General features: G+C 40.5%; 7 protein-coding genes across 19 annotated transcripts; 3 read left to right on the forward strand and 4 right to left on the reverse strand.

Moving 5' to 3' along the window:
* Window positions 1-26,178: 26,178 nt before the first annotated feature.
* Window positions 26,179-49,085, forward strand: AK3 (adenylate kinase 3). 2 transcript variants are annotated; one of them, XM_081238466.1, is made up of 5 exons: window positions 26,179-26,483; window positions 34,339-34,458; window positions 35,414-35,586; window positions 36,220-36,338; window positions 43,779-46,071. In XM_081238466.1, the coding sequence occupies exons 1-5, from the start codon at window positions 26,333-26,335 to the stop codon at window positions 43,843-43,845; spliced, it is 630 nt and encodes a 209-aa protein (XP_081094592.1). In that variant the 5' UTR covers window positions 26,179-26,332; the 3' UTR covers window positions 43,846-46,071. The 2 variants fall into 2 exon arrangements, with proteins under 2 accessions (XP_081094592.1, XP_081094591.1); XM_081238465.1 differs by lacking the exon at window positions 43,779-46,071 and adding an exon at window positions 46,099-49,085 and having other exon boundaries at window positions 26,182-26,483.
* LOC308619552 (serine/threonine-protein kinase pim-1-like) lies at window positions 38,146-42,720 on the reverse strand. The gene is given in 2 exon segments (XM_081238464.1): window positions 38,146-38,920; window positions 38,924-42,720. Coding segments are annotated over 2 exon segments (939 nt in total). The 5' UTR covers window positions 39,713-42,720; the 3' UTR covers window positions 38,146-38,770.
* Window positions 49,086-52,062: 2,977 nt separating the features above from the next.
* Window positions 52,063-78,242, reverse strand: CDC37L1 (cell division cycle 37 like 1, HSP90 cochaperone). Of its 3 annotated transcripts, XM_081238462.1 has the most exons (7): window positions 77,977-78,238; window positions 72,401-72,682; window positions 69,201-69,294; window positions 61,673-61,788; window positions 61,191-61,313; window positions 56,581-56,727; window positions 52,063-52,664 (listed from the first exon to the last, which is right to left on the reverse strand). In XM_081238462.1, exons 1-7 carry the CDS (start codon window positions 78,106-78,108, stop codon window positions 52,563-52,565), a joined length of 996 nt encoding a protein of 331 aa, XP_081094588.1. In that variant the 5' UTR covers window positions 78,109-78,238; the 3' UTR covers window positions 52,063-52,562. The 3 variants fall into 3 exon arrangements, with proteins under 3 accessions (XP_081094588.1, XP_081094589.1, XP_081094587.1); XM_081238463.1 differs by lacking the exon at window positions 72,401-72,682; XM_081238461.1 differs by lacking the exon at window positions 52,063-52,664 and having other exon boundaries at window positions 55,972-56,727; window positions 77,977-78,242.
* Window positions 78,243-78,688: 446 nt separating this feature from the next.
* SPATA6L (spermatogenesis associated 6 like) lies at window positions 78,689-132,951 on the forward strand. 6 transcript variants are annotated; one of them, XM_081236671.1, is made up of 14 exons: window positions 78,689-78,884; window positions 79,666-79,720; window positions 88,909-88,953; window positions 93,140-93,277; window positions 96,937-96,985; window positions 100,781-100,822; window positions 109,597-109,721; window positions 117,286-117,363; window positions 119,792-120,031; window positions 122,124-122,226; window positions 124,961-124,995; window positions 125,740-125,936; window positions 131,701-131,794; window positions 132,848-132,951. In XM_081236671.1, exons 3-14 carry the CDS (start codon window positions 88,915-88,917, stop codon window positions 132,935-132,937), a joined length of 1,230 nt encoding a protein of 409 aa, XP_081092797.1. In that variant the 5' UTR covers window positions 78,689-78,884; window positions 79,666-79,720; window positions 88,909-88,914; the 3' UTR covers window positions 132,938-132,951. The 6 variants fall into 6 exon arrangements, with proteins under 6 accessions (XP_081092797.1, XP_081092800.1, XP_081092801.1 ...); XM_081236674.1 differs by having other exon boundaries at window positions 119,792-120,022; XM_081236675.1 differs by lacking the exon at window positions 100,781-100,822.
* On the reverse strand, window positions 89,884-92,879 carry PLPP6 (phospholipid phosphatase 6). Its single transcript, XM_081236681.1, has 2 exons — window positions 91,606-92,879; window positions 89,884-91,234 (listed from the first exon to the last, which is right to left on the reverse strand). Exon 1 carries the CDS (start codon window positions 92,813-92,815, stop codon window positions 91,943-91,945), a length of 873 nt encoding a protein of 290 aa, XP_081092807.1. The 5' UTR covers window positions 92,816-92,879; the 3' UTR covers window positions 89,884-91,234; window positions 91,606-91,942.
* Window positions 132,952-145,311: 12,360 nt separating the features above from the next.
* On the reverse strand, window positions 145,312-217,244 carry SLC1A1 (solute carrier family 1 member 1). Its single transcript, XM_081238460.1, has 12 exons — window positions 216,576-217,244; window positions 183,865-184,005; window positions 167,151-167,243; window positions 165,373-165,487; window positions 163,889-163,931; window positions 162,368-162,463; window positions 159,331-159,515; window positions 158,102-158,209; window positions 156,121-156,243; window positions 155,540-155,734; window positions 149,708-149,842; window positions 145,312-147,595 (listed from the first exon to the last, which is right to left on the reverse strand). Exons 1-12 carry the CDS (start codon window positions 216,664-216,666, stop codon window positions 147,349-147,351), a joined length of 1,572 nt encoding a protein of 523 aa, XP_081094586.1. The 5' UTR covers window positions 216,667-217,244; the 3' UTR covers window positions 145,312-147,348.
* Window positions 217,245-404,167: 186,923 nt separating this feature from the next.
* GLIS3 (GLIS family zinc finger 3) lies at window positions 404,168-930,770 on the forward strand. Of its 5 annotated transcripts, XM_081236438.1 has the most exons (11): window positions 404,168-404,774; window positions 418,296-418,782; window positions 585,950-586,157; window positions 592,181-593,300; window positions 812,566-812,727; window positions 816,776-816,886; window positions 853,666-853,807; window positions 873,722-873,890; window positions 891,985-892,160; window positions 919,677-919,859; window positions 920,757-924,989. In XM_081236438.1, the coding sequence occupies exons 2-11, from the start codon at window positions 418,395-418,397 to the stop codon at window positions 920,891-920,893; spliced, it is 2,796 nt and encodes a 931-aa protein (XP_081092564.1). In that variant the 5' UTR covers window positions 404,168-404,774; window positions 418,296-418,394; the 3' UTR covers window positions 920,894-924,989. The 5 variants fall into 5 exon arrangements, with proteins under 5 accessions (XP_081092564.1, XP_081092566.1, XP_081092565.1 ...); XM_081236440.1 differs by lacking the exons at window positions 919,677-919,859; window positions 920,757-924,989 and adding an exon at window positions 930,637-930,770; XM_081236439.1 differs by lacking the exon at window positions 919,677-919,859.
* The last annotated feature ends 88,912 nt before the right edge of the window (window positions 930,771-1,019,682 follow it).

Genomic DNA, 1,019,682 nt, shown 5'->3' on the forward strand with positions numbered 1-1,019,682 from the left:
ACTTTGGGCTCTATCACCCGGCACAAAGACGACAGCCTCATACAGACTGTGAAACCAGCCCTCCCAATAGCATAAGGTCAGATCCCTACAATAAACCTCTAGTGAGTGGTTCTGCTTTTTTGATTGAACCCTGACTGGTGCACAAGCCATTACTGAAAGCCTACTGAGATTAAGGCTCTATGCTAAAGGCTTTACACACATGATCTCATTTGGTCCTCACACCAACTACCTCAAAAGTTGGGTTGTAAGTACATAGGGGTTTATAATACAGTTCTCTCTACTTTTGTTTATTTTCAAAATTGTCCATTACAATTTTTTAAATCTGCTCATAGATTTTTCTTTCACACTAAATGATAAATGACATATACCTTGCTTTGTAATCACTTCCACAAATACTTCCACTTTAATAATGATAAAAGTGTACTTGGCTCAGTAGTGGATTTGGGGGCCAGAGTAGAAACAGATTCTTCCCAGTCCATAAAGAAAGTTACTCAACACCACACTTCTACCCATCTGCTATCTCATCATCTCCTTTATTCAAATCATAATGGTTCAATGGGCTTTTTCTCACCTCAGCCTGGAACTAATGCTTACACCACTCCAATTTTAGAATGAATGTTTGTGTCCAGTGCTCCTCCTTTGGGCTCCCACAATAACTATTCACAAGTACATTTCTGCATATATATTGTCTTTTTTTAATTATTTATTTATTTATGGCTGCATTGGGTCTTTGTTGCTGCACGTGGACTTTCTCTGGTTGCGGCGAGCAGGGGCTACTCTTTGTTGCATTGTGCAGGCTTCTCATTGTGCTGGCTTCTCTTGTTGAAGAGCACGGGCTCGACGCACAGGCTTCAGTAGTTGTGGCATGCAGGCTTCAATAGCTGTGGCTTGCGGGCTCCAGAGCGCAGGCTCGATAGTTGTGGCGCACGGGCTTAGTTGCTCCGCGGCATGTGGGATCTTCCCAGACCAGGGCTCGAACCCGTGTCACCTGCATTAGCAGGCAGATTCTTAACCACTGTGCCACCAGGGAAGCCCCCATATATATCCTCTTATAACCTCTTGAAACCTGTTTATGTGGCAGCCTACCTAATAATACTTTGTGATCCAGTGAGTGTGAGGACTGTGTCCTATCACTTAAAGCAGAAATCGTCTTATCATTGTATGCCCAGTGCTTAGCATCTAGTAGGTGTTAATAAGTGTGACTATAATTAATTCTAGTTTAATAAGTGTGACTATAATTAATTAAAACACACATGGCTAGCCTAAATCAATAAACTCAAACTGTCTAAAACAATGGTTCTCAAACTTTATAATGCATCAAAACTGCCTGGAGGGCTTGTTAAAACACATATTGCTGGGCCTCATCCCCAGAGTTTCTTCAGTACATCTGGGGTAGGGCCTGAGACTTTACATTTCTAACAACTTCCCAGGTGATGTTGATGCTTCTGGCCTAAGGATCACACTTTGAGAAGATTTAAAAAAAGGGGGGGGGGTGGAATTCCCTGGTGGTCCAGTGGTTAGGACTCCATGCTTACACTGCAGGGGGTACAAGTTCAATTCCCTGGTTGGGAACTAAGATCCCACAAGCCATGCAGCACGGCCAAAAAAAAAAAAAAAAAAAAGACATACGCTTACATACACAGAATGGGAGTCCCAGAAGGAGAGGAGAGACAGGGACAGAAAGAATATGTGGGCAAAACTTCTGAAGTTTGATGAAATACATAAATCTACACATCCAAATAGTTAAAGTCACTATGTTAGAAGTTGAAGTTTTATTAGAAGTGGAGCCTCCAGACGAGAACCCAGTCCTGGCTGACATCTTGATGAGAACCTTGTGAGGCTGTGAAGCACAGAACCCAACTAAATCATGCCTGAACTCCTGACCCACAGGAACTGTGAGATAATTAGTATGTGTTCAAGCCACTGAGTTTGTGGTAATTTGTTACACAGCTATGTAAAATTACTACACTGGTTTTCAAATCCAGGTCTGTCTGGCTTCCAAAGTCTGTGTTCTCTCTCCTACACCTGATTAAACGTCTCGTGAAAGGTGTTAACCGAGGAGTTGATGGAGGTGATAGACTTTCCAAGTTTCAAGAAACACAAGTCATATGGTCCAGCCTCTCTATGATAAACAGATGCCCCTCTCCCAAGGGAACATCAAAGAACAGCGGTCCCAAACCTTTTCAGCACCAGGGACTGGTTTCGTGGAAGACAATTTTTCCACGGACCGGGGGTGGGGGGTGGTTTTAGAATGATTCGAGTGCATTACATCTATTGTGCACTTTATTTCTATTATTATTACATTGTAATATATAATGAGATAATTATACAACTCACCATAATGCAGAATCAGTGGGAGCCCTGAGCTTGTTTTCACTTGCCACTCACTGATAGGGTTTTGATATGAGTCTGCAAGCAAATGATTTATTATACTCTCTGTGCAGTCAAACCTCTCTGCTAATGATAATCTGTATTTGCAGCCGTTCCCCAGCGCTAGCATCACAGCCTCAGCTCCACCTCAGATCATCAGGCGTTAGATTCTCATAAGGAGCGAGCAACCTAGATCCCTCGCTTGCGCAGTTCACAGTAGGGTTCGCGCTCCTATGAGAATCTATTGCGGCCGCTGATCTGACAGGAGGCGGAGCTCAGGTGGTAATGCGAGCCACGGGGCGTGGCTGTAAATACAGGTGAAGCTGCGCTTGCTCAGCCGCCGCTCACCTCCTGCTGTGCGGCCCGGTTCCTAACAGGCCACAGACCAGACCAGTCCGTGGCCCAGGGGTTGGGGACGCCTGTCTAAGAAGGTTGGGACATTGAACTATAAGACAACACCCTGAGTCCCATTTATATTTAAATGATGACTAGGGACAACCATAACTAACACTTTTAAAGATGCTTATGATTCTCAGAGACACCCTGATTGTGATATTTAACCTCTGTTTTTCTATAATTGTTAACAGTGAAAACACTGATAAAATTTGAAAAACTTTCTGTGCTTGTTTCAGAGCCTTTGGGAGAGGAGCAGGGTGGGGGACCTCAGTCTTGTTTCACAATCATAAACTCTCTTCATTGACTGTGAGAGTGAAAGAGAAGTGGATGATCAGCAGGTGATAAACAATCAGAGCGGAATTTTTAAGGCACCAGTTGCCAATCCTTTTTTTGTGTGTTTTTGTTTTTTTGGCCACATCACGTGGCATGTGGGATCTTAGTTCCCCAACTAGGGATCAAACTCGTGCCCCCTGCAGTGGAAGCACGGAGTCTTAACCACTGGACTGCCAGAGAAGTCCCGCAAGTTGCCAATCTTGAAGCCATCATATCATAATTATTATTATTTTGGGGGGCGGGGGTACGCGGGCCTCTCACTGTTGTGGCCTCTCCCGTTGTGGAGCACAGGCTCCAGACGCGCAGGCCCAGCGGCCATGGCTCACGGGCCCAGCCGCTCCGCGGCATGTGGGATCTTCCCGGACCAGGGCACGAACTAGTGTCCCCTGCATCAGCAGGCGGACTCTCAACCACTGCGCCACCAGGGAAGCCCCATATCATAATTATTAAATATTAGGATTTATAACTATGAAACTTCAAATGGTAATTGATGCCTAATACACAAATGTGGCATTGTTACATAAATGATACATTCCTAATTTTCTAGGACTGTCTTAAGTCCCTATATTTTATTCACTATCTCCATCAAATCACACTCATCACTCAACAAATCACATGTTCCAATATTTAATTCAGAACCATCTATATAACAACTCTTCCACTGTCTTAAAAAGGCTTAACGGGCTTCCCTGGTGGCGCAGTGGTTGAGAGTCCGCCTGCCGATGCAGGGGACACGGGTTCGTGCCCCGGTCCAGGAGGATCCCGCATGCCATGGAGCGGCTGGGCCTGTGAGCCATGGCTGCTGAGCCTGCACGTCCGGAGCCTGTGCTCCGCAACGGGAGAGGCCACAACAGTGAGAGGCCTGCGTACCGCAAAAAAAAAAAAAAAAAAAAAAAAGTTTAACCATAAAAAGGAGTGTATTGATTCATTAAAAGTTAAAGGGTATCCAAATGTCCATTAACTGATGAATGAATAAACAAAATACAGTATATCCATAGTGGAATATTATTCAGCCATAAAAAGGAATGAAGCACTAATACATGCTACATCATGGATGAACCTTGAAAACATTATGCCAAGTGGAAGAAGCTATACACATACGCGCACACACACACACACATTTTGTATAATTCCATTTAAATTAAGTGTCCAAAACAGGCAAATCTATAGAGACAGAAAGTACATTAGATGGAGGCAAACATGGTCATTAGAAAATCCAGACTCATGTTCTACCAGTTTGGCAAACCCACTATGAATAAGCCACCTCTTTCCCAGCAGCATCAGCAAATGTGGGGTAGAGCATTCACTGGCCCTGCTTGGATCACATACTCATTTCTGAACTGACCACGGTTGTCTGGAGGAGTATGGTGCTCTGACTGGCCAAATCTAAGTCACATTCTCCTCTCCTTTGTAGAAAAAGTAGTATCAGTGTCTCTCAAACTACAAGAATGGAGCAAGAGAGAGGAGTGGCTCCCTTAAGGAAAATTAAAGTTCTGTTATCACAAGAGGTAACAGATGCTAGATAGGCAAAAACAATACATGACAACTTCACCAAACCCACACAAAGCCCAAGAGTCTCATAATCTAGAATCTCTTCATGACTTTGTGGAATTAAAACTTCAAAATATGTGGATATTTTCCCAACTCAATTCAATTCCATAAAAATTTATCTAACACCTACTAGAGTGCCAGGGTTGGCCATGCTAAGAAATGTACAAGGATACAGGATAAAGGACTAAGAATGTAGAGATGAGAAAGACTCAGACCCTGTTTCCAGGATATTCACAGCCTAATCTAGTGATTCTGGACTTTATTGTACAAAAAATTCACCTGGGGCTCTTATTAAAAATGCATACTCCTGGGCCACAATCTAAGATTTTCTGATTTGTTAGGTGTGGGATTGGCTCTAGAAATACATCTTTAAAAATTCCCAGGTGCTCATGCTGCACGGGGTCCAGGAACTACTCTTTGAGATTCTCTGATATGATGGAGAAGAAAGACAAGCAAAAGGAAAATACAAGGCATCTGAGAGTAGCTATACGACCAATATGAATGTCTGGGAGGTACAGAGGAAGCAGTGCCCTTGTTTAGCTTATATCACACATTTTGCACAAGACAGGGTTTTCAATAAAGGAAACTATAGGATTATATCCAGCCTACTGTGAATGTTTCTGATAATGACGAGCCTGGGGATATCTGAGAGATGAGAAGCTAAGAGCTGGCTTCATTCACTACTTGTAATAATCCTGTATATTTGTTCTCCTTTAATCCCACTGAGCATTTTTAGTGATATTACAAATGAATTTACCCTTCAGAATTTATCCTACCCTTCAGTAGTTTCTTAACTGAAAATCTTCATCCTTATATGTTCCTTTCAAATTGTTTCAACATATAATTTTCACCTTTAAGAATAATTTACCATTATCTACTACTAGGCTTCCATTTAGATTGACTCTTCTGATCATAAGTAAGAAGGCACCTTAACCTCATGAGTAAAAGGTAGGTACCGTCCTTCAATATATTGAAAACCAACTCTGTAGTCTTTTTTATATTAGGAGAGTTTCTGAAACTATAGCTTTATCACTTTAGGATGTTACAGACCTATAAAATTAAAAGGAAAAAGGAGACCAATTGTGGTGGTTTAAAAATGTCCACAAATTCTCTGATACTCCCTTCAATAGGTAGATCCTAATTAACCTTCCTTTTAGAGTGGTTGGACTCAGTGACTCACTGACTCACTTCTAATGAGTAAACTATGGTAGAAGTGACAGTTTGACTTCTAAGACTAGGTCATAAAATGCACTGCAGGCTTCTGCCTGTTCTTTCTCTTGGATTTCCCGCTGTGAGTGAAGCTAGTTGCCATGCCATTAGGTCACTCCAGCAACCCTGTAGAGAGACCATGTGACAAGGAACTGAGGCCTCCAGTCAACAACCATGTGAGTGAACCATCCTGAAAGAGGAACATCCAGGCTCAGTCAAGCCTTCAGATGACTGCAGCCCCAGCCAATATCTTGACCACTGCCTTGTGACAGATACTGACCCAGAATCACCCAGCTACACGGCTCTCAGATTCCTAACACTCAGAAACCATATGAGATAATACAGTTTGAACCTGCAAAGTTTTGGAATAATTTGTTATGCAGTAATAGATAGCTAATACACTGACGAAAAAAGATGCTACCCTTTTATTTTAAAGTAAAGGACATTAAAAAAAAACTACCAGGGCTTCCCCGGTGGCGCAGTGGTTGAGAGTTCGCCTGCCAATGCAGGGGACGCAGGTTCGTGCCCCGGTCCGGGAAGATCCCACATGCCACGGAGCGGCTCGGCCTGTGAGCCATGGCCACTGAGCCTGCGCGTCCGGAGCCTGTGCTCCACAATGGGAGAGGCCGCAACAGTGAGGGGCCCGTGTACCGTAAAAAAAAAAAAAAACAAAAACTACCATCTATTATAACCATCATTTTATAAAATACATGATTAAAATCTTTTAACATTTTAATGTGTACAATTTTAACATACCAGAGAAAGAACCCTCATGTACTTATCTACCTAATTCAACAATTATTAATTCACAACCAATCTTTATTTCATCTAGACCCACATCTATCCATCCATATCCATCTTAATTATTTCAAAGGAAATTCCAGACAACATAATGTTTCATCTGTAAATATTTCTAAAAGATCCATATCTCTGAAAGATAAATACCCTCTTTTAAACATAACCAGAGCTTCCCTGGTGGCACGGTGGTTAAGAATCTGCCTGCCAAAGCAGGGGACATGGGTTTGAGCCCTGGTCTGGGAAGATCCCACATGCCATGGAGCAACTAAGCCCGTGTGCCACAACTACTGAACCTGTGCTCTAGAGCCCGTGAACCACAACTACGGAAGCCCGCGTGCCTAGAGCCCATGCTCCGCAACAAGAGAAGCCATTGCAATGAGAAGCCCGCACATTGCAACGAAGAATAGCCCCCGTTCGCCACAACTAGAGAAAGCCTGCACACAGCAACAAAGACCCAATGCAGGCAAAAATAAAATAAATAAATAAATCTATTTTAAAAAAACATAAACAAATACCTTTACAACACCTAAAAGGATAATTTCTTAATATTGTCAAATATCCAGTCACTATTCAAAGGTTTGAAAATTTGTTTAGTTTGTTTGAATCAGGATCAATTGCTTGATTTGTTTCATAGGTCTCTTTTAATTTAATGGCCCCTCATTTCTCTCTCTCTCTCTCTCTCCCCTCTTCCTTGCAATTCCTTTGCTGAAGGAACTACTTTGATTGTCTTTTATGTAGAGTTTCCCACAATCTGGATTTTGTCGATTGAGGCCCTAAGATGTCATTTGACATGTTCCTCTGTTCACAGTATATATAATTGTATATAAATTGATTTTTTTGATCTCAAGTGGGTTTCCTCAGGCTCAGTTTTCTCACTATTGACATTTTGGGCCAAATATTTCTTCACTGTGGGTAGCTGTCTTATGTGGTGTAGAATGTTTAGCAGCAATCCTGGCCTCTAACCACTGGACACCAATAGCACTCCCTCTCCCAATTGTGACAACCAAAAACAATCTCCAGATGTTGCTAAATATCTCCTAGGAGTAACTGATATTGGACGACTCAGAAGATTCAGGTTCAAATTTGGAGGGGGCTACGGAACAGGAGGCATACTTTACAGGTAGGATGTGCACTTCTGTCATAAGGCGTGTAATGTCTAGATTTCTCTTCTTTTTGCCTGTTGGCAGCCATTGATGAGCACTGCCTACTTCCATTAATTCATTAGAGGTTGCAAAATGGTAATATTCAAATTCAATTATTTATTTTCCATTTATTATCTCAAATATTTCCATAAAGAGAAACTTACTCTCATCCACTATTTGGTTATCTGAGGTGCAGTCCATAGAGGAAAGGTAAGATGTGTGTTTGTTCCTTTTCATTTATCTACCAATATTCAAAATAATGAGTTCTTCAAAGGAGTCCACTGGGGATTTGGGGGTGTGTGAGCCTTTATGAGCTCATTAATTTAAACATATTTGATGTGTTTCAATCCATTGCAGTTAATATTCTTAATAATGTTCAAATTATCCCCTCTCTCCAAGATGTGACTCTTCAACTTGGTTGTTGAGGATTTTTGCATTATTCAAGTGTATCCTGATAAATTCCTTGCTTTCTTGGATGAGAAGATGTTCCAGCCTCAACTTGCATATTTTCTGTCTCTAATCTGGAATCAACCATTTCCCCAAGAAACTCTGACTTCTTTTAGTGGGAATCAGAGGCCATAATCTGGGCACTCTTTGCTACTTTGTCCTTGTTTCTAGGCTTTTTCAGTAGGCAAAGCAGAGAAACACCTTTTCTTTTTTAGGACAAAATATACTGTGAATTCACAGTGGCACTTCCCATTCAAATTCAGGATTCAAGGTATTGAAGTTAACTTCATTGTTCTTACATTTGTATCTCTTTGCTCCCATTGCAAAAAAAACTTGGTTCCCAAGGACCCCAACATAATTATTCATTTGCTTTATCCCACAAAACGCAAATCTAGTCTCAGAACAACAATACTAACACCAACAATACAGTTACAGAAAAGAGTTTACAATATTTTTTTGTCCCCAGAGTATACTCCAGGAGGGATGTATAGTGAATTTACTGTGTTTTAAAAGTCTTGAATAGTTCTGCTCTGTGTAGTTGTGCCATCTACTCAATATAGACTTAGGCTTATTTGTTTCATTTTGCTTCCAATTTTTAGGGATTTAAAAACAAATTTTAACTTTGTTTCACAATTATATAAAATTTACAAAACATTGTATATATAGAAAAATGTAGCTACTATCTCCATCCTTTCTACCCTGTCCCTTCCCACCCCCCCATAAAAGACTTATTTTTAAAAAGTTTTTAGTTTATCCTTATTTTGTAAAATATAATTTTATTCCCTCTCCCTTCAGCTTTCTTAGATAAGCAGTACCGTATCACATGGAATTTTCTTCATGTCGGTTTTCAACTGATTAATATATGTTAGAAATCACTCCACAGCAATACATAGAGTTATTTCTCATTTCTCTTTACAACTTCCTTTGTGTGGATGGGCCATTTTATTAAACAATCCACAACAATTTCCAGGGTTTTCTATTGCAACTCTGCAGCAATTAATAGCTCATTTGCACTGTTCCTCAATGTCATTATTTCCAGACCATTCTCTTTCCCAGTCCCTCAGCTCTGGACCATTCTTCAGTCTAATAATCAGGAGGACTCTGAATTTGACATGCACTAGTCTCTACTCACTTCCACTGCCTGCTCCTCCCCACTGCCACCTTGCCAAGCTGGTAGCTGCAGGATTGGAAGCCCTCTCATAGTAAAACCTGTAAAAGACACTTTTGCTGTCACAATCCCCTAAGAGATCAAAACCACACAGAGTAGAAGAGCTAGTAGTTAGGTCTGGGACTAGAATAATAATAAAAAAGGGACAAATCCCTGAATTTTGCCTTCAGGGAGAAGTACTGGAACAACGGGCTTATTGCATAATTCCAGCCCATTGATTTTGGGGACCAAAGCTGTCTAAAACCAGAGAAGGGAAACCAGCTGTAGGGAATTCCAAGAAACATCAACATGTGTGTACTTCTTGGAGGGAGATCTCCAGTGAGTTCTGGGTACATTTAGTAACTTCTGTATTTACGTATGTTTGGTGTGTAAAGGCAAGTGCTCACCCCAAAGATATTCATTCAGAAGTAGATATAGTGAGTCTTTATTTTTTAGTTAAAAAAATGTTTCTGGGCTTCCCTGGTGGCGCAGTGGTTGAGAGTCCGCCTGCCGATGCAGGGGACACGGGTTCGTGCCCCGGTCCGGGAGGATCCCGCATGCCGCGGAGCGGCTGGGCCCGTGAGCCATGGCCTCTGAGCCTGCGCGTCTGGAGCCTGTGCTCCGCAGCGGGAGAGGCCATGGCAGTGAGAGGCCCGCGTACCGCAAAATAAAAAAATTAAAAAAAAAAAAAAAGTTTCTTACTTTTTTCCTGATTTATAAAGTACTATACATTATCAAAAAAACTGGAAAACACAAAAAAATATACATAAGTAGAGATTAAATCATATGTGACAGGTACTCATACAATAAAATCTTTCCACATTCAAGAGACAACAGCATACCTATTAATGGTCATGTTCTATGTAACAAAATTATGGCACAAAATTATTTGTGTCCTTAAACACAGGATTCATAATTTTCAAGTTTTAACTCTCTCCTTTCTGCTAGAATTAAATAATTTATTGTAATTCCTTAATTTAATAAACCTGATGACTACTTCATGGCTGACTAAACTGTCAAAGAAGTTTCCCAGTTTGGTTGTTTTCAATGGCCCATAAGAAATACTTATAGTCATTTCAAACTCAACATATCTAAAAACTGAACTCTTCCACTCAAATCTGAGGTTTTATTCCAGTCATGGAAAAAAACTTCTTTTTTTTCCCCTTTTATTTATTTATTTATTTATTTTTGGCTGCATTGGGTCTTCGTTGCTACACGCAGGCTTTCTCTAGTTGTGGTGAGCGGGGGCTACTCTTCGTTGCCGTGCGTGGGCTTCTCATTGCGATAGCTTCTCTTGTTGCGGAGCATGGGCTCTAGGTGCACAGGCTTCAGTAGTTGTGGCACGTGGCCTCCGTAGTTGTGGCTCACAGGCTCTAGAGCGCAGGCTCAGTAGTTGTGGTGCACGGGCTTAGCTGCTCCTCGGCGTGTGGGATCTTCCCAGATCAGAGCTTGAACCCGTGTTCCCTGCATTGGCAGGCGGATTCTTAACCACTGCACCACCAGGGAAGTCCCATCCTTTTTCTTTTTAAGAGATGAAGTAATGTTATTTTTCTGGTTCACCAGACTTACAGCATCAATGCCTTTCTCTTTTCTTCCCAACATATTCACAAAGATAGAAATTCTCCCTTTATCTCATCACAAGAAGAAAAAGGTTTTCCTTTATTCTTTTCTTCTTTTTTAAATTGTATCTTTATTAGAAGATGGGTGTTAGCCAAACCTATTTTAGTTATCATTTCACAACATATGTAAATAAAACTATCATGCTGTACACCTTAAACTTGTACAGTGATGTATGTCAATTATTTCTCAATAAAACTGAGGGAAAAAAAGAACTTTCCTTTAAACTGTCTAGAATTCTATCTTGACACCACACTAGGCCTCATCAATGGGAAACATGTTAGTAAGAGGGTTCAAGTTAATGTTCATCCAGCTGCCTCCATTATTCCCCCAATAATGTTTTATCGGTACTTTTTCTGAACTGTGTGATAGCTCCTCATTGTTTGTTGACTAAAATCTAAACTATTTGACCTAATGTCATTCATTTTAAAACTATTCACTCTGCGCCAGGCATTGTGCTAGGCAGAAAGGATACAAGGATGCATTTAACAGACAAGGTTGTTCCCTGCCCCCTGGTGCTGCATCTAGTCGGGGAGACAGACAATAAAGTACATGACAAGATAAGTGTGCAACTTGTGACTGATGCTCTGAAGGAAATGACCAGGGCGCCCAAGAATCACAGGGAGAGTCTACTGATTGGGGGCAGGGGGTTGCTGAAAGAGGAAGTGGGGAGACCAACAAAGAGGCTCCTCCCATGGTCTGGGCAGCAGATGACAATGGTTTGGATTATTGTGGTGGCAGTGGAGAGAGAGGGAAGTGGTCATAGTAGAGATTAAGAGGTAGAAATGATAGGACTTGCTAACAGATTTGATATGAAAGGGAAGGTCTGAATCAAAGATCATGTCTAGCTCTCTGGTTTAAACAATTTGGCAGATGGTGGTACCAGTTCTGAGATGAGGAATATGAAAGAAGAGTGGATTTGGGGATTAAAATAAGGAGTTCCATGTTGCAGCTACTCAACCATCTAAGAAGATGGAGGAACCAGCCCTAGGATCACAATAGTAACAGCCACTGGGGAGCAGGCTCCTGTGACCCCATCCCTTAAACCCAGCTCTCCCAGACAGAACCCAATCCTCTGGGCAGCCAGTGGCTGATCCTTATCCCAGCTGGGGACCCAGCCCAGGGCAGCTTTGACAGAGTGGTGAGTTTCTCTTCTACAGCCTCCAGGGCAGGACGAATCTGGTCAAAGTTCTTCCCCTGCAGCACCTGCTCCTAACCCTCCCCTGGCTTAAGGGAAGGAGATTTCTCCAAAGGCTCCCACATCCAGCAGGGCCACCCTCTCTAGACTGCTGTGCAATAGAAGGGGAGCTCCTCCCTCCCAGCCTTCCAAGGGTAGGATCCCTTCCAGGAGGAAGCATTGTTCTCCACAGTTCCCTGTTGATCAGGAGGAAGGTTATCTTCCTCTCTCTGATCTGGAGGATGTGCTCTCCCTGCTATGAGCAGAGAGAGTCAACGTCAGCCCCTCACTGGTCCACGGCCGTCCTGAGGCTGAGTTCTGGCATCGTTGGCCAGTGTGGATAGGGCCTCTGGCTGGCTGGCCTCCTGCCCTCCTCCAGGCAGCCCTCCCTGGACAACATGAGCCAGATCTGCCTCCCTTGATGCATCACGTGTTGTGTTGTGCGGGCCCCTGGAACCTGCCCCCAGCTGTTTACTCTCAACTCAGCCACCAGGGCAAGGCCCTGGACTTCCTGGAGAGAAAGATTACTGGTAGTGCTGCCGCGTTTACCACTCAGGCTGCCCAGAATCTGTAAAACATGTTCCCTGAGGCCCAGGGCTCACTCTGACCAGAAACCATCGGTGCTGTCCACAGCTGAGGCAGACTTGGCTCTCCTGCTTCCAGGGGACAGCTCCCTTGGGCCCAGACATGCCCTTCCTCCCGGTTTGGGGGAGGGGAAACTGGACAAAGACAAGAACATCTGCCACCTGACACTCTCCTTTGTGGTGCTCTCCAACCTCCCGGCCACTGGCCCCATCCAAAGGTGGCTGTGGGCCTACCCCTCATCATGACAACCAAACCCACGTGGGAGGATGCTCCCGCCTGCTGCTGTGACCAGGAGCCGGCCAGGAAGTCCCAACTTGCTTAGCTCCCCACCTAATGAGTTTTGAACTTGACAGTTCAAGGAGTAAAAAGAAAGAGAAAGGGAAACTGTATCTTCTCTCATTCCTTTTAAGCACTTCCATCTAGTTTATGCTGGGTCACTCAGAACTTGAAAGTTCTTTCCACCGTGTCGAAATTACTGTGATGCCTTTAAATTGTGCCTTCCCAGTAAGACTGAGACTGCGCTGAGGGCAGGGGTTTTGCTTCTCCGTCTTTGCGTCTATCACTGTGTCTACTGCTCCCCTCCCTTTGCAGAGCACTGGGAAGCCCCTCCCCAGCCACCCTCCCAGCGGAGGGCCTCGGGCAGAAGCCCCTACCCCGCCCCCCTCCCTGCCGAGGGCTTCCGGCAGAAAGCTCCGTGCTGGGAGGAAAACAGCTCAGCCTCTAGCTCTGGCCCTGCCTGATAGTCTTCCCAGGGCCCCACACCAGCCCTATCAGTTCTGTACACGTGGATGCCCCTGGGGGTCGAGAGGGGAGGCTGGAAGGGGGAGCAAGAGTGGGCTATGGGGCCCCTGGCTTCTAGACTGTGAGGCTCACTTCCAACACCTCGGGAGAATCAAGTATTCAGCCCAGGAGGAAGACTCAGGCTTTCAGACGTTGCATTGCAAGGGAAACGATTTTAAAAGGTTAGTCACATAGGCATTTGACAGTCTGTAAAGGAAACGTGGATGACTAACAGAATTACAGGATGGCTCCACCCTCTTACTGAAATGGCTTATTCTTTTGAATGCTTTGGGTAATTTCACAACACTTAGCGCTCGCAGGGAGCAGCTTTCCATCAGGAGGATGGAATAGGGGTAATTAGAATATCCTTCCCTTCTCTTTCATTACCTGCTCAGCTTTCTGTGACCAGCCTCTTTCCACTTGTTTTTCTTGTCTAAGTCTTTATGCCTTCAGAAAGCAATTTATTCATGCAAGTGGGACAATGGTAGACAAACTGGGTAGGAAAAAATAAATTCAATTACTCAGCAGTCTAGTCTTGAATTCCTGTAAAACAAAATTTCCCATCTTCCTCCTCCCCCCCACCACGGCGTAAAAGCATATATGTCGTCACAGCGCCATCTGCTGGTATCTGGAATCGCAGTAGCCGAATATTCGCTTTTTATTTGTGTTGCCTTGACCAGTGCTGCCCATTTCACTCATTCATTCGGAACACATTCATTGTGTGCCTACTTTGTGCCAGGCACTATGTTAGATGTTAGAAGTACAAGAAAGCATGGCCACTGTTTTGTCTAGTGTGGTCAGGATCCTGGCACAAGTCAGAATCTTCTCAGGAAATTTCTACATGTAGACTCCTGGGCTTCTACCCTGTGAAGATTTTGAGTTGGTGGGACCAAGATAGGTCCCAGGAACCTGAATTTTCAACAAACTTCCCAGGTAATTCTGAAGCAGGGGATCCACGGATTATATTCTGAGAGAAACTAATGATGGAGAAGCAGACAGTGGAATCCAATATTGAAATTAGCCTGGTAAATGCCACATACTATGGCAGGGTCTACTGGAGGCACAGAGAAAAGATGTCTAATCAGCATAGGGAAGAGACTGGAGAAGGCTTCCCAAAAGGTAAGACTCTAGATACATAGGAGTTGATGAGGTGAAGAAGGGGAGCAGAGGATCCAGGCAGAGGGTGCAGCATATGCAAAGGCAAAAGGTCATGGAACTTCACGGGACTGCAGGTAGTGCGGGAAGCTGGTTGGAAGTGTGGCAGAGTGTCAGAAAATGAAAGACCTGGAATACGAGGCTAACTTTATCCTAAAAGCTCCAGGGAATACAGAAATTTTTTAAGCAGGAGAATGACCTGGCCAGATCTGCATTTTGCAAAAATCCCTCTGGCAGCAAACTCAGGGGGCAGGACTAGAAGCAGGGCATCCCTTGGGAAAGAAGCGGCAGGGCTGTGAGTGGAAGCAATGGCAGAGGATGAAGCAGATCGGGAGGAGTTAAGAAGGTACAGACAGTAGAACCTAATGGCTGACACATGGGGCAGGGAGCAGGTGAGAGGGGTCCAAGGATGACACTAAGGGTTCTGGTCTGGGTGACTAGATGTCATTTCCCAAGACAAGGCACACAAAGGGAGGGACAGGGTTGGGGAGGGGCAGGGAAGAGTAGGAGAGACACAAAAGGGAGAGAGGAAATGGACAGTGTCCCTTTCTAATATAATTGTCACTGCCCTCCTCCGCCGTTTACTGTGTGATCTTAATTCTTCCTTAACCCCACTATGCCTTGGTTGTTTCGTCTGTAAAATACAGATCGTATTAGTATCCACCTCATAGGGTTGTTGTGAGGATTAAATGAGTTAGTACATGCAAGGTACTTAACAAAAGTGCCCAACACTTGATAAGACTCAGTAGATGTTAGCTATCGTTTTATTACTTTTTATATATTATTCATAATGATGTTTATTGCCAGATTACTAATTGTGGTAACATTGGGTCATTGCTCCCAATGCTTCAGTCCCTCCATGTTTTAGAATTTTACATCCACGTCCTTTGCTAAAGGACTTTGCACTAGGCTAGAGTACATCCCCGTTTGGCATCCATGACTTGCTCTGGCCAGTGCAGTACTAGTGACACTGTGACACAAGCAGAGGCTTTAAAGGTGCTTGTGAGGTTTGGCTTGCTCTTTTGTGCTTATGCCATTCACCAACCATGACCTTGTTAGCCACTGGGCCTGGAATGATGAAGACCAGGGAGCAGCCTCAACCCAGAGGGGGCCAAGCCAACCTGTAGACTTGTGAGCAAGAAAACAAATGTTTCTGGCTGTGTGTCACTAATATGAGTGTTGTTGTTACAGAGCATTATGGTAACAAGTGCGAACTAATACACTGATGCGCGAAAACATTCTCTGGCCAAACTTTTACACTGTTTCAGAGACTCTTGTGTCTCTACACTAGGTTCCTCGCAAGCAGAGGCTGCCTAGGCATCCTAGATCTCTGACAATATACCAGGCCTTTTCAGCCTTTGTCAAGAGTAATCGTTTTAGAGGCTTCCCAAGTGGTAGCCACCGAGGGGTTACTTTGGGTGTCTTCATGTCCACAGAAGAGAGGCACTGAGCCGGAAAAGTGGCAGGTGCCCAACCCACTTCTGCTTATACCCTTCCTTCCCCTTGACCAAGCTCAACTCATGACCCTGACCACAGAATGACCCAACAAAGCTAAATTTAACTGTATGTTTGAAACCTGGGGGTGAGCTCAACTTGACCTCCACCTCTCCTAAGAGCAGCACTGTTCCCAAAGCCATTCTCTGCACAGGTTGGCTACTAGAGTGGGTCTTCTTTCCTTGTCAGGAGCTCTTGTATTTGACAAGCCATTTGCCCACATGCCATGCAGCAACTAAGCCCGTGCGCCACAACTACTGAGCCTGCGCTCTAGAGCCCGTGAGCCACAACTACTGGGCCCACGTGCCACAACTACTGAAGCCTGTGTGCCTAGAGCCTGTGCTCCACAATAAGAGAAGCCACCACAATGAGAAGCCCTCACACCACAACGAAGAGTAGCCCCTGCTCGCCACGACTAGACAAAGCCCGCACAGAGCAACAAAGACCCGACACAGCCAAAAATAAAAAAATAAATGAAATAAATTAATTTTTTAAAAAAGAATAAAAAAAATACAACTCCATTTCTCAGCTGTATTTGACAATCCTCCTTTACTCTACACAGAAGAGTGGGAAGGGCACTGGGTCAGGAGTTGAAAGACTAGCTCTGCCTCCTAATTGTCTGACATTGAATATTCACTTAAAATGGCTGACTCTCAGTTTTCCATCTGTAAAATGGGGATAATAGAACCAGCCTCTAATTATCAACTAGTTATAAGGACCAAATGAGAAAGTGCTCACAAAACTGTAAGATGAAATATAAGTGATAAGTCCTATCACTAGGAACTTCATTACTCGGGGGTTGGAGCAGGAGGAATAATTCGGGAATGGCGCCTCCTTCTGTGCGTCTCAGGAACTGCAACACACGACTGAGGGGCAGCCTTCATCCAGAGTGGGGATTTGGAGCCTCAGGCATTACAGGTTTCCCCTATCTCAGGTTCCCATCATCAGTTGCTTTGCAACTTTCCTCCTGGTTTCTTTCGTCACCACTCTCCCATCCCTCAATTTGGCTTAGTCTGTCTGGGCACAGGATCTTCAGAGCAGCTTAGAATTCTCCGCCACCATATCCAAACCCCAATCTCACTGTGCCCTGAGGCATCACAGTTCTGCTGCTTACACTAACTTGAATAACTAACATTTAAAAAGTTATTTTTTAATAAATCTGTTTTATAATAAATATATTTTAGGTGATAGTATCTTAATGTGCTATCTTAAAAGACGTTTGTCTTTTAATAGCAATCTTTAAAACCTTGAGTCGAAAATGGGGGTGGTAGGGAATAAAGAGAAAGAGACTTACAATTTCAAATTACAAGCTTTGCCTAAAGAGATAACTTGGAGACAGAGCCTTTGTTTACATAATGATAAAACGTGCCCACATCACTAAGATCCTAAGTAAGAGCCTCACCACCACTCTGGGACAGGTGTGATCTCCATTTTACTGTTGAGAGTGAGGCGCAGAAAGGTCAAGTACTTGCGGAAGTTTACAGAGCTAATGAGTGACTGAGGCAGGACTAGGACCCAGCTCTTCTACTGTGCACTTCATTCTTAGTCACTTCATTCTGTTGTAGAGAGTATTTGATGAGGCAGATATTGCAAATGTTCACTGAAGAGATAGTGATATTTAAAAGAATTGCCTGCAGATTTAAATTTTCCTTTGCTTTATTATTATTATTATTATTCATTTTTTTCACAGTACTCATTACCAGCCTCTTTCCCTTCCACATACGGGAAGGAAAACTTGAGTATAGAGGTTTTGCTGTGTTCACTGTTGCTACATTCCTAGAACATCAGTAAATGCTAATTGGATTAAAATGAATCTAATTCATGAATAATAAAAGCATGATGTCATCAATTATACTTCAATAAAGTTTTAAAAAGCTGAAGAAAATCCACTGTCTTTTTTTTTTAATTTATTTATTTATTTATTTATTTTTGGTTGTGTTGGGTTTTTGTTGCTGTGAGCAGGCTTTCTCTGTTTCTCTAGCTGTGGCAAGTGGGGGCTACTCTTGGTTGCGGCGTGCAGGCTTCTCATTGCGGTGGCTTCTCTTGTTGCTGAACATGGGCTCTAGGCGCGCGGGCTTCAGTAGTTGTGGTTCATGAGCTCTAGAGCACAGGCTCAGTAGTCATGGCTCACGGGCTTAGTAGCTTCGTGGCATGTGGGATCTTCCTGGACCAGGGCTTGAACCCGTGTCCCCTGCATTGGCAGGAGGATTCTTAACCACTGTGCCACCAGGGAAGCCCTGTCCCTTTTTTTTTTTTTTTTTTTTTTTTAAGGTGATGTATTAGATGGGATTTGTTGGGGTTTTTAAGGTGATTTTGGGGGGGTAAAAATTATATATGCTCATTAAAATTTTTTTCAAATGAAACAGAAAAGTAAAAAAAAATCAACATGTCACATCTGTTATGATGGCATGCACACACAGAAAAGAGGCCATGTGAGGATGCAGTGAGAAAGTGGTCATCTGCAGCTCAGGAAGAGAGCTCTCACCAGACACCAATCCTAATGACACCTAGATCTTGGAATTCCAGCCTTCAGAGCTGTAAGAAAATAAATATTTAAGCCGCTCAGTCCATGGTATTTTGTTACGGCACCCCGGCAGATTAATGCTGGAAATATGTTTACATTTCTCTTGAGTAAATGCCTAGGAGAGAGACTGCTTGGGTTTTTTGGTAAGTGTGCATTTAACTTTACAAGAAACTGCCAAACTTTTCCTGAGTGGTTGTACCATTTTGTATTCACATCAGCAATGTATGAGAGTTGTAGTTATCCCAAATCCTCTTCAATATTTGGTGTGACCTGGTTTTTAAAATTTTAGCTGTTCTGGTGGTATACACTGGTATCTCATTATGGTTTTATTTTACATTTTCCTGATGACCAGTGATATTAAACATCTTTTCATATGCCTGTTTTTCAATCATATAGCTTCTTTGATGAAGTATTTGTTCAAATTTTTTGCCCATTTTGTTATCAGGTTGTGTGTTTTGTTATTATTGAGTTGTAAGAGGTCTTTACATATCTTAGATACAAGCCTTTTATTAGATATATATTTGGCAAAGATTTTCTCCTAGTGTATGTTTTGCCTTTACATTCTCTAAACATTGTTTTTCAAAGAGCATACGTTTTTAATTTTGGTTAAACTCCAGTTTATAATGTTTTTCTTTTATGGTTCATTCTTTTTGTGTCCTATCTAAGAAATCTTTGCCTAAACAAAAGTCACAGAGATATTCTCTTAGGTTTCTTGTAGAAGTTTTATCATTTTAAACTTTTACATGGAGGTCTATGATCCATTCTGAGTTAATTATGGCATGTGGCATGAGGTAAGAATTGAGTTTATGTTTTTCCACATGGATATCCTATTATTCCAGCAACATTGTTAAAAAGACTATCTTTTTCTCCTTTGTCAAAAATGAATTGACCCTATGTATGAGTCCATTTCTGGACTCTATTCTGTTTCATTGATCCATATACCTATCTTTACATCAACACCACACTGTCTTAAATACTGCAGCCTTATAGTAAGTCTTGAAATCAGGTAAAGTTCTCCATTTTTGTTCTTTCTCAAAATTGTATTGGCTAATCTAGGTTCCTTTTATTTCTACAAATTTTAAAATCAGCTTGTTAATTTTTATTTTAAAAAAACCTGCTGAGACTGTGATTGAGGCTATGTTGTATCTATAGATGATTTGGAGACAACTGAGATTGTAACCAAACTGAGTGTTTTGATGCATAAACACTAGTATGTCTTTCCATTTATTTAGATCTTCTATAATTTTTCTCTGAAATAAGTAGTTTTCAATATTCAGTTCTTGTATTCAATTTGTTAGATTTACCCCCAAATATTTTTTGATGTTATTACAAATGGCATCTTAAAGACTTTTTATTTGCAATTGTCTGTTTCTAGTGTGTAGAGATACCAATGTTGCTTTGTATTTGACTTTGAATCCAGAACACATTAGTTCTAGTAGCTTTTTTGTAGATTCCTTATGACTTTTTATATACATGCTCATTTGTGAATAAGACAGTTTTGTTTCTTCTTTTTCAATCTTCCTTGCTTTACTGCACTGTCTAGGAGCTCCAGAACACTGTTAAAGAGACACGATGAGAGCAGATATCTTGGTCTTGTTCCCCACATTTGGGAGAATACATTCACCATTAACTGTGATGTTAGCTTAGGTTTTTTATAAATGCCCTTTACCAGACTGAGAGGGTTCCCATCTATTCCTAGTTTTCTGAGTTTTTAATCATAAATGGGTGTTGAACTTTATAAAGTGATTTTTTGCCTCTATTGAGATAATCATATGGTTTTTCTTTTTAATTTGATAATATGGTGAATTATATTGATTGATTTTTTAAATGGCTATTGAGATATATTTCACACATCATACAATTCATTTAAAGTGTACACTTTAAAAGTGTACACTTCAGTGGTTTTTAATATATTCACAAAGGTGTACAACCATCATTACAGTCCATTTTAGAACATTTTCATACCTCAAAAAGAAACTCTGTACCCTTTAGCTATTACCACCCTATCCCCCTTGTTCCCCATATTCCTCAGCCCCAAACACTACTAATCTACTTTCTGTCTCTATAGATTTCCCTACTCCGGACTTACATATAAATGGAACTATATAATATGTGGCTTCTTTCACTTAGCATAGTGTTTTCAAGATTCATCCATGTTATAGCATGTATCAGTACTTTATTCCTTTTTATGGTCAAATAAAGTTTCATTGTATGAATATATTACATTTCATTTATCCATTCATTCATTGATGGACATTTGAAATGTTTCCACCTTTTGGCTATTATGAACAATGCTGCTATGAATATTCATGTACAAGTTTTTGTGTGGACATATGTTTTCCATTTTCTTGAGTGTATACCTAGGAGTGAAATTGGGTTATATGATAACTCTATGTTTAATTGTTTGAGAATTATCAGGCTGTTTTCCAAAGTGACTGAATCATTTTACATTTCCAACAGCAGTGCATGAAAACTCAGATTTCTCCATATTTTCACCCACACTTGTTGTTATGTGACTTTTAAATTTTAACCTCCTCCTTTCTTTCCAGTTTTTCTCTTTCCTTCTGTCCTTCCCTTATTTCCCTACTTCCTCTCTTCCCTTGGACAAATCTGCACAATTTATAATATTATTGGGACTAAAGTATTTCCACCAAGAAATCCATTCCTCTGTGCTTTTAACTCCTAAATGCCTCTTCACTTAAAATCACCATTGACCTCTACACCCACATTTCTACTACATTTATCTTTGAATTTCTAATTCTAGTGGTCAAGCCTCCACCTGAATGCATTGCACTTCATCAATACTTCTAAGGACCTCAGAGTTTGAGAAGAACCTTAAAAGTTTCCTAGTCTAATTTATTTTGTTTAATGAAGAAAAGGGTGGAGGGAAGATTGAATGAAAAGAAGGTGGGAAAGAAGAGGAGGGAAGCAGAGCAAGGAGAGGAGAAGCAGCACCTAGCATATGCCTGGCATTTTACCTACACGATCCCATTTAAATCTCACAACGACCCCATAGGATTAATATTACCCTCCCCCTATTTCATAAATGAGGCAACTGAAGCTAAGAGAGGTTAATTATTTTGCTCAAGGTCCCTCAGCTTGTGAGAGTCAAATTTAGCTGTGTGCAACTCCAAATCCTGTGACCCAGAAAACTCTTGAATTTCAAGGAGGAGGACTACCCTCAGGGGCATATGATTACCCTATCCCTGGGTCCTGGGACAGAAATACCCTGGGTGGACCACAACTTCAGAACCGATGAGGCGTTATTAGGGGAGTAACACAGTGTCTCCTCTCTGGAGGGAAGTCAGTGCTCTGATAAGAGTAGTTTTGTCCCAAGGGACAAACAATGCCTCAGGCTAGGACAAAATGGTGAGGAAGTATGTTCTATGGCCAAGTTACAGTATTTGTCACCCGGCAGGAATGACAAAGTGAGCTATGTGAGATGGTATGGGAAATTCCAAGATGAAACTTCAGAACATGTGTTACCTCAGTAGCAAAGGAAGCAACTCAGATTTCTGCAAGCTATTCAAAGAGGAGTAGCAATTTATAAAAATAGACAGAACCAAGTCATTACACAGCCATGTTCATTTGTTTCATTTTGCCTTTAACTTTTAAGGCTTGCTTTTGGAAACATTAAAAAAATTAAGTCTTGCTACATACTTAACAAAGTCACTCATATAAACCAAAGTACAGTCGGAGAAGTCTAACCTCCATCTGCCCCATTCCTTCCTTCCCCTAGAGGTAATCAGTTTTTGTTTGTTTAAATAAAACAAAATTTTTGTTTTATTTTTTTAAATTTTGTTTCCATTTTCCTAAAACATAAAGATATATTCATATCTTCCTCCCCCCTCTGGTTAAGTGGTAGTATATAACCTTCAGCTTTGCCTCCTTGCCTTTTATTCACTGGCAATCATGCCATAGCACTCTATAGACATATTTCTCATTTGCTTTTACAGCTGCGTAGTATTCCAATATGTGAGTGGATCCTCATTTATTTGACCATTCTGATGGACTTTGGGATTGTTTCCACTCTTATGCTATTACAAATAGTGTTCATTGAACAACCCTATGTATATATCTTTTTGTATTTTTGCTAGTGTATCTTTAGGTTAGATTCTTAGACATGGAATTTCTGGATTGACAAGTGCACGTATATGAAATTTTGCTAGATATTGCCAAATTTCTCTCTCCATGGATTGTACCAGTTTTGTATTCCCACTAGCAAAATGTGAATGCCTGTTTCCTCACTACCTTGTCAACACATTACGTTGTCAAACTTAGATTTTTGCCAACCTAATAGTTGAGAAATAGTATCTCACTATAGTTTTAATTTGCATTTCCTTTGTCATAACTATGATTTAACATCTTTTCATATGGCTCTTTCAAGGGCTGTTAAATAGAGCCCTTTATTTTCGTTTCTTTGTGCCTCCTCTGTTCTCTTCCCCTACTTTTGTCTAGATCTTCTCTTTCTTTTTTCTCTAATATCCTTGTCTGGACAGTTTGAATTCTACTCCCAGAATTCCCTCTCAGAGAAAGCATTTTCTATATTTCACCTAACATTTTTTGAAATTACTAATTCAGTTGTTGAATAGCTATGGGATTCTTGGCAAAACTATCCTCTGATATTTTCATCTATGCGTTGTAAATGAAAAATAATCTTTTTTTTTTTACACTTAGAAATAATTTCAGTCAGTTCTCAGTCCTATCAGCAGAATCTGACTAATTTAATCACTCCCTCCTTCTTGAAACACACTCCATCGACTTCCAAGATACTGCACTCACCTGTTTTCTTCCTAATTAACTTGCCTCTCCTCTCAGGCTCCTTCAGTGTTTCTTCCTCATCCCAAAATTTTGGCGAACCCCAGAACTCAGATTTCAGACCTCTTCTCCTCTTGTCTAAACTCACTCCCTAAGTGACTTTGTACTAGCTCATGAATTTAAATATATCAACAACTCCCAGATTTTATATCTCCAGCCTGGACCTCTACTATGTAGTCAAAATCTGTACATCTAACTGCTTCCTTATCAATTCCTGTGGATGTCCCAAAGGCATCTCCAACTTAACTTACCCAAAACAACACTGATATTCTCCCCAAACCTGCTTCTCCTACAGTTTTTCCAATCTCAGGTAATGACAGTTCTATTTTTCTAGTAGCTCAGGGAGAAATTCTTTCTCCACTCTCTAATCCACCTACCCCTGGGTTCAGCCCTGTGGCTACAACTGGCAGCTCAGCTGGAATGGCTGGACCGACTCAGATCGCTGGCCCTCTCTCCACATGGTCTTCTCTCAGACTTCTTTGGATCTGGCCTCCTCAGGAGTCCTAGAGGGCAAGCCCCAACATACAAGCATTTTAAAATCTCTTTTTGACTCACACTTTCTGTCGTATTAATGTATTATTCGAGCTCAGTGTCTTTACCACTGGGGCAAGTTCAAGGGTGAAGAACCAGCCCATACAAATGTGTGTGTGCATGGCCAAATGACTGTGCTAAGCCCAGCTGCCAGGAGATTTCTGTTTGGCAGTTACTTATTCATTCCTCATTCACAATCCACAAACTTTAGCAAAGCTGCAGTTAGTTGGCATTTTGTGGGGCCTGGTGATGTGACCACAACACTCAGCTTTTCCTTCCCAGTGATGGGATGATTTCTCTGCTATTTTGTTTGTTTTCTTTCTAAGCCAAATATCCCCAGGATTTTCTTTCAGGTTTCTTTTGCAGCTAAACCCTCAAATGCTCCCAGCTTTGGAGATTAGAAGGACTCTCTATGCACCTAGTTCTCTAGTGTTTTGTAACTTGTACTTGTCCAGATCTTTTCATTCTTTTGTTAGTTCTGTTTCTTAAGTTCTCTGATCCTTTCATTTATGTTCTTTTTCTTTACTTAATCCCTTCCTCTGCTTTCCATGAGTTATTTTGATGTCTTTTTTCTAACTATATGAGTTGAATGCTTAATTCATTTATTTTCATTCTTTCTTTCTTAGTAATAAATATGTACGAGCTACTAAATTTCTTTCCAAGTACAGCACTGTCTACCTATTAAATCCCCCATCCACTCACCCAGCTCAGATTCACTGGGGAGCAAGATTTCCCTTACCACCTCACTCTGAAATAATTTCTATCTTTTAAATTGAAAGCAGTTTTGGGCCACTCATTAGGCAACTTCTGAGGAGGATGGAACTGTGTTTATTTTCACAGAGCCTTCCCTCTGCCTTAGCATAGTGACCTTCCACAAAGAAACGATAATAATAGTGGATGACTTTAATGTAATATTGAACACCTACCCTGTAGCTGGCATTACACACATTATTTTAACAACTCCATACTAATCTTCCATGCCCATTTTACAGAGGAAATAGGTAGGAAATTTTTTGTCTTGTGTTTCTATTCCTGGAACATGACAAACATTCCACGTTAGGGCCTTTTCCCCTTGAATTTGTCCCTCTCCCTCCACCTTCCCATTCAGTGCTAAGGGCAAATGGCATTTCTTCAAAGCTTTACTGACCACCCAATCTAAGACAGCCTCCCTCTACACATTGTATTTTATTTTGTTCATAGTACTATCTCAAATTACCTTGCTAATTTATCTGTTTCCTTGTTATGACCTGCTTCCACCACTAGACTTTCAAATCCAAGGAGCAGGAATTTTACTGAATAAATATTTATGGCATCAGTGCAAACAGTGGAGCCTGAGGAGGAGCCAGTACTTTTAGGCTCGGCTGCGTAAAAGCAACAGTTCCTTTTGAATCCGAAAGTGTGCTCCTGGGAAGTAAGAGACACCCCTCAACAGACCTGTGACTTAGAGCACCTCACTTATTTTCAACTGGGATTCCTCTTCTGTGAAATGAGGAGGAAGGCCCTTTTGGTTCATTGCCACCCACTGGGACTCTACCTAGATAAACGTACCTTAACGGCCTGCGTGAGAAAGCAAGGGAGCAGGAAAAGTCGCTCAGCAGCAGAGGAGGAGAGGGAAAGGGAGGGGAGGGAACTGCGGGCTTGGGAGGAGGAGATGGGGACCTCTGACGACCCAGGGAGCCGAGGGGCACGGGTGGTGGCGAGGGGGCAGCAAGTGGGAGCCGCGCGGAGGATGGCGCTGGGGTTGGTAGAGGCCCCGGGAGGGCGCGGTCGATCCGCTGGGACTGGGCAGGACGGGGCGGGGCACTGACAGGTGCGAGGTGTGGATCTGAGGGAAGTGGGGGGCATTCAGGGGTCACGGAGGTGGGCCCCGAGAGGCAGAGGAAAGCAAAGGGGATGCGGGGGAGCTGGCGGGTGGGGAGGAGGCGCGGAGGGCCGCGGGCTGTGTGGGGCGGCCGAGGCGCTCACAAGGGTCGCTGCTGGAGTGCCGCGGGGGCGCGGCTTGCGCGGGCCGGGCGGGGCCAGGCGTGGGGGAGGTGGGGTTCCCGGGTTGCCAGGGGCAGGGGCGGGCGCGGCAGCCCGGCGGGGCGTGGGTGGGGCTGGCCGGGAGGCTGTCGCCTCACTTCCGGGAGCGCCTGGGCGCGGAGGCCGTAGCTTTCTCGCAGCGCTGCCAGCCGGCCGGCCCCGGCCTGCGGAGCGGGTGGGCGCGCAGCCAGGCCGAAGCCCCACTGTCCGCGCGGCCCCGGCCTCTCTCGGTGGCCATGGGGGCGTCTGCGCGGCTAGTGCGCGCAGCTATCATGGGGGCGCCGGGCTCCGGCAAGGGCACCGTGTCCTCGCGCATCACCAAACACTTCGAGCTGAAGCACCTCTCCAGCGGGGACCTGCTCCGAGACAATATGCTTCGGGGCACAGGTGGGAGCCCGGGCGGGAGGGGTGGCTGTGCGCAGTCGTCCCGGTGGGGATTTGTGGGCGGAGGGACCGGGGCTCGGGAAGTGGGTCCCAGGAATGCGGGAGGGGTGCGGGCGCAGCATCTCCCAATTGCCGCCCGGGGCGTTGGGGAAGTCCTCTAGCTGCTGAGCTACTGTTCCCCGAAACCTCTGGCCTCTGTGGATAGCTTCAGGTGGGTTATTGAGGGAAGGCACTAGGAAGTTAGGACACATTCGAAGCTCAAAGGTTAAAGAAAACCACATGGCTTTGAGAGGTATGGCCAGCCCCAGTCGCAGTTGCTCCTAAGGGTCCATGATCTGTGTGTGGCTTATTCTCTGCCTGCCCTTGCGCTTGGAGAACTGTTAGAGCTCGCTTTCTTTTTCTTTTCTTTTTTGTTTTATAACTTTATTTATTTATTTTTGGCTCTGTTGGGTTTTCGTTGCTGCGCACTGGTTCTCTCTAGTTGTGGAGAGCGGGACTACTCTTTGTTGTGCTCGGGCTTCTCATTGCAGTGGCTTCTCTTGTGGAGCACCGGCTCTAGGTGCGCGGGCTTCAGTAGTTGCAGCGTGTGGGCTCAGTAGTTGTGGCTCGCGGGCTCTAGAGCGCAGGCTCAGTAGTTGTGGCGCACAGGCTTAGTTGCTCTGCGGAATGTGGGATATTCCCGGACCAGGGCTTGAACCCCTGTCCCCTGCATTGGCAGGTGGATTCTTAACCACTGCGCCACCAGGGAAGCCCAGCGCTTTCTTTTTTAACTTTTTGTTTGTTTGTTAAACGCTATGGAATTTTCTGGTTTTGACCTTTCCCCCATAATCTGAAGGCCAAGTATTATTTACCCTCGTTGCTGTCACAAAATTGGCTTAGATCTTTATACCAGAAAGCTGTTCTTGTGCATGGTTATCTGAATGATTGTTTTGTTTCTCATGCCAAAAAAATTCTTGCAACTCAGCACGAAATCTAGTCAACAAACTGTATACTTTACAATGGGTGGATTTTATCTTAATGTAAATTATATCTCAAGAAAGCTGTTTTCCAAAAGTAACAGCAAGGTGAGTTTTTTTTTTTTTCTCTCTCTCAAAAGTATTGACCTTTACTTTCCAAAACAAAGTCATTTTGAAGCTCCTTTTAAAAATTAGGACTAACCCCTTGCACAAGGTAAAAAGGGACTGGAAACAGGATGGAAGTACATAATATTAAAAGTAAAACTCTCTCTTATTCCCTGTCTCAGTCTCATTCTTCAGAGGGGAGCAGTGTCATGTGCTTGCTTTTAGAAATCTGTATTTGTGTATAAGCACATACAGGGTATATGTATATCCCTTGTTTTTATGCAATATGTAATCCTACTAAATATGTGTTCTGCACCAGTGTGTTTTCAGTATATCTAGGATATTTTTCCACACGAAAACACAGAAATCCATTTCATTATTTAACATTTGTATAGGTATCTATTTGCTGGATCTGCCATGGTTTATTTAACCGATCCCCTATTGATGGGTTATATAGGTTATTTCTAGGTGGGTTTTTTTTTGTTTGTTTCAGAATACTGATATTCAAATGAAAAAACTTGTTTTTAGCTTGTCTTGTGGAGTTCTTTGGTTTATCACCTCATCTGGTGAATTACTACTTTTATTTTTCTCTTCTAACATCGATCTTTAAAAAAATCGTAAAGTATTAAACTTCAGAAGGTTAAATTGTTTGGCTCACTTCGTAGTGTTCTTTTTTTTTTTTTTTTTTTTTTTGCAGTACGCGGGCCTCTCACTGTTGTGGCCTCTCCCGTTGCGGAGCACAGGCTCGGGACGCGCAGGCCCAGCGGCCATGGCTCACGGGCCCAGCCGCTCCGCGGCATGTGGGATCCCCTCAGACCGGGGCACGAACCCACGCCCCCTGCATCAGCAGGCGGACTCCCAACCACCGCGCCACCAGGGAAGCCCTAAAAGCACTTTTGTCAGGAACTAGATTAATTCTCTGTAGCCCTTTCTCTTGGCATGTATAAAAGAGAACTGTATTTACAGGTTGGTCAGGCCCTCTTTTTGTACTTCATAGCTGCTCAAACAATAAGTTGTTTCCAGTTAGTTCGGATATGAGGTGTGGTTGGTTTGAGTAGTCTTATAATGACCAGATGTTAAAAGGAGATATAGAATTAAAAATGGTTTTTTGTATAATACAAGCACCATCTCTCAGATTAATGTTTCTGTGTTTTAGAATTTCTGATTATTATCCTTAAAATCAAAAGCTGGTTTTAACCCTTCCTATTCCCTTTTAACCTTCCTTTTCTGTTTTTATTTGTGAATAACTTTATAGAAAATCAGTTTATTTTGAATGATTTACTTTTAAACTAGCTTTTTATGTTTTGTAGGTGTGGAAGCTCCCAAATTTGTTAATTTTTTGAATAAAAAAGGAAATGGTTTTTTAAATGAGGAGTCTATTTAGATACAATATTAAATTATAGGCAATCAAGGGAATAAAAATTTACTAAATGTCCAAAGAATATGCTAGACAAAAGTCCTTGCGTAATTTTAAGAGGGAGTAAAACTTGAAATGTAATAAACCAACTGCTTAGACTATGACGTAGAGAGTTGAATCATTTTTATTTTTCTTTTAAATGGAAGCATTACAGGCTTCAGATTTTAATAACTATTGTAAGTGTTTAATGATATAGAAAGTTGTTAGTGATATGAAAATGATTATTAGACTATGCATGGGACTATCTACTCATAAAACAAAATATTTGGAGGTTTTTATATTATCAGTTTTGATGATAATTATTCCTGAGTAGTGTTGGTTTTATGAGTGGCTTTTTTTTCTTTTGTTTTGCTTACGAGGTATTTTTCATCTTTAATTGTTTTTTTTTTTTTTGGCTGTGTTGGGTCTTCGTTGCTGTGTGCGGGCTTTCTCTAGTTGCGGCGAGTGGGGGCTACTCTTTGTTGCGGTGCGTGGGCTTCTCATTGCAGTGGCTTGTCCATTTGCGGAGCATGGGCTCTAGGTGTGCGGGCTTCAGTAGTTGCAGCATGCAAGCTCAGTAGCTGTGGCATGCGGGCCCTAGAGCATGCAGGCTTCAGTAGTTGTGGTGCGCGAGCTTAGTTGCTCCACGGCATGTGGGATCTTTCCGGGCCAGGGTTTGAACTTGTGTCCCTTGCATTGGCAGGCGGATTCTTAACCACTGTGCCACCAGGGAAGTCCTTTTTTTAAAAAAACATCTTTATTGAGATATAATTCACATTACATAAAATTAACCCTCTTAAACTATGAATCAGTGTTTTTTTTTAAATTACATTCAGAGTTGTGCAACCATCACCACAATCAATTTTAAAACATTTTTATCACCCCAAAAAGACACCCTATTCCCATTAGTAGTCACTCTCCATTTTCCCCCAAAGCTCCCAGCCCTGGACAACCACTGATCTTCCTTCTGTCTCTCTAGATTTGCCTACTCTGAGCATTTCGTATAAATGGTGTGATGTAATACTTGGTTTTTTGGGTCTGGCTTTTTCCACTTAGCATGTTTTCAAAGTTCATACACTTTGGGACTTCCCTGGTGGCGCAGTGGTTAAGAATCCACCTGCCAATGCAGGGGACACGGGTTCGAGCCCTGGTCCGGGAAGATCCCACATGCTGTGGAGCAACTAAGCCCATGTGCCACAACTACTGAGCCTGCGTGCCACAACTACTGAGACCGCGTGCCACAACTACTTGAGCCTGCGTGCCTAGAGCCTGTGCTCCACAACAAAGAGAAGCCACAGCAATGAGAAGCCCACGCACCGCAATGAAGAGTAGTCCCTGCTCGCCGCTACTGGAGAAAGCCCGCGCACAGCAACAAAGACCCAACACAGCCAAAAAAAAAAAAAAAAAAGTTCATACACTTTGCAACATGTATCAGTACTTCACTTCTTTTTATGGCTAAACAATATAATTTTGTATGGATATTCCACATTTTATTTACCCACTTGTCATTTGATGAAGATTTGGGTTGTTTTCGCTTTTTGGCTATTGTGAATAATGTTGCTGTGAACATTCACATATAAGTTTTCGTGTGAACTTACGTTTTTATTTCTCTTGGAAAAATATACCTGAGTTGAATTGCTGCGTCATGTAGTAACTCTGTTTAAACCTTTGAAAAACTGCCACACTGTTTTCCAAATTGCCTATACCATTTATAATCCTACAAGCAATATATGAGGGTTTCAATTTCTCAACATTCTTGCCAACACTTATGTCTTTTTTTTTTGTTATGTCTTTTTGATTACAGCCATCCTGGTGAGTATGAAGTGATATCTCATTGTGGTTTCCATTTGTTATTTCCCTAATGACTAACGATGTTGAGCATCTTTCCATATGCTTCTTGGCCATTCGTATATCTGTTTTTTTGTATTCAGATCCTTTGCCCGTTTAAAAAAATGGATTTCCTTTTTAAATGCTGAGTCGTAAGAATTCTTTAGATAGTCTAGATAAAAGTTCCTTATTAGGTATATGATTTACAGGAATGTTCTCACATTCAGTGGATTGGATTATCACTTTGGTGATGGTGTTCTTTGAAGCATAAAAGTTTTAAATTTTAATGAAGTCCAGTTAAGAGTTTTGTAGTTTTAGCTCTTACATTTAGGTCTGTGATATACATATTGAGTTAATTTTTTAATATGGTGTTAGGTAGAGGCCCACCTAACCTAACCTGTTCTTTTGTGTATGGATATTCAGTTGTCCCAGCACCACTTGTTGAGAAGACTATTTCTTCCCCCATTGAATTGGCTTGGTATCCTTGTTGAAAATCAGTTGACGGTAAATGTGAGGGGTTATTTCTCGGCTCTCATTTCTGTTCCATGTGTTCACACAAAAACTTATATATGAATATTCATAGCAACATTATGTCTATCCTTACGTCAGTACAAACAGTCTTTTGAAATCCGAAGTGTGTGTCCTCCAACTTGGTTCTTCTTTTTCAAGATTGTTTTCAGCTATTCTGGATACCTTGCATTTCCATATGAATTTTACAGTCATTTTGTCAGTTTCTACAAAGACACCAGCTGGGATTTTGATAGGATTGCATTGAATCTGTAGATCATTTTCAAGGAGTCTTGCCATCTTAATATTAACTTTTCTAATCCACGAATATAAGCTATCTTTCCATTTAGTTAGGTCTTCTTTAATCTCTTTCAACAATGTTGTGGTTTTCAGATTACCAGTTTTGTGCTTTTTTAAAAAAGTATATTGCTAAGTTTTTTTATTCTTTTTGATACAGTTGTAAATGGAATTTTCTTAATTTCATTTTCATATTCATTTTTGTATACTTTTTATCTTGTACCTTGCAACTTTGCTGAACTCATTTATTAGTTCTAATAGTTTTTTAGTAGATTCCTTAGGATTTTCTAAATACAAGATCATGTCACCTGGAAATAGAGATAATTTTACTTCTTCCTTTCTGGATGCCTTTTGTTCTTTTTCTGGACTCATTGCTCTGGCTACAGTCTCTGGTACAGTGTTGAAATGACAAGAACAGATCATCTTTTCTTTTTTTTTTTTTTTTCTTTTTGCGGTATGCGGGCCTCTCACTCTTGTGGCCTCTCCCGTTGCGGAGCACAGGCTCCGGACGCGCAGGCCCAGCGGCCATGGCTCACGGGCCCAGCCGCTCCGCGGCATATGGGATCCTCCCAGACCGGGGCACGAACCCGCATCCCCTGCATCGGCAGGCGGACTCTCAACCACTGCGCCACCAGGGAGGCCCCATCTTTTCTTAAGGCTAGTCTTATACTTAATATAAAATTAAATACTTTATTAGTTAATCCCATCATCTCAATCCATTTGTTGCCATTAGTTGAGGGCTTGGCCTGAAGAGTGAGAGGGGAGGGGAGGGACCAATACTAGTTTTAGGGACTCAGCCCTGGAGAATTACGATTTTCCTCAGTACTGAGTTTGAGCTCTATGTCCCCCAGAGCAGTGGTCAAAACCCTGATAACAGAGAGGTGCACACATATTAAGTATGTGGACCTTTCCAAGAGGGTATTTTAGAGGGTCCTGGGCGCTCTCAGAACCCAGGACCTCTTCCAGATGCTGTTTATAAACCCAAGCAGTACACCTGTCAAATGGCAGCCAATTTCCATGTAGTTAATGTGCTTAGTTAGAAATCTAAAGTTTCATCAATTTGACAATTTAGGATATGTTCTGAAGTCAGTATGTCAATCCATACCAAGAATTATGAAAACAGTCATAAACTTTAAAAAAAAAATTTTATTGGAGTATGGTTGCTTTACAATGTTGTGTAAGTTTCTGCTATACAGCAAAGTGAATCAGTTATATGTATACATATATCTCCTCTTTTTTAGATTTCCTTCCCATTTAGGTCACCACAGAGCACTGAGTAGAGTTCCCTGTGCTATACAGTAGGCTCTCATTAGTTATCTGTTTTATACATAGTAGTGTATATATGTCAATCCCAATCTCCCAATTCATCCCACCCCCTCTCCCCCCTTGGTATCCATGAAAACAGTCATAAACTTTGACTGTTTAATCTCTGAATCCTGAGAATTTATCCACCAGAAATAACTCAGAAGCACCCCCCCCAAAAAAAAGAAAGAAAAAAAGAGTGCTAAGATCTTTAAAAGCAGAAGTGGTAGGGAAAAATCAAGACTAATTTAAAAATTTAAATGTCTAACAGTATATATTGCCATGATAGAGTATATATTTTTTAATTTTTTTTTAGAGTTTTTTTTTTTGATGTAGACTTTTTTTTTTTTGGCTGCGTTGGGTCTTCATTGCTGCACGTGGGCTTTCTCTAGTTGTGGCGAACAGGGGCTACTCTTCGTTGCTGTGCTCAGGCTTCTCATTGTGGTGGCTTCTCTTGTTGCGGAGCACGGGCTGTAGGGCGTGCAGGTTTCAGTAGTTGAGGCACGCAGGCTTCAGTAGTTGTGGCGTGCGGGCTCTAGTGCACAGGCTCAGTAGTTGTGGCGCATGAGCTTAGTTGCTCCGCGGCATGTGGGATCTTCCCGGACCAGGGCTCGAACCCGTGTCCCCTGCATTGGCAGGCGGATTCTTAACCACTGTGCCAACAGGGAAGTCCAAAAGAGTATATTTTTATCAAACATAGATATATACTGATGGAGTATTAGTTACCAAAAGTGACTAAATGACTGTATAAAATCTGTGAAAAATATTTACAAAATGATGCTAAGTGAAAAAAGAACACGAAACTATAAGTACACAGGTTTTTACAGTGGCATTAAAAATTCTGAATGTGTGTAAATAGTTTGGTAAGAGATGATGAGGGAATGAAAATACTGTTGTGTAAGAATGACATACAATTATAGGTAATATATAAAAGTTGTTCATAAATTCTTTTCAGGTATTTCATTAATAAAAATATAATATGATCACAGTGCTAATCTGGTCAAAAACTGAACTGTGACAGCAGCATCTCTTTTAAAGGATTAGAAAACTCTCTATAGTAACATGATGGCCGGCACTTAAATTGAGCCACTTAAAAATAATGACTATTTCGGTTTCTTATTTAAAAAGAAAATAGTTGGTTAGTCTATATATTTTTTCCCATAGAAAATTTAGAAAAACACAGAAAAGTGAAAATGTTAAAAAAAAAAGAAAAGATAACAATTCTGTCACAGAGATGACTACTGCTAACATATTGGTTTATAGCTTTCCATTATTTTTATGTAATGGAGATTTTGAAATAGGCTTAGATTATTTTGTAATCTGTTTTTATCACAAAAGTTGATGATGCACAGTTTCAAATGACTGTGTTATCCAGGGGGCTTCTTTAGGTAACCAATTTCCTAGAGAACTAGAATGAGGTAGAATAGATGCACTGGCTGACTTGCCTTTTTTCCCGCTTCTGCTATAGAAATTGGTGTGTTAGCCAAGACGTTCATTGACCAAGGGAAGCTCATCCCAGACGATGTCATGACTCGGTTGGCCCTTCATGAGCTGAAAAATCTCACCCAATATAACTGGCTACTGGATGGTAAGTGGAAACTGAGAATATTTCAGCTGCCCAAAAGGATGCGTGCAGACAGGAGAGTGAGGATTTCATGCGCTACAAACATGGATGGTGGGCAGGGGGCCTGAATGCTGCCACTCCCCACCCTGGGGCCTTGGGGGCCAGTCATCTTCTCTGGCCTGCTTCTTTTTTTAAATGCAAAGAGGGAAGTGGACTGCATGATTTCTAAGCTCCTTCAGATATGACTTTTTGTTCCTTCCCCGCTTTTTGAGAATATTTAGGATAAGGGAGGATCACAAAAGGAAGGAAGGCTGGAGAGTAACTTACAGTCAGCTGTAAACATTCCCCAGCCAGAGGTGTGGCGGGATCCTTGAGGATATGTTGATTTTTAGTTTCTAGAGAGAGGTGTTTATTATAAGGAATTCGCTTACACAGTTATGGAGGTGGACAAGTCCTAAGATCTTCAAAGCGAGTCAGGTACCTGGAGACCCAGGAGAGCCGGGGGTGTGATGGTGTAGTTCCAGTCTGAAGGCAGATGAGACCCAGGAAGAGGTGATGTTTGAGTTTGAGTTCAAAGGCAGGAAAAAGCCATGTCCCAGTTGCAAGGCAGTCAGGCAGGAGGAATTCCCCTTTATCTTCTGGGTAGGCCAGCAACTTTATTCTATCCAGGCCTATCATCATTAGGGATAGCAATCTTCTTTACTCAGTCAACTGATTTAAGTGTTAATCTCACACCAAAAGACACCCTCACAGACACACCCAAAATACTGTTTGACCAAATATCTGAGCAACCTGTGGTCTGGACAAGTTGACACATAAAATTAACTATCACGGCTGCCCTACAACTACAACAAGGTTGTCATCAGCCTTCCTGGTGTTATTGCTTTTGTTCAGATTGCTCAATATTAACTTTCTTCCTTCTCCCCTTTCTCCCCATGGCTCTTTCTTCCTTTGTTCATTTTTAATTTACTTTGTAAAGGTTTTCCAAGAACACTTCCACAGGCAGAAGCCCTGGGTAGATTTTATCAGATAGACACAGTGATTAATCTGAATGTGCCCTTTGAGGTCATCAAGCAACGCCTCACTGCTCGCTGGATCCATCCAGGCAGCGGCCGTGTCTACAACATCGAATTCAACCCTCCCAAAACCATGGTGAGTATTTAGGGGGGGAACTGACTTGGCCTTCCACGTAGCCAACTGTCTCCAGTCCTCTTGCACTCACGGATGACCTTGGATACCCTTGGATGACTAGAACTACTGAGGGCATGTTCTCAGGTTACTTGGTATAGTCAACTGGTCTAGTCCAGTCAGCTTTGTAGTAAAGGCATCCCCAGGAGCAACGGGGGTTTGTTACTCCTTCAAAAGCATGTATTGATTTCCTACTCTGTGCCAGGGAGTGTGTTAGAGATTGGGGCAGTAGGGATTAACGACACCTTGGGTTATTTAGGGCTTGCAGTTGAGATTGCCAGTCTGTAGCTGAATCTTTTTTAATATAATATATATTATAATATATAACATAAATATAATATATAATGTAAAATTATCTAGAGGCTGCTTAGAAAACCTTTTGCTCTAAAGAGAAGGTGATTGACACTGTGGAAATGATCGTGGGGTCTCATGGCTCTGTGTTGCAACAACCTGGATTTGGATTTGATTCTGTTTATTTAAAAACACATTTTTGTTTGGTGCTTACATAGATGTCTGTTTAAAAATCAGTTAACTACCTATAAAAATATCCTTCAAAAATATGATATTTGATGCCAGCATCTTCTAACTCCCATTTAGGGCATTGATGATCTGACTGGGGAGCCTCTCATTCAGCGTGAGGATGATAGACCAGAGACGGTTGTCAAGAGACTGAAGGCTTACGAAGCCCAAACAGAGCCCGTCCTGGAATACTACCGGTGAGTTGGTCACTCTTCACAACTTCTCTTGTATGATGGATCACTAAATCATTTTCTGATTATCCATGCTTTATAGCCAAAATGCTAAAATACCAGAAGATCCAACTCAAATTGGTTTAAATAATAAAGGAAATTTATTTGCTTGTGTAACAGAGAAGTCCAGAAGGTAGTTTGGGCTTCATTTGCCCCTAGGTTTGATCAGAATTTTGCTCTTCTCTCTGTTTTGTATTGGCTCTGTCTTTAGGCTTCCTGCATAGTTATACAGGAACAGCCACAGCATTCTCTTTATGAAAGGCTGAGGGGTCGCCTTCCCCGCAGTGAACAAAAGCCTTATATTGAACCAACTTGAACAGCCACTGTGGTCAGGCAATGCTTTGTATTCTAGGCCTAGGTTACTGCCCATTCCTGAACCAGTCACTGGGATGGGAGAGATTACACTCATTGGTCCATACCCAGAGCAGGGAGTGGGTCAGTCTCACCCAAACTCTGTTGTCTAGTGGAGGGAGGGGCTGGAATGAATGCCGGGGAGGCAAACCTAATGGTGCCCACTCCCTGTGACAATAGAGGACACTACGGCACAGAAGACTCGCAAAGGATATAATCCTCAGATCATTTATTTGCCAAACAGTCTTTAGAAGTTTATATTCAAACAGTTTTGTTAACTCTTAAGGGAAGTCATATCCCACCACAAATATGGGAACTCTACTGAATTAATAATTGACTCAGGCTAAGAAACAATTCCGTTTCTTTACTCAGCCTTCCCCTCTCCTAACAGAGGATTGATTACATTCACTTTCCTTTCATTCATTCACTTACTGAAAAATGACTCAGCATTAGGACAGGACAGTGCTGTGGTTAGAGCACAGACTCTGGAGCCAGAGTGCCTAAGTTCAAATCCCAGCTCACCATTTATTAACTTGACCTTAACCTCTTGCTTAACCTCTGTTTTCTCCACTGTAAAAGGGGGATGAGACAAGAGGGTTGAAAGATGGAGTTAATATGTGTAACTCTTAGAATTGTGTCTGACACACATTAAGCACTATATGATTATTAGCTATTATTTTTTTAAGACAAAAGGTATTTTATTCAAAAAACGCCAAGTATAAAAAAAAAATTAAGATCTCTTTTATTCCCCTGTACAGTATTTCACTCAGATAAAACCAGCAGGCTACATGCTGCTCAAAACACAGCCCCAGAGAGGATCCGGAAGGCACACCATCCAGAACTGCTTTTCATAAATCTATCCTATATACACAAGTCAGCAATGCCCCTCCCCCATCACCCACGGACCCCATGCCCACTTGGGTAAGCAGGCGAGGGGGCCTGCAGCAGTCAGGGAGCTGCAGCAGCTGTCTTGCCTGAGTCCCGTCACCCTATGAACAAACAGAGCAAGCATTGCAGCCTTCCCCAAAAGGTCCCCAAGTCAGAGGAGGAAAGGAGAAAAGAAAACTATGGCGGCAGCTGTGGAAGCTTGGAGCAGGAAGGGAACCAAATAAATAAATAAATAAATAACATTGACCTCCAGGTTAGAATGCGCATCTTTCCAAGAAAAAAAAAAAAAAAAACCCCAAAACAAAACAAAACAAAAAAAACAGGTAAAATAATTTAAAGGCAAAATTAAAAAAGAATTAAATCAACTACAACCCTTTTGTACACTACCATGCCAACTGTACACACATTTACAGTTTTTCTGTTGATTTGCATTGTTTGTGCATTTGTGTGTGTGTGAGGTCTTGGCTTAGAAACAGTTAAGTAAAAACCGAAAAGGAAGACCAGTTCACTGGGAGTTTTACTAAAGGAGGTGGAAAAAGGGCAGGTGGCTCAGCATTTGGCCCTGTAGCCTCTTCAATGGCACCTTTCATATGAAGGATGGGGGGAAGGGGTGGGGGAGAAACAGAGGGAACCAAACCCAGGCAGATTTTTGGAGAAGCAGCAGGTAAAAGAGGCAAGTTCAAGTATTTCTCCCAGCACAGCCGGAGTCCCCACAGAAGGCACTCAGAAGAGTCGGAAGAGGTGACAGGGACTTAAAATGGTGCTAGTCCTATCCCACCCCAACCCGATTTCCCCCTACCCGACCCATCATGGCATTCAGCAGAACTCTTGATGAAGGGAACAGTTCCATGGCTGGGTTCTGATCCACTCCCACCCCACCCGCCACCCCTGGGATTTTGCAAAGTCCAGCAATGCTGGACACCGATGAGAAGGAGAGCTTCTATGGGAGGAGTTGAGGCCTAGGACGGCTGGAGTGGAGTCTCTTCCTCCCTTTGGGAGGCAGCCTCCAGGGCCTGGGGTCTGGAATGAGTTGTAAATGTTGTTCCTGTATCAAGCACTGTCCTGCTTGGAGAGAAGTGTCACTGGTACTTGGGAAGCTGGAAACAGACACTTCCCCTCCCTTGAGCATCTGACAGAGAGCGGAGAACCTGCCCAAGAAGCTATTTGCTGGGCCCTGGCAACAGGCTGTGGAGATGGATCTCAGCAGTTTCCTGGGGTAGGAGGACATCTTGCATCCATGGATGGTTCTGGATTTCTTCGAAGGATGGCCGATCTGATGGTCTCAGGGCCAAGCACCATCTAATGAGATGTTAACACTCTGAAGAGACCCTCTGCCTGAAGAAAACTTGGCCCCTGATGATCTCCTCATCGTGCTCAAAGGGAATATCTCCACAGACCATATCGTACAGCAGGATCCCCAGAGACCAGACGGCTACCGACCTGTCATGGTAGCGATGGTAGCGGATCCACTCTGGAGGACTATACACTCGGGTCCCATCGAAGTCCGTGTAGACGGTGTCCTTGAGCAGCGCCCCCGACCCGAAGTCGATGAGCTTGAGCTCGCCACGATTGAGGTCGATAAGGATGTTCTCGTCCTTGATGTCGCGGTGAAGCACCCCGCAGTTGTGGCAGTGCCGCACGGCCTCCAGCACCTGCCAGAAGAAGCTGCGGGCCAGCTCCTCCTGCAGGGCCCCCCTTTCCGTGATAAAGTCGAAGAGGTCTTGCACCGGCTCGGGCCTCTCCAGGATCAGGACGAAACTGTCGGGCCTCTCGAACCAGTCCAGGAGCCTAATGACGCCAGAGAAGCCCGAGCTCACCTTCTTCAGCAGAACCACTTCCATGGGCACTCGGGTGCCATTAGGCAGCTCTCCCCAGTCTGAAATGTGGTCCTTCTCTACGTGTTTGATGGCCACCGGCAAGTTGTCGGCGACACGGATGCCTGAGTAGACCGAGCCGAAGCCGCCACTGCCCAGGAGTGGGCCCACCTGGTACTGTGACTCCAGGGGCTCCTTCTCCTTGCCGGGCGCCAGCTTGGTGGCGTGCAGGTCGTTGCAGGGCGCGGCGCGCAGGTGGGCAAGAGAGTTGATTTTAGACAAGAGCATCCCAACCTCCAGGATGTCGGCGTAGGGACCGTGTCTGGAGGAGCTGCAGCAGGAGCTGGGGCTGGAGTTGTGCCGGTGGCTGTGCCTACGGCTGGGGCTGAGGCTGCGGGTGGCCTTGCGGCTGCGGCTGGCGCAGAAGGCCAAGGGCGAGTCAGAGGACGACTGGGGGCGCTGCCGGGGCTGGCGGCTGACGGACACGCCAGCGGGGTCAGGCAGCACAGAGGGCGGAGGGGTGGGCGGCTCGTGGGGATTGTGCCACAGCGCCGCGGCACAGGGAGCTTGTAGCTGCTGCTGCTGCTGCTGCCGGTCCCGCCGCCGCCACCGCCGCTGCCGCCAAGTCCTCTCGGGCCTCCTCCGCCACCGCGGCCGCTCAGCTATTATTGTTGTTGTAATGGGGTAACTATGCAGTGAATTCTGAAGCAGTAGTCTCCAAATTATTTTAGTAGTTATTTCTGGAGGGTGAAATTACAAGGGAGTAGCTGTTACTATAATTTTGTGATTGATTATATAAAGAGCCTGGCTCTGCAGATTACCAGCTGTGTGGCCCTGGGCAAGGTGTTTCAACTTCTGTGCCACAAATTCTTCATTTGTAAAATCAGAGCAGTATTAAATAGTACCCACTTTATAGGGTTGTTAAGGGAGTGAAGTGAGAGAGCCCCTGTAAAGACTTATAGTAGTCCTGGCACTGTTAAATCACTCAGTGGTAACGATTATAATTTACTCGGTTGACACTGTGCTAGCTAGTTCCCTGGTCCACCCAGATAATTAGACCCAGTCCCTGCCAGCCCCAAAGAAACTCACCTTCTTTATGAGGCAAAGTGCTGGGTAAACAATATTCATCATACAATGTGATATGTGCTTATGTGAATCAGAGACCTAATTCACCCTAGCTTAAGCAAAAGGGAAATTTATTGGTCATGTAACTAAAGGGTCCAGAGGTAGATGGTTTGGGTCCAGGTGTTCAAACAGTGTCATCAGGCCTCAGTCACTCCATTTCCTTATGTTGGCTTCAGTCTCAGGTGGGCTCTCCCTGTGTGAGCCCCTCAACATTCCAGCTCACCTCCTACCAGTTTATCTACCCCAGCAGAAAAGAGAGCCTCTTTGCCTGCAAAAGTCCTGGAGTTGGCACTAACTAGCTCTGATTATGTCCATACTTGAGCCTGGGAAGTAGGGACAGTACCATCTGAATCTCACAGACTGAGTTTGGTGAAAAATTGTTTCCCTAAAAGGCGTTTGTTATTCATTCAAAGGTAACCAGAAGAAGGGAGAACACATTGTTGCTGAGCAGGTAACAACACTGTGAGGCTATTAACAGAGGTAGTAACAGAAAGCAGTGGAAATACAGTGGCTGTAAGGATTAGTTCTGTAAAATGTGGGAAGGGAATTTGGGGAAGACTGTAGAGATGAAGTGTATGGCCCGGGTCCCCATCTAGTAGGTACCCTAGTCTTTCTCAGCTTCTGGCTTTTGCTACCTCTTGCCATCAATCAAAGCATTTCCGTCTAAGCTCCTGCACATAGAACTAGGACTAGACTTAACCAACAATTAAGAGTGGTATTTGCAGCAGCCTTAGTGAGAGTCTGCATTGTTATTTTAAAACACCGACAGTTGTATTGTTGCTCTTAAAACTCTTCTCAGCTGTGGGACATCTGATAGTGTAATTAAGTCTGTGTTTACAAGCAACATGATGCTCTTGCTTTTTAGAGGACCAATAGCTGAAGCTGGCTCCATTTTATTACGTAGAAATTAAGGTGACACATGTTCATCCAAGGTATACAGCTTTAGGACTGAATAGGTGCCTATAGTTGTTCTTCAGTAATTAACCCACTTCTGACATTGGCTTGACTTTAAGGTGGCTCTTCAAGAGGCTTACAACAGTTAAGAAGCTTGTTCTCTTGAAAGTTTTACAAGATGTCTGTGAATTTAGAAGCAGGAGGGCTTTAGCAGATATTTCTTACCAAGAAAACAGTGGGAATTATTTAACTTAGTCTTAACTGGCAAATCTTATGAGGTATCCAGAAAGGAATGCTTTTGTTCCCAGTGAAGCATCTTAAAATCTAGCGAAAAGGTTGCAGAAGTATGACAGATCCTGTTTTTAGAAAGTAATAAAACAGAGTTCTTCATTTGCTCTTCTGCAGCCTTTAAGCCAGTGTATATATGAGTACCTGGAAGAGGAGGGTAAATAGGAGGAATGCCAGAATCTCTGGGCAGGAATCTGTTTTGAAAAGCAGCCCCTGGATTCTGATGCTTCTCACCCCTGAACCCCTAGGAAACTGGAGTGAATAGACTTTGGCCACTGGCCTGGTAACAAGCCAGACAAATCTGCCTGGGGAGAAATGGAGAAACCCAATAGGAAACACAATAAAAACAACTTTTTAAAATTCCCTTTTCCCTAAAATGCCGAAGGAGAGCATACAGAAAAAATAAACCAAGTGAAAGAAGGAAGGATAATCAAGTATTAGAAAGCTGTCTTGCAAAGGGGTAAGTAGACAAAGAAAGCCAAGGATGTTCTGGTGTTTGGCAGGACCTACTACCATTTTGGTGATTTAGGTTATTGCTTTACATCCCTAACACATAGTTTTATCAGTAAAATAAGGAAACTTGAGCTTTAAAGAGGATTAAATGAATTATTAGCACTTAGCACATGCTCAAAAAATGATAGATCCATCTTAAAAGTGACCATTTGTGTTAGCCAGAGCGCACAACTGAAACCAAAATCTAGGTTTTCCAACACCCATCCAAGTGCCTTTCTCTTTTGATCACACAGACCTATACTTACTGACACCCTTAAATCTACACTATCATCTTTTAAGAATAATTTTGAAAAGCTCATTAGGAGAACTCAGACCTGTGGGGTTTTTTTCTTTCATTTTTTAAAAATTGAAGTATAATTGACTTACAATATTATATTAGTTTCAGATGTACAACATAGTGATTCAATATTTTTTATTAGAAAATGATCACAATAAGTCTAGTTACTGTCACCAGTTATTACAATATTATTGACTATATTCCCTATGATGTATATTACATCCCCATGACATTTATTTTATAACCAGAAGTTTCTACCTCTTAATATCCCACACCTATTTCCCTTATTCCCCTGTATCCCTCCCCTCTGGCAACCAGCAATTTATTCTCTGTATCTGAGTCTGTTTTTGTTTCGTTATGTTTGTTCATTTGTTTTGTTTTTTAGATTCCACAAGTGAAATCATACAGTATTTATATTTCTCTGACTTACTTCACTTAGCTTAATACCCTCTAGGTGCATCTATGTTTTTGCAAATGGCAAGATTTCGTTCTTTTTTATGGCTGAATAATATTCCATTTTATATACATACTACATCTTCTTTATGCATTCATCCAACACTTAGGTTGTTTCCATATCTTGGGTATTATAAATAATGCTACAATGAACATGGAGGTGCATATAGCTTTTTGAGTTAGTGTTTTTGTTTTCTTTGGATAAATGCCCAAAAGTAGAATTGCTGGATCATATTGTAGTTCTTTATTTAATTTTTTGAGGAACCTCCATACTGTTTTTCATAGTGGCTGCACCAATTTCCATTTCCACAACAGTGCATGATGGTTCCCTTTTATCCACATCCTCACCAACACTTGTTGTTTTTTTGATAAAAGCCATTTTGATAGGTGTGAGATGATATCTCATTTTGCTTTTGATTTGCATTTCCCTGATGATTAGTGATGGTGAAACATCCTTTCATGTGTCTGTTGGCCATCTATATGTCTTTGGAAAAATGTCTGTTCAGGTCCTCTGCCCATTTTTTAATCAGATTGTTTATTTTTTTGATGTTGAGTTGTATAAGTTCTTTGTATATTTTGGAATTAACCCCTTATCAGATAAATCATTTCCAAATATCTTATCCCATTCAGTAGGCTGCCTTTTCGTTTTGTCGATAGTTTCCTTGGCTGTGCAAAACCTTTTTAGTTTGATGTAGCCCCATTTGTTTATTTTTGTTTTTGCTTCCCTTGCCTGAGGAGACAGATCCAAAAAAATATATTGCTAAAACTGATTTCAAAGAGCATACTCCTTCTGTTTTCTTCTAGGAGTCTTATGGCTTCAGGTCTTACATTTAAGTCTTTAATCCTTCAACACTGCAACAAAAAAGAATAAAATACCTAGGAATAAACCTACCTAAGGAGGTAAAAGACCTGTACTCAGAAAACTATAAGACACTGATGAAAGAAATCAAAGATGACACAAACAGATGGAGAAATATACCATGTTCTTGGATTGGAAGAATCAATATTGTGAAAATGACTCTACTACCCAAAGTAATCTACAGATTCAATGCAATCCCTATCAAATTGCCAGTGGCATTTTTTACAAAACTAGAACAAAAAATCTTAAAATTTGTATGGAAACACAAAAGATCCTGAATAGCCAAAGCAGTCTTGAGGGAAAAAAACAGAGCTGGAGGAATCAGACTCCCTGACTTCAGACTATACTACAAAGCTACAGTAATCAAGACAATATGGTACTGGCACAAAAACAGAAATATAGATCAATGGAACAGGATAGAAAGCCCAGAGAAAAACCCATGCACCTATGGTCAACTAATGTATGACAAAGGAGGCAAAGATGTACAATGGAGCTGCACAGCTACATATAAAAGAATGAAATTAGAACACTCCCTAACACCATACACAAAAATAAACTCAAAATGGATTAGGGACCTAAATGTAAGACCAGACACTATAAAACTCTTAGAGGAAAACATAGGAAGAACACTCTTTGACATAAATCACAGCAAGATCTTTTTTAATTCACCTCTGAGAGTAATGGAAATAAAAACAAAAATAAACAAGTGAGACCTAATGAAACTTAAAAGCTTTTGCAAAGCAAAGGAAACTACAAACAAGACGAAAAGACACCCCTCAGAATGGGAGAAAATATTTGCAAAGGAATCAGCGGACAAAGGATTAATCTCCAAAATATATAAACAGCTCATGCAGCTCAATATTAAAAAAACAAACAACCCAATCCAAAAATGGGCAGAGACCTAAATAGACATTTCTCCAAAGAAGAGATACAGATAGCCAAGAAGCACATGAAAAGCTGCTCAACATCACTAATTATTAGAGAAATGCAAATCTAAACTACAGTGAGGTTATCACCTCACACCAGTTAGAATGGGCATCATCAGAAAATCTACAAACAACTAATGCTGGAGAGGGTGTGGAGAAAAGGGAACCCTCTTGCACTGTTGTTGGTAGGAATGTAAATTGATACAGCCACTATGGAGAACAGTATGGAGGTTCTTTAAAAAACTAAAAACAATTACCATATGACCCAGCAATCCCACTACTGGGCATATACCCAGAGAAAACCATAATTCAAAAAGACACATGCACCCCAGTGTTCATTGCAGCACTGTTTACAACAGCCAGGTCATAGAAGCAACCTCAATGCTCATCAACAGACGAATGGATAAAGATGTGGTACATATATACAATGGAATATTACTCAGCCATAAAAAGGAATGAAATTGCATCATTTGTAGAGACGTGGATGGATCTAGAGACTGTCATACAGAGTGAAGTAAGTCAGAAAAACAAATATCGTATATTAATGCATATATGTGGAACCTAGAAAAATGGTACAGATGAACTGGTTTGCAGGGCAGAAATAGAGACACAGATGTAGAGAACAAACGTATGGACACCAAGGGGGGAAAGTGGTGGGGGTGGTGATGGTGGTGGGATAAGTTGGGAGATTGGGATTGACGTGTATACATTAATATGTATAAAATAGATAATAAGAACCTGCTGTATAAAAAAATAAAATTTATATATTAAAAAAATGTAACAATTCTATATATTAATTTTGTATTCTACTTTACTGAATTCATTTATTAGCTCTAACAGTGTTTTGGTGGTATCTTTAGGATTTTCTATATATAGAATCACGTCATCTGCAAAATGAGTTTTAGTTCTTCCTTTCCAGTTTGGATTCCTTCCCCCCACCCCTTGTTTGATTGCTGTGGCTAGGACTTCCAATACTATGTTAAATAAAAACGGTGAGAGTGGGCATCCTTGTTTCTGATCTTAGAGGAAATGCTTTCAGCTTTTTACCATTGAATATGATGTTGACTGTAGGTTTGTCATATATGGCCTTAATTACATTGAGGTATGTTCCCTCCATACCCATTTTGTTGAGAGTTCTTAGTGTATCACATTGATTTGTAGGTATTGAACCAAACTTGCATCCCTGGGATAAATCCCACTTCATCATGGCATATAATCCTTACTGTTGAATTTGGTTTGTTAATATTTCGTTGAGGATTTTTGCATCTGTGTTCATCGGTGATATTGGCCTGTGATTTTTTTTATGCTGTCAGACCTGTCTTTTGTTTTTCATCCTTAGGAAAAAAGGGGTGTTGGAAACATTCTCCGGAACAGAAACCAACAAGATCTGGCCATATGTATATGCTTTCCTACAAACAAAAGTTCCACAAATAAACCAGAAAGCATCAGTTACTCCTTGAGGAAAAGTGCATATAACTAGTAAGATGAGCAGAAGCTCCTTGTCTGTGCATTTAGAAGTTCATTGTCCTAAGACTCTTGCATGTATAAATTCTTTAAAAATTGTGTTTTATTTCTGCTGTTTTTATTCTGGAAATTAAGGATGTGCCAAATGAGTCAGATGTGAAGGTTCATCTTTTGAAATGTCTATTGTGTTTTATCCAGTTATCTTCTATGGATGCACAATTAAAAAACATCAGAGATGTCTAAACTTTTGAAAATTACTGAGCATAATTAAAAGAGCAGTTGGTAATCTAAGTTTTGTTCAGAAGAGGAGTGGTTGATAAAGCTTCCTTATTTTTCTTGAAAAGTAAAAAAAGAAAAAAATTCCATGTCACTTGTGCAAAGTGTCTTATCAGAGGCTTTTGTGTAGACTGACGCTAAAAAAGAGATCTCTAGCACTGTGGTACAGTTTGTGGGACACTGTGTCTAGAGAATTCCAGAAAAAAAGCAACGGGATTTACAGATTAGTTGCAGAATGCAAATTCACTGCTGCCTTTTATTGACCTAAAACAAATAGACTGCCAGATATTTCTCCAGCAACATGGTTTATTCGAGATCAGCAGATAATTGCAATTTGGGGTCTGCAACCATGGTGAGCCATGTGCAAGTCCTCCTCACAGCAAGGGAAGGAGAATGCTTTTATAGAGGGAAAAGGAAGTTGGGAGGGCTATAGTAAACAAAGAGTCCGTGGCTTTTCATTGGCTGAGTCCTTGCCAGGAAACGAGAGTCTCTTCTTCTGTTGGGCTCTACTATCTTCACAAGTCATGAGAGCTCCCCCTTCTGGTCTCCTGACTCTAACTGAGGTGTCTATTATTTTTTTACACTTTACACTAGCAAACTTATAGTAGTCATATATGCTATATTTTGTTGTTAAACATACTTTCAGTTTACTCCAGATTTTCAATTTGCTATAAAAATGTATCAATTAGCATATAGGAAAATATATTTTTCTATGACTTATTTTCTTTTGAAAATAGTTGTGTACTGAGGGATATGATTTGTTAGAAATTGACATCATAAGTTCTTGCAAAAGCACCAAAGTTGAATTTTCAATAGAATATGTAATTAAACTCTTATGTTTTCAGGTGTTACTCAGGTTAAGAAATGTGTGCTTTAGGATCTACTTGCCAGTTTCTCTTTTTGATCCAAATGTATGATCTGCCTTGATGAGTAACAAATTAAAGAAAAAGAAAGAGAAAGTGAGACAGACAGAAAGAAAGAAAGAAAGAAAGAAGCATAAGAGAAAACCCATGGCACTACGTAAAATAAGCATACTTTTTCATTAGGAAATTAATCGTGTTTGCCTGGGGAAAATTCCCTTGACATAAATAACAATCATGATTAGTAAAGGTGTAGCAGTTAAAAGGATTTACATGACATGTTAAAAAAAAAATAGGAAACTGATTGATTTTGCTTGGAAGAGTTCTTTATTCCTAATCAAAGAAGTTGACACCTGCTAGTGTTAACTGCTATCCTACCTTAATGGGGAAGAATTCTGCCAGTGAATGTAATCTGAGCAGCCATTTTAAAATGAAAATGATTTGATTCCTTAGTGGGGCAACGGGATGCGTGTTTACACGGTGGCCTGTTAGGAAGAGCAGGGCAATGAGAGGTGAAGGAGAAATCCGACAATATCTTCAGTCTCTTACTTGGTGCTAGATGAAACAAGTCATCGTATAACCAGTTATTAACTGCCTTTGAAAATTTGGCCCATTTTATTCTAGGCACTGAAAATACAAATGCCAGCAAGCGATTCTTACATATCTTGTGGGGGAAAAAAACTTACTTTTCTTAGATTTTTAAAAATTCAATATTGATCTTTCAAAAATGTACCAAGGCTTTAAAAAAGTATTATGGTAAACATTTCATCCTTCACAAAACTTCCTTTAATGCCTTATTTGAATGTTAATATTATGTGCATTCTAAAAATGTTGGGAACTACTAAACTTATGAATTATCAAACATACATTAATATCAGTGTATTAGAATTAAATGAAAATTTAGAACTGTGGATATTACTTTGTCTTTGGTAATTCACGGGGCCCACTCTATCTCACCTTCCCTTCTGCTACCCTGATGTCTCATTTGCTTCTGAATTAGTGTCTGCTTTCTAAATAATAATTGTCTTAAAACAGTACTGTTTTAGGTACATAGGCTGGTTTCATTTTACACTTTATCTCCTGCCATAGTACTGCAGCCATACTGGCCTTCTTGACACCTTCAGGAGATTTGGAAATCAAAAAGAGGGACAGAAGAACATAGCTATGAAAATTAAGACCCTTCTGGCTGTGATCATTCCCTCCCCACTCCCAAAACAACCCAAAGTTTTGCACATACATCCATTACTTTGGGAAACGCCTGCACTATTACAAAAATAATTTGTTTTCTGCTATAATAACTATCATTATGATTTATGTGTCACATGAAAATATGTCTGGAGTTGAATGCCATGGCCAGAAGCTACTATGCCTTAGTTAAAAGCTAATAAGACTTCAACCCATTACCTTATTTTCTAGAGTACCACAAGTTATTTTGGTACACATTTCATAAGCAGAATGTGCTGTGGGAAATGCAAAGTGGCAGTTAGTACCATCCAGAAATCTTATTTAATTCCATTTGAAATAGTTCAGATTTCTAAACCCTACCCCACAGCTGCTTCCCCTCCAGCTATTTACAGTGGTATTTGAGCAAAATATTTTGGACATTCATACTTTGTGACAAAACTTACCTATGTTAACAACAAATCATGGTAATTACAGACCTCAGATTATATTAAATTGCTGTAATACTGTAACCAACAGCAATAAATTTGTATTTTAAAACATGTTTATGTTGTCTTTTCATTAACAGGAGAAAATATTCCAAGACACTGGTAAACTGCAGAAACAGCCTTCCTATCTTTGCACTTCAAGATTCTGATTTTAGAAGTTATAAAAATTTTAAACACAGAATAGTCTAGCTGTGTTTAAAGCTTCTGGTGAAAGCCCATATGCTTTGTAGAGTCCACACCCAGCTCTAGCTTTTTTTTTTTTTCTTTAGCTCACTAATGATCACGTTTTTCCATACAGCATTGAGTAAAAAGTTAAACTGTTGTGCATGTCAAATTGCACGACAAAGTGTAAATCAGTCTGGTGATGTCATATTTTACCAAAGGACTCTAAGTGTTTGAAGAGTAAATAGCATGACAAATCATGCCTTTTAAAGAAACAAGTGAAATATGTGAGAATTTTAAAAAATCATTTTCATACTTAGAAAAGGTCAAACCTTAAATCTAATTCTTCAAGCCTTATGAGAATGGTTTCAACTTCATTATTAGATGGTAAGCAATTCATAATCAACTTTTATTCATCTTTGTACCCCCCCATTAGCTTACATAGTAAGCAAGCAAATAAATACTTATTAGATGAGTCAGCTTCTTAGAAGACCTGTGAAATAGTACGTACATGTCCATTACAGATGGGAAATGAATGCATAGACTTTTTAAATGCATATGATATAGTAGCAATGAAATGAAAAGCCTGGCCCTCAACTGAGACAAGTACATTTCTGTCCCACATCAATTTAAGAACTGAAATACATGACTGACTTTGAGAACAGTAAACTGACATCTTTTCATTTTTCTCTGAAAATATGCCAAGATTAACTTCAGGATCACTTTGCCTAAACCCACAATGTTTTCATCCTGTAAGAGAATCTACTTACTAAACTATATTCATGTTCTTTGGGCACCATCTAATTAGTTCACTTTTAAAAGGGTAATAGGAATGCCAGGCAGACAGAAGTCCCAACTTTCCTAGAGAGAAGTTACAGGAGGTTGTGAGGTTTTAGGCAATATTTGAAAGAGCCCACTAATGGTACAATTGGATGAGAATTACTCGTCTATCTCTCCTAGAGAATAATCTTAAATCAGTATTATTTCCACCACCATTAATAAAATGACACTGAGTTAACAGGGAATAGTGAAAACTATTTTAAAAAAATCTTTTATTGGAAGATTAATTTTATCAAATGAAATAATCTCTGATGGACACTTTGATGTCAAAGATGTTTCACTTATTTGTTTGGACTTTCCATGGTTTGTATAGTTTGGAGAAAATTGTCCAACATGAAATATAAATTATTCTTTTCTTTAGTATACTCTTATTATTTAAGAAACAGAAGACATTTCTCCTAATAGGAGTTAGTTCTTAGTAGTAAAGCAAAATAAAGAAAAATAAAAAGGATGTCAATTTATTGTTCTGAGTACTATAGTACTGCTAAATTGTAAGTTATAGTCTTTAAATGCAAATTATGGCATCAGTCAGTAGTTCCCAAAATCAATCCAATCACTTTCACACTGAAAATCTACAACACTTCCCTTTGAAAGTAAAAGAATACACATACCCAAATTTTAAATAGTTCTTCTGTTTTAGAAAACAAAAGCCAAAAAATCCTTCCGGAATAGTTTACTCAGTTTGTTGATAATTTCTCTCCTTCCAGTCTTCAGTTTTTAATACCTCTAACCTAAGGCAAAATGAAATTCAAAACAATTTTAAAGTTTACAGGCAAATCCTGGGGAAAAGTGAGAAGAATGGAAAGTAATGGTTCAAGTTACATTTCTGTGAAACTGGGGATCTTATTCCTACGTTCATTCTCCATTTGATAGGAAGGAAAAAGCAAGAGCTTGCTCCAAAACAGAAAAAAACAAACAACAACAAAAAAACTTCTGTAACTAGGTCATTGGTTAAAAAAAAAAATTTAGGCTGATGAATACTACCATATAAATTAGTCAAACATTTTATTATATAGTATGTATTTATATCAAAAGCACAAAAACAGCTTTATTCTTAAAACCAGGAAGATTGTGATGTTACATACGTAGATTCAATAATTCCAGTCCATTTCTATGGGTACTAAGTGCCTCATCACCTCAGATTAGTTAAAACAAGGTGCAAATGAGGCCAAGATAACAGGTCGGATCACGATGTGGGACCCTTGGCATTATCTGGCTTCTCAAATTGAGACCTGTAGTCCAAATCCCATTTAGTCATCTTCTAAATGTTTGCTACTAGTCTCAATGGGACTAAGCCAAAGACTACATTGGTTTCAAATCAAAGCTCATGTTCCTGTAAGTCAGAAGGTTAATCCTCAAATAATAAGGACAGAATAATTAACATTGTCATCTCATTCCAAATAAAATGAATTATCAAATATCCTGGCATATTTCAAGTGAATTATATAGGAAGTAGTAAAGCTCAGAAGCATTCCATGGTAACTGAGCTAAAGAGAGGAATGACAAATGTAGTAAAAGCCATCATTACCAGTAAGGATCACCAAATTCTTAGAAATAAGTAGTTTGCTCCAAAAGATTTCTCTTGCCTTTTTAAAAAAGTCTTTGGGCCACATCAGAGTAAAACAAACAATAACCACAATTTTAGAAATCAGATTATTTTTCCCTATTTGTTCTTACAGGCCATTAGTATTCTTTTAAAACTTGCTCCCTGAGAGATCCCAGACTATGTCAAATAAAGAAATTAAGAGTGAGATTGAAGTTCCTCTCAGTAAAAAAAAAATCTGTATTAGCTTTATCACTTTTTATATCACTATATAACCCTAATATTAAAATGTCAACAGGGTAAAATCAACTACTAAGGAATATAGTTCTGGGAATACTTGGGGGTAAATTTAGTATCTATATAAAATTGATATTATAGTCAAGGATTTAACTGATGGTGCCGAAAAAACAAATGTAATATTATTTTAAGGGGAAATATTTTGTTTTAATTTGTATCACCCCACTTATTTAGTAAAGCAGATTATCAACTACTGATTTATTGCTTTTAATATGATGAAACACCAGATTTGACAGCTAAATTAGCAATAGGATACAAGTACATTTTTATCTTTAATCATTTTTGTAGAGTAGGACATGTACACATCCATATAAAAAGACTGTAGCAGATGCCTCCTAGAATCAACCAGTTCTTGTAAACATTGCATTTGTGCAGATTTTCATACTTTGATTCCAAAGTTGAGAACAATAAGACTAAAGGCAAATTTAGTAGCTAAAAAAACCAAAAAAATGTCCAGTTTGACTTCTTGCAACATATGGTACCACTCCTCTCTTCAGAAAAAAAAAACAAAAAAACAAAACCTAGCAGCACATGAAAAAAATTTTACAAAACGTTTCAGTACTCTTTGTTTTCCCTCCCATCAAAAACCGAACAAAAATAAAGTGCAGCACCCATAAAAGTGTCAAGAAAATAGCCAAGTTCTTCCTTTCTTGTAACAAAATAGCACTTGGCTTCAGCAGTCTTAACCAAATTATACAGTGTCCATCATTTTGGGTTCATCATCATCTTTATGTACCACTGAGTTTAAACTGCAGAGAGCTGTATTGATAGAATACTGAAGATAATCTGGATTCTGAAAAGAAAAAAGAATGAATGAATGATAATAAGTTTTATGCCAGTATATGCAGTTGCATATTCAGTTTTGCATTCTCTATTTCTCTGCAGTATAGCAGAACAGGAAAAAAGACGGACTTTGAAGTCAGACTTGGGTTGAAACCCAAGAAGATAAAGAAAAAAATTAAATAGATTATTACCACTTAATCCAAAGAGATGTGATAGAGAGAATGATGTATGTGAAAAATAGAAATGTAATAAACACTACCTTCTTCCTCTGTTTAACAAAACTGTATAATTTTAATTATTTAATCATATAAGACTATATCTTCCATATGATTATATATACATAGTTATTGATAATTTAAAAGATAAACATGGCTTTAAGCCAGCAATGTATTATATGTATTATGAAGATTACTAATTATAACAGTAAATACTAAAATTACAAAAACACCTGAATAAGGAAAAAATATATTTACTAAGTAAATATTATAGCTATCTTCAGAGTCTATTTTGGTTTCTCAAAGGTTAAAACAAACCCAAGTGAGAAATTGTTAATCTTTTGAAAGGTACTTAGACTTGTATTTAAAAAGTTGAAAACAAAAGAACAGTTTAATTTAGGTTTTGTTTATTTTTTAAACAGAAGAACTCAAAAATATTCTAATTTGTTCATTTCTAAAACTAGGAACAGAAAACCTTATTCAATAAATGCAAAAATAAACCCATTATTATTAAAGCATCATGAATAGAGACATAAGCCCTTAAGACCTAGGACTTTAGGAAATTCTTCCCCAAGAATTCAGTTTTATCAGTTGTTCTGAATATCTGCTCATACTTAGAGTTTTATTATGGGTCACCTACTTTCATCTGTTTATTTTATTTAATAAACATCAATGAGGAAAATAGTCCACACAGGGCATAGATATCTTAAACCTGCCCATACCAAAGGGAGGCAGGGTTTTCAAAAGGTCTCAGGGTTTTCAAAAGGTCTCCTTAGTAAAGTACAATACTTTGTGATTCTTTTATTGTAGAAGTCGAAAAGTAAGCCAGAAGTTAGTTGGATTATTCTCAATCAGGTTTTTATGAAGGAAGTGGCACAAATAACTGACTGAGTGAGGTCTAGAACACTAAAATAACTTTGGACCTCAGTTCTAACCCTGCCTTTTCCACTTAGTATAATGCCATCCTCAAAGAGAAAATAATTCATCAAAATTTAATAACATTAAAAGCTAGTATACAGGATAAGCCTAAGATAACTGTTACTTATATCTCTGTCCAAGAGGCCTTGGTTTAGTTCTCTCAAAGCTAAGGATAATGGTATTTGGCTTATTTCATGAGACTGTTGTCAATTTAAAAAAGAGATTAAAAGCTAAAGTGTTATCCAAATTTAAGTTTTATAAAAAATTATTAATAATCTTGTTACATTATCCCATTTTCCAAAGAAACAGAGTGCTAAGATCTTTTCTGACCATCCAGGCCCAATTCCAAAGGCCTTCAGAACAGAGCTTACAATTACTCTCTATTGAGACTAGGCTCCAGATTTTCATGGAGAATTTTGAGTATTAGAACTGGCTAAAGAGATTCTCTAGAATTCATCTACCCACCTCCTCAAGGACTGAAGACATCATCATGAGGAGACTTAAAAAAACAAAAAGCAATCAATATACCTAACCTAATGTACACTTAAATTCCACTGATTACCCTATATTCTCATCTAATAACATACTCAACACATTTCTTGTCCCAGAGACCAGTTCTTCCCAAGAGCACACACAACTGAGTGTCTTGTCCTATTTCTAGCATATGATTCAACAATAGTCTATGATGTAGGTCAGTGGTCCCCAACCTTTTTGGCACGAGGGACCGGTTTTGTGAAAGACCATTTTTCCACTGGCCCGGGGTGGGGGTGGGGGGATGGTTCAGGTGGTAATACAAGCCAACGGGGAGCAGCAGATGAAGCCTCGCTTGCCCGCCGCTCACCTCCTGCTGTGTGGCCCGGTTCCTAACAGGCCACGGACCGGTCAATGGCCTGGGAGTTGAGGACCCCTGATGTAGGAGAATGAATGAGCAATGGAGTAGAACAGAAATCCAGGATTAGCATATTAGCTCCATCACTTAATGTACTGACTTCAGGTAAATTACTTAACCTCCAGGAGCTTCAGTTTATTCATCCATAAAATGAATGAAAACGTGTCACAGGGTTTTTGAGAATATTAAGTGAGACACCATGTAAAAGTATTTTGCAATTTATAGACTGATATAATAAAAATGGGATGTTATTGTTATGGTAAGCTCTTCTTCCAAATCTCTCAGTTGACAACTTAGTCCCTCAGGTTGTCTCTCATCTTATCCTATCTATTATCTTATCCTTCTCTCAAATAACAGTGCTTCTGTGGATCTAGTTGAAATCTTTTCCCTCTTACGTTTAGAATCAACAACATCCTTCAAAAGTCTTTTTTCCTCTGCATTCATTATGTAACACCTTAGTTTTAGGAGGTTTATATGTTGAACTTACAGAGACTTAGTCATAAAATTCCTTTGGAAAGACTGCATCCCTATGGGCTATTTCTCACAGAACTGAAGAGAAAATTATCATTTTATTTAAACAGCATTAAGAGGTAATGTGTAGGACAAATTGAGAGGGAATATTGCTTACATGTCTAACTAAGGGTTAACATTACTAATTATTTAAAAATCGGACCTTAATTATTTCTATCCTTGAAAATAATATCTTTGGCTGAGTTGAATATGATCAATTGCTTTCCTTAAATTGTCCCTTTGGCCTACAATACATATAACCAGAATAGTGAAATTATAGATACATAAGGTCAAGATACTGAAAATCTCAATTTCTACCACTCTGAGATTTAAAAATAAATACAGGGCTCTCGTCACATTGCCTTTTTTTTTTTTTTTTTTTTTTTGCGGTACGCGGGCCTCTCACTGTTGTGGCCTCTCCCTTTGCGGAGCACAGGCTCCGGATGCACAGGCTCAGCGGCCATGGCTCACGGGCCCAGCCGCTCCGTGGCATGTGGGATCTTCCCGGACCGGGGCACGAACCCGTGTCCCCTGCATCGGCAGGCGGACTCCCAACCACTGTGCCACCAGGGGAGCCCTCACATTGCCTTTTGAGTGAGACTTCCCTTTCACTGTGTAGGCAACAGGCTAAACTGGCTAAAGCTGTTCCTAAAATCTTAGGGCCTGAAAATGAGAAAATGAGAAATGACTGGTTCAATTTAAATGCTACTAGAACCAAAATGGGCAGTAACTTTTAATAACTTAAAACTGTAATCCTAAGTAGAATCAGGCAGACCAGTGGTCCAACCTCCTCTTTGACATAAATTCTTTCACACTAGTGACATGGTTTTATCTTATTCTAATAGCAGATTTCCAAGGGGCTCAAAGAGTTGGCCAATATTACCATAAAGAACAGCTTAGCATAAGTTACATTAATTTGTAGTAAAATGTTACATCTGGTAGGCAACACCAACATTCAAAAAGATAATACTACTAAACTCATGCACCAGATCACCTTGGTTGCTACTTGGACATACGCTTTGAAGCTAATTCATCTCAATAAATTCTTAACAGTATATAGTTCTACTTAGAATGAGATGTTCCTCAGGAGCTATCTTGAGAAGTTTATGATTGAGATGATCAATAGGTAACACTTGCCCTTAAGAATGCTTAGGTGGTCCTCATTCCTTCTGTATTTAAAGGAGTGGAATTTGGTATCTCTCTAAATACCTAAGAGATGAACAAGATTTAATGCCAAAACATGGCATGAGATGAAACTCAGAGTTATCTTTTGAGGCAAGAACATTTAAAATGACCACACATATATAATGTATAAGAAGAAAGAGAAGTCCAAAAGAACAAAAATTATGTAAACTAATACATTTATAAAATAAATATTTACTTTTCCAACTTACCTGTGGTAAGGATCCAACACCAGAATGGGGAACATTATTCTGAACTGTCATAGGTTGGAAACTTGGTGATTGAGAATAAAGTCTTACTCTTGACTTGAAAGCTTCAAGTTCATTTTTGAATGCTTCAAAATAACCTTCTTTCTCTGCCTAGAAAACACAAAAAATAAAGACTGTGTTTTTCAAGACTTCCAGACCACACAGTAAACTCTAGCAAGCATATATTAGGCCTGAAGTGGAAGAAGTAAAGATGAGGTGAATAGTTTAAATGTAGAAACTACCAAGATCTCTGTCAGATTTCTGAAAACTGCCTGTTTTATATGAATATTAAAGATTGGTTTGTTCCATTTCCCTCTGCTTCAGCAAAATAAAACAAACTAATAAGAAACAACCCCTCTTTACAAATACACACTAATAAAATGAAAGAAGGTAGGCTTCCTCTGTATTTCTCTTGATTTATCTATATTCTTGACAGGATCCAAAATACTCCTCATTTAACCCCTCACGTTCTCCTCTCCTCTTCCCACTGCCAAGCAACAGCCAAGGGATATTCTTTAAACCTTCTAATTCTCCACCAATTAATAAGAGAACACTATTACCTGTTATTAGTAATTCCCTGACCCTAAAATCCCTATTTGTAAAAGCCATGAAAACCAATTAAACTCAACATTCAACTTCATTGTGAAAATACCTTAGTGTTTTAAGTTAAGGAGGTACCTTCTTTTCAAGATTATGGAAAGAAAAAAGTACAATGAGTTATGTTGAGGGAAGGAAATTCTCTCCCAAGATGTATATAATATAAGCAAAATTCTTAATGCAAAATATCCTTTTGGCAGTAGCCTCCAATTATAAACGTTTCCTTTGCAGATTAAAAAATGACACAGAGCACATCCTACACAATAGATCATAGAATTTAAGTTCAAGTGGTAGAAGAGATTTTGTCGAAGTCTCATTCCTGAATATCAATGGGCCCATTCGTCTGCCGTGCAATTTTTTTCTTTAATGTAGTTTACATTGTGTAACTGGATTAAAACCTATGGATTAGTTACTAGCATCACTATATATACAAATAATGCAGACAATGTTCTGTGCTGCCATTCTATCTTTTTAAGAATTTAGGAATCATTTCCTTAATTCTATTATAGCATTTCACTTTAGTCAATATACGGTACTCGTATACACACATGCAATGTTAGCCTTCATATCCAAAAGTAATCCTTCTGAAATGGTTATGTAGCAAACCGTTAGGAATCAAGTGACACAACTGCTGACCTTACTTCATGCCTAAGGCCTAGGGATTTAGATCTAGAGAGGCTTGATTGATTTTTGTTTTATTAAGCAACCTATGGGTCACTTGCTCAGTTTCTCTATGCTAATTTCCTCATTTGTAAAAAAGGAATAAAAATCCTTATAAAATGTTATGAGGATTTAATGAGTTAATCCATGTAAAGTGCCTAGAATAATACCTGGCACAAAGCAAGCACCTCATGAAAGTTATTCCTTAATTTAAAAAAAATTATTAAGAACACAATGTTGGGCTTCCCTGGTGGCGCAGTGGTAGAGAGTTCGCCTGCCAATGCAGGGGACACAGGTTCGTGCCCTGGTCCGGGAAGATCCCACATGCCGCAGAGCGGCTGGGCCCGAGAGCCATGGCCACTGAGCCTGCACGTCTGGAGCCTGTGCTCCGCAACGGGAGAGGCCACAACAGTGAGAGGCCCGCATACCACCAAAAAAAAAAAAGAACACAATGTTAAGATCTAAGACTGCAGAGCTGTTCAGTTCTATTTTGTCAAAGTAAATTTCAAAGGATGCATATAGTTTGACTATGTTCCATTATCTTACTAAGCACTAGTTCAAACATGTCCATTAACGTAAGATGGAAAAGAAAGTATGTTTTTTTTTTTAATGCCTATGTGTCAAGTGAAAATTTAGAATAGTCATCAGAAGCCTAACTAAAATACCAACTCAATCGTTTACTCATTAAGGGCTTCCCTGGTGGTGTAGTGGTTAAGAATCTGCCGGCCAATGCAAGGGACACGGGTTCGAGCCCTGGTCTGGGAAGATCCCACATGCCGCGGAGCAACTAAGCCCGGGTGCCACAACTACTGAGCCTGCGCTCTAGAGCTCGCGAGCCACAACTACTGAGCCTGCATGCTGCAACTACTGAAGCCTGTGCACCTAGAGCCTGTACTCTGCAACAAGAGAAGCCACCGCAACGAGAAGCCCGTGCACCACAACGAAGAGTAGCCCCCGCTCACTGCGACTAGAGAAAGCCCACGCACAGTGACGAAGACCCAACGCAGCCAAAAATAAATAAATAAATAAATCAGTTTATTTTTGTAAACAATTGTTTACTCATTAAAACTACTGTTTTAGGGGCCTCCCTGGTGGCGCAGTGGTTGAGAGTCCACCTGCCGATGCAGGGGATACGGGTTCGTGCCCCGGTCTGGGAGGATCCCACATGCCGTGGAGCGGCTGGGCCCGTGAGCCATGGCCGCTGAACCTGCGCGTCCGGAGCCTGTACTCCGCAACGGGAGAGGCCACAACAGTGAGAGGCCCGCATACTGCAAAAAAAAAAAAAAAAAAAACAGAACTACTGTTTTAGGAAAATTTCCTATTTTAACAGTAGAAGTAGAAGGTAGGACTACTGCCACACTAATTTTTTTTATTTTAAAAATACAATGTTTTTCTCTGTTTATAAAAGGAAATATTTCACTGTAGTATACGAAAAAGAAAATGGAAATCACTTATAATTCTATGACCCAAGTATAATCAAAATTAAACTTTTGGTATATTTCCTTCTAACTTCTAATTGTGTATGCTAAAGTGTATCATATATGCAAAAAAGAGCATGTAAAATATTTATGTACAATTTATTGGGCAAAAATCCCACTATGTACCCACAAAAATTAGGAAATAGATCATTACTAGTATCTTAGAGATGAGTTTCAAAGAGCATTCCATCTCTCTGAGGTTACTATTGTAACTTGTCCTAATCACTCCTTTGCCTCTTCAGTTTTACTGCTTAAAATTTATGTATCCGTCAACAATATATTTAGTTCTGCTTGTTTTTGAACTTTATAAAAAATATAAAATTTTAAAAATGATACCAGATATCGGGCTTCCCTGGTGGCGCAGTGGTTGAGAGTCCGTCTGCCGATGCAGGGGACACGGGTTCGTGCCCCGGTCCGGGAAGATCCCACATGCCACGGAGCGGCTGGGCCAGTGAGCCATGGCCGCTGAGCCTGCGCGTCCGGAGCCTGTGCTCCGCAATGGGAGAGGCCACAGCAGTGAGAGGCCCGTGTATCGCAAAAAAAAAAAATGATACCAGATATCATTCTAAGACTTGTTTTTTTTTTTTGCTTTCTTGTCTTTTTATCCATGCCAATGCATGTCTTTTTATCCATGCCAATGCTGATTAGTATATTACCAAATGAATATACCACAATTTATTCATTCTACTGTTGACAGACATTTGGGCTGTTCCCAGACTTTTTGCTATTATGAACAATTCTATTAAGCACATACATGAGTGTCTCTAGGGCAGCAGTTCTCAAACTTTATAGTCTCAAGACTCCCTCATACTCTTGAAAATTATTGAGGAACCTAAAGAGTTCCTATTTACGTGGGCTATATCTATCAATACTTATGTGTTAGAAATTAAAACTGAGGAATTAAATAAATATTAACTGAAATATAATAACAAACTCATTACATGTTAACATTTATAACATATTTTTTTTAAAAAACTATATTTCCAAAACAAACAATTCAGTGAGAAGGCTTAACAGAAGATAGCTGTATTCACACATCTGCTTCTGTATCAATCTATGCTGTACACTGATGAGAGAATGAGAGTGAAAATGGCAAATAACATCTTAGTATTATTATGAAAATAGTTTTGACTCAGGACTAATGGAAAGGGTCTTGAAAACCCTCAAGTGTCCCTGAACCACATGTTGAGATGTTTTTCTCTAGGGTATATACCTAGGAGAATTTCTGGCTGTAAGCACTTGTCTTGTTCAACTTTACAAGGAAATTTTCCAAAGTGGTTATACCAATTTATACTCCTACAGTCAGTGCATGTGAATTCTTATTGCTCTACTTCTTATAAAATTTTTAAATTATAGTAATAATTTAAATTAGTAAATTTAGTGAGTGTGAAATGTTATTTAATCTTTCTAGACATACCTATTTTTCTTTAATATAGCTGACATCATCCTGTATATATAAAGATGTATCACTTCTTTTGACTTTATAGCAAAGCATTTTCTCAGATTAAAAATTTTTCATAAATAAAATTTTGATGGCTGCATAATATTCTGTGTACTACAGGTTTTTTTTTAAACCATTCCTCTAATTTTCCTGAATACATACATTCATGTGAATGGCTCTCAATTTCACATACATGCTGTATAGTATAGCTTCTTATATAGCTCCTTTAAATCTATATTAGCATGAAAACAGCAATATAATTTTTCTTTTCCTTATAAAATCTACAGAATTTAGCCTGTGGCATCCTGGTTGGATGGCTTCCATTGATGTGTATGGACAAAAGAGGTCTCAGCTAAAAACCTAACCTTCCCATTTAACAATACCAAATAGCTACTTACTTTGGCTTTCTGGAAAAATAAGCGAAAACATCCTCTTGGATCCACATTACAGTTTTTGGCCATTTCCATAATAAACTGCATTACAACTGCTTGATGTGCTATTTGTTCCATCAGAGCCCCTTTCTGAAAGTAACAGATTAAAATTATAAGAAATATATTTAATATTGTGATTACTATTTGGATTTTTAAAATATGATTTTAAATAGGTTAAAAAAGAAAAAGGTTTATAGTATCAATACATGGGAACGAGAGGTGAGGGGGCAGGCAGGCAGGGAAAGCACATTGGAAACAAGTTTCCCTATGCTAACTGAAATAACTAAAAGAAATTCCAACAGTAAGCTCAAGTATATGTGAAAACAAAACAAAATTATAATTTCATTTAATGACCTTCCTACTTTCATTTAAAGTAACGGAAAAAGCAAAACAAAAAAGTAAATCAGAATTCCACTAAGGTTCCCAGAAATTCAAGTTTCACTTGATACCTGTTCAGCTTCTAGATGAAAACACCATAAAATAAGATATTTAGCAGTTTCTTCACATACAAGGTATGGATGGTCAGACAAAAATCTCTGACTATCATCCCATCGACTTAACATACCTGTAAAAAAAAAAAAGAATTAAACCATGAATGTCAAATACTTTCCTCTTGTAAGCAAAGAAATGGTATTTTAAAATCATTCTCTTTAAAGACAACTCACATTACCATAGCAGTATGTTATGGTAAAAGAGCAAATAAAGAGCAATAATAAAGCAATACCCAGCATATTGGAAATAGCTTTCAAAATTCATAGAAAACTTTATTTCAAATAATGTCAGGCTAAAGTAGGGTGATTCGTTTAAAGCCGTAAGTTCTACATCTGGGGAATGCCCGAAGTCCCAGGCAAATAGAGACCGCTGGTCATTCTAGGCTAAAGTAAGTACAGATAATTTCAGGAGATTCAATATTATTTATTCAGAGAATACAAATTTTTCTGTTAGATGCATAAGAAAGCAAAACCTCAAGAAACTACACTGAGCAAAGACTTAATAAAAGATTCAGAAAAACTACATTTCTTCTAATTTATTAAAATATGTCTAAGATAATATGGTAAAATGTCAACAGCATGGGAAACCAATCCAGTAAGTGTTATAACAGTAACTATACTTTAACCATTTTAGTCATGTTAACCATTTAGTCATGATGACTGTTTATACATAGAAAACAAAATCTTTTTAAAATTAGTTAAGCATATTTGAAAACAGCTGGGGTTTCCCTGGTGGCGCAGTGGTTGAGAGTCTGCCTGCCGATGCAGGGGACACGGGTTCGTGCCCCGGTCTGGGAAAATCCCACATGCCGTGGAGCGGCTGGGCCCGTGAGCCATGGCCGCTGGGCCTGCGCGTCCGGAGCCTGTGCTCCGCAACGGGAGAGGCCACAACAGTGAGAGGCCCGCGTACTGCAAAAAAAAAAAAAAAAAAAAAGAAAGAAAACAGCTGCCATTTTGCTTCAAAATACCAAACCAGTCCAAATACTACTAAAGGTGTACTGTCATCTTTACCCAAATTAGTTAAGAAATTTGGTCAAAAAGTTGATACCACCCAAGTAATTAACAGAACCAGCAAAGTGTTGAGCTTTATTTAGACTCATCCAACCAAGAAAGTTATTGAGTCATCATGGAAATTTTATAAGGCTATCTCAATAGTTTGGCAATAAATCTTTCCTCTAGACACAAAATGAACTTCTGAAGTTCCATATCAGAACACAAGTGAAAACAAAACTGAGGACAAATGTCTTACTGAGAAATACACAGCAACACATGGAAATTAATTAAAAATAATGATTTTTTTCCTCATTAAAAAAATTGGAAAAAAGCATTTTAGCATTTTCTCATAAAGAGTTTTACAAGCTTTATAGAGTTATTTCCCCAACACTTTGGATACAGTGACTAGGTCATTTTAAATTCTGAGAAACTATGATTATTTAAGTTACTTTAAACTACTTCTCAAATTATATAGTTAAAGAATCTAATTAATAATTTCTGTGGGTCAGATCTAAAGAAAGCATAATTCTATTTCTCATACCTGAAGCCATAAAATAAATCCTATAAAGCAATTTTGCCTTAGCTTTGTTACACTTCTGAAGAGGGAATATTTTCAACTCTATCAACCATTCAGAAAGATCACTGCTTCTCCGTTACTTCTCCATGGGCAGCATTGTGACTTACTCAGGCACCAAATTCCTACCCATTCTGGTTTCTTTTGCAGGAAAGATAATTTACGAAAGGGTTAGTGACACTTGTAGGGGCCATGAAGAAGGGTGTCACTAAACGTTAAAGGTTTTAAACTATCTACTTAATAACTGAGACAAAATTAACACTTGAGGATGACCATAGCTTTTCTTTACCTGAAAAATAACTGTCAATACTTGATTTCAAAAATGCATACTAAATTATTATGAAATTGAGAAGTTACATTACAGGTAGTCCATTAAGACCTCTGTGGGAAGAGTGTGGAATTTTATGAACAAAATATATCAAGAGAATCAATGGCTTAGTGGAACAGAACATACCAGAAAGTACACATATTACTTTGGAATTTATAAAGAAACTTAAAATCAAATGGAGAGTAACACAATCTAACATGATGACTCGAGGACTAAACTGCCTAGGTTCAAGTATTGGCCTTACCACACCTTGGGCAAGTTCTATTATACCTCTATGCCTACATTTTCCCATGTGTAAAAGAGGGCTAAAAATAGCATCTAACTCATAGGATTTTTGTGAGGACTAAAGGAGTTAATACATGTAAAGCACTTAAAACAGTACCTGAGGGGCTTCCCTGGTGGCGCAGTGGTTGAGAATCTGCCTGCTAATGCAGGGGACACGGGTTCGAGCCCTGGGCTGGTAGGATCCCACATGCCGCGGAGCAACTAGGCCCGTGAGCCACAACTACTGAGCCTGTGCGTCTGGAGCCTGTGCTCCGCAATGAGAGGCCGCGGTAGTGAGAGGCCCGCGCACTGCGATGAAGAGTGGCCCCCGCTTGCCACAGCTAGAGAGAGCCCTCGCACAGAAATGAAGACCCAACACAGCAAAAATAAATAAATAAATAAACTCCTACCCCCAACATCTTCTTAAAAAACAAACAAACAAAAAAACAGTACCTGACAGAAAGTAAACACCTGATAAATACTAGGTATTATTAACACAATATGAACAATTCATTCATTCATTCATCCATCAAATATTAAGCTAATCTTTTTTTTTTTTTTTTTTGCAGTACGTGGGCCTCTCACGTTGCAGAGCACAGGCTCCAGATGCGCAGGCTCAGTGGCCATGGCTCACGGGCCTAGCCGCTCCGCGCCATGTGGGATCTTCCCGGACCAGGGCACGAACCCGTGTCCCCTGCATCGACAGGCAGACTCTCAACCACTGCGCCACCAGGGAAGCCCTAAGCTAATCTTTTGGTTAAGGATAATCTAGTCATTTAAACTAGCCAACCAACTTCTCTGAATGCTTGAAAAACCTTACTTTGACAAATTAAAATATTTTAATTATGTATCTTCACCCATATATTTTTTTCTGGTGAACGTCTAAATCCCAATCCACCCTTTAGCTCTCAATATTCCACCTGATTCCTAAAATGGTCCCCAAATACACTTCATTATTTATTTCCCTTTCCTTTTTGCATTATACTGATAGAATGATAGATTTTAATCCTTTGAATTATACTAAGTATTTTAATTTCTCAGTGTACCAAGAACCTCCCAACTAGGTTGTGAATTTCTTAATGAATGATATATGACCTATTTTTCAATATATCCTGAGCTCCAGATCTCCTGTATTCCCAATCACCTACCACCAGACAGCTATTTCTACCTACATGCCTGCACATAAACTCATCTTACTTGAAACTGAACCCATTCTTCTCTCCCTGCCCATCTACATTGCTTCCTAGGTTCCATGTCACCCAATCAGGCATTTCAGAGATTCTTCTGATATTTCCATTCCTCCCATATCAAACTTATCACTAAGTCCTGTGTTTATGCTATTGCAATCTGTTAATATGGTGAATCACATTAATGAGTCTTCTAATGTTAAGCCATCTTTGAATTCTTAGGATAAACTCTAAAAATATTTCTTTTTCAGATTATAAAAATAAAGTATATTCATTGTGAAGAATTTGAAAAATCCAGAAAATAAAAACCACCTACAATGCTTACAAGAGATAATCAATGTTAACATTCTGATGTATTTCCCTCTGGCTTACTTTTTAATGACTTTTAGAGAAACAAAATTAGAATCATATCATACATATTAATTTCCTACTAATTTCACTTCACATTCTGTTCTAAGAGTACTTTTATTAAATGTTTTTCAAAAACAGGATACTGATGTGTTTTTGAAAAGCAATATGTAAGTGATTACATTGAAGAGACTGAATATCCACCTACAGCACAACTGATTGTAACATAGTATCTATGCAAATATTTACAGCTTTTAACAAAATCTCCAGTGGCAACATCCCACACAGATTCAAAAAAATGCTGAATCACAGCTGTTGGAAGTGAACAGATGATGTGCCATGAAAAACTGTGATAGATCATCAAAAATAAGCTCTGATCATCATAAAGACAGTGATGTCAAAGATGCATATGACTTTGAAGAAAACTGTTCTGTGAAGTTTAAAAGAAAACAGACTATTTCTAAATTGGTATTTTATATTTATAAAACATTTAACTCAATTAATAAGTAAACATAAATATGGGGAAAAAATCAATACTTCACAATATTCCATGACATGGTTGTACCATTAATCATTAGATGGTAAATTCCATCTAGTTACAAGGGGTAATAAAAGCAATATAAGAAAGACAGTCAAAAAATATCAAAAAATACCATAAGGGAAAGTTAGGAGGAAGTCTGAAGAATATACGTACGCATGAGACCACAAAGTACAGTGTCAAGCCTTTGCAGCCCTTCACAACCTCCCATGTTCTAGGCCCATGTCTTCCAAGAGTCTGGAATGCAAACCAAGTTTGGAAAGCCTCCAGCTAGAAGCTCTAATTCACAGCTGCTATTCCAAATGTGTTTACTTCAAAGGATTATATCAATGTAGTCATTATTCTGACAAATGCCTTTTTTCCCTTTATTACAACAAGCACACAACTCCAGAAACATTTGCTTCCACCCAGGTGGGACAATATTAAACTTTCACTGTCTTGCCTCAGGTCTCTCCATCAACTCTGTGCCATAATTTAGTCCCCAGAGACTTTGACTATCTCATCATCCCACCTGACTGCAAACTGGTCTACTGCACTCTGATGGAACTTGGTGAGCAAGAAGGAGCAGGTATCCCATTTGTCTCGGTATGATACAAACAAACATGCCAGAAAATGGGAAATAAAAACACAGGAAAATTTTGGGAGCCTACTACTTTAGTAACATTTCTGGGGATCCAATGGGCTGCGGCAAGTAGGATATCTTGCCCAAAGTGAAAAGTCAAGTGTATTTCAACTAAGAAACAGGCACAATGTGAATCTGGGAACGGCTATTAGGTCTGGTTGGCTTTGAAGACAGTAAGGCTCTGGGTAGCATTACAGGATGAGACACGGAAGCCCACTCATGCAATGGCAAAACAACTGTTTATTAGTCACATATTTCCTCAGCCATCTGATTGTTTGTACAGTATTTTATAAACTAAGGAGTCATGGTAGTAGATTTGAGATTATGCAGAGATTCAACAGCATGGGATCTCTTCATCAAGGGTATTCCAGGTTAGCCACTGAATACCTAATTTACCAGTAGCAGAAACCAGTGCTGAAACCTCAATATTGGAGAGGCCAGCCAACTATCAAGCTGGAAGGACCAGCCAACCATCAAGTAATAGGTTGATAATCTTGGTCCCGTTTCATTTTGGAGGGACCAGTGGTTCCTCACTTGAACAAGACCATTTGAGATCTGGTATTGCCCTCCCTCTTTGCCATGCTTCTACCAGTAATGCATCTGTGGTCTTACTAAATGAGATGTTTCCCATACCACATTATTTCTTGACCCCAAAACTCAATTTACAGCAAAAGAAATGAAGACAACAGGCTCATGAAATTCACTGGTCTTATGAACATTACTACACAGAAGCAGTAGGTTTTATAGAATAGTGAAATGTTTTATTGAAGACCCACATAATTATAGTGCCAGGTGGGTTACTACACCTAGTGAGGTAGGGATATTTTCCCAAATAAAATTCCTTCTGACCACAGCACTCAGTTTATAGCAAAAGTGAGGGAACTATTTTACATGCACTAGGCTTCCCATGGCTCCAAAGCAACTAGCCTACAGAATGCGAGCTGTGTGAAAGCACCTTGAGGGATGCTATTCTACCAGATGCATCATGCTCTGAAAAAGTAATCAGTACATGGTACTCCTTTTCCTACAGAACACGCAGGCCTGGGAAGTAAGGACTGTAGGTGGGAGCTGCAACTCAAATTATCACAACTAAGGTTCATTTACAAAATTTTTGCTTTTTATTCTTATAATTCAGGGCTCTGCTTATTTAAAGATTTTAATATCTACCCAAGGGATGACTGTATATCCATTTTTTCTATTATAAATAATACTAGAATGATAATATTTGCAAAAATAAACTTCGCTTACTTCTTTAGACACTATTCTTGAATTAAACAGAATACATAACTTATTTCACTTTTTAAAAATAAAAAGTATGAGGGCTTCCCTGGTGGCGCAGTGGTTAAGAATCTGCCTGCCAATGCAGGGGACACAGGTTCAAGCCCTAGTCTGGGAAGATCCCACATGCCATGGAGCAACTAAGCCCGTGCGCCACAACTATTGAGCCTGTGCTCTAGAGCCCGCAAGCCACAATTACTGAAGACCATGTGCCTTGAGCCCATGCTCCTCAACAAGAGAAGCCACTATAATGAGAAGCCCACACACTGCAACGAAGAGTAGCCCCCCGTCGCCACAACTAGAGAAAGCCTACGCGAGGAAACAAAGACCCAACATAGCCAAAAATAAATAAAACAAATAAATTTATTTAAAAATAAATTAAAAGTATGAGAAAAATTAATAAATTTTATGAATAAACTTTATGAAATAATTCTATGAATAAACTGCAAAAAAAGGAAAAATGTCTAAAGTAGTATTTGTTGTACTGACATAAGGATGAATGAAATTCTAAATACTTTGGGAGAGAAATACCAATAAGAAAAAGGTCTCAAAATGCCATTTAAAAAGCTTATTAACACACTCCAAATAAAAACTATGTTTATTAAATTGACACATATATACTTCCCAGTAGCATTTTCACTCCAGCAATATTGTCACTGCTTATAATTCTTAGAACACAGCATACTGTTTCCCGACTCTGCCTTTGGACATGCTGTTGCCTTGCCTCCCTTATCTACATGGAGAACTCTAACATGTTCCTTATAATCTAACTCAGATGTTATCTCCTCTGGGAAGCCTTCACTTAAATCAAGTCCCATCCCACTGCTTTTCCCCAATAGAGAAAACTATTTTTCAGTTCTTTGTATATGTATTTCTATTACTTATTATTTATTATAAATTATATTCTATTACTTATTATTTATCTGAATAACAGTTGAAGGATCTGCATAAATTGTATAGCATCATATCCAAAACCTGAAAAAAATGAATGCTAATCTTACAACCATAAAATAATCAGATACAAAGGAAGCAAAGATGAAAAAAGACAAAAGCAAAGACTAGTTGGGAAATGGAAAGAGTCTAGGTAGTAAAAAAGACCATGTTTTAGATGGTAGGATTATATAATAATAGATTGAATTTTGCTTTTCTTCACAATTCAGTTTACTCTCACTCTATTTTTTTACGACCAAAAAAAAGTCTAAAACAAGAGCTATACAACTGTGCCAGAAGCAGCTATGCAACTGGAGTTTGTCACTTGTCTTCTTTTTGGTCCCCATTTTATAAATCCACCTTTTGTAGACATATTTATGATACCAAACATTAAAAAAGAAGGAAACTCAAGTGGTAGACTTACCAAAATGTCTGATTTTCTGCTCATGTTTCTGCATAAAAGATTTTGATTTATCTTCATCTTCTGTTTCTTTTCTTTTATCTTGATTAATAAAACTCTAAGAAAAAAATTTTGAAGTTAAAATCAGATTTTATATTTGAATTGGATTTTCTTTCTCACTATTGAATGCCTAGCAATCCTTCTTATAAACACTATAAAAAGGTGATGTAGTAAACTCATGTCATTAAATTCATCTGTAAAACTCTATTAAAAATTAAAATTTTCTTGTAATGAAGTTTCATTAGTCTTATTTAAAGTGATATATATGTAGAAAATTATACAATTATTTAAAAAATCTACAGAGAAAAACAAATGAATTAACCTTTCTGTAAAACTGAATTTCCCTATCAAAGGCAGGTATAGAAAGATCCTTTACATGCATAATTTATGTTTTGCATTATTCATTTCCATTAAATATTTGCAACTCTACAGTAATCTTTGGAGTTCTTGCTGGAAACAAATTCAGAAATTCAAAGCATATAGAGTATATTTACAACAAAATTTTTGATAAGACATAAACCTAAAACAGACCTTTGCTGTAAAATGTTCTTAGGAGAGGCTAAACAGTTTGATTCTGAAATCAAGTACAAATTTCTATTAAGGAAGTGCTTCTTTTCAGTTAAATAAGTCATAAAACAGACGAAGATTAAGTTTTTATCTGGCCAAAAAAACTGGCAGAACAATTTCTCAGAACATTATGTGATCACGTTTAAACCTTGAGATCATCACTGCCAAAACTGAAAACTGAAAACTAGCTCTCTGACAGTTTACAATCAGGAAACACACAAGTTTATATATTTCAAAATAAAAGCATTTTTTTCCCTTATATATTCTCCATCTAGACCGGCACTGCCCAATAGAAATATAATCCAAGCCACAAATGTAATTTAAAGTTTCCTATCAGCCACATTAAAAAGCAAAAGAAACAGATGAAATTAACAACATATCTATTTAACCCAACATATCCAACATATTATCATTTCAACATGTAAGCAACACAAAAAAATTATTAATGGAATATTTTACTTTTTTTGGTACTAAGCCATCGGAATCTGGCGTGTATTTTACACTTACAGCACATCTCAATTCGGACTAGCCACGTTTCAAGTGCTCAATAGCACATGTGGCTAGTGGCTATCAAGTTGGACAGCGCAGACCTAGACCAGTCCTCTCAAGCCTCAAGCTCCCACACAAAATCAATGTACAATTTTGAGCAAATGACTGGAACATAAAGAGAGTCCTAATTAATTTGTGGTATAAATGTAGGCTATGTTAGAATCCAACTTTAAAAAATAACAAATAAAAGAAGAGACAGGGGCTTCCCTGGTGGCGCAGTGGTTGAGGGTCCGCCTGCCAATGCAGGGGACACAGGTTCGTGCCCCGGTCCGGGAAGAACCCACATGCCGCGGAGCAGCTGGGCCCGTGAGCCGTGGCCGCTGAGCCTGCGCGTCCGGAGCCTGTGCTCCGCAACGGGAGAGGCCACAACAGTGAGAGGCCCGCATACCGCCAAAAAAAAAAAAAAGAAAAATATTTTCTTTGTGACCACTGTGTTAACAGAAGAGACATTAACTTTATAAACAAAGAAACATTGTTTTGACAATTCCCTCTGGAATAAAAAAATTATTTTAAATAGTTTTGGAGTATAAATGCAAACCAGAAATAAAGTAATACTTAAGATGACACATCCCTTAGAACAATATATACAGAGATAGCAAATCATTCAGTTAAAGAATTATTCTGTTGAGGGGGAAGAAAAATATATAAATATAAATTAGTACAATCACAGAAAAAGTCTAGAAAGATATGGCTCATTGTTAACAGTGGTCATCTCTGGGAAATGGAAATGAAGGAAGCCTTTCAATTCTACTTTACAGGTTTATGTTTTTGTTTTTTACAAGAAGCATGTTGTACTCTTACAATTTATCTCCATTAAAGAAAGAAGTACTGATAGGGCTAGTGGTACTAGACATTTACCTGTGTGTATTACTTATTGCTGTAGCAGGACTAGAGCTAGTCCAGGGAAAGGAAATTAAAGGTGCTTGGGGGGGAGTGTTGAGAGTGGATGCCAGAGCAGAAACAAGTAGTGTTACACACTGTGTCTAGAGAATAATGACGGTTAAAGATAAACTGAATGCGGACCTAGACAAGAATGAGCAGTCCATACCTGAGTCTTGAGAGTTAAGTTTAGTAGAAATAGAAAGAGTACTACTTTAGACATTAGATGAAAATGACTTTATTTCACTGCCCACTTCTTTTTCAGATACAAAAGTCAAAGAATAAGGCCTATATATGTAATCCAGTGAGAAACAGAAGACTGCTCTTAATAAACTACTAACTTGGCAAAAGTATTTTACTACTCCTTTCAGCAATAATGCTTGTAACACTAAGACCAGATTACTATCTGAGGTTTACTAAATACATACTGGTAAATACCAGTGAGAGACTTTGTTTTATTTGATAAAACCAGTAACTGTACATTAGTATTACAAAATTGAAAGCAAGCTGATAAGCATAGCAACATCAGACAGCACTGGTAACATCTGAGCTTTACCACATACCAGGCCCCATGCTGCCTGCTTTTTTTTTTTTTTTTTTTTGCGGTACATGGGCCTCTCACTGCTGTGGCCTCTCCTGTTGTGGAGCACAGGCTCTGGACACGCAGGCTCAGCAACCATGGCTCATGGGCCCAGCCGCTCTGCGGCATGTGGGATCTTCCCGGACCAGGGCACGAACCCATGTCCCCTGCATCGGCAGGCGGACTCTCAACCACTGCGCCACCAGGGAAGCCCCTGCCTGCTTTTAAGATGTTACCTTATTTAGTTTTCATACCCACTCTTTATAGTTGATGAAACTGAGCCTTAGAGAAGTGATTTGCCCAAGGTCACAAAGCCAGCCTGTGACAAAGTTGAGATTTGAGGCAGTCTGACTCCAGAACCCATGCTTATATTCAGTGTGCTATGCTGTAGCCATATAATTGGATTAAGGACTACCCACATTAGACACTACTGGGGATAACACATTTCTGTAACAATCACTTTTCCTAAACTGTCAACACTGAATACTGTTTACAGGATTCTGTTGCTTTGTTAACAGATATGCACAACTGGTTTGTACGAACACTTCAGTCTTTCCTTCTTTCATTATGGTCCAATAAAAGAGAGTACCTTATTAAAAACATCCTTGCTAATGGCATCCATGTTCCACAGACACATTCTCTCTCTTTGTACTAAAGCCTCTTCTTTCTGCCGCCATTCTTCTTCCCGTTGCCTCAGTTCTGATACTGCTGTTTGTGCTTTGGCATGTTCCTGATCCAAGGACTCAGAGTTATGCAGTGCTAAGCTACCAAGTTTCTGCTGAGCTTCAGCGAGATTCCATTTGCATGCCACAGAGCTCTTCACAAACTCTTTCTGCTTTTGGCAAGCCATTTCAATTCCATGACTATACATCTGGATTAAAAAACAAAACAGTATTTTTAAGAAACGAAGAAGGCAACAGAACAGGTACGTTTATGTAGCACAGTTCAAATTTCTATCAGTCAAGGATTTCTGTACAATGTTTTTGGTACATAGGTATCCAGCCTTCTGTGTTTGCAGTTAAGAGTTTTATATTATAGACCTTGTTTCATCAACTAGATGCTAAGCTTCTTTGTTAATTTGTGCCTCTCCCCTGACAACTAACAGCAACAAAAAGCCTGGCAACTAGCACAGTGTCCTGCATACAGCTGGGCCTCAACAAACATTTGATTTATAGTCTTCATAATCCTGAAACAGAATAATGAGAACAAAAGCTTAAATCTAGTTCATCATCTTATCACTCAACATGCCGAAAAGCAGACCTTTATAGAGTTTTGCTTTGCAAATTCTTCACTCAAAGAAGCTTTTATTTAGAAGTAATCATTTCTTGGTTTCTATTTTCTTTCTGTGTTATCCCAATCCTTGGTAATCTGAGTTGTTATTATTGGAAATTTCTATTTAAAACTGACTACATCAGATAGATAACCTTTAACTTAATCCTAATCAAAACAGACAAAGTTGTTTAAAAAAAAGTCACTGGTCCACCCTGGTGACTCTGTTTTTTTTTTTTTAACATCTTTACTGGAGTATAATTGCTTTACAATGGTGTGTTAGTTTCTGCTTTATAACAAAGTGAATCAGTTATACATATACATATGTCCCCGTATCTCTTCCCTCTTGCGTCTCCCTCCCTCCCACCCCTCTAGGTGGCCACAAAGCACTGAGCTGATTTCCCTGTGCTATGCAGATGCTTCCCACTAGCTATCTATTTTACGTTTGGTAGTGTATATATGTCCATGCCACTCTCACTTTGTCCCAGCTTACCCTTCCCCCTCCCTGTACCCTCAAGTCCATTCTCTAGTAGGTCTGTGTCTTTATTCCCGTCTTGCCCCTAGGTTCTTCATGACCATTTTTTTTTTAAGATTCCATATATATGTGTTAGCATACGGTATTTGTTTTTCTCTTTCTGACTTACTTCACTCTGTATGACAGACTCTAGGTCCATCTACCTCGCTACAAATAACTCAATTTCATTTCTTTTTATGGCTGAGTAATATTCCATTGTATATATGTGCCACATCTTCTTTATCCATTCATCTGTCAATGGGCACTTAGGTTGCTTCCATGTCCTGGCTATTGTAAATAGAGCTGCAATGAACATTTTGGTACATGACCCTTTATGAATTATGGTTTTCTAAGGGTATATGCTCAGTAGTGGGATTGCTGGGTCGTATGGTACTTCTATTTTTAGTTTTTTAAGGAACCTCCATACTGTTCTCCATAGTGGCTGTATCAATTTACACTCCCACCAACAGTGCAAGAGGGTTCCCTTTTCTCCACACCCTCTCCAGCATTTATGGTTTGTAGATTTTTTGATGATGGCCATTCTGACCGGTGTGAGATGATATCTCATTGTAGTTTTGATTTGCATTTCTCTAATGATTAATGATGTTGAGCATTCTTTCATGTGTTTGTTGGCAATCTGTGTATCTTCTTTGGAGAAATGTCTATTTAGGTCTTCTGCCCATTTTTGGATTGGGTTGTTTGTTTTTTTGATATTGAGCTGCATGAGTTGCTTGTAAATTTTGGAGATTAATCCTTTGTCAGTTGCTTCATTTGCAAATATTTTCTCCCATTCTGAGGGCTGTCTTTTCGTCTTGTTTATGGTTTCCTTTGCTGTGCAAAAGCGTCTAAGTTTCATTAGGTGGTGACTCTGTTCTACTAAGAATCAACAGTAATTAGTTTTAACATTTATTTAAAAAAATTTTTTAAATAAACTTATTTTATTTATTTATTTTTGGCTGCATTGGGTCTTCATTGCTGCACACAGGCTTTCTCTAGTTGCGGCAAGCGGGGGCTACTCTTCGTTGCAGTGCGTGGGCTTCTCATCGCGGTGGCTTCTCTTATTGCAGAGCATGGGCTCTGGGTACACAGGCTTCAGTAATTGTGGCACATGGGCTTAGTTGCTCCGCGGCATGTGGGATATTCCCAGACCAGGGATCGAACCTGTGTCCCCTGCACTGGCAGGTGGATTCTTAACCACTGTGCCACCAGGGAAGCCCCCTTTTAATGTTTATTGAACCACCACGTGTAAAGCATCGTGATGGATGTTTAATTCCTTACATTCCTCAGTTCTATCAAACAAAAGCTAAAGGCACATTCTTTATGATTTCTTAGCCAAAATGTAGATCAATTTCAAACTAGGTATTCAGAATAATTTTACTCCAATCTATTCCCTTATCTGCATCACTATTCAAGCCCTTGTAATTTCACACTTTAGTTATATAAATACAGTCTTTCTCATTTCAAGCCATTCTCTACTCTTCTAGACTTGGAGTGATTTCTCCAAGAAACAAAAATATGATAATTTTACTCATTCTTAGAGTCTTGGGATAAAGCACAAACTCTGTGGCATGGCATGGTCCCTCATGATCTCACTTCCTATTATCTCTCTAGACTCAGTCCTAGTCAGTCTTCTACTTGTTTGCTTATTCTTTACATCCCCTTCCCCCCCACCCCATTCAATGTGGCAACTCCCCCATCCCTAAACCTCCTATCTCCATCCCAGATTCCAGCATCATGTCCCTTCCCTCTTACCCTGTCCCTCTCCACCCAAGTTATGCATATTTCTACAGTGGTGTTTTCACACAATACTGTGCTTATTTGTTTAACTATCAGCTTCTTGAGGGGCTAGAATGCAATAAATCTTAGATGAATAAACGACTCAACTTCTTGGAACAGACTAGTGGTGGTAAGGAATTCTAAGGCAGGTAGCATGCAAGGCTCCTTTTTTAGCTAAGTCTTCAGGCAAACTTAGATTTCTATTGGAGGGAATGTGGACACTTGCTATTCAGATGTTTTACTTGTTTAGCAGGTTTGGAGCCCAGATACCACTTGGTCCTAACCAACCAAGCAAGGTATTTATTTTTACTTTTTGCTACCTTAGAATAGGGTTAAGAATAACTGCAGACTAGCTATGCATAAGAAGGGACTAGGAAGGGGAGAAAAATGAAGATATAAAATTTATTTTGTAAGAAAAGACAAAGAAATACTAAGAAAGGTAAGGACAAATGGAAATATCTTGCCTTGTCAAATTATGCGGGAACAAATTCTCAAATCACCTCTCAAATCAAACACAGAAATCTTATTTCTAAATTCTAAAAATGATTTATGTTTATATTCTTCTGCACAGACTACACAGACTATGTTTGGCATTTGAGTAAACTATCCAACATGTATTGAGATGATTGATTATATTTTAATAAACAAAGATTTGAAAAAGGAACTGTTAGCATTAAGGTCTACTAATGTAACTTTACATTAAAAAAATTCCCAAACAGGATCTCTAAGTTCCAAACTGTATTTAACTGGATCTCAGAACTATACATCACATATGACATTAATATAGTTAGGTTCCCTGTATTTGGTAAAATTACACCAAGGCTGTTTTTATAAAGATTATAAAATGTTTATAAACTGAATTAAATATTTTATTCTTTCCAAATATTCCAAAAGAAAAACTTAAGTTCTAAAACTTAAATCCAGCAAGACAAGTAGCTTTGTTATAAACACATGAACTAACTTAGGATTAGAAATCATTTTGCAAATCTTAGAACCATTCAAAGTTAGTTTCAGCCAAATAAAATTTTACATTACATCACAGGATGGGCAGTACAGTAGGTGGGAAAAAACACTGTACTAGGTGTCAGAAGTGGATTCTAGTTTTAATTCTGCCACTGCCTAGCTACATGGCCTCAGGGAAATCACTTTTAATGTAGGATTTAAGCCTAATCATTTCTAAAATTCCTTTCAGCTAAATAAGCTTATAAATTAATATACAGCTATTTTTAAAATTCAGTTTCTCTTAGGTTACTCTTTAGATTCAACCACAATGCAGTGAATTCTTGAGACCTTTCTATCCTCTTTATACTCCTTCAAAACTGACAATGGCAGCTGCTATTCATTCTTTTTCTATCTCTGTAACACATTCATTATGTGCTTATATAACACATTTTGTATATAAAGATGACACCAGTGATCCATAATTAGTGGGTGACTACCAACCTATCAACTCTCATTCTGTCCTCCTAAAAAAATGCCTTGTACTTTCCCAGTGACTGGCTGGCCGAAGTACAGTCTGTGGTTATGAAACAGCATTTTCTCTGTGCAGCCAACCAACCCTGTGAGCTGGGCATAGGATCGATGACCCTACACTTATTGGCAAACAATTTAAATCACTCACTTTCATTAACAGCTAGCAAGATGAGTCTAGAGAAAAACTGTTTTAATTCAGTTAAGCCCTGGGGGACCCCATTTTGCAAGAAGCCTAGAAGGCAAATACCTATAATTCATTTCATTGAACATATTAGTGTTTAGTCCGTGATCCTGAAATATACTTCGAAAACACTCAGGTTAGGAGAAGAACCGGGACAAAGTGATATGAGTACCTAAGCACTCCCTAAGATAGGACCAGGAAAATCCTAAGTGGCAGTATATCACATTTGGATAAGTTTCAGAGGAAAGAAGGCTGGGCTGAAAACCACAAGTAGCAGCAGGAATCTGAGGAAGAAGTCTGAAGGAAAAGGCAAACGTGTGCCTATATATTTTTACTGAAGAATGGTGTGAAGCAAAACTAAAATCAGAAACGTAAGGGGAAAATGGTCACGCGAATGGGCGAGATTTACGCCAGCATCAATAGCAAGGTTTACAGAATTTGCTCAGATGTCAAAAGTCAGTGAAATAAACTGGATCTGAAATCTTTATGTCAAGAGCTCAGTGAATTACTGAAATATAACCATTCACTGTTCCCATCAACTGTGCACAAATATTACTGCCTTCAAAAGAATAAAGTGCTCGGATAAGAGCAGGCACAAGAGGACAAAGGGTCAATGTTATAGAGTGAGCTGTCCCAAATCTGGGTACCGTCAGAAGAGGGGTAGAGGGGAGAAACTTCTTCCAAGGGTGAGGAATTAGCCAAGGTGAAAAGGTGTGCGTGGAGGTGAAGGTTGGGGCTATATGGCCAGACCCTCTCCGAAAACCTCAGTAGATGCTACAAAGTGATGGGATGGCTTCAGGCTCCGGACGTCCGAGGTTGGGGGTCGGGGGCGGGGGAAGGGGGAGGTGGGGGCTCAGAACAGGGCACAGAAGAGGGTCGCAGAGACAGAGGGCTCTGGGGGCCTGGTGACAGCTCCTCCCCATCCCCCCGCAGAACACGGGCCCCTTCTCACCTGGGTGCCGCCTCCCGGCAGCTGCGGGTATCGAGGAGAACCGAGGGACACGTCCAAGTCACTCTCTTCCTCAGGCTCACCTTCTGCCCGAGGGAGGCTCCAAGGTCCTGGCGGCGGCCACGGCTGCTCCATGTCCGGCTGCCCCCGGCCCTACAATCCCCACTGCTAACAGACTTCGCGTGACCGTAAGCTACTGCGCGGAGCCTACCGCCCCAGCCGGCTGGGGCCGTTACCCAGAATCCCTCTGCCGGCCGCGACGCCGACGCACACCCGGCGCCAGCCTGTGCCGCGCCACCGGCGGACGGCGGAAAAAGACGTACTCCACTTGTTACGTCATTTCCGGATTGGAAGGCGTGGCCGCGGGAGGTGCGTCCTGGGGCCTGGGAGGAGGGTATGGGTCTGGAATGGTTTCTCGTTTAAAACTTATTTTTCTGAAGCCTTTCAGTGCTGCCAGTTTACCCTCAACGGCACTGAGGGTCATGTAGTATTAAATACTTGTTGTCTGGAGTTTCCTACGCAGTAAACGGTGGTTCCTAGGGGCCAGGAGGTGTTCGGACCAAGTGTTGTACTCCACTTTGCGTATTGTTTAAAAACTGCAGCTCATTCCTGTACTCGTTACTGATATGTAAACCAGTTTCTGAAGCGGGGGTGAGGGTGGGGGCAGTTGAAGTGGAGAGAAATTTTAAAAACAGAGCCAACTTTTGTCTCATTCTGTGTTACAAGCAACGAGGATTCTGCGAAACTTGGCTGGGAAGAAGAGTATGCCAAAGATAAAGTACTGGAAGAAGCAGGACTTTAAAAAATACAGTACCATATATACAATGGAATATTACTCAGCCATTAAAAGGAACGAAATTGGGTTATTTGTTGAGACGTGGATGGATCTAGAGACTGTCATACAGAGTGAAGTAAGTCAGAAAGAGAAAAACAAATATCGTATATTAACGCGTATATGTGGAACCTAGGAAAATGATACAGATGAACCGGTTTGCAGGTCAGAAATTGAGACACAGATGTAGAGAACAAACGTATGAACACCAAGGGGGGAAAATGGTGGGGGTGGGTGGGGGTGTGATGAATTGGGCGATTGGGATTGACATGTATACACTGATGTGTATAAAATGGATGACTAATAAGAACCTGCTGTGTAAAATAAATAAAGATCAAAAATTATAAAAAAATAAAAAATACAGTACCACTAATAGCGGATGTGTAGGAAGGGCTTCAGTATATTTCTACGTATCTCCTTTAATTGTAAAGATTTGTGCTCTCATTATCCCCTTTTTTGAGAAGAAGAAATAGACCCCAGCATGCCTAAGGTTACACATTTTAAGGGGAAGAGGTAGGATCAACCCAGGGCGTATGACTTCAAAACGTGCACGTTTAACAATCAGGCATTGCTGCCCTACTCATAATTAGAGACCCAAATAAAAATAACGAGACGCCATTTTTTCAATCTTTTGAAGTTTGTCGATACCGAGTGTAGGCAAGGTGTGAGGAGATGCTGTTAGAATGTCATTTGTGTAACCTTTTGGGAGGGGTAACCTGACAGTATCAGAGGTTTAAGTGCTTTGATTCGGCAATTTAACTACCAGGAAATTATCCAACAGTTATTTTTGCACCAATAACTAGTGATTTATCCACAAAGGTGTTTATTGCAGCTTTTTTCTTTTTTTTTTTTGTGGCAAGGAACAAAAAGCAGAAAGTATATATAACTGTGCTGATATAGAAATATCTCCAAAATGTGAGTAAAAAAAGGCAACTTACTTTCTTATATGTATATTTATATAGCTATACGTATCTATCGAGAGACAGTAATCCAATTTGTGTAAAAACAATTCTGTGTGTGTGTATGTGTGTGTACATGTGACAGAAAATTCCTGGAAAGTAAACAAGAATTATTAATGATTACTCCTGGTGGGTAAGGCTGGGGAGGAAAGTTTCTGAGCATCTTTACTTTCTTTTTTAAAAAATTTTTTTGCCATACCCCGCAGCATGTGGGATCTTAGTTCCCAGACCAGGGATCGAACACACGCCCTTTGCATTGGAAGTGGGGAATCATAACCACCGGACTGCCAAGGAAGTCACTGAGCATCTTTACTTTCTACTCTTAGTTTTCCTGTATTATGCTGTTCCAGTATTTTCCAGTGACTATATGTTATACCTTAGTAACTAATTACAAATAAAAGTTGAGGAGCACTGTGCCTGAACCTTTTGAGTTTAAGAGTGAAAGCCATAGGAGAAAACATGACAGCAGCTAAAGCAGGAAGGGGGAGGAGACAAAAACAGCTTTATTCACTTGTGGCTTTTTACTACTTGAAGAACATTTCTCAGAAACTTCCAGTGACTTCCCCTTATATATTATTGGCCAGAACTGGCTTAAATAAATTGATTCATTCCCTGGACTCAAATGCATTGCCACCCGCACAAAACTGGGATTCCGTTGGCAAGGAAGAAGAGCTTATGGCTCTTAGGGAGACAATCACATTGTCTTCTATAACTGTTTAAGTTCTTGCATAACTGTGCCATCTAGTGCCAGCCTAACTCCTGAGTGTCATTTCTTAACTTCCTCTACCCCCTGCCCAATTTTCTCTTAGTATGCTCAATTGGCCTCCTTTCAGTTCCTCAAACATATCAATTTCTTTCCTGCCTCATGGCCCTTTACATTTGTTGCTCCTTTTGCCTGGTTATCTTTTCTCTTTGTTCTTTAAAAGTCTTGTTAGTGGTCATGCTTTTCTTTTTAGATCTTAGATCAACTGTCATACCCTTAAAGAGGCTGACCTGTCCACTGGGTCTAAATTAGGTTCTTCTTCCCTCTAACCTGTAACTTTCTATCTCACCCCCCTGGATATTTCCTCCCTAGCATTTACCATACTGTTATTATCTATGTTCACATATTTATTTTATTTCTTACTCCACTAGAATGTAAGGTCCACAAGGGCATAAATTGTTTCTTTTTCACTCTTGTGCCTCCATGGTCCAGAACGGTACCTAGCACATAGTAGGTGCTCAATAATATGTGTCGAATTGATGAATAGGGAACGAATGAATGGAAACAAGGATAAAAGGAAAGGTGTAGGATTACACACAGAAGAGGGTAAAACGGGAATGGGAAGAGTTATATTTTGGTAGCAGAAGAAAGGGTGGATATAATGACATCAGAAGTAGCCTCATCTTAGCCATGGCTGACTTTGGGGCCTGAATCCTGTGCCCAAGTACAGTGGACGCTTTTTACAAGTCTTGGAACTAAATCATACTCTTTTCTGTTTTCTTATATTGGATAATATAATTCCTTGGAAATTTGCTTTGGGTCGTAGTTATCCTACTACTCCCATGGACATAGAACTAGCCAGCTGAAATGCAAAGGAGCAAATTAATTTCTCCTGAAGAGAAATTACTTTAAAATGGAAGGTTATGCACTGTGTATGTAGTCCAGAATGCCCAAGGGCAGTCCTTGTGGAAGGTTTTGTGTGGTATCATTAAGTAAGTATTGAGCCTACAAATGCCAGTCAGTCAAAGCAGAAGCCAAAGAGTAACATGAGTTTGACTTATGAACTCTAATAAAGTTTTTGAAATAGATTTCATGTGTGGGTCCAGATCCCAAATGACTTCAAGATTGTTAAAAGCTGTTCAACTGCAAGTTAATTCCTTCCCTGGAAGCATTCCTGATACTTGGGGAAAATTCTCAAGAAGTATGTATGCTTAAAGAAATAAGCAAATTGCCAGCTCCTGTTTTGGATATTCATGCAGAGACCACAGTTCTTATAATACACTGCTGCTTTTTTGAATTACTTGTAAAGTATTACACACCACAATAATTTTTTGTGTTATCTGAGTTTGAGTTGAATAGATCCACCATATTTTTTCTTTAAATGTACGTAAGACCTTTTTTTTTTCTTTTTTTTGGCTGTGTTGGGTCTTTGTTGCTGTGCGCAGGCTTTCTCTAGTTGCAGCGAGCAGGGTCTACTCTTCGTTGCAGTGCACAGGCTTCTCATTGTGGTGGCTTCTCTTGTTGTGGAGCACGGCACACTGGCCTCAGTAGTTGTGGCTTGCGGGCTCTAGAGCGCAGGCTCAGTAGTTGTGGTACACGGGCTTAGTTTCCCCGTGGCATGTGGGATCTTCCCAGACCAGGGATCGAACCCACATCCCCTGCACTGGCAGGTGGATTCTTAACCACTGCGCCACCAGGGAAGTCCCAAATATATGTAAGACTTCTGTCAAAGGAATTCATAGTGATGCCACCAAGAATCCTCTTGATGGGCTATCTTAAGACAGAATGAGGTTTACATAAGGATATGATTACTTTTCTTATTTAAGTATGTGTTAAATATTTTAAAATTGTTATTATAAATATTTTTAAATACACAAAAGTATATTATTATAGTAAACTCCATATGTCCATCACCCAGATCAACAATTATCAAGATTTTGCTACATTTCCTTTATCCATTTCTTTTATTAATTTGCTGGAGTATTTGGAAACAAAATCTTAGGCACTAAATCATTTCTGCTATATAGTTCAATATGCGTCTCTAAACAATGTTGATATTTGTCTTCCATAAACACGGACATTATCATACCTATCAAAATTAATTAATTTTGATTGATTAATTAATTGCTTGGTATTATCTAATACCCAAACCATAATCAAATTTCCCCAAGAGTGTTAAATATTCTGTTTAAGTTGGTTTGTCTGAATCAGGGTTCGAACAAAGTCCACATATTATGTTTGGTTGTCAGGGCTTGTATCTTTTAATCTAGAGCATTTCTCCTCCCCCCCTTCCTTTTTTTTTTTTTTAATTTGCAGGGTTTGACTTGTTGCAGGCTAACTGGGTTAGTTGTCCTATAGAATGTTTCACATTCTAGATATGTCTGTTTGCTGTCTTGTGTCATTAACATGTTTCTCTATCCTCTATGAAGTGAAATTAGCTCTAGAACAACACTGTTCAATAGATGTTTCTGTGATGATGGAAGTATTCTACTTGCACTATCCAGTACAGTAGCCACTAGCCATTGTGGCTATTGAGCACTTTACAGGTGACTAGTGTGAGTGAGGAACTGAATTTTAAATTTTATTTAGTTTTAGTTAATTTAAATTTAAATAGCCATATATGGCTACCTTACTAGATCGTGCAGCTCTAGTGGCTCAGATTCAACTTCAACTTTCTTGGCAAAAGTGCCTCATAGTTGCTTCCTATGAATCACATATGAAGAAGACGTGATGTCACCTTTAGTGATGTTAAGATTGATCAGTGGGTTCATATGGTGACACCCTGATCCCTCTAATATGAAGTTCCCCCAAAGGATATGATTTTAACATTAAGATTTTTAAAAATATAAACTTCATCTTTATGCAGTTTTTTTTTTTTTTTTTTTTTTTTTGCGGTACGCGGGCCTCTCACTGTTGTGGCCTCTCCCGTTGCGGAGCACAGGCTCCGGACACGCAGGCTCAGCGGCCATGGCTCACGGGCCCAGCCGCTCCGCGGCATGTGTCCCCTGCGTCAGCAGGCGGACTCTCAACCACTGTGCCACCAGGGAAGCCCTATGTAGATTTTGAGAACCAAGGAAAGCCCAAAATAGCTCATTGAGCTCTTTTATACATTTATAGTAAAAGTCAGAAAGTTAAACTTTTCTCCTCCATATATCAGACTCTAAGGAAACTATACTGTTAAAGAACATTTCAGAGAAAGACTTTGAAGAAGGCCAAACATAAAACACAATTAGTTCCTGAGTCTTGAGGCTGAGTCTACACTTAAAAAAAAACAACAGTAATCTGCCATTGCTTTAGTGCTGAAATAATCCAGATTGTTTCAGGTACTTGAGGTTCCCCCACCTCCAGGCATTTCTCCCAAATCCTAATGAACAACTCGCTTTGGAAACACAGTTTGCTGGTGTTATTCACATTTGCTAATGAATAATTCACTGGCACAAAAGATTGTAGGGCCTAACAAATGAGTCTGAGTCCAGACATAAAACAATGGCCTAGAACAGGACTTTGAAGATCTTTCTCACTTATTATTGAATCCAGCTGCCGTTGGAGAGACAGCTGGCTCTAATAAGTGGGCATGAATGTGATGGAGAGAAGAGCCCCTCTCTCCTTATCTGCCTCATTGTCAGATAACATGGGTGGCCCTTCTTTTTGCTATATCAGGGAACTGATGGCAGGACAGTGGTTCCAAAACCTGATTTGACTAACTACCCCTTCCAGACTCCAGTGAAAACTACAGGCTCTCTTCCCAGAAAAATACACATATGCACATATGTGAAAGGTTTCCTATCATCTCAGGGCCTTTAGGATCCCTGACACATCCAGGGGTCACAGGATAAGACACCCTGCACTGGAAGCAAAAGTAGCAGACACACTTGCATGGATATTCTCACAGTATGCAGTATACAGGATGGAGCCCCAGTGCTGAAGAAGCCAGTTCCTGGTCCTTCCTATCCTCCCAGATTTATCCTTTCTATTATTTTATATTTTCTACTTGTTTTAATTCGTTTTCCTTGTTAGACCAAATAATGCAAATATTTTGCAAAAATATTTTTAAAGTATCTAAGGCTATTCAGTGAAAAGTAAGTTTTCTCTCTGTGTCTCTACTCTAGGTCCTTTCCCCAGAGGCATCCACCATTAGCAGTTTCTAGTTTTTTCTTTCAGATATATTCTAAGCATATATGTCAATATCATAGTCTCTGTCTCTTCCAACTGGCAGCACAGTTTACACATTTTTGTTCCATGCTTTTTTTTTTTCTTAGCTCTATGTTTTAGAGAGTTTTTACTGCTGGGACTTAGAGCTCTGCTTTATTCTTTTCCCATACTGCATACTATTCCATCTTGAGGCTTAACCATAATTGATTTAATCTGACCATACTTAATGAACATTTAGATGGTTTCCAGTATTTTTTTAAACTACACATATTGCTGCAGCATATGTTTTTGTGTACTTGTGAAAGTATACCCATATATACCTATTCCTAGCAGTGGAATTCCTGAGTAAAATGAAAAATTTTGATAGATATTAACAAATTGCTTTCCAGAGAAGTTATATGTGGTAGACAGAATAATGGCCCCCAAAGATATCCATGCCCTAATACCTGGAACCTGGGAACATGTTACCTTTCATGGCAAAGAGAAATTAACTTGAAGATGGAATTAAGGTTTCTGATCAGCTGACCTTAAAATAGGGAAATTATCCTGGATTATCTGGTGGACTCTATATGGTTACAAAGGTCCTTAAAAGAACCAGAGAGATGGTAGCATGAAAAAGAGTTGGTTCAATGATGCTGGCTTTGAAGATGAAGGAAGGGAGCTATGAGTCACGGAATGAAGGCAGCCCCCTAGAAGCTGGAAAAGCAAGGAAATGGAAAAGACAAGGAATGCAGCCCTCACATTTTGCTTTTAAAGATCTCTGTTGGATTTCTGATCCACAAAATCAAAAATTACACATTTGTCTTGTTTTAAGCCATTAAGTTTGTGGTAATTTGTTATAGTAGCCATAGAAAATTAATATACTTTATGTATTTACACTCCTGCCAACAATGTATGAATGTATTTTCCCACATCCCTGCCATTAGTGATTCCTTTTTTTAAATATATTGTCCTCCCCTCATATGAATACTCCTTCCAATGTTATTTGAAAAGAAATGTTTACAATTTAGTGTCCTATATTTTTTTAGATAAAAGGAAAATCTCAGCTATAATTATCTGTAATATTTTGTTCTTTGCTCATTATAATTAACTCTTTGGAAAATCCCCATCTGGGACATGTACCATTTTCTTGGCAGTGGCCAGGATGTGAGCAGGATGCATGACGGACGTGTCATTTCTGCAGTGCTGTTGTCACTGCTGATCAGCCTGCACTGCAGAAATACTCTGGGACTAAGAGTTGTTTAATGAGATTTGTTTTCTGCCACGTACACAGGTACCTACACAGGTAATAAAGCCAGTCTCTGTACGTGGTGACAGTCCAATGGCTTTACTTGGCCTCCAGTGGAGGTGGCAGCCTCAATCTTTGCAAATGGGCCAGAGGCATTGTATATGTAGCAACTTCCACATCTCCCTGGCAGCTGAGTGCCTCAGGTGACTGGGGTGGGGGAAATTAACAGAGTGTAAATATTTCCTATCAACTCAGTTAATACCCCCATGCCCGACTAGCAGAAGTAGCTCTGCCTGGTCCTTTCTCATTTTGCATATTTAGTTTGCACTGTAGTGGTGGGACCTCCCCTTACCCATGTACATACATTAAACCCTATAGCCTGGCTTGACCATCTCCGAAATTAACATCTATTCAGGATAATTATTGAGCATCTACTCTGCTAGGTATTTAGGATACAAACTCTTAACCATGCAGAGCTTACAGTTTATAGAGACAAATAGTAATCAACAATCACAGGAGCAAATGTAAAACTGCTATTGTCACAGTTTCCAAAAAGAGGATATGTATGTATATGTGTGTGTGTGTGTGTGTAAATAAATAGTAGTGAGATTCTACCTTGTCTAGGAAAGTATAAGAGAGGCTTGGGTGGGATATGTAAATCTGTATACATTTGCTAATCCATACCTACATCCTAGGTAAAGGATATAGAGGGAGGAAAAGAAAGAACTAGAAACACTGCTTAGCCAGGGAGAGGAGGATGAATAGAGATAGAGGAAGAATGGCCAGAGAGTTGAAGGGAAACCAGAAAAGGGCTGTGCCCTAGGAGCCAAGCAAGGAGATTCCAGTTATATCAAGGAGAGTTCTGTTAAGCAAGGAGATTCCAGTTAAGGCTAGGAAGAGCATAGAATGGGACACTGTGTCTCAGGATCAATAGGTTGTCTATGTTGCAATGGCAGAGACATGGTAGGGCACACCTGGATTCAAGTGTGGCTCCTTCCCTTTAGATGTGTGGCATTGGACAAAAGACTGTCTGGCTTCAGATTCTGCACCTGTAAATAAGAATAATAATATCTCCCTGAAAGAGTTACTGTGGGGATGAAGTTAATTAGCATATGCAACATCCCTACCATTTTGTAGGTTCTCAATAAAGATTGATTCCTCCCTTCCATTATGTCTGACCAATTATTTATTTATGTTTTGCTTGTCACTATCCTTGATGTCTTAGCATTGGTGTTGATGACATACTTGTAAGGGTCAAGGCAGGTCCTGTCCCTGTATATAAATGCATTAGTAAAGGTGCCAGCAAGTTGTTGTGAGCTGACAAATCAGTGCTCTGGATACTGTAGGGAGCTAAGCACCCACTGGTGTGCCTCTTGCTATGCTGACAGACAGATCATCGAGGATTTTTTAAGGACATAGTACATCTTCCTTCCTCACACTGAGTTTTTCCCTTTCAGGGAAAGGCACTCCAGTTACCAAAATTAATACCTAATTCTTGTCTCAGGACATCTTTCTGCACTCACATTTCTGCAACTGCATAAATCTCCAATGCAAAATATTAGTAATAAATGACTAATTCCAATAAAATTTGTTTTGTTTAGAGACAGCATTGGCCCTCCCAGATTTTTCTGATTGGCTAGAAGCAGCCACTCCCTCCTCTATTCCTTCATTTTTGTCTATTAAATACAGTGAATGGGAAAAAAATGCAATTTCTTCTATTGGTTAAGAACTCTTGCCCTGCCTGCTACCTCTGACGGTTTTTACAGTGCAACCCTGGCTTTGGCAACTATGGTAACTACCCATTGGGAGACAATGTAATTCATTGCTTCCCTTAAGTTAACTAAACCCCAGTAAAGAGACTGAAAAATATTTCTATTGGGGCTAAAACAGGATACGTAACTTTTAAACCTCTTTAGGAATTGTCCTTGTTTGTTTTTTTTTGCGGTATGCAGGCCTCTCACTGTTGTGGCCTCTTCCGCTGCGGAGCACAGGCTCCGGACGCGCAGGCTCAGCGGCCATGGCTCACGGGCCCAGCCGCTTCGCGGCATGTGGTGTCTTTCCGGACCGGGGCACGAACCCGTGTCCCCTGCATTGGCAGGCGGACTCTCAACCACTGCGCCACCAGGGAAGCCGTGTTCTTGTATTTTTAATTAGCACCCGTTTCATTTCTTATTGACAGTGGGCATGTTTTCTGAAACAAACAAGAGGATGTAACATTTCTTTTTTTTTTTTCGGTATGCGGGCCTCTCACTGCTGTGGCCTCTCCCGCTGCAGACCACAGGCTCCGGACGCTTAGGCTCAGCGGCCATGGCTCACGGGCCCAGCCGCTGCGCGGCATGTGGGGTCCTCCCAGACCGGGGCACGAACCCGTGTCCCCTGCATCGGCAGGCGGACTCTCAACCACTGGGACGTAACATTTCTTAAGCATGATTTTTATAAGCATGAGAGTACCTTTAGGGACATACTACTATTTTAATTGTAATTGTTACAGAATTTCCAGGAATTGGGGGTCGTGTAAATACGAAAAATGGGCAGGGCTTAAATCGTAACGGAGCTATGATCACATTCAACTTTTAGAATTGACACTGTACACATTTTAACATAGTGATTGGGGCCCTAAAGAGGGTGGATGGAAATGGTGGAAAGGAAGCTAGGGCTCTTAGCATCTCGTGATCCGGCCACTAGGGCATATACACTAGGACATTTTCTCCCGCTAGCGCACAGTCTGGAAGCCAGTGTTGTTCCAAGTGGAGCACAGGAGGCTCACACTCCGGCGGCGCCGGGGGCCTCGCAAGCGTTCCAGGGTGGAAGGTTGCGTGTTTGAGTGTCCATAGCAACGCGACGCTTCAGCCTTCTGGAGTCCTTGGCTCCAGCTCGCGCTGTGAGACCCGTCCCGGTGGGAGGGACCTGGGCTGGTGGGAGGATTGATGGTGGTACGGGGTGTGGGGGGCTGGGGAAACTACTGGGAACATTTGCTCCAAGGGTTGAGTTAAACTAAGAAAAATCGGTCCAAGGCTCAGCGCAAAAGGATCTTTTCATTGCAGTCCTTTCGCCCATGTAGGGAATTATGCCTTTGGAGGTGGTGGTGGAACTGCATATCCGGGCGGTAAGAGAGATCGACGAACTTCTCCTCTTTGACCCAAATCAGACTCTTTCCCCAGGGTTCTTAAATGGTTCTGGGTCGTTTTCACCACCCCCTCGCCCCACACACATCATTAATCCTACCTCTGTCCCTAAGATTCTCTACATTGGTCTTTTCTTACTTTCTAAACTTAAGTTCAACTCAACCTCTAACCCCCACTCCCGCCCCCCCCGCCCCGCCCCCAAGCCTAGCTGTTTCTTGGCTTTATCCGGAATTTTTCTGTTCTTTTAAAATAACCTTGCATTAAGTCCAAGAAGGATTTTATTTTCTTTTCCGGGATACAGATTTGTGAAGATTAAAAAGCCCCTTCTTTAAATAACCCGGGAAGATTTTAATTTCAAAAAGCCAGATCACTTCCCTGATAATTTGCCACCTCTATAAACCAATCAAGTATTTTCTAAGATACTTCCCCTACAGATGGCTCTGGCTTGCTAATTCCAAAAGGGATCAATCAACAGCTGTTTAATAATTATCCACTGAATCCTGCTTAAGTGAGGTGCTGTGGCAGAGTGACTCCACTGTTCCTGTTTGGGGTCAGTCATTCCTTATTTCAGCTTCCATTTTCCAACCCTTCCATGTGTGGTTAGTGACAGACTGTCACGCAGCTTTGCCTGAAAGCTATAAGGAGCTTCTCTACTGGCCAGGATTATAAGCAGAACACCAACAGGTTACGGCCATGGAAAATCTGGTTAGCCTCCATACAAGTGACAAATGCTGTGATTTCATCCTAAGTGCAGCTCTGAAACAAAGATGGAAATTTCCTGGATTTGACCGATTTTGCTGACAGCAAATAGAACCAGACTGTATCAATTGTGCTATATCAACTGTGACCTCTCACAATTGTGCAGTAAGATAAAGGAATTCTTGAGACGTTGAGTGATAAATCTGTCTTCCTACTCATTAAGGCAAAAATTAAACAAGTTTTCATCTCACTTCATTCAACATTACTGGTTAATTTTATTTTGATTTTTAAAAGGCATCCTTCAGTGTACAATTAATTAACAATGGAATCAGTTTTTTTTTTTTTTACTCTACAGTGCTTAGGATGCTTTAAAAAAATCAGGTGAATTGATCTGTGCTTTAAAAGCCAGCAAACTCAGGCCCCAGCAACCAAGACAGGGAATTCCAGAAAAATAACCAGAAAGGAGGTGAGCCTAATTTTGATCTCCCAGTATTCAGACTTGTAGATGCTGCAAGAGGAAAAACTGCTTCCAAATATCTGGCCTGAATATTGCTGCAATTAAAATAAAGGACCTCTCTAAGGCTAAACAATAAAGGAAACCACTTAGAGTGTCACAGTTTGGCTGATTCAGGAAGTGAAGATGTAGTCTGTGTTCAGGATGTTGTGGAAATGCAAATAATTTTGCTTCATTTTGAAAAGTAGCTATTCTTTTTTCAGTGTTCCTCTCACACTCAGCAAGTTCACACTTCCACCCAATCAAAGCCTACCTGTCACAGCCATTCTCCGGATTCCTATGTACATCTCTATATGACAGATCAAATGCCATAATCCTTTCTATTTATAAATGTCAAAATAATTGGTTGTTAAGATTATCTAAAGACACCAGTTCCATAGGTAATTTAAAGGTTCATATTTTCAGGCAGAGCAGCATTTAAAGCACACACCCTCTTCCATCTTTCCTGGTCAAAGAATAATGAGCAGAGTCCACCCTGCACTTGGAGGTTTTTGGTCTTGTGATTTGGGGAGGCACCATCGATAAACTGCTTTAATTGTGAGGGTCAATATAAGTGGAAGTTTAGGAGTTATACTTTGTGCCTGGTATAGCAGTAGGCTCCACTTGATGAATTTCAAGTTAAATACTGTTACCTAAAGTGTGGTGTATACAGAGAAATGGAATTCCATATGGAAAACTATAACATACAGGGTCATCCTTGTGGTATATATTTGAAAGCTTATGCTCTTGCATTGCAAAGAATCAAGTTATTTTTCCATTTTATTACCTCATTAAAGAAGCATTATTCTTTATTCAGTAGAGATGGTACGCAGCAGGGCCCATCTTCTTCCATGTTGGTCCACTGACAAAGTATGTAGTGAGCCTACCCCCAGACTCTCAGTTCCTTTATCTCCTCAGCAGCTTCGCTTTTCTGTCCTCTGTCATGCCATGCTATTCGCTGTCAACAGAATTAAGCATGAGGCCATAGTCCCATCTTTCCTTTTCTATGGTCACTGTTGATATGCCCGCCTTTAAGTGTTTCTTCTTCAGGAAAGTTCTTGGTTTGTTCTCTGAATGCAGAAAGACAATATTAGTGGGAAATAAATAACTTTTTAAAGATCTTTTGAGGAGGTGGAGGAAAAGGAGAGAAAGATATGTACTATAATCTCTCTTCTCACTACCTGATCTGCAAAGATGGACGAGACAAAACTAAAAAAGCGTACCAAGAAAATTAGGATTAAGAATAAATCTTCCCAACTGTGGTAACAGATCTTCAGAGGATAAATTAGAAAAACCTATGTCTTAGACTCTTAAAGTACTGTTTAAAATCTACCTCAGGAAAAGAACTAGGATTAGTATGTGGCTCATCTGCCTGTATATTTACAGAATGAAGGTGATTTGTTTTTTCAAAGTTCAGTTTACAAGTGATATGTTGACTTACAGGATTACACAAAACAATATTTTCTGATGTCAACTTTTAAAAAGCAGCAATATTATCATCACCTCAACTTGGTTTCTTTGCAGTTGTCCTGGAGATATAAAAAGTCGTTGAATAGGTATATAATAGAGGGGTTTTTTTTGCTTTCTGTAATATGGCTGTCATCAGTAATGGTCAGCACTGTGCTCTAGCCTAGTAACCCATCAAGATTGTAGGACACCTGAAATCCCAAAAGGAAGCCTAAAATCCTTAGGGGGGCAAGCAGGATGGCTGCTGGTTTATGTCAGCATCATCACGTGTAGAAACTTTCAGATCTGGTGCCATAACGAATGAGATGGTGTCATTGTTGGTTCCACAGTACAAAGAGGACTGGAGCATTGTGCGGTGAAAGCCAGCAATAGTCCACGATGCTGTACTGCATGTAGCCCAGAAAAAAGCCAAAAGCCACGTCGGAGACATTGTGCCGCCCCAGCATGACCCTGGAGAGGCCCAAGATGAAGGCCCACAGTACCACCAGCACTCTCAGTGGAATGGCCAGCACTAGGTGGTTCAGGATGAACCGTGACACCAGGGCGGCCCTGGTGGCATGGCCCGAAGGGAAGGAGTACTTGTCCACCGAAAGGGTGAAAAACATGTCCATCTGGTTGTGGGCCGGGCGGCGCCTGCGGACCAGCCCCTTGATCAGGGCCACCAGCAGCAGGTCCAACAGCAGGGAGAAGAGCAGGTTCATCAGCACCTCTCGCCCGGCCCAGCTGTCGCTCCTGGACAGGCAGTAGAGGGTGCCCAGCAGCCAGGGGATGCCGTGTCCCGAGATCTCCAGCAATTTCATAAGGGGCCGCACGCTGCCCCAGGATGAGCTCTCCCCCGCACACACCCCCAGCTTCTTAGACAGCCACAGGTCGATGGCCAGCAGGGAGCGCAGGGCGATGCCCAGGAAGGACGGGTTCAGGTCCATGCGGTCCTCCTCGGGCAGCGGGGACGGGAGCGCCAGCGAGGAGCCCGCCCCGGCCAGGGGGAACGAGCCGCGGCGGTGCACTGGGCTCTCGGACGCGCGGAGCCGGGCGCAGGTGGGGTCGGCGCCCGGCGCGCGGCTGCTGAGCAGGGACTGGAACTCGAACCTGCCGCCGCCGCCGCCATGGGCCGGGCTGCCGCTGCTGCTCGGGGCGCAGGCGGCCAGCGGGCGTCCCTCGGCGTTCCTCCGGGGGCTCGGCATCGCGGCGGGCGGCCCGGACCGCAGGACCCGGCCAGCCTAAGGAGAAGCTTCCCGGCCCTGCAGCCTCTTCCGCTTCCGCACTGCCATCCTGGAGGGGCGGGGAGAGGAGCCAGCGAGAGGACGATTGTGACACCTGGCGGAGACTTGGGAGGAAATTGGAATTTCCAGTTTGAGCAAGGAGAGGAGAGGGGAGGGTAGTGCTGTGGGAGAGAGGTGAGGGTTACGGTGGTGGGGGAAATTTGACATTGTGGGAGGTTAGGGGAAATAGATCCTTTACAAAGCAAAACGCAAACCCTGTTCTCTATTTTTGTCTTTGTTTTTAAGATTTCTTGCCCAGGGGTGTGCCTTCCTGGCAAGCAAGATGTGTTCCTTGGGGTTTACCTCCTGAATCAGTACCTGGAGACACACTGCTTTCCTTCCGTGTTCCCTATTAAGATTCAGCGGAGCATGACGTTTGAAAAGGTGATCTTGACTTTCTCATTGCTAAATGGAGAAATTCAAATTCTGTTGTCTGAGGATCATTTAGTGGTTCTTATAAAGAACACAGCTTTCATAAAGTTATTTTGTAAATTTTCTTTAAAAAAAAATTACATGAAGGCACCTCAGCACAGTGCAGAATCATAGTTGGAGGACTTGCTTTTGCATCCCATATCTGAGCCAAGTTCTGTCAAACTAGTGCTAAGTACCCTGGTAGATGTTTTCTATTTTTGGAACTCCCATGGCATTTTTTAACTGGAACAGAGAGCATTTTCTGAATGTTCTTGGAAGTGTTAGAGGCAGCTTGTGACAGAGATTATCAATAAACTAGCAGACCTTAAAAACAAACTTTTTTAGACTCAGAAAAATACCTCAGACTAACCAAATTAGTTAAATCCTGTATCTGAAATTCTGTAACAAAACAAGAAGGCTTTTTAGATTTACTGAGTTTCCTTAGGTCATATCTGGTTTATTTAGCTACAGTGATAAAAGCTAGATTCCATTCCAGTGAATGTGATCATAATATAAGTAGCCAAAACGTTACCAACCCGCTTCCCACTTTCATATTTAATGGAACATTAATTTCATTATTATCCAATCACTGACAATCTCTTGAAGTTTTTGTTTTGGAATTTAGAGATTGAATCACTTTTAACCTTGATAAGCCTATGATTTTGTCCCAAAAAATATCACTGAGGTGGTTCTTTTGGGGAGGGGATGAGAATGGGAAGGCTTCAGGGTAGGGCCTGTCACTTTTAAAGGTCTGGATGGTGGTGCCCAGAAAATGACCTGTCTATTTCAAACAGTAGCAGAGGAGATGAGGATTGATTTTTGAAAGGGTTAGGGCTGTGTGTAATATTTTTATAAATCACAGCCCATTAGTTAATTTTTTACATCTTTATTGGAGTATAATTGCTTTACAGTGTTGTGTTAGTTTCTGCTGTATAACAAAGTGAATCAGCTATATGTATACATATATCCCCATACCCCCTCCCTCCTGAGCCTCCCTCCCACCCTCCCTATCCTACCCATCTAGGTGGTCACAAAGCACCTGATCTCCCTGTGCTTTGCAGGTGCTTCCCACTAGCTATCTATTTTACATTTGGTAGTATATATATGTCCATGCCACTCTCTTACTTCGTCCCAGCTTCCCCTTCCCCAGCCCCCACCATGTCCTTAAGTCCATTCTCTATGTCTGTGTCTTTATTCCTGTCCTACCACTAGGTTCATCAGTACCATTTTTTTTTGTTTCTCTTGTTTTATTTTTACCTCAATTAATGCACTTTATAAATGTGATAAAATATAAGTATTATGTAAGGAGTGGGGAGAGAACAAACTATAGCCACACAATTCTTAAAACATAGAAACACACATACAATAGGGCAAAAACACCAAAAAATTCTCATCTGTTAATTCAGTTATAATGTGCCTTATTACTTAATATTGATCATTACTTCCTTTGTGTACCATCAAATACACATTTATGGCATCATTTCCAAAGGCTTTGGTCCCTTTCCAACATACATTTTAATCCATCCTCCATTGCTGCCTTTGGTTTCTTTTTTTTTTTTTTAACATCTTTATTGGAATATAATTGTTTTACAATGTTGTGTTAGTTTCTGCTGTATAACAAAGTGAATCAGCTATATGTATACATATATCCCCATATCCCCTCCCTCTTGCGTCTCCCTCCCACCCTCCCTATCCCACCCCTCTAGGTGGTCACAAAGCACCGAGCTGATCTCCCTGTGCTATGCAGCTGCTTCCCACTAGCTATCTATTTTACATTTGGTAGTGTATATATGTCCATGCTACTCTCTCACTTCGTCCCAGCTTACCCTTCCCCCTCCCCTTGTCCTCAAGTCCATTCTCTACATCTGTGCCTTTATTCCTGTCCTGCCCCTAGGTTCATCAGAACCATTTTTTTTTTTTTAGATTCCATATATATGCATTAGCATACAGTATTTGTTTTTCTCTTTCTGAGTCAGCCTGTTAATTTAAATAGTCTTCCAAACTGGTTGGATAAGAGAGGAATAAATGGATATTACCTTGGAACATATAGTCTGAATCCAAAGGAACCTAGTTGTAACCATTTTATTGTTGGTCGTGGTTAAAAAGTGGGTGGTGAAAATCCAGTCTATTTTTTCCCCCAAGGATTTCCTTACTAGTTTTATCAGTTGTAAATTTGCTTCTCTAGAAGACTTTAAAAATCTTTTTATAAGAAGCCCAAGGACGTAAAATTGTAGAAGCTGTAAATCAATCTGTAAATGACCTTGGAGGTCATCTAGTCCAAGCTCCCTGACTTGCAGAAGAGGAGAATGAGTCTCAGAGTCATACTCTAGATGTCACAAAGCTGTGTATTTGAGATTACTAGATATCACAGACCATTTTTCATTTTATAAAGTGCAATTAAATAAATGCTTTATTTTTAATTTTGAAAAATTGCCTTCTTGTGTGAGCTGTTTGAATTCATACTCAAGCTTTCTACCAGTTGGCTCTAGCTTTCTTGTATCTGTTCCATTCTCTAGCTGCAAATACTTGCAGGGAGTAGCGAAAACACTTTCTCCTCCTTGGACCTTCTGTATAATTCAGAATTCAATGTTCTAAAGCATTCAGATAAACAAGAAATTACTCATAAAGAATGTATGAGCCATTGTGTTTGAGCAGTTCACGTTGATCATTTATTCCCCACGATCATCCTTGAAAAAATTCTTAGACATGGATGAAGAGAAGGAATGAACTAATATTACTGGAATAATTTTGGAAAATAACCCAGCTCACTCACATTTGCTTGTTAAATCCAAGTCAGTAAGACAGAAATGGATTACAGGGGACAGCCTCCACTTTTGTAGTTAAAGCAGACCTGGTTTTGGATCAAGAGCAGATTTTAATCATGCTTAAAGTTAAACACCATTTAAATCAGAAATTTAATGCCTGAAATCAAACTCTGCTGAAAACTTGTGTTTCTTACAGGGTTCTAGAGTTCAGGGAGAGGGTCATGTTATGCCTTTACTTCAGTCCCCTAGGCCCTTTTATCTCAGGACAAAATAAACATACTTGGCTGTGGGTAGACAGGTATCACAGTGTTTTTCTTGTGCTTCATGATACACCTAAAACTTATGAGACTCTCTCTCTTGTTATTTTTTGATTCTGTGGGAGTCTAGCTATGAGTACTTAGCTTTTCTTTTGTGTTGTACATAGAATTTTTATTTATGTTCCTTTTTAGCACAACCAATTGCTTGGGAAGAGAAGTCATTTATTCAGTTAACATGTAATGAGTATCTGTTGTATTCAGGATGTTTTTCTAGGTACTCAAGCAAGACTCTTTCAGGTAGATGCTAGATGTGCTTTTAGCAACAAACTGTGGGGCTAGGTCAAATAGATGATGTTTTGAACATGTGGTAGATTCAGCTAACTTAAATTTTCCTTGTACTTGGTGTTGTGTTAATTCTCTTTCATTTATTCTATAGTCATTTGTTGAACTTTTAACCACATACCTGTTAAAGGTACTCCTGTTGAATCCTAAAATATTATATGGCTGGATTTGACATGTGTTAATTATTTGGAAGAATATAATCTAGATTTTCTATGAGTATATATTAATAAAACTTTGAAGATTTATTTTCCCCATTTTTTTCCTGCAGGTATTTGAAAATGCAATAGATCCTGGAGCTGTAGCAGACATTTTAGAAAGTAGGTACTTCCCCCTTCACCCCCAACAAAAGAGAGAGAGACTATTGTATATATGTAATTCACAGATATAAAATTCTATTTTCTAAGTTGTGATACTTCCATATTTACCCCATATTTATGTTCAAGATAGTCTGTGTAAAATTTCAATCATGTCATTGATTCAATTACAAGCCCTTTTCTAGATATGTATGGCATTTACTGGATGGTATGATTCTGTTTGTTTAATCACAATTAAATGGTTTTTGTATCTTAACAGAGTTGTTTAACCATCACCAAAATCAATTTTAGAACATTTTCATCACCATGGAAAGAAACCCTATACCCATTCTTCCTCATCCCTTCCAGCCCTAGGCAACTACTGACTAATCTTTCTGCCTCTATAGATTTGTGTATTCTGGATATTTCATATATATGGAATTATATAATATGTGGTCATTTGTAACTGGATTCTTTCATTCAGCATAATGTTTTCAAGATTCTTCCTTGCTATAGAATGTGTCAAGATTTCACTTCTTTTTATGTCCAAATAATGTCCCATTTTATGGATAAACCACATTTTGTTTATCCATTCATCAGATGATGAACATCTGGCTTATTTTTGCTTTGGTGCTATGATGAATAATGCTGCTATAAATATTTGTGTACAAGTTTTTTTTGTAAACATGTTTTTATTTCTCTTGCGTGTATGCCTAGGAGTGGACTTGCTGGGTCATATGGTAACTCAGTTTAATTTTTTGAGGAATTTCCAGACTATACCAAAGGAGTTGTATCATTTTACATTCCACCAGCAATATATGAGATTTGATTTCTCCACATCCTGGCCAACACTTGTTATTATTTATCCTTTTGATTGGTAGCCATCCTTGTGGATATGAAGTGGTACCTCGTGGGTTTGATTTGCATTTCCCTGATAGCTAATGATGTTGAACATTTTTTCATGTGCTTATTGGCCATTTGTATATCTTATTTGGAGAAGTGTCTATTCGGATCCTCTTCCTATATTTTAATTGGGTTTTTATTATTGAGTTGTAAGTTCTTTATATATTATAGATACAACTTTCATATCAGATGTATGATTGACAAATACTTTCTCCCATTCTTTGGATTATCTTTTTGCTTTCTTAATGGTGTTCTCTGAAACACAAAAGTTTTTAATTTTGATGAATTATATTTTATCTATTTTTCTTTTGTTACTTCTGCCTTTGATGTCATAACTAAGAAACCATTGTGTAATTCAAGTCAAAGATTTATGTCTATATTTTCTTCTAAGAGTTTTATCGTTTTAGCTCTTACATTTAAGTCTATAATACATATTGAGTTGAATTTTGTAAATGGCATGAGCTAAGGGTCCAATTTCATTCTTTTGCATCTGGATATCCAGTTGTCTCAGCACCATTGTTACTAAGAGTAGTTTTCCCCCATTGAATGGTTATGGCACTCTTGTTGAAAATCAATTGACTGTAAATGTGAGGTATTTTTTTTGGGTGGAGGGGGTGTCTCAATTCTATTCCATTGATTCATAAATCTATCATTATTCCAGTGCCACACTATTTTGATTATTGTAGCTTTATAGAAAGTTTTAAAATCAGGAAGTGTGAGTCCTCCAACTTAGTTCTTCTTTTTCAAGCCTTGTTTCTGCTATTTGGGTTCCTTTAGTTTGCCATACGAATTTTAGGATCAGCTTGTCCGTTTTTGCAAAGAAGCCAGCTAGGATGTTGATAGGCAATGATAGATTGCATTGAACCTGTAGATCAGTTTGGAGAATATTGCCATCTAAACAATATTGTCTTCCAATTCATGACATGACACGTGGTGAGAATTAATTGAGTGTAAGGAATTTAGAGACTGAGATAGACTAAGTGCTTTACATTACCATTGGGGTGATGGTTGGAAAGGATATAGTCCTTCCTGTTTGGAAAACCCAAAATTATGGGGTGTCTTGGCTTTTAAGTTTCTTGGCATTTAAAATTCTGTCCTCATGTATTCATGTTTTTCATAAATCTACAAAGGGAGAATTTTACATTTATTGTATATATTTTTTTCAGCTTTATTTGAGGATATAATTGACATACAACATTGTGTAAGTTTAAGGTAACAACATGTTGATTTGATACTCAGATATTTTGCAAAATGATTATTACAGTAGTGTTAGCTTACACCTCTAGCACATCACATAATTACCATTTCTTTTTTGTGGTGAGAACATTTAAGATCTACTCTCTTAGTAACTTTCAAGTACAGTATTAACTATAATCACCATTATTGTCTATATTAAAATGTTTTTACTTCTAATATTTTGTGGGAATTATCTTTACTGATTTTTTATTGTTATACCATTTGTATTTTAAATTACTTTTAATATTTAAATTTTATTCTTGGCCTTATAGACATTGAACATGGGCTCACTATTTTTTTAACATCTTTATTGGAGTATAATTGCTTTACAATGGTGTGTTAGTTTCTGCTTTATAACAAAATGAATCAGCTATACCTATAAATATATCTCCATATGCCCTCCCTCTTGCGTCTCCCTCCCACCCTCCCTATCCCACCCCTCTAGGTGGTCACAAAGCACCGAGCTGATCTCCCTGTGCTATGTGGCTGCTTCCCACTAGCTATCTATTTTACATTTGGTAGTGTATATAAGTCCATGCCACTCTCTCACTTCGTCTCAGCTTACTCTTCCCCCTCCCCATGTCCTCAAGTCTGTCCTCTACATCTGCATCTTTATTCCTGTCCTGCCTCTAGGTTCTTCAGAACATTTTTATTTTTTTTTTAGATTCCATATATATGTGTTAGCATGAGGTATTTGTTTTTCTCTTTCTGACTTACTTCACCCTGTATGACAGACTCTAGGTCCATCTACCTCACTACAAATACCTCAATTTTATTTCTTTCTATGGCTGAGTAATATTCCATTGTATATATGTGCCACATCTTCTTTATCCATTCATCTGTTGATGGACACTTAGGTTGCTTCCATGTCCTGGCTATTGTAAATAGTGCTGCAATGAACACTGGGGTACATGACTCTTGTTGAATTATGGTTTTCCCAGGGTATATGCCCAGTAGTGGGATTGCTGGGTCGTATGGTAGTTCTATTTGTAGTTTTTTGGGGAACCTCCATACTGTTCTCCATAGTGGCTGTATCAATTTACATTCCCACCAACAGTGCAAAAGGGTTCCCTTTTCTCTACACCCTATCCGGCATTTATTGTTTGTAGATTTTTTGATGATGGCCATTCTGACTGGTGTGAGGTGATACCTCATTGTAGTTTTGATTTGCATTTCTCTAATGATTAGTGATGTTGAGCATTCTTTCATGTGTTTGTTGGCAATTTATATATCTTCTTTGGGCTCACTATTTCTAAATATACTTTGAACTCAGGAACTATAAAAAAAAGTTGTTTTATGTCTAATTTATATAGTCATATAACATACTGTTTTAAGCAAGATAAGCTTTTATAGGTTAATGGATAACAGTTGTATTTTGAATTTTTAAAATGAAAAGTAGTATATTGTTATTTCCGTGATTTATGAATACATCTTTAAGAGAGAAAATATCATATTTTGTCAATATTTTTCAGGAGACAAAATGGTATGTTTATAACTCAGTTATTCTCACCCCATGCCCCCAATTTACTGGGTCTAGAAATACCTGAATCATTGTTGGTATGCCACTTACTATCAGTAGTAGTAACGTAAATGGGGTGTTTATGGCAGTTTTAAACTTAGTAATTAATGAAACACTCTGACAGTATTCTAAAGTATTAATATCTCATTTTTCCTTTTTAGGCTTTCTAACCAGGTTTGAGTTAATACAGCTAGTGCCTCCAGGTAATGTGCCAATAAATGAATTTCTAAATTAGTTTAATTTAATTTTAAAAGGATTTGGCATGACAAAATGGGGACTGGCATTTAAAAGCTGTGCTTTGTATAACACATGCTTTTTACCCCCACCAGTCTGTTGAATTTTGCCCACTTTCAAAAGAGTAACTTTATGGGTTTGAAAAAGCAGTAAGCATAGCTTAAACAGGTTCTTTGACTTTCCATTTTTTCATAATTTTATCTAATAATCATCAAATAATTTTTTTAGTCCTGGCTCAGCTTCTTTCAAATGTTTGCTTTTGGCTGTGTCGTCATTTGTAGAGTGAGTGAGTGAGAGTGTGTGTTTGTGTGTGTGTGAAACCCAAAGCCATCTTCTGTGTTGATGCTAGAACAGGGTTGGCAAACGACAGCCCCCAGGCCAAATCCAATCTGCAGTCTGTTTTTGTATGGCCTGTGAGTTAAGAATGGCTTCTACATTTTTAAGAATTAAGATTTACTTCATATACTGTAAAATTCACCATTTTCAAGTGTACAATTCAATTGTTTTTAGTATGTTCACAAGATTGTGTGACCATCACCCTATCTGATTTTAGAATTTTTATTACCCCCAAAAGAAACCCTGTACTCATTAGCAGTCACTCCTCATTCCCTCCTCCTCCCAACCCCTGGCCACCACTAATCTACTTACTACCTCTAATTGATTTGCTCATTCTGGACATTTCATGTAAATGGAATCACAATTTGTGCCCTTTTTATGTCTGGCTTCTTTCACTTAGCAAAATGTTTTCAAAGTTCATCCTTGTTGAAGCATATATCAGTACTTCCTTCCTTTTTATGACTAAATAATGTTCTTTTATATGAATATGCCAAATTTGTTTATCCATTCATCAGTTGATGGACATTAGAGTTGTTTCCCCTTCTGGATATTATGAGTAACACTTCTGTGAACATTCATGTACAAGTTGTGTGAATACGTGTTTTCTGTTCTTTTTTTTTTTTTTTTTTTTTCGCGGTACACGGGCCTCTCAACTGTTGTGGCCTCTCCCGTTGCGGAGCACAGGCTCTGGACGCGCAGGCTCAGCGGCCATGGTTCACAGGCCCAGCCGCTCTGCGGCATGTGGTTTCCTCCCGGACCGGGGCACAAACCCGTGTCCCCTGCATCGTCAGGCGGACTCTCAACCACTGCGCCACCAGAGAAGCCCTCCATGCTTAACTTTTTAAGGAACTGCCAAACTGTCTTTGGTTTTTACATTTTTAAATGGTTGGAAAGAAATTTTCTTAAAGAAGAATATTTACTGATACATGAAAATTATATGAAATTCAAATTTCATCATCTGTGATGTTTTATCCATGCTCATTCATAGAAGTATTGTTTACGGCTGCTTTTGTGCTGGAATGAGAGTTCAGTAGTTGGGACTATATGGCTTGCAAAGCCTAAAATATTTATTCTCTGGCCCTTTGCAGAAAAAGTTTGAGACCTCTGTGCTGGAATCATGGGACTTTAGGAGGAAACTGTTCTGTGAGGACTTTGTTTTGTGTTATTCAAGAGACCTGAGCTAGTGAGAGCAAGTAGGAACTGCCACCTGGTGACACCACTTCTCAGAGTTTCTCAATGTGGCTGATTATCTGGTGATTTTAGAGTCTGTGTGTATGTGTGTGTGTGTGTGTGTGTGTGTGTGTGTGTGTGTGTGAGAGAGAGAGAGAGAGAGAGAGAGAGGGAGAGAGAGAGGGTACCTAAAACTCAGAAACATTTCTAATACTCTTCTGATCTTTGCTACCATATGCTTTGCCCTTTCCCTTCCCAGCTTCACAGTTTTAACTTGTAGAAAGCATCCCCAAATGATGAGGAAACCTCTATTTATATTTTGGTGAACATGTTTCTTGCTATTTCTCTGTGGTTAGAAGAACACATGGATATGGAATTTTTACATAAATAATGTCACATACATTTTCTTCTCTTACTAACTTCCCCAATTATATGTTACTGTTATATTGTAATTTTTAAAAACAGATCGAAAAGCATTATTTTTGGTATCATGAAGAATTTCATGAATTTACTTATGTGTTTTTATAGGTCTATAAAATGTCTGTAAATAATATTTGGGGTTTTACTTTTTCACTCTACATCGTTACCTGTAGGTAACTTATTTGTCATTTTCAATAGCTATGTATTTTCCAGTGTTATTACCAATTTTAAATTGATATTGTTGCACATTAGGATTTGTCTTTCATATATTTATAACAATTATTTTTTCTCTTGATATATTTGTAAAGAATAGAATTGCTAGATTGAACCATATCTTATAACCTGAGAGTAAACTGATCCCCAGCAAGTTTCCATTATTTCTGCTGCATGCAGCACTGTATAGAGTGCCTGTTCACCATATCCTAGCTAATGCTGGATGCTATCATTTGGATTTTTTGTGTTTATAAGGTGTGTAATAATTCTTTAAAATACATTTCACCATATTTTCCGGTCCCTTCTTTTTAGATATGATTTGTGACAACCTTAACATTTTAAATTTACTTCAGAAATTTTCCATTTTCCCATATTATAATTTATTTTCTTTCTTTCCTTCTGTATAGTATGACTGTCAGTGTCCTTTGATTACTTGTGGAGTGACGTCTGCATATTAACATTGCATTTTGGTATAAATTCCTGATATTTTTACCAAAGTTTTAAATCAGTTATGCTTGACGCATGTATTTCCCCTGTTTTGTTGCATTATTTTGATATTTTATTGTGTGAAACTTTCTTTTTCTTAAGAAAGCATGGGAGAAGGAAGGTGAGTCTGGCAGATGCCTCAGCTAAAGCAGAGGTGGCTGTGGAGGCTTTTATGAGGATCATGGCCCTGCCTACTGTGGCTGTTCTGGAGCAGGTCAAGGGCCCCAGTGGAGTGGAGTGGACCCAGGAGTCTGTAGTTCTTTCTTCTGCTGCTTGGTTTGTTGGTAGAGGCATGTCCTGAAAACAGATAAGAACCCCACTCTTAGTGGGTCTAGGGATGGACACACTTGTATAGGTCAGTGCTTTCTTAGGTAGGCAGAACAGAGGGAAGATCAGAGATGCCTCCTACCTGCTTTTCAGAAATTCTCATGGAATGTGTTTTAGCCTAAAAGTAACAGGCTAAAATCAGGGCACTGAGTTTTCTTCCATAAGTTTTTTATTTGACCCAATTTTATGTTCAAACGTATGTCACTGTTAACTGGCAAGTTATATTTTAGTATGCTAACAAAATAGAAGCAGGACCATTTTGATCTTATTTAATTTTTCGTGAGTTAAAAAGATTACCCAATATCTATAATAAATATTCTCACTGTAAAAATTGTAAATAGCAAAATAATATAAAATAAAAAGTAAAAAGCCACATTCGTCAACTACCTCTGACAATAATTACAGTTAACAATTTGTTGTATATCTTTCTTAGGCCTTTAATAATGCATTTAATATGTATAATGCATTTAGTATATTCAACCAATTCTAAAATATATAGACATACACACAAACACACACTCACATATATATACATAAATATTAAATATGTCTAATATTTAGTATATGTATATTTAATGTATATATGTATATATATAGGTTGAATGTATATTTCCTGCAACTTTTTAAAATTTGGTATATTTTTGACTGCCAATTTTTTTTTTACTTGACGGGAAATCCATCTGTGAGAAGGTTGCAAGAATAGTTCAAAATTGTGATGACTGGAGAATATTGAAGCTGGGTGGATGCTTACAGGTTATAACTCAGAAGTTAATCAGATACAAAGTGGGGGCTTTATTGTACTTGTCTTCCTTTTGTCTACAATCCTTCAGTTTCAGATTGTAATTTTAGTGGAATTAAACTTGAATTGCTTGATGTAATTAATTTTGTTTAGCTTCAGATGCACTACAGATTGATCCATTAATTTGTCCAACATGTTTATTGAAGGTGTACTTAGAAAATGCCCTACACTGTGCCACTTCCTGGTGGTATGCCAGTGGCACCAGGTACAGAGTGGTGACGGTAAGCCGCCTTGATCTGCTGGTTCTTGATACTAGCTAATTAAGTAAAAATGATTTGCTTAAAGTCTCAAGTGGACTGTGCTGTGGGGTCACATGGACCACATTTAGGTTATCAGGGAACAATTCTTCATTGGCCAAATTGTTACCTTTTCATTTTGTTGTAGATATTACTGTATTTGATATTTTTTCATAGCACTTTCAAACACACTTACTATAATCAAAAGACATATTATGACCATTAAGTTTTTGATACAAGTACCTCAGATTTGCATACGAATTTACTTCTAAAGAATGAAGAGATCCAATGATTTGGCTTAGAAGTAATAAAGACTCCTCTGGGTCTTCAGTTTACAAAGATGGGAAAAAGCAAATAGACACAGGGGGGCAGCATAATTCTGTTTGACAGTGAGCTTGGTGCTTTTTTTTTTTATTGACCTCTTACACAGAAACTTCTGCTTTGGGATAAGTCATGTATATTCAGTCCAGCTGTAAAATGCTCAGTCCAGCTGTAAAATGCTCTTTTTTAGTGGGCACCCATTCCGTGAATCAGAGCTTGATTTTGTTTAAATTAATTAATTTATTTTTGGCTGCGTTGGGTCTTCGTTGCTGCTCGCAGGCGTTCTTTAGTTGCGGTGAGTGGGGGCTACTCTTTGTTGTGGTGTGCGGGCTTCTCATTGCGGTGGCTTCTCTTGTTGCAGAGCGCGGGCTCTAGGCACGCGGGCTCAGTAGTTGTGGCTCATGGGCTCTAGAGTGCGGGCTCAGTAGTTGTGGCACATGGGCTTAGTTGCTCCGCAGCATATGGGATCTTCCCAGACCAGGGCTCGAACCCGTGTCCCCTGCATTGGCAGGTGGATTCTTAATGACTGCGCCACCAGGGAAGCCCCAGAGCTTGATTTTATACTTCGTAGTGATGTTTACTAGGCATCAGCAAGGAAAGAACTCCTGCCTCAGATGATCTGGTTTTGAATTCCTGCTTTGCCATTTGGCATCATGACACGTGTCTTCAACTCTCAGAGCCTCATTTATCTGTAAAGAAGGAATCAAGTGAGACTCCATATGGGGAAGCAAGCTGTCAATTCTGATATGCTCTCTAAATGTTAGATATTTCTAGAAGCAGTATCGTTATTAAAATTATTATTTCTCTTAGTCTCATTTGTTTCCTTTTTCCGGGAGAAGTTTTTCACTAATGGCATTGACGATGTCCCTGTCTGTGCCGCTAGCCTATTAAGAACACCAAGCTCTTTCAGGCATTTTACTTGGCTTATGAGACTTGCTCAGCCTGTGCACATGTTTATTTATTATTTATAACTTAGGCTCTTGCTGTAACATCCCCTTGGTGTGCTGACATTTTCACCCTGGGTGGTAGTTTGGATCTTTAGGAAATGACCAAACCAGAGAGACAGAATTGAGAAGCTTCACAGCCTTCTGTTTCTCTAACCCTATTTCAGTTTCTTTTTTATTCCAGTGATTCCAAAGATAATAGATAACTCACTTCCAATTCTCGGACCTCTCATTTTTATCTTAATTCTTGCTAAATGTAGGAATAGTAAGTAATAGGTATCATTTTGGATGCAGTGACAAGAACTAGCCAAAAACATATGAAAGGAAAAAGGAAAAGCCCACTGTGTAGAGCATCATACCAGGTGTTTGTTCCCAATAGGAACATACGATTGAAAACACACGATGTTTGTGCAGACCAGCGTAGTGTGGCGAGCACTGCTGGGCTGGTATCACAGATCATTGAATGTATGATGCTAATTAAGTTAAGAATCTCAAGGTGAGATTATCCTGGATTTAGAGTGAGCCCTAAATCCAGTACCTTTTTAAAAATATATGTATAAATTTATTTATTTAATTTTTTGTTGCGTTGGTTCTTTGTTGCTGCACGCGGGCTTTCTTTAGTTGCGGCAAGCTAGGGCTACTGTTCGTTGCGGTGCGCGTGTTTCTCATTGAGGTGTTTTCTCTTGTGGAGCACGGGTTCTAGGCGGGCTTCAGTAGTTGCAGCATGCGGGCTCAGTAGTTGTGGCTTGCAGGCTCTAGAGCGCAGGCTCAGTAGTTGTGGCACACGGGCTTAGTTGCTCTGTGGCATGTGGGATCTTCCCGGACCAGGGATTGAACCTATGTCCCCTCCATCGGCAGGCAGATTCTTAAGCACTGCGCCACCAGGGAAGTCCAAAGACGGACAAATCTTTAAGGTAGAGATGACCTCGGTGTGTTTGAGGGACAGCAAGAAGGGCAGGAGGGATGCTATGGAATGACCAAGGAGGAGAGTGATAATAAAGGAAGTAGGAGAGGTGATTAGAGGCCTGATTATACAGAGTCTTAAAGGCTAAGATAAGATGCTTAGATTTTATTCTAATATGGCAAGCCTATTGGAAGGTTTAACCACGTGAAAGTCACAATCTGATGTAACCTCACAGTGTGCGGGGAATAGATTTGAGTTCAGGAAGAATGGAAGCAGGGAGACCAGCTAGGAGGTCATGGTGGGGGCTTGGACCATGGTGGTAGCTGTAATAATAGAGAGAAGGGAACAAAATTTAGATTTATTTTGGAGATATAGTCAACAGAACTTGCTAATGGATTGATGTAAGGAGTGAGAGTGGAATCAAGGATAAATCCTAGATTTTTGGCTTGAGTAACTAGTACTGGTTCCTCTGATGGGAAGGTAGGGGAGAGCTGATTTGTGGGAAAAAGTCAAGAGTTCTATTTTGGACCTGTTATGTTGAAGATACTATAAGACACTTAAGGTAAAACTTGAAATATGAATAGAATCTCAGCAGGATGGGAAGGAAGAAAGGATGTTTTGTAAGAAATAGCATAACTGAGGAAGTGCAGAGCAGAGCAGGGAAAGACACATCATCAGTGCTTTGTGGCTGGAGCATGTCTGAGAAGGGAAGAAGAGAAAGAAATATGATGAAAAATGTAGAACACATTCTTTTTGCACTTTGATCCTTGTTGGAATCCAAACATTCATATTAAATGGAATAAGTAGGAAGAAATTAATCCATCATATTATTTGATGTAAGGTCAGTTATTTTCTACAGTTGATGCACCAAAATATACCCTCATCAGAATTCTTCAGACAAATAAAATAGGAGTCACAAAACAGTAAAGTTGAGACAGGCTGGGACCTGGGACCCTTTGCTACAATTCCTGCACCTGGACACACCTATCCTCCAGCAATGAAATACAAAGAAACTATATGGGACTAAAAATAACTGCGTGCATGGGCACTTGGGGCAAATTCTGGACAAAAGATACAGAGACCAAAAAACCCACCTGCCACTTCTGAAGAGCCTGGAGCAAAAACAAGGTGTCGGGGAGCAAATGCAGGGTCCTGAGCATGCCGCCTGCACTCAATACACCCCACTGGAGGGGTGGACAAAACACCTAAGCCACCCTCTAGCCTGATCCCTGGACACACCCCTACCCTCACCCCCTTATAAGGAACCAGCTCCGCCTCCGGGACCGAGCAAGCAAGGGAAACATTATTTGTTTTTGCTCCCTCCTGAGGTCGCAGGGGCCCCAATAAAGCCTTGCCTGAGTTTCTTATCTGGCCTCTAGTCAATTGCTATTGGTTGGGGAAGGCCAGGAACCCTGGTCAGTATCAAAGCTACCTCACTCACTACAGTTAATTTTTTGGTGGTGCTCTGTACAGGGGCCACTCTTGGTCCAAACAACTTGTGTAGTGCCTGTTTTGTAGAAGGCACCTTCTCCATCCTTTAGCTCAGTGATTCTTAATCATATTACACCCAAGATTATCTTTTGGTAATGAGTATTTCATACTATCGCTTTTACCATATTGAAATAATATTCACAGTTAATATAACCAATTATATAGGTCACTGCAAAAAATATATAGTATTCCAGCCATAATATAAAGGAGAAATACAAAGGAAAATGATTTAAAATAAAATGACATGTATACTAATACGTAAATGTTGAGCAAAATGTAATATTTGGATATGATATGATTTTCACAATGCCAAAAGGGTCTTGGTAAATATCCAAACAAAGCAAAGTACAATTGTTCCTTAATTTACATGGTACCTGCATTCCTGAAAATTCAGTGTATTTTTAAGTTGTACAAAAAAATGCTTTGTGTTTATAATGTAACAGTTAGATTCCAGACTCAGATAACTATAAAAAGTTTTCTTGCCTGAAAGAATGTCTGGTAGGATGTTAAAAAGTCGTGCAGGAGTGTCTTGAGCATTGCAGGATACATTGAACTTTGGTTCCTGCCTGTGAAATTTCTCCACAAATTTCCAAAATGTCCCTGGGTTTGTTACCAGTACTGCTGAGAACCACAGCTCTGGCTGTCCTCTGAGCCATTGGGATGCTGACATTCCTACATCACAGAACACATGGAAGCCTAGTCTACACTGTAACCTTTGAGTGAACAGGGCATTGTCTGCCTGTTCTATCCCTAGGACCTTGCCCACGGTATGTCCTTAGAAAACATTTGTCGATGTTGGATGGAAAGAGATGGATGGAAAGAGATTCTCCCTTTTGTTCTATTTTGTGGAGCAACCCTTTAGATAGTCTTTTTCTCTGCAGTGACTTGGGAAGGCTTTTAAAGATTATGCATGAGACAAAAAGTAGTAGAAGTCGTTGCCTCTTGAAGAACAGGTGCTGTGATCAAAATGTCTATTTTTATCTGAGTGCCATCTCTGACATCACTTGTCTAAGCTTTTATTTCGTTGAACTCAGGGATGTAGATACATCATTTTCAGAACATAAATCTACTTATGCCTTTTTTCCTTTGTTTCTAGCGTGGGAAGAGTTGGCCTACTATGAAGAAAACACACGGGACTTTCTCTTCCCTGAACCCAGGCTGACACCTTTGCACCCTGGGATGTGTAGGGAGGTGCTCATGAAGACAGTTGAAGGTTTTCCGGTAAGTGATCTGTGCCCAGCTGGGCTTCTGTTGGGAGAAGAATTCTTGGGACCTGAACATTTTACTCCTGACAGGACCAGTTTGTGGGCAGATCACTTCATCTTGGTTAGTGCTCCTCATGTTCTCTTCAGCAGCCCTGATTAGATGCCCCACTCAAAATAATAAATGATACTGATTCCCACTATTGATCTGAGATGTGGGAGTCTTTTTTTTTCATTAAATACATTCATTTTGGCTTTCTTCCCACATCGAAATACTCGAAGTAACCAACATTACTGTGGATTGCCCTGGTTCCTGTAGGAGTACCATATTTTAGCACCATTTATAAGAATACAGATCAAGGCATTTTTCATTATATAAAAGGTCTAAAGTACAAAAAAATTATTTTAAAGTTCAGAATTAAGCTCAACCACCCCTGGTTACTGGGAAAAAGATTGCCGAGGCTGTGGTTATCTCCAGCCCCGTATCCTTTCCTTGGATTACCCATGTTTTGGCGAGTTCACCCCTGTGCCACAACTACACCCAAGAAATCAACAAGAATGAGATAAAGCTCTGGTCAGTGTTCTCCCTCACTGTTAATGAGCATTCAAAATATGGAAATATACAGATGGCCATAAAGGCCTGGGAACAGAGATATACATAATAAATGGCTTGTTGATATGACTTTTCACTACAATTGTCTATTATCTCCAGGCTTAATGACTACTCTGTATAGTTCAATTATACTTACTAACCCATTCCACCATTCCCAGTAATAAATTTCAATTTACCATGAAAAAAAAAAAGCAAACGGCACAGCTCACCTTCACCCTCCCAAATGTGGCCAGGTCTCAGGCTGTGGGACCTCGCATACTTAAGGATATCACTTTGTGACTGCAGGCCAGTGAGCAGATACATTCATACACACGCATACATCCCTTCTGGTCATGGCCGAGCCTACCTTGCTCCTACTACTACTGCTACCAAGGGTGGGAGCAGCCAAACCAGTTTAGTTTTGTGCTTCTCATGGCTCCAAGTTATTAATTGGATCACACAGGTATTAATCATCAGCTGCCCATGTCTTAATTCACTGCATAACTCAGCACTGGCTCCCTGATCTCTCCAGCCACTCAGAAGAGATCACCAAGGTTTTCCAAAAGAGTTAAGCATTACATAGTCTTCTTCTGTTAAATAGGGAACTTAAACTTTAGAAAAAGGAATTTGCAGAATCCACGCACAGAAGTCTTCCACTAGTTCAGATTTTTATCCTTGTATAACGTAAGCCATGGAGGTCTGTCAGGCATGAGATGTGGGAGTCTTATCTAACCATTCCAAGTCACTGCCATATTCACACCATCACATAGTTATAAAAAGGTTGCTTCTTTCACCTTTTTTTTAATTTTAAAGTTTTTTATTGAAATATAGTTGATTTACAATGTTGTGTTAGTTTCTGGTGTATAGCAAAGTGATTCAGTTTTATATATATAATATATATATAATTATTCAGTTTTATATATATTATATATAATAATATGTTATTTATATGTATTATATATAATAATGTGTTATTATTTATATATATTCTTTTTCAGATTCTTTTCCATTATGGTTTATTACAGGATTTTTTTTGAATTAATTAATTTTATTTATTATCTGCTGGGTTGGGTCTTCATTCCTGCGCATAGGCTTTCTCTGCTTGCCGCGAGCGGGGGCTACTCTTCACGGCGGTGTGTGTGCTTCTCATTGCGGTGGCTTCTCTTGTTGCAGAGCACGGGCTCTAGGCATACAGGCTTCGGTAGTTGTGGCTCGCGGGCTCTAGAACACAGGCTCAGTAGTTGTGGCGCACGGGCTTAGTTGCTCTGCGGCATGTGGGATCATCCTGGACCAGGGCTCAAACCCGTGTCCCCTGAATTGGCAGGCGGTCTTAACCACTGTGCCACCAGGGAAGTCCCTGTTACAGGATATTGAATATAGTTCCCTGTGCTATATATAGTAGGACCTTGTTGTTTATCTATTCTATATGTAGCAGTTTGTATCTGCTAATCCCAAACTCCTAATTTATCCCTCCCCCACCGCCTTTCCCCTCTGGTAACCATAAATTTGTTTTCTGTGTCTGTTTTTTCATCTCCTCTTAATGCAGACTAACTGAAAGATTTAATATCAGTTTATTTAATCATAGCTATTGTTTTAGTAATAATAATAGTAAAATAGAGCAGTGATAGTAATAATGCTACCTCTCATTTATTTTGTGCTTGGGTTTTTTCATGTGATATCTTATTTTCCTCATAACAGTTCTTAAGTCAGCCAAGGCAGATATTATGGTCTCTGCTTAATGGAGGGGAAACTGTCAGAGGTTCACAGACTGATATTACTGAAGGATCTTAAAAGATACAGCAGTTATTTAGTTGATTATCTAACTGTTTGGGGGCATTATCTGAACCCAAATTCAAAATATTAATTTTGATGTTATCTGGGATGATTTTTAACACTGCAGAAACTCTGACAATTTTCTTTACTTTTATGTCACTTGGATGACCTCTGTTCTAAGGGCCACATCCTTGTGAATTATAAAAAGCATACTTAATACTCAACTTTTCTGTTACTGCCCCATGAATCACCATTATTATAATTTAATAAAGTGTTATTGTCTCCATTTTGTTGAGAGTACTGTGCAGAATACATAACATGCAGGACCCCTGTTTCTAGGATGTTTATGATGACAGGACTTCTAGTTCTAATACTTCAAACAGCAAGCATTCATCAAAAGTTCTCCTAATCTGAATTCCTAATGAGCATAACTTTAAGTCCTCCAGTAATCTTTGAAGGTTTGGTGAATATCACTGACATCATTTTTTTTTTCTCAGAGATGTTCTTTGTGTATCACTTATACCCATGGTACTTGTGAGATGCTCGTCTTTATTATGTTGAGTTATTGGGATTTTGCTCTTCAGAAGCAAAAAGGGATAAAAACTGGTGAGAATTAGGTGGGAGATACTCTTTATATTAACTTTGGTTTGCCCAAGTTTTCTATTAAATAAATTCTATCTACAAACACTGGGCTGGTATCCAGCTAAGTATCAAGACAAGAAGAAACACATTTTCTCATATTTTCCCAAATGTTATCTTTGTTTAACTTTATGGGCATAAGTAGGGAGAAGAACCTACAGAAGTTGTGTTTGTAGTTATTCATAAATGCAGGTAATCATAAGTGAAAGAGCTTTAAAACTGCAGGGAAACATCTTCATGCATTAGAGGTAAAGTATCAATTCTTACAATGAAGTTAATGAAAGTATATTTTAAACAATTTGTAAAAAGATAGAGGAGCTCAATTTCTCTATGTTCTATAAAGCAAAATAAAACCAATTGCTGAAGCTTTACTAATAGCTGACATTCATTGCATGCTCGCTAGATGCCAGGCACTGTGCTGAGCTCCTTACATGGATTATCTTGTTCAATCCTCCTTAACCCTGCATGGTGGGTACTATTATTTTCCTCATCTTAGGCATGGGGAAGCTGGCATGGAGAATTTATCAAAGGTACTCAGAGTCACAGACCTGGTGAGCAATGGAGCAGGGATTCTCATGCTGGCCTGTCGGGCTTCAAAGTTTGCACTCAAGTCGCTGCATGATGCTAATTCTCTCATGTTTATTTCAGCCCAGGGTCCAATTTCTTTTCATTAATGTTGTAGGATATGAGAATAAATGACATGTGCGGGTCAGGCAAATCATTCACTTCATTTATTTTCTCTTCTTAGTTCATTAAGAATTAGATTTATTTCCTCCAATAAAATGTGACTTTTTCTTTGTGCTTCCATATTTTATTTCATTTCACTTGTTATGCTAACAGCCTTTTTTTCCTCCTTTTCCTGCTGAGGTCAAGAATTCTGAGGAGGGGAATGTAATCTGTTTTTTTGTTAGGTAAAGGCTGAATTTGTAAATTAAGTGGAAACAATATTATTTTTTAATTATTAATTTTTAGATAATAATTTCCATTTTTCTTTAGTGCAGTGATTCTAGGAAAATCCTACTGTTAAATACATTTATTGACCTAACCATCATCACCACCATCCCATTGCTGAGGGGATTGCACAAGATAGAGCCTGTAAATTTCAACTATAAACTGTTACGCTAAAATCAGTACTTCTATGAAAAATACCTTCCTCTGTATTGTCTGGAAGTCACTGCCAGGAGTGGAGGTCAAATAGGTGAACAAGATGGTGTTACAGGCTGTGGATTCCTTACTGGTAGGGGACCCTCCTCCTCTTCCCCAGGCAAAGTGGAGCTGCATGTACAGCAGTTAAGTGTGGACTCAGGTGGTCTGGGTTCAAGCCCAGTTTTGTCACTGAATGACTGTGTGATTTGGGGTAAATTACTTAATCTCCATGTGCCTTAGTTTCTTCATCTGTAAAATGGGACTGGTAATAGTTCTTGCCTTATAGGGTTATTAGGAGGGTTAAATGAGGTAATATATGTATAGTCTTTAGCATAATATCTGGTGTATAGTTAAGTGCACAATAAATGTGAGCTGTTATATTTTATTAAACTGTCATTCAAGGGTTAGTACTACTTCTCCATGAGGCATTAAGAAGACTACACCAGTCTGTGGCTTAAGAGATAACTTGTTCAGGTTCAGGCAGCTGGGCTGCTGGGGACCTGGGGCTTCACGCACCCATGAGGTTTTGGATCTCCACCAGTGGTGCTGTGGACCCCAGAACTCCCCTTCCCCCACCCTCTTCTTCATGTGGGCAGTCTTGATAGCTGGAGGTGAGGCTGTGCCGGCCATGTTATTGTGCATTCTTTATGAAACACCACCCCTCCGCCCCAGTTATTCAACTCTGTGCAGCAACTGGGCTCTTGTGTTTGTAAGCCCAGAAATCTTGAGTCACCAGTCCGGGCCTAACACTCTTATGGGCGTACTGTGCATCCTAGAGGCCAAAAAAAAAAAAAAAAAAAAAAAAGAGAAGGGGGAGCTGAGGAGGTAGGTTGTACCTGTGAGGACCTGTTCTGTAGACAAGATGAATGTACAGGACTGAATGTGCATCAGAATGAATGAATGCACAGGAATCGAGCTGACTAGTTCATCCATGAAGCCCCCTGAGAGGTAGGATGAGGTAATGGAAAGAGGATGGGTTTTGCTGTCCAACAGAGTTTCAACTCTTGGCTCTACTGATCCCCAGCTGTGTGACATTGGACAGACTAACCTCTTCGAGCCTGTTCCCTCACATTTAAAGTGGGATATAATTGTCTACTACACAGGTTGTATGAGGATTAAATGAGATCGCACATGTGAAAGCCTCTAGGAGCACCTGGTACCTGTCTAAACATGCAGTGCACGTTGGTTTCTTTTCCCTCTAGGGCTTCGGCTGATGCAAATTCTTCTTGCAAGTACCTGGAGTATGTTATATAAGTGAAATGAGCTGTTAGCAACTGGAGGGAGAAGTCACTATGGGTGTGCCTGGAGGGGAGAGGGTGAGGCCAGGCTTCAAGAGACAGGTGGGATTTGGATGGGCAACAAGAAGAAAGGGAAAGTGCCCCCAGAACAAAGGGGTACGTGGCCAGGCGGTGTTCTCTGGGGGAGAGGAGAGCAAAGGGTCATGTTCAGAGGGGCTGCAGGTGACTGGATGGGGTCAGTTGGAGACAGTGTAATTCAGCTCCAAGTCCTATCCCTGTTTTGACATTTACAAGACATGTGACCTTGGGAAAATTGCTTAATATCTCTTTCTGCCTCAGTTTTTTTTAAGAAAAATAATTGTATTTTTTAAATGTACAGTAAAATTGACTTTTTTTGATACACAGTTCTATGAATTTAACACATGTATAGATTTGTGAAACCACCATCATAATCAGGATACAGAACAGTTCCATCACTCCCCAAATCTCCCTCATGTTATCTCTTTATAGACACATCCTCCGCCATAATCCACTAATCTGTTCTCCATCATTAAAACTTTGTTTTCTCTTGAGAATGTCACATAAATGGAATCATATAGTCTGTAACCACTCAAGACTGGCTTCTTTCACTTAGAACAATGTTTTTAAGATTCATCCATGTAGTTGTGTATATCAGTAACTTGTTCCTTGTTATTACTGAGTAGATTCCTTTATATAGATATACCACAGTTTATTCACCTATGAAGAACATTAGAGTTGTTTCAAGTTTTTGTCCAGTTCTCAGTTTTATCATTTATAAAACGGGTTGATGTTAATAGTTGTACTTTCCTTACAGCACTATGAGAATTAAGTAGGATGTAGGATAGGGTATATGTATGTGTATGTATATATATATGTATGTATGTATATATATATATGTATGTATCACAATGTTTTAGATAGGATGGTACCGAGCAGAAAAAGAAGTATTGATCAGTGAAACAAAATGAAGAGTTTGGAAATGGATATAAATATTTTGTATGAGGTATAAAGCATGTTTTCAAAGCAGGTAGGTAGGGAAAGAGAACTTGTATCCATCCCTCCCCCTAGGTAATCTCATTCAGTTCCATGGTCCAGTGTTTTAAATAGAGTATCTAATGGTGGGGACACAAGTTGCAATGCCTGGATTCAATTACCAGCTCTGCCAGTACTAGCTGGACAAGTTGCTTAAATTCTCTGTGCCTTAGCTCACTCATCTACAAAGTGGAGATACTACTGGGACCAACCTCACAGGGTTGTTGTGAGGGTTAGATGAGTTAATATATGCAAATCCCTTTGGTTGGGCTCTGGCACATAATATGTAGTATTATATGTGTTTAGCTATTCTTATTATGTATGTATTTTATTTTATTTTCAGCTTGGTTGGTGTATAATTGACAAACCTATATATATTTAAGGTATACAACTTTATTTTTGTATATACATTGTAAAATAATTGCCACAATCAAGCTAATTTATTTATTTATTTTTTTGGTCATGCTGTGTGGCTTGTGGGATCTTAGTTCCCTGACCAGGGATGGAACCTGGGCCCCGACAGTGAAAGGGCCAAGTCCTAACCACTGGACTGCCAGGGAATTCCCACAATCAAGCTAATTAACATATCCATCATTTAACATTGTAAACTGTTGTTTCTTTTCTTTTTTGTGGTGAAAACACTTAACATCCACCCTTTTAGAAGATTTCAAATATAAAATATGGTATTGTTAACTATTGTCACATTGCTGTACATTCCACTTCTAGAATATGTTCATCTTGCCTAACTGAAACTTTGTACCCTTTGACTAACATCTCCCCATTTCCCCCATTCTCCAGCTCCTGGCAACCAGCTTTCTATTAGCTGTTTCTATGAGTTTGTTTCAGATTCCACATATAAGTGAGACATGCAGTATTTGCCTTTCTGTGTCTGGTTTATTTCACTTGGTATAGGGTCCTCTGGTTTCTTCTATGTTGTCACAAATGGCAGGATCTTCTTTTTAAAGGCTGAATAATATTTCACTGTATATATATTCGTTATGTATGTATTTTAGATAATGTGTGTAGATTATGCCAACTGCACAAAAGAGCATTTAGGTTCTCGGATGATTTCAAGTTAGGATAGGATGAGCAAAGACGCCCTTTCCATTTTATTTGTTTCTTTTATGCTGTTTTATTTTCAGGGCATTGCTCCCAAAATAGAGTTTTCTGCAAGGACAGCCATCAGAGAACGTGTGTTTCTGCATAGAAACAGATTTCTTGTAAGTATAATCGAGAATCCAGTGATAGAAATGTTAGAAATTTTCTCCACAAATTTGAAGAATTTCAGCCTAAACTCGCTTTACCAAGTTTAGATGCAACTGAACAAACAGAAACCTGGAGACTTACTGCTACGTTTGAATTTCCATAGTCAAACTGTTTGTTCAGCCTGTCACATCAGAGTGAGTATGTTTGGCGTGTATTCATCATGGCATAATTGGTGGAACAGAATGATCCAGAAGCTACGATCACAAGCTTGATGTGTCATTTAGTTAGATTTTGTTGTTGTTGTTCCATGACTTTTACTCTTGATTTTATCAACAGTAGTGTTTCCTTCTTTCCTGGGCTGAGGCTGAAGCTCAGAGTTGTATTTGTGGGCCACCTTTGGTAACAGCGAGGGTCTTGGGGCATCCATGAGCACTACCTTCATTTTACTCCCTTGTTCAGCCCTAATTTCCCCTTCACCCTGATTTCTTTCTGTTTTTGTTTTACCTTATTGTCCATAATTTTGCAACCATGTAAAATCATTTCTAAAATGATATAGAGAATTAATGAATATACTTTGTAGTCCTCACCTGGAGTCCTAGAAAATACCTTGAAAATGTGGGCTTTGGGTTAAGAGGTACTGAATGAGAAGGGTCACTAATCTGTGCAAGTCCATCAATCCCCTGGGCACCATAACTCATAAATGGGAAACCAGTGGTTAATTTTCAGGAAGGCAATAGCTGCTTTTTAGTCTCTCCTTATTTACCCACTGTTTTCTCCAATCTGTTTAAGTGTACACAGTGATTTTTCAGTTAATTATTCTTTTTCTTCCACTCCACCATTTTAATCTTGTTTTAATCTCCTAATATAGGTCTTCCTATATTAACTTTTTTAAGTGTTAACTTTTAAAAATAATAGCTTTCATTGTTTTCCTATAACAAAAGTATCCCATTTATTTTATACAATTAGAAAATACAGATAAGAAAAAAGGACAAAAATAAAAATTACCTGTTATTCTTACTATCTAGAGATGAGCATGACTACTTTTTTGAATATATTCTTCTGTACACACACACACATACACATATTGTTTTAATTTTAGAAGATTAGGATCATACTACACTGCATATTATTTCATATCATATTTTCACTTTGAATGTCATGAACGTGTTCTCACATCCTTAAGTATGCTTAAGCCAGGCAATTTTTCATGGCTTCATACTATGCCATTGTACAGAAGTACCATAATTTTTGGCAATTCATTTTTCTGTTGTTGGGTACTAAGCTGATAAATCAGTCAGGGTCCAGTCTGGAAAACAAACCATACCTGTTACTTTAACAGAAAGATTTAATGTAAAAAAAAAAAAAAAAAAGGGCTAAACAAGGACTGGAGGACTGAAAGGAAAAGGGGAACACTGAAGTGATGGAGATAGTAACTACAGGAAACAGCTTCCACCTCTAGAGTTGGGGGAAAAAAGGGAAGAGGTTGGGTCATCAAGAACATAGAAAGTGGAGGAAGAAACCCCATAGAAAGGGCACCCAGACATGTGGGGAGGGGCTGCTCTCCCGGGTGTTTCCTCATGATTTCAGAGGGGAGACTCTGATGAGCTGGGACTCAGACCTCTAAGGAGGGACACTGCTCATTGCTGGTGTCCCAGGAGCTTGGAGGAAGGATCCTGTGGGGCTAGACTCAAATCTCTGAGCAAGGGGCTCTGGCCACCTGGTGCTGTGAGGCTACTTTTGGATTATGGTTGGAAAAAACTATAAACTGGAGCCATTTGCTGCTGTCAAGGTGAAGAATGGTTGCTGGGGTGATGCTGACAGGAACAGAATGCAAAACTGGAAGTCCCGGTCCCTTCCTCCTCCTCTAGTCTTATGGTCTCCCTCTAGCGCCCTCTAGTGGTGAAGCCTAACAGAACAGCTGGAAAAGCCGAAGGGGGTTTGCAGAGTGCCAGGTCCAGTATCATAAAGCTGAGTGTAGAAAGGTGGGTTTGGAGCTGAAAGGAAAGTGCTTACTCACCAATATAGTTGGTTTCTAATTTTTGAAGTGTTCTAAGAATTTCTGTAGCTATACGTATAGCCATAATTATTTCCTTATAATAAATTCCTTGAAGTGAAATTGCTGGACCCAAGTTTATGCCAAATTCTCTCTCTCTCTCTCACTATATTTCTACATCTATCAATCATCTGTCTATGATGGGGTGGGGGGGTATCTAATACTTTCCAACTTTCTCATAATACAAATAAATGTCACTGCTAATAGTTGAAATATACTAGTGATACTAACCTGACCTGAAGAAAATTTTTAAAATGCCCTTCCTTAAGTTCATGTTTTATAAATCTGAGATGTTCAATCTTCTACCTTAGTTAAAGTTCAATTAAACACAGTTATATTCTGATTGAGTTTTCTTCTTTAAAAATATTGTTTCTTTTTTGGGTTTTCAGGAAGAAAGATGTAAGTCACGAAGGCCTTTATCCACATCAAATGGACCAAAATTCCCCTTAAGTAGTATAAAGATGAAACCAAGGGAGAGTAATCTCAACAGACTGCCCCAAGGCATGCAGTCCCGGCCGCCCTCTCCATATTTCACCAGGCGTTTCTTTCAGGACCAGCCAGCTCAACTGAATCTTGGAGATAGTTTCAAAATACCTGGAGAAAGCAAACCTCCATTTGTAGTAAGACATGTGAGCCTAAAATTATTTTTCACAGTCCTTTGGAATGGTGAGGGTGTGAATGAGGGTGGAATAAAGGAAGGTTGGACCATGAAAACAAATGGGTAAGTAAATAAATAGAGGAAATTCAAAATGAATGACAGCTATGATTAAATTATGTTCACTTCCTAGAGTCATTGTCAGGAAAGATGTCTTATGCAGAAGACTTGCTTAGTAAATGTCTGCCATCCCTATTTTTAATTTCTGAAAATTATTAATAGAGAGTGTTATATACATATGATAACCTGCCACTGTCCAGAAAAATGAATGAACTCTCAGTGGTAGAGGATGCATATCAAAGGCTGGCATATACTCTGTACCAATCTGAAACCAAAGCCTCATTTGTTTTAAGAAAACTGGTTTGAGTTTTATTAGTGAGGTTGTTGCTTAATGGCCACACTTTTAAGAGCAGGAAACATATGTCTGCAGGAAGATGCAATGATGTGCCACAGTCAAAGCCCTTAATTAAAGTTATCTTAGATTCAGCCCTCAGGAAATAGTAGGCAAATTTAATCACACTTGTTCTCATAGTCTCAAGATTTTTTTACTACTATAAAAGTAAAGGAAAATGTAGAAGAGTTCAAGACAAAAATTACCCACAGGTTCACCAGAATAATAAAATCATTGTTTAATTTGATACATTTTCTTTTGCCTTTTTTTGGTATTCATAATGTCTTATTTTTTCCCACAGTTGTAATTATACTGTATATACAGATTTGTTTCTTGATATTTACAGTTAATATTACATTAAAAACACTTCCAGTATTAGTTCATATTTTTCATGAACACCATTCCACATTCTAGTTCATGACTTATTCTTCAGAATGTTAACTATTGCTGTTATTGTCAAGTTGATAATTTGACTTAAAGTTACCCGTGATGATGTTTGTGCATTAGACACAAGAAATGAAGCATGGTAAATCTCAAAGGCAAGGTGCTTTTGAGATGACTGGATATAGAGTTGGTTTGTAGGTAGAACAGAGATGTTGTTTGGCTAGAAAGTACAGGATAGCTGTTTTGTTCATGGTGACCTGGGTAAAAATGTCTGGCAAGATCTAGCAACCACTCTTTAAACGTGGCTTCATACAAATATTGTTGAATTGAGTTTACTGAGTCTGATTTATATCATTTGACATAAATTTTTATAAAATACAACTTTAGTGTATGCCATTATGGGCTAAATAACCTTAAAATCTTGGAAATTTTCTTAGGGAATTAAAACTTGCTTGATACTTTTATTTAACAAATTCTTATACAGTCTTTACTAATGTGCTAAGCTCTTTCCTAAGTGCTCTTTTATTTAGCCAGATTTCCTGATGATATCTGAAGTTTAAGTGGCAGCATTAAAATGTAGAGGACCTGATGTTGTCAAGATTGTAAATTATAATCAAAGTATTTCTTGAAGTAGATTGAAGAGTAATATTATAACATGCTTTCTTAAAATTAAAAAAAAACAGAAATAAACAATGTTACAAAGAAACTCCAGCAACTTTATGTCATACATATTCTGGAAGAGTCTCTATTTCAAGTATTTTGACATGTTGGCAAATCATGTTGTCCAGTGTAGGAAAATACGGTTACCTTAAGTAAAATAATACAGTCACCACTATTCTTTTTTTCAAGGATATAGACACTCAGACTGGAAGGGGATGTGGAAGGCTGAAATGTCACCTTGTGAAAATCCCTTGTCTTCAGGGAGGACCACACCTAGGCCAGTACTACTCAGACTGTTTAGGAACATGAAACTCTGTCTGGTTCTAAAAGAATGTGAAATAAATGTCACTTGCTGTTTTCTGGGCTGGAGCCTTACCAGTGGTTAGAATATGATTTGTGCCTAGTGTTAGCCCATGTCTTCGTGTTCTAACCTCAGTGAAGGTAGGGACAGACAGGTTTCCCTATTGGGTATAACATTTTATATACTTGGAGACTGTGATTTAATCTGTTCCCAACCTCTTTTCTCACCTGCATGACTGTGACTGAGGGGGAGAAAGGCATTACAGGTAATGAGGAGCGGGTAATACAAGCTACAGTGGGTTCAAGTCTCATTCCTTTCCTTTCCTTTCAGGTGGACAGTGCAAAGCCCTTTGGTGAGAACAGTTCAGAGCATCATTCCCAGAAGTCTAGAAGAAAATCTGACTTTTCAGACTTTCCATTTCCAGTGATAAGAGGTACTTGAGTTTCTTGTTATTCCTATACAGTTTCCCCGTGGGAACGAATGCGTCCTACCTACCTCTAAGTGTTCTTTCATTCTGAGGAATCACATGTTTCTTTGGAAATTCAGGGCCTAATTCTCAGGTGCCCTCCCGCTGTGGAGTTTCCAGGGAGGGAGTTCCCATGAGCAGAGTCAGCTGAGAAGCTGTTTCAGAGTTCCCCTAGCTGTTGAAGGAGACTGCCCTGAGTAGTGTGACCACTGAGTGTGCTCTGATTGTGGTTGTTCCCTGGCTGGGCTGGAAAAGCAGGGAGCATCTTGTCCTGGTGGAATCTTCTTGCTAAGGCACCACTGATAGCTAACATATAGGACTCTCCATTTCTCTGGATAGGAAGTAGCAGGGGATTGTCAGAGATCAGGAGATGCAACACTTACTTTACAAGATTCCATGTCAGCAAGGAGGAGAGGCAGTTTGTCTGAAGCAGTGAGGTTAAGGCAGGGGATCTCAAATGTTTAGATTTCAGTACCCTTTTGCGTTAAGTATTATTGAAGACCCCAATGAACTTTGTGTATGCAGATGATATCTATCAATATTTAGTGTTAGAAATTAAAACTGAGAAATTTGTAAAATTCAAGAATATACAAGCCCACATTCCATTAGCCATCAGAGTGGTGACATCATGACAAATCATGTAGCTTTTGGAAAACTCCATTATACAGTCGTGAGAGAAAGAGAGTGAAAAAGAGATTAATATTATTAGGAGAACAGTTTTGATCTTGCAGAGCTCCTGAAAGGTCTTAGGGACCCATGGGGAGGCCCCTGGATCACACACTGAGAGGAACTGGGTTAAGGCCTCCCTGGGAGGCCTTTACTTTATGATTGAAATACATGAACCATGTCAATACTGAAGGTCAAGGCAGTGAATTTCAACCATTCCTGAATTAATAAAAATTCTTAGGCTAGAAAGGGATGGTGGTGGCCCATTCTCTTGACTCTTGGTGAGACTGTACCTGTACCATCCCTGACAACAGGGTTTCCTATCTTAGGCTGAAAGATTTATACTTTTAAGGGGCTGTACATTCTCTTGTGGTAACTCAAGACGGTGTCCTTGAATCACTGTGACTGTTCTACAGCAGCAAACCAGGGACAGAAGACAGGGTTTGAAGCAGAAAGCGCTTCATCACCTCTGACATTTAAGTCTTTTGGATTGAAAATCACCCATGTAGCCCATAAAAGCAGCACTGTCTTCCCCATTACTGTGAAATCAAGCAACAGGAAATGTCCTTTCCCAGGGAGGACAGTTGGGCTTAATGCTAGCTCAATTACAACGGGACTCATATATCACACTGGTCTCAGCCTTTGTCTTTCTTAATCCTGGCAGGTGGAGAACTAAGGTTCCAGAGAGGTTACAGAGTGGGTACAGGTCACACACCAAGTTTTTGGCATACTTACATTTAGAGAAGACGTTCAGACCTCTGGGCTCAGATCCTTGGAATCCCTGTAGCTTCCAAGCCAGACTTTTCCTTAGGTCACCTGTCAGCTCATTCATTCAGGCCTAAGGTAGAATAAAGCAGTGCTTCTCAAACTTCAGCGTGCATTTGAATCACCTGGGGATCTTGTTAAAGTGCAGATTCTGATTCCATAAGGCTGGGGTGGGCCTGGAATCCTTATTTTCTAACAAGCTTCCAGGTGATACCGATGCAGCTGGTCCATGGACTACACTTTGAGAAGCTAGGGAACAAGGGCAAACTCCCCGTGAAAGGGAGTGTTCAAAAATCAGTAGCAAGGGGGTTCCTAGGCAACAGGGCAGGTTTATGGTTATAGCTGAAAAGGGGCTTAGCATTACCAATTCCCTACTCAGCTGGGAGTTGGGTAGAAGAGAGCTTCTGGGACAAGATGCCCACACACATATGTGCATGCCCAGAGGATATGACAATTAGCGTGCTTTAAAAAATCCCTTTTTATATCTTCCTTCTTATTGCCAGTGGCATTGGGGAATCAGCAGTCCCTTGTCACTGCCTAAGCCCCAGTCATGCTGGGGGAAGCCACGGTGGCCTTAGCATATAGCCTTGTAAATACTCATTTCAAAAGCATTTTTTTTTCAACCTGGAAAAATCCCATTTATTCTTGGTTTTATCTGTGTGTATTTATTCTAGTAATTCTTACCATTCTCTGGCATTAGGTCTATTTACTTATTATGATTACTTGGGTAATCATAATGATTTACAGTTTTACTGTGTTTTTTTTCCAAGCTCTTATGTATTCATTTTTATATCTACCTTGGACAAATACACTCAAGAGTTTCTGCATAGGTAGGATTTTATGTAAACCAAATATAAAGGGAATGCCAGAAGAGGCAGAGGGTATGAATTTTACATTGAGCCAAATGGCTTTCTTTTAGGCCCTGGGCACCTGGGCAAATAAGAGTTTTCCAGGCTGCCCAAGGGCTACTGAACTTATTGCTTCACTTTAGACTTTAGACTCCCGTTTACTCTTCCTGTATCCATACGTGCTGTCATTAATATAACCTCATTGTTGAGCTCAAGGGGACAGTAAAACTAATAGATAAATTGCTGTGACTTCAGGAAGACTTAAAGAAGGTGATGGTATAATTTACAAGGGAGCATTTAAGTTCTCTGATAATTCATTCATTGTGTAATATTTTTGTACTGCTGTGGAATAAATGTAACAGCAGCTTTAGGGGTAACTGGCAATAATGAGTCATTGAAACACCTGTTCCTCTTTCTTCTAGCTTCTTCTCTTGACAGCCTTGCAGCTAACGTAAAGGTAATTTTAGAAGTAGCATTTGTAAACTGATTTATTTCCAGTTATCTAATGTCAATTATTGTACTTTCTCCCATGAGTGGTGGAAAGTATATTTCTAGCTAATGCTGCTTATGGAATTGCTGTAGTTTAACTTGAGTTGCTTTGCTTTAGTTGGTTTATTCCCCTGACATAAACTCCTTTCATTTGTAGGATCAATCACCAGTGAGGGTGTATGTAGGCCCAGTATCTACTTTATCAGTAGGGATTTTCATTACTTTTTCTCTAATCGAGTACCTTTGTATATAGAGGTGGTAAACCACTTGTTCTTAAAGTTTGATTGATTTATTCAGGTGAAGTTGCAAACTTCCATGTTACAACATGAGAATGGATATATGCAAAGAAAATGGAGTACACTGAGCTTCCTTTGCCATAGCGTTAAATATTTTGTCTAAAAAATTATGTCTTTCCCAAACCCAATAATCTCCAATCCTCACAAACCAAAGCTCAGAACATGAGTTTATTTTGGCTTGTGAATATATGCCAAATGTACAGAATTTTGGTTATCTTTCCTTGCCCTTGACTCCTGAGCATTTTGTCTCTAGTCTTCTCTACTCCCACCCCTCTTTTATTTGCAGGAGGTCCCCGGGGCAGGTATTCTATCATCTTGCCCCCAGTTCTCTTCCCTGTCCCACCCGGGCCCCAGCTCTAAATTAAGCAAACCAAAGCAAAAACTACAACTAAAGATTAATGCACATTGTCACTCAGGTTATCAAAGAGCCAGATGAACGGATTGTTTTAAGAAATGAATCACCATCATCGTTAGATTCAATTAAGTTTGGAAAGCCCTCGGCCAGTTACAGTCATCAAGGGGATGCCGATTTCCACCGGGAAACTTCATTTGCCATCTCCCAGCACTCCAGATCTCCCAGCCCTCTTCTGGATCAGCCCCTTCTCCGAGAAAGGTCAGCAGCAAGCTCCCATCTCTTTGCTAGAAGAGTGCCTTGTGGTCTGGGAGGAGTAAAGTCAGGTCACTTCATCAGTTTGCTTCCTTAGGAATATTCAGCTGGGGACACCTTGATATGAAAAATTATTATTCCTTGAAAAATAATCCCAAAAGTAAGAATTGAGACTTTTCTCTTACCCTGGAAAGCATATCTCAGAATGCCTGTTGAAAATGGGACAGACAGCTAACTTGGCATAGGTACTATTTATCTATCCATTATTATCTGTCATAAATTTTAGAACTCAAGCTTTTGATTTCACCAGTATAAAAGAACTCACTATCGAAAGTTTAGAAATTGTAGAAAAATGAAAAGGAGTGAAAAAAAAATCACCTATAGTCCTGCCACCCAAAGACAAGCATGATTAATATGTGGGTGTATTTTCTTTCTCTTTTTCTAGACATGGTTTGTTGGCTTGTTTATATTATTGTCACACACACACACACACACACACACACACAATTGCATATGTCTGGAGGGCAGGCCAGAGATTGAGAGCAGGAACCTTTATTTTCCAAACTGCACTCCCAGCTGATGTGACTAACCTTCCGGTTTGCCCCAGACTGTCCTGATTTTAACCCTGACAATCCTGCATTCTGGAAAACTTCTTGGTCCCAGGCAAACCAGGACAGTTGGTCACAACTCCAGTGAAGTAGCACAAATGATAATATTTTTAAGATAGTTGTTTTGAATGAAAGATAGGTCAGTCTGCTTTTCTCTGCATTGTTAGTGATGAGAATAAGAAATCTCCACATAAAAATAATACAATTGCTAACAAAGAGACTTGTAGTAAATATCCCAGAACAAAAGTGGCACTGAAATTTTAGTAGGAGTTATAAGAAAGTGACAATGCATTCTTAGACTTTTTTCAGAAATGATAGAATACCTTTATATTAAAATGGACTTGAGGAAACCAAGTAAAATATTTTGATAAAATCTACTAAGTAATGGTGAGTCCTTGATTAGTTACTATATTGGAAGAAAATAACACAACATAGATTTTTTTAAATTGGCCTTGGCTCCCAGAGACAGGTGGTGAGAGACACATTTACACCCATCTCTGGGCCTGGTCTCCCTTCTCTTCTGGCTTCTTCTCTTTCTACCAGCCTGCAGCTTAACAGGTGGACAGAGAAGGTGGGGGGTTACCCCAGATGTAAAGACTTAGAATTTATTTTAAACAGAGAAGGGGATGAACCTTCAACTGGTGGTAGTCAGGACACTTTGAGCTCTGCTCACCTGTCTCCAAGTGCTATGTGATCTCACACAAGTACTCAGCCTTTTAGACCTTACTTTCCTCATCTGTAAAAGGGGTTTAGTGATCAAAGATTCATCCTCTTGCAGCTCAAAGTGCTTCTTTGCTGCCAGAACTGGAAGAAGCTAGTGGATTTTGCCCATGTGCCTTGTTTTCGTACATCACCCAAACTCCTTATAATCAGCATAGCAAGCTTTTCTGAGGGACTGAATTGAGCATCCATTTATTGAGAACCTATTATGTGCAGTGTATGTGATCGTGACACTTCCTGGCTTCCCAGTGGCTCACACACTAGACGGGGTGGCAGGCATACTCCCATGTCACTAAATGTGAGATGGATTATGATGTACACTTAACAGAAGTATAATCGAAATGTAGGGGAAAGGCAGAGCAAGAGGAGGTTAATTCCATTAGGAAGGAGATCTAGGAAGGCCTCGTTTCTTTTTAAATAAATTTGTTAGATGGTTTATGCATTCATTCAGCCAGTCTTTCCTGAGTATCTTTATGCAGCAGGACAGTAATTCTCAACTCTGGCTCACTGAAGAATTGCCTCATATTGAGTCAGAGTCCTTGAGATTAGTACTGGGTGTGTGGAGGGGAATGTAGAATCTCTGTGATTAAAAGTGTGCCTCACCAATTATACCTCAATTTAAAAAAAAGACACATGAAGAATCAGTTACCAGTTCATGGCACTTAGTAGACATTCAATAAATACTTGCTGACACAAGGGAAAAAAACAGTGCCTCAGAAGGAAAACAGGATTGATAGTCAACGTGCTAGTCCTGGAATAGAAATGCTAACATTTAAGACATTTCTTCTGATCTCTGAGAACTTGCAGAGGATGTTAAAAAAAAATGGACACAGAGAGTTTCCTACAAGGCAGAACTTTGAGAACAGTACAGACCAAATGCTATCAGAGTATATATAAAGGAGAAGGAAAGTACTCTGGAATGTTTTATGGAGGAGGTGGCATTTTCATGGGGGCCCAGAGGGGAGGGGATTGGATTGTGATAGTTAATGGAGGGAGGGATGGGAGGTGAGAAGGCAGGGGGTGCTGTCAGGTTCTAGAAGTTAGAGCAGCCTTGGGGAGTAGTGGGTTCCAAGGCTGAGAGTCTGAGGGGGACTGTGGAAACCAAGCTAAGGAATTTGGGCTCAGCTGGAAGGCAGTGGGGAGCTTTTGCAAGTCATTCACAGGAATTAGCACAGTTGACTGTAGAATGATGACTTTGGCTGCAGACCAGAGTTTTAATCATTTATCTCTGAAAAGTCAGCAAATTCTGTGTCCAAAAACTCTAAACTGATAAGTTTGGAACTAATCAATCTATGAATTTGCAAATAAGGTGACAAAGTATAACATGGTCACACAAAGGCTATCTGGTTTGCCCACGACTGTCGTGGTTATAGCGCTGAAAGTCCTGCACTGTGGGAGACCTCTTAATTCCAGGCATCCAGGAAAGCTTATCACCTTAACCTCCAGGGAAGTGGCACTGAAGATAATATTTTTAAGGCAGCTGTTTTGAGTAAAGGATATCCCTTTGTATCCTTGGGGAAGAATCCATTCCCCATTGACCTCAGTGTAGCCCCTGTGGAAGAATCCATTCCCCGTTGACCTCACAGAGGTAGCCCTTGGAACACTAGGTGTCACTGTTATCGAACCAGGTTCGTTTGCCCTATGCACAGCAAGCCAAATGCTGAGGTGCAGAGAAAGTTTATTCACAACGCAGCCAAGTAAGGAGATGGGAGAACAAGTCTCAGATCCATCTCCCCAAAGGCAAGGGGCTTGAGATATTGAAGGGATAAAGAAGCAGGGTGGTCTTAGGCATGAGGAAATGTGATTGGAGGTAGAGAAAAGGTGAAGTAATCGGTACTTTGCCCAGGCATATCTGGGTTACATGCTTCTTCATGGGATGCATGTTCAAAAATGGAGGTACTTAGCATGATCTGAGGGTGGAGTTTTTGGCCCTCTGGTGTCAAAAAATTGTTCATCAGATAACTGTGCAGACACAGTTTTAGGGTCAGTTATCCCAACCAGTCTTAGCCAGCTTGAACTAGACAGGATCCAACTCCACGTTCTTGTAAAACAACTTAAGCCCACCATTACTATAGTGACCTGTGATGTCAGAGGCTTTATCTATAGGGGCGGTTAAGAAGTCTTGTGATATATTACCCTAGGCTATATGAAGCTTGGAGGGTATGCAAATAAAGAAGGGAAAAAAGAATAAAAACAACTAAAGCAAGCTTAATCAGTAAAGGCAGTTTGTAAGAAGAGGGGTTTTTAACAAGCTGCTTCCCTATCTTCTGTACGTCAAGCTCAAGAATTTCTGGGAGTCAACCATAGGAGGCATAGTTTCACTACCCGTGCTTAGGCTCTGCCTCACTCACCGTTCTTTTCACACGAGCCACGGGGACCAGTCTCCCTCTGCTCAGATCACAGAAGTGCATGAGAAATACCTTTTGAGTCTCTGCTGACTTAATACTGAAATCAGCAAGGGTCAAGTTTGCAAGGATGAGATGGGAGGCAAGTTTTGGAGTGAGAATCAGCCCAAGGTTTTAATGGAGGAAGTGGAAAACCCTTTTAACTAGCAGCATGGGAAATGGTAGTCCCAAACATGGGAGAAACACTCTCAAGTCGGTTCCCTAGCTCCAGTGTCCGGATAGAGTCACATCCCTTCAGCATCCATCCTCAGTTCAGCATCCATCCGCAGTCATCCCACTGCACAAGGAGAAGGCCACAGTCAAGGCAGAGCACTGCTCTTGCCTGTTGACTTATTCTCAGAGGTCTTCAAATATAGTGTTGATTGTATATAGTAATAAGGGTAACAAGTGTACGGATAATTCTGGCATTGGTTACTCAAGGCCAATGAGAAAGCATTTGCAGTGTCCATTTGGTGGCTATTTTTAAATGCCAATTTTATTTATAGCTTCAAAATATTTCTATTCCTTCATCTTAAAAATTCTTAGAGGAGTGTAGAAATGATGTGCCTGGGCAGTGCTTTAAACATGGGCAGTGCTTTAGGTGGTTCGTTCATTTGCTGTGAGTCATTTTCCTGGGTTGGTAATGGATTTGTGTAGATCCAGTCATTCTCTTGGTCTTGTCTCCCTGGAAACCAGAGGGTACATGCTCGTTACAGGGAGCCAGGATGGGTAGCCTGGATGTGGGTCCCAAACCGAGCAGAGGGGCAACTGCACAGGGACTCACTAGTGTGGTGGCCATAACAACAACTGGATTGATTCTCACATATTTCTGTCATTTCCAGTGTTTACTGTATATTAGTTAAAGAGAACAATTTTATCCAAATTGCTAAAATTTTTTGGCATTTTAAGAAAACAATATCTGTGCTTTTCATAATCAAACTGCAAATTCTGCCTCAACTTAAGAATTGGTACTCACTTCCCTCCCCAAAATGAATGAATGAATGGATGAATTCAATCACTCAAGAAGTATGTATTAAATTCCTCCTGTGGTATTCAAAACCCTGAGATGAGCTATTAGCCCAAGAGGCTCAGTCCCAATTTCAGTCTAGGAGGAGAGACAGACATTAACCAAATAATGACGAAATGTCCACTGGGGGAAGTGCTATGAATGAGGGGTGAATGGATTCCAAGTGCATGAAATAGGGAAGCCGACTTCCTCTACCTCAGGGGTCCCCAACCGCCCTGGGCCGCGGACCGGTACCAGTCCGTGGCCTGTTAGGAACCGGGCCGCTCAGCAGGAGGTGAGCGGCGGGCGAGCAAGCGAAGCTTCATCTGCCGCTCCCCGTCGCTCGCATTACCGCCTGAACTCCCCCCTGCCCCACCCCGGTGCCAAAAAGTGTCTTCTACAAAACCGGTCCCTGGTGCCAAAAAGGTTGGGGACCACTGCTCTACAGGAAGGGGCTCAGGAAGGATCTTCCTGAGAAATCAATAACTGAATTGAGCTCTGAAGGTGGGTGGGACTCAACATGAGCAGGGATGGGGGTTGGGGGTGGCAGCATTCTACCCGAGGGAGCAGTGCTGGCAAGTGCCTATGGAAGGGAGAAAATGCAGCCTGTTTGAGGAACTGAAAGACACTGTAAGATCTGTGGTTAAGTTTGGGTCTGGGTGGCCTAAAGTAAATGACACATAAAATATCCTGTAGTGGAAAACAGTTGGGATTAAATTTTGTATTAAAAATTTTGGGGTTACATGTTTTAAAAGTAGAAGCAGGATTTGTTCTTTAGAGAAATATCTAAAATACACAGTAAATTACAAAGAAGAAAAGAGTCACACACCCTGACACACACCATTTTTAACATCTTGGTTGTTTTTATTCCCAGTGCTTTTCCTATACCTAGGTTTAATAAAGACATTGAAACCACGCTATGCACACTGTTTTGCATGTTGCTGCTTTTTTTCTCACCTTTAAGTTATAAATATCGACCCTTATTGTTAGGCACTCTAAGTGTCCTTTTTATCAGCTGCATAATACTCCACCCTGTTTACTCTGTTGAGCAGGTTCCACCCTGGGTCCCAGTCCATGTGGAAGAAGATCCACGAAAGGGTCTGCAGTCGTCTGACGTCCCACAGATCTCAGCAACACCTAAACAAGGTCAGGGCTTCCGATGGAATTAGATCTTGGCTGACAAAATAATATGGGAACTGGGTCTCACAGTCTAGCAGGGGAGACAGACATTAATCAAGTAACCACAGAAATAAATGTAAAATTGTGATGCTCACCAAGGAGGTTACATGGTATCCTGAGAGTGTATGAAAAGGAGTATTGGGCTTGGTTGGCAGTCAGGGCAGGCTTCCCTGAGGAAGAGACAGTGGTGCTTCAATCTTAGTGATGAGTAGTAGCTACTTTGGAGAACAGCACGCATCAAGCAGAGGTCCTACAGTGAGAGGGAGCGTGGTCCTGTCAAAGAACTTAGAGAAGACAGTGTAACTGGCCCGAAGCACATTTCCTTCCGCTCTGGACAGGAATCCCTGTCCAGGGAAGAATCTAGGGACGTGTGTGGTCTGCATGAGCTCATAACATGGAAAAAAGTTTTCCTCAAAGTTAATAAGGTGTTTTTCACTGTTTGACTTTTATGGAGGTGAGGGGAGTGTTTCTGATCCGTAGGTAGGTAAACCCAGCACTTTGTCTACTGCAGATGTACAGCCGTTAGCTGTGACCTGTCACCAAATGGAAGGTTGACAGTGCCCACTCTGGTTGGATTTAACTATACCATGTAGTTGAATTGGTCATCTTGACTTATTTAAATGCTGGCATTTAAATGAATTATTTAAATGAATATTGATTCCCCTAATCACCAGGGTCGTGGATTACTTTACAGCCTGTCTGCAAAGTCATTTGCTTTGCTTTGTTAATTCGTAGTTTTTTCAAGTAAGGGAATCCCTTTAAAATGTAAAAAGAAAAAAAGGAAGAAAGGGAAGAGGGAGGGGGCGTGGGAGAGAAGAAGGAAGAGGAAAGAAAAAGAGCGATAAAGGGAGGGAGGGGGAAAAAGGAAATAGTATCTGTATACACACGTATCACGAACACAATATATACGGCGTATATGGGATTCATAGACCTCTTAAATGCAAAACTACACATCCAGGTATCCTTGATCTGTATTACATTATGAGTAATGCAATTGCTGGATTTGTTTTTGTTATATAGGAAGACTCCATCTCTGAAGTAAGGAATATTCTTGAAAGACCAAGCTACCCTCTGAAGAAATATCCGGTGCATGAACAGAGATATTTTTAAACTGCTGTCCTATGCAAGTAAGCAGCTTAATTGCTTCTTGTTGATTTGCTAAAATAAATTCAGTTTCCTGCTACAATATAAAGTACCTAGAAAATGTGGTGGACAGGAGTCAAGGAGGAGATAAGAGCCACATTCTTCCTTCAGACAGCACATATGCGGGTCTGCCAGCAGTCTTGCCTCTTGTATTCTCCCCCCACCCCCTTACCTAGTGGTCCCTCTTTCAGCTCCTCAGACACAAGTTCCTTCCGGCTGTGGGGCCTTTGCATGTGCTCTTTGACTGGAATACTTCTTCCTGACCCTGTATGGGTCACTTCTCTTTACCTTTCGGGTCTCATGACTTTCCATGACACCCCCTCCCGCTCTGAGGTACACCTTTTTAGCCCTCTGCAGTTTTCTTTCATAAAGTATGACACAGTTTGTTGTTATATTTTTATGTGGGTTGATTGCTTAAAAGTCTGCTCCTTCTACTTGAAGGACATCTTCCCGAGGTCAGGGACTCTGCCATCCTGCTCACTATTTTACAGCCAGAATTACAGTGGGATCCCATTTAACCACACAAGCCAGGTGTGTGCCCTGAACAAGAGCCTTCCTTCCCCCCACCACCCTGTTGCCACCCTTGCGTCAGATGACCTTCCACTGTGGTTGGTGCTCAGTAAATATTTTTTGTGGGAAGCTGTTGAATGAGGTGATGAGGCAACTCTTGAATTCAGATGTGTGGTAAGAAGTTCGTCATTTTGAGGGCTGTCGTCATTTCTCAGGTTTTCTCTTCTTTCCCTTCCTACCCAGGCCCATCATAAGAATAGCTCTTCCTTATTAAGTACTTCCTGAGTGCCAGTAACTGGCCCAAATACTTCACTTGTATTAATGAATTAATGTTTAATTATCACAACAACTCTGTGAAGTAGGTACTATGACCAGTTCCATTTCACAGATAGGGAAACTGAGGCAAGGAGAGGTTAAGTGCCTTGCTCAAGGTAACATGGCTAGTGAATGGCCCAGCAACAGTCTGAAGCCAGGTGATCTGGCTTCAGTGACCATGCTTTTAACCATTACATTCCATTGTTCTCCAAAACTGGAGTATGTGATAGGAGAACCCTGGGGAGAAAGAGCAGAGCCCCTTGGAACCTAAGCAGAGTTGGTGGACATTGCCCTTGAACATCCCCCAGAGGGTCCTATGGTGTTGTATCATGTAGTCCCTCATTCTAGCAACATCAAGATAATTAACGAATCTTTTTAAACAATAAAGGAGTGTGGGATAACGTGCTAGGTTTTCACTGTCATCAGGCTCCTGAAATTCTGGTTTGAGGGTCATTCATGCTTTAGGGCACACATCGCCTTGCCCAGGGCTGGCCAGGATTTCCTGCCTTCAGCACAGAGGAATGTGGAGGACAGCTCAGTAATTTCCCATTTTGCAGGCTTCTACCTTAGAACGTTCTGCTTGGTAGATTAAAGGATGGCTTCTGGGCCACATAATCTCCGGTTGCCAAAATAGTCATCTAGGCATTTATTAGGTGGTTATACGGAACACAGCCCACTTAATTACCACTTAGGGAACGTGGCCCACGTAATTACCAAATGCCAAATTGTGTTGAATTTCAACATGGCTAACATCAAGTTACATAAAGCCCTGAACCGGCAGATATGTGGACCCTGACGTGAGGAGATAGAGAGAAGGTAAGAAAAAAGAATTCTGTCTTAGTAAATAGGTTTCCTTTGTAACATGAGTTCCCACTCAGTGGTTTGGAATATGCTCATAGGCCTTCTCTGAAAGCTCTCCATACCATTCTCTTCCTGTCCCAATTTGGGTCATGGATTCCTGGTGAGGCAGGGGTCCTGGAGGACTGTCAGTGAAAGTTTTCATGGTTGTAAAGAACCCAGGTGACTTTGACCCGTCTTAAGCAAACAGGGCATTTAGTAGAATGATGCTCTGTCAGTGAATCCAGGGAAGATCCAAACAAGCAAGGTCAAGCAGCTAAAACAGGACAGTCACGCCTATGGGCTGGGTAGACAGCAACAGAGAGGAGCATTCGGCAGAAGACCCAGTGGGTTTCCACTCCATGTCCCCTGCCCTGCTTTTCTCAAGGACTCTCCTGCTTACAGCACCAGCGCTTGTCCTTCCCTTCTGCACTTCTGCTCTTTCACTGTTCATCATCTTTCCCTCTCCTGGTTTCCTGGTGATCTCAAGATTCAGGGGAAGTGAAAAAGTAGATTCTTAGCACTTAGGGATTAAGATAGGGATGCTTGGACCAGAAACAATGAGTCCAATTGTCTGACCAGGGAATGTGTGGAAGAGATGGGTCGAAGGGGTTGGAATACACCTGTTTCTCCTTACTCAGGATGGTTTGGGCCTTGATACTTTTGGTGTAAAACAGGTGATCTTTTGTATACTTTAAGATGGTGAATTTTAGGTTATATGAATTTTACCATTAAAAAAGTTCCATAAGCGTGCGTGCGTGCACACACACACACACACACACACACGCCCCACCCCACCCCCCACCCCCACCCCCGTTATCCCTAGTTCTCCTGTGAGGTGTGATTGCCTCGGTGTCACAGTCCTTATCAAGAGCTGATTGCCCACGTCTGGTGTGTGCTCACTGAGATTCCACTTTCAAGGTTGGGCTTACAAGGCGGCCTCTGTGAAACCTGCTGGTCCCTCAGGCAGACTCAGGCCCTCTGCCTTCTGCCCCTCCACATGCCTCCACTAAGGACTTCATTCCTCCAGCCTTGTATTGTAGTTGGTTTTCCTTATGAAAACTCTCCCAAGAAGAGGGCAGAGGACTGGAGGGAGGTCTCTGCAAAGGGATGGGAGACTGAGCAGATGGCACCAGCTCTGGCCCACCGACCCTCCCATCCCTGTGAGCAGCTCCCGTGATCCCAGCTGCCGCTGCCATGGCCAGCCTGCAGTGGGAGCTGGTCCACTTGTAATGCTCCCAACTCGAGGGAGAGCAAAGAACCCAGGCCCAGACATCCTCAGACACAGACAAGAACTGTAGCACAAAAACTTTTCTAAAATTAAAGAATAGCAAAAAGGAAATAAACCAAGAAAAGGAAAGAAAAAGGACAACAGTGAATTAAAATGCCGGTTTCTGATTCTGTCATAGCTCCTTAGGCCTCCAGCTCCAAAGGGAGGGGCTGCTATGGCTTCCAACCTTACCGTCTCTGCTGGGCAGGCAGGAACCATTTTACTTCCTCCCACGGGGCCCCTTCACCTCCCTTACAACCAAAGCAAAAAGCAAACCAGCCTACAGATGCCAAGCTCCAACCTCGAGGCCCTCCCTCTCTGATTTGCTCACCAGCTTCAGAGGGATTTGTCATTTGATGGCTTGTGGTGATTGACACATGGATAATGACACACCACCCTTCATCTCAGGGGCTCCTGGTCCTGTCAGAGTCTAACAGACAGACCACACAGGCAGTGGCCATACACCCAAATCACATGGCAAATTCCTGGGTCAGCAATCCTCAGTGAGCATTAGAATCACCTGGGGGTGCTGAAAAATACTGATGCCCAGGCCCCACTCTGGACCAACTTAATTGGAATCTCTGTGGGTGGTGCCTGGCATCGGTATTTCTATAAAGGTTCTTCAGGAGATTCTAATGCACATTTAGCACCAAGAATCTCTGCAGTAGGCTGCAAATGCCTTGAGAATGGGGGACTCAGAACACCCCCAAATCCTATACTGACCCCCTCCACTCTCAAAAATAATTGTTCCATGGAATAGAATTGATTTGGGCATGTTTAACAGTTCGGCTCAATAACACCTAGCAGTTTCTGCACATTTACTATGTGCCAAGGACTGTACTAACTCCTCAGCGTAACACTAAGAGGTAGATACTCTGCTTGTCATCATCCTGATAGTATACAAAGAGGCCAGGTAACTTGCCCAAGGTCACACAAGTGTTTGTCTTGCTAACCTAACATTGCCTCATTCCTACACGTAGAGCTACGTGCCAAGATTTGGATAGAGGGAAATCATCTTCTTCTCCTTGGTTGTGTTTATTGATTGCCTTTTTCTCAGTACCACATGTAGTGTATGAAGTGTCTTCACATTTCACAGGGGAGACTGAATGAAAGCTGGAGGAGCATCATGAAGAGCTCACTCATCAAGCCAACTGAACAACAGTTTTTGTTCTATGTATCAAATCACCAGTGTCTAACCCCCGTTAAATCAAACCTGTACCCACCCAGTCTTTTGTACCCAGGTAAGAGTCATTGATTAAAGTGTTTGCTGTTTGGGGCTCAAGTTTTCTTGTCAAGCTGGAAAATTTGTGTTTTAGTTTGTTTGTATGCTTGTTTTGAGCTTGAAAACGAAAATAATAGTTGGGTGGCTGGTGCTTTTTCATTTGGAAAGCACTTCTTAAAATTCTGATGAAAATGTCAAGATGCCTTTTCAGGTGTTCCTCATTTTTGGCAGTGGATGTGTTCTTGAAAAGTTCTTTTCTTTCCCTCCTTCCTCATTTTTTCCTCCTTCCCGCTTGTCCTCACCCCTCCCCCACCTCTACCTATTTCCCTTCCCTTCCCTTCCTTTTCCTTCCCGTCCCTTCCTGTCCCTTCCCGTTCCTTCCCTTTTCTCTTACATTTTCCATGAGCTCGAGGAAGCTGCTATCTAGAGGAATAAACTGATATATCCTCTAGAAAAAGACTGTCACCCTGATTTTCCATTTTTGGTGAATCTGGTTTTTTGTGGTTGTTTGTTTGCTTTTTAGTGTTAGGCTTGATTTACATGATATCAACTGAAAACCTAGGAAGAGGAAGCATTACTTCTGGAGAATTCAGGTCTTGCTTTAAAGGTTTAATTTCTATGATACATTTGTAAGAGGAGGCTAATTTCTTTTGATTGTTGTTTAAACCACTCCTTCTGTCACCTACCCCTCCTTTATTCCAGCAATTCTTAAATAAATTTATATGAGGAACAATACCTTCAAATATTTCTCTGAAATAACTACACTAAGTTTGGCAGAAATGACTGCCAAAACCAGATTTAAAATTAGTAGAAGGGTGCCTTTATGAAATGCTTACCCAGTTTGAGGAGCAAGAAGAGGATGGGGGTGGATTGAAGTGGACATTTGTCTTCATGGGTCTACAGACCCAGAGAAGAGAGGGCTTGAAAATGGAAACCTTTGTCTTTCCTTCATGCTATAACCTGAGCACTTTCCTCTACCATGCCCTAAAACCCTTTCAGTTTTTACAAGATTCAGTGAGAGTCAAGTATTCTTTTCTCATTATTACCACAGGAATTGGTTCATTAGGTAAATTAAGAAAATGAAATTAAAAATTAAAGGAGAAAAAAAGTCCAAAAGCCAAAATAAAACAAAATTCATTTATTCCCTTCTCAGAATTTCAGCCTAATAAAGGTATATATCACAACAAGCATTCCACCTTTGAAAGACAGACGATATGCTTAAATTACACCTGCTCGTATGTTCTCAGTGTGTCTGAAACTATAGTTGTCAGTTTGTTATTTTGAGGTCTAAGTAGTCATCAATAATAAAAAAATACTGTATTACATTAAGACTATGGTACAGTTCTCAGAAAAGGGCCACTTAGGAAGGATATAAGCAGCTGAAGGAAATCAGTTCTAATGAATTGGTATCCCGTGGCAGTTATTGTTCAGATACACACTGTGACACTCATTGTCCTTTTTTTCTTTTTTTATGGTTTGAGCATAACTCCTTAATTCAATTTAGGGATAAGATCTTAAATGCCCATTCTTATTTAAAGTCTTTTTTTTTCTTTCACAAATCAATCTGCCTTTTGCTCACTTTCTGATCTGCTAACTCTATTGTTTAAGTTATTCCTATTTTATCTTTGTATTTCTCAAGGAGTTATTTCAGTCTTGAGGAGTTACATTGGGGCCAGGATTGCAGCAGCATTTTGCTTTTGGAATATATAAAAATGTGAATAATTTTGTGACGTATTGGGGTTTAGATTACTTTGGGAAGATCTGTGTCATTAAAGGTAATAAAAATCCCCACCTGTTTTGCTTCAGTTTATTACTGTTTTCTTGACTTTCACAGCTGCAGATCTATCAAAGCCTGGACTGTATTTTACAAACGTGTTTCACAGGGTCTGGGTTTACAGAGGCTCCTGGGAAAATCTCCTTGGTGGAGCCTGGGCCCTCCAAGCAAAAGCCACCATACAGTAAGGCCATTTCCCTATTGTCACCTGACTGACCCAAAGTTAGCTGAAGCCTATAGACCCTGAATTATAAATAAGATTTTAAAAATGAGAGTGTATGTGATATGTTTAACATAAGAGAAGTTGGTCAGTTTTAAATGCATAATTGGGGAGGACTGATGGATTATGTATGCAAGCTCACCTAGCCCCTGAATGCCTGGCCGCTCTTACAAATAGTCATGGCTGTTCTTGATTAGTTCCATTAAAGGAGCCCTCTGGCCTCTCTGAGGACAGCCCGAGGAAAGGACGTGCTCTCTAGTCCACGTGTGACCAGTGAACCTGCTAGTACCGCCTGACGAGACTGCTGTCCTTCCCTGAATGGGGGGCCCATCCCAGCACTCCTTGGGGACGTGCAGGTCTTGGAGAGAACTCTGTCCCCTCTTCCCATGGAGTGGGAGCCCTGCTGACAGTGAGCGGAGCTGCAATCTTCTTGCTCCTTGGTCTGCTCCCCCGGCCCCTCCACATGGGGCCTAGGCGAAGCAGTAGTTACTTTGATCATCAGAGGAAAGAGCCTGTGCTTGGTTTCACCTTCAAAACTAGGAAATTTGGCAAAAGCAGGGTCATGCCTAGGACAGGCGCTTTACCCTGGTGCAAATGGACGGCTGGCTTGTCGGAGCTTCTCCAGCAGACCGAAATTTCCCCCTTGGGCTTCTGTATTCTTCGAGTGATCCTGCAGCACCCCCGTAAGTACATATTTTTATATTCATAAATGTATATTTATGTACTTTTCTTTCTCTTGTCTTATCTTTACTTTAAAAGTACCCTGTAGCCCGTAGTATAATATCAACCCTCCTCATCATTCACCATGAGAATCACCTGCCAGGGCTCATTTATTTGCTCTCTGTGGGGATCACAGCTTTGCCTCTCCAAGACCCTGTGGGCAGAAGGAATACAGCATATTCTGAGGCAGGGTTTGCTTTGTGTGTCATCTCAATTCCAGGAGCTCTGAGATGGCAGCACTGAGGGCCACCCTGCCTGCCCAGAGACGGTGTGGGGAACTGGGGGCTGCTAGGCGGCTCAGGTACCAGGATTAGGATTTTCAAATGAAGAGGAAGAAGGGAGACCTCTGGCAGCGCGGAGTTCGCTCTGAGGTAGGAGAGCTGAAACATATGTGATAGGTCTTTGGTTTATGACTGACTTGTGTTGCTTTTGGCTCAGCCAAGGTATGTCACTGCACGTCTTGCTCAGCCTGGGTGGGGGTGTGGAGTGGTTTATTATAGGTCCTTCCACAGAGGAGGCCAGGACAAGGGCAACATCGAGGGACTTGGGAGAGCTACAGTCTTTTTTTTTTTTTTTTGCGGTACGAGGGGCTCTCGCTGTTGTGGCCTCTCCCGCTGCGGAGCACAGGCTCCGGACGCGCAGGCTCAGCGGCCATGGCTCACGGGCCCAGCCGCTCCGCGGCATGTGGGATCTTCCCAGACCGGGGCACGAACCCGTGTGCCCTGTATTGGCAGGCGGACTCTCAACCACTGCGCCACCAGGGAAGCCCCAAGCTACAGTCTTTTAAAGACCTTACCAACCTACTCTGGGAGACCTGGAATCCCAGGAGAGAAATGGAGTAAAGGTTTTTTTCCTTCTTCCTTCCCCCTCTTTTTCTCTCTTTTCTTCCTGTATTTACTGCCTCAGTTTGCCAGGTGCTGAATCAAGTGCTTCCCAAGGGCATTAGTAGGTGGTGTTAAGGTTGAGGGCCCTGGAGTGAGAGCACCTGGATTTGAATCCTGGCTTTACCATTTACTGGCTGAGTGACTTGGGCAGATAACGCAACCTTTTTTTGTGCCTCAGTGTCCGTCTATGTGAGATGGAGTCAGTGGTACCATCTATTTCATAATGTTGTTGTCATAAGTAAATGAGTTAACACATTTAAAGCCCTTCAATCAGTGCCTGGCACAAAACAATCACTCAGTAAGTGTTACCTGTTATTATTCTCATCTCATTTAATTATTGAGGAAAGCATTCCCCTCCCCCATCACTCCCCCTTTTTTTTTTGCTGAGGACACTGAGGCTCAGAAAAGCTGAGTGTTCGAGCCTATTTCCAAAGCCTGGTCTGTCCTGTCTCCAAACCTCATGACCTTTCTGCTACTTTCTGCCACCCCTTGGTTGTCACTTGATTGTCCCTGAGGCTGGTGCATGCTGGATAATTCAACCTCAAGAGTTTAAAAAAAAATGAATTCAGAGTCCTTCAGTAAAGTGACAGGGCAACTAAGGTCTCTTGACAGGAGTTGGGACGAGGTTAACCACTTCTTGTTTAGGCCAACAAGAGATGCTTTCTGCTCTCACTTCCTGTCATTGGAATATTATGTTTGTAAACAGCGTTTTTAGGAAACCCCCACCCCACCCCAAAATCAATATCCCTGTTCCTTTTCCTCCAGGAACTGGCACTTATTTAGACTGATATCTTGAACTGAGGTAAATATCACACCTATTTTAGTGGGACGACTTCCAGGAAAGACTGTGTGTAATAGGTGTCATTGCTGGAAGTGCTGGATTCATGGTGAGAACTCCTTGTCGTGAAAGCTCGTTTGTCCATGCATGAGGGGAGTTCAACATGGCGAATGATGACATCCTTTGTTCATTGGGTCATATGGTCCCAGCCCTGACGATTAACTGAACTGATTCTGTAGCCTTGCGTGCAATCACTGTTGTTGTTTTTTTTAACATCTTTATTGGAGTATAACTGCTTTACAATGGTGTGTTAGTTTCTGCTTTATTACAAAGTGAATCAGTCATACATATACATATGTCCCCATATGTCTTCCCTCTTGCATCTTCCTCCCTCCCACCCTCCCTATCCCACCCCTCTAGGTGGTCACAAAGCACCGAGCTGATCTCGCGGTGCTATGCAGCTGCTTCCCACTAGCTATCTATTTTACGTTTGGTAGTGTATATATGTCCATGCCACTCTCTCACTTTGTCCCAGCTTACCCTTCCCCCTCCCCGTATCCTCAAGTCCATCGTCTGGTTCGTCTGCGTCTTTATTCACGTCTTGCCCCTAGGTTCTTCATGACATTTTTTTTTCTTAAATTCCATATATATGTGTTAGCATATGGTATTTGTTTTTCTCTTTCTGACCTACTTCACTCTGTATGACAGACTCTAGGTCCATCCACCTCACTACAAATAACTCAATTTCATTTCTTTTTATAGCTGGGTAATATTCCATTGTATCTATGTGCCACATCTTCTTTATCCATTCATCTGTTGATGGACACTTAGGTTGCTTCCATGTCCTGGCTATTGTAAATAGAGCTGAACTGAACATTTTGGTACATGACTCTTGTTGAATTATGGTTTTCTCAGGGTATATGCCCAGTAGTGGGATTGCTGGGTCATATGGTAGTTCTATTTTTATTTATTTATTTTTAAACCATTTTTAATTGAAGTATAGTTAATTTACAATGTTGTGTTAGTTTCAAGTGTACAGCAAAGTAATCCGGATATATATATATATATATATATATATATATATATATATATATATATATATATATTCTTTTTCAGATTCTTTTCCTTTATAGGTTATTACCCAATACTATATTCTAGATATTGAATATAGTTCTCTGTGCTGTACAGTAGGTCCCCCTTTGGTAACCGTAAGTTTGTTTTCTATGTCTGAGTCTATTTCTATTTTGTAAATAATTTCATTTGTATCATTTTTTAAGATTCCACATGTAATTGATATCATATATTTGTCTTTGTTGGACTTACTTCACTTGATATGATAATCTCTAGGTCCATCCATGTTGCTGCAAATGGTATTATTTCAGTTTTTTTATGGCAGAGTGATATTCCATTTTATATATATACCACACTTTCTTTATCCATTCCTCTGTTGATGGACGTTTAGGTTGCTTCCATGTCTTGGCTATTGTAAATAGTGCTGCTATGAACATTGGGGTGCACGTATCTTTTTGAATTAGAGTTTCCTCTGGATATATGCCCAGGAGTGGGATTGCAGGATCATATGGCAACTCTATTTTTCGTTTTTCAAGGAACCTCCAGACTGTTTTCTGTAGTGGTTGCACCAATTTATATTCCCACCAAGAGTGTAGGAGAGTTCCTTTTTCTCCACACCCTTTACAGCATTTATTATTTGTAGACATTTTAATGATGGCCATTCTGACTGGTGTGAGGTGATACCTCAATGTAGTTTTGGTTTGCATTCCTCTAATAATTAGTGACATTGAGCAACTTTTCATGTGCCTATTGGCCATCTGTATGTCTTTTTTGGAGAAATGTCTATTTAGGTCTTATCCCCATTTTTCAAATTAGGTGTTTGGTTTTTGCTTTTCTTTTTTTTTTTTTATAGTAAGCTGTATGAGCTGTTTGCATATTTTGGAAATTAATCCCTTGTTGGTAGCATTGTTTGCAAATATTTTCTTCCAGTCTGTAGGATCACCTTTTTTTTTTTTTACAACTTTATTGGAGTATAATTGCTTCACAATGGTGTATTAGTTTCTGCTTTATAACAAAGTCAATCAGTTATACATATACATATGTTCCCATATCCCTTCCCTCTTGCTTCTCCCTCCCTCCCACCCTCCCTATCCCACCCCTCTAGGTGGTCACAAAGCACCGAGCTGATCTCCCTGTGCTATGCAGCTGCTTCCCACTAGCTACCTACCTTATGTTTGGTAGTGTATATATGTCCATGCCTCTCTTTTGCTTTGTCACAGCTTACCCTTCCCCCTCCCCATATCCTCAAGTCCATTCTCATGTAGGTCTGTGTCTTTATTCCTGTTTTACCCCTAGGTTCTTCATGACATTTTTTTTTCTTAAATTCCATATATATGTGTTAGCATACGGTATTTGTCTTTCTCTTTCTGACTTACTTCACTCTGTATGACAGACTCTAGGTCTATCCACCTCATTACAAATAGCTCAATTTTGTTTCTTTTTATGGCTGAGTAATATTCCATTGTATATATGTGCCACATCTTCTTTATCCATTCATCCGATGATGGACACTTAGGTTGTTTCCATCTCCAGGCTATTGTAAGTAGAGCTGCAATGAACATTTTGGTACATGTCTCTTTTTGAATTATGGTTTTCTCAGGGTATATGCCCAGTAGTGGGGTTGCTGGGTCATATGGTAGTTCTATTTGTAGTTTTTTAAGGAACCTCCATACTGTTCTCCATAGTGGCTGTATCAATTTACATTCCCACCAACAGTGCAAGAGGGTTCCCTTTTCTCCACACCCTCTCCAGCATTTATTGTTTGTAGATTTTTTGATGATGGTCATTCTGACTTGTGTGAGAAAGAAAAACAGAGCTGGAGGAATCAGGCTCCTGGACTTCAGACTATATTACAAAGCTACAGTCATCAAGACAGTATGGTACTGGCACAAAAGCAGAAATATAGATCAATGGAACAGGATAGAAAGCCCAGAGAGAAACCCACACACATATGCTCACCTTATCTTTGATAAAGGAGGCAAGAATATACAGTGGAGAAAAGACAGCCTCTTCAATAAGTGGTGCTGGGAAAACTGGACAGCTACATGTAAAAGAATGAAATTAGAACACTCCCTAACACCATACACAAAAATAAACTCAAAATGGATTAAAGACCTAAATGTAAGGCCAGACACTATAAAACTCTTAGAGGGAAACATAGGCAGAACACTCTATGACATAAATCACAACAAGATCCTTTTTGACCTACCTCCTAGAGAAATGGAAATAAAAACAAAAATAAACAAATGGGACCTAATGAAACTTCAAAGCTTTTGTACAGCAAAGGAAACCATAAACAAGACCAAAAGACAACCCTCAGAATGGGAGAAAATATTTTCAAATGAAGCAACTGACAAAGGATTAACCTCCAAAATTTACAAGCAGCTCATGCAGCTCAATATCAAAGAAACAACCCAATCCAAAAATGGTCAGAAGACCTAAATAGACATTTCTCCAAAGAAGATATACAGATTGCCAACAAACACATGAAAGAATGCTCAACATCATTAATCATTAGAGAAATGCAAATCAAAACTACAGTGAGATATCAGTTTGTTTTTAGTAATACTACGTGCTCAGTATTGTACTGTGCCCTGGGGTTATGGGACGAGATATGCTAAGGAGTGTAAGATACAACCTGTGCCTTCCTGCAGTCTCTGGAATTACTAGGGCAATGAGATGTTTCACGTGTGACTATCAACTGACCAGGTCTCTCCCTTCCCACACCCATCGGAGTGCAGGGTGCTGCGTGAGATAAAAGAACAGATTAGTGAAGGAAAAGGCAGAGAAGAAAGAATGATGGAAATGTTTATTGAGACTGAAATGGAATTTTGTTCTCTTTTATGAGTTAACAGCACAGTGTGTTAAAAGGCTGGTTACAAACTCACTCCAAAATAAGGATGACCTGCAGTTCACGAATGGCTCTGCCAACTCCAGTGCCTCAAATCAGAGCAGCCTGCCAAGGGGGTAGAACCATTCAGCCCAAGATAAATTACTGATTCAACTGTATTTATATTTACTTCCTAAACAACAACACAATATTTGCATGTTAAAATTCACATTGAATCATGGGTCCATAATTTATGTGTACATGACCATTTGGTATCATCCTCTTGTAGATTTCAGGTGCAGGTAGTCAATACTGAGCATTTTGTTTCACTATTCCATGATCTTTGGCACAGTTTCTGGTTTCTTAACATATAAAAGCACAGGCTTAAATTGGCTACGCAATACTGCAGAAACAGGACTATTTTGGATCTCGGTGTAAACACAAGTATATGTTAAGCATTATTTACAAGATGAGAGCCAAGCACAGACTTCAATACGCTGTCTTCACAAATGAGCAGAAGAATGACAGGCAACGGATTTTAATGAGCAGGGGCCAAGATTACTAGACTACTAGTTAGTTAGAACAAACTTCCCTGGAGGAGGACTCAAGTTTCATACAATGGAAGAATTTCCCTGAACCACTGATACCAATGTCTCATGTTGTGGGATTTACTCTGAAAGAATCTAGGGTAGGGACAGTGCTTTTCTGGCCAATGTGGCTTGTTCAGTCCATCAAACTCATATTAAAATACAACTTAGCTGGTAGCTTGCCATTGTTTTTTGGGCCTGGTGGGTAGGAAAGGGCAAAGTACTGTCATTTTAAGTAGGTATAATTGACTTTGGAAGAATTATAGTTGGATAATATAATTATTATACTAAACACATCCAGTTGGATAAAAACACATCCAGCCTTTATAAGTGACAACTTTGTCTACAGTCTTATATAGAGCTGATATGGATTCCCTCCCAGCAGTAGAATCTGGAAGTTGTAAATGAGTGGGCCGTGCCACCTCAGAGTATCACCAGAATAACTTCTCTGCTTTGGGGCTGATACACAGATGTGAAACGATCAAACAACATGATTTCTCATTCTTGTGCTTATGAGAGAGGGGTTCTGATTAAGCCCCGAAGCAGATCTGGATTGAAATCGTAGTTATTATTCAAGTACAAGGAGAGCTCTGTATTTCACATTGACAGTTCAGTTGTGATCTCTGTCTGGCAAACTATATGAAAATAATAAATATATACATATTTATATATATATATAGATCTAGCTCTATACTGAACACTGGGTTAATAGTTACCAGCGTCCCAATACAGTACATTGAAAAAAAGAACCCATCTCTCTTCTCCCCAGACCTCACATACATCTTAAAACTGTTACTGCAGAACCGTGCTGGTCTGTTTTCTTTCAGAGTAGTTTCCTTGAAATTGGCTGGAGATGAGTCCAAAATGGACAACTTGGCACATTAACTTGTGTGGGGGGGTGTTTAGATGCATTATAATCTATAAAAATGTGAGAGGTCAAAGGAAATCCATGGCAATAGAAAGCCTGAGTAATGACAGAATATTTTTTTTTAAAACCCAAAACACTGGTCTGTGCATGAGAAATCAGCTTCTCTTTCACATCTATTGATAGTACCTAATTAAAACAGTTACTACTTTAAATACTTCCTAACTCTGTCTCCCATAGATTTAAAAATTCCATATAATACAGCTTTCCTTTCAATCAATTTTCTCTCATCTTACCCCACCCCCAAATCTCAGAACTCGGGAGAGCAAAAGCTGTGAATCCAAATATAGAAAATAATCCAGAGGTCTGTATATCAAATCCAACGTACAGTTGGCCGTTAGTGTTTTTCTTTTCCTTACTTAATGTTTGAATTTGCCAAGAGATGACTCTCCTGGAGAGGTCCTTCACCACTCCCCGTTTTCCAAAGCCAGGGCCCTAGAACTGTGAGGTCTGGGTGAATGAGATGGTGTCGGACTTGTCGACAGCAAAGCCTCCGTTGACATAGGACTTCTTGGTGTCCAAGTCTTCATTGTCGAGTGTTGTGGATTCCAAGGCAAAGGGGTTCACGATGTTGACCTCAGATGAAACATCCATCTGCTCCAGCTCCTTCTTAGAGAGCTTCTCCACGATGCCAGTCCCGAATGCATCGCCGAGGACATTCACCATGGTTCTGAACCGATCCCTGGGGAGGACAGACGGAGAGTCAGACAGAAGGCCCGGATTTTGTTTTCCTTCAAGTTGGAGACGGGAAAGGACCCAAGGAATTCAGTTACAAATTAAATAAAGCACAAAGTACTGTCCCCAGGGCTGGCTGGCCAGAGGCTCTCCACTTCACAGGCCTGGGCCAGAGGTGGTTTGTAAAGGCACAGAATGAGCATACAGGCTGCCCTGGGTCCCCGTCAGTCACAGTGAATCTTCTGAATTCAGCACTGAGCTCCCTAAATTCCCTCCTCTCCTCCCAAAGAAATGTGAACACCGTCTTCACAGATACTTTGGGGGAGCTGAGGGAGGGTCAGGATTCATTAGTCTTTCACCCAACCTCTTTCTTATGGGCATTTCTGAGCTTTCTTTTGGCCAAGATGAGAGAACTTGGATGTTTTGTGGGTGGTGTGTGTGTCCCCGGTATGCTCCTTTCTTTCCCACACAAGGTCACTCCATGAGCAAGCCAGCAGGGACACCACTGAGCACAAGATCAGATACCCCAGCCAGCCTGGGAACAGCTTACTCCTTGTGGCACTCTCAGCCACTGTAAACCCCCAGACAGCCCAGAGAGGCTGGTGGCAGGAAGCTGAGTAGGTGGAGGAGGCATCCTGGATGCTGGAGCACTGTTGCTAGGAAATGTGTACATGAATAATGTGAGAGCTACACCTGCAGGACAGAAAAGGCTTACGCACGTGCTTACACACGTCCATTCTGGGTGCCCTCCTGCTATTTAGAACATGGACTGAACTAGACCCTGGTGTGGACCAGCTAGTGTCTTCTTGTCCGTGGATCGGGTCAGGCCTTTGACTTCTCTGGATGTCTTGGAAGTGAAGGTCACTGGTGTTTCAGGAAGAACCAGGGAAAGAAGAGAAGTGCAAATCCACCATCACCACTAGAAAGAAAAATTGAAGCACTTGCCTCAGTGGTAGGGTATCTTGGCAAGAAAGGTACCACCTCAGTTGGGCCTTGAAGAACCAGCTAGCTGCTGAGGGGGCCCCATAGCAGCTTCCCAAGTGCAGAAGCTTCTGCCTTCTGGGATATGATGGTATCTTCAAAGCCACATGGAATGTTTCTGCTTCCCTTTGTACTATTTCAGCTGCTACTTGCAAACTACATAGCTCTGTACTCCCCAGTAAAGCTGGCTGGTTCTGAGTGAAGGCTCAATATGGAGCAAACTCTCCCCTGATGGCCAGGGGACAGAGCCACACCCAGATGCTGGAAGACCACTGCACAGAGTGGGTATCAAGTTTAAAGCTGGGAACCAGGCTCATTCTAACTTTAACCTTGGGGGTCACAAAAGGCATGTTCTTACCCAGATGTTCTGCTGTGTTCCTTAGGTAGGTGTGTGCATGTGTGTGTCTGTTGTTTTGTGAGAGAGGGAGAGAATGAATTGTTGGTTCAGGCCTGAATGGTCCAACTCATTCTAATCATAACAATTAAACTTGCTGTTAATTGAGCACATACTGCCGGCCAGACACTGTTCTGGACATTCCTCTGATTTTAGCTCACTCAGTCCTTATACCAACCCCATGAACTAGACAGAATCTTTCCCATCTCATAGATAATGCAGCTGGCCCCCAGAGAGGTTAAGGAACTTGCTCAAGGTCAAAGAGCCAGTAAGACACTGAACCAGGATTCAAATCCAAATTAGTCTTATCCCAAAGCCTTTGCTTGTCCTACTGCCCTGATGGTGCTGACGATCTTGGGAAGGTGGGCTGACATTGAACCAGGGGGTTCTGAATCTATGATGCTGACTCAGGGCTGGGATAGGCTAGGGTGGCCTATTGGGTTTGGAGTGTCTGGGGCCTTGCCCAGCTTCTTCACCTTATTATTTTATCTCATCCCACACCCAGCTCCTAACCTTGAGCATTACCAGGTATAATGAGTTAATGGAGATCACTAGCTTTATAAAATCACTGCTTGAAGTTATGAGGAGTTAGTTTTTAAGCATGTTATCAGATAGCCTGGTCAGAGGGAAATTAAGGCAGCAACAGATGGCTCATTAGGCAATCTGATGACAGACTGCAGATTATGCGTGGCTGGGAAGCCTGCCTTCCCATCCGGCAGAGGCAATGCATTTATTCCAACTCACAGGAACCAGTCGACAGCGATGATGAGAGTGACATCCTCAGTGGGCAGGCCCACGGCACTCAGCACGATCACCATGGTCACCAGGCCGGCCTGGGGCACACCGGCAGCTCCGATGCTGGCGGCTGTGGCCGTGACACTGTAGACAAAACACACCAACACAAAAGGAGTCAGACACCCATTTCTCCCTTCAAGGGCCCTGGTCCAAAACGGTTAGTCCTGTTGGCTGTTACTGCTCTGTCCCTAGACTGGCCGGTCAGAATCTGTTCTCTGCTGAGCACAAGCTCTGCCTCATTAGAGAGCTGTGGAAGACTGAGAAGAGCATCATCTTTTTCCAGGGGGTAGATATGGCAAGTCATTCTAACGTGAGGAAGTGGAGAGGAACGGCGTGAGGGACACACAGAGAGTGAGCTAGAGAGACACTTAACAGGAAGGCAAGAGTTTACCAGCCGAGGTGTTCATGGAGGGCATTATCCACCCATCCATGAATCCATCCATCCTAAACAAGTGCCAAGTACCTCTCCACCTGTTTTCTTCCTCCCTTCCTCCATCTACTCACCCAGGCAATCATTTATTGAGCATCTAAGTGTGCCAGGAATTTACACTGCCTTGAAGGATGGTGAAGGGGCGGGGATGGGGGTGGATGGGCAAGGGTATTCCAGGTGAAGGCAAAGGAATGAGGCACTGGCCAAACAGGTTTCATGCACTTTTTCTTTTTTTTTTTTTTTTGCTGTACGCGGGCCTCTCACTGTTGTGGCCCCTCCCGTTGCGGAGCACAGGCTCCGGACGCGCAGGCCCAGCGGCCATGGCTCACGGGCCCAGCCGCTCCGCGGCACGTGGGATCCTCCCGGACCGGGGCACGAACCCGTGTCCCCTGCATCGGCAGGCGGACTCTCAACCACTGCGCCACCAGGGAAGCCCCATGCACTTTCTTTGACATCACAAGTCTCTTGACCTCTCTGGGAGCTGCCCTTTAGGGCACTGAGTTGAGAAATAGCTGTGACTCCTGTCCAAGGTACAAGTGTTTATTCCCAACTGCTCCTTTTTGCCAGTAGATGCACTTTGTGCAAAAGGAAGAAAGATCTGGAATCCAGGAGAGGCAGCCAAATTAACTTCATTACCTTGTATTTAAAAAGATCCCTCTTGCCCAGATCAAATGTGGCACTAGGGATTTTTCTCTTTGGAATGTGCAGTTTTTCCTCAGCAACATCTTCCTGATTTAAATCTGGTCATTTTGGAGAAAACAAGGGTTTGCCCTGCCCTGAAATGTCCCTGGATTTGAATGAGCTTGAGGGGACCCCTATATTTTCTGGATACACGTTCTCATCCTTGGGCCAAGGATGCCATTGGATTTAAAGCCGAAGATGGAGACACTGTCAATTTAAACTAGAAGAATCCCTGATTCTATCCACAAATCCATACTCTGTGGGCTAAAAAAAGCCTCAGAGTTCTCACCAAGCTGATTCTACTGTTCATTCATCTGCCTAGTGATGTGTCACAGGTGGTCTCTGAGGGCACGGTCAGACACAGGCCAGAGTTCTTTGACAAGTGTGGTTTCCTTCCGTCGCTGTGACCACCAACTTATAGTAAATTAGAGATTTCTGGGGCTGTCCCCATTCCTCTAAAAGTTTCAGGCTTGCATAATCCTTTAGATCTGTTCTGACTTAAGCAGTCTTTGGAAAACTTAAGTTTATGTCAGTGGTGGTCGAAAACATTTAAAGTGAATGCATCAGTGGGTTTTCTTTGTCAAAGTGATTTGTGTCCATACCCACTGTTCCCTCTTGGAAGACCCAACACATCACGGTTAACCACGTCCCTATGGATTGAGGCTGGGCTTGAAACTCAAAATCCATTTGGTCAAAGAAAACTCTGCCCTTGAGCCTTGACCTCGCTGATTAAACTTCAGCCATTTGCCTGGCTTAGGTCTGAAACTTGGAACTATAAATCTTCAGATGGGGGTAAAAATATTAAAAAACTACTTCTTCTTGAACATACCCCACTTTGACTTAGAGGGTTTCACAGAAGAAAACACAACAATCATTGGTAGAAAGTTCTTTCCTAGCACTGAGATCAAGTTTTAGGTCAGGCCATTTAAAACTAAGCTCTCCATACAGGTTGGGGACTGAGTCGTGAGCTAAAGTGAGCACAGGTTTTAGAGGCAGACAGATCCAGCTCTGCCGTTTTACTAACGGTGTGTCCTTAGGCAAGTTACTTCTCTGAGTCTCAATTTCTTGCCTGTAAAATGGGGAGAATATGTCTACTTTGCAGGGCTGCTGTTAAGATTAGATGAGGTAATATATGTAAGGCATCAAGTAAAGCACCTGGATGTAGTAGATGCTTAAAACTGATGCCATTTTGCTACGTCAGCAGCTGTTACAACTACTACTGCTGCTAGTATTACTATTAAAATTATCATAAAAACAACTACTATTACTACTGCTGCTACTTTTTTCCTCTAAGCTCTTTCTAGGCCCCAAATCCCATAATTTTCTTTTGTTATAAGAAACTTTATCCCATTTTCAATCAGTTGTAACCTTTGATAAGTGAATATTTTGACAAAACCACAAAAGGGAATGTTTTAGGTGGATGGTTTCTTTGATGTTTCTTTGATGTCCAGTCCAACAGGACCATAGAAAGAGATAAACTATGGGTCCAAAAATCTCTGTAACCATCAACCACATAAACCACAACTGTAACTTGTAAAATTAAAAAAAATATAACACTTATTATTTCATTCTCTCCCAGGTAGAGCCGGAGGATTTTTTAAGTCAATGATTACTCTGGGCCAGTAGTTATCAGCAAGTGTGATTTAAGAACACACCAGAGGGGCTTCCTTGGTGGCACAGTGGTTAAGAATCCGCCTGCCAATGTGGGGGACATGGGTTTGAGCCCTGGTCCAGGAAGATCCCACATGCCACGGAGCGACTAAGCCCGTGTGCCACAACTACTGAGCCTGCATTCTAGAGCCCATGCTCTGAAACAAGAGAAGCCACCGCAATGGGAAGCCTGTGCACCCCAACGAAGAGTAGCCCCTGCTCGCCGCAACTAGAGAAAGCCCGTGTGTGGCAACGAAGACCCAACACAGCCAAAATAAATAAATAAAATTAATTTTTTAAAAAGGGGTTAGAAAGATCTAGGAAACTTATGACTGAAGCAGAGGAAGGGAATTCATCCCCCGAATGGCAAATACCCAAAAGAACTGGCACCTCATACAACCACTCCTTGGAAATAAGTTCAGCACAGACTGGGTTCCACAGGCTGTGGTGAGGGAGGTGGGAAAAGGCACTTGGAGAAGTAAAAGTAACAACTGCTGGAACCACGGTGGTTGTGGAACTTTTTCAGGCATGGTTCAGGGTTTCACTTTTAACATACTCGCTGCTACTCAAATTACAGAATTTTACCCATGCTCCTTGAGGTCTAGCTTCCTTAGCCACTTAATACATTTTACAGATCGGGAGGCACTGGTATAGCTTCCCAGCTGATGTGCCAAAGGGTCTAGTTTGTACTTGTCTTCGGTTAATTTCAAGCAAACTGCAGTACATACTTTATGATTTAGGGTTGGGAAGATTTAAAAATTTACTGCATTAGAACACTGCAAGAACTTACTTTATGCCTGGGATTTATGCCTATGTCAAGTGCTGCAGATGCAAGAGTGAATTAGCTCTGAAAGGTTCGGATTCAACTGTGGGTAGGCCTAGGGACCCGGTTTAGTCTTAAACTTCTACTCTAAACTGAAGTCTCAGGATTAACTCTAATCCCAACCCACTACTTCAAAGCAGCACTGTCCAGTAGAGTTTTCCACTATGATGGCACCTATTTCTACAGTGATAGAACCTTCGCTGTCTGCTCTGTCCAATTTGTGTGTGTGGCTAATGGCTACGATATTGAACAGTGCTGTTCCAGAGAAACATCTCTGGCAGAACTCACTAATGAGGACTTCCCTGGTGGTGCAGTGGTTAAGAATCCGCCTGCCAATGCAGGGGACACGGGTTAGAGCCCTGGTCCAGGAAGATCCCACATGCCATGGAGCAACTAAGCCTGTGCGCCACAACTACGGAAGCCCACGCACCTAGAGCCCATGCTCTGCAACAAGAAGCCACTGCAATGAGAAGCCCATGCACCACAATAAAGAGTAGCCTCCACTCGCCACAACTAGAGAAACCCCGTGTGCAGCAATGAAGACCCAATGCAGTGAGAAATAAATAGATTAATTTTTAAAAATTCGCTATGACATTTTCACCATCTACTTGAGCAGACAATTTCAGTCTTCGTTTGACTACAATTCTCTGCAAGATTTTACTGTTGACCATTTCATCCTTGAAAATCTCTCTTCTCTGGGTTTCCATGACACCATGGTTTCATGGCTCTCTTACCACCTTTCTATTCCTCCTCATTCTCCTATTGCGTTTTCCCCTTTCTGCCTGCCTCTAATATTAGGCTTTTCTAAGGCTCAGTCCTTTGTCTTTTTCTCTTCTCTACAAACTCTCCCTAAGTAATGTCATCCATTCCCAACATTTACTGAGTGCTCAGGATGTAGGCACTGTTCTAAGCATTTTATGTGCATCATGTGACTTAATTATCACTACTTGCATAAAATGTAGGTACTATTATCCTCATTTTACAGGTGAGAAACGGAAGCTTAGAGAATTCGAGTAACTTGGTCAAGGTCACAGCCAATCATGGTCAAACATACATAACTGACTCACGACCCACATGCTTGATGAGCACCATCAAGCTGATGACTCTGACTTCTGTATCTGCAGTTGTGACCACATGTCTCACTGCATATTTCCACCTGCATGTCTTAAAGGCATTTCAAATTCAGTGTGTCAAAAAGTGTAATCTCTTTACCTTCCCACCTATACTTGCTTCTCTTATACTAGTCCCTGTGCTGGTAAGCACCATCCATCAATCCAGAACCATCCACTAATCCTGGGGGTCATCCTAGCTTTCCTCTGTCCCTCACTCTGAATCCAGTAAATGCCTCTTGAATTCATTAGCTCTTCTCCATCCCCCGTGTCAGTACCTTAATGTAGGCCTTTTCATACCTTACTTGCAATAGTCTTCTAACTGGTCTTCTAGCTTATGGTTCCTGCCCCCACTGGGGCCATCCACCATATTACCAGTTACCTCTCTAAAATGCAAATCTGTCCATAATATGAAAGACTGTCTAAGACCCTTCCATGAGCTCCTCACACAAAGCCCTCCACGATATGATCCCTGCCTTCACATTGTACTCTTTATGTCCACCATACCAAATAATCTGTACTCTGTATAGGCCATAATTACATCAAGACCCCTGTTAATGCTATTCCTTTTTCCAAAATGCTTTTAGCTTCCTTCCTTCTACTACTAAATTCTTATTCCTCTTCTAAGACTTAGCTAAACGTTCCCTTCTTCCAGGAAGCCTATCCTTGCCTTCCCAGGTAGAGCCAACCCTTTCTTCTTCAGTTCCCCCAAACCTCTATCATAGCCTTTACCATACCACTGAGCACTTATTTAGATATCTTCATACCTTACCTTTCTCCAGGAACCCCTTGAAAGCAGGAACTGGTCCTTATTCCACCTTGAGTCCTTGGTGCCTACTCTGCCTAGCACCTAGTGGGTGCACTGGACTGAGAATACAGGGATGCCTTTGGCTATCCAGACCTGAAGCAGTTTTATGTAGCACAATCCCACTACTTGTAATATAGTTGTGCTTAATCTTGGGAAGGGACCTTGTAGACCAAGAAAGTCAACCTATCACTGGACCATCCTTGATCTCCCTTCACAGATGATTTTCACTTGAGGCAATTCCAGTAACAGAGATGAAAATGAGTGTGACTTCATGCCCCACCTGATAGTGACAATCTGCCCAGTGCTCAAGTCCAAGTCATTCAACTGTGCAATAAACACAGCTGCCACTGCTTCATAGAGTGCAGTCCCATCCATGTTGATTGTAGCACCAATGGGTAACACAAATCTAGTGATCCTCTTGTCCACCCGGTTCTTCTCTTCAGCACAGCGGAAAGTGACTGGCAGTGTTGCTGAACTGTGTGATAAAAAAGAAAGGAACTGATGGTCTAGGAATGCTGGTCCTCGATCCCTGCCTGAAGAGATACCTCTGTTCCAAAAACTAAACCGAGATCTCAAAGCATGATGGCACTTTTGGCAGGTCCAGGAGTCAGAAGGTGCTGTGCTTGCCACTGCCCCCAGCTACACTGTAACCCCTTCCGGGCTGCAGGCTCTGCCAAGAGGGCAGGAAATATCCAATAGGTGAGGGAATATGTTTAAGGACATGGGCAGAGACTATGGAGGTCATTTCTCAAATGCAGCTACAAAACCCGCCAGCTGCGGCGGCCAGTGCTTCATCTGGTGAGGTGAGAGTTGCTAAGGCTTGGTTCACAGACTTCTTCCAGACACCCCTCTTCTATTTACCTGGAGGAGATCATGAGAGCTGTCAGAAGAGCCTGGGCCATTCCCAGGGCAAATCGGAAAGGGTTCTTTCGTACAATTACAAAATACATCAGTGGGAGAATTACAATGGAGTGGATTGCAAGCCTGTAAACAGGAGAGAAACAGGTTCATAGATGTTATCATCTCTTCATGCTACTTTTTTTCAAACAGCATTTTTACTCATGATGTAGCATTCAACTTTCATAATGACCCAACGAGAATATGAAAAAGAGTACAGGAATATATGTCTCCAGTGCACATATGAGGAGGAAAAGACTCAGCAAATCAAATATCTTGTCAAAGTTAATGGCTAAGCCAGTAGCTGAGCCCATGTTCAGGAGCTCACAGAACGAACTGTGTCAGGCTGCTGAGCCCTGTACCTGCGCTTCCTGCTACACGTGCTAACATGCTTTCACTTCCTTCTCCTGTTGAATTCTTATTCCTCATCTAAGACTCAGCAAAACTTGCCCCTCCTCTGGGAAGCCTTCCTTCACCTTCCCAGGTCAAGCTGACCTTTCCCTCCTTGGTGACTCTGTGGCCGATAGTATTATAGCCCTCATCACAGCACTCAGCCTGGGCCACGCCATTGTCTGGCTGGACGGCACCCACCACCTAAGAGGAGAATCAGGGTGCAATAAGGAGGAAGTAATCCCTGCTTTTCCACAGTCATACTTCAGGACTGACCCTCTTTTCTTTGTCATTCCTACCTTCCGAACTATTCCTTGCCAGGGGGCTTAAGAAATGAGACTGATTTAGCAGATGCCATGTAAGTGGGAACTTAAGAGTTTACAGATCAGTTATGTGAAGCTGAAATAATAAGAAATGGTCATGGAAAATACAGATCCTGGAGGTCAGGAAAGAGGATCTTATAGACAGAAAGCCTGTGGCTTAGAACTATGAGAAACTGACTTTTAGTTTTCTGTTAGAAACCTAGATAGGTCGATAGAGCAGAAACCAGCAGAACCCCATTATGAAATAGCTCAGCATAATAAACCTCAGCCACCCCATGACCTGGACACAGCCCCTGGCCTCCAGTAAGGTGGATGGTCCCACCTCCATTACTACTGGGGCCCTGGGATTTGATTCTGGCTTTCTTCTCCATTGACCAGCAGGGCTATGCTTTTGGTACACACAGATTAAGAACCAAATGCTGTGCAGTGGAAAGTCCCCAGTGCATCTGAGTTCCAATAGGTGAGCTGATGGCTCCAGTTGGGTGTTTGGGGGCAAGGACCCATGGGAGTCAAGTTGATGATGTTTAGTCATTCCCTTGGTCCATATTTCTTAGCACACGTGATGTATCCTGCCCCCGGCTAGATATCTGGGCACACCACTCATAACCTCTCCCACCACATCTCCCCTCAAGAACCAGTAAGTGGGCTACAATAAATATGCACACAACCTGTCTCCTACTGCCCTCCTGCTTTGCACAGTTCTTACCAATCTGAAGATTCTCCTAGCACCCTCTCCAATGATGCAGGCTGTGACTGTGCCTACCAGCCCCACCAACAGGAGTGGAACCAACCAGCCATCCCACTCCTACTTGCTCCAGTCTGACTTAATTTAGGCCCTGCTTAATTTCTTTCAGACTCGGGGTACGTGGGGCCTGTTCTTACTGGTTTGGTTGGTTTACATCCTTGAAGAAGTTAAGGCCAGGAGTGGGCCAAGAGAGGCCACCAGTGGGTTTTTCTCTTGTTTTAAGATATGATTTTTACACAACTAATAAAGGCAGTGACAAAGCATGGTCCAGGCTGTTCTGCCAAGATCTGGAAATTAGCACAGTGTGATCCACCTCCAGTTCAGCCGTTAAAGGGCAGCCCTCCTCCCCGCTGCTCTCTTATCTCTGAACCCCATCTTTCCCTGCACGTGGGAGAGAAGCCAATTTTAACCAACTGAAACCCAGGCTCTCAGCAGCAATCCATTGGCTCAAATGAGGTTTCTCTTTCTTCCCTTGAGTCTGACATACCCACTCAGGACAGTGGCCATGTAAAGGCCCAGCTTGCGGAATATTTGCCAGTCTTCGACTTCCATGATCTTTCCGGCAATCAGGAACAAAATACCAACCGGCATGTAGCTAGAAAGTAAACATAAGAAAGACTCACTTCTGTCATCAAGTATTTTCTCAGGGTGGGAATGCCGGGGAAGAAACAAGCCAGGGCATGCACCTGGGCTTGGCACGTGCCCTCAGCTGGGAGTACACAATGAAGCTAAGGTCTCACTTTCAGCCCTGCTGGACCACACTGGCACAAGGTTTCAGCACCCCTGTGCACCTTAACTTCTACCCACCTAAGCTACTGTAAGGGGTACACTTGGCTAGAAGGTGTGGTTAAACTGGTACATACCCCATGCCTTGCTTCTGGTACACAAACTCCCTGCCTCCTGTCACATCTGCAGATCTCTCCTTAGCTTGACCCTCCAAATATGGCCACTAGGCTCTTTCTAGACATGGTTGTCTTGTTTCCCAGGTAGTGGTATCAGCAATAGAATAGGATTAGTTGTGCAAGTGGTCGTAATAGCTCTCTTTGTGGAGCTGTCATTACGTGCTTTGCGTTGGGTTGAGAATTTTACATGCACCATTTCACTTAATGTACTTCTCCCAGCTCTAGGGGTAGAGGTTATTAGCCTTTTTTTTACATATGATGAAGCTGAGGTTCAGCAGGATTAAGTGACTGAAATGTCACTGTCAGTGTGTCTATACTTTGAACCAACTTGCTATGAGATAAGCGGGGCAGAGGTCTCCTAGGAAAGGTGGACTTTTTGGCATCTCTAGGGACAGGGCAGATACTCAGGTGGTGCCACTGCTATGCTCACCAACGGCAGCTTTTATTTGGATGCATTAGGGCCCATGTCGTACCAACTGTAATATCTGAATATCCCTTCTGCCTGGGGCCTGGGAAGGAAAGCACCTTGTGTTCTGATGTGCAGGAAACTCTTTCAAATCACTCCTTTAAGAGTTATTTCTTACATAAATGCTGCTTGGTTGCAAGATGATCAAGGGCTTTGGTAGAAAAGACAATGGCTGATATCTAGACTTTTGTTAGTGACCTAAGTCCTAAGTAATACATGGAATTATTTAATACTCCAGTGTCTGGATACCCTCCTCTAAGGTGAGGTCAACTGAGAAACATAAATCTCTTCATGCTGGTTTTGAAGGGTCAGGGGGAAGCAAGATGGCATTAACCGGCGTGTGCTCACCACATAATGATTTGAACGATTTTCATGGTTGCATCACTCAGAGCACTGAAGAAATCCACCAGAATCTGTCCCCTTTCTCCCATTTTTCCAATGACAATTCCAAAGACGAGGCAAAAGACAATCAAGCCCAGGACATTTATGCCGTCTGAATACATGCCTATGATCTTGTATTCCTTTGTTTTGTTCTGTGGATCAAAACCAAGAAAATATATTGATGCATGATTACAATCTTGTTAGAATCCATAGACCCTGAAACAGAAAGATATGAGAGCCATACCAACCAGTGGCTCTAGCAAGAACTTTGGATCAACAACTTTGGGAAACATAATTAAAAACACAAACACCTACGCGTGGGTCAAATTTTACTGCCCCCCACCCTCTGCCACTGAAGTTTAAAGTGTGTTTTTTTTTCCTTTCTTTCAACAAATCCATATTTGAGTATTTCTTTTGAATTTTTTTTTTGCGGTACGCGGGCCTCTCACTGTTGTGGCCACTCCCGTTGCAGAGCACAGGCTCCGGACGCGCAGGCTCAGCGGCCATGGCTCACGGGCCCAGCCGCTCCGCGGCATGTGGGATCTTCCCAGACCGGGGCACGAACCCGTATCCCCTGCATCGGCAGGCGGACTCTCAACCACTGCGCCACCAGGGAAGCCCTCTCTTGAAGATTTCTTATTCTGGGGTGTTTTAAATTTTTAATAAGAACTTTAGAATCAAGGTACTTTTCAGGGTTATTTTAACAACTAGTTACATTTGGAGTCTGCATAAAAAAGATACAGATTAATAATGCAGAAAGCTCAAAATATTTACCAGTGTGGACATTTTTAGGACACTTTACTATCTGTTTTATCCTGATAATGAACACAGGAATATTCTTTTCTGCCTCTAATCCTGGATGACCAATAGGATTTTAGACACATAAAAATTAACCAGACATATACTACTATGAACCATGTCTTTGTTTTCTGCTGGGTAAGAAGAGCATGAGATATACCAAGAGATAACTCAATCTGCGTTGTGCAGCATGAGATTTACAGAGAGATTTCACAGGGAGATAAAGTATTCTGAGCGGTGCAAACCAGGTTTACAAAGAATTATGTGGACGAGCCACTGGGGTACCAATTATTTCTTACTTATGATCTGACATGATCAAACATATTTACTGAGCAGTTAGTGTGCTACCTGCATTGGCTACAGCATAAGGTCTTAAAATGCAGCTGGACAGACGAGACTAACTGTGAGAAACATGAGCCAATGATAGCAAGATGGTGTGTAATTAGCTGCACAGCCAAGCTGTGAGTTACAGGCATCATATGGAGACTGGGGACATGAATGAGGGCTGTGAGGTTAGGGAAAGCTAGGCCTGAGCAGTAGGCAGCCAGGAGATGAAAGCACAGTCCAGAACAATGTAAGGAAGGCAAAAGCCATCATCACCAGGTCCCTGGACCCTGCTTGAATAATTCCTACTCATCCTTTATGGACCCCAGACTAATTTAAACCTCCCTGCTGAATGCCCCAGAGTACCCTATTCTTCCCTGTTTTAATATTCATCACTCTTCACATGAGGGCATATGTCACATCTGTCTTTTCTCTAGTGTAATCCCAATGCCCAGCAGGGCTTGGCTCATGGAGGGTGCTCAGAAAATCTTTATGGAACCATATCAAAAAGCAGGAATAGAAACTAATTGAGGAGGTGGATCTGGATAGAATAGATTGGGCTCACCAAGAAATAAGCTGGGAAACCAGGGAGGAGCTAGGTCATGGAGGGCTTTCTGTAGGAAGAAAGAGGGAGCTAACTGTGGCCTACTTAACCTGAACTCTTAAGTCTACTGAGTATTTCTTTTTTCCTTAAATCTTTCCTTTCTGTGTGAAGGCAGAGTACCTTCAGGAGCGATCTACAGGACTACAAATATACTACTTTAGGCCCACATGATCTAATCTCCAGTGCTGAAATCCCCAAAGTTCTCAAAGCCTGTTGATTTCATTGATAAATTTATGGCAAACTTTTGGTGGCAAAACCTATCCCGAACTGAGATGAGGCTACATATAGCCTATTTTTCTTACTTGGTAGAACATTCATAAGTTAGTTGCAGAAATACTGATGTGCTTGATTCTAGAATGTTATTGTCAATTCCACTTAAGGATGTTGTGTAACATATAGTACATACACCACCTGGACCTTCTAAAGTGAAAAGCTCTGGACTCGGTATCAAATATGGGCAAAGAGTTTCAGGTAAGGAACTGTAGGCCTGCAGTTTAAGTAGTCTTGCAAATCTAACATAGTTCCCAGAGGTGCCCAACTCAACTCTGGGTGGCAGAGATACAGAAGTGAGAGGGCTCATTCTTTTCTCTGCGTGGTTCAGTTGCTTCTCATTATTCTCAGAAGTTACACTCTATAAAGTGGCTGCGAACACTGAATTAGTGAATATTGAATCAATGTTCCTAGGGGAAATATAGGATTAGGTTCCTGGGAATCAACAGTCACAACATTTTTGCCAAATAATCAACATAAAACCTTGTTTTCTCTGTGTTTCAGTTCAAAGACACCTTATTTAATATATATTATTTAGTTGTTAACATTGAACTCACAGCCAACACACCTTAACCCATGTCTGAATGAAACTTATCTAACACATGTATTTTCTCATATGGCACCTCAGCCTGCCTGCCTTTGGGAAAACTAACTAGACAGCACTGCAGCACGATGCTTGGGGGACATTTCAAACAGCAAGATCACCAAGACAAAGTACAAAAACGTGAAAAATGTGGCATAAACACACTGCACAAAGGACACTTATTTACCGTCTAAGAGCTGAACCAAGAAGGCTGAGTGTAACCTCGTTCAGCCTCAGCGGGGAACATGTGCATTGGGCAACTTAAAATTTTCACCACTCTTTGTGCGTCTGTGAATGTGAGTAGGTGAATTCACAAACGTGGAATCTGCGAACAATGAGGATCTACTTATTTCCATCTCCTGCTCACTCATGGCTCAGCCCCTGCCTACCAGGGAAGGGAGCAAACAACAGGATGGAAATGGTACCTTGGAAACAGTTGTCATGAGGGCTGTGACAGACGCCTCCATCGTGTTTGTCCCTGGCTCATCGGGATGTTTCACTTCTTCACGTGTGGTTTTGTACTGCACGTTGGAGGGGGAAGAAAGTCAAACAAACAAAAAAAGAATTTTTTTAAGCTTCTGAGGCTAAACTATAGGAGTATTACTTTGGCCAGACAAGTGTCACTGAAAGGGTCCACCTCCGAGGCCTCTGTTGGCTTCAGTTTTGGACGGTACCTCCCATGAGGCTTTGCAAGCAAAAATGGGATTGAGAAATCCAACCTCCTGACCTCCACAGCCACCATTCAATGGTGTCAAAATGCTCTCTCACTTCTGTAATAAGGGACCAATTAATGGAGCAATAATGTGAAAGAAAGCATGGGTTTTATTTGTAGTTGCTTTACCAGACAATACTATAGGATTCTATAGGAATCATGAATCATTTTTCTGTTTATTTATTTATCCATTTATTATTTTTAAGCTGGAAAAAAAACCCTCATCACTTGGATAAATGTAGTCACCATGACTTTAACAAACATCAAGAACTATACAGGTGTTCCGAAGTCAATAGTCCCTTTAGGGCTATTACGTGAGTGAGATTTCTGTTGGATTTCTTCAGCCCTGTTTGATTCTGCTGGACTTCAGCAGAGATGTTTAAGAAAGAGCTAGTATAACATCATGCCAGGCATAAATGTCACTCCTACGAGGCTCTGCCAACACCAGGAACCTTACAAATGACCACTGTGGCTGAATTGCAAAGGCACTCCCTAAATAGAGGTGGTTCTGTACCTCTTGGAGGTCGGCAGGGAGCAATTTAATTGCTATTTTTGTTGGTCTACACAGAGGTCTCTGTTCCTGTAATTATGTAAATGAATTCAGCAGCTTGTGATAGACTCAGCTGTCTTAAAGTGCATAGATAAACAAGAGGAAAAACCTTAAAGGAAATGGAGTGAAGAGATTCTTAAACTTCCTAAAGGAAGAAAACCTTGGCTTTGTTATATTGCTCTGTAGAGTGCCAGCAATGGGCATGTAAAGATGAAACAAAAGACCAAATGCCAGGAACACTAACCACCCATGTGGGTCAGATACTGATTTCCCAACATGGGAAGGAAAGGAAAGAAGAGGTGGAGGGCTACTTTTCTAACTGCATTGTATCTATAGACAGTCTAAGTTTCTTCACAAATATAATGTGGTTCTCCAAAAATAGGCACTAGAAGCCACATTTTAAAACACTCATTATTTGACAGGTTCCTGACTTGCTCCAGTTGAGCCCTTTTGGAGGAAAGAAATAAAGGCCTAAGGGAAAATGGAGGAGCTACAACAGGCATGTCACTGTGCCTGGAAATACTAGGGTTACAAAATAGGTCACCTGATATTCCTCCATTCACAGGTGAATTTCCTGTCATTTTTGACGGGCTCATTCCATTTCTTGGGTCATAGCAGGAAAAAAATCTTAATTGGCAAGGGGGAAGAGGGGAGCAACTTGAGGGCAAAAGTCATTATTCTTACCAGCTGAAAACAGGCTTGGACAAGGTTCTCAGGGAACATATTCCTGTTGGAGACAGGACAAGCAGTATTACATTAAGGCAAAAGTGTTTTGGTTTTTTTTTGGGGGGGGGGGTACGAGGGCCTTTCACTGTTGTGGCCTCTCCCGTTGCGGAGCACAGGCTCCAGATGCGCAGGCTCAGCGGCCGTGGCTCATGGGCCCAGCTGCTCGGCAGCACGTGGGATCCTCCCGGACCGGGGCATGAACCCGTGTCCCCTGCATCGGCAGGCGGACTCTCGACCACTGCACCAGGGAAGCCCAAGGCAAAAGTGTTTTGTTTTGTTTTTTGGGGTTTTTTTGGGTCATACCCAGTACTTTGATGGAAATGATTATGTGATAGAATTAGTACTCTGGTTTCTCTTCTGGCCTCTCCTTTACATAATACTTCCTTGTATTAAGACTTATTTTTCCCTGCTGAGCTTCAACCAGGGATAGATAGAAAGCTCTCCTAACCACCTGTCACGCCTAACTGATTCACCGAGTAGCTGACATGCTCGCTGTCCTTGGTGAAATTCACGCTGGCAGGTAGACATGCACAGTTAAGAGACTTCTTTAATATTTTCCACATTTGTTTTCATTGATAATGAGAGTCCACTGCACTTGTTCCCAAATTCTTTACGCCAGTTGCAAATAATCGTTATTATTGAATTAAAAATTATGTAAATCAATGCATTATAAGTGTGAAAAGGAAGGAGTTCTATAAAAACTAAGCTGGAATGCCTGGAAACTCAATCGAGGCAAGTGAGTAAAACTTCTGTGGTTACATTAGGTAAGGGAAGACAATTGAAATAAAAAACAACCGGAAGAACTTGGCAATCAGCTTTCTTTGCTATTTCTAAGGGTTTTGTTTCTCCACTTCATGGAAACTGAATCTGGAAATTGTAGATGATGCGTTTATAAAGGCAGCCTAGGCAACAGGAGTATGAAAAATCAACTGACACGCTCTAAGAAAAGACCTTGGCCCGACATGAAAAAATTGGCAAATAAACGCATTTAAGTTTTAAGTGTAAACAAAATATGTAATGCATATTTATGATTCTCTGCTTTAAATGCTGTTTTTTTTTTTTTAATTAACTGACCAATCTCCAGCCCTGATTGCTTCAGATAAGGGGGTTTCTCCTGTACAATTAAAAAATGTATTTCTTCAAGTATGCTTCAGAACTGACCACCCAACACAGCCTGGCATCTTAATGCAACAAGTATACTTTAGGCATCTCTGTCCATCCTAAACCCTGACAGAGAACGCTGTTCCTTCCATTCCCTCTTGGAACCATGACCTGGTAAGCATGACTGGCTGTGTAATTTGCAGGGTCCAGGGCAAAATGAACATGTATGATAATTTAAAAATTTCAAGACAGCAACAGCAGAGCATTAAACCAAGTATGGGGCCCTGTGCGACCACATAGGTCGCATGCCTATGAAGCCACCCTGCTGGCCAGACACTCACCTGATCAGGTCTAACATGGCATCCACTGAACTGACTTCAGGGCTGCTGCCTGTCCTGTCAATTTCATTCACTTTCTGGGAGATACCAGGCTTGATGCTCACCACCAGCACGATACCTATGACCAAAGATAGCACCCACAGAGCATTAAGAACCTCCCAGGGCACCTGACACCCCTCGTGGATCCATTTTAGAAGCAATAGGCCTGGTGGTACCTGGGATGGGGACCCTGAGGTCCAGCCAAAATGACAAGCCTCAGTGGGGACCTCAGCAGCTGCCTTTATTACTTTTCCATCTAAATGAAGCAGAAAGAACTCTTCATGTGTGTTTTTAAAAAAGGAAGGGGCTGCATTCCAAAACTGCTTCTGGAAACACCTGCTGATGAGAATCCTCTTTTTTTCTTTTCTTTAGCTTATGAGATCAGCCTAGGCAGGGGTTAGGGTGAGAATAATTCATTTTCCAACTCAGGGCACTCACTCAACATCTTTCTGTAACTTTTACCCACAGTTGCTGGTTATTTTTCTGAGGGTCATACAGAATAAGCCTTATTTTCCTTTCATATCACAAGCCTTCAAATATCTGGAAAGCTGTTGTGTAACCCACAAAAGGATTTGGGTTAGGAAGTGTTGTTCCGTGTGACTCTTAGGGGGTGGAATGAAGACAGGAGTTCCAAGGAGAGAGAGTTCTTCTCATTGTAAAGAAGAAATGTCTAAACAGAGAGCATCTGAAAGCCCCATCCTGGCCTCTGGAGGTAATGGGTTCCTCTTGAGATGTTCAAGCAGAGGTGGGAGGTTTTAGGAAAGACCAGGTTGTTTGACTGGAGGGGAGTGAAGAAGAAAAGGCCCCATGCCCTTTATCACTCTTCCCAAGGAGAAATGCTAGTCCAAGGGGGTAGGACTTAAGGATGCTGAATGGGTCAGTTTTGCTAATGGGAGGAGTCACTGGGCAATAGAGGGGCAATGAATGGGTGTGGTCCACTCTTCTGTCTCAGGGTTGCAGAAAATAGATAAGCCCAGCTTTGTTCTTTGCTGTTGGCCTCCCTCAGGAATCTCATGAGGAGATGTAGCTTTGATTTAAGGCAGGGTTCAGGCCCTCCTAAGTCCCCTGGCCTAATACCACTAAAATGTCACATCTTCATCACCTTTTATCAGTTCATTAAAGCAGAGCTGCAAGGGTCAAACTGGCTGTAACATCTGAGTACACTCCTCTCCTCTCTTCCCACTCCGGGCATCCTTCTTAAGATGTTACGCTAGGTCCCAAAGGATGGACCATACTTTTTTCACAAAAGAGTGCCAAAGGTATAAGAGCAACCATATTCCCTTATTAGAACATTCTCCCTCTTTCAAGTGGAATTTATACTTGGCAAGACTCTGTTAGCTCTGGCTACTACATGAAATTTGAAATGTAATGAAACGCTATCTTTCTGGAAATACTTTATAATCATACTCAAAGCCACTATTATAGACTAATTATCAAGTTTAAAGATTATATTAGCTCTTGGCTTCATTTCTTTCTACCCAATAAGGTAGATATGGCACAGAACTGTCACCCTCTTTCTGTTTCTTACTAGAGACACTAATAAGCAGTACCACAGCTGAAATTCAGTCAGTATTATATTGTTCATATAAAATGTGCTGTGCTGACTTCAAGCCAAAAAGCTTCATAGTAGTTTGACAATTGTACTTTCTGATTTTAAAAAGTGTGCATTTTTAAAAGCCAACTACTTTTAAATGGAAAGTCACAATTATATAGAAAAATAAGGATTCAGAAATAAATTTTACCTAAAATTACAGCAATGACAGTGGTACAGAAATAATATAAGACAGCACGTAGACCAATTTTTCCAGATATGTTGGAATCCAGTGCAGCAACACCTGAAAAGGGGGGAGAAATCAAATTATATTACTCAAAAAAATTTCCAGGACTGGTGGTGATTCAATCCTCAAGGTGTGAAAAAAAGAGCTGAGAGCTGTGTCTGCATCTGCTAGGCCTATCTCACACATTTTGTTTGAATAAATGCAATGGGCAAAAGAACCACTTCAACATTCCAAACGCAGGTGGGAGCCTAGTGGGAGGCGAGTTCCCCTCTGGCTAATCCCCACTACTTTAGCCCATAGTGAGTGCTGTGTCTTTGGCTGCTCTTGGGGGTGGTCATGAGACAGTAAAAGGAGTCCCCCCTTCTGCATCCGCTCTAAGAACTTTATCAAGATTTGTACATTATATCACTCAACATTCTTTTGGGATTCAGTATCAAGGAAAAGTTTACCTTGAAGAACTGAGGAAGTTCTTTCATCACATAATAAAAACCATGTAACTCATGATTGTCTCCCTTTCTGCCTTTTTTGTCAGGAATCTCAGAGTCAACTAAAAAAATAAATTTTACATGTGATTATAATATATATGTTCATTGTAATTATCTGAAGAAAAGAAAAAAACATAAAGATGAAAACAAAAAAAAAATCACTTCATGTCATCAGCTGTAGTCAATATTCTGGTGAATTTTATCCCCATATTTTTTTCTCAATGTTTTGTAAACATGGCTGAGATAATTTGATAGTTTTTAATCCTTTCTCTTCTAAATACTGTATTATAAGCATCTTTTCTTATTGTTACAAATTCACCCTGCAGATAATTTTAAAGGCTACATAATCTTCTGTCGTGTGGCTGTACCATAGGTATTTAATCATCTACTTAATGATGGATCTTTAGACAATCTCAGGGCCAGATTCAATAATAAATGACAGTAATTTCATTATCCATCCTGGCTAGCAAATTTCCTTCTTTTCATGATTTTTAAATTGCTTTTATGTTTACAACCTTATTCTGTATGGCTTTGATTGTGAGACTCCTTAAAATCCCAGTTGGAGTTGGGATATAAATAAAAATTTCCGAGGGCACAGGTAATCAAAGAGACTTAGGACCACATTGTTAGATCTAGTTTCAGATGGTCTTTGGCTGCCAGTAAAATGACTGAATGTTACCTGACTTGAAATGGTTGTGTAGAATGCCAAGGATAGCTGTAGAGGTAGAAGGCACACATCCCTCCTTGCTAGAAACCTCTGCATTTCATCAAAGATGCTTATATAAATGGAATCAAATGATGCATCTCTCTAACTGGACTGCTTCTACATGGGACACGAGGCAGGTTCAGAAGTGACCAAGTCATCTTTCAGCACTGTCATTTGAAGGTTTCAGACTACCCTGTCCGATTTCCAAAATGAGAATCACATTTTGAATCAAACAATCACCATAGAAAGTGATTTTTGAGTCTTCAACACACATGAGTTGTTCCATAACTGTTTGCAAAACCTGAAGTACAGGGTAGCAGGAAAAATGAAGAGGTTGTCATGAGGCAACCCCGAGGAAAAGGTCATAAACCTGCAGGCTATCAGCAAGCACTAGTAGCTTTTATATTCACTCCTCATGCTATAAAAGGCCTATCCATTTTTTTTAAGTGACTAGGGGATTATGCTCCTCAAATATAATCGTACATAGTTGACGTACAGGAAAAATCTGTAAGGAAGCTATGATGATGATGATGACAGAAAAAGTCATCTCTCACTCTAAACACACCATTCCTCTGGCTGTTGATTGCTCCTTATGAAGTTAATATTTTGAGAGAAGGGGCTCTGGCCTCTAGCAGTCACCCCAGGATGTTGTTAAGGGCTCATTCACCAACCTCCAGAGCAAGATTGTGCAATTACCATATGATGGGTATACTGCAGCAGTCACATACTAGAATAACCTGGATGATAGATCCTATTCTCTTTCTTTGGGAAAAAGAATGTGGTATGCTGAGCAGACTTTCTTTTCCTAATGTTAAGACAATTAAAAACAATAATTCTGCAAGAAACAATAACAACAAAAAAATTAAGAGACACTGAAGGCTACAACTCAGAAACCAATGAACTATCTCATATTTAGCTTTGGTCTCTTAAAAAAGAGCAAACAATAATGCAAATATATAAGCTTGCTATGTGTATTATTTGATTATAAAATGTTCCTGTTCCATTTTTGAGCTCCATACATTTTGATAAACAATTATAATTATTCGTAACAATAATGGTAGGTTAAAAAAAAGAAAATCACCAACTTAACAGCACTCCAAGTAACCTGTACAAACACCTGTATCCCTGATCTAACAGAAGATGTATTTTCAGATATATTGTCCTTTGTTAGACATCCAATTTAAGCATCTCCCAGTCCCTAAGGCGCTGACAAGTGACAGGCTCACAGGGTGACTGCAGAACTGTTCTCAGGTATGTGTTTCATGCCCGCTCAGGATTTTCTTCCAGCAGTGAAACAAATTAAATCTATGTGGGTAATTGTTTCCAGCATATATGGATATGTCTTAATTTGTCTTAATGATTTGGTCATGGGCTGGTGCCTCTGCTTTTATTCCAGGTTCCAGCTGGCAATAAAAGGCTTCATAATAATGAGATTCTTGGTGGAAATATTTTAAACAAATACAGCCCCCAAAGCAGTCCCCTCTGCTGAAGTACAGCAACTCTCTTGTAGTTACTTTCAGAAAGAGCTTTGTTCCCCACTTCTCAAATCGACCTAGGTCCTACAGTTCTCTTGGATATATCAGAAGTCTATTCAAATCAACAGTCACACTTCTCCACCTCTCTAGAGTTACCACTGTAACTTTCTAGCCACCACTGATTGGGGGCAGAATTCGCACTCAAATCCAGGTTCTCAACAATTTTTAACACAATGTTGAGGATGAGGGGTGGGTGACTGCCATAAAGGGAGGGAACATATGCAGGGAAACAGCCTAATATTTGAAAACCTTTATAACAGGAACATTACTGAACCTAACATGAATATAAAATGTCTGAATGGTCTAAACACCCCACCTGCCAGTAATAATGATAATTATAATAAAAATGAAAATGATAATAGAAACTGTGTATTGAGCAATGACTGCATGTTAAGTGCATCATCTCCTTTTATGCTTACTATATAACCCCATGCGGTAGGCCTTATTACTCCCATTTAACAGAGAAGGCTGTGGCTCAGAAAGGCTAAGTGACATGCCAAGGTCCTACAGCTGTTGAGTGGTGGAGCTGGATCCCAACCCAGGTTTGACCCCAAGGGCCAGATCTTAACCACTATGTCGTACTGGGTCTATCCACGTGCTACAAAATTCTAGACCAGCACTGCCCGTAGAACTTCCTGTGATGATAGAAATGTTCTTGGTTTGTGCTGTCCATTGCAGTAGCCCCAGCTACACATGGTTAGTGAGCAATTGCAATGTGGCTAGTGTGACTGAGGAACTGATTTTAAATTCTGCTTAATTTTAATCTCAATATAAATAGCCACATGTGGCTAATGGCTACCATACTGGACATCAGCATAATCTCTAGACCTTACCAGAATGTCCAGCATTTAGTGGGTGCTCAGCAATGTTGAATGAATAAAGTCAAGCTTAAATATATTACAAAACTCAGTGTAGGGCTTCCCTGGTGGCACAGTGGTTAAGAATCCGCCTGCCAATGCAGGGGACACAGGCTCGAGCCCTGGTCCGGAAAGACCCCCATGTGCTACGGAGCAACTAAGCCTGTGCGCCACAACTACTGAGCCTGTGCTCTAGAGCCTGCAAGCCACAACTACTGAGCCCGTGTGCCACAACTACTGAGCCTGCGCTCTAGAGCCTGCAAGCCACAACTGCTGAGCCCGTGTGCCACAACTAGTGAAGCCCGTGCACCTAGAGCCCGTGCTCCACAAGAGAAGCCACCACAATGAGAAGCCTGTGCACCGCAACGAAGAGTAGCCCCCACTCGCCGCAACTAGAGAAAGTCTGTGCACAGAAACGAAGACCCAACGGAGCCAAAAATAAATAAATAAATAAATTTATTTAAAAAAGAAATTCAGTGCAACCTGTACCTTGATAGCACAGGGGCGGTGGAGAGGATGACGGTAAGCCTGATCAGCCATCATCTCTTGGTGTGCTTTTCCATCACCATGCTGACCATAGTGCTCTAAGGCCGGAGGCTTTTTCTTTTCTGGATCCTCCGTGTATTAAATAAGATGCTTTATGAATTTTGTACTCGATGCTTTCCATGTGACAGAAAAAACTGCACTTCTTATTGGTATTCCTCTCCTTACAAAGTGAGCCCATTTCAAAGATCCACTCCTGTGTCAGAGATTAGGAACTTGGCAGGTAATCTTAAAAACCACTCATACAGGGCAGTTTGGTATGGTTCCCAGAGCGGCCAACAAAAATACTTTTCACCCATAACAGACCTCCATGTGAGAACATATTTAGCATCTTAGTGTTTCTTTTTTTTTTTCATTATTGTGTGCTCCACCCCACTCACCCCTCCCCCAGTCTTTTAGATATTTTTTCCTCATTGCCATCCCATGAAATTTTAATAGCACAAACTGTTCATCTGGTCATGTACTAAATGTATATAAGTGCTCTTTACATGAGAAGAGTAAGTCCCCCCTCCATCCTAGGAACCAGCTTTTGCTGCCTCGAGGCCATATTGCTCCTGTTGAGAATGTGTGGTCTAGCTCAATGGATGTTGTCCTGCAAATGGTAACTTAATCCAGACTTTGCTCTCTGAAGACAGCGCTTTTCAAGTGCTCTCTTGTCACATGTAGCTGGTGGCTACTGCAATGGACAGCACAAATAGAGAAAAATTCCATCATCACAGGAAGGTCTACTGGGAAGCACTGGACTAGATTTTGTAGCACATGCATGGGGCTAGTATGACATAGTGGTTGAGAATATGGCCCCCTTGATAAAGGAGAATGGGGAGCTATTTATGAGTACAGAGTTTCAGTTTGCAAGATGAAAAGAGTTCTGGAGATGAGTGGTGGTGATGGTTATGCAACAATGTGAATGTACTTAATGCCACTGAATTGTACACTAAAAAATGGTTAAGATGGTAAATTTTAGGACTTTGCTAGCGGTCCAGTGGTTAAGATTCTGCGTTTCCAAAGCAGGGGGCGCAGGTTCGATCCCTGGTCGAGGAACTAAGATGCCATATGCCACAGGACATGGTCAAAAAAAAAAAAAAAAAAAAGGTATATTTTATGTTATGTGTTAAAAATAATTTAAAAAATTTAGAACTCTTACAGGTGAAACATCACCATGCTTTATCCTTGGGTTTTACTCTGAAGAGCCTCCTGGATTCCTGGTTTTCAGGCCACGCCTCATGCCTGGCGAAGTCTAGAGGACCGCCTCTCCTTACAGTCCACTGCCAAACTCAATTCTTCTGGAAGCTAACACCTGCCCTTTAGCAACTGACAAATAAATGAGAGGGAACTGTGCACTAATACACTGCAAAGCAGGTACGACAGGATCTGCACAGAAATCAAAGGTAAGTGTTTGAAAGTGTTTATAGCAATTGAACAGAATTTTGTGTGTGTTGACTGTAATAATAAAAAATTGGGCAAGTGTTTTGTGTGTCTTTGTTTTTTATATCTTCTTCCTAGTAATTCATTTCTATTATAGTTTACAAAGATTATTGATCCATGCAGATGGAAATTTTAAAAACTGGATCTTTCCCACCCCACTTTAAAAACTGGATGCTCTGTAAAGCACTGGTGCAGAGACCTGGTATCACGGGCTTTCAGAGGAGCCAGAGGTGTCACCAGGCTGAGGTGACCAGAAGCAACTCGCAGCAGGCAGCATCAAGATGTGCCGGATTCGGACAAAGATTCTTTGCTTGGCCACACTTTAGTCAGGCTTCTGAACCTTCTCTTAGGCCCATCTGTGTACTTCCTTGCAAAATACACTTTTAGCAAGAACCCTGCTAAGTCAGTTTAGCCAGAACCCCCTACCCTTGATATCTGATCATCCTAGATATCTGATCAGGTCTCTTAATCCTCTACCATCTCCCAGATGATGTCTGATTACTCTGGCCTGTCTTCAACATCAATCTTATTGGGTTGATTTAGCCAGAATCCCCCTTACCCTTGATGTTTTCTCTTAATAATTATCCATCCAGTGCCCCCCACCCCCGTTGCTCCTTGGCTATAAATTCCCATTTGTCCATGCTCTATTCAGAGTTGAGCCCAATCTGTCTCCTCCACTGCAAAATCTCATTGTAGTGGCCCCTACACTTGTCTTTACGGTTCTAGGTAAAGTCTGCCTTACCATCTTTAACAAGTATCACTGAATTTCTTTTCTTTAACAAGTCCAGTTACCAGTGAGTCCAGGATTGTCCTTTAAAAACAGGGATAGTTTTGAGGCTGAGCTGTGGCCTAGAAACAGAGGTAGTCCTTGAAATAGGGGCACCTGCTAGCAGTTTAAGAAACCACACTTGTTTTTTCACCTCCGGAGGAGGCTTGGATGAGCTGGGGTGCTGGCTCTTGACCAAAGCAGTAACAATCTACTAGAATTTTTTAATGAAAACACTGCAAAGGAAGACGTTACCATGGGCTAAACAATAGTAATGTTTTAAAGATAAACAACTGAGGGCAAAAGACTCCTCTGAGAGCTCTCTGATTAAGCTACCACCCACCTGAGAACAAAATTTCGTGATGATCTTTCCCCACCTTGCCATTAAGGTATCAGAATTAACTGTAACTGGAAGTTTTTTGGGTCTGGCATCTGATGGTGCTTCACAATGGTGAATGGACACATCATTCAAGAAACTCGTTGCACTGGGGCATCCTCTTATCCACAGGACTCCTGTCTCTCCATCACCAGCAGAGGCCACCGGCACATGGAGAAACAAGTATGGGCTTCGGTGGGACCCCCTGGGATCAAATCTATAAAATGGAGGGGTTTTTTAAAAAATAAATTTATTTATTTATTTTTGGCTGTGTTGGGTCTTCGTTGCTGTGCGCAGGCTTTCTCCAGTTGCGGCGAGCGGGGGCTACTCTTTGTTGCGGTGCGCAGGCTCCTTGTGGTGGCTTCTCTTGTTGTGGAGCACGGGCTCTAGGCACGCAGGCTCAGTAGTTGTGGCTCGCGGGCTCTAGAGCACAGGCTCAGTAGTTGTGGCGCATGGGCTTAGTTGCTCCACGGCATGTGGGATCTTCCTGGACCAGGGCTCGAACCTGTGTCCCCTGCATTGTCAGGCGGATTCTTAACCGCTGCACCACCAGGGAAATCCCTAAAATGGAGGTTTTAAATGCCTCTACCTCATAAAGTGAAATTGTGAAGAGCAAAGTGAACAACCCCATCTTGTACAGCTGTTGTGAGGGTCAGAAACAGTACCTATAGCATGCCTAGAACTTAAATTTTACTCGGTCAATAGCCTCCGTTATCACTGAATGAAATGATCAATATGAAGTGTGTCACTGAGCACATGGAAGGCACTACACAAGTGTTAACTTGTTCGTTCCCTCACTCCTACCATAATCCTCTGTATTCCTTCATCACATGGCCACTAAAGAGATCTTTTTAAAACACAGATCAGGCCATTTCACATGCAGGTATAAGCCTCTCGTGGCACTTAAGGTAAAATAGAAAATCTATGTATGGCTGCCTGCCCCCAGGCACCTCTTCCCAGGCTTTGGTCCCCAGGCAGCAGAAGGTTCCAGAATGGAGCTCGAGACTCTGTGTCAGTCCTAGGTGCTGCCCTTATGATCTGTGTAATCTTGGAAAATTGGCTGAATCTCTCTTCAATCTCCTGTTGCCTCATCTCTGAAGATAGAGAGGTATGGTCCTACTTACTTTCATTGGGTTGCTATGAGGATAAAGAAATAAGTTCATTCCCCAGTGAAAACAAGGCTGGCTATGTTCTCATTTTGTTGATTCAGGGCAGCATGGATTAATACTCCTGGGATGTTAAAAGGGGGAAAGAGAGAAGGCAGAGGGGAGCATGCAAAATATATTTCTGTTTACGCTTCACCTATGACATCTATTTTCCTTAGAGACATTAATACAAAGAACTGCCTTGAAATAGGTTCTATCACCTCCCAGACTATTCTGTGAAGTTTAAAAAAAAAAAAAGGTCCCCAGCAAATGAACTAAAGGCTCTCACTTGCAGCCTTTGTCAGCAGGTCCACATTTGATGTTCAAAACATCTGTCAAGAAGCAATGGGCTGGTCTCCTGGTTCTTCAGCAATCCAGGTGCTGTTTTAACTTTTTTTTTTTTTAATATCATAGAGGACAGTGGTATTTGTAGTTGGGCCAATTTTTCAGAAGATTCAATGAGCTTTTATAGGAGGCTTCTTGTTCAATAAGCATTAAACACACCTCAGAGGATCTAAGGAGCTCAGCCGCTCTCTTCAAAGTCCATGCTTTGACATCAGGATAACTAACAGCTCAGTGAGACTTTTTTGGCTTTCTACCGCAAGCTAATTATTACCGAGCTCTCTCTTTGCTTCTCCTTCCCTTACAAAGCTGGTAGCTCAGGCATCTGGGTAGAGGCTGCTTGTATGCTGAGGAACTTAACACTGCTGGCAGAGCAAGCCTTTTCCTATTATTTTCATTTCCAGAATGAACTCATTGTGAGAACTCACCTGTGTGGGCTTGATTCTAATATTGGCCCTGTAGCTTCTGAATGCCAACGTTGGGACTGTCTAGAAACCTCTGATGGTATCAGACAAAAAAGAGTAAGTTAAAAAATTATATAGCTCTTTCAGGGCACTATGACATAGTATTATCATTATCCCTATTTTACAGTTGAGGACACGTTAAGTAACTTGTTCAAGGTTTCACAGCTAGTAAATGGCAGAGCCAGGATGCAAACCCAGGTAGTCTGGCTCTTAACCAGTAGACTCTCCTGTTCCTCTGTGATTGATACTGACAAAGATTCTTTGCTTGACCACACTTTAGTCAGGCTCCTGAACCTCCTCCTAGGCCTAACTGTGGACTTCACTGTAAAATCTAGTTTTAGCAAGAACCCTGCTAAATCAGTTTAACCAGAACCCCAAACCTCAATATCTGATCACTCTCCATATCTAATCAGGTTCCTCATTCTCCACCACCCCTCAGGTGATATCTGATTAACCTGGCCTGTCTTCAGCAAGAATCCTGTTAGAGGTCAGTTTAGCCAGAATCCTGCTTACCTCCGACGTTTCCTCACAGCAATTTTCCATCCACTGATCTCACTACTCAGTTTCTTGGCTATCAACTCCCAGGGGCTCATGTTGTATTCATTTGGAGTTGAACCCACTCTTTCCTCCACTGCAAAATCCCATTGCAGTGGTACCTCTACCTACCATGATGGTCTGGAATAAAGTCTGCCTTACCATCTTGGAGTGTCACTGAATTTTCTTTTAAACAATACTTCCTCACTTGAAGCTTGTTCAGGGTGCTCCTTTGGAGATGACACAGGTAGGAGTCACTGCTCTAACTTGCTTCACATGCCTACAGGCTCACGTTGACCTCCCAGGAAGGTGCACAAATCACATGAAGCCATGCCCTCACCCTTCCATTCCCATGCCTCCTCCCCAGGTTTGCAGCATTCCAGTCAAAGTCTCACTGTCCTCCCAAGATGCCATGCCTTCTGCTATTTTCTTCTGCCTGGAATGCCTGCCTCACTTCATCTGATTCCGATCTCTTCTTCAAAACTCCACCCAATGTCCCCTCTCCTGTCCTCATTCCCACAAAGCACTTATCACACAGCATCGCAATGTAGTTTCCCTTTCTTGAGGGACAGGACTTCTCTTTATATCTTGTATGCCCAGCACAGAGCCTGGGACACTGAAGATGAAATGAATGTAGTTTCCCAGATCCATGTATTCCACAAAGGAGGTTCCTTAGAATCCTTGCATGATTTCTCACTCAGTTTTTCTATTTTTTTAACAGGAGAAAAGCATACACATTTATTTAACACAAGTTTTACAGGACATGGAAGCCCTCATAAAGAATGAAGTCCCAAAGAAATGGCAAAACCTACTTGCTTTCACATTAGGTTGACAAAGAGAGGCAATTGTGGAAAAGTGACTAAAGTATATGAGGCTCACTCCTTTTTTTTTTTTTTTTTAAGAAACAAAACCAGGTTAACTCAGTTGAACAGAGCTGTGAACCAGTCTAACAGCACTGGTTTAGGCAAAAGGAAAGCTCATTCAGGGTGGATTCTCTGGGTTTCACTATGTCAGAGACTGAAGCAGGGAATATTTACCTCTTGCCGCTTTTCTCTTTATTACCGTGGCCAGTGGCACATTCATTATGGGAACTCCATTCCTTATGTATACAATGTACCCCTTCCTTTTTTGGAGAAAACACGTTGTAGAAACCCAGTTAATATAATAAGTCCTCTGGCTTCAATAACTGTGTTCTGACACAACAAAAGTTTCTTGTGGGTCTTAGGGAAATGTTTAATTCATGTGTGCAAAGCTGTTTAGGCCATCTTATTTTCTTGGTTCCCAAACAAGTCTGGGAAAAGAGAGAGGAGGCACTTCTTGAAATGCAGGCAGAGTCCAGTGGTTCCAGATGGTGCAAATGAGGTAAGATGTTCATTCTCAGCCTGTGTGATTTTAAGCTCCAGCAATAAGTTTTAAATTTATAATCCATCTTGAAGTGGCAATTTTCATAGAGACTAAACTATATAAAAAAGCCACCAATGTTTCAAGAAAAGCATGCATACTTTCCCCCATAGATGAAGTTGACACTGGATGCTCTTAGTTACCTAATAGCAAGCTGTACAGCCAAGTGATATGTGAGTCTTCAACTCTTATACCTTCTGGACAACAAGGGGACTCATGGACTTGCGTGGCTAGCAGAAGACCTGGGATCCATGACCAGGTGGATGGTAGGAACTTCAGCCTCTCGCAGGGTTAGTTTGTTTTCACACAGTTAACCAGTGTTTTCTGAATTAAACTGAACCTGTTTCAGGGAGGCACATGGCATGATTCTTTCCACTGGAGGGTGTGGGACACCTTCCCAGTACACAGCCTATTATGAGTAAATGAATATGTATCCTTAAAAAAAATGCCCTTCCCAGCCTAGACGATCCCAGTATGTCATCACCTGCAAAGTCTGAATTTAAAAATAGGGGTCTCGGGCTTCCCTGGTGGCGCAGTGGTTAAGAATCCGCCTGCCAGTGCAGGGGACACTGGTTCAAGCCCTAGTCTGGGAAGATCCCACATGCTGCAGAGCAGCTAAGCCTGTGTGCCACAATTACTGAGCCTGCGCTCTAGAGCCCGCAAGCCACAACTACTGAGCCCACGCGCCTAGAGCCCGTGCTCCGCAACAAGAGAAGCCACCGCGATAAGCCTGCGCACCGCAACGAAGAGTAGCCCTCGCTCACTGCAACTAGAGAAAGCCCTTGCGCAGCAACAAAGACCCAACGCAGACAAAAATAAAATAAATTTTTAAAAATATTAAACAAAAATAAAAATAGGGGTCTCCAAATACCTTGAGACTTCACTTTATCTGCTCCATCCTTCATTCTTGTGTCTCTTCACTTCTTATGAGTAGTATTTGCTTGGTGTGTTGGTTTGTCACTCAGATTCCATCTCAATTAGACTGTATCCTGAGAGTTAGAATCTAGTCTTAAATTTATCTCGCCAGAGGTCAGCTGCCAGCTGGTCTCCTATTATTTTGTAAATAAACATTTTGTTGGCAACGCAGCCAGGCCCAATCTTTTACATATTACTGATTGCTGCCCTTCTGTGATAACCAGTTGGATAGTTGGGTAGGGACTGTATGGCTCAAAAGCCTAAAATATTCACTATCTGGCCCTTTACAATAAAAGCTTCCAGATCCCTGCTTGAAAGGAAATCTACTCACACATATATTCTAATAAATACTGTTTATATCTAAGCCTTAATAAGTACTGGCTGTTGCTTAATAAATACTGTTTATATCAAAGCTTTCGTTAAACCAGTAATGGAAAACCTTTGCCCCTGGAGGTGAGATCAAATGGTTGTCATTCCAGCTTCTGCATCAGGGGAGCAAGACAGCATTCTGGAAAGATGCTCAGGGAATTTCTTGGAGCAGGAGCCAAGGAGCTGTTCCATTCCTGTGCTGGAGGCTCCAGTCATTATAATTTGTATATTAAAGAAAATGTGACCCGAATTTAAACTCATTGGCTGATAAGAATGGGCCAGGGGCTTCCCTGGTGGCGCAGTGGTTGAGAGTCCGCCTGCCGATGCAGGGGACACGGGTTCGTGCCCCGGTCCGGGAAGATCCCACATGCCGCGGAGCGGCTGGGCCCGTGAGCCATGGCCACTGAGCCTTCGTGTCCGGGGCCTGTGCTCCGCAACGGGAGAGGCCACAACAGTGAGAGGCCCGCGTACCGCAAAAAAAAAAAAAAAGAATGGGCCAGGATTTTCCAGAGCCACAATTCTCAGGCACGGCCATAGCCATTTCCCCTGCTATTTCCCTGGTGGTGTGATATAAATACAGCTTACAGACCCTAACGTTAACAGGGCCTTAAGCACTGATATTCTGCACATGGCATGAGTGTGTCCCTCAGGATGTAAATTAAGGGTAGGATTCTGTTAGTGCCTACACTATCCGCCTCTGAAAATGCCTTGAGATTATGTCTACTGTGCCTTCTCTCTCTCTTTTTTTAAATTAATTTATTTTATTTTTTATTTTTGGCTGCATTGCGTCTTCGTTGCTGTGCGCGGGCTTTCTCTAGTTGCAGTAAGCAGGGGGCTACTCTTCTTTGCAGTGTGCAGGCTTCTCATTGCGGTGGTTTCTCTTGTTGCGGAGCACAGGCTCTAGGTGCATGGGCTTCAGTAGTTGTGGCACATGGGCTCAGTAGTTGTAGTTTGCGGGCTCTAGAGCACAGGCTCAGTAGTTGTGGCGCACTGGCTTAGTTGCTCTGTGGCATGTGGGATCTTCCTGGACCAGGGCTCAAACCCATGTTCCCTACATTGGCAGGTGGATTCTTAACCACTGTGCCACCAGAGAAGTCCTTCTTTTTTCTGTTTTAAAGCAAATTCCAGACATTATGTCATTTCATCCCTACATAATTCCACACACTTTTGATAAAAGAACATTTTCTTACGTAACTAAATGCCATTGTTACTGCTAACAAAATTATCAACAATTTCTTTTTTTTTTTTTGCGGTGTGTGGGCCTCTCACTGTTGTGGCCTCTCCCGTTGTAGAGCACAGGCTCCGGACGCGCAGGCTCAGTGGCCATGGCTCATGGGCCCAGCCACGCCGCGGTATGTGGGATCTTCCCGGACCGGGGCACGAACCCGTGTCCCCTGCATCGGCAGGAGGACTCTCAACCACTGCGCCACCAGGGAAGCCCTCAACAATTTCTTGATACCATCTCACAACCATTATATATTCAAATTTCCCTGATTAATGTGACATCTGATCCTCATCATCACATAAAGAGATATTCTTCCTGTTAAAATAGCTATAAAGTAGTTTTACATCAGCAGAGGCTTTGATGGCAGAGGTTTTTTTCCTAATTGTTATGCAAGATTATGCATAAGCACAGATATTAGTCTTAGGTCGCAGTTTTGCTGTGTCTCTACCACTAATTTATGTATCCTTAGGGCACTCACTCAACTCTCCCCCACTTCCAACATGTATTCTCCTTTGTCCTAATAAATGTATAAAATAAGCTCTTGACCTGCTGGATTTATAAAGGCTTTCAAAACTTGAAAACTGTTCTTCCTGTGTATTTTCCATAGTCATCTTCTGCTTTACTCTCCTGGTTCTGTGCTGGGTGGGGAGGCTGAGGACCACTGCAGGGTTTGGGGGAAGGACCACACACCAGGTAAAGGTGGTGCTGAGCTGCAGGAACAGGGAGCAGAGCTGGGGAGGAGAGGGGGAGGGAAACTACCAGAGGGAAGGCTGGAGGAGCACAGAGCAGAATCCATCCTACTTCCTTCTTCTGGAAGGAAGGAAGGAAGGAAGGAAGGAAGGAAAGAAGGAAGGGAGGGAGGGAGGGAGGGAGAGAAGGAGGGAAGGGAGAGAGAGAGAGGAAGGAAGGGAAGGAAGAAAGAAAATACAAAACAAAACAAAAATAACATGTGTTTGCCTTGAAAATGTAAAGAAAGCTCAGTGAATCACTTTTTCTTAGTATCAGGATCTAATCATTGTTAGCCATTTGGTTTTGATCCCAACTCTTAAAATGTATATACATTTTAATAAAATTTGGATTGTACACAATATCTTGTTGTTTAATTTGTTTTATCCTTCTACTTTATATTGTATTAGGAACATTTCCACCTTCGTTAACTATGTTTCCAAAACAAAGTGTATAATAATTGCATAGAATCCTAACTTACAGGTATAACATACATTTAGACAGCTTATAATTTATCACCATTATTTAAAAAAATGTTACCATGAACATCCTTGTACCTAAATCTTTGAACATATCTCTGGTTATTTCTTTGCAGTAAATTCATCAAAGTAGAAATACTAAGTGGAAAGTTCAGAACATGCTCCAAACTGCCCCCAGAAAGTTTGTTCCAATTATACAGTAACTGAAAGTGAATGAATGAGCCCATTTCCCCATACCTTGCCTTTATATTGTTATTATTTTTTCCTTTTAATCTGACAACTTAAAACACAAATATAGCATCATCGTTTCCATTCTGTTTTGTTCATGTCCCTTGAATCTTTGATCATTTTATCACTTTATGTCAAAAGAATGGGTAGTTGTTCTGCTTTCTAACTCCTGTTTAACTGCTGGGGATTTGGTGAAGGAAAATTGTAGAAATTTCCAGACCTGTGCTACACCTTCAAAAAGCAGCTAGGCTATGTGAATGGAATGCTGAGGGTTGCAAATTATTTTCCTAGATTATTTGCAAGGCTGAGCTAGCACCCAAAACAGCCAGACTGCAAAAATCTCACTAGTTATTGAATACCAAGAGCAGTATATATTTTCAAACATCCTACAACTAGTATATGCATACATGTATTGTTACCTTTTCGTCTAAAACCTGGTTTACGGCATGAGTTTTGGATTTGCTGTCTAATCTGGATCAACTTTCCATACCTTCCTCCATAGACGTAAGTATCAATCACTAAGTAGTTTATGAACTTCGTGCAATTGCATGTAAAATACAGTATATATGTACAACTGTGAACACTTTTCTTGGGAGAGAGTCCAAAGCTTTCATCATGTTCTCAAAGGAGCCTAAGAAGAGATTAAGACTCTTCAATATGGAGAAAATTCTAAGGGGTTGTAATGGCAGTGTCTACAGGGGAAGGCAGGTAATGCAAATGAGTGAAGTAGATGAGGTATTAGGCAATAGGGAGTGGTGGGGACTGTGGCATCCTCAAATGCATTTGCTCCAAGTAAACAGAGTAGCTGTTTCTCAGCTCCAAACCACTGTTGGTGTGTGGGAACATGGCTCCAATGTTTCCTGACCTTATTTTTTTTTTCAGAGGAAGCCAGAAATCTGGATGCTTACATGAAGTCTTCCAAATTTTAAATGCTTACAATCACTTCTACAAATAAACAAACATTATATGGTACAAATGACTGGTCTGCTGATTTGGCCCTCTGGCTGCAGGGCCTAAAAGGAGCCAGTCATTTCAAAACATAATTATACTCTCTTTAGGTTTGTAATAGGCCAAGAACACCAACACCCAAGGGACTCTAGTCTGACTGGAGTTTGGCACTTCAAAAGGTCAATGGCCAAATCCACAGCTCAAGCAATGCATTGCTGAATGCAGAAGATCCTGACACCCACCCTCCCTTAACCCAGCCAATGTCCAGTACTCTACATAGATCAATCCTAGGTCTCTTTAGTGGCAGTAGAGAAAAATGTTCTAGAAGAGGCCATGTTGAGAACCCTAATTGCCTGGTTGTATAAAACCATGATTTTCAAGCTGGCAACACTAGTGATTGCCACATTTTACCTACTGCCAGAATGAAGATAAGGACAAGAAACTATGGAATGCAGAGAGAAGCTTACCATACCCAGACAAATGACATTTTTGTAAGCCAAATTAATCTCTATCTACATAAAGGCGCTTGTTCTTTAAAGAGACCCTGCAATATAATGATCTATAAGGAAACAATCATTTCCAAATTCAACGGCATCACAAGTTCAGATTTAAGAAAACCAGGTTTTTAAAATATGGTGCCAAGCCATCATTAAACCTTTCCCACAGCATGTGACTGCTGGTCCCCTGGGCAGATTTCCAAGGCAAGTATGTAGCAAGTTCTGAGTTCTGTGGAGGAGTGGCTGTGAGTGAGAAGAGGGGACAGAGGACTCTGCAGGCTGCCGCCGGCAGGGTTGGGGGCAGGACGGATGCAGCTGAGAAACAAATGAGTCAACTACTGAAAACACGATCAAGACTGACAACTACGTTTTCCCTGAGGACACTGGCTGACATCTCATTGACCAAATATGCCTTTTTTGTTTCCTTCCTCATAAGACATTATATGGCTGGTCAAATGAAGATCTGAGCTGCGGTGGACAGTGCTACAGGCAGAGCAATGCCACAAAGCAATGCGACTTTGTGAATAATGAAATATTTCACTCAAGCAAATATACACTTTCCAAGTGAGGGGTGTTTTGTGTGTGTGTGTTTGTGTGTGTGTGTGAGATGCATCAAATGCATTTTGACTTTTTCCATAATAAGAAAAGAACAACTCAGGTGATGGGATGGCTCCTTAAATAATCATGGAGAATGTCAGTTTTCTCAAGGTACCTGTAATCATGCTGGATACAATTAATGGTAAAATGATGAGTTTCAGCATTCTCATTAGAATTTCTCCAGGAAAGGAAAAGTAGAATTTCTCCAGGTTAGAGAGCTTGCTGTGTTCTCGAACCAAAACGCCTATGGCAATCCCTAAGAAAAACAAGAATTGGAAAGAAGAAAGGAACAACATTGAGTTCTCCTGTATAAATTTCTATGGAAAAATACCACCCCCAGTGCAAATTTTAGTGGCAGGAAAAACAATTTTGATGATCTCCCATGAGTCTGTAAATGTTAGACTTAAAAAACAAATCACATTTTAAAAGGTAAAGAGTACAAGTACACGTTATTCAGCAAATCTGGAAAAAGTATAGTTCGTGTGAAAGCTTTTGTTTTCATTTATTTTCTTCCCCTTCAATTATATTTATTATCATGACAAAACATCTAAGAATACTGTGAGAAGGAAAAAAAAAGTTCATCTTAGTCAACCCAATATAACTATTGTTTTTACACACCACTTTTATTCTACCTATAGATATTTTATATTTTATAGTTTACATATCAGTTTATATTTTTCTCATATTCTTTTAATAATAATTGTAGTAATACTCTTCTCTTTTTTAATTGAAGTATAGTTGATTTACAATGTTGTGTTAGTTTCAGGTGTACAGCACAGTGATTCAGTTATACATATATATATATATATATATATATATATACATATTCTTTTTCAGATTCTTTTCCCTTATAGATTATTACAAGACATTGAGTATAGTTCCCTGTGCTATACCGTAGGTCATTGTTGGTTATCTATTTTATATATAGCAAGGAAATGTTCCATATCAAGAAACATACATTCTCTGAAAGCTTGCCTTAATGTTAATATGAACTTCTTCACTTGTTATGACTTTGACAACTAAAAATCACAAATTCTATCAATAAATATTTCTTCTTTATCCTCTTCCAAATGGTTCTAATAACGTCTAATTGGCTTACTCCCCCCCATCCCCAGGAACCCTCACTCCCTACTACCTTTTATTAACCAAGAAAGAAAATGGGTTGGGATGACTCACACATCTCTTTTTTCTTCATCAACCTCTGATGGATGACATGCTAATTGGGAGTAAAATGACTAGAGGGCAGAAAGATTCAAGGAGGATATCACTGGATATGTTAATTCACAAATTCAAATAATTAGTATGTGAAAATTTAGTTATTTGGGTCCAGTTAAGAATGCTAGGGCAAATGAAAAGAGATGTGAATTATAATCAATACTAGAGTTTTCATTTAAATTCTGGTATACTTCTCATGCTCACTAGTAGACCAAATAGATGAACCACATAAGATACATTTGTGTAGTAACCTTACCTTTAGCTTACTTTTATTTTCCTGCATTAGCAGGTGGATTCTTAACCACTGCACCACCAGGGAAGCCTTGGATATGGGTTTTTATGGGAGACATAAAAGAGTCACCACGAGGAATCATTTAAAAGCAATCAAAGGTGACAAGCACAATGAATAGGTTACTATATTTAGTAATGAAAGCTTTCTATCAAGCTTGTTCTTGAAGTTAAGTATCACAAATTATATTCTGATATTTGGTTTTTTTTTACTGAAAAGGAGAATATAAGTGCCAACCAAAACCTGGAAAAGCAGTTGGGAGATTCATCCTGGGCCAGAGATGTCATCCTGGGACTCTCAAGAGCAAGTAGCTGGTGAATGACCTCAGCCAGGAGTTATGCTTGTGAATGGGTATGCTTTATCTTGGTCTCAAACACATTTGGGAAAATGAGATGCAAGATAAGAAAAAAAAAATCACTGGAAGATTTGCCAGGTTCCAAGATGAGGTCAGGATTTCACAGGGCACAGTCCTTCCCTACCCTTTTCCAGAGTCAGAACCTTGGAGTGGATTAAGAGGCATGGAGAGGGCTCCATAGCCAAAGGCTGCTGGGAATAAGTGCCTGCCTGGAGGTGCACAGATCAGACGCACATGGTAGGGCCACTCCCAGAACTAGGGAAGATGAAGATCAAGAACCTCCCTGAATGGTATAGCTCTACGGAGGTCTTCAGCAGGGCCAACAAGTAAGCCCAAAGGTAAAATTGTTACGTAGACCTCTGTAGCCCCCTTAATTACCAGGAATTCATTCTTGGCTGCCTTACCCCACACAGGCAGGAAGATCCCAAGCAGGTACTGACACAGCTTGGGAAGAATGTGGTGTTAGAAGAGTAGGCTCTGAGTTCTGCTTCCACCACTTACAAGGTGCATTACTTGGGCCATGACTTTAACTTCTCCCGTTGTCAAGTGGTGGGATTAGAGGTAGGGCAGAAAGGTTGAATTAGATGTCTTCAAAGGTTCCTTCTGTGGCTCAAGATGCTGTGAGCATCACTGAGCCTTGGTGTCCTCGACTTTAAAATGGGATCATAAAACAAGCTCATTAGTGCCTGGAGAGCTCGCCGTGCTTTCTCCAGTTTTTATGCGAAAAGTAAGTACATTGGTAAAATGGAAGGGAGAAACTAGGGAGGAAAACAATTAAGAGCACAGCTACAGATTTCTTCTTCAAGTTCAAAAACTTAAGCTTAAGATAGAAGATACACAGAATGTCATCTCTTTGTGCTCATGTTGTCTCAAACAACAATTGCCAGTCCAGTAGCCCTATTTTGGAGGTAATGGGGTGATTTTTTTTCCTGTAAAGTTTATAAAAAATTATTGTTCATGAAATAATTCTGAAGATCAAAATAAAAGACGAAAGTCATAAATAATTAATTACACCAACCTATCCACTCCTTTCCCCTCACCAATTTCCAGGTCCTACCCAGTCTTTGTTCTGATGCACGCGTGTTTTTAATAGTTATAAAAATTAAACCTGGGGATAGTAGCTGAACTGCATTTGATTCAGATTTATGAAAACAGCAGTGTTCCTGTTTTAGGGTATTTGCAGAAAAGAGATTAAAATCTTCTGTGGTTTTTTTTCAATCGTTTTCAATTTATTAAGGCTTGTTTTACCACCTCACATATGATCTATCTTGGAGACTGTCCCATATATTCTTTTTTTTTTTGACATCTTTATTGGAGTATAATTGCTTTACAATAGTGTGTTAGTTTCTGCTTTATAAAGAAGTGAATCAGCTATACATATACATATATACCCATATCTCCTCCCTCTTGCTTCTCCCTCCCACCCTCCCTATCCCACCCCTCTAGGTGGACACAAAGCACCTAGCTGATCTCCCTGTGCTATGCGGCTTCTTCCCACTAGCTATCTATTTTACATTTGGTAGTGTACATACGTCAATGCCACTCTCTCACTTCGTCCCAGCTTACCCTTCCCCTTCCCCGTGTCCTCAAGTCCACTCTCTACATCTGCGTCTATATTCCTGTCCTGCCCCTAGGTTCTTCAGAACCTTTTTTTTAATACATTCTATATATATATATATATATGTTAGCATACGGTATCTGTTTTTCTCTTTCTGACTTACATCACTCTGTATGACAGACTCTAGGTCCATCCACCTCACTACAAATAACTCAATTCCGTTTCTTTTTATGGCTGAGTAATATTCTATTGTATATAGGTGCCACATCTTCTTTATCCATTCATCTGTCGATGGACACTTAGGTGGCTTCCATGTCCTGGCTATTGTAAATAGAACTGCAATGAACATTGTAGTACATGACTCTTTTTGAATTATGGTTTTCTCAGGGTATATGCCCAGTAGTGGGATTGCTGGGTCGTATGGTAGTTCAATTTTTAGTTTTTTAAGGAACCTCCATACTGTTCTCCATAGTGGCTGTATCAGTTTACATTCCCACCAACAGTGCAAGAGGGTTCCCTTTTCTCCACACCCTCTCCAGCATTTATTGTTTGTAGATTTTTTTGATGATGGCCATTCTGACTGGTGTGAGGTGACACCTCATTGTAGTTTTGATTTGCATTTCTTTAATGATTAGTGATGTTGAGCATTCTTTCATGTGTTTGTTGGCAATCTGTATATCTTCTTTGGAGAAGAAGATCTTCTGCCCATTTTTGGATTGGGTTGTTTGTTTTTCTGATATTGAGCTGCATGAGCTCCTTGTAAATTTGGAAATTAATCCTTCGTCAGTCGCTTCATTTGAAAATATTTTCTCCCCTTCTGAGGGTTGTCTTTTGGTCTTGTTTATGGTTTCCTTTGCTGTACAAAAGCTTTGAAGTTTCATTAGGTCCCATTTGTTTATTTTTGTTTTTATTTCCATTTCTCTAGGAGGTGGGTCAAAAAGGATCTTGCTGTGATTTATGTCATAGAGTGTTCTGCCTGTGTTTTCCTCTAAGAGTTTTATAGTGTCTGGCCTTACATTTAGGCCTTTAATCCATTTTGAGTTTATTTTTGTGTATGGTGTTAGGGAGTGTTCTAATTTCATTCTTTTACATGTAGCTGTCCAGTTTTCCCAGCACCACTTATTGAAGAGGCTGTCTTTTCTCCATTGTATATTCTTGCCTCCTTTACCAAAAATAAGGTGACCATATGTGCGTGGGTTTATCTCTGGGCTTTCTATCCTGTTGCATTGATCTATATTTCTGTTTTTGTGCCAGTACCATACTGTCTTGATTACTGTAGCTTTGTAGTAAAGTCTGAAGTCCGGGAGCCTGATTCCTCCAGCTCCCTTTTTCTTTCTCAAGATTGCTTTGTCTAGAGAAATTAAGGAAACACTCCCATTTACCATTGCAACAAAAATAATAAAATACCTAGGAATAAACCTACCTAAGGAGACAAAAGACTTGTACACAGAAAACTATAAGACACTGATGAAAGAAATTAAAGATGACACAAACAGATAGAGAGATATACCATGTTGTTGGATTGGAAGAATCAACATTGTGAAAATGACTACACTACCCAAAGCAATCTATAGATTCAATGCAATCCCTATCAAACTACCAATGGCATTTTTCACAGAACTAGAACAAAAAATTTCACAATTTGTATGGAAACACAAAAGACACCAAATAGGCAAAGAAATCTTCTGTGGTTTTTAATCAAAGCCCCAGAACAGCTCTCTGGTACACAGATTGAATTTGTCTTGATTAAATAAGAATTACTGGCAAAGGAAAACGTATTTTTTATTATCACTGAAATAGTTATCTAGCCATGCCATCATGCTATGCACTATTTTAAGCACTGGATTAAGCCCCTCAGGAGCTAACCTAAGATGAACGTTGATAAACAGAAAATAAAAAGTATGGAATGAATAATGTTATTAACAAATGACTATGTGCATACACTCAATAGATGGGAGGATGGTTTCCCTATCTTATCCTTCCACGGAAATATACCTGTCCCTTTTTCTCATCTTTTTCTTTGGAACTGAGTAGCTTCACCAGTGCTTATAATTTAAGCAATGTTATAACAGCTCTACTGGAAATCAAAAGTCATAAAATTCACCCACAATCTCATCAACTCAAATATATGTAAAGTGAAATTGTTTTCATTTTTCATATAGTATTATGGTTAATCATAATACAAAGATTAACAATCAGTGAGTACATACTATATGTCAGACTGTGCTAAACACTTAAAGTAAATGATCTCTTGCATATCTCTTGCAATTCTGAACGGCTATATAATTACAGGGTTTTGAAATCAATAAAACACCAATCTGGGTATTGCTGTGCAGGTGTCTTGTAGATGTGGTTAACACCCATAATTAGTTGACTTTAAGTAAAGGAGATTATCCCTGATCATCTAGGTGGCTCATCCAATCCGTTTAAGGCCTTAAGAGCAAAAACTGAGGTTTCTTGGAGAAGAAGGAATTCTGCCTCAAGACTGCAGCATCAACTCCTGCTTAGTTTCCAGCCTGCTCTTTGGATTTCAGACTTGACTCATCACATGAGCCAATTCTTTAAAATAAATCTCATGTAAGTGTACATAAAGAGATTCTATTTCTCTAGAAAATCCTGATTGATCAATAGTGGCATCTGTGTCTGGATTCTTTCACCTAGCATAAAGTTTTCAAAGTGCATCCATGCTATAGCATGTACAGGTTTTTGTTTTGTTTTGGGTATTTCTCCTTTGACATTATATCACAGGCATTTCCTCATGTTACACATCTCCATCTTTTTAAAATGCTGGATAATACTACTTTGGATGGACATATTTCTTGACCATCACCCAACTGTTAGACATGTCCTTTCTTGACAATTTTGCTGAATGTTATTGACTTTACCTAACCACCAAAGGGTACAAGCATAAAATACGATGAAAGGCTTGAGTTACTGTCCGTTTTCAGGTTCAAGGGAAGGAAATCACATTAAACACATTTTTGTAGTATATGAATTCAAGAAAAAGCAAAAACAAAGAACTTTTATTGACATCCAACTATATGCCCAGTACTGCACTGAGTGCTAGAAAATCTGAGGGAGAGGAGTTAAAAAAAGAAAACAATTTTTTGTTATTTGCAATAATAAATATTTTCCATCCATCATGGATGGATTTGTCCACTATCAACAGGAAATGTGGTTTGCACTGTTTTGTCAATAGCCATGATTGTTTATATTGAGTCTTTTATCCCTTTTTGTCTACTACCTACAATTAAGAATTTAGCCTGACTCAGGAAGAAAGTTGATTCTGGTGAGGATCTAATAGGTTTCTGTGTATGTCTCTCTCCATTAAAATGTATAATGCTGTTTGTATGTGTTTGAAAATTTGACTTAACATGGTATCAGTCTGGATGTATTTGTAATCTGCCTTTTCTTTTTGAAATTTTTTCATTACATCTTTGAGATTTATTCATATTAATGCAGGTGATCCATTTTAAGTGCCGTTCAGTATTCCATAACACACTCCCTATTGTGTTTCTGTTTTCTATATCATTAAATTCTGCTCTTATCTAATGATTTATTTCCTTCTTTTTTTATGTTTACCCTATTCTTTTTCTACCTTTTTGAGTTGACTGCTTAGCACATTCACTTGTTTTTTTCAATATATGCATTTCCTTCTAAATTCTGTGTGTGAGTCCTATAAATTATTATATAGTATTGTCATTGTTGTTTAGTTCTAAATGTCTTATAATTTCTATTATGATTTCTTCTTTGAACTGTAAATTCTTTACAAATATGTTTCCCAGTATCCAAATACATGGGGATTTGGGGGCTTTTTACATTCCTTCTTGTTACCTCTCTGTGATGAATTTGACTGAGTTTCTCACACTACCTTCCAGTTTACTAATCTTTACTTCAGGCATATTTACTGGATGTTTAATCTTGGGCAAAATACTGGTCTGGCTGCCTGTGCCTCTATTTTCCCATCTGTAACAATGGGCATAATAAAATATCAACCTCAGAGTCACTGGGAGATTTAAAAATGAGACTATACATAAAGTGCGCAGAGTAAACAGTACCTGGCTCATATAGTACATACTCAATAAATGTTAACTGTTATTATAGGTAATACACTCTTCATAGGGTTTCTCATGAAATCCTCAAAGCAGTTGTGGCTCTCACAGGTGAGTCATGGTCACAGAGCTCAAAGCATGGTCAGGAGTTGAGAGAGATTCATGTAAAATATTTTCAGTGTGACTAAATTTACAAACTTACTCCCTTAGTCTACTGTGTTTACTTTGGTAAAGAAATATTTCCTTTTATCCTATAAATGAAAAAAATTTCAGGGTTAAAATAATGACACCTAAAGCACCCATTAAATGCACCGAATGGAATGTTTGTTCATTTTGATACCACTTGACATCACTCAAATAAAAGTCTCAGGATCTTGGTAGCACCAGAAGAAAACGCGTTTCGATTTTTTTTTTTTTTTGGTGTCTTCTACAATCATTTTCATTGCGATTCAATAACCTAATTAAATTCTGCAAATATTTACTGTCCAAAGGACGTTAAGTGCAGCAGTGGGAGTAAAGATATAAAAATGGATGGCATAAGACCCCCTTCCTTCAAGAAGCTCCCAGGGTAAAGAGGGCCAGTCACAGATGTAACTGAGCAGAACCAGAGTCCAGGTGGGGAAAGGACTAATGCAAGGAGGGAGAAGGAGCTCTGGAAAGACAGGGAGGCAGGGGAGAAGGAAGAGGAGAGGAATGAGGAAGGCTCAAGAGTAAACACAAAGAGAGAACTATTTCAGGATTTCTATGGAAATGTTTGCAAGTCTGAGAGCACATCAGGGAAATGCCACGTATTTTTCTTCATCCAGCAAGGAAAGGAAGCTGCAGTCAGTACAGCTGGCATTAACATCACATAGGCCAACCCATGGAAGCAGGAAAGAAGGAGGAAGACTGTTCAGACACAGAGATTGAGTAACCACGTGAGGTGAACAGCAACAGGGAGACTGGGAACTGAATACCTGCTTCTTCAACTTCGATGTGCACACACTCACCTAGGGATTTTGTTAAAAGGCAGATTCAGTCAGTGGGACCATGCTTTGAGTAACAAAGAGGTAAATGAGCCTGGCAAGGGCATCCGTAGGACTTTGCAGTAATGGTGGCATCAACAGAGCAGAAGGACCCTGCCGCCAGCCTCAAGCCCAGCACAGTGAGGACGAGCTCCAACAACACACGAGCAAGTGGAGCTGCTCCCGTAAAGGCCCTGGACACACAACTGTTCCTGCTGACTCCTGGTCTCTCACTTAGCCACCCTCTTCAACCTCAGAGGAAAAGCTTCCTATGAAGCCGCCTCAAACTGGCAAACTCATCTTGACTACAAGAAATGTGCCCTAATGATGGCTGATGAGGGGATGGGAGCTCATCTGCCCCAGAATTTTTCTTTAAGAGCAAAAGACAACCCAATTCTTAAAGATGCAGATGTAAAGAATGGACTTGAGGGGCTTCCCTGGTGGCGCAGTGGTTCAGAGTCCGCCTGCCGATGCAGGGGACGTGAGTTCATGCCCTGGTCCGGGAAGATCCCACATGCTGTGGAGCGGCTGGGCCCGTGAGCCATGGCCGCTGAGCCTGCGCGTCCGGAGCCTGTGCTCCGCAGCGGGAGAGGCCACAACAGTGAGGGACCCACGTACCGCAAAAAAAAAAAAAAAAACCAGAAAATAACTTATGTTGGTGAACAGGCTTCCCTGGTGGTGCAGTGGTTAAGAATCCGCCTGCCAATGCAGGGGACACGGGTTCGAGCCCTGGTCCGGGAAGATCCCACATGCCACGGAGCAACTAAGCCCGCGAGCCACAACTACTGAGCCCACATGCTGCAACTACTGAAGCCCGCACACCTAGAACCTGTGCTCCACAACAAGAGAGCCACTGCAATGAGAAGCCCATGCATCGCAACGAAGAGTAGCCCCCGCTTGCTGCAGCTAGAGAAAGTCCATGCGCAGCAACAAAGACCCAACACAGCCCAAAATAAAAACTTAATTAATAAAAAAAATAACATATGTTGGTGAAGATGTGCATGTATGTAAAATAATACAGCCCCTGTGGAAAACTATTTGACAGTTCCTCAAAAAGTTAAACATAGTGTTACCATATGACCCAGGTAGTGTTACAATTGATGTAGGCAATTCTTCTCCTAGGTATATACTGAAGGGAATTGAAAACATATCTTCACCAACAACTTGTACACAAAATGCTCATAGCAACATTATTCATAATAGACAAAAAGTGAAAAACAATAACTGTCTATTAACTTATTATTGGATAACAAAATGTGGTGTATTCATACACTGGAACATTATTCAGCTACAAAAAAAGAATGAAGTACTAATACATGCCACAGCATGGACGAACCTTGAAAACTTTATGCTCAGTGAAAGAATCCAAACACAAAAGGCCACATATTATATGATTCCATTCACATGAAACATCCAGAATAAGCAAACCCAGAGAAACAGAAAGTAGATTAGTGGCTGCCATAGGATAGGGGTGAGGGATAGGGACTGACTGCTAATAGGTATGAGGTTCCTTTTGGGGGCATGACTGAAAATTTTCTGAAATTAGACAGTGATGATGGCTGCACAACACAGTGAATATAATAAAAACCACTAAATTGTACACCTTAAAATGGTAAATTTTATTTATGTTATATGAATTTTACCTCAATTAGAAAAAGCAAACACATACTCTCAAACTAAATTGACTTAAAAAACTGAAAAAGAGAAAGGCAGGTAACACTAAATGTGATTCATTTCCTTTTTGATCGGTTGACAATTTGATGACTTTTCCATGGGGTGGGAGAGAAGACAAAACCATAGGGAGACTTCTCTTTTTCCTTTTAGTTATCATACTAATAGCACAAAGACTGCCAAAGATGCGGCATTTTGTTCAAGTTTTCACTTAGTATGATATGTATAAGCTTATCAGATCTGAAGGCCTTACCATCTGGAAATTCCAATTTGAAAACCCAAATGATGCCAGACATGTTTATTAACAGCTCAGAAAGAAGATGATCAATTTAAAGAAAAGTTGTGATTACAGATTGTAGTTCATAGCCCACAAAGGAGATGTTTGAGAGCTTAATTTTTAATTACAGGTTATAAAAATCAATCAAAACCAATAGAAAACCAGGATTAATCTGAGAACAATATGACCTGAAAATCCCTGCAGGAGAAGAAAAATCTAACTAATGACCTAGAAAAAAGTCAACTGTCATTAATTAATGACTAGAGTCCCTGCTGCATACAAGCAGTTTGCTAAGCTCTATGGAGGATACACTTGTGGTCCTGGTCCTCATCTGGCTTACAGTCGAGGAGAAGATACCAATACAAGTCATATCAGAAATGTCCAGGGGTCATCCAGATCTGGAGTTGAGTCTGCTCTAACAGGTACTAGCTGTATGACCTTAGATAACTTACTTAACCCTGTTAAGATGCAGTATCTTCATCAAAGAGACATAACAGCAGTAGCTGTATCATGTGGTTTGCAATGTTAAGTGGAATAATGAATGCAGATGATTTAGCCCCACCCCTGGCAGGAAGGCTCAGTAAGTGTTAGCGGTGATTGAGTAACAACAGAGATAATAGCAGCAGCAAGTGAGAAAAGAGCTTTCAAAATTAACTTAGACTCTCTATGGTATAAGTAAAAACCAAACAGGAGCATATAATGCAAAGAGGAGTCATGAATCCAGATTTTAATTCCATTTCTACCACATACTTAGCCGTCACTGAATGCCTTTGATTTTGGTTGCTTCACTGAAGTGCTTGAAGTATTTACTTCAACAAAGGTACCTCAAAAATGTTGTGAGAACCAAATGAGAAAATGTATGTAGGAAGCACTTTGATCTCAACCAAAGTCATGTATTATTCTTATTTCACAACGTATTTAATCTTATTATTCTTTTTTTCCCTATTTCCTTGAAGACCATTCAAATTATAGAGCTATTAATGGTGGAAAGTCGGGAGGCCTAAAGACACACTCCCAGTGGAGGGCTGAACAGAAACTTCTTATTTAGAGCAGGGGCAGAAGCTCAAGTTTTGTTTATTTCAGCTCAGCTCCTGATTGTCTTCCAACTAATAAACACTTATACAAATACCAGCCTTAGAAACATGGTGGGAAAGGCTGAAGATCCTAAGGCAGACAGAATAGGAAGAATGTGACATAAGTTAGCTACAACTGGGCCCAAACTCTGCTCACCATTTATTTCCTTGCTCTGGGACAGAGGGTAAACAATTGCTTCTTTGTGCCTTAGTTTCGTCATCAGTCAAGGAATCATACTTGACTCAGAAACGTGGGGTGCTTTGGCTGGTGCTCGAGGCGTGGTTTAGAGAGACAGAAACCTAAGTTGGGGCACCCCATGAAAGGCCTAGAATGCCAGGGAGGAGAATTTATACTTCCCTAAGCGTAGGTCCCTTCCGATAACTGGGTCATTGTGCAGATTAAACAAGAGAAACCATGTGTTACACTATAACGTAATACACCAAGATTAGCTATTAGTAGAGATAATGAGCAGCCACTGAACATGTTTGCACAGGGGTGGGCCTGGATTGGAGATAAAGCTGGCTGAGGTATGTAGGGGCTGAGATATGTAGGATGGATTAGAACAGGGAGCTAAGTAGTTAGGAGGCTGTTCTTGGAAAGGAAAGTGAAGCCACACGGGGCTGGGAGATGGAAAAGGAGCTTCATCAGGAGTGGGAAAGAGAGAAGGCTGCAGAAGAATGAGAATCCCAGATCCACAACTGGGTCAGGGAAAGGTTTGATGGGATGATGAGGGTGGTTCATTTCAGAGCTTAGGTGAGAGGGAGTACGAATCAGCTTGTTAATTCATCTGTTTCCCAGAGAAAGGAGGAGGTCAAGAGAAGCCATTCTGACTCTGCCATGTCCCCACTGCAAGCCCTGGCTTATTTCACTTTCTTGCTCAAACTAAACCTACCAGACCCAAGCTCGATCTATCAGGAACTGGTTGATGTGTATTGTATTCAACTGTCCAAATGTTCAGGCCATTCAGGGTAGGTGTACAGTGGTGTCTTTAGAAGGATGCCTGGGGTGAAGGGCTCAGCTCTGAAGTCAGACACATCTGATTTGGAACCTGGCTCTTTTGAGGAATCGCAAGTGACTTCCTTTTTCCTTGTGGCAACTCAAAGGAGGAACCAGGCTAGCCCTAGTACCAAAGCGGTTCTCTAAAAGGATCGGGAACTGAAGGCCAGTCACAGGGACGTGGCTTGAATTCAGAAAAAACATTTTTAGGTGGCTGAAGAGAAGTGACTTTCCTAACAACTTGCTCAAGTAATCTTTCAGTTCAGGGAAAACACCTCACTGGAAGGAGGGAGGAGGATCTAATTCCTTGCCCCATACTGAAAATGTACAGGACAGAAGCAATCAGAATGCTGTGCTTCCTGCACGCACTGCCTGGCCTTCCAGGAAGGGCAGGAGATTCTGACAGTAGCAGCCTGGTGGGAGAGGGGGAGAGGATGCTCAACGTGGGTCCAAGAGTCCATTCTGGCTGAAAAGATAACTCTTTGCCAAGAGGATGCTAGGACTCGGAGAAAGAATTCTCAGACTGCAACATCCTACAAGTAAAACCAGATGGAGGTCTGGAGGAACCCAGCCAGGCTGAGTAAGCTCTCCATCTCCCCACCTCTGGACATTCCCCTCCACACTGATACTGCTGTTGCCCAAGGAGTTTGTATTCTGACCTCTTCATGGGCTGTCCACTCTCCCAGGGTGATCCTATCTGCTCTTATAGATTCAGTTTCCACTTCTATCTCCTGCCTCATTCTGTCTCCCAAGTCTGTCTCTTCAGGCAATCTCTACCTAGATATATATAACTCAACATGGGACCCAACATACTAAAAACAAACCTATCTTTCCTTCTCCCAGAAGACTTCTGACTTTTCCTCCTGGGTTAGCTGGTGGTTTTAAAATAGGTCCACACATTATTTGACACTCTTCCCATCAGGAGATGGAGTCTCTGTTCCCTTCCCTTAAACCTGGATAGGTCTTTGTAATGGCCTTAATAAAGAAAACACAGAAGAAATGAGCCTGCATGGAGTCTGAGGCTAGCTTAGAAAAGGGGTGGCTTTTGATGGTTTCTCTTCTTGGGACACTCACTTTGAAGCCCTGAGGTACCATGTAAAAAGTCCAGCTACCCTGAAGCTGCCCTGCTGGAGAGACCACATGGGAGAGCGAGTGAGTGAGTGAGTGAGTGAGTGACAGAGAGAGAGAACAGCTGTCTGAGTCTTCCAGGCAGTAAACACATGAGTGATGGTCCTTCAGTTGACTCCAGCCCAGTCACCATATCCCTGCAATCACAAAAGTGACCTCAAGTAAGAATTGTTTAGCTGATCCCAAATAATTCTCAGAACGGCGAGGGATAATAATATGATTGCTATTTTAATCCACTAACTTTGGAAGTAATTAGTTACACAGAAATAGATACCTGGGAGTTCCCTGGTGGTGCAGTGGATAAGACCCCGAGCTCCCAATGCAGGGGGTTTGATCCCTAGTCAGGGAACTAGATCCCACATGCATGCTGCAACTAAGAGTTCGCATTCCACAACCAAGGAGGCTCCCTGCCGCAACTAAGATCCAGCGTAACCAAATTAATTGGCTTCTTAATTAAAAAAAAGAAATAGATACCTGGAAGAGTTCCCTATCTTCCTAAATTGTGTTGTCACTGCAGACATTTTTTGAGGGCTGTGTAGACTATGGTCAGGTACTGTTCTAAGCATAATTAACTCTGACTGATCTTCACAACTCTGTGAGGTGACTTCATTTTCAGGTGAGAGACTGAGGCACACGGAAGTAAAGTAGCTTGCCCAAGGTCCACAGGAAATAAGTGACACAGCTGAGATACCGAAGCAGTCTGAGTCTCAAGTGGTACACTTTGGGGACATTCTAGACAACTCTGCATCCCATCCCAGGCCCACATCGAACAGCCACCAAGTTCTGCTGATTCTACTGTCTAAACAACTCTCCAATCTGTCTCTCTCCCTTCCATCCTCACTGGCACCACCTTGGCTCAAGTCGGCCTCATTTCTCACCAAGACTATTTCATCAACTTCCTAGCACTCTCTCTGCTTCTGGTCTTGTCTCTTCCAATGCATCCTCCAAATCAAAGCCAGAACGATCTTTTGGAGATGCAAATCTGGCTGAGTCACTTTCCTGCTTAAAGCCCTTTCAATGGTTTCCCATCACGGGGTGGCATGCAAGCTCCTTGGTCTGCCCTACCCCCAGCCCCGCCCAGTGCCCAGGTCTCTGAGCCTGTGCACAAAGGCCCCTCTGCTTTCCGACTTTACTTGTTTACCATTTCAGCAACTTCAAAACTCAGCTCAAGGGACTTCCCTGATGGCGCAGTGGTTAAAAATCCACCTGCCAATGCAGGGGACACAGGTTCGAGCCCTGTGAAGATCCCACATGCTGCGGAGCAACTAAGCCCGTGCACCACAACTACTGAGCCTGTGCTCTAGAGCCTGCGAGCCACAACTACTGAGCCTATGTGCCACAACTACTGAGCCCGTGTGCCAAAACTACTGAAGCTGGCACGGATAGAGCTCGTGCTCCACAACAAAAGAAGCCACTGCAGAGAAGCCCACACACCGCAACGAAGAGCGGCCCCCACTTGCAGTAACTAGAGAAAGCCCTCACGCAACAAAGACCTAACACAGCCAAAAATAAATAAATAAATTTATTTAAAAATACAAAAACAAAAACACCTCAGCTCAAGGGTGTTTGGAAAGCCTTCCCAACCTCCTCCATGTGACGTGTGTCCAGGTAACAAGGCAGGCCCTGGCTGGCCCTGCAGATGTGGAGTTAAGAAGATCCCTTATCTTCCACGCCCCAAAATACCAAAAACAATTAGATCAGATATCCTCCATAGGAGGGCAGCATCAGTCCACTGGAGGCTTCGCCCTTCACAGGAATGAAAAGACACCAGAAAGAAGGAATTCCTCACACCATTTAAACATAGAACACCTCCTGGAACACTGGGCCTGTCTGTACCAGCCAGACTAGAGTCTGTGTATGTATGTTTGTGTGTGTGTGTGTTTAAGTGTATTTATCATACAGTAAGACTGAACTTTAGTGCACAGTCTTATGATTTTTAACAGGTGTTAAAATTCTTACAACCACCGTCAAAATTAGGATATGGACAGAGAATAGTTCTATCACCCCAAAGAACTCCCTCATGCTATACCATTACAATGATACACACACACACACCCTGTCCCTAACCTCTGGCAACCTCTGATTTGTTCTCCACCACTATGTTTTTTTCTTTTTGAGAATGTCTTGTACATAGAGTCATACTCTACGTAGCCTTTTAATACTGGTTACTTTCACTGAGTATAATGCCCTTGAGATTCATCCATGTTTTCTGCATATCAATAATATGTTCCTTCTTCTTGATGAATGGATCACATCTTATAGGTGGACAGTATTTATTTTTTCATTCACTGAAGGACATCTGGGTTGCTTCCTGTTTGGGGTGATTATGACTAGAGCTGCTATAAACATTTGTGTGTAAGTTTTTGTGTGAACATAAGTTTTTCTCTTTCTAGGGTATATACCCAGGAGTAGGATTGCTGGGTCATACGGTAAGTGTATATTTAACTTCTAAGAAACTGCCAAACTGTTTTTTAGAGTGGTTGTACCATTTTACATCCCCACCAGCAAGGTTTAAGAGGATCAGTTGCTCCACATCTTCATCAGCACTCAGTACTGTATTTTTTTTTTTTTTTTTTTTGTGGTATGCGGGCCTCTCACTGTTGTGGCCTCTCCCGTTGCAGAGCACAGGCTCCGGACGCGCAGGCCCCGAACACGCAGGCCCAGCGGCCATGGCTCACGGGCCCAGCTGCTCTGCGGCATGTGGGATCTTCCCGGACCGGGGCACGAACCCGTGTCCCCTGCATCGGCAGGCGGACTCTCAACCACTGCGCCACCAGGGAAGCCCTGTATTTTTTATTTTAGTCATTCTAATAAGCATGTAGTGGCATCTTGTGTTTTTTTTTCATAATTTATCCTTGTTTTATTGAGATTTAATTGACATACAGCACTATATAAGTTTAAGGTGCACAGCACAGCGATTTGACTTACATACATTGAGATGATGACCACAAGAAGTTTACTGAACATCCATCATCTCACATAGATACAAAATTAAATAAACAGAAAAAAATTTTTTTCCTTGTCTCATTGTGGTTTTAATTTACATTTCCCTAATGGCTAATAATGCTCAACAACTTTTTGTGTATTTACTTGACAGCCTCTTTGGTGAAGTGACTTTTTAAAGTTGGATTTTTTGTTTTCTCACTATTGAGTTTTGAAAGTTCTTATTATGTTCTGGATACAAGTTCAGATATGTTGGATATGTGATCTGCAATTATTTTTTCCGAGTATGTAAGATTCTTCAGTCTCTTTCCCCCCACCCAGCTTTACTGAAATATAACTGACAATTAAAAACTGCATACAGGGCTTCCCTGGTGGCACAGTGGTTGAGAGTCTGCCTGCCGATGCAGGGGACATGGGTTCGTGCCCCAGTCCGGGAAGATCCCACATGCCGCAGAGCGGCTGGGCCCATGAGCCATGGCCGTTGAGCCTGTGTGTCCGGAGCCTGTGCTCCGCAACAGGAGAGGCCACAGCAGTGAGAGGCCCGGGTACTGCAAAAAAAAAAAAAAAAAAAAAAAAAAAAACTGCATACAATTAAGGTGTACAACTTTATGATTTGTTGTGTTCATTCTCTTAACAGTGTCTTTCATAGAACAAAGGTTCTTTTTTTTTTTATAAAGTCCAATGTATCAATTTTTTCTTTTATGAATTCTATTTGGTCATAATATCTAAGAACTCTTTGCCTAACTCTAGGTCACAAAGACTCTGAAAATTTTCTTTTTTACTCTTCTTCTAGATCTATGATCCATTTTGAGTTAATTTTGTATAAAATATGATGTTTAGGTAGAGGTTCTTTTTTTTTTTTTTTTTTTTTGCATATGAATGTTTAGCTGTTCCAATACCATTTGCTGAAAAGACTCTACTTTCTTCTTTGAACGGCTTTTGCATCTTTGTCAAAAATCAATTGGGCACATTCATATAGATCTACTTCTGGAATCTCTATTCTATTTTATTGACTTATGTGCCTATCACTTCACCAGTACTACAAAGTCTTGATTACTGTCATCTGTGATTCTTCCAACTTTCTTCTTCTTTTTCCAAATTGTTTGTTATTCCTTTGCCTTTCCATATAAAGTTTAGAATCAGTTTGTCTGATACATCTACAAAACATACTTCCAGGATTTTGACTAGAATTGCATTAAAACTATAAGCCAATTTGAGAAGAACTGACATCATCATTATGATGTATCTTCCAATCTATGAACAGGTATGACTGTTTATTTAGGTCTGGAATTTCTTTCATCAGTGTTCTGTAATTTTCAACTATAGATCCTATTCATACATCTTGTTAGATATATACCTGATCTTTACTGTTTGGAGCTATTTTAAATAATATTTAAAAATTTCCATTTCCAATCATACATTGTTAGTATATAGAAATAACAAATGCTTTTTGGGGAATTAATCTTAATTTTGTCTTCATTCCTTCCCTGTCCTGCCATGGTTCTGGTAGTGGCTATGTTCCTCTGTGGCCATACAGGTCCTATCAAGCAGCTACTCTGTTGCAGCCCAGCCCCCAGTGGACTGTGATAACACTGTCCCCCCTTCCCTTGACCATTCCGGCATAGGGGAGTTAACAGCTTCCCACAGTTACTAGCCCTGGGTGCCTCACCATCCCTTAACCCCACCTAACACTGTAAGTAGTCCCTTGATTACAGTCTGTTCAGTTAAATACTTTTGAGTGAGTGGATCATCTGTTTTCTGCCAGGTCCCTAGCTGATACAGGCCCTCACATCTTCATCATCATTGATCTTATCATGTCCGTTCACAATAAACTCCTTGCTGTTTCTTAAAGATGCTCCTTGCTTTTGTGCGCTTATTCAAAGATCCCCCTCCAAGGAAAACCCTTTGTCACTATCTTTGCCTAGTGAAGTGCTAATCACCCCTCAAAACAGAGTCACCTCCTCCAGAAAGCCTTTCCCAGGGTCTCTCCCCAGGTGGGATGAGTCTCTTCTCAGGGTCCTTCAGAGCTCCATCTGCATCTGTTGTCCCCTCTAAAAGACCTCTATCTCAGCCCCTCCCTTCATCGCAAGTTCCCAAAGCATAAGCATTGTATGCTCACTTTTGTACCCCCCAATGTCCCAGGCACCAGTGCGTGACACTCCATGGATGTTTGGCTAATACCTGCTGTACTGAAGTGAACCAGGAATGTATTATAATTGCTATTTAATGCATATGCCCAGGAAACCACTGCATTTTCTATTCGTTACTCATCAAATCTGATTACAAAAGGCAGGAGAAAACAGCTGAGATAGGGTACCATTAGCAGAGTGTGAAAACTGGGCTATACGAATGTGGGTACAAATTCTGCCACGTTGTCCCAGGGCCATCAAACCCAGAGAGGCATCATAAATATGGCCTCTCCAGTAATGGACAATGGCTATAGTAATGTACCCATGAGAAGTTAGGTGCCTGGTTCCTACACCTTGGGACTTCTCCCAGGCTTCTGGAGCCCCTGGAATCCAAAGAGTCCCTTGCGTTCAAGTGAGGATAAGGTTGGTTATAGGACCAAGCCACAGGAATCCAGTCTCTACGGCAAGCATTCAACTGGCTTAGAGGCCCAGCTTGTTCTAAACTAGGAACAACCAGACTGTCCCTCCCCACTAAAGATGGGTCAGTCCCACATATGTGTGTTTGGGTTATTTCCTGAGATACCTATCTATGACTTGACTTGTGGATTCTAAAATCTCCCGTTTCCTACCTGTGGTTGACTTTCTTTATTCTACTTTTTTTTTCCCCCCTCTTAAAATGGTTCACATCTGCTAAACTGATGGGTCATTCTACCTATCAGGTTATTTTATACATTCTTGTGAAAGATCTTCATCTACTTGTGGTCATACTCCACTCTTTCCCCTCCTTGGTACCCAGGCAAATATTTGGTCTCCTAGTCCCTGAAGGAATGACAAGTCTCCTCCCTCAGACGTACACAGTTTGGAGAGGCCCTGGAATCCTTTGCTTGAAGGACACACCTTTTCCTCGGGTTTAACACCAGATTATCCGGGAACCCTACCTCTTTACCGTAACCAGTTTTACAACTCCCATAAACACCTTCTTGGTTCATTACACAATCTTAGGAAGGCTTCTTTCCATGTGTAAAAGAAATCTGACCATCTACCCCCCAGTGAGGTTTAGTCAGGGGCAATTTGAGAGCAGGAAAGAGATGGACCTCTGCGAGAAAGAAGGGAGCCAGTCATCCTGGATTTTCTAGACCTGTCACAAGCCTGGAATTCCCATCTTGATGAACCCTGCATCCAGAGTGCTAAGTCTAAGTAACTGGGACTCCCCAACTTTCTCAGCCCATTCCTCACCTCTGCCTCAAAACTGTGTCACCTGCTTATTCTTACCATGTTCCTGCCTGCCAACTGTTTATCCCTCTCTTCTCCTAACTTCTATGGAGTCTTAACTCTGACCTCTCCTTCCCCACTCCCAGAAGGACTGCAGAAATATTTACTTTCATCTTCAAATGAGTTAAGGTGTATTTGAAGAACTGTATATTTCCTAAATTAAAATGAAAGTGGTACCCAGTGTTGAAAGTTTGGGTCAGGGATTTCTGTCTCTAAATATCTCAGATGCTTCTCTTAATCCTAACTGAAAGAAAAAAGGGCCCAGATGTCTTTTCACAGGGATGAGAGTTGGGCCCTAGAAAACACACAAAGATAACATTGTAGATTAGTGTCTTCAAGGAATAACATTGTAACCAGGAATCAAGTTTTACAATTTGCATGGCTCCCTTTTTTGTTTGTTTCTGGGAAACAGTAACAAACATTTATAAGACACTTTATAGTTTTATAAAGTACCTCCACATGTATTAGCTCATTTGATAAAAACAATGGATTAGATTTAAGGTCTAGAGATAAGTATAAATGCATTTAAGATGACTGGCAGAGACCAAAAAAAGAAAAAAAAATCAAACATGGTGAGTATAATCTTTTCAGAGTAATACTAGAGGATTTTGTTTATTCTTGCAATCTTGGAATGTTTTACGTTTGTGAGGATCTTCAGCCTCCTTTCTCAGTATTGCCCTCATGAACAGATGTTCCAGGGCATGGGGAGAGGCTGTAAAAGGGGAGAAAGAGAGAGATCTAAGCAAACAGTGACAGCTGCAAACCTCATCCACTGTGATCTACCAACACTTTCCCCTAGAACACAGAGCCCTGAGCAGGATTCATAAAGCCTTTAAAAACTCAGTGATGAGCACTGCCTCAGGAACTTCAGGATCTTGATCTTGGATTCAATAAATCCAGTCTTCTATGGTTACTTACTTGCAATTTAAAAAGCAGCCAAGGGGGCTTCCCTGGTGGCGCAGTGGTTGAGAATCCACATGCCAATGCAGGGGACATGGGTTCAAGCCCTGGTCCAGGAAGATCCCGCACGCCACAGAGCAATTAAGCCCGTGTACCACAACTACTGAGCCTGCACACCTCGAGCCCGTGCTCCGCAACAAGAGAAGCCACCGCAATGAGAAGCTCATGCACCACAACAAAGACTAGCCCCCGCTTGCCGCAACTAGAAAAATCCCACGCACAGCAACGAAGACCCAACGCAGCCAAACCTTACCCAATCATTTCCACTTAAACAACAGTAGACGTAAACTTCTAATTTTTTTTCAAAATAAACAAGCTAGTTAGAGATTACTGGCAAATACTTATATTCAATGCAAATGGCAAACCAGTTACAGAGGAGACCTGGGCATGTTTCTCGGGGTCTGTGGGTTCTGCACTGGCAACAAGAGCTCACCCTCTGTTGCTCTGTGGAGCTCAGAATCTCTCCCACGTGATGAAACCTCAGGAAGTTCTCTAGGTGTGAGAAAGAAATCAATGAAGCAAAGCAGAAATGGAGCAAACCTGTTATGTCTCCTGGTTGACAATTAACTTTTGCTGATAAAAAAAGTAAAAACTCATCTTCAGAATCTTTAACAACCAAGTCTAGTATTTGTCCAAGGTGTTTAAGCTCAAGGTCTACTGGAACAAGCAGCACAGACAGGCTAATTAATCTCTTATCATAGAAATAATCTCCAGACAGAGACAGAAATGGGCAGAATTTGGGCAGGGATGTGAAACGATGAGTGGAGGGGGAAAACCTAGAAAAAAATTCACTGGAAGACAGAGGAGTTGCTAAATACCACATTCAAAAAGACTACCATCCAAGGGTGATTCAGCTCCACGCCATGGCCCAACTTTGGGAAGCCAGATGGATCTTCTAATCTCTCTAATTCTGTCCAGTTTCAGTATTGTATGGAACTATTAGTTAGTCTAATTAGTCCAAAGAACTCTCTGGAGATCAGGCTCATTCCTGTGCTGGTTTCCTGAGGTCAGATCTTCCTCAGGGTAGAAAGATGCTCTCCATTCTGAAAGCTCCAGGGTCATGCTGAGCTCACACTAAAATGGCTTCAGAACTGTTAGTGACTAGGCTTGCTCTTCTTCTGGGGCCCCCAAACTAGGAGTAAAGTATATTTCAGATGACTCCAGCTTGGATAAGAGTTCCTCAGGGTCTTCAAAAACCCATGCAACTTACTGGGTAACTAGGGGATCAATGGGATAGGCTCATCAAGGACTGACCTCTTCTTCAGTGAAGAAGGTTCTATAATCAGTCAAAAATATTTGTGAGCATCTCTTATGAAGCAGGTACCAGGTTAGATGCTATGAGTGTGACAGACCCATATAAGACAGCATTTTTTTCTAACCCTCAGGACACTGAAATAAGAAAGAGAAGTTGTAAAAACATAACAATACATATATTAAATAGTTTCATACCATACTGAAATTGGACACAAGATAAAGACCCCTGTACTCGTATCATTATCTCTACCTGGGTTTGTCATCTTTCCAATCTTCAAGCCCAGAAATCCTACCACACCTGCTCAAGGCCATTCCTGGCCTCCTCCAATTCCCAATTCCACCTGTTTCTCAATTGCCCCTCTTCTTTGAAGGCGCAAGGCGTGTTGTAGCTTTCCTGCAGCATTTACAACACTTACACTCATATTAGTGATTTCTGTGCACATATTGCCTCTGACAGACTAAGACAAAACACAGACTTCAGCTCTGCATCTCTTGCCAGTTAACATCAATACTTGTTCAATTTAAATTAATTGCAAAATGAATAGATTTTCCCAGAAATGGACAATACTTTTCATCTTACATGCCAGTTCCCTTTGATTAACAGTAGTTGCCTAGAGAAGAGTTTTGAGGATTCTGAGGTCATAGCAAAGCTCCAAGGTAAAGAATGCTATAATCAATAAGTGATGTCTGCCACAGGGCAGGATTAGGAGTAGTGGTTCAAAGGCAGTACAATTTGGGAAAATAAATTAAGGGTTATACGAGCACAGAGAAGGGAAATCATCTCTGGCAGTCAGAGAAGTCTATATGATAAAAGTGAAAATTAGATCCACCATCAAGGATGGTTAGGATAACAGTGGGTGAAACACATGAGCAAAAGCAGTAGGGCAGGAGAGTATGACACATCCTGGGAAAGCAACTCTTAGACAAGCTCAACTAGAATAAGTTCAAATAGAAGGTTTATATGGGAGATGAATAGGGGAAGGACTAAATACTGTAGAATGCCTCAGGTTGAAGGACATGATAAAGAAAAGCCAAGAGACAGACAAGGGGTGGAGTAAGAAGGTTACTAGGCTTTATTTAGCTACTGTACAAGAGTGAAGTCTGTAAGAATGCTCTGAACTATCAATTAGGTGTATCAAGGTTCATTAGGAAGTAGCCTTGCTTAATAGTTAAGAACTGCAGTTTTTTTGTTTTGTTTTGTTTTGTTTGCAGTACGCGGGCCTCTCACTGCTGTGGCCTCTCCCGTTGCGGAGCACAGGCTCCGGATGCGCAGGCTCAGCGGCCATGGCCCATGGACCCAGCCGCTCCACGGCATGTGGGATCCTCCCGGCCGGGGCACGAACCCGTGTCCCCTGCATCGGCAGGTGGACTCCCAACCACTGCGCCACCAGGGAAGCCCCAAGAACTGCAGTTTTGGAGTCAGACAGTCCTGGGTGCAAATCCCAGCTCTGACTGTGACCTCACGTGACTTAAACCTTGTAAGTTTCAGTCTCCTTTTCTGTAAAAAAAGTACACTTCTTACCTCATTGTGCTGAGGCTCAAATGGGAAATAATGTGCATAAAAGTCATAATAAGCCCTCAATAAATATTACCTATTAGGCTTGGTTACCCACAGAAAAAGAAATTTTCAAAGGAGAAAATGTCTCCCTCATTGTTTCATAATTTGGGAAATCTTATATGAAACTTGTAAAGTGGTTACGTGGCTCAGAAAATAATTAAGTATATGAAATAGCCACAGAACTAGAATAGAATCAGTTTATTTTCCAGTAATGCTCGGAGATTAGGCTTTTTGTGGTTAGGCATTTCTGGTGATGGTGCATTTTTTTGTTGACTTAATTCTTTACTGAGTTATAAGTAACCAGATAATTCTCAAGCGGTAGAAAAATAATTTAATTTTATAATCTCATTTAAGCATTCTCCTCTAAGGGTTTCCTCCTTAGTCAAGAAAGTAAGTACAGTTTTAACCCCCTGAGAGCATAGTTGTCTCAATGCAGCTGTAAAAATTAACACACAGGGCTTCCCTGGTGGCGCAGTGGTTGAGAGTCTGCCTGCTGATGCAGGGGACACGGGTTCCTGCTCCGGTCCGGGAAGATCCCACATGCCGCGGAGTGGCCGGGCCCATGAGCCACGGCTGCTGAGCCTGCGTGTCCGGAGCCTGTGCTCCGCAACGGGAGAGGCCACAACAGTGAGAGGCCTGCGTACCGCAAAAAAAAAAAAAAAAAATTAACACACAGTGCAGACCCCCACTGAGGTCACTTCTGAATAGTTCCAGTCCCAAAGGCCACCACTCTGCTTCAATATGCAGACCTAGCAGAGTCACATGATGCTGGTATCAGGACCCTTCCTGGACACAGGAAAATCTGCTGTGACAACTGTCCTGCTTGTGGACCCTGTTATGGACTCTGACCAACAAGGGCTCTGGGAACAAAGACCTTAGCCTGAGTGTGGAGGGATTGGTGGGAGGGTCTTTTTTCCTCAGTGCTGGTTCTGGGTCTCATGGTGGAGAACAAGGCACAGAGTTCCCACTCTCCTGGCAGAGCGGGGACCACTGCCCAGAGCTCACACAACTGGGGCTGGGCCCGGGAGAGGAACCACCCAGGACACACAGCATGAAGTGTCTGTGAGCTGGGACAAGGTCTGCCCATCCCAGAAAATGCAGGAGTATTTGCTGGAAAGGAAATATTCTACCTCTGGTAATGCAACAGGCAGTGGGCAGATATTTTTCAAAGGTAGGGTAGTAACATTTCTGGCAATGAGTGAGTCACTGAAACACTTCCTTTCCATTAACAGAGGTGTTACTGTGGAGCGTTCTAATTACAACAGAGCACTCTTTGTCGCAGTTTGGGGCTGTTTCCTCAGCAAGTATAATGAATCAGCTCCTTCTAAATCTATCTGCCGTGCTAAACTACAGCTCCGAAGTGAATTATTGGCTTAATGGTAACTGTCTTCAATGTTGTCTTCTATTAGATGTATGTTTAACATTCAAAATAGGAAAGGCCATTGAAAAGACTTGCTACTTTAACAGACAGTGCTGCGGGGGAGTTTAAGTGGGCCACTCAGTGCCGTCTAGGATGAGTTCATTTTCTTGGAGAGTGTTCGAGTCCCCACAGTACTCGTGACCCCAGATCTCCAGAGACATCAACATGGGGGAGATCTGCAGTTCCTCAGGTGAACAGAGCTGCCTGGCACCAGGCCAGCGTGTCACTGACTCCCTATATAGGACAGCTATTTTCATTCTCAGCTCTGCTAAAGGTAATCACAATTTCTCCCAAGTAATTAACATGGAAAGCTTTCTCTCTTTATAAGCAAGTGTTCGTATGAGCACGCATATGCTCTCCAACAGCTAATTCCTAATCCCATTTATTTACACTGTGTCTGAGCAACCCAAGATTTTTACTCATCTGAGCTACTATATGAGCTCCACCAAATCCAAATTTGGCATGTGATAATTTTCTACATCTTATGTCATCATTTGAAGTTTCCTTTATTTCTTATGCTCACTGCTCAAATTTTTGACAGATGGGTTAAGTTTGATCAGCCAAAAATCAGAATCTTTTCAGTGATTCCCCAACTCTGGTGGGTTCTGATTTCAAAACTGAAAGCACCAGGCATAGGCATTCAAAGCCCAAAATTGTTTCCCTAATCCTTCAATATGTGGAACTAGGGACAAGTCAGCTAAAGGATCGCTTCTCAAAGGTACTTAATTAAGCAGATACATGCAAGATATATATACATGTATAGAAACAACGTAAGTTTATTAGATCTCACATTACTGTTGTGATGAATAATTTAAGGCTGACATAGAACATTACCCTGGTAACAGTCCCACACACAATTTACATTTTTACACCCCAAGTCACAGATATAGAACAAATGACTCAACATCAAGGTCCTTTTACCCTCCAGTAATGACCTTTAACCCTTCCTTGGTTCCCTAAGGAATACTTCCTCTAACTCCCAGCAATGAACTGAGGAATGACTATACAAGCATAGAGCTAAAGGATTTTAAACCTAGAAGGAACTTCAGAGACTTTCAGACCCAGGGTCAACAAGTATGAAGCACACAGGCCACTATTTCCTGTCCTTAAGCCCTTGGCAGACATCAGTCATCAATTTCAGAACTTTTCTTTCTCAACAAACATATCACGCCAGACAGTCCATTACCTATAAACTGGAGTTGGCACATGAATGAAATCTCTTTGATCTTCCAGCTAATCCAAACCTCTCTTCCTTCTGACAAGAAACAAAGATTCACTTTTTTATATAGCATTTTAGAGTCAGTCTCATTACTTTAAGGCCTCCTTTCATTTTCTAGTGCCTGCTAAGGGTAATCGAATGCTTTTGCCCGCTAGGGGTCTATAATCTAGTTTTGAAGAAGAAAAGTTTAACATGCTTGATAAGTATATGTAAACTAAGTGTTAATCTGTCTTACTGATGCAGATCAGAGGAGGCTGAAGTAGGCAGAGAAGAATGTATGGTGGAATTCAAGCTTAGCTTTGAGCTCATTTACTCATTCAATAAACAAGGATAATGTCTAACTATCTCTCTGGGTCATAAACGACACAACAATTTAACAAATGTATTGAGCCCACCAGGCATTGTGACAGGTGCTGTGGGTATAGAGAGGGGCAACACAGAATTCCTTCCCTCAAGGGCTCATGGGTCAGTGGGGAAGGCAGGAAATTAGAATACACCCTAACTATACAATAACAAAAAGCAAGTAGACATTGGTTCTGTACAGTGGGAGAGCATGGTAGCTCTTTTCCAAGCTGCTGCCCCCTCCGGGACTTCCTCTCCTGCTAGAGATCACCCCCTCCTCTCCTGAGGACTAAACCTAGCCAAGCCGCATCAGGTTAACCTCCTTTCCACTCTCACTGCTGCTGCTCTGCTGAGGCCCCCATCTCTCTCTCTCTCTGCCTGGACGTTAACGGTAATCCCCTAGGGTGATCTGCCCACTTGCAAGATCACCCTTCTTGAATCCATTTTCCACATCCATCTGCCTCAAGGATCTTTTCTAAGCACAGTCCTGCCCATGTCATTGTCCAGTTTTGTCCTCAGGAGCATGTCTGAACTTATCAGCATAGCATTCCAGTCTCTCTAGGATCTGGCTGCTGACCTCCGTGGCAGCCTTGCTTTTTCTCCCCCCATGTCCCTCAATCACACCCTTTGTGCCAGTCACACCAAGCCACTTAGTTAGAAGGTAGAAAGGGCAGGCTTTGAAGGTGAAAAGAATAGCAGGGCAGCCTCATGGACAGAAGTGTAAGGGTGGCTCTGAGCCTAGAGTGGAGACCAGTCTGGCTGATCAGTCTGGCAAATCCCACAGGAGCAGTGTTCCTCCAGGGCACACACTGCAATTCCGAAAGTCCTGTGGAGGCATGTTGCTGCCCCTTCTCAGTCTCAGGGGAGAAAGGCGCAACTACAGCCCAAAGTGCACGCTACAGAATCCTCATACCCTATCCCGATGTGGCATACAGCCAGACCACCATGGTCCCCAGGAGGGTCTGCAAGGACCAAATATGACAGGGAGATGGGGAGCAAGACAGAGGACAGCTCCAAAGGGGGGGAAGGAAACGTATAGGAAGACTGGGCATTGCCAGTTGTTATCTGAGTGATCCTGAGCGAGTCCTGCACTGTTCCAAGTCTGCTTCCTCGTCCATATAACGGTGAACAATAAGGCCTACTTTATAGTTGCAATATTTTTTCATTGATTTTTCTTAAGTATTTCCTAAAGTTTCACTAGCCATGATGGAAATGAGATTAGAAAAGTGTAAAAGTAAAATACATAGCAGAACAAGATCCTAACTTTCTATACAGAACAATTATAAAATAAATCATTTTTTCAATTAAAAAAAATACATAGCAGGTTAATTGTACTAGCCTCCTAAACTGGTCTCTCTGCTTCCACGCTTGTCTCTGCTGTCTGTGGTCAAAAGAGCAGCAAGCTAGGGAAAGCTGATTAAAAGATAATCAGACCATGTCACTGCTCTGCTCAACACCTTTTAATGGTTTCCCAACTCCCAGTAAAAGTCAAAGTCCTTATAAGAACTCGCACCATCCTACTGCCTCTTCCTCCCACCTCCTCACTCCACCCCCATGCTCTTCCTTAAACACATCAGGATCTCCCCAGATATCTGTGTTCCTTCACCTCTTTCCAGTGTCACTTCAATTCTCGCCTTCCCAGCAGGGCCTTCCCATTCTCCCTATTTCAACCTGCAATCCCCCAGTGCCCTCTCTGCTTTATACTACTCTAGAGCACTCTCACCAGCTAACATACTTTACATTGTAGTTTACCTATTTTTCCGGTTTACTGTCAGCTTGTCTCCACTTGAACATAAGTCCCATGAGGACAGGGGTTTTTATTTTGTTCACTGTTATGTGCCCCGGTTCTAGAACAGTCCCTGGCACACAGTAGGTGCCCAATATATATTTGTTGAATGAGCGAATGATTTAAGCATCGGTTACTCTACAGGTATATTCCAAGGCTGAGCTGATTAGACGCCCAGCAGCACCAGGCCTGAGACCTGCCAGAGCACATGATTTTCATGATAACAAAATACATTCTGAACATTGAGCTGCAGTCGTCTCCCCGCCCGACCCCCGATCTTCAGGAGCTTCACAGCCACGTAGAAACTGAGCAAGAGAGCTTATACCATGACTCAAATTAGCACTGCCAGATACAAGAGCTCCGGCGTAGGAGATGTAAGGCTGGGTAGGGCAGGGGTTATTACTAAGAACATGAAGGAATTGTTCTCGATTTTGGACAATGGAATCTGAATCTGTAAATGACTGCTTCCTTTAGTGCTCCAAAGAAAATTATTCCGGATGAATAAGCTTGCCAGCTCTGTCCTGTAAATAACAACAGCTATTTCCTTTCCTGAAAATCCACAACCTGGAAATCAGATTTTTCAAACGACTGAAATAAAGCACAACCTGTCTGGACACAAAGATCAGGCTTTATGTTGTGAACGGGGTGAGGGTTCCATGAGTGCTTTACCAACATTATACACGCTATGATCAGTACTGGCTGACTTGAATCACAACGCTTGGACACAGAATTCTCACACACAGATTCTGCTTGCACAGAATTCCCACTTAAAGCACTAAAATTCTTCCCTCATAATTTCTGCCCTGTTAAGTGAAATGAGAATCAGGCTATGGGGCACAAAACAAAATGATTAATCCTTTCCATATCCTTTTAAAACAGTAAATAATGCTCTGGAGGCTGGTGTTCACCTAGACAGAACATGTCATCAAAACACTTGAATCACCTTGGACTCAGAATTCTAGGCTGGACACCAAGCAGAACAGCGGAAGACCACGAGAGTCCTTATTTTATAAGAAAATATTAATTTCCTCAGAATGAAATTATTCAAATCATCTTAAAATGACATTTATTGAGTACCTGTTATATGCCAGTCACACAACTAGATATTTTCACATTATCTTAAACAACTCTAATAGCAAATGAGGTAATGACCTATATCCCTATTTTCCAGATGAGGAAATTGAGGATTCCAGAGAATAAGAGATTTTGTCTAAATGGTAGAGCATGACAGTATCAGAATTCAAATCCAGAACTCTTGACTCCAGGCTCTGTGCTCATACTACTACACTATGGAAGGAGGGAAAAAGCCTGAAAGAATTGTAATGGATGCAATGAAAATTGTTCCTAATCAGATTTTAGTAAAGGCCTCTCACCTGAAAATCCAAGATATTATTTCCAGGACCTTGTAGGGTTTCACAGAAATTAACGAAGATGGTCACGTAACTATTCAATCCCTTTATCTCACAAATAAGAATATGAGGAAGCATCTCCTTGTCCATGAAAGAAATTAACTTTTACACCTAATAAAGATGACTTTTAATTTCATTTCCCTTCAAATGCTGTCTTCAAAAATCAGAGGCTTTAAGATGGCTGGGAAACACCTTTGCCCCTCACTTCAAAAATCAAAATATTTTAAAGTGTCAGGGCTGCTGAATTATAGCAGGGACAAAACATTTCAATTTTAATCAGAAGATGATATTCTGTCAGGGTAATAAATAAATTTAACTGTTTTTTCTCTTTAAGATCCACATACTGAAAGGTTCAGAAAGGAGGCTACATGAGGGTGCTTGTGATTTCTGTATCAATTAAGACTGTTATAAAAATAAACTTACTATCATGGCCTAAAGGACTTATGGATGGACTTAGCATCCCTGTTATAAGTTGGCTGCAATTTCACTTCCGGGTTTAAACCAGAAAGAGTTAGCACAGACTACACAGACAGAGGTATGATTTTTGCACTCAAGCCCAGTGCTCCAAAGAATGAGGAAAAGAGGAGGACTCTGGGAAGTGCCTTGTGATGGACACATTGAGGGTGGTGTAGGCTTGACTTCTCAGACCAGGAGCTGAAATGCTCAGGGACTGCCCGATGTTGCTCCTTTTGCAAATGTGCTGAAAGACTTCAGTTGAGCACTTACAATTTTTATATGGTGTTTTTCCTTTCTGGAGCAAAGTATCTAAATCAAGCTCCTGGGGCTTACCCACATTAAAACTGGAGGAAATTGCCCATCTGACAACAAAGGCCACGTCTGCAAAACAGACGTCATCTCCCGTGACCCTGAAGACGTATTTATGCAACAAGTTCCAAAGGCCAGGGTACAATTTTCAAAATCTTTGCCAAACCAGCCACCAGTGAATCAATAAATTCACACTGGTGTGCCACACTTGGTTAATAGGTGAGTATCTCTGGAAAACCCCACAGGTGAAAAGGCAGGATCATTTCGTGTCCACGGGGGATTGGGAGGGAAATGCCACGCTACCCCAAACCATCCTTAAAAAGGGATTTAACAATTAATTCTGGAATCTTGTCACTAGGAAAACAAACAAGGCCAACTCATCTATTTGGCTGCAGGGAAAACAAATCACTCTCTCTGAGGCATCTGTTATTTAAAATGTGATGGGGCAGGATAACTCTTCCCTTAAAAACACCCTAACCAGGGACTTCCCTGGTGGCACAGTGGTTAAGACTCCGCCTGCCAATGCAGGTGACACAGGTTCGAGCCCTGGTCCGGGAAGAACCCACATGCCACGGAGCAACTAAGCCTGTGCGCCACAACTACTGAGCCCGCGCGCCACAACTACTGAAGCTCACGCGCCTAGAGCCCGTGCTCTGCAACAAGAGAAGCCACCGCAATGAGAAGCCCACACACCACAATGAAGAGTAGCCCCCGCTCGCCGCAACTAGAGAAAGCCTGCGTGCAGCAACGAAGACCCAACGTAACCAACCAACCAACCAACCAACCAACCAACCAACACAAAATAAATGCCCTAAACCATGTGGCTCTTCTTGGGGAAAAGAGTTAAGCCGTCAAGACTTGCTCCTCTACTTCTCTCTTTTCCTCCCACACGTGGCCTCTGCTAAGGTAATTCCAGAATGTTATTTATTTACTAGAAACCTGACTTGACTTTGCATAAGGATCTGGAGGAACAAATCCAGCCCTGAGGAATCCATTAATCTCCACAGACTTTTTTTTTGGGGGGGGCGGGGGGTTGGGCACCAAGAGCGGGGAGCAGGCAACACCAAATATTCTGAGATTCAGAAGCAGCAGCTGGAGAGAAAGGTGCATGAGGCTGGAAGAGGTACAGGCTAACCCTCTCCCCAGCTCCAGTTTCCAAATGGAAGGTGGGGTTTTCAAAGGAGCCTCACCTGCTGGGTGTCCCCACCTGTGCGAGCTCTTAGAGGAAAGGAGGCAGTCTTGGCGCCAACCCCAAAGAGAAGCATCCCAGGGCTCAAGGTGTAAAACAGAGAACCTGGCAGAAATTCATAGTCTAAACAGGAACAACTCATACCTCTGAGCAATGGATCTGACATTCACCTAGTCCAGTGATTTCTCAGGAATGAATCACTTAAATACACCTTGTTTAAAAACAAGCACATATGACTTCAAAATTACTTTCAATAGAGAACCAATGTGGAGAGCAAGGAAGCTCAGGGAGGCTACCTCGGTAGATTTGCACGGGGGAAAGGGAGAAATCTGATAGCTCTCTTCCCCTTGACATCCTGCGGGCCACAACTGCATACTCCTGAGTTCAAGCACGAATCTGGCAGGTTTTCCGTGCGGGCAGCGGCTCGCCGCGTGGGAAGGCACCTTTCCAGGCACTGCCCAGGGTGACCGACCGAAGGTAACATCCACCTCCTCCCTCCCGCCGGGGACCGGACCATCCCTGAGGTTAAGGTGCCTCTTCCAGTCCAACCGCGAACCATCATCCACACTCAATCCTCGTCCGGACAACGTATGGTTCAGGAAAAAAAGGGGGGAGCAGATAGGATTTAAAAAATTAAACCACATTTGCTTCCAAACGGGAAGAACCGAGAGCTCTTGCTTCCCTTTCTCCCTTGCAAGCCCCTTTGATCATTTTGGGTAAAGCAGGAACCCGCAGCTCGCGGAACACCCAAACGCGAGTCCCGTAGGAGCTTTGTTCTTTGCACGCAGAAATCAACACCCTCGAGGGTAAGCCCCCGCGTGGTGGCCGAGGGAGAGCCGAGGGACCGGAGCATTGGGTGCGCCAGCGCCATGCCCACCCTCGCACCCGCCCGCCCCACACGCGGCCTGGGCGCTGGAAGCGCGTGAGGGTGCGCGCGTCTCCCACCCGCCAGGCAGCTCACCTAGCACCACCGCAGCCACGGTGGAGAGTAGCAGCCAATTATTCCTCAGGAAGCGCTTCCAGTCGCATCCCTTCTTCGCCGGCTTCCCCATGGCTGGCGCCCGGGCTCCGAACCACAAGAGAGGCGGCCGCTCTTGTGCGTGGGGGCTCGGCCGTGCGCGCGGGGGCCGGGGGAGCCCGGGGACCGCCGGTGGCTCCGCGGCTCAGTGCAGGAAAGATGCGGGCGCGCTGGGAAGAGGGTGTGCGTTGGCCGCTGCCGCCACCGTCGCCGCCTCCGCCGCCACCTGAGCTCGCGCGCCGCGCCTGCAGCCCGTGCTAGCTCGGTGGCCGTGCGTGTCGGGCGCGCCTGGCCCCTCCCGCCGCCGCCGCGCTCTGCGGCGCCGCGGCCAACCAGCGAGGAAAGAGGGAGGAGCGGCCGGCCCCCGGAGGAGGGCGGGTGGGAGCGTGCGGGGAGCGTGCGTGGTGCGCCCGGGGGTCCCGGCGGAGCAGGCGTAGGAGGGTGCCCATGCTGTGGCTGCAGCGGGGACGGCTACTCAGAGACCGCTGCGCTCCTCCCCAGGCTTAGGCTGGAGCCTCTCGCTTTTTTTTTTTTTTTTTTTTTTTTTTTTTTAATTTAACTGGTCAGGCTAGGTTTTCGGATTTATGGTTTCCTCCTCTCCCTAATCCAGAGGGGCGGAGCCGCTGGCCCCTTTGGTTTGGACTTCACTCGGCACACCAGCACGCCTCCTCTTTCTCCATACCAGCCACTGCCAGTGCAGCACCGCAGTGGGGAGAGTCGGGGGGAACTGAGTTCGGTCTTGGGTCCCATTTGCTTCTCCACTGCAGCCTCGGATTGGCCAGCAGCCTGGAAAGCCTCCTAGAAGCGTCTAGGAAGAGGGGGAAAAAAAGAGTGCTGGTGGGGTGGGGGGGCGGTGAGCAGGACAGGACTTTGTGAACTTTCACACGAGGCCTCTAACTCCCCTGCCGGCACAGGTATTATTAACTCTCCTCCTTAAGCCGAGGGAGGTGACGCTCCCCTAGGATGGTCTGTGGACGCAGGGCTTGGAATGGGCCCTCTTAGAACTTCACTGCCGCTCCTTGCGACCGGCTCTGTGGCCGCCCAAGGCCCCAAAGCTGTGAGACTAGGCAGAACGATTGGGACTGAGAACCCGACCTAGCCGTTCTGAGGAGAAAGTGGGCGGGTCCATCCCTAAGGCCAGATGCTTTGGAAAGGCAAACACAGGAGAGGTGGAGAAACTAGGTAAGTGCAGCTAAGTGAATTTTCTAATTCTCTTCCATTCTTCTACCCAGTTTTTTCACCCTCGCTTATAGAAAACTTTTTCCTTCCCTTTTACCACGCCACCACCTCTGCAGCTCCAGTCTGCCTTCTCATTAGCTTTCCTAACGTTAAGTCAGCCCTGCACCTTTTTGCTATTGTAGAGTCTCCTCTGATTGGGGAGGGTGGGGGAATCTCCCAGCTAGATTTTCTGGTGACTAACCCCTCACAATTAGAGCTCCATTCCTTTGGCTTAAATTGACAGAAGTGTCCTTGAAGAGAAAATAAGTTTTATGAACCATGTACACTTTAGTATGAATGAGTTTATCAGCTCCTTTCCAAAAAATAAATTTTGAGAGAAGGAAAGCTAGAGGGGCACCAATGTCACTGTGTGCTTGGGAAAGATCTGAAGAAATGTCAGAAGAAGGGAAACTATTGAGAAAGAGGAGACAAAGACATCCATCCCACAGTAAAAAAGCTGGAAATACTCAGATGTTCAAGGTGAAGAGTGGTAAATATATTATGGAACTGCCACGTAACTGTACATTATGCAGCGTCTATAAAAGAAGTTTATGAAATTTCTAATAGCATAGGATAGCACGTCATAATATGAGGGAAAACCGGAAGATGAAAATTGTATGTATCACATGATCACAACTATGGAAAACAAACATAGAACAAAACCATGTACTTAGAAAAAAGTCTAGAAGGAAACACAAAATTTTAACAGTGGTCATTTTTGGGTGATATTATTACTTGAATCTTTTTGCTTTCTATTTTTTCTGTATTTTCTATAGTGTTTACCATAAGCATACCTGTGCCCATTACAGGTGGATAGGGCTGTATTTAAGAAATGAAGAGGTTCTAAAGAGAAAAATGTGGAAGAATCTAAGCAGACTTTGTACATCACAATTTTTTGAGGTGTATGTAGTGAGATAATTACACCTGGGTTTTGGGAGTAGGATATTTAGGTTTAAATCCCAGCACTACCATTTACCAGCTGGGTTACCTTGGGCAAGTTGCTTAAATTTTTTGTGTCTCAGTTTCTACATCTGTAAACGGGGGCATTAATAGTATTTATCTCATGAGGGTATTGTAAGAACTGAATACTAGAATGTATGTAAAAGACTTAGAACAGTGTCTGGCATACAAGAGTCATCATGAGTTTTACTTGGGGGTCAACCTGGACAGGCATCTTTTTACTTCTTCTTGTTGCCTGCCTGTCATGAACACACCCTGAGCCACTTCACACCCACAAGAACCCTTGTATACATATTTTTTATTATTAATTTTTATTGGAGTATAGTTGCTTTACAATGTTGTGTTAGTTTCTGCTGTACAGCAAAGTGAATCAGCTATACATATACATACATGCCCTCTTTTTTGGATTTCCTTCCCATTTAGGTCACCACAGAGCACTGAGTAGAGTTCCCTGTGCTATACAGTAGGTTCTCATTAGTTATCTATTTTATACATAGTAGTGTATATATGTCAATGCCAACCTCCCAATTCATCCCACCCTCCTTTTCCCCCCGGTATCCATATGTCTGTTCCCTACGTCTGTGTCTATTTCTGCTTTACAAATAAGTTCATCAGTTCATTTTTCTAGATTCCACATATAAGCAATATTATACGATACTTGTTTTTCTGACTTAACTCTGTATGACAGTCTCTAGGTCCATCCACGTCTCTGCAAATTGCACAATTATTAGAACCCTTGTATATTGGTCAATAGTAATTGCCTTTAGAATTACAATCAGTGGACCCTGAATCTATTGTACTTTCACACCTAAAGCCTATATAGTACATATTCATTTTACACTTATTTAAATTATTCAATTTTAGGATAGTGCAATATAAAAAAGAAAAATAGAGTCTAAACATATACACTCATTTTGAAATAATTAAAATCTCCTAAATAAAAAATAAAAGTCAAGAATCGAAGAAGTTCAAAGCACGTGGGCCAAGTGAATTATAAACTATGTTTATGCTATTGCTACATGGCAGGTCCACTTTAGCTGGTAATAAAAGGTAATTAATAAGCAAACACTTATAATACACTTAACATTTGCCAGACACCCTTCTAACCACTTTATACATAGTAACTACTTTGGTCCTCACAACAACTTAATGAAGTAGGGACTATTGTTACCTCATGGGGCTGCTGGAAGAATCAAGTGAGATATTGTGTATTGTTATTATCTTCATTTTACAGCTGAGGAATCTGAGGCAAAAAGAGGTTAAGTAACTTGCTTAAGTTCCCTCCATTAGTAAGAGAAGGATCAAGGATTGAACTAGGTGGTCTTGCTCAAGCTAAATGCACAAACTCTGCATTAAACCAGGGGTCCCCAACCCTCCGCCACGGACTGGTACCAGTTCATGATAGCGGTTCATGGTCTGTTAGGAACTGGGCCGCACAGCAGGAGGTGAGCAGCAGGCAAGCAAGCGAAGCTTCATTTGCATTTACAGCCTCTCCCCATTGCTCGCATTACCACCTGAGCTCCGCCTCCTGTCAGATCAGCGGTGGCATTAGGTTCTCAAAGGAGCAGGAACCCTACTGTGAACTGTGCATTCGAGGGATCTAGGTTGCGCGCTCCTTTTGAAAATCTAATGCCTGATGATCTAAGGTGGGGCTGAGGCGGTGCTGGGGAGCGGCTGCAAATGCAGATTATCATTAGCAGAGAGGTTTGACTGCACAGAGACCATAATAAATCAATTGCTTGCAGACTCATATCAAAACCCTATCAGTGGGCTTCCCTGGTGGCACAGTGGTTGAGAGTCCGCCTGCCGATGCAGGGGATGTGGGTTCGTGTCCCGGTCCGGGAAGATCCTGCCTCCCGCGGAGCGGCTGGGCCCGTGAGCCATGGCCGCTGAGCCTGCGCGTCTGGAGCCTGTGTTCCACAACGGGAGAGGCCACAACAGTGAGAGGTCCGCGTACCACAAAAAAAAAAAAAAAAAAAAACCCTATCAGTGAGGGGCGAGTGACAAGCTGCATCTGGTGGCAGGCTTTATAGTGGCAAGTGAGTTGATGTACTTCAGTTGTACAGCTGCATCTGGTGGCAGGCTTTAAGTCAGAATCCGACACTTATTTTAGTCCACATGTGGCCCACCCATTATTTTATTTACCACTTCCGTCCGTGCCTCTTTCCCACACTGCACACTTGTCTCAATGACAGTTTTGGTAAGCTCACAAGCTAACCCTAGCCAAAATGAGTAAAAAACAAACATCACTGGAGAGCTTCTTTGAAGAGGGGTAAAGACCCAATGATGAGACAGCAGAAGACTCTAAGACTGCCAGCAAAAAGAAAGCTGCATTTAAAAGAGAATACCGAGAGTCCTACTTAAATTACGGGTTCACTGCAACAGGTGATTCACATTCTCCAAGCCCGCTTTGTATAATATGTGGTGACCGGCTCTCCAACGAAGCCAAGAAACCTTCAAAACTGCTTTGTCACATGGAGACCAAGCACCCTGCATTAAAAGACAAGCCTTTGGAGTTTTTCAAAAGAAAGACGAAGAACAGAAGTGATTATTGAAGGCCACCACTTCATCAAATGTGTCTGCACCGAGAGCATGGTCCTTAGTGGCTTACTGCATTGCTAAAGCTAAGAAGCCCTTTACTATTGATGAAGAGTTGATCCTGCCTGCTGCTAAGGACATTTGTCTTGAACTTTTAGCAGAGGCTGCAGTTCAAAAGGTGACACGTGTTCCTCTTTCGGCTAGCACCATAACTAGATGAATTGATGAAATAGCAGAGGATACTGTGGCACAGTTGTTAGAGAGGATTAATGGGTCACTGTGGTATGCAGTCCAGGTTGACGAGTCTACCGATGTTGACAACAAGGCAACAATGCTTATTTTGTGCAATATATTTTTCAGGAGGATGTGCATGAGGACATGCTGTGTGCACTTTTGTTGCCAACCAACACCACAGCTGCAGAACTATTCAGTTCTTTGAATGATTACATATCAGGAAAACTGAATTGGTCATTTTCTGTTGGTATATGCACAGACGAAGTGGCTGCCATGATTGGATGGCTTTTTGATTTCACTACTCGGGTCAAAGAAGTCACTTCTGAATGTGAGGCTACGCACTGTGTCATCCATAGAGAAATGCTTGCTAGCCAAAAAATGTCACCTGAACTTAACAGTGTTTTGCAGGATGTGATTAAAATTATCAACGACATTAAAGTACATGCCCTTAACTCACGTCTGTTCGTGCAGCTCTGTGAGGAGATGGACACAGGGCACACATGTCTTCTCTTATATACAGAAGTGAGATGGCTTTCTAAAGGTAGATCACTGGCCAGAGTTTTTGAGTTATGAGGGCTGCTCCAGAGATTTCTTTTAGATAAACAGTCACCCCTGGCAGCACATTTCAGTGACACAGAATGTGTCACAAAACTTGCTTACTTGTGTGACATATTCAACCTGCTCAACGAACTCAATCTGTCACTTCAGGGGAGAATGACAACTGTGTTCAAGTCGGCAGACAAAGTGGCTGCATTCAAAGCCAAACTGGAATTATGGGGGCGACGAGTGAACATTAGGATTTTTGACATGTTTCAAACATTAGCAGAGATTTTGAAAGAGACTGAGCCAGGGCCTTCTTTCTCCCAGCTGGTGCACGATCACCTATCTCAGCTTTCAAAAGAGTTTGAGCATTACTTCCCAACCACAAAAGGCCCCCGAACTAGGAAGGAATGGATCCACGACCGGTTTGTGAATAAGCCAGGTGAATCGACTTTGTCTGTGCTAGAAGAGGATCAACTGCTTGAGATCTCAAATGATGGTGGCCTTAAAAGTATGTTTGAGACAACTTCAAATCTCCATACGTTCTGGATTAAAGTCAAGGTGGAATATCCTGAGATTGCCACAAAAGCACTGAAAAGCCTGCTTCCATTTCCAACATCCTATCTTTGTGAAGCAGGGTTTTCTGGAGTAACAGCAACCAAAACGAGATTACAGAGTAGACTGGACTTAAGCAACACAGTTCATGTGTCACTGTCTCCCATCACCTCCAGATGGGACCATCTAGTTGCAGGAAAACAAGCTCAGGGCTCCCACTGATTCTGCATTATGGTGAGTTGTATAATTATTTCATTATATATTACAATGTAATAATAATAGAAATAAAATGCACAATAAATGTAATGAGCTTGAATCATCCCAAAGCCATCCCCCCCCGCCCCATCCCCACCCCGGTCCATGAAAAAATTGTCTTCCACGAAACTGGTCCCTGGTGCCAAAAAGGTTGGGGACTGCTGCATTAAACCACCATCTCTTATATGAGGAACAAAAACAGAATTGTTATGGGAAAATTACTCTTGAGTTACATGAATTTTACTTTATGCAAAATCTTCAAGAATCCCTCTGTTTGGGCTTCCCTGGTGGCGCAGTGGTTGAGAGTCTGCCTGCCGATGCAGGGGACACAGGTTCGTGCCCCGGTCTGGGAAGATCCCACATGCCGCGGAGCGGCTGGGCCCGTGAGCCATGGCTGCTGAGCCTGCGCGTCCGGAGCCTGTGCTCCGCAACGGGAGAGGCCACAACAGTGAGAGGCCCGCGTACTGCAAAAAAAAAATAATAAATAAAAAAAAGAATCCCTCCGTTCACATCCAAGAGACACTATGGTGTCCTACAGTGCTGTGCTGAAGTGGAAACTGCATACATTTTATGGGGCAGTGGTTGAACTCTCGAATCCTCTCTCCATTGCTGCTACTGGAACTTAATAATTCTATGTTATTTCTCTGCCTAAGACAAGAAATGGTGTAGGAAGCATCACTTTGGGAATGGGGGAAATTGGAGACCCCTAGTGCTCAAGTTCCATTCTTTCTTACTTTCTTAGCCTGGGATAGTCATGGACACAAATGATCACAAATTTGACGAGAGTGAAGAGGCATCTCCCTTGTAAACTCTACCTGAGGGGATCTTGACCACTCAGCTCCTGGAACAAAAACTTCACTCTCCTGGGATAAAATCTTAAAGCCAAGTAGAAAGAAGTGTTAGAATTTTACCCCCTCCAGTAGATGTTAACATCTCCCTTTCTGCAGGTCCCTCACATTCCTCATCCTGCTGAAATACACCTTTGGCCAGTTCTTACTAGATTACATTTTGCCAGTACGCTTGCTTGCTCTTTTCCTCCCTCCCTCCCTTCCTTCCTTTCTTTCTACCGTTTAAGTAACTATGCCATTTCCTTTATTGTTATTGTTCCCCACCCCCCTTTTAAATTGTTAACTCATGGACTCTCTTGTTAGTTATTAAAGAAAGGAGACTTCGACTTTGCCACACAAGGTTAGATGAGCAGGTGACAACCTGGCCTTATATGTTAATTGGGATAGAAATGGAAAGGGGCATTCAGAAACAAAAAGTAAGGCATCAGCTTCTGAGCATCTCTCAAAATAGTATGCTGGTTGCATTCTACCACCATAAAACATATGCAGTGGGATGCTTTGTCCTCAGGCTGTGGTAATGGGGAGAAGGAGGTCATGGGTATCAGTCTCCTTCAGCATCTACAGCTGTGCAGCCATTCATGACTGATAGATGGTAAGAAGGATGCTGTCAGCATATTCAGATGCCCTTTTTAGCAATCTCTTTTTTATCTTCCAATCTTGATTTGGATTTCTCTTGGAATTAAAAATTAAGGAGTAAAAGAACTGTAATTCATTAAGTCTTCACAATAGTTCTCCAAGCAATATTTTATAAAGATGATTTGGCCTGAAGAGACTTACATGTTAGTTAGATATCCTTGAACTCTTGGATTCAACAGAACTTTGCCCCATAGGCTTTATTGCTTACTCTGACAAACTGAAGAGCAATTCCATTTCATTTTAAAATATGAAAAAAATAAGTTAACTGCTTCGTAGAAGCTGTGTGTCCTTGAACAAGTCATTTAATCTCTCTGAACCTCAGTTTTCTCATCTGAAGATATCATTTAAAGTAATACAAATGGTCAATACGTATTTGAAACATATGAAAAAATGTTCAATCTCACTAGTACTCAAAGAACTGAACATTTAAACCAATATTTGTTTACCAGCTGAACAAAGATATTTTAACATAAAATATTTTATTTTTTCACATCTTTATTGGAGTATAAATGCTTTACAATGTTGTGTTAGTTTCTGCTGTACAACAAAGTGAATCAGCTACATGTATACATATATCCCCATATCCCCTCTCTCTTGAGCCTCCCTCTCACCCTCTCTATCCCACCCCTCTAGGTCATCACAAAGCACCAAGCTGATCTCCCTGTGCTATGCAGCTGCTTCCCACTAGCCATCCATTTTACATTTGGTAGTGTATATATGTCAATGCTACTCTCTCACTTCATCCCAGCTTCCCCTTCCCCCCCATGCCCTCAAGTCTGTTCTCTACGTCTGTGTCTTTATTCCTGCCCTGCCACTAAGTTCACCAGTACCACTTTTTTAAATTCCATATATATGCATTAGCATATGGTATTTGATTTTCACTTTCTGACTTACTTCACTCTGTATAACAGATTCTAGGTCCATCCACCTCACTACAAATAGCTCAATTTCGTTCCTTTTTATGGCTGAGTAATATTCCATTGTATATAATAGCATAAAATATTTTTAAATTCACAATTATAAAATTTATAGTTTTAACATTTTAATTATAAACTTAGAGAAGGTATGGAAAAATGGGCAGTGTCACACACTGCTGGTGGACCTGGAAAAATGCTATGATTTTTCTAAGGATAATTAGGCAATTTGTAATCTTTCCATCAAAAGTGTTTGTATTCTTTAATTCAACCAGTCTACTTCTAGAAATTTATACCAAAAAAATACTACAGTGCTGTTCATCCCAACTCAGTTGGAAACAACTTAACTGTCTAGTATAGTAGATTGGCTAAAGATTGATTAAGTGTGTAAAAATACACTGGACAATGGAACACCATTCAGGGATTGAAAAGCATATTTTAGCAGAATATTAAATTACTTGGGAAAATGGTAAACACACACAACTATATTTTGAGATGGCAAAAGTAATAAACAGTGGGTGGGTTTCTTTTTACAGTGAAGATGTAGTCATTTATTATTTTTAAACCTAAAAAGATAAAACTTAAAATATGCATATTATAATTCCAAGTAAGTCTCTGTGTGTGTGTGCGCATGTGTATAAGAGTTGTGATACGAAAGTTATTAATGTGCTTTTTTTTTTTTTTTTTTGCGGTACGCGGGCCTCTCACTGTTGTGGCCTCTCCCGTTGCGGAGCACAGGCTCCGCAGCCATGGCTCACGGGCCCAGCCGCTCCGCGGCATGTGGGATCTTCCCGGACCGGGGCACGAACCCGTGTCCCCCTGCATCAGCAGGTGGACTCTCAACCACTGCGCCACCAGGGAAGCCCATTAATGTGCTTTTTTTGTTTTCCTTTCTGAGCGTATGTTCTTTGCCCTGCTAGGCCAAGGTGTTCATATGCTTAGGAGATTAGGATTTGTTATAGAAGGAATTTAAAGGAAATAAAAATGTACTAACATTACACTTCTGCGTTATATAATAATAATAAATAATAATAATGGTGAGACAGAATGTTCCATATTCCTTCATCTCCCCACTAGAATATCAAAAATATCCAGTTCACAGAATTTTCCTGTAGTGTAGGAACGATACCCTTCTATCTATAGCAGCTGTCACTCTGCTGGAGCAGGAGGTTAAGACATAGGGGAATTAGAAGAAAAACTTACCACTTTCTAGTCAAGGGAATGGTGGGAGGAAGAAACGGAGAGAAGGAGAGATGTTGGTCCTGTTTTCTTTCTCCAGGCAGACTTCATCCAGGAAGGGGGTGTATGTTAGAGAAAAGGGGATAGCAGCTGTCCCCTACTCCCTATTACGATGCTGCTTCCCAGGCTCTCCTTTACCAACCTGGGGTGCAACTACATCAGCGCAAATGTGGCAGGACAGTGTGATCAGGCAGCAAGAGGCTCTGAGATTTCACTTCTCAACCACTCTCTGTTCCTGGTGACAGGGATGCTGAGCTGAGAGTCACAGAATGGTCATGGCAGGATGAGGGGACTCTTCTTAGAGTCTGGGGGGAAACCATGTGAACTGGCCTCATGCAGAGAGACTCACTTATTTGTTACTTAGCGATAGCTGAGGTGAGACGGAGGCTGTGGGTAGATGCCCATTGGCTCTGGCTCTAACAAAGTAAAGGAAAGGACAGAAATACATCTTCACAGAAGCAGATTTCAACCAAGAAGGCCCACAGGGCAAGTTCCAACCAGAAACACAGGACAGTGCTCTGGAAACCAAGATCCAAATGAGTCCACACATTACACTAGGTTGTTAATTTTGCATAGTCTCTTTTATTCTACAACAGATGCTCCTCATCTCATTTGTTCAGGGGTCATTTGTCCTGCAAAATTCCCCATATTCTGGATTTGGCTGGTTGTTTCTTTCTTTTTTTCCTTTCTTTTTTAAAATATGGAACGCTTCATGAATTTGTATGTTATCCTTGCAAAGGGGCCATGCTAATCTTCTCTGTATCATTCCAATTTTAGTATATGTGTTTCTTCATGGTGGCAATTAATTTGTTTCTCTACCTCCACTCTTTCCTCTAAGCTAGTGATTAGATCTGGAGGTTTGATGTTTAGCAATGCTAAGATTGAACAGTGGATTCTGATGTTGCCAGCCTGATTCATCCATGATAAATTCACTCATCAACCCTTTTGAATATTGTTTTGGCATCTGTTGGTGACGGTTGCTTAATACCATTTTGTTTAATTCATCCTAATTCTATCATTCCTTCTGAACACATTTGCAGAGATTCTTCCATAAAAAGAATTTCTACCTCATCAACTGTTTGGTTAACCTGAAATAGAGTTTGTATGGAAAAGGCAGGATTCATGCTTAATTTCCTCCCTTTATTGGTTTTCTCAGTAATGAATTGGTACACTAGAAACATCCAGTGGTGATTGATGAGGTTTTGTGGGTTTATTTTTTGTTAGTATTATTATGAACACATGGATTTATGTGTTGTGGATGGTTTTATGTGTTTCAGTCAGTTATAATCATGATTCTTTTCCTTGCTCAAATTGTCCCATCTTTGGTCAATGGGAGCCCCTTCATTTTGACTCCTGTGTCCTTTTGACAGAAGTATTTGTCTTCAATAGTGTCCTTATTTTCTGGGCCAGCAAGATGTCCCAAGGCCATCTTTTACATTTCTTGCCCTGGAGCTGGAATCAGCCATTTCTCAAAAGAGTCCGGGTTCCTCTTCGTGGAGAATAGTATTTAGAAGTTATGATCTTGGTGATGGGGGGGCTCATTGCTACTAGGTTGTCAATGCTTCTAGACCTTTTTAGTGGACAGCCCTCAGAAATACATATTTCATGGTAAGAGACAAATATATAATGAGTTCATACTGATGTTTCCTGTACAGTTGTTTTATTATTGTAAAATATTCATAATTAATTTTACCATGTAAACAATTTTTAAATGTATGAGTTTGTGACATTAAGTACATTCACATTGTTTGGCAAGCATCACCACCATCTGTCTCCAGGGCTTTCTCATCTTCCTAAACTGAAACTTTGTACCCATTAGACACTAACTCCCCACTCCCTTCTCCTCCAGCTCCTGGAAACCACCATTCTACTAACTATATTTATGAGTATTTTCCCTTTTGTGGCTGGTTTATTTCACTTAGCATAATGTCCTCAAGGGTTATCCATGTTGTGGCATATAATTTCTTACTTTTTAAGGGTGAATTATGTATACATTGATGTATATACCACATATTGTTTATCCATTCATTCGTTGATGAACACTTGGGTTGTTTCCAAATTTTGGCCATTGTGAATAATGCTGCTATGATAATGGGTGTATAAATACCTGTTCGAGTCCCTGTTTTCAATTCTTCTGTGTATATATCTGGAAGTGGAATTGCTGGATCATATGGTAATTCTATGTTTAATATTTTGAGGAACTGCCATACCATTTTTTACATTGGCTGCACCATTTTACATTCCAACAAGCAAAGCACAGGGGTTCCAGTTTCTCCACATCCTCATCAATACTTGTTATCTTAATAGTAGGTATCCTAATGGGTGTGAATTAATTCAAATTTAAGATTACAGAGTTTTGATTAAACTTCTTTGATTTTACTCATATCAATTTTCTCTTTACTTCAAAAATCGTGGTTCCCAGAGACATTAATTGAAGTATTTATTTCCTAATCCTATAATGTATATATAATAGTTTTTAAAAAGTATCAATATTACTTCTATAAGACCACTGAATGCAGCTTAAGAATTCTTTGGTTCTTTTGTCACCCAGATATATACCACAAGGGATATATAGTTATATTTCTGTGTTTGAAAGTCACTCAACAAACATAACTAAAGAGAAACAGAGTCATAGATACAGAGAATAAACAGGTGTTTCCTCGGGTTGGGGGGATGGGATGAGAGAACTAGATGAGGGAGATTAAGAGGTACAATCTTTAAGTTACAAAGTAAATGGCACAGGTATGAAATGTATAGTGTGAGGAATATAGTCAATAATTATGTAATATCTTTAGTGACAGATGATAACTATTCTTATCATGGTGATCATTTTGAAATGTATAGAAATATCGATTTATTATGTTGGGTACCAGGAACTAATGTAGTGTTGTAGGTCAATCATAATACTTCAAAAACAAACAGACAAACTCATACAAAAAGAGATCAGATTTGTGGTCATTGGGGGTGGGGGAAAAGGAATTGGATGAAGGTGGTCAAAAGGTACAAACTTCCAGTTATAAGATAAATAAGTACAACATGATAAATATAATGAACACAGCTGTGCGTTATATATGAAAGTTGTTAAGAGAGTAAACCCTAAGAGTTCTCATCATAAGGAAAAAATCTTTTTCTATTTCTTTAATGTTGTATCTCTATGAGATGATGGATGTTAACTAAACTTATCGTAGTCATCATTTCATGATGTATGTAAGTCAAATCATGATGCTGTACACCTTAAACTTATACAGTGCTGTATGTCAATTATACCTCAGCAAAACTATAAGGAAAAAAACCCATGGGTAGAATTCCAAGGAAAACTACCTAAGAGTCAAAAATAATAAAACAGCACAACACTGTGAATGCACTAAATGCCACTGAACTGTACACTTTAAAATGGTTAACTGTATGTTATGTGAATTTTACCTGAATAAAAAAATTGAATTAGGGCTTCCCTGGTGGCACAGTGGTTGCGAGTCCGCCTGCCGATGCAGGGGACACGGGTTCGTGCCCCGGTCTGGGAAGATCCCACATGCTGCGGAGCGGCTGGGCCCGTGAGCCATGGCCGCTGAGCCTGCGCGTCCGGAGCCTGTGCTCCGCAGTGGGAGAGGCCACAACAGTGAGAGGCCCGCGTACCGCAAAAAAAAAAAAAAAAAGTCACTTGAAATAATTATTTGCCCTGTGTATTTATGCCATCAATTTGATACACAGTTAGAATCATAGGTTTCCATTTGGTGTCAATTTTTCTTTTCTTTTTATTTTTTGGCCACACTGCGTGGCATGCGGGATCTTAGTTCCCCCACCAGGGATCGAACCCATGCCCCCTGCAGTGGAAGCTCAGGGTCTTAACCACTGGACCGCCAGGGAAGAGGTTTTCAAATTTTAGAAACTGGTTTTTAAAAATTCAATAATTTTAAAAATAAGTAAAACTTTTACATAGTTCAGTCAAAACTGTAAAACAGCACAGTCAGAGAATTCTCCATCTCCTTTCTTCCTTTACTCCCCTACCTCCCACCATATGTAACAATTAGCAGATATCTCTTACTGTTTGGTTTATCCTTTAGTTGCTTCTTTTTGGAAATAGAAAGAAATATTTATATTTACATTCTCCTTCCCTTTATTACACAAAGGTGACATTTTACAAGCCCTGTTCTAGGCCTCGCTTTTTTTCATTTATCCTGGTGCTCACTCAGTGTTACGTACAGAGATCTTCCTCATTCCTTTTTCTGTTCAATACTCCTTTGTGTAGGTCTTATTGTAAAGAAATCTTCCTCATTCCTTTGGACTGCTATGGAATATTATACTGTGTGAATAAACCCATAGTTAATTTAACAACCTCCCTACAGCTGCTATGGAGGACAGTATGGAGGTTCCTCAAAAAACTAAAAATAGAGCTATGATACGATCCTGCAATCCCACTCCTGGGCATATATCTGGAGAAAACCATAATTTGAAACGATAATGCACCCCAGTGTTCATTGCAGCACTAGTTACAATAGCCAAGACATGGAAGCAACCTAAATGTCCATTGACAGATGAGTGGATAAAGAAGAGGTGGTATACACACACAATGGAATATTACTCAGCCATAAAAAAAGAATGAAATAGTGCCATTTGCAGCAACTAGATGGACCTAGAGATTATCATACTAAGTGAAGTAAGCCAAACAGAGAAAGACAAATATGATATCGCTTATATGTGGAATTTTAAAAAATGATACAAATGATGGGAATTCCCTGGTGGTCCAGTGGTTAGGACTCCATGCTTTCACTGCTGAGGACCTGGGTTCCATCCCTGGTCAGGGAACTGAGATCCAACAAGGTGCACGGCACAGCCAAAAAAAAAAAGATACAAATGAACGTGTATACAAAACAGAAATAGACCCACAGACATAGAAAACAAACTTATGGTTACCAAAGGGGAAAGGGCAGGGAGAGGGATAAATTAGGAGTTTGGAATTAACATATACACACCACTATATATAAAATAGATAACCAACAAGGATTTACTGTATTAGCACAGTGAACTATATTCAGCATCTTCTAATAAACTATAATGGAAAAGAATCTGAAAAAGAATAGATATATACATATATATATATGTATAATCAAGTATTTTTTATCATTCCAATCAACTTGTTGGTATACAATCTTTATTCCTTTAATGGTTATACTGGAGATTACTACATCCATTCTTGAGTTATTAGTGTGTAATATAAATTAGCACTTCCCACATAATGATAAGACCTTAGAACATATTAACTCTGTTTACATTTGATGTTTATGTTGTCATGCATTTTTAATTTTACATAAAACCCCACAAGACAGAATTAATAGTAGTAATACTAGTATTTTTTTCATATAGTCAATATTCATTTAGGTTTACTCATGTATTTACCTTTTTGGGTGCTCTTAATTCCTTTCTGCGTTCTGTATTTTGGCTTGGGATCATTTTTCATTTTCCTGAAGAATTCCCTTTAATAGTTCTTGTGGTGTTGGTCTCATGGCAATGAACTGTCTTTGTCTGGAAGTAGCTTTATTTTATGTTCTCTTTCAAAGAACATGCTTATTTTTGTCTTAGATCCTACTCTGGCCCAGGGCAGACACTTCATGGTCCAGGCCTCGTGCTGCCCTTTTAGTGACTGGGCTCCTAATGCCAAACTCCCTCCTCATGCCCACATACCAGCTTTGGCCCATCTGAACCTTGGGAGGGTGTTTCTTGCTTGCCTGGTAACTGTGGACCAGTTCTTGCCTGGGCAGCCCAGAGAACTTTTTCACTGTCGAGTAGGCTATAACTATATCTTCTCCAACCTGGGTCTGCGTCCCAGCCTTGGGGAAAGGATCTTCTAAATTTGTCCATCCTTGGGTACTTTTGTCAGGGCTAGTTTATTCTTTAGCATTCTCTTTATATATTTATAGTTGCTCCTCTGTTGAATTAGTGATTTTTTTTAAATCAAACTTTCCCCATTTAAATTACTGTGTGATTTCTCTCTACTGGTTAGACCCTGAATGATACACCAACACATATCCCCAGGATAACCCCTTGTGTCATGACGTATTATCCCTATTGGATATATATTATCCAATATAATAAATATATATTGTTAGATTAAATTTGATAATATTTTGTTAAGAAGTTATACATCTGTTATGAGGGATAATCTGTAATTCTATTTTCTTTTAATGTCTTTGTCAGTTTTTGGAATCAGGGTAATACTGGCCTCATAAAATGATTTAGTGTTTCTATCTTTTCTATTTTCTCAAAAATATGTGTTTGGATTGGTATTACATTTTCCTTAAATGTTGGATGGAATTCACCAGTGAAGTCTTCTAGGCCTGGAGTTTCTTCGTGGAAGCTGTTAACTATGAATTCAATTTCTTTAGCTGAAATTGGGCTGTTCAAGTTTTCTATTTCTTCTTGGGTCAATTTTTTTTTTTTTTTTTTTTTTTTTTTTGCGGTACGCGGGCCTCTCAACTGTTGTGGCCTCTCCCGTTGTGGAGCACAGGCTCCGGATGTGCAGGCTCAGCGGCCATGGCTCATGGGCCCAGCCGCTCCACGGCATGTGGGATCTTCCCCGACCAGGGCACGAACCCGTGTCCCCTGCATCGGCAGGCGGACCCTCAACCACTGCGCCACCAGGGAAGCCCCTTGGGTCAATTTTTGAGAATATGTGTCTTTCAATGAATGTGTCCATTTCATCTATGTTATCACAATAATAGTTGTTCATAATATATCCTTATATCCTTAATATCTTTTAGGTGTGTTGTGACGTCCTCTCTTTCACTCCTCATGTTGGTAATTTGTGTCTTCTCTTCATATTTTTCTTGATCAGTCTGGGTAGGAACTTGTGAATTTATCAATCCCCCCCCAAGTAGAACTAGCTTTTGGGTTCACTGTTTTTCTACACCGTTTTTCTGGCTGGTAGACCACATTTTTGGGGTTCCCTCATCTCTCTGATCTTGTACTCTAAAATTGTGGCTGCTAAGCCAATTTTCTAATGATGTCTAATAGACTTACTGCCTTTAAATAGATTTCATTTTTGTATTTTTTTCTGGCTTTTCAAGTTGTTCTCAACAGGAGCACATGTTGCTTCATTACAGCCAGAAGCAGAAACGTGAGAGAAATAATTTCAGGTGGCTGGTACTGCTGGAAAAGTGCTGATTTAGAAGCAGGATTCTTGGGTTCAAGACTTTTCTCTGTTGCTTACTGATACTGCTGTTAACAACCTTGGGCAAGTCAACTTGACTAAGTTTTAGTTTCCTTGTTTGTAAAGTGGGGATAACAGTAATATCTTACATTACAGTGCTTCTGTAAGTATTAAGTAATCCAAAGTGCAACTGTTTTATGAACTATGAAAAATTTCATGAATATAGCATGGCTCATATTTAATTTGTACAACTATGGATGCTTTGGAGGCAGGGACTGAGTCTTTTTGATCATGATTCCTCAACACCTAGCACAATTCCTGGAACATATTTTGGCTTTTAATAAACCTTTGTTGAGCTCAACCAAAGCTATTTTACATGAATGGTTAAAACTCTTACACACTGACTCAGTATGAATTCATACTGTATGCCCATAGTTATTGGCAACACCTGAATTAAGCCAGATCATGCTGAATTGTTGTTTATTATTGTTATTTAGACTAAAAATATATACAATATCATGTGTAAACTTCCTGTATTATTCTTATAGGATTATCCTTTTCCTGGCCACAAATAGAAACATGTGCTGAAAATCTATAAATAGTGGGAAATCCGTAAGGGTTGTCTCATAGGAGGAAGAGGTAAAAAGAGGCCTTGATTCTGGTAATGCTGTAGGGTGAGTGTGCAAATATAACAGAGGTTCCTAAGTGATCTGTCACTGCAGCTTATAAGCTCTAACATTCCTTTATAGTTTCTGCACATGGGGCTGTTTGGAGGAATTTAACTACACCACCTACAGAAGACAGGTTTGTGTGTTATCTTAATACCATTTCTGGGTCACCCCTGCCCCTTTCCCCCCCATATGCATGCATATCTCTCGCCTCAGTTTTAAATTCAAGTGTGAAGTTCATTCAGGCTAGATCACTGTTTCCCCAGCTTCAAGATTCTGCATACCACCTTCATAATTCTTTTCCACATCTATGAACCACTTATACTATTTACCTAAGATTTTCCTTGAACTAATTTTATTTTTCCTAAATTAATGTATTTTAAAAGAAAATTATCACTGTCACAAATTGAAAATCAACACCACCTTCCAAGATTGTGGTAAAAATAAAAAATAGTGAAAACAAAACAATTTGTTTTAATTCAAATGCTACAAAGAGATCATTGCCTTTTGAAGACTCTGAGCCCAGGGCCTGCTGTCTTTCAGGGATATACTGGGTCAGATAATCTCTAAGGTCTCTGATTTCAGCTTTCAACATCTGTGGTGTTCCAAATATTTTCTCTTCCAACTATTTGTGTATTTCCTCCCTCAGTTCTCACTCATGCAAACTGTCCTTGCCTTATATCTCATGTACAAATGATTCCTTTTTACCAATGACCGCCACCATTTTTAGTGTTGAGAGTCAGTATGGAAAAAACTTGGGGATTCTATGTAAGAAATAGAAAAAGGGGGGAAATTGTGAAAAGCAGGAAGTGATTGGGAGGACGTAACTTGGACAAGAGTCATCCTGCCTCCTTGACCTAGAATAGTTTCCTCTGTTTTCCCAAACATATTCTTTTCATTTCCTTTTACTTCCCCTTTGAGGTTTGAGTTAAAATAAGCATATTCTCTAAAAAAGATAGATACCTCTAGAAGGATTAAGAGGCCATTAGTCATCTACACCTAAGTGTAAAATAATCCAATCTACTTATTTCCTTAATATTGAAATTGCCTACACTGAAGGAAAGGGAATGAAATAATTCTGATGAGTGGTATGTTTTGGAAGACTAGGGGAACATAAGAGGAGAGAGGGTTGGCTGAGAAGGCATGGAGAGATAGAAGATAATAAAAGAAAGTGAGAGAGTCTAAAAGAAAAGTTTAGCATAGTTTAACAATTTCTCTCTTTCCCCTCCTTCTTACCCTATCACCTTAATTTCTGTTCTAGAGACCCACAAGTTAAATTAGTATAAAAAATTATAGAGTTCAGCTACTTCTTAGATCAAGTCAACTTTTTTTTTTAACATCTTTATTGGAGTGTAATTGCTTTACAACGTGTGTTAGTTTCTGCTTTATAGCAATGTGAATCAGCTGGCTAGGATTCTCCCCACCATTAGTAAAATTGCTTCTAAGAGAAAATGTATTCTGCATTCTGTGACACAGTATTTCATAACCTGAGAATTGTACAGTGTTCCACACACAGTGGGTAATTAAGAATGTTATTACTACTGTCTGCCTTTATAAATCTCCAGTGGAACAGAAAATGTCAGGAAGATTGTTAGTATGGACATGGATTTTCCCAAGAGAACAGTTCAACTTTGCTTATAGTGTTTCTGTGTGGTTTAGGTCCTGTATTAGGTTTCTTATCATGCTAAGTGCAATGATTGTTCTGATGACTTCCAGGCAGCTTTTGGGCCAATGCTTTTCAAATTGTCTGTGGTGAAGAGCCAGGATTTGTGTGTGTGTGTGTGTGTGTGTGTGTGTGTGTCTGATCTGTGGAAGACCAATCTTAGTATGCACCTTGTGCCACATGTGACTCACCACATCATTCTGACAATGCACACACTGTTCTGTTACCTCACTCAAGAAGACAATTTGAGGGCTTCCCTGGTGGCGCAGTGGTTGAGAGTCCGCCTGCCGATGCAGGGGACACGGGTTCATGCCCCGGTCTGGGAAGATCCCACATGCTGCGGAGCGGCTGGGCCTGTGAGCCATGGCTGCTGAGCCTGCGCGTCCGGAGCCTGTGCTCCGCAACGGGAGAGGCCACAACAGTGAGAGGCCCACATACCGCAAAAAAAAAAAAAAAAACAAGAAGACAATTTGAATAACCTTGAGTTTGGATGTTCGGGTAATGTCAAATTGCTATAACAGCTTCTAAACACACACTCCTAATTTCTGGGCTTATCTCATTGAAGAATGATGAAGAAAAGATCACAGACTACACTTGAGTAGTCTGGTCTAGTAGGTGTATTCTGAGAGTTCCTCTTATAAAATGACAAGACCCCTCCAGCCCTGGGGAGTCCTTTTATTGACCTAAAATAAATGTAATATTAACAGTGTGGTTCATGGACAAAAATAATCTAAGAATTATTGGTTTGTAACAAATTTTCCAACTCACTTGGCATACTCTTGTTGCTATTCTCATTTTTAAAAACTCTACCAGAAAATTAGGAGCCCAGAAAGTTTGGAGATCTTATCATTTTTGCCTATTATTGTAATACTTATATTACATAAACATAATGTGTAAAATAATTTATAAAGCACTTTCTGTCAGGTTAAGTTATGCTGCAGTAACAAATGGTCCCTGAAATCTCAGAGCTTTATAGCAACATTTATTTCTTGTGCATGCTGTGTATCCATCAGGTGTCCATTTAAGCTCAGCTCCAATTTGTCTTCATTTTAGGACTCACAGTAAGAGAGCAGTCTAGGTGGAACATTGCTGGTCTTGTGGTCAGGGAAAAGAGAAGATGGCAGCCATGTGATGGCTCTTAAAGCTCTACCCAAATTGTACACATTACTTTCTCTCATATTTCAATGGCCAAAGAAAGTCATATGACCAACCCTGAAGTCAAGGGGTCAGGGATGTATAACCTTCCAGAGGGAGAGGCCTGGAAGGAGGGGCAGCAAAGAATTCAAACTAATAACACCTATGACACACACTGTTAGAATCTGAGTGAGAGTTGGGAAAAAGAATAGAGAGGCATTTCAAAGTGTAGGGAATCTAGTCTGTAACTAAGAGAGAGAAAATTACTTTTACTAATTTTAATACCAGTTTGAGAACATTTAAGTCTTTTTTTCCAGCTTTATTGAGATATAATTGACAAACAACATTGTGTATGTTTAAGGTGTCCAGTGTTATGATTTGATACATGTATATATTGTGAAATGATTACCACAATAAGATTAGATTACATATCCATTACCTCACATAGTTACAATTCTTTCTGTGTGGGCTGAGAACTTTTAAGATCTACTCTCTGAGCAACTTTCAAATATACAATAGAGTACTGTTAGCTGTAGTCACCATGCTGTACATCACATCCGCAGAATTTATTAATCCTAAAACTGGAAGTTTGTACCTACCTTCACCCATTTCCCCTACCCCACCACCCCCGGCAACCACCAATCTGCTGTTTCTATTTCAGTTTGTTTTTTGTATTTTTAGATTCCATATGTTTGTGAGATCATACATTATTTGTATTTCTCTGACTTATTTTGCTTAACATAATGCCCTCAAGGTTCATTCGTGTTTTTGCAAGTGGCAGGATTTTCTTCTTTCTCATTGCTGAATAATATTCCATTGTATATATACATATACACACCACATTTTCTTTATCTATTCATCCATTGGTGGACACTTAGTTTGTTTTCATGTTTTGGCTATTGTAAATAATGCTGCAGTAAATCTGGGGTACACATATCCCTTTTAGAGAGTGATTTCATTTCTGTTGGATCCATACCCAAAAGTGGTATTGCTGGATCACATGGTAGTTATATTTTTAATTTCTTGAGGAACCTCCATATTGTCTTCCATAGTGGCTGCACCAGTTTACATCACCTTTTTTTTGTATCTTCCTCAGCATTTGTTATCTCTTGTCTTTTTGATAATAGTTATCCTAACAGGTAGGAAGTGATATTTCATTGTGGTTTTTATTTGTATTTCCCTGATGATTAGTGATGTTGATTGAGCACCTTTTCATGTACCTGTTGGTCATTTGAATATCTTCTTTGGAAAAATGTCTATTCAGGGTCTCTGCCCATTTAAAATTGGATTATTTGGGTTTTTTTGCCATTGAGTTGTATGAGTTCCTTATATATTTTGGATATTAACCCCTTATCAGATACATTGTCTGCAGATATTTTCTCCCATACTGTAGGTTGCTCTTTCATTTGTTGATTGTTTCTTTTGCTGTGCAGGAGCTTTTTAGTTTGATGTAGTCCCACTTGTTTATTTTTGTTTTCATTACTTGTGCTTTGGTGTCATATCCATAAAATCATTGCCAAGACCGATGTCAAGGAGGTTTTTCCCTGTTTTCTTCTAGGAGTTTTATGGTTTCAGGTCTTACAAGTCTTTAATCCATTTAGAGTTAATTTTTGTGAGTGGTGTAAGATAGGAGTCCACTTTCATTCTTTTACATGTGAATATTCAGCTTTCCCAACACCATCTATTAAAAAGACTATCTTTTCTCCATTGAGTATTCTTGGCTTCCATGTCAAATATGAGATGCCTGTACATGCATAGGTTTAATTTTGGGCTTTCAATTCTGTTTCATGTGTCTGTTTTATGCCAATACCATAATGTTTTGAGTACTATAGTTTTGTAATATAGTTTGAAATCAGGGTGTGTGATGCCTGCAGCTTTGTTCTTTTTTCTGAGAATTGTTTTGACTATTCAGGGTTTTTTATGGTTCCATATGAATTTTAAGATTTTTTTCTATTTCTGTAAAAATTGCCATTGGAATCTTTCTTTTTTAAAAATTTAATTTAATTTTTTATTTTTGGCTTCTCTGGGTCTTCGTTGCTGCGCGTGGGCCTTCTCTAGTTGCGGCGAGCGGGGGCTACTCTTTGTTGCAGTGCGCAGGCTTCTCATTGCAGTGGCTTCTCTTGTTGGGAGCATGGGCTCTAGGTGCACAGGCTTCAGTAGTTGTGGCACGCAGGCTCAGTAGTTGTGGCTCACAGGCTCTAGAGCGTAGGCTCAGTAGGCTCAGTAGTTGTGGTGCACGGGCTTAGTTGTTCCGCGGCATGTGGGATCTTCCTGGACCAGGGATCAAATTGGTGTCCCCTGCTTTGGCAGGTGGATTCTTAACAACTGCACCACCAGGGAAGTCCTGCCATTGGAATCTTGATAGGGGTTGCATAGAATCTATAAATGATTTTGGCTAGTATGGACATTTTAACAATTTAATTCTTTATTTTACTCTGTCTTAAAGGCTCTTATGAGATTAGTTCTTTAGGTGTCTTAAGTGGAAAATGTATCCCCTATGGAAGAAATATAGATAATTTATATTAAAAAAGAGAAACATCATGGGAATTTATCTCTCTCAGGTATATAGGGATGACATAGTAATAAGCATGATTATAAAGGAAACACAGAAGATAATAAAGTCTAATCTGATGCTAACTCACTTTATGTCTGAGGTTTCAAAACTTCAACGTCCTTTATCTTGATTTGTGTGGTTCATTTTTTAAATTTATTTATTTTTGGCTGTGTTTGGTCTTCATTGCTGCACGTGGGCTTTCTCTAGTTACAGCAAGTGGGGGCTACTCTTTGTTGTGGTGCGCAGGCTTCTCATTGCGGTGGCTTCTCTTTGTTGTGGAACACGTTCTCTAGGCGTGCAGGCTTCAGTAGTTGGGGCACGTGGGCTCAGTAGTTGTGGCTCGTGGGCTCTAGAATGCAGACTCAGTAGTTGTGGCGCACAGGCTTAGTTTCCCTGCGGCATGTGGGATCTTCCTGGACCAGGGCTTGAACCTGTGTCCCCTGCATTGGCAGGCGGATTCTTAACCACTGTGCCACCAGGGAAGTCCCCGTGTGGTTCATTTTAGAAGATGAGAATATCACAGAAAAAGAGTAACATATTCATGTTCTGAACTTGTCAGAGAATTCCTGATTTGGTAAAATACAATTCCCAGAGAAGAAGTCGGACAGGTCTTAGCAGTTCTTAAAAATTATTAATTCTCTGAGGATAGGAAAGAAGTTTCCTTAAACCTTTCTTAAAATAGGGCTCATTTCATATCAAAGAATTAATAAGTCCCCTTAAGCAAGTAACATACAGTCATGGAGTAATTGGGCTCATTTGGAGCTAGCGCTCTTCAAGATCTCTTTTATCTTTAAACGACTTCAGATTTGAAATGCCTTGTCAGAATAGAAAGAATAAGGACAAATCCCCAGTACATATAGGGGATTCTTCTTCTTTTTTAGTTTTAATTTTTTTTAGTTTTAATTTTTTTTACTTTTCATTGTCTTTCATTCTTATTGATTTATGTTACTAGTAAACACAGTATTTTGTAGTATAACAAGCAGTTTACTGTTCAGTTATATGATTTAGGAGGAGGACATAAAATTTAATCTTTTTTCTTCATAGTCCAGTGTGGGACAGATTACATATTACCCCTCTACCTATGCACATATTTATGAATATATACATATATCTATTCATATACACATGTACATATATAAATGTATATATACACATGTATTTATATATAAGAATAATATATAAATAAAATAATATATATAAGTGAAATCAACTTTTTTTCCCTCTTTTATCTGTCTCTTCCCTTTCCCTCCTTGCCCATGATTTCTCTTTTTTTTTTCTTTTCCCATATCTTTTGTTTTTCTTCAGTCTTCTTTCCTCTCTTCCTTCCTTTCTGTCTTTCTGTCTTTTTTGACTTATGCTACTCTTGGGATGGCTTTTTCAATTTTCTGCTTTGAGAGCTAGTAGGAGTACATTTTCCTAAGAGCTCCCAGTGTTTAAACTTGGGGAAAAGAATTGTGTTCTTCTAGCCAGAACATCCAGCTATAGTTGTTTAAAACATATATGCTTCTTTATGGGGCACAATGTGGCCAGGGAGTGATGCCTGAAGACGTGCCACATGGGTCTGCACTTCCATTTTGTCATCATGATGGTAACCAATTATGCTTGTTGTGGTAACCTATCATGCTTGTATAGAAGTTACAGTATGTACAGAGTTCATTCATCACATTCTCTTTTTTGATCTGATTTTGACACCAGTTCTGTAAAACTGGGACTTTTAACCCCACTTTATAATTAAAGTTTAAGTTACAGACCCAATGTTGGGGAGAGCCTTGGTGACCTCCCCTTCCTCCTTCCTTCCCCCTTTCTCCATCTGCACATATATCTTAGGTGCCCATGTTCCTACATTACAGCCTGAGAACCCCCACTGTTGATCAGTCTACCACTAACCCATCAAATTACCCTTCCCCTTGGTCACAGTTTATTGGTCTAAAGGTGAGTGCTTGATCTGAGCCACATTAATCAGGGTCCATCTTTAGGATTTTAAAAACTAGAACTGAGAATTCAGCACCTCTTCAGTGGTACAGCTTTTAGAGCATTTGTCTCCATTATTTCACTGAAAACAGCTCTTATCAAGGTCACCTATGAGCCCCTGTGGTCCTATCCAGTAGTCAGTTCTCAGGCCTCATTTCTCCCCACCATTCAGCAGCATTTAGCATGGTTCATCAATTCCTCCTCCTGAATTTTCTCCAGATGGCTTGTGGGATATCACTGTCTCTTGCTTCTCCTCCTACCTTGCTGACTATTCCTTCTGAGCCTTCTTTGCAGATTTGTTCCCAGCTCCCAATCTCCAAGACATCCCAATCTGAGGCTCAGTCCAGGCTTCTTCTACTCTCTATCTTGGGCTACCTTTGGTTCTCTCCTCTTTTACCTCCACATCCAATACTTCAGCATATCATGTTGACTACCTTCAGAATATATTCAGCCTCTGACCATTTCTCACCCACTCTACCACGTTATCTCTTATCTAGATTATTGAAATAGCCTCCTAAATAGGCCCCAGGCCTCCACTTTGCCCCCCTACAGTTTCATCTCCATGCAGCAGCCAGAGTGGTTCTACTAAAACATGAATCAGATCCTTTCACTTCTCAGCTCAATATTTTCCAGTGACTTTCCATCCCAGAGTAAACACCCAGATCCTTACATGATCTTGGATTTATATGGTCTGGGCATTGTTACCTTTCTGATCGTGTCTCTTAGCACTCTTCTTTTCTCCCACTTCTACTCTAGCACACTGGCCCCTTGCTTGTCCTTGAACATGTCAAGAGTATGTTTCCACTTAGGAGTCTTTGTGTTTGTTCCACCAAATATTCTTACTACTTTCTCCCTCACTTCATGGTTTGTTCATATATAACCAAATATTAGAACACTTTCCCTGACCACTTTTATAAAATAACACACACCACCACTACCACCACAACTACTCAGCACTCCCTAACTCCTTATACTGGTTATTTTTCTCCATAGCAGTTAACACTACCTTATATATTATTTGTACATTCGTTTGTTCTGTGACTTTCTCCACTCCACAAGAACATGAGCTCCCTGAGGGCAGACATTTTCCTTGTCACTACTATTTCCCTAGTGCCTAGAGCAGTGCCTGCCATGCAGTCAGGCTCAAAGGCAACAACTGTTGAGTGAATAAGTAAATGTAACAATATAGAGCTGAGAAAGGCAGAGAAAACCAGTCTGAAAAAAGGAGAACAAAGCCAGCATTCTGGGAGGAGCAGAGACCAGGTGAAAGGTGAGTCCTGACTGAGCCTGAGTCCCTGATTGTTCCAGGTGCTCAGGTGCATTTCTGATCTCCTGCAGCTTGGTGATTCAGTTCTCCCATAGAATCTATGGACCTTGGTGTTTAAGTGGCCTTGAGTTGGGTTTCTGTATCCACCAGAGTCGTAACAAGTACTGTACACCATAGTCATATATACAGAAGGAGCTACAGGTCCAGAATCCAGGTCTTGGATTTTTTTTTTTTCCATGGCACGCGGGCCCCTCACCGCTGTGGCCTCTCCCATTGCGGAGCACAGGCTCCGGACACGCAGGCTTAGCGGCCATGGCTCACGGGCCCAGCCGCTCCAGGGCATGTGGGATCTTCCCAGACCGGGGCACGAACCCGCGTCCCCTGCATCGGCAGGCGGACTCTCCACCACTGCGCCACCAAGGAAGCCCCAGGTCTTGGATTTTTAATCCAGCATCATACCAGGCATTTCTGCAGTTCAAATCCCTCATATGATTACAGGGCCAAAGATGTAAGTGCCAAAATCCACTTGAAACAAGGACACAGAGGGTGTCAAATGTGAATGATTTCCTGCCAAACTTGCTAAATATCTGCAGAGGGTGCAATCACTTTCCTTATAAATACACATTTTCAAGATCTGAAAAGGTACAAGCAACACATAGTCTTTGCGCACCCCATTATTGATCAATTTATGATGATAAAGAGTAGACTTTAGGGCTTCCCTGGTGGCACAGTGGTTAAGAATCCGCCTGCCAATGCAAGGGACACAGGTTTGAGCCCTGGTCTGGGAAGATCCCACATGCCATGGAGCAACTAAGCCCGCGCGCCACAACTACTGAAGCCTGCGCACCTAGAGTCCGTGCTCCACAACAAGAGAAGCCCCCGCAATGAGAAGCCCGCACACCGCAATGAAGAGTAGCCCCCGCTCGCCACAACTAGAGGAAGCCCACGCGCAGCAACAAAGACCCAACACAGCCAAAAATAAATAAGTAAAATAAATAAATTTTAAAAAAAAGAATTTATGGTGCAAACTTGGGTGCTGTCCATGGTCCTGCCGATTTAAAGTGAATTATTTCCAACTGTACATCAAAGGCTTTATTATGATAAACAACCCAAATCAGAGTTGTTTCTGACGAAACATCAAGAATCTGAAGGTAGACAATCAAGTAGCCGCTCAGATTGGGATAATAGGGAGCTGTGGAAGAAATCTTGGACTGGGCATTAAGAGGATCTAGTGCAGTGATTATCTGTGTTTTTGTCTGTCTGGCATTCATTTACCTTTCTTCAGTTAACAGCACCACGATTTTCCTTTGATCAATCTATCATCCCCCATAGCTCCATACAATTCAGGTAGAGTTGACCTCACCCTCCACTTCCCCCCTCCATTGACCTGTCATTGTTACAGTGAAGGATCATAGTTCTGTGTGAGATCCCAAACTGCAGTGAATCAGATGAGAGCTCCAAGAGTTAGCTTTAGTGACCAGTACCAGTTAGGGAAAGCTTCACTACTTTGGAGGACAAATAGGACAGGAAGAAAAGTGAAAACAACAGAAAAGGGCAGGACCTGAACATGGAATACGCTGGCCTCAGGTGCTGAATGGAGGACTGTGCTCAGGAGGTGGACTGCTTTACACAACCTCCCATCAAAAGTAGAGATAAAGTTACCTGGGTCCTTGGGGAGGGTGTCCTTCATGAAGTCATCCACGGAGAGAAGATTTCAGCATCTCTTTCAGCAGATCAGCAGTACTTGGAGTCAAAGACCAGTCAAGAAGCAGAGTGAGGTTCAGGAAGGGTGATCAATGGTCACACTGGAATAAGAATGAAGAGTTTAATTTCTCAACATTAGTTGAGATTTTGATTGGAACAACAGACATAAAATAAGTACTTGCCATACTATGAGGTAAATGCAAGAATACATGCAGGACATTGTAAGAATATAATGGATGAACACATTGTGTAGTGTTGTGGTGAGGAGACTGTTCAGAGATTAGTTCCTGGTAGGAAGATAAGATATAATATGTGAGAAAGGTTCATTGCAGGCATAAGGTACAACGTGAGCAAGTGACAGTCAGTGGGCATGTTCGTTAGAATCAGCAGGTGTGTTTGTACAACTATAAGCTGTTCAGCGCTGCTGGCGCCTAAGCACAGGCAAGGACAGTTAGCAAGTGAGCTAAGAAGGAAGCAGGGGCTGGATCACGAAAGGCCTCTGATACCATGAGAAAGAATTAGGACATTTCCACAGGTTGCAAATGGGTAAATCATGGGCTAATTTTGACCCTCGGATATTGTTTGACCTACACAACATTATTTAGAAAATTGAAATATCATTTAAAGGGCTTCCCTGGTGGCGCGGTGGTTGAGAGTCCGCCTGCCAATGCAGGGGACACGGGTTCGTGCCCCGGTCTGGGAAGATCCCACATGCCGCGGAGCGGCTGGGCCCGTGAGCCATGGCCGCTGAGCCTGCGCGTCCGGAGCCTGTGCTCCGCAACAGGAGAGGCCATAGTAGTGAGAGGCCCGCGTACCACAAAAAAAAGAAAAAGAAATATCATTTAAAAATTAGGAGGTTTTACATATCAAAAAGATCTAGATTTCTGATGTTTCTAGAAAGAATTAGAAGATCTGGCAATCTTGGACCTACATGATGATATGGTAAAAAATTACCCAGAAACAAATATTATCTGTCTTCTCTGAATGGGGCATATGCATTTCCAGTTCCCAACACTCCAGTTCCAGTACACTCCACTGATTTCTCAACTGGCAGCCAGCCTCTCTCTCTCTCTTTTTATCTGCATGGCCCTTGTAGTAGTGAGAGTATCTGAGAAGGATTCAAAGTCTGAGTTGCCCCCAACATGCTGTATGTCTACAAGTAGGTCATTTAATCCCTCTGGTCCCCAGTTTCCCCATCACTTAAATCCTAACTAGTTTATTTCCAAGGTCCCTTCCTGCACCATCATTGTATAATTTTATTATAATTAAAACAGTGATGAAAAATGCTCTAGCACTTTACAGTTTTCAAAGATTTTGTATACATTTGTCACAGCTCCTGTGAGAAAAGTACTACATTCCTGATTGAATAGATAGTAAACTGAGATCCATAGTGGCTAAGAAACAAATCCTGCGCCCTTTCTCTTACACTGCACTATACTGTAAGGCTGTGCTTGAATTTCCTTCTTTCCAATATTCCCCAGGGTTGATGCATACTGATTAAAATAATGAAATGCAACCAGCTAGCATGAGATAAAACGTATGAGATGTAACTCCAAGGCAATGGGATAGATTCCATATGACAAACAAAAAATATATACTTAACTCTCATGTTTCTTCTAAGATGTTTTGGCATCTTGGGAAAGAAGGAGCTAAAACTGTGCCCATTAAGAAGGTTTTCAGTCAGTTCTTTTCAGACAATTTATTCAAGCATAACATCTTTGAAACAATTTTGTAATCAAGTCTGAAAACAAGTTTTCAATCCTCAGATGCAATAAAGCCAGGGCTAGTGAGGGTAAGAGGGTGTGCCTGCAGGGAATGAAAATGTCACTGGTTTCATATACACTAGAGGCTTTGGCTCTTCCTATGTGTTCATCTAAAAGGAGAGGTAGGGGAGGGGAGGAAAAAATAAATAAATAAAAGGAGAGGAAGCCAGACTTCTAATGATGGGATGGCTTGCTGTCTTCATGATAACTGACAAGGTTAATCAGAATACCAGACTTGTGAAGTCATGTCAGCAACCAGATGTTTTGCTTCATACAGGTGAATTTGAGGTTGCTGGAAAGAAGAGACATCAGATACACAATAGAATTACAGGAGTCTGGCTTAATGATTCACATATGAAAGAGAGACCAGAGCCAAAAGCTCATCACTCCAGTTCATTCAAGAAAAGTATGTGAACTGGAAGATACCTGAGAAAATGTTGCTAACTCAGACAGAAAGGTGAGAGGACAGACAGCTTAGCATGTGATTATGTATCACTTCTGTTGGGAAAACAGAAAGGCATTACGTAGCTGTCTTTAAATTGTGTACATGAGGCAGAGTAGTTATTATGATGCTCTTGTGAATTAACGTAAGTCGTATACATTATTTTGCAGAAGAGATTTTGCATGTTTGAGATGCTGATTGTTGGAAGGGCATCCCAAGCTGAATGGTTTGACCAGCAACCGAACCAAACCTCCTGCTGACTCAGTGACTTTATTGGAAATATCCCAAGTATCACCCCAGGGCATTTCTTTTTTCTTTTTTTTAAAATAAATTTATTTATTTTATTTTTGGCTGCATTGGGTCTTCATTGCTGCACGAGGGCTTTCTCTAGTTGCGGCGAGTGGGGGCTACTCTTCGTTGCAGTGCACGGGCTTCTCATTGCGGTGGCTTCTCTTGTGGAGTATGGGCTCTAGGCGCACGGGCTTCAGTAGTTGTGGCTCGCGGGCTCAGTAGTTGTGGCTCGTGGGCTCTAGAACACAGGCTCAGTAGTTGTGGCACACGGGCTTAGTTGCTCCGCAGCATGTGGGATCTTCCCGGACCAGGGCACAAACCCGTGTCCCCTGCATTGGCAGGCAGATTCTTAACCACTGTGCTACCAGGGAAACCCCCCAGGGCATTTCTAAACTATTCTTATGAGGTTGCGTTCTGGATTGGGGTCTGGAGCACTATGTGGACGCAGCTTCAAAACTCAGAATGAGGGAAAGCAAAGTGGGAGAAAGAGAAAATGAAAACAAAATCCATTTGATTTAAACTAAACCTGCAAATTAATAACTGTAAACATATAAAGGAATCTAATGGTAAGAAAGACATGAATTCATTATAGATGAGATTAACTTATTAAATTTATTAATTTTATTTTATTAATTTATCTGGCAAAGACTTTGAACTAACTATATATGTTTAAGGTATTCAAGGAGAAAACTGGAGAAATAAAATTCACTGAAAATAAGACATTGTAGAACAAAAGTAACAGAAATGAAATCTGAAATGAAAAAGGATGAATTAGAAATCTTGGAAAATAGAAAAAAACTGTAGTCTTTGAAATACAAAATTTCATACATATAGGGAGAATTAATGAATTGGAAAGTAGTACTGAAGAATTCACTCAGAATGCAGCATGGAGAGACAAAGGGACAAAAAAATTAAAGCATGTTGAAGAGGCAATAGACTGAGATTGAAAGGGAGGGACCAACACTGACCATTGTGTACATTTTGATTGCACATTATGACTCTATGTATATAATTCCTAAAGGCAGGCCAGACAATGCTATATTTAATGAAAATCTACATGTGTGGTAGGATTATACAAAATATGCAAGGAAATGATAAACACCAGATTCAAGATAAGCTGTTGCTTCGTTCGAAGTGGGGCCGAATTTAGGGTAAAAAATACTTCCCATTGCCACCATGTCACATTCTCTTTGGCTCATTCCACCCCCCTTAGGAAAATGAGAGTCAGTCACCATATCCTCAGAGTTTCCTGTTGTTGATTACGGGGTGGGCAGACTTCAGTGGGATATGGATAAATACAGTCTACTAGTTATCTGGCCTTTCATTGCTTTTAGTTAATATGGTCTTCACTACTAAAACAAACATTTTAGTTGTATCTATAATTTTTTTTTCTTTAAACGTGTATCTAAAGAAAATATGGCAAAACATTAGGATTTATTAGGGTGGCACGATGAGTACCTGAATATTGGTTATTTGAGTCTCATTATTATACTTTGTTGTAGAATGGAAATATTTCATTTGAAAATAAATTTATAAAATAAAAAAGAATAAGAAGCTATGTAGTTGGTGTCAGTGTTTGGGGCACTGGTTCTGGAGTCAGATTGGTTGGGGTCATTTCCTAACTCTTTAACTACCGGCTGTGTGACTTTGGGCAAGTTGCCAAACCTCTCTCTCCATGCCTTAGTTTCCTAATCTGTGAAATAGTTGTCATAATGGTGTCTACTTCAAAGAGGTACTTGAAGAGTAAATGAAAAAAATTCTATATATATGCACACAAAGCTAGAGAATTTAGAAAATATAGATATGTAAAAAGAATAAAACCACGTCATTCACATCATATTAATATCTTAGTGGATAAACCTGCATCTCTTTTTCCTTGTGGATGTGCATATAAATATAATCCTAATAAATGTAAGCCCCTCATGCAGTTTTGGGTCCAGCAAGCAAAATTAATATATAAGAAATCGAATTCTTTATTGCCACTTCTACAAAACCATGAAGGGGTTCAAATACATTTCCATACTAAGTTTTCACAACTTTCCTCTTCTGGCCCATTTCCTCACACCCTGATGCTGTTCTACATCCCCTAGGAAACTCTTACTCTTCCCCAGCTCAAGATACCTTTTCTCTACATTAGCACTTTATTATGTAGATTCAGTTGCCTTTTAGATGTAAGTCCTCCTTCTTCTTCTTCTTTAGTTCTGTCTCTCTCTCCATTACCCAAATTACACATCACAAAACTCAAAGAATTTGTCTGAGAAAAACAGAACTCTTTTCTTTCTTTTTTTTTTTTGCGGTACACGGGCCTCTCACTGTTGTGGCCTCTCCCGTTGCGGAGCACAGGCTCCGGACGCGCAGGCTCAGCGGCCATGGCTCACGGGCCCAGCAGCTCTGCGGCATGCGGGGTCTTCCCGGACCGGGGCATGAACCCGTGTCCCCTGCATCGGCAGGTGGACTCTCAACCACTGCGCCACCAGGGAAGCCCCAGAACTCTTTTCTTAAGGTAAGATGTCATTGATGGGGATGGTATAGGTAGCCTGGGGGTCATGGAGGCAGCAGTACTGGTAACCTGGGCAGGCAAAGGCTGGATTCAGTTTGGAGGTAGAGGGAGGAAGAAGGTGAATATTACAATGTTACAATTTTTATCGTATTTCCTATTAACATGAGATCATAGTTTATATTAATTTGAAACCAACTTTTTACTGTATTACAAATATTTCTTTGATATTTTTCTATAACACCGTTTTCTTTGCATAGTATCCCATAGTATAGATTAAACATTTCTCTATAGTTGTTTCCAAGTTCTTATTACTAAAAACAAAGCTTTGATGAGCCCCCTCATAGCTATATCTATGTTTATATCTAATTTTTTTTTTTTTTTTTTTTTTGCTGTACGCGGGCCTCTCACTGTTGCAGCCTCTCCCGTTGCGGAGCACAGGCTCCGGACGCACAGGCTCAGCGGCCATGGCTCACGGGCCCAGCCGCTCCGCGGCATGTGGGATCCTCCTGGACCGGGGCACAAACCTGTGTCCCCTACATTGGCAGGCGGGCTCTCAACAACTGCGCCACCAGGGAAGCCCCTATATCTAAATTTTTAGAAGAGGCATTATTGGGTTCAAGGATATATCAAATATCTAACGCTTTTTTTTATAGTAAAAAAAAATCAGCACCAGTGTTGTGAGTCACAAATGAGTTTTCTTCAAGTATTCATGTTTATACCGAATATACTTAGGATAGCTACAATCCACAGAAAATTTGGGGGGAGATTTTTGTTGTAGGCTATTGTCTTATCCTTTTTGGCAGAGATTTAAACTGAAGAGGCTTTTCAGTGATACAGCAAATCTGTCATTAAATACTAGGCAGACCCAGGATCAGATAAAATTAATATGGAAGGACCTTTGTAAGAGGATGCCTTTTGAGGGTCCTGTGACAATGGTCAGGAGACCCAGAGAAGGAAAGAGACACGTTTCTGGCAGTCTGAGGCATACTCCCCACTCTCCAATGAAGAAATGAGAGAATCTGCTCAGCTCCTGGAAACTCTACCTTTTGATTTGTCTTTCTGGGATTTTATCCAGCCTTCCTTGCGCCTACCTCCTGCCACTGAGTTTCATAATCTCATTCAGTTTGCACTATCAGTAGTAATTCTGAGTATGAAACAGACAGTGGGGAGAGGGGAAAATGAAGGGGGTGGAGAAAGGAGAAGGAAAGAAGCAAGAAAAGAAAGCGTTTGCCAGGCTAGGCATACTGTCATGGAAGGGAGAAAACTCGAGAAATTCTTTAGGCTGGCCATATTCAAACCCTCTCAACAGGCTCAAAGACGTTTATCTCCACAAATTGTTTCAGATAATTGTGAGAGACAGAAATGTCAACTTCAGCTGTATTAATGATTGTGAACTTCCCAAATTCTTGTATAACTTTGAGTACAAATTATACAATTTGGTACTTGCTGGCTTTGTTCTGATTTATTTCTTGAATACAAATCTTGATTCTCTAGTGACATTATAATTTATTGGTGGACTGGATCAAATGTCCTTTGGCATCTCACTGGGCTCACAGTGAGTATGAGATTGTATTCAGTATCCCATTTGCTTACATGTGCATTAGGATGAAAATCTCTCATTCTCAAGATTTAAAATTTTTAATTTAACAGAAAGAGAAAAACTAGAATCTTCTCTAGGGCTGGAGGTGGAATTGGAATTAAACCTCAAGGCACACTGGAGGTCTGTATGGAAGAAAGACTGACTGACTCTGGGTAGACGACAATATAGGGTTTCCAAAGGTTTCTTCACATCCATCCTTCCTTCCATTCATCCATCCATCCACCCATCCATCCATCCATCCACCCATCCATCCATTCCCTTAGCAAATATTCATTGAATATACACAATGCTCTGTAATCAAATGCTTTCTCTACTTGAGATGCTGTCTTCCCATTCTCTCTAAAGCTTCTATTTAACATCTCAGCTCAGATATTATCTTTTCAGAAAAGCTTTTTCTGATCCTATAGACAATTTTAGATGCCTCTTTTCCTATGTACCACTTTGACCTGGACATACCCCCACAAAATAAATTATAATACTGTAAACACTTGTTTGCAGTGTGACTCTCACAGGCTATCTCTACTACCTCTGGCACCAGTGCAGTATCTGGCACACAGCAGATACTCATAAATATTTATGGAATAAATGAGTGAATAAATGACTATTAACATTAAATGTCAGAATGAGGCACTGGCACTGGGTGCTTCCAATTTTGAGGCTTCCATTCAGTTGCAGTCTAGGTAGACCTTACATGAATGTCAGAACAGATTTCTCCAGCAGCAGGTGGAAGCAGGGAGTCCTGCACAGAAGGCAGCTGAAATCAATGCTTTCAACACAGATGGGTTCTGAAAAACAAGCCCAACAGGTTTGTGTCAATTAGGGGTAAGTAGTTCTTCTTAGGGATCTAGAAATGAAGGCCCAGCTAAATAAGCTTCTGACTTCATGGTTCCACCTCTATGCAAATTACTTCTCAGTATCCAAATGAGTTGGCAAAAAACTTGAGTCTATATTTTATCATGGCATACCCTTCCAGGAATTTCAATAGTTGGCTATAAATCTCTGTACATGTTAACTGAGGAACTTTTCCTTCCTGCTTATTTTAGATTAAGACAATGAGATTCAGAGCAACATTTATAAAGCTCTATAGCTGAATAACTTTCTGTATATGTTGGTTGAGTAAAACAATTCTTCTTTGCAGATACTTAAAAATTATAAACACCTGAGAAACAAGCTTCTGTAGACCAATCTGGGCCTCTAACTCCCATTGCTTATAGTGTGTTAGAAAACAGTCTGTGTTTCAAACAACAAATTTACAAACAGATTTTTGGCACCCAAGATTTGTGTGTATACTTCTCAACAACTTACAATGGCTCTCTATTGCCACTATATGTCTAAACCTTAAACCTGATGTTCAAACCTTTTTATCTTTCCAGACTTATGTCCCTTGATTCCTCCAAATAACCCTGTGTTACAGCCAAACTCAACTACATGTGCTTACTAAACCTACGATGCTTCCAGCTGCTACACATTTGCTCAAGCTGTTCCCCACTTCTCTTTGTTAAAATCCTATCTTACCTTTGAGAATCAACTGTAACCTTTCCTAATCTCCCTCAATTAAGTATGACCACTTTCTCCTATAAATACCAAAGGTACTTTATTCCTGTATTAAAAACAAAAGATGATGTTGCCATTTATTGAGCAAATCCTACATACTGACCTTTGCACTAAGCACTTTACAAACATTGTTTAGTATAATCCTCAGGACAGTTATATGGGGATAGGCATTAATTTTACATGTGCCTCTTCCATGGTGCTCACTCTTTATCCACTGTCTGAATGCAGAGAGGGACAAGGTCCTAGAGCAGGCGTCAACAAACTACAGCCCACTGCCTGTTTTTGTAAATAAAGTTTTATTGGAACACAGCCATACTTATCTATTTACATTTTTAATATAAATTTATTTATTTATTTTTGGCTGCATTGGGTCTTTGTTGCTGCGTGTGGGCTTTCTCTAGTTGCGAGTGGGGGCTACTCTTCATTGTGGTACATGGGCTTCCCATTGCAGTGGCTTCTCGTTGCAGAGCACGGGCTCTAGGCATGCGGGCTTCAGTAGTTGTGGCACATGGGCTTCAGTAGTTGTGGCTCACGGGCTCAGTAGTTGTGGCTCATGGGCTCTAGAGCACAGGCTCAGTAGTTGTGGCGCACGGGCTTAGTTGCTCCGCGGCATGTGGGATCTTCGTGGACCAGGGCTCGAACCCGTGTCCCCTGCATTGGCAGGCAGATTCTTAACTGCTGCGCCACCAGGGAAGTCCTCGAGTTACATATTGTCTCTGGCTCCTTTTGTGCTTCAGTGGCAGAGCTGATAGTTGTGACAGAGACCATATGGCACACAAAGCCTAAAATGTTTTCTATATGGCTCTTTACAGAAAAAGTTTGCCAACCCCTGGACTAAGAGATGGTGAAAGCACATGATGGAAGAATCCTGAGTCCCCGATTAACCACATGGAGTGGAACTCTTCATTCCCCTGCCTCGCTAACCCGCGTTGAACTGCGATGGAAGTAAGAAACAAATTTTTATTCTGTTAGTATGTTAAAAGTTCTGGGTTACTTGATCTAGTAGTTAGCCTAGCCTCACTAAAGTGATCTAAATATGCTGTCTCTCCAGGACAGCAATCAAATGATTCCTCTTTCCATGACCCAGGAATATGTGAAGTTTGTTGCTGATTTCTTCTATTGACTTCTGATGCCTTTTAAAAATTACAAATGAATATAAGAAAAATTCTAGGACTTCAAATTAGGATATGCTTCACAAAATAACTTCCACAAACACCATGGCAACTGAGTTACTAGTGATTTAACTAAGTAAATAAACGCCATAGGAAAAAAGATCCCAACAATTTCTGAGGCATGTACTTAGCTGGTGTTTCAGTGGGGAAGGTCAAATTGAGAAAATCTGTGAAGCTCTTCTACATGCCAGGTCCCTCCAGAGTTAGAGGAACTGAAACTAAAAAGCAGATATTTATTTGATCATAGCTTCTTTCTTGGAAGAGCAGTTTGTTACATCTTTTTATCCCTTCAATGAAAAATGCTAAGGAAAGGAACCCGGAATGATGAACTTTCCCATGATCTCTGGCATATATTGAAAGTGACTGCAGTTCCTATTGGGAATTTGAATTAAGTTAAGGGCCATTATCAGCTTATTTTGGACTATATTTTTTTTTGGAAGGAGAGTAGCCTAGTCGGTAATCTACACATTCTTCAGCAGTGGCCACTTGAGTTCCTTGCCCATTGCCTTCCTTAGGATCATGGGAGGAAGACGTTTACCCTCCTGTGGTTGTTGTTTCTTTGCTTTAACGGAACAGAGTGATCTTGGAACAATAAAGCTGGTTATAGATTAACTGATCCTAACTTTTCAGTTTTGCAGAGCCACCAAAGTTCAAGTTGGATAACTATTGCTAAGATTATTTATGAGGGCCCTACCCAATTATTTTCCATGCAAGGTACAAGCATAAGTGTGTACTGACAATAGTGCGTCTTTCATGCTACTCTCCCATGCATCTAGACTGGGTATTGCAAGTTGATATCCACAGTCCACATTCCTCCTGCAGACATGCTCTCTTTGGTCTGCATAGTGTTTTAAAATCGGAATGACTGCACACAAAAGTCAAGGTTTGAGCTTCTCTTAAAAATTAGGACAGCCTAAAAATACTGGGCCTGCATTCCTGTGTACCAATAATAATGTAGAGTTCGAATTATATGCACGTTCCAGCTGGACGTGGTTCCCAACACTCTGTCTTATCTTGGTTCTGACCTGCCTCAGCCTTTACATTACCTGCCCAGCTCCTGTCGGCACTGGAGTTCCTGGCTCTCACTCCTGGGTTCCTTGCTGTCTCCTCTGCTTATCTCAATTGTTTTAAATAGAAAGACGGCTGGATTTGGAGTCAGATAACCTTGATAGGCATCTTAGATCTACCATTTTGTGACTCTGGGCAAGTCATTTGATATCTCTAGTCTCCTTGTTTATAAAATGCCTGAAGCAAAAGATGGAATGTTTTTCAGATTAACCAAGGTAATGCATGAAAAAAATGGCCTTGGTTTCAGTCACTCACCTTCTCCTACAAGACCATTGCCTCAGTCTCCAACTTGGTAACCCTGCATCCAGTCTCTTCACTTTTCTATTCCATGGTTTTTAATGTTTCATTTACTCAAAAGCATGTTGAGCACCTACTCTGGCACTGGGCTGGGGATTCAACGGTCAGTGAGAACAGACTCAGTCACTATCTTTATGAAACTTACAGCTTTAATGGGGGAGGCAGACATAAATCAAATAATCATACAGATAAATGTAAAATTATAATTGGGGCAACTCTATGAAGGAGATGAACTTGGCATTAAGAGAACATATGATGGGGCCCTTGATGAGGCCAGGGAAGTCAGAAAAGGCTCCCGAGATCTAAAGGATAAGGAGTTGTACAATTGAAGAGGGTTTAGAAGAATATTCTAGGCAGTGGGAACAGCATGTATAAAAGCTGTGTCGGGGAGGAACGTGGAAGGGATGAGGCACTAGAAGAGATCCAGTGGGTCAGGTTTAGAGGGAACGAAGAAGAGTGGAAAACAGACAACTCGGGGGAGATAGGGATAAAATGGCACTGTAGGCCATGCTTAGTAGCTTAATCTTTATCTTAAGAGCAGTAGGAAAGCCGTGGACAGTTTAAGCAGGGGGCAGGTACAACAGGATCAAATTTGCTTTATGAAAAGGTAACTCTATTTGTAGGGTGGAAATCAGATGGAAGGAATATCAGGTTGAATCATATGAAGTTGCCACATGCAGACTATTTGTCCTATAAGATGGCAATTTCATATGATTTCACCTGATAAAGTGGATGCAGGGTAAACCAGATAGGAGGCTAGCAAGAGATGATTAGTGGCTTGGACTAGGATGGGGCATTGGAAATGGAGAAAAATGGACAGATCTGATAGATATTTAGAAGGTAAAAATCAGTGAGCCTTAGTGACGGTTGGTGCAGGGTATCAAGGACAACTCCCAGACTTGTGTGCCTTAATGGGAAGTGGTGCCATTCATGAGCAGGCTGCTTTGGCAGATGACCAGGTTTGGTAAGCAGGGGCGATTCCACATTGAGTTCAAAGTGCCTTTGCAACAACCCCAAGGAGATGAACTTTGAAAATGTCTCTACAGAAATATCTTGCCTTGGCTTTAGCTGGATTCCTGGGGGGATGAATGACCCTAGGCTATGTTAAATCATCAGCTAGAGGTTCCACATTATGAATGTTTTATAAATTAAGGCCCCAAACCTGTGTGATGTGGGCTCAGAGTTTTGATTTTCAAGGTAATTATTTTTACCCCTCTCAAAACACCAGGCAGATAATGTGTTTATGCAGGGAGTTCAGTTCTATTCTTTCCCTCCTTTGGGCCTGAACTCACTTTTTTTTTTTTTTTTTTTTTTTCTGTAGGTGTTAGAAAACTAGCTCCCTTGCCCCAGGGGGTCCATAACTCCACCTGAAACTCCTGTGGCCTCCTCCTGATATCAGCTCATATTTGTTCCTCTGACTTGATTTCATGCTATTCTTGGCACTTGAAAATTCCTTTTTTTAAAAATCAAACTTGGTTACATGGAAGGTATTTTTTGTCACATTGTATCTAGTATTTCTATGTGGTTATGTGGCAAGGGGTCTATTTGGGTCAGCTCAGTGGGCTGGGTGGTCACAAGTGGTCCAGGTAATTTTATATTTTTAGAATTATTTTATAATGAAGTATGACATGCTATTCTGCCATTTGACATAAGTATACATATCTTGTCACAAGAGAGGAAAATCTTGCAGAGTGGTTGCCATCTGGCATTGGGCTTCAAGCTTATAGAATATGAAAATTTGTATATGGCCTGCGTCCTGAGCTTGAATTCCAATGCTAAAGAGCAGCTAGTTTGCAGGAGCCCAAGAAGGACATTTCTGATCCCTTACCACAGTGTATGGCACCCAGGAGTTGCTGAAGAGATATCTGTATAATTGAAACGGAATTGAAAAAATTTTAATTGGAGAAGATGGGAATTCTTGGCCTATCCTTCATGGTGTAATAAAAATCCTGGGATTAGGACAGAGAGATGTAATCAGGATGTTTTTTCAAGACCCAGAATGATTTGTAGTCTCAATATAGCATCCATCTTACTGTTCCCTGGCGTCTAATCTATTCATAAAATGTAGATGACAACAGTGCTATCTCTGGTTCTTAGGTTACATGTTTATGGATGATTCATTTAAATTCAAATATCATATACTAGTTATTAGCTATGTGCAAAGGTTTGTTTGTTTGTTTTTCTTTCTAGGTTCTATGAGGTATAAAGTGATGACTTAAGACCCAGGGTCCACCCTCAACTATTTTATAGCCTAATGGTAGGGGGTGGGGACAAAAGCATACAATTAAAATAAAAATAACTAGCCCTTATCAAATGCTTTCAGTGTGCCAGGCACTGGCTAAGAATTTTACACGGATTAGCTCACTTAACACTATGAAGTAGGCTGTTATTGTCTTTATTTTGTCAGTGAGGGAACTGAAGCACAGATAGGTTAAGAAATGTATACAAGGTCACATAGCAAGAAAGACACTGAGGTGGGATTGGAACCCAGTCATTCTGATTTCAAATGTCAAGAGTTCAAATATTCTGCTGTATGGCAGCCCAAATAATCCATGTTAGAAGATGTTCATACCTTAACAGATGTTCAAGCTCAGGCTGAGAGCACAAAGGAAGTGTTTGGGAAAAGCTTTATAAAGAAGTTTATTTTTCCATCGTCTTGAAGAATGAGTGGCATTTTGACAGACAGTGATGAACGAAGAGGGTCTAGGGGTAGGAATTTGTTGAGCAAAGGCAGAGGGCACAAGAAGGCACCTTGGCATGTTTGGGAAACAGTAAATAAACAGTCCAACAAGGCCAAGTATGGGCTGTTTTTGTGAGATAATGCAGGAAAGGAGAGGTAGATGGAACTTGAATTTCAGATAAAGGACTTCAGAGCAGGAAGTGGGGAGGGGTGTGCAGCATTCTTCTCATTGTTGGTCATAAATAACATAAAGCCCATGAACAACTGAAGCTCCCAGAATTGACTTGGTCTACTTTCATTTGAGAGCAGAAGTGGAGAAAAAAAAAATTGGATGACTTCAGAGGTTTTAAAATCTGCTCTGAGGTTCAAAGGCATGACATATACACACTACTATATATAAAATAGATAACTAATAAGGACCTCCTGTAGAGCACAGGGAACTCCACTCAATACTCTGTAATGATCTATATGGGAAAAGAATCTTAAAAAGATTGGATATATGTATAACTGATTCACTTTGCTGTACAGCAGAAACTAACACAACATTGTAAATCAACTATACTCCAATTAAAAAAAAAAAAAGACTTCTTAGCCTGGGGGCTCTGGACTCATGAATAGGCTTCAGGGGGCCTGGCACCTCAGGAAATTGTGGGCAGTTTTGTGTTGCATGAACATATATGCTTTATGTCTAGGGAGGTGGTCCATAAGATGCATCACTTTCTCTAAGCATTCATAAGGTCCTTAGACCTTATGATGGTCTAAGGAGAGAAAGTCAGCAACGATCTCAGTGGGGCCTTCCTCGGAGTCAGGAACTAGAACCAATGTCCTATTGTGTATCCTGAAACTTTGAGATTCTGCAGAAGTCAAAACTGAGAGTTTGAATTCCCCACTGATAAGCAAAACTTTCCACAGAAATATCATCACCATTAATCAGTAGAGGCTTGCCTTGTGTCAGCCTCTGCCTCAGGATTGCAGGTTATCTTGGTTAGCAGTCCTAACCAGGAAGGTATTAGGTAAAGCAAACCTCACTGTAAAAGTGTCAGTAGGAACTGGGTCACTTTTGAGCTTCTGCCCCTGGATGTTTACAAGGGTAATAGGAAGCTATAATTTCCAGGCAGATGACAGCTGTCTGGAAGGATTTCTACCATTGCACTTTTAACCCAACCCACCGGAGTCACTCAACAGTAAAACAGCCTTGACACTTGGCAACTTGTGGGCCAGGCCTATGAGAAAACCCTTCATTTCCTCCTGTTTGCAAAGCTTGCCCAGCAGGCCCTGGCATCAGTGACACCAGCTGAGGCGACTGAGGGTGGGAAGCCAGAAATGCCAGTGATGAAAACAAGGTTTCCAGGTAAATCCTTTGGTTTGCAGAAATAGCTGTGGTGGAGGCCGCTTTGGTCATTAGTGTTGTGTTTTATATAATGATATGCTTTGATAAAGAGAAACAGAGTCCTGTGTGTATTAGTCATGATTAGGACTATCTGCAGGTGACAGAAAACTGAAGACAACAGTGGCTTAAACATGATAGATATTGATATCTCTCTCATGCAAACCAAATCTAGAGTTGGGCAATCTGGAACTGGTTTGGCAACTCCATGATCAGCAGGAAACCAGGCTCCCTCTAGTTTATTCCTTCCTCAAACCTAGGGAGCTACTGGCTCCTCAACCTCCAGCCTGGAGGAAGGAGAAAGAGGGGAAGAAAGGAGCCCACTCTTTTAAGGACACTTCCTCAGAAGTCTCAATTCCATATACATCCCATTGTCCAGAACACAATGGCTGAAACTAGTGGTGAAGATGGTTGGAATGTAGTCTTCAATATGGGCATCCAAGTGTCCAGTGAAATATTGGGGTCCCTATTCCATACATACATATATGGACAATTAGATGTCTCTTACAGTGTCCTCAGAAAAGATGGAATGTTTTGATGCTGTTTTGATAACTCTAGAGACCTTAGCAAGCCTGGATACTCCTCTATTTATTTAGGTTATTTAGTTAGTTCTCCTCCTGCCATGAAAGGCACCTTTAAATAGATAGCATCCTTTATTTTTGTTAGCATGAGTGTGAGAAGCAAGATTTCTCCATTCACTCACTCATTCATTCAGGTATCAGTACTGTCATGGCAGAGATGGTCAGCTATTCACCACATTTATGCCTCCTATTCAAAGCATAGAGTTGCTCCTGGGAAGTGGTTGTCCAGCCAGGGACTAGACTTAGCCTGTACGATAGAGGTGGGCCCATATGACCAGCTTTTTTTTTTTTTTTCCTTTTTTGTGGTACGCGGGCCTCTCACTGTTGTGGCCTCTCCCGTTGCGGAGCACAGGCTCCAGATGCGCAGGCTCAGCGGCCATGGCTCACGGGCCCAGCCGCTCCGCGGCATGTGGGATCTTCCCAGACCGGGGCACAAACCCATGTCCCCTGCATCAGCAGGCAGACTCTCAACCACTGTGCCACCAGGGAAGCACCATATGACCAGCTTTTGCCAATGGAATGTGAGCAGAGGAGATGCATCCCTTCTCGGAGGAGGTGGTTAAAAAACAAGCATGCTTTCTTCATCTCCTATTTTCCTACCTGCCTCTGGAAGCAAGGGATCCTGAGGCCTATCAGACGGCAGAGCCACAGGTGGAAGGAGCCTGGGCTCCAGAATCACCCCAGGAAAGCTGCCCACCAAATATGCACACTGGACTGTTACATGAACAAGAAATAAACTTCTATCATCTTAAGCTTCTAGTATGAGGGTGTTCAGTAAGTAGCCTGCTCTGATACAACACTAGGTTGAGGGCTCAGCTCTCACATCAGATAGAACTAGATTCCAATGCCACGTGCAGTACTTACTAGCTGTGAGATTTCAGGTGATTTCTACTAATCTCTCTGACATTTATAAAATGTGGCTTAATAATAGTACATACCACATACAATATTTTTTTGGTGAGAGGCTAGTACCTATTAAATGCATCATCCATGTTGGTTTTTATTCTTATAATCACATCTTGTTGAGTTCCTCCTTTTCTATTCTATTAGGGTAGCTTTTGCTAATTTAGGGAGCAATCAAAAAGTTTGGGCTCTCTCACTTAGTTCTTCTCTTGTGCCCTCCAGGTTGTGGGTCTCTCTGCTGATGGTCATCAGTGATTCTGCACAGCAGGTGTCTCATTCCACAGCTACTCTGTAGTAGGCAGAATAGTGGCCCAAAGATGTCCATGTCCTAATCCCCGGAACCTGTGAATGTGTTGCTTTACGTGGCAAAAGGAATTTTGCTGATGTGATTAAGTTAAGGACTGATAGATGGGGAGATAATCATGGATTACCAAAGTGGGCCCAATGTAATCACAAGGGTCCTTAAAATATGGGAGAGGGAGAGAGAGAGTCAGAGAAGGAGATATGATGATGGAACAGATGTTGGAGTGATGAGGTTGCTAGCTTGGAAGATGGAAGAAGACCATGAGCCGAGGAATGCAGGCAGCCTCTAGAAGTTGGAAAAGGCCGGGAATGGACTCTCCCCTAGAGCCTTAGAAGGAACACAGCCCTGCCAAACCCTTCATTTTAGCCCAGCAAGACCCATGTCAGACCTCTGTCCTACAGAACTGTAAATAATAAACGTATATTATTTGTCCTTAAGTTTGTAGTAATTTGTTACAGCAGCAATAGGAAGCTAATGCATACCCTACCCCTAACATGCTTTGTTGCAACGTTCATGTGAATTTTTCTTTTTCATCTTGGAATATAATTGCTTTACAATGTTGTGTTAGTTTCTGCTGTACAACAAAGTGAATTAGCTATATGTATACATATATCCCCATATCCCCTCCCTCTTGAGCCTCCCTCCCACCCTCCCTATCCCACCCCTCTAGGTCATCATAAAGCAGAGCTGATCTCCCTGTGCTATGCGGCTGCTTCCCACTAGCTATCTATTTTACATTTGGTAGTGTATATAGCTACTCTCTCACTTCATCCCAGCTTCCCCTTCCCCCACTGTGTCCTCAAGTCCATTCTCTACATCTGCATCTTTATTCCTGCCCTGCCACTAGGTTCCTCAGTACCATTTTTTTAGATTCCATATATATGTGTTGGCATACGGTATTTGTTTTTCTCTTTCTGACTTACTTTACTCTGTATGACAGACTCTAGGTCCATCCACCTCATTACAAATAACTCAATTTTGTTCCTTTTTATGCTTTATTGAAGCAGGAGGGAAAATCTCAGAAAGGAGTCACAGTGCAAAGTCAAAGGCCAGGGTGGGGTGGCTAACATGAACTTTCCTTTGTATCATACAACGAAAGGTACTTCAAGACTTGGGCTTTCCCAAGGGGGCTGTCCCCAACCCTCCAAGGATGCTCCTCAATTTCTGGCCAGGCTCTCCATCTTTGTTTTGTGTCATGGACACTTCATGGCACCCCTGCCCCAGCCCTCCCACTGCAAGCTGTGAGCCTGCCAAATCCCATACTAAGTGCCCTTTAAGTAAGAACATGTCTCCTATTTCCCTATTGGCAGGGCTCTGGCTTTGAACTTGAGCAATAGTGGATCCCATACTTGTAGTGAGAGCTTTGGGATGTTTCTGCCCCTCCCACCCCTAGACCAGGGAGCAACATGAAAGGAACACACTGACTCTGTGTGTGTGTGTTGAAATTCACACAAGCCATTTTAAATTGTACAATTTAATGGTATTTAGTACATTCATAATGTTGTGCAACCATCACCTCTATCCAGTTCCAAAACATTTTCTTCACCCCAATTAAGTAGTTCCGATTAAGTAGTCACTCCCCAAGTGCCCCTTCCTCCCAGGCCCTGGCAGCCACCATCTGCTTTCTGTCTCTATGGATTTATTTTGGAAATTTCAAATAAATTGAATAAAACAATAATACAATATATGGCCTTTTGTGTTTGGCTTTTTCCACTTAGCTTAATGTTTTTGAGGTCCATCCACATTGTAAAATGTATCAGTACTTCAATTCCTTTTCATGACCAAATAATATTCCACTGTGTGGCTATACCACTTTTTGTTTATCCATTCATCCATTGATGGATACTTGGGTTGTTTCCCCCTTTTGGCTATTGTGAATAATGCTGCTATGAGAATCTGTGTATGAGTTTTTCTTTGAATACCTCTTTTCAATCCTGCATGGACCTGTGTTTTCATATCTCTTGGGTATATTCGAAGGAATGGAATTACTGGGTCACCCTGGCCTTTGATACCTGCTTATTTTGTTGTCAAAGATAAATGTCTCCAGCACCACTAAATTACTTATTTTCAGGATCTTCTCTAGGTGGAAAGTGTGTACGGGGGCAGAGGGGGATGCTAATTTCTCTACCACATTGCTATTATCAAGCATGTTATCCCATACATCTTTGTAGCCAAAGTGCTACCATGTGCTAAATTAATGGTGATCTGGAAGTGAGGGCTACAGGCTGCATCAGAACCCAAGACACCTTCCGTCACACTCTGACACATTAAGCGGGTTACTTATACATTCACTGTCTAATTCCTTTACTGACTATATGAGTTCCACAAGGGCAGGGATTTGGTATGTTTTGTTCATTTCTGTATCCCGAGTGCCTATGACAGTGCCTGGAACAATGAACACATGAACATTTGGGAGGTCTGACCAGCAATGTTCTCTGATTCAATGTCCTGTCTCTCCTTGAGGTCCCAATCCTAGTAGCTGGGTCTGATACCCAGATGGAGGGTAAGACTCATATCCAGGAACTCTTTAAATGGCACCTTTGTGTCCATTTTTCCTTTCAAGACTCAAAACTACCCTGGAGGTGTACAGAGTAGGTATTCTTTCATCATTTTGAAGATGAAGAAAATGATGATCAAAGGCATTAATTTGTGTCAAATAACTCAACTAGTGGGTGGTGTCAAAGGAAGGTAAGGGTGGTGTAGTAGTTTCCTAGGACTGCGGTAACAAATTACCACAAAATGGGTGAGTTGAAACAACAGAAATTTATTCTCTAACCATCCTGGAGGCCAGAATTCTGAAATTAAGCTGTCAGCAGGACCATGCCCACTCTCAAGACTCTAGAGGAGGACCTTGCTTCCAGCTTCTGGTGGCTCCAGGCTTCCTTGGCTATGGCAGCCCAGCTCCAATCTCTGCCTCTGTCTTCACATGGCCTTCTCCCGTGTCTCTGTGTGTCCTTTCTGTCTCTTATAAGGACATTCATCATTGGATTTAGGGCTCACACTAAGCCAGGATGATTAATCTCAGGATCCTAAACTTAATTCACCTGCAAAAGTCCTTCTTCCAAAGAAGGTCACATTTTGAGATTCAGGTAGACACATCCTTTGGAGGCCACCACTGAACTCACTGCCGGTGGGTATCCCAATGAGAATGTCTCCTGATTGAGCTCTTTCTCAGTGGGAGCCTGATCTGCACTCCAGCCTTCCCAAACGATGTCCATGTAACACTGGTTCCTTGAGACAGTAGGTCTTGTGAAAAAGAGGGCTGCAGGCAAATGAGTTTGGGAAACTCTGAGTTAAAGCTAGGCAGGAACTTTTACTGCAGGATCTCTCAGACTCTTTAATGTGCTAGTATTCACTGTAAATCTTCACGAGAGGAAAACATATGGAGCACTCCTCAAATTCCTTTGATCTGGAAATCCTTTGAAAAAAGTGTAATGGAGAACAATGGAGCTCTCATGGGGTGAGGCTGCCTGGAATATATGTGGGAAGAGATGCTCCTCTGTTTCTCTCCCTTTTCTCTTGGGGGGACTCCATTCCTAGGAGAGGTCCCATCAGAAATGGTATAAATCACCTCAGAGAGGCTAAAGTGGCATGGAAACGATCAAAAGTATAATGCCAGATGTATTCTTTCCATCAGTAAATGTCTAATTAAAAAAAGAAAAATCCACCAGCTGCCTAAAAATCCCATATGATTGTCATAGTGATCATGCATCCCTTGGTGGACCATATTGGAAGTTTGAAGATATTTGCTAGGATTATGTTCCTGTTAGGAATCTATTGCCTAGTGCCACGTGTGCCTATTCTAATTAGAAAGGCAGAGTTTTAGAGCTGCAAGAGGTCTTAGAAATAATCTCTTCTAACCCAGTAATTTTACACATTAGGAAACAGAGGCCCAGAGAGACAAAACAGTACAGTGGGGCTTCCCTGGTGGCACAGTGGTTGAGAGTCCGCCGGCCGATGCAGGGGACACGGGTTCGTGCCCCGGTCCGGGAAGATCCCACATGCTGCGGAGCGGCTGGGCCCATGAGCCATGGCCGCTGAGCCTGCATGTCCGGAGCCTGTGCTCTACAACGGGAAAGGCCACAACAGTGAGAGGCCCGCGTACTGCAAAACAGAACAAAACAAAACAAAAAATAGGACAGTGTAGAACCTGCTCAAGTTCACCCAGAGAACCAGGTGCAGAGCTAGTTCTGGAACTTACGTCAACTGATTTCAATTCCAAGGCTCTTTCTGCTACCCCGGGCTTCTTTTAAAATATTGCAGAAGGAAAAAATTTTACACTGATGTTTCACTGGAAATTTAAGGATTTGGGGATATTCTTATAACTGAACTTTCTGCCGAAAGTCCTTTTACCTCAACTCTTGATTTAAGGAAATACTTCTAACATTTATTGTCTTTATTCAAGATGCAATTTATTTTTTAAGTATGCATGATTTTACAGTGGGTTAGGTCTATTGTCTGACCACAGACTTAAGTGGAGATATAGACTGTATAGGAAAGTGGAGATATAGACTGTATAGGAAAGAGATTAGCAACAATTTATAAGAGATGTCAAACTTTCACTGATTTTCTTGTGACATTTTAAGTATGTGTGTGGGGGACGCTATGAAAAGGAATAAAGCAACTGAAGGTTTAGAAGTATCTGGAAAGGTAGTCTGATAGGAGCAATTGGTCCACTTTTCAATAAAAATGGTTCCATGTGCCCTTTATAGCATTTGTGCAGTAATTTAGCCCACATTTATTATAGGGCATAGGGCTGAATGTTCAATGACCTTGTGATATCCCCTGAAATTATTGGTTTTTTAAAAATAAATCCTTTATATGAGCTTGTTTCATAGCAACTGGGTAGGATTTTTGTAGATTTTAATAAGCTATAAGTGATGTCGTAGAGGCTGCTCACAGACAGGAGCTTTGATGTCGTTTTTTCATTAGGAAAGTGATTCTCCTGAAGGTCAACGCAATAGGGGCAAACGAGTAGCTTTCCCTGGATCCAGCTGGGAAAAGATGTGAAGATGTGTGGAATAGAATTCTTGTACCCACTGGCAGGCCTTGGAAGGTAAAAGTGAGATGCATTTTAGAGGCAAATAGTTGCCGCTCCCCGATCCCTATAATAGAGAGCTTATTTCACTGCTGCAGGCCTCTCAAAATCAGGGGTGTGGGCTCCATGATATCAGGGGTGTGGGCTCCATGATATCAGGTGAAACATAGTTGTGGATCCTCTCCAGGAATGAGGTGGGACCTCTGATTATAGCAACTTTTTGTCTGAAAGGCAGACTTATGAATTGGTCTAGGAAGCCTCAGGGTTGTTCAGAGGTAAAAAGGCGCCGCCCCCTGCCTTCAGTACTCCACATGTGGAGAATCTGGACATGGCATATATGAGGGCCCTCGATATACATCCCCACTGCTGTTTCTGCCCGCTCTGTCCATTTCATGCCCTTGGCCACCCCAAATTTCCTCTTCTGATTCCTGTGATTTGTTTCTTTCTCCAAAAAGCAGGGCATGGCAGGGAAACAATTACTACTAACTCAAGGGAACTGAGAATTTACTTGTTTCTGTCGCAGGTCCTTTGTCCTATCTGTCAGTAAAATTCCTCCCCCAGATATCCTCCTCCAGGTCTCAGCATGACTTGCGTCCTCCGAGAGACCTTCCCTGTCCCCTTAGATGTCCCATAGCACCTCTTGGAATTTGCTCTTTATCTCATTACCCTGGTTCATTTTCTTCAGGGCTCTGCTCTCTAACAGAAATCATCTCGGTTATGTATTTCCTTATGTGTGGTTGGCTCTGACTTCTTCCACTAGACTGGCAGGCACAGATGCTGTATCCCCAGGACCCACACAGGGCCTGGCACAGGAGAGATGGAAGCAGAATCTAGGTGGGTCCCACTAGACTAGAAAACTGAGGGGTTGGGGGGCATATCTGCTACTATAAGGCATCTCTCACACCTAGACTTTTTAAAAGAGCTCTTAGCACTGTTTTCAATTATATATTGGTGTGATTATTTCTCTAAGGCCTATCTCTCTTACTAGGGCAAGGATTCATAACCATTTTGTGCCAAGATACATTTTGGTATCTGGTGAAGCTTATAGACCCCTTCTCAGAATACTGTTTTAAAATGCATAAAGTAAATATATAGGATTATAAAGGAAACCAAATATTGAAGTAAAATCATCAAAATATTAAAATATAAATTTGCAATATAGTTAGTTACATGTGCTTCGTCATTAAGTGACACATTAAATAACAAAACTGACCATAATTTTTAAGTGGTGATGAGCATATCAATTTTTTGAGATGTCTACAAAAACTAATGTGAGATAAAATTGCCTGTGATTTCTACTGGTGACAAAAGCATAGGTACTTTTAATACTGCTGTGTTTTGTTGCCTACATGCATGATTAAATCAAATGCTAAATTTCAGTTAGAGATTAGTGAAAATAAAGATGTAATTCTTCCCATTCAAGCTCACCAATTCCCTGAAGTCTTTCCACAGATTTGGGGGGGTAGGCGTGGGTGGGGAAGGGTCCATGGAGCCCAAGTTAAGAATTTCTGCACTAAAAAATATCAGTTAAGTTTGTTTCGCCATTTTAACCCTAGTCCCTAAGGCACAGTAGTAGATACTCCTTACATATTTGTGGAAGGAAAGAAAGAAGGAGAAAAGGAAAGAAGGAGGGAAGGGCATTCTTCTTTGCGTCTGACACTTTTTGGTGCTTGCTTGCTGAATTAATGAATGAATGGATCCTGCAGGCAGGGCACTACCCTTAATAAGCTAGTCCTTAATAAATGAGAGTACCCCTTTGTGATTCCTTGAATCATAAAGCCCTATGAGGGACTTCCCTGGTGGTCCAGTGATAAAGAATCTGCCTTTATTAAATAAGCTAGTCCTTAATAAAAGAGAGTACCCCTTTCCCCACCTGTTCCAAATAACAATTGTATTTTGGGTAAGGTCCTTTGTATACTACTGAAACCCACTGAGTGCCTCATCCATAGCTGACAAAAAATGCATACTTGAATAATAAAATGCCTCTTTGACTGAGATAACCCCTACACTGTGAATTATCAGGTATGACGCATCAGTGCTTTGAGACTTCTATCAGAACAATCAGCTTTCCCCTTGGGCTACCTTGGGCTTCATTTCCTGTCAGCAAGTTCAGAGCTTCTGAGGCCATGGCCCTTTTATCATGACAGCACCCGTGAGTTGACACTAGCCACCACCACCAGCCCCCCACGCTTGGTAAGTCATCTTGGAGGGACCTTTTTCCTGCTTCATGAGAAGAGAAGGCCCATGGAGATAGCAGGCTCACTAGGAATCTGGCTGTATCATCTGACAGAGATCACTTCAGGCTCTCATGAATATCAGCTGGAAAGATCAGTGCTGTGCATTACTGCTCTCACTGACAGGATTTAATGAAAACTCAGGGCTAGTGGAGATGAAATCTAATTCTTTATTCAATGCTTCAAAAACAAATCCTAATATATCAGCATCACAGATGCCAACATGCATCTCTTGGTAGCAGACACTTTTTGAAAAGTTTGGAATGCTTTCTAATACAGTTAAGGACAAATGAATATTTATGAAAGTGCTACAAAAATGAAGGGTCTATTTCTTTTTTTTTTTTTTTTTTTTGCGGTACATGGGCCTCTCACTGCTGTGGCCTCTCCCATTGCAGAGCACAGGCTCTGGACGCACAGGCTTACCAGATATGGCTCACGGGCCCAGCCGCTCTGCGGCACGTGGGATCTTCCCGGACCGCGGCATGAACCTGTGTCCCCTGCATCGGCAGGCGGACTCTCAACCACTGCGCCACCAGGAAAGACCTCTTTTTTTTAACATCTTTATTGGAGTATAATTGCTTTACAATGGCGTGTTAGTTTCTGCTGTATAACAAAGTGAATCAGCTATACATATACATATATCCCCATATCTCCTCCCTCTTGCGTCTCCCTCCCACTCTTCCTATCCCACCCCTCTAGGTGGTCACAAAGCACCAAGCTGATCTCCCTGTGCTATGTGCCTGCTTCCCACTAGCTATCTATTTTACATTTGTTAGTGTATATATGTCCATGCCACGTGAAGGGTCTATTTCTTAATAGGGGAAAGATAAACAGCTTGGGAAATAAACAGCAATAAAAGCGGCTATAAAAACTAGACCTTATGCATGGACCTGTTTTATTGTAACTGCACAGTATAATCTTTCTATGTTATCACACAGATCAAATAGTAAATGTGCTCCGTGTTCCCTCACCCATCCTACCTGCAAATCGATTGACTTGCTCAACATAATACTAGGCAGTGACTAACTATAACTTCCTTGAATCACAAAGCCCTATGAGGGACTTCCCTGGTGGTTCAGTGGTAAAGAATCCGCCTTCCAATGCAGGGGACGCAGGTTCGATCCCTGGTCGGGGAACTAAGATCCCACATGCTGCGGGGCAACTAAGCCCGCATGCCACAACTACTGAGCTTGCACGCCTCAACTAGACCCTGCGTACTGCAAAACTACAGAGCCCCCGTGCTCTGAAGCCCATGCACCACAACTAGAGAGAGAAAACCTGCATGCCACAGCTAGAGGGAAGCCCACGCGCCACAATTAAAGATCCCGCATATCGCAACTAAGACCCGATGCGGCCAAAAAAAAAAAGATTGATAAAAAACCCCAACACCCTACGAGTAATGATTTGGGGCTAGAGATGCTTGTCCAGCTATATAATCATCAAATTATCTTTCTTTAAGTTTGTGGGGTATGTGCTTTCTCAGATAACATGGTCAAGATAATGGAATATGGATTAAGCAATGGAAGAAAGTGAACTTCTTGAACTCCATAAAATGCCTGGTCTATCTGCAAATGTGGCAGTGGACTTGTGGATTCATGATCCCAAAACTGCTTCTTCCTCTCCATGTGGGGTCAGTGGTCTCCTGTTTGATGATTCCTCAAATCTGTGGTTTTCCATCCTGGAAAAACCACTGACCATTAGAATCACCTGGGAGTGATTTTTCAAAAATAACCACACGTGCCTGGGCCCTACTCCAGGCATTTTAAAAGCTCCCCAGGTGACTGCACTGAGCAGCCAGGGTTCAGAACCACTGCTCTAAAATCTCCACCAACTACTCTTTTTTTTTTTTGCAGTATGCGGGCCTCTCACTGTTGTGGCCTCTCCCGTTGTGGAGCACAGGCTCCGGACGCGCAGGCTCAGCAGCCATGGCTCACGGGCCCAGCCGCTCCGCAGCATGTGGGACCCTCCCGGACCAGGGCACGAACCCGCGTCCCCTGCATTGGCAGGCAGACTCTCAACCACTGCGCCACCAGGGAAGCCCATCCACCAACTACTCTTGATGACTTCTGTTCAGATCCCTGTACATGGCCCTCAGCCCACTCTCCTGTTTGAAAGAGATTAGCAGCTGTTCAAACCAGATGAGCATCAAAATAGAGTCTTTTTCTCTGATGTAATCAGGAAATTGAACTTTTGGGAGAGAAAGTGACAAAGAGACTCCCATATTTGAGGTCAGAAAGCAATACTCCTGGACTTCATCAATTGGGTCTCCATCTCCCTTTCTAGCTTTGCCTTGAGTTGACTGTGCACCATACTCTACCTTTCATTCCACCACACAGGGCGGCAACCTGTTCCCTGAAGAAGTCTGGAATGTTTCCACCTCTTGCCCTGGCTCATACTTCTCCTACATACAATGCCTTCCTCCTCATCTCCACCATTTGAAATCCTACTCATCCTTAAAGATCCAACTCAAATACTACCCATGAAGGCCATTCTCTCTTCAAGGCCTGAATCAGCATCTTTTGCCAATATGTTTTTATAATACCATTTTGTATTTGTATTTTAGCCTTTTCAAAAATTTTATATATTCCTTTCTAATTATTAGTTCAGAAAGTTTTACTAGAGCAAATCCTACAACATCCTCTTTTTAACCTTCTCATTTGGGCAGCATTGTGATTTGCGTAAAGTTATAGTCTACATGTTTGTCTCTCCCATCTGAGTACAGTGACCTCAATAGTTAAAGCTAAGTTTCTTTCCTACAATAAACATTTGTGGAACTTAAAAAACTGCTTCAGTATTCTCTAGCATAGTTTAAGGTTCAGGGTGGCTTATTCAAAGGACATCTGGCTATACCCAGTCCATTTGTTCAGGATGGCTCATGAGTGACTGTTAAGTCTTGGTAAGAAGACTGAGATGTCCACCTAGTGGTTCTCAGCCAGGTGGTCCAATCCTAAGAGGGCTTTAGAAATATGTGGCTTTCATAAAGCCTGGAGGTGTTATAGGCATTTAGTGGGCATGAGCCAAGAATGCTAAATGCTTTGCAATGTGTAGAAAAGCTTGTACAAAATGAGTTGTTTCATTAAAAATACCAATGGTTTCCCAAACCTACACCCATCCTAGCAGATTCTAACCAATCCACATTATAAAATACTTAAAAAACAGAAACAAAACCCAACGTGGTTTGGAGAAATGAAAGAGGCTCATAAAACTCACTCTGAAATCACATGAAAAGTGTCCTGGGCATATTATCAGACAGGCAAAGAAAGCTTGATGATATCTGGTTGGTGAAATAGGAATTCTCACATTCTGTAGGTGAGAGTATAACATGATGTAACCTTTCTGAGGACAATACTTATCAATATTTAAAACACACATTCCTTTAGATCTAGCAATTTCACTGCTAGGAATTTATCCTGTAGATATATAAAGGCTCAAAGGTGAATGAACAGGGATGTTCATTACAATGCTGGTTGCCATCACAAAAAAGTGAGAACAATCTATATGTCCATCAATAGGAGAATGGTTAAATAAGCATTGGCACATCCATATGATGGTATGTGAGCACATGGAATGAATGCCAAGTTATATTAAGTAGGAAAAAGTGAAGCCAAGGGATGCATGATATGATCTCTATTTTTCTTCAAAGTATATGTATGTACTTACATACATATATACAAACACAGAATATATATATATTCACTTTGCATGGTTCTGGTATAAACAAATTTTGTTACCATGGGTGAGTTAAATAACACCAGTCCCACAACAACATGATTTCAGTTTTAGTTACACTGAATATATATATATTCACTTTGCATGGTTCTGATATAAACAAATTTTGTTACCATGGGTGAGTTAAATAACACCAGTCCCACAACAACATGATTTCAGTTTTAGTTACCAAGGTATATTAACTGTGAGTCATTGGATAAAGTACAAACTTTGTTGCTACCTCTTCAATCCACAAATCACTACATAAATAACAGATGCACACCATGATCTGTGACTAAGACTTCCTTCAATGTCTGTTGGTGATAAGTCACTGAACATTTGTTATCAGTTCACAAACAGACGGCAAAACAAGTAGTTTGTCCCTTTGTCTCCCAGTAATAAACCCACGTGACACTTTAGAAAAATTAGGTGCAGCAAAGAAAAGAATAGTGATAACACTAGAAGGTAAATTTTGAATTGCACAAAATGGAGGTGTAGAAGAAACAGATGACCGTGGAAACAATGACGCTGCTGCCACTTTGAGAGACTCAAGATACGCATCAGGAGAAACTCAGTGAAGACCCACTTACCAGGAGCAATTAAAATTGTTGTGAGAAAAGAGATGAAGGTGCCTCAGAGGAAGTGACACCAGCAAAAAATTTCACATGAAAGGAACTCTTGGAATTATTTCCTGACATTGAAAGCATAAAGGATAAAATGTTGGAAATTGATCCAGATTCAAAACGGAGTATGACAATTCGCCAAGGCACAGAAAAGACACTCTCTCCATATCATCGAGTTATATGACAAAAAGAAGGCAAGGATTCCTGCTAAATTTTTTACAAAGAAATACAGCATTCTAATTCTCAGTGTTTCTAATGTTTCTAAATAAATAGTAGGTTTACTATTTTTTTCCTCTATATTTGTAACCAACAGTAAGAGAGTTTTAATGTTTTGATGAAAAATTGTAAAGATAATGAAACAGTTATAATTTTCCCCATTGATCATTAAGATCGCTTTGCATGGTTTCAGTTTGCAGTTATTTTCACGGTCCAGCACTACTGTGCAAAGCCAGGCCTGCCTGTATATATAAAAATGTACATATATCTACATGTACATATATGTGTAATTTAAAATGGAAGTATATACAAGGAATCATTAATAGCAGTTACTTCTGAGGAGTGGGGCTCAGGCAGAGATGGTAGCAAATGGAAATTTTATTTTCATTTTATACCCTTCTGAAATGTTTGACTTTTTTCCCTTTAGTATGTATTAATTTTTGATATAAAACCGAACCTATAAAAATAAATATAACGAGAGAGATAAGTTAATAAAACATTAAAAAATGTTCTGTGAATGTGATTTGTGCTGTTGTCAGTCCCTCCACCCCCACCCCAGGGAGATAATCCAAAGTTTTCGTTAATTAAGAATCTCAAAAGAATTCATGACACCAAAATGGTTAAAAATCCATTGCTGTAAGGTCATATTTACCCTGTTCCCAAGCAGAAAGATTACAAAATGTGCAGGTTCTTCAGATAAATACGATCTTAGTTATTGATTTAATTTGCCTGTAGGGAGAACTGGCCTGAAAACAAGTCCAAGTGATGGTGATGTTCAGGTGCAATTTGCAAACAGATGCCCTAGACAAAATGCTTCCGCTGTGTCTGATGATTAAACATGCATCTGTTTAGAAGGCAGCAGGATTGAGGCCAAGTATGACCTTGTGCACAACCTTGAAAGTTTAATTGCTGGCAAACAAAAAGGCAAATACATAGCAAGGACCATTTAGAGATATAATGTTGAGATTACCGGTGTATTTACCCTGCCAAGACTTGGTATACTCAGAAAATGAAGGTCCCATCAGGATTAGGCTGAAAACTTAACCACTGATGCAGAATGAGCAACCAGGATTCAGTCTGAGAGAGTTCATAGGGTGAAAAGATCCTGAGATGCCTAAATTGACCTAAACAATAGGTTTTGACCTTCTATCACATTCCCTGAGGCCTTCTGGATAGATGAGGAAAATCAAACTTATTATAACCAGGAAAGACTCTTGAAGGTCTAGGGAGTGAGCAGGAATGACTAGGTAATCCTGAAGCATGCAGGATACAAGGCATCAATCAGTGTTTTATATGCATTATCTTATGTGACCATTAAAACCATCCTATGATTATTTTTACCACCCTAATATCACTGATGAGACAACCAAGTTTCAACCAAGTTCAAGGAGATTAAATAATTTTCCATAGTGGGTAACTGGTAGAGCTACGACTCCAAAGTGCTTGGAAACGCCTCTGGGCTATACAGGTTTTGCTGCATCTTCCATTTACCAGAAATCTTACTACTGCTAGATTATCTAAACTAAAATCTGCCCAGCCCTGCTATACTGTGGTGCTTGCCATTATGGGCACTCAAGCCTTTGGATCTTGGATTCTGCCCTTTTGTGTTTCTCTTACATGATGTCTGTGGCTGGGAATCTCCTTGCTTTTGCCCACTTCACATTCCAATCAGTTCAGAGGAAATGTACACAAGCCTTAGTGTTTCCCCTTAAAGGACAGTATGGTTCTGGCTTTCACTGACTTGGCAAAGGCTTCTATGTCTACAAATAAGAAACATCTGACCGCGGGTCTGTAAATGAAAATGATGACAAACTGGGCAGGGTGGAATTCTATAATCTGGCAAAGTTGAGCCATATTTGGATAGTCAGAACTTCATTCAGCAAAATCCAAGTTTTCATTTGGATTAAATCTTATTGGGTCTAAGTTAGTAATTTGAAAAATGAAATTGTGTTCTTTTGGGGGCATTATAAGTAATGGTTAAAATGGGCAGTGGAAAATATTCCCTACTTGGTATAAGACTCAGGGACATGGAGTACCCTCCCCCATTTAAAGTCATGCTAGGTCTCGGTGGCACTGTTCAGGATGCTATTGGGGTTCCTTCCTAAATAACAGAGTCAAATCTGAGCTCTTTACAGAACTTTGTTAGCACACTGCAATTGTCCACAAGCAGGACTTATTGAAAAGTATGTTTCTTGAGAGGTGGAAACTGGAACTTGCATACTATCCTTGAGATAATACATAGCTGAAAAATTATCACAGTTCAAAATGTGCAGTGTCAGAAGGCAAGCCCAGGTCTGATGGAAACTCCTTTTTTTTTTTAATTAGAAAAGGGATTAAGCATGAGACCATGAAACTGGAAGAGACCAAGAAGTCAATCAGAGAGGACTGCACTTCCCACAGTCATGTGGTCATAATAATGGTGTGATTCAATGTACTAGGCATTATGCTAAGTTGGCTGTGGCTGATGTGTTTTAAGCCAGTTGCCTACAGGTTATTTCTTTGGGAGCATTATTCTGCTTCAGAAGAGGAGTTTAGGTAGTTGAGCATAGAGCATCTAGCATGAGGGATCTCATTTAATCTTCTCAACAACCCTGATTTGGGATCAGGGTGCTAAACGTATACCCAACGTCTCTGAGTTGGTGGGTGTCAAATGCAGAACTCAAGCCCAGGACTGACTCTAAATAGCACACTTAGCATTATGATACCTTTCCTTCAGTAATGTCAGTAAAGCATCATCGGGCTTCCCTGGTGGCACAGTGGTTGAGAGTCTGCCTGCCGATGCAGGGGACGTGGGTGCGTGTCCCAGTCTGGGAAGATCCCACATGCCGCGGAGTGGCTGGGCCTGTGAGCCATGGCCACTGAGCCTGCGCGTCCGGAGCCTGTGCTCCACAACGGGAGAGGCCACAACAGTGAGAGGCCCGCGTACCACATAAATAAATAAGTAAATAAATAAATAAATAAAGCATCATCTATTTAATGGGTTGTATTAGTTAGGATAGTACCAGCTACTGAAACAAACAGACCCTAAATATCAGTGGCTTAACAAAAGAGAATTTTATTTCTTACTCATGTTACGTCTAATTGGCAGCAAGGAGGTGGCAAAAGAGGCTCATTCAGGGATCCAAGCTGACACAGGCTCTGCCATCTTTGACACTGGCTCAAGGTCACTCTGGGTACCAACATCCAGAGGCTAATGGGAGAAGAAAGATAGTGGGTTATCATATGTTAAGTTGTTATGGGCTGGGCCTGCAAGTGACATATCCATTTTTGCCCTATTTACTGGTCAAATTCAGTCGTATGGCTAGACTTACCTCCCAGGGAGCCTTGGAAATGTAAACTAGTTGTGGGCCCAGGAGGAAAGGAAAAAGGGTTTGGTGAATAGCCAGCCAGTTCCTACCACACTTGTATTTTTCTATAGTTACCAGAATGTAAGTATTATAAATAAATATTGCCACCTACTAAATACCAAATTCCATGCCAGGTTCTGAGGATTTAAAAGTGAATAAAACCTGAATTCATGTCCCCAAGTCTAGTGGGGGACTAGACAGATACAAACACACAGACTGATATGGATTGTATCCTTTACGTAGATAACTAGGCCATTTGGCTCTTAGGTTGCATTTATGGATGCGAGGATCCTTTCTAGTTCAGAATCACTGATTTGGCTCCTTTTGAGGCTCTAGAATTGTCTGCTGCAGGGTCTGAACTTAGGTGCCAGTCTAGGGTAGGTTTTTCCCCCTTAAAAAAAACTTTGATTATAAAAGAATCCATCTGTAGGCTCCCAACACAACCCAAAAGCCACACTGTCTACAGCTCACAACTCATTTTCACATTATCAAGCTGTCATAGCAGTATAAGCATTCCATCTTGCTAGGCCTAAATAGGTGTGCTTCTTAGAAGAGCACCACCTAACCTTTAGGCTAGCTAGCTACTGGGCTGTATAGATGGGAGGATAAGCAAGATATTCTCAGAAAGTCAATGAAGACAGGGGTGCTATTAGAGACTTAGACAATTTTGTCAGAGTGACAAATCCATTATATTTTGGCCTACAACCGTAACTAAAAAAATAAGATTACCTTTCCTTCCTGTCTCTATGCTAAGGAGAAAAAGGAACTGTTTCTCTGTTGTTCTAGCTTCCTCTTAATAAATGAAAAAGTAAATATTTAACTTATATGCAACCTAGTCCTTCAGATTTAAAATACATGGGGTTTTCAAGAAATTACTCCTGTTTTTGCATGTACTGTCAAAAAAGATACTGAGAATCATTTATAGGCACTTGGGGATTGAGGAAATTCCCGTAGTCATGCCTGAAATCAGAACTAGCCAATAACAATGCTCTTATGTAGGCTCCCAGGTTTGCTTTCCCTGTGGCCAATATTATTTTTCTTTGACCATCTTTATATTTTATGATCAGTTCCCTTTTTCACATCTATAGTTTGTGGCTTATTATTTCTTCCTCTCTTGTTTTAACTCATGTTTAATAACTCACCAAGAAAATGACTGTTTGCAGTTAGAAGCATAATTTTATTGAAATTACTAGAATCTTCAGTGTGTCTCCTAATGGTTTTCATTTATGACATCATGCTGTGACAATAATTCTGTGTATACTCTATAATGATCCAATTATACAAGTAAGCATGTTCACCTGTAGTAAATGACTGAGACTTCCTGTAACCATAACAAGGGCAAATTCGGCCATAAGTACTAGCAAATAAAGTGATATTCACATATTAATTAGGAGATAATTTGTAGGAATATTTTTGATAACATACTCAAATATGTGGTACTAATATCTACACCACTGCTTAAGTCAAAAATGGAGGACAGGGCTTCCCTGGTGGCGCAGTGGTTGAGAGTCCGCCTGCCGATGCAGGGGACGCGGGTTTGTGCCCCGGTCCGGGAAGATCCCACATGCCGCGGAGCAGCTGGGCCCGTGAGCCATGGCCGCTGAGCCTGTGCGTCCGGAGCCTGTGCTCCACAATGGGAGAGGCCACAGCAGTGAGAGGCCTGCGTACCGCAAAAAAAAAAAAAAAAAAAAAAATGGAGGACAACACCCTGATGTCCTCATCTCTGTCACACTCACAGTTCATCGATCAAGCCCTACTGAGGTTTACCTCCTAAATAGCTCTACCCTTTGCATTTCTATCCTTCCTGCTATTGTCCTAATTCAGGCCACCATCATCTCTCGTCCATATTATTTTAACTGCCTTCTAACTCAACTCCATCATTTTTCTCATGCCCTCTCTTGGATCTATAGCCACACAGAAGAGCCATCCTTTCTATAACGCAAAAGTGATTGTGTCCCTCCCATGCTTAAAATCTTCAATGATGGGGGCTTCCCTGGTGGCGCAATGGTTGAGAGTCCACCTGCCGATGCAGGGGACACGGGTTCGTGCCCTGGTCCGGGAAGATCCCACATGCCGCGGAGTGGCTGGGCCCGTGAGCCATGGCCGCTGAGCCTGCGCGTCCGGAGCCTGTACTCCGCAACGGGAGAGGCCACAACAGTGAGAGGCCCGCGTACCACACACACAAAAAAAACTTCAATGATGCTCCTTTTCTTCAAACCCCTTATGTGGGGTTTTACTACAAGTGACCTGCCACTAATTCGACTGCTTCTAGGGTCAAATGCCTTTCTCAATAGGAAGGATAATCATATTTCACCAACTTGAAATTGTAAAGAAATTTAAATAGGAAGGCCATCACCTGATCTGGAATTTAGACAGACTGGTGGCAAGAGCCTGCTGGGAAGTAGTAGCAATCCCTGGTAAAGTATCCATATAAGCTTCTCAAAGGACCAGTTTGGCATGGGCTCAGCCCCTTTCAGAGGAGAGGTGTCACCAGTACCAAAGTGACCCATGAGTTGTGTGGGGATCCTTTCCCTTTGGATAGAGCATCAAAGCTGGCTGAATAGCAGGCACCACCACATACCTCAGGCTGCCTTTTGAGCCTGAGGCATAAGATGAAAAGCAGATTGAAATCTCTGTAACAGTTATATGTTCACACCAAAACATTATAGTGAGTGAGTTGGGGGAAATAGAAAATCATGTCGGCACCTCAACAAAATTATCAGACTACATGTGCAAATCACCTTATTTTGGAACTCATGTACGTAATCACTGGTCAATGAATACATTTATATTCTGCTTGTAAAATACTGCCTTTTAAGGGAGAAGATGTGATTGGAGTTTAATAAGCTGAATTATTAGGATTTAAATTCATGGGCACAATTTGTAAATTTATGAACATGGTCTGCATAAAACCCTCAACATTAACATTTCGTAGGTTGGAGACATGCAATAGAAGCCCATTTTATTCTTAATGAATAATTGGAAAGCATTTTACACCGTTATAGACTTTCTACAGAGTCATGGTTCTGAATTTTTAAGTTAGCAATTAGTCATCTACTGGATATTCAATGCAATAATAGTACTCAGTGTGTTTTCCCAAGCCAGTCTGATTAAACAGCTAATTATAGTGCTAGCTATTGCAGCTATGGTCTCCAAGCTTAAAGATATTCATAATAGCTAGACATGGCTATATTTGGCAGTGTTTTGCTATTACTGTAATACAGAGAGAGCTATATGAGTTATAATCTTTTCTCATTGTTAGTGAATGGAATGAAGAGTGCGCTTGGATTAGTCTGTACTCTGTAAAAACAAATGTAGAGTCAGATGTGCAAAATCAGGAAAATCAAATGAATGTAGTGGGCTACCTTTTCTGAAAAACTTTGGCATGAGATACAAAGCTGACCTTTTGAATGGATATGAATTATTTCTCACATATATTTCATCTGAATTAAAGGTTGAGTCTTCTTTCTTCCACCCACTCGATGGTACACAGCACCACTAAATTAAAGCTTGAAGGTTATGGTTTTCCTTTGCTTGTTGTTCAAGAATTATGACCTTAAAGAATTCTTCAATATTTGAAGCACAGATGCCAGAGCCTAACTCCATGTCCCTTGAGAGACTGAAGGCTCAAAACAGCCCCAGATCACTCCTTTAGTCCTTGAGTTGGGGCTCTGAAATAACAACGACTGAATTGAGCGCTCCTAAGAGAAAGATATAAAAGTCCCAAACCTCATCTCAAACCATTCTGTGCTTTATGCATTCCCTGAGAAGAATCCTGAATTGTCAGGGGGAGCAGACCAAGGCAATCACAATAAATTCAGAAATAAATTCAGTCAAAAGTAAACGTAGAATATGAAAGGGAGTTTTTAAAAAATGTAGACCAGTTATCCTGGAATTGGGCCTTAAATGGAACCAGGTTCAGCAAGTCCCAGTTCTATGTCCTTCTGGTTCACCCAGAAGTACCATTTTCTGTTCCAGTTTTGGTTACTCTGTGAGTAGGGTAAAAAGTCCAAATTCAGGTGTACTGATCCATGAAGGTCACAGGAAAGATAATGCTTTGATTGGCAGTAAAAAGAGAATCTATTAAAACATAGCCCCTTTTATATTTTTAACAACAATGATAAGATAAAAAGACTGTCTCCCATTAATTAAGTGATCAAAGTTAATCACTAAAACAGACAAACTAACATCATGTGCCTCCTGATATGATGTACCAAGAAGGACACAACATTACTTCTTTGGTTTTCCTGACAAAAATGAATAACCTGAATCTAATCATGAGGGAACATCAGGCAAATTCAACCTATGGGACATTCTACACAATAACTGGCTTGTGCTTTTCATAAAAATAAAGGCCAAATAGCACAAAGAAAGGCTAAGAAACGGTTCCAGATTAAAGAGGAATAAAGAAACATGAAAACTAATGCAATGTGTGATACAGGATTAGACCTTGGTCTGGGAAAAACCAAATAGTTATAAAAGACATTATTAGACAATTGATGAAAACTTAATATGGACGGTACTCCACATTATATATCATCAGGGAAATGCAAATTAAGATGACAGTGAGGTGTTACCACATACCTATTGGAATGGCCAAAATCCAGAACACTGACAACACCAATGCTGGCGAGGGATGTGGAATAACAGGAACTCTCCTACGTTGTTGGGAATACAAAATGGTACAGCCACTGTGGAAGGCAGATTAGTGGTTTCTTATAAACCATACAATCCAGTAGTCATGCTCCTTTGTCTTTACCCAAAAAAGCTGAAAGCTTATGTCTACACAAAAACCTACAAAATGATGTTTATAGCAGCTTTATTCATAATCGTCAAAACTTGGAAGCAACCAAGATGTCCTTCAGTAGCTGGATGGATAAACTGTGGTACCTCCAGAAGATGGAATATTATTCAGTGCTAAAAATTAATGAGCTATCAAGTCATGAAAGACATGGAAGAACCTTAAATGGATATTACCAAAGTGAAAGAAGATAATCTAGAAAGGCTACATACTGTATGATTCCAACTATATGACATTCTGGAAAAGGTAAAACCATGGAGCCAATAAAAAAATCAGTGGTTTCCAGGAGTGGAGGTGAGGAAAGATGAATAGGCAGAACACAGAGGATTTTTAAGGCAGTGAAAATATTCTGTATGATATTATAATGATGGATATATATCATTGTACATTTGCCAAGTCCACAGAATGTACAATATTACCCCTAAGGTAAACTATGGACTTTGGGTGATTATGATGTGTCAATGTGGATTAATTCTTAGTAAAAATAATGTACCATTCTGGCAAGTGATGTTGATAATGGGGGAGGTTATGCATGTGTGGAAACTGGGGGTATATAAGAAATCTCTGTACCTTCCTCTCAATTTTGCTGTAAACCTAAAACTGCTCTAAAGAAATAAAGTCTTAAAGAAAGAATACATATTGTTGATAATTAGTATTGTATCAGGTTAAATTTCCTTTTTTTAAAAAAAATTTTTGGCTGCATTGGGTGTTCGTTGCTGCGTGTGGGCTTTCTCTAGTTGCCACGACTGGGGGCTACTCTTTCTTGCAGTATGTGGGCTTCTCATTGCGGTGGCTTCTCTTGCTGTGGAGCATGGGCTCTAGGTATGCGGGCTTCAGTAGTTGTAGCACGCGGGCTCAGCAGTTGTGGCTCGTGGGTTCTAGAGCACAGGCTCAGTAGTTGTGGCACATGGGCTTAGTTGCTCCATGGCATATGGGATCTTCCCGGACCAGGGATCGAACCCATGTCCCCTGCACTGGCAGGCAGATTCTTAACTACTGTGCCACCATGGAAGTCCCCAATTTCCTGGTTTTGATAATCACAGTGTGGTTATAAGAGGACACCCTTGTGCTTGTGAAATACACACTGAATTATTGACTAAAGGGGCACAGTGTCTCCAAAATTCTCTCAAAAGATTTAGGAAAGGAAAATTACAGAGAGAGATATAAGTAGAAATGGAAATAGAGATATAAATAGAAATGTGTGTATACAGAGAGACATGCATGTGTAACAAATGGAGAAAAAAAGGAAAATGTAAGCAGTTGGTGAATTTGTATAAAAGGTATATACAAGAATTCCTTGTACAATTATTGTAAAAATAAAAAGTTATCTTATAATATAAAAATGGCTGCCATTTATTTGAGCATTTTCTATGTGTGAAGCCATGCTCTAGATGTTATATACACATTAGCTCAGGTAATTCCCACAATTGATTTAGGAGATAGGATGGCCCCATTTTACAGAGGTGGACACTGAGGCCCAGAGAAGTTAAGTGATTGTTAAGTGACAGAGAGGCCTGGTCTCATCCTGGGTTGTCCAATGCCAAACCTGGAGTTTTGGCCACTATGGTCTCCTCTCCATGAGAGGCGTATTTTTATACTTATGCATGCCAGTTACTACCCAGACTTTTCTAAAGCAAGATCCTCTGGCAACTCTAAGCTGGCTCTAATACACTCTTCCTCCTTCAGTGCAAAAGCCTCCACACAGCCATGTGCACATATGAGGACTGGAGTTACTTCTGGGGCCAGAGGACAGCCAATCCCTAAGCAGATCTCTGGCCTCCTCAGCCATTACCCCATCAGTAGAGCCCCCTGACCAGGCATCTCCTTTAATGTTCTTATTCTCTTCCTTCTTGGTGCTCTCCTGGGCCCCACACTTCTCCCTGATGCTCACTGGAACCCCCACTGATTTCCCTCTGTCATATATATATATTTAATTTTATTATTTGGCTGTGTCAGGTCTTATTTGTGGCATGCAGGATCTTCATTGTGGCACACAGGCTTCCTAGTTGTGGTGTACAGGCTCTCTAGTTTTGGTGCATGGGCTCAGTAGTTGTGGCACGTGGGCTTAGTTGCCCCTCAGCACGTGGGATCTTAGCTCCCTGACCAGGGGTCGAACCCACATCCCCTCCATTGCAAGGCGGATTCTTAACCACTGGACCACCAGGGAAGTCTCCACTCTTTCTCATTTTTTTAAGTGAAAGTTGGCTCCAACCTCAGGATGCTGCTGCCTGCTATGTCCCCCTCCAACAAAGATGTGTATTGTTCTGTTTCTCCTGTGATTCATGTTATTGTGATAGGATTGGCTTTTCCAATTATCCAAGTATTGAATTGTGTCCCCCTAAAAGATATGTTGAAGTCCCAACCCCCAGTACCTCAGAATGCCACCTCATTTGGAAATCGGGTTATTGCATTAGTTAAGATTAGATAAGGTCATACTGGAGTAGGATGGGCCCTGAATCCAATCGGTCTGATGTCCTTATAAGATGTGAAGACACAAGAGTAGAGAACACCATGGATGATGGAGGCATCTATCAGCCAAGAAATGCCAAGGATTACCAGTGGCAACCAGAAGCTAGAAGAGCAGTATGAAAGACATTCATTTCAGAGCCTCCAGAAGGAACCAACCCCACTGACACCTGGATTTTGGACTTCTGGCCTCTAGAACAGTGTGAGAATAAATTCCTGTTGTTTTAAACTACCCAGTTCGTGGTACTTTGTTATGGCAGCTCTAGAAAAACTAATACACCAAGGCTGCTTCAAACTCCTTCTCCTACATCAATTGGTAAAAATCTCAGCTCTTTTAAGGGTCCTGCCACTAGGTTGTACCTCTTCTACTCCTGATCACTGAAAACTACCAGCCTCCTGGCCACTCTTTTTTTTTTCCTAATACATTTATTTTATTTATTTATTTTTGGCTCCGTTGGGTCTTCGTTGCAGCACGCGGGCTTTCTCTAGTTGCGGTGAGCGGGGGCTACTCTTCATTGCGGTGTGCAGGCTTCTCATTGTGGTGGCTTCTCTTGTTGTGGAGCACAGGCTCTAGGTGTGCGTGCTGCAGCAGTTGTGGCTTGTGGGCTCAGTAGTTGTGGCTCGTAGGCCCTAGAGCGCAGGCTCAGTAGTTGTGGTGCACGGGCTTAGTTGCTCTGCAGCATGTGGGATCTTCCCGGACCAGGGCTCGAACCCGTGTGCCCTGCATTGGCAGGCAGATTCTTAACCACTGCGCCACCAGGGAAGTCCCTCTTGGCCACTCTTAACAGGTTCTTGACCCTTTGGCTCCTTTCTTCTCCAACCCCTCCCGTTACCTGCTGATATTCCATGTGTTCAAATGACCCTGTAGATGAGCCATCCAACACCTGAGCCTCAGTTTCTTAGCCCCAACTCCAGTAAACCCGACTTTACTGGAGCTACCTCCATCTTTGGCTTGGAACCATTCCATATTAGAAATCCTAGGTAACCACTCTCTGACAAAACCCCAAGTCCTCCATAATATAATGTACCTCCTTTCTTAAAACTCTTGTTCTCTAGCTTCCTAGTGTCCTCTGTACCCTAAATCTCAGCCTATTATTCCAGTCATCCCCCTTCTAGCCTCACTTGTTTCCTTCCTTGACTTGGCCCACATGGTTGATGACCTAAGCTACAATTCCACTCAATCTCTCAATTCTTCTGCAGCCTGGCTTTTATGCCACAGCCACCAGGCAAAACTCAATCTTGAAATTTGCAATGTGACTTTCCTTCTGTACCCAGATTGTTAAGTGATAGGTTAGAGAAAATCCCATCTCTAGGTGGGTTGGCTCCACTACAAAGCCAGGGTTAGCATAGCAGCTCAACTCTTTTTCTTGTCCCCTGTCATCTTCTTTCCCTTTCCCCTCAGCAACTACTGTGACCCTCACTCTCCTCAGGTCCCTCATTCTCAGCAGAGAAGCTATCTCCTTCATGCACTACAATAGTGAGGTCTTTGGTGATGAACTATTCAACATTCTAGGTCTCCCTCTATAAACACAACCACATCCATATGCACCTTTACCTCCTCCTGCCAGTCTAAAAGGATAGAGTGCTTTCCTCCAAACCAAAACCATTCCTTCTGCTTGTTCTTGTGATCCCAGCCTTCTCATTTCCCTCTGGGACCCTAATTCTTCTTTCTTATCATTTCAACCCACTGTTAAAGTTTCTCTGATCCTAAAATCAATCAGTTCTTTGATTCATCCCACTCTAACCACTGTGCTATCTTCCCCTTAACAGTTTCTTACCTCTCATTCACTCCTCAACTCACAAAAATCTGGCTTCTAATTCTATTGTACAATGAACTGCTTGTCAGGATCACCAATGACCTCCATCCTTGTAATCAATGGGTCTTTTTAGCCCTATGTTACTTGTCTTCTGTGCTAAATTTAACACTGTTGGAACATTCTCTCTTGAAATTTTCTCCTTCCTTGTCTTCCATGACAATAGTTCTATTTTTTCACCTATATTTCTGCCTTTTTCTTCCTTTTCAGTTCTCCTTTCCCAGTCTGTACATTTGGTGTTACCTGGGGTTCCATCCTTGGTCTACTACTTTTCCATGGGTCATGATTTTACCCCCATATGTTATTTCCTTAGAGAGAACTTCCATGACCCCAGCTGCAAATCAGGTCCTTCTCTTGTAGTAGCTTCACCTTTCCATTACTGCACTAAGCAAAAGCACAATTTTCAATGATATGTTTATGTGACTTTTTTTTTTTTTTTTGCAGTACGCAGGCCTCTCACTGTTGTGGCCTCTCCCGTTGCAGAGCACAGGCTCCGGACACGCAGGCTCAGCGGCCATGGCTCACGGGCCCAGCCGCTCCGTGGCATGTGGGATCTTCCTGGACCGGGAACGAACCCGTGTCCCCTGCATCGGCAGGCAGACTCTCAACCACTGCGCCACCAGGGAAGCCCTATGTGACTTTTTTGATTAATGTCTGTCTCCCCCACTAAATGGTTAACTCTTTGAGGACAAGAACCAAGAATTATTTTGTGCATCTGTTGTGTACCCAGAGTTAAGTGCAGTGCCTGGCCCATAAGGTCCAGATCCAACCAGGCAAGTATATTCTATGATTTCCAAGTTCATAGCTCCAGCCCTGACTTCTCTCCTGAGTCCCAGATTTACATGGCCAACTGCTTACAAGACACCTCTATTTGTATACCTCATAGTCATTCTAGACTTTTCTAAAACTAAACTTATCTTCCTCCTCCTGATGCACTTGTCTTCTATTATTTATCTTCAACCACCCAGACATCCAAACCAAAACCCTAGGAGTTATCTTACGTTCTCATTCACCCCCACATCTAATCAATTACTTAATCTTACCTAATTCAGTCTAAATCTCTCTCAAAGTCATCCTTCCTCTCCATCTCTGTATCACTGCCCACATGCCGGCCCCACCATCTCTCATTGAGATTATTCCTCTATCACCTGCCTGGACTCTCTGCCTTTGCACATATGCGTGTCTGAGACTGGAGTGATCTAACTGAAATGCAAATCTGACCATATCACTCTCCTTTGGAAAGACTTTTCATGGCTCCTCATTGCCTGCAGGAAAAAAAAAAACCCTCCAGATACCTCCAAATTCCACAAAACCATGTAAGGTCTTCTGCTATCTGGGCACAACTAGTTTTCCCAGTTGCATCGACTGTGTCTCATTATCTGACGCTTCCTACATTGATAATACCAAATGTTCACAGGCTCATCCGTACATCCCCACGCCTTTATTTCTGCAGGTCCAGTGACCAATGATGCTCTTCTCTCCATAAAAGTACATCGCACCAAAAGTCATCATCACCAGCATTATCCTCCTCATTTATGTGTCTGCCACCCTCCCTATCTCCAGCCAATTAGACTGAGTACCTTGACAGTTTAGCCATGTGTAGTTCATTTTCATTGCCCCATATCTTACTAGCACCTTCCTGACACATAATAGTTGCTCAATAAATCTGTGACAGCCTGACCTGAACATACTTGGAACATAAATGTGCTGGGAGCTGGTAGTATGATGGTTTGGTTTTGAAACTGTTTTCCTGAGGTTCTGAATTACTGACCAAAGAAACTTCTTCCTTATCCAAAGAAAAACAAAGACTTGCATGGTATCAGATATTTCCTAATGCTGCCAGTTCTGGTACATATTAGCCTGTTATAAATGGCCAAGTTAGACAATAAACAATAACTAGTCCACTGGGTCATAATGTCATCTTGAAGTGCTTTTTTACCCCCCTGATCACCCCTGCTCTCCTCACAATTAAAACACATCAAGTTCTATTCTACATTCTTCCTTTCCAAATCTAAAAGGATAAATATGCACCCATACTAACCAGCAAAATAATGGGAAAGAAAAATTTACTTTTAAAATTTGACCCTATAAATACTGTAACATTAAACAATTTTTACACGTACCATTATTTTATTTCTGTCAAATCCCCCAAAGTGGGATTGCTGGATTAAAGGAAATTCCTTCACTTCAAAAAACAAATTAAGCTCCACTGTTTAGGGAATAAAACAAGCAGTGATTCAGGAAGAACAGTGACCTAAAGAAGCAGTTCTGGATTTTTTCCAGTTATTTCACTCTGGCAAGTGACATCTCTGTGTAGTCTTGTGTTTCCACTTGTTACTATAAGCACCAGTAGTCCTGACTCAGAGAATGGGGCTGCTTTGAGGTGCTCCCACCAATGACAGCAGAAATAAATGATTAATACATCTAGAAACAAAAGGCTATAAACTGTGTGTCCTTCCTGCCTTAGCTTCAATACTTTGAAAAGAATGTTGCATCTGCGGGGGGGCGGGTGATCTAGGTCGTAAAAGAAAACATTAAAATCCTGGATTGGATAAAAAAAGAAAAAGCTGCAACTGTGTCCCCCGTTAGAATTTAAGGTTCAGGGCTGCACTGAGAGGTAATTGGCTTCAATCCCCTTTCCCAGGAGGAACCGCAAACGCCAGCTAAGCCAGGTGGAGGCAGGTTCTACCTAGAGATCCTAAGGCAATGCACCTTTTGTAAGAATAATGATAGCCTCCAGGTATTGCATGTGTGTTTCCTGGTGCTAAGTGCTTTACTGAATCTCTTTTGACAATGCAAGCCTCTTTCTGGTTTTTCTGTCCTCAATGGAGATAGAGAAATGTGATTATTTTTCAAATTTCAAATAAACATTTACATATCAGCTGGAAAAAAAGTGAACACCCCATCCTACCCTACTCAACAAACACACACACACACACCCCTCCTAGACTTTTATCAGTAAGAAACCTGACAATGAGGAAGAAACTATTTGAGTACAGTTCCATTGTCTCAGGTGACCCAAGTAGAGTGATTTTTCAGTTAATGTAGAGAGCCTTAATGAAAACCAGGCCCGGAGAGAGGTCTAGTGTTACTAATTCAAAAGGAGCAGAGCAGGGTTAAAGCTATAATAACAAGAGAACATGGTCCCTATATAGACTAGACAAGGTAATCTTTGTAAGTAACTACTTCTTTCACAGACGAAGTTTGTTTGCCTTTAAGGAGCGTCAGAAGGCAATCTGAAGGCAGGCCCTTTGGAGGTGAAGCACCCTCAGCGTAACTCCTTTCACAGGAGAATGTACCCTATAGAACAATTTTACAGAAGGGGGATCAGAGAAAGCCTCCACTGGCATCCAGCTGAAACCAGAGGTTGCAGAATATTCCAGACTCAACAACTGGTGGGCACTAGGACTCTACATCCTGGCAGGAATCATAGGGAGTGACAGAAAGGGGAAGGGGAGATAGGGAAGGGTGGGGTCCAGATAGAAGAGGGGAAGACTCAAAGATAAGGAGACAGAGGAAGGTTAGGAAGGTAAGACGCCTTCGTGGAGATTCTTTCTAGAAGCCCCCAAACATGGATGGCTTATTCCCCTTCTGAGAAATAAATAGAATGTTAGCTTTTTTTTTTTTTTTTAAGCTACAATTTCTGTTTCTCCCCTTAACCCTCTGCTTCTTTGGGTCATACGTGAATCTTTCAGGAAAAAAGTGATTGAAATCTCCCAGTGGAATCTAGGGAAGGTGAGAAAGTATCAGGAGAGGTAGGCATGCTACATCTGATGACACCTGTTCTGTCCCACGATGGACTGCTGGGTGGGGAAGAGCCACAACCAGGTGAGGGTCCTACAGCCTGAGGGAGAGTAAGGTGATTCCCTGTGTCCTCTGGCTGCCGCCCCACCTTCTCAAGAGGGTCACAGGCTACTAGCAGTTTCAGACTTTACCTAATATACACAAACACTGTTTGGGGTTTGTACCTCCGCAAAATTTACTTATGCTGTTTACTTATGCATATTATGAAGTGTTGCACTTAATGCATAGTATGAGTTATTGCATACTTCATCCTCATCTGCTGCTTTTTTCCTGCAAATTTTATTCTCCCCAATTTGGAATGCCGCACAGTTCTTCAAACCCACCATGATCTCTTAGGCATCTATACATACATATGATCTCCTCATCCTGAAATGTCTGTTTTTCTCTTTGCTGGAAAATGTACTTCTCCAGGATTTTGCTCATTGCAGCACATAGTATGTATTCAGGAAATGTTTATGGAATGAAGGAATGAATGACTCCTTTATCCCCAAAGAGTTAATCACTCCCTTCTCTGTGCTATCTTAGAACCTTCTGTACATGTCAGTAGTTTCACTTATCATGCCATGTTGCCTATTTACTTATTTTTCAACCATAGACAGATTTTTTTTTTGTCACCACCATATCGAATTTTATTCCAACGACACTAATACAGCTGAAGATGCTCACGGTGACATGGCACAAGATTTCCTGCCTTCTAGTTTCTGTCCAAAGAGAATGTCTACCCACTTGTTCCTTCCCCCCTTTCTGGGAGAAAATCCACAATAGGCCACTTACCCAAATAAACCTCTTCATGTGTCTATTTTAAATTTTGGGGGGGGACATTTGAGTTCCCCTCTGAAGAAATGAACAAAAAAAAGTGTTGGGTGTCCCCTCCCCTCCCCCACCTCCACCGGCCAAATAAGTACCTGCTGCTAAGGCTTTCCTGTTGCTCCGAAACCTTTAAATAGATATGAAAAGAAACGTCATCGAACGTCCATGATGAGCGATGGCACCAAGTGGGCCCCGGAAAGCTGGCAGGCGGAGCGTCTCGGGTCTGGACAGTCTCGCGAGGCGTCGTGAGGAGAACGAGAGGCTAGAGGTTTTGTGGGAAGCCGGCTGGACGCGGGCGCTGCGCAAGCAGACGTTCGCCGGCAGAGGCGCAGTGCAATATTCCGCTTCCAATCTGTTGTGGAAATTGTCTGGGGCTGGGATGCCTTCCTTCAGGCCTGTGTGCTTCCACGTGTCCCCCACAGCCTGGCTGGGGAGGCTGGTGTGGGCGAAGGGGTCTGCGAGCAGGTTCTGGAGGTGCCGGGAAGGGGAAGGCCTGGCCGCTCGTGTGAGCCCTCAAGTCGGCCGTGAAGCCAAAGGGCCTTCACGACAAGCAAGGGGATGCCAGCCACCTGGGACTCCTCTAAGACGTGGCCCCGCTTCCCGTGCAGGACCCCCTCAATGCCACCAAGCCCTGTGGCGGACATTGGATCTCCACAGGTGGAGGGGCTCCACGGGCCGGGGCGGGAGGTCAGCACGGCGTAGAGGCAGCGCCGGGCGTGGGGAAGCTCTGAATGGATCCATGTGCAGCGTCAAGTAGCGAATGTCGAAGCGCCCCCTGTAGGCCAGCCGCCACGCTGTCCCCATCTCGTTGAGGTACTGCGCGTCCTTGGTGATGTCGGGGAGGTGATGGGGCGGGTGCTTGAGGGCCCAAAGCACCGCGCACCGCAGGTTTCGGACCTCGGCCACGTCTCACTCATACTTCTTGACCAGTTTGAGGCCTGTTACTTGAGCTCCTGGCGGGCGGACACCTCTGGTCGGTGTCCTTGACCAAGGAGTCGAGGAAGGGCCGTGTTTTCGTGTACAGCCGATTGTGCTCACTGGGGGCCTCAGACAGGCACCGCAAGTTAGACTCCTTGCTGACGGTCTCGCGATACTGCACGACCGGCTAGGATTTCTTGGTGGGAATGCAGGTGTGGTTCTTCTCCTGGTCCTTCGGGCAGACCCACAGGTGCGGCTCACCACCCTGCTCATAATGTGCTCCCCCGATTCCTCAGTGGTGCGTTGTACCACGTGGACCGACTTGGCCGGCCTCTTCAGCCCCTCCACCGGCTTGGGCAGGTCAGCCAGTTGTTGGCCTCCGTGGTGACCCTAACAGTCGGGCTCATGCTGAACTTCATCACCCGCATGTTGTGAGCATGCTCAGAGATGGTGATGGTGCCTGTCTTCACCAGGAACTGGCCCATGCCCAACAGGCCAACAGTGTTCCCCCAAGGCACGTCCTCCATGGACTTTACATAATGGTAGATAGATTCTTTTGTTTTGGTTTGGTTTGGTTTTTTTTTGCGGTATGTGGGCCTCTCACTGTTGTGGCCTCTCCCGTTGCGGAGCACAGGCTCCGGACGTGCAGGCTCAGCGGCCATGGCTCACAGGCCCAGCCGCTCCGTGGCATGCGGGATCTTCCCGGACCAGGGCACGAACCCGTGTCCCCTGCATCGGCAGGCGGACTCTCAACCACTGCGCCACCAGGGAAGCCCATAGACAGATTCTTGGTGGCCGACACTTGATGGCACTTATGGTGTCTCAGCTGGTGCCCAGTCTTGTTCAAAAAATACACGGCCTGGATCATAGTCAGTGGAAGTTTTCCCAGTGGTGAGGACGCTCAGTGGTCTAAGGAAGAAAAGTTAAAGAAATCCTGGGCTTGAAAAAGACCTGAGTAGGACATGGGGATTGAATGACACTTGCAAAGGGCTGTCACATCACAGGGAGGAGGGATAATGTCTTTGTGGCCTTGTGGTCTAGACCTAGACTGGTGGTTGGTGGCTGAAAGGAAATAATTTTCAGTTCAGAATAAAAATGAGTTTTCTAATTGTTAGAGTAGTCCAAAGGTGAAATATTTAGAAAGAGAGTTTACTGTCTTTAAACGTAGATAAATAAAGTGATCCTTGTAGACAGTGTTGAGGGGATGACTCACATATCAGACGAGGATTGAATTTAAGGACTTTCTGGCTTTTCCCAATATGGCATCCTTTGGTTCACTGAACTTGAGTTGTTTTAGTAAAAACACTAGTCATTTACTCATTGTAGCACAGTGAGGGAATCCTCCTTTATTTTGTGTAATGGAAAGAGCATGGTTTGTAGAAATAGACCTGGGTTTGAATCCCTCATCTGTCATTTTTCTGGTACACCTTTTGAGAGAACGCAAGTAAGCTTCCAAGCCTCAATTTCATCGTTTTAAAAGTGAGGGTGCTACAATATTTACCATCTAAGATTGTTGTGAATGTGAAGCATGTGACAGAGTACCTGACAGCCAGTATGCTCTAGGAATATTTGTCATTAATAGTAATGGTATTATTGTGATTACTCTTATTAGACATCTTGAAATTTTGATTGAGTAATTCTATTTCTAAGACTCTATCTCAAAAAATATTCATGGCCACCACAAAGATTTAGTCATAAAAATGTTATTACAGCCCACTAATAAGTATTTATATATGTAATTTATTATTATAATGGAATAACACTCTAATACTGTTTGGTGGCCAAATTTTTTTCTGAGTGTGGTGATTATGGAGAGAGTTTATTTTTAGTATCTCTCTCTTTTTTCCCCCCTTAATTTTCTACTGTGTATATATGTTTTTATAATAAAGAGATTAATCATAATAAAACATTAAGGAAGGAGTCAATTCCTCATGCCTAGGGGTCGTTGGTCCCTGAATGGGGAACCAGGAAAGATACCAGCATCAGATGGGAATAGAGGTGGATAATCTTAAGGTTTCTCTGTATCCTGAAGTATTTTATGCATCAATGAGTGGTACAGATGCTAAGTGCTATAGGAGATTAAAAGCTTGTGGGGCTCTCTGGACAGGCTTGGACTTTTAGAAATCCCTGAAGTTTTTATTTGCAGAGGGAAGCTGAGGAGAAACAGTATGGGAAATGCAAGAGGTTGCAGAAACAGTCCTGCTATCAAATTGCAACAGATGGTACTCTGGCTGCTATTAGTTCACCGGGACAATAAGCTGTCCCTGATGTGTGTCAGGAGATTTTCCTTTATTTAGAAATTTGAAACACACTTTAAAATCTCTCATTCTCTCGTCATTTTACAAACATTTTCTAAGAGGCTGAGCCATCTGCCCTTGGTTTCTGGCCCTCTGCAGGGCAACATCATGAAATTGGAGCAGCTGAATTTTGACAGGTGACTTGAAATTGTGACAGTGATGGTTATAACCCAGCACTGTGCAACAGCATCTCAACTGAGGCTCATGTTCCCAATTTGGATATCAAGGAATAGAAAGTCTTTTATCTGATATGCTTTAGATACCAGGGTTGTGTCAGGGGGTGGGGGCAGGACACAGAAGCCTGTAGATATTAACCAGCTGATGTTAGAAATTTCTCAAAAAGAAAGGCAGTTCATTACCTAGCTTTTGGATGTACAGGAAGCTGGTAGATGGAGAGTTAGGTCCTGAAATAAAGCAATGAGTGGCATCTTGCTGTCCAGGGAAGAAAGAAGAGAGTGGCTGTAATTTTGTTTTGTGTGTTTTTTTTAAAGACCAGGAAAACAAGAAAGAACAAGAGAGAGTGAGAGGGGAATGAATTTCAGTGCCATTGGCCATGGGTAATAGTCCTTTTTAAAGAACAAAAAGCTTAGATTGACAACTTAGAAAATTAACTTTTACCTTCATGTGGAGTCTCTAGAAAGTTCTTTTCCAGTGAGGGTGAGTCCTGACTAAATGAAGAGTATTGCCTAAAAAGCTGCTCCTGCCTTTTTTTTTTTTTGGCAGTGTTGCTGTTATTTCAAAAGAGGCCCCCATAACTGAAACCCAAAGGTCATCAAGGTCCAGCAACCTGGGTTCATTGCAAGTGTGGGTCCCACAAAGTAGGTGGGAGGAAAACTTGTAAACACCATTGACACAGTCTCCGAACAGAGTGCTGGGAAGTTAACCCCAAAAAGCCACAGCTTCTTCAGTACTAAGTGGGGAACAGATGGGACTAGCTTGATGCCCTATAAGTGAAATGACTGATGGGCAGCCAAGGACACAGAAATTCCTCCAGAGGATCATTGTAAAATGTAAGTAGAGTCTGGCTGTTCACTGGGAAAATGGGGGTAGTTCAGTGGGTATTTAGGGGAGTAAGTCTTGAAGGAAAGGAATCCAGGGGTATTTAAGGATTCAGGGTCTCTCTAGGACCACCCAGCTAACACAGGATAAGGAGGGGGCCCATTTCTACAACTGGAGAGCCATTTACCATTCAGTACTTCCCTCTTCATTGAAATTTAAGCCTCTGAATACAACAATTTTGTGGTCATTCAATATGAAGAAAGGACAGATTATCCAGGATATTTACTTTTGGAGGTAGATGCTCAAATGGAGAAGATCAAGGCATGGTGTTACCTAAGAAGGGTTATAAGGGACCTTTGAAGGCCCCTTTTGGATCCATAAATCTAGAATTCAGTTCCTTTCAACCATCTTAATGGATTTTTAATGCAGTCGGAGAACTGGAATTCAGAAATGTTAAAATATAGCCAGGTCTCAGCTTTTGTGGAAACTGCTTTTGGAAAACATGCAGTACTCAACCTGTTAGTAATTAAAATTAATTACTGAATAGCTTCTGTCATAGGTGAGGGTTCTATATCACCTTAAAAATAACATAATAAATAGCTCATGGTAAACCTAGATTGGTTTGCTCATCCAGGAGTCAGGAATAATTTGTCAATAATGTGGGAATAGTAGACCTAAAAGGAAAATTAAATTTTCAAATAACAACTCCAAATGTTATTAAACAAAAGGTGAATAAAAATGCAGTCTGTTTGGAGTTTAGTTTTTCTTGCAAGCTCATTAAGCTTATTTCTTAAGCTTGTTCTTCAGAATGCTAATGCCAAGAACCTAATGCAATGAAATCTCAGGCCTCAGGCCATGGAGAGGCTTATTTCCGCTCTTTTTAGTTCTTGCTTCCTCACTTGAAGCCTGGCAGCCTCAGGACATGCCATCATTTACTTTCAGAGAACTCAGGTTATTTGCACTGTTTAGGTTTTGCTGTCTATTTTCTTGGCTAGGTTTCTGCATTTCTCTCTTAGGAAAGAAAACTGATAGAAAGACGGATGAAAGTATGGAATCAATGAGTTCAGGGAAGGTCAAAGTTTACTACTTGAGATGCTTTTCATTGGGCCAGAAATATTAATTGGGCAGTAGTGACACCACCTGGTCTTCTTGGGAATCTTCACTTAGTCAGTTCATTGAAAAATGGACAAATTTTATTGCCTCTGCGTAAACTGTGTTAGGTACAGTAAAAGCTACATAAGAAATGGGAGGGCCCTGACCTTGAGGGGTTTATTATCTGAAGAATATTTTATATGCCTTTTCTACCCCATCTCGCCCACCCCTTACTCCAGAAATTCTGATTCAGGAGGTTAGGAGTGGCAGTGGGGTCCTGGCATCTGGATATATTTTTCTGAGGATTCTGATGATCACTCTGGCTTAGGAAGTGATTCAGGGGAAGACTCTGACTGATTATTTACATGGAGAAATACTCTAGAAATGAGAGAACTGAAGAACCAAAAGAATTCAGAGTAAGTAGATCAAGACTAGCTGGGGTAATCAGAGAGGCTTCAGTGAAGAGGAAATTCTTGTAGATCTGTGTGAAAAAGCAGAACGGATAAAAACAAAACAATATAATAAGGTAGTATGAGCTAGGAGATATTCTAGGATGAGAGGAAGGTATTTTATCCCCTACATATGCTATTAAATAATAACCTAATTCTCCAATTTAATTTCAGTTTCTATTCTGGATTCTTATGGAACACATGAAATTTTCTCTAACTTCTGCTTTTAATATCTAATGTAATCATGTTTCCCCTGATTTTACCAAGTGTGTCAGTCAGAGTATTGTCAAAAAAAACAGAAACCACTTCTGTTTCAAATAGAAGTTTCAAACAGAGAGAATTTAATACAAATCTTGGTCTTACAGGTGTTGGAAGGGATTTAAGAAAAAAAGAAAAAGCAAGGGAGCTTGAGAAGCAAAAAAGATAAAGAGTGATACCCAGAGATTAGTATTTATAGGAAGCAGCTATAAACTCTAGGACTGGATCCCAAGATCAGGCTTCTAGGGGTTCCACCTAGCCAATGGTAGGGCTGTGGAGGATGGTCTCCCTGGCCACAGCTGGGACCACCAAAGAATAGCAGTTACAGCAGAAGCTTGGATCACTGACAGGATGCAACTACTTCCAGAAACACCAGCAGAAGCAAAAGAGTATGAGAAAGAAATAATGGTTCTTTCTTTTGCCAGCTAATGAATGAATCTGGGAAATGTAGTTTGTAGATACCAAGCCCCAGCAATACAGAATAGTTGGAAGAAGGTGGATGTGGAGCTGAGGGGAAACAGGTAGATAACTGGTACATCAGGTAAAATGAATCAAGATGTACTTCCTTCAGGAAGACAAATAAACATGTCCCAGTCAGAGGTTCATGCATGACTGCCAGCAGGTATTAGTACTAAAATATGCCAAATCTCATAACAACCACTTAGCAGCTCAGTCCAAGAAAAGTAGAAAATGAAGCTTATGAAGTTTGGTGAATACTATGTGAATGTGCAACTCTTCCCTTGGCTTTTCTCATTTTAACCTTCATCCATCCAGTTAGTGCCTACCATATGCCAGACATTGTGGTGCACACTGGGGATACAAAGATAATGTCATACAGGCCCCCTTAACTAGCTTCCAAGCCAGGCAGGCAGTGGACAGATTTGATAGTCACAGAAAATGCTTCAAGAAATAACCATATTATTTACTCCTTATGCTTTTCAAAGTAATTTCTCATCTCCTATTCTAAAATTTTTGTAGGATATTTTTAAAAGATAATTTCACATTGAACATATTTTATTTCTTGCCAAAAACTTTCCATGAACATAGTATATCATTTTCTTATAAATATAAGGACACTCACATTTTTACTATTTTTCACTCGCCTGCCTCTTACTCTCCTTTTTGATGAATAGGCTTTTTCCTCTGACCAGTGACCTTCCTGAATCTCTTCCTTCTTTGTAGGCCTCAACAGTGGTACCATGCAAAAGATTGCCACTGTTTATCCTGTGGCCATTTCTGTCCCTCTTCCCATGTTTTTCTTCCAATTTTATATGGCCTCTTAGACTCTTGGATTTGTCCTTTTCCTCCATTATCTTCGCCAGCTGGCTCTTGTAGATCAACTTGAAAGACTTTTTGAGAGATCAGACATTGCTATGAATCCTTCTCTCCTTGCCCTACTCTCAGGAGGGTCTTGTCTCTCCTGTCCCAGAATTTATATTTAAACAAGTGTACTTTCTGCTTTCTACCATTTTCTTTTTAACTCATTGCCTTTAAAAATCTTAACTATATATTTGTAGTGACCAATGTTTCCCAAAGTGTTCAAAATGGACCACCTGCCTCTGAATCACCCAGGGAGCTTATTAAATATCCAAATTTCCCTGGCCAACTCCAGTCCAACTGACTTATAATCAGTGGTGTGTGGTCCAGAAATTTACATATTTAACAAGTTCCCCAGATAATTCTAATCACATGAAAGTATGAAATGCACTGATAGAGATCTTTGTCTTAAAGCTCTGAAGCTCTGAAATTCTCACCTCCTTTGGTGCTTTTGAAAACACTGGTGTCTTTAACCGAATACTTGCTTATCATCAGACTTCCCCGGTGGGCAGTAATGATTGGAAGTTGGCCCCCTTATTTCTGAAATCATTTCACTTTGAATCAGTTATAATTTCTTCTCATAGTAGCATACAGCCAAGATGCCTTCTACATTTGAAACCTTGTACCAAAATACTCCTGTGGAGTAGAGCAATATTGATGTCAGGCTACAGTTGGTGAATATGAGGCTCAGAAGGAGTACGGGACTAGTGGAAGGTCACATAGCCAGATCATTGCAGAGCTGAGATTGAAGCCTAGGCCGCCTGGGACACTTTCACTGTCTTCCCCCAGTTAAGACCTCCTCTTTTTGGATTGGTATCTGTATTAAAAGATAAAACACATACACACACAAACACACATTTCCATCCTTTGCAACGTACCATGAAATGTATTGAATACTGGCCTTTTTTGGTACCTACCTTTCACAGAAGTAAAGTGGCATCTTTTCCCCAACAGCAAAAAGTTGCTTGAAAATGCCTCTGTCATCACTAGTGTCACTGTGAATTAACACAGTGATGCTGATTGTAAATGGGGAGGGATGGTGCACACTGAAGTGAAGCAAACAGTCGTGATCATTTCAAGCTCCACTGAAATAGCAGAAGACAAGTCAGCTGCCACTATCCAATGGAGATGAAGCAACTTGAGGTTTAGCTCCCAGATCTTGAAATCTCATCAATTCCAAAACAACTTATAAGCATTTACATGTTTACTCTCCCATCTCTAGATAATTTGCACTAAAAGAAGGGACTGATATTGTCAGTCTTCCAAAATGGCTGATAATTCCAAAGTCATTTATATTTGACTTTGCAACTTTTTTTTATGTTTAGTATTTGAATTTGGGCTTAATGTATTCTGAAAAATTATAACATTTTAAACAACAATAACACGGTAGTGAGAACCAGGTAGTAATATCTGCCCTTCTTGTTCTGCCTCTTGATTTAACACTTCTCCTCTTTATGGTCCATAGTAGGAATGCTGGTGATCTCCTACGGCACCAACCAAAACTGAATCTCTGTTTCTGACTCTCTCTGTCTCTGCCTCTGTTTTTTTTTCTCTGTCTCTCTCTTTCTCACATATATTACTATTATATCTATTTCAAAGGACTGATTTAGGGTTGCTAGATGAAATACAAGGTGCCAAGTTAAATTTTAATTTCAGGTAAACAACATAAATTTTTCGTATAAGTACATTCCTGTATCTCAGATAAACAATGAATAATTTTTAGTATGAGTATGTGCAAATATTTCAGATAAACAATGGAGTAATTGCATTTGGACATACTAAAAATTGTTTATCTGAAATTAAAATTTAACTGGCATTGTGTATTTTTTATTTCCTAAACTTTGCAGCTTAAAGTGGAAATTAGATGAGATAATGTGTGTACAGTATCTGGCTCATAGTAAATGTTCATTAAAATTATTTTCATAATTGAGCTTCTATAGACCCTAACAAATAATAATAATTAGCACTATTTACAAAGCCGCCTAATATTCATGACCCTTCTGATCCTCCTAGTGACTCTGTGGTATCCCCATCTACCTCATGAAGAAGTTAAGCCTCATAAACATGTTTTACTGACTGTACAGCAATCCACAGTATGCTGTACAATCTTTTATTTCATAGACATGTATTTTTGAATATTGGCCTCATTTCTAATCATTGCTACTATAAATATTATTGAAATGAACATCTAAAAACATAATTTTTTTATAAGTACTTTATGAGCTCCTTAGGTCAGAGACCATGACTATTTTGTTTTCCATTGCCCAACCAAAGATACTGCTCAATACATATTTCCTAAATGAATGCAATTTCCAGATTTACTGCTAGACTCTTCTAATGAAAATAACAACAATAATATTAATACTATTTCATGATGTACCAGGCATATTCTAGATTGCTTTCATTTACTGATAATAATCTTCACAGTACTTTGTGAAATAGGTAGCATTATTACCCGACTTTATGGATGTGGAATCTGAGGCACGAAGAGATTAGGCGATTTCCTGCCCAATTGTTTGGCTAGTAAGCAGTGGAGCTGGGAGACAATTTCAGGTGACCTGGCTCAGAGCCTGCATTCTTATCCATTTCACTCTTCAGCCTCCAGCAATGGAATTAATGGCTCAAAGAACATGCATATTTGTAAGCATCTTAATGCACATTGCCAAATTGCTTTTCAGAAACATTGCACCTATATATTCTTCTACCAGGAATTAATGAGTGTCTCAACACAGCTTTTCTAGCATTGAGTATTCTCATTAAAACTTCTTTTCACATCAGTTAGGTGAAAAATAATATCTAGTAGTTACTACATTGTATTTATTTGATTACGAAAGGTTGAACTTTCTTTTTCATATAGTTAAAAAATATATTTCTTCTCTTATAAGGTGTATATTTATATCCATACCCTTTGGCATATTAGGACTAAGCAAGTCAATCACATGAGTCTTATTGTCATATGTTGCAAAGGATTTACGAAAATCAAGTTTGCTTGTCTTTCAGTTTTGCCTTTGGACCTTTGGCTTATGAAGTTTAATTATAAAGAGAGAGAAATATGTCAGTCTTTTGTGATTTCTTCTGTTGCTCTTGTGCTTTGAGAGCATATAGGTCCAACATTTTAAACTGGACATTGTAATCCATTGCTTTTTCAAAGTCTTTACCTAGAAAACTTCAGCCTTTGAAAGCTCTCCTTGTTATCCTCCTAATTTTTTAGATACTTGACACCTAAAAAGGTGGATTAATTTGTCTTTCTTAACCTTTCCCTACTCACCCCTTTTCCTCCTAACAACTTCTTCTGAGACAAAACCTTTGCCCCTCCTTCAGGGAATTCTTTCCTCCACTAGGATCATGTCTGAAAATATTTAAGGAGCAAGGCTAAACTATTTCTTTAAAAAAATCCGCATTGCTAATCCAGCTGTTTTGAACAATAATAAGGCTTTATATTCTGTCTGGTGTTTTAGCATATTTCAGCACCCTTCCTATATGTTATGTGACCTCAGCATCCCTGTGAAGCCCATAGCACAGGTACTTTTTCCCTTTTACAGGTGAAGAATCAGAGACAGAAGTTAAGTGACCCAAGGTCACTGAAACTCATGTAGCTAGGACTGGAGTCTGGTTATTTTTCTGGTTATTTTAACTCCTGCTCTTGTGATCTTTTCACTACTCCAAAGTTTCTTATAAATGACTTACTGTCACAACAAGAGACCTAAATACTCACATAGTCATTTTTCCTCTCTCAGGTGTTTTAAGGTTCTGATACTTTCCCACTCATGCCAGAATGTTATCAGTTGGGGACAGTGAATTCTCTGAGCATTTGCTTTACATGCACACATTTTAAAAAAGTCAACAAACACTGATGTGTATATTCTATTACTGCAGAAGCAAATATTCCCTGAAAGAGGGGCTTCCAGTCATACTTAGCTGGTATTTCTCATAACTTCACACACTAGAAAGCCATGTGTCTTCTGATTATCTTCTGTGTCAGCCACAAGATGGTACCCTTGCACATGGGAAAGTGTTCAAGATGTATTATAAAGTGAAAAAAATGGAGTTCAAAACAGTATATTCAATTGTATGCACGTGTGTGTGCATGTGTGTATGTGTGTGTGGAATTGGATGCACAATAAATGGCTAACAGTGGTTCTCTCTGAAAAATGTAGCCGTTTATTTTTTGACCTTTGAGTATAATTTACATTTTCTATAGTAAGCCTGCTTTGTGTATGTGATCACTCATCCAGGAGATGGGAAGGCTCTGCTGTCAACAGAGATTGCATTCCTATCCTATGGTGGGGGAGATGTGATGCTTGAGTTGACAGTCTCATCAGAATCACACAGAGTTGGGAGTGGGCATAGTTTCCCAAGAAAGGGATGCCAGGGAGACAGGTGCCACGTGTGAGCCTAGCTGTCTTGAGGGCCTTGGGCTGGGCCTGTACGAAATGTTCTTTAGGGATTGGTCAGTAATTGGCTGAAAGTCCTGTCTGGGTTAACCCCAATATTGGTTCTTCTAAAATATGCTATGAGGTGGAAATTTCAGGATAGTTAAAGTTGACCAACAGCACCTTCTGTCTTTTTGTTTTGGAGGGGTGAGTAGAACAGGAAGTAGGGCATAGAGGTTTTTGCCTACAACAGCCATTGATTCAGAGGAGGCAGTTGTTCTGACTCATCTTGTAACTGTTCTTGGAGCAGAAATACTTGGCAGTGATGGCAAATAATCAGAAAGCAATATCATTGAGGCAGTTTCAATAGGGAATTCTTTCTCTGTATTTCAGTAGGAAAATTAAATAGCAGAGGTATGCATTTGGACAAAGATTTCTTGTATTACCTGAGAGCCTCATACTACCTGTTCCATTCATTGTAAGATATGAAATGTAACTGTCAAAAAGGTGCACACATATGGTATAAATTGTTCAATAGTCACAGTCTGAAAATTTCGTGTTTTTCCCCCAGATAAGGAAAAATAATTAATTTCACCCTGAGTGTTGAGAAGTCTTTTTAGACCCGGGAAAGAGTTTGGCCAGGGGTTTTGCATAACATTTATGTAATTCAAATGGATTCTTGGTATAAATTGAGTTGGGTCTCAGAAACATATGCAGCTTCAACAGTTTGTCATCCTAGGGCAATGGTTCCCAAATGCTGGTTTGTGTATTAGTTACATGAGAATCACATGGAAGAGGTTTAAAAATCCCCCACACCACTCCCAAATTCTGATTCAGTAGGTCTTCAGTGGATCCTGAGAACCCCCAACCTTCCCCAGGTAACTCTCATGCAGTTGGGGTGGGAAACCATTGATCCAGACCACAGGACGTGGAAGCTAACAGCTCATCTTCCACATTTAATGCAGTGGGTGATTGGTGATGTCTGAGAAAGGTGTTCTGTGTTCCCTAGGTCCCAAGTACATGGAAACATTGGGTTCTGTGATTTATGAGTTCTGAAACGTTGCTTTCTTACGTAAAACTGGACTTTTTCTGGTGCCATGATGGGACCTGGGGGCAATGCCTGGTTTTGAAATGTGGCATTTAATAATCCAACATGTGTTTTTCTTTCTAGTGTATTTTTGCCTTCTGCAAACATTTATGCAATGCTACTAGTACTAGTTAGTGCATGAGGCATTGAGGTGGATAGAAATATCAGCCATCATCCCTGGCTCAGAGAACTCTTTGTCTATCAGAGGCTGGGGAAGGACTTTGGAGTCCTACCATCATTACATGGAGTGACATCTGCCACGGTGGTGGCAGGTGGGAAGAATATGGGTGAAATAAGGACAATAGCACAAGATTCCTTCAAGGGTTAGATGAACTATTATAACTTTAGCATCTTTCCCAATTCTTTTTTTTTTAAGATTTACTTACTATTTATTTATTTAATTTATTTTTGGCTGCGTCAGGTCTTAGTTGCGGCACACGGGATCTTCGTTGAGGCATGCGAGATCTTTTATTGTGGCATGCGGGCTTCTCTCTAGTTGTGGCATGCAGGTTTTCTCTTCTCTAGTTAGGGGGCATGGGCTCTGTAGTTAGCTGCATGCAGGCTCTCTAGTTGAGGCGCATGAGCTCAGTAGTTGTTGTGCGCAGGCTTAGTTGCCCCGAGGCATGTGGGATCTTAATTCCCTGACCAGGGATAGAACCACATGCCCTGCATTGTAAGGCGGAGTCTTTACCACTGGACCACCAGGGAAGCCCCCTTTCCCAATTCTTGACTCTATTTTTAGGGTTCTTAGGAAAATCACCTATTTTAGCAGGTCTGGGCCCCTTCAAGCAAATACCACTTACAATAGGATTTTCATCTTTTGATCATCAGACAGTCTCCTAAATTAGATGAAACTAGGAGGCTTTCTTGAAGCAACTTCCTAAAGTCTAAGTAGTATGTGCAGTTGCTGTATAATTTTTTATTGGAGGGCAACTGTCCTTGGGTGGCCCAGCCCCTGAATGCCTGGCTACTTACCATTAACATCCTGACTACACCCTCTGGCCCTCTCTCGGGCAGCCTGCAACAACAGGGTATGTCCAGTGGTTCTTGCAGTTGGTGATACACCTGCTAGAAGCCACTGTGGATTTCCCACTTCTTTCCTAACTAGAGATGGCGGACTCATCCCCAAAAAAGTGCTCATCCTCCGCCCCTCCATCAGCATGCACTGCCTGGAGTGATGAGGTCTGTAGTCCTTATTTCTCCTGGGCTGGGACATCTCCCTTTTTCCCCACAAGGTCTGTGTGCTGTTGGTTCATTTCTGTCAATGCTGTGTTCCTTGTGTAAGAGACTTTGGATTAGAGGGAAAAGATTCTGTTCTTAATTTCCATTGGAACAGACAATTTAGTCTTTAATCAGACCAAAGCACAACACATAGTAGGCACTCAATAAGCCTTTCCCTCCATCTTTATAAGTGTAATTTGGGGTTTGCTGGTAGTCAGGATAGAAAGTGGTTCCTTTTTGCCTGTGAAGGGCCAGCTACCTAATTTGCAGGGTCCAGTGCAAAATGAAAGTGCAGGGTCCCTAGTTAGGGGGCACGGGCTCTGTAGTTAGCTGCACGCAGGCTCTCTAGTTGAGGCGCATGAGCTCAGTAGTTGTTGTGCGCAGGCTTAGTTGCCCCGAGGCATGTGGGATCTTAATTCCCTGACATGAAAAAAAGCATGAAAAAAGTGCCATGAAAGGTACTAAAAAATACTTTCTCCTTTCTTCTGTAGACTCTCTCATGATTTGTCATGGTGTTTAAAATTTGCTATTTAATATCATTCTAAGTAATTAAAAATTTAAATTATTACCATGAATTTTACCATTCATAATTACATTGTGCAAATGTCAGTCTAAAAGCAAATATAAGAGCATTTAAATTGTATGCAGAATCAACGTAGTTGCACATTTGTATTTCATAGATCATACATGCATATGTATTTCATTCTTATCAGAACAGTAGAAATGCTACACAAAACTAACTCAGCTTTTAAATTTCACTTCTTGATATATGCACATTCTATCAACATTCTCTACCTGAGAAGTAATGAATAACTTAAAGGAAAAGGAACCAAGGTTACCCTACCTTTCCCTTTCTTTCTATGTCGTCTTTTCCACCATAAGTGATTGGCCAATTCAGGGAAGTAATGTGAATAAGGAAGGATATGATAGGGTCCTTGGGCATTCATATTTCTGTCTTCTTTCTGCACTCAAAGTAAATTCTGGTTCAAATGGAAAGAGTGGTCTCCCTAAGGTGTCAGTTTACTCAATTGCAAATGTAACATGCTCACCTTGTACCCACTTTTGAGTCTTTCTGAACTCCCATGTATGTAGATTTACCAGAATTCTGTACTCATGGGGTATCACAAATGCTATATGTGATCATGGTGGCAAGAAACAGAAGCAGACACTCAAACACTCATGTTGCATGTATCTCTTACACTCAAACTTTTGCTCCACTGTTCCATCGTATTTCACTTACATGGCAGAAGTTCAAAGATAAAATTATTAAAAATTTCAAGATGGCAACAGTAGAGTATTAACCCAAGCACAGGGCTCTTCTGAGCAAAGGCCCTATGCAGCTGCACCAGTGGTATGCCCAAGAAGTTTGTGCTACATGAATTCTTTCTAGACTAATTCCTCTTGCCTCAGGACACTTCAGCCACCCTTCATGGCATAAACAGAGCAGGCTGAATAGAAGTTATGCTGCCACATCTTCAAAATATCAGGGATCCTAGAGGAGGGGAGGGGACAGCACACAGTACCTGAAACTACCCATGGAGGCTGGACTAGAAGGGGACTGAAACAGACCCAGGTGCAGTTATGGCTAGAAAAGGTGCAACAGACAGGCAGAGCTGAGGATCCAAGGAAACACTGTTCTGTCCACATTTATTGTGAAACAGAAGGACTAAGAGGTGGCCTATACCCTTGAAGGAAAGAGTCAGGTCCTCGGGGGAGACTTGAGCCAGGCACCAGATTTGAATTTCACTTTGTAGGAAATGCGGAACCACTGAAAACATTAGGAGAGTTATGGGATGATTTCTATGTTTTATAAAGATGACTTTGGCCACAGTGCAGTAGTGGGTGGTGGGAGAGACAAGCCAAGGGGGCAAGGACCAGTTGGAAAGCTGTAGCAGTAGTCCAATATCTTGTAGATCACAATGAGAGGTCAGCAAGGAGGGCCACACACTGGGGGTGTTGGGTGTCCCAATGGCAAGTCCAGGCAGGGAGAAGCACTGGAACTGCCCTCACTGGGCTGGGATTTGTGGGCAGGGCTCCAGCCATCAGGTGGGTGAGTGGTCAGAACAACACAGGCCACATACAGAAGCTTGAAGGAGAGAATTAACTCATCTACGGAGGAGGAGTCTGGGGCTTAGGACTGAGGTGGTATCTAGTAGAAGAAGTGGAGTGAAACTGAGGGGACAGCTTATGAGAGGCAGTGTACTAGGGCTACTTACATGCCTTCTGTCCCCTGTCAGTCAGGATTTGTCATGGGCATGCACCGAATCAACAGGGAGAAATACTGTTCTTCTTTTTGTGAGGAACAGAGGAGATGTCAAGCCTGGGAGCCAGACCTGACCACACAGTTTATATATGAATCTTTTTAAGAACCAAAAAAATTATATCTTTTTCTATTACAAAAATCAGGATATTAGACAATACAGATGAGTAAAATGAAAAAATCAAAGCAAAGTATAATTTCAACCATCCTGGGTCACTATTAACATTTGGGGGCATACACATTCAATATTTTATCTTTGCAAGTTCCCCCCTTCATTTACAAAAATGTTAGTCTTTTAAGCTGAATCTAGGTTGGAGGAGGGTTATCTTTTACCTTTTGAAGTTTCACTCATTTGTGGTTCCTGTATAATTAATATATGTTTATCTCAAGTGCCTCTCTTTAGAAGCAGGACTAGGTCTGCTGTTTTGTTTTGAATTCCCCAGAGGATTCTAATTCTTTCTCCAGAGTCTTCATGAAATAATGTCTTGTTGACTAGAGGACTAGTTACCTCAGGAAATGTACATTGAATATGGTGTGGATCTCTTACTCCTTAGTTGAAAGAAAGAGAAAATATAATTAATTAAATATAAAATATTTTATATATAGTTTTATAAAATACTTAAATATATTTGTTATATATAAAATACATACATGTTAAATATAGTATATTTAGTATCTAGAAAACCTGACATTGTGCAGCTCCCATTCCTTCAGTCCTTCCACATGACCCATAGTTTGAGATCCCATTGCCATCCAGAGGAAAAAAGACTGTGAGCAGATCTAAATCCCTGAAGATTTGGAAGATCTGGAATAATGAACCAAATGAACCAAATTTAAAGAGCTTTATTTAAAAGAGATGAAGACCTATATTTGCAACGAAAAATCTAACAAGACCCGTAGAAGAAACACACAACTCTGAGATGGTGAGGAGGCAGCAAACTATGGCTCAGGAGGAAGGATTGGAAGAACAGTACTGTTCATCATGGAGAAGTCTGAGAAAGTGATGCTGCTTACTTGTCTGAAGATTGTCATGCAGAAGAGGAAGCTCCTTACTGATACAGAAACCCATGCAAATATTACTTTGGATAGCCACAAAGTGCTATTTATTTGTATTTCGCTTCCAGTCTCCAATTCTTTTCACTGTCTCTTCATTCATGTACTCCTGCAATTTCATGTTTCCTTTTTAGTTGCTTGCTTTTTGGCCATGAACATAGGGCTTTATTAGATAAACTCTCTTTAGATCTGGTGCATGGTTCCAACTTGTCAAAATCCTTTGGGATTCTGATTTGTTCAGTGAGCATCTAAACCAGCTCTTGCAGTTGTATGCACATTTGATCAGCATGCCATTATTATGTTATAATCCTCCATGTATTGATGAGAAATAGATCCTTAAGAAGGATAACTACTCGCCCAAGGCCTTACAGCTAGGATGTGTCAGAGCCCAGACTACACCTGTGTCTTCTATTCTCAGGCCAGTGTTCCTTCCATGGAACGGTACTCTCTCAACACAATTTTGAATTTTTGGTAGAACTTGAAGATAGATGCCCCAGACACAATGTAACAGAGACGTGCCCTTTGAGTAGTGCTTTCACAAACATTTTGCAATAAATTATTTTAATAACTTTAGAGTTGGTATTGTTGCTCTCATTTTATAAATAAGAGGCCCAAGAAGGTTAAGTATTTTTATTCAAGGTCAGAATGCAAACTACATATCAGTTGCTGCAGAGAACAGTTAGGTTGGGAAGATGTCTTCCCTTCCTGGGATTCTTAAAACATCTTAGGGAACACCTCTTTAGAAGACCTAGAATAGTAGCTGAACAGTTCATCAGGAATTATTAAAATGGGAGGACCTCAAGGTCTGATCGGTCAAGATACTAGAGAATCTTTTTATGGTGTACAAAAATTCTAAGATGAAGCAAATTTCCAAAAATATGCATAACAAGAAAGCATGTAAGCACCATTTGGGATCTGATTAGAATTCTGAGACTAGTCCTTTACATTTAGAAGTATAGTAGTTGGAGAGAATTTTCAGGAAAAAAGAAAACATTCTTTTGGGCATTATTTGCTCTGTTTAATTAAGACTTAGTTAACATAAACAAGATTTTTATTTTTCTGACTGAAGAGTTTGAAGAGGTCTTTTAACACCAAGCAAAATCACCACCTTATTTCAAGTATAAATCAACAAGTTTGTAGAGACCAGCTCCACTTTGAATTAGAACAATAGATTCCATCCTCTTCTTTTCAAAAATGAGGAACCACGTTTCAGAGACATGAAATAGCTTAGTCAAAGTCATCCTTCAGGCTTGGGCTAGTGCTTACCTCCTAACTTTGTCCTCTTCCTGTTTTCTGCTTCATGATGCTTTTTTGCCTTTTGGTTGGGAAAGCTCACCAGGGTGACTTAGTTATTTTCTTTGTAGATATTCAGAAATTGAATATCTCATTTTAAAATATCTCTTTTTAAATGGAAGAACAAGAACACCACCTAAAGTAAACACCACCTGATAGAGATGATTTTAGCATTATTCACTATTTGAGAATAGTCAAGCCATGTGATGGCTTTCATTGACAGGAATAAGCAAGAATTGACTATGGTCAACTTGGGCTGCGTAAGAGGAGGCATCATGCAGTAGAAAGTCCATGGGCTTTGGAATTATACTTGGGTATGAATTCTGGATTTGACATATTCTCCCTTACAGCTTTGGCCAAGCTACATAAAACCTCTCTGAGCTCCACTCACTTTCCTCACTATAAATTGAAGATGATAATACTTTCCTTAATTGTATTAAATGAAGATTAAATGAAATAATAGATGTACAAATATCTAACCTAATGCATTGTCCATATTTGACACACAGTAATATGTCGGTCCTCCTTTTCCATTCTAGAATTTGCTTCTTCAAACACATTATTTCAATAAATATAATAAGGATAAAGAGATGACAAGCCACAAGCACATTATCTGTCCTCATAGAGGACAGACTGGGGAAGATACACATTAAATAAGCAATTACAATTGAGTGTTATGAGTGATTAGGTAAGGAAATGCAGGGTGCTAAATTTGGACTGAACAGGGAGATCTACTTTAGGGGATCAAGAAGGGCTTCCCTGAGGAGGTGATATTTAAGTTAAATTCTAGCACATGCATAAGATTTAACCAGGTGAGATGGGTTGAGGTTGGGGAAGGGAAGTCCCAACTATTCCTAACAGAGGCAGCAGTCAAGTGTGAAAATATTGAAGAGAGAAAGTTCAAGAAATGTAAAGTGATGGGGAGAGTGACAATTGATGTAGCTGGGGAGGTGAATAGGGGATATATCCTCAGGGTTTTACAAACCATGGTAATGATTTTAGAGATTAATTTTAAGGGAAATGGGGAATCATTGGACAGTTTATGAATTCAAGTGAAATGATTTTTGTCATTGAAATTAAAAGACTGTAGATATTAGCTCTCTGGAAGTGTGTAGATAAAGGCCATTACTCAAATGGGCTGATAGGATTGCTTCAGGAATTGCCTTCATCCTTCGTTCATAGAATTCAGGGATGTCTTTCTAATGGGAAAGTGGCAGGATTTAGCCATTGTGCTCTGCCACAAGAGGGAGCTAGTGGTCTTCCATGGTCAAGTAATTTTCTGTTGGTCCATTGTCTAATGACAACATGGTAGCACTGGCAGTTGGCTTAATAGCTGGCAATTTTCCAGGGACAAGGCCGTTATGGCAGTTGGTGGTTGGTAAATTCAGTCCCTACTCTCTGTGCCCAACCATATGTCCAGACCTTCCTAGTCCTGAAGCCTCCAGCCAGCTCAGAACAAAAACTTAGTCTGAAAAGGCCTCTCTCTGTCACCATCGCAATCACTTGATCATTTATGCTCAAAACAGCTCTCTGACAGGAAAACGTTTGTGTTCCTCCGGAATGTGAAGGAAGGTTCATGGTTTTTAAAATTCATGAATTGCGTGGAATGGAACGTTCCTTTTCTGAGTACAGGATAGAAACAGAGAGGCTGTGTCTTCATGACATCCAAGCTATGGGTCATCTCAGGCAGGAAAAATTTAGTCAAGCCAATTATTTGGCATGGTAAAGATCCCTTTCCCTTCCATTCCAAGAAAAGGTCGTAAAATTTTTTCACTTTCCAGCTCGTTGCATTGGGTTCACTTGAGAATATTCAGGCTTAGGCAACCAGCTGAAGAAATTCAGTATTTCTTTCTTCTATTTAAAATTATATAAAGGCAGTGATTCAGGCTGGGTATATGCTCAAGTGAAATCCAATTAAAAGATTCAAGTGGCCTGATTTTCTTTGGTTGGTTAAATACAGCTATGAGGATAGGATAGAGCCTTGGGAAATTGTGGAGTTTATCTTTAACCATTCTTATCACTCTTTCTACGTTCTCTCCTGCCTTCTTGGGTCTATTTCTTCCTTCTGGATGCCAGATCCCCTCATACCCAAATCAGACTTCATTTCCCCACCAAAGCATATCCAAGGACCTCTCCCACCCTGTTTGTTCTCTCATCTGCACTTTTGAATGAAATCTTAGAACCTCTGAGTTTGAAACAAAGACATTTGATTAAATTGATTTACTGTAAGTTTTTAATAAACTCTAATGTGTGAATGTAGGAACACGCAGCACACACTCTAGCTTCTTGACCCTTAGGAAAAGATTTTGATAGCCCAAATGAATACTTGATGGTGGCATTTTAGGAACACAGTATTTTGGCAGCTGGTGGAATGGGGTGAGTTGGAGCAGGCCTTCTCAGCACTGTGAGTGGGTAGTAATCTACGTTGCTGCTTTTGGAGTCTTAACTTTTGTCCTTCCATGTGAGCAAGTCAGGGTGATAAGATGCAGCTCAGGTTTTCATTATGTTTCACTTGATCTTTCTCATTTTCATATAATCTTTTTCATATAGTTAAGCCATCTCTATTTCAACTGCCTTCCCTTCCCCATACATAATACTTAATAGCATGTTTGTGGAAACTAGAATTACTGTTTGATGATAGTGTCTGAGAAAGACCTACGACAGACAGAATTTTCTGAAGAGGGAAATACCTCTTTTATAAAGAAATCATATTGAAAGGACGTGGAATTTTTTTATTAGTTAAGAATATCCCATGTCTTCACTTTATAGTTTTATTTTAAAAGCAATACATGGGCTTCCCTGGTGGCACAGTGGTTAAGAAGCCGCCTGCCAATGCAAGGGACACGGGTTCGAGCCCTGGTCCGGGAAGATCCCACATGCCACGGAGCAGCTAAGCCCGTGTGCCACAACTACTGAAGCCCATGTGCCTAGAGCCCGTGCTCCACAGCAAGAGACGCCACCTTAATGAGAGGCCTGCGCACCACAGCGAAGAGTAGCCCTCTCACTGCAACTAAAAAAAAAAGCCCGTGTGCAGCAACGAAGACCCAACGCGGCCAAAAATAAATAAATTAATTTTAAAAAATAAAAATAAAAGCAATACATGATGACAGCATAAAGATATAGAATACATATAAAGTGTAATAGAAAATATAAAGAAGAAAGTAAAAAAGATAAGTGATCACAGTTTTAGAGAATAATCACTGTTAAACTATTAACATTTTGAAACATTTGGAACTTTTCAGATATTTTTCTATGCATACATAGTCATTTTTCAAACATAAATAAGCAATATTATATTGTGGTTATTATTTTGTAACCTGATTTTATTCACTTCATTACACATTGTGAGCATTGTTCATATCATCATTTTAAATGGGAGCACACAATTCCTTTGCTTGAAGGTATTATCATTTACTTAAGCAGTGTAACTGATCTCCTGTTAATCGAACTGTTCACAGTTAAAAATGGCCAAATATTGCATCCTGAGATTTACCCTTGCTGGGGATATAGCACACACTATTTTTTTTTTTTTTTTTTGGCTGTGCCGGGTATTAGTTGTGCCACGCAGAATCTTCCTTGTGGCGTGTTTTTAGTTGCGGTATGCAGGATCTGTAGTCACAGCATGCAGGCTCTTAGTTGCAGCATGTGGGATCTTTAGTTGAGGCATGCAGACTCTTAGTTGTGGCATGAGAACTCTTAGTTGTGGCATGTTAATTCTTAGTTGTGGCATGCATACAGGGTCTAGTTCCCTGACCAGGGATCGAACCCGGGCCCCCTGCATTGGGAGCACAGAGTCTTACCCACTGGACCACCAGGGAAGTCCCACCACACACTATTTTTGAAGAGGGAGTTTTCTAATGTTCACTAAAAATACTGTGGTCCTAGGTTCTATCTCGTATTTCAGAATGAGCTTCAGAGAGAGACCAAAGGCATACAGAGATTTAGAGAGGGATTAGCTGTCCTTTTTGGTAATAGTTCTTCAGTAGACTCAAGGATATCTTAAGATCAAATGAGAATAATCAAGTGTTTCCACTCTTACAAAGAGAGCCTTGAGTTTTCCATTCAGTTTTCAGCTGAGGTTTAACCCAGAAGGGCAGATTTTTAACTTGACTATGCATTTTGTGTCACCTGTATGTGTTTCAACATTTAGTATACAAGTCTCTATAGGAATTCTATCCAGACTACTGTTGAACCAGAGTTACTAAAGGGGAATTTAAGCAAAGGATCGAGGACTATAGAAACCTCTTTTGTAATATTGGACTGGGGGTCCTGCTCTGTGTCCTCATTCCTGGGAACGCTGTTGGAGCCTGGCATGAAGAATTGCCACAAGAGGTTGTAACCAGTTTATTAACTTCAACAGCCATCTAGCCCTTATGAGATTATCTTAGCTGGTACAAAGTGTTGATCGATGACAGTTCTATGTGTATGTGTGTGTATTTTCAGAGCAGAAGAATTATATGAATTTACTATGGGTAGAGCAAAGATACAAATTAAAAACCAGTATACTTAGAAATGTTGCTGAGTACCTATTTGTTGAGGATGTGATAGAGGTGGAAAGAATCCAGTCTGGATTAAATAGTGCTGGAGAAGCTGACCATTAAGGGGCCTTTTAATATTAATAGCTCAGACACTAGGAAACATCTCTTGGACAGGACCGTTGCTACTGCAGTATATAGAATTTCTGCTCCAAAATTTGTGTTTGACTTCTAAATGCCTTAAATATTCTTTTTTAATTAATGAATTGATTTATTTACTTTTGGCTGTGTTGGGTCTTCGTTGCTGCATGCGGGTTTTCCTCTTTAGTTGTAGGGAGCAGGGTCTACTCTTCATTATGGTGCGTGGGCTTCTCATTGCGGTGGCTTCTCTTTGTAGCAGAGCACGGGCTCTAGTCGCACAGGCTTCAGTAGCTGTGGCATGCAGGCTCAGTAGTTGTGGCACACAGGCTTAGTTGCTCTGCGGCATGTGGGATCTTCCTGGACCAGGGATCAAACCTGTGTCCCCTGTATTGGCAGGCAGATTCTTTTTTTTTTTTTTTTTTTTTTGCGGTACGCAGGCCTCTCTCTGTTGTGGCCTCTCCCGTTGTGGAGCACAGGCTCCAGACGCGCAGGCTCAGCAGCTCACGGGCCCAGCCGCTCCGCGGCATGTGGGACCTTCCCGGACCGGGGCACGAACCTGTGTCCCCTGCATTGGCAGGCAGACTCTCAACCACTGCGCCACCAGGGAAGCCCTGGCAGGCAGATTCTTAACCAGTGCGCCACCAGGGAAGTCCCGCCTTAAATATTCTTAAAGAAATTTAAACACTCTATTTTTTAAAGGCAATTTAATTTTCATCATTTATGCCCTAAAATTCTCTGGTTACTTGGTGTTAATTCAATCAAGTGTTTTATTTTTATTTTTTTTATATTTATTTATTTGGCTGCTCTGTGTCTTAGTTGCGGCACGCGGGATCTTCATTGCCGCGTGTGGGATCTTCGTTGCAGCATGCGGGATCTAGTTCCCTGACCAGGGATTGAACCCAGGCTCCCTGCACTGGGAGTGTGGAGTCTTACCCACTGGACCACCAGGGAAGTCTCTCAGTCAAGTGTTTTAAAACTATCTTCAGCTTATTTATTACTTCTGTTCTTGGTGGTTTTCTAGATCAAGGCTGTCTCTTGGGATTAATGGGACTCATTTCCAATTTACTGAGTGAATAATAGACCAGTGTCCACCTCTCTCCTTTCTTTTCTTTTCTCCTCTCTTTTTCTTTTTATTCTGCCATCATCTTCTTTTTGTATTACCAGTATTTCCCCTTCACTACCCTCTTTACCTCTCTCTTCCTTCCTTTAACTCTTCAAATTCTACTTCTTTGTAAGCCAATTTTCTCAAAATTAGGCATCTTTTATGTTTTCCCATCATTCTCCTGCATAATAGCTGGTTTTTCTGGCAAGCTCTGTAGGTCCTGCAGAGTTTACTCTTTGTTTAGGGAAGTGGTGTACTAAGAGTGTGATACTCAGTTTTTCTGTGCTTTGCTGCCCGTCTACCTCTTTGCTTGAGCATTACCTGAGGGCCCAACAAATGTTTTTTTTGTTTGTTTTTTTTGCGGTACGCGGGCCTCTCACTGTTGTGGCCTCTCCCGTTGCAGAGCACAGGCTCTGGACGTGCAAGCTCAGTGGCCGTGGCTCATGGGCCCAGCCGTTCCACGGCATGTGCGATCTTCCCGGGCCGGGGCACGAACCCGTGTCCCCTGCATTGGCAGGCGGACTCTCAACCACTGTGCCACCAGGGGATCCCCCAACAAATGTTTTTGATCATAAGAATAATGTTCAGACTTTCCCCCTATGAGGTAAGATCCCTTTCCCATTGGAGTCACTGAAGGTGGCAAACATATGACCATGAGCAACTTTAAGGGAAATTCATCATAAAGTGCCTTTTTTAGTGTTGTTTGAAAAATAAGCTGTTGCTATAGGATTTTAATAAAACTGGCCCCATGCCGAGATGGAAAGCATGTGGTCATCAACTACAAAGGGAGCTTCAGCTGAGAGGGCTCATTTGGGGATGAAAATTGTCTTCCTGTTTTCTTACTGCATCAGTGATACAGCAGTTTCTTTTATAATTTCCAGTTGTGCACAAGCCAGTCAGAAGAAAAATGAGTTTCCTTTCCTCCCTAGCTGAGAGAATATTCTTTTAAAACAGGGAAAGAAAGATAAACAGAAGAAGGAAAGAAAGAAGCAAGGAAAAAAATCCATGGTAAAAAGTATATTTTAAAAATCCTTCCCCTCCACTGGTTTCAGGGAAGAGAGATTAGTTTGATATACAGCTTGTTTTAGATCTTATCTTAACCAGATAAGTTGCTTCACCAGGCACATGAGGTTGTTGGGGGGAACTGATGAGCACTTTTTAGTGATTCAGTATTGTGTAAGTAAATATATCCTCATTCACTGACCATTTATCTCGTTTATTTCTGCTTGCAAGCTAGAAAAAGAATATCAGTTGATCGTTGGAATTTCACTTGGATTTTCTCATAAAACTGTTCACACATTTTATTTCTTTTGGATGGGGAGAAGAGAAATAACATTCCAAACTTGCAAAAACAAAATAAAAACTTCAAAGATTACAAAGTCCTTCTCTTCATCATCAGGGAAGGAGCTTCATATTAGGCTGTAGATTTTCTACTGATGTGCAACCAAATTCAGGGTTTTAAGGTGTAGTAAAATCATCGTGTTACAAGGTCAGGAAATGTGGTTAGGAGCTTTCACTGACTTTTGATGACAAGTCTTCCCAGATATATTTGCAAGGTTGGAGCAAGCTGAAGTGAGGACTGCTTATAGAGTGACTAGGGTAGGAATGTGGGGATCTGGAAGCTTGAGCTTCCACCCAGGATTTATCCGAAGATTGATCTTGGCCCCTTGGGTGAATTACCCAAGAAGGAACAGTTCATACACCACAGCTTTGTAAATCTAAATCTCTGTGCATGTAGAACCTTGTTGACACTCGGTATGGAAGGGAAAGAGACCAACCATCAAATAATTTTTTTACAAGAACTGTTGTCTCAGATTGAGTTCCCTAGGAAAATGGGACATTACTGTCAAGGGAGTTAGGGAAACAGGATTGGGCAGAAATAGAAATTGAACTGCCCTGCAATTGCAAGAGAGATTTCACCCAATCCTTGGGATCATCAGAGGGATCTGTTCTTGAAGCTAGAGGGCCCCCTTCTTGACTTTAGAGGGCCAGACCTTGGTACTCCTCTCCATCCACCAGCGATTACATAAAGACTGCCCACAGGGAGGGGTATAACCTTGAGTGAAGCCACTCCCTTCTGCAGAGAGCAATTCCCCAAGAGGGGCAGCTGGGAGCTGTCAACGGCCACCATTGCCAGCAGCAACACTCTCAGGAATGAGGTTTTTTTGTTTGTTTGTTTTTTTCCATTTATAAAATAGGGCCAATACTATCAACTTTATGGGGTTAATATAAAGAGTAAATGAGATAATCCTTGTAAAGGGCCAAAGGTGGCATGGTAAATGCCAAGAGCTTAATGCATATTAGCAGTTATTATTTAAATGATAGCAATTTAATATTAATAACATTTGTAAAAGTGTTATTAGCCATCAGCCACATCTGTCTGAGAGTGTGTATTTTCCGGGTGCAAGATGCAGGCGGACTTCGGGAGAGTGACAGTGTCTCTGAGATGGATCATGTTTCTCTTAAAACAACCAAATGTAGCCAGTCATGTGCTCTTCTGTTGTTGCATTCCTTCACTCTTGGAAGACTTGTTGAGACACAGAGCCCTTTGCTGTCAAACAATCTAAAAGCCAGGGGTAGGTCAGATGCTTAGATGATGCCTCCAGTGTTTCTAAGCCTGCTGCCTCCTTGGGAACAAACAGTGCTGTCTGTACAAGGCAAGTGCCCTTGTTGAATAAGGATGGCAGAGGGAAATGATGACTTCGTTAGGAGATGGAGAATAGCATAGGTAGGCTTTAATTTCTGTAATTTAAGTTTTTGCAAATTCTGGTATTCGATTAAAATTCTATCTATCTGACATTTGTGTCAGCATGAAAAAAAGAATACATATATTGGTACTTGCTTTTTTTAACATGAAGCTTAATTAGTTTTCAATGTAATTATTGACTGAGGTGGAGACCAGGGTAGCCTACTTCTCAGTTCAGTAACTCTTTTTTTAAATTATAAATTTTTAAATTATAAATACTTTTATTTATTTATTTGAAATTGATTGTTTTTATTTTTTTTCTCTAGTTGCGGCGAGCAGGGGATACTCTATGTTGCAGTGCGTGGGCTTCTCATTGTGGTGGCTTTTCTTGTTGTGGAGCATGGGCTCTAGGCACGTGGGCTTCAGTAGTTGTGGCTCGTGGGCTCAGTAGTTGTGGCTCATGGGCTCAGTAGTTGTGGCTCGTGGGCTCTAGAGCACGGGCTCAGTAGTTGTGACACACGGGCTTAGTTGCTCTGCGGCATGTAGGATCTTCCCGGACCAGGGCTCAAACCCGTGTCCCCTGCATTGGCAGGCAGATTCTTAACCACTGCGCCACCAGGGAATACCCTCAGTTCAATAATTCTTGATGTTAACTTCAGCAGAAATCAGTGTCTGCTTATTGTACTCCCAAGAGCCATTGCAGGCAACTCTACCTTTTAAAATAAATGTTAGTTCTAAAATTAAATTAAAAGTTGGGTCTTGGCATCTCATAAGTACTGTGTACTCCCAAGTTATTTCTACGAAATGTTAAATAAAACATTTATTGGCTATGTTGCCCCTGTCACCAGGCAGAAACTGTTATTCCTCTGCATATGGGAGGGAATCATTATAAGGTGATGAAAGGTGAGCAGTAGCTCCTCAGAGGAGTCAGCCAGAAAGACTGTAGGCCTTAGTCTCATTATAGTAGAAATAGCAATCAGAAATCTGTCCTGATCTTTGCCCTGAAGGAATGTAAGCAGCTGTTCCTGACTTCCTGAGGCTAGTGGTTCCAAAAGCAGTTCAGGTGAATCTACAAGGTCAGAGTGGAAGAGGAAACAGAAGAGGTCTGATGAGCCACATGCCAGTTCCAGGCACTCCAGCAGTGGAGCCAGTAACAGGTTGGGAAAAAGCAGGTGCAGGGCTTCCCTGGTGATGCAGTCGTTAAGAATCCACCTGCCAATGCAGGGGACATGGGTTCAATCCCTGACCCAGGAAGATCCCACATGCCACGGAGCAACTAAGCCCGTGCGCCACAACTGCTGAGCCCATGTGCTACAACTACTGAAGCCCGTGCGCCTAGAACCCGTGCTCCACAACAAGAGAAGCCACCACAATGAGAAGCCCGTGCACCACAACTAAGAGTAGCCCCCACTCGCCACAACCAGAGAAAAGCCCGTGTGCAGTGAAGACCCAACGCAACCAAAAATAAAATAAATTTAAAAAAAAGAAGTAAGTGCATGAGGAGATTCACATGTATGTGTCTCTGGGTGTGCACAGCTGTGAGCATTTCTGACATTTGGGGTTTAGTACATGTTGGAACAACTGTTACAATTGACTTGGTTGGAAGGAGCTACTTTCAATCCCCAGAGACTGGTAGCTAGGATGACAACCCAGATGAGGTATTTGAAATCTCCCTTTGGTGAATGCAAACCTCTGTCTCTATAAGCTGGCATAGTCTCACCAGATGGAAATGCCAAGGATGGGACTAGTGACAAGTTTTAAGGATTTAGGGACCCAGCCATCTCCTAAACTACAGCCAGCCTGGGATTTAGGGACCTGGCTGTCTCCTGAACTGCAGCCAGAGTGGAAGGTTTTGGAGTGGAGGAGTGCAGGCAGCAGTAGCAGAGGGAGCCCCCCGTGAATTCTGTAAGATGACTCTGGTTGTTAATAAGATTTTGCATGTTATGGGGACATTTTTCACACCCATCTAATCTAATCTGCTCTGAATAGAGACTTCACTGTATAGGGTTGTCTATATGAATGCCAGACAGACTGTAACCCAGACACATATGTTAAAACACACATCTGCACACACATGTAATGTGCACACATACACACCTGTGTGCTCATCCCTCTGGGAGCATTTGTAGAGATTCTCACTGTATGAGGTGTATCAGGACCACATGAATGTGATGCACAGACTGAAAAATTTCTGATGTAAATAGGACTTTAAGAATGATGAAGGCAAAGGTTTTTGTCTCTTTTGGTCAATGATATATCCCCAGTACATAGAAGAGTGCCAGCACATATTAGGTGCACAATAAATATTTGTTGAATGAGATAGGTAATATTTCACCACCAATAACAGCAGCACCACCTATACTACCAAGAACAATTACACCAGCGAACTAGATAATTTCACGGGACGAGGAGTACTTCAACTTGGGAAGGTACTTAGCATGTTGCTTGGTATGTGATCCTTAATTACTGAATGAATGGGGGAACTTTTGTATTACTCTAGTTTTTTTTAAATATAAAAGTAATACCTGGCCATGGTAAAAAAAAAAAAAAAAAAACCCAAACATTAAAAAAGAGTATATAACAAAAAGTAGAATTCCTCATCGCTCTGGCCACTAGTCTCACTTTCCAGAAGCAACTAGTATTTACAGTTCATGTGTGTATAGGGGAACGTACTCTACACTGTTCTGTCCTTGCCTTTCTTGTGTTGGATGTCTTTCCTTATCAGATTATATAGATCTACCTCATTGTTTTTCAGCAAAGGCATAAAATATCCATAGAATTGTGTCATGTAGATGTAACATAACTTATTTAACTGGCCTCCAGTAGTTGAAAGTTGCACCCTTCTGAAATGTCACTTGACATTTCAAACAATGTAACAGTGAACATTTTGTCATGCTTCAGGGGCCCATTGCCAAAGCCTCAATGGGAATGGTGCCACCCAGCCCAACACTGTGTAATGCAGTGGTCCTGAGCCTTATACTTGGTCTTTGTACACATGTCCAAGTGTTTCTGTAGGATAAATTTCTAGAAGGACAATTGCTTGCTCAAAGCCTATGCTCAGTGTGAAGTTTGATAGCTAATCTCCATAATGTTGAATGATGTTAACATGAATCAACTGATTAGTCATTTGTGGGAGTCTGTATTAGCCAGAGAAATAGAATATCTACCTATCTATATATCGATATCTATTTATCTGTCTCCTATTGGTTCTCTCCCTCTATATGTGTGTGTGTGTGTATGTATATAAAGAGATTTATTATAAGGATTTGGCTCATATGATTATGAATGGTGAAAAGTCCCAAGATTTGCAGTTGGCAAAGAGGAGACCCAGGTGAACTGATGCTATAAGTTCCAGTCCAAGTCTGACTCTGAAGGCAGGAGCTGGATGTCCCAGCTAGAAGAGAGTCAGGCAGAGGGAGCAAATTCTTCTCTTACTTACCTTATGTTCTGTTGAGGCCTTCAGATTGGATGAGGCCCACCCACATTGGGGGAGCAATCTGCTTTACTCAATCTACCAATTCAAATGTTAATTTCATCCAGAAACACCCTCACAGACACACCCAGAATAATGTTTAATCAAACATCTGAGCACCCTGTGACTGACCCAGTCAAGTTGACAGATAAAATTAACCATCGCAGTGTATTCACTTTTATTATTTTTTTAATAAATTTATTTACTTATTTATTTATTTTTATTTTTGGCTGTGTTGGGTCTTCGTTGCCACGCGTGGGCTTTCTCTAGTTGCGGTGAGCGGGGGCTACTCTTTGTTGCGGTACGCAGGCCTCCCATTGCAGTGGCTTCTCTTGTTATGGAGCATGGGCTCTAGGTGTGCAGGCTTCAGTAGTTGTGGCACTCGGGTTCAGTAGTTGTGGAGCACAGGCTTAGTTGCTCTGTGGCATGTGGGCTCTTCCCGGACCAGGGCTTGAATCCGTGTCCCCTGAATTGGCAGGTGGATTCTTAACCACTGCGCCACCAGGGAAGACCGCTACTCACTTTTAAAATGAAACTTGAGGCTAAAATATGACTTTTATTTCTATCCTATTTGCATAAGTAAATGCACTAATATTCAATGATTTGTATGTGTTAAATTTTGTTTTCAGATTCTTGGTCTTTGGACACTATAAGATTTAGTGCTAGTGAGTATATTCCACCTTTTAAAACACTTGTTAATGTATTACGATAAAGCCAACCCTAGCTCCTGGCATAATGCTCTCCCATGAAAGTCTAACTTAACCTTCCTTTTACATACGTAATATTGCAAATATCAGTGGGCATTTTACATCCAAAGGGCTTTGGGTTCAAACCTTTAGAGATTTCCTTACTGATGTTTCTCAGCTGTTACTTCAGCAAATTCCAAATTCAGTCTTGGTGATTTTTATAGCTATAATAGCCATTGAATTTCATTTATAAATGAAATAAGTGGCCTTTGATCATATACTCTTTGCAAAGCCTGATGCACTCTGTTGAATGTGTTTTGTTCCCTCTGTATTTTTAAAAGCAGTAGCTGCACTAGAGACAGCTTGACCTTACCGTGAGAAATAGCATTTTATCATGAAACTTGGCAGAGCCTTCAATTTCCTCCCGTTTAATATCTGTCAGTCATTCCCATTGTCCAGGAAATATTCTCTCTGCTCTCCATGTGAAAGTTGTTATCTCTGGTGGCAGATACAACTTCTCTGAGGCCAGATCATCCTCATCCCACAGCTCAATCATGTAACATTGCCGGATCCCTGTGGAAAACCAATCATGTTCTTTAAAGTGTGGCTGGAAAGTTAATGATGCAAAAGAAGGACACTGGATCCCCTAAACATACCATTGAGTTCCTGCCCACTTCCCCTAAATTGTGTGCCAATCTCTTTGACCCTGCTTATGAACCCAGCAGGCATAAAATAGAGGCTGAAATGAAAGGAAGAGGTCTTATTTACCATATCAAAGTATTGAGCTAGAAGGGACCTTAGACTTTGTCTAATCATAAACCTTCATTATAAAGACAAGAAAGCTGAGGCCCAGAGAGGGGAACTGACTTGACCAAGACCACTCAGCTAATTGGTGTTGGAGCTGGGGCTGGAAAGCATATATTTTTATTGACTAATTTAACAGGTATGTAATTTGCATACCATAAAATGCACAGAACTGAGATGTCCAGTTGATGCATTTTGACAAATGGATATGTCTATGTAATCATAGCTAACACACCCACGTCCAATCAAGATATAGAATATTTCTGAGGAGTTTTCCATATATTCCTTTCTAGTTAAAAAGTAGGTTTTTCACTCCTGATGTAGTATTTTTGCTATCACTGACCTTTTCACCATCATATAGGTACGCTTACCATTTGACGAAAAGAGCCCAGGGCCAGAAACAAGGTATATGGGTTCTCCTTCCAGTTCTTGTTCAATTAACTGTATGATATTAGGCAAGCAGTTTCACTGAGTCAGTGTTTCTAGCTATTATAGGATGGCGTACGGTGGGGAGCCAGATTGTAAAGGTGATAAAGCTTGCCTTTGGTTCTTCCTGCCCTTCTTTTCTGAAATCTTTCTTATCTGGGCTGTGAAGTGTTGCTAGTTCTATCTAATTCCAACTACATTCTGTACGTTGTTTTGATCTAGCTAAGTACCATTACAAAGTAAGCTGAGTAGGGCTTCCCTGGTGGCGCAGTGGTTGAGAGTCCGCCTGCCGATGCAGGGGACACGGGTTCGTGCCCCTATCCCGGAAGATCCCACATGCCGCATAGCGGCTGGGCCCGCGAGCCATGGCCGCGGAACCTGTGTGTCCGGAGCCTGTGCTCCGCAACGGGAGAGGCCACAGCGGTGAGAGGCCCGCGTACAGCAAAAAAAAAAAAAAAAGTAAGCTGAGTAGTCTGTTTTATGTCAAGGTATCAATAACTTTGTTCCTGGAAATGCTTGTATTTAATAATCATAGTGACATCTACAGTTTATTGGAACCTACACTGTATATCAGGCATGTGTTTAGTACTCTATATATGTTGCCTAAATGGATGTTGCCTTATAGGAGCTCTATAAAGTTGTTGGGTCTATAACGTTGTTGTTTAGGAGCTCTATAAAGTTGTTGGTTGTAAGGCCAGTCTGAGGCTCAAGTAGGTTAAGTCATTGGCCCATAGTTGCAAAGCTAGTAAGTAGCAGAGTTTGCACTGGGACCCAGATCTGCCCAACTCCACAATCAGGACACTTTCCATTCCCCTTCCTGCCTCAGGGAACTCTTGAAGGTGACAATGGCTTCACCCAAAGGAATAACTCTTTGAAGTTAGAATTTGAGGTAGTATATCTTTCTGGAGGGAGAATGACATCTGACCGGGAGCTCATAGACAACATATGCATCACCCCAGGGCTGTCAGTGTGGTTGTTCTCCTGGTCTCAGGACCACAGTGAGAAAGGCCTGAGAAAGCCCTGTGAACAGTGCACTGCTTTGCATGAGTTCTGTGTTTAACTGTGTCTGGACAATTCTGTGCACTGGGGTTTTGGACTCAGTAAGATGGAGCAAATGGATTTTGGAGGGCAAGTAATTATTACAGCCAATATCGCCTATAAAAATTGAGATCGCAGGGCTTCCCTGGTGGCGCAGCGGTTGAGAATCTGCCTGCTAACGCAGGGGACTCGGGTTCGAGCCCTGGTCTGGGAAGATCCCACATGCCGCAGAGCAACTAGGTCCGTGAGCCACAACTACTGAGCCTGCGCGTCTGGAGCCTGTGCTCCGCAACAAGAGAGGCCGCGATAGTGAGAGGCCCGCGCACCGCGATGAAGAGTGGCCCCCGCTTGCCGCAACTAGAGAAAGCCCTCACACAGAAACGAAGACCCAACCCAGCAAAAATAAAATAAAATTAATAAACTCCTACCCCCCAACATCTTCTTTAAAAAAATTGAGATTGCAGGCCAGAGTATATAACTATGTTAATTACAGGAAAAGAGAAAGGAATCATCATGCACTCACTCAAGGAAGTAACTCTGGCTAAGGACCTCATGCCTACTAAAGAGGTGCTCTGTCCTCTTCCCCACAACATAAAGAGAGGTTTGCTGGTTTAAGGGTATGAACTGAATCTTATTCACAAAGAAAATGATTAGGAAGTTTTGCCTGAGGGAATACTCAAGAGTTTCTGTTGGGGTATCTAATTTCGTTCATATACCTTTGCTTCTAGTTGTCTGACTTGCAAGTTTAGCATAGTATTCTTTTTTAAAAGCCCTACTGGGGGCTTCCCCGGTGGCCAGTGGTTAAGAATCCGCCTGCAGATGCAGGTGACGCAGGTTCAAGCCCTGGTTCGGGAAGATCCCACATGCCGCGGAGCAACTAAACCCGTGAGCCACAACTACTGAGCCTGCGCTCTAGAGTCCGCGTGCCGCAACTACTGAAGCCCACACACCTGGAGCCCATGCTCCACAACAAGAGAGGCCACTGCAGTGAGAAGACCACGTGCCACAGTGAAGAGTTAACCCCGCTCGCCGCAACTAGAGAAAAGCCCATGCGTAGCAACAAAGACCCAAGGCAGCCAAAAATAAAATAAATAAATTTATTTTAAAAAAAGGATATTCTAAAAAAAAAAGCCCTCTTGGGTACTAAGAGTTTTCCTGAAGTGGTACAGAGGAGACATGAGAAATAAAGCAACTCAACAGATAGAGGTGCCAAATTAAGTACAGCACATGTAATTCAGAGCATACTATCCCCTTGCAGGGGATATGCAGGCCCCAGGAGAAACAGCTGAGAACAATTCTGTTGTGTGGTTTACGGGAGGAATCTAGATCTATCTCAAGAGCGTCCCAGACTCTAGCCTACTACTGATTAAGACCCCCTTTTGGGTAACTTCTTGACCTTTGACCTGTTGAGAGACACTCTCAGGCAAGGAATCAGAGTGTAATCCTTAGTTTTGTTAGTAATGCACAGATACACATGCCACCCTTTGGCCAATGCCCAGAAGCAGTTCTGGAAATGCCTTAGTCATTTTTGAGCTGGGCTGAATCCAGAGACAAACCCTGGCCCCTGAACTTTGGAAATGCTGAGGCTCAGTAGACTTGATTAGTTTTGGTGCTGGTGATCTTCAACACCTCCTTCTCATCTTTTAAAAAAAGCTGCCTGAGGTCAGAGGCCTGAGACTTCAGAAAAGCAGATCATATAACAAGACAGTGGAGGCTTTGAGGGTTGCTTGCCTATAAAAGTTTGCCCCCAACTGTGGTTTTGCCTGGTCAGTGGGGCACAGAAGTCTGATCGCCTTTGCATCAACAGTTTTAGCCTTTAGTGGCACAGAGGTATCAAGACAGGACAGTTCTCAGAGTCTGAGAGAAAAAGAGGTTGGGTCAAGTTGTGTTTGTTTGCTCAGGGATAAAAGATGAAACCGAGTCTTGGGAGGTGGCTGCCCTACTCCAGGCTGGCATAACTTTCCAGAGAGCTAACTGACCTCCTGGCCAAACCAGTAAACCAACAAACCACTAAGGACTAGAGCTCTGAAGGAGGACCCCATATCTTAGCCTGAAGAGTCGCCACTTACACCTGCTAAATGTATAGACAGTAGGGCTTGTTTTGTGCAAAGGGATGTTTTTCTTTCACAGTTCACATAATCTTTCAATGGTTCACCAGCAAAAAATATTTATTTTTGGCAATGTCTGAGAATATGCATTTATGACCAATTCATTCTTTTGACCACTCCATCAAAGTGTTGTTTCCTGGAGTCTGTGGCACAAAGGTACAAGGGCAAGCTGAACTGCCCAATACCACACCTAGCCCTTCAGGCCTGCCTTGGTCCTGATTATCTCTGTGCCCATGAAAGCCTATGGGTGGCCAATGGAAGAAATCTCTCTACATAGAGACAGCCTAACCCAAGACAGAGTTCATTTAATGACCATCTGTAAGAGGCATGGCTATTTGGTTACCATTCTGTGCTCTCTGATACTGGAGATCAGGAAAGTCTCTTGGTTTTACCCAGAAGATGCCCCACTGTGCCTCAGCCAACTGTGTTCTCGTGCCCTCACAGGCCAACGACCCAAGCTGAACTGTGAACTGCTTTAACATTGGAGATCAATGATGGAGACCTTACATAAAAAGCCTAATGTAATTTTAGTAGCCACAGGCCAGCCTCAGGTTTTCCCCTTGTTCGTGAGCCATATGCCTTCATGACCTTGAGAAAATCAGGTAGCCACCCAAAAGAGGGTGTTACTGGGTGTTGCCTGAGCTTTACTGATGTTAGCAAGGCTCAAGACAATGGCTGCATTTTTTATTTAAAGGAGGAATACTGTGAACCAAGACAAGCTTCTTCTATAATGACAAAAATACTCCTTTCCACATCAGTTGTGAATCTAACTTCATAAACATGATAGTTCAAGTTTACACTGAACACTTCATGAATTGGAGGATATTTTACAAAATGATCTAGCTTACTTATTTCTTAACCAAGAACAGCTGTTAACCCTCTAGAGATTAAATTAAATCTCTTAGATCCAAACACAACTCAAATAGAAGCACTGTTAGTTTAATTTTTTCTCCAGATTCAGAATCTAGAAATTTTTTAAAAAAGAAAACTGTGCATTCATTTTCTCTGAACATGACTTCTTTGTGGTCCAGATTTCTAGCTCAGATATAAAATTGGATTCTTTGAAGAGATTCAGAAACTAATTTTAAAAACCTAAGGCTCATCAATAAGTGACAGACAGTACTTTGGGTACTATTTTATGCTCCCTAGTTCTAGGGACCACAATATTTTGTTCAAAACAAAATCTTTCATTGTCATTTAATGTCCATCATTAGGCAATATAGACTATAAACTTTTTGTTCTTTTTGCCCATGAAAACTACTAATTCTTGTCAGTTAAATGAAAAGTTTATTTTCAGTGTAAAATCTGAATAATAAAGAATTCTTAGAGAAAGGTATTTTTGTGTTTTAAAATATATATTTGAATACTTTGTAATAAGCTCAAGCACTAAACAGTATTTTCTGAACTATGTAAAAGATTTTTCCTCACCCCTCCCTTCTTGATTTATATTTTGTTTGTTTTTAATTTTGGAAATTTAAAAAATACAGAACAGGGCTTCCCTGGTGGCGCAGTGGTTGAGAGTCCGCCTGCCGATGCAGGGGACACGGGTTCGTGCCCCGGTCTGGGAGGATCCCACATGCCGCGGAGCGGCTTGGCCCATGAGCCATGGCCGTTGAGCCTGCGTGTCCGGAGCCTGTGCTCCGCAACGGGAGAGGCCACAACAGTGAGAGGCCCACATACCGCAAAAAAAAAAAAAAAAAAAAAAAAAAAATACAGAACAAGGCTTCCCTGGTGGCGCAGTGGTTGAGAGTCCGCCTGCTGATGCAGGGGACACGGGTTCATGCCCCGGTCCGGGAAGATCCCACATGCTGCGGAGCGGCTGGGTCCGTGAGCCATGGCCATTGAGCCTGCACGTCCAGAGCCTGTGCTCCGCAACAGGAGAGGCCACAACAGTGAGAGGCCCACGTACCGCAAAAAAATAAATAAATAAAATAAAAATAAAAAATACAGAACAGTGTGAAAAATAATAAACTATTATCCAATACCCACTAACATTTTATTATATTTACTTTTAGTATTTTTTAAATTAAAAAATAAGACATTTTAGATCAAATTGAAGTCCCCTTTGTTCTATATTCTCTATCTTATCCCATTCCCAAGGACAGTTGCTGTTATGAATTTAAGATATATTCTTTAAATATTTTTAATACTTTTTAGATGCATACTTATATATCAAAGGACAATATGTACTAGTGTATGTGTGTGTTTTTTAAAATTAATTTTTATTAGAGTATAGTTGCTTTACAATGTTGTGTTCGTTTCTGCTGTGTGTGTTTTAAATGTGCAAGAGGGACAGTTTACCCTACATATATTATTTTGTATATATCATCTTACAAGTTGCTTTTGTCATTCAATATTGATTTAACCATGAATATCTTGATTAGTGGATGAGTCTTCTTTGCTTATATTATTTATAGTATATGACATATTTGGAATTACTTACACCATTTTACCATTTTAGTTTTTTTTGTTTGCTTTTGTTTTTCCATTTTGCTTGCTTTTCCCCTCTCTTCTCATCTTCTATTAGATGGTCACATTTCTTTATTTTCCCTTTTTTTTTTTTTTTTTTTTTTGCGGTACACGGGCCTCTCACTGTTGTGGCCTCTCCTGTTGCAGAGCACAGGCTCCGGACGCGCAGGCTCTGGATGCGCAGGCTCTGGACACGCAGGCTCAACGGCCATGGCTCACGGGCCCAGCTGCTCTGCAGCATGTGGGATCTTCCCAGACCGGGGCACGAACCCGTGTCCCCTGCATTGGCAGGCGGACTCTCAACCACTGCACCACCAGGGAAGCCCTCCCTGACCTCTAAAATGGAGATAATAAAGCACTCTGAAAGAGGCTTTAAAATAAAAATGTTTTTCAAAATTTCAAAGAGATACAAAGCAGTAGGATTGTAAATTTACTCATGTGGTACTCAGGTGAACAGAGAAAATGTAGTTTAAAGAAATTTTCTATTAATTATCCAAATTTCATTAATAGGTCTCATCATCATAGAAGTGGGAAGAAAAATCTAAATTTTATGTCAAATCCAGTAAGCCTGGTCCAGTGCAATAATTGAAACAATCCTTCTAAGCTTGATTTTTGTTCATGATTTAAACATGCCTAATTGCTCAGAAATCCACCTAGTCTCCCTTTGCTCTCCCAGGTGCTGAGTGATGTCTAGAGGATGTAGCAAACATGGTCGTGCCATGGACCTTGAAGGATGGAAACGATTTCCTGAAGATGGTGAACTGGCAAGATAGGAACCTTGGTTTCTGATGACACTGAAGATTCCATATCAGCCCTGGATTGCCTACCTGCTCTGAACCTCTTTTAGGTGAGAGAGGAATATATTTCTATTTTGTTTGAATGATAATTATTTCAAATGTTCTCTTATATGCAGACAAACTTAATTCCAATACAGATACTTAGGCTGATTCTAATTTTTTGCTGCTATAGACTATGCTGCAGTTAGCATACTCATCCAAACATTTCTGCACATTTGTCTGAGAAATTTTAGAATATATTCCTAGAAGTTGAATTATCAATTAAAAGATTTATGGGGCTTCCCTGGTGGCGCAGTGGTTGAGAGTCTGCCTGCCGATGCAGGGGACACGGGTTCATGCCCCGGTCCAGGAGGATCCCACGTGCCGCAGAGCGGCTGGGCCTGTGAGCCATGGCCGCTGAGCCTGCGCGTCCGGAGCCTGTGCTCCGCAACGGGAGAGGCCACAACAGTGACAGGCCCGCGTACCACAAAAAACAAAAAAAGATTTATGAACATTTTTTATTGTTTTGTGAAATATCTTGCCTAACTTGGGAAGGCATTCTGAATGGGGATCCTCTTGGGCAGTGAACAAATGGGGTGGGAATATGTGGGACACTGATACTGGGAAGTGGTTGACATAACATGGGAAATGCAGATGAGAACCAGATGTCCCCATGTCAAGCTAAAACTCCATTCTACAATTCCCTTTACTAGAATGGCTGAATCAAAGTCAAAATTATAAAAAATAACCCAATATAATAGTTGCATTTCAAGCCTGTCAGGTGTTCTTAAGACATTCATTTGATATAATTGTAAAGCAATAGAGACACACACACACACGCACAAGCTACTATGCTGGGTCCACTTCCGTCTATGATTTTTAAGTCACTCTGGATTATCGGGAGAGTATTATTGTTAGATTATTATTGGATTATGTAAATAATTAGTTCTCAAACTTCAGCACATTTAAAGATCTATCTAAAAGCCTATTCGAAAAGTACATTTCTGAGCTTCACATATTCTGATTCAGTTGGTCAGGGGTGGGGCCCAGGAATATGTGTTTTAACTGGTGTATCACTTTGAGAAGCACTTATCCAGATACTTTAAAGATTAAACTATTGGTTGAAATCCCATCCATCAGTAAATCTTACTGTCTCACTGTTAATTAATTCTTTGGTCAGAGAAGCTGACCAAAGATGGGCATAGAGGTGCAACTGAAATTGGCAGTTGTGGTCCTTCCTCTCAGTTGATTGACACTTTATGATTGTGGATTTAAAGTAATAGCCACACTTATGAATAATGAATATGATATTTTAGGAATTATTTAATGTATTTTTTATTCCTCTTAAATCAAGATGCCATATGGCTTCCCATCCTTTTAATCAATGAGTTTCAGTGCTTCAGAGGCAAGGTAGTTACTGGCTAGAACACCAAAGTCATCCCTCAGCTTTGATTGTCAAATGAAGCTTTTTAATGTATTGTGTCCCCAGGGAGAAAGTGCTGTTGAAAGCTGGGCTGTATCAAGAGAGGAAAGGAATTTCTAATTTTCTAAGCTCCCTTTATATATCATTTATTTCTAATGGTATTGGATTCTTATTAGAGAATGAAGTCTGTAAAATTTTTACTTTCATACTTTCTTGAGGTTTTTTTGCATCCATGTTCATGATCAATTTTTATAATATGTCTTTCCTTTAAAGGATGTCAAGTTCTTTAGCAATTAAAACAAGTGAGTTGATTGTAATATTCAGTTCCTCTGTATCTGTATTTATTTTTTGTCTCATAGATCTCACTGATTTGAAAAAAGTATATTAAAATCTCCTATATAACTATATTTTATCTGTTTCTTTTTAACTTTTGCAGTCAAATTGTACTCTAATGCTTAAAGAACAAAAATTAACAACAAACAAACTGAGCAACATAATCCCTTCCTTACTCCTTCCTATTCCCATATCCTCACTCCTCAGAGGCAACCACTTTCAACTCTGCTTATCTTCTGGTGGTTACTACCATATTTCAAAATTACATGTAACTTTGATTTTAAATTAAAAAAATTATCTATTGACTTTCTACTTTGGACAGTAAGTTTGGGGAGAAATGGAGATAAATACCTACATTCAATCTGCCACGCTTAAAGTCTTTAAGGAGGGGGAAAATGAGGAACAAAGGCAAGTGGTGAGATATGTGGATCCTGGTTCCTCTTTTGCAGGTCAAAACGTCAGCTTGGGGGTAATGAATATTAGAAATAATAAGACATTAAAAATATTTATTGAGCGCTTACTGGTCTAGTAAAATGCCCTCATGAGCCTGTATTCTACTGAGAGAGCCAGACAATAAATAAATATGTAAAACACATATGTCAATCGGTAAAAAGAAAAAAAAAAAGCTATGGAGAAAACAAAGCAAGGAGGTAGATAGCATAAAGATGTGGGGTTGGGGGTAGGCTTGTGATTTTTAACTAGGATCATTATAGAAGGCCTGACTGAGATGGCAGCATCTGTGCAAATGCCTGAAGTAGGTGAGGGTACTGGCTAAGGGTATTTCAGGAAGAGCAGAATGAAAGAAAGGCAAAAGTAGGAAATGAGATCAGTGAGGTAATGGTGGGGCCCAGTGGCAGGAAAGGGTGAGAATAGATTGTGTCTGACCTTGTAAACACTTTGACATTTACTCTGAGATGGAAACTTCTGGAGACTTTTGAAAAGAGGAGTGACCTAATTTGATTGTTGTTTTGAGGACAGACTGAAGGGAGACAAGGTGGAAGCAGGAGATCAGTCAGGTGAGTAATGCCATAGTCCAAGTGAGAGATAAGTACAAGTTGGACCACAGTTACAGTGGTGAAGACACTGAGAAGTGTGAATTCTGGATATGTTTTGAAGGTAGAGCCAATAGGATTGCTAATGGATGAGCTTTGGCAATCTGAGAGGAAGGAAATTTTGCCTGAGAAACTGGAAGGAGAGAATTGCTACTTCCTGCATTGAGGAAGATTGTAGACGGAGCTAGTTTTAGGGGGAAACATCAGAATCTAGCTGTGGACAGGTAAGGTCTGAGATGCCTGTTGGTCATCCAAGTGAAACTGTGGACTAGACAGTTGGATATTGGAATCTAGAATTCATGGGAGATGTTTAGATTGAAAATGAAATTTGGGAATCATTAACATAGATGATTTTTAAAGCCAGGAGACTAGATGAGAACACCAAAGAGTGAGTGAGTATAAAAGAGGAGATAGGAGAGAAGAGGCCTAAGGACTGAGCCCTGGGTCACTCTACATTTGGAGGTCAGAATAGGAGTGGGAGAAGAGTTGATAATGAAGTCAGAAGAAAACCAGGATTTCTAGGAAGCCAAGTAAAGACAGTATTTCAAGGAGAAATGTCAATCAACCTTGTCAAATGCTGCTGGCATGTTAAGTAGGATGAGGACTGGGAGTTGACCACTAGACTGAGCAATAGGAAGTCATTAGTGGCCTTAAAAAGAGTAGCTTCAGTGGAATGGTGGCAGGGGAGAAAAAGGGGAACCATGGAGGAATCAAAATAAGTATAGCCAACTCCTAAGAGGAGCTTTGCTGTAAAGGGGAGCAGAGAAGTGGGCTGATAGAAGGGGATGGATGAGGATGTAGGTTCAAGGTGGAAAAGAAATTTCAGTATGTTTAAATGGGATTAAATTAGCAGAGAGAAAAAAGGTGATAATGCAGGAGACAGGGGAGAATTGCTGGCAATGGGATCTAATGTTGAAGTGGAGTTGTCTTTAATTAGAATGGATTGCTTGTCCTCAGTAACAACAGGGAAGGCAGAATATATGGTCACAGCTCCAAGAGCTGGGTAGAAGTGATGGTGTAAGCCTGTGTATGCTTTTCTATCCGTTTTCATATTCTCAGTGAATTGAATGCCCCTTCATCAGCTGGAAATGAGTATTGATGAGGAAGCGCTAGGAGTTTGGGGAGATGAGAGAAAGTATGAAATAAGTCATGGAGGAGAATGGGAGAGAAAATGATCTAGGGCAGCATTAAGGCCTCTGTGAGATGAGTGACTTCAGATTTAAAATGAGACCAGTCTTCATAATCATGAGTTTTTCTCCAGCCACACTGGAGCTGTGCACATGTTAGCCTGGGACAGAAAGAGAGTTAGACTGAACCAGGGTGAAATGTTGCCAAACATTTATGAGTTTGGAATCCAGAGTAATGGAACTTATCCCTCACTTCCTTGGGTGCATGCTGGGAAAACTCTAAGCTCCAATTTTGCCAGAGTGCTAGTTTTGAAATGGCTGAAGAAGGGTGGACGTGGTTGGGCAGAGAGCGCTCTTGGTTCACAGAATGTAGCACGTGCCTGTGGGGTCAGAGAATGCAACTAGGAAAATCTGTCCCCCAAAAGAGAACACAGAAATGCTAAGAGGAGCTATGGACCAGAAGAGATAAGAGATCATTTGGATTAGAGGTAGGCAAGATTTGCAGCCAAGGGGGTACCTCAAGGATAATGGACTCTAGGCATGGGTGTTTGCAGAGTTTCCAAAAGAATCAGGTGGGATCAGGCCCCCACAATGGTCAGCAGGTTCAGGTATCCAGGGAAGAGATGCCCAGTCTCCATGTCCCCATGGTGGGCAACAGCAAGGACATGGGAGCCATCCCTCCTACTCCCACCCTCCTGCCACCATAAATACCCCCAGGTCCAGGAGCCATCTTGGTAAAGAAAATGGGGAAGAAGTATACACCCTGAAAGATGGAGCATTTCTTCCAAAGACCCTGGGTGAGATAGAATTTTAAAATGTTTCATACTGGAATTAAATGAGTTATATTTAGTTAGTTCGTTGAGTCTTCCCCCACCCTTCTCACTTCTACCCCTTGGCACACCAGGAGCTCAAAAGTCAGATGATAGCAGTTGTGGGAAATAGAGGAAAGCAACATAATTTTTTCTCATTTGATTTGTAGTTCATAAACTTCTACTTGGGTGTAGACATTTTGGATTATTTAGGGATTTAAATCATACATATTATTCCATGTAACAAAATATTAAAAGTATGAAGAAGTCTGGAGAAAAAAGGAATAGATCCAGACATTCTAGGGGAATACTAACCTCACACTAGACCATGAAGCCCTGAAGATCTTGTGAATTTTCCAATGAGCAAGAAGCAAAGCCACTTGTAACCAGGTGGTATTAGATCTTGACTTCTCACCAATCCATGTATATTGGTTAATATCAACATGAGAATGTCTGCTCTGAGAAGTCCACTCTACCACCAAAAACATCCTGGTTTTTTCTTTTTTCTTTTTTTTTTTTTTTTTTTGCGGTATGCGGGCCTCTCACTGTTGTGGCCTCTCCCGTTGCAGAGCACAGACTCCGGACACGCAGGCTCAGCGGCCATGGCTCACTGGCCTAGCCGCTCTGCAGCATGTGGGATCTTCCCGGACCGGGGCACGAACCCATGTCCCCTGCATCGGTAGGCGGACTCTCAACCACTGCACCACCAGGGAAGCCCTCTTTTTTTTTTTTGAACAAAAATTGCTGTGGAGCTTTCACACCCATTAGGGAGATTTCCAGTTTTGCACTTTGACCCTGAGGTGCGTTAATGATCCCTCCGCCCCATTAGCTCTTGGACTGTATCTTAGACGTCATCAGCATCCTAATGGGCAGTGTCCTGTGATTTGACAGTGCTACAGCTGTTTGAGGATTTTGCCTTTTTAAAATCCAAGCCAAAGGCCACTGCAGCTCAGGAGAATCATGTGTGCTCTAAGAGTAGAGGTAAAATGAGGGCAAAGTAGGTTTTCCAGTGGCCTTGTGCAGTGCTCAAAGTTGTTATGTTCATCAGTGACCCAGTGGGCAGACAAGGGCAATGAGGAAGCTTCCCCGTGGAATCAAAGGCACTAGCACCTGAGAGAATGGGCCATTCAGAACCATCTTGGGCCACATCTCTATCTTTACCAAGAGCTCAGCATGACAGAATGTCCTGTCTTAGAATGGAAGCTGTTAGATGGCATCTGGATTTGGGCAAAGCTACTATTATCCCTACTTTCCTTTCAGAATTCAGTCCTGCCAAGTTGCTATAAGGATTAGTGATAACATATTTAAAGCAGAAGACATATACTAGGTGCTCAAGAAATGCTTGCTGTTATTGCAGAAACAATGTGAGTAGTATTAGTATAAAGAAGTAGTTTTCAAAGATCTTCTCAGAAGTCCATGGTTAAAAAAGGGAAATTTAATTTAGACCAATGTTTTTCAAATCTGGCTGTGGTCAGAATATTTTCTGAGGCTTGTTAAAAACACATACCCTGGTGTCAGTCCTAGACATTCTGATTCACTTTGGGGTAGGGAGTGGGCATCTATATTCTGATAGTTTAACAAGTTCCACAGGTGATACTGATGCACAAACCAGTGGTTCTCAGCCCTGGCTGTACATTAAAATATTAAAATAACTAGGGAGCTATGAAAATTACAGATGCCAGGGCTGTACCTGGGCCAACTGAATCAGAATCTTTGGGCAATCAGACACTCATGTTTAAAAAGCTCCCCATGAGATTCTGATGTGCCACTAAAGGGTCTCTGGTTTACATCATCATCACCTGAGGTGCCTGTCAAAAATCCCAATGCACAGGCCCCACCAATGCTATTCTGTACTAGATTTATTTGAGTGGAGGCCCAGGGATCTGCATTCTAGCAAACTCCACAGGTTTTTATGCATAACCAGTATTAAGAACCACAGTTATAGACAATAATTCTCAAACTTAGCACATTGGAATCTCCTGGAATATTTTTAAAAGTACTGATAGTTTGGTCTCACCCCCGCATATTCTGAGTGAATTGGAATGGGCTGTGGCCTGGTCATAAAGATTTTTTAAAGCTCTTTGGGTGACTCTAATATCCAGCAAAGCCTGAGAACCAGTAGTCCCTGGGTCAGTAGCATCAACATTATCTTCTGGGAATCTGTTAGAAATGCAGATTCCCAGGCTTCACCCCAGACCTACTGAATCAGAAATACTGGGGGTGGAGCCCAGTTATCTGTTTTTTGTTTTTTTTTCTTAATTTTTATTGGAGTGTAGTTGATTTACAATGTTGTGTTAGTTTCAGGTGTACAGCAAAGTGAATCCGTTATACATATACATATATTCACACCTGTTTTAAGATTCGTTTCCCATATAGGCCATTACAAGAGTATTGGGTAGAGTTCCCTGTGCTATACAGTAGGTTCTCATTAGTTATCTATTTTATATATAGTAGTGTGCATATGTCAATCCCAGTCTCCCAGTTTATCCCTCCCACCCTTATCCCCTGGTAACCATAAGTTTGTTTTCTACATCTGTGACTCTACTTCTGTTTTGTAAATAAGTTCATTTGTACCCTTTTTTTAGGTTCCACATGTAAGTGTTATCACATAATATTTGCCTTTCTGTGTCTGACTGACTTCACTCATGTGACAATATCTAGGTCCATCCACGTTGCTGCAAATGGCATTATTTTGTTCTTTTTTATGGCTGAGTAATATTCCACTGTATATATGTACCACATCTTCTTTACCCATTCCTCTGTTGATGAACATTTAGGTTGCTTCCATGTCCTAGCTATTGTAAATAGTGCTGCAATGAACATTGGGGTGTATGTATTTTTTTGAATTATGGTTTTCTCTGGGTATATGCCTAGGAGTGGGATTGCTGGGTCATATGGTAGCTCTATTTTTAGTTTTTTAGGAACTTCCATACTGCTCTTCATAATGGCTGTACCAATTTACAGTAATCTGTGTTTTAACAAATGCTTCTGGTGATTCTATTGCACACTAAGGTTTGAGAACCAGGGACTAGATCTTGCTAATTAGCATGAATCAATTAGTAAGAATTCATGGATCAGATTAGCTGGTTGACACTTTGATTCAAGGGGCTTGACCCAGTCAGTTTCTACTGAAACAGTGGGAAAGGCTGGCGGTGTGCAACCCTGGTTGAGGGGTGCCTAGCTCAAGGCTACCCAGAAAGGTTAGCCTCTGGGTGTGTGTGTGAAATGAAGAGCTCCGATCAGCCCTGAACACATGGGTTCTCTCTCATTTGAAAAGCCATGTTCGGGGCTTCCCTGGTGGTGCAGTGGTTAAGAATCTGGCTGCCAATGCAAGGGACATGCGTTCCAGCCCTGGTCCAGGAAGATCCCACATGCCACGGAGCAACTAAGCCCGTGCGCCACAGCTACTGAGCCTGCGCTCAAGAGCCTGCAAGCCACAACTACTGAGCCCATGTGCTGCAACTAGTGAAGCCTGTGCGCCTAGAGCCCATGCTTTGCAACAAAGAGAAGCCACCGCAATGAGAAGCCCACACACGGCAACGAAGAGTAGCCCCTGCTCACCGCAACTAAAGAAAGCCCGTGCACAGCAATGAAGACCAACACGGCCAAAAAATAAAAACAAACAAATAAATAAATACATTTATAAAAAAGAAAAGAAAAGAAAAGCCATGTTCTACCAAAGGAGAGCCCATCCCTCCCAAGGGCTTTCAACAGCTGTTCCCGGCTTTGGTGAGAACTAAACCCTAGACACCATGTTAAAATTCAGCTTCCTGAGCCCCATGCCAACAGATTTTTGTTCTCTGGGTGTGGGGTAGGCACCAGGAAATAACATTTTAAACAGGCACCCACGGTGATGCTGATGTAAGTGGTGTGTTAAACCAAGCTCTGAAAAACATTGGTTTTATGGGCTGCTCTCTCGAGGCCTTGTGAGACCAACTTCTGAGACCTTCAGATTTTAGCCCTGGTTCAGCTTCAGAAGGTCTGGGCTCCTCCATCGGCGTATGGGTAGCAAACCCAGGTCACTATGTGCAAAGTCACTGGCCGAGCTCTTCTTCCAGCACCTGGTTCCAAAGTGAGGCTTTTGATGTCAGCGAGAAGCTTCTTTTGTTCCAGGCCTTCCCAGCTCCATTGTTGCACTGCAGTCTGGCTTTGAAATGTCACTCTAGGGTCCCCACCCTTGCTTAGGAAACTTTGCTATATGCAAAATCCAATGTGCTTCACCTGACCCTAACTCCTTGTGACTGAGGCCAGAAGCAACAGGTCGAAGAGGCTCCTTCTGAAAAGAAATCCAAAACGCTGCACATATTTGGCCTCCAGGCGGCGCCAGCCTTTTGGAAAAGGAGGTTGTTTATGTAACAGATTGGCAGTTTCAGCGGCTGTGTAAATGTCATTCTTTAAAAATAAAGATGAAACTCTCAGTTAACTCAAACAGGAGCAAATTAAAAAGTAGAGTGAAACATCTATTTCATGAACACAGTTCATCTGCTGTCTCTGGTACTTCAAAATGATACCTTTTCTCCAAATGATAACTGGCACCCTCCCACTGGCTTTAGCTAGGCAGTGACAAAACAACAGATCAATTCACTCACTTCAGTGAAGAAGAAAAATCCAGTCAGTTAGGATGGGCTTCATGTAACTCACACACATGGAGACTGAATCTTTTCTATGCAACCAAACATATAAGCAGAGCCACTGAAACATGACTGAGATGTTAAGTTTGTCCCCCAAAATGCAATAAAGAAGTTTGTAATGAATCTCAATTGTTTTTAAACCCAAAGGATGATTATTCTTTGTGAACTCACCAGGAGGTTCCTTGAAATAATCAGTTTTCGGCCATTGTAAGGGTATGTCTATAACATGTAAAGCCATCTCATTTAGAGGGCTTTCTGTCTCGTGTGCTAATGCAAAATCTCAACCTTAGCTTCAAAATGGAATCGCTTGGGAAGCTTTTAAAAATTCCAACATTCAGATACATATCCCAAGCCAATTAAGTAAGGATCTGGAGGTGGGACCCAGGCAACAGTCCTTTTTTAAGCTCCTTAGGCGACATAATGTGAAACCACCCCTTTCTGTTTGCAGCTATTTTCTCTGGAGTTTAGACCCTAGTCCTTGGGGCTGGGTGCAGGGACCAATCTCTAATACTCACACTGCTTTCTCCCAATTTCTCTTCTCCTAGGGTCTGCTCCAAACCTCGTGCAGACCAGTCCCTAGAGGGCCCATCTCCAGTATCTTATGCCTACCATCCCAGGCGTGTCTGAAATCCAGTGGTGGCTACACCTTGACCTCAAGCTTGGGGCCCCACCACATAGTAATTGACTGGTCGATATGAAAGATAGCTCATTGTCTAGTATGATGGTTCCCAAATACCAGTCCAGAGTTAATTCTTATCCTGAATAAGGATAGCTCAAGGAGCTTGTTAAAATATGTATTTCTGGTCTCAACCTCAGAAAACCCTGTTCAGTTGGTCTGGAGAAAGACCTGGAAAGTTGTGTTTTAACAAGCTAAGCTTATGGGGGAAACTGATTTAGTCCAGTGCCTCCAATACATAGAGGTAACAGAATCTCAGAGGAGATGTGACTTGTTCAGGGTCACTTGTCTAGTTAGGAGAAGAGGCAAGATTAGAAGCAGGTGCCCTGACTACCATGAAAAGAAGACATGCTATGGAGAAATACAATTTTTGCATTTCAAAAATATTTTAAAAATCAATGAATTTTCTTTCCAACCTTACCAATTAGATATTCCAGAAAGAGCAAAGCCTTCTGAAGTCAGATCTGTGTTCTACTCCCTGCTTAGCAATACATTAGCTGTGTGGTTTGAGGCAAGTATTTTAATCTCTCTGAGTTCCAATTTCTCTATCTTTCAAATGGGGTGCTACTTGTCTCATAGGGTTTTATGAGGATTATATGACATAATGTTGGGCTTCCCTGGTGGTGCAGTTGTTGAGAGTCTGCCTGCCGATGCAGGGGACACGAGTTCATGCCCCGGTCCGGGAAGATCCCACATGCCGCGGAGCGGCTAGGCCCGTGAGCCATGACCGCTGAGCCTGCGCGTCCGGAGCCTGTGCTCCGCAACGGGAGAGGCCACAACAGTGAGAGGCCCGCGTACCGCAAAAAAAAAAAAAAAAAAGACATAATGTTGCAATGGAGAGGACTTATTTTGAACCCACATGAGGTACTGTTTGGAGACTCCCAAAATTAGGGCAGGGAGAGGATTTTGCAATGGGTGGGAGCCAGTAAAATATTGTTTCTCCTGCTTTTGTGATCCCACTTTAACATCATGCTATGTGGCCTACAGGTAATAAACAGATTGGGAATGGAGGCCTACCAAGGTGCAGTGACTTGCTCAAGATCACATAGCACATTGCTTTCAGACACAGGTCTTCTGACTTATCAATCATTGCCCCTCCTTCTACATCTCCTACGTGTCACCGAGGAAATTGCTTCAAGTCAGTAAGTTTTTACATTAGATGATCATAGTACTATATTACCTACCTGAATTTCTTGGAACTAGATACAGACACCAAGGATAGGATGAGGGAAGGATCACTCAAACCTTAACCTTATCTTCCTAAATCTGATTCAGTGGGGGAAGGGAACTTAGGACACTTCAGCAAAGAACAAGGGACCCAGGGGAGGGCCTCTTGGATCCTTCTAGGATACGTATAAACGGATCCTGATGTTTCAGGTTTAAATCTTACCTTAAGCAATGTTGAAAATGCTCCCTGTTTAGCCCTGGGCTATCTGGGACCCTGCAGAAGAGATGCTAGACAGAAGTTGGGTCAGTGCCTTCCTCAGGCTAGTGGGGTGGGGATGGACCCTGGAATCATCACATTCTCCCCGTTTTCCACCTGAAAGCTTTGTCAACACAGGAAGAACATGGAGTTGAGATGACACTTCAGTTTGAGCAAAAACCCTTTGCTGAGTAGTGTTGCTGGATATTTCCATCTGGTAAATCTGGAAACCTTATGAGCGATTGAGGATTTTTTTTTTTGAATTTTTGAATTTTATATAATTTATTTTTTTATACAGCAGGTTCTTATTAATTATCCATTTTATACATATTAGTGTCTATATGTCAACCCCAGTCTCCTAATTCATGACCTCTCCCCCCTGCCACTTTCCCCCCTTGGTGTCCATACATTTGTTCTCTACATCTGTGTCTCAATGTCTGCCTTGCAAACGGGTTCATCTGTACTATTTTTCTAGGTTCCACATATCATTAATATACGATATTTGTTTTTTTTTTCTGACTTACTTCACTCTGTATGACAGTCTGTAGATTCATCCACGTCTCTACAAATGACCCAATTTCGTTCCTTTTTATGGCTGAGTAGTATTCCATTATATATATGTACCAAATCTTCTTTATCCATTCATCTGTTAATGGACACTTAGGTTGCTTCCATGTCCTGGCTATTGTAAATAGTGCTACTGTGAACATTGGGGTGCATGTGTCTTTTTGAATTATGGTTTTCTCTGGGTATATGCCCAGTAGTGGGATTGCTGGGTCATATCATAGTTCTATTTTTAGTTTTTTAAGGAACCTCCATACTGTTCTCCACAGTGGCTGTATCAATTTACACTCCCACCAACAGGGCAAGAGGGTTCCCTTTTCTCCACACCCTCTCCAGCATTTGTTGTTTGTAGATTTTCTGATGATGCCCATTCTAACTGGTGTGAGGTGATACCACATTGTAGTTTTGATTTACATTTCTCTAATAATTAGTGATGTTGAGCAGCTTTTCATGTGCTTCTTGGCCAATTATATGACTTCTTTGCAGAAATGTCTATTTAGGTCTTCTGGCCATTTTTGGATTGGGTTGTTTGTTTTTTTAATATTGAGCTGCCTGAGCTGTTTATATATTTTGGAGATTAATCCTTTGTTCATTGATTCGATTGCAAAGATTTTCTCCCATTCTGAGGGTTGTCTTTTCGTCTTGTTTGTAATTTGCTTTGCAAAAGCTTTGAAGTTTCAATAGGTGCCATTTGTTTATTTTTGTTTTTATTTCCATTACTCTAGGAGGTGGATCAAAAAAGATCTTGCTGTGATTTATGTCAAAGAGTGCTCTTGCTATGTTTTCCTCTAAGAGTTTTAGAGTGTCTGGTCTTACATTTAGGTCTCTAATCCATTTTGAGTTTATTTTTGTGTATGGTGTTAGGGAGTGTTCTAATTTCATTCTTTTACATGTAGCTGTCCAGTTTTCCCAGCACCACTTATTGAAGAGGCTGTCTTTTCTCCATTGTATATCCTTGCCTCCTTTGTCATAGATTAGTTGACCATAGGTGTGTGGGTTTATCTCTGGGCTTTCTATGCTGTTCCATTGATCTATATTTCTGTTTTTGTGTCAGTACCATATTGGCTTGATTACTATAGCTTTGTAGTATAGTCTGAAGTCAGGGAATCTCATTCCTCCAGCTCTGTTTTTTTCCCTCAAGACTGCTTTGGCTATTCGTGGTCTTTTGTGTCTCCATACAAATTTTAAGATTTTTTTTGTTCTAGTTCTGTAAAAAATGCCATTGGTAATTTGATAGGGATTGCATTGAATCTGTAGATTGCTTTGGGTAGTAGAGTCATTTTCAAAATATTGATTCTTCCAACCCAAGAACATGGTATATATCTCCATCTGTTGGTATCATCTTTAATTTCTTTCATCAGTGTCTTACAGTTTTCTGCATATAGGTCTTTTGTCTCCCTAGGTAGGTTTATTCCTAGGTATTTTATTATTTTTATTGCAGTGATAAATGGGAGTGTTTTATTGATTTCTCTTTCAGATTTTTCATCATTAGTGTATAGGAATGCAAGAGATTTCTGTGCATTAATTTTGTATCCTGCAACTTTACCAAATTCATTGATTAGCTCTAGTAGATTTCTGGTGGCATCTTTAGGATTCTCTATGTATAGTATCATGTCATCTGCAAACAGTGTAAGTTTTACTTCTTCTTTTCCAATTTGGATTCCTTTTGTTTCTTTTTCTTCTCTGATTGCCGTGGCTAGGACTTCCCAAACTATGTTGAATAATAGTGGTGAGAATGCACATCCTTGTCTTGTTCCTGATCTTAGAAGAAATTATTTCAGTTTTTCACCATTGAGAATGATGTTTGCTGTGGGTTTGTTGTATAGGGCCTTTATTATGTTGAGGTAATTTCCCTCTATACCCACTTTCTGGAGAGTTTTTATCATAAATGGGTGTTGAATTTTGTCAAAAGCTTCTTCTGCATCTATTGAGATGATCATAGGGTTTTTATTCTTCAGTTTCTTAATATGGTGTATCACATTGATTGATTTGTATATATTGAAGAATCCTTGCATCCCTGGGATAAATCCCACTTGATCATGGTGTATGATCCTTTTAATGTGTTGTTGGATTCTGTTTGCTAGTATTTTGTTGAGGATTTTTTTTTTTTTTTTTTTTGTGGTATGCAGGCCTCTCACTGTTGTGGCCTCTCCCGTTGCGGAGCACAGGCTCCGGACGCGCAGGCCCAACGGCCATGGCTCACGGGCCCAGCCGCTCCGCGGCATGTGGGATCTTCCTGGACCGGGGCATGAACCCGTGTCCCCTGCATCGGCAGGTGGACTCTCAACCACTGCACCACCAGGGAAGCCCTTTGTTGAGGATTTTTGCATCTATATTCAGCAGTGATTTTGGTTTGTAATTTTCTTTTTTTTTGTAGTATCTTTGTCTGGTTTTAGTATCAGGGTGATGGTGGCCTCATAGAATGAGTTTGGGAGTATTCTTTCCTCTGCAGTTTTTTGGAACAGTTTGAGAAGGATGGGTGTTAGCTCTTCTCTAAGTGTTTGATAGAATTCACCTGTGAAGCCATCTGGTCCTGGACTTTTGTTTGTTGGAAGATATTTAATCACAGTTTCAATTTCATTACTTGTGATTGGTCTGTTCATATTTTCTATTTCTTCCTGGTTCAGTCTTGGAAAGTTATACCTTTCTAAGAATTTGTCCATTTCTTCCAGGTTGTCCATTTTGTTGGCATAGAGTTGCTTGTAGTCGTCTCTTAGGATGCTTTGTATTTCTGTGGTGTCTGTTGTAACTTCTCCTTTTTCATTTCTGATTTTATTGATTTGAGTCCTCTCACAATATTTCTTGATCATTCTGGTTAATGGTTTATCAATTTTGTTTATCTTCTCAAAGAACCAGCTTTTAGTTTTATTGATCTTTGCTATTGTTTTCTTTGTTTCTATTTCATTCATTTCTGCTCTGATCTTTATGATTTCTTTCCTTCTGCTAACTTTGCGTTTTGTTTGTTCTTCTTTCTCTAGTTCCTTTAAGTGTAAGGTTAGATTGTTTATTTGAGATATTTCTTGTTTCTTGAGGGAGGCTTGTATTGCTATAAACTTCCCTCTTAGAACTGCTTTTGCTGCATCCCATAGTTTTGGATCATCATGTTTTCATTGTCATTTGTCTGTAGGTGTTTTTTGATTTCCTCTTTGATTTCTTCAGTGATCTCTTGGTTATTTAGTAATGTATTGTTTAGCCTCCATGTGTTTGTGTTTTTTACATTTTTTTTCCCTGTAATTGATTTCTAATCTCACAGTGTTGTGGTCAGAAAAGATGCTTGATATGATTTAAATTTTCCTAAATTTACTGAGGCTTGATTTGTGACACGGGATGTGATCTATCCTGGAGAAGGTTCCATGCGCACTTGAGAAGAAAGTTTAATCTGCTGGTTTTGGATGGAATGTCCCATAAATATCAATTAAATCTGTCTGGTCTATTGTGTCATTTAAAGCTGTGTTTCCTTCTTAATTTTCTGTTTGGATGATCTGTCCATTGGTGTAAGTAAGGTGTTAAAGTCCCCCACTATTATTGTGTTACTGTCGATTTCCTCTTTTATAGCTGGTAGCAGTTGCCTTATTTATTGAGGTGCTCCTATGTTGGGTGCATATATATTTATAATTGTTATATCTTATTCTTGGATTGATCCCTTGATCATTATGTAGTGTCCTTCCTTGTCTCTTATAACATTCTTTATTTTAAAGTCTATTTTATCTGATAGGAGTATTGCTACTCCAGCTTTCTTTTGATTTCCATTTGCATGGAATATCTTTTTCTATCCCTCACTTTCAGTCTGTATGTGTCCCTAGGTCTGAAGTGGGTCTCTTGTAAACAGCATATATATGGGTCTTGTTTTTGTATCCATTCAACAAGCCTGTGTCTTTTGGTTGGAGCATTTAATCCATTCACATTTAAGGTCATTATCAATATGTATGTTCCTCTTACGATTTTCTTAATTGTTTTGGGTTTGTTTTTGTAGGTCCTTTTCTTCTCTTGTGTTTCCCACTTAGAGAGTTTCCTTTAGCATTTGTTGTAGGGCTGCTTTGGTGGTGCTGAATTCTCTTAGCTTTTGCTTGTCTGTAAAGCTTTTGATTTCTCCATCAAATCTGAATGAGATACTTGCTAGGTAGAGTAATCCTGGTTGTAGGTACTTCCCTTTCATCACTTTAAGTATGTCATGCCACTCCCTTCTGGCTTGTAGAGTTTCTGCTGAGAAATCAGCTGTTAACCTTTTTTTTTTTTTTTTTTAATTTTTTAATTAGTTTCTGCTTTATAACAAAGTGAATCAGTCATACATATACATCTGTTCCCACATCCCTTCCCTCATGCATCTCCCTCCCTCCCACCCTCCCCATCCCACCCCTCCAGGCGGTCACAAAGCACCGAGCTGATCTCCCTGTGCTCTGTGGCTGCTTCCCACTATCTATCTACCTTACGTTTGGTAGTGTATATATGTCCATGCCTCTCTTTCGCTTTGTCACAGCTTACCCTTCCCCCTCCCCATATCCTCAAGTCCATTCTCAAGTAGGTCTGTGTCTTTATTCCCGTTTTGCTCCTAGGTCCTTAATGACTTTTTTTTTTTTTTTAAATTCCGTATATATGTGTTAGCATACAGTATTTGTCTTTCTCTTTCTGACTTACTTCACTCTGTATGACAGACTCTAGGTCTATCCACCTCATTATAAATAGCTCAGTTTCGTTTCTTTTTATGGCTGAGTAATATTCCATTGTATATATGTGCCACATCTTCTTTATCCATTCATCCGATGATGGACACTTAGGTTGTTTCCAGCTCCGGGCTATTGTGAATAGAGCTGCAATGAACATTTTGGTACATGTCTCTTTTGGAATTATGGTTTTCTCAGGGTATATGCCTAGTAGTGGGATTGCTGGGTCATATGGTAGTTCTATTTTTAGTTTTTTAAGGAACCTCCATACTGTTCTCCATAGTGGCTGTACCAATTCACATTCCCACCAGCAGTGCAAGAGTGTTCCCTTTTTTCCACACCCTCTCCAGCATTTATTGTTTCTAGATTTCTTGATGATGGCCATTCTGACTGGTGTGAGATGATATCTCATTGTAGTTTTGATTTGCATTTCTTTAATGATTAATGATGTTGAGCATTCTTTCATGTGTTTGTTGGCAGTCTGTATATCTTCTTTGGAGAAATGCCTATTTAAGTCTTCTGCCCATTTTTGGATTGGGTTGTTTGTTTTTTTGCTGTTGAGCTGCATGAGCTGCTTATAAATTTTGGAGATTAATCCTTTGTCAGTTGCTTCATTTGCAAATATTTTCTCCCATTCTGAGGGTTGTCTTTTGGTCTTCTTTATCGTTTCCTTTGCTGTGCAAAAGCTTTGAAGTTTCATTAGGTCCCATTTGTTTATCTTTGTTTTTATTTCCATTTCTCTAGGAGGTGGGTCCAAAAGGATCTTGCTGTGATTTATGTCATAGAGTGTTCTACCTATGTTTTCCTCTAAGAGTTTGATAGTTTCTGGCCTTACATTTAAGTCTTTAATCCATTTTGAGCTTATTTTTGTGTATGGTGTTAGGGAATGATCTAATCTCAAACTTTTACATGTCCCTGTCCAGTTTTCCCAGCACCACTTATTGAAGAGGCTGTCCTTTCTCCACTGTACATTCCTGCCTCCTTTATCAAAGATAAGTTGGCCATATGTGCGTGGGTTTATCTCTGGGCTTTCTATCCTGATCCACTGATCTATCTTTCTGTTTTTATGCCAGTACCACACTGTCTTGATTACTGTAGCTTTGTAGTATAGTCTGAAGTCAGGGAGCCTGATTCCTCCAGCTCCGTTTTTCGTTCTCAAGATCGCTTTGGCTATTCGGGGTCTTTTGTTTTTCCAAACAAATTTTGAAATTTTTTGTTCTAGTTCTGTGAAAAATGCCAGTGGTAGTTTGATAGGGATTGCATTGAATCTGTAGATTGCTTTGGGTAGTAGAGTCATTTTCACAATATTGATTCTTCCAATCCAGGAGCATGGTATATCTCTCCATCTATTTGTATCATCTTTAATTTCTTTCATCAGTGTCTTATAATTTTCTGCATACAGGTCTTTGGTCTCCTTAGGTAGGTTTATTCCTAGATATTTTATTCTTTTTGTTGCAATGGTAAATGGGAGTGTTTTCTTGATTTCATTTTCAGATTTTTCATCATTAGTGTACAGGAATGCCAGAGATTTCTGTACATTAATTTTGTATCCTGCTACTTTACCAAATTCATTGATTAGTTCTAGTAGTTTTTCGGTAGCATCTTTAGGATTCTCTATGTATAGTATCATGTCATCTGCAAACAGTGACAGCTTTACTTCTTCTTTTCCAATTTGGATTCCTTTTATTTCCTTTTCTTCTCTGATTGCTGTGGCTAAAACTTCCAAAACTATGTTGAATAAGAGTGGTGAGAGTGGGCAGCCTTGTCTTGTTCCTGATCTTAGTGGAAATGGTTTCAGTTTTTCACCATTGAGGACAATGTTGGCTGTGGGTTTGTCATATATGGCCTTTATGATGTTGAGGAAAGTTCCCTCTATGCCTACTTTCTGCAGGGTTTTTATCATAAATGGGTGTTGAATTTTGTCGAAAGCTTTCTCTGCATCTATTGAGATGATCATATGGTTTTTCTCCTTCAACTTGTTAATATGGTGTATCACATTGATTGATTTGCGTATATTGAAGAATCCTTGCATTCCTGGAATAAACCCCACTTGATCATGGTGTATGATCCTTTTAATGTGCTGTTGGATTCTGTTTGCTAGTATTTTGTTGAGGATTTTTGCATCTATGTTCATCAGTGATATTGGCCTGTAGTTTTCTTTCTTTGTGACATCCTTGCCTGGTTTTGGTATCAAGGTGATGGTGGCCTCGTAGAATGAGTTTGGGAGTGTTCCTTCCTCTGATATTGTTTGGAAGAGTTTGAGAAGGATGGGTGTTAGCTCTTCTCTAAATGTTTGATAGAATTCGCCTGTGAAGCCATCTGGTCCTGGACTTTTGTTTGATGGAAGATTTTTAATCACAGTTTCAATTTCAGTGCTTGTGATTGGTCTATTCATATTTTCTATTTCTTCCTGAGTCAGTCTTGGCAGGTTGTGCATTTCTAAGAATTTGTCCATCTCTTCCAGGTTGTCCATTTTATGGGCATAGAGTTGCTTGTAGTAATCTCTCATGATCTTTTGTATTTCTGCAGTGTCAGTTGTTACTTCTCCTTTTTCATTTCTAATTCTATTGATTTGAGTCTTCTCCCTTCTTTTCTTGATGAGTCTGGCTAATGGTTTATCAATTTTGTTTATCTTCTCAAAGAACCAGCTTTTAGTTTTATTGATCTTTGCTATCGTTTCCTTCATTTCTTTTTCATTTATTTCTGATCTGATTTTTATGATTTCTTTCCTTCTGCTAACTTTGGGGTGTTTTTGTTCTTCTTTCTCTAATTGCTTTAGGTGCAAGGTTAGGTTGTTTATTCGAGATGTTTCCTGTTTCTTAAGGTGGGATTGTATTGCTATAAACTTCCCTCTTAGAACTGCTTTTGCTGCATCCCATAGGTTTTGGGTCGTCGTGTCTCCATTGTCATTTGTTTCTAGGTATTTTTTAATTTCCTCTTTGATTTCTTCAGTGATCACTTCGTTATTAAGTAGTGTATTGTTTAGCCTCCATGTGTTTGTATTTTTTACAGCTCTTTTCCTGTAATTGATATCTAGTCTCATAGCATTGTGGTCAGAAAAGACACTTGATACAATTTCAATTTTCTTAAATTTACCAAGGCTTGATTTGTGACCCAAGATATGATCTATCCTGGAGAATGTTCCATGAGCACTTGAGAAAAATGTGTATTCTGTTGTTTTTGGATGGAATGTCCTATAAATATCAATTAAGTCCATCTTGTTTAATGTATCATTTAAAGCTTGTGTTTCCTTATTTATTTTCATTTTGGAAGATCTGTCCATGGGTGAAAGTGGGGTGTTAAAGTCCCCTACTATGATTGTGTTACTGTCGATTTCTCCTTTTATGGCTGTTAGTATTTGCCTTATGTATTGAGGTGCTCCTATGTTGGGTGCATAAATATTTACAATTGTTATATCTTCTTCTTGGATCGATCCCTTGATCATTATGTAGTGTCCTTCTTTGTCTCTTCTAGTAGTCTTTATTTTAAAGTCTATTTTGTCTGATATGAGAATTGCTACTCCAGCTTTCTTTTGGTTTCCATTTGCATGGAATATCTTTTTCCATCCCCTTACTTTCAGTCTGTATGTGTCTCTAGGTCTGAAGTGGGTCTCTTGTAGACAGCATATATATGGGTCTTGTTTTTGTATCCATTCAGCCAATCTGTGTCTTTTGGTGGGAGCATTTAGTCCATTTACATTTAAGGTAATTATCGATATGTATGTTCCTATTCCCATTTTCTTAATTGTTTTGGGTTCGTTATTGTAGGTCTTTTCCTTCTGTTGTGTTTCTTGCCTAGAGAAGTTCCTTTAGCATTTGTTGTAAAGCTGGTTTGGTGGTGCTGAACTCTCTCAGCTTTTGCTTGTCTGTAAACGTTTTAATTTCTCCATCAAATCTGAATGAGATCCTTGCTGGGTAGAGTAATCTTGGTTGCAGGTTTCTCTCCTTCATCACTTTAATTATGTCCTGCCACTCCCTTCTGGCTTGTAGAGTTTCTGCTGATAGATCAGCTGTTATCCTGATGGGGATTCCCTTGTGTGTTATTTGTTGTTTTTGCCTTGCTGCTTTTAATATGATTTCTTTGTGTTTAATTTTTGACAGTTTGATTAATATGTGTCTTGGCGTATTTCTCCTTGGATTTATTCTGTATGGGACTCTCTGTGCTTCCTGGACTTGATTAACTATTTCCTTTCCCATATTAGGGAAGTTTTCAACTATAATCTCTTCAAATATTTTCTCAGTCCCTTTCTTTTTCTCTTCTTCTTCTGGAACCCCTATAATTCGAATGTTGGTGCGTTTAATGTTGTCCCAGAGGTCTCTGAGACTGTCCTCTGTTCTTTTCATTCTTTTTTCTTTATTTTGCTCTGCAGCAGTTATTTCCACTATTTTATCTTCCACCTCACTTATCTGTTCTTCTGCCTCAGTTATCCTGCTATTGATCCCATCCAGAGTATTTTTTATTTCATGTATTGTGTTTTTAATCGATGCTTGATTCATCTTTAGTTCTTCTAGGTCCTTGTTAACTGTTTCTTGCATTTTGTCTATTCTATTTCCAAGATTTTGGATCTGGGAAATAGAATCTTGGATCATCTTTACCATCATTATTCTGAATTCTTTTTCAGGTAGACTGCCTATTACGTCTTCATTTGTTAGGTCTGGTGGGTTTTTATCTTGTTCCTTCTCCTGCTGTGTGTTTTTCTGTCTTCTCATTTTGCTTATGTTACTGTGTTTGGGGTCTCCTTTTTGCAGGCTGCAGGTTCGTAGTTCCCGTTGTTTTTGGTGTCTGTCCCCAGTGGCTAAGGTTGGTTTAGTGGGTTGTGTAGGCTTCCTGGTGGAAGGGACTTGTGCCTGTGTTCTGGTGAATGAGGCTGGATCTTGTCTTTCTGGTGGGCAGGTCCACGTCTGGTGGTGTGTTTTGGGGTGTCTGCGGACTTTTTATGATTTTAGGCCACCTCTCTGCTAATGGGTGGCGTTGTGTTTCTGTCTTGCTAGTTGTTTGGCATAGGGTGTCCAGCACTGTAGCTTGCTGGTCGTTGAGTGAAGCTGGGTGCTGGTGTTGAGATGGAGATCTCTGGAAGATTTTCGCCGTTTGATATTATGTGGAGCTGGGAGGTCTCTTGTGGACCAGTGTCCTGAAGTTGGCTCTCCCACCTCAGAGGCACCGCACTGACTCCTGGCTCCTCAATTTGGGATGATTTGTTGTCTATTCATGTATTCCACAGATGCAGGGTACATCAAGTTGATTGTGGAGCTTTAATCCGCTGCTTCTGAGGCTGCTGGGAGAGGTTTCCCTTTCTCTTCTTTGTTCTCACAGCTCCTGGGTCTCAGCTTTGGATTTGGCCCCGCCTCTGCGTGTAGGTCGCCGGAGGGCGTCTGTTCTTCGCTCAGACAGGACAGGGTTAAAGGAGCAGCCTCTTCGGGGACTCTGGCTCACTCAGGCCGGGCGGGATGGAGGGGCACGGAGTGCGGGGCGAGCCTGCAGCGGCAGAGGTCGGCGTGACGTTGCACCAGCCCGAGGCGCGCCGTGCGTTCTCCCAGGGAAGCCGCCCCTGGATCCCGGGACCCCGGCAGTGGCGGGCTGCACAGGCTCCCGGAAGGGCGGTGTGGACAGTGACCTGCGCTCGCACACAGGCTTCTTGGCGGCGGCAGCAGCAGCCCCAGCGTCCCACGCCCGTCACTGGGCTCCGCGCTTTCAGTCGTGACTCGCGCCCGTCTGTGGAGCCCCTTTAAGCAGCGCTCTTAATCCCCTCTCCTCGCGCACCAGGAAACCAAGAGGGAAGAAAAAGTCTCTTGCCTCTTCGGCAGCTCCAGAGTTTTCCTGGACTCCCTGCCGGCTAGCTGTGGCACATTAGCCCCCTTCAGGCTGAGTTCTCGCCGCCAGCCCCAGTCCTTTCCCTGCGCTCTGACCGAAGCCCGAGCCTCAGCTTCCAGCGCCGCCCGCCCTGGCGGGCGAGCAGACAAGCCTCTCGGGCGGGTGAGTGCCGCTCGGCACCGATCCTCTGTGCGGGAATCTCTCCGCTTTGCCCTACCCAGGTATGTGGGGAGTTTCTTGCCTTTTGGGAGGTCTGGGGTCTTCTGCCAGCATTCAGTAGGTGTTCTGTAGGGGTTGTTCCACGTGTAGCTGTATTTCTGGTGTATCCGTGGGGAGGAAGGTGATCTCCGCGTCTTACTCTTCCGCCATCTTACCCGGAAGTCAGCTGTTAACCTTATGGAAGTTCTCTTGTACGTTATTTGTCATTTTTCCCTTGCTGCTTTCAATAATTTTTCTTTGTCTTTAATTTTTGCCAGCTTGATTAGTATGTGTCTCTGCATGTTTCTCCTTGAGTTTATCCTGCCTGGGACTCTCTGTGCTTCTTGGACTTGGGTGACTATTTCCTTTCACACGTTAGGGAAGTTTTCGACTATAATCTCTTCAAATATTTTCTCGGGTCCTTTCTCTCTCTCTTCTCCTTCTGGGACCCCTATAGTATGAATGTTGGTGCATTTAATGCTGTCCCAGAGGTGTCTTAGGCTGTCTTTTCATTCTTTTTTGTGGCAGTGAATTCCATCATTCTGTCTTCCTGGTCACTTATCTGTTCTTCTGCCTCAGTTATTCTGCTATTGATTCCTTCTAGTGTAGTTTTCGTTTCAGTTATTGTATTGTTCATCTCTGTTTGTTTGCTCTTTAATTCTTCTCGGTCTTTGTTAAAGATTTCTTGCATCTTCTTGATCTTTGCCTCCATTCTTTTTCGGAGGTCCTGGATCATCTTCACTATCATTATTCTGAATTATTTTTCTGGAAGGTTGCCTAGCTCCACTTCATTTAGTTGTTTTTCTGGGGTTTTATCTTGTTCCTTCATCTGGTACATAGTCCTCTGCCTTTTCATCTTGTGTATCTTTCTGTGAATGAGGTTCTTTTTCCACAGGCTGCAGAATTGTAGTTCTTCTTGCTTCTGCTGTCTGCTCTCTGGTGGATGAAGCTATCTAAGAGGCTTGTGCAAGTTTCCTGATGGGAGGGACTGGTGGTGGGTAGAGCTGGCTGTTGCTCTGGTGGGCAGAGCTCAGTAAAACGTTAATCCACTTGTCTGCTGATGTGTGGGGCTGGGTTCCCTCCCTGTTGTTTGTTTGGCCTGAGCGACGCAACACTGGAGCCTACCTGGGCTCTTTGATGGGGCTAGTGGAGGACTCTGGGACGGCTCACGCCAAGGAGTACTTCTGAGAACCTCTGCTGCCAGTGTCCTTGTCCTCATGGTGAAACACAGCCACCCCCCGCCTCTGCAGGAGAGCCTCCAACACAAGAAGTTAGGTCTGGTTCAGTCTCCTATGGGGTCACTGCTCCTTCCCCTGGGTCCCAATGCGCACACTACTTTGTGTGTGCCCTCCAAGAGTGAAGCCTCTTTTTCCCGCAGTCCTGTCAAAGTCCTACAATCAAATCCCGCTAGACTTCAAAGTCTGATTCTCTAGGAATTTCTCCTCTCATTGCCGGACCCCCAGGTTGGGAAGCCTGACATGGGTCTCAGAATCTTCACTCCAGTGGGTGGACTTCTGTGGTATAAGTGTTCTCCAGTTTGTGAGTCACCCACCCAGCAGTTATGGGATTTGATTTTATTGTGATTACACCCCTCCGACCATCTCATTGTGTCTTCTCCTTTGTCTTTGGATGTGGGGTATCTTTTTTGGTGAGTTCCATTGTCTTCCTGTCGATGATTGTTCAGCAGTTAGTTGTGATACCGGTGCTCTTGCAAGAGGGAGTGAGAGCACGTCCTTCTGCTCTGCCATCTTGAACCAGTCTTGCGATTGAGGATTGGCTTTAACTGAATCGTTTCATTTGGCTATCTACAATTAATTGATCAAATTCACAAGTTAATTGGCTTAGGGCTTCATTTCACTGTGTGGTATAGACGTTGATGATCTCTGGAGATATTTTTTATGCTTATAATTTTTTTTTAAAGGTCAGATTTTTTTTTTTAATAAAATTTATTTATTTATTTATTTTTGACTGCGTTGGGTCTTCGTTGCTGCATGCGGGCTTTCTCTAGTTGTGGCGAGCGGGGGCTACTCTTCATTGTGGTGCGCTGGCTTCTCATTGAGGTGGCTTCTCTTGTTGCGGAGCAGGGGCTCTAGGCGGGCTCAGTAGTTGTGGCTCACAGGCTCAGTAGTTGTGGCACGCGGGCTCTAGAGCGCAGGCTCAGTAGTTATGGCGCACGGGCTTAGTTGCTCCACGGCACGTGGGATCTTCCTGGACCAGGGCTTGAACCCGTGACCCGTGCATTGGCAGGCGGATTCTTACCCACTGCACCACCAGGGAAGCCCCTGTAATTTGTTTTAATTATGGCACTGGGGCGTTCAGTAAAAATAGGTGGAAAGGCCTGTTTCTTCCGAGAGCTGTTCTGATTTTAGTTGTAGGTTTATGGGAGTGGGCATGACTGTCCATGGCTGGCCACACTTTGAAACTTTGAAGGTCAGAAGTAGAACAGAACCATGGGACACCTCCCAACCCGCGCCCCCCCCGCCACTACAGAAAGCCTTCTATAGTGTCTTTGTGTGCAAGAATGAATGCTGCTTCTCTTAAAGGCAGTGGTATGGCTGAGGGAGTGAGGAAGTGAAAGGAGAGGGCAGGCTAGGCAGCCTGGGGACAGTGTATAGCACTAGGCTGACTGCTTACTGGGCCTGGTCAGGCTGTTTGGTCTTCACCTAGGTAACCTGTTGCTAGGAGGATGACAATAACTTCCCCATGACAACACTGGAGCAAGGTCCCTGGCATTGCAAACAGGGCCAGAAAAGTCTGCCCTTCATTAGGCCTGTTAATGAGCATGCATTTGTGCTGCAGTCATTTCCGGAGGAGTGGAGGGGGCAGAGGGCACTCGCCAGCTTCCCAGTCTCTCCAGCCATAAGCTCCTTGACAACCCCACTTTTTCTGCCCATCTGCATACCCTGGAGCTGCCTGTTTTTACAGTTGCTTGTTTTGATCTGGTTCTGTGCTTTCTTTTTTTTCTTTCTTTTTTTTTTTTTTTTTTGCGGTACACGGGCCTCTCACTGTTGTGGCCTCTCCCGTTGAGGGGCACAGGCTCCGGACGCACAGGCTCAGCGGCCATGGCTCACGGGCCCAGCTGCTCTGCGGCATGTGGGATCTTCCCGGACCAGGGCATGAACCCGTGTCCCCTGCATCGGCAGGCGGACTCTCAACCATTGTGCCACCAGGGAAGCCCTAGTATATTTTTATTGATAAATGCTTTATAGCCTTTGACTTCTTAGTGAGGTTGGTGGGGTTACAGTGACGCTGTTACCAGCTGCTGGACACCACCTAGTTCTAGGATAAATCCTGAGGTGTTAGAAATACCCATTGGGAAGTATTTTACCATTCAGAGGTATCTTTTTTTTTTTCCTCTGTCACATTTGTAAATTTGGAGGATTATTCTGACTTCAGTATCGAAATGTTGATTATCAGAAATGAGCTGCAAAAGAAAAGAGTAAGAGCCTCAGTGGGGAAAAAAAAGAAACTTCACACACAAGTGCAAAGGTGCCTCCCCTGGTTTTATGCAGGCCTGGGGTCACAGACTCAGAATGTTATTGCTGGAAGGGACCTCAGAGAATTGTTTACATTCAAGTAAGCTGAGGCCCACAGAGGTGGAGAACTTCTTGAGCCCACACAGCTGTCCAAGTAGACAATATATTGGGAGGATGAAAAAGTTTCAGTGTTAAAACTATAGCCTGGCAATAAGGCAGGATTTGAGAGTCTTATTCCTCACCATAAATAAGCCTTTTGTGACAAATGCTGTTGGTATCTTGCCCATGTTCCTTTGGAACTCACCTCACAAACTGTGGTCACTGGAGCTTAAAGGAAGCAGTCAGGGAACTGCAACCTGTCAGCTTGCCGTTGAAGGCCTGAGAGCAGTAAGTGTCAGACTCCTGTTCTAACAGAGTAATAATATTGAACATTTATTAGATGCTTGCCATGCCAGGCACTGACCTGAGTTAAGTGCTCCATGTGTCTAATGCTTTACATCCTCACATTGCTCTCTATGATAAAAGCAAGTAATATCATCCTCATCTTACAGATGAGAACACTGAGGCACAGAAAGCTTAAGAATCTCATCCAAGGTCACATAGCTAAAGACAGGCATAACAGGATTCCAACCCAGGCTGTTCCAACCAGACTTCAGGATGACTCCCTTATAAACTGCTCCTTAACATACATGATCATGCTGGGTTCAGGAGTCGGAAGACTTCATCTTTATCAACACAGGTTTTGGCTCCTCTAGGTTCCCCTGCTTCTTGTAGGCTGATCTGCCAGTGAATCATGCTTTGGGCTGGAGCTACAGTTTACCTGTCCACAGAATGGCAAGTGAGGGTCCCTAGATTCCACCCAGTGCGGCCTGTTTTACTGTGACTTTCTGAGGTGTGAACACCTCTACCTGCTTCCATTTAGTGGGTGGAATGGGTCCCTGTCTGGCTTTAGTTAACTGGAACCCCAGGAGGAGCTGTGTCCAAATCATTCTTTAGGGGCCACAGCATCATGTGGGCTACCTAGGAGTCCCTAGAGGAGGCCTGGAGGGGTCTTTGTTCTCTTGCTCCAGCCTTCTTAAGCTGCAAAGGGTGAGTCAGTCTCGGGCCTCTGGTCAGACTCTATGGAACATGACTTACTGACACTGAAGCCCTGGAGTAGCAGCATGCAAGGCTCTTCCCATCAGCAGACCATGTGACCAGAAGACGTATGTGCTGGGCTACACGAGCATTGCATTGATAACAGTGATAAGTGGGGAGAGAGTGAACAACCCTCCAACGTGCCTCCAACATACCTCCAGTCATGTGTACATGGGGGCTTTCTTCTTCCTACTTTCTTTTTGCCCAGAATTTTTCTAAAGGCCGAGGTTCATGATGTGATTTCAGTGGAATTTGACTTGAACAGCTAAACACAAAACATTTGATTGCATTGGGCTTCAGGCACGTTGGTCACTGATCACGACCCGCAGGTATACCAAGGGGAAGTGGTAGATAGGAAGAAGTTAGGCCCAGGTTAGGTAGCCGAATTGTCTCCCTAAGGGTCACATGTCATATGGGGCTGTTGCTTGTGCACAAGGTCAGGAGCATCACTGCCACTGACTGAAAAGTGGACAGTAGCCACTGTAGTTGTCCAGTGTGATGACAGTGATCGAGCCTTTATTCAGTGAGTTTGAAGGCAGTATCCATCCAGCTTCACAAAGCAGAAAGTTCAGATTTGTTTGTGACCTCTCCTTGTCTTTCATCCTTCGTACTGCCTGATTCTGCATCCAGTTCCAATGTGGGTTTTTTTCCCCACCAACACGCAATTCTCAGGTACCAGCTGTGTGTCCTACAATTCAACTCAATTCTGACACTATCTACCTGGAGATAGAGCCAGATCCCACGGGTTGTCCTCCCACACACATTTCAGATGCCAGTCACGAGTCCAGGTTGTTGACTTGTGTGTCTGACCGACCAGCTATAGATCAGAGGTTCCGATGACCCATTCCTTGGGTTCTGTTAATTTGCTAAAGCAGCTCACAGAACTCAGAGAAACTTTTTGCTTTCTAGATTCTTGTTTTACTATAAAAGGATATAACTCAGGAACAGCCACATGGAAGAGATACATAGGGCAAGGTATGGGGAAAGAGCAAGAAGCTTCTATTGACCCTTTGAGCATGCCACTTTCCCCAAATCTCCACATGTTCACCAACCTACAAGCTCTCTGAATCCTGTCCTTTTGGGTTTTTGTGGAAGCTTCATTACATAGGCATGATTGCTTATATCATTGGCCATTGGCGATTGATTCAGGCTTCAGCCCTTCTTTCCTCCTCAGAGGCCTGGGGTGGGGCTGAAAGTTCCAACCCTCCAATCATATGGTTGGTTCTCCAGGCAACTAGCCCCCATCCTTAGGTGTAGTCCAAAAGTCACTTCATTAACATAACAAAAATCACTGTTATTGCTCTCATCACTTAGGAAATTCCAAGGGTTTTAGGAGCTATGTACCAGGAAAGGGGTTGAAGGCCAAGTATATATTTTGTTAAAAGATAAACTGAGCATATTAAAATTTTTAAGAGTTTATTTGAGCAAAAATTGATTTGGGTAGTGCCAAACCAAAAGTGTTTAGGAATGCTCCACTAGCAGGAGCTTGCGGAGAGGCTTTTATAGTCAACATGGCATTAGGGCCACATCAGGTTAATGGCCTCTCTGTGTAATTAATTTCCCCCTTTTTGTCATCCTCTCATACATGAGAGATTGATCCCAAAAATTGGTATTAGCACCACTCTCAGTCACTATCAGAGTTAAGTTGCTCTTGTCTCTTTGTGAAACTCAGGTTATGATGTCATATCTGTGGAAGAATGGTTTTTGCTGTTCATCTCATTACCCATCCTGTTTCTCTTCTCCCAAGTGCAGTGAGACCATCTGATAGTGGTATTGCTGATCGTTACAAACATGCATTTAAGACCTTTGAGAGAACATAGTGTACCAGGGACACTACAGTGATAACTATTGGGAGAATACCAAGAGACTGAAGTATACTTCTTAGCCAGGGCCCCATGAACCAAATCAGTTGTTATCAAATAAATCAAAGAATGTACCTGAAGGGTCATCAACCTGTTTTAACTAAGTGGCTTGTGTGTTAATTTCTTGTACTTGCTACAGTACCAGAGGTGTTGATCCAGGTACAGCAGGAGACATTTGCTATGGCACAGACTTCTCCTTGTTCAGCCAAAAAGTAATCTAAAGCATTTTTATTATCTAAAACCACCTTAGCAAGAAAGGCTAGGGACCTTAGTGGTAGATTCAGCAGTAGTTGCCAGAGTTAAGGAGCATTGTCTTCCTGTACATTAACAGAGAGAAAAAGGAAGTAGGGAAAAGGCAAAAGGAAAAAGACTTCATATTGGAGATGAAGATCTTGATCTGTGATCTTGGGAGAGGTTGTCTGCCTCAAGATGCTGTCTGCTTCAGTGGAGGAACCTCCCTAGTCAATTTTAATTTAATATCTCCAGCTAGTGTGCAGTTCCAAGAGTCAGGAGGAGCCCTTTTTAATTGGGGGATGTGGACCCAAGGTTCAAGTCCCTGAAGTTTGACTGCCATCTGGGTAGTGAGGAGAACCTGGTATGGTTCCTTCTAAGGAGGTTCAGGGGCTGTCTTTGTTTTTAGTGATTCCAAACCAGAAGAGTGGAATAAAGTTGGAAACATTAGTTTGGAGAGTTGTAGCCAGATATTTGAGAAAACTAGAAGAATTCAGGATCCAGTTCGGTTTATAGATATATAACAAAATCTCAAAGGCAATAAACAGGACTAGAATATGATATCCACAAGGTTGTTTTAATTTTTTACTGAAATACAATTTTTTCCTCTATAATCACCTTCATTTCTATCAAAGATAACCATAGTAAGATTAATTTGTTTGCAGAATAAGTCTAGTCTCATTAAACTTGGCCTGATTATTTACATAAGAGCAGTAGGAATAGTCACTGACCATATACACTCTGCTGGAACTTTTCACAAGGAATGTTAGATTGGACTTTTAAAAGCCTCTCCAGGCTAAGAAGCCAAGCCAAGAATTTACCATCAGACTTTGCTTGCATTACCTATGGATTTCAGTGAATTCCTCTCTTCTTGAGGTACCCAAAATATCTTGAGGTTCCTGGGTGTGCCAGGAAGTGACCTTCCATACTCATCTGCTAAGGCTGCTGGGAATCCTGTAAGCAAAGTACCAGGCCAGTTTTCCCAGGAGACTTTTATTGGCTCCATAAAGCCAACTTTAGTTCCTTAAAACTGTCTGGGCATATCTGATTTTATGCATATTCTTCTTTTTTTTTTTTAAAGACTGGTTTTATTTGTTTATTTATTTATTTTTGGCTGTGTTGGGTGTTGGTTGCTGCACGCAGGCTTCTCATTGTGGTGGCTTCTCGTTGCAGAGCACAGGCTCTAGGAACACGGGCTTCAGTAGTTGTAGCACACGGGCTCAATAGTTGTGGCTCACGGGCTCTAGAGTGCAGGCTCTATAGTTGTGGCGCACAGGCTTAGTTGCTCTGTGGCATGCGGGATCTTCCCAGACCAGGGATAGAACCCGTGTCCCCTGCACTGGCAGGCGGATTTTTAACCAATGCGCCACCAGGGAAGTCCCTATGCATATTCTTTTTTTTTTTTTTTTTTTTTTTGCGGTACACGGGCCTCTCACTGTTGTGGTCTCTCCCACTGCGGAGCACAGGCTCCGGACGCGCAGGCTCTGAGGCCATGGCTCATGGGCCCAGCCGCTCCGCGGCACGCGGGATCCTCCTGGGCCGGGACATGAACCCATGTCCCCTGCATCGGCAGGCGGACTCCCAACCACTGCGCCACAAGGGAAGCCCCCTATGCATATTCTTAAATATGACATTCTAGTCAAAGGCTTTGTGATATAACCAGTGTTTCCAATTGTGTCCAGTTACAAGGAGAACAGATTCTTTTTGAATGTATGCATATAACTGTATTGCCATGAACATAAGAATAGAGTTTCTGAATTATAGAGGGATCAGATAGGGAGAAAAAAATAAATGTTTCATCGTTGTTCACAGAAAATGTATTTTACCAAATTGCTGAATAGCTTAAGAGGAAAGAGAAAAAGTTTCCTAAAATTTGGGAAAACAAACACTGAAGGACCACAGTGTTTCAAACAAAGGTCTTAAAGAATATAATCATCCTCATCAGTTCATCCAGTCCCATGTAATTAATTCTTGTTGATCTTGATCTTTTGTTAGCAGTTGTATGAAGCCATCAGTTTCTCCATTAGCGTTCTGCAAAATCTTATTCAGTTCAGTGGTATGATCTGAAAGTTAACAGACCCCTGTATCTGTTAGAGTCCCTTCCATGAGTCTCCTTAAAGATGAAGTACTTTTGCAGGAACATTTTTGCAAAAGCATCAGAGTAAAACAATAACTGTCTGTAAGTGATAAGAGACATAAAAGTGGCCGTGGTTAAATATCTAATGAGAGCTCCTCATAATGCTGTTGACAAGAAAACTTGGTTATTTCTGTGACATACAACATTTTAAGATAATAACTAGAACTACAAGTGATAACATTATACTAGGACATACCAAATTTCTAGGACACTTATTACTGATATCATATATCCATATAAATCTAATGTAAACATTACTTCTTATTTGACAATGCTTCCCATGTAATATAACATACAAAATAAGCCTAATTAGTTCAGTATCTCTTTTTATAAGGAGAGAGAACAACTCTTTTGAGATTTTCCAGGGACCCTCTGTAAAATCCCAAAGTTACTTCCAGGTCAAAAAGACTTCATTTAGAATTTGAAGTTTGCAAAAATACCAGAAGGATTTAGACACATGGCCAAATAGGATCACAGATCATTATGAAACAATATACTTAATTATCTATTTAACCAAAGTGACAAAGGATTTTAAAGGCAAATACAGAAGGTTACATAGTTGTGAGCAAAAATTAGCTCTTTTAATATTGAGAAGACTCAGTTTTCTTAAGTATTTAAAGACCTGATAAAGACAATACAAAACACAGGAAATTATTTTAGTAAAACACAAAATCTTTGCTTTCTAGGCGGATTACTTAAAAGGTAAAGAAAAAATCATTCAGAATCTCGTATTATCAAGAGCAGAACAACATTGTCCAGGAAAACATCTTTTTAGCAGATGAAAAAAGAATTAAGTTTTAGTTTTACATAAGCATGCCACTATATTAAAGCTTATTTTAAAAATCCATATAATAACAATTCAATGTTAGCCAGCTTCACTACACAAGGTAAACTTTTCTCTCTTTCTCTCTCTTCCCAGCTTTCTATATCCATTTAGTTTGTCTTCATTCTCTTCTTTCCCATTCTGAAGAAACCAGCTTTACTTTAGAACAAAATTACTTTCATTTCTCTTAACAAAAGTGCATCTCCATACCTCATAAACTTTTCTTAGCCAAAAACACATCTTACTTTCCTTGCATAGAGTTGTTTTCCTTATTATTTTTAGTAGTTTTAATTACACATTAATTAGAATTCTTAATCCTTAGGAACCTTAATTTATAGTGAAAAGTAAGAAGTAAGCAATTGTGAACTGTTACCCCAGCATTCTTTAGATTGGCAAATTTATGAATACATTTCATAATTTCTAGAAGCATATGCTTCCTCATAGCATCATTTTTTCAGTGAAACACAGGCATGTTTACTAATAGACCCAAGTATGTTTAGTTCCTCTCTAATAACCCAAAAGTAGATAAACCTGTGTTCAGTAATTAATGTTTCAGTATTTTACCTTATTTGGAAGTGGTCTAGATATTCAGTGAATATCCATCATTTAACTTATTTCAGTATAATTTTAAGGTTTCAAGTTACCAAAAAGATTTTGGGAACTATTTTTAAGTAAATATACCATAAAGCATACTTATTCTTTAAAAGTTCATTTATAAACTTTTATCTTACCTACATCTATTTAATTTACTTGTTCTTAACAATTATGTTTAGATTATTCATGAAAATTTTATAAAATATTAAAGGGCTCACCATTATCTTAAGATATATTTCTTGTTGACAAATTCTGTAAGAGAGAACATGAGTTTTTTTTTAATTTTAGTAACCTAAAATAAAAGTATTATATTTAATGCTGATAACTCTAAAGATATGCCTATTTAAATTAAACTAACAAGCTTAAATGAGCTTTTATTTACCAAAGATTATCCTAGATCATGTGAAGTTGAAAAACATTTAGGTTAGTGTTTACATTTCTGAGAGCATACTTAATTTCTTAATTTACATAGTGCTTGTTTGTCTTTCTTTTTTTTTTTTTAGGCTGTGCTGCACAACTTGTGGGATCTTAGTTCCCTGACCAGGGCCCTCAGCAGTGAAAGTGCCAAATTCTAACCATTGGACTGCCAGGGAATTCCCCATCCTTGTTTTTCTTTAAGCCAGTTAAATAGAGCTCTTTATAAACTAATTTTGGCAGTACTATCCAGAGGTAGAAAAATGTTATACATCTATAATATACATGCACAGATGTACATAAACATACAGACAGATACAAATCTTACAACTTTCACTTAAAAATTTTAGCCGGAGACAGGTATGATAATGCAAAAATCATAGGTTTATAAAGGAATAGTTGGCTCCAAATTGTGTTTCTGGCAGGTGATATAAGTTTACTTTCTCAGTTGACTTAAACTTTTTACTAATGTTGTGGAGAAGGTTTTTAAGATTTTTCGTTTGCCTAGTTTCCAAATAGCCTTTCCCCCATTTTTCTTTTTTTAATTTTTATCTTCTGATTTAGAATTACCTCCCTGAAGTTTGCTATTCAGAGATAGCCCTCAGTTTCCAGAGAAGACTGGGTAGAACATTTACATCTCAAAGGCACAGGCAAAGAATGCAGGTTCCTTCAAGAAGGACTTTTGATCCTAAATGTAGAATTTTACAACACCTACAAGCCTTTTGAGATGAATAGGGGAGGCTTGCGGTTGGTAAAAAGGATAGATGGGCTTTGAATTGTTTCTAGAGCAGCATTTCAGTTCTTACAAAGATTTGTAAGACAAGTACAGTTTTTAATTCCTTAAAGAATTGGGTTGCTGCTTGAATGATATCAAGGCTGACCCATCCAACTACTTTATCTTCAGTTTGCTTCTTATGTCAGGGAGAAGATCATTTCAACTAATAACGGAAGTCAAAGATTCCTATGTTCTAGATTTAGAGCTGTTTGCCTTTGAATGTTTTTCTTCCCCTCTGGGTACAGAGCTTCTTTTAGCTTAGGGGAGCCTAAATAAAAAAGAACAAAAACAAAACAAAAAAACCCCTTCCTATCAGGCTCTGAAAACCAGCTTCCAATTTAGCCAACTTTTGACCTTAGAAGTACTTTTTAAAAATCCTTTCAAATATCTTATAGGTTTTCTTGGCAGTATTGAACAACTCCATGGACTTAAGAGGCATCCCCAAAGAGGTACAAAAGATACTGTCCTCCTAAAATCCAAAGCCACTCCCCAAGATTGCTAAAGGAAAGAAAGACTTAAGACAATTTCCCTGAGAGCTGGCAGCAGTAAGACCCTAGCCACAAATAGAGTGCAGCCCACATTTCTGCCCCCAACCTGGTGATTGCCCAAATAGTTCTCACGACACAAAATTAGGCAGACAAGAAGGCAACAGCTGTCCCTGGGAGAGAAAGAGTTGACAACCAGTGACTACCGGAAGGCAAATTTACGAGTCATAATTCAAAGACCTTATTCTCACAAATGGTTTTTATTTTTATTTATTTATTTATTTTTGCCTGCCAATCTGAATTTGGAAAGGAGGGGACAGTGTGAAATTTTACCTTACTCTCTTGTCCAGGCACCAAAGATAGAGATCTAGGAGGGCTGACTTTGGTAAGAATTCTCACCCTTTGCCAGCTTCTGCCAGGTTTTCCAGGATCCCGTCTGCAGGCTCTGAAGCAAGTGGGGTGTTCCAGTGGGTCTCATCATGGTCACCAGAAACAGTAGAGGAGGAAAATAAATTTCCCTCTACCTTCTATGGTGAATGCTTGGCTGAGACCCCGTTTTCTCTAGGTACCTCCTAAATGGAAAAGCTTATCTAGGTTAAAAGTTCCCTACTGTGGTCACTGTAATTCAAGATTATCTTTGGTAAAGTTAACCTGCTTGTTCAGCCTTAAAACAAAATTGTATTCACCTGAGGCTTCACACTGGTCTGCGTCCAGTTTAAGTAAACCCAGCCCAACCTCAGACCCAGCCTGTTTTCCAAGTCGGACCCTGGCCAAGTCTGTCTCTGGCCAGTTTCTGGACCCAGTCTGGAAAAATAAATGCTAAAATGAAGTCTGAAAGTTCATAATGCAAAAACTGGTGAACTAGGATCTGAGAGGTACTTAACCACCACCTCCAAAGGTGCAGCAAATTTAAGGGGCTCAGCAGGTCGCTCCCCCTTTTTGTTCATTGCTCCTGGGGGCAGTGGTGGGGGGATCTCCTTCAGTTCACTCTTCTGACATCAAAACTGTCAAAAGATAGACTGAGACACATTAACATTTTAAAGAGTTTATTTGAGCAAAAATAGATTTGAATCAGGCAGCACCAAACCAGAAATGGTTAGGAGCACTAAACTAGTAGAAGCTTGGGGAGAGCATTTTATAGAGAAAAGGCAGAAGAAAAGTTGATTGGCTATAGCTTAAAGCCTAGTTGGTTGTTCGTGGTTGACTGTCCTTAGTGGTTTTGATTTTGTAACCTTGGGACATTTATAAGCTTAGATTTTGATTTGCATATGTAGGCCACCATGGCCTTAGTAGAGCCACATCAGTCTAATGGCCTCCTTGTTTAATTAATTTAACAATTTCTTATTATAAATCACAATATCATAATAACTGATTCATCTCAAAATCTAAATGCCACTTGAATATGCCTCGTCTCCTCATCTCCAGCACTTCCCTATCCTCTCACATCTATTGTCCCTCATATGGATTACTGAAGTAGCCTCCTAACTGGTCTCCCCATATCTCTCTTGACCCTTCTTTCCAAAATGCAAACCTGATTATGACATCTCAACCTCCTTTTCTCCCCTACTCCCACCCCCAACACAACTCCAGTGATTCCTCTTTGCTCTTAGGACAAAGAACACAGGTTTGAACATGGTCCCAGGCTCTGATATCTGCCCTCTGCCACCTCCCCAGAAACATCCTGCTCCCTTTGCTCTCTCAGCTTCACTGCTGTGTTCAGGTCCTAGAAACCTGTGGTTCTTTCTGCCTAGGACACACTCCTTTCTCACCTCCACCCCCCTGCATCATTAAATCTCACTCATTCCTCACTCTTGGCTCATGCCTCACTTCCTCATCAGACCTTCTTGACATGGATCAGATGTGTAACCTCCATATGTGATTATTTGTTTTATGTCTTTCTCCCCCATGTGACTCTAAGCTATATATCTTGTTTAGTGCCGTACCCCCAGTGACAACACAGTGTATTCAATACCTATTTGTTGTTGTTGAAGGAATCACTTTGCCTTAGGTGGAAGGAGAGAAAACTGTGTCACTGTGAGAGGACAGGCAAACCCACAGCCATGGATCCTTCACACCAATGCCAGCCCCTCTGTCCTCCCAACCAAGCCCCATACCTCCCTCTTCTGCGGGTGCTTCCAGCCTGAGTACATTTACAAATCGCTCTTGTTCTTTGTCCCCACTGTTGTTACAGACTCCATTATAACAAAAGTGTGGTAAAATACATATAACATAAAATTTACCATTTTTACCATTTTAAGTGTACAGTTCAGTGATATTAAGTACATTCACATTGTTATGCAACCATCACCACCACCGACCTCTAGAACTTTTTCATCATTCCAAATTGAAATTCTGTCCGCATTAAACAATAACTCCCCCTCCCCCTTCCCCCTGGTAATTGCTATTCTACTTTCTGTCTCTATGATTTTGACTATTCCAGGTAGCTCATATAAGTAGAATCATACAGTGTTTGTCTTTTTATGACTGGCTTATTTCACTTAGCATAATGTATTCAAGGTTAATCCATGTTGTAGCATATATCAGAATTACCTTCCTTGTTAAGGCTGAATAATATTCCATTGTAAAAAAATCTCTCTGTATCTATATCTGTATCACATTTTGTTTATTCATTCATCCATTGATGGACATTTAGGTTGTTTCCACCTTTTGACTATTGTGAATGATGCTGCTATGAATGTAGGTGTACAAAAATCTGTTCAACAGACTCTTTCTTTTTTTTTTAATATTTTTTTATTGAAGTATAGTTGATTTACAGTGTTTCTGGCATACAGCAAAGTGATTGGTATACATAAATATATCCATTATTTTTCAGATTCTTTTCCCTTATAGGTTATTACAAGATATTGAATATAGTTCCCTGTGCTATACAATAGGTCCTTGTTGTTTATCTCTTTTATATACAGTAGTCTGTATCTGTTAATCCCAAATTTATCCCTCCCCCCTTTCCCCTTTGGTAACCATAAGTTTGTTTTCTATGTCTCTTAGTCTATTTCTATTTTGTGAATAAGTTCATTTTTACCATTTTTTTAATATTCTACATATAAGTGATATCATGTGATATTTGTCTTTGTCTGACATACTTCACTTAGTATGATAATCTCTAGGTCCATCCATGTTGCTGTAAATGGCATTATTTCATTATTTTTTATGGCTGAATAATATTCCATTGCATATATATTAAACACATCTTCTTTATCCATTGATTTGAACAAAATCCATTTTCAATGACATGCTATAATTGTAAGTTCAAAGGATGATATCTCCCTCACATTGATATAATAGAGTCTTTTTTTTTTTTGCCCAGAGAGGTTTTATTGAAGAATGAGCTATTATTTTCACTTTTTTTTTTTACATCTTTATTGGAGTATAATTGCTTCACAATGGTGTATTAGTTTCTGCTTTATAACAAAGTGAATCAGTTATACATATATATATGTTCCCATATCTCTTCCCTCTTGCATCTCCCTCCCTCCCACCATCCCTATCCCACCCCTCTAGGTGGTCACAAAGCACCGAGCTGATCTCCCTGTGCTATGCGGCTGCTTCCCCCTAGCTATCTATTTTACGTTTGGTAGTGTATATATGTCCATGCCACTCTCTCACTTTGTCACAGCTTACCATTCCCCCTCCCCATATCCTCAAGTCCATTCTCTAGTAGGTCTTTATTCCCATCGTACCCCTAGGTTCTTCATGACATTTTAATTTTTTTCTTAGATTCCTTATATATGTGTTAGCATACAGTATTTGTCTTTCTCTTTCTAGACTTACTTCACTCTGTATGACAGACTCTAGGTTCATCCACCTCATTACAAATAACTCAATTTTGTTTCTTTTTATGGCTCAGTAATATTCCATTGTATATATGTGCCACATCTTCTTTATCCATTCATCCGATGATGGACATTTAGGTTGTCTCCATCTCTGGGCTATTGTAAATAGAGCTGCAATGAACATTTTGGTACATGACTCTTTTTGAATTATGGTTTTCTCAGGGTATATGCCCAGTAGTGGGTTTGTTGGGTCGTATGGTAGTTTTACTTTTAGTTTTTTAAGGAACCTCCATACTGTTCTCCATAGTGGCTGTACCAATTCACATTCCCACCAGCAGTGCAAGAGTGTTCTCTTTTCTCCACACCCTCTCCAGCATTTATTGTTCTAGATTTTTTGATGATGGCCATTCTGACCGGTGTGAGATGATATCTCATTGTAGTTTTGATTTGCATTTCTCTAATGATTAATGATGTTGAGCATTCTCTCATGTGTTTGTTGGCAATCTATATATCTTCTTTGGAGAAATGTCTATTTAGGTCTTCTGCCCATTTTTGGATTGGGTTGTTTGTTTATTTGTTATTGAGCTGCATGAGCTGCTTGTAAATTTTGGAGATTAATCCTTTGTCAGTTGCTTCATTTGCAAATATTCTCTCCCATTCTGAGGGTTGTCTTTTGGTCTTGTTTATGGTTTCCTTTGCTGTGCAAAAGCTTTTAAGTTTCCTTAAGTCCCATTTGTTTATTTTTGTTTTTATTTCCATTTCTCTAGGAGGTGGGTCAAAAAGGATCTAGCTGTGATTTATGTCATAGAGTGTTCTGTTTTCCTCTAAGGGTTTGATAGTTTCTGGCCTTAAATGTAGGTCTTTAATCCATTTTGAGCTTATTTTTGTGTATGGTGTTAGGGAGTGTTCTAATCTAATACTTCTACATGTACCTGTCCAGTTTTCCCAGCACCACTTATTGAAGAGGCTGTCTTTTCTCCACTGTACATTCCTGCCTCCTTTATCAAAGATAAGGTAACCATATGTGTGTGGGTTTATCTCTGGGCTTTCTATCCTGTTCCATTGATCTATATTTCTGTTTTTGTGCCAGTACCATACTGTCTTGATTACTGTAGCTTTGTAGTATAGTCTGAAGTAAGGGAGCCTGATTCCTCAAGCTCCGTTTTTCGTTCTCAAGATTGCATTGGCTGGGGCTTCCCTGGTGGCGCAGTGGTTGAGAGTCCGCCTGCCGATGCAGGGGACACGGGTTCGTGCCCCGGTCTGGGAGGATCCCACGTGCCGCAGAGCGGCTAGGCTTGTGAGCCAGGGCCGCTGAGCCTGCGCGTCTGGAGCCTGTGCACCTCAACGGGAGAGGCCACAACAGTGAGAGGCCTGCGTACTGCAAAAAAAAAAAGATTGTGTTGGCTATTCGGGGTCTTTAGTGTTTCCATTACAAATTGTGAAATTTTTTGTTCTAGTTCTGTGAAAAATGCCAGTGGTAGTTTGATAGGGATTGCATTGAATCTGTAGATTGCTTTGGGTAGTAGAGTCATTTTCACAATGTTGATTCTTCCAATCCAAGAACATGATATATCTCTCCATCTATTTGTATCATCTTTAATTTCTTTCATCAGTGTCTTATAATTTTCTGCATACAGGTCTTTTGTCTCCTTAGGTAGGTTTATTCCTAGATATTTAATTCTTTTTGTTGCAATGGTAAATGGGAGTGTTTTCATAATTTCAATGTCAGATTTTTCATCATTAGTGCATCGCAATGCCAGAGACTTCTGTGCATTAATTTTGTATCCTGCTACTTTACCAAATTCATTGATTAGCTCTAGTAGTTTTCTGGTAGCATCTTTAGGATTCTCTATGTATAGTATCATGTCATCTGCAAACAGTGACAGCTTTACTTCTTCTTTTCCAATTTGGATTCCTTTTATTTCCTTTTCTTCTCTGATTGCTGTGGCTAAAACTTCCAAAACTATGTTGAATAAGAGTGGTGAGAATGGGCAGCCTTGTCTTGTTCCTGATCTTAGTGGAAATGCTTTCAGTTTTTCACCATTGAGGATGACGTTGGCTGTGGGTTTGTCATATATGGCCTTTATTATGTTGAGGAAAGTTCCCTCTATGCCTACTTTCTGCAGGGTTTTTATCATAAATGGGTGTTGAATTTTGTCGAAAGCTCTCCCTGCATCTATTGAAATGATCATATGGTTTTTCTCCTTCAATTTGTTAATATGGTGTATCATGTTGATTGATTTGCATATATTGGAGAATCCTTGCATTCCTGGAATAAACCCCACTTGATCATGGTGTATGATCCTTTTAATGTGCTGTTGGATTCTGTTTGCTAGTATTTTGTTGAGGATTTTTGCATCTATGTTCATCAGTGATATTGGCCTGTAGTTTTCTTTGTGACATCCTTGTCTGGTTTTGGTATCAGGGTGATGGTGGCCTTGTAGAATGAGTTTGGGAGTGTTCCACCCTCTGCTATATTTTGGAAGAGTTTGAGAAGGATAGGTGTTAGCTCTTCTCTAAACGTTTGATAGAATTGGCCTGTGAAGCCATCTGGTCCTGGGCTTTTGTTTGTTGGAAGATTTTTAATCACAGTTTCAATTTCAGTGCTTGTGATTGGTCTGTACATATTTTCTATTTCTTCCTGATTCAGTCCTGGCAGGTTGTACATTTCTAAGAATTTGTCCATTTCTTCCAGGTTGTCCATTTTATTGGCATAGAGTTGCTTGTAGTAGTCTCTCATGTCAGTTGTTACTTCTCCTTTTTCATTTCTAATTCTATTGATTTGAGTCTTCTCCCTTTTTTTTTTTTTTTTGCGGTCCATGGGCCTCTCACCCATGTGGCCTCTCCTGTTGCAGGGCACAGGCTCCGGACGTGCAGGCTCAGCAGCCATGGCTCACGGGCCCAGCTGCTCCGCGGCATGTGGGATCCGCCTGGACCAGGGCACGAACCCGTGTCCCCTGCATCGACAGGTGGACTCTCAACCACTGTGCCACCAGGGAAGCACTCCCTTTTTTTCTTGATGAGTCTGGCTAATGGTTTATCAATTTTATCTTCTCAAAGAACCAGCTTTTAGTTTTATTGATCTTTGCTATCGTTTCCTTCATTTCTTTTTCATTTATTTCTGATCTGATCTTTATGATTTCTTTCCTTCTGCTAACTTTGGGGGTTTTTGTTCTTTTTTCTCTAATTGCTTTAGGTGCAAGATTAGGTTGTTTATTCAAGATGTTTCCTATTTCTTAAGGTAGGGTTGTATTGCTGTAAACTTCCCTCTTAGAACTGCTTTTGCTGCATCCCATAGGTTTTGGGTCGTCGTGTCTCCATTGCCATTTGTTTTTAGGTATTTTTTGATTTCCTCTTTGATTTGTTCAGTGATCACTTCATTATTAAGTAGTGTGTTGTTTAGCCTCCATGTGTTTGTATTTGTTACAGATCTTTTCCTGTAATTGATATGTAGTCTCATAGCATTGTGGTCGGAAAAGATACTTGATACAATTTCAATTTTCTTAAATTTACCAAGGCTTGATTTGTGACCCAAGATATGATCTATCGTGGAGAATCTTCCTTGAGCACTTGAGAAAAATGTGTATTATGTTGTTTTTGGATGGAATGTCCTATAAATATCTATTAAGTCTATCTTGTTTAATGTATCATTTAAAGTTTGTGTTTCCTTATTTATTTTCATTTTGGATGATCTGTCCGTTGGTGAAAGTGGGGTGTTAAAGTCCCCTGCTATGAATGTGTTACTGTCGATTTCCCCTTTTATGGCTGTTAGTATTTGCCTTATGTATTGAGGTGCTCCTATGTTGGGTGCATAAATATTTACAATTGTTATATCTTCTTCTTGGATCGGTCCCTTGAACATTATGTAGTGTCCTTCTTTGTCTCTTGTAATAGTCTTTATTTTAAAGTCTATTTTGTCTGATATGAGAATTGCTACTCCAGGTTTCTTTTGGTTTCCATTTGCATGGAATATCTTTTTCCATCCCCTCACTTTCAGTCTGTATGTGTCCCTAGGTCTGAAGTGGGTCTCTTGTAGACAGCATATATATGGGTCTTGTTTTTGTATCCATTCAGCCAGTCTGTGTCTTTTGGTGGGAGCATTTAATCCATTTACATTTAAGGTAATTATCGATATGTATGTCCCTATTACCATTTTCTTAATTGTTTTGGGTTTGTTATTATAGGTCTTTTCCTTCTCTTGTGTTTCTTGCCTAGAGAAGTTCCTTTAACATTTGTTGTAAAGCTGGTTTGGTGGTGCTGAACTCTCTCAGCTTTTGCTTGTCTGTAAAGGTTTTAATTTCTCCATCAAATCTGAATGAGATCCTTGCTGGGTAGAGTAATCTTGGTTGTAGGTTTTTCTCCTTCATCACTTTAAATATGTCCTGCCACTCCCTTCTGGCTTGCAGAGCTTCTGCTGAAAGATCAGCTGTTAGCCTTATGGGGATTCCCTTATGTGTTATTTGTTGTTTTTCCCTTGCTGCTTTTAATATGTTTTCTTTGTATTTAATTTTTGACAGTTTGATTAATATGTGTCTTGGTGTGTTTCTCCTTGGATTTATCCTGTATGGGACTCTCTGTGCTTCCTGGACTTGATTAACTATTTCCTTTCCCATATTAGGGAAGTTTTCAACTATAATCTCTTCAAATATTTTCTCAGTCCCTTTCTTTTCCTCTTCTTCTTCTGGGACCCCTATAATTCGAATGTTGGTGCGTTTAATGTTGTCCCAGACGTCTCTGAGACTGTCCTCAGTTCTTTTCATTCTTTTTTCTTTATTCTACTCTGCAGTAGTTATTTCCACTATTTTATCTTCCAGGTCACTTATCCGTTCTTCTGCCTCAGTTATTCTGCTATTGATCCCATCTAGAGTATTTTTGATTTCATTTATTGTGTTGTTCATCATTGCTTGTTTCCTCTTTAGTTCTTCTAAGTCCTTGTTAAATGTTTCTTGCATTTTCTCTATTCTATTTCCAAGATTTGGGATCATCTTTACTCTCATTACTCTGAATTCTTTTTCAGGTAGAGTGCCTATTTCCTCTTCATTTGTTAGGTCTGGTTGTTTTTACCTTGCTCCTTCATCTGCTGTGTGTTTCTTTGTCTGCTCATTTTGCTTATCTTACTGTGCTTGGGGTCTCCTTTTTGCAGGCTCCAGGTTCGTAGTTCCCGTTGTTTTTGGTGTCTGTCCCCAGTGGCTAAAGTTGGTTCAGTGGGTTTTGTAGGCTTCTTGGTGGAGGGGACTAGTGCCCTTGTTCTGGTGGATGAGGCTGGATCTTGTCTTTCTCGTGGGCAGGTCCACATCTGGTGGTGTGTTTTGGAGTGTCTGTGGCCTTATTATGATTTTAGGCAGCCTCTGTGCTAATGCATGGGGTTGTGTTCCTATCTTGCTAGTTGTTTGGCATAGGGTGTTCAGCACTGTAGCTTGCTGGTCGTTGAGTGAAGCTGGGTGTTGGTGTTGAGATGGAGATGTCTGGGAGATTTTCGCCATTTGATATTACATGGAGCTGGGAGGTCTCTTGTGGACCAGTGTCCTGAAGTTGGCTCTCCCACCTCAGAGGCACAGCACTGACTCCTGGCTGCAGCACCAAGAGCCTTTCATCCACATGGCTCAGAATAAAAGGGAGAAAAAGAAGGAAGGAAGGAAGGAAGAAAGAAAGATAAAAGAAAATAAAATAAAGTAAGATAAAAGAAAATAAAGTTATTCAAATCAAAAATAATTATTAAGAAAAAAAAATTTTTTAAGTAAAAAAAAAAAAAAGACAGAACCCTAGGACAAATGGTGAAAGCAAAGCTATACAGACAAAATCTCACACAGAAGCATACATATACACACTCACAAAAAGAGGAAAAGGGGAAAAAGTAATAAATTTTGCTCTCAAAGTCCACCTCCTCAATTTGGGATGATTCATTTTCTCTTCAGGTATTCCACCGATGCAGGATATATCAAGTTGATTGTGGAGCTTTAATCCGCCGCTCCTGAGTCTGCTGGGAGAGATTTCCCTTTCTCTTCTTTGTTCGCACAGCTCCCGGGGTTCAGCTTTGGATTTGGCCCCGCCTCTGAGTGTAGGTCGCAGGAGGGCGTCTGTTCTTCGCTCAGACAGGACGGGGTTAAAGGAGCAGCTGATTCGGGGGCTCTGGCTCACTCAGGTCGGGGGGAAGGAGGGGTACGGATGCAGGCCGAGCCTGCAGCGGTAGAAGCCAGCGGGACGTCGCACCATCCTGAGGCGCGCTGTGCGTTCTCCTGGGGAAGTTGTCCCTGGATCCCGGGACCCTGGCAGTGGCGGGCTGCACAGGCTCCCAGGGAGGGGAGGTGTGGATAGTGACCTGTGCTTGCACACAGGCTTCTTGGTGGCGGCAGCAGCAGCCTTAGTGTCTCATGACCGTCTCTGGGGTCCGCGCTGATAGCCGCGGCTCGCGCCCGTCTCTGGAGCTCCTTTAAGCAGCGCTCTTAATCCCCTCTCCTCACGCACACCAGGAAACAAAGAGGCAAGAAAAAGTCTCCTGCGCACACCAGGAAACAAAGAGGCAAGAAAAAGTCTCTTGCCTCTTAGGCAGGTCCAGACTTTTTCTCGGATTCCCTCCCGGCTAGCCGTGGTGCACTAACCCCTTCAGGCTGTGTTCACGCAGGCAACCCCAGTCCTCTCCCTGGGATCCAACCGAAGCCGGATCCTCAGCTCCGAGCCCCGCCCTCCTCGGCGGGTGAGCAGACAAGCCTCTCGGGCTGGTGAGTGCTGGTCGGCACCGATCCTTTGTGCGGGAATCTCTCTGCTTTGCCCTCCGCACCCCTGTTGCTGCGCTCTCCTCCGCGGCTCCGAAGCTTCTCCCCCCACCCCGCCCACCTCCCGTCTCCGCCCGCGAAGGGGCTTCTAGTGTGTGGAAACCTTTCCTCCTTCACAGCTCCCTCCCACTGGTGCAGGTCCCGTCCCTATTCTTTTGTCTCTGTTTATTCTTTTTTCTTTTGCCCTACCCAGGTACGTGGGGAGTTTCTTGCCTTTTGGGACGTCTGAGGTCTTCTGCCAGCGTTCAGTGGGTGTTCTGTAGGAGTTGTTCCACGTGTAGATGTATTTCTGATGTATCTGTGGGGAGAAAGGTGATCTCTGCCTCTTACTCTTCGCCATCTTCCCCGTCTCCCCTATTATTTTGACTTTGGTTTAAGGAAAACTACAGCTGTTGTACAGCTACAATGTATAACAACACAAATCTAATATCAGAAATAGAGAAGACTGAATGTGGATTATACAGTTAAAATAATATGACAAAATTATTTGGCATGATTCCATGGCTTCTTTTGTTCGATAAACATTTATTACTACAGGAATGAAATTAACTATCACTTTTTTAAAATTGGGGTATAGTTGTTTTACAATGTTGTGTTAGTTTCTAATATACAGCAAAGTGGAGTTCCCTGTGCTATACAGCAGGTTCTTATTAGTTATCTATTTTATATGTATTACTGTATATATGTCAATCCCAATCTCCCAATTCATCTCACCCCCCCTTTCCCCCCTTGGTGTCCATACGTTTGTCTTCTACGTCTGTGTCTCTATTTCTGCCTTGCAAACAGGTTCATCTGTACCATATAATGGACTCTTAAACTGAGTATTTACTTCTTCCCAAAAAAGTACCTGCTAAGTCTTTCACCAAGCTGGCTCCAAGTTCGACATTGTCCCCTCTGAGAAATTAACAAGTATAGGGAAAGCCTGTGTCCCAAATGGCAGTTACACCTGGAAGAGGAAACAAGTTCTGTGGAGTTTTGAATGCTATATTATGTATTCAGACAATCAGAATTCAGAGAAGGGAGAGATCAAAGTGGACCTGAGTGTTAGAGAGGTATATTAGTTTCCTATTGCTGCTGGAACATACTACCAAAAACTTAGTGACTTAACACAAATTTATTCTCTTATTGTTTTGGAGGCCAGAGGTCTAAAATTATTTTCACAGCGCTAAAGTCAAGGTGTGAGTAGGGCTGGTTCCTTCTACAAGCTCTGAGGGGGAATCGTTTCCTTGCCTTTTTCATCTTCTAGTGACCTTCTGTATTCCTTGGCTTGTGTCCCTTTCCTCCATCTTCAGAGCACATCACTTCAGTCTCTGCTTCCACCATTGCATTGCCTTCTCCTCTTGCCTTCTAAGAACTGTTTTGATTACATCAGGCACACATGGATAGGCTCCCCACCTCAAGATCCTTACCGTAATCATATCTACAAATTCCCTTTTGCCATATAAGGTAACACATTCACGGGTCCGGGTATTAGGATGTGGGCATATTGTTTGTGGGTGGGTATTATTCAGCCTACTACAGAAGACTTCCTATAGAAGCATGTGGGCTGGCCTTAACAACTGGCAGGCCCTGTAGGAGAAGCAGGTGGAGACGACATTCCATTGAGGAGGTAGATGTGTGCTGTGTAGTCTGCCCCCCACTAGGCAGTAGGCTTTGCAGGACCTTCTTTTTCCTGTGTATGATTCAACATACATGTACCCAGTGCCAACTGTGAGCCTGGACCCTCCTCATTGTACCTGTTTGAGTATTCTGTATTTTGCAAGTACCCACTATGTGTTTCTGACCAGTGAGCAATGCCCTGATCCCTGGACTTATAGTAGCAGTGGAGACCATTGGCATTGAATGCTCATGGATCTTTAAAAGATTCACTTATCACCTACGTTTTTGGGGCACCTCCAAGTGCCAGGACTATGTTAGGCTTTTGGACACAGATAACTGACATGTAGTCCTCTCACCCAGGGCATCTTTTTCTGTTTTATTTCTCAAGTTTCATACCATGAACAGGACTACTTTTATAATTGACAAAAAAAAACCCATAGTATTTATCTAAAAATATAAAGGAGTTGCTTTCAATGCCAACTTTAGGTGAAAGTGAATCTAAAGTACGCTTTTTCTTGTTTTAGTGCAGATGAGAGTTTGAGAAGGTAAAAAAGACATCCTCCATTTTGGAGGTGGTTGCAGAAACATAGATGTTTTCCAGGAAAGTTATGGATATCAGAGGATGGAGAGTAACCAGAATGCTAAGTGGGGACAGGCTTTGGGACCTGGGCTTAGTAAAGATTCCTAGTCGGCCCTGAAAGTCCATTGCAAATGCTGATTTAAAGATGAACTGGTCTATGGCCATACCACCCTGAACGTGCCTGATCTCATCTAAAGATGAACTGTATATTCTTCCTTAAACCTTTCTTTCTTTCATGCTTGCCCAAATGTTAGGCCCTAGCACATTTCTCAGAGTTCTAGTCGTCACATTAGGGGGTCCTCTACTCTTTAAAGTGGTTTCAAGGGGGACTTGTCACTCATCAAGAACGCATGAACAGCCCCAGAATAGGTCCTATGGTAGCCTCAAAAGTAAAACATAAAGGAGGAAAAAAATGTGATAGGGTTTGCAATTTGGAAAACCCAGATTTATGCATTTAAAGGTCAAGAGTGTGCTGAAAAATATGGGCTTTGCAGTCACACCATATGTGTTCACATCCCAGCTTAAGGATTTACCCACTGGGTGGCATGGGCAATTTATTTAATTTCTCAGCGATTCCGTGGCCTCGTCTATAAAATGGGGACAAAAATAGTACCTACAGTATCAGGCTGTTGTTAAGGATTAAAGTATTTAACATATTACTCAGTATGTAGTAAGTTTTCAGTAAATGTTAATTGCCATTCAGCGGGTCAAGATGCTATTTAAACTTATAGGAGAACATCTTTTAGTTTTTAAAGCAAGGTAAGAGAAAGTGACCAAAGTTAATGGCTTTTTTAGAAACTTGAAGGAAATCACCCAAAGCCAAAACAAATCAAGTGACTTACAGAAAATGGGTCAAAACAAATCAAATGATTTACAGAAAGTGGCGCTTACTGAGTCATTGGCAGGTTTCCTGCTTCCTTGCATTTTCCTTAGCAATTTATTTGAATCCTGGAATATGTGTTCAGATTGACCTCAGTGTCTTTATGAGGAGATATTTCAGAATCCAGACCTGCTGCCAAACTTATGTCAAAGGAGGGAAAAAGTTTGAAACGATCAAGGAAGAATAGTTATCATAATATTAGCTACCATAACAACTAACATTTGTATTGCGCCTATGGTTGACAAAGAGCTTTTTCACCTGTTTTAGCTCATATGGTTCTCAAAATAATCCTGTGAGGTATCTGTGGTGGGTGTTATTAATTTGGTTTTACTGATGAAAATACTAAAGTTGAAAGAAGTTAGATAACTTGTCTAAGATGACACAGAAAATAAGTGGCAAGGTTCATGGCTCTACATTTTGTGCCTTTAGAAAAAGTCAGCATCCTATGCTATCAGCATCACTATGAAGAGATTTAAATAATAATAAACACACCCTGTTCTACGTAGTAGCCAGAGAGTGTTGTTTTTCACAGTGGGCACTGTTGGGTGCTGTGAGCTATTTTGACAATGTGGCTGTTGTGCAAGCATTTTTAGGATGCTTTTCCAATTATGACACACACATACACACGCATGTTTCATTATTTTTTAATTCCTTCCCATTGTTGATCCAAAATGCTCAGTGATTCATTAGCCTTGGTTTCAAGTGACTTTTTGCTGTTTCAAAACTCAAATCCGCCCTTTTCAGATGTGACTTGAGATCAGTAAAGATACTCAAATAAAATCCACAGGCCCTATTGATACATCCAAAAGATTTTAAACCAGAGTAGCCTTATTGGAATGTACTGGAATAATGTGTCCCTTCCTCAGGGGACTATTTTGAAGGGCATCTGTCATATGGGTGTGAAAGTTCTGGTATGTTTGTTTAAACACAAGGGTCATATTACTTTATCATTGTGGTTTTAGGAAGTCAATAAATAACTTAATTTCTTCCCCACCCAAATTAACTACCAGTTGAGAAATGAGACAGGGAAAGCAGACAGATGAAGATCAAAGTGCGAACTCTATTACTGATAAGCTGATGGGAGAACTGACTTGATAACTGTGGCCAAAAGCGTTGCCAACAACCTAGGCCAAAGTTAGAGAGGTTTTCTCACCAATCACCCGCACCCCCATGGTGGAGCCTGTTTCATTAAGGTACCACGCTGTAGAGGGGCAGAGCCGTATGTCTGAATTCTACAGCTGGACTGATGAGAGCTGTTGAAGGGTTGAGAGGGCAGAGGAGAGTTGGGTGCAGGGGAGCAGGGATTAGAGGAGGTGGGAGAGAGAGAGAGAGAAAGATGGAGTAGGAGATGGAGGAGGAGGTGACTGCAGCTAAGCCTGGATGTTCACTTCTCCTAAGTTCACTGATCTGTTACCCCTCCCCCTTCCTAAAAGAAAAGTGAGTAAGAGGTGGGGGGTGAGGCCAAAAGTGTTACAACAGGAAAACATGGGGTAAGTGGAAAGGGGATTCCTATCTAGCATTTTCCAGGTATTTATCTACTTTAATGTGACCAACATTTCCAAGAGTTAGAGTGGTTGGCTGAATCTGCAGATGAAGAACCTGTGGAAACAGAGAACCAACTTACTATGCCATTTTATATAAGGGACTTGAGCATTCCCTGATTTGTTATCTGAGCCAGGGGTCTTGAAACCAATCCCTCTGCGGATAGTGAGGGGAGACCATATAGATAATTTCCAAAGGTCACACTGTAGGTAATAGTAGAAAGGATTTGAACTCAAGTGTGAATACAAAGCCCATGTTTGTTCCAGTACATCAAAAAGAACTTTGGATCATGCACAAATAAGCGCTGTGTAAGGTAGTGTGTGATAATAGCCTAGAGACTGAAGATCATTCCATCTGGGAAATAGGGAAGTATTTTGGGGGATGTGGCATTTGAAGCAGGCATTGTGTAGGATTTAAATACTCACAAACGAAGAAAGGACTCTGGGAAGAGGGAACAGCATAACCAGAGATAAGGTGATGAGAAATTGTCAGGAATTGAAAGGTAAAGGAATTGAAAATAGTACATGTGGAAGTCATACCGGCTTGGGATGGTATGTTGGGGTAAGCACCATTTGCAATGTAGAAAGAACAGAAGTGAGCAAACAATTAAATGTGAGGGGTCAGGGAAAGATCAGAATCAATCAGACCTAATGTCAAAAATTTTAAGCCTAGTTAACTGTTAAAGAATGATGATGGCATTAAAAATATATGAAAGTCAGGAATAGAGACTGGTTTTACAGTTATTTATCTTTGAACATGTTTAGTTTGATGTACTGTTTAGTACAGATACTTATTTTCATGATTTATCCATTCATTTAAGTAACAGCTTTTTTTTTTTCTTTTTTTTTTTTTTTTTGCGGTATGCGGGCCTCTCACTGTTGTGGCCCCTCCCATTGTGGAGCACAGGCTCCGGACGCGCAGGCTCAGCGGCCATGGCTCACGGGCCTACCACTCCGCAGCATGTGGGATATTCCCAGACCGGGGCACGAACCCGTGTCCCCTGCATCGGCAGGCAGACTCTCAACCACTGCTCCACCAAGGAAGCCCTAAGTAACAGCTTTTATTGAGTCTTTATGATGTGCTAGGAGCTAGGGATTTAATAGCAATCAAACATAGGCATGGTGCCTGCTCTTGGGAAGCTCATAGCCAAGTGGATGGGGGAACAGATCACAATCAAACAATCACATGATGTGAAATTGCTACTGTGGTAATGGCTACAATGGAGATATTCAAGGTGCTTTGAAGGTCTGTAATAAATAAGGGGGTCTTACCTGGTTATGAATGTCAGAAAACATCTAATGAGGTAACACCTGAGCTGAGATCTGAGAGATAAGTAAGAGTTAACTGGGCCAAGAAGAAAAATTGCTTTGCAGGCATGGGGTCATTTGCATAATGGAATATTATACAGAAATAAAGATGAATGAATCTCTGCTACTCACAACTACCTGCAACTCACGACTTTGGATGAATATTGGTAACATAATGTTGGGTGGAAAAAAAGCAAGTTCTGGGCTTCCCTGGTGGCGCAGTGGTTGGGAGTCCGCCTGCCGATGCAGGGGACGCGGGTTCGTGCCCCGGTCTGGGAGGATTCCACGTGCCATGGAGCGGCTGGCCCCGTGGACCATGGGCGCTGAGCCTGTGTGTCCGGAGTCTGTGCTCCGTGACGGGAGAGGCCACGGTGGTGAGTGGCCCGCGTACCACCAAAAAAAAAAAAAAAAGCAAGTTCTAAAGATTATATACTTCATGATACCTTTTAATAAAGTTTAAAAACAAGAAAAATTAAACAACACATTGCTTAGATATATATGTGATTTTTAAAAAAGGCAATGAAAAATAAACACAAAATTTAGAAAGTGAAAATTCGGAGTAGGAGTGGCAGGGAAAGGGATGGAGAGGTTCATAAGGACATGTAAGTTTTTGTAAAACATGATGTTCTAGATACTGGGGTGGATGGGGAGCTCTGAAAAGTTCATCGTATTATTTAAAATAAATAAAGAGGGCCACGTACCAGCCAATTTTAGTGGCATGATAAACTAAGGATTATGATTAATCCAATTTTGGGCACCTGAGATTTTTTTTTAAAGCGGTTATGCTGAGTATTGGGGACTTAAAGAATATCAGGATGGCTGGAATAGAAAAGCAGAGGGGAAAAGATAGGAAATGAGGCTGCGAAGATGGCTGAGCTCTGGACCATGTGTTGCAGGCCTTTTCAGGCAGTTTTCCCATTATCCCAAGAACTGTGGGAGACATTGAAAAGTTTTTAAGCAGGAGACAGGCTTCAAAATTTGCATTTTGAAAAAAGTCACTTTGCCTTCAGTGTAGTGACCAGATTGAAGAGAGGCCAGAAGTAATGTGGATGAATCACTTAGAAAGCTTTGTCTAGAAATAAGATAGTGGGAGCTTAGGATAGGGTGGATGTTGCTGTGGTGGTGGTGTTGGTGGTGGTGATGTTGGTACTGCTGATGGTGATGGTGATGTTGGTTGTGGTAGTCCTAGATGGGATGGTGGTTTTAGTGTTGGAAATAGAGCTAAATGGACAGATTTGAGAATATTTAGGAAGTAGAATCTTTAGAATTTAGGGATAGGTGTGACATATGTGTTGATGGAGAGGAAGGCAGACATCAAGGATAATTCTAGGCTTTTGGCTTGTCAGTAAAGTGGGGATGGTGCAGGAAGGAGAAATCAGTGATTCCGTTTGGGGCATGCTGAGTTTGAGATGCTTTTTCAGGTTCTACTTTTTTTGTAACCCCTTTCCAGAGATAGTGATTCACTTTCCTCTTTATTGCCTAAATGAGAGCTCACAAACTCCAGTTCTTTTGGGGGTCAGGTGGGTGAGTAAAGCAGGCTGAGTCAGGGAGAGATTCAGAATGGTGAGGACTTCAGTGACCTGTGGAAAACATGACCCATCAAAGAGGGGGTGGTGGTGGCTGCAACTCAGCCCAAGTGTCGTTTTGACTCTTGAGTTTTCAAGCGGAGCAAAAAAAAGTCATGGTTTTAATGTTTATTAGTTAACAACTAATCCGACACACAAAAAGACCTACTATAAGGGCTAATCCTGTGGGTGGGCCAAATGAAATTAATCTGTGACCCATAAGTAGCTAGATTAGAATTTTGGTTCTAAATCATTTATTAATATTAATTTATTCATCATATTATTCCTTGATTTTTTTTTTTTTTTTTTTTTTTTGTGGTACGCGGGCCTCTCACTGTTGTGGCCTCTCCTGTTGCGGAGCACAGGCTCCGGACGCGCAGGCCCAGGGGCCATGGCTCGCGGGCCCAGCTGCTCCACGGCATGTGGGATCTTCCCGGACCGGGGCATGAACCCGTATCCCCTGCATCGGCAGGCGGACTCTCAACCACTGCGCCACCAGGGAAGCCCTGGTTATCTATTTTAAATACAGCAGTGTGTGCATGTCAATCCCAAACTCCCAATCGATCCCTCCCCCACACCCTTCCCCCTGGTAACCATAAGTTCATTCTCTATATACTCAATTTTAGAACATTTTTTAATATTTAAAATTTTCATTTTGAAAAATATTAAATCCTCAGAAGAGTTGCAAGAACAGAATAATGATTCCTTCACCCAGATCCACCATTTGTAAGCATTTCTTCACATTTGCGTTCTCTCCCCTCCACCTTCTCACCCCTGCCCCCTCACATCTGAACCATTCCAGAGTTAGTTGCAGACATCATGACCTCTGATACTTTAGCATGTATTCCCTGTACAATGACATTCTCTTACATCACCACAACACAATGATTAAATTCAGGATTGATACAATACTATTATCTAATATACAGTTAATATTCAATTTTGCAATTTTGCAATTTTTTTCTGATCTAGAATCCAGGGTAAATCATCCATTGTATTTGGTTGTCATGTATACTAGTCTCCTTTAACTTGGAACAGTTCCTCGTGTCTTTTATGACAGTGACTTTTTTGAAGAGTACAGGCAAGCTGTTTTATAGAATGACCCTCAGTTTGAGTTTGCTTGATTGTTTCCTCATGATTAGGTTCAGGTTATGCATTTTTGGCAGGAATACTATGTAAGTATTGCTGTGTCCTCAGCGCATCACATCAGGAGGCACATGATGTCACTTTGATGATTTAGGGTGGCTTGTGTCTGCCAGATTTCCCCACTTACAGGAACTTATCTTCTTTGTAATCAGCAAGTAATCTGTGGGGAGATAGTTTGAGACTCTGCAAATATCCTGTTCACCAACAAACTTTCACCCAGTAGTTTTAGCATCCATTGAAAATTCCCATCTGAATCTGTTCCTACTATGGAGGTTGCAAATTTGTGATTTAAAAAACCCCTAACATTTCTTCTACATGTATTAGCATTCTACTGTAAAGAGGCGCTTTGTGTTGCCCATTTATTTGTTTATTTACTTTGTCTTTTTTGTATCTGTATAGACACCTAGATTCTTTTCTATCCAACGTTTTCTAACCTATTGTTGTTTTTATGCTAAAATTGCCCACAGTTTTATGCTAAATTTCCAGCACCTTCAAGCTGGCTCCTGTGTTCTTTGACATCTTCCCATCAGTTCTTGAGGATTTACTTTCTGCCACAAGATGCTATGGCTCGCTTTGTACTTTCCCTGTCCTAGCCCTGGAAGCTGCCATTTACCCAAGGAGCCCTGCGTCCTTTTAATGGGGAATGTGTTTAGAAACAAAAATCGGAGACTACTTGTGCTAATCACTATTGAAATGTCATTGATCCTAGATGCTTTCAGTGGACAGAACTAGGTGGCATGCATTAAAAAAAAAATCCATGGGTTCATTCCGATACTCCTAATTCCAGTCAAACACTAGAGGGCTCTTCCTTGCTTTCCCCTCAGTCCATAGGTGTATTTCTCTTCTCCCACAATGACTACCTGGCTCCTAACAACATCAGTATATTTGCTCATTTAAAGAATGTGTTTTATACCAAATGTAAAATAGCTAGCTAGTGGGAAGCAGCCTCAGCACAGGGAGATCAGCTCCGTTCTTTGTGTCCACCTAGAGAGGGTGGGAGGGAGACGCAAGAGGGAGGGGATATGGGGATATATGTATACATATAGCTGATTCACTTTGTTACACAGCAGAAACTAACACACCATTGTAAAGCAATTATACTCCAATAAAGATGTTAATAAATAAATAATGTGTTTTAAAGCAAGGGAGATTTCCTCCTTTCCCAGCTGCTGAGATAATTTATTTTGACATTCCTCAGTTCCCATAGTTTTTCCTAGTTAATTTTTTTTCATATTTTAGGCATGTTCAGATTTCTCTAAGCATATCTTTGCAAAGATTTCACCATGTAGAAGTACTATATTAATATTATTTATCATAAATCATATGGAGAGAGAACAATTCCCTTCTTTTGAGTGAGGCTAAAATGAGGGTTGTTGATAATAACTTCCATCTGCTTGGCAGTTTACAGTTTGCAAAGTACTTCTTTACATGTACTACTTCATTTACTCTTAATGGTTTGAATTCTTTAGGTCCCATACAAAATGAAGAATATATATGTAAACCCAGAGCTTCGTGAATGTTTCACATGGTAGGACTCAAATAATACCTGCTGATTTTTAAAATGATGCATTTAGAATCTATGGCAGATGAAAACAGGTATTATATAAAACTGTTACCGAGTTCAAGCTCACTCTGCTTGCCACACGACAGACGAATAAATTGAGAGACGAGGTGTCGAGGCAAGGAATAGCGACTTTGTTCAGAAAGCCAGCAGGCCAAGAAGATGGTGGACTAGGGTCCCCAAAAAACCATCTTATCGGAGTCTGGATGCCAGTTTCTTTTATAGAACAGAGTTGGGGAGGAGGTTAGGAAGTAAAACGGCCATTTATCTTGCAAAATAGGAGGGGATGTGTTAATTTCTTCTTTTCTGCATCCATTCGCAGGTGGGCAGGGTCAGAATGTCTCTCTGTGAGCTGAACAAAGGCCCTTTAGTTTAACAGTCAGGCAGAGGGGCAGGGTTCCCTGTGGCAGGCCATCATGTATGCTTACAGCTATAGATAGTGATTATAATAACAAAAGTGACAAAAGCAAAGGTTAAAGTAAAGGAAACAGATCCAACATGGAGTCAGGATTGGCTCTTCCCTGTTACAAAAGCATGAATAATCCTCAGCAATAGATGATCTAAAACAATCGTTTTTAAACATCCAAACTTTATTTTTTTGGCCGTGCAGCGTGGCTTGTGGGATCTTAGCTCCCCAACCAGGGATTGAACCCGGGCCCTCGACAGTGAGAGTGCAGAGTCCTAACCACTGGAACTCCAGATTCCTTAGATGATCTAAAAATTTTTATACTCACATTGGCACTTTTTGCCATTGCTATTTTGTAGGAATTCTGTGTCTTTCTTAGAGTGATATTTTGAAAATATGTCTGCTTCTTAAACATACACCAAATTACAAATGCCTTTAAAGCAATGGTTCTAGGGACTTCCCTGGTGGCGCAGTGGTTAAGAATCTACCTGCCAATGCAGGGGACACAGGTTCGATCCCTGGTCCGGGAAGATCCCACATGCCGTGGAGCAACCAAGCCCGTGCGCCACAACAAAGAGTAGCCCTGGCTTACCGCAACTACAGAAAGCCCGCACGCAGCAGCAAAGACCCAATGCAGCCAACGATAAAAATTAAAAATTAAAAAAAAAGCAGTGGTTCTTAAATGTGGCTGTACATAGAAATGCTTGGGGAGATGTGGGTGAGGGCCGCATCTCTTGCCAATCAAATCAGAATCTTTAAGGTAGGCATCAATACGTTTTAAAGCTGTCCAGATAATTCCAATGAGCAGCCACTGCACTGGTGAGAGAAGGCTTTGCTAAGTTTTGGTGAGAGTGTCTTGGGTCACAGATAAACACAAGGTAGCTTGATCTGGGCCTGATTTCTGATTTAAAGACTGATGCTTAGAGTATGCAAGAATATATTTTGAGCTTGACTTGGCAGTTGAAAGGCACCAAACATATTCTTTTATTTTTTCATTAGCCGCCATATTCTCTTTATTCTAAGGTTTACATGATTTTCACATTTCAGTGTTTCTGAAATCATGTCATGACCTAAAATTAAGTGTGTGTGTGTATGTGTGTACACACATGCATTATAACATTATAAAGCCATATATAGAACAGGGTTCTTAAACCTCAGTGTGAATCGGAAATATTTGATTAGTTATTATAAATGCAGAATCTTAGGCTGGTTTTGGGCCTTTTGAAAGGGCCAAGGTTAACCAGCACCCTGGGTGATTCTGATTCATCAGGTCCTTGGACTCTGTGTTATTACCGAGTCCAAGCTCACTCTGCTCGCCGCACAACTGGCCAGTAAATCGGGAGACGAGGTGTTGAGGCAAGGAATATGACTTCATTTGGAAAGCCGGCAGACTGAGAAGATGGCAGACTACTGTCTCCAAAAAACCATCTTATGGGGGTCTGGATGCCAGTTTCTTTTATAGAATCAGGGAGGGAGAGGCGGTGAGGAAGTAAAGTAAAAAGGCAGAGTAGAGAGGAAGAAGCAGTGAGGAATTAAAAGGCCGTAAGTCTTACAAATATCTCCTGGAATGGCAGCCTCAGGAGGGGATGTGTTAATTTCTTCTTTTCTGCAGCCATTCACAGGTGGGCAGAGTCAGATTGTCTCTCTGTGAGCTGAACAAAGGCCCTTTAGTTTAACATTCGGGCAGAGGGGCAGGGTTCCCTGAGGCAGGCCATTATGTTTGATTATAACAACAAAAGCAAGAAAAGCAAAGGTTAAAATTCAAAGAAACAGATCCAACATGGAGTCAAAATTGGCTCTTCCCTGTTACATTTGCTTGCTTTGAACAGTGGTTTTCAGAGTGGTTTTACCTCCTTCCCCCCAAGCAGTTTCCATGTCACCTAGGAACTTGTTAGAAATGCACATTCTCAGGCCCTATCCCAACCTACTGAATCAGAAACTCTGGAAGTGGGGACCCACAGTCTGTATTTTCACGGGCCCCTAGGAATTCTGATGTAGGATAAAGTTTGAGAACCACTATTTTGAGGAACACTGCCAGTGTTTCCCATACTTCTTTGATGATAAGAATCACCTAGCATACTTTAAAAAACCCCAAATCTCGGCTCCATCCTGGATCTATTGAATTAAAAATCCAAGGGGGGAAAATATTCCAAGGGAACAGGTGGGTAATCTGTATATTAACAAGCTTCCCAGATGATTCTTATCCTCAGACAAATGTGGGAAATACTGAGATGGAAAAGCCAAGGATTTGTCAATTCACAGCCTTACATTCCCTATTTAGGCTTATCTTGGGTTTTGTGTTTATCATCGCATTTAAGTTTTATAACAGCCTTATGAAGTAGATACTATTATCAAACCTGTTTTATAGATGACAAAACTGAGGTTTGAAGATCTCAAAAAACACACCGGGGGGCTTCCCTGGTGGCGCAGTGGTTGAGAGTCCACCTGCCGATGCAGGGGACATGGGTTCGTGCCCTGGTCCGGGAAGATCCCACATGCTGCGGAGCGGCTGGACCCGTGAGCCATGGCCGCTGAGCCTGTGCATCTGGAGCCTGTGCTCCACAAAGGGAGAGGCCACAACAGTGAGAGGCCCGCATACTGCAAAAAAAAAAAAAAAAAAACCAAAACCACACCAGGTCATTTAGATAGTAAACCAGAGAGCTGGGACTCAAACCAAGAACTTTCTGACTCTAAAGCCTTGGTTCTTAAACTGTTCTAGGGTAACTTTTTGCAAATCGTTGATGTTGTTGTTGTTATAATGTAGGGTAGCTTTGCAGACAGATACTTGCCCAGAGACATTCCTTGGGTCAGTATTTAAGAACTGCCATCTGTAATCCCAACCCAGATTTGCAGACTTTGTTCCCTACTGTTTCTCAACATGAATTGTTCCCTCCAACAAGGCCATATTACTCCTCATCTTTGACCTCCCTTTGCTCACTCCTTCCTTTACTGTTGTATTCACTGTACCTTTACTGATGAGAAGTATCCATCCTCTTGTCTTCTAGGCCTCTTAATTACTCATCCCTTATTTCTTCCCACAAAAGGATTTTCCTTCCTCTTCTCAGTCCAAAATCTGGCCATGCCTCAAGACTCTATTTCAGTTTCATTTCCTCTGTGAAGAACCCCTGACCACACTGGGCATCGGTGACCTCTCCCTTCTAGGACTTACAGTGACACTCTTGGCCTGCACCCTCTATTTGGTCCCTATCATGGAGTGCCCTGCTTATGCATCTTAATCTTTAATCTAGATTTGAAGGTGCTACTCTGTTTCTGACCAAGTAGTAAGAGTGCTAAAATATCTATTGACCTGCAATAAAGGCAATCCAGTTAAAGAATCACAGAAAATGAAGATGGATTTTAAAAGCAAAAAAGACAAGTTGTGGGACCTTCTGGGAGAATCTGTGATGGGGTTACACTGACTGTCACGTGAGCCATCAGTGGATTTGCAAGGGTAGTTAGGTGAATTTAATGATTGTTCCTTCAAATTTAGTTTGCAGGAATCTTACCCTTTCTTCCAAACTCAGAAAAAGGTGGGGGCATCTCTTTTGGTGAGGATGGAATGACAGTGGAATTGGGAGAGGGGGTGGAGGTGTGGTGTAGGCTTGGTAAGCGGGAATGGCCTTAATTAAAAAAAAAAAAATTCCATTGTGATCTCATTCCAGACTAGAATGTATTTTCTTTTAAAAATACAATGGGTAATGCCTATTTTGGCTCCCTTCCAGACGTTAAGGTAGCATCATGTTTTGGAACAGCAGCATCCTACGAGGTAACATGAGACTCCAGATCTGAAAGTCCTACATTCTGGAAACCCCGACCTGGAAGAACATGTCCAGGTACCTCTGAGCTAGGGTCAGGGCCAATGCTGGGGAAAGGGTGCCACCTACTGACCAGCCATAGTCACACTGTTTCCTGCCAGAAGCCTTTCATTTGGTTTGGCTCAGAGCTCTTGCCTCAAAGAGGCTGGCCCCAGAGGCCCAGGGAGGTTCTCTGCCAACACCCATTGTGTTTCATGGGGAAGTTCATGAGGACATAGCTACACAAAGTGAGGTGTTCCAAGGGTATGTCTTCTATGAGAATATCTTTCAGGAAAAGAGTTTTCCTTTGAGGAAAAATATCAGCAGCCTCTGTGTAGAAAATGACAGAGCAAATATTTGGCTGTATGCTGTTACATAAAGTTATGGTTCCATCACATGGATTTCAAAGACAGTTGCGTTCTTAAGGGGTGGACAGAACAGAGGGTGATGTTTAGGACTTAACTCTGTTTTAGAAGAGTTTGAATCCATTAATGGTTTAAATAATTTTAATTTCATTTAAAAATAAAATTATATTTTCTACCATATTATTAAATGGGGAATATATATATAGAAAAGTTTTATTCTTTTATTTAGTGTAGGTTGATGGAAGACACTGACAGAAAGGGAACCAGTGTCTCCTGATATACCATTCAGTGTCAAGCTCCTCGACTAGGAGATAGTCATAATTGTTTGTCTTCTCAAGACCCTGTTGGGTCAATTTGAAAAGTGCATTAGAGGTTGACAAGATGGATGGATGGGATTTGTTTCCTCCACCAGGAAAATGCATCCAGGACACATGATTGCAGGTGTGAGAAAGGCTACTTCCTAACTCAACTGAGATCCAAAATTAGACTCTTGCTTCTTTGGTGGGAGTGGCATCTTAAAGAAGAGACGCTTTCATTGAGTCAATACACAGGGGAATGAGAGAGAGTGGGAGGACCATGAGAGAGGAGAAGGAGATGTTTCTATGGCAGCTGGAGAAGGACTTCACAATCTGCATCTTGGCAAATTGGCTTTTGGGGGAATCCCACTGTCACCCTCTGCAGCACTTAATCCCTGGGGAATTCCAGCCCTCTGGATCCTGATAAACAAAGTCACATTAAACTAAACCCTCCATTGAGATGTGCTATCAAGAGGGTTTTACCTAAACTAGAATGAGAGGAAGGGAGTGCTGCTTAGCCCAAAGGAGTAGTACTGACAGGCAACAGTTACTGGTACCAGGCACTGTGCTAAATGCTTTCCACAGATCAGTTCATGGGTGCTCCCTACAGTTCAGTGAAGTAGGAATAGCATAGGCTCAGGGATGGGGATTAAGGAACTTGCCGAATGTCCCAAAGCTGATGAGTGAGAGGGCTAAGATCTGAACCCAGTTCTGCCTGGCTCCAGAATCAGTACTCTTACCCATGTGACATTCTGAACCTCTAATGGTGGCATTTCAGAAATTGCTAGTGGAATTATCTTGGAGTTCGGGAAGCTATGAAAGACACCATGGCTCACCTCTTTTTTTGATATAAGGGGTTACCCTGTGCCATGGTTGACGGACATCCCCCTAATTTCTTTTCTTTTTTTCTTTTGACTGAAGACCACGTAGCTTCCTCAAGCTTGTGTGTGTGTTGTGTGTGTGTGTGCATGCATGTGTGTTTGTGCATGCATATGTACACACACATATACATGTGTAAGCATCTTTTTTGCATGGAGTGGGTTTGTTGAACCAAGAGTAGTGACACTGAAGGAATGGAGAGCAGTCAGCTACACAGTGCCGGGAGAGAATTGAAATACAGTGAGCAGTGAGCAGTCAGCTACACAGGGCCAATGAGAAAACTGAGTCATACAGAGGTTGTTACTTGCCCCAGGTCACACCAGCTAATAAATGGTAGAAAGTTGGCTTAAACTCAGGCAGCCTGACTTACTACACTAACTATTATGTAATACTGTTTCTCAGCTAACTGATTTGTGTCAGTTAACCTTTCTGGGCTTTAGTTTTTCCTATTTATAAATTCATATTTTTAGCAAATATTGAGTTCCTAGCTTGTGCCAGAACTTATAGATCAGGTAGAGATGGAAAAGACCGTGCACACAGAGTGCAAAATGCAAAGGAGAAGGAGTCCACATGCAACTGGCAGCACAAGGAAAGGCTGCAGGTGGAGCTGGTATTGGAACTTGATCTTAAGGCTGGACACTGGTCCAGAAAGGGCATCCTAGGCAGAGGTAAAGTTCAAAGTGACTTTGGGGACTTTCTGACTGACCAACAGGGTATTGGGCAGGGGACACTGCCAGAGAGAAAGAGGTTAAGCAGTCACATTCAGGGCCATTACAATCTTATAGTAGCGTGTAAGTCAAATTAATGTGGGGAGAGACTGGAGGCAGGGAGACCAATGAGGAGGCCAGAGAACTGAAGACCTCAAGCTGGGTGGAGGAGGCAGGGGTTTAACAATGGGAACAGATGCCAGAAATATCAGGAAAGCAGGATGGTGAGGGCGAGACAGGGTGGGGGGAGGTAGTACAGTGAGCAGAATGGCTAAGTGAGAGGTTGACAGTGGCTTGCAAAGGAGGTCAGTTCAACTGCTGACTTCTTCAAACTAAGATTCCTGTGGACTCCGTATGCAGATACGCTATTGGATTTATATGGCTGAAGCTCAGAGTAATGATCTTTGGAGGAATATGATAATGACAGGTATGTGCCAGGCATTCCCCCCACTCACAGTATCTCTAGTCAGCAGAAGAATATTGCTCTACGGGTGCATGGCTTTCATTTTGGAGGGATTTTCCTTTCCCAAAGAGGCAGCGTAGCATAGTGCTAGCAGGGCAGACTCTGAAGCCAGAAGACTAGAATAAGTAGAGGACCTACTGACTAGTTGTGTATCCTGGGCAAGAACTTTAGTCTTTCTGTGCCTCAGTGTATGCATGTGTAAAATGGGGATAACACCACCCGCTTCATAGGGTTGTTGTGAGGATTAAACAAGTTAATATATGCAAAGTGCCTGGCCTGAGTTAGCACACAGGAAATATTAATTATTCCTGTTGATGAGTAAACTGAGGAGCAGAGAGATGAAATGATTGGTTGAGGGCTCATAGCTCAGGATTCAAACCCAGGCCTCCCTAGCTCCAAGCCCTCCTTAATTTACACTGTGCCATGCTGGACTGAGATGCGAAAGAAGTGAAGAGGATTGTGGAAATAGCACATCAGATGGCAGAGGATGAAGAGCAATATGAGAAATAACAAGGAAAGATTATGAGGAAGAACAGGAATAAAGAACTTTAAAAAACCTTTCCTGTTTTTCTGATTGTTAAATTGAAACAGCCTCACTGTAAAAATTAAAACATCGTAGAACTAAATTCCTGTCATCTAACTACCTCCCCTGCTCCCCTATGAGACTTTGAAAAAACAAAAACAGACCAGGACTTCATAGTATCATAGAAAGCAGGGGAGACTCGAAAGAGCAGAAGTGGTTGACAAGGCTGGATGCAGGACGGTCAGGGCCACAGGCTTGGTGTTGGGAAGAGCAGAGAAGGGACGTCAGTCATGGTAGGCGTTTGAGTGGCAGATGATGCAGATCTGGTTGTTAGATTTGGAATGAATCTGGTGTGGGAGGGAGGGAGCAGTGGGCATAGACAGCACCGAAATAAAGGGGCTGGAGCAGAGAGTTGTGGGGCAGGAGACTTTTGTGCTATAAATCCGTTTGGGAGCCTCATGAAGCTTAGGGACCTCTTTTCAAAAAATGTTTTAACACCTAAAATAAAAGACGTGAGGTTACAAAAGGTTAACACTTCTCTCCACACACCTCTTGGAATTCAGAACTCCTGTAAAGACACTACCAGTTTTAAGATTTGGTACTTCAGTAAAGTCTCCATCCTTAGAAGCTACTTGCTGCCCTTAGAATCCTCTATACCCTGTCTGTATAGAAACCCAAAGATACCTCAAGAATGCAGAATGAGTCCAGATATCTGGCTCCAGACTGATTTTAGATGAAGACCTATCTTCAGGTGATTTGGATACCCTAAAATGTAGAGAAGTTGTATAAAACATCAACATCACCACCCCCATTTGCTTATTTCAGAAGGATGTTGCCAGAGTGGAAAATGCTTTGGAGACTGTGCTGATCAAATCCTCATAATGTTTCAAAAAAAAATTTCACTGAAAACCAGAGAAGGGTAATCCTGGGTTATTGACTCATTGTAGGAGGTTCTCGGTATGCTTCACATGCTTGAAAGATGGCTGATGTGCTTTTCTATGGGGTTGGATCTATTCTCTCACCCCCATATGGGCATATTTGGGATTTAAGTTTGCAAATGAAACTCAGAAAATCACCAGTGACTCTTCTTGGACTAGGTGGAGGGCAAGGGGAAGCCTGGCAGCAGGCATGACCCAGGGTGGACTTGTTGGGGCATATACACTAGAAAAGTGAGTTTCTGAGATTCTCCTCTTCACCCATTCAATCAGAAACTGGCTGAGCCTGCCTATGAAGTCATTATTAATACAGTAGAGGAGTGGTTTACATAAAATCATCCCATTTACTGTTCAATTATGTTTTTATATTTTTTACCAGGTCACAAGAATGTGTCTATAGGAAAAGGGTTTTTCTACTCCTTGCCTGTAACTTGAAATTAAAATCATCATCCCAACAACATCCACTGTTGGAAGTACTATTTTGGGTTGGCCCTATGTAATGTGAAATGAGGAGAAAAAGTGTGTAGCTGAATCCCGATATGGAAATCCAGACTTAAAAACATTCTCTGATGGTTTGGCATCCGTGGGATAAATTGGTCATAGTTTTCAACAACTCAGATCAAAGCCAAATGCTGTTTGCATTCAGACAGTGATTCAGGGACCATGTCTTATTTGGTTTCTTTGAAAATAGAGCACAGACATTTTTTTCATACCTTTGAGAGAAATCTTTCGGCCGCCAAATTTGTGCCTTGTAAATGTTATTGTACCCTAATACAAAATTTTACATCTTGTCTCAAATATCTTTTTCGCAGTTATTCCACCATCCCCAAGTGCGTGGCTTGTTGCAATGAGGGTCTCCTGATGTAATATAAAGAGAAAAAATAGGCCAACTGGTAAAGATAAAAAAGAAATGAGAGTAAATAAAACACATATGGAATGTCTGCTTTCAGAGTTATAATGTATATGAGCATGTATGCAAATCAGCCATCCAAATAGAAATCTAGACTGGGCCAACCAGTTATGAAGGAGAAAAGGCCTTTCACTCCCCTTACCTAGATATTCCTCCATCACCTCTACCTCTCTCCTTTCTCAGCCTACTATTTTTTTTTTTTTTTTTTTTTGGCGGTACGCGGGCCTCTCACTGTTGTGGCCTCTCCCGTTGCGGAGCACAGGCTCCAGACGTGCAGGCTCAGCAGCCATGGCTCACGGGCCCAGCCGCTCCACCACATGCAGGATCCTCCCGGACCGGGGCACGAACCCGTGTCCCCTGCATCAGCAGGCAGACGGTCAACCACTGCGCCACCAGGGAAGCCCTCAGGCTACTTTTGAGCCTTCTCAGTGAGAGAATCAGAATTGCTTGGTTTCAGTATTCGCTTTGGGACTCCTACCTCTGCCATGCATGCACTTCCTTTCACTTCTACTGCCCTTCAAATGCATGTGTCCTTTGCCTCCTTTCTGTGGGCCTTGCTTGTTAGGGAGGAGCTGCAGTGGTAAGTGAGAATTATTTAAATGACAGTTCTTAAAAAAATTAACTCATAGCCAGTTCTTGATTTTAATGAACAGATTATATGTTTTTTAAATAATTAAATTATTAATTTATTAATTAATTTATTTTTGGCTGCATTGGGTCTTCGTTGCATGCAGGCTTTCTCTAGTTGCAGTGCACGGGCTTCTCACTGCGGTGGCTTCTCTTGTTGTGGAGCACTGGCTCTAGGTGCTTAGGCTGCAATAGTTGTGACAACGCAGGCTTTAGCAGTTGTGGCGCCCAGGCTCTAGAGCACAGGCTAAGTAGTTGTGGCGCACGGGCTTAGTTGCTCCATGGCCTGTGGGATCTTCCCAGACCAGGGCTCGAACCCATGTCCCCTGCATTGGCAGATGGGTTCCTAACCACTGTGCCACCAGGGAAGCCCTATATGTTTTTTGAATTGTTTTCTGATTTTGTTTTGTTCACTTAACAGACTTTATTGAGTGTATATTATACAGAACACAATGGCTCTGGTGTAGTGGGAATTATAGGAGAGCCCAGTTGTTAATTGGGGGCGGGGTCATATACACAAAATGTTAAATAGCATGGCAAGATAGAGTAACAACTTGGAGATGACACAACTGATTTTATCTAGTGAATTCTTATATTGTACATTCAGTGTGGCAGACACTTTTCTAAGTGCTTCACAAATATTAACTCATTTAGTCTTCAAAACAAATATTTAACCCATTTAGTCTTCAAAACAGTGCTTGATATTATTACTATATTCATTCCCATTCTGCAGATGGAGAGATAGGCAGAGAGAGGTTAAGTGACTTCCACAGTGTCACTCAGCTATTAAGTTTGGAACCAGAACTAAATCCCATCTGTTTGGCTCCAGGGTCTGGGTCCTTAAATCATCTTGATGCAGCCTCTCCAGCTTTAGGCAATTAGTGCCAAGTGCGAGAAACAGACAAGGGCTCTGAGTTTGACAGCAGGACCCACTCTAGGTGAGCTGAAGAGGTCAGAGAGGGCTTTGTGACAGTGGTTTTTACCCTGGCTGCCCATTACAGTGATCTGGGAAGTTTAAAAAAAAGTCTCCATGCTTTCATTACACCGAGGCTGATTAAATCAGAATCTCTAGAGGTGAGGTCTGGTCAGTTATATGAAGAGCTTCTCCACATATTCTAAAGGTCAGACAGCATGGAAACCACTGCAGGGAGAAGGCACTAAAACTGGATCCTGGAAAGTGGGCTGGAGCTCATGAAGTTGGGAGGAGAGAGGGTGGTCAGGTGGGAGATGGGGAAGCAGAGAAAAAGGTCCCTCCTCTGTTTTCTTTCCCTCTTCTCTCCTACCACCATGCTTTTGGATCTTCTTCCAGCCACCCTTCCTTTTTTCTCTTTTCTGACTTCATCGTCCCCTTCTTTCCTTTGCTTCTCTCCCCCTCTCTCGTCAACCCTTTATCCCTTTCCTTCTTGTGTCCTCCTGCTGCCCAATCCCTTCCTTCTAGTTCATGACCTTTTGGTCATCTCACTTGCCGTTGCCCCTCCTCCCAGCAAAAAGTGAGCAGAGGTTGAGGCTTTTGGGTCAGTCGCAAGGCCCATTCATAGTGCTCCTGAAAGGAATTAAAGGAAAGCCTGGGAGTACAGACCCAACTCCCAAGTAGTATAATTAGTGTTAAATACTGATAAGGACTGTACTGTATTCTTTGGGGAGCTAGAGCATGTGGTATGCCTGGCTCTGGGGTGAGAGGAGAGAAGAGAGCTTGGAAGATGTATTAGTTTTCTACTGCTGTTACAACAAATTACCTTCAATATAGTGGCTTAAATAACTCAAATTCAATCTTACAGTTCTATAAGATAGAAGTCTGACCTGAGTCTCACTGGCAGGGCTGCATTTCTTTCTGACTGCTCTAGGAAAGACTCCTTTTTATTGCCTTTTCCAGCTTCTAGAGGCTGCCCACATTCCTTGGTTCATGGTTCCTTCCCCCGTCTTCAGAGCCAGCAGCATAGTACCTCTCTGGCCCTGCTTCCATGGTCGTCACATTACTTTCTCTCTCTCTCTTCTTCTGTCTCCCTTTTCTACTTGTATTTGACCCACCTGGATAATCCAGGATAATCTCCCTATATTAAGGTTATTTTATTAGCAACCTTAATTGCATTTGCACCTTAATTCCCTTTGCCATGTAGCCTAACATATTCACAGGTTCCAGGGATTAGGATATGGACATTTTGGGTGGGATATTAGTCTTTCTACAACAGAAGGCCTCACAGAATAGGAGGAGAAATGGACAGTAAAGGTCATTCCATGTAGACAACAGCAGATACAAAGGATTGGGGGCTTTGGAGAGTGTTCAGGGTAGGTTTTGAGGAACTATAGTTTAGTACCACTTCGTAGTATCATACAACAGGCCATTACATGTGCCACTTATCCAGTATATTTTGTTCTTAAAGTTTATTTATAATTATGTTTACCACATATCTCAGCAAAATATCTTACAATAAGCAGTACTCTTTGGGGGCAGTACAGTGTTACAGCTAAGAACATGTGCCATGGAGCCATAGGCAGTGGGTTCTAGTCCCACCTCTACCATTTATTAGACTGATACTGGTAAGGATTCAGTGAGATCAAGAATCTCAAGTACTTTGCTCTGCCCCTGGCATGTAATAAGCCCCTAATAAATGTGAGCTGTTATTATTGTCATACTTAAACTATGCCTTAAGCTAATGGCTTATAACTTGCCTCTCTCACTTTCTCCTTTTTTATTTGGCCTCGCTGTGAGGCTTGTGGGATCTTAGTTCCCCAACCAGGGATTGAACCCGGGCCCTAGGCAGTGAAAGCACGGAGTCCTAACCACTGGACTGACGGGGAATTCCCTTACTTTCCCCTTAATGTCCGCTTCTTCCTGGAAAAAAAAGAAAGCAGTGATAGAAAGAATATTTCTGACCTATGCAACCTGCTGAGATAACATCGTTACTATCAAGCTCAAACTGTCTAACTGCTGGGCCCTTAATTCAATCTAGAATCTAAGGACTCTCTGCTCCTGCTGCTTATGCCAACAACCCCAAATGGTATCTATAACGGAGTTTTAATTTGGTTACGAAGCAGAAGACAGAAAAACATGGGGGGTGGGGAAGGGGGTGTTCCAGGCTGAATTGAAACTTTCGAAGGCAGGATTAATAACAACAGCAACAACAGCAAAAGTGAGTGGGACTCAGAGATGCCTGGATACAAATCTTTTTTTATTTCTGAATGTAATTCCAGGAAAATCTTGGCTTTATTTTATCTGGGACTGAGATAAAGTCACATTTCAATAGGAATTTGGGAATACATATATTTTCTATTAGGTGCTGAGTTCTGGGACTACATTTGTTAACCAGTAACTGAGAACATGTAGAAATGACCTGGCTTTTCAGGTCAGTTATCTGACAACCAAATGGATACACTACTCTATCTGACCCCCAAAAGTTTACCAGCTGTTCTGAAAGGGGGCACTGTGCAATTATTGGGGAAGTGGAATGTTTCTTGCTTAATATTATACTGACAAAATGGTAGGAGGATCTTGAAAAGAGGATGAGTTATAACGTTTTAAAAATAATCAGGCTAAAATGATATCACAAAAACTATTTAAGTAATTATTAGGTAGTGAGCACCTTTAAGTTTGTCTCGCTTATCTTTGTACCCTCCATGGTGCCCTTATAGAACACTGTAGGTACTTCTGTGACTTGTTGTTAGCTATTTGATTAAAAAATAAAAGGGATCTACTGGCTCCCACAAATGAAAAAGTCCAGCGGTCAGATAGAGATCAGGTGTGGCTCCATCAGGGGTCTGGCCCCTGCTTTTTGCAACCTTCTCCACAGAGACACTCCACAGAGTGTCAGCTCTCTCTGTAGGCTGAGAGGAAGACAGCTTCACTTCTGTCTCTTCACAACACATAGAAGAGGGAGGGTCACCTTTCCAGTGGCTTCCTAAAGCCACTTTCCTTAGAAGCTACCGAAGAAACTTCTCATGAGAACATCTCAATAGCCTAAATTGGGTCACATGTCTATCACTGAGTCAATCCCTATGATCAGGGCTTTCCTCTTCACATCTTATTGGCCCAGATTGGGTCACATGCTCATCAATGAACCAATCTGTATGGCCAGATGAATGTCATGCATTGGTTGGCTTAGGTATGGATTTATGAACAATTCACTTTGACCCGGGGAGGGAGATTTCTCTCAGAGTCATCAAGCCCATTCCTGGAGCTGGGGCTGGGGTTTATTTCCCCTGAAGGTGTTAGACTGTGTCCCTTATCAATAGAGAAAGCCCCTGGTTGCACATGTGTGCTGGTCAGTGTTGCAGTTCCCATTCAATCTTTGCAATAACTCATGTAGCTGAACTGAGGTCCCCCCCAGTGGCTCAGGAACCACCTCAAGGTCTCCCAGTAATGGTGGAGTTAGGATTTCTAGGTTTTCTGATTCCCAAGTCCATCCTCCTTCTAACACACCACCCTTCCCAAGTGAATGAATAAATAATAACACACCACCCTTCCCGAGTGAATGAACAAATAAATGTATGGTGGAAGCAGGGCTTCCTGCTCCGAAAGGGTAAGAGAGTAATGGTTAATGTGGGAGAATGTTTTTCTTTGAAGCCTGGCCATTCCCCCAGGAGCTAGGTGACACTGAGAAGACCTCACCCCTCTCTCTGCTTGTTTCCTCATTTATAAAATAGTAGTTGTGCTAGATCTTACCTCATTGGGATGTTGTGAGAATTAAGTGAGGTAATGCAGATAATGAACTTGGAACAGTGTTCCTGGCCTGAAGGTGGTCAACACCCTTACCGAGGGTAGGTCTACTTTGGGGGTAATTGGATATTTATCCAATGGACAATAAAATTACACTTCTCCCTTCTCTACAGGATTAAAAGGGGATAGAAGTATTTATACATGTGAAAACCTCCTGAGTGTTTAGCATCATAGGGATTTAGAATTTGTAGAAAATTTCCAAATGTATTCAAACTCCCTTGCAAGGGTATTGGAAACTTGAGATGAGTTGGGGAGAAGTCTGGAAATCCATGGAATCACTTTTTTTTAGAGCTTAATCATACCCAAAACTTATTCACTGTTCTCAGTTATCCCGATGACGTCCTGATGCTGTCCTGCCTTCTTCATTTCCTCTCAAAAAACTCATCTTCCTCTCTGCACCCTCACTCCATCTTTTCTCCCCATAATTTAGTACATATGTATATATTTTTTCCTACAAATTTGAGATAAGCCATTCTTTTTCTGTTTTAATAAATTTATTTTTATTTATTTATTTTTGGCTGCATTGGGCCTTCGTTGCTGTGCACAGGCTTTCTCTAGTTGTGGTGAGCGGGGGCTACTCTTCATTGCGGTGCACGGGCTTCTCATTGTGGTGGCTTCTCTTGTTGCCAGCACGGGCTCTAGGCGTGTGGGCTTCAGTAGTTGTGGCTCATGGGCTCAGTAGTTGTGGCGCCCGGGCTCTAGAGCACAGGCTCAGTAGTTGTGGTGCACTGGCTTAGTTGTTCCGCAGCATGTGGGATCTTCCTGGACCAGGGCTCAAACCCGTGTCCCCTGCATTGGCAGGTGGATTCTTAACCACTGTGCCACAAGGGAAGTCCCAGTACATATGCTTTTGGGGAGAAGAATTCATGGTGTGTTGCAAATGACCGGGTTTGGAGTGGTGTGAAGGAGGTAGTGGGGTGTCAGATAGGGAGGGATCATCTGGTCATTGGAGGGAGAGGCTCACCCTCCTGGTTCTAAGCATTGCACAGAGACTGAATTTTCTTCCCCAAGAAATAGGAAATAGTATTTTAATCTTCAGTTTACAATGAGGAGCATGGGGGCACAGAAAGAGAAAGACAGGTGTTTAGACTCTTTTGGAGTATTGAAATGATTGCACATATTCACAAAGACAATAGTTAGTGCTATTCACCATCTCTGCAAGTAGGGAAACCATTCTTTGGCTTCCTCATTAATTCATACATTCAGTTAGCGTTAATTACTTACTAGTGCCCAGCACTGTTGTTAGGCCATGAAGGGCTTATGAAGAAATGTAAATTCTGTCCATTGTAAGGCATTTACAGAAGGCAGTTCTGGATAAGATAGCATCATGATCAGGTAATGAATTTTATAAATACTATATATAAGTGGCCAGTTTGGATAGCAAACGCAACTGGAAACTGCCACAGGAAACTGGCTCCCTGTGGAACATTGTGTATGTCTATGAATTTATCTTTATTTAGGTAAACTCTTTGTAGATATACCTTAGTAATATGTCAAGAAATGTCCTATAAACCTTTGTAGAATATTAGATGCATCTCAATTGGGTTTGTATAAAATAGGCGGAAAAATTTTACCAGTAATACAAGGCGGAGAGGGACATTGTATAGAGTAAAATATTTCCATTTTGGTCAGTTGTTTGTGGAGTGATACATTTTAGACTCTGACTTACGGTTTTGGCCTTAGAAAGGAAAAGAGGCATGATGCTATGAACATAATGGGTATAAATAATAATTTTTAAAAATTGCATCACTGATGTGTAAGCAGGAGAGTCTGGACTGACTGCACTTGTGGCAAAATTGGTAGAAAGATCAATTTAAAAGTTTTATTAGGGTATAACACACTGATAACATTCCACTATCTGTATTACTAACTTACAAAGGTGAAATGGAAATTTTTCATCTTACACATTTAGCTCCCCTCTTTAAGTTGGCAAACACTGACTTTTTCCACTGTATTTCTACATAACTGGACTCTTGCTAGCTCCTGGGTGTGTATGTGTATGTGTGTATGTGTGTTGATAGTTAGGCATACTATCACTGGTGCTGTTAGCTCAACTTATCTGCATTTTTGAGGTAAAGCTCCCTCTATAGACACTTTACAGGAGTAGGAATCTGATCAAGGTTCTTTGCAGGTTTGTAAATGTTGTCAGGTCACTCAGACTGACACAAGTAACAGTTCTCCTGAAGGTTTGCAGTTAGGATGTTCCCTCCAGGGTCTACTGTGTTCCACTGCTATAGCTCTGAGATTGTGAATTATCCTATTTTGTATTCTAGCTTTGTGTGAACAGATACACTGGAGTTAACGCTTTTTGTGCCCTTTGTGATGCTGATTCCTCCTCTTGAAATGTTCTTCTTTGTTTATCAATTCTCTACCCACTCTTTGAAGCCCAGCTGAAAGAGCCAAGCTACTTACTCCATGTTCTGTAGTAGGAAACTATTCCTTCGTCCTCCACACTCAGCTGTGCTTGTCTGACATTGATTAGAAGACGCCTTTTACTTTATACACTTGCAATGTATTTTACACACATTCAAAGAGCATGCATGGTTATTTTGTAGAATAGCAATGTTGAAAGGACTTGAGGCTTCTAGACTGGCAAACCTAGATATGTCTCCTACTCTCCTTAACTGTTTACTGAGTTTCAAGCTTCCTTACTCCTAAATAGGAGACTGCCAGTGGCCATCTCATATGATTGTTTTGATGAGATAATATATGTAAAACGCCACCATTTCTTGAGTGTTTGCTATATCCCAGGCCCTGGGCAAATGCTTTATGTAACATCCTCCCATGTACAATGCCTACATGTGTTGATTCCTTTGCCCCCAGTCCTGGGACAGAGTAGGTACTCGCTGAATATTTCTCAAATGAATGAGAACTGGAGTTGAGCTGGCAGCAGGGCCCTGTCTGCTGAGTCAGCTGCCCTGAGTCAGCCGTGGAGATGCATGCAACTAATGACTGCAGAGAGGAAAGATACAATTGGGTTGCAGTTCCCACCTATCTGGCTGAAAGGCTACCATGGCATTCCTAAGCACAATGGAAAGCTCATGGAGAAAGGAGAGTGTCATTTCTGAACTGCACTATTTCCTTTTCCACCATCTCATTCTTCTCCCCATCCCAACTCATGCTGACCAGTTCAGTCCAGAAAAGGTACAGATCTCATTCTGAGTCATTCCATGGTTGTATTGGGAACACAGCATTTTAACTATATCCCATGGAATACAAGGACATTGCAGATCTACCTTCCTAGCAAAAAAAAAGAAAGAAAGAAAGAAAAAAGTCAACCAAAGCATTGTACCTGTTAAGTGGTAGGTAAATGTCTTAGGAATGTTAGAAGCTTGTGAAAATCCCACCTAAATAAAAAAATGGCATTCCCACCCTTGGGCTCTTATAAGTGAAGAGAATTTTGGGAATCCAGGTTGATGACTCATAACTTTCCCAGTGTTTTATTTCCATGAGCCATTGATTAAAGTAGGGTGTAACACTATATATTTCTCTTCCAGCTATTCCCATCAAGTGGGAAGTTTTGGAAGCTTCTGTAAGCCCCTAGGATATAATTTCATGCATCAAAACCATTGTATTTGAAATGATATTTAAGGTACGTTGGAAAGGTTTTTTGCAACCTCCATTGAGGCTTGTCTTGTTCCTGGGGAGCAGTATGTACAACAAAAGAATCTGGATGAAGAGAATTTCCCGTGATGCATTGAAGGGTCAGTGTTCCCATCTTGCTCTGCTCCGGAAGGCTGGAGTTAATGAGGAAGAGTTTTTATGTGAATGTCAGGCATGTTGCCATAACTAGCCACAGTGGAATAGTCATGGCAACTTCCATCACTTGGTTTCTTTGTTTTTGTGATGCTGCTGCATGCTTTATTTTATGAGTATTTTCTTTTCTTATGTGTGGTTGAACCCCCTTCTATTGCCATCTTGGGCTTGGATACTTGTGTTTAAAAAGAGAGGAAGAACAGAGGGAGAAACTGGAAAACTGACAGAATTACATATCTTAAGAACTTATTACTTTATTTCCCTCCCTCCACTTCTGCTGACAGATATTCTGGTGATTAATATTCTGATGAGTTTGTGTCTTTGGGAAAGGAAAAAAATGCCTTCCCTGAAGGGAATCTTGAAAAGCGGATCATGACGAGACAGAGGAAGTATTGTGAAAACTGGACTTTTTTGGTGATGGCATACCTTGGATACAGACCAACTCTAGTAATATTATTTCTGAAGTAAGATAAATGAAAATTGTCAACAATCTTTGGTGAGTCATTTGTGTACTTGAGGGCTTTTATCTTGATCACAGCATCTGCTACCTGAATGGTAATTTATAGTTCAGTGAGAGCCCTGGAATAGAATACAAGGACTGGTGAGAATCTAAGTGTCTTGAGATATCCTCATTCATTTCATTCATGAGGGTGAATAATATTCTCACTGTAGAAAGGTCTAACTGGAGAATACTGTGTGCTTTACTTACATTGACTCCCAAGGTGGAAGTCCACACATCTGTGGCAGTACATGTAGGGAACCATTAACAGTTGGCTTTCTGGGGACAGCCTCTTGAGGGCTCTGACCAAACCAAGCAGAAGGGCTGGGGTCACAGCTTAGGTGAGGTATGAAGTTGAGGATGTTGGATTCTTAAGAATGGTCCACTATATAGGTGCAACATATGCAGGGGATGTGCCTCCATTCCTAGAAGCCCGTGTTTAGAATTTTACATCTTGTAACACTTCCATCACCTTCCTCTCTTTTCTGCTTATTCTTTACTTTAAAAAGTTGCCAAAGGCATCTTCACCTATCCATTTTCCAAGTTATGTGCATTCAATCCTGTATATTAGAAAGACCCTTTTGCCATTTTCCACTTTTTAATTTTTCTCTCCATTTTACTACTGCGTGTTTTTGTTAAACTTGTTTATGCTTTGACATTAACTCTTATCGAAATGCTGACGCTTTTGCATGTTAAAAAAAAAAAAAAACACCGTTCAATAAATAAGGCCCAAGAAGAAGGTGAAGTGTCTTCCGGCTGTTACCCGGTTCTGGAGTTCTTTGACTCCTGGCGCACGGGAAGGACTATGTGCTTGATCGCGTCGAGAGGGAGACACAAGCTCGGCCTTCGAATTGGCCAGCCTGGTGACCAGCGAGCCCGTCCCCCCTTCCCCCTCCCTCGCTCACACTCAGGAAGCAGCTGCCTACAGGCCGGCCCTCAGCGGCCGCACACACATCCACTCTCCTCCCAGGCCGCCTCCCTCCCTCCCTCTTCCCCCTTCCCCCTTCCCCTCTCCCTGCAGCCGCGTCCACACTGCGCCGCCAGGGCAGCCCAGAGCGTGGCGCGCACGGGCACCGGCGCTGGGGCCGCTACCACTGCCCCTCCCCGCAGCCCCGTTCGCTGCCCGCAGCCGTCTAGGTTCGCACCAGCGTCCTCCCGACGGAACCCGCCGAAAGCAGTTAGCCAGCATCCCGCTCCGGCCCCCAGGCGCACCCCCAGGCCCAGGGCGAGGATGAACAGGACGCGCGAGTCACAAAGTGGAAACTCAACTTTTTAAAGATATTATTTGCTCCGTGTGTGTGTGTGTGTGTGTGTGTGTATGCGCGCGCGCGGGGGGAGCGGCAGAATGAGCTGATGCCGAGGGTACAGCCACCCCACTTCTGCCCCCTCCTCCCCCTGCCGCCGCTGCCCTAGCACACGCGCGCGCACACACGGCGCTTGGGCCGGGTTTCCGCGCCTGTCCCCCTGCTTGGATGGGAGTTTTCATTTCCGAAGGAGGCAGAGCCGGGGGAGCGCGCTGAAGGGCTGGAGCCCCAAGTTTCTCCTCGCCAGCGCTGGCCGCCCGCTGTCACTCGCTCAGGCTGGCCGGGGGAAGGGACCCGCACGCCAGGCTTTGTTGTGGAAATCCCGGTTACCTGGTAAGTGGATGCCATAGGAACTTTGCTCGCAGGCGAGAGATGGGAGAAGCCGGGCGCTTGAGAATGTGGGGGAGTTGCAACGCTCAGAGATACAAACTAGGTATTAGAACTGTTACCATGCTGAGCGGGTGGCGTTCGCTCAGGTTTAAGAATACGTGCACTCCAACACCCAGATTCTCTAAAAGATCTGTTTACTGAGATAGATAGCAATTCTCAATTAGGAGTCAAGCTGTGTTCTTGTCAGTTGCCTAAAAGCGTCGACTGAAGAAGACGGAGAGGAAATCAACAAGGTTTTAAAGTTTTTCTAATGAGGAAGACTTTTTTTGTTTTTGGCTTTTCTTCTAAACTACAGGGTCCAGAAGGCTACAAAATCAGGGCAAGTTACGGAACGCAAGGGCATGGTTGTGCACGCCACCCATGAGTCCCCACTGAAGGGAAACTTTGGAGAAGTGGGAATTGATGGGTTGACATGAGGTCTCTCTCCCGCTCATCAGGCTTTAGTTGCCTTTGCCAGTTCCACGTGTTTGTGGAGCTCTAACGAAGGCTGTTTTCCATGCTGTGCCTCACCCAAGCCCATGTCCCTCCCCACTGCTCTGGAGGTCCTCCTGTAGGGGGTACATTAACTCCTCGTGGGGACGGGTCCAGCGACTCGCAGCCACCAGGTCTTGTAACTATAACGATAAACCCACGCCGCAAAATGCACAGATTCAGACGCGCACACTCCCCACTAGGTTTGTCACCTCGCGTTTACATTTTTATAGGGCCCGACAAAATGTCAGCACTGTTTGGAAAATGTCTCAGTCTCGGGGACTTTGTCCTGCGCACAACTCCAGTCCCTATAAATGACCCTGTGTGTATTTTGAAGTCGCCCGAGGCCGCTTTCTGGAAAGCGTGAGTGAGCAGCCGGCTTTCTCCTAAACACACACCTTGCCCAGAGCGACACTTGCAAGTTACTCACTGGAGCTGACAAGTCACTTCGGTGATGAGGAAGTCACCCAAATGTCTGGAAAACTTGGCCCTGACGGATTTGTCATCCTGTGGATGATTCAATTAGGTACCTGTAGGGAGAAACTTTCTGAAAGGTCATTTCTGGCTTCCCGAGTCGCACCCTCGACTTGGGGGTGTCTAAGAGGCAAGAAATGAGAGAACAAGGATTAGGACGATAGCTGGGTGGGGGCTCCGGGCGGGCGGGAGCGTGCGCTCCCGGGAGCGGCGAGCAGGCTGCGACTTCCTCGGGATCCGGGGTTGGGCCGGGCAGCGCGCTGCTGCTCCCTGCCTCTTGGACTTCTCAGCCGCGGGCCAGCCGCAGCGCTCATTCGGCCCCGACTTACTCAGGACTGGGTTGCACAACAGGAAGCCTGCACGAGTTTGTTTTGTTTTGCTGCGCTTGGACAAGGCCGAGGGTTAGGGGCAGAGGCGGCCAGGGAGTAACGGGGTCGCAGCAGCGCGTCCCCAGCAGGGCTTTGTCGCCTCTGCCTCCCCGGACCCGCCCCTCACTCCGCGCCAGAGAGCCCAGGGGCGCGGGCCTCGGATCCCCGGTGGCCAAGATAGGGGGGTCATGAGCAGATAAGGGCTGCCCTTCTCCTGTCCTGCCCCACACGCTTCTCCTTCGCCCGGCGGGTCCCCGGCACCTCTCCCGACTTCTCCAGCCCTCCTCCTGGCTGAAGAGCCGCCCCCCTCGGTATTCCTCACCCCCTTACTAGGCTTTCCTGGACATCAGCTGGGCCCTCATCCCTGCAGCATCTAAACCCAGGGCAGGGGGGTGGAGGTGGAGGGTACTTCCGGAAACGCAGGGACTTGATAGCTGGAATTGCGGCCCCTTCTTGCAGAGAAGAGGGCTTTGCACCCTCTCCCCACCTACTTGCAGGACATAGCGTCGCCCCAGAGTTTGGGCCTGGGGCTCTGGAGTTTGAGAAGAGGAATGTTCTGCAGCTCCCCCCAGTGGACCAGTTCCCTTTAGGTTGTGGAAAGAGGGAATCTCAAGTATGATGGGATCTTGGTGATCACCTACGGATGAAGAAACTGAGACCCAGAGAGTTTTAGGAGTTTTGCCCAGGGCCTCAGAGCCAGTTGTCACAGTCGCAGGGCAGACAATCAAGTTTCCCAGTTCCCAGTTCAGAGAGCATTCCTTGGCCTGAAGGTGAACTCAAGACAAATGCAGAGTCTCATTCTGTCCCTTCTGAAAGCTTTGATGAGTCATGATTTCTGCCTTGGGAGTTAGCCAGACGTCTGTTTCCCTCTCTGTAGCATTTCTGACTGGACCTCCCTTTTTACATAAATGGGGAAACTTTTTTTTTTGTATGAAATTGATTTGTATTGGTTTAAATTTTTCCATTCCTTCTTTTCTCCCTCCTTCAAGTTTGCTTACAGTGAAGTGTGAAACAGGTGCAACCAGCAAAAGTTTGTAGAAAAAGGATCTGCCACAATGAATGTTTGAAGCCACTTAGAGACAGGAGAGTGTGATGTTATTTTTGCAGTTGGGAACTGTTGAAGTTTAATGATCGCCTTTGAATGCTTTACAGTTTTCATATGTTTTCACTAGTTGTCTATGCAGCCAGATTAGCCCTAACACTACCTTGGAAAGGAAGAGTGGGGGATTTCTTTTCCAGTTACTTTCAAACACCTTTCCTTGTTGGTAGTTGAAGTCCTTTCCTTTGTTACCCAGAGGACTCAGTAATCCTGCAGTGTGAATAGTTAAATCTAATTGCTGCTGTAACTCCATCTCTCCTTGGTTCACATTAGGCTAGTTTGAGAGAGCATCTTTTCTCTGGTTCCCCATACCATACAAGTTCCTTAATAGTAAAGGGTTTGTCAGAAATTGAATACTTGGGGGGTTGGTTGGTTTGCTTGGGAGGAACTGATCATGTACCAGCCCTGCCTTCATTTATATGGCAGGAAGTGGTCTTTCCATCATTTCAGAAGAGAGCTCAGTGTTCTCAGTCTTTTTTCTCTGAGTGTTCTTTCCTGCTAGTAAATTAATTTGAGGACATTCTTTCCGGTGTTGTCTCTTTCATATTGTAGTTATTGATCTCTGTAGTTGTAATGTTAATTTGTAGTTCTTCCAGAGTATAGAAGGAGTACTTCTTGAAGGAGATAATTCAGGAAGTGGCATCCTGTGGACATTCTCTTCCTTGGAGAAGTCATTTTCTGTGTAATTATTTTCTGTAGAGGATATTATAAGGAAGATTGAATGAAATACAAGACTTAACATTTAACTTTTCTCAAAGTTTGGTTGGCTCATAGACTCAGGACTGAAAATAAATTTAAAACATAAATAAATGGCACATAGGAAATCTGTGCAATATAATCATGCCTTACTCTTTCCAGGAGGATGAAACTTACAATAAAGTCTTTGAAATGACATTAACATGTAGTTTGATTAAAAGATGCTCAAATTCCAAGTTTTCCTAGTTTTCCACTTACTTGAGGCAGAGTTGACACAAAGTCCAAAATTTGTATTGAGATAAAATATTTTTATTGAGATAAAATAAAATATTGATAAAGTACATACATACATCTTAAACTTGATGAATTTTCACAAACTGAACACAACTGAATAACTAGCATCTGGATTAAGAAGTGGAACATTACCAACACCCTAGAAACATCACTCTTACTCTCTTCTCATCACTATCTTCCCCCAGCCCTTCCAGTCACTGTATTCTCCTCAAGAGTAATGACTGCCTTAACTTCTAAGAGATGTAATAATGTTGCCCGTCTTTTTAATACCTTATGTAAATGGGATAATTCAATATGCACCCTTAGCTCTGGCTTCTTTCGCTGATATAACAACCTTTTAGTAGGTCAAATAATTTGGACTCCCCTTTAAAGTTTAGGGGAACATTTTGGCTTGCAGAAATTGGTTGGTCAGGCGTTACTTAATATGACAGAATTAAGGAAAAACGCTGACAGAAGCAGAACCCTATTCTCCATCCTAATGACTGTCTGATTAGGGAGACTGAACATGAGTGAAGCTGTAGAGTGAAGCCAGTTTAGGGTGAGCAAGGAGAATGCTGAGGAGCAGCTACCACTGTGACAGCCCAGAATGCATTCGGCAGTCTGTCTGTTAGGGACAGCAACCCCGCCCCCCCCTCCGGCAAAGAAGCACCTGGGTGAAAGTACTGAAATGACTGTATTTGTTTTGTGACTTTTAGTTAGGATTTCTCATTGTTCACGAGTATGCCAAGGTAAAGACAAGAATAATATGCCGGCTCAGAAGAGTGAGATGGAGTTTTTATGCTGCTTTGTTCTAATAAAGAAAGGAATAGACTAGGAGGAATAGACCAGGAAGCACACAACTGTAATTAAACTGGTTCCACAAGGCACAGAGCGTAAGGTTCATGATTTTATGGTCACACCTTACTTAGACTATATTTATTCAGGCAATAAATGATAAATATAGGATATTAATGTATAAATATATAATTATATATTTCATTTATACCATGCTTTTCAGTATAAATAAGCAGTACAGTGTGATAAATATAAATATAATAAATATATGTGCATAAATGTATATGAAAAGTCAATATGTATGACACAGGTACTGTGAAAAATATAAATATATAGGTATAATATAAAATAATCTGTGTACCTATAAGGGCTGGGGAGAGTTCAAAGGTAATTTAGACACAGTCCTAAAACTTAATGAAATTAGAATTTAGACAGGAAGATGAAACATAGGCATATAACTATAAGGCAATGCAGAAAGTTATGAATATTAAAGGAGGTGTACATAAAGTGAAATAGTCAACATTTATTGGATCCTTCTATGTACCAGACAGTGTGCTAAACAAGTAACATGCATTATCTCATTTAATATTCTGTAATGCTGTGAACTAGGTACAACAGTGTAATTCTCACCATTTTACAGATCAGAGACAGAGGGATTAAGAGAGGATCAGAGAAGGCCTAAGGTGGGGTGGGCCTGGAGGTTGAATAGAATCTGGATTTGGGGAAACGGAGGGCAAAAGAAGGGAGGAGGGGAAACACCACTCAGGTGGACTCAAAGGCAATATGTAGGATGAACAGAAACAAGGATCTAATCATTTTCTACTTTGGGAACAAAATCAGGGGATTTATTTGTAAAACTCGAATCATGAAGGCTCTAAGTAGTTGAGAGCAGACTTGAAGTAAAGAAAGCTGGTGGGGGCCATTCTTGTCTGACATGATCTCTTCAGGCCAAGAATGGGAACAACTACACATTCCTTCAGCTGCAGCAAGCCTTGCTGAACTGCAGATGGGCAGATAGGATTACAGTGCAAGATCAGACACTGTCCCAGGCTCCTTGATAAAAAGGTCAGGCTCTCTCAATGTCAGTTATTTCGGAAGTTCTGAGCCAGATCTATGAAGTTTCATTTCTAGGCCTGCTGAATACTGTACACACAAAACTAACCAGATGCCAGGCCTATGTATGAATTCTTGTTATTCCTGTGTGTGAAGAAATGGATTAATGTTTTCTCAACCTTTGCAGCATGACCAATAGATTCCACTTCTGTCTGTAACTTGACTGAGTCATTCATGTAGGGTTTTTTTTTTTTTTTAAATAAATATGTTGTCATGTTGGTTAAGGGCCTAGTCATTGTTGTGGACATTCATACTTCTGCAGTGATGTCAGTGAACATAATTTAACTTGTATAAAACTTCTGTCTACCAACGGCTAAAAATAGTTACATTGGTTACTTTTAAGCAATAACTAACTACACTGAAGGAAAGAAATCACTCAGTTACACAAGTGATAGGGATAATTTAATATATTTGAATATTTGGTTTAATGATTGCTAAATTCAGTTTATTTCTAGAATCTTCCATAGGTAGATGTTTATTATCCTTTTGAACGTATAGTGAGTTTTAGCTTTGCAAATAGCTATTCACATGGGCTGAGTAGTTATTTATACATACTAGGTGACAAAGAATGCACTTTCATTTGCCATATTTTAAAACCTGTGTATCTCCTTGTGTGAGGATGGATTTTTTTTTTTTAAAGAAAAATCTCCAGCCAGTTACTTTTCTTTTATATTTCTGAAGAAGCCTTTGTGTCTCAAACCATGGCCATGTGGTGTTTGTTCACTCTTTGCAATTCAGGTAATTAATTCAGTGGTGACATCACTGGGAATGTGTTCATTTTTCCATTTCAAATTCCTCTTCATAAGATCTGATGGTTAACTCGTATTAAGAACAGATTTCAAAAAAACTCAGTTCTCAAAGGCAGTTATGTGTTAATTTATACTTGCCCTCTTTATCACTGTAAAAGTGAAGTTTTATTCCAGGGAAGGTCATGTACCCTTTACAACAAGAAAGATATAAAATTGTCAGTCATTTTGATCCTGATTCTGGTAGTCAGTTGATTAACTTATATTTGTAGAGCACAGTTGATCAGTTGATACTAAATAAAAGATAAAGTGAAAGGTAACAGTGGTAGGAGTGTAGCTTTGTGTGATTTAAGCCTTATTTTTCATAAAGCTAAAAATGTCAAACATTTAGACCTTTTCTTTATAATGGCTATATTATGGTATTTGTTTTACTTTGGTTGTTTAATTCTGTCTATGTCTACAGATATTCCTGGTAAGTACCTGGGCAGGCAGATAGTCCAAATGCTTCCATAACAGTAGCTTTTATGCTTTTTTGTCTGTAACCCACCAGAAAATATATTTTTCATCTTACCCAGAATACGCTATATGCATATAGCTATGCAGACATATACACCCACAAATCATTAAAAGGAAACAATTCTTAGCCATTAATATATTTGATACACATTGATAGCTTCTATTTTATTCTAGTTGGTTCTATTTCATTAAAAAAATGTTTTGCCATTGAATAATTGATTTCAGGGCTCACCAGTGGATTGCCATCAATTTGAAAAACAGTGCTTAGAAACATTACTTTGTTAAACATAGATCTAGGAAGTTATGGCCCATATTCACCTTGGGCCAATGCATGGGCCAAGGCATGGTTACCTTTCTGAACTTACCTATGTTTGTCTCAAAAATCTTTTTGGTTTCAAGTTCGTTCTCATTGTGTGTGATTTCTTGCAGCTGACTAAGGGAATCCCTAACTATCCCCCTCTCTGTTGCCGTTTTTTGGTAGGGCCATATTTTTCTAGAACTTTCTGTACTCATTGATGAGTTCATGACTGAGGCAAAGTTGATGAAACACTTGTAGGTAATTGCTACTAAAAATAGTGACATTTAGTAAGTTAGGGGGATATGAGAGTTGCATAGATGCATTGAAGTGTGGAAAGTAGATTCTAAGAGAGGTTATTGAACTTCTAATAATGCCCTCCAGCAGTATTTTCCTGAAGGTTCTGAATTTCTTCCAGAAATCCATAATCACTAGCATCGTGTGGAATGTTCTCAATGCTGCTTCTGATTTTTAAGTTAGGATTAACTAACTACAGAATAAATTCCTGCATTAGATTTGGTCATTTTTTAGCACTCCCTTCCCCTCCCCTTCCCTCTCCTTCTTTCTGTCCTCTTCTCCCTTTCCCTTTCCTTCCTTTCCTCAGTGTCCTGTCCATATTTACTACCCACATTTTTAGTATCGTAGCCACTAATTTGATTAAAAAGGCACTGCCAGATATTTTACTCCATAAATTTAGGGAAGATTATTTTTGAGAAAATTTTATATAAAAAAGTTAAAATGTGTACATCTCTAATTTGATAGCAAAGAGTTGTAATCACAGATTAAAACAGAGTCAGGAATTCTATCAGATGGGATCCATAAGTTCATTATATTACCTTTTCTGAGTGGTCTTTGGTAGAATGGTCTTGAATTTCTGAAGGGAACACTGATTTGTCTTCATACTTTTAAGTGAAGTATGGTATAACTCAAAGCTAAACTTCTTTGATTTCATTTTATTGGTGATTATATTGCTTGAGTAATAGCTATAAACATCTTAGTATTCAAAATAAATATGTTAATATTCTCAAATTACCTATATTAGACCTTGGGAGTGCCCAAGTGACTATATGGTCTATATGTACTAGTTACAAGGTGTAACCTCCCTAAGTTTCCACTCTACATCCCAAATGTGGAATTATTCCATCCCTGTTTCTGTGTAACTTCTGTTGTAAAGTCTGTGAGTCTGTCAGTCTCACTGTATAAAGTTATGAAAACACAGACATGATCAAGTAAGCTTTGTTGCTGGTTACTTAATATACTTTCAATTTAGAGGAATGATATTGTACACATCCAATGCATTTCTTCTATAGTATCTTCCAGCTTCACAGGCACATGTTTGCACTTTCCTCTTGTTAAAATTGCAGACAAGAATAATTTTGATTTATTGGTGACATCTAATATAGCTGTGTTTATATTGTTGCCAATAAAATGACTTACACGATTGGTTTTTGTTTATACAATCTTTTCTGAGGAGTCAGTCACCTCTGTTAGGACAAGGTACATTCTGCTTATTAAAATGAACTCTTAGGATCTAAGAACATTCAGCTCTATCTGTCCTTGATTGAATTGCAAAATGTGCTTCACACTGCAGCCATGCATGAGAATACCTTATATTATCTATCAATAGGCTTTTCATTTCTATATTCTTCTGGCTACAAAGCTGTAACTAGAGAAACCCATGGGAATAGCAGGGGCCTATTAGCGATCAAGGCAGTGATGTTGAAAAGGCAATGTTAATGAAATTATACAATCATTAACCCGAAGCGGGAAAAATAAAAAGAATCAATAAAAGCTCTATTTTAGATGGTTTAGACGTATATATAAGAAGCCAGCCCAGGAGCAGTTTGTTTGCTGACCAGCATTTTGTGTCTCATTATCAGGTTTTCTATGCAGGGTAAGAAATGCTTGTGGCATAAGGAATGGAAAATGTAACAAAGGCTAAATGTAGCCTAAGGAAATGAAATGATGTATGAAAATTAATAATTAACTGGCTCATCAGATGAATTATGACTCTAGATGAGTCTGTTAATAATATTAACTAAGAAAGGGCTTTTGGCTGTAAATAGACATTATGGAACTCGTGTTTTTGGAATTTTCTTGAAGGGATGAGTTAACATTGTTCTGTGTAATCTTTTAATCCACAAGGCACAGTGCCTCGAGTTTTGGGTAGAAGGTAGAGTCATGATCTTGTATTTTGATTAAAGTCATAGCTTTTCCAGAAATCTAATGAAATTATCATTAAGTGATTTTGTGCCTTGGTTTTCTTAGGAGTTAAGTAACTTCCTCTCTGACTTGACTTACAGGAATGTGTTTTACGAGTTTTCAAGTGGCCGAAAGGAAAGATTTATTAACTTATGTTGACTCATATAGCAGAATGGATGAAGATTTTCATTGTTTGAACCAAAGAAGTATTACAAATCTAAGTGTATTGCTATGTCAGATCCAAAGTACCCTAAATTTATACTTCCAGGGGTTCCATGCTTTTTCTTTTTCTTCTTTTTTTCTGTTGATGCCTGGGTTTAGAGTAGTTGGATGGAGGACAGAGGAGAAAGTAATGGTGGAGAACTTAATTAAGTTTTTAAATAGAAAGATGCTCTTCCAGTGGAATCCTACCAGTCAGGTTTTCATAGTGATTAGTTGTGATTTTACTTTCCGGCAAAGTGTAGGAAAATTTAATCCCAATGCTCATTTTACAAGGTGGGTGTTGTCTTTCAGCACATCTCTGATGTGATGGAGACAGTAGAGATTACTGTTATTTTTGCTTTCATATCCACCCAATCCCTTTGATTTAAGTGCCATAGGTATAAAAATCTACATATTTATCCTTCATCATAGTTGATGAGTATTTTCCATAATCTTCCTTTTCTTAATTATCTGGAAGAACAAAATTTCAAGTGATTATCACCAAATTCTTCATTTTGTGGCTGAAAAACTGTCCAGAGATGTTATAAATGATTTGCCACAATTAGAACTCAGGTGTCCTAACTTCTAGTTGAGTACTCTATTCACTCCGACTCAGTGAGGATGGTTATTTCTTAAAAGTTAGCTGTTTATTCCTTTTTTGTTACCAAGTGGGCTTAGAATTATGATCATATGACCTGGCCAAAAAACACGTAAAATATTATATAATATGAATAAACAAATTGATTTTTAAATTCTGGTGTCAAATGCTTAAAAAATTTGTTGGTGTAATTAATGTGAAAACTGGATTATTTGGCATATTTTCTCATACAGTTTATTTTATTTTTGTCTTGAGGCTGGTTTTTCTCAGCTCACACACAATTGACCTATTGGTTTTTCTTTATGGTATCAATCACTTTACTGTCTGGCTATTGCTTTTTTAGTAATAAAATTTAAGTACATTTTTGTTGTTGTTTTTACTTTCACCCTAAAGCTATTTAAAACAGGAATGTGGTTTATAAAAAATAAAAATAAAATAAATATCTGGGCAGGTATGAGTTCTGATAATTAAGTTCTCAGTTCTTTAATTATTTTTCCTTCTTACAAACTCACCTTCTTAATGATCTAACCTAATGCTGAGTACTTACTTATATGTTTTTACCCAGATTTTTTATGAGAATTCCTGCTTATATATGATCTTGCTGCCAAAATCGACTCCCTTATTTTAAAAAAAACCTGGAAATGGGCATAGTCTGCAAATCTGCAGAAACTTGTCACTTGGCCCATGGTCTTAGTGACTCATATTTCCAGTCATGTTGGATGATTCCTCATTTTCAACAAATTGCCAATACAACATATTTATTTTGCCTTTTTTTTTTTTGGTTGGTACTGAATAAGTGCTTTCTTCTGCAGGGTTCAAAGTGCCTCAGAAAACACTGTTTTATCAATGAATGGAGAATAGATGGCCAATATCATCTGGCAAAGCACAGAGACATTAAATGACTCTTGCCCACAATCAACAGACCAGCTGGTAGTATACTTGAGTTCTTCTAAATGGATGCAGCAGAAAAGGCATTGGAATTTTTCCAGCATTAAAAAAAAAAACTTACAACCAGTCTGATACCAGGGTTCATTTCTTATTGTTCATAAAGAAACTTAAATGATGCAGTTTTAGATAATCTTCATTAGATTTATTTGTCCCTTCTTGGCCACTGTAGTGGAGGGAAGGGCAGGAGTGAGACCTAGGATTGTTTCCGAGGAGGCATGTCAGTATTAAATGTGGCAGACTGATAGAATTCTTAATAAAATGAAGACTTGATAAAGGTGAAGAAAACATTCCAGATTTATATTGTTGGTAATTTTGGAAGTTCCTCAACATATGGGCATACACAGTCAACTTTGCAGGAGGCACAGTGAGTGCTTGGTTTGAAAATTAAATACTACAGGTTTCCCCTGCTATCTGAAAGTAGAGTGTTCCTATGAAATCTTTCATCAGCTGAAATGGCATAAAACGAAGAAGCAATTACCTTAGGACACATGTTGCTAAGGAATGCACAAAATAAAATGAGATAAAGCACAGATGCTCACAGACACATTTCAACGCTCTGGAGGCTTGAAGTTGAGATGCTGAGTGTAGTTCCCAGCGAAGGAGCACTGTCACTGCTTGGGGTGAGTACTGCCTCTATAATGGCCCCCTGCAGAACAAATGCTAAAGCTGTTTTTGCTTTTCACCTTTTTTCATAAAAGTGAAAATCCTCCTCAAATTTCTTTTGGTTAGTGAAAACAGGTACTTAGGTAAGTTTTATAAAAGCAAAGTGGTGTAAGGTGAAATTTTGAAAAGCAAGGGACACCTGTATTTTTGATTTTCTAAAACGATAAAAAAAATTCTTCACAAAAGGTTTGCTGTCCTTGATATCGTGTACTTGATGATTTATGGAACATTCATTTGGGAGTTGAGTTGGAAATATTCATCTAAGACATTGAGTGGATCATAGAGAAAAAGTAGGAATCATCCAGTTGAGGATATCTGGCCATTACTACTTTGCACTCAGTCTGTATTTCTTGTGTTTGTTCAGCTTTGGCTTCTTTCCATGACTATTATGTCTGTATAAAAGAATACAGATTGTGACTATGTTGGTCATTTATTTGGAGTAGTGGCACTTAGTCACGTTATTACACACATTTTGGGGAACTCTTGATCAAGGGAGGAAAAGGCCTTTCCTAATGATTTATAACCAGGGAGTACTGGCATTATTATATATGGATGGATGATGATGTCCTGTGGCCACGTCACTACTTTTGGTTCTCCCTCTGCCACTTGAGGAAGGGAGTGGTAGGATGGCAGATGGAAGCTTCATGGAACTACTGTCAGTTTACTGTGTGTGGTGCATGATGAACATACTCACCTTTAGAAGGGTTGTTTTGTCCTTATGCTTTCCATAAAGCATTTCACACGGCCTTTTCCTTTTCTAGGATCTTACTGGAGGATGAGAGTATTGTGATGTTGATTCTATTTCCATCCCCATAACTCAGGATCAATATAGAACCAAGACTCTAACGCTGCTGTGAATATTTGGATATATGGATATATGAAGGCTTTGTGAGATTCCCATGCCTATTTTTTTATCCTTTGTAAATCTAGGGACTGCGAAAAAGATTGCTCGTAGAGTAAAAATCTGAGATGGTTTAATGTCTCATAATCTCTTTTAGAGGTTATATCAGCTTTTTGTGTTTTTTTTTTTTTTTTTTTTTGCTGTACGCGGGCCTCTCACTGTTGTGGCCTCTCCCGTTGCGGAGAACAGGCTCCGGACGCGCAGGCTCAGCAGCCATGGCTCACGGGCCCAGCCACTCCGTGTCATGTGGGATCTTCCCAGACCGGGGCACGAACCCGTGTCCCCTGCATCGGCAGGCGGACTCTCAACCACTGCGCCACCAGGGAAGCCCCTATATCAGCTTTTAAAAAATTTTTTTAAAGTTTATTTTTGGCTGCACTGGGTCTTTGTTGCTGTGCAGCTTTCTCTAGTTGCGGTGAGCGGGGGCTACTCTTCGTTGCGGTGTGCAGACCTCTCATTGCGGTGGTTTCTCCTCTTGCGAAGCACGGGCTCTAGGCGTGCGGGCTCTAGTAGTTGTGGCTCGTGGGCTCTAGAGCGCAGGCTCAGTAGTTGTGGCACACAGGCTTAGTTGCTCCACGGCACGTGGGATCTTCCCGGACCAGGACTCGAACCCATGTCCCCTGCATTGGCAGGCGGATTCTTAACCACTGTGCCACCAGGGAAGCCCTGTATTGGCTTTTTGTTTGTTTACTGGAATCTTTGAAGCACTAGTCTCACAGCTCATGAAGGTGATGCTTTTGGGTTTCCCAGGACGCACTGTAGCAAATGTGAACTAGTACAGACAAATCCTCTACGGAGCAAAATAAGTTTCATTTTGCAAGCTGGCACCAGTAGATTTGTTATAGTTGCCAAGAGCACTGTATTGAGAAGGGTTCAGTGGCAAAAAAAAGAATGCAGTGATCCATAATCCATGTCTACAACGAGTGCAGGAGGGGAGAGTGCCTGACAATGAACCATGTATTTGATAACCCTGTTCTACATAAAAGACCGTTTTGCTGAGAGTGCTTCTTTTCTTCCTGATATGAATGCTACACAGGTTGAAAACTCGTTGTAATTTATTTTCCTTTTTACTTTTAAAAATGCCTGCATTTATTTTTTTAAACAGGCTAATAAACCACACCATGGATAACTTATTGGACTTTGCCTGAAAGGAATCATTAGTGTCATTGGATATTTGACCAACCTGGCTACAGGTTTTGTCAGAATGAATGGAAGGTCATGCAGCATGAATCTCCACCGGACATCAGGAACCCCACAGGGGCCTGGGATGGTCAGTGGCCAACACATTCCTCCCATTCGAGCCCACTCGGGGACTCCTGGCCCCTCGTCCTGTGGCAGCACACCAAGCCCTGCCATTGGAAGCCTTGCTAACAGCCTCCATCTCAAGATGCCCTCAGGAGGAGGGATGGCTCCTCAGAGCAACATGAATGAGAGCCCCATCCATCTGCCTGCCTTGAGCCCCAGGAGACAAGTGCTCACCAGTGGGAAGCCACGTTTCCAGGTCACCCAGGCTGGAGGCATGTCAGGGCCACACACTTTAAAGACAAAGCAACAGGAGTTTGGAAGCCCCTTTCCTCCAAAATCTGGGAAAGGTAGGATTGTCTTTTTGGGATCTTTTAAAAGTGGACACTATTTTTTTTTCTCCTCCTTGTCTCTTCTCTGCCAGCAAATCCAATGGAAAAATACATGATTCAGTGTCAGGGTCAAAGTTGATAGTCTCATAATGATATGTAGCTTTCTAGGAAAGGATGTGGACGTGTATACGTGTACGTACGTGTGAGGGTGAGGGCACCACAGTGGTAAATGTGTCATCTCATGGGACTGTGAAATAGAGTGGAAGATGAGATAGAAAGATTGGAAACAGGGAGGTAGGGTGGGTGGTGGCAGAGGAAGGGCAAGAGCAAGTTTAGTATGATCCTGCCCTCTGGATACACAAAGCTCTGCCTTGGCTTACCAGGGGCTGGATTCTGCAGGCCATGGAGGAGATGGGTGGCTGGAACTGTCATTATGTTAGTTGGATGCTAGAAGAAAGTTGGTGTTTGGAAGGAAAAGGATTAAAAAGGGAGAAATTTTAATAGCCAATAAAATGAGGAACTAGTACATAAAATGATAAAAAATTATTCTAAGAGCAAAGCCTATAATTTAAAAAAAGTTTTATTTATTTTTATTTATTCATTTTTGGCTGCATTGGGTCTTTGTTGCTGTGCACAGGCTTTCTCTAGTTGCGGTGAGCGGGGGTGCTACTCTTCATTGCGGTATGCATGCTTCTCCTTGTGGTGGCTTCTTTTGTTGCAGAGCACGGGCTCTAGGCCTGTGGGCTTCAGTAGTTGTGGCACGAGGGCTCACTAGTTGTGGCTCGCGGGCTCTAGAGCACAGGCTCAGTAGTGGTGGCGCACGGGCTTAGTTGCTCCGTGGCATATGGGATCTTCCTGGACCAGGGATCGAACCTGTGTCCCCTGCATTGGCAGGCGGATTCTTAACCACTGCGCCACCAGGAAAGTCCCTAAACCTATAATTTTTATAATACAGCTAGTGACATGAGAGAAGGCAGCTAGAAGAGTATAATGAAAAGATGTATTTTTGTGCTTGTTGAGAACTAGAAAAAACTTGTTAGTTTGAAATGCAGAGAGAATGCTTTTAATTCAGCAGTGTTTGAATTACCATATGTTTTAAATTAAGAATAATTTTTGGAGAATAACAAATTATTTGAGTGACATGCTCTCTCTAGAAACTGTTGTTGACTTAATGAGGTTATATTGCTAATGATATGTGTATTGGGGCTAGAAAAAGAAGGAGTATGTATCCCATGTAAAATATAGCCTTGTTATATAAAATAGCATGATTATATATTCCTTTTGGTATTTTTAGCATTTAGTTTTAAATGTTTATACTAAGTGTTTATACCACCAAATAAAATTACTAGCAGCCTTGTGAGTAGCCATTCACCCAGTTAACTCATAACTTGTCCAATTATGATGAATAATGATTTATATCAGGCAAGTAACCCAAAAGTTGTTTGTCTTAGTGTCTGTGTATTTCTGTATATGGAGAAGTTGGTATAAATGGGTAGCTTAAAAAAAAAAGTAAACATATATGTAACTTTTTTCTTTTCTTTTTTTACTTACTTTGGTGTAGGCTTGGTTTTGAGGTGTTTTATTTCTCAGAGCTACTGATATTTAGTGTAAGTATAGGAAAAATTTTCCCTGGGGGCTGCATCTAAAATAGCTCTGTCATTGTCAGGTTGCTATGTTCATGACATGGCAAGCTAAGGTTCTTAATGTCAAGCTCATGTGTTTGTATTTTTAGGGACTGAGGCCCAGTAAAGTCTTTCAGCTCATGCTTGACTAGTGAACTGTAGCTTGCTTTTATATATACTTGTGTTTGAAATCCTGACTGGCAATAATAATGGTGATAATATTAATAACTTGCACTTATTATATCATAACTTAGCATGTGTCAGGCACCATGTTAAGTGCTTTCCAGTACATAGTTTCAGTTATTCCTAACGACAGCCCTGAGTTGTATGCTATTGTTGATTAACTGATAAGGGAACTAAGGTCTAGAAAGAATAAGTAACATAAGCCCTGCCAGGCAATAAGGAGTTTGGGAATATTACTTTAATAGTGATTAGAAGTGGTTATAATTATAATTGTAGTTTATAAAAAATGCTTCAGGTACTTAAGGAATAACGAACTCTCAGGGTTAATACATCTTGGAACTCATGTAAAAATTAGCACTGCTTCCTGATTCTCTTCTTTTCTGTTTTCTGGCTCCTTGCTCAGCTTACAAGTTTGCAGTGCCTGTTCTGGATCTGCATGATTGGGGCATGCATGGACATGGGTAAGGGGTTGAGGACAACTGTATTATTATTCCCCCTTGCCTTGCAGCTTGGATACCACTAGTGGTCTGGATGGTGCCAGGAGTGGCTGAATGTGTCCCTTTCAGATCTTGGATAACAATTCCTAAACTAAGCCAGTAACTGCTTGAGAATGGTGATCTGGGACTGTTTGAGCTTCATCCAATCATTTGCTCTACAAATAATTATTGAGCATATGTTATGGGTGAGCCACTGTTTTGGGGATATAATAGCCAATAAAACATAGTCCTGGCCCTCAAGGAGTTGAGAACTCAGAAAAAATAAATGGGCAGTTAGAATAAAGCATAATTAAGGCTCTGGTAGAGATACACTCAGGGTGATATGGCAACATTTGGAGGGGTTCCCAGCCGGTGCTTGAACAGTGGATCTGGGAGGAGAGTAGGGTATCTAGGCAGACACCTGAAGGATGAGGAGCTAGCCTTACAATCATGGAAGAGTATGTCCTCTGTGTGTGTGTGAAGGGGCAGGGGCTGTCTGGGACTTACTCTGGGTAGGGAGAAAAGCACGCTCAAAACCTGGAGGGGAGAGATCATGGTGCATTTCATGGACTTCTATCTGGTTTCACATTGAGGGGAGGTGTGGAGACTCTGGTAAGAGATGAGGCTGGAAAAGAATAAGCAGTAGCCAGATGAAGGGTCATGAATGCCATACCAAGGAGTTTAGATCCATCTTGAGGACACTGGCAAACTGTGGAAGGATTTTAACCTTAGGGATGATGTGATAAACTTGAGGTTGATATCTTTCCCTGATTTTGCCACTGCTTTCCCATGCACTATTGACAGTGTCATGATCCAAAAGGATAAGTGCCAAAGAACCTGTGACTCTGGGGGTGTATTAGGGTTCTCCAGAGAAACAGAACCAATAGGAGGTGTATCTATTGATATATATATCTATTTATCTTTCTGTATATCTCCAGTAGAATAAGTTACCTGGGGATTGTCATACAGACAGACATCTGATTTTTTGAAGACTTGAAAATTTCCAGCGGGAGCCTCATGAGAAATATAAACTTGATTGTAATTTTTATGTTACTTAAGGATTGAGTTCTGCTCATATGAAAACTCAGATAACCATGGCTTTAACACTGTAGGGTGTGGTTCCCAAATAGTGTGCCGAGGGCACTGGGGTATCACAGGAGACTCAGAGGGAGCCACGAGATATTTTAAAGTTTGCAGGAAACATGGGATATGTGACATCCCTGAACACCAGGCAGACCACTAGTTTGAGGAGGCTCACAGTTTCACCATGAGATTGCAGTATGTTCTTTTTGATGATGTTGTATCTTTGAGAAACTGCCTATTTGGTAGTTGTGATTAAAAAAAGCAAGTAGTTTGTACATTCATGTTCAGAGCAACATTTTTCACAATAGCTAAAGGTAGAAATAACCCAAGTATACATCAATGTATGGATGGGTAAACAAAATGTGTCATATCTATACAATGGAATATTATTCAGCCTTCAAACGGAAGGAAATTCTGTTATATGCTACAACATGAATGAACCTTTAAGACATTATGCTAGTGAAATATGCCAGACACAAAAGGACAAATATTGTATGATTCCTCTTATATGAGGTTCCTAGAATAGTCATAGAGACAGGAAGTAGAATAGTGGTTACTGTGGACTAGGGGAGGAGAGAATGGGGAGCTATTGTTTAATGGGTACAGAGTTTCAGTTTGGGAAGGTGAAAAGTGGTGATGATTGTACAACAATGTGAATATATTTAATGCCAGTAAACTGTACACTTAAGAAATGGTTAAGATGGTAAATTTTATGTATATTTTACCACAATAAAAAAAGCACATACTAAGTGAAAATCAGTGTGGACTAGGAGATGAAGGTGGTGATGTCCAATCTGATTCCAAGGTTTGAGAAGTAGTAGAAGGCATAATTGAAATGCACATCCCATTAGTAATTGTGGTTATTTAAAAATGAAATAAAAATGCTTTAAAAAAATTTATGTGTTATTTTTTCAAACAGCTAATAAGTTATTAGTACATAATTACTATTCAGTTATTGAGACCTAACTACTTAATAAACAGAACTGTTAGGTGTTTCTTTTGGCCTGGGGCGCCATGAAAAAATTACCGAGACGCTAAGAATGCCATGAACTGAGAACATCTGGGACCCTATGTCTTAAGGAGTTCATTTTTCTCACAGAAAGAGCAAAGGTAGGTGATTGCTGCTAATGGTTAGAAGCTCAAGGAAGACAGGCCCAAGATCATGGAGCTTCCCTTAGTCTTTCCCTCTCAGTTGCACAGGGGCTACCTCACTGCAGCATCTTTATGGGTTCTGTCTTCTGAGGAGGCTGAAGGAGGAAGAAGGACAAAAGGCAGAAAGTCAACGGGGACTATTCCCCTTCAATCTACCTCCTTGAATTGGCTTTTTCAGGAGCCACACTCAACTACTTCCACTTAATTAGCCAATCGTACATGACTGATCTCTTAAATAAAACTTATTCTTGGTTCCTGAGTATATCTTTTTTAAAAAGTTAGATTTTGTCTTATATCATTTTGTATTATGTTCTATTGTATTTTACTTTTTAGCATTTGCTAGCTTTATCTCTCTCTCAAGTAAGTTGAAACACTTGGGAGTAGGTTGCAGACATTATGACCCTTTACCCCAAAATTCCTAAGCAGGTATCTTTCATGCCATATAACTAACATACCTTAATTGTAACCAAGAAATATAGCTTTGATATAGCAGTATTATTTATAAACAATTGTATCTTGAAATATAGTTCATATTCAGATTCATTATATATTTTATTTTACTTATTATTTATAATATAAAGTATTATTTTCTTCCCCCTCTTATAATCTAGTATTCTTTGTAGCCATTTTTTCCCCTAGCCATCTAGGATCTAATCAAAGATCATGCATTACATCTGGTTGTCATGTCTCTCTGGTGTACTTTAATCTAGCATGGCCCTCTCCCCCTGCCTTTTTTTGTGTTTCATGGCAGAATGTGTTGATACTTTTAAAGAGTTCAAGTCAGCTGTCTTGTCTCACAATCTGATTTGTCTGTTCATCTCTTCATGATTGGGTTCAGGTTAAACATTTTTGGCAGGAATACCACATAGGTGATTTGTGCACCACCCGTTGTGTATACCAAGAAGCACTAAATCTTCATTTGTCCTAGTATTTGTGATGCTGCTTTTGGTTGTCTGTCTAAGGTGGTGTCACCAGATCTCTACATTGCAAAGGACTCTTCAAAATTAACAAATAATCGTATGTGAATATCTTATTCTGTAACAGCCTTTCATAGCATTTATTGATTATCCTTGTCTGAATCAGTTATGCTGCTGATTGCATAATGGTTGTTTTCTGATTTTATCATTCCTTCTAGGTTTATTATCTGGTATTCTTCTGGAAGGGAGAGCTTCTCTCCCTTTTCTTTTAGAGTCATTGCAGATTCATGTATTCTTTTAAAAAATTCACTGTGCTGTAATTCACTACCATCACTGTTTTTTCTGCTGCTCAAACTGTCCCAGATTTGGCCAACAGGAGCCCCTTCAAGTCAGTTCTTATGTCCTTTTGACATGTTCCCATTAAGTACTTCCTTGGTTTGAGACATAGCAAGATGTTCTAGGCTCATTTGTACTTCCCTGCTTCAGGCCTGGAATCAGCCATTTTCCCAAAAAGTTCAGGTTCCTTTTAGTGGGAATTGATACTTGGGAAACTGGATGAAAGGGTGTTCTTATTGGCTCTGGGGTGTCATTGCTTCTAGGTCCTTTCTGTGGACAGAGTGAGGAAATACACCAGACCAAGATAATGAGTTCCAGTTAAAATACATCACAGAGTTTTTCCTCACACTTCCTCATTGCGAATTTGTCAGTGAGAACCCTGGTTCTCAAGAACATGAGTGTATTCGTTTATTTGCTTTGTACTACAACAGAGAAAAAAGTTACTTTTAGCTTTATATTTATAAGATATAGAAATTTGTTTTAAAAATGATTGCTTACTACATGTCAATTTTTAATATGCTGAGATAAGAATGTTCATATTTATCTTTGCTGGTGAGTGACTGAGTTTGGAGGACTTTCTGCAGTTGGCAACTTTCTGGCCCTCCTAGAATTGGTGAGTACAGAATCTAAGTTAAATTGTACCACTAATGGCATTTCTCCCTACTTCCTGCTCAACAGTTACAGACTGTAATTAGACTGGGAGAAATGCATTTTTCAAAACATCTGGGAAATAAGTTTTATGATCCTCACTATAAGCATGTTTGACATAGCTATTTAAATATTTAAGACAATTCCACATTGGCAGTACCCCTAGAAATATATAATTGGGAAGATTTTCATTGTAAAGGTTTTTTATTTTTCTTCGGGGCCTATGACATTTCTTGTTGGGCTCTGCTGTCCTTGGAGACAAAGGGAGTTAGTTATTCATTAGTGCCTTGTGGGTTATTCATTATTGTTAGTCAGAAAAAGCAGAATAATATCAACAAAGGACATTAAACTAATTGCGATTTAAAAACTCTTTTGTGTCACTTAAGGCTGGTGTCTCTTATAAAGACCTGGTCTAAGAAAATGTGTCATGTGAGCCTGGGAGGTCTAAAAACTAGTGTACTTTAAATAATACATCAAGTTTTATTTTTATTCTTTATTGTTTGTGGTTTACTAATTTAATTGGTTATAACCTGGAGCTTAGGTTAGAGCTTGATTCCTTAGTGGGTCAACTAGCTTCATAGTTTTCCCCCACTGCTACATCAGAAAATTTTAAAATACTGCCACTGATTTAAAAAGTTACTTTTCTATATCATTCCTTTACTTATGTTGATCCCTGGTAAAACAACAGACAATAAAAAAAAATCTGCTAACACCAGTGAGTGAACCATGTTGAGTGTAGTCATGTTAGAAGTCGGGCAAGAATAGCAATTGGGGAATCTCACATTTTTGAAGAGATACAGTTGATATATTAGCTTAAGAAAGTTGGGACAAAATTTGTGGTTACTTTTTTCCCCCCTACTTCTGCTTTTTAATCATTTATATTTCCTTGCACTTCCAATGTGGCTTCCTGCAGAATTAGAGCAAATAAAGTTAATATTCCATAAAAGGTTCCAAAAATAACCAAACCAGTGAGAGACTAAAGGCTTTATTCCAGTTGAGGTAGCCAGAGTTTTCATTTCATCTTGCCAAACAAGACAGGTGAAACACAATGTTTACTTTTGTTTACTCTTTGGTCTGCACAGGGTTCACTTTGTGAGATTTATTGATGCTGAGTATAAGTCATATTGGTGATGGATTTCCAAGTATTACTGAATGACAGGCACAATTTGTTCCAGTTATGAAAGTGGTTTGTCAGTCTCATAACATTCCACCTTTAAAAGAATATATTCTTTTAACTCCCCTACCTTCTACACACACCTCAAATGTTATGGGGCATGACCTTGAAATGTTACATCTGTTAGTAACCTATAGCATTTTCTAAGGCTGTTAAACAGCAGCAACTTTGGATTTGTAAAGTACTTTGTAGTTCATAACCTTTCATAGTGACTGTTTCATATGATTTTATCAAAGGCATAATCCCATGAGCTAAGGCAAGTGTAATTGGCCCCATTTTAGGGATGAAGAGACTGAGGCTCAGTTTTCTAGAGATCTCATTTTTCATGTGCTGCCTGGGTTGCCATTGAATAGGACTTCATAATCTGAGAGTTCCTGCTACAGGAATTCTGAGAAATCTTGCCCCCTCTCTTCAGTAGAGTCTAAGGTTGCTGCCATTCCTGAAAAAGTGTATCTTTAAAAACTCAAATCAGTTCAGCCATCATTTCTATCCATGAGCTGAGGATATGGGCCCTTGCTCCTGTTTTAGAAAATTGTACTTGACACTTTTCAATAATAGGTCCTTCTGAGCAGGGAGGGCATTGTCTACCTGAGCAGGAATCAGGAAGCCTTTGTGTGATGGCCACCTGAGTGATATTGGTATATGTACAAGTATGAAGTCTTTAAACCCAGGCCAGAGGATATCATATATATATGAATAGATTTGCTACTTCCGACACATCAGATTTTAAGGATACAATGGATGGTGACATATTTAATACCTATTTTCATGGCTGCATTATTTGAATAATGAAAGAAATAGAAGGTGTATAATTGGCTCTGACATAATAAACTGGTTAAAAAATGAGACTTGTGGTGTAGGATCTTGATACTCAAGGATAGTCTGAGGCCAACAGTGTTAGCATCCTCTGGGAGCTGGTTAGAAATGCACAGTCCCAGGGCCACCCCAGATCTGCTGAGTCGGATCTTGCATTTTAAAAGATCCCAGGTGATTCTTGTGCTCAGGGCTGGCTTAAGGGTGACTGCACAGTGCCCTGTCTCAGAAGGGGTGTGCTGTGCTTCGGGTATAATGCTCTGTGGTCACCTGACATTATTACTAATTTTATCTCTGAAATTGTGTTTTGTAAGTGAAGTCTGGTGGGGCACTGGAGCTTGCGGGGGGAGGGGAGCTTCGAGTCTCAGTTCATAAGTAGTTCCACATCTGGCCAGGATGGCCACTGGCTCCCTCGCCCCACCCAGTGTCCACTACTGCCCTCTGCCCTCAGCAGGGACCTGAGCATTGGTGTGGGGAAGTCAGGGTCAGATGTGTGTGCCCCACATGCCCAATCATGGGTGAGGATCTGGGCACCTGCATTCACTCTGTGAGTATCCCTGTTTGGAAGTAGCCCAGTGTTAAATAGCAAATAAAAAAATACCATGGCAAGTCAAGAGATGGGAGAAGAAAGGAAAATGCTATTTTCCTCCCTTTTGAACAGGGATCCAGCATTTTCATTTTGGCCCCTGTAAATTATGCAGCTGGCCTTGCAAGTGCACACTGAAATTTGAGAAGCATTAGTATAAGAGAAAGAGCATGGACACTAGAGTCAGAAGACCCACATCTGGTTCACACTTTGCTGGTATATGACATTGGGCAAGCCACTTGACCTTCCTGACTCAGTTTTCTCATCTGTAAAATGGGGGTGATGTCTTATGCTCCTTTCCAAATGGGCAGGGTCTAGGTAAAGGGCAGACCTGGCGACATGTCTTTGGTAGGAGTGTGTCCAGATCACCTTTCATCTTTGGCTTCAGTTTCATGAGGCTGGTAAACAAACCTGGACATCATGGCCTGAGGGTGGGATGGAGGTGGAGGGCAGGGTTCAGTATGGGAGAAGAAGGTCAAAAACCTGGGTTTCAAATCCTTGGGAGTGGATGGAAAGCAAGAGTCAAGGAACTGAGGAAGACAGGGACTGAAGATTGTGGGTAAGGGAGAAGTGAGCATCAGAGAACTTGTGAGCTGCACTCATAGGTTTCCCAAGTGGTTACCCACTTGTGTGGAAATCTCAGACACGCGTGAAATTGTGGAACAGAAAACGCGTTTGCTCTTGAGAGTTAAATTTGATGATACATGTGAGAATGCATTTTACACTGTAAACCGCCAGACGCATGTAAAGTATTGTTCTTCCTAATTACAGGGGCAGTATGACTCTCCATAATCCACAGCACCTGCTGCTGAATGGAATGGCCTCATCCCGATACCCTATTCATTCACGGATTTGTCCTTTTAAGTAAAGGCCAGCTTAGTCATAACTCTCAAGTCTGGAAAGTTTGAAAAGCTATATGTTGTGTGGATGTAGAACCCTAAATTCTGTTTTCACGGTTTGCCTCAAAAGCTAGAGAGAAAAAAATTAAAACACAATAAAAAGCCTTGAGATGAAATAACATCTTTTAAGTTTGTCTTCCACCTAAAGATTTTACTATAGATAGGGTGATCATATAATTTATTATCCAAACAAGGACACTTTCAAAAGTGAAATGGGGCCCTATTAATAATTATGCCCAGGACTACCCAGGATGAACTGGAATGAAGGCAGGGTTGCCCTACCTTTAGGGGAAAGTTTAATTGCGTTTAAACTCGGCATCTTACTCAACTTCTTTTTTTTTTTTTTTTTTTGCGGTACGCGGGCCTCTCACTGCTGTGGCCTCTCCCGTTGCGGAGCACAGGCTCCGGATGCGCAGGCTCAGTGGCTATGGCTCACGGGCCCAGCCGCTCTGCGGCATGTGGGATCTTCCCGGACCGGGGCACGAACCAGTGTCCCCTGCATTGGCAGGCGGACTCTCAACCACTGTGCCACCAGGGAAGCCCCTCAACTTCTTTAAGGTAAAGTAGCAACCTACTTGACAGGATTAGCCCCATGTAAGTTATTTCTTCCAAAATTATTTCTTGGGGCCATTGAGTGATTATTAGTATATTATTAGGTAGAATATATCAGTTTCTGGTTGTTCTATGGTTGGATATAAGTGAGCTAGCAATTATTTAGCACTTTGTATTTTGTATAACTGTGCTTAGCTTTACATACTTTAATTTAATCCTTCCCAGCTCTATGAAGTATCCCCATTGAAAACATGAGGAGAGAGAGGCTTAGAAAGATTAAGTAACTTGACCAAGAACACATGGGTATTTTAGCCCATGCCTCACTGACTTCGGAACCCTAAGTACTTTTATAGGATGTTGTTTTGGTTTTCTGGCACAGGGTTTGCCTCAGCAGGCTAGGTTCTTGGTAGTTGAGTACGATTTCCTGAAAGACATAATTATGTCTACCATAATTTCTACTATATAGTATTGTAGTGTCTGGTATGTATTTATTTTGAAGAGAACAGTGAGCTGAAGCAGAAAATCAATGTCAAGTAAATTGTTGCAGGTGTTTGTGTCAATTTGTGTTAAAAGTGTTCCTCCTTACTTGATTAAGATAGTGGTTTTGGTGGCAATCAGGTAGGCAATGTGATATAAAAAAAATACAGCTAATTTTTTTAAACCCTTACTCTTGGCTGGCTGCTGCACTGAGCAGAGCTGCTGGGCCATGCAACTGGAGAACAATTCAGAAGCGTAACATGATGGCCTTGGAGCTCAGTTCCTTTTAATCCTTGTAACAACCCTATGTGACATTAGATTAAGAAAACTAAGGTTTGAAGAGGTGAGTAATTTAGCAGCAGTCATGTGGCTAGTATGTGGCAAAGCTGGGAATTGAATCCAGGTACTGTCTGAACCGAGTGCCTTGGGTCTTAACCATCCTACTGTCTTCTATTGGGATGAGTCAGGTTACGGGGGCTGAGCTGGAGACCAGGGCCTTCTGTTGCATGTGTACTGATTCACCAAGTACCTTATTCAAGCCTCTTTTGATTTCAGGTAACTTGAAATCCACTGGGCTAGCTTACGTAAAAGGGGATTTATTATAAGGAAGCAAGGGTGTTTCATGGCACCCCAGAAGAGGGTGGACCACAAGATCTTTTGAAGGACTATAAGAACAAGATACTTCTCCACACTGCTTCCCTCTAGGCAATGTGATTTTTTATCTCTGCTGCTTCTGTTTGCACATTACTTCATTCTTCTCCCTGCAGATTGATTTTCTGTTGTATGTGTGTGTGTGTGTGTGTGTCTATATTAGTCAAGGTTCTCCAGAGAAATAGAACCAATAGGATATATTTATTTTTTCATTTATTTATTTATTATAAGATACTGGCTTATGCAAGTATGTACGCAGAGAAGTACCAGAATCTGCAGTCGGCAAGCTGGGTACCCAGGAGGGCTGATGGTTTAGTTGTAGTCCAAGTATGAAGGCCTGAGAACGAGGAGAGCCTGTGGTGTAAGTGCCAGTCCAAAAGCAGGCAGCCTCGAGATTCAAGCAGAGTCAATATTTCAGTTTGAGTCCAAAGGCTGGAAAAGACTGAGGTCCCAGCTCAAAGCTGTCAGGCAGGAAATGTTCCTCCTTGCTAGTGGGAGGATCCACCTTTTCTTCTATGTACACCTTCAACTGATCGGACTAGGCCCATCCACATTGGGGAGGGCAGTCTCCTTGACTCAGTCTACTATTTCAAATGTTAATCTCATCTAGAAACACTTCACAGACATACCCAGAATAATGTTTGACCAAATATCTGTTCACCCCATGGCCCAATTAAGTTGACCCATAAAATTAACCATCACAATATCTATGGCCTCAACACGGCTTTCTTCCCCAGCCCTAAACAGGTAATGTACTCAGAACTTCTGTGCTATGAGTCAACTGGGTACTGTCCCTCTATCCCATTTTTAGGTTCCTTGGAAAGGAAGAAAGAGAGTCTGGTTGGTCCAGCTTGGGTCAGGTCTGGTTCATCCAGCTGGGTAGGGAGAGCCTCATGGAATAAACATGGGTCCCTCCTGCTCAGAAAAGGAGCATGTAGGTTGAGTGATACCTAGGACTTAGTCTCCTAAGTAAACGTAGTTTGGGGATATGCTTCAAATAATGGTGATGTTTCCAAAGGTATCACAGAAATGGTGTTCTTCAGCTGGCAGGATTCCAAAGTAAGGGAGGAGATTGTGGAATAATGACCACCGGAAAAGGTTAATTCTAAGAGAAGTTATTTTTTTTAATTTATTTTTCTACTTAAAAGATAAACTACTAAACTGTGATTGTGATTGTGATACTTTGCATTACTTTTCAGTAGTGGCCACTACAGTTTATAAGGTAAATGATTTTTTTAGTGTTACCAGGTTTTCAGTCCTGGATGTGGGAATTAAGAAAGAGCATATAATAGTTGATCCATTAAGCATTTAGGTTTATGTTGTATTGAGAGTGTAGTGAAGGTGAGGGTTGCCAGGGTTCAGATACGCAGACCAATGATTTCTATTTGAAATCACCTTGAACAGCACAGCAATTTGAAGTAGTTTGGCTGTCAGTTTTGAAAATTTTCAGCATAGCTATTTCTTGTTGTCTTGGGTTATATAATCAGAGAGTATCTATTCATGATTTAAATACTCTCGGCTTTTATGCCAGTTTTAATAGGAATCTATCAAGCATAAAACACATGCAATTAATCAGTGAGTCAAATTTTTAAAAGTTGGAGTATATGGATTGGGTGTTGAAGGCATATTTTCTTACATATTTGGCCCAGGTAATTTTCCCACATACATAGAAGCAAATTCTGTATAATTACCTATACATTATTGTGACAGGCAGACTCTAAGATGGCCCTCAATCTTTCGGCATTCATGCCCTTGTGTAATAGCCACCCCTTGAGTATAGGCTAGATGTAGGGACTTGCTTCTAACCATGACAAAGGTGATAAAATGTTACTTCCATCATTAGGTTACAGAAGGTTTCACTGTTGTCCTGCTTGCAGACTCTCTTTATTGTCTTCTTGGTTTGTATCTTTGATGAAGAATGCTGTGATTTTGGAAAGGCCCATGTGGCAAGAAACAGAGAGGGGACTCTGGCCAAAAAACAGTGAGGAACTGAGTCCTCAGTCCATCAACTGTCCTGAAACTGAATTCTGCAAACAACCATGTAAGATTTGAAGTAGAGTCTTCCACAGCTGAGCCTTGAGATGCGACTCTAGCTCTAGCTGATACTATGATTGCAGGCTTGTGAGAGACCCTGAAGCAAAGGGCCCATCCCAGCCATACTCAGATTTCTGACCCAGAGAAACTGAGATAATAATACACATGTATTGTTTTAAGCCACTAAGATGGTGGTAATTTACTATGTAGATAGATACCTAATACAGTTGTTGTCTGGACTTCTCTGTCTTTCAGGAGGCCCGAAAAATTAGGCAACATCTAGGAGCAGGTGGGTAGGAATTAACCTCTGGTTTTTTTTTTTTTTTTTTAGGTTTTGATTTTATTTTATTTTTTAAAATTATTTTTTATTTAATTTTTTTCTTCACTGTTATGTTTGCCTTCAACACTTTTTTTAAACATCTTTATTGGAGTATAATTGCTTTACAGTGGTGTGTTAGTTTCTGCTTTATAACAAAGTGAATCAATTATACATCTACATATGTCCCCATATCTCTTCCCTCTTGCATCTCCCTCCCTCCCATCCTTCCTATCCCACCCCTCTAGATGGTCACAAAGCACCGAGCTGATCTCCCTGTGCTATGTGGCTGCTTCCCACTAGCTATCTATTTTACGTTTGGTAGTGTATATATGTCCATGCCACTCTCTCACTTTGTCCCAGCTTACGCTTCCCCCTCCCCGTATCCTCAAGTCCATTCTCTAGTAGGTCTGCATCTTTATTCCCGTCTTGCCCCTAGGTTCTTCTGACCAATTATTTTTTCTTCATTTTTTTTAGATTCCATATATATGTGTTAGCATGCAGTATTTTTTTTTTCTCTTTCTGACTTACTTCACTCTGTATGAGTCTCTAGGTCCCTCCACCTCACTACAAATAACTCAGTTTCGTTCCTTTTTATGGCTGAGTAATATTCCATTGTATATATGTGCCACACTTTCTTTATCCATTCATCTGTTGATGGACACTTAGGTTGCTTCCATGTCCTGGCTATTGTAAATAGAGCTGCAATGAACATTTTGGTACATGACTCTTTTTGAATTATGGTTTTCTCAGGGTATATGCCCAGTAATGGGTTTGCTGGGTCGTATGGTAGTTCAATTTTTAGTTTTTTAAGGAACCTCCATACTGTTCTCCATAGTGGCTGTATCAATTTACATTCCCACCAGCAGTGCAAGTGTTCCCTTTTCTCCACACCCTCTCCAGCACTTATTGTTTCTACATTTTTTGATGATGGCCATTCTGACCGGTGTGAGATGATATCTCATTGTAGTTTTGATTTGCATTTCTCTAACGATTAATGATGTTGAGCATTCTTTCATGTGTTTGTTGGCAATCTGTATATCTTATTTGGAGAAATGTCTATTTAGGTCTTCCGCCCATTTTTGGATTGGGTTGTTTGTTTTTTTAATATTGAGTTGCATGAGTTGCTTGTATGTTTTGGAGATGAATCCTTTGTCAGTTGCTTCATTTGCAAATATGTTCTCCCATTCTGCGTGTTGTCTTTTCGTCTTGTTTATGGTTTCCTTTGCTGTGCAAAAGCTTTGAAGTTTCATTAGGTCCCATTTGTTTATTTTTGTTTTTATTTCCATTTCTCTAGGAGGTGGGTCAAAAAGGATCTTGCTGTGATTTATGTCATATAGTGTTCTGCCTATGTTTTCCTGTAAGAGTTTGATGGTGTCTGGCCTTACATTTAGGTGTTTAATCCATTGTGAATTTATTTTTGTGTATGGTGTTAGGGAGTGTTCTAATTTCATTCTTTTACATGTAGCTGTCCAGTTTTCCCAGCACCACTTATTGAAGAGGCTGTCTTTTCTCCACTGTATATTCTTGCCTCCTTTATCAAAGATAAGGTGACCATATGTGTGTGGGTTTATCTCTGGGCTTTCTATGCTGTTCCATTGATCTATATTTCTGTTTCTGTGCCAGTACCATACTGTCTTGATGACTGTAGCTTTGTAGTACAGTCTGAAGTCAGGGAGCCTGATTCCTCCAACTCTGTTTTTCTTTCTCAAGATTGCTTTGGCTATTGGGGGTCTTTTGTGTTTCCATACAAATTGTGAAATTTTTGGTTCTAGTTCTGTGAAAAATGCCAGTGGTAGTTTGATAGAGATTGCATTGAATCTGTAGATTGCTTTGGGTAGTAGAGTCATTTTCACATTGTTGATTCTTCCAATCCAAGAACATGGTATATCTCTCCATCTATTTGTATCATCTTTAATTTCTTTCATCAGTGTCATAATTTTCTGCATACAAGTCTTTTGTCTCCTTAGGTAGGTTTATCCTAGATATTTTATTCTTTTTGTTGCAGTGGTAAATGGGAGTGTTTTCTTAATTTCACTTTCAGATTTTTCATCATTAATGTATAGGAATGCAAGAGATTTCTGTGCATTAATTTTGTATCCTGCTACTTTACCAAATTCATTGATTAGCTCTAGTAGTTTTCTGGTAGCATCTTTAGGATTCTCTATGTATAGTATCATGTCATCTGCAAACAGAGACAGCTTTACTTTTTTCCAGTTTGGATTCCTTTTATTTCCTTTTCTTCTCTGATTGCTGTGGCTAAAACTTCCAAAGCTATGTTGAATAATAGTGGTGAGAGTGGGCAACCTTGTCTTGTTCCTGATCTTAGTGGAAATGGTTTCAGTTTTTCACCATTGAGGACGATGTTGCCTGTGTGATTGTCATATATGGCCTTTAGTATGTTGAGGAAAGTTCCCTCTATGCCTACTTTCTGGAGGGTTTTTATGATAAATGGGTGTTGAATTTTGTCAAATCTTTCTCTGCATCTATTGAGATGATCATATGGTTTTTCTCCTTCAATTTGTTAATATGGTGTATCATGTTGATTGATTTGTGTATATTGAAGAATCCTTGCAATCCTGGGATAAACCCCACTTGATCATAGTGTATGATCCTTTTATTGGATTCTGTTTGCTAGTGCTGTTGGATTCTGTTCGCTAGTATTTTGTTGTGGATTTTTGCATCTATGTTCATCAGTGATATTGGCCTGTAGTTTACTTACTTTGTGACATCTTTGTCTGGGTATGGTATCAGAGTGATGGTGGCCTCATAGAATGAGTTTGGGAGTGTTCCTCCCTCTGCTATATTTTGGAAGAGTTTGAGAAGGATAGGTGTTAGCTCTTCTCTAAATGTTTGATAGAATTCGCCTGTGAAGCCATCTGGTCCTGGGCTTTTGTCTGTTGGAAGATTTTTAGTCACAGTTTCAATTTCAGTGCCTGTGATTTGTGTGTTCATATTTTCTATTTCTTCCTGGTTCAGTCTCAGAAGGCTGTGCATTTCTAAGAATTTGTCCATTTCTTCCAGGTTGTCCATTTTATTGGCATATAGTTGCTTTATTGGCATTTTATTGGCATATAATCTCTCATGATCCTTTGTATTCCTGCAGTGTCAGTTGTTACTTCTTTTTCATTTCTAATTCTATTGATTTGAGTCTTCTCCCTTTTTTTCTTGATCATTCTGGCTAATGGTTTATCAATTTTGTTTATCTTCTCAAAGAACCAGCTTTTAGTTTCATTGATCTTTACTATCGTTTCCTTCATTTCTTTTTCATTTATTTGTGATCTGATCTTTATGATTCCTTTCCTTCTGCGAACTTTGGGGTTTTTAAATTATTTTTTCTCTTATTGCTTTAGGTGTAAGGTTAGGTTGTTTATTTGAGATGTTTCTTGTTTCTTAAGGTAGGATTGTATTGCTGTAAACTTACCTCTTAGAACTGCTTTTGCTACATCCCATCGGTTTTGGGTCGTTGTGTTTTCATTGTCATTTGTTTCTGGGTAGTTTTTGATTTCCTCTTTGATTTCTTCAGTGATCTCTTGGTTATTAAGTAGTATGTTGTTTAGCCTCCTTGTGTTTGTATTTCTTACAGATTTTTTCCTGTAATTGATACCTAGTCTCATAGCGTTGTGGTTGGAAAAGATATTTGATACAATTTCAATTTTCATAAATTTACCAAGGCTTGATTTGTGACCCAAGATATGATCTATCCTGGAGACTGTTCCATGAGCACTTGAGAAGAATGTGTATTCTGTTGTTTTTGGATGGAATGTCCTATAAATATCTATTAAGTCCATCTTGTTTAATGTATCATTTAAAGCTGTGTTTTCTTATTTATTTTCATTTTGGATGATCTGTCCATAGGTGAAAGTGGGGTGTTAAAGTCACCTACTATGATTGTGTTACTGTTGATTTCCCCTTTTATGGCTGTTAGTATTTGCCTTATGTATTGAGGTGCTCCTATATTGGGTGCATAAATATCTACAATTGTTATATCTTCTTCTTGGATTGATCCGTTGATCATTATGTAGTGTCCTTCTTTGTCTCTTGTAATAGTCTTTGTTTTAAAGTCTCTTTTGTCTGATATGAGAATTGCTACTCCATCTTTCTTTTGGTTTCCATTTGCATGGAATATTTTTTCCATCCCCTCACTTTCAGTCTGTATGTGTCCCTAGGTCTCAAGTGGGTCTCTTGTAGACAGCATATATACGGGTCTTGTTTTTGTATCCATTCAGCCAGTCTATGTCTGTTGGTTGGAGCTTTTAATCCATTTACATTTAAGGTAATTATCAATATGTATGTTCTTATTACCATTTTCTTAATTGTTTTGGGTTTATTATTGTAGGTCTTTTCCTTCTCTTGTGTTTCCTGCCTAGACAAGTTGCTTTAGCATTTGTTGTAAAGCTGGTTTGGTGGTGCTGAATTCTCTTAGCTTTTGCTTGTCTGTGAAGCTTTTGATTTCTCCATCATACCTGAATGAGATCCTTGCTGGGTAGAGTAATCTTGGTTGTAGGTTTTTCTCCTTCATCACTTTAAATATGTCCTGCCACTCCCTTCTGGCTTGCAGAGTTTCTGCTGAAAGATCAGCTGTTAACCTTATGGGGATTCCCTTATGTGTTATTTGTTGTTTTTCCCTTGCTGCTTTTAATATTTGTTCTTTGTATTTAATTTTTGATAGTTTGAATAATATGGGTCTTGGTGTGTTTCTCCTCGGATTTATCTTATATGGGACTCTCTGTGCTTCCTGGACTTGATTAACTATTTCCTTTCCCATATTAGGGAAGTTATCAACTATAATCTCTTCAAATATTTTCTCAGTCCCTTTATTTTTCTCTTCTTCTTCTGGGACCCCTATAATTCGAACATTGGTGCATTTAATGTTGTCCCAGAGATCTCTGAGACTGTCCTCAATTCTTTTCATTCTTTTTTCTTTATTCTGCTCTGCAGTAGTTATTTCCACTATTTTATCTTCCAGGTCACTTATCCATTTTTCTGCCTCAGTTATTCTGCTATTGATCCCTTCTAGAGAATTCTTAATTTCATTTATTGTGTTGTTCATCACTGTTTGTTTGCTCTTTCGTTCTTCTAGGTCCTTGTTAAACGTTTCTTGTTATTTCTCCATTCCATTTTCAAGATTTTGGATCATCTTTACTATCATTATTCTGAATTCTTTTTCAGGTAGACTGCCTATTTCCTCTTCATTTGTTAGGTCTGGTGGATTTTTGCCTTACTCCTTCATCTGCTCTGTGTTTCTCTGTCTTCTCATTTTGCTTAACTTACTGTGTTTGGGGTCTCCTGTTCGCAGGCTGCAGGTTTGTAGTTCCTGTTGTTTTTGGTGTCTGTCCCCAGTGGCTAAGGTTGGTTCAGTGGGTTGTGTAGGCTTCCTGGTGGAGGGGACTAGTGCCTGTGTTCTGGTGGATGAGGCTGGATCTTGTCTTTGTTGGGCAGGTCCATGTCTGGTCATGTGTTTTGGGGTGTCTGTGGCCTTATTGTGATTTTAGGCATCCTCTGTGCTAATGGATGGGGTTGGGTTCCTGTCTTTTTTGTTGTTTGGCGTAGGGTGTCCTGCACTGTAGCCTGCTGGTCGTTGAGTGGAGCTGGGTCTTGGCATTGAGATGGAGATCTCTGAGAGATTTTTGCCGTTTGATATTACGGGGAGTTGGGAGGTTTCCTGTGGACCAGCGTCCTGAACTTGGCTTTCCCACCTCAGTGGCACAGCCGTGATGCCTGGCTGGAGCACCGAGAGCCTGTCCTGCACACAGCTCAGAATAAAAGGGAGAAAAAAAAGAGAGAAAGAAAGAAGAAGATATAATAAAATAAAGTAAAATAAAATAAAAGAGTTATTTAAATAAAAAATAATTAATAAGAAAAAATTTTTAAGTAATCAAAAAAAAAAAGAAAAAAAGCAAAGAAATGGACATACAGAACCCTAGGACAAATGGTAAAAGCAAAGCTATACAGACAAAATCACATACAGAAGCATACACATACACACTCACAAAAAGAGAAACAGGCAAAAAAAATATATATATCGTTGCTCCCAAAGTCCACCTCAATTTGGGATGATTCGTTGTCTATTCAGGTATTCCACAGATGCAGGGTACATGAAGTTGATTGTGGAGATTTAATCCATTGCTCCTGAGGCTGCTGGGAGAGATTTCCCTTTCTCTTCTTTGTTCGCACAGCTCCTGGGGCTCAGCTTTGGATTTGGACCCGCCTCTGAGTGTAGGTCGCAGGAGGGCGTCTGTTCTTCGCTCAGACAGGACGGGGTTAAAGGAGCCGCTGATTCGGGGGCTCTGGCTCACTCAGGCTGGGGGGAGGGAGGGGTACGGATGTGGGCAGAGCCTGCGGCGGCAGAGGCCAGCATGACGTTGCACCAGCCTAAGGCACAGTGTGCGTTCCCCTGGGGAAGTTGTCCCTGGATCACGGGACCCTGGCAGTGGCGGGCTGCACAGGCTCCCGGGAGAGGAGGTGTGGACAGTGACCTGTGCTTGCTCACAGGCTTCTTGGTGGCGGCAGCAGCAGCCTTAGCGTCCCATGCCCGTCTCTGGGGTTCGTGCTGATAGCCATGGCTCACGCCTGTCTCTGGAGCTCCTTTACGTGGCACTCTTAATCCCCTCTCCTCGGGTACCAGGAAACAAAGAGGCAAGAAAAAGTCTCTTGCCTCTTCGGCAGGTCCAGTCTTTTTCCTGGACTCCCTCCCGGCTAGCTGTGGCACACTAGCCCCCTTCAGTCTGTGTTCACACAGCCAACCCCAGTCCTCTCCCTGGGATCCGACCTCCAAAGCTGGAGCCTCACCTACCAGCCCCGCCCGCCCCGGCGGGTGAGCAGACAAGCCTCTCGGGCTGGTGAGTGCTGGTTGGCACCGATCCTCTGCACGGTAATCTCTCGGCTTTGCCCTCCGCACCCCTGTTGCTGCGCTCTCCTGCTTGGCTCTGAAGCTTCCCCCCTCCGCCCCCCGCAGTCTCCGCCCGCGAAGGGGCTTCCTAGTGTGTGGAAACCTTTCCTCCTTCACAGCTCCCTCCCACTGGTGCAGGTCCCGTCCCTATTCTTTTGTCTCTGTTTTTTCTTTCTTTTTTTTTTGCCCTACCCAGGTTCATGGGGGAGTTTCTTGCCTTTTTGGAGGTCTGAGGTCTTCTGCCAGCGTTCAGTAGGTGTTCTGTAGGAGTTATTCCACATGTAGATGTATTTCTGATGTATTTGTGGGGAGGAAGGTGATCTCTGCATCTTACTCTTCCGCCATGTTGAAGCGCCTTCCTTATTGAAGTATTGAATTACAGTGTTGTGTTAATTACTGCTGTACAGCAAAGTGACTCAGTTATACATATATACATTCTTTTGCATATTCTTTTCCATTATGGTTTACCACAGGATATTGAATATAGTTCAGTGTGCTATACAGTAGGACCTTTTTGTTTATCCATTCTATATATACCAGTTTGCATCTGCTAATCCCAAACTCCCAATCCACCTCTCCCCCACCCCCTCCCCCTTGGCAACCACCAGTCTATTATGTCACTGATTCTGTTTCTGTTTCATAGACAGGTTCATTTGTGTCATATTTTAGATTCTACATATAATTGATATCATATGGTATTTGTCTTTCTCTTTCTCACTTACTTTACTCAGTATGATAATCTCTGGTTGTATCCATGTTGCTGCAAATGGCATTATTTCATTCTTTTTAATGGCTGATTGGTGGAATTAACCTCTGTTGAGGGCCCATGATATGCCAGACATGGTGACAGGCTCTAAGATTCAGCAGAGCCAAATTGTAAGGCCTTTTTTATTACCTCCATTTTACAAATGTGGAAATAGACATTCAGAGAAGTGAAATTATTTGCCCAAGTTTACATGACTTATAAGAAGCAGAACCAGTGTTTGAATGCAGATCTGTCTTACTCCAGTGTCTCTGTTCCTTCCATGTATCTGGCTAACTCCTGCAAGGTATGACAAACACTGGTGTGGCATTATTACCTAGAAAAAAAGGATTAAACAAAGACAGTTAAGATTTAAGCATTCACCAAGTAGCCAAGTACCTTCTGTGGCTTGTTGTCAGGACTCGCCTCCACCCCTCCATCTTTCTTCTCAGTGTCATGTTCCCACCAGCTATTCTTTTGCTTCTCTCTTCCTGCCCTCCATCTCCATCTAAACCTGTGTTTCATAGCCCTACTTTTATTGCCCCATTTATTATTCTCAAACAAAATTCATGGACAGTATTGTCTACCTACACATTTAATTTTTTAAAATGGATATAATTTCATAATTGAAATACAAGGAAAATAATTTATAATAAAATAAAATGCATTTAAATATGAAAATGTTCCAGCACAACTATACTAGAAGACATAATGAAGTAGATAAGCTTGCACGTAAAAGTGGAATTAGCTAAAATTCTGATGATTTAGAATTGTATTTGTTGTATTGGTGGCTCAGATATCTAGTTGTTTGCTTTCAGTGATAGGATTTCATGAAATGGTGGACAATACTTCATAATATTACTGTCAAAACAATAATGCACTTGATTTGCACTATAACTTCATTTTAGATAATTTAGTATAAATAAGAATTATGAAAATAAAATTGACTTCAGTTCTAAACTCAGATGATTATAAACAGGTTTTTACCTATGTGAATGTCTGGTGAGATACTTGAAAATCATGTGGGATAAGTTTTTATTGTGTGGGACTGTGTGGCATCCCTGCCTTCACCACTGAATGCTGATAATGATAACAACCCAGAATGCCCCCAGAATTTCCAGATGTCTCCTAGCGGGCAGTGTCCCCCAAACCCACTGATATAAATCTAAATTTGCTTTTAGCAAAAGAGATGATCAACTGAATTAAAGTATCACAATTGTCAGAGGTGTTTATGTTTTAACTGGGTCAATATCTTAAGACAAAGAAAGGCATCATTCATGGTGGAATTTGTTTGTGGGGGGTAGAGAAATGGCAGTGTGAGGGATGAAGAGGATCTCCTTTTTGCAACCCTTAAACTATATGGCATATGTGTAATCTTTATATTTTTGATTCTAGCCTTTCTTCTTATATCCCTTTTCTTTAGGCTCCGTATACACTTTACATGACAAATTAGATGTCTTTTTTTTTTTGGCCAAGCTTTGCGGCATGTGGGATCCTCATTGCCCAATCAGGGATCGAGTCCGCGCCCCCGGCGTTTAAGTGTGGAGTCTTAACCACTGGACCACCAAGGAAGTTCCGAGATGTCTTTCTAAGTCAAATTCTTTTTTAATTTTCTGATTGTATTTTAAGAGCTTCTCTATGTGTCTAGTGCTGTCAAAAAATCAACTGATATTTTCTGAGCATTGACTTTAACTAAGATGATGTTGTGCTAGCTACTGTGGGGTCAAAGGTGAACAAGATGCAGCCTGAAATCTCAGTATATTTGTGATTGTAACTCAATCCAGCACACATTTACAGGGCAAGGCACAATGCTAGGCATTCTGCAGATACACACACACACACACGCACACATACATATGTGTACATACATTTGTGTTTATACCTTCAGGGAGCTGATACATATCAATACATATACGTATGAAGAAGATCAATATGAACACAATCAAATATGAAGAGAGAAGGAGAAGCTTTAAAAAAGAAGAGATTGTATGAATAATAGTTCATTAACAAGAATAAATGAATTTCACAGGCTTTATGTACTTACATGTAACTCACAACATGTAAGTATGTAAAGCCTTTGAAATGACATATATTATATGAACTGTATAATATACTATTTATATTACATGTGCTATATATAACTATATTATTTATATTACAATTTTTATAGAGAGTCTTTTATTAAATTAATAAGTAAAAGTTCCCAGAGGCAACTTTTTCCTCCATTGTTTTTTTTTTTTTTATAAATTATTTTCTTTTTTCTTTAAACCCCACATTTGTTTATTTTTTTATTTTTGGCTGTGTTGGGTCTTCGTTTCTGTGCAAGGGCTTTCTCTAGTTGTGGCAAGCGGGGGCCACTCTTCATCGCAGTGCACAGGCCTCTCACTATCGTGGCCTCTCTTGTTGCAGAGCACAGGCTCCAGATGCACAGGCTCAGTAGTTGTGGCTCATGGGCCTAGTTGCTCCGCGGCATGTGGGATCTTCCCAGACTAGGGCTCGAACCCGCGTCGCCTGCATTAGCAGGCAGATTCTCAACCACTGCGCCACCAGGGAAACCCTCCTCCATTGTTTTATACATTGGAAATATATCTTCATACATAGATACCTTTATATCCCGTGGAGTATGTCTTTAGTTTACATTGACAAGAGAAGAAGATAAGCTAAGAGGATATCTCATATCTCAAGTGGATAAGTTGAAATTAGACGTTAAGAAGAGCTCCCTTTGAGGGACACAAGGGTGTTTTAACATGTTCAGGTAAAGGATTGGTGTTGCATTCCCTGTCGATTTTTTGTTTGTTTGTTTTTTGGTACGCGGGCCTCTCACTGTTGTGGCCTCTCCCGTTGCGGAGCACAGGCTCCGGACGCGCAGGCCCAGCGGCCATGGCTCATGGGCCCAGACGCTCCGCAGCATGTGGGATCCTCCCGGACAAGGCATGAACCCGTGTCCCTTGCATCGGCAGATGGACTCTCAACCACTGTGCCACCAGGGAAGCCCTCCTCTGTCGATTTTAATGATAAGGGGTGATTTGTGTAGTGTGAGGAAGCTGGGCCTAAATGTCCATCCAATGATGTATCAGCCATGGCCCAGTCAGGAAAAGAGAAACCACTTCAGCTATTTTAACAGAGATAATCTAATATCAGAAATTAACAGGTTAAACATATATTGAAGGACTGAAAAGGGGAAACAAACAGAACTCTGAGGAAACACATAGATAATAATTGTAGGAAGCAACTACCATCTTAGGGCTGGAAGATCAAAAGGAAGAAATTCAAAGTTACCAGAACCTAGAAATTCAGAGGAAGAGCCCACAGGGCTGGGACCCAGACCTCTGAGGAGGTGCTGCCCAGCTGGTGCCGGTACTTTGGAGAGCTGGGACACACTTCCCTTCCAGTAGCTCTTACAGAATCAAACCTACAAGTATGCACTCCTACTCTCTGTGAAGCATCACTACAGACCCTACTCTACACAGATGTCAAATCAATAATGATTCTCAAAACAAAAGTCATGGATTAGATCTAAACACTGGTGGGACATTTCCTCCTTTTATTCTTGTCCTTAAATTAGCTAGAATAATTACACTGGTTAGGTCTAGGCATAAGCCGCTAAGCCATACTATTGCATTCCTTTCAAACTGTTTGTATCAAGTGAAGCTTGCATGTTTAAAAAGTGTTCAGAAAAAGCCCAGAGAAATAAAGCAAAGTGAGACCTTAACCTCCTTTTCGTGATTTCTTTACAGTCTTATTAACAAGATTGGAAAGAATAATGATATCTAATACTTACATAACACTTATGATGTGGTAGATATTATAAGTGCTTGATATCTGATTTTTTTAAAATGTATTATTGGGACATATTTAAGTTGCCCCCAAACCCAGTGAGGAGGGGGCCATCATGCTAGTTGTTGTTATTATTATTTTTCCTCCTATTTTATAGGTGAGGAAACTGAGGTATGGTTGAATAACTTGTCCAAGGTCACACAACTAGTAAGTGCAAAGTTAAGATGTAAACCAGCCAGTTTGACTGTAGAGTACATGATGTTAACTACTAAGCCATATTGGCAATTTATATCTATAAAACCTGTGTTCTTATTTATCTATGGATGGATAGCAAATCAATTCATTTCTTCAGCAATGATGTAATTTAGTAGGAATGCTGGCTTGGGGATTGGGAAAATGAGGTTCAAAACCTAAGTCTTCCAATAATTTTCTGTGAGATTTTATGAGAGTCATCCTAGCAATTTGGGCTCTTTGTAAAATGAAGAAGTTGAATGAAATTATTTTGGAGATTTTTTCTACCTATCATTGTTTTATGGTTTGTAAGGAGCTTCGTTACTTTTTAGGAATTGGGAGCTAGAGGTGAAGCCTGACTTGCAGGGTGAGTTAGCCGTCAGTTTCCTAATATGTGTCAGACATAAACTTGGTAGTGGTAGTGTGATTGATAGCTAAGTAGACAGAGATTGTCAAGGACAAATAGAGTAAGGACTCATTTTATTCAGACATTTGGGCACTATGGGTTGACTGTTGTTTTATTTCCCATTTTTTGCTGAATTTCTATTTTTCTGCACTAGAAGTCAGTCTTGCCGGGAACTTTCAAAACACTGCTTAGAAGTAATTTCATCTCTGGAGCTTTAGCCAAGAGAAGATGGTCTCTTCTGCTAGCTTCCCTTGCTCCTAAGGGACTGTCTACTTTCCCAGTTTCCCTGGTGGTGCAGTGGTTAAGAATCCGCAGAGGTTAAGCTATCTATCTATTTATAGATAGCTCATCTACAGACTTATCTTTGATCCAAACACTGGAGAGCTAGAGTCCAGAGACTGAAAAATGCCCACAAACTAGAAAAATCTAGCAAAAGTGTTCTCAGATTAGAAGATGGGCGATGAGGGGCTTCCCTGGTGGCGCAGTGGTTGAGAATCTGCCTACCAATGCAGGGGACACGGGTTCGAGCCCTGGTCTGGGAAGATTCCACATGCTGCGGAGCAACTGGGCCCGTGAGCCACAATTACTGAGCCTGCACGTCTGGAGCCTGTGCTCCGCAACAAGAGAGGTCGCGATAGTGAGAGGCCCATGCACTGTGATGAAGAGTGGCCCCTGCTTGCCACAACTAGAGAAAGCCCTTGCACAGAAACGAAGATCCAACACAGCCATAAATAATAAATAAATTAATTAAAAAATAGCTCCAACTCATGGTGACCTGTGAAAACCCGATGCTAAGTAAAGGAAGCCAGACATAGAAGTTCACATGTGATGCATGATTCCATTTATTAAAAAAAAAAAAGAGACAAAAGAAGATGGGTGATGAGTTGTGTTGGCTTAATAAACCTTATCCTAAGGTTATGGAGGGAACATGGGTGTGTGTGGAGTGGGTGTATGTGTGTGCGGAAAGCTTTTCTCTTATTCTCTAAGCAGTGACATTCCCTTTTCCCTTAAGCACTCTCTTTTTTTTCCATTTCCTTCTCTCCCACCCACATTTTCCAAAGCCTTGATTTTTATGAAAGAGCTGAGTCTTCGAAGCCTTTACATAAATGGGTTGTATTGTAGCATGTAGCACTTATCAGCAGTTCTATAAAATTTATGGGTTTATTTAGAGTCAAAAGTGATTTCAAATTAGGTTCTAAGTGTTGCCAAGTGTCACAGTTGATGTTGTTTTGGTAAATTTAGAACAGAATAATTTTGGCTCATGTTTAGTAATAAAGTTTTATACAGATACGTAGTTTGTTTTCCAAATAATTCTTTGTAATCTTTGAATTGTGTCAGGATATTTTTTTTACTATTTATAATATTGCAGTGAAATATATTTTTTTACTATTTATAATGCAGTGAAATAAATGCATCATTATCATAATGGATGATGTCCATCCCATATACAATCAAGAACCACAAGGCTGATAAGGAGGGGATATGTGTGTGTGTGTGTGTGTATAAAATGTATGCCTATATTTGTAGATATGCTAGATAGCATGGGCAGTGAGAATGAGTGGCATCTTGATAGGGTACACATATGGGCTATTCATAATTTATATTGTAGTAGAAGAAAGAAGCGAAGTCACTTTACTGCATCTCGAACTTGTGGTACCTGTTTTTAGGTCTTGTGCTCTTCTAGAATTGAGCTAGAGGATCCCAGAGAATTTTCCTGGAGCTCTGTCAAGCTGTAGGAGGGATCCATCTGAGGCACTCCATCCTGCACAGTCAGGAGTTAATGCAAGTTTTAGGCAAGAAGTTGGTTTGGTTCTTTCTGCATAAGCCAGGCAGCTGATTCTCCTGGTGACAGATGAAGAGCCAGGATGAATGTGTTTTACTGACGTATTTGCCTTTGGGTTACTCCAGGCTGTGAACTTGTCACCTCTAGTTCTTATTTAAATTTATAATCTTTAGAGGGGAAGAATTCATAATGTGGGTAATATGGGTGATGAAGTAGTATGACAAATGTCTTATTTGATGCCTCATCACCATAACATGGCATGTCATCTCTGTATGTGCATGTCTCTGCATTTGCCTATGGTCAGTTGTCTTCAGTTAATTGTATTTGGGTAAATGAGTTCTTGTGATTTAATGTAGAAATTAAATTTCAAGCAGTACAAGTGACAGCATTTTCTTTCCTGTGATAGGAGGTAGAATTGAAACATTAGAGGTCATTCTAGCTCAATCCCTCCATTTTACAGGTAATGACATATAGAAGCAGTACATAGCATAGCATATTGGTTAAGGGTGTAGACCAGGAGTATGATAGAACTGAGATTGAATCTAAACTCTCCCTAGGATCACCTCTGGGACTTTGAGCAAATGACTAAGAGACAACATTTTTTTTTTTTTTTTTTGCTGTACGTGGGCCTCTCACTGCCGTGGCCTCTCCCGTTGCGGAGCACAGGCTCCGGACGCGCAGGCTCAGCAGCCATGGCTCACGGGCCCAGCTGCTCTGCGGCATGTGGGATCTTCCCGGACCAGGACACGAACTCGTGTCCCCTGCATCGGCAGGCGGACTCTCAACCACTGCGCCACCAGGGAAGCCCAAGAGACAACATTTGTATGTACCTCATAGAAACTTAAAAGATTAAGATAATATATGTTCAGAATTTCACATAATTATTGATACGTAAGACATGCTAATATGTTAAGTAGCATAGTGTGAAATTAGCACAGTAAACAACAGACTTTAGACCAAATAACCAGGTCTTTTGAGCTGAAGGTCTTTGCCTTGTCATCTTTCACCAGATGTAAACTCTGTGAGGACAGAAGATTGTTTTTTTCACTAAGAATTTGAGAGCCCATTGTATGCCCATGTGAACAAGAAAAAGTCTCACCTTATATTCTAATGGGAATAGCAATCAACAAGTAAATACCTAAGATATATTTTCATAGGTTGATAAGTACAACAGAGAGAAGCAAAGCAGAATAATGGGGCTCAGAGGGATGGGGATAATGTTTTAGAATGGATGTCCAGAGAGAGCTTCTGATTTAAGTGAGGAGTAAGCCATCTGAAGATCTAAGGAAGAGTGTTCCTGGAAGAGATAAAAGCAAGTGTATTGGACTTGATGTGATTCTGGTTTAGCCAGATCATTTAGGTCCTTAGAGACTGAAATAGGGAGTTCAGAGATTTTAAGTGTGATGGGAACTCCTTTGAAGGGCTTTAAGTAGAGAACTGATATTATCTAACATATAAAGAGGAGGTTCTGGTTACTGTGTTGAGAATAGACTGGGTGGGAGGGAAAGAGTGGAAACAGGAAAACCAGTTAGGTTATTGCAGCAGCCCCAGTGAGATGGATGGAGGGTTCAGATCTGAGATGGGTTTTGATGACAGGACTTGCTGAAGGATTGGATGTGATGGTAAGAAAAGGCAAAATCAAGGAAGAATTCTAGGTGTTTTTCCTGAGCGTGTAGTGAATGGCAGTACCATTACCCTACATGGAAAAAAATTGAGTTTGAGGGTAGGAGATCAGGATTTTATTTTGAACATACTATATTTGTGATGCCTGTTTAGTCCTTCAAGTGAGAATGTCAAGTACATAGTTGGATATATAAGTCTGGCACTCTGGAGTGAAGTGGGAGCTAGAGATAGAAATGTGGGAGTTAACAGTATAGAGAAGATATTTGATGTCATGGGACTACAAGGGACTTCGCAGGAAGAGAGTGAGGATGGAGAAAACAGCCAAGAACTGAGCCTTGGGGCAACCAACATTGGAGGCTGAGAAGAGGGAGAAACTGATAAGCTACAATCAGTGGGGTAAGAGGAACACAAAGATAGAAGATGTCCTGGAAACCAAATGAATAAAATGTGTGAAGAAAGGAGTGATTAACTTGGTCAAATGTTGCTAAGAGGTTGGGAAAGATGAAACCTGAAAATTCTCTATTGAATTGGAGAAGATGGAGGCCACTGTTGGCCTTGACAAGAGGACAAATGCCACGTTGTTGTGTCTGGCTTTTTCACTGCTATGTTTCCTGTGAAATACATTGTGTCTGGAACATGGTAGAAACTTAAAAACATCTGTAGAATGCTGGATGAATGAATGAATGAATGAATGAATTGACAAGCCAGACTTTCCTCCTTTTTGTAGTCTCAGTGCAGTCTTTGCTTATTTTAGACTTTAGTTTTTTTTTTTTAACATCTTTAATGGAGTATAATTGCTTTACAATGGTGTGTTAGTTTCTGCTGTATAACAGAGTGAATCAGCTATACATATACATACATCCCCATATCTCCTCCCTCTTGCGTCTTCCTCCCACCCTCCCTATCCCACTCCTCTAGCGGCTGCTTCCCACTAGCTATCTATTTTACATTTGGTAGTGTATATTGTCCATGCCACTCTCTCACTTTGTCCCAGCTTACCCTTCCCCCTCCCCGGGTCCTCAAGTCCATTCTCTATGTCTGCGTCTTTATTCCTGTCCTGCCCCTAGGTTCTTCAGAACCTTTTTTTTTTTTTTTTAAGATTCCATATATATGTGTTAGCATACGGTATTTGTTTTTCTCTTTCTGACTTACTTTACTCTGTATGACAGACTCTAGGTCCATCCACCTCACTACAAATAACTCAGTTTTGTTTCCTTTTATGGCTGAGTAATATTCCATTGTATATATGTGCCACACCTTCTTTATCCATTCATCTGTTGAAGGACACTTAGGTTGCTTCCATTAGACTTTAGTTTTTAGTTTTATCAGGGACAGAATCATACGATTATAATAAAACATGTACATGGCTTTCTCTCAGCTAACAGTCTGTAATATTGACTGAACATTTACCTCACATGTTAATTAATGAAAAGTTTATAAACCACCATAGTTCTAGACAATGTCCTACATTATACAGTAGAATGAAGTAGTTAAAGAAGTGATCGATCCATTAATACTGCACACCTTGTCCTCCCTGTTCCTGAGTCTGCAGAGTCTCTCTGAGTCACCCTGGGGTTTATCAGTTACCCAAAGGCTGCTGTGGCTTGAATGTAGAACACTTTCAATAGAACAGACCAGAGGTTATTTCAGGCCATTTCAGTCTCGGCCATACAGATCTTTTTCCCTTTCTTTGAGATGTAAACCAGCGAGGATACTCTCAGTTGGTTGCAGTAGGAAAAGCCCAGCCTTTTCAAGCAGTTTCTCAAACAATTCTCTGAGGTACCCTGGGGTGACACAGGGAATTCACAGGGAGGCTGTGGGATTAATTTTTTTTTTAAGGAAGACAGAAATAAACATCTGTGAGTTACTCTGTGAACTACTGGTTCAAGGTAGTTCATAGTTTCAATATTAGATCACTGCATTACTTTTTAATGATGTCATATCTTTGCAAAGCTGGGCTCCTGGGGTTCACTGCCCTTAAAAAAATAGTTCTGTATAAAAATGTGGAGCAGGAAATGGGGTGGAGGGGTTCAAACTCATTTCAAAGTTTGAGAAGCTGCGCAGTGCCAGCAGCATACACATCTTATTTAAAATCGTGGTTATTTAAGAATGAAATAAAAACATTACTTTCATATCGATTTATTTCTAGTTTGTGAATGACTACCAAGTTGTTAGAACATAAGTACTTATTAAGTTGTTTGGATCTACCTATTTAACAGATGGAACTGCTAGGTATCTCTCTTGGCTCAGGGGAGCCATGAAAAAATTACCAAGACACCAGGAACTGATAGAGTTTGAGAACCTCTGGTTTAGCCTTTTAGGCTTCTAGCAAGAAGAAAAGGAGAGAGGGAACCATTCTGCTGCCATCTCCAGCTTGGCCTGTTTGATGCCCAGCATCTCACCTAAGTCCACGCCGCTTAGTATTCTGTGAGGCATTCCTGTGAATGATTGGGTGAATTTGCAAAATTAACAGGTATTGATGAACATTCTTATATTACAGCTGTGCCAACAACCCTACTTATGGGTGGCCAGTGTTACCTCTCACCCAGGAAAGAGTGACAGCATTTTCTGTCCCCTTTTCCTCTTTCTCCCCCTTGAGCACTGTGCCACAGCTCCTAGAACCAGGTTCAGATTTATTGGTTAGAGAGACTTTTCGGACTAGCCTGGGTCTCTCCCCTAACCATTCATTTCTGTCTTATTTTCCTCTCCATGGCAATGTATTTTGAGCACTAGACAACTACCTTACATGTGAACTTTCAGAGCACAGCCCTTTATAACATGGGGATCAGCTGAATTGGTGGAGAGCCCTTTCTGGAGATAATATTAGAGGATACACTTAGTTATGATGTATTATATTTGGCCCTAAAACCTTAAGAAATTCATATCTGTTCATAGGAGGAGCATGGTGCTTTTTTTGTGTGTGTGTGAGATTCAAGAGAAGAAAGTGAAAAAGATCCGTTTCACCGGTTCATGAGCAGTGCCATGTGATTTAAGACTTTCTGAAATGGGAATTGCACTTAGTGAAATTGTGGGTTTATGGTCATTGACAAAGATGAAAGGCAGAGAAATGAGGGAATTACATGATGTGTCTTTGTCCGTTTTCCTCAGGGGTATTCTAAGAGCTCAGAATGCCAGAGACGTATCCTTTACCTTCACTTTTGTGCCTTTTTTTGCTGAGTGGGTTGACCCTCTTGAATTATCTCCTTGGTTACTTGTCACTTTATTCATGATACCAGCCTTCTCAGTTTTAGTCTTCAGAATTACTCTGAGTAGTGGGAAGGGTGTTTGGTTTTTTCCCACCATAGAGATATTCTTCCCTATCTCTATCTATTTCTTCTTAATCTCCATCTTTCCATTTGTACGTTCACCATCTCCTCTGTTCTCTTTCCATCTCAATCTACCCCTCCTCCTTCTCTCTTCTTCCCCCTCCCCCTTCTCTCTTTCATCCCTTCTCCTCCATCCCCGTATCTCCTCTTCATTGCTTCCATCACAGCAGAGTCCTCAAGCCCCATGTCTCACTCTCACGTATCCACAAGGAAAGAGGTGCTCACACTGAATTGTGGGTATCTACACTAGACCTGAATTGAGCATCAAAGCTTTTTGATATTTTCTGTGTTGAACTTGTGGATGGGACACAGATCATCTCTATAAATGAGTTTTACCCTGGGATGAGTTAACCAGGACTCAGTTCCCTCATCAGTTTTCTAGAATTCCATAAAATTCAGAAAAATTAGCCTGTGTTCACTGCTTGGGTTTAAATGTCTCTAATACTAGGACCACATTATCTCCAGAGCAGCACTGCTGTGTAGAAATAATGTGGTAGCCACAAACATGAGCCACAGAAGTAATTTTAAAATGTTTTAGTAGGCACATGAAAAAGTAAAAAATCAAATAGTGAAGTTAATTTTAATAATATATTTCAGTTAACCAAATATATTCAAAACATTATCATCCCAGTATGTAATCAAAATAAAAAGAGATTAATGAGATATTTTACATTCTTTTTTTCTTACTAAGTCTTTGAAATCTGGTGTATATTTTATACTTAGAGCACATCTCAATTTGGACGAGCTCCATTTCATTGCTCAAGAACCACATGTTCTCGTGGCTACTGTATTGGACATTGAAGCTCCACATAGAAGGACATGGAGAAAGAAGATTGATTTTAGGCAATTAATGAACTGAAAGTATTTCTTGAGCTTCATGCTTCCAGAATGCTGAGTAAATGGAGCAGGTCCTCGACTAATAAGATGGGCTTGGAAAGCACCTTCAAGTTCAATGTCAGTCTTTTAATGACCTTAATCAAATAGCTGGTTGGCTGTGGGGTCTGGGGACTTGACCTGAGGGATAGAAGGCTAGGGATCACTGCCATTTTCTGTACAACCTCCCAATTCCCCCTCTTCTATATTTCCACCCCCCATGGAACTTTCCCACTTCTTGTAAGTCTAGGACTTAAACAAATAAGGATTAGTCCTTCTGGTGAAAATAACTTAGCAGTTAAGAGCTCAAGTAGGTCCTTTAAGTTCTGATACACATTCTCTTCCTTTTTACACCTTGGTTTGCATGGCAAAGGAGATTGACCTTTTTCCTTGAAATTACCAAATGACTTCTTATCCCAGAAAGGCTCAAAAGTCAACAAATTTAAGTAATATATTTTCGTAGTTTGCATGTCACAGTGACAGGAAGGTGCTGCTTACCTCCACCCCCCATTTTGAACAGAGACAAGTTTGAACAGGCCCTGCCCCCTTCACCTTGGTTAAGCATTATCTTGTGTTCTTTGGGTTACTCTTGCATAACACTATCACAGCATAAACTGAAAGTGCCCCCATTTAACTTTGGTCTGAATCTGCCCTAAGGATGAAGGGATAGGGTTGTGGGGGTGAGGAGTTGGTGAGTTGTCAATAACTAGGTAAATAAAATGGGAATATGGTTAACTTTAACCCCTCCCACCTAAGTCTCCCCACACTTAACTTCCATTTATTTTCTTCCACATGAAATGAGGAGTTTGATTAGATGAGAGACTCCCAGTGTTTCTTCTGAAGAAGGTCTGTTTTCCATTCCTTATGTGCGAAGGGGAAGGTACAGGGTGCTGCCTGTACTAGCGGGGATTGGGAACTCCCGATTCTGCAACCAGTTATCTGGCTTTTCTTAGAAATGAGCAACTGGAGACCCGTGGATCTCATGTAACCTAAGGTTCTTTTGTAGTTTCAGTTTCTAGGTTTCTGACTTTTGTAGAATCCTTGAAGTGTTGCTTACCTATGCTTTTGCAACAAAGAGGTATTGATAGGATCTGAGTGGCGGGGTCTCCATTTATGAAGTACCTGGAATGTTTGGTTGCGGGGAGGTGTTATGCAGGCAAGTAGGGGACAGGTAGGAGATGGCAAACCCATAAGGGCCCATTGGTGTTTACCAGAGTAAATTTGTTTGCTGGATGACATCTGGGGCTTTGTGATAGTAAGCTGAAGAGCTATGTTTAGAAATAGCATTGGAGATATACAGAGGTTGAATGATTTCCACATGTTAGGAATGTGGAGGGTTGCTTGGATAAAAGAGAAAAGAATCCAAGTAATGTCATACTAGGGTAGTCCAGTATTCTGTTTTCAAGGGACTTCAAAAATTTAAATACATTTACATTTACTATTGTAGCAATAAAAAAAGAAACCAACGCATGAAAACATAAAATCACCCCCAATTCTGCCACAGAAAACCAACTGGTCTAGTTTTCTCTTGTTTCTGAGAGTTCCAAGGGCTGATTTATAAGTGAACATGGCTCCCCTTGGTGATGATATCCTCAGAAGCAAAAGCCCACCTTCCAAATATGCTTCCTTTCTCCCTCCCTTCCTTCCTTTCTTTCTGTTGCGCCGGGTCTTAGTTGCGGCAGGCGGGCTCCTTAGTTGCAGCCGGTAGGCTCCTTAATTATGGCACGCGAGCTCTTAGTTGCAGCATGCATGTGGCATCTAGTTCCCTGACCAGGGATCGAACCTGCATCCCCTGCATTGGAAGGTGGATTCATAACCCCTGCGCCACCAGGGAAGTCCCCAGATATGCTCCTCCTTTACCCATTATGAGTCTGCCTTTTTTTTTTCTTAAAGTAAACTTTTTATTTTGGAACAATTTTAGATTTACAGAAATGTTGCAAAAATAATACAGAGATAAAGCCCCAAAGACAAGCGCCTGATACTTCCCTGCAGGCCAACAATCTGACTAAGGTTATTTGAGGACTGACAATGAACTTTAAGGTTCATGAACTTTCCCAATCGCATCTTACTGGCCAATATTACCTAAATTACTTTATATTACATTTGGCAAACCTAAGAAACCAATACTGGTACACAGCTATTCACTAAACTCAAGCCTATATATTCAGATTTCATGAATCCATTGTGGATCTTTATTAGTTCATTTAAGTTATTTTTTGAAGTTTGGAATTGTCTGTGATACTACTTTAAATAATGCTTTTTTCTCTCTGTAAACAATATATATATATATATTTTCATTGTAGAAATTAGGAAAATACTGAAAAATATAAAGAATAAAATAAATTGTAACTCCATTCCTGCCCTAATTTTGTGTTGAATGTAAGTATGTATGCATTAGCAAATTAAGTTCATTATGTTTACAGCATAGTTTTGAATTGCATATTTTTCATGTAGTATTACTTTAGGAGAAATTTAATTAAAAATCTTCAAATCAAATGTGTAATTTTAAAAAGTCATATTCCATTGTATAATTACTCATTTATTGATGAACAACCCTTAGGCTCATTCTAACTTTGACTACTATAATTTTTTTTTACCACTTCCCTGATGATGTTCTCAGTGTAAATTTCTAGGAGTGGAATTACTGGATCAGTGGACTTGCCTTGGTGTTTGTTGACAAGTTACCATCCAGAAACATGGTACCAATTTATATTCCCAAGGTATCCTTTGAGATACCTTACTTCACCTTTACCAGCACTGAACATCATAATTTTTAATCTTTCACAATTTGATAGGTGAAAAGTTGTATATCTTTATTTTTTTAATTTGCATTTCTCTGTCACTAAAGTTGTCCTATATTTTCTTAGCTTATATAAATGACCATATTATGCTTAATGTTTTAAACCATCACTGATTAAATATACATTTACTGAATGGTATGATATTAATATAAAGGTCTAAAAGGCCTTTTTCTACATAGTTAATGTACCCCCGAACTATAATTGAATATTGCTTATCCTGTTCTCACTGAATTGTTATGTTCTTTTTTATAGGAGTGTCTCTATCTGAGATCACTCATCTGTTCCAGTGATTTCTCTGTATCTTTGGCCAGTACCAATATTATTTTACCATTAGAACCATTTTTATTTAGGGCTTGGGCAAATTACTTATCTTTTTATTCCAGAAATATTTTAGTTCTTCCAACCCTTCCCGATGAACTTTGGAACATTTTGCCAATTTTAAAAAAGGATTCTATACTGTCCAATTTCATTGGAATTGCTTTATAATTGCTAGTTTCCTCAATCAGTAATGTGGCATGATTCTCTATTCAGTCTTTTAAAAAATTCTGTTTCTCAAAGTGATTTGTAATTTTCCTCAAATAGATCTGATGCATTTCTTGTTAACATTACTTTGTTTTGTTGTGGTTGATGTTATTGTTATTGTGAATGGAATCCTCATTTACACATATCTTCTAATTATTTTTTATTGGTAGAGGTAATTACATAGGGCTTGATTGAACCGTACTGATTTTTTTACCCCTATGCCTAGTGCATTACCTGACATGTAATAAGTGTCAATTAGTTTTCAGTTCTTAATTTTATATTTTCTCACTATACTGTCATATTCTATAAGTAATGATAGCTCTGTTTTAATATTTAAATGTTTTGTTTCATGTCTTACTGAATTGTCTATATCTTCCCAAGAAATGATAAATTATAATGGTGGTAGTAAGTATTCTTGTCCATGATTTAATAGGGATGCTTCTGGTGCAGGAATTCTTAACATCCTTAGAGGTCTATGGATGGGCTTTGGGAGAGTCTATTAACCACCCAAATATATGTGCAAATTTGATTTAATGAGAGAGATTGTGTGTGGGAGAGAGTATTTATATTTATATAGCTATTCTTATATAATTATATATTTTATATTAAATTTATAATTTTAAATCATATAAACAATATATCTCTTTATTTCTGTACTTCTTTTTACCATGAGATTATTTTCCTTTGTTTGAGTTCTTCTTTTCTTTTATTTAATTTAAAACAACTGTGCTTTGAGCTTTTTTTTTTTATAATTTTTTCAGGGCTACTGATTTTTTAAAATTTAATTAATTAATTAATTAATTAATTTTTGGCTGCATTGGGTCTTCATTGCTGCGTGAGGGCTCTTCTCTAGTTGCGGCGATCAGGGGCTACTCTTCGTTGCGGTGCGCGGTTCTCTCATTGCGGTGGCTTCTCTTGTTGCAGAGCGCAGACTCTAGGCACATGGGCTTCAGTAGTTGTGGCACGCAGGCTCAGTAGTTGTGGCTCACGGGCTCTAGAGCACAGGCTCAGTAGTTGTGGCACACAGGCTTAGTTGCTCAGCAGCATGTGGGATCTTCCCAGACCAGGGCTCGAACCCGTGTCCCCTGCATTGGCAGGCAGATTCTTAACCACTGCGTCACCAGAGAAGCCCCTCCTTTGATCTTTAAGGATATGTCCCCTTAAAATAGCTGGTTTTGACTGATGATACTGTTAGCAGAGAGGAGAACAGCTATTGAGAAAATCCAGGCAATTGTGAGATTTAAGCTTTGTAGGAGGCTGGAGATACAAATGGCAGTGAGAGGCTATTTTAATGGCCTTTTTTGTACACATTGAACTCATGAAGACCAAGGCAAGGATGACTGACAAGGTGTTTTTAAAATCCAGTGTTTGAAACACTCAGATGTTTGAACGACAAAACATATTGAATAGAGACTATAACCCATCACAAATGTATTATCTTACACTTAAACCCAACTAAATATGATCTAGTTTATTTAGGGTAAAGCTTTTGCTCCCTTTGGTGTCAGAGTTTGGTTAAAGGATGTGAAAGAGCCTCAGGAAAATGACAGAGACTATCTCATTGGACAGTAGTCATTAAAACAAATTAAATACAATTTACAGTTTCTGTCAGGAGTTAAAAGGAACAGAACTTGAAAAGCCCCTTTAAGAGCTCCAAATAAGTTCTACAATGGGCAAAATGCAGTTTTGTTTTAGGAAATGACAAGAGGAAAAGGATGAGACCAGTACTTTCCTTTAACCTTAACAAATTTCATATCAGGTGGATGCCTTTAGTCAGTAGCAGTTAGTGGGGATCCTGAAATCCAGTGTTAGTTTGGAAAATACATTACTACAGTGATGGCTGTAGGTTCCTCAGCGATTACTCATTACTTAAATTTTAGTGGGAGTCATTAGAAATCCTAAAGCAACCAAAAGAGGCACTTAGAAAAAATGCATGTAAATTGTAGTCACACGGAATCCCCTATGGAGTTGTAGAAATATTTTACCTTAAACAAGATCTTGAGAAGCCCATTTCCTATCTGTGTACCTGGGAACACAATGTGGTCTATTTCTTCCTGTAGGCAGTGACTGACTTCATCATCTACATTGTTTTCTGTGTGCAAAAGCACTCCAAATGCTGATCAGCAAAAGCATTACTAACCATTTAAAATAAAAGAAGTATTTTAAGAGGAATTTATTGCTTCTTAGACTCATAAATGATATGGGCCCTCCTTGAAATAGGTGTTTCCTTTTCTAGCAGATAGGGGAGGTGGAAACACAGGCAAGAATTACTTTTCCCTGATTATTCTTTATGTAGTTTGCTAAGTCAAACTGGAAAAGTAAAAATAATTGCCAGAGTAAGGAACAGAAGATATGAGAGTGAACAAAACCCATGAGCTTTAATGACTTTGATAGTCAGTTGGAATTCTGCATTCAGACCTACTCTGCTTGGCACAGGGCACTTTGACATACTCTGTGCTGACTTAGAGCTGAAAAGAGAGGTTTCCGTCCTGGACGCATTTAACAAGAAGGGAAAACTTAATTATAACATAAGGCAGATACCGGGTTATAATAAAAATATGTAGTGTTGTGGGTGCCTAGAGGAACTGGAAGAACAGAAAAGGTGGAGAGTTTTTGAGCTTTTCAACCCAGAGGTGGATTTCCTTAAGAAGTCCATTACAAGCCAGAGTTAAGAGTGGGGCAAAGCCTGGGGCATGGAAGTGTTAAGGAAGAGTCTGCAGTCTGTTGTGATTCATGGTGAGAGTGACAAGACTGTGGAGCTGTATAATATGAAGTCCTTCAATGCAGAGTCCTTCAGTGTGTTGGCAGAGGTAAGTTACTGAAGGATGTTGAGGAAAGAAATGACATGATTTGAACTGTGTTTTAAGAAGACACCTTTGGGGGTGTGGAGTCAAGATGGTGGTGTGGGAAGACGTGGAGTTTATGTCTCGCCACAACTAGGGTGCCTGCAGGATGCTGGTGGGGGACCTTGACGCCCAAGGTGATGGGAGGAACACACAAGTGAACTGCCGGGGGTGAGGCCAAAGCTCCTGCAGTGGGAGCTCTGTGTCCGAACCACTGGACTAACAGAGAACCTCAGAGAACCCTAGGGAATATTCATCAGAGTGAGGTCTCCCAGAGGTCCTCATCTCAGCACCAAGACCCAGCTCTACCCAACAGCCTACAAACTCCACTGTTGGAAGCCTCAGGCCAAACAACCAGCAAGACAGGAACACAATCCCACTCATCCAAAAAAAAAAAAGAAAAAATGAGACTGCAAAAAAATATGTCACAGATGAAGGAGCGAGGTAAAAACCTGCAAGACCAAATAAATGAAGAGGAAATAGACAATCTACCTGAAAACGAATTCAGAGTAATGATAGTAAAGATGATCCAGAATCTCAGAAATAGAATGGAGGCACTGATTGAGAAAATACAGGAAATCTTTAACAAAGATCTAGAAGAACTAAAGAATAAACAAACAGATGAACAGCACAATAACTGAAATGAAAAATACACTAGAAGGAATCAATAGCAATATAACTGAGGCAGAAGAAAGAATAAGTGAGCTGGAAGACAAAATGGTGGAAATAACTGCTGAGGAGCAGAATAAAGAAAAAAGGATAAAAAGAATTGAAGACAATCTCAGAGGCCTCTGGAACAACACTAAATGCACCAACATTCGAATTATAGGGTCCCAGAAGAAAAGGAGAAAAAGAAAGGGTCCGAGAAAATATTTGAAGAGATTATAGTGGAATACTTCCCTAACATGGGAAAGGAAATAGTCACCCAAGTCCAGGAAGCACAGAGAGACCCATACAGAATAAACCCTAGGAGAAACGCACCTAGGGTTAGACACATATTAATCAAACTAACAAAAATTAAATTCAGAGAAAAAATATTAAAAGCAGCAAGGGAAAAACAAAAAATAACATACAAAGGACACCCCATAACGTTATCAGCTGACTTTTCAGCAGAAACACTGCAGACCAGAATGTAGTGGCAGGATATACTTAAAGTGATGAAAGAAAAAAAACCTACAACCAAGATTACTCTACCCAGCAAGGATCTCATTCAGATTTGACGAAGAAATCAAAAACTTTTCACACAAGCAAAAGCTAAGAGAATTCAGCACCACTAAACCAGCTTTACAACAAATGCCAGAGAAACTTCTCTAGGCGGGAAACACAAGAGAAGAAAAAGACCCACAAAAACAAACGCAAAATAATTAAGAAAATGGTAATAGGAACATACATATTGATAATTACCTTAAATGTAAATGGAGGGTTTCCCTGGTGGCACAGTGGTTGAGAGTCTGCCTACCAATGCAGGGGACATGGGTTTGTGCCCCAGTCCGGGAAGATCCCACATGCCGCGGAGCGGCTGGGCCTGTGAGCCATGGCCGCTGAGCCTGCGCGTCCGGAGCCTGTGCTCCGCAACGGGAGAGGCCACAACAGTGAGAGGCCCGTGTACCACACACACACAAAAAATGTAAATGGATTAAATGCTCCAACCAAAAGACATAGACTGACTGAATAGATACAAAAACAAGACCCATATATATGCTATCTACAAGAGACCCACTTCAACCTAGGTTCACATACAGACTGAAAGTGAAGGGATGGAAAAAGATATTCCATGCAAATGGAAATCAAAAGACAGCTGGAGTAGCAATACTCATATCAGATAAAATAGTCTTTAAAATAAGACTGTTACAAGAGATAAGGAAGGACACTACATAATGAGCAAGGGATCAATCCAAGAAGAAGATATAACAATTATAGATGTTTATACACCCAACATAGGAGCACGTTAATACATAAGTCAGATGCTAACAACTATGAAAGGAGAAATTGACAGTAACACAATAATAGTAGGGGACTTTAACACCCCACTTACACCAATGGACAGATCATCCAAACAGAAAATAAATAAGGACACACAGCTTTAAATGACACAATAGACCAGATAGATTTAATTAATATTTATAGAACATTCCACCCAAAAGTGACAGAATACACTTTCTTCTCAAGTGCGCATGAAACATTCTCCAGGATAGATCACATCTTGGGTCACATCTCAAGCCTTGGTAAATTTAAGAATATTGAAATCATGTCAAGCATCTTTACTGACCACAATGCTATGAGACTGGAAATCAATTACAGGAAAAAAAACGGTAAAAAACACAAATACATGGAGGCTAAACAGTGCGCTACTAAGTAACCAAGAGATCACTGAAGAAATAAAAAAATACATAGAAACAAATGACAACAAAAACACGACAACCCCAAACCTATGGGACACAGCAAAGGCAGTTCTAAGAGGGAAGTTTATAGCAATTCAGTCTCACCTCAAGAAACAAGAAAAATCTCAAATAAACAAGCTAACCCTACACTTAAAACAACTAAGGAAAGAACAAAGAGGACACAAAGTCAGTAGAAGGAAAGAAATCATAAAGATCAGAGCAGAAATAAATGAAATAGAGACAATGAAAATAGCAAAGATCAATAAAACTAAAAGCTGGTTCTTTGAGAAGATAAACAAAATTGATAAACCCTTAGCCAGACTCATCAAGAAAAAAAGGGAGAGGATGCAAATCAATAAAATTAGAAATGAAAAATAAATCACAACTGACACTGCAGAAATACAAAGGATTATAAGAGACTACTACAAACAACTATATGCCAATAAAATGGACAACCACATAAAAATGGACAAGTTCTTGGAAAGGTACAATTTTCCAAGACTGAACCAGGAAGAATTAGAAAATGTAAACAGACCTATCAGAAGTAATGAAATTGAAACCATAATTAAAAATCTTCCAACAAACAAAATCCGGGACTAGATTGCTTCACCGGCAAATTCTATCAAACATTTAGAGAAGAAGTAACACTGATCCTTCTCAAAGTCTTCCAAGAAATTGCAGAGGGAGAAACACTCCCAAATTCATTCTACAAAGCCACCATCACCCTGATACCAAAATCAGAAAAAGTTATCTCAAAAAAGAAAATTATACACCAATATCACTGATGAACATAGATGCAAAAATCCTGAGCAAAATACTAGCAAACAGAGTCCAACAGCTCATTAAAAGGATCATACACCATGATCAAGTGGGGTTTATCCCAGGAATGCAAGGATTCTTCAATATATGCAAATCAGTCAATGTGATACACCACATTAACAAGTTAAGGAATAAAAACCATATGATCATCTCAATAGATGCAGAAAAAAGCTTTTGACAAAATTCAAGTCCGATTTATGATAAAAACTCTCCAGAATATGGGCATACAGGGAACCTACCTCAACATAATAAAGGCCATATATGACAAACCTACAGCAAACACCATAGTCAGTAGTGAAAAACTGAAAGCATTTACACTAAGATCAGGAACAAGACAAGGATGTCCACTTTTGCCACTCTTATTCAACATAGTTTTGGAAATCCTAGCCATGGCAATCAGAGAACAATAAGAAATAAAAGGAATACAAATTGGAAAAAAAGAAATAAAACTGTCACTGTTTGCAGATGACTTGATACTATACATAGAAAATCCTAAAGATGCCACCAGAAAACTACTAGAACTAATCAATGAATTGGGTAAGGTTGGGGCTTCCCTGGTGGCGCAGTGGTTGAGAGTCCGCCTGCCGATGCAGGGGACACGGGTTCGTGCCCTGGTCCGGGAAGATCCCACATGCCGCAGAGCGGCTGGGCCTGTGAGCCATGGCCGCTGAGCCTGCGTGTCCGGAGCCTGTGCTCCGCAACGGGAAAGGCCACAACAGTGAGAGGCCCGCATAACGCAAAAATAAATAAATAAAGAATTGGGTAAGGTTGCAAGATACAAAATTGATGCACAGAAATCTCTGGCATTCCTATACACAACAATAAAAAATCAGAAAGAAAAATAAGGAAACGGTCCTATTTACCATTGCAACAAAAAGAATAAAATACCTAGGAATAAACCTGTCTAAGGAAGCAAAAGATTTGTATTCAGTAAACTATAAAACACTGATGAAAGAAATCAAAGATGATGTAAACACATAGAGAAATGTACCATATTCTTGGATTGGAAGAATCAGTATTGTGAAAATGACTATACTACCTAAAGCAATCTACAGATTCAATGCAATCCCTATCAAATTACCAATGGCATTCTTCACAGAATTAGAACAAAAAATTTTACAATTCTTACGGAATCACAAAAGACTCCGAAGAGCCAAAGCAGTCTTGAGAAAGAAAACCGGAGCTGGAGGAATCAGGCTCCCTGACTTCAGACTATACCACAAAGCTACAGTAATCAAGACAGCATGGTACTGGCACAAAAACAGAAATATAGATCAATGGAACAGGATAGAAAGCCCAGAGATAAACCCATGCACATATGTCACCTAATTTATGACAAAGGAGGCAAGAACATACAATGGAGGAAAGACAGCCTCTTCAATAAGTGGTGCTGGGAAAACTGGACAACTACACGTAAAAGAATGAAATTAGAACACTCCCTAACACCATACACAAAAATATACTCAAAATGGATTAAAGGCTTAAATGTAAAACCAGACACTATAAAACTCTTAGAGGAAAACATAGGAAAAACACCCTTTGACATAAACCACAGCAAGATCTTTTTTCACCCACCTCCTAGAGTAATGAAAATAAAACCAAAAATAAACAAATGGAACCTAATGAAACTTAAAAGCTTTTGCACAGAAAAGGGAACCATAAACAAGACAGAAAGGTAACCCTTACAATGGGAGAAAATATTTGACAATGGAACAACGGACAAAGGATTAATCTCCAAAATATACAAACAGCTCATGGAGCTCAATATCAAATAAACAAACAGTCCAATACAAAAATGCGCAGAAGACCTAAATGGACATTTCACCAAAGAAGACATACAGATGTCCAAGAGGCACATGAAAATATGCTCAATATCATTAATTTTTAGAGAAGTGCAAATCAAAACTACAATGAGGTATCATCTCACACCAGTCAGAATGGCCATTATCAAAAAATCTAGAAACAATAAATGCTGGAAAGAGTGTGGTGAAAAAGGAGCCCTCCTGCACTGTTGGTGAGAATGTAAATTGATACACCCACTATGGAGAACAGTATGGAGGTTCCTTAAAAAACTAAAAATTGAACTACCATACGACCCAGCAATCCCACTACTGGGCATATACCCTGAGAAAACTGTAATTCAAAGAGTCATGTACCACAATGTTCACTGCGGCACTATTTACAATAGCCAGGACATGGAACCAACCTAAATGTCCATCGACAGATGAATGGATAAAGAACATGTGGCACATACATACAATGGAATATTACTCAGCCATAAAAAGAAACAAAGTTGAGTTGTTTGTAGTGAGGTGGATGGACCTGGAGTCTGTCATACAGAGTGAAGTAAGTCAGAAAGAGAAAAACAAATACCATATGCTAATGCATATATATGGAATCTAAAAAAAATTGGTACTGATGAACTTAGAGGCAGGACAGGAATAAAGATGTAGACATAGAGAATGGACTTGAGGACACATGGGGGAGGGGGAAGCTGGGGTGAAGTCAGAGTAGCATCGACATATATACACTACCAAATGTAAAATCATTAGGTAGTGGGAAGCAGCAGCATAGCACAGGAGATAAGCTCGGTGCTTTGCGATGACCTAGAGGAATGGGATAAGGAGGATGGGAGGGAGGCTCAAGAGGGAGGGTATATGGGGATGTATATGTGCATGTGGCTGATCCACTTTGTTGTGTGACAGAGGCTAGTGCAGTATTGTGAAGCAGTTATACTCCAATAAAGATCTAGTAAAAAAAAAGAAAGATAACTTTGGTAGAAAACAACCATACATTTGGGGGAAAGAATAACAACGTGTTTGGGTTGTGTTTAATCGTTGCAGCGATTTTTTAAACAACCCTTTCTCAGGATCTCCCTGGTGCTCCAGTGGTTAAGACTCCATGCTCCCAATGCAGGGGGCCCAGGTTCGATCCCTGGTTGGGGAACTAAGATCCTATATACCGCAACTAAGCCCTTGTGCCACAACTCCTGAGCCTATGTGTGCTGCAACTACTGAGTCCGTGTGCTGTAGAGCCTGCACACCACAACTAGAGAAGCCTGCATGCCTCAACTGGAGAGAGCCTGTGCACCGCAAGGAAGACCCAGCGCAGCCAAAATAAATTAATTAATTAAGAAAACAAAAACAACCCTTTCTCCAGGTCATCAGGGTCTTAAGGAGTTGTTCGTTTATTTCCATCCTTCTTCCTCTGTATATTCATCTCTTTATTCATTCATGTAGGAAAAAAATACTGAGCATTCATCATTACATCCTTTCATGTATATAGTTCCTTGTACTTTTCAAAGTGCCTTTATAATATTGTCTGTCTTGCTTCCTGTAAATACCCTGTGAGGTAAGTAGGGATGATGTTATGGTTCGTATTTTATAGATAGAGCACCTGAAGATTGCTCCAAGTCAGGAGCCAGGAAGTAGTGAATTTGTATCAGAATTTGGGTCTTCTGATTCCTTAAACAAATATGACTTCTTCCTTTTGTACAATACTTAATTCTATGTGGAATGCTGAGGACTCTGGGCCACGATAATCTTTTCTTTGAGAGAGGGACAATTTTTGTGGGGTCTGAGGTCACATACCTCCCAAGCAGTATAATCCCTCTTAGCCAGCATGATCTGGACTAGTTATTGTTCAGATAATTAAAAAAAATTGTTCATGTGGGAAATCCAAAAGCTGCTATACATTCATACCTTAAACATGTTACAGCAACTTAAAGCATCTAAATGCATATTTATTTACCAGTCTTTTGATTTGGGACCGAGGTCCTTTTTTTTTTTCATTAAATGTCTTCTTCTTGGAGTCCACTTCAATCATCTGTCTTGTATATCTCTTTTATAATTTGAAAGTATTGATTTATTTAATGTGGAGTGAGAACTTAAAACATTTGTGAAGCAATCTTGAGTATGGAATCATGTTAGATTTTAAAATTTCCCCGTAAGATCTTTTACAAATATCTACCCCACACCTAATTTAGCAATAGTTTTTTTTTTTAAGTTGTTGACCTTTTTTTTTTGACTCTTTGCAATGTAGTTTTTATAGAAAAACAACCTGCCTTTTTCTATTCACTTTATGTAATCTTTAATTAAAGTATGTAAATATAACAGCATACAACTGTCAGAAACATGTCTATCATAAATGGGTTTGGGAACAAACACAACGACTCTTTGTGAATACCCTACTCAGTTGGTGGGGGCTGAAGTACACTGGCATATTTGAAAGTAGCTTCCTAGCCAAGAGCATTCACTGTGCCATGGACAACAGTCAGTATATTTCACAGAGGGAATGGTGGACATTAGCCCTTTCAGTGAGTTGGTTAAGAGAGATTCAACTGCAATGTAATCTACAGCAGCATATACCACTAAAGAAGTTCAGAGTGTGGGTGGGTTGAGGTGGTCCAGAATGATTTGTGGATGGCTTGGAACATTAGTTGGGGTGGGAAAGATGGGTAGGATTTAGGAAGGGAAGTTCTGGTTGTGTGGGTGCATGGGTTTGTGTGTGTGTACTCAGAAACAGAGAGATAAGGAGCAAACAGGGAATGGTCAGGTATTCTCAGAAAAGGAAGGAAGTCCATTTCCTTGGAATATAAAAAAGTGGACAGTCAGACCAACTTCATCTATTCAAAATCCTGTTCTAAATTCTACCTCATGAAGGAAATCTTCTCATAATAGGTGGTTTTGTGAGGATTTTGGACTTACTTCCTAATGTAAACAAAATAATTGTGGTTCCCATACAAATTAAAACGCTTTTGTTCTAGTTCTGTGAAAAAAATGCCATTGGTAATTTAATAGGGATTGCATTGAATGTGTAGGTTTCCTTGGGTAGTATGGTCATTTTAACCATATTGATTCTTCCAGTCCAAGAACACAGTATATCTTTCCATCTGTTTCTGTTGTCTTCAGTTTCTTTCATCAGCATCTTATAGTTTTTGGAGTACAGACCTTTTGCCTCCTTAGGTAGGTTTATTCCTAGGTATTTTATTCTTTTTATTTATTTATTTATTTATTTATTTATTTATTTATTTATTTATTTATTTATTTATTATTTTTTGTGGTACGTGGGCCTCTCACTGTTGTGGCCTCTCCCGTTGTGGAGCGCAGGCTGTGGACGCGCAGGCTCAGCGGCCATGGCTCACGGGCCCAGCCGCTCCGCGGCATGTGGGATCCTCCCGGACCGGGGCACGAACCCACGTCCCCTTCATCAGTAGTCAGACTCTCAACCACTGCACCACCAGGGAAGCCCGGTATTTTATTCTTTTTGATGCAATGGTAAGTGGGGTTGTTTCCTTAATTTCTCTTTCTGATATCTAGTTGTTAGTGTATAGAAATGCAACAGATTTCTGTATGTTAATTTTGTATCCTGCAACTTTGCTGAATTCATTGATGAGCTCTAGTAGTTCTCTGGTGGCATTTTTAGGATTTTCTATGTATAGCATCATGTCATCTACAAACAGTGACAGTTTTACTTCTTCCTTTCCAATTTGGTTTCCTTTTATTTGTTTTTCTTCCCTGATTGCTATGGCTAGGACTTCCAAAACTATGTTGAATAAAAGTGGCTAGAGTGGCATCTTTGTCTTGTGTCTGATCTTAGAGGAAATGCTTTCAGCCTTTCACCATTGAGTATGATGTTAGTTGTGAGTTTGTGAAAAGTGGCCTTTATTATGTTGAGGTAAGTTCCCTCTATGCCCACTTCCTGGAGAGATTTTTTTTTTTTTTATCATAAATGGTTGTTGAATTTTGTCAAAAGCTTTTTCTGCATCTATTGAGATGATCGTATGGTTTTCATTCTATAATTTGTTAATGTGGTGTATCACATTGATTTGCAGATATTGAGAAATGCTTGCATCCCTGGGATAAATATCACTTGAAAGTGGTGTACTAACCCTTTTAATGTATTGTTGGATTCAGTTTGCTAGTATTTTGTTGAGGAATTTTGCATTTATGTTCATCAGTGATATTGGCCTATAATTTTCTTTTTTTGTCTGGTTTTGGTATCAGGGTAATGGTGGCCTCATAGAATGAGTTTGGAAGTGTTCCTTTCTCTGCAAATTTTTGGAATAGTTTCAGAAGGATGGGTGTTAACTTTTCTCTAAATGTTTGGTAGAATTCACCTGTGAAACCATCTGGTCCTGGACTTTTATTTGTTGAGAGTTTTTAAATTACTGTTTCAATTTCAGTACTGGTAATTGGTCTGTTCATATTTCCTATTTCTTCCTGGTTCAGTCTTGGGAGATTGTACCTATCTAAGAATAAATAATGCCATTTGTAGCAACATGGATGGACCTAGACATTATCATAGTAAGGGAAGTAAGTCAGACAGAGAAAGACAAATATCGTATGATATCACTTATATGTGGAATCTAAAAAAATGATACAAGTGAACTTATTTACAAAACAAAAGATTCACAGACATAGAAAATAAATTTATGGTTACTAAAGGGGAAAGGAGGGGAGGGATAAGTTAGGAGTTTGGGATTAACAGATACACACTACTATATATAAAATAGATAAGCAACTAGGACCTACTGTATCACACAGGGAACTATATTCAATATCTTGTAATAACCTATAACAGAAAAGAATCTGCAAACAGTATATGTGTGAATAACTCAATCACTTTGCTGTACATCTGAAACTAACACAACATAGTAAATCAACTATACTTCAATTAAAAAAATCATTGTGATAGCTATTTAGTCTCCCATCTCCATTGTGGACTACACCTGACCCATCCCAGACAGTTTAAGGGCTACCCGATTTTAAGAAAGCTGCCAAAGATGAATTTATGGTTTCCCTTAGTAATCCATTCTGATGTTCTGGCCCTCTGTAATAACCCTTCACATATTTAAAAATGATTATTAAATCTTTTTTCCAATGCCTAGTCTGGATCATCCCAAAGTGATAGAACCATCATTTCATATATTCTTTATTCTAAATTTACTGAGTAGAAAGAGAAATCACAAAGCATAGATTTCCCATTCACAATTTCAAATCAGCCATGAAGGATGTTGGTACTATATGTATATATCTATGTTAGTACTATGTGTGTATGTGTGTGTCTGTATAGTTGTGTTTATATATATATATGAATGTATGAACATACATATGTGTCTAAAACAGTGTGTAAATATAATATATATACACAAATGCATACATATGCATACACACACACCATAGCTTTTAGAAACCAAAAGATAAAGGTGCCAAAGGCAGTCTTACAGGCGTAACTTGAAAGTCAGAATGTTGAGGTTCTGTCTGAGATCACCTGACAGGGAAAGTTGATTGTTTGATACCCTTTTACCTCGATCATTTCTGGCTGTTCCTTTCTGGCCACTTCCTCCTCCTTTCTGTCTTCTGTACTCTGTCACAGGTTAAATAAGAGTTGACCCTCATATCAGTTTGCTGAGCTCCTCCTGATTATTAAGTGGGTTTGCTACTAAAAATGGATTAAGGTATCATTCTCCTTAAGGTTATTTGTTTCTTAAGGGAGGACTTTTAGAGACAGAAGTCTTTTTTTTTTTTTTTTTTTTTTGCAGTACGCAGGCCTCTCACTGTTGTGGCCTCTCCCGTTGTGGAGCACAGGTTCCGGACACACAGGCTCAGCGGCCATGGCTCACGGGCCCAGCCACTCCGCGGCATGTGGCATCTTCCCGGACCGGGGCACGAACCCGTGTCCCCTGCATCGGCAGGTGGACTCTCAACCACTGCGCCACCAGGGAAGCCCCGAGACAGAAGTCTCTGAAGACATAGGTCTTGAAGACCCAAGGCCTGGAATCTCTAATGTGGGATCAAATGGTTGAAGGGTTAATCCCACTAGTTTGCCAGGCATACACTGAAATTTCACTGATGTACATACAAAGGTGGGCTTTTCTGTATGCATAGCTTATCTAGACCAGTGCTATACAATAAAATACAATGTAAGCCACACATGAGCCATGTATGTAATTTAAAATTTTTTGTAGCCACAGCAAAAAAAGTAAAAAGAAACAAGTGAAATTAATTTTGTTAATTAATTTATTTTTTTGTGGCTTAATCAGTCTCTTCTTTTTTTAAAAAATTCCTTTCTATTATGGGTTTATTATAGGATATTGAATATAGTTCCCTGTGCTATACAATAGGACCTGTTGTTTGTTGTTTATCCATTCTATATATAATAGTTTGCATGTGCTAGTTCAAAACTCCCAATCCATCCCTTCCCCACCCCCTTCCCCCTTGGCGACCACAAGTCTGTTTTCTATGTCTCTGAGTCTGTTTCTGTTTTGTAGATAAGTTCATTTGTGTCATACTTTAGATTCCATATATAAGTGATATCATATGGTATCTGTCTTTCTCTTTCTGACTTACTTCACTTAGTATGATAATCCCTAGGTCCATCCATGTAGCTGCAAACATTATTTCATTCTTTTTTATGGTTGAGTAGTATTCCATTGTGTGTGTGTGTGTGTGTGTGTGTGTGTGTGTGTACACCATGTCTTCTTTATCCATTCATCTGTCGATGGACATTTAGGTTGTTTCCATGTCGGCTATTGTAAATAGTGCTGCTATGAACATAGGGGTGCATATATCTTTTCGAATTAGGGTTTTGTCCGGACATATGCCCAGGAGTGGGATTGCTGGATCATATGGCAACTCCAATTTTAGTTTTTTGAGGAACCTCCATACTGTCCTCCATGGTGGCTATACCAATTTACATTCCCACCAACAGTATAGGAGGGTTCCCCTTTTCTCCACACCCTCTCCAGCATTTGTTATTTGTAGACTTTTTAATGATGGCCATTCTGACCAGTGTGAGGTGGAACCTAATTGTAGTTTTGATTTGCATTTCTCTAATAATTAGGAGTGCTGAGCATTGTTTCATGTGCCTGTTGGCCATCTGTATCTCTTCTTTGGAGAAATGTCTATTTAGGTTTTTGAAACTAATTTTAATAATAGGTTTTATTTAACATACATATATAATCAATGAAAAATTTCATCAATGAGATATTTTAGTGTTTTTGTATTAAGTCTCCTGAATCTGCTGTGTATTTTGTATAATGCATCTCTACTTGGATTAGCCACATTTTAAGCACTCAATAGCCACATCTGGCTGGTGGTTACTCATTTGAATAGTGCAGGTCTAGAGACCTGAGAGTGCCACAGTGAGGACAGGGAGCCTGTCATTTCTAAGTGTTGGATCTCACTTAGTACAGGGAGTCTGTTGTTAGACAACCTCCATCTGCCAGGGCAGTTCCATGGTATGCGTTGGTCATGCCCAGTAAGTAGAGGGAGTCAGAGTGTTTTGTTGAGCATGGGACTTTAGAATAGCACTTTGTGTTTGATTTCACCTCAGAAGGAACAGATTGATTCCTATACAGCTCTGAATAAAGTGAATTGTTCCTCAGAAAGAAAGTTGTTGAGCAACAAGTATAGGATTTCCTGGATAATAGCCAAGCGTGAGCAGGTTTTCTATAGATTAGCTGGCACACATTTTTTTCCACTTCCTGGAGATGCTGGAGAGTTAAGAGATGAAAAACAGCCAAGTGTTACAGTGAGGGACTATACAAGACACAGTGTACCTGAAACTGACCAGGTTAGAAGTTGTTTCCGGGGGTCTGGGATGGATCAGGAAGGGTCCATAGCAGCAAACTGGCTTTGTTCTACTACTCAGACTCCTGAGGCACCCCTGTGAGTTTCTTTTCATTGCTAAGGGCCTCAAAGCCACAAGATAAATATGGTATAATTTTACTCCAAGACTTAGAGAACAGCAGTGTTATTTTTGTATTAAAACAAATGTGGCTATTTTATGAGTGTAATGCAAAATTCCCTTGCACCTTAAAACATAAAACACAAGTCTTGTAAAAACAATGGACAGTGAATTACTTTGGGACACACCATCTTTTTCCTTGAGCTTGGAGCTCATTTTCCTTTGCTTGTTGGGAACACTTGTAGAAGTGCTGCCTTTCCTATGTACCCCACCACACTTCTTCCAGTCTTGAGTTTAATGCACCTTCAGGTTCCAGAGCATGCACAAAAAGGCAAGGAAACTCGGGTAAGGTCATAATTATAAAGGGAGATTGTCCAGTGATGGGAGTAAAGTTATTTTGAAATCAATATTTTGAAAAAAAAGGATAACAAATTGCCTGTAAAGGTTAATTTCAGTAGAAATTAGTCTAAAAAATACACACACATACACACATATACACATACATATTTTCTTCCTCAGAGTAGCCATAGTTCTCTTTCCTTACCCTATGTCATTTATTTTCATTTGAATATTTCTTTTAGTGAAACTCAGTGAATAAGGATATGTTGTTTAGATAGTTGACTTATTCCATTTAGCATTGTAACTTGTATTTTATTTAACTAGTTAATTAATTTTATTGAGATATAGTTGACACATAATATATTAGTTTGAGGTATGCAACATAATAATTCAATATTTGTATATATCCAACTTACATTTTAAATCTTTTCTAACATTTTTGCTTTACTCAAATTATAAGACTAATGCATTCTGACTATATGAATAAGATAAAGTTATCTATTAGTTTTGTGATGTAGTGCTATCTTATACTCTTGTTTATGATTGTTGCTGGTTTTTTAAAAATTTTTATTTATTTATTTATTTTTGGCTGTGTCGGGTCTTCATTGCTCTGTGTGGGCTCTCTCTAGTTGTGGTGAGAGGTGGCTACTCTTCAGTGCTCAGACTTCTCAGTGTGGTGGCTTCTCTTGTTGTGGAGCATGGACTCTAGGTGCACGGGCTTCAGTAGTTGTGGCATGTGGGCTCAGAAGTTGTGGCTCACAGGCTCTAGAGCACAGGCTCAGTAGTTGTGGCACACGGGCTTAGTTGCTCTGCAGTATGTGGGATCTTCCTGGACTAGGGCTCTAACCTGTGTCCCCTGCATTGGCAGACGGATTCTTAACCACTGCGCCACCAGGGAAGTCCCTGATTGTTGCTGTTTTAAAAAAAATTTCTGAAGGGAAAACCTTAGGAACAGAGGGTCGAAGTTAGGCTTTAGGTGATGAAATAATCATGAGAAAGATAAGATATATGTCCATCAATTACATATTATAATTTTATCTATCAATTGCAATTGCAGTTGTAAAAAGATCAAGTTAAATGGTTGCAGAAATAATTCAGCATGAAAAAACTAAAGTTAAAAAAGTAATTTAGTGTATAACATAATGCAGATGGGTGAGACAGGGTCTCTCACCCTTTATTCTGATAAAGGTCTTATGATTCAGAGTGAGGAAATAGACACCATTTGCTGACACTCCTGAAATCTAGTGATTGTGGTAGATAGTGCTCATTGTCCGTGGTCATCTTTTCTATTGCAACTAGGCATAGCCTCACAATACTTTTTAATCAGCTGTTGGTATAGTCAAGTAGAAACTATTTAATGTTTATATTTATTTAATATTCTAGGTGTAATGTAGTCAGAGAAGGGAAATAAGTGGTGGAAAACCATAAAAAAATTTAGGTCACTTTTTTAGTGAAAAAAAGGGGACCTAATGATGATGAGATCCCCTACAGCTCCCAGTGTCCAAGCCTTCTTTATATTGAATTTAAGGAAAGATAGAGAGCACTAGTGTAGTAGTTCTCAACCTTGTTTTCTCATTAATGACGAAAGTACTAGAGTTGGCATCCAGGTCTCTAGAAACGGTGCAGAGTCTGCAGCCCACAATGTAGGTCTGCTCATGGGAATACAAAAGTATGAGAAGATCATCGTTCCCAGTCACAGAGGAAAAGAAACTGTGACTGCTGTGGCTAGAGAGAACAGCTCTTTCATAATTTTAAACTGGTTTCCTCACGGTGAAGAATTTACAGCAGCAGCAGCAGCTGCAGCTGAGTAGTTACAGTGGTTATAGCACATCTCTGCTGGCCATTTCAGAAGTCTGAACTCCAGGGAAAGCCTGACTTACAGCATGCTTTAGCACATGAGGGCTTCAGGGTTTAATTAAAGAAAGCCAACTCTGGAAGAAAGATATCAGGTAGGCACACGATACAGTGATAGAAGGTGTCTGACCCACAAGGAATGACACACAGGGAGAACACTTGTTCAGAAAATTGTGCATTTTCCTGTTATCAGTAACTGAAAGAACATTGGTAGCACTTGTGTTATGCTGCCCATAAATGGTGAAAGTTTCCTTGGTTGCTAAATAGAGGCCTTCTGAGTTCAAGTAGCCACAGTGGTTTTAGTTTTAGCACTGCAGGGTGGGGGGATATTTGGCACTTGATTTTTTTTTAAATTGTAAACTGGTAGGGTCTAGGTATATTTCAGGAAGGAAGTTAGAATGTTGGGGGATGATTAATATCTTCTCTCATGAAGGAAGGCTCTCTCATTCTCCAACAAATAGGAGTATATTCATATTTTATTCCTCTTCATAGTGAAGTAACAATTCTGTCTTCTGTATCACTTCTATTTTGGGCAGAGGTTAGGGATGGAGAGGGATAAATAATGATAAATACTGTCTACTAAGATATCATCTCTCTCCCTTCCCTCCCTTTTGGTCTCTCTTTTAGCTACATTGTTTTACACTGTCTCTTAGGAAGCTCTGTAGAGGAATCAACTTCACATGAAACAGGCTGAGAAGTCCTTTCTCGGGGTGGACCTAAAGGCCCTGACATTGTGCTCAGTGGTATGGAAACAAGACATACCAGTGACAACAGGAAATTGGCAATAGGAAATTTGGGAGAAATTTTTTGCTTTAGAGCACTCCTAGGTAGAAATTCTGAGAAAGGAGATCTGGACAGTCACTGGTCAAAGGTAGAATAAAGAGAGCATGTGGGGACTCATCCTGTCCATGTGAAACCTGCTGGTTAGTGAATTAACTGAGGAAGGGAAAGTTATTTAAAGCCACATCAACTGGGTAAAGCACTGAAGTAGCAGAGGACTAGAAGAGAGAAAATATGCTTCCAGTGTTTCCAAAAACAGGAAGACAGAAATGAAACTGTCAGTCGTTATGCTCTCAGTATAAAATTAATCTCAAGTGAAACAGTGGAAAAAACATTGCAAAACAAAAGGCATATCTTATGAGAGAGTTAATCAGGTCGTGAGAATCAACAGTTTGATAAGCCATGTTAAAAAGTTTGAATTTATGAAATTGGGGGTAAAAAAGGTAATATAAATTGATAATGAAAATGCTACACCAAAAACCTGGACCTGTGGTTTAAAAAAGTAATTATTCTGGAATGATAAAGATCCCACTTCTAGGTTTTCAGTCATGCCTCAAGGCTCACTGTTGACCCTGAAGTAGAGATTCCTTCTTGCTTTCACTGGAAACTACTATTTTTGCTTTTTTGCATATTTAAAAATATTTTGTAGTCATAGTATAGACTTAATTTAATAATATGATTTTTTTCCTAGTTGATGTAAAGTTGCCATGAGTGGTTAGTTCATGTTGTCATAATTTTTACGGCTGCATAATATTCTACTTAGAGACAGTGCTTAACCATGTCTTGTGTTAGATATTTAGGTTATTTCAAAGGGCATTTTCATTATTACAAATAACCCACTATGAACATATTTGCTTAGTAAACCCTTTCCCGTTATTTTTGGATTATTTCCTTAAAATTATTTTTAAATAGGATGGTTGAAGGAAATGAGCATCTTTATGACTATACTTATTGTCAAATTGCTTTCTGAAACATTTCTGTGATTTTCACATGGTGGAGTTAGGAGTGGATGTGGCCACTTGTGCCTAATGAGATTATACTGCGTGAAGGATTCCCTAGATTTAATGCAGCTGGAAATGATTCTCACTTGAGGTGATGTTGAGTCATCTCCCAAGGGAATCCTTGTCTCAAAAAATATTTCTAATGAATTACTATGGACAAAAGAAAGAAAAGCATCTGCCAATGAGAAGTTTTAGATAGCCTTCAAAGGAGGGATTTTTATTTTTACTTTTATTTTTTTTGGTTTACATTGTCTTATATAAGTGTTTTTGGCCTAGAATCTGGGAGTAAATACAACTTTAATAAATTGAATTTTGTTTTTTATAAGATAGCACCTAAAAATGCCTCATGCATAGTGGAGCTCAGTAATATTTGCGAGTAAATGAAATGCTGTGGGAAACTTGTCATTGAAAGTAACCCTGAAATGAATTTTTTTTTTGATCAACAGAACAGAAATTAGACTATTCTGCTTGAAACTTCAGATATTTTTCCATCTAGGTTTTCTTAAAATGAGGTATGCTTCTACAGTTCACTGCTACAGCCAATATTTGCAAGTACTGTAACAAAAAACTGTTTAAACATAAAAACAAATATTCAGTTTGTCACATCCCAACCCATGTGGAAAAGGGAAATACTTTTTTAAAGTGGGAATTCTTAATATTATAAATTGTTTGGTTGGAGCAGCAACTATTTAAAAACTCACAACTTTAATAAGTGAAGGAGACATACTGATGTAAACCACAAACATGTTTAGTGCGTGAGATAGTTCAGACTCCTTCTCACCTTCAGCACAAAAGGTTTTCCTTCTCTGGATTTTTCTTTTTCCTTTCTTTCTTTTTTTTTCTTTTCTTTTTTTTTTTTTTTTTTTTGACAACCACGTCAAGTTTTCCTGGCTGTGGCCAGGGAGCAGCACTCCAACTATTAAGCTGTGTGAGAACAGTGAACTTGGTCAGCAAGGATCATTTGTCTCCAGTTGTCAACAAAGGCTTGTTTTACTAGGAACAATGACTACGCAGGTTTGTGCAGAGTGTTGTGTGCAGAAACGTTAATCAGTAAGCAGCTTGAGCCATACTCAAAATCTCTTTTACATAGTTATTTTGCTTTTTCGGGGTGATTATTGTCTCTGTCAATTAGCACCATCTGAAAAAGAAGTTCATCAGTATGCCGAGATGCTCTCTACCGAGAAAGCTTGACTCAGTCCTCTGTTTCTTTTGGTTCTCTTTAATCAGTTTTCACCAGTGCGCAGCCCCGTTACTATTGATGTTTAAGTACAGCGAAGTGATTAAATGATAATGATCTTGGTTTCCATCCAAGATGACAGATTTTTCTAGCTTTGGGAATTCTTCAGTGCCCTGATGGAATGCATTTTTTACACACTCACCCACTCGTGCATTCATATGCACACATACACTCACATGCTTCACACTCACAGAGGACCTTGATTCCAAGAAGTACAGAAAGGATGACTGTTGGCTATTAGAAAGGGTGAAGTCTAAAGCCAGTAGGAGTAACTGGGGGTGAATGAATTCTTCTGCTCTGTTTGGCACTTACCAAAAGGACTGAATCACTCCAAGAAACATTCTGAGCTTAATTCCAGCATGGCTGAATCACTGAGATCAAGTTGTTAGAAATTTGAAGCTGATAGAAGTTTCACTTTGAATCCGAAGGAGTGGTACGTATGTGAGCCTTCTCTCTGTGTACATATTTCAGGAGACTCTTCCCAACATTTCCCACTCAGTGATCACCTCCCAGCCCATCACATTTTTATTAAGTTCAGTGGGGTGCAGCTTTCCATGACTGACTGAGGCAAGTGAGACTGGTGTCAGGGAGTACATGGAGTGGCATATTTTCAAGTCCTTCCACCTTCAGAGAGTGTTTATGAGGAGGCAAAGAGTATAGTGTCTAAGAGCTTGGACTCTGGGGTCTAATGCAGATAGACCTATGTTATAATCTTGACACTGTCTCTCTTTTTTTTTAAATTAATTAATTTTTGGCTGCGTTGGGTCTTCGTTGCTGTGCACGGGCTTTCTCTAGTTGCGGCGAGTGGGGGGCTACTCTTGGTTGCGGTGTGCAGGCTTCTTATTGCGGTGGCTTCTCTTGTTACGGAGCACGGCCTCTAAGCGTGCAGACTTCAGTAGTGGTGGTGCGTGGGCTCAGTAGTTGTTGACACTGTCTCTTAATAGCTGTGCGACCTTCAGCAAGTCACTTAACCTCTCAGTATTAAGAATCAACATACAAATAATGGATTAACATAATAATAGTTTAACACTAATTGAGATTTCACTATATACTGGGTACTATGCTTAAGCATGTTACATATGCTGTCTCATTTAATCCTATGACAGTGCATCCAGGTACATCCTGTTAAATCTGTGAGGAAATTCAGACCCAGAGAGGTTAAAAATGAGTAGTCAACTGCATCTCTTGAGCCATATTCATTCCACCATACCATCCTGCCTCTCCCTAAATGCCCTGGTGTGATTTCTTGTATACCAGGATTCCTGTTTCTGAAATATTGAATAGATGAGATAGGGAGAAATGTTTGACCAAGGATCTCCCCAGATTCTAAACTGTGCTTGCTTTTAACCGCTAATGGTTGGGAAGCAGGCTATGGGGGGATAGACCTATAAGAACTAATATTCTAACTAATTGCTGGTCAAAGTGGTTTGCAGCAAGCAGCTTAGGGGTAGTGAGACATGGAAAGGGATACAGAAGGTTGAGGCATCCCATAGACACATGGTCCTGGGAGGGACCATGAAGTAGCAACATCAGTGACAATGGAGGAAAACCCATGTGAGGGTCCAGTGAGTCACTTTAGTCAAAGGTCTTTCACCCCTAAGGCTGAAGGTATGAGGATTTGTGTAACTAGACCACAGTAGTTATACCAAGTACTGGAGTGTGAGTCTTTAGAAATGCTCCTTGGTGCATCCCATAAGCCCTGTAGACTTCATTGTTGTTGAACAGAGTTTCCCCTAGCCAAAGGTGGATGGAGTTGAAGGAAGTTCTGGATTCCTCAAGATTAGCAAACCTGGGATAGTACCTGAGCAGGAGGGGTCAATACTGCTATAAAGTACAAGCCTTTCTGGAGGGACCTGGCTAGTCCCTAGATCAGGGGTTTCTGTGGTAATGGTGGCCAGCTCTAACTTCTGAGTGTTTGAATGGAGAGTGTCACAAGAGAAGCAGTAGTTAACCAAGAGCATCAAGAAATCACCTCGTCTGCCAGTCTTAAGGACTGAAGATAATGTGGGAATACTCTCTCTTTGAAAAAGGGGTCACCAGTGTATTTGTATCATTGGTACCAAAATTATGTGATTGGTCATTGGAACTCATCCTCTTTGTTAATTTAGATATTACTGTCATGTGGTAGTCTTGGGAGCAGAGTTGTTGGTAATATTCTAGAGTAGAAAAGAAACGGGCCCAAACACAAAAACACTTTGTCTGCATACTGATTCCACTGGAGGTATTAGGATTAACATTCTACTCTTTGGAATGGCCAGTGTTTCCTGGGTAATTTTTTTTTTTTTTTTTTGCGGTACGCGGGCCTCTCACTGTTGTGGCCTCTCCCGTTGCGGAGCACAGGCTCCGGATGCGCAGGCTCAGCGGCCATGGCTCACGGGCCCAGCTGCTCCGCAGCATGTGGGATCTTCCCAGACCGGGGCACGAACCCGCGTCCCCTGCATCGGCAGGCGGACTCTCAACCACTGCGCCACCAGGGAAGCCCCCTGGGTAATTTTATCTATCACTTACTTATATCTTTGATTTTGTTTTTCAGAAGTTTGCTAACCACATCTAACTGTAGTTCCTTTAAGAGTTTTGCTTTCTTCTGATGTTTTTCTGTTTTACCTCAGTGTATTAGATGTAGATTTATTTTTACTTATCTTGTTTATGCTTTCAATATAAGGACTTGTTTCTTTCTCCAGTTATGGGAGATCTTTGTAATTCTCTCCATTCTTTTCTTCTGGAATTGTTATTAGACATGTAATGGAGCCTCTCAGTCTGTTTTCTGAATCTCTTAATTGAACTTTAATATTTAAGAAAAACCTTTTTTCCCCTTGTCTTCCTTTTGGATGAATAAAATAATACCTTCTTAGTATTATCTTCTAATTCACTGTTCCTTTTTGGACATGTAAAATACAGGTTTTACCTCATCTATTGAATTTTTCTGGTTCAGTTAGTATACTTCCCAAAATTTTAAAGTGTTTCTTTTTTGTGTCTACCTGTTTTTATTTTGCTTTTTTATTTTTATAAATCCATTCTTATTTTTAATGGCTATTGCTTCTTTATTTATTAACCATCCTAAACCTGTGTACTTTAAACTCTTTGTCTGTCTGTTCTGTGAAATTAATTTCATTTGGGCTGAATTCATAACTTGATGGTTGATTTGAGTTTCTTAGAATTAGATCCTTTTATATGTTTGGAATTTTAGTTCGTGGTTTCATTTTGAATGGGAGGGATTTTTGCTTTCTTCTGTTGTTTCTTTCTCTCATTCTTCCTTCTTGACTAATGCTTTTGTGGTTTTGCATTTGCCTTTACCTGGTGCCTCAGGCACAGTCCATAACTGAGTATTATAACAGTGTTTATTATATCCTTGCTCTGTGATGATTTGGGGAACATCACAGATTCATGGAGCAAGCAGGCAATCTGACCCAATTCCTCTCTTAAGTCTTCTTTCCTCTTTCCCTATGCCCATAGCTGCTGGTAAAGCTTAGGAGTCTTAAGAAGTAGGTCCTCTGTTACTTCATCCAGGTTCCTTTCACAAATGTGTGGGTACTTGGACATTTGCAGAGGAGAGAGGGAGCCTCACTTCAGTCTCTGGCTTCAAGCTTGTAAGTCAGTCTCCATCTCCACCTAGCATGTGACAGTTTAGGCTCTCATACCCCTCAGAAGTATACTTCTCTGCTGCTGCTGCCTGCTCCTGATTTGGGAGTCCTGCATTTCTTTAATCTCAGCCCTACTTTATTTCTGTTTCTTTTCTAGTTGATGGAGATTTATCTTGCCTTTGAGACTGATGATATCTTATTGATTTTCTCTTTTTTAAATTAAATTTTAAAATGTAAAATATGTCTTTGGATCAGAGAAACTGTTCTGGAGTTTGGACTTACAGGGCTGACTTGACCTGAATTGTACCATTTTCACTTTGCCAGCCTGCCTGTTTTAAAAGTCATTTCCCCAGGAATGCCAAGGTACTATTGTATTGCTGTCTGCCTGGCCTTTTTTCCTCTCTTGTCGAGTTGCTTCTGAAATTAAGGGACTTACTTTCTACCTGGTGTTATCTTGATTAGGTAATATTGAGAATAAATTTCAAGACTTCATCTTCACTGTAAATATCAGTATTATATCGAGTTAAGGAGGATAATATTAAAGAATAAGTAAGCCTACAGAAATTATTCTCCAGACCAAATTTCAGGAGATGTGACATTTGATATGATGTGTACTCAAGTATAAACTTCCACTTGGCTTTCATGTATGGTTATGAAATAGCTGAAAAAGCTTCATGGAGTTGTTAGGGTTTTCTTTTTCTTTTAAATAAGAAATAATATGGTAGTAAAGACTTTATATCAACGCTTTTAAGAAGGCAAATGTTAATAAAACTGCAAATATTTTCTTTATTTTTTTCACATCTTATTAAATTCAAAGAACCAAAAAATATCCATGTTTCAGGGCACTTTTAAACGTACCTTGAGTACTTCAAGTTTAAAGGTAACATGGTGCTATAGAGAACTTCTCTAGTCCTCCTTTAAAGTCTGTTGAAGACCTATTGTAACTTTCCTGTCATTCCAGTAGCTTGTGCTCTTATGCTCAGATCCTGAGCTCTGGGAACTGGTCATGGTAACCAACCTAAGTTAGATCTCTTGAAATCCTTTCTGTATGTACAATAATTTAATATCAGCTATTGTTTTCAAAATTGTTATTTATTTTAAATGATTCTTAAAAATCTTTCAAAAAGATAATATGTATGCATGGTAAAGTTTTCACACGAAGCATATTCAGTAAACACAAGTCTCTAATTCTGTCCCATTCCTTTAGGCCTCCTCCTAAGAGATGGCAAATGTTGGTGCTCTGTACTTCCTTCTTCAGATCTTCTATGCACGTATGTGCATATTCCATTTTATCATAAATTGTAGCATATCGTACATAACGTTCTGAACCTTGTTTTTTATATCTAACAACTTACTTTGGAGCTCATCCTCTAATGGTGTATATAAGGCTACCTCATGATTTTTTTAAATTAAAACCGTTAATTATTGCTAGAATCTTCTTGTATTCCATAAAGCATTATGTAAGAGCTGTTAATATCCATCACAGGTTTATTTTAGAGTAGAGTGGACTCCCTCTATTCAGCTGTCCTGGACACTAGATTTTGAACTTCATATGTGAGTAGATAATAGAGCAGAGTTTCACTGTATGGAAGTCAGCTCCTAAGCTAGCCTTTCAGTTCTGTGTTTTCAACAATAGGTGGCACCAGCAATTTCTGTATTTGGGCTGTATGTAGATGGGAAGCATCATCATTTTGATAATTTTTCATTTCATATCGTTGTGTTCACAGATTATAAATAGCAAAGATGTGTTTACCTGAAAGCCTAGAGGCTTGCAAAACATGCGTACATATGTGGGGGATTAAGAAGCACTTTGTAGAAAGGTACCTGGAGTACTATGCTGCTTTCCTTCCCTTGCCCTGGATTTGTAGCAGTCATCTAATGAGACCAGACATTTATTTAATTATGAATATTATTTTATATATACAAACAGATCTTTGCAGGTGAAACTTTTGAGATTGATTTTGGTGGAAATTTGTTCCTTGGCCACATACATGAGAATTTATCACTGCAGTGAGGAGTCATGCATTCTCAAGCTTAACCTGTCACATCTGTGCTGACAGTTCTTGTCTCTGTCTCAACCCCTCCTGCTACCCCATGATCCTTGTCAGCTGTGCCTAGAATGTCCCCTCAGCATTTAAAACACAGCATTTAAAAAACAAAATGCTTGGCTGCACAAGGGCTTGAAGGTGCACCTGCAGGCCTGTTCCCTAGCAGTGCGTGTTTACTTTTGAGCGAAGATCCACTACCCTGTGATGCTGGGAGCTTCCTGTCACATCACATCAGGAGGAACGTCCTGTGTTCTTAGGTCGTTGGGAAACAGACTGAGCCTGCGTACTTTTTTCTCAGCTGTTACCCATAATGTATTTGGAATCATTTAGCCTGCCATTGTTTCCAGAAATAATTACAGGTCTGTCCTGAGTGGGAAAGAAGTGGCCTGTGCAGCAGGACATCTAGAGCAAAGTCCCAGCTCTGCTGCTGTGTGGCTGTGTGACCTCGGGCATGAGTGTCACCTCTCTCTGGGTGAATAACAGCACCTGTGTTGGAGTCTATCTCTTGGCCACCTCCTCATCCATCACTACGTCCCATCTCCTCTAGTCCACTTGGAGATGAACCCAACAGACTCTGCCCTGGAGTCCTTCAGAGACAAGAGTGGAGACGTGTGTGTGTATGTTTCCTTGTGTGATTTTTGTCTGTTTAGTTTCGCTTTTACCATTTGGTTTGGAGTTCTATCTGTTTCTTTTTTTTCTTCCTTTTTTCCTTTTCTTCTGAGCCGTGTGGCTGGCAGGGTCTTGGTGCTCCGGCCAGGTATCAGGCCTGAGCCTCCAAGGTGGGAGAGCTGAGACCAGGACATTGGACCACCAGAGACCTCCTGGCCCCACGAGAGCCCTCCCAGAGATCTCCAATACCAGCTCCACCCAACGACCAGCAGGCTCCGGTCCTGGCCACCCCATGCCAAACAACTAGCAAGACAGGAACACAACCCCACCCATTAGCAGAGAAGCTGCCTAAAGACATACCATGTTCACAGACACCCCAAAACACACCACCGGACATGGCCCTGCCAACCAGAAGAACAAGATCCAGCCCTACCCACTGGAATACAGGCATCAGTCCCCTCCACAAGGAAGCCTACACAAGCCACTGAACCAACCTCACCCACTGGGGCAGACACCAAAAACAATGGGAACTATGAACCTGCAGCCTGCGAAAAGGAGACCCCAAACAGAGTAAGTTAAACAAAATGAGGAGACAAAGAAATATGCAGCAGATGAAGGAGCAAGGTAAAAACCCACCAGACCAAACAAATGAAGAGGAAATAGGCAGTCTATCTGAAAAAGAATTCAGAGTAATGATAGTAAAGGTGATCCAAAATCTTGGAAATAGAATGGAGAAAATATAAGAAACGTTTAACAAGGACCTACAAGAAGTAAAGGGCAAACAAACAATGATGAACAGCACAATAAATGAAATTAAAAATTCTCTAGAAGGAATTAGCAGAATAACTGAGGCAGAAGAATGGATTAGTGACCTGGAAGATAAAATAGTGGAAATAACTGCCACAGAGCAGAATAAAGAAAAAAGAATGAAAAGAATTGAGGAGAGTCCCAGAGACCTCTAGGAGAACATTAAACACACCAACATTCGAATGATAGAGGTCCCAGAAGAAGAAGAGAAAAAGAAAGGGTCTGAGAAAATCTTTGAAGAGATTATAGTTGAAAACTTCCCTATCATGGGAAAGGAAATAGTCAGTCAAGTCCAGAAAGCGCAGAGAGTCCCATACAGGATAAATCCAAGGAGAAACATGCCAAGACACATATTAATCAAACTATCAAAAATTAAATAAAAATAAAAAATATTAAAAGCAACAAGGGAAAAGGAAAAAATAACATACAACACATCTCCATAAGGTTAACAGCTGATCTTTCAGCAGAAACTCTGCAAGCCAGAAGGGAGTAGTAGAAGATATTTAAAGTGATGGAAGGGAAAAACCTACAACCAAGATTACTCTACACAGCAAGGATCTCATTAACATTCGACGGAGAAATTTAAACCTTTACAGACAAGCAAAAATTAACAGAATTCAGCACCACCAAACCAGCTCTACAAGAAATGCTACAGGAACTTCTCTAGGCAGGACATACAAGAGAAGGAAAAGACCTACAAAAACAAACCCAAAACAATTAAGAAAACGGTAATAGGAACATACATATCAATAATTACTTTAAATGTAAAAGGATTAAATAAATGCTCCAACCAAAAGACATAGACTGGCTGAATGGATACAAAAACAAGACCCATATATATGCTGTCTACAAGAGACCCACTTCAGACCTAGGGACGCATACAGACTGAAAGTGAGGAGATGGAAAAAGATATTCCATGCAAATGGAAATCAAAAGAAACCTGGAGTAGCAATACTCATACCAGACAAAATAGACTTTAAAATGAACACTATTACAGGAGACAAAGAAAGATGTTACATGATGATCAAGGGATCAATGCAAGAAGATATAACAATTGTAAATGATGATGCACCCAACATAGGAGCACCTCAATACATAAGGCAAATGCTAACAGCCACAGAGGGGAAATTGACAGTAACACAATCATAGTAGGGGACTTTAATACCCCAGTTTCACCAATGGACAGATCATCTAAAATGAAAATAAATAAGAAAACAGAAGCTTTAAATGACACATTAGACAAGATGGATTTAATATTTAGAGGACAACATTCCATCCAGAAACAACAGAATACACTTTCTTCTCAAGTGCTCATGGAACATTCTCCAGGATAGATCATATCTTGGGTCACAAATCAAGCCTTGGTAAATTTAAGCAAATTGAAATCGTATCAAGTATCTTTTCCAGCCACAATGCTGTGAGACTAGATATCAGTTACAGAAAAAAAAATATAAAAAATACAGACACATGGAGGCTAAACAATACACTACTAAATAACCAAGAGATCACTGAGTAAATCAAAGAGGAATTAAAAAAGACCTAGAAACAAATGACAGTGAAAACACGAAGACCCAAAACCTATGAGATGCAGCAAAAGCAGTTCTAAGAGGGAAGTTTATAGCAATACAGTCCTACTTCAAGAAACAAGAAAAATCTCAAAAAAACAACCTACCCTTACACCTAAATTAATTAAAGCAAGAAGAGCAAAAAAAAAAAACCCCAAAGTTAGCAGAAGGAAAGAAATCATAAAGATCAGATCAGAAATAAATGAAAAAGAAATGAAGGAAATGATAGCAAAGATCAATAAAACTAAAAGCAGGTTCTTTGAGAAGTTAAGCAAAATTGATACACCATTAGCCAGACTCATCAAGATAAAAAGGGAGAAGGCTCAAATCAACAGAATTAGAAATGAAAAAGAAGTAACAACTGACACTGCAGAAATACAAAGGATCACGAGAGATTACTACAAGCAACTGTATGCCAATGAAATGGACAACCTGGAAGAAATGGGCAAATTCTTAGAAAAGTACAACCTTCCAAGACTGAACCAAGAAGAAACAGAAGATTTGAACAGACCAATCACAAGCACTGAAAATGTGAAGAGAAAATCTTCTAACAGTCAAAAGCCCAGGTACCAGATGGCTTCACAGGTGAATTCTATCAAACATTTAGAGAAGAGCTAACACCTATCTTTCTCAAACTCTTCCAAACTTTAGCAGAGGGAGGAACACTCCCAAGCTCATTCTACGAGGCCACTATCACCCTGATACCCAAACCAGACAAAGATGTCACAAAAAAAGAAAACTACAGGCCAATATCACTGATGAACATAGATGCAAAAATTCTCAACAAAATACTAGCAAACAGAATCCAACAGCACATCAAAAGGATCATACAGGGCTTCCCTGGTGGCGCAGTGGTTGAGAGTCTGCCTGCCGATGCAGGGGACACGGGTTCGTGCCCCGGTCCAGGAAGATTCCACGTGCCGCGGAGTGGCTGGGGCCATGAGCCGTGGCCCCTGAGCCTGCGCGTTCGGAGCCTGTGCTCCGCAATGGGAGAGGCCACAACAGTGAGAGGCCCGCATACTGCAAAAAAAAAAAAAAAAAAAAAAGGATCATACACCATAATCAAGTGGGGTTTATCCTAGGAGTGCAAAGATTCTTCAATATATGCAAATCAATCAGTGTGATACACCTTATTAACAAATTGAAGGATGAAAACCATATGATAATTTCAGTAGATGCAGGAAAAGCTTTCAACCAAATTCAACACCATTTATGATAAAAACTCTCCAGAAGGTAGGCAAAGAGGGAATCTACCTCAACGTAATAAAAGCCATATATGATAAACCCACAGCCAACATTGTCCTCAGTGGTGAAAAAGTGAAACCATTTCCTCTAAAATCAGGAAGATGACAAGGTTGCCCACTTTCACTACTATTGTTCAACATAGTTTTGGAAGTTTTAGTCATGCAATCAGAGAAGAAAAAGAAATTACAGGAATCCAAATCGGAAAAGAAGAAGCAGAACTGTCACTGTTTGCAGGTGACATGATACTATACATAGAGTATCCTAAAGATGCTACCAGAAAACTACTAAAGGTAATCGATGAATTTGGTAAAGTAGCAGGATACAAAATTAATGCACAGAAATCTCTGGCATTCCTACACAGTAATGACAAAAAAATCTGAAAGAGAATTAAGGTAATACTCCCATTTACCACTGCAATAAAAAGAATAAAATATCTAGGAATAAACCAAACTAAGGAGACAAAAGACCTGTATGCAGAAAACTATAAGACACTGATGAAAGAAATTAAAGATGATATAAACACATGGAAAGATATACCATGTTCTTGTATTGGAAGAATCAACATTGTGAAAATTACTATGCTACTGAAAGCAATCTACAGATTCAGTGCAATCCCGATCAAACTACCAATGGCATTTTTCACAGAACTAGCACAAAAAATTTCACAATTTGTATGGAAACACAAAAGACCCCGAATAACCAAAGCAATCTTGAGAAAGAAAAATGGAGCTGGAGGAATCAGGCTCCCTGACCTCAGACTATACTACAATAAATAAAGTAATCAAGTATTTATTATACTACAATAAATACAGTAATCAAGACAGTATGGTACTGGCACAAAAACAGAAATATAAATCAATGGAATAGGATAGAAAGCCCAGATATAAACCCATGCACATATGGTCACCTTACCTTTGATAATGGAGGCCAGAATATACAGTGGAGTAAAGACAGCCTCTTCAATTATTGGTGCTGGGAAAACTGGACAGCTACAGGTAAAAGAATGAAATTAGAACACTTCCTAACACCATACACAAAAATAAACTCAAAATGGATGAAAGACCTAAATGTAAGGCCAGACACTATAAAACTCTTAGAGGAAAACATAGGCAGAACACTCTATGACATAAATCAGAGCAAGATCCTTTTTGACCCACCTCCTAGAGAAATGGAAATAAAAACAAAAATAAACAAATGAAACTTAAAAGCTTTTGCACAGGAAAGGAAACCATAAACGAGACAAAAAGACAGCCCTCAGAATGGGAGAAAATATTTGCAAATGAAGCAACTGACAAAGGATTATCTCCTAAATATACAAGCAGCTCATGCAGCTCAATATCAAAAAAACAACCCAATCCAAAAATGGACAGAAGACCTAAATAGACATTCCTCCAAAGAACATATACAGATTTCCAACAAACACATGAAAGGATGCTCCACATCACTAATCATTAGAGAAATGCAAATCAAAACCACAATGAGGTATCACCTCACAGCGGTCAGAATGGCCATCATCAAAAAATCTACAAACCATAAATGCTGGAGAGGGTGTAGAGAAAAGGGAACCCTCTTGCACTGTTGTGGGAATGTAAATTGATACAGCCACTATGGAGAACAGTATGGAGGTTCCTTAAAAAGTAAAAATAGAACTACCATACCACCCAGCAATCCCACTACTCGGCATGTACCCTGAGAAAACCATAATTCAAAAAGAGTCATGTACCACAGTGTTACTTGCAGCACTATTTATAATAGCCAGGACATGGAAGCAACCTAAGTGTCCATTGACAGGTGAATGGATAAAGAGGATGTGGCATATATATACAATGGAATATTACTCAGCCATAAAAGGAAACAAAATTGAGTTATTTGTAGTGAGGTGGATAGACCTAGAGTCTGTTATACAGAGTGAAGTATGTCAGAAAGAGAAAAACAAATACTGTATGCTAACACATATATATGGAATCTAAGAAAAAAGGAAAAAATGGTTCTGATGAACCTAGGGGCAGGACAGGAATAAAGATTCAGGTGTAGAGAATGGATTTGAGGACATGGGGGAGGAGGAAGGGTAAGCTGGGACCAAGTGAGAGAGTAGTATTTACATATATATACTACCAAATGTAAAATAGATAGCTAATGGGAAGCAGCTGCATAGCACAGGGAGAGTAGCTCCGTGCTTTGTGACCACCTAGCGGGGGTGGGATGGAGGCGCAAGAGGAAGGGGATATGGGGATATATGTACACGTATAGCTGCTTCACTTTGTTATACAGCAGAAACTAACACACTATTGTAAAGCAATTATACTCCAATAAAGATGTTAAATAAAATAAAATGAAAGCACACACACACACAGAAACTAAATTCATCATTATTCCCTTTTCTTTCTATTGCCACCTTAGAGTTCTTTCCACTAGTTTCTAATTTGCCCTTTTGTATTTCAAAAGATTGCCTTTATTTCTGTTTTCTGGCAGTCCAAGGCTTTGGTCAGTTTATAACTCTGGGAGAAAAATCCTCCTGACTTGAGGATGGAACATCAATAGAGGGGTCCTCAACAAGGTTTTCGAAGTTAAACATGCACTGATTCCAACAAACTGTGTGATTCAATACAGGTGTGAACACACACATTTTGATGTCATCACCTTTTTGCCCACATCCCTTGGGTCCATGGGCAACCTTTGGAAAGGAGCAAATGAAGGGAGATTCTACGACCCTCAACAGTGTTGGCTTTCAGTTGAGTCAGCCTTGCTTCTCTTTTCCTTTCTGAAGGGAGTTCAGAACTCCTTGGCCTTCACCTGCTATCATGCTTTGGTTTCATCCCATGATGATATTTGTGGGTTTCTGTCTTTATAGAAACTTTTTGATCTTGTAGAAGTCCCACATAGGTCTGCTGTGGATCTTTAAGTCAAGACCTTATATTTTCCAGAGTTCCTAAATCTTCCTTTGTGTTTTGTAATTCAGTACTTTACTCTTAGGCTTTTTCAGGTACTTCATTGACTTATTCAAGTCACTCTGTCAGTAAATAGTCAGTTACACAGAAATACCAGAGCACACATTCAGAATTATGACTATTCTTTGTGCTCAAAGCTTCTGATTTATCAGCTCCGTATTTTGCCATTTTATTAGGAGAAGGGTCTGTACCAAAGAGGCCAATATAGTCCTGGAGTCACTGCCTTTTCTACATTTTTTGCTTGAAAACCTTCAGTAGCTCTTCCCAACTTTCCATTCCAGACAGACCATCATTATATGTGGACTTAACCTACTTTTTTTTGTGTGTGTAACATAACATGACCCAGAGCCATCTTTGGGAGTCTGCAAGCTCAGACCTGTCTTTCTGGGACCATGAAAGATCACCTGCCTTAGAGAGGAATACCCGAGAGAGAGAAAGAGAAAAACAGGGGTGCTTGGTGAGGTTCCAACTGCTGCAGAGCTGTCTCCTTCTGCACATTCTCTGTCAGCAAAGCAAAGGGACGGAACTGCCTATTATCTTTCTGCAGACCTCTCCCAAAAGTAGGCTTCTTCCTTGTGTGCTAGGACTTCTGCTTTTTTTTCCAAGGATGCTCCTAATGATTATTCTGACTAGATTTTATATATATATATATATATATATATATATATACACACACACACACACACACATATGAATATGTATATATGATTAACTGGGCCCCTCTCAGAGATTAATTATTCTTATTCTTTTAAAAACCTGGTGGAGTGATAGTCTAGAAATTTACTTCAAACTAATTAATTAATAATACTAGCCACTGCTTATTGAGGTCATACTATATAAGCTAGACATTTTACACCCATTGTCTTTTTAGTCCTCATCAACAACTCTATGCCATAAATACTGTTACTCCTGCCTCATTTTGCAGTGGAGGAAATCAAGGTTCAGGAAAGTTAAGTAACTTGCCTAAGGTCACATAGATAAGGAGTAGCCAGAAGGAGACTTGGTTCTTTCGCTTCATACCTTGTTATCTCCATACTTTGAGGCAATGCTATAAAGTTCTACTTCAGTAAGAAGCAGGAAGCCATACAGTTTTCTTATCCTTGCTTGGCTCTGTCTTACCATTCATTCTCCCTTAGGCATAGACGGGTCGTGATACAGAGTTTAAGCCTAGGCATAGCACCCTTTAACCTTCTCTAGGGAAGAGCCAGTATTTCTCTGTTTCAGTTTTGTAACTTGTCTTTGTTGGTAATTTTTTTTCATTTTTTTCCCCATATATATGTATTCTAATGACTGTGTGTCAAGCACTGAGCATACAGTTGTTCAACAGACATATATGGTCCTATCTTCATAGAGTTTTATAGATTAGTTGGGGAGAATACAGGCTATATGTATATAAAAAGTTAATTAGCTCAATAAGAGACCAACTTACTTCTGTTCATCCTTACTGTCAAGATATTGGAAAGCAGAATTAACTTGAGCATCCAGTGCACAGTCTGCTGAGAGAAGATACATACGAATACATTGTCTCATGGGCAGGAATTAGTAATTCAAACCAGTAATGTTTGAAGTTGATTAAAGAAAAATAGTCAAATTCCTGAATAATGATTTAAATGTGCTGGAACATTACCCATTACCCACACATTATATAAATATATTTTAAAATTCTGGCCAGTTGTTGAAATGATAATATTTCAAGTAGGTGGCACTAATAAGTATTCACGCAATCATAGAACGTTGTTAGAAAGTGTTGTTTGACCTTCCTGTTCCTCATTTTATCTGAAGAAATTAAAACTCAGAAAAATTGCCTGTGCAGTGTTCCCTTGCTTTCCAAATTCATGACTTGTAGAATGAATAGACTCTGGTTTATTCAGGGTCTCAGGAGTTCAAGTTGTCAACATTTCATTCTCTCACACATTAGCAATGTCAATGACTTGGAAATGAATATGATTTGAACTTCATGATTCTTTCTCTTAGATGTGGTTGAAGTAGTGTGAGCTCATCATCAAGAAACAGTTAGTTAGATCTTCTCTTCAGCCTGCCTTGTCTAAATTTCATCTTCTACTACTAAATGGTTTTTACTAGTTCTAGTGACTCAAGAGGCAGTTTTACTCTGTGTGACTACTAGCAGACCACATTAAAGCATTTATGTTCCTTGTTAAGTTGCAGGAATGAGTTTTCTTAATGCCATCACTGAATTCCAATGGAGGAAATAAATTACTCATGCATTTTCTAATGGTTACAAAATTTTCCAGTGTCTTGGCTGTCTAGTTCTCATCATGCTGAGGTTCCATTACCAAAGAGTAGTTGACATGATTTTGACTAGCAGGCTGATACTACTTAGAAAACCAACTAAATAAAACATCTGAGTCATGGATCCTAGGACAAAATTTCAAAGAGTAAACTATATAAGAGACAAAATTTTGTAGTTACGGGGAAAAATACTAGACTTGGGAAAAAAGCGTGTGGTCTTGTCTTATTAACTTTGTCAGTGTGGGCAAGCTGTTTAACCTCTCCAAGCCTGTTTTCCTCATCTGTAAGCATGAAGATAATCATATTAATAACTGCTGCAACTCTTTCATATGATTGTTGAGAAAATCACATGAGATAACAAATGTGAAGGCTCACTAGAAAAATACTATGAAGATCTTTGTAAATGTAAGGGCTGAAAAGTATTGTAGTAATGATAATGGTACTCAAAGTGACAATTGTGATCTAAATCTTGGCATAGAATTATGTATAAGAGAACATTAAATGGGTGCTTGGATGCTCTTATGTGTTGGTACAGTGACAGTGTTTGAAAAATGCAAGTCACTAAAAGAACGATTTTGCTGTTTAGCATTGATGTCAGTAAATGAAAATAGCTTGAAATATCTCCTTTGTGTCAAAAAAGGTTAAAAGTAGTTTTCAAAGATATAAACAATAGAAGAAGATGAAAAAAAGGTAAGTGAGGAAATGGGGAGAAGGGAAAGTGGGATGAAACAAAGGGTTAAGTTAGGACCCCCCAATGCATCTCATAGGGCCCTACACCATTTGTTAGAGGTGAGTCAAAGATTGGGTTCTCAGTTTTCCTGCAGCCAGTGCAAGGAGAGAAACATAATCAACTATGTGAATCATAGTGCCCTTAAGGTTCTATAGTGAAGGAGGGCTGGCTATTCCTAATAATGAGACACAAGACAAAAGATTTTCCCAGGGAGTCATAAAAGAGGACAGTGTATGATGAGCAACATCCCACAGGACATCTTGATGATAAGCATTCATACATTTTTTGACGTTGTTATCGGTATGATTGCCAGATGAAAAACTGACAAATTCACTGTTGGTTAGCAAGTTTTTTAGTTGCTTGGTTTTGATCATGATTGAATGTATGTTAGGACTAGAAATAATCTCTGAGGTCACCTTGGTCCCTCCTTAGGTCTTGTGGATTAGGGAATTGAGGCCTACAGGAGTTGAGTGAAGGCTCAGGGTTAGGTGGTGGGTTTATATCAGAGCGCAAGGGGCTTCAGTGAAGACAGTTTCCTCTAAGCCCAACCTGTGTGATTGCGGGAGCTTCCTTGTCTCGATATAAATACCATTTGGTGCTTTCAACATGTTTCTAATTGTGAGTTTAGCAGTTTACTGTGGTGGGTTTTTTCTGGCTGTTCGTTGTAGATTATAGAAGCTGTTGACTTTGATGGCATCTTCGTATCTTGTTTGTTTTGTTTTCATTGTAGAAGTTACTAATAAGCCTGCAAAACTGGATCCGAAATTTATAGAGAACAGGTCTCAAAATGCAAAATTTCCAAAATCTGTAATTATACTGTCTGCAATGCCCTCCTCATAAACCTAACAGTATCACTAAAGACATAACTAGAAAATGTAGACATCAATATTTTAAGCCAATTAAAAAAAAAACCCAAACCGTAATTTTGAAACATAGATGGAGTTTTAAAATATTGGCTAAAAGCCTAAGGGAATTTTAGGTTGGCTTCTGTAGTGAACTTATTTGCTCACATTCATGGAAGGTGGCTTCTAATGTAAGCAGCAGTTGTTCAAGAGGTTCCTGCGGTGTTTTAGAGGCTGAGTAAAAACAAACTTCTTTTATCAAGGAACCATGAGATCAGCTGTGAGAATAAACGAGGGGGCCTAGGTTCTAGAGAAAATGAGAATGGGTTTCCAAAAGGATCAGTCAGTGGGTTTGAGGGATTTTAGGGAAATTTGACTGTTTATGGTCAATTTGTGAGGCAATGTGTGTCTTTGAGAGAGGCACACTTAATGAACTTTTAACCTAGGAGTAGTGAATCATAGAATGTAAACCTTGGAAGCGGTAGTCGTGAGAAGACATCATGTCTGTCTCACCCACGAGGTTAAATGACTTGACCAAAGTCACAAAGTACAAAGGATTGAGACTTGAATATTCTCAGTCCAACTCTAAGATATGTGGGGATATGCTGGAGTGGAGGGGAAGAAGAGGCAGTGCAGATGTTAACATCCTTTCCCATCTGTCCTTTTCTTTCCTAATTTGTAAAATTAAAAATCGGGGCCAGATTATCTCAAAGCAATTTCATAAATCTAAAAAGAATTCCTCTTGTGGAGTGTAGGTGTGGGAGATGTAAGTACTATAAAAGTAATCTTTCTCTTTCCTTAAAAAACCCCAGCCTACCTAAAGAGTATTTTTTTCTCTCATTCTGTAAGGAAGAGCAGTTAAAGGAGTTAACCTGAAGGCTACTGAGATGAACAGAGCAGAGACATAATCTGTTATTCCCCTTCTGCTTGGTATAACCCTGTGAATGAGCACGTTGGCTCAAGAAATGTCATGCTGCATCTTTTTCATCTTACAGCAAAATGAGTTTGACACCTTTTATCTCAAACATAAGCACTTTAGGGGCTTCCCTGGTGGCGCAGTGGTTGAGAATCTGCCTGCTAGTGCAGGGGACACCGGTTCGAGCCCTGGTCTGGGAGGATCCCACATGCCACGGAGCAACTGGGCCCGTGAGCCGCAATTACTGAGCCTGCACGTCTGGAGCCTGTGCTCCCCAGCAAGCGAGGCCACGATAGTGAGAGGCCCGTGCACCACGATGAAGAGTGGCCCCCGCTTGCCACAACTAGAGAAAGCCCTTGCACAGAAACGAAGACCCAACACAGCCATAAAAAAAACAGAAAAAAACAAAACAAAACAAAACATAAGCACTTTGTTAAGCCAATGTGTTAAGATGCAAAACATATACCACTTTTTTTACTCAAATTGCTTAGCGTGTAGTTAAAGTATAACACATTCCCCTGGACTTGGTACTGCCCAGACTTGGTTCAGGTGATGCCTTTATTCTTTCTTTTAAAGTACCACTGTTCTTTGACCCTTACATCCAAAAACTTGCCTACTGTATTAGTGATCTGTGCAAGCACTTGACACTAAATAGTGACATTGTGACTTGAAACATCGGGTGAGCTACAATGCTGTGGGGTTAAGTAAAGTCTTGGCTGGGTCTGTTTATGTTTGTTGGTGGTGATGAGTGTTAAGTGATTCACGGATGAAAAGGTTAAACACAAGGCTGGGCCCATTCTAAGCATCTCATTTCTGCATGTCCATTTTCTAGGTTGTAAGGTGAGTCAGTGTAAGGCTTTCTGGAAGAATTTAGTCATGCAGAATCCAATGCAGAGAGGCTGTCTTTTAGATAAGTGGATAGTGAGAGAAGCTGGGTAGATAGAATAATATTTTGCTTGGGAGTTGCAACAGGAGAAGAGAAAGAGGAAGGTGCACTTTGCTACAGTGTCTAGAGAAGTTGTGCTCCATGATGGTTTATGTTTATACAAAGCTTAGAGCTTGCAAAGCAGTGTCACATACCTGGTCTCACTGACTCTGGGTGGAGAGAAGGGAAGACGGGAGAGGAGTCTGGAGGTGGCACCAGTGGCATGAATGTTAAAATACAGACATCTTGAGGGTCCTTTGGGTCTGTAGCAAAGCTCCAACTCCATCATCCCAAGAGCCTAAGTAGCTTCTTCCTCCTTCCCTTTCTGGTCTGTCCAAGGGCAGCTGATCTGGACATCTTCCCAGACCTGTATGGGTCCTCTTTACATTGGGGAATTTGCCCAGGTGGCCTCTGGGGTCCCTTTCAAGAGCTCTTAGAGACGATTCCTAGCGCTGGGACTTCTTGCTTAAAGACAGGGATACTGCCTTTTCAGACTGTCTGATTCCTATCATCAGGTTTGCCTTGGCCTCTTCTTTCTTGCATTGTCAGTACATGCAGTGCTTTTCTCAACTGTTTCTGCCTCTTGGTATTTCCGTATGTTATCTTTGCCCCTTTCTCTCATGGTATAATCACATGTTAGCCAAAGTCAAGTATTAGATTTTCCATTCTGTGTGTCAGTAGTTCTTTCTTTAGACATTCTTTTTTTTTTTTTTTTTTTTTTGCGGTACGCGGGCCTCACTGTTGTGGCCTCTCCCGCCGCGGAGCACAGGCTCTGGACACGCAGGCTCAGCGGCCATGGCTCACGGGCCCAGCCGCTCCGCAGCATGTGGGATCTTCCCAGACCGGGGCACGAACCCGTGTCCCCTGCATCGGCAGGCGGACTCTCAACCACTGCGCCACCAGGGAAGCCCTAGACATTCTTTGATATCAAAAGAGGGTTTTGGAAAAAAATTAGGTCAGTTGCCTGAATTAAATCTAGATAATTTTCAAAACCTCTTAGCTCACTAATTGATCTTTATGTTCTCATTCATCTAAGGAAAATGTGAGAAAAAATTTTTTCCAGCTAATTCATGGCCCCTGTATCACACATGTATTTTGTGCATGCTTGAGGGTTCCAAGAAAATGCCAAATAAAAAATTATTTATTTTCTTTATTTTTTACCTGTATATTTTTGGTTAACTTAAAAATTTTTAAACAATGTCAAACTTCAAGAAAAAGTTGTAAGCCTGGTACAAAGATTCCCATATGCCCTTTACCCAGATTCCCCAAATTTGAACATTTTACCTCATTTTTGCCTTATTATTCTTTCTCAGCTCTTCAAAAATGTCAAGCTTTGACATATATCCATATATCTCTCTATATGTATTTTTTTCTGACTCATTTGAGAGTAAGTTGTAGACATGTTCCAATATCTTGAAATATTTCAGTGTATATTTCCTAGAAGAGAAAAAAAGAAAAAAAAATCTTTCTTTTATTTTTCCCTTTCCTTTTTGCTCTGGGATCCAACTTAGAGGGTTACACATTGTTTTCATCATGTCTCTTGGTCTCTTTTAGTTAGGAATAGTTCCTTAGTCTTTTGTCTTTTTCAGTCTTTTTTTTTTTTTTTCTTTTTTACTTTGATGAGCTGACGTTTTTGAAAAGCACCTGCCTCTTACATTGTCCATGTTGCTCACGATGAGGTGTTGTGCTTTGGGTCTGAAGACCTCAGTTACAATGCTGTGTTCCTCTTGAGGAATCATATTGGGGCATCAATGTGTTCAGTGCTGGTGATGATAACTTCTGTCTCTTGGTCAAGATAGTTGTGCCAGGTTTCTCCTCTCTAAAGTTAATTAATATTTTGTTTTCAGGAATTTATAAGTGACTTATAAGTTTGTGATATGGAAATACTTTGAGATTATCTACCTATCCAGTTCTTCATCAAACTTTTACCCTCTGCTTTTAGTTACACAGATTATTTTCTAACCTCATCATTACTTCTAAATTTATTAATTTAATTCCACAGTAAAAAATTATTTATTTATACAGTATGTCATGGATTTTAATTTTCTCAGCATGTTTTAAACCATTGCTATCAGTATTTATTTTGATGCCCAATATGTCCCAGATTTGTCCAGTGGGAGCCCTTTCAAACTGTCTCCCGAGTCCTTTTGAAATGTCTCTATCATTCCTTGAGCAATTTTTTACTTTCTGCTATAATTAGATGTTCTAGGCTTATCTAGTACTTTCTTGCCCCTGCCCTGGAATCAGTCACTTCTCTAAAGAGCCCTGGTTCTTTTTGGTGGAGAGTGGTATTTTTAGAAACCAAGGTTCTGGGTGGTAGATGTGCTTATTCCTACTGAGGTATCATAGCTTCTAGGCCCTCTCAGTAGGAAGAACTGGGAAATATATAGGTATGTACACACATACTATATACACAAGAACATCTATATGTCTTTCTATATCTATCTAACTATAGATATTAAAAAGCTTGAGTTCGTACCAATACCTCTAATTTCCAGTTTAACACCACAAGGCTTATCCTAGTTGTATCCCTTTCCACATTTGTATCTCCTTCTGCAACAGTGAGAACCCTGCTCCTGTTATTCTTGTTTACTTATTTCCTCAATTTCCTGGCCACATGGGCTATCTCCTGAGTCCAGCCTCTTCAACCTAACAGTCATCTGGGACAAGCCCCTATCCCTGCTCTGCCCATTATGGGTCTACTGCACATGCTGACTGTACCAGCCAAGGCCTCTCCCTTCCCTTAGCTCAGCTGCGTATTTGTGAGTTTTAAAAAAATATTACTGTTTTTCATTGAAAGATGCTTAGAATAGTGATTGCCATAACTAAAGTCAAATTTGTAACTGGTATATTTTCATCTTTCTCCCTGTTCACTATGGGTATGAGAGAAGTGACTGATTTCTAAATATTTGAATGATATTTTGAGGTTTGTGGTTCACATTTATTAAAGGGTGGGTTCAGTGGGTTAGCAGTGCTTCTCAACAAGTTTTGTATCTTGAGGCACGTAGAAAATGGTGATATTTGTTCAGCACACAGAGTTAAATGGATGAGATTTGTAGAGGGTGCAGTCAACAGGCCTGGGGGCTGTGGGTATTCAGGTTCCCTCATCTTGTTATACCCGTCATCCAGTAAGGACATACTACTGTTTTAGAAGCTCTGGTCTACACCTTGGTACTCCTAAGCTGCTCAGATAGTTCAAGGACCTAATTCTAGTGTCTGTAGCCTGTGTGCCTGATGTTGGTCAGTTCTCTGTCAGACTTGTGCCAGTGGTCACAAGGGGACTATGTAAGAGGGCATGGATATACAATGACAGCCCCCTGGCATGTTAGGTGCAAAAGCTCAAAGCACTTGTTATATTAATAGATGGACTCACTAATCACCTCCATTAGTGGAGGATTGCTGTAAAGCAAAACATAGAAGATAAAATTAAAATTTAAAAAGTGTCTATTCCAAATTCATTGATTTATTACTTTAGCAATTACTTATTGAGCTCTACTTATGTGCCAGGCACTGCTTGAGTTAATAAGGATACAATACGGACCAATTTTGGCTCTCATAGGCCTTATATTTTAGAGGAAGAAACAGATAATAAAAAAGCAATTAATAAGGATTATTTCAGATATCTATGAGTGCCATGAAAAAAATAAACCCAGGGGAGTGTTTTAAGGTGATGATGGGGCATGGGCTGATTTGGTACATTGTGATTTGTATTTTTAAAAGATCAGTTTGACTGATATGTAGGGAATAAATTTTAGGGAGCAAAGAGTGAGTGTGGGAGACTAGGAGAAAGATGATGATGATTTACACTTGGCTGTCCAGTATGGTAGCCACTAGCCATATATGGCACTTTAAATTTAATTCAAAATTAATTAACATACCTGACACATGCTACAATATGGATGAGCCTGGAGGACATTATGCTAACTGAAACATGCCAGTCACAAAAAGATAAATACTGTATGATTCCATTTACATGAGGTACGTAGAGTAGTCAAATTCATAGAGACAGAAAGTAGAATTGTGGTTACCGGGGGCTGGGAGAGGGGAGTAGTAGTTTAATGGGTGTAGTTTCAGTTTTGCAAGATGAAGATTTCTGGAGGATGGTTGTACAACAATGTGAGTGTACTTACCTTTTCTGAACTGTACACTTAAAATGATTAAAATGGTAGATTTTATGTGTATATTTTACTACAATTTTTAAAAAAACAGTTAAAAGAACTAGCTAAAATTTTTCTGCATGAGAACACCAGAGATAAGCAGAAGTTTGTGGAGTAAGAGAAGGATGAGAGGAGAAAGAGGGAAGAAAAGAGGAGCAAGATGGCATGAGGCTAGGGTCAAGAGAGGGGGAGAGAGCCAATCTAACATATCTCAAGAAATAGGATATGGAAAGACAATTAAAAACATTAATGTATCTCCTCCCCCACCCAAAATTTATTAACCTAAAGTCATTTTTTTCCAGTTACACTAGCCACATTTCAAGTTCTCAATAGAAACATGTGGCTGGTGTCTGCCATATTAGACAGTACACATATAGAACATCTCCATCACTGCAGAAAATTCTATCATACAGCTCTGGTTTAGACCATGGTGGTTGTAATGGAGGTGGGGAGAAAGAAGTAGATGGATTGGGGATGGATTTGGGAAATATCATCAACAGGACTTGCTGATTGATAGGATATTGTAGTAAAAGGGAAGCAACAAATAAGGGATGATGTGTGGCTTTTCTGCTTGAGCAACTGGGGTAGATTGATAAGACTGAGTAGGAACGGGCTCGAGCTTACAAATCAAGAGAGTTCTGCTTTAGGCACATTATGCCATCTCTTCTAGAGCAGAATCTAAATAACTCTTAATGGAAGTAGAGGGAGAAGGAAAAGTCCATTTTGATGAGTTTTTCAATCTCATAACAGATGCTAAATAAGTCCCATATGTTTGTAAGTCCTCATCTTGCTTTAATTTTAGAGAGGCCATTATTGTCTGTTGGTTGTTTTATTAAAATACTATTTCATGCTGCTGCAAAATTTAATTCCACAGAAATCCTTTTGTTTATTTTAATTTTGTTTGAATTGTGATTTGGGATGCCAACTGAAAGTGACCAGAAAATGGGGGGTTTGCTCTTGATTCTTTGCTGAAGAGTTACTTATTAAGAGACCACAGATGGAGGACCCTGACTCAGGCTGACAGGTAAATTAAATTATACTAGCTTTACCTTTTTGGAGCTTAACACTTTAAAATATATAAGCAAGGCATGTCTTCTAAAGAAGGAACTGTACGGGATGAGGATACTGCAAGCGGCCTGCCTTAGAACCAAATGACATTTCTTAGTCTCTTTAGAGAAGGGTGCTACTTTCAGACACAAGGACAGTCCATGCTGAGCACTGTTACGTGGGTGCATACCCTTGAAGTTTTCCCCTCTTAGAAATTTCTGCCAATGTTGCCCCCTTTTTGGAAGGAGTCACTCGCCTGTCCATGTTTAGGGTGAGAGGCCCTATACTGACAGTTGTCATGGGGGAGAAGGCTAAATAATTTCTTTTAATATCACAATGCTTTTATGGCTAATGGCTTACAAACAGGTATCAGGTCTGAGCCAAGTGAATGAGTCACATCTATGCTCTGTGTGTTTCCCTGCACAATTTTTCTGAAGTATGAAAGTTCTCTTTGGCTTCTTGGGTTGACCACTTTTGTGCTCATGAACGAGTCACTCTAGTGCCCTTCTACCCATTTCCAGACCCTCTTTATTGTTCTGTGGGAGTGGTAAAGATCACCTGACAAAAGCAAACTGGGGGACACTTGGGAAACATCACCCTCTCCTTTGTTTGCTTTAGTAGCACATTTTCCAGCGCCTCGCCTCCTGGCAGCAGCAGTCCCCTTAGTGTGGCTCTGTTCCCCTTTGAATGTTCGTTGTTTAATGTACTGAGGTCTCCATTCTCTTATGCTGTTGTGCGGATCAGATCGATTCCAATTTGCCATTCAAGAGAGGAGTTTTGATTTTTAATACAATGCATCTGACATTCTTTGTCTGCTTCATCTCTTCTTGTTGTGACAGCCCCCTCCCCCACATCCTGCTCATCAGATAGAAAATGGATATTTACAGATCCATAGCTTTAATAAGAATAAACTTAGCAGGAACATATAAAGAGTTTTGAAACCTAAGTCCTCGACCACATTGGACTGAGGGTATACTAGAAATCATAGAAATACTGAGATAGGACTAAAAACAAAGAACAACCAGGTATGCATCACAGTGAACTTATATGTCACAGCTGAACTTGGCTCTCTCTAGCCTTCCTTCAGAACCCTGGTGGGGCTCTCTAAGTCCAATGCGTTTGCCAATTCAACCCACATTTTCTCCTTGCATGGAATTAATTTAGAACTAGGGAAGAAAAACTGCCCTGGCATCTGTCTATTTAAATAGAAGGAAAAGTCAAAAGCTTTTTTTTAAAAAAACAGTCTTCTCTGAGCATATGTAATGAATTTATGTGGACCTGATTTTCTCAAACATTAGGAAGGCTGCAGTGGGACCATCACACCAAACAGCATGGAGTCCAGCATCAAAATGAGAATTATATTTGAATTTAGAATTGCATTAGAACCGTATTTTTGATTTTTTAATTCTCCTGTGTCTATCCCTATATTGCAGAACAGTTTTAAGAAAAGGATTTTGAAAACAACTAAGTTCATCTTTCTTTTAAAGGCAGGCAAATACAAACTAAGTATTGTCATACTATTGAAGAAAACAAACATTGAGAGCTGGAACATGACTTTGTAGTAACACAGTGTCATGAGGAAACTTTGAAGTAGTAACACAGACCTGTTTTCAGAGTCTAGAGCTTTCAATAGGTATTGGAAATGGATGCTGATGACAGGAACATTCAGTGCATCAAAACTGAATCGTAGAAAGATGATTCCATGGTATACACCCAGGCAATGGCATTATAGTGAAGTTCAGGGTTTTTGATGCTTGGAAGATGAAAGTAGAGCATTGGAAAATCCAGGAATCTTTTCTTAATAGAGTGGTAATAAGACCAAACATACTTTTTCTTTTCTTTTTTTAATTAATTTTTTTAATTAATTAATTTATTTATTTTGTCTGCATTGGGTCTTCACTGTTGCGCACAGGCTTTCTCTAGTTGCGGTGCACAGGCTTTCTCTAGCTGCAGCAAGCGGGGGCTACTCTTTGTTGCGGTGCACGGGCTTCTCATTGCAGTGGCTTCTTTTGTTGCAGAGCATGGGCTCTAAGTGCGTGGGCTTCAGTAGTCGTGGCACGCGGGCTCAGTAGTTGTGGCTTGTGGGTTCTAGAGGGCAGGCTCAGTAGTTGTGGCACATGGGCTTAGTTGCTCAGCAGCATGTGGGATCTTCCTGGACCAGGGATCGAACCCGTGTCCCCTGCATTGGCAGGCAGATTCCTAACCACTGTGCCACCAGAGAAGTCCAAACATACTTTTTCTTCATCATAAATGTGTCAACCTTCACAAAAGGGTGCCATCATAATTAACAAAAGAAGTGAACTCCCTTCCCACCTGAAAGTGAGTGTATATATAATATATGCGCACATATTTATTTATATGTGCACACGCACACATGCATGTCTCTCCTGTCACTTCACTGGCAAGCGTATGACCAGTGATTGTGCATGCAGAAGTTTAGCTCAGTTCTAATTGGAGAATTTCAGAGGTGTGGTGGGAGGGTTTGCACATAGATTTATTTGCTTGCATATTAATCCTCTCTTCCAACAAGGAGGCTGGAGGTCATCTCAGTGAAGTTTTGCCTCTATCTGCATGAGGCCAAGTTTTTAATCTGTCTTCTCCGTGTTTGAATATTGGCTTACCTATGTACCAGTCAACTAGTGCTATGAGAGCAAAAATCATCATTTTTTCCTAATGACCATTTATACAGGGCTTTTAAAACTACAGAGTGCTGTCCTGCCCTGTTTCACCTAGCTCTCACAACCAGGAGAGGTGGGCAGATATTTTTAAAGTCCAGATGATCCTGTTGGGGAATCTCCTCTTGGGTAAGTGATTAACATAAATTACATGCTGTTGACCAGCCTTACAATTTTTTTCCCAGCATACGAAATGAACTTTATATTCTGACATGTTTCCCAGCTACATGATTTGTAATCCCAATGGTGTTAGATGCTGCAGTAGCTAAGGGAAATTTCATTTTATGCAAGATGCTGAATTATGAAATAATCTTGGTTTTAGGAAAGGATACAGCATTCTTGGAGATTTTATGACCAAGGATAAAGAACATTCAGAAGCTAAATGAAAACCAAAAGAAAGAAAATGGTGTAACATGCTCTGCTCAAGTTGTCTTTTTTTTTTTTTTTTTTTTTTTTTAATGTGTGGCTTCTCTTGTTCTTCCTGGTGTGGGAGCTCTTGGAGCACAGGCACTATTAGGTTCCTGTCCCTCACACTTAGGGAGATGCTCAGTAAATGTGGAGTAAATTAAATTACAAAACAGAAGATACATGCTGCAGGTGGAAATTTTGATTGGCTGCTGGTTCTGACACATGTTGTGACACTGGGTAATTCAGAAGATGTTTCCCCCAGAGTTTGCAGAAATTCTCTGCCTGCTGGGGCTAACCATTTGACACATTAATAGCTCTGAAACAGAATATGGGTCAATTTTGCCACTGCCTTCTTTCCACAAAAATGCATACTTGAAAGCTTTTATGACAAGATGATCAGAGAGCAGAATTTATTTCTGAGCAATTATCTTACTTTCTGTTAAAGTTTGTTCCATTAACTTTCATCATGAGTTTTGTTTGATATGTGCTAGAATGCTGGGGCAGCAGAGGCTCTGGCAAATACTATTAGTGAGATAAAGTATCATTAAAACCATCACATACTCTCTCCATTACTCTCTATCCGTTTACTTTGCTTTATTTATTTATTTTTCATAACACCTCTCTCCGAAATTGTTTATTTTTGTTTTGCTTAATGTTTATTTTCTGTCTTCCCATTAAAGTGTAAGTGCCACAAAAGCAGGGTATTTGATCTGTAACCCTGGTATCTAGAACGGTACTGGGAACTTTCTAGGTGCTTGATAAGTGTTTGTTGAATGAATGAATGCATGTAATTATGGCAGTCTGAGCCTGTCTGTATTACTTATTCATTATATAAATATTTGTATATTTATCAAGTTCCTATTATGTACCCCATGCTTTTATATATGCCAGAGTTTCAGCAGTGAAAAGATACAGTGCCTGTGTTTACAGATTATAATGTGTCGTGCTGTGCTTTCCAATATGATAGCCACATGTGGCTATGTAAATCTAAATGTAAATTAATAAAGTTAAATAAAATTAAACGTTCTGTTCCTTAGTCACACTAGCTTACATGTAGCTGATGGCTACTATAAGTGCTTACATGTAGCTGATGGCTACCATATTGGACAGCACGGATATAAAATACTGCCATTATCATAGAAAGTTCTATTGGATAACACACATTTAGCGATAAAACAGATCAATATTTGGGCATTTGCACTGCAGAGGGATATAATACATGCTGTGTAGAGAATAAGCACGTTTCAAAGGGAAGCGTATAGGAGAGGCTTCTAGCCTAGAATGTGGCTGTCAGGGGTTGTCAGAGATGGCTTTCTGGAGGAATGGCTTCTAAACTGAGAAATCAAGAATGCATAGGGATTAGGCAGGCTAAGGGGAGTGTCTGAATCAAAGGAAACAGCTGGAGGAGAAGGGGCTAGAATATGTACCTTAATATGGTTAGCTGCAGGAGGACCTTGTACCTTATTCTGAAGCCTACCCGTGAGTGGACAGATCGCATGTCCATTCATAAGCCACCTCCCATGCAGGCAGATATTTTTGTCATGGCAGCTGCTGTCTCTTTTCAGGCCCAGCCCAGCATCAATCTATAGCAGCCTCCTAAAGGAACTTCCTGCTTCTAGTTTTGACTCCTCAACGTTTTATCTCCAGCGAACTCCAAATTTTGTCATGTTATTCACTTGCTGAAAACATTTTATTGCCTCCCCGTACCACTTAGGATAAAGCTCAGACTCCTTAAAGTACCTGTGAGGGTCTTTATGATCTGACCCCTGTTTACTTTCCCCAAATTTATTTTCCTACTCTTCACTTTTCACACTATAACTGAGTAGCATCACTTTTCCAAATGTTCCATTTCTCTGGCCTCTAGGCCTTTGCACCTGCTGTTCCCTCTGCATGGAAAACTGTTCCTCTTCCCTGGCTCATCTTTGTTTCCATACTTGCTTTTCAGACCTCACTTGAGAGTTTCTTCAGGATCCTCTGATATCGAAATCAAGGTGAGGTGCCCCACCGTATGCCCTGTCACACCTTTGTGTTCCCCTATTGTAGAATATATCACACTGTCTTATTTTGCCCGCTTTTGTGTCTGTAACTCTCAGCCCTGGGACTGCAAGGAATCACATCTGCCTTGTTCCCTTTTTTGCCCCAAGTACCCAGCATAGTGCCTCAGTAAATATTTGCTTATGGAATGAATGGATAGATTTGATGATCCATCCTCCTTTCCAAGGTGTGATCAATAACAAGTATGGTTCTGAAATGAAGGGGCCCATTAGAAGAAGCTCCTAAAATTCAACCACTGGGGGAGAAAAGAGATGGAAGTCCGTTCGTGAAGAAAGCAGATCAGTGACCCTTATTATTTGTTTTTATGCTTAATTTTTTTATTGAGGTCTGTTTTCTTTTTCAACTCAACACCATGCATAGAAGCATGCAGTCCAATGACTTAAGGTAAATTTGTAGAATTGTGCAACTATGACCATAATCCAGCTTTAGAACTTGTTCGTCACCCCAATAAAATTGCTCCTGTATGTTTACAGTTAATCCTTGTTCCTACTCCCAGTCTCAGGCAACCATTAATCTATTCTTTGTCTCTGTGGGTTTGTCTCTTCTGGGCATTTCATGCAAATGGAATCATATAATATGTGGTCTTCTGTGACTGACTTCTTTCTCTTAGCAAAATGTTTTTAATATTCATCCTGTTGTAGCGAGTATCAGTATTTAATTCTTTCTATATTCAATAATATTCCATTGTATGGATATACCACATTTTATTTATCCATTTATCAATTGGTGGATATTTGGGTTGTTTTCAGTTTTTGGCTGTTATGAATAACGTTGCTATGGACATTCACATGTGGATCTTTCTGTGGATGTATGCTTTCATTTCTCCTGGGTAGATATCTAGGAGTGGGATTGCTGAGTAAATTTATATTTAAGTGTAAAAAATTTTTCTTAAAATTTTAATTATGGTAAAATGCACAGAACACAAAATTTACCATAATAGCCATTAAGTGTACAGTTCAGTACTGTTTTAAATACATCCACATTGTTGTGCAACCAATACCCGGAACTCTTTTCTTCTTGCAAAACTAAAACTCTGTACTCATTGAGTAACGACTCCCCATTCTCCCTCCCCCTCAGCCCCCAACAACCACCATTCTACTTTCTGTATCTACGAATTTGACTACTCTAGGTACCCATGTAAGTGGAAACATACAGTATTTGTCTTTTTGTGACTGACTTACTACACTTAGCATAATGTCCTCAAGGTTCACCCATGTTGTACTATGTGCCAGAATTTCCTTTTTTTTTTAAGGTTGAGTCGTATTCCGTTGTATGTATATGACTCATTTTGTTTATCCATTCATCCATGGATGGATACTTAGGTTGCTTCCAACTTTTGACTGTTGTGGATAATGCTGCTATGAACATGGGTGTACAGATGTCTCTTTGAGACCCTGCCTTCAATTGTTTTGTGTAAATACCCAGAAATGGTTTTGCTGGATCATATGGTATTTCTATGTTTAATTTTTTGAGGAACCTCCATACTATTTTCCATAGTGCTGCACCAAGGTTTTAATTTCTCCACATCCTCCCCAAAGGTTGTTATTTTCTGTTAAAAAGTCTTTTTTTAAAATTAGAGCCATCCTAATGGGTGTGATGTTTAACTTTTTAATAAATTGCCAAATTGTTTTCCAAAGTTACTACACCATTTTACATTCCTACCAGAAGTGTATCTGGTGTGACCTTTGTTCTTAAGGGCTAACTTTAACCAAGGCAGCATACCCTTTTATCCCTCCACCTGGTGTTGTGAGCTGACAGTTAAGTGACACAATGTCTCTTTCCTCGCAGAATAAGGAATTGGCAGGATTGTGGCAAAGCTTGGTAGGTCTCTTTCTGCACCGAGTGTGAATGAAACCTCCTCAGGGAAACTCTGTCTTAGGAGTCTGCTGGAAAGCTCACTGCCCAAAGCCATCTCAATGAGAATTCATTTTGTGGGTTTTGTTAGAGTTGGGCCCAGTGGACCTTAAATTTACATAATTACATAGAATCCAGAAGAAATGTACATAAAGAACAGGGCACAGGTTCATACATTTAGCACAATCTGGAATAGCTCTGTAAACAAGTTTTTATTGAGCAGTCACCATGTGGCCAGGATTGAGCTAGATGCTGGTGGGATGTGGGTTTCGTAGATGCCCAGGGAATTTAGTCTTGTTGGGGAGACCAGTTTAATCCAAAAGAAGCCACAGCTGAACCCTCTAAAATAGCATTTACTTAAGTGGGGAAATGTGTGGTACAGATTACAAGTATGGTAGCAACTCCAAGTAGAGGACTATCTATGAGAGCTGGAGGTGTTGGAGTTGACTTCCTGGATGAGGGAAGGTAAGGGTATATGGAGTTTACCTTGAGAGAGGGAAATGGGGGACATTCCAGGTGGGGGCCAACATGAGAAAAGGCCCGTAACTGAGATGGCTCATGGCTTATTGGTGAGACCATGAGGAGACTGCTTGACCAGAGCTCTGGAAAATAGGACTGGGCAATGAAGCTGCATCAAGACCTGGAGCCTGGTGTGGGCCTCTAGGAGCCCCTTCCTCCCCGGACTAGCAGGATAAGTGTTGTATTTCTTTCTGTATTTTGAGGCTTCCATTTTCTAGGGGGCCTTGCTTATTTTTAAACTGAAGACTAAGGTTTTCTGGATTGTAGAATCCCAAGATAAGGAAAAAAAATTCCCCAGGGGAGCTTACTAAAGTTTGCTCTTAAAAAAAATATTCCTGCCTAGCAGTCATAAATAGCTTGCTAGATATGAATTTAAGTAGGCCAACTTTGAAATTCTATTCTAATTCAAAGCATGTTGCAAAGCCCTGTTTTCAGATTGGCAATTCAAATGCTTTCCCAGATAATACAGAGGGATGTTAAGATAAACTAAGGCTACCACAAAATAGGAAAGGCAATTGGATGCCAAACTTCACTGATAACGACTGGCATGACAATCTGATGGTTACTTTCTCGTTGGGCTGCTCAAAGATGGAATGATTAACCACACCACAGATCTTTTATATATTACAAAGCTATCGTAATAGGTGCTTTCTGATGTTTTCTCAAGAAGGTCTTTGGGACTTCTGTTACTGGGATTAGGCTCATTTATTAAGGCTTGAGTTAACTAAGGTACGGATTGTTCTGAAGAAGGCTTCTTTCATTCAGTAAATACTTATGGTGCACCTGCTATGTGCCAGGCATTGTACTGGAGATACCAAGCTGAACAAAACATCATCCTTACATTCTGTGAACAGTGTACCCTAACTTCACACCAAGCCGTAGACTGATATCGACAGAAAAAATTAGGGATGAGGTGATGGGATGTCTCATCTCCTTACGCCTGTGTAGATTTCTTATTTGCAGTTTTGGTCTAGAGCAGTGGTTCTTAACTGTGGGTGGTTTTGGCAATGCCTGCAGATATTTTGGTTGTCATACTGGGGAGATGTTACTGGATTCTGGTGGATAGGGGTCAGGGATGCTGCTAAACATCCGAAATGCACAGGAGAACTCCCTACACAAAGAATTATCCAGCCCCAAATGTCAGTAGTACCAAGGTTAAGGAACCCTTGCAGAGGGACTTCCCTGGTGGCGCAGTGGTTGAGAGTCTGCCTGCCAATGCAGGGGACACGGATTCGAGCCCTGGTCCAGGAGGATCCCACATGCCACGGAACAACTAAGGCCATGCGCCACAACTACTGAGCCTGCGTTCTAGAGCCCACGAGCCACAACTGTTGAGCCCGTGTGCCACAACTACTGAAGCCTGCACGCCTAGAGCCCGTGCTCCTCAACAAGAGAAGCCAGTGTAATGAGAAGCCCACGCACCACAGCTAGAGAAAGCCCTCACACAGCAATGAAGACCTAACACAGCCAAAAATAAATAAATTAATTTAAAAAAACAACAAAAAAACCCTACAGAGAGGTAGGAATTCTACAAAGGCTCTAGCAATGAGTCTTTCTGACAACTATTATGATGAAGGTTGTAGAGAAAAGTGAAATGGAATGAATGTGACTTATAAGAATCCAAGAGCTGGTGCATTGAGAATAACAGAGACTCGTCACTGATGACGTTTCTATTGGGAAAAGGAAGCCCATCTTGTGAGGGTTGCTCCCAACAAGGGCCCTATTGCCATTTGGACTAGAGGATTCTTTGTGTGGAGGACTGTTCTCTGGATTGTAGGTGTTTAGCATCCCTGACCCACACTCATGTGTGCCAGTGCCACACCCAGGCATTATGACAAACCCAGAGACCTTATGTTCTTCCAAATGTCCTGAGGTGAGGTAGCACAGACCAATGTTGAGAACCTTCAAGGATTACTGATCTAGGGTCAAGATGTGTGGGTTCTAGGTGAACTTGGTGACTCCCAGTAGAAGTAATTTTACCTCTTTGAGCTGAGTGTCTTCATCTATAAAATGAGAGGATTGGGTTAGATCAGGGGACTCCAAAGTGGAGGATGGATATCCATTTTAGTGCAGGAAGAAAATCTATAATTTTGTCTGTTTTTCTTGTATTCTTTTTTTTTTTTTTTTTTTTTTTTTTGCAGTATGTGGGCCTCTCACTGTTGTGGCCTCTCCCATTGCGGAGCTCAGGCTCCGGACGCGCAGGCTCAGCAGCCATGGCTCATGGGCCTAGTTGCTCCGTGGCATGTGGGATCTTCCCGGACCGGGGCACGAACCCGTGTCCCCTGCATTGGCAGGCGGACTCTCAACCACTGCGCCACCAGGGAAGCCCTCTTGTGTTCTTTTAAACTGGCACTTTAATGTATGTTTTATAATGTACCTGGCATGGACAGTAGCATGGGTACATAAGTTATATAAAAATGAATGTGCATTTATGGTGGGCATGCTGAGTAGTGTTCTACTGAAGGGGTGCACCATCAGAGAAGTTGGGCACCGTATTCCTCTTCTGACAGCCTAAGTTTGGGGAAGGAATGTCACAGGAGCTGGAGACTTTCTAGCCATGGATTCATCTCTGCTGAAGGGCATACAAGGTGATGGATATCAGTTTTACCAAGAAGCAACCACCCACAGAGCTTCGTCTCCTGGTATGTGGAGATTGGCATAGGACTTTAGGCAAAAAAACTACATGTTCCCTCGTCATACAGAGCCAGAATTTGTAAAAACTGGCAAGCCACTGGGGTTTTAAAAATTATTCTCTACATGGGTGTGGAAAATACTATTCCCTGACAGAAAATTTGATTCACACTTTACAAAGAGTATGGATGGGGACACGGTTAAATTGTGTAATCGCCACTCACAAAAGGACCCTGAGTAGAACAGCCTCTTCCAACCCTGCCCACTTCAGCTGGAGCAGAATAGCACACTTGTTTTCAAACACTTATGCTACACCATGTTGAGCAACTTAGTAGACTTTATATTCTTAAGACCACTCCTTTGGAAGCTGCTCAGAGGCACAGTTCTCACTCAGTCCCCTTTCCATTGACGTCAGGCTGAGCTGCAGAGAGATCAGAAGTTGTCCACAGCCATTGTAGTCTCAAGATCTAAAATAGAAATCTTTTCCGTCCCCCATTCCCAAGCATGTTAATTATCACTTCTCCTTTTGTCATTTATCTTGGGGGAATGTGTACTTGGTAGTCATGTAAAGAAGCCATATTTTAGAAATCAGCTAGTTTCTTAGATTACTTATGTGTGGGAGGAATCTGCTTTGACAAATAAAAATTTCTCCCCAGGGAGTGAACTAAAATGAAAACTGCAGGCCTAACTTGGCAGAAAAGGAGGTTAATGTGACATTAGTAGAGTAGAAGTAACTTTGCTGTTGGTGAACAGAATGGTTATTGAGTCACACACACTGACCGTGCTGTTTTTAGCACTCTGTCATTGCCCCCAGCTTTGCTCAAGGGACGTATAGTATTTCTGTGGCTGCTAAGGTGGAAGTACTTTACTTTAGCTAGGTAAAGCAAAGTTAGAATTGTAGAATCACTGACCTAAAAGTGATCTTAACAAATCATTCCATTTGCTTCCCCGTCTCCTACCCTGCTCAGAGGCAGTATAGTACAATGGTTAAGGGCACGGACCCTGGGCCAGGCTGCTGGCTCTGAATGCCCCTTCTTTCACTCATGAGTTGTATGGCCTTAGGCAACCTATTTATGCCCCCTGTGCTGCTGCTTCCTCATCTGCAATGCAGGCACAATGAGAAAAATGATGCTTATGTCATAGCATTGCTGTGAAGATGAAATAATATCCATAAAGATCTTACTATGTGTAAAGCACATAGTAGTATGTTAGCTATTATTATTGGCTATTCTTAACTTTAAGGAGGAATAATCATTAATCCCAGATTTGTAACCCATCTCTAAATTACTCGGTAAGCATCATTTTGATGTAAAAGCATAATGGGAAAAATGCACATTTTAATTCTGCAAATGTTTCTTTTTCATTCTGAGTTTAGGTAAGGCTGGCAGAGGCAGCTTCCCCTCCCTATAGTGGAGGAACTTGGGGGGCAGCTATGGTAGGGGGCTGCTTTGTGTGAGGAGAGGATTTGGGGTTAGATCATAAAGTTGAACTGGGTTACAGAAAGAGGTTTTTGATTATTCTTCACAAATCATTAGGGATTGGGAAGAGTGACCTGGAGGTAGGGAATGAATGTGATGACTTTCTAGGTGCCCTCTGGTCTAAGATTCTATAATGTCAAAGGGCAAGTTGTCTTCATCGGCTTCTAGCCCCTCTGGCTGCACGCAATAAATGTATTTGGTTTCTGTGGACATGAGTGTCCAAATAAGAATGTTAAAGTTTTTGTTTGTCAGTATCAAGGATTTAGTCCCTCCCTGCTTCCTCCCAGTGCAATATGCCAAGTATCTACTTTAAAATGTGAAAGCTATGTTAATCTCTCAATTGTACCCAGATTTGACAGGTCAAATTTCAATAGACTATTAAAACAGTTCAGCTTTGGTGTAAATTGACCCAATTTACGTTCATATCTATCAAAGATGTTCATTCATGCAGTTACCACAATTCTGCATTTTTCACAGATATATCATTTCATTTATGGATGGTTCACACTCCTCATTAGACCTGAGAATTTGAGGTGTGAGACCCATGGTTCTTCCAGCCCAGCAACATGCTATGGGAGAGATTATAAGTATTTTGTTATTTCAGTGAGCTCAAAGGTTAGGGAATATGGAGGTTTCTTTAAATGTCTAAAGTGCATATACTATTTGAGGTTTTCCTAAGCAGTTCATAAAGCTATGCCTGCATTTTCGACTGGTAGGCATTCTGAGTTTTACATTATCATAGCTTTCCGCTGGAAATAGTAATTTTCATATGTAGAAAATAAACCTCTTTCAGGGTTAGGGGATACCAGCTAGTCTTGTGTACTGAAATTTCGTGAGTGATATCTTTATTTAATTTGTTTTTTTGTTTGTTTGTTTGGTTGGTTGGTTAATAATGCTTTATTTGAAAGTATCCAAAAATGCAAATGTACTCCTCTAGGTGGACATCTTATTTCCATTTTCATATGCATAATTTTTTCTCTTTAAATATCCTGCTTAAAAACACCAACTGGTGAATGAGACCTTAAGTCAGTCTTTTTGTAAATTTTTGGAAGACTCTCATTATGTCCTCCCTAAACTTTCTTCTTAGAATAAAAACTTTGATTTTTTTTTTAATGCCTTTGGTGAAAGTATAGGAAATAAAACTAATTTGCAAATCCCCTTGAACACTTTTAAGATCTTCTTTCCAGACAGTTCTGTTATAGATTTCCTTAGGTTTAGTGACAAGAAAGCAGATAGACTTTCCCTTCATAATTTTAGAGTGGAAGCATCTTGTACCAGTTATTCACTTTCTCTTCTATACCTTCAACTCTCCTTTGTTCTAAATCCTAACTATCAGTTTTCAAGTTAGATTCAGGTATCTTGCATATTGAAACAAATAAGCAAGCAAGCAATCACACAAACAATGAGCATTAAAACAAAGCAAAACAAAACAAAACCAACCAAACAAAAAACTAAAAAAAAAAAAATCCTCTTTTGACCACAGCTGATCCTTCTTTGGGTGCTGCCTAAATTTTTTTCCTTTCATTCAAATTTCTTTAAGGAGAAATCAACCACATTTAATGTATCTACCAATCAATTGAAACTGCTTTGCTTCAGGTCACTGGTGACCCCTTGTATCAGCTGGGATTCTTTGTCTTGCTTTGTTGAACCAACTCCAACTGGCTTAAACATAATGGAGAATTCTTGGCTCATGTAAATTAAAATCCTGAAGTGAGTGGTGGCCTTAGGTGAGGCTTAATCCGGTGCCTGAAATGATTCACCAAGGACCTGGGTACTCTTCATGTCTTTGCTTTGCCTTCCACGTTTCGTCTTCATTCTTTGGCTCTTCAGTGTCACTTACTTATCTTTCCACATCCCAGCTCTAGCCTTTCCCCTCTTATAGCGACATAAGTTGCAAGCAATTCCAGATATTATATCCTCACATTAAAAACCTTACAGGAAAAAGACATAGGAAATGTCTTTTTTTCTCAGAAGCCCCAGCAAATAATCTCCTTGCACCCCATTATCTCTGCTTGGATTCCTGCCCATCCCTGAACCAATCAGTCACTCTGGCCAGGGGTTTTGAAATGGGGATTGACCGAAGCCAGTCATGGCTCATCTTTGGAGCTAAGCATGGCACCAGTAAATCCAGATCACATGACTAAAAGTGGGGAAAGAGTGATTCCCAAGGCAAAATTGGGGTGCTTTTAACAAAATGAGAGAAGAGGGTTTTGGGCAGTGACAACAGGGGGTGCTATCTCTGAAATGTCATAACCTTCCTTCTTGAAACTCGACTCCCTTGGTATCAATTCCCTTCTATCATGATCTCTCTACTTTCTTGGTTCTCTTCACATTTCTTAGGCTTTCTTACTTAAGTTCTCTTTGATGGCTCCTCTTACTCTGCTCATCAGTAAACATTGGTTTCTTCAGGATTCAAACCTTTCTTTTTGCTCCTTTTGCTTTCATATTCTGTATCTTCTCAGCTTCTGCTCCCAGATTAATGCAAGGAGTCTCCTACTCTCAGATATAATGAGTTCCTGAAAATGTGTCAGATGGTTACACATACAAAAGTCAAATATATTCTAGAAGGCATTGGAATGTGTGTTGAAAAAATGGTAATAAAACACCTAATTATACTTCTCCTTTTAAACAGTATCATCAACCAGAAGATATTTCCAAAAATGTGTACCTATATTCTTGAATTTAGTGCTTTTGCTTCATAATGGATCATGCTTTCATCAACTTAGATCCAATGACTATCTGTACGCAATAATTTCTGACTTTTCTATCAGTAGTGTCAGACTTCAATTTTCTTTTTCTTTTTACCTCTTTTTTTTGGATTAATAAAACAGTAAGCCCAAAGTGTAATAAACCCCAGTAGCCAAAAAATTACACAAACATTGTTGAGTGAAAACATTGTTGCTACTACCAGGCTGATAAGTATTGTCACCACATGATTGCTCAGAATATTTATTCTTCAGCTGAGGAAACAAAATCCATATTTGGCATATGAAAAGTGATTTACGGATTTTAGAGTACAATGTGCAGAGGTGAAATGGATGAGAGTTCATTGTAGCTTACATTTCTAGTTCATGTGTATCCAAATGCCTCCAAGACAACTCCACAGAAATGTTTTCAAGGGCACCTCATCCTTCCAGCATCCCTCCTGCATTCTCTAGCTCAGTTGGAGACACCACCACCCTCCCTAGTTGTTCAAAACAGAAACCTGAGATTATCCCTGATGTGACCTTTTGTTGTTAGTGTATAGGAATGCAAGAGATTTCTGTGCGTTAATTTTGTATCCTGCTACTTTACCAAATTCGTTGATTAGCTCTAGTAGTTTTCTGGTAGCATCTTTAGGATTCTCTATGTATAGTATCATGTCATCTGCAAACAGTGACAGTTTTACTTCTTCTTTTCCAATTTGGATTCCTTTTATTTCTTTTTCTTCTCTGATTGCTGTGGCTAAAACTTCCAAAACTATGTTGAATAATAGTGGTGAGAGGGCTCCCCTGGTGGCGCAGTGGTTGAGAGTCCGCCTGCCGATGCCGGGGACGCGGGTTCGTGCCCCAGTCCGGGAGGACCCCACATGCCGCAGAGCGGCTGGGCCCGTGAGCCAAGGCCACTGGGCCTGCGCGTCTGGAGCCTGTGCTTCGCAACAGGAGAGGCCACAGCAGTGAGAGGCCCGCGTACCGCAAAAAAAAAAAAAAAAAAATAGTGGTGAGAGTGGGCAACCTTGTCTTGTTCCTGATCTTAGTAGAAATGGTTTCAGTTTTTCACCATTGAGGACAATGTTGGCTGTGAGTTTGTCATATATGGCCTTTATTATGTTGAGATAAATTCCCTCTGTGCCTACGTTCTGGATAGTTTTTATCATAAATGGGTGTTGAATTTTGTGAAAAGCTTTTTCTGCATCTATTGAGATGATCATATGGTTTTTATCCTTCAATTTGTTAATATGGTATATCACATTGATTTGTGTATATTGAAGAATCCTTGCATTCCTGGGATAAACCCCACTTGATCATGGTATATGATCCTTTTAATGTGCTGTTGGATTCTGTTTGTTAGTAGTTTGTTGAGGATTTTTGCATCTGTGTTCATCAGTGATACCTGACATGACCTTTTATTTCATTCACACACTTTGCTGATTTGATACTATATGTCGTGAAATTGCCCTACCCTCTTTATCCCTCTTACCGCTTACCCTAATTCAACCCCATGTCATTTTTCAACTGGTCTTCCTTCTTTTACCCACGTTCTATACCAAGGGTCAGCAAACTTCTCTGTAAAGGGCCAGATAGTAAATATTATAGGCTTTTCAGGCCGTATGGTCTCTTCCAACTACTTAACTCATCTTTGCAATAGCAGTCATTGATACAATGTAAATGGATGATTGTGGCTGTGTTCCAATAAAACTTTATTTATAGACAGGGAAATTTGAATTTCATATAATTTTCATGTGTTACAAGATATTTTTCTTCTTTTGACTTTTTAAAAACCTTAAAAATGTAAAAACGCTTCTTAGCACACAGATCATACAAAAGTCTTGCAGGCTGCTGTTTGCTGACCCAAGTTTTACAGGGTTACCAGAATGAGATAACCAAAATATAAATCTGAACATTTCATTTGCACCCTTAAATCCATCATCAAAGCTCTGCCACCATGAGATAACAGAATAAGGTCTATCTTCCTTGAAATGGTCTGTTAATTCCTTCATGATCAGAGCTTCAGCCTTATATCTTGCCAGTTCTAGTCGTGGACTGCACAATTCAGAATGCTGACTTCCTTGCAGTTCCCTGCCCACACGGAACGTTTTTTTTTCTTAGGCCTTGACTGCTGTTCTTGGAAGGTCTTCCCTTCTTCCTTTCTCCCTTCCTTCTTTCCTTCCTTTCTTTTTTCTTCACAATGTATTAGAATTGTTGCATTGTTTGCCCCGCTAACAGGTTTCCTGCTGGCAGGACCATTTATTACTCTACTTTGTGTCCCCATTATCTCACTTCTAGCCCAGTGCCCTGCTAAAGTAGGTACTCAGTAAATATTTGTTGAATGCATGCATGCATGAATGAATGGACAAATGAATAAGTGGAATGGAATAGTTAAATGAGGCAAATTTTCTATTTTGCTAACAACCCTGACCAAAGTGTTGGTGAGTTCATAGGTTGAGACCAGTACAGGCAGTTCTTAACATAGGAATGGGTTGGGTTCCAAAAGTTTGTTTGTGAGTTGGTTGTTCAGAACTTGGAATGCATTTTCCCATTTAAATGATTTTGTAAATTATACCTAACTGTTAGCCCTACTCCACAGAGGATTATTTGATGCATCATGCCACTGAACTGTGGAGTTGAAATTTTAAAAACTTAGAATATAATAACTGAGATGCCATGGTTTAAATTCTATTAAAATATTATAAGCCCACATTTCATCTCAAGAAATGTTAAAAGGTGGCATTTTGTAATACTATAAATAAAACAAAACTGAATGCTGGTAAAGGCTTAGTGTAGAAAAGATGGTAGGAAAATTCTACCTCCTACCTTTTTCCCATAGAAAAATTCTATGGGAAACAACGTTTTCAAGAACATCAGTTTTTTTACTCTTCTTATTATCACTTCAAAACTTACAGTTTTCTTTGCTATGATAAATGTTAATCATTGGAACTTCTTTTGGGCTCATCAGAAAAGGTTATGTTCAATTTTTGACTCAAATGTAAATGATACATAGACACATTTTAGAGGCCAAAAAAAAAGTCTTCTTAACCATTTACTTCTAACCTCGTTCAGCAAAATTTCATGTTATTTTATCCTTGCTTTTTTTCTTGCTTTAGAATTATTGTTTCTCTTTTGTTCTCTTTTTCTTCTTGTTTTTCTCTCTGGCTTATCAGTATTTTACTTGTGGTGTTTGATTTCCTTGTATCTTGGCTAAGAGATCAGGTAGGCACTTGTGGGATCAATGATAAGATCATTAGCTTCAAGTCACTTTCATTTATTAATTGAGTTGTTTACTGAATCTTTCCTCTATTTGATATGTATTTATCAAAATGCTTTCTAAATCTAAGGCAGAAGGCCAGCTCTGAATCAGTTAGGGGAAAGGGTTTGGAAGGACAAAGAGGAGTTAGTAGGAATGAAAGGAAGTTTGAAGAGCAAGAGCAAGGCTTGGTATTCAGAAACCATGATGATCTAAGTCTTGGTAATGGAATACACTCATTGTAAAAAAATCCTGACATTACAGAAATTCTTAATTTAGACAAGTAAATTTACTCTTAAACTCCCCCATTGCAGATGAGGTATATACATCCAGATATTTCATGTGTATATGAACATATAGTATTAATAACGATTTTTACAAAATTGGGATCATATCTTATTTCATCAAATCTAAAATTCTCAATTAAAGATGTACCATTACTTTGTGTATCACTAAAAAAAGAAAACTTTGCCAATTTAAACAATGCCAGATATATATATGCTAATTGCTCTTCCATATCCATTCTCCACCCTTCTCCACACTGTTCTCTGTTCTGGAAGACTGACTGATCTGTATGGATCATGTCAATGGCTTCCAGTTGGGTCTGGCCAATTGGGAACCTCTGCAGGAGATGAGAGGGAAGGAGAAGAGTGAGGAAAGAGGATTTATTCCTAAAACTGTTCCAGGGGACCTTGTGCCAAGTGTGCTCCTTGATAGAAGGACACTTTCTTTTCAAGGCGGCACTTTCTTCTCTTGTCTACTCCCCTGCCTCAGCCCTACCTTTACCTTTATATTTAATCCCTTTATTATACCTTCCTCAAATTATCCTAATTTGAGCATGCCATCTGTTTCCTCTTGAGACTTTGACTGATATATAAATGATTGATCCTAATTATTGAGATGTTAAAACGTGAAGCTCTTGGAAGTGATGCTATTCTACATCTCCCCCACTGCCCCCCACATAAAAGTCTATGTTGTTGTGTCAATGCACAGATTTGCATGTGAACATTCATAGAAGCATTATTCATAATGGCTGAAAAGTAGAAGCAACCCAAATGTCTATCAGCTGGAGACTGGATAAGCAATATGTGGTATATCCATAGAATGGAATATTATTAAGCAGTAAAAATGAGTGAATTCTGAAATGTGCTATGATATAGATAAACCTCAAAGACATTATTTGAAGTGTAGGAAGTCAGGCACAAATGACCACACATTGTGATTCCAATTGAATTAAATGGTCAAAAAGTCAAGTCAGTAGAGACAAAAAGTTGATTAGTGGTTGGCTAGGATTGGGGGTGGGAACAGGGATTAACTATATACAGGCACCATGGATATTATTGGGATGCTGGCAATGTTCTAATTCTAGATTATGATGATCATTATACAACTTGGTAAATTTACTAAAATTCATTGAGTTGTACACTTAAAATGAGTACATTTTTTGGTATGTAAACAATAAAGTTGTTTTGGAAAAAGTACACCTTGGATATCTTTTTATGTCAGTAGTTGTGGCTATAACTGTAACCCATATGTTTAATGCTTTTGTATATAATTCTATTTTTCTGCTGTGCAATATTGATGTACAACTTCAGTCCCTCCCACATTCCCTGCCACACCCCCAAATAATCCATTTTCTTAAAAGCATTGAAAGTGCTGTAGTCCCTATCAGAGACTCTACAGGGGAGTTAGTATCCACAACAGAGAGGTCTGCTGTCGCAGGTCTCTCCAGGCTTCTCCTCCAACCAGGGGCTTGCCCGTCCATGGAAATTTTCCCCTGCATGCAATGCCAACCTGGGTTGTTCTTCTCCCCTCTTCTTTCCCCGCCCCTTCCCTTCCCCTTCTCCCCTCTCCTTCGTCCTCCCCTCTTCTCTCTAGCAAATATATTATTGATCATACTTACTGGAGAACTGTTCTATCTGTGTCTCTCAGTCCTAGATTCTAGTGGCCCCTCAGTTTCAGATACCCACCAAGGAGGCTTATCCACCCAACAAAAAAGCAAGTCTCTGTCTTTGGGGTGGAGGTATTCTAATACAGCTGATAAGAAAAATAAGTTTATCTTTATATTATTACATCTGTTATTCTGTTCGATTGCTGCGTAGTATTTCATTTTATGAATGAAATAAACTTTTTATCAAGTTTTCTCCTGAACAACATGCTTGTGCTATCGCATATCTTCAGACAAGAATATAAGGACTCCCTGTTGTTGAATTTAGATTAGATTTAGATTAGACAGTGTTTATCCACAAATTTGCTTTTAATCCATGCCCTCCTACATTGCCAAAGATAATCAAGCGTTGGCTGTAATCACTCATACTTTGATTTGGAATACGTGATTAATTACATGTAAATATTATATCCTGTTAATTGGTGTTTTCAATATAAATGGCCTGAGTTAAATTTTTTTCCAAGGCTTTTTTTTTTTAATAACCAGAAAGTCAATTTTTTTGTGTTCCCCATTCATTTCCTGTGGCAATAAAAATAAAAGGTATTGAATTTTTTAATATGAATTTAAATTTCACTGTATTTAACTATGTAGTTTAATTAAAGTGCCTACTATGCTAGGCAGCAGAAGTATGTTAGAAGAATTATCGGCAGTTCTCTGCTGTCAAGGACCTGAAGGGCTAATGGAAAGTAGGACGTGTAAACGACTAGCCTATAAAAGATCTGAAATAATTGTCAGGATCCTGACAAGATAGGAAGAAATAGAAGGAATTCCTTTATCAGTTGGCATGTAAAGCTAGTCTAATTGAAAGTGATTTAGAAAGTGTTATTATTTAAACATTTTTTAAAAAGATAACACAATAAGAAAAAGTTGGATCTGAAAGAGACCTTAGAAATAAATCTAATTAGTGCTCTTATTGTACAAACAAAGAAACTGCCATCTAACCTGGTAGAGGGGCTTTATAAAGTCACACAGCTTGGAGTAAAGGAGTCAGGAAGATGAAGATTCATAGACTTTTCTCCAGTACACTGTGCTAGACCATGTAATGAAGCTAGATTAAGTTAATGAAAATGAGGCTAATTAAGTTAATAAAAAAGACATGGAATCTTTGCTTAGGAAATCTATCAAATCAACAGTGAGTGGCATGGTAACCTCTGGATGTAGAAATGTGGGCTCTTTGCAGAACTCCTGAGCTATATGGTTGGTGTTGCTTTCCCAGAACCCTGGACTCTCCTGGTTGAAGTGACCCCCAACACTCATTGAATTATTCCTTAAAGTTCTATGTTGAATTTAAATTTTTGTGCCTAAGACATCTACCACCTGGTTTCAGCTTCATATCTCAGAAGTAACATGGAAGTCACGTACTATTCTTTCACTTGGCAGTGGTCTTAACAACCAAAAGATAGTCAGCTGTCTCTCCAAGCCTCTCCAGGCCAAATAGCACAATGGGAAATGCCTTCCAGACAGCACACTGGCCTGACCACTATCTTTGTCAGCCACACATAACTGTCCCTCACTGGGATTGAGAAAGGGCATTAGAGTGAGAGAGACTGAGTGCCATTTACTAGCTCTTGTGTGGCGCTTGGTGAATTACATTCATCTCTGCTGCTCATTTCCCTTATTTGTAAACTAGGAGTTGGGAGAGTCTGATGAGATGACAGTTTTAAAACTTTTAGAATGATGCTTTTATATATAGTATGTGTTCAATAAATGGTGGCAATTTATTGAACACCCTTGAGTGATCCTATTCCTCATTACTATTGCTTTTTCAAGACACTTGTGGTGATCAGTCTTTGAGATAACATCCAGTGATCCACTTTCCAGCTGGTTATACCCTGTATAGTCCCCTCCCATATTGAATCAGGGCTGGCCTATGTGACGAATAAAATATTGCAGAAGGTATGTGACTTTTGAAGCGAGGTCATAAAAAAAGACCAAGAACCTTCTGTCTTGGTCTTTTGAATCACTCGCTCTGAGGGAAGCCATCATGTTGTAAGGACACTGAAGCAGCGCTGTGGAGAAGCTCATGTGGGGAACTGTGACCTCAGGACTTCCCTGGTGGCACAGTGGTTAAGAATCTGCCTGCCAATGCAGGGGACACGGGTTCAAGCCCTGGTCCAGGAAGATCCCACATGCCACGGAACAGTTAAGCCCGTGCACCACAACTACTGAGCCTGCGCCTAGAGCCCGCGAGCCACAACTACTGAGCCTGCGTGCCACAGCTACTGAAGCCCGCAGGCCTAGAGCCCATGTTCCTCAGCAAGAGAAGCCACCGCAATGAGAAGCCCACTCACCGCAATGAAGAGTAGCCCCTGCTCACCACAACTAGGGAAAGCCCACATGCAGCAGCGAAGATGCAGCCAAAAATAAATAAATAAAGACAAACAAAAACTGTGCCCTCTTCCTAACAGCCAGTGCCAGCTTGCCAGCCATGTGAATGAGTCACCCTAGAAGCATATACAGGTCAGATGAGTCTTTCAGTAATTGCAGCCCCAGTGACATATGACTGCAGCCTCATGAGAGACCTCAAATCAGAACTGCTTAGCTGAGATACTTCCAAATTTCTGACCCACACAAATTGAAAAATAATGAATGTTTATTGTGGTCTTAAGCTATTAAGTTTTGGAGTAATTTGTTATGCAGGAATAGATAAATGATTCAACATATTTTCTTGTTTTTTATTTCTTCACTGGGGGAACCATGACTCATGCAAAATTTGCCCACATAAAAGATGAAGATGAAGAGTGAGGTCTTATATGTTGTGAACATTCTCCAAGATGTTGTTGGTTCTACTCACAAGTCTTTATGCCTTCTCATCACCTCCCCCAGTTTTAATCCACTTTTCAGTTCATATCTCTGCTTTGTCCTATCACTGATAATGAAATATTCCTATCAGTAGAGGAGGTTCAAGTTTTGTGTACCTGGTGCCTTGTAACTTAAAACTGCAAATGGTCAAAACTGGGGGGAAATCAGATGTCTCTAGAGCCAGTCAGGTGAGTTAAATGGTTCTAGGAGGTGTGGACTTTATAAAGTGGTGAGAAATGTGGCTGAACTGAAGAGTACATGCCCCATGTAAAGGGACTCACATTTCAAAAAAATTTTCAACATTCTGTGCTCTTTGTCTACAGAATTCAGCCAGATGGTACCAATTTGATAAATCTGATCAAAATGAACAACCATATTAATAAACCTAAAGGGACAAAAGTTTCATCCCTGGAAAATGTTTATTCCCTTTCTATCTTCCCACTGGCACATAAAAGCTCACCATATATGTACTTAAAGAATGGATACATATGTATCTTGGAAGAGCTATACTTGCTTTCTCACTTACCTATTGCAACGTAACAAACCACTCTAAAATTTAGTTGCTTAAAACAATACATGTTTATTATGTCTCACAAGTCTGTGGATTGGCAGAGTGATTCTTCTAGTCTGGACTGGCTCAGCTGGGGCTTGATGACCTAGGATTCCTCACTCACTTATATGGGCCCTTAGCTGAGAATATTGGGACAGACTGTCTCTCCATGTGGCCTCTTGATCTCAAGGATGCTAGCCCAGACTTCTTCACACAGTGATCACAGGGTTCCCAGCAACAATAAGCTTCAACGCTCAAGTACTTTTCAAGTCTCTGCTTGTGTCACATTTGTGAACGCATCATTGGCCAAAGCAAGTCTCATAGCCAAGGACAGATTCAAGGAGTACATAGACTTCACCTCTTGGTGGGGGAAATGGCAAAGTTACCTCCATGTGCCTGGAAAACTGTATGGCACTTTTTGTTTCCATAGGTAGGGAAGGCTCTGCTTGCTGGGAAATTTTCCAAATATAGGAAGGAGAGTTGTATGGTGGTTAGGCAAAAAGGACAAATGTCCACTACAGTTCTTCAGGCACAGCCTGGCAGTAGCAGCCTAGATGTCATGGAGCACAGACATGCTGGAGCACCTAGCTGTCATCCATCAGCGATCAGAGAGATAGGGAGGAACAGGCGGAATAACCAAATGGCTGGAGTGGGCCTGAGGATGGTGCCTGCAGGCCTCATGGATCAGGAAGACAAAGGAAAAAAGGGAGTCTGCGTGGAGTAAGTGCTGTCTATGGTTAGCCCCAGTGTCCAAGAGATAGACAGGGCCTGATCAATACCCACAGATCCACAAGGGAACATTTCTGAATGATGCCTGTGGAGAGGAGCTATGCCTAAAGCCCTTCTCGTTCAATCAGGCAAAATTATGCCCAGAATGGGTGAATGCCAGGCATCTGCTCACCTTTCAGGACTGACCCCCACCTGTGCCTGGAGACTTTGCTCAGCTCATCTTTACCTACATGCGGTGAACACCTGCTTCAACATTCAAGGGTACTTGTCATTCCCTTTACCCGCTACCTCCAAAACAGAGAGTAGCATTCTGGACAGCCAGGCAGATGGTGGCAGACATGGAGTAGAAGAGATGCCACCACTCCCCGCCTCCCCCAGCACCTGTGCTTGGGTAAATCTGAACAAAACCAGTTTGAGATTTTGTTCACTAGCTCTTTACCTCCAGGCACCTGCTACCCCTAGGCTTTGTGTGAGAGACGGGGAATTTATGGCCTTTTTTTTTTTTTTTTTTTTTTTACTGGTCTACTAACTTGCCTTAGGGAAAGGAGAGTAGGAAAAAGTTATGTAAGGTGGGGAGGGGACGTGTTCTCTGATGAAGCTGAAAAGAAAGTACCCCTGATGAAAATTGGAAACAGAAAGTTTCCAGAAAAACACAAAAAGATTTCTGATGACAGGCCTGACATTTGATGAGCACCAGCTATGTACGATACTGGGCAGTAAGTCACAAAGAATGTTTTCATTTGGTCCCAAAATAACCCTAAAAATTTATGTGAGGGTTTCCTCATTGTTGACGAGGAAACTGAGGCCAAGAGCAGGTGAAAATCCTGTGTGCCCACTGAGCTAGGAAGAGGCTGAACCTCATGTTGTTTCCTTGTGTCATACTGCTTCCTGTGACTATATGGGGGAGCAGGGTGGAGACATCTGGGTGGGGTGGGGTTATCACTGACCTAGGACTGAAGTAGCTTTGGGAATCATGATGATAGGAGACTCTGCCCCATAACTCTTTGCCCCTAATTCTCCCCAGACTCCATCCTCTCCTAGGTATGCCCCCTGCCCCTGATCCCCATCCTGTTCCCTGCTCCAGGATCTCTGTCTGTGCCCCTCACTGACCCTTTCAACCTCAGCCTTGACATAGGTAATCATTGGTAACTTGGAGCTGGAGAAAACTCTAAGTCAGGTACCTGTCAAGTGGCAAAGAGAATGTTGTTGCAGGTGCAAGTAGATGACACAGGCTCATGCAGAAATTCAAGTTGGAATTTCAAGCCTACTTTCTTATAAAAATTCTATTACACGGGTAGTTCATTTCTTTTGCTAGAAATTTATTTTATTTTTTAAATTATTTAGTTAGTTTTGGCTGCGTTGGGTCTTCATTGCTGTGTGTGGGCTTTCTCTAGTTGTGGCGAGTGGGGGCTCCTTGTCATTGCTGTGCACGGGCTTCTCATTGTAGTGGCTTCTCGTTGCAGAGCATGGCCTCTAGGTGCACTGAGCTTCAGTAGTTATGACAGCCGGGCTCAGTAGTTGTGGCACGCGGGCTCAGTAGTTGTGGCTTGAGGGCTCTACAGTGCAGGCTCAGTAGTTGTGGCACAGGGGCTTAGTTGCTCTGCGGCATGTGGGATCTTCCCGGACCGGGGCTCGAACCCGTGTCCCCTGCATTGGCAGGCGGATTCTTAACCACCGCGCCACCAGGGAAGTCCCCTAGAAGTTAATTTTAAACGAAGGATTTTAAAAGTGCTTATATTTCTTCTCTTTTCTATAGGAGGTTACATCCTGGGTTAAAAACTAGAGAGACAATAACTAGGGTTTTCAAATAATTTATCATCCAAACTGAGCATTTTTGAGAGCAGAAGGGGACACTGTTAATAATACCCCAGGACTATCCCAGATAAACAGGGATGTATAGCTAAGGGAATTTTAGGATAGAACACCCTTGAAAGTTTGGAACTACCTGCACATATTTTATGATTTGATGATATGTTGTTTTAGGTAGTGTCTTAATAACTTTAAAGAAAATACATGCACATCTCTGGGGCAGACTTCTAAGCAGTGAAAGGAAGAGTAACTTTTTGGCTTGCTCGTTATTAATATCCCAGTGCTTTCAAATTGCCGTTAAGTTTCTCTTGTCTGGTTCACACATTTGGGTTCTGTCTTTCAATACTGAACATTTGCAAACTATCCAAATATAAACATCTTTAATGAAGCAGTAAGATACTGAGGCGAAACAATGTCCAAGGTGTGAATTATTGCACCATCCATAACTCAGATTGAAGTGTGACTTTTTGTGATTACAGAATAGCTGTTTGCCAAGTTGTATAACAAAAAGCATGGTAATTACAGCCCTAAATAATTCATATTATCTTTAAACATCTTTTTTTTTTTTTTTTTTTTTTTGCGGTACACAGGCCTCTCACTGTTGTGGCCTCTCCCACTGCAGAGCACAGGCTCCGGACATGCAGGCTCAGCGGCCATGGCTCATGGGCCCAGCCGCTCCGCGGCATGTGGGATCTTCCCGGACCGGGGCACGAACCTGTGTCCCTTGCATCAGCAGGCGGACTCTCAACCACTGTGCCACCAGGGAAGCCCCTCTTAGTAACTTTTGAGAAGTATTATTAATTTATAATTGACGGGGGTTAGATAAGGGTAAAATGTCTTTGGTGAAAGACTTCCTATAAATCAATATACATCAGGCATAATTCTGTACACTAGAAAATGGTGTATCAGACCTTCTGAATTTCTTTAGGAAGTTTAGATTTTTATTTTCCTAATTTTATCATGGTTAAACTGTGATTCCCTTGACATAAATTATATGCACGTACAAGTTTGGAATACGTAAGATATATGTAGGAGAGACCCTAGGCAAAACCACATAACAGGCAAAATTCAACAACACTCAATAGCTTTTTGTTTGTTTTCAGTCATCTTGACACTGGATGTTCCTAGCTCGAGATTTTTTTATGTATTCCTCTCTGATCCCCAACTCTTCCTTATCCTGTCTCTTTGCCTTAAGATTCTCATCTCTACTCAACCTAAAGACTGTTTTTAAGTGATGATGATTCCTATTATCTCCTATGCCACCATTTTGTTGTTGTTGTTGTTGTTAGGATATCTTTTAGAAAAGTGACTTAGAAGAGTGCGTAGGTACTCAGGCACTGTGGCAAGTCAGTTGTGAGGACTGGAATTTGGGGGGTAGGGGTATATTTCTCAGCACCCCTTAGTGTTCAGTCCACCTACCCTTCTTTCATTATGCAACGAGACTATAGTCATTCTCGTTCACTTGGAAATAAGAATGTATCTTTAAGAATAAGAAAGACCCATGGGAAGATGTACTGAAATGTGAGGCTTTTGAGAAAGGATGCAGTAATTGCTAGCTTTGCTCCATAAATCACTGTATTTCCCTGAAGATAGAGATAATCAATGTTCTTTGACTCTCAGCTTCAGCTGGAAGAATCGAGGAAGAAATATTTCACATTGATTTGTCTCATCCAGGACCCAAGCTGTGATGGGAATTAGTGAATTCTGAAGAATGGCTGATACATCTGCTGGAAACATTCAGCATTTGGAATACTCCTGTTTTCCTGTCATATAGTTTATTCAGTATTGCTTTTTTTCCTCTGCACCAACTGCATTTTCAGAGAGAGAGAAAAAAAACTCTTCAGATTCACCAGGAATACTTTCTATATGAAGGCTTGTTCCTATGCCTCTGGGATGCTGGCTTTCTGAACTCACCAAATCTTAGTGTGTTTTTTAAAGCTTTCTTTTGCATCCTAGGAATGATTGGTTTTATAGAAGCTCAAAGAGATCTTAGAAATGAACATGCTCAGTAGTGTTTTATTTTATTCTTCAGAGCCCTAGGGTTCCTCCAAGGTGTTTCAGAAGCTATGAGGGGCCCATGAATAAGAAGGTAAGGTCCCTCGCTTCAGTCTCAGCACCTTCATTTTTATCTGTTTTATACAATGGGCTCTGTGTAAAATTCTCTTGACCATGTCAACCAAACTTTGAAAGAGTTTGGTCTCTGTGAAGTGATTAGTCCCAAGTGTTCCAACTAGTTAATGGCAATGTCTAGGTCTAGACTATGCCTTCTGGTCTGTAGACCTCTTGTTTTGTTATATTGCTGTACCTCATGGAAAGGGAACCAAGGCCATAAACTGCCAACCAGTAGACAGAGTCATGAAAAGACCACTCATAAAGAGGAAATAAGCCTTTTTAGAAAATGCTCAACCTCACTGAATTTGGGAGTATAGATTAAAGCAGTGTTTGTTTTTTGTGTGTTTTTTTTGCCCTTATAAAATTGGCGAAGATGATACTTAGTGGATAAGCAGAACACATTGAGGTTGGTGTTATCGATATGTGTTTTGGGGGTATAAATTCGGCGGGAGGCATATTTATGTAGAGAGCTTGAAAAATATTTAAGATACATTCACATTATCACCTGGTGAACACTGTTGCAGCCCAGCAGATGTTCACAAGCCACATCCTTTCTGACTGGTCCGTGTATGTATTCTGACTGGGGGATAACCATGCTATACAGGGATTAAAGGTGTTGACTGTTGTTCCCCCATATAGCCCAATAAACTTACACTTTTAGAAATTGATGCTAACAAAATAATTTGAATTATAGTAGAAGAAGTGTGCATAGAAATGTTCTTTGCAACATTTTCACTAATTTTTAATAGTGAAAAATGATCGCCCACCTAAATGCACACAGTAAAGGAACAGTTAAGCAAACTCTTAATGTCTGGTTGGTGAAATATTAAAACTAAGTTTACAAATAGTTTCTTGAGAAGTGTTAAGATAATTTTAGTATACAGTTAAGTGAATAGAACTTCATATAGAGTATAGACTGGAATGATTATCTCTGGGCAGTGAGATTACGAGTGATTATTCATTTCTTTATTGGCTTTTAAAATATTTACCCAGTTTTCCACGGTGTGTATGTGATCCTTTTATAAAAGGAGAAGGAATTAGTTTTTTCTCTTCCTGATAATTCCACTGAAAGTGCCACCAAAGTCTTGGTTTGGGCTATTTTCTGATATAACCCAGGAGTGAGGAGAAGGCCAGAGCCTGCCTTCCACTGTGCTGTTTTGGTTTTGTGAACAGAAGAGATTTTCACGTGTCATTTGTCATTTGGCACACTCATAGTTCTCTGCTGGCAGCAGTTGCTCCCTGAGTCTTTTGAGTTAGCATCAAGGAATTCTGGGTTTATGTTTGGGAAAGTATAACGGCAATGTGGGGCTTCAGTTAGGGTTTAGCAACTTAAAGGCACTTTCTTCTAGCTCACAAAAATGAGAAGCCCTGCGTTTCAGTTCTGGCTATGTCACTTCCTATCCATGTGACTTTGACTGAATGTGGAAAGTCTCCGAGCCTCAGTTTTTTCATTCGTCAAATTAGAGTGATGCTACCTCTTTGATGGTGCTATTAAAACAAGAAAAGACAGGTAATGTGCCTAATGTAGGGCATGGCATTAATGTAAAAGAAACCTTCAATCTGTGTTTATTCCATTGCTTTATTTACTCTGGGCCTCCTTCCTTTATTATGCGAGTTATGTAAGGGGAAAAGTACTTGTACTTTGAAAATTTATTCCTTATCCAATACTGTGGAGACTTGGGTAGATATAATCCTAAGAATCGGAAGGATAGTCCTAGATGGGTAGATAATTCTGGCAACTCCAAGAGAACAACAAATGGCAGTTTCTGTTTTTCAGGACCTGTGGACTGACATGGTTAAGAACTTTTGTTTATGTGAGTGTCTCAGAGGATATATAAAAATTACAGTTCTTTGTCTTCAGTAGCCAGAGGTCCAGCTTTTTATTATTTGTGACTAGAGAAGGTGCCTAGCACAGAATGTGTTCTAAAACTCTGGAGGAGACATTTCTTTTCAGTCTCCCTAGTCCATCTACATCTACCCAGTACCCAGTACCTTAAATCTTTCTATCTGCCTTTTCACCCTTTCAGAACACTGCAGTCAGATCCTTCATACTGGGAAAAAATATCACTATTAACAGATTTTGCTGCTCCCTTTTTCTTTTTAATTTAATTTTATTTATTTTTTTTACACTGCAGGTTCTTATTAGCCATCCATTATATACACATCAGTGTATACATGTCAATCCCAATTGCCCAATTCAGCACACCACCATCCCCACGCCACCGCTGTTTTCCCCCCTTGGTGTCCATATGTTTCTTCTCTACTTTTCTGTCTCAATTTCTGCCCTGCAAACCGGTTCATCTGTACCATTTTTCTAGGTTCCACATATATGTGTTAATATACGGTATTTGTTTTTCTCTTTCTGACTTACTTCACTCTGTATGACAGTCTTTAGATCCATCCACGGCTCTACAAATGACCCAATTTCGTTCCTTTTTATGGCTGAGTAATATTCCATTGTATGTACGCACCACGTCTTCTTTATCCATTCGTCTGTCGATGGGCATTGCAGTTGCTTCCATGACCTGGCTATTGTAAATAGTGGTGCAATGAACATTGGGGTGCATGTGTCTTTTTGAATTATGGTTTTCTCTGGGTATATGCCCAGTAGTGGGATTGCTGGATCATATGGTAATTTTCTTCTTAGATTTTTAAGGAAACTCCATACTGTTCTCCATAGTGGCTGTATCAGTTTACATTCCCACCAACAGTGAAAGAGGGTTCCCTTTCCTCCACACCCTCTCCAGCATTTGTTGTTTGTAGATTTTCTGATGATGCCCATTCTAACTGGTGTGAGGTGTTACCTCCTTGTATTTTGATTTGCATTTCTCTAATAATTAGTGATGTTGAGCAGCTTTTCATGTGCTTCTTGGCCATCTGTATGTCCTCTTTGGAAAAATGTCTATTTAGGTCTTCTGCCACTTTTTGGATTGGGTTGTTTGTTTTTTCAGTATTGAGCTGCATGAGCTGTTTATATATTTTGGAGATTAATCCTTTGTCCATTGAATCATTTACAAATATTTTTTCCCATTCTGAGGGTTGTCTTTTCATCTTGTTTATGGTTTCCTGTGCTGTGCAAAAGCTTTGAAGTTTCATTAGGTCCGTTTTGTTTATTTTTGTTTTTATTTCCATTACTCTAGGAGGTGGATCAAAAAAGATCTTGCTGTGATTTATGTAAAAGAGTGTTCTTCCTATGTTTTCCTCTAAGAGTTTTATAGTATCCGATCTTACATTTAGGTCTCTAATCCATTTTGGGTTTATTTTTGTGTATGGTGTTAGGGAGTGTTCTAATTTCATTCTTTTACATGTAGCTGTCCAGTTTTCCCAGCATCATTTATTGAAGAGACTGTCTTTTCTCCATTTTATACCCTTGCCTCCTTTGTCATAGATTACTTGACCATAAGTGCGTGGGTTTATCTCTGGGCATTCTATCTTGTTCCATTGACCTGTGTTTCTGTTTTTTGTGTCAGTACCATATTGTCTTGATAACTGTAGCTTTGTAGTATAGCCTGAAGTCAGGGAGTCTGATTCCTCCTGCTCCATTTTTTTTTTTCCCTCAAGACTGCTTTGGCTATTCGGGGTCTTTTGTGTCTCCATACAGATTTTTAAGATTTTTTGTTCTATTTCCATAAAAAATGCCATTGGTAATTTGGTAGGGATTGCATTGAATCTGTAGATTGCTTTGGGTAGTATAGTCATTTTCACAATATTGATTCTTCCAATCCAAGAACACGGTATATCTCTCCATCTGTTGGTATCATCTTTAATTTCTTTCATCAGTGTCTTACCGTTTTCTGCATACAGGTCTTTTGTCTCCCTAGGTAAGTTTATTCCCAGGTATTTTATTCTTTTGGTTGCAGTGGTAAATGGGAGTGTTTCCTTAATTTCTCTTTCAGATTTTTTCATCATTAGTGTATAGGAATGGAGGAGATTTCTGTGCATTACTTTTGTATCCTGCAACGTTACCCTGTTCATTGATTAGCTCTAGTAGTTTTCTGGTGACATCTTTAGGATTCTCTATATATAGTGTCACGTCATCTGCAAACAGTGACAGTTTTACTTCTTTTCCCATTTGGATTCCTTTTATTTCTTTTCCTTCTCTGACTGCTGTGGCTAGGACTTCCAAAACTATGTTGAATAATAGTGGCTAGAGTGGACATCCTTGGCTTGTTCCTCATCTTAGAGGAAATGCTTTCAGTTTTTTACCATTGAGAATGATGTTTACTTTGGGTTTGTTGTATATTGCCTTTATTATGTTGAGGTAGGTTCCCTCTATACCCACTTTCTGGAGAGTTTTTATCATAAATGGGTGTTGACATTTGTCAGAAGCTTTTTCTGCATCTATTGAGATGATCATATGGTTTTTATTCTTTAATTTGTTAATATGGTGTATCACATTGATTGATTTGTGTATATTGAAGAAACCTTGCATCCCTGGGATAAATCCCACTTGATCATGGTGTATAATCTGTTTCACGTGTTGTTGGATTCTGTTTGCTAGTATTTTGTTGAGGATTTTTGCATCTATATTCATCAGTGATATTGGTCTGTAATTTTCTTTTTTTGTAGTATCTTTGTCTGGTTTTGGTATCAGGGTGATGGTGGCCTCATAGAATGAGTTTGGGAGTGTTCCTTCCTCTGCAGTTTTTTGGAATAGTTTGAGAAGGATGGGTGTTAGCTCTTCTCTAAATGTTTGGTAGAATTCACCTGTGAAGCCATCTGGTCCTGGACTTTTGTTTGTTGGAAGATTTTTTATCACAGTTTGAATTTCATTACTTGTGATTGGTCTGTTCATATTTTCTATTTCTTCCTGGTTCAGCCTTGGAAGGTTATACCTTTCTAAGAATTTGTCCATTTCTTCCAGGTTGTCCCTTTTTTGGCATAGAGTTGCTTGTAGTCATCTCTTAGGATGCTTTGTATTTCTGTGGTGTCTGTTGTAACTTCTCCTTTTTCATTTCTAATGTTATTGATATGAGTCCTCTCCCTCTTTTTCTTGATGAGTCTGGCTAATGGTTTATCAATTTTGTTTATCTTCTCAAAGGACAGCTTTTCATTTTATTGATCTTTGCTATTGTTTTCTTTGTTTCTATTTCATTCATTTCTGCTCTGATCTTTTTGTTTTCTTTCCTCCTGCTAACTTTGGGTTTTGTTTGTTCTTCTTTCTCTAGTTCCTTTAGGTGTAAGGTTAGATTGTTTATTTGAGATTTTTCTTGTTTCTTGAGGTAGGCTTGTATTTCTATAAACTTCCCTCTTAGAACTGCTTTTGCTGCATCCCATAGGTTTTGGATCGTTGTGTTTTCATTGTCATTTATCTCTAGGTATTTTTTGATTTCCTCTTTGATTTCTTCAGTGATCTCTTGGTTATTTAGTAATGTATTGTTTAGCCTCCATGTGTTTGTGTTTTTTATGTTTTTTTCCCCTGTAATTGATTTCTAATCTCACAGTGTTGTGGTCAGAAAAGATGCTTCATATGATTTCAATTTTCTTCAATTTACTGAGGCTTGATTTGTGACCCAAGATGTGATCTATCCTGGAGAATGTTCCATGCGCACTTGAGAAGAAAGTTTAATCTGCTGGTTTTGGATGGAATGTTCTTTAAATATCAATTAAATCTATCTGGCCTATTGTGTCATTTAAAGCTTCTGTTTCCTTATTTATTTTCATTTTGGATGATCCGTCCATTGGTGTAAGTGAGGTGTTAAAGTCCCCCACTATTATTGTGTTACTGTCGATTTACTCTTTTATAGCTGTTTGCAGTTGCCTTATGTATTGAGGTGCTCCTATGTTGGGTACATATATATTTATAATTGTTATATCTTCTTCTTGGATTGTTCCATTGATCATTATGTAGTGTCCTTCCTTGTCTCTTGTAACATTCTTTATTTTAAAGTCTATTTTATCTGATAGGAGTATTGCTACTCCAGCTTTCTTTTGATTTCCATTTGCATGGAATATCTTTTTCCATCTCCTCACTTTCAGTTTGTATGTGTCCCTAGGTCTGATGTGGGTCTCTTGTAGACAGCATATATATGGGTCTAGTTTTTGTATCCATTCAACAAGCCTGTGTCTTTTGGTTGGAGCATTTAATCCATTCACGTTTAAGGTAATTGTCGATATGTATGTTCCTATGACCATTTTCTTAATTGTTTTGGGTTTGTTTTTGTAGGTCCTTTTCTTCCCTTGTGTTTCCCACTTAGAGAAGTTCCTTTAGCATTTGTTGTAGAGATGGTTTGGTGGTGCTGAATTCTCTTAGCTTTTGCTTCTGTAAAGCTTTTGATTTTTCCATCAAATCTGAATGAGATCCTTGCCGGGTAGAGTAAATCTTGGTTGTAGTTTCTTCCCTTCCATCACTTTAAGTATATCATGCTACTCCCTTCTGGCTTGTAGAGTTTCTGCTGAGAAATAAGCTGTTAACCTTATGGGAGTTTTCTTTTATGTTATTTGTCGTTTTTCCCTTGCTGCTTTCAATAATTTTTCTTTGTCTTTAATTTTTGCCAATTTGATTACTCTGTGTCTCGGCGTGTTTCTCCTGGTGTTTATCCTGTATGGGACTCTCTGCACTTCCTGGACTTGGGTGGCTATTTCCTTTCCCATGTTAGGGAAGTTTTCGACTATAGTCCCTTCAAATATTTTTTCGTGTCCTTTCTCTCTCTCTTCTCCTTCTGGGACCCCTATAATGCGAATGTTGTTGCATTTAATGTTGTCCCAAAGGTCTCTTAGGCTGTCTTCATTTCTTTTCATTCTTTTTTGTTTATTCTGTTCCACAGCCGTGAATTCCACCATTCTGTCTTCCAGGTCACTTATCTGTTTTTCTGCCTCAGTTATTCTGCTATTCATTCCTTCTAGTGTAGTTTTCATTTCAGTTGTTGTATTGTTCATCTCTGTTTGTTTGTTCTTTAATTCTTCTAGGTCTTCGTTAAATATTTCTTGCATCTTCTCGATCTTTGCCTCCATTCTTTTTCTGAGGTCCTGAATCATCTGCACTATCATTATTCTGAGTTCTCTTTCTGGAAGTTTGCCTATCTCCACTTCATTTAGTTGTTTTTCTGGGGTTTTATCTTATTTCTTCATCTGGTACATAGCTCTCTGCCTTTTCATCTTGTCCATCTTTTTGTGAATGTGGTTTTTGTTCCACAGGCTGCGGGATTGTAGTTCTTCTTGCTTCTGCTGTCTGCCTTCTGGTGGATGTGGCTATCTAAGAGGCTTGTGCAGTTTTCCTGATGGGAGGGACTGGTGGTGGATAGAGCTGAGTGTTGCTCTGGTGGGTAGAGCTGAGTGTTGCTCTGGTGGGCAGAGCTCAGTAAAACTTTAATCCGTTTGACTGCTGATGGGTGGGGCTGGGTTCCCTCCCTGTTGGTTGTTTGGCCTGAGGCGACTGAACACTGGAGCCTACCTGGGCTCTTTTGTGGGACTGCTGTGCTGGCGGACTCTGGGAGGTCTCACGCCAAGGAGTACTTCCCAGAACTTATGCTGCCGGTGTCCTTGTCCCCACAGTGAGCCACAGCCACACCCCGCCTCTGCAGGAGACCCTCCAACACTACCAGGTAGGTCTGGTTCAGTCTCCCCTGGGGTCACTGCTCCTTCCCCAGCGTCCCAGTGTGTACACTACTTTGTGTGTGCCCTCCAAGAGTGGAGTCTCTGTTTCCCCCAGTCCTGTCGAAGTCCTGCAGTCAAATCCCGCTAGCCTTCAAAGACTGATTCTCTAGGAATTCCTCCTTCCGTTGCCAGACCCCCTGGTTGGGAAGCCTGACGTGGGGCTCAGAACCTTCACTCCAGTGGGTGGACTTCTGTGGTATAAGTGTTCTCCAGTCTGTGAGTCACCCACTCAGCAGTTTATGGGATTTGATTTTACTGTGATTGCGCCCCTCCTACCATCTCATTTTGGCTTCTCCTTTGTCTTTGGATATGGGGTATCTTTTTTGGTGAGTTCCAGTGTCCTCCTGTCGATGAGTGTCCAGCAGCTAGTTGTGATTATGGTGTTCTCGCAAGAGGGAGTGAGAGCACGTCCTTCTACTCCGCCATCTTGGTTCAGGGACTGCTCTTCCCTTTCTTAGGTGCACTTGCTTTTAATGAGAAGCCTTGGAGCTAAGAGCATGGGTTTCTAAATGGAGGAATTCTAAGGTTCAGTTAGCAAGAGAGAATTTTGGATCTTAAGAGACCATCCAGAAAGGCCTTAAAGTAATTCCTGAAGAAACCTCCTGTTTGGACTATTTGATCTTTAAAGGAAGGAGGGCTGAGTTCAGAAGACCAGATGTTTAGGGAGGGTCACCACTATTGGTGCACTGTTCACTTGTTCCTTTTCCTTTGTGTCCTTGGCCTGTTTCTGAGTCATCTCACTACTCCAAATGTCAGCAGCCATATTTGCTGTGAAGATGGTTAGATCTAGATTGTTGCAGGTCTGAGGGATCATGTTGGAAGAACCTAAAATTAAACCAAGTCAGATGCCAATATATAAGGAAAATGAAAATGAATCATTAAACAATTAGAAACTCAACTGATGTTTACTGCTGCCTGGAACATAGCCCGGGAACCTGGATGCAAGATAGGCACACATCTCGAAAATAAAGCAACTGCACCATGGGATTTAAAAGCCAGTAATTCCAAAGGGACAATTAATTAAAAAAGGAGGTTAATTCACAGTTTACAGACTTAGCAGCTGCTTGTTTAGCATATGCAATAAAGAGCAAACCAGTGGTAGATTTATAAAAATGTCAGTTAAATGATTTATGATATATGCATGCTAATTGTTTTTGCATAATCCAGTTCTCTTTTCCCTCTCATGACCCTCACTGAGATACTGTTTTAGAACAGAATGTAGTGCTTATACCCTATGTCTTTTTATGATTTAAATATTCTAAGTTGAAAGAATTTATATATTTTTTGGTAAGCTGCTTGTCTTTCGAATTTTGGAACTTGTTTTTGTTTATTTTTTTCTTTAAATCAGTGAATTGAAAATTATCTATTTGTGTATATTTTTTTCTTGGCATGTCCAAGTTATCTTCTTTAGCTGAAGTTCACAGGTTATCTAAGTATATGTAATAATAGGAGTCCTGTTTAATTTGCCGATAACAGGAACTTAAATGCATCTTATTATAATATGAAGAAATTCACGTGTTATTGCTTTATCCTGGCATATTTGTATTTACCTTTATTCTGTAGGAGCAAACTATTACTTTAATTGTTTCTTCTTCTAGAGAGAGGTCCCTACTGCAAAAGGTTTTTATGGTCTCAACTACTTATGTAGAATTTCCTACAGAGGCCTAAATATACTGAAACATGAGGGTCAAAACTGAGATAGAGATGTGGAAATCTAAGGTTTTGGGTTTTTTTAATTTATATTTTTCTATATGGAAATGCTTGAGAGTGTGTGTGTGTGTGTGTGTGTGTGTGTGTGTATTTTAACTCAGACTAGGATTCCTGTCTTACTTTGCTAAAGGCTGAAGAACATAAATCATTTGAAATAAGGATCTTCCAGTTTATTCGCGTGAAAATTTTGGATATAGAATTTTCCAATAACATTTTTTGCTTCAGAAAAATCTCACCCCTCAGGGATCACTTCTTGTGTTAAAAATATATTGCTCCTCAATATAGTAATACAGTTGCCTGTAATTAGAATATCATGAACATCTGAAAGATTATTTTTATTTAACATCTTTATTAGAGTATAATTGCTTTACAATGGTGTGTTGTTTTCTGCTGTATAACAAAGTGAATCAGCTGTACTTATACATATATACCCATATCCCCTCCATCTTGCGTCTCCCTCCCACCCTCCCTATCCCACCCCTTTAGGTGGTCACAAAGCACCAGGCTGATCTCCCTGTGCAATACAGCTGCTTTCCACTAGCCATCTGTTTTACGTTTGGTGGTGTATGTATGTCCATGCCACTCTTTTACTTCGTCCCAGCTTACCCTTCCCCCACCCCGTGTCCATAAGTCCATTCTGTATGTCTGTGTCTTTATACCTGTCCTAGGTTCTTCAGAACCTGTTTTTTTTTTTTTTTTTTAGATTCCATATATATGTGTTAGCATGAGGTATTTGTTTTTCTCTTTCTGACTTACTTCACTCTGTATGACAGACCCTAGGTCCATCCACCTCACTACAAATAACTCAGTTTCGCTTCTTTTTATGGCTGAGTAATATTCCACTGTATATATGTGCCACATCTTCTTTATCCATTCATCTGTCCATGGACACTTAGGTTGCTTCCATGTCCTGGCTATTGTAAATCGAGCTGCAGTGAACATTGTGGTACATGACTCTTTTTGAATTATGGTTTTCTCAGGGTATATGCCCAGTAGTGGGATTGCTGGGTCATATAGTAGTTCTATCTTCAGTTTTTTGAGGAACCTTCGTACCATTCTCCATAGTGGCTGTATCAATTTACATTCCCACCAACAGTGCAAGAGGGTTCCCTTTTCTCCACACCCTCTCCAACATTTATTGTTTGTAGATTTTTTGATGATGGCCAATCTGACTGGTGTGAGGTGATATACCTCACTGGAATTTTGATTTGCATTTCTCTAATGATTAGTGATGTTGAGCATCCTTTCATGTGTTTGTTGGCAATCTGTATATCTTCTTTGGAGAAATATCTATTTAGGTCTTCTGCCCATTTTTGGACTGTGTTGTTTGTTTTTTTGATATTGAGCTGCATGAGCTGCTTGTATATTTTGGATATTAATCCTTTGTCAGTTGCTTTGTTTGCAAATATTTTCTCCCATTCTGAGGGTTGCCTTTTCATCTTCCTTATGGTTTCCTTTGCTGTGCAAAAGCTTTTAAGTTTCATTAGGTCCTATTTGTTTCTTTTTGTTTTTATTTCCATTTCTCTAGGAGGTGGGTCAAAAAGGATCTTGCCGTGATTTATGTCGCCGAGTGTCCTGCCTATGTTTTCCTCTAAGAGTTTTATAGTGTCTGGCATTACATTTATGTCTTCAATCCATTTTGAGTTTATTTTTGTGTATGGTGTTAGGGAGTGTTCTAATTTCATTGTTTTACATGGAGCTGTTCAGTTTTCCCAGCACCACTTATTGGAAAAGGCTGTCTTTTCTCCATTGTATATTCTTCCCTCCTTTATCAAAGATAGGGTGACCATATGTGCGTGGGTTTATTTCTGGGCTTTCTATCCTGTTCCATTGATCTATATTTCTGTTTTTGTGCCAGTACCATACTGTCTTGATTACTGTAGCTTTGTAGTAGAGTTTGAAGTCAGGGAGCCTGATTTCTCCAGCTCTGTTTTTCTTTCTCAAGATTGCTTTAGCTGTTCAGGGTCTTTTGTGTTTCCATATAAATTGTGAAATTTTTTGTTCCAGTTCTGTGAAAAATGCCATTGTAGTTTAATAGGGAGTACATTGAATCTGCAGATTGCTTTGGGTAGTAGAGTCATTTTCACATTGTTGATTCTTCATTTCCAAGAACATGGTATATCTCTCCATCTGTTTGTATCATCTTTAATTTCTTTCATCAGTGTCTCATAGTTTTCTGCATACAGGTCTTTTGTCTGCCTAGGTAGGTTTATTCCTACATATTTTATTCTTTTTGTTGCGGTGATAAATGGGAGTGTTTCCTTAATTTCTCTTTCAGATTTTTTATCATTAGTATATAGGAATGCAAGAGATTTCTGTGCATTAATTTTGTATCCTGCTACTTTACCAGATTCATTAATTAGCTCTAGTAGTTTTCTGGTAGCATCTTTAGGATTCTCTATGTATAGTATCATGTCATCTGCAAACAGTGACAGCTTTACTTCTTCTTTTCCAATTTGCATTCGTTTTATTTCTTTTTCTTCTCTGACTGCTGTGGCTAAAACTTCCACCACTATGTTGAATACTAGTGGTGAGAGTGGGCAACCTTGTCTTGTTCCTGATTTTAGAGGAAATGGTTTCAGGTTTTCACCATTGAGAACGATGTTGGCTGTGGGTTTGTCATATATTGCCTTTATTATGTTGAGGTACGTTCCCTCTATGCCTACTTTCTGCAGGGTTTTTATCATAAATGGGTGTTGAATTTTGCAAAAAGCTTTTTCTGCATCTATTGAGATTGTCATATTGTTTTTTCCTTCAGTCTGTTACTATGGTTTATCACGTTGATTGATTTGCATATATTGAAGAATCCTTGCATCCTGGGATAAACCCCACTTGATCATGGTATATAATCCTTTTAATGTGCTGTTGGATTCTGTTTGCTAGTATTTTGTTGAGGATTTTTGCATCTATGTTCATCAGTGATATTGGCCTGGAGTTTTCTTTTTTTGTCGCATATTTGGTTTTGGTATCAGGGTGATGGTGGCCTTGTAGAATGAGTTTGGGAGTGTTCCTCCTTCTGCTATATTTTGGAAGAGTTTGAGAAGGATAGGTGTTAGCTCTTCTCTAAATGTTTGATAGAATTTGCCTGTGAAGCCATCTGGTCCTGGGCTTTTGTTTGTTGTAAGATTTTTAATCACAGTCTCAATTTCAGTGCTTGTGATTGGTCTGTTTATATTTTCTGTTTCTTCCTGGTTCAGTGTCAGAAGGTTGTGCTTTTCTAAGAATTTGTCCATTTCTTCCAGGTTGTCCATTTTATTGGCATATCGTTGCTTGTAGTAATCTCTCATGATCCTTTGTATTTCTTTTTTCTTTTTTTTTTTTGCGGTACGCGGGCCTCTCACTGTTATGGCCTCTCCCGTTGCAGAGCACAGGCTCCGGATGCACAGGCTCAGTGGCCATGGCTCACGGGCCCAGCCACTCCACGACATGTGGGATCCTCCTGGACCGGGGCACGAACCCGTGTCCCCTGCATCAGCAGGCGGACTCTCAACCACTGCGCCACCAGGGAAGCCCAGATCCTTTGTATTTCTGCAGTGTCAGTTACTTCTCCTTTTTCATTTCTAATATTATTGATTTGAGTCTTCTCCTTTTTTTTTCTTGATGAGTCTGGCTAATGGTGTATCTAGTTTGTTTATCTTCTCAAAGAACCAGCTTTTAGTCTTATTGATCTTTGCTATTGTTTCCTTCATTTCTTTTTCATTTATTTCTGATCTGATCTTTATGATTTCTTTCCTTCTGCTAACTTTGGGGGTTTTTGTTCTTCTTTTTCTAGTTGCTTTAGGTGTAAGGTTAAGTTGTTTATTTGAGATCTTTCTCATTTCTTGAGGTAGGATTGTATTGCTATAAACTTCCTTCTTAAAACTGTTTTTGCTGCATATCATAGGTTTGGGTCGTCATGTTTTCATTGTCATTTGTCTCTAGATATTTTTTGATTTCCTGTTTGATTTCTTCAGTGATCTCTTGGTTATTTAGTAGTGTATTGTTTAGCCTCCATGTGTTTTTATTTTTTACAGATTTTTTCCTGTAATTGTTATCTACTCTCATAGCGTTGTGGTCAGAAAAGATACCTGATACAATTTCAGTTTTCTTAAATTTACCAAGGCTTGATTTGTGACCCAAGAGATGATCTATCCTGGAGAATGTTCCAATGAGCAGTTGAGAAGAAAGTGTAATCTGCTGTTTTTGTATAGAATGTCCTATAAATATCAATTACGTCCATGTTGTTTAATGTATCATTTAAAGCTTGTGTTTCCTTATTCTTTTTCATTTGGATGATCTGTCCATTGGTGAAAGTGGGCTGTTAAAGTCCCCTACTATGATTGTGTTACTGTTGATTTCCCCTTTTGTGGCTGTTAGCATTTGCCTTATGTATTGAGGTGCTCCTATGTTGGGTGCATAAATATTTACAATTGTTATATCTTCTTCATGGATTGATCCCTTGATCATTATGTAGTGTCCTTCTTTGTCTCTTGTAATAGTCTTTATTTTAAAATCTATTTTTTCTGATATGAGAATTGCTACTCTAGCTTTCTTTTGATTTCCATTTTCATGGAATATCTTTTTCCATCTCCTCACTTTCAGTCTGTATGTGTCCCTAGGTCTGAAGTGGGTCTCTTGTAGATAGCATATGTATGGGTCTTGTTTTGTATCCATTCAGCCAGTCTGTGTCTTTTGGTTGGAGCATTTAATGCATTTACATTTAAGGTAGTTATCTACATGTATGTTTGTATTACCATTTTCCTAATTGTTTTGGGTTTGTTATTGTAAGTCTTTTCCTTCCCTTGTGTTTCCTGCCTAGAGAAGTTCCTTTAGCATTTGTTGTAGAGCTGCTTAGGTGGTGCTGAATTCTCTTAGTTTTTGCTTGTCTGTAAAGATTTAATTTTTCTGTCAAATATTAATGAGATCCTTGCTGGGAAGAGTAATTTTGGTTGTAGGTTTTTGCCTTTCATCACTTTAAATATGTCCTGCCACTCCCTTCTGGCTTGCAGAGTTTCTGCTGAAAGATCAGCTGTTAACCTTATGGGGATTCCCTTGTATGTTGATTGTTGGCTTTTAATATTTTTTCTTTGTGTTTAATTTTTGATGGTTTGATTAATATGTGTCTTTGTGTGTTTCTCCTTGGATTTATCCTGTATGGGACTTTCTGCGCTTTCTGGACTTGACTATTTCCTTTCCCATGATAGGGAAGTTTTCAACTATAATCTCTTGAAATATTTTCTCAGTCCCTTTTTTTTAATCTTCTTCTTCTTCTGGGACCCCTATAATTCGAATGTTGGTGTGTTTAATGTTGTCCCAGAGGTCTCTGAGATTGTCCTCAATTCTTTTCATTCTTTTTTCTTTATTCTGCTCTGCAGTAGTCATTTCCACTATTTTATCTTCCAGGTCACTTAACTGTCTTCTGCCTCAGTTATTCTGCTCTTGTTTCCTTCTAGAGAATTTTAAATTTTATTTATTGTGTTGTTCATCATTGTTTGTTTGCTCTTTAGTTCTTCTAGATCTTTGTTAGATGTTTCTTGTATTTTCTCCATTCTTTTCCAAGATTTTGGATCATCTTTACTATCATTACTCTCAATTCTTTTTCAGGTAGGCTGCCTATTTCCTCTTCATTTGTTTGGTCTGGTGCATTTTTACCTTGCTCCTTCATCTGCTGTGTATTTCTCTGTCTTCTCATTTTGCTTAACTTACTGTGTTTGGGGTCTCCTTTTCACAGGCTGCAGGTTCGTAGTTCCCATTGTTTTTGGTGTCTGCCCCCAGTGGGTAAGGTTGGTTCAGTGGGTTGTGTAGGCTTCCTGGTTGAGGAGTCTGGTGCTTGTGTTCTGGTGGATGAGGCTGGATCTTGTCTTTCTGGTGGGCAGTACCACGTCCAGTGGTGTGTTTTGGGGTGTCTGTGAACTTATTATGATTTTAGGCAACCTCTCTGCTGATGGGTGGGTTTGTGTTTCTGTGTTTCTAGTTTTGTGGCTTAGGGTGTCCAGCACTGAAGCTTGCTGATCGTTGAGTGGAGCTGGGTCTTAGCGTTGTTATGGAGATCTCTGGGAGAGCTTTTGCCGTTTGATATTACGTGGGACCGGGAGGTCTCTGGTGGACCAATGTCCTGAACTCGGCTCTCCCACCTCAGAGGCTGAGGCCTGACACCTGGCCAGCACACCAAGACCCTGTCAGCCACATGGCCGTCCAAATTATCCTCCATATAGATCTCTTCCAACTGCACTCAGAGTTGGCGAACTCTAAGAGTACGCTCTCCCCGGGGCTCACTATACATCAGAAACCCTGGTCTTCTCTCCATCTCTCAAACAAAAAATTATTCCTCTTTTGGCTGATTTCTTCAGTGGTATTGGTATGCTACTCCCACCTCCCATCCTTTGCCAGGCTGGAAGATAAGGGAAAAATAAGCAGTGCGTTCTTATTGATATGTAGAAAGACTTAGATAGGAGATTACTAATGGATAGTCAGTTTTCACTGGGGGAAACTACTTGCAGTGTATCAGTTATTCAGTTTGGGCACTGAATGACCTTGGTGGGCCAGGCAGTCCTACACCCCTGTCAGTGTCCAGCTTACTCTTAGCTTAATATATACAGCTAAGAGGCTGTATATATTAAGGGTTGGAGCTGAGCCATTACTCCAGAAAAGAAAGCTCACTGATAGTAAGAAAGACAGATGCAAATATAAGACTTTCCAAGTAAATAAGAAAATATATATTCATGTGGATTTATTCCAAGCCTGAATGTGATTCATTTTGGGTTCACATATATTTTTTTTTCGCAGATCCAACATTTGGAGGCAGAGCTAAAACTTCAGTTTTCAGAAACCCTTAAATACAAGGTACTTGATATAAAAGAAGCATTTTATGAAAAATAAATATTTAGCAAATCTGTTAATTTTTAGAATTAAACAACAAAAACTCTTTAGTCATTATTTCCTCAAATACAAGCAAAATACAAAGATTTCTTAACCTTTGTTTGTTGACTTCTCTTTAAATGACTTATAAAATTTTATTCCTTAGAAGCCAGCCCTCTCCAGTCATTTAATCTTTCAGCCAATTGACATTTGGGTATTTGTTCTATGTGTGGTACTGTAGTTCCAAATTACACTTGTTGAAAACCTGCAGAGTCTAAACACTGTAGACCCAGTTTTAAGCTTAATCTATGTTAAAAGAAAAAGATTTCAAACCATCTTAGTCAGATTCCTTCCATATGACTGCTTTTGTCATAAATTTTTATGTCATGTGATAACTTATCAATACATTAAAGGCCACACTGGATGATGTAAGCAGTTCTTGTCTCAGATAGCTAAAGATAAATTCTTTAAAGCAATCAACCAGCAAGAATCTTTCCTTATTCCAAATTTTGAAGTCTACATATGATTTTCAAATTAAGTGGATGAGGTTTATTCCATCTGTGTTTCTTTCCTTTTCCTTTTTTTTAACACTAAAAATGGAAGCCTGAAGACAGCTTTTAAGGTGAAGAACAGAATGCAATAGGTTAAATTTTAACCTAATTTCTCTCTAAGCAGCTTCTATGGAATCTTTATTACTAGGCTTGGGTACAACACATTTCATTTTTGAAGGCTTAACTTAAGCTATTCCCAAAACTCTTTTAGTGAATAAAAAGAACTCTTCTATCTCCATACTGTTTTGGTGAATATTGAACATATATATATATATATATATATATATATATATATATATATATATGTATATGTGTGTGTGTGTGTGTATATATATATATATATATATATATATATATATATATATAATCATGTTCATCCCTACAGAACTGAATTATAATGAATACCCCTTCAATGATGGAAAGTCATAGCATTTCAGGAGTGAATGTCTGATATGCTAAATATGACTTACAGGTGATGCTAATAAAAGTGTGTTCACCATGTATGTGGTGGTGATGAATCTTATCCTTAGATAAAAGCTTGATCACTCTCATATGACTCCGTATGTGTGATCTGTATGTGCTAAGTATCATGAACACACTTCTAGGTATGTGATTTCTTAAGTAATTATTAATTGATCAGTTCATTTTTCTACCTTATTGTGTTCCCTGCCTGACTCTGTGTGTGATCCCCAGTTATAAGAGGTTCATGGTTTTTACTTAGTGTTTATAGTGGAAGCCTTTGGAATGTTCCTGCTTATATGAATTTAGGTAGTTACTAGTAAAACACACACCCTGAACATACAGATGTTGGATAGAACATGGGGACTTTTCTGAAGACTTTGCAGAGTGGGGAAGGGATTTCCACTATATGTTTTAGTCCTGAATGAGATTTTCCTGCCTTGTGGTTAGAGCATTGTGTTGACTGTATCCAGTGCTTGATCTTTGGGATGTTGTATTGGGTATGTACTTGGAGAACAAGACATGCATGCCCCTAGGTGATTATCTCAAAGACTTTAATACATTGTACATGGCATATTGAGTCAGAGGTTTCTTATCAGGCTGGGAGGATACTCTAACCCTGGCTCCCCTGCCTTGGTTGCATCCTCACAGGTGGTGTTGAAAAACTGATCTGTTGACTAGTCCAGTTTCCCTCAACCTAGCCAGACAAACGTGCTTGGTCTTCCTGGCAGGAGACTCCCTCAGGCCTGCTGCCACCCCTCTGTTCAAAAGAGTGGCCCTTATATAATTTCACTGTTGATCATCTTTACTACTTTTAGGGTTCTACTTGAAACTCATACCTTCTAGAAAGTTTCTCCAGTTAGGTTTAACTCATCCTGAGCACTTATCCTTATTTTATCATTTCAGCCTTTTTGAAGGCTAGAATCATATCTACTACTATTATTATTTTCTCCATGTGTTACAGGAAAATTACTATATCAATGATTCACTGCTTTTCGTAGAATCAGAGCCACTTGGGGATAGCTGGATTTTAAAAAATCCTCTGGTTGTACATGTGAAGTTCTCTTTTGTCGTACATACGAAGATACTGTTAAATTAGCATTCTGTGAATATTCACCAATTGCTGATTATATACCTAGGATTTACTTTATTTTAAGTTTTTATTTTGAAATAATTTCAGACTTAACAGAAAAGTTGCAAGAACAGTACAAAGAATTTCCTAATATTCTTTACTCAGATTTCTCAAATGTTAACTTTTTACAGTATTTGCTCCATTATTCCCTCTCTCTGGTTTTTTTTTCTGAACCATTTAGAATAAGTTGCAGACATGGTGCCCCTTTGCTCCTAAATTCTTTAATGTGTGCTTCCTAAAAACAAGAAAATTCTTTTATGTAATTGCAGTACAGTTATCAAAATCAGGAAATTAATATTGATCCATACTATTACCTAGTATATAGACCTTAGTGATTTTGCCAATTAACCCAGTGTCCTTTATAGTAAAGGAAAATCCTGGATCACACGTAAGTGGCATCCGTGAGACTAGCACCCAGATCTTTCAGCTCATTCTCCCATGTTCCTTTTGTCTCTCTACACCAAAACAACATTTCTGAGGCCACCATGGAGTTATCTGAAAGCCTTGGTAAACTGCTTAGGGCTTTCAAAGCTGTTTAGTAACTTCCAGAATCTGGGGATAGTAATGATGTTATTTTTTAAAGGTCAGTGAATGACAAGAAATCTTGTCATTCTTCAGGCTTTCCTTGCATATGCCAAGCTGTAGAGGTCTCATTTATGAGATTGAAACTCAGAGAACTACCAGTAGGCAATGTTTGACAGCAGCAGAACCTTGACCAACAATTAACTAAGGTTGGAGATGCCTGAAATGTACAGACAGAACAATCAGCTTTCTCCTCCTTCCTCATTGAAGATGGTGGTGAAGATCTTTGACCCCATAGGAAAAAATATCAGAATACCATGAGCTTAAGTTTAAATAGCTCATCACTTATAAATTAAATAACATATATCTTCCTACGTTGCTACCGTGATTTTCATCTTCTAAATAAATTAAAATAAATAAATCCAATTAATCCAAATCTTATAAACCAGTTAGAGAATCTGTATTAAACAGAATGATGTTTCAGTGATTAGGCCTAACTAGGGACCAAGGCTTATGTCTATTTCCATAGAGTTTCTTGCTTAATTTACCATAAGGCATCCCAACATGGCCTTCAGCATTAAAGAGAACACAGTAAAGCAGCATATGAGCTGGAAAGGAATTTGACACTGTTCAGAGGTTTGGAGGATAATTACAACACACATAAAACCAGAAAATGATGCATAAATCTTTTATAAAGTAAGAATGTTGGCTTATTTCTCAAAATGTTTCTATTACTTAATACTTTGAATATCAGATCCTTTGTTCAGTACATAATGTTCAGAATAAATTGGTAGACATGAACTAAAGATCCTTTAAACAACTCGCTTTTTTCACAATTCAATTTTATTTCTCTATTCAGGCATGATGACATTCATTTAGTGACTTTGTTGTGGGAACATTTCTTTGCATATAATATACAGAAGTGTTCAAATGTAGTCTGTTTTGGGTCATTATCCATTTCTTCGGGTTTCTTGGATGGAACAAATAGAGTCCAGTTAACAACCTCAAGTAAAAAATATCTGAAAGACATGACTTCTCTTATATATATATAATTAGGAAAGAAACCCTTCATTTTCGGATATACTTTAGACAGTCATTTACAACAGAGAGCTGGTCTGAAGCTTTGGCAAGGAAGAGAAGGGAGAGAGGAGAAAGAGAACAATTAGTCTGACTTGCTTGCTGTGTTTAACCTTTGCTATCAAGGAGGGAGGGAAAGATTACATTTAACCAGGCCAGTTATGTTATCTCTACACAGTAGGAACAGACTTCAAACTGGAGCCCAAGACCAACGTGCTCTTCCTGTTGTTCTGCGCCTCCTCGCTGCTGACGCTTGAGAGTGTGTCTCATCAGCACTCTTAGAGATACTGACCATGCTTGGCCATTGCAGAGGAGTAACCAGACCGAAAGTGGCATCTTGAAAAAAAACACTTTGAAAACAACCTAGGACTTAAAGAAAAGGATGAAATAGCCATATGCGTGATAAAAATCAGCCACTGTATCTGTTAGAAAATAAGTGTTTTTCTTGGGGTTGGAGAAAAGTATACAAAAGGTGGTCCAAGCAGTGAAAGGAGCACAAATGTACTATGGGCTCAGACAATCCCAACTTCAACTACAGATTCCAGTGCTGCTACTTTTACTAGCAACATGACCCACCTTGAATACATAACCTCTCTGATCTTCAATTTATGCACCAGGAAAATCTTAACATTCACTCAGCAAACATATATTGGGCACCTACTGTGTACCAGCACTTTGTCAAGCACTGAGGTTCATGGATGAATAAGATGGTGCTCCTCTCCTCAGGAAGCTCAGAACCTACGAGACTCACAGAGTCATGAGGTATATGAGAACATACATGAAATCACTTAGCAGAATGTCCAGCACATAGTTAGGGCTTAACGTATTTTTTTTCCTTTCCAGTTTGTCCTCTCAGCTTTCCATGAAAATGGGGAAATCCAAAGATCTCCCAAGGATTTAGCGATTGTAGTCAATTATTCCCATTACCTCCCACGTAAAACCTCTTATTAGGAGATGTCATAATTTGGAATTTGATGCATACCAGTTAGATGCATATTTGCACGGAATGCATACTTTTGTGGTACTGAACTGAACCAGCAAACAAGAGCTCCTATTCTAGCTTTGCATCACTGTTTGCTCTTGGGTGATTCACTTCACCTTGGGAGTCATTTGGTTCAGTGGTAAAATGAGTATTGTGAGTTAGTTAAGCCTGGTCTTTTATTGATTGATTGATTGATTGCCGCATTGGGTTTTCATTGCTGCGCATGGGCTTTCTCTAGTTGCGGTGAGCGGGGGCTATTCTTCGCTGTGGTGCACCTGCTTCTTATTGTGGTGGCTTCTCTTGTTGTGGAGCACAGGCTTCAGTAGTTGTGGCATGCGGGCTCAGTAGTTGTGGCTTGCGGGCTTAGTTGCTCTGTGGCATGTGGGATCTTCCAAGACCAGGAATCAAACCCATGTCCCCTGCATTGGCAGGCAGATTCTTAACCACTGCACCACCAGGGAAGTCCTAGGCCTGGTCTTTATCCTTTCAGATCCAACGTTAATAGGTTTACTTCTGATTTTCCACCTGAATCAATGTTACCTGCATTTTTGCCTTTCTTATATCCACCTTCCCCTTCCCGCACCCTCAAAGCCTTGTTGGAGTTGCTATGAACAGGAATGCTGCTTGGTTTCAATCTTTTTTTTTTTTGTAAATAAGAAACCACAGTTTTTAAATTCATTTTTCTTTTTTAAAAATATTCATTGGCTGCATTGGGTCTTAGTTGTGGCACGCAGGGTCTTTTGTTGCGGTGTGCAGGCTCTTTGTTGCGGTGCACGGGCTTCTCTCTAGTTGTGGCACGCGGGCTCCAGAGTACACGGGCTCTCTAGTTGTGGCGCCCAGGCTTAGTTGCCCTGTGGTATGTGGGATCTTAGTTCCCCGACCAGGGATCAAACCAGCATCCCCTGCATTGCAAGACAGATTCTCAACCACTGGACCACCAGGGAAGTCCCTGGTTTCAACCTTGATTCAGTTGATTTTATCCTTTCTTTCCTCTCATATCTGGTTTTGGGACAAATTGAGGAGGAAAAAGAAGAGGAGAGAAGACATGGCTGTCTCCACTTCTTAAACCACAGGTAACTCTTGGATTCTCTGTTTCATGCTGAGAACACAAGAGGCTAAAGTCCCTCTGACCCCTAGTGTCTTCACCAGTGTTACTGCTTTCACTTGTAGCCATTGAAACCCTTAGGCTAACTTGTAGAATACCAAAAATCATAAATGGTCAGAACTGGAAGAGGTTTTAGTTGGCTGTTTTGCATGTATAAAACTGAAGTTCTGGAAGGAGAAGGAAGCTTTTCAAGGATGTGCTGTTGGTTAGCACTCAGGTCAGAACTTGACCTCACATCTCTAGTGCAGCTCTCTTTCACTCTGCCGTTGCTGTAAGAATAGTTATTTTTATGGTTTATTCTCCACGTCACCTCTTAGGCAACCAAACATCATAAGCCTCTTTTTTGGTAAAGATTTTCTTGGGCCCCATCTTCATTCTACTGTGGTCTCTCTTTGCCTTATGGGGTTCTTCCCACTGTCTCCTTGGCTGAAGCTTTCCCTTCTACTCTTTGATATATTCAGAGCAGTTCTAGAAATAGATCTGAGATGCTTCTAGTTACCCATAACCTCCTGTATCTATTCCTATAAACATATTAATCATGGCTAACGGTTTTTGAATGCTTAATATGAGCAAGACACTGTGTCAAGTACTTTCCATTAGAACAACTTTGTGAGGTGCTATTGTTTTCTCCATTTTCCAGAGGGGAAATGGAAGTATAGAGAAATTCTGTATTTTGTTTGGGGTTCCGAGTCTGTAAGCATTAGTTTCAGGATTTGAAGCCAAGTGGTTTCACTCCAGAGTCTGTGTCTTTAAATATTGTGACTTCCCACCTTGCTTCTTCCTGCTCACCCCATCCCACCCCAAAGATACTTTCTCTTCCACTTTTGCAGATTCCTTTTTGCCTACAGCCCTAAACATTGGAGATTCTCAGAGTTCTATTCTTTTTCCTATTCTCCATCCCCTATATATGTGATCCTTGGGCAATCTCACCTGTATTGAAGACTCTATACTTATTCATAGCCCCAGGACCTGATTCTGCCCCATTTCCAGGTTCTCCCTTACAAATGCCTATGTAGTTCTATCTGGATTTCTACACAGGCACCTCATACTCAACTTGTTCAAAACTGTGTGGCATCTTAGGTGACTTGAGTGATTGCCCTTCAGGCATCCGCCTGGAGGGGGAGATATTTTGAAAGCCTCCCAGGTTCTGCTGCAATGAAACTCTAGGTGTAGCTCTATGTCATAATGTGTAGGTCTGGGTGTTAGAAAATATTTTTAATAAACATTTACCTATAAAAAAATAAATTAGAAAACCTTTTTTTTCCCCTATGGAAAAGAATGTAGTTTTATAAAGCATAGGATGATTTTTTTTCTTTTTTGCCTTGGATATTCAAGTAGGTGTTTATATAAAAAGGAACTCTGCAGAGATGATGTTGGAAATGGCCTCCTCACCATGTTTGAGGACCCCTCCAACCTCCACTGTCCTGTATCCATGGAGCCTCAAAGGCAGAGGTGCTCTAGAGCCTCTCACAGTGTGGATGAGACACAGCCCATGAGGGTTTCCACAAGTTACAGTAACCCAGTGTATCAAACCATAGTATGATACCTTGAAAGGGAAACCAAGAGCAAAATTCAGAATTAATCTGTCTTCACTCCCCTTCCCTACTTCTAGTCTCCAGCTGCTCTGCTATCTTTGGTTTAAGTGTCACTATTTTTTGCCAAGATTAAGCATCTTTTTATTTCTTTTAAGTCTGGTTTGTGCCTTGCTTGGGAGTGTTCATCTGGATTTTACTCTCTTCCTCCCTGATCCATAAATTTTTGTTCTTAAATAGCCCTCTCACCTAATACAGTATTATTTGCCTCCCAATATTGTTTATTCCATGCTTATAGGATGTTCTTTGCCATCTAATTTTAGGTCCTACATAATGCCCTCTAAGCAGCCTCTTCTTTGGATAAAAGCCATAGTTAAGATGTCACTTTCTATAAATCAGTTTTGGTGAAGATGAAGGCAGCTGTGGACAGGGAAGGAGGGCACAGGAACTCATGAAGTCTGACCCTTTCAAAGTCGACTTAATCCTCCCTCTTATCCCAGCTGTCTTTGTGCTGCTCTTTGGAGGGTGGATGGACCTCTTTAACAAGAAGGAATGAGATTTTGCATTGTTCGACTTTGTCACAACAACAAAAGCTCTGGAAAATTCCAATTAATTAGCACACCATGGGCTAATGAAAGAATAAAACTGAAAGAGAAATGCTCTAAGCTTTTGAGAGGCGTGCGCATGTGAGGACAATGCTGATTTCAAATATTTGGGGCTGTTTGTATAATTTTCCCAAGGTTTGCCTTCCTCAAATTCAAAGAGATAAGATGAGAGACAAGAGCAAGGATTTGTCAGAGTCAGGGTGTAATAACACTGTTTGCTTTTCAGGACACTAAATGACCGGCCATCATTTGAAGAAGTCAGTTAAATGTGGACTCACACAATCAGGGAAATTAAAACCAGGATATAGACCCTTTGTACGTTTGGGTTTAGAGGAAAACATGGCAACTGGCCTGGCATAAAGTAAATTTATGAAATAAGGTTGAAGTTAATTACTATGAAGGACCAGAAAATCACTGTATCATTGTGTCCTTGAATGAGGGAGTGCTTGCAACCAGTGTGGCTGCTAGAAATGTATAGTGATGGAAAACACTGAAGTTATTCATGTGTAGCTTTTTATTGAGTGATAATAATAATGATGATGATGATGATGCAGTAGTAGTAATAAAACTACAACAAAACTGCTACCACAACTAACATATACTAAGCATTTAATGTGCACTAGGCACTATTCTAAGCATATTTAATCTCAGCAAGCTTACTAGACAGTAGATATTATGTGACTCATGTCTTTATTACCTCCATTTTATACTTAAGAATATTGAGACTAAAATATTAAGTGGCTGACCCACATATATAAGTGACAAGCCAAGATCTGAATCTATGCAGTCTAATAATTTTAGTGTCCATATTCTAAACCACCACTTCCACCTACCTGTGATATGGTTTTACTACATAGACCTACTAGAGAGGCTAGACGTTGCCAGGCTGGACGAGGAGGCAGAACCTCTGGGGCTCTATTCCCAGTTTGGTCACTAGTTTTTCCCAGGGACCAAATAATTCAGTTATCATTTCTATTCTCCAGTGTGTCCATCTATAAAATGAAATTGTTGTAGTAGATGATAGCTGAGGTGTTTTCCACTTCTAAAATTCTGAGGATTAAGAAAATGATGTGTTTTAGATACAGGGTAAATGAAATGGTCATTTCTGAAGTTGTGTGTGTGTGTGTATGTGTGTACGTGCTCAGACATAAAAAATGAGGTATCAGCTTTGGATTCAGGTAGATCTCTCTACTTGTGTGACTCTCATATATGACTTGGGGCTGATTGCTTTATCTCTGTGAACTTTAGTTTCTTTTCTACTGTTGGAGATGATGATACTAAGTGTCCAGAGTGCCTAGAATAATGCCCAGGCATTGTTGGTACTTCTCCTGTCTGTCCTCATGTAGATGGTCTGAGGGTTGAGTAGAAGATACCCCACTTAGGGAGCTGGGTCCAGAGAAGTTGGTTCAGCCAAAAGGGTCATTTTCCTGAATAGGTGTCTGGGTAGGTATTTTTACATGGTGGATCTGTTGGTAATTGACCTCATAGGTGAGAATAATTCAGACCTGGAATCACCAAGCTGTTGGCAGTTTTACTGTTAGACTTTTTTTTGTGAATTATATCACTTTCCTTTCACTGTTCTTCCATGGGCAGTTATTTCATCTGCACATATTCTTCAGAGCGCAGTGTTCTTCAAACTCCTTGAAAGGATGTTGCTTAGCAGTCATACTGGGTTGAATAGTGTCCCTCTTAAATTCATGCCTGCCTGGAATCTCAGAATGTGACCTCATTTAGAAATTGGGTTTTGTAGTTGTAATCAAGTTAAAAGATGATTTCGTACTGGATTAGGGTGGAGCCTAATCCAATAACTGGATCTTTATAAAAAGAGGGAAATTTGGACATGGATACCAAGATGAGAATGCCATGTGAAAACAGAAGACACAGGGAGAACACCATGCGATGACAAAGGTAGAGATTGGAGTGGTGTGTCTACAAGGCAAGGAATGTCAAGGTTTGATTATTGGTAACCACCAGAATCTAGAAAGAAGAAAGATCGTCCATTAGAGCCTTCAGAGAGAACATGACCCCATCAACACCTTGATTTAGGACTTTTAGTCTCCAGAGCTTTGAGAGAATACATTTCTGTCATTTAAAGCCACTCAGTTTGTGGTACATTTGTTACGGCAGCCCTAGGAAACTATTACAGCAAGTAAGGTACCTGTTACTACTAATATTCAGGGCTGCTTGAGAGGGAGAAAGACACATAGACACTGACTAAGTGGGGAAAGAAAATACAATGCATCCACAAAGGTGTGATTTGGAAGCCATTTATTGTCATCCTGGCTTCTCTGCACAGTGTAAGTAAAAGCTCTTTTTACTCGTATTGTCCAGAGTCAGAACAAGTGTCATGGAAATGACAAAACAAAACACTTGACAAAGATTGGATTTTTAGTAGGCTAACATTTTAAAAAATTGACTTTCATAAAACCAATATACTATAAACTACAGTGATTACCAATGAGATACTGAAGTGTTGGCCACTCGGTGAATATTAAGAGAAGTGCTACTACATGGTTTGTCAATTAATTTGGATATTTTTTGAAGTTACCTGCATGCTTCCAGAGGTTGAAAAATGTTTAGTATTTCAGAAACATTTACTTGGCTATAGAATAGATTGGAAAGTGCAGTGTTCCTTAGAATCAGGTTATCAGTTGTAATTTGGGAATCAATCTTGAAATTGTAATAAGAAAAATAAATCTTAGTTACCTAAAAGGCAAGGACTTTGCAGAAAACAACACGATAATAAGACAAAACTGTCAAATAGGCTGGGGCTATGTGGATTCAGTTTGTTTCCAAAAAGCTCGTGAATTCTGTCATCAGGCAGTGAGGCCCGTATCACATGTCACTTTACTTTGTTTTCAACATGTGGCTAAAGCTATGCCAGACCTGCTGCTGTGTGGGAGATGTACTTTCTGACAAAATAAGGCATTTTCCTGGCATCAGGCCCCTTTGGAATTTTTACTGGTATGCATAAATCCAGCAAGTTTGCATTTCCCACACATATCCAATGTAGTCACACTTGGCTTTCTGGATTTGTGGTGGTCTCAAAGCCTGTCAGTGCCAACCTGGTCATTTCCTCATCACTATTGGGACTTATTCTGAAGAAATGAAACCAGGTGTTCATTCATCCATTATTCAAAAGTTATCTCCCATCTTCCGTGCCTGATGTGACGAAGAAACCGAGGAGGCAAAATAATCCAATTTTGAACTGAAAATGTTTTGTAGAGTAGAAATGAAAGTATTTCTAATAGGTTATCTCCTTTTCCTCTTTCTCCTTATCCATCCTGATAATAAAGTCCACTGGGAAAGTTCATTTATATTATTTTGTGTTCAAAGTGATGATGATGATGATGACAGTGATGATGTTAATATTAATTCTTGGTTGTTCATTATCAGCTGAATTTAAGTACTATATAAATAAACAAATTTCAGGACATGAGTCTGAGCTTTTCTAAGCTACTTTTTTTTAAATTAATTAATTTGTGGCTTCATTGGGTCTTCGTTGCTGCACGCGGGCTTTCTCTAGTTGCAGTGTGCAGACTTTTCATTGTGGTGGCTTCTCTTGTTGTGTAGCACGGGCTGTAGGCGCATGGGCTCAGCATTTGTGGCTCGTGGGCTTAGTTGCTCCACGGCATGTGGAATCTTCCCGGACCGGGACTTCAACCTGTGTACCCTGCGTTGGCAGGCAGATTCTTAACTACTGCACCACCAGGGAAGCCCTAAGCTAGTTTTTGAAATCTTATTAGGTTGCCCTTTTAATTCCTGGTTCTCTTCTCCTGAATGTTTTGATATTTCATTCTCAGTCACAAGAGCCATCCGCAAAACGATATGGACCTCCAAGCACAAATTCATTATCTCTGATGGAAAAGTAACTAAAAGAACCTTCTCCAGCATTAAGAGTCCATGATATGTTATCTTTGCATAGATAAGATAGAACATGATCATTCATGTTGAAAGAAGGGGCTGAGGAAGGCAGATTGTACAAAGCAACAGAAAAATCCCCAGTGTTTCACATACAATCTTGGGAAATGCCTCATTTACTTTATTCATTCAACACACATTTGTTGACCATGTGTCATACATGAAACTAAGGACTAGAGCTGCCAACTCAAGTGAGACACAGGCCCTGTTTTCTAGGAGCTATAGTCTAAAGTCAAAAGATTGGCAAGTCATCGCCAAATTTGTCTGGTACCATGCTCCCCTTTGCAGAGTACAGTTCAGTCAGCCTGGTTTTCTTTTCCTTTCTCCAGCATGCCAAGCTGGATCTGCCTTTAGGTCTTTGTACTTGCAGCTTCCTCTGCCTAGGACTCTGCCCGTGTTGTTGTATGGCTAGTTTCACCATTTGTGTCTCAGCTTATGAGCCATCTCTTTCACAGGCCTTCCTGCCATTCAATCCAAAGTAGCACCCTCACCCCCTGCCCATGCTTCTTAAGTCCATCTACCTGTTTTCTGTGTTTCATGGCACTTATCCTTGTCTGAAATTACCTTGTTCATTTATTCATTCACTTGTTCTACTGTGTACCTCCTCACCAGTAGAATGTACACTTTATGAAAAAGCAGATCTTACTTGTCTCATTTTCCATTTTGTTGAATGAGTGGATGAATGAATGAATGGATAACTGTAATACATTATAATACAGTTTGTAATGGAAGCATTAACAAAGTGCTATAGGAAAGTAAGGAAAAGAGTGACAACTTCCATGTCTGAGCAGATTGGGGATGTCTCCACAGAGAAGATGTGTGAGCTGGACCAGGAAGGCAGGAGAGAGTGTATCAGAAGGCACTATTTCTCTTAGGTAGATGAAGCCCTTCCTTCCTCATCCTGACCCTCCTCAATTGATGATTCGCTGATAGAGCCGACTTAATACCTGACAGGATAAGCCCAGTAGTTGTGACCCTTGCCCTCTCTGGATGCATGTATGAGGGAAGTAAAGAACACATTTCCTGAAAACTTCTCTTTCATGCTATGAGAAGTTGCTAAAAGCTTGTCTGTCCAATAAAGAGAACTTGGGATGTAATGGATAAAAGGAGCTTATGAAACATAAGTAGGCATTCTTGACAAAATAAAAATAGAAGCTTAAAAGATGCATCATTTTTGGAAAGTTAAAAAAGATTTTTTCCCCTACTGTAAGAAAATATGTGTGGATGAGGCATGTGTTTTAAACTATAGAATAAAATTTGCATATTACTTCAGGGTACTGCAACCATGGCAATTCAGAGTTTTGTCGTTCCTGATAGACTGCTTGCAATATATACATCCATTAACAGGATTATCACTTGAAGAGACAATCGTATTTTTACTGAAAAGGTTTTTTGAGGATAAAATTTATTGATATTTAATGAAGCATGAAGCTTCTAAATGAACCATGAAAGCAATAGCTAAACTAATTAACTGCACACAAAGGCTCCCAGAATACATATGTGATGTGGGCTGTGTGCTTATCAATTGTGCCTGGTTACACTGACATCCTGGATAACATGCTCCTCATATGTGCTTTGTGGAGCAATAGTAAATCCTTCTGTAATGCATGCAATAAAAGAGGAAATAACTGTTTAGATTTCCTGCAAATGTGGATGGGATATTTAAGTCAAGCGTTGCAGGGTTTATAGGTTATAATTTAGCAGAGTTAAGACTAGTAATAACAACATATTATTTCCACACAGTTGATTTAAGCCTCTATCTATGCTGTTTCATTGAATGATAAATTGTTCCCTGGTTCTAAAAATACGCATCTTCCTCCCTCCCCTTTCCCCTCCAAAGAAAGACCAAGGATGCTAAATTAACATGAGGTGAACATTTCATTGTGCAACAGGGATTCTTGTGGGCTTTTTTCAACTGCATGTGAAAACACGCCCTGTTGAGGGCTCTAATTTTAAAAAGAGAGCAAACCACTCTGGCTTTGGCGGTCATTGCAAGTTGCACCAATTTGGGAGGCAAATGACTTACCCTAACGGAGCTGTTCACATTGACCTTTATCAGTGACCATCTTCCTGTGTAATCCAGTGGCTACCTACTCAGCCATAGACACCTACTCTCTGCCTCATTATCACAGAGTTTAGCTCTCAATGAGTACCTTATAATTTCCTCATGCACCTTTCTGAAAATGATATTCGTATACTAATAAAGGAGTCTGACAAATCATTAAGACCCGTAATAATTGTGCATACTAATGGTATAGAACAGGCACTCTAATAGACATTGGAGCATTGAACTTGAGTGTGCATCAGAATCCCCCAGAAGGCCTGTGAAAATGCCAGTAGGTAGACCCTACTGATTCAGTAGGTACGGGGTGGGGCGTAGAATTTGCATTTCTAACAAGTCCTCAGGTGATGCTGATGCTACTGGTTCAGGCACGACACTTTGAGAACCATTGCAGTACTACACGCAGACTAGGGTGGAAAAGGCCATTTCAGGGACACCTTTCAGGGAAGTCACAACCAGGGATGGATATGGTTTGTCTCAAATAGCACCTAGACTCCCATCTAATATTCTTTTCTTTCTTAAAAAGTATTTCCATTTTTTCTCTAAGACATCCTGGGCCCTCTTCACCAGACAAGGCTTCGAAATTTATTCAAACTTAGGTGTAAGTGACCCTTGGCAGTTTAAAAGGCTGTCCTTAACAAGGATATGTACATTTTAATGGGGGTGAAATGAAAAGAATGAAGCTCTGAAGAAGATATTTCATATATCTGCTCTGCAAAGAAAACAAATGGGCTGAATATTGAAAGGGTAAAAAGAAAGTTTATAATGCAGTCACACTGAACAATTACATGAGAATCTGTGTCATGGCTGGGTCATGACCCTGGGAAAATGACTCGGTTGCAGATCAAATGGGCCGTGTAATGGGTCAGTGGTTCCAGGTGTAATCGTCCCTGTTGTCACTGGCTGCACAATCACGTTTATTCTCCCGCTTTTTACTGGCTTTTCAGTCTTTCGGCAGTAATTTAGTAATGTGTGACCTTTTCAGTTTTTCACCCATTAGTACTAGTATTTTTTCTTTAAATAGCTTTTTTTTTCTGAGTATAAAAATAATACATGTTTACTGTAGAAAAAATCTTAAATACTGAAAAAAATATAAAAATAAAAGAATAATGTAAAATCACCTACCAGTATCAGTATTCCCCAAACACAGAGGTATCCAGTGTTAATATTTAGGAGATAAATATGTGTGAATATCCTGTGATATATGATAGTGGTAATAAATATCTTAATAAAGTTTTGTGTTTTCTTGTCTTTTCTTTCACTACCTTGTGTTATGAACTTTCCCCCATGTATTTCAGTATTCTTTGAAAGTACAGCAGACATTTTTTTAAGTGTGTGAGAAGTATACTATATTTATTTAATTAAGTTTGGTTTCTTTTTTGTTAAAACTATATTATCACAAATATCTTTTTAAATGATGGTAGATTATTGGGTCAAATGAACATTTTTTTTAAATACCCTTGACTGTATTACCAAGTTGCCTCCCAGATGGGTTATGTCACATTTTATACTTTCTACTCGATCTACTAGCAGAAAATTGAGAGTGTCTAATTTATGTCTTGTCTACTGGATTCTTTTTTTTGTGAACTGTGGAACATAGGAATGTTTGTCTTTATTATTGATTTGTAAGGCCTCTTTACATATTAAGCCCATAACCCTTTGTTATGTAGAATGCTGGTATTTTCCTGGTCTTTTTTTTTTTTTTTTTTTTTTGCTTGTTTGTTTTTGGGTTTTTTTTTTTTTGCGTTACGCGGGCCTCTCACTGTTGTGGCCTCTCCCGTTGCGGAGCACAGGCTCCGGACGCGCAGGCTCAGCGGCCATGGCTCACAGGCCCAGCTGCTCCGCGGCATGTGGGATCTTCCCGGACCGGGGCACGAACCCGTGTCCTCTGCATCGGCAGTCAGACTCTCAACCACTGCGCCACCAGGGAAGCCCTTTCCTGGTCTTTTGATTGCTTTTCAATTTTGTTTATGGTACTTTCTGAGCTAAAATATTTTTGCAGTTCTATCTATTTATCTTTGCCTTCTGCATCCTAAAATTTTAAAAACATAGATATATTTTCTTTTAGTTGTTTTATATTTTATTTTTAATAAATATTTATTAATAATATTTAGCTCTTAATTTCCCTGGAATTTATTTTGGTATGTTATGGCTGATTGTATTTTCGAATGATGACTGAAACCATCTCTCCCATTCCATGTGCTTTTCTGTAGTGTGACTTTGCTGGTTCCTTCTTTATTTTTCCACTCCTTTGAATTTGAGGGAGTCCTGAGATTTCTTTGGCCAGCAATATATGGCAGAAGTAGTGCTGTGCCTGTGGTAGGCATGGCCCTTAACTGGCCTGAAAGTCAGCCGCTGTGCTGTGAGAAACCCAAGCCATATGCAGAGGCCATGTTTAGATGTTCCCATTGACAGCCAGGATATGAGGGAACCACCTTAGAAGTCTACACAGTTTACCCTTCAGGTAACTGCAGCTCTAGTTGACATCTGACTGCTGTGCATGAGAGACCCCAAGTGAGAAGTACCTTGCTGACCCAGTTAACTCCCAGAACCACAACAGATAATAATAAATTGTTTTAAAGACTCTAAGTTTTGGGGTGGTTTGTTATGTAGCAATAGATAATTGGAACATATCTAATGTGAATAAGGATTTAGCTTTGATTTTTCCCCAAACAGTAAACAGTTGCCCCACTACCATTTAATGAAGGATCTCCTTTCTCCTACTCATTTGTAATGCCACCATATGCTAGTTGTTATTATATATCTGAGTTATCTGAGGTCATGATCTTTTGCTTCTGTTCTGCTTCTTTGTTCAGTTTAACTACTCTTCCTTCTTTATTTCACAATTTTTACTTTCATAGCTCAATAATATATTTATTTTCTTTTTCAAAGTCTTCTTGACTATTAGTATAGTTTATTCTTCCATATGAACTTTAGAATCCATTGTCAAGGTAGAGAGTGAATGAGGAAGGGCCTGTTAGGACTTTGCACTAAATCAATGGTTCCCCACCTGAGCGTTGTTGTCCCCTGGGGATATTTGGCAATGTCTGGGCAGCATTTAGTTTTTTTTATCAACAACTTGGGGGAGTGCTCCTGGCATCTAGTGGGTAGAAGCTAGAGATGCTGCTCAACATCCTACAATGCACAGGGTCCCCCCTCCGACCACCACCAAATAAAAGCCCAAAGAGTTATTTGGCACAAACTGTCATTAATGCAGAGGCTGAGAAACCCTACATTAAGTCTATGAAAAAGTTTGGAAGAGTCAACACACTTACTATATTTAGTTTTCTCACCTGAAAATATGTATATATTTTTTCATGTCTTCAGAACAAAAAATAGTTTTTTTCATATTACATGCTATTCCTAGGTTTTTTGTTTGTTTGTTTTTTGTGGTACACAGGCCTCTCACTGTTGTGGCCTCTCCCGTTGCGGAGCACAGGCTCCAGACGCGCAGGCTCAGCGGCCATGGCTCACGGGCCCAGCCGCTCCGTGGCATGTGGGATCTACCCGGACTGGGGCACGAACCCGTGTCCCCTGCATCAGCAGGCGGACTCTCAAGCACTGTGCCACCAGGGAAGCCCCCTAGGTATTTTTAATTACAATTTTTTCCATTAAATTTTGAAACTCATAATTGATAGTATATAAGAAATCTATTGTTTTTGCCATATTTATGTTGTGTGTCACCTTAATGAATTTTCTTTTCCTGTATAGTGATTTTTAGGGGATTCTGTTGAATTTTATGGGTAGGTAGAATTCCTAAATTTTATTTGGTAAAGAGGAGAGAGAGTAAACTCAGTGTTCACTCAGAAAATGTTTGAGCTGGAAGGGATTTGAGAGATTACTTAATCCCTGGCCTTCATTTAAGTGATGATAAATCTGAGACCTAGAGAAGTTAATTTACCTGCCTTGCATCACATAGTAGAAGCCTAGAGTAGAAAGAAGCACACACACACACATATACACACACAAAAGCCTTTGAATGAGGGCATTGAAATTTCTCATAATTTACATAAAAATATGAAACTTGACACTGTTTTAAGCCTTTTGACGTGTTACATAGAGGGGGGAATGACCTTAGAAATGTTCTCTTCTAGTTCCTTCTCCCTCTACATTCTCTGCAATATCCTGGCAGCCCTTCCGTGTATTCTTTCAGGGACAAGAACTCTGCCTCACCAAGAGTTCCCAAGTCACTTCTGCTTGCTAGAAGGTTCTTCCTTTGATTAAGCTGTATTCTGCCTTCTTGAGGCTCACACAGCCATTATAGTTGAATGGTACTGGAGGAAGCAGAGCTTTTACCTGCTGCAGAAGTGGCAAGTAATAGACGTTTGAAGGGCAGTGGGAAAAATTGTGTTACTGGTCGGTTGACTAGGTGAGATATGGGGTTGGGAGGGTTTAAAGTTCTGGTTTCCAACTATACAAGACCCGTGTCAACTGGACATCCCATAAATACTTGTTGAATAGAACTTAATTTTATATGATGATTTCACTTTCTACTTCTTCCTCTTCTTTTTTTTTTTTTTTTTGAGAAGCCTGGAGATAAAAGTTTGGCCAAGGAGGACTAAGGGTCTTAACCCCAAATGCCCCTCGTTCTGTCACCTTCCAAAGGCTCTTGTTTTGTTGGGGCCTCAGCCAGGGTTCCCCCCGCTGTGGAGGGTGTGAGCAGGTTTAACTAGGAACAGACAATTCTTTTTTTTTTTTGGAACAGACAATTCTTATGCTTCATTAGCAGGCTTCGTTACCAGGCAAGGTCCCTGTGCCACGGGGACTCCCTCCAAACTCTCATTGACATAATGAAGAACTCTTTCATTATTTTAGACTCCTGAAGGCAGAATTCTTCTTCAGAACAAAGACAAAGACAGTAAGGCCACAATGCAAAGGAATTCCCTCAGTGCTTAACAGCTAATTGGACAATTTTCTGCAATTATTATTATGCCTGGAAATAATCTCCTTACAGCCTCACTCATTGCTTATAAACTTTCTTTGAGATGGGAATCTTTTAAATTATGCTGTCAAGTTTGATATGCTGGAATTAGATTTTTTCCTTTTCCTTAACAAGGTGCTTGCTGTCCCCAAGCAGCCTGAACATTGGTTCCATGGCAAATTTATATTTGGCAGGTAAATAAGCAGGCACTGGTTCCAGTAAAACCTGTAGTTCAGCAGTGATTCTACTGAAACCTAAGGTTTAAGAAGAGTTGAGCAAACTCAAACTGAACCTCTTTTTTAAACTATTGAAAAAGATGGTAAACCATCTCATTTCTCTTTTCTCCTGAAAATTCATGCATTTTCTCTGAGCCAGGAGAGTGGTAGATTTTGTATTCTCTAGGCTCGCAGATAAAAGGGAGGAAGAGGACTTCCCTGGTGGCGCAGTGGTTGAGAGTCCGCCTGCCGATGCAGGGGACACGGGTTCGTGCCCCGGTCCGGGAAGATCCCATATGCCGCGGAGCGGCTGGGCCCGTGAGCCATGGCCGCTGAGCCTGCGCGTCCGGAGCCGGTGCTCCTCAACCGGAGAGGCCACAACAGTGAGAGGCCCGCGTACCACCCCCCCCCCAAAAAAAAGAGGGAGAATCTGTCTGGGGGCACTTCCAGATTCAATTGGTGGACTGAAATGGAATTGATTTTTGGGCACAGTTGTAAAGTAGGGGGTCTCTGTGTCCCTTTTCACTCCTTATCCCCTCCTCTGTGCTTACCCCTTTTCTCCTCCAGCTTATCATCTCTTCATGAACATTCCTGTCCCAAACCCAACACTCATTGTGTAGAAGGAGTCTACCATCTGCCATTTTCATTCTATTTTGAAAGCCAAAGACAGTTTTTTTAACGTCTTTATTGGAGTATAATTGCTTTACAATAGTGTGTTAGTTTCTGCTTTATAACAAAGTGAACCAGCTATACATATATATATCCCCATATCCCCTCCCTCTTGCATCTCCCTCCCACCCTCCCTACCCCACCCCCTCTAGGTGGTCACAAAGCACCGAGCTGATCTCCCTGTGCTATGCGGCTGCTTCCCACTAGCTATCTGTTTTACATTTGGTAGTATATATAAGTCCATGCCACTCTCTCAGTTCGTCCCAGTTTACCCTTCCCCCTCCCCTTGTCCTCAAGTCCATTCTCTATGTCTGTGTCTTTATTCCTGTCCTGCCCCTAGGTTCTTCAGAACCATTTTTTTTGGTGTTTTTTTTTTTTTAGATTCCATATATATGTGTTAGCATACGGTATCTGTTTTTCTCTTTCTGACTTACTTCACTCTGTATGACAGACTCTAGGTCCATCCACCTCACTACAAATAACTCAATTTTGTTTCTTTTTATGGCTGAGTAATATTCCATGGTATATATGTGCCACATCTTCTTTATCCAGTCATCTGTCGATGGACACTTAGGTTGCTTCCATGTCCTGGCTATTGTAAATAGAGCTGCAATGAATATTGTGGTACATGACTTTTTTTGAATTATGGTTTTCTCAGGGTGTATGACCAGTAGTGGGATTGCTGGGTCATATGGTAGTTCTATTTTTAGTTTTTTAAGGAACCTCCATACTGTTTTCCATAGTGGCTGTATCAACTTACATTCCCACCAACAGTGCAAGAGGGTTCCCTTTTCTCCACACCCTCTCCAGCATTTATTGTTTGTAGATTTTTTGTTGATGGCCACTCTGACTGGTGTGAGGTGATACCTCATTGTGGTTTTGATTTGCATTTCTCTAATGATTAGTGATGTTGAGCATTCTTTCATGTGTTTATTGGAGATCTGTATATCTTCTTTGGAGGAATGCAGAAGACATTTTTGACTCCCTCAGAGGTATTTGCACTATTAAGCAAGTCCAATGAATGTAGTAGAATACAGTAGAAAGTGGGATTGGTTGGGTGCTGATTACCTGGATTTTTATCCTGACATTGCAATTAAATAGCTGTGTGACCTGGGATAAGTCACTTTACCTCTCTGGACTTGAGTTTTACCATCTGTAAGGAAATTGGAACCATGATCTCTATTATTCCTTCTCGACATATAAATCTGTGAATGCAAAGCATGGTGGGAGCATGGATCCATCATTTTCTCATGGGGGAAACTCTTGAAATGATTTCATCCTCTATTCTGGTTTGAAGGTAGTCTTTTATATTATGAGAGGTGAAAGGTTTTCAGATTTGATCTGTGGGTAGGAAGGGGAATTAACGCTTACTGAGTATTTGGTTTGTGCCAGCCAGGTGCTAGATAGTTCATTATATGTTCTCACTAAGCTAAGCTTGGCAGGGACGTTTAGTCTAAGAGATTTGGTCAAGTTCACACAGCTACAAAGCCACAGACCAAACTTAGCCTCCTGGCCTTATGACTTGGCTCCAGCAGGCATAGATCCTTTTCATCTCCATACTGCTGACCCCACCCACCGTACATCCACATTTTTCTCCTCCTTATGTCAATATTTTTATTTCATAGCGAAAGCAGAGAGCAGCCGCATGCCTGGGGACAGTTGGTGGCTGGTTAGACTCTGCTTTTAGGTCAGTGCAGTTTTGAAAGATGAAATTTTAAGGCAGAATTTTAGAAAAGATTCCTTTAAAGGCTTCATTTATATTGTTTTTAAGGTTGAGATTTCTAGTAGAAAGGGGCCCTATCGAACTGCATGGGAGGGTTACCCTTCAAGCACCTCATATTTACTTCTTGTTGAACCTGACACACTGTGTAACTGTTTTTGTGCTCCTCTGTATGTGTGTGTGTGTGTGCACGCGTGTGCGCATGCAAGCGCCTATCATGTTCTTACATCTCTAATATATATCCTGATGAATTGTGCACACTTAAGACTATTAATCAATAGAAAAATCAATAAATACCTTCTATAGTAAGATTCATGGAGATGCTTATTTTCGTATTGTGTTCCTAAATATTGTCATCATTATCATCATCATTGTCTCCTCAATGTTCCAACAGCTTTTTGATCGCCCCTTTTTTTAACAGACATCATTTTGTGTTGTAATTCTCTTGATCTCTGTTTTACCTTCTCTTTCTATGCAATTTAACCCCTGACTGAGTGAATGAAGAAATGAAGTTGATGTTATGTATCAAAAATTCCTGAAAGTGAGAGTGGTTATATAATGGACATTTATCTGCTACCATAAAGGTTAAAATAATGTCATCTATTTATACTTGCATGCATGACACCTTTTATGGCACCTACAAGAACAAATTAAGGTATTGTTCCTCACTTTTGCTTATATATGGAAACCAAGATGTTGGAGGCTGTGGGTGGTATTTGTTCTAGCTTTGGGAGGGAAGAATCAGTTTCCAATTGTCGTCTCTTCTCCCCATTTTGTACTATCTGTCTAGTCGTGTGGAGGGTGGTGGTCAAGGATGTATGAGCTCATGGACATCTGTGCATGTTTTTGGAGTGGGGCTACCTGAGTTTGAATCCTCACTCTCATTGAATTACTGTGTTTTCTGAATCTCAGGTTGTCTCCTCTGTGAAATGGGATGGTAATAATCAGGGTTATTGTGTGAGTTGACTGGTTAATCCAAGTATAGAGCCAGGCATCCTCCCCTGGTACCAAGTAAATCTTCCACTAATGTCAGCTCTCATTTTTTTTTGGCTGCGTGTTGCTGCGTGCGGGCTTTCTCTAGTTGTGGCTAGTGGGGGCTACTTTTCATTGCGGTGTGCGGGCTTCTCATTGTGGTGACTTCTCTTGTTGTGGACCATGAGCTGTAGGTGTGCAGGCTTCAGTAGTTGTGTCACACGGGCTCAGTAGTTGTGGCTTGCAGGCTCTAGAACGCAGTCTCAGTAGTTGTGGCGCACAGGCTTAGTTGCTCCGTGGCATGTGGGATCTTCCTGGACCAGGGGTTGAATCCGTGTCCCCTGCATTGGCAGGTGGATTCTTAACCACTGCACCACCAGGGAAGTCCCTCTCATTTTGTTTTTAATGTATAGATGTATTAGTAGTAGTAGTAGTAGTAGCAGCGGTAGTAGTAAAGTATAAGTTCTTGATGAGGAAGTATGATCACCATGTTGATATCTATGTAACCTCTACGTCTCCTTTGTGATATTTATGAATAGCTAAGAAGAGGGAGAGGAGAGGAGTTTGTTATACTCCTGTTTCCATGGAGGGCTTCACAGAAAAGGTGACAAGTCACACAGTTTGGAAAGGGCTGTGTCCATGGGGAGGAACTGTGTGTGTAATGAGGTGTAGAGTCAGCCTGTGGGGAGTGAGAGAGGAGGACAGGTTAGGAATGGCAGGGGCAACAGAAAAGAGGCCCTCTCCCCCCCACACACACTGGGCCTCCCAGCAATCTCCCTATTTTGAATAATAAAACACTTTTTTCCTTTTAGCCTTCCTGCCACCTACCTGTGGAAAGTGGCTCAGTGTTAACAATAAAAGGTATGGGCATTACCTGTCCATAGACATTTAGTGAGTGTCTGCCCTGAGCACAACATCGTTGTAGCCTGGTACTCTGGGGGTGAGGGGTTGGGGATGAAGGTAGATAAGGTAAGTTCTCTATCCTCATGTTCCTGCCAGTTACAAAGCGGAAAGGTAAGATATAGGTACAGGTAATATATAATGTAGAAGTGATCAGTAACACAAAAGATTCAAAAATAACATTACCTGGGATTTTAGAGGAGGAATAAAAGCACCTTAAACTTGGGATAGGAGGCAGGAATCTGGAAGGTTTGTTTCAAGGAGGGGGTAGCATGTTAGCTGGTCTTTAACGGTGGGAGTTGGGAGTTGTGGGCCCTGAGGGGCAGTGGGCAGGGATTCCCAGCTGCCTGGAATGGAGTATGTATGAAGGAACTGGGGCCTCCTGTGAGTGCAGCAAGGAAACTGATATAGCCATATCTCATCTAGGGTCTGCGATAATTAGTAAGAGTTTTCCTGAACCTATTTTTGCTATAATAAAAGGGGGGAGGGTTGAGAGCTAAAGCATTCTCAGTATTCAAAGTTAAATGTTAACTCCTTTGTGTAGTTAACGACTAACTTATTCTTTCCTATGCAAAAGAAAAAAAAAGAGAGAGGGAGAAAACAATGCATTAACCACCTAATTTTTTAAAAAATTGCGGTTTACTTGTGTGGTTGCTTATTTTCAAGGTAATACATGTGTAGCGATTATAAAGATGTGTGCAAACTTGAACAACAGCAGACACACCTTCGTGAGTTCCCTGTGTGGCTTCTGCAGGGTTCTCAGAGAGTTAGTTATTTTCGAACACATTCCTAGTTTAGCCATTAGAAAATTATGGGTTTTATTTGTATAAACTCAGCAGCTAAAATAGCACTTCCAGAAAGGTGGGTGAGCTCATCGCTGTCTGAACCAGGCAGGTTAATGACCTGCCCAGTATTGTTCACGCTGGCCAGTGCTGGCTGACTTCACCAACGGTTCCACTTGAAGGGAGACATTGTTTCTTAGGCTGCATTTGTTACATGCTTTCCTCTCTGCACACCAGCCCTTGCTGAACGTGCTAGCAGTCCCTGAATGTACAAGGCCTGCGCATACTTTATGAAAGCAAAGAGCAGGTAGACCTGGAAATGTATGCAAAGTACTCTCTGCACAGCTGTCTGAGGCCCCCAGCCAAGGAAAAGATGTAAACACCTTTATCCCCACACTTTTACACAAACTGCCTATGGAAGCTCCCCAGTGAGAGAACTTCTTACTTGTAACACTTTTAAATGTCAGTGACCAAACAGCCTGGGAACATGAATAACTTAAGCATGAGGTGCTTTTGCTGGTGATTCTGATGACTTTTCAAGAAGAATAATGGTAAAGTATGGAATGGAGGTATGCGGGGGAAGGGGATTAGGGATTGTAGAATTTGTATTTGCTGTGAGAAATGAAAATATACCATGGTGTTGAACTTTAAGAACTTAGGATATTACCTGCATAACGTTCAGTTTGGTGAAGGAATAAATGGCTGGATGAGATGTCGAGTGCTAGGGCAGGGTGGCTAGAAAAGTAAGAGGCAGATGGTGGGTGAAACACCTTTGATTATACCAATAACGGTGAATGTGTTTGACTCTGAAGATGCTATTCTGCATACAGTCAATGGAGAAAGAAGAGCAATGTAGTTTTAAAAGTCAAATTGAATGCTCTTCAGAATGAGTGCCACATAGAATCCTGGTACGTTGGTTCTGGCCTCTTTTAAATGAGTGGTGTTTGCATTATCCTCTTCTTCCACTATGGTTATCTAGAGTACTGTTTAATTTTTATTACTAGGCTAATCCCTGTATTAAAGACATAAGACCTTTCATCTCTAGGTAGGAGAATAGGTGTTTGAGGTGAACTTTCTTCAGGGTTCTGTCCTTACTGCAGAAAAACCTAATTCACTGTTGAGTGGATTGAAACTGCAGATGCTAATTTAGAAATCCGTTTGCCAGATTCAGGTGACTCTGATAAGACTTTTGTTCTTTACAATCTTATGTGTTTGTGCGTGCATTCTTGGGAAGATTGCTGCTGGGTAGTGTTGCATGTCAGAGATGAGGGAAGTTTAGTTATTAACCCCACGTAGAGGGTAAAGGGGGTGCAATAGGCAGACTGTGGAATGAGGAAAGGGCCAGGTTGAAACATTTCCAAAAGGTATTTTTGTTGTTTATACTTGTTAATTATTAATATTAATTATTGATGAAAAGCAGTTTTGAGTTACATGCCACACATTGTTTAGGAATAAATTATCACATTTCTTATCTGGAACTATAGTAGATATTAAACTGTTTCAAATAATCAATATGTATTAATTTAGCAAGATTTTCCCCCTCCTGCAGCATTAAAGACAAAAATTTATTAATTTCTGACTCATAAAGAGTTTTTGTGAAAGTGTGCTCTTACCTCAGCTTTGGGTGGCTTTTAACACTAAATGAGTATGTTAAGAACTTTAACCAAATTAGGTCAATAATTAAAAAGTATCTTTAGAACAAAGTACATATTTTATGAAAGACACATAGATAATATATGAGGCTTTGTAGGTTAAAATTGCCAAATTAGTTGTGAGTATCGTGCTTTGTCTCAAATATCTGAGCCCTTTCAGATACGCACTCTATGATCATCTTAGTTTCTTGGAAATGAGCTTTTTAGGCATTTCCATATTTTGTAGTTCATCATATAGGTTTAAGTGAAGTATATTTTGTTCAATTTCCAGTGGGCAGAGATGTACAGGATTGAAGATAGCTCTGGGAGTCAGAACTGGCTGATGATCATAATCTGTGTATGTGTGTGTGTGGGGGGGGAATTGGGGGTAGAAGGAGAAGAGGGGAGGAGAGAGAGGAGAGAAAGAAAGGTTGAGATTGAAGGTCTCTCTGACAGAAAAGGAATTGATACGACTTGGAGGCCTTGCTCTCACAGTCAGGCTATAAAAGTCAATGTTTAATTCTTAGGTATTACGGGCTTTTTGAATGTTATTAAGATTCATTTTAGCCACAGTCTTAAGGACTGTGTATTGGGCTTCCTGTGGCCTTTACTCATTCTGATCATTTGGTTCTACTATGTAATAGCACATCAGTCACAGCATTGGCAACCCAAAGAGTTGTTTGATTGAGAAAATAGCACACACAGTTGAACCATCTCTGGAGTTTTCTGGCAGTGTATTTTCCCAGTAAGGAGAAGTTGTAATAGTGACTTGAAAACCTTACCTAAGGTGGAGTAAGTAGTCTGATCCTGGATCAGTTCATTCTCTCTGTCATCTGAAAGACTTGCCCACTGACCTCATCCATAGCTTGGTGTTTGATCTCTGTGAGAAATTGGTTCACCACTTTTCACAGCCCCAATCTAAGATTCTCTGGGGGATCTGGAAAAGTCTGTCTTACCTTTATGAAGGTTATGGCCATTTAAACCTTGCTTTTGATGGGCTCACTTCATTTTGGGAAGAAAAATTCTGCATTTGTGAAAAATGAGAGACACTTGGCTTTTTCAAGGGAGCTGACAGCTATTGGTTTCTCCGGAGAGGATTACTGGTGAAGACAGTTATGAAGAGAACAAGTAACTCTTTTAAATGAACAACATATTCTTGCTTAAATATTTCCCAGAACAATTCTAAAGAAATATAATACAGGTAAGTTTTGTTATATTCTCATTGTGAATTATGTTTACAAGAAATAAAAATAGGATTAGAATCATAGAGGAGGAAAAGCTTTTTTGTACCGGTGGCTTATGTTTTACATGTCATGAATTCTAACCATTTATAAAATTATCTGGTTTCTTGCCCCTACTCACGGTTGATTTTTTTCTTCCTCTTTTTCCATCTAGAGAACTTTGAATTATTTTTATTCATAAGTGAAAAATGTATTACAGCTTTATTTCCTTTTATTAATAATTCCTTCTTGCCCTTAACCACATCTCTGACTTTTTGGCATGTAAAGTCCAATGAGCTCATGCTTAATCATGTATAAACAACCATCTAATTATATGGTTTTGAATTTTCATTTGACCAACTAAACAAAAATGACACAGAAAAGAGAAACCTGACAACCTCCCTGTCTTTGGATACCTGGCCTTTCTCTCCCTCACTCTCTATTCTTGCATTTAGTAAAATGCGTGTTAAAACTTATCAAAAAATCAGTTTGCATTTGCCAAGTTTCTGAGGTAAAATTGTTCTTTTCAAGGCTACGTGTCAAAAAGCAAGTCAGTTAAGCTGAATTATATGTCTTTTTTACAAATTTTTTTCGGACTCCATTCTTTCCTCCTCTAGAGGGAGGTGTTACTAGAATTCCTTGTGCTACTGGTGTCAGATGACAGAGCATCCAGTATTCATGAGGCAAGATTTCTCAGTCTTCATCCCCTTACTTTCTCTACTGAAGTACAATAACAAGATACCAGTTGCCACATCTTCCCACCCTCCCCCAGACCACTCTGACTAACACATTTTTGAAAGAAGATAGTGGGAGAGTCTTTCCAAACAAAGGTGCTTACTGTGTTTAAAGAGGAAGGAAGTTGTCCATTCCCTTTTTTTCTCATTGGCTTGGTCCTAGAATTCGAACATGGAGCAAAATCTCTTCTGAAATTTGTGATGGTTTCACCATAGCTAGCTTGCTGTGATTGAAAGCAGAAGACCAAAGAAAAGATAACTCCCTTTATAATTTTTTTTTTCTGGATTCTTCACAAGATCAGTACCTAGGAGAGTAGGTTTGGTTAACTAGTACCTAACAGCTATAAAAGAGAAGAAAGGAAAGGGATACCTTTGAAATTTGGTGAAAGTGATTTATTTTCTCACTTTCTTCAGCCTTAAGATATAACTTGATTTCTCAAAGTACTATGACTCTGAAGCATGCATATCTCTAAGTGCTAAAATTTATGTAGTTTTATTAAACTTACTATCTAAGTAGGTTTATTTAGAAGCAAATTATATTGACTCCATTTTGAAAATTTAGACTTAGAATGACCTCACTAAGGTGATTGCCTAAACAGTTTTCTTTATTGAAAATATTTTAGCAATACCTTTATAATTTTTCTGCTCATTGTAAGTAGCTAATATTACCCAGTGATTCACAGGTATTTATGTAATATTTTATTTCAAACTGTAGATTTGTATCAAGGTTCATGTTCCTCTCATTGTGCAAGAAGATCATAGTGAGACTTCTGCCTTTCCTTGTTATTTTTGTTTTGTTACGGGTGTTTAGAACAAAGAGAAGAACAAATTCCGGCAGACTTTATACTTTGATTCAGCTGGAGCAGTCAAAAGAGGAGGTATCTAACCACCAAATGAAGGCCTTTACTTAATTGACCTTTGGAGAATTGGGGAGGAATTTTATTTCTCTCCTTCCCATTTACATTTAAAGCCATAGGAATCTTTTATGTTGCTTATGATTTCTTATTAATTCTCTTCTAAGAATTTGTAAATTATTTAGGAAATGTTTTTGATTCAATTAGCATTCAACTTTTTATTCACATTTATTTTCAGCTTTCATATTCAAATTCAGATAAATAATAATACTCCTTAAAAGTATTACTTTAGGGAGAACATAAGCACCACTTTTTTGTTTTGTTTTCTTTTTTTTTTTTTGCGGTACGCGGGCCTCTCACTGTTGTGGCCTCTCCCGTTGCAGAGCACAGGCTCCGGACGCTCAGGCTCAGCGGCCATGGCTCACAGGCCCAGCCGCTCCGCGGCATGTGGGATCTTCCCAGACCGGGGCACGAACCCGTGTCCCCTGCATCGGCAGGCGGACTCTCAACCACTGCGCCACCAGGGAAGCCCAGCACCACTTTTTTTTTTAATTGAATGAAAGATTCTTTGAAGTCTATAGTGCTTTACAATTTTCAAAAGTTGTTACATGATTTCATATAATCCCATAGTAACCTATTTTCCCCTACCCCTATGTTGCTCCTCCCCTCTTCCCAGTTCCCACTGGTAACCACTAGTTTGTTCTCAATGTCTGTGAGTCTGCTTCTTTTTTGTTTTATTCACTAGTTTGTTGCATTTTTAGATTACACATGTAAGTAATATCATATAATATTTGTCTTTCTCTGTCTGACTTACTTCACTTAGCATAATGCCTTCCAAGTCCATCCATGTTGCTGCAAATGGTAAAATTTCATTCTTTTTTATGGCTAAGTAGTATTCCATTGTGTGTGTGTGTGTGTGTGTGTGTGTGTGTGTGTACCATATCTTCTTTATCCATTCACCTGATGATAGACACTTAGATTGCTTCCATACCTTGGTAGTTGTAAATAGTGCTGCTGTGAACATTGGGGTGCATGTATCTTTTCGAATTAGTGTTTTTTGTGGGGTTTTTTTGGGGATATATACCCAGGAGTGGAATTGCTGGGTCATATGGTAGTTCTATTTTTAGTTTTTTGGGCAAACTCCATACTGTTTTCCACAGTGGCTGCCCCAGTTTACATTCCCACCAACAGTGTAGGAGGGTTCCCTTTTCTCCATATCCTCGCTAACATTTGTTATTTGTGTTCTTTTTGATGACAGTCATCCTAACAGGTGTGAGGTGACAGCTCATTGTGGCCTTGATTTGCATTTCCCTGATGATTAGTGATGTTGAGGGTCTTTTCATGTGCCTGTTGGCCATCTGTATTTCCTCTTTGGAAACATGTCTATTCAATTCTTCTGCCCATTTTTTGATCAGGTTGTTCGTTTTTTTGATGTTGGGTTGTATGAGCTGTTTATATATGTTGAATATTAATCCCTTATCAGTCATATCATTTGCAAATATTTTCTCCCATTCAGTATATTGTCTTTTCATTTTGGCGATGGTTTCCTTTTCTGTGCAAAAGCTTTTAAATTTAATTAGGTCCCATTTGTTTATTTTTGCTTTTGTTACCTTTGCTTTAGGAGATGGATCCAAAAAGAATTATAAGCACTACTTTTTTTTTTTTTTTTTTTTTTTTTTTTTTTTGCGGTAAGCACTACTTTTAATTTAGATTGTTTTCATACTGGCATCAATCTGTATTATGATTGCTTTTTTGTTTTGATGAGAAAGAATTTGGGTTGGAATTGGTGTTCTTTTTTGTTTGACCTAAATTCATTATTATTAATTCAGTTATTGTTGATATAGTGTCTGAATTAGCACCTGTAGGATATAGAGATAAAACAGTCACAATTACTTTAATGCTAACTCATGCCCCAATTATATTTACAGAAGTGCTTATATTACTCTAGTTCTCTTGTAAGTTCAAAAATGCCATTAAATAAAAGAAACACAGGGAACTTGTACTATGTAGGCCTTAGTCAGATTGCCTGTGTGTTGAGACTTGTGATGTTAAAATTTTTAAAAATATTTTGGTAGTTGGGGTAATGTTATGTAATTTTACACAATGACAAGTTTCAAGTTGCTTGAGCCAAAGGGTAGATATTTCAGCCTTCCAATCTCTCCAGTTTTAATTGAATCTGTAGTGGATGTGACTTACTCTACCAACTCACGTATAACTGAAAGCGTTCTTTAAATTAGTTCCTTTAATTGAAATCAAATCAGACTCCAGTACCCTGAAATTTAATCTCAGTCATTGTTGGTTGGAGTACCTAATACCTTGCCAGAGAGACGAGATCCCAGGGTCTTTGTGCAGAGCAGAATATACCAAGAGCTTTTCTGGTTCTTGGTCCAGGTTGATGCTGAGGTGCCTGCTGACCAAGCCTACATGGCCTCTAGAAGTCTGCTCCTTGTGCATTGCTTGGGCACAGAAAGCTTTGCCAGAGCTGAAGAGCTGGGAGCCCCTAGACCTAGAGCCTGGCCTTTGTACATTTGCCATTGCAGACATTCTCTTCACCCTCACTGCCTTCTCTGAGATCTGCCTCACTACATGGGGGACTGTCAAACTGATATTCTTCCCAGACTTTGGGCAATCTCCCTTCTCCTGGCTTTCTCTTCATGGGTACTCAGAGCACTTGGGTAATCTCAGTGGATTTAGGCCTCCCCACAGGACTAGAAGAAAGGGCGAAATCAAGCAGTGTCTACTTTTAGCCCTTTTATAATAACTACCCTGAGACAAAGGAGCACAAAATACAAGTAGCAGCTCAACAAATTTTCTTGCATATACCTGGGCTGCTGAATGGACTTTGGAGCCCAGAGTCAAGAATCTAAAGCCTAGAAGCAAAAGATATCTGGTTGATGAGACAGTTGAACAACCTGTGTGACTTCTGGATGCAGGAAGCCGGGCATTTTCTGGTTCTTAGAAATATGGGTGACTTAATTTTTAGTATAAGAGAATGTAATCTCCATAACTGCCATTTCTTTGGGTTGGATGCTTCTGGGCATCTCATCTGAACTTGCAAGCCTATGTAGAATGTGTAACAGAAAAAAATTATGATATGTATGTATCTCTTTGGACAGTTCTGCAGAATTACTGTTTGGTGGAAAAGAAGTTAGTCTAGTAGCTTTTAGTGATGGCTGTGTAAGTTGTGACTTTTAGATACTAAGAAGTTATCTCTGTTATGAAGGATCGAATGGGATTTTCCCTTGGAACCAGCTCTTAGGTCCTAAAAAAAGTTCCATTGATTTGCATTGACTGCCTTAGACTACTCTCCCTTCATGTCAAGTCATGTGTGTGTGTAGGGAGTAAGCAGAGATGCAGCAAACTAGTAATATTTCCAGCTGTTCAGGAACTTAGAGATAAGGACGTATGAACAGTTGTGTTCACCAGGGATCTCCGTCTTTCTTTCTTCTGTATCACAACTCACACTTAAGAGGGAACTTCTCAATTTTATTTGTGTCCTTGAACTATATTTGCCTTAGAAGTCATATTCTTTATTCATTCACCCAACAAGTATTTGTTGAGCACCTCTTCTCTGGCAGGGGTCCCAGTCATTGTTCCATACAATGAGAGGTCTTACTAGTGGGCAGCTTTGCCATTTCTCTTCCAGTCTCTGTTTTTGGTTGGCCTAGAGGGGAAAAGCAGCCTAGGGAAAACACGATGTTAATTTATGGAGAAGGGTCTGGAATCTAGTACTTCTTACAGTCCCTTCAACACCCCTCTTATTTGTTTTCTTCATAAGATAATTTGGGGTTACTCTGTCCCTTTTATTCACCTCTGCTCAACCTGGTCCAGGCCTTGTCACTGCATCCTGAGCTCAAAGCAACATCTTCCTACCTTTCTTATGTCCTGAAAAGAGTGAAATTGTCTTCTTCATAGTCCCTCATCACATCACACTCATGCTTAAAAGCCTACTATAGTTCTTGGAGGGCCTAGCCTTAGAGGGCCTGTGTAATCTAAGAATGCTTTAATAAGAGCATGAATACTTAAGGCTTATAGAGTACTTATTGTGTGCTGGACACTATTCTAAGTGCTTACATATTTTGACCTATTAGTTCTCCAAACAGCCTTATGAAGGTAGGTACAATGATCATCCCCATTTTCTAGGTGAGGAAACAGAGACACAGAGAGGTTAAGGAACTTGCCCAAGGTCACAGAGCTGGTAAGTGAAGCCATTTTGGCTTTAGTAGCTCCATCCTTTACCACTTCCCCATGCTGCCTCCGTATGCCTTCATAGTACATTTCCTCACTTCACTTTGGCAAACCCCCTTTTTGTACCGCCCTCTGGCCATTAAAAGGCTCAGATCAAGTTTCACCTCCTCCACCAAGCCTCCTCCAGTTTAACAGATCTTTTTCTTGTTTGATCTATCTCTTTGCTCAGCATATGGCAACTCAGTTTAAGATTGGGTGTTTCCTCCTGTCAGAATGGCCATCATCAAAAAGAACACAAATAACAAATGTTGGCGAGGATATGGAGAAAAGGGAACCCTCCTATACTGCTGGTGGGAATGCAAATTGGGGCAGCCACTGTGGAAAACAGTATGGAGTTTGCCCAAAAAGCTAAAAATAGAACTACCATATGACCCAGCAATTCCACTTCCGGGTATATATCCAAAAAACCCCCCAAAACACTAATTTGAAAAGATACATGCACCGCAGTGTTCAAAGCAGCACTGTTTACAACTGCCAAGGTATGGAAGCAATCTAAGTGTCTATCATCAGGTGAATGGATAAAGAAGATATGGTACACACACACACACACACCCACACACACACAATGGAATATTAGCCATAAAAAAGAATGAAATTTTGCCATTTGTGACAATGTGAATGGACTTGGGGGGCATTATGCTAAATGAAATAAGTGAGACAGAGAAAGACAAATATTGTATGATATCACTTATATGTGGAATATAAAAATACAACAAACTAGTGAATAAAACAAAAAAGAAGCAGGCTCACAGATATAGAGAACAAACTAGTGGTTACCAGTGGGAAGAGGGAAGTGGGGGCAATATAGGGATAGGGGAAATAAGGTTATTATGGGATTATATGAAATTATGTGTGTGAAACTTTTGAAAATTGTAAAACACTATAAATTTTAAAGAATCTTTCATTCAATTAAGAAAAAGATTGGGTGTTTCCTAATTGTTTCATTTGTTGATTAAAACTCTTTCCAACTGTTCAGAAGCTCTTTAGGGGAAAACCCAATGGCCTGGGACTCCATTAGTACAGCACAGCACCAAGCCCACAGGTGGTGCTTAATAAATGTGACCTGTTCATGGGCTTTGGGAAACTGAGGCAGTTTTCTCCCATTAAGTATGCTTCCTTCCTCCTTTTTTTTCTCATCCTTTCTTATATTTGTGGAAGTCCTATTTTTATAGAGTAAGTATAATTTCACCTTGAATTCATATATTTTCACAGATTAATCCCATGTGTAAGCCTTGATGTAAGCCTACTAAATTAGATGGTAAGCAAGAATTGTTTAGCCCCTCTGTATATCCACACTCCCTAGAGTATATACTGTAGCACAGAGCAGGGGCACAATAAAAGAATACCTGATCAGTGAGAGATGAATTACTGAACTATGCCAGTACTGGTATTTCAGTTTTTCAGAGTAATGGTTTGCTTGTTTAACAAATATATCCACTCTCTTCTCATGGGATTGTTAGAAAATTTGTTGAGGGAAAAGCAGTAAAATGTGCTTACATTTCCTCTTTGGTTTTCTAGGCTAATTGTTGGTGAACTTTATTTAACACTCTTGCTATACTAAGAGTCTCTATGGAGCAAAGCAGCTTTCAGTTAACTTGGCAAATCATTACAAGAGAGAACAGAAGGGTCAGCATAAGCACTCTGTACTAATTAGTTGATAATTGATGTACAATAGCTGACTGATGGGACTTTAGAATATAAACTTTGGGAATGCTGTTTAATATATCTTTACATCTTTATGAGGTGGTTTGGAGCTATGTGTTCTTAATAACATGTTATCAGGAGTGCCCAGTGGTGGGGAGCAAGACTGAGACTTCATGTCCAGGAATCCAGGGCACTGAGTGGTTCAGAAAGGAATATGATATTTTTTAATCTCTCGGAGTATAAATACGATTGCATTTAATGCAGGGATAAAATAAAAATGAGTAATGCTGGTGATTCCATACTTTGTGGCCAACATTCCTGAATACTGACTAAGGTTAGAAGAGTGTTAGTGTGAAAGTTATATTCTTTCTGGGATAAACTTGGTAGGTTTCCTGAGGGCAGAGTGGTGGGAGATTGCCCAATTCGTGGGAATCTTCATTAATCTGGGTTAGGATTTAATCTATTTATTATCTGGGATCAAGTAATTAATTTCAGATTGGAGTTACAAAAATAGCCTTTATATGACCTCCTCCTCCTTTTTAAACTTGATCTTCTAAATCTTTATCAACCAATTATATAATCCACAATCTTACTCTTAACTTGCTTCCCTAACCGTTGCCTTCTTACGCTGTCATTTACTACCACATGGGCTTCTCCTCATTGTTTGTCCAGCTTCTGGTTCATGTACTCCTCCATCCTTTCTCCCCATCTCCACCAGATTAATCTTGGGTGAACTTGGCTTCTAGTGGGATGCACCGCTATCTATAGCACAGGGTCCCAGGTGCATGTCAGCAGGCCAGTTACACCAGCATCATCTGGCTTAGTTGGTTTGAAGTGAAGCCTATGAATTTGCATTTTTGAAAAGCTTTCCTGGTGACCCTAATGTGCAGCCAGGTTTGGGGCCATTGGTGAATACATAATGTCCAGTTGTTAAATCAGGCCCACCAGGCTGATTAAACAAGTCCTCTAAGTCTGTCTTCTCCCTTTTTTCTGGTCAAGCCCCCTCATGCAGGCAACCCTGACTTCTCTTCATTTCCCTAGCACATACCATGCCTCCTCCCTTCTGTTTCCATGTCTACACCTTACTATTTCCTTCCCATTCATGTGCTCGTTTTTCCTTCATGTTTTACCTCATTGTTTTCTAAAGAGTGTTCTTTAGTATGCCAGTCTTGGTTGAGTCATAGGGGAAAACAAGTACCCTAAACAAATATATTTTGCATATTATTTGCTCCTCTGGGAGATTTATTATCAGCATTTGCAATTTTTAAAGGCTCTGAGAAGACCTGTAGTAAAGAGATATGTTTAACTTTGTTGTATTAGAGTTTCCCAAAGCTATTTGACTATGGATCTCTCCATGACCCCACCTTATTTGTTATCACTGAAAACCTTTGGACTTCCTGAAGACCTTTGGGAAATGCCTTTTTGGTTAAAATTGTTCTTCTTCAGTGAATTATCTGGTAAACAGTGATTTCCACCTTTTCTGAACTCCTGTCTCTATGATTCAGTCTCATGCTTTATTCTGTACAGTCTAGTACCATTATCTGATTGTTCCTAGATGAGTGCGTCTTATCTCTACAGAGCTGTAAGCTCCATGGAGGCAGGATGCTCTACTCAGTAGTCCTTACCTCTCATAAGTTTTGTGCAGTTTCGAGCATTTGTAACATACACTAAATTTAAATGCTTTGCCCCTGAATAAAGAAGCCAGCTATTTCATTCTGATTCTCATCCTTTGGTGTTCTTAGTCATTTACCCTTGCCTTAACTGTATTTCAGTTACACACGTTACACACATTACACAGTCACATGTATTCATGAAGTTGTCACTACTGTATTTCAGCCGTAAAACATTACAAATTTGACAAAACACTATATAGCAAAACTAGTATGTCTAGTATGCAAGAATATCTTATTTCTAGTTCTAAGGGGGAATATGAATGAAAGCTGGGGAGAGTCTAAGAGTAAGATAAGATGGGAGTGAGGAAAGGCCTGAAGTCTGGAGTCCATAGATGGGAGGATAAGTCTACTGTGTGTTGAGTGGAAGGCCTTGGGTGGGGAGGTATCAGCATGCCATCCTTGGTCACTCAGGAAAAGAGGTGCTAGAAATATCAGAAAGGTACCAGAAATGAGTTCTTTAATAAAATATAACTAACATTTATAATGTATTTATTAAGTGCCAGGCCCTAAATATATTACACATATTAGATCATTTAATCCTCAGAACAACTCAGTGATGTAAGTACTAGTATTAACCCTATTTTAGATATCAGAACACTGAGGCACAGAAAGCTTGAGTAATTTGCCCAAGGACACGTGGCCATTCAGTGGTGGAGCTAGGGTACAAATCCATGTTTTTAACTATTGTGCTGTGCGCTGTTACCTCTCACTTCTTTTCTTTCTCTGATTTTCTACTTTTCCATCAACCTTCAGTGCCCGGGTGTCCATTGATCTACTCTTCCATTCTTGAAGTTCCATCTCAGCAAAACCTTTCCTTGAAATGCATGATCCTGGATTCGAAAACAGTTGCTCTAAAGTGTGTTATTGGGATAATTAGTAATATTTGACTATAAATTGTGTATCATGTACTAGTACTATATCATTGCTAAATGTCTTGAATTTGATGATTGTGTTATGATTATGTATTTAGGGGTGAAGGGCATAAAATCTATGGCTTATTATTAAATAGTTCAACAAATTAATGATAATTAAAACAATCTTATATATACAGAGATGGATAGATGAATAGATAGATCGACAGATGGAATTTATCAATTGATAAATTAGATAAAGAGGATTCATGTACTACTTACAACTATTCTGTAGGTTTGAAATGTTTTAAAGTGAAAGATTGGGAAGAAAACCCTGATCCTTAGAGATGGTAAAGCATATAATAATATATACTAACCCTTTCAATCCTCATAACAACCCTGTATTAGGTACTATTACTGTCCTAATTTTAGGGACAGGATACTGAGGCACAGAGACTTTTAAGGACCTTGCTCAGTGTTGCACAGCCTGTGGGTGGGTGAGACAGAACTCATATACTGATATGCATTATTTCTGTTTCCAAAACACTCTGCATATGTGTTAGGTTGAACTATATAGAAACTGCTCTTATTTGATCATGTTTGACCTGTAAAGAAAGACATTTCATATGACTCAACCTAGGAGCAGGGATCTCTTTTATATAATGGTTGCTTTGGTATTCCTCTTCATGGGCAGACTGTGGGCTCTGTGGGGAGATGGGACTCTGTCTATCTTGCTCACCATTGTCTCCAGGGACTGCCCAGCTCATGGTTGGCATTTGATTAGTGTCAGTTGATGAACCATTACAATAAAAAAAAACTTTGATTACTTCTCCCTACCCACCTCCCATATATATATATATATATATATATATATATATATATATATATACACATATATATATATATATACGTATATATATATATATATATATATATATATATATATATATATATATGCTATTTCTGTTCCCCCAATATCTCTGTCATTTTTAGAGGAACCAGTGGATAAACATAAATCATTCTGAAAGTTGCAGCCTCAGCAGGGGTAATTGCAACATAGTCAACTATTTGACTTCAAGAGAACTCTTTCAACTAATGAAGATGTTAATTAAAAACATGCCCCTGCTAAGATGACCTCTCAGTTCAGGAAATGCAAAACGTTTGCGCTCCCCACCAGCATGCAGTGCTTTTGGCTAGAATATATGTAGTACTCAGAATGCCATCCACTCGAATCCTTATTTGAGCAGTAAACACATTTTTAAGAAACACTGTACAGTCTCTAAAAATAAGCAGTATTTCAAAATGAAAACCAGCATACAAGTAGTTGGCACATCTGGTAGTCAGAAAAGTTGTACGGTTTGTTTTCAGGGAATGACAAGCCAAGGAATGTTCAAACTTGGCCGGCTGAAAACTTTTCTTCTGTCTGTGATGACACCTGGTTTTAAAAAAGTTGGCTCCAGGCTCAAAGCAGAAAGAAATGGGTAGAGAATTAAATAGTATCATTTACTTGTATCTTGTTTTGTGCAAGGAATTATAAAGAACTGTTTTCTTCTTACTTCAAGAAAGAGAACGTAGCAAAAAAAAAAAAGCGATGATAGGCATGAACAATAATGACAACAGCAACTACAACAAAAAATGCAGCTAACATCCATCAAGTACCTACTATGCCCTAGGCAATGTATGAAGTCTTTTGTGTGTGTAATTAATACTAGATGCACAATAACACCTTATAAAGTGGTGTTATTTTTATTCCCATTTTACAGATGAGAACACATAGAGTAAACACAAATGTTTAAGTAATTTGCCCAAGTCACACAACCAACCTGGGTTGGGGGTTCCCAAGCAGGTTGTCTCCAGAGCCTACTACAATGCACTACACAATTCTGAGCCGTCTGGAGGTGTTCATTCTGTCCGGCATTATGAAAAAAAATTGGAGTTAGATGGTTGCATTAAGCACAGTGGTTCTTGGTCAAACTGTTATTTGCCTCCCTGTGTGAGAGTGATGATGCCACTTTACAGAACATTCTTATAGCTGCTCCACAAACATAACGTGTTCCCAAGAAATTTACCATATAGCTTCGTGCTAAACGTATGTGATAGTCAGAAGCTGTCACTCCTCTATGGTTAGATGAGGCTCAAGTTGACCAGTGAATTTGGGAGTAGGAGGTGTTATAGTGAAAATGATGGAGACAGTGGGGAGGGGAGGATTAATGTTTCTTTATTACAGACGGAGAAAATACTGTGAATGTGAGGATCCAGGGTATAGGGTTACAAGGGCAGCCTTGACCAGTGTAAAATTCTAGTCCAGGGAGATGGATTTATAGTTACTACTCCCACAGCTTCATCTTCCATTCAGACCTAGTTAGCCACACTGTGGAGAAACATCAAAGGATTGACTTAGTTTGAGTCTGTTTTTGAAAAATGGCACTGTTTTAGACAAGACGACCAGGGGGGCTTCAGTGGAAATAATGTGTCAGTATTTAATATCATGTATAACTATCTTTTATTTTCATTCATTCCTTCATTCATTCATTCTTAGCTTCATTGACAGACTTTATTGTGTACTGTATAGGCCCTGGGCTAGGTGCTGAGGAAGCAGCGATATCTCAGACAAGAGCTTTGTCTTTAAAAAGCAATAAAGTATAAACGGATGACAGGCATGTAAACATTTCCGTTCCCTGAAGGTGCTGAGGCAAATGTGTTACGAAAGACTGTGGGGGAACGAAAAGAAGAATTGGTCAGATTTGCCCAGTTGGCAGTGGGGGAGAGGGAGTCACAGAGAAGATGACCTTTGAATCAAGACCTTGAAGACAGAGATGCTCCTAGGTAGACAAGTTAGAGTAAGGCTGTGCCAAGCAGAGAGAAAAGCAGGAACAAGAAAAGGGTTAAAATAATTTTTTCAGCAATCTTATTGGTATTTATCTATGCTAAGGTGTGCATTATTTTCACATCAGATTATCTCTAAACTATTAACACCATGTACTAGTTTATTCTTACTGGTATATAAAATAATGGTATGACTTATAATATATGGCATCTAAGATTTGATGAAATAATGTATTAATGTGCTTTGACACCAAGTAGTATTTGTTGGGTGTGCTCTTCCAGCTGCTAATATGTCTTTGTTTTAGAGGTAGATATTAATACCATTTTATGGTGAAGGAAACAGGCATGAAACGAATGAGTTCCTTAGATGAATATGTGACACTGAATTTGACAGAATACCTGACATCTAATGTTGCTTTTAATAGCAGTGGCTGGTAGGGATAGAACCTGGGGATAGAATTCAGGTGTCTTATATACTGGGCTAGGATATGAACCATTACACTGCCTTTATCCAAGGTAAAAAGGGGGGTTGAAAAGCAAATCACATGTAGCTTGTTGGAATTTATAAAGATATTAAGTTTATGATCATTGCACAAAAATGTACCCACTACTCTTGGTGTCAAGATGAAGCCCTGATGGTACAGTGTTATATGAGTTATGAAAACAGAGAGACTATCATCTATAACTGATCTTGCAAGGCACAAGAAAATGCATCAAATGGAAGCTGCAGGGAGAGGGGAAGGTTCCGGTTTGTGTATCTGAAAAAAAAAAATCAGACAGAAATTTCTTTTGGACCTTTCTTGGATCTTGGAAAGTATCCAAGGAAGAAACTAAGCATCCAGCACCTAAACTTAAGGACACAGGTGCCATGAAAATACACTCTTGTAGACTCCGTTTCTGCTCTGTCAGTAAATCTCAGTGTGGTTTACTGACACAAGTCAGTTACCACTTGGATTTTAGTTTCCCAGAGGGCTGGACTACAGAAGGCTTCCTGCTAGCTAAAGATGCTGTGACTCTCCTAGCACTTTGGAGATGTGGTTTCGTAGATGAGAGCATTGGTGATTACTCTAAGGTCTTGTTTATCCTCAGTTTGTGGGCTCTTGGAAGAGAATGTTACAAAAGATGAAGAAGTCATTTTTTTGGCTATTAACCTAATTTTTGAGAAGACAAAATAAAAAATTATACTCCTTAGGGCTAAGGAAAGTTACCGTGATGCTTTTCTACTACTTTGATCCCAGATATATCAACGAGCAAGATGGGGAATTTGGTGAGAAAATTTTAGAGCCAATTTGCCAGAAAAACCTGAGATCATATTTATTTTGATTTATTTGAAATGGGAACTGAGACTGGACCAGGTAGTTTGCAAAAAATGTTTGAAAAAGTATATCCATGTAAAAAGACTGTCTAGAATGATTCAACCACTATTATTATTTTTTATAAATGAGTCATGGCAGTGTTTACCTTTCTCCTCTTTGCTCTTCATGTTTCTGTAATGGCACAGATTCTTGAGGGTTTCTTTTTTTTCCTTTCCCCTCTGGGATACGTACCAAATTTTACTATGTTCGAAGATTGTTACTAATGAAATGAAAAATTTATGTCAAATTTGGTTAACATGCTACTTTTAGAATGAATGTTTTGTTTAGGGTTCTCTCATCTTGATTTTTTTAAAAATTGGGTGTATGTCCAATGAAAATATATTAGGATGAAGAGGAAAAATAAAGATTGGAGAGTCACAGCCAGTCTATATCCTTTTAAAGAGGCTTTTTGGAAGACCAGACTTGGAATGAAATGAACCAGTTAAACAAGTTTTTTTCAGGAGTGTCAACTTTCCTTGCTGGGTCATTCAAGATATTAGCTATTCTAGAAAAAACATGGTTTGATACAAGTAATCCCATCTACTTACCACCTTAACCCTTTAGGTAAAGAGATGATAAAATATGATTCTTAATATAACTGGACACTTCTAGATAGAAGAAGCAAAATGTAAGCATATTTTGTATGAGTGGTGATTATAGAGGGGTTTCTGTTTGTAACATTATGGATTTTTCATTGGAATTAGAGAAAGCTTTTTTCTGTCACTAATACTGAAAAAAAAAAAAAGATGATCCAAGGACTGTCTCTATAGATGAGTCCTGATATGTGTGCACATATGTGTATTTACTGATTTCTGATATAAGGGACATGAAAGCTAACCTGATTCATTTGTTTTTAGGGGCTCTTGGCTTTGGGCCTCAGTGCAAGTCCATTGGAAAAGGCAGCTGCAACAATCTAGTGGTCACCAGCAGTCCCATGATGGTTCAGCGACTGGGACCCATTTCACCACCAGCAAGCCAGGTCTCTACAGCATGCAACCAGATCAGTCCTAGCTTACAGAGGGCAATGAATGCAGCCAACCTGAATATACCTCCTTCAGATACCAGGTCTCAAGTTACTTTTTTTTTTCCCCTTCTTATGGTATAATCACACTCATGACTGTTTTTCCTTTCCTTACTGAATGCATGCCCACACAACACACACACACACATACACACACACACACACACACACTCAAGCAGCTCTTTTAATTTGAGCTTTGTAGGGGAATGTGTATAAAAACTGTGTGTGCCATAATATCATCTTAATTGGGAAGAATGGTTTAATACCTGCTGTATTAACAGTGTGAGTGAAATTAAGGCACACTTTGAGATTCTGGGGCCTCTGTGACTAAATACCAGTGTGTTAATCTGTTGATTCCTGGTGAAGCAGGTCATATCATGGCCTAGAAAGATAAGATGTTCCATGCGCATCCATCTTAGCTGCTCGTTTTTCAGTGTATGTGTTGCAGCATCCTAAGGCTGCTTTACAGTTGTTTTGTCTGTCCATCCATACATTCACCCATCTAACCAAGTATCTTAAATATTTATGGTCCTGCATAATACAATAGTTGAAGTTTAGGGAGAGAGTTGAAAAAGTAAAGATAGAAATCATGAATTTTAAGACTTTATGATGCATCTAGGAAGACATACTTTCATGTGTGAGTTACATAACATTTCAACACAATGTCTGATTAGGTGCTGGAATAAGTAGGTCCAATAAATGCTATACATCTATCTCCATGGGAGATAATTAAATAGGGAAATTACCTTCTCAAACAAATTTTTGTATCTCTTAAGGTTGATATTACAGGGGACATAAAACCAAAATACTGTGCAATGTATAAGGTCTATTTCTATGTTTGAAATGAATTATTTCATCTTCTGTAAGTAGTCTTCTTGGAGAAATACAATCCAAAGTTTTTGCCTTATCCCAGATCTGTTGTAACTGTGATTTTGCAAAGGAATTTGACCTCTCTTCTGTGGACCTCTGTTCCTCTTCTTGGGGGACTGGAATCTGCTGAGATGCCTTGTAGTTCTGGGTTCTGTTTCTTCCTCTTCTTCCTCCCCTTCATTTTTCTTTTCCTCTTATCCCCCTTTCCCCCTCTTGTGTCTCTGCACTGTCCTCCTAGCTGCTATTCGAGACTCTGAAATCACAGTTCCTGGATCATTTTTTATGCCAATTTTTTCATGAGATGGAAACTTGTTTTTCACCTGAGATTTTTTTTTGTGATGGGAAGCTGCTCCTGTCATTTTCCTATTGATGATTATGCCTTGAGGGACTCTTCAGACTTGCTGAGTATTGCATGTAAAATTAACTGTACTCGTGGGGTAGATGTCATTGGGAAGCCTTCAGCTTCCTGTCTGTGGCAAGTCCAGCCCATGCCTTGAAGGCAGAGAGTCATAATTAATGGAGAAACTGAAGGTAGGCAGGGCACAGGCTGCCCCAGCCATGCATGTATCTAGTGCAGTCCCTTTCATGGGTCGGGCAGGGAAGGGTCATTATCTCAGTGTTTTCTGGCATATTTGATTCCTTGGCATAAATTTTTATCCTTAAAAGATAACATCTTAGAGATGCACTGATATATATGTTTTGACTATGTATTCTGTGAGTCCTTCTATGGAAATAATTTTTTGCAGGATGAGCAAAGAAACAGGAGTTGGGAAGTGGCTTAGTGAAATATCGAATTTACTTTTAACACTTTGGAAAGGTCACATTCATTTGTGATACTTAAATTGGTTTGTGTGTTCCATAAGAGGAGAGATAGGACAGGAGGCAACAGTTCAACCTGAAGGCATTTTGCTATCTAGAGATGAAGAGAAGATGGAGAGAGAATCAGCTTTGTGTATTGGGGTCATGCCCGGGGGAGGGGGACAGGGGGTGGGGAGCTGGATGGGGACATAACTGTTCAGTCTGAGTGATGGCCACCCTATAAAAAGCTGTAAAATTTATTGTTTTTTCCTGATTATCTATGTAATTCTTACTCATTGTAGAAAATGTGGAAAATATTGACAAGCACAAGACAGTATATGATAGTCATCCCGAATCCTACCACTCACAGGCAACCATGGGTGGAATTTTGATATATATCCTTCTAGCTGTAGGCAAACATATACATCATAAGCATAGGTTTCCCTTTCCATCAAATTGATCTATAATGATCTATAATAATAGTATTATATTTACTTTTTTCATTAATATAAACACTTTCCTTTGTAATAATCTTTTGTGGTAAAAATATATTTAGCATCATATAATGACTTCTTCTTGCCCAAGATTCCATTTTATTAAAAAGTATAGAAATATGGGGCTTCCCTGGTGGGACAGTGGTTGAGAATCTGCCTGCCAATGCAGGGGACACAGGTTCGAGCCCTGGTCTGGGAAGATCCCACATGCCACGGAGCAACTGGGCCCGTGAGCCACAACTACAAAGCCTGTGCGTCTGGAGCCTGTGCTCCACAACAAGAGAGGCCGCGATAGTGAGAGGCCCGCGTACCGCAATGAAGAATGGCCCCCGCTTGCCGCAACTAGAGAAAGCCCTCTTACAGAAACGAAGACCCAACACAACTAAAAATAAATAAATAAATATATATATTTTTAAAAAGTATATAAATAAAACTATAATTTTTATCAGTATCTTATTACTGGGCATTTATGTCCCTTTATTTCATTATTATAAGTAATACTTTATTGGATCACTTCTGTAACTCTTTTGTTGCACATCTCTTTTTCATGACATATATGCATATATATGTATACATATATATGTAGTCATTCTCTTAAGCATCATTTTGAGGAATTCCTTGTCATATATACGTTAGTATTTCTTTTGAGCTTGGCGTTGAACCAAGCAATTCAGCTTGGTCATTACACCTCTTACGGCCCCATGAGAATTACTGAGCTCTTGCTTCACCAGCTACCCTAACCTATTTCACTGTTGGTTTCTGAGTTTTTCATATTACTTTTATTTTGTTTGAGTTATCTTTCTTTCACATATAGCTTCAAATTAACCAGTCACCAGAAATAATATGTTTAGGATTAGATGAACATTGGAAATGGAGATTTCTCTAAGTATGGTGATAGAACCACAGCTCTTTGTCCCTTTCTTTCCCATAGGCTTGGTGTGGGTAGCAGCAGGGATTATAGGCAAGAGTTCTTTGCAATCTTTCACAGTCATTCAGCATATTGTTTCAGAAGGAGAACAGAAAATGTGTGTTCCAGTTGTAGCTCGTGTGACTTTAAGCCTCGTACACCAGGTCTTTTAATCAAGCAGAGCAGCATGGACCACATGTGGGGTATGTTGTGGGGAAAACAGTGGAGGATGTATGTGATCCAGCTAGGTGACTGCCTATCAAATGCTGCTTTATTTGTACTTCTTTAAGGAGTTTTGGTCCTTTTTTTGGTGTCACTGGGAGGAATTTCACAGAACCTTGGTTTTATTCTCTGTAAAACAGAGGTTATTTAAACAATCCAATTTACTTACTTCACAGGCTGTATTAAATGAAATAATACAAAGGGAAAATACTTCATAAGTTAAAAATGATGGTTATCATTATATTGATTGATTACTCACCTTAATCAACATTTTTTTGGAAAACTTAACACTCTGGTGGGTACTGGCGGAGATAAAAATGACCCCTTTTTTTGGAGGACGTTGAATTTTATTGAGGAAGATAACACCCACAGATGCTTGAAGTTAGCTGTTTAAGGCTCAGTACAGACAGTATATAATTTTTCTGGAAAGAGGACTTTTACTGACAGCTACTATCTTTGGGGCAGGTTTCATGGATTAGAACTTTGAAATATTAAAAGATCTGGGTAATTGCTCAGAAGGGAGGTGGGCTGCTAGGCAAAGGCCATTTGTTGGAAATTTTGTTCTTATTAGGTGTTCAAGATAGAAGAGAGAGTTCTCCATTCATATAACTACCTTAGTGAATAGAGCATAGAATTTGCTTTCTGAAAAATATATGATAACTGTCTTAGAAAACTGAGATGTCCAAGGAGTTAAGGAATGTGCCTGCATGGGGTTATGCTCAAATTTAAATCGAACTATACTTTAGGTGTATTTTGAGAAAAATAAGAAACATCTCTTGACAATGGAACAAATGAACATGTCTCACTATAGGCAGCCCTCAAACCAAATAATATAATTTCAAATGCAAAGTATATACAGATGGGTAAAATACTTTCTGCCTGCCATTCACTGCTTGAAAATCTGAAATCCTCCAGTATGACAGTGACCAGGCAAATGCACCATTTGAGAATGTTATATAAACCATCTCAACCTTAGGGTGTAAAGCAAAGTCAGTTGTTTTTGCCTCATATATGACACAACTACTGATCTGACTTGGGTCAGAAAGCAATTCTGTATCTCCCTGGGGAAGGGACCAAAAGGCCCTTGACATCCTATCACCAGGAGCCTTCAGCTGAGCTCTGCAGGGAGAGCTACAAGCTGCAGGTATGCTGGGAAAATAATTGAAAGTGTCCATGGGGAATTAAAAAACAGATGGTTCAGAAACCACTCTGGGGCTTGCAGAAGGACTTCAGTCCAAATATAAGGATCTGGGCAGAGGAAAAGAAATCTGTGTCAAGGGCAACTGGACGTAAATTCCTGCTGTGTTTGTCATCGGTAAACATTACTTCACCACATCGACAATGGTGTTATCTACCACCTTATACTGGGCATTTCAGAGCCGAGATGTTTTCTTGCTAATTTCTCATGCTTGTAGGAAACAGTGTTCCTGGCTTCCATTTTGTGAAAAGAAGTAAGAGGAAGAGATGGGATGAGAATGCTTCTATTTTTCCCTCAGTTCTTTTGCAACAGGTTGCTGTATAACAGCTGGAAGTAGTAGATGGGTTCATTCTGGGAAGATAGACATTCTATACAATATTTTATTTTAAATTTTTTGTCAGAAAAAAGATCTCTGTAGAAAGCCAGTGCAAGTACATATAAAGAAGTCAGGTTTTTCTGATATACACTATTCTGAGTTGGAAGTACAGTGAATTATGAATTATGTCCAGCCTCTTTGTGACAAATTTTCCATCCAAAGGGCATAGCTTTTCTCTTCAATGATTTTTAAGGCAATGATGTCATAGTAAAACAAAATGAATTTTAAAGTGGCCAGACTACATTACAAAGCATTCTGTTATTCAGCTAATTGTTGTGACATGTGAGGCATGTTTTGTAAAGGGTAAGAAGGACAGGAGAGGAATTGTTGCAAAAGTGAAGTACTTAAAGCAGATGCTTTGCTCTCAGTCCAAATCTGCTCTGATTCAAGGACAACAGTTCATGGAAGATCCAAAACTAGCAGGTGTGATTAAACCCTGCACGGCCCAAATATGCATAATTCCAAATATGACTTGATTTCAGGCTGTCACTCCCATATATATTACAGCTGTATTTTATATATATTTTATTTCTGGGGCAATTTGATGTTGTGACTGAGTACTTATAGTGTGAATTGCTGTCTTTTATAGAAACATTTAAAATTCCTTAATATCAGTGAAATAAACTTGTGAAATTATTATTAGGTCCCCTGGATGACTTTGAGGATTTACTTTTTTTTTTTCTTTTCAAATTTAGCATAGGTTTATGTTTTACCTCACAAAACAGATTTCATTCAAAGGCTGGGACTCTCTTTAGACTTGTGTTCTGCAATGCCTATTTGTAGTGTGCTGCACACAGTAGATGCTTAATAAATACTTGTTTATTTGGTTTGCCATAACAAGCTTCAATAATTATTCCTAGGTCTCTGATGTTTTCCCTGTATTACAAAAAGATATTTAAAAATAAAGCAAGGACTATTTATTATCATTTAAAGTATTAAGATTATTTATAACAGTAGATCTTTTTGTTTTATTATTCCAGTGAGCATTAGCTTTTATGGTTCTTCTTGGTAAAATGTTATTTACCTGGAACTAAAAGCCTTGGGTTTTATCTTAGCCAAAGAATGTGTGTTTAGCCGAGAATGTAATTAGGGGAAATACTTAAGGGATTGTCAATGCAATGTTCTTTTCGCTCTTAGGCAATCCATATCCTGCTAAAATGTTTGTCTTTTTTTTTCCCCCTGCCTTCTGGCTGCTGTTCCAGGTCCCTTATTTCGCGTGAGTCTTTGGCATCCTCAACTTTGAGTCTGACAGAAAGTCAGTCAGCCTTGAGCGTGAAACAAGAGTGGTCTCACGGCTACAGGGCTCTCCCTTCGCTCTCCTCCAACCACAGCTCTCAGAATGGCATTGATCTAGGGGACCTCCTCAGCCTTCCTTCTGGGACAGCCATGCCCAGCAACAGTGTCTCTAACTCATTGCCATCCTACCTGTTCGGGATGGAAAATAGCCACTCTCCTTACCCTAGTCCCCGGCACTCTTCGGCCAGGTCCCACTCGGCCCGCTCCAAGAAGAGAGCACTGTCCTTGTCCCCATTGTCCGATGGCATTGGGATAGACTTCAATACCATCATCCGCACCTCGCCCACGTCCTTGGTCGCCTACATCAACGGGTCGAGGTCTTCCCCGGCCAACATGTCCCCACAGCCAGAGGTCTATGGGCATTTCCTGGGGGTGCGCGGCAGTTGTATTCCCCAGCCATGCTCGGTGCCAAGCAGCCAGAAGGGCATGCGGGTGGCCAGTGGCGGCCTGGCTCTTCCAGCCTACGACGAGGACAGCGTGCCGGAGTATGAGCGCATGCAACAGCTGGAGCACGGCGGCCTGCAGCCCAGCCTGGTCAACAACATGGTGGTGCAGCATGGCCTGCTGGACTCTGACGGCCAGCCGGTGGGCCTGCTAAAGACAGAGCGCCTGGATGACTTCCCGGGCGGTGCCCTGGACTTGCCCCCGGCACCCCCTCTGCCTCCTCTGCCACCTCCGCCCCAAGGCCCCCCTCCCCCCTACCACGCCCACCCGCACCTGCATCACCCAGAGCTCGTCCACCACACCCAACCGCTGGCCCTGCCTCAGGCCGCCCTGGAGGAGGATGGGGAGATGGAAGACGTTGGGGGCAAGCACTGCTGTCGCTGGATCGACTGCAGCGCCTTGTATGACCAGCAGGAGGAACTTGTGCGGCACATCGAGAAGGTTCACATAGATCAGCGCAAAGGGGAAGACTTCACTTGTTTCTGGGCCGGTTGTCCTCGAAGGTACAAGCCATTCAATGCCCGCTATAAACTGCTGATTCACATGAGAGTCCACTCGGGGGAGAAGCCCAACAAGTGTTCGGTGAGTTGCCTAAAGCCCACGGGAGTTCATTGAAGGTGTATGTGGTTTAACAAATGCCGCCACAAGTTAGGTGGCATTTCTTTTATGGAGTTCGGATGCTAGGGGTCTAGGTATCCATGAGATTTGACTCCTCTTCAGCCTGAGAAAGGGGAAGTTTTCTTTAATTATTAGTGGCTGGGGTATATCTCCACTTCTAGATTCTCTTCTGCAGATGTACATGATCAGGGGAGGTTCACACTGCCACACTGTCCAAAGTCTTGGAAAATTGATTTCCACCAGGCACCAACTTGAAGTTGCTGAAATGTGCAGGGCAGAGGAACACACACTGCACCACCAGCAAGCTTTAGCTATTTTCCAAAGTAAATATTCAGTGATTTTCCCTTCCCTCCAATAACTGGGTGAGTGTTAGGGTTAGAGGGGTGGTTCTGATATTTGGAAAGGAACTCACACTTAGCAACTTGGCTAGTAAAAATGTTGCTGCATACACCCACACGCCTGCACACTGCACCCTCCAAGGTTGTAAGACTAGTTAATGATTTATAGCCAGCATGAAAACACTCAGGGTTACCACAGGAGCAGAGTCTTACTGGATCTCACTGAACTTTAAGGAGAGGGAGTTTGGTGGAAAATGTATAAGGAGAAAGAACCCAGAGGGAACTGTGTCTTTGGTGTTGAAGGAAGTGGGCATGGTGTCTCTTTCTCCCCACTTCCCCCTTTCACAACGTCAATCCTGGAACTATCTCTGTTTCTTGGCAGAATTTACTGTTTTTGAATAACATGACTCTTAGATGGTTGCACAAACATTTCACACCTAACAGAAACCCTCAGGGTTTACAAGCAGGACATCACCCTTGGGATCCCAGGGTGGCTTTGCACAATCTCAGACAGCTCGCTTAACTCTTGGAAAAAGAAGAGCATATGTTTTATATTAGTTTAGATGGACAGGAATATTTCTTTTAGAGTTAAGAATCTGAGAATTTTAGGTATTCCCTGGATATTGAATATGCTACAGGTCACTAAATGTGTAAAAATATATATCATTTGGAAAAGGAACTTATTTAGATGGTGGTTCCCCCAGCCAGAGTCCCTTCTTTCTGTAGTATGTCTTGATAATAAAGAACCTGGGCCATGTTTACCATGTTTATGCTTGATTATAGATTGGCCAAGTTGTCGGATTCATGTAAAAGCAAACCAAACAGGTGATAGTTGTAAGGCAAGTATTAGAAGCGCTTTTTCACCATCCCGTAGGTATTTTTGAAAGAGTTTTAAGAATTTCTGGAGGAATGAAATTGCATTTCTTGTCCTTACATTATGCCCCATGTTATGATTCTTCTTAAGGAAAACTTGAAGCTCATACATTGTAAGAATGCCAGGTTATATGACTGAAAAGAATAATTACATTCCAGCCAACAAAACCTTACTCTGTCTGTAAGGTTCTGCATTAAAAATGCCAGAAAGAGACAAGCAATTGAAGGCAATTCCATTTACTCTGTTTGGAACACACTGGCCTATTGCAGGCAAGAAAGACATTCAGTCTCTGAAGGAAAACAGTCCAGCCTTTTAGTTCTGACTAATCCTGGCTGAAAATAGTTTGCTGGATTTGGCTTTACTGAAATAAACATATAAGCTTGAATTATCCAAAAAAAAATTTTTTTTTGCATTGCAAAACTAATTTTTGTACAAAAGGATTTCCCTATTTTCCCACTATCCCCAGATTTTGAAAAGGCGTATAACTTTATAAAGTTGACTTTTGCTTATGTGCATGATGACTATTAGAAATAGAAATACTTCAGTGAAAGAATAAGCTGAGAGGTGAATGTTTGCAGGCGTCTGCATAGCTTTTCATGGTATTATTCAAGATGGGTATGGGAGGTGATTTTTCTCTCTCCCCTAGTCTGCCTACTCCCCATTTCTAGATGGAATCTTTGCAAAATTTAGATTGCTAGATTTAATAGCATATCAAATCTAGACCCACAGAGCATCAAATCACATGTTATAGTGCAAATGTATTGTACAAAACAGGGTTTCTTAGGGGCTGACTAATGCTGCAGTTCTTGCCTTGGGACTGTATATTTTTAGCAGGGATATAAAACGTACATATCATGAGCATCGTGTCTTGTGAAAACTGTTATGTTGCTGCCTGTCATCTGCTTGATTTGTAGGGTTGTAGCTAACTGGCAGCAAATAATTTTGCTCTGAAAGCTTAGCAGTCCTCTCAAGTTGTAGCCCATGGAGGGAAGGCATTGTGCTTAATGTGGATGCGCATCTGAAAAAGATGCATTTTTCTTCCTCTTGCAAAACCAGTCTTTACACTCTTGGAATCCAGACACAAAGAACTCTTAAAACTGAACAGTTTCATCTCTCACTTTTTTAGAAACTGATGGTAGTTGATTCAAAGCTCAAGATCCTTGCCAAGTAAAATGACCACATTCTTCTTTTGGAGACATGAAGTGATCTTTGGGTTTTTGTGGCTGTGTCACATGCTGCAAAGGCTAGGAGCAGTTTAAATTATAAGACCCTGTCCACTTCTGTTTTACGTATGTTTAACTGCTATTAATTTTCTGTGGACCATAGTTAGAGTTAGTCATCATTTTCACTCACTTAGCTTACTGACCCAAGAAAGATGTGATGACCCAATTGTGTTTGGTGACCATGACTACAGGCAGCACAATGAGCTTCTGGAAGTCATGTGAAAAGGAGGATGTGTGAAAGGGCTCTTCAGTGACAGCCTGCTTACAGTAAGAGGCTGCCACTGGTGTCCTCCCTTGATGCCAAATTCCATCTCATGCATGGGGGAACACATCCTCAGCGTCTCTGACTGTAACTCCTCAGTCTTACCCAGAACTCTGAGATTCAGATCTCTCAGGACTTTAGGTGACAGAACTGGGGGAGGATTGTTAATTTATTATTTGGTTAACTTACTGGAAGGAGAGAATGGTTTCTTTTCCCTTTCCCACCCAAGCAACTCCACCCTTCTGTAGATCTCATTCTTAACTGTTTCTGTGGAGAGCCAAACCAGCTGCTCTCTTTCCGCTCTTGGCCTTGATTACAGAGATATTCCCAGCCGTCGGCAAAGGCCTTGAGAAGTAAAGGCCTCAGCAGGCAGACAGACGGACCTCAGTTAAATCAGAAACTGGAATATGGCAATATTATATTAAAAACACCTGAGTCCATTCACTTCTGTCTACTAATAAAGCAATTAGTAGGTGCCAGATCATTCTATTGAGACCTTCCTGAGCTTAGACCAACCTCAACATTGATGAATCTCAGAATTATCAGAACGTTTGAGCATTCCCAGGTATAACTTTGCTGAATTCTTTTATGTTTTTCTGAGATGGTAAGGTTTCAAATTCTCAAGTCAGAGCAAGTAATGGAGCCTTATAATTAGTTTCTTTCCCAAACCCCTGTTTCATGGACAATGTAAAGAATAACCCCAAACTATAGATGTACACTAACCATCCCTAACAGTAGCCATAGTAAGTGTTCCAACTGAGTGCACACTGAGAATGTTTTTACCATAGTAGGTCTTTTTGCCATTAAGTTGAAGAGTGTGCAACACCTCGGTAGCGTTCCCAGGAACGTGTGCTCTGAATGAGATCAGACACACTCTGTCTGCCAGTACTTCTCATGAGAAAGCCTATCTGATCAGGGCAGAGTGAGCAGAGGGACAGGGTTCTGTTGCCAGGATCAGAAACACTGATCCTGGCCTTTGTGCACAAAAGAAAGCAGTTGGGCTGGAAGGTTAGGGAGTGTTAATAAGGGAATTAGGGGGAATGTGGATTGCCACTTAAATTTTGCTTATTTTTCCTGGATGAATTTTATCCAATAGCAAAAAGGAATTTTGTAAAACTTTTACCCACCCACAGATTTTCACAAAAATGTCACTGACCAAAGACAGCTTTGAATCTTGTATGAATTGACTCATTTCTCCACAGACATTTTGCCTGGCAAAATGCATAGTATTTGCTTTGGCTTGACTATTGGGCCGTTTGCTTTTTAAGTAACATTGGATTATGGAATACAAGAAAATAAATACAGAGCTGGGGCCATGTCCCCATTCCTCTTTTACGGCCTGATTTATGGGTTATGGGCCAGCTTTAGCCATGTAAGACATTTCTTGAGGAAAAGTAAATTCATTGTAAAATACGGAAGAAGGCTTTTTTTCCCCACATCCTTTATTTTATTATTTTGATAAGACTTGGCATTAATGTGGTGACCACAATTACCTGACTAGAAGGGACTTCAGGAAAATATCATCTAAGCATAATTATTAGTTATCACTCCACAATCTTCATATTGGCAACAATTAATAAATTCTCATAATGTCAAGTATTGGAGGGTATGGAGAAGGGAATGTTTTAACATTGTTAGTGAGAGTAAATTAGTGTAACCACTTTGGAAAAAATTTTGAGAATATCTAGCAAACATGAAGATGAGCATATCCAACAAAACCATGTCTAAATATCTATCCTAGAGCAACTCTTGGTGGCAGGAAGACATGCCTTTGTTTTTTTTTTTTTAATAAATTTATTTATTTTATTTTTGGCTGCGTTGGGTCTTCGGTTGCTGCAAGCGGGGGCTACTCTTTGTTGCGGCGCGCGGGCTTCTCATTGTGGTGGCTTCTCTTGTCGCGGAGCACGGGCTCTAGGTATGCGGGCTTCAGTAGTTGTGGCACCTGGGCTCAGTAGTTGTGGCTCGTGGGCTCTAGAGCCCAGGCTCAGTAGTTGTGGTGCATGGGCTTAGTTGCTCCGCAGCATGTGGGATCTTCCCGGACCAGGGCTCAAACCCATGTCCCTTGCATTGGCAGGTGGATTCTTAACCACTGCGCCACCAGGGAAGTCCCCATGCCTCTGTTTTTTTAAAAAAATACAAATAACCTATCTGTCTATAGATAAGGTAAGTCAACAAACTGTGGTTTATTCCTAATGAAATAATATAAAGGAATTTAAAATTAAGAAGCTATATATAAATCGATATATTTATAGATTGATAGATAACAACATGGATAAATAGATAACAATGTTGAATGAAACAATTACATGCAAAAGGGTATATACAGTATAATATAATTTATGTATATTTAAACACATGCTAAGCAGTATTATACAGTTGTTGTAGATACATAAATACTTGATTAAACAATAAAATCATGTAGGCAGGATAACCTTCGGATAGTGGATACTTCTAGAGATGAAAGAAATAGGAAGATACGGGATGTAGGGATTTTGCTTTATCTTTTTTCCAAAGAGGGAGAGAAATGAAACAAATATGGCAGAATATTAAAATGTTTGGTGGTGGCAATACAGCTGTCATAGGTATCTTATAATATTTTCTATGTTTTGCTGCCTGTTTGAAATATTTTATAACTATAAATATATATTTTTATCTAAAAAGAAAAGAAAAGAAAATCAATGAGTATAATACTCTTAACTCCCTTCCACACATACCAGTTTTTCAGATAGGAGAAAAAAGCCTAGGGAAATTAAGCGATTTTTCTAAGACTAGAAAGTTGTTTGGCCATTGCCTACTTACTCCAAGGAGGTGGTTTTCCACCTTGGCTGACATTGGAATTGCCTGAAAAGATTTATAAAATACCTACAAACTGGGTCCTACCCCCAGAGTCTGTGATGTAATTGGTGGGGTGTGTAGCTTTCCAGATGATTCTAAAGTGCAGAAGGGTGAGAACTAGGGCTCTAAAAGCTTCCACATTCTGACACTGAACTCTAGATAGATGAAAGCCTACCTTGTCATTTCAGTTAAGGCGTAGGGAGGCACTGTTTAGTAGCAAGTACATTTTCATTATCATAGGTGTCCTGACAATGATTAGGGTAATTACGTGTTCCCTTGGAATGAAATTCAAGACAAGGGATAAGAAGATAACAGAGCAGCACTGGTAGTGGCAGAAGGCTTTCAACTGAGTGTCCATTTCATATGCAGAGTATTCTCTCTCTACAATTAATAGTCAGTTAAAGGTTGGGATGAGACTGCTGAGTAATGCATGTCATTGCCACCTCCTTGCCTCTAGAGTTAAAAGTGGAACTGACAAATCTGTCACATTGCTCCCATTTTTAAAGGTAAAATAGAGTGTTTCCCCTAACAACTACAATGCAGCCTTTCTGCTTTTAATATAAAATGATCTTCAAAACATTTTTGCTACTATGGATGTTTCTGAAGAGTTGGTAAATTACTAAAATATTGAATTTTCCCTTTTATCAAATCTGCCTGATGTGATTAAATAAATAAAATTAACATTAATATCCTCTTTGTCTCTTGAGGCTGAAACACCACCAGTGAAACATCTGGTAAAGATCAGAGAGAGCGTAGCTTCCAAATCGTATCCCACAAGGCATCAGTCTGTCAAGTATTTAATGCAAACTCAGTGATTTAAAAAAGATACAACTAAATCACAAGATTTATTTCCCATCGATTTTACATAAGAAAGAGATGCCACCATATTTATCTATGTATAGACATATCCAACATAGTGTAGACATATATATGTCACTATAAATTACAAACCCGTTAGTATAGGTAAAAACAAAACCACAGAAATTCTCATCAGATGGGGCATTGGCCACAGTTTATAAGGCGTCTGTCAAATTGGATTTTACATCCCAAAACACAGTTTAGAAACCTTACATTTGGTAGTGGTTTAATTTTATTTCCCTTTAGAAGGCATTTACTCCACTTTACCTGAGGAACTGGCCTTTCATGAACTTTGTCTTGAAAATAAATTCATAGCAGATTTGGGCAAACGTTTCATAGCAAATTGTGGTTTGTGTTTCTTTGCCCGGCACTTCTAGGATTAATGAAAAACAATAGATAATGAGAGAAACTTTAAGAGGCTGAATACTTGAGGCTTTACCCTCATTAAGCAAAATCATTAACTACATGACAGTTAATGTTCCTTTTAGTTCATATTTGTTTTGTGGTTTTTCTCTAATTTCATGCCCTGAAATAATGTTTTTAAAATTACAAAAAATTATGGTAATCTTTTCCTAAGTGATCTGATTAAGGGAATATATTTCAGATCTCCTGAGGTTTGTTCATATGTAGATTTTATTTGATTGATTTTTATTTTTATTTTTTTATCTTTATTGGAATATAATTGCTTTACAATGGTGTGTTAGTTTCTACTGTATAACAAAGTGAATCAGCTATATGTATACATATATCCCCATATCCCCTCCCTCTTGCATCTCCCTCCCACCCTCCCTACCCCACCCCTTTAGGTGGACACAAAGCATCGAGGTGATCTCCCTGTGCTATGCGGCTGCTTCCCACTAGTTTTCTGTTTTACATGTGGTAGTGTATATATGTCCATGCCATTCTCTCACTTCGTCCCAGCTTACCCTTCCCCCTCCCCATGTCCTCAAGTCCATTCTCTACGTCTTCGTCTACGTCTTTGTTCCTGTCCTGCCCCTAGTAGGTTCATCAGAACCTTTTTTTTCTTTTATAGATTCCATATATATATGTTAGCATACAGTATTTGTTTTTCTCTCTCTGACTTACTTCCCTCTGTATGACAATCTCTAGGTCCATCCACCTCACTACAAATAACTCAATTTCGTTTCTTTTTATGGCCGAGTAATATTCCATTGTATATATATATACCACATCTTCTTTATCCATTCATCTGTTGATGGACACTTAGGTTGCTTCCATGTCCTGGCTACTGTAAATAGTGCTGTAAGGAACATTGTAGTACATGACTCTTTTTGAATTATGGTTTTCTCAGTGTATATGCCCAGTAGTGGGATTGCTGGGTCATATGGTAGTTCTATCTTTAGTTTTTTAAGGAATCTCCATACTGTTCTCCATAGTGGCTGTATCAATTTACATTCCCACCAACAGTGCAAGAGGGTTCCCTTTTCTCCACACCCTCTCCAGCATTTATTGTTTGTAGATATTTTGATGATGGCCATTCTAACTGGTGTGAGGTGATGCCTCATTGTAGTTTTGATTTGCATTTCTCTAATAATTAGTGATGTTGAGCATCCTTCATATGTAGATTTTAAAACATACTTTTCTTAGTTGATTCTCCATCAGTGTGGAAAATTAGTTTGGTGATTTATTAGAAATGTCTTTTGTGACCTTTGGAATATTTCTTGATTACGTTTGCTCTGAGTGTTCGTGTTGACATCTTTGAGTCCAAATGGAATTCAAGTATGTAGAGTGAAAGACCACATTTATTTTTCCATAAAAGAGGTAGTCTGATTCTCTTTGATCTTTCAGAAGTGTTTTCTTCAAGCTCTGGGTAGAAAGATGTGGAAAAGAGATGTTTTTTTTTTTTTTTTTTTCTGGGCAGATTTATTAGTTTCTACTGTAATTACTGAGTCAGGGCCTCTGGACTATCAATAAGACAATGAATGTTGTAACCCTGGGTGGTGGATGTGTGGCTGGCAAACACACAGCCTGGGTGGGCAGACTCGATTTCCCCTTGGCTTGAACTGTGGGCAGCCTCAACCAGAGGGGAGATTGGTTGGTTTAGTGGGTGTCATCGCTCATATGGGAGGTTGGTGTAGATAGGAATTTGATGAGAAAATGGAATGAAACCTGTCTGTTCTTATTTTGCAGCACAGTGTTTATTTTTATTTTTATTTTCTTGGTCTATGGTTGCTGGATTTGAGTACAGAGAATAACTATTAATTTTGAATTTTGAAGACTTTAAAAAATGGTTAATTTGAAAAGTAACTGAGAAACTGGAAAATGAGATGACCTAGTTCTGGGCAGGCAGGGGCAATGTGCATGAGTAATTACACTGTGCTCCAAACTTAGGGTGAGCATATAGTTTATTGTTCAAATTGGGACAATTTTGAGAGTGAAAGGGGTTCTCTTTCCCTGGAATATCTGTGTAAACCAGGCTTGTCCTAGGAAAACCAGGATGTATAGTTGTCCTGCCCAAATAGTATATGCAGGGACTTCCCTGGCGGTCCAGCGGTTAAGACACCATGCTTCCACTGCAGGGGCCATGGGTTTGATCCCTGGTCGGAGAATTAAGGTCCCTCATGCCGCGTGGTGTGGCCAAAAAAATAGAAAAAAACACAAAAAACCAAACAGTATTTGTACTGATGTGTCCAACCAATCAATGCATGCTCATTCATTCATTTGATCACTGAGTACAAGCCATGTGCCATGCCCTGTCCTGGAAGCTGGGGGTGAGTAGGTATGGAAATAAATGGGACATTCTTTTGAGGAGATCACAGTCTTCTAGCAGTGACAGCTGTGAAAATAGTTATTTACACAGTAATGAAACAAGGGCTATGATATAGGTCTATGCAGATTGTTTTAATGGGAAAACAGGGGAAGAAGCTTCCAGTTCTGTAGAGTCTTAGAGGAGGTGACTGAATCTTGAAAGAAGACAGTGATTCTTGCAGAGAAAAGGAAGGAAGCCACTCAAATGGAGCACCACAATATGTGATAACACAGGGGTGTGAAAGAGTCCAGGAAAGAAACAGTTCCTAGGTAGTTCGATGGTCCAAGACTAGGTAGGAGTGTGAAGGGAGGCTGGAAATTCACCTTGGGCCAATAACAAAGGACTTTTACTATCAAACAGGGATAATATTTTGAAAATTAGAAAGAATTACACACCTAGTTAATACAAATGCAAATTCAGTTAAAACAAAAAAAGTCTTAGGAGGCAGCATCACTGAGGAAGTAAGCACAGTGCTTCAGTGCATGTGAAATGAAACTCTGACGTCCCCCAAACCATCTCATTGTCTCTTAAAGTTTATAGTTTCATTCTTCATTGAAATGTATCTCTTGACAGCTATAATATGAAACAAAGTTTTCTTATGCCAAATGATAAGAAACACATAAATGGAGTGTTTGTCTCCACATAAATGGAGACAAACGTAAAAGTATTTTCTGTGGTGGGCTTTAAAGAAAATTAAAAACCCGAGGAAGACTAGGGACCAAAGGCTATTTGAGCAGTTATGTAGAATGACTAAGATGTGGACAGAGGCTGCATACATTATCCTGTGTATGAGTAGCCTTCTATTCGTTAAATATTTCCTTTTATAATCTGTAAAGTAGTGAAGTACTGTTAAGCAAAGGTTGGACTGGTACTCATCATGTTGAGCTTGTCAGCCCTTTCCAGACTTCCCCCCACCCTCTGACTGCTAAGATTTACTGTGGAATTTTTTTCTTCTCAGACTGAATTAATACAGAGCAGAGTTAAATGTTTGAGATGGTTAGAGGAGTGCACATTAAGTAAATTCTCATCAAAATGGCACCCATTCCTGGTGATTCAATCTGGAACACCTTAGGGCCTAATGCCTCTTTAGACGGGGGAAGGCAGAGTGAAAGCAGAGACTGGCCTTTTGTTACTTGAGCTTCCTGCTCTAGAAGCACTCACCTCACCTGGGGCTTGAGCCTCCCAATGTTGGGCCATTTGCCTGTGTGACCAGAGAGCACAGCCTGGAGCCAACATCAGTAGACTTAAGTGTTCAGAGTGCTCCAGATAAGGCATCTGACTGGTCTTGTCCTTAAAATTTACGAGGCAGCATCTCAGGCTTGTATTTATAGAACAATTTCTTTTTTGTGTTTTAGCATGCTTATTTGAAAATGCTTTAAGTTTTAAGCTGGGAAAGCTCATCCTTTGATGAGAGATATTGCTACAACTAAACTCTTTCTCTTCTGCCACTCTGTCTCCCATTCCCAGTCAGTTTCTAGCGTGAAACCACCAACTGGTGCTTTGTTAGCCAAGAGAATGGATTTGGAGGTGGAAGAGCAGTTGTAATGAAGAGAAAATGGGGGACCCCACCTTAAAAAAATTCTGAAATGGAAATTTGTCTTCCATTACATTTGTGGTGACTCTTACTGTCTCCTTCCCTCAGAATTTCCATGCTGCCTTAGGGCCCATGCTTTTGCTCCTTATTTTTTCCCTCCATCTATTCAAGGCTTGCTTTTGGGAAAAAAGTTCAGCAAAGATAAAATTCATACATATAAATAGTGAATGACTGAGAAAAGATTCAGTGCACTGGCCTTCTCAGGGATAGTTGCTATTTTCACTAGGAAGAAAGTGTTAAACCTCTCCCTTAGAGAGAAACTCATTTAAGGAAATGAAAAGGGAAAGAAAATAATGGTGTCATAAATTCTGAGCTACTAGATTACTTTAATCTTCACCATAGCCCTCAGAGTGAAGTAATTTGTGGAGCTTGAGACTCATATTCTCTTCTTTTTAACTACATATTCCAACATCATTATTCATCTTTGAGTCCTACCCATGGCACCCGGCTCAATGATTAGAATAACATGTAGTATCTCTCAAATATATATACATACATCTCTATCTTTTTACTAACCAATCAACTGATCTATCTATATCTGTGTATATGTATATGTGTGTGTGTGTGTGTGTGTATATATATACACACACATATATGTGTGTATACATATATTCTTGGAGTCAGGATGGGTACATGGAGGTTATTATTATTCTATTGTTTCTACTTGTGAGAAGATTTGAAATTTTTCATAATAAAATGTTAAAAATAAGCAAATAAAGTTTTTGAGTTAACTTTTAGGAAGCAAAAGGACAGTTTGTTCGTTCCCTCCAACACCTCAGAAAATGTTGCCAGCCATTTTTTTCCTTGGGTATCCTGTGTTCTGATCTGAAAGCAAATTAATTTTTTCCATTGCTCTTAAAGGTCTCTGAAATAATTTTGCTTAAAAATGAGATGAGAGATACTCTTAAGCAATAACATGATATTTGAAAAGGCAAACGATAACAAGGAAGCGTTATTGGAGTGTGTTAAGGTAATCTAACTTCTGTAATAGACAGCCCCAAATCTCAGTGGCTTGGTACAATAAAGGTTTGTTTCTTATTCATGTTGTAATACAGCTTGCTCCTTGTGATTGTACAGTGGCTCAGGAGCCTTCAATCTAATAGCTCTGCAATCTGAGTCTAGGGTGAAAGAGCATGTTGAGGATTGTGCAGAAGGTTTGGAAGCTGGATCTGCAAATGACACGCTTCACTTCTTCCTGCATCCCATTGGCCCGAACTTAATCACATGACCCCAGCTAACTGCAAGAGGGGTTGGGAAATGTGGTCTTTATGTGTGCACAGGAGGACCTTAAACACAGAATATTGTATCTTCACCAAGCAACTAGAGGTCCCTCTCCTGCTTCACCCCTTACTTATCCTGGTTCTCTGTATCCCCTTGAAAAGAAGAAACATTCAAATCTTGATCTTTGAGTTTTTCTTGAGTGGGCCACCCTATCTCATCAAAGTGGTTTTGTAAGAGACCATTTCTTTTTTCTTATCAGTGCTGGCTTCTATAACTTGCTTTTCAACTTACTAAATCTTTCCCAGCCCAACCATTTTTTTCTTATTTACTCTCCAAGGATTCCATTGCCATACAGTCACCACTGCTGGGAAAACTCTTGTTATCTCAAGTGAATTACTCAGTTTTTCCCACCTTGTCCAAATTACATGTTCTTGGTGCATAATTCCCCACTGCTCATCATCCTTCTAAGTCATGAGGATGTGTGATGTCTTCATGTCCCACAGGCACTCACCCTTGAGGGAGATCTGCTTATTATCAAGGGCAAGGTCATAAATGAATCACAGAGAGATACACCATCGTGAACAGAAATGTGGTGTGAAGGGCTATTTTACTAAGACCCTGAAACACAATATTCCCCATCTGTTCATAAAGTAACTTATTTGATACACACAGTGTGGTCATAAGTGCTCTTCTATTCTCTGAATGCTTGCTTTTGGTCATGAACTGGCACACACAAAAGGAAAAAATGACAGTGTGCCTCTATGGACACTTTTGGTCTGTTTCCATAAATATATTCAAACAAAATGAAATTGCCTGGCTCTATATAATATGTCCTTTAGTGTGTTTAAGCTTGCAAAATTACCCCCAAGGATGACAAATTGTAAACATCATGCAATACCACAGCCGTGGTTCAAGGCCTGTCTCAGTGTTCTGCCGACATTCACCCTTCCTAGAAACGTTTAAAGTGTTTTAGGAAAACGAAGCTAGGCAAACAAGCTTATCAGGAACGACAATAAAAAAATCATTGATTCTAATTAGGAGGCGTCACATATACAGAAACAAAGCTGCTTTTGTGTAGTGGAAAGTCTATCTGTTCTCTGAAACACATGGAGTGTTTTCCAGTCGCTTTAGATAATCAAGCTGACAAAGTTTCAGGGCCCTGACCTTTTGGCCCATCTCAAGCAATGCAGCTGCACTTGTCGAAACTTGTTGAAGGTGTTGGTGGGAGGTGTGCTGGGATACAAGTTGTTATAAAGGTGACAATGAGACAGGTGCTATTTTTTTCTGAAAGCCCCAAACTACATCATAAATTGAGGTGGGGAGTATTTAGGTTCTTGAGGCAAGGACTTAGTTTATAGCAATTACCTCTAGTTGTTCCTGTAGCAAGTACTTCCACCAGCAGCCCAGTGCATTGACCCACCACTGGTGAGGACTCCAGCGACTCCGGCTGTCTGGGTCAGCCTGATCCTGCTCCATCATGTGTCCTGGGGAGATCAGCTTTAGATTGTAACCCTGGTTTTGTCATGGAATGGGGTCTTTATGATGGAACCAGGCAAAAAGGAGCTGTATAATCTGAGCAAATAATGGAGAAATCACTCTAATTGCTTAGTCCATTGAGGTAGTAAATCAGAATCAACAGCTGTGTCACTGTCACTTCCCTTGAATTCAGAACTTCAGAAAAATGAATTTCACTAGACCACAGGGTTAGGAACATAGATCATAGTAAATCAATGGACAGTTTAGTTCAATATTAAGAGTACATATTGACCATTTGCAGTGTCAATGATTTATTCTCAAGGAGGAGTTTCATAGAAGACGTTTCTAATTGCTTGATTGTACATTTCCTCCAGAGATTGGCTTGCTGATTACCATCAGTGAGTAATAGGTGTTGCCCCACCCTGAAAAATAAAGCCCATTGTGTTCTGAAGGAATGATATTGCCAAGTGTCTTGACAGGCTCCTGCTGCACTTGTCAAACAGCTGTGCCTGGGTGTGAAATTTTGAAGTTGGATTCTCACTTAGCCAAGATTAGAATAGGTTTAATTGAAGGTGTCTGAAACAGGGGACAATTTAAAATTCTTAAATACAGAATCCACGCCTTTCTAAAAAACATTGTGCTGATCATTTCTAAATTATTTGGTTTCCGCCTTCATTTTTACTAACATAGATATTATATAAAATTCAAATGATCATAATATAAAAGAAAATTATCTTAATATGGAAAATGTTGTAAAGTTATTTGTATAATTTTTTTTCACTTTAAGATCTTTAAATATTTGGTTTATGTTTACATTTTAATACTGAGTCATTCCTCTGTTTGCAGGTGTGTGTGCTCTCTGTGGTCTCTAAAAGTGATCCCCGGGTGTAAGACAGAAGGGTCTCTGATGACTATCTCTATTTCACTCATTCAACTATTGAGCAATTGAGCAACTATTTCATAACAACCACTCTTCTAGGCCCTGGGGATATAGCAGTGAAGAGATCAGACCCCAACCTCCCTGTCCTCTTGGAGCTCTAGAGGGAAGGATAGTAAATAATGCAGATACTTGGGGGAAGAAGGTTTCAGACAGAGAGAACAGCAAGTGTAAAGGCCTTGAGGCAGTAGTGTTGGCCTGGTTTGTTCTAGAAACATCAAGGAGTCCAGGGTGGCTGGAGTAGAGTGAACAAGGATGAAAGAGAAGAGGAATTCAGGGAAAAAATGGAGTCTAGATTGTTTAGGGCCAGTAGTCCATGAAAGGATAGTTTTGAGTAGAGGGATGATATGATTTATATTATGTTTTTATATAATTGTTGAATGCTGTATGGAGTGTACATTGAAGAGGAACTAGGAATAGAAGCAGGAAGACCAAGCCTCTGTAACTGGGATCATTGCAGTAACCTCTCTGGTCTTCCTGCTCATGTCCAGAGGTAGAAGTTAGGATAATCAATTGAGTTCTGGCTGTATAAACATAGCCAGAACTCAGTTGACAGAATTTCTCAATGGATTGGCTATGAGATGTGGGAGACAGAAGTGTCAGCTGTGACCCCAGGGTTTGGAGTCTGGGAGGATGGGAGTTACCTTTAACTGACTGTGGGAGGTTTGGGGGAAAAACAGAGAGTTTGGTTTTATTTTTTTTAATTTATTTATTTTATTTATTTATTTTTGGCTGCACTGGGTCTTCGTTGCTGTGTGCAGGCTTTCTCTAGCTGCGGAGAGCAGGGCCCACTCCTCGCCGTGGTGCGTGGGCCTCCCACTGTAGTGTCCTTCCCCGCTGCAGAGCACGGGCTCCAGAGCACAGGCTCAGTAGCTGTGGCACATGGGCTCAGCAGTTGTGGCTCACAGGCTCTAGAGCGCAGGCTCAGCAATTGTGGCACATGGGACCAGTTGCTCTGCGGCATGTGGGATCTTCTTGGACTAGGGCTCGAACCTGTGTCCCCTGCATTGGCAGGTGGACTCCCAACCACTGTGCCACCAGGGAAGCCCGGAGTTTGGTTTTAGACTTGTTAAGTTTGAGGAGCCTGTGGTGTGAGTCCCAGGGTGAGTCTGGAGATCAGGGAAGTCTAGACTGATACTATTTTGGGGTTACCTATGTATAGACAGTATTCAAGGTTATGAGATTGGCTGACCTGATTGAAAGTGAAATAAGTAGAGTCATGAAAAAATTGGTGTCTGTACTCCTGAATTCCATGAGGGGTGGGTGAAAGGAGAGATGAGTTGTAGTAGTCAAGTTCTCTTTCCCAAACAGCTTGTATCTCCTTTGCCCTGCTTTGTTGTGTTGCCCTGACCCTACCTTCCATATATCTAGGAGAATTTCAAGGTGCCATTGAAGAGAAAAAGATAGGGTTGAAGAGGTTGGTTCAAGTTGGACCGCCATTGACATACCTGTATTTCTGTTTCCAGATCAGAAGATAAGCAGACAGAAAACAAGGAGTACATGATTCAAGAGAATAAATAGGTTTCTACCGTCATAGTCTTATGCTCTTGAAATTGGGGGGTTGTTAATAATAGGATCCATATATCTTAGTTTATACAGAACTTAACAGTGTGTAAACTCCAAGAAATAGTCTTAAGTCAGTTCTATCATTGAGGTGACATGGAGGTGACAAGGAATCCAGGAACAGATTTGGATGACTTCTTGGTCAGTTTGTTGAGGGGATTCAAAAAATAATGGGTAATTATTTTCTCCTTTTCCAACAGTGGGATTCTGAGACTCTGTCTTTTAATAAATTAATCTCTCAGTGAATTTGATGGTAGCTTGTGTTCCAGAGTTCATGTTCTCAATAGCCTGGCTGATTTCTGCTTAGAGAGCCAGCTCCATGAATGTCTCCATAATGTTGATAGGGAGCAATATGAAAGAGCTATGGGTTTGGGGTTTTCAGGGGTTGTACTTCGGTTCATGTTCTAAATGTGTACATTGTGTGAAAGGCTCAGGGATTCTGTTCTTGGCCATTGAAGCCCAGTGAGTCTGTGGAAGTAATTTTAATTTTAAGATCCCACAGTTATATTTCTTCCTACTCTAGAAACAGCTTAATGAAAAACCTTTTGTGTACCATGTATTGGGTTTGTTTACTGTAGATTGTGATAGCCAGGGAACAAAACCTTACATTATAGCTTTTGGAAAATTTTATGATGTTCGTGTCTATGGCAATAAAACTTCGTTGGCTCCAACAAGATGCCTCTTTTGTTTGCCTGAAGTGTTATGTCAGGTCTATATTCAGAGAAGGAATAGGGATTTTTTTACATTTATTTTTCCCTTCTGTTTCCTCTCTTCTCCCCCCATTTTCTAGCACCTACTCATTCACTTTATGTTTTCTTTCTATGCAGAGCTATTGAAGGTGAGTACAAAGAGAAAATTGACATTTTTAACAGTGCTTAAAATCTGTGTGTGTGTGTGTGTTTCCATCCAGTGACTACGAAAGTATATTCAGTGCTTAAAAACAGTGATATTTAATATATAAGTCTATATCTTATAGAGTTTATATCTGTTGTAGGGACTGTCTTATATTTTCTAGCAGGGTTTACTGTTCTACTAGTTAGGGCAGGGCTTTGCAACCTTACGCTATTGACATTTTGGACCAGATAACTCTTTGTTGATGAGGGCCTCTCTTGAGCATTGTAGGATGTTTTAGCTGCATCCCTGGCCTCTACACATTAGATGCTAGTAGCAGCCCCTTTATCCCTGGTAGCGACAAAAATATCTCTAGGCATTCTGTATGTCTCCTGGGGGCCAAAGTTGCTGCAGGTTGAGAACCGCTGACCTAGGGGAGTCTGAATTTATCTGCCTTATTCATGTGGAGACAGGGCAGTTATTTTGAGATTGCAGTCAGTGCCTGAAATGCAAATATTTGGCTTAAAAAATCTTCACTTGACATTTCCAAGTGAGAGCTTATGAGAATCTTTTCTCCTCTGGCCTCACCAAGGACCCTGGCCATGGCCTCTGCAACTTCTGATGACCAGTTGATGAAGAAGTAGTCCTTGATGCATTCATGATTGTAGTAGGGAGGGATGTAAATTGTTCCAAGAACCTACTTGACCCAGAATTGCCTTTTCTTATAGAAATACTGATGTAAATGGAGGGTTGGTTCCCTGTTCCAGAAGAATGGCTGTATCTAGAATGTATCCTCTTCTGTTGGGGAAGTGGGGATTTATCTAGAGCAGAACTACTGTGATATTTTAAGCCAGAATCCCAGTCTTAGGTGAGAATAATCCCTATCAATATTCAACTTCTCAATTTCAGTATTCATAATGAAAGCATAGTACTGAAAATATACAGAAATTTAAAGGTCCAAATTTGCAGTTTCACAGTGTTTGTCTTTGCAATGCTCTGCCTTTTGATTCTAGAAGTGAAGCCCATTTCACTCTCCCATTTAGAACAAGTCATTGAGAGGGTGCACTGTTGGTGCCCACAATGGCACTAGATATAAATGACTCATTAACAGGAAAGGGCTCTTTCCATCACTACTTGACTTCAATAAGGAAAGCCAAAGAACCTTTAGGTCTACAACTGTATCAAGCCAGCAGTGCTTACAAGATTAAACTTTTTTGAAATCAGCTAATTAGAAGCAATTTTAAAACAAACAGCTTTCTGGAGCTTCATCAGGAAAATCATAGGTATAATTGTCAGTAGTTACATGTATTATCCTAGAAGAATAATTTTCAAAATATAAGACACTGATTGCTTAACTAACCTGTTCCACCCAGGAGACTTTTTGAGTCAAGACTGGGTTTGGAAATATTTTACACAGAATGACTAGTGGCAGTAATAATAGACATTGACAAATGAAAGTGGCCTTGTATGGTTTATACAGAATAATAAAAATCCCCCTATGCTTATGACAGAAGAAAATTAAGTAGAACAGCTGTATATGGACATTTACTTTTAGACCCCGAGGGGGAAAAAAAGTTTTCATGGTTCGAGACAGACTGTTGGGAAGCTGAACTCTACCCAAGATAATAACATCTTCCATTTGTTAAGCCAGGTTTACAAAGCACTGTTTCATGCATAATTTCATTGGATTCTCACAATAATCCTTAGAGGTAGAAAAGGTAGTTGCATTTTAGAATAAGGGAGCAGCTCATGTGACTTTATTAAAGTTTTACAGCCAGTAAGTACTAGATTGTAAACCAAGACCCAGGTCTGTTGGACTCCCGGACCAGCACTTTTTTCCATTCCACCACAGCCTTCCATGAAGCTATTGTGAGTCATGTTTATTCCATTTCATACTCTGCTTTTTTCTGGGATCCCAATCCTAGTTCCTGCCCCTACTCCACTAGGACAGCTGCATTGCACAGCCCAGGGCACCATTCATTTTGCACATCCCCTGGTGTATTGCAACTAGAGGATCCTTGGAGAAGCACTGTGTACATAGGCCACACGAAATTCCCTCCATCAGGAGAGTTTCTACCTGTGTTCGTTACAACTGCACAGCAATACAGTGGGTGAGTAAAGTGGCTCTCTATGCCTGGAAACTTTAAAAGAACCATTTTTTCCCCTTCTTTTCTTCCCTCAGTGTTATACCACTTAAAACATCATATAACTCTATGGTACAACTTGTGGAAATGGCTACTTGGGTTCTGAAAAAAAAAAACCCAAAAAAGCCACCACTGTTTCTTTTCACTTGGTTAAAGAAACACCCTGGTATCTGACACAAAATCATTTCATCTTGTTTAAGATGATGTAATTTTGTTCTTTTGAATTTGGTTATTCTGGAAAAGGCACATTTTTACTTGTTTCAAAAGTATGTATCTCAGAACAAACGAATGGACACCAAGTGGGGGAAGTGGTGGGGAGGTGGTGGTGGTGTGATGAATTGGGAGATTGGGATTGACATGTACACACTGATGTGTATAAAATAGATAACTAATAAGAACCTTCTGTATAAAAAAAATTATGTCCAGCCACCAAAAAAAAAAGTATGTATCTCTGAACCATATATTATCAAGGAGTATTAGAAGTGGGTTTTTATTTATTTATTTATTTATTTATTTTTGACTGTGTTGGGTCTTTGTTGCTGTGTGTGGGCTTTCTCTAGTTGTGGCAAGCGGGGGCTACTCTTCGTTGCGGCAAGCGGGGGCTACTCTTCATTGCGGTGCACGGGCTTCTCATTTTGGTGGCTTCTCTTGTCACAGAGCATGGGCTCTAGGCGCATGGGCTTCAGTAGTTGTGGCATGTGGGCTCAGTAGTTGTGGCTCCTAGGCTCTAGAGTGCAGGCTCAGTAGTTGTGGCGCACGGGCTTAGTTGCTCCGCGGCATGTGGGATCTTCCTGGACCAGGGCTTGAACCCCTGTCCCCTGCATTTGCAGGTGGATTCTTAACCACTGTGCCACCAGGGAAGTCCTTAGAAGTGGGCTTTTAAAAATCATGTTTTTCCTTAAGTAGTCAGGTGTCTTTTATACTATTTTGTTGTACCTTCCCCCCATTAAAAATATACTAATACACTCCCTCATGTTTTCCAAAAGTTATTTGTCCTCTTTTCATGAGCGATCAATTTTGTGGGAACAAAATGCATGTAAGAAGTTTAGTGACTAGGATAGTGTGTAGTTTAACAGGTCAGCCCTGGTGGGCAGTAAGGCCAATTAAGATGGAAGGAAAACAACCTGCCAGTATAAACCTCATTCTTTTATACTACCCCATCTGTTCTGGTTTCTGTTGTAAGAACTCTGATTTCTATTACCAGTGTAAAACAGACAGCTAAGTAAGAGTAAGAATACCATGACTTTTCATTATTATACCATTTTACACCTTTTCAAAACATCCTCATATAGTATGTGTCATTTTATTGTTGCAAAGTCCAGTATGGAAGGCAGAATGGGCAGTCTTATTATTTCCATTTTACAGGCTAGGAAACTGAGGCTCAGAGAAGTTATGTGAGAGGATTGCCCAAGTTAATAAATTATAGGATAGAGTCTTCTTTATATTTTTTGTTGTAAATCTTATCATTTTCACCCAAAAATAATGTTAGGAATTCAAAGGTAAAAACACATTTCAAGCAATTTAAATTCTTGGAATGAGGTGAGATAAATTTGCCATCAACATCTTAGAACACAAAGTCACATATTTCAGTTCATTCTTAAAATATAACTTATTGTGTCCTGCAAATCAGAAACCAATAGAAATGGTGTTTGGAAGGGGCTTAGAGAGTCAAACCTCATCTTGGAACAGGGTTTTGTTATGGGTTGAATTGTGTCCCTCCTAAAAGATATGCTGAAGTCATCGCCCCCCAGTACCTCAGGATGTGACCTTATTTGGAGATAGGGTCTATAATTGTAGAGGTAATCTAGTTAATTAGGGTCATTAGGGTGGATCCTAATCCATTATGATTAGTGTCCTTATAAAAAGGGAAAAGTTGGACACAAAAACAGACATACACAAAAGGAAGATTATGTGAAGAGAGGAGCATGGAGAATGCCATGTGAAGATGAAAGCAGATACTGGAGGGATGCATCTACAAGCCAAAGATTGCCAGCAAACCACCAGAAGCTAGGAGAGAGGTCGGAACTAATCCTCACTCATAGCCCTCAGAAAAAACCAACCCTGCCAACACCCTGATTTTGGCTTTACAGCCTCCAGAACTGTGAGACAAAAAATTTCTGTTATTTTAAGCCACCCTGTTTGTGGTACTTTGTTACAACAGCCCTAGGAAACTAATACAGACTTTCCTCTGTGCCTGCCTTTGACAAACTGCTGCAGGTGCCACTGCCACTGCTGCTTTTCCTCCTTTTCTTTTCTTTTCTTTCTTTCTTTTTTTTTTTTTTTTGGCTGTGTTGGGTCTTCGCTGCTGCGCGTGGACTTTCTCTAGTTGTGGTGAGCAGGGACTACTCTTCGTTGCAGTGCACGGGCTTTTCATTGCGGTGGCTTCTGTTGTTGCAGAGCATGGGTTCTAGGCACGAGGGCTTCAGCCGTTGTGGCTCGTGGGCTCTAGAAAGTGTAGGCTTCAGCAGTTGTGGCACATGGGCTTAGTTGCCCTGTGGCATGTGCGATCTTCCAGGACCAGGGATAGAACCCGTGCCCCCTGCATTGGCAGGCAGATTCTTAACCACTGGGCCACAAGGGAAGTCCTGCTTTTCCTTCTTGGTGTCATAACTATAGAAAACCATGCAGCAGAATGCTGGACTTCATCTTGAAGGCAGTGGGGAGCCACTGGAATGTTTTCAGAGGAGAAGGAAATGATCAAATCTGTGTTTTAAATGTTCACATTGGCTGCAGTGTGGAGAAATACATTTGAGAAGCATGATGCAAGCAAGACCATAGACCTGTAAGGAGGTGTTTATGCTAGTCCAGTTGACAGATGAAGAAGGCATAAATTATAGTGAGGACCCACTGAAGTATATCCATTCCTTAGGTTTCAGTACAGCCTCATCTGCACACATACTCTCTTAGCTTGTGGGCGAGAGCAGGATGCACCAGCTGTCTTGTGGTACACGTTCTAGTCTACCATGCATCAGGGCTCCAAGCACACTTGTAGTTCATGTTTTCTGAAAACCAACTCATGGGAATTTGGGGATTATCATACCCTGCCCTGGACATAGGTATCCTTACTTTGAGCTCTGCATACAGGTTTGTTTAATGTGCTTTGGAAGTGTGTGAGAGCTAACTTGGAGAGACAAATGAACAAGCTTCTAGGAGAAATTAAATCATGAGTCTGTCTATATTTGAATTAAGATCCCTGGAATTTTATGTCTCAACTTTGATCATGTTTTTTTTTTTTTTTCACTGTAAAGAAAAAGCAAAAAGGTGAAGAAGAATGACACTATAGCAAGGGATCAGAAGAATTTTTCAACACCTGAGAAATTAAGTTTAGAGCCATCCCGATACTTTTTTTTTTTTTTTTTTTTTGGTGATACGTGGGCCTCTCACTGCCGTGGCCTCTCCCGTTGCGGAGCACAGGCTCCAGATGCGCAGGCTCAGTGGCCATGGCTCACGGGCCCAGCCACTCCACGGCATGTGGAATCATCCCGGACCCGGGCACGAACCCGTGTCCCCTGCATCGGCAGGCAGACTCTCAACCACTGCGTCACCAGGGAAGCCCCCAATACTTTTAAGGCACATTTGTGCTGTATACAGTTGGAAGAAGGAAATGTTACAGAGAGAGGCTTTAGTTCACATCCAGTTAATCTCTCAGGATAATTTGTTTACTGGATTCTGCTGCCAAACCTATGAGTTGCTTTCTTCAGGGGTGAGAGTTCATCGATGAAGTGATTTATTATGTTTCTATTACACAGCATATTAATCATGCTCATGGAAAATGTTAACAGTGTCCCTTCTACATCATTCATCTTCCACTCTCTCCTTCATTATTCCCATCCCCCATCAGTAGTTCTTGTATCACAGAGGGACATCTCATTAGGAATATACTAAGGTCGGTGAATGACATGGCTCTGTGTGTTGCTGCAGGATTTTTAAAAGGCATTCATTACTTAGAATTGAAAGAGGGAATTAGCATTTAAGTAAGAAAGTGTTACAAAGTCTTGAAAGTGGGTCCTTCCGTAGCTTCGGTGAGAAATTAAATTCTGAGAGACAGAAATTTGTTTTTATTTTCATATCTCTCAACTGTACCAGCTCTTCCTTCTTTAATCATCCAGTGTCCTGCTGTGTAGAAGAATCTGTGGGCCTCTCTGTGGGATACTGAGACCCTGACTTTAAAAAGTTATGAACTACTTCTGTATACGTAAGGCTGTAAGAATATTACAGTGAACACTCAAATAGACTGATGGAATAGAGTAGATCCCAGAAATGACCCACAAATAAATGGAAGCTTAATTTTTCAGAATTCTGTGTTGTTTTGTTTTGTTGCTTTAACTGAACAGTGGGTCTTCCCGCTGCTTTTGGGGGTGATGCAGCCCCAGGACAATTGGGTTCTTGAGACATCATCTCCCAGTAAACTCCCCATATTGATCATAGGATATAATAAGGATATATTACTGACAATGTGCAAAGTGCTTCACATTCTACAACAGCACAGCACACTCCCATGATTATATTTTTAAAAAATATTTTATCCTGATGAAATATTTTGGTCACTGTGTGATGCTGTAAGAGTGGCGTCCTGCATTGAAATACCCACTATGATATCTTCAGTTAAAAGCCCCAGAACAGGGAGGAAACTAGTGGAAGTGGTCATAGGTGATGCCGCCTCCCTCCATCTGCCTTCTTACTGAAGACTGCATGGGTGTACCTGTAAGAGGAAGTGACAAGAGCATCAGGTGAGCCCACTCTTCTGCCCTGAGATGAGCCTTGAAGCCCAGGATTTCAGGTAGGCCCCTGATTCTCCCTATTCCTTCTCATAGGGTAGACATCCTATTTGTGCTATAGGTCTTCACTCAGCAGAGACTCACTCAAACCGTCTTACTCTCAAACCTAGAAGAAACTTTTCCTTTTGTCTCAATTTACAGTAGAGACAATCTTGGTTCCAAGTGGCTTTGGATGGCAGTAAATCCTAGAAAGGATGCTCCTACACTAACGAATTAGAGGTATGCTGCTCTCCAAACCTGTAGGTCCTTCTTGGGAGAAAGATTTCTGCAAGCAGAACCCTCCCTGTGGAGTGAGGAGTGACTTTTTTTCTAGTTTACTCCACCCTTTGTTTCCTTTATTCCACTAATTTATAAGGTGTCTTCCCCTGATGCCACCTCTGCCGCTCCCCTCCCCTCTCTCCCGAACCTTGTTTTGAAAAATAGATTACATTTCAAATAGATTACATCTCAAATAACTTCTAAATTCAGAGAAGGAATAGTCTCCGCTACAAATAACCTCAGATTAAAGATTCTCCACTATAATTTTTCGTTTAGTCCTTCAGCCACTAGATTTAAGTAAGTTGAGTAACAACTATACTCCCTCATCCTCCAACCCCAATTTTTAAAAATTATAACTGGTCACCATATTAAAGAAAGGGCCATTGAGAGCTTAGAGTTCTGGAGTTATTCATAGGATGAATGCATTACTTTTGTTTTGGGTGTGAGTTAACAATACAAATGACCTTTCAGTTGAAACTGTTCCTGGACTGGGTGTAGGAGTGATTCAGTCTATGTCTTTATAATGCAACTGGTAGAAAAAAAAGAACCATACACTCATATTAGCATTATTCTAAATACAGTCAATTAGCAACAAATCATCTTGTTATTTTAATACTATGTACAAACAAATTTTAAGTCACTTTTGGTGATTCAGAATTTTTTTTTTAATTATCTATTTAATTCTTTGGTGAACAAACTTATCTTTTTTCTTTTTCATTATTTTCCTTTAAAATATTTTCTCTTTTTGCTTTTGCATTCAGAGGTATTCCTATTATGACAAAATCCATGATAGAGAAATTTTTCTTTAAGTCTGGATTACTGGATATAGAAAAAATACAGCAAAAAGCAAAGAACCCACATTTGGGGTTAACTACTTAACTCCTCTGAGCTTCAACTTCCTAGCCTGTAGAAGGAAGATGATAATACTTACCTTGTAAGGTTGTTGGCAGGGTTAAGAAGTGGAGAACTACAATGGCAAGCAATTAGTAGGAACTCACTTCTTGTTTTTGTTTGTTAAAATTTTTTTTATTGAGGTGTAATTGATACATAACATTATATTTGTTTCAGATGTACAGTATAATAATTCAGTATTTGTATACATCTTGAAATGATCACCACAGTAAGTCTAGTTACCATCCATCCGTCAGCATACAAAGTTAACTTTTAGGATTTATTATCTTGACAACTTTCAAGTATGCTCTACAGTATTACTGACTATAGTCATCATGCTTTATATGGCGTATCCCCATGACTTAGTTACTTTATAACTAGAAGTTTGTACCTCTTGACCCTTTTCACCTGTTTTGAATACTCCCCAACCTCACTCCCTTCTGGCAACCACCATTCTCTTCTCTGTATCTATGATTTTTACTTTGTTTAGATTGTTTTGTTTTTTTAGACTTCACATATAAGTGAAATCATACGGTGTTTGTCTTTTTCTACCTGACTTATTTAGGTTAGCATAATGCTCTCAGTGTCTATCCATGTTATCACAAATGGCAAGATTTCATTCTTTTATTTATGGTTGAGTAGTCATCTGTTGTATATATGTACCACATCTTTATCCATTCATTCATTGATGGACACTTAGGTTGTTTCCATATCTTGGCTATTGTAAATATGCTGCAGTGAACAAGGGGGAACTTATATCTTTTCAAATTATTATTTTTGTTTTCTTTAGATAAATACCCAGAAGTAGAATTGCTGGATCACATGATAGTTCTCTTTTTAAGAGGAGCCTCCATACAACAGTAGTAGTCTATAGTAGCTGTACCAATTAACATTCCCACCAACAGTGCATGACGTCCCCCTTTTCTACACATCCTCACCAACGCTTGTTATTTCTTGTCTTTTTGATAATAGCCTATCTAACAGGTATGAGGTAATATCTTGTTGTGCCTTTTTGTTTTTGTTTTTTTTGTTTTTTTTGCGGTACGCGGGCCTCTCACCATTGTGGCCTCTCCCGTTGCGGAGCAGAGGCTTCAGATGCACAGGGTCAGCGGCCGTGGCTCACGGGCCTAGCCGCTCTGCGGCATGTGGGATCTTCCTGGACTGGGGCACGAACCCACGTCCCCTGCATCGGCAGGTGGACTCTCAACCACTGCACCAGCAGGGAAGCCCTCATTGTGGTTTTGATGTGCATTTTCCTGATGATTAATGATGTTGAGCATCTTTTCGTGTGCCTATTGGCCATCTGTATGTCTTCTTTGGAAAAATATCTATTCAGCTCCTCTGTTCAGTGTTTCATTGGATTGTTTTTAGTTAGGTTTTTTTGTTTTTGTTTTGCTATTGAGTTGTATGAGTTCTTTATTATTTTGGATATTAACCCTTTATCAGATATGATTTGCCAATATTTTCTCCCATTCGTTGGTCACCTTTTCATTTTGTTGTTGGTTTCCTTTGCTGTGCAGAAGCTTTTTCATTTGATGCAGTCCCACTTGTTTATTTTTGCTTTTAGAGTCAGATCCAAAAATTCCTCACTGAGACTAGTATCAGGTAGCTTACTGCATATATCTTCTTCTAGGAGTTTTATGGTTTCAGGTCTTATATTCAAGTCTTTAATCCATTTTGAATTAATTTTTGTGTATGGTGTAAGATAGTGGTCTAGTTTCATACTTGTGTGTGTGGCTGTCAGTTTTCCCAACATCATTTATTGAAGCGACTATCTTTTCCCCATTGTATATTCTTGCCTCCTTTGTCATAAATTAATTGACTGTATACATGTGGGTTTATTTTGGGGTTCTCTATTTGTTCCATTAATCTATATGACTTGATATGATTCAAGTCTTCTTAAATTTATTGAGACTTGTTTTGTGCCTAACATGTGATCTGTCCTGTTTTTATGCCAATACCATACTGTTTTGATTACTGTAGTTTTGTAATATAGTTTGAAATCAGGGACCACGATGCCTCTAGCTTTGTTTTTCTTTCTCAGGTTTACTTTGGCTAATTGGGTTATTTTGTGGTTCTACATAAATTTTAGGATTGTTTGTTATATTCTTGTGAGAAATGTCATTGGAATTTTAATTGCATTGAATCTGTATATTGCTCTAGGTAATGTGGACATTTTAACAATATTAACTCTTCCAATCCATGAGTGTGGAATATCTTTCCACTTCTTTTGTGTGTGTCTTCTTCAGTTTCTTTCATTAGTAACTTATAGTTTTCAGCATACAGTTCTGTCACCTCTTTGGTTAAGTTTATTCCTAGGTATTTTATTCTTTTTGATGCAGTTATAAGGGATTGTTTTCTTAATTTCTCTTTCTGATAGTTCATTGTTAGTGTCTAGAAACACAGCAGATTTTTATGTGCTAATTTTGTATCTTACCACTTTACTGAATTTGTTTATTAGTTCTGACAGGTTTTTGTGGAGTCTTTAGGGTTTTCTATATATAAAATATGTCATCCACAAATAGTGACAGTTTTACTTCTTCCTTTCCAATTTGGATGCCTTTTATTTATTTTTCTTGCCTAATTGCTCTGGCAAGGATTTTCAATACTATGTAGAATAAAAGTGGGGAGAAGGGGACATGCTTGTTTTGTTTCTGATCTTAGAGAAAATGCTTTAAGCTTTTCACCATTTGAGTATGATGTCAGCTGTTGGCTTGTCAAATATGGCCTTTATTATGTTGAGGTACATTCCTTCTATACCCACTTGGTTGAGAGTTTTTATCATAAATGGATGTTGAATTCTCTCAGATGCTTTTACTGCATCTATTGAGATGATATTTACTTGTGATTTTTCCAGTTTTGTTCTTTTTTTTTTTCCAGTTTTGTTCTTATAATTGATTCTAATTTCATACCATTGTGTTCAGAAAAGATGCTCGATATGATTCAAGTCTTAAATATATTGAGACTTCTTTTGTGGCCTAACATGTGATCTATCCTGAAGAATGTTTCTTGTGCACTTGAGAAGAATATGTATTCTGCTGCTTCGGGATGGAATGTTCTATATATGTCTATTAAGTTCATCTGATCTAATGTGTCATTTAAGGCTGATGTTTCTTTTTTGGTTTTCTGTCAGGATAATCTCTCCACTGATGTAAGTGGGGTGTTAAAGTCCCCTACTATTATCGTATTACTGTCAGTTTCTCCCTTTAGGTCCCCCTTTAGTATTTCCTTTATGCATTTGGTGCTCTTATGTTGGGTGCATATTTATTTACAAATATTATACCTTCTTATTGGATTGACCCCTTTATTGTTATGTAATACCCTTCTTTTTCTTTTATTACAGTCTTTGTTTTGAAGTCTGTTTTGTCTTATATGAGTATAGCTACAGCAACTTTCTTTTCATTACCATTTGCATGGACTCCCTTTCTCCTTCCCTTTACTTTTAGTATATATGTGTCCTTATTTCTGAAATAAGTCTCTTATAAGCAGCATATAGATTAATCTTTTTTTTAATCCATTCACCCTCTCTATGTCTTTTGATTGGAGAATTTAGTTCATTTACATTTAAAATAATTATTGATAGATATATACTTATTGCCATTTTTTAATTGTTTTCTGGCTGTTTTTATAGTTCTTTTCTGTTCCTTTCTTCTCTTGCTCTCTTCCCTTGTGCTTTGATGACTTTCTTTAGTGTTATGTTTAGATGCCTCTCTCAATTTTGTGGGGGGGTATCTGCTCTAGGTTTTTGCTTTGTGGTTACTGTAAGGTTCGCATGTAACATCTTATGTACATAGCAGTTTATTTTAAGTTGAAAGTAACTTAAATTTGAACTCACTCCAAAACCTTATATTTTTACTTTCCCCTCCACCATATTTTATGTTTTTGATATCACATTTTACATCTTTGAAAGTTTATGTATCCCTTAACTAATTATTATAGTTTTAGTTAATTTTACTGCTTTTGTCTTTTAGTCTTCATATAGCTTTACAAGTGATTAATTTACTACCATTACCTTATAACTACCTTTGCTACTGAGATTTTTACTTTCATATGCTTTCTTGTTATTAATTAGTGCCATTGCTCAAAGAAGCACCTTTAAACATTTCTTGTAAGGATGTCTTAGTAGTGATGAACTTCTTTAGTTTTTGGTTGTCTGGAAAACTCTTTATCTCTCCTTCCGTTCTGAATGATAACCTTGCCAGGTAGAGTAATATTGGTTGGAAGTTTTTTCCTTTGCACACTTTGAATATATTATGCCACTACCTTGTGGTCTGAAAAATTTCTGTGGAAAATTTGCTGATAGTTTATGGATGTAACAAGTTGTTTTTCTCTTGCTGCTTTCAAGACTTTAACTTTTGCCATTTTAATTATAGTGCGTCTTGGTGTGAATCTCTTTGGGTTCATCTTATTTGGAGATTATTGGGCTTCCTGGACCTGGCTGCCTGTGTCCTACCTCAGGTTAGGGAAATTTTCAGCCATTATTTATTCAAATAAGTTTTCTGCCCATTTCTCTCTCTTTTCTCCTTCTGGGACCCCTATGGTGTGAATGTTATTCTGCTTGATGTTGTTGCATATGTCCCTTAAGCTGTCTTCTTTTTTTTTTAATTCTTTTTTCTTTTTACTGCCCTTTTTGGTTGAGTTCCATTGCCCAGTCTTCCAGATTACTGGTCCATTCTTCTGCTTCATCTAGTGTGCTGTTGAATCCCCTAGTATATTTTTTCAGTTTAGTTATCATGTTCTTCATCTTTGTGACTTCTTTTTGGTACTTTCTTATATTTTCTATCTCTTTGTTGAAGTTCTCACTGTGTTCATTCATTTTTCTCCTTAGTTCAGTGAGCATATTTATGATCATTACTTTAAATTTTTTATCATTACTTAAAATTTTTTATCTCTGTTTCATTAAGATCTTTCGCTGAGGTTTTACCTTGTTATTTTGTTTGGAACATATTTCTCTGTTTTCTCATTTTGCTTGACTCTGTTTCTCTGTATTAGGCAAGATAGCTTCTTCTCTCAGTCTTGAAGGAGTGGCCTTGTGTAGGTGGTGAACCTTATCACTCAACCTTGCCCTAGCTCTTGGTTGTCTCTTGAACCTCCATGATTGTCTAAGCAGCCTGATTTATTCTTGATATGTCCCTGTTGTTGAGGGTATGCCAAGACCTGTCAGTGTTCCAAGGGGAGGGATCTCATTTAGCACCTAGTTTCAGGCTGATTAGAAGCAGCAGCTTTTAAAGTATGTAAGTAAGTACAGCTCCATGGGACTGAAATCATAAACCCTGCTGATCTCCAGATCACCCCTGGGTGACAGTTGCAAAAATAAAGCTCCAGATGAGTATATAAACTCTTTTCTGGAAGGTATCAGTGAGCTGGAGTGAGACCAGGGGAGTGCTCAAGGATAGTGTCTCCCCGCTTATGTTACCTGGGAGTGCCTCTGTAGCCTCTAGACGTATGGCAAACCTGAAGCTTGTCCCTTATGCGGATCCAGGACAAGTAAATAGGCCTTTTTAGCAGGAAGACTGGGGATGTGTTTTAGTCTGCTGTCTGTGTGGTACCCTGAGAGTGGTAGCCTGCCAAGAACTGTCTTCCTGATTGTTACAATCACATGGAGCCCAGGCATACAAGCCTCCTCGACCACCAGGTCCAGGTGATCTAGAGGTGTCCCCTGTGTTGACTGTGCATGCCTGCTGGCTTTAACAAGGCAACTAAAGAGAAAAGGGGGCAGAGCATGCTCTCTGACTTAAGCAATGCAGCAGGAGAGTGCCTTGTCTGCCTATACACTTGGCTTTAGTAAAGGAGCCAGAGAATGACATGACTGCTTATGCTTGCTAGCCACAGCCTGGGAGCAGGAGAGTGCGGCAACTGCCTGCCCTTGTTGGCTTCAGCAAGACAGCAGGATGGTGTTGCAACTTCTCAGCCCCACAGGCCTTAGCAAGGCAGCGGGAGGGTGTCATGTCCTCACACACCAACTGTGCTAGCACGGTAGAGTGAGAGTGCAAAAATGGTATTTGCCAGTGCCTCCATCTCTGGAGAAAGTCCCAGCTGTCCCCCCTGCCCCTCCAGCAGATGCTGGAGTAGCAAATGAATCTCCTTCACATATAGTCCAGGCATTTTGCAAATTGCTGCTTTGGTGCGGGGCCCTGGGGCAAATGAGACTGCCTGTGAGCCCTTTAAAAGGAGAATCTCAGTTCCCTATAGCCCTTAGGTCCATTGGACATAAGCCCCGTTGGTTTTCTAAGCCAGATGTTTTGAGGGCTCATCTCTCTGGTTGAGGTACCTGATAAGGGGCACAAACCCTTCATTCCTCTGAGAGAAGCTCCAGGCTTGTGAGATCCCTTCCTGTTGTGAGTCACCACACCAGGGATGGAGTTTTTGGTAAGACCAAATTTCTCCCTGTCTTACCCGACTACCTATGGTCTTTTTACCTTTTGTTGTGGAGGAGCAGTTCAGCTAGTTTTCAGTTCTTTTTCAGAGGGAATTATTCCATAGGTAACTGTAGATTTGATCCATCCAAGGGAAGAGGTGAGTTCAGGATCTTTCCACACTGACATCTTGGTCTGCCAGGAACTCAGTTTTTAAGTGTTAGTTCCTTCCTCCTTTTGTGTCAGCACATTGAGATTCAGCTTAATTTAGCTGTTGTACAGTTGGATCATTAAAAGTGAAGCAAATTTGTAACTAATTCACATTTGTCATTCACGGATGAGGGAAATCAGAGGAGTGAAGTATCTTATTCAAGAAGGCAAAATTATTGGCAGAGGAGAGATTAGAACCTGCCTGTCCCCCTTTCTCAAACCCAGACCTTTCTCCTTACAGTAAAGCTTGTCCGTTGATCCAATAAGCCTTACCATTGAACACTATAAAACATAGCATCCACCTAAACAAATCTCCCAATCTAATCACCAAAGGAATACGAGTGAAATATGATCTCTATCTGCTTGGACATCATATTTGTTATAATTTGTTAATTAAGATGAAGTTAGGGACTTCCCTGGTGGTGCAGTGGTTAAGAATCTGCCTGCCAGTGCAGGGGACACAGGTTCGAGCCCTGGTCCGGGAAGATACCACATGCCACGGAGCAACTAAACCCGTGTGCCACAACTACTGAGCCTTGCGCTCTAGAGCCCTCGAGCTGCAACTATTGAGCCCACGTGCCACAACTACTGAAGCCCGCACGCCTAGAGCCTGTGCTCCACAACAAGAGAAGCCACTGCAATGAGAAGCCCATGCACTGCAATGACGAGTAGCCCCCTCTTGCCGCAACTAGAGAAAGCCCATGCGCAGCAACAAAGACCCAATGCGGCTATAAATAAATAAATAAATAAATAAATAAATAAATATTGAAAAAGAGAAGATGAAGTTATACTATTAATTAAGATGAAGTTATACTATGAATAACTTTATGTCTGTGGTTATCATGAACCCCGTTCATTAAAATCTCTCCTGAAATTCAGCAGTACTCAGAATTTGGATCTCTTTTTGGTATAGCATGAGATGGCACCCAGGTATAAGGTTAATATTCAGGGAATGGCTTATTCAAAGTGTGTGTGCATTTAAAACTGGACAAATCTTGGCAGATTTTATCTCCATAGTCAGTTGTACTGATTTATACTCACTAGCCATATATGAGAGTGCCAGTTTCTCCTACTCCTAACTGGTATAGTGTGTCAGCAAACTTTGATATTTGCTAATCTTGTAGATGAAAAAGGTTCATCTTTTTAAGAATTCAGTGATCCATTTTGACTGTCTTTCTTGTTCCTCAGTCCCTCTGTCCTCCCTGCCATGTTCCTTTCTTGTCTCTTTCTGTTCATCATCTGGTGGCTTCGGTTGAGATTTTAGATTACTTGAAGTCTTTTATTGGGAAGCATGCATGGAAAAGGTGATCTAGAAAGAATCCAAAGTTAAGACATTTGCAGGAAGCTGAATTCAAAGAGGATGAAAAAAGCAACAAATTATTCCCAAGAATTAGTCAATAGCAAAATATTGATTCAACACACGGTTGACCTAAAATTCCTCGGTTTTTGGAGTGGGATTTTATGAGATGAGGCCTCAGGGATATTGAAGAATTGATAAGGCCTTCTGGTGAACTTGTCCTATTGTGACCAAATGAATATGTCTTTGGTCTCAAATGACCTAAAATTCAAACGGGTGTGCAGTAACAGGTCCAGTATATCCACTGCAATCTAGGGAAGTTGTAAATGGACAAGTCAACCTCACTTCTGGGTTTGGAGGGAAGCTGAAGATACCTTGGCCTCCTATAAACTTCTTCAAGACTAATATCTAGTCTTCCAGTTATATGTAATCCCTCATGGTACCACAGAAGGCCAAGCTCATAATAAACATTTGTTCCTTGTTAGTTTAAAACATGCTATAAACTAAATGACTTTGGATTCAGGGCCAAAACCCTAAGTTCCTTTTTGTGTCTTTAGGCTACCCTCCTGTTCTGACTTTGGCTGGAAAGCCCCTGCCAAGCAACACTGAGTTGACCTTTCTCTGCCCTCCAAGTGCCTTTGTCTTCCCTTCCTGTGCACTTTGCAAGAACTGTCCACGCTTATTGAAAACAGTAGAGTCAAAGTGATTGACTCTTTTCAGTATTTTTCTAGCAGGAACATTCATTCATTGTTTTAACGTTTTTTCAGGCAACATAGTATAGTGATAAAGAGCATGGGCTCTGAAGCCAGACAGCCTGGGTTTAAATCATGACTCTTTTGACTCTGCCACCCAACCTGTCACTTACACTGTGCCTCAGTTTTCTCATCTGTAAATGAGGATAATTAAATATACATACATACATATGTACATATGTGGGTGTGTGTGTATGTGTGTGTAGCTTAACAAAGTGCCTACCTTATAAGTGATCTTGTAATGCTTATTGTTATTAATAATAATATTATTATTTTTACTTCAGACACTGTAAGGATAAGTAGAAAAAATGCTTACTATATACAACTCCTGCAAACATTTTATACAAATAACTTCACGCACAATAACTCCATGGATGTTATCATCCTCTTTTTATATAAGGAAACTGAGGCACAGAGAGATTAAATGAATTGTTCAAGGAACCTACCTAAGTCCGAAAATGGCCCAGCTGTGATTTGAAGTCAGACTCTAGAGCCTGCAGTTGTAAACACTGTGCTGTGCATGAAACTCCTCTTCACAGAGCACACAATCTAGTGACTCTAGCATGCTGGCAGTAGTAATACAACAGTCCCAGCAATAGCAGTAGAAGTACCGATACCAGCCTAGTGGTAAGAGGGTGTATTACCCTCTGCTTCACATGCCTTATGAGGGAAGTACTATTAGAATGCCTGCCGATGAAATAGAGGAACACAGCTACCATGGTGGCTACATATATCTGAGCCATAGTTTGAGCCTAAACCTGTCTGATTCTAGTGTCCTGGGCCTTAATACCACCCTGAATGTCTCCAGTTCAGATTCTGTGTCATGGGCCAGGTGGCCTGAGTATGTCAGGCAGGATATCAGTGTGGGTTCAGTGGACTTGGAAGCTTTCCTTTTTCCTTCCACCTTTAACTCTCTCTTACCTGATCCTTCCTGGGGAGCCTCATTTTTTTTTTTTTTGAAGTCCCAAAGAAGATTATAATACAAATTCTCTTGTGACACACCAACAGGAGCTGTAATCAAGTCTTTTTTTGGTTTGGTTTGGTTTGGTTTTCATTGAGTGTCAGTTTAAGATCCTCAGTGAATTTAAGAGGTTTTCTTAAACTTGAATCAAATATTGATTAAGCTAAGACCACAGTTTTGGATCTGTTGGAGTAAGAAGCTAGTACTAAGAAATCTAGTGTTCTCTAGAAGTTGATGAGGGCACTGGGCCTCTGTAGAAGTGAAGAGGCAGTGCAGATCATCTGTATCACAGCTCTGTCTAATACTATCTCTGGGACAAGTAAGCTGACCTAGATGGGATGAAAATGTGAGATACATACCCTGAAGTCCCTGGGAGCCCAGACAGGACAGCTCTCACTGACACAGGGCAGAAGGGATCCAACAAGGAGCAGAGTTCTTGGACATAACACCTCTTATGCCAGGAACATGGTACATAGGGGGAGGTACCACTTCTTCTGAATAAAAAGAAATGTTCCTCTTTTTGATCACATGGATATGTGGATTTCCCCTCTTCACTACCTGATTAATGAAGACACCTGAGAATTTAATTTTTTATGTTTTTAATATTTTTATATTTTGGCAATGTTCCTTCTCAGTAATTCCCCAATAATTTTGAAATAGTAATATATTTGCATTTCCCCTTTATTTCATATATTTGAATTTTAAAGCCATGTATATAAATACACAATTTTGCATTATCTTCAATATTTTATATGTATATATAAATATATGTATATATTCATACAAACAAACACATATACTTACATTTGTTTTCTCTTAAAACTTTTGTAAAGGGGAAAAAGATATTATCCACTGCATCCACTATTCAAGATTGGACTTTTCAGGAACTTTTATTTTTCATTTTTGCGATAAATTCATTAAACCGAGCTATTTTATAGGTGATCAATGTCTCCTTTATATAATGGAGTGATGTATCCTCATAGAACCTGAGCTTAAATTGCCACACTGCAGTTGTGACAAGCATTAATATTTGGGTTATTAAGAGGCATGAAAAACTAGCCTGGATAGGAATATTTGTGACTAGTCCATAAAAATAAAAATAAAGCCAACATTTACATTTTGTTTGAAGAAAGTTGTGAGGGAGAGCCTTTCTACCAGCTTTGTTTTAACATAGACGCATTGATATAGATGTTTCTGTCAAAATTAAGTCATTGGTAACTCCATTTGAAGAGCTATTTCATTTTCTTTCTGAGGAATGAATACAAGCCTTTTGGGGTGAGGCCCTTCTGACTGGCAGGCTGCCATGTAGGATTTGGCTGTGAAGTACGTGGGCTTTTTGAAAAGGAGTATTAGTATATCTTTTTTGATCATGGTTTTAAAACATAGGACTTCATAAATACTGTGAAATGTCATCGTGTTTTTTGCATCATAGTAAAAGGCACTGCAGTTTACAAGGAACATGACACTAGATTGTAAGATCCTTGAGGGGAAGGACAAGGTCTTATTTATCTCTTTGCTCCCTAATATCAGAAACATACCCCATATATAGTTGGTGCTCAATAAATACTTATTGAAGTGAATTCAGTTTAAAATAGTGAGTAGCCAGTTTTAAGAAGATAATTGCCATATGAACTTTTACTTAAAATATCCTTTCAAATTTGGCTTAAGGGACAGACATCTTATTGAATCACTTTGGGACACCTTAGGACGGGGAAAATAAGGGAGGATTGTATTTCTCTTCTGTTGACCAACATTCATTTCTCATTTCAGTAGGTACTAATTAAGTGAGAACATTTCTTTTTCTTACCCTTCTCTCCCCTTTGATTAACTAATTGATATACCAAATATTTATTAGGCATATGTTTTATATCAAGGATTGGGCTAGGCTATGGGACTGCAAAGGTAAATAAAATGTAATACTTGCTTGCAAAAGGAGGCAGGTCAATAAATTAAATTAATGGTTGCAAGTTGCCTTGATAAGAAGCATTTATCTACATGGTACTAACCTCTGTTCTATCACATTTTCTTTCCCATTGTCTCTATTCTTTCTCCCTTTGAGAAGTAGAATTCTTGTAGGTTTTGTGGGGGTAGAGGAGAAATCCAGATCTACCATGCTGTGATCAAACATTGTCTGGCCAGTCAGCTGTGTTCCACTGTGGCAAATGCATTGAGAGTTTATTATTTAATGAGATGTGAAGTCTGTCTGCAAGTGATCTGAAGTTCATTGGTCGATCACATGGCTGTAACTAACTGTAATACAAAATAGATAATGGTAAATGGGATAATCAGGGATAGATAATCTCTGGATGTGTTTAGGGGCCAGAGAGAACACTTCTGTGTGTGCGGAGGCAGAGGGGGGAAGGGAGGATTGAAGGAAGAAAAGTGAAGACTTCATGGAGAAGATGGTCAGGTTTGGGCTGGGTAATAAAATGGGTACCTTAGGGCTATCAAGCCACATAGGAATATGGGTACTGCATATTTCCATATTAGGTGCTCAATGAATATTTATCTCACATATATGAATCTTATGTTGTTGCTTTTTTTTTTTGCGGTACGCGGGCCTATCACTGTTGTGGCCTCTTCTGTTGCGGAGCAAAGGCTCCGGACACGCAGGCTCAGCGGCCATGGCTCACGGGCTTAGCCGCTCCGCGGCATGTGGGATCTTCCCGGACCGGGGCACGAACCTGTGTCCCCTGCATCGACAGGCGGACTCTCAACCACTGCGCCACCAGGGAAGCCCTCTTGTTGCACTTTTTTCCTTAAATCTCCTATTGTTTTCTAACTTTTAATGTGGTTGTCAATATAAGTGTATTTTCAGCTCTGTGAGGACAGAGTTCACATTCTGTACTTTTTGTTCTTTATAGCAAGGAGCTTTCAAACTGTTTGAAAGGCACTGAAGGATTTAGTTGGAGTATTTTCACCAGAGGAGTTAGGTTTTAGATCTATCTGGAAACTGCTGATTGTTTTCCTGTTTTGTTTGTAAGGATGTCATTTTGGAATCCATTTGCCTTTTCTTCTTTTATCTCAAAACTTTTTATCACCTTCACTCGGTAGTGGTTCTGTACAGTTTTGGCTGTGCATACATTCAAGGCTCTCACTTGAAAGTAAAATATGTGTTTTATCCACGACCTAAATAATGGATGACAAAACAAACAGTTGATACATTTTTACAGCTGTTCTACCTCTGCACTCAGTCTGACCATAATAAACCTAAAATTTATTGCTATATTACCTATTAGCAGTATTTTAGATTTTTCTCTTCCTTGCCTCCACTTAGCATGAATTATTAGCTGCAAACTAGTATAATTATTGCTTTTTAAAATTTGAAACTTAGACATATTTTCTTGGTCAATCCAAGTCTATTAAACAATAGCAAGTTGACTGCCAAGGGTATGCAAAGCACTATACTAGAAGCTTGTAGATGCTATGAAGGTGAGGAGTGGAGAGTCCCTGCCTTCTAGGAGCTGATTACCCAGCATGAAGGACATGTCTATAAATCATTCCATTATCAGTTAGACTGTGTAGAATGCCACAACTAAAGAACAACACGACTTTGTAGGAATTGAGGGGGGAAAAAGAATAATCTACACAGAGGTTATCCAAGATCTTAGGTTTCTTTGGTTAATGAAGTTCCATGATGCCTAAAATCCCAGCTGTGCACAGTGCCAGGTACATACTATAGTGCCTCCTCGGGCTATGTTGAAAGGTAGTACGCATGGGTGGTAAAGAAATCTAAAACTCTATAAAAGGGTATACAGTGGAAAGTAAGTCTGTCTCTTAACATATTCCATCATCTTTCCTCACTAGAGACACCCGCTTTTCACAATTTCCTGTTTCTGATTAATTGTTAAAGATTTATTGCTGGAAGACCCTTTTAAAAATGTCATTGAATTCAATCCAACATAATAAACATTCTGCAAATGTGCCAGGTGCTGTATTAGGTACTGCCAATACAAGACTGGGATTCTGATTCCCGAGAGTTCACAGTATGATACAATAAAGATATGACTTGAAATATAACATGTTCAATGATTTGATAAAGTTATGGGATAAGTGTTCTGATAACTCCAAGGAAGAAATGAATGATTCATTGCCCTAGAGTGGGGCTGGTACAGTTTTAAAGAGGTCATTATCTTTCATCTGGGACTTGTAGATAAGCATTTCACTAGACTGAGGTAGAAAGAACCATAGGTTCAAAGAAGTAGAAGACAAAATACATGTTGAGTATATCAGTAAGGCTAGAGTATAGGATGTGTGCAGCAGTAAACATCTGGAGGTTGAGGCCAAATTGTTGCGGACATTGAATTTCTCATCTCATGAAGTGTGGATGTCATCCTGTTTGAGGGTGAAAGGAAGTGGTTGAAGGTTTGTGAGAATGGTAGGGACATAAGGTATATCTGTCTTTTGGAAGGATAATTTTGGTGGTCCTCTGAAGGCTGTAATGGGCAGGGGAGAACGTGTCAATTTGGGGATCAGTTAGGATTATAACTCTGGCTACTACCTGGACAGGATGACTTGAGATGGTGTCAGTGGAAATGAAGAGAAAAAAGATCTGAGAGATATCACAGAAATAGAAATGACAGGCTCTGATGATAATAGGAACGTATTGGCCATGTTCCTATCTCAGGATTTGTACTCTTGCTAAGGGGCACTCATGGATGAATTAGACATAGTTTTGTCTAACAGTCCAGTGAGAAACAGAGCATTTTCAGGATTCAGAGCAAGAAATGAGAAGGGAATCCCTAGAAACCATCAACATTTAAATGGCAGGTGAATAAAGTCATCAGTGATACAAGCAAATTGATTGATTATAAAGCAGAATGAGACAGTCTAGAATAGCACAGTGGTGAGAGTTTGAGCAAGGAGAAAGTGTTCCATAGTGTCTGACCACTGATACTGAGAAGTCAGGTAGAGTGAAGACTGTGAGAGAGCTTAGGCAGTTAGAAAGTCAGTGTTGGCTTCTGAGGGAGAATATGACTTATTTGGCAAGGAAAGAAAGGTCAAGGCAGAGGGCCTTGAGGGGAGAGGAGATGAATTATGAGCCGCTGGCTATGAAGTGGGCATCATGAAAAGATGTAGGACTGGGCATACCATCTCTCCTTGTGCCATCTACTCAGTGAATTTTGCCCAGGGTGGTTGGTAAATGTGAAACCAAATGTGGGAGCTGGAGGAGACAGAGTTGATTGTCTGTGGTGTGAAGGATGGCAGTTGTAAAAGATGGCGACCAAGGCAGGGAGAGGGTGAATGTTCTGCAGAGCCTCCATGGGGCATCCGTTCTTGGCAGTGAGTCTGGGATGTGTCTGTCCACTGCCTTCACTGGCAAGCTGTTTTGTTGTTTCTGTTGAGTATCTAATTTTACATATAAACTCAAACGAGATCATTTTCTCTGGGCTTTTTTTTTTTTTGCCCAGAAAAGTTTCACATTCTTTTGCTTGTAAAACTTGATAGTTGCTTTTCATCACAGATGGGACCAACTCTGTCTGCATCTTTCTGACCTGCATCAATGTGAATGCAGGAGGGTTCTTGGAAAAAAGCAGCGCGGTGCCAGATATTATAGAAGGTCCCTGTGTGTAGCTTGAGATGTACAGATTAATGGCCACAGTCCTGACGTGGTGTTCTGGAAACAGCGTCAATCTACACAAGGGGGAAGCTGAGGAGTTTGTTAGGTCACCAGAGCCTGGAGCTTGAAGCGCAGCTTTAGTGTACGGCATGCTTCTGTTGTTTATAACTTTCTGTAATGTGTGATAACAAAGAGCAGTGTGTGGTAACAAAGAACACTCTGTTACCACAAGTTATTTTAACCACCAGCCTTCGGCTGCTCATCCTTTCTTCCCCTTCTTCCTCACAGCTCTGTTTCTGGCTCCTTGTCTCTGTCACCCACTTCCACCTCCTCCCCAGCTGCTCCTCCTTGTCTACTTGTGTGAAGTCCTTCCTCATGGCTGTTTCTCCTCCACCACAGCAAACCTGCTAGAGGCTTTTGGCTTCACAACATTAGCGGTTTGCCATGATTTTCCCCTCCCCTTGCACTAACATTTCTCTCAAGGGTTCTTCAAATTTAGAGAACCACAAGATGAAGGATATTTTATGGGTTCTCTCAGTTTAATGGAAGTCTGGGAATTTGTGTGTGTGTGTGTGTGTGTGTGTGTGTGTGTGTGTGTGAGAGAGAGAGAGAGAGAGAGAGAGATCAGAGGTTTTGAGGACTTCATAGTCATTTTCTCTCTTCCCAGAGGACTCCATGCCTTTTTAATGCTACTAAGCTAAAAATATAAAATAAGCTTTATTAAATGGACCTGGAGAAGTCAATGTGTTTTGTTCTTAAAAACCTGGCCTCAGACTCTGAATGGTATCCAAGCCCTGGAACAACATGTGACCCTGCGAAGAGAGGTGGGCAATCAGATGTGACCATGGTATAATTGGTGATGAACCCAGAATGGTCAAACAGAGGCAGTTTCTTTCTCTAGAGATAATTTCTACATGTACTGCCTTTTTCTTTTTCTGGCATAAAATAGCAAGTGAAATCAGAATTGTTGATGTAAGCAAATGATACATGAGGTAAGCTTTACTGATCATCTTGCATGAATTTAAAGGTAGAGAGTGATTTTTTATATTTTCCTTGTGCTTTCTGTGGTGGATTTTTTTTTTTGGCTTAGTTTATTGAACACACCTGAAATGTTTTTCTCAAACCCCTTTACTCTTAAATCTTGCTGTTCATGTTTTCAGTAGTATAAATCATACCTGGAAAGAACATAAAAAGCAATTCAAAGATTTCAATTTAAAAATCCCTGTGTATTGACTTTTTGACCTTTGAAAAGTCAATTAACACCTCCATTTCTTAGTTTCCTTATCTGTGGAATGGGGGAGTTGAACAATGTAAACTCTATTAAAGTCTTGTCCATTTCAAACATTCATTAATAATAGGACAAACTCAGGGCTGGATATACTGGATTTCATCTAGTATTTCAATTCCATGTGTCTGGTTGCAGCTACCTAGAGGGCTATGTAAGGATTATAGACTGCCAGGCTCAGCTGGAAAGAGGAAGGTATTGATTAGTGATGTCTGCCTTGAATGTACTATTTAGGAGTGGTTGTATGTGTTTTGAGTTTTTACCTTTACCATTTTTTCCCTAACCCTACTAAGAGGTACCACAGGGCAATTATGTTTTCATATTACACAAATACACATCTCACTTGAACCAAAGCATTGATGGGACCACAGGCATGGGTTCTATTCCTTTTTCTAATGATATAGCCTCAATTAAGTCAAATTTATGCTCCCTGATTCATGTCTTAAAACCAAGAGGAATAGAGAAAAGGGTGTGTAAGTGACTTATTTTAAACACATCACTGCTTCAGACCCAGATGTTCTAAAAACTTGTTCACTTGCAGAGCACAAAGTGCTAAATTATAGCCAGTTACCACCTAATGTAGTATATCATTGAGCCCTAAAATGTTACTTTTTTTTAGTAGCCATGGGCTAGGAACGAAATAGTATAGAGAGGGGCTTCCCTGGTGGCGCAGTGGTTGAGAGTCCGCCTGCTGGTGCAGGGGACATGGGTTCGTGCCCCGGTCTGGAAAGATCCCACATGCCGCAGAGCAGCTGGGCCCGTGAGCCATGGCCGCTGAGCCTGTGCGTCCAGAGCCTGTGCTCCGCAATGGGAGAGGCCACAACAGTGAGAGGCCCGCGTACCGCAAAAAAAAAAAAAAAAAAATGGTGTAGAGAAATATGTATGGGAAATTATGTAAACTAAATCTTAAGTCAGTTTCAAAGTGAAATTTTTATAATTATAATTAGTTATAATTTTATAACTAATATTTTTTATAACTGCTGTAGGAAGTTTGACAAAATTATGCTTTCAAAATATCCAAGTTGGGGCTTCCCTGGTGGCACAGTGGTTGAGAGTTCACCTGCCGATGCAGGGGACACGGGTTCGTGCCCTGGTCCGGGAAGATCCCACATGCCGTGGAGTGGCTGGGCCCGTGAGCCATGGCCACTGAGCCTGCGCGTCCGGAGCCCATGCTCCACAATGGGAGAGGCCACAGCAGTGAGGGGCCTGCGTACCGCAAAAAAAAAAAAAAAAAATCCAAGTGAAGAGTGGAAGAGCTACAAAACAGTATTTTTAGAATGCTAGATAAAGATGGGTGATGTTCATCAGATTTCAAGGTTCATCTTGACCTGCTGCCTCTCGGGACACTGATCAAAGTTTCGTGAATCCTTCTGATGCGGAGTTATTCATTAGGGTTCTCAGCACATAATTATGGACTGTCAGAAGATCTCAGTTTTGTGTAATAAATGAGTAGCATGCCTGCAGCTTGCTGAGGTGTTAGCTTAATAACCTCATAAGATAGGTTGTTTTTCTTCTCCCTCAAGCCCTGAGCAAACTGGCTTATATCTTGCCCACCCCATCTCAAATGGAGATGAAAAGTTGAAGACTTCGATTTCTTTAAAAGTTTCTTTTTTTTTTTTAAAACATCTTTACTGGAGTATAATTGCTTTACAATGTTGTGTTAGTTTCTCCTGTCTAAGAAAGTGAATCAGCTATATGTATACAAATATCCCCATTTCCCCTTCCTCTTGCATTTCCCTCCTACCCTCCCTATCCCACCCCTCTAGGTGGTCACAAAGCACCGAGCTGATCTCCCTGTGTGATGCAGCTGCTTCCCACTAGCTATCTGTTTTACATTTGGTAGTATATATAAGTCCATGCCACTCTCTCAGTTCGTCCCAGTTTACCCTTCCCCCTCCCCGTGTCCTCAAGTCCATTCTCTATGTCTGCGTCTTTATTCCTGTCCTGCCCGTAGGTTCATCAGAACCATTTTTTTTTTTTAGATTCCATATATATGTCATCATACGGTATTTGTTTTTCTCTTTCTGACTTACTTCACTCTGTATGGCAGACTCTAGGTCCATCCACCTCACTACAAATAACTCAATTTCATTTCTTATTATGGCTGAGTAATATTCCATTGTATATATGGGCCACATCTTCTTTATCCATTCATCTGTCGATGGACACTTAGGTCGCTTCTACGTCCTGGCTATTGTAAATAGAGCTGCAGTGAACATTGTGGTACATGACTCTTTGAATTATGGTTTTCTCAGGGTGTATGCCCAGTAGTGGGATTGCTGGGTCATATTGTAGTTCTATCTTCAGTTTTTTGAGGAACCTCCATACTGTTCTCCATAGTGGCTGTATCAATTTACATTCCCACCAACAGTGCAAGAGGGTTCCCTTTTCTCCACACCCTCTCCAGCATTTATTGTTTGTAGATTTTTTGATGATGGACGTTCTGACTGGTGTGAGGTGATACCTCATTGTAGTTTTGATTTGCATTTCTCTAATAATGAGTGACGTTGAGCATCCTTTCATGTGTTTGTTGGCAATCCGTATATCTTCTTTGGAGGAATGTCTATTAAGATCTTCTGCCCAGTTTTGGATTGGGTTGTTTGTTTTTTGATATTGAGCTGCATGAGCTACTGTTATATTTTGGAGATTAATCCTTGGTCAGTTGCTTCGTTTGCAAATCTTTTCTCCCATTCTGAGGGTTGTCTTTTTGTCTTGTTTATGGTTTCCTGTGCTGTGCAAAAGCTTTTAAGTTTCAGTAGGTCCCATTTGTTTATTTTTGTTTCTATTTCCATTTCTCGAGGAGGTGGGTCAGAAAGGATCTTGCTGTGGTTTATGTCAAAGAATGTTCTTCCTCTAAGAGTTTGATAGTGTCTGGCCTTACATTTAGGTCTTTAAGCCATTTGAGTTTGTTTTTGTGCATGGTGTTAGGGAGTGTTCTAATTTCATTCTTTTACATGTAGCTGTCCAGTTTTCCCAGCACCACTTATTGAAGAGGCTGTCTTTTCTCCACGGTACATTCCTCCCTCCTTTATCAAAGATAAGGTGATCATATGTGCATGGGTTTGTCTCTGGGCTTTCTATCCTGTTCCATTGATCTATATTTCTGTTTTTGTGCCAGTACCATACTGTCTTGATTACTGTGGCTTTGTAGTATAGTCTGAAGTCAGGGAGCCTGATTCCTCCAGCTCCATTTTTCTTTCTCAAGATTGCTCTGGCTATTTGGGGTCATTTGTGTTTTCATACAAATTGTGAAATTTTTTGTTCTAGTTCTGTGAAAAATGCCAGTGGTAGTTTGATAGGGATTGCATTGAATCTGTAGATTTCTTTGGGAAGTATAGTCATTTTCACAATGTTGATTCTTCCAATCTAAGAATGTGGTATAGCTCTCCATCTGTTTGTATCATCTTTAATTTCTTTCATCAATGTCTTATATTTTTCTGCATACAGGTCTTTTGTCTCCTTAGGTAGGTTTATTCCTCGGTATTTTATTTTTTTCATTGCAGTGTTAAATAGGAGTGTTTCCTTAATTTCTCTTTCAGATTTTTCATCATTAGTATATAGGAATGCCAGAGATTTCTGTGCATTAATTTTGTATCCTGCTACTTTACCAAATTCATTGATTAGCTCTAGTAGTTTTCTGGTAGCATCTTTAGGATTTTCTATGTATACTACCATGTCATCTGCAAACAGTGACAGCTTTACTTCTTCTTTTCCGATTTGGATTCCTTTTATTTCTTTTTCTTCTCTGAGTGCTGTGGCTAAAACTTCCACAACTATGTTGAATACTAGTGGTGAGAGTGGCAACCTTGTCTTGTTCCTGATTTTATAGGAAATGGTTTCAGTTTCTCACCAGTGAGAACAATGTTGGCTGTGGGTTTGTCATATATGGCCTTTATTATGTTGAGGTAAATTCCCTCTATGCCTATATTCTGGAGAGTTTTTATCATAAATGCGTGTTGAATTTTCTCAAAACCTTTTCCTGCATCTATTGAGATGATCATATGGTTTTTATCCTTCAGTTTGTTGATATGGTGTATTACATTTATTGATTTTCATATATTGAAGAATCCTTGCATTCTTGGGATAAACCCCACTTGATCATGGTGTATGACCCTTTTAATGTGCTGTTGGTTTCTGTTTGCTAGTATTTTGTTGAGATTTTTGCATCTATGTTCATCAGTGATATCAGCCTGTAGTTTTCTTTTTTTGTAACTTCTTTGTCTGGTTTTGGTATCAGGGTGATGGTGGCCTCGTAGAATGAGTTTGGGAGTGTTCCTCCCTCTGCTGTATTTTGGAAGAGTTTGAGAAGGGTAGGTGTTAGCTCTTCTCTAAATGTTTGATAGAATTCTCCTGTGAAGCCATCTGGTCCTGGGCTTTTGTTTGTTGGAAGATTTTTAATCACATTTTCAATTTCAGTGTTTATGATTGGTCTGTTTATATTTTCTATTTCTTCCTGTTTCAGTCTTGGAACGTTGTACTTATCTAAGAATTTGTCCATTTCTTCCTGGTTGTCCATTTTATTGGCATAGAGTTGCTTGTAGTAATCTCATGATCCTTTGTATTTCTTCACTGTTAGTTGTTACTTCTCCTTTTTCATTTCTAATTCTGTTGATTTGAGTCTTCTCCCTTTTTTTCTTGATGAGCCTGGCTAATGGTTTATCAATTTTGTTTATCTTCTCAAAGAACCAGCTTTTAGTTTTACTGACCTTTGCTATCATTTCCTTCATTTCTTTTTCATTTATTTCTGATCTGATCTTCATGATTTCTTTCTGTCTACTAACTTTGGGTTTTTCTTTTTGTTCTTCTTTCTCTTATTGCTTTAGGTGTAAGGTTAGGTTGTTTGAGATTTTTCATGTTTCTTGATGTAGGATTATATTGCTATAAACTTTTCTCTTAGAACTGCTTTTGCTGCATCCCATAGGTTTTGGGTTGTCATGTTTTCATTGTCATTTGTTTCTAGGTATTTTTTAATTTCCTCTTTGATTTCTTCAGTGATCTCTTGGTTATTTAGTAGCGTATTGTTTAGCCTCCATGTGTTTGTATTTTTTACAGATTTTTTCCTGTAATTGATATCTAGCCTCATAGTGTTTTGGTCGGAAAAGACACTTGATAAGATTTCAATTTTCTTAAATTTACCAAGGCTTGATTTTTGACCCAATATATGGTCTATCCGGGAGCATATTCCATGACCACTTGAGAAGAAAGTGTATTCTGTTGTTTTAGGGTGGAATGTCCTATTAATATCAGTTAAGTCTGTCTTGTCTAATGTGTTGTTTAAAGCTTGTGTGTTCTTATTTATTTTCATTTTGGATGATATGTCCTTTGGTAGAAGTTGGGTGTTAAAGTCCCCTACTATGTGTTACTGTCAATTTTCCCTTCTGTGGCTGTTAGCATTTACCTTATGTATTGAGGTACTCCTGTGTTGGGTGCATAAATATTTACAATTTTTATATCTTCTTCTTGGATTGATCCCTTGATCATTGTATAATGTCCTTCTTTTTCTCTTGTAATAGTCTTTATTTTAAAGTCTCTTTTGTCTGATATGAGAATTGCTACCCCAGCTTTCTTTTGGTTTCCATTTGCATGGAATATTTTTTCCATCCCCTCACTTTCAGTTTGTATGTGTCCCTAGGTCTGAAGTGGTTCTCTTGTGAACAGCATATATATGGGTCTTGTTTTTGTATCCATTCAGCCAGTCTTTTTGTTGGAGCACTTAATCCATTTACATTGAAGGTAATTATCGCTATGTATGTTCTATTACTATTTTCTTAATTGTTTTGGGTTTGTTTATGTAGGTCTTTTCTTTCTCTTCCTGCCTAGAGAAGTTCCTTTAGCATTTATTGTAAAGCTGGTTTGGTAGTGCTGACTTCTCTTAGCTTTTGCTTGTCTGTAAAGGTTTTAATTTCTCCGTCAAATCTGAATGAGGTCCTTGCTGGGTAGAGTAATGTTGGTTGTAGGTTTTTACCTTTCATCACTTTAAGTAGGTCCTGCCACTCCCTTCTGGCTTATAGAGTTTCTGCTGAAAGATCTGCTGTTAACCTTATGGTGATTCCCTTGTATGTTGATTGTTGCTTTTCCCTTGCTGCTTTTAATATTTTTTCTTTGTATTTAATTTTTGATAGTTTGATTAATATGTGCCTTGCCGTGTTTCTCCTTGGATTTATCCTGTGTGGGACTCTCTGCACTTCCTGGACTTGATTCACTATTTTCTTTCCCATGTTTGGAAGTTTTCAACTATAATATCTTCAAATAATTTCTCAGACCCTTTCTTTTTCTCTTCTTCTGGGACCCCTATAATTCGAATGTTGGTGTGTTTAATGTTATCCAGAGGTCTCTGAGACTGTCCTCAATTCTTTTCATTCTGTTTTCTTTATTCTGCTCCGTGGTAGTTATTTCCACTATTTTATCTTCCAGGTCACTTATCTGTTCTTCTGCCTCAGTTATTCTGCTATTGATTACTTCTAGAGAATTTTTAATTTCATTTATTGTGTTGTTCATCATTGTTTGCTCTTTAGTTCTTCTAGATCCTTGTTAAATGTTTCTTGTATTTTCTCCATTCTATTTCAGGATTTTGTATCATCTTTACTATCATTACTCTGAATTGTTTTTCAGGTAGACTGCCTATTTCCTCTTCACTTGTTAGGTCTGGTGGGTTTTTACCTTGCTCCTTTATGTGCTGCGTATTTCTCTGTCTTCTCATTTTGCTTAACTTTCTGTGTTTGGGGTCTCCTTTTCACAGGCTGCAGGTTCGTAGTTCCCGTTGTTTTTGGTGTCTGCCCCCAGTGGGTAAGGTTGGTTCAGTGGCTTGTGTAGGCTTCCTGGTTGAGGGGACTGGTGCCTGTGTTCTGGTGGGTGGTGCTGGATCTTGCCTTTCTGGTGGGCAGGGCTGTGTCTGATGGTGTGTTTTGGGCTATCTGTGAACCTACTATGATTTTAGGCAGCCTGTCTGCTGATGGGTGGGGATGTGTTCCTGTCTTGCTAGTTGTTTGGCATGGGGTGTTTAGCACTGGAGCTTGCTGGCCGTTGGGTGGAGCTGGGTCTTAGCGTTGAGATGGAGATCTCTTGGAGAGCTCTCACCGATTGATATTACATGGGCCAGGAGGTCTCTGGTGGTCCAATGTCCTGAACTCAGCTCTCCCACTTCAGAGGCTCAGGACTGACACCAGGCCAGAGCACCAAGACCCTGTCAGCCACATGGCTCAGAAGAAAAGGGAGAAAAAAAGAAAGAAAAAATAATAATAAAAATAAATAAATAAATAAATTAATTAATTAAAATAATTAAAATAAAAAAGAATTATTAAAATAAAAAATCTTTAAAGTAATAATAATAATTTTAAAAAGATAGCAACAAAACCAAGAAACAAATCCACCAATGATAATAAGCGCTAAATTCTATACTAAGATAAACATAAAAATCAGACACTAGTCAGTCGCATACAGCAAACCCCAAGTCTACAGTTGCTCCCAAAGTCCACCGCCTCAATTTTGGGATGATTCATTGTCAATTCGGGTATTCCACAGATGCAGCGTACATCAATTTGATTATGGAGATTTAATCCGTTGCTCCTGAGGCTGCACAGAGAAATATTCCTGTCTCTTCTTTGTTTGCACTGCTCCTGGGGTTCAGCTTTGGTTTTGGCCCTGCCTCTGCATGTAGGTCACCCTCAGGCATCTGTTCCCGCCCAGACAGGATAGGGTTAAAGCAGTGGCTGATTAGGGGGCTCTGACTCACTCAGGCTGAGGGGAGGGTGGGGTATGGTAGTTATAATTGGAATGCGGGGCTAGCCTGGCAATGGCAGAGGCCAGTGTGTTGTTGCAACAGCCTGAGGAACGCCATGTGTTCTTCTGGGGAAGTTGTCCCTGGATCTTGGGACCCTGGCAGTGGTGTGTTGCTCCCAGGGTGGGTGTGGATAGTGCCCTGCGCTTGCACACAGGCTTCTTGGTGGCTGCAGCAGCAGTGTTAGCGTTTCATGCCCGTCTCTGGTGTCTGAGCTGATAGCTGTGGCCCGCACCCATCTCTGGAGCTCGTTTAGGTGGTGCTCTGAATCCCCTCTCCTCGCGCACCCCGAATGAATGGTCTGTTGCCTCTTAGGCAGGTCCAGACTTTTTCCTGGACTCCCTCCCGGCTAGCTGTGGCTCACTAGTCCCCTTCAGGCTGTGTTCACACAGCCAACCCCAGTCCTCTCCCTGGGATCCAACCTCCGAAGCCTGAGCCTCAGCTCCTAGCCCCCACCTGCCCCGGCGGGTGAGCAGACAAGCCTCTCCGGCTGGTGAGTGCTGGTTGGCACTGATCCTCTGTGGGAATCTCTTTGCTTTGCCCTCTGCCCTCCTGTTGCTGCACTCTCCTCCATGGCTCCAAAGCTTCCCCCCCGCCCACCCCCTGTCCCCGCTAGTGAAGGGGCTTCCTAATGTGTGGAAGCTTTTCCTCCTTCACAGGTCCCTCCTAGAGGTGCAGGTCCCATCCCTATTCTTTTGTCTCTGTTTTTTCTTTTTTCTTTTGCCCTACTCAGGTATGTGGGGATTTTCTTGCCTTTTGGGAAATCTGAGGTCTTCTGCCAGTGTTCAGTAGGTGTTCTGTAGGAGTTGTTCCACATGTAGGTATAGTTTTGATGTGTTTGTGGGGAGGAAGGTGATCTCCATGTCTTACTCCTCCACCACCTTGAATTTCCCCCCCTAAAAGTTTATTGCTAAGAGAAAGAAACACAGCTTCTCATTTTATCCCCCCTTCCTTTGTTCCATCTTCTTTTGAATTGGAAGCATAACAAATTTTGTTTTTATACTGAAATCTTGATTAGGACGTATACATTTTTCTCCTATCACGCATAGTTATATACAGTAAGATGTTAGTAAATCAGTGTTGATAAGCACTGCCATGTTTAAATTGCTGCCTGCATGATACTCTTACTCAGGGATGCAATTATTTCCCTTGGTTTTGACAAAGATGTCAACTGTGATATTCACAGAGCACAAACATATCCTAAGACACTGTAGTGCATTAGAAATCTTTCCAGAGGAGGACTCAAGCTTCTGCCTGGGGCTCCCATTCTGACTCTCTCCTCTGTTTTTGGATGTTTGTTTATATTTAGATATTAGCTGATTATGCACATGAAGTGGCATTTAAGAAGCATGAATCATTCTATCTAGTGATCATAATTAACAGGGATTTCTAGGAATATTTTTGCCTTCATTTTCAAGTTTGAGAATATAAAGTAATGGAGGGCAATTCATCATTAGTCATTTTATTGGTAATGGTGGTGGAGGCACTTGTTTATAATAGCTTCAAGAGGGAAATAGAGGTGGTTAATTTACTATAGAATGTTATTGCACACCTACTATGTTCAGCTCACTGTTGAGAATACAGAGATGCATCAGATACAGAGCCTGCCAGTGAGGAGTTTATAGTCTAGTTTAGGAAGTAGATCAGTCAGGATAGACTGGCTGCTATACCAGACCCCTAAATATCAGTGGCTTATACACTGAGCTTATTTTATTGATATTTATTTCTAGTCAAAGTATATTTCCAAGTTTGGGGCTTTCCTTGTTTCATCCAGAGACACTTGCTCTGTCTACCTTTGACTCCATTGTCTGGCAGATCTACAGTATTCTCTCCATTTAACTAGATAAGGAGCAAAGGAAAGGTAGATTATACATGGGAGGTCTGAAAATGGGTAAGTCCCTTCTATTCACGTCCCACTGGCTAGAAGTGAGGCACATGGCCAAATGTTGGTGCAAGGGAGGCTGAAAAATGTAGCCCAATTTACTGAACAGCTGACAGCCTCTGCCACCAGAGATAAGAATGTGCAACAGAGGAGAAAGTGTTGGATGTGGTAAGGACAGAGTAGGAAAGCCTGGGAGAGAGGAACTAGATGCTTAAGAATATTTTGAAAAGAAATCAAGTGGGTCATTTTGTACCAGTTGTGTCTGGCAGTCACATTCCCACATAGCATGGTAATCCTCAGTGCCATGTTGGATATTGAGTGCCTGGCCTGCATTGAATATGAAGCTTGTTGTATAACCCAAGAACAGCTAAGGGATCCATGGTGGCTAGTCAGTTCTGAAGCAGACTCTACTGTCCTGACCAAGAGCCAGCCAGGCAAGTCTGGAAAAACGCCCTGTGGGGTGGAAACCCTGCATATGGAAATACAGTTGCCCTATGGAGCTGCGTGTGTAAACAAACTGTGAAAGACAAACAGAGCCACCTCAAACAGCCTTTGTTCCAAAGGCTGTTTCTTCAGAAGTGAAAGGAGTATGAAGGTTGTATGATGTAGCATAGGAAGATCCAACAGAAGGACTTGTTTTAGGTATTGCTGCTGACCAGCCTTGTGTCATTTGCCCCTTACTTTTTCTCAGCCTCGATATTTGCAGCATATCCTTAACATCCCTAGATTCCCCCCATTGGCGACTATGGAATTTCAGGTTTCAGCCAACTATGAGATATGTCTTATTCAGGGCCAGGATTAGAGTCAGAAATCTAAGGCGGTGCCAAAAGCTCATCAATCAAGATCAATAAAATTTTACTGTAAGATTTGAAGTAATCAATATTAATACAGAAAAACCCATAGTGGACAAAACATCAAAATTTTAAATAGAACAAGAACATTATTACTAATTTTTCTTTCTGCCTCAGCTCCTGTATGACTCAGCACTGTACTCTTCGTGATCTTGTCTTTATTTAAAATCTTAATATTTTATTCATAGTGGATTTTTTGGTAATGTTATTGGTTACTGAAAATATTGCATCAAAGTATTACTTATCTTGATTACTGAGTTTTTGGAGCCCTGTTAAATTGTGTATCTAAGGCAGATGCCTCCCAGCTAACCTTAGTCTGAGCCCTGGCCTACTTACTTCTGTATCCCCAGTGTATAGCACAATGCCTGAGATATAGTAGATACTCAAGAAATGCTTAGAAATGCGGGAATGCTGGAAAAAATAATGGATAAACTAACAGATGAGGTGTCTTGAAATTGGAATAAAGGATAGTTTTGGAATTATAGTGCACCGTTTCCAGGCGAATCATAAGGGCAGTTTTCATAGATACCCAGTACGCTCAGAGTCCTTAGGTCTTACTAGTAGGCAGATTCCTGCATGGACATTTATTTATTTATTTATTTATTTATTTATTTATTTATTTATTTATCTATCTATCTATCTATCTATCTATCTATCTATCTATCAACTTTATTGGAGTATAATTGCCTCACAATGGTGTCTTAGTTTCTGCTTTATAACAAAGTTAATCAGTTATACATATACATCTGTTCCCATATCCCTTCCCTCTTGCGTCTCCCTCCCTCCCACCCTCCCTATCCCGCCCCTCCAGGCAGTCACAAAGCTTGGATCTGATCTCCCTGTGCTATGCGGCTGCTTCCCACTATGCATGGACATTTTTACAACAGCATTTTCCAAATGCATCCTTGTTTGTAATCTTAAATGATTGTGCATATTTTTCATCTTTTAGGATGAGAGTATTCATAGTGTTCTGTATTTTATCAACAAATATCTGTGGAATACCTAGTTTTTCTTTTTTTCTTCTCTTTCATTATCAGGTTTTTTTTTTTTTTTTGGTAGGGCAGTGTTTATGTTTATGAGCAGCTATGAGTCACTGAATTTTCCTTGTGTGTTTGTTGCTTCTAATGATCCCAGCAATCTTTTGAGGTAGTGTCTTTTGTTTGTTTTTATTTTTTAAAATCCTCTTTCAAAGGTGGAAATAGAGGCTGATCTTGGTTTTGTGTGGTAAAGCTAGGGTTTCAGTTTAGGTTTCTTTGGCTCCATAACCCATGCTCTTCCCTGCACTGAGGACATGCCTGGGGATAAAGGCACTTCCTTGGTTGTGACTTGAACTGTGTCCCAAAGGCAGAGGAACAGGGTGAGGACTTTGAAACTGCCCTGACCTCTGCTGATTGGAGAAATTTTCCTGGAGAGGGAGATAAGAAAATCCCATCAATAGAACAAGTTGCTCCAGGTTTGCAGAAGTTTCAGGATTGGTTGGTCTCCCTTTTTTGCTTTCTTCACTTTGGTTTGCAGATACTGCAGTTTAGGAAAGCAGCATACCTTTCAGAGCAAGCACCGGGCAAGCATCCAGCGAGTCTTTCTCCTAGTCAGGCTTTGACAAGGATTTTAAGCAAGTCAAACTCTCTGGGCTTCAATCTTTTCTTCTGTGAAGAGGGAATAATTCTAATACCTGCCACTTTATTGACAATTGTTGAAAAGATATAAAGAAAAAAGTATTTGCAAGTTATATATGTTACCTATACAAAATTTAAATGTTTGGAATTTGTTCCTAAAGCAATATGACCCTATTTTGGGGGATCAAAGAAGGTAAAGACATAAGCTTAAACAAACTGCAGGGGGACATGGGTGCAGGAAAACCACCTTTAATATGAAATATATTGTTTGCATTAAACTGCTTTACATTTGAAGAGTCTGAGTATCACAAAGACTTGGTTCAATTTAACAATTTCCTAAAGAAACAAGACTACATTTTTAGCAAATGGCCTGGAATTTTTTTTTTTTTTTTTTTTTTTTTTAAGAAAAGAAAGCTTAATAGTTTTCTAGGGGGAAATGGAGGGTATTTCAAAGCACAGATTTCTCTTATTCAGGACTTTCAATGCCCTCTCTGAGCTCTAAAGTAGCTAAACACATTTTTAGTAGCTTCACTGAAAGAAAGTACAGCCTGGAGCCAAGAGCTTTCATGCCAAACTTTAAGCTAGAGCAGATTTTTTAAGTCATGTTAGAAACCTCCAAAAGAGGAGGGATTATAATGAAAAATGTTGACCTGTCCTTAACTTAACAGCAGGAATGGCAGCAGTACAATAATAATGATTTCTCTACTGTATTACTCCCAGCCTGGCTGAAAAGGATCTCTTGGTTTCCTTTTGTGGTCAAAAGATTGGGCTATAAATGGGACAGCTAGATGTATATCAGGCGCCCTGTGGCAGGAGTCTTATGCACTGCTGGAGCTATTATTGGGGCTACATAGATCTCCAGAGAGTCCTGGGGCCATGCAAGAAGAATTACATGGTTACAGAATCATAAGATTTGGAAGGGAACTCAAGTTGTCTGGATCAATGGTTGCTAGACTGGGTTCTACTGAACCCAAGAGTTCCACAGAAGGATGGGGCAGGGCAGAGCAGGTGGGAGCAGGGCTCTGTAGAAGCTTCTGATGGAGTGGAACCATGCAAGTAGGGGCAGGATGCTCCATACCCCTATCTTAGCCAAAGCAAATTTGCTTTTATATGCTTTATATATTGTTTGGCATGAAATTATATTTGCAAAAAGGGTTGCATTGATAAAAATAATTTTAAGACTACTGATCTGGTGTAACTTTCTCTTAGTACAGGAATTTCCTTTACAATAACCTAGAACAGAAGTAATTCCTTCTCAATTTACCTAACTCTAGTGATGGGGAACTGTATCAGTCAGTCAGGGCCCACTGAAAAGACCACAATCACACCAGTCATTTTAACAGAGAGAATTCAGTGTAAAGAATTGTGATTCTTAATAATTCCAAACAGTTTTTTTTTTTTTGGCGGTACACGGGCCTCTCACTGTTGCGGCCTCTCCAGTTGCGGAGCACAGGCTCCGGACACGCAGGCCCAGCAGCCATGGCTCACGGGCCCAGCCGCTCCGCGACATGTGAGATCTTCCCGGACCGGGGCACAAACCCGTGTCCCCTGCATCGGCAGGCGGCCTCTCAACCACTGCACCACCAGGGAAGCCCCTCCAAACAATTTTTAACAATTCCAAAATAGGTATGGGAAAAATGAAAAAGTTAAAAGAAGGGGAGGAAGTAACTGTGGGAAGTAGCTGTCACCCCTTGAAACAGGAACAAAGAGAAGAGGTCAGAATTGTTAAAATTTAGGAGCTTGGAGAAGGCTCCCAGGGAGCTGGGAACCAGGCCTCTGAGGAGGAAACTCTGAGCTGATGAGGCTGATTCTGGGCTTGTTGGAAAAACTACAAATTGGGATTAATTACTGTGGCCAAGGTGAAGGCCTTCTCCTAGGTTAATCCTGACAAGAACAGAAGAACCTGGAAGGAGCCAGCCCTTTCTCCCTCCTCCAGTTTTCCTCTAGCACTCCCTATTGGTAGAGGCTAACAGGGAACCACCTGGCAAAGGAGAAATGAATTGCAGCTTCCCAGTTTTAGCAGCACAAAGCATAGCACAGAAGCGAAGTTTTGAAGCTGAGATGCAATACCTTAATAACCAGCATAGGAATATACCCTTTCTCAACGTATCCTAGTGTATTGTTTTTTTGTTTGTTTGTTTTTGTTTTTAACATCTTTATTGGAGTATAATTGCTTTACAATGGTGTGTTAGTTTCTGCTTTATAAAAAGTGAATCAGCTACACATATACACATATCCCCATATCCCCTCCCTCTTGCGTCTCCCTCCCACCCTCCCTATCCCACCCCTCCAGGTGGTCACAAAGCACTGAGCTGATCTCCCTGTGCTATGCAGCCTAGTGTATTGTTGAATCAGCTTTAAGTGAGAAACAAAGAAGCAGACTAGTAAACAAAAACCCTTTCCATTTTGGAGGGAATTTATCCTTCCTTCCCAGGTTTTCTTTTCTCCAGGCCAAATACACCCAGTCCCTTCAGCCAGCCTCAAGGACATGTGTAGACATTTTGGACACCTCCCAGTTTGTCAGCATCTCTTTTAAATATGGTTCCCAATTTGTTGGTACCTACTGAAAGCCTTAAGAATGTGTGTACTTTTTTTCTTAGCAGTTCCACTTCTAGGAATTTATCCTTATGAAGTTTTCATAGTCTGCATAAAAATTTAGCTATAAGGGTATTAATTTCAATGTTGATCATGTTTTAAAACTTTGAAAAACCATAAATGTTCAAGAATAGGGGATTGGTTGTACTGTACAGTACTCGGCAGGTATTATAAATGATGATGAAGAAGAAAATTTAACAATATGAAAACAAAGTCACATTGTCTTTTTAGGTAAAGACAGGTAAAGACGTCAGGTTATGAAATGGCATACACATACATACATACATCCACATTAAAAAAAAGATTGGGAGGATATATACTAAGTATCCAACATATGATTGATGGGTGATTATTTTGAGATGGAGATATAATAGACAGTTTTAATTTTCTTCTTTCTAGTTATTTGTATTTTAAACTTATTTTCCAATTAAAATATATTTCCTTTTGTAATAAACCGAGAAGTAATCCGGTGCAGAGATTGGAGCTTAAGACTTTATAGGTATCTTTTGACTAACACATAATGGAATTACAGTTTCCCTTCATCTGAAAAATATAGTTCTATTAAGACAACCTAAGATTGCACTCTTCTTCTTTCTTTCTTTCTTTTTTTTTTTTTTGCAATTATGTCACTTTGTTTCTCCATTGTAAGGTTTTAATCATTTAAAATTCAATATTTTTTTAATATGAGGATCATGGTTCTCATGGGATAGTAGGTAGAACCTATTAATCAAGGTTTCCTCACCCTCTACCGATCTAAAATGTATTTTTAATCAACTTTATTGGGTTTTAATTTACATTCAGTAAAATGTACTCATTTTTAAGTGTAAAGTTCCATGAAATTTGACTAATGCATTCACCTGTGAAACCGCCACTCCAGTCAATATGTAGAATATTTCCATCACTCTGCTAAGTACCCTTGTGTCAGTTTGCAGCGAACACCTCTGTCAACTCTGGACTGAGATAACCACTACTTTGCTTTCTGTTACTGTAGATTAGATTTGCCATTTTAATCATTTGACAGAAATGGAATCATCCAGTATGTACAATTTGCTCCTAGCTTCTTTTGTGCAGTATAATGTCCTTGAGATTCATTTATTATCATATATTGAAGTAGTTCATTCCTTTTTATTGCTGAGTAGTATTGCATTTATATGAATATATCATAGTTTGTCTGTCCATACACTTGATGGGCATTTCAGTTGGGGCTATTGTGAATAAAGCTTCTGTGAACATCCTAAAATCTTTTAAAAACCTATCTAAGACTATGTTAGCTCCTATTTAATATCTTTTATTTGGTTTATTTCCATCATGTCAGCTCATGTCAGCCTTTTAAAAGCTAGTTCTATCATCTAATGTATTTGTCATTCTTCTCATCATGTGCCAACTACTTATTTGATGAATATGGCTTTTATATCTTCATTGTGAAATTGCATCAGTAGAAAGATTGCTGGAGCAGTCAGGAAACTATAAACCTCCTCCTGTGTGTCTTTGAGAAAGTCTCTTAAACAAAAACTTAAGTGTCTGTATCTGGAGAATCAAGAAGATTGCTGTAGATGATCCTCTTAGATTGGCTTTAGCTCCAGAATTCTGTGGTTTGGTGAAAATGCTTGATTACCAAATAGAGGCAAAATCACATTTACCAAGATCATGTTTACTTTGTAGATGACACAGATGACTGAGACCAGGTGACTGAAATGTAACTAGATACTATGTGTGATCCTATGTTGATGATTTTAACTAATGCTATCTAAGAAAAGGTCTTGGTACAGGGATAGGGCCCTAAACATGGCTCTTCATGGTGATGGCATTTCCAAATCATTGGAATATGGAAAACAAATCTCCTATGATGTAATAAGGGATCAAGATATAGAATATAGACCATAAGAGAATATAATCCAATTGGGTAACCTCCATATCTGACAAAGGAGGAAAGGAGTTTAGAGATTGACAGCTGATAAGAAATGGAGAACTGGGACTGAAATGTGGCTGAATCTCTCAAGGTTATGGGGTTTGGTAACACCAATCATCAAGAAAGAATTATCAGGAGGAGTAGTTGAGTGTATTTAGAGGTATATAAGCCACAAAAGGCTTAGAAAATAAGTGTTTAGAAAAGGAAACTAAATTCCTGGAATTTCTGTGACAAATCCTGGGTGATGAGGATGCCCAGTCATGGCTTAGGTGGAGCAGTTTCAACCTGAAACCAAAGCATTTGGGGAGACCTATATTGAAATGGCCCTGCTCCTCTGGAGGCTCCTGATTCATGACATTGATTGTCCCCAGTCTGGGGCTAGCTCAATGGTAAATTATCAAGAAGACTCTATTCCCTTGGATTGGGGAGGAAGGAGGAACCAGCCAGCTGGAAGGGAGATGGAGAGATAGAAATGCCAGAGAATGGGGCAAAATGGTTGTAGCATGCTCCTTATGCAAATTTGAGTGAATAAAACTGTAAACCTGCCCCTTGGCTCTCAGTTTGAATAATGGTATTCTGCAAGTTACTTCTTCAATGACTATTTTGTATTCTGCATTTTAAGCAGGGGTTTATGTACTTACACACATCAGACGCACACAGTTCAACCACTGAGCACCTCCTATATGTCAGGTGCTGCTTCATATACCTTGCATGTTTTGGTTTACTTAAACTTCCCATTAATTCTGTAAAGTAGATGCTCATTATTATTCCCATATCATGAATTAAGAAACTGAGGCAGAGAGAAGTTAATTCCTTTGAGGAGTAAAGATTTGAACCTTGGCAGTCTGACTCTAGGATTTACATTCTGAACCACCATGTTATGTTGCTCTATACCTCGTATGCCCTGGTCAGGACTGGGGAAGAGTGCTGTGTTACCCAGTAGAGGCCATCCTGAGTTTCTACTTTGTGGCTGTGAATTGTGAGTATTTCTCAGCCAGCTTTGCTCATGTTGTCATACCCTGAGAGTCTGTCTATGAGCTTTTTCAGCCTGGGAGTAGAGACGCAGGCTCCTCTTATGAGTGAGTCCCAAAGTGTGGTAGTTCATGATTTTTTTGAATGACCTGGGTGCTTATTCTTAGGCCCCACCTAAGATCTTCTGAATCTGAAACTTTCAAGGTGAAACCTGACAATTAGAAGGTGTAACACATTCTTGGGTGATTTGGGTGTACACAGAAGTTTGAGAACAGCTGTTTAAGCATCCTGTATTTAGATGATTTTTACATCAATTCTCTTTTGCATGATCATTCTTGTAAATCAATCCAGATGAATGTATCTCTATCTCCACTGTACTATAGAAATCTGGTGGTGAGGGCTTCCCTGGTGGCGCAGTGGTTGAGAGTCCGCCTGCCGATGCAGGGGACACGGGTTCGTGCCCCGGTCCAGGAAGATCCCACATGCCGCTGAGCGGCTAGGCCCGTGAGCCATGGCCGCTGAGCCTGCCCGTCTGGAGCCTGTGCTCCACAACGGGAGAGGCCACAACAGTGAGGCCCGTGTACCACAAAAAAAAAAAAAAAAAAAGAAATCTGGTGGTGGGTGTTAGAGGAACAGGTGTGCAACACAAGTGTAGTGGTTGCAAGGTTATAAAGCTGGTTTCCAATTTGAGATTGGTAGCCATTTGAAAAAGAAAGAAAGATACTTAAGGGGCCAATATTTAAAAAAGAAAGCAATAAACCCAAGTGGGAAACGATCATAAATACATGCATCATGCTTTATGGCTAAAGCATATGATTTAATTTGAGTTATTTTACTACTAATTTGGCCTTTCAGTTCTATTTGGGGCTATATGTGAACTTTACACTGGTGAGCATGGCTTTGTTAGGCTGCTCATGTATATCACAAGGTTCTCTTTTTTAATTCACTCTACTCTTAGAGAAGAAACAAACTAAACAGTCACAACATCAGCACAATAATATAACAACAGAAAAGCACAGTCCTTTTTAGAAAGTCAGTTCTCTTGTTATGTGCAGAAATCTCTGTCATAGGCAGGATGTCATAAAAAAAAAGGTTCATGCTTGGCTAGACTTTTCAGTAAATTGTAAAGAGGAAGAAATGTCATGTTTTATTTACAATGAATGTATTTCATACATAGGAACTAAATTTTGATAACTCAATAATGGCTATTTAAAATGTCCCTGGAAGTTTTACAGAAAACTCTTCTCCTCCCCTTCTGAAAATTAACTCAGTAATGCCCAAAGGTTACTGATGGACTGGAGACACTCTGACTCCATTGTCATGGAAGAGTGGACCCACCATGAAACTACCCACTCACGATGTTGGGAACATTGTACGATTTTCCTTGTGCCCTTGTCAACTAAGGGCTTTACAGCCTGGCCCTTTTCACAATAGTCCAAACTTTGCAATGGTTGTGAATAACACAGAAGGCCCATCTTTGAAGGATTTGAGTTGTGTGTGAGCACATGTTCTGAAATGGTCAAAACTAAATATTATTATCAAGATGAACTCTTCTCAAGAGAGAAGATGAGTAGCTTGAAAGCACTCTTTGGAGGAAAGAACCACTGAGAGAGGCACAGAACTGGAAATAAAGGATGAGGGGACTATTTCCATGATTAGAGAAAGCATCCCTCTACAGCTTTGCCTGGCCTTCTCTGGCATCTGAGACAATAGGATGACCCAGCAGGTGGGTATATATAGAGCTCCATCCTTTATGTTGTACAGAGCTGTGGGCTTCGTTCTCTGTCCAGAGGGGTGTTATCAAGGCAAGTAAATGCAACCTGTTGCTTTTCTTCTTTGGGTGTGTTTCTTGATGTTGTGTTATCTCTTGCTTTGTGATGGATGAGTTTTTGTGGCTTTTATGAAACTCTCAGGGTGACTTTTTAAAAGATATATTAAGAAAGTACTTTAAAATTATAAAGCCACCTTAGTAATTCTCCTCCCAAAGAATAAAAATGCCAAATTAGGAATTGTGGACTCCAGGGAGTATGACAAAGGGAAACTGAATTTTATCCTTTTCCCTCTGGATGGTTCTAGCAGTCCTGGGAGCAGATACTAGTAGTAAGATCTCCTAAACGGTAACAGTGTTGGCAGCTATCACTTAAGCTTTTGCATAGTTCTTTGTTCCTTAACACGTGCAGATATCCATGTACTCCTTTTAAAAGTCAAAATCTGAGATCCAGGAAAGAAAAGGAAACATTGGTGGAGACTTCAAGGTCATGGATGATTTAGAAATAGCTTATTTCGTGCCCTGATTCTAATCCAACCCCAGCACACTCTGTTGGCAAAGCTAGTATCAAGTTTATTTTCAGGATAGTTATAACTGAGATCACTTTCAATTTCCATAGAATCATGTCTGGATTGTTTAAGGAGTTCCTCTGTACTTTGAAAAAAGAAAGAAAAACAGCAAGGTTTAGATTAAGGACATCTACTTGTGATTTTATTTTCCTTATTCATATTGGCTCAGTGGTTACATAACAGATTGCTGCTATGAATATTTCCTGTCACATTGTATCTTTGAAATGTACCTATAGGCATTTGAAGCCCATGCCTCCCAATGATGCATTGTCTCCTTATTTAAATTCAAGGAATGTTTTGTGACCATTGCTGATTCCTGAGTGGGAGCTTTTGGTGTATTAGCATGCTTTTCAGTTGAAAGGCCTTATAGATCTCTTTGCATAATATTGGTCAAATCATCATAAACCAATTTTAAAGGAAGAAAAAAGATCCCAGTGGTGAAAGGAAAAAATAATGACAAAGAAAGCTGCTTCCTGTGAGTGTACATGTGCATATCTCTGAGTGCTAAAGTACAGATATATAAAGCAGGGGGTTTAACCTTGCCACCATGTTGTGAAGCTCTTTTCTATCTTAGCAGGGCTTTTCTAGCTGGCCCATAAAAGAACTCTAAAAAGTGTTCTCATAAATAATTGGAGGCTTACTGGCACCAGATTAATTAATTACTTAATTATTTGAATATTTGAGTGCTGATTACTTGCTTTGGTAGATAAGAATTTGAATATGTGGGGCAGAGAAATAATTTTACTGATTCTCTTTCACCTAGGTGTGTGAGAGAGAATTACATAGAGCTTACACATAAACACACATACACAAACACGAGTTACCGCCACCTATCACCTTCTTTGGCATCTTTTTTGATACCAGAGGGTTTAGAGAGTCAGTAGTCATGTCTGGGGACATAGTCTTAGATATCTGAGAGATCTTACTTAACAAACAAAATTTCCCAGAAAATAGTCCTTATTTGTCAGTTTTCTCATTATTCTTACTTGGTGCAAATCTGAACTTATGCTAAGTCATTATCCATTAAATCTTTATATTCAAGAGAGAGGAACTCAGTACAGAATGGATCTATATGGAACCATCTTATAAGGAAGGGATTTGAATGAAGAATCTGAAGAACTTTTCTATAAAGCTATCTCAACTATGAAGTATCAACTTTAGCAGAGATAGTGAGGGCAGAATTAAGATCCAAAATGTAAATTACCTTGAATGTAAATAGATTAAATGCTCCAACCAAAAGACACAGACTGGCTAAATGGATACAAAAACAAAACCCGTATATATGCTGTCTACAAGAGACCCACTTTGGGGAAACATACAGACTGAAAGTGAGGGGATGGAAAAAGATATTCCATGCAAATAGAAATCAAAAGAAAGCTGGAGTAGCAATACTCATATCAGATAAAATAGACTTTAAAATAAAGACTATTACAAGAGATAAGGAAGGACACTACATACTGATCAAGGGATCAATCCAAGAAGAATATATAACAATTATAAATATTTATGCACCCAACATAGGAGCACCTCAATACATAAGGCAACTGCTAATAGCCATAAAACAGGAAATCGACAGCAGCACAATAATAGTGGGGGACTTTAACACCCCACTTACACCAATGGACAGATCATCCAGACAGAAAATAAATAAGGAAACACAAGCTTTAAGTGACACAATAGACCAGATAGATTAAATTGACATTATAGGACATTCCATCTGAAGGCAGCAGAATACACTTTCTTCTCAATGCACATAGAACATTTTCCAGGATAGATCACATCTTGGGGCACAAATCAAGCCTTGGAAAATTTAAGAAAATTGAAATTGAATCAAGCATCTTTCCTGACCACAACACTATGAGATTAAAAATCAATTACAGGAAAAAAACTAGAAAACACAAACACATGGAGGCTAAACAATATGCTACTGAATAACCAAGAGATCACTGAAGAAATAAAAGAGGAAATCAAAAAATACCTAGAAACAAATGACAGTGAGAACATGACAGCCCAAAACCTACGGGATGCAACAAAAGCAATTCTAAGAGGGAAGTTTATAGCAATTCAGTCTCACCTCAAGAAACAAGAAAAATTTCAAATAAACAATCTAACCTTACACCTAAAGCAACTATAGAAAGAAGAACAAAAAAACCCCACAAAGTTAGTAGAAGGAAAGAAATCATAAAGATCAGAGCAGAAATAAATGAAATAGAAGTGAAGAAAACAATAGCAAAGGTCAATGAAACAAAAAGGTGGTTCTTTGAGAAGATAAACAAAATTGATAAACCTTTAGCCCAACTCATCAAGAAAAAAGGGGACTTCCCTGATGGCGCAGTGGTTAGGAATCTACCTGCCAATGCAGGGGACACGGGTTCAAGCCCTGGTCCGGGAAGATCCCACATGCCGCAGAGCAATTAAGCCTGTGCACAACTACTGAGCCTGTGCTCTAGAGCCTGCAATGAACACCCAACGCAGCCAAAAAAAAAGAAAAAAAGAAAAAAGGGAGAGGACTCAAATCAATAAAATTAGAAATGAAAAAGGAGAAATTACAGTGGACACCGCAGAAATGCAAAGGATCATTAAGAGACTACTACAAGCAACTAAATGCCAATAAAATGGACAACTTGAAAGAAATGGATAAATTCTTAGAAGGGTACAGTCTCCCAAGGCTGTACCAGGAAGAATTAGAAAATATAAACCGACCAATCACAAGTAATGAAATTGAAAATGTAAGTAAAAATCTTCCAACAAATAAAAGTCCAGGACCAGATGGCTTCACAGGTGAATTCTGTCAAACATTTAGAGAGCTAACACCTATCCTTCTCAAACTCTTGCAAAAAATTGCACAGGTCACCATCACCCTGATACCAAAACCAGATAAAGATGTCACACACACAAAAACAACTACAGACCAATATCACTGATGAACATAGATGAAAAAATTCTCAGCAAAATCAAGCAAACAGAATCCAACAACACATTAAAAGGATCATACACCATGATAAAGTGGGATTTATCCCAGGGATGCAAGGATTCTTCAATATATGCAAATCAATCAGTGTGATACACCATATTAACAAATTAAAGAATAAAAACCATATGATCATCTCAATAGATGCAGAAAAAGCTTTTGACAAAATTCAACACCGATTTATGATAAAAACTCTCCAGAAACTGGGCATAGAGGGAACCTACCTCAGCATAATAAAGGCCATATAAAACAAACCCATAGCAAACATCATTCCATCATTCTCAATGGTGAAAAACTGAAACAGTTTCCTCTAAGACGAGGAACAAGAAAAGGATGTCCATTCTCGCCACTATTATTCAACATAGTTTTGGAAATCCTAGCCACGGCAGTCAGAGAGGGAAAAGAAATAAAAGGAATACAAATTGGAAAAGAAGAAGGAAAACTGTCACTGTTTGCAGATGACATGACATTATACATAGACAATCCTAAAGATGCCACTAGAGCTAATCAATGAATTTGGTAAAGTTGCAGGATACAAAATTAATGCACAGAAATCTTTTCATTCCTATACACTAACAATGAAAGATCAGAAACAGAAATTAAGAAAATAATCCCATTTAGTGTCACAACGAAAAGAATAAAATACCTAGGAATAAACCTACTTAGGGAGTCTAAAGACCTGTACTCAGAAAACTATAAAACACTGATGAAAGAAATCAAAGATGACACAAACAGATGGATATATATACCATGTTCTTGGATTGGAAGAATCAACCTTGTGAAAATGACTATACTACCCAAAGCAATCTACAGATTCAGTGCAATCGCTATTAAACTACCAATGGCATTTTTCACAGAATTAGAACAAAAAATTTTACAATTTGTGTGGAAACACAAAAGACCCTTGAATAGCCAAAGCAATCTTGAGAAAGAAAAATGGAGCTGGAGGAATAAGGCTCCCCAACTTCAGACTATGGTGCAGAGCTACAGTAATCCAGACAGTATGGTACTGGTACAAAAAGAGAAATATAGATCAGTGGTACAGGATAGAAAGCCCAGAGATAAACCCACACACCTATGGCCACCTAATCTATGACAAAGTAGGTAAGAATATACAATGGAGAAAAGACAGCCTCTTTAATAAGTTGTGCTGAGAAAACTGGACAACTACATGTGAAAGAATGAAATTAGAACACTACCTAACACCATACACAAAAATAAAGTCAAAATGGATTAAAGACCTAAGGGTAAGACTGGACACTATAAAACTCTCAGAGGAAAACATAGGTAGAATACTCTCTGACATAAATCGCAGCAAGATCTTTTTCGATCCACCTCCTGGAGTAAAGAAAATAAAACAAAAATAAACAAGTGGGACCTAATTAAAAGCTTTTGCACAGTAAGCAAAGGAAACCATAAAGAAAGTAAAAAGACAACCCTCAGAATGGGAGAAAATATTTGCAAATGAAATAACTGACAAGGGATTAATCTCCAAAATATACAAACAGCTCATGCAGCTCAATATCAAAAAAACAAATAACCCAATCAAAAAATGGGCAGAAGATCTAAATAGACATTTCTCCAAAGAAGACATACAGGTGGTTAAAAAGCACATGAAAAGATGCTCAACGTCACTAATTATTAGAGAAATGCAAATCAAAACTACAGTGAGGTATTACCTCACACCAATCAGAATGGCCATCATCAAAAATTTTACAAACAGTAAATGCTGGAGAGGGTGTGGAGAAAAGGGAACACTCTTGCACTGTTGGTGGGAATGTAAATTGATACAGCCACTATGGAGAACAGTATGAAGGTTCCTTTAAAAACTAAAAATAGAACTACCATATGACCCAGCAATCCCACTACTGGGCACATACCTTGAGAAAACCATAATTCAAAAAGACACCTGTACCCCTGTGTTCACTGCAGCACTATTTACAATAGCCAGGACACAGAAACAACCTAAATGTCCATCAACAGATGAATGGATAAAGAAGATGTGGCACATGTATACAATGGAATATTACTCAGCCATAAAAAGGAATGAAATTGGGTCATTTGTAGAGATATGGATGGACATAGAGTCTGTCATACAGAGTGAAGTAAGTCAGAAAGAGAAAAACAAATACTGTATGCTAACACATATATGGAATCTAAGAAAAAAAAAAAAGGTCATGAAGAACCTAGGGGCAAGATGGGAATAAAGACACAGACCTACTAGAGCATGGACTTGAGGATATGGGGAGGGGGAAGGGTAAGCTGTGACAAAGTGAGAGAGTGGCATGGACATATATACACTACCAAATGTAAAATAGATAGCTAGTGGGAAGCAGCCGCGTAGCACAGGGAGATCAGCTCAGTGGTTTGTGACCACCTAGAGGGGTGGGATAGGGAGGGTGGGAGGGAGGGAGACTCAAGAGGGAAGAGATATGGGAACATATGTATATGTATAACTGCTTCACTTTGTTATAACACACCATTGTAAAGCAATTATACTCCAATAAAGATGTTAAAAAAAAGAAAGAGAAAAACAAATATTGTATATTAATACATATATGTGGAATCTAGAAAAATGGTATAGATGAACCTATTTGCAGGGCAGGAATAGAGACACAGACATAGAGAATGGACCTGTGGACACAGTGGGGGAAGGGGATGGTGGGATGAATTGGGAAATTAGGATTGACATGTGTACACTACCATGTGTAAAATAGATAGCTAGTGGGAACCTGCTGTTACCACTAGCACAGGGAGCTCAGCTCAGTGCTCTGTGATGACCTAGATGGGTGGGTTGGGGGGTGGGGTGGGAGTGAGGTCCAAGAGGGAGGGGATATATATGTATATATCTATATATGTATACATATAGCTGATTCACTTCATTGTACAACAGAAACTAATACAACATTGTAAAGTAACTATACTCCAATAAAAAAAGCCAATACCTAAATTATATATGTATATGATACAATACAATGTGTATTATATCTATGTATATACATATATATAACGTTTTGAGTCAGAATCACTTGACTGTCTTATTACAGATACATGCAAATGTAAGCTGGACCAAGTAGAATGTGCATGAAATGGCTGCCTATGCACCGTGGTACCATGTTCTGTGGGTCTCTGCCTGGGTCCGACAGTGATGACACAGATGGCTGGAGCATATTCAGAGCTTCTCTTCCTGTCACCCATAGGCTTCTCTTCCCAAATGGAAAATTTCAGTTACACTTCAAACTGGAGAAGGCAGAGTGTCCTTAGGGTTGGTTTTCTTTTAAAATCTACTGTGGTATTTTAGAATGATTCCCAAATCTTTCATAAAAGAGCTTTGGCAAAATAGCAAAACAGCTGTAAAAGGCTCTTGACTAAATTTAATGGCTTAATTTCCCTGCAAGTATGCACTGTAGAGCAAAAAGCACCTCTCCACACACACTTTCATTTCAAGGTACTTTCTGCTTCAATCTAGAGGTAGGCATGCAGTTGGCAAAAAACCTTTTGATGTTCTGGGGGGAAAATAGCCTAGTATTTGACAGAAAAAGAAACTTTAGGTTTTTTAGATCGTAAGTATCTGTGAGAGCCACTGTGGGCTGTTACAGACCCGGACTGGGCCTTTAGTAGGCTTGTAGGCCCATGCGCATTTACATCTATTAATGATTTTTATTTGTAAATATCTTATCTTTAATCCTGCTTTCTCCTGGGGATAGCAACTGGAATATTTATGAGCCTGAGGTTTGGAATGGCTGAGGCGCTATTCCAAGTTTAGCTACCAGCTGGGCAGCCTCTCCAGTGGTTTTAGGCGCAGAGGCTGAAGAGGACCCAAAGGAGCAACCTCCAAGTCTTGAAATCTGGAAGACAAGGTAGCCAATTAATTTCCCAACCCTAAAGTTTTAGAGCTGGCTCGTATCTTAGGAATCTACTCTGCTCAATAAGTTCCTATATATTCAACAGGGCATTTTTATTGAGCCTTATCCGAGGCCCTAAAGGCTTTGTAAAACTATGAGTTTTATAGTATTCTGCTAATCCCATGCATTTATTGGAAGTAATGCTATTGGCTGAATGTGTACAAGTTACTTACTTTTGTGGACCTTATTTCTCAATGAGTGAGACAAGGGGGTTGGATTATAGCTGATTTCTAAAAATCCTTTATTTTTCTGATATTCTTTAATTAATGATTAGACCTGGATTTATTGGTCAAGTCTCCATTGAGAAGTCAAATAGACCTGTTAAACACACACATACTCACACACACAGAGCAAAAACCCCCAAAAACCTATAGTCAAGAAAGAAAAGACTCCCTTGACAGCACTCTCTTTCAACGTTTCATATTATGACTAGTCTTGTCTCCTTCTGCTGGTCTTATGGAGGCAGATATAGGACCATGTAGACTGATGTACTTTGCAGTTAATGACAGGAGGAATGTCTTCTCTGAAATTTTAGCTTTGAGTCCCAGGGTTTTGTCTAATATTTATTATTTTGTTTCTGATTATACAGATTATACTTCATCATTGTAAACAAATTAGAAAGTACAGAAAAATATAAAGGAAGAAAAATAGTAAATTCATCACTCAAATACTTAACATGTTTTGGGGTATAATGTTGGCCTTTTTACTTTGCATACATATAATATTTCTTTGTCCCTTTCACCATTTGTGATTTGGAAGTTGTTACTTTTAGGTTAAAATTAATTTTATAATTAAATAGTGTACAACTTTTTCTCTAGTTGTCAAAATCAAGAATGAAATACTCTTTTGATTTTCCACTTGGGCAACATAAGAAATATAGCATCTTTCGCCAACTTCCCTGAACTTTAGAATGAGATTATTATAATGATTTAAAATTTTTTGGGTTTTTTTTACATTTTGCTTTTAAACTTTTAATTCAAAAAATTTTTAGAATTTGCCTTTTTTATTATCTTATAAAATGTCATTTAATTTTAATTAGAAAATTTAGCTTCTGAACTCATGCTTACTACCAGCCTTTTCCTACTAATACTTCTCCATTTTTGAGCTCTTAATTTTGAGTCCTTTCTCTACCAGTTGGAAGTTGTTTGAGAACCCTTTTCAGGAAGGATATATAGTGTAATGCTTTCTGACTTTATACACCCTGAGAAATTTTTCTGTTATCTTTACGTAAGAATGATGACTACAGGATATTGAACAATTGTATCATAAGCTTTTTCTTTCAAAGCTCAGTGGTTATTGCTTCATTTTATTTCTAATTATTGTGGAGAAGTCTGGAATCCATCTATTCTTTGCTAGTGATCTTTTTTCCTTGATTTGATGCTTAATTTTTTCTTGAAATGAGGCATTATTAATTTTTTTTCTCTCCTAGAATCCAGTCTGCTATACCCTATCTTAATTGTGGTTTTAAATTTGGCAAATCTGTTTTATCTCTATACTGTCCTTACTCTAGTTTTGTATATAAAATACCAACTTGAATCTAGTTGAAAAGACAAACTGGAAATTCTCAGAAATATTCTGTTTCTTTAAGCAAAACTATTTCACAGGAATGCTTTTACTTTGATCCTTTGTGGCTGCTTGCTTCTTTTGGCAACATCTTTTTACAGCACTTTCTAAACAGCATCTTTTCCTGTGTTCTTTGCTCTTACTCTCTCCTTTGTTCACTCCTATAAAGAAGCTTCTTTGCTTATGCATTGTTAGAGTGTTGAGACAGTGCATCAGGCAGGGTCCAGTCAGGAGACAAACCTTGCCAGTGTTTTGAAGAAGAACAATTTAATGTAAAGTATTATTAACCAATCAAAGGTGTTAAGTGCTGAAAAGGATAAGAGGATTCTGAGGAATACTTGAGTGGCAAATTCAGGGAACAGTTGCTTCCTCTAGGGCTGAAGGGGACTAAGCAAGCAAGAAACTAAGAATTTAGAAGCGAGATTCCCCTCTTGTCCAATCAAGGTTGAGAATTAGACCTCATTGGAAAGGGTGTATTTGCAGCTGTGTGGTGGACAAGTTCACTGGGTGTTAGCTGACCAGAGCTGTTCCACATGAAGCCCCTGCCGGAGTGCCAGCTGACCACAGCTGTTGAACAGGAAGTCACCCACCATGGTGCCAGTGGGCTGGGGCTGGTCCCTGGGAAGATGTGCACTGGGGTACTAGAGAAACTCCCTAGAAAGTAAGTACCACTGGGCCTCATACACACTGCTGCAGGAATGCAATAGAAGCAAGAAGAAAAGCACACCAGAACTAGAAAGACAAGCCCCTTCTTCCACTATGCCTTGCAGTGGCCTTCCAGTTTCTTCTGTTGACAAAACCTAATATTTTACCAACTGGCAAAGAAGAAATGCTTACAGGGTTCAGCTTTAGTTTTACTAAGCAGAGCAAAGAAGGGTGAACTGGAGTTGACAGTCAATAAACTGCTAACTGACACAGATGGTCTCTCTGAGACACAGATAGAGGAAAGAAGGAAGAGTTTTTAGTATTGTTTATATTACCTGGTAAGAAATCAAGCAGCCTGGAGTAGCAGGGAGAGAGCTGAAGCCATAGCATTGGCGACGAGGAGCATCAGCTTTGTGCTGTTGAGTTTCTTTTTCATTCTTTCTTGACCACCAAGAGGAAGCTGGGACCGTGCTCTTGTTCTGCAGATGGTACAGGTATCAGCATCAAGGGAAAACTGGGAAACCAGAGGATTTCCCACCCAGGGGGCCTCCCTGCCTGGATGCTTCTATAAACCCTGCTGGGGTTCAGATAAGTTCCCAACTGCCCCACAATAGTGAATGTTAATGAGTTTCTGCTGGAGCCTCTCCGACTTCTGGGCCAGAGAGTTGTATATAAGGTCAGCCTTCCCTACAGACAAATACCATTTGCTCTTTTATTAAATAGAAATACCTTGAAATTTCTGGTGTGTGAATGTAACCCTTTCTAAATTCCTTAAAGGATGTAAATTTTCCCAGTTTTTTATATTCTTTGCATTTTAATGAGATTATGGAAGGAGGCAGAGTTATATGTATACTTATACACCTGGAAGTCTTATATTTTTAATGTGCCGCAAACCTGTTTTCCTATACTTGTTTTAACCATATATTAAAAAGTCCAGGGCTTCTCTGGTGGCGCAGTAGTTGAGAGTCCGCCTGCCGATGCAGGGGACATGGGTTCGTGCCCCGGTCCGGGAAGATCCCACATGCCGCGGAGCGCTGGGCCCGTGAGCCATGGCTGCTGAGCCTGCGTGTCCGGAGCCTGTGCTCCGCAACGGGAGAGGCCACACAATAGTGAGAGGCCCGTGTACCGCAAAAAAAAAAAAAAAAAAAAAAAAAAAAAAGTCCAGTCTTAGTCTGTATTTCTTATGCCCTTTCTAATTGAATTTAGAACTATGTGACATTATTTCAGGGCTAAAAATATATTGCATGCTTTAACCTTTAATTTTTATGAGTGTCACCTATACATACAGTGTAGCCAAATTCTAGCATCTTAAACAGACCTCTTCACCTGGAATATTCTATGCTTGTCAGTTTAGTTAATTAGCATCACAGTGATTTATGGGTTGAGAAACATTTGGGTTTTGCTACTTTGTTTTTTTTTGCTGGCTGGTAAGAAATTTATAAGGTTAATACAGAGAGTTCTATTTTAGTAAACCTGTTTACTAATTGGTAGAACATGACATTTGTGTTACTTAATACATTAAGGCAGAGAGGTGGGAATTTGTATAAAACAAACAAATTTGATATTAAAGTTTGAAAATGACAGAGGACTTCTCACCTGGGCTGTTGTGCAGTATTAGTATGAAAAGATTCAAAAAGGGTAAAATAAAAAGTGAAGGGCTTTATGTACCATGTGGGAAAAATCCCAAATGTTGTACTACTTAAAAAATAAGCCATTCCACTTGTCCTTGACTCATTCTTTGTTCAGTATCCCCTGATGCTCCTCTTTCTATCTGGTTTGTGTTGCTGGTGGCTCTTTAGAAGAATGGCTCTGAGTCAGGGAAAACCTGAGAAGGGACCCAGAGGAGCCTTTGTCCCAAGGAAGGATCTGGTTTACAAACACCACAGCCTGAGGGAGTTCTGGGAAAAAACAGAAATTCAGACCTACGGAAGAAAAATTAGCCAGTTCTATATTCTTGATGGGACATGGGATTAAATGTATTGTTTAAAAATTAATTAATAATTTTAATTTGAAAATATTTTATTAATAAAAAAATAAATTATTTTATAATTTCCAGAATCAAACTTTTTTCCTTTTCTAAAAAATTAGGAACAGTGGCAGTTTTAATCTTCAGGTGTCTCTGCTCTACTCTTAGACAAATTGATAGTGGAGCACTAGTCATGTCTACTAACAGTACCCTGGGGGATTAGGACCCATCAGCACCAGGACACTGGGACCCAGTTAACATGACTACATGTTCTCTTGCTAATTTTTTTTCATCTAATTAGTCTTAAATTTCAGTTTGAAGCCCATTTCCCTATATGAGAAAATGGAAATGAAATGGGAATTAAGTAGCTTCCTCTCTGACATTGGTTAATTTTATACATCTTCTCTGAGCAGAGGGTGTGGAATTGAGTGTGGTAGGAAGGGGATGAACTAAATGGGGATATGGATCTTGCATAACCAATGTTATAAATCCAATATTTATATTTTATGGAATAAAAATTAGAAATGCAGAAAATATGACAGTCAAGGAAAACCTTGAACTAATGTATAAATTTTATGTAAGTAATATCTCTGTGCTTTGTTGTGTAAAAGCTTTACATTTTTGTCAGTCACATCCTTCAATAGCTTCTATTATTTGTGGATTTTTATCTTATTTAAGAAGGCCCTTTTCTCCTAATATTAGAAAAAAAATTCTCTGGTATTTACTTCTAATACTTAAAATTTTTCTACTCACTTTTGTCTCTTTATTCCTTGTAGAATTCATTTCTGTGTATGGTACAAGGTACACATTTAGGTTATTTTTTCCCCTCAATAAATGTAAGTTCTCCCGGCATCACTAAGGTCCATCTTTATCTTTATCTACTATCTCAGTAGATAAATATTATCTACTGAGATAATATGCTACCTTTAGCATAAACTATTCTAATTTTTGCCTTATTCTGTTACTTGGTTCTCTCATCTGTTTCAGTGGTCTAGTTGTCAGTTACTGTAGAGACATTTTAGAGTTTCCAAAAATGTCTTATAGCTTTAAAATATGTTTTGACATCCGGATAAGATGTTTCCTCTCATTATTAGACTTTTTCAAAATTTTCTTGACCTTACAGATTTTCCTTTCAATTTTAATGGGCCTCAGAATCAGGAATTTGATAAGTTCCATTAAAAATCTTGTGATTTTGATTGAAATTGCATTCAATTAACAGATAAATATTTAATCTCACTGTTCAGATTCTGATATTTTCCCTGTTTCTTCATGTCTTCCTTTATGTCCTGTAGTAATGTCTTATGATTTTCTTCGCATACATATTTTACTTCTATCAGTAGGTTTACTATTGGATATTGGACACGCACACTGTCACATATACACACACACACTCTGAATACCTTCACCTTTCAGTTGGTTGGTTGTGTGTAGAAAAGTTATTTTTTTCTCTGATGACCTTGTGTATGACCAACCTATTAAACTCTTTTATTTGCCTTAATATTTCTTTTCAATTGATTTTCCTAGATCTTCTAGGTATTCCTTTCTAATATTTACATCTCATTTGTTTTCTTGTTTAATTGCCTAATTTAGGACCTTTGATACATAGTTGAGTTCTTAGTGGTGAGATGATAGCAAAACTGCTTGTCCTTCTTCGGATTTTAGTGAATGTGCTTCTAATACAGTATCATTTTTAGAATTCTTCTTTTTTTGTTTTTAAATCATGAATTGGGATTGAATCTTATCAAGAGCTTTTTAAAAATCTATTGAGACAATCATCTGGTTGGATTTCTGATTCTGTTAGTGTACTGAATTACATGAATAGATTTCCAGATGTTTAATCATTGTTCATTCCTGGAGTAAACAATTTGTTGTGGTAGGATTTGGTTTTCAATAATATTATTCTTTCCTGCACCAACATGCCAAATATATCACCCCACCTTCCAGGATAATTTGTTACATACCTCTAAAAGTCTCTTCCACACCATATGAGTTATCCTTGTATTATATGTTTTATAAGAGAATTTTACTAAGTGGGGAATAAAAAAGAAGAATAAGTAAGAAGAAAGGATAAGTCTCATACATTTTGCTCCTGGGAATATTGTAAAATGTACAAATCACATCCCTAGACAGACCTAAGATGGTGTTGGCTCAGAAATACTTTTTTCTTTTGTGCTTTGTTTTTTGCAGAAATGGAACTTAATTTATTAATCATCAATATATTAATCTGATGAGGGTAAAGATTCAAGTGATGTAAATGACTTGAATCTGATGAGGATAAATCTGATGCGGGTAAAGATTCAAGTAATGTAAATGAGTTTATTCCAAGTGCTTAGTCAACATAACAACAGTAAGAATTTGTGTCGCTTGTACACTGTACTTACTGTATGCATAGCATTCTTAACATACACCATCTAAATTAATCTTCACAGCAATGATGGGGGCAGGCAGAAGAGTTATTGTCACCCCGTTTTATAGGTACGAAACTGAGGTTTGGAGAAGATTAGTGACTCAACTGAGGTCACATAGCAAAGGAGTGATTCGGTTAAGACTAGACCCCCAAGTTTTCTTAATCCTAAATCAGTATTCATTCCATCTCTGTCTCAGACCTTTTGTATGATGAAAACTCTATGTGGCAGAAACTGGCACAGAAGTAAAGAAAGTTGAGAACCCATTCTTTCCCTTCCACCTCATTCCCACTCCCTCCAGTAATTTCAACATGAGGAAATTAGCAAGGAATCTTCAAGGAACATTTCTACAACATCATGAAGATTTTCATTTTGAACTGCCTTTTCTTTGTCTCCTAAATTAAGGAAGTCACTAAGCCACAGGGGCAGTGTATCATTTTAATATGACTCTGCATTTGTTGAGCTCCTTTGGGTCAAAGAACGCACAGTCCTGTACAGACATTAACTTTCACAACCTGGGTACTTAGTGTGGGTAGGCAAGGAAGTAATTCAGTCTCCATGTTGTGGGTAATGAAGTCATGTCAGGGAGAGGTGTTGGGACAGCCCAAAACCTCAGAGCAAATGAAGTGAGAATGGAGAGGACCAACACACCTGCAGCCCCTCTCCACCTCCCATGCCCCCTTTTTACCACCTGACTTAAAGAAGCTCAGCTGTCCCAAAGAGAAGAAGCTGTCTCAGGATACCCTGATCACTGAAAAATCAAAGGAACAGAGTAGTAAAATGTGCAGAGAGTCCTTATAAGTCACATGTGGCAGTCTAGCATAATTCCCCATAGAATATGTAAATACAAGCTTACAGAAAGAATAGCATGTTGCTTTTTTCCTCTAGAAACACTTCAGAATATCATGATGTTGGACTTCATGATGCTTTTGATAATTCAGATATTTTACTGGACTGTCATGCAAACATGAGACTAGAAAAAATTGTTGGCATCTCATTTTTATACTAAACTGTGATAATATATACTCTGTGTAGTTCAGTCTTTACAAGTATCCAATTAAACCATTCTGTGCCTAGTTACATGAGGTTCCAAGTCTAGAATAGAAAGCCCTCCCCCAGCACCCCCCCCATGTAGCATTGTAATGTTAACAATTCAGCAGCAACCATCACAAAGCAGGCAAATAGTCGTGTGCAAGTCTGTCTGAAAACCAGAGGATTGGGGTAGAAACTGTATCTGGAGCATAAAATGGATAGGCCAGAAAGTAAGGACTGGAGGGCAGGCTCTGAGTGTAGAAAATCTATAGGTGGGGGTGGAGGGCGGTAGGGCATAAGAATGGTACCAGTGAGCAGAGCTGAGACTTGCTTCTGGGGCAGAGCCTGGTTGAGTTAGGGAGAAGAAAAGAGAATACCACTCCGAATGCAACTCATTGGTGAGCTGGCAGGGAGGACCTCCAGGTGAAAGAGACCAAGGATTATATTCAGTTGAGAGGAACCATTACCCAAGGTGATAAACAGATTGGCTGAGAGGAGAATCTGGTACCAGATTCGTGTTTAAAAAGACAATACTTGTTAAATTGGAAAGTTGAAGAGAACACATAAATGGGAGACTCAGTAAAGGCAGTTTAGTTAGTCCTGGAGAACTGAAAACAGAATGAAGTGAGGGGTAAAAATTCCATTAAGTGAGAAGTTCAGGGTAGGCTGGAATTCCGAACTGGGAGCTTGGCTGAGACATCTTTGAGTAAAGTGTCTGGTGTGTGCTACGAGGCCTGGAAAATGGGCTCAAAGAAGCTGCCTGGGCTGGCCAGGAGCCTTAGATTCCAGAAGGAAGGCTGCATGTAGAATTCAACATGACCTTAAAAGTAGGAGTTGAGGACTTCCCTGGTGCCACAGTGGTTAAGAATCCGCCTGCCAGTGCAGGGGATACAGGTTCGAGCCCTTCTCCGGGCTTTCCCACATGCCACGGAGCAACTAAGCCCATGTACCACAACTACTGAGCCTGCGTTCTAGAGCCTGCGAGCCACAACTACTGAGCCCATGTACCACAACTACTGAAGCCCACGTGCCTGTGCTCCGCAACAAGAGAAACCACTGCAATGAGAAGCCCGCACACTGCAACAAACAGTAGCCCCCTACCCCGCTCACTGCAACTAGAGATAGCCCACGCAGCAATGAAGACCCAACACAGCCATAAATTAATAAACAAATAAATAAATAAAAGTAGGAGTTGAGTTCGAGTTCAGATGTAGAAAATTGCAAGAGACCTTCACATCTACTCTAACAATGAGAATAAGCAATAGAATTACAGATGTTTTTAAACCAATGAGAGAGCTAAGGACACAAAGAAGTAGACATAACTTCTTTCTCTTCCTAGGAGAGAAGAAACCCAGGGCTGCTTTCAGTCCTGGAAGAGTGGTAGGAATAGGAGGAATATGTTATAGGCAGAGTAAGAAGAAACTAGCCCAATTTTAACTAACTTTAAGTGAATGCATGTTGGCTGGCATGACTGTTTAGAAAACCAAGGATCCCTAGCCACAGAGCAAGCCTGCATCACCCTCTAACTTCTCTGTGGGCTTTTACCAAGTGCATAGGGGTGACAGGCAAAAGTCTGAGAGTAGGACAGAAAAGCTGATAGTTTCCTTTTAAGACACATGTGGGCTTTCCCGAGAGTAAGACAGTGACTTGGTGAAGACTGACACAGGAGAGGAGAGGAGAGCTGAGAGAAATTCTGTCACAGCACTCTAGAGTGTTCTGTAGTCACCATCCAAAGGTTGAGGGCACCCAAAAGTAGGGCAGAGAGAGCTTTGCAGAGATACAGAAAGCCAGGAGCTGTAATGGAGAATGAAGAGAATTTCTTAATGACCCCAGAATATGCCTGCTGGACTTTAAAGTTGAGAGAGATAACCACCAGTTTTGAACGTTGATGGTTTACCTGTAAACCATAGGGAGATCTTCTGGAATCTTATTAGTACTCAGATCTCAAGCCCTGCTAAAAAAGAGTCCTGATCCCATCCTCTAAATATTAAAGCCAGTGGTGAATTGAATTTAACTACAGCCTTAGTAAATCCAGACACAGATCAACTATAGATTAAATGACACAGTGCTCCTTTCCCCCCACCAAAGAAGGATGAGGCCTTTTCTGTGGATAAATATTAACTAAGTCTCCATTGTTCTTCTACACAAAATGTCTGCAAAAAATAAGTTATAGACCTATGAAAAAATAAGTGAATGTGACTCTTGCCCAAGAGAGGAAATAGTCATAGACATAAAGATGGTCCAGTTTTTTAATTATTAGGCAGGATTTTAAATGATTATGCTAGGTATCTTCAAGGATCTAGTGGAAAAAATGGATAACATGCAAGAACAGATGTGGAATTTCAGCGGAGAGACAGCAATTTCTTTTTTAAAGTTGGGGCAGGAGAATCTAGAGAGCCAAAGAGCTCAATAGGGAGAGAAAGGCCCTATTCAATAGGGATGTGATTCTGTACCCAGGGCAGTGACAACTTATCCTCTGCCATGCTCTTGTGCTCCCTATTATACATGTGTGTTCATAGTTGCTAATTATGGAAAAACAAAAAATAAATTAAAACAAAAAAAAAAGCAAAGCAAGGAAAAGAGAGCAAAGGCCTACAAGCATTTCTTGGTCTGGAGAAATTAGTGGCACAAGAAGCCAGGCTCATAGCTAAATCCTGGATTCACTTCCTTTTCCCTAGGAATAAGGTACATTTGTGATTCTGTACAATCCACACAATGAGTGATATTCTTTGTCTTTTTCCTTAGCTTTATTTGGAGAAATCACTCATGCAAAGGGGCAGATGCACTAGAAGAAAATGTCTGAGTTCCAAAGCCCAGAATAGCAACAAATATCTATAGATAATTTTAGAACGTATTTTCTTTACAGTTAATTTTGTTTAACCTGTAAAGTAGATCAAAGTTCATAGCAATGGGCCTGGGCTTTCTGCATAAGCCCATCATCAAGGCCTGTTTTCTGAGGTTTTTCTCAGTGAAGACCACTGTTTCTTACAGCATTAAAAGTACTGTCCTGTCTTTGCTGAGAATTGTCAAAGACTCCTTTTGATATCATGGAAAAAGTTGAGTAAACTGTTTTTGTTTTATGCTGCATTTTTCTGTTCCCTAGGAAGTTGGTTGACCTTTCCTTCTTTTTTATTTCTTTTTCAATTTTCTTTCATTTGAAGAAGAGTGCACTGGTTCACACAAAATGTGATTTTATGTTGTGCTTTTTAATCGAGAACAAATAATGAGTCTGAAACAGACCCCAAGTGCCTGCCTTTTCCAGGAAATGAAAAAGTTCTTCTCTTTATTTATATGTGATTATCCATTTAAAAATTGTTCTTTGTCACCTGTCTCTCTGCTTTCCTGCTCAGCTTTTTAGAATAAAATTTGTATCTTCATTAGATATTTTTCTTGGGTACAGACCCAAGCAGAGAAAATTCAGTTTGAAATCAGTCAGGACCAGCTTCATAATTTGCAGGGCCCAGTGCAAAATGAAAATATGGGACCCCTTGTTCAAAAATCGTTAAGAATTTTAGGCTGTCACCATCCTAGGTGAAAGGCTCCCAGTGTGGAGCCTTTGTAAGGGTGAAGCCCTGTGCAACTACACAGCTTATATGCCCATAAAGCCAGCTCTGGAATTTGGATTATCTCAGCTTCTGGTTCCTTAGGACATTGCTGATCTCTCAAGAAGCTGTTCATCCAGATATTCTAGAGTCATGGTCTTGAATGAGGTGAAATTTGGGAGCCTAGTTGTTATGAAGTTTGCATGGCCAGGATGTAAGGCTGTGCAGGTTGTGCACTGAACAATCCTAGGGAGCACCATTCACATTCTTAGTCATCATAGATTTAGATAATTAGTGGCATTTCTTCCTGGCATGTGGCAAAAAAGTGTCTTGGGGAAGAAGAGCAGCCTTTTCTAATACACAAAGATATTATTTGGGCAAGTAGTAGCTGCTTTTGCCAACTCCCTTTTCCCTATTCATCAACATTTTCTCTTTCCCTGTCTCTTGACCTCACAGTTTGTGTGTGCTTGTCTATGTCTGTCTCTGTTTTCTTCTTTCTCTCCTCTCTCTCCTCTTCTCTGTTTTCTTCTCTTTGTTTTTTTTGTTTGTTTGTTTGTTTTTCCTCCTCTCTCCAGCCTTTACTTTGCTCCCAAAGCCTGGCTCCATAGAAAGTCTCCTGAGAAACTGGCATTCAATCTTAGGTTGAATTTCATTCAGTTTGTCCCATCTTTAAGGGAGTATTCCATTTAAAATCCTCAGTTGTAAATCCTCATTTTAAAGCACACATTCTCTATCTCATATTTATGTATTCTAAACTTTCATGTGTCTCAAGATTATAAGCCCTGAGAGGTAGCTACTCATCTACCTCACCTTAGAACCCCCATTTTCTTTGCATACGGAAGGTGCTCAAGTATAGGAGCTTTTTGGTGATGCTGACGTTAAAAAATAGGATCAGGAACCGGGATACACAGAGGAACCCTTGATTTCATCTTACCTAGAATTTAGAGTAATCTGAGGCCAGCCACACTATTTCTAGTCAAACTCTACATCTGCAGCTACATGTCTCAGAATAGTCCAAAAAAGAGAAAACAGGGGGCTCTTGCCAAGTCTATTGATGTCAAGGATGACAGCTCCATATGCTAAGAAGAAGGAAACCCCAGTTGCCCTGTTCATGCTTGGTCCAGGATGAAAAAGTAATGGAAAGGAGAAAGATGAAGCATATCTGGCATCATCTTTTCTTTTTTTCCCTTACCCACAGATCCAGAAGAGAGGAGAATAGAATTTAAAAAATCAGGGTAGCATCATAATGATTTTTTAAAAGCCCTAGATATCAATGTTAGGGCAAACCTTGTTAAATCCCAGAAAAGTAAATTAGTAGCTCTTGTGGGAAAAGCCATGAGAGCACATTAATTGGACCAATATCTTCATTTTTAAAAATAGAATCTTCTAAGCACTGAAAGCCCATAGCAGTCAAGTGTGCCAAGGAGCAAGATGTTGAAAACTGCTGGTTTCTCAGCTGATTTGGTCAAGAACACCACCACCACCACCACCCTCCCACGGCAGCACACACCAAAATTTTTTAAAATTTACTCTGCTTTCAAAATGTTCTAGTTTGGCTATCCATGATGTGCTGCCATTATTATTATTATTATTATTATTATTATTATTATTATTATTATTTTAGCTAAAATATTATTATTTTCCAAGGCCCAGGAAAAGTGATAATCATGTCTTCAAACTCTGAATTGCCATGGAGGCAGCTTTGTCACCAGTGTTCCCTGTGATCTGATTCTACCTGAAGCCCTGATCAGGCCTGCATTTACCTCCTTCTCCCATGGAAGGCCATTTCTGTACCTGCAGAACCCACAGGCTCTGACTGTTGAATTTACTCCAGAGCACATCCTCATGTGACTCTAACCAAGGTGTTTAATGTCAATCCTTAAATTCAGGTAGTTCTTCAGAGCTTGGGAACACACATTTATTTGTTTTGTGCCTTTGAAAGCTTGGAAACGTGGAGTTGCTGTGGAGCTGAGGGAACATCTATTGAGTACACTGCAGGCATTGCTCTATTCTGAAATCAAGCAGTGACCACGAGAGGCAAGGTCTCTGCCCTCATGGAGCTGATGTTCTGCTGGCGAGTGTAGATGGGCAGTCTGCCCTGCCACCAGGGAGGTCTGTCTTTGAATAAGCAGTTTACTGCATGAAGCCATGGGGTCTTCATCTCCTAAAAGAAAGAGTGAGACCTTTAGAAGGCTTTGTGCTCAACTCAAACATTTTCTTTTTGTTCCTCTTTCTCTCTTATTCAAACAGCAGGAATCTGATTGTTGTGAAAAAGACCCAAGTTGGGTAAAAGCAAATGTGTACACATTGAGGGATCCTGCAAAGTAACTTGACTTTTTGCTTTGACCTTAAAGTGAGTTCTTGGAGGCTTCTATTTGATAAGCAGAACAGAACAAAATAAAATCAAAGCTTGAAGCAAACTTACCTTAAGGGCTAAGCTCTTTTGTCTTAACCTCAGGAACAAAACCAACCAATTGCAGTGACAACTGGTCTGTGAAAGAAAGGCCAAGACTTAAATGCACAATTGAAACTAAGCAGTCTACAGTTAGTTGGTCAATGGTGTCACTAATTGGGTGGCCTTTGAGGCCACATTTGTTTCCTTTCTTTGGGCTTTAGAGCCTGTTGCCATCCAGAATTATTTTGTTTTGTTTTGTTTTTGAGAAGAAAGAAAATTAATAGGCACAGAGTCTGGCTCTTCCTCTGTCTTGTAGGAATTCTTTTTAGCCTTAAGCACTCTTCAGATATTTATTCACTAAAGAAATGCCTACTGTGCCTGGTACTGTTTTATGCACTGGGGATATAGTGGTGAACAAGACAAAAGAGTGCTGCTCTCATGGAGCTTACATTCTAGCAGAGAAAGGTAGGCAATTAACAAGCAAATGAATAAATAAATAATTTCAGAGAATCTGAAAGTGCTGTGAAAAGAGTACAATAGGATAATAGCCTGGAAGTACCTGGGGATGGGGAGGAGGAGCTGTTTCAGTTTGAGTGACCAAAAGGTTCTGTGTGAGGAGGTGCCCAGTTAGCTGAATTTGGGCAAAATGGAGAAGCCAGCATAACTGCTTGTTCCTGCACTGACTGTTCATGTTATTTAATAATAGTTATCAAATTAAACACAAATGGGGTAGCCTGGAGAAACATAGTTTGGTGGTTCCTCAATAAGTTAAATGTAGAATTACCATATGACCCAGCAATTCTACTTCTAGGTATATACCTAAAAGAATTGAAAACAGATGTTCAAACAGGAACTTGTACATGAATATTCATAGCAGCACTACTCACAGTAGCCAAAAGATGTAAAAAAACCAAATGTCCATCAATGGTTGAAGGGATAAACAAAATGTGTTATGTCCATACAGTGGCCTATTATTCAGCCATAAAAAGGAATGAAGTACTGATAGACGCTACAACATGGATGAACCTTGAAAACACTGTGCTAAGTGAAAGAAGCTAGACGAAAAGGCCACATATTATGTGATTCAACTTATATGACATAGGTAGGTAAATCCACAGAGATAGATAGTAGGTTAGTAGTTGATTAGTTTATGGGAAGCAGGGAACGGGAAGCAACTGCTAATGGCTATGAGGTTTCCTTTCAGGGTAATGAAAAGGTTCTGGAACTAGATAGGGGTAATGGTTGCACAACACTGTGAATGTACTTAATACCAATGAATTGCACACTTTAAAGTGGTTAAAATAGTATGTATATTTTACCACAATTGAAAAAAATTAAACCCAACTGTGATTTTGACACTAGTCCATACCAAGAGACATTTACACACAGTTGGAAAAAATCCTGAAAAGTAATTGTAGGTTGTCAGGCTTAGCCCTTTATTTTAGGGAAGACGTTTAATTTTGTATTTATTTAGGCCCATACCATCTGGATTGATCCCTTGATCATTATATAGTGTCCTTCTTTGTCTCTTGTAACGGTTCTTATTTTAAAGCCTATTTTGTCTGATATGAGTATTGCTTTCAGGGACTTATCAAGGTAAAATTGAACACAAATACAATTGTACAAATATGCAGATGCACACATCTCTCCAATGAATCTATTCTTTAATGTCTTAAACCCTTTAGAAGTGAATAGGATGTGTTTTATACACGGGCCTCCCCCTGATGTACTTTAATGTCTAACTTTTTTATATGTGAGGAACATTCTCACCTGCGAGCTTGCTGACTGTTCCTGAGGTCTTAGTGAAAAGAGAAGGCTCTGCAGTTGAGGAGTGGGTGTGGGGGGAGGTGATATTCATTATTAAGAACACCAGACTTGGAAATAAAACAGGTGGAGGAGGTTTGGACAGGTCTCCCAAGACCAAGTTGAAGACATGGCCATAGATAGAGGTAGCGTGGGGGAAGGAGGAAGGGCAGAACAGTGGCCTGGCATTCCAGAGGCCTGATTTTTGTCCTGGCCTCACCTGTCCCTAACCTGCCTTGTGCATCTAGGATGTTATTTCAATACATGTATATATGTATTATCTATAAAGATTCATACCTTTCACAAGCCTAGCACCTAAAGCAAACACAAATGGGGAAAAATAAGCACCTTTGATCAAACTTCAGAATATTAGCCATAGCAGTAGTCCCATATTTCTTCATTGAGTTTGGTGTGTCATCGATCTGACATTTCTTAGAATGAGAAACTGGTGAAAATTCTGTAGTCCCCCCAGATTATTGATGAAACATCTAAAGAGTTTTCAAACCTCTGGTAAGAATGATGACTATGCTCTTTAAAAAAAATTATATCTCAAGTAGTATTCATTTAGTGTCTCAAGTTGTTATGACCTTTTTCTTTCTTCAACTTACATAAATAAAATGCTACCGAGGCCTCCTTGTTTTTTCTACCACTTCCTCTGATCTGCATAGTTATTGGGAGGTGGAGGTATATTTAGATATATTATTGAAGAGGTGGTTTTGATATATTGAGGCTCAGGTATAAGGCATTCCACCAGACTGTCTTAAGAAAATGTTAGGATTGTTATAATTTCCAACAATCCAGAATGTTCTGTCTACTTGTCAGTGGCAGCCACTCACCCCCACATACACCTTTCCTTTTTTTTCGTTTGCTCTTCCTACTACACTCACCATTGGAAATAAGCAATGCTATGTGTTGCTTAGGCAGTGTTTGAATTCCCTCATAAACACGTGAGAGAAGAGAAGTGCATTCTGTTCTGTTTGTCTGAGGCCCATTGTCTGCTTTCAATTTTGACCCAGTTTCTTATGGGACTGGGAGTACAGGGAAAATTTAGGCCTCACAGGAGATTATCAATGGATGCTTTCAGGCAGTCCTCTGAGACGTGTGTCTGAGTGGTAATTACTTGCCTAGGATCCTACATTTATCAGAAGGAGTATATTGTTCTCAAACAGGAGGAAAAACAAATCTTTGTAGTTTATTGTGAAACTTTCTACTTCCCCCAACTACAAGGACCCCGAAGGCAGGTTTAGGGTTTCACCTGCAGGTGTAAAGGCTTACTATCTTTTTTTTTAAAATAAATTTATTTGTTTATTTATTTTTGGCTGCATTGGGTCTTTGTTGCTGTGCATAGACTTTCTCTAGTTGCAGTGAGCGGGGGCTACTCTTTGTTGCGGTGCACGGGCTTCTCATTGCAGTGGCTTCTCTTGTTGCGGAGCATGGGCTCTAGGAATGCAGGCTTCAATAGTTGTGGCACATAGGCTCAGTAGTTGTGGCTTGCGGGCTCTAGGCACGGGCTCAGTAGTTGTGGCGCACAGGCTTAGTTGCTCTGCGGCATGTGGGATCTTCCCAGACCAGGGCTTGAACCTGTGTTCCCTTCACTGGGAGGCGGATTCTTAACCACTGTGCCACCAGGGGAGTCCTAGGCTTACTCTTTTTATCCCCTCTTACTCTTTTTATCCCCTCTTACATGAAGGCTTATCTCTGATGGGGGGGTTAGAGCCTAGCCAGGCTAATAAAAAGTGATGCAAGTGACTTTCGGGGGAAACCTAGTATTAGAATATGGAAAAAAGTCACAACTAAAAGATTTGAATCCTGATAAAAAAAGTATGAGAACAATAAAGACTCCTAACCTAGCATAGCTTCTTCTATATGAGATATATACTCTGTGATCTTAAGACATTCTCAGAGGATTCTTATGCAGAGAGAGAGCTTAATCCTATGTGTCCATATGTGTGTTGGAAGCAGGGAGATGTGTATAAAAGAGGATGAGGGAGAGAATCAGAATATTAATAGGCTCACAGGACACTCTCACTAGCATCCCTGGGCTGTGGGCTTTGATGATAGTCACCGTCTTTACTAGCTGGCCTGGCATGGCACTGACCAGTTGGAATGGATGCCAACTATATTGCTGACACAGAGTCCTGGACAGCCCATTTTGTGCAGGCTTTCATCCTTTAGCTATCATGTTGTGGGGAAGGGATCCTATAGGAGGAGTCCAGGTGGCCATGCTAGTGGCAGGGGGAACTTAGGTATCACGGCAGTGGTTATTTACCAACCAGTATGAATGCATTTGAATATTTCAACAACCAGTACACAAGTTGCAGGTCTGTGAATCTCTCTGTATCCTAGGCTGGTAAAAAGCAGTTCTTATCAAGATGTAGCCTACTTGGTGTCTAGGACAGCTGGTTGTTGTTGTTGTTGTTGTTGTTATTGTTGTTAGGTGTTTGTTTCTTGGCTTGTATGATTATGTGATAATTTGCTCATACATCCTTGGTGTTCATCTGAATTGCTACCTGGTTAAAACCCAGCGTTTTGTCCTCAGCAGTCTCTATGCCTATGACATTCAGTACAATAGAGGCCTGCTGACTACATCAGGAACCCAAAACTATTTTAAATACTGGCTTGCTGTGAGTACTTGAGTACTCATCTTACTGCTTTTTGGTGACTATTTCAAAGTGATAGGATGCAGTAAAGTCACTGAGTCTCCAGAGATGGTTTTTTAGGAGAAATATATTGCCTATTTTCAGAAAAGGGCTAAAATATTGGAAGTCACAAAGTTGTTGGTAAGATGTTTGTGTAGGGGTCCTAATAGGTGTACATGCTAGGCCTGGTTACATGATGGGTGGCTGGAAGGACAGTATCTGAGAGGGGTGAACTTATTAAGAAAGTTTGCAGCTGGGACATCTGATTTCCATAGAGAGGACTTCAGTGTTGGAAGAGATGCTGCCACCTTTCAATCCTGGTCTTAAATGGTGCTTTCATGTGCTCCATGAGGAGGTACTTCTCTCTTCATTAGGTCATTGCCTTCCAAGTGATTTAATGTGATGTAAAAATAAGCACACAGTTGAATACTATAATGTGGTTAAGCAAGTTGTTTCTGACTGTGCAAGCTAACTTTTTTTCTATTTATGAGAGTGGCTTATATTATATTATGCATATACTGAGCCATGGTGTGACTATATGATAGCCCTGTGTAACATCAGCATTTAAGGTGGACTGTTTAAATAGATCCACAGGGAAATAAGTTTCTAGCAGGATCCCTTACAGTGCATGAACCATCTCACAGCTTGATTTGTACCTTTACATCTTCTGCTCAATATGTTTTCTTCTCTTGATCCTCATGAACGTCATTCAGTATTAAAAAATACTGTTTGCTTTCCATGGTTCAGCTTAAATGTTGCATTATGTTTAACTCTAACATGCCCTGTATGATAGAATCTGCTAGAGAGTCAGAGTAGGGTTCGATGCTCAAATGTTACCACTCACCCCTCTTCTTCAGGGTTTGGCTAAATTCGGTATGAACACACAGAACTGCAGTAAATAGGACAAAGTATGTTTTATTTAGGGTTCTCCGATCATGGGTTAGAGTGCAGCACACAGTGGTGCCCCTTACCTCACTGCCTGAATCTTGAGTCTTACCCAGACTTCCCATCTGGAAAAATTGGAAAAATTCTGGAAAAATTAGAATTAGAGAACAAAGACCTTCCTGGGTCTACCAGATAGCAGCTGGTTGTGGAGGGTATAACTAACTCCATGGTTAACTGGGTCCAGTGGATGTCAGAGTCTCCTTAGTATTAGTCACACTCTCCTTCCCTAGGGAATGGCTAGGAGGACCAGAAGCCTTATACAGAAAATCTCTCTCCTAAGGAGGGCCTTGGAAATCCATTCTTGGATGCATGAGTTTGGTGAAGTAGGATTGTGCTTGCACCCCTTCTATCCCAACAGAGTTTATCTCACAATAGTTCATTGGCCTTGTCTAAACTACTTTGAGTTACTTTTCTGTGTAACCGAGAGAGTATACAGAAAGGTCCAGGATGTGGCTCTAGAGCCATAATGCCAGCTTAAGTCTTTCATAAGGTCTTCCCTGACTTAGCTAGGGGGCCCCTCTTCTGTGCTATAATAATGTAACACACTGAGCCCACTCCGTCTCTTTTCACTCTGACAGCATTATGTTAAAATTCTTTCTCCCCTTAGATTGTGAGCTCCTTGAGGCCAGGGACCATGCATTGGTGATATAAAATTAGCTCTTAGCATAGTGCCCAGATTATAGTAGGTACTCAATAAATATTTGTGAAACTAAAATGAAAGGCAAATGAAGCCATCTGGTAGAGGTCTTTAAATGGTAGGTCTAAGGGTGTGGATTTAAGCCTTTTTGTAATTGGGAGCAATAGCATATTTTGTGAAAATACATGATTGGAACTGGAATATAAGACTAAAAAAGTAATATTTTTTTAAAAGCATAGACCCTTAAGATTAAAAAGGACCTTAAAGATTACCCAGTCCAGCTACACATTTTAAGGTAGCTATAACTTAGTGGTTATTGGGCCTTTGAACACCTGCCAAGGCAGCCTATTCTATTTTCAAATGAGCTAAAATATCTTCTATAGCTTCATCCCTAATTTTTCCTTTGGAGATACCTAGACAGTGTATTGCCTCTCTTCCATATGACAACCTTTCATTTATTTCAAGAAAAATTGTCATGTCCCCCTGCCCACACTTGCTAAGTGAACACACCCAGTTTACTATTCCTCATATGATACAATTTAGGGTTCCCTCCTTATCCTAGTAGCTATCCTCTAAGTATTTTCCAGTGAATGAACATTCCTCAAAAATTGCATCACTAGAACTAAAGGGGATATTTCACGTATGGTCCAGAGTAGAAAGGATTTATTGCTTCTCTAATCCTAGAAGCCATATGCACATTAAACACAACTTACCTTATTAGCTTTATTGATGACCTGGTCCCATCGCTGAATCCCGTTTGGCTTTCTGTTGATGAAAACATAGTCTTTTCCTATGCTGCTGCTTAAACTGGGTATCTCAGCCTGTACTTATGTAATTGCTTATTTGGACCCAAGTAGAGAACGTTACATCCTGCTAGGTCTCTCACACCTGCCAACCCTCTCTGGCTCCGTACTGTGCCATTTGATGTATCTGCTACCTTTCTCAGCACTGTGACCTCTCAGGATTTTATGGGCATCCCTGTATTATTACTATCTTCATTCAGCTTCATATGAAAATGTTCAGCTGGATGGGCCAAGGATAGGGTTCTGTGTCAAGCTGCTGGAAATCTCTCTGTGGTGGGTGTCAAATTTGGGAATGGTTTATGTTTATAAGTTTTACATCCTCCCCCCCCATAATTTATAATATCATAAGAGACCTTGTAAAATGCATTGTTGAAGTCCACATTTTGGTATAATCGAAAGGAAAAATGTTTAGGCAGATATGGCCAATTGTGGGTAAAATTTTGCTGCCTTCTGGTGATGGTAGTTTCTCTTTCTGGCTTCTCGTGAACAATCCCTTTAATAAACCATTTTGGATTTTTACCAAAGTGACCTGTATACAATTTTTTGAATCTACCTTCTTCTTCAGACTGAAAACATGAATGACATTTGCCAGTTCCCCAGTTTTTGGCACATCTTCCATTTTCCACAATTACTCAAGGATTTCTGACAGGACTGGAGCATTAGCAATCTCTTTTGTGAGGATTCATAATATCTAGGCTGTGATTCCAAGGCTATCTTTAATTTCACCTGAAGCCTGTTGTCTGATTTTTTCCAGGCCTTGACTGTTGAGAACACAACTTTTCTTTTTGCGGAGTTGTTACATTGTATGTAAGAAAGAAAAAAATTCATTTTTATAGCAAAAAATGTCCAGAACACTTGACCTTCGTGCAGCTTTCTAGTTATGTTAAATGCACAAGTCCCAGTGTGTGTGTAGGCTTCTTTCATAAGTGGGCTTCTTCAAGTAATAGAGCTTGTTGTAAGGCTGCAGGTGGCAATAATAGCAAAAATGGCTCTTTGGAAATGCAAAGTTGAATCAAGAAATGGCCAGGACCTGGAATTGGAAAATCAACATCAATTCTAGGGACTGTGCTATCTGGACCCTGCAGTAGCAGCAGTAGTTCACTGACTCCCCACCCCAGCACTATGCCAAGGACAGGCTCAACTCCCTTCTGCCCTCCTCCCTCCCACCTCCCCCCACCTGCCTGCCTTCCTCCTTCCTTCCTTCCTTTCTTCCTCCCTCTCTCCCTCCCTTCCTTTCCTAGAGCTGACCTCAGGCATAGTTTATTTATTTCCTCAGCTCTTTTCTTTGCTTTATCTTTTACTTCTCTGCTACAATTTATTGACTCTTTACCTCAGAATTTACATTTACCCATATTTTTGGCTTGGTCAAAACTTTGCCTCCCCCATGGCATTTTGTGGGCTATTTCTTACCAATTCTTTTGTCCAGGGAGACTTTTAAGATGGTGTCTGGAATAATTTAGGAACAGATGTGCCCAAAGACTTCAAGACATTAAATAATCTATATTTGTCCTAGTAGAACTGAATATTCCTCAGGTTTTTGCTTTTCTTTTCAAACAGGTATGCGAAAACTTGCTAATTGTCTAACTCTATGACAATATCGTGAGCAGTTAACTTGTCAGTCATGCCCACAGTCTCTTTCTGAGGATAACTGCTCACCTTCTGGACCACCATGTTTTACTCCACTTGACCCTCGCTCAAATATGGCTGACTGTATTATGGGTACGCAACTGACCCGAAGACAGCAGTCCATGGGCTGGCCAGCAAAAAGCTCTTCCCACACAAGGGTGAAATGGGCCAGTCAGATTCCTTCTATCTGAAAAGGAATTCCTTTTCTAACTGAAAAATGGGAATAGGAGCAGGCAAACAGGAGCTCAGAAGACGGAAACCCACAGAGAGACCGTGAAAGACAAGAGAAAGACTAGGTGCTGTTTTCCTAAGGGAAAGGGGCAAAGATTATTTAATGTCTCTCCCAGTCTTTGGGCTGATCCATATAATCATATGCATACATAAATATTTTATGGCCGTTTTATAGAACTTGGCATGAGTGGATGGAGAGTGGGAGGTTGTAGGTAGAGTTAGGAGCCACACACTATTTCAAAGACTTTACTCTTCTTTCTGTTGTAGGAGCTCCATTCTCCTCTGCATTCTCCTCTTGAGTAGATCAGATTCTTCTCTCATCTTCTTTCTGCTGGGCATCCCCAGGCAGTCTCCCAGCTTCTCTGGGATACTGAAGCATACCTGCCAGTTTCCTCTTCTGTGCCAGCCCCTATTGGTGATGTTTGTCTTCTTTGCCTCTTGACCCTCACCTGTGCTCTTAACAGTGCCCAGCGTGCTGCCTTCCAGTATGGGTGACACCACCTTGCTGCGCCGCTGGCTGGTGCTCCATGTGCTAGGTTCTGCTGCTCCTGCAGCTGCTATACCTGGGAGCCGTGTCAGAGGGTACTAGATCCTGACATTAATTAAAGTGGTGAAGACGGATTTTACTCAGGAACTATTGTAATAGAGGAAAAGAGACTCCAATATAGAACTGGGCACAATTTGAAATACAAAGACACATGGGACTTCATGTACAAGGAGAAGGATGAGCAGGTCAGTGGATGGAAATTACTAAAAGGAGACATCAAGCGTGGGGGGTTTCTTGCTTAAATGACCTAGCAGGATTCTTGCTACAACTGGACTATACAATCCAAAGACAGGACCCAAGGATGAAGCCTAGTTGAAGGAGGGCTCAGAGGAACCTTTGTGAGGTTTGTTAAGGAGAGAGTCTTTGCCAGCCCTCAACCCACCACATTTTTATTGGATTTCTGGAACCACGGATGAACTGAAGCTGCATCTTGTTTTTGTCTTAAATGAGATTCCCTTCTCCCTTTTGTGTTACTTGGTTTACATTCTCCTAAAGAGGTACTGTGTCAGTTCCCAGCTCCAACATGGTGGGAAAACAGGTCTTTGCATTTATTTCTTCAGGCTTCATTCACAAGCCCATGGCTGCCAGGACTTGCTGGGTGAGAAGTTTTTCCTGGGAGAAGTCTGAGTAATAGACAAAATACTGTACTCAAAACCATGTCTTCTCAGCCCTGTAATAGCTGAGGCATTGTTTGGGACTAAACTGGTCTCTACCCTTGAGATCTTATGTGAGAGCCCCTCTCTAGCCCTTCCTGCAGACTGACCCTAGTGGAGTTGTCAGCCTGACAGTCACCTCAGATCAGCCACACCCGAATACCACCTGGGAGTCCAACCAAGGCTAAGCCAGAACTGCTCCCCACCCTCTTTAGTACTTGGAAAAGAAGAAAATACATCGAAACCTAATGCACTTCACCCTGACACCTGCAAAACTAAGAAAACTGCATTTATTTCTTAACACTCTCCAGTTTATACTTTTAAAAAATTAATTCTGACAGAACCACCTCAGGCCTGTTTCCAAAAGAAGTGAAGTTTTACTGAAAATGATTGGAAAGAAAGGCACAAATGAATGTTTAAAAGGATTAAAATGCAGGCGTTAAAGTAGGACCTTGAGTGGGGCTGTGGGGAGTGGAGAGGGCTGAAGAGAACCATAGCTGAGTGTATTGTGACGCTGAAACTAGGGGAGAAAAACCATTTTTGGTTCTCAGTAGAAGAATGGCCATTTCTTTGGATATTTCCAAGATTGCTGCTCTTGAGGTTTGCACTGCTTTTTCACTGCACCTTTTTTTAAGAAACTGCTAATGATTTGTCATCCCGCACATAACTGCATTCTCCTTATAACTATGTGTACTTTCAAGTCTTTACTCAAATTCAGTATAATTTATTTTAGAAAATCATTTTTCAGGAACATCGTATTAATTCAAGAAAGCTCTTGCTGCTTTTATTGTCACTAAAATCATATATTGTTTTTCACAGAATACCGTCATTTGTTTGTATTTCCCCACAGTTTTTATTTTTGGGAGTTTTGTTCTGTTCTAGTGGTACCTGAAGTGATTTTGAGTGTTTGCAGCATGATGTTAATTAACCAAATGTTTCAACTTGGAACTTTAAACACCTGGGCTGACATAAACTGCTCTGAATCAGTGTGGAAATCTTTGAAATGGTGGATGTTGAAGATTTGGGGTAAAACACAGTAGATGGTAAGAGATTTTATGCTCTACTCATTTTTTAAGGCAGAATAAAAGCAGATGAATAAGTGTCGGGCTCAGTAGCAGAGTTTGTTCTCAACAGCAGGCATGTCTTATATACTAATGGGTCAACCATCAGCAGCTCCCAGCATCTGTCTGGATGCAGAGAGCATAGGTCTAGTTTATGTTTGGCTGAAATATGACCCTGTTCCCATTTCACTCCTCTATTCTGCCTACCCTTCAGCTTGATAAGTTAAAAAACTTGGATAGTTGCACATGAAGAGTCAAGGCTAGTCGTGGGAATTGCTAGGGCAAAGGATTTGGGTACCCAAATGCTTCCACTCATCCTTTCTTCCCTCTGAGGAATTCTGACCAACAGAACATATGCAATAGGAACCATATTTGAATGGAAAATGAAGCACCGTTTTATTAGTAACTGAGCAGGCACCTCATAAGCTCACACAGACACCTGCACAAGAAAGGGGGCTCTGGTAAGGCTGAAGTGAACCAAAATGGCTGTGCCTGTGGGGCAAACCCACCCTTTCTTCCATCCAGTCTAAGGTACAAGAGCTAAAATGGATTGAGAATAGTTGATTTGTCTATTGCAGGGTTTCTCAGAAGCAGCACTAATGGCATGTGGGACAGATAGTTCTTTGCTGTGGGAGCCGTCCTGTGCATTGTAGGAGGTTTGGCAGCATCCCTGGCCTCTCTCCTCAGTACATTTCAGTAGCAAGCTTTCTCCACCCTTGTTGTGACAGCCAAAAAAGTCTCCAGACACTGCCAGACATCCCCTGGGGGCAAAATTGCCCCTAGTTGAGAGCTACTGGCCTATGGGAAGCAGACCCCCAACTGGTCTGGGTTTCCCAGTGATACGTAGGTTATAAAACACAAGCTTAACCATGGACCCATGAGGATAGGGTCTAGAATAAGATTTTTTAAATTGAGTACATAATATGATTGAAGTGCTTTCAAACAGTGGTTTCCAAATGTTACATATTAGAATCACCTGGGGAGCTTGTAAAAATCCTGACGCCCTGGCCACACTGCAGTGTCAATTAAGTCAGAATCTCTGGGGTGGAACCAGGCCCTCGGGGTTTTTTAAAGCTTCCAATGTGCAGCCAAATTTGAGAACCAGTGCTTTAAAGTACAGTCACTAGCAGGACATGGCCAAATTGCCTGACTTGCAAATATCCTGTGTAATGAACAGCTTCTTGCTGTTATTCATTCTACATAACTGGTGAGTAGTTCTCAAACTTTAGCTTGCATCACAATCAGCTGGAGGGCTAGATGTTGAGAAAGAAATCTTTCTGATTCATTAGGTCTGGGGTGGAGCCTGATGTTTTGCATTTCTGAAAAATTCCGAAGTGGTCTTGATGCTGCTGACCAGGAACCACCTTTGAGAACCACTGCTGATCACCATCACTACAGCCCTTTTACCTGAGGAGCAGTGGTCCAACTGTCCCAAGTCAACAGCACCACCCAATGACAGACATGGAACTATCTACCAGACTTCACTAGTCTTCATCTCTCTTCATCTTCTCATAGTTTTCTCCTTTTTTCCATCTCTCCTAACTCACAGCCCACATCGTTCCACTGAAGGCACTCCGTGATTGTAGTCAACCTTAATAGTCCTCAGAAGTACTCAGAATTTCTACTCAGAAATTTCACATGCCTTCCATACCCTTATTCGTTGAATCCGTTTTTCTTCCTTTGCTAGCATTTGAAAAGTTTAGGAAAATACCTCTTATTTAGTTTTATTGTTTTCAGATTGCCCTTATCTGGTGATATACTGTCAGTGGGGATTTCTTCCATTTTCATTGTAGCATGTTGTAATACTTTGTTATTGAAATAGACTTTGAGGATTAATTTAGAAATCTAACCGTGATTTTAAAATGATGAATTAATTTTGACAAAATATCTTTGGAATTAGGAGACTATATATTCAGTGTAGCAGGTTGTTTTTTTTTTAACCTGTTAGATGCAAGGCTCCATAGTTTAAACATATTATTTAAAACACGATTGTCTTGCTTTAGAAGTATCAAACTCTTTGAAGACCAAGGCCATGACTAACATGTCCCTATTTATGTCTCCCATTAAAATGACTACCCATTCAGAAATAGAGATGGTGTTAATGGGTAGATATTTGGTCAGTTAAGTACCAGGGCTATGCAGGGGGCTTTTCTGCAGGATGACCAGAGGATGTCATTTTATTAAGGAGGAGGTCTCAATTACCAGCTGCTTAGAATCCTTTGAAGCAGGGCTGCCTGCCCTTGTCTTGCCTCTTGACCCGCAGATCTTCCCAAACAGTTTGAGATGGACTGGCCCTGTGATTAGTATTTGCCCATTGGCTTTGCAGAGTCAATTTCTCATAGGCATTTCTACAACCCTAGCAGAAGCCATTTGGATGGATTTCGAAAAGAAAACAAATATGTCTTAGGAAATATAGTAAGAATTAACATTGGACTGGGAAGCCAGAACTGGGCTCTCTCTAGTCCAGGCTCTGGCACTAACTAGTAGTGTGACCTTGGACAAATCACTTCACTTACCCTGCTTTCATCTTTCCGGTGGGGAAAATCGAGGGAATTAAAGCAGGCAGTCTGTAAGTTCTTCTCTAGTGCTGCTACCCTGTGATGATGTGAAGTTAGATATTCTGTAGGCTAGAGACCTATGGGAGCCTAACTGCTTCTGTGAAGTGTGGGCTTCTTTCCACAGTCAGTAACTCGGGGTAATACATTGTGTGGAGGAGGGAAAGACATGAACAGAGAGTGTTTGGCAGCTTCTCTTTGTTGCCTTTTAGTGCCTGAATAATACTACATTGAACAGCTAGGAAAAAGAAACTTTGTTTTTCAATCAAGCCCTTGAGTTTCAGTCCTCACAACCAAATTTAATATATGCAAAAATACCTTACTGAATGACAGTGCTGGACCCTCTCCAAAGGATAGCTAAGTGGCCTATTAAATTCCATGTTAAGCAGGTAGAGTGTGGAAGCACCCTAGGTGTGAAAAGGGTCCTTTAAAATGTTCCTTCTTAACTTCTCATCCCTTCTTAACTCCCCAGAAGTTAAGAAGGGATGAGCGTAAGGTCTGGTGCCCAAGCTTGTTACATTGGTTTTCTTTTTTCCCTGAGTTTGTAAGAGATGAATGGTTCCCAGTGTTGTGGCAGGCTCTCCAGCTATGCTCTGGCTCACAGTGAAAGAAGACGTGGGGTTATCAGGCAGTTCCTCAATTGTGTAAATTAGTCTGCCTTGGAGATCAGTGGAGGAGAAAAGCAGGTGATCAGAGTTATGAGGGAGTCCAGTGTGTCCTCTTCCTGATTTTTCCCACAGATAAGAACACTTGTATGCATGGTATTTAATACATATAAAGGCTGGGTCCATTCCTTTAAGAAATCAGGTTTAAGGAAGCTGTACAAATGTAAACTTTGAAGAAAAAGAATGAACAAAAGAGTACTGGAAAGTTGAATACGTATGGCCAAACTGTGTCACAAGTCAAAGGGCCAGTCATCTTTATACCATGCTAGCACAGTGGCTTACAGAGTGGATTCTCATGCATACTCCTAGGACAGAAACACTAAAGGGACATACCCAGGAAATTCCTTTTCCTTAAATCAGGTTGAAGCAGCATATTGAGACCTGGGGAATCGTATTAGATTTCATCTTTAATCTCCCAGACGTCAATCTCTTTACAAGTGGTCATTCTCAGAAAGGTACAAGTCGGGAGTGCTTTGGCATTGAGTTCCAAAATGGCCTTTATCATCTTGATGACAATTTTTCCAATTTAGTTAACAGTTTATTCAGTTGTAAAACTATAGTGACTCACGTAGAGGTTTCCCTCTGTGTCAACAGCGAGGATTTTCAGAGCTTGGTAATGAGTTGGACAACTTTTCTGCCACACTTCAAAAGAAATAGTCAATCATGGGATAATATTTGTAGAATGTCAGAACTGGAATATGGCCAGATGCTAATCATCCTCAAATAAAACCCTTGATTAATTACAAAATGAATTTTCCAAAAGTGACAAAATTTACTTGGGCCTTATTGAAGTTTTACCAGGTTACCCACTCCATGCCAGGTGAACAGGAAGCGGGAAAAGATGTTCTTCTCCTTCATTAATGTTCAACTTAAAACAAACATACAAACAAAAACAAAAAAGCTACAGAGCTCACAAAAGATGGATGAGAGACCTTGTAAAAGTTTCATCCAATGAAGTGATTTTTTCTTGTACTTCCTGCATTTCATATCTTCCCTGAATGTGGGCAGCTGAAAGGTGTTTATAAAATATTTCTCAACACCAAAGTGAAATTTCTCCACAGCAGTCATAATAATAGTTCATTAAATAAATGGTATAAAAAACTGCTTGAACATTTCACAAGCATAAATGAATCACAGCAAGTCTTGGAGAGATACTACAAATTAATTAAGTGACCACAAGGACAGGATGGAAATCTGAAATTTGAAATTCAGGAGAATTCCAGCTATGAACCCCTTGTCAAGGTTGTCATCTGATTTTCTGCCCCTGAGAGGTTTATTGTTTATCTCCTATTGCTTGGGTCTTAGGTTAAGTTACGTCTGGGCATGTGAAAGTTCTGACAGGATCCACTGTTATTGTGTGTGTGTGTGTGGGTGCAACCTGCAGCACATAGCATAGTACCTGGCTTATGGGATAGTCACAATCCATATATTTATGAAACATGTATAACATTACTTCTTTAGATAAAAAAATTTACTCATTTATTCCTCATGATAACCCTATCAGATAGTCACTCTTATCCCATTTTACAAATGAGAAAACTGAGCCTTGGAGAGGTTAGTAACATGCCTAAGGCCATAAAACTAGGAAAGGACAAAACTGGAATTTAAATCCTGGGCCATGTGGTTTTAGAGTCTGTGATCTGTGCTCCTATGCTGTGTTGCCTCTCTCAATAAATCTTTGTTGAAATAAAAATAAGTCTTGTCTGTGAAGAGTTTACAAAGCAAATTCACATATCATTTGATTTGATTGCCAAAGTACCAAGTAAGGAAGGCATAGCTATTCCCATTTTAGGATGGAGAAAACTGAGGCTTGGACAGGTGGATGATTTTTCCAAACTCACCTGGCTAGTAAGTTATGGGGACAAAAGGTTGGAACTTGGATGGCCCATGGCTTCAGCTCTGGCTTTCTTTCTGCCTTAGCTGCAGTGGAGTAGTAACTGTTATGAACCAGAGTCCACTGCACTCTGCCCGTTTTATTTCTAGCCCCCTCCACTGGTTTTCATTTCTCCTTGAGGTTAGTAGTTACACTCAAATGAAATGAGTGGGGAGGGATTTTTGCATCAAAGCAGGTTCCTCCAAATACCAGCTTTTCTGCACTTTCTCTTGGTATGTCACCAATCTCTAGTATAGTTTTCTCCAACTCCTGCCCCATGCACAACTAGCAATCACTTATGGTGGGAATGGATTTGGGAAGTCAAAGTTAAGTAAACAATTCTTAGGTAGTGCTCTGTTTACTGGATACCTGGTTCATATCTGGACCTCAGTGCTTAAGGCTATAGCTTCAGAGTACTATAGCCCCCACCCCCATTTTTTACTGTGTCACCCTTTGAGTCTCAGGGAGCAAACTGCTTTCTTGTTTCAGTCCTGTATCCTTCCCTTTAGACTATGGACAGAAACTGTAACAAATTTTGGCTGAGTTCTCCACTTTTTTCCCCCATAGGAATCTTACTTTCAATGCAAGTTGTCAATCATTTCTCAAAAAACCTAACCTTTATTTATATGTCTATTTATTTATATGCTATCTTGTTCCATAGGAGTTGAGATAAATTAAAGGAAACAGAAAATAATAAAATACAAGGAGAAAGTAGAAAATAAAGATTGGAGAAGATAGAAATTAGAATAGGGCAGGAGTTGAGGATAAAGAGAGATTTGACCTCTAGCTTTTTAGCCAGAAAAAAACAAATAAGAACAAAAACAAAACGTGAAATGCAGTGAATTTCAGGATTCTTGTTGATGAATAGGAGGATAAAAACCTTTAACGCTAAAGGAAAATTCTCACTTGAGGCTGCTTCCAGATGGTAATTCTCTATGAAAAGCATTGTAGGTACTGTGGTTATAAAGATGATCTTGAATCTTTCAGTCTAACGGGTGAGTCAGGCAAATTGAAACCTATGGAATAAAATAAATGCAGCTCAAGGGCAAGTCAGTGGGAGTGCCTAGGAAAGGAAGATCCATTTTGACAGGAGATTCCTGGTTGAGCTTTGAAGGAAGGATTTGATTTTGATTGAAGAGAATGAAAAGATGGGCATTCCAGCCCTAGGGAATGGAATGAGCCAAGATCAAGGTTATGGGCTTGTGTTTGGGGTAGAACAGCGAGACAGTCATTTGGGTCAAGTATAAGAAGACCGGTGTGGAAGGCGAGACAGGAAGAGAGCTTAGTATGAACCTGTGCCTTTTAGGAAGCTGGATGATTTTTGTGGAAGGGCTGTGTTCTGACCTTGCTTGAGGACGTTCATCCTGGCATCAAGGTGAAGATTGTGTCACAAAAGTGAGGGGCTGAATGAAGGGAGATCAGTTAGAGCATTGCTGCAGTAACAGAGAAGTGACCAGGTCCCAAGTAGGCCAGTGGCAATGGAAATGAAAAGTAGAAAATGGAGAATCTATGGGAGCTAAAATTTAAAAGATTTGGCCAAATGTGGAGGTTAACTAGGAGACAGATAGGAAGGGCAACAGGAGAAAGTTAGGAGGTAGGTTTGGGGTATGCTGAGATAATCCAGCATGCAGAGATCTGACTGAATCTTCTGGAGTCTTTTCTACTTTCGTTACAGTATGATACACTGGTCAAGAACTTTGAGTTTGGTTGACTAAACCTGGTTTTGAATCATGGCTCACTAGCTATGTAATCTTCCATAAACAATCCAAGCCTTCATTTTGCCATTCATAAAATGGGAATAACATCTACCATAAAATGGTGTGGTAAAGATTGAGGGAGAATGTGCACATTTGGAAAACACTTAGCACACCATGCAGCTGTAGTAAGCAGTCTTATTGGGATCATTTCTACTCCTGGTACTTTCAGGCTGGTCTTGGTCCTTCTCTTTGTACTTCTGCTCTGTTGTCTCATCTGCCATTCTATTGGAAACATACATTTCTCAAAACATATTCAGAGCCTCAGTGTCCTGGCTCACCTAGCAGTAATAGTACACACAGCAGCATGGTGAAGTCAAGCACAGTCTTGCTGCTGCTAGAGTATCTGAAGTGATGAAGACCCTCAAAATTTGTGTTTTGGCCCTACTCGCCACTAGGTGAAGAGGAGAGACACTCTAGGATACCAAGTGACATTCAGGTTCTGAAGGCAAGACTTTGCACTCTGCGATGTGAGTGTCTGCACTACTAAAATCTTCAACCAAGAAGTGCTCTGGGTGAAGTTAAAGTGCCCCTAAGGACAGAGAAGCAGACACTATTGAAAAAGGGAGTGCCAGGATTTCAGTGTCACTTGGTTTCCGAGACTACTTCTTGAAGACATGTAAATGTGACAGCCTGCAAAAGCAGCAGCAAAAGTGACAAGTGGTAGAAATTGTGATGCGGTCTTCTATGAATCCCTGAGGGCAGCTTATGCTAGGAGAGTGTCTCTAATGGGTCAGTGATTTGTTATAACATTCCTAATTATCAGGCTTTGTGAGCTGAGCTTCTTATTGGGAAATTCTCTTTCTAATTAACATATCCCTGCTCTGAACATGCTCACAGGTCACTGCTAATTCAAGGAACAGTGAGAAAATGTACCAGGAGCTCAGCTTTAATTGAAAATATAATAATTAGATTGTAGAATCCTACTTTTAATTGATAGAGCCAGATTATCCTTGGTGTCTAACTTATTTTCTGATGATATTTTGCCCTGACAGAAGTAATAAAGTTTCTGGGAATCTGTTACAATTTTTAAAAAGTCTGTGACTCAGTCTCAGTCCAGAAGTGTAGATAGGACCCATGTCATTCCACTTGTCTTGGATCCTTTGCTTGAGTTGTTGGAGAACTATAAACAAGTCCCTGTGTTGTCGTGCACATGAATGGAATGTTATTTCATCTGAAATAGCCTACCTTCACTTTCAAAGTTGGTTAAGTAGTATATTAAAGGCCTGACAACTGCCAGACACAACATCATCTTTCAATTTGGACAAAAGGGGCCCTGTGTCAGTCCCATACTTGAACTTCAATGTGCATATGAATCACCTAGAGATTTTGATTGAGTGGGTCCAAGTGGGGCCTGGGATTCTCCATTTCTAGTAGGCTCCCAGGTGGTGTTCACTCTCGTGTTGATGGAGCACACTTTTGAGGAACATAGCTCTGAAGGACCCCACTCTGGCCCTTCTCCATCTTCTCCCTTCCCTGTGGGATAAGGAACCCACAGATCCAAGGAGATGTGCCTACCGACAGCCTGTGCCCCCTCCTTCTAGACCTTGCTTTAGGTACTTGGAGTGCTAGAATTCTCTGCCCAAATGGCCTAGCACCTTCTTCTAGAGTCTTCTCTGACCTCCTTCTCAGGTTCATTCACCTGAAGTAGGTGAACCCCAGGTCTGAGGGGTTGCTAAGGGGCAGCTGTTGTGGATGTGTGTTCAGTGCCCCTTGTGGTATAAGACAGAACTGAGGTGGAAAGAAGGGGAAAAGTCAGGGTATGGGTGGCTCTCCTGGCACGGCTCTATTCTAGTGCAGAACCCTGAGAAGTTGAAGAAGTCTATGTTCAACCTGGATTCCAGCCTCAGGTTCTTTGAGGAACTTAAAAGGAGAATGCCATTATCAGTAGAGACTGGGGGCGTCTTGTGGACAGGAGTTGCCTATCTTGAATTGGATGGGGTGAGCAGATACTTCATGGTGTATGATATATGGGCCTCCATTTGTACTCTTGCTCCTGTCCTACAAATGTTGGGGTAGGTCTAACTGGAAGATGCCTTATGATCCCAACAGAGAGAGATCTTCATCCCTTCATCATTTGATATTTTGCATACATTTATTTTCCTTGATACACATTAGAAATATGCATATTTGTTATGCTGCTCTATGGTATACAGTCCTACACCTTTGTTTTATGGGCCATTCTTCCATCCTTAAATATATTTATCAGCAGACAAATTCTTTTAAAGGTAAGATTTTTTTTTAAGTTATAAAAGTTAATACAACATTTTTTAAAATTATTCTCTGAGGAAGAAAATAAGATGATATGCTTTTACATTTTATGATTTTGGTAGATTTCAGTAAAAGTTGGTTCTTTATGGTTAGACTAGTGAGGACCAAAGTTCCCAGCTACAGATACAGCTTATAGGAGCGATGCGGAGTGAAAGAAGTGAAGGGCCTTCTGCTGAACCCAGCACCTTGTGTTCTGCTTTAAGTTTTCATCTGCACTTTTGAAACCCTTCTGTATGCAGCGAACATCTGTGTTTAAGGACCCTCAGGCCAAGCACAGCAGGCACTCTTAGCAGGACTCAAGGCTAGGATCTAGCACTTCGGATGGGGATCTCCCTAGGTATACCTTGCTGCTCAGTGCTCCTGTGCTGCCTCTGTCTGAGCTTCTGAACACCCCACCCTTCCTGCCAAGGTTGAGAGGGCCTCCTGGGTTCTTTGGGTTTTGCTGAACTTAACCTTCTATCTGTCTAGATTCGGTATCTGCCAGGCTTTTTAGGCTAGTTGAGTCTAGGCTTCTTGCCTCCTATATATTGGCATGAAAAATGAGGGTTTAAAAGGAATGATTTCAAACATTTATTGTGTCACTGAAGAGAAAGAGACTGGAACCGCTGGAGCAATTTCTAATTGATTTCTCAGTTGAATTGATTATTTGTTTTCTTTTCACCTTTATATCTCTGAGGGTGGTTCTTTCTTTGGCACCCATGAGCAGTTTCTTTTTCCTTTTTTGCCCCCTCTTTGTTTTCCTTTTTTCTTTCTTTAATCTCTTTTTTTTTTTTTGACATTTAAAAATATTGAAGAGGGGCTTCCCTGGTGGCGTAGTGGTTGAGAGTCCGCCTGCCGATGCAAGGGATACGGGTTCGTGCCCCGGCCCGGGAAGATCCCATGTGCCGCAGAGCGGCTGGGCCTGTGAGCCATGGCCGCTGAACCTGCACGTCCGGAGCCTGTGCTCCATAACGGGAGAGGCCACAGCAGTGAGAGGCCCGCGTACTGCAAAAAAAAAAAAAAAAAAAAAAAAAATATATATTGAAGTGAGAGCTAACACCTATCCTTCTCAAACTCTTCCAAAATATAGCACAGGGAGGAACACTCCCAAACTCATTCTGCGAGGCCACCATCACCCTGATACCAAAACCAGACAAAGATGTCACAAAGAAAGAAAACTACAGGCCAATATCACTGATGAACATAGATGCAAAAATCCTCAACAAAATACTAGCAAACAGAATCCAACTGCATATTAAAAGGATCATACACCATGATCAAGTGGGGTTTATTCCAGGAATGCAAGGATTCTTCAATATACGCAAATCAATCAACGTGATAAACCATATTAACAAATTGAAGAATAAAAACCATATGATCATCTCAATAGATGCAGAGAAAGCTCTTGACAAAATTCAACACCCATCTATGATAAAAACCCTGCAGAAAGTAGGCATAGAGGGAACTTTCCTCAGCATAATAAAGGCCATATATGACAAACCCACAGCCAACATCGTCCTCAATGGTGAAAAACTGAAACCATTTCCACTAAGATCAGGAACAAGACAAGGTTGCCCACTCTCACTACTATTATTCAACATAGTTTTGGAAGTTTTAGCCACAGCAATCAGAGAAGAAAAAGAAATAAAAGGAATCCAAATTGGAAAAGAAGAAGTAAAGCTGCCACTGTTTGCAGATGACGTGATACTATACACAGAGAATCCTAAAGATGCCACCAGAAAACTACTAGAGCTAATCAGTGAATTTGGTAAAGTAGCAGGATCAAAATTAACGCACAGAAATCGCTGACATTTGTATACACTAATGATAAAAAATCTGAAAGTGAAATTAAGAAAACACTCCCATTTACCATTGCGACAAAAAGAATAAAATATCTAGGAATAAACCTACCTAAGGAGACAAAAGACCTGTATGCAGAAAATTATAAGACACTGATGAAAGAAATTAAAGATGATACAAATAGATGGAGAGATATACCATGTTCTTGGATTGAAAGAATCAACAATGTGAAAATGACTCTACTACCCAAAGCAATCAACAGATTCAATGCAATCCCTATCAAACTACCACTGGCATTTTTCACAGAACTAGAACAAAAAATTTTACAATTTGTATGGAAACACAAAAGACCCTGAATAGCCAAAGCAATCTTGAGAAAGAAAAATGGAGCTGGAGGAATCAGGCTCCCTGACTTCAGACTGTACTACAAAGCTAGAGTAATGAAGACAGTATGGTACTGGCACAAAAACAGAAAGATAGATCAATGGAACAGGATAGAAAGCCCAGAGATAAACTCACGCACATGTGGTCACCTTACCTTTGATAAAGGAGGCAAGAATATACAGTGGAGAAAAGAGCCTCTTCGATAAGTGGTGCTGGGAAAACTGGACAGCTACATGTAAAAGTATGAATTTGGAACACTCCCTAACACCATACACAAAAATAAGCTCAAAATGGATGAAAGACCTAAATGTAAGGCCAGAAACTATCAAACTTAGAGGAAAACATAGGCAGAACACTCTATGACATAAATCACAGCAAGATCCTTTTTGACCCACCTCCTAGAGAAATGGAAATAAAAACAAAAATAAACAAATGGGACCTAATGAAACTTAAAAACTTTTGCACAGCAAAGGAAACCATAAACAAGACCAAAAGACAACCCTCAGAATGGGAGAAAATATTTTCAAATGAAGCAACTGACAAAGGATTAATCTCCAAAACTTACAAGCAGCTCATGCAGCTCAATAACAAAAAAACAAAGAACCCAATCCAAAAATGGGCAGAAGACCTAAATAGACATTTCTCCAAAGAAGATATACAGATTGCCAACAAACATATGAAAAGATGCTCAACATCACTAACCATTAGAGAAATGCAAATCAAAACTACAATGAGGTATCACCTCACACCAGTCAGAATGGCCACCATCAAAAAATCTAGAAACAATAAATGCTGGAGAGGGTTTGGAGAAAAGGGAACCCTCTTGCACTGTTGGTAGGAATGTTAATTGATACAGCCACTATGGAGAACAGTATGGAGGTTCCTCAAAAAACTACAGATAGAACTACCATACGACCCAGCAATCCCACTACTGGGCATATACCCTGAGAAAACCACAATTCAAAAAGAGACATGTACCAAAATGTTCATTGCAGCTCTATTTACAATAGCCAGGACATGGAAGCAACCTAAGTGTCCATCAACAGATGAATGGATAAAGAAGATGTGGCACATATATACAATGGAATATTACTCAGCCATAAAAAGACACTAAACTGAGTTATTTGTAGTGAGGTGGATGGACCTAGAGTCTGTCATACAGAGTGAAGTAGGTCAGAAAGAGAAAAACAAATACCGTATGCTAACACATATATATGGAATCTAAGGGGGAAAAAAATGTCATGAAGAACCTAGGGGTAAGACGGGAATAAAGACACAGACCTAGTAGAGAATGGATTTGAGGATATGGGGAGGGGGAAGGGTAAGCTGTGACAAAGTGAGAGAGTGGCATGGACATATATACACTACCAAACGTAAAATAGATAGCTAGTGGGAACAGCCGCATAGCACAGGGAGATCAGCTCGGTGCTTTGTGACCACCTAGAGGGCTGGGATAGGGAGGGCTGGAGGGAGGGAGACACAAGAGGGAAGAGATATGGGGATATATGTATACGTATAGCTGATTCACTTTGTTATGAAGCAGAAACTAACACACCATTGTAAAGCAACTATACTCCAATAAAGATGTTAAAAGAATATTGAAGTGAAATTCACATAACATATAATTAACCATGCAGTGTTCAGTACATTAACCTATTCTGGACATTTAATATAAGTGGAATCATATAGTATGTGATCTTTGGCCTCTTTTACTAACATGTTTTTGAGGGCATGTGTCAGTACTTCATTTCTTTTTATGGCTGAATAATAGTCCATTGTATGTATGTACTACATTTTGTTTATCCATTGATGGACTTTTGGATTGTTTCCACCTTTTGGCTGTTGAGTAGTGAGTAGTGCTGCTATGAATGTATGTGTAAAAGTATTTGTTTGAATACCTGTTTTCACTTCTTTTGAGTGTATACCTGGGAGTGGAATTGCTGGGTCATATAGTAATTCTATGTTTAACTTTTTTGAGGAACTGTCTTCCACAGGGGCTGCACCATTTTACATTCCTATCAGTAATGCATGAGTGTTCCAGTTTCTCCGTACCATTCCCAGCACTTATTTTCCATTTTTATCATAACCATCCTGGTGGGTGTTTGAAGTGGTATCTCATTGTGGTTTTGACCTGCATTTCCTTAATGATGAATTATGTGGAACAACTTTATGAGCAGTTTCTTGATGTCGGTACATGATGTTATGATGTCAGTGAGTAAGATACAGTTCATAGTGGAATATCTGAACGAAACAGATAGCTCAGCATTTCTTGCCTCATCCTAGCTTTCTGTATGGGCTGTTAACCTCTTGGTGAGTGCGAGTTACGTGAACTCTTACTGCCATGCCATCAAGAATGATAGGGAGCCACCCATGTTGGTCCAGTGGGAAGAAAAGACCTGTTGGTCATTTCTAATTTCTAATCCTGAGGAGCAAATAGCATTAGAGTTGGCTAGATGAGAATTTTTAAAATTTATTTTCTGAGGATCCTAAGGGTTTCTGTGATCGTTTTTAAGGTCCTGAGGAGGATATCAGTGCAGTTTAAGTTTTAGATATATTTTGGGGAAATTACTGGTTTGTATTTTAAGTGTGAGTGATGGCAGTTACTTTCAGAGTTAAATAATTTTTCTTCTTACTACAAAATACACTTCTTCTTGATGTCCTCACAATCTAGTACCACACTAGAAAGCAGACACGATGAGTTTCATCCAGATACGAATGTGTAAATTTTCCCCTTTTTGTTCTAAAGTGTTTGGATAAAGAGTAAGAAGAAAAGAGAGCCCAACACTGTCCTAGCAACATATTGACATTGCTGTCAATGTATTTATTTTTATAACTTACTGTCCCTTTGGCTTAGCTGACTAGCTGCAGTATCCTGCATTCCCATTTGCCTTTTGGATGTGTCAACATTATTAAAAAGTTACTTGATTCAAAAGCAGGCAGATGTGATCTGTGGTGTTGGGATTCAGGAAACAGTTTATTGTTGCAGGAGAAATGGCTGGAATTGGGCCACGAGGGGGCTCCTGGAGGACTGGTTATAATCCTTTCTGATCTAGGTTACATGGGTGTATCACTTTGTGTAAATTTAGGGAGTTGTACCCTTATGATTTATGCTCTTTTCTGTATGTATGTTATACTTCAGTAAACGTTTTATTAAAAAATAAAAAGAGGGAAAGAGCCCTGCTTCTTCCTCAACGTGCTGTATGTTCTGGACCTTAATATAAAGGCTGCATGATTTGAGAAAATGGGGAAATCTTTGGTCCTGATAAAGGGAGAAGAAAGGAAGGAAATTGATTTTTGGGAGTCATGCATTATATTACATAATGCATTATCTCATTTGGTCTTCACAGCAATCCTGTGGCATTGTATGTTATCCCCATCTTGCAGATGGAGAAACTGAGACTTAGAAAATTTAAGAAATTTAGGGAGGCTCATATAGCTTTCTGTAATGGAGTCAGGAATTGGCCCTAGAGCTGGTGTTGCAAAGTTCTCTACAGTACATGGTGTCTTTGTAATCTAGTCAGTGTTCAATTACTACCTCCTTAATGGGTGAGGGAGTTAATGAGGAGAAGGAAAGTGCTATGCTGCTCCTCTAGTGTGGATCTGGTTTGTGCTGGTTTGGTCTGGTACAGTTTGCAGATGGGTCCTTAGGAATGGAATTGACAGGGCCCCCACCTACTAGGTTTCCCTTTCTCTCAACTCTGAGTTGGTCTTCACTTGGACAGAGCTGAGCAATCTTGAGAGATACTGACAGATTGATGGCCTGTTAGCCAGAGTGTACCTGTCCTGTGAGGGTTCCACCAGGGCTCTTCTCATTTAGAGCTGGGTGTCTGAATGCCTCGACCTTCTGGAAACTGGCAGGAATAATGGACTGGTTGGGACACTGAATTGAACAGAATCCTAGTGAGCTGTCAAATGTGATTGCTGAAATGGTTTCAGTATGAGCTTATCAGACTGTTTAGGGACAGAGAACAAGCACAGTACATGTTATTTATGGCATTCACACTCTTGCAGCTAGAAACAAAATATAGCATGTCCCAGGCTCAGATTTAAATTAGAATATTCCGGCGTGCACAGATTAACTGAACAATAGATTTGAAGGATAAGAAAGAGCCTCAAATTTAGAGGAGGAGAGAGGGAGAGACAAGCAAGAGCCAGAGTGAGAAAGAGAGATTGAGGAAATGTGTCTAATTTTACAGTGCAATTTGAAAATGTTTCAGTCCTCAAATGAACTGGTTGTCCTTTACCAACTGTGGGAATGGGAAAGGCATTCTAGTATATCCAATTGTGAACTATTTTAGTAAAACTCCTGCTGTGAACTACTGCTGAGTTACATTGTTTTCTTGTGGCTTACAGACCTGTTTAGATAAATCTTTCAGTATCTTCTGTAGTTGTTTTAGTGACTTTGAAAGGACTACGTTTTGTTCAATTAAATAGATGTGTCCTGTTAGCCAGGTTACTAAAATTGTATCCTGGTGGATTGTTAACTACCGTATCAGTGAAACTGATTATAGTGTAGCAGATGAGTGTGTGTTTGTGTCCTGAAGATTGGTTGACTTGTATTTATTGTTGAGAGAAAGATGGGGCAGGTTTGAGATTTGAAGTAGCCTCACTGCTGACCACCCCCCACCTACCCTGCAGGCATCTGGCTGGTGTGACCCACCAACGTATGTCCTCAAAGCCTGGGAATCCAAGGCATTTGGAGTCAGGTAGACAGACCCAGCTTTGAATCCAGCCCCACCTTTTACCAGCTGTGTGATTTTTCTCTCTCTGATTCCCTCTTCTCATTTATAAAGGAGTGATAAAACCTAAGTTGAAGAGATAGTGTGAGAATGAAATTAGATAATATTTACAATGCCTGATCAATATGTTAATTTTTTCACTCATCTCCTTTCACCCCTGGTAATTTGAATGGATGAAATAATACTGGTAAAAGTGTAACACATATTTTAAAAATAGTCTAGTAAGTATGCTTAAAGAAAATATCTTAAAATATCTTCTTCTTGTTGAGAGGCTCTTAGGTTTGGAAGTTCATTACAAAATGATTAATATTTTACTGCATTATTTTATGTAAACTGCATTGTATATACGATGATTTTTTTCTTATTTGCATGTTTGTCTCTGTGTGTATACATATATTTTATAGATACAAAATATATAATATACATTATAATTATATATTTTATATATATAAATAATATGTGTGTATCCTTTTTTGGGCCACCTCAAATGTTTTTTAGAAAATGGAAGACAATAAAGAAATTTAAAATACATAGATTTTTATACTTTTGATGAGCTTTCACACTTAAATGCATATTAATAAAACTGACTGCAGTCATTGTTGCTTTAGGATTACAGAAAAGCATTTATTCACATACACAATGATAAAAGTAATTGTGTATTTGCTAGGAAAAAATTAATGGACCTCTGTTTATGGGGCTTAATAATTGAGACTGTTTGATAGCAAATCTACGGGCTTATTGTTTCTCAGTAAATACTAAATGGGTAAACCCTCTCTTTCCAACTAAAATAGTGATGTCCTAGCTATCCAGGGATGTTGTGGGCCTGCTTGGTGAAGTACTTGTGCATTTCTAACCTTGATGTTGGAAGAAAGCCTTTTTGGCTTCGTTAGGCAGTTGGGCTACTGTGGTTATATACCAGAGACTGGGTAGTGTATAAACAATATAAATTTATTTCTCATAGTTCTGGAGGCTGGGAAATCCAAGATCAAGATTCAGTGTCTGGTGAGGGCCTGATTCCTTGTTCATTGATGGCCATCTTCTTGCTGTGTCCTCACATTGTGGAAAGGGCACAGGAATTCTCTGGGCTCTCTTTTAAAGGGGCACTAATCCCATCCATGAAGGCTCCACCCTCATGACCTAATAAGATCCCAAGGGCCCCACCTCCAAATACTATGATAATTGGGGATTAGGTTTCAACATATGAATTTTGAGACGGACACACAATATTCAGTCTATAGCATAGGCTAACCATATTCTCCTCGGTTTTTACTATCTGCAGTTGATAATGTTCTTGGGAGTTGTGATTTGACCCAAAACATAAACAAGGGTATATTATATTAAAATTTATTCCTCTCTACCATGACTTTTATTTTTAAAAATTATTTGCAACATTTTATCCTAATTGCAATACAGGATAACAGAAGTCTTTTTCTCTATTGATTATTTCAAAAAAGAAAACTGTTTCATTTACAAAACTCCCCATGGGCAAGAATCATGAATCATGTATTCACAGTATATTTCCTACCCCTGAATTCTTAGAAATTTTTATTTCCTTTTGAGCTGATAATAAGACCTCCACGGGCTATTGAATCTTCTTTAAATTTTTAATTATGTGAGACTCATGATTAATTTTATCTTTCTATCTAAAAACGTGGACCAAAGCATTGTATAGATGGTCTGATATCTGGAGACTTCATTTGTTCAGCCATTCATTCACTTATTCATTCATTTTTTCTTTCAGCAAACATTTGTTGAGTATGTTCTGTTGCTCATTGCTGTGTTTAAGTGCTAGGAATCAAGTGCTGAACAGGACAGGCATGGCTGCTGCCCTGTGGAGCTTACCAAACTGTAGGGGACGTGAACACCAGTCAGAAAATCACTGGACTAAATTTATCCTCTCTGTGATAAGCAGAAGGAAGCAGTCTAATCAGGAAAGTTGAGGAAGGCCATCTGAAAAAGTGACAGTTGATCTGAGATACGAAGGAAGAATAAACATTAAGTAGTTTCTTGCCTATGAATTCAAAGTCCTGGCCTCCATTTTGCCCATTTGAATCTGTACAGTCTCAGCAGCAGTTATAAGGAGCACACCTCCTCCCCTGCACTCCTGTGTAGTATGAGGCAGCCTGTCTATACCATACACTCTTGAGTTCCCCCACAACTAATCTTTGTGAGAAATATGAGAAATGAGGAGACAGAGTTTTCTGGGCCAACGTTTAGTTCTACCCTAATTAAATTTAAGCAGTGGCCACATGGAGCAGCCCCATCTGTGCCTGCTACCTTTGCTGCTCCAAAACTAATGGGGCTGATTCAGGAATAAGTGTGTTCCTACAGGGATGAAATAAATAAATAAATAAAGAGGAAAAGAAGGAAAGAAGAAAAGAAAATTAATTAATCCACTCCTCATAGTCACTATCATGACCTTCATTTTGATTCTTGATGTGATGACAACCATATTTGCAGCTTATACAACCATGATACTAATTAGAATGGAAACATAGCACTTTTGATAAACTTTCTCTTTATAATGTCAGTCTGAACAGCTACAGACAGGCTGGGGGGCTGCATGGATTTGACTGGATGAAAGCAAGTGACCTCTTTTTGGCTCTCGCCATCATCACTTTGGGAAAAATTAACCTTCACTGAGTAAGACGTACTATAAAACTGTGCTTCTTAAACCATGTGTGGAGGAGGATCAGTGTTTTCTTTTTGCATTTTAAGCCACTGTAAATGGAACATGGCCCTCCTGTTCATGGCTGGATTCACCAGCTGTGTTTGACAACACTGGACCTGGTCTGTACCCTGCTCTATGAGCTTCTCAACACTCTTAATTTCTGTACTTATCTCACTGAGTGTCAGTAACAAATAGTTTGTGACCCAGAACTGGGTCACAAGCATAGTAATCCTAATGCTTCTGTATCAATGAGAGAGCAATGAGGTGGGAGCACATCCAGAGCTGAGAAAACTTTCTAGTTGCTGACCTCTTGTGGGCTAAGCTCTATTTCATCTTCTTTCCCCTAATCCCTTGCCTTGTAGAAAACCTAAAGTTCAAGCTCAGGATTGCCAATGCTTTCAGAAGCAACACTACCTATATGGCCCACACGACGTAACATGTTCTACAGCACAAAGAGGGTTTTGGAGAAGTTCTGAGACTTAGAGTCCTGAGTTTTTGTCAGTCCTTCCAGGCATACCTCATTTTATTGTGCTTTGCTTGATTGTACTTTGTACTGATACTATAATTTTCACAAATTGAAAGCTTGTGGCAACCCTCCACTGTCAGATGATGGCTAACATTTTTTAGCAAAAAAGTACTTTTTAGACTAAGGTATGTCGGGTTTTTTTAGACATAATGATATTGCACAGTTAGTAGACTATAGTATAGTGTAAACATAACTTTTATATGCACGAGAAACCAAAATATTCTTGTGACTTGCTTTATTGTGATATTTTGCTTTATTGCAGTTGGTCTGGAACTGAGCCCACAATATCTCTGAGGTATGCCTGTATATGTTTGGGAACAAACGCAAACATTTCCTTGGTGACACTTTTTTAGGGTCAGTTGGACAAGCTAGCAGGCTCACTCTAGTCTGCTTCCAGGATGTCTTTGAAAAGCAATGAAAAATAGCAGAATGGAGTTACATTTAGATACAATTCTCTGAAGAGTTGCAATGCCTAATGCTGTGCTCTGAACTGCACAGAATTTAAGCTAAAAATGAGAACTTACTGTTGACTATCAGAAGTTTAGAATCTAAAGTAAACAGTGTGGATAGCTCAAACTATATATTGTGTCAGATAAGGGCCGGGCAGTTTCACAAAAGTTTGAGTAGGTTTTAAAAAAAGATTTGATAACTGGAGTTTAGTATATACATGGTTTGCTTTAGAAACCCTTATAGTTTATTTTCAAATTTATTGAGGTATAATTTATGTATATAATAAATTATATCCTTTTAAAGAGAGAATGCAAGTTGTTTCACACCTGTATATGCCCATGAAATCATTGCTCCAAACAAGATACAGAGAGCATTTTAATCACCCCCAAAAGTTTCCTCATTCTGCTTTGCAATTTGTTCTTCTCTCAGTCTGCGATCCTAGGCAACCGCTGATCTGCTTTTTGTCACCATAGATTAGTTTACATTTTCTAGAATTTTAGATGAATGGTGTCTTACAGTATGTACTCTTTAGTGTCTGGCTTCTTTCTCTACTATACCTGTCTTGAGATTCATCCATGTTGTGCGTCTCAGTAGTTCATTCCCTTACAATGCTGAGTAGTATTTCATTTTATGGATACAACATATTTTGTTTATCCACTTTCCTGTTGAACTGTTACCAGTTATTGACTATGGTGAATAAAATAGCCATGAATATTTGTGTACAAGTCTTAGTGTGGACATACGTTTGCATTTCTCTTGGGCAAGTACCTAGGAGTTAAATGTCTGGGTCATATGGTAGGTATAGGTTTAACTTTTTAAGAAATCAGGACAGAGCATTTTTTGGTAAATTTAGCCACCAAGCAAGGCATACACATTTGCATTTTAGAAAGTTAAATTTTTATACATGAATGGATAGAATCAGGTTGGGGGGGGTAAGGATTTTCTGTAAAAATGCATGCCGAAATATGCTCTTATAAAATAGACTTTCAGAACAGGGAAAACTGAGATATGAATAGAGTGAATTCTAATTATATAGTTATCAAACCAAGCACAGGACCTGGGGCTTGAGTTCCTCCATTTCCTAGTTATGTGACACAGACCAGTTGCTCAACCTCTCTAAGGCCTCCATTTGCGTATCTGTGAAATGGGGATGATGAATGTTGCTGTAAGAATTAAATGCAGAAGTCCAATGGTCTTCCTAGCACAATGTCTAGGCATAGCAAGTCTTCAGATACTAAGTTGTTGACATCTCTGTTGTATTTAAGAAAGTATCTGAACAAAACCATCTGAGAAGTACATAAGCTGCATTGGAGACAAAAAACAAAAAAATTGAACTGCAGTTCAGCATGTTTTGCTTGTGATTGTATGTATCTGATTTCTGCTCTTTTGACTAAGCAGTGCACCAAAATTACTACTTTAGGAGCTTCAAATTGTAGAAACACGTTGCTCCAGATAAACAGAAAAGACTTGAGTTGCTTTGTGAATTATCCAAGTGATGCCTAGCTGGTCACATCTTGAGTTCAGGAAAAAGTACAGACAGCTTGGCAAGTGCTTCAGCAACTTGCTTCTGACAGAAAACCAGAAGCTCCTTAGAGCTTGCTCAGGGAAAATCTGTAGGCCCTCGGGTGTATTTTGTTAGGAACCTGGAAAGAGCCTCTTTATGTTAAATGCAATGTTACATTATATTAATTAAAAATGAGATTCTAACTGTGTTAAATTGTTGAACAGGAAATTTGACTGGGACACAACGGAAGCTTGTATTTGTAAACCACAAATAAATAATGGGTAGGCATCCAAGGCTGAAGTTACCTCGTGTCAGGCAGATCTGAAGCTACATATTGCCATAGCTGTTGTATTCTGTGAAGTTGTGTTGTGTAGAAGATGAAATCTTGTCTCTATCTGCTGGTGACATTAACTCATTAAACTAAGCATTAGTCAGATAAATTTGGCCAGGAGGGGTTTTGCAAAGAACAGACATAAATTTCTTATTCAGTTGCATCAAAACCACAAAAAAATGTTATAAATTATTTAAAAATGAACATGAATTAGTAAGTCAGGTTTATTTTTTGAATTATCATTTTTTATTTCATTGCAAAAAGTTAAGAGTTAGATATCTGAAGTATAGTGCCTAACTTGGGCAGAAGTTAGAATTAGTAAGTCTAAAGATTTCCATGCAGTTACTCAATATATTTTCATATGTAAAAGTAAGATATATATATATATATATTTTTAATACCTTAACATACCTCTGGATCAGGAAGGGTATTTGTCTTCATAAGAAATGAGAGAGCAAAAAATAATTTGAGCCTTTGGAATATATAAAAATTTATTTTAAACATCTTTATTGCAGTATAATTGCTTTACAATGGTGTGTTAGGTTTTGCTTTATAACAAAGTGAATCAGCTATACATATACATATATCCCCATACGTCTTCCCTCTTGAGTCTCCCTCCCCCCCACCCTCCTGATCCCACCCCTCTAGGTGGTCACAAAGCACCAAGCTGATCTCCCTGTGCTATGTGGCTGCTTCCCACTAGCTATGTATTTTACATTTCGTAGTGTATATATGTCCATGCCACACTCTCACTTTGTCCCAGCTTACCCTTCCCCCTCCCTGTGTCCTCAAGTCCATTCTCTAGTAGGTCTGCGTCTTTATTCCCATCTTGCCCCTAGGTTCTTCATGACCATTTTGGGGGTTTTTTTGGATTCCATATATATGTGTTAGCATACGGTATTTGTCTTTCTCTTTCTGACTTGCTTCAGTCTATATGACAGACTCTAGGTCCCTCCACCTCAATACAAATAACTCAATTTCGTTTCTTTTTATGACCGAGTAATATTCCATTGTATATATGTGCCACATCTTCTTTATCCATTCATCTGTTGATGGACACTTAGGTTGCTTCCATGTCCTGGCTATTGTAAAAAGAGCTGCAATGAACACTGTGGTCCATGACTCTTTTTGAATTATGGTTTTCTCAGGGTATATGCCCAGTAGTGGGATTCCTGGGTTATATGGTAGTTCTATTTGTAGTTTTTTAAGGAACCTCCGTACAGTTCTCCATAGTGGCTGTATCAATTTATATTCCCACCAACAGTGCAAGAGGGCTCCCTTTTCTCCACACCCTCTCCAGCATTTGTTGTTTGTAGATTTTTTGGTGATGGCCATTCTGACTGGTGTGAGATGATATCTCATTGTAGTTTTGATTTGCATTTCTCTAATGATTAGATGTTGAGCATTCTTTCATGTGTTTGTTGGCAATCTGTATATCTTCTTTGGAGAAATGTCTATTTAGGTCTTCTGCCCATTTTTGGATTGGGTTGTTTGCTTTTTTTGATATTGAGCTGCATGAGCTGCTTGTAAATTTTGGAGATGAATCCTTTGTCGGTTGCTTCATTTGCAAATATTTTCTCCCATTCTGAGGGTTGTCTTTTGGTCTTGTTTATGGTTTCCTTTGCTGTGCAAAAGCTTTGAAGTTTCATTAGGTCCCATTTGTTTATTTTTGTTTTTATTTCCATTTCTCTAGGAGGTGGGTCAAAAGGATCTTGCTGTGTTTTATGTCATAATGCGTTCTGCCTATGTTTTCCTCTCATAGTTTGTTACTGTCTGGCCTTACATTTAGGTCTTTCATCCATTTTGAGCTTATTTTTGTGTATGGTGTTAGGGAGTGTTCCAAATTCATACTTTTACATGTAGCTGTCCAGTTTTCCCAGCACCACTTATCGAAGAGGCTGTCTTTTCTCCACTGTATATTCTTGCCTCCTTTATCAAAGATAAAGTGACCATAGGTGCGTGGGTTTATCTCTGGGCTTTCTATCCTGTTCCATTGATCTATATTTCTGTTTTTGTGCCAGTACCATACTGTCTTCATTACTCTAGCTTTGTAGTACAGTCTGAAGTCAGGGAGCCTGATTCCTCCAGCTCCATTTTTCTTTCTCAAGATTGCTTTGGCTATTCAGGGTCTTTTGTGTTTCCACACAAATTGTGAAATATTTTGTTCTAGTTCTAGTGAAAAATGCCAGTGGAAGTTGGATAGGGATTGCATTGAGTCTGAAGATTGCTTTGGGTAATAGAGTCATTTTCACAATATTGATTCTTCCAATCCAAGAACATGGTATATCTCTCCATCTATTTGTATCATCTTTAATTTCTTTCATCAGTGTCTTATAATTTTCTGCATACAGGTCTTCTGTCTCCTTAGGTAGGTTTATTCATAGATATTTTATTCTTTTTGTTGCAGTGGTAAATGGGAGTGTTTTCTTAATTTCACTTTCAGATTTTTCATCATTAGTGTATACGAATGCCAGTGATTTCTGTGCATTAATTTTGTATCCTGCTACTTTACCAAATTCACTGATTAGCTCTAGTAGTTTTCTGGTGGCATCTTTAGGATTCTCTATGTATAGTATCATGTCATCTGCAAACAGTGACAGCTTTACTTCTGCTTTTCCAATTTGGATTCCTTTTATTTCTTTTTCTTCTCTGATTGCTGTGGCTAAAACTTCCAAAACTATGTTGAATAATAGTAGTGAGAGTGGGCAACCTTGTCTTGTTCCTGATCTTAGTGGAAATGGTTTCAGTTTTTCACCATTGAGGACGATGTTGGCTTTGGGTTTGTCATATATGGCCTTTATTATGTTATGGAAAGTTCCCTCTATGCCTACTTTCTGCAGGGTTTTTATCATAAATGGGTGTTGAAATTTGTCAAAATCTTTCTCTGCATCTATTGAGATGATCACATGGTTTTTCTCCTTCAGTTTGTTAATATGGTGTATCACATTGATTGATTTGCGTATATTGAAGAATCCTTGCATTCTTGGCATAAACCCCACTTGATCATGGTGTATGATCCTTTTAATGTGCTGTTGGATTCTGTTTGCTAGTACTTTGTTGAGGATTTTTGCATCTATGTTTATCAGTGGTATTGGCCTGTAGTTTTCTTCTTTGTGACATCTCTGTCTGGTTTCATATCAGGGTGATGTTGGCCTCGTAGAATGAGTTTGGGAGTGTTCCCCCCTCTGCTATATTTTGGAAGAGTTTGAGAAGGATAGGTGTTAGCTCTTCTCTAAGTGTTTGATAGAATTCGCCTGTGAAGCCATCTGGTCCTGGGCCTTTGTTTGTTGGAAGATCTTTAATCACCGTTTCAGTTTCAGTGCTTGTGATTAGTCTGTTCATAGTTTCTATTTCTTCCTGGTTCAGTCTCGGAAGGTTGCGCATTTCTAAGCGTTTGTCCATTTCTTCCCAGTTGTCCATTTTATTGGCATAGAGTTGCTTGTAGTAATCTCTCATGATCCTTTGTATTTCTGTAGTGTCAGTTGTTACTTATCCTTTTTCATTTCTAATATCTGTTGATTTGAGTCTTCTTCCTTTTTTTCTTGATGAGTCTGGCTAATGGTTTATCAATTTTGTTTATCTTCTCAGAGAACTAGCTTTTAGTTTTATTGATCTTTGCTATCGTTTCCTTCATTTCTTTTTATTTCTGATCTGATTTTTATGATTTCTTTCCTTCTGCTAACTTTGGGGGTTTTTTGTTGTTTCTCTAATTGCTTTAGGTGTAAGGTTAGGTTGTTTATTTTAGATGTTTCTTGCTTCTTAAGGTAGGATTGTATTGCTATAAACTTCCTCTTAGAAGGCTTTTGCTGCATCCCAGAGGTTTTGGGTCATCGTGTTTTCATTGTCATTTGTTTGTAGGGTTTTTTTTTGCGGTACGCGGGCGGGCCTCTCACTGTTGTAGCCTCTCCTGTTGTGGAGCACAGGCTCTGGATGCGCAGGCTCAGCAGCCATGGCTCACGGGCCCAGCCGCTCTGCGGCGTGTGGAATCTTCCCAGACCGGGGCACGAACCCGTGTCCCCTGCATCGGCAGGCGGACTCCCAACCACTGCGCCACCAGGAAAGCCCTTGTAGGTATTTTTTGATTTCTTCTTTGATTTCTTCAGTGATCTCTTGGTTACTAAGTAGTGTATTGTTTAGCCTCCATGTGTTTGTATTCTTTACAGATTTTTTTCCTGTAATTGATATCTAGTCTCATAGCATTGTGGTCAGAAAAGATACTTGATACGATTTCAATTTTCTTAAATTTACCAAGGCTTGATTTGTAACCCAAGGTATCATCTATCCTGGAGAATGTTCCATGAGCACTTGAGAAGCACTTGAGAAGAATGTGTATTCTGTTGCTTTTGGATGGAATGTCCTATAAATATTAATTAAGTCTATCTTGTTTAATGTATCATTTAAAGCTTGTGTTTCCTTATTTATTTTCATGTTGGATGATCTGTCCATTGGTGAAAGTGGGGTGTTAAAGTCCCCTACTATGAATGTGTTACTGTCCTTCTCCCCTTTTATGGCTGTTAGTATTTGCGTTATGTATTGAGGTGCTCCTATGTTGGGTGCATAAATATTTACAATTGCTATATCTTCTTCTTGGATCGATCCCTTGATCATTATATAGTGTCCTTCTTTGTCTCTTGTAATAGTCTTTGTTTTAAAGTCTATTTTTTCTGATATGAGAATTGCTACTCCAGCTTTCTTTTGATTTCCATTTGCATGGAATATTTTTTCCATCCCCTCACTTTCAGTCTGTATGTGTCCCTAGGTCTGAAGTGGGTCTTTTGTAGACAGCATATATACGGATCTTGTTTTTATATTCATTTAGCCAGTCTATGTCTTTTGGTTGGAGCATTTAGTCCATTTACATTTAAGGTAATTATCAATATGTATGTTCCTATTACCATTTTCTTAATTGTTTTGGGTTTGTTATTTTAGGTCTTTTCCTTCTCTTGTGTTTCCTGCCTAGAGAAGTTCCTTTAGCATTTGTTGTAAAGCTGGTTTGGTGGTGCTCAATTCTCTTAGCTTTTGCTTGTCTCTAAAGGTTTTAATTTCTCTGTCAAATCTGAATGAGATCCTTACTGGGTAGAGTAATCTTGGTTGTAGATTTTTCCCTTTCATCACTTTAAATATGTCCTGCCACTCCCTTCTGGTTTGCAGAGTTTCTGCTGAAAGATCAGCTGTTAAACTTATGGGGATTCCCTTGTATGTTATTTGTTGTTTTTCCCTTGCTGCTTTTAATATTTGTTCTTTTTATTTAATTTTTGATAGTTTGATTAATATGTGCCTTGACGTGTTTCTCCTTGGATTTATCCTGTATGGGACTCTCTGTGATTCCTGGACTTGAGTAACTATTTCCTTTCCCATATTAGGGAAGTTTTCAAGTATAATCTCTTCAAATATTTTCTTAGTCCCTTTCTTTTCCTCTTGTTTTTCTGGGACCCCTATAATTCGAATGTTGGTGAGTTTAATGTTGTCCCAGAGGTCTCAGAGAGTGTCCTCAATTCTTTTCATTCTTTTTACTTTATTCTGCTCTGCAGTAGTTATTTCCATTATTTTATCTTGCAGGTCACTTATCCATTGTTCTGCGTCAGTTATTCTGCTATTGATCCCTTCTAGAGAATTTTTAATTTCATTTAGTGTGTTGTTCATCATTGTTTGTTTGCTCTTTTTTAAAAAAAATTTATTTATTTATTTCTGGCTGCATTGGGTCTTCATTGCTGTGCACGGGCTTTCTCTAGTTGTGGTGAGAGGGGGCTACTCTTTGTTGTGGTGCGCGGGCTTCTCACTGCAGTGGCTCCTCTTGTTGCAGAGCACGGGCTCTTGGCGCTTGGGCTTCAGTAGTTGTGGCACACAGGCTGAGTAGTTGTGGCTCGCAGGCTGTAGATGGCAGGCTCCATAGTTGTGGTGCATGGGCTTAGTTGCTCCGTGGCATGTGGGATCTTCCTGGACCAGGGCTCGAACCCATCTCCCCTGCACTGGCAGGCGGATTCTTAAGCACTGTGCCACCAGGGAAGCCCCTGTTTGTTTGCTCTTTAGTTCTTCTAGGTCCTTGTTAAACGTTTCTTGTATTTTCTCTATTCTATTTCCAAGATTTTGGATCATCTTTACTATCATTATTCTGAATTCTTTTTCAGGTAGACTGCCTATTTCCTCTTCATTTATTAGGTCTGGTGGGTTTTTACCTTGCTCCTTCATGTGCCGTGTGTTTCTCTGTCTTCTCATTTTGCTTAACTTACTGTGTTTGGGGTCTCTTTTTCGCAGGCTGCAGGTTCGTAGTTCCTGTTGTTTTTGGTGTCTGCTCCCAGTGGCTAATGTTGGTTCAGTGGGTTGTGTAGGCTTCCTGGTGGAGGGGACTAGTGCCTGTGTTCTGGTGGATGAGGCTGGATCTTGTCTTTCTGGTAGGCAGGTCCACGTCTGGTGGTGTGTTTTTGGGTGTCTGTGACCTTATTATGATTTTAGGCAGCCTCTCTGCTAATGGGTGGGGTTGTGTTCCTGTCTTGCTAGTTGTTTGGCAGAGGGTGTCGAGTACTGTAGCTTGCTGGTTGTTGAGTGGAGCTGGGTCTTGGCGTTCAGATGGAGATCTCTGGGAGATTTTTGCCATTTGATCTTATGTGGAGCTGGGAGGTCTCTTGTGGACCAGTGTCCTGAACTTGGCTCTTCCACCTCAGAGGCACAGCCCTGACGCCTTGGGTGGAGCACCAAGAGCCTGTCATCCACACGGCTCAGAATAAAAGGGAGAAAAAAAGAAAGAAAAAGATAAAATAAAATAGTTATTAAAATAAAAAATAATTATTTAAAAAAATGTTTAAAGTAATTTAAAAAAGAAAGAAAGAAAGAAGAGAGTAACCAAACCAAAAAACAAATCCACCAATGATAACAAGCGCTAAAAACTATACTAAAAAAAAGAAAAAAACAACAACAAAAAAAACACGGAAAGACAGAGCCCTGGGACAAATGGTAAAAGCAAAGCTATACAGACAAAATCACACACAGATGCATACACATGCACACTCACAAAAAAGAGAAAAAGGGGAAAATATGTATATATCGTTGCTCCCTAAGTCCACCTCCTCCATTTGGGATGATTTGTTGTCTATTCACGTATTCCACAGTTGCAGGGTACATGAAGTTGATTGTGGAGATTTAATCCGCTGCTCCTGAGGCTGCTGGGAGGGATTTCCCTTTCTCTTCTTTGTTCGCACAGCTCCCGGGTCTCAGCTTCGGATTTGGACCCACCTCTGAGTGTAGGTCGCCTGAGGGCATCTGTTCTTCGCTCAGACAGGAGTTAAAGGAGCAGCTGATAAGGGGGCTCTGGCTCACTCAGGCCGGGGGAGGGAGGGGTACGGATGTGGGGCGAGCCTGCGGCGGCATAGGCAGGCGTGACGTTGCACCAGCCTGAGGCGTGCCGTGTGTTCTCCCGGGGAAGTTGTCCCTGGATCACGGGACCCTGGCAGTGCTGGGCTGCACAGCCTCCCGGGAGGGGAGGTGTGGATAGTGACTTGTGCTCGCACACAGGCTTTTTGGTGGCGGCAGCAGCCTTAGCGTCTCAGTCCCGTCTCTGGGGTCCGCGCTGATAGCAGCGGCTCGCGTCCGTCTCTGGAGCTCAGTTAGGCTGCGCTCTTAATCCTCTCTCCTCACTCACCGCGAAACAAAGAGGCCCGAAAAAGTCTCTTGCCTCTTCGGCAGCTCCAGACTTTTTCCTGGTCTCCCTCCCGGCTAGCCGTGGCGCACTAACCCCTTCAGGCTGTGTTCACGCTGCCAACCCCAGTCCTCTCCCTGGGATCCGACCTCCGAAGCCCGAGCCTCAGCGCCCAGCCCCACCCGCCCCGGCGGGTGAGCAGACAAGCCTTTCAGGCTGGTGAGTGCTGGTCGGCACCGATCCTCTGCACGGGAATCTCTCGGCTTTGCCCTCCGCACCCCTGTTGCTGCGCTCTCCTGCTTGGCTTGAAGCTTCCCCCCTCCGCCGCCCCCCCCCCCCCCCCGCATTCTCCGCCCGACAAGGGGCTTCCTAGTGTGTGGAAACCTTTCCTCCTTCACAGCTCCCTCCCACTGGTGCAGGTCCCGTCCCTATTCTTTTGTCTCTGTTTTTTCTTTCTTTCTTTCTTTCTTTTTCTTTTTTGCCCACCCAGGTTCGTGGGGGAGTTTCTTGCCTTTTGGGAGGTCTGAGGTCTTCTGCCAGCGTTCAGTAGGTGTTCTGTAGGGGTTGTTCCACATGTAGATGTATTTCTGATGTATCTGTGGGGAGGAAGGTGATCTCTGCGTCTTACTCTTCCTCCATCTTGAAGCTCCCTCTCAGGTTTATTCTTTGATAGTGTACGTTATCCAGTTTGAACCAACCCCCCAACTTGATTTTTATTCTTACCATAGTATAATACAGGATATATACTCTAGTATAGCAAATTATGGTATATATTTATACACACACACACACACATATATATATACACACACATCTATACACACACTATATATAATATAGTAAAATTGTTAGGTAGCAGTCTCAATGACCTGCAGGTCCTTTCAGGGACTTATCCAAGAATTGCAGAATGCTCAGTTCCTGTTACTCTTGAAAAAACTTTGCATCAGACCTGTGTCTTTTTTAATCCCTACGACCCACTGCTTTCTCTAGTGCACAGAAATCTCTGAGCTGCTGTATTTTTGGCACTGTGAGCAGGTAGAAGTTGATTTGTGGTGAGTGTTACTGTGGTTGTGATCAGGAGATGCGTGACCAGTATCATTTGCTTATATCAGGGTGACAGCAAGGGAGAATTTGAAATGAATCCACCATGTGTGCTGCTGCTAATTATTTACTTTGTTCAATACAGCTTGGCATTAATTCTCACAATATCAGACATTTATAATCTGATGCTATGTAAATGACTGGGGAGAAGTCTAAAAAGTGTCTCATAGCTGGAAGCTCAGGCTTATTGGAAAAGTTGTTAAATCTCATGATTAAAACCAAGGTGAAAAGCCTGGTGTCAGAATCCATGTTACTAAATAAGTGTTTGGTGTGTGACTCTCTTCCTAAAGATCTTAGACTGCACATGAAGCCAACCTGATTGGTTTAAAGGGTGAAAAATACAGTCCCAAAGACTTTTTAAAAAAATTATGTTTCTCTAATACTAAAAAAAAGATTTGGTGAAATTTCCCTTAAATTGACCAGATGTTTTGGTATGATATAAATAAACAGACAATGGCATGCTTGGTTTGAGAGGGGCCTTGACAGCTCAAGTCCTTGCAAGGAAGAACTGCAGTATACTCACATACAAGCCTATTTTATGCCAGTTCTAAAAACAAATAAATGGACCTTCCCATCTATTACCCACCTCTTCTCACCCCACGCTGGCCACAAGGGCCCCTGTTCCTCCTGCACACAAGACTCTCTCCTAACTTAGCATCCTTGCACTGGCTGCTCCCTCTATGTGGAAGTGCCCTCTGCCCTCACCTACTAACTCTCACCTCCTTCAAGGCTTTGCTCAAATGTCACCTTCTCCATGAGGTATACCCTAGCACCTGATTTAAAATGGAAGCCCACACTTTCCCTGCTCTAACTTTCCTTTTTTACTATAGTGTTTACCAACTTCCAGACTCTGCTGTAGAATTTACTTACTTACTGTGCCTCCTGCTTATTGTTGGCCTTTTCTCCCCATACCTCTCCGTGAGGGCAGAGTTCTTTGCTGTGTTGTTCACGGATGGGACTAAGTGGCACATAATAGGCACTCAATAAATATTTGCTAAGTGAATAAATTTATGGTATGAGCACTGGAAAAAAAAATATCTTGGGTGGTAAGGTTGCCAGACCCTGAACTGTCTGATGTAATCCCAGAGATGTGCAGGCGGAGACTGTTCCACTCTTTGAATTCCTTTGCTAGATGCATGATGTCAGGCAAATGACTTGACCTCCTGGGCCACCATTACTTTCTAATAATCCCTGGGGATTCTTGTGAGGGGCAAAGAAGTCACAAGTATGAAAGCACTGTTTAAACATCCTGTATAAACTTTGATCCTGTGTTACGGAGTTTTAATGTTCCAAAGAATCAAGATTATTTCTATTTTCACCAACTTCTTAACTATCATGTTTTATGTTGCATTGAATGAATCAAACTAGCATTTATTGACTGCCTGCTAGTTGACACTGTGCTGGGTACCTTCCACAAGTCACCTCATTGCTCCTTACCACCACTGCATGAAGTACCTGCTGTTACCTCATCTGCAGTAGGAATTAAAGGCCCAGAGGGGTACACACAGTAAGTAGGATGGCTGAAATGTGAACATCAGCCTGTGTCATTCACAGATTCTTCATGTTCGTTCCTCTAAGCAAGAATACATGATTCTTCTTTTCTAGTTAGGAAAAATTGGTCTCATTAGCTTACTGCCGTTTACATTCTGTCCCCCTACCATAGTGATTCCTGAGGGGCATGTATCAATATCACTGGGGACACTCTTTTTCCAAGTGTGTACACCTGTCTCCCTGAGGGTTGGGCCTCATTGCCACAGCTATTACTGAGGGGACTATGGGTTTAGGTCAAAGATAGTTTGAGAGCTATTGCACTTTTTTTTTTTTTTTTGCGGTACGCGGGCCTCTCACTGTTGTGGCCTCTCCCGTTGAGGAGCACAGTCTCTGGACGCTCAGGCTCAGCAGCCATGGCTCACAGGCCTAGCTGCTCAGCGGCATGTGGGATCTTCCCAGACCGGGGCACGAACCCACGTCCCCTGAATTGGCAGGCGGACTCTCAACTACTGCGCCACCAGGGAAGCCCCTATTGCACTTTTGATTTGAAAGCTACTCTCTTAAGTCACCCTCCTTAGCTTCTCCCTTCTCTGAGCCCCCTAATCCCAGTCAAGTTCCCAATTATAGCTAAGAATCTGTGAAGGCCCTGATATTTTAGCCTGTTTTACAGGCTTAATTTAATTCAAAGATGATAAACTGTGACTTAGAAAGAACATCCCAAGTGTTCCTTTAATTCATGAAAAAACAACCAGCAAAAGAGGTGATTCATCTTATTTCCTTCCTCAGTGACTTCTCTTTCAACTGTGGGTTCTGGGAACAGGTCTGTGTATCCTCCCCAGGGCTTCCTGAGCCAGCTCTTCTGTTACTGGGGAGGGTGGATGAAGAAGCACAGCCAAGAACTTACCTCTAAACCTCAACCTAATTGTCCTATTTTATATTCAACATCCCTCCTGTTAAGACAGGACAAAGGCCACAAACAAGTAGCCAAGTTTATTTCAGTTTCATCCCTCCCTCCTTCCCTCCCTTCCTTCCTTTCTGCCTTCCTATCAGGATGCACTTGAAAATTTTGATTACTTTATAGGAAGAGTTTTGCTTCTCTATCAGTCCAAGCATGCAAAAATCATGTGTTTATGAGGTTACCCACAGCCCTGATATGTAGCCATGTTTTCATATTAGAAGTAGGTTCCCTGGGGGTGAGGCTGGGCCCAGGGGACAAGGCCTGCCGCATTGGTTGGTCGGGGAACAGCCATGTTAAAAAAAGATGGTGCTTTCAGTCAGGTTGGTCAGTACTTCACACACAGTCCTACTGCTAATGTTCCAACTACATATTGAACTGATTGACCTTTGCATTCACACAATTTCTGCTGAATATTTTTCATCAGTCTTAGCACCCATCCTTAAATATTGCTGCTAGCATGTATTTTGAGGAGGGTATGTATTTTCCTCCTGCAACTTCTCAGCCTTTTCCACTGACTCACTCTGTCACCAGGCTATTCATTCATAGAGTTTTGTCTTTGCTTGTGGTACTTCCCCTATTGGGAATCCCCACAAACTTCAGATCTTTGCATCTCAACCCTAGCCACCTTTCACAGCCTCTGTCTGATCATCTGTACTCTGGGAAGATTTCTGGGACCGCCTGAAAGCAGAGGAGGTTTCTACCTTCTCCAAACAGTTGTCCTCACTCTCTGTCCCTCATGTGATATTTGTATACTCCCCGTGTTACTTGTTTGTGTGTGTGCATGCATGTGCCCACAGATAGATTGCTGACTTCTTGAAGGTAAAGACAGCATATCTTCTGTTTATTTCATGGCATCCAACAGCCAAATTGCATCATCTCTTGGGTGAAGAAGTACATACCACCTGTTACTCCCTGCTGCAGAGTGAAGATTAGTCAAGGAATAAACAACTTCTTGAGCTGGTTATAGTTACTAACCTAGAACTAAACCAGCATCTCTTTTTATTTTTCCAAGCAAACGGCTTCCACTATTCAGAGACAAGCATAAGGCTAGCTTGTCTAGCTAGCTGGTCTTGGCAAATATCTAAGTGGTGGTGTGTTGGGAAGAAGACTGAAACAATTTAGTGGTTTCTGAAAGGTGCAAGGTTTTCAGAGGGGAAAAAGGGCCAAGCTGCCTTTTTCAGAAGCACTCAGGACCAGATGACAGGCACATGATGGCCGATTGACTAGTTGTTCCTCGACGTTGGAAGCATTTTGCAATGTGATTGTTCAGCTTATGGATCGGGTATCAGAAGATCTCTCGGGCTGCACTGCCCAAGAGTGAGACCTCAGCAGCTCCTTGTGCGGTTTAAGTGTTGGTGTTCCCTTTAGTTATCATCTGATCATATGCCAGCTGGTAATGAGATTGTAGTGGCTTTGCACAACAATGGAGTCCTCAAAAGGCTGAGAAAACATGACAGAAACGGTGAGTGGCAGAATCCTTAGATGTCTCATTTAATGCTGGGTGATTGAGTGCATCCGTGTGGAGGAGTTTTTTCAAGTCAACATCAGAGCAGAGAAATTTCAGAGAAACATCAGAGCCTTCCCCAAATGAGAAGGCATGGATGGGCAAAGGCACTTTTTGCAAACAAGTTCAGAAATCTGAAGGCAGAGGAGTTGTACTGTTTTTCAGCATTAGGGAACCTCACTGTCATTTCACGTGAGATCTTCTAAAATGCCCCTTTGGTGTTTCTGGCCTAATGTATTATGGTGAGTTCATTCAGCCCCTTTGTTCTGTTTAGGAAGATATAATTCTTCATATTTATTTAGTGTAAATTGGAAAAGAGAAAATAAAGGCATCACAAAACTTAAGTTCCCAGAAAGAAAATGAGATAGTTTGACCAGGAGCTCTTTTTCAGTAACAATGGGAATTTCACTAGTTTCTGATACATCCTGACTTCATGGTTGACTCCATGTAAAATAGCTTCAGACGTGTGAAGCTTTTTATTGGATGACAGTGCTGCATGGCCACTGACTTTCTGGGTGACTGGTGACTAGTGGTTGGGGTCAGCCAGTAATTCACTGCACTCAGTTTACTTTGTTTTTGTTTTGTTTTGTTTTGTTTTGTTTTAATATTTATTTATTTATTTGGCTGCACTGGGTCTTAGTTGAGGCATGCGGGGTCTTTAGTTGCAGCATGCAGGCTCTTTTAGTTGTGGTAGTTCAGTGCATATAGCAAATGAGAGTTCCCTTTGTCTCTTTTAGGTTGTAAGTATTTTGTGGTTAACATCTCATTAACATAGCTTGATAGGAAAATGACATTATCTTGCTTTTGTATGAGCTTCCAGGAAAAACAGTGTGGTGGAAAGAAGATTGATGAAAAGGTCAGAATCTTTATCTGGAATTTTCTCTTCTAGTTCTACCTCCTTACTCCCTCAAAAACCCCATGTCTGCACACATGTCACCCTTCCATGATGTGGTGAACTAACTTTAATTTATCCTTTCGATTTCCTCTCAAATATCACTTCCAGGGCGCCTTTGCCTGATTTCCAGGTTAGGTCAGAATCCCTATCATGTGCTCTCATCATCAGACACTGTGTTTCTCTTCTGTAGCTTTGGTCCCACTTGTAATAATTTAATAATTCTTTAAATAGTTGTTTATTATCAGTCAAATCTATTAGAATGAAAGTTCCATGAAGGAGAGGTCTATCGTTGTGTTTTCTAATGCACAGTGACCTCTTCTAGGTATAAAAGCAGTCGAATATTTATTGAAGGAGTGAATGAACAGTGAGTGAATTGTCCCAGCTCTGCCATGATTCAGCCCTGTGATACTGGGTCAGTTATCCAAATCTTTCTCGGTCTCAGTGTGTACATCTGCCCTTCAAAGGCACTGGACTACATGATTTCTGTATTAGTTTCCTGTGGCTGCCATAATGAAGGAACATAAACTGGGTGGCTTAAAAGGACAAAAATTTATTCTTTCACCATTCTGGAGGCTAGAAGTCTGAAATCAAGTCATTAGAAGGACCATGCTCCCTCTGATGGTTCTAGGGGAAAGTCCTTCCTTGCCTCTTCCTAAATTCTAGGGATTGCTGGCAGTCTTTGGTGTTCCTTGCCTTGTAGCTACATCACTCTGATTTCTGCCTTCATTTTCACAAGGCCTTCTTCCCTCTGTGTTTCTGTGTTGCTCCTCTTATTATTAAGACACCAGTCATATTGTATTTAAGGCCTACACTACTTCCAGTGTACCTCATCTTAACTAATTAAATCTGCAGAGACCCCATTTCCAAAATGAGGTCACATTCTGAGGGAGGCACTGTTCAATCCAGTACAACTTCTAAAGCCCCTTCCCAGTTTTTTGATTCTGTGGCTTAGCTTTCTGTGATTCCATACTCCCATCTTCACAGCTCCACTCTCCTCATGCTGGTCTTAGAAACGTTTCAGGCTCAGTTGAGACAAAAGCCAGGAGCTGGTGTTGCCACCAGCAGGGCATGTATCAGAGCTTACTGGCTGGTAGGAAGTGTTGAGTCCCAATGGAGTTCTTCTTCTTCTTCTTCTTCTTCTTCTTCTTCTTCTAATCTTCTTCTTCTCCTTCTTCTTCTTCTTCCCCTCCTCCTCCTCCTCCTCTCTTCTTCTTTCTTCTTCCCCTTCCCCCTTCCCCTTCCCCTTCCCCCTTCCCCCTTCCCCCTCTTCCTCTTCCTCTTCTTCTTCTCCTCCTCCTGCTTCCTCTTCCTCCTCCTCCTCCTCTTCTTCCTCCTCTTCTTCTTCTCCTTCTCCTTCTTCCTCTTCCTCTTCCTCCTCTTCCTCCTCCTCCTCTTCCTCCTCTTCCTCTTCTTCTTCATTATTATTATTATTATTATTATTATTATTATTAATTTATTTATTTGGTTGCACCAGGTCTCAGTTGTGGCAGGTGGGCTCCTTCATTGCAGCTCACCTGCTCCTTAGGTGCGGCATGTTTGCTCCTTAGTTGAAGCAGGTGGCCTCCTTAGTTGCGGCTCGCCAGCTCCTTAGTTGTGGCTCGCCAGCTCCTTGGTTGTGGCATGCGAACTCTTAGTTGCAACATGCATGTGGGATCTAGTTCCCTGACCAGGGATCGAACCTGGGCCCCCTGCATTGGGAGCGCAGAGTTTTAACCACTGTGCCACCAGGGAAGTCCCCAAATGGAGATCTTCTTGATTCTTGGGCCCCATGTCAATTCTCTCTTCAAGTGTGTCTGCATTTCACTTCCCTTGGCTCTCTCACAATTGTAGTATGCCCATATGGTACTTTTGCACGAAAGAGTAAAAGATGCCCCCTATGTTTGGCATTTCAGCTCCCATCACCCCTTTGCTGGGAATACTTGTGCTGAGTACAACCTGCCCAACTGTGTGCTGAGGCCTTGGCCTCTCCAATTTTTGACAAGTGCCTACCTGGACTTCTGTTCCTCTGCCTTGCCTTGCCTTGCCGCTTCACACTTGAGTCATCCAGTTTTGCATCTATCTATCTGGCCTGCCTGTGACTATACTAATCCTTGGAGTCTCTTTTGTCCTCACACAAGACATTTGCCACCAAGAGATCAAGCACTGACTAGAAAAGTGAAGGTAAAGGTGGCCTAATACTTCATACCCACAAAATAATAAACTAGTAATAGCAGGTCTCAAGCCTGCCTGTGTTCTCCGTTGGATAGAGAAGCCAAATGAACATTTAATGAGGACCTGCTATATGTCAGGCCTTATATACCTGTTATAAATGTCTAAATTTGTATACAGAGTAGGCATCTTATTCCTATTTAATGTATTTAAATGCAGCAATCATATAGAAACAATGAATCTCTAAGGACAGAAAATTTATTATATAATGAGAAAGTGTGTTTTGACTCTTAACATAATTGTTACTGCTTCCTTTGATATTGGGAATAAATGTCACAACAATCATCAGAAGAGAAAATATATAAGGAAGAAATGGAGTTTGCTATGGAAGTGATTTTTAAACTTGTAGGCTATCTTAAAGTCTGTACTGGCTCATCCTCTGAGAAGTGTGTGCTCTGGTGTTTGGAGAATTGGGGACATGGGACATCATGGGCCACCAGAGTTTATAAATCAGTTCACAGGCATCACCACACTGTGATCCCAGCTGCCACAGAGAGCTAAAGGTTCCCAAAGATAGTCACAGTTTTGCTCTATTCCTGTACAAGAAACCAGGGAGAGGTGAAGTTCCAACATGTGAAAAGGATTAGAAGAAAACAAAGTTCAAGAGAAATGGTGGCTGGGGCCCACCAGGTGCCCCCATTTCCTGACAGATCATAAAGGGACATAGTAGTTTCTACAATGTAAGGAAGAATGTTTTTACATAATAGCTAAAGAAACAGGAATCTCGATGTCCTCAATAAATTGTATAAATATATAAATAATAGCATCAAGAAGGGTTTATATGTTCAGTTCCTTTGGAGAATTATTGGAGGAGAGTTGGGAATGACCATCAACCTTTTTTTTCTTTTTGTTCATGACACAGGTGAAAGAATAAATACAATAATTATCAAAAAGGATCTAGTTTGCCTAGATTTCTAGGCCCTGCTTTTGATCTCCATAATGTGCGTTGACTGCTTTTATCTACACTCTTCTAATAATTATTAGTAACTCACTGATTCATTTATTTACAGGCATTTTTCAATGGTCCTATGTGCCAGACATTGCAGTGACTGCTGGGGAAAGATTGGAGTTGTAGAAAACACTGTTCATACTTAAGGGGTTTACAGCCTAATATTAGAGTACGTATGAACAGGTAATGGGACAGTGGTTTAGCCCCTATACTTATGAAATTGCTTTGAATGACACAAACAATGTTAGAAGGGTTTTTGTTGTACTTTAAAACTTTTTCTTTGTTCTCCTCATGATGTTTGCTTTACAGGCAGGTTTTCTGCAAGTGGAAGCAAAAAAAATCTCAGTGCCTCTAGTACTTCCCTCTCTACTGTCACCTTTCTGACTTCTGCCAAAAGTAATCATTTTTAATGAGAATTCTCAACCATAAAAATCTGACTTTTGAAATCAGTGCTGGAAAGAGAGACCAATCTCTTGGTGGGTACGTCAAAACAATTTTTTTTAAATGTTAAAAGATTTGCCCAGTTTCCTGTGAATAGCTAGAGCTTTATGAAAGTCATAGGAAGTGAAAAATGAAGTATGGAGACAAGATATCTATCTGTCTCACCCAAACCAAACTTACCAGATGAAAGCATTACCAAAACTCAATTAGAAAAATAATGATCATACAGCAACTCCCTCCTAATTGGTGAGGGCAGCTGGACCAGAAACAGCAGGCTGGGAGCAGTTCAGTGCGTCATTCACCAGATAGGTGAATAGGCCAGGTCTTTGGCCCCCTCCCCTGCTTGGGAAGCTTTATATTCTAGACCCTTTGTGAGTGGGCTACCTATCATATCTGTGAATCAGGGAGAGCACTTTGTGGTGCATAGCCCAGCGTCTGCTCTCTGAGGCCTTGCTCTTAGGACCAAAGACACTTATAGGCCACCAGATGCCGTGTGCCTCTCACCAAGATGTGTCACCTTATTTTCTGTGTCTTCTGGGCCTTGCTTCTGTATTCATCTGCCATTCGACTATGAAAATCTTGAGAACAGAGACCCTGATTCTTCCTGAGCCCTTTCTCTCCCCAGGGCTGGGCACAGTGTACCTTACAAACCTGCTTCTCCAGAGCGATCAATCAACAGTTGTTTGCTACCTTCTCTGGTTCTGGGAGTACTTCCTCCAGACTTCCAGTTTAGCACTTCGTATGCATGGAACTGGTGTGTATTTTAGGATTCTTCTCTTACTGCAGGGATTTGCAAACAAGATGTTTCAGAGGCTTAGGATTCTGCAGGTGTGGGGAAGAAGTATGAGCAAGTGGTAAGCCACAAGGGCACCCCCTTCACCCAACACCTATCTATCTTGAGAAGCTCCACTTTTACCTGTTTTATACTTTGGGATTTTCTTTGCAAATAAAGGTTCTATATAGATACATGCATAAATAGACCATCCATCCATCCATCCATACATACATACATACATACATACATACATGCATACCAATGCATCACTATTCCCAGGAACACTTCTGATAGTAGGATTTTAGTAACTTGATCAAGTTAATGGGTTCATAGTTAGAGTCTGGTCTGGAAAACAGGACCCACCCACTCTAGGTACTTTAAGAAGGAGGGGATTTCGTACAGGAAATTATGCCTTATAGAACCACTGGACAGGCAAGTGGAGAAAGGCTCAGGGAAAACTGCATCTGGCTTTCCAAAAATTAAGAGGGTCCAGAAATCAAAAGAAAGAGTCACAGATGACCTCAGTCATTTAGAGCACCAAAGCAGGGACTTTTCAGGGGAAAGTCTGGAATCTGAGGCAAATTCCAAGTCTGTACTTGTACATGGCTCTGTTTGCCATTCGTAGAGGGGAAAATGGCTTCTCCTTCTCTTCTGTTTCCAGATTTGCACAAGATGACTCTCACTGGTAGGCTCTAAAGGTGGATCCCTGCTGGCAGGGATTCTGGAAGAATGGAATATTTCCTGAGCTCCTCTGGAGGAGAGGAATCCTTACTATAGGCCAGACACCATTCTGAGTGTTTTCCATATATGAAATAAGTTAATATTGGAGCCACCTGATAAGGTGGGTTCTGTTATTATCCTCCCATTTTACAGCTGAGGACACTGAAGCACAAAGATCAAGTTACATGGCCAAAGTTATCCATCTTGTAAGTGGCAAAGTTGGGGTTAAGAGCCCAGGCACTCTGGGGCCTGAGTCTGTGCTCTTGACCTTGACACCAGTGGTTCTCAATTGGGAGCTGTGCTAGGGGACAGGGGACATGTCTGGAGATATTTTTGATTGCCACAACTGGGGAGAGGGTGTTGCTACTGGAGTTCAGTCGGGAGAAACCAGGGATGCTGCTGAACATCCTACAATGCACAGGACAGCTTTTTTTTTTTTTTTTTTTTTGCAGTACATGGTCCTCTCACTGTTGTGGCCTCTCCCGTTGCGGAGCACAGGCTCCGGACGCGCAGGCTCAGTAATTGTGGCTCACGGGCCCAGCTGCTCCGCGGCATGTGGGATCTTCCCGGACCGGGGCACGAACCCGTGTCCCCTGCATCGGCAGGCGGACTGTCAACCACTGTGCCACCAGGGAAGCCCCACAGGACAGCTCTTTACAGTGAAGAGTGATCCATCCCAAAATGTCAATGGTGTGAAGTCGAGAACCCCTTCTATACACCATGCTGAGTGGGAGCGGAGGGGCTTCTCCTGTTCTTTGGTGTGTACCACTTGAGAGCCTCTTTTGTGTCCTATGCCCTGGGTTGAGGTGGCCAGGCCCTTCCCCTTTCCCCAGCTCTACAAAGAACTGCTGCTCTCTTTGCAGTGAATCCAGGTGGACCTGGCTGAGGTCAGAGGATGGGAGGCCCTCCTGTTCCAGAGACTGCCAGGTCCCTTAGTGTTTGGCCCACACCTTTGGCGGTGCCTAGAGCGTTTTTCAGATAAAACATTTTGTCTCTTCCTTCTCCTCCTTGCTCCTCTTGCTCCAGGATTGTCATTCTTCTGCCGAATACAGCACAGACCCACGGGGAGCCTTAGAATAATCTTAGGCTCCAATCATGGCCCCAACAACCCAGGCAGCATGAGTGTGCTGCTACCCCTTCCCACAAATGGCCAGCATGAAGCCGGTCCCACTTCTGCTCTCTGCTGGGAAGTTTGTGGAGGGCTGTGGGATCCAGGGCTTGGGCCATGGGCTGCACTTGCTGGCCCTCAAGAACACTACCCATCTTCTTGAGCGGCAGCTGGTGCCTGTCACACGTGTCCTGGTGGCATCTCTGTTGGAAGTGAGGAGTGATCCATGCCAGCTGGCTCGTCAGCTGTCAAAATAAACAGTGAGCATGAGCTACCTTGTGTCCGCAGCGCAGCTGAGGGGCTGTCTTTGCACACGGGCTGTGCGAGGGAGGTGGGCAGCCTCCTCACGCTCCATATGAGCAATTTCCATTCTGTTGTTTTCTCTCACACATGGTGTTCTGGAACGGCTCTGGAAGGAGAGAGAGGGAGAGAGACTGACTCAGTGTTTTAACTTAGATTCTGTGAGATTCATCTATGGATGCATCCATTTTCTTGTGAGTAACAGGAACGCCTCTTCTGTATCGCAGAGTATCAACCCATGAAGAAATCTAATGCTGTGGTGGAAAGGGCACTGGGCTGTGAGTTATGACTCAATGGGGTCAAGTTCATGACCTCACTTCTTCTCATCACGATTTCCTCATCTGTAAAATGTAGGTATTAGAACAATATCACCTTTAAAGTTTCCTCCAGCTTTAAACATCAGTGGCTTTAGAGTTCATTTCATAGCATTTAGACTAGGGTCAGAAGCTTCCAGATCTCCAGCCCGTAGCCTTTTTGACTATGTCACAGAATTCACATAAGCAAACATGTGGAGCTAGTCCTCTGAATCGCTCTGGATGAAGAGATGAACATGGAGTGCTCTGAGAGTCACCCCTGGCCACATACATCAGTCCTTACCCCTTGTGTTGAAAGATGTCAAGTTAAGTATAAAATAAGATAGTGTAACCCACGTAGAATTCTGCAGGCCCTGCCTGTTTTATCCAGGGAGGTACTGTTGGGGGCTAGGTTTGAAATACACTGGGAGCATTTTGGACAACTTCTGTCTGCCTCTTCACCTGGGAATAGAATGAGAGCAGGGAAAGGCACTGGCCGCTATAGCTGGGATCAGTGCTAATGTTGGAAGCTGATGACAGCTTCTGAGCCCACATGAAAGGCAGGACTTGTCCTGGCCGAGCAGTACAGAGCCACTAAACAAATGTAATGTGAGGAGGGCCTATTGTGAGCCAAGCACCATGCTCTGGGTCAGGCCTTTGGAAGTGATCCTGAGGAGTCTCAGAGCATACCCTTCTGAGCCATGTACAAACAAGGCCAAGCCTTCTCTCAGCCGCTCCCAGGCCCTTTATAGTCAACAGACTTTGCAGAGACTGGGAGGGTTTGTTAGATACAGAGAATTTAAGAAACTGTGGAATTAAGGGCTTTCTTTGGGCAAGTGAGAACTTAGGTGCAGAGGGATCAGGCACATGCAGCCCTGGTGTACACACGGAAGCATGCTGACAAAAGACTGGCCTTTGGTCCCAGAGCCTTGGCTGTCTCACAGAGGCCTGGGGCGATACCCCTAGGGACATTGGGTACATCGCGACATTTGGAGGTAGGCAATAGCCTTAGGAATGTCTGTGATTGCCACCAAAGTCTTTATCTCTCCAAAGTGAGAATACACATCGGTACTTCTTGATTTGTAGCTTATGGATATACTTTAAAAAAAATTATATATGTGTGTGATCTTTCTTTTATATCTTTCTTATGTGTGTATATCTGCCCACGTGTGCAGGTAAGAATTTGTGTGTATCATCAGCTTTTCATAGTTTCTGAAACTCTACCACTAGATATTATTTCCTTTAGTTTCTTTAGATTTTTTTCTTAAATTGTCAATAAATCCCCACTGAAATTCCAACTATCCCTGGGACTGTTAGCATCATATTTCTTTTATAATTGGCATTTTCGTAGGGATTGATCTATCTCTTAGTTTTGGCAGGGGACTGAGAAGATGGCACCCGGGGAGAGGGGTGCAGCCGGCAGTGAGATGAGGGAGGTATCCTTGAACCAGGAAGAGGAAGAGGGACATGGAGAGTGTTGGACTTTATTTTTCACATTAGCCTAAGTGGTGGGAAGTAGGGGTCATACCACCTAAAGCTCAGAGCTTGGCTGTTTTCCTGTCCAATCAGAAGGATGACAGACAGGGCTCTTTGTTACTGCTCACCCTAAATCCTGGATGTCCCCTCTCTTTTGGGGGCCCCTGAAGCAGGACAACACCCACCAGGCTCAAGCAGGGCTGAACCAAGCACTGTGAGACCCTGTTGAGTGTTTGGATTTGCAGCTGGTTTCCTATGCTTTTCTCCCAGTAGTCTGTGTCTCTAGGAAGATGAGTCAGATTCTTGGTCTCAAGCCTTGTGCCCCATAAACAAGAAACTCCAAGTGACTTCCAAAAATGCTGCGGGTTACCAATGTATTATCATTTCATTTTGGCCCACAAAGAAGTACATTAATGACACTGGGCCTTGGCTGTTAGCATTTGCCTCTTTCCCGGGCAGCTTGGATCCAGGACTTTCTGATCTGTCACCTCACAGTGTTTCTCTGGGTCAAAGAGCACCATTAAGAGTTTTTTATAGACCTATCTATTCCTACGTTTTCCCTTAGCCTTCACTATTACTGAAATATAGTGTCCTACCCCAAAATGTTGGGCTTTAGAAGAGCGAGCACGGGTTTTAGAACCAGCCAACTTGGTTTTTAAATCTAAGCTCTGTCACGTTCCTGCTAAAAAGCCTCGAGCAAGTCTTTGAAGCTCTCTAAGCCTCAGTATTTTCATCTACAGTGTGGAGATGATGACTCTTAGTTCATAGGATTGGTCTGAGTACTTAAGGTATGTATAGTGCCAGGCATTTGTTAGTCAGGAAACATGCCTTGGTTCCCCTTCCTTTCTCTGTTTCTCACCCACAATCCATCCTAGGTCTTCAAACCTTCCTCGTCTCACATATGCTGAAGGTATGACTTGAATTCAGTGATGACACATTTTTTTTATAACCTGGCCTGCAACTAAGTTATATTCTCATCTACTGGTTTGCCCTTTTGCTCTATTTTCAAAATTTCCATACAGATGGTTAAATGTGATTTAGAAACACTCCCGTTTTCTTGAATCATATGAGTAACTGTAGTTAAAACCAGTGTTCAGAATAATCCATTAAGGGAGCGTTCATGCTATTTACCTGTCAGGCAAGGAGTGTGAAAGAGAATTTACAGCAAAGAACCTAGCACTGTAGATCCAGGCAGGAAAACCTGCATTCTCCCCAATTATTTTGGCAGCTTTTGTGGAAAGTCTGTTGAAAGCAGGGATGAGAAGAAGGTAGCTCAAGTGTTCTCTTCCCATGATAGCTGCGACTTGAAGAAGTGAAGCAGCAGGTAGGAAGGACCTATGTGGGTCTGTAAAGATGTTATGTCCATGTGCAGATACACATGACTTTAATCTTTGTATTGTCTCACATTTCCGCTCATCCTGAAGCACTGACCATAGCAGTACTAATTCAATAAATGGCTAAGAGACAACTGAGGGGGGAAAAAACTCCACAGAGCCCCAGATAGAATTCTTTGCCTGATACATGTGTATTCTTTCTCTTCTGGACAACCAGCTGATACAGATAGATTTCAGTACCTTCAGTGGTAATATAATTTTCTCTTATATGGATTCCATCATGAATTCAACCATCCTGTTCTTGGGAGATGTTTTGGTTATTTTCAGATTATTTTGCTAATACAGTATTTGACTGAAAATCATAATAATAGCAGCTAACATTTGTATAGTACTTTATACTTGTTGGCCTAAGCCCTTTACATATATAGTTGATTTAATCCTTTCAACAAGTCTATAAGGTAGGTACTATCCTTTTTTTTTGGCTGCATTGGGTCTTCATCGCTGTGCATGGGCTTTCTCTGGTTGCGGTGAGTGGGGGTTACTCTTCGTTGCGGTGTGTGGGCTTCTCATTGCGGTGGCTTCTCTTTTTGCAGAGCACTGGCTCTAGGCACACGGACTTCAGTAGTTGCAGCACACAGGCTCAGTAGTTGTGGCTCACGGGCTCAGTAGTTGTGGCATGCAGGCTCTAGAGCGCAGGCTCAGTAGTTATGGCGCACAGGCTTAGTTGCTCTGCGGCATGTGGGATCTTCCCAGACCGGGGCGGGAACCCATGTCCCCTGCATTGGCAGGCGGACTCTTAACCACTGCACCACCAGGGAAGTCCCGGTAGGTACTCTTCTTATCCTAACTTTATAGATAAAAAAACTGAGGAATAGAGATCCAAGAGCCCTAATGTCACATTAGAAAATGGTAGAAGCAGAAAGAAGCAGCATTTGAATTCATGAGGTTTAGCTCCTAAGGCCATACTCTTATTCACTACATTACTCTGTCTCCTATTATTAGCCTTTTGTGTATGTATGTGTGTATTTGTGGATGTATGCTATATACATCCTGACTTTTATGGCAGGACATACTTTTATTGTAGAGCAGTAAATTAAATTCTTAGCAGTGAGATTGTTATATAAAGGGAATGTGCATTTGAAATTTTGATAAGAATTGCCGAATTGCCTGCTCCACTCCCACCCCCCAAAATAGAATGCACCAATTTACTCTCTTACAACAGTTATTTCAAGATATATTTTCCACTGCTAGGTGCCACAGAGAATACTGAATGGAGAAATGACACCAAAACATGTGAAGGTAGATGCTGAAGTTTGAATGTGTCTGATGACAGTTTAGAATAGACCAGAGAATTCACCACTGAGGGCATTGTAATTCAAGGGGTTAGATCACTGCCTGTAAATTGAGGAACTGCCAATTTTAATCCTACTTTGACTTTGCTTTGGGAGGGTTACTTCATTTCTTCATTCAGTCACATTTTAAATTTATGTCATCATAGATAAATAATACATGGTAGAGCCAGGACTCAAATCTAAGTATGTTTAAAATCCATATTCTAAGTCTAGTAGAATAGGATTACTAATTGGTATCTTACAGGGTTGTTGGAAGGATTAAATAAGTTAATGTGTAAGGACCACACAGTATCTGTGCAATAAGTGTTAGTCTCCATCTCTTTCAGTGTTTTGTGAAACCATATAACTAATCCCAGGGCTCCCCTTTCCAGTATTCCCGCAAACCAGTAGACCTGCACAATGAACATCAGCTGCTGGATGTGCCAAAGATGTGCTCAGTGATATTGAACTTCCCTGAACTGTACTTGTCCTGTGACCAACCTTCTCAGTCTTCCAACTATTCCAAGCAGTGTGCATACAACAGTATCTGGCTGGATCCTCATTTAATCCTTCATGTTTTGAATGACTTTGGTACTAGCTGTGAACTTGTTCTCCAGTCATGTCTCCAAAGACATTTTTGGTATTTGTGGAGGGATTTGAGTAATTTGTGTATTAAAATCCTCCCACTGCCTCATCATTTCCATCTATTCTTTTATTTTCTTTACTTGAAACAGTCCTGATATGTTGACCTATCAAATGTCAAGGAGTCTTTTTCTTGTTTACCACCCTTGCTCTGGTCTTCAATCAATCCATCAATCAGTCAGTTAAAAGGAGGTTTTTTTATCCATTCCCTCATTCCACTCAAATAACTTGTAATTTCCCTTTTACAACTCATAACATATATTTACTTATTAATGTCTGTCTATTACTTAACCACAAACTAAGCTTCACAAGGATAAGAATTATAATTTCTCTCTGTCTCCATTTCTAGCTCTGTGCCTGCCATTGAGTAGGTCATCCACATAGGTTGTTGACTTCAGCCTCTGAATGTTTCGGTGCACTGGGACACCACAGTAATAGTCATTATAAATGGAATGTTCTAATGAAAAAGCCCATTTTAGATCTCTGCCTTTGCTGTAAAAGATTTACCAAGGAACTTTAACAAATCTCAAATTTTGTAAGACAATTAATGATATGAGCACCAAGGTGAAAATTTTAGAAAGTTGGTATAGTTTCATTCCCAGAATAATCTTCTATCTTCTTTGGCACTGATTTCCCCTAGACAGCTCACTATAATTTTTATTATTACTCTGGGAATTTTATGTTATGTGTAGTCTCCAGCACACTGGAGTACTATATTTGGAACTGGCAAATTAAGCCTCCTTTAGTAATATTTTGAGTTAATTTGGTTTTGGGTTTGCAGAATGGTGATGGAGAGACTTAGAGACACTCAGTACATTGATGTTCGAAGGAGTGATTGGGAGCTTGGAAGTCTCAATTTGATTGTCATTGCAAGTTCTTCAATGTGTATTTATAACATGTAATTCTGCAAGGTTGAGCCAATGAAGGTGGATACATCTATCCTTCAGCATTTCTTTTTCAATTTGTAGTTTCATGGTAATGATTGAAGTTTCGTTTTGCATTCCTCCCTTCCTTTCCTCCTTCCCTCCCTCTTCTGTCTCCCTTCCCTATCTCCCTCTTCTTTCCTTCTTCCCTTTCCTTTTCTCCCTCCCTCTCCCCCTCCCTCCCTTTCTCCCTCTCTCCCTCTCTCCCTTTCTTCCTTCCTTTCTTCCTTCCTTCCTCCCTTCTACCTTCCTCCCTTCCTTTCTTCTTCTCTTTCCTTTTCTCCCTCCCTCCCTTCCTTTCTCCCTTTCCTTCTCTCCCTTCCCCTCTCCCTCCTTCCCTACCCCCCTTCCTCCCTTCCTTTCTTTTCTTTCTTTCCTTTCTGTATATACCAGTGCACAAAACTATGTGCTAGAGAGGTTTCTGTTATACTTTCCAAAGCCTCAGTGATCTGGCTGCTTACGGTATTGTACAATGGGGACTACCAGAGAAAAGTAATATATTAGGAGTACTTTCAAGCTGCAAGTAACACCAACCATACTGCAGTGGCTTAAAAAAAGAGGAGCTATTATTCTCATAAAACCAGAAGTTTCCAGACATAGGCAACTATTGGCTTCGGCTCCATGACTCAGCAATATCAGAGCCCATGTCTTTGTGGTTCTCTTTGCCTTTTGCTCATGAGAACAAGACAGCCACCGCAGCTCTAACCATCACACTCATATTCAAGGTAAGAAGAAAGGGAAACGGTCACACTGGTCACACCTTTCCTTTTCATCAAAAAAGCAAAAGTTTTCCTCAAATTTTCTTTTTCTCCCAGCAGACATCCATGTATGCATCACTTTTCAGAAGTGGGTTATACTGTCATCCCTCTTTGCAAGAAAGGCTGGGAAAGAGTGTTTGACTTTCTAGCCACTGCAGTATGAGGCAGCAAGGGAGAGTGAATTGGAAGTGGTTTCAGGGTAATTAATCAACAGTGTCTGCTACAGGCAACAAACAAGTATCAGGTTAATACAAATCATACCAGAGCACAAGGGGATAACCAGTAAAACATGATAGTTTCAGAAATGAGAGAATTGGGTATTATGTGGGGCCCAGGAAAATGTTAGGGCAAGAGAATGTATGCAGGGATACAGTCTAATCAGTGAGTGGATTCCTTTTCTATTGCTGTTGTAACATTTACCACAAATTTAGTGGCAAATCAAACAATACAAATTTATTATCTTACATTTCTGGAGGTCAGAAGCCCAAAATGAGTGGGCTTATTGGGTGAAAGTCAGCAGGGCTTGTTCCTCCTGGAGGCTCTGAAGGGAGAATCTGTTTCCTTACCTTTTTCAACTTGCAGAGGCCACTTGCATTCCTTGGCTTATGACACCTTCTTATCTTGATTCCATTGTCACATCTACTACTACTAACTCAGATCCTCCTGCCTTTCTCTTATAGGGACCCTGTGATTACATTAGGCCACTCAGAGAATCCAAGATAATCTCTCCATCTCAAGACCCTTAATTTAATCAATCCGCCAAATCCCTTTACCATGTAATGTAACATATCACAGATTCTGGGGGTAGGACATGGACATTGCTGGAGGTGTCATTATTCTGTCTACCACAGTGAGACTAGCGAGAACCACCCAGGAGGGTCAGAATAAGATGTCTGTTGAGAATGACAATACATTTGTCCACCAAAGAATAGAGGCCAAGGAAGGGAAAAGGAAGCATTCAGATAGCATAGCCACATCATACAAATGATCCTTACTTGCTTTTCTGTGTTTGGTTTGTTGAAAGCTAGTATCTGAGAGATGCATCATTTTCAGTATTCTTTGGCATATACTATTCATAAGTGACAGATCTGAAGACTGACTGGGTGCCTAAAGCTGCTTAGGAATTTTAAAACATTAAAGAAATGCTTGATTTGGACTCTTTCTTGGGAATTTTTTTCCTTTTAAAGAAAGTGAACAGCAAGTTAAGATGTTTATAAACAGAGGTTTACTTTGGAGAGACCAAAAAGGAATACTTTCGCTGATATTTTCCAATTCCACACACAACTTGTATTTTTGCTTGGTATTGTGTTGTATAGTGAGTCTAACTTTTAATTGATTGGTTCTGGAAATTCCACCAGAATAATTAATAATTAATAATCTCCATTAAGATACCCTTTTGGTTTTTTTTTCCTTAGATAAACTTTAGTTTTTGACAGATATATACAGTTTACAGCCTTAGAAAGTCATGGATTTGTAAAACCACTGAAAGCATGATTCATTGCCAAAAGGTTTGTTTGTTTATTTTATTTTTATTTATTATTATTATTTTTTATTTTGCGGTACGCGGGCCTCTCACTGTTGTGGCCTCTCCCGTTGCGGAGCACAGGCTCCAGACGCGCAGGCTCAGCGGCCATGGCTCACGGGCCTTGCCGCTCCACGGCATGTGGGATCTTCCCGGACCGGGGCACGAACCCGTGTCCCCTGCATTGGCAGGCGGACTCTCAACCACTGTGCCACCAGGGAAGCGCCTGTTTGTTTATTTAAGTAGGAAAAGAATAGTTCTGTTTGTCCCTTAGTTTGTTCATTCACTGAGTGATTCATTCATTGATTCATCAGACATAATTGAATAATCTGCAATATACCGGGCACTGCAATCAGCATAAAGAATATTGACATGAATATAACTAAATTGCAAATTCTTTGAGGGTAGAAAGTAGGGCCTATTCCTGATAAATTCAATGTCTAGCACAGTCATAAAATTAACACACAGGAAATGTTGGTTGAACTGAATTGAAAACATAGTCTCTGCCTACAAAGATCTCACAGGCAAGCAAGGAGGGACATATGAACAGATAAATTGAAATATACCTTGTGAAAGCACAGAAGAAAATATCTATCAGAATTTTTCCGGGAAGGCTCTACTAAGGATCTGGCATTTGCCTAGTTTGAAAACAGGAATTGGCTAAATTGAGACAGGAAGAGTGAATGTCAGGAGAGGGAGCTGAAGGTGCATAGCTTAGGTGTGTGCTTGGGGATCTGATAATTCAAGTGTCACTAGAATACAGGTAAGTCATGGGGGGTGGTTAGGGGGAAGATGGAGGGAGGCGAAGCTGCAAAGTTAGTTGGAGGCCTGATGGGGAAGAGCCTATAGTTTTTCTTGGTAGGAAGTTGGATTTTATCCTATAGGCAACAGGAAGCCACTAGAAGCTTTTAGGTAAAGGACTAAGAAAATCATCTTTTCTTTCCTTCTATTAGACTTTTTGAAATTGTGAAATGAATCTTACCTACCAAAGAAGGAATATAACATATATGTCTATTTTAAATGAAAATAGTAATAAAATAACACTGATGATTCTAATAAGAGATGGATGATTTTCCTCTTAGAATCTCTCTGTCTCCTTTACCGATCATATCCCCTCTCTCCCCGTCAGGGGAAATTACCATTTTAATATTGTATTAATAATTTTCTTGCTAAAGTTTTACCACATGTGTAAATATCCCTAAAAATATATTGTTACCATCATGATATTTAAGTTATTTCAAGTTTTTATTATTTTGAATAGTACTGTTTAAATTGTTCTTGTACTTGTTTACTGGAGGCATGTATATGAGGGTTTCCCTCGGAGAGAAATCATGGGGTCATCATGTATGTGCATGTTCACTTTTTCCACAATGAATCTACCAATTTATACTCCCACCAGTATATGAGTTCTTTCCTCAGATCCTTACTTGGTATTGTCAGACTTTTTAATCTTTGCCCCTTTTTTTGTATATAAAATATTCTCTCACTAGAATTTTAATTTGCATTTTTCTACATACTAGTGAGATTGAGCCTCTTTTCATATGTTCATTGGTTGTTTGTATTTCTTCTGTGAAATACAAATTTTTCTGCCTATTTTAAGTAAGGTTGTTTGGTTTTTACTTATTGATTTGTAGGAGTCTTCCATTTATTCTAGATAGTATCCTTTGGTGGTTATCATCTAGTTTGTGACCTGGATTTTTATTCCCTTTAAGATCTTTTGATGAGCATTCTTGATTTTAAGTCAAACATTAATTTTTTCATTATGGTTTATGTTGGGTTTTTGGTTTTTTTTTGCGGTACGCGGGCCTCTCACTGTTGTGGCCTCTCCCGTTGCGGAGCTCAGGCTCCAGACGCGCAGGCTCAGCGGCCATGGCTCACGTGCCTAGCCTCTCCGTGGCATGTGGAATCTTCCCGGACCGGGGCACGAACCCGTGTCCCCTGCATCGGCAGGCGGACTCTCAACCACTGCGCCACCAGGGAAGCCCAGTTTTTGTTTTTTATGTTTTATCTAAGACACCTTTCCTACCTTATGATCTTCAAAGTATTATCCTATATTTTTTGCTTAAATATGTTAACCTTTTGTCTTTCACTTTTAAGTTCTTGATTTATTTGAGAGTTTTTTTAATGGTGGGATCTACTTTCATTTTTTTCCTCTGGATGATCAGTTGTTCTGGAAGCATTTTTAAATAATCCATACCTACAGATCTGCAATGCCAGCTCTGTCATATATCAGGTTTCTATATATGTATGGGTCTGTGTATGGGATCTCTATTCTTTTCCATTGGTGTATTTTTCTATTTCCATGATTAAATATTAAATTACATAATGACTAAGTCTTGTTTCTTGACAGAGCAAGTCCCCAAACCTAGTTCTTCTTTAAGCCTGTCTTAGCCTCTCTTTCTTGGCTGTTTGCTCTTCTGTATACAGTTTAGAATAAATTCCTCAAGGTCCTTGAAAAATCCTATTGAGATTTTAAAAAAAATTTTTTACTGAATATGTAGCTAAATTATAGGATCATTGACATATTTACAATAGTAAGTCTTTCGATCCATGAATATGTCTTTTCTCTCAATTTATTTATATCTTCTTTAAAGTCTTTCAGTAAAGTTTAATACTTTGTTTACCTAAAAATCTCACACAATCCTTGTTCTTTTCCCCCACCATATATTATATATTTTTGTTGTTGATTTTGTGAATGATAACTTTAAAAATTTACAGTTTAAATTATTGATTGCTGGTGTTTAGAAATGCAGCCTTGCTTTTAAAAATACACTCTGTTGGAGAGTCTAGGAAAAAAAGCATTCTCATTCATTGCTAGTGAGAATGCAGAATGGTTACAACCTCCATTTGGGGGAATTTCATGGTATCTAACAAATCTGCGTACCTGTTTACCCTTTGACCTAACAATCCCACTTCTAAAAATTTACCTTGATGAAACACCTCTATAAATATGAAGTAACATAAAGATAGTTATTTGTTGTAGTTTTCTTTGTAATGGCAAAATATTGGAAACCCAAATGTTCAGTTACAAAGACTGGTTGAATAACCATGGCATATCCATACAACTGAGTAAGTACTATGAAGCTGTAAAGTATCATGAGTAATATTTCTATAAACTGTTATGGTGTGATAGCCAGAATAATTGTTAAGTGAAAAAACAAGGTACAAAAGAGTATGTATTGTATGCCACCTTTTGTTTAAGAAAGAAAGGGAAATAAATCTATATATGTGTGTATGTATGTAGCTGTGGGTGTGTATTGCTTAATTTTGCAAAAAGAAATACAGGAAGTATAAACCAAAAGGTAATTAAAATGATTGATAAGATGGGGTGAGTGGTAATTGGGTTGAAGGCGATAGAGATTGGAGTATACCTATTTATATAGTTTTGACTTTTGAAATATATAATATTTTACCTAATAAAGGTAAAATTAAAATCATAAAGGATGAAAACATATCAAATCTTAAAATTGAATGGAAACAAAAAGAAAAGAATCCTAATTGTATATCAAATAGATAACATAACCACAGAACAAATAATGAATTCACAGTATTTTTAAACATAGTACTCAGAATATATATTTTCATGGGATGTATTCTAAGGCAAAAAAGAACTGCAAAGAAATCTTAAACTCTACTTAGTAGGTTTATTGTTAGTATAGTGTTTGTATTATAATTATGAAAAAATATTGTAGGATAAAATAGGTAAGTAAATATACTAATATAATTATAAACCACAATGTTTTACTGTAAGAGAAAAGAGATATATATATACATATATAATATAATAAGATAAAAAAACTTCTTGTGATATTAAATTTGAATTGGTTCTATCAGATGAATTTATTATTTAAATCATATATTTCCTAGCTCTGTACATTAAAAGGACCTGGGAAATGACACACAATTAGCAATAAGCACACTCAGCACACAGATCTTGGTTTCTAAGTATCATTACTGACTAAAAGGAAACAGGACTTCTTATAGAAATAGCTAATTCCAGATCTGGAGCAGGGAAGGACCAAGGTGAGCCTGGATTATCTTTTTGGGCCAAAAGGCAAGGAAGCCCTCAAAGAGTAATCAGGATCATGTCAAAAGAACACAGGAGCTGGCCTCAACAAATTTCCACAGGCATTTGGGTCAATTAAATCATCAAAAAGAACAATGACAAGAATTAATTATTACATAGTGATGAAAATGAAATAAATGAAACTTCATTAAACTTTTTAATTTGAATAATTTGTAGATTCTTTAGGGATTTTTATGTATAAGACTATATATTTTACATATAATGATTTTTGTGTCTTCTAATGCTGGCACATTTTATTTCTTTTTCTTATTACAGTATATAAACTAGAACCTTCAGTTTGATATTGAATAGAAATGCCGATAGTGCATGACCTTTTCTTATTCTTATTCCCTTAAGGCCATGTTTTTAACTATTTCACAATTGAGTATAACATTTTCTGTATGTTTTTAACAGGTTAGCTGGTTCCCTTATATGCTTAGTTTGCTAAGAGTTTTTATCCTGAATGGTTGCTGCACTTTATTAAGCCTTTTTTTTTCTTCTATAGTGGTAGTTATATTGTTTTCTCCTTAATCTCTCAGTGACATGATCAATGAACCTTACATTCCTAGAAAAAGTGTTCACCTTGGTCATGATGTGTTATATTTTTTATGTATTTAATGAGTTAGTTTGCCAATATTTTAAGATTTTGACATTTATGTTAATGATGAGGATCACCTAAAGTTTTCATTTCTTGTTCTAGTCTTATCTCATTTCTGTACTCTTGGTAGATTTTATGTGAGTGTGAACTTTTCTGTTTCTTGAACGTTAGTAGAACTCAACTGTTAAGCCATCTAGACCAAGTGGGAAGGTTTTAAATTTCTGACTTAATTATTTTAATGGCTGCATTGTCATTCTGGATTTCTGTTTCTTCTTAAGTCTGCTTTGAGTTAATTTACATTTTTAAATAACTCTTAATAATTTGTTATTTGTTAACGCAAGTATGTCAGGTTAAATATCCCTGGAAGAACTGCTTTAGCTATATCCTACAAATTTTGACATTATAACATGCATATTTAACTTACGAAAAAGTAAAGTCAATCAGTATTTTTACCTTTTTCCCAAATGGCACTCTATCCATTCCCCACCATAATTGTGTGGGGAGGATGCTCCAGAATTTATCAATCATTATTTTTTAATCCCTAAAATTAAATCTTAGTGTTATTATTTTAATGACCAATATTTGTATTAACCCACATCTTTTCTACCTTCTTTGGTCTACTTTCTTTGGTTCTTTTTCTTGTTATTAGAACTTTCTTTTGAGATAACTTTACTCTTTCTTAAAGGACATCCTTTAGAAGTATTTTTAGTGAGAATCTCAGTTTTTGTATTTCTGAAAACATTTTTATTTCATCCTTGTTTTTGAAAGATATTTATACCTTCTGTGCAATTTTAGATAGTCAGTTATTTCTCATAGCAATTTGAAGATATATATCATTCTCTGTCCTTTGGCTTCTGTTGTTGCTTTTGAGTCTGTCATTCCTACTGTAATCTATCTTTTCTGTTGGACTGCTTTTAAAGTCTCCCCCTTACCTTGGTGTTTTGCTACAGTGTGCCTAGGGATGAATTTGGTTTTATTTGTTCTACTTAGAATTCACTGGGATTGCTAAAACATTATGGTTTTTTTTTTTCAATTCAGGAAAGTTCTTATTCATTTTGTTTTCAAAATATTGCCTTCCCTCCCTCACTGTGCTGTCACTTCCTGGAAGTCCGATTAGAAGGCTACTGTATGTTTTCTGTTTACCTTCTATGTCTTTTATATTGTCTTTCATAATGTTTTACCCCTTTGTCTCTTTGCTGTGTTCTACCTAATTCATATAGATCCATTTTCCAGGTGGCTAAGTCTTTCTTCAGCCACATCTTCTTTGCTGCTTAACTCATAAATTAAATTTTTATTTTTAATTATTACGTCTTTCATTTTTAGATGTAGTTTTTATTTTTCAAAACTGCCTGATCAGTTTTTGAAATTTCTTGTTTCTTTGGCATACATTAATTTTTCTTTTTTACTTCTTAAAACATTTAGATCATACTTATGGACCTGATATTTCCATGCTTGTATAGTTGATAATCTTTTCAGGTCTTCTGCAGTGTGTAGTTTCTGCTGACAGTCACTCAGTGGTAAATTTGTAGTGTGAGCTCACATCCTTTAGAATTTTATCTTCGGGAATTCTTTGTGGCCTAGGTTGAAAGTACAAAAGACTCTATCAACTCTGTATCACTTTCAACTAAAATATCAGCTTTGAGGTGTTTTAGTCCATACAAGTACATGAATTCAAGATCCCAATTCAGGTTTTGTGGTTAGGAATTCTTAAGGGAGCTTTCCCTCCTTTACCAATTGCCAAGAAAGGCATTTTTGCCTACTGGCTCACCCTGTATGTCAGGTTTATTTATTTGTTTTTCCTAGTTCATTTGCTGATTATGTTGCCATTCAGAAGCTCCTACTTTATGAATGGATATCTTTCAAAACTGTGGATCCATGCTTTGTTTCCCCCCCCCACACCTAGCCCTTTAGAAGCCATGCTTTAGGGTGCCTGGAATTAGTAGACTATCCCCAGCTCTTACTTACCCTTGATTGCTGGGGGTTGTGTGTGTGTGTGTGTGTGTGTGTGTGTGTTTGTGTGTCCAGCCTCTAAAGTATCCCCTTACTCTATTGCCAGGTGAGCCATGCATTAAAAAATATATTCTTTGGATTCCACATATAAGTGATATCATATGATATTTGTCTTTCTCTGTCTGATTTACTTCACTTATGATATCGCTATCATAATGTATGATATGTATGATAATCGCTAGCTCTATCCATGTTGCTGTAAATAGCATTATTTCATTCTTTTTATAGCTGAGTAATATTCCATTGTATATATGTACCACATCTTCTTTATCCATTCGTCTTTCAATGGACGTTTAGGTTGCATGATACAAATGAACTTATTTACAAAACAGAAACAGACTCACCGACTTAGAAAACAAACTTATAGTTACCAAAAGGAAAGGGGGGGGGATAAATTAGGAGGTTGGGATTAACATGTACACACTGCTGTATATAAAATATATAATCAGGGCTTCCCTGGTGGCGCAGTGGTTGAGAGTCCGCCTGCCGATGCAGGGGACACGGGTTCGTGCCCCCGTCTGGGAGGATCCCACATGCCGCGGAGCGGCTGGGCCCGTGAGCCATGGCCGCTGAGCCTGCGCATCCGGAGCCTGTGCTCCGCGACGGGAGAGGCCACAACAGTGAGAGGCCCGCGTGCAGCAAAAAAAAAAAGCAAAAGAAACAAAAAACAAACAAAAAAATATATGTATAATCAACAAGGACCTACTGTATAGCCCAGGGAACTCTACTCAATACTCTTTAATAACCTATATGGGAAAAGAATCTGAAAAAGAATAGATATATGTATGTGTATAACTAAATCACTTGACTGTACACCTGAAGCTAACACAACATTGTAAATCAACTATACTCCAATATAAAATAAAAAAATTTTTTAAGATATTCTTTAAAAATTTTTCACCAATGTTTTTAGATGTGCTGCCTCAGAAATGATTTCTTTGAGCATCTCATTTGCTATATTGCTAGGGACAGAAGTAAATAGGCAATCAGTTTTGATTTTTAGAAAGATATGTAGGTGGTAGGGTTGAACATAGGCTGACAGCAGGGAGAGTCTAGATGCAGGGAGAAAGTTTTTGGTTCTGATGATTTATTCTCACAATAATGCACAAATCCTATGTAAATACTTAGATCTCATTATACAGGCAAAAGCATGTAAAACAACTCAAAATCAAGATATTTAATACTCATTAGTTATGTAAATAGTTATTTACCCCTTGTGGTGTTTTGAATTAGGTTTGTGAGTCAGAGTGTATTTTCACAGCCTAACCTTAAGGAAGACATATACTTGCCAAATGTTGAGTGAGAAAAATGAATCCCAAATCAAGGTACAGGTGTCTAAATTGCAGTCTCTCCTGCCAGCATTACTCATTTGACAAACATTTTTTAACATAAAGAGGGCACCTGAGCACATGCCAGGCCACGGACTGTGCTGTGAAATGGCAACTGAAACAGCTTTTTATTTCTCAATGGGAGGGTAAAAAGAGATGATACCATAATGATAAGCCTCTTGATGTATCAGTTTCATAAATCCAGCCAGTGCATCTCTAGAACAGTATTTCTCAAAGTGTGGTCCAGAGCATGGAACTTGTCAGAAAGCAGATCCTCAGGTCCCACCCAAGACCTTCTCAATCAGAAACTCTAGAAGTGGGGCCCAGAAATTTGTGTTTTAACAAGCCTTCCGGATGATTCTGATGCATACTAGAGTTTGAAAACTACTGTTCCTAAGAAGGCTGGGTTGAAACAGAAAGGAAGTGATTCAGAAGACAATCCATTTTCCATTGGATTTTTCCACTGTCAAAATATTTTTAAAATGTGACAAAGCAAATTATTTATAACAGACAAAAAAATTGGAAGCAAACTAATTGTCTAGCAGTGCAGTATTAGTAGAATGAATTATGGTATAAACATTTGATGAAATTATGCAGTCATCAAAATTACTTAAGAGTATTTAATAATGAGGAAAATGCTTATAATAGAATGTTTAAACACGTTTGCATGCATATACAAACATACATGCTTATAATGGCATATGTAGACATTCATCAGGATCCCAGAGAATTCCTTACGTGTCTTTGGAAATACATGAAAATGATGTTGGTACTCCATAGATAGTAATATTATGTGATATTTTTACATATACCCGTAATATACATATATATTACTACTTTATGTATTTCTAAATTGTCTATGACAGACAAATATTATTTTTATAAATATTAGCAACAAGGAAAGAAAGTATCTTTTAAGCTATAATCAAATTGCATTGAATTGCAGACCTCAGAAGATTAACGATTACACCTGCCTCACTGCTCTTCTGTGGAACAGTTAGGGGAAGAACCAGTACAAAGAGATCCTGATTTGACAGATGCTATAAGGCCATGGCAGAGTGAGGTGCATTGTCAATGGGTTTTACTCTGGGGATATTGTCAGGCCAGTTCATGACATTGTTGACCGGCCATAAAAGTTTGAAAGCTGAAAGTTTGAGAGCTGGAGTGAGAACACAGGAAACACAAAACCCTTTTTCCCCACGATCCTGTAGCTCAGAAAATCCCCAACATCTGGCTCACGTGTGAAGCCAGGAAAGATACGATTTACCCTGGCAGCCAGCCTTACTTTGAGCCTTAGCTAGTTGGCTTCGTGTCACACAGGGAAAACACTGGATTTGCTGAGGATTTTATTCCCATGTGGAAAATCTTCATACACATCAAACTAAACTAAGACAGTTTTGTCTAGCACCTTCTAGGGGACAAAAGTGACCTTATGGGAATTGGTCAAAGTAGAGATTATCGGATATCACACTGTCTGGTCTTTGTTTTACACTGACCAAATTAAATCTGGAATAATGTTCAGAGAGTAGGAATACCTTTACAAACAGCGAATCCATTGTTAGCCTCTTTTTTTACTTTTATTATGGAAATTCACAAAAATTGTCAAAAGTTTAAAGGACGGTTGTAATGAATATGCATATCACCTTGCTTTAAAACCATTTACTCCTTAATAATGGAAAAAATATATTGAGCTTCTGGATTAATAATCTTATCAACCTTATCTCATAAATGAGCATCTCTTCTTTTACTTTGAGAGGGGTTTAATTTAGAACCTCTATACATTCATCATTTACCTGTGGGGAAAGGGGCATGCAGTTTCTTTGAACACTTTTCAGCAGAAACTTTAACAAGGAAAAGCATTTCTTTGTTGCCCCCTTTCTCAGAGAAGCAAGTAACAATAAAATACACAAACTAATTTTCACTAATCCCTTTTCTTTGGTTTTTATGTTTTACACTTTGAATAGCTGAAAACAAAAATCACTTTTTCTCCCCAAAATTACTGCTGGAAAATGTGGGGTTTTTTTATGCTAAGCATTATTAGTCTAGGCACCATGTAAGATTAAAGTGAATGCCACTGTTTTTGTCCTCTGAGTGTCCACATTCTAACATCATTAGTTGTGGTTGTGACATGAACAGACAAAGCTGCCCTAAAGCAACATTTTCAAGGGGGACCTCTGTTTTCTCATTGACTTTGTACTAAAAAATCTGACTTCAGTTCCTCTAAAAGTAATTGGCCTTAAGTTACAATAAAACTTCAATTAAAAATTCAACCCACATGAAGTCATGATGAACTATGTAGTAATAAAATATTGCTAACTCCCAAGGTAAGCTACAGTTAAAATACAAAAATACAATTAAAACAAAAATGAAAGTATCAATAATTTCATTTATCACCATGTGAAGTATGGCAAATGAAGGTATCGTTAATGGAGTGAACAGACTCCAGGATGTGTATAATTTTCCTAAGTGTTCTCAGCATATTAAACCTTCAAGCAAAGTCATAACTTCAATGATTATATCCAGAGTTTTTTAACTACGTGATTTACTTTGTTTTACTTCTGCTATCTCTTGCACATACTAATCTTCCTGCAGATTTGAGCCCAGTGACATCTGCTGAAACTCTTTGACATTTTCATTAAAGAGGCTTTTGGGGGGAAGGTAAAAGTAAAAATCAAAATGGACATTTGATGTAATGATAGCTACTGATGTACCAATTTGTACACTAATTTTCAAGGCATCTCAATAAAATACTTTCCAGTTTTAAAAACTGACACAACTTGCTATTGCAAAATGTGTGACTTGCAATTTCTTTTCAGTACCCTTTTTATCCAAGTCATTGCAGGAGCTGAGTGCTTCTGCTGTTACACTAGGAGCTATTTCGGCTTAAGAACTAGTTGGAATGAAAATATAAGGCTCTTGTCAAGTTCCATAGCCCTCATTTTCTACATCAGAAACATCATTTCGGTTCCCCGTTAAACAAAACTGTTTCATTTTGACATTTCATACTTCAAAGAACTCCATTGTTGTTTGGACCTGTTTTTAAAATTTGGGGGTTGTGTGTACTGACAGGGATGAACCTTTTCTTACTTGGAAGGGATGGGGGTAAGCTCAGTTCTGTCATTTAACTTGTATAAAATTTAACATATTTTTTAAAATATCAAAATATACATGGAACACAACATTGTAAATCAACTATACATCAATAAAAAAATAAAATAAACATGGATATGGTTGGATATTTGACAACTAATTTTGACTTTAAGCCTGGACAGCTTCAGGTTGTATCCTTCAGTCTTCTGTATGGCAGAAGACATGGGCTTAGGCAATGGTTAGAGTGCCAGGAAATTCCTGTTTGACCTACAGAGCCAGAATATTGTGCACTCCTAGTTGGCAGGAATTTCTTTTTTAGTCTCACTGTGTTGGGTGTGTATTTGTTTTTCATTCAGCAGTCAACCCTACTGAGTGCCTACCATGAGTCAGAGGCTGTGCCAGGTGCCGATCAGATGTGTCATTGCCCTCTGGAATTTAAGACTTATTGTTATCAGTAATTGCTAATTGACTGATAGGGTGTTTACTAGCATCTGTCTTCCTCCTGACTGATTCTTATACTGTGTGAATGTAATATGCCCTCCTCCTTTCTCTTATAAAGCAGTGGCTTTTCAGTGATGATTAACTGAATGATGAAAAACTATGCACAAAGGCAGGTTGCCCAAGGCCCTTTCCATGCTGTACACCTGGCCTTGGTTGCCACATGCCGTGTTTGGAAATTAACTTCACGGTGGAAATATTACCTGGTTTCATCATTCAAATTGTGACAGTATTCAGGTTTTTTAAATTGAAATGTTTATTGAGGTAATTATAGATTCACATGCACTTGTAAGAAATAATACAGAAATGTACATGAGTTTGTGTGCATGTGTGTTTGTGTGTTTGTATATAATTGTATTGCCTGTTTTTGTATTCACCACCACGGTCAAGATACTGAACATTTCCATCACCCCAGGGATCTCTCCTGTTTCCTCTTCATAACCATACACTCTTGCTGCCCATTTCCCTATCCCTGACCTTTCTAGCATTAATCTGTCTTCTATTGCTAGAATTTTTTTCAGCTCAAAAAAGTTACATAAATGGAACTATACAGCATGTCACCCCTTTGGGTTGGCTTTTTTTACTCAGTATAATTCACTGGAAATTCATTTAATTTGTTGTGTGTATCAATATTTTATTCCTTTTTATTTCTGAGTAATATTGTATGGTATGTGTATTCTACACTTTGTTTAACCGTTTACCTGGTGAAGGACAATTAGGCTGATTCCATATTGGGGCTATTACAAACAAAACTGCTATGAACATGTGTATACAAGTTTATGTATGGATGTAAGTTTTCATTTCTCTGGATAAATACCCAATTGTACAATTTCTGAGTCACATGATAATTTTATGTTCATTTTTTTGTGGTTTTTTTTTTTTGTAGTACGCGGGCTCTCACTGTTGTGGCCTCTCCTGTTGCAGAGCACAGGCTCCGGACGCACAGGCTCAGCGGCCATGGCTCACGGGCCTTGCGGCTCCACAACATGTGGGATCTTCCCGGACCGGGGCACGAACCCGCGTCCCCTGCATCAGCAGACAGACTCTCAACCACTGCGCCACCAGGGAAGCCCTATGTTCAGTTTTATAAGAAACCTCTAAACTGTTTTCCACTGTGGCTGTACCATTTTACATTCCTACCAGTAATATATGAGTGATCCAGTTTCTCCGTATCTGCGCCAGCATTTGTTACCACTATTTTTTATTTTAAGCCTTTCTTATAGGCAAGTAGTGCTATCTCGTGGTTTTGATTTGCATTTTCCTGTTGGGTAATGGGGTTGAAGTCTTTTCATGTGCTTCTTTGCCACCTTCTGTGAAATCTCTGTACATGTTTTTTTCCCATTTTCTAATTGGATTGTTTGTTTTGTTATGTCGAATTTTGAGAAGTTTTTAAAATATATAATCTATATATTAGTCTTTTGTTGAATATGCATTTGCAAACATTTTCTTTCAGCATAGCTTGTCTTTTCATTCTTTTTCCATGGGCTTTTTCTAAAAGTTGTTTGGCTTTATGTTTTACACTTAGGCTTATGATCCATTTTGAGTTAATTTTTGTAAAAGGTACTCGGTTTAGGTCAAAATTCATTTTTTTGTCTGTGTATATCCATTTGTCTATGGCGTTCCAGCACCATTTGTTGAAAAGGCTATCCTTCCTCCATTGAATTGCTTTTGCACCTTTGTCAAATATCAGTTGAACATATTCGTGTGGTCCAATTTCTGGGTTCTCCATTGTATAACATTGATCTATGTGTCTATTCTTTCATCAGTATCACACTGTCTTGATTATTACAGCTATACAGTAAGGCTTAATGTAAAATAGAGTGATTCTTCCCCCTTTATTCTTCTTTGTTAAGACTGTTTTAGCTTTTCTAGGACCTGTGCCTTTCCTATAAATTTTGAGTGAGGTATGGAAACCTCACTTCCATTTAAGTCCTTTTACCTTCCCCACTTTTAAATATCATTGTCTTGAGTATCAGATAGTGTTATAATTTTTATTTCAGTCATCAAATGTGATTTGTAAAACTCATGAATAAATGATAATCTACTGTATGTAGCAATATTTCCACTTTTTCATTGTATCTTCTTCCTTCTTAATGCCCCAGAATTCTTTCTTTTATCATTTCCTTTCTGTTTGAAGAACTTTCTTCAGCCAGTCATTAAGGGTAGGTCTGCTAGCATCAAATTCTTCATTTTTCTTCATCTGAGAATATTTTTATTTTCCCTTTATTCCTGAAGGATAGTTTCGTTGAATATAGAATTCTCAGCTGACAATTCTTTCATTTCACACTTGAAACCACTTTGTTCTGTCCTCCATGGTTACAGATGAAAACTCCACTGTCATTTAAATTGATGTTCATGTGTAAGCAGTGTATCCTTTCTCTCTTCTGCTTTCAATATTCTTTTCTTTATCTTTAGTTTCCAAAATTTTAATTATGATTGTGTCTTAGTGTGGATCTTTCAGGGTCCATTCCCTTTGCCATCACTATGTTTCTTGGATCTGTGGGTTTGTGTCTTTTTCTACATTTGGGAAGTTTTCAGCCATTATTTCTTCATACACTCTTTCAGCCCCACTCTCCTTCTCTCCCTCTGAAACGTTGATGATACAAGTGCTGGATCTTTTGTTACTGTCCCACACTTCCCTGAGGCTCTGTTAGTTATTTTTTCAGTATGTTTTCTCTTTTTATTGAGATTGGGTGATTTCTCTTGTTCTGTCCTCAAGTTCACTGATTCTGTCCTCTGTAGTCTCTACTACTGAGTCTATCCAGTTAGTTTTTACATTTCAGTTACTTTGTTTTTCATACAGTATTTTCTATAATTTCCACTTGATTCTTTTTTATAGCTTCTATTTATTTCCTGATTTTTCTATTTTTTTCACTTGTAAGAAAATTTATAGTTGATTAAAGCATATTAATAACAACTGCTCTAAAATCCTTTTCAGATGATTCCAATGTCTGATCCACCTGATTTATTTTGGTACTGGCATTAGTTGTTTATCTTTTTTTCATTCAAGTTGTGATTTTCTTGGTTCTTGGTTGATAGGTGATTTTTTTATTTTATCGGGGACATTTTGTCTATTATATTTGGAAACACTGGATTCTATTTCAGTCTTTTATTTTAGCAGACAGTCACCCTGTTTAGGTTTAGCATGTGGGTCTTTACCTACTTTTTAGTGGGCTGTGGTTCCAATAGCAGTGTAATCTTTAGAGCCTTTGTGGCACTATTTTGGTTGGCTCAGATTGCCTGGTGCCACTGGGGCTCCCATTGGTCCCTGTCGGTGCTGCCTGAGGAGGCAGAGAAGGTTTCACCACCAGATGCCTTTCATTGAGGGAAGGGTGTGGTGGATTTTTCCTGTTAGTCTTTCCAGGTAGGGGAGGAGAGTATCAGGCTCATGCGGACAAAGGGGATTCCCAGAGAGGGTCACTTGCTCTACCTGGATCCCTTTTACTGGTTCCAGTTGTCTACCATAGTATCCAATATAAAGTGTATAAATAGTCTCTTTATTAAAGATTTTTTCTTTCTTTCTTTTTTTTTTTTTTTTTTTGGTCCCCGTATTATAAGTGCTGGTATCACAGTTCTTTATGCATTTTTGGGCCTCATTCCATCCTCCCTTATTAGGGCAAAAGTTCCTTTGAAATTAGTGGTGTGTTGTGTTAAGTAAGTGGCATTAGGCCTACAGGACCTTACCCAGGTTGATGTGTAATAACCTGCTAACTCAGCCCCCTGTGCTTTGGTTGTGTGTGTATTATTGGATCTGGTCCTGTTTGTTCACCCCCAACTGTCCATATTCTCTGTCCCTACCCTCCCCCAGGCCTTAGTGAAGCCTGAGTGAGGTACATGGCTTGTCCACTTGAATGACCTCATGTGAGCAAGTAACCCACCAGTTTGAAGCTCCTTCCTGGTCTATGCAAGAGGCATTACCTTGTTGACCAGTTATCACATTTTATTGAACATTGGGCCTGATCTCAAGACTTACTTAATATTTCATTGGAAGACCAATCTTGTGCCTCAAAATACAGCTAGCTGTGAGGAATAGCTTATGTTACTTGGGAACTCAGTGATACATATGGTACTGGGGATGAAAGATCAGACTGTGGATTAATGGTGAGGTAGGCCTAATTTCACAGTATCCAGTAAATCTGCTTGAGAGATCAGAATGGGGGCAGGCAATGAGGGTGGAATTCTGTGAATAGTTTATTATCACACAAGGAAGTTTCAGTCTATATTTAAAGTTTGATTCATGTAATTATCAGAGACCCAGAGCAAATTATCTGCAGCAGCATCCACAGCCTCCATCCATTTCCAGTCTTCATTGACTCCTCAGCTGCTGAGCAACTGCATTTAGCTCTGCTCTGCTCTGTGTGGAATTAGCAAAGGAAAGAGGGTCCCTTGTCACAGGACCCAGTGGCTCCAAAGTATTGAGAATTTGTTTGGTAGTTCTCATTTCTATAAATTATTCTATAATTTAACTAAAAAAGACTTCCTTTTCCTTCAGGAAAGTTATTCTTTTTTTTTTAAACATTTTTATTGGAGTATAATTGCTTTCCAATGGGGTGTTAGTTTCTGCTTTATAACAAAGTGAATCAGTTATACATATACATATGTCCTCATATCTCTTCCCTCTTGCATCTCCCTCCCTCCCACCCTCCCTATCCCACCCCTCTAGGTGGTCACAAAGCACTGAGCTGATCTCCCTGTGCTATGCGGCTGCTTCCCACTAGCTATCTATTTTACATTTGGTAGTGTATATATGTCCATGCCACTCTCTCACTTTGTCACAGCTTACCCTTCCCCCTCCCCATATCCTCAAGTCCATGCTCTAGTAGGTCTGTGTTTTTATTCCCGTCTTACCCCTAGGCTCTTCATAACATTTTTTTTTCTTAGATTCCATATATATGTGTTAGCATATGGTATTTGTCTTTCTCATTCTGACTTACTTCACTCTGTATGACAGGCTCTAGGTCCATCCACCTCACTACAAATAACTCAATTTCATTTCTTTTTATGGCTGAGTAATATTCCATTGTATATATGTGCCACATCTTCTTTATCCATTCATCTGATGATGGACACTTAGGTTGCTTCCACCTCCTAGCTATTTTAATAGAGCTGCAATGAATATTTTGGTACATGACTCTTTTTTTTTTTTTTTTTTTTTTTTTTTTTTTTTAAGTTTATTTATTTATTTTTTTAATTAGTTTCTGCTTTATAACAAAGTGAATCAGTCATACATATACATCTGTTCCCACATCCCTTCCCTCATGCATCTCCCTCCCTCCCACCCTCCCCATCCCACCCCTCCAGGCGGTCACAAAGCACCGAGCTGATCTCCCTGTGCTCTGCGGCTGCTTCCCACTATCTATCTACCTGACGTTTGGTAGTGTATACACGTCCATGCCTCTCTTTCGCCTTGTCACAGCCCACCCTTCCCCCTCCCCATATCCTCAAGTCCATTCTCAAGTAGGTCTGTGTCTTTATTCCCGTTTTGCCCCTAGGTTCTTCATGACATTTTTTTTTTAAATTCCGTATATATGTGTTAGCATACGGTATTTGTCTTTCTCTTTCTGACTAACTTCACTCTGTATGACAGACTCTAGGTCTATCCACCTCATTACAAATAGCTCAGTTTCGTTTCTTTTTATGGCTGAGTAATATTCCATTGTATATATGTGCCACATCTTCTTTATCCATTCATCCGATGATGGACACTTAGGTTGTTTCACATGACTCTTTTTGAATTATGGTTTTCTCAGGGTATATGCCCAGTAGTGGGATTGCTGGGTCATATGGTAGTTCTATGGTAGTTTTTTAAGGAACCTCCATACTGTTCTCCATAGTAGCTGTACAATTCACATTCCCACCAGCAGTGCAAGAGGGTTCCCTTTTCTCCACACCCTCTCCAGCATTTATTGTTTGTAGATTTTTTGATGATGACCATTCTGACCAGCATGAGATGATTATCTCATTGTAGTTTTGATTTGCATTTCTCTAATGATTAATGATGTTGAGCATTCTTTCATGTGTTTGTTGGCAATCTGTGTATCTTATTTGGAGAAATGTCTATTTAGGTCTTCTGCCCATTTTTGGATGGGGTCGTTTGTTTTTTTGTTACTGAGCTGCTTGTAAATTTTGGAGATTAATCCCTTATCAGTTGCTTCATTTGCAAATATGTTCTCCCATTCTGAGGGTTGTCTTTTGGTCTTGTTTATTGTTTCCTTTGCTGTGCAAAAGCTTTGCAGTTTCATTAGGTCCCATTTGTTTATTTTTGTTTTTATTTCCATTTCTCTAGGAGGTGGGTCAAAAAGGATCTTGCTGTGATTTATGTCATAGAGTGTTCTGCCTATGTTTTCCTCTAAGAGTTTGATAGTTTCTGGCCTTACATTTAGGTCTTTAATCCATTTGGAGCTTATTTTTGTGTATGGTATTAGGGAGTGTTCCAAATTCATACTTTTACATGTAGCTGTCCAGTTTTCCCAGCACCACTTATTGAAGAGGCTCTCCTTTCTCCATGGTACATTCCTCCCTCCTTTATCAAAGATAAGGTGACCATATCTGTGTGGGTTTATCTCTGGGCTTTCCATCCTGTTCCATTGATCTATATTTCTGTTTTTGTGCCAGTACCATACTGTCTTGATTACTATAGCTTTGTAGTATAGTCTGAAGTCAGGGAGCCTGATTCCTCCAGCTCCATTTTTCGTTCTCACGATTGCTTTGGCTATTTGGGGTCTTTTGTGTTTCCATACGAATTGTGAAATTTTTTGTTCTAGTTCTGTGAAAAATGCCCGTGGTAGTTTGATAGGGATTGCATTGAATCTGTAGATTGCTTTGGGTAGTAGAGTCATTTTCACGATGTTGATTCTTCCAATCCAAGAACATGGTATATCTCTCCATCTATTTGTATCATCTTTAATTTCTTCCAGCAGTGTCTTATAATTTTCTGCATATAGGTCTTTTGTCTCCTTAGGTAGGTACAGGCCAATATCACTGATGAACATAGATGCAAAAATCCTCAACAAACTAGCAAACAGAATCCAACAGCACATTAAAAGGATCATACACCATGATCAAGTGGGGTTTATTCCAGGAATGCAAGGATTCTTCAATATACACAAATCAATCAACGTGATACACCATATTAACAAGTTGAAGGAGAAAAGCCATATGATCATCTCAATAGATGCAGAGAAGGCTTTCGACAAAATTCAACACCCATTTATGATAAAAAAAAAAAACCCTAGGCATAGAGGGAACTTTCTTCAACATAATAAAGGGCATATATGACAAACCTACAGCCAACATCGTCCTCAATGGTGAAAAACTGAAACCATTTCCACTAAGATCAGGAACAAGACAAGGTTGCCCACTCTCACCACTCTTATTTAACATAATTTTGGAAGTTTTAGCCACAGCAATCAGAGAAGAAAAGGAAATAAAAGAAGTCCAAATCGGAAAAGAAGAAGTAAAGCTGTCACTATTTGCAGATGACATGATACTATACATAGAGAATCCGACACATGCTACCAGAAAACTACTAGAGCTAATCAATGAATTTGGTAAAGTAGCAGGATACAAAATTAATGCACAGAAATGTCTGGCATTCCTATACACTAATGATGAAAAATCTGAAATTGAAATTAAGAAAACACTCCCATTTACCATTGCAACAAAAAGGGAAATTATTCTTGACAGTTTCTCACTTAATTTTTTTTAATTAACATGACTGATTTATTTCTCTTCTTTTTCTCTACAGATGAGTTTATAATTGATGTGGGTAGAACAAATTGTGAAGCTTATAGTTTAATAATATTATAAAGTTTTAGTTTAAATTGGAAATGGCAAAAGCTAGAAGGAAACATAAAAAAATAATTTTTATGGAACTAGATTGTTGCATCACGTAATTGTTTTGGGTTTGTACATAATACCCCTAACTAACACATAGGACCTCTGCTTCTGTTGAGTGTTACAGATCAATAAACCCTTCCTTTTCCAGAGTAATTTGGGATTTCTTACAGAAAAAGCAAGTCTTGCTTTCTTTTCTAAAATGTTTATTACTTGAAAAATCTCTTGCTATTACTAATTGACATATTTTATTAAAAAAATAGTGAACCTGGTAGTAGCTGATGTATACCCACACAATTTGTGGTAGAAGATGATATTCTAGAGAAGAACATACGTCTACCTTCTGGCCTCAAACATCCTGTACCAGAAATCAGTGCCTTGCAATTAATGATCCCTAAAATTGTGGAATTTTCTTTCTGACACAAGAATTATATTTAATTTTGACTAAAATGGTGAAGAATAATTTTCTGAGTGAATTAAGCTCTGTGTGTAGGGAGTGTACAAAGTACAAGAGACTGTTGTTTACTGGCTAAGAGAGCCTTAGTTGTGGACTTTCACCTTCTTTTTGACTCTGATTTCTTTTGATTTAGGAAAGTTTGGATCCTGTATCATATCTTGATGATAAGAGCCAGTGACCCTAAAGTGACCCAGATCTTGATTTTCCTACCTTCTTTCTGGCTAGCTACGTGAAGGCTTCTATAAATGACAGGAAAAATAAAGGAAGTTAGGATGTAAGCCAGTTTCCTTTCTGTTTCTGAGAAAAGTCTTGGTAAAGAAAAGAGTTTGAAACTATCCCTTGGTTAAATATGTCAGTGGATATAGATTATTTTTGCCAGGCTTAGCCCTTCTGACTGAGGAAAAACTGAAAGAACCTTATATATTTATTAGTTTGTGCTTATTTAGACATTAAATTTATGGAGCATCTTTTCCTGAATTCATAAAGGGCCCCACTATATCAACAAGAAAAAAAAACAAGAAACTTCTCCTTTGTTTTCCGTCATGGGCCACTTGTTAAAGAGGAATGCAGTCAGACATATAAACATTGTAGTATGTAGCAGAACATTTGATCTTTACAGGTCAGAATGACTAGAGCGGTAACAAGCTGTGCAGAGCCTGGCAGAGTAACCATGACTTTACTAGGGTAGGGGACCTGGGGGAGAGATGGAGTCTCCATGCCAAGATCACCCTGGATACGAGTCATATTTAATATGAAGGAGAGAGAAAAGAGACAAAAAGAGGCAGTGTAGTCAGTTGATTCCTTTCTTAATTTATACAGCTGTGTAGGAAAAAAAAAAAAAGTGAAGTAAAGGTACCCCATGCTGGTAGAGGAAGGGCAAATCATGGGAAAGAGTACATTTTGGAATGTTATGTTCTTTTCTGTTCTCTGCTTTAACAAGTAAATACAATAGCACTACATGGAAACAACAAAGGCATTAAAATGTGCCATTCTGAAAGGCATAATAAAATCAGACAGGCCAATCCAGGATTTTTTTTAAGTGTAAGCAATTACTTTTCAGGTAGAATAAGATTAAAGCTGTTCCATAATTTCCTCCCTCCCTCTGTGGCAGAAATGTAGAGCTCAGAGCCTACCAGAACTGTCTAGAAGCTTTTGAGATATCTCTCAGGGTTTTGAATGTCCTTCTGTGAAAGATTTGCCAGCAAGTGGCTGGGCCTCTACCTGGGAAGGATACCATCTTTTGGACCTGGCTGATTAGGTAATACGATAGAAGACATCTCATGACAAGGATTAGGTTATGTGATGCCTCCCACAGGCCCAGAAAACCAGATCACAGTCCACATCACAGTCCCTAATCACTGTTCTTGGGGTTGACCTAAGTTTGTTGTAAACCATGAATAGCAAGGTTCTCTTACAGAGTCTCATGTTAGAAAACCTTCAAGAAGTGTGCATATGCTAGCAAAAGGCATGAATATGCTAGCTTCCATCCATCTGCCCATCTATCCAACCATCCATATAATGAGTTTTGAATTCCTTATTTGTTCAGACTGTTGGGGAAGATCTTCATACCAACTTTATTAAAGTCATCAAGGAGCCGCAGACAGCCTTGGATTTTACTGTTAGGTCACCTCTGTTGCAGTGCTCTGTTAATGACCAAAGGAGTTCTAGCCCTCCCCCACGGAAAGTACCCCACCAAATTAACTGTCAATGAGACACATTTTCAAAAGAGCATGTAAGGTTAGTTTCTACATATTTTTTGATTTCTAGAATGGTAAATATCCTGATAAACTGACGAAGTGATAAGTTGTATGACTCCAAACCAGCCCTAAAATGGACAAACAGCTCTTCACGCATCTTGGGAAGCAGAACTGCACCCAGGCAAACAGGACAAAAATCTCCCTGGTTTCACTGCTTTGTCTCAGCCACTTGTAGGTGAGCCTGGGCAAAATAGCAGGTCTTCAGAGTTTGACTTGTTACTTCCTTGTCTCTTCTTTGCATTTTATCTCTGGGGTTGGATCCTTTGCCTGCTGCTCTTTCCCCTCTCTAGTTAACCAGTGCCGTTTGTTTTATTAGCCTCTTTCCAAAAGACTCCGCTACCAGCCCTTTGGCCTTCTTGACTGACAAACATTTACTATGCATAGTTTCCATATATTGCCTCCTACTACTTGCATTTTAATCTTTTCTTTCAAGTGTGGATGAAAGTCAAGGCCCCCCGGGACACTGGGAGGGGCTTCTTTCCAGAAATAATTCCACAGTGGGCCTACTTTCCCTGTTGAGGATCCTGAAAGTGTCCTGTGACTTCCTACTCTATATGTTCAACTTATATCCCATATTCCTCCACTGCAACTAGGCCACTTCTCACCCTCCCCTCACCCCATGCACGGTGTAAGTGCCTGCCCAGCCCTGCCTTTGCCCAGGAGTCTCCTTCCCAATGGTGGTGAACTTTCTCCTTTATTCCCTGGCCTAACAAATTGTTCAAGACCTCCTTAGTCCTAACTCCATGATCCTTCTGATCTCCTGTCAGCTCCCAGTTCATGCCTCCAAAGAGCCTCTGTACTGATGAGAAAGAGGAACCAACATGTTAATTTGACCCCATCTCCCTAATCTCTCTGGAGGCCCTGGAGAGAAGTAAGGATAATTGTTTTTAAGTAGTAATGAAGAGAGAAATTCTTGGACCCCACTTGAAATTCAAGAGATTTAGAATTAGAATTGAATTGTACCTCACTCATCAGAATCCATTTTGATCCCTTTGAAGCATGAAAATTTCTCATGTAAAATAGCCTTAAGCCAGGCAACTTTTAACAAGATATTCCTGGACCAGTAATTTTCACATCTCTTATATCCTTGCTTCCTTGAGATATTCCTTCTTTCTGCATTATTTAAGCACTTTTTATGTGTGGCCATATCTACTGACTATACTTTTTCAGGTTCACTTTTCCTACTAAGTTGTAAATTCTGTGGGAATAATGACCCTGCCTCTTTATTGTACATTGTCCCTAACACTACTCACTGGTCTTCCTGTGAAGGCAGAAATATTTAGAGTATAGTGTCTCTTAGTGTCACTAACTCTGCTGATTTTATGTTCAAAATGCCAGCAAGGTAAGTGTTCAAACTGCATTTTTCAATTTCGGAACCAGCAATAGGTGCCTGAAGCTAATTATATTCCATCCATGGGACAGGATAGAGAGGAGATTAGGACAGAGAAGTGGAAGGAGTTTGGGGTAAGGAAAGCCGAGGGTATTTTGCAGAATTTTTCATCCCATAGATAGTTAGTGAATGCCTCCTATGTGTCAGGACCTCTGCTAGTAACTAGGAGTAGTACAACTGTAACCAACATACACAAGGTCTCTGCTTTCATGGAGCTTGCAGCCCCCTGAGAGAGACTAATAATACAGAACTATTTATTTAAAACGGGTTAAGAGTCACAGAAGACAAGTAAAAGTGTGCTTTCAGAGTACTTAAAGGGTGGGGGGCTTCCATTCAGGAGCTTCACTGAGAGATTCATCAAGATTCAGCTGGCCTGAAACTAATCTGAAATACTTTTTCTTGGTGTCAGTGAGAAACACCACTGTCATGTCAGGAAGAATTTTCCAGCCCCAGGAACCAATGGCATATTTATAGGCTCTTTTACGTCAACTTGTCAAGCCGCATCTTTAACACAGCTTGCTCCATAGAAACATCTCACACTCGTTGCAGGCTGTGGCAGCACCGAAGCCAAACATTCTGTGCTCTCCGTTTCAGTATAGCAGAGGATGCCGGGAGTTGGTCTACCCACAGCACACTGTTAGCACAAGCATCTCGAGTGAGCCAAAAGACAATAGCAGCTCTGATTCCCTGGAGTCTGGAGGTACTTCTCTGGCCAACTGGTCTCATATGTAAACCTCTAACCTTGGAACTGGTTGTCGGTAACTGATTGAGAGGCTTAATTCTGTTTGTGTTTTTTAAATGGTGATGATAACATGCAGTTTTTTAGACTCTTAATACACCTCCAAGTGTAGATTGTTAGAATTTTTGCTGAATAATACATATCAGGTCTAACTAGCAGGAGTGCAGTGATGCTTGTTATTGGGACACTGCATGTTACAGAAATGTGTGCATGAAAAAGAGATAGAATAAAAAAAAGAGAGAGATAGAATATATTATGCTGGAGAAGAATGATGTTATTCACAAATGAAAGCTCAAACAATATTAAAATGCAGACTATGAAGAAAAGATAAACAAAAGGTGAATCTTCGTTATGTAGCTAACTGGACCTTAGGAGTTCACCCATCAAGTTTCCATCATTGCCTAACTTGAATTAGCTCCCAGTAGCAATCAAGGTGATTTAATTTTGTGCACAATTCCACATAGGAAAGCTCAGGGTAAGAAATTATATCATGCTCATTATGAAAAATCATAATAGTCTGTAGCACATCCATAAGCTTGATGCCAGTTTTCTCTGTGCAGAGAGGGAACTGTATTCATGTAGCAGTGCTTTAGCCATCTCAGATCTTTTGTTCAGAGGAACAGGTCTTTCTTTGGGCTTTTCTTGATGAGTTTCTGAAACCTGGATCAAGCATAATTGCTTTTAAATGGACTAGCACTCCAAATCATAACACATGTGAGATCTAGAATTAGGAAGGAGTGGCTGGCTCAGTGAGTTAGGAAGGGCTTTGCTGAGGAGGTGACATTTGAGCTGCGTCTTTGAGGAAATGCAGGTTATGCCCAGAGCACAGAGGATGACAAGAAGAGTTTTCTCTCCAGAGGGGGCAGTATGTGGTAAAGCACAGAGGTACAATATCTGTAGGAAGCAGCTAATACGGGTGCCTAAAGATAAGATCATGGCAGGGAGGGGTGGGTGAGGGGATGTGCCAGCTTCATCTGCTTGCCTCCAGACTTTCTCTTGAAAGAAATGAAGAAAAATGCAGCCTTTTAAAGTAGTCAAAGGATGGAATCACATTTATTTTTCAGAGAATTCTGATGACAAGCAAGAAACCAAAGACAGTAAGAGATATGATGAAGCTGATATGGGAGATGCTGAAGACCCAAGGCCTTATGTGGCAGTGGGGAATACAGGTGGGGACAAAGTGAAGAGGAGCTTAGGAGAAGTCTGGGTCAGAACCTTTACCAGCAGAGAAAACAAACACTCTAGGGAGATACAGCATGTCCATTGCAGTAGGCCAAATACTAAGAATGGTTGGAGGAGCTGTAATCAGCTGTGACTTCCAACCCCTTTTAGTCCTTGGGACTTGGAATCTGGAGATTTTTCCCTTCAGCTGCAGACTAACAGTGAGAGAATTTATTTAAGGTTTAATATGCAATTGGCACTCTGCCAAGCATCCTAGTGGTGCTGTATAATTATATTCTTATTGCAGACCAACCATATAATGTAAGTATTACTATTATCTCCATTATGTGGATGAGGAAATTGAGGCCTAAGAAGCTAAGTAGTTTTACTGGGGCTTCAATCTTGGGTTCAGACCCTAGAGTGCATCCTCTTTACCCCATACCCACTGCACAGTAGAAAGATTTCTCGGTTTCCTCATAGGTATATAAAAAAGAGAAAGTTCCAAACAGAACCTCCTGACTCCTGGTTGCATCTCTCCATTCTCCGTTATTTTCTTTACGTTATTAATGAGAACACTTCTTTTACTGGTTTTTCTAGCTTTACTGAAACTAGAAAATGTGAAAGCCCCTGACTCCACCTTCTCTGTCTCCCTCTTGTCCATCACCAATTAGTCCCCACTCCCGAACTGTGTCTCCTCCTAAATACTCTACAGTTGAGGTGTTACTCCACTGTGAACCATCCCTGCCTCTCAAACCCTCTATTCCTTATACGTGCTTTGCAGTCTGTGAATTCCTGTTTCTCTTACATTCTCCATTGGGTTATAAACTTCTTACAAGTAGGGACTATGTCATATGCATTTTTGCATGCCTTTATGGACTCTAACATTCTCTGTGTCTTAGCAACAGTAGAAGTGTAAAATGATTTACTAATTGACTTAGTCAAGAGAGCCTTTAGGGCTTCCCTGGTGGCACAGTGGTTGAGAGTCTGCTTGCTGATGCAGGGGACATGGGTTCGTGCCCCGGTCCGGGAAGATCCCACATGCCGCGGAGCGGCTGGGACCGTGAGCCATGGCCACTGAGCCTGTGCGTCCGGAGCCTGTGCTCCACAACGGGAGAGGCCACAACAGTGAAAGGCCCGCGTACCGCAAAAAAAAAAAAAAAGAGAGAGCCTTTAACTATATGATGAAACTTTAATTGTGCTTTACTATTCATTTATTTTTGTGTTAACCCAAATTGGGAGTGTAGTTGGGGGTGTGTGCTGCCCCTCTTACTGGAGAACAGCAGTTGGGATCAATGAGTTGGACAGAGTTGAGGACTGGTTTCCAGACCTTCTCAAAAGGGCAGATTTCTGTATGAAGGCCTTGGAAAAAACATTTGGACTTTATCCGTGACTCAAGGCTTAGGCAGTTTCAAGGTCCAGTATGGAGTATGAAGTTCTTAAAAGCTCCAAAGCCAGCAACTCCCTCCCCCATAGATCAGAGTAAAGAGAACCAACTTCAGGGGACATACGCTAGATTACCAGACATTCCTCAGAAGAGGATCTGTTCTTTTTTCCCTCTTATATTCTTCATTCACTTTACATTTTAAAATTACATGTGGTATAGTCTGGGTTTTTAATTAAGAAGGGAAGTGAATTTCATATTAAATTACTTTAAAATTTGCAGATGTTATTTTCATGATGAAATAACCCAATTTTATTTACAAGTGAAGTTTTAATTTTGTCAACTTTTCTCTCCTGTATCAAATGATCATTTTAAATCTGTCATCACATGATCTCCATTTTTGCCTTCCCTGTCATTTTTGAAAACATCTATGTTAGTGTTCATTGGCGGGGTCCAGCCTTCTGCTCAATCATTAGAATTGTGGTCAGAGTATGGGGCCTACGATGGATTTTTCATTCTGTAAAAACTCATTAATTAGGATTCTGTTGCTTTAGATTTGTGGTAATTTAGGCCTGGCAAGTATTACTGACATTGAGTAAAATGTTTGGCCTTTTTTGTATAAAATTGTCCTTTTTCCACTAATTTTCAAAATTATAGAGCTCAAGGAACCATAAAAGCTTGTCACAGATGCCTTACTTGACAGATGAGGAAACCAAGTTACAGAGGGTGGAAGAATATTTGAAGGTAGAAAAGCCCTGATCCTCTATCTTCAGATCCCCAAGATACCACGTAAAAAGAGAGACCTTTTGGGGCTTCCCTGGTGGCGCAGTGGTTGAGAGTCCGCCTGCCAATGCAGGGGACACGGGTTCGTGCCCTGGTCTGGGAAGATCCCACATGCCGCTGAGCGGCTAGGTCTGTGAGCCATGGCCGCTGAGCCTGCGCGTCCGGAGCCTGTGCTCCGCAACGGGAGAGGCCACAACAGTGAGAGGCCCGCGTACTGCATTAAAAAAAAAAAAGAGAGAGATACCTTTTTAAAAATTCCAAAGTAGCTCTCACTTTGAACCCTGTAATGATGCAAGCAAGGCTTTCTTATCCACTATCTTCTGACCCCACCCCTTCTCATATTATTCTAACAGTGAAGTTATCTTTATATCCTATATGCCAGTATGACTTTAATTAATCTAGAAATAATTTTGGAGCCATCACTGTACTAGAAATGCATCTCCTCCACACTGCTTTCCTTCAAAGACAACCCTGAAGTGGCCACTTCTGGTAGAAAGAAAAAGAAGAGAAAGCCATGTGGTCCCCTTTCCTTCACAGCTGATGCTGCAGCCTGGAGCCAGAGCTGGCTTCCTCCTTCTGCCAGCAAGCCCTTAGTTGAGCCACCATCCCCTTAAGGCTGGCCCCCCAAGTTGACTTTGGATCTTGCAAGTTCTTGAAGTTCATGGGCAAGCTCAAGGAATTGGCTGTGAACAGCTGCCACCCTGGAGGCTACTTCAATTGTTAGCCTTGTCCCCGAACTTTGGAAGAGCACTAGTTAAGGTCAAAAGGCATCTCAAGGGGCTTCCCTGGTGGCGCAGTGGTTGAGAGTCTGCCTGCCGATGCAGGGGACACGGGTTCGTGCCCCGGTCCGGGAAGATCCCACATCCCGCGGAGCGGCTGGGCCCGTGAGCCATGGCCACTGAGCCTGTGCGTCCAGAGCCTGTGCTCCGCTGTGGCCCACGTACCGCAAAAAAAAAAAAAAAAAAAAAAAAAGGCATCTCACATCTTTCTCCAGAAGTTCTAAAACAATGGTATGCATCCTTTGGGGATATGGATGGCTTTGGGACTAATGAAGACTATGGATACGCCTCCCACCCCATCCCCAAATATAGAGATGCATGTGCACAGACACACAATCACACAGCTTTGCATGCTATTTCAAGGGATCTGTGGGTTCTCTGAATTCCATCTACAGAGTGTAAAAATCAGTCTCCCTAACCTAGAGAGTTCAAATTTATGAGTATTACATAAATTTGTATAGCACTGTATGGTTAATGACACCTTTGAAATACATTATAGCATTTTATCCCAAATACCCTCATGTGGTAGGTATATTTCTCCCATTTAATAGATGTAAAATAATAGAAAATAATAACAATAATGACATTATTATTATTATTTATTATTGCTAATATTTATTGTTTTCTGTGTGCCAGCTACTATTCTAAGCACTTTACGTGTATTGACTCCCCTTTATTATGTCTTTTGTAAGTAGGAAGTATTATTAGCCCTAGTTCAAAGGTCATCAAACTAAAGCAGAATAGTAGGGTGCTCACAGGATGGATAGGGCTTCAGGACCACGCATGGGGTTGAGTGGAATCTAAAACATCTTTCAAGGAATTCGCTGGTGGTCCAGTGGTTAGGACTCTGTGCTTTCACTGCAGGGAGCATGGGTTTGATCCCTGGTTGGGGAACTAAAGTCCTGCAAACCATGCGGTGCTGCCAAAAAAATAAAAATAAAAAATAAAAAAGTAAAACATCTTTCAGAGTTTGTGAATCAGTCTTAATTTTGGTCAGTACACTTTCCCTATGATGAAAAATCTCCAGCCAATTAAATCGCTTACTCAAATGCAGTGCCCAGGGGAGACTATACAGTATTGACCCAACTTTTAATAGATAGCATGCCCGACCCCTGGCTGAACTGGTCCCTGTGGTTTCTCTAGAGAGTGGCCAGCTCCTGGATTTATCCTTGTACTCATACTATACTTCATGATGAAGAACTAATTCTCCCAAAAGAAGTTGGGGTGAATTAAGAAGGGAGAATAAATATTGGGCAGCTAAAAATGATAAATGGATTGATGATCTGTTATTATCCCTTCCAACCATGGGATTTTGTTACTTGGTGATTCTGTGCCATCCCTCAGTTGAGCGATTGAATGAATTCATGGTGATCGAGTCTGTGCCAAATGTCCAGTGCCAGCAGCTGGAACTGAGGCTGAGTCCACACCCTGGGCCTGGAGAGCCCACCACATGAAAGGATACAGGAAGCCAAGCCTGTTTTCCTTTAAAAAAAAAAAAAAAAAAAAGGTAGTTGAGCTAACCACCATATTAATATAAGCTATTTTCATGGGAAAAGAATTTTATGTGTGGGGCAATGGGCCATAGTAAAAACTTTATTTTATTTTTAATTAAATGCTGGTTTTTCAGATGCCCTTGGGCCATACTAATATGTGAAGAGTAAATTCGTAACTTGTTGGGTTTTTACAAGGATTTATTGTGTAAAAGCAGCTCTTTGCTCCACTGTAGTTTTTCTGAGTGCCCCATCACTTTAGATATAACCAACACACATGGGGCTGAGTTTTTTACTCAGCACACCTCACAACATCTATTCATGTATTTCAGTCCAGATCTGATATTTTTACAGGGAAGGTCATGAATATAGACTGCTCCCCACACATGAACACTCCCACACACTTCTCCCCCCTTTTAGGGCTTCACACCCTGAGTAGGCACCTCAGCGATGTAGTCAGATTGCTATAGTTGGGGTGTCATTGATCTTGTGGAGCTAGAAATAGCATGACAGGGTAGGAAGAATACAGGCTCCAAAGCCAGATGTATCTGGCATCCAATCAAAAACTCTGTTCAGTTTTTTTTAATTCTCTTTTTTCTCTATGTTTCATTTTGGATATTTTCTATTGCTCTGTCTTCAGCCTCTCTAGTCTTTGCGTCTACAATGTCAAGTCTGCTGTTAATCCCTTCCAGTGTAATTTTCTTATGAGACATTGCAGTTTTCATCTCTAGAAGTTTGCTTTTTTAGGTATCGTCCACGTCTCTTCTTAACTCTTTTAATATAAAGAATACAGTTATAACAACTGTTTTTTAAATTTATTTTATTTTTATTTACTTTTGGCTGCATTGGGTCTTTGTTGCTGTGCATGGGCTTTCTCTAGCTGCGGTGAGCAGGGGCTACTCTTCGTTGAGGTGTGCAGGCTTCTCATTGCAGTGGCTTCTCTTGTTGTGGAGCACAGGCTCTAGGAGCATGGGCTTCAGTAATTGCGGCACATGGGCTCAGTAGTTGTGGCTCGTGGGCTCTAGAGCGCAGGCTCAGTAGTTGTGGCTCACGGCCTTAGTTGCTCTGCGGCATGTGGGATCTTCCCAGACCAGGGCTCGAACCCATGTCCCCTGCGTTGGCAGGCGGATTCTTAACCACTGTGCCACCAGGGAAGCCCTATAACAACTATTTTAATGGTTTTGCCTGATAACTCTAACATCTGTGTCATTTATCAATACATCAAATCCAGATTGATTTTTTTCCGCATTGTGGGTCACATTTTCCTGATTCTTTGCATTCCTGGTAGTTTTTGATCAGATGCCAGACAATGTGAATTTATTTTGTTGGGTGCCTGATATTTTCGCATTCCTGTAAATATTCTCGAACTCTGCTCTGGGGTATGGTTAAGTCACTTGAAAATAGTTTGATCCTTTCCAGTCTTGTTTTGTTAGGCAGCCTGGGAGCAGTGCTCCGTCTAAGGCTAATTATTCTCCACTACTGAAGATGACTATCTTGAGTCCTCTACTTAACGTCCTGTGAACTCTGAGTTTTCCAGTCTGACTGGTAGGCATAACAGGGACCCTATATGAGTTCCCAGCACTGTTTCCCCTAATCCTTTGGCACTATCTTCACACTCAGGTAATTTATTCACATGAATGTGCTTACGTATCTGTTCTTGGCTGAATACTTGAGAGGACCCTGTGCAAATCTCTTTCTGGGCTGTTCTCTTCTCTGTACCTTTTTTTATTCTGTCCTGTAAACTCTAGCTGCCTTGTATCTACTTGCTCTATTTCCTCTATTTAGGGAGTCTACTGCCTTCTGCCTGGGCCCTTCTTCCCTGTGCTGCCACCCAGAAATTTTCTTAAGGCAGTAAGCTGGGGCAGTAGTAGACCTCACCTCATTTGTTCTTTATCTTGGGGATCCCTGTCTTTATTGCCTGGTGTCCAGTGTCTTGAAAGTGTTGTTTTATATATTTTATCTGGGATGTGTGTGTGTGTGTGTGTGTATGTGTATTTCAGATCAGAGAGTAAACCTGTCCCTTTTACTCCATCTTGACTATAAATTAATGAGAAGTGTGGCATATATAAAGAGGGTACCACTCAAGGATTTTTCTCCTTGCATACTGGTTACTGATTTCACTCAAAAATAAAATTCCCATAGTAAATTATTTTCATGTAGATTAATGCTCCTTCCATCCTCCCTCCCTCCCTCCCTCCTTTCCTTCCTTCTTTCCTTCCTTCCTTTCTATCTTTTTTAATGCAATAGTGGCTAGCATGTTTAGGGTTGCTCAGTTACTCACTTTTCACAAATACTCATTGAGCATCTACTAGATACCGTATGTGCTGCAAGCCACCAGCAATATAAAGAGTGATGTGATGGTTCTTGCTTCAGAGTGGCTATAATGTGGTCATTGATTGAAAATTTCCCCAAAAGCATTCGTGAGTCAATTTCTTGCATATAGCCTATGAGTTGCCTTTTTGAATGAGAAAAACAAAGGCTTTTAAAAAGGAAGAAAGAAAACATTTGACTAGCAAGTCTTATGAACAATGTATGGAAAATAGTAGGTACTCAATAAATACTTATTATTTGAATGAATAAAAATTATCTGTGAATTTAATAATCATATTGATGATTTTAGAACCATATTTAGCTCAGTATGGCTTGAAGGGATTTGAAGATACTTTTCCATCTCACTTGCAAAGCAGTTTAATTGAAATTATGTATTACACCATTGATTTTCTTTGGTCATTGTGGTTGGCCCTGGGGCCACGAATGAGACATGGTTCCTGTCCTCCGAGCTTATGGTCTAGAATTCTGTGAAGTACTGGTTGTGTCAGAATACCTAGGAGCATACTTATCCCAGAATCATTGAGTCAGGGAGGGCTTCCAGGAGGAGGTGATGGCTAAGCTGCAGCCTGAACAAATGATACCTTTGGTGAAGAGGAAACTTTTGAATGAATCCAGTTCTTCCAAGTCCTAAACTACAGCTTTGGAAGCTAGACTCAGACTTTCATATCCACTGTCTACTTCTGTCCTCACTAATAGGTTTCATATAAAATTGGGTGAGCCATCAAGGTAAAATCACCTTCCAAGCATGTACAGTGCAATATCCTGCCAGTACCTGCTTGAAATGAAAAGACCTAAAGTTCTGTCACGTTTAATACAGAATCCATTAAAAAGTATCCCAGCAGAGGGCTGAGCACAGAGGGCTAAGATCTTAACGAATGCTTGTTTAATTGAATTGAGGACATAAACTCTGAGAGGTGGCCAGGAGAGAAGTTGGGGAATCTGCTGCCCCCCTCCTCTCAGTTCTGGGCTGCTGCCCGAGTTCATCTTTCTTCAGTTGGTCCAGCTCTGCAACAAAGGAGTGCTTCAGTTCAGCAGAGCAGCATAGAGCTTGCTCGCATGCTGAGCAGGAGGGCTGTGAGAGAGACTGTGTAGTAAATAAAGAGTGCTCATTGAAATGCCAAGTGTCACTACTTTGGCATTTAATTATCTGACTTGCTGGCAGCTGGAAGTAGGGAAACAAGAGGAAAAAAAGAAGAAAGGCAGCGAGGAGCAGAAGGCAGAACTGGACAGTGATCTGATGTGGACAGTCAGCCAGGAGCACTACTTTCTAAGCACATCCTTAAAAAACACTCACTTTGTATCAACTGTTAGAATTACCTACATTTTTGAGAAGAAATTTCAGTTCAAACGCCTTATGATTTTTAAGAAATCACCACTTGGAACATACAGAGGCACAATCAAGGAACTCTTGAAGTGAAGATCATTTTAGGTTATGTTCAGCGTGGGCTGTCAAAGGTGTCTAAACACACAGCAAGGTCGTGTGGGAAAGACATTCAGGCAAAGCAGTGCCAGTGCTGTGGGCGTTCTGTCCAATGTGAACGAACGCCACTTGGCAGCCTGCTGGTCTTCCTTACTTCTCCGGTGAGTAGAGAGCCGTGGGCTCTTGAGGCAGCAGAGAAGGGTTTTAATCCCAGCTTTGCCACTTACAGTGTGAATTTGGGCCTGTGTGTGTGTTATCAGTTCTCTCAACACTTAAAGCTTAAAACACTTAAAGCTTCCTATTGGAAGCTTTCGTTGTTTGGGTGCTGGCCTAAAAGTCACTTTCTGTAGTGCCTAGCACTGAGCTGATTATACTTGGGGATGTGTTTGAAAAATCTTTTTTTAAAGCAGCAGATCCCTTTTATTAAGCAAAATATTACCTAAGGCATTTGTGTCCGAAACCAACAGGAGCTAGCCGCTCAAAGGAGGAAGAGTGACCTCTCCCAACTCTAGACATCTTCAGGTCTTCATTCACATGTCACCTTTTCAGGAGACCTCCTCATACCCCCCTTCTGCCTAGGCACCAAGCCCTCCCGAGCCCACCCCCAACTGCTGGCATTGCTTTCCCCTTACTCAAGTCCTATTTTTCTTTGTAGGAGTTACAGTATCTGCCATGCAGTACATTGATCTATTAGCTGTTGGTTTGCTCCTCCCCCACTGGAATATGTGTCATATGTTGTGTTCTGTGCTATATCTCTAGCAAAGAGGTATCCCTAGTACCTGGAACAAAGTAGGCACTCAATCATTATCTTTTCAGTGAATGGTGCATAAGTAGTGACCAATATTAACACATACGGTTCCTGCTCTGATAGTCTCGTGTTGGGGAAAAACAGGTAGTCAGGCAACCATTGAACTGTGTGGTTAAGTGTTGTGCTGGGTGAAGTGTGAAGTGCTGTGGGGACACAAGGAAAGGCCTCTGACCCAGACATGGGAGGTCTAGGAAGGCTTCCTGGAGGAGGAAACCTGATCACATAAGAAACTGAGGCTCATAGATGGTAAGTCCTAAGGTCAGGTAGACTGAAAAGTGGAGGAGCTGGTGCAAAGTAATGAAATAGCACTGGTACAAAGGTGTTGGTCTCCATTCTGAACATGTGATATTTAGAATCTGCAGAAGTTTTAGGACTTTAGTTGTGCCAATGGGGAGTCAATAAAACCACGCCTACGTCATTGAAGGTTGATCAGAACAGGATGCCTTGCAGGGATTGGGTCCAGGGAAAGTTCATATTATTCTGGAGAGTGAGAATCAGCATTGCTGAGGAGGTAGAGGTGAAATTGTGGATCTGTATGACTCTATGAAAATGATAATAGCAAGTTTGGGGTTTTGTCAGGATCTGATCCAGGAGAAGTTGCCTTTAAAACAAACATTCCAGGCTTCCCTGGTGGCGCAGTGGTTGAGAATCTGCCTGCCAATGCAGGGGACACGGGTTCGAGCCCTGGTCTGGGAAGATCCCACATGCCACGGAGCAACTGGGCCCGTGAGCCACAACTACTGAGCCTGTGCATCTGGAGCCTGTGCTCCGCAACAAGAGAGGCCGTGACAGTGAGAGGCCCGTGCACCATGATGAAGAGTGGCCCCCGCTTGCCGCAACTAAAGAAAGCCCTCGCACAGAAACAAAGACCCAACACAGCCAAAAATAAATAAATAAATAGAAAAATAAATAAATAAATTTTAAAAAATAAAAATAAAACAAACATTCCATGTCTAGGCATTAAAACGTGGCTATCCTATATGCAAAACAAAAATTTTTAATGAAGATACTTTGACCTAGGAGTTCCAATTCTAAGAATTTATCCTAAGGTAATTCTAACATCATAATCCAATTATACCTGTGTATGTATAGTACATGTTCATGTATGGAGAGTACATGTTTATGTACTCTATATTATTGTTAATAGTATATATGCATATACACATATCATTGCAAAATAATTGGGGACTATCTAAATGTCCAACAAGAAGGAGCTGATTAAATAATATGGGTAATTCACAATGGAATATTATGCAGTTGTTAAAAGTGACAATTTTGAGATATATTTATTTACATGGAAAGATAACTAAGTTATTAAGCAAAACACCTTATAGTATATATATATATATATATACACACACACATATATAGCATGATTTCATATTCTAAAGAAAAGTGTGTGTGTTTATGTGTATATATATATATATATATATATATATATATATATATATATAAAGCATTTATATATTTCCATGGGATAAACTACAGAAGGACATACATCACTATATTAACCGTGTTTATGTATATTAACAGTGTTTGTTTATGCAATCAATACATTTTTATTCATGTAATGAAAATCACTGGAAAGAAGTACAGTGATAATTATATACGCACCACCCCTTTAAGAAATGTCTAGACATTTGGCAACAGTTTTTCTCCCAGCGGTCATCACCTCTACCTTCTCTTGGGCTGAGAAGTATTCCCAACTGCATGTGAACTTCTCTGGAGGGCTTCTACCTTTCTCCCAGATCCTCCCCTCCTGTGAGCTTTTCACAAGAAAGGTCCATTTTTCAGTACACAACCAAGACTGCCATTTGTCTCTCAGGTTTAGACCAGCGGAGAGTGCACCCAGTGGCATCAACTGGCATTTTGCTGTCATTAAATATTACTGTTTTACACTCACAAATAAAAGTTAGCAGCATTTCATTGCTTCATAGTGTGAAATTAGACCTCCTAACCAGCTGGATGCAACAGCCTGGCGTAGAAATGGTGATGACTGCTAGTGTTCGTGGTTCAATTCAATTAGGAATATTTTTTTCTCCCCTTTGGTGAAAGGGGTAGTCAAGATGAATGCCTCACAAACTTCTGAAATATGTACTTGTATAAAAGAACTATTAAAGTAGAGTAACATCTCTATGATCTTTGAACTAAGCCGTCATTCTGCCATTATTGATGTAGCTGCTTTAAGCCGTCTAATTAAAATCGGAGTGACAGATTTGTTATTGAAAATCTGAAACCCAGCTCACATCCCGTACAGCACATCTGAGCAGGGTATATATCTGCTGTTTTGATGGGCTCTTAAAATTGCTAAGCTGTGCCCGGTGCCAAAAGGAATTCAATAAATCTTTTCTTTTCTTACTGAGCAGCTCTCGTTAGTCTTTTTAATAATAGCACTAGTGGATATCAACTTCAGTTCTCCAAAATAAATTAAGTGTGTCCATTAGGGTTGTAATTATAGCATCGGATATGAGTTTATTCTGCTACAAAGAGATGGCGGGGCTGATAGAGCCAAGAGCTCTCCTCTCGGCCCTTTGCACTTCAAACATTGTTTTGTGCATAAAATGTGGATCTAATATCTGAGTTGGGGAGGGGTGGCCTCTGAAGGTCTTTCGTCATCTGAACTGACAATATTTCTCCCTCCTTGGAGTTCTGAGCATACGGTATCAAGTGGTGTGAATTTTGCAGATACTAAGTGAAAGCTGGTCACCAGCGAGCAGCCCACAGTTCAGAGCCTGCTAAACAAACTGCATAAACCTTGGAGTAGGAGAACATGACAGAAGGCTGTGTTATCTGAAAATTTAGCTAATTTTTTTTTTAAACCATCTGTCATGGTTATTCAGATTCGAGGGCTAAATGGAATGGAAGGCATTGCTGGGGGATTAAACAAGTTCTCCGAAAATATTTTCATACCCTTCCCTCTTGTCAGAAGCTTTTTTTTTTTCACCAAAGATGTCATTCGAGTGTTTGGGTCTTTTTTTTTTTTAAGTTTCTGTCTTCCATGCCATGGGAAAACTTTGTTATCCTGTTGGTACTAAAGAATGGAGTGGGATGCAAGTAGATGAGTGTGTAGTGTATAAGGTTTATTCTGGACTTCTGGATCTCACAGCCTTATAATATCATTCTCAGTCCTGATTGAGATATCTGGATATTCTAAATTAATCCGTAAGAGGTTTCTGCAGAGGTTGGCAGAGGGTAACATTTAAGCAGAGCCCTTTTCCTCCCCATGCCCAGAAAAGAGGAAGGAATTACTAAGCAGAAAAAAGATGAGCAAGGGGGCCGGAGAGTGCATTTCATAGCAAGAATCTACCAACACTCTCTTGTCATCATTATTTTTCCACTTCTTCCTCCAACTTGGAAGAAAAGGTCCTGTTATTTCTTAATTCATGAACAGTAACACAGATATTAGAAGCTCTGTTTTCTTGGGCAAGTGTGGAAATAGGAAGTTTGAAAAGATATTTACATCTTTAAATATGTATGGAAGGTAGCCTCCCTCCTTTCCCATCTTCTGACTTCATTATTAAAAGAAAAAAATTCACGTGGTGATGTGAAGGCAACTGAGTGTCATTTCCCTTTAAATAGTACAAAACATATAGGGGCAGGATTGCATTTGTCACAAATTGTCAAAATATATTTTTTTAAGAAACCAAAATCTTATAGGGATGGTTCCAAATGTGCCTGATTTCCCTGAGCAGTGAGCAGCTCGACCTTTACATTAGCAGATATATTTATAAATACACATATGGCCTGCTAGGACCTGATTGGCTACTGATCTGATGAGCCAGCAACAGAATTATGGTGTATCACCTGCGTGGAGTTTAGTTTGCTTTTATTTTATTTTTTTTAAGTTACTGATTTACCTTAGAGGTTTTCACTTGGAGTCACCTAATTTATCTGCGTTCATTGACAGGTGTAATTTGTTAATGCAGTCTGTGAAAGCGGAGAGGTTTTGAATGTTTTGATGTGTTTTGTGGGATCTTTACATGATAGCTTTTTTCCTCATGAATCCGTGACACTTGTCAATATGGACAACAACCAAGGGCATAAAAGAGAGCTGGACTCGCAAGGTTTGTGTTACAAAAATGAAAGAAAATTTTCTGTATTTAAAATATAAGATTATAATACTTAATGCCCTTTTTAAAACTATACCACAACCCCAGGAGATTCTAATCTTTTTCCACCTGAGCTGGGAATCACTGATTTAGGAGGCTTCTCCCAGCTGCTGCTTCTTCCTCATCCTCCATATGCATTAGCATGCTTTCTAAGCCAGTGCCTTTTCTTTCCTTTTCCTTTTTCTTTTTCGCATTCACATTTCTGGCTGCCTTTTAATTCCTGAATAATCACCTTTCTCTAGCTGATGACATTAAAGGACATTTTCCCTACATTAAAACAATGAAATGCCTGAGTGAACTGAGTACTTTTGCAGCTAAGTTCATTTCTTTTTCAGCTTCACAGGCACAGTGAAACGTGTAAATAGGGACCTTAATTTTCCCTCAGCTGCAATCTATAGTCTTTAACACTTTTGAGGTGGAAAAAACATACGAATGCTCTTCTTTTAAACTTGTAATAGTTTCATTGTAAATTCCCCATATACTCTTTGTCCTCTGTAATAGAGAGCAGTTGCTTTTTCTGAAGGCACAAATGGAACTGATTGACTTTTAGAGAATAGCAGAGGCCACATGTCTCTTTAGGGAAGTTTCCCCCCCTCACTAGGTGCCTTAACAGCGTTAAAATCACTAAGAAACAAAACTTTCACATGGAGCAGAGGATCCTGTATGGCAGTAACTACTTCTTTATATTTATGGACAAGGTAATCCAGAAGCTCTCTTGAATAGAAATATAACCCCACTGTCAGCTCTGTATCAGAGAGAGGTTCTGGATCTAGAAATTAATTAGTAAAGAAGAGAAAGGATAAAATTAAATCATGGTTCCTTCATATCATCGATTTTCTTGAGTGCAGTAGAAACCATTCATTAATTTATTCAAACCCAGTTCTTGACCTGCCACTGTATGTAATTCATAAAATTTCATGTAGGAAAAGAAGAAAAAGGTGTGAATCCGGAACTTTTCACTCTGTTTTCATGTATGGTAGAAAAGGTCTTGAAGAGCTTTACACATCTCACTTGCAAAATAAAGTAGGAATGAGTGAGAATTTGTACCATATGTCCACCTATTTTTTGCACTTACAGGAATCACAAGTGATCTGAGTTCATAAAATGCTGATTTTTTTCTAAGATTTTTCCTTTCTCTTAGGATATCTCACCTAGGTCTGCGAGGCTTCAGATGGATTACAATAAAAAATTTGGTTAGCTTTCAACAGCAAAGTTCAGTAAACATGTGAAAAGTTTACAGAAATAAAATATTGGAAACATTTATATTTTCCCCTTCTTAATTACATAGTTTGAAACGATGTGTATTTTTCAAGCTGTTCTTCCATGACTCTCATTTTATTTTTAACTATTATTTGGAGGTTGCTGTCTTGTTTTGATAGTCTTTGATTTATGTTATCAGAGATATTTATTCCCAGATCCAATTTGCTTCGTATTAAAAATTTTCACAAAACAGTTTTGTGTGAAAATTATTCCCATAGTGAAGTATAATAGTAAAAGGAATAGGCTAGGATTAGCATGGTCAGTAAGAACAGGTAAATTATTTGTGTAATAAAGAACTTGGCCTTGCCCAATGAGAAGTTTCCTCTGCCTTCAGCTTCTGGGAGGCAACCTATGTCATACCTGATAGGAGTGTCTTTTTTAGAGTGGGAGTTGCCCACAACAGATTTAGGGTGAGCTGGCCACACCAGGAAGACAATCATGTAAGTTAGGGTGAGGGCTTTGGGGTCTCCTGATATCAGTCAACCTGGAAGCTGAGATCAGCCATGAGAGCATTCAGTCAGTCAAGCATGCCTATGTAGTGGAGCCCTAATAAAAACTCTGGGAACTAAAACTCAGGTGACTTTCCTGGATCGTCCACATCAATGCAGGGAGGGTAATGCATTCTTGGGACAAGCTTTCACGTTTGGAGCCCTCTCAGACTCTTTCATTTATATCTCTTCCCTTGGATGATTTTCATCGGTATCCTTTCTCTGAGTGATCCATAACCATGAGTATAATAGCTTTCAGTGAGTTGAATGTTTCCATTTAGCAAGTTATCAAGCCTGAGGGTGGTTTTGGGAACCTCTCAAACTTGCAGGTGGTGTCAGAAGTGAAGGCAGTCTTGTAGAGATCTGTGCCCTCAAACATTAAAGTTTGGTTAACCCCTGCAGTTAGTGTCAGAAGCAGAATTCTCTAGAATGACCTTGACTCACTGAAACATTTGGTTTGGGAAGAATTATTACAATACAAAAATCAACATCTTTTCTGTAAGTGAAGTCTCTCTTAAATAATTTTTGAAACAAGTTGGGGAATAAATAAATACATATATATTTACTAATAGCTTATACTGTTACTCATAAAGTAACAGTATAAGCTACACCCACAGGTAGGAAGAATTTTATAATAGTAGTACAACCTCAACTCCTAAGGATTCCTTCCCGACCACATTTCATATTATTGAACAAGGAAGAGCACTTAAAGATAGCTCACCTGAGAAGTGACCCTGTGATAATCCATCAGAAAGCAGACAAAAAACATCAGTCAAAAAACCAGAAACAGGGCTTCCCTGGTGGCGCAGTGGTTGAGAGTCCGCCTGCCGATGCAGGGGACACGAATTCATGCCCCGGTCTGGGAGGATCCCACATGCCGTGGAGCAGTTGGGCCCGTGAGCCATGGCCGCTGAGCCTGCGCGTCCAGAGCCTGTGCTCCGCAGCGGGAGAGGCCGCAACAGTGAGAGGCCCGCGTACCACAAAAAAAAAAAAAAAAAAACCCAGAAATAAAGAGACTTAAAAGATATAACAACAAAATGCAAGGTTCAGACTTTATTTAGATACTAATTCAAACAACTCCTGTTAAAAATATAATTTTGACACAATTGAGAAAATTTAATTTTTTTAATTTAGTTTTAAAAATTTGGACAGTGCTTTAGAAAATCCCAGGACAAATCTGATAATAGTATTGTGGTTATGTAACAAAGTATTTATATATTTTTAAATGTACATTGAATTATGTAGGATTTAAATAGCATGATATATGAGATTTACTTTAAAATATATCAGAAATAAAAGGAAAAGGATTAGGTAAAGGATGCATCAAAAATCTTAATAATAGTTGAATGGTAATGAAGGGAATTGGAGGGTCATCACCCTATTCTTTCTACTGTTGTATATGTTTAAAGTGTTTTATAATAAATTGTTTTCAAGTATTTTTTTAATAAATGAAAGAAACCAGAAATAAGGTGGACGTTTGCTGACCCTAAGTACTGAAGAAACTCATGCTTACTTGGGGAGCCCCCTGTTTAGGACATCATTATCTGTAATGCAGGGTTCTTGCAGCCTGAAGAAGCTAACATGCCCTCCACAACTGAACAGCTGTACTCCCCACCCTCTGTCCCATTCACAGGATCCAGAGGTGTAACCAGTAACCAGAGTGTAGAGTGAGGGAAGTTTAAAGTTAAACTAAGTAGAGAAATAAAAGAATTGGGTTGGTTAGTCAGATGCACAGATTTTATCCTAAAACAGAGAAGAATGATCTCAAAGCCCTCAAAGTCATACTGGGGATGAGGAGAAAGGAATTATATCCAGTTTCATCCTTCCCAAATCAGGCACTACTCTTCAAAACAGAATTTTTTTTTTTTTTGTAAATAATGTACAAGTTCAGCGTTCCATAGAACAACATACCTCTCTATGGCATCCTAAGCTAGATATGAAAACTAGTGCAGATATGAAATGCTAACCTGCTACAGTGTGTTCCATGAAATTTGTGTCCTAACACACCTTTTTGAACAAAAGTCTCTATCTACTTGTATCACAGATGGCAGGACAATGCCTGCTTCTCAAGTAGTTTCTTGTTGGCAAACAGGTGCCACTCAAAACAGCGGCACCCTCAGTACTGCAGTACTGCCTCCAGGGGCGACTGCTGACCTGAAGAAGAAGGTGAGATGTGTCACCTGGTCTCTTTCCAAGTCTGGAAATAGACTGGCGTTCTCAAATGTAGTAGGATCTAATTGTTGGAGCCAAATCATCAGTTAAATATACAGCAGTCCTTTTCAAGGAACTGTTATCACAGGCTTAAGTGTAAATACACCAAATGGAGTAGTTGCAGCGCGCCCATCAGATAACCGTATGCCCATCAGCTACTGTGTGTTCCGCAGATTAATTTATTGTGTTTAGACCCAGCTTTGCATCCTGGCAGTCATGGTGCCAACAGAGCCTGAGCATGTCAGTTGTGTCTGCCTCTTAACTGTGCGATAGATCTCTTTTCATTTCCCTTTCTCTCTTCCCACAAACCTGTTATTTAGTTTCCCCAAATAGCATATTCAGAATTTTCTCATTTCTGAAGAATACCATTTTTAGGTGCAAATGATGACTGCATAGAAATCGAGTAATGACTCCTTTTGTTACGCTGGGTCAATTTTGTCATGACCCAGTCTTACTTTGTGTCAGTGACACCATTAAAATACAAAATAGAATTCATCCTCAAGCCCCTTCTGATGTAAGTGGCATCAGACAGAAAGTGTTTGTTGTCTTCATGTGGACAAGAAGGGTCTGAAATGAGCCCCTGAAATGTCCTCACTTTAAGAGGAGTAACATGGCTACCTTGCCATGGCTCTGTTCATCATTGATGGTGGAAACCACAAGGCTCCTTCTCCCCCTCCCCCTTCCCACCTCCCTCCCTCCCTTTCTGCCTTCCTTCCTTCCTTTTTTATTTTACCCCAGGAGACCAAGGTCATACAGCAGGACAAATATAGCCAACTTTGAACCTCTGAGTCTGCTTTGAATTTAGGGAATACTCATCTTCTCATCTTTCTCTCTTTAATTGCCAGCTTCACATTAGGGTGGTTACTTGAGAAACGTTCTCAGAAGTTTAGAAAAGGTTGAGCTGTGTTGACTGGAGTGAGGGTTTTGTCTGTATTTCAGTGATCAAAGCAATCTCAGTTTCTGCTGCCACAAGTAATCTTGTATCACCATACTCTAGGAGAGGGCTTCTCAACCTCAGTACTACTGACATTTTGGGCTGGATAATTCTTTGTTGGGGGACTGTCCTGTGCATTGAAGAATGTTTAACAGCATCCCTGGCCTCTACCCATTAGACACTAGTAATGTCTCCCCCTGCCCTCCCCCTACACACACTCAGTTGTGACAACTTAAAAGTATCTCCAGATATTGACAAATGTTCCCTGGGAGGCAAAATCGCCCATGGTTGAGAATTGCTGCCCAAGGATGTAGCACTGGTGATCTGTTCCAAATTTTTTGAGAAGATGGCTATGGCACACTTTCAGGTTGATAAAATGATAACTTCTCCTTCTTCAAATAATGAATTTGTTTTCCCAAGTTGACTAGGGAAGAGAAAAAAATGCATTTTGAACTCCATGTCCCATAAATTACCAGAATTTTCAGTTAGAGGAGAATCAAAACTATTTATCTTCTCCTAATATAAGAACTGTAAGATCAAATTGCTTTTGCATTTTTTCACCATTAAGGTATCTTCTTCATGACAATTTTAGTCTCATATCTTTATCAGCATTAGTGAAACAACAAGGGTCTTGTTTACTCTCCACTTTAGGAAACCTCTGAGCTTAAGCAGAAGGATCTGTGCTAGATATTTGGTGATTATATGTGTGTACCAGCTCTGAAAACCACCTTTAATAATTGTTTTCAAATTACCTTATGTGCCAGCTTTTTGCACTTAAGCAGATACGAAAGCTAAAACTAAATTACTGGCTTCCTGGTTGAGAGTGAGGGTATGTGAATGCAGTACATGGTATTGATTTGGAATACAGAATGACTGTACAGTTCTAAATGAAATATTTTATCATAGGTAGCATTTATCCCCCAAGTTGCAAGACATATCCTGAAACAGGAAATAACAGAATCAACTTAAAGTCCCCCATCTAGCTTTCTTCCCTAAAAGTATACTCTGAAAATGCTTCTTTCTGAATTTTACTTAATTTCTGGACAGAGGTGCTGGATTGCCTAACTTTCCAGTCATCAGGAATGGTTGCTCTGAAAGCAACCATTTGGGCTTCTCTCAAGGGGAACATGGAACTTAAAAATTAAGGATCCAGGTTATTTTGGTTAATTCATACACAGCAAGCTGAGTCCTTCACGGTCGTTCTGTTTGGTTGCGAAAAAGAAATCTCCAGAAGAATCAAAAAGCTATCCTGGGCTTTCAGAAGCTTTTTTAGAAAAAAATTTTTTTTTATTTTATTTATTTATTTTTGGCTACGTTGGGTCTTCGTTGCTGCGCTCGGGCTTTCTCTAGTTGTGGCGAGCGGGAGCTACTCTTCATGGCAGTGCACGGGCTTCTCATTGAGGTGGCTTCTCTTGTTGTGGAGCACGGGCTGTAGGCACGCGGGCTTCAATAGTTGTGGCACGCGAGCTCAGTAGTTGTGGCTCACAGGCTCTAGAGTGCAGGCTTAGTATTTGTGGCGCACGGGCTTAGTTGCTCTGCGGGCATGTGGGATCTTCCTGGACCAGGACTCGAACCCTTGTCCCCTGCATTGGCAGGCGGATTCTTAACCACTGCGCCACCAGGGAAGTCCCAGAAGTTTTAACACAGAGATATCTGCTTTCATGGAATTGATCCTGATCACCTTATATCAATTCTGATCAAATCACCAAATAGCTATGCATCTGGTATGTGCAAGAACAAAAGATCTACTTTGAGTGGAAACATTGGACATTAATAAATCGTTTCCCAGGACCTACTCTTCTTTGAAGATACTTCTTGTCATGTATAGGGAATCTGTAGGGTCTGCTTACTTTCTTTTTTCTTTTTTTCTTTTTTTTTTAAAGTCTTTATTGAACTTGTTACAGTATTGTTTCCGTTTTATGCTTTGGTTTTTTGGCTGCAAGGCATGTGGGATCTTACCTCCCTGACCAGGGATCACCCCCTACATTGGAAGGCAAAGTCTTAACCACTGGACCACCAGGGAAGTCCCTCTGCTTACTTTTGAACTTCTGCATTTCTTACCTGAATGTGGATTCTAGGCAACCTTTTATTCAAAGAAAGAATGATAGATTAAAAAAGAGATTGATATTCCAGCCTTCTGAGTCTTCACTTTGTGCTGACTAATTGTCTGTTTTACCTTCTTTGAACAGCGAGGTTCTATTCGGTTTGTCGGGTCACGTGCATTTCATTACACTACACCTTGGTGACAAAGGAAGCTTAGGGGTAAAAATGAACCCAGAGATGAGTCAAGCATTTGGCTTGAGCTCTGTGGCTCAAAAATGGACAAGTCATTGGTCCTGACGGTGCGTCCTCTGACACATGGAAAAGACCTGTGGCAAGTCGTGTTGATGGAGCCTCACACATTTTCCAAGGGATGTTTTGTCTCTAGACTGTGGAATCATATTTTAATTTGCTCATTCACTCATATTTAAATTTTACCCAGACAGCCCAGTCTAAACCCCAGTGGATGGGATAACTGCCTAAATATACCAAATGTATTTAGTAATTCAGACTTTCTCCTCTGGAATTAAAGATTGAATTTCTTTTAAGAATAATGATGAAATGTTCTATTTTTTGATCTACGTGGCAGTTACATGGGTATGTTCAATGTGCAATAATTAATTGAGCTGTATGCATATCATTTGTATGGCTTCCTAGATATAGTACTTAAGTGAAAAGATTTATTTTAAAAAGAGTCATGCTGAAATTGACAAGACTAACAAAAGTTTATAAAAGGGGAAAAAACTTACCCGTGGAAAAAATAAAATCACAACACCTTAATGAGCTCCCAGCTATCATTTGTATAGTTTAATCAAACATCTTTGCAAATGTACCTCTATTAAGCATTTTTATAGGAGGCTTATCACACAAATATGTACTTTTCATATGTGCGTACAGTCATGATTTCATTTTGTAATGCTGAAAATGCTATCTCCTTTAAAAAAACATCTTTGTTGCTTTACTGATAAGATTTCTGTATTATTTAATTAGACTACAATGGGTATTGAGACCAGTACCATTGGACTATATATCATTTCATCAGCGCCCTAATTAGTCTAAGCATTTACTGTATCTCCACTGCTCCATTCAGTTGGAATAATTTTGAGAGCCAATAAAGGTGAGGTTTCATCCTGAATATCATGCCACTTCTGCTGCATGATAAAATCATATTGTCGAGGGCTTCATCCCCTTAAACCAGCACTGTGAATTTGAAATCCGGTTTTGAAACCTCTTCAGTTATAACCCAGAGGTCTCCATAATCCATATAATATTTTAGCCCACACATTTGGTAAAACCATATGAATATAGATTTATGGTGAGGAGGGAGGAAGGAGAAGGAGAAGCTAACCTGAGTTAGTGGAAAATGTAATTATCGTTTTTAAAGGTATTATTTATGGGATTTTTCCTTTCAAAGAGCAAAGTGAAATTTGCTCACAATGATGTACGTAGTATTTTCCTCACCGCCTGCCCCCAATCACCCTCCCCCTTAAAATAATGTGTTAACAATTTGATGTCTGTCTGTACATTCTTGATGATTATAGAAACAAACATATGCCCACATATGATTTTTTCTTTTGTATTACAGAATGGGATCATACTATATATTTCTCAGCACATCATTTATCATGGACATTTCTCCAAGTCAGTCCATGTAGCCCTAATACATTCTTCTTAATAGCCACATCACAGCCTATAGCATTGATGTATTGTAACTGAGGATTCAGGCAATGTCCTGTTTTTCTGCCCCTATAACAAATGAAGCAATAAATACACTGGTATATTTATTCTTATATATTAATATTGGGTAGAGAACTTTTAAAGAAAAGTGGATTTAAAAAACTATTTTCAGGTGCATATAGTAACTGAAAATGAATTAGCCAGGCACAGGCAGACAGAGATTCTTAGTGGTTGTTTTTACTAAATGCCCAAGAAGAATCGCACGTACTGTATCAATCATATACATGATTGAGGAGTCCTCAAAATGTCAATTTTTGGCAGAAAATAGATTGCCTGGGGTTGGGATGGGAACAAAGATTCACTGTACATGGGCTGAGCTGGTTGATATTCTCATCATTGGGATGCTGAGAATGCTCTAAAATTGGACTATGGTGAGAGTAGCACACCTCAGTAAATTTACTAAAGAGTAATTTAATTGTACTTTGAAATTGAGTGAATTTTTGGTATGTAAATTATACCTCAATAAAGTTGTTTAAAGAGGTAAATTTTTAAAGCAGTTCATGGGACATCTTTTTTTTATATCATCAACTAGCATTATCTGAGAAAAAATGTTTCCTTCAGTAAAGGCAATTTCAGCCCACCAACACCTGTTTGATTTATTACTGTCTCAGAATTCTTGGACTTTGCTCAATAAATATTTTTTGCATTTAACTAAATAAACTTTTTTTGCTCCTGCTGACTGCAGTAGTCATTTTCCAGGGTGACATTTAAGAAAGCCATGATCTTATTATTTAGACACTGATGAGTTTTATCAGTCCCATTCAGTCACTCACTCAGCAGTTGCATACTGAGTATCAGTGTATGCCAGGCACTGTTCTAGTAATTTGGAATGTATCTATGTCTAAGAAAGTTGAAGACACCTGCCCTCTTGGAGCCTATACGCAAACTTAAAGTCAGAGAAAGGAGAGAAGACCATTATTTCATATTGTAAAGCAGGGCTTCCCAAATGAATTACCAGGGTTTCTTGTTAAAATGCAGCTTTTGGTTCAATAGGGGTGCTGTCTGGACTTCTGGATTTCTACCAAGCAGTCAAGTGATGGTAATGCTGCTGGTCTGAAGACCACACTTTGAGGAGCAAGGTTTTAACATACAATGACAAGTCATGCTTTTATGAGGTTGTACTGTATTTCACACCCTGTGTTCTCCTGATTCCCTCCATTTGCTGGGACCCAAATAAACAACACAGGTGGGAATGGGAATGTTGGTGGCCTTGATAATCACCTGGTACCTCTTCAGCATTCTTTGCTGGATGAGAGATGTGCTGCCTGCTCCAAAGAGTAGGAACATAGCTGGTCTTGGAAGTAGCATCTTCTGGCTACCCCTTCCGCTGCACTGGCCTTCCTCTCCACATGCTTGGTCTGGAGGTTAGGAAGCTTGAATTTTTCTGCAGATCTTTTATAACTCTTCTATAGACCCTTGATGATTAAAACATAGCAAGCTGCTGAAAGTTACAAACCAGTGAATTCTAGTGATTGAATTAGGAAAGAGGTATGGTGAAGGGAAACTAATATCAGTATTTTTGAGTGACTACTCTGTACATTTAAGCATTCTGTGATGCATAAACCTTAGGAAGTCTTTATTATTATTTTCATTTTCAAACATGAAAACTGTGGCCCTCAGAGTATTCTGCTGATTTTTTTTTAGTTTGTTCAAGATCACACAATGGGTAGTTAGCAGAACTAAGATTAGAATAGAATTATTTGTATCTGACTTTGAAGAAGCAACAATACCCTTCACCTCGTACCCTGCTGGAAAGTTCTTAGTTAAGGAAAATTTCTTGTCTCTTAAGATCTCCCTCAATTTTAAAACTTTTGAAGTCAAAGCACCACAATTTCCTTGAAAGATACCACTTCATAAGTCAGAAAGAGAAAAACAAATACCGTATGCTAACACATATATATGGAATCTAAAAAATTTTTTTAAAAATGGTTCTGAGGAACCTAGGGGCAGGACAGGAATAAAGACACAGACGTAGAGAATGGACTTGAGGACCCGGGGAGGGGGAAGGGTAAGCTGGGACGAAGTGAGAGAGTGGCATGGACATATATATACTACCAAATGTAAAATAGATAGCTAGTGGGAAGCAGCTGCATAGCACAGAGAGAACAGCTCGGTGCTTTGTGACCACCTAGAGGGGATGGGATAGGGAGGGTAGGAGGGAGAGGCAAGGGGGAGGGGGTATGGGGATATATGTATACGTATAGCTGATTCACTTTGTTATACAGCAGAAACTAACACAACATTGTAAAGCAATTATACTCCAATAAAGATGTTAAAAAAAAAAACAAAAACACTTCACCCTCATGCCTCACTACTACTCAGAAACTCTGAAAATACAAGGGCCTTGACATTGTCTATTATAAATCATTGCACCTGATAACCTTTTGTGAAGACAGAATAAGAAAAGGTTCTGTTTCTGTCTCTTGTTCTTTTTGAGTATTCCAGCATGACAGGCAAGATATGTTCTAGACACAGGCAACTTTAGAGATATAGAAACATCATTTGTTGGAGAATAATTGATCCTTGTTACATGCCTGATAATATTTTTGGCTAGTCATCTTCAGAACATCAGAGTTAATTAAACATAGTCACTAATTAAAGTACAGAATGTGTGATTGACTTCCTGGGAAATTAGAAAAAGAAAATTTCAGAAAATAAGTAGAATTCTCTTCATATGTTTCCTCCCCTCCACTTTTTGGGTAATTTCTTGACCTTCTGTCAAATGCAGTGCAAAGAGAATGTAATTAATGCAAGTGTGTTTTGTATGCCCAGTAATAGATTTTTTTCACTGAAACATAACCTTTATATGATGCTTCTGTTATTACTGGCTGTCAGGTGAAAATTAAATTAGCTTGCTCTGAGCTTCAGATTTATCTTTCAGTTTACAGAAGTCTATGTGAGAGTTTGAGGAGTTACATAGCTTTTACTGATGATTTGGTAAATTAGTCCCATCAATCTGTGATAAACATAATACATCCTCTTCTTGAAGCTAATGGCTGGGGCCAGCAATGATACTTTGCAGCCCAGCACTCTATCTGTGCCTTCTGCTTGGAAAATACCTTCAGCTGCCAGGAACTTCTACCAGTTAGTGTGCTGATGCCGTTGTTTACTTAAAACGTGCGTGGCAGCCAGAAGCAGTTCATGCACCCTCTCAGATTGGGAAAAGCACCCAATTTACCAGTGTTTGGTTCATTGCAGCCTTATGGCAATCAGATTCAAAAATGAAGCTGAAAACTGACCTAAGGGATACAGAAGGCCAGTCCATACACTATCTCCAAAGGGCTTGTCCTTTTATACTCTCTGCACCTCGAACATCATCCTTGATTGTCTCTCCAAGGGATAGTCCGCACCATCGAAAGCCCCCCAGCAATATGATCAGTCTGGGTTGGCAAGGATACCACCCTTTGCTTTACCTGCATTTCTAAAGCTGAGCCACAAAGCAGAAGTTGACTTCTAAATGGCCCTTCTGCTTTGTGTGCGTGAAACCTAGGATGGAGGAGGAAGCCCCCTTATCCATCAATCAGTGTTCCTCATGTGTGATGTCTGTTTCAAAGGATAGTCCCAATGAGCTCAGAGCTGACTTGAACTCTGGCTGAGTCACCAAGGACCTGGAGATGGGATCCCACTTGGCCAAGCACCAAAAAAATCTCTGGTTTCCTGTGGCAACTCAGATTTCACAGGGGTGTGGAGTCTGACCTCACATCTTATGAGAACAAGCAGCACATCTCCAGCAGGGCCAGAAATACTGCAGGAGCAGTCCTCGCCTTGCTATTCCAGCACTCTCACTGCCAGTTTTGTTCAGAGCTCCAGAAGTGCAGGGGATGTGTGAACATGTCAAATTAATGAAAAACAAAGTTAAACATTTCAGAACCTGCAAAACGGTTCAATTCCAGAAATGAGCAAAGGTTTGGGAAGAGCCTTATTTTTTTGGCGAGGTTTATTCATCCTCCATAGACATAAAAATAAGTCTTTCAAAGAACATGAATATTTGAGGCATTTGGCAACATACAGACTCTGGCAACCTCTCCTTATTTATACCATGTAATTATACTTGCCTTTATATGTCTGTCCTTTTCATTATTGAGCCTAACATGGTCTTTTGTGAAATTCCAATTATTGATTAGCACTGGCAACTCAAATGTGGCTTTTTAGACGTCAATAAGTCTCACTTTTCCCCCTTCTTAAATCACAGCAGATCTTGTTGGACATTTGGGGAGAAAACAACTTAAAATTCACATCCAGATCTTGGCTGCCAATTCAGGACTTTGTTACTATGAGATTTGCCAAGCGTTTAGCTTACTCCTTGCAGAAAGTACAGGGTTTGGGGGTGGGGGATCCCTGTCGCCAGAGTAAAAATGGAGTGACATCATTAGAACTCAGCTAAATCTGCAGCTCCGGTGAAATTCTGGCCTCCGCATATCCCCCCAACCCCTTTTTCGTTTCTTCCCTCTCCACTGCCCCTCAACCCATTATACACTCAGTTCTCAAACTAAAAGCAAACAAAAAACAGCTCAAAGGCATGACATCAGAGACCAACTATGAGCCTATCAGATTTGTTTGAATAAATATAAATAAACAACCAAAGACTTGGCCTTTTTTCAAGAGATTTAATCCTTTTGCCAGTTGTATACTTACAGTGTTAGTTTTCATTAGGGAACTGGTGCCCCTTTTAAAAGGAGAAAATTAATATTTCTGGGGAAGAAACTAATGAGGCATGAGCAGGAGCATCAGGTATTTCCAGCTTCCCTTTAGTATTTACCCAAGTTACCACTGTGTCTAATCCTAGTGCAACCAAGAAAATATAGTAGCAGCCAATTGTTCTAAACTCAGTTATATTTAGGGTAGAATCTCTTTAGAAGAAAAGAACCAAAGTTCTTTGATAATGCTATTTTCATATTACACATTTATATCAAGGTACATTGATATCATAATTTATTGGAGAGGGTTACGTTAGTCCATGTATTAAATGGTACCCTTGAGCCTGAAAGTGTTAATGCAACTTTTCATGCTGCCTGTTTTGCAGTCACTACAGATCCCCTCATTCTTTTAAAATTAATAGACTTGTTCTTACCTTTGTCTGATTGTGCAGAGATTTGCACGTAGACCTGCTAAACTTGCCAACTGTAGCAAATGGTTAGTAACTATTCTCAATATGGGTGAGCACACAAGGTACTCTTTCAGAACTGAATGCTATTTCCTCACAGCAAGTTTCCTTCTTCCTATTGAATGTTGGCAACCTTGATTTTGGAATATTTTTGCATTTACAATCAAGAAACTTTCAAAGAATGTTTTTCTGTCTTATTAGGAACCCATGATTTATGGCATGTTTAATTCCACCTGACTTCCATTGGGTGGTTGCATGGAGAGAACATGGAATGTGTTCAGATTTTGTCAAAGCCCAAGAATAGCATATTTTTGTCATATATCAGATTCAAGCCTGTATTCCAAGCATTTATATTCATTTTACTTGTGTGTGTGTGTGTGTGTGTGTATGACACCAAAGCAATTAGTATGTAAGTTTTGAGACTTATGTCACTTATAGGATACTGTTTCCACGTCTTCTGGGGTCAGAAAGCCAGTACGAACCATACAGCAAGAGCACAGTGGGTTCTGATGAACCATTTACTTTCTTGTCATGCAAGAGCCTATTTAGGGTGATCCTGTGCTGCTGTCAGAGCAATGAGGGTCAGCAGTTGTGGTGACAGATTAGTTTTGACAAGCTTAATGACCCCAAAGAAGAAAAGCCTGTGGCTCTGATAGCAACTGGGGAATACTTGGTGAGCTCAGCCAAATAGGGAATGTGTTAAAATTCCCCAATTCTCTATGGCAGGCCAATTACACCATTCAGCACAGGGGTGGAAGGTTGCCATCCACTTCTTTAGCCTTACAAAAGCATCAGCAGGCTATATTTCAATCAATTGAATTTGGTTTGGCAGGACATCAGGACACTGAAAGAAACAACTGGATCTTTCAAACTATGTTCATACAAAAAACTTGGGCAAAGAGCAAAACGAGAATTTTTGTAAGGCACCAGTGGATAATGCTAATCTCACTGTTGGCAGATTCTGCTGGTGCACTACAAGCTGTCTCTTATCTGCCCAGGGTGCGGAGGCCCTGGAAACATAGGTTCCTTAGAGTGCATGATAAGTAAATGATTGTCATTTATCAGTCCAGCCAAGTGCTATCTTTTCATTAACCTATTCAACAAAAAAATTTATTGCGAACCTACTATGTGTCAGGGTGCTTCTGGGGTCAAGGAATGAAATTTTGTTCATCTCATTCCAAGAAAAGACCCCTGCCTGCCTGGAGACTATATTCTAACGGATAGATACAGTTATAAACAAGTAAGAAATAAATCCGATGATTGCCACCATGGTGGCAAGTGCTATGGTGTATTAGTTTGCTAGGGGTGTCCTAACAAGGTGCCACAAACTGCGTGGTTTAAATAACAGAAATTTGTCGTCTCACTGTTTTGAAGGCTGTAGATCTGAAATCGAGGCACAGCAGGGTTGATTCGTTCTGAGAACCATGAGGGAAAGATCTGTTCCAGGCCCTCACCTTGACTTGTAGATTATTGTCTTCTCCCTCTATTTTTGTATCATCTTCCTCTGTGCAAGTCTCTTGTGTCCAAATTTCTCCTTTCTATAAGGACACCAGTCATATTGGATTAGGGCCACCCCCCCCATAACCTCATGTTAATTTTATTCCCTCTGTAAAGACCCTGTCTCTAGAAAAGACAGCCCTCAGAATGGGAGAAAATATTTGTAAACGAATCAATGGACAAAGGAGTAATCTCCAAAATATATAAACAGCTCATGCAGCTCAATATTAAAAAAACAAACAACCCAATCCAAAAATGGGCAGAAGACCTAAATAGACATTTCTCCAAAGAAGACATACAGATTGCCAAGAAGCACATGAAAAGCTGCTCAACATCACTAATTATTAGAGAAATGCAAATCAAAACTACAATGAGGTATCACCTCACAACAGTTAGAATGGGCATCATCAGAAAATCTATAAACCACAAATGCTGGAGAGGGTGTGGAGAAAAGGGAACCCTCTTGCACTGTTGGTGGGAATGTAAATTGATACAGCCACTATGGAGAACAGTATGGAGGTTCCTTAAAATACTACAGATAGAACTACCATACGACCCAGCAGTCCCACTACTGGGCATGTACCCTGAGAAAACCATAATTCAAAAAGAGTCATGGACCACAATGTTCATTGCAGCACTATTTACAATAGCCAGGTCATGGAAGCAACCTAAATGCCCATCGACAGACGAATGGATAAAGAAGATGTGGTACATATATACAATGGAATATTACTCAGCCATAAAAAGGAACAAAATTGGGTCATTTGTAGAGACATGGATGGATCTAGAGACTGTCATACAGAGTGAAGTAAGTCAGAAAGAGAAAGACAAATATTGTATATTAACGCATATATGTGGAACCTAGAAAAATGGTACAGATGAACCGGTTTGCAGGGCAGAAATAGAGACACAGATGTAGAGAACAAACATATGGACACCAAGGGGGGGAAGTGGTGGTGAGGGGGTGATGGTGGGATGAATTAGGAGATTGGGATTGACATATATACACTAATAGGTATAAAATGGATAACTAATAAGAACCTGCTGCATAAAAATCTAAATAAAATAAAATTCAAAAATTCAAAAAAAAAAAAACCAGACCCTGTCTCCAAGTAAGGTCACATTTTGAGGTATTCAGGGTCAGGACTCCAATGTACAAATTTTGAGGGGGACACGATTCAACCCATAACAGCAGTTAAGCCACCTACAAGAAAGTGATCACAGAGTACATCCTGCAGGGAGTGATAATGGAGTTGAGGCCTGAGAAGAAGAAACCAGTCCTTGGAACAGGTGGAGGCAGAGTGTTGGGGCAGAAGAAACTGCATATATAAACAACCCAGAGGTGGTATGTGTCTTAGGAAGAGTAGCTAGAGTGCTTGTAAAGATGAGGGAGGGCTTTCGGTCAGAGGTGTGGCAGGGACAAGATCACATGGGCCTTGTTGGCCAACTGCAAAGAAGAATTTGGATCTTACTGAGAGTATGTTGGGAAGCCAGTAGAGCATTTTAGTCAGAGGAGCTAGATGTTCTGCTTTTCATTTTAAAGCCTAGATTATAGAGTGCCTACTGAAAACAAAGCAACGCGTCCAGTGCAGAGTGGGCTCAAGGCTTTTCTACAGTCTTTACCACAGCCTACCTTGCACTCTTACCCTGTATCTAATCACCAGGACTTCTTGCTGCTCTCTCTCAGCCTGCTCCCACATTATGTTGTCTGTTTTCCCACCTCTAGGCCTTTTTCAGTGATATTTCTTCTACCTGGATTTCCCTAAGTGCTCAGTCTGCACATTGAAGTCCTATTCCTACTTTGACACCCATCTCAAAAGTTACTTCCTGTATGGTATCAGCTCAGATTCACACAATCCATCTCTGTCTTTTTATTGTATCACAGTGTATTGCATCTGTTTGTTTACATGCCCACTTAACCAATTACTGGGTGAGCTCCGTGAGGGCAAGGACCCCAACCCCATTCATCTTCATGTGCTTAGAGCCTACCTCAGCACCCAGCCCAGAGTTGGAGCCCAACACCCACTTATTAAATGAATGTCTAAATGACTTATAAGTCAGGGCTGTGTGCTTAAGAAGAGAAATCATTGAGAACTCTTGGAATAGTGCAGTATTAAAACTCTTGGACCAGTGGAGTAGAGTGGGGAGAATGAGGGGCTTTATAGGCACACCAGCATCAGTCTGAATTCAACTGCAACTTGGGTTACTTCTGGGCATTGGTGCTTAACTTCTTAGAGCCTCCATTCCCTTAATAGTAAAATGAGCCTAATGATTCGTGACCTTTTTTAAAAAAAATAGGATTTAGGAAACTTTTGTGACTGCACCTGGTCCATGGCCTGGCACAAACTAGATGCTCAATAAAATGGTGCTTTCTTTTTCTTCGCCTCATCTTCAGAAAACCTTATTGTTATTACACACAAGGAAAAGCACATAAAGATTCATTGAAACTATGAATTGGGCAGTTGTTCACTTACGGGCTTGGTAGTTATATATATGGCGGATATTTACCTCAAAAATATGTTTTTCAGCAAACTGAGAGAGTGGAAGGCAGTGTTGCAACACTCTGGTGGAAAATCGGGAATTTGGAGGGGTGGAAGAGTCACAGCTTTTCATTACCAATCAGCTTTTTATGAAGAACTTTAAGAGTGTAACATTTGCTACCACAGAATACCAGCACTGAAGGTCTGATTCATTAACCGTGATAATCCCTTTGTTTGGGGCTTTATTTCCTATTCCCAAGAGGCTGCCTGATTTGCAATGTGGACATTTCAGGCAGAACATTTTGCACAGTCTTGCAACATCGATGGTGTGAGTCTTTGTATGGACCTGAGCAGATGATGCAAATGCTTAATTTTTGAGACAAAAGGAAAAACATTAAGCAGCTCCTTCCTTTGTGAACCCGAGCCAGACTGGGAATGAGAATTCAAGAAACCTCACCATGAAGTCTGTCGGTGCTAAGATTTCTTTGTCTGTTTTCCAGAGTCGTGGTATATGTATGTGCCTAATAGCAAGGTTTTAAATATGGCTTCTATTTAAAATCACTGTTCTCTTGTGCTGCCTCTGGGGTGAGGATCTCATTTTCAGTGTCAGTACTGACCTGGGGGTATAGCCTTAGGGCGGCTCGAAAAGTCTCTTGGTTGACATGTCTGCAGTATGCAAATTCCATCTGGAGGTTCCTCTCGAACTCCCTGTAGTTTCGGTCTTTGTTCCTCGTGCACTCACAGCCTCAGTGCCTTCTCCTCACTGCCACCTCAATAGCAACTTTTACAGTCTTCTTTTAAATGTGCTGATTATAAAGGTGAAAGCAAAGACATTAACTGGCTAGGCAGCTACACTGGAGAAGTGTTATTCAATCCAAATATATTGATTACTGCATAAACAAGAACAGGTTTGATGTGTAGGCAGTGTGAAAGACTCGCAGGCAAGGACTCCAAACCCACTGCTTGATGATGATTTTATCCTGCTTTTCCATTTGGAACCCCTAGGCCACACCTTCAAAGAAAGAACAGATATGTAGATACGGAGCCACTTTGCAATTTTTCTTCCCATTCCACGGCACTGCGGGAGGCAGGTGGCTGGGAGGTCTGGTAAAGATTTTTCAGGTTTTAGCTCTAACTGCTTACACCGCGTCGCGAGTCCCCAGGCAGGTTCTCAAGGACGGAGTTCTTAGACGCAGTGCCAGGGAAGATGCGGGGGCTTAATCAGTTTGTGACTACAGGTGTAGATTATTCTTCTCGTTTGATGTGCCTGTGTGTTGAGGCAGAAATCTGTCCTTTTGGGGGAGCTCTCATCGTTTCAGCAAAGCTGCAGAAGAAAAAGCGTGATAAAGGCTAAACATCCAAGTTGTTAAAGCATGGTCAGCCCTCTCATGTATGAGGCTGTTTCTGTAATATAATTACTGTTTGGGGATATTCAAAGTTGGCTCAAGGAAGAAACCACTTTGGTAATGAAAGGAGAAAAAAAAGTAACCGGTCCATGGGATCAAAAGAAAAAAAACCCTACATGTAATGTCTTTTGGTGCGTCCTAAAGCTAGAGGTGAGATCCAGTGTGTCGGGTTACTTAAGCATGGACTGAGAATCAGAATGATGTCTCCAAGCCCTTTGGCTTTCTGAGTAAGGTCTTTATTTGACTGGCCAGAAATATTCCGCTTGAGGATTGGGTCTCCACAGAATTAAACAAAGGACATCAAAGCCTGTTCCATGGTGATCTGAAGGCTTCTGTCTGGGATGTTTCTGCTGATTTGGATACCAACTGTAGTCTCAAACCCAGGGCACTTCGTTGTAACATTTTACTAGTCAGCCTGGATTTTTGGCAGGCTTTAGTTTATTTTTCTCTAAGTTTAAGACATAAGGAATTGAAATTTGAGAGCACTGCTGTGCCTTGGAACTTAAAATTTAAAAAGCTTTTGGAAGTGACTTTCTTTCTTTCAACTACTGCATTGAAGAATAGAATTTAACTTTTATAAATGACCATTGGGTAACGTAACCACAGCGGTTTTTGTTTTTGTTTTCATGGACAGTGTAAGCAGGTGGTTTGACCAGAGTTGAAGAAGTCATTTCTTTTTTCTTCTTTTTTTGCCACATCCAGGAGATGTAGATTGTAGTAAGGAGTATTTATGGGGGGACCAGGCTATCGTATGGTTGTAGCCAATGGCTGCTGCATTTATACTACCTCATTCAGGTTCCTCCTCTTTCCCATAGCTGCCATTAAAGGGAAACCTCTCTTTACTGATTATATTGACACCTTTCTTTTCCTAGATTTTGCTTTTTATGCTCTATCTATCTCTTAGGCAACCAAACTCAATGTGGGGATTTTTTAAGAACTCAGTGTATTATTCAATCACCAGGTAAACAGTCTATCCTTAAATACAATTTATCAGTTATTTTTCCCTATGGCTTTTGAGTCCCTAAATGCTGGGAGAGAAAACCTGACATTTTGATACTTTTTTTTTTTTTTTTTCTTTTTGCGGTACACGGGCCTCTCACTGTTGCGGCCTCTCCCGTTGCGGAGCACAGGCTCCGGATGCGCAGGCTCAGCGGCCATGGCTCACGGGCCCAGCCACTCCACGGCATGTGGGATCCTCCCGGACCGGGGCACGAACCCGCATCCCCTGCATCGGCAGGCAGACTCTCAACCACTGCGCCACCAGGGAAGCCCCATTTTGGTACTTTTTATGCTTAACTCTTTACAACTTTATTTGGTAATGATCTGTTCTGAGACCCTGGAAGCATCTTGTATTCTTTAATACAGTGCCAGCCATAACCACTGCTCATGACCCCTCTTTCATTCGTATGATGCATTTAAGTTTTCAAAATATTGTGTATATATTGTCTCTTTGAGCTTCACAACAGCCTCTTGAAGCAGGCCATTCTCTGTGGCAGAAATTCCTTCTCGGGCAACATGATATCTCTGTCCTTATGTCTTCCATGGAATTCAAGTGCAGGGGGTTTTTGTTGAAAACCCTCGGTTGAACTGTCTTTCTTTCCCTCCCTCCCTTCCTCCTTCCCACACAAAATGACCGTCAACTTTTAATTTAACTCCTGAAAGAGACAGGCAGAACACCACATGTCTTCGTGGGTGTAGTGATTGGAGATGAAAGAGCTGACTTTCGCGCACTATCTTCCCTCGCTGCTATTCTGAGAGGCCGTGTTTTGAGACATGTCTCCGATTTACAGCTCTGTTTCCTCGGTCATCTTCATTTGATAAAACTGCTAGCTTCAGCCATTCGTGCTCTTTCTCTCCAGCCTGTCCCCTTGTCCCCTCCACATCGTGAATTGTCTTGCTTTTGCAGAACCTCTGCTCACCAGGTGGGTCCTTTTGAGCTTTCACATCTCTTTTATTTATTTTTACCCACAGTCTTATTCCATGTACACCATTGTCTGAATTGTCATGAATTTTGGATTTAATTCCAGATAGTCAAAAGCATGTTTTCAGCTGAACAAACCAAATGAAGTAAAAAGCCTCATTCCCCTTTTACTTTATTCTCATTACCCATCCCAGCGGGGAGGATGAGTAAAGAATGCATCCTCTAGATCCTGAAAGAATTTCTAATATTCATTCTTTCTCTATAAGATACAGAGCTTAATCCTTTCTTTAGACATTTTCTTTTTTTCTAAATAAACAGGGCCTAATTGGAAAAAGCTGAGAGAGTTAAGCAGAAAAGAATAGAAAACATTTACTGAGTTTGGAAGTGCATATTGAATACTGCAGGAAATTTGCATATGGATTACTTGGTGAAAAAATAGAAACATTCTCAGCCCATTAGTTACTGTGATGGACTCCCACTGACTAAAATCCAAGTACTTTTGCCTTGTTTTCTCCAACTGTTCTTTTCTGTAATCATTTCTCTTTAACCACAGGGCAGCTATTCTGTTACTGCACTTTGTACTAGGGAAAGGACAAAATAAGGAACATAGCTGTGCCTAGAAAATGAGCAGGCGATCTCTGATTTAATCCCCGAACTTTGTACCGTTATTTCTATGCTTTGGCGAGAGGGTTGCCTGTTTATCAGAGGGGGCTTCTAAGTCATTTTTTCATCTCTATAGTTGTAACTGACTATCCTCGGTTCCAAACCTTAGGTTCCTCCTTGGTGCCTCAGTTTCTCCAAATGCAAAATGGCAGGTAATATTTAGCAGCACTAATGGAAACAGGAGGAAAAGAATCAATGAATATTTATAAAAGTAAATTGAGTCCCTGGGATATAAGATCCCACAGAAATTCAAAGCATAATTAAAGTAGGGAGAACAGATTAGTGTTAAATATATGTGTGAAGCACATTTTACATTTCCTTCCAACAAAGAGTGAATTTAATTTACTCTAAGAGGAGAAAAAAAGGAAAAAAGTGGTATTGTGAATTAGGATTCTAAATTTGGTTTTTGATATGTTGATTGGTGTACTGCAGACATAAAGCCACATGTTGACTTTTTCAGCAAATGCATGCTATGTGCGTGTGTGTGTGCGTGTGTGTGTGTGTGTGTGTGTCTTGGAGGTGGAGGAGGGATATACATAAGTAAATCTAATTACCATTGGCAGTACTCCTCTAGGAGAGCTGCATCAAGTACTAGCAAAAGAATTGTTATCAAAGAGATATTTAAAACTCTTTACCTTTAATCCATAGAAAAATCATTAAACATAGATCAGCTCTTTGTATTGTGGTATAAGGCAAGACCATGTGAACAAAGAGATGTTCAGGTATTGCCTACAGAAAACATCTACATTATTGTGTCATTATTTGAGGAAACAACCCAAACTCTGTCACTTTACAAAAGAATCATTGAAAATTAATAGATGTGGAAGTTGGTATAAAAGATCAAAATATCAGGGGCTTCCCTGGTGGCACAGTGGTTGAGAGTCCGCCTGCCAATGCAGGGGACATGGGTTCGTGCCCCGGTTCGGGAGGATCCCACGTGCCGTGGAGCAGCTAGGCCCGTGAGCCATGGCCGCTGAGCCTGCGCGTCCGGAGCCTGTGCTCTGCAATGGGAGAGGCCACAACAGTGAGAGGCCCGCGTACCACGTTAAAAAAAAAAAAAAGATCAAAATATCAGTATCTGTCAGCCTGTTCCAGGCTTTCCACAATGGCTTGGAAACTGCTGGAAAAAAGTTTTATGCAACATTGATCACAGAAATGGAAAGAAATACTAGTAGGTAAAGAGGACCCTCTGTGTTTTATAAACACTGAAGTGCTGCGTATGCACTAATTTGTCAAAAGAACTAAAACAAGACAAATATTCTCAAAAGATTTTATCATAAAAGTATGTCCTATAGAAAATCCAAGTTCACTTTTTTTTCCTGGCCAAATTCTCTTGACACAAGTAAAGCTTTTGTTGGGATAATGAGGACATGGCTAAATTTTTTGGTGAGATAGAGTTCACCAGAGAATATGTGTACAGACCCCAGGTCCCAGAGGGAATCAAGAAATGGTGATCCTTCATCCTCCCAAGACGACATCTGTGAATACCTACACCAGGAACCACCTAGGTAATAATCACAATGTGATTTTTTTTAATGCAAAATAAATAAGATTCATGTTGGGGGAAAGCTGTGTTTGAGTTGTCAATTTGACCTGTAGGAACTTACTACACTGAATGTGACCTGAGGACCATCAGCATCTCTTGGGAGTTTTTTTTTAGAAATGTAGACTCTCAGACCCCATTCCAGACCTGCTGAATCAGAGTCAGCCTTATAATGAATTATTCAGGAGATTTGTGAGCACATTAAAGTCTGAGAAGCACTGTCCTAGGATACCACTTGGTAGCTGATTGCTTCGGGTTTTATGCATTGTCTCCATACAATAATTAATAAACTTTTGGTAATTGATTTTTGGTCATTGAGTAAATGATGATCAAGAGTAGCTTTGACATTTGGATGATCTGACCTAATATTACCCATCAATTCCAGATTTTTCCATTTCATTCGGTGAGCACCTGGCAAGTTCCAAGCACTGTGCTAGTCTCTGGAAACAGGGGTGCGGACAAGAAAGAGCTCAGGAGATAACCATTATGCAGACGATTACTGAAATTTTTATTTAATGGCAGATGAGTAAAGAATTATGAAGGAGAAATACAGTGTGCAAAGAAAATACAAATTGGGTGAGCCTGGTTGCGTCCAGAAGATCAGAGAGTGCTATGGGATCCTGGAGTGGTGCTACCCTTTGGAGGCTTCGGGTTCAAGTGGGCCTCTAGTGGGTGGATCCCAGATAGGCAGAAGAGCAGCGAGGTAGATTACCATTCCCCAGTAGTAAGGTGGCTAAGAAAGTAGGAAGCTGTTGCCTTTGAGCTAACTTTTTTCCCCTTGAATAAACATTTTTATTGGTCATACGATTTTATTTTTTTTGAGGTGCCGAAAGCTTACATGGTTTGCTCAAATTAGAAATATAATAAACACCACAAGTCCAGAGAGCATGCAAACAAGAGCTCTAAATAGGGCAGTAGTTCCAGCTCAGGCTTGTTGATTGTTCTCCAGATTCTCTTGGTCTGGTTAGACCTGTGGCTAAGCAGCTTCCTCCTTTGCCTCTCACCTTCACTGGGTTTGTCTTAAAGAGATCAGCAGTGTCCCTATCTATCTTTACTGTGGCTTCAGCTGACCTCTTATCATCCAGAAGGGCCAGTGTTGTTTTTGTTTTGCTTCTCTCCTCTCTTTCCTTCTTTTTTTCTTGTTGAGGTTGCTTTTCCATCTCAGTCATTTCAAGTTTGAATTTGATTTGCATATCTAAACTGCTAATTGTACCAATTACTTGCAGTGCTTCTGAATTCCAAAAAAGAAGTCTGAAACTGACCACTTTCATTAAAGTCAGTGTCAGTTTGCCCTGAAATTTGGAGCTATGGAGACAAGTCCTTTTTTTTTCCTTAAAAATATATTTTTAAAAGGCCAGCTGCCAACGACTGTATTTTTCAGGTCCCAATCGCTCATGTTTCTGGTGGTGTTTTTCTGTAGTCCAGCATACATTCTTTAACTAAATACTACTCTTGAAAGATCAAAAGGAGTACTCCCTGCTTTCATTTTGTTCTTGGCTGTAGCTCATGGATGTCTATTTTTTTTTCTTAATTTACAAAAAGCTTTCTTTCAGAAGAAAAAGAAGTGGCTCTGTGGATCATAAAGCGATCATTAGCATTTACTAATACAGTCTGTTCTTAAATTGCTTTCCACCACATCTTTTCAGTATTATTTACTGAGCAGCTGAAATAATTGGGCTTTGAATTTTTAGATTACTATAAAGCAAGACCTATTGTCACTTATTGCTGGGTATAATTGCACACATATATTTAGTGAAGCTATTTATTCATCTCCCTGGTGGATAACTTTGTCAAAATGAGTTGAGATATTTCTGTGTGTGCAGTTGGAATCTAGAAAACATTTGCATTTCATGTAGCACTTAGAAATTATAGAGAGTTTCACAAATATTTTTTTTCTCCAGACATGAGGGTCTGTTCTTAAGTTCTACTCATCTTTTATTAGTCCCCCTTGTTTGTTAGAAGAAGCACTGTTCCTATGAGTATATAGTTATTCTGAGTGGATTTTAAGCCCTAACAACATAGTTTTAAAAAGAGAAAGGAAGGAAGGGAGGGAGGAAGAGAAAGCATTTTAATATAAATAGCTTGTATTTTAATATATAATAATGCATTTGTCCATTATTCAACAAATCTACATTAGGAGCTTTCTGTGCACACTAGTGCATTATGAAAAGGACCATCCTGGTCCCCATCCTAAAGGAGCTCACAGTCCGTGAGGATGTTATAAGGGCATATATGTGGGAGACTAAGCCTAAACTTGGGGACAGAGACTGCTTTCCTGGAAAAGGTATATTTAAGCTAAGCTCGAAAAAATGAGTCATATTTAACCAGGGAAATAGGAGGAAAACATTTTTTCCAGGCCAAGGAAGTAGCATGTGCAAATGCCTTGAAGTAAGAAAGGGCATGACGGCTCAAGGAACTGAAAGACCAATGTGGCTGATGCCGAAGGAGCGAAGGGGAGGAGGGTGAGGTGAGGATGAGGCTGGAGAGTAGGCAGGAGCCAGATCAAGCAAGTCCTTGGAAGCCATGGTTAGGCTTTGTCTTTATCCAAAAACCAATGAGAAGCCTTTAAAGAATTTGACATGGGAGTGACATGATCAAATTTGTAGTTTTCAACCGATTACTCTGGCAGCAGCCTGGAGACTACATGGTGGATGAGGGCAGACCTATGGTGGGAGGGGAAGACCTATTAGGAGATTACTGTGGTAGACCACGTGGGAGAAGTTGGTGGCTTAGTCTAGGGGAGGTCAAATGTTGATGGAGAGAAGTAGACATGTTTGAGAGATACTTCTGAGGACCTAGATATTAGAGATGGGTGTGTGAGAGAGGGTTGTCAAGGGTTACTTCCACGTGCTGGGCTGTACTGTTGGGTAAATAGAGAGCAGGGAGTGAAGCTGTGTTTTGGGGGAAAGGTCATTGTTAAATGTTGGAATATTTACTTTGAGGTACCTTGGACCATCAGTATTATACAGAGATATTGAATAGGCAGTGCGACCTGGAGCTCAGAGGAGAGGTCTAGGCCAAGTTTAACAGTTGATAACCCTGTGATTTCTGATGTGATACAGTTAGGATCCATATATCCAACAAAGTAAAGTGAACTGTTTTTCTCTTTCTGGAGGAATTTTGCTTCAAATTAGAAGTGCTACAACAAATATTTAGGCAAATATTCAATCATTAACCATTTTTCCAAAAAAAACATTTATTGAGCACCTAATACATGTTAGGCACCTATTAGATTATGGGAACTGCTAAAACATCTTTCTTTTCTCCATAAGTAAAGTTACTTTGACGAAGGGCTTAGCCACATAGGCAGCTAAGAAGGACCAAGTTTTGTCACCACTGGTAAATTGGTAGTAAATTCAGGAGCCCCTTCATTTGATGAAATGAGGTAAGGGTTCATGCTGTATTTTATTGTTCAGCTGAGTATGCAGCCTTGAAGTTCTTTCAGAATGCTCAGGTTGACTATTTCACATTGGGTCTGATGTTGTATTTGTTTCAAGCAGCATAAGCATCTGAGTGATTTACAGATGCATACCACTTTTTTTTTTTAATTTGAGAATTACAGTTATTAAAACAAAAGATTATCCCAAGAACATAAGTCTCACAATACTTTTTAGTCATTATCAGTGACTTCCCTTTATGCTCAGACTTTGGTGAGAATGATTGGTATAATTTAGGATAGTTGATGGTATTTGCTATAGTGAATTTAAACTACTAATATTTTTCACTTCGTAAAGGAACAAAAGAAAAAGCGTGTTTGGATTCCTTCCAAAGCATATTTTTTCCTTTATCTCTTTAACCTCTTGAGAAATAACATTACCTTGGCGTTGTATAGAGGAAATGGTTAAATAATTGAGCCAGAAGGCCATGATTCTAGTTATCCACCTGACACTTACTAGCTCTATGTCTGTGGCAAATCACCTGACTTCTCTAGGCCTCGATTTTCTTCACTTGTAAAATGGGGATAATAATACTAGATAATTTGAATACATGAAAGATGATGGTAATAATGGTTAACTTTTATTGGGAATTTACTCTGTGCTAAGTATTTTCACGTCAGGATTGTTGACTGTGTAAGATGGCTAAGGACATAAAGCAAGAAACATATCTTAGAAACAATATCTTTTACTCATTTTTTCTATTTCTTTGGAGAATAAGAAACAATTGTAATTTAAATTAATCAAATTAAAACATCTGAGATGATCCACATATACCACAAACTTGACAATTTTAGGTAAAATTTTATGTAGACCTATTATTCTTGTGATAAATGGAGTCATGTTCAGGGCCAGGGAGGGGAGGGTTGAAGTTGCATTAAGTAGAATAGTCAAGGGGATTGAGATTACAATTCTTAGCCAAGGTATTTGCTTAAGAATTATAGGGATCAGACTCAGTGTATGCCTACAGTGATTGAATACCCTGTGGGTCTCAATACCTAAAAGGTCATACTTGGAAGGGGTTAATGAATTTGACGATAGTTTCTTGCCCATGGGTGAACCATGGGCATATATATAGGAAGGCGATTCCCTCAACAAAACAAAAAGGAGAAGGGCTCAGAGATAGGATAGGTAGTTTAAAATCAGAACCAGGAAGGAGAAGAGCAAGTAGAAGGACTGGGAGATTTTCTGAGCACCTGCTACTTGCCAGTCAGGCATGTGATGAGAAAGCCATGCAGAAAAGCTCAGCTGTGAAAGAAAGAATATTGGAGGTGATGCACTTTGGAAGCAAGTGAGTGAGTGGCCTTGACAAATCTTGTGGGTTGTCACAAAGGATTGTCAGTTCTCGGACTGTGAAGCTGCATCACTCTGAGCTCACACCTTTGTAATGGCTGCCAGGGCTAATGCAAGGTTTTAGTTCCATTATTTTCATATCTGCTTCTTTTTTAAGCAGCCAGACACAGATGACTTTTAGCAAGTACAGAATTTATATTTAAGCAATGCATAATGAAAATCGACGGCTTTTTGTTGAGAAAAGCATGGTGTCAGGAAAATATCCCTGCCACACTCTTTCCTCCTGTCACAGTGGTGGAAATTTTACATTTGAAAGTGAAAAGGCTTAAGATATAATTTTTTAATCCCATCTTTCCTGCCCACTTGCATCTCTTCCAAAGCTTGTCAGGGCCAGATCTGGAAAAGTAAGAGCCATTAAAAATTTGGCATCTTGCACTCTGTTTTTTGGAGTAAATTCAGTGTGGGCCAATTTATGGTAAATTATTCTCTTCGTGTGTGAATTTCCTTTTCTCTCTTGGCAAATTCATGCTTGTCTCTGTACCCCTGCACACAGATCTTAAATATACACATTTATTACAGAATCTGTGTGGGGTATGTGTGCAAGTGTTAGTGTGTGCCCATGGCTGTACCCACAAGTACATATGCACATTTTTGCACCTGTGTGCCTATATGATAGCAAATTGACTTAAACAGTTTGTCTTGGAAGTTTGTGTTGCTGTATGTATGTTAGCATACATTCTGTTGCAACCCACAAACAGTTTCTCAGTCAAGAGATGACAGAATTCAGCAATCATTTTGGGAAACACCATAGTAAATAAATATATTGCTTAGCTCTGTTAAACCAAGCATGCCAATTCTTAATAAAACTGAAGGCAAGCAGTGGCATTTCTCCTCTTTGCAGTCAAAGACAATTACAGGGGAGCCAGTCCACTGCCAACAGGAAAGGCAGAGCCAAGGCCTTGCTACAGCCCCTTGTACTCTGAATACAGAAAGCTCTGGATTTAGGCATGGTTATAACCTGGGATTATATGGGGTTGTAATGGCTGCCTCCCATTCAGAGAGGTTGGCTATAGGATGGTGAGCAGAGGCATGGCATGGGAAATTGATTGACCTGCTCTTTGGAGATATTTGACTCAGGCAATTCAGGGCAAGGTCCCAAAGATCTTTTTTCTTTGCATGAGGCTCTTTCCTGGCATATTTGAGAGCATATTAGCTCAGCTTAGGGCAATTTACAACAGTTTCTTTTCCTTTATGTATGAAGAAGGCACACATTTTTGTGCCTTGAATTACTGGTAATAACATGTTCCCAATGGGTCTGTGTATGTTTAGCTCAAGTTGGTGTGGTAGCAAGACCGCTCACTCCCTTCACCAGTATTGCTACAGATTTCTCAGAACATCAGTAAAGAAGTTAATGCATTGCATCTACAAAAAAATACAACCATATGTTGTTATTAGTATTGTTTCCCCATGTAATTAGATATTAAAATAATTATATGTTTTACAGTAATTCTATAGAACATTAAAATACAGCAAAACCCATAAAGCATTTTATAGCTTTTGCGATGTTGACCATTTGATGTCATCAAGAATGGTAGCTGGCCCTACCTAATTAAAAGGCCTTAATGAGCTTACTACACAAGGAAGTCTAGGAAATCAATATGCTTTTTATACAAAGAGTTCATTCTCTCCATTTCATTTAACATTTATTTAGCAAATAATCTGTGGTCACTTTGAGCATATGCCAAGCACTGTACCCAGTGCTGGCCATAAAAAGATTAATAAGACTCAGTCCCTTATCCTCATAAAGCTCACAGCCTACTGGGGGAGGCAAACAATCCAATTAGTGTATCTCCAGGCATTACCGAGGCAGTGGGCAAGGCTTGGTGTGTGTGTGTGGGAAGTGATCCATTGTGCCTTGGTGAAAATATAAAGGAAGGCATCACAGAGGAGGTGACACCAAGCTAAAGGTTCAGTAGGATGTCACCAGGCACAGGGAGTAGCACAAGCGGAGGCAGAGGCAAAGCAGAGCATGCTGCTTAATTAGGGAACCGCAGCTGGACTGGCCTGGAGTCCAGTGGGAAGTGTGGGAGGAAAGAGGGGAGGGGACAGGCCTGACCGCGTACATGCCAAGACCTTCTTTGACCCATAGCCTCTCTCTCTCCTTCTCTGTTTCTGTTTTTCTACTTCTCCTTTGCTTTTGCTTACTTAGTTCTCTTTTACTTCATCTATCCCAATCTGTCTTCTGAAATTTGAGAGACCTTTAAGAGAAACTAGAGTTTTAGAGAATGTTTCTGCCATTTTTTTTAAATGCAAAAAATAATGCCTAAAATCCAAAAGATGATTCCTCCAATATCTCTGTTTTCCTCACCTTTAGTATATAGAAAATAATTTGAGGGTGTTGGAGCAGGCTGGGTCAGATTCAGAATTTGTTCTGAGTATATGTCTATCTCCTGGAATGTACTGTGAACGCAGAAAAGGTAGGATGGAGCCTGGTGGTTCTTTTGTATCATCCATACAGCCTATAAAGTGCTGAATGTACAAGAAACTCAGTATTCCCTGGTCCATTGGTATATAGACTGATACTTAAAAAATTGGAAAAATTGTTTTCTTTAATATAGAGTAGCTATATTAAAGTGAAAGTTGCTTTTATATGTAGACTTTATATATACTTAATAGAAGGACTGTGCTTTTGTAGATCCATGTATATGGAATTGTATATGACTATGTGGTAGTCAGAAACAGAGATACACAGAAAATTAAATAGTTTGATTTCTTTTAGGTATATTTATTCAGGGCCAACGACATAGCCTTAAATATATTTGCTCTACTGGCATGTAATCAAAGTGCATTTATTGAGGTCTGCCTGTGAACCTCTGAAGGATACATGTTCTAGTGGATATGTATTTGCAGACTGAATGAAATCAATGCTAATAAACAACAACAACAACAAAATTCAGGCAACTTATTGTTATGTTTAAAGAACCCCCAAACAACCAGTTTTCCATTATTTACCCACTCACGGAATAATTATTTGCTTGACATTGTAGTTTTCTGGCATTGTATTGACACAACATGAATAATATATGATACTTTATATTTGTTGAATAACTGGAGACAGCCATATGATATGTTTTAAATATCAGTGTTGCACTGCGGAGTATTCTTTTTCCAGTTGTGAATATAATGCCCATGATGAGGTTCCATTTATCCCCAGCTCCTTTCAATTTTTATAAACCAGACACTTGATAATTTCCATAAAAATTTAATATGGTTCAAATGTTGGCACAAAAATAACATATTTCTCTCTACATTGTCATGTAGCTTCTCCAAAACATTTTTTCCATTTTCAATTTTTATGTTACACCCTTATTTATTTTGCCACCTCATTTAGAGTGTCCTTTTAAAGATCAGCTGCTGCCCATGACCCAAAATGTTAAAAAACAACAAATTGCCTTAAACCAATAAGAAACACATACATACTGCCCATTTAGGTAACCTTTGTTTTATACAGATTTCTTAATCAAAAACAAGAAGCACAACAAGCCAGGAAGTTGCATTTATGAGCTAGTTAATAGATTCATTTTGTACACTAGAATAAGAAGGAGAAACATAGTAACTGGGATCTCTTTATTACAGTTTAGGAAAACATTACAGAAAGGGTTTTATATTAATTCTACAAAATTTTAATAGTTCCAGAAAATCTGGATAAATGAGTACAGTAGGCCATTTCAGAATGCCAGATGAGTGGCATGCCCTGAAGTGGTTGACTCATTGAGGCCAAAGTGTCAGAGTCTCTTCCCCACTCTGGCTGCCCCAGCCAAGCCAAGGGACTGGGAAACTTTGAAGGCTGTCCTAGGAAACGCAAGTGCAAATCTATTTAGGTATTTGGAATCTTTGGAAAATCACTTGGGAGTGCACTGATTTCCTTGAAGTAAAGATAAATATCAAATTAACCAGGGTTAACCCTACCACAATTTTAAATAATTTTCCAGTGAGGCCACTGCTTCTCTTGGTAGAACTTTGAAATATTTTAAAATCAGATATTACCTTTAACAACCAAAAGGAAACATAGAAACTCGTTTTCTGTGGGTATATTCTTCCATTATGGATGAGAAGGTGATTAGACTGAAAACATGAGTAAAATCACAAAGTGAGAGCCTGCAGAGACATCTTCTCCATCCTCGTTACAGAATTAATAGTCTGAATGAAGCATGGAGAGGAAGGAACTCCATATTATATTCATGAACTAGATACTTTTTAAAAGCCTCAGAACATTTGAATTATTTTCTTTTTCTCCCTTTATGTAACACTTTATACAAACTGATGTGGTAAATATTAAGATTTGCTGGAGCATCCAGTCCTAATAAGAATGCACTGGGAACAGAAACCACAGGGTGGCACGAGGCAAGCTGTATGTCCAAAGACGAATGAGACTGAAGGAGAAACAAGATCAGATTGTCCCAATGTGCTTCTGCAGTCTTTCTGTTTTGATTTCCTGTCCTTTTTTTTTTCCTGACTTTCTTCAGCTTTTCTTCCCCCAGATAGCACTTTCTATTCTCTTCCCAACCTAAGTTTAACAATTAGACTTTACTCTTCTGTACTTTTAAGGACAAAGTGGCAATAGTTTGGTTCATCAAAAGTAAGCCCTTTACTTTTTTATTCTTGCTCTAGTTCTTTTTTTAGTTTATCTCTTCTTTTTTCTTTAAATCCCATCAAACTGTACATTTTCAACCTGAGAGTGGTTTCATGATCCCTAGAATCTTACTTCTCAAAATGGAATCTTTGAACATTCAACATTTAGAAGTATGACCTAGGAGATGGTTAGAAATGCAGAATCTCAGGCCCTACTCCACACCTACTGAATCAAAATCTGTATTTTAATAAGATGCCCAAGTGACTTATGAGCACATAAAAATGGGAAGCACTGTCCTGTAAGGAAACTTATAAATCTCAGCTGAACACATGAGTCAGATTTCTCACCTCTTCTCAGATGTGTGGGGTGGCTTTGGGCCCTCAGCCGTGCCTTTGGCCCCCTCTTTCTGAGTCACAGAAGAAGCCATCTTTCATTTATACCTTTTGCAGGTATGTCCATGATTCAAGTGGACTTGAACTCTTGGGCTTACTGTGGAAGTCATCTTGACTATATCCACAGTGTTATAAATATTTGCTGACCTTTCCACCAATGCCTTTCATCTCTGTTGTCTTTGGGCTGTACCTGGAAGATGTAAACTAGCATATAATTCATCAGTCAGTCCCCAGCGCTGCACAGCATGATGCAGTATCAGCTGTCACTAATGGGATTAATTGGTCTTGACTGATGAAATTGTAAAACTTATTCTTCCAAGGGTCGTAAACACTGCGCCTTAATTGAAATCAAATGTATATTTTTAAAAAGCATGTCCAGCATCATAGACTCCTTTCTGTTTTGGTTTTGTTGACACTAGTGATGGTATAGAAACCTGATTGGGAAAGGTTTGCTATTATTACTGCTTTGAATATGAACTTGTGCTTCTCAACACTCTAAATTGCTGATTAGGGGAGGGAGTAATATTCTACTTGATTACTGGTTACACATATGGAATAAATCCTATTTTAATGGTGTCTAATGAGTCTTTCCTTTTCAAAACCTTACACAAAAGCCTCTAATAGAAAGGGAAAGTAATATTTCAAAGGTCATCTTAATGCGACTTAATGTCAACAATCTGTAATCAAGCCTATATATATATATATATATATATATATAGAGAGAGAGAGAGAGAGAGAGAGAGAGAGAGATGGTGATTACAGACCAGTTGTGATACTTTAAATATGAAATAATCTCCTAAATTAACAAAGTGGTGCAAGCTAAGGGTCTCTGGATTTGAGGTAACTTATACTTTTTAATTAAGGTTTGTTACTTGAAAACAGCCCCAGAGTTAAAGAGATTTTTCTCAGAGTGAGGCTTCATACAATGCAGTATTTTCAAAACCCCATGAGATTTTAAATTCTGTTGCTTACAGTTTCATGCATTGTTCTTACATGTGTCTGTAAAGCCACTGAAATGTGCGATTGGAAAATAATGACTCCCCGTCAGTGCTTTTTCTCAACGGTGAAATGTAGTAGGCGCTAGAAACATGGGATGTTTTGTTGGTCAGGAGGCCACTGAGGGAACTGTTAGGCATACCTGTTTCAGAACTAGACATCTACTTGGCAACAGATTAAATAATCAGGAGTTTAAAGAATCTCTAGTATGACATTGGCATTCTGGAATTTTGTCTCATTTGCAGTGCAAATGGAGATAACCCTGCTTTATCCTGGGATGGAGATGTTTCCTTTCAGTCCAGGGCTGCTGCAAGCCCATATGACTCTTGTCCCAATTAGAAATGAGTGAATTCTGCAAGACACTTTACTTCTGGCAGGAGATTTTCTTAAGAACATCAACAGTGATTACAATATGAATGGCATTCCAAACTCACACTGTAGCATCCGAATCTCCTGGAGGGCCCCTTAACACTCAGATGTCTAGGCCTGCACCCCCAGGTTTCTGTTCTGTAAGTCTGGGGTTGGGCCAGAGAATTTGTGTTTCTGACAAATTCCCAAGGGTATGCCGATGCTGCTGGTCCACACACCATGTCTTTGAGAGTCACTGCTCAAGGTTCACCAGTGTGTGATCTGTCCAGCCATATGCATTGATCTTGCTTCCATCTTCCCATGAGTAAAATTTGAGTTCATCTTGTTCCTCTCATTGCTTAACACATAGTGCCATGCTCATAGGGCTTACTCAGTATTGGTCAGGGGAAAAAAAAGGATGCTATTTAGATAAAATTACTAATGGGTACCAGACCCATTTCCCAACACCACTCCCTCCCGTATTACCATTCTGCATTTGTCTCTCTTTTTGTTCCACTTTTCCTCCTTCTGCTACCCCCTTGGATTCTGAGAGTTTGTTTACTTGTTGTTTTTCTCTCATCTTCCTGTGTATGGCTTGTGTTTGAACCACGGGCAACTTCAGGCCTGATGACCCAGCTGTGTGTCACTGGGCCTTAGGTTCCTAGCTCTACAGGCAGTCCAGGAAGGGGATGACCAGGGACTAAGATATTGGTCAATTTTTGTGTAGAGGTTGGTTCGTGGCAATGACACAAGCAGTCAGGTGACAATTTGGACCTTAGATCTCAGGATAGACTTTGCAATTCAGGAATCTTGATGAGAAAGTATGTGGTCAAATTCAAGGAAACTCTCCTTCTATGATTCCGGCTTACCTTTATGTTTAGATGTTCCTTTACAAGGTGAGACTCATTTTGAAAGATTTTGAAAACATGAAAAAATATAAGTAGAAAACAAAGCATCCATTTACTCAAACACCCAAAACATACAGTTTAGCTGTATTTTGTAACACTCTTGTGTAGTTCTACCTAAATGTTAGTTTATTTTTAATGCATTGGCATTTAATTGAACTTATAAATCTTGGGCTAAAATTGCCTGAGGGAGAGGAAATTCTTGTGTTGAATTACAGGTTCATTCCCATAATGAATGATAATGATTCATTATGAAATCATTTGCTTTCAAGTTTCATCCAGACACCTTTAGAGAAATGAACAGCACCTAATTTCTCTTCTTGCAGAATTGTTAGTGTGGCACGCACGTTCAATCAGGTGTGATTCTCTGCATACTCCTGTGATGGGTTGGGTGTTAGGTGCACCCCCATGGAGCCATTTGTCAGTTCTTCCGTGCTGGATTTTATTGGTTTGGCATTCATGGTTTCTTCCCAGTGAATTTCTTCAACAAGAGTGAGTGGTTGATGTTTATTATGAGCCCCTGAATACATGGGGTTGCCTTGTTCTTACCTTTATTCATACAACTCAGTGTGGTCAAATCCCTTCACTCTTAGTCTTTTCTCCTGAAAATTGTATAATGCTAGTACAAGTACTACAAATACTTTTGTCTTCTGGCCTTTCTTGTTACAGAGGAAACATCTGAGATCAGTTGGATTTTCGTGATTTTACTGATAATCTTTTTGTTGTCATTTTCAGTCTGGGTGCTCATATTTTCCTCCATCTTTGCTATTTTTAAAAAATGGTCAGGATGTTCTGAGCTATAGTACTTTTCACTGATTTGCTTGGAATGCAGCAAGCTCTTTGGTCTTTGATCATTACTTCTGTTAACAATAATACTAGCAATTATCTGAGTTCAACTGGACATTTACATGGGCATTTAACTGGAGAGACCTTAGAAGTGCTAATCTACATTCAGTTTACATCTGATGAAGTGGGCAGTTGGAATTAGTTCTAGGACATGTTTGGGAAACCCTCTAATCACTCTGTGGTAGATCCAGGGGTCTTATCTGTCTGGTGCTCACAGAAACCTCATTAATCTATTCTAAAGTGGTTTTCCACTCCCATGTTGCTGCTGAGACAATGCAGCCTTCTCTCTGACCAAGAGCTAGGGTGACTATAGAAGGGAGTGGGTGTTGGGGCCTACTCAGGTCTGGGTATGCACCCTTGGAGCTGGCCCCAGAATGGTGCCCACCCTACAAAACAGCCTTGCTAGGAACTAGGCTACAGGCTTGATGTGTCCAAAACCACAGGCTCATTTTAGACCTAAGTGTGGTCTACCAGGTGATTCTAAGACAAATGAACTGAGCTCCAGAAGCTTGCACTGAGTTATCATTCAGAGTGAACCTTAAAAACAGAGGTTTGGTTGGCAGAGGCCTCTTAGCCATGAATTGGGGATTATCTTTGAGCCCCTTTATTCTCAAATTTGAGACCCATAGAAAACCTGAAGAAATAAACCACTTAATTCCCCTCTCCCTCTAGCGATATAACATTATATGCCTTTCACTCTTCGTCAGCAATCGTCTTCTGTTCGGGCTAAATTTATATTTATGTGAAATAGAAATCAGGAAAACACCAAAATTATTTTAAGCAAAATATCAAAATTGAAATAAACCAACATATGTCTGTGAAACATGTATAACTCTCAATCAAAAATAAGTGCAACTTTCATAAATTTCTTAAAATACTCCAGCATGCAAAATCTGGACAACTTAAATAGATGGAGTTGTGACATGTTTGATTATTCTTCCTCCTTAGTTCATCCTTTACTTAAAGGTGAAAATTCAAATAACCAAAACCTGGCCAGCACTGGGTCATCCCTTCATGGACAATGTACTCATCTGTTATAATAAGTTAGAGAACCAAGGAATTTTATAGCATTTCTTGTAGTAAGCTTAAGTTATACCTGCTAATTTTTAATGAAAACCATCTGCAATTTACCCTTCTTTACTTCTGTTCTCCCCACCAGCCCCACATTCCTCTCTAAGGAGTGAGGTTTCTTAATTGCAGTAAACATATTATGTTTTGTTCTGATAGTTTTGGGATTTTCTTCTTTTGGCCACGCTCCGCAGCATGTGGGATCTTGGTTCCCCGACCAGGGATCAAACCCGCACCCGCTGCATTGGAAGCGCAGAGGCTTAACCACTGGACCACCAGGGAAGTCCGTGATAGTTTTTTGTTTTTTTTTTTTTTTGCGGTACGCGGGCCTCTCACTGTTGTGGCCTCTCCCGTTGCGAAGCACAGGCTCCGGACGCGCAGGCTCAGCGGCCATGGCTCACGGGCCTAGCCGCTCCGCGGCATGTGAGATCTTCCTGGACCAGGGCACGAACCCATGTCCCCTCCATCGGCAGGCAGACTCTCAACCACTGCGCCACCAGGGAAGCCCTCCCTGATAGTTTTTTAATTGAAGTTTTCCTTGCATTGGGGACTCTAATGGCATTAAAATTGTCAAAAGGACATAATATTCTGGGGCTTAGCATCAAAGAGAGAGTTAGAGGATAAATGCCCATTTCACATTTATGCTTCATGTATAGGCTTTCTCTAACACATTTTCTATTAGATTGTCACTTCAAGGATTGAAATCACTTTGACCCTCTAATAGTAGCTGATATTTTGCCCACAGAAGACAGTAAGTAAATATTACCATCAATAAAAATTATTGACAAACCAATGAAGCATTTCTTGAGATCTTCAACTTTTTATTTTCAGCTCTTCTCTTTTAAGAACCAGATAACAAAATTTCTTTAAAAAATAGAAATAAATAAAACTATAACTTTATTTGGAATATGATTTAGCACTAAATGAATTGTCTTCCAGTTCCTTTTTAAAAGCATGTTAAAAACTTTATCTCATTAGGCTTGGCATCACCCTATATATTAACAGGGTCACTCTTGGGAGTTGAAAACCACTTAATATAGAGTTAAGAAAGTTTATGATCTTAATGATTCAGCAGACACATGTCCTTTTCATCTCTCACTCTTGGATATTCTATTTACTTTTTTTTCTCATACATCACTCTTTTTTTGTAGTTTATTAGTTGTAAAAAGTTTCTTCCTTCCTGATTCTTTCAATTGAGACCAATTTGGAAATGGAAAAGTGTGTTAATTTTTTAACAACCTTTAAGGCACGCATTACTGTATTTTTATTAACTGAGCCAGATGGCTCACAGCAAATTTTCCCTGACATAAGTAATCACAGAAATCAGTTTGGGACCCAAATCTGGTATGGAAAGTGGCATGTATATTCAGTGGAAAAATGCAGTTCACATAAACATACGGATCTTTTTAGAAGTAATATTGTTACTGTTTGGATTTCATTTTATTTTTTTGTTTTAGGCTAAGTACAAACTAAGGACATTTATTTTTCCTGTCCCCCAACCCCAAACATTCAAGGTCCTTCTCAACAACCAAAAATTGTTTTCTTTTTTGCAGTTTGAAGGTTGCAAGAAGGCCTTCTCAAGGCTCGAAAATCTCAAGATTCATTTGCGGAGCCACACAGGCGAGAAGCCTTATTTGTGCCAGCATCCAGGCTGTCAGAAGGCGTTCAGTAACTCCAGTGACCGTGCCAAGCACCAGAGGACACATCTGGACACTGTAAGAACGGCAGGAGCTTTCCAGCTTCCAGCCCCAAGCCCCGGTGTGCGGAAGTGCCCGTTTGACAGTGGGACGGTGAAGGTGTTTGCTTTATGACCTGCAGGTTATAGGGAGAGTGCCAAGGGCAGCAGTGAAACCTGGTAAAGAGCCAGAAGGGGCCCTGTTTGGTTCTTTCTTTTCCATTTTTCTGTAGTCACAAGTTATCCTAAATATTACAGCTGCCTGGGACAAAGGGGGTTCCTTGGTTACCTCTGTATACAAAGCAAAGGCACTTTAGGGGCTGTCATATAGTAGATTTTAGTACAGAGAATGACTCCTAGAGATTGGACATTGATGTAAGTGTTCAAATATCAAGATATACTAAGATAGATAAGATATGCTATTGTGAGAAATAGGAAACACTTTTTTTCTTACCCTGGTTCTTTTCTTCTTGACATAAGAACTTTGAGACTGGCATGATTTTTGAAAGTGAATCTAGCCTTTTGCTTTAGAAACCACCTGGTATTTTCACCTTCAAGTGATCTAAAAAGAATCAGCAAATCTTTCTCAAGGGTTCAGTTTCATCACACTTCCTATGTGTTAACAGCCACATATCCATTGACATAAACCTTAACTCTCTTAGAGCTGAAACTTTTTGTTCATTTGCTAATGCCCTTTCCTTGACTCTATCTTTTATTTTCTAAATTATGTTGATCGTCTTCCTTTGCATTTCTCAGGTTTTGATGCCATTTTCTTTACATGAGGCCAGGTAGATTATATGTAATTTTAGTTCACTTAACAAAGCCATCAGGATAAATGTATTATACACATCACAGATCTCTTATCCCACGTTCTTGCAAGTAATGTATTCATGACAGTACTTTTTCAGTGTTAACATTCTGATGTCTATTATTAAACTACACCAGAATTTGAATTTTTAAAAGATACTGTTATTTCTACACACCGTCTCATACATATTTAAGATTCTTCTGTTATAGCTGACATATTTATTAAATTTTATATTAGTCTCTATTAGTCATATTGATAGAAGTCATTTTAGCTATATGTCACATAACCTTTCTAAACAGAATTACCTCCTGATATATATATATATAAATGTGATGGTTTGCCTAGTAAATATCTGAAATATAATTAGAGTAATATGGGTGTAAGATGGACCCTTTCTGCTACAGCTGAATTGAATTCAGTGATTTTAAGACCTAAAGAATGGAATATTAAATGAATAAATTTGGTGAATAGCAGTATTTTTTAAAGGTAGAAGTAGGAAAAAAAAGAATGAATTATGTTAAAATGCCCTATTTCATATGTCTAAAATGGTCTTGGTAGAATCTAATAAATTTTCCAATTTGTCATTAAACTTTATCATGGAAGAATGAACATTCATGAGACAAGATTGTCTTGAGAAATTGCTTCTTCTCTAGCTAGTTATCTATAGTTTGAAAGAACTATTGTAAGGCTAAGTGTTATGGCTCTACAATACCCTTCTTTGCTTGGAGCTAATTTTAGCTAATCAAACTAAGAGCATTTTCTAAAATCATTTTGAATTAAAAAATATATATCCCTTTTAAAAACTTTTGAGGAAAGCTACCTAAGATAATAATTTCACGATTAAGTTCAACGTGGTAGCTTTTAAAACTTAGCTGTTTTTATTTTTTTTAATTATTTCTCTATTAAATCTTTTAAAACCATCATTTTTCCTTTGAAGTCCAAACTACCTTCTGTTTAACTTTTTGTTGCATTTAACAAATTGGTAAGTTCTTTTAAAATCTTTTACAATTTTAAGAAATTAAACATTTATTTAAAGAAGGAAACTGTAGTTGCTTGTAGAATTTATTATTTAAATTTAGGTCCCCATTCCCTTTCATTAAGTACTCCTTATGCTAATGCTGTCAGAATTTTGGATAAAGTATTTCTTCAATTAAATGGATTCTTTACTTACAGGAAAATGATTTCCCCATAAAAATTACTGAGTTCATAATTCTAACCCTGAAAAGTGTTATTAATTCATTTCTCTATTAGCATCTTAATGTCTCAACAGGGGAAATAGTTTTATAGTACAAATGGAAAATAATGAAGAATATAGTTTGATGAAGTGTAACATGCCATTTAAAGCTCAGGTAATCTGAGTTAAAATGACCAGCATACCAGTACCACTTAGACCATCCCCTGATGTTGCTCTTTTGGCGTACTGATCCCAGCTGGCTGATAGCAGGGGAGAGAGTGATATCTCAAAATCAAATACAAAATGACATTACCCATTTCTTATCTTTCTAACCCAAGTAATGGTGACTATTGTGATAATTATGGCATCGATTTATATAACACATTAATATTCCCAAAGATTTTTACATGCAACATCTCTAATGCTCAAAACATGAGCTTATGTGGTCACAGCATGACTGCCAATAAAGATGTTGGCTAATTGCCCCCATAACACCAAGGCAGGACAGGGAAGACTAGGGCAAGAAAGCTGTGTGAACCCAGAAAAGGTTCCCAGGTTAAAGGAAACCTTTGTTTACCCAATGGAGACTTCCTTGGCAAGTGACTTCAGCCCATAATTGGCTCATCATTTTGCAGAAACTGTGACATATTGAGAGGCTGGTTCATCCATTGTTCATTGTTAGATCCCTGATATGTAACACAGTGTCCAGCGTGTTACGGGAGGAAAAGAGCTGCTGGGTGATTTACTCATTCAATCAATCAGTCAGTCAATGAACAAACACATCAGATAATCAAACTTAGAATTCAAATTGGGAGTATCAAACTAAATTATATATTCATGACTTTACCTTGTTCTTGGGATCAAAAATGCTAACAGTAGCAACAAAAAAAGTGAATCACATATATGGCTTCCTGCAGGGCAAATAATATAATCCACATATATGTTGGCCTACAAAATGACAAGCAAGTGCATAAAAACAGGAACAAAATATAAACAGTAGGGAAAAAAAACTGATTTTTTGGTGTGGGGGGGTGGTCAACAGAATAGCAGGTTTTTAAAGAAAGAATTCTATTGTAGAGACAGGGTTTTAATTCTCTTCCTTACATTTCACCTCATGCAGGCATAGCTTTAATATGTCACCTGATGAGATACTAAGTAGATGAGTGACTGTTAATACATCTTATAAACATAGTTAATCTTGTGATTTTTTTCACTTCTTAGGATAAGCAGGTTTTTATTTATTCTACAACTTAAAAGCCGTATTCCCAAACCTTTGGTTTGAATTTCGTTGTTACAATAGGAATAGTTGCTAAAATTTGAATCAATGTGTATTGCTCTCATTCATTGATTCATCATTCCTAATTAGCATCTACCAATCACCAGGGACACAAAAATAAAAAAGATTCTAGACTCTGCCTTAGGCTCCACACCTTACATCTCTCAGGCATATGGGGGAATTGGAGTAGCCAAAACTTGTGTTCTCATCATGCTCAGCCAAGGGCTTATTCACCTAACCCAGACTTAACAGCAGGACTCCTCTACTACTAATAATATTAATGTTTCTCTGGCTGATTTTTCATGTGTCTGTTGTTTGAAACCTACTGTCTTTTACTCACTTTCCACTAATTTTCCCTTTTAATTTTCTCCCTCTCTCTTTCTGAATCAGGTTTCTTCTGAAACATTCCCAGTCTTTTCTGGACTTTTCTACAGCTTCTTTATACCTGAACTCTTAAAGAGTATGTGTTTCCTAATTTCTGACAGTACCAAAGATTGTTTTCAGGGGAACATAACTGTAAGTATGACTGAAGATACTAATAATTTCCATATTGAAAAATGCCACAGGAGATTTCGTGGTAAGAGTGCATTCTGTAGCAGTCTCTTAAAAATCTTCAAAGATAAGCCATCTCTTTGTTTCTTGAAAGTTTTCTCTTCGCCTTGATGCAAACTTACTGGGCTTTCTAATTAAAATGCATGAGTATTACATAGCATTTCACATCAGTCAGTTGGTAACAATTCATGCTCTGAAGTCGGTAGTCTTTGAGTAAACCTTCCCCAGTTACCTTTATGATTTAACCACAGCTGTTTCTTTCTTTCTTTCTTATTTAGAAACCTTATGCTTGTCAAATTCCAGGATGCACCAAACGCTACACAGACCCAAGTTCCTTAAGAAAGCATGTGAAGGCACATTCTTCCAAAGATCAGCAAGCAAGGAAAAAGGTAATTTTAAAAGAGTATTTATCCAGCCAACACAAGCACATTTAAATTCCTCTTGCAGTACTGGGAGCTTCTGCAGGACATTGGTAATTCTCATACTTCTCAAGGTATAACATGTTTTAGACTCTGAGTAGAGAAGTCGTCCATGAAGTAGTAGTAGCAAGGCTGTGATTTTCATAACTGATGTAACCAGCTATGAATTTCTGGGGAGGGTTTGTATAATAGGAATTGGAAGAAATTAGTGAAAGTCACCTAAACTGGAAAGTAACAAAATTCAGTCCAAATAGCTAAAGAAAATTGAATTGGGAAAAACAGCACACAAAAACCCTTTCTGGAGATAAGTGCTTTTTCATAAAATATCAATTGGCTAAAGTAATTACGTCTGATGAAGGGTAGGGTAAGTATAGAGCATTCTTACCTTTAAGCTTAGAAAAAACCACGTTCCTTAATAAGTATTACGTAAGAAAGTCTGAGAAAGGAATTGAACCTAAAATTACTTTGACATCAATGAGGGCTTAGTGCATCTCTCAAAGTTCATAGAAATTATAGTATCTCTCGGATTTGGAAGAAATGTTAAAGATCAACCTGCCAACCCACCTGACTTATTCTCCTGACCTCATAAAATCTCCAGCAAGTGGTTGACCATGCTGTGCTTTAACACTTTGAGAAATAAGGAGCTTACTGCCTTTCAAGGATTTTCTACTGACTGAGTTTGTAAATTTTTGGACCAAAAAGTATCTTCTGATCATGGCAGAAAATAAGTTGACCTGACCTTGGCTTTTTGAGTGTTTCATTTGTGTTCAGATGGGTACCTGATTCATTTAAGGGCCCTTCATAACAAATTTAAGGGAAGTTTAAGACTCTGCTTATTTCAAGTGATTGAACCCCATGGTGTGATTAAACCCTATGGCCATGGTTTTCAGATCACCATGGCTTCTAGTTAACTAGAATCTTTTATTCTTTTATGATTTATAGGGATTTAACTCTTTTATGTTGGGAAATGCTCTATAATCTTTTTGTTACTTGAGATTTTTTTCTTCCTTGAGAGGTGTTAGCACAATGCCAGTTGAGGGCTCATATATGGAAACAATTTGACCCCTTTGCTGTGAGTTAGAAAAATGGCCAGTCAGAAGGATTTGATAGATATTCTTTTCTTTTTTTTTTTTTTTTTTTTTTTTTTGTGGTACGCGGGCCTCTCACTGTTGTGGCCTCTCCCGTTGCGGAGCACAGGCTCCGGACGCGCAGCCTCAGCGGCCATGGCTCACGGGCCCAGCCGCTCCGCAGCACGTGGGATCTTCCCGGACCGGGGCACGAACCCGTGTCCCCTGCATCGGCAGGCGGACTATCAACCGCTGCGCCACCAGGGAAGCCCAAAATAGATATTCTTAATGGCATACAAACCCACTCTTGTAAGTCAATTGTTAAAATTATTTTTTTCTCTATGAATATAGTTAAGTCTCTTTAATTGGAATCCCAATAAACTGCTAACAGATGATCATTAAGAGATGATAATAGATGATCCTTCAACATGGATTGGATATGTTCCTGTATTTTACAACAGCAAAGAAACTGCTAAGTGAATTAATAATATACATAAAATTGTAAGGAGGATGCTTAATATTCTTAAAATAATACACCATTGTTGCATACTGTTAACTGTGTAGGAGGACCATTGTCCAATGGTTTTTGTCATTATTGGTGTATATCTTATAAACTTGAAGTAATAAGTTGTGTTTGTTAAAAATAAATAAATAAACCTTCTTGCTGAGAGTTTCTTCCCCCTAAATCTGACCATTCTCCACCTCCAAGTTGTCCCAAATGTATGAGGTTTTACTGTAATAGCCAATCTATTGTAAGATTGAAGAGCACCTTCACAGAGAATAACAACTGTCATGGGCACGACAGAATGTAAGTCTCACAGGTAGATAAGTAAGCAATAATATGATATTCAGCTTAAGAGGGTAACCTAGATTGACAGTAGGTATGAAAACATAATGGGATATTTTTAGGAATTACTAATGATTTCTATTGTTCAAACACGGTGTGTTTCAACCTCTTTATAAAGGAAGAGTAGTTCTGATTATGTGAAAGATTCTTGAAGCACTAATTTAAAAAGAAAATCAGATCTTAAGACTACAGAATACAAATTTATAAACAATTTGCAGACAGCCTTCAACAGGCAATCCAGATAACAAGGATATACTTTCAAGGAGCAGTATTATAATCTAATGTCAAATATTACAATATTCTCTTAATTTTGTCTTATGTAAAATGAGGTATTATCTCTCCAGTGATTTAGCTTTTGATGTTCACTCTTTTTCCTGCAAGTGGTTGAATTGGATTTGGCTGACGTTCTGACGTGCATTGCTTAGTCCTTAGTGACAACTTACTGTGTTTACTTTCCAAATTTTAACCTGTCCTTTTAATCTGAAGATTTAAAAAATCCTGTGTGGATCTGTAATGGACTAATTTGTGGAAATTAAAATGATGAAAGTTGCTCCATCCAATAAAAAGGGGAAATGTCACTCCTAGGAGAAGCAGTGCTAATAAACCTGAAATCAATCAATCCACATTTTCAAACCTTGTGCTGGTATACTGGTGTGTAGTATTTACATGGTACAATGTTGTTACTAGACCTCAGAGAGGTTCTAAGTGCTATTCACATCAGGGCTTGGTATTTGAAATATTTCCTGGCAGCAATAATAAAAAACAGTAAGAAACAATAACCCTTTTAAGGCAGAATTAAGATTATTTACGACTTTAATTAAAAATTGAAAAACTGGCATCATTTCAAAAAGCCTTTACAAAAATGTGAATTCATCAAAAATAACCATAAAAATTCCAAGGTGATAAAGGAACTGTGGAGTAATGGTCCAGGCCCTAGGGAATTGTTTTGTTGAAAAGAATAAAACCCTTTTCTGTCACACCCTGTTAGTCATGGACTTGTTTAATATACCCTGCCTGCCTGCCTGCCTCTAATCCTCTTTTTAACCTCCCCCTAGACACTAAATGACATTATTTTGGTCTTAACATGGCCCGCTTTATGAAGTCCTACAGTGAAATCATGGCCAGTGACAAGGCATCCTCACCCATGAGGCAAATGTTTATTAGGAGGGGTAGAGATCTCATAAGTGATGCCCTGGTCATGGGCATGTGGCCCTTTTCCCACATCTGTTAGATCCTACTGAAAACCAAGAACCTGAAATCTCAGCTTAATATCAATTCAAGCTATGAAAAGAAAGAAGGAAAAAAAAAACTCTGCAAAAGAATTGGGATAATTTGGCTCATTGCATGCAGAGAGTAACTTTTCTTTTTGTCTAATGTGTGCACACCCACACATCCCATCAGGTGACATACAGACTTCTTCCATCGAATGTGCTTTGCAGATCTTGAGTCCATTAAATAGTGGGCTATACAGATAAGTGAGCAGCAAAATACTCAAGTCACCAGCTATGGTCTCCAGTGAGAATAGAATTCAGCTTGTAGAGCAAAAGACAGAATCTGTCCTTCAATTCTGTCTGATAATGAGTGTTGATATAAGAGAAAACTAAGGCAATAAGCCACTTGAAATTTTCCTCAAGCCTGTGAGCTTTATCAGAATTTTTCATTTTCACCTTGGAAGTGCCATAAACAAGGAGGTTTCCTTCAACTCTGGCCTGCTACCAACATGGACTTTTTAAAAGTGAATGCAAAGAAAGAATGCTGGGCCAGAAGTTAGAGATGACATGAATCTTTCATCCATTTCACACTTCCACAAAGATTCCAGACTTTGGGTGTGATTCATTAAATGTTTGTTAAACATTCACCTTTGACCCACCATGGTCGATAACTTTCACTTTTGTGACCTCTATGTGGGCTGTTTTAAACCAAGCAAGTATAACGTGAATGCAACACGTATGTGTATTTCCTACTTAGGGAACAGCTCTATATAGCTTTCTGGCTAAAATAGAGCTGCTTATTTAATGCAACTCTCTTCATGTAGAACTGATGATTCTTTGGAATCTGTTCAGAGCCACCACCACCCCATATGTACTCAAAACTATAAACAATTTCATTAAATACAACATAGGCTCACCTTGCTTTGTGCAGTTGTTGGAATCTTAAAAAAGCTATGTGAAAAAATACATTTTCCCCTGAATGAAAGCATGTATAAAAGAGCTAGTGAGGCTCACTTTTCTATCAGTTTTCTGTCATCATCTGCGTGGCATATGGCATATACAAACAGGGTACACAATCAGAGGCCTTCCCAGATTTTGACAATCCTCTTTCCATCCTCCCTGCCTCCCTGCCTCCCTTCCTTCCTGCCTTCCTTCCTTCACTCCTTTTTCTCCTGCTCAGGAATAAATTAAAAATCATTCCAACTCTTAATGGAATGTCAGTCATAGGCACATATTACAGATATATCATTTCAAGATGAACTGGTAGCTCCCCTTCTTCCTCTCACATTTAGGAAATCATATTGGAATTTGAGTAATAGTGATGCTATTACAGGGATGACATTAAAAGGGCACTAGTGTGTGTGTGTGTTTTTTTAAGTGGGTCACATTAAGTTTTCTACTTTAACAATTGTTGCTGACAAATTACGTACTTTACACCTCAGAATGATGGTGAGACATACTGAATGTCTTGATGTCTCAGTTGAGGGTAATGGATTTCAAGAAAGGTGCTAGGTATGCTTTTGTAAAACAAACAATTTTGGTTCAGAATAGTGATGCTAACTAATAATTAAATTTAAATTTAAAAAAGTCAAGTTAACCCCGGATTGATAATACTGATTTGGAGTTGAAACCAGTTGCCTGGAGGCTTCTATTTTAAGTAGATACAGTATGAAACCAGCTATGCTTTTGAGAACATTTTGATGCTACATGGTGATTGGAGCTTTTAAAAAAGAATTGAGAATTCACATTTGAGGGTGGGAAAGTGGAGGGGTAGGGGTGGTTGTCCATGAGAGTAAACAGTTAGTGAGAAAAAACATCTGTTCATTTCTGGAGATAATGGAGAAATTGTTTTCAGCCTTGTGAATACAGAAAAATAAATATTCGCATCTCTGAGCCTAGCCCAGTGTCTTTTTTAGCCCTTAAAGCAGTGTTTCTCAAAGCATGTTCTTTAGAACCTTATCAGATCCTTATCTTTAGGATCTTATCAAATAATTCTTTTAGAAAGCTTTTTGTTATATAAATTTGGGAAATGCTGAGTTGAAAAATATTCAATGGTTTTCTTCTTGCAAGAGTTCTCAGAGCCTTGGGTGTACCAATATTCCAGAGGGAAAATAACATTAAGCATTGTTCAAAATTACTTGGCCAACAAAACAATCTTCTTTTTCCTCTAGAGCATCTCATCAAACTACTCTTCTGTAAATTACTTGAGAAATACAATCTCAAGTAATTTCATTTATTCCATTCAACAAATATTTATTAAGCACCTACTGTGTGTCAGGCATTGGATAAGACCCATGGATGCAAGTGTGCATAAGACAGGCATATTCTCTGTTCTCATAGAGCCACATTGTCTTGATGAAGTCCAGCAACAATAAAAAGATTGACAGAAAATAAGTAACATAAATGTAGTCAAGGAAGCAGTGAGGGAGTTGATATGGAGATTAAAGAGGGAGACCTGTTGAGGTGAGATGGTCAAGAACACATTCAAATGACCACTTTAGAAATGAGAAAACTGTATTAGCTGCAAAAAGTTTTAAAGCACTGCTTAAGTTAAAATACTGTACCTTTCTGTTTGAGCTTCTTTTAAATAATTCTGGTGCTAACTAAGAGCACAGCAGTAGATGTCAGGATCATCTTAGTCTGTTGTAATTAAACTTTTTGGCACCCTCTCCTCAATTGCAGTGGCATTAGAGGGACTGGATGCTAGACATTGAAAAGCATAGCTTATTATCTCCCACCTAAGAAAACGACTCAGATGGTCAGCATTTGTGGTTCACTGAGCAATCAGCACAGGTAGCGCAAGTGAGGCCCTGCATCAGCTCTGGGGATTTAAAAACAAGTGAGATCTGAATTTGCCCTCCTACAGATTACATTCCAATGAAAGACACATGGAGATACGTGCTTTCTGTATGGTAAGAGAAATGCCGTGATTAAAGTCACACAGAGCATGCTTGTGGAACTTGGTATCTGGGAGTTCCTTTGTGACTGACAGAGATTCTTAAGGAGTGAAGTCTTAGATTCTATTATTTGAAAGATATGGGGAGATCTTTGGAGTTCTACATTGTTGATTATATTACAGTTCTTTGTCATATGTGGCAAAGTAGTTTTTGTTCTATCCCCCTTGAAAATTCTTAATTGGAACAAAAATTAGGAGCGTTTGGCCCTGCTCTGGCCAACTAGGTAAGGAATGAGGACCGTATGACAGGTGCTTTAGTGAGCTATTTTATAGAAATGGTTCCTAGAAAATTGTTTTTTTGATTGATTGACAGAAACCTAAGCTTCTCCTTCCTTTTCTCTTATTAGATTTTGTGGATTCTTGATAAAAATGATTTTGGAGTAGAAGCATTTTTCTCAGACTTTCTGCTGCCTAAACATAATGTCCTAAAATATCATGACACAGCTCATCGTGGCCCTCCTCAGGTGTTTGCTCTGTCTCCACTTCTGAAGTACTGGTTCCCCTTGCAATTACTGCTTCCTCTGCTAGTTCTCTCTTGTCTTTCCTTTTCATATTCAACTGAGTTTTGTCTTTGATACCCATGGGTAATATATTTCTATTTGTTTGTGTCTTGGCTCTCTGAGCTCTAAAGATTTATTTTCAGGTGACTTCACACAAGGGCTTGGATAAGCCTAATGTGAAAACTTTTCCTGGTGGTTACTGGACGGGTGGCTGTGTCTCAAGAGTACTGTTTGGATTGGACGTCAGGAGGTCTGGGCTCCTTTTATGCAGTGCTATGAATTGCTTTGTGACTTAGCTTAAGTTACAGTCCCCTAGTTTTTCCATTTCCCCATCTTCATAGTTATCTTGAAAGGCAAACACGGGGCCTCAAAGGTGAAAGGGTAATCACTTCAGTGTTGTTACACATACCTACAATCCAGGGTGGTCTATTGTGAATGACAACAGAGCAACAGTGTCCTTGGAAATATTTTTCTTTGTGAGAACTGAATATTCTTGTAGGTGAAGTCCTCTTTTAGTGATGACTATAGCTAGTCTTTCTACGTCATATGGTTGTTTGGATGATGGAGCAAAAAAGATCCAAATGAGGGCAAGGAAGCTGAGGCCCAAACCAGAGGAGATTAAAATCAAACTTGAACCTGTGATATTTGGTTCTATTCAGAAGTTATTAACCTGGGATCCATGGACCATAAGGGAATACATGGAGGAGTGGGTTTTAGGAAGTTAATGAAATCCCAGAAATTATGTAAAATGTATTTTTCTAAGGAGAAGCTCCATAGATTTCACTGACTCTCTGAAATTAAGACTTCCTGATGACCAAAGGGAAAAAAAAAGAAAAAAGACAAAAAACTCCCACAAAGGGGCACAAGGAAACACTCTGGGAGGTGTGTTACATGTCTGTTACCTTCATTGCAGTGATGGTATCATGAGTGTTTGCATATGTCCAAACTCATCAAGTTGTCCATATTATTATATGTGCAGTTCTTTGTATATCAATTATACCTCAATAAAGCTGTTAAAAAAAAGCCCCTCTGAGCCAAAAGAAATGCAGGATGCCTAGTGACTGTTTCACCTGGCTTTAATTATAATGTCCCCCAAAACTTTGCCCAACTAAGAATAATCTATGCTTCTTATGTTCTGGGGGATCGACTCCTACTTACCCAGCATTTACTGTGTGTCTGATATTTTGATAAATGCTTGTGAATACAAAAATGGTAAGATAGGCTCCTTTCCCTTGAGGCAAAGGAGGCTCTTTAACAGAGATGTTAAAGCAGGACTTCCACAAGCGGTGGGATGATTGTATAGATGGTGAATTGAAGTATGGAGGGGAGGGTACAATAAATTAATGGAGGAGTCTGAAGCAATTGCACCACTTAGGATGGTATGCACTTTTACAAGATTTAATAAAGGCCTGGACAAGGATAGTGGCAGTTGAGATGAAAATGAGTGGACAGGGGCTTCCCTGGTGGCGCAGTGGTTGAGAGTCCGCCTGCCGATGCAGGGGACAGGGGTTCGTGCCCCGGTCTGGAAGTATCCCACATGCCGCGGAGCGGCTGGGCCCGTGAGTCATGGCCACTGAGCCTGCGTGTCCGGAGCCTGTGCTCCGCAACGGGAGAGGCCACAACAGTGAGAGGCCCACGTACCACACACACACACACACAAAAAAAAGAGTGGACAGGATGTGGTGATGGATTGGATGCCAGGGGTGAAGGATAGAGTCAAGATGTCTCCAGAGTTCTTACTTCTAGGATTGGATGAACAGTCCACAGGTGAAATTTCTTCTTTCTCAGGGAAATCTCAGTTCTGCTCTTAAGGCCTTTCAGCTGATTGTATTAAAAATTGACTGTATTGACCCACCTCCTAGAGAAATGGAAATAAAAACAAAAATAAACAAATGGGACCTAATGAAACTTAAAATCTTCTGCACAGCAAAGGAAACCATAAACAAGACAAAAAGACAATACTCAGAATGGGAGAAAATATTTGCAAATGAAGCAACTGACAAAGGATTAATCTCCAAAATTTACAAGCAGCTCATGCAGCTCAATATCAAAAAAACAAACAACCCAATCCAAAAATGGGCAGAAGACCTAGATAGACATTTCTCCAAAGAAGATATACAGATTGCCAACAAACACATGAAAGGATGCTCAACATCACTAATCATTAGAGAAATGTGAATCAAATCTACAATGAGGTATCACCTCACAGCGGTCAGAATGTCCATCATCAAAAAATCTACAAACAATAAATGCTGGAGAGGGTGTGGAGAAAAGGGAACCCTCTTGCACTGTTGGTGGGAATATAAATTGATACAGCCACTATGGAGAACAGTATGGAGGTTCCTTAAAAAACTAAAAATAGAACTACCATACGACCCAGCAATCCCACTACTGGGCATATACCCTGAGAAAACCATAATTCAAAAAGAGTCATGGACCACAATGTTCATTGCAGCTCTATTTACAATAGCCAGGACATGGAAGCACCCTAAGTGTCCATCAACAGATGAATGGATAAAGAAGATGTGGCACATATATACAATGGAATATTACTCAGCCATAAAAAGAAACAAAATTGAGTTATTTGTAGTGAGGTGGATGGACCTAGAGTCTGTCATACGGAGTGAGGTAAGTCAGAAAGAGAAAAACAAATACCGTATGCTAACACATATATATGGAATCTTAAAGAAAAAAATTGTTCTGAAGAACCTAGGGGCAGGACAGGAATAAAGACGCAGATGTAGAGAATGGACTTGAGGACATGGGGAGGGGAAAGGGTAAGCTGGGACGAAGTGAGAGAGTGGCATGGACTAATATATACTACCAAATGTAAAATAGATAGCTTGTGAGGAGCAGCCACATAGCACAGGGAGATAAATCAGCTTGGTGCTTTGTGACCACCTAGAGGGGTGGGATAGGGAGGGTGGGAGGGAGATGTAAGAGGGAGGAGATATGGGGATATATGTATATGTATAGCTGATTCACTTTGTTATAAAGCAGAAACTAACACACCATTGTAAAGCAATTATACCCCAATAAAGATGTTAAAAAAATTGACTGTAAATGTTAATCACATCTAAAAAAATACCTTCATAGCAATACCTAGATTAGTGTTTTATTGCGTAACTAGGGCCTGGAGGCTAGCCAAGCAGACACATAAAACTGACCATCACACCCAGAAACTAAAATTCATTATGTTAAAATTTAACTGAGGGTACTTTATTTGAAGGTGACACTAGCCACACAAAATGGGGCATGGTAAACTTCAAAATGTAATTTATATTAGTGCAAATTGATTATTCACTAGGAAAACTTAAGGAAATTAATTACTGGATATACTGGTTCTACTCCCTTTTCTTATACCAGTGATGGTTCAAAGCAAATTTGTTCATGCCAATTAATTTATAGATACTATGCTAAGAGAGTGTAAGAGGATTATACTTTAAGCAAATAAGCAGATACTTTTTAAACATGTATTTTGTGTTATGTATCAGAGAATTTACAGAATCATAGAAATTTATCATAATATGTTAACTTTTAATTCAGTCATTTTTGTCATGTTTGTGTTATATAATGTTTGTTAATACAGTGTGTTTGTATTATATTAAATGAAATAATTACAGTAAAATGCTTATCATGGTGCCTGATACGTTATACGTGGCCAATAAAGGTTAGCTGTTACCACTAGAATTACATCATGTTGTCCATTAAGGGTTTCTAAGAGAGAAGACAAGGGTTGTTGAAATTTTAGTGAGTTGGTTTTCCCCACTCCAGACTTCTCCATTAATTTATTTTACCTCAAGGAGATTTTAGCTGCTTAAAAACAATTAATGGAAACTGAGATTATGACATAATTGTGAATTGTTTATATATCCATTTTGTTTTCTCTTCATACTAGAAACACATTTGTGTTCATGTTTGTCTGTTTTAAAATCTCAACCAGACAAACTTACTGGAGAGAATCCATGTCTTTGGGTTGAAAATCCCTGCCATTTGTCAGTTTTCCTATAGGTATTGTTATGTGAATGGCAGATGGATGGATATAGATTTCATGCAGAAGAGTTTTACTTTTATCCCCGTTTTAGACCTTGATTGTTTCCTGACTTTTCCTCTTCTAAATTGCTCTCATTTGTGAAATCTGGACAGTAACAGCAGTGCCGTAGGTATCTGGTAGCTACTAGTGAGGAAACACATGTGCAGTGCTTGTTGCAAGCCTGCACAAGACAGAGCTCAATCCTTGGAGGAGGTATAGCTGTGGCCGTGGTGGTGGGAGTTAGAAGGTGTTACAATAAAGAGCAAAATGCCTTGTCGTCCCCTATTTCTGCTGGGGAAACTGGCTTTTATTAGTGGTGTACAGAGGCAAAAGTCAGATAATAGCAAGAATTTTCTGAGGGGAGAAGAGATTTTTCCTGCCTCAGCTGGTTTATTTGGATTCTTGCTGAGAAGTTAGAGGAACTTGACGAATAGATCTTTGAGCCTTCTGCAAGGCACCTCTTGAGTTGTTCAGCAAGTGGAATCCAGTCTCTGTGACTCAGTTGTTTTAATAGTGATGGTGATAACCTTATTTTGCCCACATTTAATGCTTTAACATTTCAGAGCCATTTTGTATACATTATCTTATTTTATTCTTTTGGCCTTTAGAGTCAGGATGAATTTTTTATAACTACTTCTACTCTCTTTAGTTTGTTTCTGAGAAATGAGAAAGTTTAGAAGTGGAAAGGGAACCAAGTATGATGCCAAAGGTGTTATGCTGTTTTCCTACAAGGCCTACAGAATGTGCTCCAGAATTAGCTAATACTGCCTAACGCAAAGCCGTCCGTTAAGTCTTGACGTACTGTTTGCAATCTTGGCATTCCACAGAACGTTTTGGCAAAAGATTATTCTCCCTCCCAGCAATCCAGACCCCTCTTTATAAACTCTAGCAAAGTGTCATGTGACATCTTAAATGCTCACTGTTTTCACTGTTTGTTGAGTCCGGAGTAACTCTTAAGTAACTGTTAAAGGACTACAGATAGTCGCTGCCTCAATAGGGCTGTCCTTTTCACTGGAATAGAAAGACGTTTTTCTTCTTTTGGGGATGGGTGCTTGCTGTGCTGTCACTATAGGGGCCAGCTGTGGGCACAGCTGTAGTCCATTAGAATTATAAGCATCCTTAAATGGACCCTCATCTTCCCTGGAACCCAGCATGGGGAATCACATTCAGAAAGTTCCAAAAGATATTCATGACGACTCTTCATGAAGTCTTAAGCTTTCTGATTTTTAAGACAATCTATTTTTTTGTTATTTAGCAAGTCTAATATGTCCAACCATTCTTTATATTATTTTTAGCAAGTCTAATATGTCCAACCATTCTTTATATTATTTTTAGCAAGTCTAATATGTCCAACCATTCTTTATCTTATTAAGTCAAAAATCTACCTTCCTGGAACACCCACACAGGAGCTCTAGTTCTGTCTTCCAAGTATGCGTCTTTGTTTCCATCAATGACCTTACTGATGTATGCAGAAATTCTGCATTAATATTCCTGTTACCAACAATTTTTACTTATTACCCAGCTTCCAGATTTTTTTAGCATACAGGTTGCATGACTTTCTCTTCTCTCCCTTTCATTTGTGCCATAGAATACAGTTTCAGGTAGGGTCACAAGAGACCATCAGTGTCATTAATTGTCTATTGAGGCAGCACTGAACTGAAAAGGTTGACAGGGAACTGATGTCAAAGGGCCTTATATATCATACTAAGATGTTTAAAGATAGATCGTGGTCAGATTTCTGATTTAGAAAGATAATTATGGTGGTAATGTGGGGCATGATTTAGGGATCTAGGGTGAAAGGAGACAAAACAATTAGTTTGGCATATTTTTGTTAATCAATATTGTGTAGATACAGTGGCTCATCTAATTATGACTATATCCAGGGCTATCATCAATTCCAGGTTTCTCAGTCTTCTCCAAAATGCTATCGTGAGAGACTTTACTAAATAAGTTGCTGTAATCTAGGCTCATTCTATGTGTGGCTTTCAGCTAATGGAATCTAAAAAAGGAAATGAGGTTTCTCTGGTTGTTCTCAATAACCCCATCCTAGCTCCTATTGACTTACTTTCTCTTGAACTGCTCACCAACCTATATTATTTCTATAATCTTTCCAAGCATGAAGTTTAAGCATTCTGGTTATCAGTTGCATTTCTAGACTTTATCTTTTTTTGCCTTGTTGAAATTTGAGGTATGGATTTGTTTTTCCATTTTTCTAGGCCTTATCTCTTTGTACTTTCTTAAAACATATTTTTATAATCATGTTTACAAGTGTTTTTGGTAGCAGAGTTAGTGTAACATTAGAATCTTGAATTCCCTGACTAGTTAGTGGGCTCTCTTGCTGTCTTCTCTCCTATGCTAGGCCTTGCTGTCCTCTCTCACCCTACTTCCAGCAATTGTTTTTCTAATAATTCCCATTTGGGACTCTCAGCTATGGGATATATAGAAGCCAGGTAGTAGCAGAATTGTGATGTAGTTGATCAAAGTGGCTTAACACTGCTGCGTATCTTTCCATATATTTTTCTATCATATATAAACATGGGGCCCCTCTGTTCTGATTCTTTTTACTACGTAGTATATAGTAAAAATCACTGCCATGAGGAGCCTTTATCACTCAACATTGGCAAGAACATCACTGGTCTCTGAAAAAGGAGACTCAAAAGGGAAAACAGTTAAAAAGGTGACAGAACACAACAGACAAGAAGCTCAGTTTCACAACAATGCTTTGGGCCAGCCTAGCATATAAGCGCCAGCTATAGGAATTTGATAATATTTACCCACTGTGGACTTTGAATAGAAATTGTATCTTGAGATGATAGTATGACAAAGGACATCCTTGATATTTCCTCACATGTACATAAGCAAACACAGAAATCAGATTTCATTTCTTTGTACTCAAATTAGCAATCAAGGATGATCCATTCCCCTGCTCCTTTAAAAAAAATCTTGTTCTTTCATATGGAAAAATGTCAAGAACAAGTTCCCCAATTTTCAAGTCATAAAGATTCAGAGATGTTAGGGTGCCCTCAATCTTGGCATAAGTGAACAGAGGAACCCAATGTTCATGATGTTTTCCCCACCTCCCATCTCTACCCCAATTATGAGCCCCCTCCCACCCCAGAATATTTAGCTTGAAGTTGATTAAAGCCTTCAACACAGCAAAACACTCACAAACTCAGTACCACTAAATCTCTTCAACCATCGGTGATGGCAAAAAGGGGTGAATTGGCATTTAAAATATCCAGTAAAAACACAATGGGTGCAATTATCCATTTTTATTCTCTTCCCTTATGAAATAAGTGTTTAAAGGGAACGGGAAGAAGAACAATAAGAACCATTAAATACCTGTGTAGCACAGTTTACTGGGCATTTTCATGCCTGTTTAGCTCTTTAATCTTCACAACAGTTATACAAGGTCAGTGTTGCAATTATTGTAATCCCATTTTAGAGATGAAAGACCTAAGCTTCTGAGAAGCTAGCTGTCTTTACAAAGCACACTCAGTAAGTAGTAGAACCGTACTCCAGCTGAGTTTTTCTGACTCCACATCCAGTGCTCCTTTGACTCTACCATTCTTACTATGGGCTGTCTGATTTTCCAACACGGGAAATTTTGTAATTTGTCTGCAAGTTCTTGGCATGATGATCATTCCCAGAAGCTCTGTAGTAGCCTTCTGTTAGAAGATGGTAGCAGGGCCCCTGAATGAGGCTCTGCCCTTAGAGGACCCCATGCTTTGGAGTACCTTCCTCAAATTTTTCTAAACCCTTTTTTGGTGACTGGGCCAGCAGTACCATCCAGGTGGGGAACCCTGAGCCCAGACTAGCACCCACAGAGGTGCCAGCCCTAATTTCTCTCCTTTAGGGCATTCTCTCACCCTCTACCCCATAGGTGGGGTCAACTAGGTGCCCTAATGAGCTTTTGGACATGCCTGTGAGATCATCCTGAGGCCCTGTAGGCCAGACCTAATTCCAAGAGGGCAGCCTTGTGAGCAGTTCGCTTGTGCTGGCCAATGTGGTATTTCTTTTGCTAAATCACTTGAGATTGGCCCTCTAGTGTGATGCTGACATACTGATTTGGCGTGACTCAAATTGATTATTTTGACAGAAGCCCTGCAAAATCTTTTGCCTAGTGCTCCGTACATCCTGTGGATAGTCTTGTAAATGGCAGGAACTATAAAGCATCTGAGATTTTACCCTAGGTACAAGCTAGTAAATTAGCCTGCCACAGTTTCATGGATGCTGGCAGAAGACATGAGCTTCCTGGGTCAGAGACAAATGTGAGGTTATTACTCACAGCAGTGGCAGTAGCCAGAGTATCATCTTTTTCTTTTTTTCTAATAAATTTATTTATTATTTATTTTTGGCTGCGTTGGGTCTTCGTTGCTTCATGTGCGGGCTTTCTCTAGTTGTGGCGAGCGGGGGCTACTCTTCATTGCAGTAGGCGACCTTCTCACTGCAGTAGCTTCTTTTGTTGTGGAGCACAGGCTCTAGAGTGCAGGCTCAGTAGTTGTGGCTCACAGGCTTAGTTGCTCTGCGGCATATGGGATCTTCGCGGACCAGGGATCGAACCCGTGTCCCCTGCATTGGCAGGCGGATTTCCAACCACTGTGCCACCAGGGAAGTCCCTCATCTTTTTCTTGTTCAAGTTTCTTAAGTCTCAGTTCCCACAAGGTGACACAAAGAGGCCAGGTGACACTTGCACACTCAGTGGATTGTGTTAAAAGAAGGAAGTTCTGAGCTTAGGGAACCCAAATCTTTTATATAGATTCACCCTGCTACCCAAAAGTTGAGCATTCCTGTGAAACCTTTCTTAAGCAGAAATGGCATAAAGCAAAGAAGCAATTACCTTAGGACACGTCTTGCTAACAGATGCACAAAATGAATGGAGATAAAGCACAGATGCTCACAAACGCAGTTCAATGCTGTGGAGCCTTGATGCTGAGATTGCCGAGTGTAGTGTAGTTCCTGGGGAAGGAGGTTGGTGGTGCCACTCTCACTGCTCTGGGTGTGCACTGCCTCCGTAACACCTGACTACAAAACAAATGCTGAACCCTATTTTCTCTTTTCGCCTTTTTTCATAAAAGCAAAAATCCTTAAATTTCTTTTGGTTAGAAAAACAGGTACTATGTAGGTCTTTTGTAAAAGCGAAGTGGCATAAAGCAAACTTTAGAAAAGCGAGGGATACTTGTAATGGGTGAAAGTATGCCTGCTCTTTGCTAAGGAGGAAGATACTAACCTAGCCAGTTTTCCAAAACCGTTTGGTATAGAAACATGCTTTAAAAAGATAGTCTAGGGCTTCCCTGGTGGCGCAGTGGTTGAGAGTCTGCCTGCCGATGCAGGGGACACCGGTTCGTGCCCCAGTCCGGGAAGATCCCACATGCCGCGGAGCGGCTGGGCCCGTGAGCCATGGCTGCTGAGCCTGCGCGTCCGGAGCCTGTGCTCCGCAACGGGAGAGGCCACAGCAGTGAGAGGCCCGCGTACCGCAAAAAAAAAAAAAAAAAAAAAAAAAAAAAAAAAAGATAGTCTAATAAGGGAGTCAGTGCCTCTGTTCCCAAGACATAGAGAAACTTGAGAGACCCATGGAGAATTGCCTTTCAACAGTAGGTTCTTATTGCTCCCTCTTGATTGCAAATGTGCAGGAACAGCCAAACAGTAAGCCCAGCCTGCCCTGGGATGGCCCTAAATCTTTAGGATTGTCCCAAAATAAATGATTTCCAAAAGAAAAGACTGAAGCCAGGAAAGAAGGAACATGGATGTTTGTTTTTTTTGTTTTGTTTTTGCGGTATGCGGGGCTCTCACTGTTGTGGCCTCTCCCGTTGCGGAGCACAGGCTCCGGACGCGCAGGCTCAGTGGCCATGGCTCACGGGCCCAGCCGCTCCGCGGGACGTGGGATCTTCCCAGACCGGGGCACGAACCCGTGTCCCCTGCATCTGCAGGCGGACTCTCAACCACTGCGCCACCAGGGAAGCCCTGGATGTTTGAAAGAAATGATTGTATGCCTTGTGGGTCTGTATATAACTTGCCATTTCCATACATGTTTGTTTCAGATACTACTCTGCCCATGGGTAGCACCAATTATCTCATGGTTTGATTTGTTCACCTGCCTAGAATTATCTATACCACTAGCTTGTTACAATGCTTAGAATTGCCACCATTACAATCATTCTTTCCAGTTACTGTCTACGGATTGTCTCCAGAAGATCTTGTATAATTTTGTTCTGTTATATGGCACAGGCAATGCAACAGTCCCTTCACTCCCAAAATGTATCAATATGGCTTCAATTACAAATTTTCAAGTAGCAGGTCTGTCTTCCATGGATATTGTGAGAGGAAGGCGGTTTTAACGGGAGTCTGAGATCAGAAGAGGTGAGAAATGATGGGTATACTTGGATCTGGGGGAGGTGTTTTCAGTAGGGTCTCCAGGGGATAAAGGAATAGTGTGCACCCACTGGAGGATAAGGCAGAGAAAAACCAAGCACTGGGGAGCATTGGAAAAAAATGGCTGGGGTGATGTTTTAGAAGTCACTCCACAATTTACCCTGGAGCCTATCCTCCTATTGGACTTTAAGAATAGATCTGAAAATGGGTTTTTTGCTATTCCATCTCCTTAGTTTTCCTTGGCTTTTAAAAAGAATGTAGGCAGTACATTCCAAAATGAATGTCAGGGGAGTGTTTTTAAAGGAACAACTCAAATGCAGTTGTGTTTGCTCACTTGTCTATCAATGTCACCCTTCCGTTTTGACGCCCAGCTCAGCCATCAGCTGTGTGCACTGTACGTGCAGAGATCTTCAGCCCTGACAGCACCTGCTGTTCGTGGCTATCACCTCTTTGGCCACACCCCTATGCAGATGCTGCCCTCAATGGCTTGGATACCAAGCAGTGATATTTACATTCATATGGATAAGTTAACTTTGTGGTGGTAAAAGCCTCAGTTTTTCATTTCCTGGCTGGTATTTGCAATGTGGAATTGCAACACTGCATTTACGTGTGTTTTTGCCTTTAAAATGTTCTGTGGTGTTGCAACATTTGAGAAATTCCCAGGGACCCTTAATCTTCCTACAAACACTGGTTTGGAAGCTAAGAGCCAACTCACTATCTCAAAGTAATCTCCTTGTGCCCCTGCTGCATAATTCTGATTATCATTTGTGTATCTTTAGACTGTCCCTGTGCTGTCTTTTAGTTTGTTTCACTCTTGAGGATACCAATAAAAGAATGAAGAAAAAAGATTTTTTTTAAATTCTAGTTTCTTCTTTCAAGAGCAATTGAACTTAAAGCTACTTTCCCTATTGTTTTCCATGAAGTTGCATTTAAATATTTTATTCATGCAAAGACGTGTATTCAGGACTAAGGACCAGTGAACAGTAGCCATGGCAACCAGGAAGCCATTCAGGAGGTGAAAAAAATGCAGTAAAGAGTAAGTGTTTTAATCCTTAACTTTAATCCCTTTACTTCCTGTTCTCAAAATGAAATATAAATCAGGCACCATGGAGTGCTGCAATTTTTCTCTGAAAAGGATGTTGGCAAAAGAGGATTAGTAAAGGACAGACGTATTTAAAGAATTTAATCACACAATTTGTTGTAAAACTTTTGAGACCATGAGTGACCAGTTCTTTTGAGGGCCGTCAATGAGAACCAACAAAACATACTTTGAAACTGATTAGAGAGTTGGCGCAGGGGGACACCTCTGCTTGCTGTTATTGTTACATCATTTCAGCCTGTGGTAATGACATGAGAAACCAAGGAATTTGCTTGGTTCCCCCTAGTGGGGTGGTAGAAGACTGGGGGTGGGGTGTGGGTGTCTTGTTGGCAGAATAGAGATATTCTTTTGATCTTCAAAATACCAGGGAAAAATTAAGTCTCCTGTATTTCACATACTACCTTTCCTTGATGTTTGATTACTATGGGAGTTTTACAAAGATGTGTGCTTTCCATTGTCAACAGACTCTTTGGATTTCTGCTAAAAACCACAGGCTTTACTTTCTGTGGACAATAAAACAGAATCCTCAAAAGGATAAATTATTATTTCTTGGTGTCTCTATTTTTTGTTTCTAAGATTTTCTTTCACATGGAGCACTGCTGACTTGTTAATTTCTGTTTAAAAATAAAAAATCTATTATTTTTTCCTTTAAAGTCAGACCTAAAATATGCCCCCTACACTGGCTTAAAATGTTGGTTGTTTGACTCTACAACACATCTATTTTCCCTTGTTCTACTTTGGAGGATTATTGGGGATGAAAGGGGACATGTCTTTTGATAGCACTCTTCCTTTCTTATGTGTATATATATATGAGTATTTTTTTATTTCTACTGGACTAAAAGTTACCAGTACACAGGACTCTTTGCAGAGATCTGAAGTAGCCACAATTTGTACTAGCTCCCTGCGTTGTCAAATGTGAAATCACTTCCAATAATAACATCTTCCCAAGGGGGTGCTAATAATGATGACAGATAAGCAACATGAGGCCTAGAGCATTTGAGAGTGGAGTTAGACACAGCAGAACACTGAGTTTGGAGTTCCTTATAGACCTTGAAAACAAAAGCATACATTCTAAGTCCTGCAGGTGGCAGGACATCTGGGGAAGAAAAATAGCATCATGTTCTCCAGCTTAGAGGACAACATGGAACATTGACAACACCTGTTTCTGCTTCGTCATCGTGACCTACCGTCATTTCTTCCCATACTGTCAGAACCAGCAAGGCTTGCCTAGTCTAGGACAGAGCTTCTGAAATGTAATGCTTGCACTGTGAGTGGCTACTGGCAGCCATCATTATCCTTCCATACTTTCCTTGGAGTTTTGGCTTTCTAGTCTGCAGTTCTGGGGTGCAGTTAAGTTTTCGGAGAGGGAATTGGAGTTCATTGCAGTGGGTGGATGATAAGAAGAAAGACGAAGTAATGTCAGTGTCCAAAGGAGGAATAGTAGGTTCTAAACATGAAAAAGACTTTGGCAGAAGCTGCAGAGACTACAGGAAGTCTCAGGAAGAGTCCAGTTCCTGTCTCAGGCTTTACTGTAAAGAACTTCTCTGAACCAGGCCTCCTTTCCCATGACCAAAGAGAAGAGCTTCATTTCACCAAAGCATTAAAAGTTTATGTGATTCATGCATCACTCTTAGATATACAGTCCTCAGTCGAGAGAGGGGAAGTTACGTAGAGTAAAATGCTTCTGTGCCTTGATGAAAATAACACCAGGGGCAAGCTCTTATGTTGGTTGGCATTACCTCAGTGGGAAAAAGACCCTGGAATAATATTAAAGCCTGAATGTGGAGCAGTGACCAGGGAGACCAGGGACATGGCTGGCCACTTAATCAACCAGGGTCCAAAAGACGGAGGGTCTTGTTTTTGGCGGTGTACATTGTCAAAAAGGACGCTAGAGTGTGTCATTTCGGGTCCACTTGGCTCGAAATTTCTGTTCTGCTTGTCAAATATATGCTAGACAGTGAATCTTTAAAAGCAAGGTAGAAAGTTGGATTTGTTCCCAGCCCTTCCAGGTGAATAAGAAATGGGAAGTACAAATGTAATGAATGAGCATTTCTGGAAAAATTCCTCATTTGCACATTCCAATAGACAACATATAAATGTGAATACTTTTATCTAGTGAAATTTGGCATGAATGGGGACTGAGCATTATAAGGAAATAAACTTCCTAAGTATCTTGAAAAAACAAAAAAACTTCTGTTAAGATTTCACTTGTCTAGAGGCAAGACGGGAATAAAGACACAGACCTACTGGAGAGTGGACTTGAGGATACGGGGAGGGGGAAGGGTAAGCTGGGACAAAGCGAGAGAGTGGCATGGACATATATACACTACCAAATGTAAAATAGATAGCTAGTGGGAAGCAGCCGCATAGCACAGGGAGATCAGCTTGGTGCTTTGTGACCACCTAGAGGGGTGGGAGAGGGAGGGTGGGAGGGAGGGAGATGCAAGAGGGAAGAGGTATGGGAACATATGTATATGTATAACTGATTCATTTTGTTATAAAGCAGAAACTAACACACCATTGTAAAGCAATTATACTCCAATAAAGATGTTTAAAACAAAAAAAGATTTCACTTGTCTAGTTCCTGTTTTATTCTCAGTTGATAATTTCGGCATGCTTAAACTGCCTCACTCTTTTTTTCCTTTTGTATTGCAATGAAGACATGATTTTATCTGCCTTTAGGAGCTGCCCTAAAGGATAAGCATGGATTAATGAATCCTTAGCAGCTATTGATTCATTTGTTATTCATTCCTTTATTTGTTCACACATTTCCCCAAATACTTATAGAGGACCTTTAATGTGAAAAGAAGCACTGTTTTAGCTTATATGATTAAACAGACATGGTTTCTGTTTTCAAGGACACTTTTTATCTTCTGTGACACACACACATGTAATGTATAAGTAAGTATTATAGAATATAGAAAACCACAATACTATTACAGTGATACAGATAAATTGCTATTGGAATGTCTAAAAAGGAAGAAATTACTTTGGAAAGGAAAGATGTGGGACAACTTTGAGGAAGAGGTGACATTGAACTGGACCTTGAAGAATATGCAGAATGTGTTATAGATATGCAGAGTCTGGAGTAAGGGGGACTCCAGATAAGGGAAGCTTGTGGCCAGAAGTACAGCATAAGACATGAATGAGAATGAACAAGGGTTATAGAGGAGAGCATGTTGGCTCTGTGTGACATGAGGCATGGGACATGAAAGCACACAGCTAGGGGAGAGCCCACCTGTTAAGTTAAAGCTGGTGAGTTTGGGGGTAGGTAGTGCTTGCTAGAGAGTCACTAAAGGGCTTTGGAGCGGCGGTGGGGGTAATGCTGTCAGCAGTGTGCTTGGGGAAAATTAAACAGAAAGCAAGTGCTCTCCTTTGAAGTTACAGCCTTCAGCTTTTAGAAGTAGGCATTTCAAAATTGTCCAAACACCGATATACGTGAAAATCAGCCTTAAATCTTTTTCAGACAATCTGTTTTAATTAAATGAAAGGAAGGAAAAAATAACTTCTACAGTTAGTCTCTCCCCACTCCTCCTAAACTATAGCATCGGCAGGGGTTGTAGTCAGAAATCAATTCAAAGGGACACAATAAGGAGCTGGTAAGATGGACGGGGGAAGTAATTACTAGATAGCTGGTTGCTTTAATTAAACCTTGAGAATACTTGAATAGAAAGAAAAATGCTACAGTTGACTGGATGGGATGGAATGTGTGTCATCACATTAGGGCAATGAGCTGGTGTCAGGAGGAATTTATGAAGCTATGAGAGAAGAAACCCTTCTTCTTGAGTCTTTACAACCTCATAACCAGGCCCCAAAGGGTGAAGGAGGATGTTTTTCATGCCATGTGAAATTCCATGTTGATATTTCTGTGTTTGTCTTAAAAAAGAATCCATCCTTCAGTTTAATGTTCTGCCTTTTAGATGTTCCTCCAAATGAAGTTTGAATCTACCTTTAATTATGTTCATTTGTATATCATTTTCCAGTCAGAAAACAAAATGTAGGATTCTTGGTGTCAATTTTAGAATAATATTGACTTAGGAGGAAAATGGTGTTTTTACAAATGTAAACAATGCAGAAAATCCAACCTGCATGCCTTTATGATTTCAACGTACTTTTGAACCTCAATTCTCCAACTCTGTCCAGGAGAGCTAGATAGTGGTACAGATTTTGGTAAACAGGGCATCTAGGTAAGTATTAACATCCCCCAAAGTGTTCTGAAAATGTTTTTTTGTTGGTTTTGATTTCTAATATATTTTGGGAAAAGTACAATTAGAAAATTGAGTAAAAGCTAGCTACATTCTTCTGAGATAGAATAATTTCAGAGTGATACTCATCTGTGAAAACTGTGCTAATGTCTTGAATAAGGCACTCTTTGGCCCCAGACTCTATTTATGAGGCTAAGCAAGACGACAGGGTGTTCTAACAAGTATCACTCTTAACAATTATAATAGCTTCTCTTCTTGAGCAAAAAAAAAAAAAAAAAAAAATTAACTATGTACTACACTAGCCACTTTCTGTAGGTCATCTCATGTAATCCTGTAATTACCCCACAGTGTTGGTGTTGTCACCACCATTCTACAGAGGATGGTACTGAAGCCTTTCAAGGTTAAATATCTTGCCAAAGGCCACATGTTAGTAGGTAGCAGAGCTGAAATTTGAACTTGCATCTACTAGACCCCAAAGTCTCCGTTCTTTTCCCTTTGTCTTATTGCCATATTATGGTATGATAAAAAGAAAGAGAAAAATAACTAAAGATGGATGGGAGAAGAAAGAAAATAAAGGTGCATGTTATACGGTGTTGTAATGTTTCCACACTGGATATTAATGGGAAAAATGTAAGAATAGAAATGGTAGTTACATGTGTTGAACGTTGACTATATACCATTATTGGTGAAATAATTTATTATCTCATGTTATCTGTTATCCCCAACAACCACCTTATAAACTACCCACATTGAACAGAGGAAGCTGAGCTAAAGAAATGTTAAACTACTTGTTAACAGTTGTCTAACATTTCATAAGTAAGGGTACAAAAGCTCAAATCCAGGTATTTTGAGTCCAGAGCCCACACTCTTATTTTTCATGGCCCATATGCTAAACTATTATTTAAGTGGCTGTTAATAGCTGTTAATATCAATAGAGCATGGGCTGTTTTTCAGCGATAACTCACTCTTGGTTAGAGATTTAACATCATCATTTAATACCATCTTTTTTTTAATTATTTATTTTATTTATTTGTTTTGTCCTGCTTTGGTTCTTCATTGCTGTGCGCAGCTTTCTCTAGTTGCTGCGAGTGGGAGCTACTCTTCGGTGCGGTGTGAGGTTTCTCATTGCGGTGGCTTCTCTTGTTGCAGAGCACGGGCTCTAGGCCCACGGACTTCAGTAGTTGTGGCACACGGGCTCAGTAGTTTCGGCTTGTGGGCTCTAGAGCGCAGGCTCAGTAGATGTGGTGCATGGGCTTGCTCTGCAGCATGTGGGACCTTCCCGGGCCAGGGCTTGAACCCGTGTCCCCTGCATTGGCAGGCAGATTCTTAACCACTGCGCCACCAGGGAAGCCCTAATACCATCTTTGATGCCAGAGGATATTTTCATCAAGTTTGTAAATGGCCCCGAAGTGGGGAATGTGGTAGCCAGCTGAGTGACAGAGTCAAATGAAATGCAGCCAAGAGCTTCTGTACCACCAAATGACAATGGAGATGTAAAAAGTTAGCTTCTGAATATAAAGAGCCATCAGAAATAAAGAGCATCACATTTGAAAAGAGATCTAGAAATTTTACTTAATGGCATGTTTTATTTTAGCCACACTATAAACTCCATGAGGGCAGGGAACCAGGTTATCTTGGGCATAACTTTATCTTCTAGGCCTAGCATAGTTTGGGGAACACAGTAAGGGATTCAATAAATGGAATGAATGAATGAATGAATAATGTAACATGGACTTTAAAAAGCTATTGATTCTTTTAGGTTGAATTGATAGAGGTAGAACATCTAGAACAAGGGATGTGTTTGTTCTGTTACACTCTCTCTTGGTCACACAGCTAGTTCACTATATTAGTATTGGTATATCATTTGCACATTTACACATGCAGTGAGGTCCAGTGTTAAGAGTAATTGGTGTGGTGAATGGAATAATATGCTACATGAGAAAGCAGGGACTGACATTTTAGGTAAGTGACTTCTGTGAACCAAACATGGTTTCAAGCACTTTCTCAACCTTATCTAATTTATTTCTTAAAGCAACCAAGGTAGCTCAGTGGTATCATCTTTATTTTACAAAAGGGGGACTAAACTCAGGCAAGTCAATATATCTGCTCTGGATCACCCAGTAGTTGAACCAGTTTGTCAAACTAAGAGGCCCGATCTCCTCCTACCTGAGATTACTCTTGTCTATATTAAAAACTAAAGATATTCAGCCTGGAGAAAAAACTGCTAAGGGAGGGCTGACAAAGAAAGTAAACTACTGCCCCTTTTAGGGCTGAAATTCTGTGACACTGTTGCATTTTGAGGCTTCTTAAATATTAAAAGAAATATAAAGTAGACCACAAGCAAAGTTATTCTGTGTGGTCTGGGGGAAGAGGGGAGAAATAAACTCCAGTGAGTAGAAATTATGGGAGGCAGACTACAGATCAACTTGAGGCAAACCTTTCTAATGATTAGACCTATTTAACAGTGGAGTGCAATGAGTTGTAAGGAAGTGAGTTCCCTGTCATCGAAGGGATTTAGACAAAGGCTGATCTGCCACCAAGATATGCGGTAATGTTGGGCAGTTCAGTACCCTACATTTAAATTTAAATTAATTAAAATTAGATTAAAATAAAATAAAGTTTCATTCCTCAGTTGCACTAGCTACATTTCAAGTGTTTATTAATCACATGTGACTAGTATCTACCAATTAGTACAGTACAGAACTTCTCTATCATCTGAGAGAGTTCTGTTGGACAGCACTGCTATCGCACTGGTGCATAGCATTACTGGACTCTGGTTCCTTTTTACTCTGAAATTCTCTTTCTGTGAACAGTTCCCCATCAATCACCATTTTTTACTAAATAACCAGTAGTTTTGTTGTATCTATATAGAAGTTGATTTTTCATGTCTCTTATTGAGATATACCCTGGTATGTGTATTTATTCAAATATTTTGGCATGTTCTTTAAGTAGCTATAGATAAAATGTTTGGCCTTTGGAGTCAGTGCTAACCAAATAAGTACTTCCTATTATAGAAATTCAGGGTGTCCAATTGGACAGTACCCCTTGTTCCCGAAGAGTTTTCTTCCAATAACATTTTTCTAAGTCTTCATTCTCATTTCTTTCCTTCTTTGCAAATTGGTCATTCCCAAAGGAAATGAATTTGACAGCAGATTGTTGGAGATTAATTACCTATGATATGCCAAAGCCACTTCATAAATGTCAGTGCTGAGGAATCCCTAGAGAGATAATTTTTAGATTCAACTGGAAATTAATTGTAATTAATATAATAGGTTAATTCATTGTAATTATTTTTAAGCCTTTTGGCAGTGAGTTAATTCCCCAAGATCCACATTGCTCAAAGTGTCATAGAGAATGCTTGATGAGAATGTTCTGGTACTAAACCTTAACCCTCTTGAAAAAAATGCTATTTGTCTTTCCTTCTGGCTGAGTTTCTTCAGAAACATATTTTGGTGGCATTTGATTTCTGGAGAACAAAGGAATCCCTGCAAGGTGATGTATAAACATCACAGCCCAGATAGAGGACGCTCATTGGAGAAAGGGAAAACAAAGGCCTTTGATTGTGCCTCGTTTTCTTTGGAAGTATGTCTTGCTTCAGCCTAACAGAATGCCTTTGCTCTTGGAATAAAATGTAATGGAACTGAAAAGTGAAGAATCTGGGCCTTTTTCCCTTTCCTAATTATTTCCACTTGACTCACTTAATCTTGGACGATTATTCAATCATATCTGAAATGGGAAAATGATGGGAGTAGAATTTCCGTCTCTTGTTTCAAGAGCTTATAAACATTAACAGAATAGTCTTGAACAAAAAACAAATACAAATCACAATTGACGGTGCCTCGTTTTTAGATATTAGAAAAAAAGCCCTGCATTGTTAAGGAAGCAGCTCAAGTTTCCAAATGCGGGAACCTTGTCAAGACTTGATGCGTGATTTCACTATTAACGTTGAAAAACTATCATTTAGAGCAAATATTTCATAATGACAGATTGTACAGAAGCTAAGGAGCCAATTTGTTTACTTGCACCTGGATAGGCCAAGAAATTAAGCCCTAAAATGGGTCATTAATGATCAGGATCATTAACATTCAAAGATTCGCAGGTTGGTTTCTGAGACTCAGAGATGTCTCATTTCTTTCTAGTATGTTCATGAGCCTTACTGCAGGTTTATGAATAGAAGGACACATGCAATCCTAATAGTTGCTGAGAGCTAGATCAGGACTCAATATGCAATAAAATTCCTGACAATTGGGACTGTCTAAAATTAAAGCTAACTGCCAAGATAGGGAAGTAAGTTGCCTGTTACTATAGGGAAACAAGCAGAGTCTGAGAGCCACCTACTGGGGTTGCTGTAGGGCAACAGTGCATAAGACAGAGGTTTGGCCCCAGTGATATCTGAGGCTGTTTTGAATGCTAATTATTCTTGTAAATTAGGGTTTTGTTTTTAATTTAGACTCCACAATTATGCTTTTAGTATTATCCATAATGGCCCAGAATACCCCACTTTCATTACACATCTAGTTACTATACTGCTGATGTGTGGGCAGAGCAGGAACTGAAGAAAAAGGAACAATGTATGTCTGAGCATCTTATGAGTGCTGCTGATTGGCTCTCTGCATTCCTGAGGCAAATAAAAAGAATTTGGGGGCCTTTGCTAAATTGGGTGCTCCCAGAAGCAGGCTGTGAGCCAAGGATTCAGGTGCCTGTGGGTTGTTAAAGAACTGCTCCCAGGAGAATACAGGAGAGGAATGAGGGAAGGGGCTAAAGCTAAACGGGGTGTGTGTTGGGGTGTGATCCTACAGGGAGCTCTGGAGCATAATTTACACTTCAGAGTTTGTCCCACTTTGGCGCTAAGCAGAGCTGGTTAGCCACACATATGTCTGTTGGTGGGGGGACAAAGCTGCTGGCTGTAATGTACGCAGAAGCTGGGGGATGGGCACACAAAGCGAGGAGAAGGGGTAGTACAGAGCTAATCAAAGGGATCAGAGGGGATCTGGCAGAGCAGCAGCAGCCTCTGCGCTATAGCTACTATTATCTGTATCTTTTAAAATTCTCCGTCAGGAGAGGCAATTAAGACACGACCACGTTGTATTTTTAGACACATCCACAGGCCAGTAGAGATTGTAAAGTCCTTTAGATAAAGAATTGTGTCTCATTCTTACAAATCCAGTTAGCACTGTATGATTTACCCGGATGCTGGTCCCACCCTGCCAGGTGCTGCAGGGTTTTGAAAGTTTAAAAGGCAGTCAGCCAACCAGGTCCTTGTGGACTTTATAATAGTGCAGACTAAACTCATAACAAGAAACAAAGCCTTAAACGTACGTCCGGTTGCAGGATTGTTGAAAGCAGACTCTTCAGCTCTCCCTGTACCATTGGGGGCCCCGTGTGGGCTGACCTGGTCAGAGGGGCTTCATTCAGGAGGGAGCCATAAACTGGGTCTTGGAGGAATTATACTGAGAGGAGGGAAGCCATTCCAGGCAAGAGGAATGAACAACATAATAAATGGGATATTTGCAGACAGCGAGATATTGCTCATGAAAGGAGCAGAGGCTTTTGTCGAGGCCTAGGGGAAGTATCTCTCCTTAGTATGTGGTGGAATCACGTCACAGAAGCTCTTCTTGTCTTCGCCTTTTGGGACTGGTGTACTAAGAGAGGAGAGGATATTTGTTTCTTGGGTATGGCATAATAAACTCTATTTTAGGAGAGTCTGCCTGAAATCCCAGTATGGATTGATGAGGAAAGAGGGCCTGGAGGGAGAAGTAATGCCTAGCAGTCACTATTAGCAGTCCAGCCCCCCCCCCTTTTTTTTTTTTGATGTGGACCATTTTTAAAGTCTTTATTGAATTTGTTACAATATTGCTTCTGTTTTATGTTTTGGTTTTTTGGCCTCGAGGCAGGTGGGATCTTAGCTCCCCGACCAGGGATCAAACCCGCACCCGCTGCATTGGAAGGCAAAGTCTTAAACACTGGACCACCAGGGAAGTCCCTCCAGCCCCGTATTGTGCTCCCTGAACCTTGCCCTCTGAATTCCAGCTGCCTGCAGATTCTTTCCACCAGGATGTCCCAGAATAATCTCAGAGTTAACATGTCTCAAACCAATCTGCTGATTTACCTCCAACCTACTCCTCTGTTCTCCTTTGCTGTTCCTCAGGCCAAAACTTGGAGCTGTCCTTGACTCTCCTTCTCTCATATTTCACACCTCATTCAGCTCCACCATCAAAACAAAGTCACCAGGGACTTCCCTGGTGGCACAGTGGTTAAGAATCCGCCTGCTAATGCAGGGGACACGGGTTCGATCCCTGGTCAGAAGATCCCACATGCCGCGGAGCAGCTAAGCCCGTGCGCCACAGCTACTGAGCCTGTGCTCTAGAGCCCGCGAGCCACAACTACTGAGCCCACATGCTGCAAGTACCGAAGCCTGCACACCTAGAGCCCATGCTCTGCAACAAGAGAAGCCACCGCAATGAGAAACCCACGCACCGCAACGAACAGTAGCCCCCACTCACCGCAACTAGAGAAAGCCCGTGCGCAGCAATGAAGACCCAACGCAGCCAAAAACAAAAAACAAGAAAACAAAGTCACCGCCTCTGACTCTAGGCCTTCAGCATCTCCCGTCTGGATTGTTGAAATAGCCCCTAACTGGGCTCTCTTGCCCTCCTACTGTCTGTTTTCCACACAATAATCAGTTATCTCTTCGCATTATAAGACAAACCAGATGCTTTCCTGCTCACAGCCTCCCATTAGTTGCTGTCACAATGAAATCAGCCTGCCCTCGGTATCCTCATGTTCCGCATCTCTGGATTCAACCAACCACGGGTCAAAAATACGTGGAGGGCTTCCCTGGTGGCGCAGTGGTTGAGAGTCCGCCTGCCGATGCAGGGGACATGGGTTCGTGCCCCGGTCCGGGAAGATCCCACGTGCCACGGAGCGGCTGGGCCCATGAGCCGTGGCTGCTGAGCCTGCGCGTCTGGAGCCTGTGCTCCGCACCAGGCGAGGCCACAACAGTGAGAGGCCCGCGTACCGCAAAAAAAAAAAAAAAAAAAAAATACGGGGAAAAATTCCAGAAAGTTCCAGAAAGCAAAACTTGAATGTTTTATGTGCCTGCAGCTATTTACATAGCATTTTCATTTTATTGGGTATTATAAGTAATCTAGAAATGATTTAAAGTATATGGGAGGATGTACATAGGTTATATGCAAATACTGCACCATTTTATTTAAGGAACTTGAGCATATGTGGATTTTGGTAGGTATCCACAGGGGTCCTGGAGCCAGTGCCCCTGGATACTGAGGGATTACTATGCTAAATCTCCTGGTATTGAAGGCTGGACACAACCTGACTCTGGCTATTTCTCCAACCCCATGAGCCACATCTTTCCCATTGCTCCCTTGCTCCCTCCTCTCCAGGTGGTTGTTTTTAGAACCCATCAGCCTGTTCCCTCTTTAGATTTCTTTCCTTTCTGTTCCGTCCACATAAAATGCTCTTTCTACCATCTTGCCTCTCTCACTTCATTCAGGTCACGGTCCATAATGTCCTCTCCTCCCAGAGGCCTTCCTTGACCCCTCGTCTAAAAGCATGGAGATACGAGCGTCATCCCCACGAAGTCTGGCTGAGCTCCACAGAAACAGGAGTGAGGGCCAAAGAGAACATCAGGGAAGGGATGGGAAGGGGAAGAGGACCCAAGGGAGGAGCATGGAGTCAGAGACTCAGGAGAGAGAGAAGTAAGATGTCCTCTTTTGGAGAGGAGTACTGAGGTCAGGATGCCCCTGGATTAAGATCATCTCCTTTCAGGGGCCCTGAGGGCACTCTGCATGTGCTTAGGATGCAGATCTTAAGGAATGTTGGGTGCCATGCTTTATTTTTCCCAACTGCAGATATTCATAGTACTGGCCCAGGACTGAACCAGGTGACAAGCCTCTGGGGAAGGGGAAATGAAAACCAAACAGTGGTACTTTTTGTTTCTCTGTCTCTATTCCAACAAAGACCCCTTTCCCTCAAGGGCATGGTGTCAGAATCTACACAGTGATAATGAGATATTCCAGGAACTTTTCTGGAAAACCTAGGGACCTTTTGCTCTTTCCCCAACTAGACCAATCTGAATGACAGTCTCCTGGCTAAAATACTTAAAAGTCCTAAGAGGAAGAAGGAAGTGTATGAATGTATGTGATGTGGTACAGGAAAGGAGGAAGTTGGGGGTGGGTTATTTCTTGAGGCAGTATAGTGTAACTTTGAAGAGCCTGGTTTAGGATTCTGACACCCAAATCCAAGTCTGACCTTTACTGGATGTGTCATTCCAACTTTCTCATCTCTAAAATGGAAATCACAATAGTGTGTGCCTCTTAGGGTTGCTATGAGGCACACAGTGTCAAGTACACTACATGGGTTCCATATACGTTTATTGAAAGGGAATGCAATCTTTAAAACTGTGTCATGGTGACTCTGTACATCCAGCCGTTTCCTGTGGAATTTATGTGCATGATCCTCTTTTCCTTGCTGATTGGAAATAATCATCATATGGTCGTGTCTTTCAAAGTGCATTCTAATAGGATCTGTATCAGTCATGCTTCTCCAGATAAGCAGAACCAGTAGGAGATATCTATATGTATGTATCTATATCTATATCCATATCTATAGATACAGATAGAGAGAGAGAGAGATTGATAGATTGCAAGGAATTGGCTTACTCAGTTGTGGGAACTGGCAAGTCAGAAATCTGTCAGGCAGGCCCACAGGCTGGAAGCTCTGGCAGGAGCTAATGCTCCAGTCCAAAGGAAGAATTTCTTCTTTTTCAGGTAAACCTTAGGTTTTTGCTCCCACAGATTAGATGAGGCCCACCCAGGTTATAGAAAATAATCTCCTTTACTTAAAGTCAGCTAGCTGTAGATGTTAACCCTATCTACAGAATTCCTTCCCAGCAACACCTAATGTTCAATTGAATAATTGGGTACTATAGTACAGCCTCGTTGACACAAAACTAACCGTCAGTGTATCCATACCCTACAACTCATATGGACTCTCAAAGAAAGGGAGACACGGTGCCTATGAGGCTATAGATAATAGGGGATGAAATGAGCCTCCCAGGAAGCAGATGGTGAAGACCCTATAAGGGTTTCCTGCCGTACTAAGACTAAAAGCCAAAGTCCTAACTGAGTGCTGCAGGGTCCTGTGATCTGGCTCTGCCCCCACCTCACCTCTCAGAACTTATCTCCTACTTCTCTCTCTAGGTCACACCCCACTCCAGCCTCGCTGGCCTCTTAATTCTAGAACTCTCTTCCCCTTGATATGTACTTAGCTAATTTCCTCAGTTCCTTCAAGTCTTTGCTTGAATCTCTTCTCAACAAGACCACAGTTCTCCCCAACATAACAATCCCACCTACCCTTCTCCTTTTTTCTTTTTTCCATAGCACTTACCACCTTCTATACAACTTACTTATTTAGTTCATTTATTTACTGTTTACTCCCTCCTCTAGAACGTAAACTCCTCAGTAGGGATCTTTGTGTGTTTTGATTACGAATGTATTTCAAGCCCCTAGAACAGTGTCTGGCATATGGTTGAGACCCAAGAAATACTTATTCAGTGAATGAAAGAGAAGGATAAAGAAGGGCAGTGCTACTCAGGAACTAATAGGGTGTGGTTAGGGCAGCTGAGTTGAACAACTCAAGGGGTGCCATTCACATAGATTGCAATATGAATAAACATCCCTGGTGTTGTGCAACACAACAGCCCCTTAAAATAGATGAGCTGATGAGTGGGGCAGGGGCAGTGGTTATTCAAATTCCATTTCTTTCTATAAAGAGCAGTAAAGGCTCCATAAAGGGCAAGTCCTTGTTGTCCTCTAAGGGAAGGTATTAAAATGGATTGAAATTTTTTAACCTTTTTTATCCCCATGAAAGGGTAAAAATCCAAATTGTTCTTAAGAAATGAACTTCATGTAACCATTTATTATTATGAGGTCTGAAGGGAGACATAATAAGAAATGGTTACATGAGGTTCATGTTATAAGGACAATTTGGTTTTTGTAATTCCTTATTTCTACAATTCATTTCCTCTTCTCATAACCAGAAAAATCTCAGCTCTTCTATAATCAGGATTCTTAGAGAATCTTCTCATCAGGATTCTTAGTGGTTCCAAAGTCTGGTTCCCAGATAACAGCATTATCATGACCTGGGAACTTTCCAGAAATGAACTGCAGACCCAATGGATCATTAGCTCTGCATTGGAGCCTGCAGATGATTCTGATGCGTGTTCAGATTTGAAAACCACAGTTAGAGACCATCCCCCATTGAAGAAGTTTCCTCTTTCTTTTTTATATTCCTAGGAGCTAAGAAGATGTTGTTTTATATAAATAATTGGGTTTCTTACTCCAAATATAAAACCATAGTATATTGAAAGATACCCCTCCCAGGAGATTCTGCTGTGTGCCTCCTGCTTCACCCATTTGACAATTCCTGGACTAGAGAATGTTTAAGAGCCTTAAATGATCCGGAAGGCCTTTTCCTGGTCTAATAATCTGGGAGGGAGAGAGGGATACTAAATTTGCAAATCATTACTGCATTTCTATGCATATGGCCCTCCTTCGGAAATTTTGCATAAGGTCCTTGAGGACCTTCTGCAAAAAAAAAAAAAAAAAAAAAAAAAAAAGGTCCTCAAGGCTTATTTAATTTAAGAAGCACTTTCTAGAACCATGTCTAGTCCCAGAGAAAAACAAATTAACTCTCACCACAAAGCTGTATGGAATCACACTCTTGGAACACATGAATACTTGTGACAGCTAAGGAAGAATTGCCTGCCTTTGGATCCAGGAGTAACCATGGCAGTGAAATTCCTTAGAAAGACCTCATCAGTACTCATATCTGTAAAACCCTAGAATAGTTGGTAATAGAAAGCAGAGAGATGTTCATGTCTACTCTTAGTAGAACATGTGGGCCCCAGATCACATTTTAACGATGAAAGATAAATTAAAAGTGATCACCAGAACTCATTCTAAGCCTTGATTTTTTTCCAGTTTTTCTTACGTGGCATGTGTTAGGTTAGTACCAAAATAACAAACATACCTTCCAAAGCCCCTGAGAGGGTTAGGCATTAACTCAGATAGTCTTGGTCAGACATTCCAATATGGCTAAGCTGAGGAAATTATGTCTTGTTCACTACATGTGTTAAACGCTTCTTCCCTATACTTAGGGTCACTGTGCCCTTTTCATATTCTTGGACTAAGACCTGGACATGTGTTTGTCTCTTCATGAAGCTTTTTCAGTTCCAAGAAATACTGCTCTCTAAATAGTAACTTACTGACGTTTTGTACCTGTGTGTATGTTTTTCTTTCTGATCAGAGTCATTGTCGGTGGTGTGCTCGTAGTGTTTAACAACCAGCTTTCCAGATGAAAAAGCCCCAGTTTGTAGCATTTGTCAATTTCCTTAGTGTAAATGTTATCACCATAACCAATTTCAAGCTATCAATATGACATCACTGTAAGTAAAGTTTGGAAAAAGTGCACACAATTGGTATTCTTGGATTGGTGCAAGCCAGCTCTAACACGTCATTGGAATGTAGAAAATTTGGAAAACAGAGGAAAGGATAAAAAGAAAACAGAGGAAATAAATTCATGATATTGCTGCTAAGAACAAAAATCACTTTTAATATTGGATTACATTTTCCTTACAGTATTTTGTCTTTGTTTTAATGTAATTGTTATCATTTTGTATACATAATTTTGTGTTTTGCTTTTATATTCATCAACATCATTTTAATGGTTGCATAATATTCCATCAAATTAATGTAACAATAATGTATATATCAAACTAGAGCACTGGGTATAAATCTTCCTTCACCTTTCTGGCTATTTCCTTAAGGCGAATTCTAAGAACAAATGATTTCAGTTATGGGTCTTGAAAAAAATATTCCCAAGTACCGTTTGAAACAGTATACACTCTACCCAGCAGTGTTTAAGAATGCTTCTCTCACTCTACCTTTACTACAACTACTTCTTTTTTAAAGTTTTGGATAATTTGATAAGTTCTTCTTTTTTTAATATGTAGAATATTTATTTATTTATTTTAACATCTTTATTGGAGTACAACTGCTTTACAATGGTGTGTTAGTTTCTGCTGTATAACAAAGTGAATCAGCTATATGTATACATATATCCCCATATCCCCTCCCTCTTGCGTCTCCCTCCCACACTCCCTATCCCACCCCTCTAGGTGGTCACAAAGCACTGAGCTGATCTCCCCATGCATTGCAGCTGCTTCCCACTAGTGAGGTGGATGGACCTAGAGTCTGTCATACAAAGTGAAGTGAGTCAGAAAGAGAAAAACAAATACTGTATGCTAACACGTATATATGGAATCTAAAAAAAAAATAAAAAAGGTTCTGAAGAACCTAGGGGCGGGACAGGAATAAAGATGCAGACGTAGAGAATGGACTTGAGGACACGGGGAGGGGGAAGGGTAAGCTGGGACGAAGTGAGAGAATGGCATGGACATATATACACTACCAAATATAAAATAGATAAGTTTTTTAAAAAAAGTTTAGCATTGCATTTCTTTACAATTGTGCCGAACATTGTTTATGTTTATTTTCATTTCTATTTCTCCTTTTTAAAAATTTTTGTTCATGTCAAGGGCTGCATAGTGAGTCAGTCGCCTCCCAGGAGATTCTGCTGTGTGCCTCCCTCCTCACTCATTTGATAATTCCTGGACTAGGGAATGTTTAGGATCTTTAAATGATCTGGAAGGCCCTTTTCTGGTCTACTCATCTGGGAGGAAGACAGAGAGGGACACTTAACTTGCTCCCTTTCTCCCCCATTTACATCTCGGCTTTTTTCTATTTCTCTACTCCAAGCCCCAAACTCCTTCCTCTTCTGCCTTACTATCCCTCAGATAATCCAGGCACACCACAGAGCAACAGGTTCTTCCCCCATATGTCTGCAGAGCTCACTCCCTCACTTCTATCAAGGCTTTTTACCAGTGCCATCTCCAACAGACTTTCTCTGATCCCACTGTCTCAGGTTGCCATCCCTCATCCCTATTCACTGTCTCCCTTCTCTGAATCACTCATCTCTATAGCATTTATCACCATCTTCTATGGCATATATTTTACTGTTCATCATCCACTTCCCCTGTAGGGTATAAGTTTCATAAGACAGTACCTCTAGAGTCTAGAAGAGTGTCTAATGCTCAATAAGTAATTGTTGAATGAGTAAGTATACTCAAGCCCTGTATCTAAAGAGTTAGTTTTATCCTGATGAAGACAAAATCGATTTATATGTTCTCTTTAAACACTGAAGATAACTATTTGCAATATCTGTAAGAAATATATTTCTAGATTTTTTGAAGATATTAGGTTTTTAGACAAACAGAAGGTTGGTATTTTTATGTAACTAAATCTTCCATTGTGATTTTTTTCAATTCAAATTACACTTATAAAATTCTTTTTCATAAAGAAATTGGATAACTTTGCACCCATACTTTATTCTGCCATTTTTATGACTCTTTAATATACAAAGAATTAATTTTGTTATTGTGATAAAATGAAGTCTAATTTTTTAATGTGACTTACTGTTGGGATAGTTTGTTGCTTGTAATGACTTTGGTTTCTCTTGTTACCATGTTCCATAATATTTTAAAATTTAACTTGTGTATTTTCCTCTCATGTAAAATCTACAGGTGTCAAATCTCAATGGACATTCTTTTATTATTTTTTTTTTTTGCGGTACGTGGGCCTCTCACTGCTGTGGCCTCTCCCGTTGCGGAGCACAGGCTCCAGATGCACAGGCTCAGCGGCCATGGCTCACGGGCTCAGCCGCTCCGTGGCATGTGGGATCTTCCCGGACCGGGGCACGAACCCGTATCCCCTGCGTCTGCAGGCGGACTCTCAACCACTGTGCCACCAGGGAAGCCCCTCAATGGACATTCTTAATTATCTCTAAGATATTTTCATGATAGTATCTCTGTATTTTAAAAGCACTTTACGGAGGGGGAGGTGGTGGTGGGATGAATTGTGAGATTGGGATTGACATATATACACTAATATGTATAAAATAGGTAACTAACAAGAACCTGCTATATAACAACAAAAAAAAAAAACTAAAAGAAAAAGTGCACTTTACAATATAGACTAAATACACTTTGTTTTTGTTATCACTACAAGTTCTGATAGGATACAGAGAAAATGAAAGAAAATATAATAGGAAGTTGGGTTCCCAGAAGTGGGAATATCAAGGACTGAAGTAAAATCTGCCTCTAGCCACATTTTTCCTGAAACACCTGCCAGGTGTTATTAGAATTAGAAAGCTGACCCTTTTATTGACTCTGTAAGTCCCATGCCTAACCTGTAGTTGTTGCTTGATGAATATTTGTGGACTGAATTGCCTGAGCCTTACAGCATGATAGCCTTTCCAGAAAAGTATTCCAAGGAATAGCCTTCCTTTTCCATCTGTCTTCTGTTTTCTCCTTCTCTTAGCTGCGGTCCAGTGCAGAGCTCCATCCTGACCTGCTCACAGATTGCCTCACCGTGCAGCCCCTGCAGCCCGCCACTTCCCCACGAGATGCTGCTGATAGGGCGGTGGGATGCTCCCCAGGGCCCGGGCCTGACCTCTATACAGGTAATGTCAGCAAAGGCAGACCCAACCACATCAACTACCCTTCTCTAGGCCCTTCACTTTGGTTAATGGAAATGCACACATAAAAATGCTTCTAAGATCATCTGTATTTCACTTTATCAGTAGACTGCAAATTATCCTGCTCCTGTCCTCCGCATTTGATTCCTGAGCTGGGTTTGGCAGCAGACTGTTTTTTCTCATAAAGAAACAAAGTAAAATAATGCATTAACTCTTTAGGTTCTGGACTGCTGCCAAAAGTTCAGTGTACCCAACCCTCCCAGGTATCTTAAATTTAATAATTTGATTTAGACTCAAAGGAAATGTTTCCCCTAATGGAACATTGCTGCCTTTGCATTGTAAAAGGAAGCCCCAGGTCTCTTAAGAAAAAATTTCACCTCAGTAAATCAACTTGTAAGAATGTCCATTAATGTTTGTCAACCACTGGGGGAGGAGGGTTGGGATGGCACTCCCAGAATAGCTTCCTTCTGCCTAGGTTTGAATAATAGATGACTCTACATCTAGAAAAATGTTATGTATGCAGTGAAAAATGAGAAAGGATTAATATGCAATAAGGATGTTATTTTTTTCATTTACTTTCTTAGCCTGGATTTTTGTGCATTTTCTACTCTCTATAATGGTGATATACTTGTGCAAACATGATTGGTTAGTCATCCTCATATATGGAAAGCTCTTACTGTCATGCTATGAACATGAAAGCAAAAGTCCCACCAGCTCCACATTCCAGACAATGGGAATTTTCTGTTTTCTGTGAATTACAAATTCTTCTCCCACTCCATCTGGTTCCAGAGCCAGGTTTTGGCAGCAGATGGCTTTTTCTTTTTAAAAGTCCTAATAAGCCGTAAAGAATGAAGAATTTACTGATGCATAACAGTGGAATAGGAGAAAGACAAGCTTGTATAACTTTTTAAACTTCATAGTTCTCAGCTGATCCAAATTCAGGGGAAAAGGCATTAAGCAAATATTTCAAGAGGGTCAGTCATCAAGACATCCTTAATGTTGTCCCAGTGTTGGTAGCCCTTTATCAATTGCTTTGGGTACTTATTCTTGGAGAAAACAAAGCCTCAACTTTTTGAGACCATAGGAGATTAGATTAAAACTTATTTGAAAGGCTGACCAAATCTGACAGAGATTTTGGGTGCAGGTACACATAGCACATGAAATATGCCAATGTACAGTGTTACCAGCACCCCAATATTAGATATATACATGAAAAAGTGTGACTAGCTTTTGTTTGCACATATGTCCGTTTGATTTGCCAAACATTTGATATATGAACATTTATTCTAGCACATTAAATTAGCAATCAGTTTAAAACAGCCTTTAGGGCATTTCCCTACTTATTTAGTCCATAAATCCATGATCTTATTATTATAAATAGCTGGAACCCAGCAATTAGAGAGTAAGAGCTAACCAGAATTGATTGAAAAATGACCCAACATCCAATATAAAAAAATAGTTTGGGCTTCCCTGGTGGCGCAGTGGTTGAGAGTCCGCCTGCCGATGCAGGGGACACGGGTTCGTGCCCCGGTCTGGGAGGATCCCACATGCCGCGGAGCGGCTGGGCCCGTGAGCCATGGCCGCTGAGCCTGCGCGTCCGGAGCCTGTGCTCCGCAACGGGAGAGGCCACAACAGTGAGAGGCCCGCGTACCGCAAAAAAAAAAAAAAAAAAAAAAAAAATAGTTTATGGTGATGGGCTGGTCTTGTTGCATTTAAACTTCTTGGAAATGGATTTGGGAAGCCATGATATCTTTGTCTATGAAAAACATTAGTACCTTTGCTGTATGTGGAATACAGTATATGGCTCACTTTCAAAACTTAGGAGTCACATTTGTCTTGATATGTGCTTTTGGATGTCTGGTAGTATTGTTAAAGTTTTTTAAGAGGTTTAGTTTGAAATGGCTTTGTCATTCCAGACAGAATTCCTCTTTTTGTTCATGATGCTTTTCTGCATTTGATCTTCAAAACAAGCTGTTAGCTTTGAGCCTCTAACTGTGGCAGGCGAGCTGCCAGAGCAGACGAGGAGCCTAGGTTACCACGGCGTCAACAGAGCGTCTTCATATTGACTTGAATTTTCTGTGGCTCTGGGAATATTGGAAACAGGCAGGTGGCCATCTTGCTTAACTTTGTTCCTAGAATTTTACTTCTCCAGTTAGCTTTTAAGTATGGAAGTTTATCTGCCCTGCTTCTTTCTTTATTCCTGCTTCCTTCAGGCTCTATTTTACTTTCTTTGCTCTTGACTTTTTTTTTTCTTTTTAGTTGATTATGTTCTCTGTTTTGCTGAGTAGGCAACAAACAGACCAGAACAAGGCAATGGAAAACTAAAACAAAAGTTTTAAGCCTTCCTTTTATAGTTCTAGAAATGCAGTTACCAGCAGTGCATGTTCACACCAGTTTCAAACCTGTGCTAAAGACTGATGGTAAGAAGCCAAACAGGAAAAAATGCCAAAAGAAAAGGAAGCTGTTCATCAGTTAGTTAAATGTAAAATCTGAAGTGTTAAGGTAATTTGATGAAGATTAAGAGTTGGCTAAATGGCAAAAAGATTTTGGAGTCGTTCCCTTAACATTCTATTATACAAAATCAAGAAAATATTTATTTAAAGATTGTCGAGAACTTATACCTATAAGTGCTAGTAAATTGATTTATCATAAAAATATTTTGACGGAAACCTGTTGAGTGTATATGGATGCAAAGGATCAAAAATAGTTTAGCATGAACATCATGATTTTTTAGAAGCCACAATGACTGGGGACTTGTGGTTTGAAGAAGTCATGCTTTTGAAATGGAAATTTTTAGTGGCTAGGAGACAGTCATTTGTAAGATTCCAAGGTAGGAATAGTTTACAGAGCATTAAGGTGAATAGGGAAGATAGCAGTTCTGACACATACAAGTCTTGCAAGTCTCCTAACGTATTGGCTTCCCTTATTGAAACAAACTTTTCAGTTGATAAGACAAAGTTTGATTGGAAAGGATTGCACGAAAAGACTCTTATTTCTTTGGAAGAAAATAGTGCCCCAGGTTAAAGCAGCCAAATATTACTTGAGGTCACACTGAGGAAGATTTTAAATTGAGGTGTTTACCTGTCTACTATTCTGAAAAACCCAGGGCTCCCCACCCCTGCTCCTGGGTTAACCTGAGAGTAATTTTGTGATCTAACAGGGAGGCCAGGGCAGTGATGAATAATTCTCAAGGATGGCTCACTTATATTTTCTGTGCTTTTGTTCAGAAGTTCTGTAACCCAGATAGATAATGCCCCAGGCCAGCCTGTAAATTTAGGTGATTTATCTGGTAATCTGAGAAAGGAGTATTTCATAGCCAGTAGATCAAGGTTTGAATGCCACATTCAAGCCTAAATGCCTGTGTAGATCTTCCCATCAGCGCTCTCAATGAGCTAATAAAGTGGATAAACCTATCATTAGTGAGTCTGCAATATCATGGGCAGCCTGGACCAGTGCCTGGTCTTGGCAGAGAGTCCATTCAGTAACAAAGCATGCTCTGGGGAAGAATTTCTGCCCCATGAGTGATCATAAAAATTACGTCTTCCTCCAAACTGAAACTGTACTACAGACTCAATAAAACATGGCCTTTGCAAATGCCCTTAGCCATGAAGACATCATAGAGGCCAGTGTGGTTGAAATATTTGAGTCCCACAGACACCACCCATGAGGTGAAGAGCTAATGCAACTGGAACAAGGAAATCTGCAAGAATGGGGGGGACTTTATTGTTACCACTTCTATTGGGTTATAAAATAATGATGTTTTAGAGCTTATAAGTCCTATTGAATTATCCCAATTTTGAATGTAACTAGATTTTTCAGGAGAAAAAATGTGTTATGTTCAGATATCATAGGGCATTGTAGAAAAAAATCAAAGACTTGTTTAGGGCAGGAATTTTTGAAGCCGTGTAATAGTCGGTCCTCCGTATCTTCAGATGCAGAACTCAAGAATGCAGAGGGACTTCAGCATCCAAGGATTTTGGTATTTGCAGGGGGTTCCTGGAAGCAATCCCCCAAGGATACTGAGGGATGACTGTATTGTCGTTCCCTTCCCTTCACCTCGTTACTGGAAAATGAAAACTTCTCTCTTACAATATCATCACTTTTTTTTTTATTTTTTTTTTTTATTATTTTTTTTTTTTTGCGGTACACAGGCCTCTCACTGTTGTGGCCTCTCCCATTGCGGAGCACAGCCTGCGGACGCGCAGGCTCAACAGCCATGGCTCACGGGCCCAGCTGCTCCGCGGCATGTGGGATCTTCCCAGACCAGGGCACGAACCCGTGTCCCCTGCATCGGCAGGCGGACTCTCAACCACTGCACCACCAGGGAAGCCCTCACTTTTTTTTTTATAATATCATCACTTTTTTAATATATAGCACTGTATTAAATCCATACAATATTTAGCATACTTCAAGAAATAGTTAATGTTTCATTTTAATGTAATGTTTCATACAGTATTTAGCATACTTCAAGAAATAGCTAATGTTTCATTTTAATGTAATAGTTAATGTTTCATTTTAATGCATGGTATATGTTTTAATGCATTTTCTACATTCTTGAGTTGAGTATATTTGCTATCTTGGGACAGCTTACAGAGTTGCAGGGGCTAGAAATAGTTTCATATAAATGTGCCTCATATAGTCTATTCTCAAAAACTGATTGTTAATTCAGGGACTTTATTAGAAGGTTCTAAATTGGCACACAAATTTCCCAATAGGTTAAACTTTATAGGAGAATTGTGAAGATCAAATAACATGATCTATGTAAAAGTCCTTAAGAAGGCATAGTGCACTGTAAAAAATGCAATCGTTATTAATTGCATTATTTTCAAAAGCACTGCTTTGTTTAGAATGCACAAGAGGTGAAAAAGGGACAGAACAATTTGGAATTGGTGTTGGACCAACACTAATGGGCCAACACCAAGAAGGAGGCAGATACTGGGGTTACAGAAAGGATTTAAAGGGAAACATTTGGCAATAAAGTCATTGTCAAGTCTCTTTGATGTTGCCTTGAACTGCTGTCAAAATATGCATTGTTTTTGTAACGTCTCTTGTGTCTGTGGTTTGTCCACAGATTGCATTGGATCGGTGAGGGTAGGAGCAAGCCTCATCCTTCTCTGTTGTAGACACTGATAGCTTTAACCTATAGATTTAGCCCTCCCTGCCCCTGAGCCCGTCCTTTAGTATGCATTATGTCACCTGAAAGACTTATGAGAATAGGCTGCTGGGCCCCACCCCCAGAATTTCTGATTCAGTAGGTCTGAGTGAGTCACAGAATTTGAATTTTTTGCCAGGTATTTCTAGTAAGTTCTCAGGTGACACTGGGTGTTGCTGGTCCAGGGACCATACTTTGTAAACCATTGCTCCGGGATCATAAAGTGTGGGAATGTGACTTTTAGCAAAACATGATCCGAATTTTGACTGGTGGAGTTAAAATAAGAATGCCCCTAATTAACTAGATGGGGGGAATCCTTTCACAATGAATACATATAGCAAATCACCATGATATACACTTTAAATATCTTACAATTTTATATGTCGGTTATACCTCAGTGAAGCTGAAACAAAAAAAGAAGTATTTAAAAATGAAGCAAATTTATCATGTGAAAACAGCATGATGGAACTCTGTCCACAAAAGGGAATTTCATGATATTGCTGATATACTATATATTTATAATGATAAATGGAATAATGCTGCTCTGGTACTTACAATTAAATAATTACAAAGATAATAAAACAGAATCAAATAGTGGGGAGCAAAATGCCCTGCAGTGTATATTTCTGTTTCTTATTATAGTGACCCTATAGGTTGATATTAAGCGTGTCCTCCCACACCAGAGTTATAATGGCACTGCTCATATTTTGGTTAAGAATAAGATCTTATAGCCACCCAACTAAAGAAAATTAAATTCTGATTCCCAGCCAGCACAAGGCACATTTGTATGTATGCAGCTAATGTTAGTGACTTTATATGTTTACAGGCCGCCTAATTTGGTGCTTCAGTTTTCCATATCCACTTATTCCCTTGTATTCATGTTAGTTTTTCACACAAGATTAAGCTGAATTATTCAATTATATAATATGTACACGTTTTTGCTGTAAGAATATTTTTGTGGGTGAGCAAAAACAATTCCACACCTTATGGAGGAGGAGAGGAAGGTAGTGAAGCTGGATGATTATAGTTGTGTTCTCACTGGGCAAAGTGTTCATTGTCTTTATACAATATTTCTCCTTTCTCTCATTTTATGTTATTTTGTTGGCGCTCAGATGGGGTGTGGGAAGGAAAGGTTGGATCTACTTTGACGTGTACCCCAGGTAGGTCTTAGGAAGCAGACAGATGGCAAGATAGAATTCAGGCTAGAATTTGTGGAACGAGGAGCTAGTAGCTTTTGTGATTAGGAAGTTATGGGCCAAACTTCTGGGTCCAAAGTTCTGACTTTCTGCTCCAAAGAAAGAGGGATAGAGGTAGTTATGTCTCTTTCATGTGAAGAATAAACAAAAAAGAAACTGGACATTTTCAAGGTGTTTGTAGCCACAGTGAAAATTCATTTTTTTCATTTGTATGAGCACTGAAAATGAATGTTAGGAATAGCATAAAACTCTAAAGTGAAGGACATTACTGCATTAGCTTCAATATTACTTGTCATGTTTTGCTGTTAACAGTAATAAGGGAGCATATTGCAGGCATTGTATAAAGAGGATTTTGTGGAATTGACCCATTCCAGGCCACCAACAGCACTGACTCCAAAGACTGACTTTTATAGTGTCTTCCTCAATATTGTCAGAGGATTATCTGCTCCTTTCAGGTGCCCTGGCCATGTCTTGAACCATTAACGCTTCTCTAACAGTAGGCATTGATCCATCAGAAGTTACAGCTGCCTCCTTGGGGTCTTAATTTTCCTACCTAAGTTTCGAGGCCGCTCTAGCCTCACTTTCATGACATTGTTTCTAGTTGCTACCTGAGTTTAGCTTCTTGGACTCCAATCCTGTTCTCTCTTAGTGAACTTAGCTGCTCACATCTGACTTCTGCTTTGACTCTCATCATCTCTGATTTCAGAGCTGAGTCCTACCCTAAAGATCTGTTAACACCTAGCCACATCCTAAAAAGCCGGGGATTTATTATCTTCATGGAACCTTTCTCTGGGGATTTAATAAAAAGGTCTATTCCCACGTTATAGGAGAGACTGCAGAAAGTAAACTACCCAGGTGATCCTTGAACAATGCAGGTTCAAACTGTGTTGCTGCATTTATACATGGACATTTTAAAATAGTAAATACTGCCATACTACACAGTCTGTGGTTGGTTGAATTCTTGGATGTGGAGGAACTGCAGAGACGACTGCGGATACTGAGGGCCAACTGTAAGTTATATGTGAATTAACACCTGCATTCATTATTGAAAAGAAAAGGGGATAAACTCTCATCAGCATGCATAAGAGTTTGCTCCTCAGACAGGTTCACAGGGATGCTTATCAAGTTTTCTGAGAAATGGACACACTTCATGAAAATGAATTGCATCAGCTGCCCCAGGAGATTTTGCAATTGGTAAATAATGATCTAGGTTCCATAGTTCTGAAGTACTAAGACAGTTGGGGGTCATATCTACACAAAAGTAAGGATAGGCAATACTTAGCATCTCTTTTCTTAAGTCACATTACTGGCCACATTTTGTACAAGCCCCCTGATCACTGTGTAGCCAATGTATGCTCAAATACAACATTTATAAGTGGAAATGTTACTTCTTCCTCTAAGTCAAATTTATTTCCCTCTTACTGAGATAAGTTACTGATCTGACATACATTAAATGATATAAGAGTGCTCAGAACAGTGCCTAGTACACAGTAAGTGTTCAGCATCTATAGTTAATATTATTACTTTTATCCAAATACTAGAAAAATATATATTATGACTCTGCAAAGCAGATAGGAAACAGGTGCCAAAAATTTCCCACCATTCCCATTGTTTAAGGAATGGGGAAAATATGGAAGCCTAAACAAATTGTAAATTTAATAAGCATCGTTTAGTAGAATAAAAGAAAACTAAAATACAGTCCTTTATATTTTATATTTCAGTAATTTGCCCAGTAGTTCACATAGCATTTTTAAAATTCTACTGTAGGTCTCTAGAGAAAAACAAACTGGAATCAGAAGCCCACTGATTCACTTGGGTGGCAATGCACCCAGAATCACAAAATCCTGTGTTGATGGGTACCAGTGTTTGTGTATTCAAATATAACACCATTTTTTTGTTTGTTTTTGTTGTTAATAGGCCAGTGTGCAATGATAGAAAGAATGTGGGGCTAAATCTGAGCCCCAGTCCTGCCTCTCCACTCACTGAATGTTTAGTTTGGGGAGGTTACCTTTCCTCTTTGTAAAATGGTGGTAAGGTTACTGATTCCATTCTCACTAATTGTGAGAATTAGGTGAGTTCACATATGAGAGTTCAGTACACTCCCTGCCTCTGTTAGATGCTCAATTGATGCTCCTTTCTTTTTTTTTTTCCTTCCTCTTTGCTTAAAAGCTTAGAGAATTACTTACAAGCCAAGTCCATGTCTGTGACAGGGACTAGAACCTCTTCTATCCATTCCTTTTAGTACTGGGTACTACTACTTGGAGTTTAGAAATAGCTGTCCTGAGATAAAGTATTCCTTCTGAGAAGAATTCAAGTCAAGACGAGGACTCAGAACTCCCATATTCTAAGACCCAACTTCAGATCTGTACATTAGACATTTTTTCGGTTGCCATAAGGATTAGAAGTATACTTAGGCTGGTCATTACAGAGTGAAAAGGTGCCTGGTTGATAAATGAACTTAATCAGCATTGAATCTGTGAGGGTGAGGTAGGTGGAGGAAAAAAGAAATAGGATTGATGACTTTGACCAACACAGTTTTACACCATCATTGTGTTGACCTTGCTGAGGTATAACCTTGGTCCCTCCTGATGTCATTTTGTAAATAGACTCTTCCAGGTCATGTCATTTTTCTCAAAATACACTACAAGGTGTCTAGAAAACTATTCTTGACTACTTGCTTACTTCAAGTTACTTTTCCATATTTCAAAACAGTTCTCTAGTCTTTTCATGAGGGTTCTTAGTAGTTAACATGCAACAGCTAATGTATAACACCATGGGTCAAATCTGGCTTGCCTGCCTCCTGTTTTTGCATGGCCTGAGAGTTAAGGAGGGTTTTAAGATTTTTAAATGTAAAATGTAGAAAAGATTTTTAGCCTTTAAGTGAGAACAGTTGCTCAAAGAATTGAGGACATTGCCTCTTGCCTGCAAAGCCTAAAATATTTACTATCTGGCCCTTTATGGAAAAGGTTTGCCAACCACTGCTTTATATTTACATCTGGGACATTCATCAGTTACTGAGAGAGATCAAGGAAGCTTATGGCCTCCATGTATTTTTTTAAAATATTTATTTATTTATTTATTATTTTGGCTGTGCCAGGTCTTAGTTGCGGCATGTGGGATCTTTAGTTGTGGCATGCATGCGGGATCTAGTTCCCCAACCAGGGATCCAACCCAGGCCCCTTGCACTGGAAGCGCAGAGTGTTACCCAGTGGATCACCAGGGAAGTCCCTGGCTTCCATGTATTATTTAATCCTATTTTGTTTTAAAAATCTTCTAGTACATAAGGTTTTGTTGATCCCTGTAATATTTTAGATTTAGCAAATATTTTAGTAGTTTTCTAGTCCATGGGTTTGCAGAGATTTTTATAAGGCCCAGTGCTTAAAACAGGTCACAGCAGAGCTGTTTTAGTTGAAAGGATCCAGACTACTTGTACTGCCCATTGCCTAGCATTCCTAGTCCTCCCTTGGGCATTCTGTGGAACCCTGAATGTAGTGGCTTTCAAATGGAATTATCAGCAGTAAAGTCCTTAGGTTGCAAGCAAACACCTTCAGATGCAGCCTGGGCCATGGTGGGAATGTGTAAGCCCTCAGTGTTGTGGCTCCCCCTTAGGAAGAAGCTGCCAGAAGACAGGCAAGATGTGGTTCTGGTTCTGATGAGCCCAAGGGTGACAGAGCAATGAGAGGAAGCAGTCATAGTTTAATTCTACCCAGGTCTATTTTTCCTAAAAAGAGAAAAGTCTCAAACCCTTGAATATCCAGGATTATGTTTTCTAAAATCCAGGTCTGTTGTAGATATATGTTAATGTCCAGGAGAAAAGCAAAAAGTTGAAATATTGAACTTTAGGAACCCATGTGGTCACTTTCCAACAGGAAAGATGCTTACTTCCTCAAAAATAACTTTCTACCAGCAACAAAGATGCTTGAAGTTCATATAACTGAAGACTGAACTGTCCATTCCACAGGTAGAGAAAAGCCTTTAAATTCCTTGAGAAAGGTTGTATGTGGGCATAACTTCAGGATAACATGTAAATGACTTATCAGAGTCTATCTTGAAAGTAAACTAGGAAGAAATACTGAGTATCTGAAGGCAAAAATGGGAAGAATGTCCGCTTCATGGGCAAAGTGTGAAAAAAGAGGGAAGGGATTCTCTGGAGTCACAAGCAAACCAAATTCTTCATCTATGGAGGTTTTCCCAGGGTTAGTGGTAATTGCAGGCTTCGGTTCCCTGCTAATAGCACAGTTCCCCAAAAGCGCTATTGTAACTCCATCGTACAGAGCTAGGAAAGGGAGAGGTGTCCTGGGAGAGTTCAGAGTTGGTAAATCAGCTCTTGAGTTGGCTGAAAGAATATTGCATTAAAAATTGGATTGGCTATCTGTGCTAAAAATCTGTTTCCAGAAAGCCTTCTCTGTGAAATGTTTTTAGAAGTCACGTGAAATTAGAGTGGGTGGAGTTGTCTCAGCAGTATCTGAAAGGGAGGAAACATCTTTTGTGGTTAACATGATACAGGTAGGAGATAGCTAAGGGATGAATAATGAGGAGTTGGAGAACCCAGTATGTTTTTTTACTAAAATTTCTGTTTTTTTGACTGAGTCGGACTTTATTTCCAAAAAAAGAGATGAGGAACATTCCTGTAAGAACTTCCAGGAATGGTTGTCCATTCCTGCTCCACCTTTCTTCTTTCTTTCTGCTCTCCTACTCTGCTCAGAATGGGATAACATAACACACAGAGGCAATACTGGATTTTTTTCAGAGTAGTCTGAGTTGTTTGCGGGTTCAAATTATTTTAATGACTTTCTGTATAACTAACTCTCTGCGAGCGAATAAGTGTGTAGGTTGGGAAGTGAAGGAAAGAAAGCTAAGGTATGAGATTTGAGGTTAGATATGTCATGCATTGTCTGGAAAGACCCAAGAGGGCTGCATGAAATGCTGGTCCCAGAGAATTTGAGAGAGCTGCCAGGTGATGCCATTCTACTTGTAACCAACTGTCTTTGTTCTGAAATGCAGATGTTTTAGAAGCTTTTCCTAACATGAAGTTAATTACACCTGGTATTTCAGAATGTTTGATGGTAACCTTTGGCATTTACATGCATGACGTCAGCCATTATCTTCTAGTTGTATTGCCATGTATTCCAGAAAGGCATGTAAGCATGTATCCTCTTCCAAACACTAATAACTTCTTTCCTGGCTATAAATCCAGCTGCATGATGTGTAAATGTAATTGAGCAGCCTACATAGATGTTTGGAGCTCATGTGGGAATATCTATTTGTAAGAGAACCTGAATATTCATGTAACTGTCCAGACATCAATAAATTTTCATTTTACCTTGTTTATTTGTGTTCCCCAGTGAACAGCAGCACTCTTAAGCTCAGAGTTAATAGGCACGTTCTTCAGAGATGTACCCTCTCTTACCTTAATAGGACATCTCCCTAACACATTTGTTTATCGGTTGCCAGGTAGCTCTCCCATCAGGTGACATGAGTATGTTTTCTTTGTCTTAGTGCACAGGTGACAGTTACCATTGTTTGCCATCAATTAGCTTGGGGTAGCATGTCAAGGATGTACAGGTGGTGTCACTTTACTCTGACAGCCACCCGATCCGGTTGAGAAGGGATTGTTTCATTATCCTCTTATCAGGGCTGCTGGATAATGATACTCTACACTGCAAAGTGGGAGAAAAAAAAGACAGGCAGAAAGAATAGATTTTTAGGGATTGGCAATGTTAAAATTATTCATGCCTCAAGGAGAAGGGAAAGATTAGAGAGCTGACAGGGCAAACCCTTAAGAAGCTTCTTTTTCCTAATACAGATGGAATACGGAATGATACCCTTCCTGATGGAGAAAGAGAAGAGGGGGGAAGTGCCCAGACATTAGGAGGAAAGAAAAAGAGGAACTAGTCCCTTCTGCTCATAGCGCGAGCAGGCAAGGATTAGCTGCCATCTCTCTCCCATTCTCCAATTAACCTCAAATGCAGCCTTCCAAGTGACCGTACCGGGACCTTTTCCTTGCTAGAAAACTCTCTGGTTTGTGGATTTAGGTCATGAGAGCATTTTCCACTGAACAACAGTGCAACTGAATGGTTTTATGATGAAATACAAAGAACTGCAGAAGGTATTGGGACACAAGTTTTCATTATTGAGGACCAAAACTCCAGTCACCCCCCTACCCCACCGTGTTGGTCATTTTCTTCAGAATGACTGAGGGGAAGTCTTTTTTGAATTCTGAAAATTAACCACGGCTGGATCTTTATGCTGTTGGAGAAACAAACACAAAGAAGTGCTGAAAATGTAAAAATACTTCAAGATAAACTAAGCTTCAAGGGGGACAATTGTGTTGACATTTTAGTAACAGCCCATTTTCGCTCCTTAACGAAGTGCAGTCATGCATGAAAATGACTTATCTTTTAAACTGAAACACATTATGGGTTGTAACTCAAAGGTGTGTATTACTCATGTAAAATAAAGTACAACATTTTAACCCTATGAGGATTCTTTCACAGGCCCTGAACACTTTATACCAACTTGCATTAGAAAAGTTGAACAAAAAATGCTTATTATCAGAGAGTATGATGTATATGCTCTTCTGCATTTTAAAGTGACTCTAGTTCACAGTTTATATTTATATGCATCTTTAGGTAAGAAGCCATTCTTTATTGGAGATTTACTATTTTGGAGCAGCATGCCTTTGTCTTCTCCATCCTGTTAATTATAGGAATAATTATAATAATATAAATAGGCAAGGAATAGCAACAATGGTTTGTCGAGCACTTAACCATGGTCCAGACACACTTAACACTATGCTAAGTGTTTCCTATATATTGTGTAATCCTCCTCGCCATCCTGTGAGGTATTATCCTTATTTAAGATGAAGAAACTGAGCTTAGGTTAAGTGACTTGCCCAAGACACAGGGCTAGTAATTGGTAAAGCTCAGATTCAAACCCAGGTCCATCTGACTCCCAGTGCATACTCTTTCTTCCTTTAATAACCACCCTGACACTATCGCTCCTGAGTGCCCAATTTCTGGTAGGCCAAAGTAGCTAAAATTTTCATTGCAGTTCAGTCATTTCCTGAATCCTTCCTAGGTTCAAATTTCTCCTGGAGAGAGCCTTGAGGAGGAAAGACAGAGACAAGATTGAGCTCACCATTTGAATGGGGCCTCTAATTCTTTTTTAATATCTCTGTGAAAGCCGACTTAGCCTGATTTCATTGATTAGTTTACCCCTCTGTACCCAGACCCTGGAAATAATACCCAAGAGATGAGTAGTGAGCCCATACCTCTTCCCATGTACCAGCCACCAAGCATTAAATGTCATTCCTCTGTGTCCCAACTCTGGCACTGATTATAAGTGAATTCACAATCTATGGATAAGACTGGTTCCCCCTGTCCTGTGAGAGCAGGCCCTCTATGAAGTGCAACACCATGGCTTTTCAGGTAATCATAAATGACTCTGAAAGCATATTTACTGTAACTACTAGGTGGCAACAGATCTGCCCAGCACATCTCTTCTTCGTGCGTTATTGACAGAGGCAGTGGCCTTTCAGCCCACGACATCAACATCATGCTCGCTTGTGGTAACAGGTGCATATATCTGATTGCTCATGAAGAACCCCTCCCTGCCTTCCTTCTTTCCCACCAGTGGATCGACATGCTCCTGACAAGCTTCTGAAATCTTTGTTTCAGAAAAAGCCCATCTCCTACCAGCTGTTTGTTTTCCAAACCAAATAATTCAGTTAATTTCTTGCCTGAGTTAATTTTCAGAGCTGGAAAATTTCAGCCGTGTTGAGGTCACTTTAGTGCTTTTAGGGTGGATAGAAGTAAAAATGGGAATCTACTTTTTGGATCCTAACCAGCATTTTGGTGGTTAAAACTACCCGTGTGCATTGTGTGTGGTGGGGGAAGAGTGCGTAGTGACTCCAAGCAGCCTTTACAAGTGGAGTATGCAGGGGTTCTGATACAGTATCAACACTCTTATGCCTTTGTTTTTGCATCCATCTTGCATTTGAGAGGCAATATAGTGTGATGGTTAGAGGCATGTGATCTGAAATCAGGTTTCCCAAGTTTGAATTCCAGGTCCACTACTTACCAGCCACATGACCTACATATGCCAGGTAACCTAATCAAGAACCTGATTAGGCCTCAAGTTCCTCAGCAGTAAACTGGAGAAAGGTTTGCAAAGTACTAAATAAATGTCATCTATTGAATCTGGGGCATGGGGCAGGCAAGAAGATGAAATACAGCAGAGATATGATCCAACACCTACTGCTCAAAGTGCAGTCCCCAGACCAGCAACCTCAGCATTGCCTGGGACTTTGGGAATTTGATAGAAGTTCAGAATCTCAGCATTTGCTGCCTCCAAGACCTAGTGAATCAGAATCAATATTTTACCCTGGTGAATTGTTTGCAAATTAAAGCTGGAGAAGCAGGATTCTAGCTGCCCATACAGTTTTGAACAGAAATATGCCCTCCAGTTGACTGTTTTTAATATACCTCAGCCTGACAAGGGAGGTCTTCTTCCCTGCCCTCTAAAATGATGAAAACATAGTCATGAAACAATGCCCATGGTAGCCTTCCCTGTCTCTGCGGATGGGCCTGAGACAAGTAGACTTTATTTTAGGAAATTTCCTTGCCTGAAAAACTCCTTGCCATTCTCTAGTCACACAGTGAATACATGACAGCTGAAGTGTCCCCAAGGGTGCCCTGTCCATACCCATTAGACATATAGATTAATTGTTTTCATCTGGATAGAGAGAGTGCTGCTTGTTAACCCAAACCTGAGCCAGTTAAAGGCTCGAGCCTAGAATGCCCTGGTCCCAGTAGCTGGTGAGATGGCATCTGGGGACCACACAGATCAACAAATGCTGCTTTGTCAAAATTAAAAAGCCCAACTGAGTCACCTCCACCTACCTCTATAAGGAGATGGGATGAGGGACTGTAGTGAGCTAAGCCCCAGAGAGAAAGAAAGACTAAAGCAGCAGGGAGGCCAGCTCCTGGTCCTCTGCTGGAAGTAGGGCTCACAAATTCATCTCAAGACCAAGCTTTTATTTCCTTGGGGAGTCCACCATCTCTTAATCACAAAAGCAATAAGAATTTCCAATATGTTGCTCTGCCGTGCCTAATCAGTTGTTCCAGCTGCCAGTCATCAGTGCAGTCTAGAGGCTCACCTAAAAGCCCTCTTCCAGCCTTGAAATCAACACTGACCCCTGAGGTGACACTAGACAATGAAGGCCGCCCCCGTAGGTAGCCTGTGTGTGCTGGTTAATTTGATCACAACAGTTTTGTTAATATTGCCCTAGATGCTGGAGGGTTCAGTTCTCTTCCTTATGCTTTGATTGATAGGCTTCATTGTATGCCCCATTAGTGGAGTTTGGAAAATCATTTTGAGTGTGTATGGAAGGAAATTTTTCCTTTTGTGAATGACCTTACAATTGCACTCTGACATGGAGATTTTCTTCCTGAGGTTAAAAATATCACTTGGCAAAGCCTGAGCATCTGTCTGTAAGTATTTGTTGTGGTGGGCAGGTCTGTGTGAAGGTCTCAGGTATTTGACTTCAAACATTAAGAGACTAGCGCCTGCCTGGTACAGAGTAAGGGCTGGAAAATTGTGTTTGAATGAATGAATACTCTTAGACTATAGTAAGATAGAATCCTGGATGTATGACTTTGATAGCTGGAAATTCCTAGAAGTCAGTGTAAGTAAGAGGCATTTCCTGTGCCATAGTGGCAATTTCTAAGAAATGTGGATCTTTGGTAGAGGTCAAAGGCAATCCTACTGAAGCCACTGATACCTGACAGCAGAGTTTTGTCCATTTTATATGAAGGCTATGTGAGATGGGAGTTGGATGAATGTTGGAAAGCCATGCTCTATTGTTACTTCCTCTGAATCTCTGGTCATTATATTGGTCCCAGGCAACATCCACAAACATTGCCCTGGACTCTGCATGCAAAGTGCTCTGTGTAGACACTGAATTATAAGCCTCTTCTAGGTTATCTAACCAGAAGAGAATTTGTCTTACATTTCTCATCCCATTTGTTAGAATATAGAGGCAAGTCCCAGGCTTCATTTTGCTGACAGGTAATTTCTTACACCCTACGTAAGAAACTGTTTCATACACTTTTTTAATATACTTTAAATTGAACCCTAAAGCCTCCCTTTCTTCCTCTCGTGGGGTCTCCAGTCAAAGGGTCTCTTCCTGTTCCAGTGTCATTCGCTGGCTGTAGCAGTGGAAGGAAGGGCTGTAGATGTGTGTTTGACTGTTGGTCAGTCAACATGTGACCTCAGCACAGCTGGAGGGCATGTTTCTGAGCCTTTGGCCCTAAACCACACACCTCTTAGGTCCCACCTCACATCCCCTTCACCACGTGTTCCTACCAGCGGCCATTGCTATGGCAACCAGGCATAACTTGGCAGCACCTCCCCTCAACTGCACTGGCTTTCTGTCCCCAGGCTTCTCTGATGCCCTGGTGTTGGGCATCTCTGAGAACCTTTAGCCACTGTGGTGTACATGCCTACTTGGAAGTGTGAGAGAAGTAACACCCTTTACCAGTGGGGAACAGGAGTTGGTGGATAAATGTTCCTTTTTGTCCTTGTCCTACTCACAGAGCCCAAGACGGGCTCCAGTGGCATTTAGATTGTGTTCATCTTTGTTTACTCAACAAACATGAATGACGTGTTGGAGGCAGTAGGCACCAAGGGTGTCTGGTTCACTAGTCTATCCCAGGACCTGGCTCAGTGTCTGCCACATGGTAGGTGCTCCGTAAATATTTGTGGAATAATTGGCTGCTGAGAGAGGAATGAGAAGAACACAAGTAACTCTGCACACACAGCAAAAATATTAAAATAAGTACAGAGGGCTTCCCTGGTGGCACAGTGGTTGAGAGTCCGCCTGCCGATGCAGGGGACACGGGTTCGTGCCCCGGTCCGGGAAGATCCCACATGCCACGGAGCGGCTGGGCCCGTGAGCCGTGGCCGCTGAGCCTGTGCGTCTGGAGGCCGTGCTCTGCAACGGGAGAGGCCACAACAGTGAGAGGCCTGCGTACCGCAAAAAAAATAATAATAATAATAATAAGTACAGAAAGGTAGAGGACATTACAGGCAAAAGCATAGTAGCTTAAATTGCCATGACATATTTGAGGTGTGGTCAGTTGTCTGATTTGGCCAGAGTTTAGGACACATTTTGGGATTTGGGGGGCACAAATAAGATAGTGTGTTAAACACGCAGCGTGTTGAACACCGTTTGATGTTCTATACTAGTAAGTCTCAGTATTTTGGTATAAGGATTTATAGAGGTCTGTTCCCCTCATTCAACTGCAACCTCCGCAAGGACAGGGGTGCACATATTGTAGAGTGGCTAGCATGTAGTAGGCACCAAATAAATATTGAATTTAAAAATTAATGGTTGGAGGATAGATGGATGGATGCATGATGATGGATGGTTGGTCCTGGCTATTAAGCGGGCTGAAGGAGAGGACCTTAACCAGGCCTAACTTTCAGTGTGTGGCAGGCTGCACACAATACCAAATTTCCCAGCCTATTTCTTTGCAACTAATGCAAAAACATGGCTAATATAGCTAATGTAGGCCTTTGGGAAGCAGCAGATTTTCTACTGAAGCATAGAGCAGAGCATGGAGTGTGTACACCAAGTTTCTCTGTTGCTCATGGGTTGTAAACAGCAAGGCAGCACTTCTCTGTGAAAAACACACACACATATATACAAAAATACCTCCAGCGGATAATGTGATGGGCACATTCAGCAACTACAATAAAATAAATAGGAGAGCTCACATTTCTACATTAAGGCAGAAAAAAGTTAGCTGTGTTTCCACAGTGTCTCTGTGACCTTCTTATTATTCCATTAGTTTTTGGAATAGTGTATAAAACACCAAGCTTCATGCTGACAAACACCGTATTGAAACTATTGCCGCAGTCAATCCAAACAGCCTTCTCCCATGGGTAAAATTATTATTTGGAATACAAGCAGAATGTGGTTGCTTGAGCAAGCTGAGCATAAATGAGGTAGTGATCCATAAGGTGACTCTAGTGAGTTTGCAAATGTGCAACTTTTCTGGAGGCTGACACACAGCAGAAGCTCTGCATTGCCCTTTTGAGCTGGTAAGCATTTTCTAGTCTCACCACCTCTTCAGGACTTGGAAGACTGTGGAGGATGCAGGCGTCTAAGGACAAGAGTTAACCTGACACAATGCTGACTTACCAAAAATAAAACCATCAAATGAGATCACACTCCTATCAGTAGCTTCTTGAGCGCGAAGATGATAATTCTGCTTCTTCAGGAGTTCCTTTAAGTACTTGAACTCTTGTTCCATTGGATTAAGCTTTCAGGGGCTGGGTCATTTGGGGGTATTAACTCTATCTTGGAGAGGTTGGAGAAAAGTGGTGCTGGTCTAAAAATACAGCTCCCTGAACTTTCAAACCTTCAAATCTCTTTGATTATGTGGCTTCTTTTTCTTAATCTTGAACCTGTTTCTTTTAATTTTTTAAAAATCCATTTATTCTTTGATATCAGTAGAGTAAGTTCAAAAAGAGCAAAGATGGGTATAAAGCTTGGCATAGCTTTGTATAGAGAAGGAAGTTAAAGAGAGTCAGCATAATGATGCTGGTATGATTGCAGCATAATGAGACGTCTGCTGAGTAGATCCAGGCACTGAGAGAGCTTCTCTGATAGTGATAGACTCCGAAAGTGACAAGCCCCAGTTTCTTCTGTGACATGGTACCAATTAGCCGATCTAAATGGGCACATATTTAAGTTTGAGGTCACGTACAGTTCTCAAAGGCTAGGCTGCCCCCAACAGCGAGGCTGTAACTCACTCTCTGTGTCATAATAGACAACAGCGGGAGAAGATCCCAGAGCTGTTTTTGAGGCCCCTTTTCCATATTTTGTGGTGTTGGGAGAGGAGTCATGTTTGCTGAAGACTAAGTACATTTATCCATCACACCATTGGGAAATGCCCAGGGTCGGTTAGACTCTGAAGTTAAAAGAATGTAGGATGCTGCATTGGTACTAGGATCAGGGGAAGCTCTGTTCTCATTACATCGATTTAGCAGTGACACGGAGACTGGGCATGACCCACAGCGCCTCACTGCAGCATCGAGAAGAGGAAGAAGGCCTGTGTTGTATCCTTCTGGGTCAGCAGACCGCATATTCTGTTACCTGACTGTCCTCCCCTGTGACTGAAAAGTGCTAATACAGAGACCTTCGCCCAGGTGCAGACATTACAAGATTGGCTAATTATACAGTGTCCAGACAGGGAACTTGCCGGGCAAGGCAGCTCTTATGAGACGAACCATGAATGTCAGCCTGGAGCGAGCTGAACATGGACTCCTCAGACAGAAGTAAAGGCACATTAGCCGGGGAGCCTGTTCCACCGTGAACACAAAAGCTGTGTATATCCAATAAGGGGAGAACTGTTCCCTTAAAAACCACCGAAGAGAAAAACAACCAAGCCCCTAAAATGTGCTTGCTGTCAGCCTTCAGTATTTAAAGAGTGCGTGCTTCATTTGGGGCGCAGTCTGATGCTTGTTCTCCCTTGATTTCAGCTTCAGTTTTCTCCAGCAATCATTCAGGCCGAAGTGGGACAGCTGCTGGGGCCATGCCAACCCCACATCCTGTCAGTCACCCTTCTCCGGGACATAATGTACAGGGGAGCTCCCGCAACCCCTCCTCCCAGTTACCTGCACCCACAGCTGCGGACGCGGGAGCTGAGAGGTAAGGCCATCCGTCTCTCTCTTCTAATAGGTGGCACCGCCAAACCTCCCTCCACCAAGAAGAGCTTTGACAGTTGCTGAAGTTTATTAATAATCCATTGGTGGGTTGAATTACCCAAAGGTGACATTTTAAAAGTACATGCACAAAACGCGTGAACCGAATATCTCATTATCTGTTTTATTTCCCATGGGGAAAAAAATAAAGATACTGGCAATAGCCCACTGAAGTGTCTGATGCTGGGAAAATGCATCAGAATGTTCCTGTCGTTCCTCAGTTTGTTTCAGGGACTCAATTTTAAGGTAATGTCCCTACAGGTTGACACGCTTTCCAGATGTAAGATGGTACCTTCAGCACATAGATCAGTGGTGTTATCTTAAGAATACAGCATAAAAGGGCACAGGATTTTATACACACTACCAGAAAGGGGCTGTTCACTGAATACTTTATGTTGATACTACCCTCATAAAGAGTTTCTGGAAGAAAATTTTTCAATCTTGACACTTCGGTCCCTGTCTTTGGACTGCCCAGTCCTCCAGTGGTGTGGACAGCATGCTACTTCTTTCATTCTCCTCTCCACTTGTCATCTGGCTTGAACTGACCTAGACATCCATGGGAAAAAGTTCTTGTGGGCACCCCTATGCAATCCTGGAATGGTAGGCATTTGGTAGACAAAATAATGGGTTGAATAGGCAACAGGAGTAAAAGTTTTGAATCTTTGATTTCACCAGCAGTCTGTGGTTTTGTTGGTGTTGGCCTGGTCTAGGAGTTTTTTAATGTGTTTTTAAGTCCACTAAGCCATATTTTAAAATTTTATGCCTACCCTTTATTAATACATCTGTTCATTTAATAAGCATCTGTTGAATACTTGCTATGTGTCATACATTTTGCTGAAGATGAAAAGATGATTAAAACCTGGTCCTGCCATTATAGGATTTGGTAGTGAAGACAGACATGCAAACAACATATAGTAATGCTGGTTGGATAAATGATGTAACAAAGGTGCCACAGGAGCTCTATCTGTGCCTTGGGAGGGGGAGAAAAGAAAGACAAGAGTGATCTAGACATTACAGGAAGATGAAGGCTCTTCCAGATGGATAAATGGGGAAGAGCATCCAAGGTAGCCAGAGGAACATATGTAAGACATGAGAGGGGGAAGGACACATGGAGGGAGCAAGGTGCCAGTAACTCAGGTGGCATCATCAGGTAGACATGGCGGACAAAGTCAGGTGAGAATGGGTTGGCTCATGGGGAACAACCATGCTGAAGATTTTACCCCTGATCCTACTGGAAGTGAAGAACCATTATAGACCCTTTATTAGGAGAGAAACACATCAGATTGTCGTTTTAGAGAAGGAACTCAGGTGACAAGATGGTAAAGTAATTGAGGTTTGAAGCAGGGATGAAAGGGAAAATAAGAAGGAGGTTATTATAGAAGTCCTTATGAACAATATGAGGACCTGAGCTAAGGCAAAGCAGTAAGGATGGAGAATTTATTCAAGGGCTATTAGTTAGGAGGCAGCATCACTAATTATAAATATATGTGTGGGGTAAAGAGGAGGGACCAAAATTCATTCCTCAGTTACACCCCGAGACATCAAGATGGAAAATGGTGCCATTAACAAAGGAAAACAGGGTGTTGGGTAGAGGTGAGGGTGGGAAAGAAGGAATGATAATAAATGCACTTTAGGGTTTGGACTTTCAGGTGGCTGTAAAACATCCAGGTGGATGTGTCTGGTAGGCAATTGAAACATGGATCAGAATATGTTAGACTTAATCCTAACACTTCTATGTACATGGTTATGTGTAAACAAATTATTAGCCTTCTCTCACAGGATCTGTCAGCAAAGCAGTGCAAATGATAATCATCTATTAAGTTCACAGATTTGCCAGTTGTTGGATGTATTTCTGTAAGTTCAGATGAGCTTATTCATTTTAGGATTTTATTTAGATCCCAGTTGAGTTTTTTTTTTTTTCTTTTTTTTTTTTTTTCTTTCTTTTTGCGGTATGCAGGCCTCTCACCGTCGTGGCCTCTCCCGCTGCAGAGCACAGGCTCCGGACGCGCAGGCCCAGCGGCCATGGCTCACGGGCCCAGCCGCTCCGCGGCATATGGGATCCTCCCAGACCGGGGCACGAACCCGTATCCCCCGCACCCGCAGGCGGACTCTCAACCACTGCGCCACCAGGGAGGCCCCCCAGTTGAGTTTTAAATGATATTATCCATGGGCTTTTCATCATCCCATTTCATTCTGCCTGGCCAAGCATCATACCCTACAAGGTAGTGAAGCTAAGAAACCATCCATAGGCATCTCCTCCTCTTTGTCTCATCTTATTGGTAGTTATAAAGACTCTTTACAAGAATATAAGAAAAAAGTAATCTGTGTGTCTTCTTTTTTGTACACAGCCTTTAAAAGAATCAATGTAGAAAAAGATTTTAACCATTATTAGAGTCAAAAACAACAACAACCCAAACACCTGATTAAATCCCAGCTCTCACAGTTGCTAATTGTTTGATTGTGTTCCTTGGATGCTCCTGCTGCTTGGGTTGTTTCTGGTTTTGTTTTTAACATTTCATTTTGTTTTATTTTATGTTTTTTTTTCAATTTCGTCTTTTGAATGTTGGTAACATATTAAAAAATTTCAAGAATGGCACAGTGAACACCCATATACCCTGCACCCATGTTCACCCACTGTTAACATTTTGCCACCTTCTCTCTCTCTTTCTGTCTCTTTCTCTTTCTGACTTGAGAGATCCTTTATTTGTCTGTTTCCTTGCTTGCCTGTTGTTTCTGAACCAATCTGAGAGAATATCAATGAGCTTTAACCCTAATTACTTTAGGAAAGATCTAAGAGGGACATTTTGCCTACATAATCACAATGTAATTATCACACTCAGGAAATTTAACATTGATAATGTATATTGTCTAATATGCAATCAATATTCAGATTTCCCAAATTGTGTGAATAAAGTTCTATATAGCTAGAGTTTTTTTCTTTCTTTTTATGATCCAGGATCTAAGGATCACAGTTCTGATTTCTTTTTAGTCTTCTTTACTCTAATGAAGTTTCCCAGCTTTTAAAAAAATCATCTTCTTCTTCATTATTATTATTATTGCTTTTTTCATGACATTGACAGTTTCTAAAGAACTGAGGAGATTTATTTTGCAGAATGTTCCACAGTTTGGACTTGTCTGATTTTTTTTCCTCCTTAATAAACTTGTTCGTTTTGGGCAGGAATAACACATAGGTGATGGGGTGTTCCTTAGCTCTTTTGAGCCTTTGTTTACACTCATGGGGAATTAGGATTAGATGAACCAAAGCAGGTAAAACACCTAGCTTGTTACATGGCATGAGGACAGGCAACCTTGGCATGGCTGAGAGATTCAGGTTTGTAAGGATGTTGTCAAATGATTGCAGTGGCTGATAATATAATCATGGAAGGGAAAATGGAGAGGCAGAGGAAGGTGGTGTACTTTGCATGGCTGGGTGAATGAAGTGGATATTTTCACTTTTGTGGCTTTGCCTTTTTGCTCTGCTCTCCCCACAGGATGTGAGCCCCGTTCCTATGCCAGCCCAACTGGCAGGAGCAAGGGTGTGGAGGTTTATCTCTTCCAATCAGGTTTGGAGATGAGGATGACTGGAGAAACAGCCCTGAATTATTCACTGTGTTTGCACTAATGTCCAGCATAAAAACACTAAGAGGAAATGTGCTTACCTTCCGCTTTGGGTTTATATATCTTTGCCTCTGTTTGCCTGGGAAATTCCCCAGTAAAAACCCCAGCAGTTTTCCTAACGGAAATAAGTTTATCCACTTTGCGATTTTTAGTGGGAAACTGGCATTTTTTTCCTGCTTTGCGGGCATTGATTCATCATTTATTTAGCTTTAACTTGTTAATAAAATGGGCTGAGTCACTGTCATAAGTCAGGAAAGGTCCACTACATCTATCCAGTTAACATCTGTTTCTTTGATCCTTACCACCGTAAAATAAAGTAAACGCAAGTTCTCTCAATTTGACGAGGTTCCATTTTTATTTTGAAATATTATCTGAATGACACATCGTTTCAGTGATTTAAGCCGAACTACACCACATCACCTAATGTTGATTTAAAATTAATATGGGAAGTGGTGTTTTACTGTGTCATATTGAACGAGCCAGTGGTACTTTATGACAGTGGGAACTCAGTGTCTTCGGAAATGTTAATTTATTGGGTTTCAAAGTATGTCTTTTAGACCAGAGAAAACAAACATTGATGGAAGTCCCTTTTTGAGATGGAGAAATCTTGCAATCCCAAGAATAAGTCAGCTGGATTTGTGTCACTCATCTTGTTCAAGAGCATGTTGGCTGCCTCTCCCCTTCTAAAGAAGGCCACAAATATGGTGTGCTCTGTAGCATAAGTGACAGTGTTTAGGGGACTTGTGGTTTACCAGAGTGGAGCGACATGTAAAGAGCTTCCTATGAGCCCCACCTCTGAGCCAGAGAAGACTGAAAACAAGGAAAGGATGTGCTCTGCCCGTGGAGAATGCATTCTAGTACAGGAATCAACAGCAGAGAATGTTAGGGACAATTTTTTTGGAGAAAGTAATCTAAACACCTTAACTAAATAAGGAATGTCAGTTTCTTGAATCTGTATGAAGTATTGGGAAGCCTTCCTGTTTTCCATTCATATCAGATGTGATACTGCTAGAATTCTAGGGACTTTGATATATGTGCGGTCTTTCTATGCCTTTGGGTAACCAGGGCTGGTCTTCACAGATAACATTTTCTTATTCACCATTGGGAACATATTGTAGCTTTCCTGGATGCCAAGGGGTTAAAAACAGCAATTGTTTTCTATGTCATGTCTTTGCAATTATGTAAAGTTCTTTAGCTCTAGTCAAACCAACCTGCTCACTGACTTAGCTTGGTTGTTTTCTGCATCTTAATTCAGGATCTTTCTCTACCTAAAGAGACAATAAGGATATTCCCTTATTATCTTATTCTTGACTAAATGTTATCAGCCTGGGGCTTGGCTTAGTTTCAGCCCAGAAAGCCTCCTTGCCTCTTGCAGCTCCCCAGTTAAATCTATCTCATTTATTTTCCATTTCCCAGATGTCCACTTGCTAACTGGATTATTAGTTCTTTGAGGGCAGGAACCTAAAATTTCCTTGTAACCTCCAGGGTTCCTGTGATGCTAAGGCAGGTTTGATAAGGGAAAAGGACCAGTGAGGGGAATGCCTAGGAAACAGGGGGTCATTGCCAACTCCCACTGCCCAGGTGGGAGATTCCTAGAAAGGATTACTCCCCTTGATTCATTGGTCTGAAGGATGGTGACCTCAAAGCTCCAGCATCTTATATAACCTGCATACTTCTATACAATACGTAGTTACTCTAATATATATGTTCACACACACACACACACACACACACTGCTAGGAGTCTCTTGCCATCACCCATTGCTGGGGTTCCCTTTGCTTTCCTGTGGTCTTTTTTTTTTTTTTTTTTTGCGGTATGCGGGCCTCTCACTGTTGTGGCCTCTCCCGTTGTGGAGCACAGGCTCTGGACATGCAGGCTCAGCGGCCATGGCTCACAGGCCTAGCCACTCCGCGGCATGTGAGATCTTCCCGGACCGGGGCATGAACCCGTGTCGCCTGCATCGGCAGGCAGACTCTCAACCACTGTGCCACCAGGGAAGCCCTCCTGTGGTCTTTAATACTAGATGCTCAATACTAACTATTCCCACATATTTGCATCTGTAGTATCTGAACAGCTCAAAACTAGGCCTGCTGCTTTGCTGTCCTTCCCTCCCCAGGACTTTCTTAGTAAACAGGGACACTGATATCTTCACCCACTCAGCTTTTCCATAGACACATACACATACACATTCTCTCTCTCTCTCTCCACATAATCTTTTATCTCTCTTTTTAATCTTCTAGTATGTTTGCAATAATGGCTAAAATCATACACATCATACAAAATATTAAAGTTTATCAAAATGAGGTTCATTCATTTATTAAATCATTCAGTCAGTATTTGGGCACCAGGCAATATACTGGACACTGAGGACATAGTGGTCAATGAGACTGACAGGAGCCTGGCCCTCTCAAAGCACCTAGTCCAGCAAGAGCTAACCTGGTCAATAGGTGATCATAATTTCGGGTGCTATGAAGGGGCGCTACAGGAGGCTGAGGAGGCATACAGAAGGAGTACCTAACCCAAAATTGGGGAGGGAGGAATAGAAGAAAAAATATCTCCCTGAAATCTGAAGGTCTGTAGAACCCAGCCAGGCAACGTCATATATACAAAAGCTAAGAGGAGAGAGAGCAAGCGAGGACGGAGCTTCATAAATAAATGTAGGAGGAGGCTCATGAGCTGCGTTAAGGTGCTTGGGCTTTACGTAGAGAACAGGCTTCTGTGTATTTGGCTAAGACAGGTACCCTGGTGACTCTGGCATACATTTCAAAGACCTCCATATCCTGTTATCCACCCAGCAAGAGTTCAGAACATATTCTGTGCCCAACAGAAGAAGAAATGATGAAGAATGTACGAATGATCTGTCTTGTCCTCAAGCAGACAGAGGCTGTCCTTTCCATATCCTAGACTGATAAGGCAACACAATGGGTTTTGTATTATTTTCCTTTTTAACACAATTTGTAAAGACAATTTTGTCCCTTGCAATTCCAAGCTTGTAGTTTATATAGTCATGACCTATTTAAGAAGATTTTGAAGAGTCAGTGTCAAAAAAAAATTACCTCCATGTTAGAGACAAAGTGCAGAACATCTGAAAGTTAGAGCTCTAATATCAATAACTTGCCCTCACTGTTCTTATCATAACAGAGAAGACTGGAGTATTATTAAGGTGTCCACGTTGCTGTGTGTCATAATTTAGTTGCAATTTACCCAGTGAGCACTGCTCTCAGAGGCTCCTTGATGTGTATTACAGACCCTTTCCCACGTGCATAGATAGCTGACTTATAAGGCAACAAACACTGGCAAAACAAACAAACAAACAAACAAAGCTTGTCAATCTTTATCACTGAAATAATTGAGAAAAGCCATAGTCAGAAAATAAATATAAGCCTCAAATATCCATTGTTATCAGCCTGAGTATTGGCATCTACATCATCCTCTGTTAGAGTCTATTGATAGGACGCTTACCTAATGTCATGTGGTCAAGAGCATCATTCTTTCTCTTTGGACTTCAGCACTTTACATTCAGAAAACAGTTATCCACATTTAACATGCCATTAAGGGGTCAGTTTCTTTCTAGAAAAGAGACATCCACAGATGTTCAAGATTAAAAGAGGTGGGGTCCAAAATTTACCACACACACACACACACACACACACACACACACACACACACACACACACACACACACACACACACACACACACACACACACACACACACACACACACACACACACACACACACACACACACACACACACACACACACACACACACACACACACACACACACACACACACCCCTACTTGAGAATTGCTGAATGTAACGAATGTTGTTCCTGATGTTGATGCTGTGAGCACAAAGAGGTAGAAACTTCCAATATCCTAGATTTGCAAATGGAGATTACAGCATTGTATCTTAGACGGAAAAGCTTGAGGTCCTTTTTCTGTTCTGTTTTCTTTAAATCTGTGGAAAATTCCTGGTACTTCTTGATGTTTATTCCAGGGCAGAATAGCCCACCAGTCTTAAAACTTCTTAAATATTGATCCATGACCACAGCCATGCTTCATCCTCTCTGGAAAATATCAGTTGGGTTATTGGCCTTTGGAATGACCTTTCTTTTCACAGAGATCTTCACCTTACTAATAGCTTCTTATAAATACGCCACCCTGACTCACTTGTAATAGTCACACGTACAGGGAAATTGGTGATATTTGTTACTTTCTTGTTACCTACCTAATGACTGTGAATGGCTCCTCTGGAAGAAAAATAAAACAGCAACAGCAACAACAAGGCATTGCTGAACTAGCTGCCATAGTCCACCCTGATCTATCTCTCATTTAAATTTCTGGGCAGATAACAGGATATGGAGGCCTTTGAAATGTATGCCAGAGTCACCAGGGTACCTGTCTTAGCCAAATACGCAAAAGCCTGTTCTCTACATAAAGCCCAAGCTCCTTAATGCAGTGTGGTCTGCAAAACTTTTATGAGCCTAATTGCCAGAGTCCAATATATTTCTTGATAATGGAGGAAAATAATGAGCTAGGTCTACATGGCTGTCTTCAGCTTACTATTAAAAACCTAAAAAGCCTAGGAGTCAACTTTGATTCCTCCCTTTGCCCAAGCACTTTCATATAGAATTAACCTGTAAGTCCTGTTAGCTCTGCCTTCAAATACATTTTAAGCCTAATTAGCTCCACTCCTCCACACCCAGCTCACCGGTATCCCCTCCTGTCTCAAGTACAACAGCCCCCTAACTGGTTTCCTAACATCCAGTCTTGCTTACCCACAACCTTCTACTTTCACCCTAGCAGCACACCTGGCCTTTGCTCCACACCACAACAGGAGCTGCCCTTTAACATGTAAATTGAATCATTGAGGATTTTCTGCTCACATCTGTGTTCCCACCATACTTAGAATAAAGTCCAAACTCATTTTTATAGTGTGAAAGGCAGCAGTAACCCTGAGCAGCTGATTGATGCACTTCCATCTCCACATTCTCCTTTGTGTCACTTCATGGCGAAGCAGGAGATGCTGATGTGAGCATACACGTGTCACTCCAGCAAACAAATGGCTTGACTTGTGGTTCAAGTATTCGTTCACATCAGTTTGTTTTCCATGGATTTTAAATTTTGCAATGCACTATATCATCATTTTAGATTAATTATAAACGCACATTACAAACCATCTATTAGAAGGTCTGTAAAAGGAACTATAATTTTTAAGTGCCAATGAAGTTGTTTCACCTCTGAATGCCAAATCAGCCATCTTTATTTTGTTCCCACATTCCAAACAAATCCACTTCATGAGAAGCCCAAGATGACGTTTTTTTAGTCCCCTTGGATTTTCAATCAGGAAAGTGAGTCATGACAGTAAAAGGAATGCTTGAGGTAAAATAGAATTCCTTTTCTTGAAACCTCTACTTTAGTGCATTAGCGTGAAGCAACATGGAGTTCGCTAAGCCATTATAGTATTCAAATGTGGCAATGTGTTCTTTTCATATGCTTCCTCTGAAACAGCAAGTCATATGGAGCCAGAATTCCCAGAGTGAAAGCCCACAAGCCATTCTAGCCCGAGTCACGATATCCACATATTATAAAGTGCCTCATCTCTGATGTAGAAAAGGCTGTTCCAAGGAAAGCCTCTGCTTAATGTTTTAACAGTGTGATCTGGAAATCACCTTCATCTTTTCCCCTCTCAGGTGGGGGTAGTTGGAGAAATTGGCTCCTAAGAAACTATATCTTTTTTCAAGCGAAGGTCTGTTTGTTCAATAGTGGTGAGGACTCTATTGAAGTGAGCAGAAACCAAGAGACAAAGTTCCTTGGATTAGTCTTTTTGCCTCCTTTTCTGAGAAATAATCTTTAGTTGCTTTTCTGTTTAGTTGCAAAGAGAAAAACTTTTCTCTGTTTTAATCATCTTCCTCAGAGTAATGGTTGGAATCATTCTCCTGAAGATGTTCTCCCCCCAGAAACAGAAACTGGTTTCTGGACAAATATAATATTCAACTGGCCATTTGCACCAATTCGACAAAGGTACCATCCACCTGGACAGAAGAATTGGCACTAAGTTGGGAGCCATGTCTATGGAACCAGTGGTCTCTTCAACAGAGTATTTCTTCAACAGCAACAGCCAACATTTATTAATTATCTTTGCAGAGTACTGGATGAGGTGCTGAAGATACAAAATGGTTGCAAACGTCTGAGGATTTGATGCTCTTTCCATCTGTAAAAGCCAAGAGTCCTTCTCTAATTGTGAATTTTTAAATATATGCTGTTTCTTTTCATTCATTTCTGTAGCCAATTGTTGAGTCTCATCTTCAAGAGAAGGTATAGAAATTCATTTGTGGTTATTACAATAGTAACCTGACATCCTTCAGATGAAGAGAAAAAAGCACATATAAACAGCACATGTTATTACTGAACAAACCACCACCCAGCTAGTTTCTTTTCAAATTTATGGATTATATTGACTTCTGAAGTCTCACTTGGCAGTGGCTTTCAAAGGCACCTGGCTGTACTTGGCAGGAGTACTGCATTGGAAGTTAGTTCTAAAAGTTCTTCTGATGTCAAGAGACTCGTGTTTTCAGTTTGTGACCATGAGAAAGGTATGCAAGAAGCTGTTTTGTAATCTACCTATACCTCTCTTTCTCATGTTTGGAGAAAAATAACACTTTTTTTCTCATTTCTCATCTAGCATTCTCATCACACTTTCTTCCGAATGTTTTTCTTTCACCTAATGCATTCTATTTCAAAGCAGACTGAACTCTATGCCTAACACTATGCTGAACAAGAGAAAGTCTTCCCTTTGCCACAGGACTATGAGTTAATCCCCTTGCTTTGACCTACTCAAAGCTGCCCAAGGGACGATATCATTACAGAATTTTTTTTCACCACAGAATTTTTGACATGAAATGTCTAAGACCACTCTGGATAAATTTTCTTCTGGTTGGCACTTTTTTTGTAAAGAGGATTTGGCAGAATCAGACTTTTCTTTCCTTTCTCCCCATCACATCAGATTCTGAAATAGACAACCAACCAAGTCACAGCCAATTCTTCAGTCAAGATATTCCAAAAAACCTGGCTCTTGGTTAAATGTGTCCTGCATAATTCATTTTTGTAACATATCCTGGATGTCCTCTCCTCCTCCCTTTGCATTTCCACAGGGGAATAATAGTGTGATACCGTGGGCCATATGTCACTGTATACAAGAAAAAATACACTTCTCTGCCTTGGGCATTGATTACTTTGTTTTCTTGACTTACAACTTACTCCCTAAACCCAAGTGGAGAAACGTTCCTCCAGAACACTCTACCCTTTCTATTTCCCACAAGCACTCACTCATTATAATATATATGTGTCTTTTTTTAAAAAGCCTTGGTGATCATTTCACCTATAGCCAACTTCACAGCCCTCATTTTGTCATGCTCTGTGGAGGCTCAGGCAGTCATTTTTGAGTCTTAGTCTCGTCCAATGTGATAAATTATTTGCAGTTAATATTGACCCAGACTCTTGTAAGGAGAAAGAAACACTAAGCCCTTCCTGGGGATGGCTTCAGCTCTTTGACTAGTTTGGAACAGAGTCCACAGATGGACATACAGCTCTTGGCCTGCTTTGGTCCTGCCCAGATGGACAGTGTTGCAATTACCCACACTTCCCCAAGGCCGTTTCTTCATTTCTGAAAGCTGGTCTTGATTGTCTCAGAAGCAGAATTCAATTTGCAGTTCCCCCAGTAACGTGCTGTGATTCATTCGGGGACAAATCTGGATTGAACTGAGTCCAAGTGTCTCTTTTGTGAGACAGAAGGGAAGTATAAGTAGATACTATAGTCACCCAGATGATTCAGCCAGGAATTCATGAAGTGATTCATAAATCGTTATAAAGACCACTAAAGACTACTAAAATGGAGTGCTGTCTGGCTATACAAAGTGGGGTATTATCATTGGGGGGTTTTTTTAGATGTTAAATCAGATGTGTAATCCTTAAAACTGTGCTTTTCTTTTTAGGTTTTGAAAAGGATTCCTTTTTTCCCCCTCTGCAGTCAGCCAACTGCTAAAGCCATTTTTCATTGATTAGTTTTCACAGATGAATTTTAAAACCACTACAGATGATACCCCACAATTCTTTGGGGATATGAAGAATACCTCCCCAAATCTGCCATAGACCAGTTTCTATTCATTATTTCTACTCCCTGGCAGCAAATCAATAATATTTTTCATGTGAATGCAATGAAACTAGCTGTTCTGATGCATTCTTCCTTCTTTGGGAGGTCTGTAACCCCCATGGAAGAAAGAAGGAGAGGGGGTAACTATCCAAAGCACATACCAACCAACATTTAATCTAGCTGATCATGAAAACACCTCTTTTCAAAGTGTCAACCCCCAAAGCAGTGCTAAAACATACAGTCCCACATGGCTTGCACTGCTTGTGTATACAGTACAAATGAAGAAAAGTGAGACATATTTATGACATGTGCTTGATTTGCAACACAGCCTATTAGTAAATTTTGTTTGAAGAAATACAATTGTTAGTTGACATAGAAATACTTTGGATTTATACACAAGGGAAAGAGTGTAACTGAAAGGCGTTATCCAGCTGGAAAGACTAAAGGTATAAGCCTGGCTTGGGCACAAAGAACCCCAGTTTAGAAATGAGCAAATTCACCAAAGCAAACTGGGGAATCACATTGTCAGATTCTTAAAGGCAGTAGGTTGCTGATACCCCCCATCCCCATCATCTGGCAATGAGGAGCGAAACCTCAGATGCCCACAAGAGTCCTCTTCCAATCCTCCCTCAACCCCTCTCTCTGCCTTGCTTTGCATCTTCACTAGAGAGCATCTTACCTTATTGGGATAAACTGGTATCTGGAGAACTAGCTGTGTGACTTTGGCAAATCATTTCATGTCTCTGGGCTAGATACAGTGGTGCTCCACTGCCCTTCAGCTCCAATATTCTATGATTGTATGGATTTGTGAGCTCAGGATAATTCATTGGGAAAGCCAGTACCAAAAAAACGAGACTCTTACAGAAGACCACAACTAACTGCTCCTGGAACTAGGAAATTAACCAGATGAGTAAAAGCCTCGCCTTCTTTGAGCCTCTTTCCATAGTCAAGAGAGAAAAGAGTGCTAAGATTTTTTTTATTTTTCGAGCTTCATAGATATTCTAACACAGTGCTATTAGACAGCTCTCAAGCATTGGGTACATTTTAAATCAGGGATACCTTAAATGTACATTCTATTTAGAGCAGTCATTCCATAAACATGTGTCAATCATCTGAAAGGTGTCAGACATTCACTGTTTAAAGTACTTTGATATCTGTGAGTTCCTAATTTAAAATTATTCATAGTCCACCTGGCCCCTCACCTTGCATCCTTTATTTTTCTCTGTAGTACTCATTTCCTCTAGCTCAATACATAGTTTGTGGGTTTAAAATTGTTCACTGCCTGCTTCCTCTCACACAAACACGGAGATCTGTGTCATGTGTTACTCTCTCCGTAGTGCACTCGGAGCACTTGGTTGGTGTTCAGTAAATACCTTCTGAATGAATAAATGAATATGTTATCGCAGATTTTATGATCCCCGGTAAGAGTTGAGGTTAGCTTTATTTTGCACTTGAAACTGAGGCTGGGAGAAATCAGGGTATTTATTCAAAATTACCCGGCTGGTAAGGGATGGAGCCACACCCCAAGGCCGGGAGGTCTGACTTCTACTCCATCTGTCTTCTACGACAGCCGTCTGCTTCTCCTGCCATTTGCAATTTCTCTGCACATGAACCTCACCAGTTCTATGTGTTTCAATTGGGACCTATTGTTCTATGAAACAATCTAAGATTGAGTACTGCATCAACAGGAGAGTGCTTTGCTTCTGGCCCACATCACTGCAAGGTTGGGAAGCTCAATGTGAACAGAGGGTGGGAGCAGGCCACAAAAGAGACCAAGTAAATACCCCCAAATTATCAGACATTTCCCAAGGTATATGTATAGATAAATATTTGCAGAAATCTTTCCAAGGTGTTTTTATTTTTTCCCCCAGATCTTTGGTGAGCACTTTAAAACCTGTTTCCTTCTCTCTGTCTCTTTTTTTTGCAAACCATTGAACCATGGCTTAAGCTAAGGTTCTATAAACTCCTCCACTAAATGAGTGGAAATGGTTGACTCAATTCTCTGGTTTGCTTTTGTGTGATCTGCTTCTGGTAAGCAGTGATTTAAAAAAAAAAATTCTGGTCTGTTGTGTGCATTTTTACATAACAATCTTCTATTGTTTCAAAGAAGTATGAAAGGCCAAAGAAGAGACTGGTAAGCTATATCAAATGAAATCTGTGAAATGTCAACTGCAGATCAGCAGCTGGGGAACAGAGTTGGACCTAGAAAGACTTCAGTCTGTCTTCTGGCTCTTGGACACTGCTGTCACTCAGAATGAATGAGAGTGATGTCATCTTGTCCTGACATAGTGGGGGAATGAGATATTCCTTAGGAGAAAAATTATAAATCACTGCAGTTTATACTCAGCATCAAAATTATTTATTTATTTTAGTATCAAAAAGTTTAATTCATCTTCTTTGGAGTTAAAGAAAATTTTTCTGTTTAGGGCAGAAAATTCAGATCATATTTATTTGACCGTGTGTGCATGTTAAAAAGACTAGGTTGGAAAATAGGTGAGGACACTAAGAAAAAGGGATTTTGAGGCCCCCTCTACTCTACCTTCAGTAACAATAACATTTTGTGTTTTGCTTAGCAAGTTTCTGTTTAAGCATGCATGTTTTTTGTTTGTTTGCTTGCTTCTGGAGTAAATGGCCTCAGACTACTCAAGTTTCTTGAGTCCCTTTGGCTGTTTAAATAACATTCCTGGCATCTCTCTTGCTATGATTTAGTGATTGCTTTTGGTTGCTCCCAGGGCCTTGCCTTGAACAGTACGGCTCTCTCTTTCTCTGCTCCTCTCCTGCCCTCTCATCCCTGATTCTAATTTGCTATTTCTATTTCTATGAGCTAGTTAACAAGTAAGCAAGTTTATAAAAATTAAAGTTAATAGATTGTGAGAGATCTTTCAATAAAATACAATGTAGCGTTTTTAGGCAGTAACAAAATTGATTCTATGTGCTGTACTTGAAAGTCAGTCATTTATGCACTCGTTTCTTACACTGGGCTTTTTAGTGCTAAATTCTTATTTATTTCCTTGTTCCTAGAAATTGTCTGGATCACAATCAAGATCACATCTTGTTACTTTCCATCTTTTCTTTATATATGTAAAAGTTAGAGTTTTTGTACCATTTCTTTCCTTTCCAAAGCAAAGACTACTTTAAGTGTACATTTATTTCATTTAGAATAGTATATATTTAAATTTTTATTAATACTTTATATGGAGTGATGTACTGTATTTTGAAATTATATTAATTTATACCATATAATCTTATTTATTTGAATAACGTGGTGAAAAATCCAGACTCAATTAGCAAAAAGCAAAATGTAGAGTCAGTTGAAGGCTCAGTAAGTATTATTATATTCCCCCCAGGTCTCTGAGATAGATGATGCTAAAATCTTGATGCGTATGTACTTCCACATTTTTTTTCTCTGCTCAACATTGCTATTACATTAAGTAATATGTGGTAACCAAGAGAGAATGGCCAGGGTGTGAAACTTGTGTGAATAAATAGATAAGAATGATTTGTAATTAGCATATAATTATATACTCTCTAGATAGATAGATAGATACATAGATATATAATTTATATATAGATATATCATCTAAATATAGATATAGAGGTCTGTTGTATGAAATTAACATTCCAGATGACACCTAAAATGCTCAGATGAATTCTTTTCTTTTAGTTGGTTGAATACACCCCTTTTTTATAGCTAGTAATCATAATTCACCCTATAGTCACATCATCCCCAATTATAAAAATGTAAGGTTTTATACTGCTCACAATCTTTGCCTCCTTCCCCTTCCCCATACACATTTTCTACTCTTTGTTAATCAAACCTTCATTTATGAGTCAGACTTACTGTGCTGTGGGGGAGGGAGTTGTGAAACAAAATTATTCTCCTCCATCAAGCCGGTGATACTAAGGTCCTACTTCTAAATACTGCAACTTGCTCCATCTACACATCTCTGCTCCATCAATCCTTAAGAGAAAGGACAGGTGGCAGAAGTACCAGAAGAGAAGACTGAAAAAACACCAAGAGCATGTTATATCTTTTATTCCCAAACAAAGAAATATAATTAAGAAGGCAAAGGATCTTGCTGCTTTGTCCCCAAAAAACAAAATTGAGATGCCAAAGATGGCTATTTAGCAATGGCATAGGTTTCCTTCCAATTCAAATCCACCCCTTTCCCTCCTTCCCTGGAGATCTTCCGTTCACAGAATTCTGGTTTTGGTTGGTGATGTGGACTCCTTCTAGCCCCAAAGTCTGTGGTCTCACAATTCCTCCTGCCTCTCCCACAAGCCCAGATCAGCCTGTAAGACACATTGAGGACATGTTCCCCAAGAAAATAGCCTCTATACGGGGAATCCCGGCATACAAGTTTTAATAGATATTCTCAGGACAGTGCCAGCGTCCATTTGCTCTGTTTTTCCTCAAGGCCATTCAGCACATCTTTTCAGGCTAATTCCAGTTAAGATGATGTGCTTGGAAAATATATATTTACCAGGCACAGGACACTCAGTTACTCTTCTCTTCCAGCTGAGTGAAGATCTAAGTTCTTGATTAAGCAGGCATCCTAACCCAGCTAGTTTCTTTAAGCCTCCTCTGACTTGTCTTCTCCGTAAGTTAACCAGTCCAAATCCTTCCTTCTTGGTTCCTACATCATCTTACATAGTCTCATCAGACCTCAGCAAGGGGAATGCAAAAACAAATGGGATTTCATCCCATGGCTTCTTACTGTGGCAATACAAATGTAGAAGCTCTGCCTTGTTAAATACTGGTTCAAATACTGGTTAAATACTGGTTCAAAATGTTGAAAATTGCTTGATAAACTTGACTGGTTCGTCCTCCCTTTGATCACCTATGGCCCTACACAAAAAGCCCAGAAAAATGAAGTGACCTGTTTCTATGAAATAAGTGGTGTACACAGATGACGACATCTACATGTTGGCATAAAATAAAGCCTGTCTTTCTATACACTGTAAGAAACAGCCTATTTAAGGTTTTCAATCAATCACCTGAGCCTTTGCGGGGAAACTAAACTCTTCATTGCTAATATAGTTTTTCCTAACATCGTGATGCTTCTTTTTTTTTTTTTTTTTTGCGGTATGTGGGCCTCTCAATGTTGTGGCCTCTCCTGTTGCGGAGCACGGGCTCCGGACGCGCAGGCTCAGCGGCCATGGCTCACGGGCCCAGCCGCTCCGCGGCATGTGGGATCCTCCCGGACCGGGGCATGAACCCATGTCCCCTGCAACGGCAGGCGGACTCTCAACCACTGCGCCACCAGGGAAGCCCTGTGATGCTTCTTTTCACTGCACTGACAGAGTCCCTGCTCCTTTCTCCACCACACTTGCACCAGCCCCCTACTGAACTGGCAGATTGAATGTCGTTTTGATAGTCTATGGTCATTGCTCAACTTTAATACTGTTTGCACGAGTACACTTCAAGGGAACTTCAATGTTAGAAAGTATAAACTGCCCTTTTAAACCTAGTGAGTCAGATCCTGCCATTTTTCTGTATAATTAGAAGATCAATGGATAGTTATCCATTTTATATCTCGGGCTAGTTGATGATGTCACCTTATGTAAACACCTGTATGTCCCACCTCAGAAACTACCATAATCTCATTATGATTGCCCCCTGTGACTGCAAAAGATGTCCCAAATCGTGTGTAAGGTTCCTGTTACACCCCGGGCAACGTTCTTTGCCAAGCACAGAACCCACACAGATCTTTTTGGGTTCTGGATTTCAAACCACAGTTGACCTTTGAGGTTTAAGTTAATTTATTCTTGGCAAAAGAAAATGTATTGTTTAAAGAGAATAGGACTAGAGAGGCTTATAATAAAGTCTTATAACACTTCTTGGACCTCAAATATGTCTTACAGAACAAAATGTTTATGAGCTAAGTGTAAATGAATCAGAAACACACAGATTAAATTTCCCTTAAAATGCAAACAGGTCTAAAGATTAGCAGAAAAGGGGTCTGGCAAAAGATGTGCTTTGAATTTCACCAAACCCAGAGTATTTGAAATGCATTTTAAGAAGCTTGACAAACTCAGACTGTGACTAGATTTTTCCCTTTGTTGATCTCTTTTATTCCTTCAATATCTCAATTGAGAAGTCAGTGGTTAAAAATGGGAAAGAAAAGTCTTAAGTTTTTTTTAAAGGGCTTTTTGTCACACTCTTATACAGCCAGAAGAGGGAATTAGAATTTGGCTTTGAAGAGTTTGTCTTTGCTCCTGCTATTTTACATCTCTTATGTTTCCTTTTATAATTGTTTCCTCAGGTTTGCACCTTCTGCTCCATCTCCTCACCACATCAGCCCCCGGAGAGTTCCAGCTCCTCCTTCAATAATGCAGAGAACACAGCCTCCCCATACCCAGCAGCCCTCAGCATCACACCTGAAGTCTTATCAGCCAGAAACAAACTCTTCTTTTCAACCAAATGGAATCCATGTCCATGGTAAGCAAGTAGCTGACAGTCCCTTGAGTTTTGAAAAGTGATGTTGTGCTGTTGCTTTTAATCAAGTGTCTTAGTTACCTATTGTGGATTTCAGATGTCCTGCTATACACCACCAGGCTTTGGCTTTAATAACTTTCCTCTAAAATTTCACACTTAATCAGCATGAAATCTTGCAGTATCTTCCTGGCTTTGACCCTAAGATGGTGTGACTTAGGACACCCCCAAGTGGTCAGCCCAAGGTGATGATTCATTCATTGACCCAGCACTTTTTTTTTTTTTTTTTTTTGTGGTACGCGGGCCTCTCACTGTCGTGGCCTCTCCCGTCATGGAGCACAGGCTCCGGACGTGCAGGCTCAGCGGCCATGGCTCACGGGCCCAGCCGCTCTGCGGCATGTGGGATCCTCCCGGACCGGGGCATGAACCTGTGTCCCCTGCATCAGCAGGCTGACTCTCAACCACTGCGCCAGCAGGGAAGCCCGACCCAGCACTTTTAACACCTCATGGTTAGGCCCTAACAACAGCATCTTGCTTCCTAAACAATAAACAGTGTAAAAGGGAAACAACAGGAGTCCTTTTGCCCGTGCATGCCTCTCCTCTCACAGGTCTTTGCCCCCATTCCCATATGCCCAGATCCCCTCCATCCTTCAAGGCCCAGATGAAATGGCACTTCTCTCTGAAGCCTTTCCTGATCTCCTTGCTGGATGTAATCTCTCCTGGCTTTAAACACTTGATTGCATATCACCTGTATTTCTGATATTATTGATACTTACGCTCTCTCTCCCTTGTAATTTACTTCTCTGTGGGTAAAACTTGTCTTCACTGGTAATGTGTAAACTTCTTTCTAAAGTCAGAATTTTCTGACCCATTGTTCTTTCTTTTAGAGAACTTAGCATAGTTCTTCACGTGTTGTAAAGACACATAGATACTGGATGAGTTCATGGAAGAAGAGGAGGGAAGGAAGGCAAGAGGAATCATGATGGTTTTCAAAATGTGTTTAACCTAGAACATGCATGGAGAACTAAGTTTAGCTTAATTTCTTTTCTTTACTTAAACCAATTTTACTGACTCGGGCAGATATCTTAGTGAACATCCATAGAAAGTTGAGTTGTCAAATCATATAAACTCAAAGTATACATAGCCTTTTACTTCCTAGGGACAGACACACCTTCTGTATAAGCAGAAGGGATACCATACATTTAAACTGAGAGTTTCAGCACCTGAGAAGCATGACTCTTCTCCATCTGTCTCATGTTGATTCCTGAGTTTGCTCTTTATGAGTTATTACTTGAAATTAATGGGTGGTGTGGTATCCCCAAACAAATCTAAATCAGTATTCAAGCTGTGTGGATAAGTGTGAATAACTTCCCAAGATGGCAGAATCAAGCAGTACTATGGAGCTAGGTTTGGATAAGAACATCAAAGCAGGGGTCTAGACAGCCAACGAGGAGACAAAATGCAGACAGTGGCAGGTTGTTGGAAGGGAAGAATCTTGGAAAGCCCAGGGCCACTGGCTCTGGCTCAAAGTTCCATCCATTGCTTCTCCCCTCTCCCTGATAGTAGTCACACAAACCCCCGTTCCCCAACAAAACTTGGGCCTGTGGTAATTTTTACCTTCTTCTGTCAGTAAATTTCTTCTCAAGCTTTATTATGTGTTTACTCAAGCAAGAAACATTCCTTGAGTGCCTACTATGCGTAAAGCAGTGAATGTGTGAGGAAGACAAACAGAGCACTCTGTCTTCTGAGGGGGGCCTCCCAACCCTGACAGGGAGCTCTTCTAATGTGGGGGAGATTCAGGTGCTCTGAAGCCACCCTCACCTACAGGCAGGAGGCAAACAACAGGAGTTCGGGGTTTGTGGAATACAGAATAGGTCACTGATTCTAAGACAGACAATTTTTACCTTCATATTTTAACACTGCTGAAATCTGAACATATCCCAGTCAGTGGCATCATGTAACTGGCAGTGATTTTTCTTTCTGGTGCTGCATAGAACAATGGAGCATTTCACAGTCAACGGTGTCCTAATTCCAGTGAAATGCAGTATAACACACTTTGATTACAACTGTGAAAAACACATTTTAAAATTTCAAAAATTAACCTACTTGCATGAAAAAATATTGGACGGAAATTCTCCAAAATGTTGACAGTTTTTTTTTTAATCATGGTGGTAGGATAATGGGTGGTTTCTTTTCTTCTTTTTTCTGCTTTCTAAAGAAATTCTAAAAGAGATTTTGGAATTAGACCAATTTGAATGCAAATACCAATCTACTCAACTGTGTGACTCTGGACAAATTATTGAGCCTCAGTTCCCTTTCATTAAATGAGGGGAGTCTTACCTACCTTCTCTCATCAGTTGTTACGAGAATTCAACAAGCAGAGCACCTGGTACTGTGCAGGAGCTTAACTAATTAATGTTCTTCCTTCTACTCCCTTTTCTTTATTAGACTATTTGAGAATAGGAATAATATTTGTAGTCTTAGGGCAAGCATAATACTTGGTGCAAAGTAGGCATTTAATAAGTATTTACTGAATAAGTGATTGACACTTTCTCATTCACCAAATGAATAATGAAACAAGAGGGTACAGATAATGGGATTTACCTGATCATTTTGCCCTGCCTCTCAGCAAAAGACTCTTCTGCCGTATTTCTCATTTTTAGTTGAACAATGAATTTTCTCAGGTTTAGCTGAAACTTGAAATTGTGGTTTTATTTTTTAATTTCACTTTAATTGTTAAAAATTCCCATGGCCAGTGAGAAACTGCTAATAGTGTTACCGATCCTCCCTAGTTGTTCCCCAACAAATGTCCTTCTGCCCAGTGTTGTTGGAGCCAGTAGAATGAGACTGAGTTCGTTTCAGAAGCAAAGGAAAGCTTTATGCTTTGATCAAAGAATGGAGAGGCTCTGGCTCCTGCTCTAGAGCACAGGCTCTCCCAGAAAGGCTGGAGGCTGGGCTGCCTTATAGGGTTCTCTCCTGCAGAGGAGTGGGAGGAGTTCCTGGGGGTCCCGTGCAGCATTTCTGCAAATAGCATGCCATCCTCATCTTCAATTGCAGTGTCGTGCTCTGTGCTTCTGCACAATGCATGCCAAGCTGAAGTGTCTGGTGCAGCAGTTCTGCACTGGGAACTCAAATCCGACATATTAAGTGCAAGGCCCGCTATACGCAAGTGAAAGTAAACACAAAAGCAGAGGTTATCTTATCACCTAGGTTGTGTCTTATGTTTCCCGGGGACCCCAGTGGACTTTGCCAGTGACAATAGCAGGTCTAAATTAGATACATACAACAAGCCTTTCTGGAAGAGATCAAGATTAGTTATGCAAATTGGAAATCATGACTTTCTCCCAGGACAATGGGCAAGTGGCTGCAGTGAAGAGCTTGCAAAGAGTGTTCATGCATTAGCCCCTGGGCAACTGCTAGAATTTAGGGAGTAGGGATCCAGACGCAGACTTACTTCCTCCTCAAGCATTTTTTCTGAAAATGTTTTTGTGAAACTTTCTGGGCATGAGCACTTCTCATCAACTACTCCTTAGGATAAGGGCCCAAATTGATCTAATGTTTTTCAAGCAGGCGATACAGTGCTGGGAGTGAGGGGAGCAGATACCCTCTACATGAGTTGCTGTTATTGGCCGTGCCTTTCAGCTTTGGTTGCACTAGTTTGCTCGATGGTGTTATATAGCATCTTGGTAACTAAGAACTTCACCCCCATTAAAAGTAGATTTTTAGGGGCTTCCCTGGTGGCGCAGTGGTTGAGAGTCCGCCTGCCCGATGCAGGGGACACGGGTTCGTGCCCCGGTTCGGGAGGATCCCATATGCCGCGGAGCGGCTGGGCCCGTGAGCCATGGCCGCTGAGCCTGCACGTCCGGAGCCTGTGCTCCTCAACGGGAGAGGCCCGCATACCGAAAAAAAAAAAAGTAGATTTTTAAAGCCCTAAGCAGTGTCGGGATTCCTAACATGATAGCTACGGTGAATATTTGTTCTTTCTTTCAAGAAGTTCATGGCTTTAATGAGCGTTGTCACCCCCATCCTCTCTGTGCTCCCTACTGCAGGTAGAGGTCAGAGAAAAATGTCATCACTGTATTTTTAGAGATGGGAACTGAGACATAGAAGAATATTAAATGTCTAGGCACTGCTGCCTTGGCAAAGTAAACAGGCGTCTTTAACAAGAAGTCCACATTTCCAAGCCACATTCTTAATCTACCTATTTTTAAGTCAAAGGTACATCAAAATAAATATGTGTTTATATCTATCCATGGAATATACGTTTGTATGTAGATGCTGTTGCATTACATAGAGCCATGAAAGGTTAGTACTCAGAGTGGCTTTAGTCTTATAGATGAAGAAGAAAATGAGGTCCATTGAGTTTTGCTCATGTGTACTAATTGATAAGAGCTTAGATGTTGTGTGCTCTATGTATATATTTATTACGAGGTATTTTGTAAAAGGCACACTTTGAAAAGATTAATAGCACTGCTTTTTCAAGTTCCCTTAACCTAGTGGATGACCCAGGACCAGAGCTTAGTTTTGTTGATTCTGCATCCACTTCATCCATTCATACTGCCTTCGTTAGTAAGGGTGGATAAGGTGTCATTTCTTTTAATGTTTGAATACTGGTAGCATTTACAGGTCTCTGAGTGGCATCTCCAAGGCAACTTCCTAGTACATTTTAGTCTTTTATTTAAGATGTAAACATAAGGACAACTCTTTTCAATCATGTAAGCTTGTTCTTCAGTCTTTTCTTTCTCTTTAGGACCATTCTCTTGCCCGGGCAAGCCTCAGAATTTTGCCTGGATTAGTTGCCTGAGAGTCGATATTTGTATCAACTCTTTTTAAATGCTCTATTCACTCCAAGCTGTTAGAATGCTGTGGGATTTCCTAGAACAGTATTTTCACAACCTTCCTGCTTCTGGACCCATCAAGGAGAGGCGAAGTTCAATTCAGCAAGTGTTTATTGGTCACCCACTTTTGTCAGGCAAACATGAATGTCATTTAATCAATGCAATGTGATACATGCAATAACAGAATGTATCAGAGGCTCCCAGTTTATTCAGAAGAAGGTGTCAGAGAAGGGGTCCTAGAGGTGAATAGAGTTTCTTCGTGAATAGAGTTTTGTTTTGCTTTGTTTAATACTGGAATATAGCCGATTAATAATGTTGTGATAGTTTCAGGTGCACAGCAAAGCAACCCAGCCATACATACACATGTATCCACTCTCCCCCAAGCTCCCCTCCCATCCAGGCTGCCACATAACATTGAGCAGAGTCCCCTGTGCTATACAGTAGGTCCTTGTTGGTTATCCATTTTAAATACATGTGTGTACATGTCAGTCCCGAACTCCCAGTCTATCCCTCCTCCCCACCCTTCCCCCCTGGTAACCGTAAGTTTGTTCTCTAAGTCTGGGAGTCTGTTTCTGGCTTGTACATAAGTTCATGTGTATCATTTCTTTTTAGATTCCACATATAAGTGATATCATACGATATTTCTCTTTCTCTGTCTGACTTACTTCACTCAGTATGACGATCTCTAGTTCCATCCATGTTGCTGCAAATCGCATTTTTTCATTCTTTTTAATGGCTGGGTAATAGTCCATTGCATGTCCAGTGGTTAGGACTCCACACTTTCACTGAATAGAGTTTTGATGGTAAATAGATCACTGGGTAAGCCAAGTGGCGAGAGGCAGTCCAGGCAGGGGGAAGCAAAGCACACAGGCAAGAACACAAATGACAGCATGGTGTGTGCCTAGAGAGATGAGCCAAAGACAGTTGGTATACAGCTGGGATATACAGCTTCAGTCGTGGAGTAGAGGGAGATAAGGCTGAGGAACCTGCAAGACCAGCTCATAACGGGATCTGTGGCCACACTGAGTGTAATGCTGCCGAGTGAAGAGGCCAGCATGGTATTTAGGAAAGTCAGCCAGGGCACTGTGTAGAGAATGGAATGGGCGAGGTAGGAACATTACATCCTAAGTCTTGGGATTATATTGGACTGTCTGCATAGAACACCCAAACAGCAGTGACTTAAATAAACAGTCCAGTTCACTCAGATAGAAGTGGTAGATAGGGGAATGATGTCAAAATAATGTGGAACTCTGGTTGTTCACACACAATCTTTCCTAGGCAAGAGGAGCTGAGATGGCAAGAGAAGGAGAAAATGAAGAAGCCCTCAGCCTATCTGCTGCATAAGCAGAATCCCTTTCTGCTCTCTTTCTATAAAATTTGAAATGAGCATGATCCCAGGGGCTGCATCCCCAGAAAGGTGCACACCTGACCTGCCCAGCCCTCAGCTGATGGCCGATCACAATTCTTCCTAAGTGCTGGTTCTGTCACCTGCTGTCTCAGTTCCTGCAAGCCATCATTTCCAGTCAACATTTTTGTCCATTTTTAATAAGCACCAAAGAGCCTCCAGCCACATTGAACCGGCTGCCCAAATGCTCTCTTGATTATTTTGTTACTCCTGCAATGAGCAGGTTTCATAGATTTTGAGTGGTCTGTCCCACTCCTGGTTTTCCCAGAGAGCCTGTTATTTGTAATACACATTTGTACAGAGCAAAGGGCTTCTCAGGATTTGTTTATCATGTTATAGCAGCATGCCTAGTGTACTCTTCTCATGTGACAAGACATGTAAAAGTAAACAGTGCATGGAGGAGAAGCAGCCCCATGGAGCCAATGGTGCACCAGTCTCCTCCAGCTTTCTGCTTTGCCATCTTTAACAGTGGCTTCCATCCTTCTGGTCACAATACGGATGCTGATGTTCTCCATTCATTTCTTGTCTCAGTTTCAGGCAAAAGTGAGGGAGAAGAGTGAAGGACAGGTGTACCCCAAACTTAGTCCCATGGCCACCCTCACATGCAAGGGAGTCTGGGAAGACAGGTATTTTAGTTCATTGCCATGCTCGACAAAACTGAGGTTCTGTTAATAATGTTTATTGGATAGACAGACTACAGGGTGTGCCAAAGATTCTCTGGAACCGTCTTCTAATCTGTAAAATGAAACTATCTCATGGATTCATTCACATTGATTGCCTCTGGGAAATCAGTGATAGAGCCTAGAGACCTCTTTCTGAGGGTTCTGCCCCATTTTCTGCCCCTCTTCCCTATTCTCTTAGGTTTCTATACTTTCCACTGCTTGCTCCCATTTTCACCCCTCTGGAGTTGCCAGCTGCCAACACAAAGATTTCCATCATCCAAGATCCAGTCATTAGATTTCATTAGGAAATCACCATGAAGCTGTCTCCCCAGCCTGAGCTGTTTGATATCAAGGCAGCAGCAGGGGAAAAGCAGAGCCTTCTCTGCTGGTCCTGGCTCCTGTGGTTCATAAGCTGTCTTTCTCATGATTTAAGTGTGCCTGCAGGCCCCGAAGAAGCAGGCCAGTGAGCTCCCAGACAATAGTGGCATTTTCCCACCTCGGTGTGGACAACAAAAGGTTTCCAGACACCAACAGGCCTCCAAGAACAAAACACGTTGTAAATGGCTTGTCCTACCAAACAACCAAACCATCTTTCAAACTGAAGAAACCTCAGAGCACTGATACTTAAATGAAATGGAGTGGCAGGTACAAGCTTAATTTCTTCCTCTGTGTTGGCTGTTTACTTAACAGTGATTGTGCAATGGTACTTTCCAGAAGAGCCCTATGGGTTACAGCCATGACTGATCTCATTTCTGGGAGTTTATAGTGTTAAATGTTTAAAGCTTATTTTTTTTAAAGGCAAATTGTAGAGACAATAAACATACTTCCCTCCCACAGGAAATTTAGTCACATCTGCATATGTGAGGTTGTGAAATAATAAAGCAGTAAGTCTAGAAATTGTATTGCTTAGAACTTAAGCATGTGTCACAACTTTGCCTTGAAATCTCGGGAAGACAAATAAGATTGATAAATCAACAGTGTAATAGTCTTCACTGAGAAAGTTGTGACATATTCACAAGGAGATTGAGCCAATGAGTGTACTTCACGTTATTCTGATGTTATCAGCTGATATTATCATCAGTGGTCATAATCAGGAATAATTTTTGGTATCAGCCTTGATGTTATTAATGCTTATATAGTACTGGGGATTGATGATTAGATCCAGGGAAATTCTTAATTACTCTTATATACTTAATTACTACAAAATTATCCCAAGAGCAATTTTACATTGCTAGTACTTGATAAATTCTGGCAGTGCTAATTCTATAAAACAAAAGTTAAATTTAATTGTGTATATGAGCGCAGTCAGAATTTCAACATGTTGGGTTTTATGACAGGTGTGTAAGATGGTCATCTTAATCAGAAGAGCTGTTTGATTGATTATGGAAAATTGAACTGTGAATAATCTACATATATGATTAAGCATCTGCACACACAAGCACACACACTCACAGATTAAACCCATATATCAGTAAGGATATTAAAGGACTAGATCTAAATCAAGTAATCATCACTAAATTCTAAGTTTCCTTAGGACAGGAATTGTATCTCCTCACAATGTTTGGTACATGGTAATACTTAATAAAAGTTTATTGAATAAATATGAATTAATAAAAAGGGGAGGAGGAAGAGAGGGATTTTGCCCATGGTTTCTTAAACTGGTTGGTGGAGCCAGCCGTTGGCAAAATTGTGACTTGGAATCAAGTTTTCAAGGCCTGTCTTTTCTCTGGGCACTTCCTCTTATTTTCCTGTTCGTCTCTTTAGATATCCAGTGCTTACCAACTGCCTGGGACCTCTCCCTAGAGGAAATAGGATGATTTAATGATTTACTTATACATTAAGGTAAATTTAATGCAATACTCCTTCTCATGAGTATTTGCACATCTGGTAGTGAGTGTCAAGTAGTGAAATTCTGAGCAGTGGCAACCCTGTGGAAGAGGTATTTTGAGGCAGTCCCAGGGCCCATAGGTGCAAGTCCCTTGTTTTTGAAAGCACTTTTCAGTTTTCAAAGCATTCCCAGCCACTAGCTTACATACCCCCAAATTGGTCACAGTATCTCAGAAGGGGAGATTTCCAGAAGAGGAAGTTGTGACTTGCCCAAGGTGATAAAGGAAGAGAAACAGTGAGCTGTAGAAAAAGCTGTAGAAAAGTCTGCAGAAAAAGACTTTGGAGTCAGGCAGATCTGAATAGGAATCTTATGAGCAAGTCATGCAATGTCCTGAATCTAAGTTTCCTGACTATTTTATTTTTATTGAAATACAGTTGGTGTACAATATTACATTAGTTTCAGGTGTACTGAAATTTGACATTTACATGCATTATGAAATAATCACCACAAGTTTAGTAACCATCTGTCCCCATACAAAGTTATTACAATATTATTGACCATATTCTTTATGCTGTATATTACGTCCCTGGGGCTTTTTTTTTTTTTTTTTTTTTTGCGGTATGCGGGCCTCTCACTGTTGTGGCCTCTCCCGTTGCGGAGCACAGGCTCCGGATGCGCAGGCCCAGCGGCCATGGCTCACGGGCCCAGCCGCTCCACGGCATATGGGATCCTCCCAGACCGGGGCACGAACCCGTATCCCCTGCATCGGCAGGCGGACTCTCAACCACTGCGCCACCAGGGAGGCCCCTGGGGCTTTTTATATAACTGGAGATTTGTACCTCTTAGTCTGCTTCACCTGTTTCACTGACTACCCTCCCCTCTGCAAACCACCCATTCTCTATATCAGTGAGTCTATTTCCATTTTGTTTTGATTCTTTGTTTTGTTTTTTAAATTCTGAGTATAATAGGGGGATAGTGATACTTCTCTTTCAGAGTTGGTGTAAGAGTATGCCTGGTCTGCAGTATATGCTCAGTTAATTAGAGCTATTATTATTGTTGTCATTTTTCTACTGTGTACCAGATACTGGGTGTGCTGGATACTTCCACTTGTATTGTTTAATCCTCACAATAACATTAATAAAAATATTAATATACACTAGCCTCCCAGGTGAGACTGAGAGTTTAAGCACCTTGCCCCAAGTCACATACCTAGTGAATATCAGAGCTGGTTTTATAAACACAGTCTGACCCCAAAGCCCACACTCATTCTCCTTCATGATGATGCCTGTAGCTACAGTACTGTAAGAGTTTTTAGTTAGCTTGGGAATTATTTTTGTGTGAAGGTCAAATGTGGAACCATTAAAGATGAGGTTCCTTACAGGGCTAAAATTCTGCTGGCAATACAGTTACTATGATTCATGAGACAAAGTGATTTCCCACCAACCACTTGTCTTGTGTATTTTGCATACTGATTGCTGAAAATGTTTGCCTTTTTTTCCCCCTGTGTCAGGCAGTATGGTGCATGTTTACAGTGTCCTTTCTTATTAGTCCTCATAACAACCCTATAAAGAAGGCATTGTTTATTCCCATTTTACAGCTGAGGAGTCTGAATCGCTAAAACATTAAGTAACTTGCCCATGATTTCTTAATCTTGAAATGGTAGAGCTGGAAACTACACCCAGGACCATCTGACAACAGTCTATGCTCTTCACCACTGGATTAAGAGCCGTGACGGTCCCTGTAGGGAAGGGATAGCTCACACTCTGATTGCCCCCAATGGTGTTACCCCACAGGTGTGTATGTGTATTGGTGCGTCTGTGTGTCTCTGTGTGTGTGTGCCCACGCGCATGCACACGCCCATGCTCTCATGTGCCATGTTTGCTCAAGCACACGCCTGCTGGGAGAAACTGTTCGGAAGCCTGATTACTAAATCATCAAAACAGGTTTACTGGATTCTTAGCACAGCAGTTTTTAAATTCTTATTGACTTTTTAAATTAGAAAAAAAAATTTTTACCTGTTCATTTTTTTTAAAGTACTTAGGGTACTTAACCTTATAAAGAGTTTAAGTTGCTTCCCAGCCTATGTTCACCTTAATTCCACTGCTCAAAGGTAATGATTATTAAGATTGGTGAGTATTCCTTTTAGGTTTTTAAAAATGCTTCTGAAAATGAAATATATGCATGTATATGTACATAACATGTGCCCTGTTATAAAGTGGCCTCACATTCTGCATTTTATTTTATGACTTACTTTTTTTTTTAATTAATTAACTTATTTATTTTTGGCTGCATTGTGTCTTTGTTGCTACACGCAGGCTTTCTCTAGCTGTGGCGAGCGGGGGCTACACTTTGTTGCAGTGCGCAGGCTTCTCATTGTCATGGTTTCTTTCATTGCGGAGCACGGGCTCTAGGTGCTTGGGCTTCAGTAATTGTGGTACCCAGGCTCAGTAGTTGTGGCTCACGGGCTCTAGAGCACAGACTCAGTAGTTGTGGCTCACGGGCTTAGTTGCTCCATGGCATGTGGAATCTTCCCGGACCAGGGATCAAACCCATGTCCCCAGCGTGGGCGGGCAGATTCTTAATCACTGTGCCATCAGGGAAGTCCCACTTTTTTTTAACTTACAAAATATATGCTTTTGCTTTCTGGGTCAATGTATGTAAATCAACTCCTTTTTAATTGTACAGTATAATACTTATGGGAACTTGTCATTTTTTAATCATTCCACTGTTGAAAGACATTTATGGTTTTTTCCACTTTTTGCTTTTATTAACAATGCTATATTAAATCTCCTTATGTATATTGTGTGTTTACACAGTACTCTCACACACATATATATATCTTTGCATTCTTTCTTTAGGAAATATGTCTGAAAGAGAAATTGCTGGATGAATGGGCATGCACATTTTAAAGCTGGATAGATACTGCCATATATTCCTTCACAAAGTCCATACCAATTTAGACTCTCACCAACAGTGATTAGAGTGCTCATTTCCCCACCCTAGATATTGTCACTCATTTATTATTATTTTTGTTTGTTTTTTAACTGTTTTGAATTTTGTTTATTTTTATACAGCAGGTTCTTATTACTTATCCGTTTTATACATATTAGTGTATACATGTCAATCCCAGTCTCCCAGTTCATCCCACCACCACTACCACCAGCCCCCTGTCAATCATTTTAATACTTGCCAATTTGTATAGCAAAGTTGTTTTGATTTTTCCTTTGGTTAGTAATGTGACTGAGCATCTTTTAATATTTTTGTTGACCTCTAAATGTAGTTTAGTTATAATAGGAATTAAGTAACAGGAGCTACTACTTGGGTATCTATATTATTTATTAAGTAGTTCGCTTGCTCTTTCACCTGCCAGTCAGGTTGTGTCATTGGCAGCATGACAGTTTGTTTTCTTAATTGGAACTCAAAAATTTATTGAAGAGAAGGAAAAGATCCAAGAAAATTTCTGTTTCATTGACTACTGTGACTTCTCTGTCAGTTAACTTAAAAACTATAGAGGGGCTTCCCTGGTGGCGCAGTGGTTGAGAGTCCACCTGCCGATGCAGGGGACACGGGTTCGTGCCTGGTCCGGGAGCATCCCACATGCCGCGGAGCGGCTGGGCCTGTGAGCCATGGCCGCTGAGCCTGTGCGTCCGGAGCCTGTGCTCCGCAACGGGAGAGGCCACAACGGTGAGAGGCCTGCCTACCACACACACACAAAAAAAAAACTATAGAAAAGTGTTTAATGAACATTATTACAGATTTAGTGCTTTTTCATTCTTTGGGGGAAGCAATGACATTTTTTCCAGCAGCAAATGTTTTGTCTTATATCTGAAACTCATGAAGTTTAGCCTCTAATGAATAGAGATCTTAAAATCAAGTTTAAATATTGTCTTATAACTCTATTTTAGGGTCTGCGCATTTGAACTCTTCAGATCTGAACATACTAATGGCAATCCGTGTCTTGTAATTCTTGTATTTTTAGTTGCAGTGTTCCTTGTAAATATGATAAGCAACTCATCGTTTAGAAGAAAAAATGTGAATAGCTTTGGATGGAATTTCCTTAAAGGGAAAACCCACACACACATCAGAAACATCTTGTTACTGGTAGCAAGGCCACTGTGTTAATAAAACAGAACAACAACAATAAAACACTAGAATTGTCTTGATCTGTGCCCATTCAGGTCATCTGGGCTCAGACCAGGTTGCAAAACAGTCCTAGTTCCCTTAGAATTCCTAGTTGATTTACTTACAATTGTGAGTCCTCTTTCTCATTACAGAAATTTTTGCTTTCTAACCAGACTGCTCTGGCTAAACTCTCTATTTCGTTCTTTTGTAAGGGCTTTGAGAACTTGACCTTAAAGATGCAAGTCTGTTGAAGTAAAAACATTCAGGCATTTTTCTAGATCACTTAAGTGTAACGACCAGCCACTCCTCTCCTACATTCCTCCGCAAACCCAATCTCATATCACACATCCCAGAGCAAAGCCTTTATTACTTCAGATTCTTAAATTCTGTCATCAGAATGGCAGAATGATTCAGGGGATCTGAATTAGTCAAATATTTACCCCAAGGTTGTTTGTGTCTGTGGATCTGGGCTGATGTAGTGTTTTTATCAATACCATTGAGGTCAGTGATAGTACATACATTTATATTGCAATATATGTTTTATAAATTACTCTTAGGTACAAGATCATTATCAGTGACTGGTAGCTATAAAGAAACTGCTCGATAAAATATTTGTTGGATGAATACCTGGATCCTCTTTATAACTTTATGAAGAGAGTAGGAATATATTTCTGCTCCTATTTAGAAATGAAACTTAGATTAGAAACTCAGAAACTCCTTGACCTTGGGATGGTTTTCTAAAAGAGTACAAAGTGTTCTGTGGATGAGTTGAGCCACTTAATTCTCCTGCCCACTCTTGTTCCTCTTCAGGTTCAGTGGCCTCCTGGCATCCAGCAGAAAATGGTGGCTTGGAGCAGCAAAACTCTCCAGGTCATCTTGACAGGGCCAATTGTATTTCCATTGTCTTTGTTTCTTCCTCCATTAAAAGAAAATTTCAGTGTTAGAAAGGGAAGTCACTTTATTTTTCTGAAACTCGTGATAGGCTATTATCTACAAAGTTCATAGATCAAAATCTTTGAGCTCAGTTTTGGTTCCTCTTACCATCAGTATCTTCACCAAAGGCTCTATATGTAAGTATCACTCACTCATCCATTTATTCATTCTCAAATATTCAGCTCCTATTACGTGCCAGATCCTGCTTGGGGGTGCTAAAGCTACATCAATAGAGAAAATAGAAGTCCCTCCCTGTCCTGAGCTTATATGTAAGGAATGGTTCTTGGCAAGCAAAACCTTTGAACTCAACCGTGAGACAGTATTCTTCATGGTCCATATGTAGGCAAGGAATCATGTCATCTATTTAATCCCTGTAGTATATGGCACATTTGAGATGCCTAATACATACTTTAAAATCGAGAGTTTGGTGTGCAGTGGGATGAGAGTAAGCAGGAAAGGAAAGACCCTGTAGACTAGACACACTCATCAGAGTGTGACCCCCAGGTGGCAGTGGGAAGAAGGCTGTCTAGCTGGAGGGGTGGAGCAGAGGAAGGTAGATCATAAATTGAGTTATCCACATTAGTAGTCAGTGTCCCCAAGGTTTGACAAGATGAAAAGGCAAGTTTCCTGGTAGCCAGATGGAAAGGAGGGACAGGAATTTGGGATCCAATGACATACATCAGGTTTCACAAATGCAGAGTCCACTCTGCTTTCTTAAACCCACCTATATAGATTTCTTTTACTTCAAGCCCAGATTTCATCTCACTATAATATTCTAGACAGCAGATTTGGGGGAAGCTTAACAGTATGTAACAAGGACTTAGCTGTGAGGCAGAGGTTCAGCAGGAGAAACAATGAAGCCATCGGTGCAAGTGTGAGCTGGTGCCCACTCTTAGAGAGATTAGAATGCTGGAAAGTTGTATAGTCATAGACTTGGATTCAGGGAAATAAGAAATCACCTAGTTAGTGGAGCGGATATAACGTGGGAGTTTGGTTACAGCTAGACAGCAGAAGTCTAGGCCACAAGATCAGTGTGGGACCAACAGTAAGCCCAGAACTTCTGAGTCACTCAACTGAGGTCCCGTGATTGCACCTTGCCCAAGAAGAGAATGGTACTGGGGTGGGGAGGGAGATCATCCTGATCTATATCTGTAATCTAAAGTCACTTTGGGACAGTCATCATTGCTTTATCCCCAAGAACCCCCAGAGTCCAGCAGAAAAGGGCTGGAGGTGAGCCCAGGGGGAAGAGATGCCCAGACAAAGAGCTCTCCTCCTCCATTTCAAATGAACTCAGAGCTGTTCTGTTTTTTCCTATTGGTATTCCATTTGGAAAACTTGCCAAAGATTGAAAATCATGTAAAAATGTTCTTAGGGCTTCTAAACCTTTAGTGTAAGAAACACCTTGTTAACATGAACACTCCCAGGCCCTTCACCCAGAAGTTCTGATTCACTGTGTCTGCCGTAGAGCCCAGGTGGAGCTGATGCTGTGGCCCCCACTTTAACAACCACAGGCCTAGACCCTAAGTGTAGGACTTAGTGCCACCTCACCGTGCTTCCCCAATCAGAGGTGATGCAAAGGAAGCAATTGGCCAGTGACTGAGGGAATACTTTCCAGCTTCCTTCTCCCTTTACCTTCCGGGGAAGTCCTGTAAATGCAGCACAGCCTAAAAGCTGTAGAGGGCCAGAATGGCTCTCAGAGGAGGCTGCAGCATTTCGTGTTAATGTCCCTTTTAGTCTCTATCTGGAATCCTCTTCTCTGCCAGACCTTTCTGACAGCAAAGCTTGCTTGGAAGGACAAGGACAGATAGAATTAAATCTTCATTCTTTGCCGTGATTTCCTTGTTCTGTTTTTGGCTCAAGTACTCCTGAGTCAGAGGGTTGCTTGTGAACTTTATGCAACAGAGCTTGACACAACCGAGGGCAAATTTACATTTGTACTCAGAGAATGTAGGATGATAAGTAACACCAGGCTTATAATGAGGCAGTAGGGGATGGAATTTTCAGTATGTTTTACTGTATGCAAAATATTTTCACACTTTTCATTTCATTTGATCCTTGTAGCCACCTAGGAGGGTTATATACACCAGCAACAGCGTAACTCCCTCTCACAGAGAAATTCCCAACTCATTCCTTTCAACCTTGACCCATGGCCAAAGTATTTACTTAACACACCCATCAGACTCAGAATGTCCAACTCCTCCACCCTTCATTCTGGGCTTTATATGTATCCAGGATTTTTGAGTCATAGGCGGGTGACGGAGTACAGGAGGCAAATCATGGGCAACTGGACACTGAATCTCTTTCCGTTTGTTCCCTGTGCTTCTCTCCCTCCCTACCATGAGGATCATGGTGCCACAATATTATTATTTTCCCCCTTTTATCAATAGGGACTCATACGCTCAGAGAGGCTATGGTTTCCTCAAGGCCACACAGCCAATAAATGGCAAAGCTGGCTTTAACATCCATCTTAAGAATCTTTGGGTCTTCTGGTTTTGAGCATCTCTGTTTTATATAATTGCCATACGTGCATTGTCATTATCAGGATTCACTGAACCATTTTACTGCAACTGTACATACCCACATACGGCAATTACTGAGACACATTGCAATTAGTTTACTTCGGCAGCTTATCATTCTGAGAATTTGGAAGCCATAGACCACCACGCATTAGAGTTTTGGTTGGGTTGAAGATATTTTAATGAAAATCGATATAAAACCCAAAAGGGTTTTATACATGCCTTCCTTCTCACTCTGCTTTCTCCCATTTCCTTTTTGCCCTTTTCAGCAAAATGCTCTGCCCACTCTCATCCCCTTATTTGAAACTTTGCAGACATCGGTAGCAGACCATCTTCCTCTTCCCCTACCCCAGGTATACAACTTGGAGAGCGAGTGTGGCTCACAGTAATAAATGCTGTTAGCAGCTTGCTGCAGAGCAGGTGAGGTTCTGTGAGGTGCATGAGCAGAGGAGAGCGCCCAGAGTGTGCAGAATGCATCTCTCTGTGGCCTGCAGGCTAGTGGTAGAAGCTGTAGATGAAAATGGCCCCACTTCTTGGAACCAGGTGGACTTGTCTAACTTGAAGCCCTCACGCTGCAACCCATCTGACTAGGGGCTAGGGGACCAGAAGGTTGCTCCGCTGGTCAGCTTTCCAACCACTGTAACCTGGTTCCTTCAAAAGGAATGTGCCAAATGGAATGTTCAGGGTTATTATTTCCATTATTTTCCTTTTTCTTAGTACAGTAGTTGCTTAAATGTCAGTCTTAAATAGCTCGAGTGCTTTGCAAGCTGGTTTAGTTCTCAGCCCGAAGAAAAATCTGTCTTGCTAACACAGTCTGTGAGCTGTTCCTGTAGCTTCCCCATTTATAGACTCCATATTAAAATGAAGAGTCGGTTTCTCCATCACTTCCAGGGAAGAAGCTTAGTAGAGTTCTGACTACATGAAGACCTGGCTGAGGTTGTTGGCCAAGACCAGGAGCTAAGGGGAAAAATGGCAACCAAACTGTGGAGGCTTCACTTCCAAGATCAGCATCATTTTATACCTAAGGGTGGTGGGTTATGAGAGATAAATTGCTTAAGAATTGCATGTGCATTATACAGAATCTACAAATACTGCTAAGCTTATTTCATGGTAGTAATAATTGCTACTATTTACTGAGGGCCTACTACATGCTGGGGAATGCACTAGATGCTTTTATAAATGCTCTCATGTATAATGTTTTCCACAACCCTATAAAATGGATATTATTTTAAAAGAAAATGAGGCTCAAGACGGAAAATAATTTATGCAAAGACACACAGTTGGTTAATGGGTTATCCAGGCTTTGAACCCAGATCCAGGTAGTTCATGCAATGGATAGAAATAAAATAGTGACTAAATCAGAAAATTGGCCAAGAGAAATTTCCGAAATGTCTCTGTTTCTACTCTTCAGGGTTTTTCAAATTTTTCAGTGTTTAGGTAATTTCATCAATTTTGTTAATTAATTCAATGCTTTTCTCCCTAATGAAAATGTTTGTACTTTATGAAATGTTGATCCAGTCTGAGTAACTTTGCCTATAATCTGGCAGTGAGGGACCTCAACAAAAATGGCAAGATTTTGTTTAAAATGATTTGTCTGTGAGCTTAGGCCCTAATAGTCTCTATGAACTGTTACCAAACAGACCAGAGTTTGAGTCCTAGTTCTGAAACTTGGTAGCTATGAGGATTTAGGTAAGTTATTTGAACTTTTTTGTTTCCTTGTCTATAAACTGGGGATGATATTAATTAACTCAAAAGTTGATGTAACTTAAAAAGAATGAAATATTGCCATTTGCAGCAACATGGATGAACCTAGGGAATATTATACTTAGTAAAGTAAGTCAGACAGAGAAAGACATATTATATGATATCACTTATATGTGGAATCTAAAAAATAATACAAATGAATCTATATACAAAACAAAAACAGACTCAGAGACATAGAAAACATACTTATGGTTACCAAAGGGAAAGGTGGGGGGCAGGTAAATTAGGAATATGGGATTAACAGATACAAACTGCTATACATAAAATAGATAAACAACAAGGATTTACTGTATAGCACAGGGAACTATATTCAATATCTTGTAATAACCTATAATGGAAAATAATATGAAAAAAAATATATATATCTGAATCATTTTGCTGTACACCTAAAATTAACACAATATCATAAATCAACTATATTTCAGTTTTTTTAAAAGTTGTAAAAATGAAGATTTTCTATTTAAAACAGCTAAGATAATGCCTATCTCAGAGCAAATAAATATTAGCTCCTCTCCTTCCTTCTGAAAGAATTCTCTGAGGGGTTGGTGTAACACTAATCAAAATGTCTATAAAAATGCCAAAGCAAAGGGACTGCAAATGAGAAAACTCTGGACTTAGTAGAAAAGTAGATGATGACTGTTTTAGCTCTGCTCCCCATTTGTTTTAAGATAAAGGCTAGATCCATGAATAGTTGCAAATAGCTGGATGTTTGTAAATATTAAAATGATTGTATGAATTTTCCACTTTTCTCTTATTTGCACAATAACATATGAACATAGTATTGGTTTAAAGGCATATGGTTCAACTTCCATCTCTTTGTCTATAAAATGAGAACATTTGTTTGAATCACCTACTTATAAGACAGGTATATCAGAGGCTGCCTAAGAAGGAGTTTTTTTAAGTTTTTTAAAAAGGTACCATGTGAGTAATAAGTGTATGATTCCCTGGGCCTTTCTCTGAGTAAAGTTGGAGGGCATTAAATCATGCTGAGAAGATGTGATGCCAGAGATCATATTCTTAGAGCCTTTAACAGCTTTACCAGAGACTTACCTATTTTTTTCTCTTTTCTGCTCATTGGCTTGTATCATGGATTGCAGAAGGTATTTAAAGGGGAGAGTGCAAGGGTCCCCAGAGAGTACAAGGGAACGCACAAAGAGCCATAAGAGTGTTGGAGAAGAAGAAATAAGAGTAACGAAAGGGAGTAGGCCATGCATCTTCTTTCTGTGTCCCTATCCCTGGAACTCTCTGATTTGAGCCCTCTCGTTCATCACTTAGGCTTTTCCATGCCCCTGCACATGCAGCAATCATGACTGAGGCCCAAAACTCTACACTTCCTAAAGTAACCCACAAAATTATAGTCTCTGTGGAAAAATGATTAGAGTTGTAAAGCTTATAAACATACATCCCTGCTTCCACTTGGCTAGCAAACAGCTGTACCACCAAAAAGCTGAACACTGCCAGCTCTGCCTCTGTCACTGACATCTGCTTATTCTCCTACCCAGGCACAAATTGATCAGTACCACTGGCAAAAAAAAACCCCACTCTGCCAGGGCTGGTCCTCAGCAGAGCTATGGGATGACCTCCTAATTATATCCACCCTCACCAGACAGGGCCAAACAAAAGGGACCATAATCACTACTCTTTTTTAAAAGTTTTGGGAGTGCCCAAACTTCTTTCTTATTTGAGCTCTTTCCTCTTCCTATCTTGAATGCAGTCTAGAGAAAAAGAGTTGCATCTCTATATATTCCTTAAAGAAAATTTCCTTTTTATTGTCACATATAATATTAAATTGTATTACTTGATTTCTCATTTGTACGTTTATCTTCCTTTCTCACTGAAACATAAACTCCAAGAAGGCATGGAGTATGTTTTATGCACCACTGTGTCTCCAGCACCTGAGTAAGTGCTTAGCATACAGTTGTCGACTAAATTAAGGCATAAAAGTTGAAACGTTTGTGTCATTAGAAGAATAGGGAAGGAAAGTGACAAGAAACATTTGTAGAGTGCTGTGTGCAGGCACAGGCTCAGCCCTTCACATGGGTCATCTCTTAATCCTCTTTAATCTTTGCAGTTACCTTACGAAGTAGATACTGTGAACCCCCATTTTATAAAAATACAATAACAAAGGCAAGCACATGCTTAGCCAGTGTTTCCTCTGAAAGGTCAAGGGGACAGATGACTCCTGAGATTTGGGCAGTATCTGAAAACAGCAGTGTTTGGCCTGGATGCCTAAAATGATACTCTCCGATCACATGGGAATTGAAGGGCTTTCTTGTCTGAAGATATTGAGGGGTCTTGGGAAGCAATTACTCTCAGCATTGTTTCCAAGGAGCTTCACAAAGGGTTCTGCCCAGCCTGATCAGGCCACACTCTGGTTGAGGAATTAGTTCTGGGGGCCCTTCCTGATGCCTGTGATGGGCTTCACAGCGGGCTGTCTGCATCTATAAGTTGGCATGATGGTCTGGGCAGAACCTACCGCAGGAAAGGGTCAGTCTTGATTCTGAATGTTGTCCATCCAACTCTTTTCCTGGTGCCCAGAGTTTGGTGGTGGTTCTCAGCCTCACCATAAAGGAGAACAAGAATTTTGTTTTGCAAAGCCATCTGCTATATATATAAACAAACCCATTAGGGGCACAGCTCCTGACATAGCACCTTGACAAAGTTCACGCTGATGGTATTCATCTCCACCTGTAAGTGTAAGGTAGAGCCTCTGTATTGAACTGTATTTCATCATCAAGTGGTAGGGAAATTGGAGACCCACCTATGCTGTTGCCACTCCCATACACACAGTGAGCTAGGCCCAGAGTCTGCAGGAAAGGAAGTGGGTGATGTGTTTCCTTTTCCTTCTCTTACTTCCAGAAAGGAAAGTGCTTCCTGCAGGAGAGCTGAATTGCCCTGGAAGTTTAGCTTAAAACAATGCGCATCAGCCCTCATGAGGGTTGTGAGTTGGGTGACCATTATTTATTTATTGAAGTATTTATACTCTGGTTCCTTCTACCAAGATTAGAGTGTAAATTTGTAAGGAAAATATAAATGTAATAAAGAGTCTAATATACTTCTTATTTGGAACGCCAGGAGTCTAAGAATCATTATCTGGCTTTTATTTAAACTCTTGGTGGGTCATATGTTTTTTCTCTAGGAATTTAATCAGAAACATTACTGAAAGTCTGTTAAACCTGAGAATGCAGATATCCCTAGAGTTGTGCTGTCCAGTACAGTAGCCACAAGCCACATGTGGCCATTTAAATTTGATTAAAACTAAATAAAATTTAGAAGTTGGTTCCTCAGTCAACTAGCCACATCTCAAGTGCTCAGTAGCCACATGCAGCTACTGTATTGGACAGTGAGATAGAGATCATTTCCATCAACACACAAAGTTCTCTTGGACAGCGCTGCCCTAGAAAATACCCTTCTATTACTGTACTTAGTCATGCGATTCCTTTCTCCTCTAACTTCTTCCACTCCCCTTCCACGTTGGGAAGGAAATCCACACTCAGCTTCACGGGGCTACTTTATCATCATTAAGCAGCAAGAGTAACCATGAACTCCTGATCTAACGGATCATCACAGAGCTGTCAGTGACCCCACATGACAAAGTAAAGAGGAGAGGTTTTTAAGAATGAATTTTAGGGCTTCCCTTGTGGTGCAGTGGTTAAGAATCCACCTGCCAATGCAGAGGACACGGGTTTGAGCCCTGGTCCGGGAAGATCCCACGTGCTGCAGAGCAGCTAAGCCCGTGCACCACAACTACTGAGCCTGCGCTCTAGAGCCCTCGAGCCACAACAACTGAGCCCACGTGCCACAACTAGTGAAGCCTCACGCCTAGAGCCCATGCTCCGCAACAAGAGAAGCCACCGCAGTGAGAAGCCCGCGCACCACAACGAAGGGTAGCCCCCGCTCGCCTCAACCAGAGAAAAGCCCGTGCACAGCAACGAAGACCCAATGCAACCAAAAAAATAATAACAATAAAATAAATAAATTTATTTTAAAAAAGAATGATTTTTAATACTATGTGAGCTCATAGGTAATATTAGGGGAGAAAACAGGATACAAAATAATATGTATAACATTCCAGTTTTGTGTGTATATATCTGGCTATGTCTGAATTGTAGGAATTAAGATAGTTTTACTTTTCTTTGCATATACTATTCTACATTTTCTAGTTGGTATAATTAATTCAAAGTATTTTAATAATTAGAAAAACAAGTTTGTTTTTAGAAGGGAAAAATACTTCCCAAAATTGACAAGAGGAGGAATGATTCTCCTTGACCTTCAGGAGCTACAACTTGAGTAAAGTCAGTTTATCTGCAAGTTCCTCTTCTCCTCCTCCATTCTTGGAGGTAAAATATCTTCTAAAATGGGGGAGGGGTGATTTTCTAACTAAATGTGATAACTAATATTTATTGCCAACATAAACTTATGTGTGCATTCTTCTGCTATTGTAAGTGTATGTGTTCTTGTTCCAACTGCATTATCAATCCTCAAGGACAAGGTGTTATCTTCTACTTCTTTGGTCTCTCCAAAAGCACCTTGACCAGCACTCAGTAACTATCATTGACTGACTGACTGACAGATTGGCTGACCTTGCCATCACTCTTATGTTTTATGCCCATGAAATGTGTTAACATCTTGCTGCATTTTTAAAAATTAATTTATTTGTTTGTTTTTATTTTTGGCTGTATTGGGTCTTCGTTGCTGTGCCCGGGCTTTCTCTAATTGTGGCGAGTGGGTACTACTGTTCGTTGCAGTGCGTGGGCTTCTCATTGTCGTTTGCGGGCTCTAGAGTGCAGGCTCAGCAGTTGTGGTGCACGGGCTTAGTTGTTCCGCGGTATGTGGGATCCTCCCGGACCAGGGCTCGAACCTGTGTTCCCTGCATTGGCAGGCGGATTCTTAACCACTGCACCACTAGGGAAGCCCCAGCATCTTGCTGCATTTTGCTTTGGGCCCTCGAGGTAGTGTTCCTTCCAAACTTACTGCATGAAATTCAGCAGCTGGAATACAGGAGACATTCATCAGAAAATGAGTTAGGCTTTCTCTGGGTTTTTGTGTGTGGCAAGATCCTAATGGAATCTTTTAAAATTATGTTAGTTTTATGGAAATAGCAGTGGGAAGAGGCTATGTTAAAGCTCTTTGATTTGAGTGACCACAGTCATCCACACCAGTGTATTTGGCATCTCTAGTAACTGGCTTCTTGAAGGGAGGGATTTAATAAAGAGGATTTTCTTTCCCTGAGTTGGCTGTGAGAGTGGTAAAACATGCTTGTGGGGCCATTCTGGTTTTGACTGTTTCTCGTGTCAGCCAAGAAAGCCACAGGCAGGAACTACAGTTCACTCGGCCCTCTCACTCAGACCCAGATGGACAGGGGAAACTGGGAGATGGAGCTCAGGATGTTGGGTTTACTATTTAACTTCACCGGGTGTATTTCACTGCATTACAAACCTTTTGTACTCTTAAACTTTACAGCACTCAAATGTAGATTGAAGCCATGTGAAATTCCTGCCATGTCTTCAAAGCAGGGAGGAGACAGGAAAGAGAGAATGAATTGGTTTTCACAAAAGGCCAGTGGAAGTCTCTATCACTGTCCCTGACATACCTGAATGATCAATGTCCCTATGTGGGGAGTTGTGGGAGTCTCTCTTCCTAGAAGGTTAATATTACACTGAGGAATGCTATCAGGGTATATATGAGTGACAAATATGAACAGAGCCAGCATAGGGATAGAAATAGCAAATATTGTCTATTTTGTTCAGTGAGGCGACATTACATTCTAATAAACCAACTGTGATGGTTCCTGGTAATGTTTTCCTCCTGATGGCGATGCCGTGATTACACGTGCCTGGCCACTGGGTACCCAAAGTCCAGATCAGTCCAAGGAACTTCCCAAATGAAACTGCACATCCCAGGTCTTTCAGCCCACTCAAGTTTGTTGCTGTTTTGAGCCTGCATGGGGGTGAGTGAAGAAATCAGAATGTGTGTCAATTAGTGCAGGATCTAGGAACCAGTATGGGAAAGAGGTATATAGCCCAGGTCCCGAGGGCCAAGAATGTTCCAGAGGATTCCACCTGGGAACTGGAAGTGAGCTACATGCCCACTGCCTTGTCCATTCTTACATTTGATTATTGTTGAAGGACTTACTTGTTGCCCTTTTGAAAATTTTATTTCTCTTAATAAACATTTTACTTTTGAGAGCTACATTATTGTGATGTAATTTTACTTTTTTATTTTTCTTATTTAGCAAACATATAAATTATGTTATTAAAATATATTATATAAATATTAATCATATTCTCAGATTATATTGTATAATATGTAAATATTAACTCAATTTAATCTTCATAATAACTCACTAAGGTATAGGTACTACTTTTTTTTTTTTAACCATTCTTTGTCCTGGGTAAACCTTCTTTGATCATGTTCTTTTTTTTTAAATTTATTTTATTTATTTTTGGCTGCATTGGGTCTTTGTTGCTGTGCATGGGCTTCTCATTGCAGTGGCCTCTCTTGCTGTGGAGCATAGGCTCTAGGCTAGCAGGCTTCAGTAGTTGTGGCTCACGGGCTCTAGAGTGCAGGCTCAGCAGCTGTAGCACACGGGCTTAGTTGCTCCGCGGCATGTGGGATCTTCCCGGACCGGGGCTTGAACCCGTGTCCCCTGCATTGGCAGGCGGATTCTCAACCACTGCGCCACCAGGGAAGCCCCTAAGTACTACTTTTAATCCCATTTTACAAATTAGAAAGCTGAAATACTGCAAGGCTAAATAATTCACCAAGACTACATAGTTGGTAAGTAGTTGAGCTAGAATTTGAACCCAAGATGTCTGGCTCCAAAGTACTTGTCCTTCACTGATACTAAAATTCAGAAAAACATAAAGCCAAAAAAACCCCAAAGACAACTATAAATATGTTGCCTTGCAATCTGTGCTATACATAGTCTTCCACATAGCTGAACCCAGTCTCCCTATTCAGTTTTGTATCTTGCTTTATTTTCCAACTGAACCTTATAATGGTCTTTCCACGATGTTAACTCCTTGTAAATACTGTTTTCATGGCTACTTAACATTCCCATCAGGTAAATGTACCACTGTTCAACCGTTCTCTTATGGGTGGCCATTTTTCCTTGTCAGTTTTCTGTTATGACAGCTAGCACTGTGATTACTACCTCTTGCAGAATTTCTTCTGTTTTTCAGAATACACTTTTAGGATACATTCGTGGAAGAAAAATTCCCCTGTACAGAAGTATGAACACTTTTAGGTTCTAGATGCAGGTTGTCAAGTGATTTACAGAGGCTTGTACTCCTTTGCAATGTCTGCACACTCTGCACAGGTGCCTTTGTCACCAGTCTCAGTCCAGCACCAAGAATGACTTTCAGAAATCTTTGCTAATGTGATAGGTAGAACATGGTATTTTATCATTGTCTTGATTTTTATTGCTTTAACAGCTAGAGAATTGCCAGTTGTCCATATTGGTTGATAAATTATATGCATATTTGAGTGATCTGTTTGGGTCCTTTGCCCGTCTGCCTACTGAGTCCATGCAGAAGACTTAGGGCATCAAAGAGAAGAGCCAGTAGTTTTCCATTCTTTCTTCTCCTGCCTTGACATGGAATTTCCTTATGTTTTTTCCTAGTCTATACTGCTAACATGAATTTAATCTTCCTCCCAAACCTTATATGGATTTTTCTCTTGATTCTATATAAAGTATACTACTGGTTACTTACAAAGGATATTATTTTGTTTTCTACTGTGAGTGTATCCTGTTCATAAATTTGTATCCATCCTTCTGTCTTGTATCATAAGCTCCTAGAGGGCTGGTCTGTGGCTTTGTGAGCAGTTCAGCACACATTCTTTGGTGATATTCCTAGTGACCATAGAACAGGCCTCCTGGCCAAGGGTAGTCTGCCTTGAGAGTACTAATCAGAAATGAGAAGGGTGTAAGCATAATAGGTTGGATGTGTTAGTGTGCCTCAGTTGTACTTAAAGAGAGCTAAAAAGAACCCAACCCAAATAGCACCTTCCCTACCTGTTGATAGGTGACTCCGTAAGAAACAGTTCTAGAGGAGGAAAGCACACAGGACTAGGGCTCCAAAGTCCATGAATTAGTTCTGTATTCACCATCGTGTAATGTTTGTGGAAGGAACACTGGGGCACTTCCTCTACTAATCCCTTGTTGTTGTTTTTTAGGGTTTTTTTTTTTTTTTGCGGTACGCAGTCCTCTCATTGTTGTGGCCTCTCCCGTTGCGGAGCACAGGCTCCGGACGCGCAGGCCCAGCAGCCATGGCTCACAGGCCCAGCCACTCTGCGGCATGTGGGATCTTCCTGGACCAGGGCACGAACCTGTGTCCCCTGCATCGGCAGGCGTACCTGTGTCCCCTGCATCGGCAGGCGTACTCTCAACCAGTGCGCCACCAGGGAAGCCCTAATCTCTTGTTTTTTTCACCAGAAAGAGAGTCATGATATCAATAACTGACATTCATAAAGCACTTTCACATGTTATATATGGATTTCCTTATCCAATGACTTGCTTAATCTTCATAATCACCCAGTGAAATAGACAGTGACTTTCACATGTTAGAGTTGAGGAAACAGGTACCATGAAATAAGGTATTGAATGAAGATTTCATTATATTTTTAAAACCGTATACTCCAGAAAGTAATCTTTTACTTAAATTTATTATGAGACAAGGAGGAGGAGGGAAATGGTAAGGTATCATGGAAGGTGTGGAGAATCATAGAAAAGGACCACATAGGACCCCAAGGGAAAAACTCCACTGAGTAAGAAAAAAATTGAAAAGATAAATGAAACAAGATTAGCAAAATGTTGATTATTTTCAAATATTAAGAAATCTTTCCACGTATTTCTTCATTATATTGTTTATTCACTTCCAGTTTTTCTATTTACTGCAAAGATCAGCAATAATAATAGTTAAGTAAATGGTAGCATATCTGACTATGAGATACTATGTACCTATTCAAAACAATGAGGAAGAAAAATATAAATGTGTATAATTGTATCTGTTGGAAGTGCAGGTGGACTATGTTGCATTTTTTAAGGTGAGCATTGTTAAGAGCTTTATTCAGGTTTTTATGAAATGTGAAAAACAGACTATAGAATAAAAGAAGTTAAGGAAGATGCACTTAAAACCTGGTGAGAGGGCATGGGGTAGGAATGTCCCCTGAAGGACAGGTCTTCAGTGTCCAGGACTCTTTGGAGAGTCTAGGGAAGGTGTGAAGCCCTTCAGCTTCAGGTACTAGAGCAAGAAATAAAAAGCCCCTGGAGGTAGAAGAGCTTCTGCTCAGGTAGTACATTATGGATGCTTGGTCAGAAGGTTTTGTAGGTGGGCTTAAGGGTTAAAGGCATTTCGTCATATGAAGCCAGGCTGAGTGAGGGTCTAGCCAGGTTGAAATGATCTTGTGAACTTGTGCCCTGCAGTAGCTCAATGCCATGCTTGCATTTCAGGATTTTATGGGCAGCTGCAGACATTCTGCCCCCCACATTACCCTGACTCTCAGAGAACCATGCCGCCTAGCAGCTCCTGCAGTGTGGTGCCTTCCTTCGAGGACTGCCTGGTCCCCACGTCTATGGGCCAGGCTGGCTTTGACGTTTTCCACAGAGCCTTCTCAGCTCACTCGGGCATTACAGGTGTGTTGGTGTCTGTGACTTAGACACTCGGGCAGACAAGCAGGTGAGATCAGGTGGGTTTTCCATGACCAGCCTGGACTAGACTTGACCCAGCACACGACCCTATCAAATCCTGTTTGGTCTGCCCGTGAAATGTCTCTCCTCTTATCTTCCTCTCCAGCCCTTCTCCAGCCCCACTTCCACCACCCTCGTTCAGGTGCCACCATGTCTCTCCCAGACTTAGGCACCAGCCTTCCAACAAGTTCCTTGAGTCAGCTCCTTATCTTTACCATTCTGCCCTCCGAGCTACCGTAACCATTGCCTTCCAAAAATGAAGGATAAAATAAGGTACTTTTCCTGTTCAGCTACCTTCAGTAGTTTGTAGTTTCCCAGAGAATAAAGTTGACTGTCCTCAGCAAGGCATTTGAAGCCCCCAGGAGTTGAGCCTGATGGAACTCTCTGGACCTGCGCTCATGTCTCATGTGCCCTCCTCACATGTCTCCCTACATGCTCTGTACCTGAGCTTTGCCAGCACACTTGGCCCCACATGCCCCCTCTCTGTCTTCGCTCCCTCTTTCCTCCTCCTGGTATGTTCTTTCTTTATCTCTCCGTCTGTGAGAATCCCATCCTTTTTTATGGCTCAACCGTAATATCACCTCCTTTTTGAGGCCGCCCTCACTCTTCCCTACAGAACTTCACTTTCATTGCCACTCAGCCCATCTCTTGTGCCAAGTCCTATTTTAGCCACCTGCCTGCACATCAGCCTCTTCCCCCACCTAAGGAGCCCGAGGACGGGGAGACCCGCTGAAGGGCCTGGCCCGGCACGGTTTCCTCCTCAGCCCCAGCCAGCATTTGCTCCCTGCATGCCCAGCGTCTGCGACAAGGTAGCAGTTGACTTGTGCGCTCTTTCTCTTCCAGTGTGTGATCTACCTTCGGGTTCCTCAAACCTTTTTGGGGAGTCTCTTCGCGGTGGACCTGAAGACACCACGTTCTTGCAGATCAGCGCTGTGGATCGCTGTCCTAGCCAGCTCTCCTCTGTCTATACTGAAGGCTAAGAGCTCCCCTAGCCTCCACTACCACTGGCGTCCAGAATCTTTTTGTTCCTTGCCACCTTTTCTTCTTATACTTTCACAGACGATAAGAAAAAGGATGTCAAGCGAATCAACGGAACCTGCCAAGTCCCAGGTGTGTCTTTGGAGGGCAGGGCTGAATGGTCAGAGCTGGGCTTTGTAGGTGTGTTTGCAGCTGCTCCTTTTTCTCCCTGGGTTTGCCGGTGACCAGCAGGACTCTTTTCAAAGGGAATTCAGAGTCTCACTCTACCGGATACCTGTTACTTCCTGGCTGCCAACCTTCAAAGGACACCAGTGAGATGATGTGCACGTGAAAGTGTAATTTGGGGATTTGCTGAAACTCCAAACAAGGAAGGGCGACCCAAATTGCCAGAAGCACAGTGAACTGTCCCACCCAAGAGCCAGGCACAGCAAGGGGAACCCACTTCCAAAGCACAGCATGGGCTCAGCTCTTGGAGGACCCCAGGTTTCCCAGTGCCGGCCTGGCATCCAGTGAGCTGGCTGCCTCTCTCCTCTTAGATATTCCCACGCTAACCAGTTGCTTTTCAGTGTTTCTCCAAAAGCAAAATGAGAAGGTTCTGTCAAGCACAGGCCCTTGAGAAGCACTACAACTTGTTTTATATTCATGCAACCTATCTTAGTTCTTTGATTTTAAAGACTTGTTATTTACTTCTACTTTTTAAAGGAAAAAAAATATTTAGAGGTCTGTTCTTTGGATGGAAATAATTATTTTAATGCCCCCAGCTACGTACACCTTGCCTCCGCTGCGGCTCTGCTTGCCCGCACCCTGCAGCACCTGTGAGCGCCCGGAATGTTAGTGTTGCATTAGCAAAGGCTACCTGAGGGACATGGGGTAGGCCACCCTCTTCCCAGTGCTGCCACAGAGACCCTCGTGAGTTGACTCTTCAGCGGCTCCACCTCGAAGACATTTTTCAAAGGAAAAGGTCACTTGACTGGCTCACCCATGGCCTCCGCTCTGGTGCTCTGCCCAGGGACCTGCTAGAAGCTGTGAGAGCAGGGACACACGGAGGTGTGCTCCTGGGTTCTCAGAAAACCAAACTAGAGATGCCTGATGTCTGGCTACTTTGCACAGCCTCTGCTCCCTCTGTTAGGATCTCCCCTCACCTGTCTGTCTGTTGCTCCCTTGCCTTCCTTCTCTCCCTCTTTTTGCATCGCTCTCACCATCTTCTTGACTGTGGTTCAGACATGCCCACCACCCACCATTGCCTGCTCACCACCTCTGAGCAACGTCTGGCCAAAGGCAGGTAGAGGGGACAGTTCTGGAAAGGTGGCCAGAAGGAGGCAACCTTTCTGTCTGAAACTCTGTTTTGAGGGCCTGGAATTTACCCAGAGCTCTTGGCCATTTGATCTCAAACCTGAATAGAATGCCATTTTCTGTGACGCCTTTACCAAGTTATTAAAAAGATCCAGAGTCCTATGACATAGGCTATAAAAATTGCCAAAACCCCAAAACACCTGGTAGATTCTGACATTCCAGAAGTATCGCCTCTCACGATTTCTTTTCTCTCTCTTTAAAAATGTTCTCTGAGGGAAAATGAAACAATGCTATTTGTCAAACTGGGATAATTATAATCTTCAACAAGACAATTAAACAGCTTGGTGTCAGACTTGGGATCCGGTAACAGTTTTTATCCTGACAGACATGTCCTTCCAGTCTGGCTGCACGGTCGGTAGTGTTCTGCCTGATTCCGGACTTCATTCTGACACGAAGTAGAATCAGCCGAATAAAGAACAAAGTGCAGGGTCCATTTTGACAGTGCACTCAGCCAGTCTAGTTTTTCTGGCCAGTGGGCTCTGATCTGAGGAGAGCCATCATGCAGACATCCGTGTCTGCGAAAGAGACAAGTCATTCACTTTACAAAAATCTGCTCTGCTTTACAAAAGAATTCACGTCAGGCTTTCTTTCCACATGAGTTCTCAGACGGCACACAAAGTCCCACCCCTCTGGCAGGCTTTGTGGGTTGTGTCACTTGGCCTAAACAGGGACCATGTCCTTTGTCACACCCTGCAGAGAAGGGAAAGCTCTGGTATCTTAGAGAGACAATCTATTCATTCTAAATCCTGGAGCCTCTACAGGGAACTCAAAACACATTTCATTTGTGTGATGAGGAGGAAAAAAAATGGAAAGGCAAGGTTGTTACTGCAGCTGATGTTGTCTGCCTGCCTGTGGCTTCTTGCTATAATTTAAGGTGAAAACAGGTTAGCAGGACAAAGCCAGAAGCTGAACCTCAGAAACTTTGGCTGGAAGAGATCCTCCTGCACATCTGTAGCTTCCCCGTTGGCCTCGCTGAGGCCCGAGGGAACCAGGGGGTGCCAGACAGCAGCGCACCTGCGGAGCCTCCTTCCCCAGCAGGAATTGGGAGAGGAAACAGGCCCGGTGCAGCCTGTGAGGCTGAGTGCCCCTCACTCCCCTTCCATGTTTCTCCTCAGCTGCAGGTTTGAGCTTAGGGCCCCAGGACATGACACCTCCAGGTTCCTTGGAGACAACACACGCTGCCCTGAGATTCCAGAATCTCTCCTGACCTTAAAATTTGTTCCCTGCTTGCTTTCACACTGCACAAGATTTATATATGCTTTCATCATTATGTTTGTAGCAGTAAAAGTAGAAACTTCAAAAACTCATTTCCTTCCATTTCCTGGTCTTTTTACTCTTGATATGTAACCATTTTTGTAAACATCCGAAGAGAGATTGTCATTCCCCTTTTTTAAAAGACTGGTGCTTGTGAAAATACACACAGCACAAAGCCAATTATCCTATTACATTAAAAAAAAAAATCAGTATGCCTAGAGACATTTCACTTGCTGCATTGTCTTAATTCCCTAAAGGGACTGCATCAAAATGTAAGTTGTAATTTAGCCTCTGATCAGCCGCTAAATATTATTTAAATATTTACTAGACCTGTGGGGTATCTCCCATTACCCATGTCTACCCCAAATTATTTAGGTGATTCCAAAATGAACAAAAGGTCTTCAGTCAATCACAGCAAAGTTTCCACTGATAAAACAGAGCTTTGGTGTTGTTCTGTTGTTTTAAAATTAGCAGCTGTCAAGCACTTAGCATACTAGAACAGAGGTAAGTGTTCAACCCCCTATCCAAGAACCTTGCTTCCCAGTTGCCTTGAAGTATTGGGAATAGTGATTGTAAATGTCCAATTTAATTATTTGGTATTTTATTTGACTGTTTTGACCATGTTGTTTTATAGCAGCATTTTTAATGGCACTTTTTGTTGGTGGTGTGGAATTTCTGTGGTTACATTTTTTTTTTTTTTTTTTTGCAATGAGTAAAGAAAAAAAAACACTCATTGGAGAGATGGCGAGTGTAGGAAAGAAGAGATTTATTTTGTACAGACAGCAGAGCATCCTGTGTAATGTTGCTGACATAAAGCACTTTGGGGGAAAAAAGTGGAAATCTGTTTCCCATAAATCACACAGACTCTTGTACATAGTTATATACACTCACGTAGAGAAATGAACTGCATATATCATACTGGATATGGGGCTGATTTTACTCTAGGGGCACATCTGGTGCTTATTGTCATAAATCTTTTAAAGAATTAGGTACACTTTTTTCTATTAATATGTATAGTTTTGTGATTTGTCACAGTTATGTTTCATATAATCATAAGTTATTTTGTCTTGTTTCATGAAGTCCTTTTTTTATGTTGAAAGTAAAATGAAGGGATTGTGCACTTGGTACATAATAAAACTGGAAATAGAGGATGCGCCCACCTGCCTGAAATCCTCCTTTAGCATGTCATTTTAAAACATGATGGCAACAACCATTTTTTGTTTGTTTGTTTTATTATTTTGTTTAGTTTTACCATCCGCCTCAGTCATATTGGATTGGTAGTTATAATTAAAAGCAGATGGGGGTGGGGGAGGGAGTGTCCAAGGCCAGTTTTAAAATGACGCATCGCTTTGGGCCAGAGCTGCAGCCTGGATTTAATTATAGATATGAGGACGAAATGGCAGTAAAAATGAATGTGTCCCTGAATCCTTTACATGTTGGGAGTGTCCATAAATAAAACATGAAGTTTTATTTCATCAGATTTAATTAAAGCTTTTATACATGTTTTATTGGTTATTCTATTAATCTGCTTCAAAAACTGGATAAATGTGTGCTAGGGTTTGGGGTTTATTTGTGCCTTTTCAATGTAGTGCTACATCATGCTTCAGAAATGCCTCTAGTGCATGGTCCTCCAGGTGATGGGGTTTCGGCATGCTGGCCATTGGAGTGGGCCCTTTCTGCCCAGTTTTCCTAAAACCCTGCCAAGAAAGACACAAGCATCAGCTTCCTGTGAACTAATAACCTGACCTTTAAGTCCTCTGGTTTCCCAAAGGAGAAAGGGGCAGTTATCATTTCCCAGATTCCTTGTCCTGTCTGATAGGCTTCTTTCCTCAGCTCCCATCCTTAGGGGGCAGGGAAGGGGAAAGGCTTGTCAGGACACTCACACATCTGACTGACCCGTGAGCCAAGCACAGCACTCTAAATAAAAGACATCACATTATCTCAAGGATTATTCTTAGAAAATTGACAGTTTTCTCACTGAATTTTTAAGACTTGAGAATTATGTTAATGGAAGATACAAAGCAGAAGGGATGATGGCTCCCATACACCTCATCTGTCTCTTCAAGGTGCTGGGGGAACATGCAGCAAACTCATGTGGTTCAGGCTTTGGAGGTGAAAATAGTGCTGACTGACAAGATACAAAGTGTCTCTACTCCCTAGAGGGAGGCAGCTGGTGGCAGGGTGATTTGGTCCAACCTCTTTGGAGGACGGTGTGGCATTAACTGGTAGAGTTGAAGATACACATATCCTGCTATCCAACAATTCCATTCCTCTCTTGGGAGTCAATGGTGGCTCAGTTATAAGATGTCCAATGCTATCTACAATGGCCAAAAACTGGAAATGACCCAACTGTCCACCAACAGTAAAAAGAATAAGTGAACTGTGCTAAAGTAATGAAATGCAATGCAGTGCAGCAAAGGCAGTCACAGACCTGCAGCCACATGCAGTAATTCAGAGCTGAGTCTCATGAACTGTGTTGAAAGAAAATACAAGACAGAAAAGAAAATATACAGTGTTATTCTATTTATACACAGTTCAAAAACAAACAAAATTCAAATATAGAGTTGCTTAGGGGGCAGAAGTATAAACAACAGCAAGGAATATACTACCACAAAGGTCCAGATACTGGTGAACTCTGGTCAGGAAGAAAGGGCAACCCAGAGTACTCCCGGGGTGCTGACCAACAGTGTTTTATTTCCTGACCCATGTGTTAGGTTAAACAGGTGTTTGTTTTGTAATTTAACTGTGCATACATATTTTTTTAGTTTTTAGTTCAAATGCCAGGGAAGGTCAACTCTTATATCCTCTAATCCCAGGGTCTGCAAACTTTTTCTGCAAAGGGCCAGATAGGATGTATTTTAGGCTTTTAGGGCTATATGATCTCTGTCTCAACTACTCAACTTTATTGTAGCTCAAAAGCAGCCATAGACAATATACAAACAAATGGGTATGGCTGTGTTACAATAAAACTTTACTTATGGACGCAAATTTGAATTTCCTATAGTTTTCAGATGTCATGAAATATTTTTCTTCTTTTGATTTTTGTCAACTATTTAAAAATGTAAAAAACATTCTTATTTCACAGGCCATACAGAAAGAAACAAAAAAGGCAGCAGGCAGGATTTGCCATGGGCCATAGTGTACTGTCCCTAGTCAACTGAGGGAACATTCCCCTGCCCTTCCCATAAATATCTGCCCAAAGAAAACCACAGTGAGGAGCCCCTCTTCTTATTCTTCGGCTATGTTGGGTCTTATTCCTGGAGGAAATTCATGAGTTCTATTGATTAAGCTTTTGTTTGTTTAGATTCTGGGTTCTGCTCCCTGGGATACAGATGAATGCTTAGAGCCTGGAGTGCCACTTGACTTTATCTCTGGATTTGAAGTTTTTAATAAAAAGAACTGGGCATAGAGAAATGTGTGAGAATTGGAAAATGAGCACCCATTCTTTCCAAGCTAACCAAATATTTGCTGGATCTTGGCAGCCATAGCCAACTGTTTCCTCTGAAATGCTGAGAGGTTGTAAGTAATGGGAGACTTCATTTTTCTCAGGCCATAGCTCTTATGAGAAGCTGGAGTTGCCTCTCAAAACCTGCAGCGTTCTCAGGGAGAGGAGTCTGTGTTTTTATGTCCAAAGATTCCACTGAGCTGTTTGGAGCAGAGTCGGGGCACTGACGGCGCTAACAGTCTGTGCCCTCTCCTCGTAGCAGGAGAAGGGGCTTAACACCCCAGCACCTTCTCTGGCCTCTGGTTTCCCGCAATGTCTAGCTCCCTAATTCCCGAACTTAAGGGTTTGTCAGCCCTCACAGTGCTGCCTGTCAGCCACTCGTGCTCATGATAGAGAATGAGACTGAATTCACATGGTCATGAGTGTATACTCTCTTTGTATCTCTAGCTTGTGATAAAATTGATAGTTTTAAAAGTATGGTTGTTCATGAGTCCTGGGGCATTTTTTAAGTCCTAGCATGGACTAAATCCTCTTCAGTGGGTCTCCCTGGTGTTTTTGTGTGCTTGGCTTTGTATGTTGTGTATGGTTTGGATACTAAAGCTGCAGGGAACACAGTGTCTTGGGTGAAATAATCTGAACTTTATAAAGAGAAGTTTAACCAAGAGAAAGCTTAGAGAACATCCAGTCCAACTTCATCTTTTACAGAGGAGGAAATTGAGGTTGTTTCATTCATTCATTCATTCATTCTTTCTTTTAACATTTTTTGTGTAAAATACACAGAGGTAGAAGTGGCTGTCATGCTCACATAGCTGACAACAGAAGATTCCAAGAATCATCTGCCCAAGAAAATTGCCCGGGTGCTTATTCAAAATTCACACTCTAGAGCTTCCGAATGCAAACCCCAGAGTTACTGAGTTGGAATTTTTAGAGGTAAGATGGTTTCATCTGCATTCTTAAATAAACTCTCCAGGTGGCTGTCTATGGAAACTTACTTTGACCGCCCCACCTTGATTTAGTGGAGGAGGCTGACCATTTAACAAGGCAATGTAGTTTAATAAGAGCTAACAAAGAGGGCCTTCCAATCCCTGCCTGGGGAGACAGGAGAGTGGGGTCAGTTCCCTGAGGGATGGGATGACTGCCTGAGCTAGTCCTAAAGGTCAAGTTAATCTTCAAGAAGCAAAGAAGCAGCAGAAGGGTGTACCACGCAGAAAATGGCACATTTGCAGAGCTGCCAGGAAGGACAGTAACTTGCAGGCGTCACCCAACAAGCTGGTTGGAGAGTTGGGGATTGTCCCGTCTCTGGGCAGTGAGTGATTTTTCTTCTCTGGCCCTGAGCCCCAGCCCTTCCTGTGTCAGCCCCACTGAGCTCAGGGTACTGTTTCCCAAACCAGCAGGGGATGGTATGTTACCAGTTACTCTGCAAAAAAAGGGTTCCACTTTCAAATTAGTTTGGGGAATGGTGGGTCAAAGTTATTGTACAAAGTTGGGGTTTTTTTCATGGTTGGGGGGGTTGTTTTTTCTTTTTTTCTTTTCTGCGGGACCTCTCAGAGACTTTACTATGCTAAAGTGCATTGTGACTCTCCAAGAAAGAGTTAGAGGATGAAGTCTATTGACCATGTAACCCTTTTTTTCCAAAAAGTACCTTGTCAGCACTGTAGAAAACAGTTTGGCAGATCCTCAAAAAATTAAATATACAATTACCATATGATCCAGCAATTCCATCCTTATATACATACTCAGAAGAATTGAAAACTGGGACTAAAAACAGATAAATGTACACCAATGCTCCTAGCAGCATTATTCACAGTAGCCAAAATGTAGAAATAATCTAAATGTCCATCAGCTGATGAATAGATAAGCAAAGTGTGGTCTATCCAACACTGAATGTACAGCCAGCCTTCTGTATCCACAGGTTTGGAGCCAGCCAACTGTACTCTGCCATTTTATATAATAGACTTGAGCATCCTCAGACTTTGGTATCCATGGAACAAATCCCCCAAGGATACTGAGGGACAACTGTACTTAATGTTGCTAAACTGTGCACTCAAAAATGGTTAAAATGGTAAATTTTATGTTAGGTATATTTTACCACAATTAAAAAAAAAAGTATAATGTAAACAGAGCGCCTAATAGGGTGCCTGACACCCAGAAGACAATTTTAAAAATAAGTGCCTTGTTAGGTAAGTGTTCCTTAGGACACAGTTTGGGAACGTGACTTCAGAGACAGGTGTCAACTACAAATTGGCACTTGCCATTGGCACTTGCCATCTACCTCTACAAGTATTACATCATGTGCTGCTGCAGCTGCTGACTTTCAACACCCCCTGAAAGGAGTTCAGGGTGGAGAGTAGAAATGAGGCACTCTGTGCTCTGGGAAACACTGGCAGAACAGGTCTTCAGAGAGTTAGATATTCTCAGGAGCTGATTTTATGAGCCCAATTCTTGTATCTGCTCAAATCTACAAAAGCACTAAAATCCTTCATGGTGACGACTGCTCCTCATGACTAGCAGAAACCTTCATGAGACTAGCAGAAACCTTCATGAGACTAGCAGAAACCTTCTGCAAAAAGATGTGCTTGGGGCTTCCCTGGTGGCGCAGTGGTCGGGGGTCAGCCTGCTGATGCAGGGGACGTGGGTTCGTGCCCCGGTCCGGGAGGATCCCGCGAGCCGCGGAGCAGCTGGGCCCGTGGGCCATGGCCGCTGAGCCTGCGCGTCCGGAGCCTGTGCTCCACAGCGGGAGGGACCACAACAGTGAGAGGCCCGCATACCGCAAAAAAAAAAAAAAAAAAGATGTGCTTGAAGACACAGAGAATGGACTTGAGGGTATGGGGAGGGGGAAGGGTAAGCTGGGACAAAGTGAGAGAGTGGCATGGACATATATACACTACCAAATGTAAAATAGCTAGTGGGAAGCAGCCACATAGCACAGGGAGATCAGCTCGGTGCTTTGTGACCTCCTAGAGGGGTGGGATAGGGAGGGTGGGAGGGAGATGCAAGAGGGAGGACATATGGGGATTATGTATATGTATAGCTAATTCACTTTGTTATACAGCAAAAACTAACACACCATTGTAAAGCAATTATACTCCAATAAAGATGTTAAAAAAAAATAAGTGCTTGATTGCATGTACTCCCCTTTCACCCAAAATCACATATATACTGACCATCTCCCCTACCTCTTTGGAGCAGTTTCTCAGAGCTGAGATACTGTTTCCCGGGCTATAGTCCTCATTTTGCCCCAAATAAAACTTGTCACAACTCTCATGTTATACATTTTTTTAAGTCGACACAGGTGAGTAGAGCCTTCGGGGTGGGTGTTGGCCCCCAACAGGTGGAAGTGGGTGCTGTGAATGGTACCAGCTGGCAGAGAAAGCAGAAGAGGACGAGAAGCAGAAGAGGAGATGGCCAGCTGGTTTGGAGCAACTGCAGAAGGTGGTTCTGAGCGCAGGGTACCGTGCCCAACATAAATTCTCAGGTAACTGAGGAAGGGAGAGAAAGGCAGACAGAAGGAAGCGGGTGGATGTCAGTGTAGCAGAAGGAAGAGGTAGTGAACTGGAGGGGGAGACAGGATGCACTGGCATAGACCCCGCTGATCCCAATGTGTGCAAATGCAGAGATTTGGGTTTCGTTCATTCACCTAACCATTGTTTACTGAGCTCCATACCCCTCACTGTGTGCCTCTTACTGTTCTAGGTGCTGTGATAATGCAAGAAAGAAAACACAACATCATCCCTGTTCTTATGTTATTGTATTCCAGTGGACTGGCGATTCAAATGGTTTGCTCTGGTTGTCTGTGAAGTATGAGGCTCTGGAAGGTCGTTGGCGGTTGGGTTCTCCAGGAAGCAGATGCTGAGGCAGAGTTGGGAGTGGAAACGATTCTGAAGAAGTTTTGAAGAGTGACCCCAGTGAAAGGAAAGGGGCTGAAGCTGGATTGGGCATGAGGCACCATCAGACTGTGATGCTAACTGGACAGACGTTCTGCCAGAGACTGCTCTTACCCACTACAAGAGTGCCATGCTGGGTGGAAATAGCTAGGCCATTGTACCACCCCCTTGCTGAAGTCCATCCTGAGAAGGGTGTGTCTTGGCTATCACTGTCTTGGTCATTCATTGGCTGAGGTCCTTCCAGAGAGCCAGAAAGCTGAGAGGACACTGAAGAAGTTAATAGTGTCATCTAACCACACACAGTGTAGCTGGGGGTCTGAACAGCATAGCTCTGTTCCTGCCACAGAGGGTGTTAGGAAAAAGCATAGGTCTCCCATCATTTTGCTTCCCAGTTTGTAATAAAGAGCATATTGGGGACATACATTCACACACACACTACTGAAAATGGATTTCTGACTCAGCCCTTCCCCTGGTAGCTCTAAAACACACACACACACACACACACACACACACATGAGTCACTGGGATTTCAGCATCTCAAGAGTATTTTCTCTCAAGGCTAGCACACTCCTTCCTGGGAAAGAGTGGGGAGAAATTTTGAGGGAGATAAGGCGGTAGATGACCTATTGCTTTTTCTCTCATCCAGGAGGCATCAAGGACTGTCACAGGTTTGGTGTCAGGCAGACCTTGTTCTCTGTCACTTACACCCTTTGCAGCAGCAGAAATAATTCCTCAACTGCACTGCCCTGAGCCCATTTCTTATTCTTCCAGCAGGAGTAATCACGTTCATCTCACAGGCAGTGAGATCATGCAGATATCTGGCATAGTCCCAGTTACATGTAACGTACTTGCTAAAGAGTGACCACCATTTTTTTAAAAAATTACTGATCCTGCACCCAGAGTAGAATGATAATTTGTGAGGAGACCACAGAAAGGATTATAGTTCTGAGATGAGTGCATGGAAGCAGGAAGGAAATGAGCTAGTCTGGAGAGCAAACAAGTCATAAAATCACCCAGATGACATTGCCCACAGAGGTCTGTCTGTATCTAGAGCTCAGAGCAACCTGTAGTACAAGCAGACACCTCTTTGGCATCTTCCTGGGACCATCAGGATAGATAGTACTGCCTTTGGAAGCAAACAAGAGGATCTTCTGTGCTGGGTCCTGTGCACCAAAGGCTCCCCTCTGACCATCCTCCGGCCATGCCCTGCCCCACAAAGTGAGGAGCTCATGTGACCAAAGGTATGTCTCCAGCCCAAACCCACTTTCCTTCCACTTCTAGACCCAGCCCAGGTATCTGTAAACTCCAAATTCCCAGTCCAAATGGTCCCACACTGCTTCCAGGGCCGGCACAGTCTTCTTCCTCAAGCCCATCCTCCTGAGAGTGGATCAGGTCTTCAGTGTGTTCATCCCTGGGCCTGCGAGGTAGCCAGAGAGTGGCTGTTAGAGGGATTGTGGGTGAAGCTAGACATGGAGACTGGGCTGTCCATAACTGAGCATAAAGTCTCCTCATGGCTGAAACCAGAACCAGCGTTTTGGAGAGAAGAGGGGTGGGTTACAGGCTGGAGGCCAGACTGGCTTTCCTGGTACCACCAGGTTCTGGCCAAGAAATCCAAGGAGTCTCTGATCATTCTAAATCAAACCTGGCCTTCCAGGTCGTTAAGAAAGTATATTTGTTAACAATTGTTTTAGCTTTCTTTGGAATTTTAAAATATTTAGATCTCTGAGTTTGTGGGCTTCCACTTGCAGTCTTGCCCTGGGGCCCTGTAAATGTTAGAGGTGGGCCTGGGGGGATGCTTAGAGCCTGGAGTCAGTAGGCCCTCAAAGTACCAGGAGAGAAGGTGTGCAGTGGAGATTCGAAAGCCCGTGAAAACTCTTTAAGGAATGTCAGAGCATGAGGACTCAACAAATACCTAGACAGTTGCCAGACAGCAAATGGTGTACAGTGCAAACATTTGTTGTAGTCTGATGCTTTTAAAAACAAAATAATGCGTTGTTATTTCTAATCCAAGAGCTTCCTGACTTGGCTGTGCTCTTCAGTCCCCAGTGAACATCTCTAGACCATGTCCCCGCATGTGGTCCATGGAACATCTGTACAGCTCAGTCCTTGTTGCCCATGTATATAGCATGACCCATTACACTGAAGAGTTGCTTCACAGGGTGCCCCTCACCCCTGTCTCCACATCTGCATGGCACATTAAGCTAACTGTCTCTCTGGGGTACTGGGGGGCACATCTGTGTAGCTCACCCACACAGCTGGGTCTTCCATCATCAACTCCAAATCATCCCCTCCCTTCTCCCTAGCTTGTACCCTGTGCTCACTCCCACTTAGTCTTTCAAAACGCCAGATTCATGTCCACAGAAAGGGTTTATGTCTGAGGCCTAGGGTTCATGATGGAACAGGCGCATTTGTGCTCCAGTCCCCCATGGATGCCTGAGTAATCCAGAGCTCCATCACTGGACACTATCCAGTCCAGGTGCCTTTGCTACTGCACAGGAACCAAGATGCAGCATCAGCAGCTTGTCCAAGGCTAGTAAGTGAGATGACCAGACCAAAAAGCCTGGGCTCTTCTGTTTATACTGTGGTCACTTTCCCTCTGCTCCCAGGCTTTCTAGAATCTTTGCCCTTATCAAAATCTGACTGGGCTGTGCTGAGCTATTAGTGGTCAGGCTTGCTCACTGCTCACGGTAGAGGCAAAGCTGCTCTGGGAACTCATGGTCTCTTGTTCCATTCTTCTCTTTGCAGTAGATCTCAGGCTGCCTGGCTGGGCTCTGACCATCAGACCTGAGATCAGTGCTTCTCCAGCCATGCCAGTTGCACCATGATAGAGGCAGCATGGAGAGAGGTGAAGGGCACTGGTCTGGGCTCCTGAGACCAGGCTCCCTCTGGGTGATTATGGCCAAGTCACTTCTGACCAGAGCTTGAGCTCTAGCGTGAGATGGTCTCAGAATCCACTCCATCTTCACCACTTAAGCAAGTTACTTGACTATCTGAACCTCAGATTCTTCATCTACACAATGAGGATAATAACCTGAGCCACGGGGTTCTTAGGGATTCATGTGCCTGTCACATGGCTGGGCCCTTAATAAATCTTGGTTTCCCTTCCCCAACTATAAAATTCAAGGAGAGGAAACAGATGATCTGTACAGCTCTGACATGCTTTCATGCTGTCACTTGGCTTCCTATTCCAGGATTTTTCCCAGGATCCATGATTGATTTCCTTCTGGGGTCATTTCACACCTCAGCCCTGCAGCGTTCATTGGAAAATTTGCTATGAAATTGTGTTGTCCCTCACCTTCCCAGGCCAAGAAGAGCTCTACAGCCAGAGTCATCCACCTGGTGGTTGGCTCTATTAATGTTCCACCCAGAAGATGGATCCAGGAAGCGACCTATCACAAGGTCACCTTCTGTGCTGCCTGAGAGAAGTTCCAGGAGAGCTCTGAAGTCAATGGGACGTGCCATCCTGAGGCATGGGAGCCACAGGGATCATGCAGGCAGGGGAGCCTCTACTCAGAGGCTGCAGCCCACAGAACAATACCAAGACTTCATCTCCTGGCCTTCCTTCCTCTGGGCTGCAATCTCAGGACAGGTGCAGAGAGCAGAGTACTGGGGCTAAAGCCAAGCTGTCAGGTAAAAGAACAGCTCTGCACAGCCAGGTGGAACTTATATACTCTTTGTTTATAAGCAACAAAAGCTACGCTGAGTTGCTTAAGCAGTGAAGGGAAAGTTATTGAAAAGACATGGTACAAAATAAGGAGATACCAGGAATGGAACTGAAATGCTAACCCAGCTCGCTCTCCCTCTCTCATCTTTCATCTCTACTCATTTTGGCCTGGCTGTTCTATTCTTCTGTTTCTGCAGACCTGCCTCATCTGCTTCTCTGATCCACACAACTGGCAAATGATGCCCATCCATCCTACATCTCAAGGTTTATGCTTTACCAGCATAAAGAAAGAGAGTAAGTCAGTCAACCTTTCTCCACACATGGATAAATATAGATGTAGATGTAGATGTAGATATAGACATAAACATAGACATAGATGCGGATATGTGTCCTATCACTCTGGATTTCAAATCCACAAAGAAGGCCTTCTGAGGTATCCATCCTGACTCAGGTACCCACCTCTGGTCTGATCAATTCCTCCCGGCGCTTGGTAGTTTAGTTAACTGGACCCGCCCCCCTGCAATGAGTGAGGGGACAATAAAGGGAGATCTCTGGGCTCTAAAAGTTATCCATGGCAGCCTAGCAATCAAGCCACTCTGAAAGCCAAAATCATGAATCTAATATCAAGAGGAGCCCAGTAGTTCCAGGATTACCGTATACTAGTAATAAGTGGGTAGCGACCCTTAGACAGCAGGATGCTTCTCCAAACCTGCCCCAGTTGACTACTGTCTGGCAGACCTGCTTCTTCCAATAGTTCCTCGGTATTTAATTGTCCCCTTCAGAAATAAGTAACACTGCTTTAAGAGGAAAGAGTGGGGAGAGAGATTTGGAGAATGAGAAGAAATGAAATTTGTTGAGGAAATTGACTGGGCTGTTCACAGTCTGTATACATTACTTCTTCGATCTAAAATCAGCTGAGAACTGAGGTATCTTTGGGCTGAAGCAAGAAATGCGGGCTGCTGGCATGCCTGTCCTGGTTACTGCTGGTCTCCCTCAGTGGGGTTAGGAGTGGTTTGGCAATTGTCTTCCACTGATAAGGTAACATTTAAAAGAAAACAACAACAACAGAAACAAACAATAAAGGTGTGAGGGCTAACTAGGCTTCCCTTCTCACTACAACTTGTGTGCAGGAATTTAAGTTTTCTTTATTCCACCAAGACAAATCAGGTACCCCTTTGACAAGTATCCCTTTCCTGCCCACTGACTTCATAAATGCTACTTAAAAGTTGATAACAGTTGTGTGTACGTGTGTGTGTGTGTGTGTGTGTGTGTTGGGGGAGAGTCGGGGAGAAGTTTTAATGGGGAAAACATTTTTTATTGATTCTCAAAATGTGTGTGGTACACATATGTGATAGGGGAGGATATGCAAGTAAGTACAATCTGGGGCACCTCTCTTAACTAAGATGCTTTATACACGTAAATGCACGCACTGCAAGGGACTTCATCAGGCATTTCCTGTGTACTTGAGGCCTGAGGCCCAGAGTTGAGAACCCCATCGGGATGTTGTGAAGTTTGAATGAGGTAACATAGGGATGGTCAAACTTTCTTTAAAATTTTTTTTGGAGTATAGTTGCTTTACAATGTTGTGTTAGTTTCTTCTGTACAGCAAAGTGAATCAGCTACACATATACATATATCCCCTCTTTTTTGGTTTTCCTTCCAATTTAGGTCACCACAGAGCACTGAGTAGAGTTTCCTGCGCTATACAGTAGGTTCTCACTAGTTATCTGTTTTATACATAGCAGTGTATATATATGTCAATGCCAATCTCCCAATTCATCCCACACCCCCCTTCCCCTCTTGGGTTATGGCCAAACTTTAATGTGCACTTAAATTAGTTGAGGATCTTGATAAAACACACATTCTGATTCAGTAGATTCGAGGAATGGCCTGAGATGCTGCATTTCTAATAAGCACCCACATGATGCTGGTGCTGCTAATTGGGGACCACACATTGAGAACCACATGCAGAGACAAAGACCGGCACCTAAATCAGAAGTGGACGCTACCATATGGCCACATCCACACAGTCTATTCCCTTGCACACCCTGGCTGAGGTCATCACTTGCTACTTAGTAAGGAAAAAGTAAAAACTTAAATGCACCTGCTTTGTATTTCTTGCCACCTGCCTGTTCCATTTTTTCACACATTTATCTAGATGTTCAAAATTTTCTGAAATTTTAGTTAAAACTCCTTCAGCAATAGATTGCAAACCTCTACATTTTTGCTTGAACATAACAGACTGTTCAGCAATTTGTTATAGATATGGATGTGCACATGTACAGAGATAAACATTTCTCCCTCAGAAAGGAAGATAAGTTCTACTTAAAGGGAAGTTAGCCAATTTCTGACATATTGGGGGGATTATTTCTTCACATTTTCCAATATTCATGATACTTAATATCCTCAGCACTCTGGGCCCATCCCATGCGATTTGGTTGATCCATCTCTGTGTTGTTTTCTTCCTGTTTTGCACAAAAAGTTACCCACCAGGAATCATGAGACCAAAGCAAAGAGATAAGAAAGCTACAGTGGACCCGTTTGAATGTTCACCCCCTCTCTGAAGTTTCCCCCCAACACAGTTGCCCTCCCCTCCCCTCGCTACCATTTCTGAAGAATAAATCCTTCTGTGTTGCCACAGGCCTTGGGGCATGCCCCCTATGAGGACCCATCGAAGCTTATTATAGTTATTTACTGATGTATGCCCTCTCCCCAGAGAGCTTATGACTTATGCATCATTGTATTTTCTGAGCATAGCAGAGTGTTTGACACAGAAAAGGTCCTTAATAAACTTTGTTGAATTGAATTAAACTGAATTGCAGGTGAATGAAAAAATTACTTCCATGTTCTTTGGAGAAAGTGGAAATTATGGCTTCTGGAGTAAGAATGGGACACGGACAGATTTAGAATGCAGAGCTGTGAGAGATCTCCCATGCAAAGGACTACAAATAGTTCAGTCTGGCTGGTGTGCACAATGTGAGTAGGTATCAGGAGAGAAAGGTAAGCAGGAAACAGATCCTCAGGGGCCATGGACCCCTACTAAAGAGTTTAGAATATATCCTATGAGATCTGGAGAAGTATTAAACTGTGTTAAGCCTGTAACATGATCTTTTTAGCTTGTACACAGAACACTGGCAGCAAAATAAAGGATAGATTGGAGCAGGCTGAGACTAGAGACAGGGATTTAATGATCCAGACCCTGGTCCTTGGAGGTTGGAAGAATATGTTCAATGGACCCAGGGTAGGGGTGCAAATGTACCTGCATCTCTGGTAGCATCCTAGGGCTGCCCAAAGATGTTCAATAATTTTTCGGAATTTTGAGAACCCATTGAGTTACATTTGAAAAACAACAACAAAAAAGGGTCTCTCCTCCAAAGATATAAGAAATGTCTTTTGCATTAAAAGCTCCATAAGTTTATTTAAGATTCTGGGGCTGGCCATTCTGGCAAAATGAATTTCCCATCAACCTACTTGATTTCACTTCCTGCCTTTCATGAAATATGTGTATAGAGAAAGCATGATACTCCCCGGTGGGTTCTGCATTCATGTGCATCTGCTGTCCAATTTACAGCTTGCGAAGGAGGTGTTAATTAGCTGGCAGAAGCACCTGAACAGGGAGTACTGGGTTGGCTGAGGGGGTGGGAAGGTCTCTGGCATTTCCTTATTCACAGAGGCAGGAAAAAAAAGACAGGAAACTCACATTGCTGTCCAAAATGGCAACCTCCAAGCCAAGGCAAGTAGCAGAATTATAGCAGGTACCTCTCTCTCTAAAAAGAGTCTATTTCTGGATTCGTGTGATTAATATCAAATGTTAATATGAATTTACTTTAAGTTTTACCTTCATATACGACTCTCTGAATTTTAAAGATCTCTCCCAGAAACATTGGTGAGTTTTTAGCTACTGAGTAGGATAAAATTAACATTGAAGAAGGGATAGAATGAATTCCCACAGGAGAAAAAGCAGAGAACCTGTCTTCCAAGAGAAAGGGCAGTGATCCAGAGCCAGGAGAGTCTAGGAGGTGAAGGGTAGAGAAGGGAAGTCACAAATCCAGGTGGAGCCGAAAGGACTTTTCATTCGGGGTCAATAAAAACAGTTGGCTGGGTTGAAGTAGGTGGTTCAAGGCAACCATTTGTTGGGAGGAGAATAAGGCTAAATAATGATCAACTCGAAATTTCTTCAATTTGTATGTCAACAAACCTCGCCAAATCTCTTAACTCAAAATAAACAAGCAGTCGATGAAACAAAAGGAAGAGTAACAGGATGTCATCTGATAAAACATTTTCACTGTAGAGATGGCACAGCTGAGATTCAGAGAAGTAGAGTAACTTTCCCAAGGATATTGATGATGGAATCATAACTTGAACCTTGGGTTCCTGACTTTCTGCCCGCTTCTCTTTCCAATACACTCCACTGTTTTTTTAAACGTACTTGGGGCAGTACGCCTAATCTGATCCGGCACAGCAACTCTTAACAGCACTGAGATATTTCTACAATATTATTGCAGAATAGCAGGAGGGCCAGACAAAAAAGACATGACCAGAAAGAAGACATGGACACAGAAGGTATGAAACACCTAGTTATTTTGCCTCTAATGACCATCAAGAGGAAATCAATTTTTTTTTTTTTTTTTTTTTTTGCGGTACGCGGGCCTCTCACTGCTGTGGCCTCTCCCGTTGTGGAGCACAGGCTCCGGACGCGCAGGCGCAGCGGCCATGGCTCACGGGCGGCTCCGGACGCGCAGGCGCAGCGGCCATGGCTCACGGACCCAGCCGCTCCGCGGCATGTGGCGTCTTACCTGACCAGGGCACGAACCCGTGCCCCCTGCATCGGCAGGCGGACTCTCAACCACTGCGCCACCAGGGAAGCCCGAGGAAATCAAGTTTTAAAAGTTGGGCAAATATAAACTTGCAGTTAGTTAATAAATATTGCATGTACCAATGTGGCAGAAGACATTGTGTAAAAAATTCAGAGGTGCTCACATTACACATATAAAGAATACATGGAGACCCCTTACTTTCTGCTTTGAAAAATGCCACTGAAACTTCATAAAGTACAACTTGTTCTAAAGCAAAGCAAAAAGGAGAAAGCGGCATAAGTTGAGCTTTTGGCACACTCGGCAAGTACTCTTTAGGCTGCCAAGGTACAAGGCACCTGCACAAAGGGAAAAGAGACCTTTTATATCCGACCGCAGGATGGCTGCACCGGGTTCCCAGTGAAGCTGAGGTGTCCAAACTGAGGAAGACAGAGTCAAGGAAATTCAGTGAGGAAGACAAATGAGGGCAGGGCCTCTCTGGAAGATCAGAGGGCTCCAAGCCCTGCTGCTTCCTTCAGCAAATCCTAATTAGCCCAGGAGAGGACAAAACACAATGTGTTTTCATGACACACACCCCGGAGAGAGAGAAATTCTTGAGCTATGTAATTCGGCGCAATTAGCAAGGGCTGGAGGGGAGTGGATAGAATGTGGAACAGGCTTGATTGGGTAATAATTTCCCTGGGGAATTGTGGGAGGTGAGCCAGTGGGGCTTTTCTGAACTGACTTGCCATGGACTCTGTGCTCTAAAGCTTGAGGACAGAGATGGGAAAATCAAAGGGGATTTTCCTACTCAAATGTACCAAATATTTTCTCTGAGAATTGCTTTAATCCCCCAATTTCTAGGCCAGTATGACACGTAGTAGATTTTCAGTAATGTTTACTAATGAGAAAATAAAGTAAAATGAAATGGTGAAGGAAACTCATGCATATCCTGTCTGTCCTCAACCCCTATGGAAGTTTTGAAGGTGTTGGCAGAGAGGTAGAACAGGCTACTTTTAGTTATAATTCACTTGTCTTGTACTAGCCCCCAAAAGCCTGTAAAACCCAGCAAAGGGATACAGGGTAAAATTTCCACTGCTTGGAGATTCATTAGGTGTAATAAAACATAATGGGCCTCCTATAGCCTATGTGGACAAGATCCAAGATCCATTGCTTCCTAGCTAGGTGACCTTATGAAGGCTATTTGATCTTCTGAGTCTTGGTTTGCTCATCTGCAAAATGGACCTGACTTATCCAGGGTTGTTGTCAGGATTAATAACATCATGGCCCCTACTGGCTCTAGTGAACAACCCAAGACAGCAAGCCAATAAATCCATTTACACAAATGTGTATTTTGCAATCAGCTTATCTTGGAGAGCTCACCAGGAAACTTCATTGCTCAAAATTAGACGTTCTAAACCTGGGAGATTTATTAAGATTTTTTTATAGCCAAGGTGGGTGTTTGGCAATGCCTACTTTTAAAGATTGTCAAGTTAAAATTATATGGTGAGGCTCTGTGGTGTCAAATTTTGAGGCCATTCATCCGTTTATTGGAGGATTCCTGGTTTACTTTTTTCCATGCTTTATTTCCTAATTGTGGTAAAATATACAGAATGAAATTTACCATTTTAACCATATTTAAGTGTGCAGATCTGTGGCATTCAGTGTATTCACATTGTTGTATTCACCATCACCACCATCCATCTCCAGAACTTTTTCACATTCCCAAACTGATACTCTATACCCATTAAACACTAGCTCTCTGTTCTCCTCTTCCTCAGCCCCTGGCAGCCACCATTCTACTTTCTGTCTATGAATTTGACTACTCAAGCCATCTCATATAAAAGGAATTATATAATACTTGTCCTTTTGTGACTGGTTTATTTCACTTAATGTAATGTCTTCAAGGTCCATCCATGTTGTGGTATATGTCAAATTTCCTTCCTTTTTAAAGGCTGAATATTATTCCATTGTATGTATATACCACATTTTGTTTATCCATTCATCTTTGGATGGACACTTGTGTTGCTTCTACCTTTTGGCTACAGTGAATAGTGCCGATGTGAACATGTGTATACACCTAATTTATTTTTTAAGAAGATTTGACCTTCTGCATAGGTACTGCCTTGATCTACCTCTGATGATAGCTGGGTTGGTTGTCCCTTCAAGCACATCGCCTTCTCAGATTTTTAACATCTCACAAAAAAATGTCAGCCCTCACCCCAGTTCTGTTAGCTGTTGAAACATATAAGTTTATAATTAACCTCCAAACACTGAATAGCTGCATTCCAGGTACTTGTCAGAAAGTATAATCTGAAATTTAATGTGGCTCAGTATGCTTCCAAAGATCAGTTGGAAGGCATACCTTGTGAAATGAGAACTGCCTGAAGCTTTACTCTTTCAAATCTATCCCTAAATTAAGCCAGACCCCATCCCAATAACTGGGATGTGTTTCTTTATTGTACACAGAAGTGATCTCACTGAATTATGCTTTGGTGAAAGGGCTAGATTTAGCTTCAGTTTTTCTCATCTGCAGTTTTATGAACCTGTATTGTATTTAGTGCATAGATAACGTGCAGGATGTTGTTTACTTTTTCATACTGTTTCCTCTTTAGGAGGATCCATGGGAGAAATTATTCTTTGGTGTCAGCATCAGCCATGGCTTCCTGGAGCTACTGGTTTATGTTTTTTTCCTGTGGGCACGGAACTGTGTAACAAATTGTGTTCCTATCATCACTTTGGCTACTAGGAAGCTTAGATTCAAATGTGCTCCCACCTAAACAAAAGGCATGGAAATGCGTAACATGAATTTTGTGTATTGAAGTCACCTCTTGCTGTGTCCTCTTCTTAAATAATTTTCTCTTTGCCATGATTTTCTCCCTTATTGCCATTGTGTGTTTGTGTAAATCACCAACAGGGAGAGACAGACAGACAGAGACAGAGAAACAGACAGAGTGGGAAAGAGAGAGAGGGAGGAAGGGACAGCAAGGAAAAGAGAGGATATGTTTTAAAATAAGAATGTATCATTCAAAATTCTTGGCTGCAAACAAAGAAACCAATTCTAATTAGCTTCACATAAATTAATTAATTAAGTTAAAAGGGAATTCACAGAAAGACTAGCAGCTGAGCTCACAAAATCTTCGGAAAGGTGGAGAATGGGGCTTAAAAAAATAGGCAGCATCCCAGAACACTTGGGCAATGGGCACTGCAGGGCTCTCTGTACTGGAAGAGGAGGGTAAGATGTGAAGTAAGAGAAAGTTTTCTCTTTATAACCCCAATCCCCATGTGGCAACAACCTCAAACAGCTACATCTGACAAGTCCATCTCTTCCTGGCTACCTCTTTAGTACATGGTCCTACTTCTTCTGACCCTAACATAGCACTCACTTGTCTGAACTTGGCTTCCAACTCTGTTAAACGAAAGCCCTGTAGTGACGAGAACCATACTGCTCAGACTGCAGTCCACTGACTACCTGTTGCTCTCTGAGTGTATCCACACTTCCCCACACCCCAAAAAAAACACACACATTGATGTCAAGTGGCTCATAAAACAGTCTTCAACTCTACAAAAGGCTGTCCTTTAGAAGAGTTCAGGTAAATACAAATTCCTCCATCCTAACTATACATCAAAATCTTCATCTCCTCATTCAGTGCACTGGAAATTCCACTCTGCCAGAAATGTCTAAAAAGTTTCAGATGTACCCAGGGTCCAGCATTAGCATAGCTAAAGCTCTTGACCCTCCCTTTTTTTTTTTTTTTTCCCTCCACAATCCCAGAGAAAGTATGTTATCACAATGAGGCATTCTGTATGGAAACAGAACGAGGGCTGTGTCAGCCCTGTTCACAAGAGGAAGTTTCCTGACCAGACAGCTGGAAGAGTCATCCCCTTTTGTACACAAATACCCAATATTCTCTTCATGTGGTGGGGATGACTGCATTAAATCTGCACAGTTCTACTGCCATGTTCACCAAGTAAACTTCTAATTAAAACTCGAAATGTGGTTAAAACTTCTTTAAAAACTTTTTTTCCCATGTAGCGTTTCATATGAGGGAAGGATACCGTGACATGAATATCTGGGTGGCCCCCTTGCCTTGCTGTAGGTAAACACATTGGCAGAGGGGCAAGAAACCCTTTTGTGAGTTTGTGAGTCTAGTCTGTGTGGGATAATCCCCCTGGGTCCCTGTAACTGTGATCACCCTGAGGCGGTCACTTTTCTAGATCTATAAAGCTGAGCATCCCACCATGATGCCCAAGGCCCATTCATCCACTTACTCCTGCCCTGTGAGGTCCTGTAGACACAGCTGACAGGATTCTTGAATAATAACAATGCTTACCATTTATCGAGCACTTATAATATAGCAGGCACTATTATTCTACATACACTTTTGTAAAAAAGAAAATTAACTAATTTAATCCTCACAGCATCCCTATGAGGTTGGTACTGTAATTATCATCATTTTACAGATGAGAAAACTGAGACACAAAGAAGTTAGAAACTTGCCCTAGTGGTAGAGTCAGGGTTCAATGCCAGGCAGTCAGGCTCCTGAGCTTACACTCTAGAATGTTATGCTATAGTGTCCCCAGGGATTGATGACATGTACATCTATACAACTGTTATATTTTGGACAGATTACAGGTAGAACATCTGGAAATTGTTCATCTGAAGTCATTGGATAGAAGCTATGTCTAGTGGCTTAGAATTGCTTTGATATTGGAAAGCAAAGCAAAACAAAATAGGAAGGAAAAAACCCCAACTGTGATATATGCCAGGTTGTTCTGTAAACTTCCCCAAAGTCATGTCTTTAGCACGGGAACTGACCAAGGAGACTCAGCCCAAAATTCACATGGGTGTTGAAGGATCATTCCAGGGGAAACCGTCCTCCTTCATTGCCTGAAGTGATCTTTCTAGATTTCTGCCTCTGTAAGCACAGCTCCTCAATGCAGGTGATTTGTGACATCTGCATTCACAGACATCACAAGTACGGTGGGGAGTTTGGAGAGTGAGCTGCTAACGTCAAGCCTCAAAGGGAAAGATGACAGTATGGTGGACCCTTTAGCCAGGGTGTCCTTCCTGTCGAGTAGGTGTCTGATCAGGCCACCCAAGATAGCTGTTCTCCTGCTCTCTGTACATCCCCTGCTCGATCAGTCCCTGCTTCACCTATGCCCTACTCACCTAACTGACCTTCCCTCTTAATTATAGAGCCTAATCAAAATGCCCATGTGCTTGCCTCCAGCCCCAGCTAGTTATTGTTCTAATTAGAACATCTCCACTATGATAGCTGATCAAAGGGGTGGTGAGGGACATGCCCCTCTGCTAGTTTCCCTGGTAACCAACAAGACAGCCTGAAGGCAATTCCTCCTGTAATTGGTAACCTCCCCTCCCCCAGTCGTGAAGGCTGCCTGCCGCCATGTTCTGCCCACTGCCGTCTGACGTCTGCTCTCTGTGGGATGTCGCTCCAGGACCTCGCTTCAGACATGTAAGCTCCCCAGTCCATTAGAACACTGATGTCTCTGTCACCAACTCTGGGCTCTTTCTTCCGTCTCGAGGCTGGGCAAGTACAGGGCTTAATGCCTGTGGGGTGCAGCCCAACAGTAGGAGTCAGGCATTCTGACTTGCTAAGGAGCAATGTTGCTTCCTTTGACTTTCTCTAGACACATCAACAGGACTTACAGCACAAACTGGAGCTGGTTCATTGTAGCCATTCTGTCTTTGCTCTTTTATTTATTATTATTTTTTATTTGCGGTACGCGGGCCTCTCCCGCTGCGGAGCGCAGGCTCCAGACACGCAGGCTCAGCGGCTATGGCTCACGGGGCCAGCCGCTCTGCGGCATGTGGGATCTTCCCGGACCCGGGGCACGAGCCCGTGTCCCCTGCATCGGCAGGCGGACTCTCAACCACTGCGCCACCAGGGAAGCCCTATGTGACTTTGTGTGTGTGTGTGGTACGCGGGCCTCTCACTGTTGTGGCCTCTCCCATTGCGGAGCACAGGCTCCGGACGCACAGGCTCAGCGGCCCTGGCGCACGGGCGCAACCGCTCCGTGGCACGTGGGATCTTCCCGAACCGGGGCACGAGCCCGTGTCCCCTGTATCGGCAGGCGGACTCTTAACCACTGCACCACCAGGGAAGCCCTGTCTTTGCTCTTTTATAGCAAAAGCCTGAGCATTTCAGGGTTAGAGCATGAGGGATTCCCACCACCACAACTCCACAGCTAAAGCCCAGGCCATACACCAATCAGGGGGAAGCTTGGGTTGGGATGTTCCTATCAATACTGAAGCCATTTCTTCTGAGGAGGACTTGCCAAAAGCCAAACATTTGATTAGAGATTCTCCTCTAGAGTCGTCCAGGGTCAACTCTTTGCCTACGCTGCCTGAGAAACCACCAAATCCAAATCTACAGTCTTCTCCACTAAGCTTTACCGCCTCTCTTTCAGTGTTTGTACATTTAACTGTACCATCTGTGGTCATGGAATATAGGACTCCTATAGCTAGAAACAATTTTCATCAACAATAAATTGTGGTAGGAATACTTACCATTAAAAAGAAAAAAAAATCTACATCATAACTTGCAGCTTCCTGCCTGAGCAGCTGTGCCTGAGAATAAAACCTGGCCCTGCCCCCAGCCTGGCCCCAGTCCCTGCCTTCCCGTCTCCTCTCGCCCAGTCTCCAGCCTCTGTAACACATGGCACTGGTCCTGATCCCTCTGCCTGATCTCCTAATCTGTGACCAACCACTGACTCTTCTGCTGCTTGGAACCCTCTCATTATTCCATGACTTCAGCTGCAGGTAAACCCTCTGGCCCCAGTGGCTGAGGACCCAGCCTCTCATGGAATGCCGAGCTCCCTGCCTTTTCCCTCTCCCACTGACCGTACTCTTTGAGTGACTCATTGATTTTCATTTCAATATCTCTGTCCTAGAGGCAAAAAAACCCTTAAGTAACATGGACAATCTCACCATCTCCACCCTCCCATCCTGTACACAGCTGAGACCCTTGCCTTTATGGCTGGTTTAGCAACTAATCAGTTGGCTCAGTTAAAAATTCATTTGTCACATTTTCTGTAACTTACAAAATAATACATAGTTACTGTAAAAAATTTTAAATTTGCAAAAAACATATAATAGAAAAAGTGAAGGTTCATATTCACATCCCCCTGAGACAACGACTGTTAAGTTTGGTACACATGGGGATATGTGTGTGTGTGTGTGTGTGTGTGTGTGTATGTATTTTAGTGTCTTAGAACTGTATTGGAGTTATACTATACATATTGTTTTGAATTTTTTTCCTACTTAATATATCCTGAACGTCTCTTCTTATCAGCACATAAAATCTACCTCATTTTTTAAAATGTTACATAGTGATCCATTGTATAAATGTAGCACAATTTATTAGCAAATACCTAATGATGGACATCTGGTTTATTTTCAATTAATTTGTCCTGACAGTGCACAGCGAACATGCTTGGACACTAATCTTTGCTTGCTTGTATATTTCTGTAGAGCTTAGATTTGGGATGTGGCAAGGCAACTCTGAGCCTCAGTTGCTCTTTCGATAAAATGGGGATAACTGCAGGAGGCTGTGAGAATTAGATGAGATTGTTAACACTGAGGTGGACATGTGTAATTCACTCTAGCTCCCTTGTATCTAAAGTTCTATCTGAGTCAGGAATTCTCCAATTATTGAGTCTTAGTTGAGGATACTTTCTTCCATTAGAAATACCCAAAATGCCACATACTCACCTTCCCAGACACCTTAGCAGCCAGGTAAAATCATCTGACCCAGGCTCCACCAATCAGATGATTCACAGTACACTGACTTGGGAGTCAGTGACACAACAGCCAAGGTTGGGTAGCACACTTACTCTCTCTCTTTCATGGCCATGGTAGTTGATGATGAAAGCAAGATCAAGTTCTCATCAGAGAAACAGCAACAGTGCAAACTGTAGATGTTGTGTGCGGAGACTGACGTCAGCAGGGACTTCTTCATTAGAATTGCGCTCCTGATTTTGGACATTGTTTCTGGCAGTTTAACCTCAAGCTTCATTCTTCAGACATCCTGACAACTCTGAATTACTCAAAATCCTATGAATAAAGTCATTTTCTGGTTAAATTAGCCAGGAACATTTTCTATTGCTTGTAATTAGGAACATTGTCTACTACATATGCATAGCTGTAAAACACCATATGAAGATAAGTGACATAGCAGATACTCTTTGATCCTCTTCAGCAACTAGTCCTCCTTCTCCCTTGCTAACAGGTGGACATTTGACCCAGTTTCAATTAAGATGGTATAAAGGATAGGGTTCTTGGGACTTCTGAGAAAGAGTTTTCATTCCTTTCTGATAGGAGAGAGGTATATGCTCCAGCTTTCTCCTTGGGATGTTGTCATGTTAGAATGAGTTGCTTGGAGATCTGGCAGCCATTTTCTGACCACGAGGAGAGATGTTGCCCACACACAGGATGAATGACAAAGTTCAAAGATGTAAAAAGCCTTGGTCCTTGATGACACAAGTGAATTTCCGAAACAAACCTGGTTTGCCTACTTCCAGACTATCTGCTAAATGAAAAATAATCATGACTTAAGACACTAAAAATAAGATTCTATTATTTACAACCAACACACCCTAATTGGTTCAAGATACTTGATTATTGTTAGAGCAGCTGTGAGAGGCTAGGCTGATGGTTTTGAGGTTTCAGAACTCAACTATCTGACCCTATCTCCACTTGCCGTATTATCCCAAATTACTGATGACATCTAGATAGTTTTAGTCCAAAGCAAACTTTTGGATAGTTCAGTTTGTTAGTGTTAGAAGCCTGATCTCATTGGAGTGCTCTTTGAGAGACTATTAAATCATCCCCAATTGGCATAGATCAAAGTAATCTTCTGTACCTGGGAGCTTAGCCTCGTGGTGTGCCCTGGTATAAGGATATCTGGTATTCAGGGTCACTTGACAAACCTGAAGCTGACTTCTGGGTCTTAGACTCACAGGGTTTTTGGGGTTTTTTTTGGGGTTTTTAAAAATTGAACTATAGTTGATTTACCATGTTGTGTTAGTTTCTGGTGTACAGCAAAGTGATGCAGTCATATATATACATATACATATATATGTATTCTTTTTCATATTCTTTTCCATGATGGTTTATCACAGGATATTGAATATAGTTCCCTGTGCTATACAATAGGACCTTGTTGTTTATCCATTTTGTATATAATAGTTCGCATCTGCTAATCCCAATCTCCGAATCCATCCCTCCCCTGCCCTTCCTCCCGCTCGGCAACCACAGGTCTGCTCTCTATGTCTGTGAGTCTGTTTCTGTTTTGTAGATAAGTTCATTTGTGTCATATTTTTAGATTCCACATATAAGTGATATCATATGGTATTTGTCTTTCTCTTTCTGACTGACTTTGCTTAGTCTGATAATCTCTAGGTCCATCCATGTAGCTGTAAATGGCATTATTTTGTTCTTTTTTTATGGCTGAATATTGTTCCATCGTATGTGTGTGTGTGTGTGTGTGTATACACACACCACATCTTTATCCGTTCCTCTGTCGATGGACATTTAGGTTGTTTCCATGTCTTGGCTATTGTAAATAGTGCTGCTATGAACATAGGGGTGCGTGTATCTTTTTGAATTATAGTTTCATCCAGATATATGCCCAGGAGTGGGATTGCTGGATCATATGGTAGTTCTATCTTTAGTTTTTTAAGGAACCTCCATACTGTTCTCCATAGTGGCTGCACAAATTTACATTCCCACCAACAGTGTAGGAGGGTTCCCTTTTCTCCACACCCTCTCCAGCATTTGTTATTTGTAGTTTATTTTTGATGATGGCCATTCTGACCTATGTGAGCCGGTACCTCATTGTAGTTTTGATTTGCATTTCTCTAGTAATTAGCAACGTTGAACATCTTTTCATGTGCCTGTTGCCCATCTGTATGTCTTCTTTGGAGAAATGTCTATTTAGGTCTTCTGCCCATTTTCTGATTGCGTTGTTTGGTTTTTTGTTATTGAGTTGTGTGAGTTATTTGTATATTTTGGAAATGAAGCTCTTGTTGGTCATATCGTTTGCAAATATTTTCTCCCAGTCTAGGTTGTCTTTTCATTTTTATTATAGTTTCCTTTGCTGTGCAAAAGCTTATAAGTTTGATTAGGTCCCATTTGTTTATTTTTGTTTTTATTTCTATTGCTTTGGGAGACTCACCTAAGAAAACAGTTGTATGATTTATGTCAGAGAATGTTTTGTCTATGTTCTCTTCTAGGAGTTTATGGTGTCATGTCTTATATTTAAATCATTAAGCTATTTTGAGTTTATTTTTGTGTGTGGTGTGAGGGTGTGTTCTAACTTCAGTGATTTACATGCAGATGTCCAACTTTCCCAACACAACTTGCTGAAGAGACTGTCTTTTCTCCATTGTATGTTCTTGCCTCCTTTGTTGAAGATGAATTGACTGTAGGTGTGTGGGTTTATTTCTGGGCTCTCTGTTCCATTCCATTGGTCTATATGTCTGTTTTTGTACTAATACAACATTGCTTTGATTACTGTAGCTTTGTAGTATTGTCTGATAGACTCATAGCTTATGACTGTCATCTCTTCTCTATAGACTCTGTTGATCCCAGGGAATCTACAAGATGTAGCAGTTGTTCCACTTGACATTATTCTGCATTCTTTTACATTCATAATCTCAATTTAGCCTCAAAAAAAGAACTTGATGAGGTATTATTTCTTTATTTTGCCAACAAGAAAAATGATCTTCAAAGAGATTAAATAGGGCTTCCCTGGTGGCGCAGTGGTTGAGAGTCTGCCTGCCAATGCAGGGGACACGGGTTTGTGCCCCGGTCCGGGAAGATCTCACATGCTGCGGAACGGCTAGGCCCGTGAGCCATGGCTGCTGAGCCTGTGCGTCCAGAGCCTGTGCTCCGCAATGGGAGAAGACCATAACAGTGAGAGGCCCGCGTACCGCAAAAAAAAAAAAGAGATTAAATAATATGCTCCAAGTCACATAGCTGGTGAGTTGTGAAAAGGCAATTCAAATTCATGTTTTTTCCTCTGCCTCAGTGTTTCTCATTGGCTGTCCATCACAGTATATTGGGGAGCTTTAAAAAATACTGATGCCTGGATCCCAGCCCCAAAGATTCTGATGTAAAGGATCTGGAGGAAATCTTGGACACTGGGATTTTTTAAACAGCTTTATTTATATCTAGTTTATATAGGATAAAATTTACCCATTAGAATTATAAATTCAATTATTTAAAAATATATATTTATAGCATTGTGCAGTCATTACCATAACGTAGTTTTAGAACATTTCCATCATCCCCCAAATTTCCCTCCTACCAGTTTGCAGTCAGCGCTTGCTTCTTTTCTGACCTCAGACAGCCACTAATCTACTTTCTATCTCCATCCGTTTATCTTTTGTGGGCATCCGTGTAAACAGGATTAGACCATGTGTAGTCTTTTGCATCTGGCTTCTTTAACTTCTCATAATATTGTTGAGGTTCTTCTGTGTTGTAGCATGTTCCTTTTTATTGATGAACAGTATCCTATATACTATATAGGATATATAACTATATATAACTATAGAACAGTTATCCATTCTATAGACACTCCACATTTTGTTTATTCAGTGGTTGATGGACATTTGGGTTGTTTCCAGTTTGGGGCTATTATGAATAATGTTAGTGTGAACATTTGTGTGTATGCCTTTGTGTAGAAATATGTTTACATTTCTCCTAGGTATATTTCTAGGAGCTGGACTGCTGACTCATATGGTAAGTTTATGTTTAACTTTTTAAGAAACTGCCAAACTGTATTCCAATGTGCACCATTTTATAGTTCTACCAGTGATGATTAGGGGTTTCATTTTGGTAACACTTAGTATTGTCAGTGTTTTTAATTGTTAATTTGTATTTCCATAATGACGAATGATATTGAATATCTTTTCAAGTGCTTATTAGCCATTTGTATATTTTCTTTGGTGAAATGTCTATTCAAAGTTTTTGCCCATTGTTTTCATCAAATTGTCTTATTAGTAGCTTGTAAGAGTTCTTTATATATTCTAGAAACAAGAATTTTATCAGACATGTGATTTATAAATATTTTCTCCCAGTCTTTGACTTGTCTTTTTATTTTCTTGGTGTTGTTTGAAACGCAAATGCTTTTAATTCTGATGATGTACAAGATATCAGTTTTTCATTTTACAGATTGTGCTTTTGTGTCATATCTAAGAACTCTTTGGTCAACCCAAGGTCATGTAGGCTTTCTCCTATGTTCTGTCTAGAAGTCTTACGATTTTAGCTCTTGCATTTAGGTCTATGATCCATTTTGAGTTGTTTTTTATCTATGTTGTGAGGTTTTGCATATTTTGATATTAATTGTTCAAGTACCATTTGTTACAGAGAATATCCATTCTTCATTGAATTGTCTTGGCATATTTGTTGAATGGGCACTGGAATTTTAAGTGTCCATGGTGCAAAGTTGAGATCCAAGCTGCCTGAAGGTGCTAGCATCTAGCATTGCTAGGTCTCCTCTGTCTTTCCACATTAGAGAAAGATCTTGATATGTTCTAGAGTCTAGAACACTCTCCTAGCCTGATGAGAGTCTTTGTGATTTTTCCTTAGATTTTTTGCAAATGCTGTCACCATCTACCTGGAACCGATTATACAAAAGTGATCTTAAATAACTACAACCTACACTTATAAAGCTGTTCTATTATATCCTGAATGAGTCACAACTAGGTCTGCTTTTCCCATTAGACTGTGAGCTGTTCAAAGGCAAGGACTGTGTTTTAATAATGAAAACAATATTAACAGCTACCATTTTGAGCATTTGTTCCAGTGCTATGCTCAGTACCTTATAGATTTATCTCATATAATTGTCATTTTCCAAGACTTTTGAGAGGTGTTTCGCAGAGGTTAAGTAACTTATCCAAGGTCACACAACCAATAAATGGCAGAGCCAGGATTCATACCATGGAGAATCTGTGTATAAAACCACAAAAAATAATCAAGCAAATACTTCTAGGTAGCCCAGTCCTTCTCAGGAAATGGCTCCAAGTTCTCCAACCCGTTGCAGACCAATAACATTATTGTAGCATGAAAAATGTATATGTAATCAACAGGGATGAGAAGCTGAGGCTGGCAGAGACTTTGGGCTTGGGTGGGTTAGGACTTTCCATATAGAGGTGCCACTAATAGGTTTTGTTTTTCTCTTCTGTTCTGATGACAATTTGGAATTTTTACCCCACTGTGAGAGTGATGGTTTGTTTCACGTTTTACATGGCTGGTTTATTGTGCTCTTGAGAATTTTTCCCCTACTCTTGACAATTGTGAGCATTGATCTTTTCTCTGAAGTGACAGGATATTACACTGAGACTTTGGGGAGGTTCGTGTTGCTTCTCAGCAGCCATCCACAAATGCATGATGCTTGGTCTGTGTTCCTCTATCACTACTCTCAGAGCCTCTTCATGGTGAAAGATGATGCCTGTGCTATCCCTGACACTCCTGCTCAGAGCACATTTGCACAGGTGAGGCTGATGAGCTGGTAAAGCCGTGGGCAGGCCATAGCTGTGGGTGGATCTGGCCTTCTAGACTGTGCCTATCAAAAACCAGGGCAGGACTCAGCCCACCTCTTGACTTGGCTACTCGGGGTTTCATGTGGAAGAATGGAAGAAGCACTACTCGGGTCATCAAGAAGTCTGTGTCTCACCCGAAGCCTGCCACTCTCTAGTTGCGTTACTTTGGTCAGACCACTTAATCTCTCTATAAGCTTTAGTTTCTGTATGTGAAATTGGGACTAGCTCTGTATTTCCCAGTTGTTGGCCTAGGTAGTGCAAACCTGTAATATTCTCCAGTTAAATTCGGCTTAGTAGTCAATTAAGTTGGGGAGTCTTCTTTGGAAATTCGTCTGTCCTCCTGGAAATCTCATACACCTCCTTCAAAGCCCTCCCCTAAACTTGGATTCCTCGTGAAGCTCACCCTGATCATCCTCCCCAATGGAATTCATCCCTTTCTCTCTCGTTCTCCTACACTACTTTCCAAATTCTTCTACCGTAGTCCTCATTCCGTAGTGCCCAGTTTATTTTCACATATGTCTGTCCATCAACTACCTGAACTCTGAAGGCAAAGATCTTGCCCCACTCATCTTTGTGATACCCAAGACCTAACACAGTTATGACATTTATGTAGTAGGTACAACATAAATGTTCATGTGAATAACTAACAACTGTTACAGTTGGCGATCTTGGGATGTGTTTACACTTAGCTGTGCACCTGTAACCATTTGTGTTGGTCATCCACACACCTTTCTTCCTTCTCTTCCTTGGGAGACAGCTTCTCCCCACCTCCAATTCTATAATCCTGGTGGGGCTGCCAGTCATAGTACTCGGCCCCTTGCTCACAGAAATAGCCATGATGTGACCCAGCCTGGCCTACTCTTTCACTTTGGCAGGTGTGTGACCTACACTGGGCCCATCGTGGTTCTTCTCTGAGATTTATTTAATTGTTGTTCGTGGGTCCTTTATCCGATTTTGTTTTTATGTTAATTAATACTTTTAAACCACCTCTACATGGAGCCACACGTTCACGACAGTTACCCAAATTAATGTGACAGCACGGGAGCACCAAAGTTCAAGACGAGGGCTGTAACGGTGGTGTTTACACATCCGCAGTATTATGTGCACAGATAGGCGTGACTTTGGCTGTTTTGTGTGACGAATCTCGTAAGGACCTTTTCCATCACATTCTACTTGATCCCTCTGTGGTGTCTGATGCCTCCTCCTTGAAACTCTATCCCGCTCTGGTTTCTGTGATATAGCTCTCCCAGGTCACCCCTCTCTCATCTCCTTTGTGGACTCCTTTTTCTCTGGGCTGTGTTGTCAAGTGGAGAGGGAGAGAGTGTGTCTTGTATTTCGGATTACAGAAGCAGGAGGACATGAATGAGAAGCTGTTGGTGGCTGTCTTCCATCATCTGTGGAAATCTGTTTCCAGCAGGAGAGAATGAAGCCAGGCAGGGACTGCGTGGAGTGGAGATGAGAGAGAGGATGGGGGAGAAGGTGTCCGAGTGAGTGGCCCCTGACAGTAGCAAATCCCTTAAGTCCAGCAGTTTCTCTCCCTCTGATTCTGTTAACCTCCAGCGTCTTTCTAACATACCCCCTTAATACTTAAGTGAGTTTGAGTTCCCATTACTTAACAGCTCAACTTTACTAAAACACAACCACAACCCATCCTTTAGATTATATCATTCTAGGAACATGATTACTGTACTGGCTTAGCAAAATGAAATAAAGACAAAGTCTAGGTCTCAAACAGGAAGGCAAGATTCCAGGGCCAGAAATGGTTTTTCCAGACCACAACTCAGGAAACTTGCACATTTTGCAATAATCTTTTCTTCCTGGGTAGACTTTTAAAAATCAGTCTACCCCCTTCCTCTAACATAGCCCTCTGAGAAGCCTGCACTCCTTCAGAAGGATTCCTATATTTGGATGCTGACTCAGCCAAAAAAAATTTTTTTTCTCCCCCAACTAATTGAATTCTGCAGGCCCCACCGGTGACTGACAGTGTTCCCAACTGGGAGCACAGTGACTGAAGGCAGCAAGTTGCCTGCTGTTATTTTCTGCTTTGTTCTAGTTTGATTGCTTTTGTACCTGTGCCTATTACATGAAGAACTAAATGAAAACTCTATAGGACTGAAAATAGCACTTCAGATGGGATTATGTCCCCCTCAGAGTCTCCTCCTTTTTTTTTTTTTTTTTTTTTTTTGGCGGTACGCGGGCCTCTCACTGTTGTGGCCTCTCCCCTTGGGAGCACAGGCTCCGGATGCGCAGACTCAGCAGCCATGGCCCACGGGCCTAGCCGCTCCGCAGCATGTGGGATCTTCCCAGACCGGTGCACAAACCCGTGTCCCCTGCATCGGCAGATAGACTCTCAACCACTGCGCCACCAAGGAAGCCCAGAATCTCCTCTTTGACTCTGTAGCTAGACAGGTGTTTTTCAGCAGAGGGAAAGATTTTTTTTTTTAAAGTTACTGTGAATCTGGGGGAAATGATGGCTACAATTTCACCTAGCCTATGCTACCCCTCTGGCATATTCTCCCATTAAAATGACAGGTTTCCACCACGAAGCCCACCAATAAAACACTTCACATTTGATGATGGCAAAGGAGGTAAAAGTTGTGTGAAAATTCCCAAGGGAAAAGTTGTCATTTCCTTAGTTGGATGGGGTTGGGTTTGCATATGGGAAGCTTTGATTATAAACATGGTGCTGTGCTATTTTTACATTGTCCCAACTTTCCTCCCTGTTCAAGCAGTAATAGCAATTGTGGTTACTATACTGTGGATCGGTCCACTCCTTCCCATTCTTCTTCTCTATTTGGGAACATGGGGAGGGGGTGACCCCCATAGCTGTTTCATAAGCAACTGTAACATAGGAGGCTTCCTAAAAAGTTGGCCAGTGGGAGGAACTCGTTCTCATTCATCTTGCCACCAGGATCTGAGAGTCCATCTGAGAATGCAGCAGATAGAGAACAGGCAGAGGACAGAGGTACAGAGAAAAACTCATTTGGGCTTCTGGATCAAGCCATGCCTGCATTCAGTCCATCTTTGGGCTTTTCTTTTATATGAGCCAATAAATGCCCTCTTTTTTTTTTTTTTTGGTCATTTTGCAACTGAAAGAATTCAAACCAATACTGATGATTCACTGTTTGCGTTCTTCCCCTATGAAAAAAGATCTTCCAAGGAACCATGAGAAGCATGAACAGCCACCTTCATTCAGCTCCACGCCCAACCCTCAATTCCCAGCTTGACCTCCTGCTGCTGTTTGGCCTCATACCTGTGCTAACTTTGTTAACAGCACCTGGGTTCAATTCTGAAACAACTGTTTGGTTTTTCTTCAAGGCGCCATCCAAGTACAAAGCATGGCAGAAGTTCTCAAAGTGTATGATACAAGAGGCAGAGGCAAGTGCAGCCCCTGCCTGGGAACTTGTCAGAAATGTACATTTTCAAGCCCCGCCCCAGATCTCTTGAGTCAGAACTTGTAGGGGTGGGCCCCAGAGACCTGTATTTTAACCAGCCCTCCAGGAGACTTGAATGCAAGCTGAAGCTTGAGAACTCCTGGCATAGAGGGTGTCCACAGTCACTGTAGACTGTGGACACCCTCTATGCCTGTAGAGGGTTGTAGACTGTAGAGCAGACATGACTAGCATTTATAATGAGAACATTTGAAGAAGCCATAGTAAGACCAGGATGGTGTCTTAGCAGGAATGTTTCATGACACAGAGGCTGAAAATTTCAAGTGGTACAATAAGCAAATATGACAGGTGGGGAGACCAAAACAGGGTTAGGACTTAAAGAACCCCTGTACTGGGCTTCCCTGGTGGCGCAGTGGTTGAGAGTCCGCCTGCCAATGCAGGGGACACGGGTTCGTGCCCCGGTCCGGGAGGATCCCACATGCCGCGGAGCGGCTGGGCCCGTGAGCCATGGCCGCTGAGCCTGCGCGTCCGGAGCCTGTGCTCCGCAGCGGGAGAGGTCACAACAGTGAGAGGCCCGCGTACCGCAAAAAAAAAAAAAAGAACCCCTGTACTTTTCTGCACAGCAATGCAAGCAAGCTGGGATCCTAAGAGAGGGGGTGGAGATTTGGATGTTTCTTTTGTGGGTGAAATTACTTGTAGTTGCTTCATAATACTTTTCTCGGGCGCTCACATTTTGATATCATCTTGGATGGTTTCAGTCTAGTAATGTGGAAGTGTGGGGGAGGTCATCATTTGCTGTCTGTGTAAAACAAATTTTGTTTCTATCGTAACAGCAGCTTATCCAGCAGCATTCTACCTTCTAGGGCTGCATGTAACCCGGAAGAAGCCAGGAGTACCTCCTTTTCTCTTTTGATCACTCAGAGTGCTTGGCGGCCTTGCTCACTTAATGCATCACCGCACCTGGGAGGGGCGGTTTATTTCTGACCAAAGCCCAAGTGTTTTAGCAAAACACTATCCACCACCAGCATACCTCTGAGCCTGAACATTTAGAGTGAGCATAAAGTTGAGGAAAGAAACCCACCCCCCCGGCCAGGGCGAGGAGTGGCCTTGATTTCTCTGTGTGTGTGACCTACCTGCCTCCCCCCAATCCAGCCTTCTTTCTAGAGAGGGCCACTGTGATAAGTGGCATTCTCTCTACCCTCGGGAACAGTCCTTGGTATTAACGAGTGGAAGCAAAGTATTAACCTGGAACCTAGAGAAACAGGTGACCTGGCCGCAGCTCCAAAGCCCAGTGGCGGGTGGTGACAGCAGGACAGGTCCTGGGCAGCAACTCTAGGAGCAGCCTGGAGCTGCCTTCTCTGAGGCTCTTTCCTGAAGGTTCAGCCTTGCCTCTCAGGTTCAGAAAACGTACGGGAAGTAAAGGGTTTGTGGGGCACTCCGAAAGCAGCACTTGTTGGCGATGCCTCTTTCTGTAGGATGTCTGTGTTTCATCCCGTCAGGTGCGCTCTGGCCCATCTATCTCTCAGTCTCTCCCTCTGTTGCCAGATGATTAGTCGGTATTCAGTAATGCTGCCTTTGTTCCATGCCTGCTGAATGAGGTAAGGCTCTAGGATGAAGGCCAATGCCGCCACACACACACACACACACAGGCGTGCGCAGCGTGTCTTCTCAGCCATGAGGTTCATTTATTGAAAAAAAAAAAAAACTACAGCAACAAGATTGAGCGAGAAAAGCTTGCTTTACTCTTTGCTGCAGCATCTGCCACGCTGCCCCATGTCAGCGACTAGCGTCATTCCTGCCGCCTGCCCGCGCTGCTATCCATCAAGGCTCCTGGTGGGCTTTCCTCCCCCCTCAGGTGTGACAGCAGGAGCCCAGGACTTGCCGTTGGGCAGACCTGAGTACAAACGCGGGCTCTACCACTTCTTTGGTAATTGATATGAGAAAGAAACATAAATCAGGTCAAGGGGGATAGATTCACCATGTAATGGGAGATCGGTTTGCAAAATTCAGCAGGGTACTCAGCACCACCTTCAAGAGCAAAGACCTGAAGGCGAGAGACTTAGATGAGGGGGGGCTACTTGGAGGAAGAGTGTTCCGGGCACAGGGCACAGCTGGAGCAAAGGTCCTGAGGCTGGAGTGTGCCTGGTGAATTTAAGGAAGAGAAAGGAAGCTGGAGTGGTAGAATGAAGTGAGCAATGGGAGAGAAGTGAGAGAGGAGGTCAGGAGGTAACGGCAGGCTGGGATTAGCTTGGCCATGAGAGACAAATGTCAGGACACTGGCTTTACTTTAGTGACATGGCAGCCACTGCAGGATTTCACGCAGAGGTGTTAGGTGATATGCCCTGGGCTCTAAATGACTCACCCAGGCTGCAGTACGGAGAGCCGCCTGTAGGGGCAGAATCGGGGAGAGAGATGGTGGGCTGGGCCAGGCTGGCAGCCGTGAAGGAAGAGAAGTGGTTGAATTCTGGATGTGTTTGGAGGTAAAGGACTAACCTGAGAGCTGGATGGACTGGATATGGGGTGTGAAAGAGAGAGAGGCGGGATGTCTCCAAAGCTTTTGTCCTGAGCAATTGGGAGAATGCAACTGTTTTGTGAGAATTAAATGGGACGCACATCCCACGGAGACTAGCACGTAGTCGGCGCTCACTAAGGGTTCCCTTCCTCTGCAACAGCCTGTGGGTCACTCTGCTCTTTCCTCCTCACGTGGCCTCCCAATGGGCCAATGGCAGCATCTTTAAGCCTCAGTCTCCTAATCTGTAACTTAGGGTCAGTAGAGCCAGGACTGTGCGGAGGATTACGTACGAGGAAGCATTTTGCACGGCCTGGGCACAGAGTAAATCCTCAGCAAATGTTGGCTTTTACTAAACAGAAAGAAAAACGTAGCCAGTTGTTGGGCACTTCAGTAGGATTGAATTTGGCTGGTCTTCCCACTTCCTCCTGTACCTGCAGCTTCATTGGGGGCCTAATGAAGCTTCTTGAACACTGGCCTGATCATGACGCCCAGCCACTCACGTGCAGTGGCTCCCAGCTGCACCCATGAACAAGGCCGGGCTTTTAAGCAGCAGCTACAGGCCCATCACACTCCACTCTCGTCTCCTCAGTAGCTATTCCCCAACAACTTATGCTCAGTTCACCAGCCCATATGCTCATCTTCCCAACCTCTGCGCGCATATTCAGGCCACAGACGTGGTGGTCCCACTGGGCTCTGGAAGGCCCTCTCCCTTCTCGCCCCTCTGGGTGATGTCCTACTCTTCCTGTAGGACACAGACCAAATGCCACCACCCCGGAAAGCTATCTTCAACTCCCCCAGTGTTATTTTTCCTACTCTGTGCTACCATGGTAGAGTGTACACGTGTATCTTGTTGGACTGCTCCCACATCACGAAGTGTGGATGGTATTAAACTATTTAATAGGACAGCGACCTATCAGATTAGACACCAGCCATAAGCAGCCAGGGCAGGACAGCTGGATACAGCCTTCCTGTACAGTGTCACGCATTGACTTGCCCACCTCCTCTCTTGATTCTAAGGTCCCACAGGCTAGAGACCACCACTTAGCTATACCTATTCCCCAAAGGACTGTCTGACATCTACTAGCCTCTCTATAGATATTTTCTAAACAGTCATAGGGAAAAGGGATGCAAAGGCCCTGGCTTCCTTTGAAATCACCTCATTGGTAATTTCTCACCCCCGGTTCTGCCTGGATCAAAGAAGCCCTCCTCCCCTCTTGCCCTCTGGCTGCAGGAAGGCCTGTCCCCTTCCTCTTGCCTGATGCTCTGCTTCAATCAAAGACAATCAGGTTGGAGCTGAACGTGTCTCCCCACAAGTAAGTTTTCACAAGTGGTGAAGCCAAAACCTACAACATCCTCCTCTGCCATCCGTTCCAGAGCGTACACTTGGCCTTGAGTGCCCAGCGGGGCACATGTGTCAGGGAGATGGAGATGGTTTGAATTTACTGCTTCCAGCTCAGCTCAGCTTTGGCAACTTCCGCTGCCCATTTTTCCTCACTTGTATACTCACCTTTTCTAGTCTGAACTTAAAAGTGGGTTTTGGAAATTTATTCCCTCCCCATCAGGAAAAACAAGCTCCAAATAGGCCAAAGTAAATTGGCTGGGTATTTGAATAATGATTATTTTTCCTAAGTGGCCTCTCACACGTTGCCAACATCCATGATTTTAGCCCAAAAATAAATAGAGGGAAAGTGAGAAAAATTAAAGAGCGTTGGACCATCTACATAGACTTCCTCAAAGTTCAGGCTGGAAGAGGCCGTGGAGATCAGCTACCTCAAGGTTTCTCAAACTGTGTTCTGAGGAGCCCCAGGAGTTTCAAGCAGCCCCATCAGGAGGACAGAAGGTGGAGGGGAGCAAGTGGGGCTCCAGGCCCCCCAAGCACCTCTCCAGCCAGCTTCGCTAAGGACCTGTGTGTTTTGTACAATGATTTGTTTAAATTGAGAGTCTTGTAGTTAAAAATGCTTACAGATTACTGTTCCAAGCCCAATCCACACATTTTACAAACGAGGAAAGCAAGGATGAAAGAGGTGAAATACTTTGCCGGGGCTCTCACAGTGCAATGATGGAGTCAGAACTCAATTTCAAGTCTTTTAATACAGGTACTTACCCCTCCGTACCCGGCTGCCTCGTGATATTCTACACCTGGAATTGTTGTCACCTACCCAGTAATCTTTGTTCCCTTTTTCCTTCTTTGGTCCGGGGACTCTGCTTCCCCTGCTACAGGTGGCTGAGGAGTAGGGTACTCCCAGAGCCTTTGGTACCCAAGGACAGAGTGATTGGCCAGGAGTGGGTATGAAATCCAAGCAGAGCCAGCCAGAGTCCTTTCTTAAGAGATAGTAATGACACACAGAGAGAGTACAATGTCTGTCCTTCTGAGACTGAGAGCACTAAAATCCCATGTAACTTAGAGCTGTTGGAAGCCCTGTTGCAATCATGGGGAAGAGTCCATCTGAGAATGAAACGAAGGCAAAGGAAAGCAAATCAGAGTGATGGAGAGAGATTCAGCAGATTCCTGAAGGCATTGTTTGAACCCTTGAACCCAGCCATAACTAAACCTTGTGCAACCTCTGGTCTTCTCAGTCAAGTGAGCCAATAATTCTTTTTTTTTTTTTTTTTGCTTAAATTAACTTGATTTGGTTTCTATCTTTTATTGCAATGAAGTGTCATAACACGTGTCCTAAAGTAACTTTTATTTATAGAACATTTTATAGAATACCAAGCTTTTTTCATTACCCCAAGTCAGAGTTGGATGGAGCTATAGCCCCTTCCTCCCAGAATTTCATCGCCTCCCTTCTGGCCACGAGGACACATGAAACTCAGGATGTGGCAACATGCCAGAAAGACTTATTTGCTCGACAGATGCTCTTTGAGAGCCCTCTAAGTGCAATTCCAATTTCCCTCACTCTCGACGTGAAATCTAGCTGGCCAGAAGGTAGATGACTTGACATTGTGTTAGATGTCTTCAAAATAAAGGGAAGAATACGCATGTGTCAGTCAATGTCTGATCAGGAAAACAGGAACTACTGCAAGAGTTGATGACAGAGTGGATTATTCAGGGAATTGGTTACACAGGAGAAGCCACATGAAATGGCCTTCTTTCCAGAGGGTTGAAGTAGAGATAGTGTTTCAGCTGGGCCAGAGAAGTACAAGGTCCTTCTCCATGATTTTGAGGCATCTTCAAGCTTTGCTACTTTTGTTTGGGAAAATTGTGTTCTCTTTATTTCTGGCACTTTCACACTGAGTGGATGCTTGCTACTGTTATATCAGCCACGCCTTGGAGACAAACAGTGGGTGTGAGGCGCAAGCCACATGTCCAGAAGCGACTGGTTTAGGCTTTTGTTCCTTGCCTGTTGTAGTCATTGTTCTGGTGGCTTCCATTCAGCCAGTTGAAGGGACAAATGTTTGTCTGTAGGCCCACCTATTTCAGGAACTGCACGGTTCTGAGCCTGCCAATGCGTCATTAAGAGAAAGGCCGTCCACGGGAACCAACCCTATTGACAAATTCCAAGGAAGAAGACAACTTCCTGAAACTCTTTGCTCAACTTCTCTGCCTTGTTTTATTTCTCTGTGGAAGGTGCCAAGCCAAGAAAGACAGCAGGTCATTGAGCAAAGTTATTCATTTATTGGTCTTTTACTTGGTCCAGCCCCAATTTGTTACAGTTTGCTTCTCAACAGCATCAGTCTGGCAAGGAAATACTGCCTAATTTTTGTTGATACTGGGAGGGTCTGCAGTTCAAGTGGAAAATTAGAATTTAATGAGAAATGAGTCTTAGGGAGGAATTGATACATATTCTTGTGTTTTACGTGTTAGAAAGGGTTGTGTGACTTCTAACTGCTTAATTATGGTGCTATTCACTCACCAAACATTTGCTGAGTAATCTGTTAGTGGATCTTCTTAGTTTTTCCTCAGAAAACAAAACCAATGAAGGCAGAACCATGACAGGCCTTCTGTAAGTATGAGAGATTCACCTTACTATTGTGCTCTTTTCAAGAGACTACTAAAGTCTGAGCAATATTTTAATGACCAAATTTTAGGTGTAGGAGATGTTTTACTAATTCAAGTTGACGTTACAGAGTGGAAAGAGTGCAGATTCTGAAGACAGAATTGAATTTGATTCCTGACTTTACCATGTGTCAGCTTTTTGGATATAGGTGAATCATATCCTTTCTGAATCTCAATTTTCTCATCAAAAAAAAAAAAAAATGGCTTCACGATACCCATCATGTAAGAGAAGAATTCAGGATAAAGAAACCTCTAACATATTAACACTCTGTTGGCACATAAGTGCTCACATAATTGTGAGAATCATTACATTTATGCAGCCTCTTCAGACATGTCTCTTTGCCAAACTGAAGTGAGGTCACATTACTTATCTCTGCTCCAATCTCATAACTTTCTCCCTTCACTCCCTAATTAGGCTAACAAGGTACTAATATTGTGTCCTCTCTGATAAGGCCCCCTCCTCTGGACATTTTGTGATCTCTCTGCCATTGTGCTGTTCTCGCTTTGTGTAAATGCACAGAGTAAGCTCTCAGCAAACACTTGTTGAATGAATGAACAAGTGCTCTACCTGATCTGATAAGTGAAATCATAGGGCTACATGCAAATTTGTCACCACTCCTAAGTACCTTGTGCATATTTTAGGATGGAACTTCTGAAGCAATTGTAAATAACCAAGAGGAGGTTCTCATATTAGCATGCGGGGTCAATGCATAAGGTAAATCTTCTGGGGGGAAGTTCCTTGGAGTATTCCTCAGATCATACCCTGGAATTATACTCTGACATCCTCTGTAAGGCATTGCTCTTTGCATTTTTTATGGGAAGTATTGGATTGGGTGGTTGGATGATATTTAGATAATTACTCGGACTGGCTTATAAGCTTTTAGAAACATCGCATAAAGATTGTTTCTAATGCTTGAGTATCTCACCTCTAACTTAGACCTGCAGTATGACACACACTTCTACAAATTATTTGAAAAACGATGGTGATCGGTGTGCTCAGGATGAAATAATGGCAGGACCCCAGACCGAAGCCTGGACTGTAGCCTGTGTCCACATAACACTGGTGCTCATGTGACTGAATCTCTTAATTTGGCCTCATCAACACCAGGCTCTAACCAACAGAGCTATTAACCACAGACTGTGCACAAATAATCAGAGTTCCCATACCTATCCCAAACATTCCTTCTGGAAGAAAATAAACTATCGAATATTTGGTATTTCTGATGATGTTGAATTTAGGAAATATTCTTTTTTTGCATACAACTTATAACTGATATGTTACTTCCATATGTATTCTACTCCCCACAGAACTAAATGAGGTGCTTTGCTGGTGGTTCTTTGCTTGCACTCCCCCCTGTGATCTCTGCCTTTCTCCACCCTGCTCTATGCTTGGAGGAGGATGGGGCTGTCTCTCCAGACTGTGTCATTCGGGCACCCTCACCAATAACTGCAGGTTGAGAAAAGGAGCCAAGGGGAAGTGCTAGCAAGAGATTGGAGGGCAGACCGAGAGAGAAGTCAGGGTATTTCTTCCCCTGCTACTCTGCTGCACTGTGCTTTGTTCTGGCAGTGACTGCATCTCTAAGTCTACACCTTCTTTCAGGGAGCCTCTCTTTATAGCTCCAGTTCACATCAGGCTCCAGGAACACTGTTTCTTCACCTCCTCCTTTAGGACTAAGTGGTAATGGCTTCTCACTATTGCTAGTCTCTAAATGCCGAATACCCCCCTATTGCTTTCTTTAATCCTTCCATACCTGTACAGAGACTCCAGTAATTAATTTTCTTCAAAATCCAAGCGGAGTGCACTTTCTGTTTCTTGCTGGGAATCCTGAGTTCTACAGGTAATTGTGACGTAAAAGTATCATTCTCAGAATGGCTTACAGAATAACACCCAACTTATAATGTAGAGGAGCCAGGAAATGGCCTCAAGACTTGAAACTCTGTACCCTCATCAAGTCACCTCATGGAGAATAGAAAATGTCTTGGAATAACAATGCCCTCTTGCGTCCTTAGCCATTTCTTAGACATCTGAAAGTATCTCAGCTTCACATCATTGTACCAAGAGGAGTTACGTTTATAAGAATTCATTCATTCAGCATTCAACACATTCTACTTTGGGGAAGGATTTGGAAATTCAAGACAAGAAAGACACGATTCCTATCTTTGAGGAAATTTTCCATTCTAGGAGATGAAGATGGACCTAAATAAATGAATCCTGGAATTGAGTCTAGAGGGATGAATAGGTGTGTTCACCAAATAGACAGGGGTCAGAGACAGAATTCCATGCAGAGAGAGCAATTTAACAATGGTTGAAAGAGGAGAGAAATAATCCAATTGTTCAAGGAACTTCAAATTGTCTATTGTGCCTAAAGTACAAAAGGAAGGAAAACAGGAAGGGGACAACACAAGAGATTTGGTTAATAAGAGTTAAGAAGGGACCAGAGCATAGAGGGCTCTGTGTTCCATGCTTAGGAATTTAGACTTCATATTTAGGGTAGTGTACCCATTGAGGGCTTTTAAATTGGGGAACGGCATGATTAGATTAGTAGCATTCTGTAGTAATCTGATGTCATCAGGAAACATAGGTTAGATGGGGCTATAACTAGAAACTTGGAGATCAACAAGCTCTTACAAGAATATTGCATTTATCTAGACTTGGGAAGGCTGGAGGAAGCTGGTCGCTGAGTGGGTGGAAAAAAGTGAACAAATCCAAGAGACAGCAAATGTACTAGTCAGGGTCAAATCAGGAGACAGAACCACACAATAATTTGAATGGGAAAAGTTTAATATAAATAATTATTATCTATAAAAAGTGATTGAAGTAATGAGGAATTGGCTGGTAAGAAGTAAGGATAACTCTAAAGAATATAGGAAAAGCAGGTGTATGAAAATAGTCACACACCCTAGGGCTGAGATAGAATACCCAAGGATGAGAAAAACAGCTGATCTAATTAACAAATCAAAATTGTAATTTAAAAAATTAACAAAATAGACAAACCACAAACTAACTTGATCAAGAAAAAGAAAGCACAAACATACAAGTTAAAATGACGAGGGGGATATAACAATTGAAGCAGAAGAAATTAAAAACAGTATAAGAAACAACTTTCAAGATCTCTATGCAAGTAAATTTGAAAACCTAGATGCAATGGATAATTTCTTAGGGAAATTCAAATTACCAAATTTGATGCCATCAGAATTAAAAAGTTTAAGCAGACTAATTTCTACAGAAGAAATAGTGTTAATAAGGAACTAACCCACACTAAAAATGCTACCGTACCCAACTGGCTTCACAAATTATTTCCACCAAATCTTCAAAGACCAGATTTTTCCAATGTTTTAAAAATTCTAGAATATTAGGAAAAAACAATTCCTAATTCCTTTTATGAAACAAGTATAAAATTATGCATAAACTAAAGACTATACAAAGAAAGACAATTATAGACCAATATCACTTGTGAATACAAATGCAAAACTTCTGATCCAAAAATGCCCAATCCTGCTGGGATTGGAGAAAATTTACTGAATGGAGTCTTTATAGAGGAATGGAAAAGTTAAGGGAACCAACAAACAATATTAGCAAACATAATCCAACATCACATTAAATATTATAGTACAGTATGGCCAAGTAGGATATATTCAAGGAATGCACTATTTCTGCAGATGCTGAGAAAACCTTTGACTAAATTCATTACCCATTCATGATAAGAACACTTAAGGAAATAGGAATTGAGGGATACCTTCTCAACATGATAAAATATGTATGCCTTAGTCCTAAAGGTAGTATTCTACTTAATGGGGAAACCCTAGAGGTATTTTCATTAAGACCAGGAACAAGGCAAGAATTGAACATTAGGCAGTTAGACAAGAGGTAGTAATTAGAGGTATACGAATGGGAAAGAAAAGGTAAAACCACTTCTATTTCAAGATGATATGACAATACTCTGAAAAACCCAGAGAATCAATGATAAAACCAATGGGAAGAGTAGGAATTCAGTGAAGGGGCAAAGATATAAAATTAACAAACAACGTCGATAGCCTTCACATATAAAAGAACAGAGGACATAGTGGCAAAGAACACCCCATTTACAATAACAGCCAAGAAGATGAAATGCATAGCAATATATTTAACCAGAAATGAGCAAAACCTGTCTATATGAGGACAGTTTTGAAGCACTCCTGAAAGACGCAAAAGCAGACCTGAAAAATTGGAAATCCATTCCTTGTTCTCGGCTAGGATATGAAAACATAAAAAAGCTGTCAGTTCCCCTGAAGTTAATTTATAAATTGAATGCATCTCCAATAAAAATACCAAGAAGTTATTTTATAGACAAGTTGATATTAAGGTTCGTATGGAGAAACAAACATGCAACAGTCACTAGGGAATATTGAAAAAGAACACCTAGAAGGGAGGACTAGCACTAACAGACATTAAAGCATATATAAAGCTCCCATAATTAACATAGGGTGCTATGACACATGAGTAGACAAATACTATAGATCAATGGGATAGAATGGAAAGCTCAGAATTTGACCCAAATACTATTTCTGAAAATTTTCTGTAAGCCTAAAGATGGCTCAGAATACAAAACTAAAGCCATATAAACACAAATAGTCAGTAGGGGAATGCAAATCAAAACCACAATGAGGGGGACCTGCAAGATGGTGGAGGAGTAAGATGTGGAGATCACCTTCCGCCCCACAAGTACGTCGGAAATATATCGACATGTGGAACAACTCCTACAGAACACCTACTGAACACTGGCAGAAGACCTCAGACTTCCCAAAAGCTTTGCTTTTACCATTTGTCCTAGGGTTCTGTCTGCTGTTTTGTTTTGTTTTTTTTAGTATAGTTTTTAGCACTTGTTATCATTGCTGGATTTGTTTTTTTCATCTGGTTGCTCTCTTCTTTTTTTTAAATTTTTAATATTTTTTATTTTAATAACTTTATTTTATTCATTTATTTTTTCTTTCTTTCCTTCTTTTTTTTCCCTCCCTTTTCTTCTGAGCCATGTGGCTGACAGGGTCTTGGTACTACGGCCAGGTGTGGGGCCTGAGCCTCTGAGGTGGGAGAGCTGAGTTCAGGACATTGGTCCACCAGAGACCTCCCAGCTCCACGTGATATCAAATGGCAAAAATCTTCCAGAGATCTCCATCTCAATGCTAAGACCCAGCTCCACTCAACAACCAGCAAGCTACAGTGCTGGACACCCTATGCCAAACAACTAGCAAGACAAGAACATAACCCCACCCATTAGCAGAGAGGCTGCATAAAATCATAATAAGGTCACAGACACCCCAAAACGCACCACTGGATGTGGTCCTGCCCACCAGAAAGACAAGATCCAGCCTCATCAACCAGAACACAGGCACTAGTCTCCTCCACCAGGAATCCTACACAACACACTGAACCAACCTCACTCACTGGGGGCAGACACAAAAAACAACGCGAACTACGAACATGCAGCCTGTGAAAAGGAGACCCCAAACACAGTAAGTTAAGCAAAATGAGAAAACAGAGAAATACACAGCAGATGAAGGAGCAAGGTAAAAAAACCCCACCAGACCAAACATGAAGAGGAAATAGGTAGTCTACCTGAAAAAGAACTCAGAGTAATAATAGTAAAGATGATCCAAAATCTTCAAAATAGAATGGAGAAAATACAAGAGATGTTTAACAAGGACCTATAAGAACTAAAGAGCAAACAAACAATGATGAACAACAAAACAAATGAAACTAAAAATTCTATAGAAAGAATCAATAGCAGAATAACTGAGGCAGAAGAATGGATAAGTGACCTGGAAGATAAAATGGTGGAAATAACGACCGCAGAGAAGAATAAAGAAGAAATAATGAAAAGAATTGAGGACAGTCTCAGAGACCTCTGAGACAACATTAAATGCATCAACTTTCGAATTATAGGGGTTCCAGAAGAAGAGAAAAAAAAAGGGACTGAGAAAATATTTGACGAGATTATAGTTGAAAACTTCCCTAGTATGGGAAAGGAAATAATCAAGTCCAGGAAGCACAGAGAGTCTCATACAGGATAAATCCAAGGAGAAACATGCCAAGACACATATTAATCAAACTATCAAAAATTAAATACAAAAAAATATTAAAAGCAGCAAGGAAAAAGAAACAAATAACGTACAAGGGAATCCCCATAAGGTTAAAAGCTGATCTTTCAGCAGAAACTCTGCAAGCCAGAAGGGAGTGGCAGGACATGTTTAAAGTGATGAAGGAGAAAAACCTACAACCAAGATTACTCTACCCAGCAAGGATCTCATTCAGATTCAACGGAGAAATTAAAACCTTTACAGACAAGCAAAAGCTAAGAGAATTCAGCAACACGAAACCAGCTCTACAACAAATGCTAAAGGAACTTCTCTAAGTGGGAAACGCAAAAGAAAAGGACCTACAAAAACAAACCCCAAACAATTAAGAAAATGGCAATAGGAACATACATATCGATAATTAAACAGGAAAGGATTAAATGCTCCAACCAAAAGACACAGGCTCATGAATGGATACAAAAACAAGACCCATATATATGCTGTCTACAAGAGACCTACTTCATACCTAGGGACACATATAGACTGAAAGTGAGGGGATGGAAAAAGATGTTCCATGCAAATGGAAATCAAAAGAAAGCTGGATTAGCAATTCTCATATCAGATAAAATAGACTTTAAAATAAAGACTATTACAAGAGACAAAGAAGGACACTACATAGTGATCAAGGGATCAATCCAAGAAGAAGATATAACAATTGTAAATATTTATGCACCCAACATAGGAGCACCTCAATACATAAGGCAAATGCTAACATCCATAAAAGGGGAAATCGACAGTAACACAATCATAGTAGGGGACTTTAACACCCCACTTTCACCAATGGACAGATCGTCCAAAATGAAAATTAATAAGGAAACACAAGCTTTTAATGGTACATTAAACAAGATGGACTTAATTGATATTTATAGGACATTCCATCTAAAAACAACAGAATACACTTCTCAACTGCTCATGGAACATTCTCCAGGATAGATCATATCTTGGGACACAAATCACGCCTTGGTAAATTTAAGAAAATTGAAATTGTATCAAATATGTTTTCCTAACCACAACGCTATGAGACTAGATATCAATTACAGGGAAAAATCTGTAAAAAAAATACAAACACATGGAGGCTAAACAGTACTACTGAATAACCAAAAGATCACTGAAGAAATCAAAGAGGAAATCAAAAAATACCTAGAAACAAATGATGACCCAAAACCTATGAGATGCAGCAAAAACAGTTCTAAGAGGGAAGTTCTAAGAGGAAGCAATACAATCCTACCTCAAGAAACAAGAAAAATCTCAAACAAACTACCCCTATACTGAAAGCAATTAGAAAAAGAACAAAAACCCCCAAGGTTAGCAGAAGGAAGGAAATCATAAAGATCAGATCAGAAATAAATGAAAAAGAAATGAAGGAAATGATAGCAAAGATCAATAAAACTAAAAGCTAGTTCTTTGAGAAGATAAACAAAATTGATTAACCATTAGCCAGACTCATCAAGAAAAAAAGGGAGAAGACTCAAATCAACAGAATTAGAAATGAAAAAGGAGAAGTAACAACTGGCACTGCAGAAATACAAAGGATCATGAGAGATTACTACAAGCAACTATATGCCAATAAAATGGACAACCTGGAAGAAATGGACAAATTCTTAGAAAAGCACAACCTTCTGAGACTGAACCAGTAAGAAATCGAAAATATAAACAGGCCAATCACAAGCAATGACATTGAGACTGTGATTAAAAATCTTCCAACAAACAAAAGCCCAGAACAAGATGGTTTCACAGGTGAATTCTATCAGACATTTATTTTATTTGTTTTATTTATTTTTGTTCTTCCAGTTGAGTCAACTGCAGGCTTATTTTAAAATTTATTTTTCTATGCAGCAGGTTCTTATTAGTTATCCATTTTATACATACTAGTATATATATATATATATATATATATACTAATATATATATTAGTATGTCAATCCCAGTCACCCAGTTCATCACACCACCACCACCACCACCCTGGCGCTTTCCACCCTTGATGTCCATACATTTGTTCTCTACATCTGTGTCTCAATTTCTGCCCTGCAAGCCGGTTCATCTGTACCTTTTTTCTAGGTTCCACATATATGCTTTAATATACGATATTTGTTTTTCTCTTTCTGACTTACTTCACTCTGTATGACAGTCTCTAGCTTCATCCACGTCTCTACAAATGACCCAATTTTGTTCCTTTTTATGGCTGAGTAATATTTCATTGTATATATGTACCACAACTTCTTTATCCTTTAGTCTGTCGATGGGCATTTAGGTTGCTTCCATGACGTGGCTATTGTAAATAGTACTGCAGTGAACATTGGGGTGCATGTGTCTTTTTGAATTATGGTTTTCTCTGGGTATATGCCCAGTAGTGGGATTGCTGGGTCATATGGTAATTCTATATTTAGTTTTTTAAGGAACTGCCATACTGTTCTCCATAGTGGCTGTATCAATTTACAGTCCCACCAACAGTGCAAGAGGGTTCCCTTTTCTCCACACCCTCTCCAGCATTTGTGGTTTGTAGATTTTCTGCTGATGCCCATTCTAACTGTTGTGAGGTGATACCTCATTGTAGTTTTGATTTGCATTTCTCTAATAATTAGTGATGTTGAGCAGCTTTTCATGTGCTTCTTGGCCATCTGTATGTCTTCTTTGGAGAAATGTCTATTTAGGTCTTCTGCCCATTTTTGGATTAGGTTGTTTGTTTTTTTAATATTGAGCTGCATGAGCTGTTTATATATTTTGGAGATTAATCCTTTGTCCATTGATTCATTTGCAAATATTTTCTCCCATTCTGAGGGTTGTCTTTTCGTCTTGTTTGTAGTTTCCTTTGCAAAAGCTTTTACGTTTCATTAGGTCCCATTTGTTTATTTTTGTTTTTATTTCCATTACTCTAGGAGGTGGATCAAAAAAGGTCTTGCTGTGATTTATGCCAAAGAGTGTTCTTCCTATGTTTTCCCCTAAGAGTTTTATAGCGTCTGGTCTTACATTTAGGTCTCTAATCCATTTTGAGTTTATTTTTGTGTATGGTGCTAGGGAGTGTTCTAATTTCATTCTTTTACATGTAGCCGTCCAGTTTTTCCAGCACCAATTATTGAAGAGACTGTCTTTTCTCCATTGCATATCCTTGCCTCCTTTGTCATACATTAGTTGATCATAGGTGTGTGGATTTATCTCTGGGCTTTCTATCCTGTTCCATTGACCTATATTTCTGTTTTTCTGCTACTACCATATTGTCTTCATTACTGTAGCTTTGTAGTGTAGTCTGGAGTCAGGGAGTCTGATTCCTCCAGCTCTGTTTTTTTCCCTCAAGACTGCTTTGGCCATTCAGGGTCTTTTGTGTATCCATACAGATTTTAAGATTTTTTTGTTCTAGTTCTGTAAAAAACGCCATTGGTAATTTGATAGGGATTGCATTGAATCTGTAGATTGCTTTGGGTAGTAGAGTCATTTTCACAATGTTGATTCTTCCAATCCAAGAACATGATATATCTCTCCATCTGTTGGTATCAGCTTTAATTTATTTCATCAGTGTCTTATAGTTTGCTGTGTACAGGTCTTTTGTCTCCCTAGGTAGGTTTATTCTGAGGTATTTTATCCTTTTGTTGCACTCGTAAATGGGAGTGCTTCCTTAATTTCTCTTTCAGAATTTTCATCAGTAGTGTATAGGAATGCAAGAGACTTCTGTGCGTTAATTTTGTATCCTGCTCCTTTATCAAATTCATTGATTAGCTCCAGTAGTTTCCTGGTGGCATGTTTAGGATTCTCTATATATAGTATCATGTCATCTGCAAACAGTGACAGTTTTACTTCTTTTCCAATTTGGTTACCTTTTACTTCTTTTTCTTCTTCGATTGCCGTGGCTGGGACTTGCAAAACTATGTTGAATAATAGTGGTGAGAGTGGATATCCTTGTCTTGTTCCTGATCTTACAGGAAAGGCTTTCAGTTTTTCACCATTGAGAATGATGTTTGCTGTGGGTTTGTTGTATATGGCCTTTATTATGTTGAGGTAGGTTCCCTCTATGCCCACTTTCTGGAGAGTTTTTTTTATCATAAATGGGTGTTGAATTCTGTCATAAGCTTTTTCTGCATCTATTGAGACAATCATATGGTTTTTATTCTTCAGTTTGTTAATATGGTGTATCACATTGATTTGCGTATATTGAAGAATCCTTGCATCCCTGGGATAAATCCCACTTGATCATGGTGTATGATCCTTTTCATATGTTGTTGGATTCTGTTTGCTAGTATTTTGTTGAGGATTTTTGCATCTGTATTCATCAGTGATATTGGTCTGTAATTTTCTTTTTTTGTAGTATCTTTGTCTGGTTTTGGTATCAGGGTGATGATGGCCTCATAGAATGAGTTTGGGAGCGTTCCTTCCTCTGCATTTTTTTTTGAAGAGCTTGAGAAGGATGGGTGTTAGCTCTTCTCTAAATATTTGATAGAATTCATTTGTGAGGCCATCTGGTCCCCGACTTCTGTTTTTTGGAAGATTTTTAATCACAGTGTCAATTACATTACTTGTGATTGGTCTGTTCATATTTTCTATTTCTTCCTGGTTCAGTCTTGGAAGGTTATACCTTTCTAAGAATTTGTCCATTTCTTCCAGGTTGTCCATTTTATTGGCATAGAGTTCCTTGTAGTAGCCTCTTAGGATGCTTTGTATTTCTGAGGTGTCTCTTGTAACTTCTCCTGTTTCATTTCTAATGTTATTGATTTGAGTCCTCTCCCTCTTTTTCTTGATGAGTCTGGCTAATGGTTTATCAATTTCGTTTATCTTCTCAAAGAACCAGCTTTTAGTTTTATTGATCTTTGCTATTGTTCTCTTTGTTTCTATTTCATTTATTTCTGCTCTGACCTGTATGATTTCTCTCCTGCGAACTTTGGGTTTTATTTGTTCTTCTTTCTCTAGTTCCTTTAGGTGCAAGGTTAGATTGTTTATTTGAGATTTTTCTTGTATCTGGAGGTAGGCTTGTATTGCTATAAACTTGCTTCTTAGAACTGCTTTTGCTGCATCCCATAGGTTTTGGATCATCGTGTTTTCATTGTCATTTGTCTCTAGGTATTTTTTGATTTCCTCTTTGATTTCTTCAGTGATCTCTTGGTTATTTAGTAACGTATTGTTTAGCCTCCATGTGTTTGTGTTTTTGTTTTTTTCCCTGTAATTGATTTCTAATCTCATAGCATTGTGGTCAGAAAAGATGCTTGATATGGTTTCAATTTTCTTAAATTTACTGAGGCTTGATTTGTGACCCAAGATGTGATCTATCCTGGAGAATGTTCTGTGTGCACTTGAGAAGAAAGTGTAATCTGCTGTTTTTGGATGGAATGTCCTATAAATATCAATTAAATCTATCTGGTCTATTGTGTCATTTAAAGCTTGTGTTTCCTCCTTAATTTTCTGTTTGGATGATTTTTCCATTGGTGTAAGTGAGGTGTTAAAGTCCCCCACTATTTTTGTGTTACTGTCGATTTCCTCTTTTATAGCTGTTAGCAGTTGCCCTATATATTAAGGTGCTCCTATGTTGGGTGCATATATATTTATAATTGTTATATTGTCTTCTTGGATTGGTCCTTTGATCATTATGTAGTGTCCTTCCTTGTCTCTTGTAACATTCTTTATTTTAAAGTCTATTTTATCTGATATGAGTATTGCTACTCCAGTTTTCTTTTGATTTCCATTTGCATGGAATATCTTTCAGTCTATATGTGTCCCTAAGTCTGGAGTGGGTCTCTTGTAGACAGCATATGTATGGGTCTTGTTTTTGTATCCATTCAGCGAGCCTGTGTCTTTTGGTTGGAGCATTTAATCCATTCACGTTTAAGGTAATTATCGATATGTATGTTCTTATTGCCATTTTCTTAATTGTTTGGGGTTTGTTTTTGTAGGTCCTTTTCTTTTGTGTTTCCCACTTAGAGAAGTTCCTTTAGCATTTGTTGTAGAGCTGGTTTGGTGGTGCTGAATTCTCTTACCTTTTGCTTTTTTGTAAAGCTTTTGATATCTCCATTGAATCTGAATGAGATCCTTGCCGGGTAGAGTAATCTTGGTTGTAGGTTCTTCCCTTTCATCACTTTAAATATGTCCTGCCACTCCCTTCTGGCTTGTAGAGTTTCTGCTGAGAAATCAGCTCTTAACTTTACAGGAGTTCCCTTGTATGTTATTTGTCGTTTTTCCCTTGCTGTTTTCAATAATTTTTCTTTGTCTTTTTTTTTTTTTGCCAGTTTGATTACTATGTGTCTTAGTGTGTTTCTCCTTGGCTTTATCCTGTATGGGACTCTGTGCTTCCTGGACTTGGGTGGCTGTTTCCTTTCCCATGTTAGGGAAGTTTTCGACTATAATCTCTTCAGATATTTTCTTGGGTCCTTTCTCTCTCACTTCTCCTTCTGGGACCCATATAATGTGAATGTTGTTGCGTTTAATGTTGTCCCAGAGGTCTCTTAGGCTGTCTTCATTTTTTTTCATTCTTTTTTCTTTATTCTGTTCCACAGCAGTGAATTCCACCATTCTGTCTTCCAGGTCACTTATCCGTTCTTCTGCCTCAGTTATTCTGCTATTGATTCCTTCTAGTGTATTTTTCATTTCACTTATTGTATTGTTCATCTCTTTGTTTGTTCTTTAATTCTTCTAGATCTTTGTTAAATATTTCTTACATCTTCTCGATCTTTGCCTCCATTCTTTTTCGAGGTCCTGGATCATCTTCACTATCATTTTTCTGAATTCTTTTTCTGGAAGGTTGCCTATCTCCACTTCATTTAGTTGTTTTTCTGGCGTTTTATCTTGTTCCTTCATGTGGTACATAGCCCTCTGCCTTTTTATCTTGTCTACCTTTCTGTGATATGGTTTTTGTTCCACAGGCCGCAGGATTGTAGTTCTTCTTCTGCTGTCTGCCCTCTGGTGGATGAGGGCTATCTAAGAGGCTTGGGCAAGTTTTCTGATGGGAGGGACTGGTGGTGGGTAGGGCTGGCTGTTGCTCTGGTGGGCAGAGCTCAGTAAAACTTTAGTCCGCTTCTCTGCTATTTGGTGGCGCTGGGTTCCCGCCCTGTTGGTTGTTTGGCCTGAGGCAACCCAACACTGGAGCCTACCTGGGCTCTTTGGTGGGGCTAATGGCAGACTCTGGGAGGGCTCACTCCAAGGAGTACTTCCCAGAACTTGTGCTGCCAGTGTCCTTGTCCTCATGGTGAGACACTGCCATCCCCCACCTCTGCAGGAGAGTCTCCAATGCTAGCAGGTAGGTCTGGTTCAATCTCCTATGGAGTCACTGCTCCTTCTCCTGGGTCCGATGCGCACACTACTTTGTGTGTCCCCTCCAAGAGTGGAGTCTCTGTTTCCCGCAGTCCTGTCAAAGTCCTGCAGTCAAATCCTGCTAGCCTTCAAAGTCTGATTCTGTAGGAATTCCTCCTCCCGTTGCCGGACCCCCAGGTTGGGAAGCCTGACGTGGGGCTCAGAAACTTGACTCCTGTGGGTGGACTTCCATGGTATAAGTGTTCTCCAGTTTGTGAGTCACCCACCCAGCAGTTATGGGATTTGATTTTATTGTGATTGTGCCCCTCCTACCGTCTCACTGTGGCTTCTCCTTTGTCTTTGGATGTGGGTTATGTTTTTTGGTGAGTTCCAGTGTCTTCCTGTTGATGATTGTTCAGCAGTTAGTTGTGATTCTGGTGTTCTCACAAGAGGGAGTGAGAGCGTGTCCTTCTACTCTGCCACCTTCTGCTACTTCTTCTCTATCAAACTCTTCCAAAATATAGCAGAGGGAGGAACACTCCCAAACTCATTCTATGAGGCCACCATCACCCCAATACCAAAACCAGACAAAGATGTCACAAAGAAATTAATCTACAGGCCAGTATCACTGATGAACATAGGTGCAAAAATCCTTAACAAAATACTAGCAAACAGGATCCAACAGCACATTAAAAGCATCATACACCATGATCAAGTGGGGTTTATCCCAAGAATGCAAGGATTCTTCAATATATGCAAATCAATCGATGTGATACACCATATTAAGAAATTGAAGAATAAAAACCATATGATCATCTCAATAGATGCAGAAAAAGCTTTCAACAACATTCAACACCGGTTTATGATAAAAACCCTCCAAAAAGTAGGCATAGAGGGAACTTACTTCAACATAGTGAAGGTAGTATATGACAAACCCAGCCAACATCATTCTCAATGGTAGAAAACTGAAACCATTTCCAATAAAATCAGGAACAAGACAAGGTTGCCCACTCTCACTCCTATTATTCAACATAGTTTTGGAAGTTTTAGCCACAGCAATTAGAGAAAAAAAAGAAATAAAAGGAATCCAATTAGGAAAAGAAGAATTAAAACTGTCACTGTTTGCAGATGACATGACACTATACAAAGAGAATCCTAAAGATGCTACCAGAAAACTACTAGTCCTTATCAATGAATTTGATAAAGTAGTAGGATACAAAATTAATGCACAGAAATCTCTGATGTTCCTATACACTAGCGATGAAAAATCTGAAAGAGAAATTAAGGAAACACTCCCATTTACCATTGCAACAAAAAGAGTAAAATACCTAGGAATAAACCTACCTAAGGAGACAAAAGACCTGTACGCAGAAAACTATAAGACACTGATGAAATAAATTAAAGCTGATACCAACAGATGGAGAGAAATACCATGTTCTTGGATAGGAAGAATCAACATTGTGAAAATGACTATGCTACCCAAAGCAATCTGCAGATTCAGTGTAATCCCTATCAAATTACCAATGGCATTTTTCACAGAACTAGAACAAAAAATTTTACAATTTGTATGGAAACTCAAAAGACCCCGAATAGCCAAAACCATCTTGAGAAAGAAAAACAGAGCTGGATGAATGAGACTCCCAGACTTCAGACTATAGTACAAAACTACAGTAATCAAAAGAGTATGGTATTGGCACAAAAACAGAAATAGAGATCAATGGAATGGGATAGAAAGCCCAGAGATAAACCCATGCACATATGGTCTCCTTATTTTTGATAAAGGAGGCAAGAATATACAATGGAGAAAAGACAGCATCTTCAATAAGTGATGCTGGGAAAACTGGACAGCTACATTTAAAAGAATAAAATTAAAACACTCCCTAGCACCATACTCAAAATAAACTCAAAATGGATTAGAGACCTAAATGTAAGACCAGACACTATAAAACTCGTAGAGGAAAACCTAGGTATAACACTGTGTGACATAAATCACAGCAAGATCCTTTTTGACCCACCTTCTAGAGAAATGAAAATAAAGACAGCAATAAATGGGGCCTAATGAAACTTAAATGCGTTTGTACAGCAAAGGAAACTATAAACAGGACAAAAAGACAACTCTCAGAATGTGAGAAAGTATTTGCAAACAAAGGAACTGACAAGGGACTAATCTCCAAAATATACAAGCAGCTCATACAGCTCAATACCCAAAAGACAAACAACCCAATCCAAAAATGGGCAGGAGACCTAAATAGACATTTCTCCAAAGAAGATATATAGATTGCCAACAAACACATGGAAGAATGCTCAACATCACTAATCTTTATAGAAATGCAAATGAAAACCACAATGATGTATCACCTCACACCAGTCAGAATGGCCACCATCAAAAAATCTACAAACAGTAAGTGCTGGAGAGGGTGTGGAGAAAAGGGAACCTTCTTGCACTGTTAGTGGGAATGTAAATTGATACAGCCACTACTGAGAACAGTATGCAGGCTCATTAAAAAACTAAAAATAGGGCTTCCCTGGTGGTGCAGTGGTTGAGAGTCCGCCTGCCGATGCAGGGGACACGGGTTCGTGCCCCGGTCCGGGAGGATCCCACATGTTGCGGAGCGGCTGAGTCCGTGAGCCATGGCCGCTGGGCCTGCGCGTCCGGAGCCTGTGCCCCGCGACGGGGGAGGCCACGGCAGTGAGAAGCCCGCGTACCGCAAAGAAAACAAAACAAAACAAAACAAACTAACTAAAAATAGAACTACTGTACCACCCAGAAATCCCACTATTGGGCATATGCCCTGAGAAAACCATAATTCAAAAAGAGTCATGTACCACAATGTTCATTGCAGCTCTGTTTACAATAGCCAGGACATGGAAGCAACCTAAGTGTCCATTGATAGATGAATGGATAAAGAAGATGCAGCACATATATACAATGGAATATTATTTAGCCATAAAAAGAAACGAAATTGATTTACTTGTAGTAAGGTGGAAAATAGTTTGGCAGGTCCTCAAAAAGTTAAACAGTGAAACAGGAATTTCACTCCTAGGTATGTATCTAAGAGGATTGAAAACAAATAGTCACACAAAAACTTGAACATGAATATTCATAGCAGCATTATGCATAACAGGCAGAAAGTAGACACAACCCAAATGTCTATCAAGTGAATAAAGAAAAATGTAGATAAATAAAATATGGTCTCTCCATAAAATGAAATATTATTCAGCCAAAAAAAGGAATTAAGTACTGATACATGTTATAGCAAGGATGAAACTTGAAAACAGTGCTAAATGAAAGAAGCCAGACACAGTAAAGGCAACATATTGCATGAATGGGCACATCTACAGAGACAGAAAGTAGGCAATGGCTGTCAGGGAATGAGAGGCAACTGGAATTTCTAACATTTACAGGGCTTCTTTTTGGGGTGACAGAACTGTTATGGAATTATGTAGTGCTAATGTTGCACAGCATTGTGACTATACTAAACACCCATTGAATTGTATACCTTTAAAATGGTGAATTTTATGTTACATCAATTTTATCTCAATTTTTTAAAATGGAAAAGACCTCCATACAGTCAAGAAACATTGTGCCAGCTAGCACAGGAAAAATATTTAAAAGAGCAAGGTCCATTTACACAGAGCAGACAAGGAGGCTGATTTGGAGACCAGAGGTGATAGTAAACCCATCAGTGGCACAGTCCACCCCTTTGACTACACAACTTCCACAAGTATCCTTCAAACATCTGAACTCCCATGCACTTTGAAAACAGAAAGTTCTATATAATTATGAATGATTTCACAGGATCTACTTATATTCTTGTATCTTTTTTCCTGCCTTTTCTCTTTGAAAACAACTCCATTTGAATTCCAAAACGTTTTGGATCCCACAGGGTGACTTTACATCTTTGCCACCATGTTAGAGGAAGGGAACGAAGATTATATGTGTCTCTATCTTTAGTGAAGTTAGAATCAAACAGAAGAATGAAACTACCTGGGATAAGTAGTATGGGTGAGATAGGTGGAGAAATCCCCCAATTTTTTCTATACTCACCTCTGGGCCCCGAGCAAAAAGGGAAAGTAGGACTAAGAGGGTTGCTTATTTATCTCCTTTTTCCCTCTTTTATTTCTCACCTCTACAGACTAAGCCTTCTTCTGCAAGGCCAGACTATGAAGGAGTGACAGGGAACCCAGAGGTGGCTTTAGATGGAAATTTCTAGAATGGAATGTGATATATATTATTTCCCTACACACTGACTGGCTTGAAGATAACTACTTTAGAAACACTACTTTAGAAACCTTTAAATCTTCCTCTGCATGTCCAATGTTGCCATTTCCCTGAGAGGCCCAGCTGTACACAGGCCTGAGTGAATTCGCTCTGTGAGTAATACTTGATTGTCCAAGAGCCCAGTGAGGTCCACTGTCTAGCTCCACGTGAAGCTCCTTAAAAGGTCTGTATTCATCTTAGGGTCTATCAAGTAGTGCATGTTCTCAGAGGAGAGCATCCCTTTTTCCTGCAGTGAGGTAATGAAACAGATGGCTCCGGCATGCTGTGCTCTCACCTAAACTGTCAGTGAGCCAGCCATCCTGTCTCAGTTCCACAAACAAACATCCCAGTCCTTGCAAAATGTGGAGACAGCAGAGGATCTTGATTCAGCATTGGCTTCAGCAGTGAAAAAATGAAAGCATTTCGCCATTTCTCATAATAACAATTACCTAGGAGGTAAATTTAAGAGATTTAGTTTCCAATGAACCCTTTCATGGTTAAGGGAATACAGTCTACTTGAATATCCTGAAGTAAAAATTTCGACTGTAGTTTTGTGTGGGCAAGAATTGGGTGAGTAGAAGAGTGTGAAATTGTAAGCCCTCAACTGTTTTAACCAGGACCTCCAATTAACTGGAAGTTCCCTCTTTCTTTTTTTGGAAACGGGGGAGTGGGGGAGGGTGATGCTTTAAGAACTCACATCCAGGATCTTAAAACAATTTCCAGGACTTTTCTTAGAATCAATCTGCCTTCTAGATCTCTAATTCTGTAGAAATAGAACTGATGGTCAAAAGATAATCATGAGTAACTAGAAAATCCCCAATTATCAAAAGAATCAACTGTGGTCATTCTACTACTGTACTGAATAAGACAAGAAAGAGGAGTGATGAATTTATAAACACTTTCAAGTAAGTTTTTTCAAAAATTTAAATGAGAAAAATTTTGGTTATTGTTTAATTAATTACACAATTCACTTGATTTGGGTCCTTTACTTTCTGGGTAATTGAGACTTTATGAGGATTTATATATAAAGTTGTGTATATACATGTTCTCTTTAAAGATTCCTAAACAAGAGAGGGACTTCACTGGTGGTCCAGTGGGTAAGACTCTGCACTCCCAATGCAGGGGCCCAGGTTCGATCCCTGGTTGAGGGACTGGATGCCATATGCATGCTGCAACTAAGGGTTTGCATGCTGCAGCTAGAAGATCCTGTGCGCTACAACTAAGACCCAGAGCAGCCAAAATAAATAAATAAGTAAATAAAAATAAATCTTAAAAAAAATTTCCTAGAACAGTATGGAGTTTCCTTAAAAAACTAAAAATAGAACTACCATACGACTCAGCAATCCCACTACTGGGCATATACCCTGAGAAAACCATAATTCAAAGAGAGTCATGTACCAAAATGTTCATTGCAGCTCTATTTACAATAGCCAGGAGATGGAAGCAACCTAAGTGTCCATCGACAGATGAATGGATAAAGAAGATATGGCCCATATATACAGTGGAATATTACTCAGCCATAAAAAGAAACGAAATTGAGTTAGTTGTAGTGAGGTGGATGGACCTAGAAACTGTCATACAGAGTGAAGTAAGTCAGAAAGAGAAAAACAAATACCATATGCTAACACATATATATGGAACCTAAAAAAAAAAAAGTCATGAAGAATCTAGGGGCAAGACAGGAATAAAGACACAGACCTACTAGAGAATGGACTTGAGGATACGGGGAGGGGGAAGGGTAAGCTGGGACAAAGTGAGAGAGTGGCATGGACATGTATACACTATCAAATGTAAAATCGATAGCTAGTGGGAAGCAGCCGCATAGCACAGGGAGATCATCTCGGTGCTTTGTGACCACCTAGGGGGTGGGACAGGGAGGGTGGGAGGGAGGGAGATGCAAGAGGGAAGAGATATGAGGACATATGTATATGTACAACTGATTCACTTTGTTATAAATGTTATAAAGCAGAAACTAACACACCATTGTAAAGCAATTATACTCCAATGAAGATGTTTAAAAAAAATTCCTAGAAATGTTTATTTGACTGTAAAGTGCTTATCTAAAAATGTGGCAAGTAATTGAGTTACTTTTCTTTTTTCCCCAGTGAAAACATTCAAAGACAGTGTTCTGTTTCAATCTGCAAGGATTACTTGTCTCTTGCTTTGTTTAGGAGAATCTTACCCTGGTATCCCTCAATAAGGGACTATTTGACTTTCACTGGCCAAAATCCGTTGATTAGGAGCCCCGTCTGGGAGTTAATGGGCGAGTGTGGTGGCATGAGACAAGTGCAAGACGCAATATCCACCTCCCACCACCAAGCCAGGGGTCCAGTGTTGTCTCGCCAGCTTAGCGATTCATCATGCTCCTTCACCTACTCTTTGTCCGCATTTGACGGAGCCCCGCCGAACAGAAAACAGCTAAGGTAGCACAGAGAAGCAAATTTGACAGAGCTCTTTAATTAGAAGCTAATGGTTAAGCTCGTTTGGTATTCTTCATACCATAATGACATTATTTATCAGGAATTCTTCTGGTGGGAATGTGGCTGCCTTTTACACTTCCAGCAACATTTCTCATCTATTATCACGAAAGAATCTTGAGTTCTTGTAAATCCCTTAGCAAAGGCTTCTTATAAAAGAACTTAAAAAGGAATAAATCCTCTGAGATATCACAGGATTCTTGCTGTGTGCCTCCCACAGACTTGCATGAGAATTGCTCGGCTTGAACCATGTACGTGGCTTTGAAGATCCAATCCGTGTGCCTGTAATTCAGGCAGAAAAAAAAAAAGTCATAAATATTTGTAACGGAGCTCACGTCTGCATACGTTTGCGATATTTTTGGTACGGTAAAGGAGGGGAGAGTAAAACTCCGATGTTTCTTTGCAGCCCCCCTTGTAGGGGAAATTTCAGTCTACCTCTTAGGGGCAAGGAATTAGAATTTCACGTTGGCGAACATGGATAGGGCGACACTGGAGGACGGGTGGAGATGGAAATGAGGAGAGAAATCAAATAATTTTTTTGGCGCCTACTTCTTATTGTTAAGAAGTCATTTATGTATTTGCTCACATAAACGTCTGAAATGTTGCCTCTCCCCCTCCCCCAACAAGGGCGTGTATGAACACCTGCCATGCACCGTTCTCCCCAGCTGCCAGTGATTTCAGCTTCCCAAGGTATATGGCCCTGCAGCTGCCAGATGAGCGACTTTCATGATTGCAGAGTTCCTATTTTTAATCAGACTTGCAGGAAATTGCGGGCATCTCTGTTTTATTTACTTCGTTTTAAAATGTTTCCTGCATGAGTTTCTTTTCTCAGCAGTGAAAATAAATGGTAGGAGGTGGTATCTGTGCCCTTCAAAAACTTTCTGTCGGTTGGGGGGCTCCTCTTTGCGTTATCTGTATGCAGGACTCGAATAACCAAAGTCCTGAGTCTTTCGCCACTATTTTCTACATGTAAAATGTTTTTCCTTCATTTCAGATGTCCCATAAATAGCCTAATAAGTGGAATTTGACTGAGGGATGTTGCATAGCAGCACAGAGCTTTCTGGTGCAGCTCTGGTGTGGTCAGGATAGAGCAAGGTCACTTCCTCTTCATTCCACCATGCTGAGTAATTCTCATAATACCAAGTCACCAAAGGAAGGGGCACGGCCAAGATTTTACTTATATTTGATCAAATCTATGAGGGTGCTAAGAAAGAAGAGAAAGCTGCCAATTAACCCTGACAAACCATCAACTGAATGACTGATGTCAGAGATGTTCAGTGTGATGGAAGTGTATGCACCTTGGAATTGATGAAAAGTGGTCATTAGTCCACGATTTTTTCCCTAGCACTTTGTATGCCCACTCCTTTAGATGCTAATGGCCAAAACATGAGACATGGCCCTGGTGTCAGAGAACTTATGGTCCCTTTGGGAGAGATAAGATTATGACCACATAAATATCATGGATAGGGCTCAATGCCCTGAAGCAGGGAGTTGGGAGAGAATCTCATGGGAGTGGTTTAGAGGAACCAGAAAAGCTGAATCTTAAGGATTGTCCCATGGGTAGACGAGAGCATTCTAGGGAAAGACAAAAGCTTTGACATCTGTGGAAATGATAGGCAATGATGTAGGTGGTCAGACTCTGGAACCAAACTGCCTGGATTCAAATCCCAGCTATGCCAGTTATTGGCTGTATGACTTTAGGCAAGTTGTTCAACCTCTTCTTGCTTCGGGTCGCCTACTTGTTAAAGGGAATTAAATTTGTGTTTGTGGTTAGCATATTACTTAACACACAATAGGCGATCAGTGAGAATTAACTCAGAAAAACAATAATAATGGCATGTAAAGGACTGAGTGGGCTGAAACAGGAAGGGAAAAGTAGGGAACCTGGAGGGGGGTAGTTGTGGGGTATTAGAGAGGGTGAAGTTACACTGGTCCCTTTGCTATTCCTTAAACACAGCAAAGTACCAGGGCCTTTGCACAAGCTAGTTCCCTGGCCTACAATACTCTTCCCCTAGCTAGCTGTCTGACTTTCTCCTTTAGATTTCTTTTTGGTCATGTAATCTGATCAGAGAGGTCTTCCCTGACTCTCCTATATGAGATGGTGGTACCACCATCCCTGCTCAGTCACTTTCTGTCTCCCTTACTTTAATTTTTAAGAATAGTTCTTACTACTCCCTGTTATTTTATATGCTGATTTATTGGGTTAAGAGAGAGAGAGAGAGAGAGAGAGAGAGAGAGAGAGAGTGTGTGTGTGTGTGTGTGTGATCATTCTCTGGCAGCCAGAATGGAAGTTAGAAGAGAATAAGGCTCAGATAGATAATAATGGGAAAGAAGAACAAGTCCTCAAGACTGAAAGACTTGGAAACATCTTCAATGAAGGGGCTCAGAATGTGCCACCCCAAAATATACCACTTAAGGATTATTTTGAGCTAAAGGCATTTAAGAAGCAGCAAATGTAGAAAGAGCTTTCTGCCCTACTCCTATCTGCTGAAAAGCAGGATATTAATTTCCCTTTGTGAAGATGGTCCCCCTCCCCTCTCCCGCTCCAGGAGGGCAGCCCTTGTTACTGGAGACAGAAAGTCTGCCCTGAGATGGGTCTGCACAAACAAACCTTACTAAAACAACCCTTATTCTCCATTAGTTTTCCCCACATATTTACCTTCCCCAAATTTCCTACCTTGAGAAACTCGAATTCCTTTCCCTTTGTTTTGTCACTGCTCCAAAATTCATCATCCTTTGTTAAAATGGTATATAAGCTCCCATGCCTGTTTTGGGGGTATTTTCACTTCTTTTCTGTGAGGCTCCCCTATGTGCATATGAAATAAACCTCTTCCACTGTTAATCTGTCTTTCATCAATTCAATTTACATGCCCTAGCAGCTAAACCTAAAGGGTAGAGAAAAAGATTTTTTCTCTCCCCTACAGCAAAAATAATACCATCAATGAATTCTACTTCCAAGGATATATAGTCTACATTTAAATAATGACAACAACAATAAAAATTAAAAATAAAAACAACAACAAAATTGTGGAGCCCTTTGAAGGCAGGGACTATGTCAGTTTTATTTGTAACCTCCATACCTGCTCATATCCTGTTCTGTAGTAAATGAAGAAGAAGCATCTCCATGATAGAGATGCCTCCTTGGGAGAACAATACATTCTCCTGGCCCATTAACTGAAACCCGTGACTCAGAGGGCTTGGGATCTCTCACTGTAGTAGACTGAATAATCATCCCACAAGGTTCCTAATCCCTGGAACCTGTGAATATTACCTTGTATGGCCAAAGGGACTTTGCAGATGTGAGCAAATTAAGAATGTTAAAATGAGTAGATTATTCTGGATTATCCGGAGTAGGCTCTAAATATAATCACAAGTGTCTTTATAAGAGGGAGGCAGAGGGAGATTTAACTACAGAAGAAGAAGCCAATATCAGGATGGAAGCAAGATGCCTCGGTGCTGGTTTTGAAGACGGAGGAAGAGGCCAGGTGCTAAGAAATGAAAAAAATGTAACTCTAGAGAACAGAAGGAAGCAAAGAAGTGGATTTTCCCCTAGAGCCTCAGGAGGGTGTGTGGCCCTTGATTTCAGCCCAGGGAAATAGATATCAGAGTTCTGGTGTCCAGAACCATACAGTTGGTGGTAATTTGTTACAGTGGCCATAGGAGACTCCTACACTCACTGCTGTCTTTGTGATGTTTCATAGACACCGAGCCATTTGTTCAGGGCAATCGCAGTTCAAGACAACAAATCTAGTAGAGTCTTAGGAGTTTTCTCATTTTGTTTAGGTTCAGGACAGAATTTTTTTTTTTAACACTTTATTCCATCAAAATGTTAAGTCACTGGCTATAAGTCATGGTTCTCATCGTCTTTCAGCTTGTCCTTCTTGAACAGGACAGGAGGCAATATGCACCAACAAATAAGAATTCTCTGAGCACCTACTATGTGCCTGTATTTTGAGGCATAAATAAGCTTTAGACCACTTGGTCTAACCTTGATCATACTGGTAAGGGAACTGAGATGTGGAAGAACTCATATGAAAAGTATATAAAAAAAGCTTTGAAAACCAAAATAACCTACATGTAAGACGTATTTTTATTGCCTAACACTGTGTTGGACCCACCTACAGGATCAATAAATATAGTAGTTAAGTGACATAGTCCTTGTTGTTAATAAGCTTACAATCTAGGGAAAAATATTTTTACAGGAAAAACAAATAGATTTTCCTGATTAATAAAATGTATTATAAAACTCTGGTAATTAAAACAATGTGATCTGGTGTAGGAATAGACAGATATCTGGAATGTCATAAAACTCTAGAAATAGAATAAGAGTTTAATTTATAAATTTCAAATAGGGGAGAAAGAATAGATTATTAAATAAATAATGATGATAAAAATCAGCTAACACTCTGGGGAAAAAGGCTTCATTCCTTACCATACATCTTACACCAAAAGGAAGCTGGGATATAAATGGAAAAACACACGATATAATAAATTAATAGAAGAAAGCATAGATTAATATTAATTTTATTTTAAAGTGCAAAGATATTTTAAAAACATTGCACAAACAGAAATGGCATGAATTTTAAATTTTATAATCTGGTGACAAAAAATTATTAATTTAAATTTTTATGTCCCAAAACAGGATATACAAATTCCAAAGATAAAGAATCTGAGAAATAATTAGGAAGTGTGAAAATATTTATCTACAAGAGGTTCATTGCAATATATACAATGTGTGTGTATAAAAATCTAGAAGGAAAACACTAATATATTAACAGTAATTATATTTTGTTAGTAGGGTTACAGTAGAGTCTGTCTAGCTGTCTATCTAATCTCTCTATTGAGATATATATATAGATGTTAGATAGATGATAGATAGATAGATATTTAATTTATTTGTTTCTTTAATAATTTAACTCCTGGTAAACTGCCACCCCACTATCTCATTTAATTTCCAGAATAAGAAACACATCTATTAACATGGATCTGATTATAGGGTTTAGTATCAAAATAGAGTGGAATGAACTCTGAAAGAAAGCAGAAACACTTTAAAATTCTATACTCTTTCCTTAGTTTATTACTAAGGATTTCATTGTTACTTTAAAGGCATAATACTTTGAATGACTATATGTCTGCATATAGATTATCCTTTAATTCCTTCCGTTAGTTTACAAAATAAATCTCAAACTTTAGTATGTCTAATGTAAGTAAACTCTACTTGGAGTGATTTAAAATCCTTTAAATCACTTAAATCACTTACTTTTATTTAAAGAATTTTTAATGTTGGATTTTAACTTTGGAAACAAACCCTGTATAAACGCAGTTGCACTGCGTAGATGAATTTTATTTTTCTTTTTATTTAACCTATTTAATATGGAAGCAAGCCTACATTTTTTCTTTCTTTTCCCTTTGTTTACAACATTAGAAGATTCTGACCCATTTTAAGTTAGCGGAGGGAACAGCATTCCCTGTAGGCTGATTTACAAATATTCCTCAGAGGAGTATGAAGATTCAGCCCTAAGGACAAAGAATTGGCTTTTCTGTTGCTAGTGATTCTGTTTCAAGATTTAGTGATAGTGAAAGACAGTTTCTTTGCTCTGTGAGGTGAGAATTGGGGACTGGAGGATTGGGGTAAGAAGGAGAAGGCAAGAAAGTCACAGGACAGATTACCGTAATCTGGGAGTTGATCCTGGGAAGGTAGCCAAAAAAATAAAAAGATAGAAGGAGGCTAGTGGCCTTGGAGAAGGGCCACTTAGAAGGACGATATTCAAAGGGCTTGTGTTCACTAGCCCTTTGAAAATCGTGTTTGGGCTCAGGCCCAAAGAATGAGACTCTCCTATCACCAGAATGTGGGTCCGTGACAGTAAATTCTCCAGTAGGTGCAGGTGAGAAGTTGGTCCCATTTGGGCCTCACCAGTTGCCTGATCATCAGGGCCTGTGCCCATCTGTATCTTGAGACTAGGCTTGGTCTTTGTCACGCTACTCGGTATGGGCATCCCCCTCCTTATGACGTCACATATTTTTCAGCCCAGAAGTTGTGTCTGGGGGTGGGGGGTAGGAGAGAGTTGGATCCCTGTACTGATGGTGATGAGAGCACTGAATTGAGTAGTTGGAAACATCTGGGCTGGGATATGATTAGCAATACCCCTCATATAAGCATTTTCTAACTTGCCTGAAAATTAAATTTGAAATACCTTAAGCAATGGAATAAAATCACAGAGCAAAATGTCTATAGCTAAAAAAACCTCAATCAAATTCTGCTTCCAAAAACAATAGCCAGATTAAAAGGCAAACAATATACTGGGGGTGATATTTGGAACAACTGTATCTCTCTTCCCCCCCAAGTGCCAGTCGTGTCTGCTATGGTCAAGACTGACCACATGTGGGCGGTCAAGCGTGGGAGGTTATTTTATTTAGGTGAATTGCTGGAGTGATTGAGGATTAACCTGTGTTTTCTCAGCATGTGAATCCAGGGGCTTTGAAAATCAGGAGTTGCTGGCAGAACTTTGCCCTTTCCAGTGGAAGACAGACCAGGATGTTTTGGACAGGGTAAATGAACATAATTTGAAACAGAAAAAAGTAAATATTATGGAAGAGACGTATATCACAGTATTACATGGTTATCTGGGTAGTAGGTTTATAAGCGATTTTTCATTCTCACATGTGCTTTTTTTTTTTTTTTTTTTTTTTGCGGTACGCGGGCCTCTCACTGTTGTGGCCTCTCCCGTTGCGGAGCACAGGCTCCGGACGTGCAGGCTCAGCGGCCATGGCTCACGGGCCCAGCCGCTCCGCGGCATGTGGGATCTTCCCGGACCGGGGCACGAACCTGCATCCCCTGCATCGGCAGGCGGACCCTCAACCACTGTGCCACCAGGGAAGCCCTCACATGTGCTTTTAAATGTTAACCCTGTAAGACATATCTCACCGGAAGTTTCAAAATATGCCTAAATAAAAATTGAAGTCCCAAATGTGAACACATTAACCCTCAGTGCTGAAATGCATCTATATTTTTCTCATAATAATACTTGTCATCCTTTAAAGATTGTTACACTATTCTACGCTTAAACTATACCTATTTGTTCAAAGAGGGATGTTATTTTTTGGAAAGTTGTTGTATCTATGCTGTGATACAATCTGAAAAACATAAGCCTCATAAACTCTCAGCCTTTTACATTCTCCCTCAGCGCATTCCTTCTAAATAGGGTACTGACCTTGCTTTGGTGTTAATTCTTTCAACCGGCCAGATTGGCAAATTTACCCAAGAGAGGAGAACAAACTGAGTGAAGAGGAAATGAAAGAAAAGTGAAACAATCAAAAAATACTAAAAAAAAATCACAAAAAAAATCATCTCCTTTGAAGGGTATTGAATCGACGTCATCATTTCCCTTTTAATAGAAATGTGTGGGAGGAGAAGCTTCCAGCCTTCCACTACCTAGATGACCACAGACTGTGCCTGCACCAAAGTTGTGACTCTAGGGATTCAATTTCTTTCTGTTTTGTTTCCAGGAAGTGCATTTGTACCAGATAACTCTAGCATAACAAAGGTTACCCTGAAAGCTGGTCAATAATTTATATGAAAGAATTTATGGAATTTTGTTGTTCCCTGATTTTCTTGTGGAAAGGGAGAGCAAAACAAGCAAAAGCCCTAAAAGCTTTTTGAAATGAATGTTACAGCAGGTTCCAACTTTCAAAACAACCACGACCATAATCCTTTGTGTTAGAGGGCAACGTGCTCCTGTGGTTTGGTCTGTGGCAGAGTTGCCAAAACTCACCGGCCTGTGGCTTCATTGTTCTCTGCTCAAGAAGAACAGAAACAATGATATGGCTTTGGTTTTTTTTTTTTAATTTCCTTGCTGGTTTTCACAGTTCTTTTCCAGTCAGTGTGTTTGTCCAATTTGGCCACAACCTGGCCTTGTTTCTAGAAATGGGGTTAGTCCTCTCAAGGATTTACCATAAAATATAATGCAGCACGTCTTTGGCTAAGCCTCCCTAGGTTGCTATTGTGAATCAAGTCTCGTGTGTTTTATGCAGAGCTTTTGGATTTTCAGAGAAATTTTAGGTCTTCCCTCTCACTAAAATGAGATAATGAGGATATGAACTAGTATCGCCCACTTAACAGGAGAAAAAAAACAAAACAAAACACTGAAGTTTCAAGAATTTCTACAGGGTATTTATTATTAGTTTGGGGACCTTCTGGCATTCAAATCCCCCTTCCCGTCAATACCTGAATATGCCTTCTGGAGGACCCCACATGATAGCCCAGATCCTCCCTATTCCTGCCCTGGCACAGTTTCAGGCACATGGCATAGACTAAGCCAATAGGATGCTCTCTCCTGGAATTTCGCATCTTGAATGTGACCCAAAGACAAGGGGACAAGAGATAGCTAATGTCCCCAGTTCCTTTCCTCCCATTCTCTGCCTCTCTCTCTCTCTCTGTCTCTGGGCGTTTTTTGGTTTGTTTTTGTTTCTGTTTTTTTTTTTTTTAATTTATCCTTTTAAAAAATCATTATTTATAGTGAAATCTAGTTGAAGAGCAGAGAAGTGCTGTATTTAAAGTTTAATTATTTAATTTAATTTAATTTATTTATTTATTTATTATAAATTTATTTATTTTATTTTTGGCTGCATTGGGTCTTCTTTGCTGCACACGGGCTTATCTCTGTCTGGTTGTGGTGAGCGGGGGCCACTCCCCACCGTGGTGTGCAGACCCCTCACCGCGGTGGCCTCTCCCGTTGGGAGCATGGGCTCTAGGCATGTGGGCTTCAGCAGCTGTGGCGCATGGGCTCAGCAGTTATGGCTCGCAGGCTCTAGAGTGCAGGCTCAGTAGTTGTGGCACACGGGCCCAGCCGCTCCGCAGCATGTGGGATCTTCCCGGACCAGGGCTCGAACCCGCATCCCCTGCATTGGCAGGCAGACTCCCAACCACTGCGCCACCAGGGAAGCCCCTAAAGTTTAATTATTTTAAAGTGAACACATGTATAACGACCATCCAAGTCAAGAAATAGCCCTTTGCCAACACCCAGAAGTTCCTGTTAAATACTCCTTCCTGACTGCATTTCTCTCCTTCCCCAGGTTAACCATTAGCCTGACTTCTGTAGGTAATTACTCTCTTGCTAGTTTTTAATTTTATCACCCAAAGATGAACCTATAAACAGTATAGTTTAGCTTTGCCAGTTTTTGAATTTTATGTGAGTGAAATCAAACACGTATTCATTTGTAAGTGGCTTCTTTCACTCAGCATTTTGTCTTTGTGGTTGGGTGAAACCACAGTTCATTTATTTTCATTGCTATGTAGCATTCCATCGTATGAGTATAACACAATATATTCATCCATTCTACTGCTGAAGGCTACCTGGGACATTTGGACTGTTACAAACAATGATGGTATAAACAGTCTTGTACATTTTATCCTGGTGCACGTGGACACAGACTTATCTAGCTATCTGAGGCTGAGAGTGGTATAGATGGATCATAAGTTTTATTAATCTTCCACCTTACTTCACGATACCAAACAACTTTCCAAAGTGGTTGTTCCAGTTTATACTACCACCAGTAGCAAATGCGTGTTCCCATCACCAAACATCCTCACCAACACTTGGACTCGTCAGACTCTTAAATATGGGATTATCAAATGATTTGCACAATTGTAACTATCTGATTTGCATTGGCTAAAAGTGAGCCAGAATATTTTCCTCAAAGTCTCATGAGTGGTGGGGTAGTGTAGTGGTCACAGTGCTGACCTTGGATTTAGTGTTTGAGTTCAAGTCTCAGCTCTACAGTTTAGCTGTATGACTGTGGGAAAGTTACTTAACCTTTCTGTGCTTCATTTTTCACATTTATCATAAGTTGGATAGTAATAATGCCCAACCTCATAAGGTCATTGTGATGATTAAATGACTTAATAAGCATAGAGCATTTAGAACAGTATGTGGCACATAACGAGTGTGTATAAGAACATACTCGTTATTATAACATATTATTATATGTTATAATAACATATTATATGTTATAATAACACATTATTATATGTTATAATATCATTATTATATGTTATAATATCATATGTTATAATAGCACATTATTATATGTTATAATAACATTATATGTTATAACAACATATGTTATAATAACATGTTATAATAACATTATATGTTATAACATTATTGTGTGTTATAATAACATATTATGTGTTATAATAACATTATTATGTGTTAATAACATATAAGTGTTTGTCATTGTTATTATTCTGGTAAAAGCAAAAGCATGTCTGGGATCAGGTGTTGCTAAAGATTAGAATACTTATGTGTTGGAAGAAAATAGGATTATTTATTTATTTATTCATTGACTTAACAATTCAACAAACATTTGAAGGACTATGGGGTCTGAAAGGATAAGAGACATGAGTGATAACTCACAATTTAAGGGGAAAGGCGGGTACACAAACAAGCAACACCAAGCACAACATCGTAAGTGCCATAGTGGTGGATCTACACTGAGGAGGAAACTATTAATTAAGCCTGAGAATAGGGAGTTGGAGCAAAGAAGGCTTCACCTTAATAGTAGCAGTTGAGATGCACTTCACAGTTTGAACAAACAGAAATATGGAGAAAGGACATTCCAAATAGAGGTAAAAAAGCCTGGGGAGAAAAATGACAGAAGCATGAGAGTTTAGTGCCTATTTGGAGGACTTAAGCTGGTAGGAGACACTTAAAATATTTTGAAAGAAAATTAAAAAGTGATAGAAAATTAGATTAAGGTCGGATTGTATAAGGATTTTAGGAAATGCCAAAAAGGTTAGAATTTATTCTTTGCTTGATCGGGATTCACGATAAGTTTTAACCAGAGAAATGACTATCACTTTTTTTTTTTTTTTTTTTTTTTTTTTTTTTTTTTTTTGCGGTACACGGGCCTCTCACTTTTGTGGCCTCTCCCGTTGTGGAGCACAGGCTCCGGACGCGCAGGCTCAGCGGCCATGGCTCACGGGCCTAGCTGCTCTGCAACATGTGGGATCTTCCCGGACCGGGGCACGAACCCGTGTCCCCTGCATCGGCAGGCGGACTCTCAACCACTGCACCACCAGGGAAGCCCTACTATCACTTTTTGATAGAGTGATAATAAGCTGTATTACAGGGATCAGCTTGAAAGGGGGAGGGGAAAAGTAGGTATACAACTATATTTGGGTCCTTATCAGAGGAGTGGGACCAAGTGCACTTTCTCTGCAGTAGCTCCACTTTCTGACAAGGCTCACCATCATGGTCATAAGACCACTGTAGCAGTGTAGATCTTACAGCCTCTTTTCTTCAAATCCATGAGAACAGAAAGAACAGAAAAAGTTTCTCTTTCCCCAACAACTACTGGTTGACCGGGAAAGCAAATAGATGGTGGCAAAAATGGAGAGTTGTCCATGTCCAGATCATGTAGGGGATAGTTGAGCAGATCAGACAAGAAGTTGCTAGAAAAATTAAATGGAAAGGAGGGATGAATAGGAAATATGATCATATCTGATGATGGATGGGATATGTGGGAACAGTGAGAGGAGAAGGCTAACATGATTCCAAAGGTGGGGGCCTGAACATTTGGGAGGAGGGTGATGTCATTTACTGAGATAAGAAACACAGGCGGAGGAACAGGTTTGGGGGCCAGATGAGTTTCATTTTGGACCTGCTGAGCTTGCGTCCTGGCAATCTATCTCTGTGGAAAGGTTGACCAGGCAGATGGAAGAGCAGGTCTGTAGGAGGCACAATACCCTGCACACAGCTTCCCCATAAATGTTTATTAAATACAAAATAAACAAAGATGAAACCAGTTTCCATGTTAGCATTCCCACAGTGATATTTACTGGTTGGGTCCTTGCCGAAGTGAGGCTTGAATATATCCAACTTAAAAATAATTGCTTACCACTTCTGTGCCCTCCCATATGTTTCTCCTTCCAGTTACTAATACAATCTTTTTTTAATAATTAAGATTTTGAAAAAAAAAAAAAACACCATTCAAACACACTGTAGTCCTTGCCCTAGTATTATTAATTACTGGAGTGGTAGGGCTTATTAAAAGCATTTTTAACTGTGTGCAGTAACAGAGATTGACAAGGGCCCTGAACTTGGCTTTGAAGTGAACACGTTTTTTCTCCCTCATTGTACAATGGATACTGCAGCCTTTGATCTCATGCTGCCTTAGTCAGCTCAGGCTGCTATAACAAAATACTACAGACCAGATGGCCTATAAAGAAGAGAACTCTATTTCTCACAGTTCTGGAGGCTGGAATTTCGAGTTCTGGGTGCCAGCATGGTTGGGTTCTGGTGAGAGCCTTCTTCTGAGTTACAGACTGCTGTCTTCTCATTGTACCCTCACACAGCAGGAAGAGAGAGCTAGCTGTCCAGCCTCTTTTCCTAAGGGCACTAATTCCATTCATGGGGGCTCCGCCGTCATGACCTAATTACCTCACAAAAGTCCCACCTCCAAACACCATCACATTGGTATTAGGGTTTCAACATACAAATTTGGGGGGAACATTCAGTCCATAACATTCCCTTTATAGCACATACTTCAAAAATTTTGTCTTGTCAGAATATGTTAGATAATAGGCTCCCATCTTTGGTTCCAGAAATATGCTTAATATAGATATGGTTGTCCAAATCTAAGAAGGTAGCCACATTCCTTTCTCCTGCCCTCAAGTTACACTGTCAGGGTAGGGTTTAAAAGTATCTCCAACTAAAAAATCTCTCATTTAAATTTGGAAGTAGTAGGGGCAGACGAATTCCATTCTCAGACTGTGTTCCACAAATTCATGTTCTTTTGCCCCCTCAGAAGGCTTGCTGAGCTTGCTTATCCTGGGCTCCCTCACCCTAGCTTAGTGCTCGGCACATAGCAGTTTCTCAAACAAAGCACATGCAGAATACACTGGATCAAACGATTGTTTGTCTGGTCAGGTCTACTATGAAATCACCACCCTGAATGCTTATCTTGCTCCTGTTTAATCTTGTGTAGTGGGATAGTGGCTTTGTTCAGGCCAGTTAGAAGTTGGGATGATTTATGGGATAGGAGAAAACAATGTCATATATTTTTCTATAGTAATAGGACCAAAGTCTGGCTATGGTTTGCTTTTTCTCAATTGGAAGCTGTTTAAACACTTCTGCTAGAGTTTCCTTTTAAGTCTTTCAAGAAAGAGTTTGTCTTCACCCCCAACCGTACTCACCCCAGCCAGGTGCCCAGAACACCACAACAAGGGAATTGCTGACTCACCCTCACAAAAGTGAAGCTGTATAATAGGATACATTCTTTTCTGACTAATTTCTTCTTCTCAACACATGTTGACTCATTAGAAATGGTGAGAAGAAATTTAGCAAAAATCACTGACTTTTATTGCTTCCTTTGCAAAAAAATTTTTTTCTTTTCTTTATGACAAATTAATTGCATACTCAGTACCATGTAATTCAACACCCATTTCAAGAGTACCTACTAGGAAAAAGGCACTGGGAACTGCTTCCTTTGGAAATCATAAAAATTAAGAAACTAACTAGGGGAAAAATGGTCTTAGCATGTTTTTATGGCTGCAGATAAAGTACCTTGGTGAGGTTGATGGGGAATCTTTGAAGAGAAATAGGGGACAGACCTCAGTGTAGAGGAAAACTTGAAAAGGAACACTGAGCTGGGGGATGTCTTTGAATACATGTATGCAATAAGGTTGTTTACTCCCAAAAGGTCTCTTTGAGATTGCAGCAGAAGGGAGACATTCTTCCTTGTCTCAAAGGCAAAAATTCTGGTTCTTTGAGCGTTTTTCTTGTATTTTTATAAATGGCTGTTTTTTGTGTTTTGCCTCTAAGATAGGACATGTGCTCCTGAGCGGGGCTATAGAAAGTTCTCCCTGAGGGTCCACTCATGCCTGTGAGTCCAGCTCAAATTCTACTTCTTCTGTGAATCCCTCTCTGAGTCCCCTAGTAGTGTCTCTCTCACTTCCAGGTGTTCTGTGGTGTTTCTATCTCTGATGCCCACTGCCCTATAATAGAGCATCCCAAAATAGACGGTTTAAAGCAAAAACAATTTCATTGCTTGATAGTCTGTGGGTGAGGAATTTTAGCAGGGTTCAGCAGGGATGGCTCATCTCTGCTCTGTGTGGTATTAGTGGATCCACTGGGGCTGGAGGATCCCAGAAGGCTTCATCCCGTGTGTGACATCTCAGCTGGAGCAGCTGGGATACATGGAGGATGGTCAAGCCTTCATTCCAGAAGGGTAGATGAACTTCTTCAGGGTAGCTCAGGGCTCCAGCAGAATGAAAATGGAATCTCTCCAGCTCTTAAGGTCTAGGTACTAAACTGACATAGTAGCACTTCTGTTGCATTCTAAAGGCCAAAACAAACCACAAGGGCAGCCTAGATTCAAGGAGAGGGGAGATGGACTTCACCTCTTCATGGAAAGAGTGTCGTGCCCAGATGGAGAAGAGGAAATTGATGGTGGCCATCTTTACAGACAGTCCTTTGTAGCTGTGTTGAAATTTTTGGTCCCAATATTCTCTTATTATCTGTCTGCCTACCCTATAGTTCTGTGAGCTTCTCAAAAGGCAAAGCCAAGCTCATATCCATTGCTGTTCCTTCCCAAAGTTGGGTCTCAGGGACCATTTGGATAAATGAATCGATTTGTATAGGCTAGGGACACAGAATAGAGAAATATCTTGGAAAGATTGTCAGGTTTGGAATCAGATAACATGGTTTTGATTCCCAAATGTTGCACGTATCTATGAGCTTTAGATGTACCCCTTATTTTTAATTTCGGTTTCCTCAAGTATAAATTGAGGTGATAATTCACAGTCCATAGAGTGATTAAGAGGGAACAAGTTATTGTCTGTGGAGTTATCTAGCACATGGGCTAAGGTTGGGAAATGAGTCTCATTCTTGACTTTTGGTCCATGTCTTCATTTCTCTCCTCAAATGTTCAGATACATTTTGACATACTTAATGACACATTTGAAGGAAAAAGTTTTCTCATTGAGTGGTTAGAAGTAGAACAATATGTTAAACACAGCCCAAGATATAACCGCATTAGAATGCAGTAATTGGCCCTTAGTGGAGTTGCTGACAAAAGACACTCCTGCATTCTCATGAAGCCCCCGGGCACACGTGCACATGTGGATATCAAATTAAGGGTCCAGTTGTGCCAGCAGCCAGGTTCCTTAATATTACCTCTCACACCCAGAGCTGACTTTTCTTTCAGAAAACTGTCTATGATTTGTCCATAGATTACCCTAGCAAACCATAACTAACGGACAAACACTAGAGGACAAAAGAAGCCAGTAGGGAGATGTTTAATGTAGCAGCCTTGACATCATAAAGAGCAGAGAGCCATCTCTCCCTGGCTAATTCGAATTCAGTCAGTCTCTTGTGCAAAACCAAGGACAAATAGCAATAATTCACATTTCTTTCGTGTAGTAGTCCTCAACCTTCTCAGTCCCAGCTCTCCCTTTATAAAGCACATATTCTCTGCTGCCCTTTTACTATTATGAAATCAAATTCATAGATAAAATAGCTTATCTACAAGCATAAAAAATCTCAGTAGATGCCCTAACTGTAGCATAAAGGACAGTGATGAAAAAGTAATGTATAATCAAATAATATGTGTTTCAGTGTGTAAATACTGAGGAACACCACACTTCAGAGAATCAAGAAGTAGTTAATTAAATGCTTGCACAAACTTAAAATTCACAAATTTGAAATTAAGATAATATTCAACTAAAGTCTTCCTGTTTAAACTTTTTTTCACATTTGAAAAATAAAGGTTATGTAAGTATTGGGGTGGCCAAAAAGTTTGTTCAGTATTTTTCTGTATCATCTTACGGAAAAACCCGAATTTTGGCTAACCCAATACATATATATGTGTATGTATATAAATGCATATATGTGTGTATACATGTATATTTATATATATGTATGTATATATAAATTGCTGTAAATACTACAGTTACAAATGTAAACAGAAACACATGTATTTGTGACTCAATGCTGCTTTTGCTGGAAAAGTTGTAAACAAAACTAAATTCTGTATTTCCTCAATTTACATGGCAATTTTCATCTGGAAAATTCAGTGCACATTCCAACCATGAAAAACTACTTGGTGTTTATGTATTAATCCAAGTAAGGATCTACACTCAGATTATTATAAACACATTTTTCACTTACACAAATGTCTGACTTCTCAAATTGAAGTCTGTGACTTTAGAAAATTGACTGAAGGCAGAACAATTTTTCCTTGTACAGGACTCTCTGCACATTGCAGGATATATGGCATCTCTGATCCTCGCCAATCCAATGCTCCCTAAATCACAGGCATCCAAAATCATTGTGATAAAACAAAGCTGCTACAACTGTTGAATTCCACCAGTTTTGTACAGTAAGTTTCCAGAATGGCCCTTTCCAATGATATGATCTCATTGGATCATCACAGTGAGAGGTACTATTATTTTCATTTTTTACCAGTAAAGAAATAGGCTCATGGAGGTTAACTAACTCACATGGATCGTAATTAGTGGTGTTGACCCATATCTTCTTGTATTTGGTTTAGAATCTTCCCCCATGCTCAGATTTTATTAAAAAAAAAAAAAGACTTGTTTTCATCATGTGGTAGCCTTTTCAGACTTATTAGGGGGTACTGAGTCAACATTGCAGCAGTTAGGATTTGCTGACTCATGGTAGAGATATAGCTTCCTTATTCAGCTATGACTTCTGGCTTTTCCTCATTTGTCTTTCATTTAGTCCATTCATTTTTGCTTACCTGCTAAAGTGGGTTGTGGTGGCTCTGACTTCATAGGGGTAGTTTAAAGGGGGAAAATGACTTGATGACTGTAGGATGCTTTGAGCCCATTAAATTAATTACATGAGTTGATACAGACTAAGTGCTTGGAACAGTGTCTCACACTCAGAAAGTCCATAAAGTCAGCTTAATAAATGTTAGTTATTACTACTGAAACATTTTGGGGAAAACAGGGGTTTATGATAATGGTAGTGGAGGTGATAGTGACTGGCTTTCTTGCATTTTGGTTCAACATCTTTGTTTTGATTGCCTACTTGCAAGGCTTTATACGAGGGTATTCTTTGAACAGAACACAATCCTTGCCCTGAAGGACCTTATTAGTCCTGCTGGGGAGAGGAGTCGGGTTGAAGAAGAATGAACAACACAAATAAAATATGTACATAGTTTCTTTACAATAGCCAAGATATGGAAACAACTTAACTGCCCATTGATGGATTAATGGATAAAGAATATGTGGCATACACACACATAAACACACACACACACACACACACACAATGGAATACTACTCAGCCATAAAAAAAGATGAAATCTTGACACTTGCAACAACATGAATGGACCTTGAGGGTATTATTACGCTAAGTGAAATATGTCAGATGGAGAAAGACAAATATTGTATGATTTCACTCATATGTGGAATATTAAATAAATAAATAAACAAAACAAACAAACACATAGATACAGAGAACAGAGTAACAGAAGTTACCAGAAAGGGAGGGAGTGGGGGACAGCAAAATGGGTGAAGGGAGTCAACTGCACAGTGACGGACGAAAACAACTTTTGGTGGTGAGCACACTGTAGTGTATACAGAAGTCGACTTACAATGTTCTACACATGAAACTTACATAATGTTATAAATCAAAATTACCTCAATTAGAAGGACGATGTAGAAAGATAAATGTCTTGAGAGGCAGAAACTATAAGGCATTAAGATTTCCAACTTCTGGTAATAGCAGGAAACAAAACGAGAAATCACATTCATCTGGAAATCAAGAAAGTTGAGGTGATGCTGAACGATGATAATTTGATTGTGAAATTGGAGGAGAGGCCCAGAAAGATTCAGAATCTTAAGAGGAAAGTGCTGCACCACCAAAAGCACCAGGTAGCATTGGGAAGCACGTTCACAGAGCTAAAATCAGCTAGAGCAGCCTCCCCAAACCTGCTAAACATGCAAATCACCTGGGGAGCTTTTAAAAACCCATTCCTGAGGTCTAGCCCAGGCTTACTGAATCAGAACCTCCAAGGGTGGATTTAGAAACTTTGTATTCTTTTGTAAACTTCTCAAAGAAATTCTGATGATCAGCCTGGTGTGGACAAGTTCAGAGGTTCTCAGACTGGTCCTCAGCACCTGTGACTATGTAAGAAATCCAGGTTCTCAGATCCCCTGAGCCAGAAACCACTGGGCTGGAGCCCAGCAATCTGTATTTTCACAAGCCCTGAAGGTGATTCTGAAATACATTCAAGTAAAGCCCAGAGTAGAAAAATGAACTCAACTGTCAATTTCTTCTTCTTTTTTTTTTTTAATAGAGTGAAGATGATAGAGACCTTTCTGAGTTTTTCTTGGAGACAAGGCATTTCAAGGTATGCTCTGACACAATCAGACGTTTCTTGTCTTTCTTTTTTCCAGCTTATTGAGGTATAATTGACATATAACATTGTGTTAGTCCAAGGTGTCAATTTCTTGAGTGTAAAGGGTTAATGAATGGGAGGGTGGCAAAAAAAATGGAGATATTGGCTCCACCTGCTTTTTGGTGTGCATTTGTTTTTTTTTCTTTTTTTTGCTGCAAGAATTTTAGTAGTGAAGAGTAGAGAAAAAACAAAGTAGAATTCTTCCTCTTCACTTAAATTATAATAGTGATGACCACAGGCATCAACAATGCCAGCCTCTTCTAATATTTTTCTCAAAGTCTCATAACAACCTGAGAAGTAGGTTGATATTATCTCTATTCTACCTATGAGGAAACACTTTCAGAGATTTTAAATAATTTGTCCAAGGTCACATAGTTAATCAGTAGCTGAGCTGAGATTTGAACTTAAGGGTCTTTCACACTATGCCAGGCTGCCTCTGCTCTGATCTTTCTCCAGTTGGGGCAGTTAGAACTGTCAGAGAATTGAGAGACAACAAATGCCAATCTTCTAACTTTACCGCTGACATCTGAGGTCCAGAAGTGTACATTAAATCACCGCAGATCACCAAGCAGGTTGGTGGCAGAGTTGGAGTGAGAAGCCAGAAAGAGCCAGTCCAGGGCTCTTTCGAACATGCCACCTTGAGGTTCCTTCTCAAACTGCTGGGACACTTGTTACATAATGTTTCAATTTATGTAGGAATGTGACTAATCCACATTTTTTGGTATTTGATCAGATGTAGAATATAAATGAGGAAAGCACTTAATTGAAAATCTCAAGAAATGGGAGAGCTGGGGAGGGCTACAGTACAGAGAAACAATGAAATGCAGGCTGTGTGAATTTTTTCATGCGTTATGGATATGAACTAGTTTAGTTTACTACATCTGCTGAGATCAATTCCGTATTACAGCTAAACAAGCACACAGGGCTGTGTGGCATTCATGTCTGATTGAATTGAGGATTTGGTAATTACTAACCTTCCTGACTGATTGCTTCATCTATAAATCAAGCAAAAATTAAATGTTTGTTGCATTGCAACCTGTCTCCAAACAACTGTCTGTTTTATTCAGCAAAGCAGTGATCAAAGCAATCTGCTCATCATTTCAGACTTTCTCTCTTCTGAAAAGTCAATATTTAAAATTCATTTTTGCTATAGGAAAGATAGCAAAGATAGCAATGAGTAGAATTTCCTTTCTGAAGAAACACCTGTCATTTGAAGAAGCACAAAGACTGTAGAGGGAAAATACATACCTTAATCATAATTTTGTGTCCTTTTAATTATAATTATCTCAGAGCTCTGGTATAAAAATATAGAACATTTAGCTAAAATAGATAAAACAGATCTCAAAATGATGCCACTTAAAGGACTCTAATATGTTATTATGCCTAGCTGATTCTAAATGTCAGACTATAATCACCAAAACTTAAAAAATGATCTGTAGGTTACTGCTTTTGACCTGAAATTCTAAAAGGTTAAGAAATTAGGATAATCAGATTATTGAAACAAATTTACAGATTCCAAGTTGAAGTTCTTACGTGGCTAAGCATTTTCTGCAGTGTGAGTCAATCGTGTTCACGACTGTAGCTGACACTTTTGGTCGTCTATACAATATCTATTGCCATATACCACCTCCTGGCTCTGCTTTCCTCTGCCAGCAAGAACCTCATTTTTACTCAGGTATGCTTCCTCCTTAGCATGGCCATATGGCAGGGGGTGAGTCTTGATTGGTTTCAGCCAATCATGTTGGTCCCATTCAACTTGCCAATAATTGGCCAAAGGTGGTGTTGGGTGACAGAATTCTGGCCTTTGAACCATGAGGGCAAGCCTCTTGAGAGGACTTCTGGGAAAGGTGTCTCCACTCTTTGAAAAAGACAGAGGAAGAAATGGCTCATTTTCTGCTTCGTGGCTCATTTTCAGCCATGAGGAGAGTCAGCTTGAGAAGAATGACAAAAGTAAGAGAAACAGAGAAGTAAAACCTGGCCCTGATCCTGCTGCACCCAGAGATACTCTGTACTTCCTGCTCAGTGAGGAAAGTAATTTCTTTATTGTCTAAAACAGTAGCTCTCAAACTTTAGCCTTCATCAGTATCCCCTGAGGGTGCTTGTTAAAACACAGATTTCTGGGCCCACCCCCAGAGTTTCTGACTCAGTATACCCTGGGTGGAACTGGAAAATTTGCATTTCTAACAAGTTCCCTGATGATGCTGATGTTGCTGGTCCGGGGATCACACTTTGATAGTCACTGGTCTGAAAGTCAGTTGCCAAGGGTTTCAGTTACTTGCAGCTGAAAGCCTCTTAATTTATATGCATAGATGCTGAGAAATACATAAAGATGTAAAGGCCTCCAGCCTTCCAGGAAGTTTCAAGCATGATTTATGTTAAGCTAACCAGAAAGAAACATTCTGTCCTTCTTTTTCTTTCCATTTACAATGACACTCCTTTAAAACAAGTTGATCAAAACCTTGAAGCATAACATGTTTCTAAAGAAAAAGCATGGGCGTTGGAGGCAGGCAGTCCTGGATTTAAATTAGAGCTCTACAATGCTGTCTGTACTTGTAAATTATTTAGATTCTCTGTTTTCTGATTTATAAATGGAAATTAAGACTTTATTCTATAGCCTTGTTGTGAGGATTATATGAAATAACATGCAGAATTCTTCCAGCATAGTACCTGATATATGGTAGATTAATTCTCCCTCTCTCTTTGTGTTTATACACAACATAATTTCTATTTGTTTACCTAACTTCATAACTGAAGTACAACATACAGGGCAAAAAATAGAATGTCCTCATTATCCAAAACTGTGTTATCTAAAATCCTGTATTTGTAAGATTGTCAATGGAAACAAGAGTCTTCATAATACAAAAATATTTACCAGTGACCTGTCCACTTATAATATTAATACACATTCAAAAATCCTCCCTGCTAAACAGTAGTATCTATTTCTACCAATCCATCCTAATATTTGTAGATGAGTCTCTACTAGATTGTAAATTGTGAACATCTGGTAATAAAAATCGATTGCAAATTGAGGTTGCATATCTTGCAAGTGATACAAGATATCATGACGCTAATTAAAGTGATGTTGAAAAACTCATCATACCACTCTCAAAGTTCCTGGCATATGAGGATCTAGCAGAAGTAGACCAGTGAAAAATTAGAAGTAAAACATGTGGAATTTTGATACTAGGATAGACTCTTTAAGAATGATGAATATCTAAGGCCTAAGAGAGGCTCTTGGTAAAAGTGATGCATATTTTCACATAGAGATTCTCTCCAAGATCATATAGCAGAAGACAAATGGAAACAAAGAAGTATTAGATCATATTATTTTCTCATCAAAATGATGTCAGATTAAATGATCACCATTTCACTCTTTCTTGGAAAAAACTAAGGAATAAGGAATATAACCTAAATCATGTTAAATATTAAATAAAATAAATTAATTTTCAGAATTTTAGTATCAGTTTTCAAGGTATAATTGCACCTGAAACTTTTCTGTCACTACTTACTGTAAAAATGTAGCTTCTGCTTTAAGTGGATTTACTTTAAAATATTGAGGAGACAGAAATCCAGACAATAATACTATGTTGTTTTTTACAATACCTGAACCTTTTTTAGGAGAAACTGCCAGCCACATCTCGATATCTGTTCTTCTCTTCTCCCACAATAACAGAAGCCTGAGTGTTAGCTGGGCCAGTGCTGTCCAGATAGATCATTTTGTTTGCTAGCCTTCTTTGAATCTATATCTGGCTGATGAGATGTGGTAAAAATGTTTTGTGAGGGTTCAAGTAAAGCTGCTTAAAAGGGAGGAGGTGTGCCTCTCTTTCTTTCCCACTTCCTGCTGGCTGGGATGTGGGCAGGGCCTCCAGCAGACATCTTGGACCATGAAGTGAAAGCCACACACTCAGATGGCGGGAAAGAAAACTAGACATCCGGGTCCTTGCCATGACCGTGGAACTCCCATACCAGTCTCAAAATGCCTACTCTTTTTTTTTTTTTTTTTTTTTTGCAGTACGTGGGCCTCTCACTGCTGTGGCCTCTCCCGCTGCGGAGCACAGGCTCCAGATGCGCAGGCTCAGCGGCCATGGCTCATGGGCCCAGCCGCTCCGCGGCATGTGGGATCCTCCCGGACCGGGGCACGAACCCACGTCCCCTGCATCGGCAGGCGGACTCTCAACCACTGCGCCACCAGGGAAGCCCAAAATGCCTACTCTTGAGTTTCTTTACATGACAAATAAATAATTATCCCAGGGCTTCCCTGGTGGCGCAGTGGTTAAGAATCTGCCTGCCAATGCAGGGGACACGGGTTCGAGCCCTGGTCTGGGAAGATCCCACATGCCGCGGAGCAACTAAGCCTGTGAGCCACAACTACTGAGCCTGCGCATCTGGAGCCTGTGCTCCGCAATAGGAGAGGCTGCGACAGTGAGAGGCCCGCGCACCGCGATGAAGAGTGGGCCCCGCTCGCTGCAACTGGAGAAAGCCCTCGCACAGAAATGAAGACCCAACACAGCCAATAAATAAATAAAAATAAATTAAAAAAAAAAATAATTATCCCTTTAAAGCTACTGTTATTTGGCATTTTCTGGAATATATAGCATAATTATGTCTCATATACCCTCTAAGATTTGCTGAAAATCTGTTGTTATCTTCAAGTGTATTTTTGCTCATCGCTTTAGATGATGAGGATGTGGGAAGTGGGTCAGCAATGTCGGTGGGGGGCAAGGAGGATAAAAGGCTCAAGTTTGATATTAAATAGAATTACAAAAAGCAAGGCAGTCATATTTAGTTGTTTCACATCTGATTTAGCTCTGAGTGTAAATGCACTCAGTAGGTTGCTATTGTAGATTATTCACATCTAACGTTATATCGAGTCTACGATATTTGAGCAGGAAGGGACTTTTCAATCATCTAATGCTACATCTGTCCATTTTGAGAGTCCTCTCTACCACATCCCTGTAATATGGCCATCCAGCCTCTGCAAAAAGACCTTGGTAAGAAAGTATTAAAGGTATATGGCAGCCCCTTCTGTTGATGGGAAGGGATTCCTTGTGTTAGTTTTGAACCTGGCTATTCAAAACTTGCACCTACAAGGTTATGGTTTTACAGAGCTGAACTTCCTCTTATAGCCCTTTGGGTTATTATAGAAAGCTAACATGCTGCCTTAACATCTCAGTTTTCGGCTAAACACCCCCAGTTCTTTCAATTATTCTTCTTTTGAGGTCGTTCCCAGTCCTCTCACCCTCCTGATTGCTCATTGATGCATTCTAAATTGTCAGCAGTCATCTTTGCAAAACCCCATTTCATCATGCTGTGCCTTACAGGAAACAGAGGGTCATCATCAGCTATAATTATACTTTTTATAGCTGATGGTTACCATGAGTGCCCTCTGAAGCCTTCTCCTCACAAAACAGAAGCTAACTGTTTTTTTGCATCTTTCTTTAAAGCCCCTTAAAAACATTTAATCTCTATCAAATAGGAGGCATGGAAACAGTCTCCGAAACAAAAACAAACCAGCAAGTAAACAAAAACTTGGCTAGTTAGAGGGCAGACTTTTGAAATATATTCCAGAGTGTTTAAATCCTTCAAACTAAAATGAGATAAGACATGAGTTTTTAAAAAAGATCACATTCCCCATAGTATTGGTAACCTGTTGGCCTCAGTAAAATACATGTTGACTGACAATTTTCTGGGTGTGGGGAGACTGGGGCAAAAACTGATGCATCTGAGGATAAGCAAATCAACCATTGTCAGAGGAAATAATGGAGAAACAAATAAGAAATATTGGACCAAGCCAACACACACACATACACACACACACACACACACGGTAGTAAAGCCTTGCAACTTGCAGTATTTCCCAGTTGTCTAAAAATAAGAAGCTATGGGCTCCAGGCTCTCTCATCTTTTTCATAGGTATCTGCCTCCTCTTGGTCCTGGGATTAAATCTTCTCTTGATCACTATCTTACCCTTTAGCCATTCATTCCCCATTGACAGTATAAATGTCACTTTGAAATAACTGTCCCTGCTATTTAGTTTGAGAATGTTTGACAAAGGTAGTATTTTTGCAGGAGTTGATGTTGGGTTATATGATTTCGTGTAAAACAGCATGGGGTCAGCAGACAAGTCCTGCTTCTTAAGGGTTTTCTAGCTCATCTTTTAAGAAAGAGTTTGTGTGAAGAGAAAATAAAAGCAACTCATCTTGCCTTGGCCTCCTCCATTCCCCCTACTCCCCACTTTTTTTTTTTTTCTTGGATCACAAATCCTTGTTTTGTCAAGAGGTTAACAGGTCATAAGTAGTGGTTCATTAATGTAAAAGCCAGGCACTATGCTGCTGTACATTTTGCAGAAATGTTTGTTCCAGATCAGTGTGGAGTGGTGATTTCCAAAGGCTTCTGGATTCTCAGTGGGCTATGCCTAACCGGGTTTCCCCATCTTGAATCAACTCTCCCAGCGTCTCTTAATAACAAGCCTTAGCAAGCCATCTTCTTCTGTTGACACAACTGTGATCCCCATGTGTCACATAATATTTTTATTTCACCACTGACGAGCGCAAAAGAGGATGACCAGCAGTCTTGGGGTCAGGAGTCTTGCTTTGCTACCTTGTGGCCTCAGTGCTCAGAGCTAGATTTATCAACTGTACCATTGGTCAGAATTGATCCCCTCTTTCTTTCCATCCTCTTGACTGCCTTTTTCAAAAGTCCCACGGTTATATATTTTGTATTGTAAATCTTGCCCACATTTTATTTGGAAAGAGTGCCATAGAATAAAGTGAATAGGTCCACTTTTGTCACCAAATGACTCGAAGCAGTACTTTCCTTTTCTGAGACTCAGTTTGCAAACATGTGAGATAAGAGGATTGAATTGGATTTTGAGGCCACATCCAGCTCTTACATTCTACGACCAGTGACTTTTGCATTTTAAATAGGGGCTTCCCTGGTGGCGCAGTGGTTGAGAGTCTGCCTGCCGATGCAGGGGACACGGGTTCGTGCCCCAGTCTGGGAAGATCCCACATGCCGCGGAGCAACTGGGCCCGTGAGCCAAAATTACTGAGCCTGCGTGTCTGGAGCCGGTGCTCCGCAACAGGAGAGGCCGCGATAGTGAGAGGCCCGCGCACCGCGATGAAGAGTGGCTCCCGCTCGCCACAAGTAGAGAAAGCCCTCGCACAGAAACGAAGACCCAACACAGCCAAAAATAATAAATAAATAAATAAAGCAAACTGTCAACAAGTAAAAATAAACACTATAATATATATATATATATATAAAATAAAAATAAAAAAAAATAGAGCATAGAAGGAATATAGGTCAAATACCTTGAATAACAAGGCTGTTTTTCTGCCTATCTGTGGGCAGGAGGAAGGGTATGTGAAGCCACTGTCAATTTTTAAATAAGAGCTATGCAGCCCTGGAAAGAATTCTGCAACCTGAATTTACCCCTTATTGTGGCTGAAGCATGGCTCACTTTCGAGCTTTCAAAGGATGCAATTTGGTTTATTCAGAGGGTACAGGTAAGAAAGAATCCATCTGGCTCCAAAGCCTCATGCTAAAGACATTTAAGGATGTCACAGAAAAACTGAGATAAATACCCTGAGCTGCTCAAAAGGAGGTGTTCAGTCCAGACACCATCAGGAATACCACGACCTGTGGGGTCCTTCTCCTTCATGCCAGGGCCAAATCTTCATCAAAAACTTCCATTATTTACTTGTTCAATGAGGCTGAAAAAGTCTCACAGAATAATGTTAACTTGTTCTTCTGTTGACCTCCTCTGGCCCTCTAGGAACCCAGCTACGGAGTATGATCTGATGAAGGGGTGTCATGACCCACTTGCTTTCCAAGTGTGCAGTTCAGTTCATGGATCCAGAAAACAGTAGTTTGCTAAGCCTTCCATTTTCCAACTTTAAAAAATGGAAGCAAAGTTTATTAAAACAAAAAAATTAAATATCATGTTTCCTCTTTCTTCTTTTTTTTTTTTTTTTTTTTGCAGTACGCGGGCCTCTCAATGTTGTGGCCTCTCCCGTCGCGGAGCACAGGCTCCAGACGCGCAGGCTCAGCAGCCATGGCTCACGGGCCCAGCCACTCCGCAGCATGTGGGATCTTCCTGGACCAGGGCACGAACCCGTGTCCCCTGCATCGGCAGGCGGACTCTCAACCACTGCGCCACCAAGGAAGCCCTCTCTTTCTTCTTTTTAATAGATTGTTTTAGTTAGAAAAGGCATTTTTGTTATGCATCTAGCTGACTTTTTGCTGCAATGCATTGGTGGAGGTCTATGAATAATAACAGCTCAATGCTAAATAGTGGGGGTGGGCCTGTCGTGGTGTGGGGAGGAACTGCAGGCCACATTTCCTGATGCACAAGTGGAAAGAATTCAGTAGCTCTTGAGTGTACAGTGTACATATGAGTCAACAAGTAGACAAAGAAAATCCAGACCTTTGATGACCCCTGGTGAATAAACTAAGCACTGCATTGAAATGCAGCTAGAGCTGCAGACTTTCCTTGCAGGCTAGCCCCTGGATTGCTCCTCTCTCAAGCAAGGCAAAGGGTTTTTTCCTCCTAAGTGCCTGTTTCGTTCGCATTACAGACTTGAGGCATCCGTATCCCTCTAAACAAACCTGATTTTGGTGATCTCTGTTGGTAGATTAAGAAATGTGTGTGTCTACACTTTTTTATATCTGTGCTATGATCCCATTAGACACAAACAGTGTTATTTAGGAATTCAGGGATTCATAAATCAAGGTCTGTAACTTTCTTTCAGATTGGGTAATTACTTAATATTGTTTTATGGAAGAGTTATGAAGGACAAATAAACCTTCTTATGTAACCCAAATTTAAAGTCAGAGTTTACAGGTAATCACTTGTCTGTATAAACCCTGAGTAGCAGCTAAAATGCTGTTCTATGCAACAAAAGCCTGCCTTTTCATAAACCACTGTATGTTGCCAGCATGTGGTACATGTGAGCCAGAAGGCAGGCTTTGTTTTGTCAGCTTGCAGGAGAGGAAAGAAACTTGTTAGTGTAAATGATGAGGTGGGGGGATGTAGGCATTTTGGGGGTGCACCCGGGCATCCGATTATAAACGTGGTAATGCCAAGTGCCTATCTGTAATCACCCAGAAGGGAATGTACCTGATAGAGTTATCATAGGGTCGAATTCTAAACAGTTTATAGTATTATGCCAGTTAGCCTATCAGTAGTTTGTGTACCATAATCACTGGCTTTTATGTCTTTGTTGCCTGAACCAGAGATATTTTTTATATCTCTAAGGTTGATGTATGTGGGGTGTTGAATTTGTTCTCTCTCCCTTCCCCCTTTATTATCACCACAAAACTAAGAATTATGCCTTTATTTCTAAAAACAAAAAATCACTAAAAATTTTTAATGAGAAACATTATATATTCCAGAGGTTTGCTTCAGCTTTGTGGGAAGCCATTTGGTCTCTTCACTGGTATTACAGGGGCTCACGTAGACATGCGCAATCACATAAGCAAAGGCGGGGGTCTTCAGCACAGCCATACGAGGTAGTCCTCACCTGCTGGATCAGGAGGCTGGCATTCTGAGAATTTAATCAACTTGCCAAACAGACATCTAAAATTTCAAAGGTGGGAAGAATCTTAGATGTTGTCTAATTCAGTTCTTCCACCGTCTGCTCCTCCCGAAAGAGCAAACTGAAACCTAGAATTGGTTGATAATTCCAATGTTGGAAAGCCAAGCACAGAGGTCTGTTCTCTCCCGGTCCAGCTGTCCATCCTTTGCCTCACTTTGCCCTCCTTGGGTCATGTTGAATGTACTGTGTCTTTATAGAGGGGACCACATCACCGTTGGGAATTTCGGGTAAATTGTTGACTAAAAAGTGGGAGGCAGGAGAAGGGATATACTAAACACTGATAATCTGAGAAACAACTCAATTTGACGATACATTTATTTTATCATTTTTAAAGTTTCTTTTTCAAATTAGAGACAGTGTGCTTTGATCTTAACCCCCAAATCCATCTATGTTTATTATTTCATTATATGTTTTAATGAAGAGTTACATTATATACAGAACATTATAATTTGAAAGGTTTGTCATGAAATCCTTATTGATGTGGCTGGGCATGTATGTTCTCCTCTGTGGCTGAAGGACAAACAAATTGCTAATGATTTATCTACTACTATACATCTCAACTGCTAAAAGTCATTTCTGAGAATTTTCGCCTAAATATGATGTATTCTGAAATCTTGACGATTGCTCATCTCTCATGTTTATATGAAGTACATATTTTGATTGAACAAATGGAGCATTAAAAAGCCCCTCCCTACATGATGCCAGCAGGCCACCGAGCTGGAAAAGTAGCTTTGCGTGAAGTGTTGGAAGACATGTCCAAGATGTCCTCAAATTCAAGGTCATGGGCTCTAAGCTACCAAATACAGCGTGAGACTATCCACTCCTGACTCAAGGAATCCTTCCTTTCAAAAGAAAATCGGTTGGACATGATAAGAGGCTCTTAGTAACCTGTTCCGGGTCTTAATAATCCTGAAGGCTCAAGTATCTCACAAAATCCCTTGTAGATATCAAGGCTTATTTCCTAGTTGTCAATCCCTAGAATTAAGACACGTTTCTTATTGGAGGTAGCAGAGCTTAATGGGAAAAGCAGTAGAAATCTGAAGACTTGACTTTGCATCCAGACTTTCTTCTCTCTAGCTGTGTAACCTTGGGCAGATTATTTAGCCCATCGAGCCCAACATCGGGGCTAGGGAGATTGGTTTTGTCGTAATATGTGGCTACAACCTGAAGTTCTTCTAGGTCTGCTTATGGAGTAGTGATTAAGGGGGCCACAGCTCAGGAGAGTGACCTACACCTAATTGTGAAGCCCACTATAATGTTGAAGTAAGAGCATCTCCACAGGAGTGATGAAGCATCCCCTGGGACAGGGCAGGACCAGGTTTCAGTGGCCACACTGGCTGAAGACTGACACCTATAGACAGAAGGACTTTCAAGTCTCTCCTTTATCTAAATAAGTCTTCCAGGTGCTTGGACATTTTATGTCTGGGTATGTTGGCAGGGGAAGGGGAGTGGGTGTGCATCAAATGATTGATCCTAGATTTTCTTAAAAGGGCAGGTCTGGAGCTCAAACAATTGAATTGGAAAAATAATGCTGACCTGAGCAGTTGAGCTTGAGGCTTAGATTTCTTGCATATTATACTGCTAAGGAAAATTAATAATTTTACTGATAATTCAACCAAGTTAAAAAACAAACTCTTCCTACATTAAGACAAACAAGCACCCAAACAACAATACATTACACATGGAAAGGTGACGTGAGTTACACTGTTCTCAGTACTACAGTCGTCCTTAGAGGACTGCATCAGAATCTCCCGGGTTGGGAGGAGGCTGCCTTTTCCTATTTCAAGCTTGTCACACGCCCCTTTCTCTTCTTGAATGACTGCTTAATTTCATGACAGCTTTTGCCGGTGGATGTGAATTGTGCATGTGAACACTGTGGAGTCTGAGGAGAGGCTGCAAAGTTTGGGTTTAACCACAAATGCAAGTAGATAAAAAGAACTGCTTCATCATGTGGTGTAAGATTCTAGAACCGCACAAATGGGAGAAAGCATTGTTCAGGTCTCCAACAAATATTTATGCAATGTTACCTTAAATTTCCTACAATGATGTTCACTTGGCATGGTATCTAAGGCCTTCCATAACCTGAGTGACATCTACCTGCCTGCAGGATCTCCTTCCACTGGCCCTTTGAGTTCAGGTAATTCAGAATTATTGACCTTTACTTAAACCCATCATGCTGTTTCATGCCTGTCCTCCTTGACAGGCTACTGGTTTTTTCTGGATTGTCTTTTTCCTGTAGTGAACTCCTACTCATTCTTAAAGACCTGGTTCAAATGCCCTTTGCCACCTGCCTTTGCCCTGCAAAGTCATGATGAATCGCTATTTTTCCTGCATATGCTACGTTGCAGTCTAATTATTCATAAACAGGTTTTTATAACCATCTAGACTCTAAACTCCAATGAGCAATCACAGTGTTATTTGTTGTTCACTGCCAGTTCCTAGAACATAACAGATTTTTAAGCAATATTTTTGAGTGAATGAACACATGCATACATGAATTCTCAGCACTGTATCAAAGGGGTGGTAGGTGGAGCTACAAAAATGAAGAGATGCCTTTTATCCTCAAGGAGACTATAATCATGGGGAGGAAATAGACATGTTAATCTTACCTTCACTGTAAGACAGGTTTCTAAGGAATATGCTAGAGATACAAAGTGCTATAGGAGTATGTATGCCTAGCAGTAAAACTTTTGTTGAAATAATAATGAAGGAAATAAATATTTATTGAATGAATAACAAATGGAAGAAGAACAATGATGAAAGAGTTATTTTAAGAGACAGAAAAAGTTTGGTGGAGGAGATACCATTTAAACTGGAGTTTAAAAGGTGATGGTAAAAATTGGAAAGGCTGAGTAGTCCCACTGGTAAAAGTAGAGCCATGAACACATGAAGTGTTAGGGAAATGATCAGCAATCCTGTTTGGTTGGAACATAGTGAATATGGGAAGGGATGGTAGGAGATTTGTCTGGAGACATATATTGGCAGCACTAGGAAAGCCTTGGATGTTATTGGGGAAGTTATGGAGAGCTGTTGAAGGTTTTGGAGCAGGGGAGTGAAATGATATATTAATACATGCCTTATAGGATTAAATGAGATAATATGTGGAAAGTGTTTGGAACAGTGATTTGTAAACAGTAAATACTCAATGAATGTTTGTTATCCTAGTTAGATATTTTCTGGAAGAAGAAATAAGGTAAGAAGAAACAGAAGTCAAGGAAAAAAGTAAGCTATAGCAATTGTCCTGATAAGAGATAATAAAGTCCTAAACTTAGAAAGAGACTGTAGGCATGAAAAGGGATTATATTCAAATGACATTTTAAAAGTAGATTGGAAATAACTTCATCACCAGTTGGTGAGCCAAGAGGAATCAGAAGCTTCTAGCCTTGCTGTCTAGGAGAAGAGTGATGTTATATAAGTTATGAGACCAGAGGATGGGGGGATTCTGGGAGGCAGGTAAGGGGTGTGTGTTGGAAATGTTGAGTTTGATGGACGCTGGGACTCAAAAATGTTCACACACCTGTCATATATGTGGGTCTGAGGTGGACAAGAGATGTGAATTTGTGAATCACCAGCAGAGAGGTGATGGTTGACACCATGCAAATGATTTAAATGACCCCCCTCCTCAAATGTAGAGAAAGAAAAATAATGAGGACAGAAAATTTGTGAGGGCTGATTTTTATTGGGGGTGGACCTTATGCCTAATACTTGAGAATTTTGGAATATCTTCCTTCCTCACCAGTCATGCTATTTTGAGTGCCAAGGGCTGCTGAGTATGGGAAAAGCAGAACACAGAACAAGGCAACATAAATATGTATAAGCTGAGACAACATAATCAACAATAACCGTCTTATCACAAAAAAATGCAGGTGCTTTAAAGGGGTGAAATAAGTATGCTAGGATCCCACCATAGTGCTCCTTTCATGTACTACTAACCTGATCATTGACATACTTTAAACTGGTATGCTTCTTCATTAGGAGCAAGTTTGATCATGACACTGAAAGGAAAACTCCATGTTGCTGGATTTTAAAAACGGAAATATGACTAAGTGCTTCAGAATGATCACATTCCTCAATTCGTGGTACACCATCATTGTCGATCTACGTAAGTTTCTCTTTTATTTTATTTTTCTATTCTTCATTCCATATCCTCCATTTCCAATCCTTTTATTATCACAAAAGTTACCTATACTCCTATATATCGAACATGTTGGGTAAAAAGAAGTAACTGGAATGAGATGTATGGAATAGTATCATGTATGTTCATTTAAAATATATTCATAGAAAAAATTCTATATATTATTTATGGATAAGTTATATGCATGTGCGGTGGGGGACTAAAAATATAAAAACCCTTTGTTACCTAGGAACCTTCTGGGAGTTTTACTTTCCAGAGCAGAAATCTTAAGGTGTAGAGCGCTTGTTGTCAAAATTCAGCATGAATCAGAAGCTCCTGAGGGCTTGTGCCAACACAGATCACTGGGACCCACACCAGAGTTTCTGATTGGCTTGGGTAGGGCCTGAAAATGTGCATTTCTAACCAGCCCCCAGGTGGTGTTAACGCTGCTGATCTGGGCCCAGACAGTTACTCTCCAGTGGTAACCACTAGTTTGTTCTCTGTATTTGTACGTCTGTTTCTTTTTTGTTGTATTCACTAGTATGTTTTATTTTTTAGATTCCACAGATAAGTGATATCATACAGTATTTTTCTTTCTTTCCTTTCTTTTATTTCACTAAGCATAATACCCTCCAAGGCCATCCATGTTGTTGTAAAGGGCAAAATTTCATTCTTTTTCCTGGCTAATATTCCATTGTATGTATATACCACATCCTTTTTGTCCATTTGTCTCTTGAAGGACACTTACATTGCTAAATACTATTTCCTACTAAAAGCAATCAGAGCTTTTTAAAGAAAAAGTGATTTCTGGTCTGTGGCAGTAATTGTACAAGGTGAGCCTGAAAGCTAAGACGTTTTTAAAGATTAATGTAGTAATGTCAAAAGGGGCCAGATGTAAGGAGCTTGCACAGACCAAAGTTAGAATAATTTGAATATCAAAAAGAATAATAATCAATGGTCAAATAGGGAAATTTATGGATATCAGGAATTATAGTTTTCAATGTGATAATGGTCTTGGGTTATGCAGGGAATTTCTTTAATTTCTTTAATTTTTAGAAATGGATGCTAAAATCCTTATGGGTGATATGTCATGATGTCTGTAATTCTTTTTTAGTAGCTCGGCAAAAAGTTATCTAGATAGATAAAACAAATATGGCCAATTTTTGAAAACTATGACTATGGATAGCTAGTACATGTGTTCATTTTTCTGATTTTCTGCATACTTGAGATTTTTCATAATGCAAACAATTCTGAACTTAAAACATTTTAAATTTATATATGTAACGTATATTTTTTAATTTATATGTGCGTGTGCACGGAGTACCTTTCACAGTTTGTAGATGTTTAAAAATTGTTAGTTCCCTGCCTTAGACTCAAAAAAGAAGAAAAAAACAAACCCTATCCTTGGCTTGGCTTTAATTCTTTTTTTAGAATGAAGTGAAGTTTAAATACACACACAAATAAACAAGCAAACAAACTTCTCACCCCACCCCCCCTCCAACCCCATTCCTCTAATTGATTTCCTGGGCTTCCCTTTGTTGTATCAACAGAAAGAGACTTCAGCTTTTAATTCACACTGGATAGTGCCAAAGACATTTTGCTCTTATTCAAATCATAAGGTCAAAGAGAGAGAAAGTGGGAGAGAGAGCATGCAATGAGAAGCCAGATGGAGTGGAGAAGAGTTATGAGACAGATGGGCCTCTCGGAACAAGCAATGTAGCCATGATAATAAAACTGTAAAAACAAGTCAAGGAGAATGGTTAAAATGCTAAGAGCCTGACTGCCTGGTTTGCTAGAAATTCAACCAGAGGTGACCTATACTCATCCTAACCTGCCTAAAATCAGAATTCAGGTTTTTTTCCTCCTAATGGAAGGTCACCTTGGCCTATTTACATATAGGCAGGCCAAGTTCATTCAAGTATTCATGTCTAGATCGAGGAATGTATAATCATAACTCATTCAACAGATATTTATCAAGCTTCTACTATGTGCCAGGCTCTTTTCTAGCAGCTTGGGCTATATCCGAGAACAAAACACATCAAAATCCCTGCCCTTATGGAAAGACAATAAACAGCAAATCAATAAATTAAATGGGGTGTGGATTGCAATTTAAATTAGAATGGTCAGGATGGGCCTCATGAGGTCGGGCATTTGAGCAAAGTCTTGAAGAAGGGGAAGGAGTTAGCTGTGCTAATGACTGTGGGAAGAATTTCAGAAGCTAAAGGAATGGCAAGTGCAAAGACCCCGTGGCAGCAACGTACCTCGCAAGTCCCAGGAATGGGGCAGAGGCCAGGGTGGGCTAAGAAGAATGAGACTGGGGAAAATGGCAGGACAAGAGGTCAGAGGTAACAACAGCCAGGTCATGAAGGGCTTTGAATACACCGAAGAATTTGGATTTTTCTCAAAGTGAAACGGGAGCAGAGGAAAAGCTTTGAGTAGAGAAGTGACACAATCTGGCTTATGTTTTTTAAAGGATGGCTCTGGAAGCTATGTTGCAAATAGACTGCAGGAGGGCAAAGGTGGACCCAGGGAGACTAGTTAAGGAGCTGCTTCAGTAATCAGGTGAATGGTGATGCTTGCTAGGCTCAAGGTGAAAGCAATGAAGTGGAACAGCAAATGTAATTGGGTCATGTGCTCACAGTGTGGAGAAGCAAAAAAAATGTATTTAGTTCCCCACTTCTCCATATCAAATAACAAGATGTTTACTTTTTCGTCCAGAGATAAACTTTATCCAGCATTTAAACTCTAGGAGTGAATTATCTGGTGTATCTTTCTGCAGAGTTCATGGAACAAGATAATGGGAAGTATGTTTAGGGCTGATGGGGGCAGGAGTGGAGGGAGCACACATAACAAGGACCCAAGAGTCCACAGGCAATTCCAGAGCCCCACTATCCTGGATGTCAATACAAACTTTGTTTAAGACCTTTTAGGCAGACTGCCCTTGCTGATGTGCCAGAAAAAATGATTATTGTTGTATTTATGAGATCCAGGCCCACTCTCAGGAGGTATTTTCTGGGGCTCTTTAGTGATAGTTACTTTTTAAAATGCTAGACATCCTTCCTGTTGTTAAAGGCAAAAATATGAAGTGAAATTGTAATCCTGAAGTCGCTTTTAAGGGATAGCATCAGAGATTTGACACGATTCAGGAATAGAGTTTAGAGAATCAAGAGGACAGAGTGAATCATGTCCGAGCTGTGTGGCCGTCCCCCTTCTGCATGATCTCTGCCATGTCCTGGAACTGTAAGGTAAACAGTCAGAAATCAGGGTTGCAGGTGAAGTTTTTTGTTTGATAGTTTTATTGAGGGATAACTGACATACAATAAACTGCACATAAAGTTTACGTATGAAAAGCTTTGACATCTGTATACACCAGAACCAAGACAATGAACATAGCCACCATCCCCCAAAGATTCCTGCTGCTCCTTTGTAATCCCTTTTTCCCCATTATTCCTTGATCTAATTTCTGTCAATATAGATTAATTTGTATTTTCTAGATGTCCAGAGATCTTTTTTCTGTGCAGCTCTCTCCTCTCTGGTACTCTATTCAGAAAACTCTAGCCACCAAGTTCTCCCTGGGTTCCAGCTGTATCTCCTCAACCGAAAGAGGGAAGCTCCTGAGCTCCACTTGGGTTCTCACTCCCTGTACGGTGGGCTGGAAATTCTCTCAAGGCAATCAGTAAGCTGGAGCAATCATAGATCTCACCTCATTTGTTTCTCTTCTCTCAAGGATTACTGTCTTTCATTGTCTGATTCTACTGTCTTGAAAGCTTTTGTTTTATATATTTTGTCTTTTTGTTTGTTTGCTTGGATATTTCAGGTGGGAAATAACTATCCGTGTTATTCCATTTTGGCCAGAAGTCACTGGTAAAGTTTGGAAGTGGAAGAATTCTGTGTTGCTGGCTGAAAAGAGATTCAAGAGTTATAGATTCTGTGCTGTTGGTAGCAGAGCTGAAATTTTGTTTAGGAATTAGAGAGCTTTTCTTGTATATTTTTGCCCTTGGCCTGGAAGTTGGCTGCAATACCAGTGGCCAGGGTTATCTTACAGTTTTCTTACTTGATGTTACAAGTGGGAATTAAAGCAGTTAAACTCAACTGATATAAGTCATCTCTTTTAAAATGCAAATTCCCTTAGGAATTAATGTCTAATAACCCTGCTCCTAACAACTTAATAGGTACCAGGCATCGGAAGTGTACTGCTGCCTGCCAGGTACTTTGCTGAACATTTTACATCCATTAATTCATTTAGTCCTCACATTGATCCACTTAGGTACCTTTGAGCTTAAACAGACTGGCAGAAGCTGAGAAACTTGCCCCGGTCCAAGAGCTCTTGAGAGGATTAGAATCTAGATTTAGATGACACCGACCTCTTGCTCTTCAAAGTATGGTCCACGGAGCAGCAGTACGAGCGGTTCTACTCCAACCTACTGAATCCAAACTTGACTGATAACAAAAGTTCCCCAAGTGATTTGTGTGGACAAGTTTGAGCCTGCTCTGATCCATGCTCAACTTGCTGTCCCATCAAGTGGTGGAGAGAATAACTTAAGGGAAGTTGAAACTTAAGGCAGGAGGGATAATCTGAGGGCTTGGACCACTGTCATGGCCCAGGCAAGGGTGGGTGCCATGGTGTTGCAGGAGAAGGGGCAGCGAGAGGACGGTCACATCCCAGGTCTCCAGCAAGTCCCTGGGAGGGGCCGCCAAGTGAGGGTCCTTGGCTTCACGCAGGAAGAA

Source organism: Mesoplodon bidens, assembly GCF_964165515.1.
Source record: "Mesoplodon bidens genome assembly, chromosome: 6".
NCBI lineage: Eukaryota > Metazoa > Chordata > Mammalia > Artiodactyla > Ziphiidae > Mesoplodon > Mesoplodon bidens.

Excerpts from the sequence above, each read along its gene's own strand:
- AK3 (XM_081238465.1), top strand. The coding sequence starts at position 26,333 with ATGGGGGCGTCTGCGCGGCTAGTGCGCGCAGCTATCATGGGGGCGCCG. Across the intron at positions 35,587-36,219 it reads TCAACCCTCCCAAAACCATG|GGCATTGATGATCTGACTGG; the intron begins GTGAGTATTTAG and ends ACTCCCATTTAG. Across the intron at positions 36,339-46,098 it reads CCCGTCCTGGAATACTACCG|GAAAAAAGGGGTGTTGGAAA; the intron begins GTGAGTTGGTCA and ends TTTCATCCTTAG.
- CDC37L1 (XM_081238461.1), bottom strand. The coding sequence starts at position 78,108 with ATGGAGCAGCCGTGGCCGCCGCCAGGACCTTGGAGCCTCCCTCGGGCA. Across the intron at positions 69,295-72,400 it reads GCAAGGATGTTTTTAATAAG|AGTTTTATTAATCAAGATAA; the intron begins GTACTCTCTTTT and ends TTTTTTTCTTAG. Across the intron at positions 61,314-61,672 it reads TTCATCTAGAAGCTGAACAG|AAAGGGGCTCTGATGGAACA; the intron begins GTATCAAGTGAA and ends TGTTACTTTCAG.
- SPATA6L (XM_081236671.1), top strand. The coding sequence starts at position 88,915 with ATGCCTTTGGAGGTGGTGGTGGAACTGCATATCCGGGCG. Across the intron at positions 117,364-119,791 it reads TGCATAGAAACAGATTTCTT|GAAGAAAGATGTAAGTCACG; the intron begins GTAAGTATAATC and ends TTGGGTTTTCAG. Across the intron at positions 125,937-131,700 it reads CAGCCCCTTCTCCGAGAAAG|GTTCCACCCTGGGTCCCAGT; the intron begins GTCAGCAGCAAG and ends TCTGTTGAGCAG.
- PLPP6 (XM_081236681.1), bottom strand. The coding sequence starts at position 92,815 with ATGCCGAGCCCCCGGAGGAACGCCGAGGGACGCCCGCTGGCCGCCTGC.
- SLC1A1 (XM_081238460.1), bottom strand. The coding sequence starts at position 216,666 with ATGGGGAAGCCGGCGAAGAAGGGATGCGACTGGAAGCGCTTCCTGAGG. Across the intron at positions 184,006-216,575 it reads CGTGGCTGCGGTGGTGCTAG|GGATTGCCATAGGCGTTTTG; the intron begins GTGAGCTGCCTG and ends TGTTTTTCTTAG. Across the intron at positions 159,516-162,367 it reads TCATGACAACTGTTTCCAAG|AACAAAACAAAGGAATACAA; the intron begins GTACCATTTCCA and ends TTTGATCCACAG.
- GLIS3 (XM_081236438.1), top strand. The coding sequence starts at position 418,395 with ATGAATGGAAGGTCATGCAGCATGAATCTCCACCGGACATCAGGAACC. Across the intron at positions 586,158-592,180 it reads ATACCTCCTTCAGATACCAG|GTCCCTTATTTCGCGTGAGT; the intron begins GTCTCAAGTTAC and ends CTGCTGTTCCAG. Across the intron at positions 816,887-853,665 it reads ATCAGCAAGCAAGGAAAAAG|CTGCGGTCCAGTGCAGAGCT; the intron begins GTAATTTTAAAA and ends TCCTTCTCTTAG.